Source organism: Sus scrofa, chromosome 13 (genome assembly GCF_054392235.1).
Source record: "Sus scrofa isolate SSC_HxYL_T2T_F1_AM1 chromosome 13, Sscrofa_HxYL_maternal_Yorkshire_Landrace_v2.0, whole genome shotgun sequence".
NCBI classification, from domain to species: Eukaryota; Metazoa; Chordata; class Mammalia; order Artiodactyla; family Suidae; genus Sus; species Sus scrofa.
Genome location: NC_139395.1, coordinates 196,732,999 through 197,541,850, shown reverse-complemented (window position 1 = coordinate 197,541,850; position 808,852 = coordinate 196,732,999). Strand labels below are relative to the sequence as shown.

Genomic DNA, 808,852 nt, shown 5'->3' with positions numbered 1-808,852 from the left:
TGCCGTGAGCTGTGGTGTAGGTTGCAGATGCGGCTCGGATCCCGAGTTGCTGTGGCTCTGGTGTAGGCTGGAGGCTACAGCTCTGATTTGACCCCTAGCCTGGGAACCTCCATATGCTGTGGGAGTGGCCCTAGAAAAGACAAAAAAAAAAAAAAAAAAAAAAAAAAAAAAAGACTCATTTTATCTTTAAAAGTGCTAAGAAATTTTATACATATTTTTAAAGATGTACATGTTATGAGTCTCTCTTTGTAGTGAAATACAGAATCTTGACAAGCATTCAATATACAACATCAGGATTAATCAAAAATAACCACTAATAAACAACCAAGGTACTAGTCTTTATTTTTTCTTTTTAGCTGCACCCATAGCATATGAAAGTTCCTGGGCCAGGGATCAAATCTGAGCTGGAGCTGCAACCAACGCCACAGGTGTGGCAATGCTGGATCCTTAGCCCGCCATGTTGGGCAGGGATTGAACCCGCACCACATTAACTCACTGTGCCACAGGGGGAACTCCCCAGAAGTCCAGTCTTGACAAACAATAGAAACATATATTCTCCTAGAACACCAATTAGATAAAATGTATCGAATTATCAAATGTATCCAATTACTGTGAAAATATGTCAACACTGTTTGAAGGGTTTCATGGAATTAGAAGCATATAGATAGTAGGCTTTTATTGACTTGTCAAATGGGATTATCTTCCAAATTTATGCCCTGAAAGGGATCATAGACATATTTTCTTTCTTTTCTTATGCGAGAATATTACCACCCCCTCCTTGTAACTGTAGAGATGGAAGACCACTTCTGAGTAGATCATTATGTCTTTTGTATAGGAGGACATGGGTTGATGCCCAGCAGAAAGGTAAAAAGAAGGATTTAGTTTATTATTATTTTTTTGTCTTTTTAGGGCTGCACCCGAAGCATATGGAAGTTCCCAGACTGGGGGGGGGGGGTCTAAGCAGAACTATAGCTGCTGGCCTACGCCAGAGCCACGGCAACTCCAGATCACAGCCATGTCTGCAAACTACACCACAGCTCATGGCAACGCTGGATCCTTAACCCACTGATCGAGGCCAGGGATCGAACCTGCAACCTCATGGTTCCCAGCCAGATTTGTTTCCGCTGTGCCACTATGGGAACTCCAAGGATTTAAGGTCAGCTTCTGAGCTGAGAAGTGGAAGGGATCCATTTACATGAGGAGCCTAGACATCTTCTGAAAAGGGAGAGATAAATACCTCAATCCTTGTCCCCAAAGTTTTCTATCTGAAGTTTGATTTCAGGTAGAATCATAGATTTGTACTAGGGTGGTCCCAACCAAGACCCAAGTGCAGATAATGCAGAAGGGCCTCTGAAAGAAGATGTGGGAACAAGCAGCTGACTCTGACCCGAAATTGAAAGTAGGGCCCACCATCTGTCTTGAGCCACCTCTTTTGGAGCCTCCTGTTCCTTGAATTGCTATTGTTTTTAAAAATTGATTGATTGATTGTCTTTTTAGGGCCATACCAGAGGCATATGGAGGTTTTCAGGCTAAAGGTCCAATCGGAGTCTTAGCTGCTGGCCTACAGCACAGGGGCAGGTATGTGAGATCCGAGCTGGGTCTGCAACCTGGATCCTTAACCCACTGAGTGAGGCCAGGTATTGAACCTGCGTCCTCATGGATCCTAGTCATCACTAAGCCACAGTGGGAACCCGGAGTTGCTATTACTGTAAATGGAAGAGCTGACCCCTTTGAACTTGGGATTCTGCCTGCTCTGGAGGACCTTGTGAATTTTTAAGGGCTCTATGCCAGTAATGTAGGACTCTCACCTTGGTGTTTGGATAGAAACTCTGAAGATGGAACCATGCAATACTCGCTCCCTTGCTGTAGTTAGGTTCTCAGAACTGGGCAAGAGGGCCATCCTGGGTCCCACACTGTAACAGGCCACACATATCACAAAAACATCCACAACGTAAATGTTTAAAGAACACATGGATATCTGCCATGGACTGAACATTTGTGTCCCTCCCAAGTTCATATGTTGAAACCCTAACCCCCAATATGATGGTATTTGGCATCAAGTCTTTGGAAGGCAATTAGGGTTAAATTAGGTCCTGAGGGGGTGCTGCCCTCATGATGGTGTTCCTGAAACTAGGCTCGCGTTTGAGGCAGCAAACCAAAACACTAAGACCTCAAGGTTGGCAGCAAAGTGAGAAGGCAGAACAAGTCTCAGATCCACCCTCACAAAGGCAGGGTGCCCCGAATGTTTGCGGGATAAAGAATAACGAAGCAGGGCAGCGGTGGGTGGGGAGTGGGGGAGGCATGGGAAGAGGTGATTGGAAAAAGGTGCGGTAACCCTTGCTCTGCGCAGGCGTAACTAAACAACAGGCCTCTGCCCAGGCAGAATTGGAGGCGCTAAACGGAGGGTGGAGAAGGGTCGGTGTCCCGCCCTCTGACGTCCGAAGGGCACGGAGTGAAACTCACGCATGCCCAGTTGGAGGGTCGTGGGCCTAGCTTGTATCAACTAGCTCCAAGCAGACACAGCAGACTCCAAGTCCCTAGAAAATCCCTCACAGAAGCATCTTGTTGTTTAAGGTACCTGCTTATGAAAGGACTTGTGAGTCTCAAAATGACCCTGATTAGTGAAAGCGGGTGAAATGGCAGTGGGGTTAATACCCTTATAAAAAGAAGAGGCGCAAAGGGATTTCTACTTCCGCACGTGTGCGCGGAGGAAGAGGGCGTTGTGAGGACACAACCGGGGGAGGCCGCTTGCTGAGAACGTGACCGTGCAGGCGTCCTAATGTGGGATTTCCAGCCTCTAGATCTGAGAGGAAATAAATGTTCGTAGTTTAAGCGGCCCAGTTTATGGTATACTGTTGTGGCAAGCGGAACTGCCTGAGACAGCGCCTCTGTCAGTACAGGGTGCACGCTGGCACGTGATGCCCGTGACCCTCCATATTCACTCCTGTGGCTGATATCATTCAGGCCCCATGGAGATGCGTCTCCCGCCTCCTTTCCTTGAAACTCAAGACTACTGTGACCAAACGTGAAGGCTTGAGGTCTCTTGCTGCCTGTGTCGGAAAAACACACTGCCTTACGGTGCGGGTGAGGAGGATTTGCAGAGCGGGAATGCTCAGGTAAGAGAAAGGACCGATTGTCAGGTCCTCCCCTTCAGCATGAATGCAGCCAATTCTTGCTTAATGGACGTATCGTTTTTCCGGTTAGTGGGAAGCTTCTGTTTTCTTGCTTCTGTTCAGGTTCCCAACTGTGGGTACCTCTCAATTTGATATTCGTATGGTATTTGGAATAGCGGCAAGTGAGGTTGAAGAATCTGTTATTCTTAAACGTGTATATATATATATATGTATGTCGGAATATACTGACCAGGAGTAATGATTCTTTACATTGACAACTAGATGGACAGTGAATGCTAGAATTACACATAATTAAAAAAAAGCTAATACAGGAGTGCTCATTGGGTTAAGAACCCTGCTGGTATCCATGAGGATGTGGGTTTGATCCCTGGCTTTGCTCAGTGGGTTAAGGATCCGGCATTGCTGTGACGTAGGTTAGCAGCTGCAGTTTTGATTTGACTCTTGGCCTGGGAAATTCCATATGCTGCAGGTGCAGCCATAAAAAGGGGGGAAAAAAAGCGCCAACCCAATACAATGTAATTAAATTTCTAAAAGGTAAATAAAAATTAAGCATTTTAAAATAATTTTGATTTAAAATTGTGATATTCTTTGATTCTAATTTGTATTTTACCTTTAATTTCAATATATCTTCGAATATTTTTGAAAAGCATAGAAACTATTATTTGGGTCCTTTTTTTTTTTTTTTTTTTTTTTTGTCTTTTATTTTAAGACCGCACCTGTGGCATATGGAGGTTCCCAGGCTAAGGGTCTAATCGGAGCTGTAGCTGCCGGCCTATGCCACAGTCACAGCAACACCAGATCCGAGCCGCATCTGCGACCTACACCACAGCTCAAGCCAACACCGGATCCTTAACCCACTGAGCGAGGCCAGGGATTGAACCTGCAACCTCATGGTTCCTAGTCGGATTCGTTAACCACTGAGCCATGATGGGAACTCCATGGTCTTTATTTTAATTTCCGTATTTTGATGAACGTACTCATCCAATTTTCTACACTTTGTATTTTCATCATCAAGTTGTGAACACTTTGAATATAATTACATTTTTACAATTCTTGAGATTATTACCATTAGTTGATCACAAATTATGAAAATATCTTGGTTATAATGTCAATGCTTGCTTTTGCTGCAACAAGGGTGAGAAAAATTGAATGAAATAAGGAGTAATATGTAAGTTAAATATGTCTCCATTTTATTAGTAGTTCAAACATTAAGCAGAGTCTGAGGAGCACTGTTATTTCTCTTTTCCTCTAGCTTCTTGTATGCCTGGGGAAAAAAAAGAATAATGGTGAAACTATTAATTTTAAACAACATCAGTTTTGCCTTCATAAACCAGAGATTTCATATCAACTTAATTTTAAGGGTTTGATTTACCAAAATTATCCTGTCAGTTCTCTACTTATTTACAATCCTCTTTCCAAAATGAATACTGTGGCAAAGAATAGAAAGGAAGTTTAGGGTAGGAAATTCAGATAATACCTTTAGGATGCATATATCACATGCAAGCAAAAGGAAGTAGGTTCTGTTATACGTAGGTCATCTCTTTGGTGTATTATTTTTCTTGGCACTCTTGGAACCCAGTATAATCTGCAGCTATGTAAATCTGTCAGTAACATTCCTGGTGAGAATATTATGTGTCAGGCTTTGGTAGAAAATGTACAAGGTATAGTCAGAACTTTCTAAAATAACAAGATGGCAATTAGGTAGCTAACTTATGTTGAGCTCTTCTTATGTATCAGCACTGGTAAGAGTTTTATTTACAGTATCTTATTTGTCTCACTTTGAAAAGTATTATTATGAATTCTGTTTTACAGAAAACCAAAGACAAAGAGATTAAGTAACTTATTTAAGTCCCAAAGCCAGTAGATAGTGGAAGTGAAATAATAAACCCGGGGAAACTTCTTGCCCAACTTTCACCTTTGAGGATGGAATTAGGCCCTGGGGTCGCCTTGCTTTGTTTCTAGTCCTGCCTCCACCACTTACTAGTTGTGTGACTTCAGGAAAGTTACTCTCTCAGCCCAGGTTTTCTTGCACAGTAGGAATAGCCATAGTACTAACATTGTAGGGTCAGTGTAAGTTGCTCAAAGAGCCTGAAGTTCTTAGTAAAATGTCTGGTACAGAGTAAGTGTGCAATAATGTTTGTTGTAGCTATATTATAAGTTACTAAATCATGCTGCTATTAAAATATTCATGCTCTTTGATCTAGTAATCCTACATTTTAGAATCTGTTCTGAGGAATAATCAGCCATGAATATGCAGACAGATTGATGACAAGGCTGTTTCTTGAACTTCTACAAAAATGAGATTTTAGAAAAAATTTGAACTGTAACAAGAAGGAAATAGTGAACTAAAACGACTTCATGTGATGGGCAATGAATAGACAAAATGTTTTAGAAAAAATCACATGGGGAAGAGTTCATTACAAGTATGAGATAGATGAATAAAGGGAAATGCAAACCCATAAATACTACATCATCTCAATTTAAAACCATTTGTTAATTAAAGTAGGAAGGATGAATTAAGTGCCACATATGTGCAGGCACTGTTTTGGGCACAGGAGGTGCAGCAGTGAATAGAGAGTCACTATCTTTCTCCAAGAGGACAATCATCTAGTGGATTACATACACAATATAAAATCAGAAAAAAAGGCTTATTTACAGGGCCTATCACCGTGGATTGGAATTTAAGACTATCCTGGTGGTCTACTCTTTTCTTTTACACTTTAAAATATTTTTTCAGAGTACCCATTGTGGCTTAGCAGGTTAAGAACTCAACATAGTGTCTGTGAGGATGAGGCTTAGATCCCTGGCCTGGCTCAGTGGGTTAAGAATCTGGCCTCGTCATAAAATGCGGCTTAGGTCACAGATGTGGCTCGGATCTGGCATTTCAGCTGGCAGCCTCAGCTCAGATTCACTCAGATTCTCTTGCCCAGGAACTTCCATATGCTGTTGGTTTGGCTGTAAAAAGAAAATTTTTTTTTACATGGCTTACATTTGACATCATTTACATTTTTAAAAGAAAAGCCATGTGTTGCTTTTATGGTCAACAAAGCAATAAAATATGTATACATATATACATGTACATACAAAAACATATCAGTAGTTACATGTAAGCTATGAAAAATCTTTTAGATACTTGTTGCTTTTTAAAAAATCATTTTTTTGGAGTTCCTTCTTGGCGCAGTGGAAACAAATCCGACTTGGAACCATGAGGTTGCAGGTTCCATCCCTGGCCTTGCTCAGTGGGTTAAGGATCTGGCATTGCTGTGGCTCTGTCGTAGGCTGGCGGCTATAGCTCCAATTAGATCCCTAGTCTGGGAACCTTCATATGCCGCCGGTGTGGCCCTAAAAAGACCAAAGCAAAATTGTTTTTTTATTTCTTCCCAGTTTGAAATGTAAAAAAGTATGAAGAAGAAAATCACAAATGTAAATATTCCCATCCTCTAGAATAAGTCACTAAACATATTGTATGTGCTTCTAGTATTTTATTGTTAAAAATTACTCAATTATGATTATCAAATCAAGATGTACATAATACAAGGAATTTATGCAATGTGGAAAAGTACAAAATTGAAGTGGAAAAAATCATCAAATTCTGTCACCAAGAAATAACGCAATAGAAGTTCCCATTGTGGCTCAGCAGTTAATGAACTTGACTAGTATCCATGAGGAAGCAGGTTTGATCCCTGGCTTTGCTCAGTGGGTGAAGAATTCAGCATTGCCGTGAGCTGTGGTGTGGGCGAATTGCTGTAGCTGTGGTGTGGGCGAATTGCTGTAGCTGTGGTATATAGGCTAGCAGCTGTAGCTCTGATTCTATCCCTAGCCTGGGAACCTCTATATGCTGCAGGTGTGTCCCTAAAAAACAAAACAAAAAAACCCCACATAATAGTGAACCTCACTTAAGACATTTTTTTAGTGAAAAGAAGAAGAGTGAAAAATAAACTTCTCTACAAATGAGATGATATAAATCCTATTTCTAAATACAATTTAATTCAAGTATACAATATGAGAAAAGTGAGATTAAAGTAATGGTTGAAATTCAAAATCAGGACATTGATGACAAATTGAAATTATAATGGAAAAACCACAGTTCAGGTGCACAGAAATGGAGTTGGGCAGTCTTTGAGCCATTGGGCCTCAGACTCGTCTCTGCATCACTGAAAACTTGAACTTTCTTTGAACTGTACCAGAACCAAGGACGCTGCCTACTCAGGCGTATTCAGAACAACATCTGCCAGCTGCAGCCTTACTGTCTCAAGGTCTCCCCTTGTAATTCTCCAACTATTTCAGATACCAACCAATCCTCATTTAACAAGCACCCTTACTTCTTGCCAGCTCCAATTATAATTCTTGATAAACAACCCATGTAACTAACTGTAACCCTGCAGACTTTGCTTTTATAAACCTCCCCCATTTCGTCCTCAGGTTGAGCATAATTCAAGTGCTTCTTAAATTTGTGTCTTCTGGGCTGTGGTCCTAACCCCAAACCATTATTTCAATCTGTTTTCTTTCTAAAATGTTAGTTAACAACAGGAGATAATATTTTCTAAAAGGTTCCTCTCATTAACAAAGAATCTATGAAAAATAAAAAGAGGTTGAAGTCGTGTTTAGTTTTTAATAAAACCTTTACATCTTAGCTATTAATAATTAATATACTGCTCTTGACCTAAAAAAAAAGCAAACAAGCAGCAAAATGAGTTAATTCAGGAATAGCAGAGGAATTTCATTTTGGGACAAGCAAAGTATGGGAAAACATAGGCAAGTCTGGAGGAGAAAGGCTTGCTTTTATAGAAGGAAGGAGGAAATTGGGGAGAGCACTGGTGGTTCTTTATTGGCTGCAGGTGGTGGTGGGGGTCAATTTGCTGTTGCTGGGGTCTGCAAGCTGGGGCAAGTGACATGCATGAGAGCTTCCCAACTTCATTTTAATGAAGTTTCCTTTATTTTCATATCACTAAGAAAGCAGGATCTTAGCATTTTGGCAGTTCCTCCCAATATTGTTATTTATACTATTATTATTGTTTATACATTGTGTGATTTTTAACATTTATTTTCCAGTCTGTAGCAAAATTTCCATGGTACGTATCATTTCTCCCTTTTCACAGAGTCCATACTCACTGTCAGGTTTTTTCCACCATATCCGTTTCTGAATTCTCTGTTTGAATCTCTTAATTGGCTGATTTGTCTTTACAATTTATTCTTTTAATGCATCTTGGATTGCCTCATGTTTTTTACTTATGAAATTATCTAGTTGTTACTTTTATTCTTGAATAAAACCTTGCCAGAATAGATTGCTCTTGGGTTACCTTGTATATTATTCTTGGGTCACACTTTATTTCCCTTTTTGAGGATTGTTTTAATTACCTACTGCTGTGTAACAAATTATTTGAAATTTTAGCCACGTACAACACCTTTGTTATATATAATACACAGTTTCTGAGGATTGGGAACCTGGGAATGGCTTAGCTGTATGGTTTGGGCTCAGGATCACTTGTGAGGATGCATTCAAGCTGTGGCATCTTAAGGGTCAGCTGGGTTTAGATGTTCTTCCAAGATGACTGTCAGGTGGTGGCTGTTGGGAAATGCTTTTCTGGCTGGTGGCAAAAGACTTCAGTTCCTCAGAACCTTGTCCTTGGCTTAACAGCTGGCTTACCCCAGAATGAGTCTCTGAGAGAAAGTGCAACCAGGGAAGAAGCTGAAAAGCCTCTTTTTTTTTTTTTTTTGGTCTTTCTTTAGGGCCACACATGTGGCATATGGTGCGTATTCAGTTTTCAGTGCATTTCAGGGATATTTCTTGAATTATATCTTTTTTTAATTAATGATTTTCATTTTTTTCCGTTATAGTTGGTTTACAGTGTTCTGTCAATTTCTACTGTACAGCAAACTAACCCAGTCACACACATACATAAATTCTTTTTCTCAACATTATCCTCCATCATGTTCCATCATAAGTGGAATTTTATCTTTGAATCAAAATGTTCTTGCATTTTTGGGTTCACTTTTTCAAGAATATGTTATATTTAATTCTCTTTATCTTCCACATCTAGCCCAATTAGCTCCTCTCTAATTGCTTCTATCTTTGGCTGTTTCATTCTGCTTTCATTGTGAGGATCTCTTTTAGTAATGTAGCTTTTACCTGCATTTATCTCATCCCTTGCCATTTATTAACAATTCACTGAGGTGTGTCTTAATATTGTTTTGGTTCTCCTTTTTTTTTTTTTTCCTCTAGAACTGCAGTATTTCTCTTTGCAAAATGTCTTTCGGTTATTTGACCATTTTACCTGATGTTTCTTGTTTTATTCACTTTATGTTTTCATCAAGATATTGTACAGTATAAAATAATTGTAAAACATTTTCTTTTTTATAATATGTGGCCCTATATATACCCCAGTATGATTAGGTCAGACAAACAAAAGTAAGAGAGTATAAAAAATGTTAAATAACTCATTGCAGTGTTCAGTTCTCTCAGATCTGAGGCACTACGCATAAGTGATTTTTTTTTTTTTTTCTCAGCTCTTGTGAATGTGAAGAGGAATGAATAATAAGTAACTATGTGGCCCTACCAATTCTGAGATGTCAGGAAAAATCTGGAGAGGACAATCTGAGTGCAAGTTTAGTAAGAGGAAATTACCATAGTATATAGCATTTTTTTCCCCTCCCTAAAATTGTATAATCAAATCATCTATACTTTAATAACAAAAAATTCAATTATATAATCACTGATCCTTTTTATAATAAACTTCTAGAATTATTCAAGTTCATCAGAATTTTGCCATATTAAATATTGGTTAAAATGAGTAAACCATCGCAGTTCCCATCATGGTGCAGCGGAAATGAATCTGACTAGGAACCATGAGGTTTCGGGCTCAATCCCTGGCCTCACTCAGTGGGTTAATGATTCGGTGTTGCCATGAGCTATGGTGTAGGTCACAGACTTGGTTTGGATCTAGCATTGCTGTGGCTGTGATGTAGGCTGGCAGCAACAGCTCCATTTAGGCCCCTAGCTTGGGAACCTCCATATGCTGTAAGTGTGGCCCTAAAAAGACAAAAAACAAACAAAAAAAACCCCCCAAAATGAGTAAATCATCAGTTGCAAATATGGGCCATTAATTTGATTGCTAAATCTTATAGATGTAATTAATTTGTTCTTTATGTTCTTTCATAATTTTATGGAGATCAACGTTGGCAAGGTATTCAGTCAAAATCTGAAATAGCCATTGCTACTGACTCATTACTAATTTCTAGTATATATTTCCAGAATTGTTTTACACATATAAACCCAAACATGTATATAATATTTGTTAAAAACACATATACATGTACATGGGGACATACTAGAGAAATTTTTTGTACCTACTTTTTATTTTTTATTTTATTTATTTTTTTATTGTTTTTAGGGCCACATCTGTGGCCTATGGAGGTTCCCAGTCTAGGGGTCCAATAGGAGCTACAACTGCCAGCTTGTGCCACAGTCACAGCAACGCAGGATCCAAGCCAAGTCCGCAACCTATACCACACCTCATGGCAATGCCAGAACCTTAACTCACTGAGTGAGGCCAGGGATCGAACCCACAATCTCATGGTTCCTAGTCGGATTCATTTTCTGCTGCGCCATGATGGGAACTCCTATATGTGATAATTTTTAACTGGTACTTTAGAAAGGAACAACTTACTGTACTTGGAATTATGTACTGAGTGAGCTAAATATAGCTTAAGTCGTGTGGATACTTGGCTTACCCCAGGAGTGAGTCACATCTGGGCCTGTGCAAAAGACTTTCTGAGTGTAGCACAGTATAGGCCATTCATATTGTTTAGGTTCTAAAGTGAGTGGCTGTGATAAAGACTCTTTATTGCATGGCATACAGGGAGTGGCATCTTTCCCTTGCGTCTTACCAATAATGATAATATCAGTACTTTGTTTAGGTCATGCTGTACACTGAATGCTTGTGTCCTCAGAATTCCTGTGTTGAAACCCTAACCCCAATGTCATGGTGTTAGGAGGTGTGTCCTCATAGAGAAGGTGAGATCACAAGGATGCAGCCTTTCATACATGAGGTTCGTGGCCTTATAAAAGAGATGCCACACTCAGCGGAAACAAATCTCACTAGGAACCCCAAGAGGTTGCAGGTTCGATTCCTGGCCTCGCTCAGAGGGTTGAGGATCCGGCCTTGCCATGAACTGTGATGTAGGTCAGAGACGCGGCTTGGATCCTACATCGCTATGGCTGTGGTGTAGGCCAGTAGCTGTAGCTCTAATAGGGAACCTCCATATGCCGAGGGTGTGGCCCTAAAAAGCAAAAAAACAAAGAAAAGAAATGCCATAGAGTTCCCTTAACCTCCCACCATGTGAGGACACAGTGGGAAGATGGCTCTCCATAAACCGAGGAGCAGGCTCTTGACAGACACCAAACCTGCAGGCACTTTGGTCTTGGACCTCGCAGCCTCAAGAACTGTGAGAAATACGGAGTTCCCATTGTGGCACAGCAGAAGCGAATTCGACTAGTAACTATGAGGTTTCGGGTTTGATCCCTGGCCTTGCTCAGTGGGTTAAGGATCCAGTGTTGCCGTGAGCTGTGGTGTGGGTCACAGACTCAGCTTGGATCCTGTCAAGGCCCTAAAAACAGAAACAAAAACAACAAAACCGTGAGAAATAAGTAGTTTATAAGCCACCCGTAAGCCACCCAGTCTATGATATTCTGTTATAGCAGCCCAGACAACTTATAACAGCTTAGAATAAGCATTAACTAAATGCTTTATATGCATTATGTCATCTTATCATTACTACAACTCTATCAGGAAAGGGTTATTAAAATTCTCATTTGAGGGAGTTCCCGCAGTCGCTCAGTGGTAAGGAACCCAGCTAGTGTCCATGAGGATGCAGGTTTGATTCCTGACCTTGATCAGTGGGTAAGAGTAATGATCTGGCATCGCCACAAGCTATCGTGTAGGTCACAGATGTGGCTTGGATCCCATGTTGCTGTGATTGTAGGCTGGCAGCTGCAGCTCCAACTCGACCCCTAGCCTGGGAACTTCTATGTACTGCACATGCAGCCCTTAAAAATGAATAAATAAAACAAAATTCCCATTTGATAAATATATGAATGTTTGTCAGTATTAATAGAACTAGTAACTGACAAGGTTGGAATTTGAACCTAGGACATATGACTTCATAGATTAAACAAAGGAGATGTTGCCTTCTCCAGCAGACACTTGCCCCAAAACAGCACACCTCTGCAAATTCAACAGCAGTGCTAGCAGCTTCAGCAAACATTGGCATCACAATTCTTACTCAGCAGATTGGAAGTGACCAGAGTCATGTCTAAAAACTACAGTGAGTTGAAGTAGGGAGAGGGAAAAAAACAACGGTTCCAAGAGCTAGATCACGTGTTGATCATAGTCTTTAGTCCCTCCTAGAATAGTTCTGGGGAAAGAGTGTTGCAGGAAGGGAGACCCCTTCCAGGGCCTGAGAATGGGCTCTGGTCTAACACTCAGAAATGGACTGTCCGAGGAGATACACATGCTGACAAAGCAATAGACTTTATTGGGAAGGGATGCCCGGGCAAGGGAACCCAGGAGAACAGCTCTGCTGTGTGGCTCACAGTCTTGGGTTTTATGGGAATGGAATTAGTTTCCTGGTTGCCTCTGGTCACTTGCCTTGCTCGTCCCTTACTTGGTCTGGCCCAGGGTCCTTCTTGGTGACATGTGTGCCTCTCGGCTAAGATGGATCCCAGGACCAAGGATTCTGGGAGGTTGGTTGTCTCCTCCCTCCTGTTGGCCTCTCCCCAGCTCTCCTGGTTAGTCTTTAGGGCAGCACTGTCCTTTTCAAGACCTCCTGTTGTGAGACAACTCTTGCAAGTGGCTATTATTGTGCCTGGTCAAGGTGGGTGGTTTTGATACTGGAAAGATGGTATCAGAATCCGTGTTCTTGTTCCCTGTGGTCTAAGAATGAACTCTGTGAACACACAGGCAGCAAGCAAGCAAAGTCTTTATTTTTATTTTATTTTATTTTTTTGTCTTTTGTCTTTTTGTTGTTGTTGTTGTTGCTATTTCTTTGGGCCGCTCCCCCGGCATATGGAGATTCCCAGGCTAGGGGTTGAATCAGAGCTGTAGCCACTGGCCTACGCCAGAGCCACAACAACGCGGGATCCGAGCCGCGTCTGCAACCTACACCACAGCTCACGGCAATGCCGGATCGTTAACCCACTGAGCAAGGGCAGGGACCGAACCCGCAACATCATGGTTCCTAGTCGGATTCGTTAACCACTGCGCCACGACGGGAACTCCCTAAGTCTTTATTAAAGAAAAGCAAATAGCTCCCAGGACAGCTGGGAGCGGGGGTGGGGGGCAGAGCCCCCCCCTTCTCTATTGTCCTATAGGGGGTTTTATTCCTTAAATATGGGGAGGTACCAACAGGGGATCCAGAAAGATGCAGTTTTTCTGCCATTGGCCTTGCTCAATTACCTATATCAGTCCTTGTCCAATAGGGGTTTTAGGGTTGGACATGTCCCCAAAGTTTTATGGTTTTTTGTCCTTTTCTTTCCTTAGATTAGGTCACCACTCCTCTCATTCCTTTTTTATCAGTTGAGGAGTGGGCTAGAGATTCGCTTTTCCTACAGTAAACAAAGCCTGTGGGGAATGCGCATTTCCTAGAATAAAACAAGGCCTATGGAGGTGTTACTCTCTAGTGCCCTTAAGCCACAAATATTAGTCAATATCCATATCAAAGGAATGTATGGGCACCCAGGCCCCTACATTAACTTCCTAAATTAATATTCTGCCTCAGTTTCAGTCTCTTTTCCCCTAACAATAGGAGAAAATGGAGTTCCCAGATGATACAAGGAGTAGATCTGGGGGAGTACAGAATTGCAGCTGCCTTTGTCCATAGTTTTACCCTAGGCTTGGCTTTCCTAAATGTAAATACATGTTTGTATATAGCTCCAGATACATGTGTACCAAGGTATTTAGACCGCATATGACTACAAAGGTGTTGACTGTCAGTACCTGCTCAGTAGGGTGTTGGAAAAACCTGTAACTGGAAGTAAGTTAAACAGCTCTGTACTTGTTCTCTTGATTGTTCTGGCTCTGATTCACCTGCTCATCCTTTCAAAGCTCTCATACCAATCTTTATCCTAGGCTGTACCATACAGATTCATACTGGGCTGGAATGTCCTGAGGCTAAATATTGAAATTGTACAGACTTCTGTCTTGTCTACAGCTGTTCAAAATTGAGATGGAAAACACTCAGACCTTTCATCCACCTCGTGCTAATTGTTCTCGATATTTCTGTTTCTGTTTGCCATAGTCAGCTCTGTGTACCTGGCATGATTCTCTTTTTTTCCCTCTTCCAAAAAATTTTTGTTTTTGCTTCCACTGCAGTTTTTATTGATGGCCTCCTTTAAGAAAGAATTTCCAGGTGGAGTGCTTTATGAGGACTCCTCTTGTTTAGAAGCAATTTACTTTGGTTATTTGGAGCATTTCTTGGGGCCATTGTCTTATTCCCATCCCAACCCCATTATTTAGAATTATTAGATTGCCTGAAGCAAGAAACATATTTGCACATGAAGAACAAATTGTTGACGGTAAGGATTTGGAGTCTGGTTTAGATTCTAGTCTGGACCTTGTTCTCCCAGACTGTGACCTTGGGCAAAATACTTAACCTCTCTAATCCTCAGTTTCCTTGACTGTAAAATGGCAATTAAATGACACTTCCAATTCTAAAAGGCTCCCCTTCCTCTTTCTTTTGTGTGTTTTGAATGCTTATAAGGAGATAATTCTCTGTTATTTATTTCGAAAGCTCTTTTGTACTTGGGAATATTAGTGTTGGGAACTAATATTTTTATTTATGATTTTGAGAAAACTTTAGCATCTCAATTTTTTTTCCTTTTTTATGCATTTTAAAAATTGAAGTATAGTTAATTTGCAGTGTTGTATTCGTTACAAGTGTACAGCAAAGTGATTCATTTTCTTTTTTAGATTCTTTCTCAGTGTAAATTGTTACAAGATAGTGAGTATAGTTCCCTGTGCTATACAGTAAGTTCTTGTTGTTTACCTATTTGATATACAGTAGTGAATGTTACTCCCAAACTCCTAAGTCAGCTTCTTTAAAATTTGTGTTTCTTTGTGTCCTTTGTTTAGCAGTTGCTTCTGACAAAATTTAAAAAATCGAATTTGCTCAGAGGTTTCACTTTCAAGTGATTTTCAGTCTGATAATTTTCTCTTTTTTATTTTTTGGGGCCACGCCTGTGACATATGAGGTTCCCCGGCTAGGGGTCAAATCTAAGCTGTAGCTGCTGGCGTACACCAAAACCCACAGCCATAGCTATGTGGGGTCTGAGCTGAGTCTGTGATCCACGCTGCAGCTTGCAGCAATGCCAGATCTTCACCCCACGGCGTGAAAAATTTATTCAAAAGGCGGAAGATGTTGGTCAATTAAAAGCTAATGGCTTTTTTTTTTTTTTTTTTTGTGGTAAAATATACATAACATAAACTTTGCTATTTTAACCAATTTTAAGAGTACAGTTCAGGGAGCTCCTGTCGTGGCACAGCTGAAATGAATCCTACTAGCAACCATGAGGTTGCGGGTTTGATCCCTGGTCTCGCTCAGTGGGTTAAGGATCTGGTGTTGCTGTGAACTGTGGTGTAGGTCACAGATGTGGCTTGGATCCTGCATGCTGTGGCTCTGGCGTAGGCTGGCAGATGTAGCTCTAATTAGACCCCTAGCCTGGGAACCTCCATATGCCTTGGGTTCAGATCTAAAAAGAAAAAGTAAAAAAAAAAAAAAGTGCAGTTCACTTGCAGTAAGTACATTCACATTGTCGTGCAGACATACCACCATCTAGCTCTAGAAGTTTTTCATCTTGCCTATTGACTGAAAAAAATTGCACAACCTCAAAGTTGAGAGTTATGTTTTGGGGTCTTACTGAGGACTATAGGCTGGGAAATAGCCTCTCACATAGCTGTGAGGAACTGTTCCAAGTCGGGGGGAGCCAGGATATATGGGAGTTTTTGCTAAAAAACAAACACATGGTCAAATATCAAATTACTGCTAATCACACACACAAAAAACAGACATGTCAGGTTAATGTTTTTAGTGCTTTCCTATGTACCGAAGGAATCAAGGGTCTGACCTCATTGAAATTATTCCTTTGATGGAATTTCCATTGTGGCTCAGCAGAAACCAATCGGACTCATATCTCAGGTTAAGTCCCTGGCCTTGCTCAGTGGGTTAAGGATCCAGCATTGCTGAGAGCTGTGGTGTAGGTCACAGACATGGCTTGGATCCAGAGTTGCTATGACTGTGGTGTAGGCCAGGGGCCACAGCTCTGATTTGATCCCTAGCTGGGAACCTCCATATGCCAAGGGTGCAGCCTTAAAAAGACCAAAAAAAAAAAAAAAAAAAAAAAAAATTATTCCTGCTGAAACGAACAGCAACAATGGCCTGAACCTAGCCAGAATGCAGATTGGGACTTGAACCCAGCCTAAACCCACATTGGGACTTGAACCCACATTTTAAATTAGAATCACTCACCGATGTCTGGACTTACTGAGGTTCAGGTTCTTCTCCACACAGAAGGAATTCAGTGAGAGACAAAGTGATAGGCAAGAAGTAAGTTTATTAAGATAGGACGCTTGTGAGAGATGCGAGCGGGCAGGCAGAGAGGCTCTGCCTGGAGGATCCAGTGGGCAACAGTTTTATCATCCAAGTGGAGTGGGGGTTGGAAAGGCCCGCCTCTTCCTCTTTATTTGAGCAGTAACTCATCCTAAGTATCAGGTAAGGTGTGGATTCACATCAGCAGAAGAGTGGTCCTCAAACTCCTGCCCTCCGTGTGAATCTGAATGCAGGCCTCATCCCATCCCCCACCCAACGACCCGAGGCAGTTCTCACACTTCCACTAGTTAAGCAAGCCTGCCTTGTTCTGATGGCATTTTTGAGCCATTTATTAACTTTTAATGATCTCCCAAAAGTCCCCTAAGTTTCTCTCTTTATCTGTGGTCCCTTGCTGGGATTTCTACAGCTCCCTGTGCCTACTCCATCCCTGTCACTTTGACATGCATCTGAAATATCAAGGGCTAGGATCCTGTTTTTCTACTTCTGAATTCCCCTCAGGTTACACAGCTGGGGTTGTAGTGGCTGATGACTTGATGGCAGGCAATACTAGTCATTTACTGGAATGGCAGGTAACTTTTTTTTTTTTTTGGTCTGAATGCCCAACTAAAACTCTGTACTCATTAAATAATAACTCCTCATTCTCACCTCCCTCTAGCCCCTGGCAGCCACTGGGCAGATATTGTTGCTGAAACTCGACTTCTGTCCACTGGTGCTGAATAGAAGCGTGGAGACAGAGTTTGGGGGAAGGAGAAAAAAATAGCTTTAATGCTTTATTGCTTTGCCAGGCAAAGGAGCCCCAGCAGGTTGATGCCCTAAAGACTGTGCTCTCCCTTGGGAGAGATTAGGAAATGGTTTCATTGTTTGGAAGTGAAAATAGGGCCACAGATAAGGATCAGGGTAGATGCAAGCTTTCCTTCTCCTTCAGAGTTGGTGTTTAGTGGCCCCAGCATAGGTTCTGGTAGTGCTCCTCTCTGGTTTTCATTTGTTGGTGGTTTTAGTTCTGCAGGAGAACTTAAAACTACTGTTATATATATTCCTTGAAGAGGAACCAGGATCCTGCCCCAGGGCTGTGCTATTGTTTCTTGACTGCTTCTCCCTGGTCTCTGCATCCTCTCTCTTCTCTAATTAGCAACTGTTTGAACCCACCCTTAGGAAATCAGGGAAGGTCAAGAAGGCTGAAGCTTATTCTCTAAAAACAAGAAACTGGGGGCACAGAAAGGCTTGTTTGCCCAGGAGCCCCAGAGGTCCCGGTCAGTTTCAGTAACTTTTATTTTATTTATTTATTTATGTATGTATGTATGTATGTATTTATTTATTTATTTATTTATTTATTTATTTATTTATTTATGTTTTGGTCTTTTTAGGGCTGCACCCATGGCATATGGAGGTTCCCAGGCTAAGGGTCTAATCTGAGCTGTAGCTGCTGGCCTACACCAGAGCCACAGCAACAGAGCATCCAAGCTGCCTCTGTGACCTGCACCACAGCAATGCCAGATTCCTAACCCACTGAGCGAGGTCAGGGATCGAAGTTCCTAGTCGGATTTTTTTGCCCTGTGCCACGATGGGAACTCCAGTTTCAATAACTGTAATGCAGGGGTTTTTTTTTCGGCAGGGGTGGGGGGATCATGTCTGTGACATGCGAAAGTTCCCGGGCCAGGGATTGAGCCCATGCCCCATCAGTGACCGGAGCTGCAGTGACAATGCAAGATCCTTAATCTGCTGTACCAGAAAGGAACTCTAAGCAGATATTTTAAAGAAGGAAAACAAGATGGTGCTTCCATAGTTTGTGGCAGGCATTGCTTCTCTGCCCCAGGTCTGCCGTTTCTCAACTCTCCCACTGGATAATCTGGCTTCTCTGTATCAGCTTCTTGGAGGAATGCTTAGTTTGATTGCAGCATGGAGCCTCTAGGGGCAGCCCCATCCCCTCTTGCTGCTTTTGAGAAATCAGTACTACTCTTGATTTCCTGTTTTAAGTTTGGCTTAGCCTCTATCTCTTCCTTTCAAGCCTTGAATTTCAGGCTAGGGACTGTAGCTGGTTTGACACCTGCCTGCCAATGCCATCTCAGTTTCCACCTCACCAGGAATTTACTATTCAGCAACTCAACCCTGTTTCCTCCAGCCCAAATACTGACCTAGTAAAAGGCACTCTAGACCTCAGTGCTTATCTATAAATTGAAGAGGGTGAATTAGGTAATCTCGAAGGTATTTTGCAGCACTAAAATACAGCACTAAAATACAGTAAAAGTTGTTACTCTCTGGTTAAGACAAACAAATTCTAATGTCTTCATGTAATAGGCTAGATAAGATTTTCCTATGAATACTCCCTCTCATACAGGTACTAGTCATATCTTGATGGAAATACAAATGCTGAAAGGATTATATTTGCTTTGAAAGTTCAGCTAATGGTCAGCAAAGGTTCATGGAATTTAGGAGAAAAAATAATCTTTTAGTACAGAGAATTTCATATCCTGAATATAATCCTGAAAAGGGTTGGTGATCTCCTAGGGGTCTTTGGATAGACTTTGTATTTGCATAAAATGGTTTTGACTTTCACTCTCAGACAGCCTTAGTCCAGGTTACTTGCTATTTGATAGGGCGATTTGCATTTCAAAGCTAATCAGTATTAAATAATGGCTGGTAAACAAGAGTAAAAGGGTCATTGTGTGTATTTTATTATTGTGTAAACTTGGGAAAATAGGCTGAGAGGCTGAGAGAGCTCACTCAAATTCTAGCAGATAAGGAAATGGCTTATGTAAAAGATCTCTTAATGGGTGAGTTACTCATTTCTTGGTAGGCAGAGTCTGCTGAACATGTGACTGCTAGGCTATAAGGAAATAAAAACAAAATGTGGAGAGAATAACCATATTTATTGCCAGTACAGACACTATACTTAAGATAAAAGCACTTCTTAAGTCTTTAGTGTTCCTCTGCAACGAGACGGTTACTTTTCAGGATCTTTAATAGTTCTGATTAGTTAATTCAATTCAGATCATGCTTAATTTTAACTCTGGTTCAGTGGTTTTTAACCCAGCACATTAGAATCATCAAGGGAAAAGAACAATATTGATGCTAATGCTGTTCCCCACTCTAGAGAGTTGATATAATTGGTTTGGGGTAGGGTCTGGTCGTTGATATTTTTTAATAGTTCCCATGTGATTCACCTGGGTTGAAGATTGAGAACCATCAATTCTAATTTATGTTCTAAGCATATCTTTCTTTCTTTCTTTTTCTTTCTAGGGCTGCTTCCACGGCATATGGAGATTCCCAGGCTAGGGGTTGAATTGGAGCTGTAGCCGCCAGCCTATGCCAGAGCCACAACCATGCGGGATCCGAGCTGCGTCTGTGACCTACACCACAGCTCACGGCAAACGCCAGATCCTTAACCCACTGAGCAAGGCCAGGGATCGAACCTGCAACCTCATGGTTCCTAGTCAGATTCATTAACCACTGTGCCACGATGCGAACTCCTAAGCATATCTTTCTTTAAAAAGAAAAAAAAAAAAAAAAAAAAGGCACCATTGACTTTCCCAGTGTCTATAGCCATGGTCTCAATTTTTGACTGCAAACATCTATTAGTGCAAAAAAAACAGCAAAAAATAGAGCACATAGGAAGTACCTTTGTGTATGTACTTTACTAATATATTATTTACATTATAAAACAGAAATGTAGACATTTATAAAAGTGTGAATAATAATAAATATTTTCTTTCTATGCTCCTGAGCATCCTTTCAGCCACTCCACTTTGGAATCCACTGTTCTATAGGATAAAGTCCAAATTCTGGAGTTCCTGTTGTGGCTCAGTGGGTTAAAAACCTGACATAGTGTCCATGAAGACACGAGTTCCATCCCTGGCCTCACTCAGTGAGTTAAGGATCTGGTGTTGCCACAAGCTTCAGTATAGGTTGCAGACATGGCTTGGATCTGGCATTGCAATGGCTGTAGTGTGGGCCTTAGCTGCATCTCCAATTCAACCCCTATCCTGGGAACTTCCATATGCTTCAGGGAGCTGGGTTGACCCTTTAGAATGGCCCCACCTTGAGGCAAGGGGGTTAGGCTCCATTCCCATTGTCCATCCAACATTAAGTAGTTATCTGTGTGGGCTGCCCAAGGAAAGGTGGTTCTTTTTGAGAGGAAATCCTGGAGAGCCTTCACCCACCAACCTGTCAGCTGGTGGGAAAATTAATATTTCAATTCTAGAGGGTATCTGGGATGCTCACCACAGCACTCACTCCATGCCCTGCATTCCTGCCTTAGCACACTTGTACCTTACCCTGGAGTATTTTGCCCTCAGTCTCTGACCATAGAAACCTGTCATGCCCTGGGGACTCAGCTCAGAATGCCACCACCTTGTTGAAGTTTCTCTATACATCCCTAGTAGGAGTAATACCAGGAGACACAGTAGAGAGAGGAAGGACCTTGGTGTCATAGTCACCTGAGTTTGAACAGTGGATTTTAGGGCCCTTACTTGGGTAAATTAAAAAAAAAAAAATTCTTTTATTGAAATAGAGCTGATTTACAGTGTTGTTAATTTCTGCTGTACAGTAAAGTGATTCAGTTACGCATATACATACTTTTTCATATTCTTTTCCATTACAGTTGAATCACAGGGTATTGCATAAAGTTCCCTGTGCTATGCAGTAGGCCCTTGTTGTTGACCTAGTTTACATCGGCTAATCCAAAACTCCTAATCTTTCCCTCCCACATTCCCCTCTCCTCTGGCAACCAAAAATCTATTCTCTAGTCTGTGAGTCTGGTTCTGTTTCATCCATAGGTTAATTTTTATTGTATTCTAGATTCCACATGTAAGTGATGTCATATGGTATTTGCCTTTCTCTTTCTGACTTACTTTGCTTCGTATGATCATCTCTAGGTCCATCCATGTTACTACAAATGGCATTGTTTCATTCTTTTTATGGCTGGGTAGCAGTTCCTTGTATACATGTACCACATGTACCACATTTTCTTTCTTCTTTTTTTTTTTTTTTTTTCCTTTTTATGGCTTCACTTGCAGTATATGGGCTAGGAGCTGAATTGGAGCTGCAGCTGGTGGCCAACTCCACAGCCATGGTGCAATGCTGGATCTGAGGCATATCTGCAACCTACACCATAGCTTGTGGCAGCCCCAGAACCTTAACCCACTCAGCAGGGTCAGGGATTAAACCTGCATCCTCGTGAATACTAGTGGGGTTTTTAACCTGCTGAGCCACAACAGGAACTCTCACATTTTCTTTTTAAAAATATTTTTTTTAATGATAGTTGATTTACAATGTTGTGCCAATTTTTGCTGTACAGCAAAGTGACTCAGTCATAAATATATGTATATGTACATCTTTTTTTTATATTATTTTCCGTCATGGTCTATCCTGGAAGATTGAATATAGTTTGCTGTGTACATAGGACCTTGTCGTTTATCCATTCTAAATGTAATAGTTCCTATCTGTTAACTCCCTACTCCCAGTTCATCCCACTCTCCCCAACCCCACCTTGCAAATGCAAGTCTGTTCTCTATGTCTGAGTCTATTTTTGTTATTTAGATAGGTTCATTTGCGCCATATTTTAGATTCCACATATAAGTGAAATCACATGGTATTTGCCTTTCTCTTTATGACTTCCTTCACTTAGTATGATAATCTCTAGTTGCATATATGTTGCTGCAAATGAAACTATTTTGTTCTTTTTATGGCCAAGTGGTATTCTGTTGTATATATGTATTGAGTAAATTACTTAACTTCTTTGGGTCTGACAGTAGCTATTGAGACCTACTCTACAGGACCCTTGTAAGGATTAATTGAAAAACTAACTCACCTAATAATACTGTGACATCTTCTTTCTAGCATTTACTTTATCAACTTCAGCTTTCTGTAACTTATTTAGATGATTTAAATGACAAAATTATTAGGATGTAATGACTTTCCATGCTAGCTTATTCATTTAAAATCCTACTCTTTATTCTAAGGATTCTACTTTTATCAAAAATTAATTTATAAAATGCTAATGGATTAACAGATTTTTTGGAGTTCCCATTGTGGCTCGGTGGTAATGAACCTGACTGGTATCCATGAGGATATCGGTTTGATCCCTGGACTCAGTCAGTAGGTTAAGGATCTTCATGTTGCCATGAGCTGTGGTGTATGTTGCAGACTCAGCTTGGATCTGGCTGGTATTGTTGTGGCCGTGGTGTAGGCTGGCAGTTGCAGCTCCGATTCTATCTCTAGCCTGGGAAATTCTATATGCCTTAGGGGTTCAGCCCTTAAATAAAAACAAATAAAACAGAGCAACAGAATTTTTTTTTTTTTTGGCACAACAACTTCATGGTGGTATAAGTTATGTAGCAATGGATTTTTTATTTATTTTTTATTTTTTATTTTTTTGTTGCACCAGAGCATATGGATTTTTGAAGTAATCCTAATTAGGAAAATGAACTTTTTTGTTATATGTATATACACACAGAAACTTTTGTCATCCATATATGCACACACATGCATTAATTTTTTTTAATATGACCTTTTGAAATTAAAAAATATGCAGATACATGCAGTGCTGGTCATTATACTAATATATGTATTAGATGTATAAACATGTTATATATATGTTAATTAACTTCTTTTATAAAGATCAATTATTTGTTAAGCACCTGCAGCACCTCTAACGTAGAAAACTTTAAAATTTGTGCTGTTAGAGAAACAAAGATGGGTGAAATGGGATCCCTATTGTTAAGGAGCTTACAATTATTTAACTGATGAAAAAGTAAACAATAAGAAATGTTTCAAATAACTTCTTTTATAAAAGGAGATCTGTATGAAGTTGTCTAGGTCATTGATATAATTGCTGCAGCCATTTCTGAATATGTTATAGAATTTCACGGACCAGGCTGGTCTGGAGATGTTCTCTCAAAGGTTAGATAGGATTTAGATGGGCTGTAAACTTCCTGATTAGTAGTGACTTGATCTGCTGTAACTGTATCTCCATACTGCCTAATAATATGCTTAGACCCTTGGTTAAAAAAAGTAACCCACACACAGACACTTAATTTAAATAAATGCTGAACGTAGAAATTGGATAGCTGGCGAAGAATGGGGAAGGATTCCAGGTGGGTGATGGTTTGAGGGAAACCACAGAGGTGACAGGAGTTCAAGACATGCAGGGCAGTCAGAGCGAAAGTATTTGGTGGAAGTGGAGTGCTCTTATGGGGGCGGGGGGTGGGGGGAGAGGATCAGCAACAGAAGGTGGCGGTGGGAGGGGAGGTTTTTGTAGACCTTAAATAATCAGTTTTAGATTGTACCCTATATGAAACGGGGAGAATGCATAAGGAAACAAATCTCAGCAAGTTGCTCTCAAGACCCAGGATTTACATGGGTTAAGCCTGAATTCCTCAACCAGACTTCCATTCTTAAATTTCTCAAGTCTCCATTCCTTAATCTCCTTGCTTTCCCGTTCCTGGGACATTCCCACGTGGTCACTATACACACTTGCAAATCCCCCAGCTGGAATTAATCTTCCCATATTCTCAAAGCTCTTTGTTTAATCCATGGTTATAGCCCCTGTTAGTTTGCCTTTTGAGTGTCTCAGGCACCAGACTGCATGCATATAGACAGCACAGATCATGTTAAGTTCACCTTTGTACCCACCTCCTTCTGCCACTCGGTACAGACTAGTATTGAGTGAAGGTTGTTTAACAGTGAGTTCTCACTATAAACTAGTGAAAATGCTGAGTGCCATTTCCTCTTACAAGCTGATATTAATACACAGTGCAAAAGGCCCAACATAAAAAGGTGCTTAATGAAGACGGCGTCACACATTCCCCCAAAGAATTATTTCTACCTAAATTACAAGGTGTTTTTGACCTGACATAAGTAGTTATGTCAAGTCTTAGAATTGTTTGACTGGGGTGAAAAAGAATGAAGACAAAGGTCAGTTACTATTAGAAAAAAAATTCTCTTACTGAAAGAACATTTTTACAAATGGTAATAAACCTCTTGCTACTAGATTTCATGACCTTTGTGAATTGATTATATTAAAGAGATGCAATATTGTAAACTGATCACACTTTAATTTTTTTGAAAAAAGAAGCAGGAGCTCTATTGTGGTGTAGCGGAAATGAATCTGAATAGTATCCATGAGGATGCAGGTTTGATTCCTGGCCTTGATTAATGGGTTAAGGATCTGGTGTTCCTTGAGCTGTGGTGTAGTTTGCAGACACGCTTAGATCCTGAGTGGCTGTGGCATTGGCTGGCAGCTACAGCTCCAGTTTGACCCCTAGCCTGGTAACCTCCATTTGCCATGGGTGTGGCCCTAAAAAGCCAAAAAAAAAGCAATTTTTTTGTGTTGTTGTTACAGCCTGTGTTTTTTTCTTTTTTTTTTTTTTTTTTTAAAAGGAGCTCCTGTCGTGGCTCAGTGGTTAACAAATCCAAGTAGCAACCATGAGGCTGTGGGTTTGATCCCTGGCCTTGCTCAGTGGGTTAAGGATCTGGCATTGCTGTGAGCTGTGGTGTAGGTCAGAGACGCAGCTCGGATCCTGCATGGTTGCGGCTCTGGCATAGGCCGGCAGCCACAGCTCCAATTCGACTCCTAGCCTGGGATCATCCATATGCCGTGGCTGTGGCCCTAGAAAAGACAAAAAGACAAAAAAAAAAAAAAAAAAAAGGAGTTCCTTCTGTGGTATAGTGAGTTAGGAATCTGACTGCAGCAGCTCAGGTCACTGCAGAGATGCAGGTTCAATCCCCAGGCTGGCACAGTGTGTTAAAGAATCTGGCATTGCTGCAGCTGAGGCTCAGATTGAATCCCTGGCCTCAGAACTTTCATATGCTGCAGGTGCAGTCATGAAACAAAACAAAACAAAAACATAGAAGGAATGGTCATGATGATCAAACTTGACTTTCTGCCATTTATGAGGGTCATGTCGTCAGCTGTTTGCAGTACAGCTCTGGACTTTATTCCACTGGTTGATAAGTTATCAACATTTTACAAGACAGAAACTTTTAATGAAAGCAGTATTTTTGTTCCCTACTTCACAGTTGGTTTCGAATGTCTGCCTGTTTTGTGCTTATATTGATTACTTTTTATGTCTGGGATAGAAAGAGCGAGCCACCGGCTGGAGGCCAAGAAAAAACATAAACCTGGGCTATTCATTAATGAGTAACCAGCAGGTATGAATGAATAACACAATGAAGGCACAAAAATCTCCTTATTTTGAAAAAATGTTGTAGTCACTCCCAGAGGGCCTAGGCTAGATGACTGTGTCATTCATACCTAGGTAAATACACAACTTCAGGGAACACAGCTCTAGGGAAGTTAAGGAATGTGGCAGCCCTGCCCAACTGAAAGTGTTCAGTTAAACGATTCTTGAATGAAGAAATGACTGAATTAAAAGGTTCATTCAGGAGTTCCCATTATGGCTCAGTGGGTTAAGGACCCCAGATCGTATTGGTGAGGATGCAGGTTCCTGACCTCTCTCAGTGGGTTCATGATCTGGTGTTGCTGCAAGGTGCTGTTTGGTCACAGATGGAGCTCCGATCTAGTACTGGCTGTGGTGTGGGCTGGCTGCTGTAGCTAAAATTCCACCCCTAGCCTGGGAAATTCCATATGCCACAGCTGTGGCCCTAAAAAGAAAATAAATAAGATTTTCATTCAGAATGTTAAGGTAAAAGCCAGTGTTGAAACCAGGGCCATTATTATAATATTAGTCTAAATAGCGTGATCCACACATAACAGTGTCAAATTAGCCATCCCAGACACACAAAATATGCCTTCCTAAGAGAATGAGTTAAAAAAAATAATTACACACAAAATCACTTGCAAATGTGTTTCCTGCTGGAAATAAGGAGGGATAAGTTCAACCTTGAAGTTAATTTAGAAAATTATTTCTGAATATTGGTGCTCTTCTGCTTCACACACTGCCATCCCTGGGGCATGGTACTGCCCTTTAGTTTGAGTGAGCAAGACACGTTGGTGAGTCATATTAGCTATTTTTAATACAGACATGTGAAAGAGCTGTTTGATAGAGGATTTGGTTGCCAGCAATTGGATTTGTGAAAGTCCAGGCTTTGAGCCAGATTCTGGGGTGAGGTAGAAATGGGGAGTAGACAGAAAAGCTTTTCAGACCTAGAACAGAGAGACTGCAGATGTAAAATTAAGGTTTAGTTTGAGTATCGATTTAGAGTAGGGGTTGATTTAGGAAGGTCTAAAAGATACAGAATTAATGGAAAGGCCTCCTCAAGTGAAACAACAATGACAGATTATGGAGTGTGCTTAGCTCCTAATCATTATGTATTTTAATACCTAGGTGCTAAAAAGTGATAGCTAAAAGTAAAGAGAGGTGCACCTTTTCTTTTTTTGCCCCACCTGCAGCATGCAGAAGTTCCTGGGCCAGGGATTGAACCCATGCTATAGTGCCACAGCAGTGCAATGCCAGATCCTTAACTACTAAGCCACCAGGGAACTCCAGTGGTACATTATTATTATTATTTTTTCTTTTTAGGGCTGCACCTTCAGCATATGGAAGTTCCCAGGCTAGTGGTCGAATCGGAGCTGCAGGTAAGGCTTATGCTGCAGTTCTTGGATTCTTAACCCACTGGGTGAGGCCAGGGATTGAACCCACATCCTCATGGATGCTAGTCAAGTTCTTATCCTGCTGAGCCACAATGAGAACTCTGAGTGGTACATTTTTAAGTATTACATTTCCTCCCTTGTCTGAATTTCTTTTTTTTTTTTAATTTTTATTACTCAAATGAATTTATCACATCTGTAGTTGTATAATGATCATAACAATCTGATTTCATAGGATTTCCATCCCACAGCCCAGGCACATCCCCCCACCCCCCAAACTGTCTCCTCCGGAGACCATAAGTTTTTCAATGTCTGTGAGTCAGCATCTGTTCTGCAAAGAAGTTCAGTTTGTCCTTTTTTCAGTTTCCACATGTCAGTGAAAGCATTGGATGTTGGTGTCTCATTGTATGGCTGACCTCACTTAGCATGATAGTTTCTAGGTCCATCCATGTTGCAAAAATTGCTGATATTTCGTTCTTTTTAATGACTGAGTGATATTCCACTGTGTATATGTACTACATCTTCTGGATCCACTCCTCTGTTGATGGACATTTAGGTTGTTTCCATGTCTTGGCTATTGTAAATAGTGCTGCAATGAACATCGGAGTACATGTGTCTTTGCGAGTTGTGGTTTTCTCTGGGTAGATGCCCAGGAGTGGGATTGCTGGGTCAAATGGGAGTTCTATGTTTAGTTTTCTGAGAAATCTCCATACTGCTTTCCACAGTGGTTGCACCAATTTACAATCCTACCAACAGTGTACTAGTGTTTGTTTTTCTGCACACCCTCTCTAGCACTTATTGTTTGCAGACTTTTGGATGATGGCCATTCTGACTGGTGAAAGGTGGTACCTCATCGTAGTTTTGATTTGCATCTCTCTAATGATGAGTGATGTTGAACATCTTTTCATGTGTTTCTTGGCCATCTGTGAATTTCTAAACTTATATCATGAACATGAACCTAATCTTAAGGTAAAGGAACCTCATACTATGCAGTAAGGCAGAGAGACTATATTAATTTTTGATTTATGAGAAGTTCTTACTGTGACTGGAGCATTGCTCTTTGTGTGCTTTCTTAAGATATTTATGTGTATATTTGGTGCCTTGTTCCACAGATAATTAAGACAGAAACGATAGGTACTTTAGGACAATGTGACATCAGTATAAAACTCCCTCACCCAGTCATCTCACATATCTAGAACATGGATGGGAAAGTAGAATAACCTCCCCACCCCCACCCTGCCCCAGTGTTTCACTGCATATAAATAGATGTTACAATATTCGTGCATTAAGTCACTCAGTGCTTTCAACCATAAAAAACCACCCAGGCCCTCACTCACTATTTATTTACTTAAATTTTAGACATAATTATATAATAAGCTTGGTTATCTGGGTTTGCGTAGCCCACAGGAGACTGGAGCAGTGCATTGCTGCATATTTCCTTGGCATTAGCAATTACACAAAGGGCTTTCACATCCATTCTTAGCTGCTTGAGGCAGACATAGCAAGAACATCAAGAAGTGGCGGTTGACGCCCTGACAGCTCAAAGAAGACAGAAGAATTCTAACTACTAGGCACATAAACCACAAGAATACATGAGTCTGCTTCCATGGGGAGGGGGAAAGAAAGGCATGCATCACTCTTCCCAGGAGGCATCATCACCACAGTCCAGACTCAGAACCCCCAATGAACGCAGAAGTTGTCTGGTCCTGCCTCCCAGTCAGCACATGGTTCACCTCTGTAGTTTTCCTCCCAGGTAATTAGCCTCTGCTTACATGTTGCCAGTGATGGTTCTCTCCTGTTGGTAAGGAATCCGTTGATGATTAATTTTATATGTCAGCTTTTGGGGGCTGCGGTGTCCAGATTATGTGGCCATTGTTCTAGATGTTTCTGTCTTAGTGGGGTTTTTTGTTTGTTTTGTTGTTTTAGGGCTATGCTTTCGACACGGAGGTTCCCAGGCTAAGTGTCCAATTGGAGCTGCAGCCCCTGGCCATAGCCGCAGCAATACCAGATCTGAGCCATGTCTTCGAACTATACCACAGCTCATGGCAATGCCAGATCCTTAACCCATTGAGTGAGGCCAGGGATTGAACCCTTATCCTCATGGGTGCTAGTTGGATTCGTTAACTGCTAAGCCATGACAGGAACTCTGGCAATTATTCATTTAATTCTCATAATACCGCTATGAGGTAGGTACTATTATTACCTGTTATTAGAGGTGAGGAACCTGAGCCACAAAGAGACTAAGTAAAGATACCAGCTAAATTGTTCATAGACATCTCTGAGAATTGGGTTTGGTGGTGAACTTCTACTTTGAACATAATATATTTTGATTTTTTTGTATTTTTTTTAACTTTTATAATTATTTTTCTTTTTTCTCTTTTTTTGGGATGTCGTATTATGTTTTTTATTATTACTATTTTTAAATAGTTATTTCCCCAATATATAATTATTTTTCTAATTAAAATTTGAGTTGAAAAGGATTTAGAAATGCTTTATCATTCTCAATTGCCTGTTTAAAAAAACCTAATGTCCTCAACTTAGCTTTCCAGGCCCTCCATGGTCTGGTTCCATCTACTTCTCCAGTTCTCTTGCTTCCTGCCTCACCCAGTCCATATTCCAGCTGCAGGAGGTTAATGTCTCTTTGGGGAGGCCTGTACTTTGGTTTGCTCATCTTTCTGTTACCTGTGAAACTAAACTGGATCTTGCACATAAAATGTGAACCAAAGTGAATTGCAAAGAGGAATTCTTTTTACATTAATTTACAATCTGCCTCCCTGTAATAATTTTTACCCGTTGGTCCTGGTTCTCTGTTCTTGGTACTTAACAATTTATATCTAAGTCATCTTCATAAGACAACACTGCCAACATTTAATTTTTTTGTTTTGTTTAGCTTTTTTTAGGGCTGCCCCCATGGCATGAATGAGGAGGTTCCCAGGCCAGGGATGGAATCTGAGCTGGAGCCGCCAACCTACACCACAGCTGCAGCAGCTCTTGATCCTTAATCTACTGTGCACAGTGGGAACTCCTTAAATTGATGTTTTTAAAAGAGATGCTCATACAATAGTTTGGAGCACTAAATTCTACAAAAACTCTAAATTTCGCCAGAGATCTGGGAGACAACATTTCATTGTACCATGAATCAGAATGAATCAAAAGAAACCTTTTTAGAGCACAGCAAGAATCCTAAAGATTACAAATAGACTGTGTATGGCAGTGATTTCAAAGCTCATTTTTGAAATACCCCAGAAGATAAAGAATAAAAAAAAGTTGCATGGTTTGTCAAGGTCACTCAGGAAGTGAGTGACACAGTTCAAGATTCTGGGTCAGGGTCTGAAATGCTCACAATAAAATGAACTTTAAATGGTTTACCTCTTAATGGGAGTTCCTGTCATGGTGCAGTGGAAACGAATCCGAGTAGGAACCATGAGGTTGTGGATTCGATCCATGGCCTTGCTCAGGGGTTAAGGATCTGGTGTGGCTGTGACTGTGGTGTAGGCCAGCAGCTGTAGCTCTGATTCAGCCCCTAGCCTGGGAACCTCCACATGCTGCAGGTGCGGCCCTAAAAGCAAAAAAAAAAAAAAAAAAAAAAAAGTTTACTTGTTAAAAATTGAGCATTTAGGAGATGGTGTTTGTGTGGACACATGACTGGCATGTGCTCAGCGGGGTGTTACGTCTCTAGAGAGCCTTTATTTCTTTAGTCGACTTTCCTATGAAACCTTGGTTTTCCATCCCCTAATGGAAGCTATTCTTTTTACAACAATATGAAATATATAGTAGGTACCAGTGAACACCTTTAGCAGTCATTCGAGTGACCAGAATTTTATCATTTACCTTCTTCGTCTGTTCTCTTCCAAGCAACCAGTCTCATCTACTAGTACCTTTCTGATCACGTTACTTCAGGGTCTCCAGAATGTTTTTGGAATTAAATGAAGGTTTGGAGTAATGGACTTTAAGACCCTCTTACACAGTGACTTTTCTTTATCACACAGGCTCTATAGTTTTCCTTGCCTGTGGTGTTTCCACTCCAGGCAGGAGGGACTGCCTGCTTTCTCCCAAACAAGGTTTACTGCCTCTGGAATTTGAGGATAAGCTTGCTGTGTTTGTTCATGCTTTGTAAGAGCTTGCTCTGAGGTTATGAATTTCTCAAATGGCCTGAAGTTTAATAGTTTGAAAGGACTTATTGAAGCCACCTCTTCACGAACTAAAAAATGCAGTGGAATCAAGGTTCAGAGAAGGTGGCTTGAGGACCCTGCTTTATTGGGAAGCAAGTTCTGGAATGAACACCTCTTTATTTTGACAACTCTTATCAACCTTCTATTTATTACTTAATTCTTCATTGTGTCTCTACTCTGAACCTCTTCCTGCAAGAGACAGAATACAGAGAACATAGGAGAAAGTAGTAAAAATAGTAATTAATACTTCACGGATACCAATTGGCTCATTACCCACTGAGCTGCAACAGGAACTCCAGATTTTTAAAATTCTTACTCATTCTTCTTTGATCTAATATTATTGTACCAGAGTTTACTTCCTTAAATTATTATTCCTTAATTCCTGTTCTGGTTACTGTGTGGCTAAATAATGAATTTCTTTTCTTTACTGAAATCCTTCTTATAAGTAGCATCAGAGTGCTTTCCTACACATGTGTATTTCAGCCTAAATGGACTAAACCTTAATCAGAATGCCTTCACTAACTTTGTGTAATTTATCTCCCCCTTTCTCCTATCCTCTTCTGTAGTTGGAGAAAGTAAATCTTCTGTGACACTTTCCGTCATCACTCATTAAGCTCCTACTGATTTCTGCTGCCCCTAGATTGCACTGGTCATTTTCAATTTTAAAATCAAAGTACCTGAAACTATTTTGTATTATTTCTGTTTTATTAATTTTAAGTATCTAAATGATGGTAATATAAATAACAATAAGGATATTGGCCCACATTAGCCAAGAAAATCTTAAAAATTGGTGAAATGGAAATTTATTTTACCAGCTCTAATAATGTGTCAAAATGCTCTATAAATAAACTTGTATAGTATTAGTGTTAAAAATGATTTATAGATCAGTACAATAAAATTAACAGTCCATAAACATGTGTGGGCATATTTAAGTATTTAAAAAAGATAATTCAAATTTAGGGTGGATCAGTGGACTGGTATTTAAAAAGCCTTTGACAGATCCTGGACTGGTATCTAAAGGATCCTGACAAATCCAGTGGTCTTTCCTAACTAAAAAAAAAAAGCAAAAGAAAATAAATATACAAATAATGGAGTTCCTATTGTGGCTCAGCAGATTAAGGATACAATTATTTTTTAAAAAAAATATTATCTTTTTGTCTTTTTTTTGCCTTCTTAGGGCTGCCCCTGTGGCATGTGGAAGTTCCCAGGCCAGGGGTCTAATCAGAGCTATAGCCACTGGCCTATACCAGAGCCACAGCAACGCCAGATCCGAGCTGCGTCTGTCACCTACACCACAGTTCATGGCAATGCTGGATCCTTAAGCCACTGAATGAGGCCAGGGATCGAACCCACAACCTCGTGGTTCCTAGTAGGATTCGTTTCTGCTCTGCCACAGTGGGAACTCCAGGATATGACTACTATTCTTGAGGATGCAGGTTTGATCCCTGGCCTTGCTCAGTGGGTTAAGGATCTGGCATTGCCATGAGCCATGGTGTGGGTCGCAGACAAGTCTTGGATCCCACGTTGTTGTGGCTGATTCAACCCCTAGCCTGGGAACTTCCATATGCCATGGGTGGGGCCCTAAAAAAAGAAAAAAGCAAAAAAAAAAAAAAAATGCCAGTAAGAAATGCAAACCATCAGTGTAATAGGAAAAGATCTAAATTTCTTTGACATTAAAATTTTATATGTGTATGTGTGTATACAAAATATACTAAAGGCAGCATCATTTTAATGAAAGATTTAGAAGTCTTTGTAATGAAAGACAAAGAATCCTGTCATCATTACCAGTATTCCTCATTTAGAAATACTGACCAGGAGTTCCTGTCGTGGCGCAGTGGTTAATGAATCCGACCAGGAACCATGAGGTTGTGGGTTTGATCCCTGCCCTTGCTCAGTGGGTTAACGATTTGGCGTTGCTGGCGTTGCCGTGAGCTGTGGTGTAGGTCACAGACGCAGCTTGGATCCTGTGCTGCTGTGGCTCTGGCGTAGGCTGGTGGCTACAGCTCTGATTCGACCCCTAGCCTGGGAACCTCCATATGCCGCAGGAGCGGCCCAAGAAATGGCAAAAAGACAAAAAAAAAAAAAAAAAAATGTATCCCAATCAACAGTTCTGATACATAAAAAAGATTGGTTACACCTTATGGACCAGTGAAACAGAATAGGAAACTGAGAAATAAACCCAAAACTTACAGTTAATCTTCGAGGAGGCAAGAATATAAAATGGGAAAAAGACAGTCTCTTTAGGAAGTGGTGCTTTGAAATCTCGACAGCTCCATGTAAATCAATGAAACTAGAACACACCCTTACACCATGAACAAAAATAAATTCAAAATGTCTTAAAGACTTAAAACACAAGACAAGACACCATAAAACTTCTAGAAGAGAACACAGGCAAAACATTCTCTGACATCAGCCTTACAAATGTTTTTAGGTCAGTTGCCCAAGGTGATAGAAATAAAAGCAAAAATAAATCAATAGGACCTAATCAGACTTACAAGCTTTTGCACAGCAAAGAAAACCATAAAAAAAAAAAAATGAAAAGACTGGGAGAAAATAGTTTCAAATGATTCAACTGACGAGGGCTTAATCTCTAAAATATGCAAACAACTCATAGGACTCAATAGCAAAAAAACAACCCAGTTGAAAAATGGGCAGAGGACCTAAATAGATAGACACTTCTCCAAAGAAGACATATGGATGGCCAATAGGTACATGAAAAAATGTTCAATATCGCTAATTATTAGAAAAGTGCAAATCAAAACTCCAGTGTAGTACCACCTCACACCTGTCAGAATGGCCATGATTAGTAAGACTACAATAACAAATGCTGGAGAGGGTGTGGAGAAAAGGGAACCCTCCTACACTGTGGTGGGAATGTAAATTGGTACAACCACTATGGAAAACAGTATGGAGGTTCCGTAGAAAACTAAATATAGAACTACCATCAGATCCAGCAGTCCCACTCCTGGGTATATATCCAGACAAAAATTTCATTGAAAGAGATACATGCACCCCTATGTTCACTGCAGCATTATTCACAGTTGCCAAGACATGGAAACAACCTAAATGTCCATTGACAGATGAATGGATTAAGAAGATGATGTATAAATATACAATGGAATACTACTCAGCCATAAAAAAGAACAAAATAATGCCATTTTGTAGCAACGTGGATGCAACTAGAGATTCTCATATTAAGTGAAGTAAATCAGAAAAAGACAGATACCATATGCTATCACTTATATGTGGAATCTAAAATATGGCACAGGTGACTATAGGTGTGGCCCTAAAAAAAAAAAAAAAAGAGTGGATAAGCAATGAGGTTCTGCTGTAAAGCACAGGTAACTATGTCCAATTACTTGTGATGGACTGGGATGAAAGATAATATGAGAAAGAGTGAAAGAGTGTGTATAGTTGTATGACTGGGTCAGTTTGCTTTCCAGCAAAAACTGACATAACAATGTAAATCAACTATAATAAAATTAAAAAAAAGATTTGTTAGATAATGTAGTGAAACAAATTACCACTTGCTACAGCAACCAAATAAAAAATATCTAGAAATAAAATCAACAAGAAATGGGCAGAAACTCGGTGAATAAAAGTTAACACTTTTGAAAAATTTAACAGAAAAAGATCAGAAGAAATACTCTCACAAACTGCAGGAGTTGAGTGTGATAGCAAGGGCATAATCAAAAGCAGTTAAGATGATTGTTTAATTTTCTTTTAAGGAGGGTAATTTTGGGTAACTTGAGGACCTTTTGTTTGACTGAACATCAAGACAATTTTGAGAAAGCAAGTTGAGGAGAAGCCACTCCCTATTTCAGCCCCAGATCAAGCTAATGATAACAGACCTATCTACTAGGGATTTTTCTGTAGGGTGGGTTTTGCAAAATCTGTTCTCCACCTTCCTTATGAAAACTTCAGTTATGTTTTCTTGTTCACTAAGGTTTTTGCCTGAGAAGAATTTTAAAGGGCATCAGAGCCATGCTGAGTTAGTTCATGTATCCTGGCAGTCAGAGGCATGAGATAAACATAAAGACAGCTATGTGGATACTGTGTTGTCCTCTTCCCCCAACTTCTAAAGCTGGGGACACCTTAAATCTAGGTTATCTTGGAAAAAGGTTTGCAGTTCTAATAACCAATGTAATAAGAATTTAGTTAGGAAGAGTTAAATAGAAAAACAAGAGCAAAGGCAATTAAAAAATAAAAAATAAAATGGTCAATAAGCATAAGAAGTCATACAACTTTACTTATAAAGTAAGGCACATTCATAATAACAGATCTAAATTATCACTTATTAGATTGGAAACATCATCTATCTGAAAATGATCATCAAAGGATAAAATTGTGAGAAAAAGGGATAACATACATTAATCTTGGGATATGAATTGGCATTATTCTTCTACAGGGTAATTTAGAATTTTATTTATTTAAAAACTGAAATAGGAGTTCTCTGGTGGCTCAGTGGGTTAAAGACCTGGTGTTGTCTCTCCTGTGGCTGGGTCGCTGCTATGGCACAGGTTCAATCCCTGACCCCAGAACTTCTACGTGCTGTGGGTGGGGCCGACAAAAAAAACAAAAACAAGATAAATTAATAAAGCATTGTCTTTGACCCAGCAGTCACAATTCTGAGAATTTACACTAAAATATAATCAGATATACACAAACATGATTGCAAAAGGTTATTTATCATAGAATTGTTTATATTTATAAGAGTTGGAAAGAGTTTAAAGAATCAAAGTTCCCATTGTGGCTCAGTGGGTTAAGAACCCTACATAGTCTCCATGAGGATGCAGGTTTGATAACTTAGCCTCTCTCAGTGGGTTAAGGATCTGGCATTGCTGCAAGGTTGGCATAAGTTGCAGATATGGCTCAAATCTGGACTTTGCTGTGGCAGCTGCATATGCTGCCACTTTGGCCAGAAAAATAAAAAATAATTAATTCAAACACTCAACCATAGGATATTTGTTAAATGACTTATGATAGAAGATCATGAAAGAATACTATGAACCCATCATCAGTGATGTGGTAGATAATTTATTTACTGTGTGGTAAGATATTTCTATGATAGGTCGCAAAGTGAAAAAGGCAATTCAGGAGTTCTTGTCGTGGTGCAGTCGTTAGCGAATCCGACTAGGAACCATGAGGTTGCGGGTTCGATCCCTGGCCTTGCTCAGTGGGTTAAGGATCCGGCATTGCCGTGAGTTGTGGTGTAGGTTGCAGACGCAGCTTGGATCCCGTGTAGCTGAGGCTCTGGTGTAGGCCAGCAGCTGCAGCTCCGATTAGACCCCTAGCCTGGGAACCTCCGTATGCCACGGGTGTGGCCCTAGAAAAGGCAAAAAGACAAAAAAAAAAAAAAAAAAAAAGGCAGTTCATACAACAAAACATGATTTATGATGTCATTTGGCTAAGAAGGATTTTGCTATATTTCTTTTTTTTTTATTAATTTTTTTTTTTTTTTTGGCTTTTTTGTTGTTGTTGTTGCTATTTCTTGGGCATATGGAGGTTCCCAGGCTAGGGGTCCAATCGGAGCTGGAGCCACCGGCCTACGCCAGAGCCACAGCAACGAGGGATCCGAGCCATGTCTGCAACCTACACCACAGCTCACGGCAACGCCGGATCGTTAACCCACTGAGCAAGGGCAGGGACCGAACCCGCAACCTCATGGTTCCTAGTCGGATTCGTTAACCACTGCGCCACGACAGGAACTCCCTATTTTTCTTGATACTTTTCTGTGTATTGTACAAACCAAACCAGTGTTTGCAGGTACTCTTGCTTTTAAACCCAATTAAGATACCATTTAATATGCCTTAATTTTTTTTTTCTTCCATTTTTAGGGCCCTACCCGTGGCACACGGAGTTTCCCAGGCTAGGGGTTGAATTGGAGCTGTACTTGCCAGCCTACACCACAGCCACAGCAATGTAGGATCCAAGCAGTATCTGTGCCCTACACTACAATTCATGGCAATGCTGGATGCTTAACTCACCGAGCAAGGCTAGGGATCAAACCGGAGTCCTGATGGATATTAGTTGGGTTTGTTACCACTGGGCCATGATGGGAATTCCATGCCTTTAAAATTTTTAAATTTTATTTTATGCTGGAGTATAGTTGATTTACAGTGTTGTGTTAGTTTTTGGTGTATGGCAGTGATTGAGTTATACATATATCTTTTCTTTTTCAGATTCTTTTCTCATATAGGTTATTATAAAATATTGAGTAGAGTTCCCTGTGCTACGCAGTAGGTCCTTGTTGGGTATCTGTTTTGTATATATAGAGTATATTTGTTAATCCCAAACTCTTAATTTACCTCCCTTACCCCTTTTATAACCATGAGTTTGTTTTTGAAGTCTGTGAGTCTGTTTCTGTTTTGTTAATAAGTTCATTTGTACCTTTTTTTTTTTTTTTGCTTTTTAGGGCTGCTTCCACAGCATATGAAAGTTCCCAGGCTAGGGGTCGAGTTGGAGCTACAGCTAGTGGCCTATACCACAGCCACAGCAACTCAGGATCTGAGCCTCATCTGCGACCTACACCACAGCTCACAGCAATGCCAGATCCTTAACCCACTGAGCAAGGCCAGGGATCGAACCTGCATCCTCATGGATACTAGTTGGGTTTGTTAACCACTGAGCTGTGAAGGGAACTCCCTCATTTGTATCATTTTTAAAGATTCCACATAATAAGTGATATTATATGATATTTGTCTTTCTCTGACTTGTTTCACTTAGGATGATAATCTCTAGGTCCATTCTAAGATACCTTTCAATGTGCCTATTGAAGCGACAAGATAAATGCTGTTGGGAATATGGGGATTGAGGAAGGCAGGGCATGTGACTGGGTCACCTTGCTATACAGTAGAAAATTGACAGAACCCTGTAAACCAGCTATAATGGAAAAAAATAAAAATGATTAACAATAAAAAAGAATAAAACTCGAAAAAATAGTTAAAAAAAAAGAAGAGAAAGTCACGGCACTTGGGTCAGATAGGCCAGTTCTCCCACCATGTAATTTGATGTTTTAAATGTTGACATATCTTTTCACCAACAAAGAAATTATGGGGTAGTCTAGACAGAGAAATCACTCAACTCTTAAGTGTAGGATACAGAGAGAGGACAGAATCTTAGCAGTGAAATATCTTAGCAGTGTCTGGGTCCTTCCAGGTACTTTTGTGTATATGCATAGAATTTTCGCTGTAAAAGACGTAACTTGCCGTAAGTGTTCTTTCGTGTGTGCAAACTTGTGCAGGTGATGATGGAGTAAAAGTGTGGTGGCTCTAGTGTATGTTGCTTTGAATCAAATTGTTTTAACCCTAATAACCTAATGAACCTCCTTTCCTGACTTGGCTAGGAAATAACTGGGCTAAAAATTTATTTTCAGAAAGTCTAAAGAAAGATAGCTAGTTACCTACTGGAGTTGGCCCCACCGATCACATAATTTGCCGTAATGACTGGTTACTAGGTTCAGGGTGGGATTTCTAGAGAGAGAGTTACTGAGGAGGCAGGACTAGAGCATGATCCACTCTTTTATTTATGCCTTTTACTGTCACTAAGAAAAATGCTGGTTATTGCAAAAGTGTCTGGATATGTTAATCTTTTTCTGCAGGCTTTATGTTGTCATGAGTGTACCCCCCAATTCCTAGAGAGGAAAGAAAGGACAAAGCTGAGTGATAAGCTAGCCGATGGGAGTGGTTCAGTGGGCCAGAGTGTTTTTTGGTGTTTCTAGAATTTGCCTCCCGCTAAGGAAATCACAGTATGTGGCATATAAGTAGGGCAAAGGATTCACTACTCAGCACTTAAATCAGCAAGTCACCATAACTGGCATCACTGTGACAGCTGTAAGGAAACTTCAGAGGATTTTCTGTGAGTGAGAAGAGCTGGACACGTTGTCTCCCAGCTGGTGTAAGCTATTTTGCCCACATTCTGAAGGCTATTCAGCTGACTTTTAAGATGCTCCTGGGCCATCCCAGTTTCCATAATGACTCTTGCTGTTTGCAACTAGCTAAACTGATTTTATTATGATTTGTCAAAGATGAACTGAGAGATGGTGTAGCCCAAAACTAAGAAAATAGCCATAAAATGAATAGGGATTTGTGAATGTTAAAAAAAAAAAAAAAGGAAAACAGGCATAAAGTGAAAGTGGGAAAAAAAATCTTGAATGGGTACAATTGTGGCCTAACCAGGAATGAAAATGGATACAGAGTAGAATGAAAGGGATAAAAATAGGAACACAGTTGGTTAGAGCAGAAAAAAAAAATGTGAGCAGTCAAAACAGATCAATGCAAATAAAGGTCTTCGAACCTATTATGTTTTTAAACTTGAGAGTGATAAATGTATTGAATGTCCTTTATTTTAAGGACCTTTTCCCAAAGGACAGAATTCCAAAGTGAGGTCTGCCTTTACAGTCTATTTCAGCCTTTTTCACACAGTGTCAGAAGAAGGATGCAGCAAAAGGTGATAGTATTATAATTCCCAACATGGCAGTAGTAAAGTTAGATCCTGCTGACTAGAGTGGTTCACTTCCAGAGGTCTGTGGTGTCTCATAAAACAGCTGGCATTGCCTGAAAGAGTAGTATTGTTGGTAGGTAAGGCAGTGTCCCCGGGGCTGGGACTTGGCCAGCATCTCACATAACAAACATGCTGCTGATCCGCTTCTGTTTGTTTTCCCAGACAGAAATGATTGCAACACATTTCAGGGCCAGTGCAAAAATTTCGCCTTTTTGCATTGTGTGTTTTAACTTGCTCTCAAGAGTGAGATGTTCGAAATTTGCTAAACTGGACAACAATATACAACTTAAAACAAAAACAAAACCCAGTCAAAACTCAACTGGCCAAGAGATTATTTAATTATTACTTTTGTAAAGTGATTATTGGTTTGGGTTTTTTTTTTGGTGGGGGGTAGGGGTGCGGGGGAAACCTTGGGGTATTACCAAAGGAGAAAAAAATTCCATACTTCAGTAAATTCTTTCTTTCACCAGGCAGTTCTGATTTAGGGGGACACATACTAGATTAAGCTTCAAAACACTTGGATGTTAACTGTGCTACTTGGGGCAAATCATTTAATCTCCCTGAGCTCCAGTTCATTTATAAAATGACGATAGCAATACTCCACTGACTACTGCACAGTATGATTAAAATGACTAAATAAGATATTAAAGCATTTATCGATGTGCAAGGCATGATACGGGTGTGGGGTCTGTAGGGGTCATCTTCGTTTTCCTTGAGGTGCTGGAGAAGTAGGGAAGACCCCACACCAGTTCTGTCTCCTCACCCCAGGTCTGAGAGGCTGGAGGGAGAGACAGGGTGGATCTTGAGTGGATACCTCCCCTTTCTCCATTAATATGCAGAGAAAAATAATTTTCAGCCCTTTACCCCCTCTGTGAAGAGCCTTTTCCTCTAAGTGTTAGAGAAACTCATTGACTATCTGGGCTCTTTTCCAGTTCTGCTATTTATCTAGACCTGTGTTGTAGCCACTAGTGACCGAAGGTTCTTGAACTCTTAAAATATGGCTGATCAGAACTGTTTGGAGGAGTTCCTGTTGCGGCTCAGTGGTAGTGAATCCAACTAGTATCCAAGGGGAGGCGGGTTTGATCCCTGGCTTCGATCAGTTGGATCTGTCCTTGCTGTGAGCTGTGGTGTAGGGTGAAGATGTAGCTTGGATCCTTTGTTGCTGTGGCTGTGGTGTAGGCTTACAGCTACAGCTCTGATTCCACCCGTAGCCTGGGAACTTTGACATGCCACACGTGGGTGGCCCTAAAAAGCAAAAAAAACAAAAAAACAAACAAAAACAAAAACAAAAACAAACAAACAAAAAACTACTGTTTGGAGGAGTTCTCCTTGTGGCACAGCAGAAACAAATCTGACTAGTAACCATGAGGTTTCGGGTTCAATCCCTGGCCTCACTCAGTGGGTTAAGGATCTGGTGTTGCCATGAGCTGCGGTGTAAGCCAAAAATGGGGCTGAGATCCTGTGTTACTGAGGCTGTGGTATATAGGCCGGCAGCTATAGAACTGATTCAGCCACTGGCCTGGGAACCTCCATATACCTTGGGTGCGGCCCTAAAAGAGCAAAAAACAAAAAACAAACAAAAAAATAAAAAACACTGTTTGGAGACAATAGTCCAAAAAAAGGAAGTATCTTAATATTTTAACATTGATTATGTGACATGTTGTTATACTAATATTCTAGACACATTTGGTTAAAATATATTAAAAAAAGTTTTATCTCTTTCCTTTGACTTTTCAAAATGTGGCTACTTGGAGTTCTCCGGTGGCTTGGTGGGCTAGGGATCTGATGTTTCATTGCTGTGGCATGAGTTCGATCCCTGGCTCAGGAATGTCCACACGCCATAAGCGTGGCCCAAAAGCGTGGAAAAAAAAAAAGAATGTAAAATATGGCTACTATAAAGTTTATAATTCCATATATGGCTCCCTTTGTTTTTCTGTTGGCTAATCCTAATCCAGACAGTCCGAGGGGAAAGAAAGACATGAGTCTTGATGACCTTATTTACATGCCTCTTGCATTTCTCAGCCTCTTTCCACCCTAGCATGGGGCTCTCTTTCCTAATCAGTCCTGTGCTTAGGGAGCCAGTTCATCTGAGAAAAACATGACGAAATCAAAGAAAGATCAATATAGTAAGGCCATTCCTTCTCCCTGACAGCACATGGCACAAAGTAGGCACCTAGGATGCATGCATTCATTCATTCATTCAATCAAACCTTATATTTAATTAAAATAGAGAATAGGGAAATTTGGCAAGCTCATATCTTGAAAATTCACTCTTGTTAATTCCATAAAGGGAGCAAGAATATGACTGGGTTTTGTATTGTCCTGTGTCCAAGTCACTTATTAAAATCTTATTTTATAAGAGGGTGTTTACCCACATCTCTCATCTCCCTTCTGAAGGTCCAGATGTGTTGAAGTCAGGGAATGTGTTTTACACATCTTGCTTCATACCTAACAGGTGCAACAGCCTGTATTGTTGAATATTATAGGTAAAGTAAAAAATATAATGAGTCTATTAATTTGTCTTTCAGACTGAAATGAAAATTTGAACTAAAATGCTGTATAATTAATTTTATGTTGATGATATATGCATGTTTTAAAATGTGGCTTAAGATACATTGAATCATTTTTTATTTGTCAGAAAAATGAAATGCACCATTTAAGAGTGGAAAAAGTCTTCCCTGATTAAATCTTGGTTGAAGAAGAAATATTTACTCCTAAAGGACAATCCCCACCCACTTTTGTTATCTCAGCAACAGACTAAAAATTGTCACAGGGACAAACTGACAAACCCTGTATGAAATAGAAGAACAATAAAAGAACAAACATCCCATTAACCTGGCAGATTGGGAATGAAGGCTCAGCAGGGGAATGGAGCAGGTCGGAGGTGGGAAACAGCCAGACAGCGCAGCCAATTCACAACGGGTTCTGGCCCCCACAAATCCCCAGAGCCCGAACTGCCTCCACCAACGAGGAAGGGAGGCTTGGGGGAGGGGCTGGGCTCGGCTGCAGGGATCAAAGAGAAGCAGGGGCAACAGCCAGCGCTGCGTCTGCTCTTTGAGCAAAGATAATGGAATCCTCTCTGGGGTGAAGAGAATGAACACACAGAGAGATTTAAAAACACAACAAACCCAGAGCTGATTGGATTCCTTTATTCCATACCTCAAACTCATCAGGCTTGTCCTCAATTCAAAATCTCCCTATATTGATTTCAGGGTTAAAAAACAATAAAAGGGTGTCCTGTTGAGTGCTTTGCAAACCGTGGGCTGCACCTTCTTAGTGTGTGAAATCAATTCAGTGGGTGGAGATTTGTATTTAAAAAATGAGATAAAATAGAATGGAAAGTAGAAGGATTTGCATGTACTAGGGATAAATATTGCTTTATAAAATTTTTGTTGTGTGTGTTCATGTGTATTCCCTCGCACATGTGTGTGTGTGTGTGTATGTGTGTGTGTGTGTGTGTGTTTGGTATCAGTAAAATGAATTTTTTATGATCTCAGTCAAACCACAGAACTCAGTGAAAACTGATCTAGTCTATCCCCCTGCCTTATTGTTGAGGAATATGAAATCAGTTCTAGAAATGAAGCCTTCAGGAGTAGAGATTTCATAATCTCCACGACTAATCCTCAGTCGAGGAGTTCTTGCATTCCACAAAGGTAGAAAATGTCACAGACTCCAAGCATCCCCTCAACAAAAGCAGTCAAGTCGCCAGGAAATAACTCCAAGATCAGGCATTTCATTCTGATGAGGCTAATGCTGTTTGTCAGAAACTGTGGGCAACCTTCCTTTAAAGCCCCCAATTAAGGAGAAAGAATGGAAAAAAAAAATGGTAATAGCATGCCTGAAACATGAGGCTGCCTCTTGGCCACTATTCATTAGGGAGCCCACAAACCATGGACCCTATTTAAGGAAAGTCTGGGATGATTTTGGGGGGAAATAGAACCTTTCTCCTCTTACTCCCAACTTTGCCCTCAGCGTACTTATCTCACCTTGATTTATTTATTGACATTTTAGTCAAATTTAGCCTGCAGTTTGCTTTATGATTTAAAAGCTGTCAAGACTGAATAGAGAGAGGACCAGCCAGAGAGCAGAACGTGTATAAAAGATGCTGGCAAAATGTGAGGATATTCCCTGACGCACCCTAGAAAAACCACCAGTGATAGAGGGACCTGATTGATTTCCATTTCTAAATCTCAAGGAATTAAAAATAAAACCCGACGTCAACTGATGCAGCAAGGGCCATTAATGGCAGACATGGTTAATGTCCCCAAAGCATGAAGGAGAATTAAAGGGGGAGAGACTTGTGGGGAAAACAGTTCAATGAAAGGAGTCCTGCGTAAAGTCGGTTAAAAATGGAAAGGCATATATCTTCCCACCCAGACACAAAAGAATGCAGTAAAAGTTTTTCAATGGTGTGGCCACTAAAAACACCATTTAGAGATGAGCAAACTTCTTTATCGCCCCAAGAAATCAGAGTAAACCACCTGAAACCCAAGCTGTAGGAAATCCTGCTGCTCAGATGAGGTATCCACTGTGACACTGAACTAGTGCTATTACTTTCAGAGAGCAGGAGGCTGCCTGGCTTAACCTTCCTTGGCGTTCCACTCAGAGAAACAGACATTCCCTCAGCTGTATCAGAGACATGGATTTTAGCGGTAATTATGGTCTGCTAATCTGGCGTAGCCTTAGTCAAATGGACAGAATCAGCATGTTATCATTAGGGTGGCAACACAGTCTCCTTCCCTCTCCAGGGTCCAGAGGTCTGGGAGAGAGAAGACTATTGAAAAGTTTGCTGGCTCTTGCCAGCCTTGCCTCTATCTAATCTTTGAGGAGCTCAGTTTCTCCAAATGCAGGAATGTGTGCCACCCTGCCATCTCAGGGTTGCTGAAAAACAAAAAAACAAAAAAAACCAAAAACCCTTAAAACACAAGAAGGCAGCATTAAACAGATCATAATTGAGCACTGAATTGCTTTGCGTGAATCATACCGTTCCCTCCTTCCTTCCCACCTACCAGTGGAAACGGGAACGAAATGGGGCTCGTTCTCTGTTTTCTTTCCCAGGCCTTCTCTCCTCTCCATTAAGCTAGTCTGAAGCCTTGGGGACATGCTGTCAATTTTAGATGGAGAGGAGTATTGAAGGTTAAGTGGTTGGTTACATCAGAGTGCTACTAATTAACTCCAAAAATGTATCTCTAATAGTGGGAATTTCCAGTTAGCTGAAAGCTGGATATCAGAGATGATTCTGAGGAAAGGGCTCATCAGTTTTTTCTTCAAATCATACCGCAGCAGCAACAGTTACCTCACTGATGATCCCCTTACTGTGCACTTGTCTTTTTCCTTCTTCCCTTCTTCCCCCTCCCTCCTTTTCTTTCTCCCTCCCTTCCTTCCCTTCCTTTCATCCTTTCTTAAAGACTTATTTTTTTTTTTCTTTTGGAGAAGTTTTAGGTTTACAACAAAATTGAGGGGAAGGTACAGAGATTTCCTGTGTACTTCCTGTCCACACACATGCATACCTTCTTGTGTTATCAACATCAGTCAACAGAATGGTACTTTTTTTTAAACACAAGAGTGCACCTGTATCCACACATCATGGTCCCCCAACGTCCACAGTTTACCTTGTTATTCACTCTTGGTATTGTATATCTGCAGTTTTGGACAAATGTATAATAACGTATGTCCATCATTATAATATCCTACAGAGTAGTTTCACTGCCTAAAAATCCTCTGTGTTCTGCCTGTTCGTCTCTTTCCTGCCCTTACCTCTGGCAACCACTGATTTTTTTTTTTTTTGCATTTTTACCTTTATTTTTATTTATTTTTTCTGCTGTATGCATGGGGACCAAGATACACATACATGTATACATAATTTTTCCTCCCATTGTCATGTTGTGATGTAAGTATCTAGACATAGTTCTCAGTGCTACACAGCAGGATCTCATTGTAAATCCATTCCAAGAGCAATAGTTTGCATGTGTTAACCCCAAGCTCCAGATCCCTCCCACTCCCTCCTCCCCACCCTGGGCAACCACAAGTCTATTCTCCAAGTTTATGATTTTTCTTTTCTGTGGAGAGGTTCATTTGCGCTATATCTTAGATTCCAGTTATAAGTGATATCATATGGTATTTGTCTTTCTCCTTCTGACTTACTTCACTTAGTATGAGATTCTCTAGTTCCATCCATGTTGCTGCAAATGGCATTATGTCATTCTTTTTTACGGCTGAGTAGTATTCCATTGTGTATATATACCACATCTTCTTTTTTTTTTTCCCTGTTACCAAACGATTTTATTTTATTTTATTTTTATTTTTTTTAATTTTCCCACTGTACAGCAAGGGGGTCAGGTTATCCTTACATGTATACATTACAATTACATTTTTCCCCCCACCCTTTCTTCTGTTGCAACATGAGTATCTAGACAAAGTTCTCAATGCTATTCAGCAGGATCTCCTTGTAAATCTATTCTAAGTTGTGTCTGATAAGCCCAAGCTCCTGATCCCTCCCACTCCCTCCCCCTCCCATCAGGCAGCCACAAGTCTCTTCTCCAAGTCCATGATTTTCTTTTCTGAGATGTTCATTTGTGCTGGATATTAGATTCCAGTTATAAGTGATATCATATGGTATTTGTCTTTGTCTTTATGGCTCATTTCACTCAGTATGAGATTTTCTAGCTCCATCCATGTTGCTGCAAATGGCATTATGTCATTCTTTTTTATGGCTGAGTAGTATTCCATGGTGTATATATACCACATCTTCTGAATCCAATCCTCTGTTGATGGACATTTGGGTTGTTTCCATGTCTTGGCTATTGTGAATAGAGCTACAATGAACATGCAGGTGCATGTGTCTTTTTTAAGGAAAGTTTTCTCTGGATCTATGCGCAGGAGTGGGATTGCTGAGTCATATGGTAGTTTTAGGTATAGATTTCTAAGGTATCTCCAAACTGTTGTCCATAGTGGCTGTACCAGTTGACATTCCCACCAACCATGCAGGAGGGTTCCCCTTTTTCCACATCCCCTCCAGCACTTGTTATTTGTGGACTTCTTAATGATGGCCATTCTGACTGGTGTGAGGTGGTATTTCATGGTAGTTTTGATTTGCATTTCTCTAATAATCGGTAATGTTGAGCATTTTCTCATGTGTTTGCTGGCCATCTGTACGTCTTCCTTGGAGAACAGTCTATTCAGGTCTTTTGCCCATTTTTCCATTGGGCGGTTGGCTTTTTTGTTGTTGAGTTGTGTAAGTTGCTTGTATATTCTAGAGATTAAGCCCTTGTCGGTTGCATCATTTGAAACTATTTTCTCCCATTCTGTGAGTTGTCTTTTTGTTTTCTTTTTGGTTTCCTTTGCTGTGCAAAAGCTTGTCAGTTTGATTAGGTGCCATGGGTTTATTTTTGCTCTTATTTCTGTTGCTTTGGGAGACTGACCTGAGAAAATATTCATGAGGTTGATGTCAGAGAATGTTTTGCCTATGTTCTCTTCCAGGAGTTTGATGGTGTCCTGTCTTATGTTTAAGTCTTTCAGCCATTTTGAGTTTATTTTTGTGCGTGGTGTGAGGGTGTGTTCTAGTTTTACTGAACCACTGATTTTTTTATTGCCCCCATTTTTGCTTTTTCAAGCATGTTACATAGTTGGAATCATATAGTATGTAGCCTTTTCACATTGACTGTTTTCACTTAGTAACATATATTAAAGTTTTCACTATGTCTTTTTATGGCTTGATAGCCCATTTCTTTTTAGCAATGAATAATATTCCACTGCCTGAATGTACCACAGTTTATTTATTCATTCTCTTACTGAAGGACATCATGGTTGATTCTAAGTTTTGATAATTATGAATAAAGCTGATAACAGTATTTTTGTGTTCAGGTTTTTGCATGTATATGTTTTTAACTTTTTTGGAATAAATACCAAAGAGCACAATTGCTGGATTACATGGTAAGGATATGTTTAATTTTGTAAGGGGCTATTAAACTGTCTTCTGAAAGTGGCTGTACCAGTTTGCCTTCCCACCAGCAATGAATGGGAGTTCCTGTTGCTCCACATCCTTGGCAGCATTTGGTGTTGTCAGTGCTCTGGATGTGGGCCATCCTAATAGATATGTGGTGCTATTTTATTTTGTTTTATTTTATTTTATTTTATTTTATTTTATTTTATTTTATTTTATTTTATTTTATTTTTTGCTTTTTAGGGCCAAACCCGTGGCATATGGTAGTTCCAAGTCTAGGGGTCGAATCAGAGCTACAGCTGCCAGCCTATGCCTCAGCAATAGCAATGCCAGATCTGAGCCTCATCTGCAACCTGCACCACAGCCCATGGCAATGCCAGATCACTGATCCACTGAGCAAGGGCATGGATTGAACCTGAATCCTCATGGATACTAGTCAGATTCCTTTCCGCTGTGCCATGACAGGAACTCCCTTATTTTTGTTCCAATTTGCATTTATATGAGGACATATGATGTGGAGCATCTTTTCACATGCTTATTTACTACCTGTGTATTTTCTTTGGTGAAGTATTTGTTAAGGTCTTTGACCTATTTTTAAAAACTGTGTTGTTTTCTTATCATTGAGTTTTAAGAATTCTTTGTGTATTTTGGATAACAGTCCTTTATCAAATATGTCTGTTGGAAAAGTTTTCTCCCAGCCTATGACTTAATCTTCTAATTCTCTTGATATTATCTTTTGCAGAACAGCAGAAGTTTTTAATTTTAGTGCAGTTAATAGTAATCAATTACAGCAGAAATGAACCAGACTAGTATCCATGAGGATGTGGGTTCGATCCCTGGCCCTGCTTAGTGGATTAAGGATCTGGCATTGCCATGAGCTGTAGTGTAGGTCGAAGACACGGCTTGGATCTGGTGTGGCTGTGGCAAAGGTTAGCAACTGCAGCTCCAATTCTACCCCTAGCCCGGGAACCTCCATATATTGCACCTTCATCCAACCCCCCCCCCAAAAAAAAAGTCCTGGTTTTCCTCTTGTGGCTTAGCAGGTTAAGAACCCAACGTAGTATCGGTGAGGATTTGGGTTAGACCCCTGGCCTTGTCAGTGGGTTTTGGATCTGGCATTGCTGCAATGTGTGGCATAGGTTACAGATGCTGCTTGTTAGTGTTTCTGTGGCTGTGGCATAGGCCGGCAGCTGTAGCTCTGATTCAGTTCCTAGCTTGGAAACTTCTATATGCCATAGGTAGGCCATAAAAAGAAAAAAAGTCATTACCATACTCAAGGTCATTTAGGTTTTCTATGTTATGTTCCAGAAGTTTTATATTTAGGTTTGTTGTCCATTTTGAGTTAATTTTTTTTGTGAGAGGGGTAAGGTCTGTATGTAGATTTTTTTTTTTTTTTTTGCCTTTTGGGTCCATACCTGAAGCATATGGAGGTTCCCAGGCTAGGGGTCAAATTGGAGCTGCAGCTGCTGGCCTACACCACAGCCACAGCCACAGCAACATGGAATCTGAGCCATGCTACAACCTACTCCATAGCTCATGCCAATGCTGGATCCTTAACCCACTGAGCGAGGCCAGGGATTGAATCCATGTCCTCATGGACACTTGTCCAGTTCGTTATTGCTAAGCCACAATGGGAAATCCTAGATTCTTTTTTTTTTTTTTTTTTTTGTCTTTTTGCCATTTTCTTGGGCCACTCTCGCAGCATATGGAGGTTCCCAGGCTAGGGGTCGAATTGGATCTGTAGCCACCAGCCTACGCCAGAGCCACAGCAACGCGGGATCCGAGCCGCGTCTGCAACCCACACCACAGCTCACGGCAACGCTGGATCGTTAACCCACTGAGCAAGGCCAGGGATCAAACCTGCAACCTCATGGTTCCTAGTCGGGTTCGTTAACCACTGCGCCACGATGGGAACTCCCATTTTTTTTGTTTTTAACTTAGATGTCCAATTGTTTTAGGACCGTTTGTCAAAGAGACTGTCTTTGCTCCATTGTACTTCCTTTGCTCATTTGTTAAAGATCAGTTGACCATATTTATGGAGGTCTATTTCTGGGCTCTCTATTCTGTTGCACTGATTTATTTGTGTGTCCTTTCACCAATACCACACTTTGTTTACTGTAGCTTTATAGTAAGTCATTTTTGTTTTTTTAAATTGAGGTAGAGTTAATTTACAGTGTTTTATTAGTTTCAGGTGTACAGCAGAGTGATTCAGTTATAAATCCATATATACATACACACACACTTTTTTCAGATTCTTATCCATTGTAGGTTATTATAAGATATTGAGTATAGTTCTCTGTGCTATATAGTAGGTCCTTGTTGTTTACCTATTTTATATATAGTGGTGTGTCTATGTTAATCCCAGATTCCTAATTTACCCCCATCCCCTATGGTAATTATAGTAAGTATTGTTGGATAGTTTCAGTTCTCCAACTTTGTATATTCTTCAGTATTGTGTTGGCTATTCTGGGTCTTTTGTTTTTCCATATAAACTTTAGAATCAGTTTATTGATACCCATATAGTAAGATGCTGGGAGTTTGCTTGGGATTGCATTGAATCTATAGATCAAGTTAGGAAGAACTAATAATATTCATCTTAATAATATTCATGTCTTCCTATTCATGAACATGGAATATCTCTTCCTTTATTTAGTTCTTTTTCTTGATCAGAATTTCATAGAACTTTTGTAGAACTTTGAGAACTTTTCCTCATTTTAGTCTTATATGTATTTTTTTAGATTTGTACTGAATTATTTTATTTTGGGGGGTTTAATGTGAATGGTATTGTGTTTTTAATTTCCAGTTACACTTGTTCATTGTTGGTTTGTAGCAAAGCAATTGACTTTTGTGTATTAGCCTTGTATCCTGAACCTTCCCTCATTTTCTATCAAATATTTCTGAATGTCTACCATGTGCTAGGCTGTCTCTAGCACAGTTCCTCTTCCAGAAGATTAGAGTTAATGAGCAAAGTATATGTAAAAAGAAATATAAGCATTGAAAACATGTTATTATAAATGTTATGTTATTATGAAAGAGGTTCTTCTAACTGGCCCTTGGTGGTCCAGGAGAGACTTTTTTTTTCAGGGCCGCACCTGGGGCATATGGAAGTTCCCAGGCTGGGAGTCCAGTTGGAGCTGCAGCTGCCAGCCTATACCACAGCCACAGCAATGCCAGATCCGAGCTGTGTCTGCGACCTACACCACAGCTCATAGCAATGCCAGATCCCCAACCCACTGAACGAGGCCAGGTGTCAAACCCGAATCCTCATGGATACTAGCCGGGTTCCTTTACATTGTACCATGATGGGAACTCCCCCCAAAATAAGTTTTTGACATCTTGCATTTAATGTATTTTATATCAAAAGATGGAAGCTTCCTGTAACAATGGAAAGAATTGAGTCATTTAAAATCAAACATGAGATGTATATGTTTTTAAAGTTGTATAATTTCACCTTTCTCTGATATCTTGTGGCCTGCTTTTGATAAACTTTTAATGGGTCATTTAAGAAACTCTTCACTTTTGGAAATTCATGCAGCTGCTTACCCTGTGTTTCAGAATTCTGCTGCTTCATCATTTCAGATTTCTTGACTTGCCTGCAGATGCATCTAGACCAATGTCATTTTTTATTTAGAAAAGTTGAAATAGTTCACAGAGACTCTTGTGTCCTTTCTGAATGCTACAAATATCTAAGCTGGGTCATGCTACCACTCTTCTCCCTCAGTCAAGCTGAATTAAAACGTATTCATTTAATGAATGGCTTGTTAGAAAAATGTTCTTGATGTTTCCCAGCACTATGGCACCATCACCATTCATTTATTCATTTATTCCATTTCAATCCAGTGGAAGTAGCTGCTTGGTTTTCCCTCGATTTTGAAGGTAAACAATTGTATTAATTTGCCAGGGCTGCCATAGCAAACTACCACAGCCAGGGTGGCTTAAGTAGCAGACATTTATTTCTCATAGTTCTGGGGGTTGAAAGTCTTAGATCCAGGTGTCTTGGATCAAGACAACTGTTTCCTCTGAGGTTTCTCTCCTTGGTTTGTAGACGGCTGCCTTCTTGCTGCTTCTTAATATGGTCTTTTCTGTGTGTGAACTTCCTTGATGTCTCTGTGTGTGCACATTTCCTCTGCTTATAAAGACACCAGTCAGGTTGGATTAGGAACCACCTTAATAACCTCATTTTAACTTAAAAATTCCTTTAAATACCTTAGCTCCAAATATAGTCACATTCTGAGGCATTAATATACAATTTGGGGGGACACAATTCAGCCCTCATTGTGATTAAATATTTCGCCTTGGGCATTACTTTAAAAAATGACAGATTTGTTTTCTCCATAACTTCAGTTATTGTTCATTTTTGTTGGTATTTTTGTATTTTTTTCTTTGTTTTTGTTTTTGATAGAACTCAGAACCACTTTCTGCCTCCTTGTGGGAAAAAGGGAGATAAATCTTCTCTTCTGAAAAGTGTCATAGGTAATGCAGTGTTTCTTGATATTTTTAATGTCCCCACACATAGACATATAGGAAGGATGTCACATAGCCACAACAAATGATTGACTTACTAAGAGCTTGAGTTGTAGAATCCCTTATTTAAAAGCTGTCTGACTTGGTCCAAAGTCTTTGACTTCATAATGATACTGTCTTAGCTACTTTATGACAGAGATCTCTATAATACCATGGCTTATGAAGAGAGAAGTTCATTTTTCTCTAGTGTAAACAGCCCACAATATGGTGTGGAATGGACAGGTTAGTCCATCCTTAAAAGCCAGCTTCTATCTCTCAGTCTATAATGGCCGTTCTATCTCTTGCCATCATATATGCATCTTAGCCAGCAGGAATGGAAAAAGAAGAAAGAAAAATGCACCTGTTACTTCTTCTAATGCCAAGGCTTGGCATATAAGATCACTTATATCTCATTGGCAATAAGTCATATAGATATACCTAGTTGCGAAGATGGTGGAGAAATGGAACCTATAAGTGACTGTGGGTACAGCTAAAACATGGGGTTTTATTATTAAAGGAAGGGAAGAGTAATGAATATTTTTTTTGTGTGTCTTGGGTTCCTGCAAAAAGCAGAGCTTAAGCAAGGCCTTGGCTGTAGGTAGTTTAACTATGTTGACCCGAGAACTGATGATACTGATTCCAGGAAACAGTGAGGGAGTGGGAAGAGTAAGTAAGAGTAAAGAAAAGAGGAAGGCAAAAGAGCATATGCTACCCACCTTGAAATCACTGGAAAAATGAGGCCCATTTACTCTGGGGATCATCTGTAGAATCATGTAGAATGTGCCTCAGAATTGTTTCAGTGAAGGGTAAGGAGGCTGGGGCATTTATCCACTAACTTTCATCCCCCATTGTTTATTTTATTTATGTATTTATGTATTCATTTATTTATTTTGTCTTTTGTCCTTCTTAGGGCCGCACCCGAGGCATATGCAAGTTCCCAGGCTAGGGGTCTAATTGGAGCTGTAGCCGCTGGCCCACGCCAGGGCCACAGCAATGCCAGATCTGAGCCACATCTGTGACCTACACCACAGCTCACGGCAACACTGGATCCTTAACCCACTGAGCGAGGCCAGGGATCGAACCCGAAACCTCATGGTTTCTAGTTGGCTTCCTTTCCACTGCACCACAAGGGGAGCCCCCCCATGGCCCCCCCCCCCATTGTTTATTAACTCCCCTGTACTTCCTGGCTCTGCCCCTGCTCAGTCTATGTAAGTTTTCATGACATTGGCGGACACCTCAAGGGACACCACAGGCCCCACTGCAGCTTGAGCACTTGCAGTATTCATGCAGCTGTTCACAATAGAGTCACTAATGTCAAGTGGGCCGAAGGGATGTGGCCCCGGGCATCTTCGGCATATCTTTAGGTAGAACTAAACTTCCTGCCCTTTGTCCCAAAAATGTCAGTGATAGGTGTCTGTCTGTAAAAGGTAGAGAAACAGTGGCTCAGGTTACTCAAGGAGGAAAAAACCTGATTTGGTCTCTTAGAGATAAGGAAATGATAGTGAAAAGACATAGATGGTTGGGGAGGAGATTTTGTGTTGGGAAATTGTGGGAGCTAAAGTGCTTGTATGGGGTTATCTGGCACTACTCCTGCAGGACCTTGACTGCCATCCTGAGAAGTTCAAACTAGATACAATAGACGACTGAATAGGTTCTGCATTTCTAAAGATAAATACTTCTGTAACACGTGGGGTGTTTGAGAGAGCCTAGCCGTAGAAGACCAGTTTTGAGACGATTACAGTGATCCAAGCAGTAGATGATGAAAGCAGGGACTAAGGTGAGTCTAGTGTGGAGAACCAGGAAGAAAGCTGTCAAAAAGAGGTAGAGAAGGATATGAGGGGAATGGGAAGCAGAGGTCAAAAAGGTAAAGACGGGATGACAAAGGGGAAAGAAAGGAATGGAGAGTGTTATGAGGGACAATGACTCTGTTGTTTCCATGAAGCTTGCTTTAAAATGTGAAGAGTTAAAATGTGAAAAATTCAGGTAATATGGAAATTTTTAACTAGAAAATATTCCTGGATGAGCATAGGAAAGAAGGTGAGTAGGGTGGCATGGCAATTCCCATCGTCATGAAGTGTTGACAGGATCAGATGTCAGGAAGGTGCCAAAGTCAAACTTTAACATATATTGACAGCTATGTACTTACTGCCATCTTGCTATTTGTTTTCTGGTTATTTTTTGTTTACTTATTTCTTCTTTAGTTTCTTCTTGTGGTTCCATGGTTTTCTTTAGTGGTATGCTTGTGTTCTTTTCTCTCTAGCTTTTGTGTATCTGTTGTAGGTTTTCGATTTGTGGTTACCATGTGTTCATATATGTTGACCTGTAACTATATCAACTTGTTTTAAACCAGTAGTCATTTAAATTCAAACACATTCTAAAGGATCTACTGTTTTTTTACTCCCTTCCCCAACATTTTATATTTTTGAGCTTATATTTTACATCTTCATGTCTACCCTTTAACTGTTTATTATTGTTGGAGTTGATTTTACAATTTTTGTCTTTTCATCTTTGTATTAGCTTATTTAAGTGGTTGATTCACAGTCTACTATATATAGTAGTAGGATATGTATATCTACTATATATCCGCAGTCTACTACTTTCCTTTACTAGTGGGATTTTTCCTTTCCTATACATTCTTCTTGTTGTAGGCTTTTCTTTTCTACTTAGATAAGACCTGTTAACATTTCCTTTTAGGATCAATTTAGTATTGATGAACTCTTAGTTTTTGCTTGCCTGAGAAGTGCTCAATCTCTCCTTCAATTCTGAATGATAATCTTGTTTGTTAAGGTATCCCAGGTTGCAGATTTTTCCATTTCAACACTTTATTATTATGATTATTATTATTCCTTTTTAGGGCTGCACCCGAGGCATATGGAGGTTTCCAGCTAGGGGTCAAATTGGAGCTATAGCTGCCAGCAGCAGCAGCACCAGATCTGAGCCATGTCTGCAACCTACACCACAGCCCATGGCAATGCCAGATCCTTAACCCACTGAGCGAGGCCAGGAATCAAACTTGCAACCTCATGGTTCCTAGTCACATTTGTTTCCGTGGCGCCACAATGGGAGTTTTCATTTTAGCACTTTAAATCCCACTTGTGGCCTGCAGTGTGTCTGCAGAAAAATGTGCTGATAGCTTTATGTATGTGACTTTTTGTTTTGTTCTTGCTGCCTTTAGAATTCTCTATCTTTAACTTTTGCCATTTTAATTATAATATGTCTTGATCTCTTTGGGTTCGTCTTGTTGGGACTCTCTGTGGTTCCTGTGCTTGGATATCTGTTTCCTTTTTTGGGTTTGAGAAATTTTCAGCCATAATTTCACCAAATACATTTTTGTCTACTTTCTCTCTCCCTTCTCCTGCTGGGACCCCTATAATACTAATGTTAGTATATTTTATGTTGTCACAGAGGTCCCTTAAACTCATTTTTAAAATTTGTTTTTCTTTTTGCTCTTCTTATTGGGTGATTTCCATTATTCTATCTACCAAGGGCTTATGCATTCTCGTGTGTCCCGTATCCTGCTATTATTCCCTCTAGTGTATTATTTATTTCAGTTATTGTATTTCTCAACTCTAATTGGTTTTTATTTTTATATTCTCTAGTTCTTTGTTAAAATTCTCACTGTTTATTCTTTTCCCAAGTTCACTTAGCATTATAATTACTAATGGTTTGAACTCTTTGTGTGTGTGTGTGTGTGTGTGTGTGTGTGTGTGTGTGTGTGTATTTTAGAGCCACACCGGTGGCATATGGAGATTCCCAGGTTAGGAGTTGAACCAAAGCTGTAGCCCCTGGCCTACACCACAGCCACAACAATGCCAGATCTGAGCTGTGTTTGCAGCCTTCACCACAGCTCATGGCAATGCCAGATCCTTAATCCACTGAGCGAGGCCAGGGATCAAACCCGCAATCTCATGATTCCTAGTCAGATTCGTTTCTGCTGTGCCATGACAGGAACTCCTGGTTTGGACTGTTTATTTGGCAAATTATTTATCTGCTTCATTAGTTGCTTTTTTTAGTTTTTTTTTTTTTTTCTTGTTCTTTCATTTGAAACAAATTCCTCTGTCTTCTCATTTTGCTTGATTCTCTGATTCTGAAAGTAGTTAAACAGTTACCTCTCCTGGTTTTGAAGCGGTGTCCTTTGTGGGAGCATCCCTATATAGACTACGTCTGCTCAGCCGCATTTGTAGGATTGCTGGATCTGGAGTGAGTGTGGGTCACACCTTCCCCCAGGGTGTGCTGGTAGCTGTCGCCTTTGTGGGAGGTGGGACTGAAAATGGAGGGGCTGGGGAAAGAGCCAGATGTGAGTCAGGGCTTCTATTCTCAGTCTATGACATCACCACTTTGGGGGTAAGATTGGGTCCCAAGGTTCTGGAGCAGAAGCCAAAAGGGTCAAGTTTGAGCTAGTTTTATTTCTTCTAAGTGTGAGCCCTCACTTCTCCCAGCATTGGTACTTTTGCCTCAGGGTGGAGAAGCACTGGAGCAAGACGGGGCGAAACAGGTGCTCAGCATGGGCCAAGGTGCATGCTGTGGCAGTCCTGCATGCTAGTCAGAATTCTAGACTGCTGCTGATCTGCTGCCTCTGTGAGCATTGGCATGGCTGTTCCTGTGCCATGTCTGAACAGGCTCTGTCCCCCTCAACTACACACTCTTTTTGGCAGTAGAAGCCTCTGGCCTACTGGGAGCTGTACCAGAGCAAGAGGGTCAAGTGGGTGCTTGGCATGGGCTGGGATGTGTCTGGAGTGGTCCATGGGAAACTGGCCCAAGTTCTGAGCAGTTTCAGTCTATTTTCTCTGCTTTGTTCCTGCGGGGTAAGCAAGTTTGTATACATTCTTCGTGAGTGGAGTTTTAGTCCCACTGGGTTTTCTTTCTTTCTTTCTTTCTGTCTATCTTTCTGACTTGTCTTGCCTTGTCTTGTCTTTTAGGGCCACATCCATGTCATACAGAGGTTCCCAGACTAGTAGTCGAATTGTAGCTGTAGCCGCTGACCTGTTCCACAGCAACATGGGATCCAGGGTGCATCTGTGACCTACACCACATGTCATGGCAATGCCAGTTCCTTTACCCCCTGAGTGAGGCCAGGGATTGAACCTGTGTCCTTATGGATACTAGTCAGTTTTATTTCTGCTGAGCCATGACAGGAACTCCTAGTCTCACTGATTTTCATACCAGCCAAGGAGACTTATCTTCCTGGTGTTGGACTCCAGGGCTGGGGTGCTCAATGTGTGGGTGGAATTGCTCACCCCCCGCAACCCCCAAGGAAGGGTCTTTAAACCCATATAATTCTCCTCTTCTGTGCCCTCTCTGAGGGTTGCAGTTCCAACATGATCACTTTTCTTCCCCTATCTGACTCCAAGTGGATCTTTCTTTACAGCCTTGGTTATACAGGAGTCTTTCTGCCAATCTCCAGTTGATTTCATTGAGAATTGCTCCACATGTAGATATATTTTTGATGTTTTTGTGGCAGGGTGGAGAGCTTGGTGTCCTTCAGCTCTGCCATCTTGCACTCTTCCAATAACCAACAAATATTCATTGTCTCACAGGTTTTTGTTTTTTTTTTTTTTTGGACAGGATCCAGTTGCAGCTTATGTGCCTATGCCTTAACAGTCCCTCACAAGGCTGCAGCCAAGATGTTTGGCAAAGCTATTGTCTCATCTGAAGGCTTGACTGGGGAAGGATTCAATTCCAAGTTCACTCATATGATTTTTGGCAACAATTTAGTTGCTTATGGGTTGTTGAACTAAGGTCTTCTGTGTTCACTAAGGCTCTTGGTTGGTGGTCTCTCTGTTCCTTATCCTGTGGACTTCCCAGAGTAGCTTGTGTTATGAGCAGCTGGCTAATGATTGCTGCTTTCTTTCTTTTCTTTCTTTCTTTCTTTCTTTCTTTCTTTCTTTCTTTCTTTCTTTCTTTCTTTCTTTCTTTCTTTTCTTTCTTTTCTTTCTTTTCTTTCTTTTCTTTCTTTCTTTTCTTTCGTCTTTTTTTTTTTAGGGCTGCACCTGTGGCATATGGAGGTTCCCAGGCTAGGGATCCAGTCGGAGCTGTAGATGCTGGCCTATGCCACAGCCACAGCAACACCAGATCTGAGCTGTGTCTGCGACCTCCACCACAGCTCGTGGCAATGCTGGATCCCCAACCCACTGAGCAAAGCTAGGGACTGAACCCGCAACCTCATGGTTCCTAGTTGGATTCGTTGACCACTGTGCCACAATGGGAACTCTGATTGCTGGCTTCTGTCAGAGCACCTGAGACAATAAGACAATGAGCAGAAGTAACTTTTTGCAAACTAATATTAAAAGTGGCATTCATCACTTTTGCTGTATTCTCTTCATTGGAATGAATCAGTAGGTCTGGCCCACACTCCAGGGGAGGGGACTATAAGAGGATATAACTATCAGGAGGCAGGTAACATTTGGGATCATTTTAGATGCAAATGTTTTTTTTTTTTCTGCACCCATGGCGTATGGAAGTTCTGAGGCCAGGGATCAAATCCAAGCTGCAGCTGTGACCTTTGTCACAGTTGTGGCAATGCCAGGTCCTTAACCCACTGTGCTGTGCCATGTATCAAACCTGTGCTGCTGCAGTGACAGTGCCGAGTACTTAACCTACTGTGCCACAGTGGGAACAACTAGAGGCTAGTATTCTCTTTTTTTTTTAATAGTATAATCATATCTCTATTTTTATTTTATTTTTTTATATGTGCATATAAAATACTGTTTTTAAAATTTATTTTTTCCCACTGTACAGCAAGGGGATCAAGTTATCCTTACATGTATACATTTTTTTTCCCCACCCTTTGATCTGTTGCAACATGAATATCTAGACAAAGTTCTCAATGCTACTCAGCAAAATCTCCTTGTAAATCTATTCTAAGTTGTGTCTGATAAGCCCAAGCTCCCGATCCCTCCCACTTCCTCCCCCTCCCTTCAGGCAGCCACAAGTCTTTTCTCCAAGTCCATGATTTTCTTTTCTGAGGAGATGTTCATTTGTGCTGGATATTAGATTCCAGTTATAAGTGATATCATATGGTATTTGTCTTTGTCTTTCTGACTCATTTCACTCAGTATGAGATTTTCTAGCTCCATCCATGTTGCTGCAAATGGCATTATGTCATTCTTTTTTATGGCTGAGTAGTATTCCATGGTGTATATATACCACATCTTCTGAATCTAATCCTCTGTCGATGGACATTTGGGTTGTTTCCATGTCCTGGCTATTGTGAATGGTGCTGCTATGAACATGTGGGTGCATGTGTCTCTTTTAAGTAGAGTTTTGTCTGGATAGATGCCCAAGAGTGGGATTGCGGGGTCATATGGAAGTTCTATGTATAGATTTCTAAGGTATCTCCAAACTGTTGTCCATAGTGGCTGTACCAGTTTACATTCCCACCAACCATGCAGGAGGGTTCCCTTTTCTCCACATCCCCTCCAGCACTTGTTATTTGTGGACTTCTTAATGATGGCCATTCTGACTGGTGTGAGGTGGTATCTCATGGTAGTTTTGATTTGCATTTCTCTAATAATTGGTGATGTTGAGCATTTTCTCATGTGCTTGCTGGCCATCTGTACGTCTTCCTTGGAGAACAGTCTATTCAGGTCTTTTGCCCATTTTTCCATTGGGCGGTTGGCTTTTTTGCTGTTGAGTTGTGTAGGTTGCTTGTATATTCTAGAGATTAAGCCCTTGTCCGTTGCATCATTTGAAACTATTTTCTCCCATTCTGTGAGTTGTCTTTTTGTTTTCTTTTTGGTTTCCTTTGCTGTGCAAAAGCTTGTCAGTTTGATTAGGTGCCATTGGTTTATTTTTGCTCTTATTTCTGTTGCTTTGGGAGACTGACCTGAGAAAATATTCATGAGGTTGATGTCAGAGAGTGTTTTTCCTATGTTCTCTTCCAGGAGTTTGATGGTGTCTTGTCTTATATTTAAGTCTTTCAGCCATTTTGAGTTTATTTTTGTGCCTGGTGTGAGGGTGTGTCCTAATTTCATTTCTTTGCATGCAGCTGTCCAGGTTTCCCAGCAATGCTTGCTGAATAGACTTTATTTTTCCCTTTTTATGTTCTTGCCTCCCTTGTCAATAGAGGCTAGTATTCTCAATAGCTGTTTCTTGTCTCCAGACTTGGAGTTTTTCTGCATCAGGCTCATATTTTTCTCCACCTGCTAGAGTAGTTTTTCAAGCTCTTTCTATCATAGGTACAGGCATCCTTATATTTGTGAGCAATGATACCATATAATCCTGCTAGGTAATGGGCACATGAGTCCTTTTTTCTAGAAGATTGGGAAGTTTCCTCAATCTGTCCATGTCTCTTGGGGTTTTCAGAATTTGCTCGTGATTCCTCTGTGCCTTCATCTCTTGGTCTCTCCCAGTCGCATTGTTTGCTTATAGAAGCCATCCACTTAACACCTACTATATGAGGCAGAGGCTATAGCCTTTCTATTAATCTTTGATTTTATTCCTGTTATTCTTCCCTGAAGGGAGGATAGTTTTGGTTTCTCATAGAACAATGCAGGATTTTGAAGAATAAAGCATTTATTTATTTATTTAGTCTTTTTGCCATTTCTTGGGCCGCTCCTGTGGCATATGGAGTTTCCCAGGCTAGGGGTCTAATTGGAGCTGTAGCACTTGGCCTACGCCAGAGCCATAGCAATGCGGGATCAGAGCCAAGTCTGCAACCTACACCACAGCTCACAGCAGTGCCGAATTGTTAACCCATTGAGCAAGGCCAGGGATTGAACCCGCAACCTCATGGTTCTTAGATTCATTAACCATTGTGCCACGACAGGAACTCCTAAAGCATCTATTTATTTAATGAATTTTAGCTATGCCTTTGGCATGCATAAGTTCCAGGGCCAGTGTCCTGAGCCACAGCAGTGACAACAGTGATCCTTAACCCACCGAGCCACCAGGGTACTCCCAGAACTTATTTTTTTAACCAATATACATTGCACTAGTTTGGGGCTTCCTAAACTGTTTTGGTTCATGGTACCATTAGTGTCTTAATAATTTTTCTTCCACAGCACCCCTGGGCCAAAAGAAATACATAACAATTCCATTTATTAAGTTATTAGTTTTGAACAACTTAATAAACATCTACGTTTTAACAACCAAGGAACTATTTATAAAGCAACTATAAAATACATTAAAAAGGTAATGTTTGGAGTTCCCATCATGGCTCAGTGATAATGAACCCAACTAGTATCCATGAACCCAACTGGTATTCACGTGGGTTTGATCCCTGGCCTTGCTCAGTGGGTTAAGGATCTGGTGTTGCTGTGAGTTGTGATGTGGGTTGCAGATGTGGCTTGGATCTGACGTTGCTGTGGCTGTGGTGTAGGCCGGCAGCTGCACATCTCATCTGACCCCTAGCCTGGGAACTTCCATATGCTGTGGTTGTAGCCTGGAAAAAACAAAAACAAAAACAAAAAAAACCCACAAAAAAAGTAATGTTTAGTTTCATTCTTGAATAGACACCATTTCTAACAGGGTGTGTATACCTCTTGGGCACTGTCCAACTTCACCAAGCTTGGAATGTCTGGACATTGCCATCTCACTTCTTGTCCCCCATTGATTTTCATAGGATGCTTGCTTATAATTGTAGCAACCACTGAAAGCTGAGTTTTGGAAAGAAAGAAATATGTTTGAAAGAAATGTAGTGTGTTCTAATGAAAATGTGAAGCACCTAGAGGTACTAGTGTATCCATCAGATGTTGCTGTGTTGTCCTTGAAAGTTTCAAATGCTCAGTTGGGTCTCCTGAGTTCAGTCTCCTGGGTTACCTCGGTGTAAAGGTTGGGAACAGCATTGCTTATAAAGGAAGATAAGAAAGACTTACTCCGGGAGTTCCCATTGTGGCGCAGTGGTTAACGAATCCGACTAGGAACCATGAGGTCGCGGGTTCGGTCCCTGCCCCTGCTCAGTGGGTTAACGATTTGGCGTTGCTGGCGTTGCCGTGAGCTGTGGTGTAGGTTGCAGACGTGGCTCGGATCCCGCGTTGCTGTGGCTCTGGCGTAGGCCAGTGGCTACAGCTCCGATTCGACCCCTAGCCTGGGAACCTCCATATACCACAGAAGCGGCCCAAAGAAATAGCAAAAAGACAAAAAAAAAAAAAAAAAAAAAAGACTTACTCCATGTAAGGAGCCCAATTATAGTACTGCATATAGATATGTGCTTACTAGGTATTTCATAACGCAGAGTACCACAATCAAGATGCACTTTTTTTTTTTTTTTGTCTGTTTGGTATCCAAATCCATGATAAGTGGTTGTGTTTTTGCTGGACTGGTTCTCTGATGGGATTTTGGCTGTGGTTTTGTGGTACAGCCTCCCTTTTTATTTGCCCTTTCTGAACATAGTTTTCTAGTCTTTCTGAGGATATGGGAAACCTGATATCCTTCCAATAAATTTCTCTAAGTCAGCCCAGCTACTCTTAAAGGTGGAACAAATAAAAAGGAGTGTAACTGAAGATCTCCAATACTAGAAGCGAGGCAAGTTATAGAGAGCATATTGCACTGACATCACCAGACAGAACAAGAAGAAGTACTGAGATGTGCCTTCTGGAAGGTCTGGATGGTAAATAATAAACAGCTCTTAAAAGCTGGGAAAGCTGTTTGTAAGGAGGGGTTAGGTAAGGTGGACAGACTTGGAGATTTACACAGGATGCATCAGGCCTTATTAGGTGAGTTTCAAAATGACGCATTTGTAGTGAGTAGGGAAGTTAGTGATTTACATGTCATTAGAGTTTATGCTCGGAAAATCATCAGCGCCCCAGAAAAAGTAGGATGATGCATACTAAAGGGGTGTTAGCCAGGGTAATAATAGAAATCAAGTCTGTGATAAATGTTGGGGTGATGAGAGGATGAATTTTAGGTAGAATTATCCAAGTAGAGAAAATAAGGATGGACAAGGTTTGTTTGGATGATGGATGCTTTTGGTAAACCCAGAAGTCATTAAATTTATATTCCTCACTAGCAGACACGCCATAAGTCACATTTGGAGGAGTGTATTAGGCAACTAAATATCTGCCTCAGAAAGCAAAGGGGAAGGAAAGCAGCATCTGCCTGCATCAACTTAGGAAGCAGATGAAGTGAGTGAAACCCAGGAGGGCCTGCCTGAAAGAGGAAATGAACATCAGGAAGTGGCATCCTGGAAGCAAATCCATGACAACTGACAGAAAAGTTGTAGCGGAAAGGATTGCCCTGCTCTTTGGAAGTAATACAAGTCTTTCAAGATGAAAATGCAGGTTTGGTGGTACACCAGGCGGAAGACATTAGTCTTTCCTTGCTTCAGTAAAATAAAACAGGGCATTCATTTTTAGTTTATTGGCTCTCGTAAAATAAACTGAATACATAGTTTTGAAATTGACAGGTTGTTTGACTTCCATGAGATGAAGCAATTTCAGATGTTACTCATTTTATCCCTTGATAACCACTGTTAAGTACACACAGGCTCGTGGGATTTCCATGCTCTGAGGAAAGCTATGCGGTGGGAGTATTTGGCACAAGAGCCTCTCAGATATTAGGCAACATTATAATTTATGTTGCATATTCAAAAATAATTACAGATTATCACAAATGTTCTTAAAGGCACATGAATATCCTTAATATGAAATCTCATATGATTTCTCAAAACTCAGTTTAAAAACAATTGCCCAGGTTGTTTTATTTAGTGTTCTAAACTATCCACCTGTCTTGTTGACTTATATACTTTATGTAAACTGTTCTTTCATATCAAGCATTTTTTCACATCAAGTTCTTGTACACCAGCTCTTTCTCTCTGCCATAGAAAGAAGGTAATTTCATTCAGAAGAGGCAGCTCTCACCATGTTGTAGTACTAGGGGAGTATAATGCTTTTCTACTGTTGAAATTGTAAGTTGTGAGACATCGATTGTGAATTTGGATCAGAATTCAATTACTGAACTCATTTTTTGGTCCAGAATGATCAGAGACAGAGAAGGAGACCAGCAGGTTGAAAGGGAGCCCCTGTGAGTTAATGGAAGTTCCCTGACAAGAGATGTATACTGATGCTGCGGGTCAACCACCCACGTGAATTTTCTTCTGCCTCCTTGGCTTAAAACATCTCAGAGGATCGTCCGTATCCCTTCAGCAAGTGGACGTCTGATAACAACCTGCATTCCCAGTGTTGTATTGTACCATTTCTTCCCACAGGGTTGAAGCAACAACCCTGTGGAGTTCCTCATGATTCTCGTTCCACGCCTGGATCTTTTGTGACTATTCTTTGCTCTTGCAATGTTTTTTTTTTTTTTTTTTTTTTTTTTAAACAATATCCTTAGTCTTCTTCCTCTTTGTTATTTGTTCTGTTATTGGTACCTCCACAGTGCTTTGTTCGTAGATCTGTAAAGGCACAGGCTCTGCTTTTGCTCTTTCTATTTCTGTCTCACGTTCATGGGCAGAGTCTATTGCTTAGTCATTTTTGTTCTTGCCACATTGCAGGAACACTCAAGATGTTAAACTGCATCCTATACGTTAGTGTATAGATGTTCAAGCTCATTGCTTAGAACATTTTAAGCCTGAGCTTCTGTGTTTGTCTTGATTTCCCCATTTATAGCAATATATTGTTTGGTTTAAGTGGTCTGGGGAGACAGAGACCGTCATTTAAATTCAATGTATGTTTTGTTTCCTTTATTAAATGTTGCGTTTTTCTAGATGACTTCTAAGATGGCTTTTAGTCTTACATCCTTAGTATGTAATTAGGCCTTTCAGTGTGACCTTGGGCAAATTATTTATTTATTTGTTTGTTTATTTGAGGGCCACACCCATGGCATATGGAAGTTCCCAGGCTAGGGGTTGAATCGGAGCTGTAGCTGCCAGCCTACACCACATCCACAGGGACACCAGATCCAAGCTGCATCTGTGACCTTCGATGCAGCTTGCAGGAGTGTCAATCCTTACCCATTGAGTGAGGCCAGGGATCAAACCTGCATCCTCATGGATACTAGTCGGGTTCTCAACCCACTGAGCCACAATGGGAACTCCCTTAATCTCTTTATTAAGCAAAGAAAATACTTCCAAATTCAGAGTCTAGTTGTGAGGATTAAATGGGATTTAGATTGGTTCAGTAGCTAAATGTTCATTGAGCAACTGCATAGGTGCCAGGAGTTCCTAGGTATTAGAGCTATAGAGGTGACTAAGACACTATCTCAACTCTGGGAGAAGTTACAATCTAGAAGCCTTGCCTGGTACATTATATGGACTCAGCAACTGTTCGTCTCCTTCTTTCTTTTTCCTCCCTGGATTATCAGTTATTTAATGCTGGGATTTGGAATGGGATGGGGAGACAACTTTACGTTTTACGTTTTTATTTGTCATGTGATATAGTTAAATGCAGTGATGAACCTTCAAGAGGTAAAGCTAAAAAGCACATGTCATTTCTTAACAGCACAAGGGATGATGTAACTTGACAATAACAAGGCCAGACAAGAGCAGCCCTAGATCAGATGGGAGTTGTGTGCTCTCAGAAGAAGAATGTAGTGGGAGGAACTGGCCCAATGATCTCTCAGCCTGGGAACAGCATTTAAGATTTCTTTATCTCATAAAGACAAAAATCATTTCAGTTTCATTTGCAAAGTAATCACAGTGACTAATTTTCCTAATGCAGCAGTTTTAGCATGTTACACACAAAAAAACAATTGCTTAAGCGGGTTATTCTCTTATTTTCAAAACAAGCCACCTCGTGGGTATGGCCTCCAGGAAGGCTGCTCACACATTTTAAAAATGTATGCTGGCCAGTCAGTTTTGACACTTGCATCCTGCCCTACTGGCTTGCCTCACCTCACTTCATTTAGCATCGTTTCTCTGTGTCAATCACGTACAGATAGCTAAAGTTGTGGCTGCATGATATGGGAATCCTTACTGAAAATGAGCAATTATGTGATGTATTTGTAAAGATGTACTTAACTACTTTAAAATATTGGGATAGGAAAGTCAGAAAATGCTGAACTTTTAAAGCATCAACCGTTTGGCCATAGTTGTGAAGTTTGGCTAAGTGAGTTAATATAGCCAGTTATATCAGTTGCAAATGATGGACAATTAACTCTCATAGTAGGGGAAGGAATTCTTGGTAGAATATTCTTCAGAAGGGTAGAGATAAAAAAGTGAGTTCAGGGAAGTCAAGACTATAGTCGGAGTGGAAGGTGGGCAATGAAGCTGGTATCAGTGGTCATGCCTGCATGTAAATAAATAGTCCTTTATGCCCTTCTAAGGAATTGGGACACTGTTTTGTGTATGGCGGCCACTGAATGTTTTTAAGTAGGATAAAGGAAGTCTTATATTTGTATTGGCATTGGGCAGTCTGCCCACCTGTCTCTATGTCCACATTGCCTCTGTGCTGCCGTAAGAGTACCTCAGGACTTCCAGACTTACAGGCCCAGGTACCATTCATGGGCTCTAGCTGCAACCGTAACTCTGTAGCAACATGACATTTAGCACATGTAGCTGGAGGAGAATCTTTGTGGTCTTAGTGGAAAGAGCATGAGGACTGTCCTGGAGCATCAGCAAGAGACCACCAGGTTGCTGCACTTTTATGAGACGGGAAAAAAATGTGCTTGTAGCACTGATCTCCATTTGCGATTTTGAGGGTTCTCTTCCCATGTGAACGATATGAATTGAATAGTGTGCCAGGTGACAACTTGATTCTTTAATAGAAAGCCAAAACCATTGTTTATTCAGGGAACTGACATCATTGTTTGTTACCCATTCTAGATCTGCCGCTTTAAGGGAAGATGCTGAGGAAATGTCACAGATGCACGTGAGCGGTGGAGGTCATAGTAGACTCCCCAACAGCTGCTCCCATTTTGCTGGGAAATTACAATGTCATAGGGGAGTTGGGCATATCTTATCTAAAGAACTCTTTTCTTTCTCATGACTGACTTCCGAGTGGTATGTCACCCCATTCTAGTCAATGAGATGCAAGAAGAAGTTTCTAGGAGGCTTTTTGGAAAGTTCTGTCCTCCTTTTGAAAGTGCTAGATGAGACATTAATCTCTGTCTCCAGCTGAATGTAAGCAGGGAGAACATAGCTAGGTTTGTACTGGAAGTCATCTAAATTAGGCTGAAGCTCTGGGCTGAAGATAAGGACAGAAAGAACTAAGGTCTTGATGGCATGGCTGAGACTTTGAAATAACCACCCCTGAAACTCGTTCCACTCTGGACTTGCAGTTATGATAACTAAAACATTTCTTTAAATTGGAATGGTTTAAATAATTTTTTGTATTCCTTTTCTACTTTACTGTGCTGTGTCACTCCTCCTTTTAGAGCCATGCATGGTGGCTCTGCTTTCTTTCCCAGTCATTCTCGTGACTCTTAGGTCACTGCTCTATACTTATTCAGGAAATTGACGCCTGCTGATATGTGTCTTCTCTCTACTGAAATCCTGTCATTGTCCCGGGAAACTTCAGTACCCTCCACTGTCACGTCCACCATCCTTATTACATCAGGGACTGCGAATCTCTGCTCTGGCGACCTTTACCTCCATTCCGCCCCAGCGCTCCTTCCTTTTTTTCCTCCCCCTCCCCCCTTCTTTCTTTCCTTCCTTTCCTTTTTTATTTTATTTTATTGGAGTATAGTTGACTTACAGTGTTATGTTAGTTTCAGGTGTACAGCAAAGTGAATCAGATATACACATGCATATATCGATCCGTTTTCAGATTCTTTTCCCATATAGGTTATTACAGAGTATTGAGTAGATTTCCCTGCCCAGAACTCATTTCTGAAGTCACATTATCTCATGTGCTATTCACTTGTTTGACCATGACACTCTATCCCTGTCACTTCTCTCACCAGTCCCACTTCCTTCCTTTCCACTGAACCTGTTTTCCACCTCATTGCATCCTCCCAGCTCTGACTTCCTTCCTGGCCTCCCATTTATTCAGTTCCTTCGTAGTTTCACTACCCTTCCTGAACTAACCCAGAATCTATTTCCACTTCCCTATTTATTAACCTCCTATGGGCACCTTACTTCTCTCTCCCCTTTGGCCTTCTACTAATTTTCAATAGTTCTTAGTATTTGAAGGATCTGACTTTTTAAAAAAATTTTTTTTTTTTTTTTTTGCTTTTTAGGGCTGCACCTGCAGCATATGGAACTTCCCAGGCTAGGGGTCAAATCAAAGCTGTAGCTGCTGGCCTACATCACAGCCACAGCAACACCAGATCTGAGCTACATCTGTGACATACACCACAGCTCACTGCAATGCCGGCTCCTTAATCCACTGAGCAAGGCCAGGGATTGTACCTGCAACCTCATGGTTCCTAGTCAGATTCATTTCCACTGGGACACAATGGAAACTTCTGACCATTATTTTTATAGTTAGTACTTCTGGGCAAGGTGTTGCTGGAGGAAAAATACTTAGACTGAATCTATTTAAATTTGTTATTTTCAATTCTGTACATAAGTACTATTTAATTTTTTTAAATACTGTTCCCTGATATTGACCCTTTAACATTTACATACTCTTTAAATTCTTTCATTCCCTCATTCTTTTTTTTTTTTCCCTAAATTTTATTAAAGAATAGTTGATTTATAATGTGTTAGTTTTTGGTGCACGACAAAGTGATTCAGTTTTATATATATATTATACATATATAAAACATATACAAACATAGTTTGTATCTGCTAACCCCCTTCTCCCAATCCACCCATCCCACACCCTCCGTCCCCCTTGGCAACCACAAGTTCGTTCTCTATGTCTGTGAGTCTGTTTCATGGATAAGTTCATTTGTGTCCTATTTTAGATTACATATATAAGTAATATAATATGATATTTGTTTCTCTTTCTGACTTACTTCATTTAGTATGATAATCTCTAAGTCCATCCATGTTGCTGCAAATGGCATTGTTTCATTACCTTTTTACAGTTGAGTAGTATTCCATTGTATATGTATACCATTTTTTCTTCATGGACATTTAGGTGGTTTCCATCTTGGTTATTGTAAATAGTGCTGCTATAAACAAAAGGGTGTGTGTATCTTTTTGAATTAGAATTTTGTCTGGATATATTCCTAAGAGTGCGATTGTTGGATCATATGGTAACTGTTTTTAGTATTTTAAGGAACATCCAAACTTACATAGTGGCTGCACCAGTTGACATTCCCAGCAACAGTGTAGGAAGGTTCCCTTTTCTTCATACCCTCCCTGGCGTTTATTATTTGTAGACTTATTATTTTGTATTTTTAATTTTTTTTTGTCACACAAGCAGTATGTGGAAGTTCCTGGGCCAGAGATCAAACCTATGCCATCCAGCAGTAACCAAAGACACAGTGGTGAGATCGCAGGCACCTCAACCCACTAGGCTATCAGAGAACTCCCTGTAGACTTACTAATGATGGCCATTCTGACCTGTGTGAGGTGGTGCCTCATTGTAGTTTTGATTTGAGTTCCTCTAATAATTAGCAATGTTGGCCATCTTTATGTCTTCCTTGGAAAAATGTCTATTTAGGTCTTTGCCCATTTAAAAAAAATTTATTTATTTATTTTGCTTTTTAGGGCCACACCTGCGCCATATGGAAGTTCCCAGGTTAAGAGTCTAATTGGAGCTGTAGCCGCTGGCCTATACCACAGCCACAGCAACACAGAATCCAAACCACATCTGCAATCTACACCACAGCTCATGGCAATGCTGGATCCTTAACCCACTGAGCAAGGCCAGGCATCCAACCCCCATTCTCCTGGGTACTAGTCAGATTCGTTAACCTCTGAGCCACGATGGGAGCTCCTTTCCCTATCTTTTCAAGGTCTGCGTCTATCTCAAAGGAAAAAAGTAGTGTCCCACTTGGTGGAGAAAGACCTTTCCACAGATGTTCTTTACCTTGTTAAGTTTCATCGGCCCTAGAGTTTTAAGCAGTGATTAGTCCGACCCATGTTGCGTTCCCTGTGTTCACATGCTCTCCTTCCCTGCTTTCTCTGGTTCTGTTCTCATGGAGACTGGCACATGCTAGCTTCGTCTGTAGCAGCTGTTTTCTGAGATGCACTTTAGCAGAGCAGGGGGTTCACAAGGGCACGCATCCTCACCAGCTGATGGCCAGGGAATTAGCTGAGCTCTTGAAGGGTTTCATTCAGCTGTTCTGGGAGAGCTCCATGCACCGTGTCTGCCCACTGACCTTTGTTTTCCCTTAACTCCCTGCGTCTAAACTCTGACCTTACACTCCTGCGCTGGTTTCCCGATCCCTTCTGAGATTAGAATTTCTGGCTGATGGCACCAGTGCATTTAACTTTTTTGTTGCAAAATGGCTTCTGTAGTAGTCTTAGTCAAAAAAAAAAAAAAAAAAAAATCTGGTTAGAAGGATGCTGAAAGCTCCAAGAATCAGTGAGAGGCTGAAGGAAACGTTTGACAAAAGGCCAAGAAGCAGCTCTAGAAAGTCAGAAAGGAAGGCAGCACAACAGATGTCAGGCTGAGAAGTTGTGGCTTCGTTACGGAAACTGTCACGATTACTGTAACTGTGAATGGATCCTAACTGTCCTGTTTCCTTTGTGGTACTTATTTAAAATTCAAAGTCTTAAACGTGAGAGCTTTAGGTTGCCTGAACCTGACCGAGTCACTTGCTTCCGTTGTGACCGCCAGAGAAGGAGGGAAGCCGAGGGCAGGGAGGGGAGGTCCCGTTTCCTTCATGTGCCATATGGGAGGTGAGGTCTTCACCCAGTCAGCAGCTGCCTTTTGGATTTCTTCTTCTTCTTCCCATACTCACTGTTAGGAAAAAGATGTTCCTGCTACGTGAAATAGCTGAAAAGGAACTCATTCTCTCTCTAATGGGACAAGACTCCTGCTCTGCTTCCCTTGGTTACAAATTCAGTGGTTCAAATTTTTACTTCATTTACCTGAAAAGGGAAATACTGCCATTTTATTTATAACACGTGTAACTACATTTTAAAATGGTGGCATCTCCGTTATCTCTGAAAATGAGCTTAAGGAATTTAGAATCGTTGCAGTAAACAAGCAGCAGCATGTTTACTTAAAAAATGATCAAATACCTCCAAACTGACTCCCTACTAATTTTTCTCTTTTTATTTCATTTGGCCATGGGGAAGTTCAAGATGGAAGTAAGAATATTTCTTCTATTAAACCATAGGCTAGCGCAGAGAGTGGTAAGTTTCTGTGAATATAAATGAGGCACCAGGGCACCAACAATACCAGTTTTCTCAATTTCCTCCACTATTGACTTCTTTTATGTATCGACAGTTTCTAACTCCTCTTAAATGTGAATTCCAGATAGCACAATCATTGTATGAAAAAACACAAGGAGATGATAAAATATTTCAGAGAAACTTTTTTTTTTTTTTTTTTTTTTTGTCTTTTTGCCTTTTCTAGGGCTGCTCCCGCTGCATATGGAGTTGCCCAGGCTAGGGGTCTAATCGGAGCTGTAGCCGCCGGCCTACACCAGAGCCACAGCAACGCGAGATCTGAGCCACGTCTGCGATCTACACCACAGCTCACAGCAACACCGGATCCTTAACCCACTGGGCAAGGCCGGGGATCAAACCCGCAACCTCATGGTTCCTAGTCGGATTCGTTAACCACTGCCCCACGACGGGAACTCCAGAGACATGGAAATTTTTATTTAATTTTTTCTTTCCTTTTTTTATTTAGGGCCACAAGTGCAGCATTTGGAAGTACCCAGGCAAGGGGTCGAATCTGAGCTGTAGCTGCCAGCCTAAACCATAGCCACAGCAACATGAGATCCAAGCTGTGTCTGAGACCTACACCACAGCTCACGATAATGCTGGATCCTTAACCCACTGAACACGGCCAGGGATTGAACCCACAACCTCATGGCTCCTAGTCAGATTCGTTTCTGCTGCGCCGCAATGGGAACTCCCAGAGAAACCTTTTAAGTGGTAAACATGAGTGCCTGTTCTCTGGTTCTAGCAAAAGGGTTGAGGATCCCTGGAAACACTGGTAGAACTAGTTATTTTCTTCATATTCTATCATAAACATTAAATCACATGGGATTCGGTTGGTAGCTTGTTTACTTTCTATTATAGTCGGGCAAATATGAGTGAAATGACTTTAATTAAAAGTCACATTTCTCTAGGCTGTTCAGACTCTAGGCCAGGATAACCATAAAGATTTACGCACCCCCACTGGCTGGAATTTTGTCTATCGCTTTGGTTATTGGTGTTGAAAGACAAAATCAAATGCTTTTGACAGAAGCACTCCACAGACTTCTGGAGGCTTTAGGAATTGGAATCACCTAGTTTATTAGTTGATACTCTCAGATTTCAGTGGGTATGAAATCTTGTTTCCCTAGTCCTCAGAGTAGAAAAACAGTGTTCTATACCATTTTGTAAATATACAAGGATTTCCTGATTAGAATAATTGTAAAACTTTATTAGTGTATCAGTTATTTATGGGAACATGAGGTAGTAACTCTGCAATTCAAATTGTTTGTGTCTTGTTTATTTACATTCCTATGTTGGAATTTCCACAATTTATATCCCTTTAGTAGATGCAGCAGCCATGGAATTGTGCTGCTCAGATCTCCTGCTATTGGGTGTGTAATTGGTAGATGGCTTTAGCTGCTGGCCTCTGAATCCATCATTGCATTTTCCCAAAGGCCTCACTTCCCATAAGCTGTTCTCAGTCCATGACAGCATGGTAGGGACACTAAGGCAGGTCATTTCCTTCAAGAAGTAGGATTCCTCTGCAGAATGACTTTGGCTTGAAGACTCCCCATTGTCCTGGCCAGAGCTTCTTTGAATGGCCCTGTGGTCTGAGTCTTTACTTACCCTACCCACCCTAACCCTTCTTCATTTCCTCTCTCCTTTACACAGTCCTGAAGCATGGTCTGAAGACTTGTCTTCATCTCCTTTGTTGTCCCACTGTTTCTGCTCTAACAGGTCTTTCAAATAAATCTCTTATGTGTTTAATCCCATCGTGGTGTCTAACATTGGAGGACCTGAACTAATGCAAGAAATATTAATAGTTGTCCAAGAAAACAGTGATGTCATAATGTTGAGTAGTAAACTGCTTACCTATGGGTTTGACCTTCATGTCATACGAGTTAATGAAATCCCTTCGTTATTTATTCTTTAAACATTTCTATTGTGAGTTAGAACATGCACATAGGGATGTGCGAAAAATATAAAATTACAAGGTGTAATGAATTATCATTAAGTAAATGCTCATGAAAACACCAATAAGGCCATGAAATAAGATATTTATAGGACCTAGAGGGTCCCTAAGTACTTCTTGCTAACTGTTACTTCCTCTTTCCCACTTTAAGGAAGCTACTCTACTAACTCTTTTGGTAACATCCTCCTTATGTTTGTCCTCAATGTACTTTCATTTCGTGTTTTTTTTAAACTCCGTATAAATGAAATCACACACTAAGCTTTTCATGCCTGTCATCGTCCATTCATTATGTTCCTGATAGTCATCCATGCTCTATATATTTGAAATTTCTTAAATTTTATTGCTTATAGGATTATATCTTATGATATATGAATTATTCTTTCTCTACTTATTGATATTATTTCAAAATTGGAATTATTAAAAATAATGCTATGGGAGTTCCCGTCGTGGCGCAGTGGTTAACGAATCCGATTAGGAACCATGAGGTTGCGGGTTCGGTCCCTGCCCTTGCTCAGTGGGTTAACAATCCGGTGTTGCCGTGAGCTGTGGTGTAGGTTGCAGACGTGGCTTGGATCCTGCGTTGCTGTGGCTCTGGCGTAGGCCAGTGGCTACAGCTCCAATTCGACCCCTAGCCTGGGAACCTCCATATGCCTCGGGAGCGGCCCAAAGAAATAGCAAAAAGACAAAAAAAAAATAAAAATAAAAATAATGCTATGGGCACTCGTGGATCTGTTTCTTGGTATATGTGGTATAAATTTGTTTGGTATATCCTAGTACTTAAATTTCTAGTCATAGGGTATGTGTACCTTCACTTTATAGAGAATAATGAACTGTTTTCCATAGTGGTTGGACAAGTTTATACCTCCACCAGCAATACATGAGTATTCTCATTGCTCTACATCTTCACCTCTACTTGCTTTAAAGATAAATAAAAAGACAAAACTAAGAGGGATTGTACTTGTTTGGGGAAATTGAGAAATAATACTTTAGAGAATAGTTAGTGAAGTTTTTATTTTATTTTATTTTTGTCTTTTTTTGTCTTTTGAGGGCTGCTCCCATGGCACATGGAGATTCTCAGGCTAGGGGTCTAATCGGAGCTATTGCCACCAACCTACGCCAGAGCCACAGCAATGCCAGATCCGAGCCGCATCTGCGACCCACACCACAGCTTGTGGCAGTGCTGGATCCTTAACCCAATGAGTGAGGCCAGAGATCGAACCCGCAACCTCATGTTTCCTATTTGGATTTGTTTCTGCTGCGCCATGATGGAACTCCAAGTTTTTATTTTTTAATTAATTTTTTTTTCTTCTATTTTTGGCCCTGACTGCAGCATATGGTAGTTCTCAGGCAAGGAGTTGAACTCAAGCCACATCAGGGACAATGCCAAATCCTTAACTGCTAGACCCCCAGGGAACTGCAAAATTGCAGGACCATTTTTTGGAATTTTCTTTGCCATACCCACGACACACACAAGTTCTCAGGCCAGGGATCAAGCCTATGCCACAGCAGTCGCTTGAGCCACTACAGTGATATTGCCAGATTCTTAACCTGCTGTGCCACTTGGGAATTCTTTAATGTGAAGTTTAAGAGCATTAATTTTGATCCAGAGAGACCTGGACTGTCCTCTTTAAGGATATTTGGGGAATTGTCACAGGAATAAAATTAGATACTTACAACAGTGGCTGGCATATGCTAAGGAATCATTATTACCACTATTATTACTCTTCATGGAAGAAGAGGTATTTGGAAGGAAATATTGAGCCATTTGGTAGAAAGGGAGGGCGATAAATTCTAGGCAGAAGAAATCTCAAAAGCAAAAATATCTGTAGGAGACACAGTGCTTTGGCTGAAACATGGAAGGAACAGTAAGAGAGGGTAATCCTAGAAATTGCAGCTGAGAATTTAGGGAAGGACTCGATGGATGAGGTGTTTGGATCCCGTGCCTTCTACTTTGACACTTGAGGAAAAATCTGTTTTTCTGATTTGCTAGTTATTTCTGCACGCTGAACTCTTCCTAGTTTTTATTTATTCTTTTATTATTATTATTATTATTTTACATTATGGCACATTGCTAAAGTGAGCACACATTCTTCCCCTTTAATCAATAAGTTAAGCCTGTTTTTCCAGCACTTGAATCTGGACTATTCTTGTGACTTGCTCTGGACAACAGACTGGCAGAGGGCCATGGTGAAAGAGGTTTTACTCAATTCTGTTCAAATTATTGGAATCCTTAAATTACCATGGGAACAAACACTAGCATAGTATAGATCCAGAATCCTATCCATCCCAGACAACACCACTACAAAGTGACCAGACTCAGCCAACCCATAGGATGACCATAGGCACATGAATGAGCTTACTGAGATAAGCTCAGCCCATCTCACCCCAACCTAGAAGAACCATTCTAATTGTTGACCACAAAGTTGAGGCTGTGGCATTGGGAAGACAATTCTTGGCTGGCTCCTACTACCACGGCACTGCACACAAAGTAGAAAGAGGCACATAGTCTTTCTGTGAAGAGGGCCTTATTTCTTGTTATGGAGCTTCAGCCTGAGGATCAGGCTTCAGGTTCGGCACACATTTAGTGGCCTCTGCATCTGCTCTCAAGGAATGTATGCCATGGTTGCCATCTTGGCACTCTCCTCTGTCTTCTTCCAGATCATAGGCATCACCTAAAAGAGAGCTTATACACTCATATGGAACCCAACTTTTGCAACTGCTACACAAGTGACATCCCCAGATTTCCTGGCTCTGCTGGCTAGTAGGGCTTATGCTTGCTGTATCATAGGACTATATGTATTTGCATACTTTTAAAAGTTGATGCCTGAGGGTCTGGATTTTAGTCAGCCTGAATATAGGTCTCAGTTCCTCCCCTTTTGGATACTAACAGGTCTTGGCACATCATCAACTATTGGGAGCTATTAAAATATAATTAAAAAAATGTTTGAGAGACAGCCAAGAGCAAGGCATGTTTGAATGATAAGGTTCATCTCCTACACAAGGCACTCCTTTGAAACTGGGAGAGGTAGTTGTTTCATCCGATTAGAAGGCAATACAGAGAGTCAATATAATGAATAAACAAAGGAATATGTTCCAAACAAAAGAACAAGATAAAACCTCAGAAAAAAAACCATTAATGAAATGGAGATGAGCAATTTATCTGATAAACAGTTCGCAGTGATGGTTATAAAGATGCTCATTGAGCTGGGGAGAAGGAATGAACACATTGAGAACTTCAACAAAGAGACGGAAAATATAAGCAAGTGCTAAATAAACGTGACAGAGCTGAAGAATACAATAATTGAACTGAAAAAATACACCAGAGAGATTCAACAAGAGTAACCTGTTAAGCAGAAGATAAAGCAGAAGAAAACCTCAGTCAACTGAAAGAGAAGGCAGTGGAACTCAATCAATCAGAGCAGTGAAAAGACAAAAGAGTGAAAAAAGTGAAGGTAGCTTAAGAGACTTGTGGGACCATCAAGTAGACTAACATTTGAATTATAGGCTCCAAGAAGCATATGAAAAAAAATTTTATTTGAAGAAATAGTGGATGAAAAACTCCATAACCTGGAGAAAGAAATGGACATCCTGATTCAGGAAGCCTAGAGAGCTCTAAAAAAAAAAGAGGAAAGAGACTCACACCATGATATAATTAGTTAAAAGTTAAGGAGAGAATCTTAAAATCAAAGATAAAAACACCACTAGTTAAATAAAAGGGGAACCTCATATGACTCTGAGTAGATTTATCAGCAGAAACTTTACAGGCTTGAAGGGAGTTGCATGATATATTCAAAGTGCTGAAAGAAAACGAGAATACTCTACTCAGCAAAGATATTCAGAAGTGAAGGAGAGATAAAGAGTTTTCCAGATAAGCAACAACTAAAGGAGTTCACCATCACTAAATTGGCTTTACAAGAAAAGTTAAAGGGGCTTCTTTAAGCTGCAAAGACAATTATTTGTAGTAAGAGTGCATATGAAAGAATCTCATTGGAAAGGTATGTATATGCTATAGGTAATGGATCAATCACTTATAAAGCTGATATGAAGGTGAAAAGACAGCAATAGCAAAAATACCTATGATTATAATAATTAGTTAAGGATACACAAGGTAAAAGAAGTAAGATTGACATCAAAGGCATAAAACATGGAGTGGACGGTTAGTGACATTGAGCTTTACAATGGGATCAAACTCATTATCGACGTCAAATAGACTATTATATGTAAGCCTCATGGTAACCACAAAGCAAAAACTTAGTACAGACCTAGAATGAGAAATGGAAAGAAATAAATAGTAGAAAACTTTAATATCTAACTTACATTGATGGATAGATCATCTAGACAAAAAAATCAATAAGAAAACATTGGCATTAAGCAACACATTACACCAGATGGACTTAACAGATATTTATGGAACATTTTATTCAAAAGCAGCATAACAGACATTATTCTCAAATGCACATGGAACATTTTCCAAGGTTGATTATATGTTGGGCCACAAAACAAATGTTAATAAATATAAGATAACTGAAATCATATCAAGTATCTTCTCCAGCCACAATGGTATGAAATTACGAGATTAATTACAGAAAGAAAACTGGAAAGTTCACAAATATGTGGAGATTAAACAACATTTTACTAAATAACCAATGAGTCAAGAGAAATAAAAAGAAATAAAAAAATTAAAAATAAAAAATACCTTGAAATGAATGAAAATAGAAATTTAACATACCAAAATTTATAGGATGTAGCAAAAGCAGTTCTAAGGGGGAAGTTCATAAAGATAAATGCATATTTCAAGAAAAAAGAAAAGTTTCAAATAAACAATCTAACTTTTTACCTCAAAGAACTAGAAGAAGTGAAGTCCCAGGCTAGTAGAAGGAAAAAAAATGACAAAGGTTAGAAAAGCAATAAATAAAATTGAGACTAAAAAGACAATAGAAAAAAAAAAGACAGTAGAAAAGATCATGAAAATTAAGAGCTGGTTCTTTTAAAAGATAAATTGACAAACCTTTAGCTAGACTCACCAAGAAAAAGAGAGGACTCAAAGTCAGAAATGAAAGATATTACAACTAATATCACAGAAATGTAAAGGATCATAATAGGCTACTATGAACAATCATATATCAACAAGTTGGACAACCTAGTAGAAAAGAATTAATTCTTGGAAACATACAACCTGCTAAAACCAAATCACAAAGAAATAGAATACCTGAACAGACTGATTTCTAGTAAGGAGATTAAGTCAGTAATCAAAAATCTCCCAACAGGAGTTCCTGCTGTGGTTATAGCACGTGAAGGATCTGGCATTGTCTCTGTGGTGCCGTGGATTCCGTCCCTGGCCTGGCACAAAGGGTTAAGGTGTGGCTTTGCTACAGCTGTGCTATAGGTTCCAGCTGCAGCTTGGATTTGATCCCTGGCCCAGGAACTTCCGTATGCCTTGAGTGCTGTCAAAGAGCCCAGAAAACAAAAACAAAACCGCTAAAACCTCCCAACAAACAAAAGTCCAGGACCAGATGCTTCACTGGTGAATTTTAGTAAGCATTCAAAGAAGAATTAATACCAATCTTTCTCAAACTCTTTCAGGGAATTCCTGTTGTGGCACAGTGGAAACCAATCTGACTTAGTATCCGTGAGGATATGGGTTCGATCCCTGGCCTTGCTCAGTGGGTCAGGGATCCAGCATTGCCATGAGCTGTGGTGCAGGTTGCAGACATGGCTTGGATCCTGTGTTGCTGTGGCTGTGGCTTAGGCCAGCATCTGTAGCTCTCATTGGACCCCGAACCTGGGAACTTCTATATGCCACAGATAGGACTGTAAAAAGCAAAACAGGAGTTCCTGTCATGGCTCAGTGGTTAACAAACCCGACTAGTATCCATGAGGATGCGGGTTCAATCCCTGGCCTTGCTCAGTGGGTTAAGGATCTGGCGTTGCTGTGAGCTGTGGTGTAGGTCACAGACATGACTCGGATCCTGTGTGGCTGTGGCTGTGGCATAGGCTGGCAGTTGTAGCTCCAATTCGACCCTGAGCCTGGGAACCTTCATATCCCATGGGTGCCAACCTAAAAAGACAAAAGACAAAAAAACGAAAAAACAAAAACCAATGATGATTCAACATTTGCAAACCAGTTAGTGTGATACAGCACATTGAAAAAATGAAGGATAAAAAGCACATAAACATCTCAATAGATGAAGAAAAAGCATTTAGCAAAATTCAACATCCATTTATAATAAAAACTCTCAACAAAGCAAGTATAGAGGGAATGTACCTCAACATGATAAAGGCCATGTATGACAAGCCCACAGCTAAAACCATACTCAGCAGTGAAAATGCTAAAAGTTTTTCCTTTGAGTTCAGGAACAAGACAAGAATTCCAACTCTTACCACTTTTTTTATACCTTGAAAATACATTTATTTATATTATTATAATGCATGAAAACATACTTTTAAAAACCCTGTCCAAGACCTAACATCTCTGACTCCTATTTTGAGAATTATTGGTGAAATCAGTTTCTTTTTTTTTTCTGTAGTATATTCATATTTTTTACTTGAAATTTTATTTTTTTATAGAATAAAATACATATATTTAAACATAATTACATTCACACAGATTATTATATCATGGATCTTAAGAAACATATTAAGTGACTCCCTCTAGAGAATTGGAATGGAAAATATGCTGAGACAAATAGGAAATTTTTCTGTTCCTTATCCCATTTTGTATGGCTTTCATCTTTACTATTCAGTATTATCTATTACATTTCAATTTTTCTTTAAAAATTAGCATTATATTAAAATTGTGTATATTATGCAACTAGAATTTATAAAGAAAGTCTTATATACCATTAAATATTTTATATAGCATAATAAAAAGAATAACTTAACTGGTAAGAATAACAAAAATAATATACTCTCTGAAAATAAGTAAAATATAAAATGCATAAATTTGTTAAAAAACAGTGTAACTATATAAATATGTCCTCACAATTTGTTACATCTTATTGATTCTTCAATAAAGGCATTACACCATTCTAGGTGATATGATAAGACATTATAGACCTTACATTGTACCATGGAGAGAAATGGTTATTAATAATACAATTGTAGAACTGTATTATTTAATTTTACAGTTGCATTATTTAATTATAATTATCATACATTCTTTGATGGAGAGGAAATCAGAATCAGATCTAAGAAGACTTCAGCATTCCAAGAATGATGTCAAATGACCCCCTTCATGGTGGATTATGCACTTATTTACTATGAGATATATTTCTTCTCCAGAGATTCCTTGTTTGTGTGTCAATTGTAGATTTTTGGTTTGCAGTTATTCTGAAGTTTTGATGTAAGAGTCTATATGTATATGAGATTGTTTTATGTTGTTGTTCTCTTAATTGCAAGTTCATCTCCAGTGTCCTGCATTTGTACCCACCTCTTCTCATGATTTTTGATTTTGGTGGTGTAATTGTGCATGGATGATTTTGTATCTTTACTGTATATATATCTTTACTGGAGAGCCTTGTCATTTGTGGCATTTTTGTTTCCTGTTGCTGTCTTTTCTGCTTAGAGAAGTTCCTTTAGTATTTGTTGTAAGGCTGGTTTAGTGTTGCTGAATTCTCTCAGCTTTTGCTTATCTGTAAAGGTTTTGATTTCTCCTTCAAATCTGAATGAGAGCCTTGCTGGGTAAAGTAATCTTGGTTGGAGGTTTTTTCCTTTCATTATGTTAAGTATATCATGCCACGCCCTTCTGGCCTGCAGAGTTTCTGCTGAAAAATCTGCCGATAACCTTATTGGGGTTCCCTTGTATGTTACTTGTTTCTTTTCCCTAGCTGCTTTCAAGATTTTCTCTGTCTTTAATTTTGGTTAGTTTGATTAATACGTGTCTCGGTGTATTCCTCCTTGGGTTTATTTTATATGGTACTTGTGCTTCCTGGATTTGAGTGAGTGGTTCCTTTCCCATGTTAGGGAAGTTTTCGGCCATTGTCTCTTGGAATGTTTTTTCTGTCCCCTTTTCTCTCACTTCTCCTTTTGGCACCCCTATAATACGGATTTTGGAACATTTAACGTTGTCCCAGAGTTCTCTGAGACTCTCTTCATTTGTTTTCAATCTTTTTTCTCTTTTCTCTTCTGCATCTGTGATTTCCACTAATCTGTCCTCCACCTCACTTATTCCTTCTTCTGCCTCCTATATTCTGCTGCTGGCTGCTTCTAGTGCATTTTTTTATTTCAGTTATTGTATTTTGCATCTCTTCTTATTTAAGTTTTATATCTTGTATCTCTTTGCTCAGTGTTTCCTGTAAGTTATCCAGCTTTGCCTCCAGTTTATTTCCAATGTCTTGCATCATCTTCAGCATCAACAATCTAAAGTCTTTTTCCTGGAGGCTAAGAATCTCCTGATCACTTAGCTGATTTTCTGGGGTTTTTTCTTTCTCCCTCATCTGAGGTATAGTTCTATGTCTTTTCATTTTTATAGGTTTTTGGTGTGGTGACCTTTTTATAGATAATAGAGTTGTAGCCTCTCTTACTTCTGGTGTCTGCCTCCCTTGTGGCTGAAGTCCATATGGGGGCTTGCTGTAGACTTTTTGATGGGAGGGGCTGATGCCTGTCCCTGGTAGGTGGAGCTGATTCTAATCCCTCTGGTGAGTGGGGCTTAGTCTCTGGATGGGATTAGAGGCAGCTGTGTGCTTGAGGGGTCTTTAGGTAGCCTGTTTACTGAGGTGCAGGGCTGTGGTTCCACCTGGATTGTTGTTTGCCCTGGGGCTTCTCAGTGCTGACTGAGGGGTGGGGCCAGATTTTCCCAAGATGGCCACCTCCAGAGAAAGGCAACTGCTGAATATTCCTGAGAGCTTTGCTTTCAATGTCCATCCATGACAGCAAGCCACATTCACCCCTGTTTTCCCAGGATGTCCTCCAAGAACTACAGTCAGGTTTGACCTAGGTTCCTGTGGAGACCTTGCTCTGCCCTGGGACCCAGTGCACGTGAAAGTCTGTATGCGCCATTTAAGAATGGGGTCTCTGTTTCCCCCAGTCCTGTGGAGCTCCTGCACACAAGCCCCACTGGCCTTCAATGCCAGATGCTCCAGGGGCTCTTTCTTCCAGTGCCAGATCCCTGCATGTGAGGGTTTGATGTGGGGCTCAGAACTCTCACTCCTGTAGGTTAATCTCTGTGAATCAGTTAGTTTTCAGTCTATGGAGCTTCCCATCTGGAAGGTATGGAGTTGTTTATATCACGAAATCCCTCCTCCTACCTCTTGATGTGGCCTCCTCTTTTCCATCTGGAGTAGGGTATCTTTTTTAAGGTTTCCGGTCCATTTGGTTGAAGATTGCTCAGTCTTTAGTTGTGAATTTTGTTGTTTTTAGGAGCGAAGTAGAGCTCCAGTTCTTCTATTCTGCCATCCTAATCCTCCAACTCTTACCACTTTTATTCAAAATAGTATTGGAAGTCCTCCTAGAGCAATTAGGCAAAAAAAAAAAAAAAAAAAAGAAATAAAATTCATCCAAATCAGCAAAAAAGTAAAACTATCACTATTTGCAGATGACATTATATGGCAAAAACTATAAAGAATCTAGCAATAGGAAACAAAAAAGATTCTACCAAAAAATGTTAGAACTAGTAAATTCAGTAAAAGTACAGGTTAGAAAAATCAGTATAGGGAAATCTGTTGCATTTCTATATATTAATACTAAGTATCAGAGAAAGATTTTTGAGTTCCCCCATAGAAAAATGAGTTAAGAATCCAACTGCAGTGGCTCAGGTCATTGCAGAGGTGTGAGTTTGATCCCCAGCCTCACATAGTGGGTTAAAGGATCTGGTGTGGCATAGGTTGCAGCTGTGGCTTGGATTCAGTTGGTGGCCTGGGAACTTACATATGCCATGGGTGCTGCCATTTAACAAAAAAAGAGAAATACATAAAACATTTACAATTTCATCAAAAAGAATATAATAATGAAGAATAAATTTAACCAAGGAGGTGAAAGACCTGTGTATATTAAAAATTACAAGACATTAATGAAAGAAATTGAAGACATAAATAAATGGAAAGCTATTCTGTACTCATGTAAAGAATTGATATTGTTAAAATGTCCATACTTCCCAGAGTAATTACAGATAATTCATTTTCCACAGAAATAGAACAAAGAAATCCTAAAGTTTGTATGGAAGCATAAAAGACTCTGAATAGCCCAAGCATCTTGAGAAAGAAGAATAAAGCCAGAGACATCATGCTCCTGATTTCAAACTTTATTACAAAGTGATAGTAATTAAAACAGTATGGTATTGGCATAAAAACAAAACACACAGATCTATGGGACAGAATAGAGAGCCCAGTAATAAACCTACACTATATGGTCACTTAATATGACAAAGGATTCAAGGATATACAATGGGGAAAAGATAGTCTCTTCAATATATGCTATTGAGAAAACTGGAAATCTTATACCATACACAAAAACTAACTCAAGATAGGTGATATACTTGAATATAAGACCCAGAACCATAAAACTTCTGAAAAAAAAAAAAAGAAGAGGCAGTAAGCTCCTTGATATAAATTTTGGTGATGGTTTGTTTTCTGATGAATCTGATATCAGAAGCAAAACCGACAAAAGCAAACAAACAAAGACCAAGTAGGACTACCTCAAACTAAAAACCTCTGCACAGCAAAGGAAACCAACAACAAATTGAAAAGGTAACCTACTGAATAGGAGAAAAATATTTGCACATCATTTTTCTGATAAGGGATTAATCCACAAAATACGTACAGAATCCATACAACTCAATAAAAAACTCAATCTGATTTAAAAAATAGGCAGAAGATCTGAATAGACATTTTTCCAAAGAAGATATACAGACAGCTAAAGGTACATGAAAAGATGCTCTACATCATTAATCACCAGAGAAATGCAAATCAAAATCACAGTGAGACATAACCTCACAGCCATTAGGATGGCTATTATCAAAAAGACTAGAAAAAACAACATCCTTGTCGGCAAGGATGTGGAGAAAAGGGAACCATGACACATTGGTAGGAATGTAGTTTAGTGCAACTATCACGGAAAACAGTATGGAGATTCCTCAAAGAATTAAAAATAGAACTATTAAATAATCCAGGAATTCCATTTTGGGGTGTCTACTGAAGAAAATGAAAAAACACTAATTCAAAAAGATATAGGCACATTCATGTTCTTTGCAAAATTACTTACAGTAGTCAAGATATATAAACAACTTAAGTGTCAATTAGTGGATGAATGGATAACTAAGACGTGGTATGTATGTATGTGTACACACACACACAGAGGAATATTTTTCAACTACAAAGTAAAATCTTACCATTCGTGACAACAGGGATGGACCTTGAGGGTGTTATATTAAGTGAAATAAGTCAGACAGACAAATACTCTTTCTCATATGTAGAAACAAATACATATATACATACATAAATACATACGGACTCATATACATCTGTTCATCCATACATAAATCAAGCTCATAGATACAGAGAACAGTTCAGTGCTTGCCAGAAGTTGGGGGGTGGGGTGGAAGGTGGGAGGAAATAATGAACTTTTTTTTTAACTTTATTTTATTTTATTTTTTTGTCTTTTTGCCATTTCTTGGGCCGCTCCTGCGGCATATGGGAGGTTCCCAAGCTAGGGGTCTAATCGGAGCTATAGCCGCCAGCCTACGCCAGAGCCACAGCAATGCGAGATCCAAGCCGCGTCTGCGACGTACGCCACAGCTCATGGCAATGCCGGATCGTTAACCCACTGAGCAAGGGCAGGGATCGAACCCGCAACCTCATGGTTCCTAGTCGGATTCGTTAACCACTGCGCCACGACGGGAACTCCCTTTTTTTTAACTTTAAATAAGTTGAATAAAAAAGATAATATCTCAAAAAATTGAAGTGGTTGTTTTAAGCCATTAAATTTTGAGGAGTGCAATTATGCAGCAAAAGTTGAGTGATGCAAACAGATATTTTAGAGTCTCTTTCAAATTGCTTTACCACTTACAGTTTTCAAAGTGACCGATTTTTTTTTTTTTTTTTTGCCGCATCTGCTTATTTTCATCATGGCAGTTCACTTCTTCATGAATATTGCAATTGTTTAAGGGGACCTGTTTGCATTGAAGAATTTTGTTGAGGGCCTTTGTGATTCTTAGATTATGAATGTGAAAGATCAGTTCTGATCTGACAGGTGTCTTCTTTTATTTATTTTTTTAATTAAAAAAAATTTTTTTGTCTTTTTGCTATTTTTTTGGGCCACTTCCGTGGCATATGGAGGTTCCCAGGCTAGGGGTCTAATCGGAGCTGTAGCCGCTGGCCTACGCCAGAGCCACAGCAACGCGGGATCCGAGCCATGTCTGCAACCTACACCACAGCTCACGGCAACGCCGGATCCTTAACCCACTGAGCAAGGGCAGGGATCGAACCCGCAACCTCATGGTTCCTAGTCGGATTCGTTAACCGCTGCGCCACGACGGGAACTCCATTGATCTGACAGGTCTCTTCTGAATGAGCCCTAGCTACTTCAATGCTCTGGACAAGTTATAATATTAATTTCTTATCTGTAAATTTTGCACCATACAAGTGATTTAAATTTGTATTTAGATGGCACAATTTTTCCTGTTGTTTCAGTTAGTTGGATAATTTTTCCAAAGACTAGGAAACTCTTTGTGGTTCTGACTGTTGTTTTGGGGCTTGATTCCAGTTCCTCTAAACCCCCTGAAACCACACTCTCTATTATCTCATGGGTATTAAAACCTTAGCCCTGGATTCTGAGGGCAGTATTTTTTGTTTGTTTTTGGCTTCTGGAAATGCCTCTTTTCTTCTTTGGAGCAGAGCTTTTAAAAACATGTTAATTGTATTTTGTACTTAATATCATCTTTCTTTTTTTTTTTTTTTGTCTTTTTAGGGCCACACCTGCGGCATAGGAGGTTCCCAGGCTAGGGGTCTAATCGAAGCTACAGCCGCCGGCCTACGCCAGAGCCACAGCAATGCCAGATGCGAGCCGCGTCTGTGACCTACACCATAACTCACGGCAATGCCAGATCCTTAATCCACTGAGTGAGGCCAGGGATTGAACCCTCAACCTCGTGGTTCCTAGTCAGATTTGTTAGCCACTGAGCCATGATGGGAACTTCCGTATTTTGTACTTCATTTCTGTGTGTTTGTATCCATGTTTATTTCCTTCCCTGTTAAATCAAATCATGCTTCTATATGTCTGGGTAGAATTCTGTAGCACTGATAAATATCTGCTGATTATTTGCCACAAATTCATCGTGTATTCAGTATTGTTCCTACTTCCTCTATTACCTTTGGAACAGGAAGCAAGGGCCAGGACACAAGAAAGAATGACATAGCCCTTTAGGATCTGACAAAAACTGGCTAGAACCATTTATCTCCGAGATGGCAGATGATTCAACTTCCAATAGAACTTGAGCCTCATTGTATGCTCCTTGTGATACATCAGCTAAATGACATGCTCACAGGTGCCATGACAGTTCTGAGGCCAACCATAAAAGTCCAAAAAGTGGCCCTTCTCCCAAACAGTTGGAATAATCTTACCACTCATTAGCTTATGAAATTATCCAGCCCATAAAAACTAACCACCCCTTATTTAGGGGCCTCTCACCTTTTTCCTCTTTCCTTCTGAGATGGCCCACACTTTGTCTCTCTCTCTCAGTATATCTCCTTCTTACCTATCACTTTGCTTCTTGCTGAATTCCTTCTGTGCTGAGACATGAAGTACCTGAACTTCAGTAAATCTTGAGACCAAGTGTGTGATTTTAATTAAAAAACAGTGGGTTCAAGGAATTCCCATTGTGGCTTAGCAGAAAAGAACCATCCATGAGGACGTGAGTTAGATCCCTGGCGCTGCTCAGTGCAGCATTGCTGTGAGCTGTGGTGTAGGTTGCAGACATGACTTGGATCTGGTGTGGCTGCGGCTGTAGTGTAAGCTGGCCACTGCAGCTCCAATTTGACCCTTAGCCTGGGAACTTCCATATGCAGCACCTGAGGCCCTAAAAGATGAAACAAACAAAAACAGTGTGTTCAGTTTCCAGCCTGTGGGCTCAAGACCCAATCTGAATTGTATGATTTCAGCTTTATTTATTAACCTTTTAAATTATCTCTCTTTTCCTGTCTCCTCAGAATAATTTATAAACTCCTTAAGGGAAGATATGCTATTTTATTCTCTTGTATTGTGCCTATCTTCAAAAGATCTAGCACGATAACTCTTCAATGAATGTTTTTAAAAATTCACTTTTAAAATGTATAATTCAAAAACAATTTGTGAGGTGGCTCCATGGGAAGTTTTAAGAATATACATTAACTGTTGAAAGAACTGTATGTTCCATCAAAACAAGATTCAGGCTTTGGAATGGAAGGGATGAGGTTTTGTTAAGTTTGTGATAAAATATTGAAAAGTAGCTTGTTCATGTGAATCATGCCACTGTAGTCACAAGAGCAACAAGGTCACCTCTGTTCCCTGTTTTACATTATCTTGGAGTAAATCTTTTTACTCCAGCCATTGCGATGGCTACTGGCAGTGGCAGGTGAAACTGGACTGTGCTTGTCTTAGCTGTGCCGTGAGGCTGTTGGTTTCTGTCCTTGTGTCTCTGCCATGGCCCTGGGGAGGTGCCTGTGGGAACCTGTCCAGCCATTCTGCTTCGCGGACAAACCCAAAAGAGAGACAGTGTTAACATCTTAATGGGGCAACCTTTGACCAGTAGAGGATGGGAAACTGGACAAATCATCTCTTCTTTCATCTCCCAGGTGAACAACTCTGACTCATGTTCTACGCACTTCTTGGTAGGGTCAAGGTCCATTTGCCCACAGTGATGACTGTGTGATAATACACTGTGGTTTATCTTTCTCCTCCCAGTTTCACTCCACCAAGCCCTTAGTCATGTGCCTTAGGATTATTGCCCCCCAAACTGCTTTCACCTTGTCATAGGCTCTACTTTTCTTAGGGAAAACCCAGGCTAAGACAACTAACCTGACATATCCTAGAACAGTTGGTAAAGAGGCCCAACTTCCCTGAAGGGGAGGTTCAGCTTTATCCACTAATTCATCAGTGTTATGTAGAAACCTGTGTTTGGGCGAGAGAAACTGACCAAGTTTAAGAGTAGGGCTTTTAGGATTCCAGCGTGTTGGAGAGATCTCTGGAATGACAACTTCAATTCTGGTGGAAGAATCCTTAAGCAGCAGATGCCAAAGAGGGTTGAATTGCAGGGTGGTGTCAGTGAACTGGCACCCTGAGCCAAAGAGCAGAACTTAAGGCTAAAAAAAACCTGATGTGTTGTTCTTCCATATTTTGAGCTCTATATTCTTAGCTATCCTTCTCTCTCTCTCTCTCTCTTGTTCTCAACAAAAAATAATGCATTTTGGCATGGTTTACAAGATGTGTTGCAACCATGTGGATCAAACTGATCATGGAATCAAGATTCTGGTGTTCAGGGGTGAGGCTGGATGGCTAACAGATCCTGCACAAGGCTACTCCAGTAAAGCCAATTCTTCTTTGATAAACCTGTATATGACAATAAGACACTCTCAAGGTTAAGGCCAAAGAGTAAAGTGTCCTCTAGGCACTTTAATCCTGGCTGTGTTTCCTGCCTTGACCCAACTGCTGACAGTGCATATCCTCATAAGCGAGGGATGTTTTTCTGTGTTCCTTTCACAATGGCTCTGATAAGCCCCACATGTAGTAGAGGACACTGGTTTAATTTTCAACCACAACTTTTTTTTTTTTTTAATTTTCCTACTGTACAGCAAGGGGATCAAGTTATCCTTACATGTATACATTACAATTACATTTTTTTCCCCACCCTTTCTTCTGTTGCAACATGAATATCTAGACAAAGTTCTCAATGCCACTCAGCAGGATCTCCTTGTAAATCTATTCTAAGTTGTGTCTGATAAGCCCAAGCTCCCGATCCCTCCCACTCCCTCCCCCTCCCATCAGGCAGCCACAAGTCTTTTCTCCAAGTCCATGATTTTGTCTTCTGAGGAGATGTTCATTTGTGCTGGATATTCCAGTTATAAGTGATATATGGTATTTGTCTTTGTCTTTCTGGCTCATTTCAGTCAGTATGAGATTCTCTAGTTCCATCCATGTTGCTGCAAATGGCATTATGTCACTCTTTTTTATGGCTGAGGAGTATTTCATGGTGTATATATACCACATCTTCCGAATCCAATCCTCTGTTGATGGACATTTGGGTTGTTTCCATGTCCTGGCTATTGTGAATAGTGCTGCAATGAACATGCAGGTGCATGTGTCTCTTTTAAGTAGAGTTTTGTCTGGATATATGCCCAAGAGTGGGATTGTGGGGTCATATGGAAGTTCTATGTATAGATTTCTAAGGTATCTCCAAACTGTTCTCCATAGTGGCTGTACCAGTGTACATTCCCACCAACAGTGCAGGAGGGTTCCCTTTTCTCCAGAGCCCCTCCAGCACTTGTTATTTGTGGATTTATTAATGATGGCCATTCTGAGTGTCAACCACAACTTTTTGAGGGTTATGTGTAAGGGAGCTTGAACAGGGTCTCAGAACACAGAGGACTCTTGCTCTCTCTCTTAAGTAACTTTATTATTTGGTGGACTCATGTATAAATTTATGACACCAAGAAGAGCCAGCCTTTGTCTGAAACATGACTTCTTTCATGTTTAAACAGCTTAAACAGATTGTCATATAAACCATAGGTGGCAGTGAAAATAATGAGAACAACAAATTATCAAGAATCTACCTGTGCTGACTCGATGCTGTGGCTGGTTATTTTCCACACACCCTTTATGGTCCTGAGAACAATCCTGCAGAGTAAATATTGTTCTTCTTGTTTTCCAGTGGAAGAAAAACAAAACCCAGAATTCCTTACCCTGTGAGGGCATACAGTCGACAAATGGCAGTGCTTGGATTAGAATAACCATTAGTATCATGGTGATTAAGACTGCTGGCCTTTATTGGGTACATGCTGATGATCCCATAGTCACTCCTTGAGTTACTCATTATGCCTACTCTCTATATAAAGTGAATTTTGAAGGTTAAGTGACTTCAAGGTCACACGAGGGATATGTAGCGGTTTCTAGAATTGTAATTGGGACCTTCAGGGCTCTAACGCCTTCACCATTCCACTAAGTCTCTGAAAACAGATTTCTTGTGTCCTGCCCTGTGCTTGTCTCAACTGACATGTTTCCGTCAAGCGTGTGACAGGCTAGTTCTGCTTCCCACTCTTTCCCCCCAAGGGTCTGACTAGAGCTGCTCTCTTCAAGGAACTGCTAACATCTCCAGTTTAAGCAATGTGCAAAATAACCCATGCGAATAAAACCTCTCCCTCCAAGGCCTTTCTTACTCACCGTTCATTTTTTTTGAAATAACAAGACCAAGAGGTGGCCCTGCGGGGTCAACAGATAAAACGTGAGTAACATTAGTGCCTCAGTGAAGCATCAGGCAAGACTGAATGGAAAATAGACACATTTTATGGTAAATCAGTTCCATTTGTAAGATTTCCTTACACTGTATCTAAGGAGACACGACAAGCTGGAGAACCAGATTGACAATTGACTCGGATGTCTGCTGTTGTATTTTTTCTTTCCTTTGGACACAGAACATTTATTTCTTAAATAGCAGGATTATAGACCCTCAGGGTTCAAGGTGGGAGAAAGAATTTCACGTGTAGGTAGCAGCTTTCTAGGTTTTAACAAACCTCCCTGACATTTCTGTGTTCAGAGAAGAATTCAGAAACAATACAAAGGAGGCCTGGGCTGCAGTCTCAGTTTTGTTTCTCGAGTTGGCAGCAAGGTGTCAGACAATTTTCTTATTTTGGATTCTCGAAGCACTCAGCTTATCATTTTCACTCACCCCTGAAACTTTCTCCCCTAAATAGAAAGCATGGCTTGTGTGAGAGTTCCTTGAAATAACTGTAAAGCCTATGAGCCAGTTCCTAAACAGGGAGCAGTGCCGTGACATCAGTCTACAGCACACAGAAATACAGTTTTCTTCGGTACTTGCACGTGTAAACACAAGAGGAAAGTGCGTGGATAGAAATGGACTCCATTTTGGAGTTCCTGTTGTGGCTTGGCGGGTAAAGAACCCGACCAGTATGCATGAGGATGCTGCTTGATCCCTGGTCTCATTCAGTGGGTTAATGATCTGGCGCTGCTGCAAGGTGTGGTGTAGGTCTCGGGATGCAGCTTGGATCTGGCCCAGTGTTGCTGTGGCTGTGGTGTAGGCCAGTGGCTACTGCTACAACTCAGCTCCTAGCCTGGGATCTTCCATAGGCAGCAGGTGTGGCCCTAAAAAAGAAACAAAACAAAACAACAACAACAAAAAAGAAATGGAATCCATTTTTAAGTAACAGTACTATGTTGGATAAGCTCCTGACTTCTGGGAACAGTCTGTCTGTAACTTAGGGCTATGTCTTTTAAGAAGTTCTAACGTTTTTCTTGGTCCTAAGATTCTTGTGTATTCTACTCTACCCAAATGTTAGGTCACACTACATTCTGTATCCAAGAAAAAAACATGAGGAATTTCTGATTATAATCTGCTCCTTTATGAAAATGTTTATACCCCCCCCAATCTGTGTCTCTTATATAATTTATGGCTTTTCTCCCTCTTCCTGAAAAGGGACACCAGTAAATTATCATGATCATACAGTCTCTGTTTAGAGACCCTTCCTGGAGAAGGCAATCCAGCTGGCCCTGGCTAGCCTTTGATTGGACAATGTCACTGGAAAAGAATCTCTGCCAGTGATTTAAATCCAGACTCAAACATGAAAGAGCAGAACCCAGGGGTTTGACCTGATTTTTCAAATCCTCTTCAGTGAATTGAAAGGTGGTCTTTCATAGGCTAATTTCTTTTTTTAAATGATTTTAATGTTTTCATTGATGCTGGTTTACAGTGTTCTGTCAATTTTCTACTGTACAGCAAGGTGACCCAGTCACACATACGTATATACATTCTTTTTTCTCACATTATCACGTTGCATCATAAGTGACTAGATACAGTTCCCAGTGCTATACAGCAGAATCTCATTGCTTATCCATTCCAAAGGCAATAGTTTGCATCTATTAACCCCAAATTCCTAGTCCATCCCACTCCCTCCCTCAACATAGGCTAATTTCTTCACTTTTTTCTTGTATCCCAAATAAGGGGAGGGGGAGTATGGCCCACTGATCTTGTAAAAGGAAAGGTAAGCAGGATGCCTGTGCACTCTTTCCCCCTGCCCCAAGAAATTAGAAGAAAGGGAGCTCTGGTATCAGCTGAGGGTCCTCCTTATGTAAGTTTCCTGCTGTGGTAAGGCATATGTAAAGAAGGTCTTTCCCCCTTCTCTCCCTCCTCCTTTTTAAAAAATAAATTTTACTGGAGTATAGTTGACTTAGAAAGCAGTGGTAGTTTCAGGTGTACAGTAAAGTAAATCATTTATACATATACATATGTCCATTCCTTTTCAGATTCTTTTCCCATATAGGTTTTTACACAGTATTGAGTAGATTACCCTGGGCTATCTAGTAGGTTCTTATTAGCTGTCTATTGTACATATAAAAATAGATACATGTATATGTATGTATATGTCAATCCTTACTTTACAGATAAAGAGACTAAAGTTCTGAGTGGTTAAATAGCTCAAACATTACATAGCTAGTCACTCGTGGAGTAAGAATTCAGTCCAGGCTTGCGTCTCCCTTTCCTGTCCCACCACACTAGTTCCACTGTGCCAGCAGAAGCCGGGGCTGGCTCTCTGAGGAGACCACTGTCTGCAGCTAAATTGTTGACATCAAGTCAGGTTGTTTTTCTATTTTTGAATTCAAAGATTTGCATTGTGGTAGTAAATGTTTTATAATGGAATCCTATAAAAAATAGTACTGTGGATTTCCTTAATGGGAAGTGGTGCCAAGAGAGAGTCTCAGTACCTATCCACTTTTCATGGCTTTATAGGTAAGTGGCACTCAGAGCAGGTGAAAAAAATGTGTACCTGTGATGGAGGGTTTTGGAGCCCAGGATGTACAGCTTCCAGGAAGCAGCCTCTGGTAATAGCCTTCCTGCAGGGGCTTGGCACAGGATGTCTCATTGGTGGAAATGAGAAAAATAGCCTTTTTTCCAAACTCCTGAAAAGGGTAATTAAGTCTGTGATGAGAAGACAGCTCTACACCACATTTTCTTTAGTTCTAATTAGAGCATGCTGGTTACGATTTCTGAAAATTAAATTGTAACCAAGCAATGTGTCTTCAGAAGCGGTGGTGTCTGTTAGACTGAAGTACTAGCAAGCACAAGAACACAGCAAAGAAAGACAAGGTGTGTGTAGATTTTTTTCCCTTTATTTTCACAATTTCCTTTCACAGATTGTTCAGTAACATCGACAGGTAACTGAAAACTCAGGAAAGAACATTTAAAAACCCGACCGTTTGTGGCTTTGAAAACAAGAAATAATTCATTTCTGAATATTTATTTCCAAGGCATGCTATAGCACCATTTTAGTTTGCCCTAATTTCTCTATTTCTGTAAGTATTAAGGAGTATGTATCACTGCTTGTGTGGACTTTCCCTGCCCTTTTGCCTGCAAGGCACCCAAACAAAATAAATACACCTTGGAAAATCCAGTCAAATGTAGTTTGGAGTTGACGTTCTATAAAAGTTTTTAGTTCTGCCAAATGAAAAGTGGATACATGACTCCTTCCCTTCTTTCTTTTCTCTCTTTTGTCTTTCCTTTTTTCTTTTTTTTGGCCTCGCCTGTGGCATGCAGAAGTTCCCAGGCCCAGGAGTGAACCTGCAACATGGTAATGACCTGAGCTGCTGCGGCGACAGCACCAGATCCTTAATCTGCTAGGCCACCAGGAAACTCCTCCTTTCTTGTTCTTTTCTTTCTTTTTTTTTTTTAATTTTTGCTTATATCAAAGACATAAATGTATAAAGTATAAAGAGTCAAGTAATCACAAAAAACATCAATCCCCTGTTTCTTCTTTGCCCATTTTTTTTTTTACCCAAGAGGAAACTATATCCACCTATTTTAATTTCTAAATTTTGAGCTTACCTCTTTCTCTCTAAATAACATGCTTGTTCTGATACCTCTTTATTTTTCAGCTTAATGTGTTATCTATCAGTTTCTCACTGTAGAGGATAAGGATTTACTTCCTTTCTTCCCCTAATTCCCACCTCACCTGTGCACCTTTTCCATGAACTCATCTTTCCACACAGCCATATTGTAATTTTGTTTGGATTAGTACTAGGTATTCACATTACTATGAGAAATATTCATAGGTTTGCCATGTAGTAAATTATGATGGCCTTTTCCTTCTTGCATATTCTTTTCTTCATACCCCTTTGACCATCATCCTAGTATAATAATGTTTGCTCTCACTGTCTGCATGCCCCAGTTTGGAAACCATTTAACACACGTCTTTGCTAATTATATATGTTATTCTAGACATTGCATTGTACCTGAGGAAGTTTATTCTAGAGCCTTTTTACCAGTTGGAGTTGGAACTGGTAGTTATCTGTGCTGGTACACAACTGTCATTCTGGGATCTCTGTGTCATCTGGTGGAGTCCTGTCAGCCCTTTCCCTGCATTCTCTGTCTTCCTCTTTCTTGATTCATTCCTTCCTATTCCTGGGCCCCGGAGCTTCCACTTTCTACTTTATATTCTTGCATAATTTTTGATTTTTTTAGTACAATGACCTATATGTGGAAGAAAAGATTTGAGGAGTTTCTGTCATGACTCAGCAGAAACAAATCTGACAGGTAACCATGAGGACACAGGTTTGATCCCTGACCTTACTCAGTGGGTTAAGGTTTGATCCCTGACCTTACTCAGTGAGTTAAGGATCCAGTGTTGACGTGAGCTATGGTGTAGGTCTCAGCTGAGGCTTGGGTTTGGCATGGCTGAGGCTGTGGCATAGGCCAGAGGCTATAGCTCCGATTTGACCCCTAGCCTGGAAACCTACATATGCCATGGGTGCAGCCCTAAAAGGACAAAAACAAAAAAAAGATTGAGATAGCAAAACTCTTGACTCTATAAACTTCCAACATATTAGCTTCCATCTTTAGCCACTGCCGTTTTTCTACCCCACCCCCACCCCTGTTCCCATCTACAGGGTCTGGCCTAGATGAATAGCTCCAGAGAGTGGTTACCAGCCTGAAGGGCTGTGCAGAGTCAAGTTTCCTTTGTTGTGAATACAGCCCAGAGCAGCTGGGAGAGATTATAGTGGGCATCACACCAGCAATGAGGTTGTTTTCTCTTTCCCATATTCTTTGAAGAGGGCACATAAGCATTGAGCCCAAAGAGTGCTAGTGGAAGTCCACTCTTCCCTACAAGGTCTGGGGGCTTAGTCTATAAACCTTCAGAGAATATCTAGTTAAGCTAAGGGGACCAGTTTCATACCCTTAAATGTCACTTTCTCAAAAAATGAGGTGCCCATATTCCTATTAGGTCCTTAGAGATAGTTGGGGCAGATTAAATTGCTTCAAACCATGAACTAATATTTATAATAAAGCTCTTGTGCCCCAAAATCTTTCTTTTTAAATTATATTTTAATTTTTATGAAAATAATTACATACATATTTTATTTATTTGCTTTTTAGGGCTACACCCACAGCATATGGAAGTTCCCAGGCTAGGGGTCAGATTGGAGCTACAGCTGTTTGCCTACACCACAGGCAGATTCAGCCTGCATCCATGACCTACACCACAGTTTGTAACAATGCTGAATTCTTAACCCACTGATTTAGGCCAGGAATTGAACCCACATCCTCATGGACATTAGTGAGGTTCTTAACCCGCTGAGCCACGATGGGAACTCCAGATGTTATTTAATTATTTCCACTGTAGGGTATTATGATTTGTTGTCTTTTGTTTCATTCGGCTCTCCTCAACTTACTCTTCCATTTCTCGCCATTCTTGACATGTTTAGGTCATGATCATGGGTTAGGTCAACATCCAGTGTTACCTCCATTACGATTTTGTAACTGTTTTGAGAGATGAGCCACGAAGAGATAGGCTACGGGTTTTTCTCCATGGGCTTTTGCATTTCTACACACCTCATGAGCAGAGGCACCGACAGCTTTTGTTTGAGAAGATCATTTCAGGGATGTAGAAAGAGTGAACAGCCTTGGAAGACAGCACTGGCATCTCCCTCGGGCACAGAGGACAGGTTTGTGTGCTGTCCGCCATGATGATGTCTTTTCTGGGGAAAAGGTCATGTATGTTTGCTTTCAGTCCATGATAAAAGACTGGGATTCCCCCAAGTCAGAGTTTCTCAGTTGTGATAGAAACGCACTGCATTGCAGCATTTATTCACGCCACTCTTTGTCACCCCCTTGGACCTTGAATGGCAAGGGGACCAGAGGGACTAGGAAGCTCATGCTGTTCTGTGAGTAATAATTCTTTGCCTCTGATCCAGGAGTCTCGTGTCTTGTTGACGTCTATGAAACTGGTGTGTGATTTGTTAGCTTGCAGGTAGGGGAGAGCCTCTGTCTTATCCCATTTCTTTATAGTATTCAACTCTGGTTTCATTTTCTTGCTTCAGTTTTAGAAATTACTCAGATTTAATACATGCTTTTTTTTTTTCTTTTTTTTTTTTTCCCCTGTCTTTTTAAGGCTGCACCTGCTGCATGTGGAGGTTCCCAGGCTAGGGGTCTAATAAGAGCTGTAGCTGCTGGTCTATACCACAGCCACAACAATGCCAGATCTGAGCCACATCTGCGACCTACACCACAGCTCACGGTACCACCAGATCCTTAACCCACTGAGTGAGGCCAGGGATCGAACCTGCAACCTCATGGTTCCTAGTCAGATTCATTTCCACTGTGCTACGATGGGAACTCCCAATACATACTTTTGTTTTTGTTCTTTCTTTGCCAACTTTGAAAAGCCTGCTGGGATTTTCTGAGAAAAGCACACCCTGATTTCCATGGTATTCCTTCCTGTGAAAGACACATGACCTGGTCCTGAGACTTCTTGTAAGCATCGCCCTAGAGATTGTGACACCCGTACTCTTTCAAAATTGATAAGGACTGCAAAGACTGAGAAATTCTGTTTTAAGTTGAAAGGATCTGAAGAAACTTGTATGAATTAACTTAAATACATATTCCTTGGCACAGCCCTGAATTGGAAAGAAAAAAAGAGGTAGTTTTGGACAGTTGGCAAAATTTGAATGGGTGAGTGTCCTTGTTTGGGGGAAATTTACACTAGATTATTTATGGGTGATAGGAGGTCATGTCTGAAGCTTTCTTTTTTTTTAAAAAAATTTTTATTTTATGGCTGCACCCGTGGTATATGGAAGTTCCTGGGCTAGAGATCGAATCTGAGCCACAGTCGTGACCTATACTGACTGCAGCTGTGGCAACACTGGATCCTTAATCCACTGTGCAGGGCTGGAGGTCAAACCTGTGGCTCTGCAGTCACCCAGGCCACTGTAGTTGGATTCTTAACCCACTGTGCCACAGTGGGAACTCCTGAAGCTTTCTTTTTATGTATGTATGTATGTATGTCTTTTTAGGGCCGCACCCACAGCATATGAGGTTCCCAGGCTAGGGGTCTAATTGGAGCTGTAGCTGCTGACCTACACCAGAGCCACAGAAATGCCAGGTCCGAGCTGCATTTGTGACCTATACCACAGCTCACGGTAACTCCAGATCCTTAACCCACTGAGCAAGGCCAGGGGTCAAACCCGTACCCTCATGTTTCCTAGTTGGATTAGTTTCTGCTGCACCATGACGGTAACTCCCCTGAAGCTTTCTTTTTAAAGGTAAATGATAATGAGTACCTTACTTCCCTCTAAACATACACACACAAAACACACACACACACACACACACACACACACTCTCTCTCTCTCTCACACACACACACACACTCTCTCTCTCTCTCTCTCACACACACACACACACACACACACACACACACACACACACGGAAAGAGTGAGACAGAGCCGGCAATCATGAATATTCAGTAAAATGTTAACATTTGGGAAATCTGCATAAAAGAAACACAGGATGTCTTTGATCTGATCTGGAAATTTTAACGAAGGTTATTTAAAAATAAATTAGATTGGGGATACTAAAATGTTGGTTTGAAGCTCTGCTTTCATGCAAAGCTCTCCTGGTGTCAGGCTTCATTGTGGAGCCATCATGCAGGAGCCAGCTGTCTGGCTGAGACCCCTGCCTGTCCATATTTATAGAGCTCGAGAGTTTCCCCAGAGGATTTCTTCACTATCTTGCATGATGGAGTGCGAGCCTGACAGTCAGCTCTCTCAGGGCCCAGTGTGGGAAGGGGAATAAGCGATCTCACTTCAGAAGGTAGGCTCATGGAGGTCTCTGTTATCAGTGGGAGACACCTGTCTTCTGCACTGTGTAGTCACCTACCTTCCTAGACAGAGGGAGTGAACTAAAATGTCTGTTAACTCTTTATTCAGACTTTTAACAGATTCTACTGTTTGAGACCCTACTTGCAAACCCAACACCTTTGGAAGCCTTCACTTCTTCTATTGTTGGGGGTGTTCTGGGTTTCATGACTCCCCTTGCTTCTAGCTGGCTTTCTTCTGCTTCAGGTACTTAGGCAGAGCGGAGCAAGCTGAAATCTAGGTCACTTACCACTAGGTTATTGGCTTTCCAGCTTCTACTACTTTGTGGACAAGAATTGTCTGCTATCATTACCCCTCCTCCTCTCTCTGTTTTTGTGAGATTATGCCCTTTAAAAATGAATTTTTTAAAATAATTTTAGTGGGGTTTCAGGAAAGAGCAAAAAGAAAAATTTTTTTGGTTCAAAAATTTTGGTCCAGGGAATTCCCTCGTGGCTCAGTGGAAACGAATCTAACTCGCATCCATGAGGACGCAGGTTCTATCCCTGCCCTTGCTTGGTGGATTAAGGATCTGGCATTGCCATGAGTTGTGGTATAGGTTGCAGATGCAGCTCCGATCCAGCATTGCTCTGGCTGTGGCTGTGGTGTAGGTCAGCGGCTACAGTTCCAATTAGACCCCTAGCCTGGAAACTTCCACATGCCACAAGTTTGGCCCTAAAAATAGAAAAAAAATTTTTTGGTTCAAAAATATCTGCTGCAGGAGTTCCTGGTGTGGCTCAATGGTAACAAACCCAACTATTATCTATGAAGATTTGGGTTCGATCCCTGGTCTCACTCAGTGAGTTAAGGATCCAGCATTGCTGTGAGCTGTGGTGTAGGTCACAGATGCGGCTTGAATCTGTTGTTGCTCTGGCTGTGGGGTAGGCTGGCAGCTGCAGCTCTGATTCCACCCTAACCTGGGAACTTTCATGTGCCACAAATGTGGCCCTAAAAAGGAAAAAAAAAATGTACTGCAAATAACAGGAAGACCTTTTATTACATGAGGGTTTTTTTTTTTCTCAACTGAAGACTAATTTCCTATAAGTGAAGAGATGGATTTGCTGTGTCATCATTTGGTGTAGACACTAGATTAACACTGAAATACCATTACATATGTTAGGAAAGGAGAATAAAAAGAAGATTTTTTTTTTAAAGTAAAAAGGAATTATTTCTTGGATATTGGGTTTTTTTTTTTTCCCCTCAAACTGAACTTTTTTTTGTGTGTGTTTTTAGGGCCGCACCTGCAGCATATGGAGGTTCCCAGACTAGGGGTCGAATCAGAGCTGTAGCTGCCAGCCTATGCCACAGCCACAGCAAAACGCCAGATCCGAGCCGTGTTTTCGACCTACACCACAGCTCATGGCAATGCCAGATCCCTAACCCACTGTGCAAGGCCAGGGATCGAACCTGCAACCTCACTGTTCCTAGTCAGATTCGTTTCCGCTGCGCCATGACAGGAATTCCTCAAACTGAACTTTTTAAACATTGTTTTCTTTCATTCCAGGATTGCTTTTTCCTCATATCCAACTAATGTTCTGCTAAAATAGGCAGAGAAAAATAGTCTGCCTTTAGAATATTTTTACATTCCATAAGTATTTATGGCACGGTAAAACTTTCATTCTGTTTCGATACTGTGAATGGAAATTGCTTCCTCATTTTTCTGTTATAATTTCCCTGGAGTGTGAATATTAGAGAAACTGTTGACATATCTATAAAGTGTTCTTAAACACACATTCAACCTCTGAGAAAAATATATTAAGTCTCTGGTTCCGAAATTGTGCACTGAGGCAGTCCAGGGGGGCCCACAGGGCCTACATGAGATATTTAAGAATTTTTGGGAGGGAGTTCTTGTCCTTGCTCAGCGGAAATGAATCTGACTAGTATCCATGAGAATGTGGGTTTGATCCCTGGCCTTGCTCAGTGGGTTAAGGATCCAGCATTGCTGTGAATTGTGGTGTAGGTCAAAGACTCGCCTTGGATCTGGCTTTGCTGTGGCTGTGATGTAGGCCAGCAGCTGCAGCTCAGATTTGACCCTTAACCTGCGAACCTCCATATGCTGCAGGGTGTGGCCCTAAAAACAAAAGGCAAAAAAAAAAAAAAAAATTGGGCAAATAGTAACAATGGCCACCATATAACCTACTATCAAGGTAGCTTACTTTCAACTTTAGATTCCGCTATATTGATTTTTACTACATATCTCTGTGAAGATGAGTATTTGGTTGTTGCGGTGATAAAAAGAAGATAGCACATGATAATCAAGTGGAACAGGAAATGAGGCTGATGGTTTCTAATCTGATTCTGAAGTTTGAGTGGATGGTGTTATATTAGGGTACTCCAGAGAAACAGAACTAATAAGATCTCTGTCCACACATAGCTGTTGATAAGAAGAAATGGATTTAGTGTGAGGGATTGGCAGGCTGAGAAGTCCCATGGTTCGCCTGTCTGGAAGCTGGAGGCCCAGCAAAGTCGGTGGTGCAGTTCTAGTCCAACCTCAGAGGCCTGAGAGCCAGGGCGTCAGCGCTCTAAGTTCCAGTTTGAGTCCAAAGGTCCAAGAACGAGGAGCACTGATGTCTGAGGGCATGAGGAGATGGATGGCCCGCTCAAGCAGAGAGCCGGTTTGCCCTCCCTCTGCCTTTCTGTTTCTGCTGTCCCTCAGTGGATTGGATGATGCCCACGTGGGAGAAGGTGATCTGCCTTCCTTGGTCCACTGATTCCAATGAGAAGAGAAACATCCTTCCCAACACACCCCAAAATAATATTTTGCCAGCTCTCTGCGCATCCCTTAGCCCAACTGACTCATAAAATTAACCATTATAGTGCCTGACAGGTACCTGTACCTCCCTGGTAAGTGTAGTGGTTTAAAAATATGTCCAGAATCATTCGACAACTTTTCTCTTAAGGGATGGAGACTAATTTCTCTCCTCTTGAATATGGGCTCTGGACTTAATAACCAGCTTCTGGAAAATAGAATATGGCATTAGTGATGGTGTGTGGCTTCCACGTCTGTGTTATAAAAGGCGTTGCATTCTCCTCCTTGCTGTGCTCTTGGATCACTCCCTTTCAGGAAGTCAGCTGCCAGGTTGTGAAAACACTCAAGCAGCCCTACAGAGATGCCCACGTGGTGAGGAACTGAGCCTGTTGTCCAACAGCCAACAGGGAACTGAGGCCACCTGCCACGCATCATGTGAATGACCCCTTTTGGAAATGGGTCCTCCATCTCCAGTGAAACCTCCAGGGGCTGCAGCCACAGCTCACATCCTGACTGCAACCTCAGGAGGGATCCTGAGCCACAGCCACCCAGCTAAGCCCCTCCAGGATTTCTCACCCCACAGAAAAGATGAGATAATAAATAACTGTTGTTTAAGCTTAAACCAAACTTGGGGGGTAGTTTGTTAGGCAGCAATAGATAACAGAGTAAGTGTGAAATCAAGAAATAAAATATTTTTTCTTTTTTTATGTGCTTTTTTTTTTTTTTTTTTTTTTTTAGGGCCACACCCAGGGCCTATGGAGGTTCCCAGGCTAGGGGTCTAATCAGAGCTGTTGCTGCCGGCCTACGCCAGAGCCACAGCAATGCCACGTTCGAGCCTCGTCTGCAACCTACACCACAGCTCATGGTAATGCTGGATCCTTAACCCACTGAGCGAGGCCATGGATCGAACCTGTAAGCTCATGGTTCCTAGTCGGATTCATTTCTGCTGAGCCACGATGGGAACTCCTGTGTTTACTTTTTTCAAACAGCTATTAAGTTGTTGCAACCTAAATACTTCTTTGGTTGTTAAACCTAAGAACTTAGTACACAAACTGGGTTTTTTCCTTTCTTTTCTTTTTTTTTTGGCCTGGCGCATGATGGAAAAGTTACTGAGACACTATGGGTGCTGTGTACTGTCAGAGTTTGGAAAGCTCATCATTAAGTTAAAGATAGTTGATAACATTTTTCCTTTAATTTATTTAGGCAGATACCTTATTTTTTTAATGGAAAAATTCTTTACTTTTGATATTTTTTTCTTATTATGTCAATGGAGCCATGAAAATGGAAAAAAAAATTACACGTAGAATTAACTTCTATCTAGGAAAGTGATTTGAGAGTAAATTGGTTAGTCTTCAATAAACATGAATGACATTTTTGGCTTATAGATATCACATATATAGTGAATAATATAAAATACGAGAATAAATTAACTTGTACATACAATGAAAAGTGGAAATCTTATGGATTTAGCCTTATGTGCCTTCAATGCGCAAATCTGTTTACTGGAAATAAGAAGAGATAAAGCTCCACCTAGTGGTAGCTGGTGATATAATTTAGAAAAGAATTGTAACAAGTTTCTTTACCTTGGGCCAGTGTTTTAAAGATATTTAACCTGTTTTTTTAACGTCATATACTATTAAACCCTTAGTAATAACTTTGGATTTTAACTTTTTTTTTCTTTATCTTTTTAGGGCTCCACCCCTGGCATATGGAGGTTCCCAGGCTAGGGATCAAATTGGAGCCGTAGCTGCCTACACCACAGCCAGAGCAACTTGGCATCCGAGCCGCGTCTGCGACCTACACCACAGCTCACAGTAAAGCTGTATACTTAACCCACTGAGTGAGACTGGGGATCAAACCAGTGTCTTCATGGATACTAGTCAGATTTGTTTTCCGATGAGCTACCATGGGAACTATGGATTTTAAATTTTTCAAATGCAAGGACAAGACGCATGACTTTTTAAGCCAAATTCAGCAGCACTGGGTAGCTTTATTTTATATAGGAAAATGAAATCTTTTCATGTTATTATATTGAAAAAATAAACTCAATGAAGTATAAAGTTTTCTCAAGGCCGAATGCATCATTACTGTTAGCAACTTACAAACACACAGTGCCCCTCTCATTATGAATAAATCAGTTATGATGTAGCATCTTCCAACTTTCTTGTCCCTGCAGTTAACAGATATTTAAAACACTGACTTTGTGCTAAATACCTAACTGTGTAGAGGGGTTTGGAAAGAGGCAGGGAGAGATTCAAAAAAGTGAACATGTGTGCAGTGGTTCTGCAGATGATGGAGGAAGTAGGTTCTGTGAGAATCCATTTAAAAAAACCTCACCTGGGTCCAAGGGAACAGACGAAATGTGTGTAGACTGTGAGTTGAGCTGAACTGCTGAAGCTGTTTTGCTGTGTGATTTACCCTGGCCTCACACAAAATGAAGGTTTGATAAACTGTTGCTTGAACTAAGAATCCATTGCCCTCACAAGAGAATAATAACCATGCTTTGTGAATGTGCTAATTACTCTCCATTTATGCTTGTAATGGGAATATCTATTTTATTTGTCTCCGAGGATTGTGACATTATCCCCTCTCAGCACAGTGAGTCATTTTTCACTAGGAAGACTTCTGCCAGTGTTTATTTAACCTTCTCTTCAGAATTGTCACCCATCTATTCTTCATATTAGGTGATTAATAATTTGTGCCATTTGAGCAGAGGAGGACTGATTTAATCCATAATACAGTTAATAAACCTACTTTTAAAAATGCAAAATCATCTCAACTTATGTTTAAAACAATTAACGTGAATTAAAAATAATTAGTTTACACTAGAGAAGTGTGGTTCAGTTGGTAGACATTCATGAACTCAGTGGAATTTTAGGGCCCAAATGCATATCATTTAGAATTCTAGTTTAGCTTTACAGATGTCTGTACCCCACAGCGGACTGGAGCTATATGGCACCTCTTTTCCTGGTTCCAGAGTTAAATTCACCTATAGAAAATTCAGTGGAGAAACACAGGAAGCTGGTAGACTGGGAATAAACATCTCTAATGAATACCATTTTTTTTTTTAAACTCAATTGATCAGGGAGAAGCCTTAAAAGACTTTGTATTGGCTTTACTCCTCCAATAAAAAACTAAGTGAATTTTAAACATGCAGCAACTCATTTGACACTTATCTATTTGTTCCTAGTTATTTATTATAATCACGAGTCAGAATTCAAAATTCCTTGAAGTAGGTAGATTGCAATTGCAGCAAATGAAGAATAGCTTTGTTCAGGGCAACATGGACACTTAGATTATAGCTAAAGGATGTTTTACGTTCTCTGTGTACTTTCGGTTGCAAGTGCAGAAATCCAAGCAGCCTTATTTAAACAAGAACTTGATTTACTGGCCTGTGTGACTGGGGTGAGGAGGAACTGGCACCAGGTACAAGGAGGTCAAAGGGGAAGCAAAATGCTCATTGCCTTCTTCCTCTCTCTGCACTCAGACCCTGGTTTTCTCTGGGTCGATAATCTGGCCTGGTTTGGTTAGAGTGGGCAACCCCCAGGACAGACCACCCAGGACATAACCAAGGTCCTTGCTATTCCCACAGATCAGCGACAGTGGCGCTATCCAAATGCTTGTTAGAAATGCAAGCCCTCAGGCCACCTCACATCTACTGAATCAGAATCTTCAGAGTAAAGGATCCCTAGTTGATGGGTGGGCACGTTAAGCTTTTGAGAGTGTCTGTACTGGACCACTGTCGTTAGGGAAAGGGGACTTTATCATTGGCTGGGCCAGCGGCTCATTGGCGAGAAAATGAGTATTGGGGTGTGGGAGGGTGACAGGCAGCACCATCAGAATCACATGATTGGTGTGAGAGAGTCCAGAAGTGAAGGAATGGGCAGGTAAAAACAGTGCATCAGCATTGTAATTCATGAGTGCTGATTTTGGTCAGAAGAAGGGAATGGCTTAGGCTCAATCTTATTTTTGAGAAAATATTGAGAACAAATTTGGGACATCTAAGGTCGTTTCTAATGGAATGAAGCTGGAAAGCACCTGGGTATATAGTTTATTTTTCATTATTCAGTGAATTTTACTGTATGTATAATTGTACAGCCATCATCACAACCTAATTTTAGAACATTTCCATCTGTGTATATATTTTACAGCTTAAAACACATCTGGTATATCAGGGCCTTTTTTTTCTGAGATAAACTTGTGAGTTTCAGAGTGAAATCAAAGCGTACCAAGCTTGCTAACTTTATCTGCCTGAGAAAATTGTTTGATTTCTCTAATGGACTTTTGTCATCGTCATTCCCTCGTGGTAGGGGATTCTACAGAGAATTCCCTACTTTATGGAACCCGATAGGAGGTGGAGCCCACCTGCTGCTGTCTGAGGAAAATGCCAGTTACATGCTTTCTGTACTTGCTACAGCATGTGGCTCAGGCTCTGTCAATCAGATATTTCTCTCCCAGACACTGAGTCAGGAGCTACCGACCCATCGAAATGTGGGACAAGAGGGAATGTTCTCTTAGCCTTGACAGTGGTTGTGATAAAATGAAATTCTACAGGCTATGGTAGTAGCAGCACAAACTAGTCAACGCAGGAGTAGTGCTGCCCTTTCAGACAGGGCTTTAGTTTTACCTCATGATTCTTTCTGTGCAGCTCTGAGCTTTGTATGCAACCTTCTTGGAAATTCGATAAATGCTGCCGAAATGAGCCAGAATCAGTATCTCCCCTGTACCAGGCTGGGTTCTGTGGGCTTGTGATCTGTGTAGTCCCGTAGGGCTTTGCCGCACAGAACCGGCCCTGCCCTTGGCTTAATGCTCAGCTGTCACAGTTTTGAAATTCCTAATCATTTTCTCAAGGAGACCCGTGTTTTTGTTTCATCCTGGGCCCCACAAGTTGTGGGTAGCTGGTCCTGCTGTACCTAGCAATGCTGATTGCTAATATTTCTTTTTCAAAAATACAAATTAATGAGACCAGGATGCCTGAACTGCTTGAGAAGATATCAGAACAAAGAGAGGTGTTCCTGCCTCCTTTTTTCGACAGTTGTCATCTTCCCTTGTGCTGTAGTTCTTTGTGAATCCATATTGCTTCTTCTATTACATTGGGAATTTCTAAGAGTCCAAGCTGTTCCTGCGACATCTTATTCCTCTCTGTCTCCTGTCTGTCTATTATCTTTTGTCTGTCTATCTACTTACATTTGTGCAACTCATTTTAAATTATCTAACCTCATTTGATCCTCATCTAAGCCCTGTATATGTTGTTATTATTGCTTTATACTTACTATTGTTGAAGGACTGTGTCCCAGGTAGGTTGTTCGTCCAAGTTCACTCCCTCCATGATAATGACATTAGGGTCAAAACCCAGGGCTCTGTGCCTAAGTCCTTTTCCCCTAGGCTTTATACTTCCTAAGCGTGCTTCTGTAAGCATCTCAGAAGTGAGAACTTCCATTGCACAAATGAAGATGTTTTAGAAATTTCGACAGACTGCTCAAAGTATGGACATGGTAATGAATAGACTAAAAGTTTGATTTAAGCCTAACTCCATGGAATTTTCTAAAATGGTAGGAAAAAAGAGAATTGGAGTACATTTACAACGAAACCGTTCTAGTTTATATTCCTAGAGATTTTTGAAAATTGTATAGTTACACTCGCAAATTTTCTTAAGACAGGAGGAAGATCTGGAGGATACCACCTGCTTCTTATCTCTGCAGTTTCATTTATTTTGAAAATATTTCTTCGTGCGCATTCTGGCTGCCGCAAAATCTCTACAAACATAGTTAAAATAGTTTCAGCTAGTCTGATAATACAAATGTTTTTGAAAACATAACCAGCAGGTATGTTCAGTATCTTGAGAGTTCGTGGCAACAAAAATAATTAGGAGTTATATATGCAAGTCAGGTTGCTCAAGTATTTCAACAAATATTTGATTATCTCATTAGCTCTAGAATAAATATTTCCAGCTAATGACTGAGAAAAATTTCTATTTGGAAAAACACTAATTTTTTTTTTTGGTAAGAAAGTGAGATTTATATTGAAAAAAACACACTGATAAAATGTCAGTTTTTTGGAATTTAATATAATTTGAAACCTGTTATGCAGTGTTTTTATACAATATGACTTGGAACTCATTTAACCTCTATATGGATATAGAAAATTGAATAGTTTGAAAGTTCCTTCACAGAAACATGTTTTTTTTTTTTTTCTTTTTCCTCTTATGACATTCTCTAGTCTTTTGAAATGAAATAATTTTGTTTTGTTAAAAAATGTGATCTCTGGAGTTCCTTGGTGGTGCAGTGTGTTAAGGACCCAGCATTGAAACTGCTGTAGCTTGGGTTGCAGCTGTGGTGCAGGTTGCCTGACCTGGGAGTTTTCACATGATGCTCGCGCAACCAAACAAAAATGTGATCTCTGTCTTAAGAAATGCCTTCACTTTTTAAGCTAATAATTTATCTGCTGTTATTACTATGGAGCAATCTAGCAAAAACTTTGGGATAATAAGGAACACTTGCCCACCAATAACAACACCCTCCGTTGCAGAAGGAGGGGAGTTCCTGCTGTCTAGCACTGGGAACTATATCTAGTCATTTAGGATGGAGCATGATGGAGGATAATGTGAGAAAAAGAATGTATGCATGTATTGGGGTCACCTTGCTGTACAGTAGAAAATTGCCAGAACACTGTAAACCAGCTATAATGGAAAAAAAAAAATCATTAAAAAAAAAAAAAGGAGAGGAGTGATTGTTTCACTCGGCTACAAAATCAGGAGGTGGAAAACTGCCTGTGACCAGAGGAATTTTACTCATTCCTGATCTGGTCTCTTCCTCCTGGAGAGGGATTTTGGTGAATGCAGCAGAGCGAGTCAGAACTCTGGGCTGTGTAGCATCCAGCTGAGGCCAGCATAGATTCATAGACTCATCTCTCCCCTGACCTTTGATTAGCATGGGTGATCCTTACAGTCTCCAGGGCTCCACACTCAGGAGGGCCTTGTGCTTGCGCTTGTTTCAATGCCATGCTTTTGTAGTCTTGAAATTCTGAGCCATCTTTGGACAAGGAGCCCTGCTTTTCATTTTGCACCAGGCCTTCCCCGGTCTAGCCACAAGCCATGGCTGGTCCTGCCCCTGAAGCTGCTAAACCCGTTTAACATCCTCTAAGTGCAAACTCCAGACTTTCAACACCCCAAGCCACTCCCTCTTTTCACTCTGGGCCCGGGTTTTGCTTCCTGCTTCATCAAGTGTGACCACCTCACTTTCAACATGTGTCTAAAAAGTTACCTGCATCTTTACCTCTTGCCCTCTTTCCTGGTAAAAGGCAGTCCTTTCATCTGGGCGATGGTAAGCCTCATCTTCTCCAGACTCCGCTCTACCCATTGCTGCCCTCTTCTAGGTCTTCAGCCTTCCTCCCTTCTTTGGTTTCTTTTCCTAAACATATGAACACATGCTTTATGGGCAGCCTGATGGCTGAGGACTGGCAAAGTGGTTTAATCCCAGGCCACTTCCACAGTAGCCACCTGCCCCAACAGAAACGAATCCTATTGGGCCAAAAGATGTGGACGCAAAAGATGTGAACCCTTGGCGCTGGTTCCAAGTGTTGACTCTGGAGCCCAGTGGCACTTCTTCATTCCAGCTCTGCTATTCACTGGTTGTGTGGCCTTGAGCAAGTTACTTAAAGTTTTCTTATGCAAAATGAGTATAAAAACAGCATGTACTTCATAGGGTTGTTAGGAGAATACCGTTAAGTGTATTCAAAACAGTTCACACAGCAGGCTCTACCCAAGTGTTCCTGGTGATTCTGCCCTCTTCCTTTGGCTCCAATCCCTCCCTCCTGCTCCTTTCTTCACATCAGCCGATGGTGTGTAAGGGAAAACAGAATACTGTTCTGCTTGTCAGAAAAATTATTAGATGTCTGGAAATAAGCGGGAGAGACAGGCCTTGTGTCCTTTCAATATCAGGCTTATGCTCAGCTGTGGTCTTTAGTTGTCAAATCTGGAAAAGAGGAGACTTTCCATTCAGTTATCCTGAACTCTCCACTTACAAGTCATTACTAAAGAAAAACAAAAGCATTCTGCTGTAGGCACTGCCAAATGCTTGATGTATCACTCTATAGTATCTTCTCCAGAGGGGGTTTGGGCGTTGCTTTATGTGTGTATCATCAAAGGGTTAGCGCTACCCCTCCATATTCCCCCCCACCCCTGGAAGAGACTCTGGAGGTAATAAATTCTTAGACTCAAAAGCTGGAAATGTCAGCAACTTCCAAATTCCTGTTCGAGTTAAAGTAGAACTTAATATATGTGTGTGTGTGTATTATATATGTATATATATGTATAATTTTTTTATGAGAAATATCTTGTTCCTTGAGTGAAGTCTTCCAAAACCTTATCTGGTACAGTTAAATGTCATCAAAATTAAAACAGTGGACCAATTCAGAAAACTCTGATATGTCTAAATTCTACATCTGTGTACGTCATCCCTTCACCGTCCATTCTATCATCCACATTCCAACTACTCACACCCCCCCCCCTTTCCTAATTCTGGTTTAAGAACCTTCCTATCTCAGTGGCTCTCAACCTGAGAATCTCTTTGAACTTTGAAAAAAAGCCTTCCTGTCCATTTTCTGCCTCACTGTCCCATCCCACAGTTGGGTGTGCCCTCTGTGGTGCAGCGGGTTAAGGATTGGTGTTAGCTCTGTGGGGTGTGGGTTCTGTCCCCAGCCTGGCACAGTGGGTGCATTCAGTGTGGCTGCAGCTGTGTCATGGGCTGCAGCCGTGGCTTGGATTTGACCCCTGGCTCAGGAACTTCCTTATGCTGTGTGTGCAGCCAAAAAAAAAAAAAAAAAAAAAAAAAAAAAAAAAATGCTTACAGTTTTCCTCAGCACCAAGTACTCAAGATTCTGGCCCTTTTAATTTTGTGTCCTCTGCTCCACATGTCTAGAGGGTTGGTTCTTATTTTAGGGGTTTCGCCCTCAAGAAATGCTTCTCTTATTCCATTAGAATTTTTAGGCCTTCTGTCACACATGCTATCTACTCTATACACACATTCCCAAATGTCACTTATATTATACAACCAGGCAAACACTGGTGTGAGAGTAACAGGAATGCTCATGTTTAAATGCCTCTTGTACATGATTTGCTGCTCTTTAAGAACTCATATGTGTCCCTAAGTTACCTAGCACATAATCGATTGTAAAGCAAAGTGTGTTGAATAATAAATGTGACATTACGTGAGAAACAGAGCACGAGAGAAGATAATCATGGGGATGGGAAGAATGGTAATGAGTATCTAAAATCCTCTGATTTTCTTTTCTTCTGGTTCCTGTTCTAAGTTAGCCTAAAACCCAGCAAGCCAAGCAACCCCTTAAAGGACACTTTGACACCAGCCATAGAGGTGGGATTAAGATAATATCGTGCTAGTGTCTTCTCCCTCCTGCTCTAGCTTCCCCCACCCAGATGATGTCACATCCATTCAACTAAGGAGGACCATGTTGAGCACATGTCCATCATAGTTCCTTATCTGTTTCCTGATACTATTATTAAAAGTGCCTCTTTCTACTCTCAAAAGTGTCCTCATTTGGTTGACAAAGTATATATACCCTAATAGTTCAAATTGAACTAGGCAGTTGAAAAATACATTTCCTATATTGACAAACTCTTGTTAATGTCAGTGGATACAAATGTAAATATGTAAAAACCTTCCATTTAAAATAGAAAATGAATAGTTTTTGTGTACGTAGAATGTTCTTTTCCTTTTTCTGGTTTTTCATGGTGACAGTGATGGTGATGAACATACTATCAGAAGAAAATTTGATGAATCAGAAATTCCCTTTATTTTTTCAATTTCTCATTTTAAAACTAGTGTTTTAAAATTAGTAGTGTTATGGCTATGCACATTGAGTATTTTGATTTATATTTATTATAGTTTATATTTAATTCATAGCTAGACGTTCCCCTGTGATGTAGTGGATTAGGGATCCAGTGTTGTCACTGCAGCAGCTAGGGTCATTGCTGTGTCACAGGTTTGATCCCTGGCCTAGAAACTTCCACATGCTGTGGGTGTGACCAAAAAACCCTGTAATTTATAACTGTATGAGTTTAACAGGAGTATTGAAACAGGGGCTTTTTAAGGCACTCTTCATGATTTATCAAAAATTTAGAATATATATTTTAAATTATTGAAAGGCCAGCTGAGGATAAGCTGGTAAAGACATGCTCAGGACAAGAAAGAAAAATGTAATTGTTTCTTAAGGGTTTGGTTTACTAAAGCTAAAAGCATTATTGTTTTTAGTTTTAGTATTTGTTAATATTTACTGAAGCCTAGCTTGGCTATTTTAATAAAGATACTTTTTTCTCTTTGGAATGCAAGGGGAGGAATTAATGGTTAAGGTTAAATCTGGGTGAGCTCAGGGTAGAGCGACAGTTTGAGCCCCAGGCCAACTTTGGTCTTTGAAGTTCAGAATGAGTGACCATGGCAAGATCTAGTCATATGGTAGCAGGAAATTACAGAACATCTTTTTAAATTACGGAGATGGTTTTGGGTGCGTCAGTGGTGTAGTCGTGAAAACAAACAGTAGAAGCAGGATCAGCAGTGGTCATTGGAGCCAACATTTATGATGCACTAACTTTGTGTCAGGAATGAGGCTCAGTATTCATATGAAATGTTTTAATTAATCCTCACAACAGTGTTATGATATGTGCCTACCCTTAACTCCATTTTGCAAATGAGGAAACCTAGAATCAATCAGTGGTGGAGCCTGCAGAGGAATACCTGTCTGTCTGACTCCTGAGCTCAGGCTTTTAATTAGTGATGAGCTGTACCTCAAACAAAACAGTGAGTGTCAGAGCAGCTACCACTTTTTGAGTGCAGACTATGTGCCTAGTGCTCTAAAATGGTGTTTAATCCTCCTAGTACATATATAGTACTTCAGTTTTCCCCAGAAGAAATGAAGGCTCAGAGTACTTGAATTAGTTTCCACTTGTGCTAATTACCACAATGTTAATGGTTTAAAACATCACAAATGTATTCTCTTCCAGTACTGAAGTTAGGAGTCCTGAAATCAAGGTTTCAGCAGAGCTACATTCCTCAAATCTTTGCTTCCATCATTCCATCTTCATATTTGACTTTGACCTTCCTGCTTTCCTCTTATGAGGACCCTTGTAATCACAGTGGGCCTAGATGGATAGTCCAAGCTAATCTCTCTATCTCAAGATCCTTAATTTAACCTAATCTACAAAGTCCCTTTTATTATCTAAAGTGACGTATTCACAGATTCCGGGGACAAGAAGTTAGACATCTTTGAAGGAGTCATTTTTAGCCTAATTTCCCCCAGATCTCAGAGTTGATAACTGTTAGAGATGATGAATTCCTGGTGTAGCTCAGTGGGTTAAGACCCTGATATGGTGTCTGTGAGGATGCAGTTTGATTCCTGGCCTTGTTCAGTGGGTTAAGGATCCAGTGCTGCTGCATGCTGTGGTGTAGATTGCAGATGCAGACTCAGATCAGGTGAGGGTGTGGCAGTGACATAGGCTGGCAGCTGCAGCTCCAATTTGACCCCAGCCCAGGAGCTTCCATATTTTGCCGGAGTGGCCACAAAAAGAAAAAAAAAAGTATTAGAGATGAGATTTGGACTTAGATGTTCTAGGCTCTAATGTTTACACTGTTTCTGCTCTACTACATTAGTGAGGATCCCATCAGTCATTCAAAGAAATATTTTTTTGAGATTATTAAGTGTCAGACACTGTGGTGAAGGTACTGGAAAAATATGAAATGCTTTATGAGTTTGAGTCATCTTTATATAAGTGCCTTATTAATCTTTGTTTTTTTTCTTTAAAACTTTTTATAAAAGTAATAGTTTTATTTACCCAATATATCTAAAATGTTATTTTAACAGGCAATCAGTATAGAAATATTTTACATTTTTTATACTATATCTTTAAAATCTAGTGTTTTGATTTCAGATGCTACTACAAAGCTATAGTAATCAAAACAGCAGGGCACTGGCACAAAAGCAGACATTCTGAACAGAATAGAAGGCCCAGAAATAGCAATCAGTATAGAAATATTTTACATTTTTTATACTATATCTTTAAAATCTAGTGTTTTGATTTCAGATGCTACTACAAAGCTATAGTAATCAAAACAGCAGGGCACTGGCACAAAAGCAGACATTCTGAACAGAATAGAAGGCCCAGAAATAAACCCCATACCTATGGTTAATTAATCTTTGACAAAGGGGGCAAAAATATAAAATGGAGAAAAGACAGTCTCTTCAGCAAGTGGTGTTGGGAAAGCTGGACAGTTGCATGTCAAACAATGAAGTCAGAATACAACTTCACAGCATACACAGAAATAACTCAAAATGACTTAAAGACTTAAATATAAGAAATGACACCATAAAACTCTTAGAAGAGAACATAGGCAAAACATTCTCTGACATAAATTGTACCAGTATTTTCTTAGGTCAGTCTCCTAAGGCAATAGAAATAAAAGCAAAAATAAACAAATGAGACCTAATCAAACTTATAAGCTTTTGTACAGCAAAGGAAACCGTAAACAAAATAAGACAACCTACAGACTGGGAGAAAATATTTGCAAATGATACAGCTGATGAAGGTTCAACTTCCAAAATACACAAATACCTCATTCAACTCAATTATAGAAAAACAACCCAATCAGAAAATGAGTAGCATCCATGAGGACACAGGTTTGATCCCTGGCCATGCTCAGTGGGTTAAGGATATGGAGTTGCTGTGAGCTGTGGTGTAGGTCGAAGATGCAGTTTGGATCTGGTGTTGCTGTGGTGTAGGCCAGCAGCTACAGCTCTGATTCAACCCCTAGCCTGGGAACCTCCATATGCGGCTAGTGCAGCCTTTAAAAAAAAAAAATTTGAGTAAAGACTCAAGTAGACGTTTCTGCAAGGAATACATTCAGATGGCCAATAGGCACATGAAAAATGCCCGACATTGTTCGGAGTTCCTGTTGTGGTACAGCAGAAATGAATCCGACTAGGAACCATGAGGTTGCGGGTTCGATCCCTGGCCTCACTCAGAGGTTAAAGATCTGGTGTTGCTGTGAGCTGTGGTGTAGGTTGTACACACAACTTGGATCTGACGTTGCTGTGGCTGTGGTGTAGGCCAGCAGCTGTAGCTTTGATTCAACCCCTAGCCTGGGAACTTCCATATGCCACAGGTGTGCGCCTAAAAAACAAAACAAACAAACAAAAAAAGAAGATGCTTAACATTGCTAATTATTAGAGAAATGCAAATCAAAACTGCAGTGAGGCACCACCTCACTCCTGTCAGAATGGCCATCATTAAAAAACCTACAAATAGCAAAATGGAGTGTGGAGAAAATGGAACCCTCCTACACTGTTGTAGGAATACAAATTGTTGTAGCCCCTATGGAAAACAATATGGAGGTTCCTCATAAAACTAAAAATGGAACTACCATATGATCCAGCAATCCCACTTCTGGGCATAAATCCTATGCAGAAAGGACTCTTATGCAGAAAGACAGATGCACCCTTATGTTCACAGCAGTGCCACTTATGATAGCCAAGACATGGAAACAACCTAAATGTTCATTGAGAAGTGAAAGGATAAAGAATATATGGTACATATATATAATCGAATACTACCCAGCCATAAAAAGAATGAAATAATGCCATTTGGAGTAACATGGATGGACCTAAAGATTATCATACTAAGTGAAGTAAGTCATAAAGACAAATACTGTATGATATCAATTTTATGTGGAATCTAAAATATAATACTGATGATTCTGTTTCTGTTATTTATGAAACAGAAATAGACTCACAGACATAGAAAATAAGCTTACAGTTACCAAAGGGGAAAGTATAGGGGGGAGGGATACATTAGGCATCTGGGATTAACATATACACACCATTATATATAAAATAGATAAATAGCAAGGTCTTACTGTATAGCACAGGGTAGTATATTCAGTATCCTGTAATAAACCGTAATGGAAAAGGGTATGAAAAAGTATATGTGTATATTTGTATAACTGAATCACATCGCTGTACACCAGAAACTAACACAACTTTATAAATCAACAATACTTCAATGAAAAATGAACAAACAAAACGGGGGTCAACACACTGCAGCCTGTGGGCCCAATTATCGGGCTTTGTAAAGTTTTACAACAACACACACACACACACACACACACACACACACAAACAAAATTTAATGGTCTATACTTAGAACCCATCTATTTGGACATCAGATTTTCATTGCAAATACTTGATCTGTATTTAGAGGTAAAATTTGCTATTGAAGAAGTAGATTCACATATGTAGTTGTTCTAAACATACTTAAAACAAGTGTTCCAGACATATTTATATGTTTTTAAATAATAAGATTGATGTATTTTTAAGTTAAATTAAAATGAAAAAAAGTATAACTTTTGTTCCTTTTATTTTTCAGTAATTCAGGATATTAAAGATTAATAAGCTTAAATAATTAATTAGCTAAAATAACTCCCAGAGTATTATTCAGCCCCACTTCATTGCATTAAAAAATTTTTTTGTACTTATTTCTATCTTCTAGAGATTGACACTAGATCAAAAATTTAGATAAAAGTACTTTAAAAAAATTAATTTTTTCCTTAGATTTGTGTCTTTGCTGAACAGAGGATAGTTATGAAGAAAACATCTGGCTGTGTTTGTTTTTCAATATTTGTGAGATTTGCTTCTCCTACTACTAAAAAGCCATTGCAAAACTTGGTGATCTTTTTTAGATTTTAGAAGGGACATAAATACCTACCCCAAACTTTTAACCAAGTAGCTTGAAAGGCTCTCTGCCATCTTGGAGTGTGTTCCAGAGCAAGAAAGGGGTCTTTAGCTGGGCCAGCAGATCTACTGTCCTTTAAGACCTAGGGGATCCAAATATCCATGGTAGATCCGTATGAATGAAGACTATGGCAGGCCCTTCTAGGGGAATTGTAATGTTCTCTTTGATAGACAACTAGTCTTTTTAGAAGAACCTCTTGATTTTCTCCTTGTTCCCAATGGAGAGTAAATTCCTGGCTATGGCACCCTAGGTGTTCCTGGGACCTGCATTATCCATCAAAGACTGGGTGATACCCAAACCTAAGCCACATATTTGGGTGGTTCAGTAGCCCTTTCACATCAAGTTGAAATGATGTATTTCAGTTCCAAAAGACCAAATTAAGTTGAATAAACAGGTGGTTCACATTTCCAATAAGGTTACTCTGGCTGCACAGCCACATCTGCCCTCAGCTCCTACCCCTGATTACAGAGGAAGTTTCCTTAGATGAGTCATTTGGGAATACAAAGAACGAACCTGTTTACCCATGGCTATGCACCAATTACAGACTTAAAGGTGGCCCTAAATGAGAGTAGGGAAGAGAAATCCTCCTAGTGTACAAAACTGGGACCAGGACATTTCATTGTTCAATTTACCTGGAAAGAGAGATGACTTGAGGGAATGGATCTACAGTCTGGAATATTTCCAGAGACCCATATGGAAAAACAGTGGAGGATTGGTGACTAGGATATTTGAGGAAGTGGTAGGAAAATTCATCCTTTGGAATATGGGAAGATTTTTGCCCCTTGTGACTGTTTATGAGAGGTGTCCCACTTCAGAAGAGCATGTCAGAGACCAAGTAGACCAGCAGACTTATATATGTTTTTTTCTGATTACCCCCAGTCCTTGCTTTAATGGGTTCATATACAAGGAAGATAGTGACATAACCAAGAGTCATAGATTATGCATGGCTTCAGCAAGATCGACTTTCTTATACCAGAGCTGCCATGGCAGCCATCATGGGTTGAGTGTCCGATTTGCTACCAGCATCCACCAGCTCTGAATCACTGTAGACTATCATATGCCGAGGACACCAGCCATCCACTTAGCTGAATATATTAGAGAGAATCATAAAAGAGAAGTAATTTATTCTTGGTAGACTAGATGATTTATTCTGTTTTTCCACTTGCCTTCTGATGACTCTCGCTCTGCAGTAACATTCTGGAAAAGTATCTTGGGAGTCCCCCTCGTGGTGCAGTGGTTAACAAATCCGACTAGGAACCATAAGGTTGCGGGTTCGATCCCTGGCCTTGCTCAGTGGGTTAGGGATCTGGCGTTGCCGTGAGCTGTGGTATAGGTTGCAGATGTGGCTCAGATCCTGTGTTGCTGTGGCTGAGGTGTACTCTCGCTCTGCAGTAACATTCTGCCTTCTTGTGTTAGCTTTCTGTTGCTTCTATAACAAAGTACCATAAATGGAGTGGCTTATAACAACATCTGTTTGTTATCTCAGGGTTTCTTTGGGTCAGTAGTCAAGGCACAGTGTAGCTCAGGTGATTCTCTGTGGAGTTTGCTGAGGCTAAAATCAAGGTGTCGGCAGGGAGATGTTCCTTTCTGGAGGCTTTAGGAGATAATCCATTTCCAGGCCTATTCAGGTTGATGGCAGAGTTTGCTTTCATCTTGTTGTAGGATGGAGGTCCCCAATTCCCCTCTAATTGTCACCTGGGATCATGCTCGAGGCTGTCCACATTCCTTGGCTTATGGCCTTCCTGAAAGCCAACGGTGGCCCTTCAAGTCCATATCATGCTTCACATCTCTCTACTTTATCTCTCTAGTGCATGTCTCTGTCACAGCTCTTCTGTTGACTCTTTCCTCTTCTGTTTCTGTGGTGAGGGCTCATGCGGTTACGTTGGGCTTGAATAATCCAGGAAAATCTCCATATTCTAAGGTCAGTTAGCTGATTAGTGACCTTAATTATATCTCTGGCTCTGTCTCTCTGTCTCCTCTCCCCTCTTTCTCTCCATATACATATATATGTAAATATACATGTACACATGTACATATATATATGTGTATGTGTGTATATATACACACACACATACACATATATATTTTCTAAAATCAGAATAGATGGATTTGTGAATGAAGAATGCAAATAAGGTTGGTATCTCTTACCTTTACACCAATTTTGGGATAACAAGAGTTTGCTACTGTTCCCACAGTAATTCTGGCTTAATTTGTCTGAAAGTTAAGTAACCAAAGTAAGAAGATTTCCTAGAGACACTTAGAGACCCAATATGTTTCTGTGGTTTGGAATCAAAGTTTTTCTACCTGAATAAGAATGTTTCACCAGAGGACATAACAATAGTACCATTGAATTGAAAGTGGAGAGAAACTCTGCCTGTTTTTGACTCTTCATGTCACTGAATAAATAGGCAAATACACAGGGCTATAGTGTTGTCTGGAGTGAAAAACCTGTTATTATAAGGGACTGGGGCTGCTGCTACATTGGGAGAGGATAAGAAAAGTATCTTGGGAGTCCCCCTCGTGGTGCAGTGGTTAACAAATCCGACTAGGAACCATAAGGTTGCGGGTTCGATCCCTGGCCTTGCTCAGTGGGTTAGGGATCTGGCGTTGCCGTGAGCTGTGGTATAGGTTGCAGATGTGGCTCAGATCCTGTGTTGCTGTGGCTGAGGTGTAGGCCAGCGGCTACAGCTCTGATTAGACCCCTAGCTTGGGAACCTCTATATGCTGAGGGTGCGGCCCTAGAAGAGACCGAAAAAAAAAAAAAAAAAAAGCATCTTGAACCCAGGGGGTTACTTGGTCTCCTACCCCATCAAATAGTAAAGATGAATGTTGACTGAAGTAACCTCACACTCCCAGGCACCAAGGATGCCAACCCATTAGGCATAAACATTTGGGTTATTTCCCCAGCTGCTGGCTTAGAGCAAAGGCAAATGGATGATGCTGTGGAGGAAGTCAGTCTTAGCTATAGCTTTATGATCACTTGTACAGTTGTGTTATTTAGGTTTTGTCCTCGCTTTCTCAATTCTTTATTTCATTTTTCCAACAAATATTCTACTTTATATAAGGTGTGCTTGTAGTGTGTAACTTCATAACTTAGTCCTCAGGTTACAGAATATCTGGATGGGGACATTATCATGATACAGATCTAAGGAAAATATCTGTAGACCATCAGTATCTATATGATATGTATATATATGATAGAATTATGAAATTGATTCCCTAAGGACATACATATATTTTCAATTATAGGAAAGATAGATGCATTACATTAGAAATTAGGTTTGTTCTTGCTTTTTGCAAGTTTAAGTATAGAAGAGGGTGTTGTTGACTTTGGGAAACTAGGAAGAGTGTACCCTTTTAGATTTTGTTATTGTCTAGCATCTGTAGAGTGTCCTATTTTAGTTCGGGGATTTTCCCATATTATATTGTGGAATAATATTTCCCAAGGTAGAAATCAGAAATTAATTTTCCCAATTTCCTTTTGCACTTGGGGGCATAGGCACTAGCTTTACCAGTGAGATGCTTCAGATTTTAATATGGAAGAGTGGAACTGGAGGATTGTGTGCTAGATAAATGGTGGCATCTGGCTTTTAGGGAAATCAGGGGTGGAGATTCTCTTTTTCAGTGTTTAGTGTCAGTGGTTTGAACCCCAGTGTCTGTCCCCAAGGATGTCATCTGAGATATAGTCAGTGGTGTGGTCCTCATGGTTTGGGTGCTGTTTTTGCCTGTGGAATTCCCAAGATTGATGCTCTGGCCTTTCCAGCATTTGTGAGAACCACGTAATATGTTTTACTTGTTGTTATTATTGTTGTTGTTGCTATCTCTCAGCTCACTTACTCTCTGCCCTATGGAGAATATCATACGGCAAAGAATTGAGGCTTCTGGTCAATAGCTGTGTGAATGATGAGTGAGCTTGGAAATGACAAGGACTTTTTGGTTGAATGTCTCAGAAATTAACAGAGATGAGGAATTTACTCATGTCTTATTGGAAAGTGAACCTGTTCCAAGCAAGCCTTCAGACAACTGTAGTTCTGGCTGACATCTTGATTGCAACCTCATGAGAGACTCTGGGCCAGAAGCAAATAACTAAGCCACTCCCAACTTCATGACCCACAGAAATAGAGGAATAAATTGTTGTTGTTGTAAGACATTAAATTTTGGGTTAATTTGTTACATAGCAATGGATAAATAACAAGCAGATATAGCAGAATGAAAAATTTAGAGTGATAAAGGAGGCATTATGCAGTGAATCACCAGAGTATTTGAGTCCCTAGGTTCTCTGAGCTTTGAGATCTTTGCATGTGGTAGCTCATTTACTACTTGTCCATGTCTCCTTTCTCCTGTTTGAATCTGATGCCAGCGCCAGGGGTGGGGGCAGAAACCATGAAGCTGGCTGTGTGTATCTGCTTCCCTAGGGAGCTCACAGGCAGAGCAGCTATGCATGTTGCACTCTAGTGAGGGGGTCTCCACACCATCAGATAGTACCTGGACCCTCTGGCACCATCAATGTATGTGAAGCTGTTTGTGCATAAGATTGTGGGGAAGATAGTTAAAGTCAAATCAAGAAAAGAAATAGATGTTTTATTTAAGCTACATATTAGAGTTGTAACATAATGTCCATCCTTTAGCAGAGCTACTAAAAAAAGAATTACAGTAATACCAACTGATTTTCAATTGCACCTTTTTACTTCTTCTGAGCTTTCTTATATAGGAGCTGAGTATTGACAAAGGAAAAGAGAAGTAGAGATTTATATAATGCATTTTCTGGGTAATTGGTTACTGGAAAAATCAGCTTATTGCTAATTATGCAGTATTTTAAATGTTTTATTAAGGTTGAGTAGGAATAGTGATTGTTCAAAGATGGAATTACTCCTGGTAAATCTGCCAATTTTAATTTCCTCGTATAGAAAAGACCACAAGTGATTCTTTTTTTTTTTTTTTTTTTGTCTTTTTTTTTTTGTTGTTGTTGTTGTTATTGTTGTTGTTGTTGTTGTTGCTATTTCTTGGGCCGCTCCCGCGGCATATGGAGGTTCCCAGGCTAGGGATCCAATCGGAGCTGTAGTCACTGGCCTACGCCAGAGCCACAGCAACGCGGGATCCGAGCTGCGTCTGCAACCTACACCACAGCTCACGGCAACGCCGGATCGCTAACCCACTGAGCAAGGGCAGGGACCGAACCTGTAACCTCATGGTTCCTAGTCGGATTCGTTAACCACTGCGCCACAACGGGAACTCCCACAAGTGATTCTTATTCCTCAGGAAGCGTACAGCAGAGAAAGTGTAACTTCAGTCTTCAAGCAGAGAGACAGCAACCCTAAGGCCCTCTGATACAAGATTAAGTCAGTGGAGGTTTGTCTGAGGAAGTGAGAAGAAGGCAAAGAGAACTTATCCAATGTGTTGTTCATGAAAATGGTTTAGAGAATTTAATGTAAAGGAAACACTATTTTGGGTTGCTTTTTTTTTTTTTTTTCCGGCCCGCACCCTTGGCATATGGAGGTTCCCAGGCTAGGGGTCTAATTGGAGCTACAGTTGCCAGCCTACGCCACAGCCATAGCAACGCAGGATCTGAGCTGCAGCTGTGACCTATACCCTTGCACCACAGCTCACAGCAACTCCAGATCCTTAACCCACTGAGCGAGGCCAGGGATCAAACCCGGAGCCTTATGGTTCCTAGTTGGATACGTTTCCACTGCACCACAACGGGAACTCCTGAATGAAACTCTTTTATAAATTCTCTTCTTAAATTGTATGGGCACAGCATACATTTTTTGGAGGTGGGGGTTAGGAAAAAACTTGGAATGAAGAAAAAAATGTAAACATTTTTGTTTAATGCAGCAGATACATGTGGGAAGAATAAAAGTCTATGGGGTTGGAAGTTACAGTGTTGGTGCAACTCTGGTAGGAAGAATAGCAGCCCCCAAACATGCGCAGACCTTAATGCCTGGAACTTGGTAGTATGTTACCTTACATTGTCATGATGTGATGCAAGGAATAGACTTTGAAAGGGGAGGTTGTCCGGGGTGCCTTGTGTGGACTCAATCTCATTGTGTCGGAGTTTAAGAGTAGAGAATCTTCTCAGGTTGGGCAGAGAGACAAGCCCGAAGGAGGAGAGATTTGAAGGACTCCACTGGTCACTGCTCATTTTGGAGATGGAGGAAGGAGTCTGAGAGCAGAGGAGGCAGTAGACTCTAGAAGCTGGAGAGGGCACTCAGTTGATAGCCAGCAAAGAAATGAGGGCATCAGTCCTATAACTACAGGGAACTGAATTCTGCTAACAACGTATGTGACCTTGCAAATGGATCCTCCCCTGGAGACTCCAGCATTTAATTTTAGGCTGTTGAGACCCAGGTCAGATTCCTGATCTCCACAACTGTGAGATAATACATTTGTGTTGTTTTAAGCAACTAAGTTGGTGGGCATTTGTTAGAACAGCGATGGACAGCTAGTCAGCAACTTTATTTGACATATGCATAACTATTATATAAATGGTCTTCAGTAAATCTCCCAGTCTAGACAATTTTGTGCTAAAGCCCTTACCATACCTTTTAGACAGAGCTGGCTTTTAACTTCCAATTAAAAACAAAATCCAATCCAACTCCTGGAATACATACCTATCAGTGTTTTGAGTTATAGTTTAATTAAAGAAGATAAAATTGGAATAATGTTTTCAGTCATTATCACATTATTAACAACAATCAACCAGTTTTCTCCTTTAATTTTCTCATACCAACTATAATAATTTGTGAAAGGAAGAATTCATTCTCCACATTTCTGTAAAGTGATGATCTAGATGGACACTGTTGGTTACGCATGCACATCTGATAGTTTTCTTGGCTATGCTGAGAAGGCTGTCATGCCAGGTTACTGTGTACTCCCTCAGCCAAAGAATAAGATTTCAGCTTAACGCAGTAACCTACTAATGCATGCTCACTGTGGAATGAGCAGTGTCCTTGGAATCAGAAGACACTGGTTGCATGCCAACTTCACCATATATTTTGTCAGACAAGTCGACAATTCTCTCTCACTGACAGTTTCCTAATTTGTGAGAAAGGAATAATATCCACCTTACAAATTTGGTCTTGAAATAGAATGGAATTTCTTTTCAAATCTTACACTGTCATTGTAATGTAGCATGTAAGATGTGAATACTGAGTAAGTGATATTTTGGGACTTTCCATTCAGGATTGAAGAAAGTGGGACCAATATATTATAGGACAGAAGAAGTTGGGTGGAGAGGGAGGGATGATAAAGTGGAGGTAGTAGGAATATTACCAGTAAACCTGAGAAAAGCAGCAGCAGAAGTGTGGGCAGGCCAGGAGACAGAGACCGAAGTGGAGATGCAGTTTCAAATTATGTCAGACCCATTCCATCAGCATCAGTGTTCTTGAGATGTCCAAGAGAGAGGGATCCATGCTGTGAGTCCTTTGAGCAGTGCTGGTTTTCAATGTCAGCTTGGAAGCTTCTGGAAGGGCTTGGTTAGACTCCAGGGACTCTAAATTCAATTTCGAAGCAAAGGACTCCTGGTATACCACCTGGTCTGGATCTTACTGATTCTGAGAGTGGGCAGAGCCAAGCGTGTTGGTAGCAGTCATCGTCAGAGACTCCGGGACAAGACTGTGGATGCAGAATGGGATAGGAGCTGAGGGAAATGTAACTGAACTCTGGTTATCAATGGGATCAATGGGATCAATGGGATCAATGGGATTAATAGATATTTCTCAAAGTTTTCTCATCTGTGCCCTCACCTGAATAGTACAGTACCTTCTTGCAGCTGTTTTTTTTTTTTTTTTAATTTTAGTTGATTTACAATGTTCTGCCAATTTCTGCTGTACAGTAAAATGACCCAGGTATACACATAATTCTTTTTCTCATATGATCCTCTATCATGTTCTGTCACAAGTGATTAGATACAGTTCCCTGTGCTATACAGAGGACCTCATGGCTTATCCACTTCAAATGCTATAGTTTGCATCTACTAACCTCAAACCCTCAGTCCATACCATTCCCTCCCCCTCCCCCTTTGGCAGCCACAAGTCTGTTCTCATGTCCATGAGTTTGTTTCTTTTCTATAGATAGATTCATTTGTGCCATATATTAGATTCCAAATGTGTGATATCATATGGTATTTGTCTTTCTCTTTCTGACTTACTTCACTTAGTATGAGAGTCTCTAGTTCCATCCACGTTGCTGCAAGTGGCATTATTTTGTCCTTTTTATGGCTGAGTATTATTTTGTCCTTTTCTGGCTTTTTAGGCTATATTTAGTTAATTCTTTACCTTCTCTCTACACATTTGATTCCATCACCTTTCTACTCTCACAGAAAAAATTTAGCTTTCAAAAACTTTTGGGTTTTAGGAGTTCCCGTTGTGGCTCAGCAGTTAGTGAACCTGACTAGCATCCATGAGTACGTGGGTTCGATCCCTGGCCTTGCTCAGTGGGTTAAGGATCTGGCGTTGCCATGAGCTGAGGTGTAGATTGCAGACATAGCTCAGATCTGGTGTTGCTGTGGCTGTGACGTAGGCCGGTGGCTACAGCTCAGGTTGGACTCCTAGCCCTGGGAACCTCCTTATGCCTCAGGTGTTGCCCTAAAAAGACGAAAAGACCCCCCCCCCCAAAAAAAAAAAACTTTCGAGTTTTACATAAAATATGCTCAGCTAGCCAGAGTCTGTCTTCATGTCAAAAAAATTCCTGGAGCAAGAAGGATTTTTTGTTGCCTGTGGCCAAAACTAGAAAAATTTGAGCAACTGCAAATATAGTATTGAATTAAAACTTGGAGTTCCCTTCGTGGCGCAGCAGAAATGAATCCAACTAGGAACCATGAGGTTGCGGGTTCGATCTCCGGCTTTGCTCAGTGGGTTAAAGATCCGGCGTTGCTGTGGCTGTGGCGTAGGCCAGCAGTTATAGCTCCGATTCGACCCCTAGCCTGGGAACCTCCATATGCCACAGGTGCAGCCCTCAAAAGACATACACACAAAAAAACAACAAACAAAATTCAAAACATAAAATAAATATCTATGAACCCATGCTAATAAAAAGAATTGATTAAATGAGTAAATAAGTAAATCACGGAAAAGAGACAAACTTCCTGTGCAGAAAAATTTTAAATCATTTTTTTGTAGATAATGTGTCCTTAAGTGAAGGAACACAACTTTCTACTTCTTCAGTATGGGTTTCATATAATGGCTTCTTCCTAAATACAATATGGAAAGAGAGGAAAAGAATAACTTTCATTGGAGAAAACTGGCAGTTACTATCTTAGCCAGATGATTAACAGTAGCGGTAAGTCGTGTTCACAGTAAGCGCCCTTGATATATGGTAAAGAGAATGACATGCATCTCTGTAGTCTTTCTCCTCCAAACCAATAACTCCAGTCTAATCATTAGAAAAATACCAGATAGGAGTTCCCGTCGTGGTGCAGTTGTTAATGAATCCGACTAGGAACCAGGAGGTTGTGGGTTCGGTCCCTGCCCTTGCTCAGTGGGTTAACGATCCGGCGTTGCCGTGAGCTGTGGTGTAGATTGCAGACGTGGCTCGGATCCCGTGTTGCTGTGGCTCTGGCGTAGGCCGGTGGCTACAGCTCCGATTCAACCCCTAGCCTGGGAAACTCCATACGCCGCGGGAGCGGCCCAAGAAATAGCAACAACAACAACAACAACAACAACAAAAAAGACAAAAAGACAAAAAAAAAAAAAAGAAAAATACCAGATAATTTTCAGTCATGGGACATTTTAACACGATATCTGATCAATAATACTCCTTAAAACTGTCAAGGTCATAAAATAGAAAGTCTTAATATATCAGTAGTAGTTCATTAATTGCAAAAAATGAACCATGCTAATGTAAGATGTTAGCAATGGGGAAGGAAGGTGTGGTATACTGTCTTCACGCCTTTTTCATAAATTTAAAACTACTTTAAAATTAATAATCCTGGCTCAGATATCCACCTTGAACTAAGGAGGTGAGGACAGCTGTGATGAGGACGCCCTTTAGGACATGGCAGCTTAATGTGGCCATAGTCATGTTGGGGTGTGTGTGTGTGTGTGTGTGTGCGTGTGTAGGAGAGCAGGAATGTTAACGAAGAAATCCAAGATGACAATGGTGGGCAGGTAACTTAATAGATGCCCATTAAATTTGATTTCTTTCCTTATCCACATACTTCGCATGGTTATTTTGGAGCTCTGTGGGATTCTTTCATTTTTCCACTTCCGCTCCCCTTTCTGTTTCACACTGGGTTGGTGTCTGTTGCCCTCACCATGCCAGTGTCCTTGGTACCCTCTATAAAATCACTGCCAAGGGAATTTTCCAAGGCACTGACCTTGAGGATACCAAAATATTGCTAGAAAAAAATTAATAGAAGCTTGGGAGAGAAAGATGAGAAATTACATAGAAAGAAGAAGGTGGCTAAAAAAGATGTAGAATTTGAGAGAAAAAATAAAAACCCAAAAAACCAAGACCTGGAATTCCAGAAAGAACAGAGAGAATGGAATGGAGAACACTGTCAAATAAAAAATACAAGGTGATTTCTCAGTGCTGAAACTTGCATTTAGAGACAGCACTGAGTTCTCAGCACAGTGAATGAAGACACATCCCTAGACACATCACTGTGAAAATTCAAATTACTCAGGGGAGAGAAGACTCTACATTTTTTCTTGAGAAAAAAAAATGTGACCTACAGAAAAATGACATGTCTGGGATCACATTTTCCATCAACAGTGTTGAATGTTAGAAGACAGTGAAGGCATACCTTTAAAGTTCTAATGAATAATGTCATAAGAGTCATAAAATATTCCCTGAACCCTTGAAAGGGAGGTTATTTGAGGTTGGATTATATCCAAAAGAGGAAGAAAATTAAGACAGAAAAAAATCTTGGCATCCTTGGAAGAGTGGAGCCAACTTGTCTCTGAAAGAACAGAGAAGGGGAAACCACTGAACTACAGTTATGCAGCAGGCCTGGACTTCAGCCAGTCCACACTGAGGCAGCAGGAAAAAGGAGGATTCAACAGAGCACTTATTACTATTTTATATCAGCTGGTGCTGGGATAAAGGCAAGGAAAAAAAATCACTACAATTAGAAAAATGAAGACAAAAGCTGTTAAAAACCTATCATAATAGTCAATCTACATGGTTTGGATCAGCAGGAAACCATATTTACATTTTTTTTTTTTTTTGTCTTTTTGTTGTTGTTGTTGTTGTTGTTGTTGCTATTTCTTGGGCCGCTCCCGCGGCATATGGAGGTTCCCAGGCTAGGGGTTGAATCGGAGCTGTAGCCACCGGCCTACGCCAGAGGCACAGCAACGCAGGATCCGAGCCGTGTCTGCAACCTACACCACAGCTCACGGCAACGCCAGATCGTCAACCCACTGAGCAAGGGCAGGGACCGAACCCGCAACCTCATGGTTCCTAGTTGGATTCGTTAACCACTGCGCCACGACGGGAACTCCCATATTTACATTCTTAATGCTCTTATTGACTTTCATCATTTATATCAACCTACAGATAAAGCATCAAAGAATTAATCATATATATATATATATATATATATACACACACACTATTAGGTTGACTTTGCAAAAGTTATATCATCATTTATATCAACCTACAGATAAAGCATCAAAGAATTAATCATATATATATATATATATATATATATACACACACACTATTAGGTTGACTTTGCAAAAGTTATTACACAGACCAGAGTGATACTGAAATGAAGACTATGGTCGTTAATATCTTAAAGTGGGAAGAAAAATTATGAATGTAGCACATGTGGTTTGTATTGATAGATGGCCAAAGGATACATTTGGTTTACTGCCATACAATATACTGTCCACAGCTGTAGAAGTAGAGTAGAGATGTTAGAATTTTACTAGGGCTCCAAAGTAACTATGTGAGGAACTCAAAATGGAAAAATATAACAACTGGTTGGAAGGGGGTTGGTAGTGAGCCAGCTCATTTCTCATTTGCAGTAAATTAGATTGTATCTAAAATGTATAAATAAGGAAATAAGAGGAAAAGCATATTATTAAAAGATGTGGAAGTGAAAATCAAGCAAAAATGATTTAAGGGTAGAATAGTCGCTTCTTGGAAATGGGCTTATAGATGGATAAAGATGGAACAGTGCATACATTAATTTAATGAGTGGGAAAAATATTTAGAAGAGATGATGAAATAGCAAAAATATGTTTGGTAGAGGTGAAAGAATTATATTAATAGATCTTACTGTAATTCATTTCAGAGAGGAAGCTGTTCGTTTAGAAAACTCTTTTGATTACTTCAAGCTGAAGTTCCTTTTGGCTTCTTCTGGTAATTGTGCAAACTATTTACATTCATCTAGTATTTCACTTTGTTTTAATTTAAAAATATTATACAAATAAAATGTGGCTCTTGTTATCAGTCTGGATCTTCATACTAATGGCACAATTCAAAATAGGAAATTCAAGGAGAGTTTGTTTACAAAGGGATTATTTACAAAGACGTAAGAAGGGGAACCTTAGGAATGGAGCTTAGTAGCAGCCAGGAACCTGCATCCTCATGGATACTAATTGGGTTCATTACCACTGAACCATGATGGGAACCCTGCCATAGCTTTCTATTGGTAGAAGCCAACTACCAGACAGAAGTCATGGAATCTTGACGTAGTTCAGCTCCCTGGGGCAGAGCGAGAAGGTGGAGAGAAGCACTATAGAGGGGCATGGAGGGTTTTTGGTGTAGCTCAACCCTAGGACCCTCAGCTTTCACCTGTTTTCTTTTTGTTTTTATTTTTTGTCTAGGTGGTAAACTTATGGTTTCAACACAGGGGACAAATAAACACACATTTCACAATGGTTCAAGATGCAGAAAAAAGTGCATCCATTGACCATTAATGTTTTCTTTTTTGGTGTTAATGTTTGTTAGATGAAAAAAAATTCTAATAAGGGTTGTTGCTTACAACACAAAAGCCATGACTAAAGCCTGTAAGACTGTTGGACTATAACATTGAATAAGAATTAGACAATCTTTATTTTAGATATTCAGAACTAACTACTTTTTGGTCATTTGTTGCTTAAATTGAAGCTTGTGTTAGAAATAGAGATAACAGTGGGGTTCCCATTGTGACACAGTGGAAATGAATCCGACTAGGAACCGTGAGGTTGCGGGTTTGATCCCTGGCCTCGCTCAGTGGGCTAAGGATCCTTGGCCTTGCTCGGTGGGTTAAGGATCTGACATTGCCGTGAGCTGTGGTGTAGGTCACAGACTCAGCTCAGATCTGTGTGGCTGTGGCCAGCAGCTGTAGCTCTGATTGGACCCCTAGCCTGGGAACCTTCATACGCCGTGGGTGCAGCCATAAAAAGCAAAAAAAGAAAAAAAAAATAGAAATAGAGATAACAGTGTACTAAAAAAATTAAGGAAACTTTAAAAGAAGAAATACTGTAGTGTGGTATAGGTTTCCTCATACTGTATCCCTTGGAACATTGCAGCATTTCGTGAAGAGTAAATTCTAGGGTCTAGAAGAAACTTGTGTAGACACAAGATTTGGCATCAGGGACCCTTGTCACTGTCTTGATCTCATATTTTCTAATTCTAAAATGATACAAGTCAACATGTCAATTAGAAAAGTAAAGCATTGGTGAGAGGCAACCTGGCTTGGTGAGGACTTTGGTGAAGTGGCAAATATGTCCTCTCCACAGACCTCGGTGGCTTCTGGGCTCCAGCTCATCATTAGTATGTGGGAACACTAGCCTAGTCTAGCCAGATCTTTAAATACTGACATGCAATCTCCACAATTTATCTATCTATCTATCTATCTATCTATCTATCTATCTATCTATCTATCTATCTATTTTCGTGGTTGCCGAGGGGGAGTTAGTGGGATGGACTGGGAATCTGGGGCTAATAGATGCAAACTCTTGCCTCTGGAATGGATAAGCTATGAGATCCTGCTCTATAGCACTGGGAACTAAATCTGCACATTTTAAAATGGGATAGATAATTCCAAGTTTTTAAAAGATGTTGTGTGCCAAACCACAGAGCTCTGCAAACCAGATTTCCTCTGTGGATGAGCAGTTTGTAACCTTTGGATTACCTAAGTTTTAACTAATCTTCGAATACTGATATTACTAATATTTTATAATTCTATAAGACTAGATAAGAACTAAGACTAAATCAGAGCCACGTATTAATTAATTACTTTGGTACATTGTTGCTGCCTGAATAACATATTGTGGAATTTGGGTGCAGGGTAGAAGTTAGTCATCTTCTGTTTTTGAATTATTATTAAGGTATAACAACCCCTTTCAGTTATCGAGAAAGAAAAGGTCTTTGAAAACTCTAGTCTAGAAATGAGAAAGCTTTTAGGAGACCTATAAGTGGCGCTTTTATGAAATGTTAATGGACATGTGTGGTAGAAGGTTGGGGATCAACAGGATAAACCCCAGTGGGGTCGTAACTCTGGACTAGATTTATGGGACTCAGCTCAATCACCAAGTGTATTACTAAAAGGATGGTAAAAGCCTATGTAAGGATCCAGCTGTCTGTCACATGACCTGATCTGGGGAGAAGCTAAAAGCTTATATGGATCTTGTGGAAGCCTGCCAATACTTGTCTCCATAATACATGATAAAACTCTGACAGTAAACTACTCCTGGGAGTTTGGCATTAAATTAGAGAGGCGGCAGCTACCCATTCTGCTGTTTTCAGATGTCCAGGCAGGGCTTTCTAATACTCTGCCAATTCAGAAGCCAGAAGATGAGAGTTCTATTTTAATATCTCTCCAATACCTCATCTTTTCTATTTCTGCTGTTAAATAGATCAGAAGTTTGGAAATATTAATGTGTGATATGACCCATTTGCTATGCTACCGCTTTCTTAGGATACCATCACACATGTACAGATTAAAGAAAGATCACATCTCAGTCTTTCTAGAAAATACATAAATAAATACTTGTGCTTTAGTCAGAAAGAATTTTTTGTCCTGAAAAATCAGAAATTCAGTTAGTCTAACTTAATGTTTAATAAGGAGGATACTTTTTTTTTCAAATAGCAATAGAAATGTCTTTATTTTGAAAAATAATGATCTTTCTAATAGAGGAGGTGAAAATTAGAATGCCCAGAGCAATGGGAGAAGAGGAGAAGGCCAGAAGGAGGAAGAGGAAGGGAGAGGAAGGTGGAAGACTGTATTGGCATAATGTGAACCCTCCTGGAAACCTTTCAAAATCTTTCATAAAGTCCACTAAACTCCCAAATTAAAACATTTTTCATTTTAAAATTGTGGTAAAATATGGAGTTCCCATCGTGGCTCAGTGGAAACGAATCTAACTAGTATCCCTGAGGACACAGGTTCAATCCCTGGCCTTGCTCAGTGGGTTCAGGATCCAGCATTGCTGTGAGCTGTGGCGTAGTTCGCAGATGTCGCTCAGATCCTGCATTGCTGTGGCTGTGGTGTAGGCTGGCAGCTACAGTTCCAGTTCAGCCCCCAGGCTGGGAACCTCCATATTCTGCAGGTATGGCCCTAAAATGACCAAAAAAAAAATGTTGTGAAATACACATAACACAAAATTGATCATTTTAACCATCGTGCAGTGTGCAGTGGCATTAAGTGCATTCACAGTGTTCTGCAACCATCGCCATCATCTCCAGAATGTATTCATCATCCCACGCTGAAAGCCCGTAATCATTTAACTCTATAAATTCTCATTCCCCGCCTCCTTCCACCCCTGGTAACTATCATTTTACTTTCTGTCTATGATTTTGATTATCTATGTACCTCATTTAAGAGGGATCATACACTATTTGTTCTTTTGTGCGAAATTCTTCTTGAGATTGTTCTGCGTTGTGGAAATCAATGAAAGCTGCACTGCCCATGAGGGAAGACATGCTTGGGTCAGAGGGTTCTGACAAGAAAGCACAGGAGCCTGGAGGCAGAGGTGGCTCCAGGAATATGATAGAGGTTGAAACTAGTCCCATCAAGCCAGATCTGGTGCACAAATGTGGTGAGTCTTTAGAGTGCTTCAAAATGTTTAAATTATATGACATCATCCAGAATTGGGGAGATTTTAATAAAGATCCTGATATCTTGCCCATCTTGTAAAATCTGGCATGTCAGGGACATGCATTTCTCTAGCTACAATCAGATGGGCAGCAGATGCACATGCCAGCTCTTTCCTTCAAAGCATTCAGAGTGCTTTGTTTAGTCTTCTGTACTTCATTTGCAGGGTGAATAATATTTATAGTAATCTGGAGTCCCCGTTGTGGCTCAGTAGGTTAAGAACCTGACTAGTATCCATGAGGATGCAGGTTTGATCCCTGGCCTCGCTCAGTGGGTTAAAGATCCTGCATTGCTACAAGCTGTGGTGTAGGTCACAGATGAGGCTTGGATCTGGCGTTGCTGAGGTTGTGGCATAGGCTGGCAGCTGCAGCTCCAATTTGACCCCTACCCCAGAAGCTTCCATATGTCACAGGTGTGGCCCTAAAAAGACAAAAAAATATTCGTAGTAATCTGAGTATTCCTAATTACATATGAATATTCCTGATTACTTTGGAATAGGTGTTTAAATCTCCATGTATATAGAGATGGATCCAAGTTTATCCAGATAACTGAGTGACAGGTAAGCTTCATATGACATATGGGCTACAAACAAACAAACCAAAAAAAAAAAAAAAAAGAGAGAGAGAGAGAGAGAGAAAGCATTCATTAAGAGGTTATAGAGTTGTCCAGTGGATATGAGGGGAGGTAGGTCAGAGGGTTTTGTGGAAACTCAGGAGGGTAGTCAGACAGCCAAACAGTCCCCTTGTATAGCTCTCTTCCATCAGGGAAAGCATGCCCTCTGTTCTTTGCATCTTCTGTATGTCTTCTTTATTCTGCTTTATTCATTTTCATATTGCTTTGTATCTGCTGTGTTTCAAGTATGGCTCTTGTAGGTGCTTACAATTCTCCCCAGTCCAAGTGCCACCAACTGATTGATTATAGATTCTGAATCCTAATTCCATGTCCCTGGGAGAGAGAATCTGGTGTCCTGGTTTATGTCCCCTTCGCCACAGCTCTGGTTTTGCTGTGGCTGGAGTAGAACATTCTGGGTGGACTTTCACTGATTTCTAGTTGACAGCCATGCACCCTTGCTCTCTGCCCTGGAATCCCTTGGATGCTAGTGATACCCCCTGGGAGCTCTCCTTGGCATGTGAGGGTGAGGAAGTCAACATCCCTGTGAGCTAGCCAGCCCTCATAATAAGGAGTGAGAATGGGTATGCAAATTCACCTACTTTCCATCCTCTTGGCGATTCCAGAAGTCCCAGCAGAGTTGAGCCCTCAGTGTCAATCTCAGAACTTGGTTCTTCCTCCTTCCTGTCTCGCTGTTCTCATCTCCTCCTTCCTGCTCACTGGAATCACTTTACTCCAGACGCTGACTCCGTTCTGATATCTCAGCCAACCTACTTCCAAGTCTTGTCACAGGCTCTGCTTTTTTGGAACGCCATGCTGAGACAGCCTGGTTTGTCAGGTGTTGACCTTTTTGTTATGTTTACCCTCCCTGCCCCTGAAAATATGTTGAAGTTCTAACCCCTAGGAACTCAGAAGGTGACCTTATTTGGAAATAGGGCTGTTGCAGATGTAGTTTGATAAAATGAGGCCACACAGTGGTAGGATGGATCCTTAATCCAATGTGATTCTGGTTCTTATAAGAAAGGAAAAGACACAGACACATGAGGGGAAAATGTCATGTAATGATGGGGACAGAGATTGACGTGGTATAGTTGCAAGAAATGGAACATCAAGAATTGCCAGCAACCACCATAGGCCAGGAAGAGGCAAGGGAGAATCCTCCCTTTCAGGTTTCAGAGGGAGCATGGCCATCTGTATACCTTGATTTCAGACTTCAAGCCTCTAGAATTGTGAAACAATAAATGTCTGCTATTTTAAGCCTCCTAGTTTGTAGCTCTTTGTTATAGAAGCCCTGGGAAACTAATACATCCTTGTTGTAACTTCTCTTGTCAGATGAATGAGCACATTTATCAGGGACCAGACTATTAGAGAAGTGGCTAGTGGCAGGTTCTTAAAAAGGGGTATGTGGCTAGAGGAAAAACCATGGCCATCTACAATATAAGTGGAAATGTTTGTAAAAAGCTACAATGATGATAACAAAAAATAAAATGGAGAATTGAATTAAAGTCTATCAAAAAAAGAAAAACCCCATGGAAGTTCCCATCATGGCTCAGTGTGTGGCTGTGGTGTAGGCTGGTGGCTACAGCTCTGATTAGACCCCCAGCCCTAGAAAAGGCCAAAAAAAAAAAAAAAAAAAAAGCCCAAACAAACAAACAAAAAACCCAAAACCAACCCAGTAGAACAAAATCCTCTGTGAACACTATATTAATGATAATGTTATATTTCCCCATTTTTTCTTTTATTTTCTTCCTGGACATACAATTAGACTATGTTTCCTGGTCTCACCTCTAGTTAGACAAGGTTATATGACAAAATTTTGGCCCGAAACTGCTTTAACTCAATAAGTTGATTAAGTATATTTTGAATATGCAAGGAATATAGGTTAATATTGGTTGAAAAGAAATATGATAAAAATAGCAATAAAATATCTGTAAGTTAAGAATAGAGATTTCTTAATCAGTGCATATCTCAGATCTCCTCAGGCATTTAATTCTCTTCTAATATCTAAACCAACTGATCTCCTGTGAACCATGGGGTTAGATTTTTTTTTTTTTTTGTCTTTTTGCCTTTTCTAGGGCCGCTTCCCACGGCATATGGAGGTCCCCAGGCTATGGGTTGAATTGGAGCTGTAGACGCTGGCCTATGCCAGAGCCATAGCACCTTGGTATCTGAGGTGTGTCTGCGACCTACACCACAGCTCACAGCAACACTGGGTCCTTAACCCACTGAGCAAGGCCGGGGATTGAACCTGCAGCCTCATGGTTCCTAGTCGGATTTGTTAACCCCTGTGTCACAACGGGAACTCCTGGGATTAGATTAAGGCTACAGACAAAGACATATCTGTGGAGTTCATTGATATTAGAGATGTGTAGATGAAGCCTTCTTGCAGGAAGAAGCTTAAAGTGGATGTTGTTGTGTCTCTCTAGAATCAAACAATTATTTATTATTTCTTCAAGTTTCTTTGGATAAGGTACTGTTGTGTCTATTTAAAATTTCTTTACCATAAAACTCATTAGCTGTTGGAATTCCCATTGTGGCTCAGCAGAAATGAATCTGACTAGTATCCATGAGAACAGTGGTTGATCCCTGGCCTCGTTCAGTGGGTTAAGGATCTGGCGTTGCTGTGAGCTATGGTTTAGGTCACAGAAGCAGCTTGGATCTGGCATTGCTATGGCTGTGGCATAGGCTGGTGGCTATAGCTTGGATTCGACCCTTAGCCTGGGAACCTCCATATGCCACAGGTGTGGCCCTAAAAAGACAAAAAAAAAAAAAAAAAAAAAGCGAGAGAGAGAGAAAAAAAATCCTTAGCTCTAGACATAGCAACAGGTGCAATAAAACTGGGTAGGATGCTGTGCTTGGTACATGAATTATATGGAAGCACATTGCCCTTGAGGAGTTTATAATCTCGTAAACCGACCACTATGTAGAAAGAAATTAGAGAAGACCAACAATGGATGTGAGGAGAACAAATAGGAATTTATTGCAGTATTAGAGAGTTTGACTAGATTGGTGGTGGTAGAAATAGAGAAAATTATTGGGTTTGAGAAAAATTTAGGCGATAAGATCCATGAGAATCAATGATGGATTGAGTGAGGTGGAGGTAGGTGTTGGGGCTGGCTCTTAGGACTGGGATTTTCTCCAATGGATAGATGGTGGCGTCTTTGGCTCTAATGTGGAGCTCTGGAATCGAGAAGCATTTAGAGTCAAACTTGCTGAATTTGAGGTGTATTTTGGTAGGTGCTTATATAGACAGCTGCAGCTCAGAGGAGTGGCTGACATTGGAGACTGCTTGTAGAGCATTTGATGATAGGTAGTAATTGAAGCCACCATGTAGATGAATTTTATTATGGTGAGAGTGCAGAGTGAGAGGATGAGACACCTAGGCATGACACTGGGGAGTCGACAGAGCTTAGTGATGGAGAAGAGAATGATCCTGCAGCCCATTCGCAGACTCACACAGATTCATTGACCCAGGGCCTTTGTGTGGATAGGGGGTGCTGGGCCTCAGTGACAAAGGACCTTGCTACACAACACAGAATGTATAATGTAACTATTCCTTCCCATCTTCCCGAGGGAGGCCCTGTGACCATTTCCCTGCATGATTGTGCATTGGGGAGGAGTAGATAATCAGATTTTCAGGGATTTCTGGACATGGCTTTAAATTGACACTATTTCATCAAGATCCTAAATGCCATTAGAGTTCACCAGTGGGATTTGGGGCTTAATAAGGTCAGGTGATCAATGGAGTTTTGACTTTTGTTGACTAAACAGTAGGCCTTGTGAGTCTCTAAACCTACCTTGTGGTGTTATTCCTCAGTTCCATAAGGTATGACTTGCATGGGCATACTTAGACAATGGCAGAATTCCCACATATGTTCCTTGATCTGTGGTAGGAAAGCCCAGTTTAGGTCACCTGAACTGTCTCCACCTACCAAAGTACGAAACCAAAAAGTAATACTGTATTCCCAGAGAAGCCGCAAAGATGAATGTCCTCATCAAATACTTGAAAGAGGAAGGTTGGTGGTTCCTAACATATCCTCACTCAACTTAGCTGAATGGCCTGTGCAGAAGACAGGTGGATCTTGGGGAATGACAGTGATTATTGCAAGTATAATCAGGTACTATTATAGATTATGCTTTAGTATTGAAACAAATCAACCCATATCCTGGGACCTGGTATGCAGCTATTAAACATGTCAAATGATGATTTCTCTATACCTGTTATTAAAGACCATATGACGGAATTTGCTTTTAGCTGACAGGGTAGCAATACAACTTCACTCTCTGTGTGTGTGTGTGTGTGTGCGCGCGCGCGCGCCCGCGCGTGCTCTTTCAGCTCTCCTGCCTTTTGTCATAATCCTGTCTTCAGGGACCTTGATTGCATCCCCATTCCATAGGGCATTACACTGAGTCATTCCATTGATGAGAAGTGCTGATTGGATTATTCGATAGGGAATAGTAATGATCTAGGTACATACATGCCAGAGGGTGGGAGATAAATCCCACATAATTTGGTGAACGGCCACTACAGTGAAATTTCTTGGGAATCCCGTGTCTGGGATATCCGCAGATATCTTTTCTGGGCTTAAGGAAAAGGTTTTTCTACCATGAAAAAAGAGGTATGATGCCTAGGAAACCTCTTTGGACTTTAGAGGTAACAGATTAGGGTTAGGCACTGTGCTATTTCTGATCCAGTTACTGGGTGACATGAAGAGCTCTCAGTTTTGAAAGATGCCAAGAGATAGAGAAAGCCCTATAACAAGTTCAGACTTCTCTGAAAGTTATTCTGCCACCTGGGCAAATAACAGGATATATGACGGTGCTTGAAGTATCAGTGGTGGATAGGGTGGTTGTAGGGGGCCTTTGGCAGGATCCTGTAGGTAAATCATAGCACAGTGACCTTTTGGACTTTGGAGCAAAGGTACGCTATCTTCTGTAGATAGCTGTTCTCATTTTGAGAAACATCTTGATTACGGCCACCCAGTTACCCTGGAACCTGATCTTCCCATCATAAAGTGGGTGTTTATGGGTATGTGACCAAATTTATGATGGGAGGCTCAGGTTGCCTGCTAACTTGATGGTCTGTGGGTAAGCTGTTTCTCAAAAGGAAAAAAGATTTAAGTTGCTGAGCATAGTAACACTTCATCGTCAAGCAGAATTTGTTTTTATTGAGGTTGGGCGTAAGCAGGTACTGAAGGCATGGGCCCAAGACTCCTCCTCCATTGCCTCTTTCCTCTCAGCCTGAATCGATGATTGAATGGGAAATTTCCCAGGGCCAGTTAACTTAGAAGACAGTGCTTCATGCTGATACCACCAAAATGTGGATGGCTGTGCACTTTGGGGGAGGCTCTGAATGTCACTGGAGGAGGAAGATCTTCCCAGCTGGGAGAACTCCAGCCCGTTTTGTGCACCTCGTTCTTCATTTTGCCTAGAAAGAGAGATGGCTGAAGATAAGGATCTATATTATTGCATGGAAAGTTAATAATTTGGCTTGATGGGGTTAGGAGCTTAGAAGGAACATGACTGGAAAATCAGTGACACAAAGCCTAGGAGAAAAAGTATGAGACCTCTCATCATAGGCAGAGAATGCCTGTACTTGTATCCCATGTGAATGATCACCAAAGAACCATTTCTGTGGAGGAGAACTGTAATAATAGGTAGGCAGTATGACCTATTCTCTCGACGTAAGTCAGCCTCTTAAAGCAAACACCCCTGTTCTTGCTTAATAGGCTAATGAACAAAGTAAGAATGGTGACATAAATGGAGATTATACATGGGTTCAGCAACATGGCATTCTAATCAGTAAGGCCCACTCGACTTCAGACACCATTGAGTATTCAACCTGTCAGCAGCAGAGACCAACGCTGAGCCCCTAGGATGACATCCTTTCTTGAGAGCATTTGCCAACTACCTGGTGGGAGGTTGGTTACTTAGAACCGTCACGAAAGAGTTAACATTTGTTCTCATTAGATTAGGCCTTTACAATTGACACAGATTTAATTTTTTAAATTATATATATATTGTCTTCTTAGAGCCGCACCCACGGCATATGGAGGTTCCCAGGCTAGGGGTCAAATCAGAGCTGTAGCCACCAGCCTATGCCACAGCTCACAGCAACACCAGATCCCTAACCCACTGAGCGAGATCAAGGACTGAACCCGTGTCCTCATGGATACTGGTTGGGTTCGTTAACCACTGAGCAACGACGGGAACTCCAGATTTAACTTTTTTTTCCCCTGCAATATTTCTGCGAAAACTACTGTCCATGAACTTATCAAATGTCTTGTTAATAATCATGGCATTTCGTATACCACTGATCCATACAGAAAATGAAGTTCTGTGCTCATGCTTAGATGATTCTCTGTTCTTACCTCATTCCTCTTATCCTGAAGCAGCTGGCCTGATAGAATAGTGGAATGACTTTTAAAGCTCTGTTATGGTACCAGCTAGGTGGCAACACCACTAGGTCTATGATAAATCTCTTATGAAATGATGTGTGTTCAGAATCAGTGATATATGGTGCTATTTCTTCCATAGCTAGTATTCATAGTTCTGGGAATCAAAGGGTAGAAATGGGAGTAGATTCTTTTACTCTTAACCATAGGAAATATTTTTTTTTGTGTGTGTGTGTGTGTCCCTTTTCTGCAATTTTAGGATTTAATGGAAGTTTTAGTTCTCAAGCAAGAGATGCCTTCATCAGAGAATACAGCATGATTGCATTAAGTTGGAAGTTGTGTCTGCCACTTGACCACTGTGGACTCTTAAGGCTAGTAAATCAATAAGCAAAGAAGGGTTTCATGCTACTGGTTGAGATGATTGATTCTGACTATAAAGAGAATATTAGATTGACTCTATCTAATGGGGATAAAGAGTATTTTTGGAATGCAGGATATCCCCTGAGGTCCCACTTACTACTCCTGTATCCTCTGATTAAAGTCACCGGGAAACTACAACCCTGAACAGACAGGATACAAATGCTCTAGATCCCTTAGGGGTGAAGGATTGGGTCACCTTTCCATACAAGGAATTATGACCAACTGAGGAGCTTGCTGGAGGCAAAGGGGACATGAAGTGGATAGGAGAAGAAGGCAGTTGTAAATACTAACTTTGATTACATGAACCATTTTAGAAGCAAGGATTATAATAATTATGGGAATTTTTCTCAATTTTGATATAAATGTCACGTGTATATACTAATAATTTTTTCTTCTCTTCTCCAATTTCTCTACCATTAATATAAGCTATCTTTTTTTTGCTAAGCCATGCCTGAGGCATGTGGATGTTCTGGGGCCAGGGATTGAACCTGTACCACAGTAATGACCCAAGCCACAGCAGTGATAATGCTGGCCCTTTAACCTACTGAGCCACCAAGGGCACTCCAACATAAGCTATCTTAATACTATTTAACCTTAATATCTTAGTATTTAAGTTCTAGGCTATCAAAAGGAATTAATCTCATCAAGAAGAGGAAGGAATACCACTTAAAGTTGCATGAAAAACTTTGTATCCTCTTTTACAGAGAATAATAATATATTTTGATTTCATGAGGGATAATTGAGGTGGAAGCATAAATTTGCTGTTGTCTTCATTGGAAGTTCAGTATTGTTAAAAGAGGTGAATATGATGCCAGATTGACAAAGAGTGAAGACTGGTGAATTTGCATGGCATCAGCTAAGTTGGACCGGTATTTTCTTTCCTGCATAGGTCTCTGTTAGCATGAGCTGTGAGAAACATTTTACAGTAGATTTTGAAAGTCAAAGGGAATCAGAGTTACCTTCTTTTGATGCATAGATGGTCAGTGTGGTGGCTGCAGGAGCTGTTACAGCTCACGTGCATGAATTTGTGGTCATTGATTGAAAATCTGATTTTATTGGCATGGGCAGCAGCCAGATGCACAGCTTCTAGAGCTCCTGCTGGATCCCCAGCTTCAACTTCTTCAGTTTCTGGACTAGGCTTAGGAGTTGAAGCAGAAGTAATAGTCATATGTAAACTATTAAAACAACTTTCCTAAGGTCAAGTCTTCTATAATTTTCCTAGTGATACTATTTGCTGATTGACCCCTGACTGCCATAGCTTATCATAACAAGTCAGTCAAGGAGTTCCTGTCATGGCACAGTGGTTAATGAATCCAACTAGGAACCATGAGGTTGCAGGTTCGATCCCTGGCCTTGCTCAGTGGGTTAAGGATTCGGTGTTGCCATGAGCTGTGGTGTAGGTCGCAGACACAACTCAGATCCCACGTTGCTGTGGCTCTGGCATAGGCTGGTGGCTACAGCTCTGATTAGATCCCTAGCCTGGGAACCTCCATACGTGGTAGGAGCAGCTCGAGAAAAGGCAACAAAAGACAAAATAAAATAAGTCAGTCAAGCAGAGGAATTTTGAGTATTAACCAAGGATTTGCTGGAAAAAGGACATATGCTATGAGATAAATAAGGAAGGAAGTGAAGGAAGAGAAGAGATGATGGTTTAAAGAAAGTGGATTTTTAAATAAACTAGAGGTCACAATGAGGTAGGAAAAGAACCACAGTGAGGTAGGAAAAGAGAGCAGCCAACATGCAAGTTGGGATCAGAATGGTTAGGTTTGACAATGCTTCTTTACCAATTAATTTACTGGCATGAAGGATCCAAAATGGCTCTTTATTGAAAAAAAAGGTATTTGGAGAAGCGTTATATTATAGCTAGCTTGTGGATTTTGGAAAATGTGTAATTTTTTTTACAATAGAATAAGGTATTAATGATTGAATTCAGTGCTTGACACATAGTTGGCTTTCACTAAATTATTTGTTCAGTGAATGCATGGAGCCATATTTATTTGACTTTGAAAGAAACAATCATGATCCAATTTACTTTTATATACAAATTTAGGCCAAAAGTACAGCAATCATCAGGACTGGTATTTTTGGCTCTCATCTCTTCTGTGTAGCAGATGTGATGTAGTAATGTTTGTTGGCTGTAGAAAATTAGATTTATTGTTGAGTGTAGGTGACTGAAGGTTTGAAAATCAAAATAAATACAGTGTGCAAATAGGATAAGGTGTAGATTTAAAAAGTGTAGCTAGTTGAAGTGGTTTTCATTAAGTAGTTGGACAGTTTGGGATATTTTCTTTTTATAATTGGAAGCTGATTAAATTTATGAGGAGGATGTAAACACCAACATTCCTGTATTAATTGTATTGCCTATGAGAACAGAATGTGATGGAACAGAATAGCGTTCTCCTTCAAACAAATTTCAGGTATTGGGGACTTTGCTGCTTTTCCTGTCTCTGTCAATAAAAAGTTTACTTTTTATAATGAAAAAGAAAAAAAAGGGGGAATTCCCATCATGGCTCAGTGGTTAACAAATCCAACTAGGAACCATGAGGTTGCAAGTTCTATACCTGGCCTTGCTCAGTGGGTTAAGGATCCGGCATTGCCGTGAGCTGTGGTGTAGATTGCAGACACAGCTCAGATCCTGAGTTGCTGTGGCTCTGGTGTAGGCCGGCAGCTACAGCTCTGATTAGACCCCTAATCTCCATATGCCGTGGGTGTGGCCCTAGAAAAAGACAAAAAAAAAAAAAAAGACAACATGAGGGTGAATGGGTCTATCATTCAATGAAAGGAAATTATAAAATATTATTCTATAAAGAACTGCTGTAACTGATTATAGTAACACAATTTTTAAAAAATTATAAACTCAGAAGAATTTTCTTTCTCCTCCCAGTTAGAGTTTCCTATGAGACATTATTCTAAGTGAATAAGACAGTTAAAAAAACATTTATTAGAATATAGTTGACTTAAATGTTGTGTTAATTTCAGGCATATACCAAAGTAAATCAGTTGTACTAATACACATATCCATTCCTTTTCAGATTCTTCTTCCATATAGGTTATTACTCATTATTGAGTAAATTTCCCTGTACTATAATTAGATCCTTGTTACCCGTCTATTTTCTGTATAATAGTGTGTATGTGTCAGTTGCAACCCCTTAATTTACCCCCTCCACCACATTTATCCTTGGGTATACATGAGATTAGTTTTGAAATCTCTCCGTCTGTTTTTGTTTCATAAGTTCTATTGTATCATTTTATTAGATTCCACATATTAGTGATCTCATATAATATTTGTTCTCTGTCTGACTTCACTCGGATAAGACAATTTTGATCAAATGGTCAAATTGCTGTTTTCTTTTCTTTTTTGCTTTTTAGGGCAACACTCACGGCTTATGGAAGTTCCTAGGCTAGGGGTAGAATTGGAACTGTAGCTGCTGGCCTACACCACAGCCATAGCTATGCGGGATCCAAGCCATGTCTGCGACCTGCACGACAGTTCACAGCAACACCAGATCCCTGACCCATTGAGCAAGGCCAGGGTTGAACCTGCATCTTCATGGATCCTAGTTGGATTCGTTTCCACTGTGCCACAATGGGAACTCCTTCTATTTTAATATATGAAGCCAATTATGTAACAGGCAACCCATCAGGAATAATGAGACAATATAACGATATCCATAGTAAACAATACAGCCTTTAGAAAGAATCTCTGCAAACAATCTTAGAAATTACATCTATCTTAGAAATCGGAGTTCCCATCGTGGCTCAGTGGTTAACGAATCCAACTAGGAACCATGAGGTTGTGGGTTCGATTCCTGGCCTCGCTCAGTGGGTTAAGGATCCAGAGTTGCTGTGAGCTGTAGTGTAGGTCAAGGATGCGGCTCGGATCCTGTGTTGCTGTGGCTCTGGTGTAGGCTGGCGGCTACAGCTCCAATCAGACCCCTAGCCTGGGAACCTCCATATGCCACGGGTGCGGCCCTAAAAAGACAAAGGAAAAAAAAAAAAGAAATTGTATCTATTTTAGAAATCTTTTATAATTTTTAAAACTTGGAGAAGTAAATATGCATCTTTTAAATCTCTTTTTAGTAATTAGCCACAAATGAAATAGTGAAGTCATTGTTAGGCAGAAGGGCTGCAATGGGTTACAGACAGTGATCCATCTAATTTCACTTAGGAACTGAAGGCTAACAAGGGAAAAACTCAAATGATGTTTTAGGTAGTACAAAAGTGTATCTAAAAATCTTTCAGCTTGGAACATAAATCAGATATTCAGTTATCAAAAATCAAGTATCAGGGAGTTCCCGTCAAGGCTCAGTGGAAATGAATCTGACTAGTATTCATGAGGATGCAGGTTCAATCCCTGGCCTTGCTCCGTGGATCAAAGATCCGGCATTGCCATGAGCTGTGGTATTGTTGCAGACGTGGCTGGGATCCAGCATTGCTGTGGCTGTGGTGTAGGCTGGCAGTTAACAGCTCTGATTTAACCCCTAGCCTGGGAACTTCCATATGCCGTGAGTGTGGCCCTAAAAAGACAAAAAAAAAAAAAAAAAAATCAATTATCAGATTCTGTTCTTTTCTTCCCTCTGGGAGATTTTGAGGTTTTGGTTAAACTAAACACTTCCCCCAAGTTGGCTTTGACTCCATGATAAAACATGTGCGTAACTAAGCAAAGTTAAGATTTTGTGTGTGTGTGTGAGTGTCTACTACACTGTCATAATCAGAAACTTCAGAATGAGAAGGATAGAAATGGCCCAGAGAGTTTTCACAAATATAAAGTGCTCTCAGAAAGCTCCATATATGAAGGGAATGAAAGAATCAATAGAAAAAGAAGTATATTTAACCAGCTGGTTTCCAACTTGATCTAAATGAACGATGGGCTTACTGTAAATAAATTATTCAGATGACAAATAGTACAGTAACGTTTTTCATTCAACAAATCTCTATATTTGTAGCAGTCAGGCGACAGATTCTCTACAAGCCCTGGGAATTTAGTGGTGACGTAGTCCCAACTTTCCTAGCATTTACATTTCAGTGGACATAAAGAGAAGTAAATAAGCCCTTACTGGTTTGTGAGGAAGTATTAGAGGATGTGGAAGTACTTATGAGGGATGCCTGATTTAGGATTGTGGGATGGCTCATGGCCACATGGACAGTGAGTTCAAAGGGTGACTAGGAATAGCTGGGTGATGAAGAGGGAGGAAGAAGTATTCAAGTGAGAGGAACACTGTCTGTAATAATCTATTTGCAAAAAAGAACATACCTGAAGCTGAGCAATATCTGTGTGTGTGTGTGTGTGTGTGTGAATGAGTGAGATAGTATCCAGGTTGAAAACATAGAGTGATCCAGACATTGAAGGGATTTGTACACCATTTGAAGGGACTTGGATATTATCTTAATGTTATTGAGGTATTGCTAGTGCATTTAAGGCAGAAGACTGGAGAGACCCACGTTTTTACATGAATTATTTTGATCTTGAAAAGAATAATCTGGACAGATGATACAACTCAGCCCTGAATGAGAGCTTATGATTCATGTGCTGTAAGGTAAGAAAATGTGAGGTCATAGGTACCCATAAAGAAGGGTGAAGAATTGGTAACATAGCCAAATGAAGGGTTGTAACCAATGTGTTGGCCAGATGGCATGGTCCACAAGGAGTCGTGTTTTCGTTTTATTATAAACAAAAGAGGTAGTGAAGAAATGGTGTGAAAACAGGAGGGAAAGGTGAAGAGCTTGCTGGTCCCACCTCCCAGGACTGAGTAAGCAAGCTCAGTTTAAGAGGCTTGTAGAAGCATGGTTTTAGAGGAGTTGGGACTTTTCATTGAAGTCACAGAAATAAAGAGAACTTTCATTATGAAAGTACAGAATATTACAGGTGTTCCAGAGAAGATAAGGTCAACCATTTAATAGGAAAGAAGAGACAAGGTTAGATTATGATTACAAAGACAAAAAAGCATCTTTCCATGTGCTCCCAGAAAGGACTGTTGTGCAAAATAGTCTAGTTGAGTGGGTCTTGTCTGGTGGTGACTTTGCCTGTCAAGGCCATTTGGCAGTGTCTGGGGATATTTTGGTTGTCAAACCTGGGCAGGGCAATCAGGGTGAAAAAGGAGTAGGTTGCTGTTGCGAGACGTTTTTATAATATTTTCTTAGCCTCTTTGCTGAAAACTCCATCTTGTCCTTCCTTACTTTGTCCCGTCTTCCTGCTTGAGAAACAGTCACAGTGTCGGTAAATGACTGAAGCTTAAGAACAAAGACCTAAAGGCATGGGTTATTCGCGGGGTCAGCTGCATGAGGACATAATACATTGGTCTAGGCATGCCGGCCCTGTGCAGATTGGCATGCCATTTGCACAAGCATGATATGTCCTCTAAAGAATAAGAGAAAGAGGAACCTCATGGCCAAATGGTTTATGAGTGGTCGTTAGCAGAATATGCATTAGCAAAGAGAACCAAGGTGCAAACCTAGGCACAAAGGGTTGCCGCAAATAGGCATGCCATTTGCAGAAGCACAGTGAGGATTCTCTGAAATGCTATGCATAGATAACTAACTCAGATGCTAATGATTCTTAAATGCCTATAGTTAAGAGTAAAAAGTTTAACCATCTACCAGCTAAGTGACTTTTAAAATAATAAAAGAACTTATAAAATAATTAAAAAAATCCCTATATCCTGCACCTACAACCCCCTTTTCACTTGATGTACCCTCAAGAGCGCAATAAAAGCAGTGTGGTTTCTTGAGGCTGGGCTCTCTTGGTCCCCGAGACCTTGAATCCTCCGGTTCCCACCTTTACTTAAGGTAAATGTGTCTGTGTCTTGTTTTATGTTAACTTTTTTTCCTTAAGTTCCACAGCACCTGTTCTTCAGCCCCATCCTGCTGAGCTGGTCTCGGCAGGTTGCTAGTGGCATCTGCTGTGTAGAGATCAGGAATGTTACTCTGCAATGCACAAGCCAGTGCCCTACAACAGACATTTTTCTGGGCTAAAATTTCCGTAGTGCCAAGGCTGAGAAATTGTCATAGAGACCAAATTTGTGGTTATTAGAGGTAGGGAGCAGGGGAAGCGTAATTGGATGGAGGTGATCAAAAGGTACAAACTTCCAGCTATAACATAAATAAGTACTAGGGATGTAATGTACAACGTGATAAATATAATTAACACTGTACTATGTTATATACAGAAGTTATTGAGAGTAAATCTTTTTTTTTTTTTGTCTTTTTGTTATTGTTGCTATTTCTTGGGCCGTTCCCGCGGCATATGGAGGTTCCCAGGCTAGAGGTCCAATCGGAGCTATAGTCACCGGCCTACGCCAGAGCCACAGCAACGTGGGATCCAAGCCGAGTCTCCAACCTACACCACAGCTCAGGGCAACGCTGGATCGTTAACCCACTGAGCAAGGGCAGGGATCGAACCCGCAACCTCATGGTTCCTAGTCGGATTCGTTAACCACTGCGCCACGACGGGAACTCCGAGAGTAAATCTTAAGATGCTCATCACAAGGAAAAAATATGTATTTTTTCTTTTTCTTTGATTTTGTGTCTATATGAGATGATGCATACTCACTAAACTTTTTGTGGTAATCATTTCTTGATGTATGTAAGTCAAATCATTATGCTGTGCACCTTGAAAGTACACAGTGCTGTGTGTCAATTATATCAAAGGAAAACTGGAAGGAAAAATAAAATATTAAGGTAGATTTGGGGGGTTTGAGTTTATTGGTTAGGAAATCCAATTCTTGTGCTTGTATTTGCTTATAGTTTGTTCCTTTTATTGCTGAATAGTATTCCATTTTGTTGATAACATTCACCACTAGTGGACATTTAGATTGTTTCTAGTTTGGGGCTACTACGAATAATCCTGCTATGAATATTCACATATAAATCTTTGAATGGACATATTTCCTTTTCCTTGGGTGATTACCGAGAAGTGAAATTGCTGGGTTTTATTTTTTTTAAGTTTTTATATTCATTTTTATTTATTTATTCATTTATTTATTGTTATTTCCCCAACACACTTTTTTTTCCCACTGTACATCATGGGGACCCAGTTACACATACATGTATACGTACTTTTTTCTCCCATTATCATGCTCTGTCATAAGTATCTAGACATAGTTTTCAATGCCGTTTGCAGCAACATGGATGGAACTAGAGACTCTCATACTGAGTGAGGTAAGTCAGAAAGAGAAAGACAAATACCATATGATATCACTTATATCTGGTATCTAACATGTAGCACAAATGAACCTTTCCACACAAAGAAAATCGTGGACTTGTATGTTAAGTTTCTATTTAACTTTTAAAAGAAGGCTTGTTTTTCTGGATACAGAATCCATATTTGTTAGTTTTTTCCTTTCAGTACTTTAAACCCTGCCTTTTGGCCCTTTTTTGTCTATTAGGTGAAGTCAGCTATAAATTTTATTGTTGTTCCTTTGTACATGATTAGTTAAATTTTTTCATGCTGATTTCACAATTTCCTCTGTCTTTGGAATTCAACAGTTTTCCTGTGATGTGCCTAGGTATGCTACTTGAAGTTCATTGCACTTCTTTTATCTGCGTGCAGACATACCTGAGATATTGTGGATTTACTGTGATATTTGCTGTCGCAATACAGCAAATATCACAGTAAATCAAGCCACATGTATTTTTTGTTTCCCAGTGCATACAAAAGTTATGTTTACACTATACTGTTGTCTTTTAAGTGTGCAATAGCATATGTTTAAAAACATGAACTTACCTCAATAAATAGATTTTATTGCTAAACAGTGCTCACCATTATCTGAGCTTTCAGCAAGTTACAGTAGTAACATCAGAGATCACTGGTCAGAGATCACTATAACAAATGTAATAATGATAATGAGAAAGTTTGAAATATCATGAGAATTGTCAAAATGTGACAAAGAGACATGAAGTGAGTAAGTGCTGTTGGAAAAATGGCACTAATAGACTTACTTGTCACAGAGTTGTCACAAATCTTTAATTTGTATAAAGCACAATATCTGTGAAGTATGTTAAAGCTAAGTCCAACGGAATATTCCTATATCAATATTTTTCATTAAGATTATGAAGTTTTTGGCCATTATTTCTTCAAAAATTTTTTTCTGACCCTTTTTCTCTTCTCCTTCTGAGACTCTAATGGTGCATGTGTTTATGTGTTTGATCAGTCCCAAAGGTCTCCAATGCTCACTCTCTTTTCCCTTTTTTTTTTTATTATGGTGAAATTGATATATAACATTACATTAGTTTCAGGTATACAGGTATATTTATTTATTTATTTTTTGCCTTTTTTGTCTTTATTGGACCGCACCTGCAGCATGTGTAGGTTCCCAGGCTAGGGGTCTAATTGGAGCCGTTACTGCCAGCCTGTGCCAGAGCCACAGCAACGCCAGATCCGAGCTGTGTCTGCGACCTACACCACAGCTCATAGCAATGCCGGATCCTTAACCCACTGAGGGAGGCCAGGGCTCGAACCCGCAACCTCATGGTTCCTAGTCAGATTTGTTTCCACTGTGCCATGATGGGATCTCCAGGTATATTTATATATATGGTGAAATGATCATCTCTATTCATTTTGTTTATCTTTTCCCCATCAGTTCTTCACATTAGATCATTTTCATTGATCTATTTCCAAGTTTACTGTTTTTTTTTGTTGTTGTTGTTGCCATTTAAATCTAATGTTCAATTACTCTAGTGAAATACTCATTTCAGTCATTGTACTTTTCAACTTTATATTTCAACTTTCTGTTTGGTTCTTTTTAATAATTTCAATATTTAGAGAAACTAAAATTGAAATTTTTTAATTGAGATTCTGATAATTCATTGTCATCATATTTTCTTGTAATTCTTCGGACATGACTTCTTTTGTTCTTTAATACTTATTTATAATGACTGCTTCGAGTTGTTTGTCTATGAAGTCTGACTAACTTCTCAGCACCTTCAGAGACTTTTCTGCTCCTATCTCCTTCCCTTTGTATGGGCCGCTTTTTCCTGTTTCTTTACACATCTTGATTTTTTAAAATAACTAGACATTTTAGACAATATATAGTAGCAAGTATAGATTCTCTCCCACCTCTGTAGATTGTTGTTGTTGCTACTGTGTGCATGTGTGTATGCACGTGTATTAATCAGTAACTTGCCTGGGCAATATACATGGAGGCTGTTTTCTTTCACATAATGTCTCTTCTGATATTTATGCTCAATCGTTAAAAGCATTCTTGGAGTTCCCATCGTGGCGCAGTGGTTAACGAATCCAACTAGGAACCATGAGATTGCAGGTTCGATCCCTGCCCTTGCTCAGTGGGTTAACGATCCGGCGTTGCCGTGAACTGTGGTGTAGGTTGCAGACTCGGCTCGGATCCCACGTTGCTGTGGCTGTGGTATAGGCTGGCAGCTAAAGCTCCGATTAGACCCCTAGCCTGGGAACCTCCATATGCCGCAGGAGCGGCCCAAGAAATAGCAAAAAGACAAAAAAACAAAAACAAAACAAACAAAAAAACATTCTTATTTATGTATTTAATCTTGGCCTCCTAGGTGTCACCCCTGTGACAGCATAGCTTAGTGGTCAGCCAGTGATTGTTCAGAAATTGTGTTCAACATCTTGACCCAGTAAGACTCTTCCTCTCTTCCTGTTGATATGACTGTGTTTGGGAGTAGATTCAAAATTCAGACCCTTTATGTCTGTCCCAGCTTTTGCTTTCTTCTAGGCCCTCTCACATCTCTCCTGTGCATGCATAGGCCTCGTGTTCAGCCAAGGATGTGTGGATACCTAGGGCTCTTTCTGGTCTCTCCTGCCTGTGTGCAGCCTGTACAGCCGTTCACATTTCCAGAGACTTGTGAGAACTTACCGCATCCCACTTGAACGAGACTACAAGACTGTGCTTGCCTCATTCCCCAATCTTAGTGTTCATTTTTCAGCCAGTCTGCCATTTTGTTGCTTGCTTTGACCAGGACTGCACCCTCGAGCTAGCTTTATCATTAACCTCCCCTGTTGGTTTGCCACAGAGATTGCTACTATTTTGGACCACGTCCACAGGCATGGATTTGTTCAGTGCTCTACTCCAAACCAAAGAAGCACTCCCAACAGCAAAGTTGGTATTTTTCTGTTTGCCTGCCCTCTCGTATCTACCAAGCCAACAAAGCTGGAGGCCAGTAGGAAAAGAAGGAGCTTCAGGTAAAAATGATACAGATGCCTACTGTTCCTTCTGGAGGCTTTTCTGGAATAAACACATCTCAATTTGTTGTATGCCCTTGGTAATTTCTAGGGTCTTAAAATAATTATTTTTGGACAATATTATAGCTTTATCATTACTTTTGGGGGAGAGCATTTGCTGAGCTTCTTATTCTGCCATTTTGGAAGTCCCCTGCTCTGAAATATTTAATTTTTTTGTCTTTTTTTTTTTTTTTTAGGGCCGCACTTGCAGCATATTTAGGCTCCCAGGCTAGGGGTCCAATTAGAGCTAGGTCCAGCTGCCAGCCTATGCCAGAGCCACAGCAACGCCAGATCTGAGCTGTGTCTGCAATCTACACCACAGCTCATGGCAACACTGGATCCCTAATCTACTGAGCAAGGCCAGTGATTGAACCCAAAACCTCATGGTTCCTAGTTGGATTTGTTTCCACTGTGCCACAGTGGGAACTCGTGAAATATTTAATTCGATAAGCATTATTTCCTTCCTTCCTAGTTTTCGGTCATGTGGCAGATAGTTGAGTTGCTGAGATAATAAACTAGTGTATTTTACCTAGCATTCCATAGATATTATACTCTAATGTTTAGAAATATATGTATAAATGAAAATATGCATGACCAGGGCTAACTTTCTTTGTGTTTTGAAATGAATGTTTTATACTTATTTTTGAATGTTTTACCTTTCTCAGCTCTAAAGCTCTTGAAATTGTCAAGATAGAAGAATGGATATTTATGATGTCTTCCCTTTTTTTCTCGACATTTTGGTACTATGAAGTAAAGGGGGTCATATATTAATGGTAGAACATGTTCAACTTATTTGAAACCAAGTCTTTGAAGTATCCCAGGAACTGACCTGACACATTTTTGCAGATTAAATGCACAGCAATCATTTAGCAAGAAAAATCTGACCCTTTGCACTTGACCATGACGGTAAAGAAAATGGAATTGCCCCTAATTTGATAGCTTCATGGGTGTTGTACAGATATTTATGGATATTCTGAAGAAAAATCATGGCTTCTACTTTTAGAAATTCATGATCAAATTTATCTTCTTATCTGTTGGAATTTGGGGAAGAAATGCCTCAACTTAAGAGAAAAAAAACCTGAACAAACTTCATCTATTTAGGTAAAATGGAATTTCACTAAAACAATGGAATTTAAAATTACATGCCTTCAAAGCAGTTGTAGTAATAATTGTTTCCACTAAGGTGTGCTAGATCTCCAAATATTATTCATGCTCTCCTTGTGTTACCAAATGCACTGCCTTGAATTCAATACTGTTTGCTGCCTTTCTCAGGGCTGCCAAGCCCTCTGCCACACAGGAGGTTTTTTGAGCTGAAACAACAATGTACAACTGCACACAAATTCAGCTAAAGCACAAAAGAGGACAAGAGACCATTTAAAAATTTAAAAGAGAAGGACAAATAGTAGCATTTTGAATGGGTGATTTTTATAAACAGACTTGGATATTGGCTTTGGTTTTGTGGAATAATTTGGTTTGTCTGAGAAATTCTAGAAGGTTAATTTCAGTTTTCAGGCAATTTTTCTTCTAATAAAACTCTTTACTCTCCTCTATAAGTGGTGTTACAAATGTAAGATATCTTTGCTTTAATTGCACATCAATCTGACTATCGTTATTCATGATGATTTAAATCCCTATTGGTTTCTGAGATCATCCAGTGAAATTTGAAAAACAATTAACACAAAAGAGCAGTTCTAAATAAGTATTTCAGGCAGGAAGTGGCACAGATTCGGAAGCATAATGAAAAATTTTTTGTGGGTCAAAAGAAAAAATGAATTCTTTTTATTTGTAGTACCGGATTTAATTTTTCCAAGTCTTAAAGTTAGCAACCAGAAGTTTAGCTGTTTTGTTAAAAGCCTCCTACATTATAATTGGTGGATTACTGGTAATGTTTGTCAGGAGAATTTGCTAACTTCTCCAATAAACCAAGTATAAATTCTACAGATACGATTCCACATATATACCACATATACACATATACAACTAAGGTGTATAAGGTATATATGTGGACTTTTATATATGCAGAGAACTTCTTTTGGTCTTATAATTTCAATTTGGAATATGTTTGGATCTTTTGTCTTTTCTTTGTTACAGTGATTTCAGTTAAAAAGATAATTTGCATTTTGCTGCCTCCAAACCAATGTCATTGTCAGCTTCTGCAACTTGTCTACTTAGGTAGTTTGGTTTCATGATTTTGATTATATTGATTGATCATTATGATCAATGACCATTTTAATAAAAATTTAAAATGTCAGCTATAAAATTAAATTAGTCAAAGAAAACCTCAAATACTAAAGCAGTTAATCTTAAATTGTTGGCATGGTTTATTTGTAAGGGGAAAAATTACTTTATATTCAGTTAAACAGCTGGGAATCTATTAGTAAGTAACTGCTTACTAATAAGGTTAGGTTGTTTAAAAATAATATTTTTGAAGGGGCTTAACTTCAAGCTTTCCACCAAAACAAAATTTCTTCATAGATTAAAAACTATGGTTGCAGTTCCATAGTTTATATCATCATATAACATTGCCTTCTATACCCAGACCAAATTTCACAATATTTAAAAAAATCTTTTTGCTGTGATAAGACTTCTATTGTTTTGATAAATTCTCTAATGATAGAGTGCAGAATCAAGTAAGTGAATTTTCATGTAGATAAATGAATTTCTGAAAGATTTCATTTGAGTGTTGGGGAAAATGACATGTTTTGTCATTCTACTGCTTTCTTATCTGGTTATTAATTTAATGAATTGGACAAATGTAAAATATCATCTGTACTTTTGCTGAGATTTGTTGCTTAAATAATTAATAGTAGGATAATCAGGAAGCAATTGAGGACTGTAAAGTTTTTATAGTGTTAACCCACAAAACCCTTTCATTTGTGAGATTTTTGAGTTGATTTATTGAAACAATTGTCTCCATAATTATTGCCTGCTAAATAAGGGTGATTAATCATTATTTCCTAAGACTTTAAATAAGGGAATAAGATTCATTAAACCCATTTTGACCATATTTAGAGGAAGGAGGGAGGAGTAGGCTTCCCAACACAGAACTTTAGAGAAATCATTCTTCAACGTAATGTAAATATAAAATATGTAGAATCCTTTATGCCTGATGCTAACTAACTTCAAGTTGTCTAAAAATACTTTCTAAAAACAAAGAGGAATGAATTTTGAATATCACAGAACTAAAACCTAATGGGAGAAAATTAGGATCATGAAGAAAGGTGTCTAAGCATACTACTTACTTGTTAAAATGATAAAGAGAGCAAAATGAAAATCTTCAGCATTTAGAACACCAGCAACTCCTGCTGAACTGAGACCGCTGTGTTACCTGAGGGTGGACTGACTTGGAACTTGGAAGGCTTGTCAATGATGCTTGATTTTCATTAAGATGCAGCATTTTGTCTGTTTTAGTTTAGATTTAGGGCATTGATATATGTGAGTTTTCTAAGAAGTTGGGCCGGTTTGAAATTAGAAATGTGGGATATTCAGACTAATTAATGCTCTTATTCAATACGAAAAAAATTAAAACTCACCCCATTCCTACTTGATAAGAAATGAGACTAGAGTGTTAATCTGGAATGCTTTCTCAGAAATATTTAGAATAAATAGAGCTAATGTAAATTCTGTACAAAATGCTTTTTCGAGAAACACGTGTTACAGTAAGTTTAGTTATTATTATTTTTGCTTGAGTAAATGAGATAAGATTCAAGCCCTGTGTCAATTAGAAAACACTACTCATCTGCATTTGAAGAGAAATTTGCCTTGGTTCAGTATCAAGGTCACTCTGAGGGAACAACACTCACTCTGTAAAGTTACTTCAGGCTTTGCTTCAGGGCTATTTTATTATTGAAACAAGCAATTCCAAACAAGTTTTGGAGCAGGAATGGAGAAGGTTGGTGAATGGAGGCAGTAGAGCTAAGGGGACCTGGGGCTGAGGCCCTGAGTGGAGGGCCTGGAACCCTGACTCCAGGAATCTAAGGAGGACAGAGGGAAAGACCAGAGACTGATCTTATTTTATGATTTTATAAGGATCATTCTGAGTTAATTTTTCTTCGAGTAGGAGACCCTGTATTTTACATATGGAAGGGGAAAGCTGAAAAGAGAAAACTTCCAGACTGTGGGCTGGTGGGATTGGCTGGTGGTGATGATGGGGCCGGATCCTGGAAGAGACAGGTCATGCTGGTGTTATACACAGAGCTTTAATCCCCAGAGAGTGTGGCAGTTTGCACAAAAGCATTCAGGACCAGAGAAAATACATTATAATAAGAGGTCAAGAATGGGAAAAATATAGGATCTGAAAAAATTGATAAAGGTGGTCTACAAATTTAGCTGTGTTATTTCTTGATAGACCAAGCAAATTATTTTTATCATCCATAGAGATAAATTATGCCAGTTTCTCAGAGAAACGATTTCCTTTCACCGTGTTCTAAAAGAATTTTATTAACAGTTTATTTCTTTGCATTAAGCTTCTTGTCTTTAACTTTTTTAAAAAAATGCAAACACTCAAGGAGAATATGTGCTCTATTAAGTCCCCAGTACCTGCAAATTATAAATAATTTTCTCATGGCCTATGATGAGAAGATGGGCTTGATTTTGCCAAGGGTTTGTCACGGAATCAGTAAAACAATGGTTTATAATTTAGATTTTCCTTCCCTACATTTTATTAGTTCCATTTCTGTGGATTCAAGGTTACCGCACTGGAAGAGAAATAGAACACATGATTGCCTGTATAGAAAATTATTTAATGAGGCTGCTAAATGATAAACCCAATTACAATTTTAGGCACACTGGAACATGTTCCCAGTTGCTGGCTTAATCTATATCACCCATGCTGTCAGTAGCCCCTCACTTTTTAACAAGAAGGATAATTTTTGAGAAGATGCTTTCTAACTAGACCATGTTCACTGGTAGCTGATTCAGGGAAACCACTTTTTAGGAGAAGAGGTAACCACAGAATTGCTTCCATTTTGTTCTTTGGCTGACTTGGGGGTAATCGGTGTTTATTTAAGGTATGAGCTATAGTACACTTTCCGTGAATAATCTTTAGTATTGGTAATGAGAATTCAGTATGTCATTGAAGCTCACATCACTCTTTTTTTTTAACCTTCTCGCCTCATGTTTATTGCCTCATATTCCTGAAAGTGCTTTCTGTCCACTTTGTTAACATTTTAATCATTAGAGCCAGAGAAAGCATTCTCAGAATATCTCTTTGCATGTGATGGTATTCTTTAAAATATTTTTTTGTTTTTTAATAATTAATGTGCAAATAAAAATAAATTGCATTTTAAAAGCCAAATAAACCACACAACTCAATAACAAAGGGTGAGACTGAGAAATATTGAGCTCTGACAACATCAAAACCATGAGTCAAAATATAAGCCATATTCATTTTTAGCTATAAATATTACTTTTGTAATTAATTTTTAACATTGGGGTCATGTGATACATGTATAAAAGAAGGGAAATGACAGCTTTAAAGAACTATGCATTTTGTATACATTTTTTTCTCTCCTAAGTGAGTTTGAAATTGTTGAAAAAAAAATATATATATTTAAACTGTTATTTCAAAGGGCAAAATTGTTAGTTCCTCTCTAAGATGCCCAAATAGTCCAAAAACCACGAAGCTTATCAGTGTGTTTCCTATCTCGTCTTTGTTAGGGGCTGTTTAATGTCCCTGAGAAGGCTGGAAGATGCCCATCAGTTTGCTTCTATTTGATCTCCTGCTCAAAAATCCTTTGTTGTGACCATCCTCCAGTTAAAGGAGGGAAGATGGGATTTCTTATTTTAATTGGTCAATGGGGAAATACCTGCCGTGTGACAAATCTTTTCTCTTTCGCTATTGAACACAGTATTGTGCTTTCTTGTGTTTCCTGTCCTCACTGTCTGGAAATGAGATGTTTTATCTATGACACAACAGTAAGAAGGAGTTTCCAAGTATTACTTTGTTAATACATTACTTTGTATTAATTTTTTCCAGCTATCTTTTTGGGAACCGGAAAGCCAGTCTCAGTCTCTCAAACACAAACAGGAAATGGTGCATGTGCAGGAAATATTTCTTCCTCTCAAAATCTTTATCCAAAATGACTGCAAAAATAAGAAGAGGGGAGAGAGAGTACTGAGTATGTGGAATGGAAAGATCTAGACGCCTACTGTGAGGAGCAATGATAGCATGAAATGCCAATGGGATAATTCACTTCAGCCAATAAAGAAGAAACTAACATTTCATGTTACATGCAACAGAGGGGCTGGTCTCTCTTAGATGAATATATTCCAGTATGTTACTCAGCCAGAGAAGCCACTGCCTGCATGTACTTAGAACAGATAACAGTTATAATACTAGCATGTTGTTGCCCTTATCTTTTTCTCAGGCAGAAAAATTTCCACTCATATTTTGTTGTCAATTATGTCATAGATGACAGCAAGGCTTTTCTCTCCTTAAAAAGCTCCAAGCGTGAATATTTCCTGTTTCTAATACTTTAATATTAAGTTAAATGCAGTATTTTTGTAGCCAATTTAAATGAATTTTAGCATTCTTATAGAAACTGCTAATTTTGGTGATTGACTGAAAAACTCACGTTCTAATATAAAACATATATAAGTTGAAATTTAGCCTGCTAAGTTTAATAAACAAATTCTCATTTATGACTGTAACATTCAACATTATTTAAAATAGATATAATTTTTTTCTGTTGTTGTTATTATTATTATTTTGGTAGAAGATTAGTTGTTTTAGGCCCTAGTATATTTTTGATAACTAAATGTACATTAAATAATCTTCACTTCTTCCCGAATGGTAAAATTCTCCTTTAAGTTTTCTTAGGATTATTTCTCAAGAAAACATACTCTTCAAACTTTCTCTATGCAGATTTGAATTACGTTTATTCTCAGTGCATTCTCAGTTGGAAAAGAGAAAGAAAGTCACACAGACAAATGCATAAGAAACAAAAGGCTACTTTCCCTCCTCAAGACTGTAATGGATTTCTGTCAGATAGTAAAAGCCCAAAGTTAGAATTTATTAGACAGAGGATGGAGGGCAACCTGTGGTTATGTTGGGATTTTCACAATTTTTCTATTTAAAAATCTACCACAGATTTTATGTGGCATTTATAAAGGAAAATATCATCCTCACTGTATGAAGTCATGAATCCTATTTTATAGAGTGTTTTATTCGTGGCTTGAATTTGAATTATTGCAGAAAAACTAAGGTAACCAACATAAAACAGTTGTATGTTTATGCAGACTTATTTAGTCAAAATATGGCATTTATCTTAGGTAATATTTACACAGAACAAGCAGTCAGAAGAAAATTTCTTTCTGTAGGATCCTCATAAAATAGTGTCCTAAGAGACAACTATTAAACTATATATAAGCGCTGTTTGCTTTCAACTCTGTTCCTTATTAACCCACTCCTCAACACTGCTTAGCACTTCAGAAAAGGTCAGAAAATATTTTTCTCTCATTTTCATTTAGATTATTATAAACAACATATTCATACAAGTGAGCAGTGTATTCTTTAACACTTTTTAGTGTGTAATTCTGGACATAATTTTCTTTTAGGAATTTGGAAAGATCATGTTACATAATGCCACTAAATGAATGATACTGTATACTCTTTATTAGCTATGTCACAGACAGAAGAAAATGGTCAGCAGATGTTTGTTGTTAATGACTTTAGGATTCTCTATTTAAAGATTTTAAATATGTGAGATAAATATAAAAGTCTAGACTTAAATGCAATAAGAGCGTATGCCGTATGTACCACTAAAGTTGTGTGTCATTCTGTTTGAAAACCTTAAAGTTCAGAGTTTAAAAAGTTAGGTAAAATCATATTTGCTAGGGTACACATACATTTTCTAAATTAATGTCTTTGTTAAGGAGTGCAGTGAAAATAAATTGCTGTGGAAGTTTCAGGGATGTAATACAGCTCTTTTGTTGTTATGCTCAAAAAGTTCTGCATCTTACTACTAAAATTAATTTTTATTTTATGTGCAACATCTTGATTTTATGCAGAGTTCTCAAAATTTTCACCAAAGCCTATCACTGCAGACAGCAAACGGCATTTAAACATGGGGTCATTCCCCTTGCTGTACAGTGGGAAAAAAACAAACAAACAAACAAACAAAACCCAAAAACATGGGGTCATTGTTGAAGGGCACTTACAAGACAATGTGTACTTAAAAGCAATGAAATTGTATAAGTTTAAATCCATAAGGATTTTTGCTTTACAAAACAAAATGTTGAGCCTACGGGTTAAGACATTGGTCTTTTTACATGCTGGAGATTGATTAGTTTTAATAGATATAGTATCTATTTAGTAAAGACATAGAAGTTCATAAAATAGAAATGATAACATTGTCCTCACGCACATTCAAAGGATCTTAGAAGAAGAAAAGATTCAGATATTAAGGGGAGTTGATTAAAATTTAGTAATTTAGCCTAATTTGGGCTTGTCTAAATTCATGAATGGTCTACAGTCTTTAAAAACAGTTTTATTATCTTTATGTGCACCGGCAGGCAAACCAAGTAAACCAAATGCTGCCTTTTTAAAGTTACTTTAATTACCGGCTAGAATCATTTGTAATTAGTCAAGTGTGCAAACATAACAATACATGCCCTTACTTATATAGCAATTACTTGCATGAAAATAGGGACTTGTAAATTTATAAAGTAATGTTTTTCTTTAGGAAGGAATTTTTTTTTGAAATTAACTTACAAAGCTTCTTGTCTATAAATAGTGAAAAAGTAATTTCACCCAACTTCTGACTGAATTAAAATAAATTCTCTATAAATCAGCTTTAAACTAATGAACTGTAGAGCCAGTGAATTTCCAAATAAGAGCAACTTATGTGTTACTTGTTTGATATTTTGAGAGCGTTTTATTTCTTTGTACTTCTACTTCTGTGGATTTTAGATTGGCCTCATCTTATGCAGTATGAAGTCCACATACAAAAATTCCCCACTGACACCTAAGATAAATGAGAGATAATTTGTTTTAAAAGGGGTTCTTCACTTTATGAAAATACTCACACCAGAATTATTTTGAATAGTATGATACTCTTGGTATCATTTAAACACACATTTTAACTCATACATTTTTAAAATTAGAAGTCATTTCCAAGATCATTTAAAACAGTGTCTTTCAAAGTTTAATGCATAAACACATTACCTGAGGATATTGTTAAAATGTATGAACGCTCTGGGATGGGTCCTCAGATCCTGAATTTCTAACATGCCCTCGGGTGCTACTGATCTAAGGACCATACTTTTAATTACAACAATCCAAAACATCTTTCTAAGTGCATTTATTCTTAGGGTGATCTGATTATTTTTAAAAGCTCTTTTTAAATTTTTTTTTTTTTGCATCAAGGTACACATTGCCAGACTGTAATAGCATTTTTTTTCTACATATTTTCTGAAAAGCTCAGAAGGAAACCAACTATATTAATAACTGAATTTAAATGAATTAGTTTTTATAGACTCATCCTACTTCTGTCTTTTAAAACAAATTTGTTCTGATTTGTGAACTCGGTTAAGACATTTTAAATCTCTGGGTTTTAGTTTTCTCATCTGTGAAATGAAGGTGTGGAATAAAAAGCTGAGCAGTAGACATGCAAACATACTTGTGGAAATAAAAGACTTACTTCCAGTCTTATATTTTGTGATTTTATAAATCAAAAGTGGGGTGCTTTCCTTGAAAGAAAAAAATGTAGTTTAGATATTATTAATAAAAAGTAATTAATTGTATTTGAGTTTTAAAAAAAACACTAGGTTGAGCCTGCAGAGAAACAATTTGGGTGGGAATGTTAATAAAATTGTATTTTCCAGTGGTGACATTTTCTCAGCAATTCAGTCCCCAAGGTTCTGAGGAATGGTCACACACGTAGTAACTTTGAACTGCCTTATCTCTGGAAAAATATATATTCTCTTGCATGGTCTACTTGAATGACTGGTTATTTAAAGCTAAAAGATGGTCTCTAAGCCCTTATTTCAATTACTCTTTCCCGATTAATTTATAAAGCACAAAGTATCTTAACCCATTAGATACCACACACCTCTCTGCCCTTCACCATGTATTTATTCTTATGTTTGACTTTCTTATTTTCTGGAATATAAGTAATGTAATTCTTTACTTTAGATTTGTTGTATGCACTACAGTTGCAGACCATAGTGACCAACCAGAAAGTGGTGAGCATTACTTAAAACAAGACACAAACATGACATTATTTGAAATGATAATATCCAAGATGTAGGTTCATGTTAACTATAATTCAAAATAAATTGTTCTTCCTTTTCGTACTACCTCTGTATCTCTGTACCATCAACTTATGTTCATAAGAAGTTTAAGTTATTTAACTCAAGAGTTTCTGAGGACAAATTTTCTGGCTGACTTTGTGTGTGTGTGTGTGTGTGTGTGTGTGTGTGTGTAGGTACATTTTCAGGGTGAACAGTGGGGGAGGGAAAGTTTTAGGGATGGAAAAGTAATCAGTAGTAGAAAATAAGTCCACATGCTTGCTTGCTTCAGTCTTCTTTTGCTAACTGGTCAGAGCTGAGTAACGGATTATGGATACGACACCTCGTAGGTTTAACCTGGCAAGTAGAGAAGAGCAGATGGAAAGATTATGGAAAGCTTTTCTTGTGTTTTAACAAATAAGGATTTAAGAGAAAGCATTTTTAAAGAAAATATTTGCTCAGGGTGGAAATTCAGCTTCCAGTAGGAAGCTGTATGACCATACTAGTTTAAAAACACTGAAATACCTATCTTTTCTCTATCGTTAAGTGGCCACCTTTTGAGGCCTCTCCTGACCACTCTCCACCCTCCAAGAGCCTTCCCATATCCCTGGCTGACTTGGCTTCTCTCCCTGGCTCCAGTTATTTAATTAACATTTAAAAATACTATCTTTCAGAGTTCCTGTCGTGGCGCAGTGGAAAGGAATCCAACTAGGAACCATGAGGTTGTGGGTTCGATCCCTGGCCTCGCTCAGTGGGTTAAGGATCTGGCATTGCTGCAAGCTGCAGTGTAGGTCACAGATGTAGCTTATAGCTGGCATTGCTGTGGCTATGGCCAATAGCTGCAACTCCGATCTGACCCCTAGCCTGAGAACTTCCATATACCTCAGGTGTGGCCCTAAAAAGAAAAGAAAAAAAAAGGCATCAAAGATTTGGAAAGTGAAGGGTTAGACTCTCCTGGTCTTGTCCTTTTGCACTGGAAAAAGCTTTACATTTGAGATTGGCAGGGAAATTTCTGTTGCCAGTTTGTTCTAGTGTCCACTTTCATTGATAGTAGCAGCCAAAGAAAAATCTTACTATCATGGACACAGCCAGCTAACTTACTTATTTGCCCTTATATATGCAATATATTTTCTTCCTGGACAGCATTTGACCATCTTTTCCTTTCTCACATGCTCTTTTCTTTTTTCTAGAATACGAAGATAAACGTTATTTAAACTGAGATTTTGAAAGGTAATTTTCTTTTTGTCTTTTGTTTTTTTAGGGCCCCACCTGTGGCATATGGAGGTTCCCAGGCTAGGGGTCGAATCGGAGCTATTGCTGCTGGCCTACCCAGAACCACAGCAATGCCAGATCTGAGCCACATCTGTGACCACAGCTCATGGCAATGCCAGATCCTCAACCCACTGAGCGAGGCCAGGGATCGAACCCACAACCTGCCTCATGGATACTAGTTGAGTTCTTAACCCACTGAGCCACAATGGGAACTCCCTGATGCTCTCTTAAGAAAGGTGATCCTGGGAGTTCCCTGGTGGTCTAGTGGTAATTAGGACTCAGCACTTTTGCCGTGGTGGCCCAGGTTCAATCGTGGTCTGGGAACTGAGATCCCAAATAAGCTGCTATATTATGCATCCCCTCCTCCCACCCCTCCCAAAAGGTGATCTTGGGACTGAAATAATAGAATCAATATATAGCCTAGAAAAATTCAGAGAATTTTTTTTTTTTTTTTTAGGGCCGCACCTGCGACACATGGAGGTTCCCAGACTAGGGGTCGAATTGGAGCTGTAGCTCCCAGCCCATGCCATAGCCACAGCAATGTGGGATCCAGTCTGCATCTGTAACCTATACCACAGCTCATGGTAATGCCAGATCCTTAACCCACTGAGCAAGGCCAGGGATCGAACATGCATCTTCATTCATGGATCCTAGTCATGTTCATTACTGCTGAGCCACGATGGGAACTCCATCAGAGAATAATTTTAATTCAACTTGTCCACTTACAGTGTCAGTTTTAGGATACGTTTAATTAAAGAGTGCCTACATGAAATTATTTTAAAAGGGGTTTCTTCCTAAATATCTCCTCAACAAATGCTGTGATCTTGAATGAGGAAACTCATTCCTATGGATTTTAATTTTCCAGTGGTTTGAGTGCTCAGTGCAAATGCTCTTCAGAACATTAGCAGAAATGACCCACAGCTCTAGTTCTCAATTCTTTCTCCAGCTGTTAGAGACCATTGAGTGACCAAAGATGAAGCACAAGGCAGAGTTCTAGTGGACACTTGAATTGAGAGAAGGAGATGATGGTTACAAAAGTCATATCACCTCAGAAGGTTACAAAAAGTGATGTCATCTCAGAATGACATCGCCTCTGGGGACATCTGCAAATCCTTGCCTAATGCTGGGGAGGGTGTGGAGAAAAGAGAACCCTCCTACATTGTTGGTAGGAATGTAAATGGGTACAACCACTATGGAAAACATTGTGGAGGTTCCTCAGAAAACTAAATATAGAATCTACCATATGATCCAACATTCTCATTCCTGGGCATATATCTAGATAAAACTACAGTTCAAAAAGATATATGCACTCTTATGTTCATTGAAGCACTATTCACAATAGCCAAGACATGAAAACAACCTAAGTGTCCATTGACAAATGAATGAAGATGTGGTATGTATACACAATGGACTACTACTCAGCCATAAAAAAGAACAAAATAATGCTTTTTGCAGCAACGTGGATGTAACTAGAGAGTCTCATACTAAGTCAAGTAAGTCAGTAAGAGAAAGACAAATACCATATAATATCACTTACATGTGGAATCTAAAATATGGCACAAATGAACCTATCTAGAAACAGAAACAGACTTGTAGATATAGAGAACAGACTTGCGGTTGCCAAGGGGAGGGAGAGGGATGGGTGGGGAGTTTGGGGTTAGTAGCTGCAAATTATTAGATTTAGAATGGATAGGCAATGAAGTCCTACTGTATCATATAGGGAATTATATCAATTATATATATCTATATATAATCTAGACTATGATAGAAGATAATATGAGAAAAAATGTATATAAATGTATCTCTGGGTCACTTTGCTGTATTGCAGAAATTTGCAAAACATTTAAATCAACTTTAATTAAAAAAGTTAAAGAAAAAAACTGGAAGTATCGCCTCTGAGAACACCTGCAAATGCTTGCCTGGTAAAGGAGAAACTCAGTGCAGACAAGCTCAGGTACATCATTTTTATGGTTATGTTCCTGTCTCAAACTTGAAAAGACAATTATGATTTAATTATTAGTTTAAAAATTAATTAATACTGGTAGTGTTTATTAGAAATAACATGCTCTGTATTCCCAAGATGAAAAATCCTGAGTGATATGGGAAATAAATCATTTCTGAGATCTTTGTGGCGTTTGACAGGATTGATCACATATTCATATTGAGAATTTTTTTCTCTTCTGATTTTCTTGGTGCAAGGTTGGCTCTTTGGCTGTCTCTGAATACAAGTTTTATGTTTTTCCTTTTGCTGTGTCTTTTTTCCTTTGCACAATACTATGAATTTCTTTCCTTATTACCCACCCCCAATTTATTTATTTTTAGAGGTGTACCTGCGGCATATGGAAGATCCTAGGCTAGGGACTGAATTTGAGCTCCAGCTGCTGGCCTGCGTCATAGTTACAGCAACACCAGATCTGAGCTGTATCTACGACCTATACCATAGCTTGCAGCACACCAGATCCTTAACCCACTGAATGAGGCCAGGGTTCAAACTCGCATCCTCATGGATACTAGTCAGGTTCTTAACCCACTGAGCCACAAAGGGAACTCTCCCAATTTATTTGGATCCAATTCTTATCATTCATGATTGGTGGCTCAGTGGGGTAATGGATCCAGCATTGGCATTTCTGTGGGCAGGTTTGATCCCTGACCCTGGAACTTCCACATACCATGGGGCAGCACCGCCCCTCAAAAAAAGGAAATAAAATAATAGCTATTAAAAAAGATTATAGCAGTTATTTATTTCTTCTTGGAAACAACTCCCAGTTCAGTAGCTCTTCTCCTTGACTTTGCTACAAAGCTCTAGCTGCACATTTCTTACTGTCTGCTAGACACCATTATTTGCAAGTTCTATGACTTCCGTATACTAAAAATTTCTCAAACCAGGTTTATTGCTTTCCTCCACAAAACAACTTATTATTACTAAATTTCCAATCTCTGTCAAATATACTTCTCTCTCTGACTCAGCCTGAAAGATATGGAGTTTTGTTGGAATTCTTCATCTCTGCCTAATCACATATCTCTTTGTTTCTTCCCACGTAAAAGTTCTGCCTTTTATTGCTTTACTTCACAGGTTAATACTGCTGCACCCACTTAGTTCAAGTGCTATTGTATGATCTACTTGTGCCCTTGGTTTTACTGCATCAGAGGAATTAGAACATAAATAGCAAGAACTGTGACTTCCTACTTTTTTAGCCTGGGACTCAGAGTGTAATGTCTTGAGCATAGCAGAAACTCCATACATGTTTAATTAGTTTTTTTTTAAATTATTATGAACTCTATATTATAGGAGTAATAAATAACACTAAGACACAAAAATTATGCTCAAACTTGGTCATAAAAACAAAGCACCAAAACATAGCATGCTTTATTTTACTGGTTTGATTTGGCTAGCCAACATAAGGTCAGATTTACATTGGAATATCTTTAAGTTTCTTGACTTCAGTGTGACAAATCCTGTCTCACAAGATTGACTTTAATAATGTAAATGTTTCTTTGGATTTTGAACTTGAAAGCTAAGTATATGTGGGTAGAAAAGGATGATTCTGACTTGAGTTGATAGGATTAAGAAATAACTCAGCTGAGTAAGCTCTGTGGCTACAATTCACTTAAAATGCAAAGGTTAGACAGTTGTATGATGCTAGGGACAGAGACTAATTTTAAGTGTAGCAGAGGGATTTAGATCACTAAATAGCACCTTGCCTATACAGTCAGAAATAATTTCACTTTACTTCGTAAAAGAATTGAAAATGGCATTAGCTTTAAGGCAGCCAGTGAAGCTAGTACGACAACCTATTATCTTTATTCTCTACCTAAATACAAATCATATGACAAAATTGGGATGGAAAAAATGGATGGCAAAGCACTTGGGTTTTACAGTTGCCAAAACACAAGCTTCCTAATATTCTGGTCAGCTTTTGCATCTGGCATTAACTTACTCTCAGCTCCTGCTTTCCCCAGCATTGACCATGTAAAGTAAGAGAGTTCTACACCTTTAGGTCCAGCATGATCCAGTTTGGAGCCAATTCCAGACCAGGTTGTAGAAACATGCATAGACCATAATCATCCATAGGTGGGAATTAACCAGTCTATCTTGTGTCACCTTCCTAATCATTATCCCTCTCCAGTCTCTTCTTTTCTTCCTATCCAGCTTAGATTCCGTGTACTCATAAATTTTCAAAATAGATTTTTTCTGCCTCTGGGCTAAATGGAGATTGGGAGTAAGATTAAGTTCATTTAGAGAAAATAGGATGCTCTATGATTTTTTACAAATGACACATCTACAACAATTTTAGTATCTCTCTAAAACCACAAAATTGCCTTGCTCTTCTGTCTATTGCCACATCTTTCTGGCAAAACAACAACCCTGCACCAATCCTGCACCACGCCAAATATCTGCTTTCTCTAAGTATGTGCATGAGCAAGTGAGAACTACGTGAGAAAATCATTAACTCAGCAGAATTGCTTCTAACATAAATTCATTAATTTCTTACTTGGATCCTAAACTGTCCAGCAAGCCTGCCACATTTTATTGACCAACTCTCTCCTACTCTGTGCAGAAATGATTTCAAAACATTTCTACTCTCCTAAACTTCTGAATGTAACTTTGTTACAATTCTTTGCCTGGTATATAGAAAGTGAATTTTCTTAGCTTCTCATCACTAAATTTTTGCATTTAGCCCCACATGGATGCACTGGTATTCATCTTCTGTGTCTTTTAGAGGATGAACTCTCCTTCTTTCTAGCTAAAGTCCAGTCTTTTACCTCTTGGTTTCTGATTATATTCCTTCTATTTTTTTTTTTTTGTATTGATCAGTGTTCCGAGAAACAGAATAAAATAGGAAAAAACCCCAAGATTCATTTTGAGGAACTGGATTATATGGTTTTGGAGGTAAATAAGTGCTATAACCACCATCTTCAAGCTGGAGACCCAGGAAAAGCTGGTAGTGGTGTAATTTCACTTAGAGTCTGAAAGCCTGAGACTAAGGGTAGCTGATGATGTAAATCTCAGTCTAAGACAGAAGAAAACCAATGTCCAAGCTCAAGTAGGAAGGCGGGAAGGGAGCAAATTCTTCCTTTCTTTGCTTTTTGTTTTATTCAGGCTCTCAATGGATTGGGTGATGCTCACTCACATTAGGGAGGAAAATGTGCTTCCTGAGTTCACTGATTCAAACACTCATCTCCATAAACCCCTCACAGAGTGGATCCTCAAGCAATTTTCAGAAGGAATATGTAAGAAGTATGGGATCTTCTATTCACATTTGGTATTCTGAACCTGAATGAAGATATGTAATATGTTTTTTTAAATTTATTTTTCTTTTCTTCTTTTTCGTTGTCTTGGTCTTCGTTGCTGTCTTCGTCTTCTTGCTTTTTGGAGCCATATCTGTGGCATATGGATGTTCCTAGCCTGGGGTCAAATTGGAGCTGTAGTTGCTGCCCTATGCCACAGCCACAGCAATGCAGGATCTGAGCCACATCTGTGACCTACACCACAGTTCATGGCAATGCTGGATCCTTAACCCACTGAGTGAGGCCAGGGATTGAACCCATATCCTCATGGATATTAGTCAGGTTTGTTACATTTGAGTCACAATGGGAACTCCAGTTCGTTTTTTATTTCTGCCCACTTAGCATGAAATAGGTCCCTTTTAGTCTGGGGACACTTGTCTTTCTTCAGCTTTCAGCTTTTCTTGTACTTTTCCATTTTGTTTTCTGTTTTCTCTTCTGTTCTCTTATTAGATGGATGTTGGATGTCCAAGACTGATCATATTTATCATTTAAATTTTCTTTCATATTAAATGTCTTTTCCTTATTTTATTTTTTTTTCACCTTTTATGTTCTTGCATATCAACTCAAATTTTCTCCTAGGTCATTTGATTTTCATCTTGCTCACTTATTCTCCATTCCTTAAACAGCAGAATGAGTGGGAACTTAATGTGGAAGAAAAACAAGAAATTTATCCAGTGTGTGTACTTGGAACTGTAGTACATGTAAAAGGCTCATGGTCGTATTACTTGAATTAAATATTCATTAATTAAATCCAGTATGTGCTGGGCCTTGTTATTGCAGCTGGAGATACACTAGTGAACAGAACAAGTAGGCTCCCTGTTCTTAGAAACTTAAATTCTGGGAGTTCCTCTTGTGGCTCAGTGGTTAGCGAACCCAACTAGTATCCATGAGGACATGGGTTTGAACCCTGGCCTCTCTCAGAGGGTTAAGGATCCAGTGTTGCTGTGAGCTATGGTGTAGGTCACAGATGCAGCTCGGATCCAGTGTTGCTCTTGCTGTGGTATAGGCCAGCAGCTCTAGCTCTGATTCAACCCCTAGCCTGGGCACTTCCATATGCTGTGAGCGCAGCCCTAAAAAGATTAAAAAAAAAAAAAAAGAAATTTAAATTCTGTGTAACGGCTGGAGGGAGGAGAAAAATAGACAAACAATAAATACTAAATATATTCCAACATGCATATATACATTCAAAAATATGTATATGAAAAAAAGATTGAATAATTAAATAAGAAGGAACTATATCATGATAGTACTGTGTAAAAAATTAAAATAGTGGTGACATGATGGAGATTGGTTAGGAAGTCATTTAATCAAAAGGATTAAGGGTTGTCAAGTCCAGTCTATTTGTTGTTTTTTTTTAAATTTTTTATTAGAGTTGATTTACATTGTTCTGTCAATTTCTGCTGTACAGCAAAGTGACCCAGTCATACACACTCTCTTCCTCATATTATCTTTCATTTTGTTCCATCACAAGTGACTGGACATAGTTACCTGAGCTACAGCAGGACCTCATTTTCTATCCATTCTAAGTGTAACAGTTTGACTCTAATAACCCCAAACTCCCAGTCTATCCCACTCTCTCCCTTTCCCCATTGGCCACCACAAGTCTGCTGTCCAGTCCTATTTGACCAGGTGACATTCAAGTTGAAATCTGGAGCACCAACTGTGGTGCAACTGGATCTGCAGCATCTTGGAAGTGCTGGGACACGGTTTGATCCTGGCCTGGCACAGTGAGCTAGGGATCCCACTTTGCCACAGCTGTGGCTTAGTTCACAGCTTCAACTTGGTTCTGATCCTTGATCTGGGAGCTCCACATGCTGCAGGGCGACCAAAAGAAACAAACAAGTTGAAATCTGAATGGATGAAGAGAGAAAGAGTATTTTAGGTAGATGGAAGAGCTTCTATGTAGCCCTATGACAGGGACAGAAAGAAGGCCAGAATGGTCAAAGCCTGGCATGTAAGAAAGTGGTATGATTGGGATCAGAAATAGAAGCAAATCCCTAGGGCTTTGTAAGCCGTGGAAGGAATTTGGATTTTTTTCCAAGAATGATGAGAAGCCACTGGGGAATTTTAAGGAGTACAGGGGGGCAATCTGACTTATATTTTGGGATGATTTCTCCAGTTGCTGTGTGAAGTATGGATTATATTGGAGCTAGAGTGAAAGCAGAGGGATCAGCAATAAGTTCAATCAGAGGCTATTGTGGAAGTGCAGGCAAAACTTAGCTTTCATCAGGGCTAATGGTAGAAATTGAAATAAGTGGATCCAGTGAAATTACTGAGTTGAAGTGATTATGGTTTTTTCAATTTTAAAAATTGTTCCCTAAAAGTATTTTACTAATTTGCACTCCTCTAATGGTGTATGAATGTATATAATAATAATGTAAAGTGGAAATTGTCTTAGAGGTCTACACTTGAATTTTATATAAGATAAAAACGTGGAGTTTCCATTGTGGCTCAGTGAGTTAAGGACCTGACCTTGTCTCTGTGAGGATGCAGATTTGATCCCTGACCTTGCTCAGTGGGTTAATGATCTGGTGTTGCCACAAGCTGCAGCAAAGTTCGCAGAATTGATTTGGATCTGGTGTCACCATGGCTGTGGCGTAGACCTTAGCTGTAGCTCCAATTCGAACCCTAGCCTGGGAACTTCCATATGCCACTGGTGCAGCCATAAAAAGAAAAAACAAACACTTGAAAACATGATCTTACATGTATTAGTTCAAGATAAGTTCCTTTCCTAGGAAGGTGTCTCAAATTCTGGTAATACATTATATGGCATAGTGTCTCAGCATTTCTTTTTTTTTTAATGCCATATGCTCTATTGTTTGACATCCCTCTGCTTTCCATGTTATATATGGACATGCATATATTCTATTTCTTCTCTTACCTATCTATCATGTATTTTCTTACTGAAGTACAATTGATGTACAATATTATGTTAGTTTCATGTGTACTACATAGTATTTTGACCTTGCATACATTATGAAAGATGATATTATAAATCTAGTAACCATCTGTCCTCATACAAAATTATTACAATCTTATGGACCATATTTCTTATACTGTATATTATATCCCTATGACTTATTTATTTTATAATTGGAGGTTTGTGTCACATAATACACAATCTGTTTTTTCCCTCCTTTCAGTTCCTCCTCTCTGGCCAACACTTGTTCAATCACTATATCTATGAGTTTTCATTTTATTTATTTGTTTTTTAGATTTCATATGTAAGTGAGATCATGTGGTATTTGCCTTTCTCTGTCTGATGTATTTCATGTAGCATAATACTATCCATGATGTAGCAAATGTCAAGATTTCATTTTTTATGACCAAGTAATATTCCAGTGTGTGTATATGTATATCTATATTCTTTATCCATTCATTTATTGATAGACATTTTCCCAAAGAAGATATACAGATGGCCAACAGACACATGAAAACATGCTCAATTTTGATAGTTTTTTGTTGATGTCTTTAGGATTTTCTGTATATGGTAACATGTCCCCTGCAAACAGTGACAGTTTTATTTCTTCCTCTCCAGTTTTGATTTCTTTTATTTATTTATTTTTCTTTTCTGATTGCTGTGTCCAGGACTTCCACTACTACATTGAGTAAAAGTGGAGAGAATGAATGTACTTGTCTTGTTTCTCATTTTAGAGGAAATGCTTTCAGCTTTTCATTGTTGAGTATGATGTTGGCTATTGGTTTGCCATATATTACCTTTATTATGTTGAGGTATGCTCCCTCCATACCTACTTTGTTGAGACTTTTTTTTTTTTAAATCATAATGTTATATTGAATTTTGTCAAAAACTTCTTCTGGATCTCTTGAGAATGATCATGTGGTTTTTATTCTTTAGTATGTTAATATGGTGCATCACATCGATTTGTGGATATTAAACCATCCTTGCATTCCCGAGATAAGTCCCACTTGATCATGCTGTATGATCCTTTTTTAATTTTTCTTTTTTAGGGCCACACCCACAGCATATAGAAGTTCCCAGCCTAGGGGTTGAATTGGAGCTGGAGCTGCCAGCCTATGCCACAGCCACAGCAATGCCAGATCTCAGCCATATCTACAACCCACTGCAGTTTGTGGCAATGCTGAATCCTTTAACATACTGAGCAAGGCCAGGTATCAAACCCACATCCTCATGGATACTAGTTGGATTTTTAACCCACTGAGCCACAAGGGGAACACCTGTCTGATCCTTTTAATGTAGTGATTCAGTTTACTAATATTTTGTTGAGGATTTTTGTTCCTATATTCATTAGTGTTATTAGACTGTAATTTTCTTTCTTTCTTCCTTTTTTTGATGATATTTTTGTCTAGTTTTGTACTAGGGTAATATCTCTTATGAGAATGGATTTGTAAGTGTTCCTTCTTCAATTTTTGGAATAGTTTAAGATTAGATTTAACTGTTCTTTAAATATTTTGTAGGATTCCCCTATGAAAATATCTGGTCCTGGGCTTTTGATTGTTGGGAGTTTTTTGGTTACTGACTCGATTTTATTACTGGTAATCAGCTTGTTCATATTTTCTCTTTCTTCGTGGTTTAGTCTTGGGAAACTTTGTATTTCTAGGAATTTGTCCGTTTCTTCTAGGTTCATTTTATTGATGTGTAGTTGTTCACGGTAATCCTTATGATCCTTTGTATTTTCGTAGTGTTGATTATAACTTCTCCTTTTTCATTTATAATTTGTTTTGGCTGTGTCCGTGGCATGCAGAAGTTCCAAGGCCAGGGGAAACCTGAGCCACAGCAGTGACTATGCTGAGTCCCTGACAACTAGGCCACCAGGGAACTCCTTCATTTCTTTTTTTTTTTTAAACTTCTACCTAATTAAATTTATTATCAGTTACCATGAGGCTTAATGAATGATATTGTAATAGGATCAGAAGAGAAATTAGGCATCAGTTTTACATTCATGAAGAAGAGTACTTAAATGGATATGGATTTGCATGCAATATCTTTTTTTTTTAAATATTATTTCCCCAATACATTTTTTTTCCTACGGTACAGCATGGTGACCCAGGTACACATACATGTACACATTTGATTTTTGCACATTATCATGCTCTATCATAAGTGACTAGACATAGTTCCCAGTGCTACACAGCTGGATCTCATTGCTAATCCATTCCAAAGGCAATAGTTTTATATCTATTAACCCCAAGCTCCATAACCACCCCACTCCCTCCCCCTCCCCCTTGGCAACCACAAGTCTATTCTCCATGATTTGCTTTTCTGTGGAAAGGTTCATTTGTACTATATATATTAGATTCCAGATATAAGTGATATCATATGATATTTGTCTTTCTCTTTCTGAATTACTTCACTCAGTATGAGAGTCTCTAGTTCTATCCATGTTGCTGCAAATGGCATTATTTCATTCTTTTTGATGGCTGAGTAGTATTCCATTGTGTATCCACATCTTCCTAATCCAGTCATCTATTGATGGACATTTGGGTTGTTTCCATGTCTTGGTTATTATGAATAGTGCTGTAATGAACATAGGGGTGCATGTGTCTTTTTTAAGGAAAGTTTTGTCTGGATATATGCCCAAAAGTTGGGATTGCTGGGTAATATGGGAGTTGTATGTATAGATTTCTAAGGTATCTCCATACTATTCTCCATAGTGGTTGTACCAGCTTACATTCCCACCAACAATGCAGGAGGGTTCCCTTTTCTCCACACCTGCTCCAGCATTTGTCATTTGTGGACTTATCAACAATGGCCATTCTGACTGGTGTGAGGTGGTATCTCATGGTAGTTTTGATTTGCATTTCTCTAATAATCAGTGATGTGGAGCATTTTTTCATGTGCTTATTGGCCATCTGTACATCTTCCTTGGAAAAATGTCTATTCAGGTCTTTTGCTCATTTTTCCATTGGGTAGTTGGCTTTTTTGCTGTGGAGTTGTATAAGTTATTTGTATATTTAGAGATTAAGCCCTTTTCAGTTGCATCATTTGAAACTATTTTCTCCCATGCTGTAACTTGTCTTTTTGTTTTCTTTTTGGTTTCTTTGCTGTGCAAAAGCTTTTCAGTTTGATTAGGTGCCATTGGTTTATTTTTGCTCTAATTTCTATTGCTTTGGGAGACTGACCTGAGAAAATACTCATAAGGTTAATGTCAGAGACTGTTTTGCTTATGTTCTTTTCTAGGAATTTGATGGTGTCTTGTCTTATATTTAAGTCTTTCAGCCATTTTGAGTTTATTTTCATGCAGGGTGTGAGGGTGTGTTCTAGTTTCATTGATTTACATTGCAGTTGTCCATGTTTCCCAACAATGCTTGCTGAAAAGACTTTTTCCCATTTTGTGTTCTTGCCTCCTTTGTCAAAGATTAATTGACCATAGGTGTCTGGGTCATTTCTAATTTTATTGATTTGGTGAGCTTGGCTAAAGATTTGTCAGTTTTGTTTATCATTTCAAAGAACCAGCTCTTAGGTTTATCAATATTTTGTGTTTTCTTTTTAGTTTTTATTTCATTTATTTCCACTCTGATGTATATTATTTTTTCCTTCTCCTAAGTTGGGGTTTTGTTTTTTTCTTTTTCTAGTTCCATTAGGTTTAAGGTTAAATTGTTGGAATTTTTTTGATTATTTGTTTCTTGAGGTAGGTTTGTGTCACTATACACTTTCCTCTCAGACCTGCTTTTGCTGCATTCCATAGATTTTGGATTGTTTCTGTTTTTCTTTGTATCCAGGTGTTTTTTAAATTTATCCTCCTATTTCTCCAGTGACCCATGGTTTGTTTAGTAGTATGTTTTTAGATTCCATGTGTTTGTGTATTTTGCAGATTTTTTTTTCCTGTAGCTAATTTCTAGTCCCATACTGTTGTGGTTGGAATGATGCTTGATTTGATTTCAGCCTTATGAAATTTATTGAGACTTGTTTTGTGGTCTAGCCTGTGATCTATCCTGGATAATGTTCCATGTGCATTTGAAAAGAATGTATATTTATTCATTTTTGGATTAATTGTTCTTTATATGTCTGTTAACTCTATTAGTCCAATGTGTCATTTAAGGTCAGTGTGCTTTCTTATTGATTTTCTTTCAAGATGATCAGTCCATTGACATAAGGAGGGGTGTTAAAGTTCTTTGTTATTATTGTATTATTGGCAGTCTCTCCCTTTATGTTTGTTAATATTTGTTTTATATATTTATGTGTTCATATGTTGGGTACATATGCTTACAATCACTGTATTGTCTCATTGGATTGATTTCTCTATCATTATGTTAAGTCCTTCTTTGTCTCTTGTTACAGTATTTGTTTTAAAGTCTGTTTTATCTGATAAAAATATTACTACTCTAGTTTCCTTTATATTTCCATTTATATGGAATACATTTTCCCTTATTCTCACTTTTGGTTTGTGTGTCTTGTTTGGCTGAGAGGCCATGCCTTGTGTGGGCCCTCCAGAGGGTGGGATAGGCTTCTCATGTGGTTGGCTGAATGAACCCAGGGGGGCTCAGGGCTGGTGCTAGCTCACTTGTGGTTGGGGATATAGTCATGTTTGGTTTTCTGCATGACTGAGGAAGCTGCATGATGTCGGCTTGGCCTTGGTGGGATCAGGGTTGGGACCGGCTGACCAATGAGCAGGCCAGGTCCCCAACACTAACATACCAGAGGGAGAGTTCCAAAAATGCACCTGCTAGCACAGTGTTATTGTAGTAGAACAAATTTTCAAAAATGTCTGCTGCCAGTGTCTGCATCCTCAAATGGTGTCCCACTTACTCCTGTATCTTCTGAAGGCTCTCCAAGATCAGGAAGTGGGTCTGACCTATGCTTTGTTCAAACTACTTCCTCTGTTCTTGGACTTGGAGGATATTTTGTGCATGTCCTATAAGAGTAAAGTTTCAGTTTCTTATAGCTCTCTGACCTTCCTGAACATAATCCCCACTGGTTTTCAAAGCCAGATGATCTAGGAGCTCATCTTCCCAGTGCTGGATCCTTGGGCTGCTGAGCCTGATGTGGGGCTTAGACCTCTTCCTCTTTGGGGAGGATCTCTACAATTGTGATAGTCTTCCTGTTTGTGGATCACTGACCCTAGGTGTGTGGATCCTGACTATGCCAAGTCTTTGCCTTGCTTACTTGTCTTGTTTTGGCTCCTTCTTTATGTGTTTAGTTGTGGAAAAAGTTTTCTGCTAGTCTTCAGTTTATTATCATAGGTAGTTGCTCTGTAAGCAGTTATAATTTTGGTTTGTCAGTGGAAGGAGGTGAGTTCAGGGTCTTCTTACTCTGCCATTTGGCCATCTCTCCTCTCTTTCCTTTTTTAGATTGTGAACTTCGAGGGCAGGCAGAAACAGTCAACCTAAGTTGCAGTGCTCAGTAAGACTGGTGCTTAAGAATCACCCATGATCATGTGAGCAAATCACTGGAAAAAGAAACTGATCATTCATTATGTTAATTTTATACTGCAACTTGATTACTGAAGAGTAATGAATCTTTTTTTTTTTTTTTGTCTTTTTGTCTTTTGAGGACCACACCTGCGGCCTATGCATATGGGGGTTCTCAGGCTAGGGGTCTAATCGAAGCTGTTGCTGCTGGCCTACGCCAGAGCCATAGCAGTGCCAGATCTGAGCCACTTCTGTGACCTACACCATAGCTCATGGCAATGCCAGATGATTAACCCACTGAGCAAGGCCAGGGATCAAACCCACAACCTCATGGTTCCTAGTCAGATTTGTTTCTGCTGCGCCACAATGGGAACTCTGAGAGTAATGAATCTTAACAGTTCTACCAAGATTACTTAATATCTATACTCATATATCAGACACTATTAGGGAAAGAATCCAAAGAATCCCTTTTAACTGTGTATAATGGAAAAGATTTAGAATTCATATTCAGAGAACTTGAATTCAAATTTTGGCTATGCTCCTTTCTGATAGTGTGACCTTGGGTCTTTTTTTCTTCAACTGTAAACCAGGCTAACAATAGGTTGTCTTACCTAGATCATAAGATTTTCTAAGATTTTGAGTTACATGTGAAAAGAACTTATAAATTCTAAAGTACAAATAAGGCGTTCTATTTAATACAATATATATTTCATTGTACCTGTGGCTATACTGCATATACTGTTCTCTACTTTTCACATGTACTAATTCGTTATTCCTCATGACTCTCTTATGAGGCCAGAGCTGCTATTATACCCATTTTTCAGATGAGTAGATGGAGGGGAAGAGATTAAATAATTTGTCAAAAGTCATATACTCAGTAAATGACAGTTAGGACTTGAACCCAAGTAGTTGGATAGTACAGTCCCTGCTTTTAATGACTCTAATCTGTTAGTACTCTTTAAAGTTGGCACTATTAAACTATTCAGAGGACATGTATTAATGTAAAATATATGCCAGGCACTGTGCTAAATACTGAGGGTACCGTAAAGAAAGGGCAATAGTATTTAAAGACTTTTAAACCTCTGTGCAGGTGAAGAGTTATTTTTTTCTTCAATCAAATTAAAAGCCTCATTCTCAAACAATTGTAATGGCCCTTTACTTAATTAGCATATGTGAATATACAGATGATGAGTCAGTATTATAGACTAGCACATATTTTATTGCATATCATCTTCTCAGTTAATATTATTTATTTTATTTATTTATTTTTTGCTTTTTAGGGCCACACCCACAGCATATGGAAGTTCCTAGGCTAGGGGTCAAATTGGATCTGAAGCTGCTGGCCTACGCCACAGCAATGCAGCAGGATCGGAGCTGAGCCGCGTCTGTGACCTACACCACAGCTCACGGCAACTCGGGATCCTTAAAGCACTGGGTAAGGCTAGGGATCGAACCCTAATCCTCATGGATCCTAATTGGGTTTGTTAACTGCTGAGCCATGAAGGGAACTCCCTCAGTAAATATCCTTTATTAACTGGGCCATATTTCTTCCAGAAAAATGTTCTATTTTAACATTCCAAAGAGATTAATTTTCTTTCAAATAGATAGAGAGCTATTTTAGTTTCCTTTCTTAGTATTTGTGGCTATTCAGACATACTCAAGACTTCATGTTTGAAGACCTCTGCTAATGGGATTACCACTTTCATTTTCAATTTAGTGGTCAGAGTGACTTTTACTTAGAGAATTCTAAAGTAAACATATAGTTGTGGGTTTACTAACTATATATATTTTTATAACTATAGTACCATGGAAACTATATATCTACAATTTGATGTATATCTCATTTTAACTGCCTAATGGAGGTATGCTTTTTAGAGTATGTAAAAGAATTTTCTTCAGTTCTATATCATAAAAGTCAATTCTTTTTTTGCATGAATTTTTCTGCGATACAATAGATGATTATGCAAGGCCATTTGTGTAAGTGAATTGCTCAGTGATATTATCAGCCAAAATTGTAGGTTGAGGTCAAGTGATGTCAAGTTATTATTTAAAGAAACAAAGACAAAAAGAAAAGACAAATTATAGAGGAGAAATTTAATACATTTTGGCAAAATAAGTAGGAAGGTCAGTAAAGGACATGAAGCTAGAGTGATGTCATTATAATTGGCTTCAGTTCAGAAGTGGCAGGGTGGCAGTTAGCCAAAAAGGCACTTTGATGTTGTTTGTTTGTATATTGCTGTTTAGCTATCCCTATCCAGAAGTGGAGATTACAACAGATAATTTGATGGTAGATGACTGAATATTGTAGTTACTGCCTTATTTTAAGCTTTGTTTTTAAATGCAGTGACTATATTTATTTAGAACTTTCATTTTTAAGATGCATGCAGATCAGTGAGACCTTCTACAATATAGACAGGTTAACCTGCTGCAGAGATTATTTATTTGATGTGGTAAGATGGATATAGATATTGATTTCAACAAAACATTTAGGGAGGATTCCTATGATGTTTTTAAATTGTGAAATAATCAAACCTCTGCAGCATCCTCTCTTGCTTCATGGGTGATATTTATGCAGTGCCTATGAAGAGGGAGAAAGGAGTCAGTTGGAAAGATGTTTTCCTTTTTTAGTTTCTCATTAGATTGTGTTTTGCACTTCCCCCACTGCAGACTATAGCCACCTGAATAGCTCTTACTCTCTTGGCTAAATCACATACATTTAGCAAGAGATAGCTTCCTTTGGGTTAGAGGTTTTAGGTATAATTTTTGTTGTATGCAGCTATTATAAAGCAAACATGTCCAATAGAAATATAACGCAAAACACAAATATGAGCCACAAATGTTATTGTAAATTTTCAGGTAGTCACATTTAAACAAAGTTAAACTTAATTTAATGATATATTTTCATTAGTGCAATCCATCCAGAGTAATATTTAAATATGCAATCAAAATAGCTCTAATGCTGCAGCTGGTTTTGAGACTATACTGATACTTATGGTCCTGGTGCTCTTCTAACCATTCCAGATTCTTTTCACTCTTGGTTAGCACTTTTGCTAGTAAATGTCTTATCTAGTGGGTGATCCTGACCAAGTTTTTTCAGGCCATGCAGCAGCCTAACTACTTACCATCAAATCTGAACAGAGCCATCCAGTTGGCCTTTCCCATTGATGACTGTTGTCTCCAAAGGCCAAGCCAGCAACCTAGGGTAGGGGATGGAGTGTTACCTATCAAGTATGTTTATTTCAATAAAACAAGGATAGATGAGGTGATTACTGGGTTTTTCTATGCTCCATGCTCCCTTTGTAAACTAGACCTAGTGAAACTATTTATTAGCATGTGTTCCCATTCTAACATGGGTAACTGGATGATTTTTGAGTTCCTGAATAATAAATATGACCTTGAAGTTTCTGGGTATTCTTTCTTGAGTGTGATTACCTGAGTGAATGGTCCTAGGTTTCTGTGAAGGATTGGTTGAATCATTACCGTGTAATGTTGTCTCAGTATTATGTGGTCATTCCTGATGTATTCCTGCCCTCTTCTTCAGTTACTGGAGGCCCATATGGAAGACTGGGCTTGATCTTGAGAGGAACATATGCTGTATTGAAAGGCAGGGGTCTTTACATTGTTTTCAAGTTAAGGGGGGAATTCTGGTTTTTAACAAAGAAGAATAGACCACTTTGATGGGCTCAGAAAAGTCATGAGAATTGGAGTATTTAAGATTTTTGAGAATTAGGACCTAGACAGTCCCATTCCCAGGTTTACTAATCCAGGTCCTGGTCTTGGCACTGCAGAATTGCCTGTTTTAGAATTTAACCTTCTCTGGAAGGTTAGCTTTATAATTCAGTTCTGGGAACGAACCTCAGCTTTCTTTGCCTTTTAGTTACAGTAAAGCAGAGATTCTCTGTGCTGCCAAGGAATCCCTCTGGCTTTCACACTTTACCTTAAATTGGTGATTAATTTTCTCCAGTTTCATTGTTTTTCTCCAATGAATTGATAGCCCTTAGCAACAGCCATTACTTCCATAGTCTCTATAATTACTGCCTCCCTCAGATCTCTCACATGCTTGAGATGTTGCCTGCAACCAGTGCTTTCACTACCAAGCCAGTTCGCTCTAGGTGGAAGTCTTAACAATTGCATTGCTATAGCATGCCAGGGGCTATTAGCAACACACCCATCACCAGTGACAGGGTCTTCCCTGCTAGCCTCAGTAGGTGATTCAGCTCCAGAATTCCATTTTAGACCACTCCAGACTTTAGGTAAGTATTTAGGTAAGTATTCCTGGGAATGGGCTTTGAGATGGCGATTTGCATGTGCAAAGTTTATTGGTGAATGCTCTCAGAAATTTGATTTGAAGGCATTGAAAGGGGTAGAGTTATACAGAGAGAGATTAAAGCCGTCCCACAGTTACAATAAAGAAGCTCTGGCATATACATGGCTCTTAGAACTGTCCTTAATTAAGGCATGGGGACTGGTTCTTCCCCACACCTCTCCCCCCTTAGGAAACTAGTCATTGAATGTGGACTGCCCTTGGGGAAGGGCATTATCTGGGATTAGGTGGCCTTGGATTCCAGGAGAGAAACTCAGCTATGAGCTAACAGCAGCCTGTATTCCCAGAAGTTGTGGTGTGATTGCTTGGTCCAGAAGGGTGCTCTTTGGTGGCACATCTTTGACCCACTCCGTTAGGTCCCAGGCATAGAATGATCAGCTTCTATGTAAAACATTTATAGGTAAAACGGTAGAGTGCACAGAACAACACTTTCAGCCTATGTTCTCAAGCAAGGGAGCAAGAAACTCTTGGAAGCAATATCTGAAAATTTAAGTCCCAGACTTTGTTTCTTGCACCTGTTTCTCCAACCTGGATGTTAAGAGTGGAATTCCCTAGAAATTAACAGCATTCTTTTCAAATCACAGGGGAAGTTATGTTTCTGCAAATTTGAGCTTTCATGACACGAATGCCTGTTCCCATTGGCATAGTTCTTGCTGAGCAGATTGACAAGCATTGATATATTTCTGTCAATCAATGGTGAAACTATCTCAGAGGAGATGAAATCTTCAATTTATGTACAAAATTTATGGTGGGGGCATCACCTAGAAAAGAGAAGTCTTCCATACCAGGCACCCCATTCAGTATAATAGTTGTACATAACTGACTCAATCAAGGACACAATGCAGTGTATTTACAGACACAGATACATTGCATCCCTGCAAACATAATAGCTCTCTGGACAAATAATTTTGATTATTTAGGTTCAAAGAAAAATTAGATCATGAGCCAAGTATCAAATATGAGGCCAAATATTTCCATTTATTGTGTGGTTCATATTGCTAACTCATTTGTGATACATTTAGGTGCGGCCTTCTGCCACAGACTTTAGTCATTTATGTAACTTAATCACAATTTCTTTTGGTCACTAAGCCACATCAACCATCAAGTTCTGAAATTTCTGATGAAATTTAGTGCTACAAACAAGTAATTATTTGATACAAAATCTTAGTATCAGAGTGTTCAGTTTTTTTTTTCTCATCAATTTCTTCTGCCTTTTATTCCCACCACAGCACCACAAATGGGCATTGTCCTATTTGTAAACTTTTTGATTAAAGCGAAGAAATGCACACCAGAGACATAAAATAAATAAAATAAATATAAAATACCAATGTTAATTTACTACATAACTGCCCATAACTTTTAATAGCTTATGAATATTTGATGCTATTCAAATATGTGTAACAGAATAAATAACCTCTATATTAAGTTCCTATGATATGTCAATGGAAATAATCAATAATCTATAATAGGAATGGAAAAGAGTCAGAGGGCAGATTCAAAAAGCACTTGAGGGAGTTCTTGTGGCACAGTGGGTTAAGAACCCAACTAGAATTCGCTCAGTGGGTTGAAGCTCTGGTGTAGGTTGCAGAGGCGGCTTGGATCTGGCATTTCTATGGCAGCTGCAGCTTTGATTCAGCACCTAGCCTGGGAACTAACATTTGCCACCCAAGCAGCCCTAAAAAGAAAAAACAAAAATAAAAAGCCAAACCAAACCAAACAAAAAGCACTTGAATTGTGTTCCACTGGACTACAAAATGGAGGTGGCTGATAAAGGCAAAAACTGCAGAATTACCTAAATTGTTCATCAGGAGTTAGGATTGGTGCTGGCAAGAAGTAAGGGTACTTATTGGAGTTCCTGCTGTGGCTCAGTGGTTAATGAATCTGACTAGCAACCATAAGGATGCAGGTTTGATGCCTGGCTTCACTCAGTGGGTTAAGGATCTGGCGTGGCTGTGAGCTGTGGTGCTGGTCACAGACACGGCTCAGATCCCACACTGCTGTGGCTGTGGTGTAGGCCATCAGCTACAGCTCTGATTCGACCCCTAGCCTGGGAACCTACATATGCTGTGGGTGTGGCCCTAAAAAGAAAAAAAAAAAAAGAAGTAAGGGTACTTGTTAAGCAAGGGTTGGCTGGGGCCTGTACTGGCTCCCGCTAGCAGATACTGTTTTGAGAATGGCTGGTGGTGTCCTTGAGTCTGATTCAGCTCAGAAAATTAAGTTCTCATCATGCAGGAATGTGTCTGATACCACATCCACAGTAGCCACTCAGCTCCCTTTGTATACCTGAATCATGGTTACTCCATTTTAATTTTTTTAATGCATTTTAAAAATGGTTACTCCCTAACCCACTGAGTGAGGCCATGCATCCATTGTAAAGCAGGTATACAATGCATGTTTGATAGGCAAAAAGATTGCTCTATTAAGCATAAAATTGAAGTCAAAACATGTGTAAGTGAGACTGATATTCCCATACCTCTGTATGTGAAAATTTCTTTGATCAGATGCTTAGACACATTTTCGTTAACCAGTATTAGGCAAGGTCTCAAATTGCTGACAGCACAACCCACTTAAAGACTTACGATTTTTCTTTTCTTTCCTTCTTTCTTTCTCTTTCTTATTGTTACTGTTGTTTTTTCTTTCTTTTTTTTTTTTGCCTTTAGGGAGAACACTCTTAACACCCTCTTTTCTGTCCTTATTCTGTCTTTTTACCTCTGAAGAATCTGAGTGTTGATTTTAATTCTCTTTAGGATTATTTCCTCTTCTCCTAGTTTTTCTGCAACCCTGGTCTCCAGATTACCTTCCAAGATCTCTGTTTATTTCTTCTTTGTTTCTTCAAGTAATTTCTCCCTCTCTATGCTTTAAATATGGGTGTTGCCCCCAGTTCTGCCTTTCCCTCTTACCTTATATGACTCTCCATTTTCTGCCTTTGCCATTTCGTGCACTTTCATGACTTCAACATGACCCCATGTACCAGTGACTTTCAAATCTTTCTTTAGAGATAGTGGGCCGTCTTCACAAGGATGTCGTACAGGCTTCTCACATTCTACCCCAAATTGAATCACTATGTATAAGTTCAGTTTGAATAGTCACACTGGGAAGCAGAAATATAACTTTATATTCTATGATATCTCATCCCCCCCAACAAATAGCATATTTCTTTGGAACATAATAATTTCAAAATGATCTTTCAAACTCAATATCTATGGGCCAGGGTACACACCCTAAATAAATGAATGAGGTCTTTACTAATTATTTACTTATTAAATAAAATTTTAAATTAAGTGATTATATGAAATAATGTTTTTCTGTGTTTCCATGATAAGAGTCACTGGGAGTCTAGAGATTAGTTAGTTCTGCTAATCAACAGTAGGCCTGTTGTAGGCTAGTAATTTGGAAATTTTTCTTTTTACAAATACCTACTGATAATTATCCTGATCAAAGAACTTTTGGAAACAGTGATTTGAAACTTAGTTTTCAGCTTCATTTTTAGATACTGTCTTATGTTACTGATCCCAGAATGACCCACTGAAAAGGCTTATCCAGTCCAGTTTTAGGGAAGGAAAGTAAGTTTTCTGAACATTCGGTTTGATAAATAAATACTTTATTTTCATTGTTTTCTATAAGACATTGTTTCTTGTTTCCATTTCTGGTCCAGCTCTTCTAGATTACATTTTCCTTGAATGGTCCATCTTCCTTAAGTTGAGGCATAGCAGTCAAATCATTTTTAAAACGTGTTTTTTTTTTATTAAAAGGATTGTTATATTAAACAACCTTTGCTTGCTTTCTCTTCCTCCTTTCTCTCCAGAAACTTGTTAGGAATTAGGGTGCTTTGCATAGACTCAATATTCTGACCTTTCTATCTTAATTCTCGCATTGATGATTCCATGTATGCCAATCTGGATCTCGTTTCTTTAATGGATCCAGTTTCCTTTGGCATCCTGGTTAAGATAATATCTCCTTCTACTAGGTCATTATTGAAAACATAGTTGATGATATAAGGGATAGAAAAATATCATGGAGGATGTCTTACCCTCCAGCCCAAGTATCACCCTCACTGTTGACCTTGAGCCTGAGATTCAGGTTATGAGGGCTAGGGATCCTCTCTTTTGACATGAACATGCTGACAGGACAGATGGCCATAAAGCTCTTGACCAGAGTCCAGGGTGGTCTCTTCCTGATCTTCTCCTGCATGTACCTGGCAGTCATGTCCAGGTATAGAGCATAGCTGGCCACATCAGCCAGATCCATATATGAACTCTGACACCCTTTTTAAAAATTCCTCTTTGGGTTTAAACAAAGTCCACCTAGTGGATGTACAAATTCATTCTTTTCTGTACCTAATCCATATTCCTTCTTGCTATTTGAGTTATGCTTCTAAAAAAAAAAAAAGCTAGGGAAAGACTAATCATGTTACTCTTTGCTTAAATCCTCCTGTTAGTTACATTTTAATAATAGGATAAAGGCCATATACCTTTCCAAGTCATATGGACCTTACCATAATATGGGATCAGTCTTTATTCATTCCATTGGTACATTTTTTTAATTTTTATTTTTCCTTTGTCCAAAAATTCTCTCTCTATATGCTTACCAATGCCCTGTCTTTAATGATTTGGGCTTTTCATAATTTCTTAAATATATTGGATTCTTTTATGTATCTTTTATTCATTTATATCTTTGCCAGAATGCTCAACCTATCACCACCGTGTTTCACTGTTCGTTTCTCATACATTTTTTAAGACTCCAAATATTATCTCCTTAGTGATGCTCTTCCCAGTTTTTCCTCTGAAAGAGTTGGTGGCTTTTCCCTCAGTGCATCTGTGGCATATTCTACATGCCTTTGCTGTAGACACCATTAATTCATCTTATAATGATAGTAGAATCACATCAGATGGGCATTTAACTTATACAAATTCAATCACATCTATTTGCCAATGAGAGGAATAAACTAAAATGTGGGGCAGAAACGTAGACCTCAGGCTGTGGATGTACGTAAATCTCAAATGTGCTGTATGCACCTAAAGAGAGCTGTGCTTTTTTTTTTTTTTTGCTATTTCTTTGGGCCACTCCCGCGGCATATGGAGATTCCCAGGCTAGGGGTCAAATTGGAGCTGTACCTGCTGGCCTACACCACAGCCACAGCAGTGCAGGATCTGAGCTGCATCTGTGGCTTACACCACTACTCGTGGCAATGCTGGATCCTTAACCCACTGAGCGAGGCCAAGGATTGAACCTGTGTCCTCATGGATACTAGTTGGATTCGTTACTGCTGAGCCACAGTGGGAACTCCTGAGAGTTGTAAATTATAATGAGAATTTTCTCTCTTCCATCTTTGGCAAAGGAGAGAAATGTAAGTTATGTTGTTGGGCAGGTGAATGAGGATGACTTCCTGAAAGTGATGTAGGAATAAATAGTCTACTGAGAACAATTTAGAAATACTGATTAGAAGAGTCATAGAAAAAGCTTAAAAATTGTCTCATAAGATGAAAATGATTACAAGAAACCGGGAGAGCTAACAAGTTGGGATTTTTATAAATTTGCTAAAAGCTTTTCAAGTTGTAAAACAGGTACTATAATTTCTGAATATGATCTTTCTGAGGAAATAGATGTTTTACATTGTTGAACATAGAGCACATTTATATACACATTATAAATGTGTAAATATAAAAGCATATACAGTTGACCCTTGAACAATGCAGATTTGAATTTCACAGAGCCACTTATATTTGGATTTTTTTCAGTTGTAAATACTGCAGTACTATATGATCCATGGTTGTATCTGTGGATGTGGAACTATAGCCATGGAGGAATTCTGAGTATAGAGGGTAGGCTTTAAGTTATAAGTGAATTTTCCACTGAGTGGAAGATTGGTACCCCAAGCCTTGTGTTGTTCAAGGGTCAACTGTACACTGTATTTTACAGTAAATTTAGTTTTTTTTTTTTTTTTTTTGTCTTTTTAGGGGCTGCACCCACAGCATATGGAGGTTCCCAGGCTAGGGGTCAAATTGGAACTGTAACCACCTGCCAATGCTGAAGCCACAGCAACACTGGATCCAAGCCGTGTCTGTGACCTACACCACAGCTGGTAACGCTGGATCCTTAACCCATTGAGCAAGGCCAGGGATCAAACCCGCGTCCATGTGGATGCTAGTCGGGTTGGTTAACCTGAGCCATGATGGGAACTCCAAATTTAGGGAATTTTATGGGTGACTGTGGTACACGATTTTCACCTATACTATGATGTTAGAATTAATATAATCTAAAGTTGATATGTTAGTCTCCATTTCTTTCTCAATTTTCCAATTCCCAAGCCCCACTAAACCTATTATCTTCAGCTGAGGAATAGCATATTGTTGGTGGGGGCATGTATCAAGACCTCGAAGTGGTGACTTAAAAATACCTCAAATACCATGATTTCTCAAAGATTCTGATATGTACCCTTAAAGAGTAGGAGAATGCTCGCAGAAATCGTTGCTTATAAAGAGAGATGTTGCTGATGGGACAGTTGTTTTCAAGAAAACTTTATATTTTAGGAAAAGGCTGAAAGATGAAAGAAAACCCAGAATCATATGACTGGGTAGGGACTATAGCTTGTCCTTTGTAACTCTTCTTCTCAGCATCAATCGTGGAACCTGGCACAGAGGAAATATTCAATAAGTATTTATTTATTAATGTTCCTTGGATCTATTTTTGTACTAGGGAAACAAACCTGAAGTCAGAATGTGTTTACACAGTGTGATGGTTATGTGTCAACTTGACCAGCTCAGGAATGTGCAAAGAGCTGGTAAATATTATTTCTAAATGTGTGTGAGGGTGTTTCTGGAAGAAATTAGCATTTGAATTAGTAGCCTGGGCAATAGTCTGCCCTCACCAACATGAGGGTGCAATCTGTTGAGGGCAGAAAAGTGGAGGAAGGGAGAATTCTCTCTCTCTCTCTCTGTTCTTGAGTAGGGACTTCCACCTTCTTCTGCCCCCTGGCAATGGAGCTCCTGGTTCTCAGCCCTTCTGACTATGGGACGTACACCAGCGTCTTCCCTCCTGCCCCCTGACTCCCCAGCTTTTGTTTGGCCTCAAGACTGAATTTTACCACCACTGTTCTTGCTTCTCCAACTTCCAGATGGCAGATCACAGGACTTCTAGGCTTTCATAACCACATGAGTCACTTTCCTATAATATCTCTGTATGTATATCTTCCTGTGTATATCTGTGTCCTATTGGGACTTTTCCTCTGGATTATTATGAAGCAAATGTCTGGTACAGTGCCTTTTACTATGGTTTCTATGTAATGGATTGGCATCATACTTTTAGCCATTTGAACTTCCATTTATTATATGGATCTCATGCAATATGCTAATTTTTTTCTTTTCTGATTTCGGAAACTTAGGTTAGTATCTAGTATAAGACAATCTTTTAACATGCTTTCTCTAGATTTTTTCCTTCAAGTGAAGAATAAATCTATTATCATTGCTATACTTTGTCCCTGGATTATGCTTCAATGCCTAAGAATATCTTTTGAGAGCTAGTCATCCAAATTATGGGTCCTAGGACAACTCTTCTTTCCTGCTTTTCCTCTCCCCTCCCCTCTCTTCTTTCCCCCTTTTTTATTACCATCCTCTGCTTTGGTAGAACTACTACTGGAATCCCATTTTCATTTGAGATTTTTGCCCTGAAAAACTGTTCCTATGAAGCTAATCTGTTCTTGGGAGATATTTTTAATTACATTCTAGAAAAACCATCCTCAATACCTTGGGAAACCACATTTCCCAAGAACATACTCACTGGTATGAGTGAGTATAATTTTTCTGTACGTGCTTCGATCTTAACAACCTGAAAAATGAATTTGTCGCTTTAAACATTTTACTGTGATTTATAAGAGACGTGACTGTTAGATTTTTGTGTCCACTTGGCTAGGCTATAATACCCAATCAAACACTAATCTGGGTGTTACTGTGAAGATATTTTGTAAATGTAGTTAATATTTATAATCAGTTGATTTTAAGTAAAAAAGATTATCCTGATAATATTGGTAGGTATTATCCAATCAGTTTAAAGATCTTAATAGAAAAAATTGGAGTTTCTCTGAGGAAGAAGAAATTCTGCCTTGGGACTGCAGCGTCAGCTCCTGCTGGAGGGTTTCTGGTCTATCAGCTTGACAAACAGACTTCAGACTCCAGACTTGCCCAGCCAGACCCCACACTTGGAGGAGCAATTTCTTGAAATAAATTTCTTCATTTCCTTTCTCTCTCTCTCTTTCTTCCCTCCCTCCCTCCCTTCCGTCTTTCTTTTCTTTCTTTCTCTCCTCTATGGAATATATGTTTCTCTACTAGTTCTGTTTCTCTGGTGGAAATTTGACTAATAGATTTCAGTACTGAGATGGAGTCTTGTAACAAATATCTAAAAATGTAGAAGTGGCCTCGGAATTGGATAAGGGTAGAGGTTACAAGAATTTTGAGGGGCATGATTAAAAAAAGTCCAAATTTCCTTGAAAAGGCTGTTGATAGAAATACGAATATTAAAGTTATTTCTGGTGAAGTCTCAGAAGGAAATGACGAATGTGTTATTGGAAAAGGTGATCCTTGTTCTAAACTGACAGAAAACTGGAGTTCCCGTCGTGGCACAGTGGTTAACGAATCCGGCTAGGAACCATGGGGTTGCGGGTTCGATCCCTGGCCTTGCTCAGTGGGTTAAGGATCTGGCGTTGCTGAGAGCTGTGGTGTGGGTCACAGACGTGGCTCGGATCCCATGTTGCTGTGGCTCTGGCATAGGCTGGTGGCTACAGCTCTGATTAGACCCCTAGCCTGGGAACTTCCATATGCCTTGGGAGCGGCTCAAGAAGGAGCAAAAAGACAAAAAAATAAAATAAAATAAAAAATAAACTGACAGAAAACTGGCTGAATTGTGATCTATTTTGTGGGGTGGGAAATAGTAATACTTAGAAGATATGAACTTGGGTATTTACCTGAGGAGATTTCCAAGCAAAATTTTGAAGGTACAATTTATAGTACAATTCAAAAGAGAAGATAAATTGAGGGGGAAATCTCTGAAGTAAAAAAGCAGCAAGTACTTGATGATTTGGAAGACTCTTTGTCTATCCACATTGCAAAAAATTATGCTTAAGTTAGGAAATTTACTCTTCAAAAAGCATGTTCTAGGGATAGGGCCAGGGATGTGGTTGGGTAGTCTTTTGCTGAAGAGATTGTGTGACTTATGGAGCCACTTAACCATCTTAGCAGAAGCTAGGAATAGAGATGGGGTTATCCAGGAAGGTTCTACTGAAAACGCTTTTGCTTAATTGTGTGGAATTACACATGAATAACACAGGAGACTGAGAAGGTTTTTAGAATTTTAACTAGCAGAAACACTATTAGCTTGGACTGAGACTAAACAAACTGAAAGAATGTGGATTCCCTAAGTTCTGCAAACAGGAAACAGGCTGACAAAGCTACACACACCTGAAAGCATGTGCTACTCTTCATGAGAAAGGAAGAATGACATCAAGGGCAGTGCTGCAAATGCAGATTCAGGGACTGACAGAACCTCTATAGATCTGGATGCAGGGGTCAGTGGATCATCTGTGGGCCCAGAGGGCAGATCTCTGAGCTACAGAGGATTTTCTTGGCCTTGAAAACTACTGAAATTTTCCCTGTTGGGTTTCAAACTAGCTTGGGAACCAGTGACACCTGTACATTTTCTTCATCTTCTCCCTTTTGCAGTCGGAATGTCTGTCGTACGTGTGCCCCTCTATTGTATCTTAGAAGCAGATAATCTGTTTTCTAGTTTTACAGATGGTGAGGAATTTTGCTGTAGGATGGATCATAAAGAGAGAGTCTCGCCCATAGCTAAAATAGATAATTTAGAAGGTGAGAGTGTGGGGATTTTTTGAGCCAGTGATATTTATTTATTATTTTTTTAATTTAATGATTTTTATTTTTTTTCCATTATAGCTGGCTAACAGTGTTCTGTCAATTTTCTACTGTACAGCAAGGTGACCCAGTCACACATACAAATATACATTCCTTTCTCTCACATTATCATTGAACCAGTAATATTTAGATGAGATATTAGATTTAGAGTTGATGCTATGATGGGTAAGATTTTGGGGCATGCTGGGAGGGGCTTAATGTATTTTGCATGTAGGGCTGATATGAATTGTGGGGAGAGGGGCACAGGTCAGACTGTAATGGCTGAACTGTGTCCTTCAGAAGGCTATGTCCAAGCCCTAACCCTTGGTATATCTGAGTATGACTTTACATTTTTTTAGTGAGGCAATTAAGTGTTTATGTAAAGAGAGAAGAGAGAGAAGGTAAGTGCGGAGAAAGTGTAGGCACAGGCAGGCTGGGGGGTGTGGTGGTGGAAAAGGAGAGAGAAAGAGACAGAAGAAGCAAGAGGGGTAGAGAGCAGCATGTGCTTTGGAGGTCCTTTAAATCACTTGTATGGGGACGGTCCTTCTCATCTTGCTTTGTCTGGCTTTGGCCTGACTCAGGGCCCTGCCCCCAGGATGGTCTCCAGCACGTCGGTCTCTGGGAAGTTGACCGGAAGTACCGTGGTCTGGTGCCCCTCCTTTCTCTGACCCCCGAGGAACCTTTCTGTGAGAGTGTAGTTCCGGAGGTCCTCCTGACCCCAAGAATGAGAAATAGATGATTATCCTTTTTCCAGGCAGGATGCTGCTTTTATCTTGAAGTTACCTGTCCACAGGGAACAGAGTGCAGTTGCTCAGCCTGGGAGCCTGAGTATGGCCTTATTTAGAAATAGGGTCTTTGCAGATATAATTAAATCCAGGACTTGAGGATGCCGTTATTCTGGATTTAGAGCGGGCCCCGAATGGAATGACAGGTGCCCTTGGAAGATAAAGGAGGGAAGATTTGAGACACAGAGAGACACAGAGGGGAAGATCATGTGAAGATGGAGGCGGGAGGGAGACATGTGTTCACAGATGAGGCAACGTCGAGGACTTCCAAAGCTGCCAGAAGCTGGGACAGGGCCTGAAACATTCTCCCTCAGAGTTTCTGGAGGAATAAAACAGCTGGCACCTTGATTTCTGACTTTTGGCTTCCAAAATATTGAGAGAATAAATTTCTCTTGTTTTAAGCCAGTTATGATATTTGCTTTGCACTCCTGGGAAACCAATATTATATTCCCAAAAAGATAACATACTCATATATTTTGCTCCCAGGTGTATACATACTATTATGTTTTTGAGTGAACATCTCAAGTAGGTTGAACATGATTAAAATATTGCTGTATTTTATAGTGGGAATACCATACTTTCTATATTAGAAGAAAAGTAAGATATTAAAGAATTATAAATGGGTAGCTAATCAGAGGTACTGCAAAACCAAGTCAGATGCATTGGTGATCCCTTCCTATGCTTATGATCCACCAGTTGTGCCTCAGACAAGTTTCAGACATGTCCTTTTCTAAAGTGGGTTTTGTCATTTGAACTAAAAAATAATTCCACTGTGTTCAATCTCTCTTTTAATGCACACAGATTATGCTGTAATCCTTTGCAGTGTTTACTATTATTACAAAGTTTTCCCAAAAGTTTCTGAAAGTGTTTCTTTTGCCAAAGGGTGTTTACTTACAAAAACATTTGGGACACTATACAATCACAGAGGTTAGTAGCTGAAGAGCTTTTCACAGATGATGTAATCCAGTGATTCCCAACATTTTCTCAGGATGATCAGGTTTGTACTTCAGAGCATGCTCTGATTTGAGAAATGCCAGAGTTTTGCAGGTAAGTAAAGCATACAGAACTATAGACTTTTTTTTTCTTACCCCTCCTTGCTTTATTTTTTTTCCTTTTAAAAAACATAAGCATAGATAAAATTACTAAGAAAATTTTGGTTAGGAAAATTTATAAGAATTAGAAATCACCAAACTATTAAGGATACCTAAAGGCTGTTTGTTACATGAGTTAAAGTAGGCTGTGCTTTGAGAAAAATTCCATCTTTGTCATCTGAAACTCTGCTTCATTTACTCCACCCTAAAAGTAGGTGGAAAAAGAAGTTCCCCAGAGGCTCAGCAGGTTAAGGATCTGACGTTGTCACTGCTGTGGCTTGGGTTGATGCTGTGAGACGGGTTTGATCCCTGGCCCAGTAATTTTCCACATGTTGCAGGTGCAGTCAAAAAAACCAAACAAAAAACAAAACTACATTTAAAGGCAAGTGGAGGGTGTTCCCATTGTGGTGCAGCAGAAACGAATCCTAGTATCCATGAGGATGTGGGTTTTATCCCTGGCCTTGCTCAGTGGGTCCAGGATCTGGTGTTGCCATGAGCTGTAGTGTAGGGCACAGATGTGGCTCAGATCTGGCATTGCTGTGGGTATGGTATAGGCTGGCGGCTTCAGCTCCAATTCGACCCCTAGCCTGGGAACTTCCATGTGGCTGCAGGTGTGGCCCCAAAAAGCAAAAAAAAAAAAAAAAAAAAAAAAAAAAAAGCAAAAAAGCAAGCAGAGGAGTTCCTGTTGTAGCAAAGTGGGTTAAGAATCTGACTGCAGGGCTTCAGTTTACTGCGGAAGTTTGGGTTCAATCCCTGGCCCAAGACAGTGGGTTAAAGGATCTATTGTTACCGCAGCTACAGTGTAAGTCACAGTTGTGGCTCAGATTCCATCTCTAGCTGGGGAATTTCCATATACTGTGGGTGCAGCCATTAAAGAATAATAATAATAAAATAAATAAATAAATGTAAGTGGAAATGCCCAGGATTAATTTTGATGTTATACACAGTTAGCTTTAGAATAGCTATGTATTTCTAGAGGAAAATTAATTGTAAACCTTGGAAATTTATCTACTAGTAGGTTGAACTATTTGTGACACGTTGCCCAATTCTTCATGACACAGTGGCATGTCATGATGCTGGATGGAGTTGTGAATTGTTGCACTAGTTCAGCTCTGTGTTTTTACAGAGAACAAACTGAGACCTAAAGAGTGACTTGCTTAAAACCTGTTGGGGCACTAATAACAGGACTGGGGCCAGGGGAGAGAATAAGTCAAATTAGAGAGTGCATTCTATGCACCTGGTGTCATCCTGGTCATTTTCTAAACATTTGCCCACATTTTCACAACTCTTCAAGATGTATATTAATTTTTCCACTGTACAGAAGAGATAATAGATTTTCTGACAGTTTAACAGAAAGCTTGTTTACTAACATATAGGCAATGAGTCACCCACCAGGGATTTAGCACAAATCTAAGTAGAACCTACACCTCTCAACTTCAATTTTGTGCTATGGAGCACATTAAATTTTCTTTCTAATAAAAAGGCAAATACGTGAACTATTTTGGTATATTCAGGATGCATTCCTGCACACATGAACTTACATTTGTCTCCATAATTTGTTTCATACTTTGCTGGTTATCTGAAGAGCAAGGGAGAACTTCTAGTAGAAGTGTTTGGGTCAACTATTGACAATTATTGACCAAAAATACTTGGACTGATCAAAAGGTCAGAATTGTTAGTAAAATCAGTGAAAATGATTGATCTTATCTCCAAATACACCTAGTTGAGGATTTTTTTTTTTTTTTTTTTTTTTTTGTCTTTTATCTTTTTAGGGCCGCACCTGAGGCATATGGAGGTTCTCAGGCTAAGGGCTGAATCAGAGCTGTAGCTGCTGGCTTACACCACAGCCACAGCCATGCCAGATCTCAGCCACATCTACGACCTACACCACAGCTCATAGCAATGCCGGATCGTTAACCCACTGAGCAAGACCAGGGATCAAACCCACAACCTCATGCTTCCTAGTGGGATTCATTTCTGCTGTGTCATGATGGGAATTCTGAGAATTTTTTTTTTTTTTTTTTTGGTTACTTATGAAAGTAAATTGTTATTTTGGTTGAATTGGCATTAATTTAATCATTGAAAAATTGGTTATTGATACAATTTAGGTAAAATTGTCTTTAGCGAATTGCATGAATTTTATGTGAAATCTGAAGAATATAATATTTTACCTACATTGATGTAGCCTATCAGACACTTATTCAGCCCTACACACAGTTTTGTCTGTACAGTCTTTTAAATAAACATGAATTATAACTGCAGTGATAATAGATTTCTTTCTTCTGTCATATCCCCATATAAACAGCCATTAAGTAGTTTATTTTGGAAGATGAATGGCAAGCTATGAAATTTCTAGTTCAAAGTTGTGTTCAATTACATTTTTTTTTTACAATAACAAGAGTTATGGTCAAAGATGTCAGAATAATTTTAACTGTGCTTGATTCATTTCTAAACCTTCCTTTATGCCATTAGCATCTATTTTTTTAAACCACAAGTGCCTCTGTCATATTATTTTTATAAAGAATTCATCTTTCATCTGGTGTACGAGTTTTCTTAGTTGCTTTTACCATCTTACCCATTTTCCCCCTCACGAATATATCTATCATCTATCCATCCATCCATTTCTTCTATAAATATACTCTTTGTAAGTAAGAGTTGATTTGTTGAAATAATTCAATTTTTACTCTTTAAAATTCACTTCAGAAAGTTTTGTGAATTTGAAATCTTAAAAGGCTTCAGTTATCTCAGTATAAAATGGAGAAGTTACATTCTAATAGAAAATTCACATTTTCCTTAGAAGTTAGGCTGACACTGTTAAGCTAATGGAAATTTTTTTTTTTTTTTTTTTGTCTTTTTGCTATTTCTTGGGCCACTCCCATGGCATATGGAGGTTCCCAGGCTAGGGGTCGAATTGGAGCTGTAGCCACCGGCCTACGCCAGAGCCACAGCAACGCGGGATCCGAGCCGCGTCTGCAACCTACACCACAGCTCACGGCAACGCCGGATTGTTAACCCACTGAGCAAGGGCAGGAACCGAACCCGCAACCTCCTGGTTCCTAGTCGGATTCGTTAACCACTGCACCACGACGGGAACTCCTAACGGAAATTTTTAAGCTCTAGTTCTGAGTCCCGCTGCTATAGACCATACCAATTACAGATAAAAATATTTTTGAATGATCAAAACTAAATATAATTGATATTCCTTCTTTTTCTTTCTTTCTTTTTTTTTGCTTTTTAGGGCCACATGTGTGGCATATGGAAGTTCACAGTCTAGGGGTTGGATTGGAGCTGCAGCTGGCAGCATACGCCATGCTCACAGCAATGCCGGATTTTTAACCCATTGATTGAGGCCAGGGATCGAACCGGCTTCCTCATGGATACTAGTCAGGTTGGTAACCCACCGAGCCACAACAGGAACTCATCTTTGTATTCTTTTTTTTGCTTCAGAATAAGCATGAATATTGTAAGGAGGGAAGAAAGATAAGGTTAACTACTGATATTTTCCTATATGGCAAACTGCAGCTGCCTCAAATCCTTGTGGATTTGTCTAGTTGGAAGGAAGAAAGGAAGGTAGGAGAGAAGCAATGAAGAAAGGAAGGAAAAATGCATGAAAGTGCTGTAGTAAACCTCACAGAGTGACTTGAGGGTCGATAGGAGTGCTTTGAAAAACACTGTAGAGGTGGAAAGGAAGCAGGATTAGAAGGAGTTGAACTGTGATGCAGTTGCAAAGAGATCTCAGTTATCCTATGGGGAGACCTGGAACTGCCCTCTGAATCCTTCAAAGGATTGCTAATTAAGTCAAGACCCGGGTCTTTATATCACTACATCATTCATTGGCTGCAGTCTGCCCCGAGGGGGTTGGGAGCACGATGTAGTGCTAGTGGCTTCCTTCCACCAAAGGCAGCTCCTGGAGAGGGAGTCATCTGCAGGCCCTTGGCAGTGGCAGTCACCATTCCAGGAGCTGGAAGATGAGTGGGTGTGCAGATCAAGGCAGCAGAACTTTATCTGTGAGAATGGAAGACCTTTATTTTTGCTTCTTAGGGCCATGCCTCTGGCATATGGAAATTCCTAGGCTAGGGGTCTAACTGGAGCTACAGCTGCTGGCCTATGCCACAGCCACAGCATTGTGGGATCTGAGGCTTGTCTGCAACTTACACCACAGCTCATGGCAACACCAGATCCCTGACCCACTGAGCAAGGCCAGGGATTGAACCTGCATCCTCATGGATACTAGTCGGATTCATTTCTGCTGGGTCACAATGGCCTTATCTTAACACCCTAAGTCTGAAGCAGAATTCAGACTTATCTAACTTAGCCCAGGACTTACTCCATAGTATTAAAACAATGGAATATCATATACTGATCATATCCTTCATCTGTAGTTTCAAGTTGCAAGAATTTTGCAAGGCAAATTTCATGCAGTGGAAAATTTGTGTGTCATATATAAAACTGGATGATGTTTTGTGAATTTTTTAACAGTTAAAATCTAGTGAAGCCTTAGGCAAGCTGAACTTAGTAGAGGTTGGGGCCTTTTATCTGAATCCCATACTGTACCCAATTTTGCCTACATTGAGAGTTTACAGCTGTATTGAAAATGAATGGTTTGTTGGATTTAACACACGCAATGATTCTAAATCAAAACAAGAGAATTGCTTTTATTCATTAAATCACTTTACTTGTTCTGTTTTGATTTCTGCTCAGTTACATAATTCACAGGAAAAGGGGAAGAAGATATGATAGTTTGTTAATTCTTTTCACTATTTTATTCCCAGATGGATTGTTTATATCTGTTTTATTTTTTTATTCTAGTTTTAAGCTCAGTCTACCACTTCAAGACAAAAGACAATACCTGCCCATATTTCCCAATGAGATAACCAATAAAAGAGAAAGTCATCCCTATAGTAATAACGTACACTTTAGAGATAACCAATAAAAGAGAAAGAAAGTCATCCCTATAGTAATAACGTACACTTTAGAGGGACAAATTTATATCCTATATGTAAAATTAAAACTGGTCTAATTGACATGAAAAAGCTGGAATTCCACAAGAATGTTAAAATGTTTCCTTTTAGTGATGTATAGATGGTGAGACTTTAAGCACTTGAGGTACATAAAAATTCAATCAAACTAGCCTAAGGGCAAAAAGAAAGCATATTAATGAAGTCCTGAAATCTGAAGTCTTAAAAATATGATGTATACTTTGCCAATTTATACCCTAAATTTATTCTCTCAGCAAACATTTAACAAACATCTGATATAGATATACCATCACATTAGAAATGATATGTTCTTTGTTGGTGGAAATGTAAATTAGTGCAGACACTATGGAGGTTGTGTAAAAAATTAAAAATTGTACTATCATATGATCCTGGCCATGTATATATGGAAAAAACAAAAACTAATTCAAAAAGATACTTGTACCCCAGTGTTCATTTTTATAACAGCCAAGACATGGAAACAACTCAAGTGCCCATCAACAGATGATTTGCTTAAGATGTTGTATATATACACAATGGGATATTACTTAGCCATAAAAAAGAATAAAATTCTGCCATTTGCAACACAATAATATTATACTTGGTGAAGAAAGTTGCAAAGACAAATATTATATAATATTACTTATATTGTAACCTAGAAAGTAATACAAATGACCCCATATTCAAATAGGAACAGACAGACATAGAAAGCAAACTTATGGTTATCAAAGGGGAAAGTGGCGGGGGGGGGGATAAATTAGTAATATGTGCTTAATAGATAAAACCTACTATATATAAAATAAATATACAGCAAGGATTTACTATATAGCACATGATCTTCCCTTCTTTATGTTTTTTCTCTTTTATATCCTCATCTTTCTTCTCTTTTATTTATTAATTTTTTTTATTATAGTTGCCTTACAATATTCTGTCAATTTCTGCTCTATGGCAAAGTGACCGAATTATACATATATATATAAATATATATATACACATTCTTTTCCTCTCTCTTTTATTTATTCATAAGCTTACCTTTATTTTTATACTTCTCTATTTTCACCATCTCTCCTTCATCTTCTTGTATTTTTTCTTTTTCTTCCCATCCTTTTTTCTTTTTTGAGAATGTATTCAGAACATTGTTGTGTATTGTAAGGTACACAGAGATGGTAATAAAATGTTATTGTTCTTAACCAACTCATATTCTTGAATAGCAGCATTTCTTACTAGTACCTTTCCTAAAAATTAAAATAATTAAAATTAAGGCAAAAGAAAATTACTGGCATTTCTAACTAGATAACAAATAAACAATATGAATATTGCTAGATGTTTTCTAGAAAAATTTGTGTTCATCTCAATATTATATCTACACATGGAAATGGTTTAAATTCATTTAAAACATTTGATTTATGTCATCAGCTCTTTTTTGACATTCTGTGGTCTGCTTAAAATCAAATATCCAATTCTATCAGAAATAACCTTAATGGATTTTTTTTTGTCAATTTCATTTTCTATTTTGTCCTTTCATATAAAAGAGCCACCTATGAGTATTATCATTCACAGGTTATTATCTGGAAATCCTTTATTTCTATTTTCTAATATAACAGGTTGTCAAGAAATGTGAGGATTCTAAGATTTTCCCCTGCTTAGTGGGTAAGAAGTTGTTAGTCTGCCCCAGTTTAGTGTGTGCTGTCGGAAGATGCAAGACTTCTGGGTCAGAGTCAAAGTTTATTACTTCCAGAAATAACAGTAGCTAGAGGATCATCACCTTCCATATCAGTCATTTCTGTGAGACTAGGTCAAACTGGTTAGGTGGAGGGCTACCACGATTTGAATTTTACAGGAAGAAAAATTTCAGTGGCTGCTATTGATGGCTAACTTTCTAAAAAGACCAGTGAAACAATGTGTGGATTAAAGTGAAGTTTATTATTCTCCAGTAAGGAAGACCACCTTCTTGACAGAATCTTTGTATCTTAGAAAAGGAGAGATCAAGGGTAGATATTTATCAGAATTTGGCATCTGGTTTTAGGAGGTCTTTCAATAACAGGGGGCTAATTGGGATCTAACAGTCCTCATGATATAATAGTTTCGAATTAGTGAACACAGCAAGGTGAGGGGTTTGAATTAACTTTTGATAATTAAACAGTTATTTGATGAGCAAGCAATTGCCCATTTATGTGTTGTCCACAGGAGGTTCTCTTTACTCTGACGAGCAATCTCTTGTTTTGAGAGGGGGCTAGTTGAAGAGTTAATTATTTGGAAAAATGGATTTTCACTGTTCCTGTAACTTTTTCTTACTGGGCAAGCCTTTCCTGCAATAGTAATTGTCTTAGTTCTTGGTCCTATTATGATGTTCACTTGTAAGCAGTTTGTTCTTCCAGGGCATTAATTTGCTAATATAAAATATTCATTAATTGATGAGGGGAAGTAGGAGAGATGGAGATGCAACTTGGAAGAAATGGAGATATGCATCAAGGACTGAGAGGGAGGCTAGCGCATGATAACTGAATGCTCAACCCATTTGGTGAATAACAGGAAGGAGTTGAACAAATGGAGTGATCATCAAACCTAGCAGCGTTCAGTGTATTGATCCCTAGACAACAGGGATTGTGGGGGTAGCTTGTCTGGCTGCTCAAAGGCACAGAACCAAAGAGGCATACATGGCATACTAAAGAATTTGCTTGGTTTTTGTCCAGTGTTTCTGGCCTGGAGCTCCTAAAACCTGTTGGAATCTCTGGAGATAGGAATCTTTATTATGCTAACTAGGTGATTCTTAGGCCTTTAAATAGCTTCCAGATGGGGGCTGGTCACCAGAAGACCACCATGTGATTGGAAATTTGTAACTTTGGGCCAGCCTGGCCTTAGGGGAGGAGGTAAGGGCTGGAGATTGGGTTTAATCATGTGGCTAATACTTAATCAATCAGGCCTATGTAAAGAAACCCAGTAAAAACTCTGGACACTGAAGTCCAGTGGTGTTTCCTGATTGGCAAACATGTAAGTGGACCAACAAGTACCCATTATAATAAAACTGTACTCCTAATCATAGCACTTTTCTGAGTTCTGTGAGTTTTTCTAGTGAATTAACTAAACTTGAAGGGGATCATGGGACCTCCTGGATGGGTAGCCAGTTGGTCAGAAGTTCAGGTGGCCCGGAAGACCTTCTGAGACTTACAGTTGGCCTCTAAAGTGGGGGTATCTTATGGAAGACTGAGTCTTTAAATGTAGAGTCTGACGGTAATTTCGTGTCATAATTGGATTGCAGTATATACTCCATTGATGAGAGACCATTGGGGGTGGAAACAGAGTGGTATACCACTGACTAAATCAACATTCCCCTAGATTTAAGTGGGAAGAAATTTAGAGTTGCTTTATGTAGGCATAGGAAGCAGAACTGAGAAATATATTTCCTAGTAAAACTCAGAAAAGTAAAGGAAAGAGGAATAGCAATTTTTAAAATTGTTTTCTTTAAAAAAATCATTCAAGTCTACCTTATTTCTTTGAGTCATCTTATTACTTTCAAATTCAGAAATATGTAATATGATCTTTTTTTTGTGATTTTGCTTCTCAGATTGTTTCAGCCTTTTAATAATAGCAAATACAACTTCCTAGTACCATAAAACCTAACAATTTTTTTTTTTTTGGTAAACAAAGGATGTATTCCAAGTATAACAGAACACTTCTTAATTGACTTAATTCTCCCAGATATTTTGATGGGGAGGGGGAGAAGCAAAAGATGTATATTCAAAATTCCTATCAGAATACTCACAACAGCTTCAATCACTGGAGGAATTTTACTCCTCTTTACACCTGCAGCCGTATAAAGTAGTAGTTCCCCAGCTAATTGAAATAAAATAATACTGAAATTGCTAGAGGTGAAATGTTCAACTTTCATTCTTTGCTGCTGAAAACATATCAGTAACATTTAGGTTTTTTTTTTTTTTCTTCTGTTTTATTTTTGCTTCTTTAGAAAAGAGAGACCAGCTGTCACAGCTAGCAAGGAGAATGGAAGATAAACATAACCAAGTCTCTGCTTCAGTCTCATCTCATAAAATGTATAGAAATTGAAGAACATTTTATACTTATCCTTGTCATTACCACAAAAAGCTTAGAAAACATAGTAAAAAGGCATCTTTCTTTATTGACTCTTGTGAATATATCTGTATTGTTTGTGAAAATGACTTGAAATAGAGATCTAAGTTATTTTGCAGACTAGAGCAAGATTGGTAAATAACATGTATACTCCTACTGAAATTACATTGGTATTCAAAAAAATCTTCCCTGGAGAATGCTGTTATGTTATAGTTCCCCATACCTTTATCAGAACTGCTGCTCATTACAAGAAAAGCTCACTGGGTTGAGTTTAGGCAAAGGAAATGGGTGTTAAATATCAGCATACCTAAAATTATTAGACTAAGAAGGAAGGCTAGTAGTCTTAATAAAGTTGACATATGTGAAATGTACATAAAGATGTAAACTACATTTCAGCATCAATTGCTGATTTTCACCTGATTAAATTATTATATTGGGGTTGGTTGCAAAATGATTACTTTTCTGATAATAATATTCATGTTATATTTTTTATCTGGCATTCTATTCCCAAGGATATGGTTTTTTTTTGGGGGTTTTATTTTATTTTTTTTTTTTGGTGAAGTCCTTAGAAATACAATTGGTATTTTATATTAAGCTTGTATATCCTAATGATTTCCTAAACTCATTTATTAGTTTTATAAGTTTTCATGTATGTATTCCAAAGGATTTTCTAAACAGATGACCCTGTTGTGAGTAAAGATAGTTTTTCTTCCTTCTTTCCAATCTGGATGGATTTTATTTCTTTTTCTTGCCTATTCATCATGGATAGAAGCCCCAGTACAATATTGTATAGGTGAGGTGAGACTGGACATCTGTGTCTTGTTCCTAATTTTAGGGGGATAGCATTCAGTTTGCCACCATTAAGCATAACAATTGTAGATTTTTCATGGAAGCTCCTTAGGTTGAGAAAATTACTTTCTATTATTTGTTTTCTGTAAGTTTTTATTAGGAATGGATTTTGGATCGATTTGAAAGTTTTTTTTTTTTTTTTTTTTTGTCTTTTCTAGAGCCACTCCTGCACCTACATCATAGCTCCTGGCAACGCCGGATCCTTAACCCATTGAGCAAGGCCAGGGATCAAACCCACAGCCTCATGGTTCCTAGTTGGATTTGTTAACCACTGAGCCACGACAAGAACTCCTGATTCAAAAGATTTTTGTTTGTTCATTTAATGGCCACACCCATACATAGCATATGGAAGTTTCCAGGCCAAGGCTGAATCTGAGCCACAGCTGGGATATACACCACAGCTGCCAGCAATGCTGGGTCCTTTAATCCACTGCCGGGTTGGGGATTGAACCCGTGCCTCCACAGCAATCTAAGCTGATGCAGTCAGGTTCTTAACAGACTGTGCTACAGTGAGAACTCCCAAAAGGTTTTTTTTTTTTTTTTTTTTTTTGTCATTGGAAAAAATCATTACATTGAAATGAACAGGTACTTTGTCTTTTTTAGTTTGTTAATATGGTGAACTACCTTGATAGATTTTCAAATGTTAAAGTAACTTTGAATTTCTTAGATGAACCCTGCTTGATCAGAGTGTTATACTTTCTATATAGTGATTTTTTTTTCTAAAATTTGAATTTTAAAAAATCTAGGTTAATGAGGGATATTGGTTAGTTCTATATTTCTATTTTTAATTTTTTAATTTAAATTTTTTTTTTTTTTTTTTTTGCTTCTTAGGGCTGTACCTGCAGCATATGGAGGTTCCCAGGCTAGGGGTCTAACTGGAGATACAGCTGCTGGCCTACATCACAGCCACAGCCACAGCAACGTGGGATCTGAGCCGTGTCTGCGACCTATACCAGAGCTCACGGCAATGCTGGATCCTTAATTATTTTTTTATAATATATTTGGTTTTTATGTCAGGGTAATTCTGGCATTATAGAATTATTTGGGAATTAGTACTTTTAAAAAACTTTTTTAGAAGCACACATGTAGAATAAATTCTTTTCCCTTAAGTGTTTGGGAGAAATGATCTGTACAACTATTTGTGCCTGGGATTTTCTTTGTAGGAAAGTTAATTAAACATTTTAGTAAGGTAACATTCTATTTATTCTTGAGTGGGCATTTGTAACTGTATCTTTCAAGGTATTTTTCTATTTTATATAAGTCTCTGATATTATTGCCATAAATACATTTCACAATGTTTTTGTGTTATGTTTTAGATAGTCATAGAATCTGTAGTGATGTTACCTCTTTCATTCCTGATATTGGCAACTGTCATCTTAAAAATTTTTTTTTCTTATCAGTCTGATGAGAAGTATGTCAGTTTTACTGACATTCTTAAAGAAACAGTTTTTGGTTTCATTGACTTAACTTTTTTCCCCTGATTTCTAGATAATTGATTTCTGCTCTGATGTTTATTTTCTTTCTTTCTCCTTTCTACTTTGGAAGCTAATGCCATTGACATGAAAAGATTCTTATTTTCCAATGTGGGTATTAAATGCTTTACATTTATTTGTTAAGTACCGTCTATTTTCATGGCATCCCACACATTTTGATATGTTGTATTAGTCTCCTGGCGTTGTGATAACGAAGTGCCATAAACTGGGTAGCTTGTAGTTCTGGAAGCTAGACATTTTTTTTTTTTTGTCTTTTTTTGTCTTTTTTGGGCTGCACCTGCAGCATGTGGAAGTTCCCAGGCTAGGGGTCTAATCAGAGCTGCCTATGCCACAGCACAGCAACGCCAGATCCGAGCAGTGTCTGCTCAATCTACCATCTTGGAACAGAGTTAATGTTAGTAATTATTAACTACTAGCATTATTCTAAATATTCTCAAGATGAAAAAATATTCTCAAATTGTAGACTTGTAAAAATTCAAATAAAAGGATAGCTTTTTGCCCCTTTCTCAATTGAAAATAAGCAAAGTCATCATCATCATTGAAATTGGACTTCTCATTTTCTGGAGAAGCCTAATTCTAACATTCTTGTGGAATGGAAGCACATTTAAAGAAGATTGATTAATTGGGGTCTTTCCTGTGCATTAACATTTTGAGGATGGTTTGGCTTATGTAGTTCTTCTATAACTTATTTAAGAACTCAACAACTATAAAGAGAATGTTGAAAACAAATAGTTTGTAGTTCTTTAAACATTAATCTGTAATGTCTGAATTTATTCTCCATAATAAATCCCTGCTCAATTATTTAGCCCTGTTGTGTTCCAGGACAGATATACTGAATACTATGTAGTTGGTTTCTGCCAATGACCTTTCTAGCATGAGCTTGAAAAGCTCCCTTCTTTTGTGCATCAGTTTCCATGGAATTTTTCATTCAAAAGCAAGGCCTATCCATTTGTACTAACCTGGATAAAATGTTCCCATCATTATTTTGCAGTGTTGTTTACATTTTCCAGTACCAGTCCAATCAAGTTTACAAAGTTTTGGCATTCTCTGTAGGGAAAGCTGCTTAAGACAGGAAAGCAGTAATGTGTTACAAATTCTCCATTTAAAATATTACTTTTCTTGTTTCTGACTCAACTGCAATCAAAGGAAATAAGATTGCTTTTAAGAGTTACAGAGATTAGAACAGTGGAAATTTGTAACTCTTAAAAGTTGTATCAACTGTAGTTAAGTTTTGATTGGTCTTATAAGAAAGTGCTCAAACTTGCCTTTGATGCAACGTTTCGTTTGGAAAGTCCAGGCATGCATCAATGAGCCTGGATAAATTTGCTATTTTGTTGTCTGGCAGCGGTTTGGCTGTTTTTGTTGAAATGATGTTGGCATTTTTTTCCCTTGTGGATATTTTTACTCTGTGTTGCCAAGTACCCAAGAGATAGACCCTTCCAAATTCCATGTTACTGTATAGTTACTGTGCAGATGATTTTTTCCTTGAATCTTCATCCTGTTTCAGGGGACTTAAATATCTGCTATTAAGTCATTACTGGGGAAATAACTCCATTCTTTGTGAATCTGCTTTAGGAAAAAAAGATGTTTTATTTCTCCCTTTAATTAAAAAAATACAACTGGCCTTTTCAAAATAAATCCGAATCTAATATAATTTTATAATAAAACAGAGAAGCTGCAAGGGAGATCTTATATAGGGTTTCTAAAACTATACTTAGATACAAAGAGCAAATACTGTCTTTTTTGAGCACTTATCCCATGAAACTTTGTGAGTGTAAGAATCAGAACAAAGTAAAAAAATAAATGTGGGGGTGGAGATATTTTTTTGAGGCCCTGCCATGAGTTTCCTGGCTCAGCTAGTGGGGGATGTCAAACAATAAACTGAAATAAATGAACACTGAAACCAAATAAGAACCATAAAGTTATGGTACACAAGGATATGTTTTAAGTTTGGGAGGAATAGTTGTTGCTTTGGCTGAGGAGGCCCTGTTGTTGTTCAGTTTTGCTTATTAAATTAGAGAAAATATATTAACATATACCTTGACAAAAATATACAGCTTTTCAAAGTGTTTCTCCCTAATATTGGAAATTCTTGGATACTTACCAGTCCAAGGAGAGGTTAGCCAAAGACTAAAGCTTTGCTGAGACCACCCAAAATATCAGACTCCACCCCTTCTCTGAGTTTGTGTGGCTGTAATACAAATGGAAGGACTTAAGGGGATTGGGGTGGAGTGGGGAGCAGATGGGAAAGGAAAAAGGAGACAAAAGAAAACGCAACTTTTCATCAGAGGGAATTAAATTTTCCTTGCTTTTTGCTTTCTGAATGGGTGAAAAGACACAAAGCAATCATATCAGTCACTTCCTAGCATAGGTATTTTGTTTTTGCTGCTTTTAACCAGAACACATTGTGATTTTCTGTAATACTCACATGCTGCCAACTGCAATGGGTGTTTTGGGTCTTTCTCATGTTTTAGTTTAAGGCATGTACAGTATTTTGAGAATGCCTGTCCTAGATTAGTCTAGTTCCAATATTAGCTCTAAATTTGTACTGTAATATTTTGCATGGCAAGCAACTATAAAAATTCATTTCATGACTTCTTGAAGCCTTATAGAAAATTCTCACTCACTTTAATGAATCTTTCTGTTTGGAGATTTTTGGGTCAAGATTTTGGATCCTTCTGAGATCTAGTTGAATTAACATGCTATGGAAGATTCCCATGCATGTTTATAGAATCAGTTAAGTGATTATATGCTTATCAGCAAAACATTCTGAACTGTCCTCCTGAAAGTTATCCTGGGAGTCTGCTCAAACTCTTTTTTAGAGTTATACCTGAGCACCCTGAACAGAGACAGTAGAGTCTCACATGCGATGCAGAAACTCACAGTTATTCTTAACAAGCCATGAAATGGACATGAAATGCAAAAATGCGTAGTTTTACTTCAGAGCCTCAGAGAATACTCCAGAAAATCAAGGCAGATCAAATGTAAGAGAAAGATCAAAAGAAGCAATTAAAGAAGAGACAATGTGAAGAAAGTAGGGTGGGATCAAAAAGAAAAGAATGGTGAGAGGACAGGCATGAAGTGTGAAGATCTGGACAAGAGAGTTGGATGACTCTGCTCTGGAAGGCACATGAAATCCTCTGCTAGGCTAAGAGGGGTGGACAGAAGTTGCAAGACTAATGGCAAGAAGAAAGAGATTGAATGTAATGATTGTGTCCTGTACATGGTTCCCATGTAACTCTACAAGTGTGTACTCCCTGGCTTTCACACTGCCATGTGCATAGAACTGGTTTATTCACTCCTTTCCACTATTGCTCACTTCGTATAAACATTCCCCTAGTGGTTTAAACATTTCTGGAAGCAATTATGTTTCTTAGAAGTAACTCTGTGCTTTCCAATTAAGATGCTATGAAAAATGTTGCCAGTCTTAAAAGTCAGACATTTCCTATTACTGTGAAGGATCTTTAAAATTCTCATGAAGAAATCATCATCAGTGACCCAGGATCTTGGAAACTTCTACATATATACATCTAAATACCTATCTACATAGCTACTTAATTATATACACACATGTATTTTTTGATGCTCACATTCTATTATAAATATATACATACTCATACTCATAGAAGCTGGCCTAAAAGACTGTTCATAAATTCATGTTTCAATATCCTGAACTTGGGGAAAAAATTAAGACAAGTTTTATTCTTTTTCGAGCAAACCAGGTTTGAATTAGAATACTTATAAACAACAAACATTTCAAGACTCCACTACTCAAAAGAAAAATCCTCTACTTTGTAGATCTATCATTAAATTGTGCACCTTACAACTATGCAGTTGAATTCAAAATTTTAGTCCTCAATTCATTGACAATGCAAATTATTTGCCAGCATTTGGAAGTCAAACAGGGTGAGAGGGGAGAGACTTTACATATTCCAGGTTTAATATCTAAGCACCAGATGGAAACAATTCTACAATGAAAGAAAGAAATCTGTTAGGATATTTTGGAGATCTGTTCGGTTCAGCAGCACGTCACTGGTTATGGAGGCCAATTTCTCAGAGGACTTATTTGAATTGCAGATCCTGAAGTAGTGCACTAATTTAACCCAGAAAATGCTGAATTTTGAGGCTTAAATTTTAGTGTTTCTTAGGTACCCATTTTTCTTTCAGTATCCACTCATATATCTGAACAAATAATTGTGAAGCAATGTATGAAATGAAGGAATGATTTTTATGTAAAATTGAAATAATCATTAAAATTTTCATTGTTAATATTTATAACTATAGCCTTTTAAAGGGAACTATAAAATGGTCTACATTAATTTTGCTATGAAAATCTTTTTTTTTTTTTTTTTTTTTTTTTTCAGGCTGTACCTGCAGCATATGGAAGTTCCCAGGCTAGGGGTTGAATTGGAGCCACAGCCATAGCAAGGTGGTATCAAAGCCTCATCTGTGACTTATAACGCAAGTCATGGTAATTCCAGATCCTTTTACCCGCTGAGTGAGGCCAGGGATTGAACCCGCATCCTCATGGCTACTATTTGGGTTCTTAACCTGCTAGCCACAGAGGGACCTCCTTGCTATGAAAATCTTTTATGCAGGACAGTTTGTGGCATTTAGTAATGAAGGATTTGGAACAATAACAAATAAATAAATTTATGGATCTTTCAAAAAATGATTTTTAAGTGAATCTGTGCATAAACAAAGGGCAACAAAGTCTGCTTGGTAAATAATGGATGGTTGAGCTTTGACAATGAAAGACTGGGAAACTAGTGGGATACTAAGCAATAAATCTCAGAGGGGGCCTTTTTCATATTCATTCCTATGTTTTTTGGCAAAATAAGTGTCAAAATTTGCAGCCATATGACAGCAAAATTATGCATTACATGGTGAGTTATAGATTTTGGATGAAATCCAACTCACATAGTTTCATAAGGACTTGACATGATAAACAAAATACATTGCTTTTCCAAACCACAGTTTGTTTAAAATAAAAAACACAAAATACTACTGCTATAATAGATGATCAGAATGTCAGTCCTCCCCACCATCATTACCAGATTTTTATGTCATGAAAAATTGTAAGAAGACTGTGTCTGTCTGCAGTGTGCTGAGAGCCTAAAATAAGTGAAGATGGGACTAATGGAGAGAGCAGGCAGTGAGGGAAGCGTGTTCGTATATTTTGAGATGGGGAGAACAGAGTCTTTGGGAGCAAAGGGACCAAAATGTTCAGTCTTCAACCCTCTGACTTGGTCCTACACTTTCTGCTGTATATTTGGGTTTTTTTATTTTTTAATTTTTAATTTTTAATTTAATTTAATTTTATTTTTTTGTCTTTTTGCTATTTCTTTTGGGCCGCTCCTGCGGCATATGGAGGTTCCCAGGCTAGGGGTCCAATCAGAGCTGTAGCCACTGGCCTATGCCAGAGCCACAGCAATGTGGGATCCGAGCCGCATCTGCAACCTACACCACAGCTCATGGCAACGCCGGATAGTTAACCCACTGAGCAAGGGCAGGGACCGAACCCGCAACCTTATGGTTCCTAGTCGGATTCGTTAACCACTGCGCCACGATGGGAACTCCTATATTTGGGTTTTTTGAGCAGAGAGATGAAAATAAGGCAAGAGGGAAATTGAGGCTAAAACATCAAAGGAGCAGAAGAGAAAAGTAGGAGGAAATGCTGGTGAAGAAACTCTTTTCTCTTAAGTCATCTATAGTGTAGAGGTCTTGGTTTTCTAGGTAAAGAACATTATTCAGTAACCCCTCCTGTTTCCTAATGAGTCATTTCTTTGAGACAGATAACCTACCCTCATAATATCAAATCAAAGGGATCATCTGAGATGAACTAGGAAATAGATTTCATGGTGCTGGTGTTATCTTTGAGCAATTTAGGAGGTCAGAACAAGTAACTTAAACTTCTTCCTATGGACTTTACCTATGGGTTGCACACTTTGTTTTGCTGAAAAAAGGTGAGATAACTTTTTCAAGCAATTTGCAGTGGCTCTGAAAAGGTGCAACAAAATCTCCCAAGAGACAACTGGTCCATGAGTCAAGAAACCTGCCTTCAAATTCCAAATCTGCAGCTCACCGTGTGAGCTCATCATTTCTGTTTTCTTCCTAACCCTACATTATCCTACCCTATAAAATAAGGAGGTTGATTTAGATGATTTCCAAGCTCTAAAAATTAATATTTCTAGGCTTGATTTATTCTAGGAACTGAAACACCCATGTTCCCTCAGTATACTGAGTATCATTAATATGTGATAAATATCTCCAGGGGCCTGTGAATATTTGAATATCCTCCTGTGATAGTGAATTACTGCTATGTTTCTTATCTCTGTTTTCTGTTCTGCAGAGTTGTAGAAATCTGTGGCTTATAAATTTAACATTTGGAAAACATTGATTAGCTCACTCAGTTTGTACTTGACCTGTTGCTTGACTTGATTAAGGAATACCATTCCTTCTCTTGGAATCATGGAGATATTTTTAATTTAGGTTTTTTTTTTTTTTCTCATTGTTTTTTTGTTTGTTTGTTTTTGGCTGTACCCAAGGTATGTGCACGTTCCCTGGTCAGGGGTTGAGTCCACACCGTAGCAGCGACCTGAGCTGCTGCAGTGCCAATGCTGTATCCTTAACCTGCTCTGCCACATGGGCATCGCCTTGGAGACACTTTTACAAGGCAGACTGTAGAAATGTTTGATGATGAGGATTTTGTTCACTAAGGCTGATGATATGCAGGGTATTGAAAAGCAGGGTACTGGTAATTCAGGTAGGGACAGAGGAACTGGGTCAATAACGGACAAGTTTACCTACCGGAGCAAATATCTATCTGTAGATATTTTAAGCTGAGAATTACATGCTTCTTCACATGGGCGTCATGATCCTGACATTGGGAGTTCAGAGAATTAGCTCTTTGTTCTGATTTCACCTTAAAGTCACTGGGGTCAGTAAACCAACTATAATGGAAAAAATAAATCATTAAAAAATTAAAAAAATTAAAAATTAGTCACTGGGGTCTGTTCTTCATTATACCCAATTTGTTTTCTATTAATGAGAATACAAAGTCTCTCTGCATTAAATTATCCAATTGAGGAATTTTAGGGATAGAGTACATCTTATTGGTGATCCTTTCTAAGTTACTACTTAGAAATGGCTACAGCGTAACACATTGGTTGTTATTGTGGGCTTAGAATAAGAGCAGTTTATTTCCAAGCTTCTTTACCTCTTAGCTGATAACTTTGGGCATTTATTTCTGGGGAATTCAGCTATCTCTTATTTATTAAAAACATTTTTATAATACTTTATTGAAATACAATTCACATATAAAAATCATTCTTGTATATATTCACCTTCATTCTTGTATATATTCATAGAGTTGGACAACCATCATCACTGACTTTAGAATATCTTTATCATCCCAAAGTAAAAGCCCATGTCTATTTGCCACTTTTTTCATTCTCCCTGATCCCCTGGCCCCTGGTAACCACTAATTTATTTTCTGTCTGTATGGATTTACCTACTCTGTATATTTTATATAAATGGAATCATACAATACATTGTCTTTTATATCTGACTTCTTTCACTTAGCCTAAAGTGTTCAAGGTCATCCATGTTGTAACATGTGTATTTCATTCCTTTTTGTTGCTGAGTACTATTCTGTTGTGTGGATATGACTCATTTTTATTTATCCATTTATCACTTGAAGAACATCTAAATTATTTGCACTTTCTGGCTATTGTAGGCAATGCTTCTGTGACATTCCTATGCATGTTTTTGTATGGACATGCGACTCTTGGTTATATACTTGCAAGTGGAATTGCTGGATCAAATGGTAACTTTATGTTTAGCTTTTTTGGGAAATTATTTAACTGTTTTCCCCAGTGCCTGCATGATTTTGAATTTCTATCAGCATTTTATGAAGGTTCTAATTATTCCATATCCTCACTAACACTTGTTATTGCCTGTCTTTTTAATTATAACCATCCTAGTACGTATGAATTGATATCTCATTGTGGTTTTGATTTGCATTTCTGTAATGATTAATGATATTAAGTGTCTATTCGTGTGCTTATTGGCCATTTATATATTAAAAAATATCTTGAAATGCTTCATCAAATCTTTTTAAATTGTGTTGTCTGTTGGCGAGTTGTATGAATTCTTTAAATATTCTGGATACAAATCCCTTATAATAATTTGACTTTCAAATATTTCGTCCATTCTGTGGGTTTTTCTGCTTTTTAATGGTGACCTTTGTAGCACAAAAAGTTTTAATTTTTATTTTTTGTTGCTTGTGCTTTTTGTGTCATATGTAGGAAATCATTGCTTAATACAAGGTCACAGAGATTTAATCCTATATTTACTTTCAACAATTTTGTAGTTTTAGTTCTTACATTTAATTCTATGATTATCTTGAGTTAATGTTTGTATACACAGTGAAGTAGGGGTCCAACCTAATTATCATGCAATCTAATAGATACTCAATTAGTCCAGTATTGTTTTTTAAAAAGGTTATATATATATATTTTTTTGTCCATGATCACAGTGTGTTTAAGTCCCCAGGCCAGGGATTGAACCCATGCCACAGCAGTGACCTGAGCTACAGCAATGACAAACCAGATCCTTGACCTGTTGTGCCACAAGAGAACTCCAAAAAGACTTTTTTTTTTTTTTTTGCATTGAATTATTTTAGCACCCTTGTGAAAGTTAATGAACCATAAATGGAAAGCTGTATTTATGTATTCACAATTCTATTCCATTGATCTGTATGTCTTTTTAAAATTCCAGTACCATACAGTATTGACAACTGGAAATTTTTTAGTAAAATGAGGTTGTAAGTGAGAATCTCCCAACTTTATCCTTCCTTTTAGAGATTGTTTTGGCTGTGCTGGGTCACTTGCATCTTTGTGAATTTGAAGATTGTCTTCCATGTTTTGCAAAATGGGCAGTTGACTTTTTTTTTTAGGGCCATACCCACGACATATGGAGGTTCCCAGGCTAGGGATCAAATTGGAGCTACAGCTGCTGGCCTATACCACAGCCAGAGCAATGCCAGATCTGATCCACGTCTGTGACCTACACCATAGCTCATGGTAACACCGACTCCTTAACCCACTGAGTGAGGCCAGGGATCGAACCTGCATCCTCATGTATGCTAGTCAGATTCATTTCCACTGAGCCATGATGGGAACTCCAGCAGTGAGATTTTGATATGAGTTGCATTAATCCATTTGAATTTATTTTGTATATGGTGTTAGAGAATGTTCTAATTTCATCCTTTTACATTTAGCTGTCCAGTTTTTCCCAGCCTTACTCACTGAAGAGACTCTCTTTTTCCCATTGCATATTTTTGCTTTCTTTTTTGTAGATTAATTGACTATAAGTACTTTTTTTTTTTTTTTTGGCTTTTCAGGGCTACACCCATGGCATATGGAGGTTCCCAGGCTAGGGGTCTAATCAGAGCTGTATCCACTGGCCTATGCCACAGCCACAGCAACATAGGATCCAAGCCATGTCTGCAAACTACACCACAGCTCACAGCAACGCCAGATCCTTAACCCAGTGAACGAGGCCAGGGATTGAACCTGCAACCTCATGGTTCCTAGTTGGATTCGTTTCTGGTGCGCCATGAGGGGAACTCCAGCACATGGTTTTCTATCTGGGTTCTCTATGCTATATTATCTGTTTTGATGCTACTACTATACTGTTTTGATGACTGTAGCTTTGTAGTGTAGTCTTAAATCAGGGAGCATATATCCTTCTTTATCAAGATTGTTTCGGCTATGTGGGGCCTTTTTTGTTTCAATTCAAATTTAAGAAAATTTTTGTTCTAGTTCTGTGAAAAATGCAACTGATATTTTAATAGGGATTGCATCAGATCTGTTGACTGTCTTGGGTAGTATGGTCATTTTAACAATACTGATTCTCCCAATCCAAGAACACAGTATATCTTTCCATCTGTTTGTATCATCCTCAATTTCTTTCAATGGGGTCTTATAGTTTTCAGAGTACAGGTTTTTATCTCAGGCATGCTTACTCCTAGGTATTTTATTCTTTTTCCTATGATGGTACATGGGGTTATTTCCTTAATTTCTCTTTCTGATGGTTTGTTGTTAATGTATAGAAATGCAACAGATTTCTATATAAATGTGATAGTTTTGATGCCAAAGTATTGTTGTTGGTAGCAAATGACACAATTTATGTGATGCTAGTATAGCATAGTCTCTTGTCTGGATGCAACAAAAATGTGAGGTATGCATCACTTTTTAATACCCTAACTGAAGGGTTGATCAGTTGGCCACTTTATTTAATTAACTTATTTTTTTAGTTCTTTTTTTAAAGTATAGTTGATTTACAGGTTGTGCCAATTACTGCTGTGCAGCATAGTGACCCAGTCATACATATCTATACTTTTTTCTCATACTGTCTTCCATCATGATCTGTCCCAAGAGATTAGATATAGTTCCCTGTGCTATATATTAGGACCTCATTGCTTTTCCCTTCTAAATGTAATAGTTTGCATCAATTAACCCCAAACTCCTAGTCCATCCCACTCCCTTGGAAAGACTGCCTTGATAATTTAATCGGGAATTTTTTTTCCTTTCAATGCTTTTGTTTCATTTTCTCTACTGTATTTGTTTTAGAATTCATTGATTTGTTGTTTTTAAAATTATGTTCCTTCCAATTGCGCTTAATTTATTTTTGTCCTCTCTTTTTTATTTCTTGAGGAGGGAGCTCAGATTATTGATTTCCAACATTTCTTTTCCTATAACAAAGCAATATTTAGTTGGCTACTTTAAAAAATATCCTAACTGAGGGGAAATTCTTTTCCAAATAGGGAGTTTTTCCCATTGTTAAAGAGCTTTGCTTTCATATTCTTATTCAGATAATTGTTTCCTTGTATTTTTCTTTGTCTTTTTGTCCTTTTTAGGGCCACAGTCGTGGCATATGGAGGTTCCCAGGCTAGGGGTCAAATTGGAGCTGTTGTCACCGGCCAGAGCCACAGCAACGCCAGATTCGAGCCACGTCTCTGAACTACACCACAGCTCACAGCAATGCTGGATCCTTAACCCCCTGAATGAGGCCAGGGATCAAACCCTCAACCTCATGGTTCCTAGTCGGATTCATTTCTGCTGTGCCACGAAGGGAACTCCTCCTTGTATTTTCTAATTCCACACTAATCCCCTGGAAAAAATACAGATGAATTTTTCCTCTTCTACCTGGCAAGTCTTCATTGGTTTCTTGAAATACAAATTATATTTAGTTTATTAGCTCTTCCACAATGGACATAGTCCTTGGACTTTTCTGTCTCCTGATGGTTTTCTTCTATATTGATCACACTTTTCTTTTTCTTTTTCTTTTACTTTTTCTTTTTCCTTTTGTCTTTTTAGGGCCACACCCATGGCATCTGGAAGTTTCCAGACTAGGGGTTGAATAGGAGCTGCAGCTGCCAGCCTACGCCACAGCCACAGCAACATGGGATCTTAGCCGAGTCTGTGAACTATACCACAGCTAGTGGCAACTCCAGATCCTTAACCCACTGAGTGAGGCCAGGGACCAAACCTGCATCCTCCTGGATACTAGTCAGGTTCATTTCTGTTGAGCCACGATGGGAATTCTTGATCACAATTTTCAATGTCTCATATAAACACGAAGTTTAAAACTAGTCCTATTGTAAATATGGCTTAAACAGGCAAAGTAAAGTGCTTTAGAGATTTTTATGGTCACCCAATTCCATTTATAACTATATGAATACACACTTGATAGAAATGCTTCCTTCTGTAACCCTTGAACTCCATGTTCTTTTTCTTTTTCTGTCCCCACTTTATTCCATCAGCTTAAAAATACCTCAAACAAACCTCAGAGAATATTGAAAATATATTCAGAGACCCTGGAAAGTCATATACTAGACATTAATATAAAAATGAGAGATTACATGTTTCATTGAAGTGTAAAGTTTATTAGTCACTACCCTCACAGACATAACTCATATTAATCCCATTTGAAAGTTATTACTTGGCTCTCTCATGAATTTTTTTAAGACAGTTTTCATTTTAGGCATGGGAATCCACATTTAAAAATTCCCAGTGCTCTCCCCTTTACAAATAGAAAAGGTATTTATATTCAGTTATGTATCAGGAGTCAAAATGCATAGGGAGTCACTTAACCAAGTTCCATTCTGCCCTCTACTTATACTCTTTCTACCACTGCTTCTTCATGGTTTACAAGAATCCTGGAAATTCATCCAATATTGGAGAATTTCCCCAGCTGGTCCCCCAATTCTTGGAGATGCCACTGGACTCACTGCCTTTTTTTTTTTTTTTTAATGAATACAAAAGTAGATTCTCCTAACAATCATACACACTTGGAGAGTAGTGAAAGAAGCCTATGTTTTTGCTTTACTAGATAGTGGTTTTTTTTTTTTTTTTAAATCCAGATTCTAAAATCTTTGAGGCAACAATGATCATCTTTGAGTCTCAGAGGTTAGACAAGTATCTGGTCTAAAAGGATATTTAAAAAATCATTTTGGACTAAACCAAGAAGGAAAGGCTGTGGATAAAAAAGCATAAAAACCAAGGATAGAAAGAGACAATCTCCTGCAGCAGTTAGAATTGTCCAAGCATAAGGGAAGGGATATGAGAGGCAATCTTTTGTAAGCTTGCAAGACAATCTTTTAATTAACCTTGCTTAATAAAATAGGGACAGTGTGGTATAAAGGAAAGAATACAGTCTTTGTTGTTGAAAAAGTCTTTAAATTTCAGCCCTATTGTTTTTCTAGCCATTTGAACATGAACGTAGTAACACCCTCATGAAAGGATAGCAATTATTATGAATAAAAAGGAATAATGACCATCTTCTAGACAAATACTGGTAGTCCTTGATTTTTAAAATCCCACACAGCAGAATTCCAAATTTATTTAAGTGGACTTCACAGAAATCATTCTGTGTCATAATATACCACTGCTTTTTTTTTTTTTTTTTTTTTTTTTAGTCGTTTTTAGGGCTGAACCCATGGCATATAGAGTTTCCCAAACTAGGGGTTGAATCAGCTACAACTGCCAGGCCTACATCACAGCCGCAGCAATGCCAGATCCAAGCTGTGTCTGCGACCTACACCACAACTTATGGCAATGCCAGATCCTTAACCCACTGAGTGAGGCCAAGGATGGAACCCCCATCCTCATGGATACTAGTCAGGTTCAGTATTGCTGAACCACAACAGGACTTCCATCCATTACTTTTTAAAATTACAAGACTAGCATTTCAAGTGAGTATAGGGCTTTGAGGCTAGCAGGCAGAGTGCAGTTACCAAGATGGTATTAGACAATAGATTACACTAAAATAATTATGTATCTATCTATCTGTCAGGTAAGATTCCTAATATATTTAGCATCAGGAGTAGTTCATTAGGAGTGGGTTAAGAATCCAACTGCAGTGGCTCAGGTCACTGTGAAGGTATGGGTTGGATCCCTGGCCCAATACAGTGGGGTTAAAAGATCTGACATTGCCACTCCTGTGGCATAGGTGGCAGGTGTGGCTCAGATTCAGTCCCTGGCCCGGGAATTTCCATATGCCATGGGCGTGTCTATTAAAAAAAAAAAAAGGAATAGTTCATTAGTGAGACTAGATTCATTGTAACTTTAAATTTGACAAGTGCTTTAGAGGCTATCTACTCTATGAAATATACAGTTGTCCCTTGGTGCCATCAAGTGACTGGTTCTCGTACCCTTGTGGGTACCAAAATCTGTGGATAATGAAGTGTAGCATTTGCATATAACCTATGCAATCCTCCTGTATACTCTAAATCACCTCTCAATTACCTGTAATATTTAATGTAAGTGCTATGTAAATTGTTGCCCTTCTGTGGCAAATGCAAGTTTTGCTCTTTGGAACTTTTTAGAAATTTGTTTTTTGAATATTTTTGATTCATGGTTTATTGAATTCAAGGATGCGGAACCCCCGAATACCACACACTGCTAGAAATGAGTAGAGCAGTGTATCTGGTGTTGTTTCTCTGGTTTGCTTCTTCTGGGTACCATAACCTTGACTTAACCTTTGGCAAGTATGTGTATCCTATTCAAGGTAGGTGTCTGATAGTGTTTGTAGTAACTACAGGGTTTCTTTGATTTGTGACTTTTTAAAGATGGCAAAAGAGTTCCCACATTATGTGGTAGAATAAAAGTCTTATTGTAAACAGCAAGTATAGTTAATGTACTTTAGTGTCCTGATAAAATTGCTAATCTAGGAGTTCCTTTTGTGGCGCAGCAGAAATGAAATCCAACTAGGAACCATGAGGTTGCAGGTTCGATCCCTCCCTCAGTGAGTTAAGGATCTAGTGTTGCTGTGAGCTGTGGTGTAGGTTGTAGATGTGGCTTGAATCCTGAGTTGCTGTGGCTGTGGTACAGGCCAGCAGCTGTAGCTTCAATTAGACCCCTAGACTGAATCTCCACATGCCTCAGGTGAGGCCCTAAAAAAAAGCAGAAAAAAACAAACAAACAAAAAAAAAAACAAAACAAAACCCAGAGCTGAGCAAAAAAAATAATAATAATAATCTATTTTATTTAATTTTTTAATTTTAATTTTTTTTTTTTTTTTTTTTTGCTTGTTAGGGCCACTCCCACAGCATATGGAGGTTCCCAGGCTAGAGGTCTAATCAGAGCTACAGCTGCCAGCCTACGTCACAGCCACAGCAATGCTCCAAATCCAAGCTGCATCTGTGACCTACACCACAGCCATGGCAATGACAGATCTGTACCCACTGAGCAAGGCCGGGGATGGAACCCGCAACCTCACGGTTCCTAGTTGGACTCATTTCTGCTGTGCCAGGATGGGAACTCCTGCTGATCTATTTTATTAATAGACATGAAAACCATTCTCTAAAGTTTGATGCTGGTCTTGTTTGGAAACTTGTTCTTTTTATTCTCTCGATTCACTTCTGCCTTCCTACGGAGTCTTATTCCACTCCCCTCTGTACTGTGATGCCAAGTTTGCATCCTTGGGCTCCATTTCTCAGCCTCTATTAGTGGATTTACTCAAAATACAGCCTTTATCACTTTTGTGCATTGTAGAGACGATTGATTTCTCCTCTAAGGTTGAAAGAATTCTTGCAATTTTATATTCATCAAAGGGAATTTTCTCTCTTTGCTCACATGGCACCGTCTTTCTCTTCACCTTATGTTTTTGCTTTACCAGCTAGTGTTTTTTTCTGTTGTTGCTGTTTTTTAATCCAGATTCTAAAATCTTTGAGATGCTTCTGTGAAAGTATTTTCTGGTAAACACTGTGACACCTGTACTCACACTGAGTAAGACACTAAAGACTAGATTATGCTGTTCTGAAAACAGCCCCAAATCTCAGTGGCTTGAAATAATAAATAGTGGAGTTCCCATGTGGCTCAGTGGGTTAAGGATCTGGCATTCCCACTGCCATGGCTCCTGTCACTGCCGTGGTGTGGTTTTGATCCCTGGCCCAGGAACTTCTGCATGCTCTGGGTGTGACAAAAAAAAAAAAAAAATGGTGCATGTCCATCCTTGTTGACTAGGGGCTCTGTTCATTATAATCACTTAGAGATAGGGGCTAATAGATGCTCCATTTCAATATATGCTTTGTAATTGACAAGTTAGAAAGGAAACATGGTAACTTGCATACTGACACTTAAAATTTCTGCTCCAAAGTACTGCCTGTCACTCCTGCTCATATTTCATTGGCTAAAGCCAGTCACCTGGCTATACCTAATATAAAAGAGGAAGGAAGTATGATCTACCATGTGCCCAGAAGTAGGTCGAACCAGACACAGCAAAAAATGATAACTTTCATAGCAGAGAAGAGACAGGCTTAGTGAGGTTAAGTAACATATTCAAGCTCCTTCAATCTTATTAATTAACTCAGCAACAAGACAGGATCTTAAATGAATGTTCACCATGGCACAATTAATGTCATTCTTGACTGAAATGGACCTGATGAAGGATGAGGGCCAAATAGCCACAAGCTTCTTGAATGGGGAGCTGCAGGAGTACAATTGTGACCCGAAGCAGTGGTTTAAGTGTGCAGTGATGCACACATTCAAATAACATGCTGTAGCTGTGGCTTGCTGGGAAATAAGTCTCAGATAGGGGAGCTTGTGCACATTACCCAACGATGAGTGGATCTTTCTGAGCAAAACTTTTAACTCTCCATAGTACTCCAAAGGAAAAGCTAAGATGCAACATGTGCTGCAAAAAGCAGATGGAGTGGACTATCACAGAATCATTCTTGTATGAGGACTGAACATCGAGTGACTCTTGATTATGCCTCATCCCTCCATGGCCCCACAAATCTCTCCGCAGTAATCATCAACAGTGGCCTCTTCCCTGAGGAAGAGGGACCACAACTGAGAGAGGTTCTCCCTAACATGTTACCAGGAGTTAATAACAATAAAGCACTAGAAAAATATAATGTGAAATGAGTAAAACCTTAATTACAATGATCTCTTTTGCTAATTCTATAGTCAAAATGCAAAATTAATGGCATTTTTTTCTTTGTCACTTTTAATGATCTTTGGAAAGATTCCACTTTTTTTCTTCCATTTTTTTTTGGGTACTCACTGAGAATGATGAATCAGATTAGACTTTCTAAAGTAGGCATGTTTACACTTCCCAAGAAGCCTCATGTTTCCCTCAATATTGGATGTGACATACTTGCCCTGTAATATATTCAGTTGGAATTGAATTCCAACTTGAAATGTGTTTACTTTTACATTCATTACACAAGCTTTAAAGAAGTTTGGCATCCACATGAGTGCATTTTCATCTCACTAGGATGGAAAAAAGTATTCCTAAAAAAAAGTTACCTCTTCTTGATTTGCAGTCACACCTTTCAGAGGATCAGTTTAAGTTCATGTTATCAGTAGACATATTCCAAAAATAGCCAGTTGAATTTTTGCTAGGAATTGAGTCTTTCTTTCTAATTTCTTACGTAGGGGTTACTATTTTTACATGAGATTAAGTGTTTAATTTTTAAGTGTTTATAGAAACTGGAGATTTTTTAATGGTACAAAGATTATTTAGATAAAAGCGGAGATGTAAAATTTTAATCTACTCAAGTGTATAATTTGTATCACACTTATTAGTGTTTAAAATGCTCTGACAGCTAGCTCATTTTTCTAACGAAGTTAAACCGAATAATATTTATATCCATACATTCAAGTTTAGACAAGAAATAGTGGGAGGTCTGCTTTCTGTCTGAAAATTTCTGTGCTTATTTTCATTATGTGTTAATACAAAATGTACTTTGCTTCAGATGAAGCAATTTTGTAGTCGTTATTTGTAAAATGGTTCCAGTTGGTTTATTTCAGAATTTGCAGCATCAATTTTCTCTGTTCTTTCAACAGTGGTTTTAAACACTCTTTTAGATATCTATTGCTGTGCTACAAACCCTAAAACTTAGTGGCTGAAAACAATAACCATTTTATTGCTTATGATTCTGTGGATCAGAAATTCAGGCAGAGCTCAGGGCGGGGATATGGCTTGTCTCTGTTTCACTGGTATTGGCTAGGATGGTTCAGCCTGGGCTAAAGGATTCAAGACGGCCTCACTCACATTTCTGGAGTGGTGCTGATGTTGACAGGGCATCTTGGGCCTCTTCCAGATGTCTTGTCTTTTTTTCCTACGGTCTTACATTTTATGGTCCAAGTTTCTTTAATGAAAGGAGAATTCTGAAAGAACAAAAGCAAAGATTGCAAGACCTTATAAGACATAGGCTCTTCATCGCATAGGGTCACTTCTGCCATATGGTTGGTCACACGAGTCATGAGCATATTCTAGATTCAAGGAGAATGGAAATAGACTCGACTCTTTGATAGGAGTGGCGTAAGTTAATTTGCAAAGAGGTACATGAGAAAGGAGGGGGTTCTTGTAGCTATGGAGGGAAAGAATACACCACAAACACAACGAACGACTTACATTTCTAAGGCTACTACTATGTTCCTTTGTTCAAATTATAACCTAGCACTTAACTACATGAAAATCTGTATCTTTGTATTTCTGTTTGGGAGCTAGTGAAAATCTCATATCTCAGTAAGTTAAAGTGAACAGTTCATCATCTTCTCTTTCAAATCTTTGGCAGTTTTATGTAGTTTGGAGTATGCTTCACAGAAAGGATGAGTGTGGGGACACCATTAGCAGTATCAGACTTTTATTCTTCAAACATGTCTTGAGTACCATGTGTGGTTAAGTACAATTTCAGGCATTGGATATACAAATAAAGATGAATTAAGAGATGGTTTTCATTCCCTGTTATTTAACTTACTGTCACAACTTTTCACTCCCTTGAGTTGATTCTATGCCTTCTTTGCAGCCACAGCCTTGTCATAGGGTCACAGGGGTGAAGTACCTCTCTCTGCTCCTGAGTTTGGGTTTGTCCATGTGACCTGCTTTTGCTAAAAGGATGTTAACAGGTGTGATGAAAGCAGTAGCACAAAATATGCTTGTGAGGTAGGACTTACATTTGTTTTTGTCTCCAGGAACACGAGTAGAAACTGGACTTTTGGAGTAGTATACATACAAATTTAAGCAAGAAGCTAAGCCCAGCTGGACCCACAGCTTGAGGTAGAAGTGGCTGATAGAGCCAGTTTAGTTAGATCTACCAACTACCAGGTGACACCCAGATCTGTGAGAAGCATGGTTTTTATTGTATACCTTTGATATTTTTTTTTCCTGTATACAAAATCTGGTTGAAACAAGTGACGTGCTATCTCATGAGGAGGAAACACACCTATACAGACAACTGTATTATAATGCGGTACATGTAGCAATAAAGATCTCCATAAAAGGGTACCAATTTTTTGTTTTCTGGGTATGTATCAATTTTAGTGAGGCATGAGGAAGGAGTTCTGGAGAAAGGTGAAACAGCTGAGTCTTAAAGAATAAAAGGAGAGACATGTAAGAGTTTACCAAGGAGAAAAAAAATTACAAGTTAAAATTTAGTGTGAGCAAAGACATGAGGATAGGATCCAACATTGTGTGAAGGAATCTGTAAAAGCCGTTCATTATTCCTAGAAGTTTAGTAAATGGGACAGTCCAAATTTATCAAGAGACTCAAACCCTTGAATTGGCTTTGCAATGGAGTCTAATTCTAAGAGATTTCTAGACCAATAGCAACTAGAATTGATTTTACTTTTGTTATTCTTGCTCAGCATTTTAGAGTACATGCTCTGCTAAAAGTAATATGAACACAGTTTCATTGTTTCTGCCTTTGCAAATAATGCAATTACATTTTGGTCAGAGATTTCAATTGCATAGCCAAAAGGGGCACAGATGGTAATTGCAGACATGATTTAAAGGAGGAAAGTGGTCAACTGAAAATTAGTAAAAAGTGGAGTTCCCGTGGTGGTGCAGCAGAAACAATCTGACTGGGAACCATGAGGTTGCAGGTTTGATCCCTGGCCTCACTCAGTGGTTTAAGGATCTGGTGTTGCTGTAAGCTGTGGTGTAGGTCGCAGATGCGGCTTGGATCTGGCATTGCTGTGGCTCTGGTGTAAACTGGCAGAAGCAGCTCCCATTGGACCCCTAGCCTGGGAACCTCCATATGCTGCAGGTGCGGCCCTAAAAAGACAAAAAGACAAAAGAGAAAAAGAAAAAAGAAAAAAGAAAGAAAATTAGCCAAAAGTAATATGCTAATACTGCTTAGTATTTTTTTTTAAAATCACAGGTCATCCTTCTTTCAAATCTTTTGAAAAAAGATTTATAAATAAATTATATTAGCTATCATTATAAACTTATTACAACAAGGAATACTTTTTAGAACTATGGGTAATGTGTTTGTTTCAAAGTATAATTTTCATACAATGCTTTAAAAAATGCCAGTTTTTATTCAGAACTACATTTAGCAGGGGATTCCTATTTCAATCTTTTTTTATATAATTATTTTTGTTTCCATTATAGCTGGTTTACAGTGTTCTGTCAATTTTCTACTGTACAGCATGGTGACCCAGTTACACATACATGGATACATTCTTTTTTCTCACATTATCATGCTCCATCATAAGCGACCAGACATAGTTCCCAGGGCTACACAGCAGGATCTCATTGCTAACCCATTCCAAAAGCAGTAGGATTCATCTATTAACCCCAAGCACCCTATCCATCCCACTCCTTCCCTCTCCCCCCTGACAACCACAAGTCTATTCTCCAAGTCCATGATTTTCTTAATTTTAGAACTGAAGAATCTGTTCAACATCTTTTATTACTAATTTAGACTTCATTAATTTTCTGACCCTGCCTTCTGCTGGCTATGAGAACACGAGAAAGTTTCTAACCTTCTCTGTACCTCAGTGTCCTCATCAGTAAAATGGGAAAATAATTCTTGCTATATGTGGAGCCCTTGTGGTGGTTAAAGGAGGTCTTATGGTGTGCTGTGTGACATAGAGCAAGTACCCAATAAATGTTAGCCAGTGTTAGTAATAACATAATGAATAATTAATGTTGTCAGTTAATTTTATGATTGAAGAAACAAGAGGCCTGAGGAATTAAAATCAGGAAACATTGTGTGCTTTTAGCAGCTTCAGAACCTATAAGAGATTTGGATCACCAAGTCTCATCCCACTGCTTTTGCCTAAACAAGGCTGCCCCTCACACTGAATTTTCAGGAAGTTCATGATGAAAGTGTAGAGTGATTATGGAAACCACTGCACAGGTGAAACTCTTTTTTTTTTGGTCTTTTTGCCATTTCTTGGGCCGCTCCCGCGGCATATGGAGGTTCCCAGGCTAGGGGTCTAATCAGAGATGTAGCTGCCAGCCTAAACCAGAGCCACAGCAACGCAGGATCCAAGCCACATCTGCGACCTACACCACAGCTCATGGCAACACCGGATCGTTAACCCACTGAGCAAGGGCAGGGGCCGAACTCGCAACCGCATGGTTCCTAGTCAGATTCGTTAACCACTGCGCCACAATGGGAACTCCGTGAGACTGTCTTTACACAGAAAGGGTGTGAATTACTAAATGGAAATATCAAAATGTTGGGTAATTATCCTTATGCATATATATATAAACAAAATATTAATTCAAATAATTGCATTACAATAAAGCTTTCTGGGAATTATCTCTTTATGATAAACAATTTCACATGCAGTTTGAAAGCTTTTGGTCAAATTCCAATAAAAGAAGTAGAAAATTTTCACATCAAACTATCAGACCACTTACTAGAATTAAACAAAAAGGGCTGCTATTTACTTGAAAGGATATATAGCTGTTGGCACTTTCAGTTTTATCCAAACGACTGCGCACAGCCCTACTTCAATTTCATTATTAAAGTAAAATTAGAAAAGCTAAACATTAAATCTTATAAAGAAATAGAATTTGATTTAATGCCATTAGAAGACAACACGCAATAGAGGAGAATATGGAGCTGGCTTAACTGCTTTGGTGCTGAATAAAACATCAGCCCTTAAACCGTTCACCTCCACGCTCCCAGCTGTACCTGTTGAAGCTCATTTTACTCGTTAGCTGTCGTTCGTGGGACACTATTTGAGGGACACACATATGTTTCCTATTAGCAATAATGAATTAATGGGGAGTGTGTGGTAATATGATAGCAAAATTCAGTAAAAATTCTATTTGAACTTAATTCTGTGGGATATGAACATAACCCACAAAGGAGTACTCTGATCTACAGTGAAGAATAATTTGCCTACCGCTCTGGTTTGCAATTAATGAAAAGTCCTCAGGAAATCCCAATTTCTGATTAAAGAGAGTTGATTATGATTAATGTATCCAAATTAACTGCCAAAAAGGAAGCCACCTCATAATTATCTACGTTGTTCCTCCAATTGAAAATTCCTAAGGCTACGCATATCTGTGCCCTTTTCTCTAATCCTTAAAGATATATATTTGGTTTCTAACTTTTGATTAGCAAGACAATGATTGTCCTTTGTTACTGTGTGTAGAAAATACTCAAGGTCTTATGAGTTTTCTTTCCTCTCTTTATCCTTCTGTAGAAATTGTATCACTGGTGTTTTCCGCAAGTTGTCATAAACTCGGGATGTTAACTCCAAATGTACTTGTTCTAACCTTACAATCGCTGCCTCCCTCATTCCAGAGCAATTTACTTACTCTTAGCTGTTTCCTGTGCTGCCTTTCCTGGCACTTGGTTGACCTTCAGGGAGACAAAAAACATATTTTCAGGCAGCTATGGAATAGAGGGTTACTAATTCCATTTTTCAATCTAGCTCCCTAAGTAAATAAGTAAATCCTTCAGGTTGAATTTTTGTGGTATCGTAAGTTTTTGCATTTTTTGGGGGGTGCAAATATTTTTTCAGGAAATTTAGAAATGTTGCATCAAGTTCTGCTAACTGGATGCTGTTTTGAACTGGAAGTCTTCCAAGTACAATTTTTTTTTTTTTTTTTTTTTTTTTGGTTTTCTTAGGGCCACATCCACAGCACATGGAAGTTGCCAGTCTAGGGGGTGAATGGGAGCTGCAGCTGTCAGCCGACACCACAGCCACAGCAACACGGGATCTGAGCTGCAACTGCGACCTTCACCACAGCTCACAGCAACGCTGGATCCTTTAACCCACCGATCAAGGAGGGAACCCATGTCCTCGTGGACACTAGCTGAGTTTGTTACTGCTGTGTCATGACAGTCACTCCCCCAAGTACAGTATTTATGTTAGAAAGTATCTGCTTCTATTAAATCACATATGTATTTTAAAAGCATCCAGGGGTTATTGTAATTTGCAAGATATAGTAGTTAGAGAAGGGGTTAGTGAAAATAATTAATACTTATCCAAGTAGTTAGATTGGAATATTTTTCCCCTACAGGTCAATACTTCAGTTATATTTTGTATTCATATATTTCACAAATTATCCAGTATTACTATAGAAAGTTCAAAAACACAGATAAACAAAATATTCAACCAAAATCTCATTATGTAGGCACAAGCCAAGATAACTTTTTATCACGAACACTTCTGCATTTTAAAAAGTATATGCATATTTCTTTCATTCTAAAATAAGATTTTACTATAACATTGCTTTGTAGACTACCTTTAAGAATTTTACAGTATATATTCAGTATTTTCATAGCACTGTATTTATATTCATTTTAGTCTCTGTACAATATTTTGTTGCATGAAACACCATTATTTAGGTTGATACCATTGTTTTTGCAATTGTAAGTAGAATTGCAAAGGACATCAACACCTTCATGTAATTAAATAATTACTTCCTTAGGAAATGTTTAAAAACTTGAATTTCTTTTTTTTTTTTTTTTGTCTTTTGTCTTTTTTGTTGTTGTTGTTGCTATTTCTTGGGCCGATCCCTCGGCATATGGAGGTTCCCAGGCTAGGGGTTGAATCGGAGCTGTAGCCACCGGCCTACACCAGAGCCACAGCAACACGGGATCCGAGCCGCGTCTGCAACCTACAGCACAGCTCACGGCAACGCCGGATCGTTAACCCACTGAGCAAGGGCAGGGACCGAACCTGCAACCTCATGGTTCCTAGTCGGATTCGTTAACCACTGCGCCACGACGGGAACTCCAAAAACTTGAATTTCTAAGGCACAAGATGTGCTTTGGAAATACTTGTAATGCAAAAATGCTTCTGAAAAAGGATGTTCAATGTACTGCCAAGAGTAGCATATGAGAGTCTCCATTTCTTAATAGCGTCACAAATAATGGAGATTATTTCAAGCACTGGACAATTTTATAGGTTTGAAATCTCATTTTTCAAAATTAGTATTCTTTTTATTACACGTTTGAATAAAGTGTGTTCATTATTTTTAATTTTTCTTTAAAGTCCTGTAGCTTTGTTTTTCTACTGAAATATTTATCATTCTCTTATTATTTGCAAGAGATTTTTACTTTCCACTTGTCTTTTATAAATATCATAAATACTTCTCAGTTTGGGATGTTTATTTTTAAACTCTGTTTATATTATTTCTACTATCAGTATTTAAAAATGATCACATACTCAAGTTTACCAACTACTCCCAGTTATCTGCAAATTCCGTGATTCCCAACTGTACTTCCAAAGTCCTATCTACTTCGTTCCAAAATCACCTGAACCTGGTACAGAGTACGCCACTTACAAATATGTGAGAGATCCTGTCTTCTAGCGGCACAAAGAAGTGGTACAAATGAGAAACATGGCCAGGGGTAGGCGTCCTTTCTTTGTGATGACGTGAACTGTTTACCGAACACTTTTCAAGGATAGGCAATCTTAAAAGGTTAGCATTAGTTGAATGATGAACATTATAAACTTAAATGGAAACTCCAAGCATTCATAAATAGAAAAACTCAAGATATTATGTCATTTGAATTAGAAACTCTGACACTGGAAAGTGATCATTACAATGGAGATTATATAGCAAGCAGGCAGTGTGGCATATCGAGGAAGGGTATTAAATAAAGAAAAGTGATCTGAACAGGAGCAGGATAGAAGCATCATACCTAATTGTTCTTGGCCAGTGTTTTACCCATTCCTTGAAGTGAACTGGAGTAAAAATTTAATAGCAGGCTTACAGAATATATGTTAAATCCACTTTTTTTTTGTTTTGTTTTTGTCTTTTGTCTTTTTAGGGCCACACCTGCAGCATATGGAGGTACCCAGGCTAGGGGTCAAATTGGAGCTGTAGCTGCCAGCCTACGCCACAGCCACAGCCACAGCAACTTGGGATCCTAGCTGTGTCTTCGACCTACACCACAGCTCATGGCAATGCTGGATCCTTAACCCACAGAGTGAGGTCAGGGATCGAACCTGCAACCTCACGGTTACTAGTCAGATTTGTTAACCACTGAGCCATGACAGGAACTCCTGTTTTTTTTTTTCTTTTGTTTTTGTTTCTTTGTTTTTTATTGTTGTTTTTTTAGGGCCACATGTGTGGCATAAGTAAGTTCCCAGGCTAGGGGTCGAATCAGAGCTACAGCTGCTGGCCTACACCACAGCCACAGCAATGCCAGATCCTTAGCCCACTGAGCGAGGCCAGGGATCAAACCCTCATCCTCACAGATACTAGTCAGATTTGTTACTGCTGAGCCACTACAGGAACGCCCTAAATTCACTGAGTTTTTGTTGTGGTTGTTGCTGTTTTTTTTTTTTTTTTTTTTTTTTTTTTTTTTTTCTGTGGAAGTTCTCAGGCCAAGGATCACACCTGAGTCAAAGTTGCAGCCTACACCATAGCTGTGCAAACACAGGATCCTAAATTGCTGTGTCACACAGGAATTTCTCCACTGTGTTTATAATAATGTATATACTTAACTAGTTCATAAACTATATCATGATTTTTTCAGAACAACCCAGTGATTCTTAACAATTATTTTATCTTGATTAAACCTGATTTAAAGAATGACTCTGAGTATTGTTATGTTATAAACATCTAGGAGGAACCTAGATTTTGGTGCCCACAGTTGCTACACCAATAAGAAGCACCAATTATGGAAAGGAGAAGTCTGAGTGTGCTATATGTGGCGTGAGTGTAAAATTAAGGACCTCAGGAAGAAATGTAAATGATGTTTCATGCGTGGTTGTTTGCTTCTTTGTTTTCCACATTATTGCTTAGAGGTGTATCTTTGAGATAGCCCTAAAATGCTGAAGACTGCCAGAAACAGCTAAGGTATACCAGGAAGACATGACTTCGTTACCCAACAAGGTGTTTGCTATTCTGTCCCCAGAGTTGTCATTATTTCTAAAATTTTGGAAATCAATCTTGTATTGACAATACCTCCTCAAAGAAAAAGGCATAATCATAAATAAATTATTCCACTACTAGAATTAATGAGATGATGATGAATAGCAGGTAATTTCAAAGTCTATTTTGTAATGTAGTCACTGAATCAGTGTTACATCTGTTACCAAAACAAACTAGAAATATCTACTTAGAGTAGCCACCTATTTTTTTCCCCTGTTTTGTTTTGCTCTGAGAAGGAAAATATCAATGAATAAGTATCTATAGCCTCATCAAGTCACCACTGTTCAAGGACTTATTGAAGAAGAAATGCAGGAACCTTTCCTAGCCTTAGTTTCTTTATCTGTAAAATTGAGATTAATAAAATCAACTTTATAGGATTGTAATAAGGATGGAAGTACTTGTAATAGTGACTGACAGACACTTAGCAATATCAACAGTATTAGTTATTATTGTCATTATCATCATATCATCATCATCATTATTGCTCTTACCTGGGTTCTTCATAAAGCAGACCTGAAACAAGGAGTTAAAGGCAAGTGCTTTACTGGGGACCACAGAGATCCAGGTGAGAGTCACAGGTAGAAGGAAGCAGAAAGAGGAAATGCAAGGATGCCTTATTAATTTGGCCACTTAATATGTGAAGGTGATTGGTTTCTTGATCCAGTAGGACCACTTGGAAAGCAGTAGAAAATATGCCTTGGTGTCCCCTGGAGATGGGGGGGGGGGATAGAGAGAATATATCTACTTATCAACTGGCTTCCATCCTTGATTGGTTAACCTGTGCTCCCATGGAATATTAACCCTCACGTGCTTTTGGGTTGTATAGGTTGTATGGGCATCAAGCACACAACAGTGGGATCCCTCCCAGCAAGGCCCTGGGTAAGGAGGGAGGAGACACACAGTACAGGCTTGAGACAAGGTGCTGCCAGGAGGCACCTTCAGGAAGCTGGACAGAGTTTATGCAGGACTTCACTGCCCAGGGTCTGGAGTAAGAGCCAGGAGAGGCCAAGAAAATGCTCTGTGGTGTCTAGAGATGGTTGATGTCATCATCACAGCATCATCATCCATTACCATTCCCTACCTCTAATGATCAGAATCTCCAATGAAAAGAATCACAGTGGATGAAAGGCTAGATTGGCTTAAGTCAGTTTTTAATGATCCTTTATTTTTTTAAATTTAAAAAAATTTTTTTTTGTCTTTTTTTTTTGCCTTTTCTAGGGCTGCTCCTGTGGCATATGGAGGTTCCTAGGATATGGGTCACATCGGAGCTTAGCCGCTGGCCTACGCCAGAGCTGCAGCAATGCAGGATCCGAGCCGTGTCTGCAGCCCACACCACAGCTCACAGCAATGCCGGATCCTTAACCCACTGAGCAAGGTCAGGGACCAAACCCGCAACCTCATGGTTCCTAGTCGGATTCATTAACCACTGCGCCATGATGGGAACTCCCTTAATGATCCTTTAATAAATTGCTTTTTTCGCTCTTATAAATGTCTGAATAGTCCTGTCCGTTTTCACTCCTCCAATTGCCTTTCTTAACTCTACTTTCTTCTTTCTCAGGGCCACTATTTTGGTGTTAGAACCTACTATATCATACTGCAAATTTTTTTTTTTTTCCTTTTTAGGGCCACACCTGCAGCATATGGAGGTTCTCAGGCTAGGGGTTGAATTGGAGCTCTAGCCGCTGGCCTACACCACAGCCACAGCAACACAGGACATGTGGCATATGATAATTCCCAGGCTAGGAACTTCCCAGACTAGGGGCCACCTACACCACAGCTCATGGCAACGCTGGATCCATAACCCACTGAGTGAAGCCAAGGATCGAACCCGCATCCCCATGGATACTAGTCAGATTCGTTTCCCCTGCTCCACAATGGAAACTCTACCTCAACCATTTTTTTATCCTTCTTGGGTCCCTTTTGCTCACAGTGCTTCTGGTGGTCAGTTCCTCAAACTGTACCTAGTTGCATTTCCTAAAATACAGATTTCACCTTGTTAGTCTACTGCCCCGAACTCCACCTCTAATTAAACAAAATATGACTCTCTGCAATCTGACCTTAAACTACTTACCAGCCTAATTGGCTTTACTGGTTAAGTAATGAAGTGTATCCTTCGTTCTCTGGACAACTTTCGAACTTTCCCCATGTGAAGCTCTGGTGTGTGCTGTTGCATCTGTCACATGACCCCTGGTTCCTTGAGGAGCTAAATCCTAATTTATCTCTTCTCAGGATACCTCAGGTTTTGCCTTGTTCACAAAATATCTGTAGTTTTCTTTTGACTGACTTCTCTGTCCAATCTAGAAAAATCTGTAAACTGTCCAGAGCCCTTATCATTGGTACCATTTATTTAGCAATCATAGACATACTGATTTATGGCATATCTTCTGTTATTATCTGAGCTATTGTTTTAATAGGTGCTTTTATATTGGAAGTTCATGAATTGAAGTATTTTCTTCTTCATGGGTAGGGCCTGTGACTTGCTCTTCTTAGTAGCTCTCACAACATAACAAGTATCTGTGTGGATTTGGAGTGTGTATATATATATATATATTATATATATATATATAATATATATATTTTTGGTCTTTTTAGGGCCACATATAAATATGTATATATAAATATATATAAAAATATATATATTTTTGGTCTTTTTAGGGCCACACCTGAGGCATATGGAAATTCCCAGGCTAGGGGTCGAATTGGAGCTGTAGCTGCTGGCCTCCACCACAGCCACAGCAACACTGGATCCTAGCTGTGGCTGGACCTATACCACAGCTCAGAGTAATGCTGAGTCCTTAACCCACTGTGCCACAGTGGGAACTCTTTGGTGAGTTTTTAGGGAGTCTCATGAGGTAGTGGCAGAGCAGCCCCAGGGATGGAGATGAGACATACAGCAGACAGTGATGGTTACAAATGCTCACTGCTGGTTGTATAGCAATGCTGCAGCAAAAGGATGGGTTGTGAGAGTGTGAGCCCCTTGGGTATCTGTTACATGGGCTTTAGCTGTGGTTGTAATCTTTATAATGTCAAAGGAGTAAACGGATTGACCATTGTCGTTCACACTTGGAAAGCATTTACTTTGCTGTAACTTGTTAATGATCCCTAAAGGGAAAAATATGGACTACACTGTTTGCCCAAAGTAATGAATTTATAAACATATGTAAATATATAATTTGGGATGACATGTTTGTTAGATAATCAGGGCTATAATAATCTAGCATTGTTTGGAACTTTGCTAAGTGAAGAATCAAGTGTAGGGGAAACCTCTCCAAACAGAGAAAAATAGAAGTAGGGAGTTCTACTCTCAGTTTGTAGTAGATCAGGAAAGTCCATTGCTCTTAGAGTAACAATGGGATCACATTGACTAAACTAAAAAGTAATAGTTTCCCTTGAAACTGACAAAGAGCCATGGAAGCAAAAATGTCAAAATGCGATAAAGTACAGAGAAGGCTGACCTAAGCAGAAAATGGAAGCTCTGTTCTCCCCTGAGCGTCTTTACTGCCTGTGGGTACCAAGACAATGAGAGGAACATGCTTGACACAGGCAGAGAAACTTTGCTGGGAGAAGGAAAACCCAGCCAGGCTTTTATTAGCTTCACATGGGCTGGCATGGTGACCTGGAATCTGGAAGAGTCTCAGACACAGGATATAGGGAGAGTCGCTGCAGAATGGTGATAGGGTTTTTATTTATTTTTTCCTCTGCTTAAAAAACTTCAACCCAAACTCTGACACTTAGATGATGACGCCTGTTTATATTTGACCCATCTTACCTCTCCATGTCCACACTCACACTTCTCAGCTAAGTGTAATGAACTAAATCTAGGGGAGGTGTGTCCTAGGCTGCACACACGGTAGCCCGCACAGCCCAGGGGAGGCCACGTGGGCTCTGACTTCAGTCGTTCTCCCCAGAGATGCAGACATGGCGGCTCTGCTTTTAGATTTTTACACGTGTCTCTGTTTGCTCTGCATGCTGCCAGTGACTTCCTTTCTCTGGTGCTGCTCATCACCTTTCTTTGGCCAATTCTGATTCATACTAGTCTCTTCTAGGAAAATTTTAACCTTTTAAATCGGGATTAAATATTCCTCTATTTGTTTCTACACACCCCGAGTGTCTCCATCACTTAGCACATACTTGCGTAAGTTCTTTCCATCAGCCCCTAAGCTCTGTGAGTATAGGACAGATATATTTCTTTTCTTTTCTTTCTTTTTTTTTTTTTTTGCTTTTTAAGGCCACACCCTCGGCATATGGAAGTTCCCAGGCTAGGGGTGGAATCGGAGCTGTAGCTGCTGGCCTACACCACAGCCACAGCAATGCCAAATCTGAGCCTCAGACAGATATTATTCCGAATCACTGTTGTAGGTGAAGAATTTAGCACAGTATCTGACAAATCTTAGGGGATCAATAAATACTTTCTAAATGAATGTATGTGTGAATTTTATGTTCACATTTGGTGTGTGTGTGTGTATATATATATATGTATATATATAGCAGTTCATAGAGGAAATACTATAAAAATTATGGAGACTAACATGCAGTACAAATTTTTCCCAATAGTCACATTTCAAATTAATATGATGAAATAGTATAGGATCACAGACATTTAGAGCTAAGAGTTTAGAAATCAATGGGGACAACATTGGGATTCTCCAGAAGGGGAAACAAGCTCACCTTTTCAAGTTAATGCACTGTTAAGGTTATACTCCGACAGAAATAATTCTAGAGTTCAAGTTTTCTGGTTCTTGGTTTTGTGGTCTTGTATCGGGTGGATTTGTATCGGGTTGTACAATTCACAGTTCCCAGGAAGAAGCCCACAGTGGCTTGTTGCCTTCCTCAGAGCAGAGACTGCCTAGAACTGGAGACACAACCACACAGCAAAAAATACAAGGATAGTGGTTCTGTTCTTTTCATTTTCATGCTAGAGAGAACTTACATTTGTACTGGCTTGCACATGAATTTCTAGAGTGTCTCTAGCTGAGGGAGCAACAACAACAAAAAAATGTTTTACTGAAGTCAGGGAGGTTTCAAAACAGTATACCAATCACTGAAATCTTTTCTTTTTTTGCCATCCGTTAATAGGAAAGCCCTGGCCTTTACTCCAGCACTATTTCCATTTCCTCTTCCAGAAGGTTTTCTTTCCTTTCCCATTCCTTCTCCGTCCCTCCCCCATCCTCTCTCTTGCCGCTTCTTCTCTTCTCTCTCTTCTCTTTTCTCTCCTCTCCCTTCCTTCCTCTCCCTCCTTCCTTCTCTCCTTCCTCATTTTCCTCAGTTAGCTTTCCCCATTTTAAGTAATGCTGAGTTAGATCCATGGGTCATTTACTGCTCTTAAAATTAGTATTTGATACGGATTTTGTTAAAAGACTTTGCTCTGCAGACTCCTGTTATCATAAGAAGCTACTAGAGGGTCTTCTATAGAGAATGTAAGCTAATATAAAATGTTTCTTATCTAAATCTTTTCTTCAATAAAATTTTTGATTTGCATCTCTATCTGTAAGAAATATTTGAGCAAACATGCACCCCGTAACAAAAATACAGGTATATTACGTTTGTCACATATGCTTCGTAAGTTGAAATGTAAAATGTAAATAAAGCTTGATCACTGATTTTTAAATATTAGAAGTTCTAATATGTTCTTCAGTATCTCGATAGCTTTTCCTGCATGTCTTCTGGGTTGTGTGTACCACACTTTGGAGTCCACTGGCAAAAATGACTCTCATTCATTTACAAGCTTGTGTTGTTTCACTGCTGACAGCTTAAATTTTTCTTCCAAGAATATTGTGTCTAGAATGATAAAGAGAATTCCCATGTAATGTTCTAACTTTTTTATTGCCTACTGAAATACTTGGCATAACTTATCAGATGATTCTGGAATTGAGGTGAAAGTACATAAAGAGTTTGAGTAAAGTCTTATCATTCTGAGCGGTTTCAAAATAAACTTACTATTTTTCTTAAACATCTGTGAACCAATTAGAAGCAACTGAACTTTTTAAATGTTCCTAGCAATATTTTAGAACCTCTGCTTCTATTAATACTATTGGGGAGTTGCAGCAAATACAGCCTTGCTTGACAGACACATTTTTGTGGCTGGGAGGGCTGGAAATATTTCAGCATAATGATTTTCAGATCTGTAGCATCCACCACTCAAGAATTCTCTAAAAAAGAGAGAGAGGTACAAAAGGATAATTACTACAACATGTGTTTCAGATTTTAAAGACAATTAGCTGGAGACCTCAAACTTTCTCATTCTGCTCACACAGTAAAAATAATGTTTCATATTGGGTAAGCGTTTTCTGCTTTATGAAGAACATGACTATTTATTGTTTCATTTGATGTTTTCACCAATTCTGTGAGGTAGTTAGGAATTATTATCTCACTTTGTCACTTGAGAGAATTGATAAGAGAGAAATGGCTTAAAGGTCATTCAGCAAATTTGGGTGGAACAAAGTTTAGGTCTCTAGGGTTCTGAACTTGCCTTTCTTTAGACAAGTTGTTGTTTGGTGGACCTTTAATTATTTATGTGATTTATTTGCCAACTTATGTAAATAAGATTGTCATAATGTTAACTATAATCATGAAAAAATTCTTAACATACAAACCACTCTATAACACAAGTGGGATAAATATTATTTGTAAGTCTGGAGACTCAGCTGATGACACATTCGGTGGATCAAAGAGTTAGAAGGAAGCACATACTATTGTCCCTTTAAATTCTCTTAGACTCTGGTTATACCAAATTGCCTACCCAGTTAAAACTCGCATGGGAGGAAAACTTCATGCAGTTTTGCTCAACTGTTTTGCCTTTTATAACATTAAAATGTAAATTTAAATGGACCACTTCGGCAAAATTTCTTCAGTGGAATGATGACATTATAATATATAGCAAATATTATTAGAGTGTGAAATTGAATAGGAGATTCTTGCATTACTAAAAACTTAAGATTGTGTTCTAGCTGGCATTTTAACTTGCCTGTCTTTTCAAAGGTAAAATTTTCTTCAGGATAAAGTTCTTAATTCACATTCTACTTCAAGCATACTTTCAAGTGCATTCTATCACTAGAAAAATTATTTTCTAGTATGCATTTAGCACTCCTTTAGTCCATAAGAGTCTTCTAATCTTTAGTAATTATCTCTCTTATTTTCTGCATCATTGTCCAAAATATTTATTTGCCTTATACATGGTGTCCTTTATTAGGTGGATAAAATAATTTAAATTCTTTCTTCAGTACTTATTATAGGAACGGCAATAACATTGATTTTTTTTCAGGATTCATAAAATTTATCTGTTAGCTCTTTCAGTGAGCTTTATTTATTCCCCAGTGATGGTGACTAGAATATGCAGTAAGTGATGGTACACTTCATAGGTATGAGACTTATGTTAAAGGCAGAGTCCTTTGATGGAATGATTTGGGGAGAAGCTGAATTTCAGCAGAATCTTGAAAAGTTGTCAGGGTTTTCTTAAGTCAAAATTTAATAAGCACCACCTTTGGGTGAAAGCACAGACATGAGAAAGAGTAGGTAAATCAGGGATAACATGTAGTGTCTTTTTCTCTTCTAAATAATAGTTAAACTTCTTAAAATAGGTATAACTATCCCATCTAGTTTTCTAACCACACTTTCACAAAGTTCCTTCGAGTTATCTTTGCAAACTATTCATTATGTAACCTATCACTTTCTTTTTTTTTTTTTGTCTTTTTATCTTTTAGAGCTGCACCTGTGGCATATGATGATTCCCAGGCTAGGGGTCCAATCAGAGCTGTAGCTGCTGGCCCACACCAGAGCCACAGCAACGCAGGATCTGAGCTGTGTCTGGGACCTACACCACAGCTCATGGCAATACCAAATCCTTAACCCACTGAGCGAGGCCAGGGATTGAACCCTTGTCCTAATGGATACTAGTCAGGTTCATGAACTGCTGAGCCATGACGGGAACTCTGTAACCTGTCACTTTTAACCCCTGAGGGAAGAAAATATGAATTACCCTATTTCTAGGGATAGTTATGGGCCGGCTACAAAGCCCCACAAGTCTGCCTTCCTGTGCAAACCTGGGAACTAGTCCCATTGAAGGAGGCACTCCCTCTTCACTTAATCTTCTTCTAGCAACATTGGTACCACGTTGGCCTAGTCATCTGGTTATAAATACTGACTTAAATGTTTAGATATCATCCCTATAAATCATGTTAAATTTTATATGCTTTTCCCCCCTATATAGTACCAAATTATTATGCGAAAGTTACACAGTTATTTCTTTTGACAAGGGATCCTGAAACTGTTGAATCCTATGTATATTATCCTTCCTTCTGACAGACATTATGACTTTTTAAAATCACAAACATATTTCCACTATTGCAGATATAACAGGAACCAAATTTATTGTTCGAATTTTATTGGGAAAAGGTGAACACAGCTGTTTTACAGTGTGCTGGTTCATGGGGCAGGCGTGCATTCCTGAAAGTTCTTGCTGTTTAGCCGCAAGAGTGCTTCAAATCACTATGGGTCATGTGGTGCCCTGGAGAGGTGGGGGCTTCAACCAGGGCGATTAGTGGGAAGAGAAGAGTTTGAAGTTCTACACTTTTGGGGTTTAGGTAACATTAGGGGAGAGGAGGGTGAGAGAATTGGAGAAAGGTGGATGGATAGGTCCTTACCATTTCAACAGCACTGTTTCAACAGCTACCATAGGAGTGCTTGGCAGTAGGACTGAAGGAGCCCAGCCCAAGAAAGCCCAATCCTCTTAAGGAAAATAAAATGAAATAAAATATAGTTTAAAAAAAAAAAAGAAAGAAAGAAAGCACATTCCTCTTTTTTCGATGTGTGGCCTCCTCATGGGCAGGTCCCTGAGGCAGGCCTCAGTTTGGCCCCTGTGAAACGTGGTTTGTTAGTCACAGCTAATGTATGCGATTGTGATGTGGATTAGCAAAAAGAATGTTTGTGATCTTTGTAAACTACACACGGCGCTGGTCTTCCATGGCTACAAAGCCTCCTCATTTAGTTCCTCTGTGTTAGCTTCTGACTATGTGGCAGATCAATGCCTGGGTAAGGAGGATGGTGAGGAGTATGAGGAGGGCCTTTGATCCTCTTTTCCAGTGCTAACCTGAGAGTTGAGAACAGTTTTGGTCATGGTGGCCCCCTTTCCTTGTGGTTTGAACTCCAGATCTGAGAACATTGTCTCCAGTGGTTTTGGCGGCCCTCATGTAGGGTCAGGGTGACCTTGTTCTCACACAGCGTCTGACACACTCCATTTGATCTTCTGCCTCTGCTGAGGAATCTTTCACCTGCCAAGAAGAGATCTGCCTCCACACCAAGGCAGGACCTTGACTTTCAAATCAAGGGGATGACAGTCGGCAGCTGCTATTGAGACAAGCCAATTGCCTGCTTTGCCGAAGCTTGTCAGGAACCCTGATGACAGAGGGCTGTTCTGGAAACAACTGGCATTGGAGGATTTCAAGGCCTTTGAAGTTCCTGACAAGCATGATTTTTTCCTTCATCAGGGCAAAATAAGTCAAAAGATAGAAGCAAAAGCACATGTGATAAATACTCAGAAAGCCAAACAGGTTAATGCATAAAACACTCCTGGAAAAAAAAAAAAAAGCCTCTTTATCTTTTACAGCACATAAAAACATTTTCCACTTGGCAAATTGTGTGTCTTTAAAAATAGCATGGAACCATGTGATATGAAGTGAGAAAAGAGAGAAGAAAGTATGCTAGTGTGCTTTCAGAAAGTTAGGAACTGAATTCTACCTGTGTGCTGAATCTGAAAGCATTTGTTTTTTGATGAAAAGTCATTATGGTTGTTTGTCCTAACAATGTTTTTTAAAAAAATAAAAAAAGCTATCCCTAAAAGAAGTTTGAGCACTTTATTATTCTATTGCTAAGAATGTATTATTTTTCTGTTAGAATAAATGTCAACAAAAATACTATTAGTCCTGTAAGTCAGTCCTTTTCTTCCACTTCTGAAACAGTGTTTTCACTGCCATTTTTAGTTATCATGCTATCTAAATATTCATAGAGTTAAAAAGCCTTTTATTATGGAAAGTTTGAAACATGAAAAGTAAAGAGGGAAGGAGAAGGAAATGGCATCACCCACCTTCAGATTTCTCCACTCACGGTCAAACTATTTCCATCTAATAAATAATTCAGTATCAATCCATCGAAGATAAAGACTATTTAAAAATGCAACCACAGCTGTGGGTGCAGCGTAGGCCAGCACCTATAGCTCCAATGTGACCTCTAGCCTGGGAACTTCCATATGCCACATGCGCGGCCCTAAAAGAAAATGCAACCACAATATAATTATCACACCTCAAGTTTTAATTATATTCTAAATATCAAATATCCATTCAATGGGTAAATGACCCAGTTACCTTGTAATTTAAAAATTTTGGTGTTTGAATCAATACTCAGATAAGATCCACACATTGTATTTGTAGAGATTTCATTGCTGTATATCTTAAATCTTTTAACCTTTAGGTTTGCTTGTTCTCTGTCTCATATCTTTTTTTTTTCTCCTCATCTTTATTTTTTGCGGACACTAGATTGCCTTGTCTTTTGGTATTTGCCACATTCTAGTGAATGTTAATAATATACCTCTTGGGTCACATAATAAGTTCTTCTATCTCTTATTATTTTTGAAAATTTGTAGTTACATCTAGAGGCTTGATTCAATTCAGATTTGTTTTTCTGGCAAGATTGCATCAGAGATGCTGTTGTATACATACCTCACACGTAGGAGGCGTATAATTCTGAAGGCTTCTCTTTGCCTTATTAGCAGCCATTGGTAGTCAATTCTTAGACGCATTATAGATGGGTAATCTAAGTCTAGCAATTGTTCTTCATTTCTGGATATGTATTAGAAAGGTAGACATCATAACATTTCCAATCACTTATGTGTGAGGTCTTAGAAAAGGAGTCAGTGATGACTTTGAGAACTGAGTCTGAGCAACTAGAAGAATAGGGTTGCCATCAACTGAGACAGGAATGGTCACAGGTTAAGCAAGTTTTGTGGGGAGTTTACTTTTGGACTTACTGACTTGGAGATGTCTATAAGATATCTGTAGCAGTCAGGGTTCAAATAGAGAAACAGATACAGTTTTTGCTTCTTTGCTTCAACCCTGACTGACCCTGACTGATACATGCATATATGTGTATATATATATATATATTCACAATATATGCACATGTGTGTGTGTGTATATATATATGTTTATGAACATACATTTTTAAATCCATCTAACATGCACTTTTATATATCTTCTATATACAGGATATATATCCAGTATATAGGGATATATAGTTTTCCTTATTTCTGGATATGTATTGAAAGCAGACACATAAAGATAGAAATATACAAAATAGATATACAAATCCCTTCATATAGCTCATTATACTGTGTGTGTGTGTATATATATCTATATATCTATATATCTATCTAGTATATATAGATGTAGTTAGAGATACACGAAGGGATTTATTAGAGGGATTTGAACTTATGCAGTTGTAGGAGCTGTTTAAGCAGTCTCTGTAAGGCTGTCATCTTTGTGTCTTATACTGAAACTTGAAGTCCACCAGGCAGGCAGTTGGGAAGAAAAGAAGAATGTAGAATAGGGGAGAGCAAGAACAGAACATACTGGAATATATAAGCAAAGTCAGTTCATGGTTGCCTTTGACCTTGATGATATAGGTCTCCTAAAGAAGCCAGGGCCCTCTATCAGATAGATAAATACATACACTTGGCCCTGGGATCAAGAAAGCAAAGGATATTCCAGGAGGAAGTGGGATTTATTGCAGATCCAACCTCTGCCTCATGCCAGTGAGTAGAACCTGTGGATAAATAACAATAGGAAGGAATTACAAAATGTCTGCTGATTCCAAACCTTCCATCAGAATCTCTCTTGAGACCCAACTTAACCAGAAACATATAGGAAAGGAATCTTAGAAAATGTAGTTTTGTCTAACCAAGTTATTGCATGTCAAAACCACCACAACATTAAAATATAACTATATGTGGTTGGATATTTGAGTCTGGAGTTTGGAAAAATAAGTGTGGGAATTGTTAGTATATGATTTTAAAAGGCTTGAGACTGAGTGCAGTCTCTGAGGGAATGAGATTAGGAAGAGAGGAAATAGGTCTAGGACTTAGGTCCATTGCTCTCCAATTTTAAAAGATTGGGGAGAGGAGGAAGTATGAGAATAAGCACTGAGAAACATGATGAGTGGTACAGTGGGAAAACCAGAGAGTAGGGCATCCTGGAAGCTTTGTGAAGAAAGCACATCAAGGAGGAGGGAGAGATTAATTGTATCCCATCCTGCTCACAGAACAAGTATGATGGAGGCTGAGCACTGACTTTCTGATGACCCGAGGAGAGTGTAAGGAGAGATCCAAGCCTTGTCAAGTAGATCCAGGTGGTCACTTCCGCCTTAAGAGTTTAAGCAGAAGAGAAGAGGGGAAGATGTAGCAAGTGAGGTAAGAGGAAAACCAGATGTGTGGTGTCAGAAAAGTCAAGAAAGTGATTCAAGAAGAAATCACAGTGAAGAAATACGTAGTTGTGCTGTGCTAATTTTGATCCCCCTGAAAAAGAAGCTCAAGACAAGAACTTGGATTCAGGTAATTTGTTTTGAGGAGGTGATCCCAAGAAGTGGGAATGATGGAGTGAGGAAAAACACAAGAAATTGGGAAAAAATAAAATAAAATGTGTACTGTTGAACTGCTTATCACTCCAGGGCTCCATGTAAAAGTTTCTTCAGAATTTTCCCTCTGAAGAAATGGAGACAATCTACACTTGTGTCCTGGTTAGTAAAGAATTATCACCAGATAGTCTATTACTTTGCTAGGCCTTCTCATAAACAGGTACCACAGATTGGCTGGCTTAATCAACAAAAATTTTTTTTTTCACACTTTGGGGGGCTGCAAGTCTGAGATCAAGATGTGGAAGCATTAATTCTTTCTAAGGACCATGAGGGAAGGATCTGTTCCAAGCCTCCTCTCCCCTAGGATTGCAGAAAGCCATCTTCTCCCTGTCCTCATATCATTGTCCCTTTGTACATGTCTGTGTCTAAATTTCCTCCCTCTCATCCTCTTCTTTTTTTACTGAAAGAAGTAAAATTACAATATTATATTAGTTTGAGGTGTACAGCATAATGATTTGATATTTATGTATTTTGCAAGTTGACCATTATGATAAGTGTACTTACCATATGTAATCAAACATTATTAAATATTATTGACTATATTCTAAATGTTGTACATTTTACCCTGTACCTTATTGTACCTCTTAATCTCCCTCACCTATTTGACTTGATCTTCTACCCACCTGTCCTCTGGCAACCATCAGTTTGTTCTCTTTATCTATGAGTCTGTTTCTGTTTTGTTTTGTTTGTTCATTTGTTTTGTTTATTAGATTCCACATGTAAGTGAAATCATATGGTATTTGTCTTCTATCTGTGTGAATAACTTCACTTAGCATCATACCCATAAGTCCAACCATGTTGTTGTGAATGGCAAGGTTTTATTATTTTTTATGACTAATATTCTTGTGTGTGTGTGTGCATGTGCATGCACATGTGTGTGCACATCTTCTTTTAAAAAGAGTTGATTTAGAGTGTTGTATCAATTTCTGCCATACAGCATAGTGACCCAGTCATAACATGTAGATGTACATTCTTTTTCTTATACTGTCTTCCATCATGCTCTATCCCAAGAGATCAGATATAGTTCCCTGTGCTGTACAGTAGTAGCTCATTGCTTATCCATTCTAAATGTAATAGTTTGCATCTACCAACCCCAAAATCTCCCTCCATTCCACTCCCTCTCCCCTCCCCTTGGAAACCACAAATATGTTTTTTATGTCTGTGAGTCTGTTCTTGTTTTCTAGATAGGTTAATTTGTGCCATATTTTAGATTCCACATATAAGTGTTATCATATGGTATTTGTCTTTCTCCTTATGACTTGCTTCATTTAGTATGGGAAATTTTAGTTGCATCCATGTTGCTACAAATGGCATTATTTTTTCTTTTTTATGACTGAGTAGTATTCCATTTATGGACAGATGAATGGATTAAGAAGATGTGGTACATATACACCATGTGTGTGACTTCTTTATTCATTCATCCATTGATGGACACTTAGTTTGCTTCCATATTTTGGCTATTGTAAATAATGCTACAGTGAACAAAGGGGTGCCTATATAAAATTTAATTAGTGTTTTTTCCTTCAAAAAAATACCCAGCAGTAGAATTGCTGGATTGTGTGATAGTTCTTTTTAAATTTTTTGAGGAATATTCATATCTGTTTTCTGAAGTACATTCCTACCAACAATGCACAAGTGTTCGCTTTTCTCCACATCCTTGCCAACACTTGTTATTTGTTGTCTTTTTGGTAAAAGTCATTCTGCCAGGTGTGAGGTGGTATCTTACTGTGGTTTTGATTTGCATTTCCCTGATGATTAGTTGTATTGAGAATCTTTACATTTGACTACTGGCCATCTATAGGACTTTGGAAAAATGTCTATTCAGGTCCTTTTAAAAATTGGATTGCTTGTGTTTTTGATATTGAGTTGTATGAGTTTTCTCTATGTTTTGGATATTAACCCTTTATCACATACATTGGTTGCAAATATCTTCTCCTATTCAGTAGACAGCCTTTTTGTTTTACAGTTTCTTTTGCTGTGCAAAAAGCTTTTCAGTTTAATATAGTCTCAATTGTTTATTTTGCTTTTGTTGTCCTGACCTGAGGAAACATTCAAGAAACTATTGCTAAGACTAATGTCAAAGAGCATATTGCCTTTGTTTTCTTCTAGGAGCTTTATGGTTTCTGTTCTCACATTTAAATATTTAATCCATTTTGACTTTATTTTTGTATATGATGTGAGAAAGCAGTCCAGTTTGATTCTTTTGTTTGTAGCTGCCCTATCTTCCCAATATTACTTATTGAAGAGGCTTTCTTACACACTGCATATTCTTGCCTCTTTTGTCTTAGATTAGTTGACCATATAAGCCTGGGTTTATTTCTGGGATCTCTCTTCTGTTCCATTAATGTATCTGTCTGTTTTTGTGCCAGTACATACTGTTTTCATTACAATTGCTTTGTAGTATAGTTTCAAATCTGGAGCATAATACCTCCAGTTTTGTTCTTTCTCAAGATAGTTTTGGCTATTTGTCGTCTTTCGTGTTTCCAAATAAATTTTAGAATTACTTTTTCTAATTCTGTTATAAATGCCATTAGTTGTATTGGATCTGGAGATTGACTTAGGTAATATGGTCATTTAAACCATATTAATTTTTCCAATCCACGTGTATGGTATATCTTTCCATTTGGTTGTGCCATCATCAGTTTCTTTCATCTATGTGTTATAGTTTTGTGAGTCCAGATCTTTTACGTCCTTGGTTAGATTTATTCCTAGGTATTTTATCCTTTTTGATGAAATTATAAATAGTATTGTTTTCTTGATTTCTCTTTTTTTTTAATTTCTCTTTCTGATAGTTCACTGTTAATAAGTTCAACAGATTTCTATGTATTAATTTTGTATCCTGCAACTTTACCGAATTCATTGATGAATTCTAATAGTTTTTTAGTGCCATCTTCAGGATTTTCCAAAGGATCTTTTCATCTGCAGTGACGGTTTTACTTTTTCTTTTCCAATTTGGGTTCCTTTTATTTCTTTCTCTTTTATAATCACTGTGGTTAGGACTTCTAATACTATATTGAATAAAAATAGTGAGAGTGGTCATCCTTGTCTTGTTTCTGATTTTAGAGGAAATGCTTTCATATTTTCATCATTGATTATGATGTTGGCTATAGGTTTGTCATATATAACCTTGATTATTATGATATGTGTTCCCTGTATATCTATTTTTTGAATTTTTTATCATAGTTGGGTGTTGAATTTTGTCAAAATATTATTCTGCATCTATTAAATGATTATATGATTTTTATTCTTCAGTTTGTAGTGTGGTATATCATATTGATTCATTTGTGGATATTGAACCATCCTTGCATCCCTGGATAAATCCCACTTGATCATGGTATGTGATTCTTTTAATGTATTATTGAACTAGGTTTGCTAATATTTTGATGATTTTTGCATCTATGATCATCAGTGATATTAGCCTTTAATTTTCTTTTTTTGTGGTATCTTTTTCTGGTTTTGGTATTAAGGTGATGCTGGCCTTGTAAAATAAGTTTGAAAGTGTACCTTAATTGTATCTTTCTCTTCAACTTTTAGGAACAGTTTGAAAAGAATAGGTGTTAACTTCTCTTTAAATGTTTGGCAGATAAATTTCCTTCTTGTGTAAGAATATCAGTCATATTGGATTAGGGTTTGCCTCATTTTAACTATCTCTGTAAAGATCCTGTTTCCAAATAAGGTCGTATTCTGAGATACTGGAGGTTAGGACTTTAACCTGTGACCTACACTGCTGCAACAATGCACTGTGCTGGGTCAAGGATCAAACCTGAGTCCCAGAGCTCTAGAGATGCCACTGATCCTGTTGTACAACAGTGGGAACTCCTCTATACCCTTTTTATAATGGCATTCTTGCTTTTATGTAAACATACCAGTCACATTTATGCTTTAGGGCATTTACACTTCTTTAATTTCTCCCTGCCCCACAATTGTCTTTTCCTACATAAGCAAATTCTTCCTTCAGGTCTTTGCTTTTAATGTCACAATTCAGAAAGGCCTTTTCTGATTTCCCATCTAAAATTTGAAGCCACCTTCCAATACTCCTTATTTAACCTATTTAGTTTATGTTTCTTTTTAACTTTCATCACTTTCTGGCATACTACATATTTTATTTACTTTTATATTGCTTTTTTAAAAAAAATTTCCTATTTGAGTGTAAGCTCCACGTGGGCAGGGATATTTGTCTATTTCTTTTTTTATTTCTGCATCCACAGAATTTAGAGCAGGGCTTTCAGGTAGTAAATAATCAATATATATATTTGTTAACAAATGAGTAGAAATAAGTAATCACCTATGTCAAGTATTACTGAGAAGTAGTGTCTTAGACTTTGTAGGATAATGGTTTTAGGTGACCTCAGCAAGATCATCTAAAATGGTATGGTGGAAAAAATTCCAGTTGGAATGGGTTGAGAAAATAGAGGTCATGTATTACCAACTCTTATGTGTAATAGGAAGAGAGAAACAGTACCATAGATAAAGGAGGCACGGGTCAAGGAAGACAGACTGCAGTAGTAAGGCATATAGGAATGCCACTAGGAATGTTTTCACAGGGAAAAATTCACGAGGTGAGTGAAGAAGGCAGAAGTCTGTGTAGCAAGGTCAGGCACAGTGTTGAGGTTACCTTTTAATAGAGAAGATAGGTCCATCGTTTATAGTGAGAGAGCAAGATATTTAGTATAGATGGCAGAAAAGGTGATGGATTTTTGTGGTGGTGAAATAAAATCATTCTAATTTGAATGTCTATTTTTCTCAATTTTGAGAAATATTCATCACAACTGAGTTGAGAATTCTGTGTTGAGTGTTTAAACTACACTTGTGAGAGGAGTTGGATTGTGGAGAAAGAGAAGAAATGCATAAAAATAGGCCGATCTAATGATATTGTAACTATCTTCTTCACAGGTGTTTGTTGAGTGCCTGTTATTTTCAAGGCATATCATTGAAGGGTAGAGTAATTGGAGGGTGTGAGCAAAGTAGTCATAAGATTGTTATTTGGACTTACCTTCTGTTTTCTTCAGATCTCAGTTAATCCAGTTTTCAGCAGCTACAATTATTTGAGGTTCTAAGATCCTATTTATTTTATTTTTAAGATCATTAAAACAAAAGTAGGTTAAGTTGGCCAAACATTTCTGCCATTATCTGCTGTCTGTCCTCCAATCCCTAAATCTCAAGATAAATACCAGTCTTTCATTGTGCTTTTATGTGTGCAGTCCTGATATTTTATTGAGTATCAGAATCCTAAAGGAAATGACAGGTAAATACAGAACAAAGAAGAACATCTCATCATAATTTTTTTTTCAACATTTGCTCTGATTATTTCTTTAACTCCCTCATATTCTTTACTGAAAAATAAAGGAGCAATTTCAAACCAAGACTTCCCAAGTAATAGAGTATAATATACATATATAAATGATTCCATTTCCATGTAATTTTCTATCTTTTCATGGATTTTAACCTGTGGTCATTTCCAATAACTTGTTAACCTGGTATATAATTAGACATTGGGGATGAGCTTGATAAGGCAAATTCTAATAAAAAATATTATTTTTTAATATTTTAAAATTGAAAAAAGAGATTCATGATTCTCTTGTTCTGAGTGTTATGCTTTCCTGATCTAGTAACTCACAAATCAAGTTAATGTGCTCAATTTTATTATTTTTACTAAGATATAAAAAATGGGAAAAGGAATGCCCTTACAAACTTAACTAACGCATGTTCAGGGGCCTGGGAAACCAAATAAATAAATCAAGACATTGTCTTTGAACCATGCCAGTTGGGCATTTTCTGGGTTACTTAATATAAATTAGCAATGTTTAGGGCCAGTAATATATCTGAGAGTTAAAACTTATGCAGTTTTAGCTTGGTGCCTAAATTTTTTTTTTAACGTGAAAAATGCAAAAATCCACTCATTAAAGAATAAGTAGGAGATGCCTTTCCCCAAAATGGTAAGAGAAAATGATAGATTTAGTTTTTTTTAAAAAAATAAAAATAATGAATTAAAAAGTAGATGGTAAACAGGAAAATAGCAATACACATTGAAGAACTATCACAAGAAAGAAGGTATGCTAATAAAAAATAGGCAAAGAATAAGGATAAGCAATAAAGCTGAACTATCAATGGTCAATTCTGAAAAAAACCATCACAATCTCTAATATTAGGCTGTTATGAATTAATTCTCCATTTTTTTTTTTTTTTTTTTAATGGTGGTACCTCTGGCATATGGAATTTTCCAGGCCAGGGATTAAATCTCAGACACAGATGCAAACTATGTTGCCATCAAATCCTTTAACCCACTGTGCCCCTAAAGTTACCTGAGCTGTTGCAGTTTAATTCTTAACCCACTGCACAACAGGGGGAACTCCTTCATTTTGAAGTACCTATTATTCCTTCCTTTCTTTCTTTCTAGTTAACTACTTGGGACACCCCAACCTGCCTTTATTGGTGCCAATTTTTTTTTTTTCTTGAGATTTCTTCATCCCAACTTTTCCTTGAACTCTGAGGGTTTGCTTGACCCCCAGGGCATAAATCTTGCTTTTAAGGGCCAGGTGGGGAGGAATTGTTCATCTGCCCTGAGGCCTGGCAGTGTTCCCCCTTCAGGCTAGCATCTGAAGCTGCTGTTGAATACTGATTCTGCCCATTCTGAGGGTGTTCATCGCTGAGTTCATTGTTCTATTTGTAGTGCCTTGCATTGACCCTGGATTTCTAGCCAAAACTCTCCTTCCTCTTTCTTAAATTCTAATTTGGGATTTTTCTCTTTGGTTTCCTTTCTTACTCTACATGATGTTAGATAGAGCAATTCTTGTCCATTCTAGAAGTTTTCCCTTATTTTAAATCTGGGAAAGCAGAGTTTTTGTTCTCAGTACCTTTCCTCCTCCATGTCTCTGCGCCTATGGAATTTGATCCATAACTCCTATTGGGATGTGTGTGGTGTGTGGGGAATGGAGTGCTGATATGACCCCCATTTTTATTTTTAAAAATTTTTTAAATTTTTGGATTTTTTTTTTTTTTTTTTTTTTTAGGGCCACACTGTGGCATTTGGAGGTTCCCAGGCTAGGGGTCCAATTGGAGCTACAGCTGCCGGACTACACCACAGCCACAGCAACATCAGATCTGAGCCAAGTCTGTGACCTACATTATAGCTCATGGCAACACCAGATCCTTAACCCACTGAGTGAGGCCAGGGATCGAACCCACAACCTCATGGTTCCTAGTCGGATTCATTTTTGCTGCACCACAACGGGAATTCCCAACCCCCAGTTTTTATATTAAAGAGCAAAGCAGGGAGTTCCCGTCGTGGTGCAGTGGTTAACGAATCCGACTAGGAACCATGAGGTTGCGGGTTTGGTCTCTGCCCTTGCTCAGTGGGTTAACGATCCGGCGTTGCCGTGAGCTGTGGTGTGGGTCGCAGATGCGGCTCGGATCCCGAGTTGCTGTGGCTCTGGCGTAGGCCGGTGGCTACAGCTCCAATTGGACCCCTAGCCTGGGAACCTCCATATGCCGCGGGAGCGGCCCAAGAAATAGCAACAACAACAACAAAAAAGACAAAAAGACAAAAAAAAAAAAAAAAAAAAAAAGAAGAGCAAAGCAGACTTATAAAATCAAAGTTTATGTCTCTGTGTCTTAACCTTGCCTAACTAAGGTCATTCAGGTGATAACATCTCTGAAAAAAGAAAATCTATTCTAATATTCTGTAACTGCCTTATCAGTGATCACTTTACATTAGTAATGAAAAAGAAACAATAAAACATGAAATGACAAATATCCTAGAAAATTATATTACTCAGAATTGGCAAGGATATGGAGCTATAAATGTCCCACCGTATTAATAGAGTGAAAGCAAATTGATTCAAACATTTTTGTAGGTATGTACATTAAATGGTATATCATTTAGCTCTTGCTGTATAACAAACTACGCCCAAATTCAATGGCTTGAAATAATCAGTGTTCACTATTCCTCACAAGTCTTCAAGTCAGCTAGAAAGTTCTGCTGGTTTTGGTTCGTCTTAGACACTTATCTGCTGTCAGCTGTAGGTTGGGTAGGTGACTCAGGTGATCTTGGCTGGGCTCTCTCATGTGTCTGAGATCTGCTAACTACAGGCTCATCTAGAATGGCTTTCCCTGTGATAAGTGGGCTCCTCTCTGTGCTCAGCTGGCTGGAAGAGGCTTGTTCCCATGCAGTAGCATGACTCTAAGACAGTGAGTAAAAGCATACAAGGCCTCTTGAGACCTGGGCCTGGAATTTGCAGTCCCTACTGCCAAACTAGACTGGCCAAAAAGTTATAAGTTCAACTCAGATTCCGGGGGTGGAGAGAAAGATTTCACTTTTCAATGAAAGGAGCTGCATGGTCACATTGCAAAAGCATGTGTCATAAGAGTCTGACTCATGTTTTGATGTGAGACTGCTGGCAGCTTTTCATCTTTTCTCCTCCCATTTCCCCTTCTGCCCCACATCTGGGCAAGCTGATAAGAAAGCCTGGGTGCACCCTTCTTTGGTGCCAGGGTAAAGTTCGAACCACTCAAGCCCCTACCCATGCAGGAAACTTCATCCCAGCACCACCTATTTAGCCATCATAAAACCCCAAGTAGCCGGTCTATTCCCTACTCCCTCAAGCCATGCTTGAGTCAGCATGTGAGATGGGCTATACTTCTCCCTAAAATTTTCATTATCTATGTGATGCTAGTTCTCTTCATACCCTCTTGGTATGTGGGTATGGCATCATTAATCATAAGACTAAAATCAAATTAGGGGATTCATCCTGAGTGGCAGAACAGTGTGACTACTTGGTAAATGTGAAGAAATGCAACCTTTTTTTTTTTTGTCTTTTTAGGGTCACACCTGTGGCATATAGAAGTTGCCAGGCTTGGGGTCCAATCAGAGCTGTAGCCCCTGGCCTATGCAACAACCACAGCAACTCAGGATCCAAACTGCTTCCGTGACGTACAGCACAGCTCACAGCAACGCAGGATCCTCAACTCACTGAGCAAGGCCAGGGTTCGCAAACCACTGAGCCAGGACAGAAACTCCCAAAATGCACCATTTATGTAGTCTATTACAATCAGCATCTGCTGTAGTATATTAGCCACAAGCAATTCCCCAATCTCAGTAGCTTAAAAAGACAAAGGCATATTTTTTTGCTTATGTTACATGTCTCTTTTTTGTGTGTGGTGGGTTTCATTCTAGTCCTATTGGCTGTGACTATAGCAGTGGCTACTGATATCACCACAGTAGGCTGGTAGCTGTTATCCACATGGTTCTGTTTCATGGCTCCTTTTCTTTCTGGAATCCAAGCTGAGAGAACAAGCCCTCATCTGGGACAACAGTTCTGATGTCAGAGGAAAAAGGGTAAAAGAGCTGTGACAAAGACACAATGACTCTTAAATTTTTTTTTTTTTTTTTTGCTTTTTAGTACTGCACCTGTGGTATATGGAGATTGCCAGGCTAGGGGTTGAATTGGAGCTGTAGCTTCTTGCTTGTGCCACAGCCACAATGACACCAGAGGCAAGCGAGCCATGTCTGCGACCTACACCACAGCTCACGGCAATGGCGGGTCCTTAACCCACTGAGCGATGCCAGGAATAGAACCTGTGTCCTCATGGGTGCTAGTCGGATTTGTTTCTGCTGCGCCACAATAGATACTTCATTAAAGAAAAATTTCTTTATTGGAGTATGGTTGATTTACACTATTGTGTTATTTTCAGGTGTACAGTAACGTGAATCAGTTATACATACATATATGTCCATTCTTTTTTTTTTTTTTTGTCTTTTTTTTGCCATTTCTTGGACCGCCCCTGCGGCATATGGAGGTTCCCAGGCTAGGGGTCCAATCGGAGCTGTAGCCACCGGCCTACGCCAGAGTCACAGCAACGCTGGATCCGAGCCGCGTCTGCAACCTACACCACAGCTCACAGCAATGCCAGATCCTTAACCCACTGAGCAAGGCCAGGGATCGAACCCACAACCTCATGGCTCCTAGTTGGATTCGTCAACCACTGTGCCACGATGGGAACTCCCATGTATGTCCATTCTTTTTCGGATTCTTTTCTCATAGAGCTTCCACTTGGATATGGTATATGTCACACCTTCCTATATGCACTTGGCTGAAGAAAGACATGGATCCATGCCCAATGGCAAGGGACCATGCATTAATACTCCTTCCACAAAAGGCATTATGAGTCACATGGCAGTGGATGAGTAATCCTCTTAGTAGAAGGGAGGAACTCAATTGGGAAGAAGGATATAATCTACCCAGGGACATTTGCAAAAAGGTCAGAAGCTTTATATATTCTCTTAGTTATGTTTTGTTTTGTTTTGTTTGCTTTCTAGGGCTGCACCCTCAGCATATGGAGGTTCCCAGGCTAAGGGACAAATCAGAGCTACAGCTGCCAGCCTACACCACAGCCACAGCAATGCAGGATCTGAGGTGCATCTGCAACCTATACCACAGCTCACAGCAATATCAGATCCTCAACCCACTGAGCGAGGCCAGGGATCGAACCTGTAACCTCATGGTTCTTGTCAGATTCGTTTCTGCTGCGCTGTGACCGGAACTCCTGTTTTCTCTTAGTTTTTGACCTACTAATTCCCTATCCAAGATTTTAACCTAAGCAACAAAACGCTTCGATTAAAATGGAGCTAAAGGGGGATCATTACAGGCTTATGCAATAGATTCTTCCATCAATAGGAAATTTGCTATTTATTATGATACATTATTATGATATGATTTTATTTATCCATTATGATTACATTATAGAAGAACACAACCATGTAAAAAAATGTTCACTATATTGTTGTGGTAAAAAAGTTTGTATACCAAGGGGCTTGTTCATTTTTAGAAATTTTTAATTGTGGTGAAAATAAACATAACATAAAATTTACCATTTTAACCATTTTTATGTGTTTTAGCTTATACATTTTTAAGAAGAAATTACTCATATAACTATGTATTGGGAAAATACCAGAAGGAAACAAATGTTGAACATTTATAGAGGTATCTCCATGTGTTGGGTTAACTTTATTTTCTAGTTTTTATTTACTTTTATTTGCTAAAATTTTAAAAGAGCATGTGGCTTTTGCAATATAACAGAATTAAAAAAAATGAGAAGTGGTGCAAACTTGGAGATTTTTGATATAATGAAATATGGGAATACAGATTTTAATTTTATTTATTTATTTATTGTCTTTTCTAGGGCCACACCCACGGCATGTGGAAGTTCCCAGAACAGGGGTTGAATTGGAGCTATAGCCGCTGGCCTACACCACAGCCACAGCAACATGAGATCCAAGCCGCGTCTGTGACCTACACCACAGCTCATGGCAACGCCAGATCCTTAACTCACTCAGCGAGGCCAGGGATCAAGCCCACAACCTCATGGTTCCTAGTCAGATTCGTTAACCACTGAGCCATGACGGGAACTCCCAAATTTTAATTTTATGACCACAATGGAATCACAAATAATTGTATGTGAAGCATCCAGCATTTGTGCAACTTAAATCCGATACCCTGATTATGATCTTTTAAAAATGTCGTTAATGGCTTGATGAGTTTTTTTCTCAGTTGGCACTAATTTGCACAACACTAATCACAATGTCCCACAGCCTACAATTGGGATACCTCCAAAGCAGAGGGAGGAGTGTCAGCACCTGTGATTTGGGAATGGACTATTAGGCCATTCTGGGTCCTAAATTTTTACAATCTAGACTATTTTCCCAAAGAGTAGAAGAAAAAAGTAATGTAAAGACATTTTTGCTTTATTGGCATTCAGTTGGATTATAATATCTAGCTGGTGAGAAAGCCCCCCTTGGTGTAGCAGAAGTTGGAAAGCAGGAGCTTTATCTTACATGTCGTGTGTCTGAAGCCCTGTGTCATCCATCTGCATCCCTGAAGGATGGATGTCTGTGACTGGTGGCTGACAGCTCTGTAAGACGATAATAAAAGAGACCACCGCCTGCTTTAAAAAGTGTGTATGTTAAAAGGAAAAATTAATTTCAATTTCAACTGCTTTGTCAAATTTAAGGACTTCTGAAAGTTAATTTGCTCCTTCATTCCTTGTACACGACTACATCTAATACCCGGGGCACAGAGTCATTAAGTGGAATGTTTGAATTGGAATTGCAGGGACTTTGCAAGTTATTTTTCTCTCTGAAATGCCAAATCAGTGTAGATTTAAATCAGTAAATGAAATACGTAGTAAATTTATAATACATTAAATGTAGGTATGATGCTGTTCCACTAAATTGACAGGAAAAAGGCCAAGTATAGACCCTAACTAAATACCACAAAGATTGTGCTTTTGTAGATCCCTTTATTTTAAAAAAAATTTTATTGGAGTATAACTTGACTTAAAATGTTGTGTTAGTTTCAGGTGTACAGAAAAGTGAATCAGTTATACATATCGATACATCCTTTCTTTTTCAGATCCTTTTCCTGTATAGGCTATTACAGAATATTGAGTAGATTTCCCTGTGCTCTACTGTAGGTCATCTGTTGTATATACAGTAGTGTGTATGTGTTAATCTCCAACTCCCAATTTATCCTCCCTCCCACATTTCCTCTTTGGTAAACACAAATTTGATTTCGAAATCTGTGAATCTGTTTCTGTTTTGTAAATAACTTCATTCGTATCAATTTTTATTAGATTACATGTGTAAGTGATATCATATTTGTCTTTCTCTTACTTTACTTAGTATGATAATTTCTGGGTCCCTTCACGTTGCTACAAATGGCATTATTATGTTGTCTTTTTTATGGCTGAGTAATAGTCCATTGTCTGTCTGTGCTACATCTTCTTTATCCATTCCTCTGTTGATGGACATTTATGTTGATTCCATATCTTGGCTATTGCAAGTAGTGCTGCCGTGAACATTGGGATACGTGCATCTTTTTGAATTACGGTTTTCTCTGGCTATATGCCCAGAAGTGGGATTGTTGGATTATATGTTAGTGCTATTTTGACTTTTCTAAGGACCCTCCATAATGTTCTCCATAGTGCCTTGTGTGAATTGATACATTACTGTGGTTTTGACTTGTGTTTCTCTAATAATTGGTGATGTTGAGCATCTTTTCATGTGTTTTTTGGCCATATGTCTGTCTTCTCTGGAGAAATGTCTGTTAGATCTTCTGGCGGGTCTCTTTAGTGTAGGGGACAGATGGCCTGTAATATACAATGTTTCCTGGAGTATCAATATGTCATACTTCATTCCAATAATTCTAATTTTGAGGATAAATTTAGAGTTTCTCTTTAAGAAAAAAAGAATAAAATAAATTTCAGTTGGTCTCTCAATGGTGATGTTATAAAAAATAGTTGCTAAAAGAAAGAACTTGTTTTAGTTAGAAAACTCATGTTCACTTTATCTTTTATTCCTTTCTTCTTATAAAAACAGGTCATTCTGTGTAATGATGGAGAGAGAGAGTTTTGGTGTTTGCTGTGTTTTCCTTTAAGTCTCAGAATGTTTTCCTCAAACAAAACCTTATATGGGGGTCTGGTTTATTACATGGAGCTGCTATGCCCTGACCGCAAAGTGGTGGAGGAAAGGAGTTTGCAATTCTGTTCAGCTGGCATCCTTAATTCCGTTCTGTTTGTTTTCCTTTGATACAATTCCGGAGGTCTCCTGGGCTCCAGGAGAAGCTGGTTTTAACCATAAATTTGGAACATAAAGCAACACAACATTGCTCTCAGGAGTAAATCCATATATTGTCCCTCCCACCATTAACACTTTTAAAAATAACTCCACTGAAACATTGCAAGCTTATAAATTGTGGTCAGTTTTCAAGAGTTTCCAATTTCTACCGCGGAAACATTTGAATTTCAACATTTCCATTAAAATGAGCTAGGTATCACATTTTCATAGAGAACATCTGTCGGAGTGAAATTTAACATGGTCTTACCTGTAATTAAGACCACAAAAGATTTATTCAGATTCTTGCACACAAGATTCAGCATGCCACACACATCAGCCTCTCATTTTAATATGAGAGAAGGTAATCTAAGGCTTAGTGACCTGGAACCAAAGATTACAGAGTCAAGGTAACATAGGAGGAGAGAACATATTTGTTTTAGGTATAGAAAGAGGCAGATTAACTAGAGTTTTAAGGCAGAACAAAGAGAGCTTTGAGATTTGCATGATGCAGGAAATAGTCAATATTTAGAACTAAGCCATGTTTAGGACAGGACAGCAGAAATGTGAATTGCTTCAAGGTTTTGATCTTTATATAACCCAGTGCTAACTCAATCAATCTTCTTTTGCTCAAACCTGTCAGTTCCTAGGTGTACAGGGCCATATGCAATTTGCGGGGTCCAGTCAAAAATGAAAATGTGATACCCCTTGTTCCAAAAGCATGGAACAAGTCCTGTGAAAGGTACTAAGATATAAAGTTTTTCCCTTTCCTTTCGGGGTTTCTCTCTCACTTATCATGAAGAATTTTATTTACTCTTTAATGTCATTATTAGTCAAGAAAATTAAAAGTGTAAATCAGCATGAATTTTACTATTTACATCGTTCAATACCAGTTTTAAAGCAAATTTTTAGAGAATATATCTCCTATGCAGAATCACCAAAATCACACAATCAATATTTTTATAGCTCATACATGCATATATATTTTATTCCTACTGGAACAGTGAAATTGCTACTCAAAACTAGCTCAACTGTTTCCCTCTTTTTGATATGCACACATTCTATCACTATCCTCTACCTTTATCTTACTGATAAGAAAAGATTGAAAGGAAAAGGTACTAGTTGTTTATCTATTTTTATATAGTAGTTTGTTTCTGCTAATCCCAAACTCCTAGTTTATCCCTCCCCCCCACTTCCCCTTTAGTAACCATAATTTTGTTTTCTAAGTCTGTGAATCTGTTTTTGTTTTGTAAATAAATTCATTTGTGTCATATTTTAGATCCCACGTAAAAGTGATTTTATATGATATCTGTTGTTCTCTTTCTGACTTAATTTCACTTAATGTGTAATCTCTAGGTCCACTCATATTACTGCAGATGGCATTATTTCATTCTTTTTTTTTTTGTCTTTTTAGCTATTTCTTGGGCCACTCCTGTGGCATATGGAGGTTCCCAGGCTAGGGGTCGAATCAGAGCTGGAGCCACCGGCCTACGCCGAAGCCACAGCAACGCGGGATCCGAGCCGAGTCTGCAACCTACACCACAGCTCACGGCAACGCTGGATCGTTAACCCACTGAGCAAGGGCAGGGTTCGAACCCGCAACCTCATGGTTCCTAGTCGGATTCATTAACCACTGCGCCACGACAGGAACTCCTATTTCATTCTTTTTTTAAGCTGAGTAGTATGCCATTGTGTGCGTGTGTGTGTGTGTGTGTGTGTGTGTGTGTGTGTGTGTATGTATGTATATGTGTGTGTATATATATTTTCTCTATCCATTCATCTGTCAGTGGAAATTTAGATTGGTTCCATGTTTAGTTATTACAACTAGTGTTGCTATGAATATTGGGGTGCATGTAATTTTTTTAAATTAGAGTGGAAAAGATACTATGGATTGTCTTCTCTTTCCCTTTCCTTCTATGTAGTCATTTTAGCATAAAGTTAAAATGCATAAAGTTGGAAAGCGTAAGTTACCAGTTAACAGAGAGAAATAACATGAGTGAAAAAGGATATCATAGCGTTCCTTTGCCATTTCTGTTCCTGAGAACACTATTGCCTTCTTTCTGCATTTGAACAGGTGCTGGTTTGAACAGGTAGCATGACTTCTCAGGGCTGTTGACATTCCCACTTAGTCATAAAGATAACACATTTATCTTGGACTCTTTGAGTTTTGTTGAATTCCCAGGGTCCACCAGAATTCTCTGCTCAGGGGGAAATTGAATGCTATTTGCAAATTGCAAAGCCACCTAAGTAATAATAATTAAGTACCGAGGGTAGTTATCATTGGCATTACTATCACTATTAATGTACTGCTTGGTGATTGTTTTAGTCCATTTAGTCTGGTATAAGAAAATACCACGGGCTGGGTGGCTTATAAACAGCAAATATCTATTTCTCACAGTTCTGAAGGTTAGAAGTTCAAGATCATAGTGCGGGCATATTTGGTATCTGGTGAGAGCCTACTTCCTGGTTCATAAATGGCCACTTTTCACTCTGTCCTCACTTGGTGGAAGGGGCAAAAGATCTTACTGTGTTTTCTTGTTTAAAGGCATTAATCCTATCAATCCTATTCATGGTAGCTTTGTCCTTCTAGCCTAATTACCTCCCAAAGGTCCCACCTCTAACACCATCAACTTGGGGGTAAGGATCTCACCCTTAAGGTGAATTTTTTGGGGTCACAAACATTCAGACCTTATCAGTAATAGGTTGACCTACTTTGAGTTGGCCATGTCCTCAAACACTTTTCATGATGGGTGTGTTCATGCATTTTTTTTTTTTTTTCCTGCTCAGCACTATCTATTTCATTGACCATGTCCAGTGTTTCTCATCCTGGCTGACTTCATTGGTCAAAGAAGAGAACAGAATCACCGGGAGGTGGTAGATATAGTTTGCCTAGAAATAGCACCCCTAGTCCCCAACCCTCTGTTTTTTCTTTTTGTGATTCTTGCCATTTAGTCATATTTCAGTTTTCCTATTCTGTTTGGAGTTCTTCCATCACCCAGAGAACATGATGGTCTAGAAATACTTAATACTTGTGACTAAACTTTTTGTTTTCCTCGAGATTTTAGATTTTTATATTCTGTGTGTGTGTGTGTGTGTTACACCTGTGGCATGTGGAAGTTCCCAGGCCGGGGATCAAATCCGTGCCATAGCAAGCAACCCAAGCTGCTGCAGTGACAACAAAGAATCCTTAATCCTCCGTGCCACAAGAGAATTCCAGATTGTAATCCCTCTGTATTAGCTTCTTACAGTAGACTGAATAATGGTCCCCCCAAAGATGTCCTTGTCCTAATCCCTGGAACCTGTGAATATATTACTTGATGGTAAAGTAACATGGTAAAAAGGGTCCTTGTAAGTGTGCTTAAATTAAGAATATTGACATGGGAGATTATCTTGGATTATCTAGGTGGGCACAGAAGGGTTGTTTTTAAAAGAGAGGCAGCAATATCTGAATGAGAGAGAAAAGATAAAAGATGGAAGCAGAGGTTGGTGAAAAGGGAAAAAAACTACACTGTTGACTTTTAAAATGAAGGAAGGAGCCATGAACCAAAGAATGTAGGTTGCCTCTAGGAGCTGGGAAGGACAAGGAAACAGATTTTTTTTTTTCTTTTCCCTAGGGCTTCCAGAGGAAATCAGCCTTGCTGATACCTTGATTTTAATCAATGAAACTGATATTAGACTTCTGACCTTTAGAGCTATGATAATAAATTTGTGTTTTTTAAGCTCCTAAGTTTGTGGTATTATGTTACAACAGCAATAGGAAGCCATATACCTCTTTTCATAGTTGTGGTAATTAAGATATTTCCCCTCCACAGATGAATTATTCTACCTAATAAGTTCTAGTGTTAGGACATTCACAGAAGAATTTTGGTCTTAGTACAGATTGAATATCTCTAGAAGCATCTGAAATTTCTGCTTTTATTAACCTGGCCTACTGGAATTATATGGAATGAGATCAATTTCAGTAAAACCTTTAAAAAATTGCATAACACGGTTGATGACGAAAGTAAGGAATTTTAGTCTGTTACCCAGTGTTAACACATTTGATTATAAACTATGACCAAGAAGATGAGTATGATAAAAGAGGAATATTAGACCTCCCAGAGTTTGTGGTCTATTAGTGAAATAAAAGGACACCGAAATAACTGCAATACAGGTCAAAATACAAGTACTGTGAGAGGGATATGACGTGATAGTGAAGCTTACTGTAGGAAAATAATATATTTGAATGACAGAATGGGAAAGTCTTCTGACTGGACACCATGATCTAATTGTTACTTATGTTGAAATTTAGGTAATTCCTATTAATACTTATTAGCTAGGAATTTATTAGGTAAAGATGGAAGGAGTGTGAGAGGCAAGGATGTTTCAGGTGAGAGATATAATGTAAACTAAATGATAGAAGTAAAACAAAACACGTCTAAATTTAGGAGCAGATTAAGAATAGGCTGTTCCAGATTACGGATAGATGGGATTGTTTGGAATGTAGTATATACAAAAGAGCTTAATAAGAGAGAGTGTGGACAGGTGGCGAGTCGTGGGATCAGAGGACTTCGGTGCTATGTTTAGAAGTTTTGAGCTTGGGTCCACAGGCAAAGGAGTTTGATGAGTTTGCAGAGCCAAGAAGACTCATAAAGATTTTCCAGAGGGGAAACATATGTGCCTGAAGAATAGGAGACAAGGAGTTCCCATCGTGGCGCAGTGGTTAACGAATCCAACTAGGAACCATGAGGTTGCGGGTTCGATCCCTGCCCTTGCTCAGTGGGTTGATGATCTGGCATTGCCGTGAGCTGTGGTGTAGGTTGCAGACGCGGCTCGGATCCTGTGTTGCTGTGGCTCTGGTGTAGGTCGGCGTTAGACCCCTAGCCTGGGAAACTCCATATGCCGTAGGAAGCGGCCCTAGAAAAGGCAAAAAAAGACAAAAAGAAAAAAAAAAAAAAGAATAGGAGACAAGTGAGGTTTAGATTCAAAAAACTAAATTTTATTTCTGATTATGCCCCAAACTTGGATAAATTCTTTCTTGTTTTGCTCATTTGCAAAGCTAGTGTTTTGAAGTGGATTGTGGCTAAGATTACTTATAGATATAATAATCTGGGACTGTGATACTGGGTTTAATTTGGGGGTCTGCAGAGATGTCATAGTTTAAATTGTGGGAATAGGTGACACTGGTAAGGGAGTAACTGTAAATTTAGAAAAAGAGGCCCCAAGGATAGAACATCAAGGAACATATAGGTATGTGAGAAGTATGGAAAATGGAACCACAGAAGAGCACCAATGAAATATAAAAAAGGGAGTCCCTGATGTGGCACAGCGAAAATGAATCCGACTAGGAACCATGAGGTTGCGGGTTCGATCCCTATCCTTGCTCAGTGGGTTAAGGATCTGGTGTTGCCGTGAGCTGTGGTGTAGGTCATGGATGTGGCTCAGATCCTGCATTGCTGTGGCTGTGGCTGTGGCTGTGGCCAGCAACTGTAGATCTGATTGGACCTCTAGCCTGGGAACCTCCATATGCTGCCAGTGTGTCCCTAAAAAGCAAAAAAAAAAAAAAAAGGAAAAAAGAAAAAGAAATATAAGAAGGGGAAGAGAACTCAGGGAAGAGGAGGGTGACAAAAAGGGTGAGGGTTGGGAAATTTTAGCTTGTTTAGGGACTGAAAGAAAGGTAAAATTCAAAATTCAAAAAAATACTTTAAGAAGATTTCAGATTGGCAAAATGTTCTAAATAGATGGAAGAAATAAAGCCAAAGATGCTGCAGTGAAGTTAGATATAGAAAGAAGGAGGACTCTTCCTTCTAACAAAAGAGAAGAAAGTGACAAAGTAAGGATTTGGAGACACCTTGAGAGGGAACCTGCGAGTTGAAGAATTTCAGGGTAAACAGCTTCCACCTTCTTCATATGATGAGGTGATTGTGCTGAGAGTGAAAGAGTTGCTGAATGGAGAGGATTTGAAGGAAGAGGAAAACTGAACAACCATGGCTGCAAGTCCAAAAGGGGGCTAATAAAACTAAACTAATTTTAATTAAGATTAAAATAATGAAATTAAATAATGATAAAAGTTTAAAAAGTGGTTTGCAAAGGAGAATAATGAGGAAAAATGTGCTTGATCAAAGAATAAAACCTAGGACAAAGTCATACTAATTACAGCATCTTGGGTTTGTAATATGACCAGGATGGCTGATCGGTGGATCAAAAAAACATAGTCCAGACATAGATTTAAGTAAATATAACAAATTAACTTATGATGATGAAGATACTAAGGATCAGAGGAAGGAGGGATACATTTTTTTCATAATATAATATTGTTAACATTTTACAGTTGTTAAAAACCTGGCTAACCTTGTAAAAATAATAGGGTCCAGACTTTGCCTTTTTCTGCATGCCAAAAAGTACAAATGACCCAGAGATTTCAGTGTAAAAAAAAATTGAAAGTGAGGGAAATAAAAATGGTGACTGTTTTGATAACTCGAGGTAGATGGTTTGTTATAAGCATGAAAACAAATTTAACAAGAGCTTAAAGGAAAAGATTGATAGATTTGATTTGCTCTAAACTTTTTTTTTAAAGTTAGAGTGAGAAAGATAGGAACTGTGTTAACTAAAATGTTAGTAACAGTCCTCTTTAGATAGTGGCATTTTAGTCATTTTTGTTCTCACTTGTATACTTTTTTGTGTCTATGTTTTTCTCGGGAAAGGGAATTCTTCTTGAGTAAACTAATTTTTAATTTTGAAGAAGATAAATTAAAGGTGTCAGTTAAGAATCTGAGTGTGAAATGAATGAGTCATTTTTTGGCACTGTTTTGGAAGCCTATGAGTTAAAGTGGGAAAATAAGTTGTGAAATATACTGAACATTAGGGACTGAATAAAATGAGTAGGTGCTATATGGGCTTTTAAAATGCTGGTGGTGGGAGTTCCCATCATGGCATAGCGGAAACGAATCCAGCTAGGCATCTTGAGGTTGCGGGTTTGATCCCTGGCCTTGCTCAGTGGGTTAAGGATCCGGCGTTGCCGTGACCTGTGGTGTAGGTCGAAGATGCTGTGGCTCTGGCATAGGCCTGCAACAACAGCTCAGATTAGACCCCTAGCCTGGGAACCTCCATATGCCACGGGTGCGGCCCTAACAAAAGACAAAAAAATAAAAATAAAAAAATAAAAAAAATACAATGCTGGTGGGAAAATGGTTAAAGGGATAATCTGTAGGCTTCAGGGGAGACTAGGAGATAAAGCGGGGCAGAAAGACACATTGATTAGGGGACCCAAGGGTTGGAGCGAATGGAGCCTGTGAGAACAAAGGGCAATAGGTTCATTAGGATGAACCTGATGGGAGGAGAGGTGAAATTCTGAGTTCTGGACTTCAGAAAGTAAAAAATTCAGATGGTCAGGTCCAAGGAGTAAACGTTTCTTGTAAAGAGTAGAAGCAGGTTAGAAATGAATGTCATTTGAGTTGTGCAGGGTAGGCAACTCTCATCCAATATTTTCATAGAAAGAAAGGATTCTTAGAAGAAAAAACTAAGAATGTTCTTAAAAGTGTAAAGAACTGGAACACTTTGTTGTGTATATTATTTGTTAATATCAGTTTAGGAGTTTGTGATTAACATACACATACTGCTATATATAAAACAGATAACCAAAGGGAACCTACTCTATGGCACAGGCAACTCTACTCAATATTTTGTAACAACCTATAAGGGAAAAGAACCTTAAAAAATAGGTACACATGTATATATAACTGAATCACTTTGCTGGACTCTTGAAATTAACACAGTATTGTAAATGAACTATATGTCAATTAAAAAAGGTCAATGATGTAATCATTTTAAAAAGGTAATGACATTAATAAAATTCTAACAATTTCACAAACTCTGTATTTACACCATTTGTACAACTTATGAACTGCCCTTTAATCTTATATTACACTATGCTACCTTCCCAACCCCATTTCCCAGTTCATCAATAGCATTTAACATTACTTCTGGACTCCTACTGGCAGTATTGCTTTCTTTGCAGAAACATCTGTGCAGTTTTTTTAAAAAAATAAATTACGCAGTTTCGGCACACGTGCAGTGTATTTTAAATTGATTAATTTTAATGTGATCAGCACTATCCCCAGTATTAGGTGGCTTCTATGATTTATATTAGTTGAACTATAGGTCTAGGATTTAATAAAGGATCCACTGAAAGAAATCTGAATTGAATTATTGAATTTGTTTATACATCTACAGTAGGGTAGAGTATAAATGAATCTTACAAAAATTAACAACCTTTTTCTGTTGATGTTTTCCTATCCCTGCCAACCTCTCATAAAGCTCAATTTTTATGTCCTAGGGATCTTTATCTTCTGAAGTTGGTTTTCATTACATTTTATATGATTGCCTATTTACAACCCACTTTCAGATATTATCCTCTGTTAAAGGTGAAAAGTCAGTCTTATTATCTTCTTTCATGCATATAATGAAATTGAAACTCTGCGAGGTTGATTGATTAGAACAAGGATACACAAAAAATTATAAATAGTTATGTGCTCAGAATTAAAAGTACAGCATAGGTTCAGTCCACAGAACGTTTTGAAAATGCTTTGCACATTAATATAAATACAGTTTTTCCTAACATTCCTGAATCAAGATGCTTAATGAAAAGTCAGATGAAGAAAGCCACAGGCCTCTACAGGCAAATAGTTTTATTGATATAATTCTTTCAGTTTGATGAGTAAATTCTAAATCTTAATATCAAATAGTTTTTATTCAGAATTTCTCTTTTAAATTTAATAATTCATACAACATATTCTGCAAAAACTTGAAACAGTTAATTGATAAACATGGGCAGTGTTTTAAACTTCCTATTCAAAATTTTCTGTTAAAGTTCCATAAACTTGAATCAAAGATTTTTCTACAATCAGTTTGATTAGGTCCCATTGATTTATTTTTGCTTTTATTTCTGTTGCCTTGGAGGACTGACCTGAGACAATATTCGTAAGGCTGATGTCAGAGAATGTTTTGCCTATGCTCTCTCTAGGAGTTTGATGGTGTCTTGTCTTACATGTAAGTCTTTAAGCCACGTTGAGTTTGTTTTTTGTGCTTGGTGTGAGAGTCATGATGGAGTGTGATAATGTGAGGAAAGAGAATGTATACATGTATGTGTGATGGGGTCATCTTGCTGTGCAGTAGAAAATCGACAGAACACTGTAAACCAGCTATAATGGAAAAAAATAAAAATAATTAAAAAAAGATTTTTCTGCAGTCAGGAAAATCTCACTTATTCTAGGCTCTTTAAATGCTGCATGTAGGCTTTACAGTATGGGTCTGTCTTAACCCTGCAAATTATTTTCAGTTTGTGAGTCTGCACTACTAAGATAGACTGACAGGGCTGTGATGCTCACTGTTATGGGCTGAGTTAGGTCTCTCCCAAACTCATACACTCAAGTCCCAACCCTCAGTATGTCAGAGTGTAACTGCATTTGGAGATGGGACCTTTAAAGATGTAATTTAACTTAAATGAGGTCAGATGGGTGGGCCCTAATCTTTGTGACTTTTTGGAGACCAGGCCTTCACAGAGGCAAATATGTTAAAAATGAGATCAATAGGGTGGCACCAAAATGACCGGTGTTCTTCTAAGAAGAGAAGGAGACCCGGGGGATGCATGTGCACTGAGAAAAGGCCATGTGAAGACAGGGAGGAGGCGGCCATCTGCAAGCTAAGGAGAGAGGCTTCAAGAGAAAGAAAGCTTGCTGTTGGACCTCTAGGCTTCAAAACTGAGAAATAAATTTCTATGAAGTCACCCTGTCTGTGGATGGCAGCCCTAGCTGACTAATAGATTCAACCAACAGATGACTTTTTCCTGGAACATTCTGTGAGATGGAAACTTCAGGTTCTGTAAATGAATTGGTGATTTACTCTATCACTGAGCTAGGGCAAATGAAAGATTGAATTTCCTAGACCCCTTGTGGTTGGAGGGCCTGTGTTACTAATTCTAGAGCATTTAATTGTTGGTGCAAGAATCTCTGGAATTCCCTCTCCCAGGTGATTGTGAAAAAACATGAGGTAATATTGCTCCTTGACTGACTATATATCTTATATATAAATATTTATTCTGTGAAGCCAGTGAAATTAGGAAGAGGAGGTGCTATCACTGTTACCAAAAGTTTATCCTTTAATTCATCCTTTTTCATATAATTGTGTTTTATATTTGTTAAGAAAGGAATGCCAACTAACAAATATTTTCCTGCAGTTAAAGAAGACATTAAAAAAAAAAAAAAATCAGGCATCAGCTTACAGTTAGATGACCAGCAAAAACACTCCAGGAGTTCTCTTGTGGTGCAGTGGGTTAAGGAGCCGGTATTGTCACTGCAGCAGCTTGGGTCACTCCTGAGGTGTAGGTTCAGTCCCTGGCCCAGGAATTTGTATATGCTGTGGGTGCAGCCAAAAAAAAAAAAAAAAAAAAATCCAATACCTTGTTTATGCAAATTGTTGAATCCACAGATTATTTCATCATTCCTATTCATCTCCATGGAACAAAGTTAAAAATATTTTATCCATATCAGGGGAAGAATATTTGGGTGATTAAAGGCCTAGAGCTGGCAAATGTGACTCTTCACTGTTTATAGAACAGCATTGGCAAGATTCCTAAACATCACCATTTATAAAACCATAAAAACCCCCTATTCAAACATGAAACAAAGCCAAAGTTCATTCGCACAGTTTTGCTGCTGTAATTGAAACCACTTAGGGCTGTTTATTGTTCTAAGACCAGAAACAATAAAGATAGCATAAACAAGAAACTGACCCAGTGTGATGCTATCGGATGAATCAAAGAAAAAACAACTAAGTTTTTGCATACACAGTTGAGCTCATGTTCTTCCTGACTGTGGAACATGCCAACATGAAGCTCTATGCTATCTTTTTTTTTGAAATTGGGGATGAGGGAAAGGGCAAGTCTGTAGTGGTTATAAAGATAGCTCTGTCTCTGTGTGTTTCTCTTCTCTTTTTAATTTATACTCTACAACATAAATCTGACTAGGGAGAAAATGAAGCTGGTTTTAGCACAGCCGTTCATTCTGTACTTCATGAAGAAAAGACAAAACGCTATTCTCTTTATTAAAAAAGTTAGGCTAAGGATCTGAGTGGGCCTTACATAAAGACAATAAATATTAAGCAAACATACCAAAGACAAAAGGTTAAAATAAAGTGATTCCCAAATGTTCAAACTATTAGGAGACACTAGCAAACTGAAACAGGGATCATAAATTGGGAAGGCAGTGGGCCAACTGAATGGTTTTCGGTCTTTCAAAGAAAAAGTGGGGTCATTCCTTCTGCTTTGTTTTCAGTGTTTGGGTTGGCCGATTTTCAGATTCAACTCTGTTGATATGTGTGAACAGGACTCACGTAAGATAAGCAAGATGATGGAAGGAGAGAGTTGTTTTAGGGTCACCTTCCCTAAGAGGTTCTGGAGGGTACCTAGCTAGACACCCAGAGGCCACTGCTTCTTAGATAGAACCAACACCTGAAATTCATGGAGAGCCAACTTTAGACATTAGGTATGAGGTCAGCTATAGTTAGATTCAGGCAATGGGAGACCAGGGGTTCTACCAGCTACAACTTCAGATAGGGAGGTGCAGGTATATGTATATATCCAGGGCTCTGACCAGAGCAGCCACTCATTGTCAGACAACAGTAAAGTTTCAAGGGATGATGAATGGCAAGGGGCCCTTGTGCATTTGGACACACTGTTTATTTGTTTTGTTTTTATTTGGTGAATAAGGTTGGGGAAATTGCTGAAAGCCTAGAATTTAGAGTCCAAGTTTATCTGAAAGAATGTTTTATAAGGGAAGAGAATAAGATAATAATTTGCATTACTAATTATTACTATTATTATTATGAGAACGATGATGTAATATCCCTCTGAAATGTGGGCTTGTGGATGATAGGTTCAGAGCCATTATGTAACTCAATGAAAAACAAAATTTTGCACAAAAAGAGTTATATTATTTATATTATTGTTCCTTCTACAAATATTTATTGATACTTGTTATAAGTAAGGGACTGGGCTAGGCATTTTACTCAGTCTTGTTACCTAAGTAAGACACTTTTATTGTTAAATTTTAGTATGCAATTTATTATGGCTCTAGGTTGCTCTTTTTACTGCTCTAATTATTGTCAATACATATGTTTGCTCAGGTTTAATTTAAGAGTAAAAGCATAATTGGCCATTTCCATTTGGGAATATGTTCTATCTATAGTGGTTTTGTCAGTGGCATATGTTTTCAATTCTTGTTTCAGCTCAATTTCCATGCTCCAGGGTGGAATACTTATTTATTTGACACCCTCCCTCTTAAATATATCACAGCCACTTTAATATCTACACTAACATAAGTACCCCCACAGGGATTTGGTGAATAAATGAGTGAATATATACTATTTTAGACTGTGTTCAACTTGAGAAAAATTACAGATACTGTATAACCAAGAACATACTGTACAATTGAGAGTAATCTGTTTAAAAAATAAATATATTTTGATGACAGACAGTTAAATGTAAATTGTAGAAAATCAGAAAGTAGAAGTGTCTACTTTCAGTCAAGCAAATGTATATGTAAGTGTTCAGTTTGTGTTGTCACTGAACTTTCATGTATTCTTTTTATGGTAACAAAATATATACATATATATATAAAACCATAAAAAGAATATATATGTTCATTTTTTAATGTATACACACATACACACAAGCACACACATATTGTTAGCTGATAATAACTGAGACATAACTCTCCCTTCCCCCAGTGATACTTGTATTGTAAAAGATAATTTTTGGAGTCAAAATATCTCAGTGAGACCATGAAATGACAGTGGAAGAATGGCAGGCTGTTTGATTCATTTTCAGTTGGGATTAAATAGTAAGAGAAGATAGAATGTATGCTGAATTGTGTTATTACAGCATAAGAAAAAGTCATTTAAATACACTTTCTTCCAATTCTGATTTAACTTTTGGTTTTCTATAAATATGTTCATATTGTGAATAAAGGAAATAATAGTTCAAATTTAATCTAAAAGGCTGGTTGTTACTAGGTCACAGTTTGATATAGTGGTTAAGACAAAGGCTTTGGAACTAGAAGGCCTGAGTTCCAATCCTAATTTTGCCACCTACCAGACGAATACAATTTTAAAGTAATAACAAATTACTCAGCCTTTCTAGCCCAATCAGTCCAATTGCTAAAATATTAGACTTGACTTCATAGAGCTGTTTTGAGGATTAAGCTGTTTAATAAATGTTAATGGCTCAGAATAGTGACAACACGGGGTTAGCTAACATTGGGGCATCTAATCACTTCAGATTTGGAAACAATTCTGGAGGACAAGGAATCAGAAAAGAGCAATTGAAATAATTAAAAAAACAGAAGAATACATCTGATGAGGGAAAATAAAGACTATAGAATATACATTGTCTGGCAAGAGGACAAGGAGAATCACGTATTGACCACCTACTACTTTTTAAAAGATTCAAGGGGCAAAGAGAATTATCTAACATGTTACAGAGGAATACAACTATAATTAATAAGACTAAGGTTAGAAAGAAAAACATTTTGACTAAACATTAGGAAATTGAAGAAGAGATACTTCATGATTGAGAACTATGTGATCGTGGGAAGCCTCCCAAGAGAGGTGAGTGAAGCCTTTTGCTCGTGAAAGCGTTTTTAACATGCCCGTGTGTAAGGGACTATAGAAGGTCACTGCCCTGTTCACTTTGGAAGGTGAACTAGAGCAGCTTTCACTGTGCCAAGTAGAAACCCAGTCTTCTCTCTTTCTCCTGTGTCAGAGAGAAAAACAGGTCATCATGGGAGCTTCAACTTTTGTGTTATTTCGTGTCTCTGCAGGCCCTAACTATTCAGTTCATGGCCGGAATAGACAAGTTTAAGCAAAAAATGAAAATAAAAATGCATTTTTTTTTCCTAGACAAATATTATAGTACCTCCGATGTCATAGGCCAACATAAAGCTGGTCACTGTCCTCTGTTAGTGTCTTAGCACTCTGGGTCTGCTGGCATCCTAACCTGCCTGCACTCAGGTAGAGTATTTGTTGGCCTGCTTTCATCTGGCCTGGGCTATTCAAGTTCGTGTTGCATATGAAGGATGGGAGAGACTTCACTTTCTTCTTGGATCCTTGCTATTCTTTTACATCATTAGAAAATGTGAAGCTAAATTCCCATGCCATGTGAAAAAATTCAGTAAACAAAATCAGAGACCCCAGTCAGCATATATGGTTTCTAGAAAATGAGAACTATGGGAAACATATTTCCAATATACAGTGAGGTGAACAGGCAAAATAAAAAATAAAGAGCAGACCAGACTGAAAATGAAATAGAGCACACATTACTTGCTATATAATGTTTTTAAAGGCAATTTGATTACCTCTTTGGAAGTATCCATAAGGATCTGCCTCTAATACTCAGGGAGAAAAAAATATTTAAAGTTGTTTGCTTTTCTTCCTAAAGTTGACTATGTAGAGATTTTAACAAAGGCAATATAAGCCAAAGGTCAGCTTGGAACTATGAAAATAAAAAGCTGGTGGCAAATGGTTACCCTTCAGATGGTTTAATTCAGTGCAGTTGAATAAAAATAATCTGACATAGCACTTTTTAATTTTCAAGTGCTTTAGTATACCTTTTCTCATTTGATCAGTTTTTTTGTTTTGTTTCATTTTTTGATTTGTAGGGCTGCAGCCGTGGCATGTGGAGGTTCCCAGGCTAGAGGTCGAATTGGAGCTGTAGCTGCCAGCCTACACCACAGCCACAGCAACGCAAGATCCCAGCCAAGTCTGTGACCTACACCACAGCTCACAGCAAGCCAGATCCTTAACCCAGTGAGCGAGGCCAGGGATCAAACCCACGTCTTCATGGATACTAGTTGGATTCGTTGACCACTGAGCCATGACAGGAACTCCAGGCAATTTCATTTCTCTTAATACTGGTATTCTCAAAGCTAGTTCAGTGTTTTAGCCATTTGAAATTGGAGGCCAAGAGATACTATTTTGTATTTATAAATCCTAACTTCACACTCCAAGTTAGAGTTCTTAAATATTTATATGTGCTGAAATCTGATCAGAACCAAGCTCGATTATACATTATGATTAACAAAAACAATCTCTTGTCTCCGTAAAATAAAATTACTTTTATTGAAATTGATTTTACTTATACTATGGCATTATGCATGAAAACAAAACCAAAACCTTAATCCAAAATGATTGACCAACCACTTGCATCACAGATGTCATAATTGGGGACAGTAAAAAGTGTGACAGCAGTCCAAATCAGGATGAGGTTTATTTGTGTGAACTGGCCTGTGGTGGGAGTCAGAGAAACTACAGAAAAGTGACATTTGATCTGTGACTTGAAAGAAGAGGAGAACTTAGTTCTGCAGAGGGCCAAGAAGGAAAGGAATACTAACTTCATGGCACAGAGATGTGGATGTGGGAAAAACCAGAATGTCTGGGGGTCCTGCAAGGCCGAAAAGGTAGTTTCATGAGCTCTAGGCATGAGAGGTGCTTCCGTATGGTGTGTAGAACTGTGTAGACTTACTGGGTCAGTGTCATAGCAGAGGGGAAGTCCATTAGAATTCAGAATTTAATTTAAATATGTGTATGTATGTATGTATATATGCATATAATTTCTGTATGTAATAGGCATTACCCTGGGGCACTTGGGACATAGAGAATAATAAGAGAGCATCATCCTCAAGAATCCTGTAGGCTACTAGCCACAGACTACCTCCTGCCTGCATCAAGCTCCTCATGCATCCTGACAGATTGGATGGAACCTTCAGAGAAGAATGATGCGAGTTGGTACAAAACTACTCCGATTTTGGAGAAACCAAATAGCAAGTATCTTATTTTGATGGCTGACCAGCAGTAGCTTTTCCCATGAGAACAGCAGATTAGCGCCAAGGAACCAGTTTGTTAAATAACCATAAAGTCCTTTAACCTGACCTTAGTCCTTGTGTTTTAAATATTTTTTTTTCTTGGAAGAGATTCTACTGAGACTGTTGTGGTTCTTGCCCAACAGAGTGTGGTAGAAGGGCAGTGAACTTGGGGTCAAGGGCCCCAGGCCTGATTCCCATTTTGTTCCTTTCTAGATGTTGGCACCTAAGTTCCATTTCCCCATTGGTAATAGCAACATCCTTTTTCTCTCCTGCTTCATAGAGTAGTGAGGAGAAAATAAGATGATTGATGTTAAAGATTATGTAAACAATAAAAAAGACATATAAATATAGTGAATTGGGGTGTAGCTCAGAGGTAAGGTATTTGCTGCAAAAAGTGGCAGTTAACCAAGTTATTGCCTTCATTGTGGTTGATAGACATTTAAAACCTGAGCCTAACAGTGACTTCTAAAGCTCTGTCAGGTCCCTGCAAAAACAGCTTGCATTATCTAAATAAAAAAGTGTCCAGATTATGAAGAAATACTATGTTTTAATAAGCTATCTCTCTTTGAGTATTTAGATAACATTTTGAGGGCCTTCTATTTTATTAACCTTCTTGGTGGATAAAGAATTGGGAATTACATTCCTGTGTTGTATGAGGAATTTCACTTTATCAGCATCTGACATGACTTCAGAAAATGCTGATGGTTCTGAAAGAGTTTGTTGCTCAGTACTCTCCCATCACTGAAAGCATTAGAGACCCTTATCAAATCAGAATTGATTAAACTTACAGCTTCCCAGAAAGGCTATTAATGCAGATTAATGAGTTTTCTGAGAGATTAGAGTTAGGGAGTTTTGATATAAAACATGTACAAAAATTAGTAGAATGCCATGTCAGGGAAGAACCAAGGGAAAATGACATTCAGAACTTTCTATCTGATTATCTAGGCTTAATTTTGTATGCAGCTATAGATATGCACACTTAAAATGATGATGTTAAGATAGCTTTAATGTTGTTTTAAAAACTAATTTTCTAGTGACTGTAGACATATTTTATCCTTCAAGGTGAAAAACTTTAGTTATCTTCAAAAAGGTTAAACTCTGTATACTGAGGATTGCTACAATTTGCACTGACTATGGAAATGAGTGCCCCTAAACAACAAACTTCAATATGTTTCTACATCTGCCTTTTAATGTATTTTTTTTTGCAAGAAGTAACCAACCATTCAAAAATATATTCGGTTTCATGTCAGTCTGTTTAGGACAGCTGTGTCTACAGTCTCTTTTTCTATTCAGTACCAAAAGTCAGTTTTTACTGTGAGATTTTCTGTTGTTGTCATTTCATTTGTTGTTGTTTTGTTGTGTTTTTAATGTAATAAGGAGAACATTCTTTTGAATAAATAAACATGCTAAATTTTAAGTGTTCAAAAAAGTGTAGGATACAGTTCCCTAACTACCATTCCATTAAAAACTTTAGAATCAGAGTGAAAATTTCCCTCAATAGTAATGATTTTAAAATTTGAATTATTCAAATTTACTGGTTCCTTTAGGAAAGAATTGATAATTCTTACAATATGAAGTAAATATATCCATGAATATAAAATATGTGTCCATTAATTTAGGTTTTCTTTTAGGCCTTTTAAGAGAGTTTAACATTTTCTCCATTAAGTTCCTATAAATGTATTGTTAGGTTAATCCCTAGATATGTTGCAGTCTGTGTTGCTGTTATGAATGGTATCTTAATTTTTTTCAATCATATTTTCTCACTGGTTGTTGTGCTGGTGTAGAGCAGCATTTCTTGACAGTCTTAATATTGATGTTTGGGGCTGGAAGGGATACTGTCCTCTGCATCATAGGACGCTTAGCATCAACTCTGGCATCATCTCACCTTAGGATATACAGAGATTAAGAAAACATATCCAGTAACTGACCTTCCCCACAATAATACAAATAAACAAACAAGCTTCTGGAAAAAACTAAAAAATGAGAGTTCCTGTTATGGCTCAGCAGAAACAAATCTGACTAGCAACCATGAGGACACAGGTTCGATCCCTGGCCTCCCTCAGTGGGATAGGGATCCGGCATTGCCGTGAGATGAGGTGTAGGTCTCAGATGTGGATTGGATCCCACTTTGCTATGGCTATGGTTTAGGCCAGCTGCTACAGCTCTGATTTGACCCCTAGCCTGGGAACCTCCATATGCCATGCGTGCAGCCCTAAAAAGACAAAAAAAAAAAAAAAAAAAAAAAAAAATTACAAAATGAATCAGAATTTCAGAATCTCCCTGCCTGTCACTTGAAGAAATAAACAAAAAATGGTAAATGTAGTCAAATGTTTATAAAATTATATGCCAAAAGGAAAAATCCTTAGGCCATGAGCCTCAAAGAGTGATCAGCAAAGAAGAAATCAGTAAACTTTGCCGGGGCCAGCTCAGCAGGATGGGGCTGAAGAACGGGTGCTGTGGAACTTAAGGAAAAATAGTTAACATAAAACAAGACACAGAGACGTTTATCTTAAGTAAAGGTGGGAGCCGGGGTGGGGGGGGGGACCACAAGGTCTCAGGGACCAAGAGCGCCCTGCCTCAAGAAACCACACTGCTTTTATTGTGAGATCAAGTGAGGAGAGGCTATGCGTGGATGATACAGGGTTTGTTTACTATTATATAAGTTCTTTCACTATTTAAAAAGCCACTTAGGTGGTAAAGGGTTAAGCTCTTACTCTGACCTCTAGGCACATAACAGTTCTTAAGCTTAAATCACTTATGCCTTTAGGTCTTTGCTTTTAAGCTTAAGTCATTTACCAGCACTGTGACTGCTTTTCCAAGCAGGAAGATGGGATAAAGTAAGACAAGAAGATGAGATAAAGTAAAGAAGGACAAGATGGAGTTTTCAAGGAAACATGTCTTGCGACAAAACTTGACATGGTAGGCTGGGCTGTGTTATTGATCACATATCTGTGTTATCTCTGATCAAGAAGAAAGTCCAGATCAAACTCACCCATAGCCATGGTCCCCTGTTCCCCTGCTGTACCCTGCCCAGCACCCTCTCCCTTTCACTTCTGCCAGATAGAGTGCTACCCAGAATCCTTCACTGATTTTCAAAGATTTTTCACTCTACTTTCCATACCATTGGACTTCCTATGTGGCTCACAGCTTAACTACTTGGCATTGCTTCTCCTTTGCATACCATCTTTCTTCTAAGAGAATACCTACTCATTAATTAGAGGACCAGGTACCGCACTCTAGCCACTTTTGGTGGCATGATCCAACAGAACCTTCACCGCTAGATTCATGGATTCTACCAAACATTCAAAAGCACATTTAGATTCAAGTGAAGATTTGGCCTAATTACAGCCAAAGCCCTGGTTATTGAGAATTCCATGGCAAGATGCCCCTGCCTGGGGGAAAATACCTGACTTCCCACTTTCCTCTGGGTTTAGGGGTAGTGCTGAGTATACCACAAATAATAACAAGATTGTATGCACTGATTTTTTTAAATGGCCGCACCCACAGCATATGGAAATTCCTGGGCCAGGGATCCAATTCTAACTGCAGCTGTGCACGTATATCACAGCTGCAGCAATTCTTTAAGCTACTGCGCTGGGTCAGGGATGGAACCTGCATGTCTGCAGCAACCCGAGTTGCTGCAGTCAGATTCCTAACCGACTGTGCCGCATCAGGAACTCCTGTGCACTGATTTTTTTTGGCACATGTTCTTACTTTCCGTTGACATGAATACTTTCTGGGATTGCTTTGGCACCAAAATAATGGCTAGAGAAGAAGGGAAAGCATTTGGTTCTGGCGGAAATCTGAAATTTTATGATTGCTTTTTGTCCTCATTAAATTACCTCCATCTTGTCTCTAAGTCCCTGCTCAGGTTTCTTTCTTTCCTAGCACATGTTTGGAAGTTATTTCTTCTTCCTACCTACTCCAATTCTACCCACTTTCTAAATTTATTTTGCCTAATCCATTAAACTTCCCCTGGTTACTCCCATCCAAATTAGTCTCTCCCCTAAATTTCTTAAAAGAGTTTCAAATCCACATTGTAAATTTTAGAGTTAATGTTGCCCCCCTATATTTAGATAATTAAAAGAACTGTTATTATTCTCATCTCTCCAAATAAAATCTTGGTTTCTAGACTAATGGTTTGCTAGGCAGAGGGTGGGGGAGGGGTGGTGAGTGAAACAGATGAAGGAGGTCAAAATGTACAAACTTCTAGTTATAAAATAAGCCATGGGGATGTAATGTACAATATGGTGCCCATTGTTAGCAGTACCTTATTACATATTTGTTGCTAAGTTGCTAAGAAGGTAGATCTTAAAAGTTCTCAATCACAAGAAAAAAATTTTTTGTAACTATGGTGATGGATATTAACTAGACTTATTTTGAGGATCATTCCACAAGATATACAAATATTAAATCACTTGAAATTAATACAGTGTTATATGCCAATTACATCTCAATAAAAAAGTAAAAGGATAAAAATGTTGTCTTCTGGGTACAGACTTTGCCTAAATAGCTCCCTCAGCACTTAATAGAAGTAAATACAAAGTAGATATTAATTAAACACTTGGTGATGGATGTTACTCTTAAATGGATAATTAATTAAAAGATGGCACTAATTTTCTTGAATTTTTCTAAAGCAAATAAATTTTGGGGGAAAGGCTTTTATTTCAGTCAGTTTTTCAAGAACATCTATAGCAGAGCTATGTTGGTTGCTTTGTTTTGCTTTTTAAATTTTATTTATTTTACTTATTTTGTTAAGTTATAATTGACACATAACTGTTAGTTACTTTTTGAAGAGAACTTGTTTCCCTAGTTATTAATTTTTGTCCTATGATGGCAATGAGGGATTTATATACCTTCCTGTGTGCTAATATATTATCTTAATACTCAGCAAACATCTTCCAATCTTCTTTTTTCTTTGACCTTCTTGCACATTAAGCAGTTTGACTAAGATTCAGCGGAAGCTGAGAGACTTATTCTTTTTGTTTTATTCTGTATATAAGTCTTTGGCAAACTTGAATTCATTCTGGAGAAGAAATTACTTATGAACTGATTCTATTTTAACATTGAACTATGGAAGATGTCAATTTAACTTTATCATCAATTCAACTTTAAAAGAAGGATAGGAATTGGGTCCTTTAGAGATTGTTATGTATCTAAAATCAGTAAATTGTTAGTGGCAGATTTAGGATTGGGGCCCAGGTCTCCATATATTACATTAAAAATAGTAGGCATTATATTTATGTGCTTCAGTGTTTTGTTTGATTGGTGTATATATTGGGTAAATATCTTCATATTGTAGAACAGAGAGTATATCACTAAACATGAAAATACTTTAAACAGATTCACGCTCATAACCTTTCCTGGTACTGAAAAATTTCCCTTTGATGACTTTGGCTTTCTTCTTCTGTGCATTATTTTCCCTTGGATAAATAAGTAAATTAAACAGCAGTACTTTTTTGATTTTTTTCTTTTTTACAATTACCATGCCAAGGATGCTAGTATTTAAACATATTTGCTCTTTTAACATTGCTGTTTTTGTAAAAATAATTTTGATACAATAGAGTATTAATTTGGCTTCTAGATTGCTTCTTTTATTCTTTTTTATTTTGATTTTAATTTTTTAATTAATTTATTTTTATTACTAAGTGAATTTATTACATTTATAGTTGTACAATGATCATCACAATCCAATTTCATAAGGATTTCCATCCCACAACCCCAGTGCATCCCCCTACCCTTCTAATATGTCTCCTTTGGAAACCATAAGTATTTCAAAGTCTTTGAGTCAGTATCTATTCTATAAAAAAGTTCATTGTGTCCTTTTTTCAGATTCCACATGTCAGTGAAAGCATCTGATGTTGGTATCTCATTGACTGACTTCACTCAGCATGATAATTTCTAGGTCCATCCATGTTGCTAAAAATTTTGTTCTTTTTAATGGCTAATATTCCATTGTGTATATGTACCACATCTTCTGGATCCACTCCTCTGTCAATGGACATTTGCATTGTTTCCTTGTCTTGGCTATTGCAAATAGTGCTGCAATGAACACTGGAGTACATGTGTCTTTTCAAATCATGGTTTTCTCTGGATAGATGTCCAGGAGTGGGATTGCTGGGTCAAATGGTAGTTCTATGTTTAGTTTTCTGAGGAATCTCCATACTGTTTTCTGCAGTTGTTGCACCAATTTACATTCCCACCAACAGTGTCATAGGGTTCCTTTTTCTCCATACCCTCTCCAGCACTTATTATTTGTAGACTTTTTGACAATGGCCATTCTTGCTGGTGTAAGGTGGTACCTTATAGTGTATTTGATTTGCATTTCTCTAATGATGAGTGATGCTCAACATCTTTTCATGTGTTTTTTGGCCATCCGTATGTCTTCTTTGGAGAATTGTCTGTTTAGATCTTCTGCCCATTTTTTGATGGGGTTGTACGTTTTTTTGGTATTGAGTGGTAGGAGGTGTTTATAAATTTTGGAGATTAATCCCTTGTCAGTTGATTCATTTGCAAAGATTTTCTTCCACTCTGTGGGGTGTCTTTTCGTGTTGTTTAGGGTTTCCTTTGCTGTGCAGAAACTCTTCAGTTTGATTAGGTCCCATTTGTTTATTTTTGTTTTTACTGTCCTTACTCTAAGAAGTGGATCTGAGAAGATGTTGCTGTCGTTTATGTTGGAGAGTGTTTGGCCTATGTTTTCCTCTAAGAGTTTTATAGTGTCTGGTCTTATATGTAGGTATTTAATCCATTTTGAATTTATTTTTGTGTATGGTGTTAGGAAGTGTTCTAATTTCATTCTTTTCCATGCAGCTGTCTAGTTTACCCATCATCACTAATTGAACAGGCTGTCTTTTCTCCATTGTATATTCTTGCCTCCTTTGTCATAGATGAGTTGGCCTTAGGTGCGTGGGTTTAATTCTAGGCTTTCTATCCTGTTCCACTGATCTGTATTTCTGTCTTTGTGCCTGTACCATATGGTTTTGATGACTGTTGCTTTGTAGTATCGTCTGAAGTCAGGGAGCCTGATTCCTCCAGGTCCATTTTTCTTTTTCAGGATGTCTTTGGCCATTCTGGGTCTTTTGTGCTTCCAAACAAACTTTAAAATATTTTGTTCGTGTTCTGTGACAAATGTCCTTGGTAATTTGACAGGGATTGCATTGAATCTGTAGATTTCCTTGGGTAGTATAGTCATTTTGATAATATTGACTCTTCCAGTCCAAGAGCATAGTATGTCTTTCCATCTATTTGTGTCGTCTTTGATTTCTTTCAATAGTGTCTTATAGTTTGCAGAGTACAGGTCTTTTGTCTCTTTAGATAGGTTTACTCCTAGGTATTTTATTCTTTTTGATCTGATGGTAAACGGGATTGTTTCCCTAATTTCTCTCTCTGATCTTTTGTTGTTAGTATATAGAAATGCAGTCTATTTCTGTGTATTAATTTTGTGTCCTGTGACTTTGCCAAATTCATTGATGACCTCTAAACAGTTTTCTGGTAGAGTCTTTAGGATTCTCTAGGTATAGTTTCATGTCATCTGCAAATTAGGATAGTTTTACTTCTTCCTTTCCAATCTGGATTCCTTTAATCTCTTTTACTTCTCTGATTGCTGTGGCTAGGACTTCCAAAACTATGTTGAAGCATACTCATGAAAGTGGATATCCTTGTCTTGTTCCTGATCTCAGGGGGAATTCTTTCAGCTTTTCACCATTGAGAATGATGTTAGCTGTGGGTGTGTCATATATGGCTTTTATCATGTTGAGGTAGGCTCCCTCTATGCCCACTTTCCTAAGGGTTTTTTTTTTTATCAGAAATGGGTGCTGAATTTTGTCAAAGGCTTGTTCTGCATCTATTGAGAGGATCATATGGTTTTTATTCTTCAGTTTGTTACTGTGGTGTATTACACTGATTGATTTGTGCATATTGAAGAATCTTTGCATCCCTGGGATATATCCCACTTGATCATGATGTACAATCCTTATAATGTCCTGTTGGATGTGGTTTGTTGTATTTTGTTGAGGACTTTTGCATCAATGTTCATCAGTGAAATTCACCTGTAGTTTTCTTTTTTTGTGGTATCTTTGTCTGGTCTTGGTATCAGGATGATGGTGGCCCCATAGAATGAGTTTGGGAGTGTCCCTTCCTCTTCGAGTTTTTGGAATAGTTTCAGAAGGATAGGTGTAAACTCTTCTCTAAATGTTTGATGGAATTTGCCTGTGAAGCCATCTGGTCCTGGACTTTTGGTTGTTGGAAGTTTTTAAATCACAGTTTTGATTTCAGTTCTTGTGATTGGTGTGTTCATCTTTTCTATTTCATCTTGGTTTAGTCTTGGAAGATTGTACCTTTCTAAGAATTTGTCCATTTCTTCTAGGTTTCCATTTTACTGGCGTATAGTTGCATATAGTAGTCTCTTATGATCCTTTGTGTTTCTGTGATGTCCATTGTTACTTGTCCTTTTTCATTTCTAATTTTATTGATTTGAGTCCTCTCTCTTTTTTGCTTGGTAAGTCTGGCTAGGTGTTTATCAATTTTGTTGATCTTTTCAAAGAACCAGCTTTTCATTTCATTGATCTTTTCTATGGTTTTCTTTGTTTCTAGTTCATTGATTTCTGCTCTGATCTTTATGAATTCTTTCCTTCTACTAACTTTAGGTCTTGTCTGTTCTTCTCTATCTGCTTTAGATGTAATGTTAGCTCATTTATTTGGGCTTTTTCTTGTTTCCTGAGGTGGGCTTGTATCGCTATAAACTTTCCTCTTAGAATGGCTTTTGCTACATTCCATAGGGTTTGGAGTGTTGTATCTTCATTGTCATTTGCTTCTAGGAATTTTTTAATTTCCTCTTTGAGTTCTTCGGTGATCCCTTGGTTGTTTAGCAGCATGTTGTTGAGTCTCCACGTGTTTGTGTTTTTTGCAGTTTTTTTTTCTTGTTGTTGATTTCCAGTCACAAAGCATTGTGGCTGGAAAAGATGCTTGATATGATTTCAGTTTTCTTAAAGTTACCAAGTTTGGATTTGTATCCCAGGATGTGACCTATCTTAGAGAATGTTCCATGTGCACTTGAGAGGAAGAATGTGTATTCTGTTGCTTTTGGAAGAATGTCCTATAAATATTAAGTCCATCTGGTCTAATACTTCATTCAGGGCCTGTGTTTCCTTATTGATTTTCTGTCTGGGTGATCTGTCCATTGCTGTAAATGGAGTGTTAAAGTCCTTCACTATGATTTTATTGTTACTGATTTGTCCTTTTAAGGTTGTTAACAGTTGCCTTATATACTGTGGTGAGCCTGTGTTGGGTGTGTAGATATTTAAAATTGTTATATCTTTTTCTTGGATTTATCCTTTGATCATTATGTAATGTCCTTTTTTGTCCCTGAAAATATTCTTCATTTTAAAGTCTATTTTGTCTGATATGAGTATTGCTACTCCAGCTTTCTTTTGATTCCCGTTTGCATGGAATATTTTCTTCCATCCTCTCACTTTCAATTTGTATGTGTCCCTAGAAGGGAAGTGGGCTTCTTGAAGACAGCACATATATGGGTCTTTTTTTGTATCCATTCAGCCAGTCTGTGTCTTTTGGTTGGGGCGTTTAGTCTATTAACATTTAAGGTAATTATTGATATGTATGTTCTTATTCCCATTTTATTAGTTGCTTTTGTTTTTGTTGCTCTTTTGTCTTCCCTTCTCCTCTTGTTCTCTTCTCTTGTGGTGTGATGACTATCTTTAGTGTTGTATTTGTGTTGATTTTTCTTATTTGTTTGTATATCAGTTGTGCATTTTTGGTTTGCAGTTGTTCTGACATTTTGATGTAAGAGGCTATATATATATGAGATTGTTTTAAGTTGTTGGTCTCTTAATTCCAAGTGCATCTCCATTGTGCTGTATTTGTACCTTCCTCTTCTCACAATTTCTGATTTTGGTGGCATAACTGTGCATGGATGATTTCATATCTTTACTGTATATATACCTTTCTTTACTGGTGAGCCTTGTAATTTGTGGTATTTTTGTTTTTTGGTTATGGCTTTTTCTTATCTGCCTAGAGAAGTTCCTTTAGTATTTGTTGTAAGGCTGGTTTAATGTTGTTGAATTCTCTTAGCTTTTGCTTATCTGTGAAGCTTTTGATTTCCCCTTCAAATCTGAATGAGAGCCTTGCTGGGTAGAGTAATCCTGGTTGGAGGTTTCTTCCTTTCATCAAGTGAAGTGTATCATGCCACTCCCTCTGGCCTGCAGAGTTTTTGGTGAAAAATCTGCCAATAACCTTATCGGGGTTCCCTTGTATGTTACTTGTTTCTTTTCCCTAGCTGCTTTCAAGATTTTCTCTTTGTCTTTAATTTTGGTCAGTTTGATTAATATGTGTCTCAGGGTGTTTCTCCCTGGGTTTATTTTATGTGGGTACTCGTGCTTTCTGGATTTGAGTGAGTGGTTCCTTTCCCATGTTAGGGACATTTTCGGCTATTATCTCTTCAAATATTTCTTTCTGTCCCCTTCTCTTTCTCTTCTCCTTCTGGCACCCCTATAATATGGATGTTGGTGTGTTTAATGTTGTCCCAGAGTTCTCTGAGACTCTCTTCATTTGTTTTCAATCTTTTTTCTCTTTTCTGTTCCATATCCGTGATTTCCACTAATCTGTCCTAATTTTTATATCTTGTATCTCTTTGCTCAGTGTTTCCTATAAATTATCCATCTTTGCCACCAGTTTATTTCCAATGTCTTGCATCATCTTCAGCATCAACTGTCTAAGTCTTTTTTTCCTGGAGGCTGAGAATCTCCTTATCACTTTGCTGTTTTTCTGGGGGTTTTTCTTTCTCCCTTATCTGAGTTATAGTTCTCTCTATTTTCATTGTTATAAGTTTTTGGTGTGGTGACCTTTTTATAGATAGTAGAGTTGTAGCCTCTCTTACTTTTAGTGTCTTCCCCCCTTGTGGCTGAGGTTGGTATGGGGGCTTGCTGTAGGCTTCCTGTTGGAATGACTGATGCCTGCCCACTGGTAGGTGGAGCTGATTCCTATCCTTCTGGTGGGTAGGGCTTTGTCTGTGGATGGGATTAGAGGTGGGGCTGTGTGCCTGGGGGATCTTTAGGCAGCCTGTTTACTAATGGGTGGGGCTGTGATCCCACCTGGATTGTTGTTTGCCCTGGGGCTTCTCAGTGCTGACTGACGGGTGGGGCCAGATTTTCCACAAATGGCCACCTCTAGAGAATGGTACACTGCTGAATATTCCTGAGAGCTTCGCTTGCAATGTCCTTCCCCTACAATAAGCCACATTCACCCCTGCTTTCCCAGGAGGTCCTCCAAGAACTGCAGTCAGGTGTGACCCAGATTCCCTTGGAGACTTTTCTTTGACCTGGAACCCAGTGCATGTGAAAGTCTGTGTGCACCTTTTAAGCATGGGGTCTCCATTTCCCCTAGTCCTTTGGAGCTCCTGCACACAAGCCCCACTGGCCTTCAATGCCAGATGCTCCAGGGGCTCTTTCTCCCAGTGCCAGATACCCACATGAGGGTGTTCGATGTGGGGGTCAGAAATCTCACTCCTGTAGGTGAGTCTCTGTGAACCAGTTAGTTTCCAACCTGTGGGGCTTCCCATCTGAGAGGTATGGGTTGCTTATATCACATAATTGCCCCTCCTACCTCTTGATGTGGCCTCCTCTTTGTCTTTTGGAGTAGGATATCTTTTTTAAGGTTTCCAGTGCATTTGGTTGAAGATTGCTCAGCATTTAGTTGTAAATTTTGTTGTTTTTAGGAGAGCAGTTGAGCTCCATTCGTTCTATTCCACCAGCTTAATCCCATCCAGTGCTTCTTTTATTCTTTTCCGCCCTTTAGCAATAGGCCATGAGGTCATACTTGTTCAAAATCACCAAGCAGTCTTTCTGTAAGGTGCTACTTCAAGTGGTACCCTAGCCTTTAAAGGATAATGTTCTGAGTATTTTTTGAAAGGCACCATGTGTTAAGCACTTTAACCACACAGACTGTTATTATTTTAGAAGAACCAAGTATTCCTTAGAACATAAATGTAAGGATACTTGTAAGTGTTCTGATACTTAGAAATTCAGTGAATTAGTGCAGTGTTCCCCCAAATCTTTGATCCTTATTATCTTATTCGTTTTCCTCTCTTAGTGATTTAATCCTTTACTCAGTAATGATTATTTTTTCTCAGCAGTCTCTACCATGTGTTGTTAAACAATACTGTCATATAGTAACTGATACCCTCCCAGTCCTGAATTCATATTTTTCTCAAGATTTTGCCTTATTGATTTATTCTACTTTTATCCACTAAAAATGATGTCTTTTATATTATTTCAATCATAAACATCCTTGATAAATAATCTCTAGTAGCTTTAATTTGCCATCGGTTCAACATCTTCAGTCTGGCCTTCCAGACCCTTAAACAATTCCCTCTAATTTTTTTTTCTTTGATGTTTGCCAATTTGTATTTTCTGTTTTACCTGTGGGCTCGTATACATGTTCTTTTTCCCTTCTCCTGTGCCTTGTGTGTGCTATTATCCTCAGAAAGTTCAATTATATCTCTGACACATTGAACATTTTCTTTGCTTTTGTAGTTAAAAGGTGTTCCCAGGAGAGTGAGCTCTGCAGATTACTCTCACTGCTAGAAGTATTTTTTATAAGTCTTATTTGTAATTATTTTTGAGTCTTTATTTTGTTTGTTTGTTTTTGTTCACTCTTTGACCACATCCATAGCATGTCAAAATTCCCTGAGCCAGGGATCAAACCCAAGCCACAGCAGTGACCCGAGCCACTGTGGTGACAATACCAGATCCTTAGCTCATTGTACTACAAGGAAACTCTGATCTTTGAGTTTTTAAATATCACCTATTATTTATATGTTGGTCCTTAATTCTATGCTTTCTAATTCTACCATTTTCTCATTTATATTTTCATCCCTTTGTTTTATATTTTCATATTTTGGAATAGCTTCACAGATTTTCATTGTTTGCATCATCTGCTGTGCTCTTACTGTATCCAGTGAGAGAGATAGTTTTCTTCGGGCTTTTTTCTGAAAAATATTTTGCATACTGCCTGCAACATCGATTTTGGTTTTATCTCATATATTTCATCTCCATCCTTCTATGTTCTTTCCTTTTGACTTTGGGTAACAGATTCTCAGACAATATGTTTATTTTACTTTTTGCAGAATGACAGTTTCTAAAAATTTCCACTCTTTAATTAAATTTTCAGAAAAATGAACTTTTCCTGTAAATATTCTGAGTGTGGTCACTTTTCTCTTTTTCTAAATTACTAAATGTAATTTTTAACCTCCTGGTTTATCTTTACTTTTTTTTAATCTTTTTTGTCTTTTTAAGGCTGCACCTGTGGCATATGGAGGTTCCCAGGCTAGGGGTCTAATCAGAGCTGTAGCTGCTGGCCTACGCTAGAGCCACAGCAATGACAGATCTGAGCCATGACTGCAACCTACAGCACAGCTCATGGCAACACCAGATCCTTAACCCACTGAGCCAGGGATTGAACCCACAACCTCATGGTTCCTAGTTGGATTTGTTTCTGCTGAGACACGATGGGAACTCCCTGGTTTATCTTTGAATTCTGCTCTAACTTAGCATTTCCTATGGATTTGATTTTATTTCAGTCCAATTGTTGTTCAGTTATTCAGTAGTTGAGCTGCAGGCTCAGGTATTCAGGAGAGTGAATGTGGAGATGCAATATTCTCAGTATAATTTCTGATTTCTGTTTACCAAGTAGAGTTGGACTCCTTTACTATTGTTATAGTAAGACACCAAAAACCTCCCAAACTCTGCAAAATCATAGTGGCATATATCAATAAGCATTTCCTTTTCCTATGGGCAGTCTGGGCTGTACTGCTGATATCATCTTGGTTTGTTCACATGTCTGTATTTTGACCTAGAGTCTGCTCTGCTCACATATCTCTTCTCCATTTGGACCAGTGGGATAATCAGGGGTTTCTTCTCATGGTAATGACAGAAGCCAAAGAGAGTAAGTAGAAAACAGAAGTCCTGATGCAATCACTTCATTCAGTTGGCTAAAGAAAGCCACATGTGCAAACCTAAAGACAAGAGTCAGTAAAATATACCCTTCTCCTTTAGTAAGAGAAACTAAAAAGCCACATGACAAAGGGTGAATATAAAGGGAAGGATAGAGAATTAAAACTGATTTAATTTACCACAATTATCTTCCTACTACCTGTAATATCAAGCCCTACCCATTTGAAAAATTGGCAGAAGACCTAAGTAGACATTGCTCCAAAGAAGACATACAGCTGGTCATCAGGCACATGAAGAAAGGCTCAACATCACTAATTATTAGAGAAATGCAAATGAAAACTATAATGAGGTACCACATCACACTTGTTGGAATGGCCATCATTAATAAATGTACAGATAACAAATGCTAGAGAGGGTGTGGAGAAAAGGGAACCCACTTACACTGTTGGTGGTAAAGTAAATTGGTATGACCACTATGGAAAACAGTATGGAAGTTCCTCAGAAAACTAAATATAGAACCACCATATGATCCAGCAGTCCCACTCCTGGGCATATATCTGAGCAAAATTACAGTTCAAAAAGATATATACACTCATATGTTCATAGCAACACTACTGACAATAGTCAAGAAATGGCAACAACCTAAATGTCCATTGACAAATCAATGGATTAAGAAAATGTGGTACATTATACACAATGGAATACTTCTCATCTATAAAAAGAACAAAATAATGCCATTTGTAGCAACTACAGATTCTCATACTAAGTGAAGTACTGATGAAAGAGAAAGACAAATACCACATGTTATCACTTATGTGTGATCTAAAATAGGGTGCAAATGAACCTATCTAGAGACAAAAATAGACTTACAGACATGGAGAACAGACTGTGGTTGCCAAGGGGGAGTAGGAAAGGTGGGATGGACTGGGAGTTGGGGTTAGTAGATGCAAACTATTACATTTAGAGTGAATAAGTAATGAGGTCTTGCTGTATAGCACAGGGAACTATATCCAATCACTTGTGATAGAACATAATGGAAAATACTATGAGAAAAAAATGTAGAAATGTGTATGACTGGGTCACTTTGCTGTACAGCAGAAATTGACAGAACATTGTACATCAAATATACCTCAATAAAAAAATTAGAAAAGAGTAAATACAGCTACCACAATGGACTGATGCCAGGAGTACTGCTTTCTGCACTGTGCTTAATCTAAACCAGTCATGCAGATTATTCTCTTGCATTATTTCATTCAGTATTTATAGGAATTCTAACATGTAGGTATTATTACTTTTGGCAGTTTTACAGATATTCCCTTTAATTTATCAGATGTTTAAGAAGTACCTACTCTTTCTGGGCATTGTTTTGAGCATGAGGATTATAGCAGTGAACAAATGGAAAAGGCCTGTCTTCTCACCTTGAGGCTCTAATGGGAAGACAGACAAGGAAACTAACAAGATAATTTCAGGAAGCGATATGTTCTTAAACAATAAGCTCTCTTGATTCCATTGGTCAAAGAAAGCCTTTTGAGGCGTATTTTATTTAAGGCATGAATGATTCAAAAGAAGTAGGCAGAAGTTTAAAGGCAGGTATTTCCAAGGAGAGATACTGTCTAGTGCAAGGTCCTAAGGCAGTGTGAAGATTAGTAGAAACAGATATGACAAGGGTGTCTAGATCAAAGCAAGAAAGCCAGGGATTAATCTAGATAAAGCTGAAGAGCCAGGCATTATCCAGGATACTTGGGCTTTGAAATTCATGAATTTTGATGGTGGTGGGGACACAATTTATTCCATAACATACTCCCAATTACAACATACCAAGAAAGGTAAATTAAAAATTTTAAGGGAGTTAAGGAAAAGAAAACAGATATTCCTTCAAAGAGCAATAGTTAACTTGATAGCAGTCTCCTCAACAGGTAACAATGGAATTCAGAAGCCAGTGGTGTAGTATTAAGTTGAACAATATGATACTGCTGTTTTTGTACACTAAAAATTGTCAAACATCAATTTCACATTGTTTAGCCATATATCTTTAAAGTTCAGAAAAGAAATAACTGCCAAGCTAGAAGTCTATAACTAGTAAATATGTCTTTTAAAATTATGAAAAAGTAACGACATTTTAAACATTTACCAGCAAAATATATACTTTATTAACAAGAGCAAGCCACTCTATTTAATAAGCAATATAAATACAGTGCCTATTCTAGAACCATGATCTTTAAGGGTCTATGAACATGTTTGTGTTTGGTAAAAAAAAAGGATTAGTCCTAAAATATGAAAATAAAATTGAAAAATTAAGGAATGTTAGTTGAGTACAGGTCCACAAAATCTAACATCACCAAGATCACAGATTAACAAGTTTTTTTGACATTAAAATCTTATTTGCAAAAATGTGGCTTTAATCAGGGGAGATCCAGGTTCATTTCATATATGAACATGTGTACCACTGTTTAAGTACCACAGGTTTGAGTTCTAACAAGCAGATATTCAGATAAATTTTTTGTATGATTTCCATTAAAATATGTAATTGGTGGACTTGGAACTTTGTATGTTGCCTTAGAAACATAGAAACATGTTTATAAGAGAAGGGAACTTCCATTTGACCAAGCATTAAAATAAGAATTGAAGCCTTTAGAAAAATTTTAGGTGTCTGATAACTGGGAGGATTTTCTATACACTGGATTCTGGCTCCATAATTCCAAGGTGCATATATCCCCCTCTACCGCATTCTTCCAGTGTTGATGCTTATGACACATTCATTATCATTCTAAAACCTCTGACCCTGATCACTCATACAGCAATGCTAGGTGAGTTTGCTTGTGAGATGCATGAGTTCTTCCTAGAAGCTGTCTATGCAGTCAGGTTAACTCAGTAGGTTTAGGATGTTCAGACCCTGCACATTCCAAGGAAAAGACTGGTTCTAGGGCAGCCTCTGTGAAATAACCTTTAAGCTTTTGGAATATACTTTCTGAGAAGAGTGTCTTTGTATATGTTGGGTTTTGGGCCATACCAAATTTTTCTTGCTATCATTGATTTATGGTGGGTATCTGCTTTTCTTTACCTGGGACCCTGGACTAGGATGTATCCATTTCATCTCTGCAGGGGCTGGAGACTAGATAGTTAAGGTTAATCATGTGGCCACTCCATGCATATATGACTGTCCCCGGGTAATTTCCCTGGATGCCAGGGCTTGGGCAAGTTTCATTGGTTGATATTTTGTAGGTGTTGTAAATACCTTGACAGTTGTATCTATCTTCTGGGTTGTTATAATGACTAAATAAGATAGTATGTGTGATATGCTTCACATAGTGTCTGGCACTAGTCTAATAATGAAAGCTATATAATGGCATGTTAAATAAAACTAAGGGGTGAGTATAGGAAAGCCAGAGTTTGGAACCTGTAAACATACAGCAAGCATCAGAGTTGGGATGATGAGATTAAAGCAAACAACCAAAGAATCCAGAGGCAAAGAGATCTGGAGCAAATAAATAAATGAAAATAGTACACACCCATAAATATACACTCATGCACACACCTCTGCAGAGTATGAAGTAGATGGAAGGAGACTGGTTTGCTTTAAGACATAGACTCTAGTCTAAGCAAAAGTTTTAGAAATTCACCTTGTTGGGCTCTGACCTATAGAGAAGTAGACTTAAAAGTATAAAGCCTGGCAAATAAATTCCTCCTGCCTCCTCCTTATGCCTCTCTTGCAGAAAGTTTTTATGAAGCAGTGGCAATCCCACTGATGGCTTTGATGAAGGGAGTTTTGTCCTTCTCCCCAAAGCTACGTTAATGCCTATGAAATCTATGTAAATACAACGATCTGGTTATACACAAGCAGCTTCAAAAGAAACCCCTTATTTTTCTGCCCTCCAATCATCTTTTCCACCTCAAACTCTCCTACATGTAAGTTCTGGAGCTGCTATCATTTTGGAACATGGTATGATGAGACATAATGGTCCCTAAATTTGTGGTGGAGTTTATCATTAAGTCTTATTAATACTGGAGCAGGAAGAGTCTCAGAACTTAAGGAAAGCACTTTGTTGTTGTTGCACAATTGAGAAAGGCAACTCTGCAAGTCTCATTGTTATTCAAGGCTTCTGAGAAATTGCTAGACATTAAAAAGTTCCTCTGGTCCATGGATATCATTATCTTACTGGGTAGCAACTATTAGTTTTGCAGGATAAGCTCTGTATCTAGTGGATCATTGCCTCCTTTCCTATCTTTTTAGGTACATGTTCACCCTTAAAATTGCTAACTATTTATTAATAATATATGTTATAATGAATATATTAACTCCTGATTCCTCAAGTCTGTATCTTCTGGGCTCTCATTTCCTTCAGGGGATTAAATCACACTTGTTCCTTAATTCCTGGGGTTTTTCTGTGAGTAGGAGAAGAGAGAAAAGGAGTAAGTTCAAAGTAAAACTGACAGTTCCCTCTATTCATCCACCAAAAGTAGGGGGAATAAAGAAAGAATATTTGAACACTTCATCTCATAGTAAGAGTGAGAACAGAGACTATGTCTTTTGTGTGTTCTGTTCGTATCCTTCACAACCACCAAGTGGTCTGAAACTGTTTCTGCATGGAAAGAATTCACTTTCTCAAAATCAATAAAGGGACACAAAGGTTCATAGTCTAGTGAAGTACAGGAACTGAACAGATGGAAATTTCTTTCATTTAATTGGGTTCACAGTCTCTGAGGGGAGGCAGAAAAAGTAATTTGAAGTAGGTCAACCTGGGAAGAAATCAGTTTCATGGTTAGAAGGAATGAATTTACCATGTAAGAAACATCATGAATATAAGCAGTATACCCTAAGAAATACTATCTAGTGTCAGTAACATCAGTTATGTCTTGTAACATTCATGAGGGACAAATAAATCCCTTGAATTTAGGAAGTCTTCCTTATTTCAGATTTTATTTTTTAAATCTGTGAAGTTATGGGTTCAGATGGGATCTTTCATAACCATAAAGTGTCTACCACATAAGGAGATATATACTTAGGGTGATGTTGGACTTCAAGATCATGGATTCTGCAGTTCTATATCTAATCTCTCTCTCTGTCATAGATCTGTTTGTGGAAATCAGATTATAGAATAAAAAAAAAAATCCAAATATCTTGGAATGGCAAGTGTAGAGATTGTAAGTTAGAGCCTCATTCTTTGCAAATAAAATTCTCTGTGCCTTTGAACATGCTACCTAATTGTTTAATGCCCTCCAATTTTTACCTACGAAATCTGAGATCCACGGAGTTCGCTGGTGGCTCATCAGGTTAAGGACCTGGCACTTTCACTACTGTGGCTTGGGTTGTGGCTGTGGCATGAGTTCCTGGCCTGGGAACTTACATGGGTTGCACCTTCCCCCAAACCCCAAAAAATCTGAGATCCAAATTCATCCTATGTAATAAATCTTAGAAACCTAATGCTGAAATGGTCCTTACATGGCTGTTGAGGTTTTAGAATGGGAATCACTCACTCACTGTCATGGAAATTACTAAAAATTATAAAGGAGAATCAATAATTGAATTCCATTCTCAAAGTATATTAGCACTCAACACCTTCGTTGGGTCATTTTTAGAATCTCCCTTGAGCATAATTGTGATTCTATGTGATAATGAAACATACTTCTCCAGTTCATTCCTTTGATATTTTAATTTTAAAGGTTAGATTTTCTAATGAACATATTTTCATAAAGTTTAAAAATAGTTTCTGAAGAATACTTGATGTAACATATATCTTACAGAAGGAAGTGGAATAAATGTTTATGATGCCAATTTAAGAGACAGTTAAAAGTATAGTAACAGTCCTTAATCCATCACTAGTTAAAGATGAATTGTAGCTAGTCTGTAAGATAATTGAAACTGTATCTTTAAGTTTTTGAATGAATTTCATTTTAGTCATTTTAAAACAAACTCATTTCTTTTTGCTTTTTTGTTGTTGTTGTTGTTGTGGGGGGGAGCACACCTGTGGCATATGGAAGTTTCCAGTCTAGGGGTCGAATGGGAGCTACAGTTGCTGGCTTATGCCACAGCCACCAGCCATATGGTATCCAAGCTGCGTCTGTGACCTACAACTCATGCTACACCGGATCCCCAACCCACTGAGTGAGTTCAGGGATTGAACCTGCATTCTTGTGGATACTAGTCGGATTTGTTTACAGTGCACCCCAATGGGAACTCCCCAAAACAAAGTATTTTTGAAATGAATAGCACCTCCTGCATTCTTATTGAAGTACATTGGACATTGTTTAATTTCTTCTTGATAACTGTTAAATTGTAGTTATTACTATGATCCTAAATTATTTTTATGTTCTAATTCAGAGATGTTCTTCTTGAAGGTTTCTTTGTTTGTTTGTTTTTGTTTTCTTTTTACAGATCCACCTGCAGCATACGGGGAGTTCCCAGGCTAGGGATTGAATCAGAGCTGCAGCTGCTGCTGATCTCTCCCACAACCACGGCAATGCCGGGTCTGAGCTGCATCTGTGACCTACACTGTAGCATTTGGCAACACTGTATCCTTAACCCACTGTGCCAGGCTAGGGCTCAAATCCACATCCTCAAGGATACTGGTCAGGTTCTTAACTCGCTGAGCCACAATGGGAGCTCCTCTCCTGGAAGGTTTTTTGATCTTACTTAAATGGCCAGGCTCTTGAGCTTATTGCCTTAAATGGGCTCCTTGTCATTTTGTCTCTTCCCTTGCTACCAGTCATCATTTTAAAAGTTATTTCTTACTTCTATAGTGCATCTTCTTGTATTTGCCATTTCTTTTTAATTTGTAGTATCTAAACTTCTGTAGGCCAGGAATATCAAAGTTAATGAAACTGGTTGAATCAGATCAATATTTCCAAAAAGTTAGACTTAAAATTCAAGATGAGAAAGATGAGCATTAAGGAATGTACCACAGTGAAAAGGGTTTTGCTACATAGAAATAGAGTAGCATGCTGCACAGAAGCACTGATGGCATAAATCAGGGGGGTAAAGAATCTTTCATAGATAACATGCTGAGTTTCCTGCTTCAAGGGCAGCATGAAGATAATGAAATTGCAAAACACTTCGTATTGGAGGAACACAGCAGTGACACTCAAGTTGCAGAATAAATATAGTTTCTTATTTATAACTTTTGAAAATTAAAAGATTAACTAGTTTCTCTCCTTTGTAAGTAGTCCAGGGTCTCTCAAATATAACTAAATACAGAACTAATGAGGGGGAGCTGGGGTAAAATCACTCTACATTCATCGACAATGATTTGATGAGGTTCTGCTGTGGTGAGGCACTTTGCTAAGCATTAGGAATTTTTACAACGGTGGATGAGACAGACCTATTCCCTGCCCCCCTGAAACATATAGCTCTTCTTGGCACTTAGAACAATGTTTCAAAATGTTAATATGAAGGAGAGCTAAGTGAGGAATATATGGAAACTCTCAACTATTTTTGAAACTTCTACAGAAATCTAAAATTTGTTCAAAAGGAAAAAGTACAGTGACATTTATGACATGGCAAGTTCAGGATGTATAGGAATATTTAATAAATGAAGAAGATCTGGTGGTCCAGGAAAGAAGGGGTTTAATTAAGTCCAGGCAGAGGAACTAGTATATGGAATGGATTTCTGCTGGGAGACAGCACTGGTACATGAGTGAAAATGAATGAAATGTGGGGTAGGTGAAGCATGGAGAATGAGAAGTGTAGGGATGCCAGCCTACTTGGCCGTCCCACCATGGACCACTGCCCTAATGACAAAGATGCTGATGGCAAAAGATGCTGGTGTCAAGTTTTTTGGAAATCCAGAGCTGCCAATTTTTAACATGTAATTTTGGTCTGATCCTTTTTCCTGAGTTACTGATGCAAAGCAGCTGCTCAGCCAAGCTTTACATTACACTTTACACACTTCTCAGAGAGCCAAGCAACTAGATTATGCCAAGAGAATGTGACGTTATAGGAAATTGGAGCCACAAGGTAGAAGAAGCCAGAGTTATCACATGAAGGATACTCTCCTATCATTAAACCCCTGGTGGGTTGACTCACTAACATTTTGCTTTTTTTAAAAATTTTTTATTACAGTAGCTAGGGTTGCCTTAACCAACAGAGATATTAACTTAAAACTTTTTAGGGTTTGGTGTTGAGAATCCTGAAGTTTCTAAATCATTAAATAACCCTGGTGAATAGATCTTGGTTCTTATTTCTTCAGGCATGCCTTGTCTTTTGCTTTAACAATTATTTCTTGGATATCAATTCTAAGCAGGAAAGATAGCATAGTAAAGTAGAAAGAGCCCTGAATTTGGGTTGGGCTGAGCAGGATTTTGCTTACTGCTGTCTGAACAATATTAGATAGCACACTTATACTGAGCCCCCGTTTTGCTTGGTACACTGTGAATAGTAAGTAGACTCAGTATAGATCTTTAGGTTTTTCAAATATTTCTGTTTACATTATTAAAAAAATTGTTGTAGTTGATTTACAGTGTTGTGCAAATTTCTGCTGTATAGCAAAGTGACCCAGCCATATATATATATATATATATATATATATATACACACACATATACTTAAATCCCTTTCTTATATTATCTTCTGTCATAGTCTATAGACAGATAGTCTTCTGTCTGTCAGGTGACTGAATATAGTTTCCTGTGCTATATACAGTTGGACATCATTGCTTAACCACTCTAAATGTAATACTTTGCACCTACTGTTTACATTATTTAATTTATTTCTTCAAAGAACTGTTTACTTGATACAAGTATTATCCCACTGTACTCCCCTTTTACAACACCAACATTTTATAAATAAGAAAGCACAACTGGGTGATGTAAAGCAATGTTGCCAAAGTATAGGGCTGATTGATAAGTTGGGTGATTGGAATGTGAGGTTCATTATACTAGTTTCTACTTATTGCATGATTGAAAACTGTATAATCAAAAGTTAAGAAAAAAACAAATAAGAAGGGCAACAAAACTTTTATGCGTAGATCCATCTCTTTCCTTTGCTTCTCAGCTAAACTTGCAAGAACAGCAGCATCACTTCCTCATTTTCCATTCGCCGTGCACACATCTGCAGGCCTGTCTCCAATCTCCATCAATAAGCTCTGTATTGACCTTTATGCAAGATGAGTTAGTTCCAGAGATCTGCTCTACAGCACAGCACCTACATTATCAATAAAATAAGTGTGCACTTAAAAAGATGTTAAGAGGGTAGATCTCCTATTGTGTTCTTGCCACACACACACAAAGAAAAACAAGTAAACAACAAGGGGACACAAGAACACTATTAGAGGTCATAGATATGTTTATTACCTTGATTATAATGATGGCAGCAGGAGAATCTATATCTTTAAGTTCACCACATTGTGTAGTTTAATTATGTGCAGTTTTTAAAATGACAGTTATACCTCAGTAAAGCTGGGGAAGACAAATACCATATGATATCACTTATATCTGGAATCTAATATACAGAACAAATAAACCTATGTACAGAAAAGAAACAAGCTCATGGACTTGGAGAACAGACTTGTGGTTGTCACGGGGGAAGGGGAAGGAGTGGGATGGACTGGGAGTTAGGGGCTAGTAGACGCAGACTATTGCAGTTGGAGTGGATAAGAAATGAGATCCTGCTGTATAGCACAGGGAACTATATCTAGTCTCTTGTGAATGGAACATGATGGAAGATAATGTGAGAAAAACATGTGAGAATATATATATATTCTGGGTCACTTTGCTGTACAGCAGAAATCAATAGAACATTGTAAATCAACTATAATAGGTAAAATAAAAATATTAAAATTATTGTGTTGACAAAAAAGGAAAGTGCATTGAGATTCAGTAAGAATAAAATAGAAGAAGAAGAGTTTGGACGAGATTTTCATTTTTAATTTTGTGAGAGAGAGAGAGAAAGAAAAAGAGATGTAAGCATGAGATGTGGGACTTCGGGAAAGAAATGAATTAGGAAATCTAGAAAGATTTTATGTTATGTTATAAAATGTAATTTATACTTTGCTGCCTTCTTATGAGACATTCAGTCAAGTTTATCTTAAAAATTCAGGGGTAAATCTTTGCTTCACTTGAACTTTCCTTGACATTTGCTCTTGTTGCCCAATGTTGAGCCACATCATATATTCTGAATAAAATTTTTTTTTTCTCTTAGATCTTATGATAAGAGATGAAAAAGATTCTCTCTGTTTTTCTCTTCTCAGCTCCATTGGTTAGCTCTTTCACTGCTTTGGCCTTTAATGTAGATATTCCCCGTATGTCCACATTTGGCCCTCATCTCCTTCCTTTCTGTCTTCACACAGGATAGTCTACCTCTTGTCCACTCTTTTCCAGATCCACAGCCTCTACTTCCACAGATAGTTGCTGATTCCCAAATGGGTTCTCACTGAATAATTATGAATTATAGACTAGCACTCAGATAACTCACTTTGTATATCCCTCAGGAAACCCAAACTCCACATGATAAATCTGTGATAGTTTTAAAATATGTCCATACATTATTTAATATTCCTCCCTTCAAGAGCTGGAGTTTAATTACCCACCCTTAGCATGTGGGCTGGAATCTGAATATGATAGAAGGAATAGTGTGTGACTTTTGAGATTAGCCCTGAGTAGGCTTAGCCACTTCTTCCTTATTCTGTCTCTTGCATAACTAGCTGTGGGGAAGGCTAGCTGTCTGTCTTGTTGTCAGGATGCTCAAACAATGATTGAGAGGACAGGAGGTGAGGAACTGGGGGCCCCTGCCCACAGATACATGCATGAGTTTGGAAGCAGATTTTTAGTTTCAGTCAGTCCTTTAGATGCCCACAGCCCTGGCCAACATCTTGATTGTAACCTAATGAGCATTGCACTGGGAAGAACTCCTGAGCTCCTGACAAAAACCACGAGATAAGAACTGTCTTAAGTTTGAGGTAATTTGTTATGCAACAGTAGATAACCAGTAATTTGTCTGAAACTGAATACATTATTGTTTCATTTCACCCATCTGTCTCTTTTCCTTCATTTTTACATGCCAAAGCCACTTTCCTCACTTTCTTTGGATTGCCAGTATGTCTGGCCATTTAGCATCCATCATATGGGTGCTTCTGTGATGCTGTTACTACTTAGCACCGTGTTAGAGGTCTCGTCATCTGTCATTTGTCATTGAGAACCTTTCAACGTTGGTCATCTTACTCCTTAAAAAAATAATCTCCATATTGGTCTCTGAGGATTCCTGTCTAAATGTAAAATAGACTTATTTCTATGCTTCAAGTTTTTAAATATCTACCCCCCTTTTCATCACTTATAATAACAATTTCCAAATATTGTGAACAAATGGCATGAGGAAATGTCGGATATTGAGGTGTGCATTATTCTGAAATCTAAATTCAGCATAAAGGACCATCTTTTCAAGTGATGTACTCTTAGAATATATTCTTATATTCTGTGAAATAGAAAAGTAGTTGCTTTTTGTTTCTATTGTTTTTGTTTCCAGTGTCCTTATGTGGCAATATAAAAGATGACTCCAATTTAAGAAAATAGTTTTTTAGACACCTGCACCTGCATGTTCATTGCAGCCCTATTCACAATAGCCAAGACATGGAAACAACATAAATGTCCATTGACAGATGATTGGATTAGGAAGATGTGGTGTAGATACATGATGGAATACTACTCAGCCATCAAAAAGAACAAAATAATGCCATTTGCAGCAACATGCATGGAACTAGAGACTCTCCTCCTGAGTGAAGTAAATCAGAAAGAGAAAGACAAATACCATATGATATCGCTTATATCTGGAATCTAATATATAGCACAAGTGAACCTTTCCACAGAAAAGAAAATCATAGACTTGCAGAATAGACTTGTGGTTGCCAAGGGGGAAGGGGAGGAGTGGGAGGGACTGGGAGTTTGGGGTAAATAGATGCAAGATGTTGCCTTTGGGATGGACTAGAATTGGGATCCTGCTGTGTAGCACTGGTAACTCTGTCTAGTCACTTATAATGGAAAATATAATGTGAGCAAAAAGAGTGTATGCATGTAACTGGGTCACCATGCTGTACAGTAAAAAAAAAAAATATATATATATATATATATATATATATATATATATGTATATATATGTATATAAATGAATGATTTAAAAAAAAGAAAAAAGGAAATAGTTTTTTGGTTCATGAAATCCAATAAAATAAAATTGTGTATCTTTTTACCATGTCCATGAATGATCAGTACATAATAGAGAATGAAAACAACTCTAGTCTTTAAACATACGGAGCTATGCCATGCCTCTATGTCTTTGAATGTCTTAGTTATTCTACTTGGAATGGTTTTTCCCTGGACTGCTTGGAAAACTTCTGCTGATTCCTCAAAACCCACCTCATTGACCTCTCCTTTGTGAAACTCTTTCTGTTCTACCCAAGTCGAATCGATTACTATTTGTGTACTTGTACCTTGGATAGTTATATTACTAAAATTATTTTGTTTTTTAGGTATGTATTTACATGCCTGCCTCTCACTCTAGACCAGTAGTTCTATAGTTGGCAGAATCATGTTCATGTGCAGTATTAAAGCATTATGGGGAAGTTAAAGTTGAATAAGGCATGTCATTTTATTCAGGGGAATAGGGCCTCTTAAGGAAGATAAAACATATATTTAAATACCTGTAGCAGAAATTAATTTCACGATGGTGTAACAAACTGCTAGTATAATTCAGAGAAGAGAATTTCCAGCCAAGGTGATTATGAAAGTCTTCACATGGGAATTAGCTAATGAGCTGGATGTGAAAGAATATTGGGGATTTTTGAGGTCAGGGAAGATATTCCATGAGTAGGGAGGACCGCATATGTCTTGGAGTTTGAAAGAATGTTGAGTCTTCCATTTTGACTGATGTACAGTGTTAATGCTATAGAACAATGAGAAACGACAGTTTAGAAATATAAATGGGGCTAAGTGTGGAAAAATTTTAATGCTAATCTGAGAAATTCTGGGGACAGGGGGCGCTATAGAAACTTCGTGCAGAGGGTAATGAGTTAAGAAGACTATTTTGGAGGCAATAGCAGGGTTGCGAAGAGAAGACCAGGGTGTGATGAGACCTGTAGTCGTTGTCTAAGTAAGAAACAAGTAGCGTCTGCAATGCAGTGGAAACGGTGGTGATAGTATGGGGCAAGGATTCTGGAGACAACTATTTAGATATGGAAAATGAAGAAAAAAAGAAAGGGAAATCATATTTGGAAAATTTGAAACTGTGTTATTTGGAGAAATACAGAGAAATTATGAAGTGTTGGGAGGGTAAATGGGTCTATTAATCAGACCTTATATATATATAAAATATCTCCCTCCCCCCTTGCACACAAAGCTGTTTGAAGCAACAGTGGGATGATTAAAATGGGATAAAATGTGTTGAAATATCTCATTTAAATATGAATTTAACCATAGTTGATAATAGTGTAAAGTGTAAACCCAAAATACATATTCTTTTTATTTTTTAAGTGTCTATCACATTCTCCCCTCTTTGTCCTCAACCACTCTGGTTTTGACAAGAATGACTTTTTTTTTTTGGCCATGTGGCAAAACATATGGATGAGGCCATCTGGGACTAGTTAGTTCATAGCTGACCTTGCAAATGCAGCAGATATATGGTCAAGCTCAGGCCAGATGATCTAAACCTGGCCCAGACCAGCAACTGCCCATCAGAATTGTGAGCAAATTAACTGATTGTTGTTTAAACTACTAAGCGTTAGTATAGATAACTAATACAGTCATCTTATTCCTTCTTATAAGACTTGCTTAGTTTCATCCACTAGATTGCCCCAAGGGCAGAGATTGTCTTTTCCTAGCCATTTTTATACAGTGGCTATTCCAGTACTTTCCAATAAATGTTTGTTGAATTTAATCCTAATGTTATCAGAAAATGTTGGCATTTTACCCCCCCTCCCAACTTGAATTATATCAGGGAGAAACATTTGAAAACCTCTGCGTAGTTGTGAGCTTTGCCCAGTCTTTGTCTAAATGTGATGGACAGTTGACAGACACTGACAAACACTTTTTGTTACCTATTTTTTTTTTCAAAAAGTTTCCCACTTGTCAGAATTTGAGCTAATATATTTTTCCATTTCAAAATCATATTTCAGCTCCTAGTTCAATTTTGCACAGATTTACCTTTTGGCTCTCATGTAAAGTAAAAGTTTTCTAAAAGGCGCAGCAATATATTTAATAGCTAGAGCTAGGCAGAGGCAACCAGAGCATTACTGAAATCAAATTAATTGGCCAGAAGGGACTGAGCCTGGAAGCATTTTAGATTAAAACTGTTCTCTTCACTGCTGTCTGGGACAATATATTTCAAATAAAACTGCTTTACATAAAAATCCTGTTGCAATTTAATCCTATAGAGATTTTTCTCTTCTCACAAAACATCTAGAGTGTTTTTCCAATAAAAAAACAGTGAATTGGGATTGTTTTATCTTCTTTCACATTAACTTTACCTATTTCCCATGATAAAATTAAAAACTGCTCACCTGTTTTATACATTGCATCGAATGTCTTTATATAAAAACATTAGAAGTGTTTAGAGATATATATGTGCATATATTTAATATATAAGTTGATAACTACGAGGGCATTTGTGGGATGAGAGAGAGCTTTTAATAGCAAAGAAAGAAAAATCTTAGAGGAATACATCCTTGTTAAAATTTACTTGAGTTCTATTGAAGTGTTATTGTTTCAGAAAATACACTAGAGAAGGTAAATCTTTACTTCTGAAATCATTGAAAACCTGAAATTAAAAAAAGAACATTGCAAAGATCATATACATATGTAGACAGTTTAAGCTTTAATATGTGTATATGATTTTGCCGTATTTTGTCAGCAAGAATTCCAGTGAAGTCTGCATATGTACAAAGTAAGAGATATAGTCCTAAATTATTGTATCATAGATATTTAAAAAGTAGGAGTTCCTGGAGTTCCCGTCGTGGCGCAGTGGTTGACGAATCCGACTAGGAACCATGAGGTTGCGGCTTCGGTCCCTGCCCTTGCTCAGTGGGTTAACGATCTGGCGTTGCCGCGTTGCCGTGAGCTGTGGTGTAGGTTGCAGACGCGGCTCGGATCCCGCGTTGCTGTGGCTCTGGCGTAGGCCGGTGGCTACAGCTCCGATTGGACCCCTAGCCTGGGAACCTCCATATGCCGCGGGAGCGGCCCAAGAAATGGCAAAAAGAGACACACACACACACACACACACACACAAAGTGTTATCACAAAAGGTCACTGCTTTTTTTTTTTTTGTAAAAAAAAAACGAGGCATTATAGAGCTTCTTTAGGCCCTTCTAAATATACTTGGAATAGAACATTCTAAACCAACTATAGTGGGAAAAATAAAAATCATTAAAAAAATATACTTGGAGACATGTCTGTATTCTTAACTTCATTTTCCCTTAATTCTTTTGCAGATGACTAATATAGAACTTTTACTTTTCTTTCTCTTCAAAACCAGGTTTGATATGTGATCCAGATGAAATGAGATAATGAGAAAGGGGGAAATATAGCTCAGAAAAGGGAAGTTGAAGCAAAGTATTTTAAAAATTATTTATTTATTTATTTATTTACTTATTTGTTTATTTATTGCCAAAGTAGTCAGAGCTTCCTCCTTCACCTCGATCAATGGAAGTAGTCTCTTGAAACCTAAAAATATGTCAGAAGGAACCATTAGGGAAAATCAATAGGGTTGCAATTTCATTTTGACAGTTATAGGAATTTGTCTGGGTGAAATGACTATTGAAAAAAAAGAGGTTTGGAGTAGTCCCCTTGTGGCCTTGTGGTTAAGGAGCTGGTGTTGTTACTACTATGACTTGGGTCTCTGCAGGGGTGAAGGGTAAAGCCCTGGCCTGGGAGTCTCCACATGCTTGTGGGCATGGCCAAAAAAGACTTGGATAGGAGCTATGGAAATGTATTTAAAATAAGTATGATACTGTATGTATCTTCTCTTAAAAATTACTTTGCTTTTAATACTAGAAAAGAAAAAATTGATATGAGGAATGCTGTAATCAGAATTCAAAATAGTTAAATTTTATGAACACAGACCTTATAAATGGAGGGTTTGTGGAAACTGCTTTAGGGCTTGGGTTAAATTTTATAATTTTCTCTTGCATTATTTGAAAAAAATGAAACCAGTAAAAAATTGAAAATATAATAATATTAGAAATACCCATATAACCTTTACCTTGATTCACTGATTGTTAACATTTTGTTATATCTCTTTCCATGTCCTTTTAGAAAAGTAGCTTTCAAAAGTACTGTGGTGGCAGGAGTTCCCATTGTGGTGCAGCAGAAATGAATCCGATTAGGAACCATGAGTTTTTGGGTTCGATCCCTGGCCTCCCTCAGTGGGTAATGATCCTGGGTAATGATCCAGCATTGCTGTGAGCTGTGGTGTGGGTTCCAGATGTGGCTCGGATCTGGCATTGCTGTGGCCGTGGTTTAGGCCGGCAGCGGTAGCTCCAATTAGACCTCTAGCCTGGGAACCTTCATATGCCGCAGATGCGGCCCTAAAAAGCAAAACAAACAAACAAACAAAAACTGAAAGTACTGTGGTGTTATCAAGACACTTGACCCTTACGTATTTAAGCAGATAACTCTGATATAAAAACACTCAAGAAATTTAGTTTTGATACAATAATAATATCAAATACACAATCTGTACTCAAATTTACTCAATTTAGCCCCAAATGCCCTTTTTTATTTTCAACTCAGGATCTGATTAATGTTCTTATAGTACATTTGTTGGTCATATTTCTTGCAATTCATTTACGACAGTCACCTTACACTTCTTGTTTTTCGTCATTATATTTGTGAAGAATCCAGGCTAGTGGTCTTTTTTAGGCTGCACCCATGGCATATGGAGGTTCCCAGGCTAGCAGTGAATTTGGAGCTGTAGCTGCTGGCCTACAGGAGAGGCACAGCAACGTCGGATCCGAGACACATCTGTGACCTACACCACAGCTGTTCTTCCACTCAAATTTGCTTTTGTTCTCTTCTCCCACTGTTATTGATCCCAAGAGCATTCCTTAATGAGCCTCCAATTTGCTAATTTTCTTCTTTTTTTTAATTAATTAATTTTTTGGCTACACCCATGACATGCAGAAGTTCCCAGGCAGGGGGCTGAACCCAAGCCACAGCAGTGACCATGGTAGATCCTTATCCTGCTAGACCACCTCAGAACTCTTTTCTTTTTTGGGGGTGGGGGGGGGGGCTTGTCCAGTTTGCTATATTTCATCTCAGTATACTTCATGTGGATCTAAATCAGTGACTGTCTTACATTGGTCAGAGAAACAGTTGCTAAAATGGGATTTTGGAACTGGATCACCTACTGCTCAGGGAGTAAGGAGGTGGAGTAGGAAGAACCCCAGGCACTAGGTAGTAACGATAAAGCTTTCACCATGGGCAACGTGGAGCCTGTGTTGGTGAAGAAAAATGCACTAGTGGGTGCAATGTATTGAGCATTTGAGATACATGTGGAAAATAGTGATTATTAGTGGGCCTAATCACTAGGGCCTTCTGGGAGCAATTGATGTTGGAAGGAAAAAATGAAAGACCGAAGGTCAGCCATCAATAAAGGGCCAAATGTGAAAACTAAAGGGTTGCCTCGGAAACACATGAAGACATTCTTATCTCCAGCAGCTTATGGCAGAAAAGACTGGAGAACTAGGGTCAGGACTTAAAGCTAATATAGCTTTAGATAAAGTTAAGTTCCTTGACTAGTGAGATTTGCCATGACAAGACAAGGGCCCTGATGGGCAAAGAATGGAACACAAAGATAGCAAATGAAGACATGTGTTTGACGCACTTGGAAATCATGAATTCTCAGATTCCCCAGGCCCCACTGAGCCTGCAGAAATATCTCACCACTCTTAGAGAAAAAGGTATTTCCTCTCAAAAAAAGGTGTGGCTTATCAAGATTAAATTAAAAGCTAACTTCAAGTGTAAAAATTGGCTTTGCTATAAATTTAATAGATAAGGAAAATAGGCTTTGAAGGGAGGGGACAAGTAACATCTTATTGATTCAAACATTTAGAGCAACAGAAAACAGAAAATCTAAGTAGAATTTCTGTAATTCTACTGAGATAATAACTTGCTTGGTAAAGAAAAGTGAAGACGTTGCAGAGCATAAAAGAGTTTATTGGTATTGTGTTTTTCAAAATGTTTGTGGGGAAGGCTTGCTTTGACAGTTAAGTTTGGACAAACATCTCCTATTTATTATGAAAGCAGACAAGCACTTCAGTCTATAGAAGAATCATAAATAAAGGTGGAAATATGTTACTTGAGAGAAAGATGCACATGATGCCTACAAGTACGTTTTGGAAATAACGGTATATATTGATCATTTCGTAATGCTCAGCTCTCACTGGAAGGCATATGGACTTCACAGAAAAATAAGAAAAAAATCAAGTGAGAGGTTATATATCTCATTGCTTGGCCAGATGAAACCAGGCACATTACTATAAGACCGTTGGCTCCAAACCAGAATTTTTCAAGATTAAGGTTGACGGCTGTTTTATATCCAGCCAAAATTTATTATCTCTGGAAACAATATGTGTATCATCTTTAATTATGGAAATTCAATATGATTTTGAATATGATACTTCGTAGAAGGAATTAAATTTGTCTGTTAATCATTGCCCTGATGTGGCAACACATAGGGAGCTGGCACCCTGAGCAAAAGCACAGAAAAAAAGCACATATTTTGAGTTATGAGCAAGAGCAGTAATACCCTGCAGTTCAGGGTAAGTGACAGCCCCACATTTAGAATTTCCACTGAATAGAAGCCCCACGTAGAGACAGGACACTCCCTTGACACACTTATGTGTGCCCACACACACCACCGCCTCCCTCCAAACCAGTGCAGATGGGATCTGAAGTAGACACGTGACCCTAGTCTGGCCAGCATCCTTTCCTATGGACTATATACACAGTGAGCTGGGCTGATCATTTTCTCAGGAATTTGAATCAAGAGGCAGAGAGAAAATTTGCTATTTTCCTTTTCCCTTGAAATTAGAGTAAGATTTCCATTTGTGGAAAACAGAATAACTCTTCAGAAGGGAAGTGATGGAATCAAAGATTTAGTGCTTGGAATGAGTACAAAAACTAAGGGCAAAGGGGGGGAAGAGATTCAAAAGGGCTGCCTTGACTTGAGCAGAGAATTTTATGTGACGATAAATAAAAAAAATGAGGACTCGTAGCGTATATGGGATCATATGTTTGCCCAATGAGGAGTATGAATTCTGCCAAGTAATCAATAATCCAAGATCTCTTTAAACCATAAGGCAGGAGGGGGAGAGTGATCCTGCTAGGGCAGGAGGCATGGAATCTAATGCAGTAGTTATGTGCAAGGGAGGAGGCCAGAGGTACCTGCATCCTAGGGGGTGATGAGCATCTGGTGGCCGAGAAAGCCATTCTACAAAAGAGAACTTTAATTTGCCACTCTTATTGATACTGTTTCATAATTTCACCTCTTTACGCAATCTTCTTGAGGTTTGTTGGTTTTGTTTTTGTTTTGTTTTTTTTTTTTTTTTGCCTCTGCTCATGGCATGTGGAAATTCCCAGCCCTGGGATGGAACCAGAGCCATAGCAATGACAACACTGAGTCCTTAATTGCTAGGCCACCAGAGAATTCCCAGGCTTCTTGCATTTATTCTACTCTTGTATGTTCCCTTTCTATCTCCTTTCTTACTGGACTTCTTGCTACTCTTACTCTGTGGTCATGTTTTAAGCAATATGCCCTGTTGTAAAATTTCTTGACTTTGCTCCCCTCTCCTACAGTGCTGGCGTCCTAATCTCATTAGGTGGGTTTTCTGAAATAATTGTCCGGAAATTTTTTTTTTTTCATGAGAATATATACTACTGCAAAAATGTGGGAGATTGGTACTTTTTCTCAGATAAAGAAGTTTCATCAATTTTTGAAAATCACCATGCTGTAAAAAAAAGAAGTCAATTCAATTTTCCAAGATTGTTTTGTATTTTCCCATCCATAAACATGCTTCTCAACTTTGATGCTCCATGTAAGAAGCATGATTGGAGTATGTGGAAGAATATGAACATCTGCTTTTTTTTTTTTTTTAATGTCTTTTGCGTTTTCTAGGGCCGCTTCCCGCGGCATATGGAGATTCCCAGGCTAGGGGTCTAATCAGAGCTGTAGCCAACAGCCTACACCACAGCCACAGCAACGCGGGATCCAAGCTACATCTGCAACCAACACCACAGCTCACGGCAACGCCAGATCCTTAACCCACTGAGCAAGGCCAGGGATCAAACCCAAAACCTCATGGTTCCTAGTCAGATTCGTTAACCACTGCGCCATGATGGGAACTCCTGAACATCTGCTTTTAATAAGTTAATGTTCACACCAGAGAAGCCCAACCATAAAAAAGATAATAAAGTTAATAATAAAACAAGGAAAATAAAGATATAACTAACTCTAGGAAAGTTCACTCTTTGATGTGTATGTAAGTGAGTCTTAACAAGGAAAATAAAGGTATAACTAACTCTAGGAAAGTTCACTCTTTGATGTGTATATAAGTGAGTCTTAGCATTATTGTAAGTGAGGGATTCTTTTAATGATTCTTCTTCAGTTTCTTCTAAATGATGTCACACGATTTTTTCTTGTACAGCATGGCTAAGTGGCCAAGACCAAGATGCTGGAAGCTTGTTGAAAAATAAGAAGAAATAAAAACAAAATCACTGATACTTTAAAGAAAGGAACTGGGAAATACAGAAACTTTTACCAAAATTCTGTCAACTATTTAGCACTTCTTTGGATGAACTCAGGAACAGATTTTATACTCATTTCATTTATCCATTGTGTGGACCCGCTTCACTTTCTTGATTACCTGAAATGTGGATGAGGCCGATTTTCATGGTGGGGTCCTGGGTGGAGGGATTTTTAGGGGGGATTAAAGGAGAGTTATTTAGCACCCTAAGTTCATTCATATCCTAGTTAGAACATACGAGCTTATCTTTCTCTACGATCTCCCCAGAAAACTACAGTTAAGGGACGGGGATGTGGTTAGTTGGTGCCTTGCTAGTCTGAGAATTCTAGCTACTGTCATTTCGAAGCCTACCATGCCCTACATCCTCTGTATAACTCTGGAGTCCTTCAGTTCTGTTCCCAAGTGGGTCTACCTGTGCAGGCGTACGTCTTTGATTTCGGGAGTAGTGGCAGTAGGGATGACATTTTGCAGAGATATGTAGCCATGGGGCTGCTGCAAAAACCTGAAAGTATATGAACAAATCGTGAGGTTGTACAGGTTGACTTTATGTCGTTTATGCTTTTTTTTCTTCTTTGTGCCCCATCATTTTCTAAGCATTTTTAGACATGTGAATAATACTGAATATGCTTTTCTTGTCTGTGCATTTTCCCATTTTGTGCACCAGTCCTTGTCCTTCATCCCTGTCAAAACTCATCTTAGCGTTAATTTCTTACCAGGAGTTATTCAAGATTAGCCATACTTGATATTCTTGCTAACTTCATTGCTGTAGTATTCAGAAATGAATTTAGAGCTATAATAAGCTGTGTTTAATTCACTTACATGTTATCTCCCCATGTGTACTTCAGTTATTGTTTTAGTGTAGGTACCTTGTGTATAAGTAGTTTCATCAGGAGTCCCTGAAGTCAAGGACTGTGCCATAAATTTATTATATCTTGCTGTGTCTCTGTAATGTCCTTTTCTCAATAAAGAAATATTGCTAGCTGACAGCCCAGGACCAGAGCACAGCAGCCTCTTTGTAGAAATGTCTTTTATTAGGAGAAAGGTGTTTTAGAGAACCCGGGACTTCCTGGGGGTTCCCCTAGATGTTCCTTTAGTCCTGCTTTTGTTCCTCCTGAATCCATACAAGATGCTCACCTGCTACACAGCTGCCGGCCTTTGAGGACAGCCTGAAAAGTCCAAGCTCTGAGTCTTTTTTTTTTTTTTTTTTTTTTTTTTTGGTCTTTTTAGGGCTGCACCTGTGGCACATGGAAGTTCCCAGGCTAGGGGTTGAATCAGAGCTCCTGCTGTGCAACATGGGCTCTGAGCCATGTCTGCGACCTACTTACAGCCCATGGAAATGCTGGATACTTAACCCACTGAGCAAGGCCAGGGATTGAACTTGAAACCTTGTGGATACTAGTTGGGTTCATAATCCCCTGAACCACAGTGGCAACTCCTCAAGCTCTGACTCTCTGGCTTTTCCTTCCTTTGCTTCAGAGCTTACACACTGCTGATGATTTCCACACTATGACAGTTTGTGAATGTTAATATTACTCAAATTAAAATGCCTGTCTGCTTGCACTGAATCCTTACCGATCCCTTGCAAAATCCAACAACTGGGCTGTGAAAATTCCCCCAATTTATGCAGCTATTTAGTGGCTCTCACTTAATCAGTGCAGGGCTCACAAATGACAGATCACAGCAAATCAGAGATGCAAATGTCAAAACAGACACTGAAAATTCCATGAAAATCCAAAAGGCCGGAACCTTCCTGACTTTTGTTCTCTTAACTGCATCTTTAAAGAGACAGCATGATTTACCCAGGCCACCACTAAGATGCCAATGAGCATGAACTTGAAAACCCTCAGATGAGCTTTTCTGAACCTGGGTAAATGGTAATATTAGGGGGAAATGTGAGTATGAATCAAATACTTTTTAGTCATTTACCACTATGCACCAGGCACTGTACTAGGTACTTCCAGAGAATTATCTAATTTTATTAATCAAGTCTCCCAGTATCTGAAACTTGTTTTTTCTGTTTCCTGTCTAAGCCTCATCTTTTCCCGAGGGAGTAATCAGAGCAGTTGCTGAGAAGAAATGTATTAGGATCCTCAGGGGATTTTACTTCACTACATATGGGCCCTCAAATACCATTGAAAATGCTAATACTGCCACTTAAAACAGCCTGCAACATAACAGGCTGACCATTGTTTAACAGGAAAGATATCAGACATTATAACTCGTAATGATTTGTTTTTGAGAGACTCTCATGTCATAAGTGATATATTTTTCTTTTTTAAAAAAATGTATTGGGGAGTTCCCATCGTGGCTCAGTGGTTAACAAACCCGATTGGTAACCATGAGGTTGTGGACTCAATCGCTGTGCCCGGTCAGTGGGTTAAAGATCCGGTGTTGCTGTGAGCTGTGGTGTAGGTCACAGACATGGCTTGGATCTGGCGTTGCTGTGGCTCTGGCTTAGGCCAGCAGCTATAGTTCCAATTAGGCCCCTAGCCTGGGGACATTCATATGCTGCGGCTGTGGCCCTAAAAAGACAAAAGACAAAAAAAAAAAAAAAAAAAAAAAATTATTGGAAATTTATTTGTGTTAAGTGAGGCATACAGGAAAATACACCAGTTGTAAATATAAATATATCCATTCCTTTTCAGATTCTTTTCCCCATGTAGGTTATTATACAGTTTTTAGTAAACTTCCCTGTGCTATACAGTAGGTCCTTGTTACCCATCTATTTTATATGTAGTATAGTGTGTGTATGTCTAATAAGAATGATACAATAAAACTTACAAAACAGAAACAGACTCAAAAATTTCAAAATCAAATTTACATTTACCAAAGTAAAGAAATTAGGGGTTGGGATGATACATTTTTCATATGTGATTGGTTTTTTAAAATCATCTTTATTGGAGTTCCCACTGTGTCTCATTGGTAATGAACCCAGCTAGTATCCATGAGGATGCAGGTTTGATCACTGGCTTTGCTTAGTGGGTGAAGGTCCGGCATTGGCGTGAGCTGTGGTGTAGATAATAGACTTGGCTCACATCCTGTGTTGCTGTGGCTGTGGCCAGCAGCTGTAGCTCCGATTCAACCCGTAGCCTGGGAACTTCCGTATGCTACAGGTGTGGCCCGAAGAAAAAAAAGCAAAGAAAAATTTATTTTTATTAAAAAAAAGTAAATAACGCATTTGTAAAGAATGTGAAGCAAAAGTGGGACATTAAAAAGCATTTCAACAGAGACAACCATGTTCAACAATGTACATAGGCAATTCTTGCTACAGAACATCCATTCTAACATTGGAAAGTTTAAAATAAGAATCATTTAGATTCTGTGATATGTCTGCCAGCCAGTCTGGGATGAAATGATCTAGGCTGGACCTGGCTGGTTTGTTTACAAACCTCAGCACTGTGGGTTGGATGGATGGAACTTCACATGACCTTCATTGTCCTTGGGGCAGTGGGGAAGTTAGGGCACAATCTTATTGCGTGTGTAGAGGTGCAAGACAGCATGTAGCTATCAGGCAAGTACATTTCAAGTCTTTGCTTGCATCACTTCTAACGTCCTATAGGTCAAAGATTATATGGACCATTCTAAAATCAGTTGGACAGGGAAATATACTATGTCTGTAGTGGGAAGAGTGGGGAAACGAAGAGCTCCTGAACAATCATCCGAGGTATTTCTTCTTATACGTTCTTCACAGTTTTACAGATGATACAAATATTCTAGTGCAGTCTTCTTTTCGCAATTTGATGATTTAGCTAAATGCTCTTTCTTGGCTCCAGACCTTTCCCCTGAAGTTCCCTCTGCTGGAAATGTCCTTGCTCTCTGACTAAATTCTACTTATATTTCCAAATTGCCTCAGCATCATCTCCTCTAGGAAGAGTGAGCTAACTGCCTTTTTCCATTTTAATGTAGCTCTTAGCATATTATATTCCAATTCTCTAATTCCATATTTGTCTCCCATAATTGATAAAAAGCTTCTCCAGGGCAAGTTTCAGGTCTAAATTCTAGATGCTTAGTTTTCGGTGAATGAAATGAAGGCACATGTCCTATGCATGTTCTTTCTTTGTCTTGGTGTTATCCATCATCATTTTCCAAGAGGTTTATATATATAAAGTATTTCAATTAATAAAATATTTATATATATAAACATATCTATAAAAAAATTTTGAATTAATAAAAACCATATCTCCTATCTGCATAGAGCTTTAGAGTTTATAAGGTGCATCTATAGTGACCTAATTTGAGACAAGAAACCCCTCTCTGGGAGTTCCCATCGTGGCGCAGTGGTTAACGAATCTGACTAGGAACCATGAGGTTGCAGGTTTGATCCCTGGCCTTGCTCAGTGGGTTAAAGGATCCGGCGTTGCCCTGAGATGTGGTGTAGGTTGCAGACGCGGCTCGGATCCTGTGTTGCTGTGGCTGTGGTGTAGGCTGGTGGCTACAGCTCCAATTCAACCCTTAGCCTGGAAACCTCCACATGCCGTGGGAGCGGCCCTAGAAAAAAGAAAAAAGAAAAAAGAAACCCCTCTCTGTCCTCATTTCCCATAGTTTTACTCATCTATCATTATCCTCTGTTAAATTGGTCCTTTGACTTCATTGTGCCTGTTTCCTCTCATAGTCTTTGATTCTATTATTGACAAGTAATGCTGGGAAAAATCACAAAACTATGAGCACTCTTTAGACTTTTAATTTCGGTAGGGCTCTGAAAGAAAGTCATTTGGCAATCTTTTATCTTGTCAACAATCTTCTAGTCTTTTCCACTGCTACAGTAATTTTTCCTAGCAATTTTAGTCCTCTAACTCATATCCTAATCCATTTTATTTTCCAACTTAATTAATAATTTCTTGGAGGAAAAAGAACTGTAGCAATTACCTATGCTTTTCTTATCAGAAGAATGCATGCAGTTGCCCAGACATACCATTTTCTTCTTTGCCCTGGTGTTTTGGCACTTTATCTTCCTTGTTCTTGAGTCCCTGTGCCTATCCTCCCTCTCAGAGGCTCTTCATCTACAGTTAGTTCATTCTCTTTTCTTCCTAAATATATGCTTTTAAAACACTCATGTCAATAAATTATGACTACACCTTTGTATGTTACCCGTTAGACGGTGAGGACCTGGGCATGATCATTTTAGGACCCACAGTACCCATTACACAATCCTTTTATGTCCTTCCCACAGCAGTGCAGTCATTCTTCCCCAACGAGGATGTGGTCTAGAGTAAGACAGAATGACAGTCCTGTCCTTGCTGTTGGGTGCATGGCCAGAGGATGAGATAGCAAGGGCAGGAATGGAGAAATATGTCTATTTGGTCTTGAAGGCAGAGGTGCTTGTGCCAAAGTTCTGGTCAAGGGATTGATAGTTACAGAAGATAGGTATAAAGCATGGTAGGGTCGAGTGCACTGGATTATTAGGCTGGTTGTTAATGAATGCTTAGGGGCTGTTGCTCATTTGTGGGGTAGCAGGTGTTTATTTTATCAGTGTGTACAGGCATCACAATTATCCATCCCAAGACAAGGCTCAGTTAGCATGTACAAGGGGTAGTGCATAATAAATACCTTGACTGATTGACCAATTCTTTTTAAAAAGGGAATATAGTTAGTATTTTATTCAAGGACTTGAAACAAGGACATGGAAAGGCCCACATTCAAATCCAAGCCTTTATTCAAGATAGTTCTTTCCATTATCAGTTGGAACAAAGATTTAAATTTATTCCAGAGAAAACTCTCAGTTAAAGACAGCTCTCATCATCTCCCTTGCCTTGCCACCTTATACACTTCCCACAAGTATTTTATTTTAATTTATGTTATGTTATGTTATGTTATTGCCATTTCTAGGGCCGCTCCTGTGGCATATGGAGGTTCCCAGGCTAGGGGTCGAATCGGAGCTGTAGCTGCTGGCCTACACCAGAGCCACAGCAACTCGGGATTGAGTCACGTCTGCAACCTACACCATAGTTTGCGGCACCGCCGGATCCTTAACCGACTGAGCAAGGCCAGGGATTGAACCCTCAACCTCATGGTTCCTAGTTGGATTCGTTAACCACTGAGCCATGACGGAACTCCTCTACAAGTATTTTATGATCTTAAATATATGTGGTAGGTACATCTCAAGTGAGACGAGATCTGTTTATGAAAAATCCCAGAATCTCACAAAGATTTAACAATAGACACAGAAGTATATAGCCACACACTCTGACCCAGACCCATCTCTTGCTTTAGAATGAATTTTAGAACTTAATCCCACTGGTAGATAGAGGTGCACAATTGCAAAGCCAAAATGCTTTTTATCTACCTGATTTGTTCTAAGAGGACCATTTCATCTTGCACGATCTGCTGTGTCTCCCTTTTATTTTCCTGACTTCCATTCTTTTTGAATTCTAAATATCTCCATGAGTGATTTTTAATTGGCTCTTCTCAATTTTCAGAAAAGATATAGGGGGATAATAATTTGACTTAAATTATAAGAAAGGGGAATGGTGGCCTGGTGGTTGAAGATGTGGCATTGTCACTGGTATAGCGCAGGTTTGATCCCTGGTCTACGAACTTCTGCATGACCCAGGCGAGGCAAAACAAACAAACAAACAAACAAACAAAGAATGAAACTCTGTTATTTGCTCCATGTTATTTTCTTTTGCCTGAAATGCTGTGTCAATCTGAGAAATTTGACAAAATTTCAATTTTTAAACAGAATTCAGATGTGTTCTCCTCTTTCCCACTCAAGTCATCTCTACTGCTTTTGTTCAAACCACCAGTTCAGTACTCTTTACATTTCATTCAACTAAATCACATGTTTATCTGCCTCCCATGTAGAACATGCTCCCCTCCAAAACATCATGTCCTGGCTTCGTGTAGTCAGCGTTTATTACATCTTTTGCTTAATAAATGGATGAGGGCCAAGATCTCAAGGGAATTATCAAGAAAATAGGTCCAAGAGAGAAGAGCATTGACGAAATCCCACTAACATCCCTAGGGTTTGTAGTCCTCATACGATCACCAGCCGTCATTGTTAGGAGTCTGGGAAAATCAAAAGAATGGGAATGAAGACACCAGTTTTCTTCCTGAAGTGATCACCTGCTGATGGCAGCCTTCTAGAAAAATGGGTAAAAAAAATCAATATTGAGTTAATGTGTCGAGGGCAGGAGTGGAGAACAATGCTCATTTCAGTCACTAAAGCTGATTGAGAGCGTGATCAGTGCTCAGGGCAGAAAATCACTCCAAATTACCTGAAAACTTATTATTATCTAGGCCCCAAATAAGGCCAAGTTTAAAGCAATAGGAAATATGTTTCAAGTAGATTGGTTTATCTATCTGCCTCAATCTAATTTAAAATTTGCAATTATACGCATTTCATTAATCAGTTAACAAGGCATATTTATAAGGCATGTCAGTTCATGGGTTACTGTGGTAAACTGACTTTTTTTTTTTTTCTTTTTTTGTGTATGTAGAAGTTCCTGGGTGGAATCAAACCCTAGCCACAGCCATCAAAATGCTGGATCCTTAACCACTAGGCCACCAGGGAACTCCAAATTGACATATTTTAAAGCCAACCTTGGTATATGAGCAAGGAAAAGCTAATGCTGTTTATTCCGGTGCTTGGTTTCATATTAAAGTTTGGTTTAGGAATTAGATTTAAGATGTAAATCTACCATTATAGTAATAATTGCTTTAGTTTATTATTAATAGTTTAAAGAGGTGAATTGTTGATTGAGTCTGGATGATATATGGTAGATCCAACATGTATATTAACATTTTAAAAATACAGGAAATAGAAGAACATGATTAAAGGATTAATCTTTCATGTCAGCATTTTAGCTTTCTTTGTCATCTTTATCAAATGTGATCGTAATTTCTTACTATTTGTAAGAGTCAAGTTAAAACACATAATCGGGGAAATGATACAGTTTTTAAGTCCTTAGAGGCATGCTACAGTCAACTATTCTATAATATCTAAGTTACAGAAGAAGCATTTTAGAAAAGATAACATAATTCTAATTTCTTGCTCCTGTGAATGACAATTCCTAAGTGTGTGACTGCAGGTGAATGATCATCTCAAAGCAAATGGCTATTCTTTCAATATAATCACATACAAGCTTTCTTTTCTTGGTCTGAAAGTCTGCTGATGCCAGAATAATTTTGACTCTCTGTGTTAGTATATGAGTTTCCTTTTCAAGGAAATTTCGCATTCATTAAGTCAAGTCAAAAACCAGATTTAGTCTCCTGGATGGTTTCTTTTGTCACATTTTCATCTTTTTCTGTATTTTTTAAAACATTGTTGTTTAATATCTGTATTAATAAGTTATTTTTGGTACTATTATAATTTTAAGCATTTCTGAGACATTTAGGCATTTTTCTTTCTCCTTAGGAGAATAGAGGAAGAAAAATAGCAAGGTACTTAGGTGGGCGTGGGGCGAGAGAGAGTGTGTGTGTTTGCTTATATTGTTTTATTTCCGATAAGAGATTTTACATCCTTTTTAAATGAATTTTATTACATTTATAGTTGTACAACGATCATCACAACCGAATTTTATAGCATTTCTATCCCAAACCCTTAGCGCATCCCGCCCACCCCCCAACCTGTCTCATTTGGAAACCATAAGTTTTCCAAAGTCTGTGAGTCAGTATCATTCTGCAAAGAAGTTGATTGTGTCCTTTTTTAAGATTCCACATATAAGTGATAGCATATGATATTGGTGTCTCACTGTCAGACTAACTTCACTCAGCATGATAATTTCAGCCTTTCTGAGTCAAAATAGAGTTTGCACTCTTTTACTTAACCTGACATTGACCATCTCATGAAGTGTGGAAAATATTATCAGAAGTATAATCAATGTTTGCTGAAACTTCCATGTCCTAAGAGCTAATCCAAAACCTCATAATTCGATAGTAAATCTTACCTGATAATTATTATCTTACTACCATTTTAAAAGGAGCCAGAAGCATGGGAATCTGATTTTATATATCCTACCAGCAGTGTTGCATATGATTAGCATCTATTGCCTGAAGCTTTCGCAAAAATATTGATTCACTTTCAAATAATGCTACAGGTAGTAAAATGTTGAATTTTGCTGCAGGTAAAACATGTCCTGTCAAATAACAGCAGCCAATTCACCTGTGTATTTGAGGAAAGCATTCACATTTGGCAGGTCATAAACCAACATAGACATTAATATTGATTTGAATATTCTTACTTGTTGTAAAGACTTGTCACTCATGTTTTGAGAAACACCTTGGCGTTGGATACTTATTCATGTTAATATCTCTGTACACAGTCCTTCAATTAAAAGTGACCATAAAGACAGTTTCCCACCTTGAAGCAAAATAGCCAAGTTTCAAAACCATACTGAATATATGAAGTCTGAGCAGCATCTATTGAAGAATGTTAAGACATTATCTCAGAGGGAGTTCCCGTTGTGGCTCAGAGGATTAAGAACCCAACATAGTCTCCACGAGGATGCAGGTTCGATCCCTGGCCTTGCTCAGTGGGTTAAAGATCCGGCATTGCTGTGAGCTGTGGTGTAGGTCACAGACGCGGCTCGGATCAGGTGTTGCTGTTGTTGTGGCTGTGGCCGAGGCTAGCAGCTGTAGCTCTGATTCGACCTCTAGCCCGGGAACTTCCACATGCTGCAGGTGTGGCCCTAAAAAGACCAAAAAAAAAAAAAGGGGGGGGGCATTATTTCAGAGGCCACAGCTTGATGGGGAGGTCTTGGGAAAAAACAAAACTTGCTAGACTCTAGATTCAGGCCATGAGCTGACTTGGGATTATAGGCAGGTCATTTTGCCTCTGGATTTTAGTCACTGCAAAGTGAAGCGTCTGCACTAGATTATCTCCCTCTTCAGTTCCAGGGTTGAGGGGTGGAGAATTTAAAACATACATTCTAACTTTCAAACCATTCGACTCTGCCTCCCTTTTTCTGTTAAATTATTTGGTATGTTTCAGGAGCTGCCATTTAATTAATGATTACTGTTCTTCAGCCTCGTTTGGTTTGGTTATGATAACCTACTTCTTTGTGGCCTTTTCTTCCTCCTAACTAGCAAAACATAGGCAAATTCTGTGTGTTACACAAGGGAATAAATATGAGAATAAACTAAACCCCAGATATTTAGTACTTGCAATTAAGATCTCTTCGCAGAAAGGCAAAGTTGTGCCTTGGGGCTGTTTCAATAAACCAGAAATGTGGAGAGTGATGTATAGGGGCAAAGTGTTCAAATAGCTACGAAATTAATTTGTATACTACAACCAAGTTTATTTTTCAAATGCTTTTGGGTAAAGGTCTGAATTGCTATCATTTTACCTCTCAAGAACAGAATACTTTCTTAATATTATAAGCTATTTCATTAAATAGCATTTCATACCTACAATAAACTGTATTGCAAATGGCTAAGCAAAGAATATAGATTTAGGGCAGCTTATAACCTTGTCATTATCAGGTACAAAGGAATAAAGTAATTTCTTTGAGTATAACTGCTTTTAAATTTTATGCCATTAACAGTTGAAATGATAATTGTTAGTCATTTAAAAGAGGAACCTTAGAGATTAGTTTAATGACATGTACTTGGACTTTTTAAAGAGGGCTAAAAAATAATAAAAGGGAGTTTTATTTGGAAAAATCCCTTACTTCTTGCGGCCCATATCAGAATCTATTACTGCAGCTTTGTGCTGGATGAATAGGTTTGTGTCGGTGACAGGGAAGAGAGAAAGGGTTTGGTATTTACCCAGAGGCCTTTCCATGTTCTAAAAATGAAAATCCTCTGTCACTATAAATTAATTAAAATCATTTGATATCAAATATCTAAAAACAATAACTGGAATGAAAAGAGAGAAAAAAGACAGAGAATAAAAAAAAGTATCAAAGAGCTGAAAATTTCTTCTCAAGCAAATAAAAAAACCCCCCAAAACCAGACTGAAATCATGAAGCTCTTAAGATGATGTGCCAGTAATTTAGGATGTTTTCAGGCACCAGCCAAGCTCCAAGTTATAAGGTGCCTTTGGACAGCACTCGGCCTCAGGGTCATGGAACCAGATCTTTTCCCCTTGATTCTCCGTCTTTCTGAGAGACCCAGAGCAAACTTCAAGGAACGTTCAAAGGGAGGCAGTTGGCAGTGTGTTAAGATAAGGAGAAAATAGGAAGACTTGGAGGTGGTGGAAGGTTGGGGGGTTAGGGAAATCTGCATAGTGCAGAGAAAACCTGAAAGGAAAAAGAGAAGAATTGAGCATAATTGAAAAAAAGGAAAAATATTTCAGATGCTTTTGGATTCCTGACATCTATACATTCCAGAAGATTTAGAAAAGAAAGCAATGGTGGGAGCCTATAAGTTAAGCATTTCTTCCTAGAAAGATTTTACCATCTTAGCTCTTGGGAAATTTGGCTGACTTAAAGTCGCTATGATTATTTTTCTGGAAATGTGAGACCCTACTATAACTTGTTTATGGCCTATAAATATTATGTGCAGCATCGCAGATTTTGAGTACTTCCATTTAGTCAAAATTACTTTGTTAGGACACTGTAAAACAAAGGCATACCTTGGAGATATTGTGGATTTGGTTCCAGACCATTGCAGTAAAGTGAATATCACAATAAAGTTGCACAAATGGTTAGGTTTCCCAGTGCATATAAAAGTTATGTTTCCACTCTACTAGTCTATTAAGCTGTAATGGCATTATGTATAAAAACATATTGTATATACCTTAATTAAAAAATACTATATTGCTAAAAAATGCTAACCATCATCTGAGCCTTCAGTTAGTTGTCATCTTTTTGCTGGTGGAGGTCCTTGTCTGGGTGTTGATAGCTGCTGACTGGTCAGAGTGGTGTTTGCTGAAGGGTGGGATGGCTGTGGTAGTTTCTTTCTTTCTTTCTTTCCTTCTTTCTTTCCTTCTTTCTTTCTTTCCTTCCTTCCTTCCTTCCTTCCTTCCTTCCTTCCTTCCTTCCTTCCTTCCTTCCTTCTTTCTTTCTTTCTTTCTTTCTTTCTTTCTTTCTCTCTCTCTCTCTCTCTCTCTCTTTCTTTCTTTCTTTTTTTGCCATTTCTTGGGCCCCTCCTACGGCATATGGAGGTTCCCAGGCTAGGAGTTGAATCGGAGCTGCAGCCATCGGCCTACCCAGAGCCACAGCAATGCAGGATCCAAGCCGCATCCGAGACCTACACCACAGCCCACAGCAACGCCGGATCCTTTAACCCACTGAGCAAGGCCAGAGATTGAACCCGCAACCTCATGGTTCCTAGTCGGATTCGTTAACCACTGAGCCACGATGGGAACTCCTGTGGTAGTTTCTTAAAATAAGACAGTGAAATTTGCCACACTGCTTGTTCTTCCCTTTGTGAATGCTGTTTGATAGCATTTCACCCATAATGGAACTTCCAAAATTAGAATCATTCTTTCAAATCCTGTGCTGCTTTCCCAACCAAGTTCCAGTAATAGTCTAAGACATTTATTGTCATTTCAACAGTTTTCACAGCATCTTCACCAGGGGTAGATCCATCTTAAGAAACCACTTTCTTTACTCATCCATAAACAGCAACTCCTCATCCATTAAAGTTTAATCATGAGGTTGCAGCAATTCAGTCATATCTTTGGGCTCCACTTTTCTCATTCTCTTGCTGTTTCCATCACATCTGCAGTTACTTCCTCCACTGAAATCTTGAACCCCTCAAATGAGAATTGGACTCAACCTCTTCCAGACTCCTGTAAATGTTGAAAATTGACCTCTTCTCAATGTCCTTAATGGCATCTGGAATGGTGAGTCCTTTCTCATTTCTGGAAGGTTTTTAATTTACTTTGCCTAGATTCATTAAAGAAATCATTCTCTTTTTTTTTAATTTTTAAAATTTTTTATTAAAGTATAGCTCATTTACAATGCTGTTCCAATTTCTTATTTTAATATGATTTTAATTTTTTCTGTTATAGTTGAATCACTCTCTATAGCAGCTACAGTCTTGTGAAATGCATTTCTTAAATAATAAGACTTGAAAGTCGAAATTACTCCTTGATCCATGGGCTACAGAATACATGTTGTGTTAGCAGGTAGGAAAACAGCATGAACCTCATTGAAAATCTCCATCAGAGCTCTTGAGTGACCAGGTGTGTTGTCAATGAGCAGTTATATTTTGGAAGGAATCTGTTTCCTGGCCAGTAGGTCTTAATATTCAGCTTAAGATATTCAGTAAACCATATTATAAACAGATGTGCTGTCATCCAGGCTTTGTTGTTCCATTAATAGAGCACAGACAGAGTAGATTTAGCATTATTCTTAAGAGCTTTAGTATTGTCATGATTGTAAATGAACTCTGGCTTCAACTTAAAGTTACCAGCTGCATTAGCCCATAACAAGAGAGTCAGCCTGTCCTTTGAAGGCATAAAGCCAGGCACTGACTTCTCCTCTATATCTGTGAGTGAAAATCCTAGATGGCATCTTTTTCCAATATAAGGCTGTTTGATCTACACTGAAAATCTGTTCTTCAGTATTGCCACCTTCATTAATGATGCTAAGTAGATCTTCTGGATAACTTGCTGCAGCTTCTATATCAGGCCTTGATGCATCACCTTGATCTTTATGTTACAGAGACAGGTTTTTTTTTTCCTTCAACCTCATGAACCAACCTCTGCTAGCATTTCAAACTTTTCTTCTGCAGCTTCCTTACCTCTCTCAGCCTTCAAAAAATTGAAGAGAATTAGGCCTTACTCTGGATTAGGCTTTGGCTTAAGGGAATGTTGTAGCTGGTTTAATCATCTGTCTAGACCACAAAAACTTTCCCACATCAGCAACAAGGCTGTTTTGCTTTCTTATCATCCATGTGTTCACTACAGCAACACTGCTAATTTCCTTTAAGAACTTTTCCTTTGCGTTTACCCTTTGGCTAACTGGTGCGGGAGGCCTTGCTTTCAGCTCATTCAGGCTTTGGACCTGTCTTTCTCACTAAGCCTAATCAGATCTAACTCTTGATTGAAAGTGAGTGGTGTTCACTCTTCCTGTCACTTGAACACTTAGAAACCATTGTAGGGTGATTAATTGGCCTACTTGTAATATTGTTGTATCTCAGGAATTAGGGAGCCTGGAAAAGGAGAGAGATTGGGGAATAGCCAGTCAGTGGGCACATACAGCATTTATTGATTAAGTTCATTCTCTTTTATGGGTGAGGTTTGGGGCACACCAAAACAATTACAACAGGAACATAAATAATCACTGATCATAGGTCACCAGAACAAATGTAACAGTAATGAAAAAGTGTGAAATATTGTGAGAATTATCAAAATATGACAGAGACATGAAGTGAGCAAATATTGTTGGAAAAATACTACCAATAGGCTTGCTCAGTGCAGAGTTGCCAACAAAACCTCAATTTGTAAAAAATGCACTATCTGTGAAGCCCAATAACGTGAAAAAAAAAAAAATAAACAGGGTGGACCTGTATAAAGGATTTGAAATACAATTATTTGTCATTTCAGTGAGCTTTGCAGAACTATTTGTCTGTTATTAAATACTCAACCTCAGTATCTGAATTTAACACTGAATTAAGTAAGTATCATGCTTTGTTTAAAGCAATGTAATAATAGAATGTTCACACCCTAATGGCTTTGAATTGGTAAAATATGAGTAGTTGGGGCTCAAATTTACCTTTGTAAACCAAATCCTTTTATTTATGAGCATTACTATTTCAGTGGGGCCAAAATTTTGGTAAGGAGAAAGTTTACATATTAATTTTCCTCAAAAGCCCTAAAGCACTTCAAAACTACACACTTCACTAAGTACAAGCATTATGTTAATTAGAGATTATTTAAATTTATTCTTCATATAGATTCCTAAGAGTCTTACAGGGCCCTCTGTTAGCCTGGTTGAGTTGATGTATATGACATTAGGGAAAAATCTACTACCCTTTAAATAGGTCACTGTGGCAAAATCTGTTATTTGTTTACTTGATATCCTTTTATTGTGAAAACAAAAACATAAATTTTGTATGATTCCGCAATATATCTAGATATACATTCTCTTTCCTAACTTCCTTTGCAGCAAGGTTTGTCTGTGTGGCACAGTTCTAATGGTTTGAAAGGTTAAAATCTAACCAATGAGATTGAAGTGAATGTTACAGGGTTTTCTGGGAAAACTTTCTTTCTTGATGAAAGGACAAAGCAGCTGATTCTGCTGTTCATATTTTCTCGATGTGAGGTCTGGGGTTGTAGCATGAGCTAGCATTTGTAACCCTGAGGTGTTAAATAAGCAGATGAAAATTAACACTGTTGAAATGATGGAGGAGAAGAAAGGAAAGAGCCTGCATCCCTGATGGCATCTCAGAATAGCTAAATGTAATGCTAAAAAAAGCCTACCTTTGGACTTTCTTTAACTTGAGAAAAATAAATGCTATTTAAGTGATGTTTTGTCACTTGTAGGAAAATCCATTTTTTTTTAAATTTTTTTGGGGAGCTTCACCTGTGGCATATTGAAGTTCCTGGGCTAGGAGTTGAATCAGAGCTGCAGCCACTGACCTATGACACAGCCACGGCAACGTAGGATCTGAGCTGTGTCTGTGACCTATACCACAGCTGGTGGCAATAAAGGATCCTTAACCTACTGACTAAGGCCAAGGATCAAACCTGCATCCTCTTGGATACTAGGTGGGTTCATTTCTGTTGAGCCACAACAGGAACTCCAGCAAATCCATTCCTAAGTGATGCATTAAATATTAAGAGGTGTGTGTATATGAATATATATATATATATATATGTATATATATGTATATAATTTTGTCCTTATCTTTCATTGATTATGAATGATGAAGTGTATTTCAATAAATAAATGTGGGTTTCTTCTTATAGTCAGCTACCTTTGGAAGCTTTCATGGAGAAAAATGGAGAAATAAAAAGTGGAAGAGAGAGAAAAGGTAGAAGAGAATAGGTTATGGGAAAGGAAAGTAGGAAGGTGTTATCTTGAAAGAAAGATAAGGGATAAATTTTTTTAAAGAAACAAGCTGAAATACAGCATAAACTTGAAAATGCAATATAAGTACAATTTATGTACCTAATTATCAACGCCCCTGTATACCTTAATTTATTTAAAAATATTTTTAAATGGCTATGATAACATTTTAAAAATTATTATTACTTTTTACCAAAATATATTTGATTTACAGTGTTGTATTGGTTTCAGGTATACAACAAAGTAATTCACCTATACATCCATATATATAATTTTTTTCATATTCTTTTCCCTTATTGGTTATTAAAAATAATAAGTAGAGTTTTCTGTGCTATATAGGCGGTCTTTGCTGATTATCTACTTTATATACAGTTGTGTGTATATGTTAACCCCATCCCCCTAATTTATCCCTCTCCCTTTACCCTTTAATAACCCTAAGTTTGTTTTCTATGTCTGTGGGTCTATTTTTATTTTGTATATAAGTTCAGTTATATCATTTTTTAAAGATTCATTATATAAGTGATCATATATATTTGTCTTTCTCTGACTGACTTCACTTAGTATGGCAGTCTCTTGGTCCATCTATGTTGCTGCAGATGGCATCATTTTGCTCTTTTTTTTTTCTTTTTTTTTTATGGCTGCACCTGTGACATATGGAAGTTACTGGGCTAGGGGCTGCATCAGAGCTGCAGCTGCAGGCCTATGACACAGGCACATCAACATCAGATCCATGGCACATCTGTGACCTATGCCACAGCTTGAGGCAACACTGGCTCCTCAACCCACTAGGGAGGTAAGGTATTGAACCTGCATCTTCACTGACACTATTTTGGGTTCTTAACCCACTGAGCCATAATAGGAACTCCTATTTTGTTCTTTCTTATGGCTGAATAGTATTCCATTGCATATATGGAATCCATTACTCTGTTAATGGACACTTAGGTTGCTTCCTGTCTTGGCTATTATAAATAGTGCTGCAGTGAACCTTGGGGCGCATGTATCTTTTCAGATTAGAGTTTTCAGCTTTTCTGGAAAAATGCATAGGAGTAGAACTGCAGGATCATATGGTAACTCTATTTTTAGTTTTTTAAGGAACCTCCATGATACTCGATATATTAGCTGCACCAATTTACATTCCTACCAATACTGTAGGAAGGTTCCCTTTTCTCTACACCATCTCCTGCAGCTAATTATTTGTAGGCCTTTTTGATGATGGCTGTTCTGACTGGTGTGAGGTGATACTTTATTGTGGTTTTGATTTGTGTTTCTCTAGTAATTAGCAATATTGAGCATCTTGTGAGATGCCTGTTGGTCATCTGTGTGTCTTCTTTGGAGAAACATCTCTTTAGGTCATCTGCCATTTTTTGATTGGGTTGTTTGTTTTTTGACATAGAGCTATGAGATGTTTGTATATTTTGGAAATTAAGCCTTTGTCAGTTGTACTAAGTTAATATTCTTTTGCAAAGAGCAAAAGGGCATTTGATTTTCAGATGATTGTGATGAAGCTCAGAGGAATGAAGGTACTCTGATGACCGGCCAATGCATATGTGCTTCCACAAGATGGGTCAGCCCATTCTCTACCCACTCTCTTTTTTTGTTTGTTTGTTTGTTTTTTGTCTTTTCTAGGGCTTATGGAGGTTCCCAGGCTAGGGGACTAATTGGAGCTGTAGCCGCCAGCCTATGCCAGAGCCACAGCAATGTGGGATCCAACCCGCATTGGAGACCTACACCACAGCTCATGGCAATGCCGGATCGCTAACCCACTGAGCAAGGCCAGGGACTGAACCTGCAACCTCATGGTTCCTAGTCGGATTCGTTAACCACTGAGCCATGATGGGAACTCCAACCCACTCTCTTTTGATAATTCCCAGCCAAATCATATTTTTCTTCACTTGCAAAGTGAACTATGCATATAAAAGTAAAACAGGTCCTTGAGGTAAACGTGGTGATATGTGGGGCCTTGAAAATTCAGATGGTACCAGCATGAAAGGTGGAGCCATGTGGGATGTGCCTGTAGACTCTCAGAGCAATCTCTTCCTTTTTTTGGTACCAGGATGGGACAGGTTTGGTGACTAATGTGTAGTGACCTCTTAAAAAAAACAAACAAAACTGAAATGGGCATTTATTTGTTGGTAAAATTTGATTTTACCCTTATAATATTTATAAATATAAAAAATGGTTGAGGAGTTCCCATCGTGTCTCAGTGGAAATGAATCTCACTAGTACCTATGAGGACACAGGTTCAGTCCCTGGCCTTACTCAGTGGGTTAAGGATCTGGCATTGCCCTGAGCTATGGTGTAGGTCGCAGATAAAGCTTGGATCTGGCATTGCCGTGCCTGTGGTGTAGGCTGGCAGCTGCAGCTCCGATTCAACCCTAGCGTGGGAACTTCCATATGTAGCCCTAAAAAGACAATAAATATATAAAATAAAATCAGTGAGATAAATTGTACTTGAAAAGACATGGCCGCTGTCAATCTGGTCTGTCTGTTTTGGAAAAAATATGATTTTTCCTAATTTCTTTTTCCACACACATCGCTATTCTTTTACCTCTAGGAGAAGGATACTCTGAAAACTCTTTCAATGGATATATACATACTATATATATATTTTTTCCAAGACACAGATATTTGTTTAAAAATTTACCCATCTTCTCACTACCCAGAGGTATACTGTGGAGGCATTTCCTTTCAATCATGTATCTTTTTATGTTTTTCATCATCATGAAATTATATCCCTCTGAATACATGGGTTTCTAACAGGGCTTATTTCTTATCTTTGTATCAGGATCATGAGCTTGGAGAAGTGCTTTTCTGTAGGCTCAGAGGCATACTTTCTGGGAATCAAAGTGATGAAAAGCCCATCACACCCATTAAGTAAATGGAAGGGGGAGGCCTGCAGATAGGGGGATAGATGTTAAACATAGAAACCACAAATAATTGATACTGGTAATAAACAAGGTTAGAGTCACTCATCTAGACTAGGGCTTGTAGACTGATGGCTTGCCAGCCGCACCTGGCCTGCAGATGCTCTTGGATCAGCTCTTAGAATGTTGTCTTTTTTTTTTTTTTTTTTAAATTGTGGTAATGGCCAACAATTATAAATGGATAGATTTTACATGTGAAATCTGATCTTACATTTTACAAAAGCCAGAAAAATTGGCAGATCAAGGGCCACATTGCTACGTGGCAAATATTGTTTGGAATCAATAGCAGATACTCAGGGGGACAGAATGTGTGCTATTGGCTAGTCAACTTGGCTTCTACAGGCCTTTGAATGTGCAAAACTAGAGGCCCGTCTAGATGCAACTTTTAAAACATTAATTTATCATGATTATTTTTTTGTGAGACCGTAATGTCTCACAGGGTGCTGTAAGAGAGAGACGATCAGGAATCATAGCTTATCGTCTAGATGGCCATCACATCTTGCTCACTTACATTATAGATTCTCAATACCTATTTGAAAATTGGCCAAACTCTTCGGTGGACAAGGAATTTTAGTCTAAAATATTTTCGTATAGGATATGATCAATTGAAAATGTATTTGACGATATCCTATTTCTAGGTGAACACCTTGACAGCAGTAACAAATTACCACTTCCATTAAATTTCTGTACTTAGGAACCACACTGAGAGGCCTTGCTGAAAATGATTTTCATTTAAACAAAAACTCTACTGTTTTATATTCAGCCTGCCAGAAGAACAGATCTTCTTTTTATGCTAGGCATATATGGATGGTGGGGGTAAAGAGTAAGGCAGTAGGGCTATTAAAAATCGTAATTTGTAAGCAATGTAGCAGTGGTGACCTTTGTATCAAACGTTACATATAGTCCTTCTGAGATGAAGATCATATTCCTGAGTAAATAAAGGTATTCATCAGAATGAACTATGGAGTTTCTGTACTGCTTTATAACATCCAGACAAAGGAGGAATACAGGATATAAGACCAAAGAATGCCCTATGGAGCCTTAGAAATTAAAACAACCTCATAGGAGTAATAGTTTTTAAAATCCACATATGGATAATGATTTGGAAGAGTTGAAAACTTTCTCATGTCTTATGGCCCTCTTGACTCCTAAAGTTTCATGACTTTGTGGTGGAGAAAGAGTGAACTGAGGGAGTAAGGGATTTTCTTTATATTCAAATCATTCATTTTAAATGCATACAATATGTTTTCCATTTCACATTTTGTGAAATCTGTTTTTGTTTTTGTTTTTGTTTTTTTCAGCTACCTTATTCTTGTAAGGAGAAACATAAAGGGCTTTCTTTGGAATCACTGACATTGACTTATTGGTTATCTAGGTCATTGCTTGAGCACCATTTGTTTTTTACTCTTACTAGCTTCAGACATTAGAATTTAATGGGAACAGAAAAATAAGAATTGATAAATGAGGAGACAAGAAAGGAAGTCAAAGCAAAATTTAGGTGGTGGAATTAAGCTGGAGGTTATGTCTGAGAAAGCATGGGACTCATAAAGGAGATTTTTCTTTATTTACATGTTGATAAGAACAGTTTGAATCTAAAGGCCAGACCTTCACTAACTGATTTCTCTAAAGCACTTTGCCAAATCAATAGCTTTCACTAAATCAATAACTTTAGCTGTTCTGTGTTCCTCAAGAACAGGGTATTGTAATGAGAGAAAACAAACTATCCAGCCCAACAGTCAGGTATTTCTGAAAAAAAAAAATACATAGAAATACTTATTAAGTACTGTTTACCTCAAATTATGTACTTATCTATCTTATCTTAGAAGAAAATACTATTGTAAGCAAGACTTCAAGAAATACATTCTATGGCATGAATTGATGCCTTTCTCTATGATATCTCAAATCTTAAATTTCCTCTGTACAAAGTTTCTTTCCAAAGCTAAATTATGATGGCTTTAAATCCCCCTCAACTTTCGGTATCTAGAAGCCTTCAGCATCTCACAATTGCAAGTCGTCACCAGCATAGGTACGACTGCAAGCAACCTCAATACTTTTCCAGCAAAAGAATAACTTTAAATTACGTCAGAAATAGTATCTCAGTCCATGCTATGCCAACCACCTAGTTCCAAACTTTGGATATCAAGGCAGTGAGCTTGTTCCTTAATTAGCTTTCTCAGAAAGAGAAGACTAACTTCTTCAACAGGAATATATGTATATCCTCCTGCCTTGTGTTGTTTCCAAACTTCAACCATGGGTATTAATTTTTTTAAATTGGGACATAATTGCTTGAGTTCTATGTATTATGTACCACAAATATATATCCAGGTTTGGTAACATCACTAACTAAGACCATAGATGGAGTCTGCTGCTCCAGCCCCAGTGCTGGTTACAAGATAGAAGTTGGAGGAGAGTGGAGGAACAGGTAGCAGAAGGCAGAGAGAAAGAGAGTCAGAGGGACAGACTTCAACTGGAAGGGAGTTGGAAATCCAGGTCACCACTAGGGCTTGGCATCCCACAGGTAAATATTTTTTCGTAGCCACCTTTCTATAGAAGCAGTTTGATTGCAAATATGTTACAAAATTCGTGGGCTAATGTGAAGAATAGTGATTATTGATGATGATTTAAAATGGTAGAGTTGGGGAGTTCCCGCTGTAGTTCAGCAGGTTAAGAACATAGTTTTCTCTGTGGGGATGCAGGTTCCATCCCTCACCTTGCTCAGGGGGTTAAGGATCTGACGTTGTTGCAAGCTGTGGTGTAGGTCACAGATGCAGCTTGGATCCAGTGTTCCTGTGGCTGTGGCATAGGCCTCAGCTGCAGCTCCAATTTGACCTCTACCCTGGGAACTTCCATATGCTGCAGGTATGGCTGTAAGAAGAAAAAAAATAGTAGACTTGGCAGGAGATATTTGCTTGTTTATTGTCCAATTAGTATATGTGTATGTTCGTCATAGGGTCCAAGCACCATCTCTTTATGCTCTGATCTGGGAAACATTAGCATCATTTTTGGCTAATTTTATTTCTCCCACCATGCTAAAAGGATAGCAATACTGTTATTACTTACAGTGTCATGGCTCTTTGGAACCTGTTTGTATTGAAGAAAATTCCTGAGAGTACTTACCATAATTACTGTAGAATACATCGGCACTAATAGGGGTACATCATTCATTATGCTGCCCATAAATATCAGCCTTCATTGCTTCTCTCAAAAGTTGTTCTGTGTTTTGTTAGTCATGACCACAAGTTCAAGTCTTTTTAAGGTATGCAGACTGGTCATGTGTTTTCTTGTCATGTTTTATTTTCAATTTGGAATTTAATAGCGTAATCATGGATCAACATATCTTCCAATCATGTCTTTTCGTGAACTCTTTAGTCCATAATCATTGCATTTCTAGACTGTGATCTTCTTTAGTGTTGACTTCACCCCTGATTCCCATACTCTGCCACCAGCCAAGGATCTTTGGGGTGATAAGAATGATCCCACTAGTACAAGGAATGTATGTTCCTTGAAGGTCATGGGTTAAAACCAATCCAGGAGAGTGTGACATCATTACATTCAGCAGAATCAAAAGAGGACATCAGTGTCCTATCAGCTTAAAGAGAAAATGGTCTCAAGGTCCTTAGAGGACATGAAGTGCTAATTCCAAGAGGACTACCTGGTATATGTTGTGGAGCCTTAGGGAGGTTGGGGTGGCTGCTCCAGGTGACAGTGGCAGAGAGTGCACAGGACGAAGAATGCCTGCTGTCATCCCTGCTACCCATGGGTACTCTAGACTAGAGGCTGCCCTATACCCAAAATGGAGATGTTCATGAGCTGTGAACTCTGAACTCTTCCTGTGCCTGACCATGTGAGTGATGCTAACTCAACCTCTGTGTCTCAGTACTATTTTGGCTCTTCAATATCATGCAACCATGGAGAAAACAATATCAAAACAAACCCACTAGTCTACTTCGTAAGAATGATCCACTTACCAGGTTGTACTAGAACTGAGGCCTGGATGGAGTGTGGGTAGACCTATTGGGACAAGTCCCAGAGCTCTTTGCGACATTCTTACCCCCCTCCCCCGCCAGCACTGGTTAGAGGATTAGAAAGTGCTCCCCAGAGGAGTTTATGCTCAGGTGTGCCTCTCAGAGAAAGCCCTGCAATCCTAGGCACAGGAGAGAGACTCAGAAAATGTAAAGGATGACATTTCAAAGCATCGGACTTTGTTAGTCCTAGGCTGGGGCAGGGGCCTGGCTTTGGGGATTAGAGCTCTAATGTAGAGGTGCTGCCAAACTGACATATACCTTACTCAGAGTTAGTTTCTCTATATTGTGTTTAAATTTTTTTTTTGTTTGTTTGGTTAAATTCATGACAGTCATGGTATATAGTCAAGGTCAGATGAATCACATCTTTCAAGTTGTACAAAACGGATTTATCTCTGTCCTTTCTACATCATCCCAAGCTACATAACCCCAGCTGCAGTGAAGATTTTATTACCAGTATTGACCTATGATGAGAGGTAGAAATTCTCCCAGAAACTGACTCCCTCCTTCACCTCAAGAAAGTAAGATTAAAATCCCAGTTGGGTGTGACAGCAAAACTGAATTTAGGAGACCATTGCTGCCAGTAACCTCCTCACATTGAGGCTTCTTTTCTAAAATTTCCTTTAGATCAACTTGTGTCCCCTCCCCCCATTCGTTTTCATTGTACTTCCTATGATCTCAGTGCTCTGTATTGGCTCCAAAGTTGTAGAAGGAACAGCTAAATGAAAATTGCAATGTGTTTATCTTCTGAATCTTCCAGAGAGGGCGATTGGCAGTGGTACACAAGGAAGTCTAGCGTTTTGTTAAAAATTCTTAAGATATGTCATGACCTGGAGTTTTCGATTGAGTAGGTCTAAATAGGAACCCCAAATTTTCCGTTTCAGCAGTTCTCCCAAGTGATTTTAATGCAGATGGTTTGAAGAATATACTAGATAACATAGTGAGGCATCACTACTGTGTAAGTATTAGAAGACAGTTCTAAATTGATGAAGGCAAGTAAGTTGTGACCTTCTGCGGATCATATCCAATATTTTGGCATAGCTCTTTAATAATTCTTACTAGGGAATAATCAGGCTAAATAACAAAACAATCGACTGGCCAGGGAGAGAATTATGCTTAGCCACAGAGGAAATTTGCCTGCCTTTCAAGTCACAGCTTTAGGTAGCAAATGTTCTCCCTCTCTGGGTGGAGTGTACCCAGGTCTGGCAAATATCTTAAATTTGTTATGTGACTAAGAAAGGCACATAAGAGATGGAATTAAGCAGCATCTACTGTGAAATTTCTGAAAATATGGTCTGTAAACCACCTTTATGTAAAATCCTTTGTTGGTGATAGGAACATCCAGGCAGGGCAAGAGAGGAGGTTTTAAAAAGTAGATTCCAGAAGTGGGATTAAGATGGCGGAATAGAAGGACTGGAGCTCAACTGCTCTCCTAAAAACAACAAAATTCACAACTAAAGGCTGAGCAATCTTCGACCAAATGGACTGAAAACCTTAAAAAAGATATCCTACTCCAGAAGACAAAGAGGAGGCCACATCAAGAGGCATGAGGGGTGATTACGCGATATGAGCAAACCCATACCTCCCTGGTGGGAAGCCCCACAGACTGGAAAGTTCACAGAGACTCACCTACAAGAGTGAGAGTTCTAAACTCCACATCAAACTCCCACGTGTGGGGATCTGTCACTGGGAAAAAGAGCCCCTGGAGCATCTGGCATTGAAGGCTAGTGGGGCTTGTGCGCAGGAGCTCCACAGGACTGGGGGAAATGGAGACCCCATTCTTAAAAGGCACACACAGACTTTCACGTGCACTGGGTCCCAGGGCAGAGCCAGGTCTATGGAGACCTATTCCTCCTATGGAGGAATGTGGGTCAAACCTGACTGCAGTTCTTGGAGGATCTCCTGGGAAAACAGGGGTGAATGTGGCTTGTTGTGAGGGAAGGACATTGGAAGCAAAGCTCTAGGAATATTCAGCAATGCGCCTTTCTCTGGAGGTGGCCAATTTTGGAAAATCCTGCCCCACCCATCAGTTCTGAGAAGCCCCAGGGCAAACAACAATCCAGGTGGGATCACAGCCCCACCCCTCAGTAAACATGCTGCCTAAGGACCCCCTAGGCACACAGCCCCACCTCTAATCCCATCCAGAGACAAAGCCCCATCCACCAGAGGATAAGAATCAACTCTACCTACCAGTGGGCAGGCATCAGTCCCTCCCATCAGGAAGTCTACAGCAAGCAACCCACCGCCTCCCCCTCCGCCACCTTCAGCCACAAAGGGGACAGACACCAGAAATAAGAGAGGCTACAGCTCTATTATCTGTAAAAAGATCACCACACCAAAAACCTATAAAAATAAAAAGTAGATTCCAGAGTCCCATCCTAGACCTTTTATTCAGAATTTTATGGAGTATGGCATTGAAGTATGCATTTTTGACAAGCTCTATAGGTGATTCTTAGGCATTTGAGAACCACTGATCCACAGTGGAAATTGAAAGCAAAATCTTGGAGACATGTTTAAAATAAAGAAAAATAATAAATGTTTAAGCATAAGTCTCTTTTATTTGTGTTGACAATAATGAAAACACTATAATATATATATATATTTCTGTAATTTGAAGTATATCCTTTTTATAACCTTCTGCGCTGTATGTTTTCTTTCAAGTAAAAATCTTGTCTGGCTAACACTTTCAGTTCCACCAAAGTCTAAATGACAATCTGTGGGTGGCATGATCTAGATTTAACTCCTCATCCAATGTTTCTGTGTATTTTTAAAAAGAAAAAAAAGTCTTCACTCATATGCCCCTGTTTTGATTTGTATGAGTCAAACTCCTCTCTGCCTTGGTAATCCCTTTAGTGTCACTTAAAATGTGCACGGAGCAAGGACTGCCAGGAAAGAAATGACCCAGTTCAGTCTACTTTATTTCTGGGACAGTCGTAGGCCACTTCATAACATCATTGGATAGAGATAGTCATTATAAATGAGATTTTTTTTTTTGCTTTTTAGGGCCATACCTGCAGCATAGGGAAGTCCCCAAACTAGGGGTTGAATAGGAGCTACAGCTGCCAGCCCATACCACAGCCACAGCAACTTGGGATCTGAGCTGAGCCTGTGACCTACACCACAGCTCACAGCAACTCGGGATCCTTAACCCACTGAGCGAGGCTCAGGATTGAACTCGCATCCTCATGGATACTAGTTGGATTCGTTTCCACTGCACCACAACAGGAATCCTACATTAGATTTAATTATATGGCATTGATTTAATTTTCTTTCCTTTGAAAGAATAAAACATTCCACACATATCTCGCTGTTCTCCATGACTCTCCTTTCTCTGGACCTGATGTTTTATTATGTTCCTACCTTATCCCACCAAAGAAGGGCCTCTCAACCCACTATTTGCCATGATACTCAGACTTTTCTTCTGTTCCCAGTATTCAGAGGCTTTCACTCCTAAGTCTTCATTTTGTCCTTGGTTTGTAGCCCTCTGGCTCTGTTGATGATTAACCAACACAAATCTCTTTAAGTACCTGCAGCAACACTTGTACATGACTAATAGCTCAGGTTCATTCAGTGTTAAATTAAAAATTGCCCAGTGATGGGTGCTTAGGAGGTTTTGAAATCTAATAAATGCTGAGAAATATGGTGTTCTTAATGCTTTTACTGCTGTCATGCTGCTGTGCACAGTTGCCATGTGGCACACTTGTAGGTTCTGAACCCACCTGCCAGTCAGTAGTCAGAGGAAAGATTTCAGAAAGCAGGTACCTGTGTGCATGAAATTCAATTATTGCTTGGGGAGATTGGTGTAATTTATATTCATATGTTGTACAATCTAATTACCTATAAAGTAATAGTACCATCTTGAAAATATTCAAAGGAAGGCATTAAAAAAAAGCTCAGGAAAGTCTCAAGGAATAGCTTGATAGGAAAGAAAAATAAGAATCTGAATTAAAACTTTACAATATGTATGAATGTTTAGATACCATTTTTAGCATTATTCTGTTATATTCCATTTCATTCCATTCCACTCCATTCTATTCCATTCCATTCCCTTCTGTTCTTTGGCTTCTCAAATCCTAGTTAAAATTAGTTTTATGATTCACCAATTGTTTTTGCCCACAATGTAAAATACACTGTTTTAGAGACTAAAGATTCCACAGAGAGTCATAGGACATTATGCTGGAGACTTCTTTGGAAAGAGACCAGGAAAGGACTTAAATGAAAATTTAAGGACATCTTTAAAAAGCAGTCTAAGTTATTAGCAATTCTTAAGGAATAGTTTAAGAGTCCTCATAGGCTTTTTTTTTTTTTGTCTTTTTGCCATTTCTTGGGCCCCTCTTGCGGCATATGGAGGTTCCCAGGCTAGGGGTCGAATTGGAGCCATAGCTGTCCGCCTGTGCCAGAGCCACAGAAACTGGGGATCCGAGCCACGTCTGCAACCTACACTACACCACAGCTCACTGCAACGCCGGATCGTCAACCCGCTGAGCAAGGCCAGGGATTGAACCCACAGCCTCATGGTTCCTAGTCGGATTTGTTAACCACCGAGCCATGATGGGAACTCCAAGTTCTCATAGGCTTTGAGTTGATATAGCAATATTACTGCTAAGTTTTAGAAAGACAGATCTAGCAGCAAATGTGTAAGAGAGTGTTGGAGGGTTCGTTAGCATCCTATAGTAAGAGTCTGGATAAGAAATCTCCATCTGAGTAGATATAGAGAGTAGGGAAAAATGCTAATAAGTACAAGTTATATGCATATATTTAAATGGAAAGCAGAAGAGAAAGGAGTCAGAAAGAATTTGAGTATTGGGTGATTAGCATGTTGGGTGGATATGGGCTGGATTTTGTTTTCCGGAAATTCATATGTTGAGGTCTTAATCCCCAGTATCTCAGAATGTGACTGCATTTGGAGATAGAGCCTTTACAAAGGTCATTACATTAAACTGAGATCATTAGGGTGAGCCCTAATCCAATCCAACTGGTGTCCTAAAAGAAGAAGAAATTTAGAGCACAAAGAGGGACCAGGGTGTGTGAGCACAGAGGGAACTCTGTGAAGAGGCAGCAAGAGGGCAGGCGTCTGCAAGCCAAGGAGGGAGGCCTCATAGGAGAGCAACCTGGCCTGCACTTTGGTCCTGGATGTCCAGCCTCCAGAACTATGAGAAAATGAATTTCTAGTGTATAAGTCACCCTATCAACCCTAGTAAACTAAGACTGATGTCTTAACAGAAATAGAGGCATCAGAAAAACAGATAAACTTGGGGCTTGGGGCAGGGTAGAAAAGGGAACTATTTTTCTGACCTCGGATATATTTGTGAGACAGGCAAAAAGACAATAAGAAGAGAAACAAGGAAATGTGACCTTGTTGTTACCAAAAACATATACAAACATCCATAATGCGTACTTTCATACATAAATAGAATAAAAGTAAACTTAGTCTTATTTAGAGAGGGAGTATAGAAAATTCATCATATATTTTGGAGGTGTCAAAAAAATGCCACTTGCTGAGATTTGAATTTATCATTTTTCATCTGAGGCTTAAAGATATGGTTCAACTTTGTAATACGCTTTTCTCAAAATATTGGTCGGATCCAAAGAATAACATAGTCATCTAATTTAAAGTAATATTTTGAAGTTTTTTAGTTATGGCAAAATCCTTAGACAGCAATAGACCCCTCAGATATAGTGTTCATAAGGAACTGAAAGAGAAAATGAGGTACTTAGAACCTGCAGACTAGGGAGTTCCCATCGTGGAGCAGTGGTTAACGAATCCGACTAGGAACCATGAGGTTGTGGGTTTGATTCCTGGCCTTGCTCAGTGGGTTAAGGATCCGGTGTTTCTGTGAGCTGTGGTGTAGGTCGCAGACGCGACTCGGATCCCGCGTTGTAGGCTGGTGGCTACAGCTCCAATTAGGCCCATAGCCTGGGAACCTCTATATGCCGTGGGAGCAAAAAAGATAAAAAAAAAAAAAAAAAAGAACCTGCAGACTAAATGTACATTCCTTCTTGCATGCAATTTCATGACTAACTTTATTTTTTTAAACATTTTTTGGGGGCATGGAATTTTAACCATAGAGATTATATTTGAGAACAGTTTTAGGTTTACAGCAAAATTAAGCAGAAGGTATAGAGAATCCCCACATTTCTGCCCCCCCAGACCCCACAGTGTCCTCTACCATTAACATTCTGGATTAGTGTGATCCATTCGTTAGAATCCCTGAACCAAATAGATTCGTAATTATCAACAAAGTTCACAGTCTCCATTTGGATGCGTAATTTGTATTGATTGTCTATAGATTTTAACGAATGAATAATGGCGTCTATCCCCCATAATAGTATCACACAGCATAGTTTCACTGTCCTGAAAACCCTCTATGTTCCACCTCTTCATCTGGCCCTCCCTCAGCCCCTCGTAACCACTGATCTGTTTACTGTCTCCATAGTTTTACCTTTTCCAGAATGTGTCCTAGCTGAAATTGTATGGCATGTAGCCTTTTCAGATGAGGCTTGATAGCTCATTTCTTTTTAGCACTGAGTAATGTACTGTTTTATGGATATACCAGTTTATTTATCCAGTCAGCTATTGAAAAACATTTGATTGCCTCCAAGTTTTGGCAATTATGAATAAAGCTGATATAAACATTATGTGCAGGTTTTTGTGTGGACAAAACATCTCAACTCATTTGGGCAATATCAAAGAGTGCAATTGCTAGATCATATAATAGAGTAAACTTAGTTTCGTGAGACTGCCAAACTGTCTTCCAGAGTAGCTGTACCATTTTGTATTCCTACCAGCAATGAATAAGAGCTTCTCTTGCTTCACATCCTTGTCAGTATTTAGTGCTGTCAGTGTTCTGGATTTTAACAGTTGTAATAGGTGTGTAGTGGTTATCTCATTGTCTTAATTGGCAATCCCCTAATGAGAAATGAAGTTGAATATCTTTTCATATCCTTATTTGCCATCTGTACATCATATTTGATGAGCTTCCTGATTTTTTGCCCATTTTTAATTGGGTTGTTCCTTTCTTATTGTTCAGTGTTTTTTTTTTCTTTAATTGAAGTGTGGTTGATGTACAATGTTGTGTTAATTTCTGATGTACAGCAAAGTGATTCAGTTATACATACATGCACACTTGAAGAAAATGTTTTCCATTAGGGTTTATCATAGGACATTGAATATAGTTTTCTGTGCCATATAGTAGGATCTTGTTGTTTTCCCCTCCATGTATAATAGCTTACATCACTAACCTCAACACCCCACTCCATCCCTCCTAGAACCCTCTGCCCCTTGGTGACCAGAAGTTTGTTCTCTATGTCTGTGAGCCTGTTTCTGTTTCATAGATAGGCTCATTTGCATCATGACTAACTTTGATTTTAGCTTAGTTTTCCTTTCTTACCTTTGATAGTTACCCTTAACTATCAAAAAATCCTACTAAAATTTGTATAACCATTTTTCAAAATTTTGCTGGTATTAAATCATATCGTATGAAAGTTATAAGCCCTTTGTATACCTTTTATTCCACGAATTGGTATTTTTTTAAAAAAATAAAATCAAGATGTTTCTTTCTTTTCTTTCACAGAAAAAAATATCCCATAGCATAATATATAATAATCTTTTGCTCCTTTTTTTCCACTTAATAATAGCAAACGAGCAAATATAACAATAAAAATAGAAACAAATTCACAGATACTGTTACCAGTGGAAAGAGGGAAAAGGGAGGGGCAATATAGGGATAGGGGATTAAGGGATACAATTATTATGTATAAAATAAGCAACAAGGAAGGACATATTGTACACCACAGGCAGAGACAAGCAGCCATGGGGACTTTCACTTCAGGCCTGAGCTGAAGCTCGTGTAAAACATTAAACAAAATGTATTAAAAATAAATAATGATGAATCAGTCGTAAAGTTTACCCAAGGCACTCATTTCTCTAAATGTTATTGAGACAATGCATTCTTTAAAATAATGGTTTTAAAATTTTTGACCAAGGGTGCCATGAGGAAAAGTTACAGTTTTTTTTTTTTTTTTTCCCACTGTACAGCAAGGGGGACAGGTTATCCTTACATGTATACATTACAATTACAGTTTTTCCCCCACTCTTTCTTCTGTTGCAACATGAGTATCGAGACATAGTTCTCAAAAAAGTTACAGTTTTGAACATTCATACTTAAATGAGGAGCATCAGCCACCACCCTGTGAAACCTTAAGGAAAACTAGCGTAGGACTCAAGTGTTTTTCTAGTGTAGGACTGTAACAAAATCATAAAAACTTGTCATAGTTTCCAGATTGGAATAAATATACCTAATATGGGACCTCTTATGTGCTGAAATTTTAAGAGTTATGGTATGAAATGACAGTATGAATGGCACACTGATATGAGCAGAGCATAATTAAATAGGTAAGTCTTTTTGAAAAAATTAGGTGGTAAATCCACAGTCCAAGAATAGTTTCTAAAACTTGTCTACAAAATTTTAAAAAGATGTAACATTTTATAAATACCAAGGTAAATTTCCCACTAAAATTTCATGTATTCCCACAGTCAGTTCCATTCAACTTTATACACATGCTTTATGTTATTTTTACAAAGCAAATGGAAATATGGAAAGGAAGTTAGATGAAGTATATTTGGATTGAGTAAAAACAAAATCAAACAAGTATACACACACATAAAAGCCACCCTCAGAGAATATTCAGTTAAACAAATTATAGAAAAATGCCCAAGATTTTAAATATAAGTTAAAAGAGTAAACATAAAACACTGAAGTGAATGCTCATTTGTTATAAATTTAAATGAACAGGTAGGCCTGTTTTATAAAATTAGTCTGGTGGGGCATAAACATAATTATAAATTTTATTTCATGATACTTAATGTTCTTTATTTAAGAGAAACCAGCTGAGAAGTTGGATGTTTCCACCTATGGCTACTTAATGTAATTTTTCCCATAAAATTTCTATCTGTGTTGTTTAGTTTATTGGGCACCTTAGGCAAGGGAACAAGTTACTACAGACTTGTATGAAATCATAATTTCCATGAATGTTGGAGTGCAGTTTACTTAGTGAATGGGCCTTTAGATTTTAAAGATGCCTAGATTGTTTTAATGTAATTGGCACTTGACTCTGCATGGAAATTCAAATAAACATTCAACACTGGGAGAACAACTCAACTCTAGCTCCTGAGGCAAAAATGAATTTGCTCTAATTCCTTCCTATATATTAATGGCCTATACAAAAGTCCAAGGACTAAAAATAAACAAATGAATTTCATCTTTTATAATTTATTTGAAGATGGGGTTATTAAATAATTTAGTATCATTAATCTGTCAAATACAGCCTTCTTCATCAAAGAGAATACTATTTGTAACAACAGCTTTATGGTTTAAAAGCAATTATATGCACAAATGGCTGCAGGAAGAGAGATAATGAGAAAGTGTGGATCTCATAGAAGTAAATCAATGAAAGAATTAAAAAAAAAAAAAGATGTACCAAGTTACCTCACACCTTTCAGAAATTAATAGTTCAGTACCTTGATATTATTGGTAAAGAAAGATATGTGGTCAAGTATGTTCTAATCCATTCTTTTCATCTGAGCATAATACCTGACACAAAGTGAATCAAGGATTAAGGGACTTATTTCTTTTACTTCTGGTTTACTTATTTACCAAACAAGTACGTAGAAAATTTACTTTGCTTATTAATATAAACAACACACAGGAGATAAAAAAAGTGGCATCACACTTGTGGACTCAAGAGGTTTTCAATAATGTTGAACACATGGTAGATCAAATCTATACTGAGAAGATCAAGTGGAAGATTTGCAACAACCTGGTGATTTGGAGTTTTAAAGCTATATTATCTAAAACATTTGGAAAAAAAATCATAGTTGTTTCCTAATCCAACTATTTTGTGAATAATCTATGTGCATATAACATCAGTGTAGGAAGATGAACTGGTAGAATTTCAAAACGGATAAAATAACAACCATTTTCTCTTTGATAGTCTTCCTTTACAAAAAACAAAACAAAACACAGTGGTGAGTAGTGTAGGCTTTAGAGCAGAAGCGAGAGTTACCAGTGTTAACATTGATTTTAATCATTGACATCATTTTAGTGCCTCTTTATTTATTTTATTTATTTTTTTAATGAATTTTATTTCAGTGTTTATTTATTTGCAACATAAGATAATATGATTATACCTTTTAAAGGTAAAATATTTGGTAGTAGTGATGACCCAAAGATGTTCCCAGAATCCAGGTTCTTGTTCACATAGCCAAAGAATGAACTTTGTGAACACACAGGCATCAAGAAAGCAAAGTCTTTATTACAGGAATGTAAATAGCTCCCAGGGCTGCTGGGATAGGGGAGAAGAGCCCCCACACTCTATTGTCCTATAGGGGTTTTTAATTCCTTAAAGATAGGGTGGTACCAATGTGGGGTCCAGAAAGATGTGGTTTTCTCCCATTGGCCTTGCCCAGTTACCTATATCAGTCCTTGTCCAATAGGAATTTTAGGGTGGAATTGTGCTGTAAGTTTTATCATTTCTTTGTCCTTCTCTTCCCTTTGACTGAGTCACCATTCCTCTCATTCCTTTTCTATCAGTTGAGGAGTGGGTTAGAGATTAAGGTCCCTGTGGGTATAGGTACACTCTGTATGGTAAACAAGGCCTGTGGGGATATTGCTTTCTGGAGCCCTTAAACCACAAATGTTTAATCAGTAGCCATATGAAACAATGCATCGAAGTGCATGCTTCTACACTAACTACCTGTTATTGTTCTGCCTCAGTGGTTTTTATGTAAGATTTTTATTTACATTTAAGTATAACCAAAAAAAAAAAAAAAAGTCAAAAGAAAGCATTTTGAAATTATTTAGCTATTGATGATTTTGAATGAAAAAAGCTGATTTGGAGAAAATACCTTCTATATCTTTGACTCCCCAAGTTTTTCACTCCATATTTTTGTTTCTCAATCCTTTCCTGCACATAAGCATGATAGTAAATCTTTGATCTTGCCCCTATTATTCTATGTATTTTGCAACTACTAATACTTGACTTTCCTAATTGACTCTAGGTCTATTCCTTAAAGCTTTGAAATCTTCCTGGACAGTCTAATTGTCATTTCTAAAGCTATCTGAGCCAGGGGTTCATTCTGGCTTCCCTAACTGTTTTTATACCCCATACTGAATTTGCGGTCATAGCGCCAAGATATGTACTGGTTCATTCCAACTGTTATCCTTCAGTTGCTGACACTTCTTTCCTTAACCATTCTGATTGCTTTCAAGCTATTATTATCAAACTTGAGTCCTTTGATGTCTTGGAATTTTAGCCTTGTCCATTCATGAGTAGTTCAAACATGGTATTAGGTGATTAACATGACTGTTGCAACCTAAAGCAATAATACTCTCTTGGAAAATCCTCACTTTAAACCTGGGATACAGTGGGTATTCTTTATGAATTTTCCATACACACAGAAACCAAGGCTATTTCTGATAAAATGTATTAGATTCAAAAGAACTAGGCAAGCAGTAATCCAGTCTATAGAGGGTTTTTTGTTTTGTTTTTGCTTTGTTTTTTAAAGTTTAAGTTTAAACGGATTTTCTACCTTTCAATTTTTTTTTCTGAGTTACTTCAACTGTCCATCCAAATTTACATCAATTAATCAATCCATGTATCAAACATTTTCTGAATGTCAGTCATTGTCCTAGATATTCCTGAGGTGAGAATAATAAATAATATAGATTTTTTCATTACCTTCAGAGAGTTTGGAATTTAATTAGCAGTATAGATACATAGTCAGGAAATTGAAATACTGTGTGTGGGTGTGGGTGTCTGTTAAGGATTTTGAGAGCAGAAGTAAAAGGCTCTGTGGCAAAATATAAGAGGTGCAACTATCAGGGGATTTGAGGATTCAGAGATGGATTCTTGAAAGAACTATTTGGGACTAACCCTGATGTTAGAATTAGTGAAAATGAGATGAAGAAGAGTAATGACATAAGGTAGAGTAAGCAGCATAGATGTTTGAGGAACTGAAAGCAGTTTAGTGAAGTGTGAGGTGGAAGTTGGGAAGAAGAAAGAAAAGTGGAAAATAGACTGGGGTGCTAAGCAGGGTCCTGAATGTGAAGGACTCTTTAGCAAAATTAAATCATTTAGGGCTCAAGCCAACAGCACATAGGGAATGATGAGAAAGCAGAGGATGGATTCTGGGGGTAAAGCCTGGAGATGTGGAGATGAGTTGTGAAGCTATTGTAGGAATTGAGGTAAGAGGTGATGATGGCTTGAACAAGGATGCTGGTTCTGGGATGGATAGAAGTTGATGGATTTGAGAAATGTTTAGGAGGTATGCTGAGAAAAATTAAAGATTGATTTAATTTTGGAAGTGAGGATAAAGTTGACTATAATAACTATCGTATTGTTTTGAGTAGACCGTGATGATTCTATATACTGAGATAGAGAACATAGGAGGATAATGAGTTTGGGGGGAAAAGGAGATGATAAATTATTCTGGGAGCGGCAAAATGGGAACACTAGTGTAAGTAGGATAGTGTTTTCCCCAGGCTAGGAAAGAACCCTGGATAGGAGATCGATACTTGGTATACATCAATTTTATAATAGTTACCAAAGCCATGACAGTTAAGATAATTACATAACGAGAGTAATAGAGAGTGAAAAGAATTAGTTTAACTGAATTTAAAGGACAATACCATTTAAGAACAGAATAGGGATGAAACAGACACACACACACAGAGGAAGAATGCATTTATGCGCATGTGCACACCCACCCCAAGAAGATTCGAGAGAGGTTGGAAGAAAACCAAGAAAGTGAAATATGATGAACACAAAGAAAGAAAGTGTTTCAAAAGGAAAAGAATAGATAATGTATCAGATAATTCCAAAAAGTAAAGCGAGATAATGGGTGAGTGCTGGTAGGTTTAGTAGACCATTATTGAGCTTGGAAGAGCAATGGGGCAGAAGCCAGATGACTGGATTAAAGAATGGATGGAAGATAAGGAGACAGTGAATCTAGAGAAATCTTCAAAGATTAGCTGTGAATGGGAAGGATGTGTTAGGGTAGTTCCTGGACAAGTTTGCAAGACTATGGAGGAGACAAAAGCAGTTTATATTCTGATTACAATTGATTCCATGAACGAATCTGACTAACCATGAGGTTGCAGGTTTGATCCCTGGCCTCACTCTGTGGGTTAAGGATCCAGAATTGCCATGAGCTGTGGTGTAGGTCACAGACACAGCTTAGATCTGGCCTGGCTGTGGCTGTGGCATAGGCTGGCAGCTGTAGCTCTGATTAGGTCCCTAGCCTATGAACTTCCATGTGCTGTGGATGTGGCCCTAAAAAGAAAAAAAAAGGGAAAAGAATTGGTCTCATGGAGAATTGTAGTATATACTTTTCATAATAAATGAGGAAGCATGCTAAATTCCTTCAGAAAGGATCTTCTTGGCACTGTGTTTTAGTGGTCATTACTAAGGTCTGTATTCTGATTATTAGTTATGTTGGTTCCCAAATAAATCTTATATTGTTATGGCAGCTGCCCAGCAGCCCTGTGGCCACAGTGTATCAGCTCTAGTGACAGCCCTGTGGCTATAGTGTACCAGCTCCAGCAGCTCTGTGGCTGCAGTGTATCAGCTGTTTTACCCGGCAAGAAACCAAGTGAGCACTCGGAGAGTTGGAGAACTCAGGTTGGTGGGCTCAAAGGAGTTCACTCTCTGGAGTCTGAGCCCAGAAGAAGGGTTTCACAAGACTTTTATGGGCTAACTTTTCTGGGTCCATGCTTAGCTGGTCGGACCAGAGTGAGAACAGTCAGGGTTGTAATCGCAGAAGCAACTTTACAGAAGCAGATGTGTGGGGGAGGGGCAGTTGGCTGGACTTTGTTTAGTCATCATGGCTGGCGTCTCTCCTTTCTACCTTTTGATGGGGACATTTTCTCCTACAATATTAACGTTTGCATCAATGTGTTAATCAGAATATCAACATCTTAATTAATGGATTGTTTTTATGAAAAGTATTAGGTTAACAGAAAGATTAAGCAGATAGAATAGAGTTCTCACACATCCTCTTCCCACCCCGAGCCCCACACACAGTTTGCCCTATTGTTAATATCTAACCTACTCATCATCTATTTGTTACAATTAATGAACCAACACTGATTATTATTAGCCAAAATCCATGATTTATTCAGATTTCCTTAGCTTTTATTTGTTGCCCCCTTTCTGTTCTGGGGTCATGTCTCCTTAGCCTCCTCTTGGCTTTGATATTTTCTCAGACTCTCCTTGTGTTTTATGACCTTGACAGTTTGGGGGTGTACTCATTGAATATATTATAGGATGACCCTCTATTGCAATTGGATGTTTTCTCTTTATTTCATTGGGGTTATGGGTTTTAGGCATGAAGTTCACAGAGGTAAAGCATGTCATTTTTATAGCATCATATCAAGGGCACATACAGTCTTCATGATTTATGACCATTGATATTAACCTTGGTCACCAGGCAGAGTAATGTTTGTCAGGTTTTTCCACTGTTAACCTTTTCTTATTTTCATATTCTATTCTTTGGAAGAAAGTCATTATATGCAGCCCTCACTGCATATAAGTTTCTCTCCATTAAGGTGGAGTATCTACATAATTTATGTGGAATTCCTCTGCATGGGAGATTTGTCTCTTCTCTCTCTCTTTTTTTTTTTTTTTTTGTCTTTTTGCTGTTTCTTGGGCCGCTCCTGTGGCATATGGAGGTTCCCAGGCTAGGGGTCAAATCGGAGCTGTAGCCATCGGCCTACGCCAGAGCCACAGCAATGTGGGATCTGAGCTACATCTGCAACCTACACCACAGCTCATGGCAACGCTGGATCCTTAACCCACTGAGCAAGGCCAGGGATCGAACCCACAACCTCATGGTTCCTAGTCAGATTCATTAACCACTGAGCCACGACGGGAACTCCGTGTCTCTTCTCTCTTATTTGTTAATTTATTTAATTGTATCAGGCGGAACTGTGGATATTTGTCATTTGTGTTATAATGCAATAGTACTTTATTTTATTGCCCCAATTATTTCAGCTTTGGCCTTTGGGAGCTCTTTTAGCTGGCTCCTGTGTCACTTTGACTCAGAATGGAGGTATTTTTAATTAAAATATGTAACTATTTGGGAGTTCTCTTATGGCACAGCAGGTGAAGGATCAGGTTCAGTCGTTGCTGTGGCATGAGTTTGATCCCAGGCACAAGAACTTCCACATGAGATGGGCATAACCCAAAAGAGATGTCTTTATTTGAACTGTACTTCATCCATTTGTTTCTCTCCCACCTTTGCGCTGAGACCTGACAACTATCGATATTTTATGTCATAGTAGTTTTTTTTTTTCTTTTCCAGAATGTGGTGTAATTGGAATCATACACTGTGTAGCATTTTTCAGGCTGGCTTCTTTCACTTGCAGTATATACTTAATGTTCCTCCCTGTCTTTCTGTGGCATGATGGATCATTTCTTTTTATCCTTAAATAGTATTCCCTGGCTTGGATGTAACATTATTTATCTGTTCACTTATTGAAGAACATCTTGGTTGTTTTCAATTTTGGGTAATTATAAATAAAACTGTCGTAAGTATTTGAAGGCAGATTTTTTGTGTACATGAGTTATCTACTCAGTTGTGTACTTAGAAGCATGATTGCTGAATGGTATAGTAACACTATGGTTAGCTTTGTGAGAAAGTACAAAGTCTCTTCTGAAGTGACTGAACCATCTTGGAATTCCACCAGCAATAAACAAGAGTTCTTATTTCTGCACTTCATTGTCAGCATTTGTTTTTGTGAAATCTTTAAAATTTTTCATTCTAATAGATACCTCATTGTTGTTTTAATTTGCAACTCCCTCATAAAAAATAAGCATTTCTCGTATGCTTATTTGCTATTTGTATATCTTCTTTGATAAAGTATATGTTCAGATTATTTTACTACTTTTATTGGGTTGTTTTTCTTATTTGAATTTTTTTTTTCTTTATAGGCCTGCACCCACAGCATATGGAATTTCCCAGGCTAGGAGTTGAATCAGAGCTACAGCTTGCCAGCCCACATCACAGCCACAGCAAAGTGGGATCCATGCCACGTCTGCAACCTACACCATAGCTCACAGCAACACCAGATCCTTAATGCACTGACCAATGCCAAATATTGAACCTGCAACCTCATGGATCCTAGTCAGGTTCGTTAACCTCTGAGCCACAAAGAGAACTCCTTATTTGACTTTTAAGAGTTCTTTGAATGTTTTAGCTACAAGTTCTTTATCAGATGTGGGTTTGGTAAATATTTTCTCAGAGCATGCAGCTTATTTTTAAATTTTCTTAACAATGTCTTTTTTTTAAAATTTTTATTATGAAATAGTTGTGAGAACAGTACAAAGAACTCTTGTATAATCTTCACATAGATTCTTCCAGCTGTTATCATTTTACATGTTTGCATTATCTGTCTCTCTAAATACACATACATTATTTTTTTATGAACTGTCCAAGACTAAGTTGCAGACACGAGGCTTCCTTTATATCTAAATCCTTCAGTGCATATTCCCTATGAACTAGAACATTCTTTTACAAAATCATAGTGCAATGATCAAAACCAGGAACTTAAAGCTGTTAGAATACTGTTATCTAATCTATAAGCTTTGTATAAACTTCACCAATTATCTGAATAATGTCCCTTTTTAGCAAACATACATATGTATATATAATGGATATATGAAACACCCAAACTTGGAATAGAAGTGTAATATTTCCCTCCTATTTATTTATTTATTTATGGCACACACTCATGGCATATAGAAGTTCCTGGGCCAGCTCTGGCAACGACGGATACTTTAACCAACCGTGCTGGGCCAGGGGTTGGACCCCTGCCTCAGGCAGCAACCGAAACCTCTGCAGTCACATTCTTAACCTATAGCACAACAGCGGCAACCCCATATCTTCTTCTTTTTCAAAACTATTTTTTAAGGGCAGCAGGTGCAGCATATAGAAGTTCCCAGGCTAGGGGTTGAATCAAAGCTGCAGCTGCTGGCGTACACCACAGCCACAGCAACGCCGGATCCTCAACTCCTGAGTGAGGCCAGGGTCAAACCCAAATCTTCATGGATACTAGTCAGGTTCGTTTCCACTGAGCCACAGTGAGAACTCCTAAGAGTATTTTCCTAAGCTTTCGTTATTAGTATTACTTCCTACCCATGATGTCTTTGCCAAATGTTGTTGAATTAAATGTCCATTTTCAGAAACAACATCCAGTTAAACTAGATGATATAGTACATCAATCTGCCTACTAGATACACGTGAGCTGCAATATATCCATCGTTTAAGGAGAATAAATGAGTGGAAGCACCATAGTGAATCCCTTTTCCTCCCTAAGCCTCATATATATTGCATCATACAAGACCCTCTGACACATATAAATGAATTCATATAATTATATTAATCCACATATTATAAAGCTAAATCTTTACTGATTATTAGGGAAACATAAGTTTACATAGAGACTTTGAGAGTTGAGGATGGAGGTGAGAAGTGTGGGAGATTTTCCCTAATATCCTTGAAGGTACCAACCTGTTCCAAGGCAGGATGGGTGATGCAGTAATAGGGGTCAAATTTATCCATCAACCCTAAACACATAGAAAAAAAATACGGTAAAAATATATTAAAAATATTTTCAAGACGTTTAAGGAACTAAAGTAATTGAAGAGGTGGTAAACAAATGAGGTGATTTCTATGATTGCACCAGTTTGTTCCTTGGAGAGTTTCTAGGTCATGGTGCATGGAAACAAGGTCCCTGAGTTGGGGAGATACAGGTAGGGATCTAGTGAGGCCAAGATATCTAGAGTTCACATGGAAAAATACCAGTGAGGAGGGAGCTTCACAGAGAGAGAGCTCCTAATTACTTTAGAAGGTCCCTTTGGCCCTTCATTGGAGCGCTGAGTGTGTACAAGGAAGCCACCTGAAGTTAGAGAAATACCCAACTGAAAGGATTAGAAAAATCTACAGAGTTCACACAGATTGGGACTATTATCTGTTTCTACTAATCAGCGTAAAACAACAAACAAACAGGGAGTTCCCTCGTGGCACAGTAGGAACCATGAGGTTGCAGGTTTGATCCCTGGCCTTGCTCAGTGGGCAAAGGAGCTATGATGTAGGTTGCTGACATGGCTCAGATCCCGCATTGCTGTGGCAGTGGTGCAGGCCAGCAGCTGTAGCTCCGATTAGACCCCTAGCCTGGGAACCTCCATATGCCGCGGGTGTGGCCCTAGAAGGACAAAATGCAAAAAAAAAAAAAAAAACCCAAAGAAACATAAACAACACCAATGAACAGACAAAACCCCTTGGACTTCTCTAGTGGCTTAGAAGTTCAGGATTCGGCATTGTCACTGCTGTGGTGCAGGGGTTCAGTCCCTGGCCCAGGAACCTCCACGTGCCTCTAGCATGGCCAGAAGAAAAAGAAAAGAAAAGAAGAGAAGACAAAAAACCCGTTTAACTCATGGAGCATCGTGGAGAGGACTCAGAAGCATCCTACTTCTGTTGTGGGGCAAAAAATTAATTATAGACTACACACCGATCTGGTCTCATTTAACAAAGATTAAAAACAAGTCCCAAAAGGATCAAGTTGTTTACAAGTAACTTCATGGCACCCCAGAATAAGCTCAAGAATATTTACAGGAACACAAAAATTTCTGGGACCCAAAAAGGTACAATTTGCGATGCCTTACATCTCATAAAAATTGACCAGGCATGTAAAGAGGCAGGAAAATATAACACATAATGAGGAGGACAAACAGTTAATTGAAACTAACCAAGAAATGACAGGATTTATAGACAAGGATATCAAGTATATTAAAGCAGTTATTATAACTGTAGTCCATATATTTGTGAACTAGGCAAAAGTTGAAAATTTTAATTATAGACATGGAAATATAAGAAAAACTCAATTCGAACATCAAGAAGTAAAGCTACAATGGTGAGATGAAAAATATACAGTTTGGAATTAATATCAAAATAGATATTGCAAAAACAACAACAACAACAACAAAAGATTAGTGAACTTGAACCTATCCAAAGTAAAACACAGACAAAAAGACACTGAAAAAAATTAATAGAGGAGTTCCTATCATGGTGCAGCAGAAACAAATCTGACCAGGAACCATGAGGTTGCGGGCTCAATCCCTAGCCTCGCTCAGTGGGCTAAGGATCCGGCATTGCCATGAGCTGTGGTGTAGGTCACAGATGCAGCTCAGATCTGGCGTTGCTGTGGCTCTGGCGTAGGCCAGTGGCTACAGCTCTGATTTGACCCTTGCCTGGGAACCTCCATATACCACGGGTGTGGCCCTGAGAAGACAAAAGGAAAAAAAAAATTAACAGAGCATGAGTGAGCTAAGTTCACTTGGTCTGTGTTCATGTAATTAAGACTCTCTGAAAGATGGATTGTAGAAAAAATATTTGAATAAATCAGGCTAAAATATTACAAATTTGATTTAAAAAATATAAACCCACAAATCTAAGAAGTTCAATGTATTCCAAGCATAGGAAACATGAAGAAAATCCATCACATCACTGTCAATAGCTTAAGACTAGTTATATAGAGTAATTCTTTATTTTTATTAAAGTATAGTTGATTTACAGTGTTGTGCCAATTTCTGTAGTATAGTATAGTGACCAGTCGTGTGTGTGTGTGTGTGTTATTTTTAAATGTTACCTTCCATCATGGGTTATGGAACCAGGAAATTGAATATAGTTCCCTGGGCTATACAGTAGGACCTCATTGCTTATCCATTCTGTTCTTCGGTTTGTTAATGTGGTGTATCACACTGATTGATTTGCGGATATTAAAGAATCCTTGCATCCCTGGGATATATCCCACTTGATCATGATGTACAATGCTTTTTTTTTTTGTCTTATTGCTATTTCTTGGGCTGCTCCCGCAGCATATGGAGATTTCCAGGCTAGGGGTCTAATCGGAGCTGTAGCCACCAGCCTACACCAGAGCCACAGCAAGGCGTGATCCGAGCTGCGTCTGCAACCTGCACCACAGCTCACGGCAACGCCAGATCGTCAACCCACTGAGCAAGGGCAGGGACTGAACCCTAGTCTGATTCGTTAACCGCTGCGCACGACAGGAACACCTACAATCCTTTTAATGTTTGTTCGATGCAGTTTGCAGTATTTTGTTGAGGATTTTTGCATCAATGTTCAGTGAAATTGGCCTGTAGTTTTCTTTTTTCATGGTATCTTTGTCTGGTCTTGGTATCAGGGTGATGGTGGTCTCATAGAATGAGTTTGGGAGTGTCTCTTTGCACTTTTTTGGAGTAGTTTCAAAAGGATAGGTGTAAACTCTTCTCTAAATGTTTGATAGAATTCACCTGTGAAGCCATCTGGTCCTGGACTTTTGTTTGTTGGAAGATTTTAAATCATAGTTTCAATTTCAGTACTTGTGATTGGTCTGTTCATTTTTTCCATTTCATCTTGGTTTAGTCTTGGAAGATTGTACCTTTCTAAGAATTTGTCCATTTCTTCTAGGTTTCCATTTTATTGGCGTATAGTTGCATATAGTAGTCTCTTATGATCCTTTGTGTTTCTGTGATGTCCATTGTTACTTGTCCTTTTTCATTTCTAATTTTATTGATTTGAATCCTCTCTCTTTTTTGCTTGGTAAGTCTGGCTAGGTGTTTATCAATTTTGTTGATCTTTTCAAAGAACCAGCTTTTTGTTTCATTGATCTTTTCTATGGTTTTCTTTGTTTCTAGTTCATTGATTTCTGCTCTGATCTTTATGATTTCTTTCCTTCTACTAACTTTAGGTCTTGCCTGTTCTTCTCTCTCTATCTGCTTTAGATGTAATGTTAGCTCATTTATTTGGGCTTTTTCTTGTTTCCTGAGGTGGGCTTGTATTGCTATAAACTTTCCTCTTAGAATGGCTTTTGCTACATTCCATAGGTTTTGGAGTGTCGTATCTTCATTGTCATTTGCTTCTAGGTATTTTTTAATTTCCTCTTTGAGTTCTTCAGTGATCCATTGGTTGTTTAGCAGCATGTTGTTGAGTCTCCACGTGTTTGTGTTTTTTGCAGTTTTTTTCTTGTTGATTTCCTGTCGCATAGCATTGTGGTTGGAAAAGATGCTTGATATGATTTTAGTTTTCTTAAAGTTACCAAGTTTGGATTTGTAGCCCAGGATGTGACCTATCTTAGAGAATGTTCCATGTGCACTTGAGAGGAAGAATGGGTATTCTGTTGCTTTTGGATGGAATGTCCTATAACTATCTATTAAGTCCATCTGGTCTAATACTTCATTCAGGGCCTGTGTTTCCTTATTGATTTTCTGTCTGGATGATCTGTCTATTGCTGCAAGTGGGGTGTTAAAATCCCCCACTATGATTGTGTTATTGTCGATTTGTCCTTTTAAGGTTGTTAACAGTTGCCTTATATGTTGTGGTGAAACTTTTTGGGTACATAGATACTTACAATTGTTCTATCTTCTTCTTGGATTGATCCTTTGATCATTATTTAGTGACCTTATTTGTCCCTTAAAATATTCTTCATTTTAAAGTCTATTTTTTCGGTTATGAGGATTGCTACTCCAGCTTTCTTTTGATTCCCATTTGCATGGAATATTTTCTTCCATCCTCTCACTTTCAATTTGTATGTGTCCCTAGAAGTGAAGTGGGCTTCTTGAACACAGCACATATATGGGTCTTTTTTTATCCATTCAGCCAGTCTATGTCTTTTGGTTGGGGTATTTAGTCTGTTAACATTTAAGGTAATTATTGATGTGTATGTTCTTATTGCCATTTTATTAATTGGTTTGGATTTGTTTTTGTTGCTCTTTTTTCTTCTCCTCTTGTTCTCTCCTCTTGTGGTGTGATGACTGTCTTTAGTGTTGTATTTGTGTTGATTTTTCTTATTTGTTTGTGTATCAGTTGTGGATTTTTGGTTTGCAGTTACTCTGATGTTTTGATATGAGAGTCTATATATATATATGAGATTGTTTTAAGTTGATGGTCTCTTAATTCCAAGTGCATCTCCATTGGGCTGCATTTGTGCCCTCCTCTTCTCACGATTTCTGATTTTGGTGGCATAATTTTGTGTGAATGATTTCGTATCTTTATTGTATATATGCATTTACTGGTGAGCCTTGTAATTTGTGGTATTTTTGTTTCTGGTTGTGGCCTTTTCTGCCTAGAGAAGTTCCTTTAGTATTTGTTGTAAGGCTGGTTTAGTGTTGCTGAATTGTCTTAGCTTATGCTTATTTGTGAAGGTTTGGATTCCCCCTTCAAATCTGAATGAGAGCCTTGCTTGGTAAAGTAATCTTGTTTGGGGTTTTTTTCCTTTCATCATGTGAAGTATATCATGCCACTCCCTTCTGGCCTGCAGAGTTTCTGGTGAAAAATCTGCTGATAGCCTTATCGGGGTTCCCTTGTATGTTATTTGTTTCTTTTTCCTAGCTGCTTTCCATATTTTCTCTTTATCTTTAATTTTAATCATTTCAATAAATATATGTCTCGGGGTGCTCCTCCTTGGGTGTATTTTATATGGTACTCATTGCGCTTCCTGGATTTGGGTGAGTGGTTCCTTTCCCATGTTAGGGACGTTTTCGGCTATTATCTCTTCAAATATTTTTTCTGTCCCTTTCTCTCTCTCTCTCTTCTCCTTCTGGCACCCCTGTAATACGGATGTTGGTGCATTTAACCTTGTCCCAGTGTTCTCTGAGACGCTTTTCATTTCTTTTCAAACTTTTTTCTCCTTTAAGTTCTGCATCCGTAATTTCCACTAATCTGTCCTCCACCTTGCTTATTCGTTCTTCTGCCTCCTATATTCTGCTGTTGGCTGTTTCTAATGAATTTTTTATTTCAGTTATTGTATGTTGCATCTCTTCTTGCTTAAGTTTTATATCTTGTATGTCTTTGCTCAATGTTTCCTGTAAATTATTCATCTTTGCCTCCAGTTTATTTCCAATGTCTTGCATCATCAGTCTAAAGTCTTTTTCCTGGAGGCTGAGAATCTCCTGATCACTTAGCTGATTTTCTGGGGTTTTTTCTTTCTCCCTCATCTGAGTTAGAGTTCTCTGTATTTTCATTGTTATAGGTTTTTGGTGTGGTGATCTTTTTACAAATAATAGAGTTGTAGCCTCTCTTACTTCTGGTGTCTGCCCCTCTCGTGGCTGAAGTTGGTATGGGGGCTTGCTGTAGGCTTCCTGATGGGAGGGACTGATACCTGCCCACTGGTAGGTGGAGCTGATTCCTATCCCTCTGGTGGGTGGGGCTTTGTCTCTGGATGGGATTAGAGGTGGGGCTGTGTGCCTGGGGGGTCTTTAGGCAGCCTATTTACTGATGCTTAGGGCTGTGATCCTACCTGGATTGTTGTTTGCCCTGGGACTTCTCAGCACTGATGGGTGGGGCCAGATTTTCCCAAAATGACCACCTCCAGAGAAACGCAAGCTGATGAAGATTTCCAAAAGCTTTGCTTGCAGTGTCCTTCCCCCACAATAAGCCACATTCACCCCTGCTTTCCCAGGAGGTCCTCCAAGAACCACAGCCAGGTCCGACCCAGATACCCATGGAGACCCTGCTTTGCCCTGGGACCAAGTATACACAGAAGTCTGTGTGTGCCTTTTAAGAATGTGGTCTCTGTTTCCCCCAGTCAATGGAGCTCCTGTGCACAATCCCCACTGGCCTTCAATGCCAGATGCTCCAGGGGCTGTTTCTCCCAGTGCCAGATCCCCATGCTTGGGGGTTTGATGTGGGACTTTGATGTGGGGCTCAGAACTCTCACTTCTGTAGGTGAGTCTCTGTGAACCAGTTACTTTCCAATCTGTGGGGCTTCCCATCTGAGAGGTATGGGTTGCTTATATCGCATAATTACCCCTCCTACCTCTTGATGTGGCCTCCTCTTTGTCTTCTGGAGTAGGATATCTTTTTTAAGGTTTCCAGTGCATTTGGTTGAAGATTGCTCAGCATTTAGTTGTAAATTTTGTTGTTTTTAGGAGAGAAGTTGTGCTCCAGTCTTTCTATTCTGTCCTATTCTATTCTGTATCTTAATCCCATCTCCCTAATGATGTCTTTTGCAGAGCAAAAGTTTTCTATTTTAATGAGACCAACATATAAATTTTTCTATGATAATCCTGCTCATCATCAAACCAAGATCACCTAGATTTTTCTCCTGTGTTATACTCTAGAAATTTTATAGTTTTTCAATTTACATTTAGGTAATGATATATTTGGAGTCAATTTTTGTGAAAGGACTAAGTCCTGTATCGAGATTCATTATTTTGCATATGGATGTCCAATTAGCCCAGCAGTATTTGTCCAAAAGACTTTTTCCCCCATTTAATTGTCTTTGCTCTTTGTCAAGGATCACTTGACTTTATTGTGTGGGTTGATTTCTGGGTTCTCTGTGATTGTGATCACATCACTTTTCTTCATTAGCCTGTTTATATGAATGATTGCATTAATTGTCACTTGTTGATATTCCTGTTACAAACCTAAAATAAATCCCACTTAATCATAATATATAATTTTTAATATTTAGTTGAATTTGGTTTGCTAATATTGGGTTGTATCTATGTTCATGAGAGATATTGGTCTATAGTTTTCCTTTCTTGAAATGTCTTTATCTGGTTTTGGTATTAATTTTTAATGAATATATTCTTGATTTTTGAGTTAGAATTTTTTTAGCAATGCAATAACATATATATTATTCCATCCAATTAAGTTTAATTTGATTTATTTCAACTTAATTTAATTCAGGTTAATACCTTCATTAAATAATGTATAAGGCACCCTGGTATATCCTGAAGTATACGATAGATAAAGCAATTTCCATACTTGAGGCTGACAATCAGATTGAATATTCTTCCTTAAGATAGCAAGCACTCTGTCATATTAGTTGGTGATGGAAAAAGGAATTTCTTTAAAAACAGTTTAACAGGAGTTCCATTGTGGCTCAGTGGTAATAAAACTGACTAGTATCCTTGAGGATGCAGGTTTGATCCCTGGCCATGCTCAGTGGGTTAATGGTCTGGCATTGCTGTGAGCTGTGGTGTAGGTTGCAGACGCAGCTCATATCCAGTGTTGCTATGCTGTGGCTGGCAGCTGCAGCTCTGATTTGACTCTTGGACTGGGAACTTCCATATGCTGCACGTTTGGTCCCCTAAAAGCAAAAACAACCAGACAAACAAAAAACAACAACAACAAAAAAACAGTTTAGCAAAGCTCTGGTAGGCAAATGAATTTATGTCTACCCTAGAATATTTCTTCCTAAAGAGCATAGATTTTACATGTTTTTGTTTCTGTTGCATCTCATGCTCTTCCAGTATAGAGTAAATACTAAAAGAATTTTTATTAAATTAAAAAAAGTGTGTATTTCTGAATGAAGTTCTGCAACTGGTATTCTGAATTTATGCATCTTTAACTGACCTAGTAATGTTTTTAAGTGTTTAAATTAAGTGTTACCTTTGGCTATTTTATTTGTAATTTTCATTGAAACACATTATTTTCTTTTCAAAACATCTTAACACTGTTGCAGTTGCCTATTGTAAAGGTTTTTAAAATTATGTTTTGACACATTTTATTATATTTTTTCAATTTAATTTAACTTTTTTCCTTTTATGGCCACACCTGCACATATGGAAATTCCTGGGCTAGGGCTCAAATTGGAGCTGCAGCTGCTGGGCCTATGCCGCAGCCATGGTAACATCAGATATGAACTGCATCTGTAACCTACACTACAGCCTGCTGCAACACTGGATCCTTAACCCACTGTGGGAGGTAAGGGATCAAGATACCTGCCTCCTCATGGTGTCTATGTTGGGTTCTTAACCTGCTAGCTACAATAGGAACTCTTGGTCTCTTAATTTTATTTATTTATTTTTAATTTGATTTAATTAATTAATTAATTTTTTAGGGCTGCAGGTGCAGCACATGGAGGGTCCCCAGGCTAGGGGTCGAATCAGAGCTGTATCTGCTGGTCTACACCACAGTCATGGCAACACAGATCCAAGCTGTGTCTGTGAACTATACCACAGCTCATGGCAGATCCACATCCTTAACCACTGAGCAGGGCCAGGGATCAAACCAGCATCCTTGTAGATACTAGTCTGGTTCATTTCTGCTGAGTCACAATGGGAACTCCCTGGTCTCTAAATTGAAAAGCATTTCTGATTTTTGCATTGCACACTCCTATTCTCATGATTGCTGGTTTTCAAATCACATGTGTGAGGATTATCTCCTACCTTTACTGTATGTTTGCCTTTACTGGTGAGCTTTCCCATTTTTATTTTTTTATTTTTATTTTTTTTCCATTTTTAATTTTCTCATATTTAGTTGTAGCCTTTTCTTTTCCACCTAGAGAGTTTTGTCATTTGTTATAAAGCTGATTTAGTGGTGCTGAATTTTCTTAGCTTTTGCTTGTCTCTAAAGCTTTCGATTTCTCCTTTGAATCTGAATGAGAGCCTTGCTGAGTTGAATATTCTTGGTTGTAGGTTTTTCCCTTTCATCATTTTAAATATATCATGCCATTCCCCTCTGGCTTGAAGAGTTTCTGCTGAAAAAGTCAGCTGATAACCTTGAAGAGATTTCTTTGTATGTTATTTGTTGCTTTTCCATTTTGCTTTTAAAATTTCTCTGTCTTTAATTTTTAACAGTTTGATTAATTTATATCTCAGCATGTTCCTTCTTAAGTTTATCCCATATGCACTCTGGGCTTCCTGGAGTTGAGTGACTGTTTCATTTCCCATGTTAGGTAAATTTTCAGCTATGATCTCTCAAAATATTTTCTCCGGCCCTTTCTCTCTCTTTTCTTCTGGGACTCTTATAATGGGAATGTTGGTGGATTTAATGTTGTCCCAGCAGTGTCTTAGAAAATGTCATTTCTTTTCATTCTTTTTTTTATTCTGTTCTACAGTGATTTCCACCAATCTTTCTTCCAGCTCATTTATTTGTTCTGCCTCAGTTATTCTGCAGTTGATTCTTTCTAGTATATATATATTTTCATTTCAGTTACTGTATTGTTCAGCTCTGTTTCTTTCTTTTTAAAATCTTCTAGCTCTTTGTTAAAAACATTTCTTATATCTTTTCAATCTGTATCTCTATTCTTTTTCCAAGATTTTGGATCATCTTTATCTTTTCTCTGAATTCTTTTTCAGATAGATTGCCTGTCTCTAATACAATTAGTTGTTCTGCTGGATTTTTATCTTGTCCCTTCGTGTGAAACATACTTCTTTGTCTCATTTTGTCTAACATTCTGTGTTTGTGTCCTTCCTTCTTCAGGCTGCAGGGTTGTGGTTTCTCTTGCTTTGATGTCTGTCCCCTGGTGGGTGATGTTGGGTCTTGGGGCTTGTGCATGCTTCCTAGTGGGAGGGACTGGTGCCTGCTCACTGTTGGGTGTAGCTAGGTCTTCTCCTTCTGTTGGGCAGTGCTGCGTTAAGTGGTGTGTTTAGAGTCAACTGTAGGCTCAGGATGATTTTAAGCAGTCTGTCTGCTGATGGGTTGGATTGTATTCTTATCTTATTGATTATTTTCCCTGAGGCATCCCAGCACTGTAGCTTGTAGGCTACTGGGTGCGGCCAGGTCTCAGTGCCATAATGGTGACCTCCAGGAGAGTTCACAACAATGAATATTCCCCAGGACCTCTGCTACCAGTATCCTTGTCCAAACAGTGAGCCCCAACAAACCACTGTTTCTCCAGGAGACCCTTTAAGACCAGGGTCTGGTAAGTCTGGCCCAGGATCTTATGGAGGCAATACTTTGCCCTGGGTACCTGTGCAAGTAAAACCTCGTGTGTGCCCTTAAAGTAGGAAATCTGTGTTTCTTCCATTCCCTTGAAGCTCCTGCACTCAAGCCTCACTAACCTTCAAAGCCAGATGCTCTGAGGGCTCCTGCTCCTGATGACAGACCCCCAGGCTGGAGGACTTAATGTGGACTCAGAACTCTCACTCCTGTGGAAGAATCTCTGTGATTTAATTATGTTCCAGTTTGTGCGTTGGCCATCCGGTGGTTATGGGATTTGATTATATCATGAAAGTGCCCCTCCTGCTGTCTTGTGGCTTCTTTGTCTTTGGATGTAGAACATCTATTTTGGTAGGTTCCTGTCTTTTTTTGTCAATCTTTGTTCAGGAGTCAGTTTTGATTTGGGGGTTTTTGTGAGAAGCGGTGCACTCAAGTCCTTCTACTCCATTGTCTTGTCTCCACTCCTCCTTGATTCATTTTAAATTGATTACTTAGAGGGAATATAAAGAAAGTCATTTTATTCTAAAATTAACCTCTCTCAAAATCCCATAAAGGCATTTATTTTTATTTTCATGGCATTCTCAGTCAACCACACACATAGTGTCTATATTCCTCCTTTCCCTTCTCAGTGAAGTTACCTATAGAGTGCACAATACAATCATTATGTTAGTTACCTTGAGTCAAAGTGAATGTTCCTTCATTGACCCACATACAAATTTTCCTTCATTGCATTATGCCTTTACTTTTCTCTTGGTTCCTGAGTCATACAACATGGTCTTCTGGCTATGTGTGTTTATTGAGCATTGAAATCTGGCTAGTGTTGTAAGATAAAATTGTAATATTTTGAATCCATTTGGTTTAATAAAATATATAATGAAATGGATTTTTACCTACTTCTTTTAACTTTTTAAAAAATGTGCCTATTTGGAAATGTAAAATTATCACACATTTTGCTCACATTATATTTCTACCAGACAGTATTGCAGCCTGTTAAAGATATATGAGATTGCTATTACTTTTTCATTGGAAATAAGCTAATTATGATCTTTAGTTGCTTATCATTCAGCTACTGAAAAAAGCACAGAGAGAAAGCACAGAGGAAAACACGACTACCCACCAAATATTAATGTTTCCAGCAGCCTTTTCAAGTGGTGGGAAAAGTTGGTAACAAATTAGTTTAGTCTAATATTTATGAAAGAATATGGCCCCAGTGAATCAAATGATATATGTAGAAAGTGTAGAGGAACTGTTACTGGTTCCCTGGTTAGGTGGTTTCATCTCCGTTTAACATGAATATTGCATACTGTTAGAGTTTATTCCTAAGACTTCACCAGGTTTAGATTCCTAGACCACATTCAAATCAGTGTAGTTTCCCTGCTACTTTTTCAATAGGAGAGGCAGCTTCTGTTTTACTCTGTGAATACTCTATTATTGGTACTACTAACCCTTCAATTATACTAAGTTATTTCTCTAGCTTTGGGGTCTGTGCCTTTCACATTCTATAGACAATCATACATTTTTCTGAAATTGTCCCCCCCCCCCCGCCCCTCCCCCGGCCAGGAAACTTTCTCTTGGTTAATTTACGCTTCATTTATATTTCCACATGAATAAAATAATCTGACTAATTCATCATTTTGATTGCTATCCTCTGGAACATTTCCTATATTGAAACTATTCTGGATTAGAGAAACCTCAGTACTTTTCTCTCCTGAAAATAAATGCAATGACCATTTCATGAACAGGTTGTGTTCCAAAAGGTTGGGAATCACATTACAGCTGGAGTTTCAGACCCAAGGCCAGCTCACCAATCATATTCTATACCAAAAGTAGAGTACTGTGTCAAGAATGCTATGAAACTTAACACTGCCTACTGGAATGTTTCTCTGAAAAACCACACATTTTCAACTTGGGCTGGCAACCATGCAATGGAATAACAGAAATCTTCCCAACACTCCTATCTCTTAGCAAGAGGATGGGGATGTCTTCCCAAACTAATGGTGGTGGGTGCCACCAGGCCCAGTTTAGGGACATAAACAGCTGAAGTGCTGGGGATAAAACTCACTTTATGTTATTGGATGCTGTCCTTACATTCTACCCCTTCCCCCTTGGTTTTTGGTTTACCTACTCACAGCACAATCTATGGCTTACAAGTAAAGTTTTTGTTTTACATAGTTTGTTATAAAAAATTAGTGTTAGTTTTTTTCTTTATTCTCCATTTCTGAAAGTAACAAAACTCTTTCCCTCTCATTATTTACTTGCCACTGAGGAAATGAGGCAGTCTTTCCTATGTCACCTTTCTCCTTTCACTTAGTGATTTTAGAGATGCATATATAGATAGTGGAATATAGTCTCTGTATAGAAAGGGCTTCAAGAATATCAGTGTATATTTCAGTGGAAAACCATACTTGGGCTACACTAGAGCTTCACCAAAGGCAGTAGCTCTGGGATGAAGAGAAGCTGTTATTATGGAAGTGGGGATAAGAGCTGATTCCCAGGAATAGGATATTCTAGATAGGAATGGCCAGGTCTAGGAGAGGTGGGGCAGATACTGAGATTCTAAGATTTCCTCTTTCATTAGCTTTTTCCCTTCTGACCTTAATTAAAGGAAATAATGAGCAATAGAGAGAAGTTGAATCAATAAAGCAAAGACTTAGTTAGCTTGAAGCCAAAGAGAAAAAGGGACCTAGAGGTATTTTCAGGATTTTTCCCTGTTTTGGATGTATATCTACATCATCTAAGATGTGTTTTACTTGATCAATTTTTAATATCCTTTGTATTATTGACAACTTCCCTTCCCTTTTAAAAATACATTTAATAGGGCCTATGCTCAGTTAACCCTGTACTTATGGATCTCAACTTTAAATTCATGGGTATAATATTCACCGACTTGCAATAGGTGCCATTTTAGAATCTGTGAGTAGGCCAAGATGTTTAAACTAGAGTCTTTGGTGTTCATGAGCTTGTTGTAATCCGTACTAAAAAGCATGTTTTTTGGAACATTCACTGCATGTGGATAAAAAAATAAACAAAGGTTCCCTGAGGTCACTTGTGTTACATGTGAATAAACAAAGTTAAACAAATTTATTTCTGCAGAATTTCATTTGTTTCTTAACATGACACACATACTGTAACTCTCCAAAAGGGAGATGAAGTGTTCATCCTTCAACAATATTATTAACCAGAGAATTCTTTTTAAAACACTACTTCCAAGAACTAGGACTTTTGGAACACAGTATGTGAAATGCTGAAATATATTTCATTTTAGTATCATTTTTCCACATGTTTTAAGGCTTGGCTTCCTCTAATACATAAATCTAGGAGCTCAAGGAGAAAAAAAAAAAAACAACTTTGTTTTCTGGTATTTGTCCTGCTGCAATTTTATCACCATTACTTATTTGAAATCAACAGAACAATTTATTTGGGAAAAGAGGTTCAATAACAAAGCAAAATATGATAACCCCTAATTTAGACCAAGTACTTCATTTTTATAAGTTAGAAAACTTAGGTCTAGACATTCCTTGAAAGGCTTTATTGTAGATCTTTTAACAAGCTAAGGATCAGAACCTCAGTCTAGTGTTCTTTTGTATTCCCCAAACTGTAGTGAATTTGTCCAGTAAGGCTCAGATATAATAAAAATGGGCTATAACATAAATCCCACTAGGTAACAATAACATTTAGTTCTTCTCAACCTGTTATTCAAAAGTATTTGCTTATTTATTTCATGCTTATCATTCTTTCTCATGCTAGTGTGTTTCACTTAAAACAAACTTTTGTTCTTATGCAAAGTGTACTTCATTAGACTAATAAACATTAAATTCTGTAATATTTTATTTTTCAGTCATGGGTGACTGTACTAATATATGTTAAGTAATTTTTTGCTATATATTCCTATTGTTCTCTTTATGGCTCTATTTTCTTATTATTGGCTTAAAAATTTCAACCGCCAGTCACTGTGATGAAGGAGCATGATTATGGGCTGTGAGTGAATCATAGCTGTGCTTAAATTTCAGCTCCACCATTTATAGATGTGTGAGCTTGGGCAGATCATAAAATTGCTGTGACCCTAATTTCCTCAAAAGATATGGGATGTGATATCTGCTTCATGGGTTATCAAGAAGTTCACAGACTGTTCTGTTCAGATCTTGGGCAAAGTCTTAACCCCAGTTCCACTCTTTTTGATTCTGGTCCTGGAAACTATTTCCTTCTCCCTCTTTCCCTTCTCTTTGTTCCTTCCTTTTTTCCTTCCTCGGTCTCTTTTTCCATTTCCCTCTCTCTCTCTTTCCCCACCTCCTCCCCTCCTTCCCTCCCTCTCTCCATCCTTCTCTTTCTTTCTCATTGTAATGAACAAAACCTCAGGTATTGATTAGTGGTATTGTTGGGTTGCCTTTGGGAATGTCTTTACCCAGCCCGAATTGAATTAGACACAGGTCCTGCCACTATCAGTTTATTTTATGACTAAAAGGATAAGGACTTTTTTGCTTTAAAACCAGTCATGTTATGAAAGTAGATGAGAAATCACAAATCGAATGGGCCACGAGAATGTTAGAAAGATTAAAAAAGTTATGTTTTGAAATAGCTTTTGTGCCTCTTCTAAAAATTCCAACTTCTTGTCTTCTCTGCTATTTTTAAGTCTGTATTAGACTTCTGTCCTCAGCTTTTATTTACAAAGGTAGAGTTCCTCAGTTGAACCCCTCCTCTCTTTAATTCTACTCTAGGAATGAAGTAGATATTCTGACCCATCATGTTAGAAGCATCCAGGTCAGTTCTTACTTCTAATGTGGAACTGACACTCTTGAGAGTCTGTGTGAAGTGTATCTCCCACCTCACCAGACCCTCTAAAGCATCCTCATACTTCATCACCGTGAGGATTGAACAAGACAGAATGTTGTCATTATGGCAACCTGCCAAGCTTATAATGTCCCACCAGGAAATGTTAGTTCTCCTTTTTTCTTTTCTCCCTCAAGGGATCATTCTATGGAAGGTACAACAGAAGATGTCATGAATTCCATGTAAAGAAAATTGTTGGTGATGAATTCCATGAATTAACTTATATCAGTTTCAGCTTTCTTACCTTTTTCCAGTGTATTCTGACTGCTCTGACTTAGGATTTGGCACCTCCTCTGCTTTTAGGATGCTTGGTGCCAGCAGCTTCCCCTTATTTATGTTTTTTCTTCATTTTTTTTCTTCTTACTATTTTTTTTTCTGCTTAATATTGTCATTTGGCTACACCTTTTATTCTCTTGTCTATACATTCTTCCAGTATATCACTTTTCCTCAGATATCAATTTTGTGGTCTGGTAATTCACTATACTGTGTGTGTGTGTGTGTGTGTATATATATGTATATATATGTGTGTGTATGTGTGTATATATATGTATATATGTATTGTGTGTGTGTATATATGTATATATGTGTGTGTGTGAGTGTGTGTGTGTATATATATGTATGTATGTATTTGACTCTCCATGACTTTCTACCCCCATCTTCTCTTTATAATTTCTCTTGACTTTATGAGCCAGAAACAATTGAATCACATTAACCTGTGTCAATATCAGAAGTTGCTTTATAAGTGTTCCATCGTAGATTCTGCTGTAATTGGCCCAGGATGCTATACGCCAAGCAGGTAGAATAATAGAGCTCTAATTAGAATAATTATACCCACATATTTTATAAATAAAAAGCTAAACAAGTTTGTTCTATTCAAACTCTATCACATATAAATGAGAAAGTTTGCATTTGGGACACTTTTCTGCGCTTTGCTTCCAGGAAGTATCCAGATACCCAATTTTTTGCACATTTATGAAGACATTCTCCATTAAAAACTTTTAGATAGGAAAATTTTGCTGCAGCTGTTGTTAATGAAGACAAAATACTCAAGCCAGTATTCATGCAAGTGTGTTGTTTGTTGTACAGTTAGATTTCAGAATAATTACATCACTCTTGAAAGTTTAGTATGTCCCAAATGGCACCGTTAAATTTCCATTTGTTATTGTGCTTAATCATCTAAATGATATAGTTAAAATTGAGTGACTAAGTGAAATTAAGAATAACATTGTTAAAGCATTTTGGATTTTAATTCCTAAATTTTTGTACTCATCTAGCAGCATAGGTCCCTAATGTTATAACATTCTCTTTTGTACTCTTTAAGTTGTTGTTTTGGTCAAAATTAGATCATTCTTAAGAGTCATATGTAGGTGAGAAAACCAACAAATAAACTGCAGCTTCTTCTGCAGTTATTACATGTTGAAGGGTTTTTTTTTTTTTACACAAAAATTAGTTTTTTTGTGTGTCACAATTTCTAGTATGATGAAAGGAAAAATATGTCTTGTTCAAAATAACTAAGAGAATGACTAAGAATCATATATAGATTTAGATATTCATTTTGTCATATTCAGTGAGATTCAGAGAGAAAGTAACAGAAAATGTTAAGGACAAATTTATATAGACTCTGGTCCTTCAGAGGGAGGTTGACACTTTATACCAGGAACAGAAGTCTGGCTATCATTTTATGTATTCTTAGAAACTTAAAAATGTGGGGGGCTACTGAGAGAGTTTTGACATTTTATAATTTGTATAGTAGCCAAGAATATAAAAGAAAGTATATCTGTGAAGTATCTGGGATTCTACCAATTTAAAAAAGTGTCCTAAAGACTAGTGGTAAGAGAATCATGAAACTTTTAGTGGAGTCTACAGCATTCTGACGTTTCTATTCATCAGTATGCTGAATTTCTTTATATTCCAACACTTATGGTTCCTCAGTTCTTCCACTATCATCAGAAATTTTTCCTATAGATAAAGCCACTAGAATATTCCAAAAAAAAAAATTAAGCTATCTTAGGTCAAATCTCATTTTTAAAAAATAAATTTTCTTTGAGAATAAAACTAAGGTATTTTAGCTGAGGATGGTAACTGATCTTTATATTATAGACATACTAGGCTTAGGACTACAACTGAATTTCACAAACCTATTAACCTCTATTGCTTTCATTGTATCTTTTGTTATTTTTTTTAAAGTATAGTTGATTTACAATGTTGTGTTTGCATTGTATGTTTAATGTAATAATGCACACCCATCCAGAGCATAGCATATTTTCTGTGGAGTCAAGAATAACACTTAGAATGATGTTTCTTTTAACATTTCTTTCTCTTTTACTAACTCTATTTCCTTCAAATATCTGAGTGACGTCTAAGTTTAATATTTTAAGATTTGGCTTTTATGCTGTCCATATTCCTCAAGTATTTTTTTTAAATTAGCTATATTTTCCAAATATACCCACATTTTCAGATAAAAGTATCTAAGTTTTTCATCTTTAAATAGAAGTAAGCTCATCATTTATTCATTGTGAATGCCTTTCTATGCACACACCTTACTCGGTTCCTTTTTTCCTGAGGTATATATTCTAGAACTGCAAAAGTCAAGAACTTTGTTGATATAGAAGGAAAAACAACTTAAAAATGAAAATAAAACTATTCCTTAGCTGCCATCTTCTAGGAGCAGTTTGCGTGATTTTTTTTCATAAATTGACCATCTTCCATTTTTCATCTACTATTTTTATCCCCTCTTGTTGAATTTTGTAAGCTTTTGGGCAAATTTGTCATGTTTTTGTATAAGAAAGTTGAACATTAATCAAACAATGGAAGATTTCTCAGTGTCTCCCTTCTTCCTCACCACCTAAAACTGTTTTGTCTGAGATCTTATCATCACTGATAGCTAGGGGGAAAACATCCACTTCTGTTATTATTCAGTTCTTTCTCTTAAGGCTGTTTATGAGACAGATGTGAGTATGATTTTACATTTATACAGAACCTGCAATAGAAAATACAAAAGCATGAGACCAACCACAAACCTCGCATGGACCTATTTTTAGCCTATGAATTTTAAAGTTAAGATGTACTGCCAAAAATGCTTAATCATGGGAACTCTCTAGTCACAAAGTCTGACACAATGATTTTTTTCATGGATCACTTCCTGGTGGTGCTGTCCAAACTAAACCTGTAAGCCATTTGAAGTTTACTTTTTTTTTTTTTTTTTTTTTAAGTGGTTGGTTTGGAGTTTTGATAATTGGTATGAAAAATTTCAATATACATGTGAATACTTGATAGGTAATGACTATATATACTACAAGAACAGACGTAAAGTGTGATTCCATCTGCATCTGTCAACTTAGACTGTAATTAGTATAATTCTATATTGTTTTAGTTACATTACATCATTTGGTTTTAAAGCAAACAAATATTTCATCAAAAGAAAGTGTGTAAATGTTGAATCAGCAGAGCCTAAAGCAATTTCCTATGCCTTAACATCAAGGAAATCTTGCAGAGACATGTGTTTTAGGAACTTCTGAAATAAAGCTAAAACAAGGACAGTTGTCCCATTGTTTCATGCAACTGAAATAAAAGTGAAGAGCCCTTGTTATAAATGCTGTAGCAAAAAGGAGACATGATGGTAAGAGGTATGTATTTCAGTGAATATACTTGTTGGTGCTTGTAACATATAGTGTCAAAGAAGAGGTTAGAAGCTATAGGACTTTGACTTTGGATTACTCTGCAAGACTTTTTTTTTTTTTTTTTTGAAGAATAAAAGTCTGTTTCCAGGGAATTCCTGCTTCTTTTGGATGGCATTTGGTGTGAACCCTCAAATGTGTCATCACTATCCATTGGTAAAGAAGTATGTCTTTTAAAGCAAAAGGCCAATGTCTGTAGCCAGATAATTGCATATTTCTCTTTGTATACTGATGTTTTGGGGTGGGTTCAAGGATGGCCACTTTATCCTCCAGGAATGGCTGTCTTCTTTTGGATTCTCCCACACTGCAGGCATCTGTCCTCAGGCAACTTCAGATGGATCCATGCTGGGCTTTTGAGGAGTGAGCTTTAACTCCAAAAAGAAGGTTGAAAAATAATCTTTTTCATCTTCAAATGAAACTCCAAAGAGATTTTTTTTTTAAGAAACAATGTAATTAGTCAAAGTGGAAATGGGCCAACTGAGAAGCATTAAGAGGCTAAATGTGACCTCAGTTTTTGGAGCATTCCAAAGAAGGGCTCATTTTTGACTGTCATGAAGAAAATGTCAAGCGTCTACAAAAGTCTAAAAGGGTGACTAGGAGACATGAAAAGAGAGACACAGTTCAATTTTCTCACAAATTAAAGATGATAACTAAAGCTAGCCACCCCCTGCCCAATCTAAAAATCCATGTGACTGATATTTCTAAGCAGTCACTGGAATGTTCCTGCTGGGAACAGGACAAATAATATATGTAGCTGGCACTCTCACCCAAGGGGAACTATTCTTCCATTTGGGGACTGGAAGCCAACTCCTTGCAACTTAAAGAAAAGCTAATTTAGGACACATCTAAAAGCAACTGAAATGAGAAAGGGAAAAAAAATTCTCAAGTTACGGTGCAGTGTGCCAGCTGACCTAATGTAAAACAAAACAAAACAAGATAACCTCCTTGTTCCCCAACTAAAGAAGGAGAAGTGGAGGGGAGGGGGAGCTTCTCTGTGCTTGCTCTGTACTCCTTTTGCCTTTTTTTCAGATACTTTCCCAAGTTTAAATTTGAAATTCAATGACTCTTTGGAGTAGAAATATTCTTTTCCAGGTATCTTTTTTTTTTTTTTTAAATCTATGTCCATCAAGCCCTTTAATAAGAAATCGAGAAGAACTGTCATTTATTAAAAAAAGATATGAGATGATTGATCCCAGGATAAAAGGTAGTAGAAATACAGTACATTTAAAAATTTTTTTAAATGATTTTAATTTTTTTCAAAATACAGCAAATTTACCTAAAGAGGGGGGTTTCTTTAGTTAGTAAAAATAAGTCTGAGAACAGTGCCTTTTAAAATACGACACCTGGCAATGCCTTGAGCTGTGGTGTAGGTTGCAGACGTGGCTCGGATCCCATGTGGCTCCGATGTAGGCCAGTGACTACAGCTCTGATTAGTCCCCTGGCCTGGGAACCTCCACATGCCACGGGAGCAGCCCTAGAAAATGCAAAAAGACAAAAAAAAAAAAAAAAAAAATGACATCTGGGAGTTCCTGTCATGGCTCAGTGGTTAATGAACCTGACTAGTATCCATGAGGATGCAGGTTCGATCCCTGGCCTCACTCAGTGGATCTTGTGTTGCTGTGACCTGTGGTGTAGGTCCCAGATGTGGCTTGGATCTGGCATTGCTGTGGCTGTGGTGTGCTACAGCTCCCGTTCAACCCCTAGCCTGGGAACCCCCATATGTCATAGGTGCGGCCCTAAAAACCAAACCAAACAAAACAAATAAGTAAAATATGAAACAACAACAAAACTCTCCAGATTGAAAACAAAACAAAACAAAAAAACAAAAACCAAAAAAACAAACAAAATATTTCCTATTCAGAAATTGTATTTTTTAACCAAATGAAATTTAATCCTGTTCATTATTTCAAGTAAAAAGACAATAAAAGTTTTTGAGATAAAATGCATTTATATGCTTTTGTGACTTAAAGGCAATTTTGATTTTAACATCAAACTCTTTCAGATTTTGGCTCATCCATCAGAGCAAACTCCTCCAGGCATTTGTTTTAGTCTTTAACTGAACCCCTTGTATGAGAAGCTTGCAAGAGACCCTTGTGGTGTCTCTTGCAAGGACATTTCATACATGTGATGTGGGCTGGTTGAGGGAATATTTGTCTTGAAGTTGTAGTAACTGGATTTGAATCCCCAGCTGAGTGAGGCTGGATAAATTACATCACTGTTTGGAAAATGGGGATAATAACATTTGACTTCTTACCCATTTTTTAGAAAAGATTAAATTAAGTAATGTGAAAATACATTAAAATCTATAAAACGTTGTATAAAGTAGGGTAGTATTTTCCTTGCCGTGTATAGTCTTTACTTACTGCGCTTACTTTCTATTATGAATTTCTTTTCAAATCTTTATTTCCATCTCATTTCTTTGAGTTGTACTCATTTTACTAAAACCTTCTTTAAAAAGAATTCAGTGAATAATTGTTTACAGGGTTGAAGTTTTTTTTTTTTTTTTTTTTTTTTGTCTTTTTTCTGTCAATAATTACTGGAGTTAATTTAGAGATTTTTGACTCATCAGGTGACTAATGCTCTGAAACCACCCTTCGTCCCATTTTATCACAATGCACAGAAGTCCTCAATAGGAATGGAGGCAAGGGAACCCAATGTGATTTTAAAGTTTAAAGTATTAACACTTAACACTTAGTGTTCCCTATGAGAATATGAGCATTATGCATAAGTATGGAAGGATTACAAAGGCCAGGGGAAAATTAGAAGGAAAATACATTTATGAAAAGTGGCAGCCCTGGTAAAAAATAGGCAATGCCATGAGACTGTGGAATCAGAAACTAAGAGTATTTTAGAATTATCTAATAATACTCAGGGCATGATAAGTGAAACTTTCAAATAACAGCTCTAATAAGAGGTATTTTTATTGATTTTCAGTTTCATTTGAGCCAAAAACTGTTGTTTCTTGAACCGTGTTTCTTAAATTTTAAAATGCATGTGAGTCACCTGGAGACCTTTCCAAAATTTATATTCTGATCAAAAGATTTGGGGTGGTGGCTAAGCTAGTGCAAGGATTCAGTATTTCTGACAAACTCTCAGTCAATGCCAAGGCTGCTGCTGCTCAGACAATCTGAGTCACTAAGTTGAATGTCACTCTAATTATTTTTCCCTCACAAGTAATACTCAGATAATGATATCTATGTTGGGGAAATTGTGGTAACAGAAATATTGTTCAAGAAAAGGTTCTGTTTTTGTATAGTTTTGAGATGAAATTGATGTACAACAGCATGTCATCTTAAAGTGTAAAATTTGATGGGTTCTGACATGTGTATACAGCCATGGAACCATTATAACAGTCAAGATGACAAACATTTCTCTCATGCTCAAACGTTCTTTTTCCGCCTTGGTAATCTTCTCCTATTCCCCCTCCTACATCCCACACACCCAGTAATCTGCTTTCTGTTATTATATATTATTTTCCATTTTCTAGAAGTTTGTATAAAAGTATTTTACTATATGATATATACTCTTTTTTTTTTTTTTTAATTTGTTTGGCTGTACCCATGGCATGTGGAAGTTCCCAGGCCAGGGCTGGAGCTTGCACCAAAGCAGCAACCCAAGCTGTTGCAGCGACAATGCCCTATCTTTTTGTTGTTGTTGTTTGTTTTTTGTCTTTTTCAGGGCTGCACCTGGAGCATATGGAGGTTCCCAGGATAGGAGTCTAATCTGAACTACAGCTGCCGGCCTGCGCCAGATCCGAGCTGTGTCTGCGACCTACACCACAGCTCATGGCAACGCCAGATCCTTAACCCACTGAGCGAGGCCTGGGATTGAACCTGCCACCTCACGGTTCCTAGTGGGATTCGTTTCTGCTGTGCCTTGACAGGAACTCCCAATGCCATATCTTTAATCCACTGCACCCCAAGACAACTCCTGTACTCTTTTATTCTCTTCTTTCACTCAGCATAAATATTGTGAGATTCATCCAACTGCTCATTTTTGGAAGTTGTTTTTTGTTTTATAATTGGAACTACACATACTCTTTCTTATTGTTGACTCGTGTATTTCCATTCAGCAGCTGATAGACTTTATTTCATCTTCAATTTGGGGCTGTAACATATAAAACTGTTATGACCATGCAGGAACATATCTTTTGTGGGTGTTATTTTATTCCTAAGAGGAGATTGACTGTGTTATATAGCAGGTGCATATTTAGCTTTTTAAGAAATTATCAGGAGTTCCCAGGAATTCCCATCATGGCTTAGCGGTTAACGAACCTGACTAGGAACCATGAGGACATGGGTTCGATCCCTGGCCTCACTCAGTGGGTTAAGGATCCATTGTTGCCGTGAGCTGTGATGTAGGTTGCAGACGAAGACGTGGCTGGGGTCCTGTGTTGCTGTGGCTGTGGCGTAGGCCGGTAGCTGCAGATCTGATTCAACCCCTAGCCTGGGAACTCCCACATGCCGGTGGTGTGGCCCTAAAAAACAAAAACAAACAAACAAAAGAAATGATCAAATTATCGAAAGTGATGGTGTTATTTTACATTTATACCAGTAATGCTTGAGGGTTCTATTTGCTCCCTCCCCCCTTTTTTAGTTGGTATGAACATTCTGTAATTTTCACCATTCTAGTGGTCATATAGTGATCTCTCACCATGGTTTTAATCTGTATTTCTCTAATAACTAATGGTATTGAGTGGCTTTTCAAGTTTATTGGCCATGCATACATCTTTATTTGTAAAGTGTCTGTTCAACTTCTTTATTCATTGTCTGTTTTATTATTACACTTCATGAATTCCTTATCTACTCCATATCAAGACTTAGCAAACTTTTTCTTTAAAGGGCCAGAGAGTGAATATTTTAGCATTATAAACCTTATGATTGCTGCTACAATTATTAAACCTGGCCTTGTATGATGAAAACAGCACATATAAGACATGAATGGATAAGCATGACTGTGTATCAATAAATTTTATTTACAGAAGCAGATGGCAGGTCAGACTTAGCCCACAGGACTTATTTTGATAATTTTTATTCTTGATGGATGTTCTCTGTCAGATATATGTTTTGCAAATACACTTTCCTTGTTAATGACTTGTTTTTCCATTTTTAAAAAGTGTCTTGCAAAGGAAGTATGTTTTACATTTTGATGAAATCTAATATCTTATTGATTTTTTTTAATAGTTTATGATTTTTGTGCTTGATTTAGGAATTTTTCCTAACTGAAGATTTTCTCCTAAATTTTTTCCCCAAGGTAAGAACTGACATTTTTTTCTTTATTACTTCAAATTAAAACCCCAAATTGTTTAGCATTATTTGTAGAAAGATTATTGTTTCTCTGTGGATTTGCTTAGGCATCCTTATCAAAATCAATCGACCATGGATCTTTTTGAGGACTTCCTGTACCATTTCAATGATCTGTATATCTAGCTTTATACTAATCCCACACTAAATTATTGGAGATAGAAAATAAGTCTTCAAATCAGGTGGTACAAGCTTTTCAAACTTGTTCTTTTTTAAACTTTAGCTATATTAGGACTGTTGTATTTTCATATGAATATTTATTATACAAATTTTCATTAGTTTTTCATTGGGATTTTCATTATGATTCATTGCAAGATTTTGCAAGCTACTCCACGTGTCAAATCCAGTTCAGTCTGTTTTTATAACTGCCCTCAAGCTAGGAATTTTTTTTTTCAAATTTTTAAAGAGTAGTTGTAACAAAAAAACAAAAACAATATGCAACAGACTTCATTATTTGGCCCGCAAAGCCTAAAGTATTTTCCGTTTGGCTCTTTACAGAAAGTTTGCTAACCTCTGATCAATAGGTCAATCTTCAAAGAATTTGTATTTATCAATGTTGGAACTTCTGATTTCTGAGCATGCTATATATCTCCACTTATTTAAGTCTTTTTTAAATTCTGTAAACAATAGGTTGTAGGTTTTAGCATGAAAATGGTCCATATTTTCAAATTTATTCCCAAGAATTTAATATTTTTGGTACTTTTATAAATGGTATTGTTTTTTCCATTTTATTTTCTGGGCTTTTTTGCTGTATATTTTAATGTTTTAATATTGAGGTTGAGTCGTGTGATTATGCCAACTTTACATATTAGTTATAATAGTTTTTTTTTTTAGGATTCTTTAGGATTCTCTGCTTAAACCCACCTGTTTCTATAAAGAGTATTACTTATTTTTCTGTCACTATATTTTACCTCTTTTTCTTTCCTTCTTGAACTCACTATAGTGTCTATAGTTTAAGAGTAGACATCTTTTCCTTGTTTGCAATCTTAAAGGAAAAACATTTAGTCTTTCATCATTAAATATAGTATTAGCTGTTGATTTTTCTTTGATGACCTTTATCAAGTTTAGGAAGTTCCTTTCTGTATTAGTTTCCATGGCTGCTATAACAAATTGTCACAAACTTTGTTGCTTACACAACACAAATTTATTCTCTTATAGTATGGGGGCCCAAAGTTTGAAATCAGTTACACTGGGCCAAATGAAGAGGTGTGTCGAGGCTCTAAGGGAAAATCCATTTTCTTGACTCTTCCAGCTTTTGGAGCTGCGATCCTTGTGTTCTTTGGCTCACAGCTGTTTCCTCCATTTCCAAAGCCTGGGACATAGCACCTTCGGGTCTCCAAGGTCATCAAAAAACATCTCTTTTGTAACAGAATTTTCCTAATATCTTCCTCTTATATTGGCATTTGTGACTGCATTTAGGACACACCATCTAATCCAAGATAATCTCATTTCAAGACCATATCTGCAGAGTCCTCTTGTGATGTAAGATAATATTCATACCTTCCAGTGATTATTCAGTCACCTACAATTTTTATTCCTAGTTTACTGAGTTTTAAAATTATAAATGGATGTTGAATTTTGCATTTTTTTTTTTTTTTTTTTGCGTCTGCTGGGAATACCATATGATGTTTCTATTGAGTCTTAAGTGTTATGGTGAATTATATTGTTTAACTTTCAAATGCTAAATAAAACTTTCATTTCTGAGCTAAAATCTCACTTACCCACGATGTATGGTTCTTTTAATATATTAAAAACAGTTAAAGTCTATTTTTTAAATTTAGGTTATGAAATTAGTCCATTTTCATCTGTGTTCCTGAGGGTCATTGGTATGTCGGTTTTTTTTTTTTTTTTTCCCTTTTCTCTCCCTCTCTCCCTCCCTCCCACCCTCCTTCCTTCCTTCCTTCCTCTTTCTTTTCTTTTCTTTTCTTTTCTTTTCTTTTCTTTTCTTTTCTTTTCTTTTCTTTTCCTTCCTTCCTTCCTTCCTTCCTTCCTTCCTTCCTTCCTTTCTTTCTTTCTTTCTTTCTTTCTTTCTTTCTTTCTTTCTTTCTTTCTTTCTCTCTCTCTCTCTCTCTCTCTCTCTCTCTTTCTCTTTCTCTCTTTCTCTCTTTTTCATAATCTCTTTATCCAGTTTTGTCATCAGAGTAACACTAGCCTCAGAATGGGCTGCAATATGAATTGGTGTGTGTGTTTCCTTAACTATTTGGTAGAATTCACTAGTGAAGCGTTACATAGGCCTACAATTTATTTTTTGGGAAAGTTGTTAAATAAAAATTCAATTTTTAAAATATATATAGGATTAGTCAGTTTATCTGCTTGTTCTTGAATGAGGCTTAGTAGTTTTTTGAAAAAGAAATCTATTCATTTCATCTAAGTTGTTGAAATAATTGAAGTGCAGTTTTTCACAATATTTCTTTATTATTCTTTTAATATCTGTAGCAACTGTAGTGAGTTTCCTTCATTTATGATATTAGCAATATGTATCATCTTTCCTTTTTTTCTGGACTAGAAGTTTATCAATTTTATTGATCACAAATAACCTGCCTTTATTTTTATTGATTTTTCTGTGTTTCTTTCTGTCTGTCTCTCTCCCTTTCTTTTTTTTTTTTTTTTGTCTTTTTATCTTTTTAGGGCCTCACTGAGGCATATGGAGATATGGAGGTTCCCAGGCTAGGGGTCCAGTTGGAGCTGTAGCTGCTGGCCTATGCCATAGCCACAGCAACTTGGGATCCAAGCCTCATCTGCGACCTACACCACAGCTCACAGCAATGCTGGACCCTTAACCCACTGAGTGAGGCCAGGGATCGAACCCGAGTCCTCGTGGATGCTAGTCGGGTTCTCTAATAACTGCTGAGCCATGATGGGAACTACTGTCTCTCTCCCTTTCTTTCCATCTCTCTCTCTCTCTGTCTCTCTCTCTCCACACACACACACACACACACACACTTGCACGCACACACTTACACTTACACATTCTAGATGAAAAATTAATCAATCTAATAAAAAAGTGGAAATTTTTATTTGAACCAAATTTGAAGATTACATCCCAGAAAGGGCATCTCAGAAAGCTCCGAGAACTGTTCGAATGTCAGAAGTCAAGGCACAGTTATAAAAGTTTTTTTGAGGCAGGGCTGTACATCATATGATGTGTTACTGATAGTTTACATGATCCAGATCGAAGTGTTTATTGTGGTAGGTCATATGAGCCCTTACAGGATCAAGAAGAAATGTTGGCTTTTAAGGAGCTGTTTTGCTGATGCTAGGAGAAAGTAGTTTTGTATGGTTGAACAGGTATTCCTGCGTATGGGGAGATTTGGTTGATGCATAATGTGGGCACATAATGCGCAGCATGGTGAGAGAGGAGACCAAAGGACAGATAAAATTTTTTTGTGTTTAATTTTTCTTGCCTTGCCATAAAATGTGAATTTTATTTTAAAATATATGGAGTTTTATTCTTTTATTGATTGATGCTCTTTTCTTAGCTTCCTTCTTTTAATTTGAATATTATTCAGTCTTCATTTTCTAATGTATTATTGTGAAAGTTTAGTATATTAATTTCAGACTTTTCTATTTTTCTTTTTTTTTAATATTTTTTTTATTTTTTTATTTTTCCACTGTACAGCAAGGGGGTCAGGTTATCCTTACATGTATACATTACAATTACATTTTTTCCCCCACCCTTTCTTCTGTTGCAACATGAGTATCTATTTTTCTTATATAAGCATTTAAAACTATACTAATCTATGAACTGTTTTACTTGTGTCCCACAAATTTTGACCTATTATGTTTTCATTTTTATTTAGTTCATATATTTGCTAATTTTCTTCGTAACTTCTTTGAACCATCAATTATTGATAAGTGTGTTTAAAAATATTTATGGACTTTCCATGTATTTTTCTGTTATTGATTTCTAGTTTAATTTAACTGTGGCCAGACAACATACTTTTCATGGTTTGTAATTTTTTTTCTTCTCTTTTTAGGGCTGTACCCATGGTATATGGAAGTTCCCAGGCTAGGGGTGATATTAGAGCTTTAGCTGCCTGCCTCCACAGCCACAGAGCCATAGCAACACTAGATCCAAGCTGCGTCTGCGACCTACACCACAGCTCAGGGCAACATCGGATCCTAACCCACTAAGCAAGGCCAGGGATCGAACCCATGTTCTCATGGATACCAGTTGGATTCATTACCGCTGAGCCACGATGGGAACTCCATGTTTTGTAAACTTTTATATTCCTTAGGACTTGTTTTGTGGCCCAAAATATTTTCTATTTTGGTAAATATTCCAAAAGAATGTGCATTTTTTGGTATATTTTATCTCTAGAAATTCAATTTTGGTTTTTAAAATTTTAAAAACATTTTCCATGTTTCTCCTTTTCATGTCCACTTTCATCCACTTTGCTGGACATATGGAGCATATTTATAGTGCCTGTTTTAACAGTCTTGACTATGAATTCTTTCACGTGTGTCATTTCTGCATCTGTTTGTACTGATTGATTTTTCTTCTGCTTTGCATGCCTGGTGTTTTTTTTGACTGAATGTCACATTGTGAATTTTATATGTAGTGTGCTAGAGTATTTGCATGTCTTATATATTTTTTGGACTTTATTCAGGGAAGCAGTAAGTTACCTGGAAACAGGTTGCTCATTTTGAGGTATGGTTTAGAGCAATGCCCTTCTAAGGACTTCACCCAATGACCGACAAGATAGGAAGCTCTCCACTCTGCATATAGGAATTACACTCTTGGTCATGACAAAGACTCAAGGGGAGTTCTCTGCAGACCTCTGAGGTTCTCTCTCTTTAAGCTGTCTCTCAGCCCTGCAAATTTAAGGCATCTTGGTCTCTCTGGACTCTGAATTTATCTTTCAACTTAGGAATCCCTACAGGCTCTCTTGTAGTTCCCTATCCCTGTGGCATATAATGGGAACTTCTTTAGACAGGAGGGCAGGGCAATTGTAGGGCTTACCTTGTGTTTTTTGCCCTTTCCCTCAGAGGTCATACTTTCCAATATAATGAAAACCACTGGTTTTTAAAATATTTTGATTTTTTTTTTAAAGTCACTTAAGGGCAGAATGGTAAATCTTAGCCCTATTACTTCATTATTCCTAGAGGAAGAAGTAAAAACATCACTTTTTAAACATTATTCTTATCCTAGACATTATGAGAAGACTGTTTCAGGTGGGCTCAGATTTAGAAAGCGTTAAGTGAACAATTATTTTTAATATTATTATGTATACTTTCAACCCATTTAAAGTCTTTTTTCTATTCTACCTATTTTAGGAAACAAGTTAAATCCAACTCGCCACATAGTGTCTACACCTGTGCTATTGAAAAATCACTGGAGAAAAACACACAGGTAGGACAACTGTTCTCCTTTAAAATCCATAGTTATTAACATATCTATTAATGTAGAAGACTAATGCGAAGATTGTTAAAGAAAAATAAAACAGTTAACAGAACAATTTGAAGAAGTCTTATAGAATCTTTAACTTCCCATAACTGGACATAGTAAATTTTGCAGATGTGAATCCAATATACAGTTCCTTTCAAACCTATGTGTTTGCAAAGAAGCCTCAGTGCAGGAGGTATTTCTGGAAACTGGTTAAGGCACGTGGAGCTGTGATACAGAGCTCCTTCTGTGACATATAGGATCCTGAGGACATCAGAGTAATTAAATTGGAGGCTGAGACTCAGCTGAACTGGCAGGTAACATTAGTTCTATTGCCTCCACTGGCAGATATTTGTTAGATATGTTAGCTGTTGGCCTGGGGCAAAGTTGCACCAAACTGTTCAATAATGGGAAAAAAAAAGGACTGTGATAAAAAAAAAGAATATTTTAGACTATGTTATTTAATAGAAAACTGACTATGTTAAGAAAAGCTTTTATGAAATTCTCTTGTTATTTAAGATTTTACCCAGAATAGTAGATAGCATCTTGTGTTAATATTTTGATTGCATTTCAAGTGAGATTAAGTCACCATTAATATGTAAAAAATTAATGTGCACCTGCACATCATTCTCCTTTACTCATTTCTTCTCTAATTCTGACCTTGATAGCTTGGGCATACAATATTGCTGAGAAATACACTCCTAAGATATGCATGAACTTTTGATATCTACTTAAAATTAAACAAAATAAGACAAATACTTTATTAAGGTAAAAATAGATCTAGATTCAGACTGAAACAACGTAAATGGTGACTAAAGAAAAGTACCTGCCTTCTTTTTAAGGTTATAGTATTTCGTACAAGCCTAATTTGTTAAATACAGTCATACATTAGAGTTGTATCCAAAGCAGAAAATAGAAAATAGTTAAGCTGTAAATTCAAGGAATAGTGTCATTGTCTTATAAAATGTACTACTAAAAACTAAAAGTTTTTTTTTGTTTGTTTTGGTTTTTAAACTGAAAGTTTTAACACCACTTTCTGTTCCAAAATCTGTTGTGTTAGATAAGATCTTTCATCCTTGATGCCTCAAGTCAGGCAGTATCGTGAGGTTCTTTTGAGACAAATGTTTATTAGAGAATTCCAGGAATTTCCACAAGTCAGGTAACAGTAGGGTGGGCCTGCTTGCCATGGAGCTGAAGCAGGAGGTCTCTTTTATCTGCTAAGGAAGATATGAGCTATGATTTGCTACTTCTAATTATCTAAGGAATTTAAATTTATTTACAATATGATCTCATCAGTCACTGTAATGCTGGCAGGTAATGCTATTAAAATACAACTCACCAATAACATAATTTCTACTAAGTAAATGTATTGCAGCTGCAAAATGTGTAGTGACTCCTTGCCCACAGTCAGTTACTGGGTTGGCACAGGACGTGGGATGGAAATAGGAAAATTCAATAACTTGTATATCATCAATATTTTTGCAGCACGCAGAAAACTAGTCCATGAGATGAATGACAAACAACATGCTGAGTCTTTGTTCCTCCCTCTGGATTGCATTAGCTTACCTTCATTGGTTTTTGCCCCAAGTTAATTTTACTTATTAGGTCTGTGAAAAACATGGCCATGTCCTTGGGGCCTCTGGACATGCACACTGAAACAAATCAATTATTTGAAATGCCACTGTATAAATACCCTCAGAATAAGCTCCTTGGGAGAAGAAAGGTATCATATAATTCAAAGCAATTTATAAATATCTACTTTTAGACACAGTGTGAGACCTGATCCAAACTACTTTGAAGGGGTTTAAATAGAGATGCTGATACTGTGATTACATTTTTGCTTGTTTCATGCCTAGAGTAATGTTAAGATATCAGTGTTCAGGTGTTTTCTCCAATATTGGGAGAACATTATAAAAATAATGTAATTACTTATAAAGGAATATATATAGAAAATTACTTTGACTCAGATAGCTCTAGGTTGTAGAGCTTTATTCCCACTGGGATAGTGGAATCTTTTTTGAAATTTCAGTGCTGTTTTTGAGTATTGAAAAATACTTATAAAATAAGAGTCTAAAGGGAATGAGTTTTAGATGTTAGGTGGATATGATCAAAATTCTAATATATTACTATCAAACATTATGAGTAATGTCAGGGAAGAGAATTCTGAAAGTCAACATAATAGAAATTACAAAGAAGACTTCTATGAACAAATTAAATAAATGGAGTAAAAATATTGATTAAAATAAGTTTACATAAGTATTAAGGAGACTGTAATTATGTAGTTCCTGAATTAAAGCACCCAACTGTACAAACATAATGAGGAAAAGAAAATAATATCAACTCTTAGTACCCTGAAAAGTAAAATAGTCTTAAGACGGCTATAAACTATCATTACAATTAGAACTGACCTTGATAAAGTACCCAACTTTCAATGTTAACATTGTGTTATGTAATAGACAGATCAAGATCATAATCTCCACCCTAAAGGAGATCAGCAATCCCAATCTGGTGAGAGAAATAGAGAAGAAATAATTATGGTAAAGTGGAATAAATGCATTTTTTTGAGACAAGTATGTAAAAGATTCTGTGGGGTCTCAGAAGAAGTTATCTAGATCAGTTTGGAAATGAGAAGGCTTTGAAGAGAGGTTTTATCAAGAATTTAACTACAAAAACATGCAAGAATTATATTTGAAAAATGTGCCCAGGAGTTCCCATTGTGGCTTAGTGGAAATGAATCCAACTAGTATCCATGAGGATGCAGGTTTGATCCCTGGCCTCACTCAATGGGTTAATCATCCAGCATCACTGTTAGCTGTGGTGTAGGTTGCAAATGTGGCTCAGATCTGCCATTGCTGTGGCTGTGGTGTAGGCCAGCAGCTGCAGCTCTGATTCGACCCCTATCTTTGGAATCGCCATATGCTGTGGGTGCAGTCCTAAAATAAATAAATAAATAAATAAATAAACAAACAAACAAACAAACAAACAAACAGCCCAGCCTTGCATATTAAAAATATACCATATCTTTATGATTATTATTATTATTATTAGCATCTAAATAAAATGAGGACGGATACATTCTATTGAGGTTGACTCACATGTGTAAAGTGTGACAAATAAGAGATAGCATGACAGTTGAGAAATGCTAGGAGTTATGTGTGAAGTTTGAGAGTATGAAGAAGGGAGTGGAAAAGGATGGTTGGAGAGAAATATCAATTCAGATTCTGAAGGCAGAGCTTAGATTTTATATTCAAAGCAAGTGAGAAACATTGAAGGAATAATATTAATAGAATCATACTTTATTTACCTATTTTGTTATTGTTATTTAACTTAAAAAGTACTATAATCATATAAGAATAACCATGTCATTCAAAAGGATACAAATAAAATTAAATATCTTTCTTCTTGTTCCTATCATACTTCTCAGTCCACCTTTCCCATTTTTAAACATTTTTATTTGATTCTCTTTTGGGTCTCTGGACGCTTACAATGTATGTATAGACTCCTCTTGTATAACACTTCAGAATGTCTCAGCCCCACATTTGACTCTAGCCACTGCTCTGGCAATTGGTTCTATGCAAGTTTCCACCTGCCTCATGCAAATGTAACCTGAGCACATCTCACTTCAGACCAGTGCTTACTTCTTTTTTCCTGTGCCAAGGCTTATTGATGCTACAGAGAACCCAATCAGCACTCACTGTGTGGAATACAGATGTGTGGGTGCTCCAAGCCCATGGGGCCACTCTTAGCCAACAGTAGTTGAGAGTCAATACTTAAATGACTCATTTCATAAAAATTGTTAAATGATCTGGCAGAAAAGGAACTAATGGCCTGAAGTGATAGCCAAATCCATCGTTCATCCTTCTATTAGCTTTCCTTACTCTCCTCTTTTACAACCCCTATGCCTAACTCCTACTTCCTGAGCTTACTTCATAAATCTGCACACACATCTCTATCCCAGGCTGGCCTTTGTGGAGAATCTGTGCTAAGACAGCTAGTTTTAGGAATGGCCTTTAAAGCATGGACTCTGGATGGGATTTTGGAGCAGGATCATTTGCTGTAAAAAGGTAATAATAATCCTGTGTCTTGTCTTAAGAGGATGAAGATATCTCCTGTCCTGTCTTAGCATAGAAGAACTGAGTCTCACCTGTTTTATTCAGGATTCTCCGAGAAACAACAGATAGGTTATGCGTATGCAGAGAGAGATTTATGTTGCAGAATTGGTCACACAATTATGGGGGCTTGCAAGTCTGCTTCTTGGAAGGCAGGTCTAGTGGTAATGAACTCCCTCAGTTTTTGTTTTCTGGGAGGATCTTTATCTATCCTTAATTAATGCAGGACAGTTTTGCTGGATATAGTATTCTTGACTGTCACTTTTTTTTTTAATATCAGTATTTTGAATGTATCCTCCCAGTTTTGCATTGCCTGCAAAAGTTCTCAGGAAAAAAACTGTTAATGATCTCATGGGGGTTCCATGGAGTGTAATAAATCAATTTTCTCTTGCTATTTTTAGAATATTCTCTTTATGTTTAACTTTATAATGTGATTTTTTGTGTAACTCTTTTAGATTCAACCTATTTGGAAGCTTTTGGGCTTCGTAAATCTCAATCTCCATTTCCCTCTGCAGATTTGAAAAGTTTTTAAGCCATTATTTCTTCAAATAATCTCTCTGCCCCCCTTCTCCCTCTCTTCTCCTTCTGGGACTCCCAGAATGTGCATATTGTTTCATTTGAAGATATCTCATTAATCTCATTGGCTATCTTCACTCTTTCTCATTCTTTTTTCTTTTTGCTTCTCTGACTGAATAATTTCAAATGACTTATCTTTGTGTTCACTAATTCTTTCTTCTTCTTGCTGAATCTGCTGTGAGGCTCTATATGGACATTTTTAGTGCAGTGTAGTCATTGTATTCTTCAACTCTAATATTTATTTTCAATCTTTTTATGGGATCTATTTCTTTGTTGAATTTCTTATTTTGTTCATGTATTGTTTTCCTAATTTCATTTCATTGTTTTTATCTTTTTTTTGTAGTTCACTAGGCTTTTTTAAAATGATTATTTTAATATGAAGTAGTTTATAGGTATGAATTTCTTTAGGGTCAATTACTGGAGACTAATGGCTTCCTTTGATGATGTCATGTTTCTCTGCTTCTTCATGATCCTTGTATCCTTGCACTGTTATCTTTGCATTGAACTTTAAAGGCTGGCTTTGGCAGGGGAAAGCATTCACCATTCAGCTGGCTTAGGATTCTGGGTGAGCTAGTTGGCAGTGTCCATAACGTGGTAGAACCTACTACTATGGGCTGTGGTTAAGGAGTAGGGCCTGCTAATGGGATTCTAAGGTTGTAGGGGACCTGTTACTCAAGGTTCATGTTCATATAAAACCTGTTGTCAGGGTTCCATTGTTGGTCAGAGTCTGTTGCTGGGACTCCATAGTCAGTTGGGGCTGGCTAGTGAGGCTCCACATTCAGGCAAGGCAGTACAATGACTGTACTACACTAAAAATGACAATAAAGAGCCTCAACAGCAGATTCAGCTGACATCCACAGTGAGGTGAGGCTACTGATGGAGATTTTCCAGTTGGGCAAGAACAGTAGGCAGAGCTTTGCAGTTATACTGGTGGGATTTTAAAGTGGGTGAGGCTACTTATTGGTTTCTTTGGTCAGGTAAAGCTGCTGGCAAGGTTCAATAGTGGGACTATGTTTGGGCAGAGATATTAGGCAGAGCTATGTGGTTGTGAGTTTCCCAAAAGGACTCCCGACAAGACTATGTGGTTGGCAGAGCTAAAAGTGGGCTCCTTAGTTGCAAGGCTGCTGACTGGGCTCCATGGTAGTAGAAAGGCTCCTGACAGCCTCGATCATTGCATAGGGTGACTCAGGGAGTTATTGGCCTTCTACAGAACTGGGGAAGGCTCCTTGGTTGGGAAAAGCTGACAAGGACCTGGAGGGGCTGAAGTTTGGCAAGGCTAGTATGGCCACTGGTGGAGGTTAAGGGGCTAGTGCCAAGATTCACACTTGCTGGCAGCTCAAATTTATGATCCTTTTATTTGTTCCTAGCTTCCTCCAGACAGGCTTCCCATTGCAATTCCCCCACAGCTCTGTATGGTTTGAGAATAAATGGGCCATTAAGGCAGTGTCAAATGCTGAAGAAGTTGGAAAATGTCAACCTTGGTCTCTCTTTCTCCTCTAAGAGAAATTGTGGGCCCAGAGTATCCTTCAAGCACTGTGCTGTGGTGGCTTGAGGGATAAGTATTTTATGGATATAGTACTCTTCTTACTCATTTTGGTGCAGTTTTTCTTACTTGTTTTTGCTCCATTGGTATGCTGTAACATTTTCCCTGGATTCTATAATTCTCACAGACATTCTCATTCATAGATAGCTGTTCAATCAGTGTTTCTTGGTTGGGGGTGGGGGCGGGACTACAACTGGGAACCTTGTATTTTTCCATCTTGCTGACATCACTGAGACTGGTAGGTTCAAGATATACAGGTTGGGCTGGCAAACTGGAGACCCAGAAAGAATGATGCTTCAATTTATGCCTGAAGGTTGGCAACCTGGAGACCTAGGAAGATTCAATGCTGCAGTTCAAGCCCAAAGACTGTCTGCTGGCAGAATTTCTTCTTGCTTGAGAGATGTCAGTTTTTTGCTCTGATTTGATGAGTTCTATCACATTATGGAAGATAATTGGATTTTACTTAAGGCACACAAATTTAAATATTAATCTCATCTAAAACACCCTCACAGAAATATCTAGAATAATATTTGGCAACCTGTCTGAGCATCATCACTCAGTAAAGTTAACACATAAAATTAACCATCACACACATGAGATGGATTTAAATAAAAGTGTAGTGGGGAGAGAAAGTGTTGAGTTACGCAGAAATTGTTGCATAACCTTGCAATAATTGGATGTAACAGGACAATGGAAAGTTTAAAGATTGTGGAGCTGTCTGGCTACTGTAAACTGCTTTGAATATGCTGAAGGAAAACAAACAAACAAACAAAGAAAGAAACTCCTCCAGGAAATAAGCATATAGGGAAACTACCTCAACATAGTAGAGGCCATATATGACAAACTCATAGCTAATGTCCTTCTCAATTCCTGCTGATGTCAGGAAAAAGAAAAGGATGTCCACTCTTTCCACTTTTATTCAACATAGTTTTGGAAGTCCTACCATGGCAATCAGAGAAGAAAAAGAAATAAAATGAGTTGAAATTGGAACAGAAGGAAAACTGTCACTATTTGTAGATGACATGATAATATACATAGAAAATCCTAAAGAAGCTACCAGATGCCTGTTAGAGCTCATCAAAGAACTTGGTAAAGTTGCAGGATACAAAATGAATACACAGAAATCTATTGCATTTCCATACACTAACAATGAAAGATCAGAAAGAGAAATTAAGGAAATATTTCCACTTACCATTGTATCAAAGAGAATAAAATATCTAGAATGAATCTAAGGAGGCAAAAGACCTGTATTCTGAAAACTATAAGAAACTGTTGAAGAAATCATTGATGACACAAAAAGATAGAAAGATATACAATGTTCTTGGATTGGAAGAATCAATATTGTCAAAATGATTCTACTAGTCAAGGAAATCTACAAATTCAATGAAATCCCTATAAAATTATTAATGGCATTTTTCATGGAACTAGGAAAAAATATGTATAAAAAAAGGGAGTTCCCATGTGGCACAGTGGAAATGAATCCAACTAGGAACCATGAGGTTGTGTGTTTGATTCCTGGCCTTGCTCAGTGGGCTATGGATCTGGCATTGACGTGAGCTGTGGTATAGGTCGCAGATGCGGCTCGGATCTGGCGTTGCTGTAGCTGTGGTGTAGGCCAGCAGCTGTAGCTCTGATTTGACCCCTAGCCTGAGAACCTCCATATGCAGCAGGTGTGGCTCTAAAAAGCAAATAAATAAATAAATAAATAAATCTGTATGGAACACATAAACCCTGACTAGCCAAAACAGTTCTGAGAAAGAAAAATGGAAATGGAGGAATCAGGCTTCCTGGTTTCAGACTATACCACAAAGTTACATTCATCAAAAAAGTATGGTACTAGTACAAAAACAGACATATAGATCAGTGGAACAGTATAGAAAGCCCAGAAATAAACCTACACACCTGTGGTCAACTAATCTATGACAAAGGATGCAAAAATACACAATGGAGAAAAGACAGTCTTTTCAATAAGTGATGCTGGGAAAACTGACAGTTACATGTCAAAGAATAAAACTGAGACACTCTCTAACACCATAAACAAAAAATAAACTCAAAATGGATTAAATACCTAAATATAAGACCTGACACTATAAAACTCTTAGAGGAAAACATAGGTAGAATACTCTTTGAGATAAATAATTGCAGCAACACCTTTTGAGATCCACCTCTTGGAGTAATGAAAATAAAAACAAAAATAAACAAATGTGACCTACTTAAACTTAAAACCCTTTGCATAGCATAGGAAACCAAAATAAAATGAAAAGATAACCCACAGAATGGGAGAAAATCTTGGCAAATGAAGCAACTGACAAGGGATTAATCTCCAAAATATACGATTATCATGTTCAGCTTTATACCAAAACCAATCCAAACATCCCAATTAAAAAGTGATTAGAAGATCTAAACAGACATTTCTCCAAATAAGAGAGACAGCTGCCAAAAAGCACATGAAAAGATGTTAAACATCACCAATTATTAGAGAGAGGATGTGGAGAAAAGGGAACCCTCCTACATTGTTGGTAGGAATGAAAATTGGTACAACTGCTATAGAAAATGTTATGGAAGTTCCCCAAATAACTAAAAATAGAACTACCACATGATCTAGCATTCCCACTCCTTGCGCATCTATCCAGAGAAAACCATAATTCAAAAAGATACATGCACCCCAATATTCATTGCAGCACTCTTTACAATAGCCAAGGCATGGAAACACCCCAAATATCCATTAAGAGAGGAATGATAAAGAAGTTGAGGTACATATGTGCAATGGAATATTATGCAGCCACAAAAAAGAAATGAAATAATGCCATTTTCAGCCATATGGATGTACCTAGACATTATCATACTAAGTGAAGTAAATCAGATAAACACAAACATCATATGATATCACTTATGTGTGGAATCTAAAAAAAGATACAAATGACATTATTTTCACAAGAGAAACAGACTTATAGACTTTGAAAACAAATTTATGATTACCAAAAGGGATGGGGGGGATGGATTAGGACTTTGAGATTGGCATGTGCACACTGTGGTACATGGAATGATTGGCCAGTGAAGACCTGCTATATAGCACAGAGACCTCTACCCAATAATCTGTAATAATCTATATGGGAAAAGAATTAGAAAAAGAATGGGGGTATATATATATCTGAATCATTTTCTACAGCAGAAATTATCACAACATTGTAAATCAACTATACTTCAATAAAACTTTAAAAGATGGGAAGAAAGGATTTCTTGACATGCATACACAGTATACTCTTAAATGAACACACACTTTAGGATATACTTGAATAGCTTGTGGTAAAATTATGTTAAATAATGTTTTTGGAGTTCCTGTTGTGGCTCAGCAGGTTAAGAACCTGACACAGTTGTCCATGAGGATGTGAGTTTGATCCCTGACCTCGCTCAGTGGGTTAAGGATCCAGTGTTGCCTTAAGCTGCAGTGTAGGTCACAGATGCAACTTGGATCTGGTATTGATTTGGCTATGGCATAGGCTGGCAGCTGTAGCTCTGATGTGACTCCTAGCCTGGGAACTTCCATATTTCTCAGGTATAGTCCTTAAAAGGAAAAAACAATTTTTTTTCACAAATATAAACACTTTCTTTATATTTTCTTTTTATGCTTTATTATTATATACTTTATTGTTTTACTTTATTTTACTAATTTCAGTTAGCAGAGCTCCCTGCAAACACACAGACACATGTAATATCATTTTAGGTTTATTCTGTTTCTCCTAAAACTCTTCAGCTCTTAATGCATGAAAGTTGAATCAATTATTCATTTATTTATTCAACAACCATTATTGATTAAAAAAATCAAGAGTCAGGTTCAAGAGTTAAAAGTTCAACAGTAAAATGGGTTTTCTCAAAAATATTTAGTGAAAAGAGCAAATTGCAGCAAAGATATACATACATATATATAAATGTTATGTTATTTTTATAATTTCTCTATCATAGGGGTTATGTATGTAATGTTTAATTTCTTTAAATAAAACACTGAAGCAAAAAAGAAAAAAAAGAAAATGGTTCATTTTAGTTAATGTTAACTCAAGGTATACTATCTAAATCATTGTTGCTTCTAAGGATATTTCCACATGTATTTGCAGGAGATATTATTCTGAAATTAGGTCTGGTATCTAATTGTAAGTATATAGCAGGGCAATAAAGAATGTAAAACTTTAACAATTCTCTTATGTCAGAGACAAGGCCTTGATAAAAAGGGACAGTGAATCAGAAACTTGGAAAGAAGACATTAATACCGGCAAACCTGGCACTGTGGAACAGCCTGGTTTCTCTTAATTCTCTGTGCTAGTAAAGAGTTTGCATACTAGGGGGGAAAAAGACTAATCTTGTTTAAAGAATCTGCAAAAACTAAACCAAGACCTGCATCTCAAAATTGATGTTTTTGCCCTTTGTTCTTCTCCATTTTCTAGAGCTCACATTGTAATAAGAGTCTTAGCTAGAAAATACAGTTCTTGCTGTGGGAGAAAATAGCTCACAAGTCAAAGGAAATCTCACGTTTGGCTAAGACATGCCACCAGGAACCAGAAAATAAATATGTCAAATCTTGAGGATGTTCAAATTGAAGGGGTAAATTATGATCCTGGGTAGGGAAAAACTTATTGTCGTAGGTGCCACGTTTTGAGGTCCTGATAAATTTCACCTGTTCAAATATGCCTCAGAATGGCTTCTCATATGTTGGACATAGCAATGATCTTCAAGAATGAAATGGAAATAAATATTGGGACAGCTTTGACACGGTATTAAGAAAAGGCACAAAAAGCTCAGGGAAATGGGAATTGTTGAATGGTTCCATCATGTGAGACCAGGGAACCTATCTACTGGCTGTTTCCTAAGAGGTCTCAGAGGACAGTCTCTTTGCTTGGATAGTAAGAAATGTATTAGTGAGGAAGAGCCTAGCTTCTTGGAGAAGCAGTGGTAGTTAACATCTGGAGGTTAGGATTAGGAGTAGAAAATAGTGCCATCAGACTCAGGTCCTTAGAATAAAGAATAAAGGGATTCAAGAAAGGTGGAAGCCAGCTTGATGCACATAATTTTCAGAGACAGATTAGATACAATTACTGAAAATGGGCAGCAGAATTGAGAATGCTGAATGCCCAGGTCTCTCTACATTTTCTGTGCTAGCAAAGTGTCTGCATGCTAGAGAGAAATAATCAGGATGTTTTGTTTCAATGATTTCTGGGTGAAACTAATAGATTGTGGTTTCCCACAGAGCATGATGGATGATCATCAGATATAGAACTTTCTGACTTATATTAACAACAACAACAACTTCTGGTGAGCAGAAGTCTGAAGTTGGACATTGCAATGGAAAAATCACAGTGCCTTACCCAGTTTCCAGATGTCAGTCAGTTCACATACCCAGTATCCCTTGGCTGAAAAGAGGCCAGATCCCACTGAGAAAAATTTTGCAATATCAACACATTAATTTCTGAGAGAAATCCTAATCTTTCTCAGGTAGCTCTAGTTATTTACTAAGGTGATTATTTTGGGAAAAGGGCAATGTCCAGACTCTGTGAAAATTGTTTGGATAAAGGTCTTAGATAATGCTAATACTGGAAGACCCAAAATGCCACGATGGTCTTCTGGATGAAGTGGGGACTGATGGTGTCCAGGATGTAAGTGGAATTCCCAGGTCAATTTCTTGATGAATTCTATGGTTCATGTGTCCACTCTGAGGATATTTCCCTGAGTATTTATTTTACAACTGGCAGAACTCCGAAATTTATTTCTTGGCCTGTGAAATAAGAGCCATCATTGTAGAAAGGGTCAAATGGATGCTCCTTAATCTGTTTCCTCTTTCCCATTAAAACAAAACAAAACAAAACAAAACAAAACAAAAAACACACCAGAAATTCAGAAGCAACCATACACCCCCCCAGAGGAACTGCTTAGATTGATGCCACCATGAAAGATTTAAAGGATTACGCAGAAAGGAGTTGGCAACATCAAACCTCCATGTAATTTGCCTCTATGGCCCCTGCAAACACAAACTGATCATGCCAGATTAGGATGCAATAACGTAGAGTTAAACAAATGATACTCTCAGTTTCTTTGTTGAATATATTTTTACTACAAATATAAACACAAGCTCTAGTACTTCATATATAACTATTAATTTGGCAAATGTAATCTTCTTAATGCCAATCAACAGAGGATTAAATTCAACTTGCTTTCACCTAGAAAGGACAACTGTACACATCCATTTGCCTGAGGTCTTTTGCTTTTGATTGTGTTGACATTAGATAGAACACATGTGGGCTTTACCAGTGGGCCTGGGAGTGGATGGATAAATGCTTTCCTGTTTCATTTCCTGGGAGATTAATGTAAAATAATTTTTCTAATGCTCCTCAGAAAATGCATTAGAATTGAGTTTTAATCACCTATTGTGGTAGCCAACTCAATAACCCGCTCATATATTTGCTTTTCTTCCTTCCCTATTTCACTCACTGTTTTTCTCATTCCTGGAATGACTTCCCAAATAAACTACATTTATTAAAGCTTTAGTCTGAAGCTCTGCTTTGGAGAAAATCAGACTAAATATTTCACTACAGAAGTAAATAATAAATACCTTTGAGTCATTATTTTCTCCCCATTTGAAAGAGAATTATTTTAGCATTTTTTCTTTTATCCTCTTCCTTTACCTCCTCTACCTTGATATTGTTATAAATTAACCCATTGGTTTCTTGGGGCACATTAAAATATATTTATGTCTTTTCAAGAATTTTCAAATTTAGAGTGTCCACTAGATTTTCACTATGTAAAATGAAAACATAATTTCTAAAAAACCCCCTCTTCATTGTCCTTATTGCGACCTCTGGCTTTTTAAAATATAGTCTCCGTATCCTGTCATTTTTTCCACTCATGTTTTCCCTTCCTATCTTTTTTGATTCGACTTATAAGACATTCCTGATTCTGTCTTTCATATTTAAGTCTTTAGCTATGTCATTTTTGTACTCAGCAATTTAATTTTTAATCTGGAAATCATATTTTAATATAAAAATCCAAGTTCTTTTTATATTACTCTTTGTGTTACTATTTGCTTATGATATCCAGCTCTCACTCCTGATGTTTCTAGCAAACACGACTGCCAAATTTAGTGAATAAAAATACTAGCCATCCAGTCAAACTCTAACTCCAGAAGTATAACAAATATTGTTTTGCTTAAGGATACCCCTTGCAATATTTGGGACATACTTATGCCTCCATAATGCCACTCATTGTTCATCTTATGCTAAATATAGCTAAGTGCCCTATATTTTATCTAGAAAACCTACTAGCATGGTCCTTTAGACTCGGAAAATATTAATTTGGTGATCTAATGGAATTTATATTTTTAATTTCTATGAACTCTTTGTTTTCTTATTCTTTTATGCTTCCAGCAGTTTCTTTTTATGGATTCAACATTCTTTTGATCTATTTGAGGATAATCAATGGGTTTTAAATGAAGCAATTTTATCTTCCTGAATTATTGCTTCTTTTATTTAGAATCAGTTTGATTTGTTATTCTTTCATCTCTTCCTTGCTGCTGAATCCCTTTAAATGTTTAGTGATCCTTCTTTGTTTAATAGAGATAGACCAGAGGACTATCTTTTAAATTTTATTAAAATATAGTTGATTTCCAATGTTGTATCAATTTATGCTGTACAGCATAGTGCCCCAGTCATACATGTATATACAGTCTTTTTTTTGCATTCTCATACCATCTTCCAGCATGTTCTTTCCCAAGAGATTGGATATAGTTCCCTGTGCTATACAGTGTACCTCATTGACCAGTATTGGTAGCTGCATTGATTTTCTTTCTTTCCTTCCTTCCTTCCTTCCTTCCTTCCTTCCTTCCTTCCTTCCTTCCTTCCTTCCTTCCTTCCTTCATTTTCCTTCTCTTCCCCTCCCTCCCTCCCTTTCTTTCTCCCTCTCTCTCCTTTCCTTTCCTTTCCTTTCCTTTTCCTTCCTTCCCCCCCCCCACCTCTCTCCTTCCTTCTTTCCCACTCTGCAGTTCTGTTTTCTTAAAATGCCCTTTCTTTAGAGTATATTGACAAGGACATGACATCTCTCACATGAGATCCAATTATTCATTATGCATCATTTACCAAGATATTGAAGACAAGCATATTTCAAGTATCAGGGGGAAGAATATAAATTTAGTGTTAGATTTATTAAATTTGAGTAAACAGTGCATTATACTGTTAGAAAATTTAATTAATCAACTATAAATTCATCTGAGTTTAGTGAGTAGTGGCAGCTAGAGATACAGAAGTTCCTTGTCTATAACTAGTAAAGAAATGTGATAAAGTCATTGATAATCCATCCTAGTTTTCAGTGTCAGTGTTTACACAGTCAGGATCATAGCAACCTATTGGCTTTTGATATACAAATACACAGGTCCAGGAAATGGATGTACATTTGTGTTTTCTGTCTGTAGATATATCTTTGAAATCATGATTAGGAAACTGAATGAATTGGGGTCATATTGTTGCATCATTACACGTGTTTCTGCAATATTTCTGTTTGATCAAACACTGAAAAAAATAAATAGATGTCCTTGGTTAACAAAGAAGTAATTTCAGAGAATTTTAAGAACTATCAAAATAAAACAACTTTAGGGATATCAAATATATATATTTTACAGAAGCTTTTATGACTTTCAATAATTTTTTTCTTTCTTGTCCAAAATTATATTTCTTGAGTGAATACTTCTGTGCCCATGGAACCTAATGTTGGAAAAAGCATTATGTTTAGCAAAATGTTTAGCAAAATGTTTAGCAAAATGTACGCATTATGTTTAGCATTATGTTTAGCAAAATGTTTAGCAAAATGTACGCAGCTTTTTAGAATGCAGAATGATGGCTGTTCCTAGTCTGTGTTTCTCTGTCCATTTTGAATCTGGCTATGGCCTTGTGAGAAGAAATTATGTGTTCAGATTACAGCTAAGACTTTTAATAAGCAGGAGTGCTTTTCATGTATGTCTTAAAGCCAGGTAATGATATTGAGGCCCTGAGGGCGTAGCAGAATCACAATGTGAAAATGAGTCCCTGAATTGTAGCAAGAAGAAGAATCTCCACCAACCAGGAGCACACACCTATGACTGAAAAACAAACCTCAATTGTCTTAATCTGCTCAAATTTCAAGTCTCTTTACTGCTTTAGCTTCCCTTACCTAAATTATATAATATTCCTATTTGATACGTTTCTCTTTCACTAGCAGCACCATGTCTTATATAAGTAGTTACAAGTTAGAAACACTGTGGTTAGAGGTGGATACAAACATTCTATAATATACAAAATTAATTTCTTTAATACTTTCAAAAGAAAACATACTAACCATGAGTGAGTATAAGAAATATTTTCAGAGTATTATTTTTGCCAGTATTTTGATTGGTGTTGATAGATTTCAGAGTATGATAAATTTCTTCTTCTAAAAAGTGATTTATAAAGGGGAAAAATAGCTTGTAATAAATTTGTTGAATATAACATTTTTTCCTCTATTTTTCAATGATACTGAACTGGTTTTGAGGAAGATCAAGTGAATACTGTAAACAGACTGCTATGGACTGAATGTTTGTGTCTCCCAAAATTCATCTGTTGAGGCCCTTGTGATGGGAGTAGTACCTTTGTAATGGAGGGAGAGACACTGGGGATGTCACCGCCATGTAGGGACACAAGGAAAAGGTGATCACCCACGTCGCAGGAAGAGGGTCCTCACCAGCAATTTTATCTACTGGCATCCCAGACTCTAGAACTGTGAGAAAGAAATGTATGTTAAGGACTCCAGTCTTTAATATTTTGTTACAGCAGCCTGAGTAGGCTAAATCATAATTCTAATATTTTCTTTTTCTTTCGTTTTTCTAAAATCTTGGTCAGAACATTGTAAACATTTACTGTTACAATGTACCCTGAAGTAAAGTGGAAGAAAACTAAGCTAGAAAAAGAGCTTATTATGCAATTGTGTAAAATATCATAGACATTAAATAGAGAAAAACCTTTTCAGGTTCCAGTGGGAAAAAAAAAGTGATTTATATGATTTTCCATGTGTATGTGTGTGGCCAGATGGGGGGGGTGGGGTGGGTGTCTGAGTGTTTGCTCAGAGACAGGCAATTATAGCAGGTAGGTTGTAGTAGTAAGAAATGAACAAAAGAAACCTGCTTCCAAAATTATGCTCTAAATTTATCGATTATCCAATCTTTTATTCTCCTGCTGTCTTTGGGTATAACCCAAAATTTAAAAATCCCCTCACTAAAGCAATAATTTTCTCGTGTATCCTCAATCATGCAAAAAATTAGTATGATAGGGACAAAAATCTGCTCTTTCCATGTGTAGTAGTTATATCCTTTTGATCCTATTATTGTCATTTAAAACCCAGGCATTAATGGAGAGCCACTGTAGCCTCTACAAATAGAAAGCTTTGAATGTTGTACCAATACTGATACTGGAAGCTTCCAAAACAAGGTTAGAGAGAACTGAAGGCCCCAGGCCAAGTGAGAAGGCTATTTTGTGTAATTACTTACTGAATAATGTCCATACTTAAAGAAGATGTAAAATATTTGATAAAGTAGCTAGCTTTGGCTAGCACTCATCAGAAATATTTAGCCTTCACTCAACTGTCTTATGATTTAAGTTTTCTGAAAGAGGGAGTAAGGTGGAAAGAGAGAAAAGACAGGCTGTCTTGAACATAATATCTTCTCAAAATAATTTTTAAATGAATATGTGGTGAACCTAATTTTCAGCATGATGAGTTTGAAGTTCATGACACATCTAGATGGAGTTTTTAGCTGTCTGGTTTCACACTGTCAGATGAGCATTTGGATAATAAGTCTGGAAATTAAATGGAGAAAAGTCCAGCCATGTAACACTCATTATTTCTGATGAAATTTTACTTTAGCGTGGCATGGCATAACTTCTGCGTATATATTTTTTGCTCATCCTAAGCCTATACTCCACACTACCAGGGCTAATTGCTGATTGAATATGAGAACATCAGTTTGATTGGTCCCACGTTGTAGATGTCCCTCTGCAGTGCCGCCAGCTCATCAAATTCTAAAATAATAGCACTATCTACCACTACTAAACTAGGCCTTGGAGATGAATATTTTTTTCCTCAAAATTGGGTATAAGATAGTTTTTTTCTTTGTGTAATTTTCATCTTTTTCTTATTTCTCAGAACTCTTATAAGTTAGCTGATATATGCAGATTTATTAACGAAGAGGAGAAAGAGAAAGTACATGGATTTCCTTAAATTTTGATTTTTCAATTTGATTTTTATCCCCAAATTTCATGAGGGTGAGATCATATTTTCTCATATCAAAGTGTAATAGGCATAAATTTATTGTCTTCATATTATTTCAAGATTACCTCATATGTCACATAAGAAAATATAACCCGGCTCTGGTTATTACAGTCACTAATCAAATGTTCATACTTCTTTCTCCAGGTATTATACTGACAACTGTGGGGTAATAAGTAGTCCTTTCCCCATCAGTTTTTAAATAGGTAAAAAAAAAATATTCCTCTAATTGTTCTATTAAGCCTTTATCCTTTTTCTCCCACCTAGAATTACATAGCCAGGCTGTTGCTATGTCTCTCTCAGTGAATGCATGTTATGCCAAGATGACCGATGGCAAACCATGCAGTTTGTTACCTGTTTTCCCCAGAGTCTCTGGCTGTTTGTTATTTTGAACTATAGTCGTAAGCTGCAAAATGTGCAAATGCCAAAAACATGTCTGGTATTATTCATATATTTTTTTAATTTCAGAAAAATTGAAATAAAGCTAATGTGTGGAATGTGTTCTCATTAATGAGAACATGCCCTTAAAGAAAGATATCATGGAGGTCAAGACAGAAAAAAAAAAAAAAGCCAATGGAGGGTAGAATTATAAAAGTAATTTTTCCTTTTTTATAAAATTAATTGATTAAAGGATAAAATAATTTAAATGTTTGATAATTTTGTAGGGCATATGTTAATATTTGTCTTTGAAAATTGATGCAACACTGACAATTATATTCAAGTAAGACAGTTATCCTTTTGGAAATGTCATTTTTTAATACCTGGAGGGGCAAAAAAGTAAAATATACCTCATCAGGTTATCAGATTTTTAGACAGTGTTTTCTTATTTTCTATAATGATTAATTCTAAAATACAAACATATATGATAAGGATTTTTTTTTAAAAAAACAATAGTTGCATTATTCTTAGAGTGCTCTGCAACTCAATTTTACCTATGTGTAGTATACATGGCAACAGAATTAGTGTTCAGGTGTTCACTCTAGTTATATATCTCTCTGATATTATAGTGGAACAAATATGTGTTATGCTCTGTTACAGTCTGAAGGTTAGCAGTGAGACAGAGCTATGTATTTCTATAGTGATAGTATCTTCATCTAGCCATTGCAATTCAGGATGAGGCTTTTAGTCCTCTAGTCTTAGAAATATGCAGGTTAATAACAGGTAGAAATTAGAGGGCTCTGGAGTTCAACTGGCTAAAGTCATGCTTAATTAATATGTAGAAAATACTGCTAGTTTAAAATTTATAGTAAAGGGAGTTCTTGCTGTGGTCCAACTGTAGCATAGGTCACAGCTGTGGCTCAGATTCAATCCCTGGCCCATGAGCTTCTACATGCTATGGGTGCGGCCATAAAATGAAAGAAAGAAAATTACAATAAAAATCAAACAGACCAGAGATTCAGAGTTCACTAGTCAATATACTCCCTCCAAAGGTAAATCATGTGCAAACCAAAAGATAATTAGAAAATTATCTAATTAGAATCATAAGAAGAGGAAGATGAGCTGGTCAGATGATTTGAATGGCTAGGGTTTCAGAGCTATGAAAGTCTAGTGGATTCATATGTCCTTTAGAGTCCGCGTGGTGACTAGTATCATACAATTCCTTTCATGGTCTAGGATCTCCTTTCAGTTGAAGAGTGCTGTGGATAGATGGACCCTTCCTTTGTTGCCTTTCCACTTTCTATAATAATCATCATCTCCCTTTTGAGTATTTTTTTAACTATGACGAAATTTTCAACTGAGTTCCTGTAAAGTCGTAGTCTAAGGACCATCTGGTTATTTGGTATGGTTTGGCATGTTTCTTCTCTGATCCTCACAAGCATAAGCAATCTTGTATACTTCTTTCTAATCTTTTAGGAAAGTACCTCATTATTGCATATATATATATATATATATGTCTTTATATTTGGTCTCTTTTATGAGTTATTCTACATTGTCTTATCAGTATGTACTTTTAAAAATAAATTTAAGTTTGGATCGGGAGCTTGGGCTTATCAGACACAACTTAGATTTACAAGGAGATCCTGCTGAATAGCATTGAGAACTATGTCTAGATACTCATGTTGCAACAGAAGAAAGGGTGGGGGAAAAACTGTAATTGTAATGTATACATGTAAGGATAACCTGACCCCCTTGCTGTACAGTGGGAAAATTTAAATAAATAAATAAATAAATAAATAAATAAATAAATAAATAATTTAAGTTTGTATGTCCCTTCAAGGTTTAGATTCTGTTATTCTCTATTGGTGCAACTCCCATACTCACTAATAGTCAGTGACTTCCCATTGCTTGTAGCAAGAATAACATTGACATACCACCTCATATTGCTCTTTTATTAGGATTCTCTTATGACGGCTGAATGTGGGCTCAGATTCCTTGTCAGTGTAATTTATTAAGGTTGGTATTAGAAGTGAAATCAATTTACCATCTCTCTCATCTATTAGATCAACACTTAGTTTTAAACTTGACATTAACCCAATTCACATTATGCTCCTAATATGACTTCACCATTAAGTATGATGTTAGCTGTAGGTGTTTCATAGAAGCTTTTCATCACTTTAAGGAAGTGCCCTTCCATCTGTAGTATGGATAGTTTATGTCAAGAATGAATGTTATAATTTATCAAAGTCTTATGTTGGATTCCATTTGCTACAGTTTTGTGTAGAATATTTGTATCCATATTGATGGAGGATATATTCTATTAAATTTTTTAAAAATTTCATTTCTAGAAAAGTTTGTGAGATTTGTGTTATTTTCTTTTAAACTGTGGGATAGAATTAATCAGTGAAGACATCTGGAACTGTTTGTTTTTTTTTTTTTCCTTTGGAGAAGAGCGTTAAATACAAATTCAGATGATTAGGTATATTCAGGGTGCTATGGCTGTAAACAAAAAAAATTCACTTTATTTAATATATAAGGATACCCAGCTTATTATTCTTGAGAGACTCTTGTCACTTTGTGTCTTCTAAGGAACTTTTCTATTTCATCCATGTTGTTGAATTTATGAGGATTACATTTTTAATGTAATATTTTTATTAAATTTTCAATATATGTGGAATACTCTAATATGTTATATGCTCTTCCATTCTTTATTTTGTCATACTGAATAGAATTTTAAAAGAATAAAAAATTGGTAAGAATTAGTTTTTCCTCCACTGGAGGAGATGTTAAAATTGAGGGAAGCTATAGAATTATCAGAGGAAAGGAAGAGAGTCCGACCTTGGAAAATGTCTCTAAGCAAGTCTCAAGCCCAGACACTCACTTCATCTATGTTTTGGATACTTGCTGGCAGAACTAGATTAGAAAGGTCTACTGTCTTGCTTCCTTGCTGTAGCCTGGTATAAATTCAAAACCTAAGAGAAACTTCGAATAGCAGAATGTCAGTGAATGGGTGAGCTGTAACAGATTTGGTACCTGACAGATTTGGTACCACTAGTGTTCCCTTGTGCCCAAGGGAGAGGGGTGAAAAAGGGACTTTGAATGACCTGGAAGACTTGAACTGACATTATTGCTGGTGTGATGAGTATAGAGTGTGCCTAGTATCAAAACTGTTGATTGAAGGATAGATACTATATCAGAAATGAATGGTTACATTAAAGATCTATAAAGAATGTGCATCTTGGTAAAGGTCTGTGGAGAACAGAGAGTTATTGTGGACCAGATAGTCTTCCTCCTCAATTCTAGAATCATGAATAAACTGACTGGAACTTAAGCCACCCTTAGATGGGTATAATCTGGACTCCAAAAAAGTGGGTTGAGTATTTACTCAAAAGAATCTGTGGAAGACACAACAGAAAGGTGATTAATTATATCTTGAATTTGGAGAATGGTAGCTCAAGAGTTGGCAAAATTCATTTTTTTATGGGAGAAGGGTTAGATTTTTATTTATCTGTAATTTAGAGATGCAAAACTCACATTCAGTAGACACAGAATCCAAGTCAATCAGTGGTCATATATTTGTCCTCATTTTATTCCATCTCATAATAACCTTTGACATAGTTTACCAATTCTACTTTCTTAAAACCATTCCTATTTTGCAGGGATCATCAAACCTTTTTTTTTTTTTTTTCGGTAAAAGGCCAGATAATAATTTTTTTAGGCTTTGTCTTCCATATAGTCTATGTTGGAAATTTTCTGCTGTAGCACAAAATCATTTTTAACTCAGGGGTTATCTGAAACAGGTAGGGTGAGAGTTCAGAGGGAAGGAATGGAAGAAGGGCCAGATTTGACTCACAGGCTGTGGTTTAGGCTGACCCCTGTGCTTTAGCAGTCAACATCACACATCCACAGTTTTCTTTCTACTTCTTTGTTCATTTCTTTTCATTCTTGCTCACTCTATGACGTTTCTCATTGTGATCAGCTTTCTTCCTTCTAGTTCTAAATCTCTCTATGTGTGATCTATTCCATTCCTATATAGCTTTTTATTTTGTTTTGTTTTACTTTATCATCTTTCATTAAATTCTATTATACTTTTTTGGGGATTTTTTTAAAGAGTTAAATTAATCCTACTCCTAAATTTATAGCCATTAGACATTATTAATTTATCTAAGGAACTGCTTTTCATCATTCATATCTTTATTTTATTGTGTTTCCATCATTTATCTTCTTCGTCTCCATTCCCCTCTGCCCTTAGGTGTACTGTGATAAAGATAACATGAAATGGTATGAAATTTGTCATATTAGCCATGTTTTTAGTGTACAGTTCAGTTTTTAGTGTACAGTTCAGTATATTTCATTGTTGTGAAATAGATCTCCAGGACTTTTTTATCTTGCAAATCTGAAGCTTGATATCTATTAAATAACCATCTCTTCCTCCCCCTTCGCTGGTAACCATCATTCTACTTTGTTTCTATGAATTTGGATACTTCAGACATCTCCCATGTTCAATTTTTGTCTTTTGTGACTGGCTTATTTCATTTAGTGTGATATCTTTAAGGTTCATCCTTGGTACCATTTGACAGAATTTCCTTCCTTTTAAAGGCTGAATAACATCTCATTGTATGTATATATCACATTTCGTTTGTTCATTCATCCACTAATAAACATTTGGTTGCTTCCTCCACTTGACTATTGTAAGTAGTGCTGCTATGAACTTGGATGTTCAAATACCTCTTTGAGACCTTTTAAAAAATTCTTTCAGGTACATACCCAGAAGTGGGATTGCTGGAGTATATCATAGTTTTGTTTTTAATTTTTTTTGGGAATTTCCACACTGCTTTTTGCAGCAGTTGCACAGTTTTACAATCCCATCAGCAGTGCACAAGCATTCCAGCTTCTCCATATTCTCGCCAACACTTTTTTTTTTTACTATGTTTTAATAGTAACCATCTTAATGGGTGTGAGATGATATCTCATTGCAGTTTTGATTATATTTTCATTTGCTTATTGGCCATTTGTATATTATCTTTGGAGAATATGCCTTTGGAGAAATGTCCTTTGTCCATTTTTAGTTAGGTTATTTGGTCTTTTGTTGTTGAGTTGTAGGACCACTTTTATATTCTGGTTATTAATTCTTTATCAGATATATGGTTTCCAAATATATTTTTCACTCTGTCTTTTCACTCTGTTGGCAGTGTACTTTTATATGTAAAGTTTTAAGTTGGATATAGTTGCATGTATATATTTTTGCTTTTGTTGCCTGTACTTGTGGTGTCTTATCCAAGAAATTATTGCCAATCCAATATTAAGAAATTTTTCTCCTATTTTTTCTGTTAGTAGTTTTATAGTTTTAGATCATCCATTTATGTCTTTATTCCATCTTGAGTTAATTTTTCTATGTAGTGTAAGGAAAGGGTTCAACTTCATTCTTTTGCATGCGGGAATCTAGTTTTTCTGACATCATTTGTTGATTATCCTTTCTCTGTTGAGTGATCTTGGCATCCTTGTTGAAGACCATTTGACTACAAACGTAAGTGTTCATTTCTGGGCTCTCTATTCTATTCCATTTGTCTTTTTGTCTGACTTCATGCCAGTAACATGCTATTTTGATTACTGTGTTTCGAAAGAATTTTTTTCCTCACAACTTTCTTATATATATTCTTACAATGCTTCTATCCTAAAAAATTATATTAGTTTATACATTTTCATAAATAGCACTGTGTTATGCTTCATTCTGTTTTTACTATATTCATTAAAGTCTACAATGAGAGTTCCGCTGTGGCTTAGCAGTAAGGAACCTGTCTAGTATCTGGGAGAATATGAGTTCGATCCCTTGGCTTCACTCAGTGGGTTAACGATCTAGCATTGCCATGAGCTGTGGTGTAGGTCACGGATGCGGCTCATATCCCGCATTGCTGTGGCTGTGGTGCAGGCTGGCAGCTGCATCTCCGATTTGACCTCTAGACTGGGAACTTCCATATACCCCGGGTGTGGTCCTAAAAAGACCAAAAAAAAAAAAAAAAAAAAAAAAAAGTTTTACAATGGTAAGATCTTTCCATTTTGCTAAATTTGTTGTTTCTATATACTGCGTGGTGTCCTCTAGTATGAATCTGCCACAATTTAATTAATCATTCCCTTAGTAGGGCACAACTAGTTTAACTTCCTATTAGTGCAGTGGCTGGGTGTTAATCTTTGTCTATGTCTTCATACAGACTTTTTCTCATGTCGTTACCTAAGAATGGGATCATGGTTATCATAGGTCAAATGCAGTATTTAATTAAAAATATTACTTTTGACAAAAATTAAGTCATTTTACATTCCCACCAGCAGTGCATGAAAGTTCCCATCTCACAGCCTTGACAATATGTGGCATCATGCAGCTAATTGTTGCCGTTTTGATAGATGTGAAGTGGTATGTCAATGTTACTTTAATTTTAATTTTTCTAATTATTAGTAATTTTCAGCATCTTGTAATATTCTTGGGATTCTCCTTTTGTGAATTTTCTTTATATCCCTTGTCTATAATTTCTATTGAATCATCTATTAGTTTTCTTTGCTTTTCAGGAGCTCTTGGTATGCTTCAGGTATGAATCCATTAGATAGTGCAGATATTTTCATTGGTCTATAATCTGTGTGTTTAACTTGATCTATAGTGGCCTTTTTTTAATAGATAATTAAAATTTCAATAAATCAAACCATGTTTTCTTTATCATTTGTGCTTCTTGAGTCTTTCTTCAGCCATAGGTCACAAAGATTATCTATAAGTTTTCTTCTATTGAGTCTATAAATTTACCTTCAATGTGTGGCTCAATAACTCTTCTGAATTTTTCTTTGTGTATAGTATAAAGCATGACTTCAGTTTTTTTTTCTACGTAGAATGTTCCAGCTTTCCCAATGTCATCTACATAAAAATGTATTCTATTCTCTTTGCTCTGTTGTTTACTTTCAATGTATATCAATTTACTTTGCATGCATAGTTTTATTTCTGACCTCTGCATTCTATTTAAGTGGTCTACTTATCTGTTCTGCAATATCATTTTAATTATTTTCAATTTCATGTTAAAGTCAGTCCTTATTCCTTGCTTTCATTTTTCAAAGATGGCTTAACACTTTAGCAATCATTTTTTAATTTAAATATAATATTTCAAATTACTCTAAAATTCTCTGAAACTTTGAATGAAATTTTATTGAATTTAATTTGTTGAGAATTGACTTCCTTATAATGTTTATTAATCTCATTTATAAACATACATTTATCTCTTTATTCATTGATGTCATGTAAAGAATAATTTATTTTAAATTTAATTTATATCTCTTAAATTTTTAATGACCTTATGCATTCTCTGTTTTCATAAACACTTCTTAGATTCTTTAAAATTGTTTCTTGCTGTAAAAGTAGGTTGCTAACTTTCTCTTTTACATTTTCTATGTTCGTTACAGGCATAAAGAAGTCTATTGATTTGTATGAGATAGCTAGCCTATTGAATACTCTTATTAGTTCCAGTAGCTTTTCTGGTGATTCCATTGGGTGTTCTGGACATATGATATTATCCTCTGCAAAGAATGATAGTTTTTACAGTTTCTTTTCTCACCTTAGGAGCACCTATGCATTTTTCTTTATTATAGGATTATTCCACTTCTCAGTCCTATCAGTTCAGCTATAATTAGGAGACAGATACTTCAAAGTAATTTGAAGAAAAAAATAACTATTACACAGAATTATTAACAGGGAATTGGGGTATCAGGGCATTGACTGGTGAGGAGTAAAATATTATAGGGAATAAAGGGTTTGCAGGTAAAGGAGACAGCCACTACGTCTAGGGATAAGAAAGAATAATACCCAAGGAATGAAAAAATCTGGGAAAACTCCTTCTACCCCAGGACTGAGGTTCAGATTTCATCAGAGAGGGCTCACTCAATGGCAGAGGTGTTTGCTGAGGCTGCTAGGTCATTCAAGAAGGTCCTGGGTGCATTCAGAGGAAGCCACCCACAGGGAGGTGTCATACTGGCAGGTTTTGAGTGCCTGGAGAGCCTGTTCATGGTAGGTGTCATGCTGGTAACTCATCACTAAAAAGACTCCAAAGAGGAGGCTGGAAGGATCTGTCCGTGGGGAGCTGCCTTGTGCTGCTGCTTGGTGGATGCTGCTGGAACTATGTGCTGTGGAAACCAGCCATGCTGCAAGAGACTATGTAGAGAAGCACGCAGAACCAGGGAGAAAAACCTCTTCCTCCACTGAGTGCCTTCAGCACCTTCTGTTGACAAAGCTTAACACCACACAGGCTGCAAAGGAGAAATATTTACAGGGTCTTTTGGGTAGAATTTTACCCCCCTCCCCCCAATTCATATGTTGACGTCATTAACCCCTAGTACCTTATAAATGACTATATTCAAAAACAGCATTTTTAAAGGTGTAATTAAGATTAAATGAGGTCAGTAGGCTGGGCCCTAATCTGATATTTCTGGTGCCTTTATAAGAGGAAGTAAGATAAAGAAATGTACAGGGAGAAGACCATGGGAAGGCAAAAGCAGGAAACAACCAAATATAAGCCAAGTATAAAAGTCTTCAGAATGAAACTAATCCTGCCAGCATCTCTCTGTCTTTCTTTAAGGGCTTCGGTTTAAAGCCTATTTTGTCTGTTATGAGTATTGCAACTCCCGATTTCCTGTTTTCCCATTCTCATGAAATAGCTTTTTCCATCCCCTCACTTTCAATTTGTATGTATCCTTTGTCCTAAGGTGAGTCTCTTGCAGGCAACATTTTATAGACGCTTGTTTTTTTATTGAGTACGCCACTCTTTGTCTTTTGATTGGAGCATCAGTCCATTGACATTTAAGCTAATTATTGATAAATATGCATTTATTGCCATTTTAAACCTTGTTTTTCAGCTGATTCCATGCTTCTCCTTCTTTCTCCTTTCTTTTTTTGGTTGGATGTTTTCCTCTATGCTTGTGTCCTCTTCTTTGCAGTTTTTATGAATGTATTATTTGTTTTGATTTGTGGTTGTCCTGTTTTTCAAATGTTAACTGCTTTTTTTTTGTTTGTTTGTTTTCGTTTTTTTTTTTTAATTTTTTGTTACCTGCTTTCTATATCTGCTTGCTTTAGCCTCATAGTCTTATAGGTTCAAGTGCATCCTAGAAAAAAGAGCCTAGATTTTCTTACTTTCCATCCCCACATTTTATGATTTTGATGTCCTTTTAAAATGTCTTCATATTTATCCTTTTGTGGTTCCTTGTGTTTATCGTCACTTTTACAATAGGTTTTTTTTCTTTTAATTTTTTTGTTTGTTTTTTATTTTGCTTTTTAGGAATGCACTCACGGTATATGGAAGCTCCCAGGCCAGGGGTCAAATCGGAGCTGCAGCTGCCAGCCTACACCAAAGCCACAGCAACACCGTATCCAAGCTGCATCTTCAACCTATACCACAGCTCATGGCAATGCCGGATCCATGACTCACTGAGCAAGACCATGGATTAAACCTGTGTCCTCATGGATACTAGCTGGATTCATTTCCACTGTGCCACAGTGGGAACTCCTTTCCTTTTAATTTTATATAGTAGCTTATTTAAGTGACTACAATTGTGATTTCCTCCATCCTATTTCTTCTTACTTCTTTTTTATTTAGAGGAGCCCTTTCACTATTTCTTTTAGAATGGGTTTAGCATTGCTATACTCATTCAGTTTTTGTTTGTTGGAGAAGCTCTTTATTTCTTCTTCTATTTTAAATGATATCCTTGATGGATAAAGTGTTCTAGGCTGCAGAATTTTCCCTTTTAAAACTTTGAATATATCTTGCCACACTCTTCTGGCCTGTAATGTTTCTGTTCAGAAATCAGCTCATAGCCTTATGGTGATTCCCTTATAATTAACTCTTTGTTTTTCTCTTGCTGCCTTTAGAATCCTCCCTTTAACTTTTGCCATTTTTAGTATAATATGTCTTGATGTGGGCCTGTTTGGATTCAACTTGTTTGGTGACCTCTGTGCCTCCTTTATCTTGATAGCTGTTTCCTTTAGATTTGTAAAGTTTTCAGCTATAATTTCTTCAAATATATTTTCAATCCCCTTTTCTTTTTCTTCTTCTGGAATCCCTATTATGCTTGGCCTACTTTATATTATCCCAAAAATCTCTTATATTGCTTTCATGTATTTTCATTTGGTTTTCTGTCTGCTGTCCTGATTGTGTGATTTCCATGTTTCTGTCTTCCAAGTCACTAATTCATTCCTCTGCATTATTCATTCTGTTCTTCAGTGCCTTTAACTCAGTTTGCTTCTCTTCAAATGAATTTCCTAATTTTTTTTGGCTCCTCATTATATTTTCCAGTTCTTTCCTAAAGTAATCTGCATTACTATTCACATTTGCTCTTAATTCCTTCAGTATTTTCACTATCTCCTTTTCAAACTCAGTGTCTATTAGACTGCGGAGTTCTGTTTCATTGTTTGCTCTGTCAGGTGAATTTTTCTGTTCTTTCAACCAGGAATGGCTCCTGAGCTTCTTCATTTTGCTTATATTTCTCTTTTTCTGTGAGTTTGGGGAAACAAACTGCTATGGTCTTGGAGGGCTAGTTATATGTGAGAGTACCCCTGGGTATTTTGTGAGGCCTTACTATTTATTTTTGGTGTGAGGGTTTGGATGCTTCCTGTCTCTTTCTTCAGTGTGTGCAGGCTGTTATCCCCTTGATAGAGTGCTGCACATGCTTCCAGGGAGATGGAGACAATGGGTAGGGATGGTAGCCAGTGCCTGGTTGCTGGGCTCTTGAGAGTAGCAAGGACTTGTGGAAAGGTGGTGCAGGCTGCTCCTAGTTGCTGGGCCCTGGGAAGTGGCTGTGAGCTTCAGGTAGGTTTAGGTGGTACCTGGAACATTTGGTAGTGACAATGGCAGGGTGTGTGTGTTCCCAGGGGATAGAGAATAACAATGGGTGGTACTTAGTTGCAGTGCCTTCCTCTGTGTGTGCCATCCTCTGAAGTGACTGGGGCCTTAGGTGGTGCCTGTTGACAGACCCCTAGTGGTGGCAGGCCATGCCTAACTCTGGAGTCAGGGATAATTCTGGTGGTTTGCTCCCACCACCTATAGACCATGCAAGGAGCTTCTTGTCACACTTAGCGCATATAAGAGGTCCCTTGCTGCCCATAGCCCCACTCTCCAAGAGTCTGCATGTGCACAGAGAAAGATATTCCTATGGCAATATGATTCTCCTCCTCTTGTCCTCCCCAACAATGGCACCTTTCTTTTCCTACGGGCCCAGACCTGCTTCCCGGTTCCCTTGGCTGTGGTACTCTGCTCTCCAGCCCTTAGTTCACTGCTCCCTATCTCCTTCAGGCTGTCTGCACACAACCAACCCTAGCCCTCTCCCCAGAACTGACCTCTGGAGCCCAAGTCTCAGTGCCCAACCCCTGTCTGAGCATCTCAGGCTGTGGTGTCTGGGGGCAGTGGTACCAATAGTCTTCATGGCTCTCTGTCTGCTTTGTCCTCCTCAAGCTAGGTGCTGCATTTTTCTCTGAGGCTTTGAGGTTGTTCGGTCTCAGCTGATCTCCCTGTTAGGTAGCTTCCCAGGGTGTGGGTCCCGTTCCTCTTTCATAGCTCCCTCTCAGGAGTGCTGTGTCCCATCCCAATTCTTTTTATATCTTTATCTTTCTCTCTCTCTCTCTTTTTTTCCTTTTGTTCTCCCAGTTATATGTGGAGGGATTTTTTGTCCTTTTTGGAGGGTTAAGGTTTTCTGCCAGCATTCGGTAGATGTTCTGTGTGAATAACTCTACATGTAGATTTTTTTTTTAATGTGTGTGTGGGAGAAGGTAAGCTCCATGTCTTACTCCTCTGCCATATTGATCCCATCTCTCTCCCTGCAATATCTTGAGCTCAGACCTCCAGCCATCAGAATCATGAGAAAATAAACTTCTGTTATTTATACCACCCAGTCTGTGGTCTTTTGTTATGGCAACCCTAGCAACATAATACATAGGCTCTATCTCTGTTGCTGAATACCTGGCAGTGAAGACTGGATTTGACGCTGAGACATTACAAACTGATAACTGGCATACCAGGTTTGTAAGCTTGCAATGTTAAAAAAAATTCTCTGAACCCCTTTTCTTATCTATAAAGATAGTATCCTCGCCAAACTCGAGGGTTCTTTTCAAACTCTCAAGTGTTAGTTCCATTCTTTCCCTGACCATTTAGACAGCAACTCTCTTACTCACAGGCATAATTTCGGGTAGACCACAACCTTTGGAATAAAGAAAAAAAAAAAAAAAAACCCTGATGACTTTAGAATCTTTGTGACTTCAGCTAAATTACTTAACTTAGCTTACTTAACTCAGTTAAGTTACTTAACTCTGTTCTCACTTTATTCATCTGAAAAATGCAGATTACAAACTTACTTCATAGGGATGTTGTAGGATGAGATGTGTATAAACATATATACACACATTGCTTAATTCTGTGCTTGGCACACAGTGCTGGGTAAGTTGCAGAATATCTTTGTGTAACTCTAATAGAATAATTCTCACGTAATCTGTGAAACATGTATTTGTTGTTGAACAAATGGAACTAAACTGAACAGATTTTCAGTGGGAGAACTTTAGCCATAACAACTGTTTCTGTGTGTGTGTGTGTGTGTGTGTGTGTGTGTGTGTCTGGAGGGATTGTATGTTTAAAGTATATACTCAATACCTTTCAAATCATAAAAACATTCCTGATTAAGTGTGGATGTGAATGACCACATAGGAGCATGCATCTGTTCTAGAGTCATAGGGGACAATAGATCTCAATTAATAGCCGGTAAAGAATTAAAAAAAACCACAACTTTTGAAACAAGCAAAGAAATGATTTAAATAGGTCATTCCTGAAAAGTGAAAATATAGAGAAAATGTTATTTGAAATCTCTAAGAAACTAGTACCTAAAAACAGGAAACCCATCAAGCCTCAACTTGTTTCCAGAAAGTCCCTAATTAAATCATGACGGTGAAGTATGACAGGTACAAAACAAAATCTGATTTTAATGACTAACAACCTTATAGCTTTTTTTTGGGGCAACTTTAATATGCACTTCCCCACTGTTTCGTATTTTAGAATCTTTCTCCTTAAGATAACACAGCAGGAATCAATAAGTTTATTTTAAACCTTACATCTGAAACAAGATCAAGCAAGGTCTTATGTCTTTAATAAAGTGATTGTTTCAAGCTGAACTTGTGTATTAGGGCTGAGGAGAACAACATAGGAATTTTCAACACCAGAGCAGGAAGAGAAAGCACACAATTTGATGCTGAGTTTTCTAACGCTAAGTGAACAGGACTGATCTTTTTCAAATTAAAAAAGTGGCTGCTAATTTTTGCTCTCAAGGTACAGACGGTCACATATACACACAATTACAAGATTTACTGTTTAATATCCTCTTAACCACTGAAAGTGATTCTGTTTATGTTAGGAAAAAGAAGCCAAGTAGAAAGGCCATTATGTTGTGTCTGCAGCTCTCACTCCTAATATGTGAGTCTCATTTATAAGTAGAAGAAAAAATCAATAATCCTTTTAAGTTGCCTTGGATTCCAAGTGGAAAAATGCTTTAACCTACTGCACTGTAGTGACTTAGAGCCACTGTGAGATATTATGCAATGTTGTTTCACCAAGGAGCCCAGCTCACTTCAATAGGTTTTAATTGCATGGTTGAGTCTGTCTTGGCTGGTGAAGAAAACAAATACTGTCACTGTTGCCTCAAAGTTTAACTCTTTTCATCATCATTTATTTTTCTTATCATCTTTCTGAAAGTTAATTTTGCTTTTGTAAAAGTTACCTGAAATATTGAAGTTCCAGAAGCCCAGGGATGAAAACCTTCAAGTTTTTTTCATTTAATTATGTTCAACTAATATGTATTAAGCACCAACTGTGTATATGGTCTTATATACTAGGTGAAACAGCTGGCAAGAAATGAGCGAGATAGTTTCTGTTTTCAAAATGCTTTAATTAACCAGGGAGAATGAATTAAAAACACAAATATTGGAGTTCCTGCTGCAGCACAGTGGGTTAAGAATCTGCAGTGGCTCAGTTCACTGTGGAGGCATGGGTTTGATCCCTGGCCCAGCTCAGTGGGTTCAAGGATCTGGCATTGCTGTAGCTGCAGCTTAGGTTGCATCTGTGGCTTGTACTCAGTTCCTGGCCAGGGCACTTCCATATACCACAGATGTGGCTATCTATCTATCTATCTATCTATCTATCTATCTATCTATCTATATCTATCTACAATTTGAAGCTCTGTATAAATGCCATATGAGAAGAGGGAAAAAATACTTTGTTCAAGGTTCAGAGATTCAAAGGAGCTGTCCCGCACACATCAATATAAAGGGAAGACAAAAGCTATTGGAGCCTTGAAAAAGTGATGAAAGTTTGAAATGAAGAGGCAGGGAGATTGCCATGTTGGGGCAAGAGAATTAATAAGGAAAAGTGAAAGCAAGATACGAATCAGATTTTTCCTAAGTTGGAGCCTGGGCAATAGAAGAGGATGAAGGTAGAACATCAGTAGATCTTAGTTTGTGAAGGTTTTTTAAAAATTGAAGTATAGTTGTTTTACAGAGTTTCAAGTACACAGAAAATTGATTCAATTATACAAACACATCTATCTATTCTTTTTCAGATTCTCTTCAATTATATGTTATTAAAATATAGTGAACCTAGGAGTTCCTGTTGTGGCTCAGTGGGTTAAGAACCTGATGCAGTGTCCATGAGGATGTGGGTTCAATCCCTGGCCTCACTCAGTGGGTTAAGGATCTGGTGTTGCAAACTGTGGCACAGGTCCAGATGTGGCTTGGATCTGGTGTTGCTGTGGCTGTGGTGTAGGCTGTAGCTGTAGCTCTGATTCAACACCTAGCCCAGGAACTTTCAAATGCCATAGGTGTTGGTATAAAAAGAAAAAAAAAAGATAATATATTTTCCTGTGCTGTACATAAGGTCCTTGATGTTTATCTGTTATATACATAGTAATGTGTATCTGTTAATCCTGAATTCCCAGTTTATCTCCCCCTCCCCTTTCCCTTTGGTGACCATAATTTTGTTTTATACATCTGTGAGTCTACTTCTCTTTTGTAAATAAGTTCATTTATATCATTTTTTTAAAATTCCACATATAAGTGATATCATATGATATTTGTCTTTCCTTGTCTGACTTAAGTTGTGAAGGATTTTCCTAAGAAAATTATTAACATGATCAAAGCAAAAAGCCAAAAGAAAGATAGAAGAGGAAGATTAGCCTGGTCAATGGGTATTGAGATAAGAGAACAAGACAAATAAAGATAAAAAATATGAGATTAGGCATCAGATGCTTTGGAAGTAGAATGTAAGGATGTTGTATGTTGATTAATTAAAGATGCAGTTAGTCTCCTGGAAAAGAGTTCTTCATTTATGCCCCTAAGACATGGGTTCTAATGCCATTTATCTTCTATGAAATGTGTGAGCTGAGTAGGAACAAACAAATGCATGCTAATTATGTGCCAGAGACTGTGTTGGACACTCTACACATATCTCTAATATCCACAGCAATTCTTTAGATTGACAATAACTTCATTCTATAGATTAGCAACTAATGCAGAGAGAGTGTAGATAATTTGTTAGATGTCAGAGCGTTGATAAGTTGCATAGTTGAGATTTGAGCCAGATATTTCTGACTAAAGCCTGTGCTCATCCAGTGCTACATTTGAATCAATTCCTGCCTTGCCTCTGATCTACAACTTTTTGCAAATTACTTGGTTTTCTGATCGGAAAATTACTTGGTTTTCTGATCAGCAAATTGGGACAATAACTTCAAACTTGCCAGTTATCAAAAATGAATTAAAATGCCTGTATCATAGGGGTCCATAAACTTACTTCTTAAAGGAAGATGAAATTGAGGAGGTTATAAAAAATAATCTATAAAACATGTTTATATGATAATAATTCCTTATCTCTAAAGTTAATGTTAATATTTACCAATGATTAAAAAAAAAACCTTTTAGTTTTTGTAGCCTCTCCATAATTCATCTCTAGTTCATATTATTTTATTATCCCAGATTTAAAAAAATTCCTCCACCTCATTCTATATGCTGTATCCCACACAACATACCTAAAATATGTCTAAATATGGACCTAACATAACTTACTTAAATCTCCATTGATGAAAGATTAGATGACACTGAATTGCTTTTCCTTCCTATTTATTTGGTTTCCATATGCCATGACACATAGGATAGATAAGAGTAGGAAGGATGTGTGTTTCTAGGTGTTTCTGGTAGAAAATTAGATGCTCACCATGGCACAATTTATTACATGTATATGTATCAACAATTTATGTATTTTTAAAATGTGTTCATAAAACATAAGAAGAATAAGCTATGTAACCAAACATAATTTATATAAATTAAATAAATACATGTACCCAAAACATGCATTTTGAGAGAACGCCTGTAAACAAAATCACGTTAAACCCATTAGACTGCTTGCGGCAGGAGAGGGAAGGGTTGTGAGGACACACTGGGATGATAAGTAAAGCAAGTGTGGTTTTGGGTGGGCCACTGCTGATAATGTACCTTGAAATGAGGGTTATGAATACGTCAACTCTCTGCACCAGAAGTCCTTTCAAAATTAGTAGAAGAATGGACTTTTGGTGAACTTTCAAAGAGAAAGGATCCAAGCTTGAGTCAACAAAATTATCTTACATCAAAAGGTGAAAAATATTTAGAAAGGTAGTGTTTGGTGACAAAGGGATAAACAAGACAATGCATGGAGGGCGACGGTTGTGAAGCTGTTCCTTGGTAGTCTCCATAGACCTTAAAAATATTTTTGAATTCTCTAATCTGCTTCTAAAGTTTGACTCTACCCCTTGGAGATAGTAGGGTTTAGAAAGACAACAGTGATCTCTGGAATCAAGAATTCTTGAATTTAAACAAACTCCATCACTTAGAATTGTGAAGACCAGTGCATGGTATTCAGTCTTTTTAAACTTGAGTATTTTCATATGTAAAGTAGCTGCTTTACCGTACTGAAGCGAGAAACAAATGAATACAATACTTAAGTGTCTAGCATAGGAGTAGGTTCACGATAAGCATACTATCAGTGGTATGCTTTGCCTTTCTCTGATGTTGCCACTTGCAGTTGATAGAATTTGTTCCAGAATGATAGAATTGCATTGTCCTTGCCCCCCCCCCCCACAACAAAGCATTGAATTAGTGGGGGCTTTACAAATTTATTAAAATGAAAGTAGGTCTTCAGAGAGAGAGAGAGAGCGAGAGAGCGCAAGGGCCACCCCATAAGTAAAAAAAGAAAGAGAGCCTGCCTCGCTTTACAATTGTTTCTACAGCCCTGATGCTTCCTGCCCCTACCCACTCTGTGTGCGTAAGGGCTGAGTGCTGATTTGTCTTTTTATGGGGTCATGTTTTGATCCTCTAGACTTGTTTTAGGCAGGATGCCTCATCTGCATGGGGAACAAGTGATATATAGGTGGGGTGAGGAGTTCACACAACTTCCCAGTGGGGAGTAGGAGGGAGCAGGCCAGGTTGTTCTAGGTGGTAGAAGGGGCATTACAATGAGACATGGCCAGAGGCTTTTGGGTTTAATCTCCTTGAAGGGGATTTTAAGCCTAAAACACATTCATTTAACAAACATTGTTAGAGAGATTACTATAGTTTATGCCCTGAAAATACCAAAGTGGAAAAGATATACCCATGATTTCAAAATATAGTAGTCTGCTGGAGAAAACAGAGTTAAATAAAAAACTGTAACATAGGAGGAGAAATGCGAATATGAATGTATTGGGTGGTAGAGGGACGGAGAGGAGGAAGCTCAGAATCAGACAATATGTTTTTGGAAGAAGAGATAACTTGAATGCTGTCATGTAGATTGAGCAAGTGATAGTTAGGATGCAAATTTCCAGGAAAATCCTTTTGTGTGAAGAAAATTGCTAAACTCCAGTTCATGACCATTCCAAGGATTAGAACTGATGAATATTTTTGTTTGTTTGGTTGGTTGATTGGGTTGTTTTTTTGTTTTTTTGTTTTTTGTTTTTTGTTTTTCTTTTTAGGGTCCCACTCTCAGCATATGGAGGTTTCTAGGCTAAGGATCAAATCAGAGCTACAGCCCTGGCCTATGCCACAGCCACAGCAACGCAGGATCTGAACCATGTCTGCAACCTACACCACAGCTCATGGCAACGCCAGCTCCTTAACCCATGAAGTCTTTCCAGAGATTGAGCCCGCAACCTCATGATTACTATTGGATTCGTTTCTGCTGCGCCACAACGGGAATGCCAGAACTGATGAGTATTTTAGTTGGTTCTCCATTGTATGATTTTGTTTTCTAATAAATGAATTTGTAGCTCCTATAGTACAGAGCTACCTACACCCATTTTCCCACCACTTTTTCTTTTCTATATTACTTTGTTACTTATTTCACTTATTTCACTCTGTTTTGCTATGAAACTGGATTGGCCAGTGTGGAGCTAATCTTGTTTTCCATAAAGTTTAGAAGATTTTTTTTTTTTTTTGAGCCTGAAACCCCTGGGAACTATTTTTCTAAACTCTGATTTAATCCATATATATTAGCTGAGTGTTTGTGTTTCATGATTTTTTTGTTAAGTGATTATTATTGTAAACACACACTCATTTTTGTGCGTATACAGATACTTGTGTATATACAGAATATACATCTTTTTACTTAAAAAAGAAAATAAGAAAGGTTATGTTTGGACAGAACTTTACAAATCCAATATCCAATACATGATAGTGATGTCTACAATGTTTTTCCTTTACAAATTCTAAATGGCAAGACTTTCCTGAAACAACACTTTGTGTTTGTTTTTAAAACAAGCCCATGGGTTTACTTTATAAAAACTCATGAATGTTTTTTTATTCATCCCATATCCTTTTCAGGGTTGTTCCATGCCAAAGAAAATATGATTAAGGCAGCTCAGGAAGAGTTTTGGTATGCAGTAAGACACAATGGATATTATATCTTGTGGGGGATTCAAAAGGGAGAATGGGAAAGTTTGCAGGGACACTCTCGGATTAAGGGGGCAAGTTATAACACAATCTCTTGTCAAATGACAACTCAGATTTTTATAATACCTCCATTTCAGACTGATAATAATAACTTAAACTTAGCCGCAAGCTTCAGTAAGAAACAAAAATAACAACAACAAAACTAAGTCCTAAGAATTTTATAATGCATTCTACCAGGGATTATTTCAACATCTTAGTTGATGTGAACCAGTCCATTTTAATAATGGAATGAAATTCAATAAAAATCTAGTTAATAGAAAAATGGAAGAGAATAAATTGAAAAGTTGTTGTTGCAGTTTGAATATATTGTTGTCTCTTGAAAGTGGATTTGTGAGAAAAGGCAGGTGTTATTTGCAAATTTTTTGGCTTTGTAAAAAAAAGTATTAACAGTGTTGGTTTCATCAAGTAAAGAATATATACTTGGGAGTTCCCGCGTGGCTCAGTGGTTAACGAATCCGACTAGGAACCATGAGGTTGCAGGTTTGATCTCTGGCCTTGCTCAGTGGGTTGAGGATCCGGCGTTGCTGTGAACTGTGGTGTAGGTCGCAGATGCGGCTCGGATCCTGCGTTGCTGTGGCTCTGGCATAGGCCTGCGGCTACAGCTCCGATTAGACCCCTAGCCTGGGAACCTCCATATGCTGTGGGAGCGGCCCAAGAAAATAGCAAAAAGACAAAAAAAAAAAAAAAAAAAAAAGAATATATACTTGTTTCAGGGAAACTGTCAAATTCACACCATCTCTTGAATATCCAGATGGCCTACCTAATGCCTGGCAAGTTTTCAAAGAATATTAGGTGACATGTTTTATTTTGTCTTTGTATGTGTTGAAGTTCAACTTCGGTCTTGGTGATTGGCTACAGATACCTCATCAGCCTTGGGTTCATCTTCAGTTTTGTGATAATAAATAGCGAATGCCTAATACAGTGTCATTTTTCATCCTTAATCAATGTATTATCAATAATTACATGCTCACAATGTTATCATCACTTTCAATAAATTTCAGGAACACTACTGAGTATATCATTTGAATTTAGTTTTAGTATATGAATGAGTTATAGATGAATAGAACATCCTAGATGTAAGTTGGGATGGAAAATAATTTTAAATATTTTCTGTGTTGAAAGTGCATTAATTAGTTGAAATATATAGGTATCAAGTTAGAATTAAAATATTTCATTAGTTAATGATGACAAAATTTTATATTTAAGGAGTGATTAAGAACCTCAAGTAATCTGGAAAAAACCATAATTCCAAAAGATACATGCACCCCTATGTTCATTGCAGCGCTGTTTGCAATAGCCAAGACATGGAAACAACCTAAATGTCCATTGACAGAGGAATGGAAAAAAAAATTCCATTTTTCCACAATGGAATATTACTCAATATTGAAAAAGAATGACATAATGTCATTTGCAGTAGCAACATGGATGGATCTAGAGATTATTATACTAAGTGAAGTAAGTCAGGCAGAGAAAGACAAACATCATATGATATCACTTATATGTGGAATCTAAAAAAAGGACACTAATGAATTTATTTGCAGAACAGAAACAGACTCATAGACTTATAGAACAAACTTATAGTTACCAAAGGGAACAGGTGGCAGAAGGGATGGACCAGGGGTTTGGGATTGGCATATGCACACTGTGGTATACAGAATGATTGGCCAATGGGGAATTGCTGTATAGTATAGGGAACACTACCAAATATTCTGTGGTAATCTTATGGGAAACGATCTGAGAAAGAATGGATGTGTGTATATGTATAACTGAATTACGTTTTTGTATAGCAGAAATTATCACAACATTGTAAATCAACTGTACTTCAATAAACCTTTAAAAAAAGAACTTCAAATAATTAAAGAAAATAGCATCCATATCATTAAGCTAATTTAAAAATATTTTTGATTTTTAGCATATCAATTGTCTTTTAAGAAGTCTTATTAAATTTTGTAAAAATGAATTATAAGCAGAATGCCCAAATAAAACATATTTGGTTCCTACTAATTAAACCTCATAAGAGTAGATTCTAAACAAATGGTTTAAGATAATGTTCTCTAGCCCTGAATCTATGAAGGCTGAACATTTAAACAACAGTTTGTCAAAATTATTGCTATAAAGTGCTCAGCATTTTAAGCAGTAGACATAAAGAACTTATGAGATTCAGGAATTCCCGTCATGGCTCAGTGGTTAACGAATCCGACTAGGAACCATGAGATTGCAGGTTCGATTCCTGGCCTCTCTCAGTGGGTTAAGGATCCACTGTTGCCATGAGCTGTGGTGTAGGTCACAGCTGTGGTTCGGGTCCTTCATTGCTATGGCTCTGGCGTAGGCCAGTGGCTACAGCTCCAATTAGACCCCTGGCCTGGGAGCCTCCATATGCCATTGGTAGGGCCCTAGAAAAGGCAAAAAGGCAAAAAAAAAAGGCATTTATGAGATTCAACTATGCTGTGGATCTTAGCTACAAAGTTCCATAAGAAAACATATGAGAAAAAGGTCTTCCAAATTTATATCCTGCTTTGCACAAAATCATTAGTAGTAGTATTACAATTTTTATATTCATATCTTATAGATGGGGCATAGAATAGGATCTAGATTTTTTTTTTGCTTTTTAAAAAAATTCAGTAGCAGAGTGAAATGACTAATCTATACTTCCACATTATTCATTGCTTAGGGATTTCTGAATCTTACATAGCTTACATTACACTGAGTGTAATTGTAAATATAATTATAGAATGCAAACATTTTATAGAAAGTGTCATGAATTTGCCACTGACAATGTAACAGGCATGGAAATTTTTTTGTGTGTTTATATTCATCAGTTAATATATTCACAGAGTAATTATAACATAGTATGACCAGATAAACTGGCCTTAAGCCAAAGACAAATTACATGACATATAGGAGACATTCCAGTACTTTTTCAATAGTTTTAAAAGATGCTCTCTATAGATTACAGTAGTTTTAAAAGATGGTCTCTACTTATTTGTTATGCCCTCTCATAAACAAATTGGACAACCTAGAAGAAATGGATACATTTCTAGAAACATACAACTTTCCAAGACTGTAGCATGAAGAAATAGAAAATTTGAGCAGACTAATTATTAGTAAGGAGATTAAATCCATGATCAAACATTTCCCCCTAAATAAAATTCCAAGAAAGATAATCTCACTGGGGAATTCTACCAACATTCAAAGAGGAATTAATACCAATCCTTCCTAAATTCTTCCAAAAATAGAAGAGTGAACACTTCCTTATTTATTTATTTATTTATGGCCACAGCTAAGGGCATATGAAATTTCCCAGGCTAAGGGCTGAATTGGAGCTGCAGCTACTGGTCTACACCATAGCCACAGTAACACCAGGTTTGAGCCATGTTTGTGAACCACGCTGCAACTCATGACAATGCTTGATCCTTTAACCTACTGAGTAAGATGAAGGATGGACCCCACCTTCCTCCCACTAGTCCTCATGGCTATTAGTTGGGTTTTTAACCCAATGTGCCATAATGGGAGCTCCCCAAATTTATTTTTTGAGGCCAACATTACCAAAATCAGACAGAGACGTCACAAGAAAAGAAAACTATAGGCCAATATCACTGATACACATAGATATAAAAATCCTTAACAAAATGTTAATAAACCAAATTCAACATTAGATTAAAAGGATCATACATTGTAATCAAGGAGGATTTATTCTAGGGATGCAAGGATGGTTCGACATCCACAGTTTTTTTTTTTTTTTTTTTGGTCTTTTTTAGGGAAACACCTGTGGCATATGGAATTTTTCAGGCTTGGGGTTGAATCAGAGCTTTAGCTGCAGGCTGCACCATAGCCACAGCAAGGTCAGATCTGAGCCACATCTTGGAAACACTGTGTCCTTAATCCACTGAGTGAGGCTAGGGATTGAACCCACATCTTCATGGATACTAGTCAAGTTTGTTACTGCTGAGCCACTATGGGAACTCTTCCACCAATCTATTAATGTGGTATCACACATTAACAAAATGAAGAATAAAAGTCATTTGATCATCCTAATGGATGCATAAAAGGCATTTGAGAAAATTCAAAATCCGTTTATGATAAAACTCCCAACAAAATAAACATAGAGGGACCCTAACTCAACATAATAAAGGCCATGTATAACAAACCCACAGCTAATATCATACTCAGTGGTGCAAAGCTGAAACCACTTCCTCTAAGATCAGGAACAAGACAAAGATGTCCAGTCTTGCCACCTTTATTCAGCATAGTTTTGGAAGTTTTATCTAGAGCAATTAGACAACAACAACAAAAAATGAGACATCCAGATTGGAAAGGAAGAAGTAAAGTTGTCATTATTTGCAGATGACAGCATATTAGATATAGAAAACTCTAAAGATTCCACCAAAAAATGTTAGAACTAATCAATGAGTTGAATAAAGGTGCAGGATACAAAATAAATGTATAGAAATATGTTGCATTTCTCTACATTATTAACAAACTGTCAGAGAGAGAAATTAAGAAAACAACCCCATTTATAGTTACATCACAAAATAAAATACATAGGAGTAATGAAAGGCCTATACACTGAAAATTAAAGACATTGATGAAAGAAATTTAAGAAGACATAAATGAAAAATATTTCCTGCTGAGAAATTAGAAAAATTAATATTAATAAATGTCTCTACTATATGAATAAATATACAGAATCAATACAATCCCTATAAAAATTCCAATGGCATTTTTTTTTTATAGAACTAGAGCAAACAATTCTAAAATCTATAATGGAACCACATAAGACCACAAATAGTCAAAGCAAATCTTGAAAACAAAATGAAAAACAAATCTGGAGACGTAATATTCCCTCATCTCAAACTAATACAAAGCTATCATAATAAAAAAATGTAGTATTAGCATGTAAACAAACACATAGATCAGTGTAAGAGAATGGAAAGCTCAGAACTAGACTCATGCATACATGGTCAATTAATTTATGACAAATGAGTCAAGAATGTAATGTAGGAAAAGGACACTCTCTTTAATAAATTGTTTCGGGAAAGCTGGCCAGAATCATGCAAAGGAATGAAGCTGGACCACTGCCTTATACAATGTACAAAAATTAGCTCAAAATGGAGTAGTGGACTTGAAGGTAATACATAAAACCATAAGATTACTAGAAGAAAACAGGTGGTAATAAGCTCCTTGACATTAATCTTGATAATGATTTTTTGGATTTGACACCAAAAGCAAAGGTAACACAAAGCAAAAATAAACAAGTGGAACTATATCAAACTAAAAAAAATTATGCATAGCAAAGGAAACCATCAACAAATTAAAAAGACAACCAATGAATGAAGAGAAATATTTGTAAGTCATATCTGATAAGGTGTTAATATCAAAAATATAAAGGAAATCATACGCTTCAACATAAAAATAAACCAGTTATCTGATTAAAAAATGGACAGGAGTATTGGAATAAACATTTTTCCGAAGAAGGCATACATATGGCCAGTGGGTGCATAAAAAGATATTCAGTATCCCTGGAGTTCCTGTCGTGGCTCAGTGGTTAATGAATCCAACTAGGAACTATGAGGTTGCGGGTTTGATCCCTGGCCTTGCTCAGTGGGTTAAGGATCTGGGGTTGCTGCCAGCTGTGGTGTAGGTTGCAGATGCAGCTGGAATCCCGCATTGCTGTGGCTCTGGTTTAGGCTGGTGGCTACAGCTCCGATTCTACCCCTAGTCTGGGAACCTCCATATGCCGCAGGAGCAGCCCAAGAAATGGCAAAAAGACAAAAAGACAAAAAAAAAAAAAAAAAAAGCTATACAATATCCCTAATCATCAGGGAAATGCAAATCAAAGCTGCAAGGAAGTATCACTACACACCTGTTATGATGGCTATTTTTAAAAGACAAGCAATAAGAAATGCTGTTAAGGATGTGGAGAAAAGGGAACTTCTGTGTGCTGTTGGTGGGAATATAAATTGGTACAGCCATTATGGAAAACAGTATGGATGTTCTTCAGAACATTACCAATGAATCTACCATATGATCTAGCAGTTCCACTTCTGGGCATTTATCTAAAGCAAATGAAAACAGTAATTTGAAAAGATATGTCTATGCTTATGTTCTTTTCAGCATTATTTACGATAGACAAGACATGGAAACAACCTGTGTCCATTGATGGATAAATGAATATATATATGTATATATATATGTATATACATATATACATATATATATACACATACAATGAAGTATTATTCAACTATTAAAAAATAATTGAATACTGCTGCTTGAGACAACATGGGAGGGCCTTGAAGACATTATGCTCAGTGAAATAGGCCAGACAGAGAGACAAATACCATGTGAGGTTTCTTGTACTTCAAATGTCATATCTAAGAAAACTTCGCTTAATGCAAGATAACAATGATTTATTTCTATGTTTTCTTCTAAGAGTTTTATAGGTTTAGCTCTTATATTTATTTTATAACCCATTTTGAGTTAATGTTTGTGTGTGGTGTGAGATAAGGGTCCAACATTCTTCTTTTGCCTGTGGCTATTCAGTTATCCCAGTGTTAATAACTGAAAATATTCTTTCCTCATTAAATTGTTGTGTCACACATGTAAAAAAAGCAGTTGACAATAAATTAAATAGTCAAGATTAACAAAGTGGGATTGTTTCTTTACTCTCAAACCTACTTCAATTACATATATATATATATAAATGTATATATATATCTTTTTATGCCAGGACCATAGTGTCTTGCTTATTGTAACTTTGTGGTAAGTTTCAAATCAGGAATAATGTGAGTTCTCCAACTTTTTTTTTTCAAGATTCTTTTGCTTATTCTGGGCCCCTTATATTTCCATATAAATTTGAATATTAGCTTATTAGAATTTTTTTACAATTGTGTTTTATTTGGCAGACAGAACTGAAGACTACTCCTGCAAGAAACCACTGTTAATAGTTTCTTGTGAATTTTGCCAAAACTCCTTTTAAAACATTTTATAATTGAAGTGTAATTAATATATAATATGTTATGAGTATACAGTACAGTTATTCACAATTTTTAAAGGTTATGCTCCATTTATAGTTATTATAAAATATTGACTGTATTCCTTGTGTAGTACAATATAGCCCTGTAGCTATATTTTTTATTTTTTTAATTACTCAGTGAATTCATTACATTTATAGTTGTACAATGATCATCACAATCCAGTTTTATAGGATTTCCATCCCACAACCCCAGTGCATCCCCCCACCCCCCAAACTGTCTCCTTTGGAAACCATAAGGTTTTCAAAGTCTGTGAGTCAGTATCTGTTCTGCAAAGAAGGTCATTGTGTCCTTTTTTCAGATTCCATGTGTCAGTGATGGCATTTGATGGTGGTGTCTCATTGTCCAACTGACTTTACTCAGCATGATAATTTCTAGGTCCATCCATGTTGCTAAAAATGCTGGTATTTGTTCCTTTTAATGGCTGAGTAATATTTCATTGTGCATCTGTGCCATATCTTCTTGATGCACTCCTCTGTTGATGGGCATTTAGGTTGTTTCCATGTCTTGGCTATTGAAAAGAGTGCTGCAGTGAACATTGGAGTACGTGTCTTTTTGAGTCATGGTTTTCTCTGGATAGATGCCCAGGAGTGGATTGCTGGATCAAATGGTAGTTCTATTTTTAGTTTTCTGAGGACTCTCCATACTGTTTTCCACAGTGGTTGCACCAATTTACAATCCCACCAACAGTGTAATAGGGTTCCTTTTTCTGCACACCTTCTCCAGCACTTATTGTTTGTAGACTTTTTGATGATGGCCATTCTGGCTGGTGTAAGGTGGTACCTCATAGTGGTTTGATTTGCATTTCTCTAATAATGAGTGATGTTGAACATCTTTTCATGTGTTTTTTGGTCATATGTATGTCTTCTTTGGAGAATTTTCTGTTTAGATCTTCTGCCCATTTTTTGATGGGGTTGTTTGTTTTTTGGTATGGAGCTGCAGAAGGTGTTTATAAATTTTGGAGATTAATCCCTTGTCAGTTGATTCATTTGCAAAAATTTTCTCCCAGTCTGTGGGGTGTCTTTTCATTTTGTTTAGGGTTTTCTTTGCTGTGCAGAAACTTTTCAGTTTAGTTAGTTCCCATTTGTTTATTTTTGTTTTTATTGTCATTACTCTAAGAGGTAGATCTGAAAAGATGTTGCTGTTGTTTATGTTGGAGAGTGTTTGACCTATGTTTTCCTCTAAGAGTTTTATAGTGTCTGGTCTTATATCTATGTTTTTAATCCATTTTGAGTTTATTTTTGTGTATGGTGTTAGGGAGTGTTCTAATTTCATTCTTTTATATGTGGCTGTCCAGTTTACCCATCATCACTAATTGAACAGGCTGTCTTTTCTCCATTGTATATTCTTGCCTCCTTTGTCATAGATTAGTTGGCTGTAGGTGCATGGGTTAGCCTTGTAGCTTTAGACATAATAATTTGTACCTTTTAACTGCTTACCTTTATCTTTTAATTTTTTTTTACATTTTATTGAAGTATAGTTGATTTACAAAGTTGTGTTAATTTCTGCTATATGTCAAAATGACTCAGTTATACACATACACATAACCATTCACATATGGGTTATTTCAGAACATCAGGTAGATTTCTCTGTGCTGTATAACAGGTCCTTGTTGATCATCCATTCTGTATTCAAAAGTGTGCCTTTGCCAATCCCAAACCCCCAGTCCATCCCTCCCTGCAACCTTTCCTTTTTGATAGCCATGAATTTGTTTTTGAAGACTATGAGTCTGTTTCTATTTTGTAAATAAGTTCATTTGTATTGTTTTTTTAAAAAAATTCCACGTATAAGTGATATCATATGATATTTGTCTTTCTCTGTCTGATTGACTTTATTTAGAATGACAATCTCCAGGTCCATCCATATTGCTGTAAATGGCATTATTTTATTCTTTCTTAAAAATTTATTGCAATATAGTTGACTTACAACGTTGTATTGGTTTCAGATGTACAGCAAAGTGATTCAGTTATACATATGCATATATCCATTATTTTTCCCCACATAGGATATTAAAGAATATTGAATAGATTTTCTTGTGCTATACAGTAGGCCCTTGTTATCTATTTTATGCACAATAGTGTGTATATGTTAATCCCATCCTCCTAATTTATCCCTCCCATGCACGGTTTCACCTTTGGTAAAGATAAATTGGATTTCAAAATCTGTGAACTTGCTTCTGTTTTATAAATAAGTTTTTTTTGTATCACTTTTATTAGATTCCACATCTAAGTGATATCATATGATATTTGTCTTTTTTCTGTCGGAGTTACTTCACTTAGTATGATAGTCTCTAGGTCCATCCATGTTGCTGCAAATGACATTAGTCCATTCTTTTTTATGCCTGAGTAATATTCCACTGTATAGATGGGCTACATCTTCTTTATCAATTCCTCTTTCAATGGATATGTAGATTGTGTCCATGTCTTGACTGTCATAAGTAAGGCTGCAATAAACACTGGGGTGCATGTATCTTTTCAAATTATGGATATATTCCTAAGAGTGTGATTGCTGGATCATATGGTACTTCTATAATAGTTTTTTAAGGAACTTCGATACTGTTTTCCATAGTGATTGTGCCAATTTACATTCCCACCAATAGGGTGGGAGAGTTCCCTTTTCTCTATACTCTCTCTATCACTTTATTGTTTGTAGACTCTTTGATGATGGCTTTTCTGACTGGCGTGAGGTGATAACCTCACTGTAGTTTGATTTGACTTTCTTTAATAATTACTGAGCATCTTTTCATTTTTCTTTTTTTTTTGCCATCTGTCTGTATTCTTTGGAGAAACATCAGTTTTGATCTTCTGCCCATCTTTTTATTGTTTTTTTATTTTGTTTTGTTTTTTTAATATAAATCTCCATGAGATGTTTGTATTTTTTGGAGATTAATCTCTTGTTAGTCATTTCATTTGTAAAGATTTTCTCCCATTCTGTGTATTATCTTTTTATTTTTTCTTTAGCTGTGCAAAAGCTTTTAAGTTTAATTAGGTCCCATTAGTTTATTTTTGTTTTTATTTTCATTATTCTAGGAAGTGGCTCAAATAAGATATTTCTGTGATTTATGTCATAGAATGTTTGCCTATGTTTTTCACTAGGAGTATTATAATATCTGGCTTATGTTTAGGTATTTATTCTATTTTGAGTTTATTTTTGTGTATGATGTTAGAGAATGTTCTAATTTCATTCTTTGACTTATAGTTGTACAGTTTTCCCAACACCACTTACTGAAGAGACTGTCTTTTTCTCATTGTATATCTTTCCTTAATATATATATATATATATATATATATATATATATATATATAAAGACAAATATATATATATTTGTCTTTTCTAGGGCCGCAATCATGGCATATGGAGGTTCCCAGGCTAGTGGTCTATTCGGAGTTGTAGCCACCAGCCTACGCCAGAGCCACAGCAATGTGGGATCCAAGCCACGTCTGTGACCTACACCACAGCTCACGGCAACACCGGATCCTTAATCCACTGAGCAAGGCCAGGGATCGAACCTACAACCTCATGGTTCCTAATTGGATTTGCTAACCACTGAGCCACTATGGAACTCCTTTCTTTCCTTTATATTTATAAAACAGAAGCCTACTCAAACCACCATAGGAGTGTGGTTTTTATCTCTAGGCTTTCTGTCCTGTTTCATTGATCTATATTTCCATTTTAGTGCCAGTACCATTCTGTTTTGATAACTGTAGCTTTATAATACTGTCTGAAGTCAGGAAACCTAATTCTTCCATCTCAATTTTTCTTCCTCAGGATTGCTTTGGCTATACAAGGTCTTTTGTGTTTCCATATAAATTTAAAATTTTTTCCTAGTTCTGTGAAAAATGCCATTGGTGATTTGATTTGATTGTATTATCTTGTCACCTTTTGTAAAAAAGTAGTTGGGATTTTGACAGGGGTTATGTTGAATCTGTAGATATTTTTAGGAGTATTGTCATTTTAACACTATTAATACTTCCAATTTATGGAAACAATATTTTCTAAATCCATTTATTAGTTCTAATAGCATTTATGTGTGTTAAGTGTGTACATGTGTGTTATAGAATCCTTAGGATTTTTTTCATACAAGATTATATCATCAGTGAATAGAGAGTGTTTTACTTTTTTTCTTCCAATCTGGATAAATTTGATTACGTTTAATTGCCTAATTGCCTGGATTTTTCTTTCATGTTTTTTTGGTCTGTTTTTTTCTTTACCCCAACTAATTTTGCTGCCTCAGGCAGCTGTGATGTTAAGTAATTGCCCACATAATTACTCAGTTTTACAGATAAAAAAAATGCCCTAGAGAAAGTACTGTTCACATTGAGGGGACTCTTAGTCAAGTCACATGAAGGGAAGCCCTGTGAATGGGACTTTTCAGGAAGCTACTCCACAGGTCAAAACCTGAAAGAGTCTTCGGTGATGCAGTTTTGGAGTAGACTTTAAACCTCTTCTGACTCTTCCCCCACCATCGACTGTTAATCTGCTGATTTTCACAGCTACCATGCTTGAGTGGCTTGCTGATTTCCAAGGTTATCGTGGAGCTGGGGGAAAGAGAATGGTCATAGAGAAAGTTAGATTGCCATAAAGCTCACCACTGTTCTTATCAAGATTCAACTTTTTTCTTGATTAAATCCTTGGATTATTGGAAGTCTTTGGTTAATTTCTAGGTTCCTGAAAAGATTATTTTTGAGAGTTCATCTATTGTTTTTATTGTTTATGTGAAGGAATAATTTTTGATGTTCTTTACTCTGCTATTCCAAAATTGCTTGTCTTTGAGGGCTATTATTTTACATCTACTTCTGAAAATAATTAGATGACATCTTCAGTATTGCACAAAGCTTTAATTTGGAGCTTTGCTTCAATGAAATTGCACCACCACCATCAACCAAACCTTTGAGTCCAGAAATGAAATAGAAGAGAAATCTTCTATAGAGAGGACATAACACCAAATAATTTAGGATGACTTTATTAAAGCAGCAGTAATGTATAAAGTAACAGAATGAGTCCAAAACTGTCTTGTTTTTTTAGTGACCTCAGTTGAAAGTAGATACAAGTTTAGTTTCAAAATGCACATTATTGTGTCCACAGGAGGAATCTAGCTGCTTAATATGGCTGAAAAATAATTGTTCTTGCATGGTTATGTTAAAATTTAGAACTGTGACAAATAAAACTTCAAAGAAAAAATTATAATAACAATATATTTTAATATAATTTCTGATTTTTTAAATCTAAAGTTTATACTATGTTGTTATCATATGGCTGTGGCTTCATATTTAATAAAATACATGTGACCCATCATATTCACAGAATCTTGCATTCTTGAATTCAACCAACTATGGATGGAAAATATTTGGAAAAAAATTTTAAATAATTCCAAGAAGCTAAACTTGAATTTGCTGCCATTATTTGCATAGCATTTATATTGTATTAGCAACTATATACATAACGTTTACATTGTATTAGGTACTATAAGTAATCTAGAGATGATTTAAAGTATATCGGAGGATGTACGTAGGTTATATGCAAATACTATGCCATTTTATTTAAGGGACTCGAGCATCCATGGAATACCCCCTGAAGATACTGAGGCATGATTTTTCTGACTTTAATAATTGCTTGTTCAGCATTTTTCCAAATTATATTTTCATTACACTTCTATTTTCTAAGAGTAATTAGAACAGCTTATGTAGTACATAAAAATTATAAACAAGTAACTGATTTTTAAATTAGATTTATATACTTGTTTTTTATAATGGCTAGGACAGTGTGATGTATTCTCATGTGACAACATGAATTATTTGAGTAATTTGTGTCTGGATTTTTCATTTGCCTTCTTCACAAAGAGCTAGGTGGAAGGCTAGAAAGTAAGAGTTTTCTACAAGATTCTCCGGCATTTGTTTTACAAACTTGTAAACCCCTATGAAAAAATTACAACAGTGAGGAGGTAAAGAAAGATTGGTTTTTAAGATATAGTGATAGAATTATTTTGGAGTAACTTTTAATTTTGAAAGATTTAAAAAATTTCAAAGTGTCATAAGAACATTACAAAGAACTCCAGTCCAGCATTGTGATGGTTAACCTTATGTATTCAACCTGACTGGGCCAGGGGATACTGAAATAGCTGGTAAACCATTATTTTAGAATGTGTCTGTAAGGGTGTTTCTGGAAGACTTTAATATTTGGGTCAGTAGACTGAGTGAAGTGATCCACCCTCACCAAGGTGGTAGGCATCAGCCCTGCCACTGAAGGCCCAAACAGAGCCAAAAGGAGGAGGATGCGAGAATTCTCTCTCTCCTTCTCTCCTCGAACTTGGATGTCCATTTACTCTTGCATTTTGATATCTGAACTCTCAAGTCTTTGTTTGTTTGAATTCTTTGTATTAAAGTATAGTTGATTTACAATGGTCTGTTAATTTCTGCTGTACAGCAAAGTGACCCAATCATCTATATCTATACCTATACATTATTTTTCTCATATTATCTTCCCTCATGTTCTGTCCCAGGTGATTGGATATAGTTCCCTGTGCTGTACTGCAGGGCCTCATTGCTTATCCATTTTTAATATAATAGTTTGCATCTACTAAACCCTCAAGTCTTGAGCCTTTTTGCTAAGACTAGAAGTTATATCATCAGCTCCCCTGGTTCTTGGGCTTTCAAGACTTGGACTGAATTCTTTTCTGGTTCATTCTCCAGCTGCAGGTGGCATTTCATGGCATATCTCAGCCTCCATAATCATGTGAATCAATTACCATAATACATCTCCTTTTATATATCTATACATTTCCTATTGGTTCTGTTTCTCTGCAGAACCCTATACAAATGCTCACACTTATTCCACAAATTTTTAGCATTTTAGAACATTTTATTTTTTCTCTCTTTTTGTCTTGCCCCAAATTCCCAAATTTTTCAGTGTTTTCTAAAAGCCAGGGCATTCTTTATAATTCTAGTACACCCAATAAAATAAGGAAGTTAATATGAATGTAATACTATAGTCCAATCACCAGACATTCAAATTTTACCCTTTTTTAGATAAGCCTTTTATAGAATGAAACAACTTTTTAAAATTTTATTTTCCTTCATTTCTTTTCTGGTCCACAAACCAATCCAGAATCACACATTGCATTTAGAGCCCATGAGTTTTAGGTCCTTTCAACTTTATTTTTCATGTCCTTGACTTTTTTTTTTTAAGATATAGGTATTCTATGATGTTTTCATATACTTTGTTTCTACTGTGCATTTTTTGGTAGAAAAAGTAATGAAGTGATCTTCTCAGCCTATAACATTAGGGGACATACAGTTTGTCTCAAACTTGGTGACTTAAAGTTTTACCACTTGTTTAAAATGGTATCTGCCAGATTTCTCCTTTCTAAAGTTAATTAATAATTTTCTTGTAACTTAAGAAGTAAATTAAAAATATTGTGTGTGACATTACCTTGAGGCCATGTAAATTTCCTGTTTCTATCCAAACCTTGATCTACTAATTTTAGCATCCATTGATAAATCTTTCTTTTTTTTTTTTTGTCATTTTACTTTATTTATTTATTTATTTATTTATTTTTTTTATTTTTTTATTTTCCCACTGTACAGCAAGGGGGTCAGGTTATCCTTAGATGTATACATTGCAGTTACAGTTTTTTTCTTGAATCAATTGTTATGGTATGATTGCCAAAAGGTGATTTTTTTTTTTTGCTATTTCTTGGGCTGCTCCTGCGGCATATGGAGTTTCCCAGACTAGGGGTCCAATTGGAGCTGTAGCCGCCGGCCTACGCCAGAGCCACAGCAACGCGGGATCCGAGCCGCGTCTGCAACCTACACCACAGCTCACGGCAACGCCGGATCGTTAACCCACCGAGCAAGGGCAGGGACCGAACCCGCAACCTCATGGTTCCTAGTCGGATTCGTTAACCACTGCGCCACGACGGGAACTCCCAAAAGGTGATTTTTTTAATCCCTCAATTCCACTATTCCTTCTTTGTTAGTTGGCATTCTACTATAAGCTAAAGATTTCCTATCCATTTCTATTTTCCTCTAACAAATTATTATTTTTATGTATTTAGTCAGTAGAGCACCTTCAGGTCAATGTCTCTGGTTTTTTGAAATGTCCCTATCAACCTTTAAATAAGTTTCTTTTTTTAAAAATGATTTCTATTTTTCCCATTATAGTTGGTTTATAGTATTATTTCAATTTTATAGTGTACAGCAAATTGTACAGCAAATATACATACATATATACATTCTTATTCTCATATTATCCTCCATCATGTTCCATCATAAGTGACCAGATATGGTTCCCAGTGCTGCACAGCAGGATCTCATTGTTTATCCATTCCGAAGGCAATAGTTTACATCTAATAACCCAAGATTACCAGTCCACCCCACTCCCTCTCCCTCTCCCTTGGCAATCACAATTCTGTTCTCCAAGTCCATGAATTTCTTTTCTGTGGAAAGTTTTATTTATGCTGTATATTAGATTCCAGATATAAGTGATATCATGTGGTATTTGTCTTTCTCTTTCTGACTTCACTTAGTATGAAGAGTTGCTAGTTCCATCCATGTTGCTGCAAATGGCATTATTTTGTTCTTTTTGATGATGGAGTAGTATTCCATTGTGTATATATACCACATCTTCTTAATCCATTCATCTGTCAGAAGAAATTTAGGTTGTTTCCATGTCTTGTCTGTTGTGAGTATGCTGCAGTGAACATACAGGTGCATGTATCTTTTTCAAGGAAAGTTTTGTCTGGATATATGCCCAAGAATGGGATTGCTGGGCCGTATGGTAGTTTTGTGTTTAGTTTTCCATTGCAGTTGTACCGTAAATAAGCTTTCTTATTTTCTATCATGAGACGATGTTCAGGATATTTTCCTAGCCCAAGCCCTGGAATTGGCCATTTTCCCAAGAAAACCATAGTTTTTTTTTTTTGTTGTTGTTGTTGTTGTTCTGTTTTTTTGTTTTAAATTGGAGAATAACTTTAGAAACCACAATCTGGGAAACAGATGTGTATTCATAACTTCCAGGGTGCCATTGCCTTTAGAACTTCTTCAAGGACAGTTATAAGATATGCCTTGGAGTTCTCATCATGTCACAGTGGTTAACGAATCCGACTAGGAACCATGAGGTTGCGGGTTTGATCCCTGCCCTTGCTCAGTGGGTTAGGGATCTGGCGTTGCTATGAGCTGTGGTGTAGGTCGCAGACGCGGCTCGGATCCTGCATTGCTGTGGCTCTGGCGTAGGCCGGTGGCCACAGCCCCGATTCAACCCCTAGCCTGGGAACCTCCATGTGCCACGGGAAGCGGCCCTAGAAGAGGCAAAAAGACAAAAAAAAAAAAATATATATATATATATATATATATACACACACATACACACACACACACACACACACACACACACACACACACACACACATATACACACCTCTATGTACACAAACTCTTAGGTACATGTATCTATGTCTATTTGAAAGTAAAAATCATAAGTTCACACTAATACCTTAAATTTACTCTAGGCTTTCTTATCTTTTATATTTATATCTTTTTTTTTAATCTAAGAACTCTGATTATCCTAACTCCTATTATTCTGAATGCATTTATATGTGTGTTTCTCTTGTCTTTAACTAATCCTGCAATTCTATGGGCTATTTCCTTGGTGTCAGCCTTGTGAAATAAGCCCATGATTCTAAATTCCTCTCCAGCTCAAAAGCCTCTGACTTATGCCAATGAGCAGCTGATTTCCCACAGGAAAGGAGCTAGCTAGAGCATTTTGAAGAGTCATTTCTATCAGACTCATAAAAGAAATTACCTTGGCATTAATCTCTACTGAAGTGAGAAAAAGTGAAATTACCTTGGCATTAATCTCTACTGTGAATCCTGAAACAGTAGAGTTTATCTTCTGCTCCCAGGGATTGCCTCTGTGGAGGGAGAAATGTGAAATCTAAAGAGAACTGGCTACATGGTGATTCTAGTAAGAAGAACCAAAGGCACTCTTTTAAAGTAGCTGGGCCCCAATCAAGATATGGAAGCTACAAGAGCTGATGGTCCTGAAGCAACCATGTTGCCAGGAATAAGAGATATCAGTGAAGAGGGATGATTGGTGAATAGAAATTGTCCCTTCCCACAGTACCTTGGCACTGAGTTAAGATGCTGGAACTATGGAATGGCCTTGGGGATGGGAGAAAAGCTGAGTGATTGAAGGGAAAGGGACTTGGAATTAGAAATTAAATTGAGTTACAGAAAATAACATACTATTTCTTGAGCACTTAAGTTTGTGGCTTGAGATTCATAGCACTACATATGGAAATGGTATAAGATAACCCCACAAATATAAAATAAGGAAATTAAATATTAATGCATAACTTACAGTGCTCTTAAAAATCATATGACTAGATTTTTCCAGTAAACTGTAGAGTTAATAAAGTCCTTACTTGTCATAGTCTGATGAAATTGGAAGATACTTTTTCCTTAAATTCTTTTCAAATTTTGATCTGTAACTCCAAAATATATTCTTTTTATGGCAGCTTTTCAAGTTTTGACACATTTCAGAAAGTCCATTATAATGAAAAATTTCAATGATATATTTTCTTTTTTGCAATGACCTCTACATTCAAAAGTCTTTCTTTGCCCTTTGTAAATCATATTCCTAGATTGAGTTCCCACCATCCTTTAAAATCACCTTGGTACATGCTCCATATTATGCACATCTCCTCTGCCTCTGTCAACATCAGGAACAGGCACTGGACTGTAGAATCTATTTTTTTGTCAAACAAGCTTCTCATTTGTTTTGCTTGTCACAGCAGGTTATCTTAGACTTCTTTTTTTGCTGACTCTGTCTTCTTCCCTCTTGTTCTGCATAATGCATACACGAGATGTCCCAGACATTTCAAGAGTTACAGAATTAGAATCACAAAACAATTTGAAAAAGTATTTCATATCCTATTGCCTTGACTTAACCTTACAGATTGTTTCCCTGCTGGTCTAAGTATCCAGGTTGCTTCCTGCAACCTCCTTTTCTTTGCTAACATTATTCCCTCACTAGCTCTGAAATTTTGATTCTCAGTGCCCCAACTGCCCTTTAAGACACTCCTTAAAACATATTTTCTAGGAGAACATTCCAGATCCTTTCCATGTGAGTTTTTTTTTTTTTCATTTTTGGACCTATCATTGCATTTTGTACCACGAATATAGCACTTAACTCATTCTTTGACTGGATTCTTATTACTTGGGTAAATACAAATATGGGAAAGCAAATTTCAAATCTTCAGAGAGAAAGTAGGTAAGGTTTCATGACATAAGACTTTGTAAGAGTTCCTGTTGTGGTGCAGTGGAAACGGATCTGACTAGTATCCTTGAGGATGTGGGTTCGGCCCCTGGCCTCACTCAGTGGGTTAAGGATCCAGCATTGTCATGATCTGTGGTGTAAGTTGCAGACATGGCTCAGATCCTGCATTGCTGTGGCTGTGGTTCAGGCTGGCAGCTGTAGCTCTTATTTGACCCCTAGCCTGGGAACTGTCATGTGCCATGGGTGTGGACCTAAAAAACAAACAAATGACTTTGAAAGAAAAGACTGATTTTTGTGCACTTTCACAAATGGCTTTGATGAGGATAAAATTATCAGGTAAGGACCCAAAGAATCAAACATGATAGCATCAATTTGTGTGTAAAACAGGAGTCAGCAAAAATTTTTCTCTAAAGAGCCAGGTAGTAAATATTTTTGCCTTTGTATGTCATACAACTACTAAATTCCACCATTGTAGTGTGAAAACAGCCATAGAAAATACATAAATAAATGGATATAGCTGTGTTTCAGTAAAACTTTATTGATGTTTATATAAAAACAGGTAGAAGGAAAAATTTGACCCATGGTCTAGTTTCCTGACTTCTGGGCTAGAAAACCTTGCTAAAGAGGAAAAGGAAGCTTTGGTTGACTTTGTTATAAGAATGATTCCAATTTTGGTATAACCAGGTTTTAATCTTTATTCAACAGCTGGATCAATTTCCAATTTCTAACTGGATAGTTCAGTTATATATCTTATAGGTATTTCATATTCACTATGCCTAAAACAAAACTAATTTTCTTATGTAGGATAGGGGTTCAATTTATTGATACCAAAGATTACATAACTTTACAGATAATTTACCTTTTAAGTCTATGTGCTTCTTTATTTATTTATTTATTTACTACTACTTGAATGCTCCTAATTGTAGAAATCTATTTTTTTTCTTTTTTTAATTAAAAATAGTTTATATACAATGTAGTGCCATTTTATACTGTACAGAAAAGTGACTCAGTCATATATATATACACACACACACATTCTTTTTCTCATAATATCTATTAATTATTGTTGAAAGAGAATTTTTCATAGGTCTCTCATTTCTTCTTACAAGCAGAGGTATTCACAGTTTTTTTCATGACTGTTTTTTGGAGGTAGGTATAACAAACAGCTTTGCAAGACTGAGGATGGGTCTTTTCTCTAGAGCAGGTGATAGGTTTCTTTGTTGTTAGGTATAATAAGGATAATGCATTTCTCCTAGGCAGAGGCTGAGTAGACTTGCTTATGGACCATTATAAAAAACTGGAGATTCCCAAGTTCAATTTCTTAGCTGTGACTGAATCAAATATGGGTGATTCATCCAGAGGTAAATTCCTCTCCAGCTGTGAACCTGTGAAACCAGACAAATTATGTGCTGGCAAAATATAATAGTGTGACAGGCAGAGGATAGACATTCCCATGTAAAAGGGAGAAATTAAAAAGAAGAATCTAGTCCCAAGCAAGTCCAAAACCTAGCGGGGGAAATTCCTTTAGATTTTCAGACAAGGCATGATCCCCTTTGCCTTAGTGCTCTGTCCTCCAGGCCTTCAGGTGTATCAGCCTCCTCTTCTGGGCCTTCTGGGTTGGCAGTGTTACCTTGTCAGGTCTTGGTGACAGTCCTGCCCTACTGAAAGCAGGGAAGAGAAAGCCTTATCTTGTGGAACTGTGCCCTTTGCACCTGTGGTTGCAGTGGCCACCCTGCTGATGATCTCTGTGTCACTTTTACAGTCATTCTTCAATTTTCCTGAAGGATAATACACATAACCAGACAGATACCTTTATTGTTCTATTCTATAGCATCCCAAAAGTTGACAGACTTTTTTTTTTCATTCCCTCTCTGTCCCCTTGAGTTTACACTAGCAGTGTTTCCACTGGAATAACCTCATCTCTATTCCTTTTCTCTGCTGAGATGGCCTATTGAAATCAGTCAGAGTCACATAAAACTCACACGTTTGAGTTCAAATCTCTTTATCAGATGATTGTGCCGCCACATCCTTGGTGTTCTCTCTAGAACATACTTTCTCATTCTTTGCAACATGGATAGACTGGATATTTTCCAGATCTTCAATCTTCCTTTTAATTTAACAAGTCTTCAATTCATCTCCTTTTGCATTTTATTATGAACAGTAGGGGGAAATAAAGCACCTTCAACATTTTGCTTAGAAATCTCCTTAGCTAAATATCCAATTTCATTGTTCACAAGTTCTACCTTCCACAAAACACCAGAACAAAACTCATACAAGCTCTTTGTAACACAGATTGTCTTTCTATCAGTGTCCAATGATATGTTCCTTATTTTCTTGAGGCTTCACCAGAAACATCTTCTGTATTTCTACCAACAATCTCTTCAATCTCGTTTTTCTAAAATGTTCCTCGAAATTCTTCTGGTCTTGACCCATTATTCCATTCCAAAACCACTGCTACTTTTTTTAGATTTTTTTTTTTCAGTAGCCCCCTACTTCTCAGGGCTAAAATATGTATTAGTTTGCTAGGTATGCCATAACAAAATACCACAGCCTGGGTAGCTTAAACAATAGAAATTTATTTTCTATTAGTTGTGGAGGATAAAAGTCCAAAATCAAGATGTCAACATGTTTGGTTTCTCTTGAGACATCTCTTCTTGTATTGCAAATCCACCTTTTTGCTGTGTCCTCACTTGGCTTTTCCTCTTCCTTCATATAATCACTTTCTTCCCTGTAGTAGTCATCTCAGCCTTCCAGAAGTTCCTTCCCATTTGGAAGCAATCAAGTTCAATCTCTCTATAAGTGTATATCTATCCATCCATATAATGTTTATCTATAATATACATATTTATGATGCTGATTTTTTATGGTACCATCTAATAATAATACTATTAAAATCTTGTGTTCCATTCGGATAAGCTTCCTAATGAGCTGATCCATGCTTTGAATTCTTCCTCATTTAATTTTAGCTAAGACCTGAAAATAACAGCAATTAAATCCTAATCATCAAAGGCATTATGTAAGAATAAAATCTGTGAAATGTCTTGGGATGATTAACAAAGGTAAGCTATCATGTAAATAACTGACTCCATGGAAAGAATATATAAATATGTGACTAAAGAGTTCCCAGATGTCTATTTTCAGTTGAGGTTACTTGGGAAATTTTGTAAATTGATTTTAACAGAAAAATTAATGTAACCAATTTAGCTGACCACTGTTGGAAGGGAGAACATATAAACAACAGGGCAGTCATTAGCTTGAATTCTTAAAAAAAAGTGAAGCCCGAAGCACAAAGACTTGCCAGAATGTCTTCAGTATTATCTGGGAGAAAGAGTGGCTAATTATAGAATGAATTGCTTTCAGGATTCAGGCTATTCTTAATCTTAACATTTTCTATAGCTCCCTATTTAACTCTAGGCTAACGTATAAGATTTTAAGCATGTAAAAGCCTTGGCATGATTTCGTTCCTGGCTCCATGGCTATTCTCATTCCTTGTCATATTCTATATTACACATCTATCCCAGACATAATAGGTTGCAACTTGAAATTTTCTAGGTAGGCCATGCTACTTTTTCATATATTGTTGTTTCTACTGGATATATATCTCCTGATTCTTTCCTAGTTAACAATTACTAACTCTTAGCACTCAGCACAGATAATCCCCGCTGAGAAACTTCGTTGATCCATTAGTAACTGCCCTCATTTGAGGTGTCATGCACCTTGTGAACTACCTCTGACATAGCATTTATTTTGGTGAATTATGTTGTCTGTGTCTGTTTTCTTACTAGACTATGAGCTTTTTGAAGAGATGAGCAGAGTTTTTTTTCTCTTTGTGTTCCCATAGCTTGGCATGTGGCTTGGTAAATAGGAATTCAAAGTCTGCTTGTTCAAAAAAGTGAATGAAGGATGTCCCTATCGTGAAGATGAGTATATCAGTTATTATCACTTGGTGTTAATAACCATTAAATTAATCTAATTAACATCCTTGATCTTTTTTTTTTTCTCTTTTTCACCAAGCAAATTTCTGATTATAATTTCCCTTCCTGTAGTAATTTGCCTTCTGGCAGAAAATACTCTGCTGAGAACGTGATCCTCTCCTACTCTTGGCATTTGTATTTCTCACTGTATCTTGGATATCGAATTGCATTGTGCTAGCTTGCTATGTTTGCCTCTATATATGTATCTTCCACTTTTTTGCACCCATTTCTTTGCCCAAAGTGACTGACTTAAGTGGAATAAATCAACAGGTCCCTTTGTCCATTAGTTTCTTCTTCTTTTTCTTCTTCTTTTTTTTTTTTTTTCTTTTGGTCTTTTTAGGGCTGTACTTGCAGCATATGGAAGTTCCCAGGCTAGGGGTCTAATTGGAGCTGTATTTGCCAGCCTACACCACAGCCACGTTAAAGTGATTCAAGCTATGTCTGTGACCTATACCGTAGCTCATGGCAATGCTGTATCCTTAAGCCACTGAGTGCAGCCAGGGATCAAACCCATGTCCTCATGGATACTAGCCGGGTTTATTACCGCTATGCCGCCATGGGAACTCCTGCCCATTAGTTTCTTGTGTTTCATAGATAAGAGGGAGGCCTGATTGCAGGGTCAGGACACTTATTCCTCTCTGTGCTTATGACGTGATAAGACCCTTCACTGAAAGTTACTAATTCTTTCAAGAGGGTTTGGCCTATAACACTCTTCACTTGCGGATTCTGATAGCAATTCTACCTACCCACGTTTTATCTGTCCAGAAATGTAGCAGTCCAATTGTTACTAGGTCTGGGGTAATACAGTGTCCCCTTGTGTCTTCACTTTATTTAGTCTTTTTCAAAATAGCCTAATTAGAGTGTGTCTTAGACCATTTTCATGATTAGATTTGCCATATTTGGTCTTGACTAATACAGTAATTTGGTTTGGGAAATAGTTCCAGGACACAGATTCACAAAATGGAATTCTAGAATGAATCACTTATCCATTCAAAGAATGTAGGGATAATAACTCCTTGCTAAAGGCAATGGGACATGGGTAATTCATGGCAAAGAGTGGCATTATAATTGATCATATCAATAGATGAAGCATAGATGAAGGGAGATCAAGTAGCTGTGGCACTTAGTAATTATGTCAAAAATAGCTATTATAAGATTGTTGGATTCTCCAGATTTGGTTTATAGCTTTAGAGATGGAAAAAAAAATAGAGGAAAATAAAAAATCTGAGCTATGAACAATTATGAATAGCTGTGAAGATTCAGAAGACCTGTTGGAAGTTTTGAAGGACTCCTTCATGTCAAGAATTCATAGGGGATGTAAGACTGAAGATTAACAGGGTTTTATTGTAAACACCAATTAAATACTCAGTCTTGCTGGAGGTTCCTCGTGGTACAGCAGGTTAAGGATCTGGCATAGTCATCACGCAGCTTGGGTCACTGATGTTGCACAGGTTTGATCCCTGGCCACAGAACCTCCACATGCTTTGGGTACTGCCAAACAAAACAAAACAAAACAAAACAAAACAAAACAAAACAAAAAACAAAACAAAACCAAAACCCTACCTCAGTCTTGCTAAGTATCTCACACTAAGTTAAAGACTGTGTGGGAAAAATTTAGGGTTATTTGGTATGAAATTGGGATATTTTACATAATAGGGATGAAAGGGTACTTAACCTGTTTTGCCTCAATGCTGTGTCAACTCTGCTCTTCTACATAGTATAGTCTGGGGCAGTGCCTCTTAATTTTTAAAGTATCTAGTAATCTTATTAAAATTTAGATTTGGGTTCAATAGTTCTGTGGAGTGAGCTTGAGTGTGGCCTAAAAATCATCCTGATCCTTTGCAGTGAAAAATTACACTAATTGAAAACTGTGACCAGAAAGTAACAAGCACTGTAAGTGTCCTAATAAGATATGTGTGTTAGAGATAAATGCTGAAAAAGTTCAGTGGTATGTTACATCATGGTCAGGGGTTCATGATTAAATAACTCTTCTAAAATACAAGACAAGTGAATTTCCCATTGTGGCACAGAGGAAACAAATCTGACTAGGAATCATGTGGTTGTGGGTTCAGTCCTTGGCCTTGCTCAGTGGGTTAATGATCTGGCATTGCCATGAGCTGTGGTGTAGGTCGCAGACACGGCTCGGATCTGACGTTGCTGTGGCTGTGACGTAGGCTGGTAGCTACAGCTCCGATTAGACCCCTAGCCTGGGAACCTCCATATGCTGTGGGTGCAGCCCTAAAAAGACAAAAAGACCAAAAAAAAAAAAAAGGATAAGTTATTCCACCCAACACAATAAAACAGACACATGGTTTGGTTGGCTTCTTTGAATTTTGGAGGCAACATGTACTCTTGGTCATCTTTCTCCAGCCCATTTTCTTATTGAGACCTGGAAAGGAGCTAATATTGATTTGGATCTTGAATAATAAAGAGTCCTGCAATCAAATAACCTAACACATTCAATGATTTTTAAAGTATTTGTGACAGACAAAATGTTATATGAAACTCTTCCAAACTCAAGTAAGAGTCTACCAAATCTACCATTTATGAGCAATGCAATGAGCTCCCTATTCTTCCATCAGTTATTTCCAATTGAAAAGCTTCTAGGGCTACTAGGCTCTGTTGGAAAATGGATGCTGTGGACCTTACAAAATCCTGGGGTTATGTGAGTCAAATGGTTTGAGATAAACTGTATGTTATCTGAACAACTCACCCATAAACCTGGATATATTCAGCAGTATTACTTTATAAACTACAGGTTCTAGTCTACCAAGCCAAGCTACTCTGGAAAACACAGTAAACAGCACAAAGTGATACCTTACTTTGACATTGTGCATGTGTCACTGTTTTACCACCATGGAGAAGGAAAAAGAGTGAACCCAATTTACTGGTAAATCTGATTGTTAGAGCAGCATGAGCTAGAGGTAGACGGAAGCTCTCAAGGTAGCCCCGAAAGACAGTGGTTATAGCGGGTATCTTGGCTGTGCTGTCCAGATTCTTTCCTCTGGGACTGCAGTGCTCATTTCTCCTGCTGCTGGGAGTCTTGCCAACCAACTCTTTCTAATTGAGTTCTTGTTTTTGTTCTTGAGTCCCTCTTAGATGAAGACAGTCTACCCACTGAAGGTCATGTTCCCTTCCTGGGAACAGCTCAATCCAATAATTAGTCATACAGAATTAGGAAAGCCTGCCCTCATGCTACAATACAGAAAATCTCTGAAGAACCATTCAAGATGCAAAGCCATAGAATCAGCTAAGGTCTTTGTTGTGATTGTATCACTCTTCTAATTCTCCCTTTGCCCAGTTCTGCTTCTTCAGTCCATAGCTGCTGAACTTGAGCATATCCAAATAAATTTCCTGCATACAAATCACCATCTTGGAGTCTATTTCCAAGAGTTCCCAATCTTTGACAGAAGGTGTCAAGAGGGGTCTGAGCTGAGGTGCTGGCAGAGTGTAAGGGGAACATGGACTAAGTTATGAAGTAAGCAGTGTTTACTACTTCAGGCTTTTTAACCAGCTGTGATAAAAGAATGTTGAAGCTTTTTTTTTTTTTTTTTTGGCTGAACCCTAGATAAGTGGAAGTTCCCCAGCCAGGGATAAATCCCATGCTACAGCCACTACAAGATCTGAGCCACTGCAGTGACAACTCCAGATCCTTAACCCTGCTGAGTCACAAGGGAACGCCCATCTGTGATGTTTTGTCATTGAAAGCTGGCAAAGTACCAAAAATGAATAAACTTAATTATTATTGTACATGTTTGGGTGTTCTGTTGATAGCCAGTGATATTTGGATGAGAATAAAAATAGGATATTCAGAAATCAAAATTTTCATACTTATAAAATTAATTTTTCTCAGTTTCTTTTCAGAAAATGCACTAGTTATGTTTTTATAATCAAGTAATTTAGGTTAAATTAACATCAATAGAAAAATAAGTAACTTTTTCTGATTAATCTTATTTATTTGAATCTGGTGATGCTTTATTCTGCTGAGTCAGTAGCTTTTTGTCAACAAATTCTTGAAACTAAGAATGAGCAGTAAACCATAATATTTTGCATATCATGATAAAACATTATAATGAAGTTACAAGCAATAAGTTTTCAGATCATCTATATGTAAACTCTCTCCTTCAGTCATGCAAAATTTCTCATTTTCTTATTTCTTTGATATGAAAGATCATTCTCTCTAAAACTAAAAATGTAAATTTTAATCCTTTTAAAAGTGAAATAGTAAATCTTACATACATTAATTTTTGAAAATTTTGTTAACATATTAAAAAATTACAATGGTTAATATCATATAATTTTGAATTATACAAATTCAACATTATATTTCACCAAAACCAAAATTTGCTTCAGTTTGAGGCTTTTTGGTAGTTTTATTTATCTTTTCAAGTACATATTTTATTTTGGATATTTTCAACAGTATTTAGTCAGCATTCCTGTCATGCCTCCAAGAATGTTTGTAAAACTGATAACTTTCTTCAAGATATCACATCTTTAGGCAGATGGAGAAAATATCACATGTAGTCTTTGAATTCTTGTAAAGTATTTCATCACTTCTTTGGGTCCAGTTGAGGTCTCCTGATAATGAATTCTGTGCTTCACATAGTATAAGAATGTTTCAGGATTATCTGCCAAAATTCTAGCTTGTTAAGCCTCCTTCTTAATCATTCTAATGACAGTATCATACTGTTTTCCTATATAATCTTTTTACCCAAGGCTTAGAAATACCAGTTGTTTTCTTTCAGTTCTTCAAATCATAATGTGTACTTTTAAAAATTGACGTGTAAAAATACAAAATATTTATTGATTTCAACCTTATTTTCTTCCTCTGATAATTTAGTAATACACACAATAAATGTCATTTTCAGCTTAGATTATTTTTTTCCCTTGTATAATCTGGCTGAACAGATAACTAGTACATGCTTTTAAGTTTTGTGTAAAATTTCTTCTCTCCCTTTATTATGCACTATATTAATAATCTGATTTTGATTTCTTCAATTTAAGTAGTGATGATATTTATTTTTAAAAATATATCCTACTTGTTTGGCAATTTAAATATCAATTTTGAAATGATTTCTACTAAGCCAGAAAATTTTTTATTATTTTCTGTAATCATTGTTCTATTTGTACTTTGAAAATCATCATGATTAGCTAGTTACTTACCAAACTATGTATTCTTTAAGAACATCATATTTTGCATTAGTGTTTATTAATATTTGTTTAATATTATTGGTTGCTATTTATTCATTCCTTTTGTTTCAGTTCTAGTCATTGAATTTGTGCCCTTTTGTTTTCTGTGTAAGTAAAGTTTCACATTATTTTAATTGAAAATAAAAGTGTTTCTAATTACAACATTGACCAAGACTGATCCTAAAAAATTGTGACATGTAACAACCTGAACATTTCAAATTCTGTATTTCTTTTCTTCATTTGAAATAATTCTGATATATAATAAAATGTTAAATTTTCTATGTTCATCCAATGGAAAAATCTAAAATTTCAAATTGAGTCAGATTGTGTGGAAACTTTTTTTTTTTTCTTTTTAGGACTGCGCCTGAGACATATGGAAGTTCCCCAGGTTAGGGGTCGAATCAGAGCTACTGCTGCTGGCCACAGCCACAGCCTAGCAATGCAGGATCTCAGCCATGTCTGTGACCTACACTGGATCCTTAACCAACTGATCAAGGACAGAGATCAAACCTGAATCCTCATGGATGCTAGTTGGGCTCATTACCACTGAGCCACAATGGGAATTTCCATTGGAAAAATTCTTATACTGTGAGAATACAATAGCCATTTTCCAGGATCATAATTTAATAAACATATTAGAAGTTTTATTGTTTTTTTCTCAATTTCATGTTTTCGTGAACCTGATTTTTGTTATTTTTTAAATAGCAGACCGGAGTTGCATTGTTGCAAATCTGATATAAAAATTCCTTTTCTCAATCTCATTGTTTGGATCAATAGTTGTAACATTTTAGAAAAATTTTAATGTTCTCTTTATAAGTTTTGTGTAAATCATGCTCTACAGAAGTTAGATCCTGTTTTTATAAATTTAAGCAGTCCTTCTCTTTGAAGATACTAGTTTTTTTATCTTTTGAAATTTTTGTCCTTTTAGAGTTCTGCTTTTCTATTTTATTCTATTTTTAAAAGATTTTTTATTGTAGTTCATTTACAATGTTCTGTCAATTTCTGCTTTACAACAAATTGACGCAGTTCGAATATGTATGTATATTCTTTTTCTCACATGTCCTCCATCATGTTGCATCACAAGTGACTAGATATTGTTCCCTGTGCTATACAGCAGGATCTCATTGCTTATCCACTCAAAGGCAGTAGTTTGCATCTTATTCACCCCAAACTCCGGGTCCATCACACTCCCTCCCCCTCCCCCTTGGCAACCACAAGTCTGCTGTCCATGTCCGTGAGTTTTTTTCTTTCTATAGATGGGTACATTTGTGCCATATATTAGATTCAAGATATAACTGACATCATATAGTATTTGTCTTTCTCTTACTGACTTACTTCACTTAGTACGAGTTTCTAGTTCCATCCATGTTGCTGCAAATGGCATTATTTCATTCTTTTTGATGACCAAGTAGTATTCCATTGTGTATATATACCACATCTTTTTAATCCATTCATCTGTCAGTGGAAATTTAGGTTGTTCCCATGTCTTGGCTATTGTGAATAGTGCTGCAGTGAACATAGGGGTACATGTATCTTTTTCAAGAGAAGTTTTGTCCAGATGTACACCTAGGAGTGGGATTGCAAGAACATATGATAGTTATATATTTACTTTTCTGAGGTACCTCCATACTGTTATTAAACTCAAAATGGCTTAAAGACTCTAACATAAGATAAGACACCATAAAACTTCTAGAAGAAAACACAGGCAAAATATTCTCTGACATCAACCTTACAAATGTATTCTTATGTCAGTCTCTCAAAGCAACAGAAATAAAAACAAAAATAAACCAATGGGACCTAATCAAACTTAAAAGCTTTTGCACAGCAAAGGAAACCATTAAAAAAAAAAAAAAAAGACAACCTACTGAATGGGAAAAAATAGTTTCAAATGATGCAACTGACAAGGACTTATTTTCAAAATATACAAATAACTTATACAACTCAACAGCAAAAAAACCATCAAGCCAATTTAAAAATGGGCAGAAGACCTGAATAGACATTTCTCCAAAGAAAATATATAAATGGCCAATAGGCCATGAAAAATGCTCATTATCACTAATTATTAGAGAAATGCAAATCAAAACTACAATGAGGTACCACCTCACACTGGTCAGAATGGCCATCATTAACAAGGCAACAAATTACAAATGCTGGAAGAGGTGTGGAGAAAAGGGTACCTTCCTTCACTGCTTTTCTGTTTTTATTTATTTATTTGTTTATTTATTTATTTTTGTCTTTTGTCTTTTTAGGGGTGTACCCTCAGCATATGGAGGTTCCCAGGCTAGGGGTTGAATTGGAGCTGTAGCTGCTGGCCTACGCCAGAGCCACAGCAACACAGGATCTGAGCCACGTCTGTGACCTACACCACAGTTCACAGCAATGCCAGATCCTTAACCCACTGAGCAAGGCCAGGGATCAAACCCATGACCTCATGGCTGCTAGTTGGGTTTGTTAACCACTGAGCCAGGATGGGAACTCTGCTTTTCTATTTTCTATTTCTGTCAAAATATCGACTTATTCACAGTATCAAAGAGATTGAAAATTAAATAGAATTATTTACAAATTTATAAAATTTGAATATATTTTAGCATAAATATTAAGCACATGTAAGAATAAAAAATTAAATTTATTAAATGTTAAATGTATTTTTCCTCCAAAATAAAAAATCTATTAAATGTAAAGAGAAATGTACTAATAAATATGAACATTTTAAGGAAAAAGTATAAATCTGAAAATCTCATTTTCATTTTTTGAAATTAATTAAATCATACAATTTTTAAATAAAAGCACTTCATAAAAATTTATCTCTATTAGTCATTCTAGAATTCAATATATATCTATCTGGAAATACAAAAATCAACATTACTGTTCAAGCATATTATTCTAAACCCACTCATATATGAGTTTAAGAGCAGTAATTGTAAAATATTGTCAAATGTTCCCCAGTCACTATTACCGTTGTATAGTGCCTCATACACACTGGAGTATAAAGAAAAAAAAATAAGGAAATGGGTATTTGGCACTACTGGGAAACCATATTTTGTAACGCAAGAATTTACTGCATTCATGAGATCTGAGAAGGAAGATTTGAAAAGTTAAGTTTATGATTTTTCCTTTCCTAAGCTCTTCTGTCATTCCAGTCCTCCCAGCTTCCCATCTCATCTTTGGTATTAGCACAACCCACAGACTTTGACTACACTGGGAATCAACTACTTGTGTTTAGAGCTCATGGAGGCCTGATAAGAGTGTTTCTGGGGTCATTAAAGCCAATGTTTGGGGTCACATTGTTCCAGAGCTGAGGGCCAGATCTTGAGAGAAGGAGTTACCTGTGTCTTCTTTACCACAATGTTGTGCAAGTGTGCTTGTGGTTCCAGGGCTTCCCTAGTGCGTGAAGGGCCTCACCTCCCTGAACCTTAGGGTAGTAAAGGAATGTGTCATTTGATTGCACTTTGCAGATATTGTGTTTTTTAAAAATTGAAAGTCTGTGGCAATTCTGCATCAAACAAGTCTTTCAGAAAGTCTATCAGAACCATTGTATAGTACGTAGTCATTTATCTATTTTATATATACGGTAGTGTGTATCCTATAACCCCACACCCCTAATTTATACCTCTCCATTTCTTTTCCCCTTTGGTAACCATAGCTTTGTTTTCTACGTTTGTGAACTGTTTCTGTTTTGTAAATAAGTTCATTTGTATTATTTTTAAGATTCCACATATAAGTGATATCATATATTTGTTTTTCTCTGTTTGACTTACTTCACTTCCTATGATACCCTTTAGGTCCATGGTGTTGCTAATGGCAGTATTTCATTATTCTTTATGGCTAACATTCCATTGTGTATATGTACCACATCTTCTTTATCCATTCCTCTGTCAATGGACTCTTAAGTTGCTTCCATATCCTGGCTGTTGTAAATAGTGCTGCTATGAACATTAGGGTGCATATATCTTTTCAAATTATAGTTTTGTCTGGGTATATGCCCAAGAGTGGGATTGCTAAATCATATAGTAACTCTATTTTCAGTTTTTTAAGGAATGTCCATACTGTTTTCCACAGTGGCTGCAACAATTTACTTTCCCACCAGTAGTGTAGGAGGTTCCTTTTTCTCCACATCCTCTCCAGCATTTATTATTTGTAGGCTTTTTAATGATGGCTATTCTGACCAGACTGAAGTGGTACCTTATTGTAGTTTTGATAGTAATTAAATATTTTTTAAATTAAGGTCTGTTCATTGTTTTTTTAGACATAATTCTATTGCACAGTATAGTGTAAACATAACTTTTATACAAACTGGGGAATCAACAAATTTGTGTGACTTGTTCTATTGTGATATTTACTTTATTGACGTGTTCTGGAAACAAACCCACAGTATCTCTGAGATATTCCTGTACTTCTAATAATATCTTTATTTTATTTTATTTTATTTTCATTTTTTAAAAAATTTATTGAAGTATAGTTGATTTACAAGGTTGTGATAATTTCTGCTGTACAACAAAGAGATTCAGTTATACATGTACATACACCCATTCCATTTCACATTCTTTTCACACATAGATTATTACAGAATATATATTTTTTTACAGAATAAAATACATATATTTAAATGCAATTACATTCAGACAGATTATTATATCATGGATCTTAAGAAACAGATTAAGTGTCTCCCTCTGGAGAAGTGGAATGGAAAATATGCTGAGACAAAAGGAAATTTATTATATGCTTTATCTCATTTTGTATGGCTTTCATCTTTACCATTTAGTATTATCTATTACATTTCAATTTTTCTTTAAAAATTAGCATTATATTAAAATTGTGTATATTATACAACTAAAATTTATAAAGAAAGCCTTAATATCATTAAATATTTCATCTAGCATAATAAAAAGAATAACAACTGGTAAGAATAACAAAAATATTACGCCCTCTGAAAATAAGTAAAATATAAAATGCATAAATTGGTTAAAAAACAGTGTAACTATATAAATATGTCCTCACAATTTGTTACATCTTATTGATTCTTCAATATAGGCATTACACCATTCTAGGTGATGTGATAAACAAGACATTATAGACCTTACATTGTACCATGGAGAGAAATGGTTATTAATAATACAATTGTAGAACTGTATTATTTAATTGTACAGTGGCATTATTTAATTATAATTATCATACATTCTTTGATGGAGAGGAAATCAGAATCAGATCTAAGAAGACTTCAGCATTCCAAGAATGATGTCAAATGACCCCCTTCATGGTGGATTATGCACTTATTTACTATGAGATATATTTCTTCTCCAGAGATTCCTTGTTTGTGTATCAATTGTAGATTTTTGGTTTGCAGTTATTCTGAAGTTTTGATATAAGAATCTATGTGTATATGAGATTGTTTTAAGTTGTTGTTCTCTTAATTGCAGGTTCATCTCCAGTGTCCTGCATTTGTACCCACCTCTTCTCATGATTACTCATTTTGATGTGCATAATCAAATGTGCATGGATGATTTCGTATCTATACTGTATATATACCTTTACTGGTGAGCCTTGTCATTTGTGGAATTTTTGTTTCCTGTTGCTGATCTTTTCTTTTCTGCCTAGAGAAGTTCCTTTAGTATTTGTTGTAAGGCTGGTTTAGTGTTGCTGAATTCTCTCAACTTTTGCTTATCTGTGAAGGTTTTGATTTCTTCTTCAAATCTGAATGAGAGCCTTGCTGGGTAGATTAATCTCGGTTGGAGGTTTTTTTCCTTTCATCACATTAAGTATATCATGCCACTGCCTTCTGGCCTGCAGAGTTTCTGCTGAGAAATCTGCCAATAGCCTTATTGGGGTTCCCTTGTATGTTGCTTGTTTCTTTTCCCTAGCTGCTTTCAAGATTCTCTCTTTGTCTTTAATTTTGGTTAGTTTGATTAATACATGTCTCGGTGTGTTCCTCCTTGGGTTTATTTTATGTGGTCCTCGTTGTGCTTCCTGGATTTGAGTGAGTGATTCCTTTCCCATGTTATGGAAGTTTTTGGCTATTATCTCTTGGAATATTTTTTCTGTCCCCTTCTCTCTCTCTTCTCCTTCTGACACCCCTATAATACAGATAATATCCTTATTTTAAAATCCAGTGACATGTCTATGCATTTTATTTCCTCAGCCTCTCTGTTACAAGCAATACTACATTGATCTGCATATTTTAAATTCACATTTCATCATGCTTTTTTACTCCTTTAACTACTTGTTTGTTTTTTAATCAACTGTTACTCTTAGCAGATCATATATGCATTCCACTATTCTTTCCTGGATTCTTCTTTGTTTTTATACTCTCACTAACTTCAACTATTAGCTTGTCGACTAAAATAAATATATATATATATATGTATGTATATATATGTATATATGTATATATATATACACAAACAAAACCTAAGAGTTGAGAATTAAGTTTTATTGGGGGCAAAATGAGGACTTAAACCCAGAAGACAGTATCTCAAGTAACCCTGAGAAAACTGCCCTAAGGAGGGAAGGGAGAAGCTGGCTATATAGGAATTTTGTAACAAAGGGAAGGTAGATTACTATTAATAAAAGAAAACCAGACATCTCAAGTTGAAGAATTTAGCACTTTTCTATATATGGGAAAATGCAAAGGTTTGATATCACTGAAATCACTCCTTTGACATGCACCTAAGCTATCTAGGGCCGGTATCCTGTGTTTGCACATCCTGTGTTCCTCAGAGCTCACTCTTGGGAGCTGCTGCAGTCTGATGGCTGCTAGATGGCAGCTATTCTTTGTTTCCTTCCTGAGTTCCTTCACGGCTCACTGGCTCACCCTTGGAAGTGGCTGCACTTGGTGATGACTGTGACATCCTTTGTTTACTGATATGGCAGGCAATATTTTATTTCTCAATCTCTAAGGAGAAAACATTCAAAGGTATATCCTGAGCCTGAGTATCACATTTATAGCTGTCTGTTGAATACCTGAACACCTCTTGCTGGATGTCACATGAGTTCTTCCAATGTTGACTATATTATGCTCTTCAACATGATTCTATTTGCTGTGAACTTCATATCTGTTAGAGGCACCACTAACCTCCTAGTCACCCAGGGTTGAAAAGTCAGACAACTTTGGTTCCTCCTCTTCTCATTGTTCCTCATCCAATCAATTTCCTGATGCTGCTACCTTGATTTCTGGAATCTCTCTTATATCTGTCTCCTTTCCTCCACTGCCCTTTTCTACTCACCATAAATAATATGTGCTTAGTGACCATTTACTGAATATATTGCCTTTACAGGTAACTAAAATATATGTTATGTGAAAGTGATGACATTTTATAATCCCTTTTATAATACCAGGGTAACTCCATTATTCAAGGTATAATTTTGGAAGAGAATTCTTCAAGTACAAGTTGACTGTCTAGTTTTTAAATATTATCACTTTTTATTCTTTCAAGTAGGAGGTCATAATATGGCCCAAATAATTAAATATTTTATGATAGCAAACATGAAAGTTAAAATTTATATGCTAAACCCTGCAAACTGAATACCCTAAAACAGATGTTGCTAAATATTTTCATGTAAAGAGCCATTAAATAGTAAATACTTCAGCTATTAAGTAGTCAATACTTCATTGTATAGACTATACAATCTCTGTCATAACTACTGGACCGTTCTGTTATAGCACAAAAGTAGCCATAGATCATACCTCAAGGTAGCATGGCTATATTCCAGTAAAATTTTATTTATGACTATTTTATATTCTACATATAAGTCAGGTCATACAGTATTTGCGTTTTTGTGTCTAGCTTATTTCACTTGGCGTAATGTCCTCTAGATCCATGCATATCATCACTAGTGGCAGGATTTCATTCTTTGTTTTATTGCTAAATAATAGTCCATTGTGTTTACATACCACATTTTCCTTATGAATATTTTGGTTGTTTCTACATCTTGGCTGCTAAGAATAATGCTATCATGAGCATGGAATGCAAGTATATCTTAAGGTTCCTGATTTCAGGTCATTTGGATAAACTCCCAGAAGTCAGATTGCTGGACATCACTTTTAGGGACCCTTCATACTATGTTTCATATTGACTGCACCAATTTACATTCCCACTTGACGATCTCACTTGTATGTGGAATCTAAAAAAAGCATTCATATAAGCAGAGAGTAGACTCATGGTTTCAGGGGCTGTAGAGAGGGGCACATGGAAAGGGGGTGATGGTCAAAGGATACAAATTTCAGCTATGCAAATAAAATGAGTCCTGAAGATAAGACTATCTAGCATGGTGGTTATAGCTAACACTGCTATACTGTATGCTTAAAATTTGCTAAGGGAGCAGATCTTAGCTTAGGTGGTCTTACCCCCCCCACACACACAGTGATATTAAAAACAAAGGGGAAAACATTGAGATGTAATGGCATTGATGGTGTTGATAATTTCACAGGTGTGTACTTATCCCCAAACTCATCAAGTTGTCTACATAAATACATATAGCTGTTTACATGTCAATTATAATGTGATAAAGTTAATCAAAAAATGTCTATGTATGGACACTTAAATTTGAATTTTATATAATTTTTATATGTTACAGAATATTATTCTACTTTCGATTCTTTTTTTTTTTTTCAAAAATTAAGCTCTAAGTCTGTACAAAACAGACGGGGGGTCCAAATTTGTCTCATGGTTTTAAAATAAGCATTTTTGAAATTCAAGAAGTATTTCTTATTTCCAGAAGAAGGCTAAAGGTGAACATAAAGTGACACACATTTTTGCTTTCCAAAAATATTATGTATTTACTGGTTTATATTTTTTTTTTGGAAAAAAATAGCATTAAATATGCCAATAGCTACTATGTAAAGTTTTTGGGAGATGCAAAGATAAATAAGATGCAGCCTTTGACCTTTTAGGATTCACACTCTATTAGAGGACAAAGACAATGAAGCAAATAGCTATAAAACAAAACATCATGTGATAAATACTACTATTAATGGAATTTTCAAAAATCTTATAGAATTCCAGGAGAGTGATTGACTGAGCGGAAATAAAATGTGTCTTGTTGATGTTATTTAAGACAGGCCTTCAAGTATGAGTAGAACCATGATAGGTAATAATGGGGCTTGAATTAGAGAGGAAATCATGCCATGAAAGCTGAGGATACTAGATGGCCTTGGTTGAGAGTAAAGGTTGGTGTTAGACATGTATGTTTGGAGGGATGTGAGTTTGGAAATATTGAGATGAAGGTTTTAAAATTCAAATTGATAACTTAGATTTTATTCTTTCTGCAATGGGATTCACCAAAGGATATCAAGGAGAAGAAGATGCCAAAGATTTAAAGTCAGTTTCCTTTATGATAGCGGTTAAATCAGGGATCTAAACTTCATTGGGCAATGATGGAAATTCAAAAAAATTAGGCTTAGATTTACTATAAAAATTTGTTCAAAAATCCATATAAAAACATTGTTTTTAAACAAAATGAAGATGGCTAATTGACCTAGAGTTTAAAATATCAATTCCTTCTTAAGGTTTTTTTTTGAAGATTTCCTGGAAGAGTATAAAGACAACTTTTTCCTTGAATTTATTTTACTATCTGTCAAACCTTATCTAGCTGTAGTTAGCATGTGTATGCCAATGTTGTATTTTAATAAATGGTGTACTGAGAAACCATTTATTCTCAATGTTACCACATTTTATAAACATTATTAAATAAATTCTTAACCAGAGTTCAGCTTTGAGTTTGTAGATCCAATACTTTTTCTGAAGTTAATTAAAAAATTTAATTCAACTGCATTGTGTTTAAACTAAGTGAAAATGGATAATGGTATGAATGAATCACTCTTTCCCATTGCTGTATTGTCCCGTGCATTTCCATCTCATCTTTGCTATTTCTGTTACATCAGATGGTTTGTCAATAAGCACATATATGGGTTAAGAAACTAAACCAAAGACTCTGGAAAAGGAAGCTGTGACCGGAGGTAAAAACCAAATTGCATTGTAGGATTTGAATGTCTCTTATTAATCTATGGCATTTAAGAATTACATGTTGTACTATTTTAGAGAGTTGTTTGACAAGGGTATTAGAAAGAAGTGACATTCCCTCCTGATTTAAATAACATTCTTGTTTCACATTTCAAGATTTATAGGCTTTAAGAAATTCTACTGAATAAAAATGGCAAAAAAGTGCTTTGACATTTAACGATTGCTTGGCTATTTTATGCATTTTTGTAATAGTGCCTGGGTCATAAGAATTAATGTAAATACCCTTCAAATAAATTTCTTTTTATTCCTAAGGGTTAGTAACAGAAAAAGCTAAGAAAAAGCTATTAATATTTATACTTCATCTATCTCATATTAAGTGTAATAGGAACATGCGTTTCATAATTCCAGGAATATTATAAGATACAACAGGGAATCTTAGACTACAAATAGGATGTTTCTTCAAATTTCTGCTATTAACCAGCAAGTTTTGCTTGTTTAAAAAAAAGGAAAAGGTAAGACTCCAAGGTAGAAAAGATAGGTTTTTTTCTTTAAAACTTTATGTATTTTTATCAGAAGTTCTTTGATTTTATGTTAAATTTTGCTTACCATTCCAATTCATATTCAGAAGAGAAAATTACTCCTTCAGAATATGTTTTGAAAATTGCTTCTTACAGAAAAGAAAGTCAGTTGTTTACAAGAGACCCCAATCCATCAAGAGCCTACATTAAGAGAGTAGATACAAATATAAAATGTACATAAATAGCAACAGTGCAAATTAGTTCCTGCAGTGACTCATTTAAATAATCTGATTATTTGATATTACTAAGTAAAATCCTGTAGTTAAATTCTTTCCACCTTTATCTATTTGCTCATTAAGAACCTGAGGAGATTATGTTGAATATCTTCCAACAAATAAACAGCATTTCAAACTGCACCTCTTGGCACCAGATTACGTGATAAGTTGGCAGTTCACAGCCAATAGATTTAAGACCTTTGTAGCTATGTTTCAACAAAGGAGAGCTTTAATGATGCACCCAATCAATCATAATTCTCATGTCACCTTTGTGTCACTTTTTTTTTTTTTTTTTCATTTTAGGGCCACATCTGTGGCACACAGAAGTTCCCAGGTGAGGGGTCAAATCAGAGCTACAGCCATTGGCCTACCCACAGCCACAGCAGTGCTGAATCCCTGACCCACTGAGCGAGGCCAGGGGTTGAACACGCATCCTCATGGGTAGTAGTAGGATTTGTTTCCGCTGTACCACAATGCGAACTCCCTATGTCACTAATTTTTATTTTTCAAGCTGAACTTACATTGTGCATTATGAGATGTGTGTGGAGGGGAGAAAAGTAAAATAATGAGAAAATGGAAAGAAGAGGTTATATTGGGACTTCTCTTTAAATTATTATGAAAAAAGTTCCTTAGTGAGGTATTTTAACTCAGTTCACTGGAGGTATTTTTTTGTTGAAAAAATTATCTCGAGAGTTCCCATCGTGGCACAGTGGAAACAAATCCAACTAGGAAGCATGAGGTTTCGGGTTCGATCCCTGGCCTTGGATCAGTGGGTTAAGGATCCAGCATTGCCTTGAGCTGTGGTGTAGGTCGCAAAGGGATCTGGTGTTGCTATGGCTCTGGAGTAGGCCGGCGGCTACAACTCTGATTAGACCCCTAGCCTGGGAACCTCCATGTGCTGTGGGTGTGTCCCTAAAAAGCAAAATAAATAAATAATCTCAACTTTAAGTTTAAATTCATTATTAATGGACATAGTGAAGGACTTTTTTTGCGACAGTAAAGTTTATCTCCAAATGTTCTTCTAAAGTCTTAGAAGTACACTTTTGATAATTTATCACCTTATTATTTTTTATTGTTATAGTCATATTACATCAGCTGTATTATATTAGTGTTACGATTTATACTTGGTATGTTTATAGTACTTCAGAGATTTTTCTATAATCAATATGGCTAGTACATTTTATGAGGCTTCAAGCATAATTTTTAAATTGTAAATGTTTTAAAGGCTTTAAATATTTATATATAATATATCCTTGTTTTATGAAATAATGTTCAATATGGATCAATAATGCAATCTGCCTCTAAAAGCCTTCATTATTTAAAAATAAAAGAAAGAAAATAAATCAATATATACATTATAAATTTTAGAAAATTAATACTTAAGTGGAAGTGAGTAATAAAGATGACAATAGAATTAGAAAACTTCAAGGAGTAAAATTATAAATCTAAGTTTTTAAGTGCAGCTGAATAAATTCAAGAGTCTAAAAAGTGTCATTCAATATACAGTTGCAATCAGGTAAAAAAGAACAAAAGTGATTCACTTTCCCACCCCTCAATTTTTTTTAAATGAGAGGGCATATATGAAAACTGAAGAGGAGATTAAAAATATTCATTTGACAATTTCCTTGAACTGAATAGGTTTTGGATACATTGTATTATTAATATGAAGCTAAGAAGGAATAGATAACAATACATAAAAATTAGAAGTTTTAAAAGTACGTCAGAAATCTACCTTCATTAATTCCCACTGTGGGTCAGCTGGTTAGGAACCCAACACTGTCTCTGTGAGGATGCAAGTTCCATCCCTGGCTTTGCTCAGGGAGTTGAGTATCTGCGGTGCAGATCATAGATGTGGCTTGGATCCATTGTTGCCATGGCTCTGGTATAGGCCTGCAGATGCAACTCTGATTTGACCCCTGGTCTGGGAACTTCCATATCATGCAGGTATGGTTGTAAAAATAAATTTAAAAAAATCTACCTCCATAAAACATTCTGGGCCTAGCATTGGAGAAAATCTGGACATCATTAGAGAATATTATACTCAGCCTATCATTGTAGTTTTCTCTAAATTATTTTATACACACACATATACACACATACATTGGAGAAAATTGTACTCAGCCTTTCATTGTAGTGCTCTCTAAATTATTTTATACACACACACACACACACACACACACACACAACTGGAGAGGCTTCATAATGCTTTTATAGTTAGCATAACCTAATATCAAAACTTGTCAAACACCATTCAAAGTAAGAAAACTCCATAATAATCACACTTACAGAGAATACAATAACCCTAAATATTTCTGACTTCAAAATAAATTTCACTTCCTCTGAAATTATTCCCTGAGAAAACTGGCTGTATTTATTTGTAAAAATGTTTTTAAAAAGAACTATCCCAAGTGTATAAAAATATATGCAATAAATACATAAAATTTATATATATATATTCATGAAAAAATTTAAAAAGCATACAGAGCATGGAAAATATGTAATGTGTGTATTTTTATGTATGAAATCACCCCAAAACTAACATTTGATTTATCTTTAAAATGGGACTACATGTGATTTCATTTTTCATTCATGCCGGACATACTTTGTAATTATTTACTTCTGTTGTTATAGAAATATATAAGTAAATAATTCATATTATGATTATGATGTTCATCTCATGGAGAAATATAATCCAGGGTGTTACATTTCTAGGAACTCGCAGTGATAGAAATTGTAATCCTTGAGTTAGGTTTAGTTTTGTTCTTTTGTTGTGTTTTGCCCTTGGAGGAAGACTTGCTCCTAACTGGTCTTCCAAACACTCTCTTTGTGTTTGCTCATGTGCCTCAGGGTACCTGCAAGGGAGAGGGAAAGTCTAATAGGGGAAAATGGAATTACCAGTCACCCAAGGGGGTGGATGGATGCACACATGGTAAGGCTTGATCACATTGCCTTCTGGCTGTCCATTGACAATTACAACCAACAATTGTGTTTTCAGCCTCCACTGATTTGGAGAATGACTCTCTGACAGCTCTTTGATTTCACCCTCTCTCACTCCTTACTATTTCCACTTTGTGTGTTTATTCAGTTTTAAGATCTTACTATTTTTATTTAAATTGCTAACACATAATATGGTAAAAATGAAAAGAAATCAAAAGTTACCAGGTGACATGTGTAAAAGAGAGTTGTCCTCCTTGCCCTGGGTTTAAGTGCCTCATACCTCTTCTCAGTGGCACCTTTGCTTTCCAGTTTTCTATACATCGTTCCAGATATATTCCCTGCAATCCAAGCATGTATGGATATATATTTCTGAGAAAGTTAATGTCAGCAAGGTATCACACTATTTGACATCTTTTTAAGAAATTAACAACATACGTTGGAGGTTTTCCCATATTTGGTCATGTGGAATTACCTGACTTTTAGTAATGACTACCTATTGTTTTATTGAATGGCTACACAATAATCCATTTAATTTGTTCTTTATGATGGACATTTAGAAAAAATGAACAAAGGATGTAAAAAAGAATCCGATATCATGAAATAAAGGAAAATAGGTCAAACACTCATGATGAGAGAAAATGTATGGTATGAATGTGGATATGTGAATGGTGGTTTAACCAATACTCTCATGTAATGTTGGTAGACATATAAATAGGTGAACGTTTTATAGATGTTTTGATCATAATAAAAGTGATCTTAATGTTTGACCCAACACCTCCATTTTAAACATATAGTTTAGAGAAAAACCTAGGAAGTTTCTAAATGGTTATGCAGTGTAGCATGATTTATAAGACAAAAGATTGCAACCGTTATCTCACTGATTTTTAGACTATTTTAGACCAAATAATAAAGGAAAGGAAAGAGAATCTAAAGAAGAAAACACAAGTTTCTAGTTGGTCACCTTTGCTTGGTGAAGGCTTTTGTTTTTTTTGTTTTTTTTTTTCCTTTTTAGGGCTGCACCTTTGGCACATGAAAGTTCCTAGGCTAGGGGTCAAATCAGAGCTACAGCTGCTGGCCTATACCACAGTCACAGCAACATGGGATCCAAGCCATGTCTGCAAACCTACACCACAGTTCATGGCAACGCCAGATCCTTAACCCACTGAGCAAGGCCAGGGATTGAACCTGCATCCTCTGGATGCTAGTAAGATTCATTTCCACTGAGCCTGGGTGGGAACTCCTGAAAGTCAGAGTCTTGATAAACTAATCTAAGAAGTTGCATCTATGACTTTTGATGTATTCTGGTTGTTTGGAACAAGTCACTAGGTCCATCCCTCCCACAGAATGAGGATGCTACTCGAGGAAAAGAAGATTGTATTGTGAGTTTTTGGGAGAATTTTTTTTTTTTTTTAGGGCTGCACTCGCAGCACATAGAGGTTTCCAGGCTAGGGGTTGAATTGGAGCTACAGCTGCTGGCCTACACCACAGCCACAGCAATGTGGGATCTCAGCCGCATCTGCAACCTGTACCACAGCTCATTGGCAACGCCAGGTCCTTAACCCACTGAGTGAGGCCATGGACCGAACCTACATCCTCATGGATACCAGTCAGGTTTGCTTCTCAGTGCTACAATGGGAACTCCCAGTGAAGCCATTTGTGATAAGAGAGCTTGACACAGCAAAAAGGTGACAATGCAAAGGACACAATTTGAATTAGATCACAGGAGAATTTATCTGTGCTTTCTTATTTCCTTAAAATCTGTCAGCTGCCAAAAATATATCAATTTGGCTAGTTTGGATGTAGATGCACCTGACTGTTTCTCACCCAGAAAAATGGAAAGTCTTCCCACTGGATAACTTCTGTCATATTGGATACAATATTTCGAGGAAATAAAGGTCATTAAAAGAAAATAAGAAAGAGAAGCTACTCTCAAAAATAAATCCACTTTTGTTATTGGTCTGGCCTTGGAAAACTACCTCACTCCCAGTGACTCCACCAAGAAGGCCTATTCCAAATCTGATGATCCCTTAATTCTAGGCACCTGATGCCTGCTGGAAAACTCACTCTCTTGGGATCCCAAGGAATCTCGTTCCTTCTTTGCCTCTCATGATCAGTGTGACACAGGGCAGCTCTTTAAACTTCTTAGGGTCACCTCTAGAATAAAGACTAGATAGATGACTACTAATAACTTCTTACAGGCTCTGACTTTTTGATTCTGACTTCTTGTTTCCTCTCAAGGAGATACAAGTTCTAAGGGGATGCTGGCAATGGTCAGCATTCTACAAGCGGGATCTGATAATTATATCTACTGTGTAAGCAGAGGTTGGCTGTCCTGAAACCTTTGCCTTTGTGATATTTAAAGCTATATGCTTCAAAATTTGAGATAATATTTTCTGCACACCCATGGATTCTGGATAGGAGAGAAACCCTAAAATATGATTACTTCAACACACATTTTACTTCAGTTTAACGTCATTAGCTGTTGACTGTTTTCATTTATAAATGAACCAATATCCAGAATGAATAACATTTACCCGTGTGACATAGTTTGACCTAAAAAGTTGTTTTGAGGAAAATCCAGAATTTGGGCAGATTATACAGTAGATATCTAAGTTTTGGAGAACTCAGAACCAGCTCAGGCATTTTCTTTGATTATGTAGGCTGATTATGTTTAACGTACATCTCTCTGTTCTGTTCCAGTGTTCGGTATTTGCTGGCCAAATTTCAAATAGATAACTAGGTTCAAACCAGGTCTCATTTAAATTTGCTATATCCCTAGACAATTTAATTGTACTTTCACAGCTTCAAGCTTCGTGTCCTGAAATTTCAGGCAAGTATTTATATCATAATAGATCACTATTATGAAACAGTCTATGTTATAGGCAGGACACAGTGAATAGAACATTATATTGGAGAGAAGGTCTTCTCACCGTTCATCAGGATCACAAAAGAGTTTAAAACGGGAATTAAATTGACAGCGCATATCTAGAAAGAAGATAAGAAAGGATAAACAGTATTTGTCTCTTTTTATTTTCAATTGTTTTGAGATACATTCAACTTGAAGTGAAAAATAGCATGTATATAAATTAACCAAAGGACTTAGCGTTTTAGTAAATACACATTTAAGTTTTATAAACATCCTGTGGATTAAGAACATGGTCCTTTATCTTGTTCCAGTTTTGATTTTCTGGGAGGGATGTTTGCTGCATCTTTATGTTAACTGCAATCTGGGATTCTAGTAAATTTGGCTACAAGAGGAGACACGATATGTCTCATCCCAGTGTGTTCTGCTGGTTGTGTGTATTTGGCTCTTTGAGGGCATATGACCCCTGAATGCAGACACACAGCTGAGAAGTAGCAAGCAGAGCAGAGGACATGCCACACACAGGACTGGAGTCCCTTCTGGGCACTCTGTTCATGTGTTCATGTGACAAGGTACATGTTTTATGTTCATGTGCAATAACTCACATGCTGTTATGTAAGCGCACATGAATGCTTTTGTGTGCGTGTATGTGTATGTATGTGTCTCTGTATCTAAAAAGATAGTAAACTTGTAGAGTGAAACAACTACAACGTCTGTCTTTGTGTACAATTCCCTACTATTCGGACCTGGTCTTAAGGAGGAATAAGGCAGGCATTTGTATCCTTCCCCCAAAGATTTAGTTATTCATGGTATTATTTCCCAGTTCATGCCTCAAAGTTCAAAACTTCAGCATGATCATTTATTCAACAGAATGTATTTGGTCTTTATTTTGGGCCAAGCACTGCTTTAGACAGTAGGAAAACTTCTGTGAACAAAATAGAAGCATATGAGGAGCATATACTTTAGTGTAATATTGCTAATAAAATATCATTTCCTCTGTCCCTATCTAAATATCCTTTTAATATTACTAAATCTCTAGCCAAGTGTATTAAATACTTTATGATTAAACAGTAATCACAGGATTCTGTGCTTCATACTACAAATTAAAAAGTGTTCTTTATTCACAATTTATAATCAAGAAGTACACTAATTTGAAAAGATACATGTACCGAATATTCATAGAGGCATTATTTACAGTTGTCAGGATATGGAAGCAACCTAAGTGTCCAAAAGTAGATCAATGGGTAAAGAAGATGTGGTACATGTACACAATGGAATACTACTCAGCTATAAAAAGAATGAAATTCTGCCATTTGCAACAGTGTAGATGGACCTAGTAGGTATTATGTTTAATGAATCAAAGAAAGACAAATGCTCTAGAATAGATTTATTTTACTTGAATAAAATAATCTTAAATTCTGTATGGAAGACTAAACAACTTGGTCAAGAAAAGTATCATGAAAAAGATCTGGAAAGGGAAATTTGCCTTTCCAGATACTAGATCATACACTTACAACACTGTCATAAAATTAAGAAAAAAAAAGATTAATAGGAATTGGTATAGTAATTAATAAATAGATCATAATAGAGAATCTAGAAATTGACCCCACTGTCAATAAAATTTTAATGTAGTATTCTCAATTAATTATAGTAATAATTCAATTTAGTTGAAAGACAAATTATTTAACAAATAATCCTGCAACACTCAATGCCCTTAAGGAAGGTCATATAAAAATGGACCCCTTTATTTTTTGTCTTTTTAGGGTTGCACCTGTGGCATATGGAGGTTCCCAGGGTAGGAGTCAAATTGGAGCTGTAACTGACATCCTACTGCACAGCCACAACAATGCCAGATCTGAGCCACGTCTACAACCTACATCACAGCTCGTGGCAATGCCGGATCCTTAACCCACTGGCTGAGGCCAGGGGTTGAACTTGTGTCCTTATTGATGCTAGTCAGATTCATTTCCACTGAGCCATGATGGGTACTCCTGGACCTCTTTCTTATACCACAAACACAAAATGATTCTAGGTTGTTTTAAAATAAGAACAAGATACATCATTAATAAAATTTTGAGCAAAGCGCAGTAGTAGATAATTCACAGAGGGGAAAATCCAAATAATAACTACATGAAAATTCATGATTGAACCAGCCATTAGCCAGACAAATATTAAGTAAATCACATTAAACTGGCAAAAATTAAAAAGAGCCATAATTGAAGTCCCTGTCATGGCTCAGTGGTTAGCGAACCCAACTAGCATCCATGAGGATGTGGGTTTGATCCCTGGCCTCACTCAGTAGGTTAAGGATCTAGCATTGCCATGAGCTGTGGTGTAGGTCACAGACGTGGCTTGGATCTGGCATGGCTATGGCTGTGGCTGTGGTGTAGGCTGGCAGCTACAACTCTGATTTGACCCTTAGCCTGGGAACCTCCACATGCGGCCCTAAAAGACCAAAAAAAAAAAAAAAACAAAAAAACCAAAAACCAAAAAACAAAAAACAGCCATAATACTTAATGCTGAAATTGTTATATGGGAAAACACTCTCACCCATGATTCTGATAGAAATGTGAAATGTTACAGTATTTTCAAAAGGTATTTTTGAAAGTAAGTAGTTACATTTAAAATAGTTTATGGTTTTACCCAACAGTCTCTCTTTCAAGCCTATCTGCTAGAAAGAAAAGCACCCTTTTGGGGCATATGGTCAAGGATATTTATCTAAACAATATTTATAGCGTTAAACAATATTTATTTATATTTCAATAAAATATAATGAATAAACTATGAATGGGAGATAATTGATGGTATACCCACACCATAAAACATAGTGAATACTTATGCAAAAAATAAAATGGAGCTGTGTCAAGGATATTGAAAGAATTTCCACAAGATACTTTGCAGTGGGAACAGCATGCAGTGTGTCTCCAGGCACAATTAAGTGGCAGGAGCCATTGGTCCACAAGCCCAGGTTCACTAGGCCTGCCTCTCCTCTTAATGAATCCCTGTAGCCGACTGAGGAATTCATGTGAACAAGAGACTGAGAAAGAAAATTTCAGTTCTTATTTACCAATTTTCCTGTTCTATTTGGCTGCTATAACAAAAGATCGTAGACTGGGTGGCTTCAACAAAACCAACACTTATTTCTCACAGTTTTAGAGGCTGAGAAGTCCAAGATCAAAGTGCAGAGAGATTCAGTGTTGGGTGAGGGTTTACTTCCTGGTTCATAGAGGGCCGGCTTTTCACTCTGTCCTGACCCGGTGGAAAGGGTGAGGGAATCTCTCTCTCTCTCTCTCTCTCTCTCTCTTTTTTTTTTTTTAAGGGCACTTATTCCATTCCTCTGTCCTCATGTGATCACCTTTCAAAGTCCCTAACTCCTAATGCCATCGACCTGGCAGTTGGGACTTCAACGTGTGAATTTAGGGGGATACAACCATTCTGTCCCATAGCACCAGCAGTTCTGCTTGATATGCTGCTGCTACCCAATCAGGTTTAATTAAGCATTGCAGTCCTACTCAGGAGTGGCCTTGAGGAATAGTGGTAAAAGGAAACTCTTTGGAGGTAGAATTTCAAGTAGGACAATTGTCATTTTTGGCTAGGAGGAGAGATTCTCAGAGACTTCAAAGGACCGTTATTGGAAAACTGGTGACGAGAATGTCTGAGGAAAAGTTATAGGAATGGAAACAACCTATGAAGATACTTGATCCATGTGCATACTCACTGATTTCAGGGAGTAGGATGACCCATTCTGTGAACATCAGTCCGTCTTTTTCCCTATGTGTTTTTCTAGTGGATATGAACAGAATAAACATGGTGGAAGGGAAGCTGGTTATGCATAGGCTCAGAAACGTGGACTTTTGCTCACTAAGATCAATAAGGCAACACCTATTATGAGTGCCTAATTTTCTAGCAGCAGAGAATAAAACTGAGTCTCCAATATGGCAGCAATTCCAGACCTTAGCCAACCCCCTGGGATTAAGTTGATTACAGAGGCACGTTTCCATCAAGGAAGGAACAATGTTTTGCTTACACTGAAGCAGACTTTCATTTTATAGCAAATAAAATGTGACAAGAAGCTAATGCTCACAGAATTAATTAGCTTTGCTGTGTTACCTGATAAAATACATAAATGTGCTTTTGATAATTTAGTTATGGCACCAGCTGGCAACACCCTGTGAGGGCTGAGGTAATGTCTTCCAGGATATGTTGTATGCTTTTTCTACGATGCTTCTATTTTTTCCCCCAAAGGCAGAATTGATGGTTCCAGGAATCAAGGGTTGAAAATGGGAGTAACACCCTTTATTACTATGCCTAGTGATCCACCAGTAAATATATTTGCTTCCTGTCCTCACAACTGGATTCCATTGGTTTTTCTCCTAAAGAAGAAACGCTCCCATGGGGACAGAGAAGTGGTGACATTAAACCAGAAGCTGACATGTCAAATTGGCCATTTTGACCTCCTCATGTCAGTGAATCAACAGGCTAAAGACGGGTTTATGCTCTTGGTGGGTGACTGATCATGGCTATCAAAGGAAAACTAAGTTGCCATTACACTACAGATAAAGAAGGCAATGTCAGAAATGCAGGAGATCTGAAAGTTCTCTTACTACTTCATGGCCTGTGATAAAAGTCAACAGAAATCTACAACTGAAGCAGGCACAGTAGCTAAAAATGCAACCCTTTAAGGAATGAAGGTTGTGTCAACTTAGACAAAGAAACAAACAAACCACTGAAACACTTTCTTCTGGAAGAGGTAATATGGAACTAACAAGGAAAGAAGTCAGTCATCCATATCAGCTATTAGTATGGGACTAGTATAGAAATGAGGGTTGTAATAGTTATGAATATTCATTATTTTCATATGGATATTTCCTCTATATATTGATCATGTTTTCTTCTCTCTTATTAGCTAATGCAAATATTTTTTAAATTGTAATTTGGTATCTCAATGTCATCAGAAACTGTTGAGAGTCAAGATTTTTACCCTTGCTTGCATGCTAATAGCTGGTTTCATAAATACTGGTGGAAAAAACAAGATGCCCGGATCAGAGACTAAAGACTGTCTTTTAACTCACAGTAAAAACATTAGCCAGAATAAGAGCATTGTGCCAGTTCTTCAAGCCCCAATTTCTACAGGGTGATCTAACAAGAGGTTGCTTGCCTATTGCATTAGAGTCATTATAGGAATGGAACACTGATATTAGGAATCTTAGATCTTCTAGAAGGAGCTGTTGGAAAGCCTGACCATATTCCCCTCTGGAGAGAAATATTATCTTTCTTACACTAGAACATGATCTGCCTCTGGGAAGAGGATGTTTCTATCTTTACCAACCTAGAATGTGTATATCTGTATCTTTGAAACATCCTTGAAAACATAGTCCAAAGAAATGAACTTTTACAGCCTTTGAAAACATGCACAAACATTTGGGACTTAAGAAGAATTGCCCACAGCCCTCTCTTGCCACCTCCCTGCCCCCCCCGCCCAACTCAATATTTAAATTATGAGATGACCAAAAGGTATGAGGGACTCAACTAGAAGGAACATCATCCAAAGATAGATAAAGAGACTTGTGTCTTCTTGGAAGAGATTGCCATGTGATTAATTGTACAAGGGAGATTGTGTCATATTTGCCAGAAGCGTGATTTAAGTATTGTCTTTAATTGGATGTTGAGTATGGTTCAGAGAAGTACATGTATGTGAGAATTGCTCAAGAGTTGAATTGTGTGGTGTCTTTTTCCTTTTCTTTTTCTTTTTTTAAAAGTTCTGTTCTATTATGGTTTATCACAGGATATCAAATATAGTTCTCTATGCTCTGCACTAGGACCTTGTTTATGCATCATATATATAATCGTTTGCTGTCTGGTGCCTTTTCCTCTGTGTTAACTTAACTTAGGTTAAGTTGAGACTGCCTTTCTCCAAATGTCCTTTGGCTGTGGTCCTAGGTTAGCGTGGCCCACAAGAGAAATTTTCATGAGATTTGGAAGTGAATCAGTAGGCTCTACTTTCTGAACGTCAAAGTAGGGCACCAGATCCTGTGCCACTTTCTCGTGTTGCTGTGAATTTGCTAGTTTATCTTGTTGCTATGTAGCAACAGCCAGGCCAAGAAGGCCTCCAGATTCTGTTGGACCTTCCATTTCAGTATTTCCAAGAACATCAGCAGCTCTGTGGCAAAGGCACCGGGTTCTCCTGTGAGTTACGTATGCCAGCTTAGACGTTGTGAAAATCAAATGTGCATTCTAGTTTAAATTCATGGATTACAGTTTATCCCCAGTCTGTCCAGTGCAATTTTCCTTCCTAACTGCTGACCCTGATAGCCAGCAATGACTTCAGGTGCAGCAACCAGCATAGGTGACAAGACTTTCCATGGACCTTCTCTCCAGCTTGCATAATTTTGTAAAATCTAATCCTTATAATAACTTCCTTACTCCATGTGGTTCTACTTCTCTGAACAAACCCTATTAAAGGATTCTACTCCCTACTTTATTTTAAACTGAATTCCTCAATTACTGTTTCTAATATTTCTATTTTTTAATAACATTAATTTAGTACTCTGTAATATTTGTAGATTTTAATCCTAGTTAGAATCATGTTACTATCCTTATAATCTATAAATAGAAGACATTAATCTTATTCTGAAGTAATTTCCTATGTTTTCTATTGCTCCATACATAGAAAGAATAAATAAAAAATATTTCTTACAGGTAAACTAGGCCCTACTCAATAATAACTAATAAAAAAGAATATAGTATTGCTTATAGGAAAACTGGCTACGCTGAAAAATTAGAAAGAACTTGAGGGTTAGATCTTAAGAAAATAAAATAAGGGGGAAAAGATTGGGAAAGCGAAAAGAGCACAAAATGAAGTGGCAAGGTAAGGAAGAAAAAATAATATTCCCCCCAAATCTGGAAATGATTGCTTTTTGTTCCCTGGGCAAAATATACAAGGAATATGTAGCGAGAAATCATTTTCTTTGTTAGCCATTTACTGGAATAAGTGAATATGGATTTTTGAATGAAGTTTGGAGATCTACATGCTGATCTTTAAACTAGTCACCACCATTTCATTACTGCCTGTGCTCTCTAGAATTTTCTATGATTTCACTACAAGCCAAGGTCTTCCTCCCCTTGTTTTTTTTTTTTTTTTTTTCTGACAACATTCATCTTATGCCATCACCAGCATTCTATCTCCTAACCAACTAATGACCCTTTCTATTGTCCTCTATCAACTTATTCTACCTCATGTTAAACATGCAGGTGTGCATACGCACGCACGCACACACACACACATGCATGTACACACACGTACACACGTACATTCGGGGGAATTTTAAAGTTTAGGGGAAACAAAAAGCTATTAATCAAGTAGTAATTCTCCTTTTCCTCTACTTTTAGAACTTTTATTTACTGCTTTTAATATATTGGTCTCTAAGTTTATACTTTAGTTTATGAAGTACTTTAGGGACAAGCTCTTCAAAATAGAATTGCACACTTAACAAGTTTTGTATACTCCACTGACTCAGCCCAAAAAAAAGACACCAATTTATGCCAGTTAAGATAAAGAATTGCAAAAATCAAGAATTCACAATGATTTTGGCCATAGTGGATCTATTGAATGGGTCAATTAAGCACAAGAGCAGGCATTTTTGTTCTCACTATTTATAAAGAATCAATGTGTTAAAAAAAGAAATGCAACACCCACTCTAGACTTAAAGAGAAGAAATAACAAGAAGGGCATGGATGAGGAGAGTTAGAGTTAAAGGAATAGGGAAAACAGGCCTGAGGAGTAAGACTACTAAATCATCTTCATTTATTCATATATGTAAAATGCTTCATTCATCCTAAGTACTATCATGGGTTGAGGCTACTAATCAAAATAAAATTCATGCAAATATATGTACATGATTTGCAGATGAGCCATGGCCTCCAGGTTTTTGGAAAATTGCCAGTATTGTCCTTGATAAAGCAAAGTTTAGGCCCTACCTAAGCTCTGAAATTGTCATTTCTTTGTTAGAAATGCAGAGTTCATAAACAGTGATGTGAGGAGAGAGTGAGGTAGGAGTGAGGGCTCTTAACCTAGTGACAATCTTTATAAGAAGTACACACCCAGGTTTTCCTTATGCCACAGGAGAGTTGTGAGCTCTGGAATATTTAATATTTCCAGATATAAAAAGAATCACAGCACAAAATCAGTATGAAAGAATCTGTTATTCTTTCATAAACAGATTTTAAATTGTAAGATTGTGATTCTTAAAATTTCTAAGTATTAAAACAATTTTACAATTTAAAATTTATCTCGTCAACATTCTATGGGATATTGTTAATTATTATTATTATCTTGTTCAAATGAGGGACAGATCCTGCACAGCAATAATTGTATATCTTTGGTCCCATAAGATTCTGGATTATTTGGTGATCTTGAAGGTGGAGATGCTACCCTAGAGAAAGAGTGATGCATACTTGTCAGGGAGGGTATAAGGTAAGTATGTAGGAGTTAAGAGGGAATTAATAAAGTTTATGAAATTTCAATAAAATGTTCATGAATATAGGGTACATTTTTCATTCAGCCATCCATTCATCCAACAAAGATTATTGAGGTATTGAAGTAAGGTGCTAAGGACATAATAATTCAGGAGATACAGTCTTTAAAGTACTAAAATTCCAGTGAAAAAGATAGACAAGTGATCAAATTGTATGGGCATGTAATGAAAGATATAACAGAGGACCACAAGGTGCTGTGGCTTGTCGAAGAGAAGAGCAAACCATTTCACATAGATGGCATTTATTTTAACTGATCTCCGAAGATGGCTACTCTCATGTTCTTTCTTCCTTGTGCATACTTGGCATTCCTTCTTTCAAGAGGCAGAGTGTCTTTTCCCTCCTCCAGAAAAGTACAGGTATGTATGTGTGTGTGTGTGTATATGATCTTTATTTAAAGGCCCCTTGAAGAATATGATTTAAAGGCAGTTGGAGGATGATAAAGAGCCAGTCCTGGAGTTAAGAGGCACCAGGTTAAGGATCTGGTGCGCACACTGCAACAGCTTAGATAGCTGTTGTAGTGTAGGTTCAATCCCTGGCTCTAGAACTACCACGTGGCACAGGTGCAGCCAAAGGAAAAAGGAAAAAGAGCCAATCTGACACAGAGCAAAGGAATGAACACTCTAGACCAAGGAGCGGCAAGTACAAAATCCTCAGGTAGAAGTTGGCAAGTTCAAAGTGATGAAAGAATATCAGTATTTTTTGAGTAACCAAAAGAGCAGAGTAACCAAAGAGCAGAGTGGGAAGATGAGGTGAGAGAGGAAGGAAAGGCTTTTCTATGCAATACCCTTTAGGATATGGGAAGAAGTCTGGCTTTTATTCTAATGGCTATTATAAATATGGGCATGTATTAGCTTTCTATAGCTGCTGTAAAAATTATCACAAATGTAGTTCTTAAAACAATATACCTTTATTATCTTCCAGTTCTTGAGAATAGAAGTTTGCAATGGGTCTCAGAGGGCTAAAATCAAGATATTAGTAGAGCTGTGATCTGGGGAATCTATTTCCTTGCTTTTTCCAGCTTCTAGAAACCACCTGCTTTACCTGGCTTCTAGCTGCTTTCTACCTCCAAAGCCAGCATCATAACATCTTCAAATATCTGACTCTTCTTCCCACCTGTGGTTACATTGAGTCCACTTCAGTAATCAAGGAAAATCTCATCTCAAGGACAGCTGATTAGCAACCTTAATTGCATCTGCAACCTGAATTCTCTTTGTCATATAACTAACATATCCACAGGGCTCTGGGGTTAGGATGTGGACATCTCTGAGGGAGCTTTGTTCTGCTTGCAGCAAGATTGGCAAAGTGGGAGTCATCATGGAAGAAATGATAAAAAATGTCGGACTGTGTTGATTTTCATATAATCTGAAATTTTACCCATATCTACATTACTGTATACAAACACATACGATTACAATGAGAGACTTACATTTTACGAAAATGGATCATTTTAAAAATTGAAAGTAATGAATTCTCCTACATAATTCTGATTTCCAAGTGAAGGCTTTTTTAATGAAGTCATGCAAGGGAACCTAGCTTTCAATCAGGCTTACAAGTTACTCAGAGAAGCTGTATGTATAGTTCAAATTATTATTTGGCCATCAAAAATGCTGATTAGGTGACTTTGGGTTCAATTTGGTAAAAAAACAAAACCAGAAATTCCTGCTTTTTGGTGTAACAACATCCTCTCTTGTTGGAAGCTTGTCCCAGAAAACAAGGATTTTAGAGTGACTCTGCTACTCTGTTACATTTGCATTAGAGGCTGTTGAGAGAAAGTGCCAGCTTTTCAAAGCTTGCCTCTAAATCATAAACCATATCTTTTAAACTAATTGAATTTTTTTTTTAGCTTAGGTGGGAAGGGGTGAGACCAGGTTCTTAGCATGGTCAGATTTTTCTCGTAAGGCTCATATTTGACCCCAAAACTTTGCTTTCTGATTTTTGTTTGTTTGTTTGTTTTTTAGGCATGCACCTGTGGCATATGGACGATCCCAGGCTAGAGGTCAAATCAGAACTGCAGCTGTTGGCCTATGCCAAGGCCACAGCAACGTGGGGTCCTTAACCCACTGAGAAAGGCCATGGATCAACCCACCTCCTCATGGATACTGGTTGGGTTCATTACTGCTGAGCCACAACAGAAACTCCTGCTTTTCAATTTTTTGATTCAGTGTTATTAATTTTATTTACTACTCTATGGAACTTCTTTATTTTGATAAGGGTAACAAGACATGAGGATTGCAAATATTTAAAGATATCCTTATTATAATGTCTACAGCTATGCAATATTGACATGTATTTACTTCCATCTCTAAGCTTTGTAAAACCCATGGTGACATTTTTGAAAAATCATATTTATTTGCCAGAAATAATTTTATTACTTCCATCAGTTCATGTATTCCAAGAAGGAGAACCAAGCACCATTCTATTTCCTCTAAACAGGTTTCACCTGCAGCACAGTAAACTGTAGGGAAATTCTCCTTTGTTGAATGCCCAAGTTTGCCAATGTTTCTGATTTGCCAAGAAGTGGTATTCTTTACAATATGTGAAGATAAGACCTCATTAGTCATAGAATAGGTACAGATGAGTTTCTTGAAAGAATTTTGCAGTTCTTATTTCTCCACGGTCCCTTCTATTTAATTGTGGACTTGTTATAACTAACACACTTTGTCTTTAGATGTATTTTGTCTTTCTTACATATTTTGTTTGTTCCATTCTACCTGGAGGTAAGTTATGTATTTTTGCAAATAACTGTATTATGCCTTGAAAAGTAAAGAAACTCACTAAAGGCATTTGAATGCTTTAGAACATTATTCTAAACAGTTTTTCAGACAAAACTAGGGATATGCATTATTCTATATAATTATTATCCTTTGCTTATAGGATTATAATCTACAATAAGATTTTCTTATGAAATGTATTTCTTGAATTTTGAGTGGTCTGTTAGAACAAGTTACAATGAGAAAAGTATTTCCTATTTGTATAAATTTATTTCAGTAAAGCAAGGGTTAGATATAGATGAAAAAGAAAGTAATTTGTTCCATATGACCACCAGAATTGGAGACATTATAAATAATACCATTAATATTTCAATGAGAAACTACCAATTAGACTTCCCTTGCCCATTTCATTTCATCTTGCATAATTAATTCTTGTGACATCAGAACTTGAGTTAGCCGTCTGCTTGCAAGAAGTCATCAGCTCCTGGACCAAGGTGTTTTGGAAATCCTGATGCAGACCACTGCTGTGAGCTGACTGGTATCTGCTTGTAGTAGCAATGTCAGCTTACACTGGGAATCCTGTAAACATAAATCTATCCTTTCAATACCAAGAGCCAGTAATAGCAGATACCTTTACTGAGACTATTAAACTTTTGATGTGTCCTCTGAAATGCACAATATCTTTCCTAGAGCTTGTATATTCTGGCCTTTAGGCCAAAGTGGGAGGAAAAGTAGGAACCATTTGTTGATTAGACTAAATGTTCTTGATTAATCACATTATAATAGTCACCAAAAATATGAGAGCTGAAGAGGCTGCAGTTGGCTATTTGGCATAATTCAAAATTCCTTGTAGAGAATGAAGTTAATGATTATTCCAGTATGCCAACATATTGTGAACATTGATGGCACTGAAAAACTTGCAGAGCCTCTGAGCCACCTAGTAATATGTGTGTTATATGTGCCACCAGCTGAGAAGGGCACTATAAATGGAAAAGCAAAATATTTAAAGAATCAGTTTTGTTCTAGCATCCTTGTGCCAGGCTTTGCACACGAACATGAAAATGCTTAAATTTGTCCTGGAAGCATGTGTGATTGTGGAAACATGCTCATGTTAAAAATATCTTATTGTATACAATTGACCCAGAGGAGGCTCAGCTACTCTTTGATTTGACAGTTCTTCCTATACTGTTAGTTTGACAAATAGAGTGGCTCTCTCTCACACAGAGGTGTTGATCTAATTAACGTATGGAAAATACCAAACATACCTAATTATTTCCAGCCACTTGTCTTTTAGAAAGTAAGAAGAAAATGTTCTTTTTTTCCCCCACAACAGAGTAAGAATAGAAACAGTTTCATAATTATGAATTAGGTACCTGAGTCTAGGAAAGGTAATATCAAAAAGGTAGATAAAAGGATATTGACCATTATATCAAGATATAAACATAAATTGGGAGTACCCATTGTGGCTCAGCAGGTTAAGAACCCAACTAGTATCCATGAAGATATGGGTTTGATACATGGCCTTGCTCAGTGGGTTAAGGATCCAGTGTTTCCATGAGCTGTGGTGTAGATCATAGACATGGCTCAGATCTGGAGTTGCTGGCTGTGGCATAGGCCGGCAGCCGCGGCTCCAAATCGACCCCTAGCCTGGGAACTTTCATATGCCATTGGTTTGCACCTAAAAAGAAAAAAAAAAGATATAGACATAAATTATAGGTAAATTATTATAGTCTTGATTAGTATGAATCAGTGACATGTCAAAATGAGATAGCAGAGAATATTGTAATAAGACAAATTTAGTTCTTTCAGAAGTGAGAAACCTTTATCACTTATTATTAAATAATTCATAATTATGATTAAAAAAAGCTAACATGTCAGGTGAGAGAATTCCAATGAATTAAGGAAATTCTGATACCTGGGCAGAATATATAAAATAATTCATTCTCTTTTTTAAAGGAAACATGAAATATGTTAAGACTAATTTTGACTTATCAATCCTCTACTCTTTATCTTACCAAAGCTTTATTCATCTAATGATTTGGATAAGTCTGCATAAACTTAAATAAACATATGGTTGGATGACAAATTAAATCTTTCATCTTTAGCTGTAAGATACAAACTTATCAGCATACTATAAGATGATACATATAACTTGTTGATCTTTACACTTTAGAGGAATTATTCATTAACTTAATATCAGCCCAAGGTCTTAAAGTCAATTTAGAGTTCTGGAAATTACCTTCAAATTGGTTTGGCAGAGCAACACAATCAAAATAGCAAATGTTCATTAAAGAAATAACCCTTTACAATTTCATCAAGATAGGGTAGGTGGAATCACTAAGTTTACTTGATTTGCAACACTGTCTCTAGTTCACAAGAAGATGGCTTTTAAAAGACATCAATATTTTTGTTGCCAAAATTCGGCCTCTCTCCTCAGGTGCCAAATACAAACACGGAGACAGAGTTCTGGGTGAAGGAGAAAAAGATAGCTTTATTGCTTTGCGAGACACAGCAGACTAATGCTTTAAAAACTGTGCCCCTAATTGGGAAGAATTGCGAGGAATTTTATAGTAAAAAGGAGAAAAACAGGTTTTCAGATAAGCAATCAGGTTTGGGACAAACATCCATTCTCCTTTCTTTGGGGGGATCTTAGTCATCAAAGTTGGAGTCGGAGATCTCAGCATGAGCATGACGGTGGTCTTCTGGGTTATGGCCTAGAATAACATTACTTGCGGAAAGGACATACTGATCAGAGATTAGAACAAACTAGGGAAAGTTCCTGAGAAACATCATGTGCTAATTATCTTTAACCCACAGGCAGTTGTACTCAGGGTGCCTAATCTTTAGCTTATGGGTGATTGTGTTTGGGGTGCAATTAAGCCAGGGAGAAGGACAAGAAAGGACTCTAAGCTGTTCAATTTTAAAGTATTCATTTCTAAAAGAAGCATACGATGCCTGTATTATTATGTGTATCCCTTGAGAGGGAACCAGGACCCTGCCCCAAACTTGTATCATTGTTTCTTGACTGTTCCTCCCCTGTCTTTGCATCCCCTTCCTTCCCTGATCAGTAACTGTCTGAACCTGCCCCTAGGAACTCAGGTGGCTGAATGAGGCCCATTTCCCCAAAACAAGATATGAGGGATACAGGGACCTGCTTGGTTACATTTTAAATTCAATTTTGTTTAACACATGTATTTATATCCTCCTAACCTTAAATAATTTATGTAAATAATAATAACTGATTTTTCCCATAAACCTAGCATAGGAAATAGAGCAAACTTTAAATGATTAGACTTGCCATAAAAAATTGTAATCAAGTCTTACATAAAATATGCTTATTGTGATAGAATTCATAAATGGGCAGAAATTATTCTATTCTTTTATGCATATTGCTTTTTGTAATATGGCTTTTAATCTCTATCCATCAAGAGGTGAAATTCATTTTTCCACCTCTTGAATCTGGGTTTGATTATGTTACTTGCTTTGGACAAATGGATATTATCAAAGGTAACATAAGATAAAGCCAGAAAAACATTGCACATGGGGAATTTCTCTTTGACTCTTGAATGCTCTGTCACAACTGAATGAGTCCATGTTAATGTGCTGGATGATAAGAAATTCATGTCAAAGTCATCCCTACAACCCAGTCTGCTATCAAGCTTACTTCCAGATAAGTGAATTAGACTATCTAAAAATTTCCAGCACTAGACAGCTAGACCAGAGAAGAAGAGCCAGCAGGAAAACCATAGAATCATAAAAAATAATAAATATTTATTTGTAAAAGCAAGTATTTACTTACACAGCAAAAGCTAACTGATGTAAAAACTGCTATCTGCAAGTGGGTGTTTCCCTCTCTGGGTTTTGTCACCATAACAGTTGGTATATAAACACTATTGGCTTTGGATTCAGGCTATAGATGGAGGTTGAAAAACAATGAGGCAACTATTATTAGAGTCTGAAAAAAATGCCGAACCAGGTTATGACATAGTAGATAAAACATTTGACAAAAACTTTCATCTACAGGAACTTGGACAATAGAAAATGTTTCTAAATAACTTATGAATCTAAGGAGATTTTTGGACAGATTGCTTAAGGTGTCAATTGACTTCTTTTAGCTGCATATACTAAGATATGTAAAATGAGCTGTTTTCAAGATTTTAGAAGAAATAAAAATCACCCAAACTTGCTGAATTAAAAAATCAGTCTCTCCAGCTGTTAAAAAATTCGCAAAGTAGGAAATGGTCTTACTATGAAGATAAAGTCAAGGATGTGGCTAAAAGACTCTTTGTAATACCTCTGAAAGTTCTAAGACATAAGAGCTCTCAGAAAGACAAATAGGTTCCCAGTAATCCTAAGGGAATTTTTTTTTCTTACAGTAGGTCGCCATATCCAAAGTAGAGGGAGATGTGTTTTTTTTTTTTTTTTAATTGGATGTAAACTTTAGGAGTAGAGAATTGTAGGAATCACCTAGAGTGGAGGTGAGTCAGATTCATAGGCAATCCATAAAGCTTTAAAGACCATTATACTAACAAAGGAACTACCTGCTTGGACTAAAAGGAATTGAAGTAGTTCAAAAAGAAGTAAGATTTCTGGGCTGCTAACATTCCATGGATAGAAATCAGAATGAGAATCATAGACATTTCTTATAAAAAGAGATGAAAACCCTAGAAGTGGAGCCAAGAGACTCAGAATTTTGGACAAGACGGTTACTCTCAGGGAACAGAAATGGACTCTAATCAAGGAACAGTCACAGACACAGGGTAGGGGAACCTTTTAACGTGTGCCGGGATGGATTATAGAATTGGTTTGGACCAAAAACGGCTGTGTGACTCCCATTCCTTTTATGTTTGATTAGAAGCAACTATTGCAGTTTTCTTGCTCCCATCTTGCCCTATTATATTAGGTTAATTGGCAGCAGATAACTATGCTTTTAGTTCACAGTTGTCTGGATGAAGAGCAGCTGCACCCCATGAGCCACATCCACATCTAGACAAGAAGCAGATCTTGAGAACCTGAACTTCAAGCCAGATGCCATAAATGGTATAATTGAATCAGACTTTTGGCATCTGGGAAGAGTGAGCATATGTTACACATAGTAAGAATAATATGTAGCCAGAAGGCAGACTGTGGTGGATTGCAAAAACTGCTACAAATTTTCCATCTGTTTAACATACCTCTTTGCAATTTGATTTTATGGCTCCTCCCATCAAAAGGTAGGATCTTTCTTAAATCTAGCTTTTGAATCTGGGTTTGGTCATGTGACTTACTTTGGCGAATGAGATATTAACAAATATGACATAACCTCAGACTGTAAAGGACTTGCATATTGGAACTTGTTCCCATTTTCATTACTTGGAACTCTGCAATACCACCATGTGAACAATCCTAGCCTGTTGGATGCTGATAGCTATATCATCTCCATCATCCTAGGTGACATTGAACCAACTGCCTGAGTCTATCCTAGACAATCAATCCAGCTTCATCTGACACAGTCAAACAAGAAAAACGGCTCATCTAACCTATTATTTCATATGAATAGTAAAAGTATTATTATTGATTGAAGCCACTAACTTTTGAGGTGTTTTATGATCCATTAAAAGCTAACCAAAATTGGATTGTGATGATCATTGTACAACTATAAATGTGGTAAATTCATTGAGTGATTAAAAAAATGGGAAGAAACTAACTAATATACTATATTCTTCATTGAAATAAGATATAAGATGCATAGTTCATTTAAAGAAAGATCAATAAGCCAATCTAATTCATTGAAAGACTTACCTTGACTAAGAGGAATATTACACAAATGAGAATGATTGTAATCCTTCCAGATTCATTTGCCAAATATTAACTATTTTAAAGAGTCTTTTAAGAGTTCATTTAATGACTGTTACTAGCTTAATGGCTATTTAAAAGTATTTTTTTTTCATGTCTAGAAATCAGTCTTTAGCATCACAGTTGTCTTTTCCTGAACATGTAGAGAAAAATTCTTTTTCTTCAAGGGACACCACATTTAAATCACAAAAATTCAATTTTTAATTTCTCTCTTTTAAATTTAAGAAATCATAATATAATTTATTACTTCCTTCCTGAGGAAGACAAAGGTATACAAATTTGTTTTCTCCAGAAATATTTAGTATTCTTGCAGTGTAAGAGTCTTATCAAATTTTGGTCAGGCTAGAGAAATTTTGTGTTGTCCCATGCCTCTAGACTAAGTCATTTTTCCTAGCATTAAACCTTGAATATTTAGACTGGATTAGTGTGTATAAGCTAAGAAACTTTGGGGGTATTGAGTTTATCATTAAGGAATATGTCCATCAATTTTTTCCATATAAAAAAGAAAATTATAGACTTTCAGAGATTACTTGAATAGTAATTAATAGAAGGTCATGAAGCTTCATCCAAGGCAATGGATCACTATTCCATCTGCCTTCTTATGGCAATATACTTTTCAGGCTCCTTCAGATAAATGTTGACATCAAAGCGAGGCCCTTTGCTCTCTAAGCCATGTCAAATCTGTTTCTCTTTTTATTTGCAAATCTTTCCATCCTTCTGTCTGTTTTATTGGATATCCCTATAGCACATGAAAATGAGAGTCCTAAGATCTATGAACTTTGAAGGAACCTCCCAAATGAAAATGACATTAGGTAAAAGGAAGTGCAGTTGCAGACTTTGGATTTTATGAAACTAAGTCCCTTCCTTCTGTAAAAATGACGGAGACTTTGCTGAGTGACCAAAATGACATATAGAAAAGTGATCTCATTAGGTAACTTAAGGTGGGTTGATTATGGGAAGGGAGAGAAAGATAGAAACCAGAAGTCATTTCCAGGTTCTTCATCTTAGCAACTTGGAAGAAATTTTTGCTGATACTTATGTGAAGAAGAATGAAGGAGAAAAAGATTGAAGGAAAGAGGAAAATGAAGGGTCAGTTTTGGATATATTACATTTTCAATGATTGTAATACATCCAATAGAGACATTAAATATAGAAGTGGATATATGAGTCTGGATCTTAGAAGAAATTTCAGGGATGGGTATATAAATTTGGGAGACTTAATGAAGATAAAGGGATAGATGAGATCACTCAGGTAGAGAACTTAGAGAGTGACCACAATGAGGCTTAAAACTGAACCCTAAGAAATAATTTGACGTAAACTCCTAGAAGGCCAAGTATTTGGATGCTCTTAATATTTGCATTTAAGATACTGACATACTCAAAGGAAATCTACAGGAGATGAGAAATATGTGTTAGGATCAGTTAATAATGATGTGTTTATCACAATTGTTGAAAACCAGGAATGATTTACCTGTCTCAGCTAGTTAATAATTGAACATTCTTACGATATTTCAACTAAGAGAGTAAAAATTTTATTGTAGTAGGTAGAACTTCTTAACATGGAGAATTATTGATAACATATCAATGAGAGAGAAGTACGCTATATATTCTTTATGTAGAATAAAATACTGTTTAAAAATAAATATAGGAACAGTATAAAAAAAAACTAGAAATGCACATAGAAATATAGTTATTATTCCCTGGCAGTGTAAATATAGATGAGTCTGTGCTTTTTTTCTGTGCTTTGTGGTAAAGGTTTACTACACTGAGCATAACCATGCTTGAAAGAAAGGTTATCTAAAGAGTTAAAATAGAAAATAATCATAATAATACATTAAATATTTGCAACAAAGGAGATGTAGGAAGAAATTTTGGTGAAAATAGCGTTATAGTTTTTGAGTGCTTAATTTTTGTTAATGCTTAGTGTTTTATATAGACTATCTCATGCTATTCTTATAAAAATCATATAAGATGAAACTATTATTATTATCTTTTAAACAATTTTAAGAAAATTTCATTAAGACTGTTCTGTAAGAGCAGTTTTAGATTCGGAGCAAAATTTAGGGGAAGATATAGAGATTGCCCATATACCTGCTGCTCCATGTCTGCATTATCAGCATCCCCCCCAGAGAGGTACATTTGTTACAATTGATGAGCTTACTTTTACACATCATAACCACCCAAAGTCTAGAGTTTACATTATGGTTAACTCTTGGCATTGTACATTCTCTGGGTTTAGATAAATTTATAAAGACTTGTATCCATCATCACGGTACCACACGGAGTATTATCACTGCCCTCTCAAACACTCTGTGCTTTGCCTATTCATCTTTCACTGCTTCCAACCCTCAGAAACCTCTGATCTTTTTACTATTTCTATAGTTTTACCTTTTCCGGAATTGGAATCATACAGTATGTAGCCTTTTCCTTATTTCACTTAGTAATATGCATTTACAATTCCTCTGTGTCTTTCCATGGCTTGATAGCTCATTTCTTTTTAGTACTGAGTCATATTCCACTGTTTGGATGTATCACAGATTGTTTATCCAAACACCTACCGAAGGACATCTTGGTTGTTTACACGTTTTGGCAATATGAATAAAGATGCTACAGGTCTATGTGCAGGTTTCTGTGTGGGCATAAGTTTTCAACTGCCAGGGAGTGTGGTTGCTGGGTCATATGGTAAGGATTTGTTTAGTTTTGTAAGATACTGCCAGTTGTCTTCCAAAGAGGCTGTACCATTTTGCATCCCTACCAGCTATTGTTACCTTTTAACAATTGAAAAACATGAAGTTTAGAGAGGTTACATTAGTTGACCAATATCATACAACTACTGAATAGGAAAGCTGGGGTTTGTGCACAACCATGTTTAATTCAAGAGAAAGCTTGCTCATAACCAAGCATAAGTATTATGGGAATGAGGGTCATCCATCCCCTCCGATGGTTACCTCAGTGCTTGAAGTAGGTTAGAGACTAGATATTGTCTTCATTTCTCTAATAAAACAAGGGGTATCTATACCAAAGTCCAATAATCATCTATTTAGAAGTAAGGACTAATGGAGTTATCACTATGGTACAGTGGGTTAAGAATATGACTGCAGGTCCAGTTGCTCTAGAGGTGTAGGTTCGATCCTTGCTGGGTATAGTGGGTTAAAGGATCCAGCTTGGATTCAGTCCCTGTCCCAGTAACATTCAAATGCCACAGGTGTGGCCATAAAAAGAAAAAAATTACTAGTATTTAACATATCAATATTTCAATATTTACTTACCAAACTTCTACTTCTTTTTTTTTTTTTTTTTTTTTTTTTTTTGCTTTTTAGGGCCACACCTGTGGTGTATGGAAGCTCCCAGGCTAGGGGTTGAATTGGAACTGCAGCTGCAGCCTATGCCACAGCCACAGATCCGTGCCACTTCTGCAACTTATACCACAGCTCATGGCAATGTCAAATCCTTAACCCACTGAGCAGGGCCAGTGGGTATCCTCATGGATACTAGTCTGGTTCATTACTGCTGAGCCACAACGGGAACTCCCCAAACTTCTTTTTTTAACCTTAATCCTAATTGTAATGTCATATAGAAAGTATATTTGTGGGCATGGATTAATATGATGAGGAATACAGATTTTGAGGACAATGAGAACATAGATGTAACCTCAGATCTAACAGATGTGGTCTGATCTAACAGCTTCATTTTGCAGTGGAGAATATTCAGCCCAAAGTGAAAAATCTGACTGATTTTTTCTGGCACCAAAAATAGAAATGAGGTCTGCAACTTTCCAGTCTGGGGCTCTTGTCTCAAAGTGATATGGGGGTCCATGGGACTTTTCAGTGATCCGTAAGGTCAGACTCTTTCCATCCTAATACCAACATGTTAATTGCTTTGTTTACTCTCATTCTTTTCACTAGTTTATAGTAGTTTTTCAGAAGTGTATTGTCTATGACTTCAGAACAGGTCGAAGGCAAAGGAAGCTATGCAAATTAACCATTAAGCCATATATTTATACAATTGTAAAATATTTATAAAAATGTAAACCAATGCAACTTTTCTCAACAATATATATATTTTTAGAAAATAGCATACCTTTTCATAAAAATGGATTGTTTATGTTAACACTCAATCTGTTTATTATTTTCATTTTAGTAAATTAAACATTTCAAAAGTTTCTCAGTTTTAGTTCCTAATAGAGTGAATAACAATAGGTATAACCCATATAAATGTATGTGGCATCATCACTAATTTTTAATAATTTAAAGGGGTCTTAGGTTAAAAGTTTGACAACTGTTATATTAAAGAATATATTTACTTAAAGTATTTACTTAAAATATATTTTAATAGGCTCTGTGTCTATTAGGAAAATAGTATTACTTTGGTAAATACTACATTTAAGTGTTTCAAGTCTTTATATGTTCTAAGATTTTTTCCTTAATTCTTGTATCTATGACCAAAATAGATTATCACATTGCAATGAAATTTACCTTATATCTATAAATTCCTTCTTTGAATGTTTAATCAATGCTTCACAGTGATTAAATTAAATCTCACATAAATGTACTCCTTTCTTATTTTCATACGGAATGTTTTGGCACAGAAAGCAATTTTACAACCTAAGTTAGATTACTTCTCATCTTTATTACTAATTTAAATCATATTTCTCGAAGTTAAAGAAGCATATTGTTTCAGGAAGATTAGATGCTATCCCTTGGTATTATGGTACACTTAAAATATATGCTAATATTGCAGTGAGAATCATTATTGGGTTTCTCTATATAGTGCTGAAAGGAAAAACAATTAAATCTGCTTTAGCGTATCAATAATTCATGAGGGAAAAGTCTATCCCTACTAGACTATGTCTTAAAAAATCCTAGTGAGACAAGAGGGAGCCTCATGAGTCTTTCCCAGGAGAAACGCCCTTCCCTCTATGAGGGAGTTCATTTCAAGCTGCCCTTGGGCTTCTAAAATAGCTATATATCTTCCTATTCTTAATTTGTCTTCACAACTTGAAAGCAGAGACGGAGCCTTAACAAGAAGCCACTTGTAAAAGCAAATGAAGGAATGAATGGATGAATGAACGAATGAATGAAGTCCAGGGAATAGCTTCTGCGCCATTCTGATCGCTCAGCATAGCATAATGGCGTCCATGTGAAAAGACAGTGTTTCGACATTCCATCCCCACCTACGTTTTAGATTTCCATCCCTCCAGCTCTGCTTCTTAAATCTCCCACTTGCTTGAAACCTGGGGTTTTCTAAATGATTTCCAGGCCTGCTGCCATATCCGATTTTTAATAGGAATCTCTAAAGTGAACTATAATTTGAAAATACGTAATCAAGGACACTGTGGGATTCTCAGCTTTAGGCAATATGTTCTGTTGGGTAAAAGAAAGCTCTGGCAAACAGCAGATCCAGATCCTTTCACCAGCTGTGCCCCCGACTTGTTCTGTAATTTCAGTCAATTCACTGTAACAGCCATTGTCTGTCTATTACAGTAGGGGAGGCTACAGAAGTCCTAGCCTGCCTGACTCCCTAACAATGATCATGTGAGGATTAATGAGATAAAGGCTGTATAATATTTTGTCCCCTTGAGGAAAAACACTCTGAAAATAAAGGTATTAGAGAGAATCTCTGGATATGGCTTTCAAGAACTCAGATTCCCAAGTCTCATGTTGTATGCATGTTTTCTGGCAATTAGGTCATTATTGCTCTTTCTCCTGTAATAAAAACAATGCCAAAAGCCAATCTCCTTTTGAAATAGAACAAAGAAAGCACAGTTTTCTTTTGTTTCTTTCATGTACAATGTATTTTCTGAATATAAGCTTATCATGGGATAGCGCACGTTGGCAGTTTTACCCTCAAATACACTCACATCTGTTGACTGGACCTCAGTTTTACACACCCAATTGCACATTGTTTAATTGCCCATCTCTGCCAGTAGCATAAATATATTATATATTAAAATCAGTAAGCTCTCATATATGTTTTACATGCACATATGCAAGTATTAACTGTGCTTTTATTGAGTCCTTGTGCTGCATATTTTAAAAAAATGTGGTTCAATCTATGCATTTTAACAGAAATAAACCCCCTCAAGCTTTCTGTTTAAAATCATGCCCACAGGCATAGAATGAGAGGCATGCCTGATATGGTTTCACCTTCACATACTTCAAAAGAATGTATGCATGTTTGTGTTTGGGGAATGGATGATGTAGGAAAAGGAGGGTTAGGAAGAAAATCCTTTGTGAATGTAAAATATTCCCAGTGTATCCTTCAGCATCTAAATATCTGAATTCAGTTCTTTCATATGGTTCTTCCACATAAAATATCGGGCTTTGACTGTGTTTTATCATGACCTAATTTGATATTATCCCACCGCCCTATATAACACTTTTTCTTATGCATTCATCTCTCAGAAAATGGATAAATTGCTCTAAACTCCACATTGAGGCTAACAAAAGTGTTTGAAGAAATTGCAAAGTATTGAAAAATGAGATTTAACCTGAAAATGCCTTCCAAATAACCACAAAAATGTCGTCTGTGATGGTTTGTGACCAGAGAACCTGCTGGTCCCATGGCAATGACGTGAGGAAGTCTAACAGCTCCTTCTGAGTCGAGGAGCTAATTGCTTCAATAGAGTTCATAAACTCCCAAGCTCAATGCATCCCGTAAAAAATCCTAAATAAATACTGCTGGAAAATAAAATCTCTACATGTGGATGTCTGCTGCTTTGCAGCACAGAGAACTACTGCTCTGAAGACTGTCAGTTTTGAAATCTAAAGTAATGCATTACCCTGCAGGGCCCCATCCATGCCAGCTAAAACAGATGTAGCATATTTGTTTCTGGAGTGTGCTCTGTAGAGGAAAAATACCTCATTTTTATTCTCTTCTCATTTAAAGAGTGAAGGTTAATAAAAATAAAACTTGGTTTTGGATTGTGATTTATGCTGCATTTCAATATTAGACAAAAGTGCATGACTGCTTTATAGGTGCCTGACAATAGAGAATTAATACAGGATCATTGTCACAATTCAAATTGCAGTGTTAGCATTTTCTACTATTGCAAAGTGGAATTATTCTAATATGAGAGGACATCATAAAAACATAACTAGTTAGGATAGAATTAACCACACATGGCAAACATTCAAATTATCATTGGCCAGAAAACAAACCCTACACATCAAAATAACTGGGAAACTGACATTTATTCACCAAGAAGTGAAATTCCTTGCTAATATTCTAAAGCTTTTAGAATAGTTTTATTTATTCGATTAATTAATTAATTAATTAATTGTCTTTTTAGGGCTGCACCTGTAGTATATGGAAGTTCCCAGGTTAGGGGTCGAATCGGAGCCATAGCTGTTGACCTACACCAAAGCCACAGCAACTTGGGATCTGAGCCATATCTGCCACTGCATCACAGCTCATGGCAATGCCGGATCCTTAACCACTGAGAAAGGCCAGATATCGAACCTGCATCCTCATGGGTACTAGTCAGGTTTGTTAACCACAGAGCCACGATGGGAACTCCTAGAGTGGTTTGAAATACTTCAAAACTGAATAATGGTTACATCCTTTGTCTAAATTAATCCCCCCCCCAAAAAAAGATAAGAAATATCTACCTAAGTCAAGGACTATGTATTTTAAAGAAGCCTATCCCCTAAAACAAATCAGGACTAAATCATACACATTTAGATAGAATATAAATTCTTTAAAATTTTCATGTTAATTTCATCAATAGGGTATAATATAAAAGATGATGTAGGTTTGAGATTAATTTTCCCTTTTTGTTAGAAAAACGATCCGTTACTCACTTTACATGCAAAATCTTCTTAACTTTTGTGATATATTTCTTGCTTCATTGGTAGAAATAAACCTGTGCTGAGAAGGAGGCAAGGCAAGAGTGTCAAAAAATAATGTGATTTATTTCAAAGGAAGTGAGAACCAGGGAAGTTCTATTCAAGAAGCCTAAAATGAAAGTGAGTCATATTCCCCCAGGGTTGACCCTAGGCTATGGTGGTCAGACAGGCATCCTTGGAAGCGGCCACTAACATCAACTAACCTCTTCCTAGATAATGTGTTGCAATAAATTAATAGTAATTTTAAAATCAAAAAAGCCTTTTCTTTATGTCTCAACTTTTCTTATTTTAAGGGAAAAAGTTGAACATTCTATTTCAATTTTCCATTTTCTCCTGAAATGTACTTTCTTGGTGTACTTCTGATGAAGTTGTTCATGCTGTGGAAAAAAAAAAAAAAAAGCAAAAAACAAAAACAGTGTACCCAAATTTAAATTGAATTTCAGGAAGAGAAGAGGGAATCATTCAATATTCCTCCACACCCTACTTTGGTTGAAAGGCATATGCTTTTATAATATAAGTGTACATCCCAAGAGCATCCTCGCAAATTGCTTTGTGATCAGTAGGGATAGTAAGGGGTTGTGACTGTGGGAAAATAGAGGGGAAGGTGACCTTGATAATCATAAGTTAGCAAAGATAAAGCAGACAATTTTAGAATGTCCATAGCATTTGTCCAGCAAAACAGTAAGTGAAGGAACTTAGAGTTGTGTACAACAATACCCTATGATCGAGGGGCTGATTTATAGAAAGCTATTTCATAAGTTCAAAGGCTTTAAATATGCAGTATATCAAAACATAATATACTAAAAGCCATTGATGCCATTTCTGGATCTCCAAGAATTTCTCATGCTGGTTGCTGCTTAGATCTTAGATTGGAGCCCCAACCTTAGGCATCTAGATGATCCCCTTCCACTCTTATATAATGTCCACTTTTTCCTGGGAACATTCTCCTGAGAAGTCTCTTGCCCAAGAATTTCCTTTCTAAGAACTGCATCCAGGGCACCCTTTATAAGACACATAACAACAACATTGGCAGGTTTCTCAGTGTACCCAGGAAAAGAAGAGTTTTCTAACTTCATAGTCCTTTGCAACCCAACCACACAATGTTAGAGCTGGCAATGACAACAGAATGTGCTTACTGCTCAGAAAATTTAAGAAACTAAGGCCCCAAAGTGACTGGTACAAGGGTACTCAAAAATTTAGAGAAAACTGAGTTTCCATTGTGGCACAGCAGAAGTGAACCCGACTAGTATCCATGAGGATGTGGGTTCGATCCCTGGCCTCACTCTGGTTAAGAATCCAGCATTGCCATGAGCTGTGGTGTAGGTTGCATGTACAACTCAATTCCACATTCCTGTGGCTGTGGTGTAGGCTGGCTGCTGCCCCTAGCCTTGGAACTTCCATATGCTGTGGTTCTAAGAAACAGCAAAAAGTAAAAAAAAAAAAAAAAAAAAATCAGCGAAAGGATTGGGACTAGGACCCCCAAAGCCCTAACTCCCAGTCTGGTGCTTATTTCACTTCAATATCACAAGAACATTTTTCAAATGCATTCCCTTTTCTTGACTTCCATTTCACAAAATTATTCTGCAGAATCACCACTTTCACATCTAGCTGTGAAAACTGTCCCTCTCTGATAAAAGGCTCAAGCATGTCAGCTCAATAATAAAGACTGGCTTAAAATGGAGAAGATCTGACCAGGGCCACTTTTGTAATAATCAAGATAAAAAAAAAAAAAAACCAACCAACCTCCCCCCAAATAAAGTTTAGCATTCACTGAAGTCTTACTACAAACTGGATCCTCTGCTGATCCAGAATTGACTCATAGTATACTTAGAACAGCCATAATGTGGCAGCTACTATTATAATCTCCTGTTTAGTGATGAGGAAATAAGGTTCAGAGATGAAAATGCATATGCAGCTATTTTGTGCTATAGTTGAGGTCAAGGCCAGATCTGATTTACTCATCTTTGTCTTCATATTCTTTAGACTATGTAATCTCTGTAGACTCCAGGATGAACAATCCACAACAGGGGAGTCAGGGTGACCCCCAGAACACTCTCTTTTACATTCTGTCATTAACACTGATTCTGTGATGAGATTAACCAAGGAAAGCATGGCAAGCAACTGAAAAAAAAGTCTTTATTTGGATAAAAATATTCAAGAGAATAATTTGACCCCTGCCTAAGGTAAAACTAATGCACATTATTTCTGCACTGACCAAAAGTAATACTATTGTACTCATTGATTGATTATTCTGTTTGTCAGGAAAATAATCAATTGATTGATATTTCAGAACCATAATAGATTTTACTTCAATGGACAGAAATGCCAGTCCCTGTCTTGTTAATATCCCTGGATTGTAGGCAATTTTAATATGTAGCTATGTGTGACTTTATAATCCTTCCTGAGTGACAATGCAAACAGAATTCCCTGCTAGAAAATATGACTGAGTGAGGGGTAGGGGCTATGGGGCTGTAAAGGTAAATCATTTACCATTGTTCTACCAGGAGGGCCTCATCTCAGAGTGGACAGCTGTGAAATAGTTTGATAATTGGATTGGATTTACTCTAATTGGAATGTTAATTCATATTTTGTGACCCTTTTATAACAAAGATTCATTTCATGAACAAAATGGCACTATATATTCTTTTAAATTTTAATAATTAAATTAATAAATGCCATGGAACTGGTATTTATAGATTATGTAGAAATAAACCTATGGACTTTTTAACTCATTCTGGTGGAAAATTCAAGATTAAAGCCTTATAGTCCAGTAATCTGTGTTTTCTTGTCCCACTTTTGACCCAGTAGGTTATGGTCTACAACAATCTATTAATATCTGCATTCTTTTCCCCAAGTGAGCCTTAATAGTTTATACCTTACAACTATCCAAAAATTCTAGATGGAAAAATACCAAAAGTATCTTTTACTATTATTTTAAAAATTAAAAATAGAAACTCCATCCTGCTATATGAGTTGTAATAACTGATTGACATTTTGACGCATTTTTACAGTGTCCTGCATGTATTCTGTGGATGGTCCCTATGGTCATCCCAATACCCCTGTATAGTTACAGTCACGTCATGCAAAAAGTCCAATGAACAATCCCTGGAATGACAGTCTAGCAAAACTAAACATATCTAAAAGTTTTGCTAGTCTCTTGAGGAGTAGGAAACTGGAAAAAATTGAAGTAACCACATCATTCTCAAAGGTAATTAATAGTTAATTCATGGAAGTTTGTATAGAAAGTAAAATTGGGAGAGTGAACTCTGAGGGAAAATATATTTAAACCACATGGCATCTGTATTGGTCACTGTTTGAGAATCAGTTGGTTCTAGAACAACTATTATAAGATGACCAGAGATCATTTTTACAGCAATCATTTCCCTTGATAAATTCATCCATGCCGAATGCCAATGTCAGCCAGTCACCTAGGGTAAATATTTACATGAGAGCATCCTGTCAACCACCATATGTACTATTCAACCTTGGCACAGCCAGGTCTTCAATTTATTTGCATCATTTGTTATAGAATTAGCTTAAATTTTGCCAACACCACTCTAATTGTAGACCTTTTAAGAAATCCTCATTCAGGAAGGTTTAATTGTAGTAGGCTAGAAAAGGCACTCTTACCTGATCACTAGGTGATCTGGACTTTATTCCCTCATTTGACACAGCTAGCCATACTTTTGGGGCAAATCACTTAAACTCTTTCAGTTTACAGCTTCCTCAGCTGTAAAATAGGTTGACTGAAATGATTCTTCCTAAGGCCTACTGTTCTGTGATGATGGACATCAATCTGAGAGCTCTCACTTCCATAACAGCTGAACTGGGGGATCCCTGGCTCTACCAAGCCGAGAAAGAATGGAAGAAACTTAGCTGAAATGTAAAGGGCTTTCTACCTAACCAAAGTGTTACTTTCCTTGGTGCCCTGGACATCCTCTTATTGGTTTTATCAGTGGTTTATGAGCATTTCTCTGATTTTTTGAAATTTTAACCCTATAGTCTTTTTTATCATTGTGTCATGCACTTTGAAAATGGTGGATATTATCTCTTGCCTTCTAAGATGGCCCACACTCTGTCTATGAGAGAGTGTATCTCCCAGGGCCACTCTTGGCTTCTGAGATGGAACACATTCTGTCTATGAGATGTTTATCTCTGTTTTCACTTTACTGTGCCTTACTCTTGAATTCTTTCCTGCATGAAGCCAAGGACCCTCCAGTCCCAAAAACTCACCCCAGACCCAGGGACATGGCCATCCTTTTGTGCCCCATTTGCTTGCAACTTCTTTACAAAGAATATTAATAAATCTACTTTTTGCTTATCAAAAAGAAAGAAAATGACAGATATTATGATGATAATAAAGATGTCTTTGAAAGAAGATCAAGAAAAAGTAATTCATCAAGTGCTGTTATTGAAGGTCACCATTCCTAATTTCAAACTAAATGAGCATCACAAGAAAAAACAAACAAACAAACAAAAAATATTCCTGAAATACTGTGCTCTCACTTGACTTAGAATTAATTTTTTTTTATCATGGGAAGCATATTGCTTATGTCTGTGTCAGGGTTGCCCTCATTATGCCCAGTCACTTTTTAACTACATTTGGCTGAGGATCACTGTAGATTAATTCTATTTCTAAAGTTATCTGTTTGCATATGGTTCCTCCAGGAGGGATTCAAAGGATGCATTTATTGTGTTTATACAAAAGACAACCTTCTGTTTCCCCTAAGCCTAAATATGCTTTTCTAAATGCACCCTCAAAATCAGTGCTTGCTTCTACACAAATGAACTACAGGTCTGTCTTTCTCAATCTGATATTGAAAGAAGTGCTTGCTTCTACACAAATGAACTACAGGTCTGTCTTTCTCAATCTAATATTGTTTAGATACATAATCGTGCTACTACTGACTGTTGCTATAAAAATGAAGTTTAATCTCTGCTCAATTTCCATTGCTTTTCCTTTGAAATCTGGTGTTTATTGCAACAGAAATTCAGATTTTTCAACATGAGAGTCTGAAAGACAGGCCAACACAGGCAGCTTTTTGGAAACAAGAGACCTGGTACTTCCAACAGCCAAAAAGCTGGCTAAACACCAGGAAGAGGGGAAAGACATATCAGGTAGGCTGTATTGATTCTGTAAACCACTTTTGATTTTTTGCTAGAGGACTTCTTTTGACAAAGCATGGCCCTTTTTTATTTTTATTTTTGTTGGTCTGTGTTTGGTTAACCATACTCTCCTGGAAGAGACTTTGACCATCTGGATATGGTTTTTGTTTCTGTGAGAAGTAACTTTTGTGTCCTTGATACACCACTAGTATAAATAAATGCTTAATGAGGAGAACATGGATCAAGATGCTGTATATCTCCAGGTCAGTTTAGGACAGCTATTAGAAATTGTTTGGTGTATACAAGTAAGTACATAATAATGAAAAAAGCACTTATTACAACTATATTTATGGGACATTTCAGGATAACATGACAGCTATTTTGGAACAGTCCCAGTAAACATGACCCTCTGTACACAACATGGTCATCTATAGGATAAAAGGCAACTAAACATGAGTCAATGAAATATAAAAATTGTGAGGCTTTTATAATTTTATTTCCAGAAATTTTGATATACTTGTTTCTTATAAAAGCAATTATGAATATAAGATAGTTATTTGAACTTTGCAGCAACTTCTAGCAAAAGGCAAGCGAAAAGAATAAGTCAAATCAAAGAACAATGTTTGAGTAGCATATACATTTATATTTTTCACTCTTTACTGCACTGGCATACTTCTGCTATATTTCATTCCTAAATATTTCTTTGTGCCTTATCTGCTCAGTGAGGGTTTTTTTTTTCCTCCTGAATTTGAAAATTGAATAGCTGATGTTTCCTAAATTGAATCAAATTATCAATATTGATGTTAACACCAAAAAGTATAGTTTTGCTTATTTTATACTTGAAAGAAAGCCTTCCTGCTAAAATCTGGAATAAGACAAGGATGCCCACTATCACTACTTTTATTCAACATAGTATTGGAAATCCTAGCCACAGCAATCAGACAAGCAAAAGAAATAAAGAGTATCCAAATTGGAAAAGAAGACGTAAAATTGTCATTCTATGCAGATGATAAGATAGTATATATAGAAAACCCTAAGGAATCCACACAAAAGCTATTCAAGGAGGAATTCCCATCATGGCACAGCAGAAACAAATCCCACTAGGAACCATGTGGTTGCGGGTTCAATCTCTGGCCTCGCTCAGTGTGTTAAGGATACAGCGTTTCTGTGAGCTGTGGTGTAGGTTGCAGACACAGCTCAGATCCTGCATTGCTGTGGCTATGGCATAAGCTGGTAGCTGTAGCTCTGATTCGACCCCCTAACCTCCATATGCTGCAGGTGCAACCCTAAAAAAAGAAAAAAAAAAAACAACAAAAAAACTACTTGACCTGATCAATGAATTCAGCAAAGTAGCAGGATACAAGAATAACATTCAGAAACTGGTTGCATTTCTGTATACTAACAATGAAATATTAGAAAAGGAATATAAAAATACAATTTTAAAAGTTGCACCCTAAAAAATTAAACACCTACAAATAAACCTGACCAAGAACATGAAAGACTTATATGCTGGGAACTATAAAACATTAATCAAGAAGATCAAAGAGGACTGAAAGAAATGGAAAGATATTCCATAGTCCTGGATTGGAAGAATTAATATCATTAAAATGGGCATACTACCCAAAGCAATCTACAGATTCAGTGCAATCCTTATCAAATTACTCATGACATTTGTCACAGAACTAGAACAAACAATCCAAAAATTTATATGGAACCATAAAAGACCCAGAATTGCCAAAGCAATCCTGAGGGGAAAAAAACAAGCAGGAGGCATAACTGTCCTACACTTCAGACAATACTATAAAGCTATACTAATCATGACAGTGTGGTACTAGTACAAAACCAGGCATACAGAACAATGGAACAGAACAGAGAAACCAGAAATAAACCCAGACACCTGCAGTCAATTAATCTTTGACAAAGAAGGCAAGAACATAAAATGGGAAAAAGATAGTCTCTTCAGCACGTGGTGCTGAGAAAAGTGGACAGTTGCATGTAAGGCAATGAAGCTGGAACTCACACTGTGCACAAAAATAAACTCAAAATGGCTTAAATATAAGATAAGGCACAATAAAACTCCTAGAAGAAAACATAGGCAAAACAATTCTCTGACATCAACCATACAAATGTTTTCTTAGGTCAGTCTCCCAAGGCAACAGAAATAAAAACAAAAATAAACCAGCAGGATGTAATCAAACTTACAAATTTTTGCACAGCAAGGTAAACTATAAAAAAAGGAGACAACCTATGGAATGGGAGAAAATAGTTTCTAACAATGCAACTGACAAGGGCTTAATCTCTAAGATATACAAACAACTTATACAACTCAACCTCAAAACCCAACAACCCAATTGAAAATGGGCAAAAGATCTGAATAGACATTTCTCCAAAGAAGATACTCAGATGGCCAACAAGCACATGAAAAAAATGCTCAACATCACTATTATTAGAGACATGCAAATCAAGACTACAATGAGATACCACCTCATACCAGTCAGAATGGCCATCATTAGTAAGTCCACAAATAACAAATGCTGGGGAGGGTGTGGAGAAAAGAGTACCCTCCTTCACTGTTGGTGGGAATGTAAATTGGTACAACCACTGTGGAAAACAGTATGGAGGTACCTCAGAAAACTAAATGGAGAACTACCATATGACCCAGCAATCCCACTACTAGGCATATATCTGGACAAAACTTTCAAAAAGATACAAAGTCATTGCAGCATTATTCACAATAGCCGAGACATAGAAACAACCTAAATATCTATGAACACATGAATGGATTAAGAAGATGTGGCATATATACACAATGGAATACTACTCAGCTGTAAAAAGAACAAAATAATGCCATTTGCAGCAACATGGATGGAACTAGAGACTCATACTAAGTGAAGTAAGTCAGTAAGAGAAAGATAAATACCATATGATATCAGTTATATCTTGAATCTGATATATGGCACAAATGTACCTATCTACATAAAGGAAAAAAAAAACTCATGGACATGGAGAGCAGACTTGTGGTTGTCAAGCGGGAGGGGGAAGGAGTGTAATGGACTGAGAGTTTGGGGTTAGTAGATGCAAATTATTGCATCTGGAGTGGATAAGCAATGAGGTCCTGCTATACAGCACAGGGAACTGTATCTAGTCACTTGTGATGGAATATGATGGAGGATAATGAGAGAAAAAGAATATATATCTGCATGTAAATCAACTGTAATAAATTTAAAAAAATAAAATAAAACCTCTACTTTAAAAATAGACATGGTCACGGATGGCTTAAGTCTAGACAGTACAGACCTAAAAGCAATATAAACCACAAGGAATTATGTTCTTTCAGTGTAAGGAAGCTTGGATCTCTTAGAAATCAGTAGACAACATATTATAATGATTTTTATGTTAATATGTTATTTCTTCCACTTGAACTGGTTGCATCATCCATAAACTAAACAGATAGATTTATCTAAAAACAAGTTGCTCAAAAGCATCTTGTTAATAGAGAGAGTGAGCCATCCATTCAATTATTTGGAATATCAATTAGGAATTGTTCAGGAATAGATGTAGCTTTGATCAGTTATGTTGCACATAAACAGTATAATTCATAGCAAGACAATAATATTCGGCCTGCTCTAAATTTAGGTCACTGTTACTCATAACCTGCCACTGTGATAGCTATTCCTCTTCTTTAGTAAGCTGTGCTATAAATCATCAGGATGATTATTATATAACAGAAAGCTCCAACTGATATTCTTATGTTTTCTCTTCCACAGCAGAGGCACAAGGAAATTCTGCATGGTGAAAACAAACTAATAAATGTAACCTCCCAAAACCAACAAAGAAAATAACATCTGATTATAGGAGTGTAAAAGCTTTAGGGACAGTAAAACACAGATTATTACATTTCCTATAGATATATTCTAATATAAGGGTATATGAACATCATTGTATCCAGAGAGATTGTATCCTACTCACCAGGTATTTTTACTTAGAAACTTCTGTCAGAATAGTTTTGCTACTTGGATTTTGGGCTGCAGAAGGACTGGGGTGATTGTAGTGGTGGATGGTGTGCTAAAAATGCAGTTACATGAAAGTAGCATGGGGCTAGTGAGTAATCTAAGTCCGGACAGCCAAAGGGCCACTTTATTGAGATTGCAAACCCTTAGCTCATCCCCCCACCCCCAGCCTGTCTCCTTTGGAAACCATAGGTTTTTCATTGAGATGAGCCAAGGGAAAAATAGGTTTTCCAATTTCATATGTCTGAGCCAAGTGAGAAATCAACTTGATACATTTTGAACCTTGATAGTAGATGATGTGTTATAATGATCTTATATTAATATATTTTTTCTGTCATATTAACCAGGAACCTACTCTAGGAAGTTATAAACAGAAGGAAAAGAATTCCAGGCAAAGTGTTAGAATATAAAAAATTAATAGCTGGAATATAAAAAAATGAATAGTTTAGAGGCTCCAAGTAACAGGTGTATAATATCAACCAGGGGGGAAATGTTCTTTGAGATTTTTGAAGATAATGGTATTCTTTATAGTTCTTTTTCATTATTAAGACTGTACATAAAGTATATTATATGCACTGTCTCCAGACATTCTATTGACTTTCTAATTTATTAATGTAATTACTCACTGTTCAAACTTTTCTTCAGAGCACTGCTTTAGCTCTATCTCACAGACTTTGATGTATATCTTTGTTATTGTAATGGTAATAGAGTTATGAATTGTAGATAATTAGAAAGTATGCTGACAAGTGTTTGATAAAATTTAATATCTATTTTAGACAGAAACTCTTAAAATGTAATAGATGAGTACTGTAAAGTGGTAAATATTATCTACCTCAACATAAAATCTGGAATTATTCCTATATAAGTGAGAGGGGGAAAAAATCAATATTATGGCTATTACTTAATTTTCATTAGCAGTATGTTAAAGTACTTGTTTTTCCACATCCTTATTAAAACTGTCAATCTTTGCTAAAATGTTAGGTTAAGAACCATAGGGTAGTTTTAATTCATAATTATAATATGAAAAGTGATATTGAGCATGTTTCCATGCTTAGAATAATTTTTTTTCTGTGAACTCTATCCTCATAACTTTTATGCATTTTTCTTGATTTGTAGGAGCATGTTAATTAGTTAAAAGTTTTTTCTTAGTTTTGAATTTGTCTTGTGACTTTATGGTGGGTTGGGTTTGCTATTCTGAACTTTTTTTAGGAATTGAAATTTATCAATTTTATTTTTAATGACCTCTGGGTGTTTTTTGTTTACTTGAGGTTTTTAAATTTTGTTTTTGCTTTGAAAATGCATCCATTCCTCAGTAATAATGGTCAATGAAGATAGAAGCCATGAAAATAATATAAAATTTTTGAAAAGAATGTAAAATTATATTACTTCCTGGCTTCATATTTCATTTTTTTATTTTATATTTTTGCTTTTTAGGGCCTCACCCGTGTCATATGCAGGTTCCCAGGCTAGGGATCGAATTGGAGCTATAGCTGCCGGCCTACGCCACAGCCATAGTAACTCAAGATCTGAGCCGTGTCTGCAACCAACACCACAGCTCACACAACGCCAGATCCTTAACCCACTGAGCAAGGCCAGGGATCAAACCTGCAACCTCATGGTTCCTAGTTGGATTTGTTTCCACTGCACCATGAGAGTAACCCCTTGACTTTATATTTTATGCTTGGAGGATCTTTTTAAAATTTTTATTATTTTTTATTACTCAATGAATTTTATTACATTTATAGTTGTACAATGATCATCACAACCAAATTTTATAGTATTTCCATCCCAAACCCTTAGCACATCTCCCACCCCCAACCTGTCTCCTTCGGAAACCATAAGTTTTTTAAAGTCTGTGAGTTGGTGTTTCTTCTGCAGAGAAGTTCATTGTGTCTTTTTTTTTTAGACGTATAAGTGATAGCATATGATGTTGGTGTCTCACTGCCTGACTTCTCTTATAATTTCTCGGTCCATCCATGTTGCTGCAAATGTTATTTCTTTCATTTTAATGGCTGAGTAATATTCCATTGTGCATCTGTACCACATCTGCTTTATCCATTCCTTTGTCGATGGACATTTAGGTTGTTTCCATATCTTGGCTATTGCATATAGTGCTGCAATGAACATTGGAGTAAATGTATCTTTTTGAATCATGGTTTTCTCTGGTAGATGCCCAGGAGTGGTACTGCTGAATCAAATGGTAGTTCTATATTTAGTTTTATGAGGAATCTCCATACTGTTTTCCACAGTGGTTGCACAGGTTTACATTCCCACCAATAGTGTAATAGGGTCCCCTTTTCTCTACACCCTCTCCAGCACTTATTGTTTGTAGACTTTTTGATGATGGCTATTCTGGCTGGTGTAATATGGTACCTCATAAGTGGTTTTGATTTGCATTTCTTTAATAATGAGTGATGCTGAACATCTTTTCATGTCTTTTTTGGCCATCCATATGTCTTCTTTGGAGAATTGTCTGTTTAGTTCTTCTGCCTGTGTTTTGATGGGGTTGTTTCTTTTTTTGGTATGAAGATGCAGGAGGTATTTATAAATTTTGAAGATTAATCCCTTGTCAGTTGCTTCATTTGCAAAGATTTTCTCCCACTCTGTGGGTTGTCTTTTCATTTTGTTTAGGATTTCCTTTTGCCGTGCAGAAACTTTTAAGTCCCATTTGTTTATTTATTTTTTATTGTCATTACTGTAGGAGGTGGATCTGAGAAGATATTGCTGTGGTTTATGTTGGAGAGTGTTTGACCTATGCTTTTCTCTAAAAGTTTTATAATATCTGGTCTTATATACAGTTTTTTAATCCATTTTGACTTTATTTTTGTGTCTTGTGTTAGGAAATGTTCTAATTTCATTCTTTTGCATGTGGCTGTCCAGTTTTCCCAACACACTTGGAGGATCTTGAAGAAACAACTGAGCAAGCATAGAGTTAAGATAATTCAGAAGTATATCTGGATATAAAATTATTATATAGAGATCAATAGGCATCATATATAAAAGCAGTATACTCATCAGAATCTATAATAGAAGAAAATTTCATACTAAATAAAATACATTACTTAGGAATAGCAAGAAATATCCAAGATATACATAAAAAAAACTCTGGAATGTAAAATGTGTCTTGATAAAATGAAATGGTGAACTGTGTTCTTGTAAAGGAAGCATCAACATCATGAAAAGGAATAAGTGCCCCTAAATTAATCTGTAAGTCTAAAGCAATCTCAATAAAATATCAGAAATTGTATTATTAAAATTAATATATATTAAATTATTAAATATTAAATTTTTGATTATAAAACTTACATAGCAAAACAAAATAGAAGAACCAGATTGGAAAATTGGAAGATGACTAATGCAATATGAACATTCCTATCCTATATTTTAACTTAGTATAAAGCTATAATAATTGAAATTGGAATAATCATGTTGAAATAGATATATACAATGAAAAGGAATATAAAGTTGAAAAATAGGCCTACATTCATTTGAGAATTTAATATATAATAAGCTATCATTTCTAATTAGTAAAGATGAGATTATCAGAAATTTTTGTTGGGATAACAAAGTAGCACTCTTTAAAAAAAATCAGGTGTGAATTTCCATTGTGGCACAGCAGAAACAAATCCAACTAGTATCCCTGAGGATTCAATTGCTGGCCTCACTCAATGGGTTGCAGATCTGCCATTGCCCTGAGCTATGGTGTAGGTTGCAAATGAGGCTTGGATCCTCAGCTGCTGTGGCTCCTATTAGACCCCTAGCCTGGGAACTTCCATATGCCGCAAGTGCAGCCCTAAAACGCAAAAAAATTAAAATTAAAAAATTAAAAAATTAGGTTGGTGCTAGGCCTTATACTTACACCAAATAAACTCCAAAAGGTGAAATATTTAAATTTATTAAGGGAGATAATCAAAATTCATTCTAGGGAAAAAAATTGGAAAAATATTCCTTAACAATATCAGAATGTGGATGGTTCTCAAATAAATAAATAAATAAATTTCACTTCCCATAAAAAGTTATACTTAGCAAGACCACCCAAAGGAAAGGCAAATCATAAACTGAAAAAAATACTTTGAAGTTGTTAATTTGCTCTTGCAAATCAAGAAAAATCCCAACAACCAAGAAAAAAAATGGGCAATAGATGTGAGCAGAAATTTTAAATGATTTATATGCATTAAAATAATTCTCAGTAATAATTATGATGTGATAGGTAGAACTATCCTATGGTACTACTTGCATCTACAAGTTTGGCAAAGACCTATAATCTTAATTATCTGGCAAAGATGTGAGAAAAAAGCACTTTCAAAGATTATTTGTGAAAGTTTAAATTGGTATAATTTCTTAGAGAGATAACTTGTCAATATCCACCAAAATTTAAAATATGAAATTTTGACCTAGCAATTCCAGTGCTAGGACTTCAACATTATACTTTATGTTTACAGGCAAAATTATATATGTACCCAGACATTCAGTGATTAACTTTTTTGCAAAGGTCAGAAGACTCAATGTGAAATCCATTCTTTGAAGATGGCATAAATACACATATTCAAAAAGCCATTGAAAAGAACTAAGAAACTTTTGTTATATTGATATATGAGTAACTCCAACATTTGCTATTAAATAATATCAGTTCAGTGTAAATAGAGATAGTGTTCTATCATTTGTGTAAAAAAGAAAAAGTGGGGTAGTAATATCTTTTGAATTTTGAAGCATGTGAATGTATTAACTATTCAAACTAATAATAAAATATAACTTGAAGAAATATATGAATATCAGACCTTACTATTCTTTAATACTTCAACCTATCTTTTTCTGAGACCTAACTTTTTCCTCAGCTCTCCCTTCCTCTTCCAAATCCAATCTTTACTGGATTTCGTCAACTGTACACAATCTGTTCATTTTTTCTTCATCAAATATCAACTCTTGCCATTAGAGGATCCTGCCATCAGTTTTTCATTTTGATGATGACTATTGAGATCTAGGCAAATGTGTTGATTTTCTTACTTTCTCCATTCTCTCTTCCATTTTCTTACTATCTGAAACCTAGTAGAAGTAAAAGAGGAGAGAATGTGAAGGTTTACAGTATAGCTCTGGTTTGAGCATTCAAACACTAAAAATCTTTTTTTTTTTTTTTTTTTTGGCTATACCTATGGTATGTGGAAGTTTCTGGGCCAGGGTTTGAACCTGAGCCACGGCAGCAACCCAAATCACTGCAGTGACAACATAGATCCTGAACAAGCTGAACCACAAAGGAACTCCTAAACACTGAAATCTTTAATTATAAATGCCCCAGGATGAAAGAAAAGACTGACTCAAACTAGAAAATAGAATAGGAGTAGATAATGTACATAGTAGACATACTTAATCAGAGAACAATGGGATTGCTGAGCAACCTTCCAAATGATGAATTATCAATTTGAAATGTTAAAAGTTCCCAGGGTATCTTCATACATAAGGGCAAAGAGGAACTACACTTCAAAGCTAAGTAGAAATCATTGTTATTATACACTTTGATTGTCAATAGATAAACTACAGCAAACTATATATTATAAAATAATAGGCATATGAGCTGGTTATATGAAAGCTTTTGTTAAGCCCTAATGTGATCTACAAGTGCTAATTATGTTTTTATCCAAATAATTAAAATCATGTTATAACAATCAGTGGTTCAGCAACATTTGTTGAACTTTTCCTTTGTATTTTAGCCCTGTTAGAGGAGATGTGAGTGATAGGGTTAGGACCAGTTCTCTGATAAGTTACCTGTATAATACTGATATAAAAACCTACCTGTGCACACACTCACATACATGGAACAACTTATTGACAAACATCTGTAAAAAGACTAAATTGCAGCATGAGATGCAAAATAAAAGAGTGGTTTATGTCAGAAGACAAGGAGAATAAAATTATTCTCTGAGCTGTTAAACACTGTCTCATGTTTTGAGGAAGGGCTCACATAGAAAAAGAAATGAATGTGGAAAATTCAGAAAAGGAGATGGCAAAGTCATTAATGGGAAGAAAATTTAAAAAGTTGCAGTGAACTTTGAACTTGACTGATATGAGAATATGGAAATGGAATTGGTTCAATGACATCAGTCTAGTTATGTTTTTAAAGATGACACGTCAGTCTAGTCATGTTTTTAAAGATGCACTAATATATTATAGCTATAAAATTTATTCTAAGTCTTTCTAAAGATCATTTTCAGTTATATATGTTCATTACAACTTTATAAAGCCTACTTGCATCTTCTTTTCTTGACTTAAACTGAATTTCTGCCTTTTATTGCTAGTTTAATTTTTACTTACCTTTCAGAGTTTTAATTACAGACAATAGAATTACATATCACCTTGTAAATATTGTTATCCTCTCTTATTGAAAAAGTAATATAGTGAGAATATTTTGATACTTGAAAACTGGGCTTTACATGATTGCAATATTGGAAACTATTTGCAAAAAAAAGTCTTTTTTTTTAACAAATGTATGATAAGGTTAAAAATATTTTCACAAGGGGATCATTTGATGACAGACTCCTTCCTTATGTTCAAGATAGCTTTCTACTGTGAGATCTTAAGCAAAATTTCATTAAGAATAGAAAAGACATCAAAGCCATATACATCAGTGGAACAGAGACAACAGAGAAATAATTATAGAGAATGAATCAAAATCAAATAACAAGGTTGTTCATAGACATTTAGGTCCATGTGTGATCATAGCTGCATAGCTTTGCTTCATAGTCATTCTGCCATTTATGAATTTGCTAGGATTTCATGATCCTAATTTAAAAAACTGATCATTTTTATGACACTAGGACTATGAAAAGCCATCTTTTGGCTTGCAACTATTACAATTATTTATAGAGTTTGATGGTCTTATCAGATTTATATGTTTTGCAGAGAATCACCTGTGTGTTTGCTGCACATCAAGTTTAATCTACTCCCTCTCCCCCCATAGCATTCCAAGGCTAGTTCTGCAGCTTACATGCCACTTCAGTGCCTCTTCATAATGTGTCTCTTACATTTTCCTTTATTTAATAGAATCACTGTATACAGATTTTTCAAAAAGAAATAAAATTTTTAGCAGTTTTGGATTCAGAGCAACTTTTTAAAAATTTTTATTAACGTACAGTTACAGTTGACTTACAATGTACCAATTTCTGATGTATAGCAAAGTGAGCCAGTCTTACATATATATATATATATATATACACACACGCACAGACACATTTTTCTCTCATATTATCTTCCATCATTGTTCTATATATACCAAGAGATTAGATATAGTTCCCTGTGCTATACAGTAGGATTTCATCACTTATCTATTCTAAATGTAATAGTTTGCATCAACTAACCCCAAGCTTCCAGTCTATCCCACACTTGGCAAAATTGAGTGGAAAGTACAGAGAATTCCCATATACCTCTTTCCTCACACCTGCATAGCGTCTACCACTATTTCCCACACCAAAATGGTTCATTTGTGGCAATGATTAACCTAAAATGACACATTATTATCAGCCACAAGTCCTTAGTTTATTTTAGGGTTTACTTCTAGTGCTGTATATTTTATGGGTTTTGACAAATGTATAATGACACATATCCCTCCCTACAGTATATCACATAGAATTGTTTCACTGGCCTAAAAATTCTTTGCCCTCTGCCTATTTATCTCCCCCTCCCCACTAACCCATGAAAACCACTAAAATTTTTACTATCTCCTTAGCTTTGCCTTTTCCAAAATGTCATATACTTGGAATCATAGAGTGTGTAGCCCTTTCACATTGGCTTCTTTCACTTAATAATATGTATTTAAGGTTCCCTCACATCTTTTTAGTACTGAATGATATTCCATTCTTTGGATTTTCCGGTTTATTTATCCATTTACCTACTGAATTTGGTGGTGTTGATGTTCTGGATTTTGGCCGGTTTAATAGTGGTATATCATTGTTATTTTAATTTATAATCCCCTAATAACATATTGATGTTGAACATTTTGTCACATGCTTACTTGCCATTGATGTATCTTGGTGAGGTATCCGTTCAGGTCTTTTGCCCATTTTAAAATTATTTTTTGTTGTTGAGCTTAATAAGAGTTTTTTTTGTATTTTAGATAAGAGTTCTTTATCAGATATGTCTTTTAAAAATATTTTCTTCTGATCTGCGGCTTGTCTTCATATTCTCTTGACAATATCTTTTGCAGGGAAGAAGTTTTTAATTTTAATAAAGTCCAGCTTATCAATTATTTCTTTTATGAATAATGTCTTTTTTGTTCTATCTGAAGAGTTGTCCTGAAATCCACTATGATCTAGATTTTCTCCTACATTGTCTTCTAGGAGTTTTACAGTTTTATGTTTTACGTTTTACATTTAGGTATGTGATCCACTTTGAGTTAATTTTGGTAAAGTTTATAAGGTCTGTGTCTAGATTAATTTTTGCATATGAATATATAGATTTTCTTCCAGCATTATTTGTGAAAAGGACTATCTTTGGTCTACTGTACTGCTGTTCCTCCTTTATCAAAGAAGAGTTTACTATATTTATGTGAGTTTCTGTTCTGTTCCATTGATTTATATCTCTATTGTTTCACGGAGACAGCTCTGTCTTGATTATCTGAGCTTTACAGTAAGTTTTGAAGTCAAGTTGTGCCAGTCCTCTGACTTTGTTATCCTTTATTGTATTGGCTATTCTGGATCTTCTGTTGCTCCTTATAAATTTTAGATCATTTTGTTGATACTCACAAAATAGCTTGCTGTGATTTTGATTGGAATTATGCTGAATCTAAAGATCAGCTTGGTACAATCACTATGGAAAACAGTATGGAAGTACCTCAGAAAACTAAATATAGAACTACCATATGACCCAGCAATCCCATTCTTGGGCAAAAAACTTTCCTTGAAAAAGATACATGCATCTGTATGTTCATTGCGGCACTATTCACAATAGCCAAGACATGGAAACAACCTAAATGTCCATCGACAGATGAATGGATTAAGATGTGGTATATATACACAATGGAATACTATTCAGCCATAAAAAGAACAAAATAATGCCATTTTCAGCAACATGGATGGAAGAAGAGACTCTCATATTAAGTGAAGTAAGTCAGAAAGAGAAAGCCAATTACCAATGATATCTCTTATGTCTGGAATCTAATATATGGCACAAATGAACCTTTTCACAGAAAAGAAACTCATGGACTTGGAGAACAGACTTGTGGTTGACAAGGGGGAGGGGGAGGGAGTGGGATAGACTTGGAATCTAGGGTTAATAGATGCAAACTATTGCATTTAGATCTCATTGAGTAGGAAATGAGATCCTGCTATATAGCACGGGGAACCATATTTAATCACTTGTGATGGAACATGATGGAGGATAATATGAGAAAAGAAATATATATATACATGTATATATGTATGACTGGGTCACTTTGCTGTATAGTAGAAATTGATAGAACATTGTAAACCAAGTATAATGGAAAAAAATAAAAATCATTAAAAAATAAAGATCAGCTTGGGAAGTACTGATAACTTGACGATATTGAATCTTCCTATCCATGACCATGAATAATCTATTTATTTAGCTCTTCATTTCATTAAAAATTTGTAGTTTTCCTCATGTAGATTTTGTACATATTTTTTTAGATTTATACATAAGTATTTCATTTTGAGGGGTGTTAATGTAAATAGTACTGTATTAATTTCAAATTCTTCCTGTTCATTGATGGTATATGGAAAAGTGATTGACTTTTGTGTATTAACCCTGTATCCTACAGCTTTGCTATAATCACTTTTCCGTTCCAGGAGTTTTTGTTGTTACTTCGTCTGGATTTTCTACATACACAATATCATTTGCATATGAATACAGTGTTATAGCTTCCTTCCAAATCTGTACACTTTTAATTTACTTTTCTTGTTTTTTTGCATTAGATAGGAATTCCAGTTCACTGTTGAAAAGGAGTGCCGAAATGTGATATTCTTGCCTTGTTTCTGATTTTAGTGGGAAAGTGTCTAGTCTGTCACCTTTAAGTATGATGTGAGCTATAAGTATTTTTAGATGTCCATTATCAAATCTAAAATTCCTCTCTATTCCTAGTTTGCCAAGAATTTTTATCATGAATGGGTGTTTGATTTTGTCAAATACTTTTTGTGAATCTTTTGACATGATTTGTAATTTTTCTTCTTTACTCTGTTGATATGATGAATAACATTAATTGATTTTCAGGTGTTGAATCTGCCTTGCATACTTGGGATAAATTTCACTTAGTCATAATATACAACTCTTTTAACACATTTTATAGTTGGTTTGCTAATATTGTGTTGAGGGCTTTTGTATCTATGTCCATGAGAAATATTAGTCTATAGTTTACTTTTCTTGTAACATCTTTATCTGGTTTTGGTATTAGGGTAATGCTAGCTGCATAGAATGAATTAGGAAGTATTCCCTCTTCTTCTATCTTCTGGAAGAGATTGTAGAGACTTGGTAGAATTTCTTACTTAGATGTTTGGAAGAATTAAAAAACCCATGAATCCATCTGAACCCAGTGCTTTTTGTTTTGAAAGGTTATTAATTATATATACATATGTACACACACACTCACACACGCACCCCTATACATATTCAGATGGATTATTTCTTCTTGTTTGTGTTTTGGAAGATTGTGTCTTTCATAGAATTTTTTGCTTCAGCTAGGTTATCAAATTTGTGGGTATAGAGATGTTCATAGTAAATCTTTATTATCCTTTTAATGTCCACAAGATTGATAGTGATGTTCCTTCTTTCATTTCTGATATTAATGTAATTTCTCTTTTCTCAGCCTGGTTAGAAGCTTATTGATTTTATTGATTTTTTTGTTCAGTGAACCAACTTTTGGTTTCATTGATTTTTCTTTATTGATTTTCTGTTTTCAATTTCATTGATCTGCTCTAATTTTTATTTCTTTTTTTATTCTACTTACTTTAATATGTTCTTGTTAATTGTTCTTGTTTTTGTTCTCATTCTTCTTCTTTTCTTCTTTTTAAAGTTTCCTAAGGTGGGTGCTTAGGTTATTGATTTTAAATCTTTCTTCTTTATTAATTGTGCATTTGGTGGTATAAATTTCCCTCTGAGCACTGCTTTGGCTGCACTTCACAAATTTTCACAAGTACTTTTATCCTTATTTATTCCAAATGGTTTTAAAATTTCTCTTGAGATTTCTTCTTTGACATATGTGTTATTTAGAAGTGTGTTGTTTAATATCCAAGTATTTTGAAATTTTCTAGCTATTTTTCTGTTATTCATTTTTAGTTTAATTCTATTGTGATCTGGGTGCATGCATTGTATGGTTTCTATTCTTCTAACTTTCATAAGATGTGTTATGGCCCAGAATATGGCCTATCTTGTTGATTGTTCCATGTGAGCTTAAAAACTGTGTTTTTTGCTGTTTTGGAATGAAGTAGTCCATAGGAGTCAACAGTATCCTGTTGATTAATGATGCTGTCAAGTTATATTCACTATATTATTCACTATATTCTTACTGATTCTCTGCCTGCTAGATTTGCCCACTTTTGATAGAGAGGTATTGACATCTCCAACCATAATAGTAAGTTCATCTATTCCTCCTAACAGTTCTATTAATTTTTACTTCATGTATTTCTGTTTTGTCATTATGTGCATACGTACTAAGAATTGTACATCTTCTTGGAGAATTGACCCCTATATTTTTATGCAATACATGCTGTCATCCCTGATAGTTTATTTTCCTTGCTTTGAAGTCTATGTCTGAAATCAACAAAGGTACTCTATAGTTTTTATTAATGTAAGATATACATTTTTCATCTCTTTATTTTTAATCTATTTTTCTTTATATTTAAAGTAGACTTCTTGTGATGACATATAGTTGCAGATGATTTTTGATTCACCCTGACAATCTCTGCCTTTTAATTGATGTATTTAGACATTGAAATTTAAAGTGATTATTGATATAATTGGATTAATATCTATCTTATCTGTTACTGGTTTCTATTTGTTGCCCTTATTCTTTTATTCCTTTTTTGGTCTTCCACTCTTTTTATGCCTTTTGTGGTTTTCATTGACCATTTAATATGTCCCCATTTTCTTTCCTTTCTTAGCATATAAATTATCCTGCTTTTAAAGATTTTATAAAAAATTCCAGCAGTTGCCATAGAGTTTGCAATATACATTTACAGTTAATTCAATTCCACTTTCAAAGAAACTATACTATTTCATTGTAGGACAGTTATCTTAGAATAACAAAATATTCCCAATTTCTCCCCTCACCTCATATTATTCTTTTCATCCATTTTATTTATTTATAGGCTTTAATCAACATAATGTTGTTGCTATTATTCATTTAAACAAATAATATAATCTGTTATATCAATTAAGAGTAAGAAAAGGAAGTGTTTATTTTACTTTTACTTACTCCTGCTCTAAGTCTCCTCTGTTCTTTATGTCTGTCTGACTTTCTGATGTATATCATTTCCCTTCTCTCTGAAGAATTTCTTTTAATTTGCAGGGTAGGTCTGCAGGCAACAAATTCCCTCAGACTTGTTTGCCTAAGAAAGTCTCCATTTCTCCTTAATTTTAGAAGGATACTTTCATAGGTGCAGTATTCTAGGTCAGTAATTTTTTTTTTTTTTTTGCTCAACTTTTTAAAATTTCATTTCACTCTCTTCTTGCTTGTATGGTTTCTGAGAAATCAAATGTAATTCTTATATTTGTTCCTCTATAGATAAGGTATTTTTTACCCCCTGGTATCTTTTAAGATTTATATTTTTTTTCTGAATCATAATGGACCCAGGTGTAATTTTTCAGCATTTTTTTTTGTGGTTTGGTGTCTGACATTAATTCAGTCATTTTTGCGTCAAGTCTCTGTTGCCTTGTCTTTTCTTTCTTTCTTTCTTTCTTTCTTTCTTTCTTTCTTTCTTTCTTTCTTTCTTTCTTTCCTTCTTTCCTTCCTTCCTTCCTTCCTTCCTTCCTTCCTTCCTTCCTTCTTTCCTTCTTTCTTTCTATCTGTCCCTCTTTCTTTCTTTCTCTCTTCCTCCCTTTCTTATTCTGGTATTGCTTCCACCAGTGTTTTATACCTTTTGTAGTTGCCCCATAGTTCTTGCATGTTCTTTTCCCTTTTTTCTGGTCTTTTTCCTCTTTGGTTTCAGTTTTGAAAATTTCTTTTGACATAGCCTCAAGATTATAGAGGTTTTTTTTCCTTAGCAGTGTCTACTCTACCAGTGAGACTTTTCAACACCATTCTTCATTTCTGTTATTAGGGTATTTATTGATTATTTACTTTTTGATTCTGTCTTAGAAATTTCATATTTTTTCTTATATTGGCATGTTGTCTACTTTTTCTATTATATCCCTAGCATATTAATCATAATTATTTAAAATTCAAATAGTTATTTTTGTCTTCTAGTACGCCTTGTAATTTTTTTGTTGAAAGCTGAATATGATATACTGAGTAAAAGGAACTCTGGTAAAAAGGTCTTTAGTGACATGGTGATGAGGTTTGGGGGTAGGAGCATTCCAGACTGCTGTAGTACTATGAATAGGTCTCAATCTTTTGGTGAGCATGTGTCTTTAGGAGGTGAACTTTATAAGTGCTTCTCAGTCCTCTCCATCTTCTATCTCCCATCCTTTAGGTGGAACAGTATGGTTAGAAGGTCTGGAATTGGTTATTTTCCTTCTCCCAGGTCAGTTAGGCACTAATAAAACTACAGTAGATTTAGCTCTGGTAAAATACCTTCTTTTGAGAAAAGGTTCTCTATTAAAAAGAACAAAATTCTTGGGCTTATTTTTAAAAAATGGTAACTTTCCCCCTCCTCCTGTCTGAAACATGAAGGGAGTTTTCTATGATATTCAATGTGAGAATTTGGTAAAACTCACAAAAATGTGATGGCTTCACCAAAACTGATCCACCCTGGAGTTTTAACTTTCAGACTTGCCACACTGAGTCTCCAGCAATTCAGTAACAGTTTAGGTTTTCCCAACCCAGTACTAGTTTCTATGGAGGTTTTTGCTGGTGGGTTTATATTTCAGTGAGTTGTGATTTTCTGTATCTACCTATCTATCTCTCCAGTAAGGGATATAGCAGTTTGCTCTGTGATCTCAAATCTCTGGTGGATCTAAGAAGAGTTGTTGATATTTTAGTTTGTTCATATTTTTATGTTTTATTAAGATGGAGTGCCACCTTCCAAGCTCCTTGCATACCAGACTAGAAAGTCATCTTTGTTTTACTCCTTAGATTTAATTACTGCTGAGTTTTCATATTAGACCCATATTTGAAGCCATCTAGGCAGACTTATTCGCATTGTTAAATGAATGGCTTTCCACTGGGTTCTGTTGTTAAATAAACTTTCTACCCCATGGGAGAAAATCAGGCCTAATTTTAAATGGGTAAAATATTTAATTAGTTTATTTAAAAGCATACAAATCACATTTTTTTCCTTTGGCTTGACTGGTTCAATTTAAAATATTTAGGAAGAGACTAGAGAAGGAAAGAGTGACTGCTAAGTATTTTGTTAAAAGCAGGTCTTTTTTTTTTCTTTTGTAAAAGTAATTCCTGCCCTTACTTGAATGATGGATTTGAAGCTAAAGCTATAGACTTTCTCCAAAACATAAGATATTTAAACATAAACTTTTGTGTAAAATTTTAGTGTTTTTACAAATGTGACAAAGTCTATGGAACCCAGGTAAATGTCTTGATTTAAAACTTCTTCCTTCAGATCTTACAGATAATCACCACAATTTCTAGTATTTATAGTAGGTATTTTCTTTATAGCATTTTGAATGTTGCTAATTGTTTATTACAGTTTTTTCATATAAGATTTTTGAAGTTCCTTTTTTTTTCATAAGTATGACTTTTGTAATTTCTTTAAAAAATCTTTTATCAGTTGAATTATCTCCAAATCTTTATTTTTTAATAGGAAATATTATGCAATTTATATAATTCAGTTTTATACATTTACATTTTCAAACTAGATAAATTTTCTTAAGACATATTTATACATAAGTTCAAATTCTCTTTTTTCCTATTCACTGTCTTTACAACCTTTGAGTAAATTATTTACTTTTCCTAGTCTTGGTTTCATCTTCAGTAATATAGATATTGGTATGTCTATATCATAAAATGGCTCTAAGAAGTAAGTGCCTAGCTTCAGGACTTCTCTTAGGGACTGCTGCAAAGAATGCTCTCAGCAATTTTGAGCTTCTCATTCCATTTCCTTTATGTATGGTTACTCCAGGTTATGTTTATCTCATATGAATATCTGGTGCCCCTCACTGACAGCATGTAATGGTGGGTAGAGTTATAGTTTTATAGGATCTAATTGCAATTTATCTCACAGTGCCAAATAATGTCAAATTGCGCTCATAACTTACCTGTCTAAAATGCTTTCCAAACTGAAGTTGACATTTGTGAATAGTCCCAGGCTTAGAGCCATAAAAAGGTTGAGCTTTACAATGTCCCTGAAGACCTATAGAATATCTGAAACTAAATGCCTCATGTAAGTAGCAGAAGAATTCTTTCCGCAGTGTAGGTGAGCAGAAAGCCCTGGCTTTTGAATGTAGAAATTTTCCAATTCCAAGTCAGATATGAGGAAGAAGGTAAGAGAGGGAAAGACCAGAGCATTTCAGTGTCCTACTTTATATTTAACAAAGGAAGCGGTGCAGGTGCAGAAGCAATTTAAAAACAATATCATAATTCATCAAGTACTTTTACACCTTATCTCCTTTGAACCTTATAGAACTGTCACATAGCAAAGCAGTAGGTATTTATATCTTCCTCTACAGATGAAGAAAGAATCACAGAGTAGCTTAGTAACTTATTGAATATATATGACTTACTGATGGGGCTTTTCATTATGTATTATCAATTTAGAAATTTCTATTGTAGTAACTGTGAAAATAAAGGGAAACCTCATTTAAAATAGAATCAGGAAGCCCTGAAGGGGGAGCTCTTGTGCATGTATCACTTGTTATAGCCTGCATAACCAGCAGGAGGAAGGAAGATAAGAATTATTTTAACAAGGTCTGTTTGTAAAGAATTCTTTTGTATAAAATTCTCTTGCCCTGAGCTTATCTATGATGATAAGGATGTTACTTTTCTGGTACAAGGGAGGTCATTTTTCATGTAAGAATTTCATCTTTTTTTTCTTTTCTTTTTTTAAAATTTTAAAATTTTAAAATTTTTATTTTTTGCTGCCCCACAGCATATGGAGTTCCTGGGCCAGGGATCAGATTGAAGCTGCAGTTGTAGTGACCTATCCTGAAACTGCGGCAAAGCCAGATAGCTAACCCACAGTGCCAGGCTGGAGATTGAACCTGCGTCCCAGTGCTCTAAAGACACAGCAATCCCATTGGATCACAGTGGGAACTCCTCATTTCCCATTTTTAAGAAAAAGAAAGAAGATCCTTCCCTGCCTTAGCAACAGTTCACTAACCATTTTCTGCAGCCAATGAGAATCCACCACAACTTTGAACTTATTCTTCTTCAATAAATTTTTTTTCAGAACAAAACTCTCCTAAGTTTTTTCAGTAAAAGCTGACCTTCCCTTTGTCTCTTTGGATTTGCTAATGGTTCACCATAGCTTACATTTTTCAAATTGTAGTTCCTCTGCTATTCCCAAATAACTCATTTTGCTGGTAAAAATACCAGCTATTTTGTTTTTAAAGTTGACACGTGATTTCTTCATTCAGTTTGTGTCTTGCCTATATTCAGTCACTAATTATCTCTCAATTGTTTCTTATTGGTGCTTTCCTGAGAGGGGTTCTTTTTTTTCATGCTCTAGAAAACTTCTCTTTATTTTTGAAGTATTTTCATGCTTTGCTGGAGAGATGACAATTTTCCTGTGGGAATACTTCAAATAAGTCAGGTGCTAATATCAACATTAAGTAGTATTCAATAATAGATTTACTGCAAACCCACTTTTTACTACACTGTATTCCACAATTTATGAGTTTCTTATTATCTGCTTAGTATTTTCATCTGAAAATAGTAAGTCTTCAGCTATCTAAAAAATAATTATGTCATAAATGCTATTTTCTTACAAAAAAATAAAAACATGGGGATTGTGGATAAATGAAAGTAATACCCTCCTAATTTAGTGTATCTTCACATTGTCACTTCCAATACAAGGCAATTCTCATAGGTCTGATGTGCATGTAGACAGGTGCTGATCATGTCCTCTGCTCGTGGGCATATCTGAGTAACTGGCTACAAAGTGAGGCTCCTCATTTCTTTTTCAAGCATTATAGTTTAGTGCCAAGAAGGATATGTTTGGGAGCTCAATATATTGAAACTTATCTTTACATATTTGAAAAGTAAAGAGATACTTGAAAAAAATATTCCAAAACAAAAAAAACAAACAAACCACATGTGTGTGTATGTGGCCAAGGAAGAAATGGAAATTTCTACTCTTTATTCCCTGGCAGTGTTGGTGGTATGGGAGGTGGGGACTGTTGCCAGTCGGATAAATACGAGCTTCTTCATTCTTTTCACACCATTTGGTGAAGCCCTGCACTCTTCCTTTCTCCACTTTCATCCCCTGGGTCACTGCCAAGCACAGCAAATGATCCCTGAAGAAAGAACCTGCAGTAATTTACTTGCTTTTATATGTTCTGAGGGTGGCCCTGATCATAATTTTTCCTTAGACTGGCATTTCTTTTAGAAAACTAGCAACATTTTCCTCTTCTTCTATAATATGTTCACTTTTATGTTACATAGGAAATATATTCCTATACTTAAATGAAAACTCCCAATTTCTTAGTACATATAATGGAGATTTGTAATGCCAGATGTGAACATTATAATTAGAAAACAAGAGAGAATTTTAAGTTTTCATGGCATAATTTATGTGCATTAGTAGTCTATTCATTTTAAAATTTAAGATCTTTAACAAGCCTAAATCCTTTTTCTGTTTAAAGTTTATATGGTTTCCCAGTTAGACATTATAAATGTCCTTTCATTATCTAATGGTCTGAAGAAGCGGACATAAATAGAAGGCATCCAGCTAGTCTCTTAGAATTGGTTCTAGGCAAGAGAACTAGTGCTCATTGACTCTCTACTATAAGAAGGACCCATTATTCAAATTTTGCTTAAGTCATATATATCTCCATACAGTATGTTGTCCTCCAAAAGAAAATGACAAAGAGGTTACACAGCTAATAGTAATCAGATATAGCCTAGAGTTCAGGTTTTGTGACTGTTTCTCAATTCCAGGCAAATGATTGTTTTACCTAGGAATCCCTGTGTATAATTTTTACATCCCAATGATAGTAGCTGAAATGTCTTTCTTTTTCTTTTTTCCCCACCCTTTTTCCTCTCCTATTCTGTCCATTCTCTTCCCTTCCTCCCCTCCCTGCCACTCTCCTCCTCTCCCTTTCTTCTTCTTTTCTTTTCTTTCTTCTCTTTTCTTCCATATTAGACCCATTTAATGTAACACAAAGGGCACAAGGAAATTTAAACTTGGAATAGGGTTCAGAGAAGTGATATCACGGTCACACTAGTGATTTATGTAGCTGTCTACAAAGAGAAAATACACAGACCAAAGGAGTAGGGGTTGATTCTTTGCATGATGGAACTTCAGAAGATACATCAACTATACTTTAGTATATATCCTCTTAATTTAGTGTATCTAAGTTATTGGAAGTGACAATGTGAAGATGTGCTAAATTAAGAGGATATAATTATATAAAGTATATATCAACTATACTTTAATAAGAAAATAAATATTTTTCAGAAAGACATATAAAAATATTTATTTTCTTATTAAAGTATTGTTGACTTACAAGGTCCTATATTTTGATGAGATACTTGGTTTTCTATTTTTTATGGTTTGGAGGGCTATGTAGCCATACCTCCACAAAGGACCTTTCACAATATTCAAGGTTCAATATAATTCCACATATTTTAGGCACATGATTGACTTTTTCTCATATGCTGCCTTGTTTTGAAATTAAACTCCAGTGTAAATGAGTTGAAATTGTATTTATTTCAGGGCACTTTCCAGGTGGTTGCTCCAGAATAATTTGCAGTAATTTAGGTAGGACATTGTTTTGAGAGATCAGGTGGTCCTCTTAATGTATCCTAGGTAATAGTCTTGACACTGTCCCTGCGAGCGTCAGTGAAAGTGAGCCCTGGCTATTGTCGTTGGTATCTGAGTGTTTACTAAGGTCCAGCGAAACTGAGTCAATGCCAGGTTTCATACAATTTCTTTATATTTTACTTTTCCTCTTATTCCCACTTGGTTTGGGAAATGTTCTTATATTGTATTAAACATTTAAAAAGTAATTATTATAAAGGCACTTATGCTTAATGTAAAATAAGCTATATACACACACACATAAAATACAAAACCTCTAGCTTTAAATTGGGATATTATTCCAAGCATTTTAATTTCATCCAACATAGATCTCTCTCACTTCCCTCTCTCTCTCTCTCTCCACTTCTCTCTCTTCCTCATTTACTTTGCCTTCTGCGCTGTAGGCTAGTCCACAAATCTCATAATATTAGGCCTTTTGTCTATAGTCTCTTTTAGAGACACACAATGAAATTAAATTATTTTCTGAGCCAATACACCCTGGATTTTCTATGTATTGCCCTTTAAATATCATTGTTGAGGCCATAGAGCTCATGGAGCTCACTTTCAGTCTTTACAAACAAGCTCCAACTTCTCAATTTTTAAGACATTATCCCCTGGGAAAAATTACACCTCCCAATTTGGATCTGCTGCTCTGTATTTTCTAGCCATTCATAGGTTCTCCATGCTTCCTATCTCCTAAATCTATCAACAAGCCCTAAGAAATTGAATTCTTCCCAAGACGGAATGTATGAGCTCACCTCGCTATTACAAACTCAATTCATATGACCCATTGCAAGTGATTCCTTCTCAAGATCAGGCAGTGTTAGAATAAGAAGAGTGTACAGTGTCCTTGATTCATTTTTTTTTTTTGGTAACTTGGTGGGGCTGGAGGAGAAGAGGGAGGAAAATGAGAGGCACCACCTCAATTTGTATAATGAATTCTTAGCTTGGTCCTGTTGTTCCTTGATATTCTCAAGACTAAGCATGCCACATCAGGAAATGTCAACCCTGATTGTTCAGTGGTCAAGTGCCCTTAGTGTATAAATATCTTGTATATAAATTCTTAAATATGTATTTATTAACATATAGGATGTTAGTTTAAAACATAATTTATAAATATTTTGTAAATATTTATACATAAGGCCTTATTATAGATATTGGAAATCAGGAAGGAGGCTAGCATATACTTCATGGCCATGAGCTCCCTAACTTCAGTCTTCCTACATTCTCTGATCTAAGGTTGCACTGGAAGATATATTCAGGTAGTACAAACATATTCAAGACATTTATTCTAACACTTTCTCTAAAGTTAGAAGTTAAGGGTGCCATTAGACAAAATTAGGCTAAGGCTTCAGTCTTTATTATAAAAGAGCCAATCATACTATGGGTGTTGAAGGTTGGCCCAAGGGTTTTTAGAACATTTTTCCCCCTCTGCTTACATTGATCAGATCCTGTCCTAACCAATTTAATACTTAACAATGACACTGAAGCAGGTATTACCATGATCTTCATTTTATAGATTATGAAACCGATATACACAAAAGTTCAGTAGTTTGTTCTAAGTCACAAATCTAATAAGTAGTAGTTCCAGGATTCAAAGATAATATGATTCCCAGACCTGGGCTCTTAAGCATTAGTTAGTTAGTTCCTCTAATAATAGATATTGATATACTATATTTTCAGTTTATGTCCTTCTCATACTTTGGAGGGCTTAATTAGTCTTATGTGAATCTATAGAATGAAAGTTGTACTACTGTGATTTCAAAGTTGACAAATCAATAATGTTGTAGATGCTACAAAGACAAGAGAATACATTGTAATTGATAATGCAAACATCCATGAGTGGGAAAACATTAAACAGAAGAGCTAAGGGACCTTGGCATGTTGCACAGGCAAGGAGCAAGAACGAGGAGGATACTGTATGCTAGTAATATGGAGAGTAATTTTGTTTTCTAGAAAAGTCAGATTAGGCATCTGCCTTTCCTTTTCTTGCAGTTTACTCTGGTCTGACCAATATCTTGAACCACAAATCTGCTGGCTTCATGTGTCTTCAGTTTAGATCTCGTCTTTGTTGCTTGTCTAGGAACTCTGAGCTCAGCTGCAAAGGAAGAGAATTTATTTACCACACTGGTCTAATGGAAATGTGGTGATACTCTAGTGGACTCAGATCTGTAAGAGTAAACCCTTAGTCCCCCTGACCTCATTGTGTTTAGAGATAAAAAGAAGACCATAAAGCCTTTTATGATGCTAGTCCTAGTGGACTCCATTTTCCTATCAGACATAGTTGATCAAAAGGACAAAGCATAATTGAAAACAACGAGTACAGACTAACTTAGAATGCAGTCTCTCTGTCTCCATGGTGTTCTATCCCTTCTCCTCCCCAAATGTGGCTTTGGTATATTTTCTCATCAATGTATTTTCTTTTCAAATGAGATGGTTTACTTTTTTACATCTCACATATAGACTTCTTAGAAATGGGGTTGGGAGACAATGAGAAAGGAACAGAAAAAGAGGGTAGGAGGCAGCCTCTATCTACTTTGAAATTCTACTGTGGACACCTACTCCACAGACATTGAAACTTTGATGGATCTGTTGTAGCATGCTGTATTTGTTTTGGCAGCTGTTAGATACTGCACAGGCTATGAGGAGCAATGCATCATTTTAAATCCTTAACCAAAGCCACAAATTAAGTCAATACAATATAGGGAACATGATGAGCAAATGAATAGGTGGAAGAATGTAGAGACAATTCCAAAACACCAGGAGATCCATTTTTGGCAAAAAGTAATCTACCTGTTGTTACTACCAGAGTAGTTGATCACCCACTGTAATTCCATCTGGAAATACGCCTTTTGGAAGACAAACAACAACAACAACAAAAACATCAAATTCATTACAGCAAACTCTGAATAGTGGCCAAGGACTATGAACTTAATACCTAAAACAAAATTGAAAGAGGTATCATTGAAACTGTAAAATTCCATAGGGGAAAATATTCATGGCATTGCTCTTGGCAATAATATCTTGGACTTGACACCAAAATCACAAACAACAAAAGCAAAAATAGGCAAGTGGGACTACATCAAACTAAAATGCTTCTGCAAAGCAAAATAAATATTTGACCAAATGTTAAAGGCAACCCACAGAGTGGAAGAAAATATTTGCAACCTATTTATATGGTAAGATATTACTCTCCAAAATATATGAGAACCTCCTACAACTTCATAGCAAGAAAAGCAATCACCTGACTTAAAAATGGGCAAGTGATTTGAATTGTTGCTTGCTCAAAGAAAACATTCAACTGGCTACTGGCCAGCAGATACATGAAAAGATTTTCAACATAATTAATCATAAGGGACATGCAAATCAAAACCACAGTGAGATATCACTTCATACTTGTTAGGGTGTGTGTGTATGTATATACAGATATATATCCAAAAGATAGTAAATGTTGGTGAGAATGTGGAGAAATTGACCCTTGTACACTATAGGTGGAGATGTAAAATGTTGCATCCACTGTAGAAAATAGTATGGAAAACCCTCAAAAAATTAAAAATAGAATTACTATATAACTAGCAATCCCATTTCTGGGTATACAGCCAAAATATTGAAAACAGGATCTCGAAGAGTTATCTGTACCCCCTTGTTTATTGCAGGATTATTCACATTAACCAAGATACAGAAATACCTAACTGCTCACCAACAGGTGAATAGATTACAAAATGTGTTATATCCACACAATAGAATATTATTCTGCCTTAAGAAGAAGGAAATCTTGCCATAATTGACAACATGAATGAATCTAGAGGATATTAAGCTAAGTGGCATAAGCTAGTCACAGAATGGCAAATACTGTATGATTCCAATTATATGAAGTAATTAAAATAGCCAAACTCATGGGGACATAGTAGAATGGTGGTGGTTAGGGGATGTGGGTAGTGGGAATTGGGGAATTACTGTTCAATTGGTATAAAATTTTAGTTATGGAAGATGAATAAGTACATTTTACCTAAATTTAACACTACTGTATTGTGCACTTCAAATTTGTCAAGAGGGCAGATCTCATGTTGTGTTCTTGCCACAATTTAAAAAAAGAAAAGGGAAGAAAAGGGGAAAAAAAGAAAGAAATGAAAAAGGAAATATCAGCAACCTGAGTTGAAATCAGCATCCTGAATTGAAATGGGCTCACTTGGAAAAATTCTTTTAAAGGAATCAACAAGAGATGTTGAGGTACCCAGGGACTAACAAAATGGGAGGCCACCACTGCCTTTAAGCTTGAAGAGGCAAGCAGAAGACATGGTATTATTGAAGTGATGGAAGCCTTGAACACAGGAAGAAGCACTGCCTACCAAGATGGCAGTTAGAGGGACATAATCCCCCCAATGGATAGACCATGGGATTGAAGCATAAAAGGGGTAGGAAGAGAAATACCCTGGGCACTCTCTGCTGGTTGCCGCCTTTTGGCCAAGGCAGCAATCAGTGTAGCAATGCCTAAATTGTACAGTTTATGGCACTAGTCTCTAGGGCAAAGCACAGGGCAGTGAAGGGAAAACAGTGAATTGAGGGAGCAGATATATAAAAACCAGTCCTCCAGAGTGAAGAAGGAAGAAGTGAAGAGAGTGAAGAAGGAAGAAATGGCATCTTAAAGACTATTTCAACACTGATAGAGAGGACAGATGCTCAAATCTCATCAGGAATGTAGACCTAAGAGAGAGTTCCTTTGTTTTCCTTTCCTATTTTATTTTATTTTATTTTTAATGAATTTTATTACATTTATAGTTGTACAATGATCATCACAACCCAATTTTATAGCATTTCCATCCCCAAAGTAGCAACATTTTGGTTTTAGTTAATGCAGCTATTTTAAAGAATTTCATGTTGTCATGAAGTGTTTTCAATGTTCTTCATTATTCTTGGATGAAAAGAAAAAGTGTAGGTGAATCCTTGAAAAATATTTCATCTGTGATGCCATCAGTATTCAGTCTATGAGAAAGTTTTTCAAGGACTGAAAGATATGTCCTCCAGAAAATAACCACACAGGGTATTGGGTTCCAACTGTTTACAACTAAAGCATGCAGAGATTTATTTAGGAACATGATTCTCTTTGGACATTTTTCATTTACAGTTTAAGTGCAATTGCAGAGTTATTAATATGATATGCATGATGAAGGGAGTCAGTCACTCATCTCTCTTGAGGAGGAATATTTTGTGTTTGATTCTTCTGAACAAACGGGTGGGAATATAGGTGAGATATTTTTGAGAAAGCTAAATTGCAAATATAAAATTTTATTCTACTCAGTTTTAAAGCTACTTATATGAGAAATACTTCAGCAACATTATAGCAATTATGAAATGCTTTATTGCTTTCACAATCCTTTAAGCTGCCTGTGTGGTCTTTTTTTTTTTTCCCCCCTATTTAGGGCTGCACCTGCAGCATATGAAAGTTACCAGACTAGGGGTCAAATCAGAGCCGCAGCTGCCAGCCTATGTCACAGCCACAGCAATGCCAGATCTGAGCTGCGTCTTTGTTCCATACCGCAGCTTGTGGCAATGCCAGATTCTTACCCCACTGAAGGAGGCCAGTGCTCGAACCCACATCCCCACAGACACTATGCTTATTTCTTAGCCTGCTGAGCCACAAGAGGAACTCCATGTGTGGCATTTTTAATAGAAGTTTTTGCGGAAAAAAAAAAAAAGAGTAATGTTTGGTTACTTAAAGGAGGGCAAAACATAGATATTGAAATTGCAGCTCACATTTTCAAGGAATTACAGATTATTCTTACTTTTTTTGAATAAGCAAAATTTTAGTCTATTTGCCTAAAATAAGAGAAAACACAATATCGAAGGATTCTTAGTAGAGTCTCAGAAGGAGGGAATGAGAGAATGATAGTTACAGATCTTATGGCTTAGGTTGACTGATTTTTTTATTGCAGTTTTTCTTATACTTAAAAAGTCTTTATTCTATTACTAGTTAATTCCATAAATTTCAGTTATTGAATTAGGCCTGTGAAACAGAAAACTGAATATATTAAAGAAAAGACATGCAAGAAGTTCCTCTTGTGGCTCAGCTCTGTGGGTTAAGAACCCAACTAATATCAGTGAGGATGTGGGTTCGATCCCTGGCCTCGCTCAGTGGGTTAAGGATCCGGCATTACCACAAGCTATGGTGTAGGTCACAGATGCAGCTGGTATCTGGCATTGCCATGCCTGTGGTGTAGCCTGGCAGCTGCAATTCCAGTTCAACACCTATCCTGAGAACCTCCACGTGCTGCGGGTGTAGCCCTGAAAGAAAGAAAGACAGAACGAATGAACGAACGAACAAAAGAAAGAAAAGAATGCAAGTATCAACTGGTGTTCCAGAAGGAAGCAGATAGAACTATAGGAATGGGGTGATCAAAATGAGTTTAGTGGACAGATTTTTTTACCACGGTACAGAGAAAGAACATCCGGGGTAACTGATGTGATCTGGTAAAGGATCTAACTGCTAGCAATATTGGAAAGCCTTTCTCATCACCCCTGAGACTAAAGCGGTGAGCAGAGGCAGCAGTTACTGAAAGCCTACGAGAGCAGTAACTTTAACAGAGGAACATCAGCCAAACAATGTCTTTTGATTAGAGGAACATGGCCTCTGCTAACCCTCAGCTGAGCAAGGAGGGAGTCGGGAGAATAAATACACCTGATTCTCTCTCCTTTCCCTTCCCTTGTCTGCTAAACCTTATGGAAGCACAGAGGAAGAAAAGCAGAAGGATGTGATCCATAGAGATCATCTGGGGGTACAGAATAGGATAGAAAGAGCTGGAATAGTGTAGAGAATTGATCTAGAGGGAAAAAAATCTGAAATATACAGCACAAGATATATGCTTTGGAAGCAAAGGGACTCTATGGTCTGATGACATCTGCTAGAGTTCAAGTTTCCACATGCGTGTATAGCTCAGAATGGAATTTACTACCAACATTTGTGGTAAGATAAGGAAGTAAGAACAAATTAATTTTTGAATTCAGTTCAACCAGAGTTTCAAAGTTTTATCTCAGGCTCTATATTGAAGAGAGCTGCAAAATTCCATAGGCAATCATTATTTTATTTTAAAAAATAGAAACAAATAAAGAGGATGGTTGTCACAGATTGATGCTATGTGAAATAACAACTGAGCAACAGAGCCACAAGTCATCCTCAAACATTGCTTTGTCAATATAATTGCCAGCAGAGCTCAAAAATTTAGATCAAGTCGTGTATGGCAGAAGCTTCATTAGAAATAAATGATGGAAAAGGAGCGCCTCCAAGAAAAGACAGCAAGGAAAGAAATTAAGGAGATATTTTAAGAAGTAAAAACCAAGCAGAAAGAGACTAAAGACAAAGAAAGCAATCCTGATTAAAAGCAAGTACAAATAAAGTGTCGATATAATCAACTAATTTATGTTAATTGCCATTATTTCTATTTCTGTTGAAGAAATTCATAATATTTGGAGTTGTATATCTCTGTGTTCGTGTGTGTGTGTGTATGTGTATGACACACATGTGTAACTATAACCCAGAATATGGGATAGTTCCTGTCGCCAGCCAATAACTAGCCATTAATGTGTGTCATTTAGATAAAACTTTTCATCTTTATACAGACCAATGCAATGTGAAAATATCAAGTTCAGTTCAAGCACCTGTGAAAATTCCTCACCTTCATTTTGCATATCAAACACTTTGCTAATAAGGAAAACAACTGTGATGAACATAAAACAAAAGAGAATAAGTTCAGTTTTAGGTTCCGGAAATATTAAAAAAATAAGAGAAGTCCACCCCATCTTGAAGTTACACAGGCAATTATGAAATAAGGAGCTAAAGTGAACAGTACAGAAAATACAATAAATGCTTTTGGAATTCAGAAGAAGCAGGGGAGATGAGAGTAAACGGAGAGGCTGGGAAGGAGGCAGCTGATCACGACCCAGATATTCAGCTGTATGAAGGTGTGGAGTGTCATGGGTGTGGGTATCTGAGAGTTCAAGGCATTCCAAGAGGATGCTCTACACACAGCAATGTTAAGGAAACTGAGAGTTGCTGAGGATTTCTAATAGGGGTGACTATGCTAAAAGCGCTAGGGTAGGAGGAGCAGTCTGCAAGCAGGAAGGTGGCGGGTAATAGGATTGTTCCTAGGCCTGTCCTTGAACTCAGGCTTTTACAGATTATTACAATTTCCCTGTAATTAGGAATAAGGAGGCCTGTTCCAGGACATTGTTGAAAGGAGGAAATAAATTAACACACATGCAAGCAATTAGCATTGTGCTTGGCATCTCAACCAGCACATATTAGTGATGGAAAGTCCTTTCTTGGGTAAAGCAGATGAGGAAAAGTGTGGTAAACGAGAAGTTCCGTACTGAGGCAGAGGGTACTGGCAATAAGATTTTTCTGAAGATACTGGTGGGCAAATTTATGCTCCTCCTAGGCATCCCTATAAACTCTAAAGAGAGGGGAAAAAATGATTGGTTTCATTTTTAAATTGAAACAGCTCCAAAGTTAATGGAAGATCCTAGTCTATGGTTTGGAATTTATCTAATTCCTTCTGAGTTTCATATACATCCATTAGTGGTCTAGCTCTCCTTCACTATTATTATTTTTTTTTCTTGAAGGTGCCATAAAAGAGTCCAGAAGCTGAGAAATGAAATTTTATCTAGGACTTGGCAGATCAGTGTCACAGACCACAATTTCCTGCATCTCTTATATCAGTCAATGGCTGGTGATGTTTTTTCTTAGGTATACAACAAAAGCAACAGTAATGCACCATGACTCCTTTATCCCAACTGTTTGCTATGTCAGAGAAGAGTAAGAAGGATGGTTCATGGAGGTATTTGTACTAGAAGCATGTGGAAATATACAAAACTTGAGGGGAGTGTAGAAGATGGAGAAAGACTCAGATTAGGAAGAGTCTTCTGCTACTTTCCACACAGGAAAAGCCACCAAGAAGTGACTAAAATAAGCAAGTGAAATCATTTACCTATCCTCAGAAACACATTTTTTTTTTTTACCCCCCTCAAAATATCTGCAATTGCTTAAGTGCACAGTGTACTCTTAGGAATTATAGTACTTCTAATATGTAGAGCTTGCTGGTAAATTCTGTCAGATTACCAATTTCTGTTTTTGTTTTTTTGCTTTTACAAGCTTTTCATTGTTCTTTCATTTTTCTTCCCTTGCCTAAAGTTCCCTTTAAAAAAGGCCCTTTTGCCACCTTGTCCAACTCTCTAACAACGTGTTCTTTTCTGTTTTCCTTTATTCTTCAATCCTTTTCCTTATTCTGTGACTGCTGCTTCTCCATCTGATTGTGAACAGATCGTTTGCCAATTCTGGAATTTGCCTACATTCAATTGTCATCAAGTATCCCTTAATCAGCCCCTAGGAATATGGCTAAATTAAGTCTCTTTGTTTGTTTATTTGATTTCCTTCTCCAGAAAGCATTCTGATCTTTTAAATTATTTTCATTCACATTCCAGCCAGTCACCAGACCTATTTCTGGATATTATTTTCTAGGTATTCGCTGAAAGACAAAACTGTTTGTTTGCCACCATTTGGACAGTGTTCATTATTCTTTTTTCTTAAGATGTTAATGTTACGCAGATCATTTTTGCTATCGGTATTAGTTGGCTTATACAGGGCTGATATTAAATTCTGATTACACATCCCTATATGTAAAATGTGAAATATGTACTTGTTACAACATAAGATTTCCCTAAATTAAAGTTTAAGTGCATCACTTTTTTTAAAAAAATTGTTGCCTTAAAAAGCATAATTCACTTTAAAAAGTATTAAGAGAATTTACTCAAAAATATGTCCTCTTGGAAGGACGTGGATCCTAGACAGATCAGCATGGATTCTTCTTCTGGGTAAGTCATTGTCCAAATAAGTTAACACGTATCTACTTCTGTAAAATGGGTATGATAATGCTGCCTTCTTACGTGTTGCCACATTTAATTAATGATTATGTGCTTTTGCATAATGCGTGTTCATATATTAATAGGCTAATAATGTACATTCTCAATGTACTTCAATAAAAGACATTGGGAGCTAATTAAAAGGAATGTAATTTGTGCTTTGGGGAGGAAAAGTGTTATCTAAGTGTAAATTAGGGAGGGAAGTGGCAGTTAATTCTATACAACATATCTATTACCACACATTCGAGGCTTAACTCTAATTACAGATTGGACATGTGAGCAAACAGCCTCTGGGACACTTCCACTCATTTCCAAAGGCCCTTCTTCACATTTATAAAAGAAGGCTATTCTTTTAATAACCAAGATTATTAATACGCCACTTTCTGTGCAGCACACGGGTTGGAGGGAAAAGACCTCTTTCAAAGTCAGCATGTTGACAGGATGTATTGTTCTCTCTTGTAGACAATATCTGCCCAACAAGTGTCATGAGAAAGAAGTTTATTATTTGGTCCCATTATTTAGGTGGAATAAAGCATTTTTGTGGCTTGATAACTCTACCCAGGAGAAAGGGTGCTTGCACCTGATGGAAGAGGCAAATTCTGCAGACAGATTTGTGCCTGTCTCCAAACCTTTCACCATCTGAATAACCCCTGAGGTTAAATAGCTGGTAGACATCTGTAGGCAGAAGTAAGAGAAATGAGATCATCAAGGAACAGTATCGTGCTTACAACATGTGGCGAGAAGAGTGCTCTTCACCATCTGTTATTTGTGTGTGTATTTTATTATGTAAATGTTCGTACACACTGCATTCTAAACAAAGGAACATTACTTCCACTTTGTTGGTGCTGCCAAGCTTGCGTATGTGTCCTGGAAAAAGAAAGTGGCAGACAGAAAATTCAGGGTTCATCTAGCCACTTGTGTCCCCACTCCTTTCACCAAGAGGGTGAGAGACTCTAAGTAGGTTTGATTCCTTTTCTACATCCTGTTCACAAACACAAAGCTTGACTGTGAATGGAAAACAATGTCTTAAATACTCCAGTTATGGTCTAAAGCTTCTTTTGCTGGCGTCCACGGGAAAAAGATACTGGAAGCTAGGATGCCCTGGGAGGGATCCAATGTACACTAGTGATAAATCCAAGCTAGAAAATAAATTTGGACAGAGAAAACAGGCTCTGTTCAATTTTCTCTCATCTGTTTAATTCCTGGCACATATCTCTGGGTCATGGGAAGGTTCTGGTGGGCTGCTGTCATTGTCTCCCCCAAAACAAGAGGGGTGTGTGTGTGTGTGTGTGTGTGTGTGTGTGTGTGTATGCGTATGCATGTGTGGGAGAAATGAGAGTGAGGAGATTTGGGCGACACATATTCTGGTTTAAATTTTCATAAAATTACCAATTTAAATTGAAATGTAATTATCCTAACTGGCATCTTTTTGGCAGCAGCTTAAAAAAAAAAAAAAAATCCCTCGGCTTTACTGTACCAAGCAAAAGCCCAGAGGAGTCCTGACACTGGCCTTTAATCAAAAGCTGAAAAGACACAAAAGCTTTCAGATAATCTATGCCAAGCTATCTTGGACAGCACGGAATTGCCTGGAGCACCCTTCTGGTGGCATTTAAAACACCTGGCGCCCTTAGAAAAAAAATACATCTGCGTCTGCAATTTCTCCTTCTGTAATTCCCTTCAATCTCTCGATCTCAACCCTTTTTCCTCTCTTGAAAAGTGAAGATGCTGCAGTGACAGTAAAATAAAGCAATTTTATTTACCAAGAGAATGATACTTGTCATTGGCTGTGCCTGGAGGTGACAGACTCAGATGCCCATCTGCACAAACACTTCCTCACTGTTTATTTCATGTGGATTAATATAATTAAACTATCATTGTGCTCACTGATTCAGCTCAAATTTTAATTTGATAATTGGGGAAAAGGTGTGCATTTGAAATGGAGGCAATTAATTGACACTTTAGATGCACTTGAACAGAAATAATTTAAGTTACACCAGACTTAGTGGTGACTTAGACTGTTGTGTGTATGCGGATTGTTTTATTTAGCTCCTATCATTAATGGTAAGAGGTAAATAATGTTACTCAGCCTAAGTCCTTTTGATACTGGCAGTTTGATTCTGCAATTTGAAAATATTTTCGCTGCCACAAACAATTCCATTCATTTCACAGTCACTGACTTTTCTAAAATAAAGACGTTCTGACTTTGAACAACAATCTAATCATTCATAACTAGTCTCACATATATGCAACATAATAATGCAGATTGTCACATAATTTTGTCAATAGACAGCCTTATTCTCATTCTAACAAACATTTGCACAAAGGAATAATGATAATAACAAAGACACAATTTCTCAACTTATAATACCCATCTTTCCCAGGATTGGGGAAGAAAAATAGCTAGTTCAATACCTAATTTTTCTCCAATACCAATTTTACTTTGATTTGCTCGAAGGGAATTTATATATATTTATATATATATATACTGAAACTTAAGAAGCAAACATGTTTATGGATAAAGCAGTTTTTTGTGTTAATTATTTTCCATCTGGAAACAAATATGCTTTCATATTTTTTAAGAATTTAAGAACAAAAGCTAGTTTCTTTTAGCAACTTGCAAAATCTTCATCATTTTTACTGGAGCTCTTTTATTCACTGAGCTTGAAATAAATACTTTTAATCAAAACCAAAGCAAATTCAATTTTACAAAATGTTAACTACCACAAATTATACCTGTAGTAAATAAGGTTACTTAATAAGAATTATGAGTTGTTTGTACATAACCCTGAGAGGCCTTCTTCTTAATATAAAGGCTCGGATCAACTTCTCTGCCTTTAAGATGAGAGCTTATGCTCTTGTTTCAATCTATTATTCAATATTTTTAATATTCAGTGTAACCATGGATGAATCTAAGAAAGTTTTGGCAGGTCATTTCAGTTAAGCAACCACACTCTTTTTATTAAAGCTGGAAACCTCATTAAAATAGGCTCTGTGCAGATTTTGTAAACTCCAGCTTCAAATCAAGGTTGGCAATAATGCTGTTAAAAAAAAAATCTTTTCATATAAATGTGGTTCTTTTGGCACTTTTAAGTTTCTGAAAATAAGAAACACTAAAGAGCCAAAAGGCAAGAAACAAAGAAAACAAACAAAAGAACACACAAAATGCACGCATATGTAACCCATATACTCAGATTCATAAATGTGGGTGACCCCCAAACAAAACTATTTTTCCTAACTTTTTTTTCTATTATCTACTTTTAGACAAAGGTCTCCAAATGCATCTTTGCTAAATCAGCTAATGTAATAGTTATAAAGGAAAAAAGGCATAATCTCAAACATAACCTTTAACCACACTTAAAGGGAGCTGTTGGTTACTGAGCAGAATTAAAGCCTTCTGAAAGATCAGGGAATTTTGAAGGTAGAAGAGAACGGATGGATGACTTGATGTGATAACCCAGTAACAGCAAAAGAGACTAAGGACCAGAGATTAATGACTATGCAAACTCAACAACTAGTTCGTAACAGGAACCAGGATTATAAAACAGATTGATGGAATTCCCTTCGTGGCTCAGCAGAAATGCATCTGACTAACATCCATGAGAATGCAGGTTCAATCCCTGGCCCTGCTCAGTTGGTTAAGGATCTGGAGTTGCTGTGAGCTGGGGTGTAGGTCGAAGATGCAGTTCAGATTTGGCGTGGCTGTGGCTGTGGCATAGGCCAGCAGCTACCGCTCCCATTTGACCCCTAGCCTAGGAACCTCCACATGCTGCAGGTGCCACCATAAAAAGACAAAAAAATAAAATAAAAAAATAAAATAGATCTATGGACTCCCTGCTGAACGCTAATCTACATGGTATTGTTTGTTATTTCAACATTTCTAGATGAAATATTGTCAATTTGACAAATGATCTGACATTAGTAAATCCATTCAAGACTAGGACAATTTTTTATTATTTATTTATTTTTTGCAGAAAAGCCAAATTCTACAAATCTAGTTCTTACTTTCTAAAGTATCCTTATTAACTCCTTAAAGAACATTAATACTTTGCTGTTAATCTTCAAAATTTGAACTCACCAATAGTCCCTTTTCCTAATCTATATTGTTTGTTAATGAATTCACAGAAAGGTCCTTCTCTTTATTGCTTTCATTTTCTTCCTGGTATTGATAACATTAAAAAAAAAAACTCCTTAATCACACAGAAGTACTATTTAGGTAAGTGATGATATTAAACACTTAACTCACATATAGAGGCTAGTCAATAGATGATTTTCCTTTGGTTCAGGCTCAATATCTCATTAAAATAATTCTTTTAAAAAATGGAGTATCAAATCAGGTGACCAACGTATTTTGTTGATGCTGATTTAGGTGGCAGATGCCATATCTCATGAAGGATATCCACAAACTCCTTAATTTGATTTCAGGTCAGCTCAACAGAACTAGTGTCTAGTCCTGGTCTGGTTTTATAAGGAAAAAAAATATGTATATATAGGAATATTACTCAGTTCAAACTAGTTGAGCAATTCATATATATACAAAAAAAAACTGCTAGAACATTTGAGAAAGGTACAGAATAGACATAAAAGTACTTAAAGTGCCATATTGGTAACAACAGATATTAAACTGGCATTTTCTTATCTGTGAAATAATTGAATACGTTTTGCATTTTTAAATGTTTTTCAGACTAAATATCAAAATGCATTGTGTGAAAAATGTCGTTTCTGGTTCTGGTGAATAAATACTTTTTCTATGACCACCTTTGCCAAGAATGGTATTATATGAATAAAACACAGTAAGTTAATTGAGAAAATACAACCTAGAGTTGTAACCGTGATTAGGATGAAAAGCTAGAGCTGGATTCCTCTTACTCCATGGAGATAAATGAGCAAGATATTTTTCGAACTATTATGATATTTGGAAATGAACAAGGAGTAAGTAGAAAAGTTTAATATGGAGTTCCCGTCGTGGCGCAGTGGTTAACGAATCCGACTAGGAACCATGAGGTTGCGGGTTCGGTCCCTGCCCTTGCTCAGTGGGTCAAAGTTCCGGCGTTGCCGTGAGCTGTGGTGTAGGTCACAGACTCGGCTCGGATCCTGCGTTGCTGTGGCTCTGGTGTAGTCTGGCAGCTACAGCTCCGATTCGACCCCTAGCCCGGGAACCTCCATATGCCGCAGGAGCGGCCCAAGAAATGGCAAAAAGACAAAAAAAAAAAAAAAAGAAAAGGTTTAATATAAATTCAGTGCCTAGACCAAGAACATAAAGGTATCGAACACTCCACACATTACTTGTTGATATCAGTAATAGTTTGGATGAAGATTCGGAATGGCTTTTTATCTAAAACTGGAACACATGGGGTTTCTCAGAAATCCTAACCTTATTTACAAAATTATTTCTTCCACTTAGAAAAAAAATAAAACTGATATATTCAGCAAATTCTGATCTCAATTTTCAAAGTTAAAATAACCCGAAGGTAAATTGAAACAACTCACTCTGGCCACTAAAAGATAATTGGCGATCATATAAACATTCCCCTAATTTTCAAAACTTTGACTTTTAAACAACAGCTTTTACTTAGTTATACTATCTTCCCCTCTCTCTCTGTATTACTGTTGGCCTGCTGTTTTACAGGCCTTCCAAGAGTGCAGGAAATTTGGCTGAGTTAGCAGTTTTAATATATTCCTGGAAATTTTATCTTCAGCAGTTCTGTGTGCTTTCAGCAAGTGGCTAAAATGGATGCAGGTTTTCTAAGTCTGATGAGGTCATGACTAATAGCACCCTTGGTTGCTAAAAAACCATGTAAGCAGCAGGTTGAGATGGCACCTGAGAAATGGCACATGTGTCAACTTGCCATCTCCCCCCCCCCGCCCCCCTGCTTTTTTACATTAGGTTCATTGTAATAAGATCAGAGGGAAGATCCCTGGGCACTGAAGCTGCTCATGCCACTTTTGAAAGCCTTAATAATTGCACTGGCAGCTTAGAGGCCTATTAAACCAAGAGAAGCACGGCCCGCTTCACTCCTTTTCTAAAGGAGCACCAGTGGCAAAGACAGACTCTGGACAGCATCACACATTGGGCGGTTAAGGTCCTTTGATCAAATGTCTGTCCATTTACAAGCATATTTGAGGTTATCAGGATATGTTTCCATGCCATCTCAAGGCCGATTTATTAGAAAGAATGCAAGAGTAGCACTCATTCTGCAGGCCGCCAACTACATTTAGGTATTATCTGAGCTCCATTCTAATCTCAGTGTTCACTGTCCAGTTCAGAGCTGATGTGACTTCCTACAACACTGCAAGCAATGAATGTCATCTTTGCCTCAAGTCTTTTTAAGAAACTTAGGAGTTCCGGCTGTGGCACAGCAGGTTAAGGACCCAGCATTGTTTCTGCAGCAGCTCGGGTCACTGCTAAAGCCCTGGTTGGATCCCTGGCCCGAGAACTTCCAGTAAGCTGTGGGTGTAGCCCAAAAAGAAAAAAAAAGAAACTGGGTAGGAGAGTAGTTTCCAGAATGGCAAGGTCAGCCCTCCCCGAGGAATCAGCCTTCCTCTGAGTTCCCCTGGTCAGGTCTACCTACTGACGAGAATGGGGCTATTAGAATATTTATGGGCTTTTCTTTTCCAGGTGGGACAGGTATTGGCTTTGCCATATTTTTAGAAGAAAGGCACCTACCATTTCCACTTGACTTGAAAGTCTGAAAAGCTGAAGCTGGCTTGCAATTTAAATTTTATTCCCAAAGAGTTTAGGTTTAGTATGTTTTGTTTTAGGCTGAGAAGCAGAGTACTCCAAGATGAAAGCTATTGTTTTATGTGTTAATAAGGATAAGAATGGGTTTTCTGTAGCTAATAGCTCTCCTCTGAATCACTGCCTTATTTACAGTGGAGGAATGTCGTAGATATCATATTTCATCAGCAATGATGGCTTGAATATGTTCCGTGAATAATTACAGTATCTTTTCATCTCCCTTTTGTTATAGGAAACCTTTATAGTAAAGGCTTTTAAATATGCAGTGGGAGTGAGTAATCCAAGTATCAAGTCTAACGAGAAATTGTTTTGGCAAGTTCAGAACCCTCTCAAAATTCATGGGTTTGGAGTTTCATATCTAATTGGAACCTTTTAATGTTGGAATAGGTTTGCTCTTAGGAAAACACTGTAAAGCTTTTAAGCAAGGAGGGGGGTTGGGACCCTTTAAGAAATACTCAGCAGGATTCTATGACATTCAAATTATGTTTATTTAAAAGCAGAAACTCCCGTGTTCTGGTGTCTTAACATAGAGTCAAAAATGGGAATTACATACAGAGCTACAAGAATTACAAGGCTTTGAAGACCTGCTTGTGCAAAACGCTGTGTGAATTGCTGTTGAGCCAAATGATTGGAAAATACCTTGAGAGTGTCAGGGATGTATTGGGAGATTCTGGTCAACATGTCACCTCGGCTAGAATTTTTTTCTCAAGAGTACAAGGCAGCTGTGTAAAGACCTGATTCAGGTTTTACTCTCCTAACAGACCATCCTGAAAACGTTGACTGCAGCATTTCTAGGTTTTCCAGTGAGGAGAACATCCTTCTCCCCTTTTTTGAAAATGTTTCCTAGTCCACACTTTTGAACTTTCATCTGTATCACAAGGCAGGCAGATGGATCATACATACTAAGCAGTCAACCAAACAATAAAACCCCAGAAGTCTATCCTTCCTTGTCTTCTTCCAGCCCCTGCATGTTTGGTGCAAATGACTCCCATGTGGTTTAGCCTTAAAGACAATGTTCTGTGTATTGAGTAGGAAGAATCCTTTTTAAACATGAAGCTTTAGAAGGAAGTTGTTAATGTAAAGCATCATAGAGAACAGATAAAGCTAGCTGGAAAAAGCACTGCTTCTTGTCAGGAACAAGTAAAGAATGCTTTGGCAGCGTTTACCCAACTAGGCTTTTGGAAAAATAGGTCTCAAAGATGGAAAGAATTAGAAAGAAAGTCTGGGGTGGGGTGACTCCCTGGTTATATAAACTTATACTTGATGCACATTTTGGAGCTGCTTCCTGTTTTAATTTTGATCAAGTTAAATTTCTCCCTTTGAAAAAATGATTTGAGCATTTTATAACTTACCAAAGGCATATTTCCTATCTCAATGATACAAAGGCTTTGTTCTCTTATTTCTTTTAGGAGCTTTTTAGTTTTGATACTTAGTCACAGAAATCCTTTTGGATTAAGTGTTGAGTATAGTTTTGGTAAGGATCAATGTTCACTTCCCTATATAAATGTCCAATTGTTGCAATGTTCTTTTGGAAATGGCATTTTTTAGTCCTCTATTGAAAAGTCTTTATACTTTTTTTTTTTTTGGAAACCATTTGGCCAGTTATGTTTGATCTATTTTTGGACTCTATTCTCTCCCAGTTATCTCTATGTCTATTTTTTTCCTGCTATACTACATTCTCTTGATGACTATATTTATAATGTCATGCAATCAGAACAATTAAGTTCTCCAATTTTTTCCTTCCTTTAAAAAAATGCTTCGGCCATTATTTATTTGCATTTCCATAAAAATTTAGAATCAGCTTGTCAATTTCTGCAAAAACATGCTGGAATTTTGGTTGGGATTGCATGGAAGTGATAAATTTGGAGAAAACAGATTTCTTAACAACACAAACGTAACCAGATACAATTAGCAAAATCACAACATTAACATTGGTATACTATTAGTGAATTTACAGACTTTATTCAAATTTTATCAATTGTTCTAAGCATGTTCTCTTGACTTTGATGCAATCCAAGGTCACACATTGCAGCTAATTGTCCTGTCCCTATGGTTTCTCCTATTCTGGAAGAGCCTCAATCTTCCTTTGTCATTCATGTCCTTGCCACATTTGAAGAGTATTAGTGGTTATTTTGTAGATTACCTCCCAATTTTGGTCTTTCTTATGGCTCTTCATAATTAAATTTAGGTTATTCATTTTCAGAAAGAAAACCTTAGAAGTGATGCTGTATTCTTCTCAGTGTGTCATGTTAGGAGGTAGAATTTGTCACTCTGTCTTATTACTGATGATATTAACTCCATCACTTGGTAAAAGTGGTGTCTCTCATTTTCTCCACTATGAACTTCCTCTTTTTTTTTCCTTTTAAATAATAAGGAAGTTGTAGGGGACATCTTTATTCAAGTTAGATACATTCTATTAATATGTTTTCAAATGTACTGATTCTTTTATCTCTATTTCTTTTGAGCCTGCCCAGTAGAGTTTTTATATTAAATATTAGAATTTTCAAATATCAAACTTTCAGTTTTCAGTATTTGCAGAGATTTCTGTAATTTGCACTAGTTATGTTTTCATTGTTACAAATCTAAGTTTCTTTATGTCACTGAGCATAATTATAACTGCTTCTTTAAAGTACTTGTCTAATAATTCCAACATCTGTTAATCTCAGTGTTGGCATCTGTTTGTAGGTTTTTTTCCCCTTGAGACTGGGTCACATTTTCCTGGCTATTTATATGTGAATAATATTGGACTGTATCCTGGACATTCTGGATATTAGAGAATCTGGATTCTGTTAGATTGCTCCCAAAAGTGTTGATGCTTTTGTTTTAGCAGGCAATTAACTTGGTTAGACTCAAAGTGCAAACAGACACATCTGTGGTGGACGGCCACTTATGTCTCAGATCAGTTCCTTACACCACGGCTATGTGCAGCTTTCCCTTCATCCCATTCAATATGTGGTGTAGTGGTCAGCCAGAGACTCAGGCTGAGTTTACACAGAGAAATGGGGATACTCTTTCTTCTGTTCCCTCCTTTCTAATCCCATCTTACTCTCTGGCAACTCTGGTTGCTCTCTTATATCTTGCCCTATTTTCTTAGCCAGTAAGCCAATGGGCTTTCTATCAGCCTTTGAATCATCCCTCAACCACTGCGATTGAGGCTGTCTCAGGCCAAAACTACCAAAAAAAAAAGAAAAATTAGGAGCTCAAGCTATCGAATGACTTTCCCCAATTTTGGCTCTACTCCAAAATCTGCCTGTATTTCCATCTCTAGAATTCTCAGCGAGTTTATGACTGTTATTTTTCCAGTTTATTGGTAATTTTTCTAGGGAGATTGCTTTATTGGATAATCATTTCTCCAGTAACATGAAGACTCAAGAGATAGATATGAGGACTGGATTTTGAAAGGTGAAAAGATGTCAAGAATTATGGTAGATTTCAAGAGTAAAGTACACAGGAGACTTTTAGATAAAATGCCACTTATAAACACAGCAGACTTCTTTGGGTATGTCTCAACTTATAATGAACCACTTAATTACACTCACCTACTTCAGACCTCCTCATTCTGCAGTTATAGCACTTAACAGCCATATCTTTCCAATGGCACCTAGAGTCCCTGGCCAGAGTTAATTGAAAAATAAATGGACACCCAACCTGGTCTGAGCCCAGGTCACTTCCTTGAGAATTAAGAATTAGGATCAGGGGCATCCATTTCTCCAACATGACTTGAATTCTATCACATACGGTGTCTCTGTTCTTTTTCTGCCATCCTGTGAATTGAATGGGGCAGGGGGCCAGGGGGAAGCACTATGTCCAAAACCAGAGACATAAGGTAAATAGACAGAGAGAAGTAGAATCCAGGAGTGGTGAGAAAATTGTCCCAGTAGCCAATAAGTTTCTCGTGCTCCTCATACTCCTACCTGGCATCTGGATGCATTACTTTCCTGAACTACTATTACCCATCCCTTTATCCTAAGAAGAAGTCCCCCATGTTTTCTTAAGCTGGCTTTTGTAATTTGCAACTTTAAAAATCCAAACTAATTCATACAGTTTCCACATGCCAGGCACTGGGAAAAGGTTTATATAACTATAGTGATGGATATACACAGAACAAATGTGTCAGAGGGTATTAAAGTAGCAGGAAATCAGCTAAAATTTCTTTAGCTGAGATAATTATGAAGTGAGATAATTTTCAAATCATTTTGTTAACATCACCATATAGGTCTTAGGTAAAGATCCTAACTGTTAATTTGAATGCAATTGGAAGAAAATTAAAAACAAAAAAATATTACAAGTTGTGTATTTCTCACCCTTATTTAAGTAAATGCTAAAAAAGATAATATTGTTAGTTACAAACCCTGTAAATGCAATATTTGTGTCCCGTCCTGGCACTCATTCCCCACTTCAGGGTCAATCTCATTACTATAATTAAGTTTCTGCTTAATTAATTTTATTTCTGTCCTTAATAAAAAGAGGCATTTTTTCTAGATGTTCTGTTTTTCCAATTATAAAACCACTAAGAAATCAATTGCTTAACAAAAGTAAAAGTAATATGATTTGAACGTGAAATATACTCTAACAGAAGGACATAACGAGTCAGATGAAAAATCAGAACCTGTCTCCCCATCTCCCCCCAAATAAACAAATAAATCTCAGCAAAAGCAAATCTTGGGATCCTTTGGATTTGTCAAACATTTCATGGATCTTCCAAAACATTTTGGCAGGATAATTCCCTAAAGTGATTCATTATCCGTCAATTCATATTTCAGTGTCACTTAATATTTGTTGAATATTCACAACATGTGAGCACGGCACAGCTGCTGAGAACATGCTTCTCTGTCTCTCAACCTCACACTGCATGTGTCTTTCAAGATGAAAACACAACATATATTTTAGATTTTGTCGAGAGGATAGAAGGAAATTGGTCTAAAAACGGATCAGCACACACACCCTTCAATAATTCATCTTAAGACTCATATTAGGAAGATAAACACTGGTTCTGAAGGCACAAAAATGTGCCCCTTACCTCCATTGCTTCTATTATGTACTCCCTTATTTTTATTTATATTTATATATTTATATATTTATATATATAATCTACATCATATATCCATATATATCTGGAAATATAATTTAAATTTAATTTTCATATGCTTTTATATACCATTTCTTTTATTATTATTTTATTATTCTACTATTTCTTTTATTAAAATTTGCTTTATCTACAATTAATTTTTAATCCATGTCCTAATTTTTAAATCTCTATGTAAATAGAGATATATGGGTATTTCCACTTAACAAATATTGACATTTCTTCTTGTTCCTTATTTGTATTTTATGCCTAATTTGAAAATTATTACATATACACTTCTATATATTTTGGTTCCCATTAGGGAAGCTCTTAATTTCCATTTGCCCCCAAAATCAACAAAGTCCACTCCCTCCTTTGATTTAAGTATCTGCTTAGAGAGGCCTTCTCAGATCATAGTATCAAATTTAGCATTTACATAACTCCTGGCCACAATCTTGGTTCTTAGAATTTGCTTTATTTTTCATCCCTGATATGTTGGATTATTTTGTTTATTGGTTTTTTTTTTTTCTATCCACTATAATATAAAGTCCACAAAACAGGGATTTTGTTGTTTTCTTTCCTATACTTATACAAATTAGAACAGTGTGTAGCACCTGTGAATTAATGAATGGATTCTCCAAGAAGAAGGTTATTTAACTCTATTCAAAACAGACCTCAATTTGCAAATCAGTCTCTATGCTGTCGTTCCCCTTCTCATTTTGTCCTCCCTTTTGAATTTATGTTGTCTTCCTTTTAGCCCAGTCTTCCCACCATCCTGATTATACAGGGCTAACAACGTCCATGTCTGTGAAAACATCTCCTGGCTTTTTCTGGTGGAAATCCTCCTTAATCAGTTTTTTTTTTTTTCCCCTTATGACTCAATCCCTTCACTAAGACTTTTTATATTGAATGTACATGGTGACTGTTGAGAGCGTATGATAAATAAAATGAATTTCCTTGCAAAAGTACTTAGATTCAAGTGTTTAGACACTTATGTGCTGATTTTAGTGTAGGGTCTCTAAAATTTTGATGGATCCTAAAAAGCTTCAATTAAGATAAAATATATAAAAAACAAGTTTTAAAAATGCTCATATAAAATCTCTTTTAATTTGAATGAATGTTAATATTTTGTTACATTTCATTGATCTGAAAGGTAGTACGAAGATGTGGCAATATTATTAGCTGTTATGTAGTGTCACTAACTATTATTATTGTTACTTTTTTCTTTTTTTGGCCATCCCACATCAAATGGAATTTCCAGGACAGGGACTGAATCTGAGCTGAAGTTGCTGCCTGTGCCACACCTGTGGCAACACCAGATCCTTAACCAGCTGCACTGGGCTGGGGATTGAACCCAGGTCCCTGACACTGCAGAGACACTGTGGATCCTGTTGTGTCACAGTGGGAGCTCCTCTAACTATTATTTTTTCAAACTAAAAGTAGAGATTCCTAAAGAGCATGAAACCTACAAGAAGGCTAGAACATTGGCTTTGGGAAAAAAATAATTAAATTTGTTGTTGCGGTGATTTTGTGAGATATAACTGATTTATAATGGCTCCGGGACATCCACCCCATTCACTATTTTTTTTCTGCTTCAGAATAATGAACTGCTGTTCCCTCCAAACAAGAGGAAATTTTGCTGTGGCATCTGGTTGCTTTCCTTTTGTTTCTTTCAAATGAAATATGTATTTCAGCCCAAAGTTTTTTTTAAAGTGCTACATTTACCAGTGTGCTTTATAGTGCCTAGCATATTTTAAATTAACATTAAAGGGAAATGATAGTGCTGAGAATCATCATTATTCAGTAATAGCCCAAACAGCTGCCTTATTTTCTTTTTTATACTTGGAATTTCTTTTTCTATTTTCAGAGTGGGCAAGTGTGGAAAATATATGTTTTCGGAAGGTAGGAATATAAATCATATTACCTGGAAGGTTAGAAAACAGAGCCTCACTTTGTTTTCTCCAAGGAGAGTATAGAAGAATAATGAAAGTTTACAGTAATGATGTCAATCCATTTTTGTTTTTCTGAGAACAGAGTACTACTTCCCAATAGCCTTTTTTTTTCTTTTTTCTTTTTTTTTTTTTTTTTTTTTTTGCTGATAGAAACAAGTTAAGGTGATGGTAGTTTTATTATCCAAATAAACATTTGGCTACTTAAAAAATTAATTTCTTGACCTGAAAGTCTATATAATAAGTGATAATTTGACCACAGGTATTTATTGCTATTCTATACTCTCATAATGTCTTATACATATTCACACCTCAGCACCTTTTTGTTGAATTGCCTTGATCTATTAATGGATTTCCTCCCCATTAGACCATGTACTCATAGGGCAGGGTTCACAATCATTTAGCTTTTCACACCAAGCACAAAAACCGACTTTATATTATGGAATCACTATACGCACTGAAACAACATACTGGATGAGGCTTACATGTTTTCTCTCAGATATCCAACTAAATAAGGAGATGCAATTACAGGAGTTTTTTTTTTTTTTCTTCCCTTTCATTTTTTAAAGTTTTATTGTGCTATAGTTCATTTACAATGTTGTGATAATTCTGCTGGACAACAAAGTCAGTTAGACATACACACACACCCATTTTATTTAAGATTTTTTACCCGTGTAAATTATAACAGCATATTGGTTAGAGTCCTTTGCTACACAGCAGGTCCCCATTGACCAGTCCTTCCATACACCTCATTGTACATATATCAATCCCAAACCCATGGTCTATCCCTCTCCCCGCATCTGTCCCCTTTGGTAAGCATAAGTTTGTTTTCAAAGTCTGTGAATATGTTTCTGTACTGCAGATAAGTTCATTTGGATCCTTTCTTCTTCCTCGTCTTCTTCTTCTTTTTTTTTTTTTTAAGATTCCACATATAAGTGGTATCATATATATATATATCATATATATATATTTATATATATATATATAAATATATATATATATATTTTTTTTTGTCTTTTTGCTATTTCTTTGGGCCGCTCCCCCGGCATATGGAGGTTCCCAGGCTAGGGGTCTAATCGGAGCTGTAGCCACCAGCCTATCCCAGAGCCACAGCAACGCGGGATCCGAGCCGCGTCTGCAACCTACACCACAGCTCACGGCAACGCCGGATCGTTAACCCACTGAGCAAGGGCAGGGACCGAACCCGCAACCTCATGGTTCCTAGTTGGGTTCGTTAACCACTGAGCCACGACGGGAACTCCAGGTATCATATGATGTTTGAGTTTCACTGTCTAACTTCACTTAGTATAATAATCTCTAGGTTCATCCATGTTGTTGCAAATGACATTATTTCATTCTTTTTTATGGCTGAGTAATAGCCCGTTGCGTATACATACCACTTCTTTATCTATTCTGTAGATGGACATTTAGGTTGTTTCCATGTCTTGGCTATTGTAAACAGTGTTGCAGTGAACACTGGGGTCAATGTATCTTTTTGAATTATGGTTTTCTCCCTATGGGTGCCCAGGAGTGGGATTGCTGGATCAAATGTAGTTCTATTTTTATTTTTTTGAGGAATCTCCATACTTTTTTCCATAGTGGTTGTATCAATTTACATTCCCACTACCAGTGTAAGAGTGTTCCCTTTTCTCCACACCCTCTCTAGCTTTTATTGCTTGTAGACTTTTTTGATGGCCATTCTGGCTGGTGTAAAGTGGTACCTCATAGTAGTTTTGATTTGCATATCTGAGAAGTTTTTTTTTCCCAGAAATTTAACCATTTAAGTTTCTCCAAAATGTTTGTAAGCATATCCAGCTATTTATGTCTCTGTGATGATATTTCCAAAATAATCTATTTTCTACCAACATACTCTGTGTGTAAGATAAGCAAATAACTTGGGAATTAATTTTCTCTTCATCTGCATGAGTCTTAGAAAGAGCATTGGACTGGGAGTTTAAAACATGTGTTTTCTACTTTCCTTTTTGCGGACATGCTCTGTAGTTGTGGGAAAACAGTAAACTTCTGTAGGTTTAGCCATTACAGTCTGCAAAAGGAGAGGGGTGATTTATACTGTCCCAATGGTCCTGTTCAATTTCAACATCTCAGAATCAAATTTAATGTATTAGTTATCTTCCATAAACTGTTGCATTTGAATTCTTGCCACTTCATTGTCTTAGATAACTTACATCCCAGATACCTTTCTCTGACAAGTTAACCTTATTATGACCTTAGAAACCACTGTATTCTGTAGATAATAATGATAATGATAACAACAATAATAAATTACCTCCGTCTGTATTTCATTTTGTTTCTATAAATCATATTTAGTTGGTTTTGTAAAAGTAGTCAGGGTAATTTTACCGGTGATGATAAGCAAAGACTCAAAAATGAAAGCTCAGTATTAATGTTATTGAGAGCTACTATTTATTGATTGCCTAAGTGGTAAGGAGTATGAGGTGACTTTTTTATTTTCACCCTCACAGGGGCCAATTTGAAGTAGGTATTAGTAGTCCCATTGTCCCAGCTGTCCTGGTTATAAACCAAGGCTCAGAGAAGTATAATCATTAGCCACATTTCCAAGGTTTTACACCCCCCTTCACAAAAAAATGGTGAAGCAAAGATTAAATCCAGCTCTTATTTTTCTTTTCACAAATAAAAAGAAAAAACAAATGTAAGGCAACATCTTAAATCTAAAAATGTGTGTCACATGGGCAGTTAGAAATCTATAGAATATATAACATATTTACAAAACATCACATAAATCAACAACTGTAAAGGAGTCATTTAAAATTTAAAATATGAAAATAGAAAACCTCTAAAAAGTGAATTTTGACAGGGTCAGAGAAAAATGTTTTTTACCAACCTTTATTGTTGTTAATATTATGTAAACCCAAAACCGCCACGTATACCACTCACACATTCACTTTCCATTTTGGGGTCCTTTAAGATAACTGTGTCTGTGATTTCATGTGCATCTTTGACCAAACCCTTCCTGTGAGGTATTTGTTTTGTAACCTATCATTCCTGGAAAATACTGGAGGTAGCATTTGCTTCTATGATCATTTCTATGAAAGATACTTTTTTTAAAGCTCAGTCTTCATTGCTTATTGCCTTTTGCTTCAACTTTTTTGTTTTTTTGTTCGTTTGTTTTCCCTCTTAGGGCCACACCTGCAGCACATGGAAGTTCCCTGGCTAGAGGTCAAATCAGAGCGGCAGCTGCTGGCCTATACCACAGCCACAGCAATGCCAGATCTCTACACCGCAACTCATGGCAACATCAGATCTTTAACCCACTGAGCTTTGGGATGGAACCCACATCTTCATGGATACTAGCTGGGTTGGTAACCCGCTAAGCCACAATGGAAACTCCTGCTTCAGCCATCTTTTAAGCCATAATTTCAGTAAACAATTTTAATAGGAACCATATGTCATATTAAATGGTTTTTTTAAAATAATATGGCATATTTCCATCCAAAAATAATTCATTGCCCAAATTATTCTGAAAGAAATTTCCTAAGGAGTTGAAGAGTGCTCATGCTTAATTTTATGATTTAACAATTCATTAATACTGTATTGAGTACCAGCACACTGGTATTTTGATGTTTTCACATAAATTGCAGCAGTGGGCAGGTGTTCCAAAGAGAGAAGAATGTATAATTTAAAACATTGTAATGAATTGCATATGAAAAGTGAGGAAAAGGGAAATTTCAAGGATGAATATATTGGGTTTCTCCTCTCTGAAGGTGGATGCATGGTGACGTCATTCAGATATCAAAGAAATTCAGAAGAAGATCAGATTGAGGGCAGAGAAAAGGTAAATCACTAATATTAAATATTGCTGTATTCTTATATTTGATATTTTTCAATTTTCCTATTTTGGGAAAATCCCAAAATATAAACATAAAATTTACCATCTTAACCATTTTAAAATGTACAGTTCAATAGTATTTAAATACCTTTATAATGTTGTATACTAATTATCTCCATCCATCTCTAAAATTCTTTTTGTCTTGTGAAACTTAGAATCTGTACCTATTAAACAATAACCTTCCCCTGATTCTTCCCTTTGCACAGCCCCAGGCAACCACTATTCTACTTTCTGTCTCTCTAATTTTTTTTAATCTTTTTTTTGTCTTTTTAGGGCCACACCCACGGCCTATGGAAGTTCCCAGGCTAGGGGTCCAATAGGAGCTGTAGACACTGATCTACACCAGAGCCACAGCAATGCAGAATCCGAGCCACGTCTGTGACCTGCACCACAGCTCATGGCAATGCTGGATCCTTAACCCACTGAGTGCAGCCAGGGATCAAACCTGCATCCTCATGGATCCTAGTCAGGTCCGTTAACTACTAAGCCACGAGGGGAACTCCCATCTCTATAGTTTTGATTCATATAAGTATCTCATGTGAGTGAAATCATAAAGTATTTGTCTTTTTTTGACTGGCTTACTACATTCAGCATAATGTCTTCCAGATTCACTCATATTGTAGCAGGTGTCAGAATTTCGTTTCTTTTTAAGGCTGAATAATATTCCATTGTATATATGTGATATATGCATATATCACATTTTTCTTATTTATTCACCCAATGATGGATACTTAGTGGTTTCTACATTTTAACTATTGCAAATATCTCCTTGAGACACTGCTTTTAATTCTTTTTTTTTTCCGTCTTTTTTTTTTTGCTATTTTTTGTGGCCACTCCCGTGGCATATGGAGGTTCCCAGGCTAGGGGTGTAATCAGAGCTGTAGCCACTGCCTACGCCAGAGCCACAGCAACGCGGGATCCGAGTCGCGTCTGCAACCTACACCACAGGTCACGGCAACGCCGGATCGTTAACCCACTGAGCAGCGGCAGGGACCGAACCCGCAACCTCATGGTTCCTAGTCGGATTCGTTAACCGCTACGCCACAACGGGAACTCCACTGCTTTTAATTCTTTTGGGTATATAGCATAGGTGAAATTGTTGAATCATATGGCATTTTAAAAAATTTCATTGGAGGAGTTCCCATCGTGGCGCAGTGGTTAACGAATCCGGCTAAGAACCATGAGGTTGCGGGTTCAATCCCTGGCTTTGCTCAGTGGGTTAAGGATCTGGCGTTGCCGTGAGCTGTGGTGTGTGTCGCAGACCCAGCTTGGATCCCACGTTGCTATGGCTCTGGCGTAGGCTGGCGGCTACAGCTCGGATTAGACCCCTAGCCTGGGAACCTCCATAAGCCGTGGGAGCGGCCCAAAGAAATAGACAAAAAAAAAAAAAAATTTTATTGGAGTATAGTTGACTTACAAATTGTGTTAGTTTCAGGGGCACAGAAAAAAAAAATCAGTTATTCATACACATATACCCATTCAGGTGTACAGCAACATTAATTAGTTTTACGTATACATATATCCATTCCTTTTCAGATTATTATCCCATATGGGTCACTACAGAATATTGACTAGATTTACCTGTGTTGTACAGTAGGTCCCTGTTTCTCATCCATTCCATATATATTTGTGTATATATGTCAATCACAACCTCTCATTTTATCCCTCCGCCAGTGTTTTCCCTTTGGTAACCATAAGTTTGGTTTTGAAATCTTTGAGTCTGATCCAGTTTTGTGAACAAGTTCCCCTGCATCATTCTTTATTAGATTCCACATATTAATGATCTCATATGATATTTGTCTTTCTCTGTCTCTTATGCTTTTAATTAAATCACAGACATCACTGACCTTTTAGGAGTGGGAAAGTAACTAAAGAACAGATTTTAAATAAAAGCCACAAATAAAATCCTTGATACTTACAACCTGCATTTCTTTTCACTACCCTAACTCAGTTCTTTAAAATTTTTCTTAACATTTTCTTCAGATCACATTTGGCTCAGTTTTTACTCATCTATTCACTCACATACACTTACCATTAGCTGTCAATCAATGTAATAAAGTAGCATCAAAGAAATACATTACCACATGAGCTCACTGATTTTCCCATGTAATCCTGACAGCAAGAAATAAAGCCAGGTTCTTTTTAAAATACGTTACTGCTAAATAAACCATAAAGATTGTGAATGACAGTGAGTCATCTTAAATGATTAACAGAGAGGCTAAATTTTTGGCTCACTGTTTGCTATTATGATCTACACTGGCTATCATTGTGAGGTCTAGTCTAAGCTGTCTTAAGAATGACCTAACTCACTGGTTAAGTAAATTATGCCATTATAAATTATGAATACAATGGAAAGCTGCACAGCCATTTTAATGAGACAGATATTTATCTACCAGCATAGAAAGTTTTTACTCTTGATATGATGTCTTAGGTTAGGTTAGGTTCCCAAGAAACATATTCTGAGAAGGAAAGACAGGTTCTGAATATTTACTTGGGGAATGAGGGAATGAGAAAGGCAGAGTTAGATGCAGGGAGAATCTGACTTGAATTCCGACTGTAAGTAGGACCGCAATTGATATTATAGAAAACTTGGACCTGGGATGGTCCTTCAGAGTTCTGTAAAATATGGTAAAGTGGAGAAGGAGCATTGTATTCCTGCACTATACCCTCCTTGACCATGGTCTTTCTTGAAAGGAAACATTGGGCCAGGGAATTCTTTGTGACTCAGTTTGGAATAGAGCTAAGGGGGGTCAACAGCTGTGATCTTCTGAGCCTCCATGAATGAGTTCTTTGGCTCTGATGAGAGATCTGGAAAGTCCTCTCTGCATTGCCCAGTTCTCCTTACTTTTTACAGTAAATTCACTCCATTTGGGAAGTGCTTCTTCAACTTCCTAGGAAAATTTATGAAAAAAAGAAATGTTACTAGGCCGTGTCTACTGAAAAAAAAAAAAAAAAGCACAATGTGAGAGTAGTGAGTTAAGTTTTATTGGGGAAAAAACAAGGACTGTAACCCTGGTACAGATAACTTTTCAGATAACTCTGAAAACCCACTCTGAAGAGGTGGGGGGAAGGTCAGTATACATGCGACTTTCGTGAAGGGGGAGGTCCATTCAATCAAGCACATATTTTGCAGAAGGTTACTGCTAATCATGAGGAACTAATGTCACCATGAAGGACTTCAGTGCTTTGCTAGATATGAAGGGATGCAAGAACTGGGCTCATACAGTCTTCTCCTGAAAATATCTACCTGTTCAAAGACCTGTTCTACCAGTTTTCCCAGAACATAGAGCACCTCACTCCTGATCTCCATCCGGAACCCTTTCAGGGGTGTTGAAGTTCAGCATCTGCAGTGGCTCATGATTTAATCCTTGTAGAGGCAGATGGCAAGTGCCTAACTTCAGTTGGCAGATGAATTGCAGTTCTCGAAGAGGCAGTTGATCTACAGTTCATATTCTGAGATAGGAATTTGTATGCAGCACATTAATTTACATCCATAAGCATAAAGTGAGTGATCTCCAGATTTACATCCATAAGCATAAAGTGATTGAGGAAAACAGGATTGAGCAAAGGGAGAAGCTGATTTATAAGCTTATAGAGAGCTCTTATAAGCCCAGGGATGGCCCTTCAGAATTGTCCAGATTAAAGCTAAGGAGGTTGAGCATTGGTGACCACGTATCAGCCAGTCCTTAGCTGTGGATTATATGCTGCAATGTGAGCTTCACTTTGTTCATAACAGTTCCACAGTTCCATGTGGCCAAAGGTAACTGCTATTAAGGAGCACAGGGTCATGAGTCATCAAAAGTGTCCTAAAGAGGGGATCTGGGAAGAGTACCACAGCATCCACTGTGTATAATGATGGAGATGATTATGATGATGTTAAAGATGATTATCAAAATAATAGTAACACTTTTGCAGAACTTTGATGTGCCAATACTATCCTAAGATCTTGTTATTTGGTCCTTAGTTTAATCCACATAACAACGTTAAGAAGTAGGTACCACTGTTATCTCTGTTTCTTGATGGAAAGAGGGAGTCATGGAGAATTTGAGTAGCATATCTTAAAGTTACATAAGTAACTGATGGAGCCATGATCTAACCCAAGGAAGTGGGACTATATTAAGTTGAACAAAAAAGGAAACATATATGAAGGTAGAAAATACCAATCCATTTACACCAAAAGCATATGTAAATGTAAAGATGTAAATACACATTTATATTAGTAGCTATAGGTGAATTATAAACACATTACAGATATATGCATGTATAGATATATATGCATATATGTGTGTATGCGTATACATACATACATACATATAGGTGTATATATAGTTGACCCTTGAACAATAAGGGGGCTAGAAGCAGTGACTTTCTGTACAGTAATCATGTAGTACTGTAGTATTTACTATTGAAAAAAAAATCCAGGAGTTCCCGTCATGGTGCAGTGGTTAACAAATCCGACTAGGAACCATGAGGTTGCAGGTTTGATCCCTGGCCTTGCTCAGTGGGTTAAGGATCTGGCGTTGCCGTGAGCTGTGGTGTAGGTTGCAGACTCTGCTCAGATCCCGCATTGCTGTGGCTGTGGCATGGGCCAGCTGCTGCAGCTCTGATTAGACCCCCAGCCTGGAAACCTCCATATGCCATGGGAAGCGGCCCTAGAAAAAGCAAAAAGACACACACACACAAAATCCATATATAAGTGGAACCATGTAGGTTAAAATCATGATGTACAAAGGACAGCTGTACATGCACTTGTACACGTGTGTGTGTGCATGTGTGTGTGTGTGTGTGTGTGTGTGTGAATTTGGCATGCAATAGCTTGTAACAGTGGTTAGTATTAGAATCTAGCATGGGGATAAGATCAAGGTTTTTTAACTAATTATTTTTTAAAACTTTTTACAATTAGCACATTTTATTTTTGCAAGGAGCTGACCAAAACAGAATTATTTCAGCCCCCCAATTCAGGCTGTGTCTGTCACTCAACTACTCATGCAACCTCCCTCACATAATCTATCCAGGGCAAAAATATATTTACAGATATTGGGAAAAAATTTTATGCCAGTTCCCCTAAAGTTTTATATTTTGATCCTAACTTTTCTCTTTTTTTTTCTATTTTATCAGACATTTTTATTTCAACTCTGAGTTTCCTACCCATGGGGATTTTACTTATTTATGAACTCCTGTATTTACAGCATGATCCACTGTCAGTAGTCTTCATTTTTCCATCTGAGCTAATCAGTACATGAATATAGGTCATGTGGATTTAACTTCTTTAGCAGTGAAGAGATCGATTGCAATGCCGTCATAATGTCTTCTTCTCCATGGAATCTGGGTATGTCTTGAATGATGGCACCTGCCCACAGTGAGGGTGAGGGGCACCTTTGCAGAGACATTGGGGTTATTATTCATGACCCTCTGCAGGAGGAGAAGGGCTAAGAGGAGTTGTCAAAGCAGCAGGAGAGCCTGTGGCAGCTTTCTGAGGTTGGGGGCTGGAGGAGAGTGTGCAATCCATTTACAAACTCAAATGCCCCTGTAACCAGAAACCTCTCAGTTTAGTACTTATCTACTTGACCTTGCTGACACCTCATTATTGCAAGTTCCCATCTTTAAGAATTATGTGCATTTGGTGTCTATGATCTCACTTCCTCCTTCCTCTTTTTTTCTCTTACTTAAGTTGTTATTCTCTACCTTCCGTGCCTCACACTAAGCCCATTAATTTCCCTTTATAAAAAGGCAGTAATCTTTTGTCCTAGCTATCTCAGAAAAGGAAATGCCAAAGCAAAACAGCTGGAAGATGAGGAAGAGGAGAATATGAGGGTTCATGAGAGTAATATCCAGGGTCTTTTACTGTAACTTAATTTATGTCAGTAGGATTTCAAAGTTCATAACAATAAATAATCACTTTGAAAAAAATCTCACAAAGAAAGAATGTAAATTTTTGGAGCAGGGATCTATTTCAGTAATTAACTAGTTACTTCATTTTACAGATGAGAAAAGAAATGTAGAAATATCAGCCAAATTTTTTGAAGCCATAGAATCCTACAAAGAAGGAATTTTGTAATCTGGAGCATACGTAAAATAGGATTGGGAGCTGGCACAGCAGCTAGGAGAGTCAGGCTCTCAGCACAAACTTTGGTGTCTAGAATATATAACCCATGGAAGCAGAAACTGTTCAGTGTCCTCCATGGATCTATGGGCCAGAAAATTCGCTGAGTTCATCCTCATGGACAAAGGATTTTGTGTTTGTCCACACTCTTTCTGGAAATTTTCTTGTTGATAGTGACACTGGGCCTCATCTTCCCAGAGTAAATTCTGATGTTAAGGAAAGCATCCTATTCCACACACATCTTTCCAATGCTGCACTGGAAAGTAGCTTTTTTATTGGGCTTTCATCTTTGGGGTGGGAATGGGAGAGAGACAGGGTTGGGGGGCGGGGACAGGAGAAGTGAAACCCTTGGTTCACAGACAGTTCATTCTTAGGATATTCCCTTAAAGAAGGTCCATGAAAATTCTCCAAAAGTCTTTTTCAAACTACACATAATTTGTTCAGAGTTGAGCTCTATTCTCTTCCAGCAATATTTCTCAACCCTGACTATACATCTAGAGAGTTCTAAGATTTTGGCCAGCCTCAATCCTAGACAAGTTAAGTTAAATTCCCCAGGGAGGAGAGCTAGAGATCAGTATTCAATATCAAAGAGAATCTCATATGCAACTACAGGTGAGAACTTTAGATCTTCTTCCTGGAGGAACTAATTCCCACTGAATTCCCGCCCCCATTCCACTGAAAATCCTAGCCATTTGGAGCTATCATTACTAACTGAAAAAAGTTGAGGCAGAAAAATTCGAGAAGCATCACTCCTGCTGTTTCTCTAAGGATGGGGTAAGAGCCTGATTTAGAGACGCACTATGATGACCAGCAAATGGATTTAAAAGTATAATTTACATCACTGCCACTATTTTTGCAAAAGGAGTATTAACGAATAATTACTTCTCCTACACTTGTCAGAAGTAGGATAATTATTTCACTGTTTTATTTATATAGCTATATTTATTTTTATGAGAAAGTGGTATTTTTATAAGTAACAAAGTTTTAGTTTCTTGAAGTGATAATAACATCACTATTGAAATTAACTGATATAAACAAAAATTACAAGGAACTTAAAGCATAAACAGAAGCTGAAACTATGCTATTTTATAGACCATAGTACATTCCACAGCTCAAGTTCATAAAGTCCTGTATGAAAATAAGATTATATAAAATTTACCTCTTAATATTATGTTGGAGGACCTCAATATGGAAACACTACTTAGTTTAAAATAAAGCAGCAAATATACAAATAGGTGCTAATAAATGTTGAAGTAGTCTGCTTAATGAGATTTGTCCTCATTATAAACATTTTCTAATAACCTAAAACTGGGAAATGTTTTTCTAAAATTGAAAAATAGAAAATTATCCTGAAATAAAAATTAGGTACTCTGGGTGTTATTTTTGGTTTCTATTTTTTTAAAAGTAGGTTTGGACTTTCTTATGTCATCCCATCTATTCCAGTGGCTCAAAACCGGGGACAAGTTTGTGCCCCCTACAGGCAATATTTGGCAATGCAGAGAGATAGTTCTGACTGTTACTCCTGAAAGAAAAGGGGGTGCTACCAGCATTTAACGGGTAGATGCCAGATGTGCTGTTAAAACCCTCTGATATGGGCAGCCTCCCACAAAGAATGATGTGACTCAAAGTGGCAATAATGTGGAGACCTAACTGTTTTATCTTTTTCTCTCTCTCTCTCTTTTTTTTTTTTTTTTTTTTTTTTTTTTGAGGGCCTCACTTGCAGTACATGGAGGTTCCCAGACTAGGGGTCAGATCGAATCGGAGGCCAGGGGTCGAACTTGCGTCCTCACAGATGACAGTCAGATTTGTATTTCACTGAGCCACGATGGGAACTTCTGGCTTGTTTTAAACTAGCTAGAAGTTTTATATTTTCTTTAAAAAAAAAATCTTTGCTATTTTAATCAATAATGTAATTCAGTGACTATTGTTAAATGTCAGAAACTATCAACTTGAATCTCTAACATAATACCTATGCTCTGTTATAAACACAAAAAGAAATCTATCAAGTATCTCCTAGTATGTTCATATTGTATTAGTGTCATAAGTCACATAGGTAATCTCTTTATTGGTAGAAAAGAGCAGGTGCATATATTGTATGAATGGGCTTGCTTAACATGCATTTCACCTTCCTATTAGCGTATGAAATAACTATTAGGCCTTTACAAACGGAATTTTAGAACTCCAGCTCACTTACATAAAACTCACATTATAATTTCTTGAATTCTTTTCAATAACTCATCAGTCATCCAAGAACTCAATAATCCATCCTCTTTCTTCCATTTTTATTTCTCTAGCATTTAACTAAAGAGTTTTGGATATAGTAGGGCCTTAACAAAGATTTATTAATTTTAATTGGGAGGCAAGCAGCTTTCCAATTTATACTTGGTCTTGCCAGTACTTTTTTTTCTTCATAATATACCCCTTTCTCCTCCTGGTCTTAGCAACTTAGGAAGGAGGGAAGTTTACTAAAAATTTTTCATGGTCTTTATGAAGCAGCCGTTACTTTTTTTAATGCAACAGACAGGTCTAAGAGACAAGGAAGATGGAGATAAAACAGGAACAGAAACCAGATAGCAGTAAACAAGAAACTGGGAAAAAGAGAAACTGCACTTTGGATATAAAGTCTTTCAAATAATTTTGTCAGCAAATGACCCTAGATTTTCAAATAAATTTGTCAGCAAAATCTATCAGCAGGAAGAATGTAGTTATTGCAAGCCACAGGTCAAGTGAAATTTATTTATTTATTTATTTCTATTTATTATTATTATTTTTTAATAGTTATTTCCCCAATACAGTTTTTTTCTACTTTATAGCATGGTGACCCAGTTACACACACATGTACACATTCTATTTTCGCACATTATCATGCTCCATCATAAATGACTAGACAAGGTTACAAATGCTATACAGCAGGATCTCATTGCTCATCCATTCCAAAGGCAATAGTTTGTATCTATTAACCCTAAGCTCCCCAACCACCCCTCTCCCTCCCCCTCCCCCTTGGCAACCACAAGTCTATTCTCCAAGTCCATGATTTTCTTTTCTGTGGAAAGGTTCATTTGTGCCGTATATTAGATTCCAGATATAAATGATATCATATGGTATTTGTCTTTGTCTTTCTGACTTATTTCACTGAGTATGAGAGTCTCTAATTCCATCCATGTTGCTGCAAATGGCATTATTTCATTCTTTTTTATGGCCGGGTAGTATTCCATTGTGTGTATATACTACATCTTCCTAATCGAGTCATCTGTCGATGGACATTTGGGTTGTTTCCATGTCTTGGCTATTGTGAATAGTGCTTCAATGAACATAGGGGTGCATGTGTCTTTTTTAAGGAAAGTTTTGTCTGGATGTGTGCCCAAGAGTGGGTTTGCTAGGTCATATGGTAGTTCTATGTATAGATTTCTAAAGTATCTCCATACTGATCTCCATAGTGGTTGTACCAGCTTACATTCCCACCAACAGTGCAAGAGGTTCCTGTTTCTCCACACCCTCTCCAGCATTTGTTATTTGTGGACTTCTTAATGATGGCCATTCTTACTGGTGTGAGGTGGTATCTCGTGGTAGTCTTGATTTGCATTTCTCTAATAATCAGGGATGTTGAGCATTTTTTCATGTGCTTATTGGCCATCTGTACATCTTCCTTGGAAAAATGTCTATTCAGGTCTTTTGCCCATTTTTTTCCATTGGGTTGTTGGCTTTTTTGCTGTTGAGTTGTATAAGTTGCTTGTGTATTCTAGAGATTAAGTCCTTGTCTGTTGCATCATTTGAAACTCTTTTCTCCCATTCTGTAAGTTGTCCTTTTGGTTTCCTTTGCTGTGCAAAAGCTTGTCAGTTTGATTAGGTCCCATTGGTTTATTTTTGCTCTCATTTCTGTTGCTTTGGGAGACTGACCTGAGAAAATATTCATGTTGTTGATGTCAAAGAATGTTTTGCCTATGTTCTCTTCCAGGAGTTTGATGGTGTCTTGTCTTATATTTAAGCCCTTAAGTGAAATTTATTTTTAAGGAAAACAGAGCATAAAAGGAATAGTGCTGAACGTACGTTACAAAGTTAGAAATCAAAAGCATAGAGACAGAATTTGAAGATGTGCAAATGGAAGAATGATTTCAATAGAGCAGAGAGAGAAGAGCAGAAAGACAAGGATTATATCTTAGAAAAGAGAAAAAGAATGTCTGTTTAGGGTGACAGGAGAAGCAGAGAGGATCTCTGAAGTATCCTTCAGTGTTACTTGAAATATCCCTGAGGTCAGAACCTCTGGCATTCATGTCATTTGAGAAAACAAAATGATTTGATATGTGTTGTGGGCAGAGGTAATTCTGTCTCCCATTTCCCTTCCTTTGTTCATTTTCAGCTTGGAATCCCCACAGTGACTCTTAATCACATACTTAGTGCTCTGACCATGCTTCTTATCCAGAGTTCTACAGTTTACCTCTTCATGCATCTGAGTCATTTCCAGACAAGGAGAACACCCAGAGCACAGACTAGGCTGTAGTGCAGTGTTTTAGAGTCTAGGCCTAGATCAGAGGAGAAGCCTGTCTGTAGAGATTAAAGCCAATCAACTGAGAGGAAGCTTCCAGGAGAGTAATTTACAGCCAAGCCATGGGCAGGCCAAGTGAACCATGTTCAGAAGGGGGCCATGCAAAAAGAATTAAAACTCCAGGAGAACAGAGGGAGTTTCTTTAAAGGCGGAGGACTAGAGCAGAGATTGACTGAAAAAAGAAGGATAAGTTGCTTTATAAACAACAGCTTGGGTCTCTAGCATGAGCATATAAGGAGTTGCTAAAATCTCAGACTCTGACCTTTTGCCTTACTATGTTTGTTGCTCTCAAACTGACTATTCAACCCTGCTCCTCTCCAATTGTCTCAGCTATATATTAGGAAAAAAAAGTCAAATTTAAAAAAAGCCATAGGATTATCTAATTAAAATGTATGAGAGTTGACCTCCCTAAGGAGTAATTTGTAAGTTTAAAAGAAGTGTTTTTGTTTTGCTTTGTTTTGTTTAAACCTAAATGATTCTCAAATCAGTAGAACGTGTTGGAGGAAGTAGGGAAACCCATGGCCTGAATGTTGATAAATTGGACCAACTAACTTGTGGCTTCAATTTAGCTATCAGAAATCTGGATCTTATTTGGCTAAGTCTTCTCTAATTTTGCATTTTCTATATTTTCCTTTACTTTTTCCTTTGTTCTTAGTAAAGTTATTTTCAAATTTTAGCTTTTCTTTGTTAAACAGGGAGCAAGAGAGGATAGAGTTTTTGTCCATTTCTACATCTTGCAGAAAAGGAGAAACTTTGTGTCTATGGAAACTGAAGTAAAGCCAAAAGAACCAAGAGGAGGTGGAAACCCTTGGAAGAGAGAAACCATTCAAACAGCCATGATTTCTGCCTATAATGATCTTCGTCTTAGTATATTTGGGTTTCTCTAACAGAGTGCCACAGGCTAGATGGTTTATAAACAGCAGAAATATATTTCCCAGTTCTGGAGGCTGAGAAGCCCGAGATCAAAGTCTTGGCAGATTTGTTTTCTGGTGAAAGCTTGCTTCCTAGATAATAGATGGCTGTCTGTGTTTTCACATGGTGGAAAGGGGCAAGATTTTCTGTGGTCTTGAGATAAGAGGACACAAATCTCATTTATGATGGTCACCCCCCCCCCCCAGTGTAATCACCTCTCAAAAGCTCCACCTCCAAATGCTATTATATTGGGGGTCAATTTTCAATATATAAAATTTGGGGCGGGATGCAGTCTGTAGCAATCTTGCATATAGACCTTTCTCTTTTCTTCACAGTTTTTGTATATTTATTTCTAAAACCTTGCTCTCTGTAATACTATTTTAAGAACTTGGCTACAGAGTCTTGCTAAAATAGAATCTCCAAGATTAGAGCTCAAAATCTGCATATTTATCAAGCTCTTCTGATGACACTTAAACTGCCAGGAAGCGTGCTCTACATGACACAGTGAAGTAAAACTACTCTGAATGAACCCTGTTTTGTTTTTGCATTTCCATCAAGCTCTTTGAGAGTTGGAAGGGATTCAACATGAAGAATATACTAAATATAACTGAAGAAATAACTTCAGTTATTTCATGACATCTAGGAATATCCCCTTCAACAACAACAAAATCTCCCCAATCATTTTATCACTAAATGAAAATTTTCCAACCATTGATTTTTTTCCTCCATTTTAATTCTTCCAGTATTTTTACAAGTGGTAAAGAAAAGGAAACACATGACCATCAAACAACTTGTAACTTAATTAGCTAGTTAGCTATCTGCCATGGCATATCAGATACAGGAAACCTTAGGTTATCTGTGCCTCGTCTATAGTGGATATTCATCAAATATTTATCTGTTGACTAAAAGAAAAAGAGGGGTATTTTATAAGGAGGAAGAGAAGACAAAATTGAATTATGTAGTCACTAAACACAACAAACTTATGGTTTGGCTCTTACCTTCCCAAAATGTTGTGTTGATCCTTAGCAGTTTCTTGACGTATAATTTTATTCCTATCTTTAAATTTTTTGGAAGTATAATTTTTATACAGTGGATCACACTTATCTTGAGTGTAAAGTAGATGAAAAAGTACCTGTGTTACCACACCCCTATCAAGAGAGAACATTTTCATCACGCCAGGAATTTTTTCCTTTCCCTTCTCAGTCATTTAGTCACTAGGCCTAATAGGTGAGGTTTCAGAGGTAATTATTTTCTGATTTCTATCATGATGCATTAATTTTGTCTGTTTTAGAAATTCATATAGGTGGGATTTTTTGAAGTCATCCAAATTCTTGAGTGTATCAGTAGTTCATTATTTTTGAGTAGTATTCTATTGTATGATACCACTATTTGTTTATTCATTTTATTGTTGTTGAACATCTGTATTGTTTCCAGCATTAAACTATTACAAATAAAGCTCCTAGGTACATTCCTCTAGGAATCTTCTGTTTGACATATGTTTGCATTTCCTTGTGTAAATAATTGTTAAATGAAAAGATAAATATATGTTTAATATTATAAGAAATAGCCAAATAGTTTTGTACCAGCAGTGTATGAGAATTTTGGCTGCTCCAAAATCCAATATTTTAGGCTGTCAAATATTTTAATTATAACTATTCTAGTTTGTGTGAAGTGTTGTCTCCTGTGGTTAGACTTTGCATTTTCTTGCTGACTAATGATGCACTTTTTTAATATGTGTATTTGCCTTTTGTGTATCTTCCTTAGGTTCCTTTATAAGGTGTTTATTCAAGTGTTAGGCTTATTTAAAAATGTTTGGTGTTACTAAACTGTAAGAGGTTTTTTATACTATGGACAGAATTCCTTTGCCAGACACAAGTGTTCTGAATATTTTACCCAAGCCAGTTCAGTTTTGTGTTTACATGTTTTTATAGTTTGTGCTTTAGTTTGCATAATTTTTATGGCTTATCTTCAATTCACAGATATTTCCTTCAGCAGTGCCCAATCTGTGACTATTTTTTCATTTCAGATATTATAGTTTTTATTTTTAAGATTTTTTAAAATTTTGTCATCTATAGTGCTTCCATATTTTTTTAAATTGAAGGATACAACTATCCTTCAAAAATAATAATGTATAATATTATATACACATATATAATTATATAATATTATATAAATATCAGGTATGCAATATAGTGAGTCACAATTTTAAAGTTTATATTCCATTTATAGTTATAAAATTTTGGCTATATTCCCTATGATGTGCAGTATATCCTTGTAGCTTATTTTATACTTAATATTTTATACCTCTTACACCTCTACTCCTGTATTGCCCCTCCTCTCCTACCTCTCCCTATTGGTAACCAATAGTTTGTTCTCTCTATCTGTGAGTCTGCTTCTTTTTTGTTATATTTACTAGTTTGTTCTGACTTTTTTTTTAGATTTTACATATAAGTGATACCATCAATATTCATCTTTCTCTGACTTATCATAATGCCCTTTAAGTCTACTATCCACGTTGCTGTAAGTGGCAAGATTTCATTCTTTGTTATGGCTGAGTAGTATTCCATTTTATTTTGATAGATAGATAGATAGACAGACAGACACTACATCTTCTTTATCCATTCATTCATTCCTAAATGTAAGATCAGATACTATAAAACTCTCAGTGAAAGACATAGGCAGAAACCTCTTTGACAGAAATGAAAGAAGTGAAAGAAATATTTTTTGGATCCATATCCTAAAGTAAAGAAAATAAAAATAAACAAATGGGACCTCATTAAAACATCTTTTGTATAGTTGTCAATTCTCTACTAAGAGTTTTCCATCTGTTTAGTTTATTAGATCTGTTTGTCCTTTAAATCCTTGAACATATTTATCACAGCTGTATCAATGCCCTAATTTATAATTCTACTATCTGTGTTATCTCTGGGTCTGTGTCTACTGACTATCTATTCTTTATTTTTCTCTGTTTATGAACATATATAGTATTTTTGTTTGTATACTGGACATTGAATGTTACATGGCTCAAATTCAAATTACATAATCTTTTAAAGAATATTGAGTTTTGCTCTGGTAAGTGATTGATTTACTCACAGATCAGCCTGATCCTGTCAAGGGTTGGGCATGTTTAGAATAGCCCTACTCTTAAAACTTGGTCTTTCTGAAACCTGAAATGAAAGTCAGTGGTTTTTTAGATGATTTTCTACTCTACTTAGAGCTCCAATACTCTCAGAACTAAGCAACCTCTAGAATTTTTATTCAACTTCCATTTAGATTTATTTAAGACCCATGATGCCACACCCTGTGCAAATACAACTTAGCACTTCATAAAAGAATCAAGAAAGACTTCATGCAGGTTTCTAAATTTCCTTCTCTGTGTATATCTCTCCTCCTTAGTAGTCGGTCTTATAAATTTCAACTGCCTCAGCAGTCCCGAATCCTTCTGATCTCTGTCTTTTTGCCAAGCAATACTCTTCTCTGTATTTGTCTCCGGTTCTCTGTGGCTCAGTTTGGAAGATGTCCCCAGAAGGGAAACTGAGGTAAATATGTAGTTTACCTGGTATACATTCCCTTTTTAAAGATCATAGCTCTTCCCTTTCTGTGAATGACAACATCATTTTATTGCTGTTATGGTAAGAGGGTAAGTCAGCACCTGCTATTCTGTATTGGCTATATTCATAACTTCTCCCCTTCCTCGGTAAAAACAAAGAGTTACCTTTGCATTGTGATCATTGTTTTTAAAGTACTTTTGTACATTATCTCATCTTATTCTCAAAATATTATCCAATGAATTAGCACTGCTAATAATAATCAGGAAAAAAGGGATATTTTAAATTTCATAATTCTGACAAGGTTATTAAGCCTCAAGGAGAGTAAGTAATTTTAGCCTAAACCATATGGATGCATATCTAGTTTATACTTTTTATTTCAGTACTCTGTCCATTGAGCAATGTTGTCTCAAGGGGAAACAAAATTCTTTGCTCTTTAAGTATGTGTTTTCTGGGTTTTTATTTTTGGTTCTTGTTTAAGCATATGCTTTCTTTTTACAAGTTACAATTTATCAGAAATCTAGAGATGTTTTATCATATTTTCCCTTAGGCTTTTCATTTTCTGATTTTGCTTCTTTCACACACTCTGAGAAATTCAATATCAGATGTGTCTATTTTTATGGCTGAGCTGATTAGGAATTTATATGAAACTGTGAATGACCACTAGTTTTATTTTAATGACAATTTGGATGTGGTTGTTAAAAAACCAACATAATTTTAGATTTTGGTAATGTGACTGTAATGTACAGAGAAAGACCTTTCATCCCTATTCTGATTGTAAACTTACCACAGTTGTAATTTAATATAATACAGTTATCTCTACCACGACCTCAGTACCATCTTTGACTCCAAGCCTAAGGGAGGTAAAGGCTACCTGTTCTTGTTTAACCACTAGTCCTTATTACAATAGCTGACTTATAATAGGTGCTCATTAAATATTTATTGAATGAGCGAACCATGAATACTGATTAGTTCTTATCAGAAACTTTGCATTTAATTCTGAGTTATAACAATACAGTTATGACAAATTAGATGAAATAGAGGGGAAAATGACTTGGGTAGCAAAGGGTATAGAAATAACGGTTGAAATTAAGGTATTAAGCTGAAAATAAGTCCCTATAGGGGCAAATAATGACTACTTTAAAATATTTGAGGTCATCTTATGTAGGTTATGTGGTGGATTTTCCCTGTGATGCTTCATAGAAAATCACTAGGCCTAATAGGTGAGGTTTCAGAGAGGTAACGTTTCAACTCAATGAAAGACTTGTCCAGGTAAAGGTATATAGTTGGAATCAGGGCCTTAATTATATGATGGGACTCATGCTTTATCTTGGTTCTAGAGACTGGATTTGTCAAGTTGGGAACATAGAATTAATTTTTATGTCATCTTGGATAAAACAGGTGAGCTTTCAGTTTAATCCCTAATTAAATTTATAAAAATGTGATTCCATCATTCAACAAATGTTTATTGAACTCCCAGTATGTACAAAGCCCCAGGATGTAACTTACACTGTTGAGAGGGTTTGTTTTCAAACAAACAGAAGTTCTTTTCCCACCCCTCCTTTATTTGGAATGCTATGCAAAACAAGTTATGGGGGAATCATTGCCATTGCAACGGCCGTTAACAAATATGCGGCATAATTTAAAACAAAATTTATCTATATGTTTGAATATTGTGACACTAAGAAATTTGAACTTTCTCAGCATCACCAGCTAATGTGTATCCATGAGGCTATATACATGACTACATGAATAAGAAAAACGATTACCCTCATCTACTAATAATGCATGTCCTTTGCCTTCCTGCGAAGACTCTGGACTCATACATGGTAGTCTCCAAGGACCTGTGAAGTAAGCACTCATATTGAGAAATAACTAGAAAATGCCAAGAACTACTCTACACGGCATAGCCACTTCTTGTTGCTACGGCTGCTGTCCAGCGCTGGGGGTCCTCAGATCTTGAATGCTCTGCCACCTCTCCTTGCTCCTGTTTTAGGCAGGGCAGATTGCCCTCTGATGACTGCTCCAGTTCCGCAGAGAGTACACTTGCTGCTCTCTGGATGTGGTGGGCACCTTCATTGCTACATACTGGCAGAGCCGGGATCTCTTTTCAGATGGCTCCCTCCCCTCTGCCAGCAAAACATCTACTGTCATTCTTCTTGATCTAACACGCACTGACAGGGCTTGCTTTCCTCTTCAAAATGTTGTAGTTTCTCCTGTTGCTCTGCTAGGCAGAAATACTCTCTTTTGGTGTTTCCTTGAGAATCATGGAGTCCCCAGACTGTGGGGAGATTATGGAGGAGATCGTAGAAAAGTTATCTCCTTTTGTGAGGTTCAAACAGTGTTTCTAGGGCACTGGTACATGACAGAGTTCAGCAAATCCACCTTTTAGTACACTTTTTTTAGGCTTCTCTCATCCTAACATATGTATACAAGGGCCTCAGCCAGCTTCAGATTTTTACAAGAGCGGTCACACTGAACTCAGAATCTCGATTCCCTCTTGATAACTAAGGTTTTATAACTAGGTCAAAGTCATAGTTCCAGGATCCATGATCCCTCGAGTGTAGATTTTTCCTAGGCGTATTCTCACTCTCCCTGCAAATTGATGCTTTTCAGTTTTGTTCACTTACATTCCCCCTTGCCCCCAATGCTCAGCTATGTCTGAATGTCCAGAAGTAAACACAATATAGATCTATACATAAGTCAGGATGCAGGACCAAGGAACACTTTTGGATCTCTGAGGTTGGGAAATCATTGCTAGAGCATTGAATTTTTCTGGTACATATTTCAGAAATAATGTATAGAGCATAAGTGAAGCTCAAAGGAAAGGGAGATTTCATACTGTGGAAAAGTCAAAGAGCCAGCACTGCCATATGAAAGTACCATAGCCTGACCTTACATTTTTTTCCTTCTTTCTAGAATATCTGCACTGTTTTCTCGTTACTTTCTAAGTCAAGTACTGACTGGATGGAGAAAGAGCTGTCTCCTACCCTTTGTGACTCTTGAATCTGCTCAGTCTTGGAACTACTGACTCCCCACATGTTGGGTGAATCATGGCACTAGGTAGGAATCTATCTTGCACTAAATGATTTTCCTACAGTAAAATATGAACATACTACATCTTGATAACACACCTTTTTAAGTAAGCAAAACTTATATTCATTACTGGGAGATTTTATGAGTGAAATTATAGTTTGGATCCATCCCCTCTTCCTCTCTCTCTCTCTTTCTTTGTCTCTCTCTTCCTCCCTCCCTCTCTCTTCCTAGAACATGAATGACTGTGATGAGCAGCATCCCCATGCTAACCAGCAAGGCATGGACAAGGTGAATAGAAAATAAACTTTTGTTATGAAAAGCCACTGAGATTTGGGTGTGCTTGTTAGCACACAGCCTAGCCTATACTGATTAGTATACTCATTAATGTAAATTAAAAAGCTAGTTTCTTGGCATATGATCCCATTTAAATTACAATCACTTATTGAAATTCTCTGTGCATAAGGAATAGCACTAGGTATTTATCTGGGATGCAGATATAGAAATTAGCAAGACTCCCTGCTCTCTCAGAATTTATTCACATGAGAGGTTTATCCTTAATAGTGGGGTAACAGGGCGTGTTATGCTGGGCAGTTCTATTCTGCATGATGGAGAGGTACACATAAGAATTATCAAGAGGTAGAGCATTCTCGTGTGTGTGTGTGTGTGTGTGTGTGTGTGTGTGTGTGTTTTGGGGAGGAAAATAGTGTTTTTTGTCTAGAAATCAACTCCCTCAGTTCAAAGGACAGGAAATGCAAATTTAAGTGGTTCAGTATCCAAGGTGTTTAAAACAAAGCAACAAGGTAGGAAGTAATAGAAGATATTACCAAGGATTAGATATCTATCTACCTGGGCAACATGATGCCATTAGAGAATCCCAGGGGAAGGGAAGGGTTGAGGATATGTAGGTGAGACCCTCAGTTGCTTCAGTGTGCAATATTGAAGTTCTGTGCAAATGTAAGTGCTAAAGGAAATCTGGAGTGGGAACCAGAGATCTAGAAAATAGGACAATCAGAAGCATCCAACATTAGTAGGTGGGTGGTTACGTAGGGAAGCTGCAGCCTGAACTCAGAGAAACACTATTACACGTGAAAAAAGATCATGGGATCACATGGAGACTGGGCATCCAATCAGATCCCTACAGTATGTGACACTAATATAAAAAACAAAGATTCTATCTAAGAACAGCTGTTTCCTTTTTTCGAAAATCTGAGCCTGTGACCTAGCTTCTATGTGCTTTAATTCTTTAATTGGTATAATAAGAATAGTTTAACTACAACTTCCTTATAACTGTATGTGAGCATTAAAGGAATTAACCGTATAAAGCTTGTATAGTAGTGTCTGGCAGATAATAAATGCTTAGCAGATGAAAAGATGCTCAGCATCTCTAATCATCAGGGAAATGCAAATAAAAACCACAATGAGCTATCACCTTACATCTGCCAGAATGACTGTCATCAAAATGACAGGAAATAACAAGTGTTGGTGAGGATGTGGAGAAAAGGGATCTGTGGTACACTGTTTCAGGATTGTAAATTGGTACAGTTACTACGGAAAACAGTATGGAGTTTTCTCAAAAAATTAAAAAATAGAACCAACATGTAATCCAACAACTCCATCCCTGAGTATATACTGGAAGAAAATGAAAACAATTTGAAAAATATATGCACCCAAATGTTTGTAATGACATTATTACACAGCCAAGATATGGAAGCAACCTAAGTGTCCATCAACAGATCAATGTAGGAGTTCCTGGTTGGCTCAGCAGGTTAATGATATGGCTCCGTCACAACTATATGAAAGTAACTATAGCCTGACCTTACAGGTTATAGCTGTGGCACAGGTTTGTATATATTCAATGTAATATTTCTCAGCCATAAAAAAAGAATGAACTTTTGCCATTTGCAACAACATGGATGGATGGAGGGTATTATGTTTAGTGAAATAGGCCAGACAGAGAAAGACAAATGCTGTGTGTTTTCATTTGTATGTGGAATCCAAAAAATAAAACTAATGAATGAATGTAACAAAGCAGAAATAGATTCACAGATACAGAGAACAAACTATTGATTACCAATGAGGAAAGGGTTAGGGAACGGGACAAAATAGGTGAAGGGTATTAAAAGGTACAAACTACTATGTATAAAATAAAGAAAATACAAGAATGTAACATACAGCATAAGAAACATAGCCAATATTTTATAATAATCTTATATGGAGCATAATCTGTAAAATATTGAATCACTAAATTCTTAGCAAAAGTAAACTACCATTTTTGATTATGGCTGCCATTGTGTAATCATCCTTTCCCTGGAGTTCCCAGTAATGAGTGTATTGGTTCACAAAATTTGGGTGATTCCATTAAAAATAAACATGTAAAATAATACAGAACCTCAACTCATTTGTTTGAAGCATCATGCCATGTTAAGCCTAATAATTAAATAATTATTTTTTTCTTTGTTTTGGTGTCTAGTTTTATTATTTTGGTTATATGAAAGTATGTATTTGGCTTTCATAAGAAGACTTTAGCAATTCTCTCCAAAGAAAAAAGAAAAGGTTTTGGTGATGCTTTTTCTGATTTTTATTCCTTCCTTTTTAATCCGTTATGCTTTTTAAAAATTTATTCAGTACAGTTTGGTTAAAATTCTTCCTCCTTCTTCCCACTTGCTTCCAAAAATGCATTTGCTATTAAACTCATTTTGTAAATGGGATACATTGATATGAGTTTCTTTCACATTTTTATGATGCTGACACCAGCAAAAGCTAAGAGGAGGTTGAAATTGTTGGGGCTTTATGTGACTTTGATGGCAGATTAAGGCTTTCTTTTCTGCTCTATGAATTTGAGCAGTGTAGCTCTTTTTCTTTTTTAACAATGTATGGAATAATTTTCCTATAAAATTAAGAAAAGAAATAGTGATTAGAAATATTAAACATACTGCTGGATCTAAGAAATGAAGACACAAGAGAAACAAAGTGTACAACTTAGCTTTAGCAAGGATATTTCAAGGCTCATGTCTGTTTTTGTCAATAATTACTTGGGTAATAAATACTTTGTCTACTCTTATAATAAAGCCAGGCCGCCTTCTGAGTCAGACACTTTGGTAGACAATAAAGAGGTATTTTTAAATATTCTTTGCTCTCTTGATGATTGTAAAAAGGAAAATGACATATAAATCTTTGCATATGTTTAATTTGAAGGTATACTACAGAAGACTAGTATTTGGACCAAGAAGGGATTATTATTATTATTTTTTTATAAAAGGAGGCAGATGGATAGACAATTACTGTGAAGGGGTAGAGGCTAACTAATTTGTGCAATAAGAAAAACACTGCTATTCACAATGACACTCATATGTTCAAAATTGTGTTCCTCTTATGCCTACCCTTTCTCTTCTTTCTATATATTAGGCATGCATGTTTGTTTATGTGCCTATTTAAAATTCTTTCATTTATTTACATGAATCCTCATCCCCTCCCCCACCCTTATTTCCCCCAGTGCACTCAGATGTGTTGCATGCCTGTGAATTATACCCTAAGTGTGACAGACGATGACTATTTGGAGGATGCCAAGAAGCAGTTGCCCTAGCAACGATAACCAGGGGATGCTTCTCAGAACTTCTGCCTCCTCTCTCCCTCCATCATTTTCCCTGTTACGAGAGATAACATGGTTACTAGAATTAGTTGAATCTGGTCCCCACTCCCCAACCCAGCACAGTAAAAGAGAGAAAGCTTAGAAATGTCTGCCTATTGCTTACTATTCAGCCTAACTCTACAGTCAAGACTGAAAGGAGGGGGACTCTTAGAAAAGAGCTGTGTGCTCTCATACTAATAAATGCTTGACGGTGGGAGAATTAATTGTCAGAACTGCTACCACAAACCACTTGTGAGGAATGCAAAAAATCATTGTTGAATTTCTACACATGAGCTAAAAGAACAGTATGTAAATTGGATTGCAAAATGCTGTGTTCTGTGAGTGGAAATTTCTGGTGTGTTCTGAATCTGATATAGCAGATTTAATTTTACTTTGTCAAATGAAGAAAACTTAAAAAAATGGGAGTGTAATCTAGACAGCAAGATGGAAAACTTTTTCCAGTTACCAATGACTTTGTTGATATTTACATATAAATATTCAGATTAAACCAGACAATAAAGTTTAAGGATAATTCTATTTTGTAAGAAAAGCAGAGTGGATTTCTGTGAAGCAAAAGAAGATTAAGCTTCAGGGTCCCCTTTCAAGGCCCTGTACCTCAATTTGCATTTGTACATATATTACTTTTATTCTTAAAATGTCACGCCCTGACTATATATACTTTAAGATACTCAAATTCTGGATCCACTCCTCAAGAGAAGGGGAAATATAAGTGATTAATTTGATTACATACTATTTCTAATCTTGTGGTTCTGTTTTAAATATTCAGCTGTGGTTTTACTTTTTTCCTCTTGCTTTGGGGGTATTATAGATCTTTCATTAATCTCAAGGTGCACAGATCTAAACAATAACAGAAATGTACATTTTGTATGCATCACCATATTTTCAAAATCCTTTAATAAAACTATGAGTAGAAAATGAAATGGTCAATAATAGAAAAGAAATAGAACAGATCGAGTTATTTAAAAATAGTTAATTTATCTGCTGTGTTATTTGGAATGTATTCTATGTAATGTCTGTGGGTAACATTAGATTTCTGGCTGGAAGAAGTTTTTGTATAATCTTAATAAGTGTTTAACGAAGGTTTCTCTAGGATTCTTTTTCTACATATTTGAATGAATTAGTTTCATCACATATATCCAATAATTTATGAGGGATATGCCCCACAATAGCTTAGGGGCTTACTTAAATAAATAGTATTTTATAAATAATACACTACAGACTTCTAGTAATTATTTAACCCTAGTAGTTCATGGCAACTCTGGAAGAATTTCAAAAGGTATAATGAAACTAATACATCTTTGTACTCCTACTAATCACATTTATCACCATTTGCCTTTTATGTAAATATCCGGTTCCTCCATTGAGATGTAGTCTCTTGAAGGTCTATATTTTAATTTTATAATGCAAGAGCACAGCACCTTGAATCCAGTTGATTCTATTGTATACTATATTGTTTGGATCTGACATAATCAATACATCTTTTCAAGAACTTTGCTCTAGAACCCTATAGCTAATAGAGCTAATAATATGAATCCCATGGTAGACACTACTTGGGATTTTTATTTTATTTTATTTTATTTTATTTTATTTTATTTTATTTTATTTTATTTTATTTTCATTTTATGGCTATACTTGTGGCATATGGAAGTTCCCAGTCCAGGGGTCGAATCTGAGCTGCAGCTATGACCTGTGCTACAGCCACAGCAATGTCAGATCCTAGCCGCATCTGCAACCTATGCCACAGCTTGCGGTAATACCATATCCTTAACCCACTGAGCAAGACCAAGGATCAAACCCGCTTCTTCACAGGACAATGTGAGGTTCTTAGTGTACTGAGCCACAATGGGAACTCTGGACTTTTTATTTTTACAAAAATATTTAAATATTTTAAAACATAACATACTCACATAAATCAAAATTTTAAAGGTACAAAAAGAAATATGTGCATTGAAAACACTCCCTCTCCCACTCTACTTGCAGAGCTATTTTAGGCATCTATAAACGTAGTGTGCAAACTGGATAGTCTTAATTATTTTCATTCAACACTCTTGAAGATTGACCCATATCTGCAATCAAAAAACTGTGTTCTCATTCTCTTTTATGTCTTCATTGCCTTATAATTTATGTATTCCAACAGTATCATTTATGAAACTGCTATTTCATTGACGACTATTTAGATATTTTCAATCTTGCTTACTAAAATCAAATGACAAAAATAATTTGCACATGATACCAACCATTTTGCACAAGTGAGAAAATGTATATAGGCCATATTGCTATTTCTGAAATAAGGGTCTATAATTAAGTGTTTTTCTGTATTGATAGATATTGCCATATTAGTTTCCATAAAAGATGAATTTATTTGCATTCAAGATCAAAATACCCTTTTTCATTCTTCTAGAATGTGCTGTTAGATTTTTTACTCTTTGTCAATAAGGTAGGTAAAAAATTCTGTCATTGTAGATTTAATTTATATTTCTTACCCTTTTAGTTTAGATTTTTTTGAATTTCTTTTCACTTTATTATAATGTTGTTTTTAATCTCCTTCCTCCCATTCAATACAATGTGTAATTTATATGTGTCCTTGGTCATCATATGTCTCTGATCATTATACAGGCTCCTTGAAGTTTGATATTTGGCTTTCTTGCTCATTGCTGACTCATTAGCTCCCAGCACAACACCTTCTTTAGCAGCAGTCAGTAAATTTTTGTTGAATTAATGCTTTAATGGAGTAGTGTGAGTCAACCAGGAGGTCTCTGTATACTTGAACTTGTGCCCAGTTACCTCTGAGTCTCCTAAAATAATTGGTGTTCTTTACTACTTGTTGACAGTTGGCTGAGCTATTCAAAATGGAATTGAAAAACACAACACTTAAAGAGACTCATACTTAATATGTTAAAATATGACTTCTTTAAGGAGTCTCCAAAATATTTAAATTGCAATCATGGTTTAGTCTTCCAGAAGGGAAAGGGTTCTATAGTGAGATTTCTAGGTTAACTTAATTTTCAATGCTATCAGGAAAAGGGAAACAAAGATGAATCCAGAAAAAGAGGAAGCATAAGTATGTTTATTTACAGATTCCAATGTTGCCTACTGGGCAGGGATCGAACCAGACCCCCTGCAGAGACAATGCTGAGTAGTTATGATGTGAGTCACAGGGCAAGTCCAAAGCTGCATATAGGGAACTGCAAAGCTTTTCCATTAAATAGTACACAAATTTTGCTACACAGAACTTTGTCATTGCATAAGAATAGAATTTTTAGGGATGCAATTATTTTAAAAGTTAACTATCAGTTAAAACATTGGGCTCCAATCATAAAGTGGATAATGATTTAAAACTCTTTCTACAGGAAGTACCACATCCTGTGCTCTATGAATTCTTTCAGCAATTACAGTGATTGTTGAAATGTAAGGTAGATTTGTAGTGTATTTGAGTGATTTATACCAAAAAATGGATAAATAATAACTGCATTTTAAATCAGAATTCAGCAAATGGTAACTAGGTTTTTTCCTCGTTTGAATAATAATGACTCTAGTATAAATAATAGGTAGTTTCAGGGTCTACCTAGTGTTGCTAATCATATTAGATTACTGCAAGCATAGAAATAAGTCTTTGTTTTCCTCTGCAGTGCATTAGAGTTACTAATCTTAATAAGACCCAAAGCTTACTCTGCAGGACCTGTTTGAAATGAGAGGGTTTAAAAGTCTTTATCAGTATAAAAATCTGGCTTTATTTAGAGCAGGGCCATACCTCTGAATAGTCATGTTAACTGATTTGGGGATTTGCAGTGAGGAAACTAGAGAAAGGAGATTGGAGATCTAGGTAGTTGGGAAAAAAGAAACTCTGATGGCAGGGAAAGAGAGAAGGGCCTTGCAGTAAGGCTTGGGCAAAAAAGAGCAGGCATAGCTAATACACTCTGGGAGCCATGTTATTTTATAATCAATTTTAAGGTTATTTTTCTTCATTGTAAATCCTTGACGCAATCCTTAAAATTTCTGTTTAATTCTTAAAACCAACACAATCTCAGATAGACTCTTGTAGGGAAGCCAAAGTATGTATTCACGTCTTAGGATGAAATTAAATAGACAGAACAGGCTTAGCAGAGAGATCCAGTGATGGGATGGACAGCAGCATTAGCAGAAGAATCCCAGCTGTGCAGTCAAAATTGAGAAGTGACAAGTGAGAATCTAGATATCTAAGGGCAGTCCACATTGCGTGGACCTCAGAAACAGCTGAAAGGGTGTCTAGACTTCCTATGTTCATGAGAGTGGGACTTAGATTACAGTTATATGGTAACAAGCTCAGAAGACTGTAAAATTTCGGGATATATAAATGGCTTAGAGAAATGGCTTATGAATATTTGTTACAAGTCCATGGTATGGTTCAATGGTGGTTCTTGTCTCATATTTCAGTGCTTACACTATGCACTTTCAAAGATTTATGGCTATACATTCACTAACATTAGTATCTTCTCCCTAACAACATAATAAATTCCTTGAAAACATGTGGACTAATTCTTATATGTCATGCTTGTAATTTTGTAATATCTAACATGGTACTGAGCCATCATTATGGTGCTCGGCATACATTTATTAAATGGAAACTTTATTGGACAATTCTTTTGAGGATTAAATAGTCTATAGTTTCAAATGACTGTAATCCCATAAAATAGGATATTAAATGCCATGTATCTCCTTTCTCTTTGGAATGTGGACTTTTTACTTATGATGCATTTGCTTTTTTCCTTTCATTACCATCTTCACTTAACTTTGAATGTCTTATGATCCCTCAGTAGCACTTGATTTTTAAGGTTCCTCATGAGAACCAGGGAACTGAACCAAATTCTCCTCTTATGCTAAAACAAAAACCAACAGTTAATTCATATCTGAAAGCTCTACTCATATTTTAGGCATAAGTCATGAAAGCTTAAGTTCGTATGTTGAGTAGCTGTCCAGCTATTTATACAAACATGAAGTACAAATATGTTTGAAAGCTCTGAGCAGATTAGTGAGCAGCTGATACTTCTTAAAAAAAATCTTATTTTTTTCCTCCAAAGGATTTTGGTTTATATAAATTGAACTTATTTCTTATGGCTGTGAAAGCCTACAGATTAACAAGTGTCAGGACAGCAGTGAATAAATAATACTCATCTCACCCCTTTCTGGGGTGGGAAGGCTTGAGGAAGGGAGGAGAGGAATCGAAAGCAGTTGGTGCCTCAGTCGCATGCGCACTCAATCCCTCACTGAGGGCAGTGCTGAGTTTGATCATCCATCCTTCTTGCTCCAGCGTGAATTAAAGATACAAACCACCCCAAGGATGGATGTTTGACTTGCTTTTCCAGTCATTTTCAGGAATCATACTTCCAATCAGGCTGAGCATTTTAGGTGGTTGCATCAGGGTTTTGAATAGTGCATTCCTAGGATTGGTACTGAGAAAAGTTCTCAATAAAACAAATTTTAAATGGGGGTGGGGTGGTGGAATAGTTGTTTCTTCTGCCGCTGCTCCTGTTTATGCATGGCACGTTCCCAGAGATTGTGCAGCTGACGCACAGCAGACTTTTAGTTTTTGTTCAGGTCTGGTTTTGATCTGTAGTGTTCAGGGATGAGCAATTCCTTTCAAGTTATTTGCAAACCTTGTCAAAGCTTGATTGCAGCATGACATTGATGACAGACTGATTATTACTTGTCTCAAAAAGCAGTGTAAGAACATATTGGCTTTCATGCAAACATCCAGCTTGTCATTAGCGTACAGTGCAAATGGCAGCGGTTTTATATCAGAATCCTGGAAGCATAGGCAAAAGGAGGCATCTCTTTCTATTGGTCCTAGAAGGATTTCAGTAAAACTTTAGGGACAGTTTTTGATAAGTGAAATTCCTATAGCGAGATAAATGGTCTAGCTTTGAAATTCCATTGGTTATCTGGAGAGAGATTTATTCCAGTAGGATACACAGAAAACATAAAGACGTAAAATGATATTGAAATATAAACAACTTAATTTTTCTGGTAAAGCAAATCTACTAAAGTTTGGAAATGAAGTCAGTTGCAAAGTTCTATTTACTCGAAAGCTCTAAGTACTAAGTAGTATTGATAATTTCTCAATAATGTGGGCCAGATCCACCCAGATGAATAAATTAACTACTTGAGATGTGAATTAGACCTTTCAGTCAGAACTTTGCCTTTTAAACTGCAGGAACTCAATTGCATTAAAGAAGCATATATATTCTGAAATGTTTCCAGAATTAAAACCTGTATGATTTCAATTTTATTCAAGAGTTATGAAACTTACCTACATGTCAATTTGATACTTAGGAAAAATTACTGGTTGGAAAAAATGGTATCAACAATCAGGATTGTGTACTGTCTCCTCATATATGTTGCTTTTGCTCTTTTTTACCTCTCTTGTGTAGAAAGTTTAGAGGATAATCTCACTTGGCCACATCTGTGTTCACAGAGGGAATAACCACCTCAATTTCTTTTTTAAAAATATTAACTATAAATAAGGTGACTTTTTAAAAGTTAATTGGAACTTTTAATTTAAAAATAGGTACATAGCCACATTTAAATCAAATGTGTAAAGGGATATTTAATGAAATATAAACCTTTCTCCCACTGTAGATTCCCAGTATTTTATCCCAAGGGACAATCACTGATATGCAAATATATGTTTATTATCTTCCACTTTCACATCAATTGACATAAAATTTAACATAGTATTATTATCTGTGTTTTAGTCTTTTAGGAGTATTGGAAGCTATGGAGATAGGCCTTTAGGCAGTCCTGAATTTCTGTCATACTTGGGATGGTCAGATCCCAGAAGTGATTGGAACTAGCATTTGGTTCATATAAGACTGATGTATTTGCTCATGAATGTGACTGAACTGGTCCATGTTAGATAGCAGTTTGCTGAAAGATATAGAGGTGATTATTCTAAGAATAAGAACAACTAAAACTCTGACACATTTGAGTTTTAATTTGTGGCAGTTAATTTTGGGCCACAAGGAATAAAGAACATTCCCTCTTCTTCCTGAGCAGGATCTTAGTTGACCTTCCTATGACCCAAAAGTATCATCACCTTTCTCATCCAGCTCAGTCACCAACATCCACAGAAGGGAAACTCGCAGGGCAGAGAAGCTTGGATTTCTGACATGGAGAATGCAGCCGAATCTCTAGCTATGTGCATCTAGCTTAATATAAATAACATCTCACTCCTGTTACTTAAATAAAAAGACCCAGTGTACTCTGTCCATTGGAGTCCATCAGTCACCCTCACATTGTAATAATAATTTAGATGCTATACTTCTAAGCCATTTTGTTCCCTAACCCAGATTACAAAATAGAAACTTCCAGTTCAGGTTGGTGTCCTCAGTACACATATCTAACTCCCCTATACTTCAAAATACCATTAAAGAAAGAAATATTCAAAACTCCTAAATGTATTTTATAGCCTAAAAATCAGAAACTAGAACCATATTCTTTTTGAAATCAGAATTAACATTGATTTTATGTTAGTGGCTCTGATGGTTAATTTACATGTCAAATTGGCTGGCCCATAGGCTGCCCAGATATTCAGTCAAACATCATTCAAGGTACTTCTGTGTTTTTGGATGAGTATAATATTTAAATTGGTGAATAAAGTTGAGTAAGGTAATTTGTTCTCTGTCATTGTGTGGACCTTATCTATCAGTTGAGGGCATAAATAGAAAGAAAAGACCAGCCTCCTGCAAGCAAGGGAGAATTCTTTAAAAAGAGGCCTTGGACTTGAACTTTCCTTGGTTTCTACCCAGTAGCTTTTGGACTTGCCATCCATCTATAATTGTAGAAGCCAGTTGCTTATAATAAATGTATTTATACACACACACACATCCTGTTGTTTCTGTTCTTCTAGAAAACCTTGGTTAATACAATGAACAGATCAAATCAGAGTTAGCAGTGTTTAGCCTAAGTGTATGTTACGTTTAAAGTGAGAGTTGTTTTCTCCACTGAAATTAAGAATAAGTTTTACGTATTGAGTTGGCAGATAGAGAATAAAAATGAGCCATGATACTAAAGTTCAGATTTTATAAGCAAAATAACAGATCAATAATAGGCTTAAAGTCAACTGACAAAGTCAACTGTGTGTGTTATCTCTTATTTATCTGTCTACCTATCTATTATCTATTTATCATCTATATAAACAGCTGACATTTGAGAGGGCTTACTGTATCAGGTGCTGTATTGAATACAGTACATAGATCATTCCATTTAATTATCACAACTACCTTACAAAGTAGGTACTATTTTGTGTTTATTTAACATATGAAGGTAAATTTTCATAGAGTGAACTAAAAATTTAATATAGTGAATAGTTTTTCCAAGCTCAGATGGATAGTATGGGCTGAGGTTTCTGACACCAGTGCCTTGAATTATTTGGTCATAGTTACCTAGCCAGTAAATGAAAAAGCTGAAATTAGAACCCAGGCAGTCATACTGTAATGCTAAATCGTCATGTTCCATGAAGAATTCTTCAAAAATTACATGGAGCAGCATATCTTTAATAGTAAACCCCCTTAGGACATTATCATAAGAGAAAATTATAAGCCGAAATCTCTCAGGCATACGTTTGCAAAAGGTCCTAAACAAAATATTAGCAAAGTGAATCTATCTATCTATCCATCTAGTAAATAATAACATAGTGTGTTATTAGAATATTGCACAGTTGCTTTTTAATATTAAAAAACCAATGCAATTCACCGCACTAAAACTAAATAAAGGAGAAAAATAATGTGATCATATAAATATGTTTAGAAAAAATATTCAATAAAGTGCAGTATTCATTCATGACCAAAACTCCTTGGCAAATTAGAAATGGAATGGAATTTCATTAATCCAATAAAATATATCAAGAAAAGAATTTACAGGACCATATTACATAGTAGCAAGTATTTTTATCTTTTCTCTGGAGGTGGAAAACATTTATCACCATTTAAAATTTTTTCAGCATTATACTAGAGGGCCTACCAAATGCAAATATGGCAAGAAAATAAAGGGATGGAGATTGGAAAGGAACTTTTAAACTGCATTATTCAAAGAAGGCATGATTATGTACTTAGAAAATCCACAGAATCTACAAAAATACATTATAATTAATGTCAATTTAGTAAATCACTGGATACATAATCAATATACAAAATTAATTGCCTTCCTATGAATTACCAGCAAATATTAAGGAAGAAATGAATAAATACCATTTACAACTGCACAAAAAAACCCCCAGATACTCATAGGTAATTCCTATGAAATATATCCAAGTTATCTGCATTGTAAACAGCAAAGCAGTGCGGAGAAAAAAAAAAATTAATCCAACAAATAAAGAACATTTTCTTGCATTGGAGAACTCAATATTAAGATGTAAATTTGGTGAATTCCACTGTGACACAATGGATTAATGATCTGGCACTGTCACTGCCACGACTCAGGTCACTGCTGTGGTGCAGGTTTGATCCCTGCCTGGGGAGCTTCCACATGCCATGGGTATGGCCAAAAAAAAAGGATGTAAGTTTTTCTGAAATTGATCTGTATATTCAGTGTTATCTCAACCAAATTACGGAAGGATATTTCTTTTTTTTTTTTTCTTTTTAATGCGGGAAAGGTGATTGGTCTGCTAATTCTAAAATGTATGAAGGAGTTCCCATTGTGGCTCAGTGGGTTGAAATTCCAACTAGTAGACTTGGAGAACAGACTTGTGGTTGCCAAGTGGGCGGGGGAGAGAGTGGGATGGACTGGGAATTTGGGGTTATAAGATGCAAACTATTGCCTTTGGAATGGATAAGCAATGAGATCCTGCTGTATAGCACTGGGAACTATATCTAGTCACTTATGATGGAGCATGATAATGTGAGAAAAAGAATGTGTATACCTGTGTGTGACTGGGTCACTTTGCTGTACAGTACAAAATTGACAGAACACTGTAAACCAGCTATAATGGAAAAAATAAAAATCATTTAAAATAAAAATAGGATTATCACCAAAAAGGAAGGTAAATATAATCTTAGAATAAAGAATTATAGTTTTTTAAAAAAAAATCTGACTAGTATCCGTAAGGATGCAGATTCAATCCCTGGCCTTGCTCAGTGGGTTAAGGATCTGATGTTGCCACAAGCTAAGGCATAGGTCCCGGACATGACTTGGATCTGGCATTGCTATGGCTGTGGTAAAGCTCCAATTCAACCCCTAGCCTGGGAACTTCTGTGTGCCACAGGTGCAGCCCTAAAAAGCATAATAATAATAATAATAATGATAATAAAATTAGTATTTCAAATTGGTAATCACTTTGTTGGAAAATTATTTGGTATCTACCAAAGCTGAATATATATACAGTAGACTATGTGCTTATGGAACCAAAAAGCATGTAAAGTGATAGTTTCTAACCTTATTCATAGTAGCTCCAAACAGAAAATAACCCAATTATCCATAAGCAGGAAAATAAATAAATACATTATGATTTATGTAATGGTATATTTAGCATCTATGAATGACACTTACAGTGAATACTGATAATGCAAAAGGAAAAAAATTGCTTGATAGAAGTGCACAGGTCAGTAGAAAGAGTTAGAAGGAATTGTGGAATTCTAGTTTTTCATTTACACAATAGGGAGCAAATAGGTATTTTCTTCTTTTTTTTTTTTTTTTTGTCTTTTTTGCCATTTCTTGGGCCGCTCCTGTAGCATATGGAGGTTCCCAGGCTAGGGGTCTAATCGGAGCTGTAGCTACCAGCCTACACAAGAGCCACAGCAACACGGGATCCGAGCCGTGTCTGCAACCCACACCACAGCTCACGGCAATGCCAGATCCTTAACCCACTGAGCAAGGCCAGGGATCGAACCTGCAACCTCATGGTTCCTAGTCAGATTCCTTAACCACTGAACCACGAAGGGAACTCCAGGTATTTTCTAATATTGATGGATCAATAAAATGGAGATATGTAAAAATATTATTTAGAGTAATTACTAGACAAGATTAAAAGCAACTGATTAAGTGAGAATTTTATTCATTTATTGCTTATTTTTAAACAGTATGTATGTATTGTTTCATAACGAACACTTTAAAGTTGTAAAACATATTTCATATTCGAGTATACTGAATATGAATTAAAAGCTGCAGGACTCCCATTTCACTAATGTTGATGTAGATACAACAGGACAGCCATTAAAAATATAGCAGAAGCCAAAATCTGTCCAAGTCAAGGCTTCAAATAGATTGCAGCTGAAAGTCTTCTCACCTACCAGCCTCAATAAAGACCATTTCCTGGATCCTTACACAAACAAGCATATGCATTAGTCAGTGCGTGAGATTCAGTGGGGAGGACTTGGCAGAAAGACAAAAAAGAGTCTCCAAACTTCTTTGGAAAGTGTTTTGCCACTTATCCTAAAGCTATAACTCTGCCAACTGGAGCCAGTGGGCTATTATAAATTTATATATGCATTTAATCTGCCTGGAGAATTTTTTTACTTATATGGTACATCAACATTTCAAAACAACCTTTTAAGATACAGAATCTTCCAAGAGGAAGCCTCTTTATATGTGAAAGGCAGCTTTCCTTCTGAGGGACAGCAATGACTAGTTTGTTTGAGTACAAAACTGACAGTTGGGAAAGTCTGAAATATAATTCTGGCTTTTCTACTCCCTTAGGTTGGCCATACAGAATAAACACGAACCTGTTAAACAAGCAGAATTTTGGAGGAAGTACATATACATATTAATGAAGAGCTAGAAACTCTGCTGTAATAAGGGTTAGAGAAATTTCTTGACCACTATCTGAATGACCTTGTCTGATTGGATTTGGATGGAAACCATTGGCAAATTTAGCACAGACTTCACGAAGCTTTACAAAATGAACTGAGAATGAAATAAAAGGAATCTGTTGAAAAAGTATGCAAGCCTGTGAAATTGTTTTGCCTTTATAATCTGAAGAGAAAGAAGTTTAAAATATTGCAAATGAAGTTCCCGCTGTGGTGTTGTGGGTTAAGAAACCAACTGCAGTAGCTTGGTTCAGTCCCTGGCCCGGCACAGTGGGTTAAAGGATCTGGTGTTGTCCCAGCTATGACACAGGTCACAGCTTTGGCTTGGATTCGATCCCTGGTCTTAGAACTCCCATGTGCTGCACATGCCACCATAAAAAATAATGCAGATGAGTGACTTGTTAACATTAATGAAAATTCAAGAGAAAATTAATGAGATAATGAAATAATGCTAGAGCCTGAAAGAATAGTTCTTATAAAAAATAATTTTGTTGCATTCTAGAGGAGCAGTCTTATCCTTTGATAAGCCTCCTGCATGGAAACTTCCTCATCATGCTATATCAGGCTTTAGCCTCAGGCATCTCCAGGAGCTTTGGATCACTAACTGCTGGTTGAGATCCACTCTGCAAATGGTATGACTAGTTATATATGGCGACTGTTTGCAGTCTTTTTAGTTTGACTTGCTGTAAGGAAACAAAATTCACCATAGAATCTGAGAAAAGTTACCTCAAACTATCTGGTGGAAAATGTGTATAAAACAAAAGGGCTGAAGAGCTCAACAGCAAGCAACTGGGGGATTGCAGGATTAAATAAAGGATATATTAAGTGGAGAAAGGTATCAGCAGAACAATTCCAATATTAAGGAGACCTCTTTCATATGGGCCATCTAAATCCTGGCTTGGGAATTGGTGGAGTTATCCAATGGATTAGTCATTTAACTAGATTATTGGTTAGGGATTCAAACTTCTTCAAAATGAAGCCTAGCCTTTTAAATGCTGATTAGCAAATTCAGTCCTGAACCAGATTTTTGAGGTGGGCTAAAATACTGGAATAGCACATGAAAAATCAGTGATATGATCCTGTATGATTTAGTAGTTCTAAGTCTATAACTTATAATAGTATACCTGTGACTGTTTCACAAATTCTCAAGTTAAATATCATAATTTTTTTGAGGAAATGTAACAACTCAGAGAATCCTTATAACTTGTAGGAAAGGTAATTCTGATGATTAATCACGTTGTGGACTTGCTCACATAAGCATGATTCCAAGCTCTTTAGTGTTGCCCCTTTTACTATGTCCACTGCAAGAAGACTTCTTTGAAAATTGATACCAGGTTTGAAATCTGATGTGTATCTCTGGGGTGTTACATGATCTAAAATTCCCTGGGCTTTGTTGGGCTATGTTTATGACTTTTTTTTTAAAAAGTCATCTACATAGTAGAATTACCTGAGGTCAAGATTTTCAATTTCCATCCTTTTGATGACTTCCAATCACTGGAACCTAACTACTAAGTCTCAGATCATCCATCAAACTATTAACATCTGCACTTCAATATCCAAAAGGAGTCATTTCAGACTCCTGATGTCCAAACAGAACTCACGTTTCATTCCAAACTTATCCTACTCCTAAATTCCCTATATTTGATTGCTATAGTCCCACTATTTGGAGAATATTCATCTCTCCTACCCCAGATTTCCTACCGTATCCTGACTGAACCTATGTTCCTTTCTGTGACATGGAGGAGAGTATCCTTTCTTGTAGTGATTAAATGGAATTAAGGTCAAACACTTCATTCACCTTAAAGCATCGTGACATACTATTTTATTACACACAGACACACACATATATGTTCGTATACCTATATACAGATACACACAGTATATTTAGTGGAAGAGGAGCAGCCAGAATGCCATTCATTTGCACAAATTTTGAAAGTGCTGGGCATGAGAAGGCTTTCAAGGGAAATTTTAACTTGAGACGGAGGATGGAAGGCTTTATAGGGTTTTAGTAAGAGAGGATCTGGTGATGTTGAGCTAACTTCAGAGAAAAGTTAGTCAAGGATGGTTCTCAGAAAAGGCAAAACTTTTTCTTGGGGAAAAAGAGTTAGGGATTAAGATTGTGTGCAAAAGAGAGTGGGCAAGAACACCCACAGGGACAAGGATGTGTAAGTGCCACTGTGAAGCCCCTCAGCACTTTTCAGTTTCAAAAAAAAAAAAAAAAAAGGAATAACAGAAATAAAAGAATCCTGAATATCCTCTATATTATAATACAATTAGCAAGCTCATAATGTGTGCTTCTGTTACTGTATTTCCATTGTTTTTGATTTGAAATCTTCCTTGATTGTAGCCTTTACTAAACAAGGGTATGCTTGTATTTATGTAAATATATTTAAATTGCTTAAGTATACCTATTTTTACATCAAAGAATCATGTTTAAAAACATCTCCATAACCTCACTTTAAACAGAAGCATCAAGTAGTGTATATGTTAATTCAAAAAGTATATGTATCATTATATTTCTATAAATGTTTCAGTATTTGTTAACAAAGCCTTCTAATATATGATTGTACCTCTCATTCTAAGTCCAAAGGTAGAAATAAAGCAATGTTTTATATAATATCATTATTTTTAAAAAATTCATGTGAAAGATCCTACTTTTTCTACTTTTGTTTAAAATGTATTTCTGGTTGGAGTTCCCTGGTGGCCTAGAAGTTAGGGATTCAGTATTGTAACTGCTGTGACTCAGATTCTATCCCTGGCCCAGGAACTTCCACATGCAATGAGTGACTGTGGGGGAAAAAAATTCTGGTAGATGTGGGATTAAGTTTAAGAATTCCAGAGTTTGTAGTGGCAAAGTTGATGTCCATATTCAAAAATAGACATTCAGGGAGTTCCCGTCGTGGCGCAGTGGTTAACGAATCCGACTAGGAACCATGGGGTTGCGGGTTCGATCCCTGCCCTTGCTCAGTGGGTTGGCGATCCGGCGTTGCCGTGAGCTGTGGTGTAGGTTGCAGACACGGCTCGGATCCCGCGTTGCTGTGGCTCTGGCGTAGGCCGGTGGCTACGGCACCGATTCGACCCCTAGCCTGGGAACATCCATGTGCCGCGGGAGCGGCCCAAGAAATGGCAAAAAGACAAAAAAAAAAAAAAAAAAAAGACATTCAAAGGAATAACATACAACATGTTAAAACAATCAAAGTGAGAAAAGGAGAAACGGAAACCTCTTGACAATATTAATACTGATATGAGAAGGCATTTCACCAAAAACTGGGATCTAGAATTGAATATAATAACAAAGAAACCATGTGTAAGTTAAAATGTTGACAGGTTAAATAATCTGATAGAATAAATGGGATATTGAAATGTGTTTGACAGAAAGAGGGTTCAAAGAAGAAAAATAGGAAAAGCTGTTTAATACACTTGTTATAGATTTTAAATGGAATTAAATATTATATCTGAGTAAAATATCTGGAATATTAATAGTTAAAAATGAAAAGAAAAAACAATTTAAGAATAGAACTATGGTCTTCTGTCAGTCCACACTGCCTTCCATTACTGTTCTCTTTCTTAGTTGTCAAATCTCAAGCCCCTTCTAGTTAACATTCTTATCACAGTCTTAAGTATTGTGGTTGTGCCGTCTGGCAGAGCCTCTTGAAATGCCAACCCCCTTGGAAGAGTACCCTCTAACTGCTCCATCTTACAACATTTCAACAGGTATGTTTCCTTACACATGAAATTTTATTGGAGTATAGTTGACTTACAATATTGTGTTAGTTTCAGTTGTACAAGGAAGTAAATCAGTTACATATGTATGTCTATACCTATATCTATAATCTATAATATCATCTGTTCTTTCTCAGATTCTTTCCCCATATAGGTTATTACAGAATATTAAGTAGATTTCCCTGTGCCATACAATAGGCCCTCATTAGTTTTCTATTTTATTTATGGTGGTGTGTATAACGTTTTTCATTTACTTAGAAGATGCAAACATCAGTCATCTTGTGTTCTTTCAGTCTTTGCCATGAATGTAAAAGGTGAAGGCAGTTGGAAAACCTTGCTTACAAGGCAGGTGAGACCTACTAGAAGCCCATTAATTACTCCATGGCTATTTGTGTGACCATCAACTTTAAATAAACGTTGCTTTCTTTATTGTTTAGGATCCTAGGAAGATGCTGGATTTGTCTCGGGCGGTTCACACGAAAAAAATTTTTAATTGAAATATAGTTGATTTACAATAGTTTGTTAATTTTAGGTGTACAGCAAAGTGATTCAGCTCAGCACGCTCGCTCTCTCGCTTGCTCTCTCTCTCTATGTATATCTATGGTATCTAAATTTATACACAATAAATGCTAGAGTGGTTATGGAGAAAAGCAGGCCATTATTTTTCAGATTTTTTTTTTTGTTAGAAGCTATTACAAGCAATTGAATGTGGTTCCCTCTTCTGTATGGTACATCCTGTTATTCTGTATGGTAGTGTGTATATGTTAATCCCACACTCCTGATTTATACCTTCTCTCCCCTTTGGTAACCATGAGTTTGTTTTCTATGTCTGTGAGTTTGTTTCTGTTTCATAAATAAGTTCATTTGTACTTTTTTTTTTAGGTTTCCACTTATAAATGATATATATTTGTCTATCTGACTTATTTCGATTAGTATGATAATCTCTAGGCCCATCCATGTTGTTCCAAATGGTAATATTTCTTTTTTATGGCTGAGTAGTAGTCCATTATGTGTATATTATCACATCTTCTTTATCCATTCTTCTGTCAATGGACATTTAGGTTGCTTCCCATGTCTTGGCTATTGTGAATATTGCTGCTATGAATATTAGGGTACATGTATCTTTTAGAATTAGAGTTTTCACTGGATATATGCCCAGGAGTAGGATTGCTGGATCGTATGATAATTCTTTTTATAGTTTTTTAAGGAACCTCCGTATTATTTTCCACAATGGCTTCACCAGTTTATATCTATCAGCAATGTAGAAGAGTCCTCTTTTCTCCATAACCACTCTAGCATTTATTTTTTATAAATTTTTTTATGATGGCGATTCTGACTGGAGTGAGGTGATACCTCATTGTAGTTTTGATTTTCATTTCTCTAATAAGTAATGATGTTGAGCATATTTTCATGGGCCTGTTGGCCATCTGCAGCATGTCTTCTTTGGAGAAATATATGCATATTTAGGTCTTCTGCCCATTTTTTTTATTTGGTTGTTTGTTTTTTTATTATTGAGTTGTTTAAGCTGTTTTTATATTTTGGAAATGAAGCCCCTGTCATTCGCATCATTTATGAATATTTTCTTTCATTTTGTAGGTTGTCTTTTCATTTTGTTTATGGTTTCAAGTGCTGTGAAAAAGCTTACAGGTTTGATTAGGTCCCATTTGTTTATGTTTGCTTTTATTTCTTTTGCCTAAAGAGACTGATCTAAGAAAACATTGCTACAATTTATGTTAGAGAATGTTCCGCTTATGTCTTCGTCTAAGAGTTTTTTGGTGTCATGTCCTGTATTTAAGTCTTTTAAGCCATTTTGAATTTATTTTTGTGTGTGTGTGTTCTAACTTGATTTACATGTGACTGTTCAGACACAAGAAAAGTTTTTAATAAAAGAATAATACATAGAGTTGGGAACAGGGATAAGAGAGCAAACAAGAGTTTGTGAGGCACCCAAATTCTAACAATACTAGGAAGTCTCAGCCACTCTGAAAGTCAAGTGAATGCAGGAAGGACACAGGGTTATGGTGGATTCCTGGAGTAAGGACCAGGAGGAAGCCTCTGATGAGAACATTAGCTATAGAGAGAAACAGCCACCGCCACAATGTGGCACCAAAGCAGTAAGGAAAAGGAGAGTAAATGTAGATTTTTCTCTCTTCCCACCCTCTTCTCCTGCCAGTGCTCTTGTTGACCAAACCTAACTGAAGGTGAGCTTGAGGAGACCCAAGGACATTGAGAGGCTACAGTGACATTGCAGCCAAGGAGAGCTGCAAGGCCATTGAAGCTTGTAGCAGTCACCTATAAGAGACTATAATGGAGGTCTAAAATTTAAACAGAACCAATTACATATATATATGTGTGTGTGTGTGAGTGTATATATATATATATATATATATATATATATATATATATATAAATCATATATATAAACTCTTCTTGATTTTTTATATATATATAAGTATATATATATTTCATATATTTTCAAATAAATATATATATATATGAAAGAAGAGTTAATAGAAATTGGCTGACATGGTTATGGAGATCCAGAAATCTCATAGTCTGCCAGCTGCAAGCTGGAGATTGGGAAAGCTAGTGGTGTAATTCCAGTGGATTCCAAAGAGGCCTGAAATTGGAAGGGGCTGAAAGGCCTGACTGTGTAGGTCCCAGTCTAAGTCTGAAAACCCCGAAACCAGGAATGCCAGTGTGGGAGAGCAGGAGGAGATAAATGTCTCAGCTCAAGCAGAGGAGTGAAGTCATCTTTCTTCCACATTTTTGTTTAATTTGGGACCTTGGTGGATCGGATAGTGTCCACCTCATTTGGGAGGGCCATTTGTCTGTTTTCCTCAGTATGCTGATTCAAATGCTTCTCTCTCCCCCAGACACACCTAGAAATACTGTTCTACCTGCTCGCTGGGCATCCCTTAACCCAGTCAAGTCGACACACAAAAATTAACCATCACAAGCATAGGGAGGTCAGAGACGGGAGGGAAATGGATTCTATGGGAAAAAGAAGACAAGCCCAGGGCACCTGCTCAGACATAGTTTTCTTTATGATCACCGGGGAGCTTGGTGCAATTTATTCTTCATCAATGTGGTAGATGCTGAATTTCCTATGCCTAATGCCTCAAAAGTGCACTTTTAATTTGGTTCAGTAGATTCTTCCATAAACAAGTGTCATCATATTTACTTTATTAGATGGGGCTTGTACCTTTCTCCTGCTCTTGAAAAATCCAGTTTGTTGTTCCACTGAGAGAAAGTATGTCAGGTGCATGTGTGGATAAGGCGGACATAAACAAGTCCATATTCAGCTCACACAATCAGTTAGTGTATTTTCAGGGGAATTGAAGTTTGTTATGGCAGAACAAAGAAGCAAAAGTCATACTACATCATAAAAATGGAAATGAGTTTAAATTCTCAGCTCCATTTCCTGAGCCAATGAACATAAAGTTCATGTTCTGCATCTGTTGCTGAGATGGATCTATAGTTATGTTAGGGTAAACTAAAATAAACCCCAAATAGGTTTCTAGAGTCACCCTCAAAGCTGAAAACATATATCTCGGTCTCTCTGTGGGTAGATTTAGGGACATACTACTTGGGGTTTTTGTGCAGGTTGTGATTTCCTCATTTTTACAAGAACTGTAAAATTACAGTATTTTCCCATTATATTTTCCCTTTCAAGCTTGGCAAGCAAGCCGTACTGATCCGGTGCCAATATTGCATCCATGAGATACTGAAGGCCAAATGTCTGCGTTTTAGAAAATTTAATTATAAGGAAGAGAAGAATTTATAAAAAGCCTGCTACTGATAGAAATGTTTTCATTCAATATATTTTCATCCAATAGTGAACCAGAGCAGCTTTCTTTCTTTTTCTTTTTTTTCTTTTCCTTTTCCTGAACCATTTTGCTGCTGTGTTTACAGCCTGGTACTGCGGCGCTGGGCTAGCAAGGGAGACTAGGAGGCAGACGTGACCAGACACAAAGGTGATAAAGGCTTGTCTCATTTCAATGTGCAACCAGAGTGGAATGCAAATAGCAAGCAATGCATGACAAAAAGTAAATTAGATCTTTAAAAATCCTTCCTTTAATAATCTTAGATGATATTGGCAGTTCAGGTAAGGCTTTTCTACGAATACAGGATTTTTAGCTCAGCAAAATCGCCTTAAAAGCCAGATAAGGAGTAATGTAATTTTGTTCCTTCAGTATAAATGGCATGCCTTCCTTTTCCACAGTGCCTTTTGAACACACAAATACAGACACACCTGTATTTTTTCTGATGGTTCTCATTCTTAAATTGTTTAATGATATGCTCTCATAGCAAATGTTTTTAATATCTATGACAGTAGCACACTGACCTAGGTACTGGCAGCTCCAAGGTCAACATGATACAAAACATCCTTTCTGGGAGATCACAAGTTGCCTGGAGGAGCCGTACACAGATACAAGCAATCCAGTACAACATAACAAAATGCTGTAGTGTAGGTTTGATACAGGGCTTGTTGGAGTACAAGCAAGGGAGCAACTGGTTCTGCCTCTAAATTAAAAAGTGAGTCCAGAAAACATACAACAGAACTGGACTGTGAAGGAATTTGTCAGGAATAATAGAGATAAATACTTTCTTGGAAGAGGGAACAAAATATTCAGAAACACAGAGTCCTGTGATGATAAAGTCCATTCAAATTGGCACCCATCCATTTTGTTAACGTCAAAATGGCATGAAACCAGCAAGAAGAGTGGAGCTAGCTCTTGGCACTTACTTACTCTGTTCAGGTCAACAGAGCTTCAGACTAACAGTGAAATATATATTGAGGTAGACCCACATTTGAATTTTGATCCAGTCTTGGGTCACCTGGCTTCTGAGAGCTTTAGTGTTCTAATATCAGAAATAGTGAGGATACACTGGTAGAGGACTTATTTTGTTTTGATTGAATGATACAACTTGTAGAAGTACAGGGCACCTCAGGGACTCTTGTAGAAGTACAGGGCACCTGAGGGACTCTTGTAGACTGACTTATTTGTGAATGAAATTGATTTACACAAGTTTTGAAATGAGATAACCTTGTTTTCTAAGTTTCTCACACTAATTAGCTGAGTGAGCCTGGGCCTGTGAACTAACTGCTCTGAAGGTCGGTGTTTTAATCTGTAAGATAAACACAGTGAGGCTTAGTAGCACTGTTGGGAAGAGCAGAAACACTGAACTGAAGGTAAAGCTTCTGACCCACCATCTAGCCCATAGCAACTGCTCAACAAAGGAGTGAAGAGACAGTGATGCAGAAGAGAAAACATTTTATTTATCCTAAAGCACGATGCCGGGAATAAGGGCAGTGCTGTATTTAGCTGAGAAATTACCCATTCCATTTTTAAAGGAACGCATGGCATCCTACTTCCTTTCCAAAATGCCATTTCGGAGATGGCATTTAGCATCAGCCCCCTCTATTCTGCAGTTTGTGGGGAAGATTTTGGTGAAAAGCACAGTAAATGCCAAAGCAGGGGTTGAGATAAAGAGGACAGAGAGAAACCGGAAGTTCTTGTTTTTGATGTTCTAGAACCTTTTCCCTCCATCCTCATCTTCAACAGAACAGGTTTCTGATATCAGAATACAATGGAGAGGCACACACTGAGGAAAGGCCAGGTAAGGACACCCAGAAGGTGGCTGTCTGCAAGGCTAGAAGAGAGCCCTCACCAGGAACTGAAGGGACCTGCACCTTGATCTCAGACTTCCAGTCTCCAGAACTGTGAGAAATAAGTGGTTTTTTTTTTTCTGTTGTTGTTTTTTTTTTTTTTTTTTAACAACACAATGGATATAAGAGGTTCCTAAAACATGCCTCTGGGGTCAGTTAAAATACATGTGAGGATCTCCCCTCCTGTGTTCTTTTGGAGCAGGTTTCTTTGTCTCCAAAGCCATGTTCAAGCTAGCTTGGCTGTCAGCAGCAGCAGAGAAAGATTTGTGATCTGAATCTCAGGCTTGGAGTTGTTTACTGTTGAGTATAGTCAGGCATCATTGCATTTTCTTCTCTCTTTAATATGTTACTGGCAATCGGGTGGCTTAAAGCCTCTCGCTCCAAATGGAAGCCTATTTTTTTTTTTTTTTTTTTTTTTGCTTTGTTCTCCCTTCCCTCTGCCTCAGACACATGGCCACCTGGCATATGCTGTGTATTCTCTGTGCAGAGATTGCCAGCTTGCAAACAAAGCCCGGGTGGACACGCACGGCCAGAGCAGCCACGATGGCTGTCAACTCAGTCAAACCACTGGTCATTTGGTCAAACATTCAGATGAAATGGTTTCTTTGACTGAATTAACCATAGGAACAGTAGATCCTGTCACGTGTGGACAGAAAAGAACAGTAGTTCACAAGTTTCTTTTCAATGCCTCACATCGCTGAAAGACAATTCCCTAAAAACTTTGATATTTTATAAATTCAAACTAGATCATTATTGGCCAAATGCACTCCAATTACTTTAGAATTTGCCAAGGGAAGAAAGCGAGAAAAGCTAAAACCATTAGTTTTCAAAGATAGTCCCCATTTCTCCCTAGAAGTTATAAGGATTTTTAGAAGGCTTTGTGATAGCTATTCTAGACATAACAGGTACTATTCAAGATTGGTATATTTTAAGAGGTAATTTTCTATGCCTAAATTACAATAAAAACCATTTGTAAAGAAAAAGGAATAAGCTTACAAATAGAAATAACTAATAGGATTTTTTAAAGTGGTAGCCACACATATTTTTGGAATTCCTTTTTGCTTGAGGAGGTGCTTTATACAGCACAGCTTGCTTTACACAAAGAGAAAACTTAATAAAGAGAGTATCAGAGTTCCCATCATGGCTAAGCAGAAATGATTAGTATCCATGAGGACTCAGGTTCGATCCCTGGCCTTGCTCAATGGGTTAAGTATCCTGCATTGCCATGAGCTGTGGTGTAAGTCACAGATGAGGCTTGGATCCCCAGTTGCTGTTGCTGTGGTGTAGGCCGGCAGCTATAGCTCGGAGTCAACTCCTAGCCTGGGGACCTCCATATGCCATGGGTGTGGCTATAAAAAACACACACAAAAAAGAAAAAAAGGAGTGTGTTAAAGATTCAGTGTCTCGGAGTTCCCGTCGTGGCACAGTGGAAAATGAATCTGACTAGGAACCATGAGGTTTTGGGTTTGATCCCTGGCCTCGCTCAGTGGGTTACGGATCTGGCATTGCCGGGAGCTGTGGTGTAGCTTGCAGACATGGCTTGGATCCCTTGTTGCTGTTGCTGTGGCTGTGGTGTAGGTCAGCAGCTACAGCTATAATTAGACCCCTAGCCTGGGAACCTCCATATGCCGCAGGTGCAGCCCTAAAAAGACAAAAGACAAAAAAAAAAAAAAAAAAAGGATTCAGTATCTTAATTCCCTTTGTTTTTCTAAATTTACATTTCACTATTGAAAGATAAATACAGTATTTTTTTTGAACTTTAGATGTATATACTCTTGCAGATACTTTTTTTGTAGCTATTTTCGCCAAGAGTAATTTGTTGGCAAACAGGGTACCTCTCACTCAGTTTAGCATCAAACAATGTATATGCTGTGACAATACGACAGTGCTCCCTCAAGCTGGCACTTTTTTTCTTTCCACGTGTAGTAAGATTAAACAGCAGGGGTAACTGAACTGTATAAGAACATTGAGGTCCCAGGTCTTTGATAGGCAGTGTATGGACTTGATTCATGATCAGAATTTACAGGATAAACCACTGAGGGATAAATCTAACATAATCATGCCCTTGCCAAGGCCCAGGGAATTCAGATTTCAAAGACGGTCAAATGTGATAGAAGTCAGCTGCTATAGACAGCAAGTCGCATCAACTATTCGGCTGTGGTCAGATCAATTCAATTTTGTTGATTATCCCAAATTGACCACACTCGACATTGAGTGGTAGGGTTTCAAAACAGTGAAGGGCACCACCTTCGGTAAACTTGTCTGGTTTATGCAAATAAGGCAAATTAATAATATGAGACAGTAGATAAAAGATGTGAACTCAGTCGGTGTTTGAGTCATCTCTCTTGTCCCTTTCCCCTGCTTCCATTTCCACCAACAGTTGCTGCATTACACAGATTGTCTCTCCTAGGATCTTGTATGCTCTGACTCGCAATTATCCAGGTTCAGGTTATCAAAATCTTTCTTCCATCCCAAGTCAAATCCTACTACTTCATTTCTTAAATTTTCCAGAATATCTAGGTCATTGTCTCTACCCAAATCTACATCTATATCTATATCTGTATCTATATCTATGGCTCTGGTTGTAGCAGCGTATTTATCCTTTAAAGTATCTATATTTTCTAGAGAAAAACATTGTATATGATCTTCTGTATTATCTTTCCTAAATTAACTTCCTACTTAAGTTATTATAATTCCTTTTCCTGACAGAATATATAGTTTGTTTTTGTGTATAAAGGCAGCACTGTTTCGACATATCTGTCTTTTATTTCATACAGAAAAAACATGAACTTAGTCTTTAGACAGATATTCCTAATATCTAACAATCTATTCTCCAAGCCAACTTTTCCACCTTATTTATTATGGTTCTTTATTTTGTACCCATCCTTTATTCAATCCAGTTCCTCATTCACAGGAAATATATATATATATATATATAATCTTCCTGTTATTGATCATGTAGTTCCCTAAGCTAAACATTTTCTTCCTTCCATTTCCATGTTTGTAAATTCTATGCATTCTTTTGTTTTGACTCCTATATAACTTATACCAGGAAGCCTTTCCTGATTTTTCTCAGCTTGATGTACTCTCTCAACTTACATGTAACTCTTATAGCATTTTCTACATGCTGTTTGGTTTTATGACTTTGTAATCGTATTTTTAATCCAATATTTGTTGAGAATACACTGTGTGTCCAGTATTGCAGTAAGAGCTGGGATGTGAAAATGAAAAATTTCATGTTGTCTCTACTCTCAATCTAGTGGTGAGACAGACATGAGAAAAAAAGATAACATCGTGTTGACGAGGCTTTGGACATATAGAATAACAGATGCTGTCATATGAATAAATCATTATATTGTTATTTAGGGCATTATGAACCATATCACTGAAGGCAAATCAACTGGACTGAGAATGAAGGATGAAGGAGAGTTCACAGAAAATCATACTGGGTGTAGGCTGGGGTGGCATGGAGCATTCCAGACAGACATACACAAAAGCACAGGTTTAATCTTTTATTTGAGGACAGCTAAACACTCCCAATGACTGGGACTTCAGTTGCATGGAGGGAACTTGTAAGAAGTAAAACAGAGGCAGTAAGGAGTTATATGACCAAAGCCTTATCTTTTTACACACAAGTGTTTGGAGCTCGGCTTGTAGGTTACTAATAGGGAATATGATCAGATATGCATATTAGAAATGCCATATTGAAGAAGCTAAAGGATGAGGAGATCTAGTCAGATAGTTATTAAGGGGGGGAATAAAACTGTTTTTCAACCTAAAACATGGATATCAGGAACAGAGAGGTAAAGGTAGAAGGTAAGAACATTGCTATGTATCTGCTTTGGAAGATACCATTACTAAAACCAGAGATGTGTGAGAGAGGCACAGATTTTGGTCCAAAGAGAATGATGATGGCTCCATATTGGACGAGGTTAGTTGTCACCATTTATCCAGATGTTTGTATAGAATTAACTCTGCTCTTAAACTGTTAGGTCCTTCAGGGAATGATCTGTAGCTTTTTTCTGTACATGTTTCCACTGCGCATAATCCAGAGTCTTGCACTTAGCAGTTGAATTGGGAATAAGTAAACTGGAAGAAGTTCATGTAGCTCTCAGAACTGTTTTGACCTGGTTGTTAAGGGGTCTTTGGTCCACAACAGACCACCTCTGCAACTTCAGAGGTGAGGAAGTTTCAAGAATGTACCCCTTTCTGCCCTAGGGGTTTCAGATACACGTGGTGATTGGTAATGAAGACGGTCCAGACAAGCTATGTTCTCTTTCAGACAGTGTAATATTCCTGGAATGCTTTTGCTAATTCATGTGTCCTGTGAAATAAAAACAGTGGTTGGTGATCAGCTATGATCTAGCTAAGTTGGCTTGTCAGTTTCTGGATCCAAGATCCCAGGAAGTATTGAGAGGTTTTAAATGATAATATTAATGTACCAATGTCTCAAAGGTTATGTCATCTCTGAAAACAACAGGGTATTGAGATTTAAATTTAAAAATGCCTGGAAATATTCATCATAAATTTTCCTACATAAATATCATTTGGCAACAAAATCATGACAATTTTTAACTGAGATGGAAAATAATGAAGCGTATTAGGGGTGTATCCACCACAATATGTTTTTCAGTTTGTGTCCCTCTTGTGCTAATGTCATGATCCATTTAAGGATCTAACGTAATAGTTAGTATTTTAAAACTCAGTTCAGTTTATCTTGTGTTTGCTTTTTGTCTGTTTTGGAAAATGCCTGATTTTGTTTCTTATGTCAATTCCTGTCCAGCTTTAGTAGCACTGTAAAATAGCATTTTAGTTTCAGCTGTTTCTGAAAAATGAAAACAATAGTTTTCTAATTGGTGGGATTTCAATTTCCTGAGAAGAACTAATCCAAATTACAATTTTTAGAGCATTTTTTTCGACAAAGCTGCTTACTCAAATAAAGATATTTTCTGGTTCAATTTTCTGATATGTCTGATTGCTGTGAGCAAGAAAAAGAAAATAATTAAACTGAGGCACTTCTTTTTTTAGTTTTATTGAAAATCTTATATAAACTTGAGAGAAAAACAAATAATTTGTGAAATCATTATAGCAGTATCACATTTTTTGAAATTGTAATAATGTTATACAACATTATTCTAGTTTGGATGTAGCTGTAATAGTTTTTACACAGCAATAACATGGTAATTTAACACAATGAAAAAAAAGAAGACAAATATAAAGAGAATATTTAGACACATTTTACATATCAGCAATGTGCTAAATGCAAACACCAATCTACAGTGGAAAATTAGTCAAGGAGTAACTCAAAACAGGTGAAATCCAGGATAATTGAGGGTAATTAGGATAGGATTCTTCAGAGTAGAGCCTCCCAAACTTCTGTTGGCTCACATGCTAAAACAGCTGTTTTAGACCTACACACAAGTAAGATGCAGTTTTATTGCTTTGACTGAAACTCATTTTTATTAACATGATCCCTCTCTGGCTAAAAAAAGTTCACTTCTGCCACTCTAATTTTAGGGAGTTATCGAGTTTTATTAGGTGACACTGATGAAAAAAAAAAAAACTTAAAACAGATACCTTCATGTATGGAGAAACCAGACAGCGTATAATCTTGGAATCATACAGGAGTGGGGATACCTGGGACCATTTACGTAAGAAATGATGATTCCAACTGCACTACAAGGTTTGAGATGGTTTTTACCATTTCCTAGACAAGAAAGCCACAATTTCAAGAAAGTCTCTGTGGAAACAAAGAGTGCATTTAGATGAATTTTTTAAAAAGGAATGTTGTAGGACACACTAGCAAAATGGCACACGAGCCATAGTTCATGTTTCCAGAGGATATATGGCGATGGCAGTGAGTGTTGCAGTCCTGCTCTCAAGGAACTTTATACAATCTGCATTTTGAGACGGTCTATAAAAGTCATATTCATCCTTCCCTTGCTGTTAAGGGAAATATCTAGCTATCAATTCCTTCTTGGATTGGAAATCAGAAAATACCATTTTATTTTTTGGCCATTCAAATATTCTCATTGTGTAAATGGTAGGGTCCCATACTTGAGACATTATGCTCTTTGGGAAGAACTGTTGACCTAGTGGACAGGAGAGACTGCCTACTTGGCCTGTTTTTATTATTTTCTCATTTACATCAAGGTGGGAAAATCTGGAAGTCATCCTCTTGAAGAGCTACACGTGCCCTTCTACCTCACATCATGGATCAGTCCAGATAGAACCATATTAGAGCACATATTGGTACAGAGTTCTGTAGAATGTGATGTGAAGGTTACCAAGGAAATAAGATCTCACTCTGAGTTAACTCCATAAAATTGAGAGATGAGAGTCAGAATTTAGGCCCATAACTATAAGACTAACGTAAATCACATTACTTCATGAATTGCCAAATGACATAGAAAAAAAATATATTTCACTCACGGTTTTAACTGAGCTTGATGTTATAAGGAACAGAAAATTTCCTGGGGCTAACCCAAAGGCTATAACAGTCTACAAAAAATAAAAAGGCAGTTATTGTAGATTTATATTAAATCTATATATTAAAATACATTCATGATTTCATGATTATGAGGCCTAAAAGGATAATTGGGTATTATTTTTTTAGGGAATTTTTCTGTTGTCATTTAGTTTTGAATCCCTTTGAAAAAGTGCTCTTTTCATGAGTTTTCTGATTTTTACTCTTTATGTGATTCAAATTATATAATTTTAGAATTGGAAAAACAGTTATTCATTATTTGTGTGTTGCAAGGAAGCAGAGAACAGAATGCTGATAAAAAGGTTGCATGTCTAGACTCCAAAACTATTTTCCTAGGCCGCAGTTTGGTGAACACTGTGTTAAATAACAGACTCACAGAATATAAAGGAGGAAGGATTTGAAGATCATCTAATCCAGTCCCACCCTTTTTACAGATCCAGAAACTAAGCACAGGGGATTAGATGGCTCATCCACAGTCAAAAGCAGGTTAGTAACTGAACCTGAACTAAAACCCAAATATACTGTCTCATATTCAGTTTGTTCCCCCCCAAATGTCCTAGTTCTCCAAATAGTATGTTTTAAATTTTTAATTTTTTTAAATTGCTTTTTCAGGGCCGCTCTTGCGGCATATGGAGGTTCCCAGGCTAGGGATTTAACTGGAGCTACAGCTGCTGGCCTATGCCACAGCCACAGCAATGCCAGGTCCGAGCTGGATCTGTGCCCTACACCACAGCTCACAGCAACGGCAATGCCAGATCCTTAACCCACTGAGTGAGGCCAGGGATAGAACCCACAACCTCATGGTTCCTAGTCGGATTTGTTTCTGCTGTGCCATGAAGGGAACTCCATAAATTTTTAATTTTTAAAAAAAGGTATTATAACTACTTTGTTCAAAATTTATAGAAGATGTAGAGTGCGAAATGTTCTTTTCACTCCTTTCCTCTTTTACCTACAGCCCATCAGTCTCTCTCTCTCTCTCTACACCCTCTTATCCAGGTCACCTCCTTCAAAACATTGCTCAAAATCACCATCTCATTGAGGTATTCCTTGCCTACTCTACTCAAAGTGAAACCGAACACCACGGTACTCTAATCTCACCATCGAGTCACTCATGTTCTACCAGATGGTATAATTTACTTTTTTCACTTATTGTTTGTCTCTCCACAGAAAGATACAAGATAAACAGAGAAAAGAGTCTATTTCTTTAACTGCTACCTCCCCAGCACTTAATGGGAACTTAGTGAATTTGCTGGGTTGAGTTAAATTGTGTCACTGTGTCTAACCGCTGGTGTGTTTAGCACACTTCTGCTTGAATGTTCTATAATTTCTGATTTCTGAATAATGGTGTTATGCTATTTGATACATGGATATTCATAAATATTATATCTTCATGTGAAATGTATCTTATATAATTGTAAAGTTCCCCCTTTTGTACCACTTTATCTTTTCACTAGGAATTCCACCTTAGATGATAATAAAATTATACCTCTGTTTCTTTTGATTTGCTTATGTACTCTTGTCCATCTTATTTTCATATTATCTAATGCTTTTGTTTTTTTTCCCCCAGTGTTCTCTATGTTTAACTAAGTGTCCTTTTGATTTTGGTTTATGTATAGTGTGTGTGTGTGTGTGTGTGTGTGTGTCTGTGTCTGTGTGTCTTTGTCTGTGCACATATATTTAATATTTAGAAAGATCTGGTTTTTTTTTCCCATTGCTATAATTATAATCTTAACATCTTTTTAAAAAATGTATTTAGACAGTTGTTTATTAGGCTTCCTATAAATAGGAAAATTTTACATTTTTCTCTCACTTTACTCTCTCTCTTTCAACATTTGATTACTTTTCTTACTCTTTACACATGTACTGTTAAATATATAGAAGCATATCATTTGACTTGCCAATTTTAATTGTATATTTAGCTTTCAGGTATCTCAGATGAGACAATCAGCAAAACTTACTGTGCAGTTAATTCATTTTCTCCTTTCCCCAGTGAAAGTTTGCATCATATTTACTATAGGAGGTTGGAAAATTGGTGAGAAAATAATTATACAAGTTTTAGAAATTGATAATCCACATGTATTGATTTCCTGTTGCTGATATAATAAGTTACCATACACATAATGACTTGAAAGAGCCCCAAATTGTCATCTTACAGTTCGGGAGGTCAGAAGTCCAAAATCAGTTTCACTAACCTAAAGTCAAGATTTTGGTAGGACTGGTTCCTAAGGGCAGTTCTTCGGGAGAATCTGGGTCCTTGTCTTTTCCACCTTCTAAAGTCTGCCTTCATTTCTGGGAGCATGACTTCTTTCTCCATTTTCTTTCTTTACTTTTTTTTTTTTTTTGTCTTTTAGGGCCATACCCATGGCATATGGAGGTTCCCAGGCTAGAGGTCCATTAAGAGCTGTAGCCACCGGCCCACCCCAGAGCCACAGCAATGTGGGATCCAGGCCACATCTGTGACCTACAGGAGAGCTCATGGTAACGCCAGATCCTTAACCCACTGAGCGAGGCCGGGGATTGAACCTACGTCCTCATAGATGTCTAGTCAGGTTCGTTAACCGCTGAGCCACGACGGAAACTCCTCTTTCTCCATTTTCAAAGTCAGCAAAATAGTATCTTCAGATATCTCTCTGCTTCTGTCATCATACCTCTTTCTCTGACTCTGGTCCTCCCACCTCCATTTTTTGAGGTCACATGTAATTGTTTTGAGACAATCTAGATAACCTAAGACTGTCTTCTCATTTCATGATCCCTAATTTAATTACAGCTACAAAAACCCTTTTGTTATACAAGGTAAACTATTCACAAGTCCTGGGACTAGGACGTACACATCTTTGATGGGCATAATTCAACCTAGCATACTGTGTTACACAGTGGCAACATATTTGGTCACTAAGCTGAAAAATTTAAATGTACTCAATAATAAATAAAACAAAATTCCATGTCTCTTGAACCTTTAAGCAATCATCTGTAAATTTTATACTTGAGTTTGGCTGTCTGAATATGAAATCCATGGTCCATACTTTCTTTGGTGTCTTTTAGGTATTGCTCCACTGACTCCTGGTATTGAAAGGTTCTGTGGAGAAGTTTAAGACTATTGCATCTGTTTTCCCCTTTACATGTACGTTGATACCATTGTCTGTCTCTTTACCTTTACTTTCACTGTTTTTGATGGAATATGTCCTGACCTGTTCTAGGTCGATTTTTTTTTTTTTTTTATAACACGGATGTTCTTTTCTGTTATGAAAAGTCCTTTTTCACATGTTTTTCCACTGTCGTAAAATATATGTAACAAAGTTTACCATCTTAACCATTTTTAAGTGTACAGTTCAGTAGCATCAAGTTCATTGACCTTGTTGGGCAACTGTCACCACCCTCGATCGCCAGCATTTTTACATCTTCCCCAAAATGAAATTCTGTACCTACTGAACAAAAACTCCCCCATTCCCTCCTTCCTGCAACCTCTGGCAAGCACCAGCCACCATTCTATTTTCTATCCCTAGAATTTGACTACTTTGGACATAATTGAAACCATACAGTATATGTCTTTTTGTGATCTTTGATGAATTTTAAAAATATATGTGCCTTTAAGTATATTTTCCTGATATTTTTCTCTTGTTTTTGTTTCTTTATCAGGGATATCAATTATGCCTATATTGAGGACACTTCCACTTTACTTAAATAGCTAATATTTTAAATTATTTTAAAGTCTTTATCTTTCATTTTTCTCTTTTCTATTTTTATTTTACTTACTGCCTTTTTTTTCCCCATTAATCATTCTTCTTTGCAGCCTTGATATTTTCCTTTAGTTCTGCAATTATTTTTTTTTCAACTTCTTTTCCAAGATAAGATAGTTTATGTTTCAGCTCAGACGTTTTCTTGACATCTCTTACCTGAGTTCATTATTTGTGTTTCTGGTCTAATGCTACAGAGGCTCTTGTTTCCTGAGGTCATTTTTTTTCAATGCATGATGAAATGTTTGTTCACATCTTTCATAGGCACCATAGCAATGAGTTTACTCTATGGTAAACATACAGTTATGTCTTATGCTTCATTTTGTATATTATCTTTGCACAGATGCTGTGTTAGTTCTTTTGTTTTACTCACCACCCAATGAGTTGGAGTTCTTCCTGGATAAACTATTTTCTGTAGAGTTAGATATTTCAGAGTATTCTTAAAATTTTCAAAATACAAATTATCTCTCCTCTTCTGTTATCTCTCTAGACTGCTTTGTGCTAAAGTTTCTCTTCTGGGAAAAATTTTTTCTAGCCTTCCCTTCTCTCCTTTCATCCAAATCACTTCAGGTTAAGGTGGAGAGCTGGTCTGCCTTCAGAACCACTCAGACTTGTTCCCACCGTCATTATAGCAAAGACGAGATACAGTTTCACAATTCACAATAAGCTACTCACCTTCAGGAAATATACTTTTGCTGTGCTTTCTGAAATAGGTCACCACTGAGCAATTCTATTCTCTCATATTATCTCCCTCAATTTCTTCTGTGTACTCGCTCCTCAACATAGACATTTGAATTTTGCTTCCTAGTTTCCTTGAAAATGCAGTAAGGGAGGTCTTTATTGTTCTTGTGGTTTTTGCATGATTTCTAGGAGGAGGAAGGGAGGTTATGTGCTTACTTATGTGGGGGAGATTCTCTTAGTAGTTTCTTTTCTGAGGTCCAAAAAGTCAGACATTCCAAACTGGGCAATAAATAAACTTCATATTGTATTATACAGTACTTGAGATTAGCTTCCTGACATTATCTGTAGTGTGCTTCAATCTAATATTATCTTTATATTTATCCCTGTATTACAAAGAGTGCTTATTACAATATCTGTCACATAATAAGTGCTTAACCAATGTTTGCTGGAAACTAATGGAGCGACTAGTGGATATAATAGATCAAACTGATGGTCATCTTACACAAAATATGAGAAATTCTGTAGTGACCCAAGAATCTTTTGCTTAGTCAAGTACTTTCTTGATTGCTTTCCTTTTAAATTGTAGAGCATTAATTTTAAATATGATCATTGATAAACTACGAATTTAGACAACAGTAGTGCTGATATATAGGGATAATTTCAGTGCACTATAAGAAATTCATTTTACTTCATCACATAAATTTAATTTGATGTGCAGAATAAACAAAACAGTTGTATAGCAAATTTTTAATATTTGTAACCAGATCCAAGAATAAGCATGATATTTATTTGCAACTTTCAAATGTAGATGCTCTTTCTCACCTGGTTCAATAGTTTACAAGGTTTCACACTGTGGGAATGAGCTGATCAGTAAAGAATTTAAAATCTTTGATTTTTTTTTTTTTTTGCTTGAGAAATAGGATGCCCTTTATATGGATTTTTCTCCAGCAGTTAAATGATTGTTTATTTTAACTTTTTAGTTGTCTTGCTCTATCTGTATGTAACATTTAAACTGACATGATATTCGAGAAGTGATTTGTGTAATTACAAAGAGTTTTCTAATCTCTGAATTTATATTGATATGTAATCTTCTCTAGAAGAAATAAAAGCCCTTGGTTAGTATTCTGGGTAAGAAAATGTCAGTTTTCAATTATAATCCAGTATAAAGTAACCCTACTGAGCATGAACACTGTATTTTGTGTTAATTATCCTAATTTAATTGCTTTTTTTATTAATCTTAATACTTAATAATGGGATCATATCTGAAATTAATTTTTCAAGCAGCTTTGTAGAGGTTTATCATTGCTCCTCCCTTTTGCATTTTATTATAATAAATAGGAAATGGAAAAGCATTTTACATTCTTCACTGATGCATATTTTAAAAAATATTTCAATTTCCATTTCTTAAGAATAAAAATGTTTTGTTGATGAAAGCTAAGAATGTCAATTCTTAAACATGTTATTGTTAATACTTATTATTTCTAGAACATTTACAATGTCAAATACAAGGTATTATTTGACTTATTTCCATGTAAGAAAAAATGTAGTATTTCTCATTTTGCCAAATGGGAAATATATGCAACCCTATGTATTTAGGTGAACTCCTAAAGAAATATAAGCTTCCAGTTGAGGAGTAAATAATCCACATGTTATATTAGAAACTGTTCAAGTTAAAGTTCCATGACTTATTTATCTCTGTATTCTACAGAGTGCTTAACACAATGTGTATGTGTATTTTTTATCTATTATACATTCATATGTATAAATGTCATATTAATTGTAACTATCAAAAATTTATAACTGGGAGAATTTAAGTATTCTCGTAAAATCTATGTTAATATCACTAGGGACTTTTTTTTAAATTGAAGTATAGCTGATTTACAATATTGTGTTAGTTTCACTTGTACAGCAGAGTGATTCAGTATTTTTGGCAGATTACATTCCATTATAAGTTATTACAAGATAATGAGTATAATTCCCTGTGCTCTACAGTATATGCTTTTTGATTATCTACTTTATATATAGTAGCTGGTATCTGTTAATCATTTACCCCAAATTTGTCCCTCCCCTCTTTCTTCTCCCCTTGGTGAACCACAAGTTTATTTTCTCTATCTTGATTACTGTGACAGACAACCTCTAAAATGGCCCCCAATAATTCTTATCTCCTAATATTCATGGGTTTGTGAAATGCCCTCCCCTTAAGTAGGCTGGGCTTACTGATTTACATTTTTATTCTCATCTCTTTTTTCATCTTTATTAAAGTATAATCGACAAATGGAAATTGTATATATTTAAGGTATACAACTCAATATTTTGATATACATACCCATTGTGAAATAATTGCCCCAATCAAGCTAATTAACATATCCATCATCTCACATTTTCCGTGGTAAGGACACTTGAGATCTACCCTCAACAAATTTCAAGTGTATAATATAGTATTGTTAATTATAGTTGCATTGTGCATTAGATCTCCAGTGCTTATTCATCTTGCCTAAATGAAACTTTGTGCCCACTGATCAACATTTCATTTCCCCCTCCTCTCAGCCCCTGGTAACCACCATTCTACTCTGCTTTTATGAATTTGACTATTTCAGAAGTGATAGGGTGACACTTTCAACATTAGGTTTTTTACAGTACTGTACCTTCTATCTGTAATTCTCTCTCTCTCTCCCCCATACTACTTATGCTGTAGAAACAGGCTGCCATATTCCTGGCAGCCCTGTGGAGAGGGCCTCCCCGCCCACCATCACGTTGAGGAAAGGAAGCCCTCAATTCAACAGGCTGCAAGGTATTGAAGCTCTTGGATAACTCCTTGAGAGAGCTTAGAAGCAGATATTTGAGCCCCAGTTGACTTCTGAGATATAGCTTTGACCTACAGCTTGATGACAGCCTCGGGAGAGACCTGGAGCTCCAGACACTCAGCTAAATGTGTTTTCTAAGATAAATTTGAAAGTTAATAAAATGGAAGGAAAAAAAATCTTTTAGTACTTGAGTATTATGAACTATTATTGAAGTATATTATATATACTTCAAAATTGTATCAATGAAAGAGTTTATCTTCAGCTCTTTTTTAAGCTCTAGATTATATATATACCTACTCACGCAACAGCTCTACTTGAGTGCTTTAAAGTTATCTCAGATTGAACATGATTATAACATGATCGTTTTCTCTTCCAAACTTACTCCTCTTCTGTGTTTCCTTTCTTAGTAAATAGCCTCATCATGCCGCCATACAGTGAGGAGTTATCTGTGACAGGCCTTACAGTAAGTAGGGGACAGGTTAATTTGCTGCAAACAGTATGTGATTCAGCATGGGTTAAATAACATAGAAGTACGTTTCTCCTTCACATGGTTTCTAAATTAGTAGTCTGAATAAGTTGTTGGGCCAGCTTTGCTGTCATTAGTGTATGACTTCCATTTTGGGGTTTAAAGCAGTTCTTTAAATGCTAACCATCGCTCAGAGGGAAAAGAGGAACAAAACACAAGATTAAACAGTAGCAGGTATGGCTGTTGCTCATATGCCACTGGCCAGAGCTCAGTCACAAGAACACATCAAACTACAAGGGAGTTGTGATCTGAGTAATGTTGTCCTGAGCTGATTGGCTAGGAGCCTAGCTAAAATTCAAATGGGCTACCATGATTTGGGATTAAGATTATAGACTCTTAGGGCAGAGAGCCTGGGTTCAAATCCGTGGTCTACCACTGACCAAACTGTGATCTCGAGTGAGGTATGTTGCTTCTCTCTGTATCAGATTGCTCATATGAAAAATGTGCATAATCTCATCTCCTTCACAGGGATATATTTATAAAGTATTTAGAACTGTGCCTGGTACATGTCAATATTTTTCAGTTAAAATGTGCGTTATTAAGCAGGAAACAATGAATATTAGTTGACTGCAAGAACTGAACTTTCAGTCCCTTTCATTTATTCTCCGTATTTAATCTGTCACCAAACTTTGCTGATTTTTCTTCTTAAACTGTCTCCATGTTTTCTGTAATGTCTTTGAATCTACTCTTCCTTCTTTCCACATTAAAATCTGCTCTCCACACTGTGAGAAGGTTCTTTTCAAACCGAAAACATGATCATTTCATTCTCCATGGTTTGTTAAAGCTTCTCATGGTTTTTGGATGGAAGGAAGAAAGGGAAGGAGGGAGGGAGGAGGAGAGAGATGAAAGAAGTCTCCTTTTTAAACCTAGAGGGCTTGGAATTCACATTGTAGCTCAGCAGGTTAAGAATCCAATGTAGTATTCATGATAATTCAGGTTTGATCCCTGGCCTCACTTAGTGGGTTAAGGATCAGGGGTTGCCATGAGCTGTGGTGTAGGTTGCAGAGGTGGCTTGGATTTTGTGTTGCTGTGGCTGTGGTGTAGGCCAGTAGCTGCAACTCTGATTCAACCCTTAGCCCAGGAACTTCTATATTCCACAGGTGCAGCCCTAAAAAGAAAATATAAGTAAGGAAATAAATAAATAAACCTTATAGGACTCTATACACATAGGCCCTGCCCATGCTTTTGGCTTCCTCTTCACCAGCTTCTCAACACTGTAGGTATGTCTTATTTCATTTCCCCTTGTAGTCATTCCAGGCTTCTGGTCACACGGTTCTTGTATGTATTCTTCATCCTACGTGGAACATACTCTCTAGCCTTTATCTTGACTCCTGTTCTTTTTTTTTTAGATGTGAATTATCACTTTCTTTGTCAAATCTTGGTAACCACCCACCTACTTAAGGCCATGTCCCCTAATATTTACTTTCAAAGTAATATAACCTTTCTGACAAAAAAAAAAAAGTCATAGTTTCAGATAATGTAAATTTATTGTTGTATTTTTTTTCCTTGAATATTGGCCTTTTTCACTATATTATAAACTTTTTAAAGGTAATGATTAGATCTGTTTTATTATTGTCATTGTTCAAAATTAGATTTCTAGCTCCTTGCACATCCCTGGCATATGGTAGGTGTTCAAGAAACACCTGTGATAGAAGACATGAATACCTATGAAGAAAATTGCTATATGTCAATAATAAAAACTAGTGCAAATAAGCTGCTGAGAACAGACTCAGGGGTGTTTATTAGCAGGCAAGATCTAGAACTACACACTAAGACAAAATGTGCATAATAAATTAAAAGCATATCCTCTAAGATTGGGAATAAGATAAAGATGTCTACTCTTGACACTTTTATTCAGCATAGTTCTGGAAGCAATCAGAGAAGAAAAAAGAAATAAAAGGAATCCAAATTGGAAAAATAAGTAGTAAAAGTGTCACTGTTTGCAGATGATATGATATACTATGCATAGAAAATGCTAAAGACGCTAAAGACGCTACAAAAAAATCTAGGGCTCATCAATGAATTTGGTATATCACAGGATATCCCTTTGTGGTTCAGTGGTTAACAAACCTGAGTAGTATCCATGAGGATGCAAGTTCAATCCCTGGCCTTGCTCAGTGGGTTAAGGATCTGATGTTGCTGTGAGCTGTAGTATAGGTCTCCGATGCAGCTCCGATCCTGTATTGCTGTTGCTGTGGTGTAGGCCAGTGGTTACAGCTCTGATTTGACCCCTAGCCTTGGAACCTCCATATGCCATGGGTGTGGCCCTAAAAAGACCAAAAGAAAAAAAAAAGAATGACTCAACAAGACCTTTATCTTCAAAAACATGCCGTGGATTTTTAAAACATTTCTCCACTAAGCAACAAACCTGTGGGGATTATAAAATATACTCATTATTTAAAGAATAAAGCATTTCTTTTTACTTTTTATTGTTAGAAAATTTATAAATATACACAAGAATAGGGTACAATGAATCTTCATGTAATTTTTAGCAGCATCAACAATCATCAATATTTTGCCATATTAATTTCATTTATCTTTTCACCTTTGTTAATGGTGTATCTTTACAAATCCCCCAAAGAATTAATTTAATTCCTGAATATTTTAGTAAATAGTTCCTTAAAATAGCAGTACAAACATTTTCTCACATAACCCTAATGGCATTATTATTCAATACTCAGTCTGTATCCAATACCCAGTTAATATTCAAATTTCTTCTCTATCCAGAATTTGTTTTACATCTGTTTTTCTGAACTAAGGATCCAGACAAGGTCTCCTCACTGTATTTGTTTATTATAGAGTTGTGAATGTTTAAAAATGAAAAATAAAAACTATATGTTCAATAATAAATGTCTCTATTTGAGATTTGAGATCAGATTGCTAAAAATACATAGATTTTGAATAGGCATATTTTAGTAACCACAGCATGGCAAAACAAATGGCTACAAATTTTTGAAATGCCTCCCACTCCAAAGTGGTTCCTATGACTTCTTCCCTTGAAACTTTGACAACTTAGATATGATAGAAATGATGTTATGCTACTTTGGGCCTTAAGAAGCTAGAAACTTCCTCCTTTTGTCTCTTAGAATACTCTTTGCAAACTTTGAACTACCACGGAAGAAATCTGACTCCTCTAAAACTACCATTTTGGAGAGGCTATATGCAGGTGGTGGAGTGCCAGCTGAACTCAGCATTCCAGTCATCCATCAAGACGCCAGATGTCCTAGACCAGTAGAGCTACTATAACAGAATACTATAGACTGGGTGGCTTAGAAACAACAGAACTTTATTGCTCACAGTTCCAGAGGAAAGAAGTCCAAGATCAAGCCACCAGCAAATTTAGTCTCTGGTGATGGTCCCCTTACTGGTTTATAGATGGCCGTCTTCTCACTGTGTCCTCACATGGTAGAAGGGGGGACAGACCTCTCTGGGGTTCTTTTATAAGAGGAGTAATCCCATTTATAAGGGATTCATTCTCATAACCTAATTGCATCCCAAATGCCTCAACCCCAAAGACAGCTCTATTGGGTTAGGATTTGAACATACGAATTTTGGGGGGACTTAAAGATTCAGTCTGTAGCACCAGACATGTCTATGTAGCTGTCTGGTACCCTGCAGACAAGCCCATCTGTCAGATGAATGGCACTGGATGACTTTTGTCACTACCCTATCTGTCTGAAGAATTGATTGGCTGAGCTGGGCCTAAATTCTTGACTCACAAATTTTGAGGTAATATAAAATGATTGTTATTTTAAGCTACAAAGTTTCAAGGTTATTTGTTAAGTAGCAGTCGCTAACAGGAACCTAATGGAAAATATGCTTTTCTCAGAAATGTCCTAAAACTTCTAATCCTTATATAAAAACAGTAGGTCATAATTCACCTAAAATTCACTAATACAATATAAGCATATAATAACTTAGCTCTGCCATTTTTTCACTCTAAAAAAATATCTCCCAAACTTTTATTCTGGAGTGCGTTATGGTTTCATTAACTACATTGTTGCCAATAACATTATAAGCTTCCCTCTTTGTTTCTAAATCCAATATAGCCATCCAGTTTACCCTTGAACAATGTTGGAGTGAGGGGCACTAACCCTCCTTGAAGTAAAAAATGCATGTATAGACTTACAGCCTGCCCTCAGATCCATGGTTCCACAACCATGGAACTACATATGCAAGCATCATATAGTACTGTAGTTCACATTTATTGAAAAAAAATACACATTATGAGAGGACCCATCCAGTTTAAACTTGTGTTGTTCAAGGGTCCACTGTATTTTCAATACACATCTGAGTGAACACGTTATAAAAATGTCCATCCAGATGAGGGTCAGAGAAAGATGGAGGAAAATACATAAAAGCCTGAGCCATTAAATGTCTACAGTTAACTTCTAAGACTACTGGCTTCTGTTTGCTCCAACTTACAAAGCTTAACTAATTTCATTATATGAATTTTTTTAATTGTGAGGAAAAATGAATTATTCTAAAACTTGAGCTTTTCCAAATATTTTTCCCATGAAGAACTAAATTCTTCTTGGAGGATACCAAAGAGTTAAAATTGAAAGACTAGTCAAGTCAGACTTTTTTTTTTTCATGGAATTTTATCTAGGAAGTGAGATTTCAAATCAAAGAGATTCTCCATAAATATTTAAGTCTATGCATTGTACTCTGCTGACAAAATGCTCTGTGGCCCTTAAGAATCCTCTGATGCTCACCCAAACAGACTGTTCACTTCACTATCTCTGGAAATACAAGTGTATTTAGAACTTTCTTTCTTAATTGCCCCTCATAAGTTTATTCCTTGACTCACAAACCAACATTATCACCAACATTATCCGCTGAACAATTGCGGTCAGTCTCTTCCTTGGTGGCATTAAAAGGACCTAACATTTAATATTGGGGCAAACTAATTTCTTTTAGGTTACAAGTATATTGTGAAGCCTTGTCTTACGGTCCCCATAAAAAAGTGCTATAAAAAGTACTCCTCTTTAGGTACTGTTTTCTGAATTTCCAACAGCTTTTCTTTTCTTCTTCATAATTTCTTTTCATTGTAAACTTCAGTTATAAATCTGGTGACCAAGCAGAGTGTCTGTAACCAAAGTACAGAGTATCTGGTTCTCTTTCAAACAGACAAGAACATATTTCTCTTTGGAGTGATCAAAGGGAGAGGGCAGTTGGCAAATTTCAAAGCACGATTATGGGTTAAACATTATCCTATTCCCACTAAAGCCAACTGCTGAAAGAATTCATTGGCTGAGAAAGAGTCTCACTGTTACTGGATAATGTTTTTGTTTAATTTTATTTAACTGAACAGTTATAAAATACATTTCTTTCTTGTGGTTCCCAAATAATAAATTTGAAATATATATATATATATGTATATATGTATACATACACAGATACAAACACATATATCAATGGCACGATGAAAACATTAAAACTTATAGTACATTTTCCAGGAACCAAATAGCTGGCATCCTGCTAAAGCATCCACATTTAGAATCACAGTTGGTCTGTGGTGATTCCCAACCAACAGCAAGTGCTAGCAGGTTTTCTTTCCAAATGCCCCTCATAAAAGGCAGATATAGGGCAACCCATAATTGTAGATCCCTGCCTGCCTTTTAAAAAAGAAGTATCTGGAAAGCACCAGGATAGCACCTATAGCAAAAATAGTAGTCACCCATCTAATTTATAAAATAAAAAAAAAAAAAAAAAAAAAAGCCTCCTAGTGAACTTCCAGATGAGTCAGTTACATCCCTTCTTCAGCAGGCAGGCAGTTGACTTGCTTCTTCTTTTAGTTTTCTGGCAATATTTTACTTCCTTTCACAAGTCAGGAGCACTTTCATGAATAGAAAAAAGAATAAAAGCACCCCAATTTCATTCTAATTTAGCCATTTTGGCTAAAAACAAACAAAAATGGTAGAGAGTAAAAGAAGGTAGGCCTGGGATTGTTCTATTGAAATTCATTGACAATAGTTAGACAGTAAACTCACTCTGTGTCTGCTAAGAAAAATTAGTATTAGTTGCTTAAGGCATTTTGGTCAAGTAGCAAAACAGATCTCATTCCCACTGTGCAAAGCCTAGGCTTTGAAGCTATGGGAGCAACAACAAAACCTGAAATAATCTCTGCCCTTGATATATTTTAAAAGAGAGAAATCTCTATAGATGACAGTACATAGGAGAGGTTTTGCATGGTTGACCAGTTCTCTCAAGAACAGAAAAAAAGTGGAATAAAGCATAGACATCAATTACATTTAACCTGGACTAATGTCTTTGGAGTCAGAATAGCCTGAAATCAAATCCTGGGTAAACCCCATAGCAGCTGGCGTTGCCTTGGGGCCTGTTACTTAACTTCTCTAAGCCTCACTTTCTTTACCTCTTTACTGGGGATCAAAGGACACATTTCTCAGGGTGACTGTGAATATTATATTACTGGAGTAAAACAAATTTTGAGCTACATGTTTTACATTACTAACTTTGAGTTTAAGTTGTATAAACTTTTATGTTAAAATGGAGGTATTTTACTGAACTGGAACTGACAACATCTTAGTAAAAATTTAATAGCTACCATCATGATGGGAGTTTCCCTAAATGGCAACATTTCCCCAAATGCAACTTTTTCTGAGCTTAAATTGTCAAGTTATTTAAAAAGGTGCAGTTGGCTAATTTACACTAAAATTTAAAACCAAAACTTGAAAAATGTTTCAAGATGATTGAGTTTTGTCTGATTGTTGAGTTGGGTAATTTAAGGCTACCACAGAGTGCTAAACTGGAGACACAGGTAAGCAGTGCGTAATGCGTGCCAGTGACAGATGTTTGTAATCAAACTAAGCTAACTGCAACTTTCTGAATTTCCTGGATTTACTTTATTTGGAGAAAAAAAAAAAAAGAAGTCTGAGACCTTGTTAAATGTGTGAGGATTATTTGGAGTACTATGAAAGGGCTAACAAAATGTAATGAAACTATGACATTGTAATTTGAATAAGTTATAGCTCAGCTGTGCCTGGATCGTCTGTATATGGGTACTTAAAATTGCAAGCAATATTGTAAACTTTTTTATAGAATGTATAAAACATTGTTGTACATGATCTTCAGGGTAGGTGTTTCCAATTGTCTATTATGTTTCTTCTTGACTATTTTTTATACTAAACTTTTTGCAATCAGCTTTAGGAATTAGATTAATCAAGACAGAGCCATGAAATACCTGTATACAAATATTTAAGCTCCTCTAAAGAGTTAGAATTGAGTACTGGAACTTGCTGGGATAAAACAATATTAACAACAATGATGGGGAAAGTAAATCATAAAAGAAATAGGGGACTTGATTTATAGGAGTAAGTTTCTTTATATTCATTGTACTATCTGTGATAGGAAGTGGCTAGAAATGTTTTTTTCAGAGAGCTTGTTTCTACTAAAGATAGTGTACAGATTCATCTGATCCTTTACCAAAGAACCACTCCATGATGCTTTAGCCATCAGTCAAAAAGAAATACTATGTAAGCGTCATTCAGTATTAACATGCTCTACCCATGTATTGTCTAATTATAATCCTTATTAGCATACCACTTTTCCCCAAAGCTAGAATGGGATAAGAAACAGAGAAAGAGGAGGAGAATGACTAATGAAACATAAAAGTTCCTTTATGATTTATTTAAATAAAATCTAATCTTATAACAAAAAATTAAAGTTTCTAGATCTTTGGGGAACACCACCATTTAAACACATGGCTTAGAGTGACAATATGTAGCATGGGGGATAGAGCAAGAAAATCAATAAAATTAAAAAGAAGATGAGAATGAATTTTTATATCTCATTAAGAAAAAGAAAGCAAATGACATAGAGAAACAGCAGTCCATGACTTTAACAACTGTCATCAAATACAGCACACTGCTTCTAGAATTACTCACCTGCCAATTTAGCACCAAGATGTTGATCTGTTGCACACCATTCCCCTGAAAGGGACAGAGGTTTTTTGCTTTTTTTAAAAACAATTATCTGCTAAAAACAGAAAAAGAGATCAATCTAAACTAGATTTCCAAACATCTACAGAGCTGATGGTGACAAGTTAAATATCAAAAGTTTGATTTTGGTCACAAGGAAGTAAGTAAATGTTTAAAGGCTTTGATTTGATAGTTAATTTCAAATAGTGCTCCTTAACATTAAACATATAACATGTTGTACTATAAGGGACAAAATGACTCTAATGAGATGTGGACATATTCTGTTAATTTCAAAATAAGTGGAAATGTTGAACTATAAAGGTGTTCTCACAAAACTACATTAATATCTCCCTGTGAAATATAGATATAATTTTGTCTATATCTGTGTAGGTAAGGATGGATATTGTGAAAAGTAAACAAGCAAACTAGAAACATCAGAAACTTAGAAAATCAAGACAGTGCTCACCACTGGCGGCACGTGCAATGATCCTGTAGGAAACAGTCCAACCATATGTAACAAGGTGATGAATTCGCTGTTGTGGGAGAAAGATGACTGGTAGACTTGAACTAACCCACTGTCCTCCAAGGTGAAACTTCTGAATTGACATGGTTATTATACAGAGATGTCAAGGAAGTTAAATAAATGGAAGTGGGCATCATTTGAGCAGCTGTTAATAGATGTGCCAGTGACAAAAGGAGCCATGGGGAAAGAGCCAGTGGCAGAGGTGGAGAGGGAAAGAAGAGGCTATGGAAGTTCGATTCTTTACATGCTCAGTGGCCTCAAAGAAGTTTTAGGCTCCCAAGTGATTCATGGAAAGAAGTATAAGTAATTGCTGCTTCTGTGCTTTTTCTGGTTAGTAGGGAAATATGGCTGACTATATGAGATATGGATGAGGTATGGATGGGAGGTGGTCTTTGTGGTGAACGGATTTGGCAAACGTGGCTTGAAATTTTGTAGTAGTTTACTACTTGGAAGAAGATTTCAAGGTGGAGGAGGGTCAATGAGGTATTGTTATAAAACATTTATCTACTTAACCTCAGCTCACAGAGCAAAAGAGATAATTACTGTTTAGTTCTCTTTCCTTTTATACATATACATTTTTAGTTATATATAGTTATGTGTATATATATTTAGTTATAGTATATAGTTCAATGTAGAATATTTATATATATATGTATGTGTATATATATATATATTTAGTTCTCAGCAAGTCACTTATCTTATGATCCCTAAATTTCCTCATTTATAAAATTATGTTTATTTATGGTACCTTTTTGAGGAATCAAATGTTTGGCAATTTTTGATTCACCTGTACTGTAATTAGAAGTCATGACTGAAAATGCTTTGTCTTTATCCCAGGAAAGATCCACTTTAAAGTGAGCATTACTTCTATTGTATCTTTAAAGTGCCTCTGCAGGATTTTATATGATCTAACATGCTGGCAAAAAAAGGAAGAATAATGTCCTAAACAGCAAAATTACATTTAAGCTTAGCTCCATTGCCTTACTTAAGGATTCACTAAGAATAATAGACACCAAAATAGTACAAAACTACCACGACATTAACGGATCATACAATATTCATTACTCCAGCTAAAATAATGCATAATAGAGGCATTCAGCACTTTCTAAACTAGTTCACTTTCAGTTTGCCTGATGGCTTTTGAGCAGTTATTTATGTAAGTATACCAATATCGAGGGAGATAATATATATTATTAAACCATTATCTGTGTATCTGCTTAAGCCATTTTTGAAAGGTCTAGTTGTGTTTAACTTAGACTTTTCAATTAAATTAATCATTTTGAGTCCTATTTTGCATAGTAATTATTTGAAATATCAAAAACTGAAAGTTTTATTTTAAATAACCCTTTTACTTTAAAAACTTAGAAACAAAATGGGGACATTTTTATGCTATCAAAATCCTTTGGATCACCAATTAAATAATAACCAGGGTCTAGCTCTATTCGGATACAATGTCATCTGATATTAGACATACTGGGGGAAAAAAGCCTCCAAATGATTGATTTTATCTTTACTTCTCACTTTAAGATACCAACAGAAAATCATAATAGAAGAAATAAACAGAGTTAAATGCATAAAGACATGTTGCTGTCTTGTACAAATTGAGTCATTACAGGCAGTGAATAATAATGACTCTTCTCTTTAAAATTATAAAATTATAGATTGAATTGCTGTAGGCATCTATATTACTCACTTACAGAGGAAACTTTTTTCAGTGACTACAGACATTCTGGAGCTTACATTTTGTTTTGAATAGGTTCCAAAATATCAAACTTGGGTCTGGGTTCTTTTTTCTTAGCTGGAGAGAATGGAGAGGGCAATGATATGGGTTTATTTATTTATTTTTTTAACTTGATGGAGCCCACACTTTCTCTGAGTATTGCATGGTGAAATGGAAGCAAGGAAGGGAGTTAAAGAGATAAATAAAAATATAAGATATCTCCATAAATGGAGATGGTGATATTGACAACCAGTAGTGCTTCAGAAATAGAACTAGGAGTGATGTGTAAAGCAGGTGAGATCAGGCATTTCAGACTCCAAATCTATGACTCAGGTTAGCCAGGGTTAGGGTAGCTCCTCATTAAAGTATAATTAAATCCAATCTGAGCTAGGAAAATCAGGACTTTTCAAAATACATAGAATGTATTATTTGGTGACAACTTAGGCTAGAGGAGAGTTTTGCGCTCAGTTTATAAAATAAAGTGGGGGGGAGACATAGCATAATGGAGAAAAAGAAATTTATGTAGAAAGTGGCAACATTAGGTTTAATCAGCATTCTAGTGTCAGGATGTTTGACTCTAGTAGACATTAGAAGTGCTGGCAAGATTTTGCCATCCATTCAAAATTTATGCACATATAGATAGAGTCATGTAAATAACTTTTGTAGGAAAGGGCTGTGAAAAACGTGGTATGTATGTTTATATAAAACACCACAAACACTGATAAGATTGTGTTCTTTGAGTCTAAATTCTTTCTATTTTTATTACAAAATTAATAGGTCCTGGACTTCCACAAGGACTGTTTGTATTTGTTCAAAAAGCCTCAAATTCTTGACTGCTAATATGGCATAAAATTGTCCAGGTAAAATAGAATAAGACATTACAGAAATGTTTAAGTGATCCTTCAGACACTTAGTGAGAAATGCTGCTTAGCTGATCTTGTGAAAGAATAGAATTTCAACAAGTCGTGGCCGAATTCAATTGAATCATAGCAAGAGTGTTTGTTGAGTACTCTCATTTGTCTGCTTAAGTGAGTCTTTTTTGCATACTGACCTTTATATTAATGACTCAGCAAAACTGCACATCATAAAATGGCAGCTGCCTGTAGGGTTGGTTTGAAGCTTCCAAACCTCAAATATTAAATTGATAAATTCTGTGGTCCACTGTGAAGAATGCACAAAATGAATGTCCATTTTGTGTCTCACAAGTCAGTCAGTTTCCAATCAAATTAAACATCCTTTAGAAGATCTTATATCGTAAAAAATGTGTTAAGAAATTACTTCTGAATTATTACAGAAATGCAAATCAAAGCTACAATAAGGTGCCATCTCACACTGATCAGGAATGGCCATCATTAAAAAGTCTATAAATAATAAATATTGAACAGTGTGTAGAGAAAAGGGAACCTTCTGACATTGTTGGTGGGAATATAAATAGGTGCAGTTACTAAGGAAAACAGTACAGAAATTCCTCAAAAAACTAAAAATAGATTTGACATATGATCCAGAAACCTTACTCCTGGGCATATATTCAGACAAAACTATAATTAGAAAACATACATGCACCCCTACATTCATAGCTGTACTATTTACAGTAGCCATAGCATGAAAACAACTTAAATGTCCATGAACAGATGAATGGATAATGAAGAAGTGGTTTTATATATACATATATATAAATTTCCAATGAAATATTGAAACATTACTCAGCCATGAAAAAGAGTAAAAAAATGCCATTTGCAGAAACATGGATGGATCTAGAGATTATTTTACTAAGTGAAGCTGGAAAGACAAATAACATGATATCACTTATATGTGGAATCTAAAATAAACACAAATTAATATACCTATGAAACAATAGATTCACAGACATACAGAATAGATTTGTGATTGTCAAGGGAGAGAGAGTGTTGGGAGGGATGGATTGAGAGTTTGGGATTAGCAGATGCAAACCTGTATATAGCATGGAGAAACAATAAGCTCCTTCCGTATAGTGCAGGGGACTATTTTCAATAACTTGCGATAAACCATAATGGAAAAGAATATGAAAAGGAATATATATGTGTACAACTGAGTCACTTTGCTATATAGCAGAAATTAACACAATATAAACCAACTGTATTTTAATAAAATTCAAAAAAGTAATTATTTCCTGAAAAAGGTGGGGAAGCACTGTATTAGCATATGATTATTTAGATAATTTGATTAAATGATCTGAATAAAATTATATATATACATATATATGCAAGTATATATATATAATTATATGTGTAGATAGATAAGTAGATAGAAGCTGAAGCAATTTTTGTTGAATGTATCCTAAATTTTTTGGTAATCATAGATGATGATTCTGTCTCTATATACCCTTAAGATGGGGGGAGGCATCTTAAGAAGGTTATCTAGTATATTGTCACTAGGCTTAACCATTTATCCCAGGTACAATAGCTACAATATCATAGACTCTTAGAATTGAAAATAACACTTTGACCCATTTTTGCCTGTCTAAACATTGAATCATCACTGCAACATTCCAGGCAGATTTTAATCCAGTCTCTATTTAACCGTATCCATTTCATTTTTGAGGGAAGTTGTCCTGTGCATCTGAAGTCCAAGTGTCTCAGTGAGGTTCATTTTTCAAGCTCCCAGACTTCTGACCTTTTCCTCCTTTTGATTGAGAATGTGCTGGAGAGACAACTACTAAGATCTTGTCTTACTCTCAGATTTTATGAATACCTCACTCACAAGGAATCTATTCAAATTCTGCCCTGCTTTTGCCATTAGAGGGTGTTCCTGGGGTCCAGCTGAAACTTATCCTTCTGAAATCCATTCTCAGAGTCATCTCTCTTCATCTTCAGAGTCTCAGCATCTGAACACTTAACGCTTCTCAGGAACACGTTCTAAATTTTAACACTCTATAAGAGGCAGGACTTTCTTATTTATGTGTAACAATATTCTTTTGATGAAAGTGAAGTCAGTCTTTGGCTGTCTCCTTAAAGAAGCTAAAACAAAAGGGGCCATCAAATCCACTCTCTGCTGGATTACACCAACTATTATGTATGATGGAGTGGACCCCCACCAGTAGGCATGGAGATCACCTGGAATGTCCAGATGGTTCCTCAGAATGAGGGTTTTCAAAAGACCATTGCTAGACATATGTGTCTGGTTAGAATGTTTAACCTTTGTGGTCTTTAATCATGTAGTATTATGTGAAATGCCACTGGCTGAATGGTTTGACAGAGTGTTGTCAGGCTGTAGACTTTCCAATCTCCTGGCCACCACCAGAGGCCCTGCAGACACTGGGAATGTGGTCCCTACAGTCTGAATGCCTCACTATTGGTCTGTTAGAAAAGAGGGCAGATGGGAATCAGCCTTCACATTGTGTAGCATGGTCATAACGAGTTTATGATCAGATGATGAATGAGAGACAGAGACAGACAAAGAGAGATCAACCACTGGGGTGGGCAAGGCAATATCTGTTCCAGTTCTTCCAGGTCTCCTTTAATTGGTGATAATCTCAAAGATATTTTCCCCTCAAAATTAAGTTCATGGAAAGAAGATCCATTGGAGGATTTTTAATTCTCTGAGGGCAAAAAAATCATCTACCATGGAAGTTCATTATGCTATGCACCAGAAGTGCAGATGAACCCACCAAGGATGAAAAGCCCATAGTGGCTGATGTTAAGGGCAGCTGAAGTCGGTGGGAAGTGGTTTCACAATAGGAGACATTTGCATCCTGTCCTAATGCTGACTATTGGCTCTGTCACTTTTAGCTGGAGCAAGTATCTGAGTGTCTCTGCACTTCAGTATTCACATCTGTAAAGTTGGAACAATTTCGGGATTGTGGTGAAAATTAGATAAATAAACCATGCAAAGAGCTTGTCGTGGTGCCCGAAACTTAGTCGACTGACAAAGCAATGCTATTATTAACTCTTTATTAGGATTCTAGTTATTAGAGCATGCTTGCTAAGAGTGTTAATAAGGCTTTAGCAGCATAACTTGACCTAGGACCCTTCTGTGAGGGGATATGCCTTGACCTGTGTGGTGATGATTTAGGCCATTTTAGTATTCATTTATCTGACATGAAGTTTTTCTACTTCAAATTTTATTTTTAAAAAAATTGGTGACCAGATCTCGCTCTTACACTTGTGAAGCACATCAAGGCTTGATGGCGACATCTCTTGCTCCCTTTTCAGAGAACTGATTCTATCCAAATAGAAGCATCTGAGTTCTTTCTTTCATGTATTTGTGGTTGGGGAGGGGAGGTAGGGGGGTCAGCATCTTTGTTGTTGTTGCTGAAGCTCTGGAAAGAGAGCAGTACATGGAGATGTGCTAGCCAATTTGGCAGCGTGCTTTTTTCAGCCCGCTTGGCTGTGTACAATATTCTGTCTGAGTTTGGGAAGATCTGTCTGCTTTTTTCCTTTGTAGAGAGGCTATGAGAAATGAGGCAATGGATTTGTCTTATACAACAGCCTGGAAAAATAGGCCATGGCCTAACAAATAAGAGAAGTTACATGGCCTCATTCCAAGGAGTTTCTGGCTGGAGATTGGAGGACAGGTTGAGACGCCTTCTGATAGATTTGGTATTAACTGCCCTCTTTCCTGAAACAAGTCCTGCTTAAAATAAAATGCAGGGGTGGGGGCATGGGCAGGAGGCGGTGCGGATCCTTACACAATATGGTATCTCTTTATCAATAATCAATTTTATGCGGATTTAGAGTCAGGTCGAATCCCACATCCCAAGCTCAGCAGTAAACCCTGCAATCCTCATATAGGGCAGTGAGGTGTGACAAGGGGAAGGTGTGACCTAGCCCCAGATACTCTTCATTTAACACTGGTTTACACCATTTCTTTGTCATAGAACTTCGAATGACCATCTATCCCTTTTTGCTATGCTTATCTCCTCAAAGCACTTTGTCCTTTTAGGGCCTGCCAGTACCAGATGACTTTTATTTTTCTCCCAGAATTGTCACTAGAGTTTCTCATTCTGTACTCCCCCCTCCCCCCAGCACCCCCCAACACAGACACACACACACTGCCATTTTAATCGCCTTTTCCAATGATGGCTGAGTGATGTCTTCCCTATCAAGCTCTCTTTGTGATTTTGGTTTGGAATTCAACAAACAGGAGAGGCTGGAATATCATCCATCTCCAGAGGCGTCTGATCTGACTCAGCGTCTGCACCAGAAATACTGCTCTGAAAAAAGATGCGGTCCCTGCTTCACTGCGAACACCTAGAGTGTCTACGTTCATTGTTCGCTTAACTCTTGCACTGCTTGCAATGGGTTATGACGGCCATGGACCGAATCTCTGTTTCTTCATCCCGGAATAATGCTCTCCGGAGCTGCTTTCGGGAGCTGTTCACAGATAAGAGCAATCACGAGCCCCGCGGCGTGGCTTCCTTCTCTGTATTCTGTGACACTCTCATCCCAGCGACTGTGTCTGGCAGCCACACAATGAGCCCCTGCGTGTGTCAGGGAGATGGATGGTATCCGCAGTGTCTGCGTCTCTGCGCTGACGCCGCGAGCTCCCGCTGAACCTGACCTCGGGGATGCCAGATTCTGTGCCATTGAATTCTAAAGGCAAGCCACCCCCTTCCTAGAAATGTCTTATTTTCTCCCGACACAGAATACTTTAATGGAAATAATGACACGCATTAGGTACTTTGATGGATAGCACACTGTACTTTCATCCTTGATATTCCTGATTGCAGGACTCTTTGTTTTTGTCTCATTGCTTTGTTATTATTTTTTTTTTCAAAGCTAAAACAAAGAGGCTACCAGTACAGGTGGTAGTTCTTTATAAGCATTTCACGAAGCTGTGCTTTCTTTAACTGTATGAAATCAGAAAAAAAAAAATGGCAAAGGATATGAATGAGCCCCCATTTCCTTATCAGGGAAGTAGCCAGATAGTTTGGGGGAAGTCTGTTCTGATCTAAATTGACTGGGTTTGGTTTCAGCATGAAATCGGTGCCGAACTGTGCACAAATGTGCCGCAGTGGGGTCTTTGGTAATGGATTATCAGGAAGATCTCAGGACTGTTGGGACCATTCAGGCACATCTGAGCAAAGAGGGAATATGTGGAATTGGAACCAAAGGAATAACAACATAACCACTTCTACCATCTGTTTTCTAAGGCCAACTTACCTGGCATTGTCACACAAAGCCCCGCACTTAGATAGGTAGCTTAATTCTGTACAACTGTCATCTTGAAATTCTTAATAATTTGTGAGCAAAGAGGACCTGACGGTTTCATTTTGTACTGGCCCAGCAAATGATGTCACTAGCTGTGATGCCGGGCATTGTTCTATGCTTTGTCACAAATAACAGGATTCCTTCTCAGTTTTGACTGAGGTATGCAACAGGACTGATATCAGCATAGATGTTAGGACACCAAAGTGAGTGGGAGGCAGCCTGACCTCCCTACATAAAAGGCTACATTGGAAATGACCATGAGAACATGTGCCCTATGACTTGAACCCTTCAGCCAGATCAAGGGTCTAGAAAGAGTTTGAGGGAGAAGATTTGAGCAGGTATCTCTTCACAGAGATCAATTCCCTTGCTGTGAGCCCCTCCCTCCTCTCTGTGGTCGGGAGGATGAGGTCTTAAGGAGGACACAAGGGACTGGTGCTTACTCGTGCCTGAGAAAGTTAGAGCAGACTATGGCTTAGATACAATTCATACCTGGAAATCTATGAGCTAAGACCGGTGCTAAATAGAGGACTTAACAGAAGTGATCTAGTTTGGTGGAACAAGGGGTGGGTGGTACACAAGAGTTGGTTGTGGATCATCTGGAAGAGAGCCTTCCCATAGAACTGTCTTAGGTCTTCCTAGGTCTCTCTTGGGGTTTCTGGGGACAGGAGAAGACCCCAGAGGAAGGATGTTCAGTGGTGAGAAGTAGCTGAGGCAGGATTCAAGGACCTAAAATAGAAATGCATCTGCTGAGACCAAGACAACCGTGAGAGAGATTGGCAAAGATGACATTCATAAAGCCCCCTAAAACAACCACAAGGACAAGGCTCAGCTCTGACCATGGGCATGGCCTTCCCCTAGGCACTGCAAGTTTTAACTATCTGATAGACCATAAAGCACAAAGCCACCAGGTATTACTGCTTCTTGCTCTCTCCACCTTTGAGCCTGAAATGAAACTGAAGATTGAGAGAGAGAGGTCGAGCTGGAAGAGAGAAGCAATAGAGTCGTTGCATCATGTAAGTCCCAGCCTAAAACAGGTGCCAGCTGGTTGAGGGGTTAAGTTGCGTGTTAAATCAGATTTGGAGTTTTCACTGCTCTATCAGACTAAACATTCTGGTGACTGAATCCAGCCTGTGTTTTAGTTGAAAGTAATAGTCAGATCTCCTTTTACCTAATAATGAGAGGAAAGGCAGAGAAAGCTGTCTAAGTGTACCTTCCAGGGACAAGGGGAGGTTATATATTCTCCCACTATCTCATTAAACTTTATTCAGTGCGCACACACCATGCTTGTCAACATATTGGTCACATCTTTATTACCCATTCAATCACCCTGATGTTTGGCAGAAAGTACTATCCAGATGTTGGAAAGGAGAAGAGAAACACAGAGGTTAAGACACCTTAGCAAATTAATAACTGATAGAGCTAGAACATAGCTGGCTTATGTTTCTTAAGGTTTATTCTTTAAATCATTAGACTAACTCTCCTAAATTAAAAAAAAATTATCTGTTAAGTACCTCCTATATGCCAGGAATGGTGTTAATGGCTTCACATATGTGATTATATTGTTTATTTCTTATGTAAAACATGAATTAGATACTTTTCCTTTTATCTATAGGAGGAAACTGAGATGAAGGGAGTGTCCCCAACTAGTCTGAAATTACATGGGTAGCTCTTGACTGCCTGACCCCAAATTTGCTCAGTTCATTAAAAGAGAAAAACAGAAAGGGACTGTGAGAGAGAGAAAGATATTAATTTCTCCCTTTTCTTCTCAAATAATTCATATCTTTGCTAAAATGAAATACTTATGAAGGTCCTCCTAATTATATTGACAGTAGTAGTCACCAAAAACAACACAACATAATTATTAGCTGGACATGGTCTCATGAAGAGGTACCCTGAATACAGAAAGAGAAAACTAACAGTCATGACAACCTTAACCAATAATGAAATGACGAACTCTGCATTACACACTCTTAAGTGAAACTGTAACATTAGAGAGAGGGCTTCACTCTCCTATTTCCAGGAATATCCAGAGAAGTCTTCATGGAAAAGGTGAGTCATTAATCATAGTTTTATTTAAACAGTTCAAGGACAACAACAACAAAGAGCATCCAGGTTTTGTGGATGGTGGTGGCAACAATAGCAAAATTACAGGACTGGGAATAAATATAACCAACAAAAGGAGAGAGCAGGGAAAGAGTTTTCTTTTAGAAAGGCTGCTATTTCTAGAAGAGTGGGACATATACTGTGGCTCTGTTATTTATGCAGAGAGCTGAAGTCAGGCTGATGGATGTGAACATGATATGGTGGTAAAGGAGAATCCACGGCAGGTTCTTCATTAAGTGATTAACCAACAATGAAAGATAAGTTTCCAAAATAGGAGTTCCCACTGTGGTGAAATGGGATCAAAATGGAATCAGCAGGGTCTTGGGAGTGCTGGGACACAGGTTCGATTCCCTGCCCAGCACAGTGGGTTAAGGATCCAGCATTGTCACAGCTGTGGCTTAGGTCACAACTACGGGGCAGCCAAAAAAAAAAAAAAAAAAAAAAAAAGAAAAATTTCTAAAATATTTGTCTGAGAGTGGCATGCTGGCTAGACTTGAGTGAAAAAGTGAATAGAGTCCGTGGGAGTGACTGGAAATAGGTTAGAAGTGCTATAATATTGCACCTCATTTCAGCCTCTGCTGGCTTTTGGGTTCTCTCAGCTTTCTTTCTTGAATGCAGATAGAAAGGAATGGGAGTGGGAGTGGAAATATCTAGAACAGAGATATGGTGACTCCAGGTATGTCTGTATCTGTAAATTCTAGCGGAGGAGCCGTAGCCCTGAAACAACATGGGAGTTTTTTTTTCACTGTATGTTAAATAGTGAATTCAAAGATCATAGTTCAGTGAACCAAAAGAGCAAAAGCACATCACAAATTCCCAGTATCTATACTAGTGTATAGAAAAATCATCACTGTGGTGCCAGGACGCGTGATGTAATAGAAATAGCAGTGACTGAAGGGTCAAAATGATGTATTTTCTTTTGAAGAACAATCTTGTCTTATGGATAAAAATTATTTTTCCTATCCTCTTAACGTTTTAAAATCAGCAAACATTTCTATTTTGTTACCTGCTGCACTTGCAGACAGTGGGATAGTCAAAGAAAATCCTGAACACTTAAGAGTAAATGACTTCTCTTTAAAATTCCCTAACATACTTTCTGGAGTTGGAATGCTCCCTCAAAACTTATCATCAAAGGCTTTGTTGCAAAATGCCAGGATGCCATTGAATAAGGTAACAATGAGTCAGGGAGGAGACACTTAATTGCCTGAAACTTCCCTTACAGTATCTTGATCATAAGCTGTGATGGACTCTTGGAGGGGAGAGGAGGAATGCTTGGTGAGGGAGAGTAAGTCATTGATGTGGTGTATTTTCCAAATCTCTCACTGGCAATGTCCATATTATGGTTTCTATTTGAAGTATTGACAATGGAAGAAACATTACTAAGAATGGCTGTCATGGATCAGCCAATAAAGCTCGAATCGCCCTTTCCTTTCACATCCACTTGTCTAGTGTGTCTCTGACATGAAACAGAATCAACTCAGAAGGGGCGAAGTAAGGTTACCTAGGATCCCAGACAAATTTCTTTCAAGTTTGGCTTATTCCTTTGAATGATTTCTTAAAAATTGACCTTTCTGTTGAGGCATTTTCTAGAACAGTAGGATATCTTATTGAAGCATGCCTATTGAGAGTCTTTGAACGCCTTTTTTTCTCCCCCCACAGCTGCACAGATCTACTTCGGCTTTGGACTAGAAAAAACAGTGTGATATTATTTTTCCTCACTCTGGAATATTCAGTTTCCATTCTCATTAATTATAATTTATGTGAAGGAATGAAATATAAATCTATCTTTGAAATCAGATGTTAATTTGTGCTCTCACTTTCAAAAACACTTTTTTTGTTTCTGTGCAAGTTATTGGTCAGTTATATCCCTGTGGGTATAATACACACATGGCTGATTTCTTCAAGGATTTATATCTGGAATAAATGCAAGCTGCCTTCACAAACCTACTCCTGAAGACGTAATAGATATATGCCATGATTTGGTTAAAATAAAACATTTCTCAGGAACATTATATATAGTACTCAGCAGGCGGTTTAACTTAGGTTGAAATAATGAATCTCTATGAAAATTTCTAACTGGTTCAAACACTGCTCAAAATGAAGGGCCTGGTAAATTATTTTTTCAAAATGTTTTCTTTTTTAAAAAATTGCAACAAGTCAAGATTATGGAAATAAATAGTGATTGAAAAATCTAGCAGTGCACATAATTGTGTGACTAGTTTGTGAAGGAAGAGAGGACAGAATAGCAGCAAAGGAAATAATAAAGGCATGAAGAGGTGTTCTAATGAAAAGCCGTGTGAGAAGAAATCCTAGTCCTAATTGACACTCTTTTGACTCTAAACCTTGTTGTTGCTATCCCAATTCATTCCTAATAACTTAAAAGAGTTATGACACTGTCAGTAACCTATTAGCCCAGAGAAGTGCTTCATCTTTTTTTCTGTAATTACTTTTGAGCCAAACAGAAATTATGTAGACACCAAAAGGGTCTATGCAAATAATATTTTATAATATAATTCTCTGCCTATCATTCATTTCCTTGAATTTTTTGTAACTACTGTTCTTCTTCCAGATTATTACTGATGCGGTGTTTGATACTAATATAGTCATTACATGTGGCTAATTGTGTGGCTCTGCACAATAGGAAAAAGAAATCCTGAGTCACCCAAAATTACAATAGCAGAGATAAAACTTTAGAAATTATGTTCAGTTGAGTCATTCTAATACTCTGAGATTCAATTTCATATTTGTCAACTACTTGATTATTATCCAGTTATGTACATGTAGTATGCATATAAATATGTTGTTTTGTGAAATGCCCAATGCATATGCATATACATATGCTGTTTTTTTGCACTGTTTGGTGATGGACATATTGTACATCTATAGAAGGCATTTATCTTGCATATTGGAAAATTTGTACCCCTTGACCATCATCTCATCATTTTTCCCTCCTCCCAACCCATGGCAACCACTATTCTACTCTCCTCTCCCATGAGTTTGACTATTTTAGATTCCACATATAAGTGAGATCATTTGTGCTTCTTGGTCTGGCTTATTTCACTTAGCATAATGTCCTCCAGGTTTGTCCATATTGTAGCAAATGACAGGATTTTCTTCTTTATTAAAACTGGATAATATTCCATTGCATGTATATACCACAATTGCTTTACCCAATAATCCATAAATTAACATTTAACTTGCTTCCATGTCTTGGCTATTGTGAATAATGCTGTGTGATAGCCATTCTAAATGCTGTGAGGCATATCACATTATGGTTTTGATTTGCATTTTAATGATGATTAGTGATGTCGAGCACCTTTTCATATACCATTTGGAGAAATGTCTATTTTAGACCCTTTGCCCATTTTTTAACTCAGTTATTTATTTAGTTTTCTGTTGAGTTATAGGAGTTCCTTGGATATTTTGGATATTAAATAAACTATGCATATATATATGGTTTGCAAATAATTTACCTCATTTTGTAGGTATCTTTTCATTTTGTTGATTGCTTTCTTTGTCATACAGAATTTGATGTAGCTCCACTTGTTTATTTTTGCTTTTGTTGCCTGTGTTTTTGGTATCATATTAAAAATAAGTCATTACCAAAACCAATGACAGGGAGTTCCCCCTATGTTTTATTTTAGGAGTTTTACAGTTTCAAATCTTACAGTTAAGTCTTAAATCCATTTTGAGTTGATTTTTGTGTATAGCATAAGATAAATTTCCAATTTCTTTCTTTTTGCATATTAATATCCAGTTTTACCATCACTACTGTTGACAAGACTGTTATTTTCTCATTTTGTATTTTTGGTATCCTTGTTGAAGATAAGTTTACCATATACATGTGAGTTTTTATGTCCTCTATTTTGTTCCATTGGTCTATGTGTCTCTATGTGTCTGTTTTTATGCTCATGCCAGGTGACTTTGATTAGTATAGCTTGGTCATATAGTTTAAAATCAGGAAGCATAATGCTTTTATCTTTGTTCTTCTTGCTCACAATTGCTTTTGGTATCTGGGGAAATATTTTGTGGTTCCATATGAATTTTAGGAATTTTTTTCTATTTATTTCTGTGAAAAATGTCATTGGAATTTTGATAGGGATTGCCTTGAATCTACAAATTTCTTTAGGTATGGACATTTTGACAATATTAGTATTTCCAATCTGTGAACATGGAGTACCTTTCCATTTATTTGTGTGTTCAAGTTCTTTCATCAATGTTTTATAGTTTTCAGTATACAGATTTTTTACCTCCTTGGCTAAATTCATTGCTAAGTATTATATTGTTTCTGACACTATTGTAAATGGGATGTCTTCTTAATTTCTTTGTAGATAATTAATTGCATATTGAAACAACTGTTTTTTTCATGTTGATTTTGCTTCTTGTGTTTTACTGAATTTTTTTATTAGTTTTAACAGTTTTTCAGTGCATTCTTTAAGGTTTTCTATATATAAGATTATATCATCTGCAAACCATTTTATGTCTTGGAAACACAGTATACTAAAACTTGTGGGATACACTTCTAAGAGGGAATTTTATAGTAATAAGTGCCTACATTTAGATAAAAGAAAGATCTCAAATAAACAACCTAATGTTACACCTCAAGAAACTAGAAAAGGAATAGATAAATCCCCCAGCTAGCAGAAGGAAGGAAATAATAAGGATTAGAGCAAAAACGAAGGAAACAGAGACTAGAAAACAAGAGTTTTCAAAGAAACTGAGTTGATTTCTTGAAAAAAAAATCAATGGAATTGACAAATCTTTAGCTAAGAAGAAAAGAGACAAAACTCAAATAAATCGAATTATTTATTCTTTATATAAAATGAGAGACCTTACAACTGAAAAACACAGAACTATGAAAGACTATGTGAGATTACTATGAACAATGTTATGCCAACAAATTGGATAAGAGATGAATGGATTGATTTCTAAAAACATACAACCTACCAAGATTGAATCATGAAAAAATAGACAGTCTGAACAGACCAATAGTAAGGAGACTGAAAGTAATCAAAACCTCCTAACAAAGAAAAGCCCAGGACCAGATGGCTTCACTGGTGAATTCTAGGAAATATTTACGGAAGAATTTACCCAGTCCTCTCAAACCCTTTCCAAAAACTGAAGATGAGGGAAAACTTCCAAAGTCACCTTACAAGGACATGATGACCTTGATACAAAGACACTATAAGAAATAAAATTACAAGAAATAAATTTTCTATAAAGCCACCTTGAATGATTGTAACCAAGCTATGGATCACAATCACACTTGCTTTAAAATAAAGCTTGAGGAAAAAAAATCTAATCATTATCTATTGGACTGATACTATGATGGAATGAATTATTTATTTGAAATATCCTCAATGGTCAAACAGCATGAAATACTCAGTTTATTCAGAAATATAGACAATTAGGAGTAAACAATAGAAAGAGAGGCCTTAGAAGTCCTGAAAGCTCAGGGTTGCAAAAAATATTTTGACCAGAAAGAAATGGACAAATCTGCTGCTGGCTAGACACACAATGTGAAATTGTTAATCCCTAACCACTTTAAACTCCACTTTAAAATGTGGATTTTTTTTTTTTTTGTCTTTTTGCCTTTTTCTAGGGCTGCTTCTGCGGCATATGGAGGTTCCCAGGCCAGGAGTCCAATTGGAGCTGTAGCCACTGGCCTATGCCAGAACCACAGCAACACCAGATCCTAGCCATGTCTGTGACCTACACCACAGCTCACAGCAATGTGGGATCCTCAACCCACTGAGCAAGGCCAGGGATCGAACCCGCAACCTCACAGTTCCTGGTTGGATTCGTTCACCACCTAGCCATGACAGGACTCCTAAAATGTGGATATTAATACAACTCTATTTAACTTGGAATACTAAGAAGAAAATATTATGTTAACTTTTGAAAGACATTTTGTAATCTAAAAATTATAGCCCTGAGGTCATTCTTTTAAATAAGAAGAGACAAACAAATTACTCCATGAAAGCTCTTCTACCCCTAAGACTTGAAGAGCTAATGGAAAATTATTAGGCAAAGGCTCTATGTTAGAATAGCCTATGATAGTCTGTGAAAGTCAAAACAAAACAAAAACTGTGCTTTGACACAATAGAAGTGTATTTATTGTTCAGGCTATATATCTAATAGATCAGCAGAGGACTCTACTCTATATAATCACTCAGGGACTGATTTGATGGCCAGTACGATATCTCAAATAAGATCATTTGGAGTCCCAGCAGCAGGGAAGGGAGACTAGAAAATTGTAAATGATAGTAGATGGGAATTTCACTGCTTGAGCTGTTCAAAGGCCATTTGCCCTTGATTGCATTGGGGTTAGGAAGCATAGTAGAGCAAATGGATTTTATTAAGCATTACTATTTCTACTATGGTACTTAATTTACATTAGTGAGAAAGAGAAATAGAAGAATGGAAGGTTTCTAATAACAGTCAAAGCAGCATTGCACTTCTGCAATTCTTTGATTCCTCAACATCCACTGAGAGTCCAACAATTCAGTTTAATTAGAACACTTTCTAACTAGAATTAGCACAGTCCCCACTGCTGAAGGGCTTAGATCCCACATGACTGCCCCCACTTCAAACACCAGATAAAAATTCCAGAGCCCACTTGTAATTCTCACCAACTGGCAATAAATTCAAAGGTTTCCACAGTCCCATCCTTAACTTTGATAATTTGTTAGAACAACTCACAGAACTCAGGAAAACATTTCTATTTACTGGTATTTTGCTTTTTTTTTCTTTTTGTCTTTTTAGGTCCACACCTGTGATATATGGAGGTTCCCAGGCTAGGGGTCAAAATGGAGCTGTAGCCACTGGTTTGATCCCTGGCTTCACTCAGCTCATGGCATTGCCAGATCCTCATGGATATTAGTCAGATCCGTTTCTACTGAGCCATGACAGGAACTCCTACTGGCATTGTTATGAAAGATGCCACTCAGGAACAGCCAAATGGAAGAGACACATAAGATAATGTACAGGGAAGTAAGGTGGGTGATTGGACTTTCTGTGTCATCTCAATGCACGTGCCTTCTAAAATATAGCAATGTGTCACCATCCCAGAAGTTTTCTGAACCCTGTATCTGAGAGATTTTTTGTGGGAAATTTTATAATGTAGGCATGATTGAATAAATCATTAATCATTAGTGATTGAACACAATTTCCAGCCCCCTCCCCTTCCTGGATATTGTGAAATGAAGCTGAAAATTCCAACTGTCTAATCATGCTTTGGCCTTTCTGGAGACTAGCCCAATCTCGAAGATATCCAGGATTGGGTATAATATTAAAAGTCATAATAATATGACTGATAACTAGGAGTACCTAGTCATCAGTCATATTATTAGTCATATTATTAGCATACAAAAGACACTCTTGACACTCAGGATATTTTAAGAATTTTAGGAACAAGGTGGTAAAAAGCAGGAACGAAGACCAGATAAATTTTTAAAAGATTATCCTGAACATTCTAAAACACATAGAACTCCCTCCATATACAAAAATTAATTCAAAATGGATCAGAGACCTAACAATTAGTACTAACACTATAGAACTCTTAGAAGAAAAGCTAGGCATAGAAATTTGTGACTTTGGATTAGGCAGTGGTTTCTTAAATATGATACTAAAAGCACAATCAGCAAAAGAAAAAAATTGAAAAATTGATCCTGTCCAAAGTAAATACTTTTGTGCTTCAAAGGACCCTATCAAAGAAATGAAATGAAAATCCACAGATTAGGAGAAATTTTGCAAATCATATATCCGACAAAGTGGTATCTATGAGACACAAAGAATGCTTATAGCTCAATAATAAAAAGACAATCCCAAGTACAAGTGAGCAAAGTATCTGAATATTTCTCTAAAGAAGATACACTATTGGGCAATTAAATATGAAAAGATGGTCAACATCATTAGTCAGCAAAAAAAACATGAATTGAAGTGATAGATGAGCTATCGTTTTACTCCCACTAGGATGACTATAGCCAAAAAGAAAATAACAGCAAGTATTGGTGAGGATCTGAAGAAGTTGGAACCTTTATACTTTGAGGGTGGGGAAAAAAATGTTAAAAAAAATGGTGGTTTGATTGTTTCACCAAAGGTTAAATATAGTTACCATATGAACCAATAATTCCACTCTGAGGTACATACCCCAAAGAGATGAAAACATGTGTCCATACAAACACTCGTGCATGAATGTTCATAGAATTATTATTTATAATTGCTAAAAAGCTTAAAGGACCCAAATGTCCATCAGTTGATGTGTAAATAACATGAGGTATATCCATACAATGGCTATAAAAAGAAATGGAGTATAGATACATGTTACAATAGAGATGAACCTTGAAAACATTTTAAGTGAAAGAAGCCCACTAAAGACCACAAAGTTTATGATTCCATTTATTTGGAATGTCCATAACAGGAAAACTGGAAAGAGAATATAGATTAGTGGTTGCCTAGGACTAGGGCAAGGAAGACTTAGGGGAAAAATGAGGAGTGGCTGCTCATGGATACAGGATTTCTTTGTAGGATGATGATAATGTTTAAATTGATTGTGATGATGGTCAAACTCTGTAAATACACTAAAGACTGTTAAATTGTACACTTAAAATTGGTGAGTTGTATGGGCAGGTGAATATCTCAAATAAAGCTGTTTAAAATAAATAGTAATCACAGAAGAGTAAATGGAAAATGCTGGGAAAATTTTTGTTTACTTGGAATTCTCCTACATATATCAATATAGGGTGTTTTTCAACACAGCCCTATAATATCCTTTGTAGAGCATAATGCAGATATTAAAAGAGAACATTTTTAGACTAATGGTCTTCAATACAATATAACAAATTAAAATTTTATTATATTTATTTTCTATTAAAATAAAAAAGAAGGAAGTCAAGTTTTACAGAAATTTAATGTACACATTGACAAGTGTCCGTGGGTGGTCTGAGGGTCTCAGGCACTGATTGATGGCTTTCAGGATATTTTGGAGGAAGAGAATGGCAATTCAGCAGCTCAGTGGCACCTTTAAATTAACCCACCTTCAGTCACCCCCAGAATTACTATTGCAAAACACTTAATTCTGTGTGATTTAGATGCTCTCACATTAAATAAGTTTATCATTCTTTTGTAATAATTTTTTTATTTTAATGATTTTCATTTTTTCATTATAGTTGTTTTACAGTGTTCTGTCAATTTCTACTGTACAGCAAAGTGACCCAGCCACACAAATATATACATTCTTTTTCTCACATTATCCTCCATCATGTTCCATCACAAGTGACTAGATATAGTTCCCTGTGCTATACTGCAGGATCTCATCACTTTTTCTTTAACTGTCTTATATGCAGCTTTTAAAAGTAAACTAGAGAACAGAATTTTGTAGCCGATTTTCAAGTCTTCCAAGTGAACATCTTAATATGAATTGGTGACCTAAAAGTCACGTCCAGTAGTCACATGGTTGAACGTAAGGATGGGAAGCTAGAAAAGTCAAGAGAAGAGTGGAAAAGTGGGAGACAAAGAAATAGGTTGATGGAGAAAAAGAATGTGTAGAGAGGCACAGCAATGATTCAACAAATGTGATTCCATTACCTGTAATGTAGAAATGTACTGTGAACATTTTGAGGCTGTAGAAAACAAACTCTCTGCAGTCATGGAATACATGGTTTGACATGGAGGTTTGAGTTTTTCTAACGATTAAATTATTACCTATAATTAAGTAATTATAAGCATTTGATGAGTGGAAATATGAATTCACTTTGCCTGGAGAAGTTTAGGCAGGCTCAAAAAAATGTGATATTGGAGTTGGCTGTTGCTGGATGAGAAGGAGCTTTCTAGACTGAAAAAAAAAAAAATGAGAAAAAGACACTACAAGTAGAGGGATTTAGTGTTTGCAATTCACAGAAGTAAAGAAGAGGGAAATTGAGGGATATTTTCAGGGTAGCCCATGGTCATGATACTTTATGGAATAGATAGGGATCCTGGGATGTTCCATTCTGGATTAGAAAATGCATTTTTCACACACTGAAAATCACAACAGGAATAATCTACCACAGTTTAGTAAATTGTCATTTTTCTACAGACTATAAATAAAACTCTCTTTGGTCATAGAAACATATTGTTTCAAGTTTTTGCACTTTCCACTGCCTACCTTTCACTTCTGAGTTCAGTAAAACATTTTGATTTTAGCTGTTTTCTTCTATAGTATTTTCATTTGCAAATGTTTCAACATCAACTTGCATGCCAAATGTTTTACGGCCATTACATTCCATCGCTAGACTTTAAAAGCCATTTGACCTTTGTAGAAGAATTTCAGCTCTCAAAAAAAGAGTGTTTTTGTAAAGAACAATCCATTTCTAAGACATTTAACCAAAACCTCTTTGTCTGCAGTATTTTCCCCACAGATAAGGGAGTTAGTGTAGATAACTTCAATCATAGCTATTTTAAGTAAATATTAATCTTGGTGGTTAAGCTATTTTATAACCTAAAAATAAATGAGATGTATAGAGAAGCAGCTGCAGCAACAACAATACACACACACACAAACTTTCGCTGCTCTAACATTTTCCAGAGAGATTATTTAATTTACTTCTAAAAGTTTTTATTTTAGGCTCAATATCCTGATTATGTGTAGCTTGGGGAAGCAAGCGAGTGTCACAAGTCATTATGATTATGAGCTTCAATCTGTCTTGAAGCAGAAAATTGGTCTAGGCCTCTGGCACCAAAGATTTTGTAAGAAATATGTTGTCTAGATGTCATGACTTTGTAATCAGCTTTCAAATAATTGTAGTAACAAATACAAGTTATGGAATAAACTCTGCCAGAAAGGTGAGAGATTCCCTGCCTTCACCAGTGCGCTTGTCCTCTGAGCTGTGCTGCTGATGCTATTTGGCTCAGTTCAAGTTCATGAGAACGTCTTCTGGGACATGGAGTTGCTTGGCCTTGAGAAATCTGTCATATCCAGACACCCAATTTCCCTCCCTGTCAGGATTTAACACAGAGAATACATTTGTGCCTCACAAAAAGCAGAGCAGGCTTTTTTTAAAAAATAAATATAGAATTATTATGCCAATACTTTGTCTCATTTGCATGAATATTTGGATTGCTTTTAAAGTAGTTTAGCTTATGAGTGGCTTTGCTATCTCTTATGAATGGACCTAACAATACTAAATTTACAAAAGCTTCAGAGATTGTATTAAAGCTGTATTATATATTTCCGAATTTTTTAGAACAGGTTACAATAAATTGATAACCTATAAGAGAAAGTATAGATCGTTTTGCAAGGACCAAGGCAAAATGGGGAGGTTTTATTTTTTATATATAAAAGATTAAAAATAAAAAAAAAATGTAGTCTATGTGGAAATAGAAAACATCTAAATTTACAGCATGGGAAATTTCTATGAGGAAGGCTAAGATGAAAATATAATTGTTGAGAAAAACAAACACAGTTAAGTCACTTTGTGGTTTAAGATGGGCTTACTGCCATAAGAGTACTCTCTCTGGATGGTTGTATAGCACCCATATCTTCTCCTTTGGCCTTTGCAGGGAGAGCAAGAATGAAATATTTTGAAATCTTCCAATTTTTTATCGAATATAACATGCCAAAATTGTAATTATGGAGCAAAAAACCATAAAAACAACAGCTAAGTATCAAGTCAATGGGGTCTCTTTGAAAAGTGCTGCTCAGAGCCTATGATTTCAACAGGGAAAAGCAGAAATGGGATAGCATTAGAGGTAAAAATGATATAACATTTTATCACCTCTGCCTCCCCAGAAGCTCCTTATCGGAAATCCATTCAAAAGAGAATATATAAAAAGCCATAAAACTACAATCCTTTAAGAATGTTTTTAGCACTACCCAATAAAATTTCTGCAAGTCCAGAAAACATTTTGTCTTATACAAAAATAAGATAATAAGCAAATGCTTTATGAAATTTACAGCATCAGGCCATTTACCTGAGTTATTCATACAGTCAGGTCAGAGGAAAATCAGGGTTTCTTCTGGCAGGAGGAATTAATTAAGATGACTTAAATAAAATCCTGTGAGGAGTCTAGGAGATGGCTGATATTTGAATAAGACTTTTCTCAATAGCTGAAAGCTTTATGGTGTACTGTATGAGTTGGAATATTTAGTTCTCATCATCTATAATTGTTTTCATATTTGCATATGGGTGGTTAAACATAATCTAGTTAAACACATGACCAGTAGTTTAACAGGGCTAAAATGGAGTCTTAGTTTGTCAATTTAGTAACAACTGTTTAACTGGAATGAATTGCTCAGTTGGACCAATTCCTAAAACAATACAGAGGCAGTGCAGTGAAGAAATAGAGTTATGCACTGGAGTGGAATGGAGTGTATGGCAGAGCAAAAGACATGCATTTTTTAGAAACATGGGCAAAACCACCCCTAATATTTGTAGGGTCTGGGGCAAGAGTGCAAATAGGAACATACATGTGTTATATCTAAATATTTCAAAGTTTTATTTCTAGCTACACAAATGTTAAGTAAAATGCTTTGTTATAAACAATCAAATAATAGAAAATCAGAAAATGTGTTTAAATCTATGGTTTTTGGATGACTCAGTGATTGCTAAATTCAGTTATTAATGCATGTGGCTGAATATTCTGTTGATTGACTAAGGAAGTCTGGTTAAGTATAAAAGCAAGCATGTGTAATTCATAAGTTATTATTTTTGTATCCCATCCATTTATTTGCACCTCTCTTTCAGCAAAATCATGATTTACTTGACTACTAAGATTTCCACATAATTTGTGTTCTAATGATATCTAATGATGGGAAGAACTAAGATAATATTTAATTATATTCAAAGGTCACAATAGTTGCATTATTTTTATTAAGAAATATACATTAATGCAAATATAAAAGTTAAATCAAATTATCTTTCATGTATGCTTCAGAAAGTTATTTTTCCTCTTAAATATTCAATAGTATCTACTAAAATTATGGACAAAATATACATAATCCTGGGTAAATATAATTTTGAATCTAGATTTTACAAACAAAAGAATTTTTAAGTTTAAATTTTTTTTGTCTTTTTAGGACCTCACCCAGAGCATATGGAGGTTCCCAGGCTAGAAGTCCCATGGGAGGTATAGCTGCTGGCCTATGCCACAGCCACAGCAATGCCAGATCCAAGCCAAGTCTGCGACCTACACCAGAGCTCACGGCAACGCTGGATCTTTAACCCACTGAGCGAGGCCAGGGATCAAACCCACGTCTTCATGGATACTAGTTGGATTTGTTGACCACTGAGCCATGACAGGAACTCCAAGTTTAAATTTTTATAGTCAAGATTTTATAGTAACTTTGTTATATAATCTATAAAAATATTGAACAGCTGAATGTTGGACACCTGAAACTAATATAATATTGTAAGCCAGCTATACTTCAATTAAAAAAATGATGAGTCCCACTAAATTACTTTACAAAAATAAAACTATTCATTATTCTAATATTCCAGATGGCATGTAGTGAATAACTTATACAACTATTGTACATATCACACTCCTTCTAGAATACCCCCATACTACAAGTTGGAATACTTAGAAATGATATTTTATTAGGTAAGAATTTGTTGCAATCATACTATCTGAGAGAAGTGTTTGGCAATTTTCTTTGTCTTTTTCCCTCAACTATGTGCTTAAACTGATCACATCCTCTGAGTCGGTGCCTGTCTTCCAGGTCAGTAGCCCAATAACCCACCCAATCATGGGTTTGGATATGGAACACAGAGTAAAAAAGATGTGCAGAAACTATTTCCTGGGGCCTAAGCACTGTGCAATCAAGAGAGCAGATGTTTTGGATTGTAGGTGGTGCTCTTTTAGGAGCAGAGGCATCCATGTGTTCCTTAATAATTTTATTTTGTGTGTCTGTAACATATGTCCTGCCAAAGCAACAGGGGGCAAGGGCCACTGTTGCTCAAGCTGAAGGCTAACACTGACTGTAGGGTCTGGACTCAGACTGTCAACATTTAAATTAGGGCTTTAATGTTTATTACAGGACATGTCAGACTTTTCTTATGCACCTTTGCAAATCCTTCTGGCCATACCTTCTCCAGGGCCTTTGGCTGTCAATCCATCTAGCCATTGCTGCAGCAATGATCTATACACGGGCTTCAAATGGCTTCAGAGGAAAGCAAATCAACTCTACCTAGAGCGCTGCAGTGCATTTCTGGTGCATTCCTATTGATGAAAATACATAAAATGCCAGTGGATCCTGTGCTTGCCTTATCCAGAACTAAATGTGGGGAAAACATCTGACCAATGGGACTCATGAACCCATGAGTAATTCTTCCCTTTCTTCTTCTTCAGTGGATAGACAACCCTGAGATACATTCAGTACTAAGCCTCTCAAAATATTTCCTGAGAGACCTAGGCAGTTGCACTTGATGGGAAATGCTGATCAGCTCAGTCATGCTACTCTATATTAATTCTCTCCTTCCCAGCCTCGGTCCTTTTTTCCTAATTCCTGCTTCCTTGTTTGCATTATCAGATAAAACTTTAGCACATAACCCTTTGACTCAGATTGTGCTTTATGTATGACTTTAGGTAAATAAACTCTTCCATGTCTCAGTGTCCTTATGCGGAAATGGGTAATAGAGTCTCTTGGGATAATTGCACTCTTAAATGCAGTCATAGTGAAAAAACTTAGAACATTTCCAGAAATGCAGCAAGCAGGACCTGAGGCAAAATTTTATGTACCAATCACTTTTACACTTCCTTTTCCCTGTTGCATAATTTTTTTCAAGTAAGCCAATGTTCTTTGGTCTCTATTTTTTTCATTCATATATATGTGTGTGTGTGTGTATATGTCAGACATAAATTGGACTAGACACTATGCTATATACCAGAGATTTTGATGAAAATCGTGATCCTTTTCTTAAACAAGCTCATAGGCTTGTGAAGGAGGCAGAAAACAAAAAAACATAAATACAGAGTAATACATATTGACAGAAATAGTCACAGCACTATGGAAACAGGAAGCAGTTCCCTGAAATGAGAGGTTTGAAAATTCATTTTAGATGAAACTAGAGCTCAGCCAAATTTTGAAGGGCACACAGTGGTTAACTGGGATTCATAAAGCATCACATTTATTTCAGAGAGAAAGCAGTGAATGTACAGGCCTTTCAAAGACATGGAAAAGGAGAGTCCATTCAGGTCTTACAAGCAGTTCTACATTTTTTATGTAACGCTCAAAGTGAGGGGAAGGAAAAGATAAAACTGAAAAGGTGCAAAGAGTTGTGTACATTTTCCTAAGATGTTAGTTTTTATCTTAAAGACATTCAAGAACCATAGGGGTAATTTAGGCAGAAGAGATAGACTGTTAGGGAAAAAAATCCCTTTGTAATGGTAGAAGGAACTGGAGAGGGCAACACAGGAGGTTGAATTCAGAAACTAATTGAGACCAAGAAATGATCTGAACCCATGAGTGGCAAAGTTGGTAAGGATGGAGAGGAAGGAACTGATTTTGTTAAAGAGCAAAACAGACACATAGGTAAACAGATAAATAAATGATAGATGGGTAGATTGATGATAGATAGCTAGAAATGTTACAAATAAATAGGTATAGATAGGTATTTGTGACAGGCATTACAAGTAGATAGATATTTATGTATGCGTAAATATATACACCTAGAGAGCGGTGGATTGAGAAAGAATTCCATACCATTCTCAGATCTTGGCCCAGAGCCCGGAAGCGTAGAAGGTGGTACAGATAGTCAATTTAAAGCATCTCAGAGGGGGAGTCATTAGGGGAGAGCAGTATTTAAAAATACTACCGGAGGCTTTGAAGAAGGTTTTTTTCTTTTGAAAATCTTCTTAAAAACGTTCACATATAACTAAATATAAATGAATGCTAGCCGTTTAGGTTCTTTGACCTTATATATTCAGCTAAGAAAATGGGAACACATTTGCTTTGTTTTCCTCACTCCTTTCTAATTTTCCACAGAGTCAGGAAAAAGAAACAACTTTATAATGTCAATAAATGATTATCTGAATTACACAGGAAAAACAATAAGAGGAGTTGACAATTTCCATGTATTTGGGGGCTTTAAAATATGTTAATGATAGATGTCATAGATGGTAAATATAATAGTTTAAAATCATTTGAGGTAGAGAATTTTTTGGTGGAAGCTACATGGATCTTTCAAGATAGGACTCTCAGGAAGTGATATTTAAGCTGAAATCTGGAAGATGAAGAACAAGCCATGTAAAGGCAAGGGATTGTTGTATAGAGAGAATTATGTTATATAGACTAATTGAACAGAAATATCTCTAAAAACATGCTATTTTATGGAAATTATACTCTCTGCAAGGAAATGCTTAAAAACCAAATGATTTCAGTGGCATGGCTTCTAGGAACTGAAGCCAAGTGCTCAAAAATAAAATTCAACTTCTTAATCACGTTCAAGAATTGAATGCTTGGGCAAAAGACCAACTTAGAACTAGATCCTCAGACTTTGGTTAATTACGAAAATGTCAGAGCTTCATAGACTATGGCATGAAAGTCACCCACGGAGTTCATTAGACTAACTTGTGGTATCTATTAGGCTACTGAAATACCTCAATGGTATGGAAAAACACAAGTTAAATATATTTGAAGACATATAATTTCATAACCCAGAGTGTATTCCATGCATTTCCTTTAATCTGTATCAAAACCAGAGCACCATTATCAAATGAATATAAAACTCTATGCCCTGTATAAATTCTGACTCTTACATATCCAATTTAAAAAAATTAAGTAAATTTATTACAGCCACAAGTTCATGGGAACCAAATGAACTGGGTTTTTGAAAATGTGAATTTTCAGCACTGCCATTTTCTTTGGCAGGAATGGGATCATTTCTAGAATAAATACCAGTAAACAGTCTTCTCCATTAATTACATATGAAACTACCAGCTGATGGTCAAAATTAAGATTTATTTTCTTTTAGTTTTCTATGCCCGAATCCCACAATCACTGAAATAACTGGAAATCATTGAACAAAGCAAACAGTAGTAAAACACTCATGTGCAAAACCTATCAACATAATTCTGAAGAGCAGTGCAGTATAACCTAACATGATTTTAACACCTATTCCGCATCTGGCTCCAGTTTCACCTGAGAACGTATTATATTAATATGCCCAGAATACAATGCCTGGCACATCATGAGTATTTGCTGAATGGATTATTAAGATGAAAAACATACAATAGTGGCCCTCAAAGAGCTTTCAATCTAATAGGCTTCCTTTGAAGTTCTTGGGGCCAATTCTTATAAATTTAACTAACAATAGGTTTTTCTCTGAAGGAATCATTAGTAATCACAGACATATTTAGAAGCAAAGTGAATATATTTACTTCGATATGGTCAAGTAGCTGAAACACTGAAAATGTCTGATTAAATTATTTGAGAAATCTCAAGTTTGGAAGTAGGGTAGAAATCCATTGTAAAGATAGGGGTAGTGAAAATTAGTTAATTTGTGTTTTAGTTTTTCCCAGTATGAGAGCTAGTTGCAATACACACTGTTCTGCATACTGTAGGAAAAAACCTTGATTTCCACACGAATATCCACCCTGCCCACTGAAACAAATTTTAAATTTGTATGCATTTTAGTATGTTTTCTTGTTGCTTAAAAAATGACTTCTAGGACCTAGAATAATTTTAGATTCTTAAAGAGATTCCAAGCTATCTTTAGAGTACTCCTCTGTTAAACCTTTCCTGACAAATACTTCCCAAAACATTCTCTCCTTTCCTCATCCACTACTACTTAGTTCTGTTTTTTTTTTTTTTTTTTTTTCATGGCTAACACATCATGCATCATCCACACACCAGATACTGTTCTTTACATATCTTGGTTCATATATATATGTGAATCATATTGATTGATTTAAGCCTCATTTGGTTTATAAAGGGCAAATTCATTACTTTTATTCCTATTTTATAGGTGAGGAAGCTGAAAGGTGGTTTAAGTCTAGAGGTACCCAAATTGTAAATGGGTGGCAAAAACAGGATTTGATCGCAAGAGAATGGCTCCTAAGTCCTCACATTTAGCCACTACATTCCACTGCCTCTTTCTGACCATTGTATTTGCATATGGTGCCAATGCAGTATTATCTTTTGCATCGTGATTTCCGTGTCTTGCACTGGGGATTCATAACAAAAACATCTGTTTTTTCATTTTTATCTTCAGAGCCAATTTGGATATCTGTCATCTTGGTGTGCAAAAAATATTCATTGAATAAATGAATAACTGATTGGAAAGGGCATCCTTGTCAAAGGCACATAGTTTTTAAGGTTTCCATAAAGAAGTGAAATTTGCCAATATGATAATACTATCAAGAGAAGTATTGAGTCTTGAAATTTTTCAAATTTCTATCATTTTTAGTGGTGGTTTACTGATGATTAACTTGCTGTAAAAATAATACAATGTGGCAGAGTAAAAAGTTCACTTGTTAGATAAGGACTATTTTCTCTTCTTTTTTAAATATGGAGTTAATATTTTGAGTTATATTTTCAGTCAGTTACATACACTGATTCTTTTCCTTATGTTCACCGTCAGCATAAATTCAGCTCAAGATAAGATATTTCCAACTATGATAACCAGGTTCTTCCTTTTGTTTTGTTTTTTCTTTTCTGCATTGTTACTTTCTCAGCAGGTACAGCTGGCACTTTGTTGCTTTCAGCTGTGATATTAGTTGTCTGCTTCCCAAACCAGTTGTTCTCACTCTCGTAACTATGGGCTATCTGCTTGGCTTTTCACAATTTTTCATGCCTTAAATATAACCTGTTCAGATAAACTGTGTATGTTCATGACCCTCAGTTCTTTATTATGGGAGACCTTTTTGAAAAAAGAAGCAGGAATGGAAAAAGATAGGATTTCTCTGGAAGAGTATTGTCAAGTGACATCAACTTCAGGTCCATATTTCCCTTACAGCCTTTCAGTACTGGACACTGATCCTTTCTAAGGAAATAAATGATTCTGTAAGTATTTTATTCTGTACAAAATGTTTTGAACGCTCGACTTTTTTCAATGCTCTCTCTTTTTTTCTTTCTGGCTCTTTGCTTTCTACTAGCTGTGTTGAGGAGAAATAATTTGGGCGTACTTATTGTGGCTCAGCAGTAACAAACCTGACTAGTATCCATGAGGACACGGGTTCGATCCCTGGCCTCACTCAATGGGTTAAGGATCTGACATTGGAATGAGCTGTGGTGTAGGTCTCAGACATGGCTCAGATTCCGTGTTGCTGTGGCCATGGCATAGGCTGACAGCTGCAGCTCTGATTTGACCCCTAACCTGGGAATTTCTATATGCCACAGCTTCAGACCTAAAATAGAGAGAGAGAGAGAGAGAGAGAGAGAGAAAGAGAGAGAGAGAGAGAGAGAGAGAGAGAGATAACTCAATAAAGTCAGTGAATTGGCTCTATCTGTGGTGAAACTTCTGATGGTCTCCAAGTACACAGTGTTGCTTTGTCAGGTCATTGATGAGAGATTCAGAGGGTTGAGCTGAGACTACACTGCCAAATCAATTTGTAATGGGCCTTTCAAGCATACATTGAACATTTGGTTAAGAAAAAGATTTTACAGTGAATCCATAGTTTACAAGACCTGAATAAACTCCTTGGACAGTGGGAATATAGAAGAAATTCTAATGAAAGAGTTTTTGTTAGTTTGGCCACACCCACGTCATGTGAAAGTTCCTGGTCCAGGGATGGAACCCATGCCACTGCAGTGACAACACTGGATCCTCAACCCTCTGCACCATAAGAAAACTGAAAAGTTTTTTTTTTTTTTGCGTTGATTTCTTTGTTATTAAAATACTACATTCTCTTTATAAAACTGGAAAATATGGAAAAACACAAAAGAGAAAATGAAGAAAACCCTTAATCCTACTACCCACAAATAACCACTGTTGATATGTTAATATATATTTTCACTTTTTTGTGTGTATACACACAGATGATTAAGACCTATAAATATCTTTTAGTACCTATTTTGTTCACTTAATATCATGAATAATTTCCTGAAGCATTAAATATTCTCCTAAAACATATTTCAGTGGCTGAAAAATATTTTGTCATATAGACTGTACACTGTAACAACCAAACTGCATTTTTGTGTGTATTTGATTTATTTGGCATTTCCTGATTTTTGAACATTATTTAAAAGTAACCATCATAATAATGGTCTCAAATGCCTTTGATGTCCCACCACTACGATTTGGATCTCACCATTGATTCCAGCAACAACTCTGGCGCACAGTTCTATTTGTGTTTCAGTTTGCAATAGGCGGATGATATCTCTCCTATAGCAAGTGTCTTTTTCTCACCCTGAGGCCAAGGATGCCTGGAAATTGGCACAATCCATAGAAAATGAGGGGGATAGAAAACAGAGGTACTGCCTACAGGTAGCCTTCTCCAACTGGAGAAGAGCCCTCATGGATGGATGGATGCTTCTCCCAGTGGATCCTTGATTGAGGAACTCTGAGGAACATTCTATAGGCTCTTGAGATCCCAGGTGGGAGGAAGCCTAGTTGGTGACCTTGACATCAGACCCTTATTCCTTTCTCTCCATCCTTCATTCTCTCTTCTCCTTCATTCCTGAATCCTGGTTTTACCACACAAACACAGTCCTTTTCTCAGGTTCTACCTTGGGAAGTAAGGGGAGTGAGGCAGCTTAATTTGTGAATATAATTCTTTATGTATATTTCTAATTATTTCCATTGTACGGAATACAGATAGTATTTCTGAGATGAAAGCCATGAACATCACTTAAAACCAGAATTCTGATACATATTACACATTGGTAAGTTTTAATTAAAAAGAAAAAATACCCGTTGCCTAATTACCTTGTTTCTCTTAGATTGATTTTTTTTTATTTTTTAACTTAAAAATGTCATTCTGTATTTATTCAGCAAACAGCAATTTTATTATCTTTGGGATAATCTTTAATCTTTGAAAAAACACCAAGGAAAAGATATTTGCTTTCCAAACTCCATGACCATACCTCTGATTTCTATGAAATCTTTTTTCTCAACCAAGAATTTCACTGACCTTTAAGACATGAATGTAACTAATCTTCTCAGAAAAAATAAAATACCACAATAAAGGCTGTAAGCATTGCATTTCTACTCTTTTAGAAAAATCAGTAGAATTCACCTTTAGAGATATCTATTGGTAAAATTTTCCATCTGCCAATTCTCAATCACTTACTATTTGTTTTATAATATAATCACCCTGTGAAATGTATTCAAAAGCAAGTTATTTATTTGAATAACTATGTAAGTACTGTGCTTCTTTTGCTTGTGGAGGCCTAACCCAATCATTCCCTAGACAGCTAAGGTGCAACACCATAATTTTAATCCACCTGCTCTGTCTCACATCCAGTGTTTCTGTGATTACATCACAGGCCTGGAGTGAGAAGCTGTTCCATGTATTTTGGTTAGGAATGTTTTATAGCAGCTGCTACTAGACCTCGAGGTTAATGAGGGCCTTTCCCTAAGAAAATTGAGTCTTTTCACTTGAAAGAATTCAACTGTGTATAGTCTCTTAGGCTTTCTTGAGCCTTATTTTTATTGTTGTTCTCATAGCTCTAGTTTCTTATTTTATAAGAATTATGTGCATCTTTAAGTAGTCTGTACATAAATACAAATGCTCTTTATTTGACAGTGTTGGCAGCTTATATCTTTTTAGATACATTTTTTTTAAGTTTCACTGAAGTTTAGTTGATTTACAAAGTTGTGATAATTTCTGCTGCACAACACAGTGATTCAGTCATATGTATACACATATCCGTTCTTTTTCAGATTCTTTTCCCACATAGATCGCCACAGAATATCAGGTAGAGTTCTCTGTGCCATACAGCATGTCCCCGTTGGCCAATTGTTCCATATACATCAGTGTGCATATTCCAATCCCAAATCCCTAAATAATATATTTAGACATGCAAATTTTACTTGACTACATTCATGGTTATGAGTACTTTTAATTTATTCCTTAATGGAATCCTTTAGTTGTAAGAGATCTAATATTGTTGCTTACATATTTAACTTTATCTTAATCATATATATTCGTTTACTCATAAGGACTTAGATATCTCACCAGTAAGGCATAGGCATAAATGGAAATGGGAAAAAAAGTTAGAACCATGGTTAAAAAGAAAAATGTAGATCTACCACCCCAGTGATTAATAGGGGTACAGTGACGAGAGTCGTGTCAATAAAACCAAGAAAAAGGGTTTCAAGAATGTATGACAAGCCTTGTCAAATGCTGCTTGGAGGTCTAGTGAGGTTAAAACGTAGGCATGTTCCTTGGAGGAGGCATCCTGCAGATTATAAGTGACCTTGAAAAGAGTAGGTTAAATGACATCTCAGGGGATATGCTTGGCCATGAAGCCAGATTGGTATAGGTTGCAGAGTGAATAGTTTCTGAGAATGGAGAGACAGCAAATGTTGATAACTCTTTTGAGCAGGTTTTTGTTTTTTTTTTTTTAGCAGAATTAGAATGATTTTTTTATTACTCAATGAATTTATTACACTTATAGTTGTACAATGATAATCACAATCCAATTTTATAGGATGAGATGGGAATGTAGCTGAAATACATAATGGAGTCTAGGAGCACCTAGAATTCATTTTGAATTTGGGAAATACTAAAGTGTGTTTGTTTGAATATAGTTTCTCCTTGTGACCTCCATTAAAGGCAAACCCATACCTTTTAAAAATTATTGGAGATTAGGCCCTTGTCAGTTGCATCATTTGAAACTATTTTCTCCCATTTTGTAAGTTGTCTTTTTGTTTTCTTTTTGGTTTCCTTTGCTGTGCAAAAGCTTGTCAGCTTGATTAGGTCCCATTGGTTTATTTTTGCTTTTATTTCTGTTGCTTTGGGACACTGACCTGAGAAAACATTTGTAAGATTGATGTCAGAGAATGTTTTGCCTATGTTCTCTTTCAGGAGTTTCATGGTGTCTTGTCTTATATTTAAGTCTTTAAGCCATTTCGAGTTTATTTTGGTGCATGGTGTGAGGGTGTGTTCTAGTCTAGTCAATTATGATGGAACATGTAATGTGAGAAAAAAGAATGTATACATGTATGTGTAACTGGGTCACCATGAAGTACAGTAGAAAAAAAATATATATATATAAATAAATGATAAAAATAAATGAACAACAGGAAAAAAAACAAAAAAATAAAAATTATTGGAACAAATAAAAGTCTTCATAATTCTTCTTTTAAAAAATTTGAGACACTATTAACAATAAGTAAAACATTTCATTGAAGTTAACTTGAAGATACCAAATAGAACATTTAGGACATACTGGGGTAGGTGAGGAAGTATCTTAACAGGCATGCCCCACAGAGGATACACCCCAAAAGGAAATATCATTTGACTTTTCTCTATCATGAACATACTGGTAATCCATGCCATCATAATCTGGCCCTTCAAGTTGGCAGAAAGTATCAACCCAGTGGCTTCAACCCAACTCCAAGTACCTCACCTTAAATCTATCTTTCACTCTCTCATAATCTGAAGACCCAAGAGCATGCTAGCTATCCTTCAGTCCTGTATCCTAGTGATTTGCCTGGGCATCAATATACAAAGAATCAAAGATTTCTGTGCTTCAGAGGCTGAACATCCAATGAAAATATCCACAGTCTAGCCTGTGGTTATTTCTCTAACCCTCTCTTCTTACACTCTATGCTTGAGATGTACTGTATGGCCACAGGGTACCCTTGCCTTTGGGCAGTCAGCACAGTCTTACTCAAAGTGACTCATATGTATAAACAGATATTCTTACCCCTGAATCATCTCCTCATATTACTAAAGATAACTAACTCCTTCACCATACTTTCTTTGCATTCCCGTTGTACTTGTTATGATTTTTTTCGTAGATGTGCAACAAAAGAGAGAAAACGGAGCCTTATATAAACTCTCTGTCTCATTCCAAGACTATAATCTCTTTCCTGGCAAGGACCACATGTTATTTATCTCTGTGTTCTTTGAACTCACACTTAGTAACACTCAAAACCTATTAGTTAAAGAAATAAAAAATAATTAATGAAAAATCATCTGAGAAACTCTAAAGTTTTTATAAAATAATTATCTTATTTAGTCATCACTATCTTCTTGTTTAATCCATTAGACAGATTTAGCCATTAATTTAACTCTTCCCTAGGCTCGCACAAAATCTTTTAATTTCTTTTTTGACTTTCTAATACAAACCAATTGGAGATTTTACCCTTCTTTTCTCACTTTCTTTGCTGTTTTTATTTTTATGTATTGTCCACTGTGTACAGTGACTTTTGTATATTTCAATGACTGTCACATAATACATTCAAAATATCTCTTTACCTACCATATTACCATATCTCTTGTAAGGAAATAACCACAACTATGAAAAATGTTCTGATGGACTTTACTATGTCTTTTGTTTTTTGTTTTTACATTTTTAATGTTTTATTGAAGTATAGTTGATTTACAACGTTGTGATAATTTAATGACTTTTGAATGATAGAATTAATCAGGAGTACCTGGAGCTAAGATGCTATTAAAAACGTAACAACTAATAGAATTGCACTTGGAACTGGAGGAAAGAGAGGATTCCAGAATAAATGTATAGTAATGGGATTATTTGGGAAGAATAATTGTATTAAAGTTAAGATGGTAAGAACACATTAAATATTATAAATCTAAATATTCTAGGTCTAATATAAATCATATAAGTCACTAAACTAAGGAAGAGAGGCTAATATGGTTTTTAGTCAACTGAAATGTCAAATAAAGATAAGGGTTGACCGGCACATATCAAAATGAGAATACTGATGTCAGAGAAGTTTGGAAGCAGTGAGATCTCCTAGCATGGACTTCTGTGATAAAGGTTACATTCCCCAAGGCAGACATCGGATCTAACACTTGCTCATAGGGAGAAATTAGTTGGGTCGTAACAGTGGAAGGGAACCTTGAGGAAACAATCACAAGTTGACGAAATTGAATTCCTTTCCCTAAGGGAAGGGAATGGAAATGTCAGCAAGATTAAGAAAATTAACTTTAGGAAGCTAATTGTATCAAGCTTGAAAACTAGTACAATGAATCCTTGGGCTTCTCTTAGAAAGTGTAGTTCAAGGAAGTTGGCTATCAAAAAGAATACAGTTCTGCCCATTCAAAACAAATTATACCAGGATATTTGAAAGCCAAGAAGGGAAACCAGCCAATATGACTAAACTCAGAACTTTGGATGAAGTTAAAGGGCCAAGGAGAAGGTCACATACAGTTCAATTTAGAAAGAACATTGCAAGAGGGACTGGCATAATCAGAGCAAATTAAATACCAAATAATCAGATATAAAATATTTCAAAAGGATTTTCTTTTTTCAGAGGGAAATGAAAACCACAACTAAGGTGAAATAAATATTTTCTTCATTTACTCATTCCACAGATATTTATTAAGAACTTACTGTGTAACGAGTATTATTTTAGGCACTAGGCATTCCCTAGCGAACACAACAAGCAACATTCCTCACGTGTTCACTTGTGGATTTAATCCTTTTTCTTCTCTTTTGTCTTTTTTAGGGCCACACCCAAGGCATATGGAGGTTCCCAGGCGAGGGGTTGAATTCGAACTGTACTGCTGTCCCACACCACAGCCACAGCAGCATGGGAACTGGGCTGTGTCTGTGACCTACACCACAGCTCATGGCAACGCCAGATCCTTAACCCACTGAGCAAGGCCAGGGATTGAACCTGCATCCTCATGGATACTAGTCTGGTTTATTAACCACTGAGCCACGACAGGAACTCTGTGTGGACTTAATTCTTAAAATATTATAAATACACATGAAAAATTCATTAAAACAGGCTTCCAGTATATTCCTTAATGTTCAGTTCAGTTCTGCACACTTTTTGTAATGATGAGTCATGCTAATCAAAATGATAATGCTGTGGACAAAATCATTTATAAATTCTATTCACTCAAGTAAGAACTAATACCTTTTAGAATATTCAATAATTAGAGTTGAAATGAAAACTTGTTACTATTTATTCACTTAACCAGATAGTCGTGATGCAATGAACACTACTTTTTGCCTTCACAATATCCACTGTTCTTTTTTTTTTTTTAAGAGCATCCTGATTTTTTTTTCAGATAAATACTATCCCATCCCACCCCCACCACACACAGCTAGATGTTTCAATGGAGTAAATCCTACTCTTTCCCAGGAAGAGATTGATGGTCCAAGGGACAGTCCCATTCTCTGCACCAGTGATTGGGGAAGTAATGGATATGTGACCCTATTTTGGTTCATTACCATTTACTCATGGAGGCTCCAAACTGTTCTTCATTTTTTTATGGCCACACCCATGGCATATGGAAATTCCTAGGCCAGGGATTGAATCCGAGCCATAGTTGTAACTAGTTGTGTTAATACTGCATCTTTAACTCATTTCCCTAGACCAGGAATTGAACCTGCAACTCTGAGGCCACACGAGCCGCTGTCAGATTCTTAACCCACTGTGCCATTGCAGGAACTCCTGGTCTTCAATAGTTAAGTGAGACCATTGACAGTGATACACTTTTCATCATTTAAAAAGAAAAATAAACCCTACTCTTGTCTTTTGTCCCCCAAAACATTTTAGGACATTTTTTTAAAAGCAAAACCCTTATTTTAACAGACTTATTTTAACAAGTCTGTTGATGTTTCTTTCTTCTTCTCTAGCATTGAGTTAAGTAAAAAAATATATATATAGCTGGTATGAGAAGGTCATGATTGCCCAGTGGACCTGCTTTCCTAGATGATTTAAAATTGACTGATGTTCTACTTGACAGTCCTTTCCTAACTGATTTTACTCACACTTCCCAGATAGTTCCCAGGAGACCTATGACTCAAACCCTGGCTCCCTCTTAAGTTACAGACTTACACCCTCAAGTGTTTGAGTGTAAAAGACATGTCTTACTCATACAGCAAACCTGAAGTCCCTCAGTCAGCCCCTCTGCCTTCATTTTCCACCGTGGTTTAAATAGCACCGCTACTCTCGGGTTGATCAACCAGAAGACACTCCCTCAATTCCCTCTCTCTCATTTATTCCTGAAAACAATTTGGCTTTTACACCCCGGTATTTCTAAATCTAAATTTCCTCTCAAATTAGTCCACTCCTTTCCCTTTCTGTATCCAGTGCCTTATTCAGAAACTTAATCAGTTCCTGGATTACACAGTGGTAATCAACTGGCCTCTCCCTGCTCCCCTTCCTCATCCTACCATCAGATTATTTTCCTACCAGGGATATGTGTGTATGCGTGTGTGTGTGTGTGTGTAAGTACTAAAAGCTTGGCAGAATGACACAACTTTTTCAGAAGGGACCCCCGTTTTATTCCCCTGCATGAACCCTGTATTACTGTCAACCTAGGACCTACATCATTTCCAGAACATGTCTTTCTTCCTTTCTTCACAGTGTTTTTCGGGATGCCTTTTCCTTGAGTCTCTTTCTGTTCAGATACCATCCATTTCCCAAATCCCAGTACAAGAAACTCCCACTTAGAGTTTCTTTTTTTCCTGATTCCCAGCCACACTTCTTGACTTCCTCCTTGCCACAGCATCATGTGTTTGGGCTGCTCCTGGATTGGCAGGGTAATGAGATGCAAAGCGTGTGGCTCCTTGAATTATCACAAGAGGAGAGATACCACCTGAAAAGGAGCCCTTTCCTTGAAATCTTCATGGTATAGGAAATAAAAGTCTGTTGGTTTTGATCTTCTATGTATGTATGTTGGGGTATATTTCTTAAGGCAGACTATCTTACCAAAAATCATACAACAATATTTTTTTTAGTCTTCAATTCCTATGCAATTAATTCCTTCAATATTCTATAAAGAAGAAAGAATCAGGAAATAACAAAAATGTTCCAAAGAATTATGTGGAATAAATAGAGGGGACCGATGGAACATTCTCATTCAAGTATTCCAGCGTTTCAAGGCTATTTAACTTCACCTGATTTATTACAATTCTATTTGTAATAATAAGTTTTCTTACAATTAAGGACAGCTTCTATAACATAAAGTCTCTGAAAATTGTGCTTGTTAATTCTCATTCATAGTTACAATAAAGAATTTTATTTTTATTATAAGAGAGAAACAATGGTTTTCTCCACTTCAGTTATGATTGAAACGGCTTTGCCACTTGGTGACATGCATTCAAATTTCAGTTTTAGTACTTTTTTCTGATGTTAAAACTGCAAAAATAATGGCAGCATGTCCATAATGTCAAATTGTATATCCTTTCATATCTTTTTTTTCTGCATCACTAAGGCAGCTGAATTTTTAGTTCTCATTTTGTACTGAATGTTTTAAATTGGCCACAGGTTCCAAGAAACAGCTGTGATTCATTTTGGACAGGACTTAAATGTATAAATTTCACATGAGTTTGGAGGCCACTAAAGTCTTGGAAGAAGTATCTCATGACTTATAAACATGACCCATTCTGGGCAAAGGACCACTTAAGGTGATAAGTGCAAGAGAAATATCTGAGAACACTTAAGGTGAACTGTTTTTAACCAAACCATAAAATAAATTCATGATGATTTCATATTGTTATCAAATTGTTTTTTTTTTAATTTACAACAGCAAAATTTGATGTTGTTATACTCTCTCCTTCTGTAGCCTCCTCTGCAGGCGTTACCCTATGAGTTTGCACAAAGTCCAAATATCAATCACATTCCAGGCATTTCTTTTGGCTTTGTGTGTTGTTCTTCTCTTTCCACCCATCTGCCAAGCCTACTTTACCCTACAATATTCAGACTTTTGCAGTTTAAAAATTATAAGACTCTTTAGAAGTTAAAGCCTTAATAATTTTATATCAAAACATTTCATTGTGTGGGGGTATGTGAAACTCTTTGATACTAAATGAATGGATGTGTGTGCACTTTTTTTTTAAAATAAAGGAACAATGTTATAACTGAACAATCTTTTTTTTAAAAAAAATTATTTTATTGATATTAAATTCCCCGTATTATAGTCACACAAAAATGCTGACTGCCTAAAGCAATCAAACTTTATCACCATTCACTTTCGTTTAAACATAGTGGAAATACATCTTTTAGATTTTTGATTGGGAATTATTATTTTTTTATTTCTTAGCTGCATTGGGGTAAGTTCAGTGTGTATTAAATAACAATTGGTTAAAATTAATTAAAAAAATCAGAAAAAATAAAATTAAAAAATTTTAAAAAAGAAAGTTCCTATTCTGAGAGAAACACACAAACAAGTTTACTTATAACTGGATTGTTTATTCAAACAAATACTTTGACAGTAAAGTTATATATAGGAATACATTTTTAGAGACTTTAAAACTATCAACTTATTAATATTACTAAATCCAGTGGCACATTCATTCATGGAAGGGTATGGCCCACAATAAAGGGACTTTTATTATAACAATCATCCATATTGTGGAAAGCTAGAAAAGGATAAAAATATGTATGTTCTAGTCAGATTAGTCTCACAACACAGATGACATTTGCTTGTGGAAGTTTCTCTTGAAAGGTTTTTCCTGACACAGAGCTAAGTACATGTGGGACACAGCTGAAGAGGAGCTGAATTGCCACACGCCTATTCTGATTCCCAAACTGATTTACCTCTACTGGTCCTGCAACATGGACCCCAAGAGTGAGGCTTCATTGTGGCGACGTCGTTGCCATTCTTTCCATCATTAAAGCGTGAATAAAGATCCAACGTTTCAGTTAAATGAGAAGGAGAACACAGTAGGGTTGTTTCTAAGATTAAAATCTCATCTAATTAGCATGAGGAGAAAGGAAAACTGAAACACTGAAAAATTTTGTAGTACTTTTGAGATCTGAAAGAATACTGTTAATGTCTCATTTAGAATTATTGGGCAATCAAATCTTGTTACATATTTTGAAAACCTTCTTTGTAAAGAATCTGGTTAGTCCACAGATTCATCACATGAATGCTGTTTACATTCTGAGAAAGAATGAAAAATTGTTCACTGTCATTTGAAAATTTCTGAAGAAGAGTTTGGCTTTGCCCACTCTTGCCCGCCCTCTAGAACATTGCCAGAAACAATAGCAAATACTGCAACACATTTGGAGTTCATTACTCCAGTCTGACACCAAGTGACCTAGACTTAAACTTGAATGAAAGATAAGGACAGTCTAAGGTATTGTACTTAGGTCCTGTCTACCACTTTAAAAATACTGGCTCCAAAATATTTAAGTGATTTATATAAATAATATTAAATTTATCTCACATAAAGCTATTGTATAACACAAAAATGGAAGAATTCTGTTGATTTAGGAAAAACATTAAATTATTAAATTAATGATTATTGAATTTTTAATTTCACCTTATGTTTTTGTTAGTGTAACTTTTTCTTGCCAAAAAATTCTCTTCCATCTGGATCTTTGATTCTTACATGTTATTGTATCTGAGATTAATACTGCTTAACCTTCAGTGGTTTGATAAACATTTGTCTTATCTATTTGCTGCCCACTTCTTTATTTTTAATGTTTCTATTGTATTTATCTTGTTTCTTTGCTTTCATCAGGTGATTTGGAGATTATATATCCTATTTTCATTCTTCCCATTTCCCTATGAGTACAAATATTGAATACGTAGTGCAGTTTTATATCAATATCTAAAATGCATCGCTAACTATAACCTCTTCCCAATTAAGGCAAGGATTTTATCATGCTTTTTTTACTTGCCTATTTCCCTTCACCTTTGCCAACACCCCTGTCCTGTTTACTTAGCTAGCTGCTGTTACACATTAACATTTAGTTGGTACAAGACATAAGTCGTACTTGTTTCTTTGCTTACCATTTTCCTTTGTATCCCAAGTAATCTTCTTTCTTGAACTTTCTTATTGTTTATTTTGTTTTCTTTTGCTCTAGAAATGTTTTTTGAGAGGCTTATCAGTAATTGTGAGCCGCCCTCCTCCCCACCTCAGTAAAATATGCTTTCTCCCCTCATACTCCTTTATTCTTTGATTCCAAACTTGGAATGTACTGGAGTCATTCCTACATATAATAATAGTCAACATTCTCATGACTTAAAATAATTTTTTCCCTAACTAAGCCCAGTGTCAAAACACATGTCTATGTTTTAAGATAACCTGGATAGATTTTAATTTATATCATAATTTTCATAGAAGAATCTCCCCCAAAGCAAGTTGAGTTTTTGAGTTAGAAGCAAGAACATTGGGCAACAGAAAATCTCATGCTCAGGCTGAATCTACTGATTAGTTCTGTGATGTTGAGAAAAATATTAGATTTTTATCAAACTAAATCTCTTTGTTGGAAAAATGAGCAATTTTCAATTTTGATAGTCTCTAATGTTCTGTGTAAATCTGAATTAGAATTTTTTAAATCTTTTTTTTTAATTAGACTGTAGTTGATTTACAGTGTTCTGTCAATTTATATTGTACAGCATAGTGACCCAGACATACATATATATATATTCTTTTTCTCACATTATCTTCCATCAAGTTCTATCCCAAGAGACTGAATATAGTTCCCTGTGCTATAGAGTAGGACTTCATTGCTTTAATATATTTGGGCAGGATGATATGTTGCATTAAAATGCTACTTTATCTGAATGTCTAGAATTGGTCCTGCTCTAGTTTGTGTTTCTATGATTTGATAGTTTAAATTCTGAATGCCACAAAAATAAAGACTAAAGACAATATTGTGGCATTTAATATATTTACATAATATAGGTATATGATAAGTAGTCCCCAAATTTATGAATATTATTGTTTCAAATAGCTTTGTATTATCTAAAAATATATCATGGAAGTCAGTTGAAGAATATGTTAAATGCCTGTAATTTCACATATATTAAAATATCAGGCTTTAACTAAAAATAGAGCAAAAATAAATCCTAAATATTTAACAAACTGAAAGCAAAAAAAATTACATCGAAAGTCCTTTACCATAAAGCTGAATTTTCAGTGCTTATTTTTTCCCTTAAAAAATGGCAAAAGGCATTGTGCTCAATGAGAAGAAAAAGATAAAAAAAAACAGAAAGAAAGCAACTTTATTTACCAGAAAATCCTTGTTGATCTGCAGATAAAGTGAAGTAAAATCACTCATCATCAGGATTAGTTCTAACAGCATCTGCAGAAACCAAAGGAGAGCCATGATGTGACAGCTCTTTTGAAAACCTCCGTCAGAGTCATCTGCTTCCTCTCGTTATGTCTTTCCTCTTCAACTATTTCCTCAGCCTGTACATCTGGAGAATCTCCTGTTCTGCAGTAAGTTATCTTTGTTTCATGAAATCTGTGCAATTTGTACAACACTTTCAACTATCTTTAAAATAGACAACACCCTGTCTGGGTCACACAGATTGGACCACTGAGTGAATACGTAGCATTCTTTTTAGCCCTTTTGACAATGGATAAGGCCACCATCACAAGGCATTGGGTTCATTTAAAATTGGTGCCACATCATAGGGTTCACAAATCACAATGACATAAAAAGAAGTATTATTTTTACCCCTCTCCACACCCACCTTATTCTTCATCTATCCTTCTAGCACTCTATAGCAAGCATTTCAGTTCTGCATATATGTAAATTAATTCTTAAATGATTACAGGGCCATGGTGGCTTCTTAAATAGGTGATAATTTTTTAAAGATATTTTTAAAAAGTCAGTATTTGGAGTTGTATAATCCTTAGACTCCTGAAAACGAATCTCTACTGTCAATTATTTGTAGGCTGAAGTAAAAGAACTGGCCTTGACTCTCAGATGGAATAGATAAATATCAAACATATGGTTGGTTTTTATAACCATATAATCCAACTTAAAAACAAGAATGTACCAACAGAAACTAAAAAGATCAGCATAAAACTTTTGTCACAATAGGCAGGTCCTTTTAAAAGAAGATGGCAAATGTTTAGGTCCATTTACACTGACTTGCTTGCATTGGCTTCAGAAGAATAAAGATAAAAAATACGGGCAAGAATAATCTTTAAGAAAATATAACTAGTTCAGAAGTATTTACTTTGTAGAAATAAAGTCCCAGGGGCAGAAATACAGTGACCACAGGTATGTGAGCTTGTAAAAAATCTAGTTAAAGGAGAAGGCACAGTATCACTAAATCAAATCATAAGGTCTGACCACTGAGATGTTCAGTTTGCTACAACTCAGAACTCCAGGGAGAAAATGGTTCATGATGAACAATCCATTATCCTTAGATTATTTGGAGCAATAAAACACCTGAAATATTTCAAAATGAAGTCATAATTCTGATTGTCAAAAGTTTCATCTCATTTAAACTAAACAATCAATTACCACATGTGCTTTAAAATACATGTTGTTACTTAACTTGGGTCTTTGGAAGCAGGTGAATTGAGAGTGGACAGTTAAGTTCCTCCACTTAATCTTCAACCTTTTCCTTGTGTCTCTGTATTGCTAATACAAATCTTAAGCCAGAGCATGTTTGTTCTTCAAGGTCTGTAATAGCAGGTACAAATCAGCTCTGCTATGTTGACAGCCTTAATTGAATATGCTCAACATTAGATTAAAAAATTAAAAGTATAATTCCTTTCACCTTGCAGGGATGTTTTAAAGTTAATTATATAAGCCAAAAGAGAGGAAACAATCAACCTCACCACGTATTAGGAATCATTTTCATCATTACCCATCATTCTTTAGGAATCATGTCATATGATTTATTACCTAAGTGTTCAAACATTTTCTTTTTTGTCAAAGTTTATTACCAAATGGTCTATGTAAAATATAGTAAGATTTGTCTCCTTGCCGTGAAACTTAGTTTATCATTTAAAATTTAAAAATCCAGGAGAGACTTAATTCGATGCTACACAATTATGGAAGGAGAAAGTGCAGACGTGAGTGTATTAGAAAATATCCTTCCCTCTCTGTTAGCTTGTGTCTGGGGTTCAACCCTTTATAGAGTATTTTTCCTTCCCCATAGTGTCAGCACCCCTAATTTCATTTGGGATATGCTTGTTTTTCAAGACAGAAGGTAAGATTTTCCTTTTTGTTGTTTAATTTTTTTTAATGTTTTAAAGAACTCTATAAAAGTAATCAGCATACACATTTTTAAATATTAAAATGCAGATAATGATTCCATTAATCCCGTCTTTCTGTCCTTACCTTTTAGTCTTTCTCCTCAAAGGCAGTTGCCTTCAACAGTGTATCTGCTGATGTAAGTTTGATAAATTCACTTGAGCATCTGCTGAATTTGTCTAAGTGGAAGTGTCTAGAAAATCGTTGGATGTACAGGCCTGAAATCTAGGAGCGAAATCTTGGATACATGTATTGCTTTGGGAATTCTCAATATAAGGGTGGTATTTGGAGCTATGAAAATAATATCTGTCTCAGTGTTTGCGTTTTCAAATATGTGTGGGAGAGCTCTTTGCAAAAGGATCACATAAATGTAGAGTATTCTTAGAGAATACATAGGTTTAAGTGTGCAAATAGGAAGCTTAGTATTAATAAACCTTGGTAGGCCACTGTATATCTTGACTACAAGTAACTAGAGACAACAAGAAAAGAGAGATGATACAACAAACTGGGTAAAAAACAGCTCAAAGATCAGCAGGAGTGGAATGGAGGAAAAGAAACTGGAACTCAATGTTAGGTTTTCTTTTTCTTTTCTTTTTTTTTTTTAGGGCTGCACCCGAGGCATATGGAATTTCCCAGCCTAGGGGTCAAATTGCAGCTGCAGCTGCTGGCTTATGCCTCAGACACAGCAACATGGCATCGAAGCCGCGTCTGCAACCTACACCCAGCTCCTGGCAACACCAGATACTTACCCCCCTGAGCGAGGCATCTTCACGGATACTAGTTGGATTTGTTGCCATTTAGCCACAATGGGAACTCCTAGGTTTTCTTGAGATTAAACCTAGACTCTCTGTCCTACAGCCAGCGGTTCAGCAATTAGAAGGAGGAATTTGGGGTTAATGATTTCTTAAGCATCACAGGATTTTCCATGGAGATGGACATAACTAAAATAGAGTATTCTTGCATGAAAAATTGTACAGTAAGTAAAATTTGCCTTAACTTCTTTCAATATAAGTGCCTTTTATTTTTATACTGTGGTTTCTCAGAATTCTCTGCTTCAGTGTTCTACTCAGTTTCATCCCTTCTGATCAAGTTTCTTCATCTAGAAGTTTTTCCTTCACTTTCATCAAAACTCACCTGAACTTCCACTACTGTCCATGAAAGATTAACTGCTATGAGAATTGTTTTTCTACCAAATACATTTATAAAATGGGACAAAGGACGAAAAAGTTTACACCTTGAACAAGAGGCAGTGCACAACTGTGATCTCTGAGGTTAGAAAATAAATAAGGTAAATCCTAAAATGTCCCTAATTTTCATGTGCAGGGGCAGTTTGCAGATACAGCACATTCAGGGGACATTCAGCCCAGGTCTAACAATCTAGCTGAGTTGGTAACTGAACTTAGAGCTAAGGGAGGCGATTGGATAAAATTCATAGGGCACAATATCCAAAAAAGGGGTTGTACACACACACGCAGTGTTTTGGAAGTCTGCAAAAATGTCCTCTTGAGACTTTGATTGAATAGATGTATATAATAGACGAAGTAAAATGTCATAAAGCCAAGGAAAACACCAACTAGAGATAGTAGGAAATTCTCTGGAGCTCACCTATAGCTGGGAAGAATGTGTGTTCCTGGCAGTCAGAGGTGATAAACTTCATTAGGCATGCAGCATTGGTAGACTCCTCAGAAGTGTAAAGCTTGTTTTAAAACTTCAATAAAAAAGTGAAAAAGATAGCTCTTTAGTTTTTTTATTGAGAAACTCACATACTGTTTTCCACAGCTGTTGTACCAACTTACATTTCCACCAAAAGTGTAAGAGTGTTCCCCTTTTTTCATACCCTCTCTAGCGTTTATGATTTGTAGGGTTTTTGATAGTAGCCATTCTGACTGGTGTGAGATGATAACTCGTAGTTCTGATTTGCATTTCTCTAACAGTTGTTGATGTTGGGCATCTTTTCATGTGCTTTTTGGCCATCTGTCTGTCTTCTTTGGAGACATCTATTTAGATCTTTTGCCCATTTTTATTTATTTTTTAATAGTTATTTCCCCAATGCAATTTTTCTTCCTACTATACAGCATGGTGACCCAGTTACACATACATGTACACATTCTATTTTCTCACATTATCATGCTCCATCATAAGTGACTAGACATAGTTCCAAGTGCTACACAGCAGGATCTCATTGTTAATCCATTTCCAAAGTTTCACCCATTTTAAAATATTGGGTTTTTGTTTTTTTGATATTAAGCTGGATGAGTTTGTATATTTTGAAGATTAATCCCTTGTCATTTTCTACCATATGATCCAGGAATCCCCCTCCTGGTCATATATCTGGAAATAATCATATTTTGAAAAGATAAATGCACCATAAAATTCGTTGCAGCACTATTTACAATAGCCAGAATATGGTAGCAACCTAAATGTCCATCAATAGAGGAATGGATAAAGAAGATACAGTGTATATATATATGGATATTATGGGTATATAAATGAAGATTACTCAGCCGTAAAAGAGAATAAAATAATGCCATTTGCAGCAACATGGATGGGCCTAAAGATTATCATACTAAGTGAAGTAAGTCAGATGGAGAAAGAATAATATCATATGATATCATTTATTTGTGGAATTTTAAAAAATTATGCAGATGAACTTATTTACAAAATAGAAACAGATTCACAGACTTTGAAAACAAGCTTATGTTTATCAAAGGGGAAGGGTTGACCAGATGGACTGGAGGGTTTGAAATTGGAAAATGCATACTTTTGTATATGGAATAGATGATAAGTGGGGACCCAATGCGTAGCACAGAGAAATCTACTCAATGTTCTATGATAACCTATATGGGAAAGGATACATGTATATGTGTGGCTGAATCAGTTTGATGTACAGCAGAAATTAATGCAACACTGTAAATCAACTATACTTCCATAATTTTTCTTTTTCTTTTTCTTTTTGCCTTTTTTAAGGCTACACTTGAGGCATATGGAGGTTCCCAGGCTAGGGGTCCAACTGGAACTATAAACACCAGCCTACGCCACAGCCACAGCAATGCCAGATCTGAGCCACATCTGCAGCCTACACCACAGCTCACAGCAATGCCAGATCCTCAATCACTGATAGAGGCCAGGGATTGAACCTGCAACCTCAAAGTTCCTAGTTGGATTTGTTTCCACTTAGCCACAACAGGAACTCAATAATTTTTCTTAAAAAATGAAAAAGAATTCCTTGTTCTTTTTTATGGCTGAGTAGTATTCCATTGTGCATATATACACCACATCTTCCTAATCCAATCATCTGTTGATGGACATTTGGGTTGATTCCATGTCTTGGATATTGTGAATAGTGCTGCGGTGAACATGCGGGGGCATGTGTCCTTTTTAAGGAAAGTTTTGTCCAGATATATGCCTAAGAGTGTATGTGTTACTGGGTCACCATGCTGTACAGTAGGAAAAAAGTTGTATTGGGGAAATAACAATTTAAAAAGTTAAAAAAAAAAAAAAGAATACCTTGAAAGCATCAAACTTATTCTAGGTCAGAAAAAAGCTGCAAACTATTTTAAAGAAAAATATCATCACTCAAAACCTCACAATTCATAATTTCTTACATCTAATAAGCATGCAAAAGAGCAGGACTATATGGCTTTTTTTTTTTTTTTTGTCTTTTTGCCATTTCTGGGCCGCTCCCGCAGCATATGGAGGTTCCCAGGCTAGGGGTCGAATCGGAGCAATAGCTGCCAGCCTACGCCAGAGCCACAGCAATGCGGGATCTGAACCGAGTCTGTGACCTACACCACAGCTCATGGCAACGCCGGATCATTAACCCACTGAGCAAGGGCAGGAATCGAACCCACAACCTCATGGTTCCTAGTAGGATTCGTTAACCACTGTGCCACAACAGGAACTCCATATATGGCTCATTTTTGATAGAAAAAAATTAATAGAAACAGACCTAGATATGAGAAAAATGATGGAGTGATCAGACAAATGTCTTAAGCATCTAGTATAAACCTTAAAAACAAATTTAAAGATATTAAGAGAACATAAGAGATAGAAACTATAAAAGTAAAACTTTTAGAACTTCTAGAGATTCAAGTATAATATTTGAATGAAAAATACATTAGATGCAATCAATTACAGATTAGAAATTGCAGAAGGAAACATTAGTGAACTTGAAGGCATACCAATAGAAAATATCTAAGATTTGCTTCATCAAGGACCTGTGAGATAGTAAGTTGCCTTATATAAATAAAATTGGAGTCTGGTAGGGGAGGGAAGAAAGAATGATCAAAATAGAAATTTCGTATTGTGGCTCAGTGGTAATAAGCCCAACTAGTATCCATGAGGATGCAGGTTTGATTCTTGGCCTTGCTCAGTGGATTAAGGATCCAGCATTGCTGTGAGCTGTGATGTAGGTCATAGACACAGCCCAGATCCCACCTTGCTGTGGCTGTGGCAGTGGCTGTGGCCAGCAGCTACAGCTCTGATTCAACCCCTAGCCTGGGAACTTCCATATGGGTACAGCCCTAAAAAAAAAAATAAAATAAATAAATAAATAAATAAATAAATAAATAAATAAATACTTTTTTAAAAAATGATCAAAATATTTAAAATTGAAAAAAATTGTCACATTCAAAAAGAGCATCAAAGCTGAATAAATACAAATGAAACCATACTATAACACATTATAATCAAATTACTGAAAACCAGTGATAAAAAGGAATAAAGAGAAGCCAGGGAACTAGCTCTCACACAGAGAATCACATATAAAGATACAGCTTTTTCAGTTGAGGGGGAAGGGTCTGTAAATGATCATTTTTCAAATTTCTCAAGCTCTATAGTAAAGTGAATAAAATCTCATGCAAATTAGTATTCCATAAAGCTGATTATTTAAAAATGTTTTATCAACCTGTGTTTTATTTTATATTTACCTGACAATTCTAATTGTATTAAAGACCAATAAAAGATAAATAACTTCTCTTCTAGGATAATTTTATCTTAAAATAGAAATTTGGGAGTGAAGGTAACCTCAAAGACAATGAAAATACCCTCAAAGATAGAACTTTTCATTGTGGTTATTTTGAGTGTTGCAATGAAATTATTTGGGAGCAGGATAGATTTTCTAGCACTTATCAAATCTCACCATAGGACTACTCGAATAGATCCAATCCTGCAAAAATCAAACTGGCCTAGATTTTAAACATCTATTCAGGCCATCATAGGGAGAAAAATCCATCCACTTCTCTGTAATTTGTTCTAGTGAAAAAATACAGTGGTACTAACATTCCAAAATAACGTCAAGTCCTGAGGAAATTTTTATTTGGCTTTATAGGGCATCATATATTTTTAGCAAGAATTTTTACACAAATTCAATTTTCCATAATAATATTGTGATATAAAAGAGCAATTTGGAGTTCTTACTGTGGCTCAGTGGGTTAAGCATCCGGTGTTGCTGCAGCTGTAGAGTAGCTAGATTCAATCCCTGGCCCAGGAACTTCCACGTGCTGTAAGTGCAATTGAAAAAGAAAAAAAAAAAAAAACAAAAACAAAACTTCACAAAAGAGGAGACAATGTAACAACAAATATTTGAACATCCTCCATGATAGGGCTCTGTGAAAGACCTTGGGAATAAAAAGACATCTTACCTTAGGTTTAGTGATTAGCACAATATCTGAAAAATCTCAATTATTCAATATTATCTGTGCAATAAGTAAATATGATAAAGCCAATGTGTGTCTCATCTTCCGCAGAACCACACAGTTATGTTGGCTGGTGGATATTGCAAAGATGAGACATTTCCTTGGACAACCCATAACAGCTTTAGATGCCTATTTTTTTTTTTTCACTTAAACATACATCCTGCTATTTAAAAAGTTCAGCTTTCCTTTTATGCTCATTTAAATCAACCTGGTATGAAACATTTCATTTACAAAATCTACGGAGTGGAAAATTTGCATATGAATTCTCAAGAATTGCCCAAATGGTAAAATCCAATTCTGATTAAATAATGTCAGGCTACATCTATCATTATAATCGATCTACACATCTATTAAAGAGAAAATTGATTCTGTTTAAAATCCTGTCAAAGTCTACTTGTTTTTTATAAATCTAGGATTAATTTGCAAATAGTCAAACTTACTGGAAGGACATGGTTTACTGAATTGGAATACAGATTCATAACTGTCTTCAAAGAGATGGATGCTTTATAGATTTGGGATTAAAATAAGTTTAAGGTTGAGATGTATTTCTTCCAAGAGGTTGCATTTCCCAAAAATAAATGAAAGAGAAATTCATTGACATTTTTGGGGAGGAACATGCAAAAATAATTTTGCTAGAAAGATTAAGCCAAAGTAATGCTACGGAGAAAAAATGCAGGTAGATTACCAGAGTAACTGGGTTGTAACACATTTTTACTGAATCAGCAACCCATGGGTACGAGTTAAGCGCCTAAATCTCCGCAATACTCATTAACAACTATAACCACAAAATCAGAATTTTTGTGACAAAAGCCTTTATCAGAAATGTGATAATGGCTTTTGAGTTTAACATTCTGTGTCTCATAATATACCCAGGGACTTAAACCAATGACTTTTGACCCAAGTAATTTTCTTCTAAGATGAAAGTGAATTGGATGGTGCAGACTGGACAGATATCATTAAAGAATTTCAATTGCATTCCCTAGCCTAAAAAAGTATTATAAATCTACCTTTTTTTCTACTTATGACATCGACAGCAGTTAAATTGTTCAGATAGGTTTTCAGAGTAAATATTGCTGATACCATAGAAAAGCTGCAGTTTTTGTCTATGCTTATCACTTATCTATTTAAATTACTTGGCCATGGCTTTTGATAGTTTTAGCTGGATTTCATTTAAGCAGAGTAAGAAAGTTGTAATTTAACGCATTGATGCCATAAACTTTATTGCAATGCATACATAATGTATGTGTGTGTGTATACCTGCATATATATGGTTTTATAAAACACACACTCAAGTACAAAACTAGTCCCCGGCTAAATGGTGACATAAGTTCCCCTGAAACTTACTTTCCTAAAGCCTTCTCCATTATTTGTTTTCTCTACTGTGGTAAATAAAAACAGTTCAAGCAATAAGGCCAGCATATAATACTGGTTTTTTATATTTGTAAAGAAAGCAGATTATGCCATAGTTTAATATGACTCTTCTACCTATCATTTGTTCCTCTCCTTTAATCCTTACTCCTTTCTTTCTTTCTACCCTCCCCCTTCCTTCCTTCACTCCTCCGCCAGCCCCAGGTCTCTTTTTATTAATTCTTCACCTTCCTTTCTGTACTCTGGTTTCATCTGAAATGGGTGTATTTTTAGGTTTGTTTTTTTTTTTGCTTTTTAGGGCCACAACCACGGCATGTGGAAGTTCCCAGGCTAGGGGTCAAATCGGAGCTACAGCTGCTGGGCTGGTCACAGCCACAGCCACAGCAACGCGGGATCCGAGCTGCATCTGCGACCTACACCACAGCTCATGGCAATGCCGGATCCTTAACCCACTAAGGGAGGCCAGGGATCAAACCCACATCCTCATGGTTCCTAGTTGGGTTCGTTAACCACTGAGCCACGAAGGGAACTCTGGTACATTTTTAATTTTAACACATAAATTGAGTCTTCTTATGCTAACATTCTTGGCAAGCACACTTTCTTCTGTATCTCTAAATAAAAAGTTTGTGTTGAGACTTTTTGGGAATCATCAGGTCACCTGGAAGGTGAAGGGATTAATAATATTTGAGCTGAGATCTGGCCATACCTAAGATACCAATGCTTTCTGTTTAGGATTCTTCACTTTCTCTTTGGCATAGATATTCTGGTTCCATGGCTTCACATATGTGAATCTCAACCTTCTGGACCAGACTTCTCTTTCCTAGAGCTGAGCTTCTGCTGGGAATGCCAACCTGACCATACAATGTTTCTTACTCCTGTGTATCCTGTATTTTGGTTACAACCCCCTCTTTTGGACCTGCAGGTACTTCCCTAACTCACGGGGTTTGGTTTTATATTCTTCTACATAAGCTGATTCCTCCCCATTAGGAATAATCAGGAATTTTGAGGCTTTGATTGCTTAAGAGGTGTTTTAACATCTTATAGTGAATGGCTCTATGGTAACAATATTTTTACTACTTTCTTATTTTTTATATTTAATTTTATGGGAGTATAGTTGATTTACAATGTTGTAGTAACTTCAAGCGTACAGCAAAGTGAATCAGTCATACATATAAATATATACATTCTTTTTTCCCATATAATTTATTTGGGAAAATAAATTTTCCAGTGCTATATAGTAGGTTCTTGTTAATCACCTGTTTTGTACAATAGAGTGTATATGTTATTCTCACCCTCCAATTCTTCCCTCCTCCCAACGGTTTCACCTATGGTAACCATAAGGGTTTTATTTTGTTTGTCTTTTTAGGACCACACCCGTGGCATATGGAGGTTCCCAGGCTAGGGATCGAATTGGAGCTGCAGCTGCCAGCCTACACCACAGCCACAGCAACACCAGATCCGAGCCCCACGTCTGCGACCTACACCACAGCTCACAGCAATGCTGGATCCTTAACCCACTGAGTGAGGCCAGAGATCGAACTCACATCCTCATAGGTGTTAGTTGGGTTCGTTAACCACTGAGCCACGACAGGAACTCCCATAAGGTTTTTTTAATAATTAAAAAAGCTTATTTCTAAACTATGTATCTTATGTTGCATTCACACAGCAGTGATTGTCCAGCAGATAATGATGATATACACTGCCATATTTAGATTTTAGAAATTCAGCCACTGCCTCAAACCTACATTGTAGTAGATTGTATTCACACCCCAGTTCTCCCCCCTCAGGACATCCATGCCCTTTGCTGTGCGACCATGCAATGCCTTTGGAAAAGGGGGAGGACTGTATTTCCCCTCCTCTTCATTCTGAATTTGGCCATGTGCCTTGCTCTTGTCCATGAAATGATTCAGAAGCAAAGGTGTTTCTGTTTTGAACCTAGTCATTGAAGTCTTGCATGTTTCAGTTTTACTCTTTCTTAAGGGTTTGCCTTTGTCAGAAGTTAGTCTGGGTCAGCCCACTGGACTTTAATGGCACATGACAAATGCCAGGTTGCCCAGGTCACCCCAGCTGAAGCCAGACTACATCAGCCAAACAGCCAGCTGAGCCACAGTTATCTGAGCAAGCACGGCCAAGGTTAGCAGAGCCCCTTAGCTGACCCCCACTTAATTACAGATGTGTGCAGAATGAACAATTATTGCTGATTACCACTGAAATTTTGTGGTTGTTTGTTTTGTGGTGTTACTGCCGCAGTATTATTGTGACATAGATAATTGGTACATAGAATTTTTCAAAAGACAATGTTCGGATCACAAAGTCAGCAGCAGTTCCAGAGGTGATCTCTGACTTCCTTTCCTCTCACTGATATTTGAACATTTCTTCTCTTTTTATCTCTAAGTTCTATAGGGCAGGAATATCATCCCATCATTCATGACTTGGAGACTATTTTTAGGTAAACCTTTGTATCCATGTCTCGGTTTTTCCATGTGGAGTGACGTTCATTTGCATAAAACTCGTAGCCTTTCTCCATTGCTCCACTCACTTCTTTGAAGAGGAGAACTGAATTCCGACTGGGAAGTCTTTTAGTAGAAACTAGTTATAGAGTCAGTTGCTTGCAGAAAGCATATGATATGCTTTTTTGCCTAACTTCTGGCAGGGCAGAGCCCCAATTTGAGAGTCTATATTTTATCACTCTGAGCATGAATGGAAAGATTAGGTAATTCTGAGTTTCGGTATTTGGAAACCCCTTGTTGCTGGGTTTAAAGCAATCTGGTTTAATAAAGATAATATTAGCTTTCCATTTGTCCATTTTTATTGCTCTCACATTTGGCTTAAAGTCAGATGGGAAAGAGCTTTCTCTCCCTTTCTGTCAAAAATCACTCATTTCCATTCCACCCTGAGCATCAAAAACCCTTACCTGTCACACATGCTCCTCTCTTGTAGGCTTCCATTTTTCCAGACGCTGACAATAACAACATAAAATTTAGAGTCATATCTAGTTAGTGGTGTAAGCCTAAGATCGGTCAATTAATTTGAGCTTTTGATTTTTCAATTATCAAAATTTACTGAGCACCAACCAAAAACTGATGGAGGAGACCATAGATAGGCCCATATGCAATAGTCTTGACCCCAGGCTTTAAGAATTGAGTCATTCATCTAGACCACCAAAGATGTAAAATCATCAGACAAATTAGTTTGCATGAAGGAAACCTCCAGTCATCTTTCAATGGATCTTATACTAGCATTTTTTAATTCTTAAGTCTGATCAGAATTTAGCTATTTATTCAGGGTTTCGTTTTGTTTTGTTTTCATCACCTACTAGATATTAGGCACTGTTCTTAGAAACGAGAATAAACCATGAGCTACTTAAGTTCCATCCATATCCTCACACGGCTTTCATTCTCTTAGAGGAGATTGTAATAAATTCAAACACACACTATACTTGCCAGTAATCGCTGGTACTTTGGAGAGAAATAAAACAGGCTGGAGGAAGAGATAATGAGGAGTATAGGCACGGTATTTTAGATGGAGTGGTCAGGGGAGGCTTCTCTGAGGAGGAGATTTTGGAGCAAAAGCCTGAATGATAGGAAAGGTAAAACAGTGTGATAGTCTGTGGAGAGTGTTCCAAGCAGAGAAAAGGAAGAGTGACATCCCTGAGGCAACAAAGACAAGCTTATGACCTAACCTCAGAGAGGGAGGTCCCAAGACTCAGAAAAGGGGCCAATGCCTAGCCCACGAGGATGGAGATTGGAACTCCAATTTCATACAGTACCTCTGAGGTCATAGAGGCTCAGGGACTAAACATGCCCTTTAAGAATAGCTGCCCCAGTAGATATATCTGTCTTCATGTGAACCACACAGATCCAGACAGTTGACCCTGGGAAAAGCAGATACAATGGGATGAAATCGGATATCCTTCTTTATTTTTCTGAGTAAGTCCCAGGGTTCTCACATGATCCCACAGTCTTGGGAAGAGTCGGAAAAAAATAACTGAGGCTTGAGTTTTCACCACTAATCTTGGCAAACAGACGCTGAGATAGATTAAATGTTAGATAGAAAAAATAAAGAAATATGGCATCCTGGCAGTCATTTCAGCCTATCATATATATATGTTTAAATGCATACAAACATATATATTTGAATATGCATGTGTGAGATTTTTGTGTCTGTTTTCAGCCACAAGTGACAGAAATCTAATGTCAAATAACTTGAGATAAAAGAGGACTTACTGAAAAGGTAGAGAGAGTGGAGGGAATTAAAAGAACAGTGGAAAGGACAAGGGCATGACGGGGAAAATCTTCAAGTTTTAGAACCTGGACCTTGACCACTATCGCTACTGCTTTTGTCATCCCTTCCCTCATCGCTTTCTGTCTACAGGTGAGCTTTGTTTGCTCCATCTTCTGGGCAGCAGGAAAGCTAGGCCTAGGGTTCCTCCTAAGTCAAACACCAGAAAGTAAAATGATCTTCACCTCCACCTCCAATTCAGAACATCCAGGGACTCCAACTGGCCCTCTAGCCACCGTTTGAAAAGTCTTTGCAGGTCGGAAATACAGGACAGGTATTAGCACAGATGGGGCACACTGTGTGCAAGCCATGTGGAGGCTGAGAAGATGATATTTCCTCATGAGCTGAAAAAGACTCCAATTAAGCTGGGATTGAAAGGGTGAGAAGCATTCAAACAGGTAATGTGAGTGAGAAGGGAACATGCAAAATCGTGGAAGCATGAACACCAGGTCTGCAAGGAAGGTGACTTGGTTAACGAGAAGGAGCGTCATGTGCCGAGCATCTAGGATCTGCTGGATAATGGCTGGCACTACATGTATATTTTCCTCATGTAATCCTCATGGATGAGTTTGAGTGCTTTGGGCTACATGTAATAGGAATCCCAATTAAAATTGGGTCATATAGTAAATAAGTTGGCTCAAATAAGAAGTACTTAGGTGGATCAGGATTTAAGATTGGTTGATCCAGTTGTTCAAAGATCTACTCATTGCTCCACAAGTATAGCATCTGTCATTTAACTATATTGTGCTCTTGTACTGAAATGAAGTGTCCACCAACTTCTGCTTAGACTGTTGTGCTCAGTTCTTATGCTAAACCTGCACTGACTACTTTAAATTGAGCAAAATTAAACATTTCATTCTTCAGCCAACACACTAGCCATATTTTAAGTGCTCGACAGCCATATATGGTTTGTGGCTACATATTATACAGCACACAGAATTATTTCCATCATCACAGAAAGTTCTGTTGGACAGTGCTGCTCTATTTTCTTGAAATACTTTCAGAGAATGCTCACTTTTTAGCACATTTACCTCACAATGCTAAGAATTCTTTGGTTTAATCTTCTTATTTTATCTCTTAATTATACATTGCCCTTGGGTTGTTCTTTTGAGTATTTCTTCCTTATACATATTATCTGCACAAGATAATAAATTTCAAGGGCAAAGAACTTTTCCATACTGAATGATGAATAACCACTTGTTGCTTTGAATTTGAACACTATTATAAGATTTCAAATTGACATCAAATACTCAAATTGCAGAACAGCAGCATTAAAGTTTTTATTTTAGAATCATTTTAGATTTATAGAAAAATTAGAATATTGATTTTTCCAATCCATGAACATGGAATATCTTTCCATTTCTTTACATCTTCTTTGATTTCTTTGATTAAAGTTTTATAGTTCTCGGCATATAGGTCCTTTGCCTCTTTGGTCAGGTGTATTCCGAGGTATTTGATTTTGTGAGGTGCAATTTTAAAAGGTATCATATTTTTGTATTCCTTTTCTAATATTTCATTGCTGGTATACAGAAATGTGACTGACTTCTGAATGTTAATCTTATATCCTGCTACGTTGCTTAATTTATTAATCAGTTCAAGTAGTTTTGGGGTTGAGTCCTTAGGGTTTTCTATATATGGTATCATGTCATCTGCATACAGTGACAGTTTTATCTCTTCTCTCCCTATATGGATGCCTTTTATTTCTTTTGTTTGTCTAATTGCTGTGGCTAGGACTTCCAAAACTATGTTGAATAGCAGTGGTGAGAGTGGGCATCCCTGTCTTGTTCCAGATTTGAGTGAGAAGGCTTTCAGTATTATATTTGCTGTGGGTTTATCATAAATGGCTTTGATTACGTTCAGGAATGTTCCCTCTATACCCACTTTGGTGAGTGTCTTGACCATGAATGGATGTTGGACTTTGTCAAATGCTTTTTCTGCGTCTATTGATATGATCATATGATTTTTTACTTTTGTTAATGTGGTGTATGACGTTGATTGATTTGTGTATGTTGAACCATCCTTGTGAACCTGGGATGAACCCTACCTGGCTATGAGATACCACCTCACACCAGTCAGAATGGCCATCATTAAGAAGTCCACAAATAACAAATGTTGGAGGGGTTGTAGAGAAAAGGGAACCCTCCTGCATGGTTGGTGGGAATGTAAACTGGTACAGCCACTATGGAGAACAGTTTGGAGATACCTTAGAAATCTATACATAGAACTTCCATATGACCCCACAATCCCACTCTTGGGCATCTATCCGGACAAAACTCTACTTAAAAGAGACACGTGCACCCGCATGTTCATTGCAACACTTTTCACAATAGCCAGGACATGGAAACAACCCAAATGTCCATCGACAGATGATTGGATTCGGAAGATGTAGTATATATACACAATGGAATACTACTCAGCCATAAAAAAGAATGACATAATGCCATTTGCAGCAACATGGATAGAACTAGAGAATCTCATACTGAGTGAAATGAGCCAGAAAGACAAAGACAAATACCATATGCTATCACTTATAACTGGAATCTAATATCCAGCACAAATGAACATCTCCACAGAAAAGAAAATCATGGACTTGGAAAATAGACTTGTCTGCCTGATGGGAGAGGGAGGGAGTGGGAGGGATTGGGAGCTTGGGTTTATCAGACACAACTTAGAATAGATTTACAAGGAGATCCTGCTGAGTAGCATTGAGAACTATGTCTAGATACTCATGTTGCAACAGAACAAAGGGTGGGGAAAAAAATGTAATGTATACATGTAAGGATAACTTGATCCCCTTGCTGTACAGTGGGAAAATAAAATAAAATATATAAAAAAAGAAAAATTAGAAAGATAGTACATAGAATCTCCATATACCTTACATCTAGTTTCCCCTTTTACTATTTCTATTAGTATGACGTATTTGTTACAATTAAATGCTATTGATACATTATTATTAGTTAAAATCCATGCTGTATTCCATTTTTTTACCTAATCTTCTTTTTCTGTCCCAGGATCCCTTCCAGGATATCACATTATATTAAGTAGGCATGTTGTCCTATCTGACAATTTCTCAGAATTTTCTTGTTTTTGATGACTTTCATCATTTCAAGGAATACTGGTCAGGTATTTCATAGAATGTCCCTCACCTGGGATTTGTGTGATATTTTTCTCATGATTAGAATGAAGCATTTTAATACAACCATTTAAAGGCTGATTTTCAATACTTTTCAAAATAAAAGTGAGTGGAAAGAGCAGAGATCTAAGGATTGAGACCACAAAGCATTCATTACAGTCACGATTGGTACCTGGAATGTGGGATGACAAAACTATTTATATAGGTAATAGAGTTGTACAGTTACCTAATACGGAATTGAAGTCTTCAAAGGCTTAGGATAGAAAGTAGACAGAAGTGTTTATACAGGGAACATTTTAAACATAAGATGGATTAAAAAAAGATACTCAAATCTTCCATTTCAACAAACTCTCTTTTAAAGCAGCCATTTTCAAATTATTCTGAGCAAAAATTTCTAGGAAGGTGAATTGTTCATGCCAATGTCTATAATAAAAGGAAGATAAATCTGGCAATATAGTTGAGTCAAATTTTTCTAAGAAAAAAATCGATGTTTTTATTTATCAGATAGGTAAAATAGTAGCTTTATTGAAATATCCCTAATAGGGTTTTACAATAGGTACACTGATAATCATTTAACTTTTTCATTCCTTCTGGGAGTGCCATACCACACAATCTTCTGTTTTGAAACACGGTGGTGATGTGTTTATGTAAGCACATCAGAAGCGTGAATATATGTGCTTTTATTTATTTAGTTAGTTGTTTATGGCCACACTTATGGCATGTGGATGTTCCTAGGCCAGGGATTGAATGAAACCATAGCTACCTACACTAGAGCAACAGCAACACCAGATCCTTTAACCCATTGCACCAGAAACCTATTTTCTGAAATATCTATAAAAATGTGTATATTTTGATCTGAACTTCATAGATTTACTTTAAAATAGTTTTAGACATGGTAGCCAAAGTATGTACCTGTGCATGTGGTTGGTGAGGCTGAATAGAGGAGCATGCAATCCTCCAGAGGAGTGAGGAAGACAAGTAGAAAGGAGTAAAGGGTGAAGCAATTACATGGAAAAAACAGAAATATATTTTAGTTTTATATAGCTTTTACTTTACCACTCTAATGTTATTTCATCACTCCTCAAATCAGCCAACTCTCAGAATCCAGACTTCTCTCTCCTTACACTTGTAAAGAAGGAAAGCTGATAGTATGTTGGTGCCTAATGTGTACAATTTGTTATGTTAGGTAATTATAAGCTTTGTCCTGTTTAATTGCATCTTACAAACTCCTGTTTAATTTAGTTTTATTATTTCCCTTTTGTAATGAAGAAACTGAAGCTTTAAGAAATTACATGATTTACCCATTGTCACAGAGCCAGTAAGTAAAGAAGCTCATATTTATGTCTAGGTAATCTCAAAACTCATGTATTGTCTACTGATAAAAACATTTCCAAAATGACTGGATTGGGTCAGGCTAACTCCTAAAGTATATATTCAAAGGCAATATAGTTTCATCTCTAATAGCTAATCTCTTTTCAAAGATCAGGAAGCAGAGACATTAAATGTAAGATTGGTTCATCCAGTGGCTCAAATACACACTGTCCCACAAGCATAATATTTCAATCAACTCTATTCAGTATGTCTCACAGCTGAGACAAGGATTCAGCTAGGGCTCTACAGAAGATCAAACAGAAGGTTTAATAGTCATAGCAAGAGTTTCCACTGACATGAAAGGATAGGTTTTCTAACAAGTGGACTCCTCCCAGTTCATTGGGGCATGTGCTCAACAAGGCTTTAGGACGTTATCTGTGTTTACAGACACATCTCCAAATCTGAACCCACCCCAAACCTTGGCATGTGTGGTTAAATCACCATAAAGAGTCAGGGACACAAGTTGGTCCTTGGCTGATCATGTAGAATCTTGGTTAAATGCCCCGCCACAGTTACTCTAGCTTTTTGAATAATTTTCAACCTGAGTTCATACATTCGAATTTGATGCAGATGATTGCTCTAGCCAGCACAGAAAATGATCTTGATGAAAACATGGATGTGTTTTAATCCTGTTTCTCAACATTTGATCATTGAAGTATGGTTAAAACCAGAGGGTAGAAATATAATTACCCCATAATTTCAAAAACCAGTAGAGGAATGATTGTTAGGAAATCTTTATGTGGTGTGTATGTGTGCGTGCGTGTGTGTGTGTGTGTGTGTGTGTGTGTGTGTGTGTGTGTTTAGGAGACTTGCAGAGGGTGTCTGCACTTAGACACTTATAATACCCTTTGAAGGCTAGATGGTGATTTTGATGACACATGCAGAAGTAGGATATTAAGACCATGAAGGAACTGTTTAGTGAAACTCTTACTTTTGTTTCAAATTACACTATATAATATTCACAGCCCTTCTCACCAAGGAATAAGAAAATTTATTCAAAATTTAATTTTTTCCATATTTTAGAATTTACATGTCTTTTACATTGTATTGCATTGGCAGTTTACTGGCTACACAAAGAATTATACAAAGAAAATAGATGGCATGTCTACCTATATTATCACAGTTGACTATGAACTACATCAAATATTGTCTGGACCTATGTAGGAACAAACATAATGATTATGCGGAAAAAGTTTATGATTATGTTGGCTTTTTATTCTAGCACATTGTAAGAAATTGACCTGACTGTAACTTTTCTTTGGAATGCTTGTTGAAAAAGCATAACCAAGAGTTTTAAAACTTGGATTGAAACTTAATCTATATGGTAATAGAACTTGGAAGCATCCAAGCTCAATTTGGACTGAAATGTCAGAACAGTTTTTGAAAATGGTACATCTTATGCAGCCTACAGATATAAAGAAATAAACCATCTATCACTTAGTTTTTCAACAAAGGGCAAAATGTATAAGGAAAGGAAATAAAAGTTCTAGAACATTTGCTTTAGTCTATGCCTGTCCCCTTTATGATATATTTCATCCGTGAAAAATGTAAAGGATGATTTACACAATGGTTCATATGCTCCTCTCCCATTCTAAACCTTCCAGCTATTCATTAAACACTTTGTTTTCATGCAAAACTCTCTGTTACATGTGTTTCACCTTCAATACAAGTTGCAATTAAATTGCTTTTTAAATATACAGAATTGACAAAAGAGCATTTGTTAAAATTGCAGTAATTATTCTTTCCTTTTCTGCCATCTTTCCCACCATCCCCCAATCTCATAAAACCAAAACACACTAACATAGAGTACCAATATTACTAAACTGATTTTCAGTCTAAATTACTTGTTCTTAAATTTTGATTTATCTAAACTGATCTTCAGTCCTAAGTACTAATTCTCAGACTTGGCTACCCACTGGAATTATCTGGAATATTTTAAAAATGCTGATCTTCATGTCCACTCTACCTGATTTGATTGGTATGGAGTATGGTTTTGGATTTTTGTAGAAGTTTTCAGCTCCACAGATAAATCTAAATGTGGGACAAAGTAAGAACCAACAGTTTAGAGTAGTGAGTCCAATCTTGCTTGCACCTTGGAAAATTCTAGAAATTCTTAACATTGTTGGTGTTAAGTTCCCACACTTCAATTTGATGTAATTGTTCTGAGGTACAGCAGAATATGAGGAGTCCCTCCCACACCCACCCAGGTGTTTCTAGTAAATGGCCAAGACTAAGAACTAGCATTAGCATTTGACTTTTTATTAGATCAGAAGATTGATATAAATTTCATATTTAAAATTTTTTTCACATTGAATTTTTAAATACACTATGTGGAAAATTTGAGTTTTATTTATTTACTTATTTTCTTCTCTTTAGGGACACACCTGTGGCATATGGAAGTTCCCGGGCTAAGGGCCAAATTGGAGCTCCAGCTGCCAGCCTAAGTCACATCCACAGCGACATGGGATCGGAGACACATCTGAGACCTACTCTACAGCTTGAGGCAATGCCAGATCCTTAATCCACTGAGTGAGGCCAGGGATTCAACCCACATCCTCACAGACATTATGTTGGGTTCTTAACCTACTGAGCTACAAATGGAACTCTGGAAAATTTGAGTTTTAAAATAGACTTTATTTGAATGCAGTTTAATAAATCAAGGCAAAGAATAACTGATAATTAATGTAAAGATCTCCTGGAAGAAAAGCCTTGTCCTCATTGTAAAAGTGTAAGATTCAGGGCAAAGTTATTACTACTTGAAGAAAGAAAATTATAAAAAATTAATTCGAAGAAGTTATTTTTAATGCAAATGTGACAATTGAGATCATCTTTGAGAGAACTTTATTATGCATAAGTAAAACTGAGATACAGAAGAGAAAAGGAAGTTTTTGCCAGATTCACCACCTTTAAAGAGCATAATCTATTCTCAAATAAATATTTTCAGATGTGTGAAAGTCACCTTTAAATGTTTATTCTACTTAGACTTTTCATAAGAACACAAGCTCTTGACAACTAATGTAAACTGTCAATTGCTTAAAAGTGGAATGAAGAGAGAAATATCTATTTAAAGCCTACAGCATGCTTCTGAATGAAAGGTATAGTGTTGATTTTTTCATTTAATGAAAGACTTGATAACACATTCGGAGAGAAGCCAGGTGTAAACTGTTTTTCCACACTTGTGCAATGGGTTTATATGATTCTGTTACTATAGCTTGCTGAAGTGTTGTGTAAACACCGGATGAATTACTTCTTATTACTTAATTTATACATGCTAATGCTTAAAGTATTTTTCTCCTCCAAAAGCATACCCAGTTGCTTATACTCAAAATGAGTCAGTGGGAGGAGCATGTCCTCACTTTTCAGTATCAACAGGAAAATTCACCCTCAAAATATATAATTGTATATATAAATTTAATTATTTATGCATATATATATATATATTTTAAGGATGCACCTGCAGCATATAGAATTTCCTGAGCTAGGGGTCAAATTGGAGCTGCAGCTGCCAGCCTAAGCCACAGCCATGGCAACATTGGATCCAAGCCACATCTGCAACCTATACCACACTGGATCCTTAACCCACCAGATCAAACCCACATCCTCATAAAGACAATATCAGATCCTTATCCCTTTGAGCCATAAGAGGAATTCATATATGTATGTATATATATGTGTATATATATATATATATATATATATATATATATATATATATATATATTTTTTTTTTTTTTAACTGGGGTGATGTGTCTCTGTGTGTGTTTGTGTTGTATTTGATGATGAGGACTTCATTTCTCTGAGCAGTTTATTCTTCTCAAGAATTACTGGCATTCACACTGTGGAGAAGTGGGTTAAGAATCCAACTGCTGTGGTTCAGGTTGCTGTGGAGGTGTGAGTTTGATCCCAGGCCCAGAGCAGTGGGTTAAAGGATCCGGTGTTGCTGCAGCTGTGGCATAGATTGCTGTGGCTTAGATTCAATTCCTGGCCTGCAAACTTCCATGTGCCATGGATGCAGCCATAAAAAATTAAAAAAAAATGTTTCTATAATTCTACCACCTGTGTTGTAAGATAGATATTCTGTTAGCAGAACTGATGCTAACTCCTCAGTGTCTTCACATGCATGATAAAATGTCTATAAAATGATATAATTAATGTCTAATACATGAAGAAATTAAGAATTTCTTCATTTGCCATTCACTGAAAGGAAAGAAAAAAAAAGGTTAAAGTGGATAGGCAAATGGCAGCAGAATTAGCATTTAATCAGTGTTGATAAAAAGAAACTTTACAAGTGTTTTTGTGTACCTAGCAGACCTAAGAGAATCAGTTCTTAAAGGAATTATCTAAACCTGGAAACTTCCTTCAATTAATGGATTAAAATTTAAAGAAATACAACCAGGTCTATAAAGTGAAGCAAAGATAATTCCAATATTTTAAAGCAAAAATGACATGTCTTAGTTTTTAACTTTATTAAAAGTTAATATTTTTCCTCATTAGTCATTTATGAAGTCCTTTCAGTTAATCTGCGTTTTGATCCATGATCCATTATTATCTATTCTACTAACTGGGTAAAATAAAGGTATAATTAACACCTCATTTCCAGTTATACAAACAATAAACATTTATGTAGTCATCTACTGAATTAGGGCTATGGAAGTTAAATTCACATTTGAAGGAGTTCCCATCGTGGCTCAGCGGTAATGAATCAGACTAGTGTCCACAAGGATTTGAGTTCGATCCTGGCCTCTCTCAGTGGTTTAAGGATCCGGCGTTGCCGTGAGCTGTAGTGTAGGTTGCAGAGAAGACTCAGATCTGGCGTTGCTGTGGCTCTGGTGTAAGCCAGTAGCTACAGCTCCGATTTGACCCCTAGCCTGGGAACTTCCATATGCTGCAGGTGCAACCCTAAAAATCAAAAAAAAAACAACAACAACAACAAAAAAAACAAACTCATGTTTATTTAAAAAATCAATACACTGTTGATCTTGTCTAGTCCGTGAGGAAATGGAAATAACCATGATACAGAATAGTCCATTTTATTTGTGTCTTGTAGACATGTTTTCAATATTCTAAAAAGGTCAAAATTTCATGAAGTCAACATTTTTTTTTTTGGTCATAACCATTATGTATGACACCAGGATACAACAGATGAGTTGTGGGGGAAAGTCCAGGAAGGTTCTTCCTCAAGAGGGTTACAATGCAGTGAAGCAGAGAGAATAACAAGCAACTAAAATTCAGAATGATGCTAGGAGATTCACACAAGTCACATGGGATCGCGGAGAAGAGGCATCTGTCACAGACCAAAGGTAATGGGGAAGGGGCAAGGTAATAGGAATGGAATGGGTCTGGGTATAATGGCCAAGTTGGGATCTTAATGAACCTAAAATTTCAATACACTTGTATAATGGAGAGGTAGTTAATAGGTTGGAGAAATAAACATTCTAATTATGAGGGAACATAGAGGTAAGAAAGTCTAAAAAAGATACTGAATTAGGTAAAGGAAACTTGAGCACCAAGTCGGAAGATTTGCTAGGCAGAAAATATTTGATGAAACAATTGCTATGTGTGTTATCCTAAGGTAAATATATGAAAGCTAGTAAAATATTCTCAGCATTTCCAGGAGGGGCGATGTTGGGCAATAGCATTGATCAACTCAATCATATTTACGGAAAAAATGACCTGTCTGGTAGCAGATTAGAGCTTGAAGGAAGCAGAGAGTTCAGTTAGGAGGCATGTAGTAGGCAGAATTCCAAAATGTGTCCCAATGATGCTCACCCTTGTATAATCTGCCTTATTTGTGGGTGGAAGCTGTGAAAGTGTTAAGACACTCGTGATAATGTGGCATTATAGGACAGAGGAATTTTGCAGATATAATTAATATTTACAAATAATTTGACCTTATAACAAGGAATTTATTCTGAGCGGCTAGACCTAATCAGGTGAGGCCTTAAGAGGATCAAGATCTTGACAAAAGAGATTCCATGTGTGAAAGCCATTTAATGAGAGAGAAATACTCTATTGGCTGCTTTTGAAGATGGAGGGAGCCACATGGAGAGGAAAATGGGTGGCTTCTAGAAGCTGAGAGTGGTCTCTGGGTGACAGCCAGCAAAGAAACAGAGACCTTATGCCTTGCTTATGCAAGGAACTGAATCCTGCCCAAACCATGTGTGTTTAGAAGAGGATTCCAACCTCTATATGAGAGTGCAGCCAGAATGACACTGATTTTAGCCTGTGAGTTTCTCACCAGAAAACCCAGTCAATCCATGACTACAAGCTCTGACCAACAGCTAACAAATGGGCATTGTTTTATGCTGCAAAATTTGTGTAATTTTTCATCCAGAGACAGAAAACTAATACAAACAGAGACATATCATTCAAAGAAGAAAATCACTTTATAACTTAAAATTTTCTACAGAGCCGTTTAGAATTATCTTCAGCAGCAGTTTATCATGCAAAAATTGGTCACATTACTCATTAAAAACAAATAAGAATGTTGAAGTTAGGTACCTCAATGATTTACTATATTTGGGGCTATTTATAATTGAATCACCTTTAATATGAGGGATTATCAAAGATTTTAATATTCATCTTGTGTGCATCTGCCATTCTGTCCTTCAAAACTCTCCTCCCTGCACAAATATTTCTAACTATATCAGAATTTTGATGACATCTTGCCCAAGGACCTGGATTACTTATCCCCATTATCGTTCTTTAGTTAAAAAAAAAAGATAGTCTTTGTTTTCTTCTTACATAAAAAGTTTTTTCCATAAAGAATTCTTGTCATTACAAATTTGTCTTGAAAGGTAATACTCATTTTAAAATTTTGCTGTATAGTGATAAATCTGAGTGTTTAATTTTAGATAAGCACCCAATCTTCATTTTCCATCTTCAGATTCATTTCCACTGGAAATATAAGCAAAACAGGATCAATAAACACAAACACCACAGAGTTATTTTTCCTAATTTTTGCTTATATTTATTTTATTTTATAAAAATTAATGTTCATTATTATACAGAAGTTATATATAAAATATCACGGTTGCTTATACAGATTGGAAAGTGATGTTAGGTATTTCTGTTTTACAAGTGAACTATTGGACTTCTTGTTGTGGCTTAGTGGGTTAAGAACCCGACACAAGCTTGAGGATGCGGGTTCGATCCCTGGCCTCACTCTTTGGCTTAAGGATCCATCATTGCCGCAAACTGCAGTGTAGGCCTGGAATGTCCATGTGCTGCAGGTGCGGCTGTAAAAAGAAAAAAAAAAAAAAAAGGTGAAACCATTCACTGAAATTTTACAAAAATTCTATTAAATTTGGAATATATTGGAATATATTCTAATATTATTTTGTGGTGATGGTCTATGGAATGATATGTATTGATTTATTGACATAATTTTCTTGATGACCTCTAAATTAATATACCATACTGTCTTAAAATAGCAAGAGATTTTTCAGATACGCTATTTCCTGGGTTTCCTTTATAATAAAACATTTCTTCCCCTCTGTCTTTTCATTATGATTGGATAGCTTCTATACTGCAGCAAATACTTTGTTCCATTTGCTCATTACCAGCAACTGAAAATGTTTTTAAAGTATAGTATATGCTTTAATTTCATGCCATATAAAGTTTAAAAAATCATATATGTTTATACATGGGAAGTAATATCATTGGGAATTTATTGTCTAAAGGATATATATTAGGCAGAGACTTGGAACTAAGTAATAAAAATATTTTAAAAATCATCTCTGAGGTGATATCTTAAATATGTGACTAAATCTCACACTTATTATTCCTTTTACTTTGGAGAAGAACGTGCTTTTACTTTGTTACTTTGGTCGCTATAATTCATTTTATCAACGAGCTGTCATTGTGTTTAAACATCTGGGACCCATCACGCTCAACAATGGCCAACACTCATAACCAATCAATGAGAGTTTACTATGAAGGGTAAATATTAAGAATATGATCCTAGCTTTGTTACATTAATTATGTGGTGGAAAATATTCAGTTCCAGATCCTTATATCATACTGCCCAAAGAACTGTTATTGCCACACTCTTTAAACTTTAAACATCATCAATCATTTTATTCAAAATTCAATTTGTATAGATTTTTAAAAATTCTAAATTATCTAAAGGATACCTAACAATACCCTCCCCACCCTACCCCCCATAAGAATATTATGGAAAACATTTGTAACTTCAACCAAAAGTCTTGAGTGAAAGACCCCATGCAATTAATTTTGAAAAATTTGGCCTCAACACTTCAAGAAACCACTTAAAAGAAGAGAACCTTTTAACTGCTTTCAACAGAATTCCATTCTACTTTTATCTCTGGAGAGGATTTCCCTGTAATTCTAGCACTTCAGCCAGATTGTTTGCACACGGCTGAACAGAAATAACATATATTTTTACATCAGCATATTTAATATCACAGGTTCTTCCATGTACTGACACAATGTTGGCAGAATTAACAATACAGACATCATTAGCTTCCAAAAGATCCATAATTGAAAAGTCAGACTGCTGAAAAATGTCACCTTGTGTGTACTATGCTAAGGGAATAAAGCTTTGCCTAAGTCCTTAAAAGGGCAAATAAAGACTCAATTATGGCTTGTGTTGAATCCATAGGCACTAAGTTCCACTAGCTTTATCATGCTGTTTGAAATTTCCATCTCCAAAGAACCATTTCCCTTAAATTTGCAAGAAGAATTCAGTCTCCATCATACCTGATCCCTATGCTCTAGGATGGAACAAAGACTTCCATGATAAGTTTGAAAATTTGGGAATTCCCACGTGGCTCAGTGGGTTGAGAACCCAACTAGGATCAATGAGGTTGTGGGTTCGATCCCTGGCTTTGCTCAGTGGGCTAAGGATTTGGCGTTGCCATGAACTGTGGCAGAGGCCCAATTCAGCCCAGAGCCTGGGAACTTCGGTATGCCATGAGAATGGCCATTAAAAGCAAATAATAATAATAATAAGTTTGAAAATTGATGTTTCAATGTATTAAAGTACCACATGTAAAACTTTGTGAGTCTAGGGCAAAAGGGGGGCATTTTAAAGATTTGTTTATTTGTTTACTAGAAGCAGAATTCCTGGCAGAATATATACCTAATTACTTTGCCAACTCAAGTTACAGATGGGGTTTAAAATATAATTTTTAAATTAAAAAGTGTTCCAAAGGGCAAAATCAATTTCAAATAAAAACTCCAGTTCCCAATTCATTTTTCTCAGACTCTTTCCCTTCCCACATTCCCCCTTTCTCTATATTTCACTTCCATCTTTTACTTATACTCTATGCTTTGGAGGGGGGGAAAACACAAAATTTTTGAAATTTAGAAAAATTGACTGAAACACCACATATTCAAAGTTCTCACATAAGCTTTGTATGTGCTCCAATTTATAAAGATTTAAACCAAACCTGAGTTGCTATTTTGGTTCCACCAGGCAAGCATGATCTTGCATTAGAGGTGGGTCTGCACTGGGATGGGACTGAGTTTGCTCATAGCTCATGCCGACAATGCATTTAAAAGGGAAGGGTGTTGAAATTGTCTATGTGCCATTAATTTCACTTTAAAAGATATGAATGCTGTCTTTTAAAAGTCTGCATCTTTTTCCCACAAGTTTTTTTTTTTTTTTTTTTAAGTGTATCTAAAATCCAAGAATGAAGACTTAAGGGTAAGATTATGTCTTGTGAACCTTACCTTGGTAGTGAATACCTAAGGGAGGTTCTCCAAAGAAAACATCAGAAGACACTAGCACACTATATCATGTTTTTTTTTTTTTTCTGAATTGTGTATTTAAATGAATTCAATAAACCCTTGAATTCAACTAACCCTTGAGTCCAACCATTTGGGGTACAACCAACGAATAATGTGTACAAAAATTCTGGAGGTGGACTGCCTAAGGTTGAGTTCCAGATTTCCCCTTATTAACTGGTTGTTTGATTGACACCAAACAGCTACAAATACTGGTTCCTCCTTCTCATCTATGAAGAGGAGCTATTGGTAATTCCTACTTCATGTGTTTGATCTGAGAATTAAATAATTCCTTTAAAGCAATGGATATCAACCAGTGATGATTTCCATGCCCCCCACAACCCAGGTGACTTTGACCATGTCTAGAAACACTTCTTTTTTTCCTCCATAAATGAGGTGTACACTGTGTACCTAGTATGGTTGATAGAGGGCAAGGACACAGCTACACATCCTATGTTCAAAAGACGGCTGCTCACAACAAAGAATTATCTTACCCATTATGTCAACAGAGATGAGATTCTTAACTCTTATCTGAATCACCTGAAACAGTGCCCAATGCAAAGAATTTACCTGAAAAATATTTATTTACATCCCCTTATCACGTACCACTTTCCCCATCATTTTCCATCTGTCCATGGTTTCTATACTTCATATTTTCCTTTGGGAGTTAAGTCTAGCAGAGTCTGCAGCTGATTTCAGAGTCAACCAATTTGAATTTCTTTTTAAAATTAGCCTCCAAGAAGCACATTCATGGGACACTTGGTAATAGATGAAAACCTAATAACTACAGTTCTCTGGCTTCTTCCCTGGTCCCTTGTACTATATATGCTTTACAACAGTAAAAAAGAGAAGCTAAACAAACATATATTTGAAAAATTTAATCTTGTGTTCTCCCTATTGATATACAAATTCAGAAATGAGAAAGCAGGGAGAGATCAGGACAGAGCAAAATGATACCAACATACAGCAAATTCACCTGCATTAGATGGAACAAATGACTACATTTTCATGGCTGATACTTCATTTTCTAGAGGAGATATTACATCAGCCAGGCTTCTTGACCACAAGTGACAGAGTCTGAGCGGAGGGAAACATAGTGGAAGGCTGTTAACTTGCACAATTGATGGGGACGCCAAATAAACAGGCAGAAACAGGAAGGAGAGGCAGCAGGAAAAGAGCAAGGCTGTCATGGTGGAGCCATCATCTGATTGGGATGTCCCCCTGTCCCTGCTTGTTCCCTGAACATGGCTTTCTCAGGACATAATGAAGCCACAGATACCATATTCTCAACACTACTGGGAACCATTGGTCATGTTGTCAAGATTATAAATCTCATACTGGTCGGATGCTCAAGCCATGACTGCTGCAGATAGGAAGACAGATTACATGGCCATTAGGCTTCTAGACTGGGAGAGGAGAGAATAATGTATAGATTTATAATGCAGACATTTAACAGATAAGTGAGGCATCTCAAGAAAAGCCCATCTAAACACTGGGGGGTTCAAGATGTAGTTGCAGTGCTATGTTAGGGAGTACCATTCACTATCCATCCAGCTCTGGCCAATTCATTAAATCCATCCTTGGAGGAGGGGGGACCCTCTCAAAGATTGTTTGAGGGAGCTATGGTTTGCATTGATTGTACTTTTAAGTTAAATCTTTTCCATTTGAGCAATTTGTTTTGTCACTTGTAAGTCCGTAAACATGGGCCAACATATTTTTTTTTTTTTAAAGAGCCCTAGATTCTTTGTTAAATAGGAATTTCACATTGGGTGAAAGGTTGGCAGAGTTTGACTAACCACTCAAAGACGTGAGCCTGTCCATGCTGCTGACTCAGAGAAATAAAAGGAACAAGGCCCAGAAGGCAACACTAAAATGTTATTTTCCTTTTCCATGTAATCTCAGTTTACAAAAGCTTATTAAAGTTTTTCACCAACTGTAAAGTTTATACAGTACATTGCTAACAGATGTAATTGTTGGACAGATAACACACTCATAATCCATTTTTTAAACTTGAAAATGTGTCTCCAGGCCATAGTAGCTGTGACTATAGCCAAGGGTGTATGTGTGTATCATTATTAGTCTCATAAGTAATGTCAAATGACCTTTACACAATTTTTAGTTGAATTTGGCAAGGGAAACCAAAGGCTAGTATTTAGATCATAGTTTCAAGGGGCAAGTTTCAAGGGGTAATTTTCCTGGATAGGTGGTTACCTCTTAGAAGAAAAGCAGTAGAATTGCAATTTGGTCCATCAGGAATGAAGGGGGAAGATCTGCTTTTGCCTTTTAAGATTTAGTTGATAGAATCCTTTAGTTGGATTTCTTCATTGCTTTGTGCTTTGAAATTTTCCTGTAGTTCCTATTGTGGCTCAGCAGGTTAAGGACCCAGCATTGTCTCTGTGAGGATGTGGGTTCAATTCCTGGCCTCACTCAGTTGGTTAAGGATCTAGTGTTGCCACAAGCTGTGGTGTAAGTCACAGATGTGGCTCAGAATCCGGTGTTGCTGTGGCTGTGGTGTAGACCAGCAGCTGCCACTCTGATTTGACCCCTGGCCTGGGACCCTCCATACGCTGTAGGTGCAAACCTAAAAAGAAAAAAATATTTCCTAACAGTGGAAAGCATCCTGCACTTATTATTAATGTAATGCTTATGTCCACGGTAAGCCATTGCTGGTTCTCCATAACTAATTAAACTTTTTTTTTTTTTTTTTGGTCTTTTTAAGGCCACACCCATGGCATATGGAGGCTCTAGGCTAGGGATCGAATCAGAGCTGTAGCCATTGGTCTACATCACAGCCACAAAAATGCAAGGATCTGAGCTGCATCTGCAGTATACACCACAGCTCATGGCAACGGCAAATCCTTAACCCACTGATCAAGGCCAGGGATCGAACCCACGTCCTCATGAATGCCAGTCAGATTCGTTTTCCACTGAGCCACAATAGGAAATCCTAATTAGACCTTTTAGCAATTATAGTCTTTTGATATTTGACCATTTTCCCCAATCAGTTACAATGCTTTAAATATTTATATATATATTTATTTTATATTTTCTTGTCTAGTTATTCCAGCATCTGATAAACCAAATTATTTTCCTGTTGCTTCTATTGTTTCCCGATCCTAACTTGTGTCTGTGTGTATTGTGCATTTGTTAATAATTAAATCTAGTTGCTGGCTTTCATTCTTGAAATTCCTGCACCACTAGATTAAGGATCTCTAGAGAAGAAATGAAATTGCCTGCTAACAACCAGGAACATTAAATGCCTCAAACTGAGGGGGGGTGGTCCCTGACCAGTTCAGGTGGTGTAAATTAATGAGGCAGACCTAAGCTCATCATGTTAAGGAAATACAATTTTTACCTCATCCAGAGCCTTTGCAGAGACAGACAGATCTCTTTCTGGTTCCATTTGCTGCTGTTGCTGCTGCCGTTTTAACCAAGTCTCTCACTGAGTTTATGGTATCTTAGCCCTTGTGTAGGGCTCTCAAATTTAACTGCCCATATTGTGAAGACCAAGAAGTAGTTATTAATTCCCCCCAAACTCGAAGTTCCTAACAATAACGCTTGGCCTCAGGACAATTATAGCTCCCTATTTACTCACTGTTCTGGTTTCAGGTCCTTGGGATATATGGGGTATTAGAAGATTTAGAACTTCTTTTATATTCAAGGAACAAAGTTAATATCAGTACTCTCCTTAATTTTAATACATAAGTCTACCATATAGGGACTTATTTTATGACCACTTGAGCACTCAGATGTATAAAATTTACCAACCCCACTAATGCAACCATACCACTTTCTTCCAGCATTTTCCTTAGTTTTTTTTTTTTTTTTCCTCTGCTTGATTGTCAATGCTGTATCCTTATGTGTATAGAAAGTTATCTATTCACTGTGGATTGCATCATTATTCTTCATATAGTGGTTTACATTTGTTGCTTACTACTTCTTTTTTCTGCTTTTTAGGGCCGGACGTGGAGGTTCCCAGGCTTGGGGTTGAATCAGAGCTACAGCTGCCAGCCTATGCCACAGCCACAGCAATGCTGGATCTGAGCTGCTTCTGTCCTACACTACAGCTCACGGCAATGCTGGATCCTTAATCCACTGAACAAAGCCAGGAATTGAACCTGCAACCTCATGGTTCCTAGTCAGATTCATTTCTGCTGCACCATGACGGGAACGCCTACATTTTTTTTTTTTTTTTTTTTTTTTTTGGATTTTACCTTGTCTGATATTAAGATTGTGACTCTGGATTTATTTTTAATTTTTGTTTGTTACACTTTCACCATCTTTTCATTTTCAATCTCTTTTTGTCAGTTTGTTTTAGGAGATTCTCTTGTACACACTATAAAAATTTTATGATTTCAAAAGTGAGTTTGTTATACTTACAGATTTTAAATTCAAGATATGTCTCACCTAAGTTCTATTTATATATATTATAAATACAATTATTTTATTTGTATAGTTTTTCAAACAGTCTCATTAGATATTTAATGATTTGTATGTGCTTATTTTTGGTGTGTGTCCGTGTGCATGCATGATGTGCTTTATGTATTTTTTTTCTGATGTTTGCCTTTAAAGCCAGAAGTGGATCCAGGTTTTGTGGGACCTAAACTTATAAAATTTAAAGGAATTTCTTTCAGAAAAAGAAAGAGCATAATGAAACAAAATTAACCAGGCAAGTTAAATTTTCTTTAGAATTAGGAAATAAATCACAACAAAATGTAGAAAGTGTCTGTGCAAAAGAGGGGCCTTGAAGCTTAAGCTTCATTAGCTTCATGGTACATCCTCTAGAGTTTATTATCTTTTAAAAATTATTTGTTAACTTGTGGCAAAATATAGAAGACATCTTAATAGACCATCTTAATCATTTTTAAGTGTACAGTCAATGGCAGTATGTACATTCATGTACTTGTGCAACCAGCACCACCGTCCATCTCCAAGACTTTTTTCATCTTCCTAAACTGAAACATATCCCCATTTCCCCTGCCCCCTGCCCTCCCAACACCATTCTTTCTGCATCTATGAGTTCGACTACTCTAAGTACCTCCTGTAAGTGGAATAACACAGTGTCTATCCTTTTTCGACTACCTCATTTCACTTAGCATATTGTCTTCAAAGTTCATCCATGTTGTAGCATGAGTCAGATTATCCTTCCTTTCCACATCTGAATAATTTTTTTTTTAGTGCAGGCAAGTTCTTTTGTATTTTACGCAGTGTTTATGGACTCCCTACCAGAAACAATGAGGTAAGTTAATTATACATTGATTCTCTCTTCCTCTTCTCTATCTTTATCCTTACCACTGAACATTAGTTGATTTTGTTATTTACCTTTGATTTTATTTTATTTTATTAATTTATTTATTTACTTATTTATTTATTTTATCTTTTTAGGGCCGCACCTGCAGAGCATGGAAGTTCACAGGCTAGGGGTCTAATTGTAGCTGCAGCCACCAGCTTATGCTGCAGCCACAGCAATGCCAGATCTGAGCCGAGTCTGCAACTTACACCACAGTTCATGGCAATGCCGGATCCTTAACCCACTGAGTGAGGCCAGGGATCAAACCTGCATCCTCAGGGATGCTAGTCGGGTTTGCTAACCACTGAGCCACAATGGGAGCTCCTACCTCTGATCTTAGAATTTTGTTATTTCATTCAAAAGTAATAAATGATCTCTTTGGATTCTTAGCCTTAAAATGAGAAAATCAGTTTCATTACACTACCTATGCCTTTCTCATTCCCTTTTCTTACCAAATAATTTTTATTTTATGTGATTTTGGCTGTGTCAGATTTACAATATTGATATTCATTTCTATAAGTGTAATTACTTGATTTATGGTATTTAATACTGTGCATGATCCATTTAAAATCATCTCTCAATTCATATTTTTCTTGTCAAACGTTTGTTCTCAAGTAGTTTCTACAAGATAGCTTCCTAGAACAATGTCCCCTGGGTTCCTCTATACTTGTAACCAAGCAGGGCCCCGTGGAGCTCCTGGGCAAAAAAGACTTTCTGTGTCCCCCATTTCTTGTTCTTAGGAAATTGGCCTCATTCAACCACTATGAGCTTCCCTGAGTTCCTAGGCTCAGGTTCAAACAGTTGCTGATCAGGAAGGGAGGAACAGTCAGGCAATAATAGTACAGCCTCGGGGCAGGATTCTGGTTCCCTCTCAAGGGATACACATAATAATATAGGCATTTTATATACCTAAGAAAAAATTGATATTCCTTATGTTTCTTTTGGAGATGAATACTGTAAAACTGAACGGCTTAGTCCTTGTCCTTGTCCTTTTCCTTCTCCCTGGCTTAATTGCACCCTGAGCACAACTGCCTGTGGGTTAAAGATTATTAGCACATGCTGTTTTTCAGGAACTTTCCTAGTTTGTTCTAATCTCTGATCAATATGTCCTTTTCGCAAGTACTGTTATTCTAGGCAATAAACCCAAAAGACTACCATCGTGAGCATGCTGAGATCTCCTGACTCCAGCTTTGATGACTAAGATCCCCCCAAAGAAAGGAGAATGCATGTTTGTCCCAATCCTGATTGCTATCTGAAAACCTGTTTTTCTCCTTTTTACTATATAACTCCTCTCAATTCTTTCCAATGGGTGACACAGTCTTTAGGGCATTAGCCTTCTGTGACCCTCCTTTGCCTGGCAAAGCAATAAGGTTATGTTTTCTCTTTACCCAAAACTCTGTCTCTGTGTTTCAATTCGGCACTGGCAGACAGAGGCCAAATTTTGGCAACATACTCAAAAGGTTTTTCATTGCCTTTATAAATGCACATACATTGGCTTTGTGTACAGTTCTTTCCATAAGTTATTTGTGGCATTGTTCCACTATTTTCTAGTCTTGCATGTTAGAGGAATGTGAGGTCAGTCTGATTATTTCTTCATAGAAGTCTTTATTTTAATATTTTTAAGTCTGTCTACAAGCAATTTTTCTCATGAACTCTCTGTTTATTTTTCTTGTAGCAATATGTAGATCTTTCTTTTCTAATTCATTGTAATTCTCTCAACTTCAACTTTTTTCTATTATTTCATTTATTTCTTTATACAATACAAATTGTGTATATTTGAATTTGAATCCTCTTTGTTTGAATTACATATGCATCACTTTTTCTGTAATCCTTTGTAGTTTAAAATTTTCCTTTCTCTCTCTCATTATTATTATTACTATTTTTTTTTTTGGTGTTGTTTTTGTGTTGGCTCTTTATTCACTTTATTCCAGCTAATGTCAGGGTTTTTCTGCTGGAGCACATATTTGCAAAAATTTCATACAGACAATACCCTGACCATATTACAAGGCAAGCAGATATTTTTCTACTACCCTGGGGTTGTTGATGCAAATGAATCCCCTTATGAGCTTCCATTCTCCTTGAGCCCATCAACTGAGATTGACCACTGTGTGGTTACTCAGAATTCAATCCCTCTGATCCTCACTAGCTTCAATAACAGATTGTTTCCTGTATTTATGGCTATAATGTGTGTTTCATTGTTGAGTCTCATTTTCTTAGCTTTTCCTTGAAATCAACTCAAGCACAGATACTCTTCCAAGTATTGGATTTATACCCTAGATATACATTTTTAGACAGCATATGTGCTAAGGGGCTTTTTAAAACTGATACTTACAGCAGTAGGCACCCTGTTTTAACATCTTCCCACACCAGTGTTTCTTTTCTTTATCAACTTAGGCAGCCATTTTGTAATTTAGAGTTTCAGAAATCCCCTTGTCGGGTTGAATATGTTTGTGGGTTTTGCATATTTTCTTCTTATTTCTGTTGCTTTGAGGCAATTTCTGAGAGCAGAAGGGGGAAATTCTCATTTAATCTCATCATATTATAATCATATTTTCTCTAACTACTGTATAAAATAAGAATGTTGCCTATGAAAAGGAGGTACTAGCCAAATGCTGGCTAGGTTGTTTGCTTGAACTCACTGGTAGGATCTGGGTAAATAACAAAGAGCTTTTTGTTTCTTCATACTTGCTTGCATCCTGCACAATACACCAAGGTCCTTATTTTGATAGGCTGACCTGGAAGGAGAATTACTCACACTAGCACCGATTTTTTTATCTTCATCTTCCCCATTTTCCTGACTGCATCTGAAATGAGAATTTGAAGGAAACCACGTCTCCTATCACTCATAAATAATAAAACTCCCTGAGGCACTAAAATAGCTTTTGTGCTCAAGCCAAATATTTATTGATCTTAGCACTATACTAGCATTGTGAGAGAGACAGCAGGATATAAGACAAAGGTCTCAAGTACCCAAGTATTCATAATCCATTCAAGGATAAAACTTTAATAGCACATAAAAGGCAGTCATTAAGTAATGGTAAATTGTGTTGTGCTGATTATATGTGTAATGTGTCAAAGACAACTCAGTGAGTAGACTGAAGGGATGAAAGCTTAATATGAGCATTTGGATAGAGGACAGTTAAGAAAAGTTTCTAGATGGACTCGAGCAATTGGTGAGAACTAGAAAAAGTGTGATATGTTCAGGAGACAGAGAAAAACAACCTGATTGGATGGAAAGTAAATTAAGCAGATAAATAAAGGGCAGCTGTGATTATCTTGAAATCCTGGCAGAGGCCTGTTGGTCCTAGTACAGTGTACAATAGGGAATATTACTGGATGACAGTTTCAATTGTCTAAATAGACAATCTCAGTAGACAGATTGAGAGGAGGAAGATCAACTAATGGTCCAGATATGAGAAGTTTAATTTCTGGTTGTGGGCAGACTGGCAAAGAAGTTGTGATTCAAAAATATATCTCAAAAGCAAGTAGGCAGCTTTGGTGATTAATTTTTTGAAAAGATTGAGAAAAATGGAAGAATAATCAAGTAATAATAAATTATATTTGAACAACAGAATAATGGCAGTATCATTTATAGGTTTGTAGCATTTGAAGAAATTTAGTAAATGATGAGTTCTAATTTATGCAATTTGGAGGTCATGGTGGGATATTCAAATATTGAATTTCCTGTGTTTTCTGGACAAAAATTTTCCTTGCTTGATTGCTCTTTTATCAGCAACTGTGAAAGTTTGTTGGAAACGAAAGGCTCTAGCAACAAATCTGGCTCCAGAAAAATAACAGAATAAAAGGATATAAGATAGTTATATTGCATTCTTATTTAAGTACGTCTTTTTTTCCAAATATGTTTGGAGTTTTGGATTAATCTTGGAGTTCCCCAGTTCCTCTGACCTCTACCTAAGTGGGATCATGAATGAGCAATATTTCTGTTTATCACTATTTAATCACTGATGGAAATTCCAGGGCTAGGGGTCTAATTGGGGCTGCAGCTGCACCTACACAGCAGCCACAGCAACATGGGATCCAAGCCTCATCTGTAACCTGCACCAAAGCTCACAGCAACACCGGATCCTTATCCCACTGAGTAAAGGCAGGGATTGAACCTGCATCCTCATGGATACTAGTCAGGATTGTAACCTGCTGAGCTACAACGGGAACTCCAACTGATGGAAGTCCTATTCAATTTTGTGTATTAAATTTTATAAATTAATTTTTAAAATTAATATTTTTTACTAATTTTGATTACAAAAGCCCTACTTATTTACTACTGAAAAAGTAAGAATGTATACAAAGCAGATGAAGAAAATATTTACAAACCCAATTTATTTTTGCTTATGTGTTTTATTAATTTTTCATAGCAGCATCAGTTTAAACAACATCGTGCACAAATAATTCTAATAACTCAAATCTCAGTCATCACTTAATATAACATATTTCAGGTTCTTCAGAGTAAAACTCTCTGCAGAGCATCATAAAGATAAATAAAGCAACAGCAGTCTAATTTTTGAGAGTTAAGAATACTGAATAAATTTTGTTATGATTTTGCTACGAAGACTTGACTACAATTACTAGTTCTATTAATATTACTTGGATTTTTATAAAAATCGTATCTTGAATCTCTTCATCTCATAAATCTGCTCAGTTCATAGGTTCACACATACATCAGAAACAACTCTTCCCTTTTTTTTAACTATAAATTCTTCATAGGAAAATTTCTTGTTAATGTTTTTACTCTGAATTTCTTTTAGACAGTTATTTGAGCCTTTGAGTTCTAGGATTTTATTTTTATTTTGTACTCAAGTTGGAGAAAGTCATAATGGAGATAATTTATGTTGCATTTGAACTCTGCAACAGGCTCAGCACATCATCTAAGGTGATTTCTGTAGTAACGGGAAAAAAAAAAAAGAATATGGTTCTTATGATGAATGGTTGGTGTCACTATGAATATAACTATTATTATATTACATTTAATGAAAATCAGTTTTCTTCAGAAAAGTGAAAGGTGCTTAATAAAGTCATATGTAATTTGCCACCATTATTCAAATAAGACCATGCTGGGAAGCAAACTCTGAAACCACCCACTGACTGGGGCCAGGAAGACCTCCTGACTCTCCATCTGCTAGTGTTTATGAAAGTAGAAATGCCAAAGCTTCCTTTGTCTCTTTCTGCTAATTTCAGATCATACTGTTGAATTGTGACCACAATGAGGGGTGACAGGAGAGAGTGCACTCTTCTGTGTGGTGCCAGAAAAAAAGAAGAAATTAAGGAGAAGAATGTATTGATGCATTTTCCAAGTAGTTTAATCCAAACACAATCACATTGCACAAAAGTATTCCTAGAGTTAAAAAGAACAGTTTATACATTAATTAAAATATTTGTTAAGAATATTCAACATGCTTTAACTGTTTTAATGAATTTTGTTTTGGAATAATTTTAGGTTTACAGAAAATTTGCAGAGTCATACAGAGAGTTCCTGTGTACCCCCTCAGCCAGGTTCCCCAACGGTTGACATTTTACGTCAGTATACTACATGTGTCAAAACCAAGACACTGACATTTGTACATGACCATTTACTTCTTAACTGAACTCCAGACTTTATTTGGATTTTACTAGGATTTAGGCGTCAAGTCTCCCCAGTCTCTCTGGCCTATGAATATTTCTCAGTCTTTTTTTTTTTTTTTTTTTCCTCATGAGCTTTTTGAGGAATGCTGGACTTGTATCCTATACAATGTCTTCCAATCTGAGGTTGTTTTATCTTTTTCTCATGATTAGACTGGAGTTATATTTTTTAAATAAATGCAAACTTGGGAGATCCTGTTGTGGCTCAGTGGTAACAAACCTGACTAGTATCCATGAGGAGGAGGGTTTGATCCCTGGCCTCTCTCAGTGGGTTAAGGATTCAGCATTGCCATGAGCTTGGATCCCGTGTTGCTGTGTCTGTGGTGTAGGCCAGCAGCTGTAGCTCAAATTCGACCCCTAGCCTAGGAACTTCCATATGCCCCAGGTGCGGCCCTAAAAAGCCAAAAATAAACATTAAAAAAATCCAGCTAGGTAACACACTATACTTGCTACATCATGTTGGGTTTTAACAGTCACATGAAATCACTAAGAGTGTTAACTTTATCATTTGGTTAAGGTAGCATTTCCAGGTTTCTGCACTAAAATGTCACTATTCTTCCCATTCCCTGCTCTACATTCTGGAACCAGGTGATTAAGTCTAGCCCATCCTCAAATGTAAGGGGTGGGATGGAAATTGATCTCCCTACCTGTAGGAGAAAGAACCTCCATATTTGGATATATTCTTCAAGAACTGTCTCTTCTTCCTGTTTACTTATTTATTCACATCTATATGGAGTCATGTACCTTTATTTCATACTTTGGTTTATAACCCTATCCTGCATTATTCATTTTGTTCCTTAGATTTCATTGTTGTTATTGAATTGGTTATTGGGGTCTTTCATGTTGGCTTCTCATGTCCCTTTGACAATTACTCTCATCTTTTTGTTTTTGAGCACTTCTTTTCTTTCTGAAATTATAAGATACTCTAGGCTTATCTTGAATTTCTCTGCCTCAACTCCAAAATCAGCCATATCTGATATGGTTAGTAGAGAATACTATGTAGAAACCAAAGTCTTGGGGCTGGGTGTGCTTTTTGCCCCCTGGTATGTTTGCTTAAAAACACTGTCTAAAGAATTAGGTAACATTTTTATATATAATAACTGATGAATACAGAGGCAATTGAAAGCCATCTTAGATGAAGAATTAGGTAATATTTTAATATATAACAACTGATGAATACAGAGGCAGTTGATGCCTTCTTAGATGGCCAGCATATCCCATGATCAATGTTCATCTCCCATTCTAAATTAATATATAGATATTTTTGGTTTGTGAACTCCATCTTCTGCATTTGCTTAATAAGAAACAGTTCCCAGAATTTCTTGTACTCTGGACCATGGATGGACTTGTAGTTCATTTTTCTCCTCCAAACCTTGTATTTTCACCCTAGATATTAGTATTGTCTAAGATCTGCCTGAAATAGCCAGCTGGATTCTTGAAATCATAAGCTAACACACCCTCTCTAAGACCAATTTACTCATCTGTAACTAAGAAGGCATTGGTCTTAAAGATCTCTGAGGGTCTCTCAGAATTTCTTTCTATGACTTGCTCTCTATAAGCCATTTCTCAAAACTGTACAGTACTCATTGGCTATAATTACATCCTACCTTGTTCCAGTCATGTCTGGTTGAGAGTAATGAAACATCACTATTCTTAGCTTAAGAAAAAAATGGAATTTTGTTATGAACATGACTGGGAAAAATAATGAAATAGCTAAAAATAAAATCAAAAGAACTAAAAGCTGGGTTTTAAGGACTGGAATTGGGCAACCAATACCATAAGCTTCTCCTCAATCCTCTCAGACCAACTATTGCCATATAGCAGAAACAAAATCTCGTATGGCTTTACTTCTACATTTTTAGAGCTTTCTATCCAAGAGGAATTAAGAGCTACCTTAATTCACTTCCTATTTAGAAAATTTCAGGGAAATTACCTGGACTGAACATGTCATCTTAGAGGATAATTTTGTGTCTAGGAGATGCAGTATTGCATCTGAGCCAGTCTGCATCACTTGGCTAATCTAAAACACTGTGAAAAAAGGGACACCATGATTGGCAGCTCCAATGTGACTGCATATGGAAAGAAAAGAATTTCCTAGAACTGACTGATACTGTTCATTCAAGGATGATGGTTATAAGGGGCTAGCTTAAAACAATTGCTATTATAATATAGGGATGGAGTAGGGAAGTGGGCAGTACAGATTATTGGATGTAAGATAGGCTCAAGGATGTATTGTAAAACACAGAGAGTACAGTCAATATTTTGTAATAACTGTAAGTGGAAAGTAACATTTCAAAATTGTATAAAATTTTTTAAAATTTAAAAATAAAAAACAATCGCTATAAAAATAATTACTTTTACTACTGTTGCTACTGATATAGGCTATTATGTGGGCTCAGCATTAGTGGGATTACAGTGATTGGAGAAGTTTATTCTTTTTGTATAACTTCATATTTTCCAAGCACTTGATATTTGCCAAGTTTTGTATAAATCAACTCAATTTCCTTACAACATGATCAGACAGGTATTACTTTTATTATTATTTAATTTATGTATTTATTTTAAATTTTCCATTATAGTTGATTTACAGTGTTTTGTCAATTTCTACTGTACAGCAAAGTGACCCAGTCATACATACATGTATATTCTTTCTCTCACATTATCCTCCATCGTGTTCCATCACAAGTGACTGGATATAGTTCCCTGTGCTATACAGCAGGATCTCATTGCTTATCCGTTACAAATACAGTAGTTTGCATCTATTAACCCCCAACTCCCAGTCCATCCCACTCCCTCCCCCTCCGCCTTGGCAACCACAAGTCTATTCTCTAAATCCATGAGTTTCTTTTCTGTGGAAAGGTTCATTTGTGCCATATATTAGATTGCAGTTATAGGTGATACCATATGGTATTTGTCTTTCTCTTTCTGACTTACTTCACTCAGGAGGAGAGTCTCTAGTTCCATGCATGTTGCTGCAAATGGCATTATTTTGTTCTTTTTGATGGCTGAGTAGTATTCCATTGTGTATATATACCACATCTTCTTAATCCAATCATCTGTGATGGACATTTGGATTGTTTCCATGTCTTGACTATTGTGAATAGTGCTGCAGTGAACATACAGGTACATGCATATTTTTCAATGAAAGTTTTGTCAGGATATATGCCCAACAGTGAGTCATATGGCAAATGGTTCTATATTTAGTTTTCTGAGGTACCACCATACTGTTTTCCATAGTGGTTGTACCAGTTTATATTCCCATTAACAGTGTAGGAAGGTTCCCTTTTCCCCACACCTACTCCATCATGTTATTTTTTAACTTATTAATGATGGCTATTCTGACAGGTGTGAGATGGTACCTCATAGTAGTTTGGATTTGCATTTCTCTAATAATTAGTAATGTTGAGCATTTTTTCATGTGCCTGTTGGCCATCTGTATATCTTCTTTGCAGAAATGTCTATTCAGATCTTTTGCCCATTTCTCAGTTGGGTTGTTGGTTTTTTTTGCTGTTGAGTTGTATATAAGTTGTTTGCATATTTTAGAGATTCAGCCCTTGTCAGTTTCATCATTTGAAACTATTTTCTGCCATTAAGTAGGTTGTCCTTTTTTTATGGTTCCCTACTTTTATTGTTATTTTTATAATTATTATTCTTACCTTACAGATAAGATAGAGAAAATTAAGTTATTTGCCTAACACCATACAAGTCAAGGCAATCGTACTTAAGTAGACTAGGCTTTGGATTTTCACATAAGGGGACCAGTATTCTGTTTATGTAGCTGGGATTTTGTTTATGTAACCAGGAGCACAAAGATTAGAACTGGAAAATTAGTTTCTTTTTTTCTGTCTCTCTCTCTCTCTCTCTCTCTCTCTCTCTCTCTCTCACTCTCAGAGTGTTCTCTGATTCCTTTGGATGTGTTGTGTTGGTAAAGCCTTTTTTCACCTGTACTTGTTTCTCTTGTTCTCATTTTTTTCCTTCTGCAAAGTGGATTTTTCCATATGTCAGTAAACATGGATACAGATTACGAATACACTTAAAGCTCCTGGAGGAAAATGAAAATGAAGCCATACTTCTATAAGGAATGCAGATAATTCCAATAGGAAATTCCAATTACTTTAGTTTGAGTTGTTTAGTCACACTTGTACTAAACATGATGTTTACAGAAATAGATGTTTGTTTCATGTTAGATTATCATTGTCTGTGGAAAATAAATTGTTACTTTTTGGGGGATGAGCACCAAGGGACAAAAAGAATTAAAAGGGTCTACAGAATTTCACAGATTTTTAGATCATGTCATCTTTGCTCAAAATTGTCCAATGGCTTCTTATTATAGTCCAGTGCTCTCTAAGGACTGAAGTCATCTGGCTCCTGAATAGACAATGTCTTCCTCTCTCTGCCCTCACACTCTTAACTCAGGGCCTTCATACTTGCTGTCCTCCCTGCCCAGAAGGCTCTTCTCTCAGATATATTTAGATGTTATGCCTGTGTGCGCACATGCACACACAGACACACACACAACCCCCCTAAACCCACACACATTTTTCCTACTTATTATCTGATTCCCACTGGAATGTAAGTCTTAGGAAAGCAGGGACTTCTGTAAGTTCCATTCTTTACTATAGCCCCATCGCCTACCAAGATGTTGTCCTGCATGTAGTATGTGCTCAATAAAACATTTTCAACTGAAATAAAGAGAGATCCGTATTAAGCAACATTATATAGGTACTAGACTCTATGAACTTCTCTTGACATAGGCCCATTTAGACATAGTATCACATCATGCTGGTGTCATCAGAGAGAACTATTTGTATCACAAGGTCAGTAAATAAATATTCATTTTATTATGTACATCACTGAGAAAAAAACTATTTAGGATGTTGTAGGTGATATAGCAGATATAAGAGCAACAAAATAAAATGTTGTTACCTTCTAGTTAAAGGAATAACACATAGACCTGGAAATCTACTATATTGAGCAGCCTAAAGCCATGTAAAACACTGCAGTGGATGTGGCCAGCTGCCCAGGAATGGGGAGATGGGTTAGATAGCCTCTTTAATAGATAGATTGAGGATGGCCAGAAAGGAGAAGGGGGATATGGGGAACAAAGGCATGTCACAGCCAAATACATTTTTATTTTTTCCAATTATAGGTACAGATGATAGCCTTTTTGCTTTTTTTGTTTTGTTTTGTTTTGTTTTTTAAGGGCTGTGCTTGTGGCATATGTAAGGTCCCGGGCTAGGGGTTGAATCGGAGCTGCAGCTGCCTGCCTAACCACAGCCACAGCAATGTGGGATCCAAGTTGCATCTGTGACCTACACCACAGCTCAAGGCAATGCTGGATCCTTAACCCAGGGATCGAACCCACATCCGCATTGATATTAGTCAGGTTTGCTTTCACTGAGCCACAACACTCCCAGAAGGGTAGTTATTAATATTATTTATTTGTCTTTTGTCCTTTTTAGGGCCGCACCTGCTGCATATGGAGGTTCCCAGGCTAGGGGTCGAATCAGAGCTATAGCCGCTGGCCTATGCCAGAGCCACAGCAACACCAGATCTGAGCAGTGTCTTCGACCTACACCACAGCAACGCCATATCCTTAACCCACTGAGTGAGGCTAGGGATCAAACCTGCAATCTCATGGTTCCTAGTCGGATTCGTTTCTGCTGCACCATGAACTCCCAGAATGATAATTATTGACTTTTCACTGTTGTGCTTTTAAGAACTTATTTTAAGAGCTGAGGCAACGTCTGATGCATTATAAAGCAAATGCTTCATTTTTATTTCCTGAAATGTATAGATTTGTCCTTTTTCTAGACCTGTTATTAAAATGAGACTAGGAGTTCCCGTCGTGGCGCAGTGGTTAACGAATCCGACTAGGAACCATGAGGTTGCGGGTTCAGTCCCTGCCCCTGCTCAGTGGGTTAACGATCCGGCGTTGCCGTGAGCTGTGGTGTAGGTTGCAGACGTGGCTCGGATCCCGCGTTGCTGTGGCTCTGGTGTAGGCCAGTGGCTACAGCTCCGATTCGACCCCTAGCCTGGGAACCTCCATATGCCGCAGAAGCGGCCCAAAGAAATAGCAAAAAGACAAAAAAACAAAAAAAACAAAAAAAAAACTATATAAAAAAAATGAGACTAGCAAGTAAATATTATGGCAAGGTTAATTCATAGGTTAATTAAGTGTTCAAGTAAGATAATAAGAATACATGTTATTTAACATATCGGGAGGTCTCCAGAGAGACATTTGCTTCTGGAAATAAGAAAATAAGAACAAATTTAAATGCTTCCAAATGGCAATAAATATATATGAGATCTAAGATATCAGAAAACATGATAATAATCATTTAAAATATATACATATAATCCTTAATTTCAAACTACCAAGTCATTCACATTCCTAAGAAAGAAGGCTCAGAGAAGGTAAGATTTGATTTGACATAACGCAGCTCTCAACTGGAAAAAGCTAAAGAAACTTCGATTACCTGAAGAATCCATCATCTCAGTAAACAACATAAGAACATCCTAACTTTTAAAATATGCTAATAATTTATTAATCTAAAGTTTTAATATGTAAAGGTATTGAAATCTTACTTTAATTTTTTTGCAAGGACTCAAGTTTGTATCAGACAAAAGAGAGTTTAATTACAAATGTAACTGGAAAAAAATTACCTGAATTTTGAATATGTCCACCCAGAATTGTTGAGAAATATAAGTATGCAGGAAAGGCCAACTGAAGCCTCCGGGATTTTTGATAGGTAGTTCTAAATCCATGATCTCTAGAAAAAAGTCCCATTAGGTTTCTATTTTCAGTGTCAGTAATTTTTGAGGCATGATGACTATGAAAATAAATATTTTTTTATAGGTAGAATTTGGTAAATTCATAGAATAAAGCGCTCTGGAACTAGGAACAGGTCTATGAAGTAAAACCAAGCAAAATGACTTTCATTTCCTGCTTTTAAGAATTAGATAATTTACTGTTGGCTAGTCAGTGAGTTCTAAAACTTATAAGCAATTGACCTAGGATTTAAAATCAAGCCATATTATTTGGGTCCATTTTTAGAAATACTTCTGTACAAATTTTCCTAGTTGTAACTGAAATACTGGGGGCTTCTTACAAGCATATTTTCCTTCCAACCTCCTGACTTTGGAACAGAGATCATTATGCTGGTGAAAAATGTATCCAACCCAAAATGCCAATAGTAAAAATAGATATTTTACTGAATATTTTGTTTGAGATATGATAGAATGTCTTAACCATATGCCATATAGTAAAATTCTATGAAACATTTAAAAACATATCTTTCTCATAATTTCTGTCTCTGCAAACCACTTCATATTTCTCCATTCTCATCCATTTCTAAATAATCTCCTTTCCTGTGCTTCTTAAGCATTTGAATAATCACTCAGCTTGCCCTTCCCACTCAGTAAGATGAAAGACCAATGATTTCAGCCAACTAGAGGATCTAGCAGTCTTCAGTTATGCCCTTGGAAGACTCTCTCTGTCCTTTCCCTTAGCCTATGCACCTGTTCGTCTCCATTATTATATCACCATGAGCAGAAGGAACACCAGCCATGTCTGCTCTTTTAGTACATTTTATATGTGCCTTCAATGGCCTAATGATACATAGGTAAACAAACCTTGGCCATGTTTAATTCTTCAAACTAAAATTAATCTTTAACTTGAATGAACTCAACACAAAGTAGACATTTAACAGGCAACAATGATAAGCTACTAGTCACAGGAAATTATGGTTAGAAATATAAACTTTAGGAGTTCCCACTGTGGATCAGCAGAAACGAATCCGACTAGTATCCTTGAGGACGTGGGATCGATACCTGGCCTTGCTCAGTGAGTGAAGGATCCGGCGTTGCTGTGAGCTATGCTGCAGGATCTGGCTTGGCTGTGGCATAGGCCAGCAGCTGTAGCTCCAATTCAACCCCTAGCCTGGGGACTTCCATAGGCTGCAGCTGCAGACCTAAAAAAACAAAACAAAACAAAGCAAAACAAAAAAAGAGGAGTTCCTGTCGTGGCTCAGGGGAAACGAATCTGACCGGCATCCATGAGGATGCAGGTTCAATCTCTGGCCTCTCTTAATGGGTTAAGGATCTGGCATTGCTATGAGCTGTGGTGTAGGCCAGTGGCCACAGCTCTGATTTGACCCCTAGCCTGGGAGCCTCCACATGCCGCACATGCGGGCTTAAAAGGAGAAAGAAAGAAAGAAAGAGAGAGAGAGAAGAAAGAAAGAAAGAAAGAAAGAAAGAAAGAAAGAAAGAAAGAAAGAAAGAAAGAAAGAAAGAAAAAGAAAGAAAGAAAGAAAGAAAGAAAGAAAGAAAGAAAGAAAGAAAGAAAGAAAGAAAGAAAAAGAAAGAAAGAAAAAAAAACTTTATGGTCTGTAAACATAAAACATAGCAACAAATTGAGGTAGGTGAAAAAAAGAAAGGCCTTGTATGCTGCTATTTCAAGGAGTTCATGAAGGAAGGAAAAAGTACCCCAGGTAGAATTACAGCAAGGCTTTCTTACTAAAAAACATGCAAGATGGACAGGATATTCAAGATAGGCAGACATTGAATTACCTTCTATGTGTACAAAGTTCTGTTGAAGAAATATTGCATTCTTAAGTTAACTTTAAAAAAATACTAAAAGCTGAAAAAAAAGGTTAATGTGCACAGCTCACTAATTGTCACAAAATGAAAAACTCCTGGAACAATAATGCAGGCCAAGAAATAGAACATCACGAACCTCCCAGAACCGCCCTATCATGCCCCTCCAGCCACCCTTGAAAGATTAACTACTGTTCTTACCTCAAACCCAATAAATTAATTCTGTCTGTTTTTTAATTCCAAAAAATGATATTACATCATTTGGCTTATTTGTGTCTGCCTTCCTGCCTTCGAAATTATGTTCATGAAATTCATTCTTATGGTGCATGTTAGTTCATTTTCATTGCTGTATCATATTCCATTGTATAAAAATGGCACAGTTTGATTTAGGATTTCTAATGTTGTTGAAAAATGGGATTATTTTAATATTTGATTGGTACCTATCTTTTGATTATCTATATGTAGTTATTTTTGTCAGGTATAAATTTAGTATGGGTATATTTAATTACCCATTTATATTCCTAATATGGATTTATTAGAGATCAAGGTTGTCCAGTTCCTAATCAATACTTACTATTATCTGTTTTTTGTATTTTCATTTTTCTTTAGAAGTTTAGTGGAACTACCCAGTGAAGGCATCTGGACATTTTTCTATAGGAAATATTTTTTTGTTTTGGGGTTTTTCTTTGCTTGATTAGGACCACACCCAAGTCATATGGAAGTTCCCAGGTCAGGGGTCAAATGAGAGCTGCAACTGCTGGCCTAGCCACAGCCACAACAACACAGGATCCAAGCTGCCTCTGCAACTTATGCCACAGCTCAAGACAACACTGGATTCCACTGAGCAGCTGGGCCAGGGATCAAACCTGAGTCCTCATGGATATTAGTCAGGTTCATTACTGCTGAGCCATGACAGGAACACCTACAGGAAGGTTTTTAATGAAGGAAAAGATTTCAGATTTTTAATTCTGCATGTGCCCATTAAATTTTGTAATTTTAGGAATTTGTTGTTTCATCTAAAATTGTCATAATTTATTGAAATGACCTTGCCTCAAATATGTTTTTATTGTTCTTTAAAGTTCTGGGCTCTATAAATGAGTTTCCTTTTCTATTTTTTTTTTTTTGATGGCATATATATATATATATATATATATTTTTTTTTTGGATTTTAAAAAAAAATTTTTTTTTTATTTTCCCACTGTACAGCAAGGGGGTCAGGTTATCCTTACATGTACACATTACAATTACATTTTTTCCCCCACCCTTTCTTCTGTTGCAACATGAGTATCTAGACATAGTTCTCAATGCTACTCAGCAGGATCTCCTTGTAAATCTATTCTAAGTTGTGTCTGATAAGCCCAAGCTCCAGATCCCTCCCACTCCCTCCCCCTCCCATCAGGCAGCCACAGGTCTCTTCTCCAAGTCCATGATTTTCTTTTCTGAGGAGATCTAATATCTATTTTTGATAATGGCTATTTATGCTTTCTATTTTTATCTTTGATTCATCTTGCAAAGAGATTGCCAGTTTCATTTATGTTGTCAAAAGCTAAACTTCTAGTTTTGTGTCTCCCACCCCCACTGGTTTCTCCTCTTGTCTTTGTTTCTCTACTTTTTTTTGACCATAACTGCAGCATATGGAAGTTCCCAGGCCAGGGATTGAATGCTCCACAGCTACAGCAATACTGGATCCTTAACCTGCTGTACCATAAGGGAACTTCCTGATATTGTCTTTATCATTCCTTTCACACTAGGCCTCAGACTTCATCAGATATTTCATTTTATTTAGGTCTCATTTGTTAGTTGGATGCTTGGGTTATAGATCTTTAAACTTTTATTATTGACTAATGTAGGAATTAGGCAATAAGCTTTTCAATAAGAACAGTATTCAATACCTGCTACATGTTTTGATCTGTAGTATTTTCCTTTTTTCTTTTGCATTTTTTTAGGGCTGCACTTGAGGCATATGGAGTTCCCAGGCTAGGGGTCCAATCCGAATTGTAACCACCGGCCTACACCACAGCTCATGGCAAATGCCAGATCCTGAACTCACTGAGCAAGGCCAGGGATCAAATGCTTTGTTTCCACTGCGCCACAATGGAAACTCCTGATCTGTAGTATTTTCACTGTTACTCAACTCAAAATATGTTCTAATTTCAATTGTGATTTCTTTTTGACCCTTTGACTATTTAGAAATGTACTGGATGATTTCCAAACATGTGGAAATATTCTATTTTTCCTCTGTTCTCATTTATTGCTCATTTTCATTGTGACCAGAGAACATATCTGTAAGATTTCCATTCTTTCAAATGTTTAAGTAAATTCTATAACCCTGCATATGGTCAAATACCTCTTTATCAGTTCATGAGAGAAGGATTTTGACATCTCTCATTATAATTGTAGATTTGTTTCTTTCTCCTTTTAGTTTTACTAATATATTTTGAATTTTTCTCATTACGAACAGAATTGCCAGATTTTTAAATATATTTTACTTTTGATTATTATCAAATTCCCCCATTATCATTATTTAGGCTTCCAGCATGAATCAACATTTTTAGTATAGCTATACCAGCAATCTTTTGGTATTGTTCAAAAAATAACAGCATTGTCTATTCTTTTATTTTCAACCCTTTTATATTCCTATATTTAAGTGCCATTTGTTGCAAGATACATACATTTGGGTATTTTTCTCCCATAACAATCTCTGATTTTAATTATGTGTTCCATTTAAATGCAACATAGGGAGTTCCCATTATGGCTCAGCCGGTTACCAACTCGACTAGTATTCACAAGGATGCAGATTCGATCCCTGGCCTCACTCAGTGGATTAAGGATCTGGTATTACCATGAGCTGTGGTGCAGACCAGCAGCTGCAGCTCCAATTCGACTCCTAGCCTGGGAAATTTCATATGCCAGAGGTGCAGCCATAATAAGCAAAAGAAAAAGATAAAATAAATGCAGCATAATTATTACCACTTGCTTTAAATAAACAAATATACAGTTTATATTTTAATTTATTATATCTATGGTTGCAATCTTGGAATAGTACATTTTTTGTCATCTTATTTCCCTATGTCTATTGGCCTTCGTGTAATTCTTTTAGTTATCCTAGAGATTACAAAACAAATATTTTTCTTATTAAGATCCAATATAAGTTCTAAAATATTTCTAGGGAAATGAAAAGGCCTTAGAACTTTAATTCTATTTATTTCCCTTTAATTATGTGCTGTCGTTATATTTTGCAACTCTATGTACTTTATACCCCAAAGCCATCACTGTTGCTAATTTATACTAAGTATTCATTTACATTTATCCACAGATTTAAACTGTCTGTCGCAAGCTGTCATCACAGGTCCTTTCCAAATGTCTATAGACCACCTTAATGAAGGTCTTTGACGGCAAATTCAGTTTTGTCCTACAACGTATTTTATTTTTGGAGGAAAATGTCATTGAACATAGAATGCTTGGTCGTTGGTTACATTCTTTCAGCATTAAGCCTAACATTCCTGTATCTGCTGAATTTTATTGTTTCTGTTGAGAAGTCTTCTGTTCTCTGTGGTTTGATTGGTTGGTTTTTGCTCCTTTGTAAATAATGAGCCTTTTTTTTTTTTTTCCCCCTTTGGCTGTTTTTGAGATTCTCATTTTGTCTTTGGTTTAATTCCATACTAGAAATTGTTCTTATGCATCCTGCTTGAATTTGTAATCATCATTGAATCCTGTATTTTTCTAAGTTGGGAAAAATTCTTAGCATAGTTCTACAAACAGTATTTCTCTACCATGCTCTCTACCTACTCCTTCTGAAATTCCAATTACAGATACATTAAACCTTTGTTCTGTGTCCCTTGGCCAATGACACTCTTTTTCTGTTTGTTTTGTAGATTTCTTTGACCCCTTGTGTCTGTACATTTTCATCTTGGTTGTATATTCTTGTTTATAATATTTATTTTCAGTTGTGCTTAATGTCCTGCTTAAGTTCATCCACTGAGTTTTAATATCAGTTGTTTGTTCGTCTTGTTCTAGAATTTCAAATTTTTTTTTAATGTAAGGAACAAACAAGGGAAACATATAAGGTAACAGTCCCAACAGTTTTTAAAGTATACTTTTAATTATGGAGAATTTCAAACATAAACAAATTGGAATTGTGTAAAGTTCTCCAATGCACCCCTCTCTCAATTTCAACATTTATCAAATTATGGCCAATATTATTTCAGATGTACCCACCCCACATCCCATACTGTTTTGAAACACATTTCAGACATCCCATTATTCAACCTATGTATTTATTACCTATGTGTATTTAGAATATGTCTTTAAAAGAGGACTCTTTTCAAAATATTACACATAAAAATTAACAAGTCATTATTATCTTCAAATATCTAGTAAGTATTATTACATTTTTAGTCATCTTAGGAGTGTCATACCTTTTAAAGGATTCTGAAATCAAGGTCTAAATTATGACTATGTATTGTAATTGTTAACTATATTTCTCTTTTAAAAACATTTTATTAGAGTATAGTATACATGCATTAGAGTAATTATTATCAGTGATAAATAATATTATTATTATCTTGATAAATACTTACAAATGTGTGTACCTGTGTAATTATCACTAAGATCAAGATATGTAATATTTTCAATGTCACACAGTGTGCCCACTTTTCCTCTTCTCCATCAAAGCTCTCTAACAATAATTACTATTCCAAGATTTATTACTACAAATTACTTTTGCCTGTGTTTAAATTTTATGTAATGAATTTATATGGTATGTGCTCTTTCATATGAATATTTTCTCTCAACATTTGGTTAATTCATGTTACTGAATTCAATTTACATTTCATAGTTGCTTAGTATTCTATTATATGATTCTACCAACATTTATGTATCCATTTCGCTATTAATGGACATTTGGGTTTGCTCCCAGTTTTACGTGATTGTTAGTTGTTGTGACTTTGTTAAACTGGTATTTAAGGAGAGTTCCAGAGTGTTGGATGGTGAGCTGTAGTTCAGTATTCAGGGACCACAAAAAAATTTGGAGCAGATGAGTTAATTACTCACAAGTCCTGAAGAAAGTACACAGCAAGACAGGAGGGGCCAGATAGGGAGGTCAAGGCTGGGTGCAGACTAGGAGAGCACAGCAGGACCAGAGGCACCTGTGTGTATAAAAATACACAGGTGGAGTGTTGCAGGGCTCCTGGGCTAAGGCCAAACTGAATGATTCAAACCCAAAAGAGCAGGGTTTTGGAATCATTGCCTAAGGGGAACCCAATGGGAAGGCTCTGGAAAACAAAGGAGAATGGGAGAATAGGGAGTCACACCAGAAACTTGTATTTACTTGTGACTCTTTAGGTTACTACTGAAGGCATGTATTCAATGGTGAGGCAAGTGTCAGTTCTAAGCCCCCATGGACCTCTTGACCACACAGATGGATACTGAGCCAGCAATGTTATGGAGCAGTTTGGAGGAACTGTCAACATAAGCTAAGCCTCTGTTTTACAGTCTTATACAAATCATGTGGTAGAGATACATACACTCAATTTAGTTAGGGCTACACAGGAATACCTCATTATCTTGTGCTTCCCTTGAATGCTCTTGGCAGATATTGCATTTTTTTTTTTTTGTAAACATTGAAGGTTTATGGCAGCTCTGCATCAAGCAAGTCTATAAGTACCAAACACATTTGCTCAACTCGTGTTTCTGTGTCACATTTTGGTCATTCTCAGAATATTTCAAACTTTTTCATTACCATTGTACTTGTTGTGGTGACCTGTGATCTTTGCTGTTTCTATTGCAAAAAGATTAGGACTTGCTTAAAGCTCAGATGATGGTTAGTATTCTTTAGCAATAAAGTATTTTTTTATTAAAATATGCACACTCTTCTTGTGTACATTGTGTCTTAGAACTTTATCTGTGATAATTCTTTAGGGACTGTGTTTAAAGCACATTCTCTTTGAAGGGACTGCTTTTGTTTCAGAGAGGTAGCTAGAGGCACAATGCAGCACCATGTTTAACTATATTCTCAAGATGAATTTTTCAAGTTAGCCATATGTGGTTGAATTCAAGTTTGTGGTTACAAAAGGTATTTTTTCCTACCCTGCAAAATTTATTCCAGGATTGATGTGTGTGTGTGTGTGTGTGTGTGTGTGTGTGTGTGTGTGTGTGTGTGGTGTCTTTAACTGCCAAAGGTATTGTTTTTCCTGTGTCTGACAGTGGCAGTCATCTCCAGTCTGATCTTCCACATTGACTGAGGCCCAGACTTAGTCTTTTGTCCTTTGCATTCAGTGTCTCATTAAAAACTAAAGAAGATATGGCACATGTATGCAATAGAATATTACTCAGCCATAAAAAAGAATGAATTAATACCATTCACAGGTAAATGGATACACCTAGAAATTATCATACTAAGTGAAGTTAGTCACACAGTGAGAGACAAATATCATACGATATCACTTATGTGTGGAATCCTAAAGAAAAGGAGGGCGTTCCAGTCATGGTTCAGTGGCTAATAAACCCAACTAGCATCCATGAGGACATGGGTTCAATCTCTGGCCTCACTCAGTGGGTTAAGGATCCGGCATTGGAATGAGCTGTGGTGTAGGTCGCAGACACAGTTCAGATCCTGTGTTGCTGTGGTTCTGGTGTAGCCCAGCGGCCACAGCTCTGATTGAACCCCTAGCCTGTGCAGCCTGAGAAGACAATAAATAAATAAATAAATAAATAAATAAATAAATTAATTAATTAATTAAATTTAAAAAATTTTAAAAAAGGATACAAATGAATTTATTTGCAGAACAGAAACAGATCACAGACTTTGAAATACTTGTGGTTACCAAAGGGGCAGGTGATTGGGGTGGGGATGGACTCAGGGTTTAGGACTGGCATATGCATACTGAGGTGTATGGAATGACTGGCCAACAGGGACCTGCTTTATAGCACAGAGACCTCTATCCAATATTCTGTGATAATTTATGTGGTAAAAGAATATGAAAGAGAATGGATACGTATGCATGTATAACTGAATCACTTTGTTGTAAGCAGAAATTATCACAGCCTTATAAATCAATTATACCTCAATAAAACTTTAAAATTTTTAAAAATAGATAGGAAAAAAATAGCTAAGGTCCAGATCCATCAAGAACCAGCAGATACCTTTCAGGTTAGAACCAGCTTTAGAAATTTCTTGGCCTTGTGATACTGTATTTTTTTCTGTTTATGGCCTCAGATTTTTCCCTTTAGTTTATACTAGTTAAATGGTTCTTTTTGAAAAGCTTTTAAAAATATTTTTATCAGCATATTTAGATATTTGTACTCAAAGAGTTTCCTTCATTGATCTAGTCTATCATATTACCTGATGATACTTTTTATTAGTATTATAAACATTTATAATTAAGACAACATAAGTCATCCTAAGACAAAGTCTGTTCTTTTGCATATAAAATTGCTTTGATCAATCCTTTAGTTAGAAAATATTAGTCCTAGCTTTCAAATAGTTGTAAAAATTTAGATGAAGTATCAAAATCACAGAGGCAGCAGACTCCATTTCAAGAAAAGAAAAAAATAGCTAATTTCTTAAAATCCTTCTGTTTCTATGAAATATAACTTAGCTATAGAATAGTATTTTAAAAAATTTCAGAATCTAACAATCAAAATGTCAGGATGATATCTAAAGCAATATTTTATCTATTTCAGCTGATAGCTTGTGGGCATCAGCCTAATTTTGGCATTTACCTGTGAAATTATTTGCTTTATTGCCACACAAGTCTTGAAACAATTTTAGTGAAATGTGAAGTCTTGCTAACAACTAATAAGTAGGAAAACCCAATATTTCCTTCACAATGGAAATCACTGGATAAATTCTTATTACAAATGTGCATGTTACAGCCATACACACAATAAGTACAAATGTAAATTTTTTAGGGAAAGAAGCGCTGTACTTTTCATTACATATTAATATTTCTTTGCATTCACAAAACAATGGAGGCATATACAATATGCAACTACTTGCTATATTGAAAGAAAACTACTAAAGAATAGTTACTGTGACTAAAGAAATACTATCTGCTGACTACCTTAGAGGGTGGTTATGAAACTCAAGAGAGATAATGCATGTGGAAATGCTCTAAAAAATGTAAGTAAATAAAATGCTGTAAATATGCACTCCCTAAAAGTATCATTGTTTTCAGTAATAATAGACTGGTTTTTTTTCCTTTTTCTTTAGAGCTGCACCTGAACCACATTGAAATTTCCAGGCTAGGGGTTGAATCAGAGCTGCAGCTGCCAGCTTACACCACAGCCACAGCAATGTGGGATCCCTAACCCACCGAGAGAGGCCAGGGATCAAACCTGTCTCCTCATGGATACTAGTTGGGTTTGTAACCTGCTGAGCCACAATGAGAACTCCAGTAATTGAGGGTTTTTATGTCACTTTAGAAAAGAGACGTATCCTGCAATGTTATCTCACAGAGTCAAAGGCACATAAGGTTTAATCTGAGTTTAGGATCAGATGTTACACACTATTAGTTATGGTTTCAATTAAAGAAATATTTGAGTGAATTTTTTTAAGAAAACAGTGATTTAAAAAAAAAAGCAAAGTTACATGAACATTCTGTCAAGCTCTTTTATATGTATATGTCATTTAGTACATAAAATATCATACATAAATAAATTTAAAATTGCATGATGCATACCAGCTTAGCTCAGTAATCAAGGTTAATATCAAGAATGATACATCACATTGGTAGCATATAATCTTGATATGATTTGCTAGGATTTCCACATTATATCTGTGGTCTTCCTTCTAAAATACACAACCCAGTCTAAAAATGAGAAAAAAAATCAGACAAATCCCAGTTGAGAGACATTCTACAAAATACCTGATTATTAAAGGCTTCTCAAAACCATCAAAAACAAGGAATGTTTGAGAAACTGTTGCAACCTAAAATGTGATGACTAAATGTAATACCATATCCTGCATGGGATCCTAGAATAGAAAAAAAGTTATCAGGGGAAAAATTAAGGAAATCTCAATAAAGTATGTAAAGTTAATAATAATAGATTAAGGAGTTCCCATTGTGGCTCAGTAGGTTAAGAACCCAACACAGGAGTTCCTGTTGTGGCACAGCGGTAACTAACCTGACTAGTATCCATGAAGACATGGGTTCAATCCCTGGTCTCGCTCAGTGGGTTGAGGATCCAGCGTTGCTGTGAGTTGTGGTATAGGTTGCAGATGTGGCTTGGATCTGGTGTTGTTGTGGCTGTGGTGTAAACTGATAGGTACAGCTAGCTCCTATTTGACCCTTAGCCTGGTAACCTCCATATGCTGCAAGTGTAGCCCAAAAAAAAAAGAACCCAACATAGTATCTATGAGGATGTAGGTTCGATCCCTGGCCTCACTTACTGCATTAAGGATCCAGCATTGCTGCAAGCTGTGGCATAGGTCATAGATGAGGCTCAGATCCCAAGATGCTGCAGCTGTGGCTGTGACTTGCAGCTGCAGCTCTGATTTGACCACTAGCCCAGGAAATTCCATATGCTGCAAGTATGACCAAAAAAGAAAAAAAAATTAATATTGGTTTACAAGATGTGACAATGTACTGTACTGATGTGGATTAATAATGTAATGTAATAATGTAATTGATTAATAATAAGGGAAACCAGGTGTGGCATAAACTGGAACTCTCTGTACTCTAATTTTTTTGGTAAATCTAGAGCTATTCTAAAGTAAGCTTCTTAAGAAATGAATTAGCTAGTAGCAGGAATTTTATTTTAAATGCTGCAAATAACCAACTTGATTGATTATATTTTTGTTTAGGGGAGTATTTATTGATTTGTTCCTATTTTGTTATTGAATACTTTGGATGTTTTGATAAAAATTTCAATAACACCTGGTCATTTAGGGTGACATTGATTAACCTGCTAAATTTAGCTATTGAGGAAAGTCCAGGTGTCTGCTGAAGTGTTTTTCTTTTCCCCAGTTATATAGGTTCAGCTCCATCCAAGGAACTCCACATTAAAACCCTTCAAAATGAAGAACACTTTGACCTGATTCTGTCAGCCCAGCCTCAACTGTATTTTAGCTCCTGCGTTCCCGACAGAAAAACGCAGTTTCCAGACAGTTCTAAGGCCCCACATATCTCTTTGTGATTCTACAAAAGCTCTGCTTCCATTTTCTCATGTTCTTTAAGTCTTTCTCTTTCTAAGGTCCAATCCTCGTCAGCAACCAGGTAAGTTCTTGCTCAGGCTTAATGAAATTCCAGACTATATAATGCCCATTTTGGAAAACCTAAATATATCTAAATTTATAACCAGTGTCAGGATGAGAAAATTAAACTACCAAACATCCTGAATTCAAAGCAAGGTTGTTTCAAATTCATATTCTAAAGGACACTGCATTCAGATCTAAATATATGAGATGTTCTTTTACTTCTTGCATTAATTTGAAAGAGCAAAATATTTTCAAGAGAGTACCTTGTGCAAACTACTTGGAAGCCTTTAAAAATTTTTTTTATTATAGTTGATTTACCATGTTCTGTCAATTCCTGCTATAACTTAGAAGCCTTTTGCTCTGACAAGTTTTTTTATGTGGTGATGGTTCTCAATACTCCTCCAGAAAATGTATTTTTTGTTGTAATTACATTCACTAATGAGGAATTTATTTAAGTATCAGCATAGGGTTTTTCCACTTGGCACCATTGATATTTTGGGCTGGCTCATCCTTTGTTGTGGGGGACTGTCCCGTGCATGGTAGGATATCTAGCAGCACTGCTGGCCTCTAGCCACAGGATGCCAGCAGCACCCACTCTACAGCTATGACAGCCTAAAGTGTCTCCAGACATTGTCAAATCACCTCCAGTTGAAGACCGCTGCTGTAGTGCAATGATCAAAATTCAGTTTTATTTAAACTGTTGAAATATTTCATTTGACTTGGCTTTGTGTGTGTGTGTCTTTTTTTTTTAAGGGCCACACCCTCAGCTTATGGAAGTTCCCAGGCTAGGGGTCAAGTCAGAGGTGTAGCTGCTGGCATATACCACAGCCACAGCAATGTGGGATCCAAGCCACATCTGTGACCTACACCACAGCTCACGGCAATGCTTGACCTCAACCCCCTGAGTGAGGCCAGGGATCAAGCCTGTGTCCTCATAGATGCTAGTGAGATTCATTTCCCCTGAGCCACGTCAGAGATGCCTTGACTTGGCTTTGAGAAGCAATGTATTCCATGCTCAACATGTACGAAGGTCACTGAATTCATTCCCTGTGCTTGGTGAAGATTCTCTGTATTTTCCTATGCCGTGAAAGTCACAACATTGCTCTGGATGGAGTAGAGTCTGAGTGCAACAGTCTAGTTGGAAAGAGATCTATGGAATTTATATTGCTGCTTCCTTTGCATTGCCAGCAAGCATTTTCCCTAGAGAGATGTTTATTAGCAGAAGCTATGGGAATTGGAGCTTAGCCTTCCTCTCTGACAATAAATCTCATCTACCAATGCATCCTCACTCCCAAGAGCCCTGCTTTGGCTCAACTCCGGTAAACTGAGGTTAATACTTTAGAGCAGGTGCACAGCCACGCCCGTCATTCTACATGTGCTCTAGTGCTGCCTTCCTGCTTGGGATTTCTGTAGCTGTGGGAGAGCATGGCTCATAGAACCTAAAATATTTACTACCTCTCCCTTTATAGAAACTAATTGGCAACTCCTCTTTTAAAATCTTAGAATGTGCAAATTATTTAAACTGTTCAACCTAAACCCTTTGTCCCACACACTGCATCAGGTGAGCCATAACTGTAAGAGTCAAGCCTGTGGAAGTATCTGAGTCTGTACAGTTCATGCCAAGGGCAGGATTAATTTAGACCCAATCCTTATCCCTATGGGATTAGCAGCTTGCTACTTCACATTCAAAACAATTTTTACTCTTTTTCCTATTCTGTCTTTCCATAGACTCAGCAAATCTAATACCTTTTACCTGCTGTTGTCAGTGTTATTCCCTGGCCCTTAGGACTTTTCCTGTCATTTGTGGGAGTGTAGTGGACAACTGAGGCCACCTAGGAGCCAGTTCATTGTCATTGGATGTATTCATTTTCCTTTTAGTTATGATGGGGTGATGGGGAAAAGCAGATGACCTTGGCGCAGGAAAGAGTACCTAAAACATTCTTCTTCCTTCTTCAGGATCAGTGGTCACACTTAAACTTTTCTTCATCGTTTTTGTTTTCATTGTTTAAAAGGAAATAACTGGATAACATTGTCTAGTTAGCCTGCATAATTTTCATCTTGTTTGTTTTCTCTTGTAATCATGGTTCTGGGATGGTTTTCCTATCATGACCAGTTAGTGCTGTTATATTTTGCCTGAGGTTTATACAGTTCTCTGTAATATGGGACTCTTTAAGGTGTTCCTTTAAAATGTGTAAGGGTTAAAAAACAAAGCATGTAGATGACACGTGGTTATTTGTGCTCATGTGATGTGTTCAGGAAGAGACTCAGTAAAGGTAATGGGACATAAAACCTACCAACACTTAGGCATAGTGTAGTACTCCCTTGGGAAAAGATTATTGGAACAACATTGGAAAATCTATTGGAGAGACTAGCTTGGAACACCATTGAGGAGGTGAATGTGGGAGAAAAGGTAGAGGAAATAAGCTCATTCACAACTCATGCTCCCCAAATAAAAGCATATCCATTGTCTACAAGATAAAGGTTGTAATTTTGCACTAATTCCGATGTGTAGGGGCTCTTCCCCCCGCATAATCAAGCAATTCTCAGATTTCAGCGGGGTGTCCTATAGTTCAACTCAATTCAACACACTCTCTACCCAGAGATAGCACCCAATTCCAAAAATTAAGGGCTCAGTCCTACCTAATGGCCTCCCACTTCAAATGCCAATTGCAAGCCAGGTTGTCTCTTGTGCTTTTTACCAACTGACTATAGACTGGAGATACCAACAATGCCTTTTTGGCTTTGATTAATTTGTTAGAGCAGCTCACAGAACTCAGAGAAACACTTTACTTACTAGACAACCAACTTATTGTAAACGGATATAACTCAGGAACAGCCAGATGGAATTGATGCATAGGGCAAGGTATGTGGGAAGGGGCGTGAAGCTTCCATGCCCTCTCCAAGTGTGCCACTATCCCATATCTCCAGTTGTTCACCAACACAGAAGCTTTCCAAACTCTTTCCTTTTAGGGTTTTATGGAGGCTTCATTCTATGATATCATTGATTAAATCACTGACCACTGGCCATTCAGTCTCCAGCTCCTCTCCCCTCCTGGAGTTCAGAAGATGGGACTCAAAGTTACAACTCTGCATCACGTGGTTGGCTTCCCTGGCAACCAGCATCCTTAGGTACTTTCTAAAAGTCATCTATTAATATAACAAAAGGCACCTTTATTACTTAGGAAATTCCAAGAGTTTTAGGGGCTCTGTGCCAAAAATTGAGATAAAGACCAATTATATATTTATTATAAATTACAATATCACAAATATTAAGCTCTTATCCTAGATTGAGTTCATAGTTTGCTATCTAATTAATGAATTTTCCACCTCTTCCTGCTGTTCACATTCCCATGACTACCTATGAGCCTTTGTCCACTCTGGCTTATCTTTTCCTTCTGAAGTGTCTTCCATTCAGTCCCTCCTGCTGTAAGGTCCTACTCAATCTCCCTCTTACTTAGGAAACTTTTTCAATTGAATCTAGACTTCAGAAATTTCTTCCTTAAACCAATATACCCATCCATTTTACAACCACACAATTACTGCCTTTGAACATATGTTAATTTGCTCTCTTGAAAAGAGTTCTAATAATGTGTGTATTCATGACATCAGTAAATAAATTGAAGAGAGCACTGTGTCACTCTTTTGTGACAATTAAAGCAAATGGCACAGGCATAAACCTGAGAACAAGGACTCTATCTTTGGAGAGAGAGAGAGAGAAAGAGAGTTTTGTTTCATAATATCATAGTCATATAGTCATTTCTTGGAAAGCTGGATTTCCTAATTACAGTTTCTAGTCAACTTGTAATGTGAAATTGAAGGGGTCAATACTAAGTGATACTCTTTTTCATCAGGTATTGTAATGGATTGAATTGTGGTCCCGCAAAAGATATGTCCACTCAGAGCCTCATTTGGAGTAAGAATCTTTGCAACTAAATAAATGACTTCAGGAGCCACTAGATTCTAGAAAATGCAAGGACAGTTTCTCCCCTAGAGACTTTAAGGCATATGTACCCTTACTGACAACCTGATTTTGAACTTTGGGCCTCCAGAACTATAAGAATAAATTTCTGTTTTAAGTCACAAACTTTTTCGTTAGCATAGCCTTAGAAAACTAATACAGGTCCCCCCCGCACCAGGAGGATGACATACAGCAAAATCTAAGCCATTATTATATTTTAGGAAGATGAAATGTTAAAGACCTGAATTGAAGAATTTAAGTCTATTTGACAGAAATATAGGTGTTACAAAATTTCCTCTTTTATATGATAAAATTAAGTTAAAAATAAGATTCGTTAAAATATGATTCAGTAGGTCACCATTTAGGTATAACCTAGTGAGAAATCTATCATTGGAAGTAATCCACGCCTCATAACAAGAATTAGGTGTCCCATAACAGAATCTCCAGCTGTTAAAATGGTGTTGAGCACTGGAAAACAATCTCAGAGAATACCAAGAACTTTACCGACATACTTGCTCAGAGAAAAAGAAGGAGAAGAAGGAGAAAGAGGAGAAGTGAGAAAAGGAGAAGGACTCTACCTTCATGATGAAAGAAAAATTCAGATTTATTTTCCGCCTTAGCAAAGAGAGAATTGGGCAAAGCATATTAAAATGCATAAACTATTGTTTGGATGAAAGTGGTCAAAAGGTATAAACTTCCAGTTATAGGTATTAGGGATTTAATGACAACGTTTTGACTATGGTTAACCCTGCTGTATGGTGTGTATGACAGTAGATAAAAGAGTAAATCCAAGAGTTCTCATCATAAGGAAAAAATGCTTTGTTTCTTTTTTTGTCTATATGAGATAATAGATGTTAACTAAACTTACTGTGGTACTTACTTGACAATATATGTAAGTCAAATTATTATGCTGTTCACCTTTTACTTATACAGGTATTTCAATATATCTCAACAAAATTGGGGAAAAACACAGATAAGGCAGTATCAAATAAAATGCACTAAAGATACAATTAGAGGTAAACAATAAAAACTTAAAAAAAAAACAACTGCGTCTTCTATACCTTGGATAACAGCCACTGCAGGACTGTGATACTTGAGAGACTAGAAACAAAAGAAGTAAGATTAAAATTCCCCTGGATTTTTAGCTGGAGTTATAGTCTAGAACCTGGAGTAGGGAGAGTGGGTTTGAAGCAGATCATGACTGTCTCACTAATTTGAGAAGACAGAGGCTGGAATCCAAGGAGTTTAAGGAGGATGGAAATAGTGACTTGGAGTTCCAAAGAGGAGGGAGCTATGTGGGAAGAGAACACTAGAAATCTTAATAAGGCCCCTGGGGACTTAGCTAAGTAATAAGATGTATACACATAGGACAAAACCCCATGACAACAGGCAAAAGTTGACAGGGAGAGATGGAGATCCTTTGGTTTGCTCCAGACAACGTGAAGAGTCCTTATTGATGACTCTTGAAATTCAACAAAGATGTAGAAAATGCCACATCTTAGGAGGGGAGCCAAATTAGACCTAAAGGCTACTCCAGCCATATCCAAACAAAAATAAAAAGAAACCTAAAAAAGATCAAGAGGAAATATAAGTAACAACTGCTTTCTAGAACAAAGGCCACCAACTCTTTAAAGGACAGCAATTACTGACCACCAACAGTGTAAAATGTATACATCTAGTGTCCAGTCAAAAATTGCTGTGCATGCTAAAAAAGAGGATATCTCATTAGACACATAATCAAGAGAAAATTTAGCAAAATTCAGCAGAACAAAAAATTGTAGAAATGATAGAAGAAAAGGATACTAAAACATCTATTATCGTTTTGTTCCACTGTCTATAAAAATCTATTATAGTTTTGTTCCATTGTCTATAATATAGTGCAGAGACAAAAGAAATATTTTTTAAATTTTTTTTCTAAAAGTTTCTTTTTTTTTGGTCTTTTGACCTTTTCAGGCTGCACCAGAGGCATATGGAGGTTCCCAGGCTAGGGGTCTAATCGGAGCTGTGGCTGCTGGCTTACTCCAGAGCCACAGCAATGCCAGATCTGAGCTGCATCTGTGACCTATACCACAGCTCATGGCAACGCCGGATCCTTAACCCACTGAGTGTGGCCAGGGGTTGAACCACAAACAGAATATCTAACATGAAAAATTCACTACATGGGATTAATAGCTGATTAAACAGAAGCAGAAGAAAAGCTAGAGAACTTTTAAAGAATGTCAATAAAATTATCTAAAATGAAACACAGAGAGGAAGATGAGTGAAAAGAACTGAAATACATTTCAGTGGCCTATGGGACAATATTAATTGGTCTAAAACATGTACAACTGAGATCCCAGAATGGGGTGGTGGCAGAGCAAATATCTGTAGCTATAATGAGCAAGTTTTCCAAATTAAAGAAGAAACAACTATATAAGATGCACAATGACCCCTAGGCAGGAAAATACACTGATGCGAAGTAAGAAAACACATGTCAACAAGATCACAGATGAAAAAGGGGACATCAATATAAATTCTACTGACATTAAAAAGATAGTAAGTGAATAATACTATGACCAGCTATGAGCCAATACATTCGAATAATATACGAAAAGAATAAATTCCTTAAAATATATGATACCCAACTGGCTCAAAATGAAATAGAAAATCTGAATAGCCATACAACAATTAAAGAAATTGGAATTAAATCTTTAAATGATGCCACAAAGAAATCTTCTGATTCAGATGACTTCACTGGTGAATTCTATTACATATTTAAGGAAAAACAACACCAATCTTAGGCAAACTCTTCTGGAAAATGATGAGTGTGGAACAGTCCTTAATTCATTTTATGAGAGAGTATTACCCCTATTCAGAATATTGTATGAAAAGTACACAGGAATAATCCTCGTGAATTTAGACACAAAAGTCCTGAACAAATACTTAATCCAGTAAATCTTTAAAAAGGGAATATATTATTAACATATGCACCTTTCCCAAAAATGCAGAGTTAATTTAACTTTTTATTATCAATTGTTAAAATTCATCAAATTAACATACCAAGGGAGAAGAAACAGTAAGGATTTCACTAGATTCAGAAAAGGTATTTAACAAAATTGAGCACCTATTGAATATCAAACCAGTGATAGAGGGGAACATTTTCATCTAGTAAAGAATATCTATAAAGATCTACAGCTAACATCCTACTGAAAAGTATGATTGTTTTCTCCCTAACATTTGGAACAAGAAAAGGGCTTCCACATTCAACACCCCTAACTAACACCATACTGAAGTACAATAAAACAAAATAAATAAAGGCACACAGTGTGAAAGTAAGAAGTAAAACTGCTTTAATTAGCAAACGACATAATGCTATATGTAGACACTCTTAAGGACTCTACCAAAAAAGCTACTAGAATTAAAAGCGAGTGCCACAAGATTGCACAAGATAAGATCAATGTAAAAATCAGCTCTTTTTCTATGTACTAGCTCACGAACAAATGATAATTCATTTTTAAAGTATTTACAATTGCAGCACAAATTATGGAATTCTTAGAATTTAACAAATTGCCAGACCTGCACACTGAAAACTATAAACACTGCTGAGGAGTTAAAGAAGACTATTATGGAGAATGATACCATATTTGTGGACTGGGGTACTCAATATTAAAAGTTATCAGTTCTCCCCAAGTTGACCTATAGATTTCACATAATCCCTTTCAAAATCCCAGTAACCTTTATTTTTGAAAAAAAGTTAACAAAATAATTCCAAAAGTTATAGGAACATGCAAAAGGACCTAACCAAAACAACGTGATAAAAGAGCAAAATTGGAATAATTGGATTCCAAGATTTCTAACAAGTCTATAGTAATCAAGACAAGGGTATTGGTGAAAGGATTCACATACCGATAAATGGAATAAAATAAATAGTTCAAAAATAGACCATGCATATATGGTCATTTGACGATAAAAATAATTTACACAAAATAATTCAATGGGGGAGAGAAGGGATTTTTCAACTAATGATATTGGAAAAATTAGAAGTATCTACAAATAGACAAACAAATATCAACCCTCACTTCAAAATACACAGAGCAATTAACTCAAAATAGATCACAGATATAAAAATAAAAGTTAAAAAATCATAGAACATCTGGAATAAAATATTTTTGTCTGGACACAGAAATATTTTCACAGATAGTTGAAGTAACAATCATAATTGGAAAACAGATATAATGTACTTCATTAAATATAAAAATCTCTTTTCAATAGAGTGCTTCAAATCAAAAATGCATGCCAGAAACCAAGAAAAAGCATTTACAAATCATATCTCTGATAAAGGAGTTGTACTCAGAATAAAAAAAGAACTCTTCAGGTTCAATAATAAAAAGTAAAACAACTCAATTTTTTAAATGGGCAATCTATTTAAATGTATTTCACAAAAGAAGATATACAAATGGCCTCTAAGTACAGGAAAAGATGCTTAACATCATTAACATACCTAATATGCATTAGGGAAATGCATATTAAAACCATAATGAGTACCATTATATTCCCATTCAAATGGCTACAATTAAGCTGACTGACACTTTCAAGTGTGTGTGGAGCTATGGAACAACTGGAACTCTGCTACATTATTGTACATCGTTGGGAGTGTAAAACGGTAGGATCACTTTGCAAAGCATTTGGGCAAGTTTCTTACTCAGATTAAACAGTCACTTTCTATGTGACCCTGTAATTCCTCTCAAGACAAATGAAACATATGTGCATGCAAACACTTGTATTTGAATGTTCATAGCAACTTTTTTTCCCCCCTAAATAATAGTCCAAACTGGCATCAACCCAAGTGTCTATCTACTGTTGAATGGAATGGATAAAGAAATTCTTGTACATTTGTATAATGGAGTACTACTCACTGCAGCGGTAGCTGGCTTCTAAGAGAGCTCCCAGTGATCCCAGCTTCCAAATGTCCCCTCTCCATGAGTAAATTCGTTCTAACCAATAAAATAGCTCATTTGGAGGAGATGTTATTTCTGTGATTCTATCTCTAGAGATCACAGCATCTTACTAACAGACCCTCTCTTTTGCTGGTTTTGATGAAGCAAATTGCCTTGTTGGGGAGGCCTACCAGGCAAGGAATTGAAGCTAGCCTTTGGCTACCATCTATCTAATATCTGAAGCCACCAGTCTAACAACCCCAAAGGAAGTGAATCCTGCCAACAATCACATTAAGGGAACCCAAAAGTGGATTCTTCCCAGGTTAACTTTCAGACGAGACTTCAGTGCTGGCTGACACTTGTTTGCAGGCTTGTAAGCAACCCTGAATCAGATGATTATTCATATAAGTCATGCCCAGGTTGCTGACCCACAGAAACTATGAGATAATAAATGCATGTTGTTTCCAGACACTAAATTGTTAGTCATTAGTTCTGCAGTAATAGATAACTCATACACTCAACAATTAAAAGGAACAATCTAATGACATATGCAATGTATTGGTTTTCTACAGGTGCATCACAAATGACCACAAACTCAGCAACTACAAGCAATGCCCATCTATTCATTCACAGTTCTGTCCATCAGAAGTCTGGGCATGGTGCAGCTGGGCTCTCTGTTCAGGTCTCACCAGGCTGAATCAAGGTGTTGGCCACAGCTGTGATCTCTGGGGGCTCAGGGTCTCTCCCAAGTTCACGTGGTTATCGACAGAATTCAATTCTTCTTCTTATTATTTTTTTGGCCACACGCATGGCATGCAGAAGTTCCTGGGCCAGGGATCAAACCTGCACCACAGCAGTGCCAACACCAGATCCTTAACCATTAGACCACCTGGGAACTCCCAGAATTCAATTATTTAGAATCGTAAGACTGAGGTTGCAGCTTTCTTGCTAGCTGTCAACCCAGGGTTGTTCTCAGTTCCTAGGGAGTTCTTGGTATTTTCAGCCATGAAGCCTCCTCTACAATATGGATGTTTTTTCTGTAAAAGGCAATAGCAGAGTTTCTCTTATCTTTCAAATATCTCTTTTTCTTAAGGCTCATCTGTTTAGGTTAGAATCACCAAGGAAAATCTCCCTACCTAAAGTCAACTTATTTGAGACTTTAATTACATCTGAAAGAATCTCTTCATCACAAAAGTATCTAAAGTTTGATTGAATAACTGAGAAAAGCTGTGCATACCAGGAGGGAAGACTCTCAGGGGCTTGCTTGGAATCCTGCCTATCTCATCAAGTCTGGGTAGATTTCAGAAACTGTCTGCTGAGTGAAATAAGCCAGATTTAAAGAGGATGCATATATGAGTCCACTTACTTGAATCTCTAGAAAAGATAATTATGATTCCTGGTAATAAAAAACAGATCAATAGTTGCCTGGATCAGGGGTGGAAGATTAACTGGAAGAAGACACAAGAAACTTTTCTAGCATGAGGGAATCATGATGTACTTTCATAGTGACACCGGTTACACTGGTCTATAAATATGTCAGAACTCATCGAACTATACCCTTAAAATATATATTCTACATAAAGTGCTATTTATATTCTATACAAAGGCCATTTATATTCTGTACATCATATACCCCAGTGAAGGTCATTAAAAATAGAATCAGCCAGAATCAGTGGCCTTTGCCTCATTGTCACTTTCTAAGTGTCATGCGAGGACATCTGGTTGGTCAAACATCATCTCATCCAGAAACCAAGTTGCAGAGCAATCTAGCAAAAGCAATTTTAGTTTTAGGTATCATTCTTCATGGAAAAGGACTGGACACTAGAAAGTAGACCATTCAGATGTTGAGCTAAGCCAGGTCTTTCAGTTCAGGGTATAAATACTTTTCGTCATTCCTTCAGTATATTTAGCAGGTCAGATAAATGAATCAAACAAATACACACACGTGTGCATACTGCAAACACATACATGCACACACTCCCCATGGACAAGCACTGTAATTCTTAAAGAGAAGCAATGTGGGCAATGATAGTTGCTTATAATAAATAGTTTTTCATGTGAATATACAGAAAAGTTTTAGTTATTTTACTGTTCTGCCTGCCAGCTAAGAGACAGAAGCCTGGTTTCTAGTCATCACTTCTTTATTCTTTTTTTGTTTGTTTGTTTTTTGCCTTTTTAGGGCCACACCTGCAGCATATGGTTCCCAGGCAAAGGCTCTAATTGGCGTTGTAGCTGCCAGCCAATACCATAGCCACAGCAATACGGGATCCAAGATGGGTCGGCAACCTATGACATAGCTCACGGAAACACTGGTTTCTTAACCCACTGAGTAAGGCCAGGGATCGAACCTATGTCCTCATGGATACTAGTTAGGTTCTTAACTGTGAAGCCACGACGGGGACTCCAGAGATGATCACTTCTTGTTTTAAAACTGTGTGCCAGTTTTGATACTTAGGAATGGGATCTATTCTAGGATCATATGATTCCTAATAGGGAAAAAATGAGTTGTTCACAGATCCTGCAGAAATCTTTAAAATAGAGTATTTTTCCCTTTTATTTTTGGATCAGCTAAATTTATAGGGCAGAGATTTCTTCAATAATCTCTCTTTGAATAAAAAGGGTGGAGTGGGCAGAGTATGATTCAATCATTCTCAAGGCCAAATACTGCTCTGGGATTAAAAGAAGCGTGTTTTCTCTTTCAGTGACATGCATGTGTACTTACTTATCAACAATAAAATATACAAATTAATGAAAAATTTTGAGCACATCTGGGAAGGATTTTCCAATGCTAAGCTGAAGGAATATGCCACTTGAGAACCACTGAGAAAAGAAATGATATAAATGGGACAAAGTGCAAGATTTTAGCAAATCACCAATGTTGACTGATTGTGCTTCTGCAACACACATCACACCCAGAGAAAAATGAACTTAAAGCAATATTATGTAAGGGATGTTGCTTATTTGATTTTTGTCAAACCTAGGCATACATACAGCAATTGAACTTATCCATTTATATCTACAGAAATTATATATTTACTTCTTCTTCTTTTTTTTTTTTGTCTTTTGTCTTTTTAGGGCTGCACCTGCAGCATACGGAGGTTCCCAGGCTAGGGGTCAAAGCAGAGCTACTGCTGCTGGCCTACCCCACAGCCACTGCAGTGTGGGATTTGAGCCATGTCTGCAGCTTACATCACGGCTCACAGCAACGCCGGATCCTTAACCCACTGAGAGAGGCCAGGGATCAAACCTGCGTCCTCATGGATACTAGTTGGGTTCCTTAACCACTAGGCCATGACGGGAACTCCCATATTTACTTCTAAGACAACTTTCATGGGTTTTTTAAGCCCAGGCTTTTTGACAAAGAAATGTTCAGACATGCTATGTCATTCGGGACAGTTCCTTTGCATCATGGGCAAAGATGGAGCTGTTTCAGTAGAATGGTTTTGGCCATGGAAAATCTCGTCAGACTTCGAAGCCATGTGCTCCCCTTTTCCTTGAAAGGGCAAATCTATCAGAACTGTGTTTGGTTTCCAGAAAACCCCACAATGAGTTAAATAAGAAAGGGGTTAAACTCGTCTTATGCAACAAGCCAAGGACAGGAAGATCAGGATGAGTACTGTGGCTCAGGGTCATCAGGGATCCAGATTTCTCCAGTACGCCTATTGAAACCAGTCCTAAAATGTGGATTTAATTCTCATGTTGCAAGATAATTACTCCCCCAGGCATCCATCAGGGAGAAGGCAAACGGAATAAAGGACCATCCCAGGGAGTTTCTCTTATAAAGCTTTCCTGGAAGCCTCAGCAAGAGCCTTTTGCAAATTTTATCACTGGCCAGAACTGGGTCACATGACTACTTCCATCTATAGCTGAGGCTGCCAAAGCAAGGTTCAAGGTTTCTCCATAACTGGAATGCCTGTTAAATAAGAGGAGAAGTGGATATTGAGTAGGCACTGAATAGTGATTGTCATTGCTAGTGACTATCTTGACAGATTAGCTGTCTCGACACATTCTCCTCATCCCTTCGAATCTCTCTCTCATGCATGCGCGCGCGCGCACACACACACACACACACACACACACGCCATTTCATTTCACTCACATTCAGTTTCTACGAGTTTCCTCAGTTGATTTATTTCCCTGAAAGGATAACTGTACTCTCGGAGGAATACAAAAATGAATGTTATTCACCTAGGTTTCCATCTCTCTAAATCAAGTACTGAAAAATTCTGAGGTTCAAGGTATTGTTTAATCAGAATCAAGATTAAAAGAGTCCTAACTAACCTTGCAGCTGTTTTTCCAGCGTTAAAGATTCATTTCGATTGAATGTTTTTGGGTCAAAAAACATTTATTGAGCATCAACAACATGTTGGGTCCTTTGCTAAAGTTACCAAGCAGGACAAGACCAAGTATTTCCCATCAGAGAACCCACTATCTGATACAAAAGATAGGTATGTGAACACATAACTACACTAGAGAAAAACAGGGCATAAACTAGTGGACAGCACAGCAGCAGAATGCTTCACTTTATTGGGAGAGGGGTGCAGGAAGACTTCTCCAAAGACATGCTATCCAACACAGATGAGTAGATATCAGTTCTCATGTTTGCTGATTTTCAGTCTAATGCATTTCTCACAATCTAAAAATGGAAATTAAAAAATGGCAATGAGATAGACAGATGCTATCATTTCCGGAATAGAGTTCTACTTACATAACTCAGAGCCTTGCCTTCTCTCATTCAAAATGTTTTCTAATATACAAACAATGAAAGTTACATTCAAGGAGAAAAAGAAGAAATAATACAATGATACTCAAGTTCCCGGTCATTCAAAAGAAAATCTCAGCTTCTTATGGCCATAACAGAATGTGTAAATATGAAGTAGGTGATTTATACTGCCTATTGCATAACCATATTGAATCATTTCTAAAATATAATAAACTGTAGCAAAATGTAAAAAAAATGGCAATGAGAAATATATCTCCAATCATATTTTTAAATCTATCTAAGAACAAATATAGAACCCAAAGTGTTGATCTGAATTTCAATGAAATATTTGGGCCACTGCTTTGGCTTACCCAAAATGAATTATGTTATTTTCACAGTTTGTCATAAGTTTCATAAATATAGAACATCTCACAATATGCTTGCACCTACTGAAAAACAAAGTAACTAATAATGCAAGAAATTGTTGTCCACAAAATATGCTAGGCATTTTCATGATGAGCTTGAGAAATATTTAAATTCTCATCTGTTTTTCATGCTAAGTATTTCAGAATAAGAGAGGTTGTGTATTTTTCCATGAACTCTGCCCATACAATAATGGTCCAAACTGTAAGTGGCACTATAGTTGAACTTCTTGTTGATCAAATTACACATTCTGCATGGTCTATATAGTCATTTTATTTTATATTTTATTTTATTTTATTTATTTTTGGCTGTGCCCACAGCATGTGGGAAGCTCCTGGGCCAGGGATGGAACCCGAGCCACACCAGTGACAATGCCAGATCATTAACCCACTAGGCCATCAGGGAACTGCTATCTAGCCATTTTAGTTTTGGGGGTTGGGTGGAATTTCATGGCATTCCTAAAGGATCAGGAACATGTTTTTCCCCTACTTCCAGTGGCTTCCTATTTTCCTCAGCATCTTTCCATTTAAGACACATTCCCCAAACCTAATCCTGTCTCTCTAGAAAAATAGTTAGATGTATCAAAGTGTTCTCAGACATTCTAGTCTTAGCCACATTTCTGAAGGGTTGAATGAACTATTTTATGTGGGTTTTGAAATTTAGGAAACTTGCCTAGAGTCAGATAGCTACTGAGTTACAAAGCCAACCCTGTTTTCTCACCCCAATTTCAGTGTTCTTCCCAATACTTCCCATTTCTTTCCACTAGGTCTGCTGGGGTGAACTGTGTGTTACACAATTACAGTCAATTTTCAGTGACTGACATGGGTATTTTCTGTGTTTTCACATGGGAAAAGCAAGCATTTCATTGCTAGCTTCTTAAGACCTTGCAGCTCAAACAGTCTCCCACTCTCTTAAGTCTACAATTGCCAAGTTTCCTTCAATCAAGTTCCATAGAAGTTTCTAATATTTAAACAAAATATTTATTTTAATAATCCAGGAAGTTTTATTGAACATCTATTTATGTTTCTAGCACTCTATTAAGAACAAAATAGAATTTGCTTCAGTTTCTGTCTTCTAAGAAATTAGTTTATTTTACTGAATTAATATAAGTATCATGATGGCTAGAAATGTAATAACCACTTTACCCTAAATGCCTAAAACAGTTTCTGGTACTTAATACATTTTTAATAAGCCTATATAATCATACATGTAATAGTTAAGTGAGTTTTCAAGACTAGAAAGCATACCATGAGTGCAACTGGGAAGGAAAAAAATGTAGCCAATAAGATACAGAGTGTAAAATGAAAAAACAGTAAAATTCTAAGCCCAGACACTCAAAGAGCATACAAACATTCTGGGTAAATTAGAAATTCCTGGCAGGCTCAGCCAAAGCGTAGAAAAGCCAAACCTCTTTTGGACTGGTGTCTATCAAGAATCATATCTTAACATAAACTTTGAGCTATTTACAAATTTTAGAACATGTTCCATAAACAATAGTATGTGCTTACAGGCACGAAAGTGACAACATATCAGCTCAATCCATTTATACACATGAAGGTAACATCTTCTGAAGCGGGGGAAGAGGGGGAGGCTAGAGGAGAATAAGACTCTGAAATAAGGAAGAACTTTCACAGCCAAATCAAAAGAGAGCAGATTGGAAATAACAGAACTATTATCTTGGCTAAAACTGGTACAAGTTTCCGGGCTTGGGAAAATTGGAAACTATACTAAATCCCATTGTATACCAATTAAATGCTATTAGGTTTGAATATATACTGTAAGTTTTCTAAGAACTACTCATTGTTTTCATTGCCCAGTGTGGGTTGAATCATTCTCAACCAATTCTCTGTCATCAAAATACGTCTCTGTTTTATCAGAGATAGATGCTTAGTTTATAATAACAAACCTTGCCTGACTACTATGAGTGGGTATCCTCTGCACAATATTTCTTCAAAGGGTGTAGTGGTAGCTAAAATTTGTGAACACATCCTCTGTGATAGGCAGATAAAGAAATTGAGGTACAGAGGGTTGTACAATGTCTTTTAACGGTAAGTGTTGGATCAGGTTCTGAGGGAGCTCAGGAAATCTGGCTCCAGAGGAGAAGCTCTAAACCCCTAAACAGAGCTTGTTTCTATTTATACCTACTAGTCCTGAGGCAAGTATGAAGTTCAATTCATGCAAAGATATTTTGCCTTCTCGTGGATTTTCATGACATTAGTTTAACTCTAGAATGATGGACCCTTGCCATGCAATGTCAATTGCTTCGTATCTCACAATGTCATCAATTTTTGTATGCTTAGGAAATACGATTTTAATACTAAGCTTGAAATCAGCAAGAAGACAAACTAAGAGGAGAAAAGGATCTATGATAATTTCTGAATTCCATCTGGAAGGAGATATGATGGCATAAATCTGGTAATTCTAATTTTCCCATCTTCCAGGAAAATTTTAGAGAAGTGAGAACCTAACCATAGTCACCTACACCAAGTAGGCATGAACTTGTTAAACTATAAACTAAAAATTGCTATGGAAGATTCAGCCCTGGAGTGGATAAGTTCCCTTATAGAAGAGAAAACTCCAGTGAAACAGAAATTTAAAAGGCATAAGGGAAAATGTATTGAAGTAGTGAGAGAGAAGCTGAGGAAGCCTTCAACCAAGGTGTTATTCAACCCTGATCTTCCTTAATGATGGCTTACGAGCTTTATCACGCAAAAGAATCACTTGGTTAAAAACAGATTTCTAAGGCCTATCCTCAGAGTTTCTGATTCAGTGGATCTAAGATTTGTCCGACAGGTTGCCTTAGTGACAATTCCCCAGATATTATTGATACTGCTGGTCCAAGGACCACATTTTAAGAATCATGGCTCCATAGTAATTGCTTTCAATATATATACAATCATCAGAAGGTATATTCTCTAAGGTGTCTACATTGTGAGATTATGCCTTATAATTAGGATCAGAGAATATGTTAACGAAAAAGACTAGAATGACTAAATTATGAGCAATAGCAGAAAAAAAAAAAAAAGGAAAATCTACCAAAAAGCATTTCAGCCCCAGGAGCAGCAAGCAACTTGTCTGGTGAGGGCTGCTTAACTAAGATAATAAAAGGACGGTAACCAGACCAGAGATGATAACCACCCTTGGCTACATTGTCCACGCTTGGCTACATTGTCATCAATAAACCAGTAAGAGGTGTTGCCGCCCCCACCTTGATGGTATTATAGGTAAACCTATATATTAGTTATAATTAGATAAAGATTTGGACATTATCCTATATGACGTGGTGAGTCTCAAAGATTTTTAAACTGGAACATGACCTATTAGATACAGGTTTTAAGAAATGAAAATACATATCCATCAGGACTCTTCCAGGTGAAAATAAAACAGTTCAAGTTAGCTTTAGCTATTGCCGCCTGTATGAAGTGGAAGTTGGAAAATTTATTCTTGCTTGTATCTACATTCTCAAACAATATTCTCAAGAATTTGCTAATGTTTCCAAATGTTCCTGAGATGGTGTTTTGCCTAGAATTTGGCCTAATGTTGAACCATGAACCAGTGTCTATGGCCTCAAGTAACTGGAGTTTTGGGTGGGTTAGAGCCCCAGACCCAGTCACCTTGGAACATGAGCAGCCTGATCGAAGTCCCAATTCTCCCCTAGTTTACCCCAGGGTACCACAGAAATATTACCAATTTTTATTTATTTATTTATTTAGCTTTTTTTTTTTTTTTTTTTTTTTCTTTGAGGGGGGGATGCACCTACAGGATATGGAAGTTCCCAGACTAGGGGTCAAATTGGATCTGCAGCTGCCGGCCTATACCACAGCTGCAGCAATGCGGGTCCGAGTTGTGCCTGCGAACTACACCACAGCTCACAGTAACACAAGCGAGGCCAGGGATTGAACCTGCGTCCTCATGGATACTAGCTGGGTTAGTTACTACCGAGCCACAATGGGAATTCCACAAATTTTTAAATGCCTAGGTATGAAAGGGATTGAGAAAGAATGCTCTAGAAAATAAAGTAGCATAGGATAGGAAATAAGCTATATATTTTCCAATTATTCCTAAAATGAAAAGAACCTCTAGGTGTCTTAAAGTCCAAATCAGGTGTATAAAACCAATATCCCTAACTGACGTGCTTGTTCCCTAAGTTAGGTAGAGAATGCATCCCTTTAGAAGTGGCTTATGCACTCTCAGAAGATGAATAAGGGGGGAAAGTGGACAGAAAGGACTGAGAGAGGACATTTGGCCCCAATGCTGCCAGCTCGTCATCCTACTCCCACCTGAGTGATTTGGGATCTTGTTTCTTTCTATTTTTCCAGGTAACCTTTGATTGAAGTCAGGGTTCAAAAGCTGAAAATATCTTGCAAAACACTTCCTTCAGAATAAGCCTAAATAGAGGCTTCTCTATTGCAGCTATGGCAGCCTTCACTAGAGGAACTCAGAGATACCCTTTGCTTGAAAAAAACCTAAAGATTATATGAACCCTATACCTTTCAGTTTTCCATTGAGAAAAGTGCAGGGAATAAACTCTCTGGGACTGAATTTTTTTTTTAATTTAATAATGATTTTTATTTTTTCCATTATAGCTGATTTACAGTGTTCTGTCAGTTTTCTATTGCACAGCGAGGCGACCCAGTTACACATACATGTATACATTCTTTTTTTCTCACATGATCATGCTGCATCTCAGGTGACCATACATAGTGCCCAGTGTTATACAGCAGGATCCCATCGCTTATCCATTCCAAAGCCAATATTTGGAATGGGACTGAATTTTTCATGTAGTTATGGTGCAATAGCTGAGTTAGTTTTTAAGGGCATGGATTTAACTAAAGCTCAGAAAGCAGCTTGTCGGCTTCCCCAGGCTTCTGAGCAGGGCATGTAGAACATGGTTTGGGACAATTCTGGCAACAGTCCAGTGAGAAAATATCGCATGCCAGGTTCACGCACAGTTATCTACAATTTGAAAAAAAAATTTTTCTCTGAATAAAAAAAAAAAAAAAAAACTGTGAGGGGAAAGAAACTCATAAAATGATAACCAGCACAGACTTCCTTTAGGATTAGGAGAACTTTTTGCTTTTAAGCACTTCTCGCTGCATCACACAAAGATGATTTTCAAAGCCAAGTTTTAGAGTGAGACGTATAGTTCTGGGTCTTCAACAAATTCTGACAAGATTTCACACCCTGTCAGAGAGGTTCTTTGCTCTTGCCCGGCTTCCCTGCAGTGGGAGAGGGGACAGAGCCAATGCCCCAACCTCTTTGCTCTCAGGGAGCCACTTTGACCCAATTCCAGAAGCCCAAGGGCTGTCCTTAATTAGCATTGTAATTTATATTGCACAATTATGCAAATCGGGTACATAAACAAAATTATCCTTTCAGTTTGGCTTTGCTACCGGAGAAATGCAAAGCCAGTGAAAGATAAGAATAAAGAAAACAGAATACATTTGGTTTAATGCAATGCACCATTTCTTACTTATCTATTCTTTTGTTTTACTCTTTCACCTTGCACTTGGGGTTTTTTAAATTTTACTTTTCTCCTATTTTGTTTTTTATTCATTTTATGCTGGGTTTTTTCCTTCTTTTATCTCTTCCTGGCTCTTTTTCTTGGGAAATTTTCCATCTCATTAATTCTGCTACAGCGATTCATAACTCTTCAGGCCATTTCTTTGTTTTTGGATATGACTACTATCTTGACTCTCTCGTTTCCTTTTTCTTCTTGCCTCCAGATTCTCTCCTTTCTTCTGACATCCCTTTCCATTTTACTCCATTTTTCCTTTAGTTTGACCTGCTTTTATAGCTGCGTGATGCTCCTTGTCTGATACCTAGCAAATGCCCTCAGGATCCAAATCATTTTTACTAAGAAAACTGAAAATAAGCATGGCAAGTAAAAGAGCTTGCAAGATGGGAAATTAAAGATACAAAACCCAATGAAATCCAACTGAAAGCCAATGCTAGAGGCAAAATAGACAGTATTTAAGTAAATACTAGCCAGGAGGTAATCAATCAACAAATCGGCATAAAAAAGATAATTTTCCAACGTGGGATGATTGTCCAATTGAGCAGCTCTTTTAAAAAGCCTTCAACTTGCATGGAAAATCATGAATCTAAAATACTTAAAACTGGTTAGAAAATATAACCCTGTAAATAAAGCTGGCTTTGAAAGAACAGTGGTTACTGGTACTCGACAATATACAGCAACTAACTGTTAAAGGAATTTCTAACAGAGGTCCTTGAACAGAACTGTGAAGAGGACAGACTTGCTCATTACTTGATCTGCCCAGACCTACAGCTCCCCTGGGGAAATAGCCCTCCCTCTTTTAACAGCCCTCTGGCTGCAGCAATGGCAGCCAAATTAAAATATAACCCAAGGGATCAGATCCAACTTGGGCAAATCAGAGCATCCTCCCTCTGGCTATAACTTCTCCCACTTTGAATAACTTTCGAAGGTCTCCCATACAGATTGCTAGTCCCTGGCTGCTTCTCTGACTTAACCCATCTCTTCTCTTTCTCCCCGTCCCTTACTAATGTCTAGCCACCCTCACCAACTAATAGTCTCAGCTCATGGCTTTTGTACCTCCCATCCTCTCCCTCCTGGAATGATCTTTCTTGATCTTTTGCAGATTGGTTTCTTCTGGTCATTTGAGTCTCTACTCAAAAGTCATCTCAGAGAAATATCTTCTATCTAATATTGACCTCCATCCCATGGTTATATATATTACCTCATTTACCTTTATTATTTTATTAACTATATTATATATTAATTAATTGAGCACCATTGGAAATTGGCCTATATACTTATTTAATATATGTACTTGCTTCTCAGATATTAACATTTTGATTTACTTATTGTCTGTCCCTCCCCACTAGAATGTAAGACCAGGTCTGTCTGATTCACCACTGTATTCCTGGTAGTCAGGGCAGTGTCAGACACACAGAGCATTTCCCAACTAATTCTGGTTTAAGTAGATGAATTAATGATAGTTATAGAATGGGTGATGACCTAAAAGTGGCCAAAGTTTGCCAACTCCATGCTTTTGTATGTGTTTGTGTGTGTGTATATGATCAAAAGTGAGCCAATTTCATATTTTGTGGCGTTGATTGAACAAGGAGATAACAAGCTCATGGTAACTGTTTTTCCACCATGTGAAGCAAAGTGAGTAAGGCAGTGACAAGTGAAGGTGGGGGGTTAGGGAGGGAGCAAACAGTGGGAAAGAGTGAGGTGAGAGAGGTGGGCAGTGTTTATTGCCTGGCTTCTGATATTCCCGAGGCACAGCTACATTTCTGTCTGGTTTCTAGGAAACCCCTCAGGCTCTTTTCTATGATTTCTCCTTTTTCTTAAACTGTGAATTGGACTCCTATCCTCTGCCATCAGTAACAGCTGATGACAACATAACATTGTGCTGAAGAACTTAAAATTGAGTGCAAAATTAAAGAGCCTGAATCAAGATTCTGCTATTTGTTGTCTGTATCATGGAGGACCAATTTCTTAACCTCTCCACATTTTAGTTCTCTTATCTAAAAAATTAAAGACCATAACAGAGCTTATCTGATGGGGCATTGGTAAGATTAAATGCAATTACATATACAAATTTCTTAGGCACAGTGCATGATGCATAGCGGTTCCTGATTAAAGAAGAAACTATAGCTTGGCTCAAGGGTGAAAGTCTACACTCATTGGTGTGTCTTACTTTCTGTGGCACATCCTGCATGCCCACCTATTTTAGACTGTTTTCCAAATCCTTTTTATGATGAAATATATTTAGAGTTGGCTTTCTTTACTTTCCTCTAAGATGCTCATCTCATCTTTGACATAGCAGTTTCTGTTAGATGTCCACATGGGGTATTTGTGAATGGAAGAAAACACACGGTGCTAAGAAATTGGGGGAATGATGTTTTAGACTGAACCTATTCATGCATAAGTTGGTAAGTGCTAGCATCCCAGTCTAGGAAGAGAAAAGCTCACAGAATGAGATCCTGGAAGACAGAAGAAGCATACCCTTTGGGTAACAGACCTCATTGCCTATTATAGGACATGGGTTGTTACAATAAGAAAAGTGGGTTCTAAATGAGTGTGAAATTGAGAAGGACATGGATCGGGTCCATCTTTGTGAATGAGGCTTGAGATACCACTTTGCTGCTCTCATGGTATAGACCTGTCCTAATATCCAGTATACAAATATCCTGTAAGTCAGTTCTGCTCTCACTTCATTAATAAATAGGATGAGCCACAACAAGTGGGAATGGGGGAAAGGGACAGTGTTCATGGGGAAGAGGTTGTCCCAAGACCAGTTATACTAAAATCCAAGGAGTGATGATAAGGTAAGCAAAGGCAGAAGAGAGTAAAATGCAGGTCTCTAGTGAGATGTATTTCTCACAATGTATCAGTTTTGCTGAAATATAAAAAATGAAAAAGTCAGTATAAAATGAAGTAAAAAGTCCACAAATAAAAGTTTTGGAGTTCACAATGCAACACAGGGGGTTAAGAATCAGACTGCAGCGGCTCAGGTCCCTGCGGAGCCACAGGTTCAATCCCTGGCCTGGCACAGTGAGTTAAAAGATCCAGCATTGCCACAGCTGCAGTGTAGGTTGCAGCTATGGCTCAGATTCAGTCCCTGGCCCAGGAACTTCCATATGCTGTGGGTGCAGCCATAAAAATAAATAAATAAATAAAGTTTCAAAACCTAAACAAAATTTAATGACATTGATAAAAAATGTTTCCCTCTTTGGACTATGTCCTTTTATTGGAACCAAAGACAAAAAAGAAACAATAGAGCTGTCTCCTCCCAGTTAAGGTGAAAATCTTGGTACATTTTCCCTTTTATAATCATTTCACTCTTCATTTCACTCCCACATCCACATTCTCTTTCTAATTTTTGTCAATACAATCTTCATTTTAATACCAACTCATTGTTTAATTTTAAAAACACAATTAAGTATTTTATCTTGCCAGTGATTTTCACATTTGCATTCAGTTTTCTGAAAAGCATATTACTAACAATTGTATAACCTTACCTTTATGTTCCTTCCCTGCCATGTTCTTGTCCCTGCACAATGACTGGAACATCATGTGCTCTCGGGGATTCTGGTTAAGGAACTAACAAAGCAGAATAGGAGAGAGAAGACAAGATCCCAACCAAGTAAATCTTAAACTCCCATAATAAATATTGCTTCTGTAAGGGCATGTTATCAGAAGCATGTTACCTCCAAGATTATGGTAAATCCACAGAGTGGATTTCACTTTAATAACACCCATCTCTGCCATGGTTAAAAAAAAAAAAAAAAAAAAAAACACAGGCAACACACAAATCCTTAGGAATGGGAATGAACTCTTTACTATTTCCCATGTGCTCATACTTTTGGAATGTGAGGTGCCTACATGAACTTCATTGTCATTAGCCCTTTTAAAGGCTTCACCTGTAAGTAACTGTAAACACTGGTCTCAAACTTGGCTATACACTGTCCTAACATGGGAGATTCTAAAAATATCATAGTGACCTAGCTATTCACTAGGTCAATTAAACCCAAATCCCTCTGGTTGAGACCCAGGCATCAGTGTTTCTAGTTTCCCATGTGTACAGAGTGTAGCCAAGAATAAGAACAAAGTGTCGTCAATGGAACCTGATTCCTCAGTCTAGTTTTGCCTGTGGATATAACAACACGTAAGTTTTTCTGGATACTTAAAAGTGATCCTGGGAAACAGAACTTTCTTCTGGACTAGGATAACCACATCAAAACCACTGAAAAGCACTGGTATTATTGCAATAACTGTTTCCTCACTTTTTTACATGTGGATGAATGGAGTATCCAGCTGTGTTTTGGGGTAAGAAAGGAGACAACAAAAGAGTCTCTCAGAGTTGATCAGATAGTTCAGTTAAAACCAACATGGAAAAATGGATTTTAACCCACTTTTTCAAAATTAAGAATTTTGTTTCATGTATTTTTGGATTGGGCTCTCCTCCGCAAGAAAATATGAAGTTACTGACCTGATACTGAGATCCTACAATCTTTTCCTTTATTTTTAGGCAGATTACCACATAAATATTTCCTTATTTTAGAGCCTCAGATTTTTGAGTTCAGAATATGAACCAGCTTATATAATTTTGAAGGCAACTTGAGTAGAGTCAAGGAAATAGTTGTCCTGAAAATGTCCTTTGAATACCAACTGTTACCGTAACAAATACAATCCTTGTCTTGAGATAAGAAAGAGATTAAGACAAACAAACAAAAACTCATGCAAACTTTTGGTGGTGTTTTATTATATGTATCTTCCTAAACACATCATTAGGTTAATTAATTAGCAAGACTATCCAAGCTATAGTTAGAATTACTTTACAAGAAAAGAAGCCAATGAGCTCCTTTTTATATACAATGACAATCTTTATTTGATTGCTACTTTTTAAAATTTAAAGTCAGTTTGATGACATCAATCAATTTATCTAGTTATTATTTTTCTTCCAGCTTTATTGCGGTAAAATAGAAAAATAAAACTGTATGTAAAGTGTACAGCATGAGGATTTAATATATATATATATATATACTTTGAGAAATTATAACCACAATCAGGTTAACACACCCATGGCCACATATATTTACCTGTTTGTGTGTGTGTGTGTGTGTGTGTGTGTGTGTGTGTGTGTGTGTAATGAGAATTTTTAAGATCTACACTCAGCAAATCAAATATACAACAGAGTATTAGCAATTATGGTCACCAGACTTGATCAATTCAGTACATAACATACTCAGATATCTTAGGAAAGTGATAACATCTACAGTTATAAGAGAGCTAAATTAGCTTCATAGAGCAATCACATCTCATTATTTTTGGCCTCTTCCCTGCTAGGTAATGGTTATTCATTTTGTTGTTTTGGTTGTTTAAAAGTATGTTGGAAATATGCCCAAAGCACTTGTCAGAAGCCATCATTACAGTTTAAAGATGGTATCTTTGTAATAGAATTGGGATTTCCCAAGATATATAGCTCGATTGAAAAATACTAAGTAGAAAACAAAAAGACAACTTGCAGAATGGGAGAAAATAGTTTCAAATGATGCAACAGACAAGGACTTAATCTCTAAAATATACAAACAGCTTATACAACTCAACAGCAAAAAAATCAACAACCCAATGGAAAAATGGGCAAAAGACCTGAATAGACATTTTTCCAAGGAGGATATACAGATGGACAATAAGCACATGAAAAAAATGCTCCACATCACTGATTATTAGAGAAATGCAAATCAAAACTACCATGAGATACCACCTCATGCCAGTCAGAATGGCCATCATTAAGTCCACAAATAACAAATGCTGGAGCAGGTGTGGAGAAAAGGGAACCCTCTTGCACTGTTGGTGGGAATGCAAGCTAGTACAATCACTATGGAGGACAGTATGGAGGTACCTTAGAAAACTATACATAGAACTACCATATAACCCAGCAAACCCACTCTTGGGCATATATCCGGACAAAACTTTCCTTGAAAAAGACACATGCACCTGCATGTTCACTGCAGCTCTATTCACAATAGCCAAGACATGGAAACAACCCAAATGTCCATCGACAGATGACTGGATTAGGAAGATGTGGTATACATACACAGTAGAATACTACTCAGCCACAAAAAAGAATTACATAATGCCATTTTCAGCAACATGGATGGAACTAGAGACTCATACTGAGTGAAGTAAGTCAAAAAGACAAAGACAAATATCATATGATATCACTTAATATCTGGAAGCTAATATATGGCACAAATGAACCTTTCCACAGAAAAGAAAATCATGGACTTGGAGAATAGACTTGTGGTTGCAAAGGGGGAGGGGAGGGATTCAGATGGATTGGGAACTTGGGGTTAACAGATGCAGACTATTGCCTCTGGAATCGATTAGCAATGATATCCTGCTGTGTAGCACTGAAAACTATGTCTAGTCACTTATAATGGAGCCTGATAATGTGAGAAAAAAGAATGTATACATGTATGTGTAACTGGGTCACCCTGCAGTACAGTAGAAAATTGACAGAACACTGTAAACCAGCTATAATGGAAACAAATAAAAATCATTTAAAAAAAAAGAAAAAGAAAAATACTAAGCAGAATATATGATCCTTGGATTCTCATCTTATAGAAAAATAATCAAGAAGATAATGTGAGTTAAATGTCTCCTCTGGTGATTTTCACATAGTCCAGTGGTTCTCAAATAGGACCTGGATCAGCAGCATCAGCATCACTTGGGAATTTTAGAAATACAATTCTCAGACTCTACCCAATTCTACTGAGTCAAAAACAGAGGATGGGACCTACATTCTGTGTTTTAACAAGATTTCTCTGTGATTTTGTCACACTCTAAAGTTTGAAGCCCCTTGACAGAGAAGTGCCAAAAAAAAAAAAAAAAAAAGTGATAGGATAAACACCTAACAAAAGCTATGTCTCTTCTACTACCTTTCTCTTTTATCTTGTTTGGAAAATAATTTGCATTAAAAGATAGTATTTGCCCGGGAAGTTTTTCTCTCCACTAGAATTAGTCAGGGTCCCTAACATTCTATTATCTTTTTCCATTACATGTCAAAGATTCATGGCTGGTTTTTGATCTTTTTTAAGAGGTACACTTAAGTGATCATTAATTCCTCACATTCACTTTCAAAAATTCTTTGGAGCAGCAGAGTGTTAGATCTCACATGTGCTTACTTACTTACCTCATTGAGGTAATGTTACTATAATGATCTCACTTATATGTTGCATAATTAGATCTAATATCTCTCTAATGAGATACTCCATATTATTTGGCACCCAGATGCTCTGTCATGGATAGGCAAAGACACTCTATGCTAAATTTTCCAAGGCCTTCAAGAATAACATAAGTAGTCATTTCCTACAAATTATTTTTACCCCTTTCATTGAAAATCTAGTTTTTGTTTTGTTTTCTGGATGGATATTAACCTTCACAATAACTCAAAGGACTAAGGGAGTCAGCTGGTTTTGGCACGAAACATAGTTCATAACAATTATTTGCTGAAAGAAGAAAGACTGATTCTCAGTTATCTAAAAAAAAAAAAAAGTTTACTGAGAACATAGATCACATTGCTCTAACATCCTTCACTTGTACATTTATAGAATATTTTAAATTGTATATTATAATTTAAGAAAGAATTTTTTCATATGAAGAATATATTTGATTATTAAGAAAGAGCTACATGGAGGCTTAAGAATGTGGTAGTCATTTTTTCAGTAACTGCTTATATGTGTTCAATAAATATGAGATGGAAATAAGTACATAAATATCTATGGGGCTTGCTTCATTGGTTATTCCCTCATATAAAAATACCTACTTGCATTTTTAACATAGAAAAATGAATACACAGTAGACATATGTAGATAAACAAAGTGAACTGCTGGAGGCATGGCTACTAGTTTATGTTCAATGGTACCCTCATCTCTCTGCCGAAGGTAAATATGTAACTATTTATCTAAACTGTATTTGCTTGTTAATGAAACCAGAGCATGCAGAGCTTTATGAAAGTGTGCTGAATTAATGGCTAAGATGACCTCACCTTCTCACAGCCTTCCCAGTCTCCACAGAAGAGGAAATGAAGGGAGACAAACTGAACCGTGATGCACTGGGACTCCCTTGATTCTGCTTGTCACCATTTTAAGCCGGCTCAAGGCCTCGGGGGAGTCTGGCTGTTCCAGCCTTCCTCCGCCAGCCAGACTGTAACGGCCCACTGCTTTTATTCATTACTTGGAATGTAAGGCACTAAATTTAACAAGTCACACACTCAGCGGGAATTTATTGGCCTTTTGCAGCATGATTGCAAGGTAGGATATGGATATGGATTCCAATTACTGTTGACACCCAGATAAGAAGAACAAAGCCTAGGTATAATTATTAATCAAAGTTGATATTTTAGGGCAAGGAAAATAAATAAATAAACAAACAAGCAAATAAATAAATATTCTCTCTACTATGTGAAGCAAATGTTCCCAGGTTGAAAGAACTCTTCCTGGTTATACAATAGGAGCATTCTAATTAAAGAGAATGGCAATACTAACATAGCAACACAGAGGCAAAGTGGTCCTATAAAGCCATAATGTTCACATAAAAATAGCTGTGTGGAGCATGTACAGTAGAGAGAAGAAAGACCAACAAATTCCAAACATAGACTCATGTGCATTATGGAAATGAATGGTCAAATAAACAGTCATCATTAGGTAAAGACTGAATACTTTAATGAGAAAAAAACAAACCACTTAATATTGTTATTCCAGACAGTAACTACAGATGTATTAAAATGTGGCAGGAGGAGTGATTTTTTAAAAAATATGGTGTTACACTTTCATATCTATGCAACTGAAGTTACCTGGTGATAAAAATTCAATATTGTTGGCATACAGATATTTATGATCTCAAAGTCTTTGGGCTGCAATAGAAAATGGGAGAAGGAGCTAGAAGTGAGTGAAGAGAACTCACTTCAGACAAGGGTTGTTGCTGTGTTTGTTGATTTTATTTATAAAGGTCAAGGGAACATGATAAATGTTAAGGTATGGGAGGGAAAGAACCTGATTTTATTTCACCAGTCTGTATGTGAATGAATATATGTCATTGAGAAATAATTTCACATGTGCTAAATACACTCAATCCCCACACAAACCCAATGAGATCAGTATGACTACAATCATCCCATTGGCAGATGAAAACAAAAGGAACATGATTAACCTAAATGACAACTTAAATTATTGAAATGAGGTAAGATACATCGTTCGTAAAGGCTTGAATCCTCACATCACACAGAATCATATCCTAGCTTTAATAATTACTAGCACTCTGACCTTGAACCACTCATTTAATTTCTCTTAACCTGTCCCCAAATGTAAAATAGGAATGATTATAGTAATTACCTGTGTTGTTGTATTGACAGTATTACATACTTCAAAGTTGCTAAGAAAGTAGATCTTAAAGGTTCTCGCCACAGAAAAGATACAGTAATTATGGGAGACATAATGGAAGTACTGGTTAATGCAGTGGTGGAAATGATACTGCAATATATAGATGTACAAAATCAACATTGTACACCTTAACCTTATACAGTGTTAAATGTCAATTGTATCTCAAAAAATGTGGTAAACTATTCAATATAGTTCTGATCACAAAGTAAACACTCAATAAATATTAGAAAATTTTGATATTTTGTATTATTTTAATAAAGTATTAAAAGTCATAGAACCAGGAAACAAATATCATCATTAATTTTTCTTTTACACCTGGATATTCTTCAGTACAGATTAGAGCTCAAATATTTAGACGGAAAGAAGGGATATTTCATTCTTCTGCTGGTTAGTTTAGAGTTGAGAGACATAAGTTTATGGCAAAGCCTTGTCACGTAACTGTGAAGTTAATGTCCATGATAGCCTGTGGGCTGGTACCATTCAAGTATGGAGACTTTTAAAATTAAGGTTCTAGAGGTGGACCCTGGTATTTATGGACCCTTGCATTTAGTTATGATTGAAATTCCACTTGGTAGAGATCATTTCCATAACTTCGCAAATGAAATGAAGGATATAACATGTTAATTGGTCTTTTCAAGACCACAGGGTTGATAGCAAGAGCCTCACTTACCTTATATCAAAGTGACCATAAATCAGTTCTTTCTGCTATAGTAACTCCCTAGTAGGTAAGAAGATAAAGGGGGGGGGAGGAAATCATTGACAAAATATATTTGAGTGAATATATGTGTGTATATGGAAAAGGCATGTAGTTGGTACACAGTTCGTGTTTTAAACAGAGAGTAGTAAATGAAAATCATCTAGGTGAAGCCGTGTTTTCTCTGACTTTTGTAAGAATGTCATGGAACTTACCTAATTAAGGCTTTCAATAATTGAAATACTGAGATAAAATATCTGCAGAAGTATAAAGAAATACTTCCACCTCAATACCACCTACTGATGCTTTGGGGGATCAGTGTTCTCAAGGCCCATCAAGCCAAAGAATGTAGTTGAGGAACACGCATTCCATCAAATTTTGGGAATCCCAACATAACAATGGAACTATTACTTAAACTGAGCAATTTAACCAAACATACCAATAAAGAGTATTATATTATGTATGATTCTTAATATGTTTACCATTTAATTCTATCACTACCCTCAGAACAGTTTTTATTCCACAATATATAGGATCCATAGGTAAAAACTAGTCCTATAACTTAAAACAGAGACCTAGTCTTCTCATGAATAACATATGCTCTTAAAAGTTAAGAAAGAAAGAGGAAATAAAATAGTATTTTAAGTAACTCATGAGTAATGCTTACATTGAAGGAAATTCATTCCCTCATTCATTCATTTATTCAACAATGATACGCTAACTGCCTTCACTTGGCCAGTTCTATGGTAGCACTGAAGATACAGCATTGAATCAGATAGACAGGGCTGCTTCCCGTATAGTGGTAGAGAAAGGTATGAAATAATCATGTAATTACAATTTTAATGAGGGTCTTGACTGCAGTGGAAGTCTATATGAGGATTTAAATCTGCTCTGGAGCAAGGGGTAAGAAGGTTGTCATCGAGAAATAATTTCACATGTGCTAAATACACTCAATCCTCACACAAACCCAATCAGATCTGTATGACAATAAGCATCCCATTGACAGATAAACAGAGGGAAAAAAAGGCACTACATATAACAAATCATAGAGTTGGTCCGAGGTAGATCCAACGTACAAACACAGGCCATTTGGTTTTAGATTCTGCTCTTAACCACTGTGCCATAGAAGTTCGCATGCATTTGTGAAGGGATAATGAAAACACACTCCAGATAGAAAGAAAAGCATGGGGGATGAACCAGAGCAGCACTATCCAACAGAAATGGGAGCCACATACGCATCATAATTTTCTAGCAGCCATGTTACCAAAAAGTAAAAGGAGGTTGGTACAATACGCTGCAAAAATGACTTGGCAGTGTCTTATATAACTAAATATTCAAATACCATATGACTGACAGACTCAAGCATTTACTCTAGATGTATTAAGACTAATGTTAACAGAAAAACAGGCACAGGAATGTTCATGGCAGCTTTATGCATAATAGCGAGAATAAGACCAATCCGGGTGTGCTTCAATGAATGAGCAGTTAAAGTGTGATATATCCATATCATGCTCCTCAGCAATAAAGAGGCATGAACTATTGATGCATGCAACAACTTGGATCAACCTTCAGAGACTTATTTGAAGGGAATAAAGCCAATTCCTGAAGGATATACCTTGTATAATTCCATTTACTTTTAACATTATTGACATGACAAAACTAGAAATGGAGAACTAGTGGTTGCTAGAGGTTAGGGCTGGGGGGAGGGATGGAGCACAGGAGTGAGGTAGATGTGGTTATAAAAGCATAAAACACTGAATCTTTGAGATGAAGGAACTGCTTTAAATCTCAACATGGTGGTGGAAACATGTATTTATTTGCAAATGTGATAAAATTGCATAGGACTAAACACACCCACAAATGAGTACGATTAAAACTAGGGAAATCCGAATAAGATGTATCACTTCAATATCCTGGTAGTAAAATGGTGACAATAATTGGTAAGATGTTACCATTGGGCAAAAATGAATAAAGGGAACATGAGATTTCTCTGTATTATTTCTTAAAACTGCATAGAAATCTAGAATTGTCTCAAAAATAAAAAAAAGTTAATTAAAAGAAAAATATGTTAACTTTATTAAAGTTATCCAAATATATCCAAAATATTTTCATTTCAACCAGTAAACAGTAAAAAGTTAGTGATAGTTTAATTCTTTTCATACTGTTCATTTGCACAAGCCACATTCCAAGGTCTCAGGAGCCTCATGTGGGCAGTAGCTACCATATTGGGTGGCACAGGTGTAGGGAGTACAAAGACAAGAAGTAAACACAAGGTTTAAGAGGTATGGAGGTAGCACTTGTAATAAAATCCAGAGTCTTTGCCATGGCCTATACAGCCCCACGTTACAGTCGTCTCTGCTGCTTCACTCCCCCTGCACGCCGTTGCTCTTGGCAGTTCCTGGGAAAAACCACGCTTATTCAGACCTCAGGAACGTCGGTCTTGCTGTTTTCTCCACCAGGAACCGTCACCCCAGGAGATCTCTGACTTGATCCCAAGCTAAGTACTGCCTCTGCTCAGAGGTCTGTCACAAGGTCTTCCCTGACTTATTTATAGGAAAGAGCAGATTCCACTCTTCTCCAACACTATCACCCATTCCCACTGCTTTAATTTCCTTGATGATACTTATACCGTCTGACAGCCTATGTACCTGTTTGCTGTCAGTTACCCACCAAGCCTGCAACAGTGCCTGGCCCACAGAATACATCCAGGGACTATTTGCTGAATGAATTGTCTGGTGATATTTAACTCTCTCACAGTTCTCCAATGAACTGACTGCCTCAGGTAAAAACCTCTATCATTCCAAAATTCCAACGTGACTCAATATGTTTCAGAAATTGGCTAAAGTCTCCTGAATTTTTAAAGTATAAATCACAAAACAATCTGTCGACATTTCAATGAGATCAAGGTATTGTTATTGATTATTATTATTATTATTATTATGTTTTTAATAGTTATTTCTCCAATACAATTTTTTCTACTGTACAGCATGGTGACCCAGTTACACATACATGTACACATTCTATTTTCTCACATTATCATGCTCCATCATAAGTGACTAGACATAGTTCTGAGTGCTACACAGCAGGCTCTCATTGCTAAGCCACTCTAAAGACAATAGTTTACATCTATTAACCCCAAGTTCCTCAACCACCCCACTTCCTCCCCCTCCCCCTTGGCAACCACAAGTCTATTCTCCAAGTCCATGATTTTCTTTTCTGTGGAAAGGTGCATTTGTGCCATATATTAGATTCCAGATATAAGTGATATCATATTTTTTATTTTTTTTTAATTTTAACAAGTTACTTTTAATACAAAGATTAAGCTTTCAGCTAACTTTTTTCTTATACTGATACTTATTTTAGAGAACCCATTGCTGATATAAAACCATCTTATTTATATTTTGTTCTGATACATATGATAAATTTATTTACATCTTGCTGTGAAATTCACTTTGCTATTAAGTAAATTCATTCAAAAGTTCTGAAAAATGGTATTAACTATTCTTAAAAGTGCTATCAAAACCCTCCTAATGCTCTGGGCTGTCAGTGACATATCATCTTCTTAGAGTCACATTCTCTAGTAACTGCAATCAGAATTTCTTTCTCTCTCATGCTTCCACTGTTGCACAGGATATAGCCTTAACTCAACACCTATTCCAGTTTACTTATATCAAAGATATTCATGAAAATATTCTCTCTCCAGGAAGGCAGCAACTATCTATTTTCTCTCTCTGTCACTAGCATAAGGCTTTATGCTTCTCAGCTGGATTCAGATAAATATTTGATGAATTGAATGCATTCTGTTCTTGTTTTAATAATGTATGCATACATCTAGCATAGAATACTTGGTAGGCAACATTGTATAAGATATCCCTCAAACACCAATTTACATTGTGTAGTATTTTTTTCCAGAAGAGAACTAATAGTTATTAAGCGCCTATGATACATTAAAGATTGTATCTGTATTCTCAATTAGTTCCTGTAATATAGGGACTATTATTAACTTTGTATCTATGAGGAAATAGAAGCATGAAAGAATACATAACTTTTACAAGGTCTAATGGCTGTTAAATGTCAGGATCCCCCTTGTCTGCCTAACCCTCAAGTCCAAAGTATTATTTCACACTTCATAATAGGGATTAAATATGTCAACCTAGAGATGGATTTTGAAGACAAGTGATAGGAAGTATATATTTTGTTACCAAAGATACCCAAAGTTTCTGGAACCCGGAAGAAGACATTAATAAATTAGGGATTATCTAGAGAAATGCAAGCAAGATATATTGAGCTCCAGAAACTACATTTTATGTAATATTAAGGAAGGGACGTCTTTTCTCCAAGAAAATAGTAAATGATACTACCTGGTGAGGAATTTGACCTTACTCAGGAGAGGTCTGGCCTTTATACTTGGCTCCTGGGAGGTAAACTCTGAGCCCTTGGGATTTTCCAAGTGATAAGAGTTTCTATTATTCGTGGTGAACCTTTTGGACAACTTGGTAAATCAATTAATCATGGCTGGGTAATAAAGCCCCAATAAAAACTCTGTATGCTGACACTCACATGAGCTTCCCCTGCTGGCAATATCCTATGTGTGCTGTCACACATAATAACTTAGAAGAAAGGGAACACATTCTGAGCATGATGGAAGCTTCTATTTGAAAGCCTCCCAGACTCTGCAGTGTATCTCTTCCTTTGGCTGATGTTTGGTATCATGTCCCTGTAATAACTGAAACCATAAGTATAGTAGGTTTCAGTTCTGTGAGCCACTCTGGTGAATGATCAAACTCGAAGGTAGATTTCAGAAACCCTGAACTTTCAGTAGTAAGGGTGGTCTTGTGTGGGCTCTTTCATTTAACTTTGTAGTTGAACACTAACTCCTCTGTCATTAGGCTATAAAATCTTGGGCAGACTTGATGGACTGGAAGACTACACCCTTAACTCCATGCAGATGTATAATAATAATACGATCATTTTATAATCCTTAAAAGTGTATTCTAGCATATTAAAAACCTATGGAGGAAAGTGTCAAGAACATGAAAGATAGGGAAAGGCTGAGGAACCATTGCAGATTGGAGGACACTAAGGAGACATGACAACTGAATCCAATATGGGCTCCTCTATTGGATACTAGAGAATAAAAAGGACATTAGAGGAGAATCTGATGAAATTTTAAGAAGATTTGTAGTTTAATTAATAGTGTTGTATCAATATTTTATTTTATTTTTGTAATTATTATTTTTTAATAGTTATTTCCCCGATACAATTTTTTTTTCTGCTGTACAGCATGGGGACCCAGTTACACATACATGTACACATTCTATTTTCTCACATTAACATACTCCATCATAAGTGACTAGACATAGTTCCCAGTGCTGTATTGTATCAATATTAATTTTTTCATTTTGATCATTTTACTATGGTTACACAAGATGCTAATTAGGGGAAGTTAGGTAAAAAGTCTACAGCAACTCAGGAATAATTTCTCTGTAAGTTTAAAATTATTTCCAAATTAAAAGTATAGGAGTTCCCTAAAAAATAAAAAATCCATGGAGAAGGGTGTGAAAATAGACTTTAAATATTCAAAGTATTGTCATGTGAAAATATTTGGTATTGTTAGAGAGAGAAACTTTGGCTCAATGTCAGAAAGAATTTTCTAAAAATTAGAGCTACCCAAATATATCATAAGTTGCCTATGAAGGCAGTAAGCTCTCTACTTTTGAAAACGTTTACTCCTAGTGTAGAGTGTTATAAGTCAGATGTATTGTTAAGGGATTCCAGCCTCAGGAGAGAAGGTGGATGATTCTTAAGATATCTTCAGACTCTAAGCTTCTGCTATTTTATGGTCTCTATTTCCTCAAAGTAGTATCCAATAGAGGCAAGCTTCCATAGTTAATAAGTCAAGTCTTTCAATTTGGCTCTTACAAAATCTGTTACTTTCGCTTTACTTAAATTACCGGGGCGGGGGGGGGGGGGGAGGAATGCTTTAGGAGAGAACATTTACATTTATATAGTGCTGGCTCACATCTTCCCTTAGAAGTTTTTGTCATTATCAGGGTAAATTAAGGAATAATACTTACTTTCAAATGTTAGTAGAAAGTATCTTTTCTCTAAAAAGACGTTCTACCACTGATGAACCATAAGAACTGGTATTTGGTCACAAATCAAACTCCACAAAAGATTTTTCAAATGATTCCTAAATGGATTTAAACAAAACCTAAAATTGTCACACAAGAACATAAACCACACACTTAACAATTTAATGCAAAATACATTTATTTTCATTTCATGAAAACTTTTCATGTTATATCAATAAATGTCACATCAACAGCTCATGAAATATATACTCTGAGGCTTCCTGAGTAATTGGCATTTCTTTATACTGAACCAAATTTTAATTCTATTCTTGAGTGAAACTTTTAGAGTGTGGGGTTTATTGAACAAGTAGAAACTAACCTGTTTCTTGGAATAAGGAACATTACATTTCACACATTTCTGTTAATATTCTAATCAGACAAATTATTGTCAGAGCAAGCAGCACAAAAGCATCTTACTTCAAAGAGGTAATTTCATGGACCTGACATACTATGAAATATGAAATAAAATAATAAGAATCCCAACTGAGAAGTGTAATAAATCCTGGTCCAACTTTGCCCAGAATATCTTATTGCTATTGCTACAGAGACATTATAAGTTTGGGGTTGCCTTGGGCTATCCTTGTGTTACAATAACATCATAGTTTTGCTCTAAAGACTCAGCCTGCCCCAGGTTCCTAACTGTGACAGGTAAGACATGATGTGAAATAATAACTTAAAAATTGCATATTAGAGAAGTTCCCATTGTGGCTCAGTGGTTAATAAATCTGACTAGCATCCATGAGGACGCAGGCTTGGTCACTTGCTCAGTGGGTTAAGGATCTGGCATTGCCATGAGCTGTGGTGTAGGTTGCAGACAGGGCTCAGATCCTGTGATGCTATGGCTGTGGGGAAGGCCAACAGCTATAGCTCCGATTCAACCCCTAACCTGGGAACCTCCATGTTGTGGGTGAAGCCCCACCCACAAAAAGACATATTAGCTTAAGTATCTTAATTAAAACAGAAAATTCTTTTAAAATTGGTTAACAATGATATAACGAAGCAGTATGTCTCTGTTCTTACTTTGGGGGTGAAGGTAGTAGGAAGAATAGAAGTATCAGAAGTGGGTCATAGACTCCCACATTTCATTTTGTAGATTTATGTAACATCTTGGAAAAACCTCTCAAATTTCTTAATATGGAATAAAAATAGATTTGGGGAACCTTAGAACTTGAAAATAACTCATTAAGGTAATGCAGTTCTCAGAGTCTAAGTAAGATATTCTCCCAGCTTCAAAATAGAATATGGGTCTAATTTTAGCAATGTGAATAACTGGAGAATTTTACATAAAAGATGTTGACTTTGAACTCAAATCATCCATACAAATGGAAAACTAGCTGTTATTTATTTCTCTCCAATAAATACATAGTGAAAAGGTAGATCCTTTTCATGTCTGTCAAGAGATATGAGATTCAAGTGCTGTCAATAATGAGCTAACTATAAATTAGCATTCCCTGATTTTCCAGCTTTTTTTGTTTTCATATGAGGAATTAAAACGACAAACATAGAGGTGGCTGTTTAAAAAGTCATTTCTGAAAGTCCATAAACAATCACATGCTTCTATTTCCATTCCCAAGATTATACACATCCTTCTGTTTTTAAAGGACAACTGATATTTCATATAATGTCTTCATGTTTTTATCTCAACTCTACATTTCAAGATAGTGACAGAGTTGCACTGTCTCCTTAGAGTAGGCTAGAATGGTTCACATGCTCCACCAACAAGACAATTTTGATGCTTTGAATTGTCCCTGTAATTTCATCCACATCAGTCTTCTCTGAAGTTCTTATAAAGCTAAGGGTCATCACAATTATATAGTTCTAATGCCATGTTCCTCATTCTTCTCTGAGAATGATGGGATTATTTTAGATTGGAGAAGGTCTACATGTGTACCTTGTGTTTATTCTAAGGCTGCTTCCCTTGGAATTTCTCCATAATTTAATCCAACTTCAGGCAGATGAGTGGAATAATCCATAGTTTGACATTCACGAGAGTAATGGTGCTCAAAGTTGCTCACTGGGTGGAATCACTGAAGGTGAAGGTGCTCTTTTTGAAATATCATGAAATCATGATATATTAAATTCTAACCTATGAGTTTGAAATATTTGATTCCTGGATGATGCAACCATAAGGAAATACTAATAAAATCACAAACCTTCTTCCACTTAAGCCATAATAAAGCCAAGCTTTCTAGGTGCTTCCTGGAGGGATGTATACAATACAATTTATGAATGAATTCTGCTAAAATAAGTAAGGAAAAGCATCCAAATGTAGCATTTCAGTGAAGCTCTCAGTTTACAGGAAGTGCCAGTAAAGAAGAACACGACCAATACTTTAGGAATGAAATCAGTAAAATCCAGAATGAGACAGACACTAAAGGGCAACTTTTTGATCAACAAGTTGCAAAGAACTAAAAGAAGAGGAAACTACATATTGAAAGGGATTTTAGATATATGACACCAAATGCCATGTGTAGTCTATGTTTACATCCTCATTCTAACAAATTAACTTTTAAAAAAATAATGAGGCAATCAGGAGAATTTGCACAATTAAGGGATATTTAATGAGAATAGGAAACTGCTGTAAATATTTGTAGGGTAATAATGCTATTGTGCTTTAAAAACAGTGCTCTACTTTTAGAGACACATAGTGAAATATTTATAGATGCATGCAAATTATACAATGCATGAGCTTACTTCAGAATAATCCAGCAAGTTAGAAATGAGTGAATGGTGGGTACAAATGAAACCAGACTGGCCATACATTGATAAAAGTTAAATAGTTGGGTATATATCCAAAGAAAGTGAAATCACTATCTCAAAGAGATAGCTGCACCCCCATGTTCACTGCATTATCATTTACAAATAGCCAAGGCATAGAAACCACCTGTGTCCTTCGATGGATGAATGGATAAAGAAATGTGGTGTGTTTGTATATATGTGTGTGTGCGTATAATAAGAAATACACACACACGTATTTATAATCTAGTGGCATATTACTCAGTCATATAAAATATGGAAATCCTGTCATTTGTGACAACATGAGTGAATCTTGAGGACATTAGGCCAAGTAAAAGAAATCAGAGAAAGATAAATATTACATAATCTCATTTATAGGTAGAATGTACAAAACAAACAAAAAAATGAACTCATAAAAACAAATTGTAGGTTGGCGGCTGCCAGGAGCTGGGGAGTGGGGACAATGAGTAAGGATGATCAAAGGGTACAAATTGCCTGTTATAAGATGAATAAGTTCTGGAGATCTAAGATGGGGGTCTACAGCATGGTGCCTGTAGATGACAATACTATATCAGACATCTGAAATTTACTCTGAGAGTAGATCATAAATGTTCTCCCCAGAAAAGAAAAGATAACTATGTAACTATGAGAGGTGATGGATGTGTTAACTAACCTTATTGTGGTAATTATTTCACAGACATTACACAATGTTATATGTCAAATATATCTCAATGTAGTTGGAAAAAAAAAAAGATGTTGATTTTCCTCCTCCCCTCCAATAAATCATTAAGTAGTTGAGCCTCTCTCTATGGGTTATGAGCATCTATAGGTTCATTATGCTATTCTCCCTAATTTGTATATCTTTGGAAATTTCTATACTATAAGCTTTAAAAGAAAGTTTACTACATAAAATATTTCCATCAATATTAGAATTAGTAGAAAGCCAAAAGAAAATGTAGTAAAAAACTACATGCAGAAGACTTTATTTAAGCAGAAAATTTACTTTATTCAGTAATATTTGGGGGGTGAGAGGAATTCTGACCAGGGGTGGGTTTGAGGTATTCCATTGTCAAAATGAGTCTTCTAGAGCAAAGGGCTGTCAAGAAGCAGAGCAGGATAACCACCACAAAAACCAATATATTTGACTTATGTGCTAATAGAAACATAAAGAAAAAAAGATTAAGATGAGCTAGAAAGTTAAAAGGAATAATCTCCTTCTTACCTTATATCACAGACCAAACACTAAGTCATACCTTTTACAGAAGTGTAGAAAACTCTATGGATTGAAGAGAATGAGCAGAGGATACTGGAGGTAAACAATTTAAAAAAAAAACAATTTTATAGTATTTAAAATAGTATATATTACCCTTTTCTCTGAAATACTGAGTAAACTTAAGCTGTGTATTGATCTCTTTCAAGGTCTATATAATTTTTTTTCACTAGTTTTTTTCATACTGATGTTCCCTTTGGTGTCTGGTTACTCATCATCAATATTTTGCCTGTTGTTTTACTAGTTTTATCCAACTGGGATGGGATGGTATTATTCTCAGAAAAATAGAAGATATCCCTGTTATTAACTCAGTCTGATCATTTGCCTTAAAGCTTGAGTGAAACCTTTACCCTTCTGTTGGCCCATCTCTGGTCATGAACTCATTGAAGTATATTTGTTAGAATTACAGTCAAATAGAACCCACTATTCAATCAATAATTGAACTATGCTCCTAAGATGCTTTCTGTTTAACACTGAAAGAAAATAACACAGCTTGACCCTGGCGAAGTGTTATGGAGAGCTACAGTCAAGTGGAGATTTCTTTTATTCTGGTTGAAGTATTTTGTTGCTATCTTAACCTTGAGCTGGGCAGAATCATGAATAGCTACATAAAATTCCTTTATTTGTGTTGCTTCCATGTTACAAGGCCTTATTAACACGAAGGCATTAAAACTGGATTGAGTCTATAGCTAAACATTTAATTTCAATGTGTATAGTAACTTAAACTAAGAGGATAATAGCTTCTATTTACTGAGTATGTATTTTAACCAAACACTGAGCTAAGGGCTTTACATAGAGCATTACATTTACATACTTTAAAAAAAATTATTTCTTTAAAAAAATATTTATTGGCATTCCAAAAGATCATCCAGCCAGTAGCTACTATCAAGCCCACTACTATCTCACAGACTTCACAGTGGCAGTGAGTGAAATTATTGCAGCTTTTAAATATGTATCCTGCTGTGGGCTGGAGCCAGCTCATACTGATTCAGGAGACTATTATATGCATCTTTCTCCAACCTCAAGGTTAAGTGACATCATATTGCTAGTTTCAAATGGTCACGGGGGTAGGGGGGTAGAATTTACACTACAGAAATTAGTAAACATCCTTTTTTCTCCCCTAGAGAGAAAAAAAAAGACATTTACCAATAGTCTATAGTTATTCTTACTTCAGCTACATTTTTAAAGTTAGGACATGACTACTATTGAACAAAGGAGAGAAAGGATGAAAACAGTCTCAGGGATGTTGCCCCCACAAGCCACCCACCAATTTGTTTCATTTCTTGAAAGAATCAGTTGAGAAAGCCATGGTCCTTCAGGCATTCTCTCAATAACCTGGCAGAAAGAGGAATCAGGGGAAAGCTCTACCTCAGGGTTAGGAAACTCTGGCCTGTGTCCTGAAAGTGGCTGATTCCCTGTTTTCAGAAGTAACATGATACTGGAACACAGCCACACCCATTTGTTTATGTGTTGTCTGTGGCTGCTTTCACACCCCAACAGAAGAGCTGAAAAGCTGTGACACAGATTGTACGGCCCTCAGAGCCAAAACTATTTATTATTGGGTCCTTCACAGGAAAAGTCGTCTAGGAGTGACCAGTTGCAATGTGTTTGGTATATGGACGATGCTTCATCTTGAGTCTAATTCATGTAAGGCCTTCTTTTACCTCAATCTAATGAAGAGACCTGTGAAATATAAGCTATGTTCCTAAATGTTATTGTACCTATTCATGCAATTTCACCATATAGGAGGAGATTTCATCCATCATGTTGGGAACACTTGTTCTTGGTCCCACATAGGTTGGGATACCCAGACTCTATACCTGGATCTCTTCATTCAATCATTCATTAACTTACTCACTAACAAATATTTATTTTAAAGGCTGCTAGGATTCAACCCACTAGGCTGTAGGCATTAGAGGTACACTCACCAAAAAGCATAGCTCCTTCCCACAGGGAGATTATATTTTAATGGGAAAGGCATATACTTGTTTGCTTATTGCCTAATATCCTAAGAAGAAATGATAAGCATCATGAAGAAAACTTAAAGCAGGAATGATTTGGACAATGAATGGGATGCTTTTTAAGATGTTTAGGAAAAGCATTTTTAAGGAGGTGACATTTGTGCAGGGAGACTAGAAGCAAGTAGAGGAATGAGTCATGTATTACTGGAAGAGGGAATAGCAAAGGCTAAGGCTCTCCATGGGCATGTGCACAGGTGCTTGAGGAAAGGCAAGGGGGAGAGTGAAAAGAGGGTAGTGATGTCAGCAAGGTAGCCAAGGGCAAGTTCACCTAGGGCCTTGTGAACTCAGTAAGGAGTATGTATGCTAGTCTAGTGGAATGACACTGGGAAGTTGTGAGGAGGGTGAAATGCAAGTGATATGCATTTTAAGTGAACCTCTGTCTTTTGTGCACAGTAGAGACTATAGTAGGTAATGAGAGGGAAGAAGATCAGTTACAAAGCTATGGCAATGGGGCAGGCAAGAGATGGCATTCATATGATGGGCTTAGGAGTTGCTAGAAATCATGAGAAGACTGTTAAAAGGACTTCGCATTGAAAATGCTTGTGGGGAGTTCCCATCATGGCTTGTGGTAATTAACCCGACTAGGGTCCATGAGGATGCAGATTTGATCCCTGGCCTCATTTAGTGGGTTAAGGATCTGGCATTGCCCTGAGCTGTAGTGTAGGTCACAGATGCAGCTCAGATCCTGCATTGCTGTGGCTGTGGTATAGGCCAGTAGATGTAGCTCCAATTTGACCTCTATGCCATGCATGCAGCCCCAAAAAGCAAAAGAAAACAAAAAAAGAAAAGAAAAAGAAAAGAAAATTATTTTTTCTCACATTATTATGCTCCATCCTAAGTGACTAGAAAAAAAGAATGTATACATGTATGTGTAACTGGGTCACAATTCTGTACAGCAGAAAAAAAAAATTGTATTGGGGAAGTAACAATTAAAAAAATAAAAAATAAATAAAATTTAAAAAAAGAAAAGAAAACTGTTGTGGATTTCCTAAGTCATCTTTATAACTGGCTACTAATTTAATTTTTACTACATAGAAGAGAGTGGGGAAGAATTCATACATTCATTCATTCAATGAACACATTGATAATTAATAAGAAAACATCAAGTGCTATGTACTTGAGATTAAAAGTTAAAAGAAGCTCAGTTTAGTGGAAAATAACTGCCAATAACCAGTTTCTCACAGATCAGCTCTCTGTCTTGCTTCATACAAACTCCCCCCATCCTAACCTCAACCCATTCCACTAAGTCCACTGAATTCATTGGACCATACCAGGTTCATGACAGCTCTTACCCAGGACTTGAGGCTGCTGCCATTCAAGATGCTCTTCCAAGTTAGAGTTTGAGGATGGAAGGAATGGATTAAAACAATATAGTCTATGTGGTATACATGGGCACGCACATGCGCGCGCGCGAACACACACACACACACACACACACACAATCCTAGCTCCAGCTTCCAACCCTTGAGTCTTCAACGTGCTGTAGGTCTTTCCTATCTCTCTTGACATAGTTATGTGATTCTCTAGCCAATGGAGAAACTTAATTCATGTTTTAATGATGGTGAACTCAACTTCCCTTGTTCCTGTCTTACCTTTTCATGGGAAGCTTTTAGGTAAAATACACTAAATTTTTCAAACAGATTTCCTTGAAGGTCTTTCCTATTGTTTGACATAGAAAGACATGCCCTCTCATATTAACCATGCAGGCTCTCTGTTGCTGTGGGATTGTGAAATCAATATTTGTTCTAAAAGTTAGGCTTCTTTCTTTGTCCTAAACAAAGGGCAGAGCTTTGCTGATTTTCCAAACCAGCAAGTTTTAAGCCCTGAGTGATCATTTGGGCATTTCATAGAGTGGTGGCATTGTTTCCTGTAGCAGAGACCTGCCTGGGACTCCAAAGGAACCTTTCAATGTCAGCAAAAATCTAGGGCTTATAAAAAGGAGAAGGAGGGGCATGAATCAACGGGCAGAAAGTTCTGGAAGCTGAGAATAAGGGTAGCAAGTTAATATTCTGATAACGGGGTTTTCAAATCTAAATGCTCTGGAATCCAAACCAAAATGCAGTACAAGACACTTTGACGTGACTTAAAAAATTATTGAAGAAGCAGGGAAATGAAAACACCTAGAGAAAGTTCTATATGTTACATGTTAAATACATAAGCACATATACATTATTGTTGATATATTTTAAATTTTGAAAATGCTCTAGGTATACAGTCTTGATCGTATTTTCCTTGGTGTTCGCATGAAGACAAAAAAAAAATAAAATGAGGACTTGGTAATCCTCTTCAAGGTGTATGTGGGCTGCAATGGACTTCCTCTACTTCACAAGCAAGGCTTAAGAGAGTACCTTGGGAGCTTGGGAAGGGTTAAAGTTTTGTCTGTGACACTGAAATTGAGGCCAGCTGTAGGTCATATTCACGTCCCAGTCACAGGAAAATGAACCTGTGAGACAGAACCTAATTATCTGCTAAACCAAAAGCCAGTCTCAGTTCAATAACTTACGACAGAGCTAGCAGCCAGATATAGTGTTACCATGGCAACACTGGAAAAAGCTCCACTGCGGTTGAGAAAGAGGAGGAAGGGAAGGAGACTGTAACCCTAAATGTGCTGTAGCCGTTTGATCTCGGACAAGTGGGTCTGTCTAGAAAACCAGGTTATTCCATATACGCTACCATTGTCTGTTCACTTTAATACCTGCCATGATTACTGAAAAGAATAATGCAATCATAATTTTCTCTGGGCTTAAAATAATCCATTGGTAAATGGAAATATATTTTAAAGGAAAAAAAAAAACCCATAAGCTTCCCTTTTCTCCTCTTAGATACCATCCCCAAATACAGATAAAACAGGACACAAAGAGTGAGGATTCTTGAATACCTCGTCACTGTAAAGAATGAATTCTGTGTCCATGAAGTTCATTGTCACTTTCTTTTCCTCTTATTGCCAAATGCCAAGATATTTTTGAGAGCAAACTTCTTTGGAATTAAGCAATACTGTTTGCTTTTCTAATGGGTAGAAGTAGAACTGGAGAGTAGAAGAGAAATAGTTGTTTTCCGTGAACTCTAAACTTCCAAGTGAATAATTTCCTGGAATATGGAGTTAAGAAGAATCATACATTAGAGGGAGACAAGCCCTGCCAGGTTGGTCATTTTTCTTCTTGCCAGTTCAAGTTTGTGGTTCTTTCTGAAATAGCAATGGATTTCTGAATTTAGGAGATAATGAGGCTTAGGAACATAAATACTTCACTAGCCAGGTACCATGAATAATGTGAAAATAGCATCTCACTAAAATTATTTGTAGAAATAATAAGAGCTTACCATACAGTTACATGCACTTAGAGGGGGGATTCAAAAGTACATTCCTTTCTCTCTCTCTTTTATAATCCTTCCCAGTGGAGACAAATCATGCTAAAGCTTGTCAGTTACAATTATTGGATTTCAACATAATTGACAATTTTGATATGTCATTAATGATGTGATAAGACACCTCTAGTACATAATGTTATCACTTGGGCTTGCTATCCAGTTGTGATGCCAAATTTGAATCACATAGATACATATGCATAAATATAGAGGTACAGCAGTGTTTATGTATAACTCACAAACACACTGGGTTTGGAATATGGAGAGAAAGGAATATGGAGATGAATAATACCCTTTTCATATGCATGAATAACTTTGCAGTAATGCAAATGAGAAAACACAAAATGGAAAGTAGGTTTCTTCTAGCAGAAATATGACTAAGAATGTAGCCTGAAATTTGCCAATATATTAAAGTCACTTATGATATCTGTGATTTTCTTTAAAGTGTCACATCTTTTAAAAACACTTTACCCTACCCTATTATATTTTAAGTATATAATTACATAAATATAGAAATCCACAACTTTAAATTCCTTTAAACTACTACAACGCATGAAAGGGAGCTTTAGGATTTTAAGAAGATAAAAGGTAGAGGTGGGAGCGAGGGCGTGTGTGTGCAGACAAGCAACATCAAAGGGCAAAATGAATTTTCTGATTAATTTCCAGGTAGAAGTAACCTAACCTCTACTCCTGACCCTAGGTTAATTCCTTTTCAAGTAAATGGAAGCCAGAGAGTATACCCCTTTCTAAGACAGATGTTTCTGAGATCTGATTATTAAAAAGCCTTATTGGTTGCAAAGATGCCAACAATACAGTCCAATAAACTGTTAGGATCTTGTTACTCTTAATATGAATAAGTTTTTCTCTTAATCTTTCTACTTACATGAATTAACTAGCTAGAAAAGAAAATGAAGCAATTTTATCAGAAAAGCATCTGAAAGAGCTATTGATTCAAATGCTTTTGCATTTTAGCCTTATCACACATGATTAGCTTGTAGATATGAGCTTAATAATGATGCAAAGCACCAGATTTCATTGGATTCTCTGTTCCACCTGAATTCCCAGGAAAGATGTTAGAAGCACCAACAAAGAAACAATGCTGTTTTTCTCATGATGTTCTTTTAGTCAATGATTTTGAAGAGATGTGCCATGGCTTTACAGAGCACATTCTCAACTATTCCACTGAATATTTTCTTTGGCATCATTAATATTTCCTGTATTTTTGTGGGTGGGTGTACTTATGTGTACTTTTGTTTCTTTCTTCTTGTAATCTTAATGTCGCTCTGTAGGTAAGAATTCTGTGAAGCATATGCTCCAACTAGTATAAAGGCTGGATGATAACCTTCAGTTAACATGAAACAAATACAATAAAATAAACTGTAGTGGAAACTAACTTTACAGCTTAGAATAATCTGCTTGCTATTTGGAAGGTACTCAGTGTATTTGCTGATTGAGTGAATAAATATATAAGCCTATCTGACAAGGACAAAGACAAAATAAGAAAAAGCAAGGTCTTGAAAGAAACTTCAAAAAGACTACACCCTATGCTAACCTCGGATAAACTATAAAAAAAAAAAAATTTCCAAATGTTCTTAATTCACTCACTAGAAAGGAAAAGAAAAAAGAAAATCTAGAAATATAGTTATCACTCTTGAATCTACCATTTTTAAATGGACTAGAATATTCTAGAATATATGAGAATGCAATATGTAATAAAGGTGGCATTTCACATCTCTGATTTCTACTTTCTCTACACTAATGCTACTCACTGTTTTCTGATCCTCACTAGCTTCTGCTGATATCTATTTGGGTGTTGGTCTTCTACCCTTGGAAAATTCACAAAATCCTTCCTTCAGCAATGGAACTATATAATGCTGCTTTCAATGAGCCTAGTGTGCTGATTAAACCTCTGCCCTTGGTTCTAGGTGTTGTGGGTCTTCTGAAATTTGAAGCTTTCTTCACTTGTTTTTAGCTATCTCCTTAATGCCTCCTGAAGGCTAGGGAACTGCTCTAGATTGATCCCTTGCCCTGCTGAAGGACTTTCTTGGAAGAAGATGATGAGAGGGGAAGTGTGCTAGTTCAGGCACCCCCTTTTTCTCCCCTGATGCTATTCCTATAAAAGCACCCACAGAGCTGCCTCCCCCTGGGTTCCAGCTGGACAAGACTCATAATCCCTGTGGCCCCTAAGGAATCTGTTACTCATGTCCCTCCACCCCAGATGTTGAGCAGAATATGCAATGCTCATTGTCTTCATCCAGTGTTCTTGCGCTTCTCCTGTACTCTAGGCTCCTCACTGCCCACAGCCTAGAAAGTTTCATGTTAGGCTGTGCGATGGGCAACTACCTCAAACTCATATCCTGAATTCTCCTCTTGTTTAGAGTTAGTTAAACTTTTATAAATGTTATGATCCAGACCTCTGGCATCAGGTTAATATTTCTAACCAAGACTTTCAGAAATTAAAAATAAAACCATTTCCCTCTCAAGAGTCTAGCTCTTCCAAATGAGAACAGTTTGTTTTTGAGCTTATTGTATTTAAGTTTTAAAAAATAATGTACTATGCACTTTAAATCTACTATAGACTCTGTTCTTGACTGTGTCTGCTCTTCCACTAAAACAATACATGTCACTGACCAAACGAGTGCAGGAAAATAAGGCAACAAGCATAATTTGAGGAAGTAATAACCTTGGTTAAAATTTTCCAGATATCGTTCTACATGCAGTTAATCACTTGGTTCTGTCAATTCTATCTTCTAACACTTCTCTGTTCCTTCCTTGTCTCTCCACTTCCAAGGCTACCACCTTTCTTCAGGTCATTATCATCTGTCCCAATTTATATATTGAGGTAATAATCATATACAATTATATAAAAGTATATTTATCAATATATAATTTATATTAGAAAAAAGATGGAAACTCAATTTACACCTACAAATAGACCAGTTAAATGGTATTATACTTAATAACACGATAAGCATATATTAAAATGATAATATGGGGGAAGTGTTCATTTGGTATTTAACAATTAAAAAGCAAGTTACAAATATCAGTGTGTGTGTGTGTGTGTGTGTGTGCGTGTGTGTGAACAAAAGAGAGAAAGGGAAAGAAGTATGTAATATACTATATGATATACTATAGGATAGCCAGAGTTGTTTTCTGACTGACGAGATTATTTTTTTTTCTTTTCTGTCTGGAATTTCTAATTTTACAAAATGAGCACTTGTTATTGTGCAGGAAAAGTTTATTTTGTAAATAAACTAGTTGTCTTTAGACTAATGTGAAAATACCTTAAATTAGCTTAAGATGGATTGAGCCTAGTAAGTTTAGTAACATTGGACTGGTAGGTTACTCCATTTGTAGCTATTCTATTTTTAACAAGTAATAGTATCTTTCCAGTTGCACAAAGAATTCCAGCATTTTCAGGATATGAATCACTTGAGGAAGACAGGAATTTAAAATGAGATATGTTTTCATAAATAATGTGTTAAAGAAATTTCTACCTCTTTCCAATCAACATATTTATTTAGGCTGAAGGTTTATATAATAAAATATCTCTATACTATGGTATTTTTCAATTAATTAAATAATTCAGAATCATTTATTTCACTCTGTCAAAGATTGCTAGTTTTCTGCAATATCTTTTTTTTTGGCTTCTTTTGGGCTGCACCTCTGGCATATAGAAGTTCTCAGACTAGGGGTCGAATCAGAGCTACAGCTGCTGGCCACAGCCACAGCAACATGTAATTTGAGCCATTCTACAATCCTCACCACAGCTCAAGGCAACACCAGATCCTTAATCCGGGGATTGAACCTGCGTCCTCATGGATACTAGTCGGGTTTGTAACCCACTGAGCCACAGTAGGAACTCCTCTACTCTATTCCTCTGGTATTCAGCTGGATGAACAAATACCCAGAATAAAGCCTACACTTCCATGTACCTATTCTCCCAAAAGCTTTGTGTACCTGCTAAGTTTTAAGGGTAGAGTGGAAGGTTTCCAGAAATCTTCTTTAAAAGGAAGTATAGATAGCATCCTTATTATTCTCCTCTTATTCCTCTGGCTGAAAAACAACATAGTGTAGCTTCTATAGTCACTCTAGATTACCTGGGAAGTGAAAGTCAGTCAAAGGGAGAAATAGGATAAAAGATGCCTATTTATGACTTCAGCGTGTTCAACCAGCTTTCTACAGAAATGATGTTCAAAGCTATGTAATCACCTCCAAAATTTTCATTACTGTTTGACACCTTACCTTTGAGAGTCACATTCACACCATGAGTCCAACATGCGGGATATCAAAGTTCTTTTAACTGAAATAGTTGATGGGGGGGATGCTGGTTCACAGAAGGATTATCATGGTTCTCATCCTTCTAGTGTCAAAGGTGGACACATTTATAGTAATTTTTCTACTTCTTTCTTCCCTGCTACAATTTTTATCCCCATGCAATCCACAAGGTCATGGCATTCTTTTAATTGTATAGCCATGATTTCTCACATTTACCTTCGCATTTTCACACTGTGTATTCCTAGCGGTTCTTAATTTTGGAGTGGTTTTAGTCTTCCTTTGGAATCTTATAAACACTATTGGTTCATTTTCCCCCAGAAAAATGGATATCCACTCAAAATCTCATATAAAATCTCATGGGAATATGGTAGACTTCATGTGAGGAAGTCCTTGGGTTAGAGCTCCTTTTTGTTTCTTTGTGTGGCTAATTATCCCTCATTTTCCTCATTTCAACATTCTCTACCCAACTCTTTATCGATTGGAGTGTTAATCACCTAGGAGCTTTTACGAATGCATCTGCACAGGCCCTACTTCCAAGCTACTGAGTCAGAACCTTCAGGGTAGCATGAAGGGTGTGCCTTCGTAAGTCTTTCTGAGTAGTTCTGAGATGCCCCCTGGGTTGAAGTCTTAAGTTACACTGACTTTGGATTCATTTTCCATCTTCCCAAAAATCTTTGAAGGATTCTCAGCACCTGCCACACTGGTAAAAATATAGTATGTTGTGAAGAAGGATTTCTAACTTTATTTAGTATTTCACACATCCTTAGCATAAAGTCTTGTTTTGTATAGATTATGAATGAATGGATGAATAGGTGGATAAAAAGATTTAAGGGTTGAAAATCTCCTGTTTGTAATCGTCTATAACTCCATTTGTTTGTGGAACACTGCAACATAATGAATTTAGCAATCAAAGCACATTCCTGTTTAGAAATGAGGTTTTCAACAAAATGAAAGACTAATAATGAAGATGATAAAGAGAAATCACTGGCAGGCATTGTGGTAATTTTTCCATATTTGACAAGAAGAGGGGTGATGCCCAAATTCTTGATTAATAACATGTTTAGAGCTAAGGTTACATTGAATTGAGATCATATTTGTTGAGGTGGCAAGCAAAAATACTAAGGATGCACAAGTTTCTTCCCCTCTGTAGTTTTAAGGAAATTTCAGTGTTCTCCTAAAGTGGAAGACATACCAGAATAGTTAATTTTTTTTTTAAACATTTAATGCCAAGTTCCTAAAAGATCTATAAAGACCTTCTTTTCACACTAGTCAAGTGTGGAGTTTTTTTCTATGCCACTTGGGTTGAATGGCAAAAAATAAACAAACAAACAACAATGACAACAAAAAACTGAGGCAGAATTTAATTCTCAACCAACGTAATACAATTAAATGCATGTTATTCCTCACTGACTCTAAAATCCTAAAGCCTACTTTTTATGTGCAAGAATATAAAAGTAAAAACATTTTTCAGAGGATTCTATGCTTGAGACCTGGTAGATTGAAGTTCAAAAATCACTCCATAAATGATATTATGTATCATTGTATAATCAATGATTAATCTGGATATATGTATACACAGCTGGTATTTTTAAATCACAGAACATTTAGGGAAAATTCTGCAAAACCAATGGCAATTGCTGCTACTGCCACATTTTTAAACTATCAATATGTCATGGTTAAAATGAAATCTGGCATATTGGTGATTTTTTATTAAATAAAATTTTAAAAATAAAGTTTTCCATCTTAAGATCGAAGAAGGAAGTAAGGATATGGTTCTATAGCTAAAAGATGTGATAGTATAACAAACAACTCAAATAATCCTTTGATGATTGTGAAAATCCCAGGTAAGTCTCAAGAAGACACAAGAAGAAAAGGCTTGGAGTAGTAACCCAAGATTTGTGAAATAAAATTGATTTCCATTCAGATCAGGTCTTTTACTCTTCTTGAAAATGTCAAGGTGTCAGCCTTGGCCATTACAAGACTGATTTATAGTTGAGACAAAGCGACAATACCAGCTGACTATCTGGAGTCGTGGTACAGTGTCTGGAAAGGCTGCAGATGACAGCCCTCCTTTACTTAACCAATCAGCAAGACTTAACTAAAACCTGACTTTTTTTTGCTCTATCTTGATAAGGAAAAAGATAAAAACAATCTGGAAGATTTACTTTGTGGGAAATAAGCATTGTGGGAGGAAGTAGATATCATACTTCCAGAGAATAAATAACAAACATTATTTATGGCAATCTATAGTTCAGATGTTTAGAAACCCATATTCATAATAGGAGCATAAACAGATGTTCCAAATATGACAACTTATTTTAATATACTGGAAACCACAGCATAATTTTGTAATTTGATTAATTCGGAAGAAGAATAGTGAATGTTAAAATCAATTTTCAAACTTTCTAAATTATATTTATAGCATTGCTCATCTGCATCACAAAAAACACCAAAATGTTTTGCATGAGAATCATTATTCATAGCAAATTAATCTTTTTCTCTTTGAAGAAGATCCCTAAATGTAGTTTGTGGTAGTAAAATGCTTAAAATTAGCCAGGTCGTACCATGATAAAAAACAAGACTAAAAAGGATAAGAATCTGACATTCTAAACATACAAAATCATATTATCTTTATACTCATATAAAGATGTAATTATACATGTGTGTTATATTTATGTATATAGAACTATATATACACAAATATATCTGTATATAATTGTATCCATCATATTGATTCTATATGATTAGAATGTTTTATATATATACATATACACACATATATCTTTAAAGACAGTAGAAAGGGAAGAAATCAATTCATAAACAATATTTTCAAAAGTCAACAACATAAGCTAATATTAATATTAGAGGTGAAAGTAGAAAGGCTATAAACTTTGCTGTAACAGAACAGCCTAAACATATGGTGACTTAGGGTAGACACTAGACCATAGAATATAATTAGCATCCCTTTTTTTATATCCTAATCCCATTTCTAATAATCCAAAATAAGTATTAAAATGACAAATTCCTAAATGAGTCCAAATGTTGACTTTCCTGACATATGCCAAATATTAAATGATCAAGGAAAAAGTTAATAACATGTAATTAATCTCCTTGACACTCAAGGTTGAGATTTTCTACTACAGATGTTTTATAGTTACAATGCTATAGAGAACAGATTTGGGCTAAAAAACTTAATATTACCTATATGTTGATAGGCTCGGTTAAGATTAATAAGACACATATTTGACAGAAGCCTGTAACATGCCATTATGCTAAGTAATTTAGAAATATGTAGTGGTCGTTGGGAGCCCTGTTACATTTTTGCCTGCTTTGAATTTCTTTCATCTTCTGGCATTGACAGTAACCTTGCTAGGTTAATCTCATAGAGCCTTCCCACACAGGCTGTCCACTCTGAGCAACTCTTAAATGGAGAGAAAAGAGGCTCTAAAACAGAGCCAATCAGAGTCTTTCAAAGAAATAAAACTGACATAGGGATAAAGAGAACCAAAAAATATTTCCTTCTGGAATTACGAGCCCTAGGAATGATGCATGTTGCATGTCTAGCGTTCCTAATGGCCACCTTTGCTACCAAATACAATGTGAGAATGGGGTCAACACATTGGAGACAGAAAGAAAGAGGGAGAGATATTGAAAGGGAAAAGGAGAGAAGACCAGGAGGAGGAGGAGAGGAAAAGCAAGAGAAGGGGGAAGAGGAGGAGGAGGAGATGATGATGATGAGGTAGATATAGCTTCCTTTCTTGCTTAAACTAGTTTAGTCTGGGTTTTGATCTTTTGCTACTGAAAAAGTCTGATTAACATAGCAATCTAAGCTAATGTTATTCTTTCCTAACACTTTGACTCAAGAAGTCCCCTGTAAGATGGAAAAATATTCAACTAGGAGTTCCTGTCATGGCTCAGTGGTTAACGAACCTGACTGGTATCAATGAGGATGCAGGTTTGATCCCTGGCCTCGCTCAGTGTGTTGAGGATCTGGTGTTGCTGTGAACTATGGTCTAGGTCACAGACATGGCTTGGATCTGGTGTTGCTGTGGCTCTGGTATAGGCCAGCAGCTGCAGCTCTGATTCAGCTCCCAGCCTAGGAACCTCCATATGCCTCGGGTGCAGCAAAAGACAAAAATAAAAAAATTCAAATAATGATATACTAATTTCTACCTGAAAATAACTTTAAAATTATCTTCTTCCATATTATTATTTTATAAATCTACTGTAAATTTAAAAGTGAAAAGAAGAGAAGTTTAGTTAAACTAGTGGTAGAAGTAGTATCAGAATTTGGATCTTCTAGGAGTTCCCATCATGGCTCAGCTGAAATGAATCTGACTAGCATGCCTGAGGATGCAGGTTCGATCCCTGGTCTTGCTCAGTGGGTTAAGGATCTAGTGTAGCCATGAGCTGTGGTGTAGGTCGCAGATGTGGCTTGGATCTGACATTACTCTGGCTATGGTGTAGGCCGGTGGCTAGAGTTCCAATTCAACCCCTAGCTTGGGAACCTCCATATGCCATGGGTATGGCCCTAAAAAGACAAAAAAAAAAAAAAAAAAGAATTTGGGTCTTCTGCTTCACTATTCAAGTTAAGTGGTGGCATTTATAATTCAAAAGTCTAAAAGTTAAAAGTTTATTCTTCATGTTTTGTAAAATCCCAGAGAATAGCCCAATTAGTATGTTTTGATCCTTTGACTAATTAATATACTTGCTGCCTTATGAAACTTTGCATGATCAATATCATTATATGCAACTTAACTTTTTAAAAAAGAAATTAAATGGTAGATGGACTGAAATCATATTTAAATACTGCATTTTGGTCCCATTATCCGAGAAATATCATTATTAAAAACCACAATTATTAACCTTTTCATAGTCTATGTATGGTTCTTAATCACCAGACCTTTGATAGTATAGGAAATATTACGATTGGAATCTAGGCAGTAAAAAAATCCTAACAATCCCATATCTTGTCCAAAGCAACTCCAAATACATATAGATGTTATCTCACATGCAACTAGAAAATAGGACAAACCACACAAAATTCTAATCTAGAAAATATATAAAAATTAAAACTTCCAAATTACAGGATTTATGAAATGCTAAAACACACAAAAAGGATGAAAATATGTTGGACAGTGAAAGACATCTTTTGTAGACCATAAGCTATTTAAGAGCAGAATTCCTCTTTTTTTCCCCTATATCTGGCACTCACAAAACCTTTGATAAAGATATTTATAGTAAAGGATTTGTGAGTGCCCTGGAGCTGAAATGATTTCCTTATGGTGTCTGCTTCTCACCCTTGGAGAGAGTGTACATGCAGTAAATTTGGGTGATGAGAAAAAGAGTCTGTTTAGCAGAGGCAAATACTAAAATCCAGACAGGAAGAAATAAGCTAATATTCATTGGATGCTTTCTTGGTGCTAGGGATTGAGCTAGGGAATTCACTGATCAATCATTAAGTCCTCTGAAGTTCTTGATATTAAAATGTCATTAAAACTAAGTGTTTGTTGTTATGAATCAGGCTGAATCTCTATGTATTGAGAGCAACAATTACTTTTTATCACTAAATATTTAATATCTATAAATATTAGTCACATACAAATTGGCCATGGTGGCCCCATATGTTAATGCAGGCTTAATTCATTTAATTCATTTTTTATGCTGAATATAAATTTAGGAATTAATGGCTAAATTAATGACTTAATAGCTTATTTTGAGTTGATAAATTATACTTATGAATTGGTGAATTTCACATGAATTTAATCCTCAAGCAGACTCTTTCCTCAATGGCAACAAAGATGTGTCACCAGTGAGACCAAGTTTCCATCCTCTTTACAACTTGTAATCCCTGAGACAAAGAATGACCATCTTTTTCTAATATCTATCTTAATTCTACAAAAAAGACATTAGGGAAAAGCCTGCTAGAAATTTCATCTCTGAGTCAGGGCCACAGGGGCTTTTAAATGAACTTTATAAGCAATTATTTATCTCAACATTAAGATTAATAAAATAGATATGGGTAATCCCTGTAGATGCACATGTCAAAGTGTAAAGAGCATTCTCTAAAGTCAATAAGAGATAAGGTAGGGATCACTTTTTTTAATTTCTTAAATTTAGCAACACATAGTCCTATTATTTATCAGCAATTTGCTCTTTCAGAATTACTTCATTACATTTATTTAAAATATGATCGGTCATAGAATTGAAGGGGAGGAAGTGAACTAGAAACAATATACAAGTTGGGTATCTTTCTCCCAAAATAGGAGTGTTTCCATTACATGCCTAATTTCTGAAAAAAAAATACATCATCTCTTTTCCCCATGTATATATTTGGGTGATTTTCAACAGTGTATTTGGTGGACCTCACCAGAGCACACCCTATGGAAAGAAAACACATTTTCTTTAAACATAAGATACAGTTCCTTTGAGATCTTGTTAATCACTTTTCCTTTCTAATTGAAAAAGTCACCACAGAAATTAGAGCACGAATTTCATTATTCTAGAAAGAACCTTAAAAGTTGACATGTCTTTGAACAATTGTTTCAGAAATCCTTTTTTAAGTACATTTTCATTTTCTGGCATGGCTTGAATTGAATTCTAAACTTTCTGCTGCTTGTCCTCTAAGCCCCTCTGGTGAATTTAAATAGGCTTCCCTATATATTTAGTACATTCAAGAATTCTTTGTCGCAGTGCCTACTCTGCTTTATTATCAGAAGGCTGTCTCGGAAGTCCAGCAGCCAGTTTGTTTTCTGCCATTAATAAAGAGTCTACTTTTTTTTCCCCCACTTCTTTGAAGAAGTTGAAAAGGCTCCATGTTGGGTGGAGGGGGGCCAGGAAGAGAGAGAAGTGAAGGGAACCCGACTGTGGTGTAATCCCCCAACAAAACATGTTGTCTAATGTAGAAACCTCCCCAAGGTTTACAAAGCACAGGCTGGGTTTTTAGTGTGATGTATAACAGAGTAAGAACTTAGCCACAGACTGGTTCCCCCATCACCGCTAAGAATAGGAAGTCTACTATGAGAAAGACATTACATTTTTAAATCCTACAAAACCAAATGCTTCTGTTGGCTAGCATTTCAACATCATCACCCCAAACCCTTAGGGAAGATGTTTGGAAAGTGGAAAGACCATAGCCACATAAATTTAATTTCTCACAATTCACTTACGTGTCCAGAAAAATACATAGAAGAATTTCAAAAACGACCTACCAATCTGGATGGACAAAATATTGATGTTGACTCATGGCCTAGTGAAAGCTAATTCAAAGGCAAGGAAAGGTGACTCCACTGAATAGTCGTTTGGTGCTCACAAATCATCAGACACCTACCAACAGAAAGGAAGAAACTTAGAAACAGGGAATGGTTAAATCCACCTACACAAAAGAACCCCAAATACCCCGGAAACCTTAAAAGGCTGAGATGAAACCCAGGAGTTTGTATTCTTTTTTAGTTGACCTAACAGACATAGTCTATGATTATTTTTACATTAGTTTTATTTGTTTAGGGATGAATTATTAAGGTAATGCACTTAAAACTACATTGCTTACACCAAAAATGAAAATTTTATTTCACCATATAAAAATTTTTGACTTTGAAAGTCTGCATAAAATATGCATGGAATTAGCTGATTGATTATATAAAACGCTTTAATCTTAAATTTGCTTGATCTCAATTGCCTTCAAGTTTCACCTGCTTTCAAACCTCCAGACGTTAAGGTATTACATACAAGTTGGTATAATCAGCTAGTAATGCACTTCATCTGATAAAGCTGGGGAAAAAGCAACAGTGAAAACTGAAGCTCACTCATTGAAAAAAAATGTTGTATATAATTTTATTACAAAGTCTCAATTTTCATTCTATTTTTACCATGAATTAAAAAAAATTAAATATAAAGTATATATAAATATATATTAATGTATATTGTTATGTATTAATGTGCATATATCAATGTATACTAAGTATGTACATATTAATGTGTATTAATAAATATGCATATAATGTCTCAGGACGTAGTTGGTCATTGATAGATAAAAAACTAAATATAGAGCTGGAGATGACAGGTAATAATAGCACTTAAGTTTCTATATACTAAATATGCATTTGCAAAGCTACCCTAAAAAATGTCTATTTGTCAAGTCCTTACAAATGTCCAGGATTTTTGAAAACTTCTCTATGTTAGGAACTTGGTTTTCCTTTTCCAAATTCACTCACTAAAGGATCAGTGGGATGTGAGTGCTAAGTTAAATGGCTAGTAAGAAATTAAACAAAAGAATCCAAGTAATCAAAATGATGCCTGCATTTGCTAAAGCCTCCCGAAATGTAGGCTGCACTGCAAGTATAAATGGTAAGAAAATTTGGGCGTTAGCTAACCCTTTATGTACTGCTTTTCTCAAAACTCATCCAAACATGATGCTTGTAAAACCACTTACATATTTATCAGCTGAATTAGACCAAGCCTAGGCACACGTACCAGCATGTCCATTTGAATTTAGGGCATTTAAGGTAGTATATACCTTTTCTAATTTCATTAGTAATTAACTTGTACTATAATTCCCCTGAGATACCTCTACCTCTTCTAGATATTATGATTGTAGCCTAAAGCTTAAATGACTTCAGAGTATCTCTATACCTCTTCTGCAGCTTCACTGGAACACTATAGCGTTAAGAACTTTTATACTCAGAAAGATATTGACCCCATGAACCCTGAAATGAAATATAACCATATTTAGATTTGGCAAAATTCCAGAAGTGCCTTCCTTGATAGATCTAAAAGCCTTTAAAAAGTGTCATTTTGAAAAACTGCTGTTTTCCTTACAGAGATTAAAAGTTAAAAGCATGAATATCACAATACTAACAGAATGATATAAAAGGGACAAAAGGAAAACTAATACTTCATTGGTATTTGATAGATGTTTAAGATGAGTGATGATATTTAAAAAAAAAAACACCTCGAAGTTCACAGTAAATTAGCAAACAATGTGAGAAAGGAAAAGAATCAAGTGGGGTTAGTATATTTATGTAAAACAGTGATTTGCTGTTTCAAAATTAAAATGTAAAAGTAAGCTAGTGTCAGAGAGGAGGTGATTCCTCATTTCCACCGCATTGAGCAAGCTCACATCGGCAGCAGACAGCTTTTAATATATGCGTCTGGCTCAGGCTGGTCTCCTAACCAGGAAGCCATCGAATTGTTAATATCACTGCTTTTTTTGTATGCAACACACATCATTTTCTCGCTCTTTGTTGTAGATCTCTCTTTTTATTTTAGGCTTAGTATGATCTGATTTTCCAAATCATATTATACAGCCCCCAAACAACATTATCTTGTGACAGCTAAGCGAGAAATGCAGAAAAAGAAGCATCTATCTACCCATATACAGCATAAAGTAATTTATATAAACAAAGTTACTCACTTAGATCTCTACTCACCTTTATGAAGGAAGAGAAAAGCTTTATTAATGACGCTCTCATATCGGAAAGTTATACACAGAGGGTTCAGAAAATGCACAATGGTTAGTAAGAATTATACATTTTATATATGTTTATGGGGAAAATAAACAACACAGCATTTTAAATCTAGCTTTGGTATCTTCTGATTATGAAACAGAAATTGATATATAGTGTGGTTCATAAATACGATGACATAAAAATCATGTATTTGAAATGGCTTATATTTGATATCACTCTAGCCAGTAAACATCTGTCCCTTACTTTATTTTGAAACTGATGGAACATCTTATACATCTCGCTTATAGGGTTATGTTAAAACAGGTGTCTGTAAACACATACTTGCATGTGATATTATTTTACATAAGAGGTAGTTTCTGATTCATTGTCTAAACATTGCTATTAAAAATAATCAAGTTTCTGTGTACTTGTAGATACCTATACATAGAGTTCTTTGTATTGAGAAACTTATGCTTTTAAAAATGCTTAATTACAATGAGAATAAGATTAAAAGAAGTAAAATATAAATATTACCAAAAACTTTATTGTTTATCTCTGTTCATTTGGGGTTTTAAAGCACTTGTTTTATACACACACACTCACACACACACACACACACACACACACACTTAAAATTTCAGAGGTTCTAGATAAAATGAAATAGGTGATATAAGTAAATATTCTGAAAAGGTACAGGGTGGATACATGCTTAAACACATTCTATGTGCCTTTATAGATGAGGAATATGTCTACGATACTGTAATATCAATTTTTTAAGAAATATAACCCATGGGTAATTTGTATTCTGTGACATTTCAAACCATAAGTAATTCTAACAAATCCAATAAAAAGGTGAACAAAGACTCCATTACACTATTCTAAAATACATTCAGAAATTTATTTTTAAAATGCAAAGATGTATATAATTTATAGTACCCCTGCAAAGCAACAGAGTTTAAAGAATGAAATCGTCTCTGGTTTCTTCTATTATGGAAAAATCTCTCGTCTCCATTTTGAATCTTATTATCTGAAACATTATTGTAAAATTTTAAAACAGACTTAATGTTTGATTCTGTTTTCAAAAATGCATACATGATATGGCAATGGCTAATAATGTTCAAAGATTTCATGTTACTTATAGCTGGAATAGTTACCTTGTATAAAACTAAAATTTTCATAAAAGTAAAAGTCTGCAGTTCAGATTTGGTTGTTAAATGAACTAGAGCAGTCTGACTTCATAGGTGGTGTTTACTAATTTATCTCACATACATCCATGGTATATATCAAGTAAAATGTAAAAATTAAAAAGTACCATATTTCTGCTAATATAACTCTTGAATTCTTATAACAAGAAATGTCTTATTATAATAGGGCATATAAAGTATTTAGTCTGGTTAAAAAGACTAAAGAAAACTCTGGCAATAAATACCAATCACAAAGCAGCATTCTTCTTAAATCAGTTGCAAAATCTAATAGGGTCAAATAAAGAAGAGGGCAAATCATTTTATTTCTAGGCCTCAACATGATTATAGCTATACATTACATATTCTCAGCCACAGTTATGTGAAAACACAGGATTTATTTAAGTAGCTAATGTATATATTTCTATACATATGAAAAAAGTTATAAATTTAAACCACTCTTCATTATTAACTGAGTTATTCTTTAGACTAGCTGTCTTAAAATACACCAGAAGAAGCATTTAAAAAACATCTGTATCTTAATTTTGCTTCTTACACAGATATCTTATATTGCTTTTATATGGTCATTAGAATACAAATGCTATTTCAGTGCACCTCTGTAATCACTTTCAAGTACAGTTTCTACAAATTGTATTTTGGGGGGTGGGTCATGTTCGAAACATTGCTGATTATAAAGAAGAGCATTGTTCTTTTCTCCTAGGCAGAATCTATGTATGTTCTTTTGTTCTGATGGTAACTGCAGACAATCAATAAGGTCCAAAGCTGCTGGTTCCCCTCCGCCTAGGTCCCAAGAGCCTGACTTGTGATGTTACTAAAATACCTCACAAGTTAGGGTCTCAGGGACTAGGAAAAGTCTGGTTTGATGCGGTAGAATTCTTCTTCCAGTTATAAAGCTAGTTTAGAAATTACAGTTGGGTCCAATTAACTTTTTCCTCTAAGTACTAATTAAATGACATACGTAGAAATATATATGGTATATAAAAGGCAGGATGAGCTGAGTATTCACGACGACCATTTACAGACTAATTTCAGACCTTAAAATAATGAAGACTGTAAGAAACAAGGCAGATAATAAACAGTTAAGAGTCGTTCCATTAGATCCAAGAAAGATACCAAAAATGGGTTAAAATCTGTTTCTAGACTATTTGTACAGCAACACCATAGCCTCCATTATATTAAAGGAGGATTATATGCCAGTTAATGGGACCCTAATTGAAATTTCGCTTCTCATTACAAGTCTATACAGCACAACTTTTAAGGTGGGCCCAGGACATATAACACTTTAAATCTAATTTAAATATATACTGTTGCAGTTAAGAATAAAACAAAAACTTTTTTGCATGTCATAATTTAATACCTCTGAAGCTTGCTATTTCTCTTTGAATCTCCAAACTCTTCAGACAGCCAATATTTCCATGCATACTCTGTAGCTATTTGAGCAATGCCACTTAACAAACACGTAACTTAAAATGCTGGCAACATGATTAAAAAAAATGTTTCTATTTTTAAATAATTGCATTATAAAGCTCAATACTTTTGAAAATACACAACCCCCATCCTGCATATTCACTGAATTTCCTCCGATCTTTTAGCCTTGTTTGTGGTTCGAGAACAGAATTTGTACTTTAGGAATGATCCAAGGTTTAGTAGCATAGAACGCAGGGTAAAACAATCGGACCAGCCATAACATAAAAGTCCTGGCCACAGAAGTGGAATCTGGTTCTTCTGAAGTGGTTGATCTTAAAAGGGAAAAGAGGAGGAAAAAAAAAAAAACAAAAAAATGGAAAGAATTAGAATGTTTTCCTGTAGAACAGGTGAATCATCCATTTCCAAGTAAGCTGCAAGGAAAGCTATACTGAACAAAATATTTGCTAACTGGCCCCCCTCCTCCACCCTAGTACCACACCCCTTTCCAACCACCACCCCCCACCCTCTGTCCAGATCTTTACTTTGCCTTGTTAAGACTTTAAATATTCTGCTCCATGATGTAATGCATCATTATATAAGATCTCTTTCTGTTTATCGTTTGATTTTCCATACTGAATCAGTTATGGCTTAAAATAGTAAATAGTTAAAAAATAAAATAAAACAAAAAAGCAGCACTCATAAAAAGCAAAAAAATAAAACAGTCCTTAGATATAAGTCCATGCTTTTCCTTAAAACTGAATATGGCTTTACAATTTTTGACCATAGCATTCAACCAATTATTAGAATGAAAAATCTCACCCCTCCATAAATATGACATTAACATAATTATACCACCCCCATCACGGAGACCCATCCTCCTTAGGGAATACATCTGATGCTCCAAAGATGGAAATCAGTCAGATTTTAGTTGCTCTCCAACGTACCTTTGCTTCTCACTGACTGACTGGCTTTTACCCTCCACGCACTCACACGCCACCCCCTCCCCTCGGCTAGACACGGATGCCCGAGCGAGCACGCGCGCGCACAGGCATACAGACACCCAGCGAGAGGCGAGGCAAAGCATCTGATGCTGACTCAGAGCGCTTCTGTGTGCTGGGGGTGGCAGCGGCTGGTATTTTCACTGCGCTCATCATTAACATTAACTCACAGTCTAGCATCCACCCTCTCCCAGACCTGCGGGACTGCAGTATTTGCATGACGCTGTCACTCTAGCTTTTGCAGGTCAGATGATGGAAGAAAAAAAAAAACAACAGAAAGAAAGAAAAGGAGTTAAAAGAAAAAGCCCTCAGAGCCTTCATTTCTTCCAGGGTCTCCTTATTTTTCCACATTTCTACTTCCTCTGTGGCTATGTCTCAGTTGTTTGACATCTTTCCGGAAGAAACTGTCTTGTGCTTCACTGAGCCAGTAGTCAGCAGGTCCACCCCTCACCTCACACTCCGATCCCCACCCTCCCCCAACTCCCAATCAATAAGACAGATCTCCAAATACAGTTGTGGAAACAGGCTCCGACACAGTCTCATCCTGGATTCACTACCTCAGGAAGCAGGCAGCCAGGCTCACACGTGATAGAGAAATAATGCCAGCAAATCTTTAGCAGTCTTAGACTTTATTCTACGCTTTCATTCCCACCCACCCCCATCCCGGCTGACGAAAGAGCAAAAAAAAAAAAACCCTTTCCACTTGTCTCTGAAACCCACAAACAGCTTAAGAGACACATGATTGAGGTGGATCTGTAAAGATCAATCATTTCTATTTACTAATGAAAAAAAACTATGATTTTAATAAAAATAATTGCTTAATATTTTTATTAGCTGTGCTCTCATTTCACAGGAATTACGAGATCTGCCAGGATCTGAATCATCAATATGATTTAAACTGCGCTGAAATCCTAACTTGATGGGATGAAATTAACCGACAGGGATATTTATATATATATATATATATATATATTTACTTTTTCGATTTAAGAACTTTTAAAAATAATAATAAATAGCCGTGTTGATGAATATGTATATCAGTTTTTGAGACTAGAAAATGTTTGCAGGCTATAAATATTAAAGATTAAAGATATGTTTACTTACAATATGGATTTGCACATATATGTGAAAACAATCTACTATGTGCATTGTTACAATAAGAAGTAAAAATTTGGACGCAGTCGTGTGTGAGCTACAGTGTTTCATAACATAGAAGGCAGTATATAGGTATTTACCAGTTCCTTTGTTCTTCAACTGTTCCCTTTAATGATAGAACGTGGTAAACTGCCTACCTTTCTTTTCTACACAAGCAATATTTCTGAATAACTTGCCAGACAGAGCCAGCCATCAGTGACTCCGCAGCTTGCAAGAACTAGATACAAAGGATAGAAAAAGTACGATGATTCTCAAGCCAACTCTAATGCTGTCTGGTGCTGGAGAAATTTCGGTTTACCCACACAGACAGATCCCATCATGCACTGCGGCACTGCAGGACCAACTAAGGTAGCAGTCTGGCAGCAGATCTGTGGCAACAAACGTGAAGGACAACCGTTTGCAGAGGTTCCAAAGAAAACATCACACAACCCTTAAAGAGAAAGAAGCAACTGAACTAGGATATGTACCTTTACAATCAGCCCCTCCAAGCTCCTGATTTGAGAGAAAAAGGGGGGAAAGGGAAAACTTAAGAGCAAAAATAAAAAGCACAAATAAAGAAACCGTCACCTGGAGGAAGCTTGGAGTTTACACACTCTCACTAGAGAGAGAAATACAGGAAAGGAAAGAACAGGAGGGGGAGGAAGAAAAGGAAACAGAAAAGGGAGGAGGGAGGGGAATGGTGGATAAGGGGAAAAAAGGAACAGGGGAAAGAGCAAAGAATCACTGAGCATTGAAGTAACAAATAAAATAGGAAATTCGATTTCAGAAACCAAAGATTCCAGATCAGAGTTCGAGCTTAGAATTGACTGAAAACCTGTAACAGAAACTAATGCATACACAGCATAGTTTAAAATACTGATTGTTGGTAAGACGCCTGCTGACTTCCTTCCTGTTCTACGTCTGTGTACTAAACTGGTCATTTCTAAAGTCTCTTTGCTCAGATCCATCTTTTTTTTTCCTCTCTCTCTCTCCAGAATCATCTGTGTCCTTTACGCTATTTTTTTTTTTTTCTAGACAGTTGCCCACAATACTCTGGATAAATTAATGTTGTGACCTTGCCATGGCTATCGGACATAAAATGTCGACTATTTTAATAATTGAACATGTGCTTACAGCAAACTGCCTACTGATATCTTAGCTCTGTGGACAGTCAGCTTAAGCACCTCACTCCCAGCTCTGTGAATCGGAAACAACAGATGCAAATACCACTTTTGTTTTTTCCTATTCCATGCCGTCTCTGAATGTTACATACAGGGAAGACACACACATTATTTAACTTAACAGAAAGCATAAAAACATTAACCAAGGGAGTTATAAGATAAAGAAGAAAGGTTTGAAGAAAAATAATAATTATAAACGAATGGCCATGCATTTAAAATATTTATGTCTGGATCTGAGTTAGTCAGTTGCCCAGTGCCCAGGCTTTTTATCAAGACCACCTTTGAGCCAACAGGAATGTAGCCCTGATTAAATCAATATTTATTTGAAAGAAGATGTATCAGTTCAACTATGGCTGTCATAGACACAAGATTAAGGTCTCTTCTTATTCTAAACGTCTATCCATCAATACTAAAACATTCCTAAAGGACACTCTGACTACAGCCAAACTATTTACAAAATAAAAATTTCAATGTATTTTATATTTAATTTGAACAAGCAATGCAATGCAGTCTTCCTAGATCAATTATTTTTAGATGTTATTTGAGTTTTGTTCTATTAACTTAAAAAAATACCTACGATACATCTGGATCTATATCAAATGATGTATTATTAAATTAAAGGAAGCAATAACTACTCTAAAATACTTTAATACGACCTGTCTTCTACCTTACTATTAAGGCAAGGATCATTTCTTGGAAAGGCCATTTGAACTCACTGTTATGAGAGTTATGGGAGTTGCACTTAAAAGCACTTGTAAGGAAGATGAAGGACAAAGTGATCGACAGTTCAAACTTTGACTCAAAATTCATGGATGTGCAGAATATATTGTTTATTATTACTTGCATATTTTGTTTTATTTTATCTGTACTTTTCAACCAACAACATGTACATAACAAATTAAAATTAAATAAGGTAAAAACTTGGTTCCTCTGTTGCCTTAGCTATATTTCACATATCCAGGAGCACCTGTGACTGGTAGTTACCATTTTGGACAATGCAACTATAAAACTTTTCAACCGTGAAGAAAGTTTTATTGGACAGTACTGAATTACACTGTCCCATGAAAAGTGTATGGAATAACAGATCACAGGGTCCCAATATTTTCATTCCAGTCTATTTTAAGAGAAAGAATTTATATTGATTTATTTTAAGATCTAAAGTAGGAAATTTTCCTTTGACTAAATAACATCTAAAGTTTTATTTACTAATAGTTTTGAAATATACAAGATTACTTAAGGGTAAGGGTTATATAGAAATGAACTTCAAAAAGGTAGCTGATAACAAAACCATTAAAAGACACAAATACTCAAGCTAAAATCTCCCAATATATCTGACGGATGCTCATTTGTCTAACCTTTGCAGAAATGAGTCATGCTTTTTAGTGTCAAACAATGTATATTATATACTTCTGTTTTCAATAAAGAAAGCCTGTAATAGTAGTATAAGCAGCAAAAATACAGAGAAAAAGCAATTTTAAAGAATACTATACATATAAGGGAGAATTTTGGTTAAAAGTAGCAATAACTATGGTTATACTTTTTTCTTTTTCTTTTTTTAAAGAGAAAAGAAATAATAATTAAAGGGCAAGGGAGACAGGAATCAGATGCCAATGAACTAGGATGACCTGATTGGGAATTTCTATTAAATAAAACACCGAGGGGTGTGTGTGTAGGTGTGTGTATGTGTGTGTGTGTGTGTACCTTCTTAAGATAATTTTGAGTTATCGATCAGATTCTAGAAATGATTACCTTAAACAAAATTAAAATAAAGTAAAACATAAATGTATATGAGTTATTACTTTAAAAATTTCATGGTGAATAATACAGGTGGTTTTCAACAAGGAAAAACTCCTCATATTTTCTTTTAGAATTTTAGTATTTAGGCTACGGGATAATTCAGTGTTTAACAGACACTTCTGGATCTGAATGCAAAAGGCTTATTTGTCAACCTAAGATTACTTCTTCCTTTCTCTTTTGATATATAAGTGCAGAGCATCACAACTAACACAGAAAAATAATCACGCGGATTTATTTTCTTTTCAGGGATGATCCTTTAGACCCTGGCATGTGAAATCTAATGTATATAACTGTAACTCTCTAGAGAACTCTCTTTCTCCCAACCTAACCCCACTTACATCCCCCCACCCTGGCCCCTGCACTGCTTTCCACAAGGGCATAACCCACTTGCCAATCCAGTCTGTCGTCAACGTCTATGAGGGGACCACTTTCAAAGCCACAATAGAGAGATGAGATCTGAGGAAAGCAAGCCTAAGACATGAGTAATCAAAGCAAGAGCATGAACTTGAGGGAGGTCTTGAGGGGAAAGTGACAATAACAGCCACTGTTGTACAGCCACGCACGTGGTGAACGGATAGATCTTGAGGACGCTGGTGGAGTTCTCTTTCTGGAAAAAGGTAGGGTATGATAATGAGGGGCAATTTGGAGACCACAACAAAATTATGCCATATCAAATTATCTCAAAATCCAGAAGAGTATTTTTCAATACTTAGCAGGAATATACGTACTAACAGTAGAGGAATGTTTCTGCTATGTTGATGTGCTTCCCAATAGGTGAGAAAGTGAAAAATTAATTTTGACTTTTTAAGATGGGACATTAGGTAAAAATGCTATCAAGTGACTTCAGAACTACCCTCATATTTAGAGCTTCAATACTATGGCAAAGGAGCAGTAATAACTTATGTGTTAGCTAACATAGCATAGAACAGTCCAGGCATCAGTTATCTGTGAGGGATTGGTTTTAGGACCCCTGGGGATATTCCAGTCCCCTATATAAAACGGTGTAGTATTTACATATAGCCTATGCTCATCCTCCCATGTCTTTTAGGTCATATTTAGATAACTTATAATATCTAATACAATGTGAATGCTACGTAAATAGTTGCCAGCATGCAGCAATTTCAAGTTTTGCTTTTTGGAACTTCATGAAAAAATGAGGGCGGGGGAATGGAATATTTTTGATCTGTGATTGATTGAATCTGTGGTTGTAAGACGCATGGATTTGGAAGGCCAACTGTATTATTTGCCTTATGTTCTGTATACAACATTTTCAAACAAAGTGGAAGGAAATAGTCTTGGAGTCAGGTAACTGGTTCTAGTGCCAATCTGCTTAACAATAAAATTGATGGTCCTGGATAAGTCCTTTAACTATTGGAACCATAGTTCTATTATTTTTAAAATTAGGAGGGACAACTAGGCCAATCACCAGGCTTAATTCAGCTCTAAAAGTTTGTGCAAAGAAAGGGATTAAATTTGGAAACATATGTGGGTCATTGCTATCTATTCTTTGGACATAGGTATGTGTAACTGTGCCATTTAATCCTCACAGTACTGTCCAGTAGCATTTATCTTCAGGAAGACTAATGATAAATCCCCTTCATAAGTCCCTGTGATATCTCACCTAATAACTGAATCTCAAACATGTATCCTTTCATTTTAGTCACATAATGTGAAAATATAAACCTTTAGATTAGGTTTCATATGGGGAGTACCCTACTTACATTTAAATTTTCATTTATTTGAAACAATATGTAAAATATTTTCATGTTACAATTAGGGGGATAGTAATTTTGTAAGTTTTAGAAAAATATATATACGCCGTTATGGTACATGTACTAAGGAAAATTCAGAGTTTTCCTGGATAACTTATTTACAAAAAATTAGCTTACAGAGATTTTTTTTTTTTAAATTGAAGATGAGTACATTGAATAGACATATTTTAGGTTTAATAATGCATTTAAAATGTCAGGCTAAAAATATGTCAGTTTATAAAACTTCCTTAAGTGAGTTTTAGAAATTTTGAATAAAAAAAAGATACAGAATATCAAGTGAGTCACAGGTTTAAAGATTGTTATCAACTATCAAAAGCTTTAAAAACATCTTTTTTGATTAAAAAAAATACTCATTTTGAACACTGCTTAACTTAGGTGAGGTAAAGTTATTAATGGATAGTTATTACTCTGATTGCTTATAATCATTTTTATTCAGATTTTGAGTTTCCTTCAATAGGAAAAAATATGCTAATTTTGTAGTTTTTTTTTTTTTTTTTTCTTCCGCTCTTTTAGGGCCGCACCCATGGCACATGGAGGTTCCCGGGCTAGGGAGCTACAGCTGCCAGCCTATACCACAGCCACAGCAATGCCAGATCCAAGCTGCATCTGTGGCCTACGCCACAGCTCATGGCAAAGCCAGATCTTTAACCCACTGAGCGAGGCCAGGGATTGAATCTGCAGCCTCATGTTTCCTAGTCAGATTCATTTCTGCTGTGCCGTGATGGGAACTCCGGTTTTTTTTATTATAAAGAAAAGGTAATACTTTATCCACTGATCATGATAAGTAGGGATGGAACACAAATGATAGGGTTAATTATCTTAAATGAAATATACTTTCTTTATAAATACTTTTATTTCCTTTCTTGATTTTTTCCTATTAAATACCATACCTTTATGAAACTTAATATCACACAATCAGACATGTTCTTTACAAGATTGTATTTTCACTTTGCTATCTCCATGCTCAGCGACAGAGATTGTTTCCTGATTAACACACTTTTAGAAGTATAAGTACTAGAAGACAAGTGTTAACTTTTCAAATATTGTTTCATGAAGAATGCCACTCTAGCACACTCTTGAACTTTATTCCGAAGGTTTTCACAATAGGTTGAAGAAGCTTCCATTACATGGGAGAGGAGGAAAATATTTCTAAGTATTATAAACATCATTTAAATATTTTTGAACAGTAAAGGTTCAAGTGTATCTTGCATTTCCACACTTTGTTCTCATCCTTTCCAAGAAATTGCATTGATTTGTTAAGGGTTAAGAGGGTATACTTCCATTGATCAGAGAAATAGTCTGATACAGCATAACTGTCTACCCGTTCAAGACAGATCAATCCCGCCTTTGTTTCCTTTTGGAGACATCATGATTATTCATCTGCATCACCTAAATTCCATAACATATACCTCAGCCTAAGAAAGGAAATGGATAAAGAATCATCCATTTTCTTGGTTAAAAAAAAAAAAGATACATTCCTGAATATTCCCCACACTGAAGTGGTGTTGAACTTGGTGGACATTTTTGTACCTGGTGCGTGGCTTCATTGTCAAGTTGATTTTCTGTCCTTTTCTGGGTTTTGCCAAACCTATGGGGGGAAAACCCTACCTTGGAAAATAATTAAAAAAAAAAAAACCAACAAAACTTCATACAGTGTTATATTAGTATGTTGATCTTCTTGGGAGGGTTGTACTCTACACCTCCAAGAGTTACTAGCTTTTTGACTTTTACTAACCCGAAAAGCTACATGCTGTTTAATACTCTCCCTGCTCATAACTGTAAACTTTACTTAGGTAATGACGAAAAGGTCACAAATTCAATCCCCCTATAGCCTAAGTAGCCCACCGGCATGTCCCTTTCTTTTTTTTTTTTTTTTTTTTTTTGGTGTTGCAGTAATGCTTAATTATATTTCTTTATTTAGTAATTTAATTAATTTATTCTCTTATGTGCCATGAGCCATAACTCATTAAAGAAAAGGGTTGAGTTAGAATTTATGTTCAGATACTTTGCCACTATAAAGCTTTGAATTTAAAGGAAACATATTTTAATTCATATGCCTGACAAAGACATGTTTTAAAGTACAGATTAAACAAAAGCAAACGGCTTTTCAATTACTAAATGCAATGCTCAGTAGGACAGAAAACTTACTGCTTCTCTTAAATGCTGGACCTTTAAAACATTTGCTGGGTGACAGCATTATATAAAAAAAGTTTCTTTAGTAAAGAATTAAAGCTGAATATGCAACATTTCTTAGGAGCACTGAATAAGTCTATTTGTCCAGCTTACTTTGCAAAGACTGCGTAGAAAACAGCACCATAAACACTTTCAGTCCCCACACAAGGGCTAAACAAAGAGTCCTCTTTCTAGCCATCTAATCGGGTAATTTATTTTTTCAACCATCACATAAATCGAAACACAGCTGTAACCAATGACTTGCAGATCCAGTTCCCAGCCAGCTGGAATCAGTTCTGCTGAAACAGCAAGATTTTTACATTGTTCACTTCTGTACATCTGGAGAAATCATTGAGGTTCAAAGGTGACCAAAAAAGCTCTTTAAATAAATTCAACCGGCAGTGAAGATTTGCCTAAGGATCTACAAACTCCACATTTACTTTTACAAAATGTTCATTTCACAAAATTTATGCTTATAAAGGCTATTTGCATCTTTGTCAGTATAGACTTTGAGTTACTAACTGCATTAAGAACTTTTTAAAATGCCCGTTTCTTTCAAACAACTTGCTTAGGGTTCTTCCAAACTTTTTCCTAAGAGTTGGAGCTACTAAAAGATGGTTACGTTAAAACACTATGTTGCATGCAGAGACAGGGACCATAAGAAACTTTAACAGAACTAGAAACCAGAAATGTACCTACTCATATCTCAAATTTAATCATGTTTAGCTAATATAATCCTCTATTTAGATAAAATGGAGGAGAAATACTATCCGAAAGAAAGCAGAGCTGGAATACTTCCATCAAGCTAGGCAGCCAAATCCCCAAGGAGCCCTAGTCCTGAGGGAAACAAACACGGATTAGGAATGTTCCACATGCAGTATTGAAGGGAGAGGATTCTGGCACTGGAAGAGAAATCCAAGAGCAGCCACCATTTTGCTCTACCCAGGGAACATATAACTGCACATGGGACACAAGTTAAGATTCCCCTCCCACCAAAAACAAAATCTGATGCAGCCAGTGCTTGAGGTAAAGAGCTTTTCATAAAATTTGGATAAGTTTAAAGTGAATAAAAACCCAGAAGAGTAAATGTATCCTTGGCTTTTAAATTACACACAATGTATTGATTCAAATGAATCATTTTCCTCACTAAAGCTATCAAAAAGTTATTCTTGGAAAAATGAATATGTATGTCTGGCAAGCTTCTCAATCCAGTTTTCGTTGTGTTAAAAAAGACATAAACAAATCACGAATATACTTTCCTTCGTTAAATCGATACACAGGTAAACAAGTTATTTTCATTATTTAGCCATCTTATTCAAATGTATGTCTATTTCAGTCCCACTGGATTAACAATCAGTAACTTCCTTATGAGTGCTGCACTAACTAAAAAGAATGGAAAAAAATAAATAGTAATAAAGTATACTTTCCCTAAACTGAATGATAGATGGTGGTCACATAGTAAATATGACTGATTTTTATTCATTTGCTGTGTACACACCTATGGAAAAATATTCTGGAACAGTCGGAAATGTGATTAAATAAATAATGAAACATTCCATGTCCTGAGGATTACCTTTAAGAATTTCAGGGTAAAAGAAAATTGCACCACACAAAGGCAGGAGATCGCCCTTGTGTCTATCACTGGTTATTAAGTGGCTGTGGAATCTAGAGGAAGGTAAAAAATTTCTTTAGATCTCCTGTAGAATCAGGATGTAAGTGTCCTTTCCAGCCCAATGTCCACATTTTGTAGAAAATTTAAAAAATCTCGATGTATATCTGCTTATCCTATTGTTCTTGAAACGCAAAATTCCTAATTTTCTTTTTCAGTTTTATTACTTTGGGAGTGAACATCACATTAAAAAAAAAAGAAAAGAAAAAAAGACAAATACTGTCCTTTTTTATGAACCAGCCTATCCAGAAATAACCAGAGCCTCCTAGCTAACACTCTTGGTGAGCAGAGGGAAAGTTAACTTGATAGGAAAAACTCTTGAATGGACATAGTTTTATTTTATGACTATGTCATTTAAAATTAAGCGACCGGTTAAATTTCTCATTGTTTTAAAATAGAACTAAAATGAGGCAACTCCCACACAGTTCTCTGCTGCAACATTAAAGTGTATACTTCATGAGGAAATCCACATGACTAAAGTTTTCAGTGCTATTTATAAACATTTTTGTTATCTGAAGTCACATGTATTCTAGAATGCTGGGACAGTGTGGTCTATATACTTATTCATAGGAATTAGACTCTCAAGACATCTGTATCGTATGACATATTTACATATATGCACATATTTTTATATAAGTGAACATTTATTATGTTTGTGAAAAATAAAAATACCGAAGAATCTTCATAATCTACCTTAGAAAATTACTTGTACTGATAGCATGACACACTGTTTCGCAAATGCTTTTTCATAACAAAGAAAGAAAATAGACTTATGACAATTTCAGCTGAGAGGAAAAAAGGGGGGATGGGTCTCTATTAAAAACAATCTTAGGTGTTCTCCAACTGATATAATCTTGGACTCTGCCCAGCTAACAACTAAATTTAATAAATAATTATTCAATGATGTGAGGATTTCCTGTAATAATTTTTTTTTTTTTTTTTTGCTTTTCAGGGCTGTGCCTGCAGCATATGGAGGTTGCCAGGCTAGGGGTCAGATCAGAGCTACAGCTGCTGGCCTACGCCGCTGCCACAGCAACACCAGATCTGAGCCGTGTCTGTGATCTACACCACAGCTCACGGCAACACCAGATCCTTAACCCACTGGGCAAGGCCAGGAATCGAACTGCAACCTCATGGTTCCTAGTCAGATTTGATTCCTTTCTGCTGTGCCACAACGGGAACTGCTACCTTTAAGAATTAAAATGTAACAGAAATCAATTAGTTCCTTACCTAAACTTAGGATCATTGAAGTTTGATTTAACTTTTTACTCATTTTATTTTCTCACAATTTCTTTGGCCTTTTAGCTATAAAATAAACATTTAATATGTGATCTATGCAGTAACACGCGGTGAAAACTTTATAGAAAAATGCTATATATATATATATATGTTATCATAAGTTGTTAAACCCTAAAAATGTGTGGTAGTCCTAATTCATCCTTAAGAACTAAGAATGTGTTTCTCACCTACTCTTGAACTGGTAGACTGAAGGAAAAAGATCTAAAATAAGCAAATATTTCATGTCTGTTTGTGAATTTTGCTCTTGCTATGCTAAAAGATTATTTCCTCTATGACTATTAGCTTGATTCTTTTTAAGTACTAACAAGAAATGGTATTGGGTCAATATTCCAAATCTGTTGTTAAGCATATTACAATAAAGTTGTATGATAGTAATAGCTTTAATTTCTTTGGGTTAGGTGCTGAGTCACAATATAAACTTTAAAAGTATGTACTTAAATATAATTACCATTAAACTAGCTTAAAAATACATTTTTTTAAATTTAATTAAGGCTTTTAAATTCCAATAGTAAAGTTTTTTGGCCAAACTTGCATCATGTGGAAATTCCTGGGCCACGGATGAATGTATGCCACAGCAGCAACTGGAGCCGCTGCAGTGATAACACCAGATCCTTTACCTGTTACGCCGCAAGGGAACCCCTAATTTTTTAATCACCAAGGCAGTATTTATTTATACTACTTGTTTGCCAATATGTATCTTTTGCTTGTAGTGTACATAAGTATCCTCCAATCTCTATGGAGAAATAGTAGAATATTGCGTATTTAAAAGTGGCTTGGAACTTGGCAAGGTAGAATGTAATAAAAATACAGATTCAGGATGGGATGAGAAGTCCTGTTTTGCTGCATAAAGATGAACATGAAGAGAATGCAGGGAGGTAGGGCTGGAGAAGCAGCATGGGGTGAAACAGAGAAAACATTCATAAGACAAGATAAGAGAGTCTTAACACATAGTCCTAAATCAAATCATACTTCCCACTTAGGATTACACATGCACTTTTTTGCCTATTTTCTATTTGAAGAAATATATGCAATACTTGAACAATCCCTTCTCTATTTCTGATAAAAGAGAACTGGGTCTTGTATTGACCTGCGAAATAATAATAGATTTATCTTTAAAGCTTAAGTTCACTACCACAAGTAGGGCTGCACCTGTGGCATATGGAAGTTTCCATGGGCTAGGGGTCGAATTGGACCTACAGCTGCCGGCCTACACCACAGCCACAGCAACTCAGGATATGAGCCATGTCTGTGACCTACACCACAACTCACAGCAATGCCAGATCCTTAACCCATTGAGCAGGGCCAGGGACCGAACCCTCATCCTCAGGGATACTAGTGGGATTTGTTTCTGATGCACTACAATAGGAATTCCTGAATAAAGATTTTTGAAAGTCCACTCTTAACCTTAATAGTTTTAAAGTTTGATGGGTTTTTTTTGTCAAACTATGGCAAGTCCAGTCCACTTCTTTAACCAGGGTTGAATCATTCAATATGGAACAATGAGAGAAAGTAATCAAGATATTTAAAACTCATAAGAGTATGATCAGGCACTTTGATTCTTTGATTAGATTATCAGATAAACTGACTCCTTGCCAGAAAGTGGAAATTGTGAACCATTTTAGAATGTTCTATCCAAGGCCTTAGCCAAATTCTCTATGTCAGGGAGGAACAGGCAAGTAATTTGGGTATAAATTCTTTGGAGAAGGAAAAAAAAATACATGTATATATATATAATGTATACACACATATTTTATATATGTATAAGATTTTGTGGTTTAACTGATCTTTTGGGGCACTCAGAGAGTAATGTCCCATTAAAAAGCTTCTTAGATTTGTAGAGATATAAAGAAATAAAGAATCTACAAGGGAAGTTTTTGTCTCTTGAGGCTTAATGAATATTACCTATCAATGGGTGAAGTTATAGACCAGGCTACTAAAAAAAAATGTTTTAATTAGACTGAAATTAAGAACTCCTTCAAGACAAGCTGACGTTCATACTAGGGTCAGATTTTTGGCTCTTTCTTTCCCCCAATTTCACTACCCTTGTGCTAAATCAGTTTTAAAGACCTAAAATTTCTTTCTTTCCAAAGAAAGAATGATAACATATGTTTGAAATCTCAAGTCTATTTTCTTTCCAGAGGATCTACAAGTCTTCCAAATATACCATGTTAATGAATGCATTCATCTTTCCATATTTTTAAGTAGTATAAATTTCCCACAATATTACAGGCACTGTTGTACACAAGCCAGGGATAAAGCTTGTGATTTACATAAAGGCTATGTCCATGAATTAGCCTAGACAGAAAGAATATTATACCCATGTAACTGTAACGTAAGTCTTATATCTATGCAATTGATTAAAATCAATTGAGAATAGAAGAAAATGATTTAGGGTTAGGCATTCTAATCATGTTGCCTTTCTAGAACCAACCTCATACAAATGAAAAGTTGATATATAAAAATTAGAAACATTCCACTAATGAGCACTTCAAATGGCACTTACCTGTTAAGAAGTTATACAAGGTTATTTCTGGAGCTTTCAGTTGATCTTGGAATTTAATTTGACAGAGTTTTTGAGTGTCCACTGTGTACAAGTGACTAAGCTGCTAAAAGAATAAAACGAGGGAAGAAAAGGTCTCTCTCCTCAAACAGCCTAACATGTAAGTGGAATTGTCAGACACAAAATTCCAAAGCGTGGAAATGGGAAATACGCTGTTTTAGACAAGTGGCTGTGAGAACACAAGGAGAGAGACTACCCAAAAACTGGAGTTGAGCCTTGAAGGATGAGAAAAGACCTGTTAGAGGAAGCCAAGTTAGAGAGAAAAGACGTCAGGTCTGAGGGCAGAGAGGTAAGGCTTAAAGGGGTGATTCACACAACATTTAGGAAGTGACCAGGTCAGAGTGGGAAAGATCTGGCTTATGTAAGGAGTGTTATTAGGAAAAATGGCCAAGCAGTTGGATTGGAGCACAGTTACAGAGGGTCTTTGATGTTATGCTGGAAATTAGTCATTTAGACAAAAGTGAATAGTTAAAATCTTTTTGAGTAGGGTTTTTTTGGGTTTTTTTTTTTTTTTGATTACTCTAATGACCTACTGACAATAATCCTGATAATTATCATGTATTCACACCTAAACCCTATCTTGTCCAGTGCTGGTATATATCACACCATTTTATCATCATGATGACTCCATGAGGTAAATGGTATCATTATTTACAATTTACTGACAGGGGATCTGAGATTCAAAGACAGTTAAGCCATGTACCCAATATCAAGCCAGGAATAAACGGCTAAAATTTGATCCTGGCCTATCTGATCCTGAGGGTCATCTTTTAATCTTAAGCATATTGTCACACCACCACTCAAAATTAAATGGGCCTCTCTGAGAGTACACTTTTGAATGTGGATCTCATTACCCAACAACAGAGGCAGTCAACATCATGTCAGGAAGAACTTCTAAGAGGGCACAGAGATGCTAGGAGTCCCTTCGTATTCTGAGTGTTTTGGAAATGACAAAAGGATTCAAAAAAGGTCTGTCCAAACCCAAATCTCATGTTCTTTCCTCCATTGCATGTCTAATTAATAATTTAAGTCATCGTATTAAAGTTCATTCTGGGAATTTACCATAGTGTATTTCTCGATTGCTGAGAATCTCTGGAGGGGTTCCAGTTTGGCAATGGTATGAATAGTGTTGAAATCAATACTTTTCTCCATGTGTCTTGTTCCATTTCAATTTCTTTCCTTGCATAACATTGCAGAAATGGGAAAGTTAGAATGATTTAAAAGAGCTGAGTAGGTTTTGCATAACAATAATTGGTAGCCTAGAGATGTTTTCCATTTTTGTTTGAATTTTACAATATATCAAAGCTAGAACCATAATCTCTAACATGATATCTTTTAAACTTTTACTTATGTTTCATTCATTCATTCATTTTTCCATTGGTTCATTACCCAACTATTTTATTGCTCATCTATTTCTGATCTGACTACACATTAGTCAGCCCAAAAAAAAAAAAAAAAAGTCAGTTAAAATCAAGATTTTCTTTATCTGGTAGACTTTAAGGATAGCCACTGAATAATGTTCAAAGGAGGTATCAACAAAATAGTCTATTTTCTCCCATGTACTATTTTCCAGTTACATGATAAAAGAGTATTTAGCAATACCCCCTTATGTCTACTCCAAGGAGGTCAGTTGGTAGAACATCAAAGTTCGTACCAAATCTCCCAGGAGGATTTTATCAAAACAAGAAATCGCTCAGTGTGGAGGCTTTTATTTGTATTTCTATTTCATTCACATTTCTAACATTTTTAACCTTTTGAAAATCATTTAAATCATAGAAAAGTAAGCGTTAAGGGATTCATAGGACAAATGTTTTTGAGAAATCTAAATTAATTTTGAAAGCACATAGCACTTCTAATTCAAGAATTTAATACATAAAAGAAACACAGATGAAAAAATACACTGAAATTTAGAAACAAACTGAGTTCTAATTCTGTCTTTGCCATGTTCATGGTGCAGCTACAGACAGGCTACTTTGCACTTCAAGGTTTTGGTTGCCCCATCTGAAAAAGCTTCAAGCTACCACATTGGATTGGAATGTTAATTTTGCAATTCTAAACCCAATGAAAACAAAAAGTGCCATATAAATGCAAAATAACATTTCCATGTAACAATTTGATTTGGGGTTATTTTACGGGCTACTTTTAAATCAAATTTTGTTAAAAGGAACAGAAAAGTTCTTAACTCATGTATGTTTCTTAAAGTTGGCTTGATGCACTTGGAATGTGGTAACGAAGTTGCTGGGTTTGAAGACATGAAGCAGAGCAAAGTCTGAACTATTTCCTATGGTTGATGTACATGGGTCTGATAGTATAAAAAGAAAGAGAGACAACTAGTGGACTTTTCAGGATCTGAGGGCACTTTTATTCTGAGATGAAGAATCAGATAAATAAAATTTCCAAACTGTATTAATGCCACCTCAGTTCAACATGTTCCTTTCAAAAAAGTTGTTCGATATACGAAAGCAATGAAAAATACGAAAGTCACTTTAGACTCCTTTGAAGAGATGAGCTTATAATCATTTTGAAAATAACGACTTGCACATAGACCCTAAAAACACATCTACTACTTATGAGGAGGAAAAGAAGGCAAAGTGACACGTTAGGAAAATGTAATAAGTGCAGGTCCTTTTACTAGTTTCTTCTAGGTATCCTGATCTTTCTGTCTGAAGAGTGGCAGTAGGGTAGAAGTGGGGGAATTTCTCAGTAGGGTAGGAGGGGTCCACTGGATGGATTCTCAAATAATCCCAATGGGTTTTAAAGGGAGCAGACTTGTGACTGTAAAAATGTATCCCAACTTCAGACAGCCAATTTTTCTAATTGTAAAGTGAATAGTATATGCCCATGTACCTTGCGTAATTTTTAAAGCATCTTTTCCCTATTAATTCATTATTTAGGGAAAAAATTCAATAGTGTAGGGAAATGTAAAGTGTATTTCTTTTTTTTTTCTCTTGGCCATGCCCACAGCATGTGGAGGTTCCCCGGGCCAGGGATCAAACCCACGCCACAGCAGTGACCCAAGCTGCTGCAGTGACACATTGGATCCTTAACCCTCTGAGCCACAGAGGAACTCCCTAGAGGGTATATTTCTACCCTGATAACTCTTCCTCTCCTGTTCGGATAGACTTGAGGGTATTTGGAAAGATTTTTATCAATATTCCAGACAATACTCCCACATACATCTCTGTTAAAGAAGATTTCAAATATCTATGTCACACTGTTTAGAACTGAAAGTATTTTATTAAGGATTATTTCTTAAAGAGAAGAAAAACATGTTGTGTATTGCGTGGATTAGAGCATACATTACAGCAACAAAGGAACAGCAGCAATAGAACAAAGTTGAGCTTGTTTAATAAAAAATGCTTATTCATTCATTCACTCCTTATAGTCAAAACTCTTTTCACAAAAAGGCTATCTTGAACAAAGAAAGAGAGAGGTAGAATTTCTAAACAAAGAGGTAGTATTTGATTTTCCTAATTTTCTAGACAGCTACCTAAACTGTTGCCTACAATTCTTTAGGATCTTGGTAGAGTTTATACATACCTCAAACATGTCTGGAATTTTGTGTTTCTTTCTTCAGAAAGGTTTGCCTATCTTGAAAAACACTGAGTTAGGGATTTAAAGAAACCCTGTAAAATTTTCCTTGAGATTAAGTACAGAATGTGTTAGATACTATTTTTAAAAAATGTGAAGACAGGAAAGAAAAAGTCACAGAACGGCCTGTTCTTGAGGAGAAATAACAATGGTGCATAACCAAAAAAAGATTAAATTACTAAGGGTTTCAAAATTTAACAGCATATGAGGTTCAAACATGTTTCTTTCACATTCCTCTCTCTCCTGTTTCACCAGTTATCTCTTCTTGGGATTGCTGGACAACCTCCATATCACCTGCTACTCATCCACTGAGCAGATGCATTGAGATATGTGAAAACCATGGCTTCTGGTATGTATTCTCAATTACTAACACAGCCACATGATAACAGAAATGCTACACTTGACCAGCTGAGTGAACCTCTATTTCTACCTACATGTAGGATGCTTTCTGTTGTCATTTCTATGATTTCCATTGGCTTTTAACCAAGCTTTCACGTGGTTCATTCACCAGACCTGATGGTTTCGGGACTGCCTCTCTTTTCTTTGAAACTTTAGCAATGACTTTTAGAAAATACGTTATTAATTTTAGCCAGCTGTCTTCCTTTGAAGTATAGATGGTAATAGTTTAGGGTGTGTTTTGTAAATAAGTGTTGATTATATTTATGATACCAATTAAAAAAAATATGCTTGCCTTTGTTTTCAAACAATAGTGTAATCCCACTTATTTCTACGTATACATGTAAAACACATTACATGAGTTTTCATTACATTTTCTAGTTGTGACTGGAGCCAAGGAAATCTCTGTCTTCCCCAAGTGCTACAATAATAAGCTCTAAGGGAAGATAACTTGAATAAGAAAGAAGTAACCAGAGAATTGAATTTCACAAATGTAATAACAATTTGGGAGCTTTAGGTCACACTAACAATGTTTCTGATAATGAAAAAATTCTGATGCCTTGCAGACTGGTTATCAGAAAGCATTGCTTTGTGTTAGATTGAGGGTTGACACCAAGGAGACCACTACCTTTCAGCTTTACCTAAATATTTAAAATAATTTGTTTTTGGAAAAATTATTAGGAAAGAACATACTGGCTTTAAATTTTTTACTGAAGAATGGATTAAATATGATTTAAGTAATACATGTATTTATATATATTACATGTAAAGTATGATAATATGGCTAATATTATAAGGTCTCTCTTTGCCAGTAAAAATAATAAGTGGAAAAGAAAATGCTAGTAATGATGAAAGAGGTAATATATGCATCAAGAGGAAAGCCAGCTGTCCACAGTTCAAAAAGCATTACCCTAGCTATTTTGAACAATCTATGAATTCAACAAGGCTCTAAGAGCCATCATTCAATGTAGCCTCACTGACCAGATTATCTGCCAAGTCCATCTCTGTTTCTCCTGCATGAGACTGGACCAACCTCTGCTACTACCACTTAACAGGCAGCTAAGGGAGGGTAGCACACTGCTTAATCAAAATAAATCATGTTGGTATGACTAAACAAGGCTTAAAATTGGAGATTCAAAGAACTGTTTAACCATTTGAACAACAGTATTCTACATAGGCCTATAAAACTTAATGTAAGCAAAGAAGGTCTAGACACTGGAAAAGACAAATTCATGAAAGACAGTCATTAACAAAACATGCAAGAATTATGCCCTTTCACTAAAGCCTAATCACCCAGCATTGGGGTCTGTACACTTGCTAATGTCATATGAATTTTGGTGGCTCTAAAATATCAATATTCCCGAAAAAAAAAAACAGGAAAAAATAATTTAAGCCATGTCAAAAATAAGCATTTCCTTTTTTCATCAGAATATGCATAAACTCCTAGCCCAGGAACTTCCATATGCCACACATGTAGCCCTTAAGAAAAAATAAATAATAAATAAACATATAATAAATAGAACTATTCTAGTTATTTGAACATCAACCTTTTGGAAGAATTACACATAAAGTTATTCAAAGCTATTCAAAATTAAGGTGTTGTGTTTTATTACAAAAATAAAACTAATGAAAATTAATGTGTATTCTTTTTTCAAAAGATTACAAACAAACAATGTGAGAGTAAGTCTTTCAGTAGCAAAAGGAAGAAATCAGCTAACATGGTCTGTTTTACCCTGACGACCTATCATTTCTCTGCAAATAGATAATGAGTGTTCAAATGCTTTTTCAAGACTTCACAACAAAATAACTTTTCCCCTCAAAACTATGACTAAAAACATCCTGAGCAGGATATTTTTATACATGAATAGCCTAACTATGAAAATCCAAGCAAGTACTACATGGTCAAATGCAAAGGGTTTATTATTCCATTAGTTTCCTAGAGTCCTCTCTCACCTCTATAGGACACAACTTAATTCATCATGAGTCCTCCTATCTTGTACTCTTTTGGTTTCAGTTTAGCTATTTGATTCAAGTGTCTGTAATCAGGTCTTACGCCCAAGATCCACCAGAAGGAGAATGTACACAGGCAACAGTTTTTGAGGCATTAAAAGTAGCAGCCTCAGGATGGATAAACACAGACTAAGAACGTTCACACTACATATTGTGAAGCGCTAATTGAAGAATGTTTATTTGGCACAAGAGCCACCCCTTTTTTGTACATTCCATAAGATGGTGGTGTCATGTTTACATGGCTGTGCCACCTTGCAGCAATGCATTCTTCAAAACACATTTTAAATGCTTTTAAAATTACCTTTCTTCCAGGACTGGATTCATACACTTAATTGAGTCTATGTTTTGGAACCTTAGGTGCAGACAATGCATGCTCAAATATTTAGATCCTTTTTCTGAGGTTGAAAGACAGGCCTCATACAGAAACTAACCCAGTTTCATTGCAGAAGGCTGCCATGCATGCACACATGTGGGTTAACTGTACAAAGGAAATAAATATGGTAAATTTGATATTTCCTTATGTGAGATACTCACTTTTTCTTAGTTTATAAGAAACATAAATCTTGAAGTCCTCCTTTCATCCAACTGAACATGAAAATTAGCAGAGAGATTAATCTAGGCCAAATATGGGGTCAAAAGTTGCCTATAAATATATAGAGGATTTCTTTTCCTATAGGAAAATATCAGTGAGCAATATTGAAGATATTATAATTAGTCTGTTTAAAGTAAGCCTTCTGTTATTGATGATGGCATGGTGTTAATAGCCAGTGAGAAAATAAGAACACCAAAAAATATTACAGTTTTATTAAGGGCCTCAGAGTAAACCTGTTAGAGTTTGAAGATCCAGGAAATCCAAAAAAATATGGGGATCTTACAGTAATTTTAATACTTCAAAGTAAAGCTTTTTTTTTGAGTTTACATTAAACTTGATTCAAGGGATATGGAATGAAATTTGCTAGGTTCAGAAAAATACCTATTTACTTGACTGCTTTGCAACACGGATCCATAATTTTCCATTTCTTAAATATTAAGTTTAGTTTTTACAAAAATCGTCAGTTACTAAGAAAGAGAACAGGGCAAGTTGGATGCACCGAATAATTTTTAAAAAATCTTAATTCTCTTCTTTTAAGTTTTTTTTGAGAAAAAGAAAAATATAAACTTATTTTTTTGTGACAAATGATGTTAGATATTATAAACCCATAATATTAACATAGGCAAAAAGCTCAGAATCATCTCAAAAACCCTGGAAACATGATCATCTGTATTCTTTTATTTATTTATTTTTTGCTTTTTAGGGCCACACTGTGGCATATGGAAGTTCCTTCAGGCCAGGGGTGGAATTGGAGCTGCAGTTGCTGGCCTGCACCACCATTCATGGCAATGCTGGATCTTTAACCCGCTGAGCAAGGCCAGGGTTCAAACCTGCGTCCTCATCTATACTAGTCAGGTTCATTACTGCTGAGCCACAACAGGAACTCAGGTCATCTGTGTTCTTTATAAGAATTTTTAAATCACAATGCCATTGATAAGAATCAAAAACAATGATTAAGTAGGATCCATACTCAAATTATTTGATGGAAGTAATAAGATTTTTAAAACACACATCTCATGGATTTAGGTTACAAAATACTTAACCAGAGCACACAGTCCATCATCAACAGTGCAGGATATAATTCACTACTGAATGGTTCCCTTTTCTGACTAATTTAATTTTTTATGCATTTTGCAATGGCATGACTTTAAGATGAAGTATTTATTATGTAAAATTTATATTCATTTTCATTTTCAAATTTGAACATATACAGTAAGTTTTGATATTATAATATGGTAATTAGAACACTTAAAATATGCTTATCATTGTGCTTACTCCCCAATTTATCTCTTCTATCTATGCTACTTTTCAAAAAGCCATCATATTACACACACACACACACACACACACACACACACACACGGGATTTGAAGGTAGGAAAATGAAGTAAAAACAGGAAAACAAGATTGTAGGTATAAAGAATAAGGAATAAGTAAAACCTAAAGGGTCACATATTAGATGAACAAACCCCACTGGTGTCAATACCAAAACATTCTTCACAATTTTGCAGACATATCCTGATGCTTCTCAACTAACAAATAGAAGTAGATAAATTCTCATTGGACAGCTTGTATTCTCATTTGTTGTATTTTTGGTAGATGATAATTGAAGACAAGACACTTAAGAGCAGTTTATTCTACTTGAAAATGACAAACATTAAGATGCCAAGCGTTTGAAATACATACCAAAAACAAAACAAAACAAAACAAAATACAAGAATTATGTAGGTTTAGTATTACGAAAAGACCACACAGGTAAATTCCAAGGACATAAATTTTCTGCTTGGCAGAATGGCATGAAGAAATACAGCTACTTGGGGAAAAATTCTTTTCTTTCCTTCTCCTTCCTTCCTTCCTTCCTTCTTTCCTTCCTTCTCTTTTTAGGGCCGCACCTGCGGCATATGGAGGTTCCCAGGCTAGGGTCCACACAGAGCTACAGCTGCTGGCCTACACCACAGTCACAGCAATGCAGGATCCAAGCCGCGTCTGCGACCTACACCTCAGCTCACGGCAATGCTGGATCCTTAACCCACTGAGTGAGGCCAGGATCAATCTCCCAACCTCATGGTTTCTAGTCGGATTTGTTTCTGCTGCACCACGACGGGCACTCTGAAAAATTCATTTCTAATTTTTGGCCCCATAAAAATAACCTGTCTTATCAACCATCTCTCATATGAAAGGTGGACTAGAATATATTGCTCAAAATCTGAGTCAACTAAAATTAGGATAATATTCACTTTGCATAGAAAATAACATGACAAGCAGTGATAAAAAGCCCTTTTTAGAACATTTTATATATATTTACATAAATGATTTGTCTTTTAAAAGCAAGACCAAAATATATCTAGGATTTGTTTTGAGACAAACACACACTTTCATCTTCCTACATCTATAATTTAGAAAAGAGAAGAATTATTAAAAGCAGGATCATGACCTCAAGTTAAAATATGATCATAATGAAAAGTAAATATTTAATTAAGTTCTCCCTAGTATATGAAGCTAGAACATGAAGATTTTTTTCAAGAAAGACAGAGGCATGAAGCCCATCCAGTGAGAAAGTGATTCAATATGTTTTATGATGTATTATTACCTAAGGACGACATAAGAAAAAAGCATGATTTACAGTGAAATCATGCTTAACAAAGATAATTACCAGACCTCACAGCAATTATCTTGCCATATGAACAGTAGAAATTTTACTTCCAAGAGGCTTGTTCTTTGTTTTGTTTTGTTTGCTTTTTAGGGCTGCACCCGTGGCATATGGAAGTTCTCAGGTTTAGGGGTCTAATCCGCCTACACCAGAGCCACAGCAACACCAGATCCGAGCTGCGTCTGTGACCAACAGCACAGCTCATGCAGCGCCAGATCCTTAACCCACTGAGTGAGCAGGGATCGAACCCGAAACCTCATGGTTCCTAGTTGGATTCGTTTTCACTGCGCCATGATGGGAACTTCCCAAGGTTCGTTTTTTAATTTTAGAGTCTTGCTAAAATTTTACAAGGTTTACCAAGAACAATGGACACTGATAGAAAGCAAAAGAATTGGGAGCAAGTCATCTTCATATATACAAAATCCCAGGTACCTTGAGGAGTATTCATAGGTATCTACATAGCGGGAGAAGCTAGTGACGGTGACAGTATAATTGATCCATTTTGCTGATTCACTGCTTCTAGTTATCAAGGGAGGGGTGAGGTGTAAGTAGCAATTGGATGGTTTGTGAATACTGGTAAGGGCAGAGTTTTCTGTCTGCTGAAGCCTGTCACACTGCTAAACCACAGGTGGGGTAGCTTTAATCTCCTCCATTCTTACACTGGGAAAGTATGAACATTCAATTGAGGGTGGTCAGATAGGGCTTTAACCAAAGAATAAGACAGAGTGACTAGAAGGAAAAAAAAACAAAAACACCTAGCAAATTATACATGGGCTACTGTGTTAATCAAACCTGCTGACCCCTTCCACTTCCTTTACCAGAAACTTTTGGATACACTCTTTTCCCCTTTTCCCAATGGGTTTCTGACTGACTTACAAGAGAAGGGTTACCCGTGTGGCGCAAGATGACAAGTCCAGAAAAGCATCTCTGTCTTGCATATTAATTTTTGCACAGTGCAGTCTGAGGTGGATGGCCACTGGGCAGAGCAAAGTTGTCAGCGGGGGAGGTGCTCCTGGAATGTGTTGAATGTGCATTCTTAGGATGCTTTGAAGGGGTGACTGCCCCCTTATTGGCATCTACCCATTTTCTCTGGTTTGGCTGCTTCAGTAGGAAACAGGTATCACTTTGAAACCATGAATTCCCTAGCTCTTAATCACTGACAAAGGAGTGCCCTTGAGGTTTCTGAAAATAGGCTTTTAAAGCAGAGCTACATTTGATCCCCATTTCATTTGGGTCTCTTCAATTTTGTTTTGGTTATTCTATTTTTAAATTAAATAATGAAGCTGAGAGAGTCAGTTTGTCTTGGTAGAAGCCTTTCGACCATGACAAGACCTCATACTTAGCATGAGGAATACACAGATTACTAAGGCAAGGCCTTTTCTCTAGGCTAGTGGGCACTGACAATAGAATCATGCTGTTTATTGACAATTACCTATTTTTCATTCCTTCAGTAAAAAAAAAAAAAAAAAAAAAAAAATTCTTTTTTGTTTTTGTTTTTGTTTTTGGGGCCATACCTGAAGTACATGGAAGTTCCCAGGCCAGGGGTTGAATTAGAGCGGCAACCGCCAGCCTACACCACAGACATGGCAATGTGCTAGATCTGAGCCATGTCTGCTACTTATACCACAGCTTGTGGCAACGCTGGATCCTTAACCCACTGAGCGAGGCCAGGGATCAAACGCACATCCTAACAAACACTATGTCGGGTTCTTAACTTGGTGAGCCACAATGGGAACTGCGGTGACAATATTTAATTTTCCTTATTAAATACCATTATTTTTCATGGCCACTTCATTTTCTCTGAAGAATAATTTAAAAACTATGAGAAGGAAAATAAATCTTTTCAGCCAGTCAACTAGTTTTTCTTTAAAAGATTTTTTGAAACACAAATGAACTTCTGATCAAAACCTAGGCATACAGCTGCTTTCTAGAACAGTCTTGTGAGTTCCTGACTCACCCTAAGCCATCTTCATGCCATATTGCACTCCTACCCTAGTTCTTCCACTATCTATTCTGGTTAATGTGCTTATGATAATTCTCTCTTGCGAATAATCTTTGGATTCCAAGTTATATAAATGACTATGAAAATGATTTTCTTAAGCAAGCCATTTAAAACTATCATGGATTAGCCTTTATTTAGACTTTTGTTTGATATTCAAATTAATGTGTAATATGAACAATAATGAAAACTAATTCGGTTAGAAGTAGTATTGCAATATTTAAACTTTCATTAATTTGCATAGGTTTTGCCTACCTTTTTCTGAATTAAAGTAGTTATGCACTAAACATTCAGATGTAAAAGGGTAATAAAAGAATATTAAAAATAAAATAAAATCGAGCAAATGAGTATGCACAGTTTTTATTCCTTCTGTGGAAATCTCACAGCATGAGAGTACATTGTTCTGTCAAAACCTCTTATCACATTGTATTATAATTACTGTTTATAGCCTATTTCTCTGTCTAGGTAGAGAACGTCAGGAGATCTTAACCTATTAATCTTTGGATCCCAAGTTCTGACATAATATCTGGCAAGTAAAGAATGCTCAGCATAAATGCATTAAATGAAAGACTAAGTGAGGAGAGAGAATGTGTGGAATTTCCTCATTCTGGCATTTATGGTGCATGACCTCTTACCTCTTAGCTCAGTTGAATCTTAGCCTCCTCATCTGCAATATGGATGAAATAAGGAGTTGTAAGGAGCCTCAAAAGATACCCTGTGTGTATGGTATAGAGAGTTGCGTGGGGCATGGTTAACTTTTGTATCCTCTGGCTCAATCAGAGCTGATTAATTTACAATGTGTCAAATACAGGGCTAGGTACTGGGACTCCACCTAGTACCTTTCCTCATGGAGTTGAAAATCTAGTGGGAGCTGATGCCAGGTAAATGGGCAACTGCAATAACACACTGTGATAAAGGTTGGGCAAATTATAGGATGCTCAGGAGCACACTGGAGAATCTTTACCAGAGCCTTAAGGAGTCTGGGGAGGATTCTTAGAGAATGTGATATCTAAGATTGATGTTATGACAGGCAATGGAGGAGGAAGTGAAAAGACTAGGAGGAATGAGTGAGAGGAATGTTTCCAAATTGCACAGAAAAATATCTAAGTTAAATTAGCCTTTTCTTCCATCATGTAGGAAGTTTTCTCTTTGGAACTAAATTTACACAAATTTCCTAGCTTATAACCTTACTTACCACTTTTGTGATTTGGTAAATGTTCTAGCAAAAGAAACAGCAAAATCCCATCTTAACAATGCCCCCCCCCCCAAAAAAAATTGCTAATAGTGTTCCTAAATACATTGTATATAAGTAAATTAGTTAAAAAAATGTTTTTAAGTAAGTGTTTTACTACTGAGTGATTTTGCTTCTCATATATTAGATATTCTTTGGTTTCCTTAAGGTAAAAAGAATACTCTTCACAGAAATATTTATATTGACAGAACTAGCAGTTGACTGGATTCTGTCACATTATATTGCTATTTGTGACTAATCATCACATACTGAGTATATTACCATTTTATAATGTGAAGTATATGTTTTGCTGACAAAGATTAAACCATGTACTAAGGTCAGTTGTGTTAAACAAAACAATGACTTTTTTAAAGGAGTAGTGAAAATAACATGAGTAAACAAACAAACAAAAAAATCAAGGCTGGATTCTTGGTGTAGTCATGAACTAGATTTGTAGCTTCAGGCCTATCACTTAAATTCTATTAGATTTAATCATTATTTTCTTTATCTTCCTCATTCACTCTTTAAACAACATGGAAACAATGAAAGAAGGTAGAAATTAGTGGCATTTAAAAATGATTTAAGTATGGGTAAGTCCTAAGAGTTAAAAAAAAAACAAAAACTTCCATATTATCACCTTACATTTCAATTATGTGAATTCTAGACTAAGAACTAAATCTCCTTGAGCACTATTTAAAATACAAATGTAAATTATATGTTTTACTGAATCATTTGTTTACAATATAATTACCATCAGGTATCCATGTGTTAAATGGACTATACTAACATCAGTAAAGGAACATTTTAAAAATAATATTGATAAATCCAGATGTCCAACATATTAAATAAAACTGAGATCAAAAGAATTATGAGTTTTTAATGAGATCCTTAGGTATTTTTTTCCAGAAATTTGGATTGTAAATATGCTTAACAGAGCAATTTTATAAGCTGAAGGGAGGAAATGAGCTATGAATTAATTCTTTTGATATTCATATCATAATGCAAGAGTTCACTTTGGTCATTTTGACCCCTCAAGAATTACATCCTCTATTCTTTCTAAAAATAGCGTACACTAGAAAAATCTGGTGCCTTTCTGGTCCCTGATAAAACCAAATTGCTAATTACCTTGGAAGATGAACATGGCTTCAAACCATATAGTATTTATTACACGAGTTATTATTTTTCCATCCCCAAATTTCCTAATGATAAGAAACAGCCTATTTTAATCAAATTGGCTTCCCTTCTGCTCCTTAAGTGCAAGAGACGCCCATCTGGGCCTGGAGATAATGACGCCATGCGATGGTAATCTAAGTGTTAGGACACAGTCAGGACAGACTTCTTCTAAAAATAAGTGGCCATTTAAATGCTACCATATCTTGTTTTGCAGATCTGTCCTCTCACAGCAAATAATCGTTTTTGGTGCAAAAGTTAGTCATAAAATTCTCCATTAGTGGTTGGTAATGGACCATAATATTACATGTTTGTAAAAAGTGCATTTGGAAAATGAAATGCTGGAAGTAATGGCCATATAAGGAATATTAATATTTATATGAGATAACCTTGTAGGGGCAGATTTCTTTTTTACTGACAACTGCCTGCACTGAATACTTTCCATTTTCTTGAGGAGAAGGAGCTCTGACATTCTATCATTTGTCAAGCTATATTAATACTCTGCTTTGTTGTGTTCTAGCTGATATAATAGAAAAATGGGAGTGATTAATAATTGTTAGTTTTACGATGGATGCGATAAAATAAATCAGAAAGGAGTCTTGGAATGTTAACTATACTACAGGCAAACAATATTAACCTACGCCTAAATCAAACTTGAACGCTTACAGCAAATTTCCACCCTTCATTATTAACACATAACCCTAAAGGGATGAATTTCAAGCAAGTATCTAGAGAGGATCTGGCACTTGTAATTGTATTCTCAACATAAGATTATATACATTCCCAATGTGTGGGCAATAATGCTGGAGGGGATGTGTTCAGTTTCCACTACGGTCAAAACTGATAAAGATGCTTTGCTGAAAATAGAGTGAACTTGAAATCGGGTCATTGTATACAAAAAAATTAATTCCAAACCCCTTTATTTTTTGTTTTTAAAAGAATTATTTTTCATTTGCATAAAGAAAAATGTGATTCTGTTTTCAACACTAACTCAGATTGGATAAAACTGTTGCTTTTAATGTCCACAACGTAATGACTAATAATAATGACTAGTTATTGAGCACTCACTAGGAGCCAAGCACTGTTCTGTTAAATTTATTTCATTCACCCTCCTCCACAATCTTTGAGTTTGGGCAGCACTTTATATGAAGCATCTAAGGCACAGGGAAGTTAAAGGATGTGTTTAAGCCCATACACCTAACTGACAATTCCAAATCTGATGACCTGATATTGGAGCACACACTGTCCCTGTTTGTTGTTCTCTCTCTCTCCCTGAGCAGGGAAATAAAAGACTCATTGAAGATTATGGCTCAGTTCAAGTGCTAAATACTAAATGCAGATTGTGCATCCCTAAACCACAATCTGAACTAGCCAGCTGTGTATTTTCAGGAACTAAAGGGGCCTTAACAGGGGGACTCAATGGGGGTATAGCCCATGGCTGTTCTTAGAAAACTTTACTGGAACTTACATGGGAGACTACTAGGCTTCTCTTACCGGTGTAGAATAAGTAAGTGTAGAATATTCCACTGGTGTGGAATTGTTCAGTCATAGGTCTAAGGCACTCCAACCAAGCAATGAGAGGCAAAATTGTGCACTAGGATGGGAGAAAAGACATCTGAATTCAAACCAAACCTTACTTTCCTCATCTGGAAAACAGGGATCCTAATAACTTCCCTATTTCTTGGGTTATTTTGGAGTAGAAACAAAACAAGGTAATAATCATGAAAGCACTCTGCAGACTGCCAGCATCAACAGAAAATAGGCATTATTATGAAGTCAAATCTGCAACGATTAATTGTTAGACAAAATAAAGGACTACTGGGTTTGATGTCAAAGGTAAAAGATCCACACATCCCGATCAACTTTACCAGGAAAAACAAACAAACAAACAAAAAAAACAACAAACAAAACCTCTTTCAGCTTCATGTTTCTCTGAGCCTACCTCTGGAAGTATGTATCATTACAACTCCAAATGAGTTAAGTGACTGCATCATAGAACCAGAGGATTTCTTTGATCTCACAAAGATCAGCCCTAGATGGACCACTATAGGATGATCAAAAACTTTCAAGAATATTTTCAGTATGTGGATCTGTAGACCAAGATGAGGTTCAGATGAAAACAAATATAGTATAGTACTAACCTAGAATTCACAAATTTGGCCAGAAGTAGTCGCAAAATATTCACTTGTTCCAGAAATATACATCACTATACATTCACCTTGTGCCAATCACTATGGATAGAGAACTGATCAGATAGACACAGTTTTCTACTTTTTGGAAATTCACAGACTACTAGGGAGACAAATCTTATACATTAATTGCAAAAAAAAAATGTGTTTGAGCTCTAGTTTCTTTAGTTATTAAATAAGGATATTGGAGTAAACCATTGTCAAAGTCCCCGTCATCCTTATTACCTATGACTAATTTTTTTAAATGACAAACTAAAGAATAGAAAAGATACAATGTCAATTAAGAAATAATAAGAGAGTGAAAATGCAAGAGCATGCAACTTAAACATTATTTATTACATATAAATGTGAAAATAAAGGATAAGCAGATCTGGAAGAATGAATGCAATTTTGCCAGAAATAAAAATAATTTAAAAACTCTTAGATAAAAGGACCAAAATCAGCAAAAATGTGCATGTTTAGCTTTACTATAACATGTCAGCTTCCACCTATTTCATTCCTAGTGGCAGTTTATAACATAATTTATTATTTTTTTCTTTTTATGGCCACACCTGTGTCATATAGAAGTTCCCAGGCTAGGGGTCAATCATCTGAGCTGTATCCGTGACCTACGCTGCCGCTCATGGCAATGCAGTATCCTTAACCTAATGAACGAGGCCAGGGATCGAACCCTCATCCTCATGGATACTAGTTGGGTTCTTATCCTGCTGAGTCACAACAGGAACTCTCAGTTTATAACATAATTTAAATTATACTATTTCATTTAATCCTACATGAGCTCTATGCTCTACGATTACCCTAGTTTTAGATAAAATAAGTGAGGCTTATAGAGACAGACCCCCGCATCTACAAAATGAGAAAGCTACAGCTGTGCTCTGACTGCCTCATTCCAAAGCCTGTTCTAATGGACTTCGTTGCCTTCTGCCACAGAACAGTTTCTGAGCTTCCTTCGGGCATGGAACCCCACTGTGGCTGAATATAAGAGAGTGGTGTGGAGCTAGGACCTGAAAAGAGACGGCACCAGGAATTGCAGAGGTATGTTGGTAACAGACTGTAAAGTTCCTCTTGTCCTGCAGAGGAATGTAAACTTTATTCTGTATATAATGTAATAAAACTTTTACGAAATACACACTATTCTTTGAGGAGGAACTTACAGAGAGGTGAGGGAGCTTCAGGAAATGAAAGGCAGAGACTTTCATGAAGGTCAACAAGAGATATTGTGAAACCTGAGGAACTATCTAACTTAATAAAAGGGACAATTTTAAAAAATCCAGTTACTGTAAAATAATCCCAGGGTTTACCTCAAGATACCACAGCAACCATGTAATACCGTATTACTTTCACATGTGTCCATTAAACGGATGGAAAATAGGAACAGCATTGACACCACCATGTACTCATGCGTTTGTTCATTTGAAAACACTTATTGAGTTACAGCTACAGGCTAATAAATGAGGCAAGCTTTAAAGCAAAAAAAATTACAGAATCACATAATCATACAACATTATCGTACGACAGAGAACTACATCCAGGAACAGAAAGGTTTAATAGATGGGTCAGTATCAAAAAGCAGGCTAGGCAGAGATCTGGGAATGGAATACTTAGCCCCAATCAAAGCAAGATTTCCTAATAAATTTCATTCGCAATTTCTAACAAATTATTCAGTGAAAATAAGAGGAAGAAACAGACACTTTCTAAAAGTCCACGATAAGCAGCTCGGCTAGACATTTTATGTTCTTATTTCATTTTCACAAAAACACCATTCTTTGGCCACGACAGAGGGAGAACTTAATTCTCTGAAAAGATTGATTAAATGATAGGATCAGGGTTCCAGCCCTGATTTGTAAGTGATTCTGTGACTTTGAAGACAATCTCGTGATCTTTATGTGCTTATGACCTCCTGTATACAATAAAGGAAATGGGGCCAAGTGGACAGGAAAAATTGCCTCATGAAATGAAAAGATTCATGACGTGGGAACACGTGGACAAACATATGTAAGCCTGGTGTGACTTGATGGGTGACACTTTGAAAGTCTCCACGCCTGTGATTCTTTGCCGAACGTTAAAGAATAGAAAGGAGCCAAGGGCTGGTGAGCGTGGGGAGAAGACCCAGCTGTGAAGGGTTTGTGAAGACCCAGCTGGCTCAGGTAGGGGGTCTGACAAAACTGGAAAGGGTGGGGGCCATGAAGCTGGGGGCAGTCAAAATGGTCAGGAAGGAATAAATCAGGCCGTGAGAAGGGTGACTGTGGTGTATACAGTGTGGAAGTCACCCTCACCCATCTAGAAGAGGCCCCACATGAATTATTCTCCAAGTCTTGGGCAAACAGAGACACAACATAGGTTATGCGTAGAAGATTTATCTTGTGATGGCAGCTCATGTCTGAAAAGCTAACAACGTTTCTAAAGTGACTGATAGCAACAGATCATGTGCAAAGGCAAGCAATGCTTTACATTAACTGAGAAGGGAAACTGCTCTAACCAGAATGATCATTTTCTAAAAACTCTCCCTCCAGAACGCTCCAAAAAGTCACAAAAATCAAAACACAAAAATCCATCATAACTAATGTAAAGACACTTAGAAGATGACAAAGTGTAACAGGCAATGTGGCTTTGACATTGTAAGAAAATTTTAAACCCCTGAATTTTATGCTGAAGTTATTAACTAGCTTCCACTTACTAAACATCATTTGCTAAACTACTTTGTTTAATCATGTAAAGTCATATGGCCTAACATTAGAGACATGAAAATCAAAACTACAATGAGGTATCACCTCACACCAGTAAGAATGGCCATCATCAAAAAGTCTATAAAAAATAAATGCTGGAGAGGGTGTGGAGAAAAGGGAACCCTCCTACACTATTGGTGGGAATGTAAATAGGTACAATCACAGTGGAAAACAGCATGGGGGTTCCTTAAAGAAACCTAAGTTTACAACTACCATATGATCCAGCAACCCCACTCCTGGGCGTATGTCTGGAGAAAACCATAATTCAAAAAGGTACCCATACCCCAATGTTCATTGCAGTGCTATTTACAATAGCCAAGACATGGGAGCAACCTAAATGTCTATCAACAGAGGAATGGTATAGAAGATGTGGTACATATATATAATGGAATATTACTCAGCCATAAAAAGAATGAAATAATGCCATTCGCAGCAACGTGGATGGACCTAGAGATTATCATACTAAGCAATATCAGACAGAGGAAGACAAACATCATATGAGATTACCAATATGGGGAATCTAATAAAAAATGATACAAAAGAATTTATTCACAAAACAAAAATAGACTCAAAGATTTTGAGACCGAAAAACTTATGGTTGCCAAAGGGGAAACATTGGTGGGAGGGATAAATTAGGAGGTTGGGATTAATGTACACACATCACTATATATAAAATAGGTAAGTAACAAGGATATATCTCTCTATATATATAAAATAGGTAAGTAACAAGGATATATACAGAGATATCTACTCAATACTGTGTAGGAACTTATATTGGAAAAGAATTTGAAAAGTAATGAATATATGTATACGTATAACTGATTCACTTTGCTGTATACCTAAAACAACACTGTAAGTCAACTCTACTCCCGTAAAATTTTTAAAAAATCATGTAAAGTAATATGGCTTAATACTTATTTTACATGATCTTAACATTTAGGAAAAAATTTTAATCTCTAATTTTCTGTTATTTTAATATAAATTATATTATTTTTGTATGATTTCCCCTGATATCTCATGACATAAATCTTATTTCAGCTTCTTTATAAGTGGCTACTTCCTTATTCAATGAGAGTAGAGAACATATGAAGAAATGGGATAAGACCTTTTACTACGGAAAAATGCTACTTAAAAAAGTACCCCCCCCAATAGTTAGTGAAGTCAAATTTGAACTTCAGATAAACAATGAAAACAAAATGAACTATTAAACATAACAATACTAAAAAAATTATTGTCTATCTAAGATTCAAATGTAGGAGTTCCCTGGTGGCTCGGTGGGTTAAGGATACGTCATTGTCACTGTTATGACTCAGGTCACTGATGTGGCTCAGTGTGATCCCTGGCCCAGGAACTTCTGCAGGCTGTGAGTGTGGCCAAAAATAAAGAAATAAAATTCGAATTTAACTGGGCATTCCATATTTTTACTTGCTAAATCTAATAGCCCTATGCCTAAAGCCCATGCTTTGTAATGGAACTATCCAAACAAAGAAAGGTCTGCTTTCCTCACACCCAACAATTATCCACCAAGAATGAAAACATCTACTCTGAAGGCTACAACACTTTCAAAGCCGTCAGCTGAACAGTCAGCATTTGAAAATGGGCGCGGTCACTATCTCAGCTCCTGAAATCTCTGACACCACCTTAAAAGGAATAATAGGTGCTTAGGGCCAAGTAGGTAAGGATGCTATTTTCTAGAGCATATTCAGGCCCTCATCTAGGACCCAGGAAGGCAATGTAGCCTTTCTGTGGGTTTGTGCAACATGTCAGGGCAATGGTTACTGGGTATCAGATCCTGCACACATTACACCATTGAAGTTTAGATGTGTAGGTTTCCTACTCCCTGGCAGCTATCCTGCTTTAGGAAACCACCCAATACCCTGACATAGCACTGTATGAAAAGAGGGAGAAAGAACTGTGTTTAAAATGTTACAGGAGTTCCCGTAGTGGCACAGTGGTTAACGAATCCAACTAGGAACCATGAGGTTGCAGGTTCGATCCCTGGCCTTGCTCAGTGGGTTAAGGATCTGGTGTCGTTAGCTGTGGTGTATGTTGCAGACACGGCTCGGATCCCGTGTTGCTGTGGCTACAGCTCTGATTAGACCCCTAGCCTGGGAACCTCCATATGCTGCAGGAGCAGCCCTAGAAAAGACAAAAATAAAATAAAATGTTACAAACTTTTTTTTTTTTTTTGTCTTTTTCTCCTTTTTTTAGGGCTGCACCCATGGCATGTGGAGGTTCCCAGACTAGGGTTCTAATCAGAGCTGTAGCTGCCAGCCTACGCCTGAGCAACAGCAATGCCAGATCCAAGCCATGTCTGCGACCTACACCACAGCTCATGGCAACGCTGGATCCCTAACCTACTGAGTGAGGCCAGGGATCAAACCCCAAAACCTCATGGTTCCTAGTCGGATTTGTTTCTGCTGCGCCACGATGGGTACTCCTAAAATGTTACAAACTTTTGAACTCACTTCATAAACCTCCTGTCCATTATCTAAAATGAAAATTGGTTGCAATAAAATTATCAATTTTACAACAAAAATTAGTGGTTTTGCAACAAAATCACTGGACTAGCATGGCAAGTTTTTAACAGGAACTTAGTTTTTACAGTTTAACTTAACAAAAGTTAACTTGAACATGAAACATGGAGACCTACTCAATTTTTTGTGAGAAATGTTTAATGCAAATCAATGTTACCACACAGGCATGGTGGGAATGTCCTAACTCATACTGAAACGATCGGCTATAAAAGAAAAGAAAGCTGTTGGGAAGGAATTACAGGACCAGCTTAGCTTCCTATGGCATCACCAGTCCAAGACAATGACCAACAAGATTAGCCAACTAGTGATATATGAATTACACTGTGGCTCATACCTTCCAGTTCTTATGAATTAAAGTCTACATTTCTGTAGCTGTTCTTATGAATGGATTTGATTAAAGAATAATTTATTTAGCATTTAGCATTTATCTAGTAAATATAATTGCTTCTTTTTTAAGGGATACACCTAAGGCATGTGGAAGTTCCCAGGCGAGGGGTCTAATCGGAGCTACAGCTGCTGGCCTACGCCGCAGCTGCAGCACCATGGAGTCTGAGCTATGTCTGCAGCCTACACCACAGCTCATGGCAACACCAGATTCTTAACCCTCTGAGCAAGGTCAGGGATCAAACCAGCATCCTCAAGGACACTAGTCAGATTTGTTTCCGCTGAGCCACAAGGGGAACTCCACGTTCTCCCTTTTGGCGCCTGGCTAGACTTGAAAATGGAACTCATGAGCAGTAAGGGAAACAGACTTTATGCCAACAGTTAAGCAACAGAAATAGCAGGATTTTAGAACACGAGAGAGAAAAGGGGAAGAGAGAGAAGGAGAGAAAGACACAGGGAGAGAGACAGAGACGAGGGAGGTTTTGAGAGAGAGATCCTCTCACTGGGAATGAACAGCTTAGGGATACTTTGCTAGCCCTCCTTCCCCGGAAGTCTGTTTACAAAATTTCCTATAGATAAATTTAAGTGGGTTCAGTTTCTATTTGTGGGAATCCTGATGCTGTATTTTTTTCTTTTTTCCACATCACGTATTTTTATTTTCTCAAGTATCTGGAGAAGTGCTACCGGAAGGAATTGTTACTCTTACTTTGCAGACTGTAAAACTAAGGCACTGCAGTCATCTACCACGGTCATGTCAAACTGCCTGTTTTCAAAGGAAGATGAGACAGAAAGGAAATGACAACTTCATATTTATGAAGCAGGATGATTTCCTTTCTCAGAAGGAAAAGGTGAGCCTTCTTGTCTACCATGACCTGACAGTGAGAAGACCATCTGAAATGTGGCTTCTTCAAATCAGCAAAGCCTCGATGTTCAGGAATCAAGGGTGAAGACCCAGAAAAACCACCCCCCACCCCAGGGTTTGCTGTGGCTCTGCCAGGGTAAACTCCACAGCACTGGATCTGTGAGACATGTAATAAGTAAACACTACAAGCACCATTTCATATGTACCATGATGGTCATAATAATTACATTTCTTTCAATTCCTATGATCTACTAGGAATGTCTGCTACATGCCATATACATATAATCTTTTAATTTTCACAAACATCTCAGTGTCATGGTTTTCACTTTACAGATGAAAGTCATGAAACACTGATAAAAAGATCAGCTTCTGTAGTGGTGGTTGACTCAGACTTGTTATAAATTCAGGTGGGCTGGACTCCAGGGCTGAAGTTCAATCTCATTATTGGAGAACCCGGCAACAGTCAAAACCTGTGCTCCAAAGTTTACTGTGCAATGAAAGACCAAGCTGTTTTGAAGTGCAGGGGTGCGGTCGGGGGAATGGGGGGATGACTTTTCTGAGGCCTGGGCAATCCTATCACAAAATGGATGCTTCCCAGAAGAGGTGACCAGGCAGGTGGAAAATGTGAATAACACTGAGGACTTTTCAAACTACACCCACCTCCGGCCGCATGTTTCCCCGCCCCCTGCAGGTCCTTGAACAACAAAGTTGAAAAACTATTGTTTTAAGAGGTCTTAAAACTCAGAGCAAGGCAGGGAAAGATAGATAAGGGTCAAGCTAACAGTATTAGAATGGGGGACGGGTGGGGAGGGAGGGAGGAAAAGGAGGTTTCTCTGAGTCCCCAAATTATGTCAGGAGTGATGTTACATTTTTTTTCAAATATCAATAAGCTGATCTCAAGGAGCCTGAGAGTAAGGTTTATTGTACTCCCATATTTTGAAGGCTGAAAAACAGAAGTGATTATTTATGTAATAGACGAAAAGATGTCGCTCAAGGTTTCTCTTGAGCATTAAATTTTTACGACACTGAACTGATAAATTCCCAGGTAAGAGTAAACCTATTTGCCGTTTTTAGGTAGGTCTGGAAGTAACCTTATGTTTTCTATGCTTTAAAATATCAGAAACAGCAAAGAGCCCCTTGAACTTTTGTTACGTGGCTCTCCAGACTGAAAGAAATACTGGTCTATGAAGTCTCCGGAAGCACAAAAAGGGCTGGTCAGCTCAACTAGCGACGCTTCATTTTCATTCTAAGTGAAAAAAGAACAAATCCTACTTTCAAACGTTTACTGTGGGTACCAACTGCTTCCAAGTTGCTGAGCCTCTGTCACTGGAGGTATTTTAACAACATAGTTAAATTAACTCCTTTAGGGCAAGACACACTTGTTCCAGACTTAGGATTTGCCATTTATGTGATTGTCGAAAACTATATAAACCTCTGACTGTGGTCTTCTCGCTTTTAAAAAAGGACTGATACCGTTACAGAAGAGGCCATCCCTACTTGATGTATTTGGGATTAGCCGCTGATGTATTAAATAAAAATACTAGTTAGAAATGAGAACATAAATCACATTAAAACATAAATATCTTAATTTTTCTTAAAACATATAAAAGTATAATTTAACAATTTTTCCAAAATTTTCATGTGAGCCAAATCCTTTCTTTGAGTATGGGACTGGCAATAGTCTTTTCAGGGTTCATAAACTATACCCACAATGTGCAATTTTTACGGACCTGGCCCATTCATAAGCAAGAACATGTAAAGGCATTGGTATAGGAAACAGACATGGTTCAACCCATAGTTTTATGATTTTTTTTGGTAATAATTTACCCTTCAAAGTTCAAGTTTACAATGGCAGGGATTTTAGCTATTCAATTTTATTGAATCCTTACAAGAAATGAAGCTATTCTCTTTCTTTTCTCAACTATGTTCCATAGGCTTAACTAATTAAATATTTTATTAAATTACATATAAATTACTTATTATAAAGCTTAATTAAAATTTTAATGTTAATTACATATGCAACTATACAATTTGAAATATATGTGGATGGATGGATATATAAATAGGTTTACAATATTTGTAAGAGAAGGCTTACAATTCTATCAGAATGTACTAATTAACTTTCAGTACCTTAAAAAGTATTAAAAAATAACCAAAGGCAGTTATTCTTAACTTTTTCAGGAAATCATGGACTCCCATGATAATCTGACAAGAGCTAGCACTTTTTCCCCTGAAAAATAAACACATCCGCATACCTTTAAATAATTATAAATATTTTCAAAGGGCACAGAGACTCACCAAATTTATCCTATGGCTGCTCATGGATTTATGATTCTAAATTAATGACACTTTTTATTTTTATTTTTTGGCCAATGTGAGAAATAACGTCTTCACTTTCTAATTAGGTTTGTGCTTATGGAATGCTTCGGAAAAAAACCTGCAAATCTCTGTAGTTTCTAATATTTCGGCTTCCTTCTTTTGAATAAAGTTTTAAAATTCCATCAAACTAAACTTATATTCAAATAGGATCAAAATAAACAAAATAATTAAAAAACAAAATAATGAATTCCAAACCAATTTGTTTCCCAAGTCATTCTTCTCCTAATACTTAATTCAACTACAAGGAAAGTACTCTTAACTATTCACCACTTTACAAATTATCTGACATTTTCAACAGATCCCCCCTGCTTGCTAAAAGCAAGGAAGCTACTTTCTAGAACTGTGCTGTTCAATATAATACTAGCCACATATAATTGCTTAAATTTTAATTAATTAAAATTAACTAAATATAAAATTCAGTTCTTCAGTCACACTAGCCACATTTCAGATACTTAGGAGCCACACAGGGCTAGGGATTACTGGTTTGGACATTACAGAGAAGATTTCCATCACCTCAGAAAGTTCTAGAACACCCAAGTATTTCTACTCTCACCAAGTGAGCTGTATGCTCGCTGGCAGGTAGTTCTGTTTGTTCCCAAACCAGTTTATGTCAGTTGCCTTAATATGAAATCATGTAATTTAATTAAATATCATTCACACCAATTTAAGTATGAGTGTAAAAAGAAGGAGGGATGCTTTAAACCTGAAAATTTTGGAAAGACAATAAAATTCTGTCACTTAAACAGAACACAATTAAACGTAGGTAAGATAGCGTTAGAAAAAAGCATAGAGAAAAATACGAATCTGCTCTCAGATTTCTTTGTATTGGATTCGCTCTTAAAAATATTTATAAAGCAATCCAAATTACAAATCACATATGATACATTATGGGATTTATAGAAAGAAAAGATGAACAAGATCTATAACCAACAACCTGAACTCAGAAATAGTTCTTGGCTTACTCAAAAATACTGGCAAATAAAGATATAATCAAGTTTAAAATTTAAACAAATGTTTATTGTATGCATGTATTAATTTTTAAGATCTGTTTCTTTAAAAAACTTTGCAGATTTACTCTTCAATTAACTGATTCCAATTGTCTCAATTAGGAAGGCTTCTACTATGCATAGCTAAATTGCAAACACATGCCTTCTTTATTACAATGAACCCAGCATTTTCTTAATAAATTGTATCATTTCTATTTGCCAAATTTAAGTTCATTGGGTTAAATTATATTGAAAAATTTATGGACAGGGACATGATCCAAGTCTAGATTTATGCATATCTGGTCTTTTAATTATAACACAAAATATAATTAACAATAATATTGTTACTTACACTTAAAGTCTGTCCAGTTGCCTGAGCATCCAAGACTTTATATGGAGACAAGAATGCTCAACCTTTAATTATGTTCACTCTAACCTTTTTATTTTTTCTAACTTGAAAATGCTATCTATCCATCTATCTATAGCATTAACTACTTGAGAAATAAGAAGTGTAAGAATTCCATTGTTTTGTACACTGAAATTTTGATGCAAATGAAAATCTACACAATACTGCCAGGACTACTAAAATTTCTACCACTAAATTTGTTCTTTAATACAGCATCAAAATAATATTGTAATCGGTAGCTGTTCCTTGACCAATGAATATTTTTCATTCATGAATTACATTCAAGGAAATATTTAAACTATCACAGATCATACATGTCTATTTGAAATAATAGCATGTAAGTGTGCCAGTAACTACCTTTTGATACACTTTAGAATTACCTGAAAGTATCATAAATACTCCAAATGATCTAGTTCAACTATAAGAAAAGATGTTCCATTCATCAAAAGAACAGATTTATTGCAATTTTGCTTTACTATGTGATGCCTTCCTACCAAAGATGGAGAACTGGCTGCCCTGGAGGTCAAATTTACATTGCCTAAGGAAGTCATTTTGGAATATCTAGCAAGTGAGTATGCCTTCTTTGGTCTAGTACAGTCCTCATTCCTACCTCTTGTCTTTAAGTCTGCCTTGCCACACAGACAAGACTCTGAAGTTCATTTAAATTCATGATCCCTGGTAACATGTTGTACATAATGATCTCTTGAATATCTCATGGGGGACAAAGGTAGTTGGTTCAGAAGCTGAACTTAGTTATGGCTACCATTTCATATTAACTTTCATCCTTCCAAGCAACACAATGCTGAAAAGTGAATCAACTCATAGTTCTTCCCTTTTCACTTAAGATACACCACCAGTGTCTAGGCAATACTTCTTGTCTCTGGAGAATGATTCTGGAAGGAAGAGAAATGTTACAGTGGAACTCTGGGTAAATTTCTCTCTATCCCTAGAAGAATAAGAGTGTAATGATACTTGAAAATAAAGAATTAAATGGATATGGAATTGATTTTAAACAATATTAAGTATCTCTCTAACATATTTGAAGATAAATATTGTTATTTTTAGTCTTTCAGAAATAGAACATTATTATCTCATTTCAATCAATTAATTAATTAAAATTCTTTACTTAAAATTACTTCTCAAAAATCTATTGATAGCAAACATGAAATTTTGTTCTTGGATAGATCACTAACATAATATAAATCTGGGTTATGTCCATAACTAGTGGCTTGGCCCTTGCAAAATCATTAGACATTCTGGGCCTCAGTAGGGTCATCAGGAAATTGGGCCAGTTGATTTTTAATGTTCTTACCATTTATAAATCTAAACTTTATTTTTACCTTCAATCAAGTACTATTTATATGCCTACTAAATAAAAGTGTACAAGAATTATATAGCTTGTAAGCTAACTTTACTGTTTACTATCTAAATGTATTAAAAAGTAACAGGAAATGCAAGGCTAAATACCATTAGCATCAAGCAAGTGCCCCAAGACCTCAGAGTGAAGAGAAACAAAGTTGGGATTTAGGAGAGATCAGATAGATGTAAGGAAAAAAACACTGGTGGTTTATCTAACACATTCCACATAGCTTGGAGTGAAGTTAAAGACGAAGGCACACAGAAGACAATGTCAACTTAAAAATTAAAAACCACTATTAAACAGACTTCAAAATTGTTAAAAGTGAGAGTCCTGATTTCTCTTAAATTCTAAACTTTAAAAGTTTGAAGATGCCCACTTCAATACAGAATTGATCCACTATATCATGTTTTTATTACATTAAAAATTGTTTATTCATCAATGAATTCTTCAATTCATCCTATAAACTGAGCTCTACAGCAGGAGTTGTAAGTTTGGAAAAGACATATTTCTGTATTCAAAGGGCCTAGATTTATTATAAATAATAGAGATTAGTTAGTCTTATGAATAACTTTAATGGCATATCACAGGCTTAACTAAGACTTGCCTGTTATCAAGTCAGTGGTTAACAAACAAACAAAAATCCCCAAATAAATAAAAAACTCCTTGCCCCATTCTGATATATAATGGAGAGTCTAGGAATATCTTGAATTAATGCAGGACTCTACTGCTCAAACTGTTTAAGATGTATATAAATTTAAGTGCCCATAAATGATCTAAAGTTCAACCCAATCCAACAAGTTTTTAAAAAATTATATGTACAATGCATGAAGTATAAAGGTTAGTCACAGTCCCTTGGGACACTTGGACTTTACTAATGGAAGTTAGAAAAAAATCCTGGGGGAATAAAAGCTGCAAGGATTCAGAACTGGGAAATGTGCTTTTACAGAAGTGTAAACGCTTCATGGATGAAACTGTGATATACATGGATCTTGAAGAACAGGATATCAAGTGGAAGAAAGTCTGCTTGGAAGTCATAGTATTTGGTAGGAACTGGTAAGCAAGTGAGAGATAAATGCTCTTTCATTTATGTCAGAAACTTCAGCTAATGATTTTCATGGGTGTTCCCTATGGGTCTTTTAGGGGGCTGGTGTGGGTATAGTCAAGATCAGTGACCTCAAGCACTATTCCTATATTCTGAGAATAGAAACTAGACAGTGGGTTAAAATAATGCTCAGGATGGCAGAATTCTGTATCACATCATTTGGGGAATCTTGGGGAATCACCTAGGCCTATGAGTCAGCGTTTGATAATAGGGAATAAAAGAAACAAAATGATTATTTACAGAAAGTGACTCATTTATTTTAATAACATAGTTCACGTACTGTTGGATCATTTTCAAGAAGACTCAGTCCAAATGCCAAGTGATTTATCTGATTCTCTCATAGTTACTTTGGCCAATTTAGTTCATAACATTATGAGCTAATATTATGAACTAAATTAGACATTTTTTTGGTAAGGGCTAGTCAGTTACTTTGCAGCTGGTTTTCCTTTCCTTTCCTTTCCTTTTTTCTCCTCTTCCTTTCTCCCTCTTCCCTTTCTTCTTTCCTAATATTACTCCTTCCTGACTCATTACACAAAGCATTTAAGGTCAATCAGCCATTATGAACCTAAAGATATATTCTTTCACTCGATTGATCGATCTCTCTCTCTATCTATCTAATTTTGTGTTCCAAAACATCAAAAGAGATATTAGTTAGGTAAAGTAAGATTTTCTGATATTTATTCCCTGAATTTTCACACTACCTTTGTGATCAAGTGTGGAAATCTTGGAATAGAGTAAAAGTTGACCACTTAAAATTCTTAAAGAGATTATTCAATCTGCATAGTTGTTCCCCAGTTGAATGCTGACTTTCTAAATGTACAACGCTTCCCCATGGTTTCTTAGACATAACTTAACTATTTCTAGGTTTAGACACCAGCAGTGGTCCTGAATCCTAGTTTCTTTAAAAATAACCTTGTCCGTTTGCATATGTGTCATTCGCCATTTTTTTTTTCCACAGAAATATAAGAACTTAAATAACCCCATGGCTGGAGGAGGAAAATTTACTATTAATTGCTAGTGAAAGCATAATTCTCCTATGTAGTGTTCCCACCCTTACAAAGAAGGTCTTTGTTTTCTTCATTGATGCTAATTATATCCTCTGCCCTTTGAAATTATCATGGGATTTCTACAAGGCTAATACAATGGATCATAGCGACATCTTTCTCACTTTCAGCTATTCTTTTAGAATGCCAGTTCACTTTAGATAAGGTAGATAAGAGACCACAATTTTATGCAGCTGTCATAGTATTTTTATAAGATTATCTTTAAATTGTACATCATAGCTGACTTCTGTAATATACCTCACTCTATTGCACAGCATGGAAATAGGCATTTATTGGCAATAGTATTCTATTTGGCTCATCGATGTGTACATGACTTGGTCTCCAAGTCTGTACACAGAGTATTGGGAGGTACTCTGCATACACACATGCACACAAAAGGGGAGCTAGTTCTTGAGGGCCAAACTATTTACAAGGATGCGATTTTTTACCACTCAATGGTCTCTTCCACCCTCTCTCTCCCACTCTTTTGGTTATGTCTCCTGCACCTTGCTCATTTTCTTTCAATTAGTCCTTGAAAAGACTTTTCCTTCTTAGAGACTACTCATTTTTAGCTTCTGCATACCAGTAAAATAATTTTTCTTGAAATCGCCAGTATTCAAGACTTCTAAGGCTCAAGTGTTCTTCCTATTGGTGATGCAAAAGTTCCTTCTTCATCACCATTATGGGTAAATTCTAGATTCT

General features: G+C 37.0%; 1 long non-coding RNA gene and 1 other non-coding gene across 6 annotated transcripts; one reads left to right on the top strand and one right to left on the bottom strand.

The window, feature by feature from the left end:
* Positions 1 to 2,807: 2,807 nt before the first annotated feature.
* LOC106505481 (uncharacterized) lies at positions 2,808 to 715,623 on the top strand. 5 transcript variants are annotated; one of them, XR_014825021.1, is made up of 10 exons: positions 2,877 to 3,116; positions 370,390 to 370,434; positions 375,762 to 375,837; positions 537,327 to 537,397; positions 553,898 to 553,958; positions 555,477 to 555,620; positions 677,928 to 677,988; positions 702,240 to 702,488; positions 705,440 to 705,598; positions 706,321 to 706,542. It is a non-coding gene; the product is annotated as an uncharacterized LOC106505481 (long non-coding RNA). The 5 variants fall into 5 exon arrangements; XR_014825020.1 differs by lacking the exons at positions 370,390 to 370,434; positions 553,898 to 553,958; positions 555,477 to 555,620; positions 705,440 to 705,598; positions 706,321 to 706,542 and adding exons at positions 162,390 to 162,429; positions 164,300 to 164,425; positions 711,916 to 715,623 and having other exon boundaries at positions 2,840 to 3,116; XR_014825024.1 differs by lacking the exons at positions 537,327 to 537,397; positions 553,898 to 553,958; positions 555,477 to 555,620; positions 677,928 to 677,988.
* Positions 715,624 to 763,319: 47,696 nt separating this feature from the next.
* On the bottom strand, positions 763,320 to 763,408 carry MIR125B-2 (microRNA mir-125b-2). Its single transcript, NR_162151.1, has one exon. It is a non-coding gene; the product is annotated as a microRNA mir-125b-2 (primary transcript).
* Positions 763,409 to 808,852: the final 45,444 nt, after the last annotated feature.